Below are 1153433 nucleotides of genomic sequence, written 5' to 3'. Positions count from 1 at the left end.
TGCCACAAAGAAAGAAAACTACAGGCCAAATCACTGATGAACATAGATGCAAAAATCCTCAACAAAATACTAGCAAACAGAATCCAACAGCACATTAAAAGTATCATACACCATGATCAAGTGGGGTTTATTCCAGGAATGCAAGGATTCTTCAATATATGCAAATCAATCAATGTGATACACCATATTAACAAATTGAAGGAGAAAAACTATATGATCATCTCAATAGATGCAGAAAAAACTTTTGATGAAATTCAACACCCATTTATGATAAAAACCCTGCAGAAATTAGGCATAGAGGGAACTTTCCTCAACATAATAAAGGACATATATGACAAGCCCACAGCAAACATCATCCTCAATGGTGAAAAACAGAAAGCATTTACACTAAGATCAGGAAAAAGACAAGGTTGCCTACCCTCACCACTATTATTCAACATAGTGTTGGAAGTTTTAGCCACAGCAATTGGAGAAGAAAAGGAAATAAAAGGAATCCAAATCAGAAAAGAACAAGTAAAGCTGTCACTATTTGCAGATGACATGATACTATACATAGAGAATCCTAAAGATGCTACCAGAAAACTACTAGAACTAATCAATGAATTTGGTAAAGTAACAGGATACAAAATTAATGCACAGAAATCTCTGGCATTTCTATACACTAATGATGAAAAATCTGAAAGTGTACTCAAGAAAACCCTCCCATTTACCATTGCAACAAAAAGAATAAAATATCTAGGGGTAAACCTACCTAAAGAAACAAAAGTCCTGCAGAAAATTATAAGACACTGATGAAAGAAATTAAAGATGATACAAATAGATGGAGAGATATACCATGTTCTTGGATGGGAAGAATCAACATTGTGAAAATGAATCTACTACCCAAAGCAATCTACAGATTCAATGCAATCCCTATCAAACTACGACTGACATTTTTCCCAGAACTAGAACAAAAAATTTCACAAGTTGTATGGAAACACAGAAGACTCCAAATAGCCAAAGCAATCTTGAGAATGAAAAACAGAGCTGGAGGAATCAGGCTCCCAGACTTCAGACTATACTACAAAGCTACAGTAATCAAGACAATATGGTAGTGGCACAAAAACAGAAAGATAGATCAATGGAACAGGATAGAAAGACCAGAGATATACCCATGCACATATGGTCACCTTATCTTTGATAAAGGAAGCAGGAATGTACAGTGGAGAAAGGACAGCCTCTTCAATAAGAGGTGCTGGGAAAACTGGACAGGTACATGTAAAAGTATGAAACTAGATCACTCCCTAACACCATACACAAAAATAAGCTCAAAATGGATTAAAGACCTAAATGTAAGGCCAGAAACTATCAAACGCTTAGAGGAAAACATAGGCAGAACACTCTATGACATAAATCACAGCAAGATCCTTTTTGACCCACCTCCTAGAGAAATGGAAATTAAAAAAAAAAATGGGACGTAATAAACTTCAAAGCTTTTGCACAGCAAAGGAAACCATAAACAAGACCAAAAGACAACCATCAGAATGGGAGAATATATTTGCAAATGGAGCAACTGACAAAGGATTAATTTCAAAAATTTACAAGCAGCTCATGCAGCTCAATAAAAAAAAAATCAAACAACCCAATCCAAAAATGGGCAGAAGACCTAAATAGATATTTCTCCAAAGAAGATATACAGACAGCCAACAAGCACATGAAAGAATGCTCAAGATCATTAATCATTAGAGAAATGCAAATCAAAAGTACAATGAGATATCATCTCACACCAGTCAGAATGGCCATCATCAAAAAATCTAGAAACAATAAATGCTGGAGAGGGTGTGGAGAAAAGGGAACACTCTTGCACTGCTGGTGGGAATGTGAATTGGTTCAGCCACTATGGAGAACAGTATGGAGGTTCCTTAAAAAACTACAAATAGAACTACCATATGACCCAGCAATCCCACTACTGGGCATATACCCTGAGAAAACCAAAATTCAAAAAGAGTCATGTACAAAAATCTTCATTGCAGCTATATTTACAATAGCCAGTACATGGAAGCAACCTAAGTGTCTGTCAACGGATGAATGGATAAAGAATATGTAGCACATATATACAATGGAATATTACTCAGCCATAAAAAGAAATGAAATTGAGCTATTTGTAATGAGGTGGATAGACCTAGAGTCTGTGATACAGAGTGAAGTAAGTCAGAAAGAAAGACAAATACTGTATGCTGACACATATATATGGAATTTAAGGAAAAAAAATGTCATGAAGAACCTAGGGGTAAGGCAGGAATAAAGACACAGACCTACTTGAGAATGGACTTGAGGATATGGGGAGGAGGAAGGGTGAGATGTGACAAAGCTAGAGAGAGGCGTGGACATATATACACTAACAAACATGAGGTAGATAGCTAATGGGAAGCCACCGCATAGCACAGGGAAATCAGCTTGGTGTTTTGTGACCGCCTGGAGGGGTGGGATAGGGAAGGTGGGGGGGAGGGAGATGCAAGCGGGAAGAGATATGGGAACATATGTATATATATAACTGATTCATTTTGTTGTGAAGCAGAAACTAACACACCATTGTAAAGCAATTATACTCCAATAAAGATGTTAAAAAAAGATTAATATAAAATGTAATTTCTAAAAAGTGTGATAAATGCTTTCTATGATATAGGAATGTACCCAGTGTTTTGGGAGGGGTTTCTTTTATCATTCAAATTCTTTTCAATCTTATTAATTCCTTTTTTCTCATTGAAAGTCACATTTATATTTCCTTGTCTTAATGCTCTCCCATAACCTTTCTGTGTCTCTTGCCTTTCTTGACAAGAGTTGATTTTTTTTAATTTTTCTGTCCTCCTCAAGGTTCTAATACCATGAACTTCATCCACTGTTTCAGGATATCCTGGCTTTAACTTCAAATAAAATAAGAGTCAACAGAAAATCTCTCAATGTCCAAACCACACACATAAAAATATTTTATCTGTACCAATTCTTCCTCCTATTTTAGAGGCTACTTCTTTATGATCGTCTTTCATTCTAAAGCTCAGCTTCTTGGAACATCAAAACACACTCATTCTTTGGATTTTCTAATCTCTCATTGACTCATCCATTCACAATATTGTTTTAACCCTGAAAAGTTCACAAATAAAGGTTAACAATGAGGCTTCTTAATCATCAAATCCACTGGAAATTTTTCAATTCCTCTCATAACTTCTTTCCTTCATTTTCACTAAGATATGTGATCTCAAATTTAATCGCCTGTTCCTAATTCCTCAATCATATTCTCTTCTTCCATCTCCTACCTCTTAAATGTTAATATCCCTAAATAGGTATTATTTGATCATTTTTCTTCTCATTTTGTATACATGTTCTGACTGATCCCATCTGCCTGTAATTCTACCTCTTTAATCAAATGACTTACAAATGTATTACTTAAAAAGAGATTTCTGAGTTCAGGACTTTATGTTCAGTTTTCTACTGGACATCTCCACTTGGAGGGACTCAGTGGACTATCAAACACAATATGATCAAACAGAAATTATTGTCATCCTCCACCTCAAATTGTCTATTTCCCCCTTTCAATAAGTAGTCATCATCATATTTCAGTTAGTAGGAAGAAGTCCCCCCCTTCATCTGCCCCCAGCATTGAATTGTTCACTGAGTATAATTGTATATTCTTTGAATATTCACTGAGATTATGAATCTATCAATTTCTTTATGTAATTATTTCTACTTCTCTAAAACAGGACTTTATCCTCTTTCTTTTCTTGGACTATTTAACAGTCTCCAAAATGGTCTCCTTATCCTCAATCACATTCCACTCTGATGCTTCCTCTATATACCTGTCAGAGTGATATTTCTAAACTCTGAAGCATACAATATGATACTCTTTCAAATCTCGAGGACTCCTGATAACTTCAGGAGGAATTCCAAAATTCTTAGCACATATTGCAAACTGCATCTTAGTTTGATCCTCTGCCAGCTTTCCAGTCATAAGCTTCTGCCATAATCCTACATGCAAGCATCCCTTAGACCCATCCTCATGGAATTATCTGTGATTCTTGGAGCATAGCATAATTATTCATGCTCCTGTGACTTATCAGTTATTTCCTGCCTGCTTGGAAAACCATCTCCACTTGATCTTCCTGAGTACCTTATTCTCTTTGGAAAAAAAATAAGTTAAAAATTAAAGCTTGAATAGAATTTAGGGACTTCCCTAGCAGTCCAGTGGTTAAGACACCCCATTCCCAATGCAGGAGCAGGAGTTCCATCCCAGGTCATGAAACTAAGATCCCGCATGCTGTACAGTGTGGCAAAAAAAAAATAGAATTTAGTATTAATTGCACAGTGGTACTTATTCTAATCATCTAAATATTATTTGCATGTTACAGATTATATAAACCACAAATTTCTCTGTGTTCTATAAATTTGTGATGCTAAATGATTTATTATTTGCAGGCATTCATAGTTAAAGCTTTGGGGGCTGAAAAACTTGGTATAAGTCTGTTTTCTGCCTTTTACTTGTTTTGTGAAACTAAGAAAGTCATTTAACATTTTAAGCTTGTTTTCTCAGTTATTAATTGTGTAAATAGTATGGTGTTTTTTGGGAATGTAGCTGTCTATTTCTCTCTTCTCATAATTCCACTGAAGGAAGGAAACATGACCTTTACTTTCAATGGGGGGAGGGAGGAAGGAAATCACAGGAGAAACACATGCAGCTACTCTCTGCCTCTTCGATTATTCTTCCTCACAGAGGAGAGTCTATCTCATTAGAAAATTTGAAGAAGTAAATGTCTGCCCAGTTCAGTTCCTTCTTTTCTCTTCAGAGTCATCTTTTCTCCAGGAAACACACGATCTAGTTTGCTGTCTGTTATGTTGTAAACATAATGGGGAAAGCATTGCTACTTTGGGGAGAGTGTTTGTGTTGTCCAGCTCATCCAGTACCTGGCAGAGAAGGTTGTTTACAATGAAGTGAAGCATTCACTATTTCTTCTGGCTACAAATCTAAAGTACCATTATTCAATAATTTTATCAATATTAAAAATGAGAGTTTGTTTTCCATCTGCCCTAGTCCTGCATACTATATCTCATTTGATTCTGAGCTTGAGAAGAACATTGTGATATTGTTGATTAATTACCCCAGTAGTGCTGACTACAGTTCTTATTACCTGGGAAGATGTGGTTAAATGCCTAGCATGAGGTGTAAAACATCCTAAATGCTCAATTAATATTAGTTATTATTATTGAATATAATTGGGCCACATTCACAAATGGGTTACATTTTTTTTAACAGTGGAACACATTTTTGATATGATCATGGAAGGATTACATTTATTTTAGCAATAATAACACCTCTCAAGAAGACATTAATTTCATTTTGTGATGACAATCTGTATTTTGAACTAGCCAAATCCCAGATGATTGATGTCTTATGGACAAAATATTAAGACAGTGGACTCAAGGACATATTGTTATGTGGATAATTTGACATCATGGAAGAGGCACAATCCTGAATCTCCACCTTTGGGATAGGATATAATTAATTTCATTTATTCCTGAAATCAATATTTCTGTATTTCTTAATTGGGATCTGCCTTTTAGAGGCACATTTGCATTTTAGTATCTCTTCATCTTATTCTTTGATTTTTTTTTTCTGTTAACCCAAACTTGGAGATATTTTTTCATTCAGTACCATGAATATCAAGTGTCTCTGGCAGTTATTGCTTTTAAGCAGCTTTTCCTATAATCACCATCACAAGCAGTAAACTCATAAAAGTTGTCAAAATGATGGATGCCTCTCCCCAATGACCCTTGATGCCTCCAACATACTGAGCTCTGTGGAGATGGAAAATGAGGAATCACACGTAAAACAATCTGGAGCAAGAGTGAAGCACAATCATTCTGACCAAAAACTTAAAAGCTCTTTCATTTAAGAAAACAAACTTGAAAGAAAGAAAGAAAGGGAAGATAATACATGTTATTTCTAAGTAAACACCATTTGGATGGTCCTTTATATAAAGAGGCACTATGCTCTGAGGCCAAGGTAACACAAGAGAAGGAAAAGAAGGATGGAAATGAGCATTGTCATTGCTCTACTATTTGAAGGACACATACTCATCACAATCACCCTACAACATATGTATTATTCCTCCCTTTTCTTTTTAATATATGATGATACAGAGCACAAAAAAAATTAAGCAACTTTCCAAAAGTCATTAGCAAATAGATATCAGGAACAGAATTTAAAACCAAAGTATCTAATTTCCAAGCTAGTTATCAGGATTGAATTAATTAACATTTGTAAACACCCAAAACACAAATTTTCTGGCACATACTCTGTGTTCACAGAATTGTAGTATTATCATTGTTATTATACCATTCATTGCCTGCAACATTTGAGAACGCCTCAAATTTGGGACCTGTTACCATGATGCTTAGCAAACATTTGAGGAACTTGTACTCTGTGCCAGAAAATTAGTGTCTAAAATAAGTTTCTTGCCCCTCATGTAGTTTACAATGTAGTGGGCAACATGAACACTTTACAAGAAAACAAACAAATGTATAGTAAAAAATCAGGACCAATCTTTGGCTCAGGTCTTCATTACCATGTAAACAAACTCATTTTAACATTGAATATATATTCTCCCTGCTCACACAGGATTTTAATCTCTGACAAATCCCCTATCTCTCCCTGACATGTCTGAGAATACCAAAGGGTTATTCACTAATGTTTTTGAACAATATGAATTTGCTTGTTGTTGCCACTTTCCTACCAGGTTTGTATTATTTCTCCACCATATCCCCCAGACATTGTCTAAACCACTGAAGTTCCTGTTCTCATAGATCACCAGCCTCATGGGGGTATAGCCTCCAATGGGCCTTCAAAGCTGCAGACCACTTTTTGACTGTAAAGACAATATGTTACTTTGGTCTTAACTGAGCCAGAGACAAATCTCTGTTCTCATCAGATTTGGTAAACATACACCTTTTTTCATGGAACTGGTCAGGACCCAGAGCCATATCCTCCCTCTTTTGTCCTTATTTATCCAACATTCTTGGCACTTGGATCTCTAGTATCCACATATTGCATAAGACTGACCTAGAGTAGACTTCACAGTAAATATTTAGTGAATAAATTTTCTGTGTTTAGGGAAAAAATAGAAAATGAGAAATATAGACATGTTTGGAACAGTTACAGTGGTGGATATGAATAGTCTTTTCAAATTCTTTTAGAAGTCCAATTGCTGACTCACTGTAGAGAAAAATGTTGATTACCTGTGAGTCTTTTGGAGATTTCCACTGTGTAAAGATTAGTTTGTACCATAAAAGTGGAAATGTATATCTTCTTTAAGTATCTTAAAGCTATACGATTATGTGAGAGGTTATGACCTGCAATTGTAATTATGGTTGTCATCAATCATCCTGGAAAAAGGAGGCCAGCAACTATAAATACTTCATGGGATGTAATGGTTTTAAAATGACTTTTAGAAGACTTATTCAAAGGAAAGGAAGTAGAATGCTAATTTTAAAAAGTGATTTTAAAAAAAGGATATAGAAATGTCCATTATTAACCTGGTTGTTTAATCTCAAAAATTATACCATAATTATCTGGCTATTCCTAATGTTTTCAACTCTAAAAATACCACACTATTCCAATGAACTCAGCTTGTGTTTGAACTAGTGGGGGCTAAAACTAATGATAAATGCTAAGCTATAAGTCAAGTCCCTTTCCTGTCCTCCAAAGATTATAGGGTGAAATGTAAAACTGTAAAACTTTCACATTTATTTATCAGTATTCCTCTTCTGGCAGTTAACATTTTGTATTTTATACATTATGTTTACTTTTTATCTCTCCTTTAACTGTAAGCAACACAATATAGCACACAAGGGAAAAAGAAAGAGTTTTAGGAGTTAGTTCTGGCTCCATGTCTACCAAACGTACAAACTCATATGAGTTATTCAGTTTGTTCACCTGTCAAATAAGAACACGTTTCCTCATTACAGTGCTGTGAGAATACAATGAATAAACAATATATGTGAAAAAACAAAACATCATATCTGGTTAAAATAGGTATTTTTAAAATCTGTCCCCTTTCTCTATATTGGCGCCTAGAGGAAAATATGTGTATCTGATTTATATTACAGCTATCATTAACAGCAGCCCTGTGACTTGGAAGTGTCTGGCACCAGTAATATTTATAGAATGAAAAAAAATGAGGAAATAAACAAACTACTTCCTGAAATTCAAGAAAGGTTAAAGGCATTGTTATCTTCAGATAACAATGATTTAGAGGTGCAATTTAAATTCATGGAATTTGAGTCATTTTACCACATGTAAAAACTTTACATAAGAGCATTATTTTATGAACTTCAGATAAAGTGGTGCACAAAAAATTTTATGAACTTCAGATAAAATGGTGCACAAAAAATTAAATTAATTGTTTTTCCATGTTCTATGGGTGTCTTGGGTGATCTATTTCCATTGATTTAATATAAAGAAAAAAATCATCAGAAGGTGACAACATTTTTTTCAAAACTCTTTGAACTAAGTATGGTAAGTTATCCCATAGCAAAATAACTTTAACATTTGAATAATGTAATTGGCCCAAACTATTCACCTATATACATCAAAACAGCAGTTTTCTGGAAATACCATATTTATATACACAAGGGATGTTGGTCAATTATATAGGTGAAAGAGTCGTTCAAGTCAATTTCTAATATACACAGTTGAAATGTTACTTTATCTGGAGACATTATGCAATATGAATTATTCAGTAGATGCTATATGCATATTTTTACATTTTCTATAAGCATTTTTACTGTCATTTTAAATGATTTTTTTAGTCACAATTTTACTAGTACAAGAAATCTCATAAAACAAACTATTAAAAAGGTGACTACACATGCTTATAACTTGTTTATATACTAAAAAGACCATTACATTCTAGTGTTACTTATTTCAAGTAGTAATAACAGCATATAGTAACAATGAAGATCCTTATTCTTCCTTTTGTAGATGGCTCCTTTTTTTTATGTATTTGTGTAATGTATACTGTAGAAGATAAGACTACCTCTCTGATATTCAAGTTAACCCTAAAAAGTTACCTTTTAATTAGCTTATCAGAAATACCAACTTCCATATAGGTACATTTGATGATATAACCACAATCAAGACAATTTTAATATTCCAAATTAATCTTATTCAGGACAACAAAAATGACCTATTCTGAATTCCATGCTAAATGCTAGGAAAGTGAAGATGAATATAATATAAACTCTGCTCTCAAGTATCTCACAGAACTTATAGTATATCGGATATATATTACAACCAGCAAACCTAATTATTGATTCTATATGAAAGAATAAAATCATTGAAAAATTGTAATGTAATTTAGCACAATATGTTTTTTAAATCCTAAAAATTTGTAAAGGGTAGTTATTCCTCTACAAAACAGAATCTTCCATGAGTAGTAAGTTAAAATAATATAGACATCTATGTTGGTTGAGGGGAAAAAGATGGGGGATTTGGGGTTTTCTCCTTCACAGCATACCATTTTAGGGAAATATAGAATCTAGTTTACTGTTTTGTGCTCTAAAGGTAGTTACAATTACCTGAAGTAAAGGACCTGTACTGGAAATAATTTCCAGGTGCAAATGCTGATTAACAAAAAGGACAGAAAGTTTAAAATGAGGTTCCTCTCCTGATGCTATGACCATTCTCTTCTGAGAGCTTTTGAAATGCTTGGTTCCTACAACCACATGCCTTATAGAAGTCTTCCTTGAGTTTTGGAAGTGGAGGACAGAGAAGTATAATGAAAGGTATATTATTCTCTCTTTTAAGGTTAAAAAAAAATGGCTCACAGTACACAGGTCATTGAAAATACCAGGAAAATGAACAACTGACTTTGGCTGAAAAAGGAACATGATAAAATAGAAAAGACCTTTGAAAGTCAGACCCTCATTTTGCTAGACCTTCATTTTTGCATACATTTCAAGAATATAAAGGAAACTCTCCAAACAGAGAAATGGAGGCAAAAAGAAGGCAAAAGCAAACTCAATCAGTACCTACTTTTTATAGTGAACCCAGGTTTAAGGATGTCAGAATGGTAATGGAAGCTGCTTCATTACATGCTGGAAGAGAAGCTGGTGTGAACACGTGGAAGTTCCTTCTACAGGACGTTTTTAGAAATAATTTTCAGCAAAGACCGCATCAAAAAGAGTAGCTCGTTCAAGCTAAATACTGTGTTTGGAGTTGTTATGGTTATATTTGTGAAAAATAATCATAGACAGTCTACTGTATATGAAAATGAGGCAGTTTTGTCAGTAATCTGCTTGAAGCATGGAAAACAGGCAGCTTTTAGAAATAAGTACTGTATTCTGGGAAGTGCTCTGTGTAAATCAAGAGGCATATGTTCCTGAAATCTTCCTGAACAGACACATACACATATACAGCTAAACTGTAAATCACTGACATTTGTGGGGTACTTACTATGTACCAGTGACTATTCTGATTTTTCATGAATTAAACCATTTCAATCTCAATACAGCCATATGAAATAAGTTGTTACTATCTTCACCTAGTAAATGATGGAAGCAGAAGTTTTATCTAGATGAACTTGCTTTAGAATATATATATATGTACACATAGGTACAGAATGTAACTAAAAATACACACACACTAGAGTATAACATTCTAGATATTTGTTAGGAATCAATAACTTTGAAGAGAAAGGAGGGTCAGTGGGAACAATCAGAGATAAAAGAATTGCCATTCAGACCCTGCCAATTCAGCAAGGAGCTTTGGAGTATAATAATGTCCTGTATCTGGTCAAAATGACTGAGACTTTATACCCCCACCTTGCTCGATTACTGGTTCTGGCCTGCTCCTGGTAGGGCATGATTTTGGGTGGAGCGAATCTCTGCAACTGAAGTAAACCCAGGACAACTGGAGACTGCTGATGCATTGCTCATGACTGGGCTACAAATTCTTCCTTGAAGAGGAATCCGGGAGACACATCTATATGTCTACATGTCTACACCCCACCACATGCATGCACACACACACACATACTCACATATACACACTGTGAATGTCTATGTAGATGTATGGATATACATATATATGTATATATGGATATACACACACACACACACACACACACACATATATATATATATATATATATGATTTATAAACATACAAAACATTTGGTAGAATTATATATACTTTTTGAAAGTCTGCCTATCATTTTGTCCTTGGAAAACCACCTCTCCCCAAATTCATGAAGTTTTTAAGAAGCTGACAATCAATTACATGAGACAGAAAGTTATATTACAATAAACATTGATAACTGCTACAGTGTACAAACTTCTGAATCAAACTTATGTAAAATCCAATACAGATATTCATGGTTGGTGAGTGGCCTACTGGGCCACTTAATTCAGGAATTAAGGCTTCTTTCTAGTTTCTCAAAATTGTCTCTAGTCAGCTGGTGGATAAAAAAGAGAGTAGAGTAGTGTTTGGTAAGTTTATGTGAATGAGGATTGGAAGAGAGGGACTTTGCTTCCATTGACCAAAACTCAATCACTGTCCACACATAAATGGAAGGGAAGCTTGAATATATAATTTAGCTCTGCATCCCTCACCAAAGGAAAAAGCGTTTGTTGAAAATAGTAATTTCTGCCAAAGCAGGGTGATTCCAACCTGATCAATATTAGTGTCCTATCTCCTGAATTACAGTGATTGGTCCAAGAGGTGAGACTATAACTCAATCAGTCAATCAGCTGATTGCTAACAATCTATCAAATGTAGGAACAAAGACTATTAATCTCCCTTCAATTGCTAAGTTTCATATATATGAAATTACACAACCAAGTGTCTATCTTCCCCAGACACATGGAGGAATTCTATCTACAGTCAGAGAGCAAAAGCCCAACATACAGGAGAAATTTAAATAGAGAGGTACAAAGAGAAATTGGAAAATTGATAAATGCCCCCAATGACGTTTATTGAGCCCCTTGAATCCAGCCATTTTTAAGACACAATGGTATCTCAGTTACATAAGTCAATAAGTTGCCTCATCTCCTGAAGCAAGTTGATTTGGGTTTCTGTCATTTGTCAACATAAAGGAACTTCATACATATTTCTACCAAGGTTGTAATTTCAAGATAGTAGAAAAATATTGGTAGTACATTGGTAACTTTCTACAATCTTGAAAAGTTCTAAAACAGAGAAAATCTTCTGCCAAATTTTCCCCTTCTACTCAGGTTCAGAGAAGCCAGTTCTTTGTGAAATAGAGTCTACTGCTGTTCTTCCCTTTCTTTAATTTGGTACAAGCAAAACAGGACAAAACATAGTGAGATATAAAATTGAGACCCAGGAAAAGTCATGAAAAATTTAGAAGACTGAATGAACCACGACTTTCTCAAATATGCTATACACTGAAAAAGAAAAGTATCAATCACCCCTATTTTAATGCCATTCATTAGGAAGCAGACTCTATTGGAAATCAGAGTCCATTTGCTATTCTATTCCAGTCTATTGTTAAATTTTCCTGAAGGCAGAGACTAACATAAAAGGGTTTCAACAGGAGGCTGGGCAGAAGACCAGGTTGAACACTAAGACCTATTGTTAAGATAGATATCCTTAATGTGGGCTCCAGATAAAAAAAGACTAACAATGTTTTTACTCTTTGTTACTAGCTCATAGTATTCTCATTAAGCAATCTAACTGGTGTTTACTGGAGTTGTGAGTGGCTCCTTTTGTGAGAGAAATCCCAGGACTGTTCAGCAGTCTATGACAATTTCCAAACTATATAACCATGACATCAGAAAGTAGTGAAGCTACACAAAAAGTAATCCTCATATACTTCCTGTCAACCATGATGATGACCAACAAGAAATATGGGAGTTCCTTCTAGCATGTGGGATCTTTGACTGCCAGATTGGCTGACCAAGGAACTTACTCTAATGGTAAGGCAGACTAAATAGACTAACAATTGCTGTGTGATTGTTTTATGTCTTCCATTTTCTGTAAGGGAGTCTGCATTGTATTTGTCTTGACTTAATGCACTTCGAATATGTTAGAGAAAGTTAGATTTATGATTTGGCCATAGGTTGAATAATATGATGATCTACAGTTGAATCTGACCAAGAGAAATTTACCCTAGATTCAGAGATTCTAAACATGGGACTAGAGAAAAAATATGACTTTGAATTGTCCACTTTAGGGAAGAGCTGAGTACATTTGGATTAACTTCACAGTAAGCATATGTATTTTTAAATTATGTGAAAAGGAAGAGGATGTCTATATTTTTATGGCCAAATGGTGGTATATAGTGCAGATGCAGTATTTATTTCCTTTCCAGCATTCCTTTGGGGAACTCTGTACATTCTCGACAGTTTTCTTAGTATAGTCAGTATAGTCAGTTATGGTGATCAGGCCCTGGACCCTTATGGTACATGATATAATGTACCATGCTCAATATTAATATACCATTCCCCTGGTAACAATTAATATGCCATTTCCCTGGTAACAATGACTGATCTAAGATATAGGAAAATTAATCAAGTGGAACTATTAAAGAGGGAATGAGGCCAAGACACAGGGGTAAGCATAACCAAGAGATAAAGAATACAATGGTGCAAAATCCACTGCTTTTAAATACTGTGCTTCTAAACACTGTGATTCTTGAGGTCAATATATTACTGGATTTTCCTGTTTCATTTAGCAGTCAATTATCTTTTTTCCTCAGCTAACTGGAGTTGGGTTTCTTTCAACTGCAATTGAAAGAACTCTAATTAATATAGAGATATACATATATCCATACATATAAACATACATTTAGCACATGCATATGCTAATATAGCATAGGGGTTTAGAGTATGTACTTTGGAGTCAGACTATCCTGAATTCTAATGCCAGTTCTGTTCTTAACCATAGTGCTTACAATGTAGAAGGTAATTAATACATCATTATCATTTTATTCACATAAATTCTAATATGCATACTCATATATATTCTCACCTCTTGCTTGAGTAATGCTTAATTCATTTTCAAAGAATATTAAAATTACTCCTCTTTTCAAAATGTGTCTCTGAAAGTTGGTATTGTGAGATTCTAAGTTTTAAGCCTCTCCATCTCCTCACCACTCAAAAAGTCTAGGATATTGTGATAAATGAGCTAAGTGGATGGTGGATGCCATTTTCCTGGGACACAAAAAGGAGATGCTTGCAAAGTAACTCACAAAAACAAATATCCTTATTTCCACTGACAGTTTTGGGATGCTTTACAACTGAGCAGAACAAAGTTTGGTTTGTTTTTAAATTAATAAATTTAATTTTGTTTTAAACAAAATTGATAATAGAGAGTCTCCCAGGCTCAGATTCAAAAGGTCTAGACTCATCTCTATCAAGCCTAAGGTATGTTATAGAACCTCTCTTAAATGTTGCTCAATCATTTATAAAGTGGGAATAATATCTGACTTGCAGATTGTCAAAATCACCGAAAATAAAACGGAATGGGGAGAGTGGAGATCAAGATGATGGAATACACGAACATGAAACTCACCTCTTCCCACAAATAATCAAAATACATATATATATATATATATATATATATATATATAGAACAATTCTCACAGAATCAGGACAGGACATGAACCCCTGGGAGGGAACTGTGAAAGAAGAAAGATTCCCTCACCTTGGGAACAACTGGGACAGATAAGGGGTTTCAGGGGATCAGAGGAGAGTGAAGAAACTGGCTTGTGTCAGGCAGGACAGAGAGAGGCCAACTCAGATGGTCCTGGCCTTCTTGCTGCACGTCCCAACCAAAGACATACACCTGATGGTGTTCATGGTTTGTAGGTGCTGCAGCTCAGGCTTCAGTGGACAGATCTTGAGAGAGGACTCAACTTGGCTGCATGGAGACAACCTGAAGGGCCTGGAATGTCATTGGGCTGCAACAGGGGTTGTGTGCCTGATGGAGTCTGGGTCCACCATAGTACCCCATTGTCCACATTTGCATGAAAGGGGACATGACTCTGCTATAGCAGCCTCATTCTCAGCATGCTCAGAGCAGGCACAGCTCTGCTTCCAGGAGCTCTGGAGTGCACAAGTGCTGATAGGTTTCCTACATGTAGAGGCAGGGCTGAAATCTGAGCCAATTCCAGGTGACTGCAGGAATTCTGCAGATTTACAGGCAGCTTTGTGAGTGCAGGGCCTGAAGGACATCTGAACAGATTACTGGTGCTCCTGTAGCTGGGACAAGTCTGGCATCAGCAGCAGTGGGCTTTGCAGGTGTGTGCATGCAGAGGTGGGGCTGGGGTCTGGGCTATTTCCAGTGCTCTCACAGAGGGCCCAGGTGCATACTACAGTGGGTGCTGGTGGATTTGCACCAGCAGATTTACACTGGTGGCTTTTTAAGCACAATGCCTGGCTGATTGCCTGTATTCCTACAACAGAGGCAGGACTGAGGGCAGTGCCAACAACAGTGTTCTTTGTGAGTACACACAATGGGTGACACATGACATCACAGAGTTTACTTCCCCCCAGTGGACAGCTCCTTCAGAGGAATATTCAGTGTCACCTTTCCCAGCAGGAATGTTCCAGTCCTGCCTACCTCATGCTGTATCTTAAAACTGGATCTAAGGGCTTTACTCAAACAATTGGGAAGGAGAACCTGCCTCTGACAGGGTTGTTACAACCACAGAGCAAAGAGGAGACCCTGTCCAAAATCAGGCTCTGGTCACCAAGGCACAAATCACACCCCCTATCAAGGGGATAACAACAAGCACAAACTGAGAAAAGACGTGACAAGCATCCATACCAAAAACAGGCCTTGCATTAGACTCACACAGATTACACAGGGAAGCTTCCACATAAAAACAACTCTTTGAGACCACAGTAGATAACTCATTCTCCTAAACTCATAGTCACAAAATTTTAAGTAAAATGAATAAGCAGAAAAATTGTTCTCAATTAAAAGAGCAAGAGAATTCCCCTGAAAAAACAAACAACAGAAAAGACCTCTCCAGTCTACTAGACCTGGAATTCAAAAAGGAGGTAATAAAAATACTCAAAGAAATAAGAAAGGCTATCAATAGAAATGCAGATCACTGTAACAAGGAATTAGAAACTAAAAAGAGGGACCAAACAAAATTAGAAAACTCAATTGCTGAGGTGGATACCAAGATGAAGGCAATAAATAGCAAACTAAATAATGCAGAAGAATGAATAAGTGATCTGAAAGACAGAATGATAGAAATCACCCAATCAGAACAGCATACAGAAAGACAAATAAAAAATAATAATACAAGCACTATATTAGAACTATGGGATAATATAAAGTGTGCCAATGTATGCATAATTCCAAAAGAAGAGGAGGGGGTCAAAAATGTGTTTGAGGAAATTATAGCCAAAAACTTCCCAAAGCTAAAGATGGAAACATATGTCCAGATACAAGAACACAAAGGGTCCAAACAAGATGAACCCAAACAGACCCAAACAAAGACACATTATAATTAAAATGGCAAAAGTTAAAGAGAGGATTTTAAAGGCAGCAAGAGAAAAACAGAGCTAGTAACAAGGGGTCCCCCATAAGGCTATCAACTGATTTCTCTACAGAAATGCTGCAGGCCAGAAGGGAGTGACAAGATATATTCAAAGTCCTGAAAGGGGAAAATCCTGAAACCTAGGACATTCTACCCAGCAAGACTAACATTTAGAATAGAAAGAGAGATAAAAAATTTCTGAGACAAGCAAAAACTAAAAGAATACAACAATGCTAAACCTATCTTAAAAGAAATACTGAAAGGTCTTCTTTAAATAAAAAAAAAAAAACAAGAATCTATAGGAAAGAGAGAAACACAATAGGAAAAGCAAATATGTAAATGGGTTATAGATGACTTAAAGAAGTCAGTACATAGATTTAAAAAAAAAATCAACCAAAAAATATTCTGTGAAAGTGATTATAACTACAATGAGGAGCAAACTGATAAACATTAAGATGTAAAAAGGACATCAAACTTATAAAATGCGGGAGAGAAGAGTAAGAAAATGTATGTTTTTTTAGAATGTATTTGATCTTATATGACTACAAGTCTAAAGGAAGTAGATATAGTAATGGGTTAACCTACTTGACAAAATGGTAACCACAAATCAAAAACATACAATAGATTTACAAAAAAACAAAAAGAAGATAGTTTAAAAGGAATATAATTCATTTGTTATATAAAAGAAAACCACAAAGGAAAAAAAAGAAAGAAACAAAGAAGAAATATAAAATCAACTGGAAAACAAGGTTTAAAATGGCAATAAATACACACCTATCAATAATTACCTTAAATGTCAATGGACTAAATGCTCCAATCAAAAGACACAGAGTAGAAGATTGGATAATAAACAAAAGCCTACAATATGCTGCCTATAAGAGACCCACTTTAGGGTGAAGAACACACATAGATTGAAAGTGAGGGGAGGGAAAAAGATATTCCATGCAAATAGAAATGACAAGAAAGCAGGGTAAAAATACTCATATCAGACAATATAGACTTTAAAATGAAGGCGATAAAGAAAGATAAAGAAGGACACTATATAATTATAAAAGGATAAGTAGAAGAATATTACACTCATTAACATATATGCACCCAATATAGGAGCACCTAAATACATAAAGCAAATACTAACAGACATAAAGGGAGAAATTAATAGGAATACAATAATAGTAAGAGACATTATCACCCCACTGACATCAATGAACAGACCTTCCAGACAGAAAATCAATAAGGCAAGAGAGACCTTAAATGACACAATAGAAAACTTAGACTTAATTGATATTTTCTGGACATTACAACCTCCAAAAAACAGAATACACATTCTTCTCAAGTGCACATAGAACATTCTCTAGGATAGACCACATATGAGAACACAAAAAAAAGCCTCAACAAATTAAAGAGCATAGGAATTATTTCAAGCAGCTTTTCTGCCACAATGACATGAAAATAGAAATCAACCACAGAAATAGAAATGAAAAAAAATGATTACATGGAGACTAAACTACATACTACTAAAAAAAACAATGGATCAACAATGAAATCAAAGAGGAAATTTAAAAATACCTTTAGTCAAATTACAGTGAAAACGCAACCATACAAAATCTGGGATGAAGTTGGATTCATCCCAGAAACACAAGGATGGTTCAACATACGCAAATCAATCAGTGTGATATACCATATCAACAAAAGAAAAGACAAAAAACACATGATCATGTCAATAGATGCTGAAGAATCATTTGATAAAATTCAACATCCATTCATGATAAAAAGCTATCACTGGGCTTCCCTGGTGGCGTGGTGGTTGAGAGTCCACCTGCCGATGCAGGGGACATGGGTTCATACCCCGGTCCGGGAAGATCCCACATGCCACAGAGTGGCTGGGCCCATGAGCCATGGCCCCTGACCCTGCACATCTGGAGCCTGTGCTCCGCAACAGGAGAAGCCACAACAATGAGAGGCCCGCATACCACAAAAAAAAAAAAACACAAAAAACTATCACCAGAGTATAGTCAGAATATATCTCAACATGATAGAAGCTATTTATAACAAACCCATAGCCAACAAAATACTCAAGGGTGAAAAGCAGAAAGCTTTCCCACTAAAATCTGGAACAAGGATGCCCACTCTCACTGCTTCTATTCAACATAATATTGGAAGTCCTAGCCACAGCAATCAGGCCAGGAAAAGAAAGAAAAAATATCCAAATTGAAAGGGAAGAGGTAAAATTGCCATTATATGCAGATGGAATGCTACTATATATAGAAAACTCTAAAGACTCCACACAAAAACTACTAGAACTGATAAATTCAGCAAAGTAGCAGGATACAAGATTAACATACAGAAATCTGTTGCATTTCTTTATACCAACAATGAATGTTAGAAAGAAAAAGTAAAAAAAAAAAAAAAAAAAAAAAAAAAAAAAAAAGACGACCTACAGAGTAAGAAAAAATATTTGCAAACAATGCAACAAGGGTTTTAATTTCCAAAATATACACACAGATCCTACAGCTCAATATCAAAAAAACATAGATAACCCAATAAAAACATGGGCAGAAGACCTAAACAGACAGCACTCCAAAGAAGACATACAGGTAAGCAACAGGCACATGAAAAGAAGTTTAACATCACTAATTATTAGAGAACTGTAAATCAATACTACAATGAGGTATCACCTCACTCTGGTCAGAATGACATTATTGAAAAATCTACAAATAATAAATGCTGGAGTGGGTGTGGAGAAAAAGGAACATTTCTTCACTGTTGTTGGGAATTGGTGCAGCCACTGTGGAGAACAGTATGGAGGATCCTTAAATAACTAAAAATAGAGTTACCATGTGATCCAGCAACCCCACTGCTGGGCATATATCCGGAGAAAGCTCTAATTTGAAAAGATACATGTACCCCAATGTTCATAGCAGCACTATCTACAATATCCAAAACATGGAAGCAACCTAAGTGTCCATTGACAGATGAATGGATAAAGAAGTTATGGTATATATACACTATATATATATATATATATATATATATATAGAGAGAGAGAGAGAGAGAGAGAGAGAGAGAGAGAGAGAGAAATATTAACCATAAAAAAGTGAAATAATGCCATTTGCAGCAACATGGATGGATCTAAAGATTATCATAAGTGAAGTAAGTCAGAGAAAGACAAATATATGATATCACTTATATATGGAATCTAAAAAAATGACACAAATGAACTTATTTTCAAAACAAAAATAGACTCAGACATAGAAAACAAACTTATGATTACCAAAGGGGAAAGGGGTTGGGGGATAAATTAGGAACTTGGGATTAACAGATATGCATGACTATATATGAAGTAAGATAAAAAAACAAGATCCTGCAGGATAGCAGAGGGAACTATATTCAATATCTTGTAATAAGCTAGAATGGAAAATAATCTGAAAATATATGTATATATATGTATAACTGATTTACTTTGCTGTACATCGGAAACTAACACAATATTGTAAATCAACTATGCTTCAATAATTTTTTTAATGGAATGGGAGTGATTTACAAACTGTAAAAGATTAAATAAATGTAAAGCATTGGGGATTATTGAAAATACCTGTTGAAGTTTTAAACCCAAAAATGCAGTTTCACGTCTTCCTTACGTCCTGATCACTTTGAATATGTTAGATTAACTTGCTTCCTTGACATGTATCCCCTTCCATTTTTCCTTCTTCTTTTCCACTGAAATGTCATTCTCTCCCCAACCCCTGTTAAAGACTTCCACAGGCTTTCTGGGTTGCTGAAGGTCTAAATAAGGCAGGATATAAACATCATTTAAACCCCTTTTACCACATGAACCTTCCATTATACAAGAAAAAGTGAAGACAAAGACAACAACACTATCACTTATTTTCCAGGTTCCCTTGAGCCAGGGTTGATTATGTAACTCTGTTCTGACTAAGGTGACATAAGATGATGTTTCCTTAGAAACTTCTGGTATTTATTTTCTTTGTCATAAAAGGTCTTGACAGATGCATGTGAGGAAGCCCCCTTTTCTGTCCACCTTATTTCTTAATACTTGGAATATTGCCCATTAATGTTGTTTGGGTTGACACAGTCATTTAGTTATTGTGAGGGAAGACAAGAGATTAAATACAGTGTCCTGTCACTGTTGAGCTGTTCAACAAATCTCCTGAAACTGTCTAGATTCTGACTTCCTGCCTTTGGGATAATACTTACGTTATAAAAATAGATGTATTGACCTCTCAGCTACCACACTGTTGGCCACGCAGCTTCCAGTTGTTCGCTCCTCTGATGAGATGGGGCCAGGGGATGCTATCCTCAGCTCCTTGTCTGGGTGGGCAAGTCATGCTATAGGGCTAGCAGAAATCCCCTTTTGAAGGTCCCACCAAGTTCCCCGATAGAGAGCTGCAGCTGAGCAGAGTGGCTGCTTGGGACTACTGCTCAGGTGCCATGGAAAGCCTTCATGGAATCTGACATTTTATCACTTTGGGACCATTGGCCGGCTGCTCCTGACTTGGCCACATGAAGGTTCAGATTGTCCCAGTCTCTGACCTGACGACAACCAGCACTATTAGCGTATCTCTCACCACCATGAATGCAAGGCATTTCAGTGAAAAGTATGAGGAGGACATCTACAAATCCCAGACTGGAATGTGCAAGGTCTGAAGAATGGTGGAATAACCCAATGTATCTGGGTAACCTTTGGAGACAGCTGAGACAGAGCCTCAAAAGGGCAGTGGCTGACAACCAACTTATAGCCCATCTTCTCCAGCCGTGTGGCTGACAGGGTTTTGGTACTCCAGCCAGCTGCCAGGACTGAGCCTCTGAGGTGAGAGAGCCAAATTCAGGACATTGGTCCACCAGAAACCTCCCAGCCCCATATAACATCAATCAGTGAGAGCTCTCCCAGAGACCTCTGTCTCAGCACTAAGACACAGCTCCATTCAACGACCAGTAAGCTGCAATGCTGGACACCCCATGCCAAACAACTAGCGAGAAAGGAACACATCCTACCCATTAGCAGAGAGGTGGCCTAAAATGATACTAAGATTACAAACACCCCAAAACACACCAGCAGATGCGATCCTGCCCACCAGAAAGACAAGATCCAGACTCATCGACCAGAACACAGGCACCAGTCCCCTCCACTAGGAAGCTTACACAATCCACTGAGCCAACCTTACTCACTGAGGGCAGACACAAAAAACAATGGGAACTATGAACCTGCAGCCTGTTAAAAGGAGACTCCAAAAACATTAAGTTAAGCAAAATTGGAAGACAGAGAAAAACTCAGTAGATAGAGGAGCAAGGTAAAAACCGACCAGACCAAACATATGCAGAACAAATAGGCAGCCTACCTGAAAAGGAATTCAGAGTAATAGTAAAGATGATCCAAAATCTTGGAAATAGAATGGAGAAAATACAAGAAATGTTTAGCAAGGATCTAGAAGAACTAAAGAGCAAACAAACAGTGATGAACAACACAATAAATGAAATTAAAAATTCTCTAGAAGGAATCAATAGCAGAACAACTAGGCAGAAGAACGGATAAGTGACCTGGAAGATAAAATAGGGGAAATAACTATTGCAGAGCAAAATAAAGAAAAAAAGAATGAAAAGAATTGAGGACAGTCTCAGAGACCACTGGAACAATATTAAATGCCCAACATTCAAATTATAGGGGTTCCAGAAGAAGAATAATAAAAGAAATGGACTACAAACATATTTGAAGAGATTATAGTTGAAAACTTCCCTAATATAGGAAAGGAAATAGTCAATAAAGCCTAGGAAGCACAGAGAGTCCCAGAGAGGATAAATCCAAAGGGAAACATGACAAGACACATGTTACTCAAATTATCAAAAATTAAAGGGCTTCCCTGGTGGAACAGTGGTTGAGAGTCCACGTGCCAATGCAGGGGACACGGGTTTGTGCCCCAGTCTGGGAAGATCCCACATGCCATGGAGCAGCTGGGCCTGTGAGTCATGGTCACTGAGCCTGCACGTCTGGAGCCTGTGCTCCGGCTCCAGACGTGCAGGCTCAGCACATGGGCAAGGTCACAACAGTGAGAGGCCTGTGTACTGCAAAAAAAATAATAAAATAAAAAAAAAATTAAATACAAAGAAAAAATATTAAAAGCAGAAAGGGAAAAGGAAGGAATAACATACAAGGGAATCCCCATAAGGTTAACAACTAAACTTTCAGCAGAAACTCTGCAAGATAGAAGGGACTGGCAGGACATATTTAAAGTGATGAAGGAGAAAAATCTACAACCAAGATTACTCTACCCAGCAAGGATCTCATTCAAATTTGCTGGAGAAATTAAAACCTTTACAAACAAGCAAAAGCTAAGAGAATTCAGCACCACAAACCAGCTTTACAACAAATGCTAAAGGAACTTCTCTTGGCAGGAAACACAAGGAAAAGACCCACAATAACAAACCCAAAACAATTAAGAAAATTGTCATACGAACATACATATAGATAATTACCTTAAATGTAAATGGATTAAGTGTTCCAACCAAAAGACATAGACTGGCTGAATGGATACAAAAACAAGACCCATATATATGCTGTCTACAAGAAACCCACTTCAGACCTAGGAACACATACAGACTGAAAGTGAGGGGAAGGAAAAAGATATTCCATGTAAATGGAAATCAAAAAAAGCTGGAGTAGCAATTCTCGTATCAGACAAAATACACTTTAAAATAAAAACTATTACAAGACACAAAGAAGGACACTACATAATGATCAAGGAATCGATCCAAGAAGAAGATATAATGATTTTAAATATTTATGCACCCAACATAGGAGCACCTAAATACATAAGGCAAATGCTAACAGCCATAAAAGGGGAAATCAACAGTAAAACAATCATAGTAGGGGACTTTAACACCTGACTTTCACCAATGGGCAGATCATCCAAAATGAAAATAAATAAGGAAACACAAGCTTTAAATGACCCATTAAACAAGATGGACTTAATTGTTATTTATAGGGCACTCCATCCAAAAACAACAGAATACACTTTCTTCTCAAGGGCTCATGCATCATTCCCCAGGATAGATCATATCTTGGGTCACATTCAAGCCTTGGTAAATTTAAGAAAATTGAAATCATATCAAGTATCTTTTCTGACCCCAAGGCTATAAGACTGGAAATCAAATACAGGGAAAAACCTCTAAAAAATACAAACACATGGAGGGTAAACAATACACTATTAAATAACCAAGAAATTACAGAAGAAATCAAAGAGGAAATAAAAAAATACCTAGAAACAAATGACAATGAAAACACGAAGACACAAAACCTATGGGATACAGCAAGAGCAGTTCTAACAGGAAAGTTTATAACAATACAATCCTACCTCAAAAAACAAGAAAAATCTCAAATAAACAACCTAACCTTATACCTAAAGCAATTAGAAAAAGAAGGAAAAAAAAACCCAAAGTTAGCAGAAGGAAAGATCATAAAGATCAGATCAGAAATAAATGAAAAAGAAATGAAGGAAACAATAGCAAAAATCAATAAAACTAAAAGCTGGTTCTTTGAGAAGATAAACAAAACTGAAAAACCATTAGCCAGACTCATAAAGAAAAAAAGGGAGAAGACTAAAATAAATAGAATAAGAAATGAAAAAGGAGAAGTAACAACTGACACTGCAGAAATACAAAGGATCATGAGAGATTACTACAAGCAACTATATGTCAATAAAATGGACAACCTGGAAGAAATGGACAAATTATTAGAAATGCACAACCTTCTGAGACTGAACCAGGGAGAAATAGAAAATATAAACAGCTCACTCACAAGCACTGAAATTGAAACAGTGATTAAAAATCTTCCAACAAATAAAATGCCAGGAACAGATGACTTCACAGGTGAATTCTATCAAAAATTTAGAGAACAGCTAATACCTATCCTTCTCAAATCTTCCAAAAAACAGCAGAGGGAGGAGCACTCCCAAACTCATGCTACAAGGCCACCATCACCCTGATACCAAAACCATACAAAGATGTCACAAAGAAAGAAAACTACAGGCCAATATAACTGATGAACCTAAATGCAAAAATCCTCAACAAAGTACTAGCAAACAGAATCCAACAGCACATTAAAAGGATCATACAGCATGATCAAGTGAGGTATATCCCAGTAATGCAAGGATTCTTCAATATACACAAATCAATCAATGTGATACACCATATTAAGAAAATGAAACACAAAAACCATATGATCATCTCAATAGATGCAGAAAAAGCTTTTGACAAAATTCAACAGCCATTTTTGATAAAAACCCACCAGAAAGTAGGCATAGAGGGAACTTACCTCTACATAATATAGACCATATATGACAAATACACAGCCAACATCATTCTCAATGGTGAAAAACTGAAACCATTTCCAGTAAGATCAGGAGCAAGACAAGGTTGCCCACTCTCACCACTATTATTTAACATAGTTTTGGAAGTTTTAGCCACAGCAATCAGAGAAGAAAACAAAATAAATGTAATACAAATCAGAAAAGAAGTAAAACTGTCACTGTTTGCAGATGGCATGATACTATACATTCAGTATCCTAAAGATGCTACCAGAAAAGTATTAGAGCTAATCAATGAATTTGGTAAACTAGCATGAAACAAAACTAATGCACAGAAATCTCTTGCATTCCTAACACTCATGATGAAAAATCTGAAAGAGAAATTAAGGAAATACTCCCATTTACCACTGCAACATAAATAATAAAGTACCTAGGCATAAAGCTACCTAAGGAGACAAAAACCCTGTATGCAGAAAACTATCAGACACTGATGAAAGTTATTAAATATGATACAAACAGATGGAGATATATACCATGTTCTTGGATGGGAAGAATCAACATTGTGAAAATGAATATACTACCCAAAGCAATCTACAGATTCAATGCAATGCCTATCAAACTACCAATGTCATTTTTCACAGAACTAGAACAAAAAATTTCACAGTTTGTTTGGAAACACAAAAAACCCTGAATAGCCAAAGCAATCTTGAGAAAGAAAAACAGAGCTAGAGGAATCAGGCTCCCTGACATCCAACCCTACTACAAAGCTACAGTTATCAAGACAGTATGGTACTGGAACAAGAACAGAAATATAGATCAATGGAACAGGATAGAAAGCCCAAAGATAAACCCATGCACATATGGTCACCTTATCTTTGATAAAGGAGGCAAGAATATACAATGGAGAAAAGAGAGCCTCTTCAATAAATGGTGCTGGGAAAACTGGACAGCTACATGTAAAAGAATGAAATTAGAACACTCCCAAACACCATACACAGAAATAAACTCAAAATGGATTAAGGAACTAAATGTAAGTCCAGACACTATAAAACACTTAGTGGAAAACATAGGCAGAACACTGCATTACATAAATCATAGCAAGATCCTTTTTCACCCACCTCCTAGAGAAATGGAAATAAAAACAAAAATAAACAAATGAGACCTAATGAAACTTAAAAGCTTTTGCACAGCAAAGGAAACCATAAACAAGACGAAAAGATAACTCTCAGAATGGGAGAAAATATTTGCAAACAAAGCAACTGACAAAGGATTAATCTCCAAAATATACAAGCAGCTCATACAGCTCAATATCAAAAAAACAATCAACCCAATCCAAAAATGGGCAGAAGACCTAAATAGACATTTCTCCAAAGAAGATATACAGATTACCAACAAACACATGAAAGGATTCTCAGCATCACTAATAATTAGAGATATGCAAATCAAAAGTACAATGAGGTGCCACCTCACACCTGTCAGAATGGCCATCATCAAATATCTATAAACAATAAATGCTGGAGAGGGTGTGGAGAAAAGGGAACACTCTTGCACTGTTGGTGAGAATATAAATTGATACAGCCTCTATGGAGAACAGTATGGAGTTTCCTTAAAAAACTAAAAATGGAACTACCATATGAACCAGCAATCCCACTACTGGGTATATTCCTTGAGAAAACCATCATTCAAAAAGAGTCATGTTCCACAATGTTCATTGCAACACTATTTACAATAGCCAGGACATGGAAGCAACCTAAGTGTCCATCAACAGTTGAATGGATATAGAAGATGTGGCACATACATACAATGGAATATTACTTAACCATAAAAAGAAATGAAATTGAGTTATTTGTAGTGGGGTGTATGGACCTAGCATCTGTCATACAGAGTGAAGTAAGTCAGAAAGGGAAAAACAAATACTGTATGCTAACACATATATATGAAATCTAAAAAAAAAAAAAAAGTTCTGAGAACCTAGGGGCAGGACAGGAATAAAGATGCAGATGTGGAGAGTGGACTTGTGGACATGGGGAAGGGGAGGGGTGGGTTTGGACGAGGTGAGAGAGTGGCTTTTGCAAATATACACTACCAAATGTAGAATGGATGGCTGGTGGGAAGCAGCTACATAGCACAGGGAGATCATCTCAGTGCTTTGACACCACCTAGAGGGGTGGAATAGGGAGTGTGGGAGGGAGACGCAAGAGGGAGGGGATACGGGGATACGTTTATACTTATGGCTCATTCACTTTGTTATCCAGCAGAAGCTAAGGCACCACTGTAGAGTAATTATACTCTAATAAAGTTGTTGAAAAAAAATAGATGTACTTATTGTTGATAACATTGTGTGGGGTATTATGTTTCTTACAGCCACACACTTCCCAACTGGTATTCAGGTTTTCCCACCAGAAGTCCCTCAAAATGAGGAAAACAGACACAACTAGAATCTAATATGTGAAGGAGATCAAGTGTCAGAGAGACCAGTTTCAAATGCCAAGACTAGTCAAGAGTGATTAGTAAAGAGAGTGGGCTAGAGCTAATAAACAGGACAAAATGAGAACTTGACAGAACATGGGTGAGAACAAAGGAGAAAGGTTTAGGATTATTATTGACTATTCATTTCTTGCATTTATGGGTCAGTGGTTATGTAGTTGGCTCATAATTACAAATTGTAAGTAGATGGCTCCCACCAAATTTGTCTGTTCCTTGGGTAAAAATAATTTAAATTGACATATGTCAAGATTTTTAATTAAAAGTTTCTGGTGTAGCACTTAAAACAAAATATGGCTTATTCCCTTTCATTCACACATGAGAAATATTGAATTTGAATTTGCTTGCTTTTACTGGACTTCCAGAGAATAGATTCCAGATGAATACCTAATAAAGCTTGCAAGAAGAGTTGGAGGAAAATATAAACATAGACAAAAAGTTAAGGATAAATAACAAACAGCATTCTAAGACAGAGGTTTTCAAACTTTATAGTCTACTAGAAGGCTTGTTAAAACACAGATTATTGGACTTCACACCCAGAGTTTCTGTTTTTGGCCAAATGGGACTAAATAATTTACATTTCTAAAAAAAATCCTTAGGTGTTGCTGATGATGATGGTGGCCTTAGTATCACATTTGGAGAACCACTACTCTAAGAGGCAGTACAAGGCAATGAACATGGAGTAACAAATGATTGGTAAAGTTGCCATGTGGAGAATACTGAGCTCCACATGGTCTGGCGACTTCACTGATTCTCTGCAAACAATGAAACAGCAATATCGATAGCCAAATTCTTGCCCAGAATATGAGATAGCTCAGGAATTTGTTGGCAGCTAATATCTAACTAGAAGCATGCAATGCAGCTAAGTGAGATGATATATGCCCAAGAAAAGCTATCCCTTAAGATAATGCATATGTTCTTGAAGTAAAGAACTGTTTCCAGTTGAAGTTTCTTAAAAACAATTGTTTTTGTTACAATTAATCAGTAGGCCTACATACTGCAATACACTTGAGCTACAATTTTCATGGCTTTTACAAGCAACTCTCTAGTTCCTTCCCAGATTAAAACTCAGCTTAAAGGGCTGTATTGAGTGGTTTCAACATCTGTATTCTCACCAACTGGAAGAACTCTTCTCTCTTTCTGATTTAGTGTCATACTCTCTCTACCTTCTGTGATAATATTTCTACTGCCCTTCACTGCCACAAGTCTTGGTTAGAAACATTCTATCTAATAGTTTCCCATGAACTCTAAATATTAGGAAGAACAGGTTGGTGACATCAACAACTTCTCTCCCCATAGTATTCATGTAATTGGTCCAGCCCTTCCCACTGACCTCTTTTGATTCACAATGAGTTACTTTTTTGGCCTGGAATAGAGTTTATCTAAAGTAAAAAACCAAAAAACAAATGGGGCTTCCCTGACGGTGCAGTCATTGGGAATATGCTTCCCAATACAGGGGACGTGGGTTTGAATCCTGGTCCAGGAAGATTCCACATGCCGTGGAACAACTAAGCCCATGCACCTCAACTACTAAGCCTAAGTTCTAGAGCCCGCAATTCACAACTACTGAAGCCCATGCACCTAGAGCCTGTGCTCTGCAACAAGAAAAGCCACTGCAATGAGAAGCCCACGCACCGCAACAAAGAGTAACCCCTGCTTGCCACTAGAGAGAGCCCGCGTGCAGCAATGAAGACCCAACACAGCCAAAAATAAAATAAATAATATAAATAAATTTATTTTAAAAAATGAAGGGGAAGTAAATCTCTGGTTATATTCCCTTCTGTCAATGCACATCACTAACCTATCTCTTACTGGTATCTCTTTCCCTTTGTCCACACTGTCACCTAGAAATTGGTTGATGAAACTGTAAGATATTTTCCCTTCTTTGGTATGATGAATGTGTTTTCTCTGCAATATTTATTAATGTGACAGAAATCTATCAGGCAAAGAATCCATCTGAACATAATTAAAGGTGACCATTTATTGTGGGTTATCCGTATCATTTCAGACTCATTTATCAAAGATAATTTTCAATGGATAATCATGCATGCTATGAACTTAGGAAAAGATGAACTATCTGCTGGCATCCTTACTCATTAACACAAACTTAAAATGCCTCAATTTTTTGCAATTATTTAAAGTGATAGAGAAATGCCCTTCCCCTTAATTTTGTTATAGTAACCTATAGGGTTTCTCCATTATTATTTTATTCCTTTCCTGAACACCAACAAAATACTTGTAGTATTCTCACAAAGCTATTTGTGGTGTATTTTAGGAAGTTGATTAACATCTCACACTTTTTCTTTTTTTTTTTTTTCTTTTTTTTTTTTTCTGTATGCGGGCCTCTCACTGTTGTGGCCTCTCCCGTTGCGGAGCACAGGCTCCGGACGCGCAGGCTCAGCGGCCACGGCTCACGGGCCCAGCTGCTCCGCAGCATGTGGGACCCTCCCGGACTGGGGCACGAACATATGTCCCCTGCATCGGCAGGCGGACTCTCAACCACTGCACCACCAGGGAAGCCCTTCATCTCACACTTTTTCTATTTAAGAATATATTGTTCAGAGTTCTGTTTTAGATGGCCCAATTTAGAGTTGATTGAATCTTTAATGTGGAATCCTCACTACTCCTATCATTTTACCTGTAAGAAGCCAGGCAGAAAATAATGCTGATTACCCCCTACATGACATCTTTTTGTTTAAGAAAAGGAGCTAATAAAAGAGGATATTTACTCATCAGATCACACTTATTATGCTGCCAGGACAGACTTAGAGTTATTTCTGTTAGTTAGGGTACTTTCAGCTATAGGTAGTAGAAACCTAAGTGGATTAGCTTAAATAATAAAATTTAATTATCTTATATGCATACAAGAGCAGAGTGGAATGGACTTCAGGCATGATTTGAGCAAAACTCTTCCAGATTTATCTGGAAATCTTTTTTTTTTTTTTTTTTTTTTGGCCACACCGTGCAGCATGTTGGGTCTTAGTTCCCCAACCAGGGATTGAACCTGCACCCCCTGCATTGGAAGCACAGAGTTTTAACAACTGGACCACCAGGGAAGTCCTCTTTGCAAATCTTATGGCTCTGCCCTTAGTTTCTCTCATAGTCTCAGTATTCCTTAGTCCAATAACTTTCACCAGGAATTGAATTTATGCTGATTAATTTAAACCTGAATTCCTAAAACAAACACTAACAAAAGTAAAGGAAATAAAGAAATTGAATTAACTGGCTTAGAATAATCAGAGGACTTGCCTTGGTATTGGGTCAAGTCTTAAGACCACATTCTTCTTAAGACCTCTCCTAATGAGAGAGGAGTAGAATACATATTGGGATCCAAATGACAGTGTTCATTTGAAAGAATAATCTTTTCTATGCCTCAGTATCTGAAAGCCCTACCTGAATATTCATTCTCATGAAGCTCATCTCCGCACAAGTGGAAGTTCACTGATCTTACGTTTAGTTTACTTAGATGTCCTTATTTCTTCAATTTTTATAAAAGGATACTAATTCTAACCACAAATCAGCTAATCACTAAAGTTTGTATTAACAAAATAACTTTAACTAAATGTTAAATTTCTTTCTTTTATCATTTCATGACAGTTTTGCTACTGTTTGGCACAGTGGATATTTCCCCCTCTCTTCTCTTTGCCATCTCTAATCTTCCTATTCATATCCTCTAATTTTCTTCTCTGATATTACCCAGTTGGAAATTGCTTGGTGGTTTGCTCATTGCTGGCAGCATAATATTTACATACCATCCTTCATTCCTTCATAAGAACCAAGGGACCCCTCATTATTCTGCTGAAAAATCAGGTTACAATATAAGGTGTTTCCACAAATAAATTTATCTATAAAAATGTCACCTGCCAAGCAGTTGTCAATAGATTATCACAGAAGCAGGCTGAAGCAAACACAATCATTCTTCTTTTCTTTGGGGTAGACATTGCAGGTCCCCCTATTCCAACCATGTTGAGTTATGCAAAGTGACTTTAATATCTCATACTCATTTATCTTTGCATATATTCAGCTATACTCTTTAAACCTAACTGACAGAATCCCTTAAGATTAGCTCAAGAATCTGCTCTCTGTGAATTCTTCTTTGATCCTCCCAAGCATGGTATATAACTACTTTCTTTGTTTTAATTATTTTTCTAAATGTAATTATTACTGGCTCCAAACACTCACATTATTAGGAGTCCTAAGAGGGTACTAATCATAACTTTTTTATGTATCATAGAACCTAATACAAAGAATGACATATATTAAATGTTAAATTGTGTGGGATTGAATGGAGTTTAAAGGTAAAAAAGGGTAAGAACTTTTAAATGACCATTATACAAAATTTCAATTAAAAAATCTTGTGTTTTTATGAAAAAGGAAGAAGTAATAATAATAGCAAGTTAGTATCTGCCTTTCTTTTGTCAGAAATTATTCAATTGTTTAACTATAACTTTCCAGTTTGGGAATATTGTTACAGAACCAAACTTGGGTCCAGTCACCTGTGCACAGTAGAGCCAATCTACTGGCACTGGGTTGTGCTGAAGGAAATTGCAGAATTTACTGCAGGTGCCAAACAAGGAATGCAGGCAGCTAATGCTCAAAAAACCTTAACTTCCCAATGGCTTTCAGGGAAAGGTTTTTTAAAGACTGTGTGAGGGAGAGGGTTGTGAGTTTTGTGATCAGTTCATGAGCATTCTTGTGATTGATTGGTGCTGAGGTAACCAGAAATCAACATCATCCACCTTCTGGTTCCAACTTGTTTGGGGTCTATGTGCTTGTGGTCAATATAGAATTAACATCTTCCACCTGGTGGGGGTTTCAGTATCTGCAAAACAGCCCCAAATATATGGCTCAGAATATTACCTATAGCTCTTGAGAAGGAACAAAATGTCTATAAATTTGTTTAATGGTTAAACTATTATTATTTTGTCTTGGTTGACTCCTGTTTCTGGATTTTCTCAGTTCTGATTAAATTTATTATTTGGAACTCAGGGAAGTCCTAGAAATATAGTTTTTGTACAAACAAGAGGGATGCAGAGGACATGGGGGCATCTGTTCTGGGAGGGCCTCATAGGTTCCTACTCATTTACTATATCATTCTTATAGGTATATGAATATTCATGTTCCTAGTTGGATGTATTGCTTAGATACCCGGATAAAAATTTAAATTAAGCTTTGCACAACCAGAATCAATCAACTAAATCAAACAATTGTATCAATAGAATCACTACCAAAGATGATTAATTGTAGAACACTTTTTATCTTAGAAAATTATACATTTGGGTATAATATACAGCTCATCCTTGTTATTCGTGAGTGTTATGTATTATAAAGTTGCTGCAAATACTGAATTAGAAAATACTGAACCATTACTCCTAGGGGAAATACTGATTTTGGTTTTTCTGTGGCCTCTGGTCACAATATTTTTTTATTAAATTACCAATATATACATTTTTCTTCAGTGTGTGCTTCTGTTTAAAGACATGTTATTTAATATATATTGTTGATTCATACATTGAACTCATGATCAATAGTACTATAACTCATGTCTGAATGAAGCCTGTCTAACACATGTATTTTCTCCATCAGACACATCATATCCTTCTTATGCTTAGAAGCATTACACAGCACTTCAGCACCATGCTTGAAAGCCATTTTAAACAGAAAAAAAATACTAAAAGAAAAATATTGCACTAAATAGACCACAGAGAGGAAACTTGTTTATAATATGAGAGTTGAAACAAGGAGGCAGAGCATTACCTTATTTGACATCAGGGGGAAACATGCCTGTTGGGTGACTCAAATTTTCAACACTCTTCCTATATCCTCAAATGACTGTGAAAATGGTACAAGTATTGCTTTAAGGGTAACAAATAAATTTTAGCAAGTAGGTCAATTCACATATATGGAATCTAGGAAGAATGAGGATTGACTCTAATACTTGTAGGATAATGTTCATAGAATCAATCTATAAGCACGGTTCTTCTCCTTTAGAAGACAATAGATTTATCATTCATAACAAATGACTTAATAACTGTATAGTACAAAGATGGACTAAATTTGTGGGAACAGCAACAGTGGAAAGTGAAAAAATATACTAAGTGTCTATTCTTAAGTCTTGGCTTCTCAAGCTATGTAGTCCTCTCTAACATAGTTGTTGCTGGGAATATTTTCTTTCCACATCTCTCTCTGTATAGGTCTGTGCTCTTGTACTTATGCAGAAAAAGCTAAGTAAAGGAACATACTTTGGATTGTGGGCCAACTCAGAAATATACAAAGATCAAATTTACACCTGTACAATCTAAGATAGTTTAAAACAAATGATATTGTAATTTTTTTGTGTTACAGCAACAGTTAACTTCTTAAAAAGAAAAAAAAGTTTTATAACATATATTTACTAGCATAACTACTTCTAGAAAGCTAAAACTTGGCTATCAGTGTGTTACTCCAATTACAAATAATAATTTGTATAAGATTTCCACAAGGAAAACCTCTGTTACCATACCTGAAGTCTTGCATTTACCTAGGTGAGCATATTTATACCAGAGTTCTTAGTACCCTTGTATGCAAATACACGAGAGAAAAATGTGTCTCAGATTTGTTTTGCACCCCACTGAAAAATATTATACTTTTCTTAGGCATTGTGTTATATAACTAATAGTTTTCCTACTTGATTTGGGTACTAGAAAGCTCTAAATGATTCTAAGAGCATTTCACAAATGTAAAAGATATTCTATTAAATACCTGTTTGTCTTTATTTTCCCCACAATTATTTTCCAATTCCATCACTATTTTCTACTGCCTTGAATGCTTTCCAATTTGTATTCTATTCTGTGATAAGTATTTGTGTCCACAGGCACAAATCCTTTCTGGAATGAAAATCAGGTTGTTTAATTACTTTGATAATATGAAAAGTGATAAAGTAGTGTTTATATTAAAATAATAAATATAGTTTAGTAATGTGTGCCTATCATCCTTATTAAAATAGTAATATTTTACTCTATATACAATTTGAAGTCATAGAGTTACAGAATACATTAGAATTGGACTGTAAGTATGTAAAAAATTGAATACAGTGACCCTTGAACAACATTTGTTTGAACTGCACAAGTCCACTTATACTTGGATTTCTTTCCACTATATATGTATTACAGTACTACATGATCCATGGTTGGTGGATATGGAACCACAGATACAGATACAGAAAAAGTTATACTCTAATATTTTACTGCATGGGGAATCATCACCCTTAACCCTCACATTTTTCAAGGGTCAACTGTATAATGAAAGTATATCAGTGAAAAATCCTAAGAAAGTTGACCAACCAAAGTCCTTACCTGGCATTAAAGAACCATTACACAGGGAAAATATGGCTTTTAATCTTGGACTTATGTTATTTCAGGAGATGCTTGCATCAGCAGAATCATGTGGAAACTGAGATTTATAGAAGAAATAACTGATTCACAGCTCTCATCTCAAGAGGACTTAAGGGTATAGACTCATCAAGTGGAACAATAAATTGTTATTTCACTTTCCTTTGAATAAGTAATTAAATACATATATATATATATATTTATAAGGTATATGATTTGAATCATATATCACATTATGACCTATATGATATATGATGTAGATCATATATTATATATTATTTTTCACTAAAAGGTTTTCCATGCAGGGAAGGATTTTTTTCTTTTTACTTTAATCACTAATGTCCTCCACAATACCTGTCACATAATGGGTACTCAAATATTTATAAATTCATGAGTACAACTCTACACTATATGTATATAATATTTTGTCCATGTAAAAAATAAATTAATTTCCAGTCTCATTGCATGAATAGAATTGAATATCCTTATTTATTTATTTTTTTTAATGACTTAAACACATTCAGAAAAAAAGTAAACCAGGATATATTAACCTAATTATATTCAGAGGTGCCATCTTTCATCTCCTTTTATCTACAAGATATACAGTCAGAGAAATCACCTAAGTGATTTCATCCTCACAGGGCTAGTTTTGCACTTTTAGGCACATTTATAGGAAAAAAAAAAATCTTTAGGACCTTAAGCTAGACAAAAATATGACATTCTTAAATTTTTAAATATGACACCAAATATGACACCAAAAGCATGACTAGAAAAGAAAAAAAAAACTATATATGATAAATTGTACCAGAGGAAAATATTTGCAAATCACATATCTGGGAAAAGACTTGTATCAAAAATATTTTAAAACTCTCAAAACTGAACAGAAAGAAAACAAGTAAACTAAATTGAAATATATGAGCCAACACAATATTGACAGAGAAGAACAAAGTTGGAGAACTGATGCTACTTGATATCAAGACTTACTATAAAGCTAAAGTAATAAAGACAGTGTACTATTGGTAAAAAAAAAAAAAAAAAAAACAGACAAATCAGTTGATAAAACAAGAGTAGAGAGCCCAGAAATATACCCATGTAAATATAGTGAAATAATCTTTGACAAAGGAGCAAAGACAATACAATGGAGAAAAGATAGTCTCTTCAACAGATGGTGCTGGAAAAACTGAACATCCACATAAAAAAATTAAAAAAAAGAAAGAAACTAGATGCAGAACTTACACACTCATAAAAATTAACTCGAAATGAATCATGGTTGGGCTTCCCTGGTGGCACAGTGGTTGGAGGTCTGCCTGCCGATGCAGGGGGTATGGGTTCGTGACCCGGTCTGGGAGGATCCCATGTGCCATGGAGCAGCTGGGCCCATGAGCCATGGCCGCTGGGCCTGTGTGTCCAGAGCCTGTGCTCTGCAGCAGGACACAGCAGTGAGGGGCCCGTGTACCACAAAAAAAAAAAAAAAAGAATCATGGTCCTAAATGTAAATTGCAAAATTGTAAAACACTTAGAAGATAATACAGGAGAAAATCTAGATGGCCTTAAGTGTGTAAAAAACTTTTTAGATGCAACATCAAGGGCACAATCAATAAAATAAATAATTGATAAACTTGACTTTATCAAAATTAAAACTTCTGCTTTGCAAAAAAAAGTATCAGGAGCAGAGATGTGGCCAAGAAGACAGAGTAGGAAGACCCTGAGTTTGCCTCCTCCCAGGGGCACAGCAAAATTTAAACTATTTATAGAGCAACTATCTTTGTAAACAACATGATGATAAACAGAAAATATTTTCCACAATTAAAGATATAAAGAAGAAATAACATGAGGGCTGGAGGCAAGGTATAGTAAAGACCCACACCCAAAAAAAGGCAAACCAAAATGGGAGAATAATCACAATTGCAGAGGTTCTCCACAGAGAGTTAGGAGCATGAGCCCTACATTGAGCTCCCCAGCCCAGGTGTCCCACATTGGGATGAGAAGTCCCCAGGGCATCTGACTTTGAAGGCTAACAAAGCTTGTGTATGGGAGAGCTATAGAGTTGTGAAAAACAAAATTCTGATCTTCAAGAGCACACACACACAAAACTCACATGTTTCAAGACCCAGGGAAAAAGAAGTAATTTGAAAGGAGCCTGGGTCAGAATCACTTGTTGATCTTGAAGAACCTCCCAGAAAGGCAGGAGGCAACTGGACTCCCCCTAGAAACAGAGATACTCACGGTCACCACTCTGAGAGGTCATGCTACTGAGAGGACACTGGTGAATATAAATCCCATTTTGGAGTTCTACCTCTAGCCTATTAAAACCAGAGGCTCATCTGCTCAACAACAGGCCAGAACCAGAACTGAGGACACATGGGCCATGCAGCAAGCCTGTCCTACTAGTGTACTCATAATAGTTAGACCCACTACAACAAAAGGGATGACACAGCACACATAAGGGGGACCCCTAGAACGTATACCTCTGGCAACCAGAATGGAACATGTGGCTGGGCCCCATTGGACATCTCCTACATAAGGTTATTTCTATAAGATCAGGAAACATAACTGACCTACCTAATACATAGAAACAACAAAGAATTGGGCAAAATTAGGAGACAGAGGAATACATTATAAACAGAGAAACAGGGCAAAGCCTCAGGGGGAAAAAACAAACAAACAAACAAAAACCTAAGCAAAGTAGAGACAAACAATCCACTTGATAAAAAGCTCAAGGTAATGATCATAAAGATGCTCAACAAACTTGGCATAAGAATGGACAAACACAGTGAAAAGCTTAACAAAGAGTTAGAAAACATAAAAAGTAGCAGAGAGAGCTGAGGATGCAATAACAAAAATTAAAAATACTCTAGAAGCAATCAACAGGGATTAGATAACTCAGACGAATGTATCAGCAAACTGGAAGACAGAGTAGTGGAAATAACGCAAGCTGAATAGGAAAAAAAAAAGAAATTAAAAAAATGAAGACAGGGACTTCCCTGGTGATCCAGTGGTAAAGAATCTGCCTTACAATGCATGGGACACTGGTTTGATCCCTGGTCAGAGAACTAAGATCCCACATGTCACAGGGCAACTAAGCCCATGTGCCACAACTACTGAGCTTGTGCACCTCAACTAGAGCTGTGTATCACAAACTACAGAGCCCCCCCACACACACACAACAAAGAGCCCACATACCACAACTAAGACCTGACACAACCAAAAATAAATAAAAATAAAATAAAAATGAAGATAGTTTAAGAGACATCCAGGACAACATCAGGTGCACTACCATTGCATTATAGGGCCCCAGAAGAAGAAAAGAGAGAAAAGGACAGAGAACTTGTTTGAAGAAATAATAGCTGAAAACTTCCTTAACCTGGGAAAGGAAACCAACATTCAGGTCCAGGAAGCACAGAGTCCCAAACAAGATCAACCAAAAGAGGTCCACACCAAGACATGTTGTAATTAATATGGCAGAATTAAAGATAAACAGAGAATTTTAAAACACGTACACACCAAAATAAACAAACTAGTTACATACAAGAGAACTCCCATATGACTGTCAGCTGACTTTTCAGGGGGAACATTGCAGACCACAATTTACTCAAAATGATGAAAAGACAAAACATACAACCAAGAATCCTGTACCTGATAAAGTTATCATTCAGATTAGAAAGAGAGAAAGAGATTTATAGACAAACAAGAGCTAAAAGAAATCATTCTACTGGCTTTACATGAAATGTTAAAGGGACTTCTCTAAGCAGAAAAGAAAAGAAAATAACTAGAAATATAAAAAAATTACAAAAGGAAAAATCTCATAGGAAAAAGCAAAAAATATAGTAAAGGCGGTTGAACAACCACTTATAAAGCTAGTAGGAGGTTAAAATACAAAAGTAGAAAAATCATCTATATCCACATTAAGTAGTTAAGAGACACACAAAACAAGATGTAAGATATTACCTACCTCAAAAAAAATGATGAAACATTGTAGGATTGTAGGGGATGCAGGATTGTTAAAATGTATTATTAGAATGTATTCTACTTAAGCAATCATCAACCTAAATAATTATATATATATATATATATATATATATATATATATATATATATAAAAAATACCAAAAACCTATAATAAATGCACACACAACAAACAGAAAGGAATTCAAACATAATACTAAGGTAACCATCCAATCACAAGGGAAGAGAGCAAAGGAAGAAGGAACAAAAAGAACTTAAAAAAAACAACCGGAAAATATGAACAAAATGGCAATAAGTACATACGAATAGATAATAACTTTAAATGTAAATGGATTAAATAATCCAATCAAAAGACATGAGTGGTTGAATGGATAAAAAAACAGGGCCTGTATACAGTTGACCCTTGAACAACATGGCTGCATGGATTAATGTATATGCAGAGTTTTTTCAAAAAAAAACAACACTACAATACTGTATGATTTGCAATTCTTAAAATCCACAGATATGAAACTGTGGGATGGAGGGGCCAATAATAAATTTGTACATTGATTTTTGACTATACAGGGTGTCAGTGTCCTTAACCCCTAGTCAAGGGTTAAAAGTATATGCTACCTACAAGAGACTCACATCAGATCTAAAGACACACAGAGACTGAAAGTGATGCAGTGGAAAAACTTATTCCATGCAAATGAAAAGGAAAATAAAGCTGGGTAACAATATTTATATCAGGCAAAATAGACTTTAAAACAAAAACTGTAACAAGAGACAAAAATGGACAGTACATAATGTTAGAGGAATCAATCTAACAAGAATATATAACCGTTGTAATATATATGTACCCAACATAGGAACCCCTAAATACAGAAAGCAAATATGGAAAAACATAAAGAATAACATGGACCATAGCACAGTAATAGTAAGGGATATTAACACCCCAATTACATCAATATGCCTTAAAGATGTCACCAAAAAACTATTAGAAATTATCAATACATTCAGTAAAGTTGTAGGATACAAAATATATAAAGAAAGTTGCATTTCTATACACTAACAACTAAAGAGAAATTAATAAAACAATCCCATTTATAACTGCATCCCTTGTAAGATGCAAAGACTAACATAACAGGAATAAATTTAACTAAGGAGATAAAAGACCTGTACTCAGGAATCTATAAGGCACCGTTGAAAGAAATTGAAGATGACACAAACAAATGGAAAAATATACCATAATCAGGAATTAGAAGAATTAACATTGTTAAAAGGACCATACTACCCAAGGCAATCTACAGATTCAATGCAATCTCTATCAAAATACCAATGGCATTTTTCATAGAACTAGAGCAAAGAATCTTAATATTTGTATGGAAACACACACACACACAAACCCAATTAACCAAAATAATCTTGAGAAAGAACAAAGCTGGAGGTGTCACTCTTCCTGATATCAAACTATACTACAAAGCTACAATAATCAAACAATGCAGTACCAGCACAAAAACAGACACATAGATCAATGGAACAGAACTGAGAACCCAGAAATCATCCCACATTTATATGGTTATATAATCTAACACAAAGGAAGCAAGGATATACAATGGGGGGAAAGACAGCCTCTTCAATAAATGGTGTTGAGAAAGCTGGACAGTCACATGTAAAAGAATCAAAATAGACTAATTTCTCACACCACATACAAAAATAAATTAAAAATGGATTCGATATTTAAATGTAAGACCTGAAACCAAAAAACTCCTAGAAGAAAGCATAGGCAGTACACTCTATGACATCATCAGTCTTAGCAATAAATTTTTGGATATGTCTCCCCAGGCAAGGGAAACAAAAGCGAAAAATTAACAAATGGGACTGCATCAAACTAAAAGGCTTTTGCCAGAGAAGGAAACTGTCAACAAAACAAAAAGGCTGCCTACTGAATGGGAGATGATATTTGCAAACAATATATCTAATAAGGGGTTAATATCCAAAATATACAAAGAACTCATACAACTCAACATCAAAAACACAATAAACTCAATTAAAAAATGAGCAGAGGACCTGAATAGATTTTTTTTTGAAGAAAACATACACGTGGGCAACAAGTATACGAAACGAGGCTCAACATCACTAATTATCAGGGAAATCAAATCAAAACCACAATGAGATATCACCTCATACATTTCAGAATGGCTGTCTTCACAAAAAGCAAGAAATAATAAATGTTGAGGATGTGGAGAAAAGGGAACTTTCGTGTACGCTTAATGGGGACGTAAAACCATGCAGCTACTATTGGAAAACTGTATGGAGATTACTCAAAAAAAATAAAAATAAATTAAAAATATGATCCAGCAATTCTACTTCTGGGTATTTATTTGCATATACTGTATTATGCTGAGTGAAATAAATCAGAGAAAGACAAATACTATATGATTTCACTTATTTGTGGAATCTATAAAACCAAAGGAATGAATAAACATAACAAAACAGAAAGAGTCATATATCCAGAGGACAAACAAGTGGTTGTCAGATGTGATGGGGCTGGGGAAGGAGAGAAATATGTAAGGAAAATTAAGACGTACAAATTTACAGTTACAAAATGAATGAGTCATCTGGATGAAATGTATAGAGTAGAAAACATTGTCAATTCTAATGTAATATCTTTGTATAGTGACAGATCATAACTAGACTTATCATAGTGATCATATTGCAAAGTATAGAGCTATGCAATCACTGTGTTATGCAACAGGAACTAACATGGTGTTGTCAGTCAATTATACTTCAAAAACAAACTAAAACAAACTCATAAAAAAAGAGATCAAGTTTATGGTAACCAGAAGTGGGGAGTTGGGGTGTGGGAATTTGATGAAGATGGTATATTTAGTACAAACTTTTGATACAAACTACTAGTTATCAGATAAATAAGCACTAGGGATGTAATGTACAGCATGATAAATATAATTAACACTGGTGTGTTATACATGGAATTTGTTAAGAGAGTAAATCTAGTAGTTCTCATCACAGGGAATTTTTCCTTTTATTTTTAATCTATGTGAGATTATGGATGTTCACTAAAATTATATAGTAATCTTTAAATGATATATACATCAAAGCATTATGCTGTACCCCTGAAACTTATACAGCGTTGTTTGTCAGTTATATCTCAATAAAACTAGAAGAAAAAACAAATAAATCAATTTACATTAAAAAATATATATATATAACTCAGGAATAGCCAGATGGAAGAGATACATTGGGCAAGGAATGGGGAAATACTGCAGAGCTTCCGTGCTCTCTCCAGGAGCACCACTCTCCCAACACCTCCATAATTTCACCAACCTGGAAATTCTCTGAATTCCCTCCTTTTGGGTTTTTGGAGGCTTCATTACAAAGGCATGATTGACCGATAATTGGCCAGTAGTGGTTAAACTCAATCTGTATCTCCTCCCGCTCCCTGGAAATCAGGGTGTGAAACTGGAAGTTCCAACCCTCTAATAACAAGATTGGCTGTCCTGGCAGCCAGGTCCCCCACCTCCTTAGAGGCTTTCCAAAGTTTACGTCATTATCATAACAAAAAATATATTTTTTGCCCTTATCAGTTAGGAAATTCCAAGGGCTTTAGGAGCTCTGTGCCATAAAAGAGTCAAAGACTAAATATATACTTTTTATTATAAATCACAATATCACTACCAGTTTTGTCAGTTTACTATGAAGTTAAACATTCAATTACCACATGATTTTTAGGTATTTGTCCTAGAAAAATGAAAACTTTATTGTAAGTAAACCTAGAGAAAGTTTCCCCCCTGAATTTGCTTTAAGAGAACACTGTGTGCTAAATTGAACAAAGTGAAAATACATTTTTATGTGACTGGGATGTCTCATTGTTCACCAACTCAGGCATACAATGCAATCAAATTTATGTTAATTTATCTTGGTAGCTCCAGGTCTTCTGATCCCATTGGAATTTCTGTCTCTGCAAAGATTTTTTTCCTCAAGCATTTCTAAGCCTCCATATTTTCATTTAGAAAGCTGTTCTAGTAGTTGCTCAGAGTCAGTGGGAGGTATGGCAGGGTTCTATTATGGGCTACACAAAGGTGAAGTGCATTCACTAGCCTAATTGCAATTGTCAATGGTGTTTTATTCAATGTTTTTCTATCAGGTAGCTGGATTATGGCAGATTCCATCAGCAGGTGAAGCCCCTGAAACACTGAAGTGTTGACTGACTCCTTCCTTCCTACATTTATTCAGGGGACCTGTATTTCTCCTGCATTATGGTTTCTATTGTCTTCTGCACCCCTATCATAATTCCACTAAATATGATTGCTTATGGGCAGACACCAATCCTGATCAAAGACCTCTTTCCTTTTTCTTCAAAGGCTCCTCAGGTACTGTGTACATCAATGGCTATAAATCATTGCTTTAAATGAGGAATGTCAGCAATTTCACCACAAATACAATAGTAAGTTTTGTATAGTTGCCTTTAATAACATCCCTCACTGCAAAGAGAAAATGTACCTAACACTAAAACAATGGCATTGGCAGTGGGTAATTTGAAATCATATGTTCTGGCAAGGATATGGAGTGTAGATTGACTATAGTGCCAATTACGGAAGCAGCTGTGTGCTTTGGGAAATAAACCAAAACAAAACTGTAGCAATTCCATCTCAATAAGATGGATTAAAAAAAGGTATGAAGGAGAGATTCATGATTCTTTTTAGAAAATTAACTGCTAAGCTCCCAAAACTTTGTTAGAATTAATAAAAATTTCTATAGAATATTAGAGATTAGTACAGCATAAGGATTAAGAAATAAAGCTGTTAATCCAGTCAGACCTGAGTTGGAACTCAGCCAGCATAATGCTTTGGATGAAATAAATGATAAATAAATATGAACAAATATCAGTAACATTATTAAAAGTCTACAAATAATAAATGCTGGAGAGGGTGTGAGAAAAGGGAGCCCTCCTACACTGTTGGTGGGAATGTAAATTGGCACAGCCACTGTGGAAAATAGTAGGGATGTTCCTCAGAAAACTAAAAATAGAATTACCATACGATCCAGCAATCCCACTCCTGGGCATATATCTGGACAAAACTATAATTCAAAAAGGTATGAGCACCCCTATGTTCATAGCAGCACTATTCACAATAACAAAGACATGGAAAGAACTTAAATGTCCATTGACAGATGGACAAAAGGACAGATAAAGATGTGGTACATATATACAATGGAATACTTCTCAGCCATAAGAGAGAACAGCAACATGGACACAACTAGAGATTATCATACTAAGTGAAGTAAGTCAGAAAGAGAAAGACAAATACCATATGATATCACTTATATGTGGAATCTAAAATATAACACAAATGAAACTGTCTATGGAACAGAAACAGAATCATGAACATAGAGAACAGACTGGCAGTTGCCAAGGGAGAGGGTGTTAGGGGAGGGATGGAGTGGGAGGAGGTTGGGGTTAACAAACGTAAGCTTTTATATAAAAAATGGATAAGTAACAAGGTCCTACTGTATAGCCCAGAGAACTATATTCAATATATTATGATAAGCCATAATGGAAAAAGAATGTATATATATGTATAAGTGAATCATTTTGCTTGCAGCAGTAATTAACACAACATTGTAAATCAACTATACTTCAGTAAAAATAAGTAAAACAAAAAAAATAATAATAATAAATTAAAAAAATATCGGTAACATTTTACCAATACCCATATTCAGAGTCCTGTGCTCAAAGTAGTTTTGGAAACACAAGTGTAAATTAATTTAAGTAGACTTCAAAAAATGTTTTTCATAACCTTAATTAGTGCACACTGAAGACTTGCAAGACAGTGGTAGTATGTAGTATTTTTCAAAATAATTTGAACTTAGACCCCTTATTTCTCAGAATATCCCAATAGGAAAAGTGTGACTTAAGAACCTTCTTTAATACTTACTATTACATATTATAGGAGTTTGTCGTAGATCTTTATGGGGATAGATATTTTGATTTAGCAGTTTTAATATAGTCATTTTTAAGAAAAAATTATATTTTAATATAATATATTGGCATAATTACATCAAAATGGCTCCATTTTTTCTTAATTACCTGATAATATACACAAAATATACCTCTGACCCTCACCCATTACAATGTCTCCTTTTTTTTTTTTTTTGCGGTACTCAGGCCTCTCACTGCTGTGGCCTCTCCCGTTGCAGAGCACAGGCTCCAGACGCGCAGGCCCAGTGGCCATGGCTCACGGGCCCAGCCGCTATGCGGCATGTGGGATCTTCCCGGACCGGGGCACGAGCCCAGGTCCCCTGCATCGGCCGGCGGACTCCCAACCACTGCGCCACCAGGGAAGCCCTCTTCATTTCAAAGTCATTTTAGAAATTTTTATGAGTCTGTGTTAAATTTATAAACCAGAAAAATATGCTGCCTATATTTGATTGGGTTATGTGACCTTAGATATTTATCCTAAAACCATTATTTTTAAGTTTATTTATAGCACTCTATTTTACTGAAACAACAGAAAAATATTTGAGAATTGACTATAGAGTTGACAGTTGGGTTTAATGGATCTTTTTATGAACCCACATTTTTTTCTCCTTTCTACTTCAGTGCCTAATATAGATTGAATCAAACAAAATTACCACAATTAGGAAGCTTACAAAAAGGAGAGTAATATGCCATCTAGATTTTCAAACAGAAAGTGAAATAAAATCCATTCGTATTCTGAAATTATTACTGGAAAGTAAATAAGTATGACCATCATAATGTTTATAAAGTAATTAGTGAATGTGATAGGCAAATCACTCAGGATATCAGGAATTGCTAGAAAATGAGCAAACATTATACTTAAAATGATTGAAGAGCTTTTCTGAATTAAGTTGCTGTAGTACACATATCTTCTGCTTATACATAATTTGACTTGGGCAGTGTCAAACTACTACGTCCTCCCTTAACCCAACTTTGACCAATCCTCCTCCTTGATCCCTACCCACTTCCATGACATTCATCCTCACACTTATTCCTAACCCACACTATTCTTTGTCCCTAACCATCTGTAACCCAACATCATCTTCAAGACTATGCCAGGGTCAGGAGAGAGTTTCAACAATGGGATGAGGCTAAGGGATTGGTTAAAATATTGGTTTTATGTTCTGGTTCCTGTGGCATCACATTTTGCTGTTGTTTTCTTATATTTCTTTGATAACTACTGTTCAGATTCCTTGGTCAGCTCATACTCCTTGACCTAATTTTCAACTTTTGGTGTTTTAAAAAAAGATAGTCCTAGGTGCTAGGTTCAAGTATACAAGTATTCACAAGGAGTAAAACAAGCAAGGATAAATTTAGACTGCCATGGCAAGCTCTCACATCCTTTCTCATCACATTAGGACATATGAGCCATATATACACACATATAAAATCTCTGAGAAATCTAAGTGATGTGCATGTGTGTTTTAGTTACTCAAATAAGAATGACAAAAAATCCTTATTTTATAGTCTAGTAGTGACATAGCTTATGGGACATTTTCCATGGAGCCATGCTCACAGAACCATAGATATCAGGTTTGTTTAGCTTAATCCATCCCAGGAAGACCATTTACCTAGGAAGACCAGGTAAATCCCCTAAAAGCATTACATACATAAGGACTCTCCAGTTAGTAAACACTACTAGTGTGCTTGCCAGGAAGTCTATCATTAGCATATTTACAATGAAATTTGATCAGGTTACCTTTCTTTTTTTCTTGTGTTCCCTAGTAAAAGGAGGGAATAGATTGCAGACCTGCTGTTAACCCCGTTCTCCATATCTACTTACTGCTGCTATAATGGTGAGCAAGTTGATCCAGCTCTCCATGCCTCAGTTTCCTCTTCTGCAAAGTACAGGTAATAATAATAATTTCCTCATAGTGTTGTTGTAATGATTAAATAATTAATACATGTAACGTTTTAGAAAAATATTTGGTATTTGGTGAATGCCTTATAATAATAGATATCAGTATAGCTCCAGTTTAAATCTTTCTTCTTGATTTCAGCCCCACACATTCAACTGCCTGCTTAACAATTTCACTTGGATATTTCACAGGGATTTCAAATTCAGGTATAAACTGAGTTCATAATTTCTTCCCTCAACTCCCAAGCCCACCACAGATTCTACCTTAAAAAAAATACTAGTTCTAGGGGCTTCCCTGGTGGCACAGTGGTTAAGAATCCGCCTGCCAGTGCAGGGTACATGGGTTCAAGCCCTCGTCCGGGAAGATCCCCCATGCCGTGGAGCAACTAAGCCCGTGCGCCACAACTACTGAGTCTGTGCTCTAGAGCCCATGAGCCACAACTACTGAAGCCCGTGCACCCAGAGCTCATGCTCTGCAACAAGAAAAGCCACTGCTGTGAGAAGCCCATACACCACAATGAAGAGTAGCCCCCGCTCGCCATAACTAGAGGAAGCCCACACACAGCAACAAAGACCCAACACAGCCAAAAATAAATAAAAATTTAAAAAATAAATTTATTTATAAAAAGTACTAGTTCTATAGGAGAGTATATTACTTTCTTATTCATATAATAACTCTTGAAAGAAACCTAGCAATCCTCCAAGAATTCTGCCTTTCTTATATACCCTGATACCCAATTTCTGTAGATGGTTACCGCCCAAATATGTCACTTCTTTGATTCCTTTGCCAACACCATTACAGTCTCCTTTAGTCTCTGATCTGAATGATTGTTAAGGTGTTCCAATTAGCTTTTCCAAATTCATTAATATACTCTATTCTTCCTCCACTGAAAGCACAAGTCAAATCATCTAACTACCCTACTAAAGTGGTCAGTGGGTGCCCGTCATTTCTAGGACAGAGACCAAAATTCTCAATGTAGATTCACACCCCTATATCATCCAGGCCTGCCCTCTTCATGAGACCCATTTGTCCCTGCTCTTTCCTCAATGTTTTATTTCAATCCATTAAATAATTTATTATTCTTCCTGCCTTAAGATCCTCACACATTCTGTTCCATATTTGGAAAGCTCTTGCCTACGCTTGACTCAGTTAAAAGTCCTCCTAATTCTTGTGAGCTCATAATGAGCATTAGTTCCTCAATAAACATTTCCTTGATTCCCAAGAGAGACCAGGTATTCCTATAATTTCCACACATAGCCTGCTTCACAATGAAAATTAAATAAAAATCAATAAATTGATCAAATTAATAAAATAAGGAAGAAAATTAAATAATAACTGTATTCCTAGGGTCTTCCTCAGTCTTTGACTCTTGCTTAAACAGTATTCTTTTTTTTCCCCTTGTACAATGCCCAAAATGGAATGGCTTGCTCTTGGTCATAGTAAAAATGTTTGTATGTGGAAAATCACATCGAAGTGTCTGCATCAAAATGCCATGGCTTTAATTGTTTCACACTATAAAAAATCTCAATATTACATACAGAAAATATATAGTTGTTTTGCAATGCAAACTCCTGGTCAAATTTTTTTAACCTCTTAATTTCCATCACTTATTTCTATTCTCCCCCAACTCCCTCCTTTCTGGCAACCACTTGTTTGTCCTCTGGATCTCTGAATCTGTTTCTGTTTTGTTATGTTTATTCATTTCTTTTGTTTTTTAAATTCCACTTATCAGTGAAATCTTAGAGTATTTATTTTCTCCACCTGACTTATTTCACTTAGCGTAATACACTCTAGGCCCATCCATGTTCTCACAAATGGCAAGGTTTAATTATTTTCTATGGTTTATATGTATATCATTTTATATATATACCACACCCATCTGTTCATGGGCACTTAGGTTGCTTCCATAGTCTGATTATGGTAGATAATACTGCAGTGAACATAGGAGTGCATATATCTTTTCCAATTAGTGTTTTCATTTTCTTCAGATAAATACCCAGAAGTAGAATTGCTAGATCATATGATAGTTCTTTATTTAATTTCTTGAGTAATCTCCATACTGTTTTCCATGGTGGCTACACCATGGAACAGTGTACAAGAGTTCCAACCAAGAGTGCACAAGAGTTCCCTTTTATCCACATCCTAAACAACATTTATTATTTCTTGCTTTTTGTGAAGATAGTCATTCTGAAACGTGTGAGGTGATATCTCATTGTGGTGTTGATTTGATTTCCCTGATGATTAATGATGTTGAGCACTGTTTCATATACTTGTTGGCCATTTGTATATCTTATTGGAAAAAATGTCTATTCAAGTCCTCTGCTCATTTTTTAATTGAGTTTATTGTGTTTTTGATGTTGAGTTGTATGAGTTCTTTGTATATTTTGGATATTAACCCCTTATCAGGTATATTGTTTGCAAATATCTTCTCCCATTCAGTAGGCAGCCTTTTTGTTTTGTTGATAGTTTCCTTCTCTGGCAAAAGCCTTTTCATTTGATATAGTCTCATTTGTTTATTTTCTGCTTTTGTTTCCCTTGCCTGGGGAGATGTATCCAAAAATTTATTGCTAAGACTGATGATGTCATAGAGTGTACTGCCTATGTTTTCTTCTAGGAGTTTTTTGGTTTCAGGTTTTACATTTAAACCTCTAATCAATTTTGAATTTATTTTTGTATGTGGTGTGAGAAAGTAGTCTATTTTGATTCTTTAGCAAGTGACTGTCCCACTTTCCAAACACAACTTATTGAAGAGACTGTCTTTTCTCCATTGTATATTCTTGCTTCCTTTGTGGTAGATTAATTGATCATATAAGTGTGGGTTCATTTCTAAACTCTCAATTCTGATTCATTGATCTATGTATCTGTTTTTGTGCCAGTATCATACTGCTTTAATTATTGTAGCTTTGTAATATAGTTTGAAGCCAAGGAGTGCAATACCTCCAGCTTTGTTCTTCTTTCTCAAGATTGTTTTGTCTATTTGGTGTCTTTTGAATTTTCATAAAAATTTTAGTATTATTTGTTCTAGCACAGTGAAGGAATGCCATTGGTATTTTGACAGATGTTGTACTCCTGGCAAATTTTACAGGAAACATTGATCTTAGTAACTAACTTAGTTGATAGGAGATATATATATATATATATATATATATATATATATATATATATATATATATATATTAGAATTCAGCTTCCCCAAAAGTTGGTTTGTTTTAGAAGAGTTGGTCTGAGCCACTGTTTCTTAATTTTAATAGATAGGATGATAAGTTATCTATAGTGGCTATTTATAGTTTAAAGTAGTAAAATAATCATCACTTTGGAGGATAACACTTATTTTTCTGTCAATATATCAGTAGGTCTTCAATTTTGATCCACCAAGTATGATTTCATGTCACTAGAATAAATGATTTTTTAAAAAGTGAAGATGGGATAAAACCTTTAAAAACCAGTGCCTTATAACAACCTCAGTTTTCAAATTGTCTATCAGCAACAATTCTGGCCCTCATAGTTTTAGTAAAGTTTATATTCTGCATAAGAATCATTGCCCAATAGCTTATTTTGAGGTTATACTGCTTGTTTAATCATTGTTTGCTGTCCAGAGTCAAAAAAATTCTAGCAGAAACACAAATTCAAACTGGAAACAATCTCATTTTGTTCCTAACAGATTTCTCCATGTGGTATAGTCAATATTGATCTATGTGCTTAAATTCTCCTTCTTTTTTAGTAGTGTACTGTCCTGAGAAACATAGATTAGTAATTTTTTTTGAAAAGGAAACCATAATACAATTTAGAAGATATGTCCAAATAACTGCTAAATCCATAATATAGGAGAAATAAGAAAGATGTTCCTTTTTAAAATTGTAGCCTCTTACCTGCTTTATCAATTAAGATAATTGGCAGTGTTTAAACCTTTTTTTGTGCCAGTACTGATCCATCTGCGTGACAAAAAAATCTTCACTGAACAATTTTTTAAAGTTGAGATTTATAATCAATTGTGGTATTATTACTCATATCAAATCAAAAAGAAGCTTGGGTACCAATAAAGTTCTGGGCACATTTTCTTGATTATAAATCTGAAATACATGTACTTACCACTTTCCACAATTCATTTAAAGCTAAGAATCATATTTATTATTTTCTTCAGTCCACAAATTCCAGAGATTGGGTTATTCTACACATTAGTTCTCTTATTTCCTTCCAGAATTGTTTCTGAATTTTTCCAGATGACTTTCTGATAAGAAATAAATAACAAAGCAAACACTTGCTTATTTGTTAGGAAAGAGAAAATAACTGTAATTACCATGTGTATAAAGTAGTTAATCTCCTCTTGGGCAGTCTGTCTGTAAAATGAGGACACTCTAGTGTTTACTCTTAAACAGATAAAGCTATTTTGTGGTAGGTGGAAACAATGTGTTGGCAGTCAGTAATCTCCATGTACAAACCCAAATTTTTCAGAGTCCATGAATAACATTTTCAATGTTCTTGAACCAAAAATTTATCCATTTTTCAAAGTCTTCAATACCATCCCCAGATTCATTTTTCTTTGCTTCTCTAAGGAGTTTTCTGTTCTCTCTCCTTCTAAAGTGAATTCCCTAGGTGACCATTTTACAAAGGAGAATTTTACCTGCCACCATGAATTAAGTTCAAGGAGAACTGTGAAATAAATTACCAATCATTTATCAGACTGATAAAGCCACAGAATCAGCTAACTCAGTTCTCAGAAGACCCCACATTTTTCATTAATACCAATGCTGTGGGATAAAACACCAAAATGATTGATTAAATTTTTCATCCACTTTGCGTATGTAAACATTCTCAAGATTCTCATTCTCTTCTCAGGATAGAATTTATTTTCCTTTCTTATGTAACTACATTGTGTACCCCTTTATGAGTACCTGCTTTTGAAAACTGTATAGAATTTTTGGAAGTTTGGATTGCTATTTCAGGGTGTTCAATGTTGCCATTTTATGATAGTGAATACCCTCAGAAGTATACAATAAGTTTTTTGTTTGTTTGTTTGTTTTCCACTAATCTCCTTGAAGTGTCATATGATTTGAAAATATGTTGGTTTTTATTCAATGTATGAATTTACTAATTTTATTATTTAAAATTGTAGCTAAGTATCTTTTATAAATAAGAAACGCTTACCATAGTTGGGTAGTATTTTTTATATTTATCTAAAACAAACTAAACAAGCGGACCCCAGAAATCCACGATATACTAATCCCACATCATTGCAGGATTGAATAAATAAATAAATGAACAAATACAACACTATTTAGGGATAAAACAAAAGGACTAAGTTACATGTAGACCAGGTACTATAAATGAGCACATTTCTCTGTGGGGTTTTTAGTTATGATAAAGTCTGTTAACTCATATCTTTAACAGATAAAGTCTGTTAAAGATAAAACAGAATAACTATCATCAAGATGATTTGCTTAAACCTATGTCTTCAGGGAGATATAGAAATTCACTCCAAAACCATGAGGATAAGAACAGTACTGTGGAACTGTGGAACACTACTGTGGACAATGTTGTTTTTGCATTAAGACAATCAATTAATAATGACTCATGGTTACTAAGACAGATTTTATTTCTTTAATAGGCATTTTAAAAATGTGATCCCAAAGCCAACAGCATCATCAACACCTTGGAATTTCTTAGACATGCCAATTCTTGGACCTTGTATTAGTTTCTAGGGATGCCATAACAAAACTCCCATAAACTTGTTGGTTTAAACTACAGTAATTTATTTCCTCACAGTTCTGGGGGCTAGAAAGTCCAAGATAAAGGTGCCAGCAAATTCAGTCTCTGGAAGTTTCTCTTCCTGACTTCCAGACTGCCATCTTCTTGCTGTGTTCTCACACAGTCCAGAGAGTAATCTCTGGTGTCTCTTCCCCTTATTTTAATGTCAGCAGGCTTGCTGGATTAGGGTTTTATCACCTCCTCACAGAGCTTACCACCAAATGCAGTCACATTGGGAGTGAGGGCTTCAACAGATGAATTTCAAGGGGACACAAACATTCAGTTCATAACAGGCACCAACCCAAATGTAACAAGCCAGAAACACCGGGTTTAATAAGCCCTCCCGTAATTCTGATGCACACAAAAATGTGAGAGCCAATGCTAAGGGAGTGGTGTTCAACCCTAGTTACCCATTAGAACTACCTAAGGATTTTTTAAAACATACCAATACCTGGGGTTCACCCAACAACAGTAAATTCAAACTATCTATGAGTGGATCTTCAGCACTGATATTTTTACAAGCTTCAAGAAAATTCTTATTTTCTGCCAAAGCAGCAAAACACCCATTCTAATCCCAAATTCTCTCTGTGTGTGTGTGTGTGTGTGTGTGAACTTATCTATATTCACCACTGTATTGTCAATTGCTCTCCTGATTCTGCTTTCCTCAATCATCTTTCCCAAACCTCATTCTTCCTGATACTTGTTTTATCCTTCTCTTGCAATCTTCCTCCAATAACTCACAAATTATAACCCAATTTCTCCAGCCAAATTAAAAAAAAAAAAACTGTAAAGGCATAGTCATAAAAGGTCTGGAAAAAATTTATTTTCTACTCTCTACTATAAAATCCAACCTCATCAGTAGGCTTATTTTTCAAATATGAAACTGACTCTAACTAATAAAATCTTGCTTCTAAATTCCTCCTGCATAAAACATATCCCAGCAAATTTAGTATATCTTTGTAAATTATCTCATTAGGAGATAATACATGTTAAAGTATTTTCATTAGCTGTAAAGGACTGTATTAATGTAAGGTATCATTACTGTTAACTGGAATATAAGTTCCTAGAAGAAAGAGAATATGTTTATTTACCAGTGTAGTCTCAACACCTCAAAAAGCCAGGGGTGTTCAGAGCTCAGTTAGTTTCTTTTTAATTACGTATTTCATTGATTTATTTAATTGTGAAATTAAAGTCAACACAAATAAGAATTTTGAAAACTTGACTTTAATAACTGAGTTACTGTGAAATAAGCATAAGATCATGTATAAATCATAACACCTAAGAGAGAAAATTAATAATAGAACATTTATAAAAGTTGATGATGTGATGTCAATAGTGATAATGATAATTGGAAGAATAAAAGATTTCTTAGGAAAACATTAAAAAAATTGTTTTGAAAATATAACACTTGTTGCATGCCACTCAAATAAATAAAGATAACGAGGAATAAAAGGAGAAAAAGGAAGAAATGGAAAAAGGGGAAGGAGGAAAGGATTATAATTGGTGCAATCTCCCTATTCTCTATGCTAAAAAAGTTGTGTCTGAGAGTTCCTTTAACAACTACTTAAAAAAAACAAGGCATATATATATATTTACAGGCAAACAACAAGGTGTATATATATGTAATATTGTAATATATATGATAGTGTAATAATATATATGTTTCATACATATATATGTGTGTGTATATATTCCTCATCAATTGAAACATTGAAGTCAGGCTAATTGGGTATCAGATTCTATTTCTCTCTTTGTTTTTGCTTTTCCATGTGACTTTGGGTAGGTTAAGTGACTCCTCTGAGACTTTTTTCTTGCTTTGGAGCTTAAATAAAGTCACACACATAAATTGCCTTGTAGAATACCTAGCATATAGTTCTCTTCCCTATTTTCCCCTGGAGATATTTATACCTGCATTTAAGTAAAGTTGTAGGTGTTGTTTTATTTAGAGGTATTCCAGCTCATTTGTGAAAGCAAAACTTAGAAAATAGAAACAACATTTTTAATCACATTTCTAATCAATTATTTTCATCAACTTTTGTCCTAAGGACTGATACTATTTTCTGTTACTTTACTGATGTTATTTCACACTGGTCTGAAGAAGAGACAGGTGTTTAAAAATTGAAATAATGATGAATTCTATATTGTTCATTTAATATTTTAGTAGTCAGAGCATCACCATTATCACCTGTTATTAGTAAAGAATTATGAAAAGCCTTGGTTCTCTCTCCATTTCCAGAATATTTGAATAAGCACTGCAATTCAGAGTAAAACAGTGCCCCTGTTACATTTTACCAACAACCCCTCAACTTCCTCAAAAGCATCAGTACACTGAAAGACATGTTTTACTTACCTTGATGTGTAGTACAAGTTGTCTTGAATAAATCTTCATGAAGATCTTTTTGGAGGGAAAAAAACAACTTTAGGAAAGGTTATTTCTCATTATCAATGTAGAATGACTGGGACTGTAGATGAGAAAGTGATTATATAAATGAAAGGACATACCTAGACATACATAGGAAAATTCTGTAGTGATCTTCAGGAGCTTGTTTATGTCTGATTGCTATTTCAGCAGAAATCAAAAATACAACTGACCTTTCCTAACTTTCAGCAACATTTTGAGTGAAAACTATAAAGAGCTACATAATGTACTTTGAAAAAATAAAAATATTTTCAACACATTCTAAATATCTCATTTTCATGACTATTAGTTGGATTTAGGAATATGATACTGTGGAAAGAAACTTACTTAGACTGGGAATATGGAGACTTAGTTTTATTATTGGCTCCACTCTCTAGTTTGTTGCATATTTCTGGGTCCAATTGACTCATCTATAAAGTGAGAAAATTGTACTATATGACCTCAAACAGCACTTTTAAAATTTAAGATACTGATATGCAGTAAGACTCATCAAAGTTTTCTCATATCCATGATCCTTAGTGTGCTTTTAAATCATTGATCATCATTTTGATATCTGAAGAGATGTCAAAACTTACCTTCAAGGGTATTCAAAGCCTGCATAGAGAATTATGAAAACACTCCGATGATAGCAATGCTATTTAATTTGAAATAACCATGTGTATAGCTGATTCACTTTGCTTACAGTAGAAACTAACACAACATTGCAAAGCATCTATACTACAATAAAAATTAATTTAAAAAAAATTTAAAAAATAAAATACACCTGTGTTTTTATATTACCCACAAAACTGAAAAAGAAATGAAAGTAGTGATCCAAAGACTAAAATTCATTTAGTTCTTCCTAAGGAAGGATTTCCATATGCATCTTATATGAAATGATAGGAAGAGAAATCAACCTTCTCCTTCCCCACCCCTCCTAAATGCCTCACAAAATGTCATTGTTTAATGTTTAATAAATTCTTTCAAGTTGATGGCAGAAGCCAAAATAATTAAGAAGGTCAACACAGAAGAAAACCCAGGAGATCCACTAGAAGAAATAATTTTGAGGAACGAAAAGATTTAAATCTATCAAACATTAGGGATGCCACAGAAAAATTCCTTTAAAATATTAGATACTTCAGGGTCCTTCTTGATCAGTTTCCATTTTACTTTAAGTTTTAAGGGAAGGAGGGAAAAGTACATTTGTCTGTTGCAACAATTAAAAGGAGGGGATAATGTCTGTATATTACAACTAGCCCATAACTTACAAGGGATTTCTTACCAGGACAAAATTTAACTAATTTTTCCATAGTCTTGCAGCCAATTGAGCTGAGGAGAAGAGAATTGGAGGAGTAAGGAAGATTTCTCATAGAATTCCTGTGTTATCCTTAAATCCGTAGTCATACTTCTGAGTTAGGAACACAGATTCCATGACTAGTACTCTAGCCCTGAAAAAAATAGTTTACATTTCAGGCCATAACCAGGGACTGGTATAAAGCATGTGCAGGAAAGAGAAATAGAGTGAGACTCTGGGAGGTGGGGTTGGGGGAGGGGAAGAAGTGACTAATGTACACTAATGCAAAAACTAATTATGTATACTTGAGCTAATGGGGTAAAACAGAGACAACTCCGAAAAGATGTATAATATTACTGAAAATTTAGCTAAACTACTTGAAATGCAATTAACAGTCATTTCACTTCCCATGACCAGGTTTCTTTCATTATCTGAAACTTACTTCTTTTTGGAATAAGGTTAATATTTGTAGAAGTATTAGTATATTAAAGCATAACATTTGGGACTTCCTATGCATTAATATCTTTTAACCATCTCCCAATTTGTTACTTGCCTTCATACCAGGCTAGTATAGAGAATAACTCAGAAAGTTTAAAACACACTAATAATCATCTTTGCACCCACAAAAATGAAACTAATAGAGTATTCACAATGATTGAATGCTTAATGACTTATAATTAGTGATTGCCCTTCTCTCACCATCTTGTGAATATACATAGAAATTTATTTTTTCTTGAAAGAAGTATATGGGTATTAGAAATAGTTTTTGAATTTTGATTATGATGATACTTATACATCTCTATTTGTCAAAAATCATTGAAAATCCAGAAAATGTAGATTTTATACTGTATGTATATTTTACCTCAATAAACTAGACTTTTTAAAAAATGCTCAGAACTTTAAATAAGTATATAGTAAACAAAAATTTTAATTTTTAAGTAACATTTTAAAAATCAATTTTGAATAGGTTATAGATGTTCATGAATCAAAATTCAAATAGTGTGAAAAAGTATATGATAAAATCTCTGTCCCAACTTTTTTCTCCACCCACCATATTTCTATCCTGAAGACAATTGCCCTTCTAGTTTCATGAATGTTCTTTTAGAGAAAGTATTCCTCATATATAGAACTGTATATATGTTCCATGCATGTACACTTGTATGTGTGTTGCATATGCACCTTAATTGGAGCACAGTTTGCACCTTGATTTTTGTACTTAATATATTTTGGAGATGACTCCATATCATTACACATAGGTCTGACTCATTCTTTTTAATGGCTATTCCATTTTAACAATGTGCTATAAAAACATCTTTATCCAGAATTTTGAGATTATTTAATATTTTGTTTCAATTTTTTGTTATTGAGACAGTACCAAAATGAATATAATAATAGATATTTGTATATATGTAGTATAAATTCCTAGAAGTGAAATTCTGTGTCAATGAATATGTGCATATTTAGTTTTAATAGATATTGCAACATTTCCCTTATGACTTGTACTATTTTACACTCCTGCCTGTAATTTTGATCACCTGTTTAGCCATATTTTTGCCAATAATAGAAGGTTATTAAGACTTTTTTGGCAATGTTATGCAAAAATGCCATAGCGTTATAGTCATAACTTGTATTTCTCTCAATGTAAGAACAAGCATATTTTCATATATTCGAAAAATAAAGTTTCTGGGTGATAAATAAAGTTTACTTTATATGGTAATTCATTTAGCTGAACATTATGCTTTAATTATTTATTTATAATTAGTGTTTTCAAAATTACATTTTCTAGCTTCAGTTTCACCTTGGGTCTTGGGTGAAATTTAGATTCAGCCAGCCAAATGCACTTGGATATCATTGCTTGAAGACAGAAATTAGATAGAGGTCATATTTCTTCTATTTCTGCTTCTGCTTTTACTGCTGTCAAATATGGTTATGGAGACATTGAAATTTTCTATGGCAGTCTTAGAAAAGTTCCCAGAAATCAGTCATATGCTTTAAAGGCAAGAAACAGAGTCCTCTTTTGGCCAATACTTCTTCCAGGTCCAATATATCTCTGCAGAAAATAAGTACAGTCTCAGTGATCCCTCAGTGGAATGTTTTTCATTTTTAACTTATATAGTATCCTTATAGATCCTGGGATGATATCCTTCCCAACGTTTTCTAATCTATGACTGAGGTGAGATACTTGCCATCAAGATATTTTCAGGAATATTGTGTTGGGGGAAGGAACAAGATACCAAGTTCTGAATAATTTTCCCTAGTTCTGAGTGAAGCTCCTTGAGGCACAGGGTTGTATATTATGTGTGTGATCTATTTTAGCCTCTACTTCTTCCCAGCCAATGGAAGGCAATTTTTCTCCTTCACCTTGCCTCAACTACAGACCACTTCCCACACAGATATGGCATGTCTGCATGTTTCCTCATTCAGCACTTCCTCCCCTGCTATTCTGTTAGCCAATGGTATTCAGAAAAATGTTCCAGGGCCAGCTTACACTGCTTGTATCTTTTGTTCCAAAGAAGGGGCTGTTAATTTTAGCTCACAGGATAAGTCATTTATAACAGAGAACTGTGCAAGGCTTGTTGAAAGCCACAACTGTAGGCATATCTTCTGGTGTCTCCTAGTTTTTTTATTTTTTGGTTTTTCGTTTTTTTTTTTTTTTTTTTTTTTTGCGGTATGTGGGCCTCTCACTGTTGTGGTCTCTCCCGTTACGGAGCACAGGCTCCGGACGCGCAGGCTTAGCTGCCATGGCTCACGGGCCCAGCTGCTCCACGGCATATGGGATCCTCCCGGACCGGGGCACGAACCCGCGTCCTCTGCATCGGCAGGTGGACTCTCAACCACTGTGCCATCAGGGAAGCCCTGTGTCTCCTAGTTTTATTGAGAATATTATCCAATATTTCTGAGAGGACAAGGGACCATCACCACTTTACTCTTCAATCTTATTAACCCAAGTTTTCTTAACTTTCAAGAGTGTAAAGTATTTGCCTCATAAGCACATCAAGGAATAAAAGTAAATTTATTGTATGAGTAGTTAGGGTTAGAAAAGTGTTCTAGATCTATTTATTTTTGCTTTAGAGTTGGTAGAACATGACTCTCATAAAATAGGAAGAGATTTGGATTGCTGTGAATATATCTCTAGCCTTGTCAGGTTTATTTTGTCATCTTAAACCTACTATTTTTTCCTGTCCAATAAATGTACCCGAGGGTCCAGTGCACACAAAAATTTGTGGTAATAAAATTCATTGGTTTTCCCTTCAGCCATGTGAAAATAAAACCAGAAGATGGAAATGTGGAAGAGTGTCCTCACATGGAAGAAGGCCTCATGTTGGTACCCTAGTCTTGGACTTCCTGCCTCCAGAACTATGAGAAATAAATTTCTGTTATTTATAAGTGAAAAAAAAATGGCTTGTTATCCTGATTTTTATTCCCTTGGCCCTCCCTTTGATTTTTAAATCCATTATTGATTGCTAATCCCAGTCTAACTGTATAAAAATCACTTATTAAAAATATATATGCCTGAGTTTCCCCCTAAGCCCAATGGATAAAAATCACCAGGAACATATCTTTAGCAAAATAGTTTAAGAAACTACTAAGGTGATTCTGATAGCTAGCCAGTTTTGAGAACCGCTGCGCCCTAAATTATAGAATCAGAAACCATCAGAAAATTCAAAGACCAACCTAAGAGCCTTTCAAATTAATTCAATTTTTGCCCAATCAATAAGGCATAGCAGTTTAACTTGAAGGTCAAAAGCAGTAGTTTGTCTCCAGATTCTCTTAACATGAATATAATTAATAAATTTAAACTGATGTTAACCTCTTTGGAAACACATATCATAAGAGCATTTCAGGCCCAGTGAATTTTATTTTATCTTTTTTAAAAGGCATTAGAATTTGGGATACTCTTTAACATCTGCTTTTAGCAGAGTGACAAAACCAGATGATAAGTTCCATCAAAAGAGAGAGACAACTTGTTATTCATAAAGGAGTAGGACATTTACTTACACAAAAAAAGAAAACAAAATAAAAAGAAACCTGAAAAGAAAAGAAATTGGGAATGTCTACAATGTATTCAAGCATTTAGTCAATTATTTTGACAACATGTAGAAGAGAAAACTTAAGTGTTTTCATTTACCAGGGACCAAAAAAAAAACCCAAAAGTCAAAAGCACTGGTTATGTTTTGTGATTAAGTTTGCACTTGGAAATCATATAAAATCTAACACTAGGAAGAAATAATCCAGTGAGGGTGTCTGAGACCATATCATTCAACTAGAATTTGTTGTTACTATGCACTAAGAACTCTGTTTGATATTTCCTACATGTTATTTCATCCAACCCTTATAAAAACCCTGTGAGTTAAGTGTCATCTCCATTCTACTGATGATAGAATGGAGAATCAGTGGTAAGTTACTTACGCAAAGACACACGACTAAAAAGAAACAGAGGACCACACTTGGACCCCATGCAACAAATTTAGTGCCTTTTTTTTGCTACAACACAATTGCCTATTTTGTTATATGTGTTGTCCTCTATTAACCTGTTCCCTCTTCTGCAATTTCCCCTTTGCTTATTTCCCTGGCATCTCCAATCTCCTTATTCCTTCTTTGTCACATGTTTCTCTAACTGGTAATACCACTTCATCTTATTGTCAATCACCAAATATGTGCAACCTCCTTGGAGTCTTAGTGTAATCGGAGTAACATGTGAGGATGGAGACAAGGCTGGTTTGCAGAATCTTAAGAAAATAAATCAGCTTCATGATGCCTGCTGGTATAAAGAAAACAGTGAATGTGATGTTTAAAGTCAATTCAAAGATGCAAGCATACACAAAATTTACATAAATGTTAAGACTCTCTTCCTCCTTTCACAATATAATCTAGAGTTACATCTACCTGCCTTCTACATTGTGAAAAGTACACACTATAATTAAAAAGTAAGATCATTTCAGGAGAGATAGGAAAAACAAGATTATGTATGGGAACACTGACCTCAAGTGGAAAAGTCTTGCCATCAAGGGCCACATTCACTGATCTCATTTAATTAATTTTTCTTACAAGCACTTCATACTTTTTGTGAAAAAAAGTAGACACTCACTAACATTGAGGGGGAAAAAAAGGTTTACCTGGATGCAGACATTCTTGAAATATAAGTCACCATGCGTTGGCCTCTCCATTGTCTAACAGCCATGAATAGAACATAAATTCATGGCTCACATTCACCCTGTAAATAATGACAGACCCTTAATGACTGTGTGAAGCTGGCTTCCATTCTGAAAGATTTGTTTGTACACCTATATGATTGTTAAATATGTTGACTATGACCTCAGAATAAATCATAAGAATCCAAAATTAACCTAACTATATAAAAAGGTAAGCAGGATCATAGTAAATGCTTAATTAACTCATTAACAAACAAAAATGAGATAGAGATATAGTTCAAATGAGTTTGAGGTATACACTATAAAATTTTCCCAGTTTTACATCTGTGCATCATTATTTTTAAACTAATTAAGAGTGCAAAGGAGGAATATGGATCTTACTTTTAGATAGAACAGAAAGCAAATCCTGAGTCTATGATCTTGATAAGCTATTTTAAATCTGCCTCCTCAGAAGTAATGTTAGCATTATTTTAATATCTATATTACAAACTCTTTCTAAAAGTTAAGTGAAAAAAAAGAGCCCAGTTACAACTCATATACGCAAGAGTAAATGTTAACTATTGTCCTTTAAAAAAACACATTGGGAAGATAAAGGGCTTTAGAGGTTTATGTCCATATGTATTTACAACAGAGTGACTTTGGATTTTTGTTTATGTTGAACATAGTACAAAGAAATAGAGCATCAATGGCAGTCAAATATATTTCCATTTCCCCTACAAGGAGGCTAAGTACTTGTTTAAAATATTTTTCCTTTGGTAATTTGAATCCAAGTGTCAAAAATTAAGTCAAACATGTCAGAAATAATTCATTGTTTACTTTTATTTTTATGTGCCATTTGAAGAATGGAAACAGGCACTTCATACATTATCAAAGTGGCACTGATGCTTTTTCACATTACTTATTTGAGAAACAAGAATTTCTGGAAGGAACTCAATTTCAGACGTGGAGCAATGCTAAGTCTTTCCATAAAACAACAAATCTTCAACTAGACATTGTACAGATCATCTTCTATATCATTAATTTATATCATACTGTATACAGCAATTTGACACCTTCATTTGCACCAACCCCTATAACAAGATTCTATCTAAGATATAGTCCAAAGGCAATAGCAATTAGTTTACAGAAGTGATTGAATATAATATTTATAAGGCTTTAATTTTGAAACATGATGGGTTCTAAGCTCATATGTACCAATAGAGATTCTAGGGTTGAGTCACCTCCTACTAAACTCTTTTTACTACCATCCCATAAATGACTCTGTTAGTACTTTATTCTACAATTGCTATATTAATTCCCAACAAAACACTACACTATCCTTACCAACTACCACTCTCAATATTACCTATATTATCACAACCCTCTCCACTGCCTGTCTTTATCACTTCTTTTTTATTCTTCCTTCAGAATTCCTTTGTTTCTGACATGTTTTACAGAATTAAATAGTAAAAGTGATATTTATTTCTTTCTATTGGTACTTCATGAATATTCCCACTATTTTTCTTAATTTCTGAAGCCTGCCATAGATTTTATATTTCATCCTCTCAAGCAAATTAGAGTATCTGTACCTAAGAATAGATTCACAGAGGTGTTATTTGTATGATACTTTATTTCAGATTTAAACATGATCTAGGTTTTCATCCATTTTATGTTTCAGTTGATTGCATGCTTTGGCATGAGGTTGGCAGTGAGAAGGAAAATGTTTTTCCAACAATTTGGCTTTCCTGGCTAGATATCCAGGTGTTTCTTTTTATTCTTTTATAGCTAACTGATGCAATAGCGAAGACATTTAATCTGTCATCATGTTCACAAAGAGATTGCCCATGGCTGAAGTTCCAATCAAATATATGAAATCTTCTTCCCATCTGTGAGATGATCAGGTAACACTGCATAGGCTTTTAGGTTTCTTCATTCCCTAGTATTATATGGACCTCTTTTATATAACAACAGGAACTCAGTATATATTCAATGGTTATGAATCTGAATATAGTTTTCACTCACTGAAAGACTTTCCTCTTTTAAAATCCAAAAAATTTACCTTATCAAGAATCTGGTAACTTCAGGAATTTTATATTAGGATTTGAGCAAAAGGAAATAGCTACTTACAAAAATCTAATGATTCTCTTGGAGTTTGGAGTGTTTTTAATACTTCTTGCTTACAGGTTCTATATCATGAAGAAAACATGCACAATTAATAAAAGGGTGATTAAAGTAAGCATCCCAAAACTCTATGGTAAAATTGGATAGGACAATGTAGCTTGGACTTAAAGTCTTACTGTTGCCTTCCACATAGCTGAATTGAAGACAAAGATACTCAGAGCAAATGACTAGTCTCAATCACAGGTAAAAAAAAAAAGCAAGAGCTATTCCCATCACATCCCACTTCTACCATTTCTAAGAGACTTTATTAAGAAACGTCTGAACTTGGAAGTCCAGAGTTCTTCATACAGATCCTTGAGGGGAAAATACTACTACTCATTATTAAGGAGATGGCTTAATTAGATAATTTCACTTGGTGGAGAAAATAAACAGGCTCTGAATTAGTGCTCACTGTTAAAAATATACTTTGAGACAAGAAGAAACTAATACAAATTCCTTTAAGGAGACATCTCTTTTTTGTGTGGTTCCTCCACCATAAGTATATGGAAATAAAGGAATGCCTGATGGAAATCAACAGCATCATACTTTGTTATCTCTTCAGGCTTTCCTGTGAGAAAACAGTAAAAACTAACATGATGTTTAATATCTCTGAGAATTCTTTCAGTGAAAGATTTTTTAACTCATCATTTTTTACTTTATCTGAATCAGGATCTTGGAACAAAAATGATATGGAAGATAAAAAATTTCTGGATCTTAATGCTGATTCAATAAATTCCAGCAATGCAAATACTCTATATCAAGCAGAAAAATAATATTATTTCAATCAGAATCGTGGAAACTAGAGCTTATTTATTATTCTCTAGAATTATATAGTCCTCTTCTTTAAGCAACAGGAAAGAATTGCCAAGATGTCAGAGGAGAACAAGGATGTGGAGTCCATCTCTCCCCACAAACAAATCAAGAATACATCTACAAGTGGAAGAATTCTCACAGAGCACCTGTTGAACATTATTAGAGGAACTCTGACACCTAAAGGACAAGAAAGATCCCCACAGAACTGGGTAGGATGAAAGAAAGAAAAAGGGAAAAGGAAGAGGAGAGGAAGCAGGATGGGACCTATGCCCCTGGCAGGGACCTGAAGGTGAGGAGAGGTTTCAACATCTGGGGAAATCCCCACACCAATGGGGAGATCAGCTGCAACAGAAGGGGAGCTTCAGGGGCTCAGAGGAGAGCCCAGAAACTGGTCTGTGGCAGTCAGGACAGAATGAGATCTACACAGACGGTCCATGCCACAGCAATGTGCAGCCAGCCTGAAGCAGGTGTCCGCTGATGCACATGGGTCTGGGTGCTGGAATGTGGAGTTTGGAGAGCAGACCCAGGGAGGGGACAGCTGTTGGCTGTGAGGAGACAGCCTGAGGGGATAGGAGTGAGGAGCTCCACAACCAGGAATACTCAGAGGGCAAGCCCAGACCACACCACAGAAGCAAAGCACCATTGTTGAGTAACATGCAAAGGGTTGGGCCACCATTTCAGCCTCTCTCCTCATGCACCAGCCCCTGCCTCCACAGGAACTAGGGAGGACTCCCACCAGAGCCAGCTAGGGTGCCCCCGACATTACCTCTTCTGCCCCACCCAAACCTGGGCAATATGCTTGCCCTGATAGCCACCTGATGAGCTTGCATACTGCAAACTCTACCCCAGCACTCTCACACTTGGGTGGCCCACTGACACCAATCACCTCCTGAAGGAGTTACACGTTTCAATCTCTAGGCCAGCACCCTCCCGCCTGGATGGACTGCTCACCCTGGATGCTGCCTCAGCTCCTTCCTGCATGATGGGCCCATGTGCTCCTGCAACATCTGGAGCAGACTCTGGCAGGAAGGACAAAGGCAGAGGGTGGATGTGGAAACCACAGCTGAGCACCAGGGGTCATGTGACTAAGGAAGAAGAGCTGAAATCTCTCCTCGCAGCTGCACAAACCATGGAGTTACATCTCTGCTGGCACCTTCCTAAATTCAGTGCCTGTGAAATATCTGAAAGGACAACATGTGCTCCTGCAGCTGAGATGGGACTGGCTTTAGCAGCTCTGGGCTCTGTGGGCATACACATGTGGGGGTTGGGCCAGGCCAGAGTCTGAGTTGCCTCCATAGCTCACACAGTGGGTTCATGTGCATGACTACTGCAGTCCTGGGACCTGAACTCAGAGGACCTGCACTGGTGACATGGTAAAAAAAAAATAAAATAAAATAAAAATGTCTGAGAGTTACCAGGGCCAATTGCTGGCATATTCATACTTGAGGTGGGACCAAGAGCAGTGCCAACAACAGTGTACTTTGTGAGCCCACACAACAGGTGAAAGATGACACAACAGAGCACATTCACAGGTGAACAGCTGCAGTGGAGGAATACTCAGTGGCATTTCTCCCAGTGGGAGTGCTCCAATCCTACTACCTCACACCACAGATCAGGAACACAGCTAAGGAACAGATCTGGGGATTTCTACTCCAACAACTAGGAAGAAGACCCCACCCCTGACAGAGCAAAGGGGAGGCCCTGCTCAATTTCCAGGGCAGGCTCTTATCACCACAACACCAGTCAAACCCCTTATCAAGAGGATAATGGCACAAGTCTCTGGACCAATCTCAGCTACCAGAAAGCAGACAGCAGAAGCAAGAGGAACAATTATTGTGCAGCCTGTGGCAAGGAGACCACAAACATGGTAAGTTCAACAAAATGAGAAAATAAAGAAATATGTTGTAGATGAAGGAACAAGATAAAAACCTACAAGAACAACTAAATGAAGAGGAGGCAGGCAATATACCCGAAAAATAATTCAGAGTAATGATAGTAAAGATGATCAAAAATCTTGGAATAAGAATGGAGGCACAGATCTAGAAGACAAAAGAAGTGTTTAACAAAGACCTAGAAGAACTAAAGAACAAACAAACAGAGGTGAACAATACAATAAATGAAATGAAAAATACACTGAAGGAATCAACAGCAGAATAACTGAAGCAGAAGAATGGATAAGTGACCTAGAAGACAGGATGGTGGAAATCTCTGCTGAAGCACAGAATAAAGAAAAAAGAGTGAAAAGAAATGAGGACAGTCTCAGAGACCTCTGGGACAACATTAAATGCACAGACATTCAAATTATAGGGGTCCCAGAAGAAGAAGAAACAAAGAAAGGACCTGAGAAAATATTTGAGAGATTATAGTCAAAAACTTCCCTAATATGGGAAGGAAATAGTCACCCAAGTCCAGGAAGTACAGAGAGTCCCATACTGGATAAACTCAAGGAGGAACATGCCAAGACACATATTAATCAAAGTAATAAAAATCTTAAATACAAAGAAAAATATTTAAAGCAACTGGGGAAAAATAACAAACAAGGGAATCCCCATAAGGTTATCAGCTGATTTTTCAGCAGAAACTCTGCAGGTCAGAAGAGAGTGGCATGATATATTTAAAGTGATGAAAGGGATAAAACTACAACCAAGAGAACCCTACCCAGTAAGGCTCTCATTCAGATTCTGTGGAGAAATCAAAAGCTTTACAGGCAAGCAAAATGTAAGAGAATTCAGCACCACCAAACCAGCTTTACAAAAAATGCTAAAGGAACTTTTCCAGGTGGGAAACACAAGAGAAGAGAACAAAAGAGGAAGGGAAGAAAAAAGACCTACAAAAACAAACCCAGAACAATTAAGAAAATGGCAATAGGAACACACATATTGATAATGACCTTAAATGTAAATGGGTTAAATGCTCCAACGAAAAGACATAGACTGGCTGAATGGATACAAAAACAAGACCCATATATATGCTGTCTACAAGAGACCCACTTCAGATCTAGGGCCACATGCAGACTGAAAGTGAGGGAATGGAAAAAGATAATCCATGCAAATGGAAATCAAAAGAAAGCTGGAGAAGCAATACTCATATCATACAAAATAGACATTAAAATAAAGACTGTTATCAGAGAAAAGGAAGGACACTACATAATGATCAAGGGATCAATGCTAGAAGAATCTATAACAATTATAAATATATATGCACCCAACATAGGAGCACCTCAATACATAACAAATGCTAACAGCCATAAAAGGGGAAATAGAGAGTAACACAATAATAGTGGGTGATTTTAACACACACACACACCCCTTACACCAATGGACGGATCATCCAGACAGAAAATTAATAAGGAAATGCAAGCCTTAAAAGACACATTAGACCAGATAGACTTAATTGATATTTATAGGACATTCCATCCAAAAGCAACAGAATACACTTACTTCTCAAGTGCAGTGAAACGTTCTCCAGGATACATCACAACTTGGGTCACAAATCAAGCCTCGGTAAATTTAAGAAAATTGAAATCATATCAAGCATCTTTTCTGACCACAAGGCCATGAGATTAGAAATAAACTACAGGGGGAAAAAAAAAACTGTGAGAAAACACAAACACATGGAGGCTAACCAATACGTTACTAAGTAACAAATGGATCACTGAAGAAATCAAAGAGGAAATCAGAAAATACCTAGAGACAAATGACAGCAAAACCACGATGATCCAAAACCTATGGGACACAGCAAAACAGTTCTAAGAGGGAACTTTATAGCAATACAATCTTACCTCAGGAAACAAGAAAAAAAAATCTCAAATAAACAACCTAACATTACACCTAAAGCAACTAGAGGAAGAAGAACAAACAAAATCCAAAGTTAGTAGAAGGAAAGAAATCACAAACATCAGAGCAGAAATAAATGAAATACAAAGAAAACAATAGCAAAGATCAATGAAACTAAAAACCGGTTCTTTGGGAAGATAAGCATAATGGATAATCCTTTAGCCAGACTCATCAAGAAAAAAGAGGAGAGGATTCAAGTCAACAAAACTAGAAATGAAAAATGAGAAGTTAAAATGGACACCCCACATATACAAAGGTTGTTGCTGCAAATGGCATTATTTCATTTATTTTATGGCTGAGTAATCCATTCCTCTGTTGATAGGCATTTAGTTTGATTCCATGTTCTGGTTATTCTAAATAGTGGTGCAATGAACATTGGCATGCATGTATCTATCGATTTATTTTTTTCTCTTGATATATGCCCAGGAGTGAGATTCCTTGATCATATGCTAGCTCTTGTTTAGCATTTTCAGAAACCTCTGTACTGTTCTCCATAGTGGCTGTACCAATTTACATTCCCACCAAGAGTGTACCAGGGTTACCTTTGCTCCACACCATCTCCATAATTTAATGTTTGTAGGTTTTTTTAATGATGGACTTTCTGACTGGTGTGAGGTGATACCTCATTATAGTTTTGGTTCCCATTTCTCTAATGATTACTGATGTTGAGCATCTTTTCATGTGCTTTTTGGCCATCTATATATCTTCTTTGGAGAAACGTCTATTTAAATCTTCTGCCCATATTTTTATTTTTTTATTTTTTTTTGATATTGAGCTGCACGAGCTGTTTGTATATTTTGGAGATTAATTCCTTAACAGTTTCTTCATTTGCAAATATTTTCTCGCATTCTGAATGTTGTCTTTTTATTTTGTTTATTGTTTCCTTTGTTGTGCAAAATATTTTAAGTTTGATTAGGTCCCATTTGTACTTTTGTTTTTATTTTCATTACTCTAGGAGGTGGATTGAAAAATATCTTGCTATGATTTCTGTCCAAGAGTGTTCTTCCTATGTTTTTCTCTAAGAGTTTCAAAGTATCTGGCCTTACATTTAGGTCTTTCACCCATTTTAAGTTTATTTTAGTGTATGGTGTTATGGAGTGTTCTAATTTCATTCTTTTATATGTAGCTGTTCAGTTTTCTCAGCACCATTTATTGAAGAAACTATCTTTTCTCCACTGTATATTGTTGCCTCCTTTGTCATAGATTAGGTGACAATATGTGCGTAGGTTTATCTCTGGACTTTCTACCCTGTTCCATTGATCTATATTTCTGTTTTTGTGGCAGTACCATACTGTTTTGATGACTGTAGCTTTGTAGTATAGTCTAAAGTCAGGGACCCTGATTCCTCTAGCTCTGTTTTTCTTTCTTGGGATTGCTTTGACTATTAGAGGTCTTTTGTGTTTCTATACAAAATGATTTTTTTTGTTCTAATTCTGTGAAAAATGCCATTGATAATGTGATAAGGATTGCATAGAAGATTGCTTTGGGCAGTATAGTCATTTTTACAATATTGATTTTTCCAATGCAAGAACATGGAATATCTCTCCATCTTTTTTTTTATTTCTTTAATCAGTATTTTATATTTTCTGAATATAGGTCTTTGCCTCCTTAGGTAGTTTTATTCCTAGATATTTTATTCTTTTGATGCAATGGTAAATGGGAATATTTCCTTAATTTCTCTTTCTAATCTTTGGTTGTTAGTGTATAAGAATAAAAGACATTTCTGTATATTAAGTTTTTATCCTGTAACTTTACCAAATTCGTTGATGAGCTATAATGGTTTTTTGGTAGCATCTTTAGAGTTTTCTTGTATAGTATCATGTCACCTGCAAACAGTGGAATTTTATGTCTTTCCCAAATTGGACTCCTTTTATTTCTTTTTCTTCTCTGATTTCCATGGCCAGGACATCCAAAACTATGTTGAATATGACTGGTGAGAGTGGACATCCTTTTCTTGATCCTGATCTTACAGGAAATGCTTTCAGTTTTTCACCTTTGAGAATGGTGTTACAAGAAACCTTTATGGCCTTTATTATGTTGTGGTAGATTTTCTCTATACCCACTTTCTGGAAAGTTTTTACTAATAATGCATGTTGAATTTTGTCAAAGGCTTTTTCTGCATCTGTTGAAATGATCATATGATTTTTATTTCTCAATTTGTTGATGTGGTGTATCACACTGGTTGATTTGTGGATATTGAAAAATCCTTGCATACCTGGATAAATCCCACTTGATCATGGTGTATGATCCATTTAATGTGCTGTTGCATTCGGTTTGCTAGTATTTTGTTAAGGATTTTTGTGTCATGTTTGTCAGAGACATTGACCTGTAATTTTCTTTTTATATGATATCTTTGGTTTAGGTATCAGGTTAATGGTGACCTCATAGAATGAGCTTGGGAGAGGTCCTTCCTCTGCAAATTTTTGAAAGACTCTCAGTAGGGTAGTTGTTAACTCTTCTCTAAATGTTTGATAGAATTCATATGTGAAGCCATTTGGTCCTGAACTTTTGTTTGTGGGAAGATTTTTAATCACAGTTTCAATTTCAGTAATTGTATTTAGTCTGTTCATATTTTCTGTTTCTTCCTGTTTCAGACCTGATAGGTTGTACCTTTTTCACAATTTGTCCATTTCTTCTTGGTTGTCCATTGTATTGGTGTATAGTTACTTGTAGTTGTCTCTCATGATCCTTTGTATATGTGGGGTGTCCATTTTAACTTCTCATTTTTCATTTCTAGTTTTGTCAACTTGAATCCTCTCCCCTTTTTTCTTGATGAGTCTGGCTAAAGGATTATCCATTATGCTTATCTTCCCAAAGAACCGGTTTTTAGTTTCATTGATCTTTGCTATTGTTTTCTTTGTATTTCATTTATTTCTGCTCTGATGTTTGTGATTTCTTTCCTTCTACTAACTTTGGGTTTTGTTTGTTCTTCTTCCTCTAGTTGCTTTAGGTGTAGGGTTAGGTTATTGATTTGAGATTTTTCTTGTTTCCTAAGGTAAGAGTGTGTTGTTATAAACTTCCTTCTTAGAACTGCTTTTGCTGTGTCCTATAGGTTTTAGTTTGTCTGCTTTCATTTTCATTTGTCTCTAGGTATTTTGTGATTTCCTCTTTGATTTCCTCAGTGATATATTGGTTGTTTAGTAACATATTGTTTGGTCTTCACATGTTTATGTTCTTTGCAGTTTTTTTTGTTGTTGTTGTTGTTGTAGTTGATATCTAATTTCATACTGATGTAGTTGGGAAAAATACTTGATATGATTTCAATTTTCTCAAATTTACTGAGGCTTGATTTGTGACCCAAGATGTGATCAATCCTAGAGAATGTTCCATGTACACTTGCAAAGGATGTGTATTCTGATGCTTTTGGATGGACTGCTCTATAAATATCTATTAAATCCATCTGGTCTAATGTGTCATTTAAGGCCTGTTTCCTTATTGATGTTCTTCTGTCCATATGATCTGTCCATTAATAAAAGTGTTACTGTCGATTTCTCCTTTTATGGCTGTTAGTATTTTCTTTATATATTGAGGGGCTCCTATGTTGGGTGTATAAATATTTACAATTATTATAACTTCTCTTGCATTGATTACTTGATGATTTTGTAGTGTCTCACTTTGTCTCTTGTAACAGTCTTTATTTTAAAGCCTATTTTTTCTGGCATTAGTATTACTACTCCAGTTTCCTTTCAATTTCCATTTGCATGGAATACCCTTTTCCCTCCCATTACTCCCTAGATCACAAGTGGGTCTCTTGTAGGCACCATATACATGGGGGATTTTTTGTATCCATTAAGCTAGTCTATGTCTTTTGGTTGGTGTATTTAATCTATTTCCATTTAAAATAATTATTGATATGTATGTTCTAATTGCCATTTTGTTAATTGTTTTGGACTTGTTTTGTAGGTCTTTTTTCTTCCCTTCCTATTTTGTTCTCTTCTCTTGTAATTTAATTGTTATCTCTACTGCTCTATTTGGATTCCTTTTTCTTTGTGTGTGTGTGTATCTACTGTAGAGTTTCAGTTTGCCATTACGACGAGGTTTTGATAAAACCATCTATATAGAGATAAGATTTTTTTTTTTTTTTGGTGGTATGCGGGCCTCTCACTGTTGTAGCCTCTCCTATTGCAGAGCACAGGCTCCGGATGCGCAGGCTCGGCAGCCATGGCTCATGGGCCCAGCTGCTCCATGGCATGTGGGATCTTCCTGGACCGGGGCATGAACCCGCGTCCCCTGCATCAGCAGGCAGACTCTCAACCACTGAGCCACCAGGGAAGTCCAATATGATTGTTTTAAGTTGCTGGTCTTTTCATTTCAAATGCATTTCCAATATCCTGCATTTGTACTCTCCTTCTCTCACCATTGCTGTTTTGAATATCATATTTGTGTATAGATGATTTCCTACCTTCACTGTATGTTTGCCTTTACCAGTTAGCTTTTCCATTTGTAACTTTCTTGTTTCTAATCATGGCCTTTTCTTTTCCACCTAGAAAATTTCCTATAGAATTTGTTGTAAAGTTGGTCTGGTCTGGTGATGCTGAATTATCTTTGCTTCTGCTTGTCTGTAAAGCTTTTGATTTCTCCAACAAATCAGAATGAGAGGCTTGCTGGGTAAAATATTATTTGTTGTAGGTCTTTCCCTTTCATCACTTTAAGTATATCATGCCACAACCTTCTGGCCTGAAGAGTTTCAGCTGAGAAATCAGCTGACATCCTTATGGGAATTCCTTTGTATGTTATTTTTTGTTTTTTCCTTGTTGTTTTAATATTTTTTCTGTATCTTTGATTTTTGTCAATTTGATTACTGTGTGTCTCATCATGTTCCTCCTTGGGTTTGTTTTGCCTGGGACTGTCTGCACTTCTTGGACTTGGTGACTGTTTCCTTTCTCTTTTTAGGGATATTTTCAGCTATTATCCCTTCAAATATTTTGTCAGATTCTTCCTCTCTCTTCTCCTTCTGGGACCCCTATAATGTGAATGTCTGTGTGCTTAATGTTGTCACAGAGGTCTCTTAGACTGTCCTCATTTCTTCTCATTTTTTTTTATTTTTTTTATTTTGTTCTGCAGAAGAGATTTCCACCATTCTGTCTTCCAGGTCATATATCCATTCTTCTGCCTCAGTTATTCTGCTATTTATTCCTATTAGTGTATTTTTCATTTCAGTTATTGTATTGTTCATCTCTGTTTGTCCCTTAGTTCTTCTAGGTTTTTGTTAAACATTTCTTGTATCTTCTTGATCTGTGCCTACATTCTTTTTCTGAGATGTTGAATCATCTTTACTATCATTATTCTGAATTCTTTTTCATATAGATTGCCTATCTCCACTTCACTTAGTTGTTCTTCTTTGGCTTTATCTTGTTATTTCATCTGGGACATATTTCTCGGCCATCTAATTTTGTCTGGCTTGTTATAGTTGTGGTTTCCATTCCACAGGCTGCAGGTTTGTAGTTCTTGTTTTTGGTGTCTGCCCCCTGGTGGATGAGGCAGATCTAAGGGGCTTGTGCAGGCTTCCTGGTGGGAGGAACTTCTTCCTGCCCACTGGTGTGTGGAGCTGGGTCTTGTCCTTCTGGTCAGCAGGGCCATGTCAGGGGTTGTGTTTACTGGGCAGCTGTGTGCTCAGGAAGACTTTAAGCAGCCTGTCTGATAATGGTTGGGTCTGTGTTCCCAGCCTGTTGGTTGTTGGCCTGAGATGTCCCAGCACTGGAGGCTAGAGCTGTTGGCTAAGCCTTGGTGAGAAAATGGCAGCCTCCAGGAGGGCTCACACCAATGAGTAGCCCCCCAGAACTACTGCTACAAGTGTCTTTGTTCTTACAGTGAGCCACAGCCACCCACCACCTTCACAGGAAAACCTCCAATACTAAAAGGTAGGTCTGGCCCAGGGTTATGAGGTCACTGTTTTTCTTCCCCTGGGTCCTTGTGTGTGCCCTCCAATAGTGGAGTTTCTGTTTCCCCCAGTCCTGTGGAATTCCTGTGGTCAAACCCCACTGGCCTTCAAAGCCAGTTTCTCTGGGGGCTCCTCCTCCTTTTGCCAGATCCTCAAGCTGGGAACCTAATGTGAGGCTCAGAACTTTTACTCCTGTGGGAGAAATTCTGTGGTATAATTATTTTCCAGATTGTGGGTCACCCACCTGGTGGGTATGAGATTTGATTTTATCATGATTGCACTCTTCCTACCATCTCATTGTGGCTTCTTCTTTGTCTTTGGATGTAGGACATTTTTTTTCGGTAGGTTCCAGCCTATTTTTTCAATGGTTGTTCAGCAGTTAGTTGTGATTTTTGGTGTTTTCATAAGAAGAAGTAAGCTCACCTCCTTCTACTCTGCTAGTTTGTCTTTGTCTTCTCTAAAATTTTAAATTCATTAGTTCCTAACTAATTAAATGAGAAGAGGAAAATTCCTTTTTAATTTTCAGTCAAGCTGTTTTTAAACATTTTCTTTAACTTTGAATATATTTTTTGCAACATAGGAATGTTAATTATAGAGAGTTATATAATTGAGAATATTCTGTTAAAATCTTTTCTTTTTTTTAAACCAAATGGAAAACTGTTTTCTTAAAATTATTTATCTCAGTTTGAATTAAAATGTACTTATTGTTATCACTTACACGAAAATTTTTGAGTTAATATTTACCTTGCTCTATATTCTACAGAAATAAACAGCATAGATTTCACATCAAGTAGTTAAGACATACACCTTTTGCACAATTTAACCCACAGCATTGATATAGCTATAAAGAGACTGACTGCAGCTCATTTTTATTTCCTATAGTAATACTTGGAAAGGATAAAAAATATAAGCAGTAAGAAGATATGCTTATTGTTAAAGTATTTTCTGATCCCATACTACTGCATAAAGGTGTTTAAAATGTGAATGTGCTAGAATCTTGAAGTCAAAGGACACAGAGTATAGTATGAAACATTATATTAATCATTAAAATCTTCCTATAATTTCTTTTAAAACTTTTATACTGCAATTGTCATGATAGTTTCCTTAGATAGACTTCTTTTAATAACTCTATGGTAAACTATGCAGCACATCACAGTATGTTTGTTAAGTTGTATTATTGGAGAAAAAGACCCATGCCTTTTGCAATCATACACCCAAACCATTTCAGGCTCAATGATTTTATTATCATTACCACTATTTTCTCCAGTGGCCTATCTTCAATTACAAATGGAATCCAAAGAGTGGAATATTTTCCTATTATGTTGCTTTCTACTGTTTAAGAAATCATCTCTTTTAAAATCATGAAAAATGTGACAATATAGCTACTTTGGTATATATACTTAGAGACTTATCTATTTTTTCTAATGACCACAGATGCATATTCACTTTATATGCTTTAGGCCAGCAATTTTAGAATAGTAACTATAATTGGTTTTCTATAAAAATGTATATTTTATAGCTAAGAATCAATTTAATTCAATATACATTTTAGTGACTCTTTTTGCCCAACATTTCTTAAATTCAGGAGACACAGAGGTAAATAAGACAGAGTCCATGCCTTAAAGAACCTTACAGTTTAAAAACAGAGATGAGTATATTGTATGTGATGAGAGAATTGTGCACATGGTCCTGAGAGGTCACAAAGAAGAATATCAATCTTGGCAAAAGGGAGGCAAAAAGATATATTTCAAGTTTTATATTAGTTAAGTCTTAAAGAGTGAACAGTAATTGACCATGTGAATCCATGGAGGATTTTCTAAGCAAAGAATAGTAAGTGCAAAGACAATAATTTGTGAATGTTTATGTCATGTGTGACTGTTTTAGAGGAACACAGGCAGTTCAGAATGGCTGGATATCAGAGTGCAGATTTAAGAAAGAGTAAGAGATGAGTATGGAGAGATAGCATGATCATTTTTTTCCAAATTGAGTACCTCAGTGTCACCTCATGAGTAGGTTTTGAGAATTAAAATAGCATGTAGGCAACATTTTCCTTAAAATTCCATAAATTGCTCATAAAGTATGGTATATCTGCCTTTCATCCATCCAACCTTATTCAGTGGTGTGTTGGTATAAATGTCTGAGACAAATGATGAAACAGTGAAGATGGGTATTGGACATACTCTGAGAATTTGTCTTCCTTTCCCCCTTGCAACATTAATTACTTTTGATTTTTCTCTGTCAAAGTCAAAATTATTTAAATTAAATGCATATATGATGTAACTCCAATTTAATTCAAAATGTATGAAGTAAGATAATGTGAACCAACATTTATTTGAGAGATTATTTTAGCAGAATTTGAATAGGATAGGACTGAAGGCAGGACCCTGATTAGAAAAGTAATACAACTTTCCAGTTAATATGAAACATCAATAAAATAAAATACATAGTGATAAATTTAACATATGCAATGCAAGATTTGTAAAAAGAAAACTGCAAAACACTATTAAAAGAACACGGGGGGCAAGGGGAAACTGGGATGAAGTGAGAGAGTAGCATTGACATGTATACACTACCAAATGTAAAATGGATGGCTAGTGGGAAGATGCTGCATAGCACAGGGAGATCAGCTCGATGCTTTGTGATGACTTAGAGAGGTGGGATAAGGAGGATGGGAGTGAGGCTCAAGAGGCAGGGGATATGAGGATATATGTGTACTTATAGCTGATTCACTTTGTTGTACAATAGAAACTAACACAACATTGTAAAGCAGTTATACTCCAATAAAGATATAAAAAAAGGAGAAAAAAAAACACAATGAGATATCACTTCATAGACACTAAGATGGCTATAATAAAAGAGATAGATAATAATATGATGAGGATATAGAGAAACTGTAACTCGTGTATTACTGGTGGGAATGTAAACTGGTGTAACCACTGTGGAAAACAGTTTAATAGTTCCTTAAAATGTTAAACATAGAATTACCATATGACCCAGAAATTCCACTCATAGTCGTACACCCAAGAGAAATAAAAATCTACATCTGCACAATAACTTGTACATGAATGTTCAAAGCAACATGGTTCACAGTAGCCAAAAGTGGAACAATTCAAATGTCCATTAACTGTTGAAAGGATAAACAAAATGTGATGTATCCACGCGATGGAATATTACTCAGCATTCAAAAGTAATAATATATTTTATAACATGGATAAACCTTGAAAACATTATGCAAAGTGAAAGAAGCCATCACAAAGGACCACATGGTGTATGAATTCATTTATGTGAAATGTCCAGAATAAGCAACTCTATGTAGACAAAAAAGTACATCAGTTGTTACCTAGGGCTGGGGGAGGGGGGGGGCATGTTGGGGGAGGGTGAGATGAATGTAGTGTGACTATTCATAGGTACCAAGTTCATTTTGGAGTGATAAAAATGTTCTAAAATTGATTGTGGTAATTGTTACCCAACTCTGTGAATATACTAAAAGACATTGAACTGTACAAGTTAAATGGATGGATTGTATGGTATGTGAGTTATAACTCAATAAAGGTGTTATGGAAAAAAAATAGCTAAATAAAGGAATTACATCCCATGTCATTTATTGGAAAACTTGATATTGTTAAGATTGCAATACTTCCCAAATTCATCTACAAACTCAACTCAACAGCAAAACTTATTTGCTTCTGGACTTTGTACTGATACTAATATTAAGGATAAAGTTTAAGTGAAGGTTAGGGTTTAACTTTAGCATGAGAGTAAATATTAATCCTAGGGAGAGAGTCTTTAATTAGTCTCAGCATTAATATTAGGGTTTTGGCTTAGATTAGTGCTAAAATTAGGGTTAGCTTTAGATGGCATAGTTAGTTTTAGGCTACCGTTATGTCTTAGAACTTTTTGCTTAATATTAAAAAGGATGAAGTTAAAATTGGGTGTATTTTACTGTGACAGCCAAAGTCAGAATAGTGTCTTGAAAATATTGTGCAACCTTCCAAAGCTGACATATTTCTTCTCTTATTATTCATCTTGAGCATATATTTTAAAAGAATAGTAATGAAAGGTCTAAAAGAACTCTTAGATGATGCTAACAACTGAGCTCTTAAACTAGTAGAGTTCTATTTTGTAGGTTATTCTAATGACTCACAGATTTTATGAGTTAATTTTATATTTGCTTAATAACACTTGTTTGGCTATTTAAGAAACAAATTGCAAAATGTTTCAAATATCTTTTAATTGCCATTTAAGCAATTAAGAAAACAAACCAAATCAAAAGTAACACATAATAACAAACATAGAGAACTAATAAGCATATATAGTGAAATAATAATAAGTCAAACTGAACAGTCACATCTGCATTAGACCAGATGAGTTAGTTTTAGTCATAATGTAAAATTTATATTCTATGAACATGACAGCAACACATGCATTGCTGCTCAGTTCCACCAGCTTTATCCAATTTATCATTCTTGTTTCAAAATGGAAAGCAGGATATGATTTATAGGTATTAGGAGTCATGCCAAACAGGATGAAATTTTTAATCCCTTAAAGAAATTTCTCATTAACTCTAAAGAAGAAACTGTCTCTGATTGACACAATGCCATCGAATAAGAGTAGCTTGTTTTCTTTCTTGCTAACTAGCTCTCTACTTATATTCCTCCATTTTGCAAAAGGATTGGAAACAAGGTAAATAAATGCAATTAATTAAGAATAATAACAAAGTAAATATTTTTTTAAAAAGCAGAGAATGAGAAAATAAAGGTAAAATATGTAAGTTAAGACCAGATAAACAAATAATACTAAAGAATGCAAGTCATTAATTTTCTACGTTTATCTAAGAAGTGCTACAAATTGATCTCAGACTTCCCTAATTATAAACGTAAAAAGAAAACAAAATTTGAATGTTCCATAAGGCAAAATATTACCAGTTACTAAATGAAACAAATAATCAATGCATAATCACTTAAAATATTTCTCCTCTTGAAGCACTCTGCTCATATATGCTTCCATATGTTAAAATATGGAAAGATAAAATGACATTATTTTTTGTTATCTATGTACCCTTTAAAAAAATAAACCTCCAGTCTCAAGAGCAAAGTTACAGTGTGTTCATGCATGCAGATTTCTTTAAGTAAAGCAAGGAACTATGGCATAATTAATCTATTTCTAGTCTTGCAAGATTTCAAAAGAATCTAAAATAGCATAATTTGTAATAAGAAAGAACCTTTGTATTCTAAGTTAATCACTAAAGGGATGTTGCCTATAAACTTAAATTATGTACAATGGCCCATCTCTGGGAACCCTGCCTCCCAGGTAATGAGCATTAAGCTAAAAATACTTTGGTTTAGCTCACAGGAAATATCCTGACCAGAACCACCTGTGAATGACTACAGGAAGGAAGAAATTAACACATCCTCTCTGGAGGCTGACAAGAACCAGGAAATGTTTGAATTTATTCCCTCCCCTATTAGTATAAAAGAAGCCTGAATTTTAACTTAGGCAAGCTGGTTCTTTGGGACACTAGTCCGCCATTTTCTCAGTCTGCTGGCTTTCCAAATAAAGTTGCTCTTCCTTGCAGCAACAACTCATCTCTTGATTTATTGATCCATTGTACACTGAGCAGTATGAGCTTGGATTTGGGAAAAATTTCATGAGTGTCAAAGTTTTATGTCACATAGTGTGTAAAACCTAATAATACTCAGCAGGTGATAAAGGCAATGCATTGGGAAAATAAAGACTATATGAAAACATTACCAGGGACATTATAGTTGTGACTGAAGATTCCTGAATCTTTTGTTTAGATTATGCAACCATGTATAGGAAGAAAGAAAAGGATTCACAATCCTAGATACCATTTGTGGCAAGTGCAATTTTCTCAACCTTTTTTCCTTCTTATTTCCCTTCCATACTTTTATACATAGTGTTTAGGCATGTGACAGTCTCAGTGGAGACAGTGGATTGGAAAGAACACTTACTATGAAAGTCATAGAATCTGAACTCCAGTTTTAGCTTTGCCTTTTTCTTTCATCTCTTTCAGCTAATTTTCCCCATCTTTAAATGAGAAGGCAGTGCTAATTCACACTGCAGATCTACCTTCCAACAATAATATGACTTAAGTTGAATTACTTAACCTCTCCTATTATTTAATTATTTGCCTGTAAATAGGATACAACTCCAAATCTTACACAACTTTTGTAAGAATTGAGTGAGCTAACATGTCTGGAAAGCTTACCAAGTGACTAACACATAGTATATGCTTGATAAATATTATTTTCTTTCTCTTCATCCTTTCATTCCTCCCCTTTGAAGTCTCCTCAAGCTCTAAAATGTATTTATATTAAGACTCAATAGACAAAAATCAATGTCTTGTCAACATGGAATATAAAATGGGATCACACTCTTTTTAGTTTTCAAGTTAAATTACACCATGGCTCCAACAGACTATTTATGGCAAAGCTGTTTTTCCCTCCATTGGAAGCCCTGGTTCCAAAATAAGTTCATGAACCCCAGGGAGCTAACTTGGTCCTAGTTCCTCAAAGAAGGAAGGAAACATAAGGAAAGAAAGGAAAACTTTATGCATCAAAGTCACAAAATCTTGTGTTCTTTGTTTCATATGTGTAACTGCCTCATGGCAAACATGGAAACTTGTTAGATGGGATTGCCCAAAGCAAAATTTCCCTTGATAGAAAGCCTCTTGCCCTGTTGGTGGGAATGTAAATTGATACAGCCACTATGGAGAACAGTATGGAGGTTACTTAAAAAACTAAAAACAGAACTACCATATGACCCAGTAATCCCACTACTGGTCATATACCTTGAGAAAACCATAATTCAAAAAGAGTCATCTACCACAAAGTTCATTGCAACTCTATTTACAATAGCCAGGACATGGAAGCAACCTAAGTGTCCATTGACAGATGAATGGATAAAGAAGATGTGGCACATATATACAATGGAATATTACTCATCCATAAAAAGAAATGAAATTGAGTTATTTGTAGTGAGGTGGATGGACCTAGAGTCTGTCATACAGAGTGAAGTAAGTCAGAAAGAGAAAAACAAATACTATATGCTAACGCATATAAATGGAATCTAAATAAAACAGTTCTGAAGAACCTAGGGGCAGGACAGGAATAAAGACACGTATGTAGAGAATGGACTTGATGACACAGGGAGGGGGAAGGATAAGCATGAAGTGAGAGAGTGGCACTGACATATATACACTACCAAATGTAAAATAGATAGCTAGTGGGAAGCAGCCACATAGCACAGGGAGATCATCTTAGTGCTTTGTGTCCACCTAGAGGGGTGGGATAGGGAGGGTGGAAGAGAAACACAAGAGGGAGGAGACATGGGGATATATGTTCATGTATACCTGATTCACTTTGTTATACAGCAGAAACTAACACACCATTGTGAAGCAATTATACTCCAATAAAGGTGTTAAAAAAATTTTTTTTAATTTAAAAAATTTCCCTTGACATAAGTTTCAGTATGTGTGTATAATAGTGAAGGGGCAGAGGGGAGGAACTTCCTCTTCCCCAGTGTTGTGTTAAATAGTGTCTACTCTATACTAGTCTATGTGTAGGCGTAGATGTTCATTCATATATATATATATATATATATATGTGTGTGTGTGTGTGTGTGTGTGTGTGTGTCTAGTTTTTAGAATGTGCAATCAAAAACACACATGCACATCTATTTTCCCAAGAAATGGCAGGAGTGGCTGAGTTACAGAAAAACCTAGAAATATTAATAAATTGTGCCTGGAATTTGCATTCCTTTTTATAAGACAAAGGGTCACTGCTTTTTTCTCCTCACTGTTTTTTTTGTTTTGTTTTGTTTTTACATCTTTCTTAGAGTATAATTGCTTTACAATGTTGTGTTAGTTTCTGCTGTATAACAAAGTAAATCAGCTATATATATACATATATCCCCATATACCCTCCCTCTTGTGCCTCCCTCCCACCCTCCCTATCCCACCCCTCTAGGTGGCCACAAATCACTGAGCTGATCTCCCTGTGCTGTGTGGCTGCTTCCCACTAGCTAACTGTTTTACATTTGGTAGTGTATATATGTGCATGCCACTATCTCACTTCGTTGCAGCTTACTCTTCCCCCTCCCCATGTCCTCAGGTCCATTCTCTACATCTGTGTCTTTATTCCTTTCCTGCCTCTAGGTTCATCAGAACCAATTTTTTTTTTTTTAGATTCCATATATATGTGCTAGCATACAGTATTTGTTTTTCTCTTTCTGACTTACTTCACTCTGTATGACAGACTCTAGGTCCATCCACCTCACTACAAATAACTCAATTTCATTTCTTTTTATGGATGAGTAATATTCCATTGTACACATGTGCCACATCTTCTTTATCCATTCATCTGTTGATGGACACTTAGGTTGCTTCCATGTCCTGGCTATTGTAAATAGAGTTGCAATGAACATTGTGGTACATATCTCTTTTTCAATTATGGTTTTCTCAGGGTATATGCCCAGTAGTGGGATTGCTGGGTCATATGGTAGTTTATTTTTTTGTTTTTTAAGGAACCTCCATACTGTTTGCTTGATTGGTCTACGTCTCAGGGACTTGCCCTTGAGGTTGGAGCCCCATGCCCACTATCCATATTATCAGCAATGCAGGGTGGAGAGGACATGAGGGGAAGATTGAAAACTCCTTCTTGATCTTCTCCATAATCTGTTAACCATCAGGAATCTTCCCAGACTCATCTGGTCTTTAAGGCCATGCTTTATCAGGCCTGATATAGTTTGCCCTAGAATGGGTAGGAATATAAAATCTCCTCTTGTCTTGTCATCATGGCTCTCAAGAGGTAATCACAAAATAAGTTCACCTTGATTTTGGTGACTATTCAAAGAGGTGGTCTATAAATTTTATTATTTTGTTCAACATATAGAAAACTCTCAATATTTTCAAGTGGCTGTGTCTGTTATGACAGCCATAAAAACCTGGATCAAAAGGGAGCTCATTTCACACTCACAGACACAACTGAAAAAATACTTTTTTCTTACATTCTCATCCCTCTGAACTCCTGTTTTCCAGCCTCCATCAGATTCTAATTCAATGTTCCTATTCCATAAATCCCTTTGGAGAAAAGGAACTCTCTTGGCTCTAATGAGTGTACTGAAATTGGTTTTCCAAGAATGATTAAGACAGTCAGACTATATGGGTAGTGATTATTGCTCCCCACACTGTCCTGAAAGGAACAGAGCTGTTGGAAACAGTAAATGCTGCAGTGTTATGTAAGAACTCATTACTCTCCTTTGATCCTCTGTTTGCTGGCTCCCAACACAGTGATGGGCTACAATATGCAGCTATGAGACAACCTTGATGCAATTTAAGGATATACCACATGTTGCAGAAAAGAAAGAAAAGACAATTTAGAAGTAGAGAGGCAGAAACAGAGGTAAAGCAGGAAATATCATGGGATAAAGGTGTGGATCCACAGCAGTTGCCTCAGGTGCCAAAAAGTATCCCTTCATGAGAAGCCAAACTGTCACCTGATTTATATTCCTAAATCATTTAATTTTATTACAAAATTTTCTCCTCCGCCACCCCATCTCCCTGTCACTCTCAGATCCTGTTAAGCAGTTTTTGTCTTCCTTTGAAAATAGATAGATTTGAGAGGAGAGAGAAGCCTACTTTCTAAGACTTTGAAACGATGGAGTAGTAACATCTACTCCAGCCATGTGTAAATCAAATAATGAATATGAAGTAGAAGACTATATGATATGGTATTGTAGACTCATTAACAATGGTGGAAGGTGTCTTAAATGCTGGAGTAGTACAAAATCAAAACATAAAACATTTTTCCTGGTGAAATAAGGAACTTAAATCCTGAGTTTGGATCAAACTGCCATGGAGATTTAAGGGGATTTAAGAGGTATAGAAGCTTGCCAAAGCAATACATTATTCTAACATTTATTATTTAAAACACTAGTAAAATTTGGAGTCAGATGAAGCATGATTGGAGGAAGAAAGCATTTACTGAGCATTTAGTATGTGTTAGGTGCTTTTGAACAAACTATTCAATTGAAGCCTACTTTCTAAAACTTTGAAACAATGGAGTAGCAACATCTACTCCAGCCATGTGTAAATCAAATAATGAATATGAAGTACAAGACTATATGATATGGTATTGTAGACTCATTAACAATGGTGGAAGGCAGCTTAAAAGCTGGAGTAGTACATGTTTATCTTCTATCCCCATTATTATCAGATGGCATATATTACCTCAAAGCTGCAAATAATAATAATAATACTTATAATATTTTTTAAAAATAACATTTTTTTAAAAATCACTTGTCTTTTTCTTAATAATTTTTTAAAATTATTTATTTATCTTTGGCTGCACTGGGTCCTCACTGCTATGTGCGAGCTTTCTCTAGTTGCTGCAAGCGGGGACCACTCTTCATTGTGGTGCACAGGCCTCTCACTGCGGTGGCTTCTCTCGTTGCAGAGCACGGGCTCTAGGCACGCTGGCTTCAGTAGTTGTGTCATGTGGGCTCAGTAGTTGTGGCTTGCAGGCTCTAGAGCACAGGCTCAGCAGCTGTGGCACATGGGCTTAGTTGCTCTGTAGTATATGGGGTCCTCCCGGACCAGGGATTGAACCCATGTTCCCTGCGTTGGCAGGCAAACTCTCAACCACTGCACCACCAGGGAAGCCCCACTTATAATACTATTTAAGATAAGACTTCCCTTGTTATTTGACACTTGACCTTGAAAATCCACCTAATTTTTCTGAAATTTAGTTTTCAAATCTAAATAAATAGGGATAATCATATTCCCCACCTTGCATAGTTAATTATAAGGATTATCACTATGAGTTAATACATGTGAAGAAATCAATGATTAGCAGGAAACTTGTACATGGTTGTAGCTCAAAATAATTTTGCTTGTTCTTCCTTTGACATTTTAAAGATTTTTTTACTTTATAAAGCATTGTTTGCTTTTCTATGTTCTCATAGCACCTTGCAATGTATCAATTTTAACACCAATCACACAAGGTAACTGTTTTTTGTCTACCTCATGAAACTCATACTTCCTTGAGGGTAGAGGCTATGACGTATTTATCTTTGACTTACTGGTGTTTAGTACAGTGATGGCATAGAGTAGGCATGAGGAATTAAATAAGTTAAAAATATCTGAATGTTTTTCAAGTTTAAGAAACAAAGAATAAGAGAATGAGAGAGATGAAAACGGTTGAGAGGGAAGGAAGGAAAGAAGGAAGGAAAAAGGAAAAAACACAGAGTGAGGAAGAGAGAAAAACAAAAATAACAGCATCAACAAAAAATCCTATTGACTCAGAATCAAGTGACAATTCTTTGAGCTGAAAAACTGTTATGTTATTTAAAAGTTCCATGAAGAGTAACAAATAATTAAAATTTCAAATTTTTCTTTTTACAGCATGGGCAGCAAAACTTGAAGTTTTTGTTTATACTAAGTCTTATTTGGAATTTCTCCTACTCTTTAAAAATCTTTCCACTAAATATATAGAAATTATTTACCTTCCTCTTATAACTGAGGAGTCTCTCCTTAAAAACAAAGAACATGGTTGCCTTTGTCATGTCTCTGTCCCTGACACAATTCACCTTTGAAGTGAATAAAGAGATTGTGAATAGATTGAAAGCAAATGAAAGACCTTGACTTTTCCAGTGAGCTCAATTTTTGGCACATAAAGAGTGGAGAATTCAGGTAGCAGGAGGCACCAATCCATTGAATAATGCTTTTTCTTTCCTTTACAAATGAAATTTAAGAAATTACATTTCACAAATATTTATGGAGTACCTATGGTGTATGGGCATACCCATACATGGATACAAACAAAAGGGACTTTTTCTTTCTGCCTTCAAGGGATTCATAACCTAAGATAATTGTACAAGTAAATAAATTACATCAAAGTGATAGGGATAGAGTAGGATAATTAAATGGTCAGTTTAGAAATCCCACTAGGGGATTAAAGACAGAAAGAGAATTTTAAGGGAGTTTGGAAGACTGTTGTAAGCTAATGACCACTCAAGAAAAAAAAATCCAGTAACCTAGCAACAATCTACACTACCTTGAAGGAAGACCAGGTTCATCCAAGTGCCAGACACACTCAATCCACAAACCGTGATAGTTAAAATACAAGACAATAGATATGGTGCCTGAATCTTGTTACATGAAGTCAGAGAGTTAATAGTCCTTGAAGAGTAACATTTCTGAATGTAGCCAAGACAGAAACTAGGTGAAAGGGGACATTTTACTGAAGCCTGAGATGAACTACCATATTTAATGTATATGTATATGTTAATGTATATGTATACATATACATTTAATGTATATGTTAATGTAGCAGGGAAGAGCCAAATCTGACTACATGTTGTATCTGTTTTTTTACATTAACCTTTGCTTTCTGCTGCTTTTGTTCATTAAAAGGATATTGTCTATACATAATGGCCTGCCTTGGGGAACCCTGCTCCTCTGCCTGAATGTTAAACCAAAGTGCCTTTGTTCAGGCAAATATCCGGACTCTGTCCACCCGTGGATGGTTACAAGAAAGAAGAAATTAACACATCCCCTCCCTGAAGCAGGCCATTCCTGTGATATTTGCAAAACTTATGGCTTTTTTACTTTACTTCCTCATCTCCTCCCCCTCTCTGTGCTGTAAAAAAAAAAAAGAAAGAAAGAAAAAAAAAGAAAGAAAGAAACGGGCATCCAAACCCCAAGAAGATGGTTATTTTGAGACTTTAGTCTGCCATCTTCTGGGTCTGCTGGCTTTCCAAATAAAGTCCTATTTCTTGCCTCAACACCTCATCTCCGATTTATTGGCCTGTCATGTGGCGAGCAGAGTGAGCTTGGACTCGGTAACTTTCACACCCTTTTGCTAATATACAGATGATTTAAATAACACCATGACAGTTCCAATTAAACCATATAGGACCAAAGGACAAACTGATGATGTAAGCCTTGACGTCTGCCCAAGAATGAGGAAGAAGGTTGTCTTCTCCCCTCTGCACTCTTTGATTATAAAAGTGTGGCCTTCTCTGTTCTTGGGGCTGCTGTGCTCCCTTGCCAGCTTGCTTGTATCTCTCACAAGTGTCCTATGCTAATAAACTCACTCTTTACCTACAGGTTTGCCTCACGCTGAATTCTTTCTGTGACAAGACAAAAGAACCTGAGCTTCAGTAAGTCCTGACAACAGGTGAGTGGTTTTAATTAAAAAAACAAAAAAAAAACAGTGGGATGGGGTCCCCTCCTAGTCAGGGATCATGGGTTCAAGTCCTATCAGTTTGGTATTACTGGCATGTAAATCAAAAGGAACAAACTATCAAGCAGTGAGTCTGGAGAGAAACAATAACTTGAGTTTGAAGTCCTCTAAGTCATGAATAAACCAGGATGTGGAAATATACAATTAGGTTTTTGGTTTTGTTACCGAATTAGTCAACCAGACCTGCTGCAGGGCCCTAGCCTGGGCCAAGACCCCCTGTCTCTACCAGGGAGTTTCTTTTTCCAATTGGATTTGGGCAGCCAATAAGGAAACCAATGCTGAGACTGGAACAGCACAAGCTTTAGTCAATGGCCAAAGAATGGGGAAATGGGAACCTAGTTCACAAATCAACTTAACCCAATTCCGGTGACTATACCAACGGTTGCCCTAGAGCAGGCTGCTGCTGAATCACTCCTGGTAGAACTATTTCCCACAAGTGTGATTTTCCCCACAACGTCTATGTCTGTCTTCTTTCACAAAAATATTAACTCAATATAATTCATTATACTTCTTGACAAACTTCTCCACCATGGAACACAGCAATTCAAAAATAATTTCAAATTCATAGTAAATTAAGGGCTGCATTAAAAATCTCCCAGACATACTGTTCTCTGAAATTGTCTGTGTCATTCCAACAAGGATCCTAGTTTTTGAATGTTTAAATAATATTCTAAAATGTAAAACACATTTTTAGGAAACTATGAATTTTTAACATAGTCATCCTCTACTGATTTTTTTTTTTTTCTTTTTTTTTTTGTGGTACGCAGGCCTCTCACTGTTGTGGCCTCTCCCATTGCGGAGCACAGGCTCCGGACGCGCAGACTCAGTGGCCATGGCTCACGGGCCCAGCCACTCCGTGGCATGTGGGATCTTCCCAGACCGGGGCACGAACCCGTGTCCCCTGCATCGGCAGGCAGACTCTCAACAACTGCGCCACCAGGGAAGCCCTCTACTAGTTTTAAAATATTATATTATGCAGCCATTTTGTTTGTCCAACACTGCTTAAAAGAATGTCTAAGTGTTTAAAAAATGGTCTATAATGACATTAATAAGAAGCATCTTAATATTAAAACTAGCTAAATGAGAGCTCAAGAGAGGGACAAAAAACTATAGGTTATAAAAAGATTGCATAGAAGCAAGTCTTAAGATGGAAACCCAAAATGTTTTCTAAGGATGTTAATACAGTTTAAAGTCAAAGAATATAACCTTTGACAAATGTCTTAATTTTGCACAGCATCAGACACATTATAGGGCTCCATTCAATCTCACATGGGTTTCTCCACAGATACTTAAGCATCCTTATGTTATGGCAGATGGCTTTGCACAGAGAGATAACTCCAAAGACAAAACAGGCCATGCAAAGTCTTTATGACCTAGCCTCAAAAGTCACATGCCATCATTTTTGCACTATCCTATTTATGACACAAACCAGCCATGACTGAGTATGGGAAGTAACTGCATAGGGACATGAATACCAGAAGGCAAGGATCATGGGGGACCATTCTGGAGACTGGCTCTCTCTCTTCCTTTCTCTCTCTTTCTTGCTCTCTCACTCTCATTTATCTATCTGTCTATCTATCTATCTATCTATCTATCTATCTATCTATATTTCTACCTATCATCTATCTACATCAATACCTGTACACATACATACACATGCACACTACTGAAAGTACACTTTCTCAAAGTAACATGTAGACTTACACCTTCATATTCTGTATTCTACTTTGCTTTTAAATGCCTCTTTTGAACCACTAAATAGATTTCACAACCCACTAATTGGTTGCCACCCTAATCTGAAACATAATTATGAACATGGTGTTGAAAACAAAGTTATTATTGATATTCTGGTACCATACACATATGGATTTACGCAATACTGTGAAATCATGAAAAAAAATCTGCATTTTAAGTTTAGTTCTAAAGAAAAAGTGACTGCTCCACAATACAAGCTGTTGGGGAAAAAATCCTTTGACAGTCTTATTGTTCTGTATTACACATGAGAACTGATTAAGGCAGAGTCTATTTGCCAAAGCAAAGAACATGCTGGCAAGATACAGTAGGCCAAGGAAAAGCCAACCTCAAGAAAGTAAGACCCAGCATTGTCCATGACATACTGGAGATAAATACAGGTCCCATAACCAGGGAACCATAAAATTTATTGTTCAGACTGAATGAAAGTAAAAGGGAGACCCATGACTAATTACACTGGGACAACAAGTCTAAACTTAAAACCATCCCAGGTGAACCTGAAAGTAGAGTTACCCTCCCTATAACCATTATATTGGAGGAAAATTTTTCAGAAATAGAAGATGGAGACACGAAGTATTATCTACAAATAGTTATTAGTCCCTTTTTCAAGAAGGAAATATCTCACACTTGTTCATCTGTGAGAAATAAATGAAATAGAATGAATGAACGTAATGAAATAGAAACTGCCTGTATGTAATGCATACTACATAAGTTCAATTTAACTGTGCTTGAATAGTGTTTTCTTACAAAAAAAAAAAAAAAAAGGGAGGGGCCTGATTACTACTTTCAAATTTGTGCCTAGAACCAATCGTAACAGACTCATTTGAGTCCTATCAGGAGCAATGATTATCAATTCCTCATAAGGAAGATTTAGGAATCACTATCATATATATATATATATATATATATATATATATATATATATATATATACACATTACAAGGTCACTGTTTTGAGTTCTCATTACAAACTACTGTTTAGTTATTCCCAACAAGTCATCTGTTTGTCTCCTCAACCAAATGTACATATACATACATCCCTTGGCCACATAGAACCCAGCTGACAGTTATTTCAAGATGAGGGTTTCTAAACTGAGTAAAATTTATTAAATAATATGCCACACTTTTCTTGCTTTAACATATTTTATGTGTCTTCTACATGGTAAACAATCTCAGCATATGTTGATCCTTAAAATTTCAGGAAGTTCAAATGAAGAGTTACTGGCCATTCTGACCAATCATCACAATAAGAGGAAGAAAATTAATAAATTAATATGGAGCACTCTTCTATGGAGCATAACAACTCCGCAGAGGTAGATAAATTAAAAAACAAATATAGTATTATTTATTGAGAATCATCTTTGTGATAAGCATTATATTAAGCTATTCTCCTATCTTAAATCATTTATTTTTAGATCTAATCATCTCAGTTTCAGTCCTTATAGAAAGATAGGGGAGGTTAAAAATGTAAAATAATTTACTTAACTTCAATAGTAAGTGATAATGGTGTGGTCACCTGACTATGAAACCTGGGCTTATTTCACTACTCTAGTGCTTCAGTGGAATGCTTTCTAGTTTGTTTATTTCCATGAAACACAGTTCCTGGGCTGTTCGGTGGGTTTGACCAAATTTTGGTTTAACACTTCAATCCAAGTACTTATGCTAGAGCACTGGCAGAGTGGAGACAAACAACACCTACCAGCAATGTAATGAGTTAGGGACATTATCCTCCCTATGATGGAAGACTGAAACTCCCCTGGAATAAATAAATCTATAGGAAATATTCTTGCAATCAATAGTCACCATGCCTAAGGACAGGAATTCAGTGCTAATTGATACAAAAAGAGTGGTTTTGTGGTACCTGCATATAAAAATGTCCAAAGGAAATATGTTCCTCTTTTCCCCCATTCTCTATGTGTCTATGATAAAGAAGAAGTGAGCAAATATAGGACTCAAAGACAGAAAAGGAGTTAGCATTCTTTGTGTTTACCAGTCACCTCAGTTAGTTCTATAACATGCAAGTGACAATATGAAATTTTCATTTTACTCCCTTTTTCCCCCCTGGAGCATCCTAAATACTGTACTTGTAGATATTTCCAAGTTAAGATGGTGCTCAGTGCTCAGACTCTCAATAATACATATAATCTGTTGACATTTCATTTTAGAGATGCATAAAAACCTCTGCAAATGCAAGGAGCTCTACAGCAAAGTGGAAGGTATTAATATAATGGGTACAATAATTCTGAAGGAGAAAAAAAAACTGTATATTACAATTTGGAGTCATTTGGCACCTCTGGGTCTATTCTGGAAAAGACTTTAAATGAGACAATAAGAGGAAACTAATTTACAATTTTAAATAAGCAGAGCTCATGTTTCCATATTGCTAAAAGGCAAGGTTAGATGAGCACTGTACAGTTATCATAAAATTTTTATCAAGAAGCTGCAGTATTTTTAATAATTCATTATTTTACCTTCTTGCAAGAACCCCTCTAAAGGTTGGGTTATGTTTTAATCTTGGAAGAATTGATTTTGGAGAGAAATATTTCTCTAATTACATGGTGACAAATCTATTATCAAGGAGTCATTATTAGTATAAACTAATTCTATCCCTCCTCTTTATACATCTTTCAATCATTTGTATTGATAAAGTATTCTCCTTCCTACCTACATCAACTTAATGGCATATTGAGGGAAATACAAAATTGCATATTTAAATCACCCTGAGAGGTTTAAAAATTTTTTAATATATATGCTGATGTTTCTTATGAAGATCTAACATTAACAGGCATGTACCTTGCTTCACTAAATAGAGGATTCCCTTCTCACATCTTAATGAATGCAATTCTGTACATAAATACATAACCTAAATACATAATTTGTCAAGAACCTGACAATCCATCTTAGAAAGCATTTTATTTAAAGAATAGTAAGAATAAAGTAGAAAAATAGTAAAAAAATATAGTAAAAAATTACGTAGCCAGTCATCCCAACTTCAGCGCACAGATGAATGATCAAATGTGGGCATGATTGGCTGACCATTCTTAGGTGTAAAGATGCCACGGGTCTTTTGTTAGACACAAGTTAATTGCACAACACATCTTCCTAACTATAATCCTGACTTCAGGGTATCTTGTCAGATTATTCTCGAAGTCATTATCTAGTGACTGAATGAGTTGATGTCAAAAATGAAAATATGGCTCACAGTGGGGAGGAACAAAAACCCAACACTTTATTAACTAAAAATATATATATAAGTCAGGGAGCTTGATTCCATAATAAAATTTCCTGGCCTGAGCTTAACATCCCGAAATTAACCAAATGTGTAATTTTAAAAAGTGTTAGAACATTCCAGCATCCATGCCATGATATGTAATTTCCACATTATGGATTTTAAAAACTTAACCTAGGGAATAAGGAAAGACAAAACAACACAACAAAAAGTTTTGGCAGTTTCCTCATTTGGTGATCCAAATAATTGGCAAATAAATATTTATGAAAAATAAACATTTTTCTTTCAAATGCTATATTTATGAAACAAATTATGAATGTTATGTATGGTAGGAAGAAAATGTGTTTTCATTGAAAAATTATAAGAAACAATTGTGTTCAATTTTCATATAAAATCGTGAATTCATCAGTAGAGAGATATTTTGCAAAGCATCAGCCCAGTTTCTGACCTCTCCACTTTGGCTGCATAATTCGATCTTTTAATAAGCTAAACACACACAAAATGTCCAGTACACCAAAGAACATTTATTCATTTACTCAAAGGGCCTAAAGAAGTGGGAAGTCACTTGACAAGAGCCCAAAGGTAATTCCCAAAGGGAATTTTTCTCTTTAAAACAAATAAGATTTTGGCCTCAAGAGAAAAACAAAAGCCCATTTTTGTTTCCTCCCTCCATGTCCTCCACCCCCACACCCTCAGAGCTGATCTGTGAGGGGAATGAGAGGAACATATGAATGAGAGGGACCTTTCTATAGCAGCACTAAGAGTGAAGTCCTCTTTGAACATAATTTCTTTCAGACCCTTGCAAGTTGGGAACACAGTATGTGTGTAAATGTATTTGTATATTTGATAGAGAGAGAGCTGGGAATGCAGAGGCCTGTAACTATAAGGGAAAAAACTGTTTGTAGGGCCTACATTACTGGTACTATAGTTGGTAGGTGGGTATCTCTCTCCCCATCTCATATGTATATGTCTGTGATTGTGCATGTATATATATATATATATATATATATATATATAGAGAGAGAGAGAGAGAGAGAGAGAGAGAGAGAGAGGGGGGGGGGGAGATTATATATTATATATACATAGAAATTTGGAGAACAGAGGTTCCTTAAAAAACTAAAAATAGAATTACAATATGACCCAGCAATCCCATTACTGGGCATATACTCCGACAAAACCATAATTTAAAAAGACACATGAACCCCAATATTCATTGCAGCACTATTTACAATAGCCAGGACATGGAAGCAACCTAAATGCCCATCGACAGATGAATGGATAAAGATGCGCTACATATATACAATGGAATATTACTCAGCCATTAAAAGGAATGAAATTGGGTCATTTGTAGAGACGTGGATGGATCTAGAGACTGTCATATAGAGTGAAGTAAGTCAGAAAGAGAAAAACAAATATTGTATATTAACGCATATATGTGGAACCTAGATAAATGGTACAGATAACCCAGTTTGCAGGACAGAAATAGAGACACAGATGTAGAGAACAAACATATGGACACCAAGAAGGAAAGTGGCAGGGGAGGTGGTGGTGGGATGAATTGGGAGATTGGGATTGACATGTATACACTAATATGTATAAAATAGATAACTAATAAGAACCTGTTGTATAAAAATAAATTAATTTAATTTAATTTAATAAAAGAAATTTGGTTGGTCAGTTAAAAGTCTTATTTTACTCATCTGTAAATGGGTTAATATTAGAAGCTAATTTGTATGGTTGCTGTGAATATAAAATGAGATAAAATACTTAAGCTCATCACAGGGTTTAGCATATAGTAGTTGGCCAATAAGTGCTATCATTTAGGAATTCTCCTGATCTGCCAAAACCTGGAGATTCTATGTAGGAGCCCATTCATTCATTCATTATCTTGTATTTGCTGTTGGAGCATAATGCTCTATATATACCTGGGAACATAGCTGTGAAAAAGATAAATGTGGTCTTAATGTTCTTGGGTCTTATAACGTGGTAACAAATTACAACTGATAAGTGTCTGGCACACAATGCACACTCAATGTGTAATTACGCACACAGAGAGAGATAATATGAGTGTTTATAAAAGGATACTTGATCGGATCTGCAAGAACAGGAAGAATTTTCTAGGGAAAAAAAGGTTAAGCAAAGACCTGAAGGATAAGCCAGTGATTTACATGGAGACAAGAGGAAAGTGGGTCCATGGCAGAGGAAATTTGTGTGAAAATCCCATAAAAGAGAAAGCATAGTTTTGTGAAAGAGTGTATTGATGAACACCAGGTAAATGTGGAGTCTTGTCACGCAAGGCCTCACAAACTGCATCAGAGATTTAGGGCCTGTTCCTAAGAGTAATGGGTGGCTAGGAATATTTTAATAATTAAAATGATCAGATTTTCATATTGAATTGTTTTCCTTGGTGACAGCATGGAAAATGGACCAAAGAGACCAATATTTTAATCTGGGAGACCCACTGGGAATCTAATGCTTTCATCAGGTGAGAGAATGTAGTGGCTTAGGTGAGCATATGGAGGTAGTAAAGTGGATGTAAAGGTAGTAAAGTGGATGATTCAAGAAAGGTGGTAGAATCCACTTAACTAAATAATGTTAATTTAAATACAGATAGGCAAGGTGCTAGATGATAAATTTGTTTAGAATGAGATCCAAGTCAGCCACTGAGGGACAATTGGAAGTCTCTGGCATCCCTTTACCTAAAGGAATGAGAGAATCAGGAAGAGATTCCAAATTACTATCAAGTGGCTGGGATTCAGGATGCAAGGCAAGACCTCCAGTTCCCATGGAGAGCTGAGGGATCAATCTGTAAGGTAAGTCAGTGGTATAAAGACTAGGGAAATGGGGAGATAGACTGATGAAGGGAAGTTGTGGGATGGTTGCTATGATAGACTGATGAAGGGGAGTTGTGGGATGGTTACTACATTCTTCATGAAAACAAAAAAAAAAACTTTTAATCTGCTATCGAAATTGGTTTTATTCGTTCATGTTCCAAGTTCCAAAGCACTTCCAATTACCTTGTATTTTTGAAGACCATGAAGCTCAACATCTCAAGTTCATTTTTTAAAATACAATTTTAATCCATTGTAAGAATTTTTTTCAAAAGTACTGCATGTCAGTGGACAAATTAATAAGGAAGAATAATTTTAGAAAGTCACATTGTTTTTATTTAAAAGGAGAAAAAAACATGCTTTGATATGATATTTCCAGACTAGAATCAGAAAACCAAGTTTATTCTTCATTTCCCAAAAGAGCATTTTCCTGCTTTAAAATACTCAGAAATTTTGCATTTGGTATGTGGCTGGCTTTGCAGCCCTAAATTAATGATTATTATTTGGAAATGTTAATTAAAATGACAACATTTTTCTATAGATCTCAGCAAGAGACTTTTATATTTACCTTGTATCTGCAGTTTGTCTTCTAAGATTCAGAAATAATATCTGGGTGTCATTAAGCTGGATCCATCAACACTTTTGACATGATAGATAGCTTTGGGAGCTGGTAATGGGCATTTGAGCCATCCACCTCTGGGTCACTAGTTCAGATATGGCTCAGTCTAAGAATGAATTAGACCAATTTCTAGGACAAAGTTGATCTAATTACATGCCATATCACATTAATTAACCCTATTTTGAAACAATGTAAGCAGCTCTTTGAAAATGATGCAAAGAAACTGATGCATATCTTTTTTTTTTAATATAATAGAACCAAATCTATTGATGTTTACTTTTAGGTAAACATCAGCAGAAAATCTGAGAAAAAAGAGAAATTGGCCTTATTTCTTAGTGAGTTACTTTATCTCTTCCACTGCTACTGACGATACACCAGGTTTGGAGAGGACACAGAATGAAACAAGCCCAAGTAGTATTGGTTATTCCTCACATGACCTGGAAAACTGTTAACTTGGGATCATGGTGGAAAGGAAGGAAGTTGTACCCTATATAATTACTACAAGTCTTTGACATTTGCCTCATTCTGCTCATCTATAAAATGAGAATGATAATAATGACAACAGCTCCTAGGCTTGTTATGAATATTGAATAAAATAATGCCTGCAAAATCTTAGCATATTGCCTGGCTCAATAAATAGATCATAATGACAACAATGATGATGATGCTGCTGTTGCTTCAGCTGCAGCTGATGAGGAGGAGGAGGAGGAGAAAAACAGAGTGTATTTGACCTATGGGGTCATTTTGTGCTTGTATGGGAAAAAAAAAGATCAGCCAAACTACATGGTTGAAGCAGACATAAAGCATTAGGGCACTAAACAATCAGTTACAGATACTTTAAAGGAAAGTACGTGAAGGGTGAATGTCTACCTCACAACTTGACCTTTAGTCATCTTGCAACCATGTAATTCTTAATTTTAGAAAGAACAATCTCCCTTCTCAGAACACACCCTCTGATGTCCATTTTGTATTCATACAGAGGATGCTCAGTGTGGCAGATCCTCTGGAGTTCTGAAGTCAGTGCATTGTAAAGAAAGGGTACCAAATTCTTGGTCAAAAGAGCCAGCAATGAATTCTAACTCTGCCACTTCTTTGAAATATGGTCTTAGACTATTGCAACCATTTTAAGATTCAATTCTCCAATCCTTAAAATAAGGATATTAATAGCTACCTATTACTGATTGCCTACTATAAACCAGTGCAGGTATGCTACATTTTAAAATATCTTTTCTTTAAAATATGTCTGAGAAAGAATTTTGTAAACTGTAAATGCAGCAATCCGTATTTCCACATTAACAATCAAGGGAGGTACCATGAAGGAATAAGGATTAGAAAATCAGTAATTATGAAAGTATATTTTGTCAATTAGCATTCAGGGATAGAAATAAATGACATTTCTTCCAGTTAATTTCTCTGGAGTCCTAGATAAAGCTGTCCCATAAGCTGACCTTGAGTCAAGGGTTTGGATGCAAAAATTTCATAAAGGAAACATGCCTAGGAAAAAGCAGTAACCTCTGACAAGAAATAGGACAGATAAAAGGAAAAGCCAAATCAGGTTCAATTTCAGGGGAAGTCTCAGATTCAGCCTCAGCCTTCAGGAACCTCCAGAAGAGTCTTGTTCAATAGAGTTTTATAAGATTATGAAAATGTTTATACTGCACTGTATGAGCACTTGAAATGTGGCTGGTACATCTGAGAAAGTAATTTTTTTTTTTATTTCCTAGGGACTCACAGTGTTGTAATCAAGGGGTTGGCTAGACAATATTCCCATCCTTGTACTCAATTAGGAAATATTCTACTTAATTCACTTAGGTTGCTGACAGAATGAATTTCCTTGTGACTGTATGACCAAGGGCCCTAGTTTCTGGCTGTCAGCTGGAGACCACAGTCAGGTCCTAGATGCTGCTCACAGTTCTCTTCCATGTGGCCTTTCCCATAGGCAGTTCACAATAGGGCCACTTACTTCTTCAAGGCCAATGGGAGAATCTCTCTCTCTCTCACCCTCTCATTCAGCTAAGACATATAACCAGATCTAATTAAGGAAGTTTGATCCCATCACCTTTGTTTTTCATATTCTATTGAACAAAAGCAAGTTATAGGTTCTGGCCACATTCAGGTGAGGGAACTATTAAGGGAATGACTCAGTAGGGGTCTTCTTAAGGTTTATCCACAATACTTCTTCATTTTAACACTGGATATTTTAAAAAGAATATAGAATACACTATCCCATTGAATCTTCACAAAAAGTACTATAAATTAGCTAAATTGAGGATTATTATCAATATTTTTAAACAAAGAGAAGAAAACTGAGGTTAAGCAAGTTTAAACCACTTGTCCACAATGCATAGGTTGTTATTAGCAAAGCTGAGCATCCATAAATTTTTTATTTTCAATCCTGTTTTTTTCTGCCACATCATGTTATACTACAGTGACTCCCAAATTTCAGCCACTTGAGAGCCATCTTCACAAATTTTACCTATCTGCAGGCTGACCTAATGATATAAAGGTAGTTATTTCAAAAATAGTTAATTTTCTTGTTTAAATACATTAATTTTAATAATAATATTGATTCTGCAAATGAAAGACATCAGTTGTCATAAAAAGAAAAAGAAAGAGATAAATATACAGATATTAAAGTCAATATTATTTGTTTGTGTCCTACTTAAATTTATATTGCATGTGGCTAGTATATGCCACGCAGGGGAAAAATAAATAACAAGTACATTGTAGAATATTTCAAAAGGCATCCTCCCTTCTGTTCCTAATTTTAACTTGCAAGGAGGATTTGGGGTGTATAGGAATGTATTTCTACTTTCCAAAGAAGATATGTTTTCTATAAGGTAGCAAGGAGCCCAGCACATGCTCTGGACACTCCTCTGGCTGCCTCAAAAAACAAGAGTGGTGTCTCTCCATAGGCACTGGTGTGACTTGGAATGAGGGAGCATCAATAGAAGAAAATGCAATTAGCTAATATAATTAACTCCAGCACGTTTAGCACATCTCCTTTCCTTTCCATCTCCAAGCTATACAAAGCTCTATGTATTTTGCCTATCAAGAAATGCAAACACGTTGTAACTTCCTCCTCCTACCTCTTTCCGTCAACATCTTTCCCCACAAATTTGGAGAGTGGCAGGGAGAAGCCTTATCCTTATACTTTTTCTTTCCATCTTTTTTCCACAAATGAGTTGTCCCAAGGCTCCGCCTCTCTAGAGATGGCTCTATTTCTGTTCAAATTCACTCTAAATAGCTTCCATAACACTCTTTCATGTCATCTACTTTTAGTGTTGCTTTTTAATGGAGATTCCCACAGTTGTATTTGCTACTGAAACTTTATTCTATCAGGCTTACCACATACTGCTAGGAATATGCTTTCCTAAATTAGCATACAAATCTTAAGCTCATATTTTGTCACAACAAGTGGGACAGATATGCTAATTCTATTCTCTTATCTTCACTTAGTTTACTGATGGGAAGTAAGGTTTATAAAAAATAAATATAAACGTACTGAGACAGAACAAATATGCTGCTTATGTATAAAAAGCATGTTTGAATAGTTGACCAACCCCAGCTAGTTTCTCCATAATTCTCTTAACCACTAAAGAAACAAGGAAGGAAACATTTACCTGGGTGTAGGAGAAAGTAGGAACCCCATAATATCAGTACTGCCTATAACATCAAGATGGGCCATTTAAATCAAGAATAGTATCAACAGCTGATATTTGCATTGGAAAGCTCTTCTGCATTAATGCCATACTTGTATTTGATCCTTGGCATAACCCTGATATGTATTTGCTTGACCCAAGACTCCTGAAATAAATCAAATCCTTCATGCAAACCTGAAATATAGATTTGGGGTAATGACCTCTGAATGATTATTTACCACTACTAAGAATCTTCCTGTTTGCCTACAAGATCTATTGCTCATTGCTTATATCACCTTGGATAGCTGACTTCTTAATACCAAAACCCTATGTCTACTTCTGAAGCATCTATTTATTTAAATGACCCCTGTAGATTCTCTTCCAGTTTTCTGCCCCACCCCAATTGCAACTTTGCACACTCCTTTAATTTTCATGCATCCAAACTTTGACAAGAAACACATCCTGCATTAGCCTTAACTTGATGGAATTGACAGACTAGACTATCATAATTACCCTCTGGAAGGATCAGAGTTTGTAGCTATACATGAGCATGTTTATACTCATGATTTGAACATAGTTATTGTGAATGACCAGATTAAGAATAAGTTTATAGGAGTTGGTGGTTGAAGTGGAGTAGAGGAGAGATTACCAAAAGTAAAGAAGCCCTAGCTAGCTATTAAGAGGTTGGTAAATAATCCATTTGGATCTTGAAGTCACTAAATGTGAAAAGGAATTAGCGATAGGAAAACAATGAATCAAGTGGTAAACTTATAAGTTAATAAGTTTACTATATAAAAGCAAAAAAGGATGCTACCAAATGTAAAGTTGTAATGGCATGGATTTTCCCAGAGACTATAACCCTAACCCTTACCACTTTCTAAAAAGCTTCTGATTCTCTATCTAGATTTCTTTCTTCTGAATCAGATGGAGATGGGTTTAAATCTCAACTCTGTTATTTAATTCTGTGTTCATTTGGCAGGTTGTCCTACCTTTTCTGCCATGTAAGATAGCAATGCTAATTCCCACCTATTAGCAATGTTAGACAAATCAAACAAGGTTATGTATGGAAAATGTCATTTCTTCTTGTTGGAACCTATTCTTAGGAAGATCTTAGGAACTTTCACTAAGATGCCTATCCCAGAAGCATTTTCCTGTGACCTTAGGTAAGCTAGGTAACCTTTGGTAAGCAGTTTATTTAACATTGATACTACTTTTCAGGGATGATTCTGGACTAAATATCATACATATATGCAAAGTGCCTTGGATTTAGTATATACTCAAAATTAAATAGAAAGATATGTCAATGTCTTAAAATAATGACATCCTCAAGGACAAATTCAGTTGGTAGAGGGTTGGCATTGATTCCAAACCACCAAGGTATTCCTACACTTTCCAGTAAAACAGACAGGCTTTACTTCTGAAAAATGACTAAAATGAGGAAGGTAGGTATTTACGTATGTCTATCGTAGTACTTGGTTCCTCCCTCTTTTCCAGCTCCTTAACCCTCTCTCCAAATAGACAAGAAAACCCATTCTTTAACCTTTCATTCCCTCAAACTCTGTTCTGGTTTGCAGTTTAGATCAATAGTCTTTTATATGTAGTGCTTTTCGTTGAGTCAAAGTATCCTTGACCCCTCCTTTGGAAAAGACTGTGTGTGTTTGTATGTGAAAGTAAGTAGAGAAGTCTGGGAGTAGAGAGGCCTGGGAGTAGAGGGGTTGCTGATGGAAAATTAGGGCAAAAACTAGACAACACTGGTAAGAAGACAAAAGAACAGCAAGCTGGATTTTTCCCTATGAAAGGGAAGTCTCAGTTTAGCATTTGTAAATGATGCTTTATGAGATGATAGAAACACTCAAAATCCTCACAGGTATAGAATAGGTACAGAGTAAACTGTTTTTATAATGTGAGAGAGTAGACTAAACACATTATAAATCAGTGCCATCTATATGTCATTCCACAAACATTTAGGGGTACCTAATATCTGTGCCAATTGCAATACTAGGCAGATGGATTTGAACAAAGTCTTTGTCCTCCAAAGGCTCACAACCAAGTGAAAGAGATACACACATAAATAACTACTTATTAACATGTTATCTGGATCCAATTGCCCTGCCCAAAGAAAAAGAGAAAAAAATTCATGATTCTGAGGAAATAGTGCCTGGATTCAGTGCTTAGGCTCATAGTAAAATCATTAGGGACTACATAAAAATGTATTAAAAAGTAAATAAAAGCCACTCATAAATTCACCTCCAGTGGGTGCTATAATTAGTTTGCTAGGGCTGTCATAAGAAAGTACCATAGTCTTAAACAACAGAAATTTATTGTCTTATAATTCTGGAGGCTGGAAGTCCAAGATCAAGATATTGACAGGGTTGGTTTCTTCTGAGGCCTCTCTTCTTGGCTTGAAGACAGCCATTTTCTCCCTGTGTCTTCACATTGTCTTTCCTCAGTTTATGTGTCCATGTGCCAATCTCTTCTTACATGGACACCGGTCATGTTGGATTAGGGCCTGCTCTAATGACCTCATTTAACTTTAATTACTTCTTTAAAGAGCTTATCTCCAAATATAGTCACATTGTGAGGTACTAGGGAAAATGAATTTAGGAAGGACATATGTAGCCCATAATAGATACATGCTTTAATATTTTGATATACTTTTTTTAATATTTGTACAAATACATATTTTAAGTGTATATGCATGTAAACAAACCTTGGATGAAAATACTTAAAATATCCATCTATTTTCTTGTATGTTGTAAAGGCAATTATTTCCACGTATCTTCAAATATTCTGTGAAAACTTCATTTTGATATCTGAGTATTTTTTGTGTACCTATACAATTTCCTTATTGAAAATTTAAATTGTATCTGCTTTTTGACATTATAAATGAAACTATCATTTAAAAAAATGGTATATAATTCCTTGATTACAATTGTTGTTTGGTCAAATTTCTCAAAGTAGTATTATTGCATCAAAAGTATACATACTTTAAAGTGTTTTTATAAATGTATTGGCAAATTATTTTCTGGAAAGGACATACCATTCACATTCTTACAAGTTGCACACATCAGTGCTGGTTTAACATGTTTCATTTAGAAGTGCAATATGAAAACTCAGTCATAATAAAAATAACATCTGTGCAGTTTTCAGAGAAGGGAAACAATAAGTGGGTATGTCACCAGGAAAAAGTACAGTCAGTTGACTACCAGAGAGCCTCTACCTTAATGAATTCACTAAAATCCAAACATGGGTTCTTAATGTGGCTAAATCATTTGTTAAACATACTATGAATTATACATGGCTGAGGCAGAATTGGAACCTGGGTCTCTTCTTAGTGGTCAGTGAATGTGTCTCAGGGACAGGGATGTTTTTACAGCACCCTTGCATAATTTTTTGAATGCACTGTAAACTCAAGAGAAAAAAAAAGAACTATAATGTATATGGATGAGACCAATATTTTACTATTTAATTTAAAAGTAAGAATGAGAGTTCAGTGTAGGTTTGCCTTACCTCATGTATTATAACATTTGCAACCCAAAATTTGTGAAGTCATTTGTCTCTCTGAAAGACAGAAAGACATTCAAAGTTCCTGCATCTGCATAAAATCAGGAAACATAAAAAGTAAAATTGAATCTTTTTAGACTAAGAAAATATAATTTAACTCTATTTAAGTTTGCAAACATTATGTATGCAAAGTTTAACCCAATCTCAGAACTCAACAGTAAAAGGTTAAAAAAAAAAAAAGAAGAAGAGCTTTCCTGGTGGCACAGTGGTTGAGAGTCCACCTGCTAATGCAGGGGACATGGGTTCTTGCCCCGGTCCGGGAAGATCCCACATGCCGCGGAGCAGTTAGGCCCGTGAGCCATGGCCACCGAGCCTGCGCGTCTGGAGCCTGTGCTCCGCAACGGGAGAGGCCACAACAGTCAGAGGCCCGCATACCACAAAAAAAGAAAAAGTCTTGTATTTATATAGTTCCTGCAAAAAAATTGGGGATAAGAATACACAGGGTTATTCTGAGGCTATTTCAGTTTCTTTTATTAATTCATTCAGTAAGTTTTAATTAAATAAGGATTTATGTTTAGCACGTGTTATCAAGATGATTAGACATTGTCACTGCCCTCAAGTGAGGGGTAGTTATTGCTATCATGGGGTTCAAAAAAATTAGGGCAGAGCAAGGTGATAAGAGTCTTGCAGTGACGGAAGTGGAGGAGTTAAAGAGTGATTTATTCTTTCTGGAGGTTTTGGCTGTAAACTCTATGAAGGCCAAGATTAGTGTCTGTCCTTTTACAGCTTCATCCCCAGCACCTAGCATAATGTCATTCTCTAGGTTAAAAATAAATAAGTAAATAGGTACAAAAATTTATTTAGAATATTCTAATTTTGTAATTAAAATAATAAAAAGGCCAACTGAATGTGAAACATCACAAATGAAGAAAAGTTGCAGATGAGTCCTTCATTAGTATGAGAAAGTTTTATTATTAATTTTGAAATTTTATGTAATAGCTGATCATTTAAAAACTTAATATATTTTAAAATAATTATTGTAGTATAATTGGCATACAACAAGCTGCAAATACTTAAACTGTAAAATAAATAGTGTAATGGGTGAAGTACTTGTTCAAAAATGAAATGTATCTTTTTGCACCCCAATGTTCATAGCAGCATTATTTATAATTGCCAAGGTATGGAAGTAACCTAAGTGTCCATCAACAGATGAATGAATAAAGATGTGGTGTATATATATATATATATATATATATATATATATATATATATATATATATAATGAAATACTATTCAGCCATTAAAAAAAGAATGAAATTTGCAGCAACATGGATGGACTTGGAGGGCATTATGCTAAGTGAAATAAGTCAGGCAGAGAAAAACAAATACTGTATGATATCACTTATATGTGGAATCTAAAAAAGTACAACAGACTAGTGAATTTAACAACAACAACAACAAAAGAAGCAGACTTACAGAGATAACAAATTAGTGGTAACCAGTGAAAGGGAGGGGAAATATGAGGTGAGAGAGTGGGAAGTACAAACTATTGCATGTAAGATAAACTCAAGGATGTATTGTAAAACACAGGGAATGTAGCCAATATTTTGTAATAACTGTAAGTGGAAAGTAACCTTTTAAAATTATATAAAATTTTTTAAAATTAATAAATTACTGCAAAAAATGAAATGTATCTTTAATTATTAAATAATTTTTATTTATATCACTATAGTAGCTGTACCTGTAGCTGTACCCAGTGACTACTGAAAGGTTTCTTGAAACCTCAGGAAGATTAGCTTTCAAATTTAAGTTTCCATGTCATTAATTTGATTATCTCTCCTTATAGAAATGAAAACTGAAAGTGTATCCACTTGTTTAGTGTGTACTGAGAGATCAGAGAACTCTAGCATAGATTGTTTCCGAATCTTCCTAACTAACACTAACAGATTCATATTCTTAACCTACCAGGTTCAGCCTTACAATTCTCCTGACTTTCAAAGCCCCTTTAAATTTAACCCATCCCAGAAACTTGCATGAAGATGGTGGAGTAAGAAGACCCTGACCTCACCTCCCCCACCATGAACTAGCAATAGAGCAACGCTCCCTGATAATTATCTGAAGACTAACAGAATGGCTCTTCTACAGCCAAGGTTATAAAGAAAGAAGTAGCCTCTTGTGGGAAAAGAGAAGTGAACTAATTAGGACCCACACCATGGTTGGGTGATCCAGAAGAGAAGAGGGATATCAGAGGCTGAGGGATGCTCTCTAAGGAGCAAGATGTTAAGCCCCCTAATGGGAACCCCAAACCTCAGGTCTGGGACTGGGAAGGCCAGCCAGCCTGGCTGGTTTGAAAACTAGCAAGGCTTACCAGAGAGCTGTAATGAACCTAGACTCAGCCCTTGAAGAGTGCACATGCAGAATTTCTTTCTCCTAGTCCCAGCATAGAAGCAACAGGTTGAGAATTTGTTGTGCTCTGGCCAGCCTGACAGAACCTCCCCAGCATGCCCCTAGCCTGCACAGGGCTCCTGCTCCAGGCCCTCTTGCTCTGACACTGCTCTCAAAAGGTGGAAACCATCATTTTGCCCAGGGAGAAGTGGAGCTAGCTCAGATTTATGGCTGCTGCTCCTGGGGCCTTGGCTATGACCCCAACCAAGGCAGAGACTGCCATCACATCAGGGAGAAGCAGAACTAACTTAAATTTGCAGCTGCAGTCCTTTGGGCCCTGACCCTGCCACTGACTAAGGTGAACACTGCCATCTTTCTGGGAAGAAGTGGAGCTAGATCAGATTTGTGGCTGCAGTTCCTGGGGCCTTGGCTATGATCCTAATCAAGGTAGAGACTGCCAGCACACCAAGGTGTGGAGAAACTAGCTTAGTACTATGGCTCTAGCCTCTCAGTCCCGGCCCTGACCTAGTCAAGGCAGAGATAGCCATCACACAGGTGAGAAAAAGAGCTAGCTTAGAAACATGGCTCCAGCTTCTTAGGCCCTGGCGCCACCCCAGACCATGCCCCTGACTAAGGTGGATGCCAGCATTATGCCAGGGATAAGTAAAGTTAGCTCATATTTTAGTTAGGAGCCCCTTGGACCCCAGCCCTACGTGCTGACAGGGCTGTGACTGTCATCAAGCCTGGAGAAGCCCTGGCTCACACCTTGCTCCAGCTCCAGCCCTTCTCACTACCGCCCTAGGCCTCACCATGGTGGCAGCTGCTAGCACATCCCACCAAAACCACTAGGCATATGTGGAAAAGTATAGGGCCACATACAAGGGAACCCCCATAAGACTATCAACTGATTTTCAGCAGAAACTTTCCAAGCCAGAAGGGAGTGACTTGACATATTTAAAGTACTAAAAGGAAAAAAAAATGAAACTACAACAAAGAATGCACTACCCAGCAAGGTTATCATTCAGAATTGAAGGATATTTTCTGAGACAATGAAAAACCAAAAGAGTTTATCACCACTAAACTGGCCTTCAAGAAATGTTAAAAGATCTTCTTGTAGTGAAAAAGAAACGGTTATAACAAGTTTTCTTTAATTTGAGGAAAAAACCCACTGGTAAAGGTAAATATATAGTAAAGGCAGTTGATCAACCACTTAAATAAGCTAATACAAAGATTAAAAAACAAAAATTGTTTAGCCAACTATAACAATAATAAACAATTAAGTAATATACCTAAGATGAAAAATATGATACCTAAACATAAAACATAGGGAGGAGGAGTAAAAAGGAGAGACCTTTAGAAATATGTTTGAACTTAAATGACTATTAGCCTAAGACAAGTAGATATATTTATAGGTTGAAATAATTAACTTCATGGTAACCACAAATCAAAATACTACAAAAGACAAACAGAAAGGAATGCAAACATAGTAATAAATTTTAAAAAAATTATCAAAACACAAGGGAAGAGACTAAAAGAAGAATAAAAGAACAGAGAACTACAAAAACAGCCAGAAAGCTGGTAACACAATGGCAATAAGCACATATTTATTAATAATCATTTTAAATGTAAGTAGACTAAACCTGCCAATCAAAAGACATAGGGTGGCTGATTGGATTAAAAAGAAAAAGACCTCTCTCCATCCTGCCTACAAGAAACTCACTTCAGAGCTAAAAACACACATACACTGAAATTGAAGGGATGGAGAAAGGTATTCCATGCAAATGGAAACAAAAAGAAGCCACAGCATCAATACCTATATCAGACAAAATAGACTTTAAAACAAAATCTATAACAAAGGACAAAGAAAGGAATTAATAATGATAAGTGGGATAATCCAAGAAGGAAATATATATTTATATATATGTGCACCTAATAAAGGAAAACCTAAATGTATAAAGCAAATATTAACAGACATAAAGGAGAAATTGACAGTAATACAATAATAGTGGGGTATTTTATTATTTTTTTTAATAAATTTACTTATTATTTTTGCCTGTGTTGGGTTTTTGTTGCTGCACGTGGGGTTTCTCTAGTTGTGGTGAACTGGGACTACTCTTCGTTGCACTGTGCGGGCTTCTCATTGCAGTGGCTTCTCTTGTTGCAGAGCACGGGCTCTAGGCATGCAGGCTTCAGTAGTTGTGGCATGTGGGCTCACTAGCTGTGGTTCATGGGCTCTAGAGCTCAGGCTCAGTAGTCGTGGCACACGGGCTTAGTTGCTCTGAGACATTTGGGATCTTCCCGAACCAGGGATAGAACCTGTGTTCCTTGCATTGGCTGGCAGATTCTTAACCACTGCACCACCAGGGAAGCCCCAATAGTGGGGTATTTTGTTACTCTACTTTCATAAATAAATAGATCATCCAGAAAATTAATAAGGTCCTAAATGACACATTGGGCCAGATAAACTTAATAGATATCTGAAAAACATTCCATCCAAAAACAGCAGAATACACATTATTTTCAAGCACACATGGAACTTTCTCCAGAATAGATCACATGCTAAGCCACAAACAACTCTCAATAAATTTAATAAGATTTAAATTATATGAGATATCTTTTTTTTTTTAACCCAACTGTATGAAAATAAACATCAGTTAGGAAGAAAACGGTAAAAAAAAAAAAACGCAAAAATGCAGAGACTTAACAACATGCTACTAAACAACCAATGGGCCAATGAAGAAATCAAAATGGAAATTTAAAAAATACATTGAGATGAATAAAAATAGAAATACAACTTTCTAAAATCCAAAGGGTGACGTGAAAGCAGTTCCAAAAGGGAAGATTATAGCAGTAAAGGCTTACCTCAGGAAACAAGAGAAATCTCAAATAAACAACCTAACTTTCCTTCTGATGTACTTAGAAAAAGAAGAGCAAACAAAGTCTAAAGTCATCAAAAGGAAGAAAATAATAAAGAACAGAAATAAATAAAATAGAGACAAAAAAATAGAAAAGCCCAATGAAACCCAAAGCTGAATATTTGAAAAGATAAAAAATAGATAAACCATGAACTAGACTCATTAAGAAAGAAACAGGAAGTCAAAATAAACAAAATTATAAATGAAAGAAGATACAACCAATATTACAAAATTACACAAAGTCATAAAGGAATATTATGAGAAGTTAAATGCAACAAATGGGACAACCTGGAAGAAATAAATAAATTCCTAGAAACATACAACCTTCCAAGACTGAATCAGGAAAAAATAGAAAATCAATGACTAGTAGTGAAATTGAATCAGCAATAAAAACTCTCAACAAACAAAAATTTAAGACAAGACAGCTTCACAGTGGAATTCTATTAAACATTTAAAGATGAGTTAATACCTATCCTTTTCAAACTATTCCCAAATATTTAAGAGGCAAAAACACTTCCAAACTCATTATATGAGGCCAACATCACCCTGGTACCAAATCCAGACAAAGATGTTGAAAAGGAAAAAAAAAGATACATGCCAATACCTCTGATGAACATAGATGCAATAATTCTCAACAAAACATTAGCAAACCAAATTTAACAATACAGTAAATTGATCATATCATGATTTAATGTGATTTACCCTAGGAATTCAAGGATGGTTCAATATCCACAAATTAATCAATGTAATAAACTACACTAACAAAACAAAGAATAAAATCACATGAGAATCCCAAATGATGTAGCAAAAGCATTTGACAAAATTCAACATTCATTCATAATAAAAACTCTCAACTGTGGTATAGAGGGAACAAACGTGAACATAATAATGCCATGTATGACAAACCCAAAGCTGATATCATATTCAAAGGTGAAAAGCTAAAGTCTTTTCCTCTAAGATCAGGAAAAAGACAGATGCCCACTCTCACTACTTTTATTTAGCATAGCACTGGAAGTCCTATTCACAGCAATCAGACAAGGAAAAGAAATAAAAGACATCTAAATAGAAAGGAAGAATAAAATTGTCACTGTTTGAAGAGGAAATGGTACTGTTTATAGAAAACCCTAAAGTGTCCACAAAACAAACAAACAAACAAACAAAAACTATTAGACATAAGAAACAAATCCAGTAAAGTTTCAGGAAACAAGACTAATATAAAGTAATTTGTTGCATATCTATACACTAATAATAAACTATCAGAAAGAGAAATCAAGAAAACTGCCCAATTTACAATTGAATCAAAAATAACAAACTACCTAGGAATAAATTTCACCAAGGAGATGAAAGGCCTGTATTCTGAACACTAAAGACAGTGATATAAGAAACTGAAAATGATACACATAAATAGAAATCTATCTCAAGCTCATGAGTTGGATGAATTAATATTGTTAAAATGTCCATACCACACAAAGCAGTTTTCAGATTTAATGTGGTCCCTACAAAATACTCATGACATTTTTCACAGCCAAGAAGATATAATCCTAAAATTTGTAAGGAATCACAGAAGACCCTGGTCTTGAGAAAGAAGAACGAAAATGGAGGTATGAGGCTTCCTGATTTCAAACTATACTACAAAGCTACAGTAATCAAAACACTATGGGGCTTCCCTGGTGGTGCAGTGGTTGACAGTCCGCCTGCCAATGCAGGGGACGTGGGTTCGTGCTCCAGTCCGGGAAGATCCCACATGCCGTGGAGCAGCTGGGCCTGTGAGCCATGGCTGCTGGGCCTGCGCGTCCGGAGCCTGTGCTCCACAACAGGAGAGGTCACAACAGTGAGAGGCCCACATACCACACACACACAAAAAAAAACACTATGGTACTGGCACAAAAATAGACACATATATGAATAAAACAGAATAGAGAGCCCAGATATAAACCCACACTCATGCAGTCTATCTATGACAAAGGAGGCAAGAATATGCAATGGGGAAGTGACAGTCTCTTAAATAAATGGTGTTGGCTAAACTGGGAAACTGCATGTAAAAGAATTAAATAGAATATTTCTCATACCATATATAAAAATAAGATAAAATGCATTAAAGACCTAAATGTAAGACCTGAAACTATAAAACCCCTAGAAGAGAGCATAGGAATACACTCTTTGACATTGGTCTTAGCAATTTTTTGGATCTATTTCATCAGGCAAGGGAAACAAAAGCAAAAATAAACAAGTGGGACCCAATCACACCTAAACACTTTTTGCACAGTGAAGGAAACCATCAAAATATGGAAAGACAAACTAATGAATGGGAGAAGATATTTTCAAATGTTTTGTCTGATAAGGAGTTAATATCCAAAATATATAAAGAACTTATACACTCAATATAAAAAAATAATAATAATGGGTAGAGGACCTGAATGGGCATTTTTCCAAAGAAAACATACAGATGGTCAAAAGGCACATGAAAAGATGCCCAACTTCACTAATCATCAGGGAAATGCAAATCAAAATTACAATGAGAGGGCTTCCCTGGTGGCACAGTAGTTGAGAGTCCACCTGCCAATGCAGGCGACACGGGTTCGTGCCCCGGTCTGGGAGGATCCCACATGCCGTGGAGCAGCTAGGCCCGTGAGTCATGGCCGCTGAGCCTGCGCGTCCAGAGCCTGTGCTCCACTATGGGAGAGGCCGCAGCAGTGAGAGGCCCGCATACCGCAAAAAAAAAAAAAAAAAAATGTACAACGAGATACCACCACACACCAGTCAAATTGGCTATTAACAAAAAATCACAAATAACAAATGTTGGTGACCATGTGGAGAAAAGAGAGCTCTTGTACACTGCTGGTGGGAATTAAATTGGTATTGCCACTGTGGAAAACAGTATGGACATTCCTCCAAAAATTAAAAATAGAACTATTAATGATCCAGTAACATCCACCCCCGCTGACCTGGAAAGGAACAGACAGATCCAGTCACTAGCAATTCCACCAGTAAGTCCCAGGACACACCGCTGCTGACCTGGAAGGGCACAGACAGATCCATCTGCTGGGAATTCTGCCAGCAGATCCCAGGACCTGCCCATACTGTCCTGGGAAGGTACAGACATCTCTCCCTATAAGGAAATCCACGAGTGGGTGCCGGGACATGCCCCACTGTCCCAGGAGATTGCAGAAAGCTTCCACAACTGGGAAAAACATCAGTGGGTGCCAGAACCTGCCCTGCTGTCCTGGGAGGGCACAGATAGCTCTTGCTACTGGGAAATCTGTCAGTGGGTGCTGGGACCTGCACCGCTACCCTGGGAGGGTCATGATAAATCACCCCACTAGGAACTCCATCAGCAGGGACAAAGAACTGCCCCAAAGCTCTGGGAGTGTGCAGAAAACTCTTGCTACTAGGAAATCTGCCAGTGGGTGCCAGGACCCACCCTGCTGTTCCGGAGGTCACATATAGCTCTCCCCACAAGGAAATTTGCCTAGAGGAAGGTCTGAAACCACAGCTGAGCCCCAGGAGCTATGTGACTAAGGAAGAAGAGCTGAAATCTATCCTCGCAGCTGCATGAACTCTGGAGTTACACCTCCTCTGATGACTTCCTAAATTCAACGCCTGTGAAACATCTGAAAGGACAAAAAGCAATCTTGCTGCTGGGACAGGTCTGGCTTTAGCAGCTCTGGGCCCTGTGGGTATGTACATGGTGGTGGTGGGGGGGCGGTTTGGGCCAGCCCAGAGTCTGAGCTGCCTCCATAGCTCACACAGCAGTTCCAGGTACACAGCTACTGCGGTCCTGGGACCTGACCTCAGAGGATCTGTTTCAATGACCTGGTGAAAACAACACCTGACAGTCACCAGGGCCAATTGCCAGCATACCCACAGTTAAAGAGAGACCATGAGCAGTGCCAACAACAGTGTACCTTGTGACCCCACCCAACAGGTGAAAGGGGACACAATAGAGCACATTCACAGGTGAACAGCTCCAGAGGAGAAATACTTGGTGGTTTCTCTCCTAGTGGGAGTGCTCCAATCCCACCTACCTCGCACCACAGATCAGAAACACAGCTAAGAAACAGATCTGGGGGCCTCTACTCCAACAACTAGGCAACACACCCTACCCCTGACAGGGCAGTGACAACCACAGAGTAAAGGGAAGGGCCTGCTCAATATCCAGGGCAGGCTCTGATCACTATAACACCAGTCAAACCCCCTATCAAGGGGATAATGGCACAAGTCTCTGGACCAACCTCACACACCAGGGGTCAGCCAGCAGAAGCAAGAGGAACTATGATCCTGCAGCCTGTGGAAAGGAGACCATAAACATGGTAAGTTCAACAAAATGAGAAGACAAAGAAATACATTGCAGATGAAGGAGCAAGATAAAAACCTATAAGAACAACTAAACAAAGAGGAGATAGGCAATCTACCAGAAAAATAACTCAGAGTAACTATAGTAAAGATGATCCAAGATCTCAGAATAAGAATGGAGTCATGGATCAAGAAGATACAAGAAGTGTTTAACAAAGACCTAGAAGAACTAAAGAACAAACAAACAGAGATGAACAATACAATAACTGAAATTAAAAATACACTAGAAAGAATCAGTAGCAGAATAACTGATGCAGAAGAATGGATAAGTGACCAGTAAGACAGAACGGAGGAAATCTCTGCCATGGAACAGAATGAACAGAAAAGAATGAAAAGAAGTCAGGACAGTTTCAGAGGACTCTGGGACAAAATCACCAACATTTGAATTAAAGAGGTCCCAGAAAAAGAAAAAAAAAGGGGGGGGGGGCTGAAAAAATATTTAAAGAAATTATAGTTGAAAACTTCCCTAACGTGAGAACAGAAATAGTCACCCAAGTCCAGGAAGTGCAGAGAGTCTCATACAGGATAAACCCTAGGAGGAACACACTGAGACATATAGTAATCAAACTAATCACACAGGATGAGACACACACTAATCACTTCCCCTTGTTGCTAACATTAAAAGCAGCAAGGGAAAAGCAGTAAATAATGTACAAGGGAATCTCCATAAGATTGTCAGCTGATTTTTCAGCAGAAACTCTGTAGGCCAGAAGGGAGTGGCATAATATACTTAAAGTGATGAAAGGGAAAAACCTATAATCAAGAATACCTGGCAAGACTCTCATTCAGATTCTATGGAAATTTCAAAAGCTTTACAGACAAGCAAAAGCTAAGAGAATTCAGCACCACCAAACCAGCTTTACAACAAATGTGAAAGAAACTTCTCTAGGCAGGAAACACAATAGAAAAGAACAAAAGAGGAAAGGAAGGAAAAAGACCTACAAAAACAAACACAAAACAATTAAGAAAATGGCAATAGGAACCTACATATTGATAACTATATTAAATGTAAATGGATTTACTGCTCAAACCAAAAGACATAGACTGGCTGAATGGAAACAAAAAAGCCCCCAAAATATATATATATATGCTGTCTACAAGAGACCACTTCAGACCTAGGGCCACATACAGCCTGAAAGTGAGGGGATGGAAAAAGATATTCCATGCAAATGGAAATCAAAAGAAAGTAGGAGTAGTGATACTCTTACCAGACAAAATAGACTTTAAAATAAAGACTGTTACCAGAGAAAAGGAAGGACACTACATAATAATCAAGGGATCAATGCAAGAAAAGTTATAACAGTTGTAAATATATATGCACCCAACACGGGAGGACCTCAATAAATAAGGCAAATGCTAACAGCCGTAAAAGGGGAAATTGACAGTAACACAATAATAGTGGGGGACTTTAAGACCCCACTTACACCAACAGACAGATCATCCAGACAGAAAATTAATAAGGGAACACTAGCTTTAAATGACACAATAGGTCAGATAGACTTAATTGACAATTATAGGACATTCCATCCAAAAGCAGCAGAATACACTTTCTTCTCAAGTGCACAGGAACATTATTCAGAAGAGACCACATCTTGGGTCACAAATCAAACCTCGGTTAATTTAAGAAAATTGAAATCATATCAAGCTTGTTTACTGACAACAATGATATTACATTAGAAATAAATTACAGGGAAAATACTGTAAAAAACACAAACACATGGAGGCTAAACAATATGCTACTAAATAACCAAGAGATCACTGAAGAAATCAAAGAGGAAATCTAAAAAGAAGTAGAAACAAATGACAATGAAAACACAATGACCAAAAACCTATGGGGTGCAGTAAAAGCAGTTCTGACAGGGAATTTTATAGCAATGCAATTTTACCTCAAGAAACAAGAAAAATCTCAAATAAATAACTTCACCTTACACCTAAAGCAACTAGAGAATGAAGAAAAAACAAAACCCATAGTTAGTAGAAGGGAAGAAATCATAAAGATCAGAGCAGAAATAAATGAAATAGAAATGAAGAAAGCAATAGCAAAGATCAAAGAAACTAAAAGCTTGTTCTTTGAGAATAAACAAAACTGATAAATCTTTAGCCAGACTCATCAAGAAAAAAAGGGAAAGGATTCAAATCAACAAAATTAGAAATGAAAAAGGAGAAGTTACAACTGACATTACAGAAATACAAAGGATCATAAGAGAATACTACAAGTAACTATACGCCAATAAAGTGGACAACCCAGAAGAAATGGACAAATTCTGAGAAAGGTACAACCTTCCAAGACTGAACCAGGAAGAAATAGAAAATACAAACAGACCAATCATAAGTAATGACATTGAAACTGTGATTAAAAATCTTCCAGCAAGCAAAAGTCCAGGACCAGATGTTTTCACAGGCAAATTCTATCAAATATTTAGAGAAGAGCTAAAACTGTCCTTCTCAAATATTCCAAAAAATCTCAGAGGAGGGAACACTCCCAGCTCATTCTATGTGGCCACCATCACCCTGATACCAAAACAAGATAGAAGAACCACAAAAAAAAAAAAAAAAAATTACAGGCCAATATAAATAATAAACATAGATGCAAAATCCTCAACAAAAATACTAGCAAAGAGAATCCAACAACACATTAAAAGGATCATACAGCATGATCGACTGGAGTTTATCCGCAGGGATGCAATGATTTTTCAATATATGTAAATCAATCAATGTGATACATCATATTAACAAATTAAAGAATAAAAACCATATGATCATCTCAGGGCTTCCCTGGTGGTGCAGTGGTTGAGAGTCCACCTGCCGATGCAGGGGACATGGGTTCGTGCCCCAGTCTGGGAGGATCCCACATGCTGCGGAGCAGCTGGGCCCGTGAGCCATGGCCGCTGAGCCTGCATGTCCGGAGCCTGTGCTCCGCAACGGGAGAAGCCACAACAGTGAGAGGCCCACGTACCGCAAAAAAAAAAAAAAAAAGCAGAAAGAGGAAAATCAAGACTCACATGCGAAGGAACCCCTGCAAGGGTATCAGCTAATTTTCTGACAGAAACTTTGCAGGCCAAAAGAGAGTGGCATGATATATTTAAAGTGCTGAAAGGGGAAAACATGCAATGTACCCAGCAAGGCTTTCATTCAGAATTGAAGAAGAGATTAAAAAAAAAAATTCTTCTCAGACAAACAAAAACTAAAGGAATTAATCAGTTCTAAACTAACCTTACAAAACATGTTAAAAAAAAGTCTTGTTAAAGTGGAAATGAAAAGACTACCACACGAAATAAGAATTTATAGGAAAGGAAAAATCCCACTAGTAAAGGCAAATACATAGTAAAGGCTGTAGATCAACCACTTAAGCTAGTACAAAGATGAAAATACAAAAAAGTGTAAAATCAAATTATAATGACAATTAACAGTTAGGGGATAAACATCAAGATGAAAAATATGACATCAAAAACACAAAATATGAGGAAAGGGAGTAAAAAATGTAGATTTTTTAGAATGTCTGTGAACTTAAATGACTACCAGTTTAAAACAAGTAGAAATAGTTGTAGGTGAACATATATAAACTGCAGTGTAACCACAAATCAAAACCCTACAATAGATACACAAAAACTAGAGAAAGAGGTTCACAAACATAACACTAAACAAACAAAAAATCATCAAACCACAAGGGAAGAGAGTAAAAGAAAAAGGAAAGAACAGAGAAGAATGACAAAAGCTATCAGAAGACAAATACCAAAATGGCAATAAGAACATACCTATCAATAATCACTTTAAATGTTAATGGACTAAATGCTCCTCCAAAAAAATGTAGGATGGCTAATTGGGAAAAAAAAAAGACCCATTTATATGCTGCCTACAAAAGACTCACTTCAGAGTTAAAGAAAGATACAGACTGAAAGTGGGAGGATGGAAAAAGATATTTCACACAAATGGAAATGAAAAGAAAGTTAGGGCAACAATACTTATATCAGACATAATAGACTTTTAAACAAAGTCTTTAACAAAAGACAAAACAGGGCACTATATAATGATAAAGGGATCAATACAAAAAGAGGATATAACATTTGTTAACATATATGTACCTAATATAGGAACACATAAAAATATAAAGCAAATGTTAATACACATAAAGGGAGAAATTGACAATAATGCAATAATAGTAGGGGACTTTAACACCTCACATCAATGGACAGATGATCAAGACAAAAAATAAATAAGGGAACAGTGGTCTTATATGGCACATTAAACCAATTGGACTTAATAGATATCCATAAGACATTCTATCCAGAAACAGCAGAGTATATGGAGTATAATCCATAAAAATATTGAATCACTATGTTGTACATTGAAACATATAATATTGTAAATTAACTATACTTCAAAAAAGTGATAATAATAAATCTCCAGAGAACTTCAATGTACAAATGTTTTATAAAAATTATAACTTAAAAAAAAAGTTAAAAATTTGATATGGATAGGGACCTTGAAGATGGCGGAAGAGTAAGACGCGGAGATCACCTTCCTCCCCACAGATACACCAGAAATACATCTACACGTGGAACAACTCCTACAGAACACCTACTGAAGGCTGGCAGAAGACCTCAGACCTCCCAAAAGGCAAGAAACTCCCCACGTACCTGGGTAGGGCAAAAGAAAAAAAAGAAAAAACAGAGACAAAAGAATAGGGACAGCACCTGCACCAGTGGGAGGGAGCTGTGAAGGAGGAAAAGTTTCCACACACTAGGAAGCCCCTTCGCGGGCGGAGACTGTGGGGGGCGGAGGGGGGAGCTTCGGAGCCGCGGAGGAGTGCACAGCAACGTGTGCGGAGGGCAAAGCGGGGAGATTCCCGCACAGAGGATCGGTGCCGACCGGCACTCACCAGCCCGAGAGGCTTGTCTGCTCACACGCCGGGGCGGGCGGGGCTGCGAGCTGAGGCTCTGAGGCCCGGGTTTCGGTTTCGGACGGAACGCAGGGAGAGGACTGGGGTTGGCGGCTTGAACATAGCCTGAAGGGATTAGTGCACCACGGCTAGCTGGGAGGGAGTCCGGGGAAAAGTCTGCACCTGCCGAAGAGGCAAGAGACTTTTTCTTCCCTCTTGTTTCCTGGTGCATGAGGAGAGGGGTTTAAGAACGCTGCTTAAAGGAGCTCCAGAGACGGGCGCGAGCCGAGGCTAAAAGCGCGAACCCCAGAGACGGGCGCGAGCCGCGGCTAAAAGCGCGGACCCCAGAGACGTGCGCGAGCCGCAGCTGAAAGCGCAGACCCCAGAGACGGGCGCAAGCCGCGGCTGAAAGCGCGGACCCCAGAGACGGGCAGGAGACGATAAGGCTGCTGCTGCTGCCACCGAGGGGCCTGTGTGCGAGCACAGGTCACTCTCCACACCCCTCTTCCGCGGAGCCTGTGCAGCCCGCCACTGCCAGGTTCCCAGGATCCAGGGACAACTTCCCCGGGAGAACGCACAGCGGGCCTCAGGCTGGTGCAAAGTCACGCCGGACTTTGCCGCCGCAGGCCCGCCCCGCACTCCGTGCCCCTCCCTCCCCGCCGGCCTGAGTGCGCCAGAGCCCCCGAATCAGCGGCTCTTTTAACCCCACCCTGTCTGAGCAAAAAAACAGACGCCCTCCAGCGAACTACACGCAGTGGCAGGGCCAAATCCAAAGCTGAGCCCCAGGGAGCTGTGAGAACAAAGAAGAGAAAGGGAAATCTCTCCCAGCAGCCTCAGAAGCAGCGGATTAAAGCTCCACAATCAACTTGATATACCCTGCATCTGTGGAATACCTGAATAGACAACCAATCATCCCAAATTAAGGAAGTGGACTTTAGGAGCAAGATCTATGATTTTTTTCCCTTTTCCTCTTTTTGTGAATGTATATGTGTATGCTTCTGTGTGAGATCTTGTCTGTATAGTCTTGCTTCCACCATTTGTCCTAGGATTCTATCCGTCCATGGTTTTTAAAAAAAATTTTTTTTCTTAATAATCAATTTTAATTTTAATAACGTTATTATACTTTACCTTCTTTCTTTCTTTCTTTCTTTCTTTCTTTCTTTCTTTCTTTCTTTCTTTCTTTCTTTCCTTCCTTCCTTCCCTCCTTTAGACAACGAATCATCCCAAATTGAGGAGGTGGTCTCTGACAGCAAGATTTATGATTTTTCCCCCTTTACCTCTTTTAGTGAGGGTGTATGTGTATGCTTCTGTGTAAGATTTTGTCTGTATAGCTTTGCTTCCAACATTTGTCCTAAGGTTCTATCCGTCCCTTTTTTTTTTTTTCTAAATAAGAATTTTTTAATTCAATAATTTTATTATACTTTATTTTATTTTTACTGTCTCTTCTTTCTTTCTGTCTTTTTTCCTTCTTTCACTCCTTCCTTCCTTCCTCCCTCCCTCCTTTCTTTCCTTCTTGCCTTCTTTCCTTCTTTGCTTCTTTCTTTCTTTCTTCCTCCCTTCCTTCCCTCCTTTCCTTCTTTCTTTCCTCATACTTCTACTAATTCCCTCTACTTTTTCTCCCTTTTATTCTGAGCCGTGTGGATGAAAAGCTCTTGGTGCTCCAGCCAGGAGTCAGGGCTCTGCCTCTGAGGTAGGAGAGCCAACTTCAGGACACTGGTCAACAAGAGACCTCCCAGCTCCACATAATATCAAACGGCAAAAATCTCCCAGAGACCTCCATCTTAACACCAGCACCCAGCTTCACTCAACGACCAGCAAGCCACAGTGCTGGACAACCTATGCCAAACAACTAGCAAGACAGGAACACAACCCCACCCATTAGCAGAGAGGCTGCCTAAAATAATAATAAGGCCACAGACACCCCAAACACACCACCAGACATGAACCTGCCCACTAGAGAGACAAGATCCAGCCTCATCCACCACAACACAGGCACTAGTCCCCTCCACCAGGAAACCTACACAACCCACTGAACCAACCTTAGCCACTGGGGACAGACATCAAAAACAGCAGGAACTACGAACCTGCAGGCTGCAAAAAGGAGACCCCAATCACAGTAAGATAAGCAAAATGAGAAGACAGAAAAACACACAGCAGATAAAGGAGCAAGATAAAAATGCACCAGACCTAACAAATGAAGAGGAAATAGGCAGCTTACCTGAAAAAGAATTCAGAATAATGATAGTAAGGATGATCAGAAATCTTGGAAATAGAATGGACAAAATGCAAGAATCAGTTAACAAGGACCTAGAAGAACTAAAGATGAAACAAGCAACAATGAACAACACAATAAATGAAATTAAAAGTACTCTAGATGGGATCAATAGCAGAATAACTGAGGCAGAAGAACGGATGAGTGACCTGGAAGATAAAATAGTGGAAATAACTACTGCAGAGCAGAATAAAGAAAAAAGAATGAAAAGAACTGAGGACAGTCTCAGAGACCTCTGGGACAACATTAAATGCACCAACATTCGAATTATAGGGGTTCCAGAAGAAGAAGAGAAAAAGAAAGGGACTGAGAAGATATTTGAAGAGATTAGAGTTGAAAACTTCCCTAATATGGGAAAGGAAATAGTTAATCAAGTCCAGGAAGCACAGAGAGTCCCATACAGGATAAATACAAGGAGAAATACGCCAAGACACATATTAATCAAACTGTCAAAAATTAAATACAAAGAAAGCATATTAAAAGCAGCAAGGGAAAAACAACAAATAACACATAAGGGAATCCCCATAAGGTTAACAGCTGATCTCTCAGCAGAAACCCTACAAGCCAGAAGGGAGTGGCAGGACATACTGAAAGTGATGAAGGAGAAAAACCTGCAGCCAAGACTACTCTACCCAGCAAGGATCTCATTCAGATTTGATGGAGAAATTAAAACCTTTACAGACAAGCAAAAGCTGAGAGAGTTCAGCACCACCAAACCAGCTTTACAACAAATGCTAAAGGATCTTCTCTAGGCAAGAAACACAAGAGAAGGAAAAGACCTATAATAATGAACCCAAAACAATTTAGAAAATGGGAATAGGAACATACATATCGATAATTACCTTAAATGTAAATGGACTAAATGCTCCCACCAAAAGACACAGATTAGCTGAATGGATACAAAAACAAGACCCATATATATGCTGTCTACAAGAGACCCACTTCAGACCTAGAGACAAATACAGACTTAAAGTAAGGGGATGGAAAAAGATATTCCATGCAAATGGAAACCAAAAGAAAGCTGGAGTAGCAATTCTCATATCAGACAAAATAGACTTTAAAATAAGGACTATTAAAAGAGACAAAGAAGGACACTACATAATGATCAAGGGATCGATCCAAGAAGAAGATATAACAATTGTAAATATTTATGCACCAAACATAGGAGCACCTCAATACATAAGGCAAATACTGACAGCCATAAAAGGGGAAATCGACAGTAAGACATTCATAGTAGGGGACTTTAACACCCCACTTTCACCCATGGACAGATCATCCAAAATGAAAATTAATAAGGAAACACAAGCTTTAAATGATACATTAAACAAGATGGACTTAATTGATATTTATAGGACACTCCATCCAAAAACAACAGAATACACATTTTTCTCAAGTGCTCATGGAACATTCTCCAGGATAGATCATATCTTGGGTCACAAATCAAGCCTTGGTAAATTTAAGAAAATTGAAATTGTATCAAGTATCTTTTCTGACCACAATGCCATGAGACTAGATATCAATTACAGGAAAAGATCTGTAAAAAATACAAACACATGGAGGCTAAACAATACACTACTTAATAATGAAGTGATCACTGAAGAAATCAAAGAGGAAATCAAAAAATACCTAGAAACAAATGACAATGGAGACACAACGACCCAAAACTTGTGGGATGCAGCAAAAGCAGTTCTAAGGGTGAAGTTTATAGCAATACAAGCCCACCTTAAGAAGCAGGAAACATCTAGAATAAACAACCTAACCTGCACCTCAAGCAATTTTAGAAAGAAGAACAAAAAAACCCCAAAGCTAGCAGAAGGAAAGAAATCATAGATATCAGATTAGAAATTAATGAAAAAGAAATGAAGGAAACAATAGCAAAGATCAATAAAACTAAAAGCTGGTTCTTTGAGAAGATAAACAAAATAGATAAACCACTAGCCAGACTCATCAAGAAAAAAAGGGAGAAGACTCAAATCAATAGAATTAGAAATGAAAAAGGAGAGGTAACAACTGACACTGCAGAAATAAAAGAGATCATGAGAGATTACTACAAGCAACTCTATGCCAATAAAATGGACAATCTGGAAGAAATGGACAAATTCTTAGAAATGCACAACCTGCCAAGACTGAATCAGGAAGAAAGAGAAAATATGAACAGACCAATCACAAGCACTGAAATTGAAACTGTGATTAAAAATCTTCCAACAAAGAAAAGCCCAGGACCAGATGGCTTCACAGGCGAATTCTATCAAATATTTAGAGAAGATCTAACACCTATCCTTCTCAAACTCTTCCAAAATATAGCAGAGGGAGGAACACTCCCAAACTCCTTCTACGAGGCCACCATCACCTTGATAACAAAACCAGACAAGAATGTCACAAAGAAAGAAAACTACAGGCCAATATCACTGATGAACATAGATGCAAAAATCCTCAACAAAATACTAGGAAACAGAATTCACAGCACATTAAAAGGATCATACACGATGATCAAGTGGGGTTTATTCCAGGAATGCAAGGATTCTTCAATATACGCAAATCTATCAATGTGATAAACCATATTAACAAATTGAAGAAGAAAAACCATATGATCATCTCAATAGATGCAGAGAAAGCTTTTGACAAAATTCAACACCCATTTATGATAAAAACCCTGCAGAAAGTAGGCATAGAGGTAACTTTCCTCAACATAATAAAGGCCATATATGACAAGCCCACAGCAAACATCATCCTCAGTGGTGAAAAACTGAAAGCATTTACACTAAGATCAGGAACAAGACAAGGTTGCCCACTCTCACCACTCTTATTCAACATAGTTTTGGAAGTTTTAGCCACAGCAATCAGAGAAGAAAAGGAAATAAAAGAAATCCAAATCTGAAAAGAAGAAGTAAAGCTTTCACTGTTTGCAGATGACATGATCCTATACAAAGAGAATCCTAAAGATGCTACCAGAAAACTACTAGAGCTAATCAATGAATTTGGTAAAGTGGCAGGATACAAAATTAATGCACAGAAATCTCTGGCATTCCTATATACTAATGATGAAAATTCTGAAAGTGAAATCAAGAAAACACTCCCATTTACCACTGCAACAAAAAGAATAAAATATCTAGGAATAAACCTACCTAAGGAGACAGAAGACCTGTATGAAGAAAATTATAAGACACTGATGAAAGAAATTAAAGATGATACAAATAGATGGAGAGATATACCATGTTCTTGGATTGGAAGAATCAACATTGTGAAAATGACTCTACTACCCAAAGCAATCTATAGATTCAATGCAATCCCTATCAAACTACCACTGGCATTTTTCACAGAACTAGAACAAAAAATTTCCCAATTTGTATGGAAACACAAAAGATCCCGAATAGCCAAAGCAATCTTGAGAACGAAAAAAGGAACTGGAGGAATCAGGCTCCCTGACTTCAGACTATACTACAAAGCTACAGTTATCAAGACGGTATGGTACTGGCACAAAAACAGAAAGATAGATCAATGGAACAGGATAGAAAGACCAGAGATATACCCATGCACATATGGTCACCTTATGTTTGATAAAGGAAGCAGGAATGTACAGTGGAGAAAGGACAGCCTCTTCAATAAGAGGTGCTGGGAAAACTGGACAGGTACATGTAAAAGTATGAAACTAGATCACTCCCTAACACCATACACAAAAATAAGCTCAAAATGGATTAAAGACCTAAATGTAAGGCCAGAAACTATCAAACGCTTAGAGGAAAACATAGGCCAAACACTCTATGACATAAATCACAGCAAGATCCTTTCTGACCCACCTCCTAGAGTAATGGAAATAAAAACAAAAATAAACAAATGGGACCTAATGAAACTTCAAAGCTTTTGCACAGCAAAGGAAACCATAAACAAGACCAAAAGACAACCCTCAGAATGGGAGAAAATATTTGCAAATGAAGCAACTGACAAAGGATTAATCTCCAAAATTTACAAGCAGCTCATGCAGCTCAATAACAAAAAAACAAACAACCCAATCCAAAAATGGGCAGAAGACCTAAATAGACATTTCTCCAAAGAAGATATACAGACTGGCAACAAACACATGAAAGAATGCTCAATATCATTAATCATTAGAGAAATGCAAATCAAAACTACAATGAGATATCATCTCACACCAGTCAGAATGGCCATCATCAAAAAATCTAGAAACAATAAATGCTGGAGAGGGTGTGGAGAAAAGGGTACACTCTTGCACTGCTGGTGGGAATGTGAATTGGTTCAGCTACTATAGAGAACAGTATGGAGGTTCCTTCAAAAACTACAAATAGAACTACCATATGACCCAGCAATCCCACTACTGGGCATATACCCTGAGAAAACCGAAATTCAAAAAGAGTCATGTACCAAAATGTTCATTGCAGCTCTATTTACAATAGCCCGGAGATGGAAACAACCTAAGTGCCCATCATCGGATGAATGGATAAAGAAGATGTGGCACATATATACAATGGAATATTACTCAGCCATAAAAAGAAACGAAATTAAGCTATTTGTAATGAGGTGGATAGACCTAGAGTCTGTCATACAGAGTGAAGTAAGTCAGAAAGAAAAAGACAAATACCGTATGCTAACACATATATATGGAATTTAAGAAAAAAAAATGTCATGAAGAACCTAGGGGTAAGGCAGGAATGAAGACGCAGACCTCCTAGAGAACGGACTTGAGGTTATGGGGAGGGGGAAGGGTGAGCTGTGACAGGGCGAGAGAGAGTCATGGACATATACATACTAACAAACGTAGTAAGGTAGATAGCTAGTTGGAAGCAGCCGCATGGCACAGGTATATTGGCTTGGTACTTTGTGACAGCCTGGAGGGGTGGGATAGGGAGGGTGGGAGGGAGGGAGACGCAAGAGGGAAGAGATATGGGAACATATGTATATGTATAACTGATTCACTTTGTTATAAAGCAGAAACTAACACACCATTGTAAAGCAATTATACCCCAATAAAGATGTTAAAAAAAAAACAAACTACTCTTTGTTTTGAGTCAGAGAACAATTGTGTCTTATTAAAAGCCTTTTTGTAAAATTAATTTTGTCTGAATATATTAATTGAACTTATTTTCGATACTAATATTGAACTTCAAGAAATTAGTTACATTTCTCTGTATCAATATATTATAAATGTATAATAATAGCTCCTAAATATTTTCAGAATTGAATCACACATGTTGACCAACATTTATATTGTCTGTATTGTTCTCCCTCAATTGCAAAGATATTTGTATTTTCTTAGTTTCCATACTCATTCTTAAACCTAGATCCAATCCCTATGTTTAACTGTACTAAGCTATGTGTTAAATCACTTTGTGGATAATTAACAGAAATATTTTTATAAATAATAAAAATAGAAACAAACAAAAAAAATTTGATATGTATATGGAACAACTAGAATCTTAAACATTGTTGGTGGGCATGTGAAATGAATCAACTGCTTCAGAAAACTTCTAATTGTTCAACAGTTTCTTAGATATTTATTTATTCTATGACTCAGAAACTAATTCCATTCCAAGGGACATGAAATCATACACCCACTAAAGACTTGCACACAAGTGATCATAGCAGCTTTATTTATAATAGTCAAAGACTAGAAGCAATCCAAATGTCCATCAATAGGAGATTGAATAAGCAAATAGGTACCTTTATGTAATTCAGTGTTACTCAGCAATAGAAAGGATTATATGTCATGCAAACTAACATTTACACAAGCAGACACTGTTAAAAACTGTTTACCTCGTCTTACCCTTGTCATGACTATTTCCCATTTAGTCACTATGTTCCAGCCACAGTGTCCTTTTGGTTACTTATAAGACTCATAAGATTTGACAGATGAATGAGAATTTAATAACATGGAACATGTTTCTATACCAAGAATGCCTTCACTCATTTTCTACCATCTCTAGTCCTCCTGAAAGCCCACTCTTATCTTCTTCAATATTTTATCATGAAAATGTTAAAAAGTTGAACCACTTTACAATAAATATATGTGTACCTATCACCTAGATTCTCTCATTAGCAATTTATTATGCTTGTTTTATTACATATCTATCCATTCTTCTATTCAATGGCCCACTTCTATTCTATCAATTGCTCAGGGGAGCTTTCTTTGAATTCCCAAAGATCTTACATGTTATTCCGATACCCTCTCTAACAATTTCTCATTCTTCTCCAATGACACTTGATTTAATTCCCACAGATAACTTTGTTTAATATTTGTCTTCTCTGCAAGACCAGTGATTCTCAAAATTGAGCTTACATCAGAATCACCTGAGAGGCTTGTTAAAACACAGGTTACTGAGCCCGATCCTCCAAATTTCTGATATAAAATATCTTAATGGGGTTGCATTTCTCATTAGTTCCCATGTGATGCTCATCCTGGTGGTCCACAGACCACACTTTGATTACAGCTGAGGTTGATTGTAAGGACCATGTCTGCAGAGATCAGGTCATTTTATTTATTGCTGATTTCCATTAACTATCACAGACACAGAGAGGGTACTCAGGACACATTATGGATTTGATGAGTGAAAAAAATTATGTATATATATTTATATATATGTTTATATATGTACTTTTACATATGCTTTTATTATATATATCATTTACTGTATTATAGGAGTTCCTCATATTCATTATTGTCAATGAAGTAGCTCCATCAATAGGTATATCCTGTTTATTTAACTTTCCCTGTTGTTAATATCATTCCTAATTATATCCTGTTACATTGATTATTATACTTTTCCCAAATAGGTTTTGCTTTTCACAGAGATTCCTTAACATCAGAAAAAAAAAAAAATGTAACTAACAAGAATGAAGTACTCTTTCTGATTTTATTTCTTTTCTTATGAACCCAGGCTGTAAAATTAGCACGTTGTTCTTACTTAAATAAGGTAGGAATTATTCAAAAGCATTTTATTTAAAGGAAGGAGCAAACAAACAAACAAACAAACAAAACCTATGCATACTTTGACTAATTGCAAACAATATAATGTTTGTGTTGGATTTGTTGTACAGGTGTGAAGGGGGAGGTGAGACCACAGAATGTACCCTGAGCTATCACTGTGCATTATCCTAACTATGAAGACACCTGGTTCTAAATGACTGAAGGGATCCACTGTAACTGAAGGAACTGTCTGGCCCCAGGTCTGAGTTCTTCAGATAAAGCATGCAAAAAATATGCCCTTGAGGGCTCCCCTGGTGACGCAGTGGTTAAGAGTCTGCCTGCTGATTCAGGGGAGAAGGGTTCGTGCCCCAGTCCAGGAAGATCCTACATGCCGCGGAGTGGCTGGGCCTGTGAGCCGTGGCCGCTGAGCCTGCACGTCTGGAGCCCGTGCTCTGCAATGGGAGAGGCCACAACAGTGAGAGGCCCGCATACCGCAAAAAAAAAAAAAAAAAATGCCCTTGAATTTAGTGTGATTTATTAAAAAATAGACTTTAATTTTTAGAGCAATTTGAGATTTACAGCAAAATTGAGAAGGCACAGAGATTTTCTCATGCCCCCACATATGCAGAGCCTCCATCATGATCAACAGTCCACTCAGTAATTGAGTAATACCTTTGTTATAGTTGATGAACCTACATTGACATCACCCAAAGTTCATGGTTCACATTAGGATCCATTCTTGCTCTTATACATTCTATAGGTTTGGCTAAATGTATAATGACATGTATCCATCATTATAGTATCATGCAGAGTATTTTCACCATCCTAAAAATCCTCTGTGCTCTACCTATTCATCCCTTCCTCCCCACCAACCCCTATTAATCACTAATCTTTTTTTTTGTATTGATATTTTTCCCTTTCCAGAATGTTAATCACTGATCTTTTTATTGTATTGATATTTTTCCCATTCCAGAATATTGTATCGAGATTTTTCCCTTTCCAGAACATTGTAATTTTTCCCTTTCCATGCCATTTGTAACATTTTCAGATTAGCTTCTTTCAATTATTAATATACACCTAAGGTTCCTTCATGTGTTTGCATGTGTTAGTAGCTCATTCATTTATAGCATTGAATAATATTCAATTTTCTGGATGTACCACAGTTTATTTATCCATTCACCTGCTGAAGGACATCTTGATTGCTTCCAAATTTTGACAAGTTTGAATAAAGCTTCTATAAGCATATGTGTGCAAGTTTTTGTGTACACATAACTCTTTCACTACTTGGGATAAATACCAAGGGGTACAATTGATGGATTGTATGGCAAGAATATGTTTAGTTTTGTAAGAAACCATCAAACTGTCTTCCAAAGTGGCTGTACCATATTGCATTCCCACCATCAATGAATGAGAGTTTCTATTGCTCTGTATCCTCACCAGCATTTGGAGTTGCGAGTGTTCAGGATTTTAGCCATTCTAATAGGTATGTAGTTTTTCACTGTTGTTTTAATTTATAATTCCTTGATGACATATGATGTAGGGAATCTTTTCATATGCTTATTTATGACCTGTATATCATCTTTGGTGAAGTGTCTGCTAGGGTCTTTGGCCCACATTTTAATTGGATTATTTGTCTTCTTGTTGTTGTATTTTAAATGTTGTTTGTGTACTTTGGAAAAAAATTCTTCATCAGGTATATCTTTTACAAATATTTTCTCCCAGCCTCTGGCTTGTCTTTTCATTCTCTTGACAATATCTTTCTCAGAGTACACATTTTTTTTCAATTTTAATGAAGTCTAGCTGCCTTGACATTTTTTGTTGATAGCTGGATATTATATACCGTGTAAAAGGAACTGCTGTAAATAGGCTATTAGTAATGTGGTGGTAAGGTTTAGGGGGAGGTAAATCATTCTATAGTTCTCTGATGCCTCTGGACTGTGAACTTCATGAGTATTTTTCAGTTCCCTCTCCTTTTTGGTGGAACAGTATGTCTACAGTGGGCTGAAGTTATATTATTTCCCTTCCTTCCTGTGAAAGGCTGGAGCCAGTTGATGTTCATATTTCTCTTCCCCCAGGTCAGTTAGGCTGTGATAAAACTCCAGTAGGTTAAGCTATAGGTAACTAGTTTCTTCTTGAGGGCAGAGCTTGTTAGGAAGAACTGAATGCTCTGGGATATTTCAAGATGGTTTATTTTACCCTCCTCCTACCGAAAGCTGGAGGGAATTTTTCCTTTGGTGTTCACTATAAGAACCTAGTGGGGTCTCTGTAAGTAAAACTCACAAAAGTGTGGGGTCCCCCTATGAGTGTGTGCCCACTGGAGTTTTTTACTCTCAGACTTGTTCACACTGAGCTTTACTGTAACTGTAATTGTAATTCATCACTTAGAGTTCAGATTTTCTACCCTGGCACTGGTTCCTGTGAAGATTTTTGCTCATGGGTTTCTGCTTCAGTAAGTTGTACTTCTCTCTACTCACCTGTTTGTCTATACAATTTTGGGGAATGTGGTTTGCCTTGTGACCTCACTTCTTTTACATATCTAAGAGGAGTTGTTGATTTTCCAGTTTGTTTAGCTGGGGTCACTTCCAAGCTTTTTACACACTGGACTGGAAACCAGAAGCCTGAATAAGACTTTTCAAATCTGCTTACACTATAGTTCTTTTGTTGTGATATGGAGGTGTGAGGGAGGCATTCATTGCATAATTTCTTTGAAGTCTGGTACTTAATTCTGCCTTATTGAAATGATAAAAAAAATTTCCAAAATGATTTTTATTTCTTTTACATTGCAATTAGGGAACAAAAATCACTATAGGCACCATTCTTACCTGATATTGGAAATTGCTCTCCTCAACTGAAAGCTTTCATGAGCCTATTTATAATGTTCTTTATATGATACAAGATAAAATCATTCAAGTAGAAGGCACAACATTCATCCATCCATAAATTTATCCAATATCCCTTTACTGAGTACCTCCTTTTTCCCAGGTGTTGTGGGAAAACAAGTTACATGAAACACTATCTTTTCTCAAAGAACTTATAGTCTAGCAAGGAATAGAGTTAATAATCTCAGTGCAATGTGATGTAATCTTCAACTAAAATATGCATGAATCTTGTGGGGAAAGATTAGTGTTTAAATGAGACTAGGGCATCAGGGGAAGCAATTACCTGAGTTTCAAAGGCAAAGTAGTTGCTATAAGAAGAGTGGCCATAGTACACCTTAAACTTACATAAGTTATATGTCAATAATATCTCAATCAAGCTGGGGGGGAAAAGGGGGTGACCAAAGCAATTTTAAGTGGAGGATTTTATCTAAGAAGACAGCAGATATAAAAAGAATGTCCCTCCTGCACTAGCCATTTCTTAAATAACTTTAATTCAAAATAATCAACATGTTATTGTGGTATATTTTAGGATGGCCATCCCTGAGTCTCAATACATGTCTACCTTTAAAATGAAATTAAATGGCTAAATTATAGGCTCTGGGGATATAGCAGTGCGTAATGCCAGCCAAGTTCAAGAGCCTGTTTTCATGGATGTTGTGCTCTAGTTGGAAGTTCAATTAGGCCCTAAAAAAAAACAATCTCAGCTATAAAGTGGTAAAACCACCCTTTAAATTTATTTCTGCTTGTCTCTGAAGACTTTCAAAGGTTCTATGCAGTCTCCTTAATACAGGCTTCAAAATAAATATATTTTTTCTTTTGATCACATACAGTCTAATGTAAGCCTTGGCCATTACTCCTTCCCTGAGAGCCCTCTTTTCAGTTTATAAGGTGACCCAAATTTTCTTGCCTGTCTTGAAATGAAAAACATAGATTTCATTTTCACCCCCTCCATTATTCCCTTGCTTTTTAGCATTTATTCTTATTTCAAAAGCAATGAACATATCCTCCTTAAATTTCAATTAAGCATCCCAGCTTTAGAGGGACTAATTGTGTTTTTTGCTATAAAAGTGAGTATGTTTAACTTCCCTTATTAAAATATACAGCAGAAATGCAGTCAATTTGTCTGGTGTATTCCTTTTGTTTTGAACCTGTTTTCTAGAGATTTGGTTACTTATCCTCCAAAGTACATATTTCCTTTCCCAGAGGCTTGCCCCTCTTAACACTGTTCTTCAAATCAGATTCAGAGAAGGTGCTTCATCTTTAAATACTGTTTTACTTTTATGTACATTTATAATTCTGTTTTGATTACCTAATTCACATTTTCCTACTCAGAATTCACATCTCTTAAACATACTATTTTGTTTTAAATAATACACTTGCCTATATTGCTCTTTCTTGTATTGTATTTCTCATTAACCATTGAAAGTATCATCCAGTTAGTTCCATTGTGGAAAAAATAACAAAATAAAATAAGAAATACTCCCCCTGATTTTTATGTATTTAGAATTTTTCCTAAGAGCTCTTCAGGTTAAACTCTAAAATTATCTGGTCTTTTGTTGCCTGTGCTATAGTTAGCTAGGAAATGAGTCCGCAGAAGTATTTCTGTGACTTTAGGTCACCTACATAATTTCCTTGGTATCCCTCTTTTCTTCTCTTTTGGTATATTTCTTTGTTCCTTTTTCTAGTTATCAGTTCCTGCAAGTTTTGTTAATCTAAGATTCAAGTTTCTCAAGCATAGCCCTCCTCATCAAATTATCTTTGGTCTTTCCTGTTAAGTTCACTGCCCCCCACTTTCTTCTTTATTTTCTTTGTGAACTATAGTCAAGGCTGAATTTTGTACAGAAAACCGTTCCTCGTCTTTCTGCTTCAGAAAGAGCCTGCCTTCTTCTAATTTCCTAGTGTACTCTTTTCTCAAGACCAGCTATTATATTTCTCTCTCTCTTCAATACCTCCTGAAATTACCTTTACTTTTCTTCTATTATTAACATGAAGACCCTTACATTCTCTTCTCCTTTAGGTCCAATAATATTCTCTGTATAATTTGGGGAAGATGTTAAGCTTCAGTTTGTGAGTCTTTTCCTCAGAGCTTTCTTTGTTGCTTTTAATAAATGTTCCTGAATCTTTTGGGTATCTATCTCTCTTTTCCACAAGGGTGACACAGCTACTCCCTTTTTTAAAGGGCACAGCTGTGTTCTTTTTCACATCACCTATTTTTAGGATTATGTAGTAAGTCATATTATATCATATTCATAGCATGTGTTTTCTTAGTTCCAGGAATAGCTGTTGTCTTTTAGAAAACTTAAAAATAACATTTGATAATTATTTATATATGTTATTTTATTTCATCTCAAAATATCTCTATGGTATATTAGTCATCTTATTCCACTTTATAGTTTAAAAATAGTTGCCTTTTTAACTAGAAATATTATAAAGCCAATATAAAATGATTGATCTCAAGAATTTAAATTTTTGAAAATATCTTATTTTGGTTATTCTTTGATTTATTTGACTACCTAAATATGCCAGATAGTGTTCTATGTTGGGAAAACAAAACATTTTTTTCTGCTTCTCAAAATTTTATGGAGACACTGAAATATAAATAATTTTGATTCATGTGCTAAATAAAACTGTGATAAAGAATTTGGGGGCTTCCCTGGTGGCAGAGTGGTTGAGAGTCTGCCTCCCAATGCAGGGGACATGGGTTCGTGCCCCGGTCCGGGAAGATCCCACATGCCACAGAGCGGCTAGACCCGTGAGCCATGGCCACTGAGCCTGTGTGTCCGGAGCCTGTGCTCCTCAATGGGAGAGGCCACAACAGTGAGAGGCCTGTGTACCTCATTAAAAAAAAAAAAAGAATTTGGGAAAACAGAGGAGACAAATTCATCTAGAAAATTAGAGAACCCTTCATAGAGGAACATATTTTTTATCTGTGTATGAAAAAAGATGAATATATATATACAATATGAAAAGAAGATTAAAGAGATATCCATGTTGCTGTAATATATACTATATGCCAAGGTAAAAGGTATAAAAGAGCATGGTAGAATTAGAGAAAGGAAACAAGTATAGATTATATGAGGTGGTGAGATAGAGATGAAAATAAATTAAGAATACATTATACCTATCTTACGAGAGTTTGGGCTATAGACAAATGTGATTGTAAATAAATCCTGGAAACTTGCTAAGTAAACATGTGGAAGGGGCAAAGTCAAGATGGCAGAGTAGGAGGACATGGAGTTTGTGTCTCCTCACAAGTAAGGCACATACTAGGCACTGGTGGGGGACTTCAGACACCTAAGGGGACAGGAGGAATCCCCGAGTTACCACGTAAGATGTGGGAGAAAAGAAGGGTGAGAAAAAAGTGGAGGCAGGACAGGACTGGCACCCCTGAGGGGTTACTGGGGAAAAGGAGAGGTTCCCATGCTTGGAGGGGTCCACACATGGAGCGGGGGTCAGCGGGAATGGAGAAGGACATTTGGGGTATCAGGGGATCGGAGGGTAACGAGGCCAGTGTCTCGCCTGCCTGCTTGGGTCTGGTGAGCCTGCTGTGGCTCCAGGCCTGAAACACCCCTGGGCCCCCTCCAGCCACGTGGGCCTTGGGCTTGAATCCCCCTACCTGCCAAAGCCTCTTCTGACCCGGGGTGTCCCATGCCTTAACCCTGACACAGTGGTGTCTCCTCTGGCTGTGCAGGTCCTCGCAGACCTGCGTACCACTCCCCACCATGCCTCCACAGGCAATGTAGGTCCTGACAGCACATGCGCTGCCCTGACAAAGCCTCTTCTGGCCAAGTGGGTCATGGACCTGAGCCCCACACCAACCAGGGTGCTCTCCATCTGTGTGGCAACTGGGCAAGAGCCCCACCACCATCAAAATCTCTGAGAGTCGCACAGGTCCCAGCCCTGAGCCCTGCCTCTGCCAAAGCCTCCTCTGGCTGTGTGGGTCCTGGCAGCTTAAGTGCGGTCACTGATAGGACCTCCTCTGGTCACGTGGGCCCAGGCAGGCTGAACGCTGCATGCATACAAAGCCTGCTCTTGCTGTGCCAGCCTCTGCAGACACTCCTGTGTAGACCTGTGCAGGAACGTGTGCTCTGGGCTAGCTTTAGGAACAGACACTGGTGAGAGGAACTCACACAGAAGCAGGGCTGACACAGCAGGTCCAGAGACCTACCTAGAGGTCTTGGAGGCCTACTGGGGAGGTGGGGGTTGGCTTTAGCTCACCATGGGGGCAAGGACACTGATAGAACAGGCACCAGGGAATTTTTATACTTTTTAAATTTTTTTTTTATTTTTTTATCTTTTATTTTTATATTTTTAATTATTTTATTTTATTATTTTTTTTTGCTATTGTGGTTCTATTTTGTTTTCTTGTTTCATTTTTAATGTTATTTTTTCTAATTTATTTTTTTATTTTTCTAATTTTTTTTTATTATTTGTTATTGTTCTGCTCTTTTCTGATTGTTGCCTGTTTTTAAAATTTTCTTCACAATGCCACGTGGCTTTTGGGGTTTTGGTTCCAAGGCCAAGAGTCAGGCCTGATCTTCGGTGGTGGGAGCCCTGAGTCAAAGCTGCTGGACTAACAGAGAATTTCAAGTTCCAGGGAATATTAATCAGTATGAGGTCTCCCAGAGGTCCTTATCTCAGAACCAAGACCCAGCTCCACCCAACTGCTTACAAACTCCAGTGCTGGACACCATAGGCCAACAAACAGCATGACAGGAACACAGCCCCACCTATCAAAAAACTGAGATGACAAAAAAAAATGTTACAAATGAAGGAGCAAGGTAAAAACTGACAAGACCAAATAAATGAAGAGGAAATAGGCAACCAACTAAAAAAAGAATTCAGAGTAATGATAGTAAAGATGATCCAAAATCTCAGAAACAGTATGAAGGCACGGATTGAAAAAATAGAAGAAATGTTTAACAAAGACCTAGAAGAACTAAAGAACAAACAGTGATGAACAATACAATATCTGAAATAAAAATACACTAGAAGAAATGAATAGTAGAATTACCGAGACAGAAGAACTAATCGAATAAGTGAGCTGGAAGACAGAATGGTGGAAATAACTGCCAAGGAGCAGAATAAAGAAAAAAGAATGAAAAGATATGAGGACAGGCTCAGAGACTTCTGGAAAACATTAAGTGCACTGACATTTGACTTATAGGGGTGCCAGAAGAAGAAGAGAAAGAGAAAGGATCTGAGAAAATATTTGAAGAGATTATAGTGAAAAACATCCCTAACATGGGAAAGGAAATATCCACTAAAGTCCAGGAAGTGCAAAGAGTCCCATACAGGATAAATGCAAGGAGAAACATGATGAGACACATACTAATCAAACTAACAAAAAATAAATTCAAAGAAAACATATTAAAAGCAGCAAGGGAAAAGCAAAAAATAACATACAAGGGAGTCTCCATAAGGTTATCAGCTGATTTTTCAGCAGAAACTCTTCAGGCCAGAAGGGCACGGCAGGACATATTTAAAGTGATGAAAAGGAAAAACCTACAAACAAGATTACTCTACCCAGCAAGGATCTCATTCAGATTTGTTGGAGAAATCAAAACCTTTACAGACGAGCAAAAGTTAAGAGAATTCAACACCACCAAACCAGCTTTACAACAACTACTAAAGGAATTTCTCTAGGCAGGGAACAAAAGAGAAGAAAAATACCCACAAAAACAAACCCAAAACAATTAAGAAAATGGTAATAGAAACATGCATATCAATAATTACCTTAAATGGGAATGGATTAAATGCTCCAAACAAAATACACAGACTGGCTGCATGGATACAGAAACAAGACCCGTATATATGCTGTCTACAAGAGACCCACTTCAGACCTAGGGACACATACACACTAAAAGTGTGGGGATGGAAAAAGATACTCCATGCAAATGGAAATCAAAAGATATCAGGAGTAGCAATACTTGTAACAGATGAAATAGACCTTAAAATAAAGACTATTACAGTAGACAAGAAAGGACACTACATAATGATCAAAGGATCAATCCAAAAAGAAGATATAACAATTGTAAATATTTATGCACCCAACATAGGAGAACCTCAATACATATTGTAAAAGCTAACAGCCATAGAAGGGGAAATTGACAGTAACACAATAATAACGGGGGACTGGAACACTCCACTTACACCAATGGATAGATCATTCAGACAGAAAATTAATAAGGAAACACAAGCTTTAAATGACACAATAGACCAGAGAGCCCTAATTGATGTTTATAAGACATTCCATCCAAAAGCAGCAGAATACACTTTCTTCTCAAGTGCACACAGAACATGCTCCAGGATAAATCATATCTTGGGTCACAAATCAAGCCTTGGTAAATTTAAGAAAATTGAAATCATGTCAAACATCTTTTCCAACCACAATACTATGAGATTAGAAATCAATTACAGGGAAAAAATACTATAAAAAAACACAAACCCATGGAAGATAAACAATACACTACTAAATACGAAGAGATCACTGAATAAATCAAAGAGGAAAGGAACAAAATACAAAGAAACAAATGAGAATGAAAACACTATAACCCAAAACTTATGGGATGCAGCAAAAGCAGTTCTAAGAGGGAAGTTTATAGCAATACAGTCTTACCTCAAGAAACAAGAAAAAATCTCAAATAAACAACCTAACCTTACACCTAAAGCAACTAGAGAAAGAAGAACAACAAAATCTAAAGTTAGAAGAAGGAAAGAGATCATAAAAATCAAAGCAAAAGTAAATGAAATAAAAATGAAGAAAACAATAGCAAAAATCAATGGAACTAAAAGTTTGTTCTTTGAAAAGATAAACAAAACTGGTAAACCTTTAGCCAGACTTATCAAGAAAAAAAAAGAGAGAATTCAAATCAATAAAATTAGAAATGAAGTAGGAGAAATTACAACTGACACCGAAGAAATACAAAGGTTCATAAGAGACTACTAGAAAAGACAACCTTCCAACTGAACCAGGAAGAAATAGAAAATATGAACAGACCAATCACAAGTAATGAAATTGAAACTGTATTTTTAAAATTTCCAACAAACTAAAGTCCAGGACCATATGGCTTCACAGGTGAATTCTATCAAATATTTAGAGAAGAGCTAACACAAATCTTTCTCAAACTCTTCCAAAAGCTTGCAGGGAAAGCTGCCAAGCTCATTCTATGAGGCCACCATCACCCTGATACCAAAACCAAAGATATCAAAAAATAAAATAAAATTACAGACCAATATAACTAATGAACATAGACACAAAAACCCTCAACAGAATATTAGCACACTGAATCCAAAAACATATTAAAAAGATTGTGAAACATGATCAAGTGAGATTTACCCCAGGGAGGGAAGGATTCTTCAATATCTATCCATCAATGTGATATACTATATTAACAGATTAAAGAATAAAAACCATATGAACAACACAATAGATGCAGAAAAACTTTTGACAAAATTCTACATATATTTATGATAAAAACTCTCTGGAAAGTGGGCATAGAGGGAACCTACCTCAACATAATAAAAGCCATATATGACAAACCCACAGGCAACATCATTCTCAATGGTGAAAATTGAAAGCATTTCCTCTAAGATCAGGAACAAGACAAGGATGTCCACTCTTGCCACTATTATTCAACATAGTTTTGGAAGTCCTAGCCACGGCAATCAGAGAAGAAAAAGAAATAAAAGAAATCCAAATTGGAAAAGAGGAAGTAAAACTGTCACTGTTTGCAGATGACATGATACTATACATAGAGAATCCTAAAGATGCCACCAGAAAGCTACTAGAGCTAATCAATGAATTTGGTAAAGTTGTAGTATAAAAATTAATGAACAGAAATCTTTTGCATTCCTATACACTAACAATGAAAGATCAGAAAGAGAAATTAATGAAACAATCCCATTTACCATTGCAACAAAAGGAATAAAATACCTAGGAATAAACCTACCTAAGGAGAGAAAAGGCCTGTACTCAGAAATCTGTAAGACACTGGTGAAAAAAATCAAAGATGACAAAAACAAATTGAGAGATATACCATGTTCTTGGACTGGAAGATTCAATATTGTGAAAATGACTATACTACACAAAGCAATCTACAGATTCAATGTAATCTCTATCAAATTACCAATGGCATTTTTCACAGAATTAGAACAAAATTTTTACAATTTGTATGGAAACACAAAACCCCGAATAGCCAAAGCAACCTTGAGAAAGAAGAACAAAGCAGGAAGAATCAGGTTCCCTGACTTGACTATACTATAAAGCTACAGTAATCAAGACAGTATGGTACTGGCACAAAAACAGAAATATAGATCAATGGAACAGCATAGAAAGTCCAGAGATAAGCCCACCCACCTATGGTCACCTAATCTATGACAAAGGAGGCAAGAATATACAATGGAGAAAAGACAACCTCTTCAATAAGTTGTGCTGGGAAAACTAGACAGCTACATGTAAAAGAATGACATTAGAACACTCTCTAACACTATACACAAAAATAAACTAAAAAAAACTCTAAATGAAAGACCAGACACTATAAAACTCTTAGAGAAAAACATAAGAAGAACACTCTTTGACATAATTCATAGCAAGATCTTTTTTGACCCTCCTCCTAGAGTAATGAAAACAAAAACAAAAATAAACAAATGGGACCTAATGAAACTTAAAAGCTTTTGCACAGCAAAGGAAACCATCAACAAACCAAAAGGTTAACCCTCAGGAAGGGGGAAAATATCTGCAAATGAAACAACCAAGGGATTAATCTCCAAAATATACAAACAGTTTATGTAGCTCAATATAAAAAAAAAAAACCCAAATAACCCAATCAGAAAATGTGGGGGAAGATTTAAATAGACATTTCTCCATAGAAGACATACAGATGGTCAAAAAGCACATGAAGAGATGCACAACATAACTAATTATTAGGCAAATGCAGATCACAACTACGAGTTATCACCTCACACTGGTCAGAATGGCCATCATTAAATATCTACAAAAAATAAATGCTGGAGAGGGTGTAGAGAAAAGGAAACCCTCTTGCACTGTTGGTGGGAATGTAAATCGATACAGCCACTGTGGAGCACAGTATGGAAGTTTCTTTAAAAACTAACAGTAGAACTATTATATGACCAAGCAATCCCACTCCTGGGCCTATACCCAGAGAAAGCGGTTATTCAAAGATACACATGCACCCCAATGCTCATTGCAGCACTATTTACAAAGCCAGGACATGGAAGCAACGTAAATGTCCATCAACATAACAATGGATAAAGAAGATGTGGTACATATGTACTATGGAATATTACTCAGCTATAAAAAGGAATGAAATTGGGTCATTTGTAGAGACGTGGATGGACCTAAAAAGTGTCATACAGAGTGAAGTAAGTCAGAAAGAGAAAAACAAATATCATATATTAATGCATGTATATGGAATCTAGAAAAATGGTACAGATGAACCTATTTTCAGGGCAGGAATAGAAATGTAGAGAATGGACATGTCAACATGGGTGGGAAGGGGGTGGAATGAATTGGGAAATTAGGATTGACATATATACACTACCATGTGTAAAATAGATAGCTAGGGGGAACCTGCTGTAAAGTACAGGGAGCTCAGCTTAGTGCTCTGTGGTGACCTAGATGGGTAGGATGGGTAAGTGGGAGGGAGGTCCAAGAGGGAGGGGACATATGTATACATACAACCGATCCACTTCTTTGTGCAGCAGAAACTAACACAACACTATAAAGCAACTATACCCCAATTTTTTAAAAAAATGTAGAAGTCTATTCATTGGGTTTGTTACATTTGACTAAGTGTTCTAGATTAGTGGTGGGGGAAGATCTTTTGCTCTGCACAATTATGTTGGGGCTCAGACTAAAATAAGTTCTGCCAATCTTCAGCTTCCTGGACATTGACACTTACCCAGCAGAGGGAGAAAAAAAGAGACAGTAAAAGATTAGTACATAATGTTTTTATGAGCCAGTCTTAGGTGTAGGGCACTTTACTTCTATCCATATTCTATTGGTTAAACTACAAGACTATATATCTACCTGAAAGGGGCACAGGGGAACATAGTAAAGCTTTGTGCCCAGGATAAAAGACTCTGCCCCACAGAACATTCTTTGACATGAATAGCAGCAAAATCTTTTTTGACTTACCTCCTAGAGTAATGAAAATAAAAGCAAAATTAAACAAATGGGATTTAATTAAAGTTAAAAGCTTTTTCATAGCAAAGGAAGCCATATACAAAAAAACAAAGACAACCCTCAGAATGGGAGACAATATTTGCAAATGAAGAAATGGACAAGGGATTAATCTCCAAAATATACCAACAGCTCATGCAGCTCAATATCAAAAAAACAAATAACCCAGTCAAAAAATAGACATTTCTCCAAAGAAGATATACAGGTGGCCAAGAGGCATATGAAAATATGCTCAACATTCTAATTATTACAGAAATTCAAATCAAACGGCAATGAGGTAACACCTCACTGTAGTCAGAATTGCCATCATCAAAAAATCTACAAACAATAAATGCTGAAGAGGGTGTGGAGTAAAGGGAACCCTCCTACACCACCAGTGTGAATGTAAATTGGTAAAATCATTATGGAGAACATTATGGAATTTCCTTAAAAAAACAAAAATAGAGTTTCCATATGATCCAGCAATCCCAATCCTTGGTATATATCCAGAGAAAACTATTATTTGAAAAGTTAAATGCACCCCAGTGTTCATTACAACACTATTTACAATAGTCTAGACATGGAAGCAACCTAAATGTCCATTGACAGGGGAATGGATAAAGATGTGGTACCTATATACAATGGAATATTACTCAACATGAAAAGGAACAAAATAATTCCATTTGCAGAGATGTGGATGGACTTAGAGACTGTCATACAGAGTGAAGTAAGTCAGAAAGAGAAAAATAAATATCATATTATATTGCTTATATGTGGCACCTAGAAAAATGGTACAGATGAACTTATTGGCAAAACAGAAATAGAGTTACAGATGTAGACAAAAAACATGGTTACCAAAGGGGGAAGTGGAAGGGATGGACTGGGAGAATGGGATTGACATATATACAGTACTATGTATAAAATAGGTAACTAATGAGAACCTACTGTTTAGCACAGGGAACTCTGCTCAATGATCCGTGGTGACCTAAATGGGAAGGAAATCTAAAAAAGAGTGGATATATGTATATGTATAAGTGATTTGTTTTGCTGTACAGCAGACACTAACACAACTTTGTAAAGCAACTATACTCCAATATTTTTTTTTTAAAAAAGTCTCTGCCCCAGCAATGCAAAAAGTTTAAGGTGGTAAGGTTTTCAAGTAGAGATATGACCTATCTAGTTCTGATTTGGATGCAGAAAACCTACACATCAAGCTTGAAGGGAACATAGCAAGTTTAAGATTTGTATACACTGAGTTTGAGATGACTTTGGCATAAGAATACAAAAAGAGACTAAGCTTAGAGCTTAGAGCAGTTAAAATTATTGTTAAACCTTTGTGAACTATCTAAACAAAAGTGAGATAATTAACATTACAAAAATTGATTATTTGGCCAGGGCAAAGAGAAAAAAGAGAAAGTGTATCTTAAATATTTTTATTTAAATAATTGAACAAAGAAAAACGAGTCAAAAGAAGGCAATAACTGTCACAAAAATGGGAAGAAAACTAAGAGTAAAGCTACCAAAGCCAAGGGAAAACATGTTTTCAAGGGGGATTTATTCGATAGCATAATATGCAATAGAAAATCCAGAAAAGGATACGCTAATGAGCTCAATAATTAGAGGTTGTTAATAGCCTATTAAAAAACAGTTTCAACTAAGTCATTGGAGTAAAGGCTAAAATGCAGTGGTTTAAAAAAAGAATAGGAGAAAATATATAGAAACTGTTGATTGAAAAAAAATTCACAGCCTAAAATGAGAATTATGTTTTATTCGGTGGATTTTCTGAGGACTTCCCCCCAGATCGCCAAGGTGAAGGAGGTGCCAGAATATATAGGAGTTTTTAACAAAAATCAAGTAGTGGAAATATCAAAAGGTTACTGTTAAAGAAAACCAGACATCTCAAGTTAATGAATTTAACACTTTTTTATGTATGGGAAGATGCAAGAGTTTGTGCTCATTGAAATAATTCCTTTGATATACACCTTAACTAACTAAGGCCAGTATCCTGCTTTTCTACATCCTGAAACCCCACAGGATGCACAGCTGTGGGTGGATACAGTGGCTGTTGGCTGCAACATCCTTTGTTTACTGACATGCAGGCAACGTTTTTCATCCACAAAAAAAAAGTATTGACTTTCAAGGAACCTGGAAAGAAAAGGAGAGAGAGAGAGAGAGAGAGAGAGAGAGAGAGAGAATAACTTTAGGGAGAACCGGGTTGAGACAAGGTTTTATTCTGATTTTTTAAAGGATAACAGATATTTGAACATGTCTGTAGCACCCCAGGAAGAAGCCAATGCAGGAGGTCTGAAATATCTAACAGACAGAATGATTGATGGAGTAATATTTAAGAAAGGAAAAGTTGCAAACATAGATAGGGCATCAGCTTTAGAAAGAAAATGTCAATATCTTCTTTTGGACTGGCAAGAAGAAAGAAAAGTTTAAAGGATATATGCATTTCAGACCAGAGGGACCATGATTCAGAAACTCAAGTTCTATAGGTATTTTCCCAAAGAAGTAGGAGGCAAGGTCTTCTGATGAGAGTGAGGAAGGTGTGAGAGGAGAGTTGATGGCTGGGTAAAACAGAAAATGTTTAAAAGATTCAGAGTGAAGAGCAGAAGGAGGAAACCAAGGTCTAGTGAAAGAGTTTCCAGACATCATTGGAGACCCACCCAGAACAGAAGTTATATTATGTCATGTATCTTGAGACCAAATCCTCCATTTAAGGCTACCCTTTTCAGTGTTCCCTCTCCCAGAGACTGTATGGGTCTTCTGTAACTTCATTTCATGCACAGTTCTTTATGAGATCCTTTTGGAAGACAAAAAAATTTGAATACCATAATCAGCCAAACAATCAAGTTTGTTTTAATTGAAGTATAGTTCATTTACAATATTATATTAGCTTCAGGTGTACAACATAGTCATTCAATATTTTTATAGATTATACTCCATTTTGTTATTATAATGGCTATATTTCCCCGTGTTGTATAATATTATATATCCTTGTATTTATTTATTTTGTACCTAGTAATTTGTATCTCTTAACCTGCTTCCCTTATCTTTCCCCTCCTCCTACAACTTTCCACCCCTGGTAACCACTAATTTCTTCTCTGTATCTATGAGTCTGTTTCTGTTTTGTTATATTCATTAATTTACTTTATTTTTTAGATTCTACATATAAGTGAAAACATATAGTATTTGTCTTTCTCTGACTAATTTCACTTAGCTAGCATAATACCCTTCAGGTCCATCCATGTTGTTGCAAATGGCAGAATTAAATTCTTTTTTATGGCTGAGTAATATTCCATTGTGGGGTGTGTGTGTGTGTGTGTGTGTGTGTGTGTGTGTGTGTGTGTGGGTGGGTGTGGGTGTGTGTGTGTGTGTGCACGCGCGCACGCTCACATATGCATGCACATGTGTGTATCGCATCTTCTTTATACATTTATCTGTTGATGGGCACATAGGTTGCTTCCATATCTTAGCTAATGTAAATAATGCTGCAATGAACGTTGGGTGCATGTAGCTTTTAAAATTAGTGGTTTCATTTTCTTCAGATATATACACAGTAATGGAATTGCTAAATCATATGGTAGTTCTATTTTTAGTTTTTGAGGAACGTCCATACTGTTTTTCATAAAGGCAGCACTAATTTACAACCCTCCCCCACCCATCAGTGTACTAGGGTTAGCTTTTCTCCACATTCTCACTAATACTTGTTATTTGTAATCTTTTTGATGATAGCCTTTTTGACATGTGTGAGGTGATACCTCATTGCAGTTTTGTTTTTCATTTCTCTGTTGATTAGCAATGTTGAGCATTTTTTCATGTATCTGTTGACCATATGTATATCTTCTTTGAAAAAAAATGTCTACTCAGGTCTTTTGCCCATTTTTTAAAGTGGGTTCTTTGTTTTTTTGATATTGAGTTGTATGAGCTGTTTATATATTTTGGATATTAACCCCTTATCAGTCATATCATTTGCAAATATTTTCTCCCATTCAGTAGGTTGTATCTTTGTTTTGTTGATAGTTTCCTTTGTCATGAAAAAGCTTACTTAATTAGATTACATTTATTTTTGCTTTTATTTCTTTTACCTTAGGAAACAAATCCCCCCAAAATATTGCTATGATCTATGTCAATGAGTGTTCTATGTTTTCTTCTAGATGATTTCAGCTCTTACATTTAGGTCTTTAATCCACTTTGAGTTTATTTTTCTATATGGTGTGTGGAAATGTTCTAATCTCATTCTTTTATAAGTAGCTTTCCAGTTTCCCCAGCACCACTTATTGAAGAGACTGTCCTTTCTTCATTGTATATTCATGCCTATTTTGTTTTAGATTAATTGACCTTCAGAGTGTGGGTTTATTTCTGTGCTCTGTATTCTCTTCCATTGATCTATGTGGCTATTTTTGGGCCAGTACCATGGTGTTTTGATTACTGTAACTTTGTAGATCCAGATTGGTGCCTCATCTTCTCTCTGGGGCATTGCTAGTCTCATGTCAGAGGAAACAAAAAGTGTAGCAAAGCATCCTCTGCCTCATAACTTCCACGTAGAATTGACACATAATACTTAAATTTACATTATCTGTCTAAAGTAAAAGTACCATGACTATTTGTGATGTTAGTACATCCCAGAAAGGGATGTATAATCCTGCAACAAAAAGGAGTGGCAAATAATTTGAACATATCTATAATCCATGTCAAAGACATATTGGTCTTGTGTGACCTGTTGATACTATCTCCAAGTATCTTTCCAAAAAATTACTTCTCTACATTCCCATTGCCTACACTGTTGTCCAAACCACTCTTATGGCTCATTTGGTTTGCTGCAAGAAAGTTCTTAATAGATCTATCTACATCCACTTGGGCTCCCTGGCAGCAGGTAGAATTTTTAACAAAAATCTGAGCATGCCACATACATTCTCTTCCTACCAAATCAATTACTATCCACCAGCCTCTGTATTTAACCCCACTTAATGGCTTCTCATTGTATTTAAGTTAAAATGCAACCTTTACATATGGTCCAAAAGACCTTGCATAGCTTAGCTTCTGTCTATCATTTCAGGCTCACTCTAATTACTCTGGTTCTCTTTCACCAGCCTTGTGGCTCTCTCAGTCCCTTGAATGCATCAGTCTATTCAGAGGACCATGGACTTTGTACAGGCTGTTTCTGTGGTCTGAAATGTCCTTTCCTCCACTTTCACCTGGCTCAATTTAACATCTATGTTAGAGCTCCCCTACTCCCCTTCTTCTTAATAATAACATATTTTTCTTATATTCACATCAGTTATTATGATTTGTAGTTATATATTTATTTGCATGATTATTTTTTTCCCCTTCATGGACCACAGAATTGAGTTAATTATGCTACTCAGTTCAGGAGTATAATTATCTATGGTCCATGTCAGATGATTCTTTTGTTTTTGTTTTCATTATTTTTATCACTCCTTTCCCCTCCTTGGCCATAGACCTTCACTCTAGTCCATTTGAAGGGTGTTGCTCCAATTTTCACCATACACACATGGAGAGAGCACATTAGGTGTATTCTGATTCTTGCTTTCCATATTCAGTGTTAAATGTCTGAGCTCTATATATGTTGCCACGTGACTATCAAACTTATTATTTCTGGCTAACCTGTAGTATTATTACCACTTTATAGATGAAGAAATCAAATCAAGGCTGAGTAGCATTTTTAGTTTTCACAGGTGGAGCTTTGTAGGTTTATGAATGGAATCTAGGCTTATTTCATTCCAATAATAGTACTTCCCTTTCTATCAAGTCATCTTTTCTGTCACCATATCCTTATCATAGATACAGAAATTATTCATAAATTTGATATCACAAAGGTCAGATGACTTGCCCAAATGGTAGAGTCAGCCTTAATGTAATAGAAAAGAAGAAAGCTGACTCCATATTTGATCTATTCCTTTAGCTCTAACCTGTGTGCCTGTTGCCTGTGCTTGGTCATGCTGACTCTGTACCTTTGTAAAAGAATGTTCCCTATAGCCTAAAATATACATAATAGACACTTCTCAAGGCTCTCTCCCAGGTTTGACCTTTAAAGGTATAACACTTTTCATTCATGTAGAGATAAAAAGTTGCAGAACAGAGAATAACATTCATCTTGTTGGAGGTCTACAGGAACAGCATGACTAGACCTTCCTGGACAGCTGCAAGAACAAAGGTTTATCACTTCCCCTCCAGGATCTGACTGCCACCAAATAGTTTGCAACAACAAGTCACACTCCCTCCTCTTTTACTCTAAAAGAAATATGATTCTAACTTGGTAAGATAGTTTTTTGAGACACTTGTCCACCATCTTCTTGGACTGCTGGCTTTCCAACTAAAACCGCTATTCCTTACTGCAACACATCGTCTCTCAAGTTATTGGCCTGTTACGTGACAAGGGTAAGAGCTCGGATTCGGTAACATTAACATCCACTTCCCTCTCATTTTTATATCGTGCCATCTGATTACTTGCATATGGTGAGTGCTCCCTAAACACACTGATTGAATTCAAGTTCTAATTTCCTGCTCTGATTTTAGAATACAGATTTCTTTTTCCCCTCCTGAAGCCAACTGCAGAAACTTACTCAAAACTCCAAGCCCTGTGCCAGCTCTTAGCTTTGTGCAAAGCTTTCCTGGTTTCCCAACCTCTAAACCAGTTATGTGGAGTTGGCAAAGCTGTTTATTTTCAAGCCTCCATGGTCAATAGATCAAGTAGAAACATAATCTACTTGATAGATCAAGTAGAACTCAATGAAGTTCTGGGCAGCCTGCCCATCAAGAGCGTCAACATGATACATTTCTATGTACAGGAAGATTTACTCTTGGAACCTAAGCAAACAGGAATTCCTGGTTTTGATTCAGAATGAGTATTAGAGTTGTTAAACTCCACACTTGCCCAGGGAGTGAGGAAGCTGTGCAAACATCCATCTTGGTTAAAATAGCCTTTTGTAACATGTAGAGTACTAATGGGCTTGAGACATAACTGGCATAGTGAAACAACTTACAGGGAGTGAAGCTGAGATTCTCAAATGATAGATGAGACACGCCATGACTGTTACTCCCTCGACAATTATTTATTGACTGTCTACTATGAGGCAGGCACTGTGTTAGAGATGAGTGATGCTCAGGATGGAATACAGAGTTCCCTGTGCTCAACATAGTCACAGTCCAGTAGGATAAATAAGTAAATCAAGTGAAGGAAGAAAAACAACCTGGCAATGCTGTGAAATTCCCTCCAACGTCTAAGGTCTAAGTCTTACCTGAGAAGGTAAACCTCATTGTGAGATAAAGAACAAAGTTGCTATTCCTGGGAGCTATTTAAATATGTTTTTGAACACCTCAACAAGTCAAGTGGAAGCAGATCATATGGCTGAAGCAGGTGTGGGACTGGGATTTAAGGGTGATGCTGCCGAGATTAGATATTCTGGAAATTAATCACAAAGGTGTCAGAAAACACAATACTTCCTTTCCTCAATTCTTTTATCACCTATAAAACTAAACTACTGTGCTACTCTTTCTGAAACTTAGCAAGCTACATAAGATGACTCACTAAGGAGTATTACATAAATCTAAGATTTTACTTATGTGTATATATATATAATTATTATTCTGACACCTGCTTTCCATTAGATGTTCTCTGAGTAGTTTTTCCTTTGCCTCTATCCTCTTTCTAAATACTTCAGTGTCACTCACTGCTTCTCCTCTGTCCCCACCCTCTTTTTCTACTAGTTTTTAATTATTTACTAATAGAGAAGATGAAGTTTTGAAATTAGGGATATAATATAGGTTTTTACTAGATAACTGTAACATAGTCATCCTAGCAATTTATTTTATAATGAAACGTGTTTTAGAGACATAATATACCTTTCAGGCTTTAAGATTTATACTCTTTTGATTATTACATTTTAGTCACTATTCTCAGCCTCCTTAGAACATGTAACTACCACTTCTAGGGGAAAATAAATTAAATATTGTTATGTCTAATAAGGGCTACTATCTATGGCTGCATAGATTACTTTGGGGGTGCTATTCACAATCAATTCACATCATAGTCTAGTGAAAGACACCTTGCACTCATGTAGTGCACAACTTGGGAAGCTATGCATGATAGAAATGTCTAGGCCTACTCAAATATTTTAGTAAAACTCTGCTATAAAATTAAGATTGAACATGATGATATCTAAGCCAATTCCTGATGTCTCAAGCCAGACAAGAAGTACGTAGCAGTGAGATAAAGTCAGTGGTTCGATTTTGGCTTTGAGAAAGCGAAATGGCATAAGTGAAGTGACTAAGTGGTAAGCAGAATATTCTACTCAGCAGAAGTATTTGCAAACTATTGCTCTGATCGGATTACTCTTCTCTGTCTTTCTCACTAGACTGATCACATTGAGAACAGAACACTTTATTCCTTGTCCTGCAATCGTGCCCTCTGCCTAGCTCTTCCCTCTAGGAGATTAACGATAAACATTGGCATAGTAGGCATCTGAGAAGTCCTACAGTGATTAAACTGATCTCATTCTGCTTAACTCACTGTTTCCAGACTAATAGGACCACAGAAACACTTCTTCACAGACCATGTATTAATATCTCACAAAACCTCAAAGGAATAGCCTGGACAACACTACTTCAAGTGCTACTCTATTTGCTGCAAGTGAACTATAAATTCCTACAACTAGATTGTGGGAAGCAGTCAGCCTTGAGAGCAGGCTGCGGACATGCCAGGCATGCCACAGCTGCTCCAAGGGACTGTCCCTACTTGTTCCCCTCCTTGTTCCATTCCATGGGAGGTAAATCACCAGGGCCCAGAAATCAGAAAGAATGAAAAATGAGACAAGCAAACCTGTCTCCCCGCTGCACGTGCATGTTATTTTTGATGATTCTGGGTTTATGGGTTTTCTCCCAGGGAAGTAAACCTTGAGCCGAGACAGTCTGTAGATAATGTAAACCACCATCTGGCAACCTTCCTTTTTCTAGTCTATATAATCTGCAACTGTAGCATAATAAAATTTGCCTTGCAACCATCAGTTGTCTTGGTCTTTCTGACCCCATCCGTCGGTGCTACTTCGTTCCTTACCCCTTCCCTTCTGACCCTGGGCAGTGAGATCCTCTTTCTCTGGCTGGTCCGCAGCAAGTGGCACCTGAACAGGGACCTGAAGCGTGAAGGCAATTAAAAGAAAAAGAAAGTGCAGGTAAGAGAATGCTTGTGCAAAATATGTGTGGCCACCAGTAAAAGTGAAACTAATAGAGGCATAAGGCAATAGTCAGAAGTAAAATAAGATGGGGCAAAATGGCTCAAATGAGTGTGAATTATTTGCTCAGGTTTTACTTTTGATGCTTAAAGCTTGGGGTAATAAAGTTTCTACCTCACAGTTGACTGAATTTTTGCAGTATATCCATGATGTATCTCCCTGGTTTCCTGATGGCGGTTCTGTTGACATAGAAATCTGGCAGAAAGTTGGAGAAGATTTTAAAAAATTATTGAGTCTTGAGGGCCTACTCATACTCCTGTTGTTACATTTAGTTTGTGGAATCTGATAAAAATATGTTTAGATTCTTCTCATGATAGTGTTGATTTGAATGTAAAGTCAGAAAAAACATAAGCCTCTGACAGAAGAAAAGACTGTATTATCAGTTACTGCATCACCACTTCCTAAACCGAAAGAGCTAATTAATTTAAATATTTCAGATGAAGAGGAACATTTTGACTTAACAGATGAGGCTTTTAAATATAAAATAGAGAAATATCCTGAGGATGATTTTCTAATGGCTATGATAGATAAGTCAGTGAAAAAGCTGCAAATTAGTAAAGACTGTCTTCCTCAAAAATCTACATGTGTAAAAATGCTCAGTCCCTTGCAGCGTGCTATACAAGGAGCAATAAAGCGAGGAGAAGATCCTATTTTCTGTTGTCCTGTCATAGAAAGACCTGATCCTAATAATCCTCAACAGGCTATTAGGGAGCATCAGGCTCTTCCTTTTAAAGTTTTGAAAGATTTAAAATCTGCTTGTGCTCAATATGGACCCACTGCTCCTTTTACTACTGCTATGGTTGACACTATTGCAGGATAATCTCTTTCCCCCGCTGAGTCTATTGCATGAGCTTGTTTAAATGGTGGAGATTATTTGATATGGAAATCTGATTTTTATGAACGGGCTGCTGAACAAGCAGAAAAGAATGCTGCCCATAATATTCCAGTTGATTATCATATGCTGATTGGGGAAGGACAATATATTTCTTTACAAGATCAATTAACTTATCCCTTTGTTGATTATCCTCAAATAAATCATTTGGCATTACAAGGCGGGAGGAAATTACCTTCTACACACAAAACTGAGGATCTTTCAAAAATTAGACAGGGACCTGATGAACCATATGCTGATTTTGTAGATAGATTGTTACAGGCAGTGGGGAGACTCATTGTGGATGGACTCACTGGTACAATTGTAGTTAAGCAACTTGCTTTTGAAAACACTAATAATGCATGAGAGGCTGTGATTCGATCTTGGAGAAAACGGGGAACATTGGAGGATTATATTTGCCTTTGTGCAGACATTGGGCCTGCTTATATACAGGGTGCTGCTATGGCTGCAGCATTAACTAAAGTGGGTTTTAAAAACAATCAAAAGAAAACAAAGACTTGCTTTAAATGCGGAAAGGCAGGTCATTTTGCTAGAGAATGTAGATCTTTTAATTCTAACCCTAGTCCTTCCTTCCCTACTCAAAAACCTCCAGATGGTGGGAAAATCCCTGGTTTTTGTCCTAAATGCAATAGGGGAAAACATTGAGCACGAGATTGTCACTCAGTGGCCCACAAGGATGGGACACCACTGTCGGGAAACTCCTCCTGGGGCCTTCCCCGGCCCCAACAAACAATAGGGGCAATGTCTGTGTAACCTCCTCAAATTATCAATCAGACATTAGCCAAGAATAAAAACATACAATATCCTCGCTCTCCAGAGCAACACAAGGAAGCGCAGGACTGGAGCTCAGTACCTCCGCCCGATATGTATTAACTCCTGAAATGGGTCCTCAGGCCCTCTCTACGAACATCTATGGACCTTTATCCAAGGATTTGATTGGACTATTATTGGGAAAAAGTAGTGTCACCATGAAAGGTTTAACTATTATGCCAGGAGTCATAGATTCTGACTACAAAGGAGAAATAAAAATCATGGCACAAACTATTAAAAATATAATAACTATTTCTCCTGGTGATAAAATTGCACAATTGCTACTTTTGCCCTTTGTACCTCATGGACAAATTTTACAACATCAAAAGAGAGAAACAAAGGCTTTTGGATCATCTAATGATGCCTACTGGATTCAGAAGATAGGGAAAGAACGTCCAGAAATGAAATTAACCATTAATGGAAAGTTTTTCTTCAGGTTTGTTAGACACTGGAGCTGATGTCTCTGTTATAACGCAGATGCACTGGCCTAAACATTGGCCCATTAGTCCTACTATTACAGAACTTCAAGAAACAGGACAAAGTTCTCCTATACAAAGTAGTCAATTATTATTATGGCAAGATAGTGAGGGCCATTCAGGATACTTCCAGCCTTATGTTTTGCCTGGGTTGCCTTTAAACCTCTGGGGTCAAGATTAAAAGAAATGGGAGTATTGCTTTACAGTCCAAACTCTCAAGTCTCTAATATGATGTTGGATCAAGGATTTCTCCCCACAAAAGGGCTGGAAACAAATCAACAAGGAACTGTCTACTCTATTGATGTGAAAATAAAAAAATGATAGACAAGGTTTGGGTTTTTCTTAGGGGTCTTAGGGCCTAGGATTTTTCTTAGGGGTCTTAGGGCCTAGGATTCTCCTCCACTCACTGCTGATCCAATTACTTGGCTAACTGATGACCCAGTATGGGTGGACCAATGGCCCCTCACTAAGGAGAAATTAGAGGCTACAGAGCAGTTAGTTATAAAACAATTACAATTAGGGCATTTAGAAATTTCCAATAGCCCTTGGAATACTCCTATTTTTTATTATCAAGAAAAAATCTGGGAAATATAGGTATTACAGGATCTAAGAGCTGTCAATAAAACTATACTAATAATGGGAGCTCTTCAACGAGGCCTACCCTCTCCAACAGCCATACCACACAATTACCATATTTTAGTTATAGGTTTAAAAGATTGTTTTTTCACTATTCCTTTGTTTCCTAAAGATAAAAAACATTTTGCTTTTAGCTTGCCTTCCTTAAATTTTAAGGAACCCATGAGGAGATTTCAATAGAAAGTATTGCCTCAGGGCATGGCAAATAGTCCTACATTATGCCAAAAATATGTGGCTCAGACCTTGACTCCTGTGAGAAAAGTTTCCAACGTTATATCTCATACATTATATGGATGATATATACTTTTAGCCACTGATAATATTTCTTTATTAGAGACTGCTTTTCAATTTTTACAACAATCCTAACAATCATTTGGCTTGGTCATTGCCTCAAAAAAAATTCAAAGACAATCTCCATTTTTATATTTGGGAAAATATATTGATAACACTACTATTAGGCCTCAAAAACTGCAAATTTGAGTTGATAATTTAAAAACATTAAATTATTTTCAAAAATTACTTGGAGATATTAATTGGCTAAGGCCTTCCTTAAAACTTACTACTGCTCAATTACAGCCTTTGTTTGATATTCTTAAAGGTGACTCAGATCCTTCTTCTTCACGCTCTATGACTCCAGAAGGATTTCAAGCTTTACAAATAGTCAATAGATCTATCAGTTCTACACAATTAACTAGAATTCATACTCACCTTCCAATTTTCTTAATAATTTGTCCAACTCCTCATGTGCCTACTGCCATCTTATGGCAAACTGTTGGAATTATTGAATAGATTCATATGAAAACTACACCCTCTAAAGTTATTAACCTTTATTATGAACTTATTAGTAATTTAATAATGCAAGGTAGAACTAGATGCTTACAACTTATAGGTATAGGACCTTCTCAAATTATTATCCCTTATTCAGTTAGTCAACAAAATTGGCTTTTTCAACATAGTAATGAATGGGGTCTTGCTCTTGTAGGATTTTCAGGTACCTTGGAATGCCATTACCCTGCTGATAAATGGATCCAATTCAGCAAACTTAATTCTTATGTCTTTCCTTCTATAATTAGGCAACAGCCTATTCCTCGCATACCTTTGGTTTTTACAGACGGTTCTTCTTCAGGAGTGGCTACTGTAATCATTGGAGAGAGAACAAAACTAATTGCACAAACTTCCTTGACTTCAGCTCAATGTGTTGAACTGTATGCTGTCATAATGGCTTTTAAACATTTGCTTTCTATATCTTTTAATTTGTTTTCTGATAGTAAATATCTTATTAACTTATTATTTCTTCTGGAGACTGAGACCATAGGACATACTAATGACCCTGAATTATCATCCTGTTTTTGTTTGCTTTAACAGCTTATTCATTCCCACGATGGTCCTGTTGCAGCTCTGCATATCCGTGCTCATTCTAACTTGCCTGGTCCACTGACTAAACTTAATGCGACTGCAGATGTTTTAACTCGATCTAAACGTGATCTTTATCCTGTGCATTTTCCTCCCAAGAATAAAGTTAAAGTTACTCCTCCTCCTCAATCTCTTTTCCCTAAAGCAGGACATGTCCCAATTTACCATACTCCTCCTTTCCGTTCGTCATGCTGTCAAGAATGGCTAATGTATTGCATTCATTATCTTCATACTGTTGATACTCATGGTCCATGTCCTGGACACCCTCATATTATGGTAAGTTATGATCAAACTGCTTCACAAGCAGCACAACAATCGCATGCTTTACACCATCAGTCGGTGGCTACGTTACGCAAACAATTTTCCCTTACTTGTGAAGCCACCCGACAAATTGTTAAGCAATGCCCACAATGCTTACCTCACCTTCCTGTTCCACATTATGGTGTTAATCCTCATGGATTATTACCTAGTCATTTATGGCAAATGGATGTTACTCATATCCCAACTTTTGGGAAATTACAGTTTGTTCATGTCACTATTGATACTTATTCTGGTTTCCTCTGTGCTACAGCACAGACCAGAGAAGCTACTAAACATGTTATCACTCATTTATTACACTGTTCTGCTTTCATGAACCTTCCCAAAATTATTAAAACAGATAATGGGCCCGCTTACACTAGTGCTGCTTTTGCAACATTTTGTAATTCATTACAAATTACCCATATTACAGGCATTCCATATAACTCTCAAGAACAAGGTATTACAGAATGTGCAAATAGATCTTTAAAGCTAACTATTGAAAAAATAAAAAAGGGGGAATTATATAGAACAACACCACATAGCCTTATAAATCATGCTTTGTTTATTTTAAATTTTCTCACTGTTGATATATTTAGCCGCTCTGCAGGGGAGAGGTTGGTGGCTGAGCCAAGATTGGCCTCTCAATCTCTGGAGGTCCTCTGGAAAGATCCGTTAACCAGCACTTGGTATGGCCCTGATCCTGTGTTGATTTGGGGATGTGGTCACATGTGTATCTTTCCCAGATCAGCACCTGGACCTCGCTGGCTTCCTGAGCACTTAGTCAAGCAAATAGATTGCTCACCACAGCTCACAACTAGTTCAGAAGATGAAGAAGCTCTGCATCTCTCCCGAAAATTTGACAGTGTTGATTCAGAAAAAGAAGAAGAGGAGACCACTTACCAGGACAACTCAAAGGAGTGATGTTCCAACTTGGGGACAAATTAAACAATTGGTTTCATGAGCTCAAGAGTTAGTGAAACAACAGAATAATCTTGTTACACCTGTAACTTTATATTTGGCTATGTTGGCAACCATTTCATGGGTTCCCTCTGTTAATGCAGCAACTTACTGTGCCTATGTACCTGATCCTCCACTATTACAACCCATATCTTGGTCTGAAGCAGAGTTTCCTGTATTTTACAATGATACCGTTTATGGGCCTCTTATTGGGAATATAAAACAAATCAATATGTCTGTAAATTACACTAACTGGTTTAGTACCCATCCTGTCTGTCTTAGCCCATTGAATCTGGAAACTGGATGTGTAAAGGCTATTAGTTATGAGCATACAGATGTTTATGAGGGAACGGATCAACCAATTAGTTTGTCAGCCTCTCCAGGCATCCTTCATTTTACAGGAACCAACATTACTCTTACATGCCTGGCTACCAGCCGACGAAAGGATCTTAAGGATACCATCATTTGGTATAAAAATGGCCAACCTATTAATATTAGAGGTCGAATCTCATGTGCCTCACCACTTAGGGATTCAGCTATTACTATAGCCAAGGTTACAGGTGAAGATTCAGGAAATTATTTCTGTACGAAGCATTTACTTGGAGGACAAGGGATACTTATAGCTGGACATAAGGTTACTATTCTTAACAGAATATACAAAAATCAATTTCCTCCTTTTATGACCGTTAACTTTCCTGAATCCAATTTTGAACGTTGCAATGCATCTTGGAATAATAACAAAATATGGTGTACTATAGATCATACCAAGGGGTCAATTCTTATCTCTTCTATTCCCGTCATAGATAGGTTTATCACATTTCAAAAGAACTGGGATATATGGAAACAGGCTCTAACTTATTCCAATACACCTGTTATAACTTGTGTTGCTCCTCCATATACACTTTTGATTGGTTCTATTAACATTGGTAATTCTTCCAAAGGAGGATATAATATTAGCTGTGTTAATTGTATTTTTAGCAGTTGTATGTTCCCTTCTGCAGGAACACAATCTGTGCTTATACTAAAGCAACCCATATATGTTATGGTGCCTGTACATCTGAGAGAACCTTGGTATGAAGATACTGGAGTACAGGCATGGATGGAACTCTCTAAAGCCTTGGAGAGAAGGAGACGCTTTATTGGGTGGCTAATAGTAAGTTTACTTGCCTTGGCTGCTCTGTCTGCTACCGCGGCTACTGCCGGTCTTGCTCTTTCACAGAGTATTAATCATGGTCACTTTGCTAATCAATTATCTCAAAATAACAGTCTTGCTTTATCTTTACAAAGTCACATATATTTACAGATTAATAACAAGTTAGGTGAATTTAAAAACACAATTTTGGGGATTGGAGATCAGATGGCAGCATTAAAATTGAGGATGCTTTTAGCTTGTCATGCAAAGTATACATGGATTTGTTTTACTCCTTAAAAGTACAATGACTGTATTTGGGAATGGGAAAAAGTAAAAATGCATCTGCTGAGTGTTTGGTCAGATAATAATATTAGTCTTGATCTTAAGAAATTAAATGCTGTAATTCAGGATATACAAAATGCACATCTTGATGACATTTCTCCAGAAGATGTAATTCAAACTTTACTGGATCATTTAAAGTGGTGAAACCCTCAGTCTTGGATTACTGGAAGGTTGTCAGGATTTATTACCCTGGCAATAATTTGCCTATTATTGATAGTAATCTTCTCATGTCTGTTTCGTATACTCATGCAACAATATACTACTCTCAGCACTAAGCTTCATGGAATCATTTTGCAGCAAAAATTAAAAAAATAAAAAAGGGGGACCTGTGGGAAGCAGTCAGCCTTGAGAGCAGGCTGTGGACATGCCAGGCATGCCACAGCTGCTCCAAGGGACTGTCCCTACTTGTTCCCCTCCTTGTTCCATTCCATGGGAGATAAATCACCAGGGCCCAGAAATCAGAAAGAATGTAAAATGAGACAAACAAAGCTGTCTCCCCGCTGCACGTGCATGTTATTTTTGATGATTCTGGGTTTATGGACTTTCTCCCAGGGAAGTTAACCTTGAGCCAAGACAGTCTGTAGATAATGTAAACCACCATCTGGCAACCTTCCTTTTTCTAGTCTATATAATCTGCAACTGTAACATAATAAAATTTGCCTTGCAACCATCAGTTGTCTTGGTCCTTCTGACCCCATTTGTCGGTGCTATTTCAGTTCCTTACCCCTTCCCTTCTGACCCTGGGCAGTGAGATCCTCTTTCTCTGGCTGGTCCGCGGCACTAGATCTCATTGGTGTGCAAAGGGATTCATAGATGTAGACATGTGGTTGCTAAGAATAATGATCTTTGTTTATCTCATGCACCAAAACACCAACTAACCGGCAAAATAATCAAGTCAACATTGCAGAAAGGGGCTGGAAATCTCCCTACCTGCTCTCCCATTCTTCCCCATCTCATTCTGAATCAGGCTTCAGTCCAAAATCATTCCACCCAGGGCTGCACTTATCCTAAATGACAGTATATGAGAGTTTAGACTGCTCTTAAAAGAGTTAGAAGTGGACAGAGAGAGTGAGAAAGTTACACATTTCAATTCATTTTCCTCCTCTGGTAACTGTTATTTGTCATTTAGCCATTTTTTTTCATTTTCTTTAGTTCCCTTTGCCTGTTCTCCTATACCCAGTTAAACCTGCTATTTAATACTAGCCTTTCTAACTCTCATTCTTAAGGGTCCTACTTCAGTCCCATTACCAAGCTACTTGTGTTCCTCCTCCAAGTCTAAAACAGTCTCTTCAAGCAATGATATATATCATTATCTAGTCCCAGACCTTGACTGATACTTTGTTATGCCTGTCACCTCTTTGAAATCACCAATGTTTTTCATCAAGTTGTGAGGTTTTTTTCCTCCCTCCCAATCAAAAGAGGTCAGAAAAAAATCAGGAAAAATGACTTTCTCTCGAGCCTGGCATGCCAATAACCCTGTAGCATCTTAAAGAAACAAACCCTGCTCATGTCACTCTCTCCCTTAACATTCTTCAAAAACTTTCCAGGGTATAAAGACCTAATAGTAATGTTATGTTAACCTTTATTGTAAACTCACATGTGTGAAGCTCTGTACTAAATGCTTTAATTCTAAACCTCACAGCAACTCTACAAATTATTAACCCCATTTTATAGGTGGACAAGCTAAGGTTTAGGCTTTCCTACAGCTACAAGCTGGTATATAATGTATCTAATATGCAAACCCAGCAGTCTGACTATCAACTGGTCTTAACCACTTAGAAATACTGCCTTAAGTCTGGATGAAGTACTAATTCCTTCCTTAACATATTAAGACCCTTTCAATTTAGGTACCAAATTACCTTGCACATACTTTCCAACTGCTCTTACTCATGCAGCCTACATTTATTCATCACCAAACATAGACTGAGCACATACTATATGCCAGAAACTAGGCTAAATATTATTACAATAGCCATTGCAATCTGCTTATACACAATGAACTACATTTTTGTGTTTGACTGTGATTTTACATGTACAGTAAAATTGTCTGTAATGAGCTTATTTTTCTTCCTTTCACCCACTCCTTCTGGAAGAGTTTCTATATACCTTTCAAGACTCAATTAAAATGTTATTTTCTCCATGCAGCCTTCTGCAGCTGTTCTAGATGAAATGTCTCCTACGGTATCATTGCAGTTAGTATCCACCTCCTATACTCCTTAAGGATCTATCTATCTATCTATCTATCTATCTATCTATCTATCATCTATCTACCTCTCTACCTGTTTTCTGCTCTAGAATGTAATAAGCATAAGCCATGTCATGCTAATATTTCTACTTCCTTGAAGAATGTCTGACAATAAATATTCCGGAACAGAATCAGTCTGCTATTCTAAGGTCTGAGACAACTTACAACTTTGCTTGTATTTGCAAACATCCTTTACTCTAGTACATTTTTAAGAGATTTAGTCAGTAGGAACCCATATTCAAGGGTCTTCCAGTCTAGTGAGAACAGTCAAACAAACTATTAATTGCCACAATAGAGAGATAAATATCATGATAAAGGAGAATGGAGGAGGAAGTCATGGATATCTTCTGGAGGAATCTAAAAATGCTTCTTAAAAAAAGTGATAAACTGTGCTAAGACACAGATGATAAGTAGGTATAACTAGGTCAACAATAGGGTAAGCACCTTTTAGGCACACAAATATCTAGAGACATATGTGAACAAGGTCTATTAGGGATCCAGGAAGTTCAAAATTATGGGAATGAAGGTATATAGAAGAGAGTAAAATGAAATAGGGTTAAAGTTCAAAAAGAAATTATAAAGGGTCTGACATTCCATGCAAAGGAGTTTTGTTTTCTCCACTAAAATAATTAAAGCATTTTACATTTCAGATGGAGTAATCAGATGTTCAGTCATAAAGATAACTCTCTCAATAATGTGAAGGATAGAATTTTCATAGTAGATTGAGTTTAGCACCTAGAAGACTGTCATCACCCCTCTCCTATATGCACATACAGTTGATTTAAAGGGGTAGAGAAGACTCTTATGTCAAGAAACACAAAGCCCATGGCCCTTCCCTTGAGTGATACTTCTCTGTGAGTTTTTTGTTCCAAGCCAGTCTCCTATTTGCTCTGCAGTCTCCTCACTTGTTTTGCTTCCCAAGAAAACTTTGGGTTTTCTCATGCACACCTTCTATATAAGGAAAGCCTAACAATGCTTATCTGGGTCCCTGAAGATTTCAAATATTTCCAATCTCAGAACAAAAATGTCAATTTCCTATTCTAAGACATTCTTTACTCTTTAAGATGAAGGTTAATTTTGCTTGCAAGTGACAGAAAACTGACTTAAATTAGCTTGTGTGAAAAGTGAATTCATTTGCTTATATAATTAGAAAGTCCCAGAGGGATGAATATGGCCAGGTAAAAATAGAACAATGGCCTCAAATTACCAACAGGACTCTCTCTCTCCGCCTCTTGGCTCTACAATTGTCCCACCTTATTTTTACATACTTTCTTCATATGGTAGCAAAAGTGGTGACTAGCAGCTCTATGTTTACATATTCCTCACAGTCTTCATCACAGAGGGACATGTATGACCTTCTCCCCACAAGCTTCAGTACCAAACATCCACAGTGGTGTTTATCAACATTGTTTGGATTTATGTACTTGATTCTGAACCAGTGTTTGTATCCAGAGGGTTATAATGTATCAGGATTGGCCTGTGGGCAGTGACTTGATGAAGTGGGCTTATATCAACTTGACAGAGCCAATATTATAATTTTCTCCACAACTCCACATTTAGTGATGTTATGTTGGGAGCTTAAAGTCAGCCAATCATCTTGTTTGTTCCCGTATCTGATCTGACTCAGGGCCCTTCCTGATGTGTGCATGCATCCTTCAGCCAAGATGAATTCCAGTGTGAGGTTTCTGGGAGGTTGACAGAACATATCACAGAAGATATTATGGGCTAGCATCCCCTCTCTTTTTTACCCCTCAGGAGGATTTCTGTGCATGTGAAGTCGGGGAGGTCTCCTGACCTCAATGAAAGATATGGCCATCTTATCTTCTTACTCTAGCAGAGCTTAGTTCCTCTCTGCTCCTGCCTTTATTGTTTTTCTTGAAATATCAGGGGGAGACAAGCTCCAATTGCATATCCTCACAAACTCCATCTGCTCAGCCTGAAGGTCATCTAACTTCTACCTCAAGACTGCCAGGATCAGGCAGATTCACTTCCCTGGCCTGCATTACTACACAAGCTTATGCTTATTCTCTGACTAGCCCTACTATACTAAGTGTTTGTGCCCTCTTGAAACCACACCTCACATGGGACTTGAATGCAGTCATACCTCAGATGGGACTCAAACCCACAATGTTCCAACTGAAACCACACAACTTTTCTCAGGACTTAATGAAGTTCAGGTTCTTTATGTCTTGGCACAGAAGGAATTCAGCAAGAGGTAAAGTGATAGGTAAGAAGTAGATTTATTAATATAGGATGTTTGTGAGGTATACAAGTTGGCAGGCAAGAGGGCTCTGCCCTGAGAACTAATTTTTATAATTAAAGGAAAAGTGGGGAGGGAAACAAGATCAATTTCTCCCTCATTTGTTGAATAGATGGCAGGCTTACATTATTAGCTCCTCCTTCACATCAAGTGGGAGAGTTTTTGACCCTATATGGTCAAACCAAGACTGTCATGGTACTATTTAAATCAGCAGGAGGGTGCTTACATATACTAAAATATGTTAAATCATCTCAAGTTTCACTATAATGAGGGTCTTCTACTTTGAAATGTCACCTTTCCCTTATATTCCTGTCCTTGTTATGTGAAGAAGTGCATGTCCTTAGGATCATTATCTTGCTGACCTCAACCAGCAGGATGCAGGTCCCATTTTTTCACTTAATGACCTGGGGCATATCTTGTGCTTTTATTTATGACTTTATTGTTGAGCAAGCCTGCTTCCTTTCATGACATTCTGATAGCTTTCCCAAATGATCATTAACTTGGGGACAGGTTAATCGTTTAACAGTTGTTTCCCCAGATTCCCTAAATTTCCTTATTTGTAATCCCTTAGTGTGATTTCTAAAACTACCTGTGTAACTATTCTAATCTACCCCTATCACTCTGGAAAGAGAATAACTATCACATGCAAACATAACTGTCCCTAAGATCCCAAGCAGATTTGCTGTTGCACCCCTCAATGAAAGGTAGACAGAAATGGGATAGAATTTGGTGATACAGAGTGAGCACATCTGAGGACTGCTTGGGTATCAGCAGTCTAGCAAAGACAGCAGCGATGGGGAAGATGGTCTAAAACCAGCAAAGTAGCACTGGGCATATGAGCAGAGGAGCCATAAAACACCAGTTAGCAAGACATCCCTATGGTGTTAACCAAACACCAGAGACTGCAATAGAAGGAAGTAGCCTTAGCTAGTTACCAAAATCGGGGAAAATATCTAAAAATCCCTCTGGATTATCAAGATTAACAAGGAATTTTCTAGAAATAAGGGCCTACTTAATAGTCAGGGTGTACAGATGTGGAACACTTAGATTCAGTTTCTTACTATAAAATGTGACCACAGTTTAAATCACCTGCTATAAAATTTGTAATGTTTGAGTTAAAATTAACTTAAATTTAATAAGGCTTAAAGGTTGTAAAAACAGTAGGTAATTTATTATAAGATTCTCTTTCCTAATTATGAAACTTTATGCTACAAATTTTTCTAACTGATTGTGCAACTCTTTTTTTAAAAAACCTTCACAACTTGTGTGTTTCTTATTAGGCAAAGACTTAACTCTGATTTGGTATATCTTTGTGGTCTGACCCTGCATCTCTTTCTAGTCTAATCTTCTTTCTCCTGTATATCCTGAAACATGGTTTTATAGGAATTAATGTATATCAAGGAACATAAGCTGTGTATGCCTCCTATGCTGTTCCCTATGCCTGGGATGCTACACATGGCCGTACGCTCTCCATGTGGTAACATTTATTTTTTATTTTTATTTTTATTTTTTGCGGTACGCGGGCCTCTCGCTGTTGTGGCCTCTCCCATTGCGGAGCACAGGCTCCGGACGTGCAGGCTCAGCGGTCATGTCTCACGGGCCCAGCTGCTCCGCGGGATGTGGGATCCTCCCGGACGGGGGCACGAACCCATATCCCCTGCATCGGCAGGCGGACTCTCAACCACTGCGCCACCAGGGAAGCCACATGTGATAACATTTTTAAGAAATAACTCAGTTTTTAGATTTTTCTGAACTTATTTCCTTCTTGTTCACTCCCTTCTGCCCCAACCTGTCTATAAGTGGTATTAGGTCTAACCTCCCCTCTCTCCTCCTAAGTAACATAATAAGAGTATTCACCATGATGTTGACATTTTGACTTTATGCATATCTTACTGACTAGATCATGAGTTCCTTGAGAGTAGGGGTTTCTGTATAATCTTTTTTTTTTTTGCATTTCTGGAGCCTAGCACAGTGTTAGGTGACTAATAATAATTTATTAAACATGAGTTAATGATGTTTAAACTTTGAAAATATTAGAAACTCTACCAAGAAACATTTTAAAGTTCTATTTTTAAAAATGATTATCAATATCCAGACTTCTAAGATTCATGTTAAATATTATAATTTTGTAAGGCCCTACATAAGTAGAAATTATGTAAAAAAGCATAAATTGTTTTGTTTTTTACACCACTATTCATCAAGCAGGAAGAATATCCCAAAGTAGAGTAAAACAAACACATTACCAAATACTATAATTAATTGATTCTAGATAAAGAAGACATATTGAATTGCTAATTATGATATTCACATCAACAGAGCAATGGACATTCAGTAGATAAGTTGGAAAATATCTCGTTACATGAGGAAAATATGACCAAAGTAATTCCAGCTGCACAACAATTAATCACAATAATTTGTAAATCATTTCAAATACCAAAAGTGCAGTCATTTTTTCCCAAGAAGAATAATATTTTCATTGTGGTAACTTTCCTGTAACAAAGGGTAACATTAAAGCATAATTAATTTATTTTGAAGAAATACATATACATATGCATATATATATTTGGTATTTACCGAAGAGTTACATTCATCTTATGAAAGATAGTTATAAGACTGTACTAATCTCACTGACATTTAAAAATCATAGTGTTAATTTTCGGAAGCAAACCATGCTGAAATTAGAAGCCTTAAATATTTATTTGTTAGTATTATTGTCCATTAAATGTTATGACTAAATATTGAATGTGGGAGGAGCATGAAATACAGTAACTTAATAGCTCACTGAGACGTTGTTGCTGAATATTTAATCAACACTAATCAGAGTGAAAAAGAGGTGGAAGCTCACTAGTCATATCTGATGGCCCAAGAACTACACCTCCCCAATTTGATCACTGTCAGACTTACTTGCTAAATTCGAATTAAATGTTTGCCAAGGTTCAAATATGAGCAAAGCATTGTAGAGAGCTCAAAAATGAAACAAGACATAGCCTTTACCCTCAAGAGGCATATAATCCAAAAGAAAATATGAATACATTTACAAGTTCATTCCAATAAACATGTTTTAAGCACGTATTATTTCTAAGTCGTTGTACTAGGATCCATACCAGAGAGGTAAAAATGACCCGATTACTAGAAATGTTACTCTCATCAGGATACCTAATTTCTAGAATGTGCCCTTGGGTAAAATTGACTCCTTTATTCTATACTGTTTCTTTTTTCTTTTAATGGCAGTGAGAGAATTTCTCTTAAAATTTGAAAGTAGAGTCACAGAAGCCAGCACTCAGTAAAGACATGGAGGAGCCCAGATAAACAAAAAGAAGGAAGTTTTGTAACCAATGCTACAATCTACATGGTCTTGGACAAGACCTAATATGATCCTAAATGACTACAAGTCTTAGTCACTAGAAATACCTTGTAGACAGGTTATGTCTCATACTAATGAGTTCAAAGTCAAAGGGTCAATAAAGAGAGAAAAAACTCATCTGTATCACAGACTCACTAGAACCACAAAGCTCAATGTGGCAAACCAGCTAAATTCATATGTACACCAACTATGTTAAGGAGTATATGTTAGACTGAGTTGTAATAACCTTAGTCCTGTAATCTCTGTTCCTTAACACAATTAAGATTTATTGACTTGCTTATACAAATTCTGATGTGAGTCGGAAGATGAGATCTCTAGTGATGTTGCCCTTTTGAAGTGATTTCTTGATTCAGGCTGCTTTGAATTTGTTAGGCTGCCATATCAACATGTTGCTTCTATAGGAAAAGGAGAAAAGAAGAGTTGAGCACCAACGGTTAAATGTTTCATCCTGAAAGTGACATTTATTATTTCCCTCATATTCTATTAGCCAAAGAAGTCACATGACCATACCTAACTGCAAGGGAGCTGAAGAATATAGAGGAGTATATATAGCTATTCAATAATCAGTAAATGTCTGTGCAGCACTGACAACAAATGACATCTCCAGTAAAGAGATGGAGATATCAGCAACACTTACTAGATGAAATAGCAGAGACCTGTTAAAGGAGAGCATACATTGTGTGAAACAAATTGTAACCAAGGAGGACCATATGGTGCCTTCTTGAGACACACCCTTCTCTTATATCCTCTGCTTTAGCTCCTCTATGAAGTACCCAGATAATAGTATTTGATGCACATTTCCTGAGTTGTTTTACAAATGTTAAAACCCCCACCAAATGGAAGAAATTACTTGATGACCATGAGCACATAGCCCACAGACCTGCTGGTACCTACGGGTTGAAAACATTAACCCCCTTTTTTTTTTTTTTTGCAGTACGCGGGCCTCTCACTGTTGTGGCCTCTCCCGTTGCGGAGCACAGGCTCCAGATGCGCAGGCTCAGCGGCCATGGCTCACGGGCCTAGCCGCTCCGTGGCATGTGGGATCTTCCCGGACCGGGACACGAACCCATGTACCCTACATCGGCAGGCAGACTCTCAACCACTGCGCCACCAGGGAAACCCCATTAACCTCTTTGACACCACCCTATTACCTCACCATCAGCCAATCAGAATTGTGCATGAGCTGATCACATACCCAGGGACTCCTCCTCCCTCAGCTTGCCTTTAAAAATACTTTGCTGAAACCCATTGGGGAGTTCAGGCTTTTGAGCATTAGCTGTCCTGGACTCCTCTTATGGTGCCTTACAGTAGATGCTGCACTTTCCTTCACCAGAACCCAGGGTCAGTGGATTGGCTTTACTGCACATGGATGAGCAGACCCAAGGTTTGGCTCAGTAATAATTTTTGTGCCCAACATGGAGCCCAGTTACAAGTGGGCATCTCACCCATAGCACACCAGACCTTGTCCAGCAGCTGCCTGAGCACATTTGTGTCAAGGACAGCTCCAAGTACTCACTGCTGACCAGGCATTGTTGGCCATGATGCTTTTGATTTTTGTGGTAAAGGGAGCAAGGCACTGGAATTGACCGTTTGAGACTTCTTTGGTAAGTAACACAGCTCATGTGTGACAACATTAGGGTATCCTTCCCTATTGCATTGGCTTTGTCTATGATGGAACATTGGTTGCTATTTTCTTTTTTGGACTAAGTCTTAGTCATCAACTTCATCTCTGATGGGGAATTGATTGGGTTTCTCCACTTTGGACTCAAGCTTTGTTTTTGGTTTTTCTTCTGACTGATGAGGCACTGATTGGGAATCTCTGTAACTGGGACTAAGGAACTGTGACCCTGAGAGACAACTTTGCATTGCATTGGTTTGTTTGCTTGCTTGATATTTGACAACACCTGCCCTGAATAATTAATTATGGGTAATCAGAGCTCTTTTCCATCTGCTAGTCCCCTTAGGGTATATTTTGCAAAACTGGAAGATCTTAGCTATGCTCCCATAAATGAAAGAAAATGATATTTTTATTGTAACACTGTTTGGCCTCAGGACTCTCTGAAATCTAGAGAAAAATGTCCCCTAATGGCTCTGCTATTATATCAGAATGAGCATTTTGGTGTGTGTGTGTGTGTCTTGTGACCTGAGTCCAAATCCTGTTCTCTCTTCCTGGTTTTGACTTCATTAAATGGTCTTAGTAACTTGAATGCTGATTCATGTTTCTCTGAAAGTAAGGCATGTGAATGTGAGTGAATAATATGTATTATTATCTATTACTATTATTTGTTTTTTAAAAATCCCTGAAAATGACCATGATGGCTGGTTTTAACATATGTACTTAGAGGAAGCATGTTTTCTAGGAGGAACTTGCATTTCCTTCCCCATGCCTTTAAAATGTAAATGTTCTACCTGGGCTCTCAGGAACTCATCTGATCTTGTGTAGTCCCTAAGACTGAGAAAAACAGAGAGGGTGTTTTAAACTTACAAATTAAATACTTCTAAATATAAAAGAAACTGGTCAGAACAAATTTCAGGTTCACTTGATCTAGGAAATTCTCAATATTAAATTAATATCTGATATTAAACCTTGCTTAAACTTGTTGGTTTATTTAACAAAGACATGTCTTACTTTTATTGTACCTAGGTTTACCAAAGACCAATAAGTTCATGTTATTCCTGTTACAGTTTGTCAACAACAACAAAAAAAACCACAAAAATTAAATTGGTATGATTTTCATAAGTTATAAAATAAAGGTAGATGAGATATGATTTTTCAGGTGAACTCTTTTAGGAATAATTATGTTTGGGGTATGTCTATTTAAAGTACTTTCTGTGATTTTTGGTAACTTGAGTTTTGCTAAGTTAAGTTAAATGATGAGAATTCATTGAACATCTAGGTCATTTCAAATACAGCTTATAGAATATGTTCATAAATTCCAATCAGGAAGTGGTGGCATGACAGAGAGTTCACAGTTGCTTGCTTTTTGGTGTTTGCTAGAGATTAAGGTTTTTAGGGTTAAAATTATATGTAATTAAAGTTAGTAAAATAATAAGGGAAACATTTTAGTATGCCAAGAAAGTGGAATGTGTGTTTTTGGTAAATGAAGGTGTGAGGAATGAAAGTGCATTTTTGTCAAAGGAAAAAAAATGGTAGATTTATCCTAAATCTGGTTGTTTCTGAATGGAAAAATAAGGGACAAACTAATATGGATACAGAAAGTTGTGGAAGGTTTGGGGAAAGGGAGCACTGATAAAGGAGCTTTGTGCATGGTTGGGCTGTGATTAGATTAAATTTAATTAAGTAAATTGATTTTGTTATTGCAAGTACAGTGATGCAGAACTAGATTTGATTCCTCTCTCTGTTAAGAGAACAAAGTTTTCTTAGAATAATGTTTTTGATAACAGATTGTGTGAATTTCCTTGCTTTTAAGTGATCTATATTTGCTTTTGAAATCTTCTGTCACTTCAGTTAAGTGAATAAATATTCACAGTGACCTATCATCCTATTTGATGAAGTTTTGAATCTTTTTGGTATTTTTGGCAAACTTCCTATCAAATTCTAATTAAAGTTCTTTTGACCTCCAGCTAACTTTGGGATGCTTCAGAGGACCCCTAAGTCATCTCAGGGAGAAATAATAAACTAGGTTTGTTTGCTACATTAAATTACACAGGAAGCATTGTCAAATGAATGATAACCTCCTCGGATTATACTGTATGGGTAAATGTTATTAATATAGACAGTCTAGAAATTATATTAAGTTTCCAAAATTTGGAAATGCCCTGGTATAATTTTATCAGTCATAATTCTAGTTATCTTAAAAAGTATGTCACAGAAACTTGGTTAAACTTCTTAGTCAAAAACATTGTAATCATATATTTAACCTTGCCTTTTTAAGTCTTTTGTCATTCATAGACAGTTAAGCTGATGCTCTGCAAAACTGCTTCATCTTCAAGAAGATTTATAGAAAAGATTTTGGACAACTACAGGTTTCTGATAATTTTCAGATCATACTTCTGAACTGGGTAAGAACTTTAAAAAGTCTAATAGAAACCCTGATTTCATAAAACTGTTAGCAGAAAGGATCAGTTACATGCAATTGGGTAAACTGATAAATATGTTTATAATTATTGGGTATTGTCTGAAATATTACTGGCTTTTAATCTGTGTCTTCCAAATGCAGGGGGACCTTTTCCCTTAAGTTAATTATGATTTGCAGCAACTTTGTAAATTTTACCTTCATAAGTAGAATTGAAACATTTTTCTTTTCTCTCTACCTAATCCCTCCAGGTATTGGAAAGTCTTAGGTTCCCAGAAGTACCAGGTAAATAAGGAATGCCACCTCCTAACAGGCTCAAGAATCTCAAGGTATTTTGGGAACCTCAGAAAGAGAGAAATTCACCCAAATCTGTAAGGCAAAATCTGTGAAAAGCTCTTGGTGTGACTTTAAAAGTTCAATCTGAGATTCCTATGAAAATTTCCAGCACAGCAAATTTAAAAGAACCTATGTGCAGACAAATTAGCCTGAATTTGGTCATATGGGTAAAAACGAGGGTAATTTTAGAGGGAAAATAATTATGTTTCAATGGATGTTAAATTCTAGGTTTGTTAATTGAGGTCAGTATTTACTGCCTAAGACTCACTTCCCACATGGCCCTTTGTTATATTATTACAAAGTTTAGTTGAGCTACTAAAAGAATTCTCTAAGTTTGTTTCTGAAGCTAATCACAGCAGTCTATCTTTGGATGAGGATCAGATGTCCCATGACCAGCAGCCAGGGGATTATGCACACTGAAATGGGCATTTAAAGGACTGTCTCCAACCTAGATAAAAGAACCCACGTCAGGTACTCTCAACTATCTTATGTGCAGTAAAACAGAATGGAATTGACTTATATTTCCCACTTGAGGAGGACTTCTGCATTGGAGTCATATGTATAGGGAACTGCTGATCCCAAAAAACACCCACACCAGGATGAGAAGAAAACAGCAGCAATGGGCAGCTGAACCAGGAGCCTGGTCCAAGGCTGTAAGACCTATTATACTAATCTAATTGAACTGTTTGCCAAATATTTTTTCCCTATCAACATTGAAAGTTATTGTTTTACTTTTAACCACACTGTTGTATTGAATGTTTAGGATGTGAAGAGAATTCTCTAGTGGAGTTGTCACAGAGTGACTACTCATGATCTGCAGTGTTGCTTGTTTTAAGTCTATTGCTGAAAGCATATGTACAATGCTTGTGTAAAAATAAGGTATAATTGATAAAATGTATGACCTATATAATGTTTCCTGGCTAACATACCTCTGAGCTAATTACTATGTATGATTAGTTTTCCACCAACATGGGTAACTAGGCAAATATATATATAAACAAAAAGTAGGCTTAACACTGAAGGACACGATGGATCCAGGGAAGACAGCAGCCACCCAGGCATCAGGGGACAGATACAGTAATTCCCCTATATACGAACCTTCAAGTTACAAACTTTTAAAAATGTGGATGTGTGTTTGCATGCCCAATCACATAAGTTAGTTCATGTGTCTGGTGTACGTTGACATGTGTGTGCATCCTCTACAAGTGGTTGTGCTTTTGTGTACTTTACTGCACAGTACTGTATAGAGTACAGTAGTACAATATATTTATTTCAAGCCCAGGATGTCCAGAAGCAAGCATAAAAGCAGTGGTGATGTAGCTGGTACTGTTAAGAAGTGCCAAGTGACAACAATGAAAACAAAAGTGAAAATAATTGAGAGTGGAGTGAGGTGAAAAGATGGTAGACATTGCTCATTCTTATAACATCAATCACTCAACCATGCCACGATTCTAAAGAACATGGACGAGATCATGGAACATGTGAAGTCTGCTGTACCAATGATGTTGACAATAATACTGAAGTGTGGAAGAGTGATGGAGGAGATACAGAAGCTCCTCAGTGTGTGGATGCAGGATCACCATCAGCATTGAGTCCCACTCACCTCAATGCTGATTCAAGAGAAAGATAAAAGCCTTTATGAAGACTTGAAGAAGAAACACAGCAAAGAATCAGAGGGTGCAATTTTAATGCCAGCCATGACTGGTTTCATTGGTTCAAGGCTAGAGCCAACCTTCACAATGTAAAACTAAGTAGTGAGGCAGCAAGTGCAGATATGGTAGCTGCCCAGGAATTTCCTGAAACACTTCGAGAAATTATTGATGAAGGTGCACATTTATCTGAGCAGGTTTTTAATGTGGATGAGACAAGACTGGACTGTACCAGAGAGGATGCCAGACTGAGGTTACATCAATAAGGAGGAAATGTTGATGCCAGGCTATAAAGCTTCAAAGGATAAGCTAACTCTGTTGTTTGGTGGCAATACTTCCAGTGAGATGAAGCTGAAACCTCTCTGTTTATCATTCAGAGAATCCAAGAGCCCTTAAAAACATAGCCAAGGGCTCTCTTCCTATTGTGGAAGAGAACCCCAAATCCTGGGTTACACAAGCCATTTTCCAGGACTGACTTTTCCATTACTTTATCCAGGAGGTAGAGGGATATTTCTTGGAGAAGGATGTCCTATTCTTTTGTTGCACAAAAATGCTCTGGGCCACCTCCCCATTCACGGACGTCTTTCATTCCAGTGTGAAAGTAATGCAACTGCCAACTGAATACTATGTCACTCATCTAACCTATGGACCAGGGAGTTATAAAAAATTTCAAGAAATATTATTTATGTCACACTTTTCATCAAGCAGTAATGGTGAGTGATGAATCAGAAACAACTTTGTGATAATTTTGGAAGGGTTATAACATCTACAAGTACATAAAAAACATTGACTTTGCTTGGTGTGAGGTTACAGACATCACCATGAATGGGGTTTGGAAGAGTCTTTGCCCTCAGTTTGTTCATGATTTTCATGGATTTGAGAAGGTGAGTGAGGAGTCCAAAGAGGTCTTCAGCAACTTAGTGACCCTCAGTGAGAAGTTGGAGGTAGAGCTGCAAGAGGACGACTTCATTGAATTTCTTGCTGTGCAACATGAGGAGATTACTGATAAAGACCTGATGGAATTGAAGGCCTAGAGAAAGAATGAAGAGAGACAAGAGGAAGAAGAAGTAACCAAAGAACTGAAGACATTCACAATGCAGGAAATAGCAAGGGGATTTTCTTTATTTGAGGAGGCACCGTTAATTTTTGAGCACAGGGCCTGAATGTAGAACAGTACCTGAAGGTTGCAGCAGTCATTCAGAATGCAATCCAGTGCTACCTTGTCATCTATGATGAGAAAAAACGATCTCAGACATCAATGGATTATTTTTTCAAGAGGGTAGAAAGAATTGAATCCAACAAGGAGCCAGAACCTGTGCTATCAGTGTCAAGTGTGAGTGAAATTGCAGTTTGCCCTCTGTCTCCTATTGCTGATGGTCCTTTAGCTCTACCATCTCCCACCTCCTCTCCCTCCTCCAGTCAGTAACTTCTTGCTGGTTTGCTCAATGCCAGCCCCTATGCCAGCTGTTGTACTGTTCTACTATAATTTTCAAGACACTGTACTGTAAGATTAAAAATGTTTTATTTTGTGTTTTTCTTTTAGTATTATTTGTGTGAAAAGTATTATAAACGTATTACAGTACAGTACCCTATAGCCAATTGTGTCAGTTGGGTACCTAGGCTAACTTTGTTGGACTTATGAACAAATTGGACTTATGAACGTGCTCTTGGAATGGGACTCATTCATATTTAGGGGACTTACTGTACTTCGGTCCATCAAAGATTTGCAATGAGAAGTGGAAATAATGGAAAAATCTTCACATATTGAGGAATGGGGACATCACTCTGCCTTATACATGGTTTAACGTAAACTTTACTGATCAGATTGGACTGTTTTGTGGCTTATTAAGCATACACTGTATATCTACTTTTGCCATTGAGAAGAAGAATGAATTTAAAATTCAAAATGGAGTAGCTATGGTTCAGACATACAAGGTAAAAGTAGGTGGCCTTTTGTGGATGTGATTTCAGATGTCTGTGTATTGCTGAGAACTTGAATTTTCCAAACACCAACAGGCATTCTAAAACAATATCTGCTAGCAGCTGCCAACTGCAACCTTATTGTCTGAAGGTCTCCTCTTGTAAGCATGAGTTCTTTCTCTTACTTTAGATATAGTAGTGACAAACAAGACAGTTCAGGCTATAGTCTCCCAGCAGAATGCACTAGGTTCTTTAGATATATATTAATATCCCTGGAGAAACTGAAACACAAATAAATAGAATAACTCAAAAGTCTACTTAGTTAAAAGATATTTGTAGAGAGGACCCACTCCATAACTTTTTGTCCTGGTTGCCATCTAGAATAGGAAGACTCCTTTGGGAAATACTACAAGGATGCATTTTGATCATTATTCTGATTGTAATATGTGTTCTAATTTTCAAATATCTGTCAGGTACTATAATAAAGCAATCAAAAGTAAAGTAATATTTTAATAATACAAAATATTGGTGCTAAGCTTGGGACTCAATACTTCTTTGAAATGAAAGTCAACAACTTTCTCTCCTTTAATCCTGAAAATTTGACTTTGCCCTCATTTAGCAAGAAATAACCAGAGAAGTCATCTCCCCTATTCCCCTCAGGATTGAGAAGTATCAAAGTAAAGGGGGGGAATTATAACCAAGCAGAACCTTATGAGACCTTCCCAGAACAGAACCCTCTCCCATATCCTCTGCTTTAGCTCCTCTCTGAAGTACTTAGATAAATAGTATCTAATGCACATTTCTTGAGTTGATTTACAGATGCTAAAACCCCCCACCAAATGGAAGAAATTAACTATTTGATGACCGTGTGCGCATGGCCCCCAGACCTGCTGGTGCCTAAGGATTGATAAAGTTAACTCCTGTGACACTGCCCTGTTACTTCACCATTAGCCAATCAAAGAATTGTGCACAAGCTGATCACATACCCTGAGACTCCTCCTCCTTCACCTTGCTTTTGAACATTCTTTGCTGAACCCCAATGGGGAGTTTGGGCTTTTTGAGCGTTAGCTGTCCTGGACTCCTGTCTGGTGTCTTACAGTAATAAATACTACACTTTCCTTCACCACAACCTGGTGTCAGAAGGTTGGCTTTACTGTGTTCAGGCAAGTAGACCCAAGTTTTGATTTGGTAACAAGGTAGACAAGCAGAAATTTGTCTTAGATCTAGTGAACCAGGATTCACTGTATTGCAGGAAAAGAAGATGAAGTGCCAAGGATCAGTCCACAAGATCAATGCATGCAATATTGGTTAGAGTTCAGATGAAACTCAGGTCAAGTTAGGGAACGAGATTTTTTTTTGTTTTTTTTGACTGAGGAGAATGGTACTTCTAAAACAAAATGTAAGGGGGTTCCTTGATGATGCAGTGGTTAAGAATCTGCCTGCCAATGCAGGGGACACAGGTACGATCCTGGTAGAGGAAGGTCCCACATGCCGTGGAGCAACTAAGCCCATGCACCACAACTGAGCCTGTGCTCTAGAGCCCAAGAGCCACAACTACTGAGCCTGCATGCTGCAAATACTGAAACCCGCATGCCTAGAGCCCATGCTCTGCAACAAGAGAAGCCACTGCAATGAGAAGCTCATGCACCACAATGAAGAGTAGCTCTCACTCGCCACAATGAGAGAAAGCCTGTGCACAACAACAAAGACTCAATGCAGCCAAAAATAAATAAATACATTAATTAATTAATATTTTTTAAAAAATGTAAGACACTGGTTTTCAAAATTCCATTGATATTTTGTTCTTCCAAATCAAGAAGAATGTAGTGGAGCCCATCCAGTACCTGAATTTTATGAGTAACAAGATGATTCATATGCAGTTGGTCCATGGATCCCTTATTGAGAAACACTGGCTCAAGAGGTAAGCCAAGTTGGAATTAGTACAGAAATGAAAGCAAAATAATAAAATTAAATAATACCAGTGTTGTTAAATTTTGTACAACTGGTTAATGTCTGTATTGAATGAGAGCTCAAGTTGAGTGTAAACTAAAATTGCCACAGGTCTAAAATGGTGGCATGATATAAGTTTATGGAATAATTGTATTATACTTTTATAATTAATCTTATATAATGTAGGGTGAATCAAAGGATTCTTTTTCTTTTTTGTTTTCAAAACTGTTTTGCTTTTCTAAATATTTCTAACTCTATTAATATTAAGCCTCTACCTCCTTTAGAATACTTACGTTCAACCTTATTTTAAGGACTACATGCTGCCATGTTTGGGGAGTTGAAGACCTAAGAAAGTCAAAAGGAGAATTCTAGTTAAGAATTGTCCATAGTAACAGTAAGGACGTAGGGGGAAGACATAAAGTTCCAGGACACTGGCCAAAGACGTCACCTACAATTATAAATCCATATGAATGGGGAGAGGCAAAATGTGAAATTTTGGTAGGAATACAAAAACATTCAGGCTCAAACCAGGAGAATAACAAGGTCAGAAGTATGCAATTCTATATTCAGGTTAACTCCAGCTGGGTTGGAATCCATAAATGAGGGAAATACGTAGAGTTCAATACATGGCTCTTCAAGTTGTTGTAGCAACTATTTCAGATCTACCTGACACTAGAATATAAAAATTTACTAATACACATGTACAAGATGAAGTAAATTCTAACCTTGATATCTGAGCCATGCAGTTTGAGTTCTGCTGCTAACTGAAAAATTATGTGCCTTGTAGTTTGGAAAGCTAGATATCCACCTGCAAAATAATGAAGTTGAACCCTTATCTTACACCATATACAAAAACTCAAAATGGATTAAAGACCTAAATGTAAGAAAAAAAAAAACCTACAAAACTCCCTCCAGAAAACTTAGAAGAAAAGTTTTATGACATTGGGTTTGGCAGTGACTTATTGGATATGACACCAAAAGTATAGGCAACTAAAGCAAACATAGGTTAATGGGACTGTAACAGGGAAGAGCCAAATCTGACTATGTGTTCGCTCTTTCTTTTACTTTAACATTTGCTTCCCATTGCTTTTGTTTACTAAAAGGTTACTGTCTATACATAACGGCCTGCCTCAGGGAACCCTGCCCCTCCGCCTGAATGTTAAACCAAAGTGCCTTTGTCCATGGAAGTATCCTGAGCCTGTCCACCTGTGAATGGCTGCAAGAAAGAAGAAATTAACACATTCTCTCCCCAAGGCTGACCATTCCAGGGGATATTTGCAAAATTTATGGCCTTTTTACTTTACTTCCTCATCTCCTCTCCCTCTATGTTCTATAAAAAAGAAAAATGGCATCCAGACCATGATAAGATGGTTTTTTGGAGACATTAGTCTGCCATCTTCTTGGTCTGCCAGCTTTCTGAATAAAGTTATATTCCTTGCCTAAACATCTCATCTCCTGATTTGTTGGCCTGTTTTGCGGTGAGCAGAGCGAGCTTGAACTCAGTAACAGGACTACATCAAACTTATAATCTTTTGTACATCAAAAGACACAATCAACAGAGTGAAAAAGCAGCCTATAAAATGAAAATTTACATCTATAAAGCACATTTCTGATAAAGGTTGATATCCAGAATGCATAAAGAACTAGCTGCAGAGCAAAGTAATTAGAGAGCTTGTTGTAGAGCAAACAGGAAAAATGAGGGAAACAGATGTCTTTGAATAGACTCTTTCTTTTTCTCTCTCCCCTATCATTATCTACTTACCAAATCGTCTCTCTCTCAATCTCACTCTCTCTCTCTCAGTATATATATAGATACATAAACATATGATATATGTATATATAATATATATTATATACATATACATATGATACATATGATATATGTATATATAATATATATGTATATATACATGTGTATGTGTGTATATAAGTATGTGTGTGTGTATCCTTGTAACAACAGCCCAGTGGAAATTTAAAAAGATATCTACATTTCACAGAGGAACAATAATGCATAAAGATGTACAATACGCTTCTTAAGATCATACAGCAGGTAAGCAATGAAACTGGAATTTGAACTGAAATCAGCTGGATCTTCAAGACTCCCTGTCTTTCCAACGTAACAGTTTGATTCAAAGCAGCAGTGATTTTTATCCCAATGTTATGAAATGGATTAAAGATCTATGACTTTTAAAACCATTAAGCCTTTCATGAATCTCTGGAAGATAATTTTTGAAGTTTTTGAGCTTCTTGAAACAGAGTAGATAGTCACTGGTCATGAGGCTAGGTTACATGAATTTACAATCCAAGTGGTTCTGAGATACAGTTCAGAATATCTATAGGAGTACAACATGACACCTTAGAGTATTTTTCCTGAAACAATATATCTTTTAGCTCATATATACACATGAGATACAAAGCAGACAATTCAAAGAAAATGAAGAAATTAATATCTATAGCATTTTCTCTGTGCCAAGCACTGTATAGATTCCTTCATACCTACTTCATTAACTTTGGGTTATGCTTTTTGGTAAGCACTTGCAACGCTGATCTTTGGTGCAATTTACATCATCTTTAGATATTTATCATGCTTGACTTTCTGTTGTAATTGGTGAGAGGGCTGGTCAGTAGTATCTCTGAGATAGAAGGCTACTCAACCATCAGATAAGGGGCAACTGGAAGGATGCTTGAAGATATGAAAAGCTGCGTTGGATATGACTTTCAGCCACAGTATGCACCTGGGCATACTAGTGTGCTGAATTAATGAAGACTTCATCATTTTCCCCTGAGCCAGTCAGGCAACAAGATATACCTTAATAAATATTCTAGAATAAATATAAATATACTCTAACAAACATTCTAGAAATTCTTTCAGGCTAAAAATAAAAAGGAAGACAGAATAAGAGGAAAACCCATAGATTAGAATTGAGGTGGAAATCATTTTTCCAAATAAACACATGAAATATGTGGTAGCAAATGAGCAATCCCTCCTTCAAAGTGGTTACGCATTATGTGAGTGTAAAAGTTTATTCCAATAAAGCCAGCTATATTTTAGAAAACCACTTTTGGAATTCCCAATAGAACATTCTCTGGTAATATTTGGTCAGTCAAAGATGGATTGAAACTTGGAGAAACAATCACTTTGCCCTAATGGAAATTTTATTAACTTCGGAATTAAAAAATTCTGAGTGCAAATTTACACTGAGAAGCTTATTGAAATGACAACTAAAATCTGGGGATTATCTCCAGGATTACTCTTCTCACCTTGAAAATTGTTGGAAAACACATAGCTCAGTGATTTAACATACTTAGTAAGTTCTATATATTGTTGTTTTCATGAAAAAAAATAAGTCACATTATTGATAAAGTTGGGCAATACAATCCGGCAATCGAATGTAAGATGAGCCATTTTTTGTTTGTAATTTATAACCTCCTCTGGGACCATATCAAAGGAAAAATCTCCACTATTTTACATGGTGAGAATTAATACAGTGAGTATAACAACAAAGGAATAAGTACTAGCCTCTGGTAGTATCTTTTTTGAAGGGCACAATTATTTTTGATGCTGGAGTGCTGGACTTGTCTAAAGAGCAGTCTCTCTGTCTTATGCTCATCTCAACCTCCCAGATGCTTACTTTGGGACATGAATCCTATGCAGACTCACCTCTAAGGGATCTGATCTGAGGATCTGATCTGAGGATCTTTGCAAATCGGCATGACTTGGCTGACAAGATGTTGCCTGAGCACAAAATTCAACCTGCAAGCTTGATTCCTCCCCCAGGCTAACAGGATTTCTCTGCTTTTATTTTCCTTCCCAGGGACTCAGAAACAGATCTGTCTGTTAGAGGAGACTGTATAAACCGGCCAAGGAGAACTGAGGCCACACTGCTACAAACACAGCACAGGATGGCTTTCTTTCTTTCTTTTTTTTTTTTTAAACTACTTTATTGAGGTGTGATTGACATGTAAAAAGCTGGACGTATTTAATGTATACAACTCAATGACTTGAAGCTAGGTATACATCCATGAAATCATCACCATCATCATGTTGCCAAACCAAAACTTGTGTCTGCTTGCCTGCACACAGTAAAGCCAATCTACTAACACAAAGTTGTGGTGACGGAAAGTGCAGTGTTTATTATAAAGCACCATACAAGGAGTCCAGGACAGCTAATGCTCAAAAAACCCAAACTCCCCAATAGGTTTCAGCAAAACATTTTTAAAGGCACGGTGAGGGAGGGGAGTTCCAGGGTATGTGATCAGCTTGTGCACAATTCTCTGATTGGCTGATGGTGATGTAACAGGGTGGCATCACAGGAGTTAAGATTATCAATCCTTAGGTGCCAGGAGGCCTGGGAGATAGGTGCTCATGGTCTTCAAGCAGTCAAATCCTTCCATTTGGTGGGGGTTTTAGCATCTGTAATGTACATCAGATACCATTATTTAGGTACTTCAGAGAGGAGATACAGCAGAGATATGGGGGAGGCGGTCTATCCTGGGAAGGCCCCAGAGGGTCCTGCTCAGTTGCAATCAAACCCATAGACATATACATCACCTTCAAAAGTTTCTTCCTGCCCGATTGATTGACTGATTGATTTTCCCAATGGTAAGAACATTCAACATAAGATCTACCCTCTTAGTAAACTTTAAGCATATTATACTGTATTGTTAGCCTATGCAAGATAAATAAGTGCTGGTGATCTATAGAGCATAGTGTTTATAACTATCAAATTTCCTGGCATTCTTGAAAGGCATCCCTTGTTCCTGCCCTGAGTGACTGAGGCTCCTCCCATGTGACATGAGTCTGGTTCATAGGCAGTGGGATAGTGTCCCTTTGCTATTTGGATGCAGCAGGTGGAAAGAGTTAGAAAGGTGGAGAAGTAAGGATAAGTGACCCACATCTCCTCTGGGAGAATGTATGATGTGACAATAAATTTGAACAAAACCACAGTGTGGGTCACCACAGCAAGCAAACAGGAAGGCATAGTCAATTTTCACCTTGATGATTATTGTCACCCTGGGTAGCAACTCTAAGATTGGCTTCAAAGGTTATAATGGCAGGGAGCTGAGTATGCAAGGGAAAAGGCTGACCAGATTTGCTACAAATAACAAAAAATATTTGCTTGTATAACAGTTGTTGACAAAAAAATAAATAAAATCACAACTTAAAAGTTGAGAGTTATGCTTTATCTGGTGGGAGTTTTTAGGACTTCAAGCCCGGAAGGCAGCATCTCAAGTAACCCTGAGAGAAATGCTTCAAGGAGGCAAGGGGAGATCTAGAGTATACAGGAGTTTTGCAACAAAGGGCAGGTAATTGAAAACATCAAAAGATTACTGTTAATTAAGGAAAACCGGACCTATCAATTTAAGGAATTTAGCATTTTTCTATGTATGGGAAAATGCAAGAGTCTGGGCTCACTGAAATCATTCCTTTGATATTGACCTCAGCTATCTGGGGCCAGTATCCTCTGTTTTCATATCCTGAGTTTCCTCAGGGCTCACCCTAGGGAGTGGCTGCAGTCTGATGGCTGTTAGATGGCAGGTATCCTTTCCTTCCTGAGTTCCCTCAGGGCTTACCAGCTCACCATAGGCTGTGGCTGCAACTGCTGATGACTGTGTCATCCTTTAGTTTACTGATATGGCAGGAAATATTCCATTTCTCACAGTTCAGTATATAAAAGTTTCTATCCAGACCATAATCTCCCTGGGGCATTTATTAAAAATTTTTCACGCTTCAGAGATGAAGAAATTAAGACCTGGAGAGGGTTGGTGGCTTTTCCAAGATAAATGCACCTGGAAGGTGTTAGGGCTAAGACAGAAACCCAAAACTCTGGAGGTCAGAATCTTGGTTTATTCTCTTTTTCCATCTATATCTGCTGCCAGGGCTGCAGCCACACTGTCAATACTGCCAACCCCATAGCTGCTCCAAGAAACTCCCTAGTTATGATAATAATCCCTAGTAATCATAATAATTTTCATCATTTGCTTTGTGTTGCTTGTGCACCAGATTATATTCAACACTTTATATAAATTATCCCACTTAATCCTTAAACATTGTATAAAATAAGCATGATCATTATCTCCATTTTTTAAATGAAAACTGAATGAGGAAGTTATGCACTTGCTCAAGATCACAGAGCCAAGAGTAAACCTTGGTCTTTTTGATTTCAGGACCCAGGAATGTAAATCTTATTTTCCCAGAGCCAAAAGATCCCCTCAGCCTTCTTCCTGACCCACAAGTTCTAGGATTTCCAACACACCAAGAAGTGTTGCCACTCCCTCTTCAAAGCCTCCCTTTGGGCTTCCTATTGCCTGTAGTTTTAACTTCTGGAAACTAGGAAGAAAATTAAGGAGCAGGCATAGATATAGAGACCTGAGGTTTCCAGGTACTCCCCACAAAAATATGTTCCTTTCCTTTATTTTCTCCTTGTGTAGCAAAAATTTTTCTCCTTTTTTTTTTTTTGCAGTACACGGACCTCTCACTGTTGTGGCCTCTCCCATTGCGGAGCACAGGCTCAGGACGCGCAGGCTCAGCTGCCATGGCTCACCGGCCCAGCCGCTCCGCGGCATGTGGGATCCCCCTGGACCGGGGCACAAACCCGTGTCCCCTGCATCGGCAGGCGGACTCTCAATCAGTGCGCCACCAGGGAAGCCCTTTTCTTCTCTTATTTCACCCTTTTGCTACATACCTGTCTGAGGGACCCATGGGCTTAATAAATAGCCCCACCCAAAACAACATGAAGAACACAACCAGGTAAAAGTGGAGTTGTAGGAAACAAAGTACCACTGGCTTTGAGGAATTCCTAGAAATGGTTTTATTCTTGGTATCTTTAGCACTTATTCCTCTCTATGAACATTTGGTACCCTGTGGCCAGCCCAATCAATTATTCTATTTCAATCTTTCACAAGTGGTTCCAGATTTTTTCAGAGCTCTTAATGTATCTAATTTCATGGTGTTACCATATACTTGTCTTCCACACTATCCACGCCTTTTACTAAAAAGGCAGAACTCGCTGTAAATCGTAGGATGAACTCTAGTCTCCTTGTGTGGTCTCAGTATTTAGAGACTGGATTTTTACTCAGATATAATAGTTTTGTGAAGAGCCAGCTGAGGGGTAAGCAGAAGAGCATAGTGGTCCAGAAGTCAGAGTTTCTGGGTCTAATCTTGTCCCTGTAAATATCTAATTTGGTTCATTCAGAAAATATCTACTGAGGAGTTGTCCCTTGCCAGTTGCTATGTTGATGACTATATGAACCCTCACTTTCCCTTTCTTTCTCTGCAACATTAAATCGTCAGCCTGCAAAATATCTCAGGTTCCTTTCAACTCTTACATTCCTAGTGCATAGTGGGAAGCTTGTAAACATGGTAAAACTTTGGTATGTAATCTCTGGTTTAGATGGGGTCTTTATTTATTTGGTGCTGTGAGAAACTGTGGCGGATAGGTTTAGTAAGAGTACTACAGAGATAAAGAAACAGATGGATTTCAGACTTCCCACCCCACCCCTTTCTTCTTATATCTCATTTTCTGTGCCCTCCATCACTGACACATTGGGTCTACCCTAGGGATAGAAGTAGAGTAATAATGATGCCAAAATATTGGCTCCCTGTGCACCAATGTCAAACAGAAATACAGAGACAGAGTTTTGGAGGAAAGAGAAAGAGTAGCTGTACTTCTTTGCCAGGCAAAGAGGGAATACAGCAGGCTAGCACCTCCAGAAACTGTGCCCCCTTGGAGAAGATAGTGAGAAGTTTTTATAATAATGGTTCAAAGAATGCGTGATCAGCTCGTGGACATTTTTCTGATTGGTTGGTGGTCAGGTAAGTGGGAGTCAGCATCATCGACCTTCTGGTTCCAGTTTGTCTGGAGAATACGTGTTTGTGGGCAGCATACTATCATTAATCATTAACTTTTCCTACCTGGAGGGAGTTTCAGTATCTGCAAAACTTCTCAAAGATATTGTGTGTGTTCATTGATGAGGAACAAGGACCTTGCCCCAAGTTTGAACTATTGTTTCTCTTGACGCTGTTTCTTTCTTGTTTTATATCCCCTCCCTTCCCTAATTAAAAACTGCTTGAATCTGCCCGCTAGAACTCAGGGAACGTAATGGAGGCTGAATGAAGGCTATTTCCTGTAATCAAAGAAAAGGGGGACACAGAAAGCCTTTCTGCCCAGAAGCCCCACAGGGCACTGCTCAATATGACCCTCCCCCTTTTTTGATACTCCCTCAATCTTGAGGAGAACAGGTGTTGGACAAAGAAGGGAATAATTTTTTTGGATAGAGACATTAATCATAAACTCAGTTTTAGGGGAAATTGGTTTTAATCCTCATTTTGGTTTTATCTTTCCCCAAATCCTTCAGAGAATGGGGTGGTGACTTCTCTAACTACTTCCTCCTGAGGTAGGGTGTAGTCTTGCCTAACTTTTGGGGAATAGATACTGAATTAGAAATATTTGAGTTTCAAGTCCTGGATCCGTGTCTTACATTATTAAGGTCTCAATCCCTTGTTCCACCATTTTGGTGCAATAGATCCAGTTAGAGGTAAGAGGAGTGATAGCTAGAACTTTAGTAGACTAAATAGATTTCATTTCCTTAGGAATTCAGGAGAGTAAGTCTGAAGCCAGTCTGGAATCAACACTTCAGAGAGACTTATTGTAGCCAGTTGTTTCCAAACCATTCCCTGTATGGGTAAACCCATCAAGGCAATCCTGAAGATCCAGAAATAGGAAGCTGACTACTTATCTAGCAGTTAGAATTACCAAAATAATCAGTATGTGAATCTATATATAGGTAAAATTTATGAGAAAAGATAAGACAACAGAACTTTCATTCCTCTTGTAGGAACAAATAATTGAAGTTTCCCAAAGGGTGAGATGTCTGCTTCTCAGGAGTCCGCTTGCTGGCTGTAGGCAATATTCTTGCCCTGGTGTGATGTACCTACATTTTTACTCCATCCAGTTTTAGAGAGGTGTAAGTAGTAAGAAGAACGTCATAGGATCCCTTCCATTTTTCTTTAAATGGTTGCTCAGGTCATTGCTATTTTTCACTTTCAGCACCGCCCAGTATCCTGCTTTGAGGGGATGCAAGAGAGCTTCTAGGTGAGGGTGAGACCTGTGGAACACAATCTCATACATAGTAGTTAACAACTGACCAATCTGTTGAACATACTGTTTGATTTTCCTTTTTCCTTCTGTGTTAGAAATGTTTCTTTTTCCTTGCTCTTAGGAGCTAAGAATGGTCTCCTGTACATAATTTCATAAGGACTCAATCCTAGCCTGCTTTTAGAAGCCATCAGTATATGGAGGAGAGCAATTGGCAAGACCTTGTCCCATTTTGGGTGAGTTTTCTGGCATAGCTTGGTGAGAGTTTTCTTAATAATGTCCTTAAAAGAGTTTTTGTCCCTTCCGATGCTTTTTCTGTTCTGACTGGAAAGGCCTCTATTCAATCTTGATCTAGGCGTAACCGTCTTAAATCTTTAGCAAAATTTCATTGAAGAGGGTTGGGGAATATTTAAATCCTTGTGGCATAGCTCAGAGAATTCAAATTTGCAAAAATACAGAATGACTGCATCTGAAATCATTTCCACAATTGTCACCTAGTTTTACCATAGTTACTCCATTTTGACTTTCAAATGTATTCCCCTCCTCAGTGTTAAAGCAGATGTTATTGTTATTAATTTCAGTGCTTTTCTAGATATGAGGAGATGCAAGAATTTGGACTCATAAGATCTTCTGTAAATATGTAAAGGCCTGTTCTGCCAGTTTTCTCAGAGCATGGAGTGACTCATTTCTGTTCTCCACCCTGAATTCATTTCAGTAGGTGTTGAAGGTCAGTGGCCACAGTAGCCATTGACTTAATCCTTGCAGAGGCAGAAGGCAAGTGCCAATTTTCAGTTGGCAGGGCCCCTTCAGGGTCATAATTTTGACCCTGGTTTGGGGAGCATTTCATGACCATTTTGTCCCACAGTGCTAGGAATGTTCATTCTCAGGTCTGGTGAAGATTTCATTGATAGGTCACTCAATGTGCTATTATTGGACTTGTCCTTATTAACAGTGCAAAAAGTCTCTGGACCACCTGTCTTACTAGTCTCTTATGGTCCAGGAAAATATTCCCTCTTGTTGCTTCTTCCCATATCTAAAGTTACACTATTACAATCACTGATCTCACATGGAACTATATGTCATTTTACCAGAGGCTCAGTCACACATTTGATAATGTAAGAAACAACAATTTTCTGAAAAAAAGGCAATATAGGAAACAATATAGCTAGTTAGGTCAATATAGTTAGTAAGGTCATAAGTAAGAATATAATTCAAGAACTTCTATTAGGTGCTGCCCAGTATATCCCAGGTCATCTGACTTAGTCTGTTCTGTACCATCCTTATCTTTCAGGGAAATTATATACTGGCACTGTCCATAAGGCACCCAGCCCAGTTTCCTAGTGTTACTAGACTGATCATCCTTAGTATGATTTAAATGTTCTCAGCATAGAGGAGTCTTTAAACTTAAATTACCATAGCCTGGTGTTAACTACATAAATCTATCACACAATCATGGGAAGTTTTATTTCTTGGCTGAAATTTTGCTTGTTGCTCTGATTGAACTTGAGTAATAGAGGAAAATTCATATTTATGGTCAGGGTCAGAGCAGGTATTATTAATTGGCCAGGTGAAGGGATTCCAATCCCACTTAGTAATATCAATAGCGGCCTAAGAAGGACTATAACTTCTTTTTTCTAAAATAAATTTCCTAAGAGTCAACCAATTATAGCCTTGGAGTGGAGAAATCCACCAAGGTAACCTAGAAGTGCTAGATATGGGTAACTGGCCACAAATCCAACAATTGGATTGATTTTTAAAACTAGCATAGAATCATGCCTATAATAGAAAAGCATTTGATTCATATGCAAAGGTCTAAGAAGTCAAGAAAACATTATAAAAGATCATTTGAGTCAGGTCCAGGATCTTGGGCTAGCTGTCTATTTCTGATGTCATCTTCTTCTCATCCTGGTGTGAGTGCAGTTTCTTCTCAGTTTGAGCATTGTTTTAAGGTGATTTTAAGGTCAGCAGTCCTCTCTATAGGCCAGTCCAGTGCAGGCACCATTTGTGAGTAGAAATTAATCCAAGAGTCAATTCCCTTCAGTTTCATGGTGTATGAGCTAGTTAAGAGTACCTGATAAGAGTCCTTGTGTCTAGGTTGGAGATAGTCCTTTAAATTATTTTTCCAGTATGCATAATCCCTTGGTTGCAGGTCATGAGTCATCTGATCTTCATCTAAAGTTAGATTACTAAAATAAGCTTCAGAAACAGAGTGTCTTTAATAATTCAATTAAACTTTACATTAATATAACACAACAATGGGGAACTATCTGGGAGGTGAGTCTTAGTGAATACAGACCTCCATTAACAAAACTGGCATGTAATATTTACTGAAACATAATCTTTTTCTCTCTAAAATTACCCTCATTTTTACCAAATATAACAAAATTAAGACTAGTTTGTTTGCAAAATAATTCTGGTCTCAATAAACTTGGCTTGTTGATTTATATAACTGTAATTGACCATATAGGCTTTTTTTTTTTTTTTTTTTTTTTTACTTTGATGAAACTTTTATAAGGAGTTTCAGACTGAACTTTTAAAAGACCTCTCAAGGCTAGGAAAATCACGCCAAGGGCTTGTCACAGATTTTGCCTAACAGAACTAGGTGAATTCCTCTCTTTTCAAGGTCCCCAAAATACCTTGAGATTTCTGTACCTGTTAGTGAGGTAGCCTTCTTAATTTATCTGACAAAGCTGCTGTGAACCTAAGAGTTTCCAATCTCTGAAGGGAACAGATAGAGAAAAAAGATAAATGTTTCAGATAGAAGCAGATAAATTCTGCTTTTAAAGGTATAATTTACCGAATTACTATAAACCATAATTAGTTTGAGGATAAGGATTTCCTTATACCTGGAAAACACAAATTCAAACAAGTAATTTTTCAGATAGAAACCATAAAAATTATAACCATATTCACCAGTTCACTCAGGCCTATGTAACTAATCCTTTTTGTTAACAGTTTTATGAAGCCATCAAGTTTCCCATTAGAATTCTTCAATTTCTTACCCAGTTTAGCATTATGGTCTGAAAATCAGAAACCTGTATTTATCCAAAAGTCCTTTCTATAAATCTTCTTCAAGAGGCAGAATTTTTGCAAAAGATTCGAGTGAAACCATAAATGTCTATAATGACGAAAGACTTAAGAAGGCACGTTTAAAATCTGATTATAATGCAATTGACAAAGTAACTTGGTTACTGCTGTGACATACAACACTTTCAGAAAATAGAACTATGACTGATAATGTTTTACCAGGACATATCAGAATTTTAGAAACTCCATCTAATTTCTAGAATATCTATATTAGTAACATTTGCCATACAATATAAACTAAGAAGATTTATTATGTATTTGACAATTCTTCTCATGTAATTTAACATACCAAATGAACATAATTAGTATAATATCTGTCTTTGGGATGCTTCAGGGGCCCCTTGAAGCATCCCAAAGTTAGCTAGAGGTCAAAGAAACTTCATTACAGTTTGATTTGGAAGTTTTGTCAAAAAAAAAATCAAAAAGGATTTAGAACATTTAGTCAGATAGGATCATAGGTCACTGTGAAATAATAGTTATTTTTGTAGCCAAAGTGGCAATAAAAGTTTTCAAAGGCAAATACAGATCTCTTAAAAGGTAAAGAAACTTAAAATCTGTTATCAAAGGCAGCTCAACATTTTTTAAAAAACTTGTCCTTTGAACAGAGAGAAAAAACACTTTCAAGCTTTGCAGCAGTTTACATTTAAAATTTATTTACTCACTTCAATTTTTTCTAAACTTAGTCACCCCTGATCATACACAAAACTCTTTCCTTGGCATCCACTTTCCACAAACTTTCATCACTTTCTGTATCCATCACTTTATTTTTCCATCCAGAAACAGCCAGTTGTAAGTCAGACCTACTTTCTTTTCCCTTAATACAATGCAATTCCATTCCTCATCTCCTCTTTACTGAAAACTCACATCCTACTTTCCTTAAACAACCATGAACTGTCCTTTATATCAGCACTCTGTAGATTGGTAAACATAAAACCAAATAATAATTTCTTGAAAAATGTGCTTTCTTATAGAAAATATCTCGTTGTGACATGAAACACATTTATTAATCAATCTAAACCTTTTGTTTATCTGTGAAAGTAAACCAGTGTTCAGTAATTAATGTTTCAGTAGCTTATTTTATTTGGAAATGGTCTAGTTATTCAATAAATTTCCATCATTTAACTTAATTTAGCACAACTCTAAAATTTCAAGTTGTCAAATATCTGGAGAGATTATTCTTAAGTAGACATTCCTAAAATATAATTGTTCCTAAAAATTTCATCCAAAGCTCTTATCTTATTTGCATTTTCTTTCCTTAAAAGTTTCTTCACATTGAGTTACTTTCCTTGCTGAAAATTTGCAACAGACATAATAAGATCTTATTTAGCTTATATTAAGCCTAGGTACAATAAAAGTATTATACTTATGTTGATAACTCTAAAGACATGTCTATATTAATTAGATCAACAAACTTAAACATTGATACCAGGTATTAATTTAATACTGAATATTTCCCAGTTCACATGAACCTGAAATTCATTTAGCTTAATTTCTCTTGTATTTAGAATTGTTTGATTTGTAAGAGCTTACTTTTCTTTAAGCCAATTAAATGGGTCTCATTTACAACTTAACCTCAGAAATATTATCCAAAGACAGACACATACTGAGGTATACATATATCCAGACAGACACAGTGAGAGACCTAGCTTTCTGCTTGAGGCTTAAAATGTCTCTCTGTCTCTGTCTCTCTCTCTCTCTTTTTTTTTTTTTTTTGGCTTGAAGTTTTACTAATTTACTCAAGGCTGAAATCTCAGCGAAAGTGGGCTGTGTATCTCAAGGACATGATAAGAGTTAACTCCAAGTTTTTCTCCTAAGAATATTTTTGTCCTCTCAGGGTCAGAATTCTGAAAAAGTATTTCAGTAAGCTAGCTTTCTCTAATTGTACATGCAAAAATAACTCATTTTGTAGTTTTTAAAAAGTTTTATTTTAACCAATTTTCTCCAGAGTCTAAAGAATACTGTGGCCATCCTGTGTCAAAAAAAAAAAATCTTTCTTTTCTTCATTGGATCATAACTATAGATCGACCAGTCATTCAAAAATTTTCCCAAGGGGCTCCCAGGTGGGGGTGGAACCTCAGAGGAAATGTTTCCCATTTTGGTTTGAGCAGTTGGCAATAAAAGTTAGATGTTAACGTGCTCAAATGAAAACCTAAACCTTCACCTTGACAGCTGGAAGTCACACATAAAACATAAACCATAAGAGGAAACAGCAAAGAGATGCTCAAAAAGAAAAAGAAAAACATATGGTGGAAACCCACCCAAACTTGACTTCCGAGTCCCACTAGACCTGGACCTTTGCCCTAAGTGGTGCCTACATCAGAATTTCCCTTTGCTGAGAGAATTCCACACTGGGATTTCCCTTTTCAGGAAAATGTGCAAATTGAAACTGAAGTTTCTGAACGGTGTACAGTCAGAATCTCACAATTAATAATAATACCCCACTACCCCACAGCAGTATGGATAAAGGGTAACCTTGGGGCAGAGTTATCTTTTAGAATGATTTGTGATCCTCATTTTTGCTGTCATTAACTTAACTCAGGCTCTTATAACTTTATTCCTGTATTAATACAACGGAGGAGAAATTTATCTGAGTTTCCTGCCTCAGTTCCATTTACTGTCCCCAGTCCTTTTAAACCACCGTGTGCTTCTGCTTTTATCTTTCAATTCTAAACATGCAACTATAGAAGTTCTCAGCTCCCTGTTGCCTCCCACACCTGGACCATCCTCTCCCCTGGCTCCACACTACAGGCTAGACCACACTGTACACTTTCTATGTATAACTTGAGTCATTTCCACCTTCCTCTCTTCCTTTATACCAAGTGCCATTCTATGTATTCCTCAAAAACCAATCCATGTCTTTGCTTCATCATGAGGATTATTCAGACTATCCAAAACTTACTCATCTTACTGTCTCTACATCCCAGTTGAAATAAACAAGTATTAATTTACCTATCAGTTGCAAAAACATGTTTCAGTAGCTGACAATATGTGTATGAATAAGCAAGACTTTAGCCTTCTTTCAGTATAATACAGTAAATCATCAAATACCCTTTAATTTGACCACAGTATTTATATTGTGCATCACAATGTTTTTTCATGAAACAATAGTGTTAATGGTTAACTCCCTGTGATGTTTTTTATTGTATTCTATGTGTGTAAAAATGATGACTGCCAATTGACAAAATTGATTTCATATCTCACTAATAGGTCAAAAAAGAAGTTTGACAGCATTGATTTATAAGAGGAGAAAGAAATGTAAACCCTTGCTACTCAAAGTATGTTCTATGGAACAGTAGCCCCAACATCACTTAAAATCTTTATCTTTTTTAATATATTTATTGGAGTATAATTTCTTTACAATGTTATGTTAGTTTCTGCTCTATAACAAAGTGAATCAGCTATATGTATACATATATCCCCATATCCCCTCCCTCTTGTGTCTCCCTCCCACCCTCCCTATCCCACCCATCTAGGTGATCACAAAGCACTGAGCTGATCTCCTTGTGCTATGCGGCTGTTTCCCACTAGCTATCTATTTTACGTTTGGTAGTGTATATATGTCAATGCTACTCTCTCATTTCATCCCAGCTTACCCTTCCCCCTCCCCGTGTCCTCAAGTCCATTCTCTACATCTGCGTCTTTATTCCTGTCCTGCCCCTAGGTTCATCAGAACTACTTTTTTTTTTAATAGATTCTATATATGTGTGTGTGTGTGTGTGTGTGTGTGTGTGTGTGTGTGTGTGTTAGCATACCACATTTGTTTCTCTTTCTGACTTACTTCATTCTGTATGACAGTCTCTAGGTCCATCCACCTCACTACAAATAATTCAATTCCATTTCTTTTTATGGCTGAGTAATATTCCATGTATATATATGTGCCATATCATCTTTATCCATTCATCTGTCAATGGGCACTTAGGTTTCTTCCATGTCCTGGCTATTGTAAATAGAGCTGCAATGAACATTGTGGTGCATGACTCTTTTTGAATTATGGTTTTCTCAGGGTATATGCCCAGTAGTCAGATTGCTGGGTTGTATGGTAGTTCTATTTTTAGTTTTTTAAGGAACTCTCATACTGTTCTCCATAGTGGCTGTATCAATTTACATTCCCACCAACAGTGCATGAGGGTTCCCTTTTCTCCACACCCTCTCCAGCATTTATTGTTTCTAGATTTTTTGATGATGGCCATTCTGGCCAGTGTGAGGTGATACCTCATTGTAGTTTTGATTTGCATTTCTCTAATGATTAGTGATGTTGAGCATCCTTTCTTGCATTTGTTTGCAATCTGTATATGTTCTTTGGAGAAATGTCTATTTAGGTCTGCTAGAAATGCAGAATCTCAGGCTCTGCCTCAGACTTACTGAATTAGAGTCTACAATTTATATGCTCATTAAAGGGTGAAAAGTACTGATAAAAACAACCACATATAAAACATGAGAAGTATTAAATGGATGTATGTTTGGAGGATGGGAGAAGAAAAGGCACAGACACAAGGCTAACTTTTATTGAGCCAGGCAGTGGACTGGGTTCTTTCATATAACTTGTCAACTCCGTTTATTAAAAAAAAAAAAAAATGTAAGTTGGATATTGCCATTCTCATTTTCTGAAGGGAGGATATTATGGCTGAGAAAGGTTAAGAGTTTTAGCCTAGGTCACACAATTAATAAAAGACAGAGACACAGACAGCAAACATATTTGCAAGGCATATATCCTATAAAAGACTTTTATCCAAAACTTACAAAGAATCTTAAAACTCAACTATAAGAAAAAAAAGTTTTAAAACTTAGTCAAAGGATCTCAATGGACACTTCAACAAAGAAGACATACAAATTACAAATAAGCATATAAAGATATGCTAAATGTCATATATCATTATGGAATTGTAAACTAAAACACCAGCTAGATACCACTGCACACCTATTAGAATGGTTAAATCCCAAAATAATGACAACACCAAATGCTGACAAGGATGTGGAACAATGGAAACTCTCATTCTTTGCTGGTGGGAATGAGAAATGGTATAGTCACATTGTTACCAGAGTTGCCAACAGACCCTTGCTCAAAACCCACCAACCTCTTCTTTAAATAGGACTTAACATATGTCTTTAAGTTACAGAATCTGAAAACAAAGAAAGGAAGCTATAGGAAGAGAAAAAGAAAAACTGCATAAAACCAGGTGAAATCAAGATGGTGATGAATTGTATGCTATGTTCTTGGATTGGAAGAATTAATATTGTTAAAATGGCCATACTATCCAAAGCAAACTACAGATTTAATGTGATCTCTATCAAATTACCCATGACATTTTTTACAGAACTAGAACAAAAAATCTTAAAATTTATATGGAAACATAAAAGACACAGAATTTCCAAAGCAATTCTGAGGAAAAAGAACAAAGCAGGAGGCATAACCCTCCCAGACTTCAGACAGTACTACAAAGCTACAGTAATCAAAACAGCATGGTATTGGCACAAAAACACACATGCAATGGAACATAAAATGGAACAGAATAGAGCTAGAAATAAACCCACACACTTATGGACAATTAATCTTCCACCAAAGAGGCAAGAATATACAATGGGGAAAAGACAGTCTCTTCAGCAATGGTACTGGGAAAGTTGGACAGCTGCATGTAAATCAATGAAGTTAGAAAACACCCACATACCGTATACAAAAATAAACTCAAAATGGCTTAAAGACTTAAATATAAGACAAGAAACCATAAAACTCCTAGAAGAAAGCATAGGCAAAACATTCTCTGACATAAATTGTAACAATGTTTTCTTAGGTCAGTCTCCCAAGGCAATAGAAATAAAAGCAAAAATAAACAAAGGGACCTAATCAAGCTTATAAGTTTTTCACAACAAAGGAAACCATAAACAAAACAAAAGACAGTCTATGGACTAGGAGAAAATATTTGCAAATAATGCTACTAACAAGGGCTTAATTTCCAAAATATACAAACAGCTTATATAATTCAATGACAAAAAAACAAACAACCCAATCAAAAAATGGGCAGAAGACCTAAATAGACATTTCTCCAAAGAAGACATACAGATGGCCAATAGGCACATGACAAGATGCTCATCATCACTAATTATTAGAGAAATGCACATAAAAACTACAATGAGGTACCACCTCACACAAGTCAGAATGGACATCATTAAGAAGTCTAAAAATAATAAATGCTGGAGAGGGTGTGGAAAAAAGAGAACCCTTTTACACTGTTGGTGGGAATGTAAATTGGTTCAACCACTGTGGGAAACATTATGGATATTTCCAAATAAACTAAAAATAGATATGATCCAGCAATCCCACTCCTGGAAATTTGGGCAGATCCAAACAAAACTGTAATTTGAAAAGATACATGCACCTCTATGTTCATAGAAGCACTATTTACAATAGCCAAGACATGGAAACAACCTAAATGTTCATCGACAGATGAATGGATAACAAAGATATGGTGTGTGTGTGTGTGTATATATATATATATATATATATATATATATATATATATATATAAAATGGAATATTACTCAGCCATTAAAAATAATGCCACTTGCAGCAACAAGGATGGACCCAGAGATGGTCATACTAAGTGATGTAAGTCATAAAGAGAAAAGCAAATACCATATCATATCACTTATATATGGAATCTAAAATATGACATAAAAGAACATATCTACAAAACAGAAAGAGACTCACAGACATAGAGAGCAAACTTTCGGTTGCCAAGCGTGAGGGGGGTGGGGGAGGCAAGTACTGGGAGTTTGAGATTAGCAGATGCAAACTCTTATATATAGGATGGATAAACAACAAAGTCCTACTATGTAGCACAGGGAACTATGTTCAATATCCTGTGACAAACCATAATGGAAAAGAATATATATATATATGTATATACAGTCACTTTGCTGTACAACAGAAAGTGTTAACACATGTCAACACAACACTGTGAATCAACTATACTTCAATAAAATTTTTGAAAAACATGATGCTGAATCTGACCTGCAACAGACCCCGAGTCTCATTTTGCACTGATTTTACTACATTAGCATACTAAATGACACATCAACTGGTGACCACAAGAAGTCACTGACACAGAAAGAAGAGAAGGGGGGCACCCCATTTCCAGGAAAACCCTGCCTCTTACCCAGAAAACTATGTATATGCCTCCCAATCATTAATCTCTCTGCTTCCCCCCATTGTTCTTACTCCTTAAAAGGAAATTCCTCTCTCCATTAAGGTGAGAAATTTATTTGTGAACCATGACCTCACTTTTCCATCCTCTGGCCATTGAATGAAGCTTGTCCTGCTTCAATCTCAGCTTCCATTTTGTTTTCAGCTATATGAACTGGAATGGAAAAATAACCTCCCCACCAAGGCAGAGGGCCTCAGTGGGTCTAAGGCCCAAGCAGAAATACATACATCTTAATTCAGTAACAACATTGGAAAGCACAGTTTCTTACAAAGCTAACCATAGTCTGATTATATAATCCAACAGTCACACTCCTAGGTATTTACCCAAATGAGTTGAAAATTTATGTCCACACAAAAAACTTATGTCCATATAGCAACTTTATTCATAATTGCCCAAACTTAGAAGCTACCCAGACATCCTTCAGTGCGTTAATGGATAAATGAACTGTGGCACACCCAAACAATAGAATTTGAAAAGATACAAATTCTCTTCTACAGAAGAGAGCAGTGTAGTTTCGAACAGCAGCACCACAAGGTCCCTGACGGCCTTGTCATTCTTGTCTGCTTCTGCCTTCTGCCGCAGAGTTTCCACAATGGGGTAGCCAGGATTGATCTCCAGATGCTTTTTGGCCATCATGTAGCCCATGGTCGAGTTGTCCCGAAGTGCCAGGGCTTTCATGATGCACTCCATGTTGGCAGTCCAGACTTTCAATGCTAAAAGGAAATGAGTTTATCAAGCCATTAAAAGATATGGAAGAAATTTAAAAGTATACCACTAAGTGAAAGCAGGCAGTCTGAAAAGATTATATTGTATTATTTCAACTATATGACATTCTGGAAAAGGAAAAACTATGGAGATAGTAAACAGATCAGTGGTTATCAAGGGTTCAGGGGCAGAGAGGACAGGATGAATAAATGTATCACAGAATATAACATGGTGGTAAAACTTCTATATGATTCTGTAATGATCAATACATGACATTATACATTTTTCCAAACCCAAAGAATTGTTCAACACAAAGAGTAAACTCTACTGCAAACTATGGACTGTAGTTTATAATTATGTATCAATATTGGTTTATAAGTTCTACCAAATGAACCACACTAATGCAAGATTGTGAAAATAGGAGAAATTTTGTAGGAGGGAGAAAACATGGGTTTTCTCTATGCTTTCCATGCAATTTTTCTGTAAACCTAAAAATTGCTCTAAAAAATAAGTCTTTTAAAAAATCAGAAGCAAAGCTAGAATTTGGACCCAAGTCTGCCTGATATGAAAGACTGTGCTCCAGAAAGATACCAAAAGGGCACTTGGAGGGCTTCCCTGGTGGCGCAGTGGTTGAGAGTCCGCCTGCCGATGCAGGGGATACGGGTTCGTGCCCCAGTCCGGGAAGATCCCACATGCCGCGGAACGGCTAGGCCCGTGAGCCATGGTCGCTGAGCCTGCGCGTCCAGAGCCTGTGCTCCGCAACGGGAGAGGCCACAACAGTGAGAGGCTCGCGTATCACAAAAAAAAAAAAAAAAAAAAAGGCACTTGGAGCTGTAAGGAAACGGGAGTAAGGTTTTCTCCGGTGGGAAATGGTGAAGAATGTTGAGTGGTTCTATCTGACTATTAGAGATTCTGCCTTATGGAAAACAAATTTCCTCTGCAATAACAGTGATGTAAACAGTGAGTCAACACCCATGAAATAAATTCCAAAGAGAAATAAAGAAACCCATTCCACATACATCCTTCTAGAATGAATATAGAAAAGGGAACACTTCCCAACCCATTTTATGAGAACGGCATTACTCTGATTCCAAAGTCAGGCAGTCATTTCAAGACCAAAAAAAAGTCCAAAAGAGAATTCTTGTGTTTCAAGTGAGCAGAAATTTTCCCATTTTTTCCTACAAATGTTTAGCCACAACTCAGAAAGACCCTCAAACTTGGACTCATTCATGAATTCACTACACAATAAATTCATTTACCAACAAAGAAGCCAGGAGAAGAAACAGCAACTGTGAACTAGGAATGCTGCCTGCCATATAGTAAACAAATGATGTCACAGCCATCAGCGATTGCAGCCACCCCTGACAGTAAGCCCTGAGGGAACTCAGGATGAAAACAAGGAATGCCTGCCATTTAGCAGTCATAAGATTGCAGCCACCCACAATGATGCAGCTTGAGGAAACTCAGGATGAGAAAACAAAGGATGTTGGCCCCAGATAGCTGAGGTGCATATCAAAGGAATGATTTCAGTGATCCCAGACTCTTGCATCTTCCCATACATAGAAAAGCACAAACTTATTTAAATAGAGATATCTGGTTTTCTTTAATTAACAATCATCTTTGACGTTCCAACTACCTGGCCTTTTTTGCAAAAACACCGGTATATCCTGGCTCCCCCCTTGCCTCCTTGGAGTAGTTTTCTCAGGGTTATTTGAAATGCTCTCTGCTGGGCTTGAAGTCCTAAGAATGTCCAATGAATAAAACATAACTCTTAAGTTTTAAGTTGTACATTATTTTTCAGTCAACACTTTTGAATACCATGAATAAAGGACCCAGAGCAGATGTATCTCCTTCACCTGAACTCTATGATGAACTGGATCCTTGGTACCAGCAGAGGCCTCTTGTGCCCATCTGCCTCATTGGAGAGTCCAGAAGAATTGGGTCTCTCCTGTTTCCCCCGATTTTTGGTTGATGATCCTGAGTTTTATTTGGTAATGTCTAACATGTACCTGGCTCCCCAGTTGAAAGATAGAGGGGAGTGACCCTCTAATTTAAAGGTATTAGGGGAGCCCAGTTGAAAAAGGAGAAAATGCCCCCTAATTGAAAAATATTAGGGGAGGCTGGTGGAAACACATTCAGGCTCAGTTTAGACACTGAGTGGTTTTATCCTCACTTGAAAGACTTGGGAAGACTTTGATCAGTCAAATACTAAATAGGGTTGGACTGAGTAATTAGGGGGAAGACTGGCCTATCATTTTTCCTTGAATTGTCTACATTAATATGGTTTGTTGAAATAAAACTTAAATCTTATGAAAGCTTCTTATCTCTGAAGAAGGGACTCTCTCATCCCGGCTGGCAATGGCTTTCTCAGGGGACTGAGAAACTTGCAGGAGTGGTGAAGTCAAAGACCTCATGCCTTTGTGTAGCTGTCCCTGTAGGGAAACCCACTCGTTTTAATTAACAACCTGCTCAACCAGGGACATGAATAAGAACTGGCCGGCCATTCCGTGATCTGATCACCTGTGCTTGTCTTATGCTGCCACCGGGAAAACCCGAGACGCGTAAAAGGGAGCTAAAACAATTCTGGAAGAATGAAAAAGAAAAAAAGAGGAGTTAAGCTCTTAAGCAGCACATTGACCCACCACGCGATCATCACTAGCAAGTTTATCAATCAACAAACCGACCTCAGAATGAGAAATAAAGCTATCAAAACAAACAACAAAAAAGGAACGACAGATTGTCAGCCTCCAACTAATACCCCAGCCAGGTTTATGTATATACATACTTACACTTACAAATACTTACTTAATTGGGAATTAAAGGAAATCTCATCCTAAAAGAAGGGGCTCTTTTATTGTGAAAGCAGTTAAGTTTTAAAAGCCAGCTTGATAAAAATATATTTTCAGAATTCTGACTTTAAACAAAGGCCTTCTAGGGGGAACTTGCATTTCTCTTATTGTGTCTTTGAGATGTAAATATTATACTGATCTTCTTAGGATATTGTGTGTGTGTGTGTGTGTGTGTGTGTGTGTGTGTGAAAAAAAAACAACTTGATCTCTGTCACGCTATTTTGGGGAGTGAACTTTCTGGATCTTTTATTTAGGTGCCATCCTTCCCGATGCGATAGCTACTTGCGAAAATATACTCTTATGTGAAAGCAACTTGCATCTTATTGGTTAATAGCCCAATGATGGATCTTTTAAATTGGAGACTCTTCTAAATTGGTAATTTTTTAGAGAGGTCTAATTATAAACAACTGTTTTACTGGTACCTATATAAACAAAAATCAAACTAAAGGTGGAAAAAAAAAAGAAGTATATCTAATGGTTAACCTAAGAACTCCATTAGTTTAAATCAAACAAACAAACAAACAAAAAAACAGTTGGAGAAGCTTTATTTGTGGTATTTGCTTCCCTCAATGGATCTTACATGTTGACTGGAAAAAAAGAAGCACAGTGTGAGAGCTAAGTTTTATTTGGGGCAAAATGAAGACTATAGCCCAGGAGAGAGCATTTCAGACAGCTCTGAGAAACTGCTCCAAAGAGGTAGGGGGGAAGGTCAATATATGTGTGATTTTGGTGAAGGGGGAGTGCATGCAATCAAGCATGTATTTTTTACAGAAAGTTTCTGCTAGTCTCGTGAAGGTTACTGCTAGTTACAAGGAGCAGACATCACCATGAAGGATTTTAGTGCTTTTCTAGATATGAGGAGATGCAAGAATTGGACTTATAAAATCATCCCCTGAAAATATCTATCTGAAGACCTGGTCTGCCAGTTTTTCACAGAGCAAAGAGGGCCTCATTCCTGATCTCCCTGATGGTCAGCAGCTACAGTGGCTCATAATTTGATCCTTGTAGAAGTAGATAGCAAGTGCCAATTTGTAGGTGACATACAGATGCTTAAAAAAAATATAAAATAAAAGTAACTAATGTTAACAGGAAAAAAACCTGTAAGAAAAGCCTAGATACTTTTTCCAACAAGGTAGAAATTTTTAAAAAGACATCCCAAATGGATAAAGAAATCTTTAGATTATTATGTAAAGTGGGATAAATAAAATGGACATATATATGATTAAAACACAAGGTTTTGATATTACATTACCTAAGGTTAAATGGGACAAAAGGGAACCCTTACTGGTCCCCAAGATTAAAAGCCAAACAAGCCTGCTTTATTTAACCCAATTTAATATATATGTATATATATATATATATATATATATGTGTGTGTGTGTGTGTGTGTGTGTGTGTGTGTATGTGTGTGTGTATATATATATATATATATTTAAGGGGCTGGAAAAAGAAGTTACACTGAGATACCTGACCAACAATTACTTGGGGCAAAAATTAGGCCAATTAATCAAGATTGACAAAAAGGCCTGTGCTCCTTAGCTCACCTCCTCTCTACGGGGATCCCAGAACATTTTATATAAAAATAAAATGGACAGGGAATAAAAAGAAAGAAAAACTTCTAGGACTCCTCTGGTAAGATCAAAACTTGTTGATTGGATCCTAGTGAAAAATAAAGTTAAAGGTATAAAAGTTGACAGAATTGAGATGAAAGAGTATAAAAGAGTATAAAATTGGTCAATTTAAGTGGGCTTTATTTAAGATGGTTACATCTCTTTTGCTTAATTATATTGTGAGATAGACATGTTTCATCGGGGAATGCTTCCCCTGCATGATATTATAATACAAGGCATATAGATCTGCCCCTCAGGAAATAGTAAACATACTAAAGGAAACAAATAGGGTACCTGAGCCATACAATAAAGTGAAATAGAAACTCATATTAAGGGACTAATAAAAATAACAATAGTGATTTTGCTCTGGGTTTAACTCAGAAAGAGGCTTTTTGTTGAACGCCTTATACAAGTTGTGAAGGAATGATAAATTAAACTCTAAAACTCTAGAACACAGAACACTTAAATTTCAGTTTCGTTAGAAACATTCTCACTAATATCAAAAAGCAACTGTCTTTATCATACAAATCTCTACAAATCAGACATGTAAATATAGGCCACAGGGACCTGAGACTGAGTCTAATTAGCTCAATTCGGAAGGACTTGAAACCACAGGAAAAAAAAAAAATGACAAAGGTGGCAGTTTTAAAATTCAAACCACTGGAAAGCCTCCCTCCACTGAAAATCTAATTCATAGCCTCCCTAGAATTTTTCTCAAGAACAAATACAAATCTTAGAAGTCTTTTCCACAAAATTTAAAGCCTTAGTCATCTGAGCAAGCAACTTTAATGTATTCCAACACTTCTTTGTAAACTAGTAAGTTTATATTGTAATGCCTGATTTATAACTGTTTTTTTTTCAAGTAAAGCCATGAGATCTCTAGTTCTGCCAGTTTATATATCTGTGAACACATTATACATATGAGATATATCTACCTCTAGAAATCATTATCAAAATTGAATTTATAGAGTGCTCCATTTAATTGACTTAAAAGTAAGTGCTTCCAGGGCTTCCCTGGTGGTGCAGTGGTTGAGAGTCCACCTGCCGATGCAGGGAACACGGGTTCGTGCCCCAGTCGGGGAAGATCTCACATGCCATGGAGCAGCTGGGTCCGTGAGCCATGGCTGCTGAGCCTGCACGTCTGGAGCCTGTGCTCCGCAACGGAAGAGGCCACAACAGTGAGAGGCCCGTGTACCACCAAAAAAAAAAAAAAAAAAAAAAATAGTAAGTGCTTACAAATTAACTATAAAAGAAGCTAGACAAAATGACTTTCAGGTTCAAATGAACTGGGAAATATCCAATATTAAGTTGATACCTGGTATTAAAGTTAGTTTGTTTGTTGATCTAATTAACATAGACATGTCTTTAGAGTCATCAGCATTAAGTATAATACTATTATTGTACTAGATTTAATAGAAGTCAAACAAGACCTTATTATATCTGTTGCAAATTTGTCAGCAAGGAAAACAGCTTGATATGATGAAACTTTAAATGTAAATGAGATAAGAGCTTTTGAGTAAATTCTTTAAAGAGTAAGCTCTTTAAAAATAATTATGTTTTACGTAGTAAGGTAGATAGCTAGTGGGAAGCAGCCGCATGGCACAGGGATATTGGCTCGGTGCTTTGTGACAGCCTGGAGGGGTGGGATAGGGAGGGTGGGAGGGAGGGAGACGCAAGAGGGAAGACATATGGGAACATATGTTTATGTATGACTGATTCACTTTGTTATAAAGCAGAAACTAACACACCACTGTAAAGCAATTATACCCCAATAAAGATGTTAAAAAAATAATTATGTTTTAGAAATATCTACTTAAAATGATCTCTCCAAATATTTTATAACTTAAAATTCTAGACTTGTGCTAATTTAAGTTAAATGATGGAAGTCTGTTGAATAGCTAGGTCATTTCCAAAGAAATAAGATACTGAGACATCAATTACTGAACAGAGAAACTAAAGGTATTTAGGACTATTAATGAATATGTTTGGTACCAAACTGAGATATTCTCTATCAGAAAGCAAATGGTTTTAGAAATTATCACTGGTATTCATGTTCACCAATCTACAGAATGCTAGTGTAAAAGACAGTTCATAATTGCTTACTTCTTAATTTTCACTAGAAATTAAGGTTTCTTAACAGTTGAGGATTCTATTTTAAATATGTCATAAAAGCCAATAGAATTAATAAAACATTTCAATAGGAAAGTAAAATGCATGTTTTCAGTAAAGGAACTATAAGGAATGGAATTACATTTTATTAAGGGAAAAGATAGTAATTTTGTCTTAGAGATGGTTGGTTTTGGATGGAAAAATAAGAGACAAACTAACATGGATACAAAAAGTGATGAAAGGCTGTGGAAAGGAACCCCAAGAAAAAAGTTTAATGCATGAATTAGCTAAATTTAGATTGAATTTAATTAAGTAAATGGATTTTGTTTTTAAGTAAGCTAGTAGAAGACTGGATTTTTATTTCTCTCTCTGTTAAGAGAACAACATTTCTTAGAGTGCTCCTTTTTGATAACAGATTTTGTGAGTTTCTGTGCCCTTAAGTGATTTTTTTAAATCTTTTTGTGACTTTGATTAAATGAGTAAGTATTGTTTCACAGTGACCTATGATCCTATTGTGTTTTAAAACCTTTTTGATACATTTAATAAACTTTCCAAAATATCAAATTCTAACTAAAGTTCTTTTAGCCTCCAGCTAACTCTGGGATGTTTCCAAGGAACCCTGAGACATCTCAGAAAAGAATGTTAAACTAATTATGCTTCTTTGGTATGTTAAATTACTTGAGAAACATTGAGGTTGCAGATGAACCTTAGATTATAGTGTATGGATAAATGTCATTGATATAGATATTCCAAAATTTATATATAATTCCTAACATCTGATATGCCCTGATAAAATGTTATAATTCTAGTTATTATCTTAATGTATTACATGTCACAGAAATGTCCAAGTTTCTTACCAATTGCATTGTACTCAAACCTTTAACCATGCCATTTTAAGTTTTGCCCTTTATAGACAGTCATTATTTTACTCTGATGCTTTTACAAAATAATGATCCTCAAGAAGGCTCATAAAAGAAATTTTTTGACAAATATAAGTTTCTGAGAGCCTCTAGATAATCCACTGAACAGGGTAACAAATGACAAAACTCTAATTGAAAACCTGATGACTTCATCCAGGTCAACAGGAATTAATTACAAGGGATTGAATGAGCTGATAAATATGATTTATAACTTTATGACTTCTGGGGAGAAATATACCAGCTTTAATCTTTGTTTTCCAGAAAAATACTTCTATGCTGTGACCTATAAGAATTTGATAAAGTATAACTTTGTAAACAAAGATGAAACATTTATCTTTTCCTCTCTATCTGATCTGTCCAGAATTTGGCTTCTCCAGCTAGCTCTCCTGTGGACTTGATGGTTAACTGCAACCAGATTACAACTAGTTATACTAATCATTGTTTTAATTTATTCTTTGTTTCCAAATTGCTTATGCTTTGTGTCTCTCTGCTGCACTATGACTTTGTCAAGGTTACTAGCTTATATCCTGTCTATTTTATAAGATCATTGTCTCTTACAGTACCCAATGTGCAACCAGACCTCCAAAAAAATTGATGATGGCTAAACATCTTGAGGAAATAGATCACACTTATGACTCTTATAGAATAATTGTAATAGTGTGATTCTAGGCATGGAAAGAAGCAACAGGGAAAAACATGTCCTGGATCACAATAGACTAGTAAGAGAGAGGATCCAGAGAATTTTAAATTATCAACAGGGCCTAATCCAGAAATCAGCACCTGGAGTTGGCATATCAACAAGAATCTTTGCCTAATCTGGGAAGAGCCTCCCAGTGCCATGGGACAAAATTGGTCATGAAATGCCTCCCAAACATTGGTTGAATTTATGACCAAGAGGGGCACTGTGGACTAAATGCTGCCTGCCATATCAGTAAACAAAAGGTGTCACAGCCATCAGTGATTGCAGCCACCCCCAATGGTGAGCTCCAAGAGAACTCAGGCTGGAAATAAGATATGCCTGCCATCTAGCTGTCATCAGATTGCAGCCACCCACAATGGTGCAGCTTGAGGAAACTCAGGATTAGAATACACAAGATGCTGGCCCCAGGTAGCTGAGGTGCATATCAAAGGAATGATTTTAGTGACCCCAGACTCTTGCATCTTCCCATACATAGAATAGCACTAAATTATTTAACTTGAGATATCTGGTTTTCTTTAATTAACAATAATCTTTTGACATTCTGACTATCTGCCCTTTGTTGTAAAAACTGCCGCCATCATTATTCCCCTTAGTCCCAAGCCCTACAGCTACAGAACCTGAAATTCTTCACTCAGGGAATTAGATTAGAGTCAACTTTTTTCCGTGTCTGCTGATGCTGTGGACCACTCTCACATGGCCCCTATTTCTGAGGCCCACTGAAACCCAGTCTAGGTCATCCGTGAATGTTCACAAGTTATCTCTTGAAACCTGGAATTTTCTACTGCTCCTATTTATTTTGATTCTAGAGCTCATAATAACAATTCAGCTCTGGGTGAATATGCTGAGTTTGGTTTTCTAGAATCTCTCCTAGCCATGTGAGGTAGGAGATAAATTTGGCTAAGGCTTTCAGAGACCCTCCTAGCTTCCAGCACCCACCTGCCCAATCTAGAGGAACAATAACCAGTACAACAGAGCCCAAGTGTAAGGTTGGTCACCTACAGGGAATATTATGTGAGCATGCCCCCTGAAGCCCTGAGTCTGCAGCATCCCCGCACACAGCAGTAGATAATAAATCCAAAGATTTAGTCCAATATTTCCCCTTACAATAATGATATAATAGTGCCCTGTAAGTGACAACTAAACTAACTGTGTCCCAGAGGCTGTGATGTGAACTCAGAGCCTGATGAGCCTTTCTCTTTTTTTTCCAGTGAAAATGAGATGGTGATCTGATGCCTGAGGCCTACATACCTGGTTAAGTAGGACAAGTGCTATCTTTTTTTTTCCGGTACACGGGCCTCTCACTGCTGTGGCCTCTCCCGTCGTGGAGCACAGGCTCCGGACGCGCAGGCTCAGCGGCCATGGCTCACGGGCCCAGACGCTCCGCGGCATGTGGGATCTTCCCGGACTGGGGCACAAACCCGTGTCCCCTGCATCGGCAAGCGGACTCTCAACCACTGCGACACCAGGGAAGCCCGACAAGTGTTATTTTAATGAGCCAATTGTTCGTGTCTTTCAGAGTTCATTATGTTTATTTTTCCTCCACAAAGACCTTCTCTGTTCTTTTTTCTTCTAATAGTGATAAAATTTACATACCATAAAAATTCATCCATTTCAAATTAATAAGCTAGTGTTTTTCAGTATAGTTACAGAGTTCTACAGTAATCACCACAATCTCATTTCAGAACACTTTCACCACACCAAAAGGAAAACTTGTGCTCATTTGCAGTCCTTCCCTCTTCCCATCCTCATCCATATCTTAGACAACCATTAATCTACCTTCTATCTTTATAGATTTGCTTATTCTAAACATTTCATATACATAGAATTGCAAAGTCTGATCTTTTTTGTCTGACTTCTTTCACTTAGCATGTTTTTAGGATTCATACATGTTTTAGCATACATCAGTATTTTGTTCCTTTTCATGGCCAAATAGTGTTCTGGTGTATGGATATACAATATTTTATTTATCCTTTTATCCCCTCATGCTCTTTTGGCACAAAACTATTTATGAACTGAGACTTCAATTCAGTCAATACCTATAGCCCTTTGATCCGTTCCAAAATTTGACTTTCAGGACATTGAAAATATTAGTGTTGTCCTTATATGGAAAGGTAATAAGGGTATTCCAGACTCATTTTTGCCAGAGAGCTGTGATTCCTTTTAACCTCTGCAATATTCCTGTTAGTTTATAGTACTTGATAGCACCTTCCATGGCCTATGAGGGTAAGTAGTTGTGAGTTACTTTGAAAAAAAAATCTGACACTGTTTCTATACCTGGTATTTCATGTGTCCTTAATCCAGTCTTTTCTTGATTGTCTTCTGAGAATCACTCCCAGGCCAATACTTAACAAATGGATATCTGAGATCTCTGATGTGCTGTTTCTGGGCCATATCCTGTATTTCTAAGTAGCGCCCTATCTGGCCAAGATGGTATCACTTCTAAAAATGACCTAAAAAATATCAATCTAAAAAAGTCAATCTAGAATTTCCCACATTTTCTAACATATACCAGAATCTTATTCATTTTTATATTCTATTCTCCTAACAGTCTGAAAACCTGACATAACTGGTCCTCAAGAAAACAGTTTTATATCATCCATGGAAGCTCCTATAGTATTAAAATGGTTAAGGATGTAATTCTATCTCAGCCTTATACTAGTATATTCTGATAAAGCCCTACCTTGCATATTTAAGACAGGCCTCTCATTCAGCTTTATTAGATTTTGTCTCAAAGCAAGACCCCAATATTCTTGAGAAAGAACATCCACCCTTGTTCTTATCACTGTAGTTCCCTAACAAGATCGACTATTTGGCCAGTAATCCTGAAATTATCTGTGCATGGTGGAAAAAATACATGATTCCACCAGTAATATATATCCTAAAGTTTTTTCAGCTTACTTAAGCTAACAAATGACTATAATTTGTAAGAAAATATTTATCAAAATGTTAAGAACTACATAATCGTTCTTTCCTACTATTGATACAGCTTCAGTTTGGATCTGAAGCCAAATTATTAAACAACTGTATCTGTTTTATGGCACACTGAGATTTTTTAGTGACAAATGAGTAAAGTGGACTCTAAGAAAAAAATATTTGAGTGGTTTATGCTTCAGTTCACTATTTTCTAAGGACTGTGTTAAAACAGGAAACTGTCTTTCCAAAACAAAGTCATTGGCAGCACCAGTATTCATCATGGAACCAGCTAAGGCTCAGCTCTACCTGTGTAGTATGATATAGTTGATACATATAAAAGCAAGCTTAATTGCCTTAACTTAAAAGTGAGGAGGAAAATGTCTCGCTCTGGCATTTATGCTAGAACTGATGAGAAGAAAGTTTGATGGATAGAGTTTTAGGGTGACAAGAGACAAAGGTTTCAGACACTGGGTTTTACTCTCATGTCAAAAATGACTGAGATAGATGACATTGCTTAGATCCTCATTGTATCTCAATGAACAGCTTGGGCACTGTAATGGAAAACTGCAAGGCCACCAAAGTGCAGACTTTTCTTATGAGGGCAATGATTTTAATGATTTTTAGCTATGACTAAAATCTGACAACAATCAAAAGAAAGTCCCAGGGGTGAATTCTCTTCCTTCAATGTTGCTGAACAATAGTGGTAACACTTTGGATGCTTGAGAGATGATAAATGACCAAAGTTCTTTCAGCATTGTATAACTTTTCAAAGCCATTTCTGACATCAGAAAAATCAAAACATGGAAAGGAAGCCTAAAAATAGCAAATGTTCTAAAAGACACTCTAAAAAAATACTAGGAGACTGAGCAGCTGCAATCATAATATAATACATAAAGAACAGTGGCCCTGCTCTTATCATCCAATTTCTCAAGGCTCCACAAAAATCCTAACCCAACCCCTCTACCACTGATATACACACCCCTCGCCCTGCTTCCTATCACCTCTGGCTCCAAAAATAAAAAAATAGTGTTATAAAGGAGAAGGTCAGCCTTCATTCATAAATGGCTTTGGTCATCTTATTTGAGACTCAGTTTCCTAATCTTCTTTAATTAAATAATGAATAATGATAAGTTTTATAATAAAAACCATTACACACTAACAGGCTTTGAAGGTGAAAATTGATGGCATTACCTTATTTGTTTCTTTTTTCTTAAGTATGATTTTAGATATTGTTACGAATACTATTTTACAAATGAGGAAATGGAGTTTCTGAATGGTTAAGTAACTTACCTAGGGTTATTCTGTTAGTAAAGGACAGAACTGTAATTTGAGCCCAAGTGTCTTGACTCCCTGATTGTTCTGCTAACTGACATCTCGTAGTTTCACATGAATTTTGCTGACAGCATATTTGATACACTAGCCTCATAGTAGGTGTTCAATAAATGTTTATGTTTCCCTTTTTGCCTCTTTGGTGAATCAAATCTTCCCCTTCTCACCTAGATCCTTGTTAGGGTCCTGTATGTTCTGAAGATCCTACTGAAAAGAAACTTAAACAATTGTTTGCAAAACAAACTATGTTTCACAACTATTGGGAGCAAATTGCTAAAGGATTAGCATTGTTTTTTCTTAAAGAAGTCTTTACACCAAAGAATGACACCCTGCCTCTTTAACCCATTGATTTCAGCCACACGCAGCAGTGAGTGGTAGCTTGCAGTGAAGCAGCAGCTGGAAGGGAGACCTTAGTTCCCTGACTGGGAATCAAACCCTGGTTGCCTGAATGGGAACTGAGAATCTTATGCGTTAGACCATAGGGCCAACTGCTAAAATCTAAGTCCCCAGTACTTGTCTGCCTTGAAAGGAGGAATCTCACAAGGAGACAGAAGGTATAGAAGGAAGTAAAGTGTTTATTAGAAAAGCAGAGTACATGCAGAAAGATACACAGGTGAACTCAGTGAGTTACTCGCAAGAGTCACACCTTTGGGAAGTTTAAATCCTTTACAAGGGGGCAGTCTTCTAGGTCTTTGTCTTCTACTTGGCCAATCGTATTGTTCTGACCCCACGGTTAATTTGTCTCAGGACCTTCCTCTGGGTGTGCACGCACCCCCCAGTAAAGATAGTCTTCATCACAAAGGCATCTGGGAGGAAGATAGCAAAACTTACTATGGTCTGGCTTCCCCTGCCTTTTTGATTCTGTGAAGCCATTTGCACATGTGTAGTGTCTCTCTCGCCCTAAGGATGGGAAATGTATGAACTCTTGACCTTTTAAAAGGGCTTAGCCCCTCTCTGTCCCTGCCATAAAAGGGACAAATATCTGGTTATCTACCCCATTCCTATTGTTGTTTCTTATATCAAAGTGAAGGTCTCAAACTGTAGACAGGAGTCAAGTCATAAATATGTTGTCTGGAGCCCATTTATCTCTTGCCTCAGGAAATGTAAACAGGGGGCTAGTAGTAAATGTCCGGCCTGCAGCACATCTTTTTCTCACCCCAGGAAGTGTGAAAAGGAGGCCAGTTGTAAATTTCTAGCCTGGAGCACATCCACCTCCTGCCTCACCATGACACACAGTGTTAAGTAAGATGTTGGAAATTTTTTTCCAGAGAACTGTCATTGTTAGTGATAGAATATCTGAACCCTAGAATCAAGAGTTAGGAGAAAGTGGGGTAAAGTCTCTGGAGCTTGGAAGACTTTCATGACCACTGGCACTTACAGTCTATAGTTTCTCCAACCTTCAATAATATACTTGTTCTTAAATTAGTAAAAAAAATAAAATCAGACTTTTAAAAAATTTAATCTATTCTCTCCATTGTCTTATATTTTAATTTCAGACATAAGAGTCCAAGGCAAGAGTGGTCCCAAGATATAATCAACACTATATTTGAGGATTCAGGAAATGCCACATTTAAAGGAAAATGATATGTATGACCTGATGAAATATTGATTTGCTCAGTGTGTGCCTCCATCAGGACAAGACTGGACTTGAAGGAGTGGAGTGCAATAAAAAAACTGATAGCTACAACTGGATGGGTCTCCTGCAAACATGCCTCCACACACTGATCTCTCAGGTGCAAAGCCTGAATGGCTTACTTGGTAATATAAGCAGATTTTGGCAGGAAAGAGCTCTCTTTCAGGAGACACCATTTTGTTTTAACCTTAAACCAGGCATCTCCTTGCTCTACTCATTTCTGGCCCAAGCACACCTTTCAAATCTTTTAATCACACGATGCTTTGCCTAACTTGTCAGTTCTTTCCATAACTTGTCAGTTCTTTCCATAGATCAAAGAAGTAGAAATGAAAAATAAGTACAGTAAGTCCCCTACATATGAATGAGTTCCATTCCGAGAATGAGTTCGTAAGTCCAATTTGTTAGTAAGTCCAACAAAATTAGCCTAGGTACCCAACTAACACAATTGGCTATATAGTACTGTACTGTAATAGACTTATAATACTTTTCACACAAATAATACATAAAAAACAAATAAACACAAAAAATAAAGAAAACATTTTTAATCCTACAGTACACTACCTTGAAAAGTAGAGTAGTACAGTACAACAGCTTGCATACAGGGGTGGCATCGAGTGAACAGGCAAGAAGAGTTACTGACTGGAAAAGGAGGTGGGAGATGGTGGAGCTGAAGGAACGTCAGCAATAGGAGACAGAAGCCAAGCTGAAATTTCACTCAAGCCTGACATTGATGGAACGCACCTTCGAATATTTGAAAGTTCACAACTTGAAGTTTTGTATGTAGGGGGCTTACTGTAATTAGCAGACAACCAGATCGCTTTCCTAGCTTCCCCTTCAGTAATCTCACGAACAAACTGTGTGACCAAACTGTGCGAACAAGATAACATCTTGTAGATGTTATCAGGAGGAAGATCATAAAATGTCAATGAGCTTACATGCGGTGGGGTAAGGCAACTCTGAACACCTACCTCAATGATTAACTGAGATTACTTCCCTCCTTCCCTTTAAAAGTTTCATGGCTGAGTAGAAAGAACACCTGGCTCATACCAATCAAGCCCACATGGGAAAGCCACATTGATAACTTACAGGGGGTAATCTTGACTGTCAAGATTCCAGCAGTCCACAGCAGCCTATCAGTGCATTCCCTTCACAGTGAGGAAATCTGCTTGAGAGACCATTTGCACCACTGGCATTTGCTAGAGAACTCAATCATAAATTGATGAGAAGACAGTATCTGCTGAAAAATTATTTAAAACAGATGATAGAGGCTTCTGGGAAGATGGCAGAAGAGTAAGACATGGAGATCACCTTCCTCCCCACAGATACACCAGAAATACATCTACACGTGAAACTGCTCCGATAGAACACCCACTGGATGCTGGCAGAAGACCTCACACCTCCCAAAAGGCAAGAAACCCCGCACGTACCTGGGTAGGGAAAAAGAAAAAAAGAATAAACAGAGACAAAAGGATAGGGACGGAACCTGCACCAGTGGGAGGGAGCTGTGAAGGAGGAAAGGTTTCCACACACTAGGAGCCCCTTCACGGGTCGGAGACTGTGGGTGGCGGAGGGGGAAATCTTCGGAGCCACAGAGGAGAGAACAGCAACAGATGTGCGGAGGGCAAAGCGGAGAGATTCCCGCACAGAGGATCGGGGCCGACCAACGCTCACCAGCCCGAGAGGCTTGTCTGCTCACCAGACAGGGCAGGCAGGGCTGGGAGTTGAGGCTCGGGATTCGGTTGGAGCACCAGGAAAGGACTGGGTTTGGCGGCATGAACACAGCAGGGGGTTAGTATGCCACGGCTAGCCGGGAGGGCGTCAAGGGAAAAGTCTGGACCTGCCGAAGAGGCAAGAGACTTTTTCTTCCCTCTTTGTTTCCTGGTGCGCGAGGAGAGGGGATTAAGAGCGCTGCTTAAAGGAGCTCAGAGACGGGCGCGAGCCGTGGCTAACAGCGCGGACCCCAGAGACGGGCATGAGACTCTAAGGCTGCTGCTGCCGCCACCAAGAAGCCAGTGTTCGAGCACAGGTCACTATCCACAACCCCCTTCCGGGAAGCCTGTGCAGCCCGCCACTGCCAGGGTCCCGGGATCCACGGACAACTCCCCCGGGAGAACGCACAGCACGCCTCAGGCTGGTGCAACGTCACGCCGGCCTCTGCCACCGCAGGCTAGCCCTGCACTCTGTACCCCTCCCTCCCCCGAGCCTGAGTAAGCCAGAGCCCCCGAATCAGCAGCTCCTTTAACCCCGTCCTTTCTGAGCGAAGAACAGACGCCTTCCGGTGACCTACACGCAGAGGCAGGGCCAAATCCAAAGATGAGCCCCTGGGAGCTGTGAGAACAAAGAGAAAGGGAAATCTCTCCCAGCAGCCTCAGAAGCAGTGGTTTAAAGCTTCACAATCAACTTGATGTACCCTAAATCTGTGGAATACCTGAATAGACAATGAATCATCCCACACTGAGGTGGTGGAGAGCAAGATTTATGATTTTTTCCCCTTTCCCTCTTTTTGTGAGTGTGTATGTGTATGCTTCTGTGTGAGATTTTGTCTGTATAGCTTTGCTTCCACCATTTGTCCTAGGGTACTATCCGTCCGTTTTGGTTTTTTGTTTGTTTGTTTGTTTGTTTTTAATTATTTTTCTTAATAATTATTTTTTTATTTTAATAATTTTATTACATTTTATATTACTTTACTTTATTTTACTTTATCTTCTTTCTGTCTTTTCTTCTTCCTTCCCTCTTTCCTTCCTTCTGTCCTCCCTCCCTCCCTCTGTCCCTCCTTTCTTTCTTTCTTTCTTTCTTTCTACTTTTACTAATTCTTTCCTTCTACATTTTCTCCCTTTTATTCTGAGCTGTGTGGATGAAAGGCTCTTGGTGCTACAGCCAGGAGTCAGTGCTATGCCTGTGATGTGGGAGAGCCAACTTCAGGACACTGGTCCACAAGAGACCTCCCAGCTCCAAATAATATCAAATGGTGAAAACCTCCCAAAGATCTCCATCTCAACACCAGCACCCAGATTCACTCAACAACCAGCAAGCTACAGTGCTGGACATCCTATGCCAAACAACTAGCAAGACAGGAACACAACCCCATCCATTAGCAGAGAGGCTGCCTAAAATCATAAGTCCACAGACACCCCAAAACACACCACCAGACGTGGACCTGCCCACTAGAGAGACAAGATCCAGCCTCATTCACCAGAACACAGGCGCTAGTCCCCTCCACCAGGAAGCCTACACAACCCACTGAACTAACCTAACACACTGGGGCAGACACCAAACACAACAGGAACTATGAACATGCAGCCTGCAAAAAGGAGACCCCAAACACAGTAAGATAAGCAAAATAGGAAGACAGAAAACACACAGCAGATGAAGGAGCAAGATAAAAACCCACCAGACCTAACAAATGAAGAGGAAATAGGCAGTCTACCTGAAAAAGAATTCAGAATAATGATAGTAAAGATGATCCAAAATCTTGGAAATAGAAGACAAAATGCAAGAAACATTTAAAAAGGATCTAGAAGAACTAAAGATGAAACAAACAATGATCAACAACACAATAAATGAAATGAAAAATACTCTAGATGGGATCAATAGCAGAATAACTGAGGCAGAAGAATGGAGAAGTGACCTGGAAGAAAAAAATTGTGGAAATAACTACAGCAGAGCAGAATAAAGAAAAAAGAATGAAAAGAACTGAGGACAGTCTCAGAGACCTCTGGGACAACATTAAATGCACCAACATTCGAATTATAGGGGTTCCAGAAGAAGAAGAGAAAAATAAAGGGACTGAGAAAATATTTGAAGAGATTATAGTTGAAAACTTCCCTAATATGGGAAAGGAAATAGTTAATCAAGTCCAGGAAACACAGAGAGTCCCATACAGGATAAATACAAGGAGAAACCGCCAAGACACATATTAATCAAACTATCAAAAATTAAATACAAAGAAAACATATTAAAAGCAGCAAGGGAAACCCAACAAATAACACACAAGGGAATCCCCATAAGGTTAACGGCTGATCTTTCAGCAGAAACTCTTCAAGCCAGAAGGGAGTGGCAGGACATATTTAAAGTGATGAAGGAGAAAAACCTGCAACCAAGATTACTCTACCTAGCAAGGATTTCATTCAGATTTGATGGATAAATTAAAAACTTTACAGACAAGCAAAAGCTGAGAGAGTTCAGCATCACCAAACCAGCTTTAAAACAAACGCTAAATGAACTTCTCTAGGCAAGAAACACAAGAGAAGGAAAAGACCTACAATAACGAACTAAAAACAATTAAGAAAATGGGAATAGGAACATACATATTGATAATTACCTTAAATGTAAATGGACTAAAGGCTCCCACCAAAAGACACAGATTGGCTGAAAGGATACAAAAACAAGACCCATATATATGCTGCCTACAAGAGATCCACTTCAGACCTAGAGACACATACAGACTGAAAGTAAGGGGATAGAGAAAGATATTCCATGCAAATGGAAACCAAAAGAAAGCTGGAGTAGCAATTCTCATATCAGACAAAATAGACCTTATAATAAAGACTATTAGAAGAGACAAAGAAGGACACTACATAATGATCAAGGGATCAATCCAAAAAGAAGATATAACAATTGTAAATATTTATGCACCCAACATAGGAGCACCTCAATACATAAGGCAAATACTAACAGTCATAAAAGGGGAAATTGACAATAACGCATTCATAGTAGGGGACTTTAACACCCCACTTTCACCAATGGACAGATCATCCAAAATGAAAATAAATAAGGAAGGAGAAGTTTTAAATGATACATTAAACAAGACGGACCTAATTGATATTTATAGGACATTCCATCCAAAAACAACAGAATACACATTTTTCTCAAGTGTTCATGGAACATTCTACAGGATAGAACATATCATGGGTCACAAATCAAGCCTTGGTAAATTTAAGAAATTTTAAATTGTATCAAATATCTTTTCCGACCACAACTCATAGAGTTGTGGTCGGAAAAGATATTTGATACAATTTACAGAAAAAGATCTGTAAAAAATATACAGGAAAAGATCTGTAAAAAATATACAGGAAATGATCTGTAAAAAATGCAAACACATGGAGGCTAAACAATCCACTACTTAATAACGAAGTGATCACTGAAGAAATCAAAGAGGAAATAAAATAATACCTAGAAAAAAAAGACAATGGAGACACGATGACGCAAAATCTATGTGATACAGCAAAAGCAGTTCTAAGAGGGAAGTTTATAGCAATACAATACTACCTTAAGAAACAGGAAACATCTTGAATAAACAAACTAACCTAGAACCTAAAGCAATTAGAGAAAGAAGAACAAAAAACCCAAAGTTAGCAGAAGAAAAGAAATCATAAAAATCAGATCAGAAATAAATGAAAAAGAAATGAAGGAGATGATAGCAAAGATCAATAAAACTAAAAGCTAGTTCTTTGAGAACATAAACAAAATTGATAAAACATTAGCCAGATTCATCAAGAAAAATAAGGGAGAAGATTCAAATCACTAGAATTAGAAATGAAAAAGGAGAAGTAACAACTGACGCTGCAAAAATACAAAAGATCATGAGAGATTACTACAAGCAACTCTATGTCAATAAAATGGACAACCTGGAAGAAATGGACAAATTCTTCAAAATGCACCACCTGCCAAGACTGAATCAGGAAGAAATAGAAAGTATGAACAGAACAATCACAAGCACTGAAATTGAAACTGTGATTAAAAATCTTCCAACAAACAAAAGCCCAGGACCAGATGGCTTCACAGGCGAATTCTATCAAACATTTACAGAAGAGCTAACACCAATTTTTCTCAAACTCCTCCAAAATATAGCAGAGGGAGGAACACTCCCAAATCCATTCTACGAGGCCACCATCACCTTGATACCAAAACCAGATATGGATGTCACAAGGAAAGAAAACTACAGGCCAATATCACTGATGAACATAGATGCAAACAGAATCCAACAGCACAATAAAAGGATCATACACCATGATCAAGTGGGGTTTATTCCAGGAATTCAAGGATTCTTCAATATATGCAAAACAATCAATGTGATAAACCATATTAACAAATTGAAGGAGAAAAAACATATGATCATCTCAATAGATGCAGAGAAGGCTTTCAACAAAATTCAACACCCATTTTTGATAAAAATCCCTGCAGAAAGTAGACATAGAGGGAACTTTCCTCAACCTAATAAAGGCCATATATGACAAACCCACAGCCAACATTGTCCTCAATGGTGAAAAACTAAAAGCATTTCCACTAAGATCAGGAACAAGACAAGGTTGCCCACTCTCACCACTTTTATTCAACATACTTTTGGATGTTTTAGCCACAGCAATCAGGGAAGAAAAGGAAGTAAAAGTAATCCAAACCGGAAATGAAGAAGTAAAGCTGTCACTGTTTGCAGATGACATGATACTATACATAGAGAATCCTAAAGATGCTACCAGAAAAGTATTAAAGCTAATCAATGAATTTGGTAAAGTAGCAGGATACAAAATTAATGCACAGAAATCTCTAGCATTCCTATACACTAATGATGAAAAATCTGAAAGTGAAATCAAGAAAACACTCCCATTTACCGTTGCAACAAGAAGAATAAAATATCTAGGAATAAACCTACATAAGGAGACAAAAGACCTGTATGAAGAAAATTATAAGACACTGATGAAAGAAATTAAAGATGATACAAACAGATGGAGAGATATACCATGTTCTTGGATTGGAAGAATTAACATTGTGAAAATGACTCTACTACCCAAAGCAATCTACAGATTCAATGCAATCCCTACCAAACTACCACTGGTATTTTTCACAGAACTAGAACAAAAAAATTCACAATTTGTATGGAAACACAAAAGACTCCGCATAACCAAAGAAATCTTGAAAAATGGAGCTGGAGGAATCAGGCTCCCTGACTTCAGACTATACTACAAAGCTACAGTAATCAAGACAATATTGTACTGGCACAAAAACAGAAAGATAGATCAATGGAACAGGATAGAAAGCCCAGAGATAAACCCACGCACATATGGTCACCTTATTTTTGAAAAAGGAGGCAGGGATGTACAGTGGAGAAAGGATAGCCTCTTCAATAAGTGGTGCTGGGAAAACTGAACAGGTACATGTAAAAGTATGAGATTAGATCACTCCCTAACACCATACACAAAAATAAGCTCAAAATGGTTTAAAGACCTAAATGTAAGGCCAGAAACTATCAAACTCTTAGAGGAAAACATAGGCCGAACACTCTATGACATAAATCACAGCAAGATCCTTTTTGACCCACCTCCTAGAGAAATGGAAATAAAAACAAAAATAAACAAATGGGACCTAATGAAACTTCAAAGCTTTTGCACAGCAAAGGAAACCATAAACAAGACCAAAATACAACCCTCAGAATGGGAGAAAATATTTGCAAATGAAGCAACTGACAAAGGATTAATCTCTAAAATTTATATGCAGCTCAATAACAAAAAAACAAACAACCCAATCCAAAATGGGCAGAAGACCTAAATAGACATTTCTCCAAAGAAGATATACAGACTTCCAACAAACACATGAAAGAATGCTCAACATCATTAATCATTAGAGAAATGCAAATCAAAAGTACAATGTGTTATTATCTCACACCAGTCAGAATGGCCATCATCAAAAAATCTAGAAACAATAAAAGCTGGAAAGGGTGTGAAGAAAAGGGAACCCTCTTGCACTCTTGGTAGGAATGTAAATTGATACAGCCACTGTGGAGAACAGTATGGAGGTTCCTTAAAAAACTACAAATAGAACTACCATATGACCCAGCAATCCCACTACTGGACATATACCCTGAGAAAACCATAATTCAAAAAGAGTAATGTACCAAAACGTTCATTGCAGCTCTATTTACAATAGCCCAGAGATGGAAACAACCTAAGTGTCCATCATTGGATGAATGGATAAAGAAGGTGTGGCACATATATACGATGGAATATTACTCAGCCATAAAAAGGAACGAAATTGAGCTATTTGTAATGAGGTGGGTAGACTTAGAGTTTGTCATACAGAGTGAAGTAAGTCAGAAAGAGAAAGACAAATACCATATGCTAACACTTGTGTATGGAATTTAAGAAAATAAAAATGTCATGAAGAACCTAGTGGTAAGACAGGGATAAAGACACAGACCTACTAGAGAATGGACTTGAGGATATGGAGAGGAGGAAGAGTAAGCTGTGACAAAGCGAGAGAGAGGCATGGACATATATACACTACCAAACGTGAGGTAGATAGCTAGTGGGAAGCAGCCGCATAGCACAGGGAGATCAGCTCGGTGCTTTGTGACCGCCTGGAGGGGTGGGGTAGGGAGGGTGGGAGGGAGGGAGATGCAAGAGGGAAGAGATATGAGAACATATGTATATGTATAACTGATTCACTTTGTTATAAAGCAGAAACTAACACACCATTGTAAAGCAATTATACTCCAATAAAGATGTAAAAAAAAATAAAATAAAATAAAATTTACAAAGTTAGAACCTAAAATAAATAAATAAATAAAACAGGTGATATTAGAGGAAATATAAACAATCTATTCTTATAAATTTTCCAAGTTGTTAAATCATCAGAAAGCAAAGTACTTGAATTATATTAGCTCAAAATTTGCCATCATGGAAGATGTGTTCTACTGTCTCCCCGGTTCCCATATTCCCTTTCAATGAGTGATCAAATAGTCTTTGAATCTAGTTATAAGAGGATGTGGGAAGGAGGAAATAAACTTTTGTCTCTGCATTTGAAAATTGCAAATGACAGTATAATCATTTAGTTTTAGTCAGATTGCACAACAAATATCATTAAGTTCCTACTGCATTATATACTCTGCAGCATGCTGAAACTATAAAGCTTAATAAGAAACAGTCCATATCCTAGGGGAGTTCATAGTCTATAAGGAAGACACACACTTAAAACAGCAAGCATAGACAACATTGGAGGAATGACTAAAGGGTACAATAATTAATTCAGCCAAGATGGAAATGAGATAATAGAGGAATTCACATATAAAGTGGGATTCTACAAATGCAAAGAAAGGTATATTTTCACTGATCAGAACTCTTCTGATTGAAAGTAAATACCCAGTACATACTAGCTTGGACGGGGGAAAAAAGCTTACTAGCTTTTAAAACTAGAATACTCATGGAGGTATCCAATATTCAGTATTCACAGGTGTGACTGAAACTAGGTGCTCACACTGTATCACTGGTTTATGTCTCTTTTTCTACACTCATCCATATTGCCTTCATTTTCAGGGAGGTGGTCTCCACATTATGAGCGAGAGAACAATCAGCAATTTCAGATTTGCATGTCCCTTGCATCCTTGATCCTAGAGTATATCAAAGGTTGTCTTTCTCAACAAATCTCTGTAAAAGTACAGGAAAGGACTCTAGGTCTGGTTCGTACAACATGCCTATCCCTAAAATAATTGTGATATCCATTGTTAAGATATGTTCTTAATTTATCAGTGGGGTAATGGGGACTGATGAAGATTATTATGATATCAGAGTTAGGTGGTCCCCATAGGAAGGAAATCATAAACATTTCTTTTGGAAAGATAAATAATATGTGGCCACTACTTTATAAACGTCTGAATATATATTGTGCTCTAGAACTCAAAGTTGTGGCTACAAGTGGATACTATTCAGAATATAATGAAAAGCTGGATGGGAAACTAAGGTAATTTCTAAAGAAACTTTTAGGACAATGCATCCAGCAATATGATGTGTAAATATTTCACTGAAGGGTGTTTATTTTAAACATTAGCAGGAAGCAGTTACAACTCATAACTAAAATATGCCTAGTACTTTATAAGCCACTTTAATGTACACATTACACTGAATCCCCATAAATTCCTATAGAGTAGATGTCACTATCTTCATCTGACAGGTAAAGTAAAGAAGCTCAGAGATTGAGTTGTCCAGGATGGATAAGCAGTAGAGTCAGATTAAGGTGTTGATCCAATTCCAAGACTCATATTCTTAATCCCTATACTTTTATACAGTAGTTTAGGTAAATCTGTCACCATGAAGAAGGGTGGTTTGAAAATGGCAAGTACAAAAATGGAGGGTGGTCTTTACTGAGAAAAACAAAGGAGATTTGAAGATTCCAGCATTGATCCAGGGGTCTGCTCCATGACTATCTTTTGTCTTTGCCAGATTATGTTTAGTGGGGGAGTGTGAATTATTAAATTACCACAACTTGATTATAAAAAACCATATTCTTTAAGGGCCATTCCTTAAGGGTCACAACTTGATTTAAAAAATACCTATTCCTTAAGGGCCACCAAGCACCTTTACTCTGACTTACATCTAATTGGCCAGCATTCCTGGAACTGGCTGTGCATCTTGGTGTTTGCAGTTTAACAAGCTCTGCAGGTGATGCTGGTGCTCAGCCACATTTGGAGTCCATCATACTAAAAATCTTTCTATACTAAAAGTCTTTTTCCTACTATGTGCATTGATTTTTACCCCCAAGAGCAAAGAGTTGAAAGGCTTAATAAAAAATTCCTGGTATTTTACACAACCTATGATTAGGACAGAGGGTAACTGCCCTCTCATTCACTAGAAGATATAGTCCCTTAGATTCAAAATGAGCAAAACTAATTCCCTTCATTGGATATTTGCCTTAGTTTTCTAATTTTAAAGTTTATTTGAAAATACTCTAAATATTCTGAACATTTTCTGGTTCTACTGAGATAAAATTGACATACAGCACTATAAGTTTAAGGTGTACAACATAATGATTTGACTTACAAGCATCACGAAACGATTATAACAATAAGTTAAGTGACTAGCCATCATCTCATATAGAGAGAAAAGAAAAAGAAAGTTTTCTTGTGAAGATAACTCATAGGATTTACTCTCTTAGATGCATTCATATATAACATAAAGCAGTGTTCATTATATTAATCATATTGTGCACAACATCCCTAGTACTTATTTATCTTAAAACTGGAAGTTTGTACTTTTGACCAGCTTTCTCCCATTCTCCCTTCCCCCCAATCCCCATTATCCTTTTATCTCTCTATGGGTACCTAGGTTGCTTCCATATCTTGGCTATTATAAATAATGTTGCAATGACAATAGGGGTGAATATATCTTTTCAAATTAGTGTTTTCAATCTCTTCAGATAAATACACAGGAGTGTAATTGTCGGATTGCATGGTAGTTCTATTTTTAATTTTTTGAGAAACCTTCATAAAGTTTTCCGTAGTGGCTGTGCCAATTTACTTTTTAACCAAGAGTGCACAAGTGTTCCCTTTTTTCCACATCCTCACCAACATTTGTTATTTGTGATCTTTTTGATAATAGCCAATCTGAAACTTTTGAGGCGATACCTCATTGTGATTTTGATTTGCATTTCCCTGATGATTAGTGATGTTCAACAGCTTTTCATATGCTTCGTTGACCTGTATGTCTTCTTTGGAAAAATATCTATTCAGGTCCTTTGCCCACTTTTAAATTTGATTTTGTTTTGTTTTTCTTTTTGTTTTTTTGAATTGAGTGTAAGAGTTCTTTATATAGTTTGGATATTAACCCCTTATCAAACATATCATTTGCAAATAACTTTCCATTCAGTAGATTGTCTTTTCAATTTTTGATGGTTTCCTTTACTGTGCAAAAGCTTTTAGGTTTCATTGGGTCTCTTTTGTTTATTTTTGCTTTTATTTCCTTTGCCTGAGGAGACAGATACAAATATATATATATATATATATATATATATATATATATATATATATATATATAGCTAAGACCAGTGTCAAAGAGTGTACTGCCTATGTTTTCTTCTAGGTGTTTTATAACTTTGGGTCTTACATTTGGGTCTCTAATCCATTTGGAGTTTATTTTTGCAGATGGTATCAGAAAGTAGTTCAGTTTGATTATTTTGTATGGAGCTGTCCAGTTTTCCCAATATCATTTCTTGAAAATGGTGTCTTTTCTCCATTGTATATTCTTGCCTCCTTTGTCTTAGGCTAATTGACCACATAAATGTGAGTTTATTTCTAAGCTCTCTATTCATTTCCATTTATCTATGTCCATATTTTTCTTAAAGTACCATGTTGTTTTGATTACTCTGGCTTTGTACTATAGCTTGAAATCAGGGAGTGTGATACTTCCAGCTTTGCTCTTTCTCAAGACTGTTATGACAATTGGGGTCTTTTGTGTTTCCATACAAATTTTAGAGTTATTTGTTCTGGTTCTGTGAAGAATGCCATTGATATTTTGATAAATATTGCATTAAATCTGTAGATTGCCTTGGGTAGTATGATCATTTTAACAATACTAATTCTTCCAGTTCATAGGCATGATATATCTTTCCATTTGTTTGTGTAGTCTTCAATTATTTCATCAGTGTCTTATAGTTTTCCAAGTACAGGCCTTTAACCTCCATAGTTATATTTATTCCTAGGTACTTTATTATTTTAGATTCAATTGGAAATGGCATTTTTCTCTTAATTTGTCTTTCTGAGGCTTGATATTAGTGTATAAAAACACAACAGGTTTCTGTATATTAACTTTGTATTCAGCAATTTTACTGAATTTATTTATTACTTCTAATAGTTGTTTGGTGACATCTTTAGGATTTTCTTTAAATATCATTATATCATGTGCAAACAGTTACAGTTTTACTCTTCCTTTCCAATTTGGATGTCTTTTATTGCTTTTTCTTGTCCAATTGCTGTGACTAGGACATCCAGTAATATGTTGGATAAAATGGGTAAGAGTGGACATCCTTGTCTTTTTCCTGATCTTAGAAGGAAAGATTTTATTTTCACTATTGGTATGATAATGGCCCTAGGTTTGTCATATGTGGCCTTTATTATTTTGAGGAATATTCCCTCTGTACCAACTTTGTTGAGAGTTTTTTTTAATCATAAATGGATGTTGAATTTTGTCAAAATATTTTTTAACATCTTTATTGGAGTATAATTGCTTTACAATGGTGTGTTAGTTTCTGCTTTACAACAATGTGAATCAGTTATACATATATATATATATATATATATATATATATATATATATATATATATGGTTCCATATCTCTTCCCTCTTCCATCTCCCTCCCTCCCACTCTCCCTTCAAAAGAATTTTTTTACATCTATTGAGATGATCTTATAACTTTTATTCTTCAGTGGGTTGATGTGGTATGTCACATGATGTGCATATATTGAACCAATATTTCATTCCTGGGATAAATCCTGCTTGATTATGGTGTACAATACTTTTAATGTATTGTTGAATTCAGTTTGCTATTATTTTGTTGAGGATTTTTACATTTACGTTCATCAGTGATATTGGTTTGTAATTTTCCTTTTTTATGGTGTCTTTGTATTATTTTAGTATCAGGGAGAATGAGTTCGAAAGCATTCCTTCTTGTTCAATTTGTTGGACTAGTTTGAGAATAAGTGTTGGCTTTTCTTTAAATGTTTCATAGAATTCACCTATAATGCCATTTTGTGGGGAAATTTATTTGTTGGGAGTTTTTTGATTACTGATTCTGATTACTTGTAATTGGTCTGTTCATATTGTATTTCTTCATGATTCAGTCTTAAGAAATTATATGTTTCTAGGAATTTATCCATTTCTTCTAAGTTGTCCAATTTATTGGCATATAATTATTGGTAGTAATCTTTTACAATCCTTTGTATTTCTGTAATGTCAGTTGTAACTCCTCTTTTACTTCTGATTTTATATATTTGGGCCCTCTCCCTTTTCTCCCAAATGAGTCTGGTTACAGATTTATCAATTTTGTTTATCTATTCAAAGACCATCTCTCAGATTCATTGATCTTTAAAATTGTTAAGTCTCTATTTCATTTATTTCTGTACTGATCTTTATTATTTTTATCATTCTATTAAATTTGGGTTTTGTTTTTTCTGCTTTCTGTAGTTCCTTTGGGTGTAAATTTAGATCATTTATTTGAGATTTTTATTTCTTGAGGTAGACTTCTATTGATATAAATTTCCATTTTACAACATTTTTTGCTGTGTCCCATAGATTTTGTATTGTGGTATTTGATTTTATTTGATTCCAGGAATTTTTACATTTTCTCTTTTACTTCTTCAGGGACCAATTTCTGGTTTAGTAGCATATTGTTATTTGTAGTTTTATTTAATTGAAATATAGTTGACTTACAATTTTATATTAGTTTCAGTTGTACAACATAGTAATTCAAAATTTTTACAGATTATACTCCATACAAAGTTAAAAAATATTGGCTATATTCCCTATGCTATACATTAGATCCTTGTAACATTTATTTTATACCTAGTCAATTGTTCCTCTTAATCTCCTTCAACTATTTTGCTTCTATCCCTACTATTGTCCCCTCAGGTAACCATTAGCTGTTCTGTGTATCTGTTTCTGTTTGGTTATATTTGTTCATTTGATTTATTTTGTAGATTCCACTTATAAGTGAAAACATACAGTATTTGTCTTTCTCTGTCTAATTTATTTTGCTCAGCATAATACACTCCAGGTCCATCAACACTCTGACAAGTGGCAAGATTTCATTCTTCTTATGACTCAGTTATATATATATATATATATATATATATATATATATATATATATATATATATATATATATATATCACATATTCTTTATCCAATCATCTATCAATAGGCACTTAGGTTACATCCATACCTTGGCTACTGTAAATAGTGCTTCATGAACTTTGGGGTGCTTATGTCTTTTTGAATTAGAGTTTTCATTTTCGTTGGATAAATACCAAGAATGGAATTGCTGGATTATATGTTAGCTCTATTTTTAATTTTTTGAGGAACTTCCATACTATTTTTCATGGTGGCTGTACAAATTTACATTCCTGCCAACAGTGCAGGAGCATTCTTTTGTCTCCATATTCTTGCCAAGACTTATTATTTGATGTCTTTTGGAAGATAGCTATTCTGATAGGTGTGAGGTGATATCTCTTTGTGGTTTTGATTTGCATTGTCCTGATGATTAGTGATGTTCAGTATCTATTTGCCTACCAAACATTTTATTTCTTCTTTGGAAAAATGCCTATTAGGGTCCTATGCCCATTTTGTAATCAGATTATTATTGTTTTTGATATTGATTTGTATGAGTTCATTGAATATTTTTTTATATTAACCCCCTATTGGACATACTGTTTGCAAATATCTTCTCCCTTTCAGGAGGTTACCTTTTCATTTGGTTGAAGGTTTCCTTTGCTGTCAAAAGTTTTAAAGTTTGATTAGGTACCATTAAAACATTTTTTGCATTCATCTCCCTTACCTGAGGAGACAGATCCAAAGAAATATTGCAAAAACCAATGTCAATGAGCATAATTCCTATGTTTTCTTCTAGGGGTTTTATGATTTGGGGTCCTACATTTAAGTCTTTAAAACATTTTGAGTTTATTTTTTATAAGGTGTGGGAAAATGCCCTAGTTTTATTCTTTTTCACGTAGCTGTCCAGTTCTTTAAACACCATTTATTGAAAAGAATGCCTTTTCTCCATTGCATATTCTTGCCTCCTTTGGCATAGACTGATTGACCATATGTGTGTAGGTTTATTCTTGGGTTCTATATTATCTTCCATTGATATATGTGTCTTTTTTTGTTCAAATACCGTACTGTTAGGAATGCTGTAGCTTTGTAGAATAGTCTGAAGTCAAAGGAACATGATACCGCCAGCTCTGTTCTTTTTTTCTCAAGAATTCAATGGTTATTTGGGGTCTTTCGTGGTTCTCTAAAAAGTTTAGGATTACGTATTCTAGTCTGTGAATAATTTTATGGGTATTTTGAGAGGGATTGCAGTAAACCTATAGCCTGCTTTGGGTAGCATGGACATTATAACAATATTAATTCTTCCAATCCATGAAAGTGGATTACTTTCCATTTATTTGTGTCATCTTCAATTTCCTTCATTAATATCTTACACTTTTCATAATACAGGTCTTTCACCTCCTTGATCAAATTTATTGCTATGTATATTATTTTTATTAATGCCATTATAAATGGGATTGTTTTGTTGATTTCTCTGATAGTTCATTATTAGTATGTGTCTTGTATCTTGCCACTTTACCAGATTTGTTTTCAGTTCTAACAGTTTTTTGGTGGATTCTTATTTTTTATTTCAATTCTTTCTTTTTTTCTTTTTTAATTTTTTTAAACATATTTATTGGAATATAATTGCTTTACAATGTTGTGTTAGACTCTGCTGTACAACAAAGTGAAATACCTATATGTATACATATATCCCCATATCCCCTCCCTCTTGCATCTCCCTCCCACCCTCCCTATCACACCCCTCTAAGAGGTCAAAAAGCACAGAGCTGATCTCCCTGTGCAATGCAGCTGCTTCCCCCAAGCTATCTATTTAAAATTTGGTAGTGTATATATGTCAATGCTACTCTGTCACTAAGTCCCAACTTACCCTTCTCCCTCCCTGAGTCCTCAAGTCCATTTTCTATGTCTGTGTCTTTATTCCTTTCCAGCCCCTAGGTTTGTCAGAACCATTGTTTTTTGTTGCTGTTGTTGTTAGATTCCATATATATGTGTTAGCATAAGGTATTTGTTTTTGTCTTTCTGACTTACTTTACTCTATATGACAGACTCTAGGTCCATCTTTCTCACTACAAATAACTCAATTTCATTTCCTTTTATGGCTGAGTAATATTCCATTGCATATATATGCCACATCTTCTTTATCTATTCATCTGTTGATGGACACTTAGGTTGTTTCCATGTCCTGGCTATTATAAATAGTGCTGCAGTGAACATTGTGGTACAGGTCTCCTATTGAATTATGGTTTTCTCAGGATGTGTGCCCAAAAGTGGGATTGCTGGGTCATATGGTAGTTATATTTTTAGTTTTTTAAGGAACTTCCATACTCTTCACCATAGTGACTGTATCAATTTATCAATTTTTCCCACCAAGAGAGCAGGAGGGTTCCCTTTTCTCCACACCCTCTCCAGCATTGATTGTTTGTAATTTTTTTTTTGTAATTTTTTAAATGATGGCCATTCTGACCAGTGTGAGGCAATACCTCATTGTAGTTTTGATTTGCATTTCTCTAATGATTAGTGATGTGCGCATCCTTTCATGCTCAACATCAATAATTGTTTGTTGGCAATCTGTATATCTTCTTTGAAGAAATGTCTATTTGGGTCTTCTGCCCATTTTTGGATTAGATTGTTTATTTTCTTTTATATTTAGCTGCATGAGCTGCAGGTAAATTGTTGAGATTAATCCTTGGTCAGTTGCTTCACTTGCAAATATTTTCTCCCATTCTGAGGTTTGTCTTTTCGTCTTCTTTATGGTTTCCTTTGTTGTGCAAAAGTTTTTAAGCTTCATTAGGTCCCACTTGTTTATTTTTGAATTTATTTCCATTTCTCTAGGAGGTGGGTCAAAAAGGATCTTGCTGTGATGTATGTCATAGAGTGTTCTGTTCTAAGTTTTCCTCTAAGAGTTTTATAGTGTCTGAATTTACATTTAGGTCTTTAATTCATTTTGAGTTTATTTTTGTGTATAGTGTTAGAGAGTGTTCTAATTTCATTCTTTTACATATAGCTGTCCAGTTTTCCCCACACCACTAATTGGACAGGCTATCATTTATCCACTGTATATTCTTGCCTCCTTTATCAAAGATAAGGTGACCATATGTGCATGGGTTTATCTCTGGGCTTTCTATCCTGTTCCATTGATCTATATATCTGTTTTTGTGCCAGTACCATACTGTCTTGATTACTGTAGCTTTGTAGTATAGTCTGAAGTCAGGGAGCCTGATTCCTCCAGCTCCACTTTTTTTCTCAATATTGCTTGGTTATTTGGGGTCTTTTGTGTTTCCATACGAATTGTGAAATTTTTTGTTCTAGTTCTGTGAAAAATGCCAGTGGTAGTTTGATAGGGATTGCATTGAATCTGTAGATTGCTTTGGGTAGTAGAGTCATTTTCACAATGTTGATTCTGCCAATCCAAGAACATGGTATATCACTCCATCTGTTTGTATCATCTTTAATTTCTTTCATCAGTGTCTTATAGTTTTTTGCATACAGGTCTTTTGTCTCCTTAGGTAGGTTTATCCCTAGGTATTTTATTCTTTTTGTTGCAGTGGTAAATGGGAATGTTTCCTTAATTTCTCTTTCAGATTTTTCATCATTAGTGTATAGGAATGCAAGAGATTTCTGTACATTAATTTTTTATCCTGCTACTTTACCAAATTCATTGATTAGCTCTAGTAGTTTTCTAGTAGCAACTTTAGGATTCTCTATGTATAGTACCATGTCATATGCAAACAATGACACCTTTACTTCTTCTTTTCCAATTTGGATTCCTTTTATTCCTTTTTCTTCTCTGATTGCTGTGGCTAAAACTTCCAAAACTATGTTGAATAATAGTGGTGAGAGTGGGCAACCTTGTATTGTTTCTGATCTTAGTGGAAATGGTTTCAATATTTCACCACTGAGAACAATGTTGTGGGTTTGTCATATACAGCCTTTATTATGTTGAGGTAAGTTCCCTCTATGCCTACTTTCTGGAGGATTTTTATCATAAATGGTGTGGAATTTTGTCAAAAGACTTCTCTGCATCTATTGAGATGATCATATGTTTTTTCTCCTTCAATTTGTTAATATGGCTTATCACATTGACTGATTTGTGTATATTGAAGAATCCTTGCATTCCTGGGATAAATCCCACTTGATGATGGTGTATGATCCTTTTAATGTGCTGTTGAATTCTGTTTGCTAGTATTTTGTTGAGGATTTTTGAATCTATGTTTATTAATGACATTGACCTGTACTCTTCTTTTTTTGTGGCATCTTTGTCTTGTTTTGGTGTCAGGGTGATGGTGGCCTTGTAGAATGAATTTGGGAGTGTTCCTCCCTCTGCTATATTTTGGAAGAGTTTGAGAAGGATCGGTGTTATCTCTTCTCCTAATGTTTCATAGAATTCACCTGTGAAGCCATCTGGTCCTGGGCTTTTGTTTGTTGGAAGATTTTTAATCTCAGTTTCAATTTCTGTGCTATGTGTGGTCTGTTTATATTTTCTATTTCTTCCTCGTTCAGCCTTGGAAGGTTGTACTTTTATAAGAATTTTTCCATTTCTTCCAGGTTGCCCATTTTATCGGCATATAGTTTCTTGCAGTACTCTCTCATGATCCTTTGTATTTCTGCCATGTCAGTTGTTACTTCTCCTTTTCATTTCTAAATCTATTGATTTGAGTCTTCTCCCCTTTTTTTCTGGATGAGTCTGGCTAATTGTTTATCAATTTTGTTTATCTTCTCAAAGAACCAGCTTTTAGTTTTATTGATCTTTGCTATTGTCTCCTTCATTTCTTTTTTTCATTTATTTCTGATCTGATCTTTATGATTTCTTTCCTTCTTCTAACTCTGACTGTTTTGTTCTTCTTTCTCTAATTGCTCTAGGTGTAAGGTTAGGTTGCTTATTTGAGATTATTCTTGTTTCTTGAGGTAGGATTGTATTGTTATAAACTTCCCTCTTAGAACTTCTTTTGCTGCATCCCATACGTTTTGGATAGTTGTGTTTTCATTGTCCTTTGTTTCTAGGTATTTTTAAAATTTCTTCTTTGATTTCTTCAGTGATCTCTTGGTGATTTAGTAGTGTATTGTTTAGCCTCCATGTGTTTGTACTTCTTACAGTATTTTTCCTATAATTGATATCTAGTCTCATAGTATTGTGGTCAGAAAAGATACTTGATATGATTTCAATCTTTTAAAAAATTTACCAAGGCTTGGTTTGTGAACCAAGGTATGATTTATCCTGGAGAATGTTCCATGAGCAGTTGAGAAGAAAGTGTAATCTGCTCTTTTTGGATGGAATGCCCTATAAATATCAATTAAGTCCATATTGTTTAATGTATCTTTTAAAGCTTGTGTTTCCTTATTTATTTTCATTTTGGATGATCTGTCTGTTGGTGAAAGTGGGGTGTTAATGTCCCCTATTATTATTGTGTTACTGTTGATTTCCCTTTTATGGCTGTTAGCATTTGCCTTATGTATTGAGGTGAGGTGCTCCTATGTTAGATGCATAAATATTTACAATTGTTATATCTTTTTCTTTGATTGATCCCTTGATCATTATGTATTGTCCTTCTTTATCTCTTGTAATAGTCTTTATTTTAAAGTCTATTTTTTCTGATATGAGAACTGCTACTCAGCTTCTTTTTGATTTCCATTTGCATGGAATATCTTTTTCCATCCCCTCACTTTCATTCTGTATGTGTCCCTAGGTCTGAAGTGCATGTCTTGTAGACAACATATATATGGGTCTTGTTTTTGTTTCCATTCAGGCAGTCTATGTGTTTTGGTTGGAGCATTTAATTCATTTACATTTAAGGTAATTATCTATATGTATGTTCCTATTGCCATTTTCTTAATTGTTATGGGTTTGTTTTTGTAGGTCTTTCCTTTCTTGTATTTCCTGCCTTAGCAGTTCCTTTAGCATTTATTGTAAAGCTGGTTTGGTGGTGCTGAATTCTCTTAACTTTTGCTTGTCTGTAAAGATTTTAATTTCTCCATGCAATCTTAATAATATCCTTGCTGGCTAGAGTTATTTGGTTGTAGGTTTTTTCCTTTCATCACTTTAAATATGTCCTGCCACTCCCTTCTGTCTCACAGAATTTCTGCTGAAAGATCAGCTGTTAACCTCATGAGGATTCCCTCATATGTTATTTGTTGATTTTTCCCTTGCTGCTTTTAATATATTTTCTTTGTATTTAATTTTTAATAGTTTGTTTAATATGTGTCTTGGCATGCTTCTCCTTGGATTTATTCTCTACAGGAGTCTCTGTGCTTTCTGGACTTTATATTTTCCTTTCCATATTAGGGAAGTTTTCAATTATAATCTTTTCAAATATTTTCTCAGACTCTTTCTTTTTCTCTTCTTCTGTGATCCCTATAATTCGAATGTTGGTGCATTTAATGTTGTCCCAGAAGACCCTGAGACTATCTTCAATTCTTTTTATTTATTTTTTCTTTATTCTGCTCTGAGACAGTTATTTCCACTATTCTATCTTCCAGGTCACTTATCCATTCTCCTGCCTCAGTTATTCTGCTATTGATTCCTTCTAGAGAAGTTTTAATTTCATTTATTGTGTTTTCATCATTCTTTGTGTGCTCTTTAGTTCTTCTAGGTCCTTGTTAAACATTTCTTGTATTTTCTCCATTGTATTTCCAAGATTTTGGATCATCTTTACTATCATTATTCTGAATTCTTTTGCAGGTAGACTGCCTGTTTCCTCTTCAGTTGTTTGGTCTGGTGAGTTTTTACCTTACTCCTTCATCTGCTGTATCTTTCTCTGTCTTCTCATTTTGTTTAACTTACTGTGTTTGGGGTCTCCTTTTAGCAGGCTCCCAGATCTTAGTTCCTGTTGTTTTTGGTGTCTGCCCCCAGTTGGTGAGCTTGGTTCAGTGGCTTGTGTCAGCTTCTTGTTGGTGGGGACTGGTGGCTGTGTTCTGGTGGGTGGGGCTGGATCTTGTGTTTCTGGTGGCCTGGGCCACATCCGGTGGTGTGTTTTGGGGTGTCTCTGAACTTTGGTTTTAGACAGACTCTCTGCCAATGCTTGGGCTTGTGTTCCTGCCTTGCTAGTTGTTTGACATGGGGCATCTAGCATTGGAACTGGCTGGCAGTTGGGTGGAGCTGTGTCTTACATTAGAGATGGAGATTTCTGGGAGAGCTCTCACCAATTGATATTATGTGGGGCTGGGAGTTCTCTGGTTGTCCAATATCCTCAACTCAGCTCTCCCACCTTGGAGGCTCAAGCCTGACACCAGGGCAGAGCACCAAGACCCTCTCAGCCACATGCCCATGTATGTGCAGAATTTTTTGCCTTTGGGGAAGTCTGAGGTCTTTTGCCTGCATTCAGTAGGTTTTCTGTAGGAGTTGTTCCACATGTAGATGTATTTTGATGTATTTGTGGGGAGAAAGGTGATCTCCACGTCTTACTCCTCCACCATCTTGAAGGTCCCGCTGATGGATTCTTTAAAGTCTTCTACATACAGTAACAAGCCATCTGCAAATGGTGAGTTTTACTTCTTCAGTTGAATTTAAATATATTTTTTCTTGTCTGATTTCTGTAGCTAGTATTTCCAATATTATGTTTAATAGAAGTGTTGACAGTGGGCATCTTGTCTTGTTTCTGATCATAGAGGAAAAGCTTTCAGGTTTTTACCATTGAGTATAATGTTAGCTATTGGTTTGTCATAATGGCCTATATTATGTTGAAGTATATTCCCTACATATTAATTTTGTCCAGAGGTTTTATCATGACTTAACATTTAATTTTGTCAAATTATTTTTCTGCATGTATTGAGATGATCGTGTGAATTTTATCCTTCATTTTGTTAATGTGGTGTGTCACATTGATTGATTTGTAGTTATGAACCATCTTCACATCCCTGGAATAAATGCCACTTGATCAGGGTACATGATCCTTTTTAATGTATAGTTGAATTCAATTTGCTAGTATTTTCTTGAGAATTTTTGCATCTATATTCATAATGGATATTGTCCTATCATTTTATCTCTATTTTTTAGTGTCTTTCTCTGGACTTGGTAACAGGGTGAAGCTTATTCATAGAATGAATTTGGAAGTGTTTCTTCCTCTTCAATTTTTTCAAATAGTTTGAGAAGAATAAGTATTAACTCTTCTTTAAATTGTAGAATTTCACTGTGAATTTGTGACTTTGGATTGTTGAGGTTTTTTGTCTTCATATTCAGTTTCAATACTAGTAATCAGTCTCTTTGGATTTTCTGTTTTTTTCTGATTCAGTCTTGGAAGATGGTACTTTTCTAGGCAGTTATCCATTTCTTCTAAGTTGTCCAATTTATGCTGTATAACTGTTCATAGTATTGTCTTATAATTGTATTTCTGTAATGTCATTTATTAACTCTCCTCTTTCATTTCATTTTTTTTTTAATTTCAGCCCTCTCTTTTTTTCTTAATGAGTCTGGCTAAAGATTTATCAATCTTTTTTATCTTTCAAAAAAATCTCTTAGCTTCATTAATCTTTTGTATTGAATTTTTGGTCTCTATTTTATTTAGTTCTGCACTTATCTTTATTATTTCCTTCCTTCTGCTGACCTTAGAATTTAATTGTTCTTTTTCTAATTCCTTTAGATAGATAGTTAGGATGTTTATGTGATATTTTTCTTATTTTGTGTGTAGGCCTGAATCACTATAAACTTCCTTCTTAAAACTGCATTTGCTATGTCTACAGATTTTGGAATGTTATGTTTTTATATTAATTTGTCTCAAGGTATTTTCTTTTTTAATTTCTATGATTTCTTCACTGGCTGATTTGTTTTTTAATACCATGTAGTTTAGTATCCATGCTTTTTGAGGTGTTTTGTATTTCCATTTTTATTCCTGTAATTGATTTACACTTTCATACCATTGTGGTTGGAAAAGATGTTTGATATAATCTTAATATTCTTCAAATTATTGAGCCATTTTATGGCCTAACATGTGACCTATTCTCAAGGAAGTTCTACGTGTATTTAAAAAGAATAAATATACTGCTGTTTTTGGATGGAATGTTCTGTATACATCTCCTAAGGACATCTGGTACAATGTGTCATTTCAGGACACTGTTTCCTTATTGATTTTCTGTCTAGATCATTTATCTATTGATGTAATTTGGATATTAAATCCCCTACTATTATTGTGTTATTTTCAGTTTCTCCCTATATGTCTGTTAATATTTGCTTTATATATTTAGGTGCTCCTATATTAGGTGCATATATATTTACACATGTTATATCCTCTTCTTGGATTGAAACTTTATCATTATACCATGTCTTCTTTGTCTTTTATTATATTTTGTTTTAAACTCTATTAGTCTGATATGAGTATTTCTAACCCAGCTTTTTGTGTGTTTGTTTCCAATTGCATGGAAATCTTTTTCCATTGCCTTATTTTCAACCTGTGTCTGTCTTAATTCTTAAGTGAGTCTCTTATACGCAGCATAGAGATGGATCTTTTTTTTTAATCCATTTAGCCCCATTATGTCTTTTTATTGGAACATTTAGTTCATCGATATTTAAAGTGATTATTGATAGGTATGTACTTATTGCCAGTTTTTACTTGTTTTCTGGCTGTTCTTGTAGTTCTGCTCTATTGTTTTATTCCCCTTTCCTTTCCCCTGTGGTTTGATGATTTTCTTTAGTGCTATGTTTGGCTTTCTTTCTCTTATTTTTTTCTGTATCTATTGTAGGTTTTTGATTTGTGTTTACCATGAGGTTTATGTATATCAAACTATAACTATACCTATCTGTTTTAAACTGATAGTCATTTCGTTCAAAATCATTGTAAAAACTACATTTTTTACTCCCCCCACAACGTTTTACACTTTGGTTTTATATTTTATGTTTTCATGTCTAGTCCTTAATTGTTTAATACAGCTATACTTAATTTTTAAATTTCTTGCCTTATAACCTTTGGACTAGTTTATTTAAGTGGTTGGCCCACTGCTTGTACTATATATAACTTCATCAGTAAGATTTTTCCTTCATCTATTTTCTTATTTCTAGTTATAGACTTTTCTCTTTTGCTTAAAGTAGATTCTTAAACATTCCTTGTAGGGTAGGTTAGTGATGATGAACTCTCACTTTTTGCTTGTCTGGAAACCTTTCTCTCTCTTTGTGTTGTGAATGATAACCTTGCTGGGTAGAGTGTCTTTGGTTGTAGGTTGCTTCCTGCCAGCACTTTAAACATATGAGACTGCTCCCTTATGACCTGCAAAATTCCTGTGAAAAAGCAGCTGATGAAGTACAGAGCTTCCCTTTTATGTGACTGTTTCTCTTGCCATTTCAAAATTCTAGTTATATCTTTAACATTTGCCATTTTAATCATATGTTTTGGTTTGAGTCTCTTTGTTTTACCTTGTTTGAGATTCTCTGCACTTTGGACATATGTATCTGTTTTCTTCTTCAGGGTAGGTATTTTTCAGACATAATTTAATCAAATATGATTTCTGTTCCTTTTCCTTTCTTCTATAATTTAATCAAATATGATTTCTGCTCCTTTTCCTTTCTTCTCTTTCTGGGACCACTATAATGCAAACGTTAGTATGATTTGATGTTGTCCAAGAGGTTCCTTAAATTATCTTAATTTTTAATTTTTTTTTTTGCTCTTGATTTGTTTATTTCCACTATTCTGTCCTCCAAGTCACTTTTGTGTTCTTCTGTATTACTGAATCTGCTGGTAATTCCTTCTAGTGTATTTTTCATTGCAATTGTTATGTTCTTCAGCTTAGTTCTTTTTATATTTTCTATTTCTTTATTGAAGTTCTCACTGTGTTCCTTTATTATTTTCCCAGATTCAGTTAATATTTTTATTACTATTGCTTTGAACTCATTGTTGAGTAAATTACTTATCTCTGCTTCTTTGGGATTAATCCTGGGGTTTTATCCTGTTCTCTGGTTGTAAGATATTTCTGTCTTCTAATTCTTTTTTACCTATCTCAGTCTTGAAGGCAGGTCCTTATGTGGGAGCATCCCTATGCATTCTGCTTGTTCCCATTGATTTTTGGGGTAGAGCTGAGTCTGAAGTGAGCATGGGCTGTTTTCTCCCAGGGTGCACTGGCAGTAGGCGGGTATGGCTGGAGTCAGAGGGGCTAGAGTTAATGACTGGTGTGAGCCAGGGTTTATCCCAGGTTCTTTGTTGGTCATCGTACTGTCTGGGGGCAGAGCCAGGGCCCCAGCAGTTGGAGCAGGAACCCTGAGAGATCCAGACTTAACCCCAGAGCAATGATGATTGCCACCTTGGCCAATGGTGGGGCAGGGCCCCAAGGAGCTGGAGTCACAGCACTGAGGGTGCTGGGCTTCTTCCTGCTGTAATGGTGGTCTCCACCTTGGCTAGGTGTAGGCAAGAACTCAAGGGGCTGGAAGTTGCAGTTCTGAGCTAGCTCTGTTTCTCCTGGCATGATGGCAGGTTATTCCTTGGTCTATCAAGCCCCCAGGGTTAGTTTTTTTTTTTTTTCTTATAGTTGATTTTTTACTCTTACCATTGTGATCAGAAAAGATGCTTGATATGATTTCATATTCTTAAATTTATTAAGATTTGTTTTGGCCTAGTATGTAATCTATCCTGGTGCATGTTCCATGTGCACTTTAAAATAATGTGTATTCTGCTGCTTTTGCATGGAATGTTTTGTAGATATCTGTTAAGTCCATCTGTTCTAATGTGTCATTTAAAGCCACTGTTTCCTTATTGATTTTTTGTCAGATCATGCATCCATTGATGTATTAAAGTCCCTATTTATACTTTAATAAAGTGGAGTTTTAAAGTCCCCTACTATTATTGTGTTTCTGTCAATTTCATCCTTTAATATTTCCTTTGTTTGTTAATATTTGCTTTATGTATTTAGGTTTTCCTATTTTAGGTACATATATATTTACAATTGTTATATCTTCTTGTTGGACTTATCCCTTTATTTTATGTAATATCCTTCTTTGTCTCTTGTTACAGCCTTTGTTTTAAACTATATTTTTTCTGGTATAAGCATTTTTACTCCAGCTTTCCTTTTGTTTCCGTTTTCATGGAATACCATTTTCCAGCCCCTCACCTGCAGTCTGTATGTCTTTTTATCTGAAATAAATCTTTTTGAGGCAGCATATATATGGGCCTGGTATTTTTTTTTTATCAATTCACCCACTCTATATATTTTATTGGAACATTTAGTCCATTTACATTTAAAGTAATTATTGATGTGTATGTACTTATTGTCATTTTGTTAATTTCCTGATTGTTTTAATAGTCCCTTTTTGTTCCTTTCTTCTTCAATAGCACTTTTCCCTTGTGATTCAAGGATTTATTCTTTTGTATGTATCTATTATACGTTTTGTTACAATTACCACATGGTTTATACATAGCAATATAATTATTTTAATTTGATGATTTCTTAAGATTGAATGTATTCTACTAATCCTACATTTTTACTCGCTCCCCTATTTTTAATGTTTTTGACACCATATTTTCCATCTTTCTATTTTGTGTATTCTTCATTGTGAATATAGATGATTTTACTGCTTTTGTCTTTAACCTTTGCACTAGCTTTATAAGTGGTTGATCTAATACTTTTTCTATATATTTGCCTTACCAATGAGATTTTTTTATTTTATAATTTCACATTTCTAGTTGTGGCCTTTCTTTTTCCACTTAGAGAGGTCCATTAAATCTTTCTTTTAAAGCTGGTTTAATGGTGCTGAACTCTTTTAGCCTCTGTTTGTCTGTAAAACTCTTTATCTCTCTTTCAAATATAATTGATAGATTTGCCAGGTAGAGTATTCCTGGTTGTAGGTTTTTTGTTTCATCACTTTAAATATATCATGCCACTCCCTTCTGGCCTGCAAAATTTCTGCAGAAAAGTCAGGTGACAATGTTATGGGATTTACCTTGTACATAACAAGTTTCTTTTCCCTTGTTCCTTTTAAGATTCTCTCTTTATCCTTAAATTTTGCCATCTTAATTATAATGTGTACTGGTGTGAATCCTTTTGTGTTCATTTTATTTGGGACTCTCTGTATTTCCTGGACATGGACATCTTTTTCCTTTCCCAGATTAGGGAAATTTTCAGCCATTATCACTTCAGATAAGTTCTCTGCCCCTTTCTCACTTCTTCTGGGACTCCTATAATGCAAATGTTAGTACACTTGATTCTGTCCCAGAGGTCTCTTAAACTATTCTTGTGTTATAAAATTCTTTTTTCTTTTTTTTTTTTTCTGTTCAGTGTGGGTGATTTTCACTGTTATGGCTTACAATTAGCTGATTCATTCCTCTGTATCATCTAATCTACTGTTGATTCCTTCCAGTGTATTTTTCCTTTCAGTTATTGTATTCTTCAGCTCCATTTAGTTCTTTATATTTTCTAACTCTGTTAAACTTTCACTGTGTTCATAAATTCTTCTCCCAAGTTTATTGTGCATTTTTATTATCATTACATTGACTCATTATTAGGTAGATTGTTTATCTCTACATCACTTATTGCTTCTTGAGTTTTATCTTGCCTCTACATTTGGGACATATTCTTTTGTCACCTAGGTTTGCTTAATTCTCTGTGATTACTCTATGCATTAAGTAGATTAGGTAGGTAATGTTTCCTGATCTTGGAGAAGTGGCCTTATGTAGGAGACTTCCTATGGAGCCCAATAGTGAAATCTCCTCTTGTCACCAGAGTTCCATGATCTAGGGGTGTTCACTGTGTGAGCTAAGTGGGCCCTTCTCTTGTGTTGAGGTGAAATACTGTGGGTGTTCTTTAGGCTTGGCTGGCCCTTGTCCTGGTTGGCTGCCAGCCTAGGCTTTATGTGGATGCTTCTGGACTTTGGTGGGTGGGGCCAACCCCTGGTGCAGATGGCTGGATGACTTGGAGCATCTCAGTTCTGGTCCTGGTCTTTTGGTGGGTGGAGTTGTGTCCCAGGGAGACTGGTTGCAGGGCATGGGAGGTCCTGGGACTGGTAAAAACTTGTTGGTATACTGGTACGACCTCAGAGCTAGTAGAATAGAAGGAGGACACCTAAATGGAGCCATCCATCAACAGTGTCCTCATTGTAGCAAGAACTCCCCAAAATGGCTGCAGCTAGAATCTTTGTCCCCAGAGGTAGTCCCAGTTACCTCCTGCCCTCTCTGGGAGGTTCTTCAAGATGAATAAATGTGTCTAACCCAGGCTCCTTCCAAATTTCTGCCTCTGCACTGGGCCTTGCAGAATGTGAGATTTTGTGTGTTCTCTTTAAGAACCAAGTCTCTTTTTTGCTACAGCCTTTCAGCTCTTTGGTACACAAGCCCTGCTGTCCTTCAAAGTCAGATAGTATGGGGGCTCATCTTCACAGTGCAGCACCCCAGAACTGGGGACCCCCATGTGGGGCTTGAATCCCTCACTCCTTGGGGAGAATCTCTGAAATTTTGATTATCTTCCCCCTTGTGGTTTGCTTAACAGGGGTGAGGGTCTTGACTATATTGCATCTCTACCCGTCCTACCCATTCCTTCTTTATATTTTTAGTTGTGGAAAATCTTTTCTGTTAGTGTCCAGGTCATTCTCATTGATAGTTGCTTTGTAAATAGTTTTGCTTTAGGTGCACCCATAGGAGGAGATGATCTCAGTATCTTACTACTCTGACACCTTGGTCACTCCTCCTCACATTCTGAATATTTACTTTTTTAATTTTTAAAATTTATTTTATTTATTTATTTATGGTTGTGTTGGGTCTTCATTGTTGTGTGTGGGCTTTCTCTAGTTGCGGTGGGCAGGGGTTACTCTTCATTGCAGTGCCTGGGCTTCTCATTGCAGCAGCTTCTCTTGTAGAGCATGGACTCTAGGTGCACAGCTTCAGTAGTTGTGGCACTGGGCTCAGTAGTTGTGGCTCACAGGCTCTAGGGCACAGGCTCAGCAGTTGTGGTGCTCAGGCTTAGCTGCTCCATGGCATGTGGGATCTTCCCAGACCACAGCTAGAACCCATGTCCCCTGCATTGGCAGGCAGATTCTTAACCACTGCACCACCAGGGAAGTGCTCTGAACATTTTAGATTGGGAGCTGATTTACTGCTGCAGCTTTAAATTTCCTTTGACTTTAAAAAGCTGTGATTGTCTTGATAGCTTTCTCAAGTTTTTGTTCTTCCTACCTTCTGTTTAAGATGTCTCTTCCTTGTTTATCATTCCTTTAATAAATTACAACAATTTCATGTTAAATGCTTTATGGTTACATTTGGAACCAACATTTATTTACTTTTTCTGAGCACGTTCTCAAAAAATCATTCTTTTTTTGTGCTATCATGTGTGTGTTGTTTTGTGAATCCTAGCAGATATGCCAGTGAAAAAGAGAACCTCAGGCATGAGTCTATCAGGAATTGATGCCTTGATGTGCAAGACAACATATGAATGCTGTTGACCCTAATGGAGCCAACCTAGAAGGAAAGGAGGAAAATGGTACAGAAAGGGAAGATTTGAGAAAGAACAGAAAACATTATCTGTTCCATAGTTCCTTAGAAGTGTTCCCCTGCTTGAGTTTCCAGTAATACTCAGAAATAAAAATATATTATCTGGTGAAGAACATGAGCAGATGTTTTGATTTTTCAGCATGTTGAACTATTTTCCAACAGTGGGCAAGATCAAGATCATGTATTTGATATTTCCAAAGTCTTGTATATAAAAATAATGTGAATTTATAGTTTGGATATCAAAACATATAAAGTCTTATTTATCATCCTTCTCTGAATAAATGGAGAACTATCATGTGCAAGAATATTTAGTAGTGTGTATTTCACTAATATCAAATATTAGTGGGAGTTATGTGAGTTTGGAAAAATGATAACTAAGATTTTTATCTGAAGGAAAACTGAGAAAATTTTTAGAATGGGAAGGAAAATTAAATCTTAATTATCAGAAATTTTCTTAACTTTTCTTGCCTTGTCTCAGTGAGCAAGCTCTCTATTGAACATCTTATTTCAATTAGCAGTATGGAGGCAAATATTCTGTGAAAAGTTGAGCGTACATCCTCACTTCACATGGTTGCAAAGGGGACACATTGTAAAATATCATACAAACTTACAAATGGAATACATTATATTTTTTTAGTTTTCTTTTAAACACTTATTATGTAGCTCCTATCATAGTGGGGTATACATGAAGCTAATAAACATCAAGTTTCAAAGTCCCTAAACTGCACAAATTCTTGCCACAGCTGTGGAATGGGTTAAACCTAGCAATGGGTTGTGATTATATGTTTTGGTAAAATTTGTTAAGTTAGGTATATTTCTTATGATCATTAAGATCACTGCTTCCCACCACCTCAGTTTGCTTTCCTTCACACTTCCATTTGGGTCAATTGATAGTTATATGGATTCAAGTTAAAAGTTGAGCTGGGGAATACATATATTTGTCATTTAGTGAGATATAGTTATATGGTTTAGAGTCACTTCTGTTTACATTTAATTTATTGCCAAAATTGCCAGTGTAAGAATGGCTTCCAGAAATACTCCTCCTGCCCACTGTGAAGATTCACCATGATGTAATGTAAAAGCACAGGGCCACAGGTGTTACAACAATCTGAAATTATTCTTCAGATATTAATAATGGTATTGTATGAGGAGTAGAAGAGAAACAAAATCTGAATTTGGTAGAACAGTAAGCTAGTCTCTGGAAATGTCTTCCAAATGACACAAATATAAATTTGTAAGCAAAGAATTTGTTTCTTAATAATGCCTATTCAAAGCAGAAGTTTTCTTTTATCATTAATATACTAAAAATGTAGCTTAAACACTTAAAAATATGTCAGATATTTTTATGGAAACCATGAAAAATAATAGGTATCAGAATTCTGCTGTTAATAGGGGACAGAATATAACAGAAAAAGAGTGGGTGTACACATGGGGATTTGCACACAATATCATTAATTTATTTTTTTTTTAGGGATATCTAACTTCTCAGAATTCCTTTCATTTTTTTTTTTTACACCTTAATGGAGTATACTTGCTTTACAATGTTGTGTTAGTTTCTGCTGTATAACAAAGTGAATCAGCTATATGTATACATATATCTCTGTATCCCCTCCTTCTTGCATCTCTCTCCCACCCTCCCTATCCCACGACTCTAGGTGGTCACAAAGCACCGAGCTGATCTACTTGGGTGATGCAGCTGCTTCCCACTAGCTATCTGTTTTACATTTGGTAACGTATATATGTCAGTACTGCTCTCTCACTTCATCCCAGCTTATGCTTCCCCCTCCCCATGTCCTCAAGTCCATTCTCTACAATTGCATCTTTATTCCTATCCTGTTCCTAGTTTCTTCAGAACCTTTTTTTTTTTTTAGATTCCATATATATATATATATATATATATATATATATGTTAGCATACGGTATTTGTTTTTGTCTTTCTGACTTCACTGTGTATGACAGACTCTAGGTCCATCCACTTCACTACAAATAATTCAAGTTCATTTCTTTTTATGGCTGAGTAATATTCCATTGTATATATGTGTCACATCTTCTTTATCCATTCATCTGTCGATAGATACTTAGTTTGCTTCCGTGTCCTGACTATTGTAAATAGAGCTGCAATGAACATTGTGGTACATGACTCTTTTTGAATTATGGTTTTCCAGGGTATGTGCCCAGTGATGGGATTTCTGGGTTGTATGGTAGTTCTATTTTTAGATATTTAAGGAACCTCCATACTGGTCTCCATAGTGGCTGTGTCAATTTACATTCCCACCAACAGTGCAAGAGGGTTCCCTTTTCTCCACACCCTCACCAGCATTTAGTGTTTGTAGATATTTTGATGATGCTCATTCGGACAAGTGTGAGGTGATACCACATTATAGTTTTGATTTGCATTTCTCTAATGATTAGTGATGTTGAGTATTCTTTCACGTGTTTGTTGGCAGTCTGTATAGCTTCTTTGGAGAAATGTCTATTTAGGTATTCTGCCCATTTTTGAATTGGGTTGTTTGTTTTTTGGATATTGAACCACATGAGCTGCTTATAAATTTTGGAGATTAATCCTCTGTTAGTTGCTTCATTTGCAAATATTTTCTCCCATTCTGAGGGCTGTTATTTTGTGTTGTTTATGGTTTCATTTGCTGTGCAAAGGCTTTTAAGTTTCATTAGGTCCCATTTATTTATTTTTGCTTTTATTTCCATGTCTATAGGAGGTGGGTCAAAAATGATCTTGCTGTGATTTATGTCATAGAATGTTCTGTGTATGTTTTCCTCTAAGAGTTTTATAGTGTCTGGCCTTATATTTAAGTCGTTAATCCATTTTGAGATTATTGTTGTATACTGCATTAGGGAGTATTCCTATTTCATTCTTTCACATGTAGCTGTCCAGTTTTCCCAGTGCCACTTATTGAAGAGGCTGTCTTTTCTTCATTGTATATTCTTGCCTCATTTATCAAAACTAAGGTGACCATATGTGCATGGGTTCTCTGGGCTTTCTATCCTGTTGCATTGAGGTATAGCTCTGTTTTTGTGCCAGTACAATACTGTCTTGATTACTGTGGATGTGTGGTTTAGTCTGAAGTCAGAGAGACTGATTCCTCCAGCTCAATTTTTCTTTCTTAAGATTGCTTTGGCTATTCGGAGTCTTTTGTGTTTCTATACAAATTGTGAAATTTTTTGTTCTAGCTCTGTGAAAAATGCCAGTGCTAGTTTGATAAGGATTGCATTGAATCTGTAGATTGCTTTGAGTAGTGTAGTCATTTTCACAATGTTGATTCTTCCAATCCAAGAACAAAGTATATCTCTCCAACTGTTTGCATCATCTTTAGTTTCTCTCATCAGTATATTTTAGTTTTCTGCATACAGGTCTTTTCTCTCCTTAGGTAGGTTTATTCATAAGTATTTTATATGCAATGTTAAGTGGGAGTGTTTCTTTAATTTCTCTTTCAGATTTTCATTAATTTGTGTACAGGAATGCAAGAAATTTCTGTGCATTAATTTTGTATCCTGCTACTTTACTAAATTCATTGATTAGGTCTAGAAGTTTTCTTGTGGCTTCTTTAGGATTCTCTCTATATCTAGTATCATATCATCTGCAAACAGTGACAGTTTTGCTTCTTCTTTTCTGATTTGGATTCTTTTTATTTATGTTTTGTTTCTGATTGCTGTGCCTAAAACTTCCAAAACTATGTTGAATAATAGCGGTGACAGTGGGCAATCTTGTTTTCTTCCTGATCTTAGAGGAAATGGCTTCACTTTTTCACCATTGAGAACAATATATGGTCTTTATTATGTTGTGGTAGGTTCCCTCTATGCCCACTTTCTGGAGAGTTTTTATCATAAATATGTGTTGAATTTTGTCAAAAGCTTTTTCTGCATCTATTGAGATTATCATAAGGTTTTTATCCTTCAATTTGTTATTGTGGTGTATTACATTGATTGATTTGTGTATATCACAGAATCCTTGTATTCCTGGGATACACCCCACTTGATCATGGTGTACGAGCCTTTTAATGTGCTGTTGGATTCTGTTTGCTCATATTTTGTTGAGGATTTTTGCATCTATGCTCATCAGTGATATTGGCCTGTAGTTTTCTTTTTCTGTGATATCTTTCTCTGGTTTTGGTATCAGGGTGATGGTGGTCACATAGAATGAGTCTGGAAGTGTTCCTCCCTCTGCTATATTTTGGAAGAATTTGAGAAGGATAGGTGTTACCTCTTTTCTAAATGTTTGATAGAATTTGTCTGTGAAGACATCTGGTCCTGGGCTTTGGTTTGTTGGAAGATTTTTAATCTCAGTTTCAATTTCAGTACTTGTGATTGGTCTGTTCATGTTTTCTATTTTTTCCTGGTTCATGCTCGGAAGGCTGTTCTTTTCTAAGAATTTGTCCATTTCTTCCAGGTTATCCATTTTATTGGTATATAGTTGCTTGTAGAAATCTCTCATGATCCTTTGTATTTCTGAAGTGCCAGTGTTGTTACTTCTCCTTTTTCATTTCTAATTCTATTGATTTGAGTCTTCTCCCTTTCTTTCTTGAACAGTCTGGCTAATAGTTTATAAATTTTGTTTATCTTCTCAAAGAACCAGCTTTTAGTTTTATTCATCTCTGCTATTGTTTCCTTCATTTCTTTTTCATTTATTTCTGATCGGATCTTTATGATCTTTCCTTCTGCTAACTCTGAGATTGTTTTGTTCTTCTTTCTCTAATTGCTCTAGATTTAAGGTTAAGTTGTTTATTTGAGATTTTTCTTGTTTCTTGATGTAGGATTGTATTGTTATAAACTTCCCTCATAGAACTGCTTTTGCTGCATCCCATAAGTTTTGGGTCATCATTATCATTTGATTCTAGGTACTTTTGATTTCCTCATTGATTTCTTCAGTGATATCTTGTTTAATTAGTAACATATTGTTTAGCTTCCCTGTGTTTGCATTTTTTCCAGTTTTCTTCCTGTAATTGATATCTAGTCTCATAGCACTCTGGCTGGAAAAGATTCTTGATGTGATTTCAATTTTCTTAAATTTACCAAGACTTGATTTGTGACCCAAGGTATGATCTATCCTGGAGAATGTTCCATGACTGCCTGAGAAGAAAGTGTATTCTGTTGTTTTGACGGAATGTCCTATAGAGATCAATTAAGACCACCTTATTTAATGTGTCATTAAAAGCTTGTGTTACCTTATTTATTTTAATTTTGGATGATCTGTCTATTGGTGAACGTGGGGTTTTAAAGTCCCCTACTATTATTGTGTTACTGTTGATTTCTCCTTTTATGACTGTTAGCATTTGTCTCATATATTGAGGTGCTCCTTTATTGGGTGCATAATATTTACAATTGTTATATCTTCTTCTTGAATTGATCCCTTGATCATTATGTAATGTTCTTCTTTGTCTCCTGAAATAGTCTTTAACTTAAAGTCTATTTTGTCTGATATGAGAATTGCTACTCCAGTTTTCTTTTGATTTCCATTTGCATGGAATATCATTTTCCATCTCCTTACTTTTAGTCTCTATGTGTCCCTAGGTCTGAAGTGGGTCTCTTGTAGACAGCATATATACAGATCATCTTTCTATATCCATTCAGCCAGTCTATGTCTATTGGTTAGAGCACTTAATCCCTTTACCTATAAAGTAATTATCTATATGTATGTTCCTATTACCATTTTGTTGTTTTGGGTTTATTTTTTAGTAGGTCTTTTCCTTCTCTTGTGTTTCCTTCCTAGAGAAGTTCCTTTAGCATTTCTTGTAAAGCTGGTTTGGTGGTTCTGAATTCTCTTAACTTTTGCTTGTCGGTAAAGGTTTTAATTTCTCCATAAAATCTGAATGAGATCCTTGCTGGGTAGAGTAATCTTGGTTGTAGATTTTCCCCTTTCTTCACTTTAAATATGTCCTGCCACTCCCTTCTGTCCTGCAGAATTTCTGCTGAAAGATCATCGGCTAACCTTATGGGGATTCCCTTGTTTGTTGCTTTTCCCTTGCAGCTTTTAATATTTTTTCTTTGTGTTTAGTTTTTTATGGTTTGATTAATATGAATCTTGACATGTTTCCCCTTTGATTTATCATATATGGGACTCTCTGTTCTTCCTGGACTTGATTGACTATTTCCTTTCCTATGTTAGGGAAGTTTTCAACTATAATCTCTTCAAATATTTTCTCAGTCCCTTTCTTTTTCTCTTCTTCTCTAGGACCCTTATAATTCTAATGTTCGTGCATTTAATATTGTCCCAGAAGTCATGAGACTGTCCTCAATTCTTTTCATTCTTTTTTCTTTATTCTGCTCTGCAGTAGTTATTTCCACTCTTTTATCTTCCAGGTCATTTATCCATTCTTCTGCCTCAGTTATTCTGCTATTGATTCTTTCTAGAGAATTTTTAATTTCATTTATTGTGTTGTTCATCATTGTTTGTTTGCTCTTTAGTTCTTCTATGTCCTTGTTAAACATGTCTTGTATTTTCTCCATTCTAATTCTAAGATGGTGGATCATCTTTACTATCATTACTCTGTACTCTCTTTCAGGTAGACTGCCTATTTCCTCTTCATTTGTTTGGTATTGTGTGTTTTTACCTTGCTTCTTCATCTGCTGCATATTTGTGTGTCTTCTTATTTTGTTTAAGTTACTGTGTTTAGGGTCTGCTTTTTGCAGGCTGCAGGTTCATAGTTTCCATTGTTTTTTGGTGTCTGCCCCCAGTCAGTGAGCTTGGTTCCATGGCTTCTTTTGGCTTCTTGGTCTAGGGGACTGGTGGCTGTGTTCTGGTGGGTCGGGCTGGATCTTTTCTATCTGGTGGGCAGGACTGCATGTGGTCATGTGTTTTAGGGTGTCTGTGGAGTTAGTATAATTTTAGGCAGCCTCTCTCTTAATGGGTGGGGTTGTGTTCCTCTCTTGCTTGTTGTTTGGCATGGGGAGTCCATCACTGGAACTTGCTGGCTATTGGGTGGAGCTGGGTCTTAGTGTTGAGTTGGAGACCTCTGGGAGAGCTTTTGCAAATTGATAATATGTGGTCCAGGATGTCTCTGTTGGTCTAATGTCCTGAACTCAGCTCTCCCACCTCAGAGGCTCAGGCCTGACTCCAGGCCAGAGAATGAAGACCCTATCAGTCACACAGCTCAGAAGAAAAGGAGAAAAAAAAGAAAGAAAAAAAATTAATAATAATAAAAATAAAAGAGAACAACCAAACCAATAAACAAATCCACCAATGTTAACAAGCGTGTTGCTCCCTAAGTCTACCACCTCAATTTTGGGATGATTCATTGCCTATTCAGGTACTCCACAGATGCAGGGTACATCAAGTTGATTGTGGAAATTTAATCTGCTGTTTCTGAAGCTGCATGGAGAAATTTCCCTTTCTCATCTTGTTTCACACAGGTCCTGGGGTTCAGCTTTGGTTTTGGCCCCAGCTCTTTGTGTAGGTCACCCTCAGGCATCTGTTCCTGCCCAGAGAGGACAGGGTTAAAGTAGTGGCTGATTAGGAGGCTCTTGCTCATTCAGGCTGGGAGGAGGGATGGGTACAGTAGTCATAATTGGAATGCAGGCAAGCCTGCGGTGGCAGAGGCTAGTGTGGCATGCAACAGCCTGAGGCACACCGTGTGTTCTTGCAGGGAATTTGTCCCTGGATCACAGGACCCTGGCAGTGGCATGCTGCGGAGGCTCCCAGGGAATGTGTCATAGTGACCTGGGCTTTCACACAGGATTTTTGGTGGCTGCAGCAGCAGCATTAGCATTTCATGCCCACCTCTGTGGTCTGAGGTGATAGCCGCAGCTTGCGCCCATCTCTGGACTTGTTTAGATGGTACTCTGCCTTCTGTGGGCAGTCAGGGAAGGAATCCCCTCTTCTCATGCACCCCAAAACAATGGTCTCTTGCATCTTAGGCAGGTCTAGACTTTTTCCTGGACTCCCCCGTGGCTAGCTGTGGCACACTAGCCCCTTCAGGTTGTGTTCACACAGCCAACCCCAGTCCTCTCCCGGGGATCTGACCTCCAAAACCCAAGCCTCAGCCCCCACCCATCCCAGCAGGTGAGCAGGCAAGCCTCTCAGGCTGGTGAGTGCTGGTTGGCACCAATCCTCTGTGTGGGAATCTCTCCACTTTGCCCTCTGCACCCCTGCTGCTGCGCTCTCCTCCATGGCTCTCAAGCTTCCCCTCCTGCCCACCCTCTATCCATGCAAGTGAAGGGGCTCCCTAGTCTGTGGAAATGTTTCCTCCTTCACATCTCCCTCCCAGAGGTGCAGTTCCCATCCCTATTCTTTTGTCTCTGTTTTTTCTTTTTTCTTTTGTCCTACCCAGGTATGTTGGGATCTTCTTTCCTTTTGGGAAGTCTGAGGTATTGTGCAAGCATTCTGTAGGTATTCTGTAGGAGTTGTGCCACATGTAGATGTATTTTTTATGTATTTGTGGGGAAGAAGGTGATCTCCACATCTTACTCCTCCGCCACATTGAAGGTCCCTCCAATATCAGTAATTGCTTAAAAACTAACATTTGTTCCTCATGCAAAAGAATGACTTAATTATTTGTCCAGTATTTACAGAGAAAATATTTAAAAATCATTGTCTTGGGCTTCCCTGGTTGCGCAGTGGTTGAGAGTCCACCTGCCGATGCAGGGTACATGGGTTCATGCCCCGGTCCGGGAAGATCCCACATGCCACGGAGCGGCTGGGCCAGTGAGCCATGGCCGCTGAGCCTGCGTGTCCGGAGCCTGTGCTCCGCAACGGGAGAGGCCACAACAGTGAGAGGCCCGCGTACCGGAAAAAAAAAAAAAATTCATTGTCTTATAAAGAAGTGTTTTAAGAGTATACAGCCAAAAGTTGAAAAAAAAGGTATTACAGTGTTGTATCAACATCAGTTGATAAATAAAACAGTTAAGTTACTTTTCTAGACTTTGTGATACTTATGATATTCATCAGCTTAATAAAATTGTAATTTACTATGGTTTATTTTCAATTTTAAATATGTACTTGCATTTATTGCTCATTTGTATTCATAATCTGCATGATTATTATTGTTATAGAGAGACCCCAAGTTAAATAATCTTCAGGTCTCTATAAACCTGGATCTGCCTCTTTAGGCAACTTTCCGTAGAGATGAAACAGATACTCCTTTGTTTGCAGCATGGAGCTGTTCTCCTTTCTAGAGCAAATGAGTAGGTTTGGTTCCAGGATGTAAGAATTGTTAACTTTAGAAAAATCTGTTATTGTAATCACTCCATTCATTTATTAAAGGAGAAAAAGAAAACATATTATCTAAATACATCCAAAAAATATATTGGATAAAATTTAATTCCCCTGAGAGATAAAACTCATTGCATACTGAAAATGGAAGGAATCATCTTTGACCTCATGAAGTTTACCCACTGAAAGACTATAGCAATGCTTGCACTTAAGGTGAAATATTAGAATCAATCATTTTAAGATCAGGAACAGAATTAAAAACTTTCACTATAATGCTAACTGAAGCAAAATACAACAAAAAAGCAATATGAGTTAAAGGGATTGGAAAGGAATTTTTTTTATAATCCATATATTATACGATGGTCCTTCTGGACTATTAAATATAATTTGTAGGAAATTGCTGGAAACCATATATAAGATTGTTGCATTGAAAATGCAAAAATTCATTACAATCCTATGCACCAGAAACAGTAATTAAGAAAATGTAATAATTGTTTTTAAAAACACTCTTCACGTTAGCAACAGAACCTATCATGTAGGTTCTGAAATCTATCAAAATAGAAATGAATCTATCAAAAAAGGCCTGAGACCTACATAGGGAAAATGAATAATATCTTTGTTAAAGGACATAAAAACCCTAAATAAATGGATAGAGATACTTTTGGTTATGGATGGCAAGAATCAATTTCATAAAGGTGTCAAATTCCTCTAAATTAATCAATAAGTTTACTGAATTTCTATCATAATCCTATCACAGTTTTTATAAATTGTGACAACCTGGTCTGAAAATACATATGGAAGAGAGTAACTAGCCAAAAATGGTAAGTTAATTTCAAAGAAAAATAAGGAAAAAATACTTGAGAGCAAAGTTTATAAAGTTATAATAATTAAGAGAGTATTTATTCAGAAATAGATAATAGATCTTTGAAACATCATAGAGTAGGACTCTAACTCTCACATATATGAGAACTTTCTGTTTGACAAATGTACCATTTTACAATTCAAAAATAAGATGGCCTTTCTAATAAGTAACTGAGAAAATTGGGATCCATATAGAAAAGGACAAAATTATTTATGCAGTTTACAAGCAGTGGTTCTTAATTAGGGTGATTTTGGCCCCCATGGAACATTTGGCAATGTTTGGTTCACTTTTGGCTGCAACAACTGGAGGGGCAAATACAACTGATAAGGTAGAGGTCAGGGATGCTGCTGAACATTCTGCAAAGCATAGGACAGCCCCCACGACAAAGAATTATTCAACCCAAAATGTCAATAGTGTCATAATTGAGAAACCCAGCTCTAGCTCAAACAGACTTCCCCCAGATAACTACACAGTTAATTCCCTGATCCCTTTTCAAACCTATTCAAATGTCACCTTCTCAATAAAACTGATCTGAGCTCCTGTATTTAAAATTACCACCTCAATCCCCCTTTTCATGACACTCCTGATCCCTCTTACTCTGCTCTTCCTTTTCTTTATTCTATTGCATTTATCATCTTGTAACATCCAGTAAAATTTATTTACTTATTATATGTATTGTTTGTCAGTCTACTAAAATGGCTTAATTTTTTTCATTAATTTATCCCAAACACCTAGAATGGTGTTTAGCACATGGTGGGTAATCAATAAATATTTACTTAATAAATAAATTAACAATCTTAAGTGCTAATGTGGAGTAGCAGAATCACTCATAAACTGCTGGTAGAGAGTGTCTCTTTGGAGAGAACTTGGCTTTGTCATATATATTTGGAGATGCACATACCAGGGAAGTCAATGTGAAGATGGTATCTTGAGCCATCTCAGAACTTTCTTTCCCCAACACCTAACCAATAAAATCAACACCTAGGAAAACTGTCACCAAGTTATTTTTGAGGAATAACCAAACCTATAAACTTTAATGACATGTAACTCAGGAGGAAAGCAGAAGATAAAGAACAGAAGAAAACTGCAGTGTAGCAGGGCTCCTCCCTGCTCACCTCCCAATCTGTATGCCCTGGACTTTTTCATTTTTTCATTTTTGTATAATAGTGATTCAGATCTATACAGTTTTTTCTTCTAATAAGAAAATCCAGTTTAAAAAAAGCTATTATGTAGAGCACTAATCTAGAAGGATCACATGGATCATATATGTGTGTGTATTTATATATTCATATACTGATGCCCAATCATAGACCTGATGAACCAAAGTTTCTAGGTATGAAACCCAAGAATCTGTGTGTGTGGTTTTGCTTTTTTTTTTAAGTTTTTCAGCTGATGATCAGACAAGTCTTACAACTATTCATCTAGTAGGTTTTTAAATGTGTCCCAAGAAACCCTGGGTGTATAAGTAACTGTGGAAGTATCTTGGGCATTCTGGTAAAGCAACCACTTTTGTATCTTTTATATAGAAATATTTTGTGTACAAAAAAAGGCTTGGGACAAAAAATACTGTTTCTTAAAAACAAAAGTTTGTAATCCATTGATCTAGAGAAAGCTTCTACATTGAATGAACATTAAATTATGAGGTAGATACTGTGATATGCAACCCACATCTTTAGGAATGAGAAAATTTTTCTCCTAGCTGTTGTGAGTGTTGCCAGGAGATGACCCTTAGCTGCCATCCATTTTTGAGGATTGCCCCAGTTGAAGAAAACTGCCTGGTTCAGTCAACCTCCTTCCAGGAAAAGCCCATATTCAACAACAGATCTATATAAATCTATATAAATGAATGACTTGGCCTCTTGCCTCAACTTGGGACAACTTTGAGGAATCATCCCATGCTCCAGAGCTCCACCATAGTATCAGCTGGGCCCTTCATTAGAAGAGCATCACAGCTTCTTCTGCCCAATCCTCCTCTTTTCCTCCCAAATGTCATACCCTCAGAATGCTCCCTAATAAGCATCGTCTTCATGAATCTGAATCTCAGAGTCTTCTTCTGAGACACCCAACCTGCAACACCAATTGAAGTTAGATCATATGATTATGTGATGCATGAAACTATATCACTGCCCAAGTGAGTGAACTAAATAAAAAGGAGCCAAAATGAGTAAATGACTAAAACGGAGGCAAAAATGTAACACATGACAAATCAGATTGTTCTGCATTCATAACAGATGAAAACTAATTGTCTGCCAGTCATGAGTTAGCAATATAGAAAACTTCCAAGGTGTGCCAAAATGATATTAAGATGTTTACACATGTTTATGTGATCCAGTTTATGCTTCTGCTGTCATCTGCCTAGCCAGTAGAATCTCCAATGGTATCAAGAGTTGGAGAAGAACAATGGCAAGTGACAAAGTCTGAGAAATTAAACTTAAAAGTCAAAGAATGTGTTGTAAAGATAGTAGCCCCAACCTCTTAGATAAGTGGAGAAAATTAAATAAACTTACACCTACTTTCCATTTTTGGACAGTTAACATACATATTAACTTTAATTTATCTTGAAAATACAATTACAAATAAATAACTTAAAATTTGTATACATTAATAAAATAAGAAATGTGTTCCAAAGTTTTGGAGGTTTTGTGCTCGTAGCAAGGCTCTACTTGTGGTGAAAGGGGCCCAACTCGCACCACTGTGAGAAAGGACATAAGGCCATTCATTAGTGAGAGCATTCCCTTCCCAGTTCCTCTTATTCACATCTGAGGCTGTGCACTTTCTGAATTTTTACGTTTCTGGAGATTTATAGTTGTTGCTGCTGTTTTACTAAATAAACTCTTGTCTAGAGAAACATCAGTTAATGGCACAAGGATCCTTCAGATGTGAAGAACCATTGAAAAAAGTGAAAGGACCACTGTCAACATAGAGAAAAATCCTAGTCACAGACATATTTGACAGTGCTACCAAAATTAAAGGATGTGCAAAGTCCGGAACAACTGAATATGAAAACAACTTCCTATGCAAGAATTTCTATGACAATGAAATGTAGAATAAAGAACTAATAGTTTTGTTATTCTGTAGCTCAGTTGATCATTGTCTCTAACTTCTGTTAGACTGTTTTGAGAATACAGATTTGTATGCATTCATTTCCCCAGAAATATGTGTATTTATTGTTCCAATATGTAAATGTGACCAAAAGCAAAAATGAAAACAACTTCTGCTTAACATTTTTTCAATGTTAATTGCTAGAACACTGATTCTGTTTGTTTTTATTTCTCATGAGAATATATATTTTGAGTTGAGTACTTTCTTAACTTCTTTCCACTTTTCGTAAATCCAACTAATGAGCAAAAAAAAAAAAAAAAAAAACAAGCATAATAATGTACAGAACTTAGCCAGTTTTCTGGAATTTAACATATGCTAGTTACCCAAACCTTCCCCAGTGTATAAAACTTGGTTCAATACCACCAGATGACCAATATTACTGTGAGGTGTTAAGTATAATCGAAATACTTAGATTTACTCCAAACATGAATAACTGCTAGAGATAATATGAAAATGTTCTTCTCTTTTCAATGACTTTATCATAGTAGACTATTTATTAAAAGAGTATGAATTATTTAACTGCTTACCATTTCTTACAAAATGTAAAACTTTTGGGAATTTGTAATAAGATTGCAAAATACAATTAAACTGTAAAATAAAATCTCCACCTCACAGATGAGTAATGGACACGTTGTCTAAAAATTTAATTACACCAGAGTAATTTTTAAAGCTTAGATTCACAAAAGGAGCCCAAACGCTAACCTTGTAAAGGAATAGAAAGTGTTAATTTGTTCTGTATAAAAACAAAGGAAGGGGCTTACCTGGTGGTGCAGTGGTTGAGAGGCTGCCTGCCGATGCAGAGACGTGGGTTCGTGCCCCAGTCCGGGAGGATCCCACGTGCCACGGAGTGGCTGGGCCCGTGAGCCATGGCCGCTGAGCCTGAGTGTCTGGAGCCTGTGCTCCGCAATGGGAGAGGCCACTGCTAAAATACTCAGGAAGTATTTATTTTTATGTCTGAGAAAAAAGGAATTGGATAAAGGAAAAGAAAAGAGATGAAGAGATGGGCTGCATATGGCAAGAAACAGGATCAGGATAGGTAAAAATGTTACCAAATCCAAGCTTGCACTGCTCACCACAGGACAGGCCAATAAATCGAGAGACAAAGTATTGGGACAAGGAAACGCAACTTTATTTGGAAAGCCAGCAGACCGAGAAGATGGAGGACGAGTGTTCCAAAGACCCATCTTACCTGAGTTAGTGTTCATGCTTCTTTTATATTGAAAGGGGAGGGTGTCTGGCTGGTTCATGCAAGCTTCATGGTGCCTGCCAGACCCCAGAGGAGATGTGATAATCCTTTGTTCTTGCCTCTGTGCACGTAGGTCTTGTCATGATGTTCCTGTAAACCTTCAATAAGGCAAATATTCTCTGTTCTGCAACTTTTTGTCTCTATATGAATGAAAAGTGTTTTTTCTTTAAAGGTCAAGCCTTTGAGGCAGAGCCTTGATAAAGAGCTGTTTTGTATATTTCAGGCAACAGTCAGCATTCTTTTGCCAATGTGAAGAGCCAGCATGACTAAATATTGACAACAAAGTACAAAGGTTAGAGCTTAAGGAATGGATCCAGTATGGATTTGGGTTTGTTCTTCTCTTACTAAAATGCCTAAGGCATTTGAAAATGCAGAAGGTCTCATAATTAGTAAGAATGTTTGTTTGTTTTTTGTTTGTTTTTTGACTGTGCCATGCAGCTTGTGGGATCTTAGTCCCCTGACCAGTGATTGAATCTGGGCCCTAAGCCGTGAGAGCATGGAGTCCTAAAAACTGGACTGCCAGGAAGTTCCCTGTTTATATGGTTTTAAACCTCTCCTCATTCCCTAAATTTCAGTAGAGTCAACTACACCCACAAATCCCTATAGTGAGTGGTATGTGAATTGTGTGTGTGTGTGTAACAAGGAAAAGGACTGAATTCTATATATGGACTTCTGTGAGGAAAAGCATAGGATGGTAAATGAAGGCAGGAACTCAGATCAAATATGGGCTTGATAAAGGAATCCTCCTGGGAATTTGCAAGCTTCATAGGGAGGACCTTGTACTTTTCACAAATCATAGAAGGGGTTGGGGGGGGTTAACTAGTCTTAGATGTTATAGATTCACCCCAGTTGACATTTGAGGTTCGAATCTGAGCACAGTACATTCTATAATTTAAAATTCAACAATACCAGTTTTTGCTAATATAACTCTGGTATTCTCTGCTTTAACTTTATTATGATGCTTTTCTTAAAGTCAGAAATCTGAGTTACGATAATTCAAACTTCAGTTTAAACCAGTAAGAACAATCCTTCTCTCCACCTCATCCCCCTCCTCTGTATTAAGAGGCTAATGCTAACTCCTCTAGCTAGATCTTCATTAATTTAATCTCTTCATCCCCTTTAGAACTCCAAATTCTGCCACCATTTCCATCATCCTATTAAGCAATGTTTGCTCCAGTTGTCTACAAATTGTCTCTTCGTAAGAAACCCAGGTAGTTAAAGAAAATCACACATTGTCACCAACATACTTAGACTCTCCAAGATGTATTTTAACCAAGAAAGAATCATGTTGGAATCTTCCTCCAGTCTCTTCTTCTTTTTGGAGCATTTTTGCTTATTGACTATGTAACTGCTCTTTGCAAGCCCCTTCAACTTTTAGAGATTTTAATCATCTTACTTTCTATTGATAGAAATTGATTCTTTTCCTTATCTCACTGAAAAGCATTTTCAGAAAACTTTGTAGAAATGGGTTTACAGTTGTTTCAACAGAGGATCAGTTTCTTAAAGCTGAGCAAGTGATGTTAATTCAACTTTCACTTCCCTGCAACACTTCTCAACAAAGAAATGACTAAAAAGTAGTGAACAGAAAACACCAAAACTGAGGGATTTTTTTATAAGCTTTTAAGTTTATGATGTATTTCATATATGTGTGTATGCTGTACAGCACATATTTTCTGGAACATACTTTTTGGTTTGTCCAATTAAAACACTTCATTATTGTCTCTCCCATGCCTGCTTTAGAAAATATATGCTCATTTTAAGACTTTATTGAATATAGATATAAATAATTAAGAAAGTTTAAAAAATCACACATCACTAATATTATTTATTATCTAAAGTGAGTCCTTTTAGAGTGAAAATAAAATAAATAAATACTTTGGGACAATGAACTCTACCAGGTGAATCAAGACACGTGGTCACCCTAATAACCTTCCAGAACTTATTCTATGAATATACACACTATAGAGTGCCTACCTATTTAGAAAAATTGGATCATACTATGCATATTTCTATAAGCTTATCTTTTTCTTAACATGAAATTGATGTATTTATTTCTGTCAGCAATTACAGAGCTACATAACCATTTCAATGACCACAGTGACTTGCACTTAGTAAACACTATAATCATGTTAGTTACTCAAATTAATTTGTTATTCTAGTCTCCTTGTGATAAATCAGAATTTATTTTAAAAATACTTATTTAATATACTACTACTTTTTTGCTACTGTAAGCAATGACACAATAAATATTTTTACACCTTTAAGTTTATTCCAGGCCTTAATTAAGATACATTTTAAAGAGGAATTTTGGAATTGAAAGTGTGTAATGTAATGCTTGGTGATACTTTCACATGCCGTTTTCTTAAAGGCTCAGTATATTGATACATGCCCTTTAAGGATGTATGAGAGTGCCAATTTTTCTATAACCTTGATGACAAAGAATTTTAACAATCTTTCTTTTAATATTTGCCAAATTAATAAATAGAAATTGTATTAGTTAAGGTTTTCCAGAGAAGCAATATCAATAGGAGATATATATATATATATATATATATATATATATATATATTTATTTATTTATTTATTTATTTATTTATTTATTATAAAGTTTTTGGTTTACAGAATTATGGAGACTGAGAAGTCCCATGATCCACCATCTTTAAGCTGGAGACCCAGGAAAGCTGTTGGTGTAGTCCCAGTCCAAGTCTGAAGGCCTGAGAACCAGAAGTGCCAACGTCCTAACGGAGAGAATATTTACCCTTCCTCTTCCTTCCAGGAGTTCCAGGAAATCTGAACTTGGCGCCTCCACACACATGGAGGGCAAGCAGAGACAGAGGCAGAGGCAGAGGCAGGCTACTCCACATTGGTAAGTGGCAGTTTAATTAAGCTAGCTTATTATTTTTTTTTTTATTATTTAATAATGTGACATTTGTCTTGAACAGCTGCAAGAGGAGAAGATCTCTGCCCCTCCCCATCAGAATCTTAAAATTTATATAGAGACCTTATCTGGGTTCAGTCACATAATCAGTCCAGTTGGTCTCAATAATACCTGTCTCTCTCAAGGCTGTGTCCTTGCAATGGCTCCTAGTTTGGGTGGGTGGGTAAGGAACCTCAGATCACCAGATTCAACCAGCAGTCACATCCTCTCAATAAACTTTTCTGACATACCCTCACCACTACTCCTGGAAACAATGCTTTACCAGCTATATGGGCAGATTTAAACCCAGTAAAGTTGATACATAAAACCAACCACCACAGAAATAGTCTGGTATTTTAATTTGCTGTCTTTGGTTTATGCTGATTAGTATCCACCCCTGGAGCTGGGGACTGAGTAGATACCTCAATAGAATAAGGATTAATGTAGAAAAGAGGAGTAGGATAGGGAATAGAATCTGCAACATGCCCTAGGATGGCTACCAATGTGTAAAATTTTTACACACTTAAGTATAAAAATCTGTCACATTATATATATATATATATATATATATATATATAACATCTTTATTGGAGTATAATTGCTTTACATTGTTGTGTTAGTTTCTGTTTTATAACAAAGTGAATCAGCTATACATATACATATATCCCCATATCTCCTCCCTCTTGCGTCTCCCTCCCATCCTCCCTATCCCACCTTTCTAGGTGGTCACAAAGCACCGACCTGATCTCCCTGTGCTATGTGACTCCTTCCCACTAGATATCTATTTTACACTTTGTAGTGTATATATGTCCATGCCACTCTCTCACTTTGTCCCAGCTTCCCCTTCCCCTTCCTGTGTCCTCAAGTCCATTCTCTATGTCTGCGTCTTTATTCCTGTCCTGCCCCTAGGTTCTTCAGAACCAATTTTTTTTTTTTTTTAGATTCCATATATATGTGTTAGCATACAGTATTTTTTTTTTCTCTTTCGGACTTACTTCACTCTGTATGACAGACTCTAAGTCCATCCACCTCACTACAAATAACTCAATTTTGTTTCTTTTTATGGCTAATATTCCATTGTATATATGTGCCACATCTTCTTTATCCATTCATCTGTCGATGGACACTTAGGTTGCTTCCATGTCCTGGCTATTGTAAATAGAACTGCATTGAACATTGTGGCACATGACTCTTTCTGAGTTATGGTTTTCTCAGAGTATATGCCCAGTAGTGGGATTGCTGGGTCGTATGGTAGTTCTATTTTTAGTTTTTTAAGGAACCTCCATACTGTTCTCCATAGTAGCTGTATCAATTTACATTCCCACCAACAGTGTCACATTATATTTTATTTTCTGCTTTTGTTGTCAGTGTTAGAAGAGACCTCTTTGCCTCTAGATTTAAAAATGTTCAATGGTATTTTCTTCTAGTAAGCACTAATATGTTTTTTATTTGTCAGAAATTTATTTTGGCATGAGTGTTAAAGTACAAATCTGATTTTATCTAATTAGCCCTTTGTTCCAATGTTGGTTACCCTACTTCTCTGATAGTTTATTATATCCAAATCTCTAAAATGTACTTCATAATGTTTCTGAACTTTTTATTTTGTTCCAGTGCTCTGCTAATATATTCTAGCACTACATCCAAGTGCTGTAGTTTTATAATGTATTTTAACACTTTGAGCAGTTAAGTCCCACTGGCTTCTGACATTTTGTTTTGTTGTACTGTGATTTTTACTCTTTTGTTCACTAAATATTCTGCGATGTTTTGCATATGGAGTGATAGGAAAAAAATCTCATTGAGATTATAATTAAAGTTGCAATTAAAGATAATATGGAAAAGAATTAACATCTTTAGAATACTGAATATTTTATTTCAGTTACATAATATGTCTACTCACATATTTAAATCTTCTTTTGGTTCTCTCAGTATCTTCACAGTTTTCCCCCCACCCATTTCTTAAGTTTATTCTTTTGTAATTTTCAATCGTGTTGCTTTGAGTGGGATCAATAATAATTTTATATTCATTTTTGGAATATAAGAATAATGATATCAGTATAGGTACATTATGACTTACTACATTACTGATATCTACTTTTAAAATTACATAACAAATTTATTGAGGTATAATTTATGTTATAGATTGAATGTATTCCCACCCAAATTCATATGTTCATATATTGGACTCTAATATTTAATGTGATTTGAAGGTGGTACCTTTGGGAAATAATTAGATCATGAGGGTGGAGCCCTTATGAGTGGATTTGCACCCTTTTGAGAAGCCAGATAACTAGCTTGATCTCTTTCTTCCATGTGAGAATACAAGAAGTCAGCCATCTACAACTTGAAAGAGAGCTCTCACCAGAATCCAATTAAGTTGGCACTCTGATGTTAGACTCCCAGCCTCCAGAACATTGAAAAGTAAATTTCTGTTGTTGATGAGCTACCCAGCCTATGGTATTCCGTTATAGCATCCTGAACTAGACAATTTACAATTTTAAGTACACAATTATATGAGTTTTGAGAAATGTACATAATCATATAACAATCATGATATAGAGCATTTCTCTGTCTCTCTTTGTAGTCAAAGTCCTCTATCCAGTCCCTGACCCCTGGCAACCAGTAATCTGTTTTCTATAATTACACTTTTGCCTTTTCTAGAATTTCATATAAATGGAATCATATAGTGTATGATCTTTTGTGTCCGGATTTTTTTCATTCGTTGTATTATTTTTTAAACTTTTTCTATTTTGAGATAATGTAGCTTTAAGTGCAGTTTTAAGAAATAATACAAAGAGATTCCATACAACCATCACCCAGTTCACTCAGTCTTGCATAACTATAGTACAATACCATAACTAGGAAACTGACATTGATAAACCACTGTTTTTTTTTTTTCTTCAGATTTTACCAGTGTTCACCATGTGTCCTTATTTGTGTATATGTGGGGGTGTGTGTGCATTTAGTACTATGCATTTTACCACATATGAAGATTCATGTGACCTTCACCAAAGTCAAGATAAAGAATAGTTCCATCACACAGATTTCTCAGGCTACCCTTAATAGCCACAGCTACCTCCTTCCCACCACTCCCCTCTAACCTCTGGCAACCACTATTCTGTTCTCTATTTCTATATATATATTTTTTTTCTATTTCAGGAATGTCACATACTACATCCTACAGTACCTTTGAGGTTTTTTTTCATTTAGCACAACTCCCTTGAGATTTATCTAAATAGATGGGCTATCAATAACTCATTTACTTTTATTGTAAATAAAATTCCATGTGTTGATTCATGCAGTTTGTTTAACCATTCATCCACTGAAGGGCATTTGCGTTGTTTCCAGTTTGGGGTTATTACAAATAAAATGGCTGTGAACATTTGCATATAGATTTTTATGTGAACATAATTTTTTTATTTCTAAGTGTATTTTTTTTAATTATTCCATGTTTTACATGTAACATTAGTTCATTCCATTTTACAACTGAATACCATTCCATTGCAGATATAGCACAATTTTTTATCCATTCATAAATTGATAGGTATTTGCATTTATTCTGGTGTTTGGCTATAATAAATAAAGCTTCTATAAACATTCATGTACAGTCATCTGTGTAATCATATTTTTCAAAAATTCTCTATGGTAAAGAGCTAAGGGTTGGATTGTTAGGTCATACTATGGTGAATATATGATTAACTTTAGAGGGAACTACAAAATTGTTTTCCAAAAATCTTATTATTTTGCATCAACAGCAATAAATGAGAATTACAGTTGCTCCAGAGCTTCACCAACACTTGGGATTGTCGGTGTTTGCAATTTTAGTCATTCTAGTGGATTTGTAGTAGTTTTAAATCACATTGTGGTTTTAATTTCTATTTTCCTAATGACTAATGTTCTTATTTGCCATCTACATACCTTTTCTGTTGAAGCACTTGTTCAAATACTGTGTCTATTTTTAATTTTTTGGGTCTCATTATTGAGTTGTGAGAGTTCTTAATATGTTCTGGATACAAGTCCTTCATCAAATACATATTTTGAAAATATTTTCTCCCAGGTGGTGGCTTGTCTTTTCATTTCCTTAACAATACTTTGAAAAGCAAAAGTTTTAATTTTGATGAAATGCAATTTATCATTTTTAATATTTTATACATTTTGTTTCCTACTTAAGAAATCTCTGCCTAATCCAGAAGTTTTGTAATTTTAGCTCCTACAGGTAAGGATATGTTACATAATTTGTAGATGGTGTGCAACAAAAGTTTAAGGCTTTTTTGTTTTTCATATGAACTCCCAATTGTTCCAGCACAATTTACTGAAAAGATTGTCTTTTCCCCATTAAAATTCCTTTGTGCCTTTCTTGAAAAATCATCTGTCCATGTCTGTTTGGGTCTATTAATGGATATTTCTAACCATTTTCATTGTTCTATATATCTGTTTTTTCAATCAATACCACACAATCTTATTCCTGCTTGATAGTACTTCTTTATTCCCTCCAGTCTTATTGAGCAATACTTGAAAGATATCACTGTATAAGTTTAAGGGATATAGCATGATAGTTTAATTTATGTATATTGTGAAATGGTTATCACAATAGGATCAGCTAAAATCCATCATCTCATATAGCTCATATATAAAAAAAAAAGAAAGAAAAAAAAAAACTTTTCCTTGTGATGAGAACTCTTAGGATTTACTCTCCCAAAATCTTTCCCATACAACTGACCCTTTTTTTCTTTAATTTTTATTGGAGTATAGTTGATTTACAATGTTGTGTTAGTTTCAGGTGTACAGCAAAGTGAATCTGTTATACATATACATATATCCATCTTTTTTTAAGATTCTTTTCCCCTATAGGTCATTACAGAGTGTTGAATAAAGTTTCGTGTGCTATACCATAGGTCCTTATTAGTTATCTATTTTATATATAGTAGTGTGTATATGTCAATCCCAATCTTCCAATTTACCCCTCACCCCTTACCCCCTGGTAACCATAAGTTTATTTTCTACACCTGGTACTGTATTTCTGTTTGGTAGATAAGTTCATTAGCCTTTTTTTAGATTCCACATATCAGTGATATCATATGATAAATGTCTTTCTCTGTCTGACTTCACTCAGTATGACAATCGCTAGGTCCATCCATGTTGCTGCAAATGGCATTATTTCATTCTTTTTTATGGCTGAGTACATGTTTCTTTTAATGTAGATGAAAATGTTTTATTTTAGAAAAAAATTCACAAGGGAAATTTATTAGAAATAAAGAGAAGTGAGCACCAGGATTTAAGGCAGAAAGGGATAAGCTAACTCTACTGTTTTGTACAAATGAAATTGAGTTTATAATCAGGATTGTCCTGTCTATAAAGCTGCAAACCCCTGAGACTTGATGGAAAAAATAAATACCAACTGCCAGTCTTTTAATTGTACAAGAAGTAAGCCTAGACAATGAGAACCCTTTTTCTGTATTGGTTCCATCAATGCTTTGTCCCTGAAGTCAGCAATTACACTGCCAGTAATATAATGCCTTTTGAAGTTCTGTCGGTGTTGGAAAACGCCACCCAGAAGCTCGCGAATTCATCATCAAAGGCTTCAAAGTGGTCTACTTTCCCCCAAACACAAGGTCTCTAATTCAGCTTCTACATCAAAGGGTCATAAGGATGTTTAATGTTCATTTCACATAGTTCTCTATGGAAAGAATTGTCAAGGCTCTGGAAGAGAACCCTTATAGAGAAACTATCATGAAAGTCTGGAAGGATTACACCATTGAAATCTATCAAGCACCAAAGAATAAATTTCTGCTGGAGAGAAATGTAACCATATGTTGTGCATAACTTCATAGGATTTACAACAGAGCCAATCAAGGAAATCGTGAAAGAGATTGTGGGTATGGCAGAAAAGGTGAGGGGTGAAAGGTTTCAAGATATAGATCTTGGCAAAATTCAAAAGCTAATAGACACCACACCAGAAGAATTAACAGAAGACAACTTGATGGAGTTGAGTGCTTCTGAAAAAGTGCCAGACAATGAGGAAGAAGACATAATGCCAGAAATCAGATTGACATCTTGAAGAAGGATTCTGATTATCCAAAACTGTTTTTGACTTCTTTTATGACATGGACCCTTCTATGATATGAGCACTGAAACTAAAGTAAAGCAAATGATCAAAGAAGGATTTGTACCATATAGAAACATTTTTAGAGAAATGTCTATTTAGATCGTCTGCCCATATTTTGATTGGGTTGTTTTGGGGTTTTTTTGTTTTGTTTTGATATTGAGCTGCATGAGCTTTCGTATATTTTGGAGATTAATCTCTTGTTTGTTGCTTTGTTTGCAAATATTTTCTCCCATTCTGAGGGTTGTCTTTTCATTTATGGTTTCCTTTGCTGTGCAAAAGCTTTTAAGTTTAATTAGGCCCCATTTGTTTATTTTTGTTTTTATTTTCATTACTCTAGGAGGTAGATCAAAAAACATCTTGCTGTGATTTATGTCAAAGAGTGTTATGTGGGACAGAAACGTTTATCCTGGGCAAATAGCTTGACTATATTCCCCTGTGTCCCTCTCAGGTAGATATATAATCTTGTATTTTAGTTCTAACCAATAGAATATGTGTAGAAGTAAAGTGCCCTACACCTAGGACCGGCTCATAAAAACCTTCTATACTAATCTTTTACTGTTTCTTTTTCTCTTCCTCTGCTGGGTTGATGTCAATGTCCAGGAAGCTGAAGATTGGCAGAATCTGTTTTAATCTGAGCCCCAACATAATTTGTCTCATCAGTGTTCAGTTGTTTTCAGTGCACAGATCTTATAGACATTTTGTTAAAATTATTCCCTAATTTTCCAAATCTGTGAAGATATTGTAAATAGTATTGCTTTTATTCAAATTTTCAATTCTTTTATATGAGTATAGAGAAATACAATTGATTTTGTACATTGACCTTGGATCCTGAAACCTTGTTAAATTCACTTATTATTTCTAGCAGCTCTTTTGTATCTCTCTTTAGAATTTCTACAGAAAGAATAGTATTATCTGTGAATAAAGAAATTTATACTTGTTCCTTTCCAATCTACATGGCTTTTATTTCTTTAACTCACATTATTGCCCTTACTGGGAGTCCAATATAACACTGAAGAGAAGTGGTGATATTTTTGGGGAAAAAAAAGTGTTTTTTCTATTCCTACTTTGTTGAGGATGTCTATCATGAATGTATATTAATTTGTATCAATAATTTTTCCATAATTATTGAGAAGACCCTGTATTTTTCTTCTTTAGTCTTTTTTTTTTTTTGCGGTACACGGGCCTCTCACTGTTGTGGCCTCTCCCGTTGCGGAGCACAGGCTCTGGACGTGCAGGCTCAGCGGCCATGGCTCACGGGCCCAGCCGCTCTGCGGCATGTGGGATCTTCCCAGACAGGGGCACGAACCCATGTCCCCTGCATTGGCAGGCAGACTCTCAACCACTGCACCACCAGGGAAGCCCCCTCTTCTTTAGTCTTGTAACCACAAACTAGTCTTGTGGTTACAACCAGACTTGTGGTTGCTGAGGGTGGAGGGTAAGAGAAGGATTGGGAGTTTGGGAATAGTAGATGCAAACTATTATATATAGGATGGATAAACAACAAGGTTCTATTGTATAGCACAGGGAACTATATTCAACATCCTGTGATAAACCACAATGGAAAAGAATATTAAAAAAAAAAGAAGGTCTATTTGTGTGTAACTGAGTCACTTTGCTGTACAGCAGAGATTGGCACAGCATTGTAAATCAACTATACTTCAATTAAAAAAAAAATACAATGTCAAAATATTTGAGGAAAACTATATTTTAACTAATTTCTCAAGATTTATGTTACATTGGTATAAATAGTTCATTAAGAAACATTTTTTCAGCTACTTTCTAGCTTTACTCTAAGTACAACTGAGATTAAATTCTGCCTAAGTGTCTATGAAAGAAAATAATGAGAAGATATAGATCACTTTTTAAAGATACAGGTAGAAATTCAGAATCAGCTATTTTAAAATTACAGCAGTAGTAATTTAACTTGTGATGGAGACAATTTTATTCCCATTACCGTGAATGCTAATGTTCGCTTTCAAATGATTAAAATTAATCTGACTCAATTACATTCTGTGGACTGTGTTCTACTGTACTGATTGATAATAGCAACACACATTAAGTATGTTTTGTGATCTGTGACACTATAGAGCTATTAACACCAAATAGGAAAACATTAATGAAGTGTCATTTTCACCCAAAATTCAGGACCCATTAGGAATTAATGGTGGTAATATTCCAAAGATAATGTCATTCTTTTATTTGACAAATATGTATTAAGTCCATATAACCATGTTTAGAGAAGGAAAACTAACATTTATTGTACCTCAATGTATTCCGAGAACTCTGTTAAGCATCGGTTAAACTTTTCTTATTTAATCTTCAGAGCAACCACAAGACAGTAGGTATTATTATTACAGTTTACAGATGAAAAAGTATAAATTTATCAAGGCTAAGTAACTTTCTCAAATGAAGGATAAGCAGTAGCACTGTAATTCACATCTATATCTTCTCAAAATCTCAATTCTTTTCATTATACCATGTTCCTAGTTACTGGGTGGATTCCAAGAATCATAAGACATAGTTTGTTTGTTCTTATTGTCAAAAGCTTACAGCCTATTTGAAAAAACAAGATATGCAGATGGAACTGGAGCATAAAGTTTTCCAAGCAGTGACTGCTTTCTGATGCTTGAGAGAGAAGCATCAGAAAGACTGAATCAAGGTCAAGGGTTTTCCACAGATGTGAGTGGAAACCTAATTCATGCGTTTTCTGGTTTTATCTTATGCATGTTTGTGCATATGTATGAATATAGGATACATTGTCTCTTAGGTTAAAATAGTTCTTTTCCATATGTCACTTGGGAATCAAGAGTGTATACAATGTATTCAAAATGAAAGTTTCTATTTATATTCCCAAACTTGTTCCAATTCCAACTTTTCATCTTAGTGAAGGGCACAGACATCCACATAGGTTCTCAACCCCAAATCCTAAAAGTCATCTCTCATTCCTTCCTTTTTCAACCCATGACTGCAACTTTTTAAACCACCAGTACATCTTTCAGTTCTTTATGTCCACAGTATGTACCACAAATACATATTTTTCTTCATTTTTACTTTCCCCATCATAATCTACCTCACTACCACCTGACATCTGGTCTAAGGCAATAACCATCTAGCTGATCTCTCTGCTTCTACTCCTACCCCACCCAAATATTCTCTACTTTGTAGCCAAATCAAGTCTTTCTTTTTTCTTTTAAATATAACTGAGATCTTGGCTCTTCTCTACTTTAACTTACTACCATTCAACTGAGTGATTGATTGCTTTGACAATAACATCATTTCAAACTTCTAAAAATGTGTTTATTTTTACATTTCCATTTTTAAGATCCTTTCCTTTTATTATGTTAGAGACAACAGCATTATATTCCTAGCTAAGGTACAAGCACCCCATGAAATCAAGCATAGTTTCTCACATCTTACATTTTAACTCCACTGGTACTATAACAATAACAGGGAGCTTCTCCTTGGATTGTTTTGAGATAAATTCAGACTGCAACTCTATGTTCTTTGGCAATTTTTGTTTTTGTTTTAGTTTTAGTTTCAATGCAATCATTTTTCAGTTCACCTTGATTTAAAAGACTAAAAAAATCCATCTTGGAAGGGAAGAAAAGGATACATATATTTTAAGGCAGGTTACAATCCTTAAGATTTTTTTTTAAGCCATTGATCCCTTTTGAAATGAGAGTTGTTAGACATCAGAGATAAAAAGTTAGACCATTATTAGGCCCAAATGGATCATCTATGGAGCTTTGTTCAGAGGTCCGGTGCTATGTAACCAGGGTCATATCTTGATGATTATTGTGAGGCACAGAAATCCATTAGAATGTTGAAGGATAAATTCATTTGAGGATGAATGATCAAAAATGATGGGGTAAGAATATAATGTGGGTATTCTTATACTAGGAAGCATCAATGCACAGAGAAAATGTAAACCCCAAGATCTTTTCTTTATACCTTTAAATACCGGCACTGACTTGATAAACAGGTTTTCAACCCAGAATCCACCACTTTTGCAAACCTCTCATTAGTGAAAAACAAATGATGTATCCATTTTAACATAGCCAGAGTAAAAATTTTCATGTTGCCTTATCAGCAATACATGAATTTTTGTTAGTGAGTGACCTTATAGTTATTTTGAATCCTCAGGGAGCATTCTTCCTGAAGTCATAACAATGCCAGTGTCAACAGCAACAACATAAATCAGTAGCCAATCTATGAAAGAAATGGAAAATTTTATTCAGGCCAATCCAAGGATTATAACCTGGAAGATAGTCTTCCAGAAAGGTCTGAGGACTGTTCCATTTGTTAGAGGTTAAAGCAGAGTTAGTTATATAAGTTTTTGAGACAAAGGGTGATACTTTAAAGGGGTATATACATCAATGTAACATATTGACAGTATACGTAATCTGACAAGGTGAGTCATTGTGACCCCTGACAGGATTGAGAAAGGAATGTTATCTCTCAAGGAGTTATCTTCCTGGTGCCAGGAGGAAACTGCATTTTTTGGCAAGCATTCCTGTGTCTTCTAAGGGTATTTAATTAATGTGTAATGCAGATGCACAATGCACACTAAAAGGGAGGGAGCAGAGAAAACTTTATATTAAATATTTCTTGGACTTCCCTGGTGGAGTAGTGGTTAAGAGTCCACCTGCCAATGAAGGGGACACGGGTACAATCCCTGGCCCAGGAAGATCCCACATGCTGAGGAGCAACGAAGCCTGTGCACCACAACTACTGAGCCTGCGCTCTAGAGCCTATGAGCCACAACTACTGAGCTCACGTGCCACAACTACTGAGGCTCGTGCACCTACAGCCCATGATCTGCAACAAGAGAAGCCACTGAAATAAGAAGCTCATGCACCACAATGAAGAGTAGCCCCCCACTCACCACAACTAGAGAAAGTCCACGTGCAGCAATGATGACCCAACACAGCCAAAAATAAGTAAATAAATAAATAAAATTTTTAAAATAAATAAATATTTCTTATTCTGTCTTAAAAATAATTTTATTTAATTGATTCCACCTTTTGATCAGTAATATTTTCAGAGAAAGCATTAGGTGATTAAATATTTGTTCCCTGAATGCCCGAGTGTTTGCTTTCCTGCCCTGGATTCATCATGTCCCTTGATGTTGGGTCTTAATTAATAGCCCAGTCCTTTCTCTTCTCTTGGAGAGGTAAGTGGATTGTATTGGTAGGATGTCTGGCAAGGACTGACAGTCAATTCCAAGCTGTCCAATAGAACTTATGCCAATTTTACCTTGCATGTGCATTGAGCATGTTCATTAATTTATAGAAAACTATAGGTGTGATCAAAAGTTTCAAGTTGTTTAGATATTATCTTATGCAAACTGTAATCAAAATTGTGAACAGGGATATTAATGTCATTAGTAAAGGTTTAAGATCCTCCTGAACCAAATTTCCTCATATTTCCCCTAAACTGGGAAGGGGATCTTTCAGAGTGGAAATTTGACTCTTTCTATGGGCCATAAAATGGGTTATACTAGAGATTCATTAGATATACAAATGCAATATTCAGATTGTATTATAATATGAGTTCCTCCTTGGGAAGCTTTTAGAATATTAAGGGCCATGCTCTTCTGTAGGACTGCTTTTGTCATCAAGGAAACTTCTGAATTTAACAAGTTAATGGCTTGCTTACTATCATTCAAATCTTGCTGAATAAATCTTGTTAAAACTTCTATGTGATTAATGACATTTTCTATTCCAAGTGAATGAAAAAATATTATGTCCAGATGTTCATTTCATTGGAAAACTGATTGAACCTATTCTGTCCATGTTAAAGGTAGATTGGCAGGGACTTTCATCAAAGCTACCCATAGGTGGCCTTGAGCACAAGGGAAACACATGATGCATCTTTCTAACCAACCTGGGGAGAGCCAAAGCCATAAATTTGTTCCATAAATTCCACTTGATCCTGTTCAGAGCTACCCACTATTTTCCGGGTGATCCCAACCAATCAGTTCCAAACCAATCACTGGTTCTCAAAGGGAATGATATACTGGCATTGTTCATAAAGCATTCAGTCCAATTTCCTGGTGTTATTTGTCTGATTATCCTTAGTATGATTTAATTGTTCCCAACATAAGGGCCTTTAAACTTAAATGACCATAGCCTGGTGTAGCCATATAATTCTATCCCATAATTGAGGAAAAGTCTGTCCTAATATTTGGGAAATTATATTCTTTGACTGAAATTTAGCTCATTGCTCTGATTTAACTTGAGTAACTTTAAAGAAAATTTATATTTATGGTCATGGTCAGAGCGAGTATGATTGTAGGTCATATGAGAGGGAAACCCATCTAGTAATAACAATAGTGGCCTGACCAGAACTGTAATTTCTTTCTTTTAGAATAAATTTCCTAAGGGCCATCCACCTAGAGTCTTGGAGAGGAGAAATCCAGGTAACTCAAGGTAACTCAGGAGTACTGGACATAGGTAATTTGCTACAAACCCAGCAATTAGAATGACTTTTTTTTGAAACTTACAGATAATTGAGCCCAAGAAAGAAATACACTCAGTTCATATGCAAAAGTATGAACAGTCATCAAGGTAATCAGTACACATGCCTCATCCAGCATCATGGGTCAGCTGTCTACTTCAGATATCATCTTCTCAGCCTGGTAGTACTTGTCTCAGTTAGTCAAAGCCAGGTATCAAAAACAGGAGTTGCAGTCCATTCAGGAGAGGAGGTCTGATAAACCCCTTCCACCATGGCTGTGAAAGTTCTTTATCTGATGTCTTTTCCAATATACATAATCTTCTGGTTTCAGGTCATGCAGTATCGATTTTAATCCAAAGACAGATTACTGTGATAAGCTTCAGTAACAAATTTAGAATGTCATTTTAATAATTCAATTAAACTTTACAATAATGTAACATAGAAATGAGGAGCCATTCAGGAAGTGAATCAGGTGATAAATATAAAATCTCAAAGAAAATTAAACAACAATAGAATTTAATATTCACAAAGGTATATTGCTGACATACAATTTTCTCTATCTAAATTTGTCCTCATTTGGACCAAATAGAGCTAAATTAGTACTAATTTGTTTGCAAAATAAGTCTGGTTTCAATAAACTTGGCCTGATTATTTACATAAGTGTAATTGATCCTATAGGCTCTTTGGCTTTGCTGGAAATTTTCATAAGGAATCTAATATTAAACCTTTAAAAGGGCTCTCAAAACCAGGAAAAGCAAACCAAGAGCTTCCTATCAGATTCTGCTTGCAATATCTATAGATTTGGGTAAATAATTCTCTTCCCAAGATCTTCAAAATATCTTGAGATTCTTGCTACTGCCAGGAGGTTGCCTTCCTTATATACCTAGTAAGGCTGCTGGGAACTCAGCAGGATACAATGTAATTTTTCCAACAAGTTTTATGGATCTTTAATGTTCTCCTTAGTTCTTTAAAGCTGTCTGGTCATATTTGAATCTATGCGTTTTCTTAGGTATGATATTTCAGTCAAAGCCATGGTAATATAACCAATGTTTCCAATTATGTCCTGTTATAAGGAAAACAGATTCTTATTGAACTTATTCAAATAATTAAGTTGACATAAAAATGAGTATTCAGTAAGAGTTTTCAAATTTTAGAGGGATCATGTAGAGAGAGAAAAAATAAATGTTTCACTACAATGAGGTATCACCTCACTCCGGTCAGAATGGCCATCATAAAAAATCTACAAACAATAAATGCTGGAGAGGGTGTGAAGAAAAGGGAACCCTCTTGCACTGCTGGTGGGAATATAAATTGATACAGCCACTATGGAGAACAATATGGAGGTTCCTTAAAAAACTAAATGTAGAACTATCATATGACCCAGCAATCCCAGTACTGGGCATATATCCTACCCTGAGAAAACCATAATTCAAAAGGAGTCATGTACCCCAATGTTCATTACAGTACTATTTACAATAGCCAGGATGTGGAAGCAACCTAAGTGTTCATCGAAAGATGAAAGGATAAAGAAGATGTGACACATATATACAATGGAATATTAGCCATAAAAAGAAATGAAATTGAGTTATTTGTAGTGAGGTGGATGGACCTAGAATCTGTCATGCAGAGTAAAGTAAGTCAGAAAGAGAAAATAAATACCGTATATTAACACATATATATGGAATCTAAAAAACAAAACAAAAAAAGGTTCTGAAGAACCTAGGAGCAGGACAGGAATAAAGACACAGACATAGAGAATGGACTTGAGGACACGGTGAGGGGGAAGCGTAAGCTGAGACAAAGTGAGAGGGTGGCATTGACATATATACACTACCAAATGTAAAATAGATAGCTAGTGGGAAGCAGCTGCATAGCACAGGGAGAGCAGCTCAGTGCTTTGTGACCACCTAGATGGGTGGGATAGGGAGGGGAGGAGGGAGACACAAGAGGGAGGAGATACGGGGATATATGTATACATATAGCTGATTCACTTTGTTATACAGCAGCAACTAACACAACAATGTAAAGCAATTATACTCCAATAAAGATGTTTTAAAAAAGATATATTTACAAACAATTATATTCACAAACGTATAACTTACCAAATTGCTGTAAGTTATAATTAACTTAAAGGGAAAGATTCTCTTATATATGGAAAACAAAGATTAAAAGCCAGTAATACTTCAGACAAAAACCATAAAAGGTATAACAATATTCATCAGATCACTCAGTCTTATGTAACTATTCTTTGATCTTAATCTTTCATTAATAGTTTTATGAAATCATCAATGAATTCTTTAATTTCCTACCCAGTTCAATGGCAACATCTGGAAGTTACCCAAAACCTGTGCTTGTCAAAAAGTTCTTTCTATGAATTTTGTTGAAGATGAAACATTTTTGCCAAAGCATCAGATTACAGCTGTCTATAAATGACAAAACTTTAAAAAGCCTGGTTAAAGACCTGGTTGTAATGAAGTTGACAAATAAATTAGGCTACTTTGTGACATAATATTTTAAGATAATAACTAGAATTATGACTGATAACATTATACCAGGACATATCCAAGTTTTAGAAATTACATATGATTTCTAGAATATTTATTTTAATAGTATTTACCTATACAATATGACCTAAGAAGATTTATCACCACTCATTTGCCAATGCCTCCCATGTAATTGAACATAACAAGTAAACATAATTAGTTTAATATTTCTCTCTGAAATGCTTCAGAGGCCCTCCAAAGCACTCTAAACTTAGGTAGAGGTCAAAAGAACTTCAATTAGAATTTAATCTTTGTGAAGTTTGTAAAAAATATTTTTAGAAAAAGCTCTAAAACCCTTGGTCAAATAGGATTACAGGTCACTGTGAAACAATATTTCTTCACTTAACCAAAGTGACAAAAAAAGTTTTCAAAGGCAAATCACTTAATTGAAAGGTAAAGAAGCAATCTGTTATTCAAAGCACCTCAATATTCCTAGAAAACTTTGTTCTCTTAACAGAGAGAAAAACCAAACTCCAGTCTTGTACCAGCTTACTTTTAATAATAAAATTCATTTACCTAATTAAATTCAGTCTAATCTTAGCCAGTCTTGACCATACACAAAACCTCTTTTTCAGGATTCCTTTTCCACCAACATTCCATGGCTTTTCATATTTAGATTAGTTTGTTCCTCTTTTTCCCCATTTAGAAATAATCAGCTTTAGGACAAAATTATTTTCTTTTCCCTTAAGAAAATGCATTTCCTTTCCTATACCTTCTTTTACTGAAAACACACATCTTTTCTTTGCATACTGAAATGTTTTCCTTATTATTTCTAGTAGCTTCAATAACATATCTATTACAACATTTAACCTTAAAGAAAATCTCTAGCAGAAACAAAGAAGCAGGTAAATGTGAACTTTGGAGGATAATTGCTTCACAATACTGTGTTAGTTTCTGTTGAACAAAAAAGCAAATCAGCCATATGCATACACATGTCCCCCTATCCCCTCCCTCTTGAGCCTCCCTCCCACCTTCCCGATCCCTCTCTTCTAGGTAATTGCAAAGCACCGAGTCGATCACCCTGTGCTATGTTGCTGCTTCCCACCAGCCAACTATTTTACATTTGGTAGTGTATATACGTCAGTATTGCTCTCAATTCACCCCAGCTTCGCCCTCTCACTACATGTCATCAAGTCCATTCTCTATGTCTACCTCTTTATTCCTGCCCTGCGACTAGGTTCATCAGTACCATTTTTTTTTTTTTATTCCATATATATGTGTCAGCATACAGTATTTTTTTTTCTCTTTTGGACTTACTTCACTCTGTATGACAGACTTTAGGTCCATCCACCTCACTACAAATAACTCAATTTCATTTCTTTTTATGGCTGAGTAATATTCCATTGCATGTATGTGCCACATCTTCTTTACTCATTCATCTGTCAATGGACATTTAGGTTGGTTCCATGTCCTGGCTATTGTAAATAGTACTGCAATGAACACTGTGGTGCATGACTCTTTTTGAATTATGGTTTTCTCAGGGTATATGCCCAGTAGTGAGATTGCTTGGTCATATGGTAGTTCTATTTTTGTTTTTTGAGGAACCTTCATACTGTTTTCCATAGTGGTTGTATCAATTTACATTCCCAACAACAGTGTAGGAGGGTTCCCTTTTACCACACCCTTTCCAGCATTTATTGTTTCTAGTTTTTTGATAATGGCCATTCTGACCAGCGTGAGGTGATACCTCATTGTAGTTTTGATTTGTATTTCTCTAATAATTAGTAATGTTGAGCATCTTTTCATGTGCCTCTTGGCCATCTGTATGTCTTCCTTGGTGAAATGTCTATTTGGGTCTTCAGCCCATTTTTTAACAGGACTGCTTGTTTTTTAAAACTGAGCTCCATGAACTGTTTGTATATTTTGAAGATTAATCCTTTGTCTGTTGTTTCATTGTAAATATTTTCTCCCATTCTGAGGGTTGTCCTTTTGTCTTGTTTATGGTTTCCTTTGCTGTGCAAAAGCTTTTACATTTAATTAAGTCCCATTAGTTTATTTTTGTTTTTATTTCTGTTACTCTAGGAGGTGGGTCAAAAAAGATCTTGCTGTGGTTATGTCAAAGAATGTTTTTCCTCTAAAAGTTTTATAGTGTCTGGACTTACATTTAAGTCTTTAATCCATGTAGAGTTTATTTTTGTGTATGGTGTTAGGTAGTGGTCTAATTTCATTCTTTTCCATGTAGCTGTCCAGTTTTCCCAGCACCACTTTTTTTTTTTTTTTTTTTGCTGTACACGGGCCTCTCACTGTTGTGGCCTCTCCCGTTGTGGAGCACAGGCTCTGGACGCGCAGGCTCAGCGTCCATGGCTCACGGGCCCAGCTGCTCCGTGGCATGTGGGATCTTCCCGGACCAGGGCACGAACCCATGTCCCCTGCATCAGCAGGCGGACTCTCAACCACTGCGCCACCAGGGAAGCCTCCCAGCACCACTTATTGAAGAGGCTGTCTTTTCTCCATTGTATGCTCTTCCTTCCTTTGTTCTAAATTAGGTGCCCATATATGCGTGAGTTTATCTCTGGGCATTCTATCCTGTACCATTTATCTATATTTCTGTTTTTGTTCCAGTACCATACTGTCTTGATTACTGTAGCTTTGTGGTATAGTTTGAAGTTAGGGAGCCTGATTCCTCCAACTCTGTTTTTCTTTCTCAAGATTACTTTGGCTATTCGGGTTCTTTTGTGTTTCCATATGAATTGTAAGATTTTTTGTTCTAATTCTGTGAAGAATGCCATTGGTAGTTTGATAGGGATTGCATTGAATCTATAGATTGCTTTGGGCAGTAGAGTCATTTTCAAAATATTGATTATTCCAATCCAAGAACATGGTATATTTCTCCATTTGTTTATGTCATCTTTGATTTCTTTCATCAGTGTTTTATAGTTTTCTGAGTACAAGTCTACTTCCTCCTTAGGAAGGTTTATTCCTAGGTATTTTATTCTTTTTGTTGCAATGGCAAATGAGAGTGTTTCCTTAATTTCTTTTTCTGATTTTTCAGTGCTGGTGTATAGGAATGTCAGAGGTTTCTGTGCATTAATTTTGTATCCTGAAACCTTACCAAATTCATTGATTAGTTCTAATAGTTTTCTGGTGGCACCTTTAGGATTTTCTATGTATAGAATCATGTCATCGGCAAATAGTGACTCTTTTACTTCTTCTCCAAATTGTATTCCTTTTATTTCTTTTTCTTCTTTGATTGTCATGGCTAGGACTTCCAAAACTATGGTGAATAAGAGTGGTGAGAGTGGACATCCTTGTCTTGTTCATGATCCTAGTGGAAATGCTTTCAGTTTTTCACCATTGAGTATTATGCTTGCTCTTGATTTGTCATATATGGCCTTTATTATGTTGAGGTAGGTTCCCTCTATGCCCATTTTCTGGAGAGTTTTTTTAGTCATAACTTGGTGTTGAATTTTGTCAAAAGCTTTTTCTGTACTTATTTAGACGATCATATGGTTTTTATTCCTTAATTTGTTAATGTGGTGTATCACATTGATTGATTTGCATATATTAAAGAATCCTTGCATCCCTGGGATAAATCCCACTTGATCATGGTGTATGATCCTTTTAATGTGCTGTTGGATTCTGTTTGCTAGTATTTTGTTCAGGGTTCTTGCATCTATGCTCATTAGTGATATTGGTCTGTAATTTTCTTTTTTGTGTAATATCTTTTTCTGGTTTTGGTATTAGCATCATAGTGGCATCATAGAATGAATTTGGGAGTGTTTCTCCCTCTGTAGATTTTTGGAAGAGTTTGAGAAGGATCGGTGTTAGCTTTTCTCCAAATGTTTGATAGAATTAGCCTGTGAAGCCAACTGGTCCTGGACTTCTGTTTGTTGGAAGATTTTGAATTATGGTTTCAATTTAATTACTTGTGATTGGTCTGTTTATATTTTCTAATTCTGCCTGGTTCAGTCTTGGAAAATTGTACCTTTCCAAGAATTTGTCCATTTCTTCATGGTTGTCCACTTTATTGGCATATAGTTGTTTGTAGTAGTCTCTTATAATCCTTTGTATTTCTGCAGTGTCAGTTGTGATTTCTCCTTTTTCATTTCTATTTTATTGATTTGCATCCTCTCCCTTTTTTTTTTGATTTGTCTGGCTAAGGTTTTATCAATTTTGTTTATCTTCTCCAAGAACCAGCTTTTAGTTTTATTTATCTTTGCTATTATTTTCTTCATTTCTGTTTCATTTATTTCTGCTCTGATCTTTATGATTTATTTCCTTCTACTGCCTTTGGGTTTTCTTTGTTCTTCTTTCTCTATATTCTTTTAAGTGTAGGGTTAGATTGTTTATTTGAGATTTTTCTTGGTTCTTGAGGTGAGATTGAATTGCTATAAACTTCCCTCTTAGAACTGCTTTTGCTGCATCCCATAGGTTTTGGGTTGTCATGTTTTCATTGTCATTTGTTTCTATGTGGTGTTTTTTAATTTCTTCTTTGATTTCTTCAGTGATCTCTTGGTTATTTAGTAGTGCACTGTTTAGCCTCTACATATTTGTGTTTTTTGCAGTGTTTTTTTCCTGTAATTGATCTACAATCTCATAGCATTGTGGTCAGAAAAGATGCTTGATGCAATTTCAATTTTCTTAAATTTTCCAAGGTTTGATTTTTGAACCCAGATGTGATCTATCCTGGAGAATGTTCCATGTGCACTTGAGAAGAAACTGTATTCTGCCACTTTCGGGTGGAAAGTTCTATAAATATCAGTTAGATTTATCTCATCTATTGTGTCATTTAAAACTTGTGTTTCCTTATTTATTTTCTGTTTGGAAGATCTGTCCATTGGTGTAAGTGGGGTGTTAAACTCCCCTACTATTATTGTGTTACTGTCGATTTCTCCTTTCACAGTTGTTAGCATTTGCCTTATGTATTGAGGTGCACCTATGTTGGGTGCATAAACATTTATAATGGTTATGTTTTATTCTTGGATTGATCCTTTGATCATTATATAGTATCCTTCCTTATCTCTTGTATCAGTCTTTATTTTATAGTCTATTTTGTCTGATACAAGTATTGCTACTCCAGCTTTCTTCTGATTCCCATTTGCATGGAATATCTTTTTCCATCCCTTCACTTTCAGTCTGTACATGTCCCTAGGTCTGAAGTGGGTCTCTTGTAGACAGCATATATATGGGTCTTGTTTTTGTATCCATTTAGCCAGTCTGTGTCTTTTGGTTGGGGCATTTAATCCATTTACATTTAAGGTTATTATCAATATGTATGTTCCTATTACCATTTTCTTAATTGTTTTGGGTTTATTTTTGTGGGTCTTTTTCTCCTCTTGTGTTTTCTGCTTAGAGAAGTTTATTTAGCATTTGTTATAAAGCTGGTTTTGTGGTGCTGAATTCTCTTAGCTTTTGTTTGCCTGACAAGCTTTTGACTTCTCCATCGAATCTGAATGAGATCTTTGCTAGGTAGAGTAATCTTGGTTGTAGGTTTTTCTCTTTCATCACTTTAAGTGTATCCTGCCACTCCCTTCTGACCTGCAGAGTTTCCACTGAGAAATCAACTGATAACCTTATGGGGATTTTTTGTATGTTATTTTTTGTTTTTCTCTTGCCCCTTTTAATATTTTTTCTTTGAATTTAATTTTTGTTAGTTTGATTAATATGTGTCTTGGTGTGTTTTTCCTAGTATTTATCCTGTATGGAACTCTCTGTGCTTCCTGGACTTGGGTGACTATTTCCTTTCCCATGTTAGGGAAGTTTTCGACTATAATCTCTTCAAATATTTTCTCAGAATATTTTTCTCTTCTTCTGGGACCCCTATAATTCAAATGTTGGTGTGTTTATTGTTTTACCAGAGGTCTCTGTGATAGTCTTCTTTTCATTCTTTTTTCTTTATTCTGCTCCTCAGCAGTTATTTCCACCATTTTGCCTTCCAGCTCAGTTATTTGTTCTTCTGCCTCCATTAGTCTGTTATTGATTCCTTCTAGTTTATTTTTCATTTTAGTCCTTGTATAGTCCACTTCTGTTTGTTCTTTAGTTCTTCTAGATCTTTGTTAATCATTTCCTGTACTTTCTCCATCCATGCTTCCATTCTATTTCCGAGATTCTGGATCATCTTTACTATCATTACTGTGAATTCTTTTTCAGGTAGATTGCTTATTTCCTCTTCATTTATATGGTTTTGTAGGTTTTTACCTTGCTCCTTCACCTGTGACATATTTTTTTTTTCCTGTCACAATTTTTATTTTTTTAATGAGTGTGGCTGTGTTCCTATTTTACTGGTTGTTTGGCCTGAGGCTTCCAACACTGGAGTTTGTAAGCCATTGTGTAGAGCTGGGTCTTGGTGTTGAGATGAGTAACTCTGTGAGACCTCACTCTGATGAATATTCCCTTGGGTCTGAGGTTCTCTGTTAGTCCAGTGGTTTGGATTTGGAGCTCCCACTGCAGGGACCCAAACCTGAGGTTGTGAATCAAGATCCCACAAGCTGCATGGGGCAGCAAAAAAAAAAAAAAAAAAAAAAAAAAAAAAAAAAAAAAAGAGAGAGAGAGAGAGAACAATAACAAAGTAAAAAATAAAATTAGACTAGGAAACTAACAGATATGTTAGAAAGAATGTAAAAATAAAAATATAGATGAATCAGCAACCTGAAGGTACATCAGTACCACAATAGTGAAAAAAGAGAAGGTGAGAAAAGAAAAAAAAAGGGGGATTGGGGGGTGGAAAGACCTTGGCTGTGGAGAGTGGAAACTAAACAAGGGCAAGGTTTGGGTGGTGGGCAGGGCTAATGCTCAGGACCTACAGGGCTGGAAAAGGCCCCAGGGACTGTGGGGTTTTGGGGCTTAGGCTCAAGGAACAGAAGAGGCCCAGCCCTGCCCCCCACCCCTGGTCTCAGAGGGCAAGGGATCTCACCTGGGAGCCCAGCAGGCTTCCTGGGCTCAAGTGAGTGTGTGGGGGGCAAACTCCTTCCTCTCCTCTCTTGTTCCTCTGGTCTGGGGTCTGGGAGGTCCCCTCCTGCCTGCCTCTCCTCATTTCCTCAGCCTCAGGGGCACCGAGCTTATCTGGCCTCCACTTCTCCTCTCCCCTCTGGTATGTCCTACCAGTTCCCTCTGGGGTTCTTCCTGTCTCTGTGGGGGTCAGAGTTCCCCACCAGCAGCAGCAGGCACCCTAGTTGTGGGGAGACACTAACTCCGAGTCTTCCCACACCACCATCTTGACTCCTCCTATACCAGCATTTCTCAACTGGCAAACTTATGAACATTTTATAACCTCTAGAAACATACGTTTTCTCACTGCATAATTTCTTTTCTCAATGTGGTACAAGGTATGTCCAATAAACCCAAACATCTTTAGTTTTAGTAAACTTAGACTTGTTTAACAATTAATGTTGCAGTAGTATATCTTATTTGGAAATGATCTGGAGAGCAAATGAATTTCCATGATTTAACTTAATGTAGCAAAACTCTAAAGTTTCAAGTTACCAACAATTTAGAGAAACTATTTTTAGGCAGATGTACCTGAAACATAACTATTCCTTAAAGGATTCACCTAAAAACTCTTATTTCTTTTACATTTAATTTACTTAAGAGTTTCATCATACTAAATTATTTTTCTTGCTGACAATGTTTTATAACAGAAACAATAAGTTCTTACTGACTTTCAATAAACCTTGGCATGATAAAAATATTATACTTAATATTTATTACTCTAAATATATATCTATATTAATTAAACCAACAAACTGAAACTAACTTTAATATGGCTTATTATGTAAGTGGTTAATTTCCTTTAAGCCAAATAAACAGAGCTCTTTTAAAAATAAATTTTGGTAATACCATTCAGAGTTAGAAACATATCATATCTATAACAAATACACAGACATACATACATTCATATAGACATAGACATATATCTCACAGTATGTTTGAAAAGGCCTCTTTCCCCCATTTTTTCCTTAGTCTCAGAAATTGGAGATGTTCTAGTTAAGAGTAAGATAAGAGTTCCTGAGAGCCTGGGTAAAACATTTACATCTCAAGGTACAAGAAGAGAAAAGCAAGTTTCTTCTAGAATGATTTGTTCCCTTTGGGTCAGAATTCTAAAAAGATGTTTATCAAGCTGTCTTTCTATGATTGAATATACAAAAATCTAGTTTTGGAACGTCAAATGAGCCACATCTTGGCCATTTTCAGGGAGAGACTTCCCTAAGTTCCTAAGTAAGTACTTGCAAGTTTCCATTCCATAAGTTATACATAAACCCAGCTGAGGTTCCTATAGATGGATGTCCATCAGGGAGCTGTTTGGTCTTTTAAGTACAATTTTTCATTATTAATCTGGCAGCCTAACTCAGATATGAGATGTGACCTGAACAAATTTCTGAGGACAGTGTGGTGAATCAGATGTGCGCTGCTTCTGAGTCTAGCTCCCCGGGATTTACCCTTGGGTCTGTTAGACTCTTTAATATGTCTTGGTTTCTCCATCTGACAGTCTAAAACTGCCTAAGGTGCTCAAAGCACTGGGTGACCAACCCTTATTGTGTGTCCCTGGAAGAGCAGTATTTACTTAATGGCTGTAGTACTATTCCCTGTGGGACCATTGCATATCAGGAGGATTGATCTTCAGCCATCTCCACTAGGTTCTCAGTTGCCTGAGGACACCTTGTGGCTGTAAGGAGCAAATGTCCCTTCCTCTTTGGAGCTGAATATTTCAAACTCTCATTTCACTAGTTTGTTCAGACCATCTATCTACTTGCTTTTTTTAAAAAAAATTAAGCCAATTTTAACAAAATGCAGCCACTTATGTTTCCTTGGGCCTCCTGCCCAGATCCCCATAGGTCCCTACTTAGAAAATTCATCAGTGGCCCTTAAGACTCCAAGTCTTAAGTAAAACAGCTCAAATAAAATTTTTAGGACCAACCCTTAAACACTGAGCTCTAGATATTAGGAAAACTCACCAAAACATGTAATGAGTGCCAAGAAGCCAGTGAGGTTCAAAGGGTCCATGCTAGTACTGAGCACCTGTTTGGGGTAGACTCCAGGTATACTCTGGTGTTGTCTATAATATCCTACTGACTATGCCATGCAAATGTCAACAAAAAATTAATCAATAGCCAAGCTAAGGAAGAAATGGAAATTTTTATTCATGCCAACCTGAGAATTATAACACAGGAGACAGTCTTTCAGAGAGCTCTGAGGACTATTCTGCCCATTAGAAGTCAAAGCAGTTATACAAGTTTTTGAGGCAAGTGGTTATACATGAAAGGATTATACATCAATGCAACACATTGACAGTTCATATAATCCAACAAGGAAAGTAATGGGTCACTGTGACCCCTAACAAGATTGAGAAAGGAATGTTATCTCCTAAGGAGTTACCTTGCTAGCACTAAGAGAAAATTGCTTTTTTTTTTTTTTTTTTTTTTTGGTATGCAGGCATTCCTGTGTCTTCTGAGGGGATCTAGTCAATGTGTGATGCAGAAACACAATGCATGCTAACAAGGAGGGGCTAGTGGCTCAAATGGCAGAGAAAATTTTATGTTAAATATTTCTTGTCCTGCCTTAAAAATAATTTTATTTCATCAACAGAAATCATGAAAGATGTAGAAGTTTAAATAAAATTTTCAGAGTAGAAGCAAACAAGTGAGCAAAAGTATAATTTATTGTCACATTTGTTTATTTACTTATTTACTTACTTTGAATATTGTTTCCTATATGCACAGAGGGTGAATATAACAGTGAGACTAGAAACCAAGAGTGGGATAATTGCAATATTTGAGCAATATATGGATATCTAGCCTTTCAAAGACTAGAGAAGTGGGCTTTACATAGAGCTTACATGAATTTCATTATTTGTAAAAGAATGCTTACAAGATTTTTTTAAAACAGAGGAAGTTTTCCTGCCACTGAAGGCAGAAAACAACACCTCATGGATAACTTTTTAAACAAACTATATCAAGATGCAACAGTAAACAACATGGATTTTAGAACACAACTCTTGAGTTCAAAGACTGAAGTCTTACTTTGAGACTAGTGTCCACATCTGTAAAATGGCAATAACAATAATATCAACCTCATAGAACTCTTATGAAGATTAAATGAAAATTAAGTAAAATGTAACATTTAAGAAAAATGTAATAATATATAAATGTAAAGAGTTTAAGATAGTTCTTGGCACATAACAAGTACTATATGTGTTATTATCATGCATTATTATTAATATTATCATTACAGGAGGGCTTATGGTGAACATCACCAGTTTCTTTCCACAACCCTCTTCTGTCCACTCTAGCTCCAAAGAATTTCCTATTTTTAACTAATTAGTGCTTCCTATTATTTTTACAGTACTAAATAACAGTATAGCATTGATTTATCAACTTACAAACTCTATCCCCACCTCTCTTCCCCTATTCCTATATCACTATTCTCATTTCTCCACTGTGCAACTCTGAAAATTCAAGGAATATATCTCTAAACATTCATTACTTATTCATGTAAACCAGGCAGTACCCCTTGACTAGTAGGTTAAGGAAAATAAGGCATATTAAAGAAATTGTCTTTAAGAATAGCTCTACAGAAGCTGGAAAAAAAATATACAGCAAACCTTTATATAGGCAAAGTACTAAAACACTAATAGGATTTCTGCAATTTTTAAGCTATCAGAATTAAAAATTATTTGCTTTCTGGTGATGTGGCCTAATGAGAGAATTTTGTAAGAAATCATAAAAATATGTGAGCTTACACAAATATTACTCAGTTTAACCATGCTTTTAATAGGAAACAAACCACATACTGTTTAAAACTATAGTGTTTTAAACAGTAAATAGTAAAACTAAATATATGTTATTGATTGATGAGAAATGTATATGCTTGAATTGCCAAGCTTTCACATGAAAGTCTTAACATTCTGCATTAACAAATGTGAGGACCTGAATTATACTAATGTTTGCAACTTGCTTTGAGATGCATGCAAATTAAGATGGATGAATGGATGGGCAGATGGAAAGACAGAAGGATAGGTATGTGATAAAAAAAAAAAAAATAACAAAATGCTAACAATTGTAGTATCCAGATGGTAGGTATACACAATTATTTCAAATTTTCTTCATGTTTCACAATTTTTATCTTGAGACGTTGGAAAAACTGGAAAGTCCAGATTTTATTCTATCAATACTGAAAATTCATGGAGGTAGTTTATATGGGCACAGAGCTACACTTTCTTCCAGAAAAAAATAGAACATTTGCCTGTTTAAAGTCTGAAAGCATACTCTGAGATCATAGAAGTGTTCATCGTAAAGTAGAAATAAAAGATTCTAGGCCCTACACACATTTAATGTAGATGTTAACCATTAACATATTTGATAGTTTAAAAAATCAATGTGGCTTCTATAGGTCATAATGTTGCCTTCTAGTGATCCCCTAGAATTATGAGCTTGCATCAGATTGCATCAAAAATTGACCTGAGGGGCTTCCCTGGTGGTGCAGCGGTTGAGAATCTGCCTGCTAATGCAGGGGACACGGGTTCAAGCCCTGGTTTGGGAGGATCCCACATGCTGTGGAATAACTAGGCCCGTGAGCCACAACTACTGAGCCTGCATGTCTGGAGCCTGTGCTCTGCAACAAGAGAGGCTGCGACAGTGAAAGGCCCGTGCACCATGATGAAGAGTGGCCCCCGCTCACTGCAGCTAGAGAAAGCCCTCGCACAGAAACGAAGACCCAACACAGCAAAAATAAATTAATTAATTTTTAAAAAATTGACCTGTGTATTGACCTGTGATATAGATTTTCTTAATCTTATCTCTTAAAATATTAGTGTCAGAAAAGGTCAGTAACTTGAGATTTAGCTTTGTATTGAAGTATGAATATCTTGTAATCCAAGTTGAGAGACGAGCAATCCAGGAAGAAAGCAAGACACAGAAATCTAAAAATATTAGGCTTGTTTAGCAAGTGCTAAGTGGTCAAGCATGGCTAGAGTAAATATGAGGGGGAAAATGGAAAAAAAAATGAGTCTGAAAATATGGGGAGGGTCCCAATTAAAAGTCACGATCAGTAATTTAGACTGTTCCACAGGTAATAAGAAACACTCAAAAGTTTTGTTTGTTTGTTTTAGCAAAAGGCTATGACTGGATTTGTGGTTTAAAAAGTATGTCTCTTGGCATAATAGAGAATGGACTAGAAATAAAATGAAATTAAAGCCAGAAGAACAGATTAGTTAGAAGCTTTGATTGTTTGCTTGTTTTTCATTTCCGTCTCTCTTTAACCTTCTATCTCACTCCTCATTTTCTTGGCTTCTACACTTCTGTGTTTTTTAGAAAGACACTAGTACTTATTTTTTTGTGCAAATTGTGTGTGTTCATATGTACCAGATAAATTCTCAAACATCACGGTGTAACAGAATTTCCTAAGGAGCTTCTTAAAAATGCAGATGTCAGGGTCCCACTCCAGACCTAGAAAATCCTGAAACAGCTCATTAGCTAAACATTCTGAGTATTACTACTAAGCATTTTACACAATACGATATATCTATCAATGAACTTTTAGTAAGTGATCAACTGATCATTTCATAAGGGCAATATCTGTCCTAACTTTGGCTTGATGTTCATTAAATTTTTATAAAAAGTACAATTTAATGTCTGATTTGTGTTATCTCAGAAATTAGTGCTTTAAAGAAATTTTGCCTGAGGGGCTCACATATAAGAATTAACAATGAGAACTTGGCTGGAAGCTGGCGGAAGAGTAAGACGCGGAGATCACCTTCTTCCCCACGGATACACCAGAAACACATCTACACGTGGAACAACTCCTACAGAACACCTACTGAAGGCTGGCAGAAGACCTCAGACCTCCCAAAAGGCAAGAAACTCCCCACGTACCTGGGTAGGGCAAAAGAAAAAAAAAAGAAAAAAAAAAGAGACAAAAGAATAGGGATGGCACCTGCACCAGTGGGAGGGAGCTGTGACGGAGGAAAAGTTTCCACACACTAGGAAGCCCCTTCACGGGCGGAGACTGCGGGAGGCGGAGCGGGGAGCTTCGAAGCCCCGGAGGAGTGCACAGCAACGGGTGTGGAGGGCAAAGCGGGGAGATTCCCGCACAGAGGATCGGTGCCGACCGGCACTCACCAGCCCGAGAGGCTTGTCTGCTCACCCGCCGGGGCGGGTGGGGCTGCGAGCTGAGGCTCTGAGGCTCGGGTTTCGGTTTCGGACGGAGCGCAGGGAGAGGACTGGGGTTGGCGGCTTGAACATAGCCTGAAGGGGTTAGTGCACCACGGCTACCCGGGAGGGAGTCCGGGGAAAAGTCTGCACCTGCCGAAGAGGCAAGAGACTTTTTCTTCCCTCTGTGTTTCCTGGTGCGTGTGGAGAGGGGTTTAAGAACGCTGCTTAAAGGAACTCCAGAGACGGGCGTGAGCCGCGGCTAAAAGCGCGGACCCCAGAGACGGGCGCGAGCCGCGGCTAAAAGTGCGGACCCCAGAGACGGGCGGGAGACGCTAAGGCTGCTGCTGCCACCACCAAGGGGCCTGTGTGCGAGCGCAGAGCCTGTGCAGCCCGCCACTGCCAGGTTCCCGGGATCCAGGAACAACTTCCCTGGGAAAACGCACGGCGTGCCTCAGGCTGGTGCAAAGTCACGCTGGCCTTTGCCGCAGCAGGCCCGCCCCGCACTCCGGGCCCCTCCCTCCCCGCCCCTCCCTTCCCGCCGGCCTGAGTGCGCCAGAGCCCCTGAATCAGCGGCTCCTTTAACCCCGTCCTGTCTGAGCACAAAACAGACGCCCTCCAGCGACCTACACGCAGAGGCAGGGCCAAATCCAAAGCTGAGCCCCGGTGAGCTGTGAGAACAAAGAAGAGAAAGGGAAATCTCTCCCAGCAGCCTCAGAAGCAGCAGATTAAAGCTCCACAATCAACTTGATGTACCCTGCATCTGTGGAATACCTGAATAGACAACCAATCAACCCAAATTAAGGAAGTGGACTTTGGGAGCAAGATCTATGATTTTTTTCCCTTTTCCTTTTTTTGTGAATGTGTATGTGTATGCTTCTGTGTGAGATCTTGTCTGTATAGTCTTGCTTCCACCATTTGTCCTAGGGTTCTATCCGTCCATGGTTTTTTTTTAAATTTTTTTCTTAATAATTAATTTTAATAACGTTATTATACTTTACCTTCTTTCTTTCTTTCTTTCTTTCCTTCCTTCTTTCCCTCCTTTAGACAACGAATCATCCCAAATTGAGGAGGTGGTCTCTGAGAGCAAGATTTATGATTTTTCCGCCTCTACCTCTTTCAGTGAGGGTGTATGTGTATGCTTCTGTGTAAGATTTTGTCTGTATAGCTTTGCTTCCAACATTTGTCCTAAGGTTCTATCTGTCCCTTTTTTTTTTCTAAATAAGAATTTTTTAATTCAATAACATTATTATACTTTATTTTATTTTTACTGTATCTTCTTTCTTTCTGTCTTTTTTCCTCTTTCCCTCCTTCCTTCCTCCCTCCCTCCCTCCCTCCTTTCTTTCCTTCTTTCCTTCATTGCTTCTTTCTTTCCTTCTTTCTTTCTTTCTTTCTTTCTTTCTTTCTTTCTTTCTTTCTTTCTTTCTTTCTTTTTCTTCCTTCCTTCCTTCCTTCCTTCCTTCCTTCACTCCTTTCCTTCTTTCTTTCCTCATACTTCTACTAATTCTCTCTACTTTTTCTCCCTTTTATTCTGAGCCGTGTGGATGAAAGGCTCTTGGTGCTCCAGCCAGGAGTCAGGGCTCTGCCTCTGAGGTAGGAGAGCCAACTTCAGGACACTGGTCAACAAGAGACCTCCCAGCTCCACATAATATCAAATGGCAAAAATCTCCCAGAGACCTCCATCTTAACACCAGCACCCAGCTTCACTCAACAACCAGCAAGCCACAGTGCTGGACAACCTATGCCAAACAACTAGCAAAACAGGAACACAACCCCACCTATTAGCAGAGAGGCTGCCTAAAATCATAATAAGGCCACAGACACCCCAAACACACCACCAGACATGAACCTGCCCACTAGAGAGACAAGATCCAGCCTCATCCACCACAACACAGGCACTAGTCCGCTCCACCAGGAAGCCTACACAAACCACTGAACCAACCTTAGCCACTGGGGACAGACACAAAAAACAGCGGGAACTACAAACCTGCAGCCTGCAAAAAGGAGACCCCAAACACAGTAAGATAAGCAAAATGAGAAGACAGAAAAACACACAGAAGATAAAGGAGCAAGATAAAAATGCACCAGACCTAACAAATGAAGAGGAAATAGGCAGTCTACCTGAAAAAGAATTCAGAATAATGATAGTAAGGATGATCAGAAATCTTGGAAATAGAATGAACAAAATGCAAGAAACAGTTAACAAGGACCTAGAAGAAATAAAGATGAAACAAGCAATGATGAACAACACAATAAATGAAATTAAAACTACTCTAGAAGGAATCAATAGCAGAATAATTGAGGCAGAAGAACGGATAAGTGACCTGGAAGATAAAAGAGTGGAAATAACTACTGCAGAGCAGAATAAAGAAAAAAGAATGAAAAGAACTGAGGACAGTCTCAGAGACCTCTGGGACAACATTAAATGCACCAACATTCGAATTATAGGGGTTCCAGAAGAAGAAGAGAAAAAGAAAGGGACTGAGAAAATATTGGAAGAGATTAGAGTTGAAAACTTCCCTAATATGGGAAAGGAAATAGTTAATCAAGTCCAGGAAGCACAGAGAGTCCCATACAGGATAAATCCAAGGAGAAATATGCCAAGACACATATTAATCAAACTGTCAAAAATTAAATACAAAGAAAGCATATTAAAAGCAGCAAGGGAAAAACAACAAATAACACATAAGGGAATCCCCATAAGGTTAACAGCTGATCTCTCAGCAGAAACCCTACAAGCCAGAAGGGAGTGGCAGGACATACTGAAAGTGATGAAGGAGAAAAACCTGCAGCCAAGACTACTCTACCCAGCAAGGATCTCATTCAGATTTGATGACGAAATTAAAAGCTTTACAGACAAGCAAAAGCTGAGAGAGTTCAGCACCACCAAATCAGCTTTACAACAAATGCTAAAGGAACTTCTCTAGACAAGAAACACAAAAGAAGGAAAAGACCTATAATAACGAACCCAAAACAATTTAGAAAATGGGAATAGGAACATACATATCGATAATTACCTTAAATGTAAATGGACTAAATGCTCCCACCAAAAGACACAGATTAGCTGAATGGATACAAAAGCAAGACCCTTATATATGCTGTCTACAAGAGACCCACTTCAGACCTAGAGACAAATACAGACTGAAAGTAAGGGGATGGAAAAAGATATTCCATGCAAATGGAAACCAGAAGAAAGCTGGAGTAGCAATTCTCATATCAGACAAAATAGACTTTAAAATAAGGACTATTAAAAGAGACAAAGAAGGACACTACATAATGATCAAGGGATCGATCCAAGAAGAAGATATAACAATTGTAAATATTTATGCACCCAACATAGGAGCACCTCAATACCTAAGGCAAATACTAACAGCCATAAAAGGGGAAATTGACAGTAACATATTCATAGTAGGGGACTTAAACACCCCACTTTCACCCATGGACAGATCATCCAAAATGAAAATAAATAAGGAAATACAAGCTTTAAATGATACATTAAACAAGATGGACTTAATTGATATTTATAGGACACTCCATCCAAAAACAACAGAATACACATTTTTCTCAAGTGCTCATGGAACATTCTCCAGGATAGATCATATCTTGGGTCACAAATCAAGCCTTGGTAAATTTAAGAAAATTGAAATTGTATCAAGTATCTTTTCTGACCACCACGCCATGAGACTAGATATCAATTACAGGAAAAGATCTGTAAAAAATACAAACACATGGAGGCTAAACAATACACTACATAATAATGAAGTGATCACTGAAGAAATCAAAGAGGAAATCAAAAAATACCTAGAAACAAATGACAATGGAGACACAACGACCCAAAACCTATGGGATGCAGCAAAAGCAATTCTAAGGGGGAAGTTTATAGCAATACAAGCCGACCTTAAGAAGCAGGAAACATCTCGAATAAGCAACCTAACCTTGCACCTCAAGCAATTAGAGAAAGAAGAAGAAAAAAACCCCAGGGCTAGCAGAAGGAAAGAAATCATAAAAATCAGAGCAGAAATAAATGAAAAAGAAATGAAGGAAACAATAGCAAAGATCAATAAAACTAAAAGCTGGTTCTTTGAGAAGATAAACAAAATAAATAAACCACTAGCCAGACTCATCAAGAAAAAAAGGGAGAAGACTCAAATCAATAGAATTAGAAATGAAAAAGGAGAGGTAACAACTGACACTGCAGAAATAAAAGAGATCATGAGAGATTACTACAAGGAACTCTATGCCAATAAAATGGACAATCTGGAAGAAATGGACAAATTCTTGGAAATGCACAACCTGCCAAGACTGAATCAGCAAGAAATAGAAAATATGAACAGACCAATCACAAGCACTGAAATTGAAACTGTGATTAAAAATCTTCCAACAAACAAAAGCCCAGGACCAGATGGCTTCACAGGTGAATTCTATCAAACATTTAGAGAAGAGCTAACACCTATCCTTCTCAAACTCTTTCAAAATATAGCAGAGGGAGGAACACTCCCAAATCCATTCTACGAGGCCAGCATCACCTTGGTACAAAACCAGACAAGGATATCACAAAGAAAGAAAACTACAGGCCAATATCACTGATGAACATAGATGCAAAAATCCTCAACAAAATACTAGCAAACAGAATCCAACAGCACATTAAAAGGATCATACACCATGATCAAGGGAAGTTTATTCCAGGAATGCAAGGATTCTTCAATATATGCAAATCTATCAATGTGATAAACCATATTAACAAATTGAAGGAGAAAAACCATATGATCATCTCAATAGATGCAGAGAAAGCTTTTGACAAAATTCAACACCCATTTATGATAAAAACCCTGCAGAAAGTAGGCATAGAGGGAACTTTCCTCAACATAATAAAGGCCATATATTACAAGCCCACAGCAAACATCATCCTCAATGGTGAAAAACTGAAAGCATTTCCACTAAGATCAGGAACAAGACAAGGTTGCCCACTCTCACCACTCTTATTCAACATAGTTTTGGAAGTTTTAGCCACAGCAATCAGAGAGGAAAAGGAAATAAAAGGAATCCAAATCGGAAAAGAAGAAGTAAAGCTGTCACTGTTTGCAGATGACATGATCCTATACATAGAGAATCCTAAAGATGCTACCAGAAAACTACTAGAGCTAATCAATGAATTTGGTAAAGTGGCAGGATACAAAATTAATGCACAGAAATCTCTGGCATTCCTATATACTAATGATGAAAAATCTGAAAGTGAAATCAAGAAAACACTCCCATATACCATTGCAACAAAAAGAATAAAATATCTAGGAATAAACCTACCTAAGGAGACAAAAGACCTGTATGCAGAAAATTATAAGACACTGATGAAAGAAATTAAAGATGATAGAAATAGATGGAGAGATATACCATGTTCTTGGATTGGAAGAATCAACATTGTGAAAATGACTCTACTACCCAAAGCAATCTATAGATTCAATGCAATCCCTATCAAACTACCACTGGCATTTTTCACAGAACTAGAACAAAATATTTCACAATTTGTCTGGAAACACAAAAGACCCTGAATAGCAAAAGCAATCATGAGAACAAAAAAAGGAGCTGGAGGAATCAGGCTCCCTGACTTCAGACTATACTACAAAGCTACAGTAATCAAGACAGTATGGTACTGGCACAAAAACAGAAAGATAGATCAATGGAACAGGATAGAAAGCCCAGAGATAAACCCACGCACATATGGACACCTTATCTTTGATAGAGGTGGCAGGAATGTACAGTGGAGAAAGGACAGCCTCTTCAATAAGTGGTGCTGGGAAAACTGGACAGGTACATGTAAAAGTATGAGATTAGATCACTCCCTAACACCATACACAAAAATAAGCTCAAAATGGATTAAAGACCTAAATGTAAGCCCAGAAACTATCAAACTCTTAGTGGAAAACATAGGCAGGACACTCTATGACATAAATCACAGCAAGATCCTTTCTGACCCACCTCCTAGAGTAATGGAAATAAAAACAAAAATAAACAAATGGGACCTAATGAAACTTCAAAGCTTTTGCACAGCAAAGGAAACCATAAACAAGACCAAAAGACAACCCTCAGAATGGGAGAAAATATTTGCAAATGAAGAAACCGACAAAGGTTTAATCTCCCAAATTTACAAGCAGCTCATGCAGCTCAATAACAAAAATTAAACAACCCAATCCAAAAATGGGCAGAAGACCTAAATAGACATTTTTCCAAAGAAGATATACAGACTGGCAACAAACACATGTAAGAATGCTCAACATCATTAATCATTAGAGAAATGCAAATCAAAAGTACAATGAGATATCATCTCACACCAGTCAGAATGGCCATTATCAAAAAATCTAGAAACAATAAATGCTGGAGAGGGTGTGGAGAAAAGGGAACCCCCTTACACTGTTGATGGGAATGTGAATTGGTTCAGTCACTATGGAGAACAGTATGGAGGTTCCTTAAAAAACTACAAATAGAACTACCATATGACCCAGCAATCCCACTACTGGGCATATACCCTGAGAAAACCAAAATTCAAAAAGAGTCATGTACCAAAATGTTCATTGCAGCTCTATTTACAATAGCCCGGAGATGGAAACAACCTAAGTGCCCATCATTGGATGAATGGCTAAAGAAGATGTGGCACATATATACAATGGAATATTACTCAGCCATAAAAAGAAACGAAATTGAGCTATTTGTAATGAGGTGGATAGACCTAGAGTCTGTCATACAGAGTGAAGTAAGTCAGAAAGAAAAAGACAAATACCGTATGCTAACACATACATATGGAATTTAAGAAAAAAAAATGTCATGAAGATCCTAAGGGTAAGGCAGGAATAAAGACGCAGACCTACTAGAGAACGGACTTGAGGTTATGGGGAGGGGGAAGGGTGAACTGTGACAGGGCGAGAGAGAGTCATGGACATATACACACTAACAAACGTAGTAAGGTAGATAGCTAGTGGGAAACAGCGGCATGGCACAGTGATATTGGCTCCGTGCTTTGTGTCAGCCTGGAGGGGTGGGATAGGGAGGGTGGAAGGGAGGGAGACGCAAGAGGGAAGACATATGGGAACATATGTATATGTGTAACTGATTCACTTTGTTATAAAGCAGAAACTAACACACCATTGTAAAGCAATTATACCCCAATAAAGATGTTAAAAAAAAAGAAAGAAAGAATTGGGAAAGGGAAAATACTAGCAGTTATTAATATACAAGCATTTTCCTCAGAATGACCTGTCATTTATACAAAGTGCTTTTGAAACAAGAAAAACTGGACTCTAGTGCTGTCTTAACCACCTGTCAGCTCTGGGATTTGGTATGACAGGTCATTTTTTCCCCCTACACCTCATTTACTAATCCTTACAGTGGTTCATTAAACTGAATGATCACTAGTGTTTTCCCCCAACTCATAACCTTATAAGATCCTAAAAAGAAGAAACCTCTGTTGTAACTATATGCACAAGAATTATTTTCTTGAAGAAGCAGAATACGTCTCCAAGATACCACAGTTCTTATTCATTCATTGAGATTCCTGTACAGTCACTACAAGTTTAGTGCCAATTGTGAGAATTAATAGCATAAACCAGTAACCTCTGGGGCAAGACTCAGCTTCACTAAGGGGAAAATGAGCTAGGAGAAGTAGAGGAGGGCAGAAGAAAAAGGAGCACGAGGAGAACAGTGGCAACTACTACTGACTAGGAGTACTCCTACGAGAAGTGCTCCTTCTTTGAACAGTCAGCTCAAAATGTCTCTGTTTTCAGTAATTTTAGATATAAGTGAGTGGCCCTAGTTGATCCTCTAAATTGGTTTTGTTACCAAGTCCAAGTTAATACTCCTCACCACAGGACAGGCCAATAAATTGAGAGACTAGATATTGGGTCAGGGAATAACAACTATTTGGAAATCCAGCAGATGTCAAAGATGGAGGGGAAACTAGTGTCTTAAAGAACCATCCTACCCACGTTAGAATTCAGGCTTCTTTTATACTAAAAGAGGAGGGGGTGTGTCTGGCTGTTGCAAACTTTTGGGTGCTGGCCAGTCCCCAGAATGGGTGTGATAATCCTTTGTTCTTGCAGCTGTCCATGTAGGTTTGGTCACAATGTTTCTGTAAACATCTAGCAAGACAAATATTATTCTCTGTTCAACAACTTTTTATCTCTATATAAATAAAAAGTGTTATTCTTTAAAGGTCAAGCCTGGCAGGCAGAACCTTGAGAAAGGGCTATTTTGTATATTTCAGGCTATAGGCAACATTCTTTTACAAAGGTGTGGAGCCAGCATGACTAAACACAAGCAACTGAGCACAAAGGTTAGAGCTAAAGGAATAGATCCAATATGGAGTCAGGTTAGTTCTCTTTTACAACTTTTACAGTTTTGTCTACATGGGGTTTTGTGTGTGTGTGTGTTTACTATAGCTGCATATTTTTACTACTTTATCATTGCCATTTTATGGGATGATATTTTAGCTTATTTTACTTTATTCATTCTACTTTTTTTTTTACTTTCACTCTTAAAAGTAGAAAAAGAAGTGGCAGAGTGATGGAGGTGGTTAGGAGAATAGTCCATGCCCAAAAGAGAATGAATGTTTCCATACCAGTTAGCTCTGCATAGACTTGAGATCACAGCATGATGCTAAATTCAGTCAGTTAGGACATGCTGGCAGCTCTGTACTACTATATTTTATACTTGAAATTTGATGGGGATGAACTTACCTGTTCTCACCACACACACACACACACACACACACACACAAAAGGAAAGAAAGAAAATGGAACTATGTGATATGTTGATTATCTTGATTGTGATGATCATTTTACAATATATACACCTTAAATATATATGATTTCTTTTTATCAATTATACCTCAATAGAGGTGAAATAAGAGGGAGGGAGGGATAGAGGGTGTAACAAAAGAGAGACAAACAGACAGACAAAGAGACAGAGAGAGATGGAGATTTTTTTAAAAAGAAGAAGGAAAGGAGGAGGAGAAGAAAGAGGAGAGGAGAAAGAAAGAAAACATTTATACAGGGAACTCAGAGGAACCCACAGCCAAAATATCCTCAAAACAACTTAGGAGTAAGTAATATTCCTAGAACAACATTCTTATTTCAGAGTTCTCTTTTCTGGGTTGTTGTAAAGATTAGATAAGATGATACATGTAAACTGTACATTGTCTGAAACAAATTGAGTGATCAGTAAATATTAGTTCTGATTACTCATCATGAGCTGAACATCTACCATATTCTCTGAGCTAGTTCTTAGAACATGTCTAAAATTTATTCTCCTTTTAGAATGAATACCATCTTTTTGCCAGATCATTCAATAAATAAACATGAACTCTGTCAGTTTCTAAAGACTGAATGCCTTCTACATCACTGTCCCTAAAAAAAGATCCTACTCAAAAAAGCAATTGGGAAAAAAATAACAAAAGCATGATGAAGTAACAAAATTTATATGCCCATATAGGTAACAACACCTATATGCCCAAGACAAAATGAATTAGGACAAGTTTAGAGTATTCAGAATTTCATGGGGTGCTTATGTTTTCTTCTACAACTAAATTTCAAAAGTGAAGGAATTGTTTGCTTTCCATTCAATTTACTGCATGTACTAAGTGGTTATAACATTTTTTTTTAAGTTTTCATGAGCCACGGAAAATAAGAAAAATAAGGAGAACATGCATAAATCAAATAGAGATATCTGGGGAGAAAAGTCTAGATAAAAAAATAGAAACTTTTTCTTTAAGGTAAAACAAAATTTCGAAGCCATGGAACCCAAAAGGAAAAAATAGGGCATAATTATCAAACATTTCAAAAACATGATTTTTTTTTAATCTGCAGAAAAGTAAAATATTCACTTTGGTTAATATGATGCTCATAATTGGATAATATAGCCACAATTCCCAGTGGGTGTACAGCAGTGAATTTCAAATGGCAATACATTTTGCTTTAGAGCTCTGGACTACATTTGATGTTTGCTGAAAGAGTTTGTTATAATTAATATCACTTCAGTGAATGTCAAGGGAATTAATAATGATTAGTCTCTGATTATAAAGAACTATCACAATTATTATATTAACATTCAAAAACATCTTGCTTTATTAAAGCATTTGTTTTTGAATTGTCAATAGCAATCTGTAAATCAATTAGTTGCATTTTTCAGCATCAAGGATCATATATAGCTCACTAGTTTTCTCGTTGGATCTGTGTTCTGTAAGTATGTTATTCAGGCAGATGATCAATTTCAAAAGAGTGAAATTCCTTAAATAAGATCTTGACATTACCAATTACTCTGTGTGGACTTATGCCTATAATTACCTAAATAAATTGGAAACTATTTTTGATATTTGAAATGTAGAGTGTATCACTGGTTATGGTTTAATCTAGGACATAAAATTTTACTTAAAAAAATAAAAGACACTTTGGCCTTTGTTAAATGTCATAGCATTTTTCCAAATTTACAAAACAATTATTTATGAAAATTAACTAAATCACTGAAGCCCTGAATGTTACCCTTATCTTTGTCAATTTGAAAAATTTTAAAGGGTTAAAATTTGTGAGCAAAACGTCTTACAGAATAGTTGAATTTTTGAAGATTTAAAATTATCATTGATATTATAAACCTGGACACCTGAACAAAGTTAAAACTGATTGCAAGACAATGGTACATTTAAGAAAAAAAATAAAACATTTGAGAATATTGAATGATTATTAAACCCCAGAGAACAAAACATTTGGGGTTTAAAGAAGATAATTAAGCTTAGATGGTGTATGAAAAGGAGGGAAGCATTCTTTTCACACATGCAAGAATTCAGCTGGCCATCAGAGGATAATTTACTTATTTCTTTCAATACAAGATGAAGCATGTGAAATGTGCATCAGATTTTGTTGTACTGTAAACCCATCCATCTTTATCAAGTTCTTAAGAAAGAAATAACAGAAACAGAGCTTTGAAGCTTCAGTACAATATGATTTGAGATATGGAAAGAAGAAAAACTACCAGACTATGGCTCACTTGAGCTGGCCATGAAAAGAACTTTTAATACAATAAGCAAAATAAAGATACTATACACTTGACATGAAAACAAACACAGGACTTTTATTATTTCTTCCTTTCTTTTCCTGCTTAAAAAGTCCTTTAAAAAAAAAAGATACCTTTAAAAAAAAAAGATACTTGTTGTTTAGAATTCTACTCACACATCATTCATGATATCTTCATTTTGACATCAGTTGGAATCTTTTAAAAAATGATAGTAAAACCAGGCAAACAAAATAACTTTTGGTCGGAAAATCAGTTGCAACAAATTTCTAGCCACTCTTAAGGTAACCTTGGTCTTCTATGCTGCTATTCCTTTGCTAGTTATTATTTCTGATTTCTGGAATATTTGGAATCCTGGAACGAAAATCCATTTTTTTCCTTTTTCTCTTCCTTAAAGTTTAATTTCAAATGTTTCCTGTCCTAATAATTCTCCCTAATCTCTCCTTAGGGAAGCCTCTGCATTTGAGTGTATTCAGCACTTCATATTCATTTTAGAATTATTTGTTCATGCCTCTGTATCACTTCACTTGACTCAGGGTTAGAAGTTCTGATCACATTTGCATTTTAGTATCTCAGACATGCTAGGCCCTAGCCTCTGTTTACTGAATGAAACAATTTCTCAAATTCATGTTACCAAACTCAGGTTTGGCTGCTCAATGTTGAAAGCCAATACTTGAGAGACATGTGCTAGTAAGAAAAAAAAAAGTTTGCTTTATTCAGGAGGCCAGCAACCTGAGGAGAATGTAGACGCATGTCCCAGAACCAACTCCCAAGATTCTGCTCAGCCATAAAAGTTTTCAAAGGGAAAAATGGGAAGTAATCTCAGTTAATCATTGTGGTAAGGGGTCATATTCTTTCCTATCTCCCACTGCATGCAGGTTTGTTGATTCCTTGTGATCTCTCTTTAGATTATATCGTGTTCACACAGTTTGCTCATGAGATTACTGAAGGGGAATCTGGGGAAATGATCTAGTCATCTGTTAATTACTTATTCTTCATTTCTACTTCTTTAATCTAAGGAAAGAATCAACAGGTTAAGCAAGACTTTGTGTGATCATAAGATTTGAAAGGAGTGCTTGGGCCAGAGCTGAATAGAGCATGGAGAAGCACCTGGTGTAAAAGTTAAGTTAAAGATAGCTTTGCTAAAGTGATAAGAAAAAAAGATGTCCTGCAGATAACTGCTTCCTGCAAAGAGCTGCCTGCAAAGATTTGCTTACAAATCCCCACTGTCAGACATCATTCCATTTCTATGGGATTATGGGTGAAGGTTTGTCTTCTGTAACTTCTTCATGCTGACATAAGGTGCCATATTCTTAGAGTGAAAGATGTTGACATGGGTCTGTAGCAACTCTTTGCTGACAATTTAGTTGCCCTATTACATGTATGGGCAGAACAAGCCACAATTATTTTGATGCCCACAAAGATACAAATTATTATAAGCAATAGTGTTAATCCCATTCCCTTGAGGCAAGTTCTTGGAACTGTGTTAGCCATAGATTCAGTACTGCTCAAGATGGAGCAGCTTATGGCATGGCTACTGTCTGGTCATCATGCAGTTAGCTTTTTCCCTCTGGTGGCGGTTATAGTAACTGTAAAACAACTCAGGAATGTGCATCAGACACTGAAAGATTCTGTGACTCTATTGTCCTAATTATTAACTCTTTGAACCTGCTCTTTTTTTTTTTTTTTTTTTTGCGGTACGCGGGCCTCTCACCGTTGTGGCCTCTCCCGTTGCGGAGCACAGGATCCGGACGCGCAGGCTCAGAAACCATGGTTCAGGGGCCCAGCCACTCCGCGGCATGTGGGATCTTCCCAAACCAGGGCACGAACCCGTGTCCCCTGCATCGGCAAGCAGACTCTCAACCACTGCACCACCAGGGAAGCCCTGCTCTTTCTTTGAATCAGAGGAGGACTGGGAGAATTCAGCTACAAACAAGAGGCATGGGTCATGGAGGGACTTTCATACTTGGGAGGGCCCCACAGGATTCTGCTCAGTTTCATTCAGAATAGTTTAGCAGTAATTCAAATAATCTAAAATAAATTATGCCCTAGAAAGACTGAATTTTTAGTTTTAATTTTTAAAATGTGCCTTAGTTATTTTACAATAGATAATAAAAAGGTAAAATAGTAGTTCTCAAATCTCTTGGTCTCAAAAAAGCTTTACATTCTTAAAATTAATTGACAATTCCAAAGCCTTTTGTTTATATGTGTTATGTCTGTTTGTATTTGCCATATGAGAAATTAAGACTGAGAGGTCAATAAAACACAAGAAAAACAAAACACACTCTTTAGAATGATAATGTCATCACATAACATGTGGTCTCTGAGGAGCTCCACTCTATGCTCATGAAAGAATGAGGATGAAAAAAACAATAATTTAGGATTATTATGAAAGTGATTTAGCTTTCTGGAACTTCACAATATGGCTTTAGAAATCCCTTAGGGTCCCCAGATCATGTTTTGAAAATTACTGCAATAGGCTATTAAAGCTAATATCTAATATTTTTATATTGCTTTATAGTTTCACAGTGCTCTTGTATGCATTATCTCATGTGGTACTCATAACAACTCAGAAAACATGTATATATATATATATATATATATATATATATATATATATATATATATATATATATTTTTTTTTTTTTTTTTAAACTGGGAAATCAAGGCTTTGGCTAAACAACTTCCCAAAGACACACTATAAGGATCAAAACCAAATTTTAAATGAAGGTTACTGACTCCAATTCTTTATCCTTCATATAACATTAAAGAGAACCTTTCACTATGATCTTGGGGAGGGTTTTAGGATATTAATGAGCAGGGTTTTTTTTTGTTGTTATTTGTTTGTTAAATTTTTTCTCAGTCTCCCTCATTTTATTCTTGGGGTTATAACTCAATGCTGCCTTTCTTTCTTTCTTTCTTTCTTTCTTTCTTCCTTTCTTTCTTTTAACATTTTCTTTTTGACACTACAACATGCTCCAGGTTCATCCTTAATTTTCTGTGTCATAAGCACTAGTATCAGCCATTTCTCCAATGTGCTCTGGGTTTTTGCTTGGATAATAATGTTTAGAAACCAAGATCCAGGTACCAGGTGCATTTGTTTCTACTGAATGATCACTGGTTCTAGGCTGCTGGAGCAGACAGAGCTGTCTGTATCCATATGTATATATGATCATGGTGCCTGATTGTATATGGTGGTAGGTTTCCAGGCTAACCTACACAAACATAATAAGCCCTGGTGCAGGATTTAGGACCCACCTCCCTGTTCAAAAGCCTAATTCATAATACTATCATTTTCATTGAGTTTTATTACCTTTAGCAGTATAATTGCTACTATTAAATAAAACTTTTCATTTTAGAAAGTGCTTACACATATATCATATTTTTCCCTTTCCAGGAAAGTTTTGATGGCAAGATGGTTGAAAATATTCCTGGTGAGCTGATAAATGTGTGATTCATGCTCACAAAGCTAGTTTATATTACCTTGGCTTTTTGAAAAAAATAAGTTTTGTTTCTTGTTATCCATGATCACTCTGAAGGATGAACCTTAGATCTGAGAATATTCTTGGATCTTCAACTCAGGAGAAGGAAGATCCTGGTGAGCATTGGAGCTCATCTTATGAAATATCTAAATCCCCTCATTAGTAGTCATTGAACACAATAAGCAGCACTTCTGAGCACAGACATTAAAGCAAAAGACTTTGCTCAAAATTCTCATCTCTTTGCAAATCACAATGAATATCAATGATGAAAAAAATATAGCATAGTAAATTGCAAATGGGCCTCAAAAATCATCTGGTTTGACTCTGTCACTTTACAAATGAGGAACCTGAAGTTCCTCATTTGTTTGTCTATGGGCTGGGAGTAGATCCTGTGTTTCCTGCCTTCTTGGGTAGTTGTAGATATTTAAATCAGACTCTATAAACAGGATTTTCCTCAAGTGTCTCTTCCAGTTTATCACTCACAAAATAGTAATATTCTTATAGGATAGGGATTCCATTAGATGTCTCCACGTCATTGTCAGGCTGCTTGGAAAATATGCAAGATAATGTATATGATAGGGAAGCCAGAGGACCTGATAGATTAACATATGTGGAACAAATTTCAATTTATTTCAATAGCACAGAAAGTGGTGTTTGTAAATATTCTGATATAATTTTGGTGTGATTCAATTAATTTTAGGTGTGTATATATAGGCATAGATGATCTAAGTTTTTATACTCAAGTATTTATTTAAGAGTAAAATGAGAGTTACAGAAGTTTTTATAAGAATGTGCCAAAGAGGAAGGAGAGAACCAAGGGGCAGAGTAATTCATGGAGAAACATATGGGCACAAAAAAATAACTCTCCAGAGACAAAAAGGATTTAAAGGAAGAAAGAAATATGTCCACAAAATAAATTTGATTTTTGTCACTTCTGCTGAACAATCAAGAATTTAGTGATAGGGAATCACAAGCTGAAAAATCATTTAAGCAGCCAGAAATAATGGCAAAAGTCATCAAATCTTGAAAGTCCATACCTGACTTTGACCAAAGCACAAATACCCAGGAGAACAGCTGTATATGTTCAGGGGAGACCTGAACCTTCTGGAAAAATTTAATGGACAAATACCAAATTCTGCAAGTAGGTGAGGTGAATTGGAAACAGAGATGGAAGTTGCCCAGAAATTGCCAATGCCCACACAATGAGTAAATGTGCTATGTAATATTTTGAGTGAATTAAATATCTTAATGTAGGTTTATGGTAAGAATACTTATACCATATTGAAGCTCTTTAGGAGTCTTGTAAAATATTTATATACTGCTAACAATATCCCAGGAAAATAATAACCTGATAGAATTCATGAAAATGTTAATTGAAGCATGTATTACAAGAATAAACAACTCTTCTTGGTGTCTTATCATTTAATTTTCTGAATCTTACAACATTTTTATTTAGAATTGACTATATGCTTATCACTCTCCTAGGTGTTGTAAGAGAAAAATAGAACACAAATGAGTACATAAGAGTAAAATTATGCAATTATGAAAAAAAACCTGTGAGTCCTGAATTAGTGCTTACCTACTAACTTAGGAGAAAAATCTAACACAAAACAAGAAAAAACAGTGAAGTGCTAAACTGAGTACAGGGAATTAAGGGATTAGCATGGCCTAGAATAGAGGAAAATGTTTCATAGCAGTTGAAGTGGGTCTTATAAATTTATTTATTTTTTATTTATTTATTTTTGGCTGCATTGGGTCTTCATTGCTGTGTGTAGGCTTTCACTAGTTGCAGCGAGCAGGGGCTACTCTTCGTTGCAGTGCATGGGCTTCTCATTGCGGAGGCTTCTCTTATTGTGGAACATGGGTTCTAGGTGTACGGGCTCAGTAGTTGTGGTGCACGGGCTTAGCTGTTCCACGACATGTGGGATATTCCTGGACCAGGGATCGAACCTGTGTGCCCTGCATTGGCAGGCAGATTCTCAACCACTGTGCCACCAGGGAAATCCTAGAAGTGGGTCTTGAAGCGTAAATCAGTTTTGAATAGATGATGAAAATAGTTGATGTACTTTAGGTTAGGAAAAGATCACGGAGACAAATAATAGCATGACCTATATGTATGGAAAGTGAAGGAGGAGGATGGGGGTTATAAGGGAAAAGCCTTATCTAGATTATCATGAACATATTGGAGAGCAATTGTAGTGATTAATCTTATTTGTCGACTTGACTGGGCCACAGGATTCCAACATTACTTGTTAAACATTATTCCTGAGTGTGTCTCTGAGAATGTTTCTGGAAGAGATTAGCATTTGAATTGGTGGACCGAGTAAAGTAGATTGTCTTCCCCAATGTGGACTGGCATCATCCAATCCATCAAAGACCAGAATATAACAAAATACAAATGAAAGTTGAAGGTACTCTCTCCCTGACTGCTTAAGCTGTGACATCAATCTTTTGCCTTCAGTGCTCTTGGCTTCCAGGCCTTCAGACCCAGACTGGAATCTACACAAAGGCTATATGGTTCTCAGGACTTTGAAGAACACCACCAACTTTCCTGAGAGCAGAAGGTGAGATTTCTCAGTCTCCATAGTTGTGTGAGCCAGTATAATATAATAAATCTCTTTCTAGTTAGAGAAAGAGGTTATAGAGCTGGAAATAAGATGTAGATTCATATGTATATATAGATATTCTATTGCTTCTGTTTCTCTGGAGAGCCCTGACTAATACAGCAATGGAAGATCATGCTACCTGGGTGATATGAGACCAGATTATTCAAAGTTCTGAGATTGGGCTGGATACTAAGAAAAATAGGAAGTCACTTATGCCAGGGATAGACATGAAGGAAACATCGTGTAAAGAAGATATTTACAGAAGGATAATACAGAATAAAGTGAAAAAAGAAGATGATATAATAAGCTGTCTAAAGTAATACAGGCAGAATTTTATGAGTATCTACACTAAGGCATCAATACCAAGAATGTATGACTGATATTTTGAAAGAAGAAATCATGTTTTGGTGTCAAAGTCTATATAAGGAATAAAATAGAAAGATTCATTATAGGTAATGTTTTTAAGCTTGAGATACTCAAGAAAAGTAGTGGATGACTATTAGAAATAGTTTGAAATAGGTGGTTAACTGCAGTTTGTGAAGGAAGATGAGTTAGATCTGAGTTGAACTGAGCTTGAGTGAGAATGTTGTGATGGAGAAAATATTCTTTGTTCACCAAATCCCATTTGATTTTTATTTCGTGCTCACATGAAGACAACATTTATGAGTCTTAAAGTAGGTTGAGATCATGTGACTAGGTTCTGGCCAATGGAATGTTGTAGGAAGGGATGTATGTCACTTCCACATCTGTGTCTACTCTGAATGTCATATGTTTATAAAGGAAAAGATCAGGACCCTTGAGTCATTGTTTAGAAGAGAGCAATCTGCCCTACATTTGGTGTGACATGAGTAGCAATAAAACTTTTTTTTCTATTGTCACTAATCTTCAAGGCTTATTTATTGTGCAACAGAGTCTGTCCTGTCCTGGTTAGTACAGATGTGTCATCTAAGCAGACATACTTTATAGAGAGTTTTGGAATGTAAATAACTAGATTCATATTTTAGAATTTAGATTTGGAATTCACCTTACTGTTAGTAATAGCTGAAGAAACAATAGTGGATATCTTTCTGAGGGAGTGAATAGGCAGAAATAAAGGCATGAAGGGTGGGACATGGGTGGAAATTAACAGATATTACTATTAAGTGATAATAAAATAAATATTCAGAGAAGATGACAAAACAAAAATTGTCAGATAGAAGGTTTAAAGAAACAATGCAAAAGCATCTAGTGTTTTAAAAGATATTGAGGATAATGAAGATTAGGAAAGAACATTGGATTTTTCCAAAGAATAGTTTTTGAGATATTTAAGGTAATAATTTCAGTAGAGTGTTGGGTTCTTAAGTGACACTAATGAAAATCAGTAAGGAAAAGGAGAAAGAGAGTTTGTGTATAGTAGGGTAGGGAAATCTGAAAGTTTTGTCTATCCAAATCCTCTAAAAAATACCTGAATGTCCTAACTTATTATTATTTTTATACTCAATTTATTAAAATATCTGAACAGAAAGGAACCTATGTATAAAATAATTCTAAGAGACAAACTTAAGCCAAGATCTTCTTTTAATCACTTTGAGACTTCCTGGTTTATATTGACCTTCTAACTATAGCTCTCTTCCTGTCAAATTTCTTTAGAGCACACACTACCTGAAAATAACTTACTTGCCTTCTAGTCATTGTATTCTCATTTATCCAAGAGCACATTGGTGATTTTTTTTTTCATCTTTCAATTCCATCAATGTATAAAGACATCCTATCCTATGCTGGATGCAGCTAAAATTTCAATCATTTTAGTCCCAGACTTTGCCACATCTGAGATGTCATTGAGGGATTTGCTATAATCATGTCTTTGTTCTTATCATTCTTGGGAAAATCACATTTCCAGAACTTTGGCCAGCTCTTCAACCCTGTCATAGTCCCTACACTGAATTATCTTCCTCTTCCTTGTTTTGTTTTACATAAGACTTCCATCTCACACATCTTAGAAAAGGTTGAAAGCCTATTGCATAGATAGTAGTTTCCAACAAAACCAAAAGCTGATTTCACCTGGATACTTACTTGATATTTTTATTGGAATTTTATTGTTCAAGTTCAATTGAATTTTAATGACTGCCTTTCAAGTATATTAAGGACTGCCTCTCACAGAGAACTGCCATTAAATTATGTTTATATAATTTTTAATGCCTTACAAAACTACATATGTCTTGGACTTAAATTCATGAAACTCTCACTCCTTCATTTCTAAATGGTCCTTATATGAATTAATAGACCTTGAGAAATGCCAACAGATTAAAATAAAATCATGGCCATTCAGTATTTAAGCAACTTAAATTTCATTTAATCTTACTACTTATTTAAAAATAAATCCACTTCATAAAAAATGTATACAATGCTTCTAATAGGACAGTAGAAGCACTTAGGTAACTTGTTAAAATCTAAACTGCTGTATAAAAACAAGATGATTATTAATATTATGGATAATAATATGGTTATAATGTGGATACTCAACAGAAAAAAAAATCTAATTTCAGTTTGGATTCAAATTGGTAAGTAATTTTTTCCACCACAATTTCTCCTCACCACAGCAGTAGGGAAAACACCATGAAACAACATAGTTTAGGACACCATGCACTCCATTTTGACAACAAAGATGGCAAGGCTGCACAGAGAGAGAAGCCTTTTCCAGGTTAACATAAGTGGGAGAAGGTATTTTGCAGAGAGCCTTAGGAGCTACAAAATTCTCATGGAAATTATTTCATAACCACTGTCCTTAAAATGAACCTTGTGCAAATTCATAAGTATAAGGTGAGGATAATAATAATAATAAACATTTATTGAACATTTACTAAACACCAGGAATTGTATGCAGGGCTTTGCATTTATTATCTCAATATCTGCAACAACACTAAGAGGTAGTAATATGAATAAGTACGTCAAAAGAAGAAATGAAGGTATTTGGGACATTTGGCAATGTCTGGAGATATTTTTGGTTGTCATATCTGGAAGGAGAGAGGGAAAGGCTGCCTCTGAGATCTAGTGGGTAGAGATCAAAGATTCTGGTAAACATCCTACAAAGAAGAGAACATATCCAAGCAAAAAATTTTTCAGCCCAAAATGTCAATAATGGAGAACCTGTGAAATCCTGACTTAGACTACAAATGATAAGATAATAAACATGTGGAGAGAGAGAGGCCATGTGGAGGACCCTGAGACACCAGACTTAATGGACCTTCTGGTTCAGCCTAGGTTTAGGCTAAATGCAGTTGAAAGTGAATTGACAAGAGCTGACATAATTTGGAGCAGAACAACCACCCAGCAGAATCCTGACTAAATTCCCATACTAGAGAATTGTGGAAATAATACCCTTAAGCCACTAAGTTTGGGGCTGGTTCTTTGTACAGCAATAGACAACAGAAACACTATCCTTTTAGCCATATTTGGATGTATTAATTTATTTGTTGAAATGGGCTTACATTGAAATGTAACTTACAAACTATGACATATTAATACACTCAAATTAGTAATATCATTAGAGTTTATAGTACTTTCCTATATTTGGGCTCATTCATTCCCAACAAAAAGGTTTGTTTTCTCTATGAAGCGCCAAGCAACCCCATTACTCTGATGAACTTCTTGTTGATTGAAATTTCTAATTCTTTTTCAAATGTGATGTTCCTGACATCTATCTCCCCCATCTTCTATTTGAGAGGTTGATTTTTCAACTCAGGCCCAAGGCCTTACATTTAGTTCTTTTAAATTCCATGTTGCTTTATTCATCATATCATTCCAAACTCTTTTTTTAATTTGAAAATATTTCCTATATCTCTGAACCTCTTATCATTTGAAAATTTGGTAAGCCTGCCTTCAATTTGGCATAAAAATACTGAAGGGATCAGGGCTGTAGACAACACTCTCTATCATGCTCTTAAAATATGTGTTTCCTGGGTTGACATTTTGGAATATAGTATGTGGCAGGCACACACACTTTAGAAAATTATGATAAACTGTGAAGTTTTTAGGTGTAGGTGCAGCAGTTTATAGAAATTAAATGTAGTGGTGAAATTTTTAGAAGATGTTGTCTTCTTTTGAATTGATCCAAAATAAACAAATTGATCCAAAATAAACATGCTCATTAATATGAGCATGTTAGGATGATGTTGAATTGGTGAAATTACAGGTTTCTACATGCTTTAGTAAATTATGATTATTTTGGTAATAATGAAACAATTCCATTTAAAGTTGGGTCACATCATATTCTCTATTAACTCATGTAAATTCACTTCTATTGGTTGGCCAAAAAGTTCGTTCTTGTTTTCTGTAACATCTTATGGAAAATTCCGACCAAACTTATTGGCCAAACCAATGCTTGCTTGGTCTATAAAGACAAATGAAAGATAAACCATGATTTTATAGCACATGATTCTATCCACTATTCTGTTCACTGAGTACACACTTCAACAGTAACTTTGACGTGAGAGACAAAGATCTGCTCAGGAGAACCTTAAGCTCAGGTTTTCATGCTTCTGATAGCATAAACTTCTCCCTGAGTGTGATTATAACATTTAAAGGTACATAGTTTTACTATAATTTCATTCGTAAATGCAAGACAACTACTCTTCATATTTTTTATATAGCTGTTTAACTGAAAAAAAAACGTTTCAAGACAGTAGGTGAGATGCTGTATTTAACCTCAATGAAACCCAACATGGATATTTTCTACAGTATTTTCAAGGGTAATTTTGAATATCTTTTTTAAAAATTTTAAGTTACTTTATATTCTGGCACTTAAGCTTGTCACCCCACTGTATGGTGCATTTACTGGTACTATTTTGGTTATTTAATCACCTTGATAGTTATTTATTGATTCAGTCAGTGAACCAGCATTTTTTAATCTTTACTATATGCCCATTCAGGGAAATACAGCCTCAAGGACTTCAGTTTTCTTATATGGAATCCCATGTTGTCCACAAGTTTAATTGGTATGGAGTATAAACAGAAGTATTTACACTCAATTCTGGGGGACATTAATAAGTAAGGGATGACAAACCTTTGTGGTTCTACATGTTTAGGCTGTATTGAACTAAAACATCTTGAAGAGATGGCCACTATTGTTATTGCCAGCCTGTCATCTCCTCCTTTTCTTTGTCTTCTTTTACTTATACATCTATAAAGTTCTTAATTATAAATTTAAATATGAAATATTTTAACTACACATAAAAAATGGGAATGATATGATGGGTACACATACACCTTCTACTTGATTTAACACTTTATCATTTGGCACATTTGCTTCAGAACATATTTTTTAAGGAAATAACAGTGAAAATCATTGGAGTCCCCCTGCCTACCCCTTTCTCTGCAGAGATAAACACATCACAATTGGTGAATAACTTTTATGTGCATTATTTTTATAAATATTTTTTGCTAAATATGTAGGCATCCCTAATTTATACAGAATGTTTTTGAAAAAAATGCAAACAGCATGACACCATTCAGTATTCCATTTCATTTTTGGGCCACTCAACATTGTTTTGTAATTTATCCCTGTTTCATATTTGTTTTGCTGATCCATTTTAAGTGCTACATGGAATTTCATTGACTAAAATGGCATAGTTTATATATTTATTCTCCTGTTTACTTTATGAGTTGTTGTCAAACCTTCAATATTATGAAGAACTCCAGTGAACATCATTGTACATGACTCCTTGAGCACATGGGAGAGGTTTCTCCAGAGTACATACTAGATATGTAACAGGTATGCATAGCTTCCACTTGATAGAATGTGTGATCTTCCACATGATTGTATAAATTTGCATCAGCAACTGGTACATCATAATTTTATTAACAACACAATTCCATCAACAACAGTGATAGATTATCTCTTACAACATCTCTCCTGCAGTTGGTATTGGTAGATTTTTAATGTGGCCTTATGTGGTTAATGTGAAAGATTATCTACCTCATTGTTTAATTTGCATTTTCACGAGTACTAGTGCTCTTTAGCATATTTTTTAACACCTTTATTGGAGTACAATTTCTCTACAATCGTGTGTTAGTTTCTGCTGTATAACAAAGTAAATCAGCTATATGTATACATATATCCCATATACCCTCCCTCTTGCAACTCCCTCCCACCCTCACTATGCCACCCCTCCAGGTGGTCACAAAGCACCGAGCTGATCTACCTGTGCTATGCAGCTGCTTCCCACTAGCTATCTATTTTACATTTGGTAGTGTATATATGTCCATGCCACTCTCTCACCTTGTTCCAGCTTACCCTTCCCCCTCCCCATGTCCTCAAGCCCATTCTCTAGTAGGTCTGAGTCTTTATTCCCATCTTGCCCCTAGGTTCTTCAAGACCTCTGTTTTTTTGGTTTGCTTTTTAGATTCCATATATATGAGTTAGCATACGGTATTTGTTTTTCTTTTTCTAACTTACTTCACTCTGTATGACAGAGTCTACCTCCATCAAACTCACTACAAATAACTCAATTTCGTTTCTTTGTATGGTTGAGAAATACCCCATTGTACATATGTGCCACATCTTTTTTATCTATTCATCTGTTGATAGACACCTAGGTTGCTTCCATGTCCTGGCTATTGTAAATAAAGTTGCAATGAATATTGTGGTACATGACTCTTTTTGAATTATGGTTTTCTCAGGGTATATGCCCAGGTCTGGGATTGCTGGGTTGTATGGTAGTTCTATTTTTAGATTTTTAAGGAACCTCCATATGATTCTCCATAGTGGCTGTATCAACTTACATTTCCACCAACAGTGCGAGAGGGTTCCCTTTTCTCCACACCCTGTCCAGCATTTACTGTTTGTAGATTTTTTGATGATAACCATTCTGACCAGTGTGAGGTGATACCTCAAGGGAGTTTTGATTTGCATTTCTCTAATGATTAGTGATGTTGAGCATTCTTTCATGTGCTTGTTGGAAATCTATATATCTTCTTTGGAGAAATGTCTATTTATATCTTCTTCCCATTTTTCGATTGGGTTGTTTGTTTCTTTTTGATATTGAGCTGCATGAGCTGCTTGTAAATTTTGGAGATTAATCCTTTGTCAGTTGCTTCATTTACAAATATTTTCTCCCATTCTGACAGTTGTCTTTTTGTCTTGTTTATGGTTTCCTTTGCTGTGCAAAAGCTTTTAAGTTTCATTAAGTCTCATTTGTTTATTTTTGTTTTTATTTCTATTTTTCTAGGAGGTGGATCAAAAAGGATCTTGCTGTGATTTATGCCATAGAGTGTTCTGCCTATGTTTTCCTCTAAGAGTTTTATAGTATCTGGCCATACATTTAGGTCTTTAATCCATTTTGAGTCTATTTTTGTATATGGTGTTAAGGAGTGTTCTAATTTCATTCTTCTCAAGTAGCTGGCCAGTTTTCTCAGCACCACTTATTGAAGAGACAGTCTTTTCTCTATTTTATATTCTTGCCTCCTTTATCAAAGATAAGGTGACCACATGTGCATGGGTTTATCTCTGGGCTTTCTATCCTGTTCCATTGATCTATATTTCTGTTTTTGTGCCAATACCATACTATCTTGATTCCTGTAGCTTTGTAGTATAGTCTGAAGTCTGGAAGCCTGATTCTTGCAGTTATGTTTTTCTTTCTCAAGGTTGCTTTGAATATTTGGGGTCTTTTGTGTTTCCATACAAATTGTGAATTTTTTTTTTGTTCTTGTTCTGTGAAAAATGCTATTGGTAGTTTGATAGGGGTGCATTAAATCTGTAGATTGCTTTGAGTAGTATAGTCATTCTGACAATGTTGATTCTTCCAACCCAAGAACATGGTATATCTCTCCATATGTTTGTATCATTTTTAATTTCTTTCATCAGTGTCTTATAATTTTCTGTACAAAAGTCTTTTTTCTCCTTAGTTAGATTTACTCCTGGATATTGTATTCTTTGTGTTGCAATGGTAAATGGGAGTGTTTCCTTAATTTCTCTTTCAAATTTTTCATCATTAATGTATAGGAAATGCAAGAGATTTCTGTGCATTAATTTTGTGTCCTGCTACTTTGCCAAATTCATTGATTAGCTCTAGTAGTTTTCTGGTGCATCTTTAGGATTCTCTATTTATAGTATGTCATCTTCAAATAGTGACAGCTTTCCTTCTTCTTTTCTGATATGGATTCATTTTATTTCTTTTTCTTCTCTGATTTCTGTGGCTAAAACTTCCAAAACTATGTTGAATAATAGTGGTGAGAGTGGGCAACCTTGTCTTCTTCCTGATCTTAGTGGAAATGTTTTCAGTTTTTCACCATTGAGGATGATGTTGGCTGTGGGTTTGTCATATATGGCCTTTATAATGTTGAGGTAATTTCCCACTATGCCTACTTTCTGGAGGGGTTTTATCATAAATCAGTGTTGAATTTTGTTGAAAGCTTTCTTTGTATCTATTGAGATGATCATATGCTTTTTCTCCTTCAATTTTTAATAAGGTGGATCACACTGATTTATATGCATATATTGAAGAATCCTTGCATTCCTAGGATAAATCCCACTTGATCATGGTGTATGATCCTTTTAATGTGCTGCTGGATCTGTTTGCTAGTATTTTGTTGAGGATTTTTGCATCTATGTTCATCAGTGATATTGGCCTGTAGTTTTATTTCTTTGTGACATTTTTGCCTGTTTTTGGTATCAGGGTGACAGTGGCCTCGTAGAATGACTTTGGGAGTGTTCTTCCATCTGCTATATTTTGGAAGAGTTTGAGGATACATGTTAGCTCTTCTCTAAATGTTTGATAGAATTCGCTTGTGATGCCATCCTGGGCTTTTGTTTGTTGGAATATTTTTTGTTTTGTTTTGTTTTGTTTTTTGTGATACGCAGGCCTCTCACTGTTGTGGCCTCTCCCATTGTGGAGCACAGGCTCTGGACTCACAGGCTCAGCGGCCATGGTTCACAGGCTTAGCCACTCCATGGCATGTGTGATGTTTCTGGACCATGGCACATACCCATGTCCCCTGCATCGGCAGGCAGATCTCAACCACTCTGCCACCAGGGAAGCTCCTGTTGGAATATTTTTAATCACAATTTCAATTTCATTGCTTGTGATGTGTCTGTTCATATTTTCAATTTCTTCCTGGTTCAGTCTCAGGACATTGTGCATTTCTAAGAATTTGTCCATTTCTTCCAGGTGGTCAATTTTATTGGCATATAGTTGCTTGTAGTAATCTCTCATGATCCATGTATTTCTGTAGTGTCAGTTGTTACTTCTCCTTTTTCATTTCTAATTCTACTGATTTGAGTCTTCCCATTATTTTATTGATGAATCTGCATAATGGTTTATCAATTTTGTTTATCTTCTCAAAGAACCAGCTTTTAGTTTTATTGATTTTTGCTATTGTTTCCTTCATTTCTTTTTAATTTATTTCTGATATGATCTTTATGGTTTCTTTCCTTCTGCTAACTTTAGGGTTTTTTTGTTCTTCATTTTCTAATTGCTGTAGGTGTAAGATTAGGTTGTTTATTTGAGATGTTTCTTGTTTCTTAAGGTAAGATTGTATTGCTATAAACTTCCCTCTTAGAACTGCTTTTGTTGCATCCCATAAGTTTTGGGTCATCGTGTTTTCATTGCCATTTGTTTCTCAGTATTTTTTTATTTCCTCTTTGATTTCTTCAGTGATCTCTTCATTATTAAGTAGTGTATTGTTTAGCCTCCATGTGTTTGTATTTTTTACAGGTTTATTCCTGTAATTGATATCTAGTCTCATAACGTTGTGGTCGGAAAAGATACTTGATAAGATTTCAATTTTCTTAAATTTACCAAGGCTTGATTTGTGACACAAAATATGATCTATCCTGCAGAATGTTCCAAGAACACTTGAGAAGAAAGTGTTTTCTCTTGTTTTTGGATGGAGTGTCCTATAAATATCAATTAAGTCCATCTTGTTTAATGTATCATTTAAAGCTTGTGTTACCTTATTTATTTTCATTTTGGATGATCTGTCCATTGGTAAAAGTGTGGTGTTAAGGTCCCATACTATGATTGTGTTACTGTCGATTTCCCCTTTTATAGCTGTTAGCATTTGCCTTATGTATTGAGGTGCTCCTATGTTGGGTGCATAAATATTTAGAATTGTTATATCTTCTTTGTGGGTTGACTCCTTGATCATGTGTATTGTCCTTCTTTGTCTCTTATAATAGTCTTTAATTTAAAGTGCGTTTTGTCTGATATGAGAATTGCTACTCCAGCTTTCTTTTGATTTCCATTTGCATGCAATATCTTTTTCCATCCCCTCACTTTCATTCTATATGTGTCCCTAAGTCTGAAGTCAGCCTCTTGTAGACAGTATATATATGGGTCTTGTTTTTGAATCCATTCAACCAGTCTATGTCTTTTGGATGGAGCATTTAATACAATTATTATTAAGGTAATTATCAATATGTATGTTCCTATTACCATTTTCTTAATTGTTTTGGGTTAGTAATTGTACATCTTTTCCTTGTCTTGTGTTTCCTGCCTAGAAAGGTTCCTTTGGCATTTGTTGTAAAGCTTGTTTTGTGGTGCTGAATTCTCTTATATTTGGTTGTCTCTAAAGGTTTTAATTTCTCCATCAAATCTGAATGTGATCCTTGCTCAGTAGAGTAATATTGTTTGTAGCTTTTTTGCTTTCATCATCACTTTAATTATGTCCTGCCACTCCCTTCTGGCTTGCAGTTTCTGCTGAAAGATCAGCTGTTAACCTTTTGGGGATTCCCTTGTATGTTATTTGTTGTTTTTCCCTTGCTGCTTTTAATATTTTTTTGTTTGTATTTAATTTTTGGTAGTTTGATTACTATGTGTCTTGGAGTGTTTCTCCTTGGATTTATCCTGTATGGGACTCTCTGTGCTTCATGGACTTGAGTGACTATTTCCTTTCCCATGTTAGGGAAGTTTTCAACTATAATCTCTTCAAATATTTTGTCAGACTCTTTCTTTTTCTCTTCTTCTTCTGGGAGCCCCATAATTTGAATGTTCATGCATTTAATGTTGTCCCAGAGGTCTCTGAGACTGTCCTCAATTCTTTTCATTATTTTTTCTTTATTCTGGCCTGTGGTAGTTATTTCCACTATTTTATCTTCCAGGGCACTTACTTGTTCTTCTGCCTCAGTTATTCTGCTCTTGATTCCTTCTAGAGAAGTTTAATTTCATTTATTGCATTGTTCATCATTGTTTGTTTGCTCTTTAGTTCTTCCAAGTCCTTGTTAAACTTTTCTTGTATTTTCTCTGTAGTGTTTCCAAGATTTTGGATCATCTTTACTATCATTGCTCTGAATTCTTTTTCAGGTAGACTGCCTCTTTCCTCTTCATTTGTTTTGTCTGGTGGGTTTTTACCTTGTTCCTTCATCTGCTGTGTGTTTCTCTGACTTCTCATTTTGCCTAACCTAGTGTGTTTGGGGTCTCCTTTTTACAGGCTGCAGGTTTGCAGTTGCTGTTATTTTTGGTATCTGCTCCCCAGTGGCTAAGGTTTGTTCAATGGGTTGTGTAGGCTTCTGCTGGAGGGGACTGTTGCCTGTGTTCTGGTGGATGAGGCTGGAACTTGCCTTTCTGGAGGGCAGGACTGCATCTGGTGGTGTGTTTTGGCTTGCTTCAGACTTTATTATGATTTTAGGCTGCCTCTCTGCTAATGGGTGGGGTTGTGTTCCTGTCTTGCTAGTTCTTTGGAATACGGTGTCCAGCACTGTAGCTTGCTAGTCAATAAGTGGAACTGGTCCTTAGCATTGAGATGGAGATTTCAGGGAGAGCTTTCACCATTTGATATTATGTGGTGCTGGGATGTCTCTGGTGGACCAATGTCCTGAACTTGGCTCTCACACCTCAGAGGCACAGGCCTGACACCAGTCTGGAGCACCAAGACCCTGTCAGCCACATGCAACAGTGTGGTCTCAGCAAGGTGTTGCTCCTCCCAGAGATTTCCTCATCTTTCCAATAGCCAAGTGCACATCCACACAGTGCTGGAGTCCTAGCAACTCCAAGTGTCCAACCCCAAACTCATGCTCTTCTCTCCTGAAGTAGTTTACTAAGTTCTTGTGTGATCGTACCTCCTCATGCCTATTTGATTTCACTTCATCCCTATTTCTGAATCAGTGTTATTTCCATGCTCACATAGTACACAGGGATATAAGAAATGACATGTCAAAATATTCTCTTTTTTAAAGGAGTAATGAAGGGACATTTATTGAGAGCCAACTGCATGCCAGATTTGGAACTTACATATTTGGGTTCTTTTTGTTGTCAACAATGCTGCAATGTAGAACTTAATATGTACTGTTTATAGACAAAAGAAATGGAGACAGCTAAGATGGTACTGCTAAGAGCAGGTGAAGCTGAGAATTCAAACCTAGACCTCTGGTTCTAAGCCTAATCCTTTTTTCATTGTCTTAACACTTCCTCCCTAGTGTTTCCCTGACTGAATTAAATCACAATTCAGCTGCTCTTTCATCTTAGCTCTTTTAAGGGTTTTATGTTTACCCAGATTTCAAAATAGTTGTAAGAGTTTCCTGAGTTTTCAAAGAAACATTTATTTCTGAAATATTTAGTCCTTTATTACTTTTAAATGCTGTTAAATTAACTACCAGTTTACTTTGATATTATCATATCACAAGATAATGATCACCAGTGAAAGTTCAAACCAAGTGACAAAGTAGAAAGATAATTGCATGGTTGTTAATTATGTAGGCTAGAGGGTTCCAAGTGCTCTGTCATGTCACCAAAAAAAGATTGCTTCATTTAAAATGATAAACCTCTTTCAACTGAACACAATATTACATCAGGAAAGTTATTGCTTGGTGATACACAGATGACATAAATCTTGGCAGCTGTGATGTTTGCTAAAATGGAGACTCCCAGTTCCTGACCACAGGGACTAATTGTGACTGAGATTGAGTCTATAGCTGAGAAAGTCTCCTTAAAGAAGTATCCATAAGTGTGATGCTTTTTTCTCTCTCACGTGTATTCCCCATTCACTCATGACTTATCAACAATTTCATTCTTTAGACAAATATTTAATTGCCTGCTATTTTCAAAGTACCGTATTAGGCACTAGTTATGCAATGATGCATAAGGTCTCTGCTTTCAGAAAGTGAAACCTCTATATGAGAGGACAAACATCTGACCATAAGGCCATTAATATGAACAACTTTAATAAATTTTAAAAGGATTGGGGGTGTCCTGGTGATGCAACAGTTTATGCAGCTTGAAGAATGAAAGAGGTGGAGATGGACCCAGTGGGAACACTAAGCTGGACTGTGAAAGAAGAGAATTACTCAGTCTTGCAAAAAAAAAAAAATGGAAAGAGCTTAAAAGGCAGAGGAAACAGCATATGAAGGAGATTGGAAGAAAACAGAATGATCTAGAAATAATAATGATAATTATCTAAAGTGATTGAGATTGAAAGTTATAGAAGATAAGTAAAAGAAATAGCTTGATACTAGATCACAATAGTCCTTGAATGCACTAATAAAGGCTGCAGACATTATTATATAGTTTTTAAGAAGCTAGCTTCCTTTCTGATGAGGTGTCCCTGTGATCACAAGCATTTGGACAGATGCTTTAAGCTTACACCAATCACACTGTTCCTGATCCAACATCATTTATTAGGAAAAAAAAAAAGACATAATGTACTCTCCACTTCAATTTTCTTTGGCACTAAAATGGATGGCCTTTTTACAACTATCATAATGCCTGTGCTGAAGGAGCCATTATTATGGCAAACATTCATTATTTTAAGGTTACTCTTTCCCCAAAAACATGAGAGCAATTTGCTTGCAAAATGGAAAATTCTTGCCCATTGGGCTGCCCTACTCCCTTTTTGTCCAGGAAATGCTAACTGGTAAGAGAGAATGACTGGGGACATAAGTAATGTGATTTATCATTTTTCTTATCATCCTTCTGTCTGAGGAATCTGTGCCACACAACAGAAAGGGCCAGGATAAGAGCAGTTGACCAGGGTTCTAACTTCAGCTTTGTTACCAAATAATTGTCAATTTAAGTAATCTACTCCCACTCCACAAGCTTAAATCCCCTCATCTTTTAAATAGATCTTGACTCAATTTTCTCCCAAAACCAAAAATTTCATGTGCAATCTTGATATTAAATCAGATAATAGTTAAAAAAATAAAAGCATGGGTTTGTTCAAATTTCCTGGTATGTTATTTACAATGCCACTGGTTCTCATTACTTATTTAAATATAACAGCTGCATTCTGCTTGTATTATCATTCAAATTGAAGACACTCTTTCAATTTGAACATATCTAATACTTGGACCATAATAAACTGTGATCTGCTCATTTAAATTTAATAGAAGTATTGTAGATGAGCTGTCAGTCAAAACCAAAAGAACAAAATATATATCATGCTCAGACATTCCTTCTTAATAAGATTTTAATTCCAATTTCCAGTTAGTCCACTGAGTGTTAATTATGGTGAAGACAGATTGCTCTGTGAAAGAAGCCACCAAACACAGTAAATTAAAGTAAATAAGAAGTCAGAGAAATATGTAGCAGTTGAAGGGGCAAGGTAAAAACCCATCAGACCAAGCAAATGAAGAATAAAAAGGCAGTCTGCCTGAAAAAGAATTAAGAGTAATGGTAATAAAGATAATCCACAATCTTGGAAATAGAATGGAGATTAAACAAGACATGTTTAACAAGAAAATAGAAGAACTAAAGAGCAAACAAACAATGATGAACAACACAATAAATGAAATTAAAACTTCTCTAGAAGGAATCAAGAGCAGAATAACTGAGGCAGAAAAAACGGATAAGTGACCTGGAAGATAAAATAGTGGAAATAACTACCACAGACCAGAATAAAGAAAAAAATAATGAAAAGAATTGAGGACAGTTTAAGAGACTTCTGGGACAATATTAAATGCACCAGCTGTCAAATTATAGGGGTCCCAGAATAGGAAGAGAAAGCTGTCAAATTATAGGGGTCCCAGAATAGGAAGAGAAAGAGAAAGGGACTGAGAAAATATTTGAAGACATTATATTGAAAACCTCCCTGATATGGGAAAGGAAAGAGTCAATCAAGTCCAAGAAGCACAGAGAGTCCCATACAGTATAAATCCAAGGAGAAACACACCAAGACACATATTAATCTAAAATTAAATACAAAGAAAAGGTATCAAAAGCAGCAAGAGAAAAGCAACAAATAACATACAGGAAATCCCCAAAAGGTTAACAGCAGATCTTTCAGCAGAAACTCTGCAAGCCAGAAGGGAGTGACAGGACATAATTAGAGTGATGGAAGGGAAAAAGCTACAAACAAGATTACTCTACCCAGCAAGGATCTCATTCAGACTTGGTGGAGAAATTAAAGCCTTTAGAGACAAGCAAAATCTAAGAGAATTCAACACCACCAAACCAGCTTTACAACAAATGCTAAAGGAACTTCTCTAGACAGGAAACACAGCAGAAGGAAAAGATGTACAATAACAAACCCAAAACAATTAAGAAAATGGTAATAGAAACATACGTATAGATAACTACCTTAAATGTTAATGGATTAAATACTGCAACCAAAATACATAGATTGGCTGAGTGGATACAAAAACAAGACCTGTATATATACTGTCTACAACAGACCCACTTCAGACCTAGGGACACATACAGACTGAAAGTGAGGGCATGGAAAATGATATTCCATGCAAATGGAAATCAAAAGAAAGCTGGAGTAGCAATTCTCATATCAGACAAAATAGACTTTAAAATAAAGACTATTACAAGAGACAATGAAGGACACTAAATAATGATTAAGGGATCAATCCATGAAGAAGATATAACAATTCTAAATATTTATACAACAAAATTGTTGCACCTTGACACATGATCCAAATGCTAACAACCATAACAGGGAAAATTGACAGTCACACAATAATAGTAGGGAAAAATTACACCCCACTGTCACCAATGGACAGATCTTCCAAAATGAAAATAAATAAGGAAACACAAGCTTAAATGATACATTAAACAAGATGGACTTAATTGATATTTATAGGACATTTCATCCAAAAACAACAGAATACACATTCTCTAAGATAGATCATATATTGGGTCACAAATCAAGCCTTGGTAAATTTAAGAAAATTGAAATCATATCAAGTATCTTTTCCAACCACAATGCTATGAGATTAGATATCAATTACAGGAAAAAAAGCTGTAAAATATACTAACACATGGAGGCTAATCATTACGCTATTAAATAACTAAGAGAGCACTAAAGAAATCAAAGAGGAAAACAAAAAATACCTAGAAACAAATGAAAATGAAAACACGACAGCCCAAAACCTATGGGATGCAACAAAAGCAGTTCTAAGAGGGAAGTTGACAGCAATACAATCCTACCTCAAGGAACAAGATACATCTCAAATGAACAACCTAACATTACACGTAAAGCAAGTAGAGAAAGAGGAACAAAGAAACCACAAATTTAGCAGAAGAAATAAATCATAAAGACCAGATCAGAAAGGAATGAAAAAGATATGAATGAAAGGGCTTCCCTGGTGGCGCAGTGGTTGAGAGTCCACTTGCCAATGCAGGGGACACAGGCTCATGCCCCGGTCTGGGAAGATCCCATGTGCCGTGGAGTGGCTGGGCCCGTGAGCCATGGCCACTGAGCCTGCGTGTCCAGAGCCTGTGTTCCACAACGGGAGAGGCCACAACAGTGACAGGTCCAAGTACCACACACACAAAAAATAAATAAATAAATAAAAATAAAAAATAAAATATATATGAAGGAAAGAATAACAAAGATCAGTAAAACTAAAAGCTGGTTCTTTAAGAATATAAACAAAATTGATAAACCATTAGCCAGACTCATCAAGAAAACAGAATTAGGGGCTTACCTGGTGGCACAGTGGTTGAGAGTCTGCCTGCTGATGCAGGGGACACGGGTTCGTGCCCCAGTCTGGGAAGATCCCACAGGCCATGGGGCAGCTGGGCCCATGAGCCATGGCTGCTGAGCCTGTGCATCTGGAGCCTGTGCTCCACGACGGGAGAGGCCACAACAGTGAGAGGCCTGCATACAGCAAAAAAAAAAAGAAAACAGAATTAGAAATGAAAAAGGAGAAGTAATAACTGACACAGCAGAAATACAAAGGATCATGAGAGATTACTACAAGCAACTATATACCAATAAAGTTGGCAACCTGGAATAAATGGACAAATTCTTAGAAAAGCACAACCTTCTGAGCCTGAAATGGGAAGAAATAGAAAATATAAACAGAACAGTCACAAGCACTTAAATTGAAACTGTGATTTAAAATATTCCAACAACCAAAAGCCCAGGACCAGATGGATTCTCAGGCAAATTTTATCAAACATTTGGAAAAGAGCTAACACCTATCCTTATCAAACTCTTCCAAAATATAGCAGAGGAAAGAATACTACAACTAATTCTAAGAGGCCACCATCACCCTGATACCAGACAAAGATGTCACAAAGAAAGAAAACTAGAGGCCAATATCACTGATGAACATAGATGCAAAAATCCTCAACAAAATACTAGCAAACAGAATCCAACAGCATATTAAAAGGATCATACACTATGATCAAGTGGGGTTTATCCCAGGAATGCAAACATTCCACAATATAGGCAAATAAATCGATCTGATAAACCATATTAACAACTTGAAGGAGAAAAAACATATGATCATCTCAATAGATGCAGGGAAAGCTTTTGACAAAATTCAACACCTATTGATGACAAAAACCCTCCAGAAAGTAGGCATAGAGGGAACTTACCTCAACAAAATAAAGGCCATATATGACAAACCCACAGCCAACATCTTTCTAAATGGTGAAAAACTGAAACCATTTCCACTAAGATCAGTAACAAGAAATGTTGTCCACTCTCACTGTTATTATTGAACATAGCTTTGGAAGTTTTAGCCACAACAGTCAGAGAAGAAAAAGAAATAGAAGGAATCCAAATCAGAAAAGAAGAATTAAAACTCTTACTATTTGCAGATGACATGGTATTGTACATAGAGAATCCTAAATATTTTACCAGAAAGCTACTAGAGCTACTCAATGACCTTGGTAAGGTACCAAGATACAAAATTAATGCACAGAAATCTCTTGCATTCCTATACACTAATGATGAAAAATCTGAAGAGAAATTAAGGAAATACTCCCATTTACCATTGTAACACAAAGAATAAAATACCTCGGAATAAACCTACCTAAGGAGACAATATACCTGAATGCAGAAAACTGTAAGACACTGATGAAAGAAATTAAAGATGATACAAACATATGGAGAGATATACCATGTTCTTGGATTGGAATAATCAACATTGTCAGAATGACTATACTACCCAAAGCAATCTACAGATTTAATGCACCCCTATCAAACTACCAGTGGCATTTTTCACAGAACAAGAACAAAAAAATTCACAATTTGCATGGAAACACAAAAGACCCTGAATATTCAAAGCAATCTTGAGAAAGAAAAACATAACTGCAAGAATCAGGCTTCCAGACTTCAGACTATACTACAAAGCTACAGGAATCAAGACAGTATGGTATTGGCACTGAAACAGAAATATAGATCAATGGAACAGGATAGAAAGCCCAGAGATAAACCCATGCACATATGATCACCTTATCTTTGGTAAAGGAGGCAAGAATATAAAATAGAGAAAAGACTGTCTCTTCAATAAGTGGTGCTGGGAAAATTGGCCAGCTACTTGTAAAGAATGAAATTTGAACACTCCTTAACACCATATACAAAAATAGACTCAAAATGGATTAAAGACCTAAATGTAAGGCCAGACACTATAAAACTCTTAGGGGAAAACATAGGCAGAACACTCTATGGCATAAATCACAGCAAGATCCTTTTCGATCCACCTCCTAGAAAATGGAAATAAAACCAAAAATAAACAAATTAGACTTATTGAACCGTAAAAGCTTTTGCACAGCAAAGGAAACCATAAACAAGACAAAAAGACAACTGTCAGAATGGGAGAAAATATTTGTAAATGAAGCAACTGACAAAGGATTAATCTCCAAAATTTACAAGCAGCTCATGCAGCTCAATATCAAAAAGAAACAAACAACCCAATCGAAAAATGGGAAGAAGATATAAATAGACATTTCTCCAAAGAAGATATACAGATTTCCAACAAGCACATGAAAGGATGCTCAACATCACTAATCATTAGAGAAATGCAAATCAAAACTCCCTTGAGGTATCACCTCACACTGGTCAGAATGGTCATCATCAAAATATCTACAAACAGTAAATGCTGGACAGGGTGTGGAGAAAAGGGAACACTCTTGCATTGTTGGTGGGAATGTAAATTGATACAGCCACTATTGAGAACCGTATGGAGGTTCCTTAAAAAACTAAAAATAAAACTACCATATGACCCAGCAATCCCAGAACTGTGCATATACCCTGAGAAAACCATAATTCAAAAAATGTCATGTACCACAATATTCATTGCAGCTCTATTTACAATAGCCAGGACATGGAAGCAACCTAACTGTTCATCAACAGATGAATGGATAAAGAATATGTGGCACATATATACAATGGAATATTACTCATCCATAAAAAGAAATGAAATTGAGTTATTTGTAGTGAGGTGGATGGATCTAGAGTCTGTCATATAGAGTGAAGTAATTCAGAAAGAGAAAAACAAGCACCATATAGTAACACATATATGTGGTACCTGAAAAAGAAAAAAAGGTATCTGAAGCACCTAAGGGCAGGATAGAAGTAAAGATGGAGATGTAGAGAATGGGCTTGAGGACACGTGGAGAGGGAAGGGTAATCTGGGACGAAGTGAGAGAGTGACATTGATATATACACATTACAAATTGTAAAATAGATAGCTAATGGGAAGCATCTGCATAGCACAGGGAGGTCAGGTCGTAGCTTTGTGACCACCTAGAGGGGGAGGATATGGAGGGTGAGAGGGAAACGGTGGAAGGAAGGTATATGGGGATATATCTATACGTATAGCTGATTCACTTTGTTATACAGCAGCAATTAACACAAGGATGTAAAGCAATTATACTTCAATAAAGTTGTTAAAAGAAAAAAGAATCATAAAATAGTGTAATCATGCAATAGATGCACTGAATTCAATTTCAATTCATTTTCACTCCATCAGCACTTTTAGACTTCCTGGTATATGCTAGACTCTGTGGGAAGTCTTGACAGCCACTTTACAGTAGCAGAAGACAACATTTCTGACCTCAGAGAGGCTACTGTCTAGTTTGGGGTTACAAAACAAACATACACGAGAAAAATAATGAGCCCAAGGCATTCTATAATGGTGCACAAGCTTTCAAGGTAATAAAGGGTATCAAGGAATAGAGTTTTCTTGGAATGTTTCAGCTGAAAGTGGTCACACCTTTTTAAAAAAACTTTCCAATAGCGGTCAGCGTTATTTTTATTTTTGTCAACATTCACACTAAAGCTAAAATTAGTTTTGCAATGCAGTGTAAAGGACAAGCACTGGATTTTGAATCCTGCATCTTTGTTTTAGATATAGCTCTGCATGTTCATGTTGAGTGGCTTTAGGATTTTCCTTTCATTGTATTCTGCCTTAACTACTGAATCATCTTCATAACTATCGTCCCTGCATTCTCCTTGCCTCCTACAAGCTATTTTTCCAAATAGGAGCCAAGGTTGTGCTTTAAAATTCAGTTATCTCTTTGATTAAAACCAGCCAATGGACTCCTATTGCCTTGGGAATTCCTTGGTGGTCCAGTAGTTAGGACTCTAAGATGCTGCAAGCCTCATGGTGATAATTATTTCTAAATAATCACGTACCCTGAGACTCCCCTCTCTCATCTTGCCTTTAAACATGCTTTGCTGGAACCCTTTGGGGAGTTCAAAGATTTGGAGGGGCATGAGTCACTCATTCTCCTTGCATGGCCCTGCAATAAACTTTTCTCTGTTCCAGACTCCAATGTTTTGCTTTGTTTGACCTCACTGTGTGTCAGGCCCACGAATTTGCATTCAGTAACAGTTACTCTCCAGGCTTGTAGGAATAGGTGCAAAAGACAGCTGAATTCCTTTTTCCTATCTCCTAGGTTTCAACCTCTGTTTTCTAGATTTTGATTTTGATTATATTTTTTCCTTTAGGATTTATTTTCCTTTTTTTCATAAAGTATTTTTTCCAGTTTATTTCTTAGGTTAAAAAGACAGTACCATGGCAGAGGGATTGTTCATGACAACCCTCAACTTTTTTTTTTAAGTTTATTTTTTGTTTGTTTTGTTTTGTTTTCTTCCAGTTCTATTGAGATACAATTGATAAACAGCACTGTTTAAGTATAAGATGTGCAGCATAATAATTTGACTTATATGCCTCATGAGATGATTATCACAGTAAGTTTAGTGAACATCCATCATCTCTTATAAATACAAATTTTTTTTAAGTTAAAAATCTATTTTGCTGTAATTTGTGTCACAGAGTGTTCTGCATCTGTTCTCTTCTAGGAATTTTATGATTCCAGGTCTTTTACATTTAGGTCTTTAAACAATTTGGGGTTTATTTTTTGTATATAGTGTGAGGAAATGTTGAAATCTCATTTTATATGTGATTGTCTAGTTCCCCCAGCATTACTTGTTGAAGCGACTATCTTTTCTCCATTGTATATTCCTGCCTCCCTTGTCATAGATTAATTGACAATAGGTAGGTGAATTTATTTCTGGGTTCTTTATTCTGTTTCACTGATATACATTTCTGTTTTGTGCCAATATTATGCTGTTGAATTACTGTAGCTTTGTAGTATAGTCTGAAGTCTGGGATGGTTATACCTCCAGCTTTTTTCTTTTTTTCTTAGAATTGTTTTGACAATTCAGGGTCTTTTGTGGTTTCATATAAATTTTAGAATTATTAGTTCTAGGTCTGTGAAAAATGTCCTAGTTGTTTTGATAGGGATTGCATTAAATATATGGATTGATTTGGGTAGTATGGCTATTTTAATAATGTTAATTCTTCCAATCCAGGAGCACAGAGTATATTTCCATTCAATCTCCTAAGGCAAAAGAAATAAAAGCTAAAATAAACAAATGGGACCTAATTAAACTTAAAAGCTTTTGGATAGCAAAGGAAACCATGACACAATGAAAAAAACAACCTACAGAATGGGAAAAAAAATATGTGCAAATGATGTGACTGACAAGAAGTTAATTTCTAAAATATACAAACAGCTCATAGATCTCAACAACAATTTAATCAAATATGGGCAGAAGATTGAATAGACATTTTTCCAAAGAAGACATACAGGTGGCTAACAGTGTGCTTAACATCACTGCTTATAAGGAAAATGCAAATCAAAATCATAATGAGGTATCTCTTCACACCTGTCAGAATGGTTATCATCAAAAAGTCTACAAAGAATAAATGTTGGAGAGGATATGGAGAATAGGGAACACTTGTACACTGTGTATGGGAATGTAAATTTATGCAACCATTATGGAAAACAGTATGGAGTTTCCCTTTAAAAACTAAAAATAGAACTACCATATGATCCAGCATTCCACTACTTGGTATATATCTAGAAAAAATGAAAACATTAAATTGAAAAGTTACATGCACCCCAACGTTTATAGCAGCACTATTTACAGTAGCCAAGACATGGAAGCAATCCAAGTGTCCATCAACAGATGATTGGATTAAGAATATATGAGATATATATATATATATATATATATCAGCCATAAAAATATTACTCAGCCATAATAAACAACAAAATACTACCATTTGAAGCAATGTGCATGGACCTAGAGAATATTATCCTCAGTGAAATAAGTCAAAGGCAAATACTATATGATGTCACTTATATGTTGAATCTAAAAAGTAATATAAATGAATGTGTATCAGAAACAGACTTATAGATATGGAAAAATAAAAAACCTTGTAGTTACCAAAGGAGAAAGGGAAGCAGGGAGGGACAAATTAGAGGTATGATATTAACAGATACAATCCACTATGTACAAAATAGTTAAGCAACAAGGACATACTGTATAGCACAGGGATTATACCCATTATCAGTAATAACCTATAATGGAATATAATCTGCAAAAGTACTGAATCACTATGCTTGCTGTACACCCAAAACTAACACAATATTGTAAATCAACCATATTTTAATAAAATAATAGAACAAAATATATTTTTTTAATTTTAAAAATTAAAAACTGAAGGGGTAATATAAAAAAAATTTAATTAAAAATAAAAATATATTTTTTGTGTGTGATGGGAACTCAGGATTTATTCTCTTAACAATGTTCATATATAACATACAGAAGTGTTAATTATATTTATTGTGTTGCACATTACATCCCTAGTACTTACTTACCTTATAACTGGAAGTTTGTATATTTTAACTACTTCCATTTGATTTACCATCACCACTCACCCTACCTCTGGCAACCACAAATCTGATATCTTTTTTCTATGAGTTTGTTTGTTTGCTTTTTAAGTATAATTGACCTACAACACTATATAGTTCCTGGCACACAACATAGTGACTTGATATTTCTATACATTTCAGAATGATCACCGCAATAAATCTACTTCCCATCTGTCACCATATAAAAATATTACAAAATTACTGACTACATTCCCCACACAGTACATTTCATGACCATGAGTTAATTATTTGTGGCTGAAAGTTTGTATCTCTTGATCTCCTTCATGTAATTCTCTCCTCTCCCTTCTGGCACCACCAATTTGGTCTCTGTTTTGATAACCCTGTTTCTGTTTATTTGTTCATTTATTTTGTTTTTTACATTCCACATATAAGTGATCATACAGTAGTTGTCTTTCTCTGACCTATTTCACTTAGCATAATACCCTCTAGGTCCATCTATATTGTTGCAAATGGCAATATGTTAGTCTGTTTTAATGTTCCATTGTATTTACATATCTCATCTTCTTTATCCATTCATCTATCAGTAGGCACTTAGATTACTTCCAAATCTTTCCTATGGAAAATAAAGCTACAATGAACATAGGAGTGCATATGACTTTTGAAATTAGTGTTTTTGTTTTCTTTGTATAAATACCCAGCAATGAAATTTTTAGATCATATGGTAGTTCTCTTTTTAAGTTTTTGAGAAATCTCCGTACTGTTAGCCACAGTGATTGTACCAATTTAAATTCTCACCAACAGTGCATGAGTATTCCCTTTTCTCTGCATCCTCAACAAGGCTTGTTATTTGCTGTTTTTAATAATAGCCATTCTGACAGGTGTGAGGTGATATCTTCAATGTGGTTTTGGTTTGCATATGCCTGATGATTAGTGCTGTTGAGCATATTTTCATGTGCCTGTTGGCTATCTGTATGTCTTTTTTTTTTATTGTGTATTCAGATCCTCTGCCTATTATTTAAATTAGGTTGTTTAGTTCTTTTAATGTGTTACTGTCAATTTCTCCCTTTATGTATTTTTTTTTAATATTTGTTTTATGTATTTAGGTGCTCATATGTTGGGTGCATATATACTTACAGTCATTATATTTTCTTTAACTGATTCCTCTATCATTATGTAATGTCTTTCTTTGTCTCTTGTTACAGTCTCTGTTTTAAAGTCTATTTTGCCTGACACAAGTATTGTTACTCTGACTTTCTTTTCATTTCCATTTACATGTAATACCTTTTTTTCGTCCCCTTGCTTTCAATCTGTGTATTTCTTTAAACCTGAAGTAAGTCTCTTGTAGGCAGCATATATATAGTTCATTATTGTAACCATTCAGCCACTCTATGCCTTTTGATTGGAGCATTTAGACTATTTACATTAATTATTTATAGGCAAGTACTGATTTCCATTTTGTTAGTTGTTTTCTGGTTGTTTTAGTAGTTTTTTTTTCTTTCTTCTTTTATAGCTCTCTTCCCTTGTGATTATTAATATATATATATATATATATTTTTTTTTTTTGGCCAAACCATGAGGCTTGTGGGATCTTAGTTCCCTAAGCAGGGCTTGAACCCAGGACCCCGGCAGTGAGAGCATGGAATCTTAATCACTGGACTGGACCACCAGGGGATTCCCTTCCCTTGTGATTTGATGATTATCTTTAGTGTTATGTTTGAAATTTATCAGGTAGCTTGTCTCCCTTTCTCTTTTTTTGTGTGTGTATCTATTATAGATTTTGGTTTGTGGTAACCATGAGGTTTATATATAGATATAGATTAGATAGATAGAAGATAGATAGATAGATGATAGTGATTATTTTAAGTTGCTGATCCCTTAAGTTCAAACACATTTTAACAGTCCTACATTTTTACCTCTTCCCCCATGTTTACTGTTTTTTATGTCATGTTTTACATCTTTTTGTTTTCTGTATCCCTTACCTACTTATTGTAGATATAGGTTATTTCAACACTTTTGTCTTTTAACCTTCTTACCAGCCTTATAAGTAGTTGATATTACTGTATATTTGCCTTTATCAATGAGATTTTTCTTTCAAAATTTTTGTATTTCTAGATGTGGCCTTTTCTGTTCCAGTTAGAAATGTCCCTTTAACATTTTTGTAAGGCTGGTTTCATGGCACTGAAATTTCGTAGCTTTAGTTTTCATTAAAACTCTTGATCTCTCCATATCTGAATGATAACCATGCTGAGTAGCATATCCTTGGTTGTAGGTTTTTTTGGGTTTCTTTTTTGTTTGTTTGTTTTGTTTTTGCTTTCATCACCTTAAATATATCATACTATTCCCTTCAGGCCTATAGATTTTTTGCTATAAGCTTTATGTGTGTTCCCTTGCATGTATCTTATTTCTTTTCCCTTGTTGCTTTTAAGATTCTATCTTTAATTGTTGGTATTTTAATTACAATGTGTCTTGGTGGATCAACAAATCCTCATACCCTCAGTTCAGGCAATGTACAGAAAGTGTCCCTGGGGGCAGGAGGAAAGGGTTGTACCATTTTTCATAAGCCTGTCTCAAGTTTCATGGGAAAGCTTCTTTGTTTTCATCTACAAATAAGTGGGAAATCCATTAGACGACCTGCATTCCTTCTATCTTCCTCTTCAGAGTATGTATGCATTTCCCACAGGCAAGGTGCAAGTACAGGGTGCTGTGTACCATGCATGGAATGTCAGCCAGCCAACCTACTGCAGCAATGAGCGTCTTCTTCCTCAGGCCATTCACACAACGAGCTTTACAAAGGATTCTGATGTGTTTCTGGAAATGGACTTGAATGGACAATAAAGAAACAGATCCTCTTCATCCCTCTTAGAATGGGAAGTTTCCCTCCATATCCTGAAATACTTGGAACCAAGCTACCCACACCATGTTTGTCTCACAGGGTTTAGGATGATTTAGTTTGTTTTTTTCTCTCAGACATCACAGGACAATGGTGATTCAGGGACTTCAGCCACTCTGCAAAGCAGATAATGCCAAAATAACAACGGAAATCAACCTGGGTCCCCTTAATGAGACAGGGCAAGAGCTCTGTGACCCCAACTAAGTAAGGTATAAGCCCTTTGCCAGCTTGAAGAAGTTACAGAAGACAGAACTTCATCCTTCATCTTCCCAGTAAAGATTTATTGGAGTCTATGTCTCTCAGGGGAGATTTGAGGCAGGAGATAGATGTCTCCCCCAACCCAGGGTGAGAAGTTGGACTTTGTTACTTGTGGACAGAAATTCCAAAATAGCAGGACAATTAAGAAAGGAGGCTGGGCTCTGCCCAATTAAAAGATAAGAGACCACATATTTCTCATTCTCAAAGTCAAGGAGACCTTCCTGACTACAAAGCTCCTTGGAGGTCAAAAGGGGAGTGATGTCCATCCAAAGACAAAGGAGAAGCCACAATGAGATGGTAGGAGGGGCACAATCACAGTAAAATAAAATCCCATAAATGCTGGGTGGGTGACTCACAGACTGGAGAACACTTTTACCACAGAAGTCCACCCACTGGAGTGAAGGTTCTGAGCCCCTCGTCAGGCTTCCCAACCTAGGGGTCCGGCAACAGGAGGAGGGATTCCTAAAGAATCAGACTTTGAAGGCTAGTGGGATTTGATTGCAGGACTTTGACAGGAGTGGGGAAAACAGAGACTCCACAATTGGCAGGCAGACACAAAGTAGTGTGTGCATCAGGACCCAAGGGAAAGAGCAGTGACCCCAGGGGAGACTGAAACAGACATACTTGCTAGTGTTGGAGGGTCTCCTGCAGAGGCGGGGGTCACTGTGGCTCACTATGGGGAAAGCACACTGGCAGCAGAAGTTCTGGGAAGTACTTCTTAGCATGAGCCCTCCAGAGTCTGCCTTTAGCCCCACCAAAGAGCTCAGGTAGGCTCCAGTGTTGGATTGCCTCATGCCAAACAACCAACAGGGAGGGAACCCAGCCCTACCCATAAGCAGTAAAGCGGATTAAAGCTTTACTGAGCTCTGCCCACCAGAGCAACAGTCTGCTCTACCCACCAACAGTCCCTCCCACCAGGAAACTTGCACAAGCTACTTAGATAGCTTCATCCACCAGAGGGCAGACAGCAGAAGCAAGAAAAACTACAATCCTGCAGCCTATGGAACAAAACCCACATTAACAGAAAGATAGACAAGATGAAAAGGCAGAGGGCTATGTACCAGATGAAGGAACAAGATAAAACTCCAGAAAAGCAACTAAATGAAGTGAAGATAGGCAATCTTCCAGAAAAAAGAATTCAGAATAATGATAGTGAAGATGAGCCAGGACCTTGGAAAAAGAATGGAGGCAAAAGATCGAGAAGATGCAAGAAATGTTTAACGAAAACTTAGAATAATTAAAGAACAAATAAACAGAGATGAACAATACAATAACTGAAATGAAAACTACACCAGAAGGGATCAATAGCAGAATAACTGAGGCAGAAGGACGGATAAGTGACCTGGAAGACAGAATGGTGGAATTCACTGCTGCGGAAGAGAATAAAGAAAAAGGAATGAAAAGAAATGAAAACAGCCTAAGAGAACTCTGGGACAACATTAAACACAACAACATTCCCATTATAGGGGTTCCAGAAGGAGAAGAGAGAGAGAAATGTTCCAAGAAAATATGTGAAGTGATTATACTCAAAAACTTCCCTAACATGGGAAAGGAAACAGCCAGCCAAATTCAGGAAGTGCAGAGAGTCCCACACAAGATAAATCCAAGGAGAAACAAACCAAGACACATAGTAAACAAATTGGAAAAAATCAAAGAAAAAGACACATGATTTACACCAATGGATAGATCATCCAAAATGAAAATAAATAAGGAAACAGAAGCTTTAAATGACAAAATAAACCAGAGAGATTTAATTGATATTTATAGGATATTCCATGCATAAAAGAAGATTACACTTTCTTCTCAAGTGCACATGGAATATTCTCCAGTATAGATCACATCTTGGGTCACAAATCAAGCCTCAGTAAATCATTGAAATCATTGAATTGAAATCATATCAAGCATCTTTCTTTTTTTCTTTTTTTTTTTTACATCATTATTGGAGTATAATTGCTTTACAATGGTGTGTTAGTTTCTGCTTTATAACAAAGTGAAACAGTTATACATATACATATGTTCCCATATCCCTTCACTTTTGGGTCTCCCGCCCTACAACCCTCCCTATCCCAGCCCTCTAGGTGGTCACAAAGCACCGAGCTGATCTCCCTGTGCTATGCGGCTGCTTCCCACTAGCTATCTACCTTATGTTTCATAGTGTATATATGTCCATGCCACTCTCTTGCTTTGTCACAGCTTACCCTTCCCCCTCCCCACATCCTCAAGTCCATTCTCTAGTAGGTCTGTGTCTTTATTCCTGTCTGAACCTTAGGTTCTTCATGACATTTTTTTTCTTAAATTCTATATATATCTGTTAGCATACAGTATTTGTCTTTCTCTTTCTGACTTGCTTCACTCTGTATGACAGACTCTCTAGGTCCATCCACCTCATTACAAATAGCTCAATTTCATTTCTTTTTATGGTTCAGTAATATTCCATTGTATATATGTGCCACATCTTCTTTATCCATTCATCTGATGATGGACAATTAGGTTGTTTCCATCTCTGGGCTATTGTAAATAGAGCTGCAATGAACATTTTGGTACATGACTCTTTTTGAATTTCGGTTTTCTCAGGGTATATGCGCAGTAGTGGGATTGCTGGGTCATATGGTAGTTCTATTTGTAGTTTTTTAAGGAACCTCCATACTGTTCTCCATAGTGGCAATACCAATTCACCTTCAAACCAGCAGTGCAAGAGTGTTCCCTTTTCTCTACACGCTATCTAGCATTTATTGTTTCTAGATCTTTTGATGATGGCCATTCTGACTGGTGTGAGATGATATCTCATTGTGGTTTTGATTTGCATTTCTCTAATGATTAATGATGTTGAGCATTCTTTCATGTGTTTGCTGTCAATCTGTGTATCTTCTTTGGAGAAATGTCTATTTAGGTCTTCTGCCCATTTTTGGATTGGGTTGTTTGTTTTTTGTTATTGAGCTGATGAGCTGCTTGTAAATTTTAGAGATTAATCCTTTGTCAGTTGCTTCATTTGCAAATATATTCTCCCATTCTGAGGATTATCTTTTGGTATTGTTTATGGTTTCCTTTGCTGTGCAAAAGCTTTGAAGTTTCATTAGGTCCCATTTGTTTATTTTTGTTTTTATTTCCATTTCTCTAGGAGGTGGGTCAAAAAGGATCTTGTTGTGATTTATGTCATAGAGTGTTCTGCCTAAGTTTTCCTCTAAGACTTTGATCATTTATGGCCTTACATTTAGGTCTTTAATCCATTTTGAGCTTATTTTTGTGTATGGTGTTAGGGAGTGATCTAATCTCATACTTTTACATGTACCTGTCCAGTTTTCCCAGCACCACTTATTGAACAGGCTGTCCTTTCTCCACTGTACATTGCTGCATCCTTTATCAAAGATAAGGTGACCATATGTGCATGGATTTATCTCTGAGCTTTCTATCCTGTTCCATTGATTTATCTTTCTGTTTTTGTGCCAGTACCATACTGTCTTGATTACTGTAGCTTTGTAGTATAGCCTGAAGTCAGGGAGCCTGATTGTTCCAGCTCCATTTTTCATTCTCAAGATTGCTTTGACTATTCGGGGTCTTTTGTGTTTCCATAAAAATTGTGAATTTTTTTGTTCTAGTTCTGTGAAAAATGCCAGTGGTAGTTTCATAGGGATTGCATTAAATCTGTAGATTGCTTTGGGTAGTAGAGTCATTTTCACAATATTGATTCCGCCAATACAAGAACATGGTATATCTCTCCATCTGTTTGTATCTTCTTTCATCAGTGTCTTATAATTTTCTGCACACAGGTCTTTTGTCTCCTTAGGTAGGTTTATTCCTAGGTATTTTATTCTTTTCGTTGCAATGGTAAATGGGAGTGTTTTCTTGATTTCAGTTTCAGATTTTTCATCCTTAGTGAATAGAAATGCCACAGATTTCTGTGCATTACTTTTGTATACTGCTACTTTACCAAATTCATTGATTAGCTCTAGTAGTTTTCTGGTAGCATCTTTAATTCTCTATGTATAGTATCATGTTATCTGCAAACAGTGACATCTTTACTTCTTCTTTGCTGATTTGGATTCCTTTTATTTCCTTTTCTTCTCTGATTGCTGTGGCTAAAACTTCCAAAACTATGCTGAATAAGAGTGGGTAGAGTGGGCAGCCTTGTCTTGTTCCTGATCTTAGTGGAAATGCTTTCAGTTTTTCACCATTGACAATGATGTTGGCTGTGGGTTTGTCATATATGACCTTTATTATGTTGAGGAAAGTTTCCTCTATGCCTACTTTCTGCAGGGTTTTTGTGATAAATGGGTATTGAATTTTGTCAAAAGCTTTCTCTGCATCTATTGAGATGATCATATGGTTTTTCTCCTTCAATTTGTTAATATGGTGTATCACATTGATTGATTTACGTATATTGAAGAATCCTTGCATTCCTGGAATAAACCTCACTTGACCATCGTGTATGATCCTTTTAATGTGCTGTTGGATTCTGTTGGCTAGTATTTTGTTGAGGATTTTTGCATCTATGTTCATCAGTGATATTGGCCTGTAGTTTTCTTTCTTTGTGACATCCTTGTCTGGTTTTGGTATCAAGGTGATGGTTCCCTCGTAGAATGAATTTGGGTGTGTTCCTCCCTCTGCTATATTTTGAAAGAGTTTGAGAAGGATAGGTGTTAGCTCTTCTCTAAATGTTTGATAGAATTCGCCTCTGAAGGCATCTGGTCCTGGGCTTTTGTTTGTTGGAAGATTTTTAATCAGTTTCAATTTAAGTGCTTGTGATTTGTCTGTTCATATTTTCTCTTTCTTCCTGATTCAGTCTTGGCAGGTTGTGTGTTTCTAAGAATTTTTCAATATCTTCCACGTTTTCCATTTTATTGGCATAGAGTCTCTTGTAGTAGTCTCTCATGATCTTTTGTATTTCTGCAGTTTCAGTTGTTACTTCTCCTTTTTCATTTCTAATTCTAATGATTTGAGTCTTCTTCCTTTTTTTCTTGATGAGTCTGGCTAGTGGTTTATCAATTTTGTTTATCTTCTTAAAGAACCAGCTTTTAGTTTTATTGATCTTTGCTATTGTTTCCTTCATTTCTTTTTCATTTATTGCTGATCTGATTTTTATGATTTCTTTCCTTCTGCTAACTTTGGGGTTTTTTCCTTCTTCTTTCTCTAATTGCTTTAGGTGCAAGGTTAGGTTGTTTATTCGAGATGCTTCCTGTTTCTTAAGGTAGTATTGTATTGCTATAAACTTCCCTCTTAGAACTGCTTTTGCTGCATCCCATAGGTTTTGGGTCGTCATGTCTCCATTATCATTTGTTTGTAGGTATTTTTTTTTATTTCCTCTTTGATTTCTTCATTGATCACTTCATTATTAAGTAGTGTATGTTTTAGTCTTTATGTGTTTGTATTTTTTACAGATCTTTTCCTGTATTTGATATCTAGTCTCATAGCATTGTTGTCGGAAAAGATACTTGATACAATTTCAATTTTCTTAAATTTACCAAGGCTTGTTTTTTCACCCAATGTATGATCTATCCTTTAGAATGTTCCATGAGCACTTGAGAAAAAATGTGTATTCTGTTGTTTTTGAATAGAGTGTCTTATAAATATCAATTAAGTCCATCTTGTTTAATGTATCATTTAAACCTTGTGTTTCCTTATTTATTTTCATTTTGGATGATGTGTCCTTTGGTGAAAGTGGGGTGTTAACATCTCCTACTATGAATGTGTTACTGTCAATTTCCCCTTTTATGGCTGTTAGTATTTGCCTTATATATTGTGGTTCTCCTATGTTGGGTGCATAAATATTTACAATGGTTATATCTTCTTCTTGGATTGATCCCTTGATCATTATATAGTTTCCTTCTTTGTCTCTTCTTATAGATTTTATTTTAAAGTCTATTTTGTCTGATATGAGAATTGCTACTCCAGCTTTCTTTTGGTTTTCATTTGCATGGAATATCTTTCTCTTCCCCCTTACTTTCAGTCTGTATGTGTCTCTAGGTCTGAAGTGGGTCTCTTGTAGGCAGCATATATATGGGTCTTGTTTTTGCATCCTTTCAGCCAATCTGTGTCCTTTCAGCCAATCTGTGGAGATCTCTGGGAGATTTTTGCCCTTTGATATTATGTGGAGTTGGGAGGTCTCTTGTTGACCAGTGTCCTGAAGTTGTCTCTCCCACCTCAGAGGCACAGCACTGACTCGTGGCTGCAGCATCAAAAGTGTTTCATCCACACAGCTCAAAATAAAAGGGAGAAAAAGTAGAAAGAAAGAAGGAAAGAAGGAAAGAAAGAAAGAAAGGAAGGAAGGAAGAAAGGAGGGAGGGAGGGAGGAAAGAAGGAAGGAGGGAAGGAAGGCAAAAAAGAAAGAAAGAAGATAAAATAAAGATAAAATAAAATTAAGTTATTAAAATAAAAACAATTATTAAGAAGAAAAAACTTTTTTTAAGGAAAATTAAAAATACAAAAAAAAAAATGGACGGATAGAACCCTAGGACAAATCGTGGAAGCAAAGCTATACAGACAAAATCTCACACAGAAGCATACACATACACACTCACAAAAAGAGAAAAGGGGAAAAAATAATAAATATTGCTCTCAAAGTCTACCTCCTCAATTTGGTATGATTCATTGTGTATTCATGTATTCCACAGATACAGGGCACATCAAGTTGATTGTGGAGCTTTAATCCACTGCTCCTGAGGCTGCTGGGAGAGATTTCCCTTTCTCTTCTTTGTTGTCACAGCTCCCAGGGCCTCAGCTTTGGATTTGGCCCTGCCTCTGCATGTAGATCGCCGGAGGGCATCTGTTCTTCGCTCAGACAGGACGGGGTTAAAGGAGCCACTGATTCGGGGGCTCTAGCTCGCTCAGGCTGCAGGGAGAGAGGGGCACAGAGTGTGCGGCGAGCCTGTGGCAACAGAGGCCGGCATGACATTGCACCAGCCTGAGGCATGCCATGCGTTCTCCCGGGAAAGTTGTCCCTGGATCCTGGGACCCTGGCAGTGGCAGGCTGCACAGGCTCCCCGGAAGATGAATGTGGATAGTGACCTGTGTTCATTCACAGGCTTCCTGGTGGTGGCAGCAGCAGCCTTAGCGTCTCATGCCCGTCTCTGGGGTCCACGCTGATAGCCGCGGCTCACGCCTATCTCTGGAGCTCCTTTAAGCAGCGCTCTGAATCCCCTCTCCTCATGCAACAGGAAACAAATAGGGAAGAAAAAGTATCTTGCCTCTTCGGCAGGTCCAGACATTTTCCCGGACTCCATCCTGGCTAGCCATGGTGCACTAACCCCCTTCAGGCTGTGCTCACGCTGCCAGTCCTCTCCCTTTGCTCCCACTGAAGCCTGAGCCTCTGGTCCCTCCCCTGCCTGCCATGGCGGGTGCGCAGAGAAGCCTCTCTGGCTGGTGAGTACCAGTCAGCACTGCTCCTCTTTGTGGGCATCTCTCTGCTTTGCCCTCCACACCCCTGTTGCTGTGCTCTCTTCCATGGCTCCAAAGCTTTCCCCCTCCGCCACCCACAGTCTCCACCCATGAAGGGGTTTCCTAGTGTGTGGAAATGTTTCCTCCTTCAAAGCTCCCTCCCACTTGTGCATGTCCCTTCCCTGTTCTTTTGTCTATGCTTTTCCTTTTTTCTTTTGCCCCACCCAGGTACATAGGGACTTTCTTGCCTTTTGGGAGGTCTGAGGTCTTCTGCCAGCATTCAGTAAGTGTTCTGTAGGAGTTATTCCACGTGTAGATGTATTTCTGGTGTATCTGTGGGGAGGAAGATGATCTCTGCGTCTTACTCTTCTGCCATCTTCCCCTCACTCAAGTATCTTTTCTGACCACAATGCTATGAGATTAGAAATGAATTACAGGGAAAAAAAACATTAAAAACACATGAAAGCTAAACAATACTTTACTAAATAACCAAGAGATCACTGAAGAAATCAAAGAGGAAATCAAAAAATACCTAGAGACAAATTACAATGAAAACATGATGATCCAAAATCTATGGGATGCAGCAAAAGCAGTTCTAAGAGGGAAGTTTACAGCTATACAAGCCTACCTCAAGAAACAAGAAAAATCTCAAATAAACAATCTAACGTTACACCTAAAGGAACTAAAGAAAGAAGAACGAACAAAACCCATAGTTAGCAGAAGGAAATAAAAATCATAAAGATTTGAGCAGAAATAAATGCAATAGAAACAAAGAAAACAATAGCAAAGATCAATAAAACTAAAAGCTGGTTCTTTGAGAAGATAAACAAAATTGGTAAATCAGTAGCCAGACTCATCAAGAAAAAGAGGGAGAAGACTCAAATCAATAAATGTAGAAAGGAAAAAGGAGAATTTACAACAGACACTGCAGAAATACTAAGCATCCTAAGAGACTACTACAAGCAGCTCTATGCCAATAAGATGGACAACCTGGAAGAAATGGACAAATTCTTAGAAGATATAACCTTCCAAGACTGAACTAGGAAGAAAGAGAAAATATGAACAGACCAGTCACAAGTGATGAAATTGAAACTGTGATTAAAATTTTTCCAAAAAACAGAAGTCCAGGACCAGATGGCTTCACAGGTGAATTCTATCAAACATATAGAGAAGAGCTAACACCCATCCTTCTCAAACTCTTCCAAAAAATTGCAGAGGAAGGAACATTCCCAAACTCATTCTGTGAGACCACCATCATGCTGATACCAAACCAGAGAAAGATACTATAGAAAAATAAATTTACAGACCAATATAACTGATGAATATAGATGCAAAAATCCTCAACAAAATACTAGCAAACAGAAGCCAACAACACATTGAAAGGATCATACACCATGAACAAGTGGGATTTATACCAGTGATGCAAGGATTCTTCAATATACACAAATCAATCAATGTGATCCACCATATTAATAAATTGAAGAATAAAAGCCATATGATCATCTCAACAGATGCAAAAAAAGCTTTTGACAAAATTCAACACCCATTATGATAAAAACTCTCCAGAAAGTGGGCATAGAGCCAACCTACCTCAACATAATAAAGGCCATATATGAAAAACCTATAGCAAACATCTTTCTCAATGGTGAAAAACTGAAAACATTTCCTCTAAGATCAGGAACAAGGCAAGGATGTTTACTTTCACCACTACTATTCAACATAGTTTTGGAAGTCCTAGACATGGCAATCAGAGAAGAAAAAGAAATAAAACGATTCCAAATCGGCAAAGAAGAAGTAAAGCTGTCACTGTTTGCAGATGACATGATACTATTCATAGAGAATCCTAAAGATGCTACCAGAAAACTACTAGAGTTAATCAATGAATTTGGTTAAGTACCAAGACACAAAATTAATGCCCAGAAATCTCTTGCATTCCTATTCACTAATGATGAAAAATCTGAAAGAGAAATTAAGGAAACACTCCCATTTACCATTGCAACAAAAAGAATAAAATACCTAGGACTAAACCTCCATGAGGAGGCAAAAGACCTGTATGCAGAAAACTATAAGACACTGATGAAATAGATTAAAGAGGATAGCAACAGATGGAGATATATACCATGTTCTTGGATTGGAAGAATCAATATGGTGAAAATGACTATACTACTCAAAACAATCTACAGATTCAATGCAATCCCTATCAGATTACCAATGGCATTTTTTATGGAACTAGAACAAAAAATCTTAAAATTTGTATGCCAAAACAAAAGACTCCGAATACCCAAAATCGTCTTTAGGGAAAAAATGGAGCTAGAGGAATCAGACTCCCTGACATCAGACTATACTACAAAGCTACAGTAATCAAGACAATATGGTACTGGCACAAAAGCAGAAAAATAGATCAATGGAACAAGATAGAATGCCCAGAGATAAACCAATGCACCTATGGTCAACTAATCTATGACAAAGGAGGCAAGGATATACAATGGAGAAAAGACAGTCTCTCAATAAATGGTGCTGGGAAAACTGGACAGCTACATGTAAAAGAATGAAATTAGAACACTCCCTATCACAATACACAAAAATAAACTCAAAATGGATTAGAGATGTAAATTTAAGACCTGACACTGTAAAACTCTTTGAGGAAAATATAGGAAGAACACTATTTGACATAAATCACATCAAGATCTTTTTTGATCCACCTCCTAGGGTAATGGAAATAAAAACAAAAATAAACAAATGGGACCTAATGAAACTTCAAAGCTTTTGCACAGCAAAGGACACCATAAACAAGATGAAAAGACAACCCTCAGAATGGGAGAAAATATTTGGAAATGAATCAATGGACAAAGGATTAATCTCCAAAATATATAAACAGCTCATGCAGCTCAATATTTAAAAAAACAAACAACCTAATCGAAAAATGGGTAGAAGACCTAAATAGACATTTCTCCAAAGAAGACCTACAGATGCTCAAGAAGCACATGAAAAGCTGCTCAACATCACTAATTATGAGAAAAATGCAAATCAAAACTACAATGAGGTATCACCTCATACCAGTTAGAATGAGCATCATCAGAAAATCTACAAACAACAAATGCTGGAGAGGGTGTGGAGAAAAGGGAACCCTCTTGCACTGTTGGTGGGAATGTAAATTGATACAGCCACTATGGAGAACAGTATGGAGGCTCGTTAAAAAACTGAAAATAGAATTAGCATATGATCCAGCAATCCCAGTACTGTGCATATACCCAAAGAAAACCATATTTCAAAAAGACACATGCACCCCAATGTTCATTGAAACACTATTTACAATAGCCAGGTCATGGAAGCAACCTAAATGCCCATCAACAGACAAATGGATAAAAAAGATGTGATATATATATACACACATACATATATACAGCCATAAAAAAAAAGGAAAGTGGGTCGTTTGTGGAGACGTGAATGGATCTAGAGGCTGTCATAGTGCAGTAAGTCAGAAAGAGAAAAACAAATATTGTACATTAACGCATATATGTTGAACCTAGAAAAATGGTACAGATGAACCAGTTTGCAGGGCAGAAATTGAGACACAGTTGTAGAGAACAAGTTTATGGACATGAAGGGGGAAAAGCACCCAGGGGGTGTGGGTGGTGGTGTGATGAATTGGGCGATTGGGATTGACATGTATACACTGATGTGTATAAAATTGATGACTAATAAGAACCTGCTGTATATAAAAAATAAATAAAATTTAAAAATTAAAAAAAAAAAAAGAAAATAAGAGTGATGTCAAGCTACCAATATGCCTCTTTGCTGGAATCCATCTTGTCTGAGTGATGAATGCACACACGTGGGAAGGTCCTGAGATATACAAAATACAGACTCAAAACCAGACAAATCAAAATGGTTGGCCAGAGAAAACCCGGAAGAAATGCCCTATATACCTGATTCAAAATACCAGAAAGGCACGACTCTCTGAGTCCACCCTTGTGTCTATCCAAATGTACTGTACTCTTTTTCTTCCTAATAAACACTTGTTTCACCAATCTCTGTCTTTGTGGGAATTCTTTTCTGCAAAGCCAAAGGGCCAGGGCTTTGTCACTGTCCACTGGTCTAGTGGCTAAGATTTGACGCTATCACTGCTGCAACCCAACCTCAATTTCTGGACGGGAACTGAAACCCTACTTCAAGCCACTGCAGGCTAAGGTCCTCCGAGATCAATATGATCAGTGAAACTCTGTTCTCGGGGTTACCAAGGAAGATATTGGTAGTCAGTGAATCAGGGGAATCCTCTCAGACAAGTTTCCATGTGAAGAGAACTTCATATTCACATTAGAGCTTATCCAAGATGATTAGCCAAACGCACATTTTACTAAAAGATAGAAATCCAAAAGTTAAGTGTAACAACAGAGCTATAATGTCTATAACTTCTCAGTACATGAAACGCTCACCTTGCCTACCCTGAGCAAGAGTCAGTATTTGAGGGGATGTTTCACCTAAACTCTGGGAAAGCCCAAATGATTGGTCTGTTTTAGATATTCCAGGTTCCTTCTTTTGGAAAGTCAGTATTCATATTGATAAAATTAAATTCTGTTGCTCCCATTTTATTTTTTTTTAAATGATGACCTCTTTATCAACCATCTTTTGTTGCATAACAACTATGTTAAGATTTAGTAGATTAAAACGACAACCATTTATTACTGCTCACAAGTTACAGGTCAACTGGGTGGGTGGGGGAGGCTTCTGCTGATCTAGGTAAGGCTTAGCAATCTTGACTGGATTTACTCACATCCCTGGCAGTTGGCTGGCTGGAAACTTGTGTGATGCATGGAACTGAGCCAAATCACAAGTTCATTTTCTTTTTTCAAGGTCTCCTATGTTGAAGCGTGGTTATAAAGTTAGTCTACAAATGGCAGGGATGTGGAGATACTTCAACATAATGGGTATTTTTGCAAACTACTGCAACCTCTACCTCCTTGTTTGACACATTCTTTCTTTAGATGTGTTAATATCATTGATTAAGCTGCAGTCAAGTTTCTGACAGCCTGTTGTCTTGAGGGTCATTCTGGCTCTTACTATTCCTATGAATTCTAGATGTATCTTGGCTATAATTATTCATTGGCAGGTGCATATTTTTATGGCTGACTCATTGCCATCAATTATTTGCTTTACAGAAACATTACTAAGAATTTTTGTGGACACAGTTAATGAATGGTGGAGAGTGCCACTAGAAACAGACTTTTTCCAAAAAGTAATAAAGGGTGTTGAATAAAAAGTAAATTAGTTACTTTTTAAATAATTCTTTAGAATTGAAAACATATATGTCTGCTGGAACCACAGTTCATGTGGATGAATGATATTTCCTGCTGAATTTCCTGCTAAACACTATTCCAGACTTGGTCTGTAATATGTTTATTTGGGATATATTGTAGGGGATTTTGAGTGGCATAACATGCTATGACTTCAGCCACAGTTTTACAACAGATGCAAAATGCAATTTTTGATACTGTGGTCTCAGCCAAGTTCTGGGACATATCTAAAACTGATTCATGAAGAAAACTCTGGTTTGATTGCAGGAACCTCTGTTCACAGGCCTAGTGGCCTGGCATTCAGGCAAGAATACAACATATGTATTTTAATTTTCATGCTATTGTCAGTTCATCTACTTCCAAGGGGATATGTTTCATCTCATCTAAATAGACCATATAAAATTTAAATATATATAATCTGATACCTGTCAAAACTAGGACATTTAAGGTCAACTTACAAGAATCTACTCTATAACACTACCAATGAGTGGTTTAAGAATATAAACTTTAAAAAAATTGCATCATTCTGTATTGAATGTCACTGCAAAGTACTGTGGTGAGAAAAGTTCATAGTATACACTTCAGAATCAAAATTCAATGATGTGGAATATTCTGCAGCTTGACCATTGTAATTATCAAGCCAAATCTCCAAAGTTGTTTCTTCCATAGGTAATTAGGAGTCAATGTATACAGGCAAATTTTTTTAGTTCAAATTGGATCTCAGTTAAGCTGACCTTGTAGGAAGATTATAAGATTAATACACAAGTGGAAAAAAGGAGCTCATCAAATGTTTTATCTATAGCTCTTTCTAATAATAAGGCAGCAGAAAGCAACTAGTCAGAGAGAGTGAGAGAAGGAAATCTCAGGGCCTTTCATCTGAAAAATGTCCTTTTTTTTCCAACAAAAAAACATTGTATATTCTATGTCTTTGTGGATCTGCTCTATCCTGGATGTTTGATAAAGAAGATACTTTAGACCAGGCTCTAGATTCAAGGAAGCTGCTTATGAATTTACCCCAGTCAGAAGCAGCAAGCTAAAAGGAATGCCATGCTGGCTGCAATGATCCTGATCAAGCTCAAAGGCCCAATGCATGGATAGGTCATAAGGTCTCAGAAAGATGGAGGAAATACATTCAGATAATTTGGCCATAAATGAATCAACCCATAAGAAATGAAAGTTGTATTCATAATCACGTATCACATTTGCATAGCACTTTAAAATAAAGAATATTTTCTGCAGATTTCACAACTTTCAGTTTATTTATCCACACATCTTCCTTTGGGGAGGGCTAAGAGTACGTTATATAAAATTTGCAGCACTTGTAAGACAGAAAATGAAGGTGGAGAGCAGTAAAATGATTTGTCCAATGTTAATCAAATAATCAGGAACAAATCCAGAATTAGGTCTTCTCCAGGACTCTGTTTCTTAAAGTCATAATTTTTGCAGGATGCCGTAAATTTGACAAACACATCAGACTACAGCCCTCTCCTCAAAGGACAGTTCCTAAGTACAACTAATTAAAATTTTAAATGCAGTAAAATCTAAATTCTTACTCTTCTTCCTTTCTTTCTCTCCATTCAATCTCTGGTCAACTTCATTCTAGTTCCCTCCTCATCATCCCTCCCTGAGACAAGTTAATTGACTGTGTGGGGTGTGTTTGGGAAGTGAACTTGCCTTTAGTGCCTGTTTATTCTGTTTTATTAGATTAGATTGATATTGAGAAGCAAAGACCACTTAGTCATTTGCTATAATTCCCGGGGCATGGTAAGCCTGATGTTCATCAATGGGCTGAAATGAGAGTAAACTCAAGCTTTGGAATCAGCCAGACTCCAAGTAAATCTTGAACATACCCATTTGCTTATTCTGTGATCTTGGCCAAGTTATTTAACCTCTCTGAGACTCAACTTCTTGAGCTACCAAATTGGGTATATCACCCACATCTCACAGGATTCCTGGGAATATTGAATGATATAATATATAACTCCCCCCAGTGTCCAAAAACTATTTCCTTTATGCAAAGTCAGTTGCAAACAATCTACAGGATAATCCCCTTAGCTAATTCAAATCTAATAAGGGAAAAATTTTCTCTGAAATATCTAACATAGTTATATTATTTTTCAGTTATTTAAATATATTCAGAAACACGACTAAATACTTCCTATTTAGTTAAGCAAAATATTATGTAATTTGAACACTGCATGTAAACATTAATTCAGTATGATAGAATTAAGTGAGAGACATTTCTTCAATGTTATTTATACATTTTGTTAACTAAACTTCTGTGATAGTCTTTTTGAAGTGTCAATTTGGCTAGATGGCAGTCATCACTTATTCACTCAAATACAAATCAAATACAAACCAGTGTTGTTGTGAAGGCACAAAAGTAGATGTGAAAAGTCCATAATCAGTTCGCTTGAAGTAAGAGAGATCACACTAATATCCTGGATAGGCTTGATTCAGTCACTTGAAAAACCGTAAAAGCAGAGCTGAGTTTTCCTGGAGGACAAATTCTGCCTATGGACTGCAGCTTTAACTCATGCCCAAGAGTTCCAGCCTGCCCTTCCTCATGACCTCTTACAATTTTCAGACTTATCTAGGCAACTCCTTACATATATTCCTCTACGTACATATTACATATATGTGTAAAAATGTTGTATATATTTTCTATATATTGTATATGTCTTATACATATACAATATTAAAAATATTGTGTATATACATGCATATAGGTACATCTGTGTGTGTGTGTGTGTGTGTGTGTGTGGTGTATGGTTGGGCTTCACTACTGCTATTTTGCTGGTCAAAAGAGAACCTCTAGAAAATATATCAGACTTTACTGTACCTCTGTGTGCTAGAGGTCTTGACCTGCTTTATCTGACAAGTGCTAGTGAAATGTAAGCACTACATGAGCCTCACAGTCAACATAAACTGGGAGCCTGTAAGAATTTTATGAACAAAAATGGGCAATCTCTCTGTCTCGTTAGTCCCAAGGGCACTGGAAACTCCCACCGGTTTTGTGCAAATGTTCAACTCATCTTCCTTCAATTCTTCTCACCTTTGTATTATCAGACCAGTGTCATCTTTGTTCATCTCAAGCCTTCAGCACAGTTTAGGAGCAGGGTTTAAGAGGAGTTTAAAATTGAAAGTGTTCAAATAACCATCACTTTGTGAAGCAGAACAAACATAATACCATCATGTTTGAGGATATAATCTTTCTGGCACCTCCCGCCATCTTCCAGGCACCAACATTGTTCCCAGAGTTATATTCAACATGACACTGCAATGAGGCAAAGAGTTTGCTTTGAATTGAACCGAAATATTTTTCTTGCACAGACAAAGCCAGGAAACTTTGCTCTGTGAACTTTCAGCTGATGTGCAGCTTCCTATTATGTGAGCAAGTAGACCACAATCTATCTTCCTTTGGAAGGTTGTGATGCTGCTCCAAAGTTCCCAATGAACTGGCAAGGCCAATTAAGCACTGCATAGAATATCCATAGACAACTAACCCAATGAATAACAGATAAATGTATTGATACTCTGTCTTTTGTAGATGAGAATTACTGAGAAAGAGGATTTTTATGTTATTTTCAAGCTCCGAGGAAATGGTTTGCCCAAATTCACCAAACCGACATGTTTTTCCCTTTAAGGGCCTCTTGGCTAACTAGATTCAACTAACATTTACTGAATAGCTAATATATGCTGGGAGCAAACTAGTCAGTTTTATATTTATAATGTCATTCAGTCTCACAATAATGACAGAATGTAAAGTTTAATATGTGATTAAAATATAGGCACATATAAACAGCCAAATCACACAGCTAAAGAAATGGTAGGCCTGGGATTCACATGCAGAATTATTAAACCAAGTCTGATGTTCTTGCCACCTTGTTTATAGTGTATACATGTGCTTGCATTTAAGAGATGACTCATTTCATTAGATAGACATTTTTTACAGTGGCTTCCCTGAAATGTCTTCTTTTATGGATACTGTCCCTCTGGTTTCTTCTGAGTACTTCTTTTCCCTCACCTTCATTGGAATTTTTCCCATGAATTTTGGAAATATAGACTGAGGGGAGAAAAGTGAGTCTCACCATGGGTAATTAAAATTGAAAAGAAGTAACTTTGGGAGCTGTTAGTGGCTATGTCCTACCACCACCTGTTCAGTCTCTGAGAAGGATGATGAGACCATGGCAGGAAGAAGCATTTGCAGCAGCAAGAAGGAAGATAGTGTTTCTGTTCCTTAGAATTAAAAGAGCTCTGACACACCAGAACATGTTCATTGGAAGCTAATAGGGACATGTGCTTAGATGTATATTAGAATCCTTTAAAGGATTATTGTGAAAGAATAAGGCAAATTGTATATAACACAAAGCAAGTTTGAGTATGGAACTGAGGTCAGCCTAGGTGTTAGCCAAAGCCACCAGGGAAACTGCTGAAAGATAGACAAAGAAGAATACAAAAATTTATACCCCCAGATAATGTTACATTTATAATATGAGAAGATGAAGATGGGAAAAAAAAAGTTATGATTACAGAAGTAAAAGAAGAAGAAAGATAGTACTGAGTCATAAAAAGTAATAAGCATGTTTCCAGAACAGCTACCAATGCAGGCGAGAGGGTAAAGTGACTGAGAGCTGAAAGAGGGGAATTAGAGGCTATTTTTGACCTTTGAGAAAGCTTTTTCATAAAATTACAATGAGTTAAAGAGGAAGTAAGTAGTAGGAAGCTTGGTACACTGAGTGCAGATTACATTTTTTTAAATAGAATTCTGGTAATAAATAAAATGAAAAGGGGGCAATAGTTTGAGGGGATAGCAAACTAAGATTTATGTGTTTTTAGCACATGGAAAGTTTGAGTGACTTATTAGCTAAGGAGAAAGCATATTCATTTCCTTATAGTAATAATCTAGCAACACATGACAGAGGCAGAAAATTTCCCACAATATCCATTCTGCCCTTTTTTTTTTTTTTTTTTGCGGTACGCGGGCCTCTCACTGTTGTGGGCTCTCCCGTTGCGGAGCACAGGCTCCGGACGTGCAGGCCCAGTGGCCATGGCTCACGGGCCCAGCTGCTCCGTGGCATGTGGGATCCTCCCGGACCGGGGCACGAACCCGTGTCCCCTGCATCGGCAGGTGGACTCTCAACCACTGCACCACCAGGGAAGCCCCCTTCTTATTTTTAATATTAAGATCTTTCTACCATCCCATGTGTTAGAAAGGCACATGACTGTCCAGATAGACTACATATCCCAGTCTCCCTTGCTGCAGCCTCCCATATATTGTCTCATCAATGACATAGAAATAATGTGTAAAACTTTCACATCCCTTCCTTCAGTAAAAATTTCTCACCCTCTGTGTGAGCTGTTTCCCTTCCTCCATTAGCTGGAACGTTTACTTGCCAATAAACTTGTTCAGCCAGTGCTCTAAAGAATGGTGGAACAGTAAGACAGAAGGAACTTGGACCCCTAAAGGGGTGAAGCTTCCCATCTGTTCCCCATCTGACAACCCTCAGACTTCTGGACTATTATGAAAGAGAGAGAGAGAGGAATAGAGGGAAGAGAGGCTATCATGCTTGAGTAAAAATATTTATTTTATATTGAAATATTTATTTTAGAAGCCCCTTGCCCCTGTATATAACTCTATCAAAGATGAAAGCTGCAATTATCTTATGTAGTCTTAACAAGAGTCTTAGTGACCACTGAATGTTATTGTCTACATAAAAAACATTTGGGAAGAGTCTGTCTTGCCAATCTTGATGAGGCTCCATAAAATTATGGCTATTTCTTAGATATATAATAAGTATAATTTGGGACACCCTCCTTCCATGAAAATAGACTATTGACTTCAGAGAAAGAAAAATTGAAAATTCTAATATATTCACTAAATAGGTTTATAAATATTCAGCACAGGTGGCAGAAGTTTCCATTTTGATGTTGGTTATGGAAGCTGGGTCTTTTCAAGTGACAGAAATAGACCTTGGAGGGCTTAGGCAAAAATGGGGGATTTATTGTGATTATATCTAATATGCAGCTCCATGACCAGATCAGGAACTGGACCCATCTTTCTCTTTCTTAAGTGGTTCAGTGGAAGAATTCATGAGTTAGTTTTCCACCCCATAAATGACCTTGGTTTGAAGCTAATTTATGCCATAAGATCTCAGATTTCCCATCTTCTCTACTTCAAGGGAGTGGACGACTTGCTGAACACTCACCTGCAGAATTAAACAAAATAAAACAATGGAATCTTTGAGTCCAGACCACAAAACACAATTGAACAAATCTTTGCAGGCAGTATAAAATATCATACTCTGTCTTGCACATATGGGACAATTGAGCCTTCATACCAACTTAGAATAGCACATTGTGCTCCTTTTAATCCTTCAAAGAGGCTAAACCCCCTTTAGCCTCTAGAGGTTTTCAGTATCATGAAAGCTGTGAGCAGGCTAAGGCGAGGTACGTTTTATTATGAAAAACAAGTCAGTTTTGGCCATAATTGTACAAATCTTAGTGATTATAGCTTCTTATTTTTAGGTGTGATAAAATACCATTGTTATTTTGTAAATGTACCTCAACCAGGAAAAGGGATTCTAGGGTCTCTCCACCAGTCACAGGAGCAAAAGGATCACTGGCATAATGAGGCTGTGCCAGTGGTAGTAAGGATCTCAGCTGAGAATGACTGCCCTTTGTTTACAAATAGTACCTTAACAAAAGGTCAGAAAGCAGAGCAGCCTCCACCTGCATATCCCAGGGAGAGAGAGGCGAGGAGTTTCGTGAATGTCACAACAATCAGTTTTCTTCTGCCCCTCATGCTCTGATTTCCCTGTATAGCCTGATGTCATACAAATGGGTAATAGACATTGCTCACAATAACCAAGCTTCTGCACATGTACTTGCAGAAGCTGAACTGTAGACTCTCAGTGAGATTAAATGGCAGGTGCAGAAAAACCTAATTTAAAATCATGGACCTGATTAATCAGTCAACAAAGTAGTCATGCCTCTGTGGGCAAGGATCTTAGCTGTGGTAAGAGGTAAGGTATTCATTTGCAAACAGTTTCAAACACCAATTCCAGGCAAGAACATGGGCTAGGTGCTAGGGAGACAGTTTTCATGTGCTTGTGAAGGAGACAAAGCAGTAGGGGAACTAGGAAGGAGCCCTGAAACAGGAGAATAGGTGTGGTAAGTCATTGTGCCCAATGGATGATGGGCTTGAGGGACCGTTAAAGAAATGCTTAAAATGAAACCTGAGAAGTAAGTGGAAATTTTCCATGGCAGGAAAGTGGAAGAATAGTTTAATTAGAAGGAACAGCAAGTGCAAGCACACTTGACATGCGTCTTCAGGAAAGATGGATGGTAGATGAGGTTGGCTTAGCCCAGTCACAGTTTATGCCTGTAATCCCAGAATTATTATTAACAGTGCTTCTTTTGCATCTTGAAAGTGTCCCAGGTTTTCTGGACAATAAATTATTTGCCACATTTATTATTAGCCACATATAGAGAGGAGTAGGTTTGACTCACCTTCCTAAGGTGGCAGAGTTTAGGACTGGACCACAGAGAGCCCAGTGAGCTTTCTAGAGGTTTGTGGGTGAGATGGATTTTATTCAGCAGGCAATGAGAAAAGAATGAAAATAATTTAACCAGGAGTTAATAAAACTAGGTTTGTGTTTAAGGAAGTTAACTCTGAAAGCAAAGGGGAAGACTAATTATTGGAAGGGGCAAGATACCAATTAATTCAGGGAAAATCAAAGTTTCCAACCCAAAGAAATGTATTATCTATATCAGTACTTTCCAATAGAAACATAATGCAAAGCACACATGTAACTTTATTATAGTAACCAACTCTAACAAAAGTAAAAAGAAGCAAATAAAATTCATTTTAACATGACTTATATAACTCAACACATCCAATATATTATCTTTACACTGTGTAATAACTAAAAATTTAGTGAGTTTTGTTTTACTTTCTCTTTTGTACTCTGTCGTTGAAATCTGGTGTGCATTTTACACTTATAACATATTACTGGCCATGTTTCAAGAGCTCAGTGCCCACATGTATCTATGAACTATGTTATTGGACAGCATTGATGTCAATGGAGACAAGATACATAGACAAGAAAAGTTAGGACTTCCGGGAAGATGGCGGAAGAGTAAGACGCGGAGATCACCTTCCTCCCCACAGATACACCAGAAATACATCTATGCGTGGAACAACTCCTACGGAGCACCTACTGAATGCTGGCAGAAGACCTCAGACCTCCCAAAAGGCAAGGAACTCCCCATGTACCTGGTTAGGGCAAAAGAAAAAAATAAACAGAGACAAAAGGTTAGGGACGGGTCCTGCACCAGCAGGAGAGAGCTGCGAAGGAGGAAAAGTGTCCACACACTAGGAAGCCCCTTTGCGGGCGGAGACTTCGGGTGGCAGAGTGGGGGAGCTTCGGAGGCGGAGACTGCGGGTGGCGGAGACTGTGGGTGGCAGAGTGGGGGAGCTTGGGAGCTGCGGAGGAGACCACAGCAACAGGGGTGCAGAGGGCAAAGCGGAGAGATTCCAGCGCAGAGGATTGGGCCGACCGACACTCACCAGCCAAGAGGCTTGTCTGCTCGCCCGCCGGGGTGGGCGGGGCTGGGAGCTGAGGCTCCGGCTTCTGTCGGAGCGCCAGGAGAGGACTGAGGTTGGCGGCGTGAACACAGCCTGCAGGGCGTTAGTGCACCACAGCTAGCCGGGAGGGAGTCCGGGGAAAAGTCTGGACCTGCCAAAAGGCAAGAGATTTTTCTTCCCTCTTTGTTTCCTGGTGCACGAGGAGAGGGGATTAAGAACGCTGTTTAAGAGAGCTCCAGAGACGGGCGCAAGCCGCGGCTAAAAGTGCGGAGCCCAGAGACAGACATGAGACGCTAAGGCCGCTGCTGCCGCCACCAAGAAACCTGTGTGCGAACACAGGTCATTATCCACACCCGCTTCCGGGAAGCCTGTGCAGCCCGCCACTGCCAGGGTCCCGGGATCCAGGGACAACTCCCCCGGGAGAACGCACGGGGCGCCTCAGGCTAGCAACGTCATGCCGGCCTCTGCCGCCGCAGGCCCGCCCCACACTCCGTAACCCTCCCTACACCCCGGCCTGAGTGACCCAGAGCCTCCGAATCAGCGGCTCCTTTAACCCTGTCCTGTCTGAGCAAAGAACAGATGCCCTCCGGTGACCTACACGCACAGGCGGGGCCAAATCCAAAGCTGAGCCCCTGTGAGCTGTGGGAACAAAGAAGAGAAAGGGTAATCTCTCCCAGCAGCCACAGAAGCAGTGGATTAAAGCTCCAAAATCAACTTGATGTACCCTGCATCTGTGGAATACATGAATAGACAATGAATCATCCCAAATTCAGGAGCCCTGTGGATGAAAGGCTCTTGGTGCTGCAACCAGGAGTCAGTGCTGTGCCTCTGAGGTGGGAGAGCCAACTTCAGGGCACTGGTCCACAAGAGGCCTCCCAGCTGCACATAATATCAAACAGCGAAAATCTCCCAGACATCTCCATCTCAACGCCAGCACCCAGCTTCACTCAACGACCAGCAAGCTACAGTACTGGACATCCTATGCAAAACAACTAGCAAGACAGGAACACAACCCCACCTATTAGCAGAGAGGCTGCCCAAAATCATAATAAGGCCACAGACACCCCAAAACACACCACCAGACGTGGACCTGCCCACCAGAGAGACAAGATCCAGCCTCATCCACCAGAACACAGGCACTAGTACCCTCCGCCAGGAAGCCTACACAACCCACTGAACCAACCTTAGCCACTGGGGACAGACACAAAAAACAACAGGAACTGCGAACCTTCAGCCTGCAAAAAGGAGACCCCAAACACAGTAAGATAAGCAAAATGAGAAGACAGAAAAACACACAGCAGATGAAGGAGTAAGATAAAAACCCACCAGACCTAACAAATGAAGAGGAAATAGGCAGTCTACCTGAAAAAGAATTCAGAATAATGATAGTAAAGATGATCGAAAATCTTGGAAATAGAATAGACAAAATGCAAGAATCAGTTAACAAGGACCTAGAAGAACTAAAGATGAAAAAAACAATGATGAACAACACAATAAATGAAATGAAAAATACTCTAGAAGGAATCAATAGCAGAATAACTGAGGCAGAAGAACGGATAAGTGACCTGGAAGATAAAATAGTGGAAATAACTACTGCAGAGCAGAATAAAGAAAAAAGAATGAAAAGAACTGAGGACAGTTTCAGAGACCTTTGGGACAACATTAAACGCACCAACATTCGAATTATAGGGGTTCCAGAAGAAGAAGAGAAAAAGAAAGGGACTGAGAAAATATTTGAAGAGATTATACTTGAAAACTTCCCTAATATGGGAACGGAAATAGTTAATCAAGTCCAGGAAGCACAGAGAGTCCCATACAGGATAAATCCAAGGAGAAATACGCCAAGACACATATTAATCAAACTGTCAAAAATTAAATACAAAGAAAACATATTAAAAGCAGCAAGGGAAAAACAACAAATAACACACAAGTGAATCCCCATAAGTTTAACAGCTGATCTTTCAGCAGAAACTCTGCAAGCCAGAAGGGAGTGACAGGACATATTGAAAGTGTTGAAGGAGAAAAAGCTGCAACCAAGATTACTCTACCCAGCAAGGATCTCATTCAGATTTGATGGAGAAATTAAAACCTTTACAGACAAGCAAAAGCTGAGAGAGTTCAGCATCACCAAACCAGCTCTACAACAACTGCTAAAGGAACTTCTCTAGGCAAGAAACACAAAAGAAGGAAAAGACCTACAATAACGATCCCAAAACAATTAAGAAAATGGGAATGGGAACACACATATCGATAATTACCTTAAAGGTAAATGGACTAAATGCTCCCACCAAAAGACACAGATTGGCTGAATGGATACAAAAACAAGACGCATATATTTGCTGTCTACAAGAGACCCACTTCACACCTAGAGACACATACAGACTGAAAGTAAGGGGATGGAAAAAGGTATTTCATGCAAACAGAAACCAAAAGAGAGCTGGAGTAGCAATTCTCATATCAGACAAAATAGACTTTAAAACAAAGACTATTAGAAGAGACAAAGAAGGACACTACATAATGATCAAGGGATCGATCCAAGAAGAAGATATAACAATTGTAAATATTTATGCACCAAACATAGGAGCACCTCAATACATAAGGCAAATACTGACAGCCATAAAAGGGGAAATCGACAGTAAGACATTCATAGTAGGGGACTTTAACACCCCACTTTCACCCATGGACAGATCATCCAAAATGAAAATTAATAAGGAAACACAAGCTTTAAATGATACATTAAATGAGATGGAGTTAATTGATATTTATAGGACATTCCATCCAAAAACAACAGAATACACATTTTTCTCAAGTGCTCGTGGAACATTCTCCAGGATAGATCATATCTTGGGTCACAAATCAAGCCTTGGTAAATTTAAGAAAATTGAAATTGTATCAAGTATCTTTTCCGACCACAACGCTATGAGACTAGATATCAATTACAGGAAAAGATCTGTAAAAAATACAAACACATGGAGGCTAAACAATACACTACTTAATAACGAAGTGATCACTGAAGAAATCAAAGAGGAAATCAAAAAATACCTAGAAACAAATGACGATGGAGACACGACGACTCAAAATCTATGGGATACAGCAAAAGCAGTTCTAAGAGGGAAGTTTATAGCAATACAGTCCTACCTTAAGAAACAGGAAACATCTCAAATAAACAACCTAACATTGCCCCTAAAGCAATTAGAGAAAGAAGAACAGAAAAACCCCAAAGTTAGCAGAAGGAAAGAAATCATAAAAATCAGATCAGCAATAAATGAAAAAGAAATGAAGGAAACAATAGCAAAGATCAATAAAACTAAAAGCTGGTTCTTTGAAAGGATAAACAAAATTGATAAACCATTAGCCAGACTCATCAAGAAAAAAAGGGAGAAGACTCAAATCAATAGAATTAGAAATGAAAAAGGAGAAGTAACAACTGACACTGCAGAAATACAAAAGATCATGAGAGATTACTACAAGCAACTCTATGCCAGTAAAATGGACAACCTGGAAGAAATGGACAAATTCTTAGAAAGGCACAACCTGCCAAGACTGAATCAGGAAGAAATAGAAAATATGAACAGACCAATCGCAAGCACTGAAATTGAAAATGTGATTAAAAATCTTCCAACAAGCAAAAGCCCAGGACCAGATGGCTTCACAGGCGAATTCTATCAAACATTTAGAGAAGAGCTATCACCGGTCCTTCTCACACTCTTCCAAAATATAGCAGAGGGAGGAACACTCCCCAACTCATTCTACGAGGCCACCATCACCCTGATACCAAAACCAGACAAGGATGTCACAAAGAAAGAAAACTACAGGCCAATATCACTGATGAACATAGATGCAAAAATGCTCAACAAAATACTAGCAAACAGAATCCAACAGCATATTAAATGGATCATACACCATGATCAAGTGGGGTTTATTCCAGGAATGCAAGGATTCTTCAATATACTCAAATCAATCAACGTGATACACCATATTAACAAATTGAAGGAGAAAAACCACATGATCATCTCAATAGATGCAGAGAAAGCTTTTGACAAAATTCAACACCCATTTATGATAAAAACCCTGCAGAAAGTAGGCATAGAGGGAACTTCCCTCAACATAATAAAGGCCATATATGACAAACCCACAGCCAACATCGTCCTCAATGGTGAAAAACTGAAAGCATTTCCACTAAGATCAGTAACAAGACAAGGTTGCCCACTCTCACCACTCTTATTCAGCATAGTTTTGGAAGTTTTAGCCACAGCAATCAGAGAAGAAAAGGAAATAAAAGGAATCCAAATCAGAAAAGAAGAAGTAAAGCTGTCACTGTTTGCAGATGACATGATCCTATACATAGAGAATCCTAAAGATGCTACCAGAAAACTACTAGAGCTAATCAATGAATTTGGTAAAGTAGCAGTATACAAAATTAATGCACAGAAATCTCTGGCATTCCTATACACTAAGGATGAAAAATCTGAACATGAAATCAAGAAAACACTCCCATTTACATTGTAACAAAAAGAATAAAATATCTAGGAATAAACCTACCTAAGGAGACAAATGACCTGTATGCAGAAAATTATAAGACACTGATGAAAGAAATTAAAGATGATACAAATAGATGGAGAGATATATGATGTTCTTGGATTGGAAGAATCAACATTGTGAAAATGACTCTACTACCCAAAGAAATCTACAGATTCAATGCAATCCCTATGAAACTACCACTGGCATTTTTCACAGAACTAGAACAAAAAATTTCACAATTTGTATGGAAACACAAAAGACCCTAAATAGCCAAAGCAATCTTGAGAAAGAAAAACGGAGCTGGAGGAATCAGGCTCCCTGACTTCAGACCATACTACAAAGCTACAGTAATCAAGACAGTATGGTACTGGCACAAAAACAGAAATATAGATCAATGGAACAGGATAGAAAGCCCAGAGATAAACCCACGCACATATGGTCACCTTAACTTTGACAAAGGAGGCAGGAATGTACAGTGGAGAAAGGACAGCCTATTCAATAAGTGGTGCTAGGAAAACTGGACAGCTACATGTAAAAGTATGAGATTAAATCACTCCCTAACACCATACCCAAAAATAAGCTCAAAATGGATTAAAGACCTAAATGTAAGGCCAGAAACTATCAAACTCTTAGAGGAAAACATAGGCAGGACACTCTATGACATAAATGACAGCAAGGTCCTTTTTGACCCACCTCCTAGAGAAATGGAAATAAAAACAAAAGTAAACAAATGGGACCTATTGAAACTTAAAAGCTTTTGCGCAGCAAAGGAAACCATAAAGAAGACCAAAAGACAACCCTCAGAATGGGAGAAAATATTTGCAAATGAAGCAACTGACAAAGGATTAATCTCCAAAATTTATAAGCAGCCCATGCAGCTTAATAACATAAAAACAAACAACCCAATCCAAAAATGGGCAGAAGACCTAAATAGACATTTCTCCAAAGAAGATATACAGACTGCCAACAAACACATGAACGAATGCTCAACATCACCCATCATTAGAGAAATGCAAATCAAAACTACAATAAGATATCATCTCACACCAGTCAGAATGGTCATCATCAAAAAATCTAGAAACAATAAATGCTGGAGAGGGTGTGGAGAAAAAGGAACCCCCTTACACTGTTGGTGGGAATGTAAATTGATACAGCCACTGTGGAGAACAGTATGGAGGTTCCTTAAAAAACTACAAATAGAACTACCATATGACCCAGCAATCCCACTACTGGGCATATACCCTGAGAAAACCATAATTCAAAAAGAGTCATGTACCAAAATGTTCATTGCAGCTCTATTTACAATAGCCCAGAGATGGAAACAACCTAAGTGTCCATCATTGGATGAATGGATAAAGAAGATGTGGCACATATATACAATGGAATATTACTCAGCCATAAAAAGAAACGTAATTGAGCTATTTGTAATGAGGCGGATAGACCTAGAGTCTGTCATACAGAGTGAAGTAAGTCAGAAAGAGAGAGACAAATACCGTATGCTAACACATATATATGGAATTTAAGGAAAAAAATGTCATGAAAAACCTAGGGGTGAAACAGGAATAAAGACACAGACTTACTAGAGAATGGACTTGAGGCTATGGGGAGGGGGAAGGGTAAACGGTGACAAAGCGAGAGAGCGGCATGGACATATATACACTACCAAATATAAGGTAGATAGCTAGTGGGAAGCAGCCGCATAGCACAGGGAGATCAGCTCGGTGCTTTGTGACCGCCTGGAGGGGTGGGAGATAGGGAGGGTGGGAGGGAGGGAGATGCAAACGGGAAGAGATATGGGAACATATGTATATATATAACTGATTCATTTTGTTGTGAAGCTGAAACTAACATACCATTGTAAAGCAATTATACTCCAATAAAGATGTTAAAATGAAAAAAAAAATAATAATACTAACTCAATACCAGCAAAAAAAATAAAAAAGAAACGTTAAATACTCTACTTAAAAACTTTACCATTTAAAAAGCATTTTTCACAGGCATTTTAAAAATTATCTTTATTGGAGTATAATATCTTTAAATGTTGTGTTACTTTCTGTTGTACAACAAAGTGAATCGGCTCTAAGTATACATATATCCCCATATCCCCACCCTCTTCAGCCTCTCTACCATCTTCCCTATCCCACCCCTCTAGGTCATCACAACGCATCAAGCTGATCTCCCTGTGCTATGCAATAGCTTTCCACTAGCCATCCATTTTACATTTGGTAGTGTATATATGTCAATGCTACTCTCTTACTTCCTCCCAGCTTTCCCTTCCCCGCCATGTCCTCAAGTCCATTCTCTATGTCTGCATCCTTATTGCTGCTCTGCCACTAGGTTCATCAGTACCATTTTTTTTAGATTCCATACGTGTGTGTTATCATATGGTATTTGTTTTTTCTCTTTCTGACTTACTTCACTCTGTATGAGACTCTATGTCCATCCATCTCATTACAAATAACTCTGTCTCATTATTTTTTATGGCTGAGTAATATTCCATTGTATATATGTGACATCTTCCTTATGCATTCTTATGTTGATGGATATTTAGGTTACTTCCATGTCCTGGCAATTGTAAATAGTGCTGCAATGAACATTGTGGTACATGTATCATTTTGAATTATGGTTTTCTCAGGGTATATGCCCAGAAGTGGGTTTGCTGGGTCATATGGTAGTTCTATTTTTAGTTTTTTAAGGAAGCTCCATACTGTTGTCCATTGTGGATTTATCAATTTATCACCACCAACAGTTCAGGAGGATTCCCTTTTCTCCAAACCCTCTCCAGCATTTATTGTTTGAAGATTTTTTGATGATGCCCATTCTGAACAGTGTGAGGTGACACCTCATTGTAGTTTTGATTTGAACTTCTGTAATGATTAGTGATGTTGAGCATCCTTTCATGTGTTTGTTGGTAATCTGTATATCTTCTTTGGAGAAATGTCTATTTAGGTCTTCTGCCCATTTTTGGATTTTGTATTTTGTTTTATTTGATATTGAGCTGCATGAGCTGCTTGTATATTTAGGAGGATAATCCTTTGTCAGTTGCTTCATTCGCAAATATTTCTCCCATTCAGAGGATTGTCTTTTCATCTAGTCCTTTGCTGTGCAAAAGCTTTGAAGTTTCATGAGGTCCCATTTGTTTATTTTTGTTTTTATTTCCATTTCTCTAGGAGGTGGGTCAAAAAGGATCTTGCTGTGATTTATGTCATAGAGTGTTCTGCCTATGTTTTCCTCTGAGAGGTTTATAGTGTCTGGCCTTACATTTAGGTCTTTAACCCATTTTGAGTTTACTTTTGTGTATGGTGTTAGGGAGTGTCCTAATTTCATTCTTTTACATGTAGCTGTCCAGTTTTCCCAGCTCCACTTATTGAAGAGGGTGTCATTTCTCCATTGTATACTCTTGCCTCTTTATCAAAGATAAGGTGACCATATGTGCGTGGATTTATCTCTGGGCTTTCTATCCTGTTCCATTGATCTACATTTCTGTTTTTGTGCCAGTATCATACTGTCTTGATTACTGCAGCTTTGTAGTATAGTGTGATGTCAGGGAGCCTGATTCCTCTAGCTCCGTTTTTCTTTCTCAAGATTGCTTTGGCTATTTGGGGTCTTTTGTGTTTCCATAAAAATTGTAAATTTTTTTGTTCTAGTTCTGTGAAAAATGCCATTGGTAATTTTATAGGGATTTCATTTATTCTGTAGATTGCTTTGGGTAGTATAGTCATTTTCACAATGTTGATTCTTTCAATCCAAGAATATGATATATCTTTCCACCTGTTTTTTTTTTATCATATTTAATTTCTTTCATCAGTGTATTATAGTTTTCTGCATACAGGTCTTTTGACTCCTTAGGTAGGTTTATTCCTAGGTATTTTATTCTTTTTGTTGCAATGGTAAATGGGAGTGTTTCCTTAATTTCTCTTTCAGATTTTTCATCATTAGTGTATAGGAATGCAAGAGATTTCTTGGCATGAATTGTGTATCCTGCTATTTTACCAAATTCATTGATTAGCTCTAGTAGTTTTCTGGTGGTGTCTTTTGGAGTTTTTATGTATAATATCCTCTCATCTGCAAGCAGTGACAGTTTTACTTCTTCTTTTCCAATTTGGATTCCTTTTATTTCATTTTCTTCACTGATTGCTGTGGCTAAAATTTCCAAAATTGTGTTGAATAATAGTGGTGAGAGTGGGCACCTTTGTCTTTTTCCTGATCTTAGAAGAAATACTTGCGTTTTTTCACCATTGAGAAAGATGTTGGCTGTGAGTTTGTTATATATGACATTTATTATGTTGAGGTAGGTTCCCGCTATGCCCACTTTCTGGAGAGTTTTTTTTGTTTTGTTTTTGTTTGTTTTTTGTTTTTTTTGTTTTACCGTATCAGTTTGAAGTTTGTCAAAAGCTTTTTCTGCATCTATTGAGATTATCATATGGGTTTTATCCTTCAGTTTAGTAATATGGTGTATCACATTGATTGATTTGCAGATGTTGAAGAATACTTGCATTCCTGGGATAACCCCACTTGATCATGGTGTATGATCCTTTTTATGTGCTGTTGGATTATATTTGCTAGTATTTTGTTGAGGATTTTTGCATCTGTGTTCATCAGTGATATTGGCCTGTAATTTTCTTTTTGGGACATGTTTATCTGGTTTTGGTGTCAGGGTGATAGTGGCCTCGTAGAATGAGTTTGGGAATGTTCTTCACTCTGCTATATTTTGGAAGATTTTTGAGAAGGATAGGTGTTAACTCAGCTCTAAATGTTTGATAGAATTTGCCTGTGAAGCCACCTGACCCTGGACTTTTGTTTGTTGGAAGAATTAGTCACAGTTTCAGTTTCAGTGCTTGTGATTGGTCTGTTCATGTTTTCTATTTCTTCCTCGTTCAGGCTTGGAATGTTGTACTTTTCTAAGAATGTGTCCATTTCTTCCAGGTTGTCCATTTTTTTTTTTTTTGGCATATAGTTGTTTCTAGTAATCTCTCATGATCCTCTGTATTTCTGTGGTGTCAGTTGTTACTTCTCCCTTTTCGTTTCTAACTCTGCTGACTTGAGTCTTCTCCCTTTTTTTCCTCATGAGTCTGGCTAAAGGTTTATCAATTTTGTATATCTTCTCAAAGAACCAGCTATTAGTTTTATTGATCTTTGCTATTGTTTTCTTCATATCTTTTTCGTTTATTTTTCATCTGATCTTTATGATTTCTTTCCTTCTGCTAACTTTGTTTTTTTTTTTTTATTTTTGTTCTTCTTTCTCTAATTGTTTTAGGTGTAAGGTTAGGTTGTTTATTTGAGACTTTTCTTGTTTCTTGAAGTGAGATTTTATTGCTATAAACTTCGCTCTTATAACTTCTTTTGCTGCATCCCATAGGTTTTAGGTCATCATGTTTTCATTGTCATTTGTTACTAGGTATTTTTTTATTTCCTCTTTAATTTCTTCAGTGATCTCTTGGTTGTTATCAGAGTACTGTTTAGCTCCATATTGTTTACCCTCTCTGTGTTTGTATTTTTACAGTTTTTTATTTCCTGTAATTGATATCTAGTCTCATAATGTTGTGGTCAGAAAAGATGCTTGATACTATTTCAATTCTCTTAAATTTACCAAAACTTGATTTTTGACCCAAGATGTGATCTATCCTGGAGAATGTCCCATGTGCACTTGAGAAGAAAGTGTATTCTTTTGTTTTTGGGTGGAATGTCCTATAGATATCAATTAAGTCCATCTGGTCTAATGTGTCATTTAAAGCTTGTGTTTCCTTATCTACTTTCTGTTTGGATGATCTGTACATTGGTGTAAGTGGGGTGTTAAAGTCACTTAGTATTATTGTGTTACTGTTGATTTCCCCTTTTTTGGCTGTTAGCATTTGCCTATGTATTGAGGTTCTCCTATGTTGCTTGCATAGATATTTACAATTGTTCTATCTTCTTCTTGGATTGATCCCTTCATCATTATGTAGTGTCCTTCTTTGTCTCTTGTAACAGTCTTTATTTTAAAGTCTATTATGTCTGATATGAGTATTGCTATTACAGCTTTGTTTTGATTTCCATTTGCATGAAGTATCTTTTTCCATGTGTTCACTTTCAGTCTGTATATTTCTCTGTGTCAGAAGTGGGTCTTTTGTAGATAGCATATATATGGGTCTTGTTTTTATCCCTTCAGCCTGTCTGTGTCTTTTGGTTGGGGCCTTTTATCCATTTTTATTTAAGGTAATTTTTGATATGTATGTCCATATTACCACTTTCTTAATTGTTTTGGGTTTGTTTTTGTAAGTCTTTTCCTTCTCTTGAGTTTCTTGCCTAAAGAAGTTTCTTTAGCATTTGTTATAAAGCTGGTTTGGTGATGCTGAATTCTGTTAACTTTTGCTTGTCTGTAAATGTTTTGATTTCTCTGTAGAATCTGAATGAGCTCCTTGCTGGATAAAGTAATCTTAGTAGTAGGTTTTTCCCTTTCATCACTTTAAATATAAGTTGTCACTCCCTTCTGGCCTGTAGAGTTTCTGCTGAAAAATCAGCTGGTAACCTTATGTGGATTCCCTTGTATGTTATTTGTTGCTTTTCCCTTGCTGATTTTAATATTTTGTCATTGTGTTTAATTTTTGTTAGTTTGATTAATGTGTTTCTAAGTGTGTTTTTCCTTGAGTTTATCCTGTATGGGACTGTCTGTGCTTCCTGGACTTGATTGACTATTTCCTTCCTCGTGTTGGAGAAGTTTTCAACTATAATCTCTTCAAATATTTTCTCAGACCCTTTCCTTTTTAATTCTTCTTCTGGGACACATATAATTCGAATGTTGGTGTGCTTAATGTTCTTCCAGAAGTCTCTGAGACTGTCCATTATTTTCATTCTTTTTTCTTTATTCTGCTCTGCAGCAGTTATTTCCGCCATTCTATCTTGAAGCTCACTTATCTGTTCTTCTGCCTCAGTTATTCTGCTATTGATTCCTTCTAGAGTATTTTTAATTTCACTTATTGTGTTTTTCATTACTCTTTGTTCTTTAGTTCTTCTAGGTCCTTGTTAAACGTTTCTTATATTTTCTCTATTCTATTTTCAAGATTTTGTAACATCTTTACTATCATTACTCTGAATTCTTTTTCAGGTAGACTCCCTATTTCCTCTTCATTTATTTGCTTTTGTGCATTTTTATCTTGCTACTTTGTCTGTAAGGTATTTCTCTGTCTTCTCATTTTGTCTACTTTACAGAATTTGAAGTCTCCTTTCCTTAGGCTGCAGGGTCATTGTTCCTGTTGCTTCTGTTGTCTGCCCCTGGTGGTGACGTTTGTCCAGTGTCTTGTGTAAGCTTCGTGATGGAAGAGAATGGTGCCTGCATTCTGGTAGGTGGAGGTGAGTCTTTTCCCTCTGATGAGCAGGGTCATGTTAAGTGGTGTGTTTTAGGGTGTCTGTGAGCTTTGTATTAGTTTAGATAGTCTGTGTGCTGATGGGTGGGCTTATATTCTGGTCTTGTTTGTTGTTTGGTGTGAGGTGTCCAGCACTGGGAGCTGCTGACAGTTGGGTGGAACCAGGTCTTGGATTCAAATAAAGGCCTCTGTGTGAGCTTTTGGTGATTAATCTTCCCTGAGGCTGTGAATTCTCTCGTGGTCCAGCATCCTCTACTTGGTGCTCCCACTCCAGAGCCTCAGGCCCAACTTCTGGTTAAGGCACCAAGACCCTACCAGTCGCTCATCCCAGAAATAAAGGGGATTAAAAAAAAAAGACTAATAAAACCCCAGACAAATGATAAAAATTAAAAGCAAACAAACAGAAACAGAAATAAGAAAACATGCACAGACACATAAGAACCAAAAACAGAAAGAAATAAATCAAATACCAAGAGAACAACCAGACAAACAAAAGAACCCAAGAACGAAATCAAACAATTAAAAAGAAAGCTGTAACCAAAAACCAAAACCAAAGCAGAGTGCCAATTGAGAATGAAACAAAGAAACAAAACAAACTGACAAAAATGATATAAAAGAAAAAAGCAAAAAAGGGAAAGAAGACAAAACAACAGAAAAGCAACATAGAAACAGAAATATATTTTAAAAAATAGAAAATATATTAAGAAAAAGTAAAACACCCCAGAGAAATGGTAAAAACGAAGTCAAACAAACAAAAACAAAAACGAGGAAATACACACACACGTAAAAGAAACAAAATCAGAGCCAAATAAAACAAAAAGCAGGAGAACAACCAGACAAGTAGAAGAACTCAAAAATGAACTCGAACAATTAGGATTAAAACTAACAAAAACACATAACCTAAAAACAAAACCAAAGTAGTGTGCCAACTGAGGAACAAAGCAAGGAAACAGATCAAACTGATAGAAATGATTTTTAAAAAATAATAAAATAAAATAAAAAGAAAAAAACACAGGACAACAGAAAAGCAAAGAAAAATGGAAATTTTAGAAAAGAAAAATATATTAAAGAAAAAGAGGAAGAAAAAATAAGGGAAAAGAACACAAAACAACAGAAAACAAAGTAAAAATAGAAATGTATAAAAAAATAAAAAATGTTATAAAACACAAAGAACCCAAAAGACTAAAAAACAAAACAAAACAAAACCCTAAAACAACAACAACAAGCAAACACAAAAAGAAAAAGAAACCAAAAGAAAAAAAAAAGCTAGAACAACAGGATGAATCAAAACATAATAAAATTAATAGTAATAATTATGTTTCCCTGGGATCTCTGCTGTAAGTGTCCTTGCACATGCTATGAGCCATAGCCTACCTCCACCTCCCCAAGAGACTCTTCTCTGCCTCTGGGCTGGTCTCTAGACCTGCTGTGGGCCCTGTGGGGACCACTCAGGCTCTGATCTGGACCAATTCCTACGTGTGTTTCTCCCAAAGTCCATAGCTGCCAGAGATAGACCATTTTCTTTTGTGGGAGCACTTATTGTCTACTCAGATATTCCATAGATGCAGGGTCTACCTAGCTGATCATGGGAATTTAATCTGCTGCTTGTACAGCTGATGGAAAGATTTTCAATCTTCTTCCCTAGTCACCCCATCCCTGAAATTCAGCTTTGGTTTTATTCCCACCTCTGCATGTGGTCCACCCACAGGAGTCTGGTCCTCAGGCTGCCTTGGAGCTCTTGGGTCTATCCCTGTGAGGACCAGGAACAGAGGTGGTATGATTGCTTGGATGGGTGGTGCCAAATGCACTGGAAACCTAGTGGCCATGAGTGCAAGAGATATGGCCCTAGAGAGAGCCTTTTCTGATGCCTGGTGTAAGGTATGTGAGGGCCAGCTCTGGCTGGAGTTTTTCTGACACCTGGCAGCAAGCATGCAAGGGTGAGCCCTGAGAGATCTTTTTTTTTTTTTAATTGCCCTGCAGCCTTTGCATGAGGGCCAGCTCTGAGGGGGCTTTTTTTTATTGCTCAGCAGCCGGTGCACAAGAGTCAGCCCAGAGAGGGCTTCTTTTATTGTCGTTGGCAGGAGCCAGTGTGCGAGGAGAGAGAGGTTACAATAGTGGCTCTTCCCTGTGCATGTGACTCAGCAGTAGTGCCCTTCTTCCATGGCAGTCCAGTCTTCCTCCATGGGCATTCCTTGCTGCAGATTTCCTCCCTCCCATCCCCTAAGTCCATCTCCTCACAGCCAACAGCAGTTCTCACTCTGGGCCTATTATCCAATCCCCAAGCACCAGCTCCAAGCCCCCTTGCACACATATGAACACATGTCCTGGTCCAGGACATGTAGGGCCATGGTATGGACTGTCTGTATATTTCTCACTCTGTCCCAACTGCCACATATCGGCCGCTTCACCCTCTTCCAACAGCCTCAAATGCTTCCCCTTTGTCCCAATTGATTTCCCCATCAGAGAGGGGGTTTCCCCAAATTCAGGAATCTCTCCTCTGCTTCAGCTCCCCCACCCCATGGCGCAGGTCTCATCCCACTTCCTCTCCTCCTCCTTCTCTATTCTTTCTTCCATCCCACCCAGTTATGCTGGGATCTTTATAGTCCTTTCCAGTGTCCAAGGTCTTCTGCTAGCTTTCAGTTAGTGTTCTGTGAGAACTGTTCCATCTATAGATGTATTCCTGATGCATCCATGGAAAGAGATGAACTCCACGTCCACCTACTCCTCTGGCATATTATATTTCACATAATTTATCAAATGAGTTCTAAAACAACCTTAAAAATTAAGCATGACTTTTAACTTTACTTTGTAGATTAAGAATATATGTAGTAAAAACTTAAATGTCAAAAGTTTCACTTAAACTGGCTTCACAGAGTTAATAATGTGGCAATGTGATTCTTGAACCTGGATCCTCACATACACTTACTCTGCTCATTTGCTCTGTTGACTTTTTATCCCCCCCAAACTTTGCCCAATATTTAACAATACTATGTTAAATTGAAGTGGTGAGAGTGGGCATACTCATCTTGTTCCCGAAGGGAAAAGCTTTCAGTTTTCCACACTTATGATCTTAGCTGTGGGTTTGTCATAAATGACATTTCTTATGTTGAGGTATATTCTTCTCTCTGTATCAACTTTTTTGATAGTTTTTATCACAAATGGATATAAAATGTTGTCAAATACTTTTTTTTTTGCATCTAGAGAGATGACTATGTGATTTTTATTCTTTTGTTGTTGTTGTTGTTAATGTGGTGTATAACATTGGTTGACTTGTGGAAACTGAACCATCCTTTCATTCCTGGAATAAATCCCACATGATTGTGGTGTATGATCCTTTTTATGTATTGTTGAATTTGCTTTGTTAATATTTTGTTGAATATTTTTGCATCTTTGTTCTCAGGGATATTGGCCTGTAATTTTCTTCTTTTGTATGTCTTTGTCTGGTTTGGGTATCAAGATAATGCCAACTTCATAGAATAAATTTGGAAGGATTCACTGCTCTTCAATTTTTTGGAATAGTTTGAGAAGGATAGGTATTAACTATTCTTTAAATGTTTGATAGAATTCCACTGAAAATCCATCAGTTCTTGGACTTCTGTTTATAAGGAGTTTTTTGATTACTGATTGAATTTCAATATGAGTAATTTGTCTGTTCAAATTTTCTATTTCTTCCTGATTGACTCTTGGAAGATTGTATGTTTCTAGGAATTTATCCATTTTTTTTTTCAGGTTGTTCAGTTAGTAGGCATGTAAATATTTGTAGTATTCTCTTGTGATTATACTTATTTCTGTGATATCAGTTGTAACTTCTTTTCTTTAATTCTAATTGTATTTATTTATACAGGCCCTCTAGTTTTCTTCTCAATGAGTCTAGCTAAATATTTATCTATTTTGTTTATGTTTTCCAAAAAAACCCCAAAACACCAGCTTTTAGTTTCATTGATATTCTCTATTTTTGTCTCCATTTTTTGTGTGTGTGTGTGGTACGTAGGCCTCTCACTGTTGTGGCCTCTCCCACTGCAGAGCACAGGCTCAGGACGCACAGGCTCAGTGGCCATGGCTCATGGGCCCAGCCACTCTGCTGCATGTGGGATCCTCCTGGACCGGGGCACGAACCCACATCTCCTGCACTGGCAGGTGGTTTGTCTCCATTTTATTTCTACTCTGATCATTATAATTTCCTTCCTTCTGCAGACTTTTGGTTTTGTTCCTCTTTTTCTAATTTATTAGGTGGAAAGTTAGGTTTTTTGAGATTTTTCTTGCTTCTTGAAGTAGGCCTGTATCACTATAAGTGTCCCTCTTGGAACTGCTTTTGCTATATCTCATAGATTTTGAAAAGTTGTGTTTCCATTTTCAGTCATCTCAAAATATCTTTGATTTCCTCTTTTATAACTTAATTGACCCTTTGGCTAAAGCACCATGCTGTTTGGTTTCCACATGTTTGCTTGTTTGTTTTCAGTTTTCTTCCTGTAATTGTTTCCTAGTTTCATACTTCTGTGGTCATAAAAGAGGCTTGATATGATTTTAATCTTAAATTTATTGAGACATTTTGTGGACTGGAGAAAGTTCCATGTGCATTTGAAAAGAATGTATATTCTGCTGTTTTCAGATGGAATGTCCTGTAGGTATCTATTAAATCTACCTGATGTAATGTGTCATTTAGGGTTACTGTTTCCTTATTGATTTTCTGTCTGGATAATCTATCTATTGATGTAAATGGGGTGTTAAATTTCTCTATTATTATTGTATTACTGTCAGTTTATACTTTATGTCTCTTAATATTTGTTTTATATATTTAGGTGCTCCTATATTATGTGCATACACATTTATGAATGTTATATCCTCTTTTGTATTGATCCCTTTATCATTATATATGCCCTTTTCATTGTTTTGTTATTGCTGTTGCTTTACAATCTATTTTATCTGATATAATTGTTGCTACCCCAGGTTTCTTTTCATTTCAATTTGCAAGGAATATATATTTTTAATCCCTTCACTTTTAGTCTTAAGTAAGTCTCTTGTAAGCAGTATATATATGGGTCTTGTTTTTTTATCCACTCAGCCACCCTATGTCTTTTGATTGGAGTATTTACTCCATTTACATTAAAGTGTTTACGGATGTACTTATTGCCAATTTGTAACTTGTTTTCTGCTTGTTTTTGTAGGTCTTCTCTGATCTTTTCTTCTACTTATATCTTCTCTTGTTGTTTGATGATTCTCTTTAATGTAATGTTTGGGCTTCTCTTTTTTTTCCTCTATGTATTGTAAGTTTCTAATATGTGGATACCATGAGGTTCAGATATATTGAAAACTGATAGTTAAGTTCAAACACATTCTTAAAACTCTACATTTTTTACTACACACTACCACCACGTTTTATGTTTTGGTGTCATACTTTACATCTTTATGTGTATCCCTACATTGTTTATTGTAGTTAGTTGATTTTATGCTTTTTGTACTAGCTTATTTAAGAGATTGATCCACTGCCTTTACTTATCTTTACCCATTGAGTTTTTTTCCTTCATATATTTTCTTATTTTTGTACAGCCTTTTCTTTTTTGATTAAAAAAGACTTTTTAACATTTCTTGTGAGTCCAGTATAGTGGTGGTGAGCTCTTTTAATTTTAGCATGTGTGGGAAACTTATCTCTCCTTCAGTTGTGAATGACAACCTTGTTAGGTAGAGTATCCTAGGTTGTATTTTTTCCTCCCAGCACTTTAAATATATCATGCTACTCCCTTGAGGTATCCAAAGTTTTTGCTGAAAAATAAGCTGATAGCCTTATGGGGGTTCCTTGTATGTCACTTTTGTTGTTGCTATTGTTCTCTTGCTGCCTTTAAAATCTGTATCTTTAAGTTTTCCCATTTTAATTATGTCTTTGTGTGGGTCTCTTTAAGTTCATTTTGTTCGGGACTTTCTGTGCTTCCTTGGCCTATTTATCTATTTCCTCCATCAGGATAGGGACGTTTTCAGCCATAAAATCATCAAATACATTTTCTATCTCCCCTTCTCCTTATTAGACCCCTAAAATGCAAACGTTAGTGCTCTTGATGTTGTCACATAGGTCCCTTAAACTTTTTTTTCTTTTGTTGTTCTGATTTCCACTATTTCCTTAAGCTTTACTTTATTCATTTTAAAATTTTATTTATTTATTTGTTTTTGGCCATACCACCCAGCATGTGGGATCTTAGTTCCCTGACCAGGGATCAAACCTGTGCCCCCTACAGTGGAAGTGCAGAGTCAACCACTGGACCACCAGGGAAGTGCACTATTCTATCTTCCATGTCACTTTTGCAATCTTCTGTATCACTTAATTTGCTATTAATTCCTACAAACTTTCTTTTTGTTTCTGTTTGTATTTTTCAGTTCTGATTATTTTTTATTTTTATTTTTTAGTTCATTGTTTAAACCCTCACTGTGTTCCTCTACTTTTTTTCCATGATCAGTAATCATTTTTATGACCATTAATTTGTACTTTTAACCAGGTAAATTACTTATTTCAATTTCATTAATGATTTTTTTTCTGAGGTTCTTTAATTGTGGAATATGTTCTCATATTGTTTCTCATGTTTTTACATTACTCTGTTTGTCTCTATAAAATAGACAAAACAGTTACCTATCTCAGTCTTGAAGCCATGTTCCTGTGTGGAAGTGTTCCATGTTCCATGTGCAGTCTGCATGTACCCAGTAGCTTTTGTAGGAAAGGTAGATCTAAATGAGTATGGACCATGTCTTCTCCCAGGATGCACTCGTAGCTACTGCCTCAGCAAGTCATAAGGCTGGAGCCAGAGAGGCTAGATGTGGAACCCAGTGCAAGCTGTGACTTCTTCATGTCATGCAATGATGTTCACTGCCTTGTCAGGGTGAGTCTTGAAGGGCTGGGACCACAACCTGAAGTGGCACACTGGCTTCACTCTTTAATTCTGTATGCTTGGTATTGGCTTAAACTCTGAATTTAAGTCTCTATATCCAGAAAATAGGCTTAATGACAACCATTATTCAGACTCACTCAAAGATTATAAATAGCTTCCATGAAGGTTCTAGAACATAGTAAGCACTCAATAAATGTGAACTGTACTTATTATGGTAAAAGTTTAATAAGTAAGTCACTGATTTCAATCCTCCCCTAATTGGAAATAATCAATGGTTCCCCATTAATGCCTTGGAAACATTACCAGAATTCAATAAAAATATAGGAGATGCAAGGCAGCATGCAAGTGATAAGTATTACGTACCAGTAAGAGTGTGTTTTCAGAGAAAGAAAACAAGCCAAAAATAAGACATGGTGGAAGAAACAGATATGAGATGTAAAGATTTAAAGCTGAATAACCAAGCTTAAATCTCTTAGAAGTGAATATAGGAAAATATTTTATGACTTTGAGTAATTAAGAATTTCAAATGCAAGATATAAAAGCACTAACAATAAATAAAACTATTTGCAATGTATTAAACAGAAAAAAATTAATATTGCAATAGTGCAACAGAAAAAATGCAAATCTTATGACTGAAAATTTATAGAAGAGAAAATACAAATGATATTTAAACATTTGAAAAGATGTTCAACCTCATAGACACAGAAAAGAAAATCAAAGAATAGAAATTGTTTGCTATCCAATTGATAAATTTAAAGAACATCAAGGGATAGCAAGGATGCTGGTAAATGAGCACTTTCATACATTTTTAGTGAGAAAATAAAGATCTAAAACCCATTCAAAAAGTAATCTGAAATTTTTTTAAAAAATAAAAACGTGCATATTTATTTTGGCTCAACAATATGATGTATGATAATAAAACAAAATACTAGTGAGTAAATTAAAAGGATAAAGACAAATTGCTGAATTGTGTATAGGGGCAAAAACACTGGTACCAATCTACATGTCCAAAATTTGGCATATGTTTTCATAATAATATATCAATCTAAAGATACTAGGAACTATGAAGGTAGACAGAGCTTTAATTATATTGACTTGGAAGAGTGTTCATGGTATGCCTTACCACACTGCTCTTCTGTTTTAAGGCCAATTTCTCGTCCCCCTACTGCTTTTATCTACTTCTTGAGCACATGAAAAGTGTCTCTCAACACCGTGTTTTTACCTAGAATTTATGTTTGAAATTGTTTCCAAATAAATATTAATTTCCTCTTATCACAACTAAGATACTTGGCCACAGAGGCACAAAAACAAACTACAAAATAACATTATCTGGTTCATTTTTATAAACAAAAGTAATCAAATAAAATATTTTTTAGTATGAGATATACAAAGGTAGCAGATTTCTCTATTTTCTGTACTTTTTTTAAGTTGTAAAATTGATTATATTTTTCAGCAATTTGAATCAAGTCAAATAAGCTAATTGAATCAGTCAAGAACTACAGAAGTTTCTAAGGTAAAATACACTAGCATGATGAGAACAAGAATGGAAATCAAAGAATCAAGTAGAAGAAAGTACTATGTGGGAAAAGAAACACAATTCTTAAATATGGGTTGTGATTAGAAAAGAATAAAATTGGATATTATCATATCATTTTAATTAGTATTTCCTTGGTCACTGATGAGGTAGGGCATGTTTCCATATGGATAGGAGCCAATCATATTTCTTCTTTGATAAATATGTCTATATCTTTATTTTTTACTTAAATGTATCAATTTGTAAGAGTGCTAGGTATTTTAAGGCTATAAACACTTGAAAACAAATTCTTAATATCTCAAAGTTCCAGTCTCTCATCTATTAAATGAACACAATAAAAGATAACTAAAGGGATAAATGCTTTATCTTTTCAGATAGAAAATGTCTTACTAAGTAAAGTAAAATTTGAGGTCTGTCCACTTGCATAAGTGCTTTTATTTTTTTTTGGAATAAATATTCTGTGTTCCAACAATGGGTTAGTCACTTTGTCAGGCTCTGTTAAGAGAAAAATGACTAAGATGGGTTTCTAACCTCAAGGAACTTATATAGCTGACAAAGTGAAATAAGTTGACACTGGTACTAGAGTTCAATAGGTGTTATAATAGAAAAAGCTTTCTCCAACACCCCAAATAATATGCCTGGTTTCCTTTCTTTATGCTCTCAAAAAATCCTCTGCTTCTCTTTGGTGGCACATACCATATTTGCAATTAATTATTTATGTTTTTTCTCTTCCATGTTGTTCTGACAACACTATTCACCACACCTAGAAAGTAGTTACCAGATGGTTGGTTTTCATAAGTACTTATTGGCTGAATGAAAGAATGCACTTGGTTTAGTAGTAGGACAAGAGGAATAGGTCACTTTGATAGGGTGGTTGAAGAATGTCTGCATAAAACAGATGTTTAATTTGGTTCTCCAACATGAGATAAGATTTACCAGATGTATGAGATGTATGAGGTCAGAAATGTCAGGATTTTCAATAAGAATAGCCAATACAATGTTATGAGAACATAGAAAATATGAAATAGAATTGGTAGAAGACCTTAACAGATGTCAAATTCTAGAAAACTAATGTTATCAACTATGGAGTTTTCCCTATGAAAAGACATTCAGGAGGGTTAAGCAAGAGAGTGAAAAAATCATATTTGTGCTTTCAGAAGATCATTCAGTGACAACATAGGAAAAGGAAACTAAGGATGTGCAACTCAGGAGAGTAATTATGGCACACAGTAGGCTCTGTAAATGATAAGTAAGTTAATGGGATTGGCAGATACAGGTAAACCATACATTTAAAAAAAGGTCCTTCTGGGAAAAAGTGGTGCCAGCTCACAAGTGAAGCTCCAACCTCTCAGGCCTCAACCACATCTCTATCTAAGCTAGAGCACCATGTCATCACACGTGTGTGCAATAGGGAAAGAATGGAGCAATCTTAGAAGTGTGGATCCAACACCCTGGCCCGGACATGGTCCCTAACCAAGGCAGAGACCATCATAGCCATCATGCACACACGAATTGGGGAAAAACAGAGCCAGCTCAGAAGTGCTGCTCTAGCCCCTTGGGTCCCAGTCTTACCATTAACCAAGACAGAGACTGGATCACACTGGGGAGAAGTCAATTTTCTCAGGACTCCTGCTCCAGGACCTCAGGCCCTGGACCTATTCTCTAATAAGACAACAACTGTCCATTCCTTGGGAGGAGCCCTAGCTCACACAAAACTCAGGATCTAACCCCTTGGACTTCAGCACTACCTCCCGCCAAATGGGCATTTTCCAGAAACCATGGGAGAACACTTGGCCTATGCTCATTTCATTACACCACTCCCACAAAAGTCAGTGGACAATGGCGAGTGTATAGGTATACTTTCACAGGAGGACACAGCTTCAAACTGGAATAGGTAACTGTTTTGCCTAATGTCATAGAGATGAACAGAGAAAATCAAACAAAATGAGAAGAAAGAGAAATGTTTCAAATGAAAGAAGATGAAACCCCATAAAAACCCTAATGAAATGGAAATAATTTACCTGATAAACAGTTCAAAGCAATAGTAATAAAAAAGATGACTGAACTCAGAAAAAGAATAGAGGAACACAGTGAGAATTTCAACAAAGAACTAGAAAACATAAAAAAGAATCAGAGCTGAAGAATACAATAACTGAAATGAAAAATCCACTAGAAGGAATTAACAGCAGATTAGGTGATACAGAAGAATAAGCAACCTGGAAGATAGAATAGTAGAAATCACCCAATCAGAATAGCAAAAAGAAAAGAATTAATGCGATGAGTGTTAAAGGACCTCTTCTACACATCAAGTGTACTAACATTCATATTATAGGGATCCCATAAAGAGAAGAAACAGAGGAAGGGATAGAAAATGTATTTGATGAAATTATGGCTGAAAACTTTCCTAACCTGAAGAAGGAAACAGGTATCCAGTACAGGAAACAGAGAGTCCCAACAGGATGACCTAAGAGACCCGCATCAAAACATATCATAATTAAAATGGTAAAAGTTATAAGAGAGAATTTTAAAGGCAGCAAGAGAAAAAATGTTTCACATACAATACAACCTCCCATAAAAGCATCATCTGACTTTTCAGCAGAAAATTTTCAGGCCCAAAGGAAGTGGCATGATATTTTAAAGTGCTGAAATGAAAAACCTACACTTACGATACTCTGTCTAGCAAGGATATCATTCACAATTGAAGGAGAAATAGAGTTTTCCTAGCAAGCAAAAACTAAGAGTTCACCACCACTAAACTGACCTTATACGAAATGTTAAGGGGTCTTCTCTAAGTACAAAAGAAAAGGCTATAACAAGAAATAAGAAAATGTAGGAAGAGGAAAATCCCACAAACAGGCAAATATATAGTAAAAGCAGTTGATCAACCACTTACAAAAGTTAGTACAAGGTTAAAAGACAAAAATTGTAAAATTAACTATAAGTACATTAAACAGTTAAAGGATAGACATAAAGATGTCAAATACAACATAAAAACACATACTGTGGGAGGGGAGTAAAAATGTAGAGTTTTAGAATGTGCTTAACTTAAATGACTTTCAGTTTAAGACAAGTAGATATATGGCTGAGAATATGAAACTAAAAACCTACAATAGATACACGAAAATTAAAGAGAAAGGAAAATTTTCTCTAAATGATCACACACACACAAAATCAAACCACAAATGCAGAGACTATAGCAGAAAAGAATAGAGAAGAGCTACAAAATAACAAGAACACAAGTAAAAAAAATGGAAACAAACACATACCTATCAATTATGACTTTAAATGTCAATGGACTGGGCTTCCCTGGTGGCACAGTGATTAAGAATCCACCTGCCAATGCAGGGGACATGGGCTTGAGCCCTGATCTGGGAAGGTCCCACATGCCATGGAACAAGTAAGCCCATGTGCCGCAACTACTGAACCTGTGCTCTAGAGCCCGCGAGCCACAACTACTGGGCCTTCATGCCACAACTACTGAAGCCTGTGCACCTAGAGCCCATGCTCTGCAACAAGAGAAGCTACTGTGATGAGAAGCCTCTGCACCACAATGAAGAGTAGCCCCTGCTCGCTGCAACTAGAGAAAACCCGTGTGCAGCAACAAAGACCCAATGCAGCCAAAAACTAAAATAATTAATAAAAAATGTCAATGGACTAAATGCTCCAATCAAAAGACCTATGTGACTGATTGGATTAAGAAATAAAACCCATCTATATGCTGCCTACAATAGACTCACTTAAGAGCTAAAGATACATACACTGAAAGTAGAGGGGTTGAAAAAGATATTGCATGCAAATGGAAATGAAAAGGAAGCTGGGGTAGCAATACTCATATCAGACAAATTAGACTTTGAAACAAAGTTTATAATAAAAGAAAAAGAATGGCATTATATAATTACAAAAAAAGTCTATCAAAGGAGAGGATATAACATTGTAAATATATATGCACCTATTATAGGAGCACCTAAATTTATAAAGCAAATATTAACAGACTTAAAGGGAGAAATTATCAGTAATTCAACAGCAATAGGGACTTCACACCACACTTACATCAATAGATATATCATCTAGACAGAAAATCAATAAAGAAACTGTGACCTTAAATGACACATAGGACCTGATGGATTTAATGGATATCTACAGGACAATGCATCCAAAAACAGCTAAATACACATGCTTTTCAAGTGGACATGGAATGTTCTCCAGGATAGATCATGTACTATGTGGCAAAACAAATCTCAATTAATTTAAGAAGAAATTATATCAAGCATTCCTTCCATTTACAATGCTATGATATTAAAAACCAATTACAGGAAGAAAAATGGAAAAAAAAAACCAAATATGTGAATAATTGCTACTAAAAACACAATGGACCAATGACAAAATCAAAGAGGAAATCAGAAAGTATCCCAAGACAAATGAAAATTAAAACACAATTTTCCAAAATCTTTGGGACATAGCAAAAGCAGATATAAGAGAGAAGTTTTTAACAATATGGGGCTATCTCAAGGAAGAAGAAAAATCTCAGATAAGCAACATAACTTCTCATCTAAAGGAATAAGAAAAGAAGAACAAACAAAACCCAAATTCAGCAGTAGAAAAGAAATATTAAAGATCAGAGCAGAAATAAATTAAATAAAGATGAAAAAAATTAAAACCAATGAAACTACCTTCAAAGAAAACAATATTTATAAAACTTAGCCAGACTCATTATGAAAAAAGAGAGGGCCCACATAAACAAAAGCAGAACTAAAAAAAGTACAACTGATATCACATAATGCAAATAATCTTAAGAGAATACTATGAACTCTTATACACCAAGAAATTGAACAACCTAGAAAAAATGGATAAATTTTTAGAAACATACAATCTTCAACAACTAAATCAGGAAGAAATAGAATATCTGAGCAGACAACTATTAAAATGTAATTAATAACAAAAAACTCACAACAAACAAAAGCTCAGGACAGGACAGCTTCACAGGAGAATTCCACCACAAATATAGAGAATAGTTACTACCTAATTTTCTCAAACTATTCTCAAAAATTGAAGAAAAGGAAGCACTTACAAACTTGTTCTATGTAGCCAACATTACCATGTCTATTACAAAAATAGAGAAAAATACTACAAAAAAGAAAATTACAGTCCAATATCCCTGCTGAACCTAGATGCAAAAATGCTCATTAAAACATTAGCAAACCAGGGCTTCCCTAGTGGCACAGTGGTTGAGAGTCTGCCTGCCAATGCAGGAGACACAGGTTCATGCCCCAGTCTGGGAAGATCCCACATGCTGTGGAGTGGCTGGGCCCATGAGCCATGGCCACTGAGCCTGCGTGTCCGGAGGCTGTGCTCCACAACGGGAGAGGCCACAACAGTGAGAGGCCCACATAATGCAAAAAAAAAAAAAAATGTAGCAAACCAAATTCAGCAATAGATAAATAAAATCATACACCTTGAAGAAGAGGAATTTATTCCAGGGATACAAGGATGGTTCAATATCTACAATCAGTGTGATACACCACATAAAAAAATAGAGGATAGAATTCACATGATTATCTTAACAGGTGTAGAAAATATTTTTAAAAATTCAACATCCATTTGTGATAAAAACTTCAACAAAGTTGATACAGAGGGAAGATACCCCAACATACAAAAGACCATTTATAAGAAACCCACAGTTAACATCACACTCAATGGTGAAAAGCTCAAAGCTTTTCCTTCAGGATCAGAAACAAAGATGCACACTCTCACTATTTCTATTTAACAGTATTGGAAGTCCTAGACACAGCAATCAGAAAAGAAAAAGAAATAAAAGACATACAAATTGGAAGGGAAAAGTAAAACTGTTGCTATTTGCAAATGACATAATACTATATATAGTAAACCCTAAAGTCTCCACCAACAAACTAGGAGAACTAATACATGAATTCAGTAAAGTTGCAGGATAAAAGATTAACATACGGAACTCTGTTGCTTTTCTATACACTAATAATTTCTCTTTTTTAAAAAACATATTTTTTGAAGTATAATTGCTTTACAACAGTGTGTTAGTTTCTGCTGTATAGCAAAGTGAATCAGCTATACATATACATATATCCCCATATCTCCTCCCAATACGTCTCCCTCCCACCCTCCCTATCCCACCCCTCTAGGTGGACACAAAGCACCAAGCTGATCTCCCTGTGCCATGTGGCTGCTTCTCACTAGCTATCTATTTTACATTTGGTTACACTAATAATTTCTATCAGAAACAGAAGTCAAGAAAGCAATCGAATTTACAATCACATCAAAAAGAATAAAATTCTTAGGAATAAAATTAACCAAGGAGGTGAAAGACCTGTACTCTGAAAACTATAAGACTTTGATAATGAAAATTGTAGATGGTACATTTAAATGGAAAGATATATAGTTTTTATGGATTAGAAGAATTAATATTTTTAAATGTTTCAAATTACCCAAAGCAATCTACAGATTTAATGCAATCCCCATCAAAATACCCATGACATTTTTCATAGAACTAGAAAAAAATAATCCTAAAGTATGTGTGGAATCACAAAAGACCTCGAATAGCTAAAGCAATCTTGAGAAATAAGAATAAACTTGGAGGTATCATGGTCCCTGACTTCAGACTATACTACAAAGGTAAATAATCAAAACAGTATGGTACTAGCACAAGAAAGACACACGGATCCATGGAACAAAATAGAGAGCCCAGAAATAAACCCACACACATACCTTCAATCAATCTATGTCAAAGGATGCAAGAATATACAATGGGAAAAAGATAGTCTCCTCAATAAGTGCTGTTGGGGAACTGGACAGATACATGCAAAAAAAATGAAAGTAGAACATTTTCTTATATGATATACAAAAATAAACTCAAATAGATTAAAGACCTAAATGTAAGACCAGAAACCATAGAAATCCTAGAAGAAAACATAGGCAGTACACTCTTTGACATAAATCTTAGCAATATTTATATGGATCTGTCTCCTCAGACAGTAGAAACAAAAGCAAAAATAAACGAATGCAACCTAATCAAACTTAAAAGTTTTTGCACAGTATAGGAAACAATCAACAAAGAAAAGGCAACCTGCTGAATGAGAGAAGATATTTGCAAATGATATGTCTGTTAAGAAGTTAATATACAAAATATATAAAGACCTCATACAACTTAACATAAAACAGCAGCAACAACAAAGTACCCAATTTAAAAATGGGCAGAAGACCTGGATAGGAATTTCTGAAGTCATACACTTGACCCACAGGCACATGAAAAGTTGCTCAACATCAGTAATCTTCAGGGAAATGCAAATCAAAACCACAATAAGATATCACCTCACATCTGCCGAAAGGCTATCATCAAAATAAAAACAAATAACAAGTGTTGCCAAGAAAAGGGAGAAAGGGAACCTTCATACACTGTTGGTGGGACTATGAATTGGTACAGCTACTATGGAAAAAGTATGTCGGTTCCTCAAAAAAACTAAAAATAGAACTATCATATGATCCAGCAATTCCACTCCTGAATGTATTTCCAAAAAAACCCCCAAATTAGTCATTAGAAAAGATATATACACTCCAATTTTCATAGCAGCATTATTTTAGGTAGCCAAGATATGAAAGCAACCTAAGTGTCCATCAATGGATGAATGGATAAAGAAGATGTGGTGTATATATAAAATGGAATATTAGTCATAAAAATGAACAAAACTTTGCCATTTGCAACAACATGAATGGACCTGGAGGATATTATCCTCAGTGAATTAAGTCAGACAAAAGAAGACAAATACTGCATGTTTTCACTTATATGTGGAATCTAAAATACAAAACAAAATAACTGGTATAACAAAGCTGAAACTGACTTGTAGATACAGAGAATAAACTAATGGTTACCAATACAGAGAGTGGTGTGAGGAGGGGCAATATAGGTGAAGGGGATTAAGAGATACACACTACCAGGTATAAATAAATCAGATACAGAGATGTAATGTGCACTACAGGGCTATAATCAATAATTTATAATATTTTTATATGAAGTATAATCTACAAAATTATTGAATCACTATGTTGTACTCCTAAAACTAATTTAATATTTTAAGTGAACTATACTTTAAAAAGTGCCTTTACTTTATCTTACCTTGTCCATGTAGAATCAACTGACTGCCAATACCAGTCTCTGCATAAATGAGCCAAGATTCTCAACTTTTCAGGTAAGAGCTAAATTACTACATGGCAAGTAGACCAAGGGCAATATTGATCAGGGTGGTAATGGATTTCATCAATGACCAGAGATGGAATTTCATTAAGTTTCATGACAGTAAACATGAACATATTAACTTAGAATGTCAATGGTTTTAGCATTTAAAAAATCACTTGTTGATATAACTAGAAAAAAATTTCAGAAATAGCAAACACTAGGAGTTAGAAGGGAGATAATCAGAAAGCAAAAAGTAATGCATAATTTACCTTTGTTCATATTTTATTACAAAAAACTAAAGTAAAAGAAGAAGATCTTGAAAAGAGATTTAATTTTCCTCCCTGCCTTTCAACTTCTTGTTTAGAATTTTGTTTGCATTGCTTAATTTCTATAATCATAAGGGACAGAGTTTTATCATCTAAGCACCATTCTGGCCTCTTTGCATTATTTTCAGCTGCCTATATATTTTTCATGGATGCCAGAAAGGGAGCAAGAAAACATTCTCTTTAAACTTGGAAAATAACTGTTCCAGGGATTCAAACTGCAACCTCGTGCAGTGTTTTGCTATATGGCTCCATCTCTTATTCTAATAATCAGGGAAATTTATAAAACCCAACATTTTCCTCTAACTTCCTGCTTTAGAGGAATTCATGAGCTATCACTTCACTAAATTAAGAAGAGGCACCAGGAAAAATATATATATATTAGCTTCTTGCCTCCAAATTTCCAGCTCTGAGATAATTTCGACTGTAGATTTAGTAAATATTCTCTTACCAGGACAGTCTTTAAACTCTGAAAATAAGCTTTGTCTCTCTGGGTCTTCAGTTCATTTATAGAGATTTCCCAGAATGTCCCTAAGGGCCTTTCCAGTTCTAACATTCCAGGATTTACAAGAAAAGATACAACTAGCATTGCACTAGAGATAATTAAGTGACAATATCCCTAATGATTTGTAGGAATAAAGAAGAATCAAACCAAGTGTTGTTGACTTTTAAATACCAAGTGTTTTCTCATTCATTTCTTCATTGGTAAGGTACAAAACTTTAACACAGAACTCTTTAAAATGCCCTAGATCTTAGCTTATTTTTCCAATACCTACTTGAAATATACTGCCTTTTAACAACTGAATGAGTTGTCAAATCCACTTCTTCATTTTTGTTTAGTTTTAATACAGTTAATTGAACTTGGCTGCATTTTATAAGATCTGTGGGGGCTTTCTGCTCTCAAGTGCTTTCTTTGTACAGTAAGTATATCTTTTGGTCTAGATGTTACCCAGCGTGCATGTCATAAAACCATTTTTTATAAAGTATGTAAATTTGCAGAGGAAATGGCAAATCTCCTGTTTTTCACTCACCTGGAAGAGCAGTTTGCTCAGGAAAGAAATGGGAAATCCTAGTCTCACACTGTGTTAGCCACTGGGAAATCTGGCCTTACATGTTTTAAACAAAAACTTTTCATCTTTGCAGATGTCTCTCTGGCTCTCTACTCAAAATGGGTCTGTTCCAAAATATTTACTCATCATCCGATCTCCTCATGCTCTCCAGGCTGACAATGCCTTAAACACAGCTCCAAAGACTTATTGTTTCAAATATAGTTGCTTTCTTTCTTTTTCTTGTCCTTTTTTCCCCTTATTTTCACAGACACCCGGCATAATCAAAGTAAATGCCCTCTCTGCAATCTTTTTTCTTTTTCCAAAGAAAGAAAGAAGTGGGACACAGGGTCAATTTGTTTTACTTAAGTGTTCCTGCTTTTCTCAGTGGAACAACTGGATTTAAAATATTTTTCATGTGTCTCTCGCTGTACTCTTTTAGATTTCCAGAAATAAAAGTGTGGATTCTAAACCCCATTCCTCTCTCCGCTTTTATCTCACCCTCACTCACATGCCAAGGTTTATAAGGGTCATGTGTCTTTATTCCTCAACATTTTCTTATATTCCTTTTGTCTATTGTTCTCTGTTTCTCATTTGCTTCACCAACAGAACATTAGCTCTAGTCTCAGCTGTTTCTCTGAACTCCCACTAATGAAAAACCTCATTGCAATACTTTCTCAGATCTTTGGTTCTGAGAGTCAGAAGAGCTGAAAGTGGGCCTCTGTGTACCTGTTCAGTTCTGGTGGCTTAGACAAAACATATCTCCTGTTTTTCACTCACCTGCAAGAGCAGTTTACTCAGGAAAAAGAAGAGATAGGGAATGGGGAGCATCTCACGGAATGTATAAGAAGAGGGAAACCTGGAAGAATTTTTAGAAAAAAATTTATATAAGACAGCTTTAGCAGAGACCCTGGATTCCTCCAAAAATGTCCTAAAAGATCCCCCTGCCACTAGGTTTACACCTTCCAAATCTTCAGCACAGTCCCAACCAGAGTCATCTCTCTAAGTGTCAATACGAATTGGCATATAGCTATTTACATTTTTCCACACCTCTCCCCGCCAAACCTCCAGGATAATGTCTTGGCCTTTAACATGGCATGATCTAGATCTTCCTAGTTCTCCAGTCCCATCTCTTCCCTCCCATCTCCTTCCCCCACCTCCAACTTGAATCCTATGCTCCAGTCACACCCAGCAGGTCACTGAATGCATCTTGCTCAAATATGTCCCTCTGACCAGAATACATTTTCTTGAATTATCCCACCCCTGGATATCTTTATTTTTAAAAACTCAACTCATGTTATAAAGCCAGTTCTTGACCACTGTCTTGAAGGAAAATTGAAAAGTCTTTTTAGATAATAGATTTATCTTACATAGACATCTATCGGGATATGAACAACACTTCTTGGACTTACAACAAAGAGTCTCTCCTCTTCCCAAGGAAACTGCATGTTTTCTAAGGGCAAGAACATATCTGCCCTGTTTATTTCTGACTCTCCAAGGTCTAACACAGAACCTGCAATATAATAAGTGCTCAGTAAATGTTAAACAAATGAACAACTTAAAGCATTATTTTCCTTCCTAAAAAACTATCAATGAACAGCTTAACTTTTGGACATTTTATCCAAAGGACCATAGGATCCCTGGGGAAACACTAGGTTAACTGTGACATGTACTATGGTATTTTTAAAAAAATTATGCAAATAACCATCTGTTCAGATATGGTTTGGGATTCATTTAATGTGTATGGTTTAGGATAAGGGGGAAACTAGGAAAACAGTGTCCCACTTTAAGATCTTTACAGTGGTTTAATGTTACAACTCTGCTCTTCGATATTTCTGATTCCTTTTCTCTTACCTCACTTGTTTCCCCTAGACTCAAATATTCCCCTACTCCTTGCTAACCTGTCTTTGACAACTAGTCACACCCATAAGTGAGCATTCTCCACCCTGAGTTATCTATTCATTTTACTAAGATATAGCAATTGTGCAGCAATCATCTAAATCTTTCTCCTTGCAGACTGAAGCTGCATGGTTTTATTGGAAAGAATCTGCAGCAGAGTGTTTGTATAACCTTAGCATATTTAGGTTCTTTGGCTTTCAGTTTCTACATCTGTGAAATGGAAAGAGTAAAAAGTCCAAAAGTCAGTAAGATTAATTAAAATAATATATGTGAGAAGGCTTGTGACACAAATCTAGTGATCTGTGAATTGTATTCATTCAAGAAGTATTGAGAGTGCTCTCATTTCCAGGTGTTTGATTATATTGGTGAATTAGTAAAGTTCTGGAGCTTTATTCTAGAATGTTGAATCAGATAATAAACAACAGACAAATTAATATAGTATACACTGTATTATAGAATGATAAGTGTTATGGATTAAAACAAAGAGAAAGTGAAGTATAAATAGGATTGGGAGTGCAGGAGAGGACGAGAAAGGTGTAGGTTGGAGTATTAAAGAGGATAATGATAGTTACAAAATTTAGTCAAGCAGATCTCTTGAAGAGTGTTCTGGCCAGAAGAGACACCCACTGCCAATGGGATATTCAAGGAACAATTAAGAGGACTGTGTTGTTGGAACTGAGGTGAGAGGAATCAACTCTGTAGGTCAGGGGGCCATTGTAAGGACATGTACCTTTACTCTGAGTGAGATGTTAGTTGCCATATCTTTCTTTTGGAACTTGGTACGATGATTATTAGAAACTTTCTCATTCTTGTACATCCTCAGTGTGATGTCTGCAGTGAATTATGTGAGTTTCTATGGGAGGAGAGTCTTACAAGATTAATAGAATTCCAACAGATAGAGGTGAAAGTGACAGCTATTCTAGGCAAGAACACCATCATATAGTTCTGAAAGTACATGAAACAAATGGGGTTGAGAATAGTCTGTCTGACTATCTCATAATGAACATATTTGGAGGGAAAGGAAAGAGAAAGACTGGGAAAATGGAAAGAGGTAAAGCTGGATGTGTTGATTGAAGTCAGATTATACAAATAACTGTTCTGCAGATTTTAAACTTTCTAAGAAATAGAGAGCTACAAATATTTTTAAAGAAAATATATAACATCCAAATTGGAGAAATTTTTTAAAAATTAGTTTTGTTAAATAGCTGGAAAGGAGAGGTTAGAACCACATCCCCTGAAGTGCAGTTATCTACATTTTGTATCAAACTGATAATATTTTGCCTTGACCATGCAATAATCACTGATTCGTCATACTTAATCATGCTTTCATTCAACAAATATTTATTAAAATTTCTTTGTGCTAGATTTGTGGGGCACAATGTTGACCAAGACAAATATAGTCCTGGTTCTCATGAGTTTACAGTCTATTGGGGAGATAAATATTAAACACATAAAAGAGATTATTATGGATTGTGATAAATGTTACTACAATAACACTAAATAGCCACAGCACTCACTGATACTCTTACAAAGATTTCAGATTAAGCTCACATTCATTATCCACACAAAATGTCTGTGGAAGTTGCCTTTTCAAAAAAATAGCAGAATTACATTCCTTTTGTGAGCCATGGCATTTGCCAGTGAATTTGGAGTTAGGTAACCTCATCATAAACCATTGCAATATCTGCAAGATTTTTTTGCTATTTGAAACATTGATAAATAACTGGAAATTTTCATATTTTGCTAGAGCAGAGAAATAGTCAAGCTTTTCAAGGCAGGAGTATTTGAAATGTATAGGTTTACTAGTAAAAAATGACAGATGGCTGATCTAATGTTAGTAACTATAAAGAAAAAAACTCCACCGTTTTTCTGAAAATGCAACAGAATTATTTCTTTATAACATTCTCATGACTATTTAGCTTAAAGTCCTAATTATTACAAAATTGAGAAAAATAATAGCTAACTTCAAAGTTTCCATAAGAACAAGAATACTAGGTCACTTCTCTATATACATCTTAATCACCTTCCCTTTCTTGACCCTCTTCCACCTCTCTCCCCAGTGATAATCACTAGTTTATTCTCTGTAACTGTTTGTGAGGCTGTTTCTATTTTGTTCTACTCACTTGTTGTTTTTATTTTTCAGATTCCACATATATGTGAAATCACACAATATTTGTTTTCTCTGTCTGAATTGTTTGACTAAGCATAGTATCCTCCAGGTCCATTCATATTGTTGCAAATGGCAAAGTTTTATTCATTTTTATGGCTGAGTAATATCCCATTGTATATATATACCACATCTTCTTTATGGTAAATAATGTAATGAAAATTGAGATTTATATATCTTTTTGAATTAGTGTTATCATTTTCTTTTGATGTATACCCAGGAGTGGAATTGCTGTATCATATGGTAGTTTTATTTTTAATTTTTTGAGAAATCTCCAAACTTTTTCCATAGTAGCTTTACCAATTTATTGATATATTCTCACTAACAGTGTAGTGATTTTTGTACATTAATCTTGTATCTTGCAACTTTACTGAATTCATTTATTAGTTCTCAGAGTTTTTTGGTGGAAGATAGTGTTTTCTATATAGAGTATATGTCATCTGCAAATAGTGACAGTTTTCTTTCTTAACTTCCAATTTGGATGTCTTTATTTCCTTTTCTTGTCTGCTATGTCTAGGAATTCCAATACTGTGTTAAATAGAAACAGTGAGAGTGGGCATACTTGTCTTGTTCCTGATGTTGGATGAAAGGCTTTCAGCTCTTCACCATTGACTATGATGTTACATATGTGTTTGTCATAAATAGGCTTTATTTTGTTGAGACATGTTCCCTATATACCAATTTTTTTTTTTTTTTTCGGTACGCGGGCCTCTCACTGCTGTGGCCTCTCATTTTGTGGAGCACAGGCTCTGGACGCTCAGGCTCAGTGACCATGGCTTATGGGCCCAGCCGCTCCACGGCATGTGGAATCTACCCGGACTGGGGCATAAACCCGTGTTCCCTGCATTGGTAGGCGGACTCTCAACCACTGCGCCACCAGGGAAGCCCCACTCTATGTCTTTTGATTGGAGCATTTAGTCCATTGACATTTAAAGTCATTATTGATAGGCCTGCAATTATTTCCATTTTGTTACTTGTTTTCTGGTTGCTTTTGTAGTTCTTCTTTTTTCTTTTCTTATTTTAGTTTTTTTCCTTGTGGTTAATAATTTTGTTTAGTGTTATTTTTGTGTACCTTTCTCTCTAGTTTTGGGTATCTATTGTAGGTCTTTGATTTGTGGTTACCATGAAGTTTATATATGTTGACCTATAACTTTATCTACTTATTTTAAACTAATAGTCATTTCAGTTCAAGCACAGTCTAAAAGATCTATGATTTTTACTCCCATACTCCATATTTTGGATTTTATATCATATTTTACATTTTTATGTCTATCATTTAACTGCTTAATGTACTTATAGTTGATTTTACAATTTTTGTCTTTTAACCCCCTACTAGCTTATTTAAGTGGTTCATCCACTGCTTTTATTACATATTTGCCTTTTTTTGTGGGATTTTTTTCCTTCCTATATTTTCTTATTTCTTGTTATACCCTTTTCTTTTTCACTTACAGAAAACCCTTTAACATTTCTTATAAGGTCAGTTTAGTAGTGGTGAACTCTTAGTTTTTGCTTGCTAGAAAACTCTTTATTTCTCCTTCCATTGTGGGTGATATCCTTGCTGGATAGAGTATCCTAGGTTGTAGAATTTTCCTTTCAGCACTTTAAAAATGTCATGCCACTTTTTTGGGCATGAAAAATTTCTGCTGAAAAATCAGCTGATAGGTTTATGGGCGTTGGCTTGTACGTGATACTTTTTTTCTCTTGCTGTCTTTAAAATTTTCTCTTTAATTTAAACTTTTACCATTTTAATTATGATATGTTTTGATGTGGGTCTCTGGGTTCATCTTGTTTGGGACTCTCTGCTTCCTGTACCTGGATATCTGTTTCCTTCTTCATATTAGGAAAGTTTTCAGACATAATTGCATCAAATACATTTTCTATCCCTTTCTCTGTCTCTTCTCCTTCTGGGAGCCCTATAGTGTGAATTTTAGTATACTTGATGTTGTTTCAGAGTTCCATTAAACTATCCTCATTTTTTAATATTTGTTTTTCTTTTTAATCTTCTGTTTGGGTGATCCACTATTCTATCTTCCAAGTCATTTATGTGTTCTTTCATATAACCTAATCTGCTGTTAATTCCTTCTAGTGTATTTTTCATTTCAGTTATTGTATTCTTCAGCTCTGACTGGTTCTTTTCTATATTTCTAGTTCTTTGTTTTAGTTCTGTGTTCATCTAATCTTTTTCCAAGTTCAATTCACATTTTTATTGCTATTGCTTTGAACTTTTTTATCAGATAAATTCTTTTTCTTTGTTTCAATCGGGTATTAGGGTATTTTCTATGGTTTTTCTTTTTTTCTTTTTTCTTTTTGGAAATATATTCCTTTGTTTTCTCATTTTGTTAATTTTCTCTGCTTGTCTTTATGAAATTAGATTAAATAATTACCTCTCCCAGTCTTGAAGTCATGTCCTTGTGTGTTAGCATCCGTGTGCAGTCTGCATGAGGCCAGTGGCTTTGGTGGAAGAGCTAAATTTTAACTGAGCATGATCTGCATCTTCTCCTGCAGGGCACTGGTAGCCACTGCTATGGTGAGAAGTAGGGCTGAAGTCAGAGAAGCTGAAGCCAGAGCCACGTGCAAGCTAGGGTTTCTCCTAAGCTCACTGATGGTTATCAATCTGTCAGAGTGGGGTTAGGGCCAGAACACCTGGAGCAGGAACCTTTAGGGAGTTGGACTTCTCCCATACCCCCAACAAGTCTCCATCTTGGCTGGGGGCATAGCCAGGGCCTGCGTGCTTGGAACTGCAGTTCTTAGCTAGTTCTTTTTTCTCAGTGTGCATGGCTTGGTTTGAGGTGGGGTTGGGGCTGGAGGGGTTGGAACCACACTACTGAGCTGTCTCTGCTCCTTTCCCAGGTGAGATCACATACATTGGCAATGGTAGCCTCCACCTTAGTCAGTAGCAGTGCCAGGGTAGTATGTGCTGGAGCAAGAGTTGGTGCAGGTTGTGGGACATGCTGGGGTAGTCCTAGAAGGCCAGCCAGAGCAGCTGCCAGTTTCTAATCTGCTTCCCACTAGGATGGGAAGCAAGCAAGTCTATGTACATGCTCATTAGGAGTGTAGTCTCAGTTTCTTACAGCCCTCTGTTATTTCTCACTGGTTTTCAAACCATTTAAGGGGCTCCTCTTCCAATATCAGACTCAAGGTCTTGGGTGGCTATTAAATAGCCCTCGCTCCCCAGAGAAGGTCCCCAACTCTGTGATATCCTTTTCTGGGTCACCCCCTAGGGATGTGACTCCCAACTAGATTACTTCTTCTTCCTTCCTATCAGACTCTGTGTGGTTCTTTCTTTACATCCTTATTTGTATAATAGAACTGTTCTGCTACTCTGCAGGTCATCCTTAGCAAGATTTGTTCTATATGTAATTGTAGTTTTGATGTGTTCATGAGGGGAGATGAGTTCAGGGTCTTCCTACTCCACCATCTTGACTTGCCTCCAACTTAAGTTGAAACAGAGTCTATTTAAAGTATATAACCATCATCTTTTCACATTCTGTTAAAATTGTATTAGTTTGCTAGAGTCACTGTAACACAGTACCACAAACTAGATTACTTAAATATAAAAAATGTATTGCCTGTCTCACAGCTGAAGGCTAGAAATCCAAGGTCAAGTTGTCAGTAGGATTGATTCTTTCTAAGAACTGTGCTTTTTGCCTAACTGTTCCATGCTTTTTGCCTAACTTCTGGTGGTTTGCCCTTCATGTTGACATGGCATTCTCCCTGTGTGCTGTGTTTGTCATTTGTCTCCCATTTCCCCTTTCTATAGATTTTACCATTACTTCTGGAATAACAATGAAAACATGCATTTCATCTATGTTGGGTCTACAATATGACCATTGTACATCTAATGTAAAATTAAAGTAGTAGCAAAGAGTTGCCAAGATGGAAGAGTATGAAAACACTGAGCTCACCTCCTCTTGTGGGCACACCATAATTACATATTGATATTTAAAGAGCAACTACTGATGAGAATAACCTAAAGAGTAGCAGAAAAACATTTTCCACAACTAAAGATATAAAGAAGGAAGTATACCAACATCAGTTAGAAGGGAGGAGATGCAGGATAGTCAAGACCCACACCCTCTGGTATGTGACCCATAAAGGGGAAGATGATCACAAATGTAGAGGTTCTCCTCAAGTAGTGAAAGATCTGCATCTCACATTGAAGTCCCCAGCCTGGAGACCCAATACTGAGGTGAGCCCACAGAATATTTGGGTTTGAAGGCCAGTGGGTCTTGCTTTCAGGAGAGCTAGAGGGCTCTAGAAAACAAAGACACCACTCTTAAAGCACACACACAAAATCACACACATTCCAATACCGAATATAGAGTCAGTAATTTGAAAGAGCCTGAGTCAGACACATTTTATGATAATAGGGAGCCTCCTGGAAAGGCAGGGGGTAACTAATACTCCTCCTGGAGACACATACACTGGAGGCAGACATTTTGGGGAGCTCATTCTACCATAAGGACACTAGTACTGACAAGCATCAATTGGAATCTTCTCTGTATGCTATTAACCAGCCCCAGGAAACCACAAGCCAAATAGCCAGCCACATGGGGACACATCCTTGTCCACCAAAGGGCTGGTACTTTCTAAAGGCCTGCTTATGTTCTACAGCCAACCACCCCATACCTGTCTCCACCTACCAGTGGGCCAGCACCAGATCTGGAATCTCCCAGACCCACAGTCAGTTGCCCCTAGACCTGGCCCCACCACCAGAAGACAAAGGCAAGCACTGGGACCCTTAGGACCCACAAAAAGCCCTGGAATTCATGAACCCAGCAGCAGCTGCCATGAGCCCTGGCCCACTCACAAGTGTGTCAGTACAAGCTTTGGAATACACACAACTAGCCATGCCAAGACATGGCCCTGGCCACCAACAGCCATCAGCCTCCACATGAGACAAGACCTGGCAGCCAACCTGGTCAGGAGCCAGCCCCCAACTTCCAGGGCACCCACAGTAGTCACCATGCCACAACAGAAGGGCCCATGAATACCACATAGGGGACACCCCTAGAGCATATAGCTCTTGTGAGTAAAAGAGAGTGTCTAGTCACAAGAGCTATATGCTGGGACCCATAGAATGTCTCTTATATAAGGCCATTTATCCAAGATGGATATTGTAAGCAACCTCCCTAATATATAGAAGTAAAAAAAGAAAATTAGAACAAATGAGGAAGCAGAGGAATATGTTCCAAATGAAGGAACAATATAAACCCCAGAAGAAGAACTGAGTGAAGTGGAGGTAAGCATTCTACCTGATAAAGAGTTCAAGATAATAACTATAAGAGTGCTCAGTGACCTCAGGAGAATGAATGAACACAGTGAGAAGTTTAACAAAGCATTAGAAAATGTAAAGAAGAACAAACAGAGATGAAAAAATACAATAACTGGAATTTAAAAAAATACATTAAAAGTAATCAACAGTAGTTACATGATATGGGGGGTTCGGGTCGGGGGGGAAATCAGTGAAGTGGAAGACAGGGTAGTGGAAATCACCAAAGCTGAACAGAAAAGAGAAAAAAGAATTTTAAAAATGAGGACAGTTTAGGAGATCTATGGGACAACATCACGTGTACTAACATTTGCATCATAAGGATCTCAGAATAAGAAGAAAAAGGGAAGAGGGAAGAGAAATGATTTGAAGACAAAATATTTGAAAATTCCATAATCTGGGTGACAAAAAAGACATCCACAATAGGAAGCACTGACAGTCCCAAATAAGATGAACTCAAAGAGGTCCACACCAAAATGCCTTGTTTTTCATTTTTTTTATTTTTTATTATATATATTTTTAACATCTTTCTTTGAGTATAATTGCTTTACAATGTTGTGTTAGTTTCTGCTGTATAACAAACTAAATTGCTATGTATATACAATTATCCCCATATCCTCTACTTCTTGCGCCTCCCTCACACCCTCCCTACCCCACCCCTCTAGGTGGTCACAAAGCACCGAGCTGATCTCCTTGTGCTATGCAGCTGTTTCCCACTAGCTATCTATTATACATATGGTACTGTATATATGTAAATGCTACTCTCTCACTTCATCCAAGCTTACCCTTCCCCATCCCCATATAGTTAACTCCATCCTCTACATCTGCATCTTTATTCCTGTCTTGCCGTTAGGTTCATCAGCATCAGAATTTTTTTTTTTTAGATTCCATATATATGTATTAGCATACAGTTTTTTTTTTCTCTTTCTGACTTACTTCACTCTGTATGACAGTCTCTCCATCCATCCACCTTGCTACAAATAACTCAATTTCATTTCATTTTATGGCTAATATCACATTGCATATATGTGCCACATCTTCTTTATCCATTCTTCTGTCGATGGACACTTAGGTTGCTTCCATATCTTGGTTATTGTAAATAGTACTGCAATAAACATTGTGGAACATGACTCTTTTTGAATTGTTGTTTTCTCAGGGTATATGCCCAGTAGTGGGATTGCTGGGTCATATGGTAGTTTTTTTTAAATTTTCTAAGGAACCTCCATACTGTTCTCCATAGTGGCTGTATCAATTTATATTCCCACCAACAGTGCAAGAGGGTTCCCTTTTCACCACACCCTCTCCAGCATTTATTGTTTGTAGATTAGTTTGATGATGGCAATTCTGACCAATGTGAGGTGATATCTCATTATAGTTTTGATTTACATTTCTCTAATGATTAGTGATGTTGAGAATCCTTTAATATGTTTGTTGGCAATCTGTATGTCTTCTTTGGAGAAATGTTTATTTAGGTCTTCTATGCATTTCTGGATTGGGCTTTTTGTTTTTTGGATATTGAGCTGCATGAGATGATTGTATATTTTGGAGAATAATCCTTTGTCAGTTGCTTCATTCTCAAATATTTTATCCCATTCTGAAGGTTGTCTTTTCATCTGGTTTATGATTTCCTTTGCTGCACAAAAGCTTTTAAGTTTCATTAGGTCACATTTGTTTATTTTTGTTTTTATTTTTGTAGGAGATGGGTTTAAGAGAATCTTGCTGTGATTTATGTCATAGAGTGTTCTGCCTATGTTTTCCTTTAAAAGTTTTATAGTGTCTGGCCTTACATTTAGGTCTTTAATCCATTTTGAGTTTATTTTTGTGTATGGCATTAGGAACTGTTCTAATTTCATTGTTTTACATGTAGCTGTCCAGTTTCCCCAGAACCACTTGTTGAAGAGGCTGTCTTTTCTCCATTGTATATTCTGTCTTGCCTAGTTTATCAAAGGTAAGGTGACCATATATGCATGGGTTTATCTCTGGGCTTTCTACCCTGTTCCATAGATCTATATTTCATTTTTTTGTGCCAGTACCATACTGTCTTGATTACTGTAGCTTTGTAGTATAGTCTGAAATAAGTGAGCCTGATTCCTTCATCTCCAGTTTTTTTTCTCAATGTTGTTTTGGCTATTCGGGATCTTTTTTGTTTCCATAAAAATTGTAAAATTTTTTGTTCTACTTCTGTGAAAAAATGCCATTGGTAGTTTCATAGGGATTGCATTGAATCTGTACATTGATTTGGGTAGTATATTCATTTTCACAATATTGATTTTTCCAATCCAAGAACATGGTATATCTCTCCATCTGTTTGTATCAACTTGAATTTGTTTCATCAGTGTCTTATAGTTTTCTGCATACAGGTCTTTTGTCTCTTTAGATAGGTTTATTCTTAGGTATTTTTTTTTTCTTTTCATTGCAATGGTAAATGGGAGTGTTTCCTTAAATTCTCTTTCAGATTTTTCATCATTAGTGTATAGGAATCCAAAAGATTTCTGTGCATTAATTTTGTAACCTGCTACTTTACCAGATTCATTGATTAGCTCTGGTAGTTTTCTGGTAGCATCTGTAGAATTCTCCATGTAGAGTATCATGTCACCTAGAAATAGTGACAGCTTTACTTCTTCTTTTCAGGTTTGGATTCTTTTTTTTATTTTTCTTCTCAATTGCCATTGTTTTTTATTTTTCTTCTCAATTGCCATTGTTAGGACTTCCAAAACTATGTTGAATAATAGTGATGAGACTGTTCAACCTTTACTTTTTCCTGATCTTAGAGGAAATGGTTTCAGTCTTTTACCACTGAGAACGATGTTGGCCGTGGGTTTGCCATATATGGCCTTTATTATGGTGAGGTAGGTTCCCTCTATGCCTACTTTCTGTAGAGATTTTATGATAAATCAGGGTTGAATTTTGTCAAAAGCTTTTTCTGCATCTATTGAGGTTATCATATTGTTTTAATCCATCAATTTGTTAACATATTGTTTTAATCCATCAATTTGTTAATTTGTTTTAATCCATCAATTTGTTAATATCACATTAATTGATTTGCACATATTGAAGAAACCTTGCATTCGTGGGATAAACTACATTTGTTCTTGGTGTATGATCCTTTTAATGTGCTGGTGGATTCTGTTTGCTAGTATTTTGTTGAGGATATTTGCATTTATGTTCATCAGTGATATTGGCCTGTAATTTTCTTTTTTTGTGGCATCAGTATCTGATTTTGGTATCAGGGTGATGGTGGCCTCGTAGAATGAGTTTGGGAGTGTTCCTCCCTTTGATATATTTTGTAAGAGTTTGAGAAGGATGGGTGTTAGCTCTTCTCTAAATGTTTGATAGAATTCCCCTGTGAAGCCATCTGTTTCTGGGCTTTTGTTTGTTGGAAGATTTTTAATCACAGTTTTAATTTCAGTGCTTGTGATGGGTCTGTTTATATTTTCTATTTCTTCATGGTTCAGTCTCAGAAGGTTGTGCTTTTCTAAGAATTTGTCCATTTCTTCCAGGTTGTCCAATTTATTGGTATAGATTTGCTTGTAGTAATCTCTCACAATCCTTTGTATTTCTGCAGTGTCATTTGCTACTTCTTTTTCATTTCTAATTCTATTGATTTGAGTCATCTCCCTTTTTTGCTTAATGAGTCTGGCTAGTGGTTTATAAATTTTGTTTATCTTCTCAAAGAACCAGCTTTTAGCTTTACTGATCTTTGCTATCGTTTCCTTCATTTATTTTACATTGACTTCTGATCTGAACTTTATGATTTCCTTCCTTCTGCTAACTTTGTTTTTTGTTGTTCTTCTTTCTCTAATTGCTTTAGGTGTAAGGTTAGGTTGTTTGAGACTTTTCTTGTTTCTTGAGCTAGGATTGTATTGCTATAAACTTCCCTCTTAGAACCACTTTTGCTTCATCCCACCTAGGTTTTGGGTCATCGTGTTTTCATTGTCATTTGTTTCTAGGTTTTTTTTTTATTTCCTCTTTGATTTCTTCAGTGATCTCTTGGTTATTTAGTAGTGTATTGCTTAACCTCCATGTGTTTGTATTTTTTTTACAGATTTTCCCCCCTATAATTGATATCTGGTCTCATAGCATTGTGGTTGCAAAAGATATTTGATATGATTTCAATTTTCTTAAATTTACAAAGGCTTGCTTTGTGACCCAAGATAGATCTATCCTGGAAAATGTTCCACGATCACTTGAGAAAAAGTGTATTCTGTTGTTTTTGGATGGTATGTCCTATAAATATCTATTAAGTCCATCTTGTTTAATGTATCATTTAAACCTTGTGTTTCTTTATTTATTTTCATTTTGGATGATCTGTCCTTTGGTGAAAGTGGGGTGTAAAAGCCCCCTACTATTATTGTGTTACTGTTGATATCCTATTTTATGGCTGTTAGCATATGCCTTATGTATTGAGATGTTCCTATGTTGGGTGCATAAATATTAACATTTGTTATATCTTCTTCTTGGATAGATCCCTTGATCATTATGTAGTGTCCTTCTTTGTCTCTTGTAACAGTCTTTATTTTAATGTCTATTTTGTCTGATATGAGAATGGCTACTCCAGCTTTCATTTTATTTCTATTTCCATGGAATATCTTTTTCTATTCCCTCATTTTCAGTCTCTTTGTGTCTCTATGTCTGAAGTGGGTCTCTTGTGGACAGCATATATATGGGTCATGGTTTTGTATTCATTCAGCCACTTTATGTCTTTTGGTTGGAGCACTTAATCCACTTACATTTAAGGTAATTTTTGATATGCATGTTTTTATTACCATTTTCTTAGTTGTTTTGTGTTTGTTTTTGTAGATCTTTTCCTTCTCTTGTGTTTCCTGACTAGAGAAGTTCCTTTTGTTGTAAAGCTGGTTCCTTTTGTTGTAAAGCTGGTTTGGTGGTGCTGCATTCTCTTAACTTTTGCATGTCTGTGAAGTTTTTAATTTCTCCATAGGATCTGAATAAGATCTTTGCTGGGTAAAGTAATCTTGGTTGTAGGTTTTTCCCCTTCATCACTTTCAATATGTCCTGCCACTCCCTTCTTTCAGGGTTCCTGCTGAAAGATCAGCTGTTAATCTTATGAGGATTCCCTTGTATGTTATTTGTTGCTTTTCACCTGCTGCTCAATATTTTTTCTTTATGTTTAATTTTTGAAAGTTTGATTAATATGTGTCTTAGAATGTTTCTCCTCGGATTTTTCCAGCATGGGACTCTTTGCTTTCTGGACTTGATTGACTATTTCCTTTCCCATGTTAGGGAAGTTTTCAACTATAGTCTCTTCAAATATTTTCTCAGAACTTTTCTCTTTCTCTTCTCCTTCTGGGACCCATGTAATTTGGATGTTGTTGCATTTAATGTTGTCCCTGAGATCTCTGAGACTGTCCTCAATTCTTTTCATTATTTTTCTTTATTCTGCTCTGCAGCAGTTATTTCCACTATTTTATCTTCCAGGTCACTTATTCTTTCTTCTGCCTCAGTTACTCTGGTATGGATACCTTCTAGAGAATTTTTAATTTCATTTATTGTGTTGTTTATCATTGTTTGTTTGCTCTTTAGTTCTTCTAGGTCCTTTGTAAACGTTTCTTGTATTTTCTGCATTCTATTTCCTAGATTTTGGATCATCTTTACTTTCATTACTGTGAATTCTTTTTCAGGTAGACTGCCTATTTTCTCTTCATTTGGTCTGATGGGTTTTTACCTTGCTCCTTCATCTGCTGCAATTTTCTCTGTCTTTTCATTTTGTTTAACTTACTGTGTTTGGGGTCTCCTTTTCACAGGCTGCAAATTCATAGTTCCAGTTGTCATTGGTGTCTACTCCCAGTGGGTGAGGTTGGTCAGTGTCTTTTGTAGGCTTCCTGGTGGAGGGGACTGGTGCCTCTGTTATGGTGGGTGGGGCTGGATCCTGTCTTTCTGGTAGGCAGGGCCACGTCTGGTGGTGTGATTTGGGGTGTCTGTGAACTTAGGATGATTTGGGGCAGCCTCTCTGCTAATTGGGGGTTTGTGTTCTTTTCTTGGTAGTTGCTTAACCTGGAGCATCCAATACTGGAGTTTGCTGGCCTTTGGGTGGAGTTGGTTCTTAGCATTGAGATGGAGATCTCTGGGAGACCTTTTGCCAATTGTTATTATGTGGGGCCAGGCAGTCTCTGGTGGTCCAATGTCCTGAATTCAGCTCTTCCACCTTAGATGCTCAGGCCTGACACCCAGCCAGAGCACCAAACCCTGTCAGCCACATGGCTAGAAGAAAAGGGAGAAAAAAGAAAGAAAGAAGAAAAAAAAACACAAATAAAAATAAATAAAGAAGAAAAAAATATTAAAATAAAAAGTAATTAAAAATAAAAGAATGGAGCAATCAAACCAATAAACAAATCAACCAATGATAACAAGTGGTAAATATTAAACTAAGGTAAACATAAAAATCAGAAACAAATCAGTCACAGACAGCAAATCCCAAGTCTACAGTTGATCCTAAAGTCCCCTGCCACAATTTTCAAACAATTCATTGTCTATTCAGGTATTCCACAGAGACAGGGTACATCAAGTTGACTGTGGGGATTTAATCGGCTGCTCCTGAGGCTGCACAGAGAAATTTCCCTTTCTCTTCTTTATTCACAATGGTCCTAGGGTTCAGCTTTGGTTCTGGCCCCACCTCTGCATGTAAGTCGCCCTTAAGCATCTGTTCCTCACCCAGACAGGAGGTGGTTAAAGCAGCTGTTGTTTAGGGTGCTCTTGCTCATTCAGGCCAGAGGGAAGGAGGGGTACAGTAGTTATAATTGGAATGTAGGGCGAGAATGCAGTGGCAGAGACAAGCATGATGTTGCAACAGCCTGGGGCATGCTGTGTGTTCTCCCGGGAAGTTTTCCTGGATCATGGGGCCCTGGAAGTGGCAGGCTGCACAGGCTCCCAGGGATGGGGGTGGTAGCTTGCACACAGGATTCTTGGTGGTTGCAGCAGCAGCATTAATATTTTATGCCCATCTCTGAGGTCCAAGGTGATAGCCACAGCTCATGCACATCTCTGAAGTTCATTTAGGTGGTACTCTGAATCCCCTCTTGTGCACCCTGAACAATGTTCTCTTACATCTTAGCCAGGTCCAGACATTTCCCCGGACTCCCTTCCAGCTAGCTGTTGTGCACTAGCCCCCTTCATGCTGTATTAATACAGCCGACCTCAGTTCTCTCCCTGGATTGACCTTTAAAGCCTGAGCCTCAGCTCGCAACACCTACCTGGTTTGGCAAGTGAGAAGACAAGCCTCTCAGGCTGGTGAGTGCTTGTTGGACTGATCCTTCCTGCAGGAATCTTTCCTCTTTGCCCTCTGTACCCTTGTTGCAGTGCTCTCCTCTGTGGCTCCGAAGCTGTCACCCCGCCCAGCCCTGGTGTCTGCCAGTGAAGAGGCTTCCTAGTGTGTGGAAACTTTTCCTCCTTCACAGCTCCCTCCCAGAGGGGCAGGTCCCATCCCTATTATTTTGTCTCTGTTTTTCCTTTTTTCTTTTACACTACACAGGCATGTGGGGACTTTCTTGCTTTTTGGGAAGTCTGAGGTCTTCTGCCAGCATTCAGTAGATATTCTGTAGGAGTTGTTCCACATTTAGATGTATTTTTGAAACATTTATAGGGAGAAAAACGATCTCCACATCTTACTTCTCCACCATCATGAAGGTGCCCCCTCCCACCATGTTTTTTTCTTTTTTTAACATCTTTCTTGGAGTATAACTGCTTTACAATGGTGAGTTAGTTTCTGTTTTATAAGAAAGTGAATCAATTATACATATACATATATTGCCATATCTCCTCCCTCTTACATCTCCCTCCCAACCTCACTATTCCACCCCTCTAGGTGGTCACAAAGCACCGAGCTCATCTCCCTGTGCTATGCAGCTGCTTCCCCCAACTATCTATTTTACATTTGGTAGTGTATATATGTCCATGCAGGCCACTCTCTCACTTTGTCCCAGCTTACCCTTCCCCCTCCCCATGTCCTCAAGTCCATTCTCTACATCTACGTCTTCATTCCTGTCCTGCCCCTAGGTTCTTCAGAACCTTTTTTTTTTTTTAGATTCCATATATATGTGTTAGCATATGGTATTTGTTTTTCTCTTTCTCACTTACTTCATTCTGTATGCCAGACTGTAGGTCCATCCACTTCACACAAATAACTCAATTTCGTTTACTTTTATGATGAATATTCCATTGTATATATGTGCTACATCTTCTTTATTCATTCATCTGTCAGTGGACACCTAGGTTGCATCCATGTCCTGGCTACTATAAATAGGGCTGCAATGAGCATTGTGGTACATGACTCTTTTTTTTTTTTTAATGTCTGAAACATTTATATTAACATATTTCCATACAAATAGCCCAAAGAAAGTTTAGTATTAGTTGTTCTGTTTGTTTGTTTGTTTATATACTACAGGTTCTTATTAGTCATCAATTTTATACACATCAGTGTATACATGTCAATCCCAATCGCCCAATTCAGCACACCACCATGCCCACCCCACAGTGATTTTCCCCCCTTGGTGTCCACATGTCTGTTCTTTACATCTGTGTCTGAACTTCTGCCCTGCAAAACAGCTCATCTGTACCAGTTTTCTAGGTTCCACATACATGCATTAATATACAATATTTGTTTTTCTCTTTCTGACATACTTCACTCTGTATGACAGTCTCTAGATCCGTTCACATCTCAACAAATGACTCAATTGCGTTCCTTTTTATGGCTGAGTAATATTCCATTGTATATATGTACCACAACTTCTTTATCCATTCGTCTGTTGATAGACATTTAGGTTGATTCCATGTCCTGGCTATTGTAAATAGTGCTGCAATGAATATTGGGGTGCATGTGTCTTTTTGAATTATTGTTTTCTCTGGGTATATGCCCAGTAATGGGATTGCTGGATCATATGGTAATTCTATTTTTAGTATTTTAAGGAACCTCCATACCGTTCTCCATAATGGCTGTGTCAACTTACATTCCCACCAACAGTGCAAGAGGGTTTCCTTTTCTGCACACTCTGTCCAGCATTTATTGTTTGTACATTTTTTGATGATGGCCATTATGGCTGGTGTGAGGTGATACCTCATTTTAGTTTTGATTTGCATTTCTGTAATGATTAGTGATGTTGAGCATCCTTTCATGTGTTTGTTGGCAATCTGTATATCTTCTTTAAGAAATGTCTGTCTTCTGCTCATTTTTGGATTGTTTGTTTTTTGGATATTGAGCTGCATGTGCTGTTTTTATATTTTGTAGATTAATCCTTTGTCAGTTGCTTCATTTGCAAATATCTTCTCCTATTCTGAGGCCTGACTTTTCATCTTGTTTATGTTTTCCTTTGCTGTGCAAAAGCTTTTAATAAGGTCCCATTCCTTTACTTTTGTTTTTATTTCCATTTTTCTAGGATGTGGGTCAAAAAGGATCTTACTGTGATTTATGTCATAGAGTGTTCTGCCAAAGTTTTCCTCTAAGAGTTTTATAGTGTCTGACCTTACATTAAGGTCTTTAATCTACTTTGAGTTTATTTTTGAGTATAATGCTAGGAAGTGTTCTAAATTCATTCTTTTACATGTAGCTGTCCAGTTTCCCCAGCACCACTATTGAAGAGTCTGTCCTTTCTCCACTGTGCATTCCTGCCTCCTTTATCAAAGATAAGGTGACCATATGTGCGTGGGTTTATCTCTGGGCTTTCTATCCTGTTCCATTGATCTATATTTCTGTTTTTGTGCCAGTACCATACTGTCTTGATTACTGTAGCTTTGTAGTATAGTCTGAAGTCCGGGAGCCTGATTCCCCCAGCTCCATTTTTCTTTCTCAAGATTGCTTTGGCTATTCGGGGTCTTTTGTGTTTCCATACAAATTGTGAAATTTTTTGTTCTAGTTCTGTGAAAAATGCCAGTGGTAGTTTGATAGGGATTGTATTGAATCTACAGATTGCTTTGGGTAGTAGAGTCATTTTCACAATGTTGATTCTTCCAACCCAAGAATGTGGTATATATCTCCATCTGTTTGTATCATCTTTATTTTCTTTCATCAGTGTCTGATAGTTTTCTGCATAGAGGTCTTTTGACTCCTTAGGTAGGTTTATTCCAAGGTATTTTATTCGTTTGGTTACAATGGTAAATGCGAGTGTTCCTTAATATCTCTTTCAGATTTTTCATCATTAGTGTATAGGAATCCAAGAGATCTGTGCATTAATTTTGTATCCTTGTACTTTACCAAACATTGATTAGCTCTAGTAGTTTTCTGGTAGCATCTTTAGGATTCTCTATGTATAGTATAATGTTATCTGCAAACAGTGACAGCTTTACTTTGTCTTTTCAATTTTGCTTCCTTTTATTTCTTTTTCTTCTCTGATTGCTGTGGGTAAAACTTCCAAAACTATGGTGAATAGTAGTGGTGGCAGTGGACAGCCTTGTCTTCTTCCTGCTCTTAGAGGAAATGGTTAATTTTTTCACCATTGAGAACGATGCTGGCTGTAGGCTTGTCATATATGGTCTCTATTATGTTAAGGTAAGACCCTCTATGCCTACTTTCTGGAGGTTTTTTATCGTAAGTGGGTTTCGAATTTCACTGAAAGCTTTCTCTGCATCTATTGAGATGATTATATGTTTTTTCTCCTTCAGCTTGTTAATATGGTGTACCACATTGATTGATATGTGTATATTGAAGAATCTTTGCATTCCAGGGATAAACTCCACTTGATCATGGTGTATGATCATTTTAATGTGCTGTTGGATTATGTTTGCTGGTATTTTGTTGAGGATTTTTGCATCTATGTTCATCAGTGATATTGGCCTGTAGTTTTCCTTCTTTGTGACATCTTTGTCTGGTTTTGGTATCAGGGTGATGGTGGCCTCATAGAATGAGTTTGAGAGTATTCCTCCCTCTGCTATATTGTGGAAGAATTTGAGAAGGATAAGTGTTGGCTCTTTAAATATTTGATAGAATTAGCCTGTGAAGCCGTCTGGTCCTGAGCTTTTGTTTGTTGGAAGATTTTTAATCACAGTCTCCATGACAGTGCTTGTGAAGGGTCTGTTTATATTTTCTATTTCTTCCTGGTTCAGTCTTGGAAGGTTGTGATTTTCTAAGAATTTGTTCATTTCCTCCAGGTGGTCCATTTTATTGGCATATAGTTGCTTGTAGCAATCTCTCATGACCTTTTTTTATTTCTGCAGTGTCAGTTTTTACTTCTCCTTTTTCATTTCTAATTCAATTGATTTGAGTTTTCTCCCTTTTTGTCTTGATGAGTGTGGCTATTGGTTTATCAATTTTGTTTATCTTCTCAAAGAAACAGCTTTTAGTTTTATTGATCTTTGCTATTATTTCCTTCATTTATTTTTCATTTATTTCTGATCTGATTTTTATGATTTCTTTCCTTTTGCTTACTTTGGTTTTGTTGTTGTTGTTGTTCTTCTTCTTCTTTCTCTAACTGCTTTAAGTGTAAGATTAGGTTGTTTATTTGAGATGCATCTTGTTTTTTGAGTTAGGATTGTATTGCTATAAACTTTCTTCTTAGAACTGGTTTTACTGTGTCCCATAGGTTTGGGTCGTCATGCTTTCATTGCCATTTGTTTCTATGTATTTTTTGATTTCCTCTTTGATTTCTTCAATCATCTCTTGGTTATTTAGTAGTGTAATGTTTAGCCTGCATGTGTTTGTACTGTTTACAGATTTTGTCCAGTAAATGATATCTAATCTCACAGCATTATGGTCAGAAAAGATACTTGATACAATTTCAATTTTCTTAAATTTACTAAGGACTTATTTGTGACCCAAGATATTATCTATCCTGGAGAATGTTCCATGAGCACTTGAGAAGAAAATATATTCTCTTATTTTGGGGTGGAATGTCCTATAAATATCAATTAAGTCCACCTTGTTTAATGTATTAGGTAAAACTTGTGTTTCTTTATTTATTTTCATTTTGGATGATCTGTCCATTGGTGAAAGTGGGGTGTTAAAGTCCCCTACTATGATTGTGTTACTGTTGATTTCCCCTTTTGTGGCTCTTAGCATATGCCTTATGTATTGAGGTGCTCCTATGTTGGTTGCATAAAGAATAACAATTGTTTTATCTTCTTATGGTTTGATCCCTTGATCGTTATGTAATGTCTTTATTTGTCTCTTGTAATAGTCTCTATTTTAAAGTCTGTTTTGTCTGATATGAGAATTTCTGCTCCAGCTTTCTTTTGATTTCAATTTGCATGGGATATTTTTTTTCCATCCCCTCACTTTCAATCTCTATGTGTCCCTAGGTCTGAAGTGGGTCTCTTGTAGACAGCATATATAAGGGTCTTGTTTCTGTATCCAAACAGCCAGTCTATATCTCTTGGTTGGAGCATTTAATCCATTTACGTTTAAGGTAGTAATCAATATGTACATACCTATTACCATTTTTTAAATTGTTTTGTGCTTGTTATTGTAGGTCTTTTCCTTCTCTTGTGTTTCCTGAGTAGAGAAGTTCCTTTAGCATTTGTTGTAATGCTGGTTTTGTGGTGCTGAATTCTCTTAGCTTTTGCTTCTTTGTGAAGGTTTTAATTTCTCCATCGAATCTGAATGACATCTTTGCTGGGTAGAGTAATCATGGTTGTGTTTTTTTTTCCCTTTCATCACCTTAAATATATCCTGCCACTCCCTTCTGGCTTGCAGAGTTTCTGCTGAAAGTTTAGCTGTTAACCTTATGGGGATTCCCTTGGTTTTCTTTGTTACTTTCTTTTGTTGCTTTTAATAGTTTCTCTCTGTATTTAATTTTTGATTGTTTGGTTAATATGTGTCTTTGCTTGTTTCTCCTTGGATTTTTTCTGTATGGGACTCTCTGCTTTTCCTGGACTTGATTGACTATTTCCTTTCACATGTTAGGGAAGTTTTCAATGATAATCTCTTCAAATATTTTCTCAAACACTTTCTTTTTCTCTTCTTCTTCTGGGACCCCTGTAATTCGAATATTGGTGTGTTTAATGTTGTCCCAGAAGTGTCTGAGACTGTCCTCAATTCTTTACATTCTTTTTCTTTATTCTGCTCTGTGGTAGTTATTTTGACTGTTTTATTTTCCAGGTCACTTATCCATTCTTCTGCCTCATTTATTCTGCTACTGATTCCTTATAGAGAATTTTAAATTTCATTTATTGTGTTGTTCATAATTTTTTTTTGTTCTTTCATTCTTCCAGGTCCTTGTTAAACATTTCTTGTATTTTCTCCATTCTATTTCCAAGATTTTGGATCATCTTTACTATCATTACTCTGAAGTCTTTGTCAGGTAGACTGCCTCTTTCTTCATCATTTGTTTTGTCTGGTGGGTTTTTACCTTTGTCCTTCATCTGCCTTTTATTTCTCTGTCTTCTAATTTTGCTTAACTTACTGCGTTTGGGGTCTCCATTTCACAGGCTGCAGTGTTCTTAGTTCCTATTGGTTTTGGTGTCTGCCCCTAGTGACTTATGTTGATTTCATGGGTTGTGTAGGCTTCCTGGTGGAGGGGACTGGTGCCTGTGTTTTGGTGGATGATCTTGGAGCTTGTCTTTCTGGTGTACAGTACCATGTCTGGTGGTGTGTTTTGGGGTGTCTGACCTTGTTATGAATTTAGGCAGCCTCTCTGCTAATGGGTGGTGTTGTGTTCCTCTCTTGCTAGTTGTTTGGCATGGAGTGTCCAGCACTGTAGCTTGCTGGTTGTTGAGTGGACCTGGATCTTAGCATTAAGGTGGAGATCTCTGGGAGAGCTTTGGCCGTTTGATATTATGTGGAGCTGGGAGGTCTCTGTTGAACCAATGTCCTGAACTCGGCTCTGGCACTTCAGAGGCACAGGCCTGGCACCCGGCTGGAATCCCAGGACTCTCAGCCACATGGTTCAGAAGAAAAGGGGGCAAAAAATAAAAAAAAGAAAGAAAATAATAATAAAATAAATAATAAAAATATAATTAAAATTAAAAAGTCATTAAAAAAGAAAGAAATAAAGAAGAGAGCAACCAAACTAATAAACAGATCTACCAATGATAACAAGCATTAAAAACCATGCTAAAAAACAACAACAACAACAGCAAAAATGGACAGAAAGAACCCTAGTACAAATGGTAAAAGCAAAGCTATACAGACAAAATCACACAAAGAAGCATACACATACACATTCACAAAAAGAGAAAAAGGAAAAAAATATGTCTATATATTTAAAAAAAGGAAGAGAGCAACCAAATCAATAAACAAATCTACTAATGATAATAAACTCTAAATAATAAACTAAGATAAACATAAAACCAGAAGCAAATTAGATGCAGAAAGCAAACCCCAAGTCTACAGTTGCTCCCAAAGTCCACCACCTGAATTTTAGGATGATTCATTGTCTATTCCAGGGATGCCGGGTCCATCAGTTTGACTGGAGATTTAATCCACTGCTTGTGAGGCTGCTGGGAGAAATTTCCCTTTCTCTTCTTTGTTTGCACAACTCCTGGGGTTCAAGTTTGGATTTTGCCCTACCTCTGCTTGTAGGTCATCTGAGGGCATCTGTTCTTCGCTCAGACTGGACAGGGTCAAAGGAGCAGCTGATTAGGGGGCTCTGGCTCACTCAGGCCAGGGGAACGGGAGGGGTATGGAATGCAGGGTGAGTCTGCAGGTGCAGAGACAGGCATGATGTTGCAACAGCCTGAGGCAGGCCGTATGTTCTCCCAGGGAAGTTGTTCCTGGTTCATGGGACTCTGGCAGTGGTGGGCTGCACAGGCTCCTGAGAGGAGAGGTGTGGATAGTGACCTGTGCTTGCACACAGACTTCTTGGTGGCTGCAGCAGAAGTCTTAGCATTTCATGCTTGTCTCTGTTGTCTGCTCTGATAATTGTGGCTAGTGTCCATCTCTGGAGCTTGTTTAGGCAGTGCTCTGAACCCCCTCTCCTTGCACACCCCAAAACAATGGTCTCTTGCCCCTTAGGCAGTTCCAGACATTTTTCTGGACTCCCTCCTGGCTAGCTGTGGTTCACTAACCCCCTTCAGGCTGTGTACATGCAGCCAACCCCAGTCCTCTCCCTGGGATCTGAACTCCGAGTCTCAGCTCCCAGCCCCCACAAGCCCCAACAGGTGAGCAGACAAACCTCTCAGGCTGGTGAGTGCTGGTTGGCACTGATCCTCTCTGTGGGAATCTCTCCATTTTGTCCTCTGCACCCCAATTGCTGCGCTCTCCTCTGTGGCTCCAAAGCTTAACCCCTGCCACCCCCTCTGTCTGCCAGTGAAGGGGCTTCCTAGTGTGTGGAAACTTTTCCTTCTTCACAGCTCCCTTCCAGATGTGCAGGTCCCATCCCTATTCTTTTGTCTCTGTTTTTTCTTTTGCCCTACCCAGGTACGTGGAGAGTTTCTTGCCCTTTGGGAAGTCTGTCTTCTGTCAGCATTCAGTAGGTGTTCTGTCAGTGTTGTTTCACATGTAGATGTATTTCTGATGTATTTCTGGGGAAGAAGGTGATCTCCATGTCTTACTCCTCCACCAAGCTGAAGTTCTCCCCCACGGCTTGTTTTTTAAATGGCAAAGAATAAAGACAAAGAGAGGGTCTCAAAAGCAGCAAGGGAGGAGAAACTATGTACAAATGAACTTCCATAGGGTTATCAGCTGACTTTTCACCAGAAACTCTGCAGGTCAGAAAGGAGTAACACCATATATTTAATGTGATGAAAGGCTAAAACCTAAAACCAAGCTACTCTAACCAGAAAGGTTAACATTCAGATTTAAAGGAGAGATAAAGACTTTTACAGAGAAGCAAAAACTAAGAGTTCAGCCCTACTAAACTGACTTAACAAGAAATGTTAAAGGGACTCTGTAAATGGAAAAGATAAGGCCACAGCTAGAAAAAAAAGAATTATGAAAGCAAAGATTTCCTTGGTAAAGGCAAACATAGAAGCTTATAAAGCTACTAGAAAGATTAAAAGAGATAAGTAGTAACATCATTTATATCTACAATTAGTAAAGAGATACACAAAAAATTGTAAAGTATGATATTAGAAAACAATAAATGTGGGGTGGGGAGGAGTGTAAAAGTGCAGGGAGTAAAAATGTATATATAAAGAATAAAAAATATAAATAAAGTAGTTGCAAATATCCAAAATAAAAATCTGAGGGTTAAGGTAATCACCCTTTAATAAGAAAATTTGCACATATATATATATATGCCTATAAGTTACATTTACAGTCCACGATTGCCATTCAGGGATCTCCAATACAGTATCTACTTCTAACCATCCACAGAGTCAAGATCATTTGCTGTTGTTTGTGAGAAAGAATATTAAATGTGAGCAGTAGCACAGAGCAACCTAATTCCTGTGTTCCATTCATTCTCATTCAAGTGGCCCTCAATGCCCAAAGATTGCACCTAGACCTCTTTAGGGTACTGGTATCATCTGTTCAATTAAAGGCCAAAATCAGAACTGGTTTTATTTTTAATTATATCAAGTCTCTAAAGAAGTTCCTAATCAGTTTATTTACTGCTGTGTCAGATATTTTCAAGCACATTTGTAAGGCTCTTTGGATGATAGAAAAAATAACAAAGGAGAAAACTTGAGGTGCATAAACCTTGCTCAAGAAACATGGCTCAACATCAAAAGGAAGGGCTGATTCCCAGCCATAACTCCATTTTACCCAAATAACTCCCTGCTCAATGTAATCTGGGAGAGAAAGAGTTGTATCTCTGAAATGCTGCAATACTCTGTGCCCTGCACAGATCACCTTCATCCATGGTATCTACATTAAACTTTTCTTTATCTGCAGATCTCCTAATGACATTTTAGCTCAGGAGACTTTGGTGTAAGAAAATATGGAAACTCATTATCAGGAGAAAAGAAAGGAGCTGGGTTGGTATAGAACCTAGGTGAATGAATTAACTAAAATGGAGGGTAAGCACATGATGGTGATGACTCACAGTCCAAGCACAATATTAAAAATTACGTGGTGAGCTCGAGTTTATTCTGAGTCTCTGCCCTCCGTCTGTAACAAATAACAATGTATACTTAGTGGAAGTATTCTGGTTACAAATTAAACATCCAGATGAAGCAAGACTGCAGTCATCATGAAGGCTCCAAGTGACAGTGCCTATCTCTGAAAGAGGTGGGTGTCCAGGATTAGGCAGGATGTCAGGGTCTCTACTAGAGAAACCAGCATTCATATAAGGACACATATCTTGCACTACATTCTGCTGAGATATGTTTGAAAAGGATGATTCATTTTGATATACTTTCAATTTGAGAAGTTTAAATACAACCAATTAAACATTAGCTCTTTTAGTCAATTTGAGTTGGGTTTGAATGAACATTCAATATTTTAAAAAAACTACTTTTCATATTGAAAAGTAGAATGAACACAGATCAGAAATGAGATTTGAGATTTCATGCCAATAATTCATGACACATTGGGAAGTCTTTCATTTTCTTAGTAAAATTTCCTCACTTGTAAAAGAGGAGTAAAATCTAAGCGGAGGTGGGGAGGGTTGAAACTAAAATGTTAGTCTCTTCTAACTCTTCCCAGCTCTAAGAGTTTATCCAATCCTTTAGAACACACTTTCTTTATATATTTTCAACACTACTTTTTGCCAATTGTTCATAAAAAGGAATATAATGTCAAAATTATTTATTTTAATTTTTATTGGAATATAGTTGATTTACAATGTTGTGTTAGTTTCAGGTGTACAGCAAAGTGAATCAGTTATACATACACATACAGTCACCCTTTATTATATTTTTTATATTCTTTTCCCATATAGCCCATTACAGAGTAGTGAGAGTTCCCTATACTATACAGCAGGTTCTTATTAGTTATTTATTTTGTATATAGTAGTGTGTATATGTCAATCCCAATCTCCCAATTTATCCCTCCCTTATCCACCTGTAGCCATAAGTTTGTTTTCTACATCTGTGACTCTACTTCTGTTTTGTAAATAAGTTCATTTGTACACTTTCTTTTAGGTTCTGCGTATAAACAATATCATATGATATTTGTCTTTCTCTGTCTGACATACTTCACTAAGTATGACAATCTCTAGGTCCATCCATGTTGCTGCAAATGGCATTATTTCATTCTTTTTTATGGCTGAGTAGTATTCAATTGCATATATATGTACCACTTCTTCATTATCCATTCCTCTGTTGATGGTCGTTTAAGTTGCTTCCATATCCTGGCTATTGCAAATAGTGCTGCAGTGAACACTGGGATGTATGTATCTTTTTAAGTTATGGTTTTCTCTGGGTATATGCCCAGGAGTGAGACTGTTGGGTCATATAGTAGTTCTATTCTTAGTTTTTTAAGGAAACTCCATACTGTTCTCTATAGTGGCTGTGCCAATTTATATTCCCAACAACAGCATTTATTGTTTGTAGATTTTTTGGATGATGCCCATTCTGACCTCATTGTAGTTTTGAATTGCATGTCTATAATAACTAGTGATGTTGAGCATGTTTTCACATGCTTTTTAGCCATCTGTATGTCTTCTTTAAAGAAATGTCTAGATTGTTCACCAATTTTTTGACTGGGTTATTTGGGGGTTTTTTGATACTGAGCTGCATGAGCTGTTTGTATATTTTGGAGGTTAATCCCTTGTTAGTTGCTTCTTCTGCAAATATTTTCTCCCATTCTGAGGGCTGTCTTCTTGTTTTGTTTATGATTTCATTTGGTGTATAAAAGATTTTCAGTTTAATCAGATCCCATTTGTTCATTTATGTTTTTATTTTCATTACTCTAGGGAGTGAATCAAAAAAGATCTTGCTGTAATTCATGTCAGTGTGTTCTGCCTATATTTCCCCCTAAGAGTTTTATAGTCTCTGACCTTACGTTTAGGACTTTAATCAATTTTGAGTTTATTTTTGTGTATGGTGTTAGGGAGTGTTCTAATTTCACTTTTTACATGTAGTTTTCCCAGTACTTACTGAAGAGACTGTCTTTTCTCCATTGTATATTCTTGCCTCCTTTGTCATAAGTTAGGTGACCATAGGTGCATGGGCTTATCTCTGAGCTTTCTATCCATACCATTGATCTATATTTCTGTTTTTGTACCAGTACCATACTGTCTTGATTACTGTAGCTTTGTAGTATAATCTGAAGGCAGGGAGCCTGATTCTTCCAGCTCCATTTTTCTTTCTCAAGATTGCTTTGGCTATTTGGGGTCTTTTGTGTTACCATACAAATGTTTTGTTCTAATTCTGCAAAAAATGCACTGTTAATTTGATAGGGATTGCATTGAATCTGTAGATTGCTTTGGGTAGTATAGTAATTGTCACAATATTTATTCTTCCAATCCAAGAACATGGTATATCTCTCCATCTGTTTGTGTTATCGTTGATCTCTTTCATTAGTATCCTATAGTTTTCTGAGTACAGGTTTTTACCTCCTTAGGTAGGTTTATTCCTAGGTATATTTTTTGTTGTTGCAATAGTAAATGGGATTGTTTCCCTAATTTCTCTTTCTGATCTTTCATTGTTAGTGTGTAGGTATGAAAGTGATTTCTGGGCCTTAATTTTGTATCCTGCAACTTTACCAAATTCATTGATGAGTTCTAGTAGTTTTCTGGTGGCATCTTTTGGATTTTCTATGTATAGTATCATGTCATCTGCAAACAGTGACAGTTTTGCTTCTTCTTTGCCAATTTGGATTCTTTTCATTTCTTTTTCTTCCCTGATTGCTGTGGCTAGGACTTCCAAAACTATGTTGAATAATAGTGGTGAGAGTGGACATCCTTGTCTTGTTCCTGATATTTCAGTTTTTCACCATTGAGAATGATGTTGGCTGTGGGTTTGTCATATATGGCCTTTATTATGTTGAGGTAGGTTCCCTCTATGCCCACTTTCTAGAGAGCTTTTTTCATAAATAGGTGTTAAATTTTGTGAAAAGCTTGTTCTGCATCTATTGTAATGATCATATGGTTTTTATTCTTAAATTTGTTAAAACAGTATATCACATTGACTGATTTGTGTTTATTGACCAATCTTTGCATCCTTGAAATAAATTCCACTTGATCATGGTGTATGATCCTTTTATTGAGTTGTTAGATGCTGTTTTCTAGTATTTTTTTGAGGATATCTGCATTTATGGTCATCCGAATTTTGTTCTGTAATTTTCTTTTTAAGTGATATCATTGTCTGGCTTTGGTATCAGTGTGATGCTGGCCTTGTAGAATGAGCTTGGGAGTGTTCCTTCCTCCGCAATTTTTATTTATTTATTTATTATTATTATTTTTTTTGCAGTATACAGGCCTCTCACTGTTGTGGCCTCTCCCGTTGTGGAGCACAGGCTCTGGATGCGCAGGCTCAGCGGCCATGGCTCACGGGCCCAGCCGCTCCGCGGCATGTGGGATCTTCCTGGACTGGGGCACTGCATCGGCAGGTGGACTCTCAACCACTGTGCCATTATGGAAGCCCCCTCTGCAATTTTTGGAAGAGTTTCAGAAGGATAGGTATTTAGCTCTTCTCTAAATGTTTGATAGTATTCACCTGTGAAGCCACCTCATCCTGGACTTTTGTTTGTTGAAAAATTTTTAATCACAGTTTCAATTTCATTACTTGTGATTGGTCTGTTTATATTTTCTATTTCTTCCTGGTTCAATCTTGGGATGTTGTACCTTTTTAAGAATTTGTCCGTTTCTTCCAGGTTGCCCATTTTATTGTCATATAGTTGCTTGTAGTAGTCTCTTATAACCTTTGTATTTCCATGGTGTCAGTTATAACTTCTCCTTTTTCATTTCTAATTTTATCGATATGAGTCCTCTCCCTTTTTTTCTTGATGTGTCTGGCTAAAGTTTTATCAATTTATCTTCTTAAACAACAAGCTTTTAGTGTCATTGCTCTTTGCTATTGTTCTCTTCATCTGTATGTCATTTATTTTTGCTCTTCTCTTTATGATTTCTTACCTTTTACTAATTTTGGGTTTTGTTTGTTCTTCTTTCTCTAGTTGCTTTAGGTGTAAGGTTAGGTTGTTTATTTGAGACTTTTCTTTCTTTTTTTTTTTTGAGGTAAGATTGTACTGCTATAAACTTCCCTCATAGAACTGGTTTTACTGCATCCTATAGTTTTGGGGGTGTCATGTTTTCATAGTCATTGGTTTTGAGGTATTTTTTTTATTTTCTCTTTGATTTCTTCAGTGATCCATTGGTTGTTAAATAATATATTGTTTCACCTTCACATGTTTGTGTTTTTTACTGTTCTTTTTCCTGTAATTGATTTCTAATCTCATAACATTGTGGTCAGAAAAGATGCTTGATATGATTGCAATTTTCTTAAGTTACCAAGGCTTGATTTGTGACCCAGGATGTGATTGATACTGGAGAATATTCCATGTGTGCTTGAGAAGAAAATGTATTCTGCTGCATTTGGATTTAATGTCCTATAAGTATTAATTAAGTCTATCAGCTCTAGTGTGTCATTTAAGGCTTATGTTTCCTTATGAAATTTCTGTCTGAATGATTGCCCCATTGGTGTAAATTAGGTGTTAAAGTCCCCCAGTATTATTTTGTTACTGTCAAGTTCCCTGTTTATGGCTGTTAGCATTTGCCTTATGTATTGAGGTGCTCCTATGTTGGGTGCATAAATATTTACAGTTGTTATATCTTCTTTTTGGATTGCTCCCTTGATCATTATGTCGCATGTAATAGTCTTTATGTTAAAGCCTATTTTGTCTAGTATGAGTATTGCTACTTCAGCTATATTTTGATTTCCATTTGTATGGAATATCTTTTTCCATTCCCTCACTTTCAGTCTGTATGTGTCCTTAGGTCTAAGGTGGGTCTCTTGTAGACAGCATATATACAGATCTTGTTTTTGTATTCATTCAGTCAGTCTATATCTTTTGGTTGGAGTAATTAAATGATTTACATTTAAGGTAATTCTTGATATGTATGTTCCTATTGCCATTTTCTTAATTGTTTTGGATTTGTTTTCATAGGTCATTTTTCTTCCCTTTCTCTTTTGTTCTCTTCTCTTGTGTTTCTTGTCTAGAGAAGTTCCTTTAGTATTTTTTGTAAATCTGGTTTGTTGGTGCTAAATTCTCTTAGCTTTCATTTCTCTGTAAAGTTTTTGATTTCTCCTTCGAATCTGAATGAGAGCTTTGTTGGGTAGAGTATTCTTGGTTGTAGGTTTTTCCGTTTAATTTTTTTTAATAAATCCTGCCTCTCCCTTCTGACCTGCATAGTTTTTGCTGAAAAATCTGCAGATAACCTTTTGGGAATTCCCTTTTATATTATTTTTTTTTTGCTTTTTCCTTGTTGCTTTTAATATTTTTTCTTTGTATTTAGTTTTTGTTAGTTTGATTAATATGTGTCTTGGCATATTCCTCCTTGGGTTTATCCTATATGGGACTCTCTGTGTTTCCTGGCCTTGGGTGATTATTTCCTTTCCCTTGTTAGGGAATTTTTTGACAATAATCTCTTCAAATATTTTCTCAGGCCCTTTCTCTTTCTCTTCTTCTTCTGGGACCCTTATAATTAGAATGTTGGTGCATTTAATGTTGTCCCAGAGGGCTCTGAGACTCTCCTCATTTCTTTTCATTCTTTTTTCTTTATTCTGTTCTGTGGCAGAGATTTCCACCATTCTGTCTTTCAGGTCACTTATCCATTCTTCTGCCTCAGTTATTCTGCTATTGATTCCTTCTAGTGTATTTTTCATTTCAGTTTTGTCTTGTTCATCTCTGTTTGTTTGTTCTTTAGTTCTTCTACGTCTTTGTTAAACATTTGTATCTTCTTTGTCTGTGCGTCTATTCTTTTTCTGAATTCTAGGATCATCTTTACTATCATTACTCTGAATTCTTTTTCAGATAGATTGCTTATCTCCTCTTCATTTAGTTGTTCTTGTAGGTTTTTATCTTGCTTCTTCATCTGCAGCATATTTCTTTGTCTTCTCATTTGGTCAGACTTACTGTGTTTGTGGTATCCTTTCTGCAGGCTGCAGGCTCATAGTTCCTTTTGTTTCTGGTGTCTTCCCCCTGGTGGGTGAGGTTGGTCTAGAGGCTTGTGTTATTATTTCCTTGTTAGGGGAATTGATTGGTGTTGTGATGATCAATGCATGGTCTAGATATTGAGCAGGTCCTCCTCTTTGCTCTGTGGTTTTCACTGCCCAGTCAGGCGTGGGGTCTGCTCCCTAGTTGTTGGAATAGAGGCCCCCAGATCTGTTTTTAAAATGTGATTCTGATCTTTGGTGTGAGGTAGGCAGGATTGGAGCACTCCACTGGGAGAGAAGCCACAGAGTATTCTTCCTCTGGAGCTGTTCACTGGTGAATGTGCTCTGTTGTATTCCCCTTTGCCCATCGTGCAGGTTCACAAAGTGTACTATTGTTGGCACTGCTCTTGGTCCTGCCTGAAGTGTGGGTATGACAGCAATTTGCCCTGGTGTCTCTCAGGTGTTGTTTTCACCTGGTCACTGGCACAGATTCATGGAGATCAGGTCCCAGGACTGTAGTAGTTGTGCACCTGGACCTGATATCTGAGCTATGGAGGTAGCTTGGACTCTGGTCTGGCACAATATCTACATTTACATAATCACAGAGCCCACAACTGCTAAAGCCAGACCCATCCAAACTGCTACAGAATGTGTTGTCCTTTTAGATGTTTCACAGGTGCTGAATTTAGGAAGCTGTCAACGGAGGTGTAACTCTACAGTTTGAGCAGACATGAGGAGAGATTTCAGCTCTTTTTCCTTAGTCACATAGCCCCTGAGGCTCAACTGTGGTTTCAGCCCCTCCTCTGGTTGGATTTCCTAGTGGCAGGAGCTATCTGTGCCCTCCTGGGACAGTGGGGTGGGTCCTGGCACCCACTGGTGGATTTCCTATTAGCAAGAAGTTTCCACATGTTTCTGGGACAGCAGGTAAGTTCTGGCACCTGCTGATGGATTTCCTAGTGGGAGGAGTTATCCATACCCTCCCAAGACAGCAGGACACTTTCCAGCAGCTACTGACAGATTTTCTAATGTAGGAGCTATGCATGCCTTCCTGTGACAGAAGGGTTGGTCCTGGCACCCACTGATGGATTTCTTAGTAGCAAGAGCTATCCATGTGGTCCTGGGACAGTGAGATGGTCTCAGCATCCACTGGCAGATTTCCAAGTGCAAAAGCTATATGCATAATTCTGGGTCAGTGGGGGCAGGTCCTGTGATCTGCTGGAGGAATGCCTAGTGTGGGGGCTGTTGTGTCCTTCTGGGTCAGCAGGGGCAGGGCATGGCGTCTGCCCATGGGTCTGAAAGAGGTGGTCAGTGCCCGCCTCTGGAGCCCAAGATGATGGCAGTGACTTGCACCCACCCCCAGAGCTCCTGTAGGTGGTATCTTGCTGCTTGGGAGCACTCACAGGGAAATAAGTTCTTATGGTGGCCCTGCGCCTCTCTTCATGTGCTTCCCAGGAATGGTGACTTGCCTCTCTGGTGGGCCCAGGTTTCTTCCTAGTACACTCTCAGTTGCCACAGCCTGACCTCTTCAGGCTTTTCTACACCTAAGCATGATCCTCTCCCTGGGGCTGATCTTCGGTGTCTGAGCTTCAGCACCTGATCCCCACCCTCACCATCAGAGGGATATCTCAGGTTGGGGAGCACAGGGTGGCAGTGCCAACCCTCTGTGCAGGTTACTTTCCATTTTGCCTTCCACAAACCTGTTGCTGTTCTCCTCTCTTAGGCTCTGAAATTCCCCCTCTGTCCAGCCTAATCTGTCCATTGGTGAGGAACATTCCCAACGTGGGTGAGCCTCTCCTCCCACAGCTCCCTCCCTGGGGTGCAAGCCATGCCCTGATTCCTCCTTTTTCTTTTTCCTTTTGTCCTACTCAGTTGCATGGAGGTTTTCTTGTCTTTTCAGGCAGCTGAGGTCTTCTGTCATTGTTCAGTAGCTGTTCTGTGTGAATCATTCCACTTGTAGATATATTTTCAATGTTTCTGTGGAAGAAGGTGAACTCTGCTTTCTACTCCTCTGGCATCTTGATCCTGCCTCCCAAATTTATTTTTTAAAGAAAAAAATTTTGACTTTCTGCATATACCAACAAATTAGTCAACTTCCTTCACTTCTATGTAATTTGAGAGATTAACAATTACAACATTTGAAGTTGACAACTGAATTTTTTGAAGTCTTGTTGATCAATGAAAATATAAACAAATACACATAGCAAACTATAAATGGATTTTCAACATAATTCATTTTAAGGAACTGGTATCTTAGTTTTACCCTTGAAAATGTCATTAGATGATTTGAATGAGAAAATAGAGACTGAATGTAGTCATATCTATCACAAAAGCCTTGGCAGCTGCAACATTAATAGAAGGCAATGCAAATACAAGCAACTGTAGACCTTAAAATAAGCAGGCCATGGATAGTTTCTGGCAGACAGCTGTTACAAAATCACCTATTTCACTACTTTTGTGGCTTAAGTTAAGGAATACGTAGAATATAAGAAAAAAGAGAAGGTGGAGATGGGAAAAGCTGGAAATAAATACATAATAGTTTTTACTAAGTAAATTTTTCACATGATAGTGGGAGCAGATGGTTAGAGTAGTTCACTGTGATTTTGTTGTATGGTCTCAGATTTATCACTGGAATTAATGCCTTCATTTCTGTGAAAGACATTATACATTCCATTTCTCTATTTTAAATAATAAATTAATTTTAATGCATTTTTGCTCTAGTTTAAATGAGAAACATAAAGAGGAATTGATAGGTTCTGAATTTTTAGAACATCTTTTAATATGATTAAAAGCATAAAGCATCCCAAGTCCACTCTTCTAAAAACAGAAACTAGCCATCTGCTGCAGAGTTATTCTACTCTAAAATGCTCTGTAAACAACAAGGATTTACTGTAGAGCAAGGGAACTATATTCAATATCTTATAATAAACTAAAATGGAAAAGAATTAGAAAAAGAATATAAATATATACATATATATTTTTTTAATATATATGTATAAGTGAATGATTTTGCTGTACACCTGAAACTAATACACTACTGTAAATCTACTATATTTTAATTAAAAAATAAAATAAAATGTTTTGTGGTCCGATAGAGTAGACACAGCCCAAGGTATACTCCATGACTAAATTGATATTTGGACAAAGTCATGGCCCTTTATGCTTTCAAGCAATATACTTACAATGCTTATTTAAGATGTACTTCATCTCTATTTGGCAAAACTAATAAAAATAAGAGGCTATTCTTAATTTTTCCTTACCTGAAAGAAGTAAATACCTCCAGCAAATTCACTAGTAAATTTAAAAACTAGCTGGATATAATCCAGGTAGGAAGGAGATTGCCTTGCTCTTTATAAAGTAAATGCTATGTTGGGACTTAAGCAGAAAGAGAATTTAAACTATTTTAACTTTGCTCATTTTGTTTTGTCTTTGAGGGTTTTGCTTTCTTCCAACACCTCTTCCTTGTCTCTAAATCTTCTTCTGTCTACATTCTTTTTGTATTTTTCTTTCTACTCTGTACTTGTAGTGGAATCTTCATTGGAAAGTTACTTCTCAGGGAACTCCTTCTTCCCTAACATTCCTGGTCACCTTTTAATGAATGCATATTCTGAAGGCAAAGTGTGGAGTTAGGAAAACTTTTTATCCCAGCAATGGCAGAACTCTATGATCCTAACTTAAAGTTTATTGACATGTGAATGAAAGACCAGACAGCTGAAAAGACATGCTGACCCTTAATAATCCTTAATAAGGAATTCTTTCCTAGTGGAATACAGCTTTGAGAACACAGTGCTATGCTTGATTGCACAACTAATTGAAAACAGAGATGTTCAAGAAAATATATGACAAATACTGTTGGCTGACAAGCTCAACATCCCCTCTCAAGCTCCTTCCTTGCCCACCTCTATTATAAAGGCTGAGAAAATGAAATATTCTAGTCTTTCATGCAACTTGAAGTGACCACGTGATTTCTAAGCAGAGATGGGAGCAGAAGCTCCTGGAGAAAAAAAGGAAGCAGAAGCTTCTAGCAGAAGCATCTATTGGGGCTTCTGGAAAAACTTGTGTTTTCCTAATGAAAAGAACAAATGAAGCTAGTGCTTCCTCCCTTATCTGCTTTCTTTCTGTCTTTTTTTTTTTAACGTATTTATTGGCATATAATTGCTATACAATGTTGTGTTAGTTTCTGCTGTATAACAAAGTGAATCAGCTATATGTATACATATATCTCCATATCCCCTCCCTCTTGCATCTCCCTCTCACCCTCCCTATCCCACCCCTCTAGGTGGTCACAAAACACCAAGCTGATCTCCCCGAGCGATGCAGCTTCTTCCCACTAGCTATGTATTTTACATTTGGTGGTGTATATATGTAAATGCTACTCTCTCACTTCGTCCCAGCTTACCCTTCCACTTGCCTGTGTACTCAAGTCCATTCTCTATGTCTGCATCTTTATTCCTGTCCAGCCCCTGGGTTCATCAGGACAATTTTTTTTTTTTTTTAGATTCCATATGTATATGTTAGCATATAGTATTGTTTCTCTTTTTCTGACTTATTTCACCCGTATGACAGACTCTAGGTCCATCCACCTCACTACAAATAACTCAATTTCATTTTTTTTTATGGTTGAGTAACATTCCATTATATATATATATATATATATATATATATATATATATATATATATATATGCCATATCTTCTTTATCCATCCATCTGTTGATGTACACTTAGCTTGCTTCCACCTTCTGACTATTGTAAATAGTGCTGCAATGAATATTGTGGTACATGACTCATTTTGAATTATGGTCTTCTTGGGCTATAGGCCCAGAAGTGGGATTGCTAGGCCCAAAAGTGGGATTGCTGGGTAATATGGTAGTTTTATTTTCAGTTTTTTAAGGAACCTCCATACTGTTCTCCATAGTGGCTCTATCAATTTACATTCCAACCAACAGTGCAAGAGGGTTCCATTTACTCCATACATTCTCCAGCATTTATTGTTTGTAGATTTGTTTGATGATAACCATTCTGACTGGTGTGAGATCATACCTCATGGTAGTTTTGATTTGCATTTATCTAATGATTAGTGATGTTGAGCATCCTTTCATGTGTTTGTTCACAATCAGTATGTCTTCTTTGGAGAAATGTCCATTTAGATCTTCTGCCCATTTGTGGATTTTTTTTTTTTTATTTTTTTTTTTTATTGAGCTGCTTGTATATTTTGGAGATTAATCCTTTGTTACTTGCTTAATTTTCAAAAATTTTATCCCATTCCGAGGGTTGTCTCTTCATCTTGTTTATGGTTTCCATTGTTGTGCAAAAGTTTTAAGTTTCATTAGGTCGCATTTGTTTATTTTTGTTCTTATTTCCACTTCTCTAGGAGGTGGGTCAAAAGGATCTTGCTGTGATTTATGTCATAGAGTGTTCTGCCTATGTTTTTCCCTAAGAATTTTATAGTGTCTGGCCTTACATTTAGGTCTTTAATCCATTTTGAGTTGACTTTTGTGTATGGTGTCAGGAAGTATTCTAATTTCATTGTTTTACATGTAGCTGTCCAGTTTCTCCAGGACCATTTATTGAAGAGGTTGTCTTTTCTCCATTGTATATTCTTGCCTCCTTTATCAAAGACAAGGTGACCGTATGTGCATGGGTTTACCTCTGAGCTTCCCATCCTGTTCCATGGATCTATATTTCTGTTTTTGTGCCAGTACCATACTGTCTTGATTACTACAAAGGTAGCTTTGTAGTATAATCTGAAGGCAGGGAGCCTGATTCCTTCAGCTCCGTTTTTTCTTTCTCAAGATTGCTTTGGCTATTTGGGATATTTTATGTTTCCCTACAAATTGTGAAATTTTTTGTTCTAGTTCTGTGAAAAATGCCAGTGGTAGTTTGATAGGGATTGCATTGAATCTGTAGATTGCTTTGGGTAGTAAAGTCATTTTCACAATGTTGATTCTTCCAATCCAAGAACATGGTATATCTCTCCATCTGTTGTATCAACTTTAATTGCTTTAATTACTATCTTATAGTTTTCTGAGTGCAGTTCTTTTACCTCCTTACGTAGGTTTATTCCTAGGTATTGTATTGTTTTTTTTTGCAGTGGTAAATGGGAGTGTTTCCTTAATTTCTCTTTCAGATTTCACATCATTAGTATATAGGAATCCAAGGGATTTCTGTGCATTAATTTTGTATCCTGCTACTTTTCCAAATTCATTCAATACTTCTAGTAGTTTTCTGGTAGCATCTTTAGAATTCTGTATGTATAGTACCATATCAACTGTAAACAGTGACAGATTTACTTCTTCTTTTCAGATTTGGATTCCTTTTATTTCTTTTTCTTCTCTGATTGCCATCACTAAAACTTCCAAAACTATGTTGAATAATAGTGGTGAGAGTGGGCAACCTTGTCTTTTTCCTGATCTTAGAGGAAATGTTTTCAGTTTTTCAGCATTGCGCACAATGTTGGCTGTGGGCTTTTCATATATGTCCTTTATTCTGTTGAGGTAAGTTCCCTCTATGCCTACTTTCTGTAGGGTTTTTATCATAAATCGGTATTGAATTTTGTCAAAAGCTTTATCTGCATCTATTGAGATTATCGTACGGTTTTTCTCCTTCAATTTATAAATATTTTATATCACATTTATTGATTTGCATATATTGAAGAATCCTTGCATTCCGAGGATAAACCCCACTTGATTATAGTGTATGATCTTTTAATGAACTGCTGGATTCTGTTTGCTAGTATTTTGTTGAAGATTTTTCATCTATGTTCATCAGTGATATTGGTGTGTAGTTTTCTATTTTTGTGACATCTTTGTCTGGTTATGGTATCAGGGTGATGGTGGACTCATAGAATAAGTTTGGGAGTGTTCCTCCCTCTGCTATATTTTGGAAGAATTTGAAAAGGATAGGTGTTAGCTATTCTCTAAATTTTTGACAGCATTTGCCTGTGAATCCACCTGACCCTGGGCTTTTGTTTGTTGCAAGATTTTTTTTTTTTTTTTTTTTTTTTTGCGGTATGCGGGCCTCTCACTGTTGTGGCCTCTCCCGTTGCGGAGCACAGGCTCCAGACGCGCAGGCTCAGCGGCCATGGCTCATGGGCCCAGCCGCTCCGCGGCATGTGGGATCTTCCCAGACCGGGGCATGAACCCGTGTCCCCTGCATCGGCAGGCGGACTTTTAACCACTGCACCACCAGGGAAGCCCTGTTGCAAGATTTTTAATCACAGTTTCAATTTCAGTGCTTGTGATTGGTCTGTTTATATTTTCTATTTCTTCATGGTTCAGTCTCAGATAGTTTTCTAAGAATTTGTCCATTTCTTCCAGGTGGTCCATTTTATTGGCATATAGTTGCTTGTAGTAATCCTGCATGATTCTTTCTATTTCTGCAGTGTCAGTTGTTACTTCTCCTTTTCCATTTGTAATTCTGTTGATTTGAGTCTTCTCTCTTTTTTTCTTGATGAGTCTGGCTAGTGGTTTATCAATTTTGTTCATCTCCTCAGAAAACCAGCTTCTAGTTTTATTGATCTTTGCTATTGTTTCCTTCTTTTCTTTTTCATTTATTTCTGATCTGATCTTTATGATTTCTTTCCTTCTGCTAACTTTGGGGGGTTTTGTTTGTTTGTTTTTGTTCTTCTTTCTCTAATTGTTCTATGTGTAATTTAGGTTGTTTATTTGAGATATTTCTTGTTTCTTCAGCTAGGATTGTATTGCTATAAACTTCCCTCTTAGAACTAGTTTTGCTGCATCCCATAGGTGTTGGGTGGTCGTTTATTCATTGTCATTTGTTTGTTGGTATTTTTTTATTTCTTCAGTGACCTCTTGGTTATTTAGTAGTGTGTGTTTTAGCCTTCATGTGTTTGTGTTTTTTACAGTTTTTTTTCTGTAATTGATATCTAGTCTCATAGTGTTGTGGTTGGAAAAGATACTTGATATGATTTCAATTTTCTTAAATTTACCAAGGCTTTATTTGTGACCCAAGATATGATCTATCCTGGAAAATGTTCCATGAGCACTTGAGAAGAAAGTGTATTCTGTTGTTCTTGATGGAATGTCCTATATAGATCAATTAAGCCCATCTTGTTTAATGTGTCGTGTAAAGCTTGTGTTTCCTTATTTATTTTCATTTTGGTTGATGTGTGCATTGGTGAAAGTGGGGTGTTAAAGTCCCCTACTATGATTGTGTTGCTGTTGATTTCCCCTTTTATGGGTGTTAGCCTTTGTCTTATGCATTGAGGTGCTCCTATGTTTGGTGTCTAAACATTTACAATTGTTATATCTTCTTCTTGGATTGATCCCTTGATCACTATGTTGTGTCCTTCTTTGTCTCTTGTAACAGTCTTTATTTTAAAGTCTATTTTGTTTGATATGAGAATTGCTACTCCAGCTTTCTTTTGATTTCCATTTGCATGGAATATCTTTTTCCGTTCTGTCACCTACAGCCTGTATGTGTCCCTAGGTCTGAAGTGTGTCTTTTGTAGACAGCATATATATGGGTCTTGTTTTTGTATCCATTCAGCCAGTCAATGTCTTTTGGTTGAAGCATTTGGTCTATTTCCATTTAAGGTAATTATTGATATGTATGTTCTTATTACCATTTTCTTAACTGTTTTGGCTTTGTTTTTGTAGGTCTTTACCTCCTCTTGTATTTCCTCACTAGAAAAGTTCCGTTAGCTTTTGCTGTAATGCTGGTTTGGTGGTGCTGAATTCTCTTAACTTTTGTTTGTCTGTGAAAGTTTTAATTTCTCTGTCGAATCTGAATGAGATCCTTGCTGGGTAGAGTAATCTCGGTTGTAGGTTTTTCCTTTTCATCCCTTTAAATATGTCCTGCCACTCCTTTCTGGCCTGCAGAATTTCTGCTGAAAGGTCAGCTGTTAGCCTTATGGGAATTCCCTTGTATGTAATTTGTTACCTTTCTCTTTCTGCTTTTAATATTTTTTTCTTTGTGTTTAATTTTTGACAGTTTGAATAATATGTGTCTTGACATGTTTATCCTTGGATTTATTCTGTATGGGACTCTGTGCTTCCTGAAATTGTTTGACTATGTCCTTTCCCTTATTAGGGAAGTTTTCAACTATAATCTCTTCAAATATTTTCTCAGTTCCTTTCTTTTTCTCTTCTTCTTCTGGGACCCCTATAATTTGAATATTGGTGCCTTTAATGTTCTCCCAGAAGTTGCTGAGTCTGTCCTCACTTCTTTTCATTCTTTTTTCTTTATTCTGCTTTGTGGTAGTTATTTCCCCTATTTTATCTTCCAGGTCACTTATCCCTTCTTCTACCTCAGTTATTGTGCTATTGATTGCTTCTAGAGAATTTTTAATTTCATTTATTGAGTTGTTTATCATTGTTCTTTTGCTCTTTATTTCTTCTATGTCCTTGTTAAACATTTCTTTTCTTTTCTCCATTCTATTTCCAAGGTTTTGGATCATCTTTACTATCATTACTCTGAATTCTTTTTCAGGTAGACTGCCTATTTCCTCATCATTTGTTTGGTCTGGTGGGTTTTTACCTTGCTCATTCATCCACTGCATATTTCTCTGTCTTCTCATTTTGTTTAAGTTTCGTTGTTTGGGGTTTCCTTTTTACAGGCTGAAAATTCATATTTCCTGTTGTTTATGGTGTCTGCCCCCAGTGAGTAAGGTTTGTTCTGTGGCTTCTGTAGGCTTCCTGGTGGAGGGGACTGGTGACTGTGTTCTGTGGGTGAGGCAGGATCTTGTCTTTTTCATGTGCAGGGCTGCCTTTGTTGGTGTATTTTGGGGTTTCTCTGAACTTAGTACAATTTTAGGCAGCCTCTCTGTTAATGGGTGGGGTTGTGTTCCTGTCTTGCTAGTTGTTTCACATGGGGCATCCAGCACTGGATTTTGCTGGCTGTTGGGTGGAGCTGGGTCTTAGTGTTGAGACGGAGGTCTCTGGGAGAGCTCTTGCTGAATGATATTATGTGGGGCCAGGAGGCCTCTGGTAGTCCAATGTCCTGAACTTGGCTCTCCCACCTCAGAGGCTCAGGCCTGACAACAGGCCAGAGCACCAAGACCCTGTCAGCCACATGGCTCAGGAGAAAAGGGAGAAAAAAAGAAGGAAAAAATAAAATAAAATAAAATAATTAAAAGAAAAAAGTAATCAAAAAACAAAAAGAAGAGAGCAACCAAGACAATACACAAATCCAGCAATTGTAACAATCTTTAAAACTATACTAAGATAAACATAACTATCCAGAAACAAGCGAGTCACAGACAGCAAACCCCAAGTCTACAGTTTCTCCCAAAGTCCACCACCTCCATTTTGGTTTGATTCATTGTATATTCAAGTATTCCACTGTTGCAGGGTACCTCAAGTTGATTTTGAGCATTTAATCCACTGCTCCTGAGGCTGCAAGGAGAAATTTCCCATTCTCTTCTTTGTTCGCACAGCTCCTGTGGTTGAGCTTTGGTTTTGACCCCATCTCTGCATGTAGGTTGCCCTCAGGCTTCTGTTCTTGCCCAGACAGGACAGGGTTAAAATAGTAGCTGATTAGGGGGCTCTGGATCATTCATGCTGTGTGGGAAGGAGGGGTATGGTAGTTATAATTGTAATTCCAGGTGAGCCTGTGACAGCAGAGACCAGCTTGATGTTTCAACAGCCTGAGGCATTCTGTGTGTTTTCCTGGGAAGTTGTCCCTGGATCACGGGACCCTGGAAGTGACAGGCTGAACAGGCTCCCAGGGTTTGCGTGTGTGTGTGTGTGTGTGTGTGTGTGTGTATGTGTGTGTGTGTGTGTAGTGACCTGTACTTGCGGCACACAGGATTTTTGGTGGCTGCAGCAGTAGCGTTAGCATTTCATGACCTTCTCTCATGTCTGAGCTGATAGGTGCAGCTCATGCCCTTCTCTGGAGCTCGTTTAGGCGGTGCTCTGAATCCCCTCTCCTCATGCACCCCAAAACAATGGTTTCTTGCCTCTTAGGCTGTTCAAGACTTTGTCCCAGACTCCCTTCCGGCTAGCTGTGGTGCACTAGCCCCCTTCAGGCTGTGTTCATGCAGGCAACCCCCGTCCTCTCACTGGGATCTAACCTCTGAAGCCTGAGCCTCAGCTCCCAGCCCCCACCCGCCCTGGCAGGTGAGCAGACAAGCCCCTCAGGCTGGTGAGTGCTGGTAGGTACTGATCCTCTGTGCAGGAATCTATTCACTTTGCCCTCTGCACCCCTGTTGCTGCATTCTCCTCCATGGCTTCAAAACTTCCCCCCACCCGCCCCCCCATCTTCACCAGTGAAGGGGCTTCCTAGTGTGTGGAAACCTTTCCTCATTCACAGCTCCCTCACAGAAGTTCAGGTCCCATCCCTATTATTTTGTCTTTGTTTTTTCTTTTTTCTTTTGCCCTACCCATGTTCATGGGGATTTTCTTGTGTTTGAGAAGTCTGAGGTCTTCTGCCAGCATTCAGTTGGTGTTCTGTAGGAGCTGTGCTGCATGTAGTTGTATTTTTGATGTATTTGTGGGGAAGAAGGTGATCTCCACGTCTTACTCCTCTGCTATCTTGAAGGTTCCCCCCCTTCTTTCTGTCTTGAATGCAGATGTGATGTCTGTGACTGCTGTAGTCATCTTTGAGGCAAGAAGCATAAAGACCAAAACCAGTGTGCTCAATCTGTATACCTGAAACTAACAGAACATTGGTAATCAACTATATCAATTATACTCTAACATAAAATCAAAATTAAAAACACAAACAATGTGCTCAAGTTGATGTAATTGAAAATGGAGACAGATCCTGAATCTCTGATGGAATTATTGCATCAGCTGAACCAACTATTTGCCTTTATATTTTTGTTGACAAGAAAAATAACCTTCAGTTTCTTAAGCAAATTTTTTTTCTGGTTTCGTTTCTTGCAATTGAAATTATTTCAGATGATAGAGAAATTGTATTTTCAACATCGGATAAACCATTTTTTTCTATGGTGATCATAATATCTTGCATTTTAAAGCATTTTCCAATTTACAAACTTGTTTTGTCACATATGATCACATTTAATCTGCACAGTAAAATTAGGAATGGTTATCCTAACTTTAATGGTGAACCAATTTAAACTCAGAGTTTAAATAAATTGCCTAAGCTCACAGAAAGAAAATATGGTATAATCCAGGACTTGAACCCTCATCATCTGACCCTAATTACCAATTGAATCATGTTTGCTTATGTTGGAAGCCAAATTTATTGTCTTCACGTATTTTTTACATTCTTAACAAGCCTTGAAGAGCTTCTGTGTATCAGTCATTATAAGATAACAAAGAATTGGATAAAAATTACTGAACTCATAGTCTCCAGTGAATTAAGACACTTTATTATTAGCCCTGTGCTTTTAAAGATTAATACTATAAAACATCCTCTTCTGAGGACTTCACAGGTCACTAGGAAATACAAACCTGAAAATAAGTTTTTCTAAATATGACACAGAGTGGGCCATAAATGTATGTATGTTCATTGTAGAAGGGCAATACTAATTCTTACTTTGGGGGAAGTAGGGATGAGGGGTGGGTGGATGATAGTGCCAAGGTAACATACATAAGAGTGTGTCAGCTGCTTTTTATGACTATACATTTTGGGGAGTTAAGATTTATGAGACTTCAAAGCTGACCATATCTAGATGATAAGAGTAGGAGCTTGGTGCAAGCTGAGGGGTGCACTGGGGTGGTCCTGGAAAATTGGCCAGATCACCAGACAGTTTTCAGTCTGTTGCCTCTGCACTGAGACTGGGAGCAAGCAAGTCTGTGCATGTATTTTCAAAAGTGGAGTCTTGGTTTCTTACAGCTCTCCAATAAGCCCAACTGGTTTTCAAACCAGCTAAGGGGGCTTATCTTCTCAGTTTTGGACCACAGGGCAGGGGTGCTTAATATGCAGCTTGAACCCTTTTCTTCCCAGAGAGGATCCCTGAGGTTGTGATATTCCCTTTCTCTTCTGGGCCATAACCTGGGGCTGTGGGTCCTGATTGATTGCTTCTATTCTCCTCCTACTGGAGTATGAGTGGCTCTTTCTTTATAACCTTTGTTATAGAATAGCCATTCTGCTAGCCTTAAAGTTGATTTCAGCAAAATTTGCTCTACATGTAGTTGCAGTTTTGATGTGTTCATAAGGGAGGAGAGCTCAGCATTCTCCTACTCCACCATCTTGATCCCACCTTTCTGTACCTTTATTTTATCTCTTTGTACATTTATACATAGTTAATGCCCATGTCAGAATGTTCTATTTTCTGAAATCAATTGCTCATGATTTGTCTATTTTGCTTTATCAGTTGACTGTTTTGCATAGCATTGTATGAAAAATTGTGTGCTTCGTAATTTTTGTCTGTGGCTCACCTTCAGTGTTCCCTCAGAATTGTTTTCTCAGGCAGTGCAGATATTCTCATGTTTGGAGAAGTCCCTAAGGGGCAGTTTTGTGATCATCCATAGGGCCTAATAGTGACCAGTTTTGAGTCAGTTTTTATAATAGTTTCCAACTATGTTTTTTTATATATATATAAGAATAGTGTATGAATTCAAGCCTTATCATCATATGTGGTTCAATATTTTTATTCAATTTCCCACAGTGGATTCTGTTTATACCCAATGATTTCTGGGAGGTTACTTACTGTGAAGCATCCTTGATATGGTAGGTTGAATTTTCAAAATTCTTGTCTTCCAGAGTTAAAAGGGGACCATAGTTCCTGTTTCAATTATATGAGGGGTTGGGAGCTTTGACACCAGTCTTTATGAAGGTTTTTAGCCATCAGTCCTTAACTTGTCTTAACTTGCCTTAACTTGTGAATGAGCCATGCAATTTCACACTTCTGGGATTACCTTTCCATTCTGGAGGATTTTTTTTTTTAACTTTTAAAATTTTAATTAAAAAAAATTATTTAGCTTGCTTTCACTGTATATTTATATTATGATGGTAATTATTATAATCTCATCATATCCATTAAGCATTCCTATGTGTTTAAAAATGAGGGAAATATGACTCTCCTTTATTGCTTTGGATGTAGTATTATTATTTTCTTAATTATAATCTTAGATTATAAAGTTTTAATACACACTCTAGTTAAAAGATAAAAATGGAACTGATGAAACTGTCAGGAGTAACAATCTCAATGACTTCTCTTTGTGATGTTACAAACCAGAATTGCCACCAGTTTTCAGTGGCACAGTGGTTAATAATCCTCCTGCCAATCCAGGGGACATGGGTTCAAGCCCTGGTCTGGGAAGGTCCCACAAGCCGTGGAGCAACTAAGGCCGTGTGCCACAACTACTGAGCCTGCACTCTAGAGCCCGCAAGCCACAACTACTGAGCCCACATGCCACAACTACTGAAGCCTGCACACCTAGAGCCCATGCTCTGCAACAAGAGAAGTCACCGCAATGAGAAGCCTGCACACTGCAACGGAGAGTAGTCCCCGCTCCCCGCAACTAGAGAAAGCCCACCCACAGCAAAGAAGACCCAACGCAGCCAAAAAAAAAAAAAAAAAATTGATTCCCAGTTGCTGGTAATGGTCACAGAGAACAAGAATGCCAGAGTTGACCCTAATAGGATACTAATAGGAAACACACTTTCCTTAAGAAACAAAACAAACTAGTCTGTCATTATTTGCGAGTAATATATCACATACTTTAAAGATACATATCAAGGAAAGAACCAAAATCAATGTTTGAGTAAGACCCTAACATCCTCTAGCTTACAACGTATAACAGGCATTTTAGCTTGAGTGGTTTCCCCATAAGGATTGGAAACCAATAAATTTTCTTTTCATATGAGAACAACTAGAATATATTTGTAGACAACTAGACTGCTTCCCAAATATTCCTACTGCTCAAATTCAGTCTTCAGTACATGTCTCAGACTTCCAGTTCTGTCTATATAGTAGACTAGAAAACCAGTAAATGTCTTCAATAAAAACACCTAGGAATTTTATAAAAATATATTGAATATCCTTTAAACTAATAGCTAAAATTCTGAAAAAGTAAGGGGAATTTTCAGGAATCAGATATAAACAGAATACTATAAACTACAAATGTAAGTAGGTGAGAAATTGCAACTGCCCTAGGAGGTACTAACAAGTCTCAATGATCTGTGTTTTATACTCATATTTTATTACCACAATAGATGAAACCTTGGACCAATGGGCAACAGGGAAACAGAACTGACTACTACATAAAGCTGAGGCTCTTGAAGTTGGATTAGTAAAATTATCAAAAGCACTTTGTGTCTGCTTGGTATTTGAATGAAAAAACAGGTTTCCTTTAAAATTCAGGATTATGAAACTGTCACACATGAATTTAAGGTCAAATGTATACTACCTGAATGGTGTGTGAACTTTTAAAACAGAAATGAATGTTAAAATTGATCCCAATTGTAATACCTCAAAGCTCTAGACAGAGGCAAATTTAAAACCACCTTAGAAAAAACAAACAACAAAAAAAAAACACCTTAGAAAAGTATGGATAACATGGATTCCCTTTCCATGGGAAATCCAGTCTAAGGAAGCTCTCACATTAAAAAATATAAAGAATATTAGGAAACCACTTATCATAAGCAGGGGCCAGTACACACACACAAACACGCACGTGCGTGCGCGCGCGCACATACACACACACACACACACACACACATAAATCCCAAATACAGGTTCTGGACTCAAAGACTAGTTCACCAAGGTCCCTGGTTTGAATAAAGCAAAAAGACAAAAATAACCTTCTCAGCACTTAACAGAATTGTGTTGGAAAACAAAACAAAACAAAAACACAAATTTGTCTAATTGATTTCTGTAATTGCATAACCACAAAGAAAATTTCCATGTCCCTGAACTCACACTGTGTCATATAGGCTGCTAAATAGGTACAACTTACACAAAGAAAAGGAATTCTGGCTAATGGCCATTTTGAAATATGTCCACAGAGGGCAATGAAAAAGGAAGAATCTAATGAGAGAACAGAACCTGGTGCTACCAAATTGGCTGACCAAGAAATCTACTCCTTTATTAGAGATCAACATTCCTACCTTCTGACCTGCAGGATATAACAATTGCCATGGTTACATGATCACTGTATATTATTTACCAATAATTCTCCAAAGAGGAGTTTTACACCATCTATACCTGTTGGATGAGTTAGGTGTGGCTGAATTTACAATTTACACATATATCAAAAGACAAGGAGACTATATCCCAACGTGACCAAGAGAGTTACATTATCAGCTAAGGAAGAATTCTGAACGTGAGTTTTCTCCATTCAGTGAGTTCTGTGTATGGAAATTTAGTGTGTGGTATATAGTAAGGGTTGTCCTTTCTAGGATGCCTGTTTTTTCCAGCCCAGCATCCACTTCCCCTCCTTCTGGTAAAAAGATTATGAATTTCCTTGGGGAAACTACCCCCACCTCTTCTCTCAATCCTGTGGATTGGGTTAAATTGACCACATATATGCTTAATTGGCTCTGACTAGTTTAAGCCAAACCAATGAATCCTAACTTACTAGATTTGAACTCATAACTTGACGTAAATAATGGTGAATGTATCTGTGTCTATGAAATTACTTGGTAGTTATCATTTTGTTTGTTTAAAGATTTGTTCTATAATTTAAAGAAAGTATTTTGATTAATTTCCATACAAAGATAAGCACTAATGTTAACGTCAAGTGTAGCTCTATCTGTGACATAAAAACCAGAGCAGTTTAATCGAAGGGTACCTATCTGTAAAATATATGTTGGGGAGAGAAGCAATTAGCACTGTGGGAAACAAGGAAAATGTCTTGGTTAGGAAGGCAAATTTGGTCTGAATAAGTTCTCTTCTAGTTCTGAAAATCAATGAGTAAATGAAAATTAAGATTTTCAAATGAGGATTTGTATTAGTTTTCTCTTCTGCCAAAACAAATAACCACAAATTTAATGGCTTAAGACAATGCAGATTTACTATTTTACTGTTCTGTAAGTCAGAAGTCTGACATTGATCTCATCAGGCTAAAATCATGATGTAGGCAGCTGTGCTCCTTCTGGAAACTCTAAGAGAGATTCCATTTCCTTAGTCATTCACATTGTTGGCAAAATTCAATTCCTAGTGTTTTTAGAACTGAGGTCCCCAGTGTTTGCTGAGTGTCAGCTGAAAGTTATTCCAGCTTCTAGAAATTGCCTGCATCCCTTGATTAGTGACCTCTGTCTTCAACTGTTAAAGCCTGTAACATTGGATTGAGTCCCTTCCCTTTCATGCTTGCAAGTCCCCTCTTTTTTTTTCCATCATAACCCTCTGACTCACTTTATGCCTTCCTCTTCCAATTTTAAGGATTTATTTGCTCAGATTGAGCCCACCTAGATAAGCCAGAATAACCTCCCTATCTCAAAGTCCATACCCTTATTCATACCTGAAAAGTCCCTTTTACTACATATTCACAGGTTCCAGATATTTGTATATGGCCATATTTGGGAAAGGGCATTATTCTGCTTGCCACAGCATTGCTACTATATTTTTTTTAACAGGATTTCAATGAAATTTGTTTCAGAAATAGAAATCACAGTGGTAAGAAGCGACTAAGTTCACTATCTTAAAATTAAGCAATGTTAATACTTGCATGATGTCAAAACAGTGCTCATTACCCAGAGATCCACTGATGTATAACATGCACCACTTTACCTTTGAGTGACATCTACAGTCCGTAGTGTTACTTGTACAGGAGAGAGATTTTAGGTTCTTCCTCCCTGTAACATAGGGCAGTAGTTTAGCAATAAAGAAAAGCTTCCATTTTGGGTCATTGACATAGATAAACTATGCATTATTCCTCTTTGCCTAAAAGATCATCAGAGCCCCATTTCATAATTCTATTTAGCTGGATATGGCAGACCCTATGTGACTTTCAAAGAAATATAAAAACTATCATCTTCATATTAAGGTTTGTCATAATTTTGTTCACTTGATCTGTATCAGAGACGTGCATTATTGTTTCATTTATTAAAATCCAAACCCATATACAAAATGAATGAGAAAAAAGAGTAGCACTGGGGACTGAGAGAACAGAGTGCTAATTTCCACTTTGCCTTGTGTGCTTGGGTGTGTCGCTTTACTCCATGGGTTTTCTCATTCACGGGATGGAAGAGGTGAAATGAAATAATTTCAGTTTTAATAAGATCATATCCAGTTATATGTCTATATATAATAATTATATCAGATATTGAATCCAGACAGAGAACTCTGAAATTCCCCACTTCTATTGAATTTGTCAAGTTAATCAGTACCCTATGGAAAAATTATCTTTTAATATTTAAAAACATAAAGCAATAAATAAAAATTTAAAAATTAAATTAAAAATATAAACAGAAAAAAAATAAACATAGTTAGCTATTAGTTATTGAAAATTTGCATTTTGGTTTTCACAAGTTATCTGATGAAAGTTATTTCTCTGAGCTCTTGAAGAGAAGAGAGTGTGTGTATCTTTTCTACAAAAGAGGAATTACATTATAGTTGTCAGGTATACATGTTCTATCTACATCAGACTACCTAGGTTCAATGTCCTGACTCTTAGTAGCTGTATAATTATGGAAAGATTACCTCCTAGTTCTTAAATTTCTTCATCTGTCAAATAAAGACAATGATCATAGCTATTTCACAAGTATATGGAGTGAAGTAAATTAATTAATATGAAGTTTTTACTACAGAGCCTACATATATAGCAAATTTTTGATATATGTGAGCTATTATTTAAAAACTCAGAGATTCATTTTTTATAACTGAAGGCTCTGCCTTGAAATAGTCACAAGTCTCATTCTATTTTTTTTTTAATTTGGAGTATAATTGCTTTACAATGTTGTATTGGTTTCTGCTGTACAGCAAACTAAATCAGCTATATGTATACATATATCCATTCTTTTTTGGATTTTCTTCCCATTTAGGTCACCACACAGCACTGAGTAGAGTTCTCTGTGCTATACAGCAGGTTCTCATTAGTTATCTATTTTATACATAGTAGTGTATATATGTCAATCCCAATCTCCCAATTCATCCCACACTCCCTTTACCCCCTTGGTGCCCATATGTTTGTTCTCTACATCTGTGTCTCTATTTCTGCTTCTCAAATAGGTTCATCTGTACCATTTTTCTACATTTCACATATATGTGTTAATATACTATATTTATTTTTTCTTTCTGACTTACTTCACTCTGTGTGACAGTCTCTAGGTCCATCGATGTCTCTAAAAATGACTCAATTTTGTTCCTCTTTATGGCTCAGTAATATTCCATTATACATATGTACCACATCTTCTTTATCCATTCCTCTGCTGATGGACATTTAGGTTGGTTCCATGTCCTGGCAATTGTAAATAGTGCTGTAATGAATATTGGGGTGCAACTCTGGTTTTGAGATAAGGTTTTCTCAGGGTATATGCCCACTAGTGAGATTGCTGGCTCATAAGGTAGCTCTATTTTTAGTTTTATAAGGAACCTGAATACTGTTCTCCATAGTGGCTGTATCAATTTACATCCCCACCAACAGTACGAGAGGGTTTGCTATTCTCCACACCCTCTCTAGCATTTATTGTTTGTGGATTTTCTGATGATGGCCTTTCTGACTGGTGTGCAGTGATACCTCATTGTAGTTTTGATCTGCATTTCACTAATAATTAGAGATGTTGGGTATCTTTTCATGTGCCTCTTGGATATCTGTATATCTTCTTTGGAGAAATGTCTTTTTAGGTCTTCCACCCATTTTTTGATTAAGTTGTTTGTTTTTTTTTGATACTGAGCTGCATGAGCTGTTTGTATATTTTGAGATTAATCCTGTGTCAGTTGCATCATTTGCAAATATTTTCTCCCATTTTGAGGTTTGTCTTTTTGTCTTGTTTATGATTTCCTTTGCTATGCAATAACTTTTAAGTTTAATTAGGTCCCATTTTTTTTACTTTTGTTTTTAAGTTTATTACGGTCAAAAAAGATCTTGCGGTGATTTATGTCAGAGTGTTCTGCCTATGTTTTCCTCTAAGAGTTTCTAGTGTCTGGTTTTACATTTTGGACTTTAATCCATTTTGAGTTTATTTTTGGGTATGGCTGTTAGGGAGTGTTCGAATTTCATTCTTTTACACGTAGTTGTCCAATTTTTCCAGCACCATTTATTTGAAGAGACTGTCTTTTCGCCATTGTATATTATTGCCTCCTTTGTCATAGATTAGGTGACCATAGGTACATGGGTTTATTTCTGGGCTTTCTATTGTGTTCCATTGATCTATATTTCTGTTTTTGTGCCAGTACCATACTGTACTGATTACTGTATCTTTTTAGTATTGTCTGAAGTCAGGGAGACTGATTCCCCCAGCTCTGTTTTTCTTTCTCAAGATTGCTTTGGCTATTCAAGGTGTTTTGGGATTCCATACAAATTGTAAAATTTTTGTTTTGATTCTGTGAAAAATCCCATGGGTAATTTGACAGGGATTGTATTGAATCTGTAGATTGCTTTGGGTAGTATATTCATTTTGATTGTTCTTCCAATCTAAGAACATGATATATCTCTCCATCTGTTTGTGTCATCTTTGATTTCTTTCATCAGTATCTTATAGTTTTCTGAATACAGGTCTTTTACCTCCTTAGGTTTATTCCTAGGTATTTTATTTGTTGTTGTTACAATGGTAAATGGGACTGTTTCCTTAATTTCTCTTTCTGCTCTTTCAATGTTAGTGTATGGGAATGCAAGTGATTTCTGTGTATTAATTTTGTATCCTGCAACTTTACCAAATTCATTGATTAGCTCTAGTAGTTTTCTGGTAGTATCTTTAGGATTTTTATGATAGTATCATGTCATCTGTAAACAGTGACTGTTTTACTTCTTCTTTTCCAATTTGGAATCCTTTTATTTCTTTTTCTTCTCTGATTGCCATGGCTAGGACTTCCAAAACTATGTTGAATAATAGTGGAGAGAGTGGGCAACCCTGTCTTCTTCCTGATCTTAGAGGAAATGCTTTCAGTTTTTCACCATTGAGAATGATGTTTGCTGTGGGTTTGTTGTATAAGGCTTTTATTATGCTGAGATAGTTTCCCTCTATGACTACTTTCCGGAGAGTTTTTATCATAAATCGGGGTTGAATTTTGTCAAAAGCTTTTTCTGCATCTATTGAGGTGATCATATGGTTTTTATTCTTCAATTTGTTTATATGGTGTATCACATAGTTTGATTTGCATATATTGAAGAATCCTTCCTTCCCTGGGATTAATCCCACTTGATATTGGTGTGTGATCCTTTTAATCTGTTGTTGGATTCTTTTTGCTAGTATTTTGTTGAAGATTTTTGGTCTATGTTCATCAGTGATATTGGCCCATGATTTTCTTTTTTTTGTGTGATATCTTTTTCTGGTTTTGGTATCAGGGTGATGGTGGATTTGTAGAATGAACTTGGTTGTGTTCCTACCTATGCAATTTTTTGGAAGATTTTCAGGAAGATGGATGTTAGCTCCTCTCTAAAAGTTTGATAGAATTCCCCTGTGAAGCCATTTGGTCCTGGACTTTTGTTTTCTGGAAGATTTTTAATCATAGTTTCAATTGCATTACTTGTAATTAGTCTGTTTACATTTTCTATTTCTTCCTGGTTCAGTCTTCGAGGGTTGTACTTTTCTACTAATTTGTCCATTTCTTCCAGGCTGTCCATTTTATTGGCATAGAGTTGCTTGTAGTACTCTCTTATGATCCTTTGTATTTCTGCAGTGTCAGTTGTAATTTCTCCTTTTTCATTTCTAATTTTATTGATTTGAGTCCTCTCCCTTTTTTTCTTGATGAGTCTAGCTAAAGATTTATCAATTTTGTTTATCTTCTCAAAGAGCCAGCCTTTAGTTTCATTGATCTTTGCTATTGTTTTCTTCATTTCTATTTCATATATTTCTGCTCTGAATTTTATGATTTCTTTCCTTCTATTAACTTTGGGTTTTGCTTGTTCTTCTTTCTCTTGTTGCTTTAGGTGCCAGGTTAGGTTGTTTATCTGAAACTTTTCTTGTTTCTTGAGATAAGTTTGTATTGCTATAAACTTCCCTCTTAGAATTGCTTTTGCTGCATAGGTTTTAAGTTTTGCTGTATAGGTTTTGAGTTGTCATGTTTTCGTTGTCATTTATTTCTGTGTATTTTTTTACTTCCTCTTCAATTTCTTCAGTGATCTCCTGGTTATTTAGTAGCATATTGCTTAGCCTCCATGTGTTTGTGTTTTTTACAGTTTTTTTCCTTTAATTTATTTTTAATCTTATAGCATTTTGACCAGAAAAGATGCTTGATATGGTTTCAATTTTCTTAAATTTACCGAGGCTTTATTTGTAACCTAAGCTGTGATCTATCCTGGAGAATGTTCCATGTGCATTTTTGAAGAAAGTGTATTCTTCTGCTTTTTGAAGGAATGTCCTTTAAATATCAATTAAGTCTATCTGGTTTATTGTGTCATTTAAAACTTGTGTTTCTTTATTAATTTTTTTGTCTGGATGATCGTGCCATTGGTGTAAGTGGTGTGTTAAAGTCCCCCACTATTATTGTGTTACTGTCAATCTCCTCTTTTATGGCTGTTAGCATTTGCCTTATATATTGAGGTGCTCCTGTGTTGGGTTAATATATATTTATAATTGTTAAAGCTTCTTCTTAGATTGATCCCTTGATCATTATGTAGTGTCCTTCCTTGTCTCTTGTAACACTCTTCATTTTAAAGTCTATTTTATCTGATATGAGTATTGCTTCTTCAGCTTTCATTTGATTTCCATTTGCATGGAATATATTTTTCCATCCCCTCACCTTCAGTCTGTATGTTTCTCTGGGTCTGAAGTGGGTTTCTTGTAGACAACATATATACATGTCTTTTTTTTTATCCATTCAGCCAGTTGTGTCTTTTGGTTGGAGCATTTAATCCATTTACATTTAAGGTAATTATAAATATATATGTTACTATTAACATTTTCTTAATTATTTTGGGTTTGTTTTTGTAGGTCTTTTTCTTCTCTTGTGTTTCCCGCCTGGAGAAGTTCCTTTAGCATTTGTTGTAAAGCTGGTTTGGTGGTGCTAAATTCTCTTAGCTTTTGCTTGTCTGTAAAGGTTTTAATTTCTCCATTAAATCTGAATGAATTCCTTGCTGGGTAGAGTAATTTTGTTTGTAGGTTTTTCCCTTTCATCACTTTAAATATGTCCTGCCACTCGCTTCTGGTCTGCAGAGTTTCTGCTGAACAATCAACTGATAGCCTTATGGGGTTTCCCTTGTATGTTATTTGTTGCTTTTCCCTTGCTGCTTTTAATATTTTTTTCTTTGAATTTAATTTTTTTTTTTTAGTTTGATTAATATGTGCCTCGGTGTGTTTGTCCTTGGGTTTATCCTGTATGGGACTCTCTGAACTTCCTGGACTTGGGTGGCTATTTCCTTTCCCATGTTAGGGAAGTTTTTGACTATAATCTCTTCAAATATTTTCTCAGACCTTTTCTCTTTCTCTTCTTCTTCTGGGACCCCTATAATTTGAATGTTGGTGCATTTAATGTTGTCCCAGAGGTTTCTGATACTGTCCTCATTTCTTTTAATTCTTTTTCCTTTATTCTGCTCCTTGGCAGTTATTTCCACCATTCTATCCTTCAGCTCACTTATTCGTTTTCTGTTTTATTTATTCTGCTATCGATTCCTTCTAGTGTATTTTTCATTTCAGTTATTGTGTTCTTCATCACTGTTTGCTTGTTCTTTAGTTCTTCTAGGTCCTTGTTAAACATTTCTTGTATTTTCTCTACCTGTGCCTCCATTTGATTTCCAAGATTTTGGATCATCTTTCCTATCATTAGTCTGAATTCTTTCTCAAGTCTTTGTCTATTTCCTCTTCATTTATTTGGTCTTGTAGGTTTTTACCTTGCTCCTTCATCTGTAATATATTTTTTGTTTTCTCATTTTTTTCGATGGGTGGGGCTGTGTTCCTGTCTTGCTGGTTGTTTGGTGTGAGCTGTCTAGCACTGGGGTTTGCAGGCAGTTGTGTGGAGCTGGGTGTTGATGTCAAGATGAGGACCTCTGGGAGAGCTCACACTGATTAATATTCTCTGGGGCCTGAAGTTCTCTGTTAGTCCAGTGACTTGGATTCAGCGCTCTCACCACAGGAGCTCAGGCCCAGCCCCTGGCCTGGGAACCAAGATCCTGCAAGCCCCATGGTGTGGCCAAAAAAAAAAAAAAAGAGAAACAAAAAAAGAACAGAATAATAACAAAGAATAAATAATACAATAAAATTAGAAAAATAAAAAATATATTAGAAAAATAAAAATGAAACAGCAACAAGGCAAAAACAAGACCACAACAGCAAAAATATAAAGTGAAATAAAATAAAATAAATACTAAAAATAAAAAATAATGAAAATAAAATACAGAAAAAAGTTAAAAGATAAAAATAAGAAAAAAAATTCCCTGGCGCCTCCACTACCAGTGTCCTTGCCTCCATGTTGAGCCACAGCCAACCCCTACCCGCCGAGTAGGCCCTCCAAGATCTATAAGCAGACCTCCCAACCTGCTCTGTCAGCCCCACCTCTGCTTGCATTCCTCTCACCAGCATCTTTTTCCTGATGCTATCCTGGAGCACACATGCCCATGCAGGCTAGCTGGGGTGCCAGCTTCCACAGGCATACCCGCAGGGGTTGGCACAGACAAAGGAGGCCTTGGAGGGGGCAGCGCATGGCCTGCTTGGACCCTCATGGCCAGTGTAAGCCTTGGCGGCAGTGGAGCTAAGGCCTTGGGCCTGTGCAGCCATAGGGGACTTTAGGAGTGGGGCTCAGGCCCAGGACCTGCGTGGCCAAGGGTTTTGGGGCGGGGCCCAAGGTGGGCCCAGGCTCAGGACCCATGTGGCCAGAAGAGACCCCAGCATGGGCAGAGCTCAGGGACAGATCCATGCAGCTGGAGTGGGAGAAGGTCCATTCCTGAATTTGAATCTCTTCCTAAATGCCTGTTTTCCTGCAGCCTATGACAAATTTTCATCAGAAATAAGAGGAGGGAAGCCCAGGAAAACACACACAAAGGGACACTTCCTGTACCAAGAGACATAAAACTTAATTGAGCTAAAGTTGCTTTTTTTTTTCTGTTTGCATTTTAAACATGTATATGATTTTAAGCAAGACTTAGATCTGATAGAACAAATTAGTATCTAGTTCAAAAATTAAGACCTATGAATCTGTACTAAAAAATAAGGGGATGGGAAAGAGAATTATTGTTAAGCAGGCTCCAAAATATGCTGGGAGTCCTTATACATTAGCTATGACTAATATTTAGGCCAGGACTAATGCTTTCCATGAAAGCTCTGGAGTTTAATTGCAGCTTCTAAAAAGTCCCCATTTCTGCTTCTCCCCAAAATTAGACCTTTGCTCCCATTTGTAAATGGGTGGCAATAGCAAGCTGAAAGTGCATCTTCAGTTACCCCATTCTTCAAGGGTGATTCTTAGTGCCTAGTCCTCTGCAGAAACAGCATGATCAGTAAAATTCATGGTTTCTTCTGGGTCTCCTCAAAATAAATTCTCTAGGAAGAAAACTTGGTAGTTATAGATGAAGATGAAGATGATATTAATAACAAGAAATAATTTTATGTTTATTAAGGACCAGTACTTTAGACACATTATATGACTTGATCCATGTAACAAAATGTGTAAGGTGGGAATATCATGTGTATCTTCTGTGAAAGAAAACTAAGGCACTGGTTCAAGGTCGATGTAATATTTAAACCTGTGTCTACTTGAGATCAGAGACTCTGATATTGACCATTGTACTTTACTGACTCCATAAAGACCCCAGGGAGGCCCTCCTTCCACTGCTTTTCACCTCACCCCTAAGGTTGTCTTTCCCTTGTCTTACTTTTCTTTAGCATTCAGGTTCACTATTTGTGTTTACTTATGAAGGGTTTTGCTCTGGTGATTTAGGAACTAAAGCTGATAATTATCCTGATTTGCAAGTAGTGCAGTGGCTATTTCTCAAAGTAGCATAGTTGTACAAATAATACCTGTGTGCTGTGTCAACTTGTTGCCCAAATTTAGAACAATCTCCCCGTTACTTTTATAGCACATTGTCTCCTTTTGGTATGAATTGGGTTTGTAGGAGTGGAATTGGTTACATCAGAATAAAAGAGGAAACAGTGAGGATGACTGGAAAGCTATATAACAGAAGCATTAGGGAAAAGGAAAGAAGAGGGTAGGATGGGGTGGGGAGGTTTTTAAAGGAGAGCTTTAAAATAATAAACTAGTAGAAACTGGGTGACAGTCTGAGAATATTATTCTTAATGCAGAGAGAATGACTATTGCAACAATGGTGAGTCAGAGGATGAAATAACAGGTCTAAAGGAAGGACATTATTTGGGGAAGGGAGAGGGAAGAAGAGAAACATTAATGTTTATTAAATGTCTATGTGTTTCTCCCTATAACTTTAAGCAAACTTTAGAGTCAAACTGAACTCTTCTTGAAGTCTTTCAACTTGCCTCCCATGTGCTTCACAATTATCCAATGCCATCAAGGGGAACAACAAAGGGAAAAATGATGAAGAGAGGCTTAACCATCGTGTGCCAAGCACTTAACATTCCTATATCAGTGCTAATGGGTGTGTTTTCTCTGCTAACTTTTTAACCACTTGAGACCAGAATGATCTCAGGTGGCCATGGCCTGCAGAAGCTTGAAGCAGGGTTTTGGTTCCCAGCCAGAGATTGAGGTCAGACCACGGCAGGGAGAAGGCTGAATCCTAGCCACTAGACCAGTGGTCAGCGACAAGGCACTGGCCATTCAGCTTTGTGGAAAAGAATTCCCACAAAAAGGAAACTAGTGAAACAAGTAAAGTGTTTATTAGAAAGAAAAAGTGTACAGTACATGTGTATAGACACACAGGTGGACTCAGAGAGAGAGTTGAGGCCTCATGGTAATTTAAATCACTTATATGGGGCATTTCTTCCAGATTTCCTTTGGCCAATCATTTTGATTTGCCTAGTTCAGAATCTGTATTTGGTATATCTCAGGATTCTCTCTCGTGTGTGTGCACATCTCTAAGCCAAGATGGATTCAAGTGAAGAGGTTTATGGGTAGCTTGCCATCACTTGCTTTTTGACCTCCAAGGAGATTTTTTGTTGGGAAGGTCTCCTTGACTTTGAGAATGAGAAATATGTGGTCTCTTTTCTTTTATCTGGGCAGGGCTCAACCTCTCCTATTATTCTCCAGTTATTTTCTTCTTGGAGTATCAGTCCACAAGGAACAAACTCCAGCTGCTCACCCTGGGGCCCATCTATCTCCTGCCTCAAATCCCTTCTGAAAAACATAGACCCCAAGAAATCTTTATTGGGAATATTAAGGGGGCCCAGCGTGATTTCCATTGTTATTTTGGCATGATCTGCTGTGCAGAGCGGCTGGAGTCTCTGCATTGTCATTGTCCTGTGATGCTCTAGAGAAAACAAACTAAATAATTGATTAGAGAAGCAGGGGCGAAAGGCTAGTAAAAGGCCATTATAATCAGAGACTCAAGCAAGGGTAATAATCTGGTTATACAAGTTCAACATATTTTGTTAATCTCAGGCTTAAAATTTAGTATATTTCTTTGTTTCTAAAATGGAAGTTCTGAACCTGTTGGTCCCAGGCCTCCTTCTTGGGCTGAAAGGTCTTAGTTGCAGATTTGCCACAGTATGGAAGACAACAGAGCACTAGGCAAAATATAACATAAATAAGTATGGCTAAAAAGAGGACGGTTATAAGAAAATGGAAATCTCCCATCAGAAAGTTTTCAATAACTTGTGGGATCCAGGAGAACAAGTTAGAGACCAGTTTTCACTTTTCCCACCCATATTGAATAGCGAGGATTGGTGGTTAATTGTCTACTGAAGCCAGGTGGTTTCTTGTCAAATTTTCTCAATGTCGGTCTCTACCTGGGAAGAGGTATTAATGTACGTGCAACAAGAAGTATTGGCAACTGCACATAATACCCCTCCTTGTTCTTCCGACAGATAATCCAGGGCCAGTCGGTTGTCAAGTACACCTTGGCCAGTGAATCTAGAAGACTTATGTAGATTAGTAAGAGAGCAGTACTGTTAGTTATGGCAGTAAGAGTATGAGGCAAGTTTCGAAGGACATGTTGGTGGGTGGCTAATCCCCATCATGGTAACAAGGTATATCCAAAGAAAGAGCATCTCTGTCTTAGATGCCACCAGGTAAATCTCGAGTAAATAGGTTCGAGGAACTAACCCAGTGCTTGGATTAGTTTAAAGCGTGGATTGAGAAAGGAGTAATCAAGTTTCCCACCATACACTGTGTGGGCGTGGAGTTATTGCATAAGCATAGTGGCGCATGTTTTTTTTTTTTTTTTAATCTACCTGGCATACAAAAAGGTATCTTAGTGGAGCACAATAGACTAATGTGCCCAAGATATTAAAGCCTAGCCATCCAATTCTATTGTTATGGAAATGTTCTCCAGCTACAAACCCAAGGGGTTCTATCCACGTCTGTCCTGATATCTGCTTCTCCTATGTGGATCCTTCTTCCACTGTGTAGCAAGTTAGAGTTTGAACACAAATAGTAACTAGAGTTCTGGCTTGGGGAGTAGGCATTATAAAGCACTGAGATGCTTTAACGCCAGTTCTTCATCCTCCCAGTTTGACTTCATATTGTCCTTCTGTTTCTAAGGGGAGAGTTAGGTAAGAGACATTAGAATTTTCTTCAGTAGGAAAATGAACAATTCGGCTCTGTACATTACTGTTCTGAGCCTTGCGTCTCTGGTAGAAGACAATTTTCCCTCAGGAACTTGGCTAAAATTCCTTACAGAATGGACAAGGGGGTCACTGTGGTCCAAGATGGACTTAGTTTTGGGTAAGCAGATCAAGCAAGAGTTTGTGCAATGTGAACCAGAGAGTTCTCTGTCCATCCTGTGGATAAGGGATAGAGGCATAGAAAAGCTAAAGCAATTAGTAGCTTCATAGTTGCACTAGTCAGAGTCATATTTAAATCACCCAGCATGGGCAGAGAAGTTTAGGAAATTCTGAAAGCAAAGATGAGAGTAAAGAAGACAATAGTTATCTAAATCTACTAGAGCATATCAGTTATTCTGTAAGTGGATTGGAGTACCAGAAGACAAAAAGGGAGATAGTGGCTGTGGGTACTTAGCCTTGGGTCTAAGAATTCTCTTTGTCCTTTTTGAATAAGAGCTTTAGGTCTTGGAGAGTCTCACTTATCTACCTGGAATTTTCAGGCTGTCCTGGGTCCTCCAGGTCCTGTGGAGACTCAGAGGAAGAGGTGGATTCACAGGAATGGCTGGAATGTGGGTCTTTAGGTTCCTGCAACGTATCAGTGGAGACAGGTTTAATCCTGCACAGATGAACACAGCTGGTGACTCCCCGGGATTTAACTGTCATCTGGGTGCTCAGCAGGACTTGGTAAGGACCCATCCATTTCAGGAGTATCTGGTTGTCAGGGGACTCATTTTTCCAGGTCTTTAAAAGTACCCAGTCTCCAGGGTTTACAACAGAGTGACTGGGACATCTTGAGAGGGCTGTACTCTGTTGCTATATTCTTGTATAGACTTCTGGACCTGACCTAGGTTTATAATGTATTTTAGATGAGCCTGGGTTTCTGGGTCAGTTAGCATGTCCAGAGTAAGGAATGGCCGCCTGTATGTCATTTCAAAAGGGCTTAACTTAGTGGTTGTTTTAGGGGCTGCCCTGACCCTTAAGAGGGTGATTGGCAACAGGCAATACCACAAATCTGATGTTTCCTGATAGAGTTTGCCCAAGGTTTTATTTAGATTAGCCTGTTCTACTCTTCCTGAGGACTGTGGTCTCTAGGATGAAAGGAGGTGGTTTTTAATTCCTAAAGCCTACGAAAACTGTTGAGTAAGCTTTGCTACAAAAGAAGGTCCATTGTCACTCTGGAGGTGATGGGGCAACCCGAATCTAGGAATTATTCCTTTGGGTGTGCCTTAGCCACTTCAGTTGCCTTCTCTGTTCCAGTGGGGAAGGCCTCTACCACCCAGTAAAAGTATCTATAAACACTAGTAAGTATTTGAAGCCTTGGAAAGAGGGCATCTAAGTGAAATCTATTTGCCAGTCCTCTCCTGGTTAAGTTGCATGTCACTGGACTGGGTTAACAAGAGGGGGAGGCTTGAGGTTGCCTCCTGGATGATGGGTGGCACAAAGGGCACAGGTTCAAGTAAGCTTTTGATTGTCTCTGGGAGCCCTTTCCCGGTAAAAGGTTGGAAAACAATTGTAGACATTGCATCTCTCCCCAGATGGAGAGAATCTTGTAGTCCTTAATAATTTTCTATTGGTCAGAAAGAGTTATGAGCAATTTCAGATCTATGGGCCACCAGGCGTCTGTTCCCGTAGTTCTCCCTATGTCTCATGCCCAGGTCTTTTCAGAACATGAGTACCTGGGTATAATGTTAGAAGGGGTAAGGGATGGGATTAATGCTGTTTTGGTTATGAGCATCAGGGCTGCTTCCATTCGTTCCTGATCTGCCCTGTTGTTTCCTTGGGAAATTTGATCAGATCCCTTTTGGTGCCTGTGGCAGTGGATGACTGCTATCTGTTTTGGGTTTTGAACCACATATATGAGATTTAAAATATCAGCCCCATATTTTATAGGGGAATTTCTTGCATTTAGAAGTCATCTCTCTTTCCAGATAGCTGAGTGGGCATGTAAAACAAAGAAGGCATATTTTGAGTCTGTGTATATATTTACAATCTTTCCTTCTCCTAGGGTTAAGGCTCGGGTTAGAGCTATCAGTTCAGCCTTTTGGGCCGAGGTGTTAGTTGGTAAATGTTTTGCTTCTATGAGTCTACGAGCACTCATGATAGCATACCCTGCCCTCCTGACTCCATTTTTAATGAAACTCCAAATTCTACAAAATCCCAAAAAGATAAGGTGTTTCTTCATCTTTGGAGTGCTTAGGCTTAATATAGCTTGTTTTCTATCTGGAGATAACTATCTACTTCTGGGGTTTATAATATGTCCCAGATATTTAACTTGTTGCTTTGAGATTTGTGAATTTGTCTGAGAGACTCTGTAACCCTGGGCCCCAAGAAAATTAAGGACTTCAATGATACTTTTATCTAAGGCCTCCATGGAGGGACTACAGATTAATATATCATCTACATACTGTAGAATAGCACCTTCTTTTAAGTGTACTTCCCTTAGTTCCTTTCCTAGGGCCTCAGCAAACAAGTGTGGGCTGTCTCGAATCCCCTGAGGCAATACTGTCCAGGTATATCATTGCATTTGGCCTGAGTCGGACTTAGTCCACTCAAAGGCAAACCTATATTGCGATGAGGGATGAACTGGGATGCAAAAAAAAGGCATCCTTGCAGTAAACCATTTAGTGTCCTCAGGGATTTGGACTAATATATAAGGATTGGCCACAAGGGGTTGTATAGGGACCACTGTGTTATTTACTGCTCTAAGGTCTTGTACCACCCTATACTCCTCGTTTGTCTTAACAACTGGCAAAATAGGAGTACTCCATGGAGACTGGCAGGGTACCAAGATGCTATGCTTTAAGAATTTATCTAGAGGGGTTGTAAACCCTTCTTCGCTTCCAACTTTATAGGGTATTGTCTCTTGTTAGGGTAGGCAGCTTCTGAGATAAGGCTAATTCTTACAGGTTGGGTGTTTATGGCCCTTCTGGGGATTCCTTTGTCCCATACTGAAGGGTCCACTGCTTGTAGAATATGGCTGGGAATAGGACCTTGCTCTTCCGGCTGGTCTGTCTTAGTCAGAATCAAGATAAGGGGCTGTTTGGGGCTTCCTAACCAGAGTATGGCTCCAAGGGATCTCAGAAGGTCCTTCCCCATAAGTGGGGTAGGATACTCAGGCACAACTAAAAAGACATGCAAAATCAACTGCTGCTCAAATTGGCAAGTGAGAGGCCCAGTAAAGTAATGTGTGTGAGGCTTTCTGTAGACACAAGTCACAGTACAGCTTTTGGAGGAAAGAGGTCCAGGGTAAGAAATTAAGACAGAGTAAGTGGCTCCCATATCAACTAAAAGATTAGTCTTCTTATCTGCCACGTCAAAGACCACCCTGGGCTCCTTGATGGAGATAGACATCTAATGGGGGAGAGCCACCAGAATCCCTGGGCTGCCTCAGGTGTCCAACATGGTCATCTCAGGAGCGGGAGTCCCCCTTCCCCTTCAGAACGAGGGCAGTACCTCTTCCAATGACCTGTTTGCTTGCAGGCTGGGCATGGCCCAGGGGGCTCTTTCTGGCAATCTCGGGCACAGGGACAAGTTGACTTCTATTTATAGATTTCCCACTTGTTGGTCTTACTTCCAGATGGATAGTTGAACTTTCTTGGCTCCCTTGGGTTGTCCTGAGGTTACAAAGCATGGCTGACAGCAATGGCTATCAGTTTTGCATGAAACCTGGCCTGCCTTTTCTCATGTTGGTTTCTCTCTTCCTCCTGAGCTTGATCTCCATTATTAAATACCCCAAAAGCCACATCTAGGAGTTGGGGCATGGGGTTTTGTGGGCCTAATTGTAACTTTTGGAGTTTCCACCTAATATCAGGGGCAGACTGGCTGATAAAGTGCTGTCCCAACAGGGACTCACATTCGGAATTGAAGGGATCTATGTTGGTATACTTTCTAAAAGTCTCCACAAACTAACCGTGAAAAGAGAGCTGCATTTTCTTTTTATTCTTGGGTTGTTCCTTTAAACTTTTCATAGTTAACTGACTTTTTGATACACTTTCTCATCCCTGCTAATACACATTGAATCATGTGCTTCCTGGATTCTATTCCCACCCAGGAATTATAATTCCTAGGGAGTTCCTGATTTGGGACTGTGTCTCCACCCAGAGCATAATGTTGGGTTGGTCTCTGGCAAACTGCTCAGCATACCCCTGGGCTGCTGTCCAGATTCTCTGTTTTTCTTCAGGAGTACAGCAAGTAGATAGGACTGCTTGTATAATCTGCTGAGTTAAATCATGGACCAGAGTTAGGGCATGAAACCCTTCATCAAACTTACTAGGGTCTTCAGAAAATTGGCCCAGCTCTGTTTGCATTGGGCTAAGTTGGTTAAAGAGAAGGGTACATGTACTCTGACTGCCCCTTCGCCATTTGCCATTTCCCTAAGAGGGCATAATTTCCCTGATCCTGGGTAATAGGAAGCTCCACTGTGAATTAACACAGAGGGCCTAGTCTCTCTTCCTTGGGGTAACGGAGGGTATGGAGGGACATAGGGAGGTGGAGTTTGGAATCAGTCAGAGGGACTGGGAAAACTAGGTGACTCTGGAGAATTAGGTGGCTCTGGAGAAGTAGGGTTACTGTCAGGAGTAGGGAGAGCTTGGTTTCCCCCCTGAGAGACAGAAGAGCTTAGAAGGGGATAATCTAAAATGTCGGGAGAGTTTTCTGGTTCCCCAGAGTTTGAAATACAAGAGCCATATAAGGCGGGATTTTGGTAAAAGACTATGAAAGTCTGAATATAGGGAACCTCAGTCCACCTTCCCATCCCGTGGCAATAAAGATCCAATTGTAGAATGCTATTATAATTGAGAGACCCATTTTAAGGCCATTTTTCCCCATTCCCCAACTTATGCAAAGGCCAGGCATTGTTACAGTAGAAATTAATTTTTTTTTTCCTTTTTTAGCCCTTCTATTAAAAAAAAAAATTCTAGTTCTTAAGGATACACTCCAGAGGTGTTTCTTCTGGCTTGGAGGGGGACCCTCCTATGTTGGGTAACCTGCAACTGAGAATGAGAGAGCACTCCTGGAAATGGAATCCAGAATCCCAGAAACATTTACCAGGAGGCTTTAACCTAAGGGATTCAGGGTATCCCCCAAATTCCCTTTGAACCTGATGTGGTTTCAATCATCTTCTACTCTCCCATCAACTCCTGACCAGACATCTCTGGTCTTCCTTGGTACCTTGTGCAAGGTGTCACCCCATGTGGCTGGGGAGGACATTTGAACCAGTGCAAACTGATTGCCAGGACTTTCCTTAGGAGGGATCCCTTGTCCATAGAGTTTATGTCCTATGATAAGTCTTCCTACGCTGGGGTGTATTGCTCACGACTGAGCATCTACAAAGTTTATAATTCAGGCTGCTGGGTAGTGGTCAGCCTGATAGGCTGTCTGTGGTAGTGTGTAGGCTGCCAAGGCCTGGAGTGAAGGGGGTCTGATAGATGCAAAGAGGAATCCTTGGAGAAATTGGAGCTGGGCGCTATGGAAAATGGCACAGGGTTCAAGGCTCAAGGGCTGGGAGGTGGAAAAATTCTCATAGTAAATTTTGGGCATTGAGTGAGGTGAGAAACTAGACAACAAAAGGACTCAAAATCCTTTGCCCTATCTGTCTGGCAGCTAAGACAGAATTGGGAATCACCTGACGATTTTGTCTGACACAGGCAACACTAAGTTTGGCAGTGGCTGGGATGCAGTTTAGGAATAATGTCCAAGAAATCCCTCCCTAAAAGGGCACAGAAATATGAAGTGCTGTGAGAGTTAGGTGGGAAGGAAAGGCATAGTGGAGGGTTCCATACACGACAGAGAGAGAGAGAGACCCCTTGGGCTCCTTCACTGTTGGAAATCACGTTTCCATCATTTCCCAAAGGACAGTGTCAGCTGTCATCCAAGCATTGTTTGAACCTGCATGGCCTGGAGAATACCCCTGCCACTCCCAATTTTGGGGGGAGCCATAATGCAGTGGGTGAACAGAGATTATGCCATGTGAGTCTTGAAAAGAAAAAGAAGTAGAGAACAAGAGAAAAAAAGCAAGAGCAAAAGTCAGGGGCCTCAAGCCTCAACTGGGTGAAGCCTGTAGTATACCTTGAATTCCTGGGTTTTGGAACCAAATATGATCTCGGGTGGCCTCAGCCTGCAGTGGCTCGAAGCAGGGTTTCAGTTCCTGGCCAGAGATTGAGGTCAGGCCACAGCAGTGAGAGTACTGAATCCTAGCCACTAGACCAGTGGTCAGTGACAAGACCCTGGCCATTCAGTTTTGTGGAAAAGAATTCCCACAAAGATGGAAAGTAGTGAAACAAGTTAAGTGTTTATTAGAAGAAAAAGAGTACAGTATGTGTGGACAGACATACAGGTGGACTAATAGAGAGTCGTACCCTCATGGTAGTTTAAATCACTTATATGGGGCATTTCTTCTGGGTTTCGTTTGGCCAATCATTTTGATTTGCCTGGTTCAGAGTCTGTATTTGGTACCTCTCAGGATCCTCCCATGTGCGCACACACAACTCCTAGCCAAGATGGATTCCAGTGAAGAGGCCTATGGGTAGCTTGACATCACTCGCCTTTTGACCTCGAAGGAGGTTTTTTGTCAGGAAGGTCTCCTTGACTTTGAGAATGAGAAATATGTGGTCTCTTATCTTTTATCTGGGTAGGGCTCAGCCTCTGCTATCATTCTCCAGTTATCATCATCTTGGAGTATTTGTCCACAGGGAATGAACTCCAGCTGCTCACCTTGGGCCCATTTATCTCCTGCCTCAAACAGACATCTTGTGTATTTTAGATACCAAACACTGGCATGAAGCTCTTTAAACATTTGTTTATTCAAAAGAAAATGTGCTTATATCGAACAGAAAAGAGCTGACAGAACTGGATTGCTTGGCGAAAATTTCAGTAGCCATTCAAATGTAGTTTCACTTGCTAAGTACAGAATACTGAGGGCACAGAATTTGGTCAGAGTCCCTATCTTAATCTATTGATTTTTAGGTTGATTTGTGTTACAGGTGTAAAGTTACTTTATAATACTTAGTACAAGAAATACAGTATATCATCTGTTTACTGTTATAAAGGAGTCTTTATGATAATAAGTGAAAATGCAAGGTGGAGGGGGAAAGTGTTTAAAAAGAGAGTATACAAATAAGTATGCTGGGTTTGCTTATTTAAAAAAAAATTGATATATTTAAAAATTAAAATGGTAACCTAAGGGAAAGGAAAAGGTTGTAGGGGATAGAGATTAAAGCTAGAAATCGTTAAATATATCTTGTTTTATATACTTGATCTTGGGATCAAATATTTAACATGACTAGAAAATAAAAATAAAATTTAAAAAGCAGTTCCTAAAAATGGAAATCATAATGAAACAGAGGAACCTGGCTGTATATTGAGTTGGTAGCATAGCCATACATAGAATAATTATTTTGAGCAAATTAAAACATTTATTATGCCGAATATCTCTAATAAGATGCATCCAAGGACAGTAAGATTAATAATTAAAAAAAAATCTTAGTACATGCCTTTGAGGTAGCATTGGAGTTGTTATTCTGAGACTATTACGAATTTTGGAATTTAAAAAATTAGAAATTATGTTAGTGATACTGTGAACAAAGACTTCTGACATGAGAGAATGATACATGTATAGATGTAATATTGATGAGATTAAGTTAAAACTTAATAGCCTACATTTCAATTGGAAGTATAAACTTATAATGTGCTTTATCTTTAAATATAAATATATAAAAATTAATATGCATGTAAATGTGTGCAAAGACACATATGTACATATATACACATGTATCAATGTACGTATGAAATATATACTCATATATTTCCCTCATAATTCAATCCACTGAAAAGGTCTAGAAACAATGGCCAATCCATGAGCATTGAACAACACTTCCACACAGATTATAGTTTTATTACCAAGGTTATTTGAGAAATTGTTGATTCTAGCTCTTGGACAGGAGTTTTATAAGATGAGCATGTAATATTGAAACCAAGCAGGACCATGTGGGCCTCCTGGGCACAAAAGTCTTTCTGTGTCCCTCATTTCTTGGTTACAGGAAATAGGCTTCATCCAGCCTCCATGATCTTCCCTGAGTTCCAATGGGCAGGTTCAAGCATTTGCTAATTAGGGAAGGGAAGGGATGCGCAGACAACTGAGGAACAGTCAAGAAACAGTAGTGCAGACTTGGGGCAGGGTCCTGGTTCCCCCACAAGGGATACACGTAACAATATCTTTGAGCTGTTTTGCAGATACTGAAACCCCTACCAGGTGGGAGAAGTTAACTGTGTGCTGCCCAAAAGCACATAGACCCCAGACCAGTTGGAACCAGAAGGTTGATGATGCTGACTCCCACCTACCTCACCACCAACCAATCAGAAGAATGTCCATGAGCTGATCACACCCTCTTTGAACCATTTACTGTAAAACTCCTCACTATCCCCCTCCACGTCAGGACACACATCTTTGAGGGCATTAGTCTGCTGTGGCTCCCTTTGCCTGGCAAAGCAATAAGATATTCCTTTCTACTTCATCCAAAACTGTCTCTGAGACTTAATTCCATGTCAGGGTACAGAGTCCAGATTTGGCATCAACATCTCATCATACCAGAAAGCAAGGAAGTTACCAAAGACTACAGTGCGTTTTTACTTACTTACTCTGGAAGCAAAGATAAATAATTTTTCATTAATCACTGTTTTGTGGTTATACTAGTCTTTCCACCCATTAGTGTATCACACACAAACACTTCATGCATTTATGATAGATAAACATATACATGATTACATTTGATGGAAAAGAGTAAACCTAGTAAAAGCTCATTTAGATAAATAAAAACTACCCTATACATCTAAATAGGGTCACTGAAATCTACTCTCACTTAAAATCACTGTTATATGCTTAACTTAAAGTCTCAGCCATTCACTGGCTTTTCATTTTAGCTTTGGTTTCAAGTAGTATTTTCAGCTTGTTTTTGTTTTGTTGACATTCTATGCTCTGCTTTTCATTACTGAATTAACTTCTAATTAAGCAATCAAGTAATTTTTATGCTTTTACTAAAATCAATAAAGGTTTATGTTGCCTTTAAATATAAAGGAAACTGAATAAAATTAGCTACTAGACTATTTCAATTACACAATTTATACTTGCATTAAAACTCTATAGAGTTTTTTGTTTTTAAAAGTTACATTTAAAAAATATATTTGCTGTTTTATTAATTGGTGCATAAATGTTCATAATTATTATCCCTTTATTGGAGATTGTATCGTTAGTAGTATAAAATAATCAGCTTTTGCCATTTAATTTTTCTCACCTTGAATCCTACTGAGCTGGAATAAAAATTTTTACCTATGCCTTCATTTTCCTGGTGTGCTTCTCTTAAGAAGCATAGGATTGAATTTTGCATTTTATCCAGTCAACAACTTTGATGATAGAAATAGTTCCCATCTGCCTGTAGAATTTCAGTGAGGATAAATGCCCCAAACAAGAAAAATTAATATTATCAGCACAACTATGATACAACAAAGGGGAAGAACCTGACTACATATGCTGTTGCCTCTTTAAGAGATGGATATTCAAATGCGATCTGTGACCATCTGCATCAGAATCACCTGGGATGCTTGGTAAAAAGGTAAGCTGGGCACTCCACCTTAGATATCAAGTTTGAATCTTTGAGGGTTGGAGTCTTGAAGTCTGCATTTTCAGCAAGTTCCACAGGTGATTCCTATGGTCATTACAGCTTGAGAACCATTAACCAAAATGATAAGAAAAATGTATCACAAAAGAAATTAACTTCTTATTTATTTGGTTGATTTTAGAAGGAAACTTTTTTTTTTTCTGTGCAGGAAGAGTAAAAGAGTTAATAAGAGGAATTTGACAAGATTCATGGAAGAATTTTTTTCCCCTCAATATTGGAAGAGGAAGGTATAATGTTCAAATTTGCCCTCTCTCGTGCTCTAGATTTTTCTCCCACCTTGTCCAAATGTTTCCCATTTCTACCTCCCCTCCATCTTTAGCTATTGCTGCTCTTATGTTTATATGCCATGATCTTGGACTGGAGGATCTTTTGTATAAACAAACCAGATTCTGTCAGATTTTTTTTTTTTTTTGCAAAAAGGAGAAAACATGTTGGAAATGATAACAGTGTGTTAGAATGCTCTGATTACACCATCAAGGTTTCCACTTCTTTTATTCCAATGCAAAAGAATTTCAATTTACCAGGCCAAATATCTCAGTACTTTTGTTGTCAATCAGTGAAGCTATAATATGTAATTCAATCATCGTGTATTTCTTCCCCCACTGAACATTTATTGACTTTTTAGATTAATCTTTTGACTGAAGAAACTCGAAACACTGTCAAACATATAGTGGTGTATAATAACTAGATTGATCCTCTTTCCTCTGAACCAGGCATTAGTAAGGCAAATTTCTATTTATTCACTTTGTTTTATTAGGTCAGCTCATTAAAATGGAACACTGTGAAAGCTTTAAATGATATCTCAATTCACTGGGTACATTCCTAATGGGGAATTCTATATGCTTTTCAGTTAGGATATACTTCCCATATGAAGCAAAGTTTCCCAATGTCACTAATGGGTTCAAAATATCTATTAGCAAACAAAGGTTATGTTTAATCCTTCAAGACTTTGCACAAGTGAAGTAAATGGACTTTTAGAGAGCATCTAGCATATACTTTAAGTTTTACATATAAGGAAACTGAGAAATTTCATGCTCAAGGTCAAATTATAAGTGACAAATTTCAGAAAAGTGTGAGTTCTTAGTCCAGTGTTGCATTAGTTATGCCATGTTGTCAATGGGATGTGTCAGGATATTATTGTTCATATGTGAATAAAACTTTCTGGACCTACTGATTCTTTCAGCTGCTTACAAAAATTGATATGCATATGCTCCATAATGAATTTCTTAGCTCCTCTATTTCTTCCATCTCTATAACCATCACGAAGTCCTGTAGATACTACCTTTGAAATAGACCCTAAATCTAAACACTTGTGCTGGTTCAAGGCCCCAACATCTCTTGCTCTGATATTGTGATTTATAATAGGAAATATATCTTTGGTATCCCTGTCATTTATGTCACAGAGATCCTAAAACCCTTTGAATTATCCTTAGTGATAAGAGCAATTAAAGTGGCTTTTGTTATGTTAATGAAGTGACTTTTGGAAAACACTTAGGTAACCCCATTTGGGGGCTGATTGTCTAGGGATTAGTGGGTGGATTGGAACTTTCTGTTTACCCCTCCATCATTCAAGGTGTGCAAGCACAGCCTGGACAACGATTGATAGGCACAACTATATTGAGAGATTTAGCATTAAATAGATAGCTGCAGGAGGTGCTCTGAGTGGTCCCTTCCAGTCCTACTGTGCTCTAATACAGGAATTCCACTCATATTATTACTATTCAGAACATTTCTGAGATCTGTCTTAGAAATTGCTTCCAAAGCCTGTGATTCATTCATTAATGGCAAGTCTAAGTTCACTGAAGAAAGTGAGTGATAAAATCTGTTGATACATTTCCTATTTTAAAAAAATGGTTGCAAGGCAAACTCTTCAACTTGACATATAAGGCTTCCATGGTCTAACCCCTGCCACTTCTTTGGTGTCATCTCCCTCCATATCCCTCCCACAGTCAATGTTTCAGCCACACCAAACTACAATACACTAACTACTTAGAGTTTCTTAAATATGACATCTGTGTCTTATCTCTGAACCTCTGCACACTCCTCCTGAAAAACTATTCTTTATCTTTCCACCTGGTGAACTCTTACTCATTCTTAAAGACCCAACTTAAATGACCCCACCCCGCTCTGTTTGTACCTCAGTGACAACATTTGTACTTCATTGCAATTGTCTGTGTCTATATGTGTGTGCATATATTGTGTCATCCTTCATTGTGCTTGATTGGCATACAAAAAGTTTTAATGCTTGCTGAATGAATTGAAATTAATCAAATTAGTGTTTTACAACATCTGTGTTTTTTGACCTAACAAGAGCATCATTCAGGCTATGTTTTAATGATGTGATTTTGATGGGCCAATGTAGGTACAATATTTTATAAATAGGCTAATACAGTTTGATGGAATATTTTGTCAAAAGTTGAGATGCTTACAATGACAATTTTCCAACAGCGAGAATTCATTTTTAATTTGGGCTAAATTCCTGAATAGGGAATAAAATAAAAAATAAGTAAAAAAAAAATGGTTGCAACTGTAATATAGTTGTTTTAGTTTTGGCATGACTGTTTTTAAAATCATTTTCAAATAAGGATTGTCATACTATTTTGCAAAATGATGGAATTGTTGAAAAAGTCCTTTTCAGAAGTTCTTCCTCTGAAGAACAAAATTATTTGAACATGCAAATTTTGCTTTATGTGAATTAAAAAAAACACACAATGAAAAATACTAAAAATCAACAAATTAACATTATATTTCACCTCTTATGTAACACTCATTAACCTCCATCATACATACAAAGCACTTTAACAAAAGATCTTATTTTAATGCCTTCTTAATAATATTAGTGCCCAATTTTCATATGTATACATTGAAGATCAGAGATGTTAAGAATCATTATTCATAGTTACATATCAAATAAAAGGTAGTGTGCAGACCAGGTCCCAAACTTTCTGATGTCAAGTTCATGGTCATATTTTTCACTCATGTGCATCTAAAGTCAAGGATTTCACCAACACTGAAGAATTTCAGGCTCCACCAAAGGCATATGGAAGACATAATTCTGGGACGTTTACCTTTTCATTTCCCCTCAAGCCTCGCTGTATGAGAAGCCTCCTATTCAGGCTACTTATTGGACTGCTGTGGCTATAAAGCACAATAAAAATGTCAAAAATTATTTTCTTCTCCTGTAATGTGTACCTTTTTTGTCAGTGTGTGGAAGCAATGCTGGATTTTCCATACACTTTAAAAATTGTCACACCCTTGTTATTTTGTTTTCCAAATCTATTTACATTACATGGCTGTATGTTAAGCTTGGGTTGCTAACTCACACATTTATTCTAAACTTAATTGAATTTTTGTTACTTATAAAATTGATGTTTTGCATTTTGCACAATATTTCTCTGCTGTGAGCTTTCATAAGGTACAATTATATTTGAGTCAGAGCCTGGGGCAATTAATTATTAATGAATGGAATAAAGATATTAGTGTTTATCTGTAGCAAATGAGAGGCTACATTTGCTTCCCTCAACTGTTACAGCAGAGCCTGAAATTTGCTGCCCTTTCCTTTCATTAATCAGTAAATTCCAATCCCAGGACTACCATAGATTACATAATATTAAGAGACCTTCAAAATCAAGGTCTATGTGTGTATGTGTGGGTGTATGTATATATGTATATGCCTACATATATATAGCCATGCATACAAAAATATGCATACATATACACACATACATGAATATGTATACACACACATATATAAAGTGTTTTGCACTGATTTTTTCATCAGCTCCACTACCCAGTAACCCTGTGAAGTAAGGAGATTCAGTATTAATCTTTTAATTTTTAAAGCTAAAGAAACAAAGGTCTAGAGATTTTAAGTGACCTACCCAAGATCCCAAGATTATAGAGATGGGAAGCAGCAAAGCCAGGACTCAAATTCATATCTCACTGATCTGTCCACAAAAACTGAGTGCTCAGGAGCTGACAATGATGGCCCCATGTATTTAAGGCTTACTGTTATACCAGGCACTTTGTGTGTATTATCTCATTTATTCTTCAAAACAGCCCAATGTGGTAGATACTAATCCACCCATTATAGTAAAAAACAAAACTATTACAGAGTCAAAAAAAAAAGAAAAGAAAAGAAAAAAAGAAGTGAAAACAACAACTAAACAACTCAGACTGGGAAGTAACTTGCCCACACAACTTGTAAATGGCAGAGTGACATTAAAATGATATTTTAACCTATGTCTTCTGATTCCTATTTCAGTTCTCCTTCAAATCTTATCTTCCTAATGTTTGTACTCCTTGATAAGAATAAGAAAAAAGATTTAGTTAGTTAATGTCAAGTAAATATTTGCTTAAAATAGAGATATCTTGTTGTATAATTGTCTACTCCCCTTTACTTCACCTTCCTTAAACTCCAAACACCACCAGCTAAACAAAGACCATTGTATTGCCTGGGGGTAGGTGGGAAGGGATATAAGAATGGGATACATGAGAACCATAACTCAATATATCCTAAATGTCTGGTATTTGATATTTTAAAATTCCTGGTTTGTATGTTTCACAAACCATGTATTGCATTTTCCAATTATAATTCTATATAGATTTAGATTAATAATTTTTAAGTACCAATCATGTACAATATTAAATGTTTTTATTTATACTATTCCATGTACTTGTCTCAATAATTCTATACGAAAGATGTTTTTATCCTGTTTTTGCAAAAGAAATTGTGGCTTTAAGCGTTTAAACACCTTTTGAAATTCCATAGCTGGTGAAAAGTATATTTCAGATTCAAATGCCAGCCTTCTGATTCATGGCTCAGCGACTCTTTATCCACTGTGTTCTCCACAGAGCCTAAGGTTAGCACAGTTTTGAATTTAGGATGACAACTTCTGCTATCAAGCTTTGCTCATCTATTATGGTTTATACTGGACATTCCCTCTCTGAGTTCCTACAAATGTCTTTAAGTCTGTAGGTCAGCTGTACTACTTCTTTAACTCAGATGACCTCTGGGTCAAGTCTCCAGATTAGAAGACATATCTTTTATTTTTTCATCTACATTGTTATTTGGCAGGTTCTAGGGACATGGAAGAGGCACCAAGGATACTGCTGGCTATTTCGGAAACTGATTAATCAATCGTGATTATGAGGAGGGCTTGGCTTTTCACTATGGTGGGACAAACGAAGGCTAAGAGATGCCAAATTCAATGGTAGGAGAAGAGACTGTAGGGTAGCCTGCTTAGTTTCATAGGGCAGTGAGAGATTAACACAAAATCAGATTTTGGAAAGTCAAATATTTATGAAATTGTGGGTTAAACAAGAGAACTGCTGGTGAATCAGAGAGAAAAGTACTGCTTCAACATCATCAAGCACTGTGAAAAGCAGCTGTAAAGTAACACTTCATTTCAAAATCCTGGTCTATAACAACTGATGTAGTTCTACCACATTGGATGATCATTTTTCCTCCATCAAAGTCCTGTCATTATTGGAATAGTGGATGTGTCAATTATTAAACTATCATATTTTTAGTTCCAAATTCTGTGATACTGTGGCTAGGTCTTTATCAAACACATTTCTTTTTGGTTTCTGTTAGGTTTTGCCAACAGAGGGTGCTAGAGGGAGATTAGAAGACCTGAGGTAGGAGAAAGGACTTGATTCTTTCAGTTTTTCCAAGTGTCTCCCCAGCAACAACTCTTCCTTCAGCAAGCAGCTGTTGGTCCACTTTCCAGTTTCTTCCAACAGTCTAAAACCAGCCTTCATTGTGCTGCATCAGAGATATAAGTACCAGCTGAGCAACATGCCCTCCTCAGAGGTCTGAGTTACAGCCCCTCCTCTGAGCTTCTAAGGTACCAGCATCAATGCAAAGCACTTTCTCTTGAGAGGTACAGATGCCAGATCATCAAGAACCCCTCCTCCAGGCTTCTAGTTTCTGATAACCCTGACATCTTTTCTTTGTCTCCCCAGTCATAATGGTGGTAGCTACTTCCTACAGTTACTCTCTCTGGGTTATAGGCTTTCCTGTTCGCTTTTTAGTCCTCCAATGCCTGTTCAACCAATTCTCTACATTAAGTTATCTCATAAAAATAACTATTGGTTTTTGTGTTCTTGACAGGACCCTACTTGGTTCATTAGGTCTGCATTTTCTAGTTTGGGTTTCCACTAGAGTAGCCAGAAAGTCTTCCCCAAAGTGGGAAACAGGCTGAGGTTCTTGAGCTCCCTTACCTCCAGTTACCTTCATTTAAAGTTTGGTCATTGCTTCTCCATAGGGATAAAGTATATCCAGGCTGACTCAAGGTTGCACCCTGCTGGTTTAAAGTAGATAGCGGGTAGCAAGTGAAAGTAATAGAAGATGCTCTTCTTGATAGCATTCAGTGGCAAAACAGTTTAGATAAAAGTCACTCTCTGAACCATTATAGACCCAACTTCTTTATGCCAATGGACCTTATCCAAGCTTTCCATCATTTGATTTTGTGACACTGTCACCCTGCACCTCTTTAAGAGTTCAAATATATTAAGGTCAATTTTCTTAAAAAATTTAGGAAATTCCTGAAGGGAACTCTTTGGGCGTGGCACTCACATTCTGCCTTATAAGGAGCATACTCCTTTGGTTAATGAAAAACTACCTCAAGTAGTTACTGATTGAACTGAATCCAAAAAATATTATGGCAACACCTCCAAAATTACCACCTCCTTCTGAAATTCACTTTTACAAGAGGAAAAAATAGATCTTATTCCATTCATTGTTTTTGTAACAAAAAACCTGAAGTGAAGAGGGTAGGATGCCAATCTAGTTAACATTTTATGGGAAGAATAGTGAGAAACAGCCACCAGACATTCCTATTTTATTATGAGAGAAGTTAGTGACTTGAAGAGAATTTTAAAATAGTTGACCATTTAAAGATTTGATTCATATCCATTTAATTCCTCTTCCTATAGAAATAATAACTCAGAGATTTAAGTGAAATATATTTTCACAATTAATGTTTACATCCTTCTCCTTCCCAAGGGGAAATTCAGCATAAGGTAATATTAGCGCATAAAGAAATGTCTTCAAAGATTCATTAAGATTCAAAGGTTCATTAAGAGAGTGTTTGAACTAGTGAATTGAAAACCATCACTTGATTATAAGTTTATGTGACATTTACCACATCCTCAATATTTTACAGTACCTGACAATAGCATGTTTATCTTTTTGTAACAAAACTTTAGTCTTACAACCCCCTTTGATCTCAACTTTTGTTAACTCTGTCATAGAGTATGGCTACTTATATTATACCTCTCCTGTTCTGCTTGGCAGGAAATTCTTTTTGTTTTAATGAGTTTTCTCTGTTGCTCTGTTTAGCAGAAATCAGAGAGTAGATCCAGAACTTTGTAGGTTTCCTACTACAGCAACTCATCTCCTGCTTTATTAAAGCCACACAGCAGTATCAGGGATAAAAATTCTTATTAAAGTTGGATAAAAACCTGAAAATCCCAATTGCAGAAGAAAATAAACTAGATGTGGAGACCCCTGTGTTGATTTGGAAGTGGGATTCCTTTTAGAGACTTCCAGTAACACCTTCCTCACTCTTGAACATCTTCAATGTTTTTAATTTATGCAATGTTATTTCACACAAACATCTGATGTTTAATACTATTGGGTGGAGGGAGGGGACAGCTCTATTTCCTTGAGGGTAGACGTTAGAGCTGGTAAGTGCATACCTAGGATCAAGAGTGTGACCAAGGATTTACGTGTATGTGTAAAAAGCATAGGTTTGAGGCACTTGAGCTTGAGGCATCTCATGTAAGCCTGAAAGACCCACCATGAGACCCCTGGCAAATTGAGACAATGCCAAGAGTGGGAAGAGAGGGTCATGGGCTTGGAGAGGAAAGATCCATCAAACTTACTCTTATCCTGGGCCTCCAAATATTTGGGGTAGGTCTGTCTGCCACATTAATTATTTGTACGTTTCCTTAATAAATAAATGGCATATATGACCCTATAATCCAGCATGTAGAAAATGTTGAGTAGTAAACCAGAATATGTTGTTCAAAAGCAAAATAAAAAGGTAAATACTGGGGCTTCCCTGGTGGCGCAGCAGTTGAGAGTCTGCCTGCCGATGCAGGGGACATGGGTTAGTGCCCTGGTCCAGGTAGATGCCACATGTGGCAGAGCGGCTGGGCCCATGAGCCATGGCCGCTGAGCCTGCGCATCCTGAGCCTGTGCTCTGCAACGGGAGAGGCCACAACAGTGAGAGGCCCGTGTACCGCAAAAAAAAAAAAAAAAAAAAGATAAATACTTATAATTTTAATGGTAATCATTAGGGAGGCAATGTGAAAAAAAACTTGGCCAGTTATTTTAACATGTAATGTTACCTCCAAAATTATATAAGCTGAGATGGTAACAGACTGTTGTACTAATTAAAGGCTTTCTTTAACCTGAGAATTATTATGGAACTAAAATCCTCTATATTGATCTATAATTGCTACTTGAAGCAGCAACAGCAGCTGGCTTAAGGAGAAAAGGAGAGGATTCTTGTTGGTATAAAACTTCACTGGAAACTGTTTTATGTAAAACCACAAAACCAAACACACACACACGCACACGTGCACATGCACACACACACACACATACACACACACACACACACACACACACACACTCAGTGAGGTAGAATTGAAAGTGTTTTGGACCAAAAGCAGAAAATCTGGGAAAAACATCTTTCACAAAGTTGCATAAATTTGGATGATATATTTACTTTCTGTATTTCAGCTGCTGCAATGTGTTACTTGGTAACAGCAGAAAGAATGATGGCAATGGAAGGTCCTTGGAGGAGGTAATTGAGAGGATGTGACCAACATTTGACCTGAGAGCTGGACCCTGGCAATCAAGCCTCCTCTTTGTCCTTGAAATATATATTTCACTCACCATTCCCATCACCATTCCCAAAATGGGAGCCCTTTAAAGGATGCAGCTTTGAGAGAGTAAGGTTTTGTGAGATCACCTGGGCTGAATATGTGACTGAACCCAGTTAAAGCCCCTATATAAACATCTAAGATTCTGGTGGGCAGGTATGGAGATCTACTCATTTTGCAGCCAACCGCCCAAGACAAGCCTCATTTGTAAATTTTCTTGCTGATTAAAATTGCCACCTCCTAATCTGGAGTGCTCAGCCTCTTTCTTTGGTCTCTGGAGCCAGTTTGTGAACCAACACAGGTTTAAAAGTAAATAATTAGGAACACAAGAGTCAAACTCTGACTCTGCTTCTGCTTCTGTCTATATTTGAACTTGGACACATCATTTAAGCCTTAAGCCTCCATCTTCTCACCTGAAAGTTAAGGGAGTTGCATTAGATCCAGTCTGAAATGTATTAATGTGCACTTGAAATGTACCATCAAATCCATGACACAAATGTAAGAAAGACTGAAGTTATTTAAATAAACAAATAAACCTATTCAATTTTTCAGAAATAGTTTTCAGAATGCCTGCTATTTATTCATTGTAAATAAGTGTTCCACTTGTAAAATCTTGAGTTCAGAAGGCTGGATACTTGAGAGAGTGATTAGTTGTAATGAAAAGAAGAAAAGTGTAGTATGGGTATCACTAATTTCCAAACTGATGCCCAAATTATTGACCAAAACACCATAAAGTTAGTGTGTATCATTTCCTTGTCATTATTGATCTGTCAAAACTTAAATAACAAATAAGGAATGGCATTTTATAGGAATAAAATATCTACTACCTCCTCTAAAAAATAAAATTCCTTATGTTGGTTACAAATTTCAGTATGGATGAGAAGAAATCCTATTTCAAAACGATGTCCTATTTCAAAAAGATGTCCACACCATTATCCCTAGAATTTGTGAATATCTTACCTTACATGGCAAAGGGAATTCTGCAGGTGTGATTAATTTAAGGATTTTGAGATAGAGAGATTATCCTGGATTATACAGGGAACCCAATGTAATCACAAGGATCCTTATAAGGAAAAAAGGGAATCAGGGAGTAAAAGGAGATATGATGATGGAAGCAGAGGTTGGAGTAAAGCTACTGCCGAAAGTGAGCCATGAGCAAAAGAATGAGGACAACTTCTAGAAGCTGGAAAAGACAAGGAACAAATTCTCCCCTTGAGGCTCCAGAAACAACGCAGCACTTCAGACTTATTTCAGAATTCTGACCTCCAGAACTGAAAGGTTAAAAGTCTGTGTTGTTTTAAACAACCCAATCAAAAAACAGGCAGAAGATCTAAATAGACATTTCTCCAAAGAAGACATACAGATGGCCAAGAGGCATATGAAGAGATGCCCAACATCACTAATTATTAGAGGAATGCAAATCAAAACTATAATGAGGTATTACCACACACTGGTCAGAATGTCCATCATCAAAAAATCTACAAACAATAAATGCTGGAGAGGGTGAGGAGAAAAGGGAACCCTCCTACACTGTTGATGGGACTGTAAATTGATACAGCCACTATGGAGAACATTATGGAGGTTCCTTAAAAAACTAGAATTACCCTCTGATCCAGCAGTCCCACTACTGGGCATATACCCTGAGAAAACCATAATTCAAAAAGACACAATGCACCCCTATGTTCATTGCAGCACTATTTAAATAGCCAGGACATGGAAGCAACCTAAATGCCCATTGACAGATGAATGGATAAAGAAGATGTGGTACATATATATAATGGAATATTACTCAGCCATAAAAAGGAACAAAATTGTGTCATTTGTAGAGACGTGGATGGACCTAGAGACTGTATTACAGAGTGAAGTAAGTCAGAAAGAGAAAAACAAATATCGTATATGAATGCATATATGTGAAATCTAGAAAAACAGTACACATGAACCTATTTTCAGGGCAGGAATAGAGACTCAGACATAGAGAATGGATGTACGGACACGGGGAGTGGAAGGGGAGTGGGATGAATTGGGAGATTGGGATTGACATAAATACAGTACCATGTGTAAAACAGATAGCTAGTGGAAACCTGCTGTATAGTGCAGGTAGCTCAGCTCTGTGCTCTGTGGCGACCTAGATCAGACGGATGTGGGGAGTGGGAGGGAGGTCCAAGAGGGAGGGGATATATGTATACGTATAGCTGATTCACTTCATTGTACAGCAGCTAACAAGCATTGTAAAACAACTATACCCCAGTAAAAAAAGGTTTATGTTGTTTTAAGCCAATAAATTTATAATAATTTATCACAGCAGCAACAGGAAACTAAGACACTGCTTGGTGGTCTCAGCCTTCATGCTGAATCCCCTTTTGAGGTTCCTCCCTCCCACCTACTAACTCCTGTTAGGTGAAGAGTCCCTGCGGGGATAACCTATCTGTGCTCACAATTCATGTCATCACCAGAGTCTTCACCTGCCTCTTTCTTCCACATAGCTCTCTGCTCTGCCAATGGTATGCCCTTTGTGTCACTTCCATCACACTCTGCAGTTTGGTGTATCACCATGTGTTTGCTTCTGCTACCACCTCCACATTAGTTTTGGATCTGCTGCAATTCCCCTTATCGTTGTAGCCGAAATGTTGGCACACAAATTTTCCCACAATATGTTACAGTGTTTATCAATAGTCATCTGAAGAGACAGCAGAAAGGAAGAACATTCAGAGATTAATTTTCAACTGGTTACTACATAGAATTTCTCTCAGATTACAGAATCACATGCCATGCCAGTCTTACTGGTTTCCCTCAGGGTATGTTCCTGAGGTTTCTTCCCTATCTCATAGCCCACATCCCAGCGGCAGAATCCAGCCATCACCATTAAACATGCTCCTGAATGCACAGACTCCTTTGCCTCTCATCCTAACTCAGTGGAAAGTAAGTATTCTTGCTCAGCTCCACTCTAAAGCTCATCTTCCAAGTTTTCATTTTTGTCCCAAGATTTGCTTCTCTCCAGGAACGACTGACTGGATCATTTTCACTAACTTCAAGGAAAATCTCCCCACCTAATACTAGGGGAGCTTATCATATGTTCCCAACAGGATAGTTATATTTTAACATAATAGTCCAATACCTATAAAATATATAAAGATACAGGTACATTAGAGCTACTTCTTTGAATAACTTCCAAATTAAAGAACTCCCCTAATTTTTAATATTTCTCAAAGTCTGAGTAATTTTACAGTAACATTTCACATAGAACAGCAACAGTGCATTAAAGTGAGCTTCTCTAAGGCTAGTCCAGCCACAGTTTATTAAATATTTCTGATTATTTCTGATTATAGTCTCTGACTCTATTTGCAAAAGCTAATGATCCATTTTGATAGATAATTTTGAGATATAACTGACATAAAATAAACTTCCCATGTTTAAAGTGCACAATTTGACTTTTGACATATGTACATATCCATAAGCCAGCAACACAATTAAGATAATATCTATTACTCTTAAAAACTTTCCTTTGCTCCTTTGTAACCTCTTTCTCCTAATGGATAGGAAATTCTCAAAAATTTTACCAATCAGATGAATCACTCCTTTTTCTATGGGGTTGAGAAAAAGAGAAGGTGGAGAAAGAATCAAAAGGATTTCAATATTGCTCTTTTCTAGGGAGTGGAACTGCAATTCCTTGTTTTCTATGGGAAAACTGGAATTGGCTCTCACATTTGGGCTCAGCCAAGACTTTCTATTGTATGTATAAGATACTTACACTGAATTTGTAGTAGAGAAATGTAGAGTAGGAAAGAGACAAAAGATGAAGACAGATATAGTGGAGAGAGATTCTTTGTAGTTATCAAGATATGGGCACAAGCTTATTAAAATATGAAAAAAATTAATAAGAATAAATATTTTCTACCTTCATTGTCTTAAATTTCTTTTGCTAGTTTCATGAGCTAAAAAAATAAACATTTCAGTAAAGAGTGAGGACAGAATGTTCCAACTTAATATATGCTTTTCCTGAGTTATTTTATGGACTAAGATGAAAAATTTCTTAGAAAACATGGGTTAAGCCTAGAAATAACTCAAGAAAATATTAGTTTTTTTCTTCTAGAAAATGTTAACATGTAAACTAAATTTTGAGGGACTGTTGAGTTCAGGGTTGTCTCCCAAGTGCCAAGAACAGAAATGGCACTTAGCAGGCACTCACATTCTTTCATTAGAAATGCCTTTGAGGGAATTCCCTGGCAGTCCAGTGGTTGGGACTCTGCACTTTCATTGCCCAGAGACCAGGTTCAATCCCTGGTCGGGGAACTAGGAACTAGGATCCCACAAACCACGTGATGTGCCCACCCCCCCAAAAAAGAAAAGAAATGCCTTTGATTACTCTTAATTCCAGTGATCTTTTCTTTCTCCTAATTCCACAGTAATTAAGTTCTAAACTGCATAATCTACCATTGCATTTCATCCTGCCTTTGATTAATTTCTAGTCATAGACTCTGCTCTACCTCCCTGAGATGATATATTTCATTTTATAGAGTGTGAAGGAAAATAGTGTGTCATGGCCTCTGAGTTTGGAATGCTTGGTTCTGATCTCTACACTACCAGTTAGTAGCTGTGAGACCGTGAACAGATAACTTCTCTGGGCCTCTGTATTATCATCTGTAAAATGTAAGTAATAATGATATTTCTCTCATATGGATGATTCAATCAGATTATTCATGGAAGGGCTTTGGCAATACCTGGCACATAGCAAACAATTGATACATGCATGTTATATTTTTACTTAAATACTGTCCTATGAATTGATGTTTCCATTTCTTTTTGTCTGTTTTTTTTTTTTTTAATAAATTTATTTTATTTTTGGCTGTGTTGGGTCTTTGTTGCTGCCCAACAAGCTTTTCTCCAGTTGCAGCGAGTGGAGACTACTCTTCATTGGGGTGTACAGGCTTCTCATTGTGGTGGCTTCTCTTGTCGTGGAGCACGGGCTCCAGGCATGCAGGCTTCAGTAGTTGTGGCACATGGGCTCAGTAGTTGTGGCTTGCGGGCTCTAGAGCTCAGGCTGAGTAGTTGTGGCACACAGGCTTAGTTGCTCCACGGCATGTGGTATCTTCCCGCACCAGGGCTCTGAACCTGTGTCCCCTGCATTGGCAGGTGAATTCTTAACCACTGCACCACCAGGAAAGCCCTGTTTGTTTTGTAATTGAAAAAACTTAGTGGCAGAGAACAGATTAAATATTCTTTGAGAGGGCTGAAGCTGAGTGTACAGGCTGAAAAGAAGAAAATTAATTATTATTTTATTGGCTTTGGTTTTTAAGGCAAAATGTAGAGGAAATATGGTCTATAAGCTTCTTGAAAACAAGGATTATGGATTTTTAGTGATAAAACTCCAGCGTCTTGCCACAGTGCTTGACACATATCTGGCACTCAGTTAATATTTGCATAATTCATTAGTAAATAAATGAGTTCTGGTATAAAAATCCAGGCACTGTGCTTCTGCTTCCGAAGACAGCTCTCCTGCTGGCAAGCAAATTCCACTCCCAAGTGCAGAAGGTAGGTCACTGTCCATGGTTTCAAAAGCTCCCTAGGTCGGAATCTGTTCATCTTTAGCAAACTTTTTTCTTTTCTCTCCCTTCAAAAACCCCTTTTGGACGGTGGACTTTCAAGACGCGGAGACACCCTCTCCCCCAGTATGTTTCCCCAAATGGCTAATTCTCACTATCTCAGATTCTTGTAATATTTTGAGGTCTCAGAGTCTTTCTTGCTAAGCCTCGAAGCTCTCTGCATAAGAAACCTGGACTTCCTTCATCTAGGCCTCGATTTTTAATGTGCTGACCACCTGGATTCCTTGGCCTTCATCTCAGAGAACAGATCGCTCAGTCACACCTCCGTCTTAAAAAGTAAGCAAGTCTGCCTGTGGTTCTTTTTTCCAATCCCTGAAGGCACCAGAACTACGCAGCTGTGGCTCCCAAAGTCTGCCCAGCCCAGGAAGCTCATGCCCTCCACTCCCAACCCCCCACCCAACAGCCACTCTGCAAAGACCCGCCAGACTCCTTCCTGAGCAGTCGGACAGAAACTAACACAGTACTGTGAACCAATTATACTCCAATAAAGATTATTAAAAAAAAAAATCCTGGGAACGCTGCAATTCTTTGGCTCCAACCCCGCACTCTCAGATGCCACACCGCCTGGAAGACTCACTAACTTTGCTGTACAGATGAACGGTACCCATTTCCCTTCTCCTTCTCCATTTATCCACCCTTTATGCGGTTATTAGACCGAGCCTCACACCGAAATGTTTTCTAAACACCAAAAGGTAAAGTGCAAAAAAAATCACTGCGGGTTATGTGTGTTTGCGTCTGTTGTGTGTTCATCCGCGCTTGTGCGAAATCTCCAAACGTCATAGTTTGCAATCCTAACAACCGCGCCGAGAAATCCGAGATCTTTTCAGGGATTTCCCCCACCCTGCCCGCCTCTTCTTTAGCACTCCCAACGAGGTAAGTCTGGGCTTTCTAAGGCCAATACTGCAGCCATAGAGACAATACAAATCTGCGATTTTTTCTTTTCTTCTCTCGCTGCCAGCCTTCTCAGGCGAACAGTCCTCAGCGCAGGGTCTCCTTCCGATTCCCTTGCACCTACTTTACAAGGTGTTGACCGGAAGCAAGTCCTTTCCAGCTTGCGGTGACCCCTCATGCGGAACAGCGAGAGGCTCCGGCGTCGGCCTCGGCCTCCTGCCGCCCCCACTTTCCCCTGGGGCCTTGAGGAGGCGAGCTCCGGGCGTGTGTGTGCGCGCGCGCTAGCGCGCGCGCGCTTTCACTAAGGGAAAATCTGTGGAAGCTGCTGAATGTTGTTGGCAGAGTGTTCTGGAGCCCAGCAAAAGCCTCCAAAGCACTTGAGCTTCCCGAAAGAAAAACAGAATAAATGAAAGAAAAGAAGGGAAGCCCGTTTCCCTAAAGCCCGGGTTTCCAATAGTCCTGGATCTTCCCGGAGCTAAGCAGAGGCGTAGTTGGCAGTGGCCACTGCCCGCAGCTGGACTTGGAAAGACGGTTTTTCCCCAGTTTCAGGAGGTGAGGGCATTGCAGGACCTGGTCTAGGAACCTGCAAAAAGAACTCTGGGGTAAGTAGTGTTCTGAAACCGGAGCGGAAAGGGGGAAGGAGGAGGGGGCAGGAGAGGGACGAGAGAAAGAGAAGGTAATTAATTATGCAAAGAAAAAAATCCCCCAATATTCCACAGCAGAGGGAGAGCGCAGCACAGCACTCCCAAGATGAGTCAGCCCGGGTCTCCCGCGCCTAACCGGCTGGCGCAAAGTTCTTTTTAAGGAGAAGAAAAACTCCGCAAATCCTAGGTGGTGACAAAAGAAGCCCGGGCGGGGCGGAGTGAGGAGCTGGAGCCCGGCGCTGGGGCCGAGGCGGCTACCGCGGGGGCCCGAAGCTCCGACGCCCAGCTCTTTCCTTCTCCTTTTGGCCGCGTTAAGCCTCACCTCCCCACCCTGCCTCCCCCCCGGGCACCTGGCGGCCGGGTTGACATTTGGACTCCCGGCGGCAGCAAGGACGCTCACCTGGCCGAGCCCCGCTCCCTCCTCCTCCACCCCTCCCCCACCTGCCCTCCACCTCCCCTCAGAATCGGGAGGCGTCCGGATCCGTAGGCGAGGAAATAACGACCCCTGCAGTTGTATTGCGGAAAATCGCGGCGGCGGCGGCGGCGGCAGCGCTAGTCGCGGACGATGGAAGCGAGGCAACTGGAGGTTTCGGGGAGCCCAGGAAAATAGCAGAGGAACAGAAAGCGCGCACGCGACGCGGGGAGCCCGTAGGCTCCCGATGCTTCCGAGTACCTGGCTCCCCACGGTTCCCGTTCCGAGCCCTGGACGTGTCTCCCGAGCCGGGCTCCGAGGCGGCAGGCTGCGTGCGGACTTGGGCAGCCGGGAGGGTCGGCGGAGGCAGCTGGCGGCCAGCAGTTGCGGGCAATAATCCCTGCCTCTCTTTCTGTCTCTCTGTATGCTGTGTCTGCTCCTCCCCCCGGCCCCCGGAAGCAGGAGGAGAACGGCCCCGGAGCGGAGCAGCCACCTTCTGACCATGCCCTGGTGAGGCGGGCGGACTTCGAGGGCAACTCGTCGCGAACTGCCTGGGCTTAGCCAGCAAGCTGCGAGCTGCCAGGGGCCCGGAACTGCGCGGCAAGGCCCGGCGGGGGGCTATCGTCTATGACTTCTTGGGGCTCCAGGAGGATCGGGGTCTCGTTTTTGCAGGAAGAGCCCCGCGCTGGTGGCTTCAGGTGGCTGCCGCCGCCGCTGCTAGTGCTGTTTCCGCCGCTTGTGCAAGGAGTAGAGACCGGCGAGCAGGGAGACTTCCCGGGCAGCGAGGCATCGGACATGTGTCAGCACATCTGGGGCACACATCCGTCAAGCCCGAGGGGAGATTTGCTGGAACAATTCAAACTGCGATATTGATCTTGGGGGTCCCTGGCTGGCAGTCGGGTGGGAGTGCGAGTGTGCGCTCGCTAGGAAGTGTGTGCGTGTGTGCATGTGTGTGTGTGTGTGTGCGCGCGCGCGCGCCCTGTGGGGATTCCCCCCTTCCCCCCTGTTTTCCCGTCGAGTGATGCACTTGGAATGAGAATCAGAGGATGGAAATAGTCTGGGAGGTGCTTTTTCTTCTTCAAGCCAATTTCATCGTCTGCATATCAGGTATGGGACGCGCTGGAGTCACAGGCGGGTTCGGATTATGTTGTGGTCTTTGGAATGTATGAGATTTTATTGTATGTAGGCAATCAAGTAGCCTTGCGGGGTGGGACGGGAGATGGGTGGTGGCAGAGACCCTTTCAGTTCTGCGGATTTGCTGCCTTCAAAATTGAACACCTTCTAAACCCAAGGGTGTGTGTGTGTGTGCGTGCGTGCGTGTGTGTGTGTGTTGGAGGTAGCATCTGCATGGAGTCCTGGAACATAGTAGGGGTGGAGGGATGAGAAAGAAGAGGCAGATGGGTGTTGATTTTCAACTGCTTTCCTGATTGAGAACTCTGGTGAGGAAATCTGAGCCTTGGCAAACCCCACCACCATCCCTGGCTTTCAAAGTTCCCAAACTCTGGTGGTTCCTGGTTGAAAAAATGGACGCAGAGCCCTGCCCTGATATCTAGGCACTTTCAGGAGACTGCAGGATGATGCGGGGACTGGAGAGTACCAGCAGAGATCAGAGGGATGGAGAGGTACTCCATGCCTTCCCCAAACACATTAGGACCACCCCAAATAAAAGCAAAGCCTATCCAAGACAACATAATATAATAGATAGCACTTTAGATGATGAGCTTTCCTAATTCCCGGTGGCAACTGGCTCAGACTTACTGACCTCAGGCTACTTGTGCCAGTCTGTGGTTTTAGGAGCTAGTGGGAAGCAAGGGCATTGAGATGAATGAAGTAGAGCTTGTGCCTGCCTCTGAGTGTGTGTGTGTTGGGAAGGATTTTGATTTCCAAGCAATGTTCTTGTTGGTGCAGGGAGTTGGGAGTGTGGAGTGGAGATGTAAGAAAATGTCCCAGGATAAGCAGTATTCCCCAGTTCAGTTCAGTGCCTCCTCCCATTGACAGTGTCTACACTATTTCCCTCCACACTTGTCATTTAAGCAACCAGGTTAAGGCCCATTTGCAGTACTCCCCTCTGCCTGCATTCCCTCTGCAGAATTGGGGACTCAGCCAACTTCCCATGAAGTCAGCAGAAGAGGAGATCAGGAATCTTGCCCCTGTGAGCAGGCATATTTGAGCAGCATTGGGGTGGAGGGACACATTTCCTGCATCTCCCTTCAGCTCCACTAATCCCCACCCTTTAAGCCAGACCAGATTCTGGATATTAAAAACACTTGTCTGCCCTTATCTGTTTGGGGCTGTTTGGGACTTGGCCCAAACTGTTTGGGGCTTGGCCACCCTAGTAATAAATTTGCCTCTATAATACTTTAGAGATATGTTGTGTACCTAGAAGACAATAAAAAGTGCCCTGGGGTCACTCCAAATCCTCTACTCTTTACCCATCCTACATCTAGGAGGAAGAATTCCCAGATGACTTGTAAAGGTTTATATCAGTTATATGTCCAGGGATAGACTGTGGTATCTCACAAGGCCACATTTTACATCTTTCTCTTCTACGTGCCTCTTTCAAACTCTCTTTCTTTTCTCCATGTTATTTCACTGGTTATAAAATAGTCTTTTCCTACCTCTTTCCAGCATCATAAATACTTTCAAATCAAACAAACCAGCTGAGTCCCTTTAAAATTTACAAAAGGTGAGCATTAACTAAAGCTCTGGACCTCCCCATCCTTTGTCCCCAACCCCACTCTTCATTTGGTCAGGCCAGCACAGCCTGAGAATGGGCCTGTTCTTAGCCTCCAAAAAAGGCATTAGTGGGATACTCTTCACAGCTATACTTGATTTGGTGTATCAGCAACTAAATTGTATAAATAGAAGCATTAGGAGAGGATTATTTCCAACCCAGGAGAGTTGCTATGTGGCCTTTCACATGTATTTACTAAATAATCATCATTGCTATGTAATGAGAAGATAAAAGTATAAGGAAAATTGCTAGCTATTAGCTAAATATGGAAAACTAGGTTAGCATTCCAAATGCCTAGTTAGGATCAGCATTAATTTACACTTTATGAAGACATTTAGGCAGAGATGCAACATTATGGACTGTATATTTACACATTCATAAACTTAACTTTAAAAGGCCATTCTTTCTCCAAAGCCAGGGTGGCTTCCTCCCTCTATAAGAAGAACTGCTCATTCAGTGATGTCCATGTATGTCACAATTCTGATTAGTAATATAGTTATGACTCACATTTGTCACAGTTTGGGGGACTTTGTTTTCCCATCTGGCAGCCTTAAGAGGTATAGGTATGCAATACACTAAGGTTAAATAATTGTGGCTCAGGGAGTGGTTAGTGGGCCTATCATTTCTGTTTGCATGATTTGCAGTTTTAATTTAATCATGAATGAGCTTTACCAAAAGGAATGTAAGCCTGTATTCATAGAAGCTGCTAAATCTTAAAAAGAAAAGCACCTCTCTACCATCTTGGGATCAATTGCCCTGCCTAGTAAATGGGTACTAATTGTTAGTGAGTTACCAGGCATCTATAATTGATGCATTTGTAGGGTTGATTTCATTACTGAGGAATACCAGACTAGAAAAGGGCAGCAAAAGTCTGCAGTGTAAACATTCTGCAGAAGGAAAATTTTGGAATTAAACTTGGCCTGTAGAAGGTATATTGACTGAATATCAGTTGGCTTTCAGGAACACTCTGGAACTTTGTAACAGTGTTTTGTTAACCAAAGGTTCCTACCTTCATCCTACCCCACCCCCCAAATTAAAAGTACACCCAAAGGAGTTTTCTCCCTGGGTCTATGTGGCTATATTGCTTAAAATACAGACACCTGGGCTTGTATGTTTGATGGCTCTGCATTAATCATTTGATTGTGATGAAGCTGAGGAAATGGGACTGCGGTCTGCTAGCTAGCTTAGCCAGGCTTGGCTAGCTGCTGGGGAAGTAGCATGTGTGCCTTCCATTTGAGAGAATTTGACTACTTAAGGACAGCACAGCTAGTCTGAAGAGGGAATGCCATGATCTGGGAGCTCTTGGGGCTCTACGTTCGACTCATATTTAATTTTACTGAAAATGTAAGGCAGCCAAGATCTGTGGAGATGACAGGCAGGGAGGGAGGGAAAGAGAGGGAGGGAGGGAGGGAGGGAGAGAGAGAGAGAGAGAGAGAGAGAAAACCAGGATGATATTTCCCTGTGCTAGCAAGAGCACATTCCCTTCTTACAAAAGCAGCACATGTCAGCGAGAATGAATACTTAGCAGCACCAGGAGAGAATTTCTTGGTCCAAAGAGAGCTGTCTGATTTAATTTACATTGCACATCCTACTTCCCTATACTTTATTTCCCTTTACTTCCTTGTTTATTCATAATAATAACAGCAATAGTAATTAGAATTATGTGGTACTTTCACATGTATTGCACAATATTGCACACATTTTAACTCATCTAGTCTCAGAATTTGTAGGGTGATTTTATAAATAAGCCAACCAAAGGCCACAGAGGTTCAGCTTGGAGGATTCACACCCAGTTCTGAGTCAAAATTCAGTGTATCATTTATGCTTTGTTACAAGATTTCTTTTAAATGTTTTTATTAAGTATTCTTTTATTTTGATGTTTCCAATTGAAAAAGTAAATTGTGTTAAATGGATGTAAATCTTAGAGAGCTTAGAAGTGGAAGTCTAGGGTGATTGTAGCCTAGAGCTAGAATTAAGATGGTATTTGAGTTGTACATGACTGTGATTCAAACAGTTAACACTGTTACTCATTTGCCCCCAGTGCCTTATGATCAGCAATACCTGTAAGAAATGAATGTTTCATATATTCTCTCCCAATCTGAAAATTAAAATGGTTTCACATTAATGGTTTACATTTAGAAATGGGGTAATAGTACATACCTCACATTTGTTATATAGATTAAATTAGATAATATGGTCAATGATTTTCACTTAGCACAGTGTCTCAGGCAGAGTAAGCTTGCAATAGTATATTTTTTCCTACAAACCTGATATTGCAGGGTTTGTGAGGAATAGGATAGAACCTTTACCTTCCTCCCTTACAACTTGTTTAAAAGCAAAAAAAATATCATTAACTAGTGCATTTTATAACATTGAGTACAAATCCTACTTTCAGTGAAGTCTTGGCTTAACAACTTTGAAATGTTTCTTAATTTTCTTTCTCTTATAAATGAGACTGGTAACGTTAGGCTTTGGGGCATAGTCATGAGTGTAACCCACTTTATCCCTGTGAGCCCATTATGGAGGTGAGGCTTGGAAAGTTAAATAAATCACTGGGAACAAAGTAGTGCTTATTCCCAGGGGAGCAACAATTTTCTTCTTTCTTCTTGTAAATTATTACTCAGTATAGACTCAACTTTCAGGTGCTTCCAAAATGGCAAACTGCATATGCTGTCAATATGATTTGAAATAGAAAGGTCCATTAAATATAAAAAAGAGCTCCACCCCAGTAAAGAATCTGATGATCTTATTGGCAATACGGTTTGTTTAAACCCAGTTTCCCATGTGATGTCACATAGACTCTTCATTGACAGATACCATAGATAACAGATATCATAGATGGGACTCTCCTGGCAGTGAGACGAGAGGCTTCCTGAGTAAATACACTATGGGGGGAGGGGGGGAAGAATTGTCAATGTTGAGAAACATTTTCTTGGGTGGGGAGGGGGGGTTTGATTGCCACCCTAGGCCGTCATACTTAACATCCCACCTTTTCACCTTAATTAAGCATTACATATTTGGGCCTGAGGTTTAGGCCAGGAACACATGCAGGTACCATAAATGTGTACAGTAGTAGGCCATTGTGTAAAGAATGTGGGAGTTTGAAGACCCACCCTGCAATCAAACTCTGCCTTAATTACCTATGTGATTTTGGGTAATTCTCTTAGCCTCTTAGACTCTCAGTTTCCTCATCTGTGAAATGAAAAGTTATATCTTCTTTGCCTATTTCAAAGAATTGTTGAGGGAAACATCGGAGAGTGATCCTGAATGTTCTTTGTGTTATACAAATGTAAAGTTATCTGTGTCTTTACTATATTATGGAATGATCCATGCATAAGATATAGCTTTAAAATAAAAGTTGAGATACATACACATAATGTAGAGTGATATTAAATACTACAAATAATACTTAATGGTGTAGATATAGTTGTGAAAGCAAAGTTGTAATGCACAAAATGTATCATGATATAAAACAGTACGAATAATGCCAAATTGTTTGATAAAGTACATAAATGCTATGTAAGAGAGAAGTCCAGACATGAAGGAAAAGGAGGATATTAGATAGATGTTAGAGGTTTGGATAGAAGAGTTGGAGGGGACTACATCATCAGAAGGAGAGGGAAAGGAATGAGTAAGATGTACAGTGAAGACTGTCGCAATTGGAAAAAAAGATTCACTTTAGGAGATACTGGAAAGTTGGGAGGAGCCCACTTAGAGAGCTGTTGAATTGAGAGAATATGGAGTGTCCTAATATATTTAATTTCTTGGTGATTTTTATTTTTTCTTATTATGGATCTTTACATGGATTCAATGGATTGAGCTTGGTTAAAATTTGTTTGAAATTCTAACATTTCTTTAGATTTTAAATTTGTGTTGCGTGTCTCCAACTACTGCTCTCAAATCTCTCAAATCTGTTTGAGATTGTAGTTGAGTTTTGGGGAAACTTCAGCTTTCTCAACTGTAAAATGGAGATGGTACTTATTTCCCAAGATTGTTGATCCTACAGGATAATTGTAAGGAGCAAAACACTATTTGTAAATGCCTAGCATCGTATCTGGAATACAGTAATCACTGACCAAATTACACGTATGATATAAGAGTAAGCGTGGGCTTTGGAACCAAACTAGGTCTAAATGTGAATACTACCTTTAGCATTCACCCTCTGTGTGATCTTAGGTAAGTTCTTTACATTCTCTGAGTCTCTGTAAAATCTGTAAAATGAGGATTGGAGAAAATGTACATAAGATCCTGTCAAAGTGCTTGACGTGTGGTAGTCTCTCAGTGAATTGGAGCTGTTCCCATAAAATTATTATCATCAATAACAATACTTATTTTGACACTTTGGACCGGTTTTTGTAAATTACAATTAATTTTTCAGTCATTTCTTTGGGTTCAACAAAACAGTATTGCCAGTTAACTGCGTGCCAAGCATAGGAATTACAAAAATTAACAAACAACACTTGGTCTTTAGTATTTATAACATGGTATGCATGTTATGTGATAGAGTTGTGTTCAGAGTGCTTTATATATATATATATTATATATATATAATATATATATATTATATATATATATTTTTTTTTTTCGGTACGCGGGCCTCTCGCTGTTGTGGCCTCTCCTGTTGCGGAGCACAGGCTCCGGATGCGCAGGCTCAGCTGTCATGGCTAACGGACCCAGCCGCTCCGCGGCATGTGGGATCTTCCCAGACCAGGGCACGAACCCATGTCCCCTGCATCGGCAGGCGGACTCTCAACCACTGCGCCACCAGGGAAGCCCTGCTTTTCATATTTTTAATTATTATTTTAAATTATTTATATATTTAATTATTTTATATTTTAAATTTGTTTAATTATAAAGAAAGAGAGTTAATTCTGTTGTTAGAAGTTGGAAGATGCAATTGGGGAAGGGGTAGGGTTTATGGAGGAGAAAACAGTTGAACTAGGGTTGGAAGGATACATGAGATTTCTAAAGAAGAGGAAAAAAGAAAGACATACCATGAGGCAAGAATAGTATGTTCTTATACAAGAAGTGATAAAAAAAACCCACAAAAGTATCAGAAGTATGGTGAAATGAGCATATAAAATAGATGGGTTAGATTAAGTGACTGGATATAGGCTAGAAGAATAACGGGGCCAATTTAAAGGGGTTTGCAAGCTAAGGCAAGTGAGTATACTCTTGGTCCACTAAATTGTATACCCATTTCACCCTTTCAATTGTCCAGTTAATATAAAGTATGTATAGAGACCTAAAATGAAATGGCTTCCTTTGTTTACTTAATCATTCAAAATTTATTGAGGGTGCTCTATATTTAAGGTACTGGGGATCCAACAGGAATGAGTAAGACAACTGACCTTTCCCTCCAAGAATTCATAACCTTCTAGCAGGACACTGATTTTAAAAATATTAGTAGTTATAGCAGACTGTGATAAGTACTGTAGTGAAAAGAGATACAGCAGTATGTGACTAGGACAGAGAAGGGGCACCTGACTCATTCTGGAGGTGGAAGTGCTAGAAGAAGGAGAGTAAATAGTGTCAGAGGCTGTTTGGGGTGAGTCTTAAAGAAAGCTAAAGAGTTGGCTTGGAAGATTTCTGCTGATTGACCAGGAGTGTGATAGGGGAGGGATGATCATAGGAAACAACATTTGTAAAGACAGGGCAATCAGATAGGACATAATGAATTCAGGGGAAGGTGAAGAGGTAAGTATGGCAACAACTAGAGGGTGGAGTGTAAAGGATGAGGCCGAGATAGAATAGCATATAAGAAATATGATGCTAATAACAGTAATAGCTTACATATAATAGTAGTAAAAATTACCCTTGTGCCTCTCTGTGCAAGGAGGGCATATTTTAAGGCTCAGGCGGATAGGTCTAGTTTATACCTTTATCTTCTTTAGGAGCAGACCAGTCAGGGTTAAAGCTTTTGGCTTTAGTCCAGCTATGCTCCATTTGGCCCAGAACACTAGTTATTTTCCAGTATCGTCTCTAGTTCCATGTAGCTTCCCAGAAGCTTTTGTGATAACTCAGATTTAGACTACAGAATTTACCTCCTTACTTAGTTTGTATTTCTACCCTAGGAAAAAGAGCGAAGATGCTATTGGTTGACCCTAGATTTTGAAATATGGCAACTATCATTTTATTGCCTTTGGTAATTGAATCTTTCCTGCAACTTTCTGCCGTTTTCATCTTGTGTAATCTTAAACAAAACTTTAAAGGATTTATAACATGTAAGGGTGGGGTGGGTGCTGTGAATGCTAATGAATGGTCTGGGATTGCCTTTATAACACAGCCATAATTGCTTTTATTAGCAAGATTGGCCTGGTAATGGGGTAGCCAGTGTTTGGGTTTGAGTTCATTTGCATTAAGGTGCCATCAGGATGGAAGTGGAAAGATCTTCAGTGGTTGTGAAGGAGACAGTCTACAAATGCCTTTTCCTCCTGATCCAGGAGAGGTGGGACCTTTGTCACAGTAAATGGAGAATTAATCTTTAACTTTGTCCCATACTTAACGCCCATAGGCCGAAGGGGCTGGCAGTAGGAAATGAAGCCTGTGACTTTCAGGTGAATTTACCAGAGCCAAGTCCTGCTGTTTTCACAACACATTTGGCAGCAAAGCCACAGTTGGAATAAACATATTTACTGAAGGATATGAGTCAACATATTCCTCTTCTGCTCCCTCTTCCTGCCATACACACAAGTTACCTTTCACCTTTAAGGAAAACAATTTTGATGGCAGCACTTATTGAGTAGGGACCATTCCTCTTCCATGATTTTGGAATAATATAAATACCTCATAGGATTCTTGAAAAGGACAGATATTGGTACATGTCTATGGAAGGGTTCTCTCCCACTCTGAAGGTATTTAATGGGTTGGTTCATTAATTTCACAAATGCTAATAAATGCCTCCTATCAGTGAGGCGCTGGGCCAGACAGAAGTTAAAATATAGTAAGCTAAACAGCCTTGCCTTTGTAGAATGTATATTTAGTGATACACAATTTTTTTCCCATTGCTCAAACTAGAACCTGGCATTTTAGTAGATACTCAATAATAAGTGAGTGAGTTGATATATAAATGAATAATAAGGATTGATTTAGAATGGCTTTTCTTCCTTCACAGGAGACTGGGAAACAAGATTCAGATCTTGTATGGAGGTTAAGAGGGAGGGAAAATAAAGAAGACTTCTCTGTTAGCTGCCCTTTTGCTTCTACTGCATGCAGTCAGAACTGAAACTTTCCCAGGGAACAACTTATTGGATAGCTTTGTATTTCCTTCTCAGACTCAACTCTTATCTGCATTTGACAAACCAACCTTAGTCAGGGCACTTCACCATTGTTTAAAATGTATTTCTGCTCCTTTGTGTTCTGAGATACCATCCTGTGAGACTTGAATTAGGGCGATTAAGGATCCATGGATGCATTGTTGTTCTTTTTTCATTCCATCTCTGTTCCTATTAAAGGAAATTGCTAAGGATATGGTTGTTTTCTCACTGGGTTCCAGCTTGGGAGAAGCCAGCACTTGAGAAAGCTCACTGTTCTTTAGTTAGCAATGAACTAGAGTGCTTTAGGGGAAAAGCCTACCCACCCTTTAGTCTTGAGGCAGAGCAATACAGGAAACTGTTTTCTAAGGTGTTTTTAGTCTTGTGTCAGAAAACTTTACCTCCCCCCCCCCCCCCCGCCCCCGCCCAACCTTGCCCAGCCTTTAGAAACAGAACTGTGGCACCCAACAGTTTTTACCATGGGGGAGCGGAGGCGGGTATTTCCAAGAGCCTAGAAATTGAAAGAACATAGTTTATTTGCTGTTCTTGGCTGTACATTCTGCCTATAATCTCCTAGTTGATCTTTATAACTGTGAGGAAATGGTCAGTTAGGTGGTTTGTTGTTTGTTTGCTTGTTAATTTTAGAAAAAAATAAGAGGAGGTTATAGAAAAAAGTCTCCTACTGTTAATCTTGCAGTACATGTATGGAAATTATACTGATAGTTAGAAAGTGAGGCATCTACGTATAATAAATGTTTGTTGTATGGCCTGGGTGTAAATAGAAATATATCACTGGCTGGCTGTCTTGCAGTACACAGTAATGATACCAGCTCTAAGTCACTCACATCTTATAGAATGAAATATAATGTAGTGAAGTCATCACTTTTTGTTATCTCTAACAAACAGGTTCCACCCCTGTTTTTCCACTGTTATGAAGACGTTCTTCGTGGCCTTTTAGTTTGTGTCTTTGAAGTTCTGTGTTGTAGTGACTAAATGAGAGTCCTATGCAATTAAAATAGTGTGTGAGTTGGTGCAGCCTTTTTTTTTTTTGGTTCCTCTTGCTTTTAGAATTGCTGAAATTAGAGCCTGACTGAGCCAGGTAAAGTTTTATAATGTTCTATATCTAAAGGTAAAATGTGTCATTAAAAATGAGAGTTTTATTTGTGCATTTGCTGTTTAGTTTAATTGTGTGTTCAATTGAAATGCTCCTCTTTGATCAGTACTCCTTACAAGCAAGGGACTGTATATGCAAGTGTTTTAGTGTTACAAACATGCATGATACTAGAAGTCATTGACTTAATTTTAATGCTAAATATAATAGAAGAATAGTATCAAAGAAAATTTAGGAAAACAAACTGATTCTTCATAGACTAAATTTTCATTTCCCAAAGTTTGCAATTATAACTTTTTTCCCTTAAAGCTTTGTACTTAAAAAAAATTTTTACATTATATCTTAAGTATTCCCCCATGTTGCTTCCTAGTTGTATTAGTTTAGGAAATCCAGGACTTTGTGACTAGTAAACCCCACAGTCTCAGTAACATAACACAGTAGAAGCTTACTTCCTGCTCACATTAATTGTCTAATTGGTGTCAGTTTGTGTGTGTGTGTGTGTGTGTGTGTGTGAGAGAGAGAGAGAGAGAGAGAGAGAATAGGGGCTTGGTGAGGGGGAAGGGATAAAAGAGAAGGAATCCTGTCTGTGTAGTGACTTGGGAGTCTCAAGGCTGATAGTCTCTGCTATCTTCAAGACATGGCTTCCAATATTGTTCTGGACATCAACATTAACAGCTGGAAAAAGAGTGAGGAGGACGATCATGGGAGAGGTGTTTATGGGCCTAACAGGAAAACTGTACCTCACTTCTGGTCAATCACATGGCAACATCTTATTGCAAAAGAGTTTGAGAATTGCAGGCTAGTCACAAGACTAGCCTTAGCCCAGGAACAAAGGGAACATGGTCTAGTGAACAATTGGCTAGTATTTGCCACTTTAACATTTATGATTTTCTTTGTAATAGTTTCATAATATTTTATTCATCTAAAATAGCATTATTTATATTTCTCTTTTTACCTATTTTGGAGCATCTATGTTATTTCTAGATTTGTCATTTTGGGCATATGTTTTTATGTCTATAGATATTTATTTCTATTGAACTATTTCTTTAAAATAATCCCAGTATTATGATTACTGGGTAAAACAGTGTGAAGTTCTTTATGTTTTTACCATATTATATCCATAAGTAATATATAACCTGTGTATAAGTCGCCAGGAATATACTTGAATTCCTGGAGGAAGTAAACAAGTATGTAGAACAGTTATTAAGCTTTCAAAGATCTGTTTAAAAATACCCAAATTCAACTGAGTAAATTTTAAAGATACTATTGGTGTTTATTCAACAATTCATACATTGAGCAGCATCCCATCTAGCAGATAGAAAGGAGCTCCAAAGAGCTGTACAAATTGGAAGATTTTTTAGGCAGAAGAGGGTGGGACAGGAAAGTTACTAGCAAAGACTTGATTGTTTCAGACAAGGCCACATTCCTTTGGGGGACAGTAGGAATCTACCTGGCATATTACCTCATTAGTGCTGACCAGGAAATTCCAGAGTGACTGGTTAAGATTATATTCCTGAAAAAGGCTGAAACTGCAGTTAGGTTAGGTATTAAGTCTTGATTTGGTGACATGGGCCTTAGCATAGATGACTCTATTTTGGGCCTGTTGTCTCTTTTTTGACAGATCCTTTCAATAGTGGTCCACTCCCAGAAAGTATTAAGCAAAAACCAAATAGCCATGGCATTCAAGATGTTATTTTTGCTTAATAAGTCAGATCAGTGACAGGAAACCATGGTTAAGGACAAGCAAATAGCTTTCCTAAGTTCAGAAATTTGAGCCTACTTAAGTATTCTTCCTAGAGCATATTTTCATAAATTATAGGGAAGAATGGCTCAGGTGGTTTGCAGAAAAGATTACTGGGATGGAAGTTAGAACATGTTGTGGTTAGTACTTGTTTTGCCACTGTATTGTGTTGTGAAGTATGTAGTTTTACTGGTCTGAATCCCAGTTTTCTCCTTTTAAACAGGGATATTGGACTGGTTAATTTCTAGGTCCCTTTCCAACTTGGAAATTTTATAGTGTTATGAAACTTTTAAGAAAATTATCAAAGTTTACTGTTGATGCTAAACTTTTCCAGTTTTTGAAATGTCAAAGCAGCAAGATTAAATTAGAGGAAGAACTTTGGAGGTTGTGAGTGAGCAGAAAAGTGGGAAGTGACTCTTGAGATGGGCAAGTGTAAGGATAAGGCATAATGAAAGACCAACCCAAACCATATTTGTGGAATTCTGACCTTGTAGCTCTCTAGTAAGACCCTGAGAAAGAGTCCAGGGGCCATCATTGACTACTCCATAAAAGCATTTACTGAAAACCTTGCCGGCGGCATCTTTATATTAAAGTCTTAGAATTTTATCTTAACTCTGCTGTTACTTTTTGTGTGAGGTTAAGAAGTTACTTAAAATGTCTAATCCTTAGTGTTCTCTTTTGAAAACTGGAGGAATAACATCTATTTTTGGAGTTAAGGGAGACAAATTTAAAAATGCAGCGTAGTGCTTGGCATATGTACTTAATAAATGGTGGGTTTTGTATTGTTATAGCTGAAGCTAAAAGAGCAAAAGACATGTTGGGAAATATTAGGAAGGAATTTGGCAATATCATTTAAAACATGAGAATTAAATGAGCCAGTTCATGTGAATGTGTTTAGCACAATGCCTGCACATAACACATAATCAGTTAAGGTTGGTTGAATCTGATTCACTAGGGGAAGCTGGGGTGTTTGGAGAATACTTTAGAGATTATAAGAAAGAAGACCATCATGTCTTTGTCATAAAAATGATCTTCAGAGATAACTTACTGAGTCTGGCCCACAGTCTTCTTTAATATTAAAAAAGTTAATGACATATTTTAATTTTATAACTAGGGTTTAGACTTACCAAGGCCTCTAATACAGTGTATGGTCTCATGTGACCCAGTAAATACTCAACCCTCACAATGATGGCATAAACAAAATCTTGATTCAGGAATGTGCCCGTAGTTTTTCTTGCTTGATACGTTAGTAAATATTGGCTTATTGGCCAGAGCAATAAAGATATGAGGTATTATGATCCAGTCCATTTATGAGAAAATATATAATATTTACATGTTTTAAAACTGTCACTTGTTCATTTTTACTACAATCTGGTTGCTCTCTTTTCTTTTCATTATTTAGTTTTGCCAGCTTTCTCAAGCACTAATTTACACACATGGTAACCTTAAGCATGTTTTTTCAATAAATTTTCAACATGAGAAGATAGTTTTGATTTATGTTTCACATTCACTTAAGAGAATGATTTTTAAAATGATAATTAAATGCTAGGCCATTTGTGGGATTGCAACGTGGTTCCTTTTCAAATACAGCTGTTCTGAGAATTTAAGCAAAAGGCAAAAAGAAAAACAAGAAATAGGACAGATGACAAGTGCTGTATTGATGTTAAGTAAAAACAAGCAAACTGTGACCTACATCAGCCGGTCTCTAGGGAGCTGGCTTTGGAGCTTTTTTGAGTGTTTGGGTATTTTGTGGGATTTTTTTCTCCAATCACTTTGGTAGAGGCTGGATTACAATTGAGAGTGCAGAGATTAATGGCCTGTTGTGACTAATCCACTAAGCCCCTACTCTTATTTCTCTTAAATTGATTGAATTTAGAGAAACCAAAGATAGGCCCATACCAGCTACCCTGATATTAGATCCCAGTGAATTAATGAGTCTTAATAGCTCTAAGTACATGTAACCAAGAATCATGGCACCTTCATGGAATGTAGTCACTTTTTTGCATTAGGAAATTATTTTATTAGTTGCTTAGTAGAGTAGATCCCAAGGTGTTGTTTCATAATCTTTTTTTTTTAAGAAAACATTTTCACATGATTACATTTGGAATTATAACACTAATATATTCAATTTTAATTAATTTAGAGAATAAGAGAAAAAGAAACAGATCACCTGTAATCACATAACTTTAATGCAGCTGTTGTTAACAGGTTGTTCCCCTCTAGGTTTTATTTATAAGCATTTTTACTTATTTGAAATTGTATTCCACTATTATGCTTGAGCAAAAAGTCATGTGAGATAAATATATGGTTTGTGTGCCATAAAGCAAGGCCCACCTAAAATGTAGACAAAAAATAGTGTGAAAATAATTATATATAGAGATGGATAGATACGGCATTGATTTAAAAAATCACAATTTTATGTTAAATTAGTGAACTCAGATTGGATGAAATTTGAACAGAATTTAAATTTCTAAATCTTTTTTTTTACATCTTCATTGGAGTATAATTGCTTTACAATGGTGTGCTAGTTTCTGCTTTATAACAAAGTGAATCAGTTATACATATACATATGTTCCCATATCTCTTCCCTCTTGCGTCTCCCTCCTTCCCACCCTCCCAATCCCACCCCTAAAGGCGGTCACAAAGCATCGAGCTGATCTCCCTGTGCTATGCAGCTGCTTCCCACTAGCTATCTACCTTATGTTTGGTAGTGTATATATGTCCATGCCTCTCTCTCACTTTGTCACAGCTTACCCTTCCCCCTCCCCATATCCTCAAGTCCGTTCTCTAGTAGGACTGTGTCTTTATTCCTGTCTTGCCCCTAGGTTCTTCATGCCATTTTTTTTCCCTTAAATTCCATATAAATGTGTTAGCATACGGTATTTGGCTTTGTCTTTCTGACTTACTTCACTCTGTGTGACAGACTCTAGGTCTATGCACCTCATTACAAATAGCTCAATTTCGTTTCTTTTTATGGCTGAGTAATATTCCATGGTATATATGGCCACACCTTCTTTATCCATTCATTCGATGATGGACATTTAGGTTGTTTCCATCTCTGGGCTATTGTAAATAGAGCTGCAATGACCATTTTGGTACATGACTCTTTTTGAATTATGGTTTTCTCAGGGTATATGCCCAGTAGTGGGATTGCTGGGTCATATGGTAGTTCTATTCGTAGTTTTTTAAGGAACCTCCATACTGTTCTCCATACTGGCTGTATTAATTTACATTCCCACCAACAGTGCAAGAGTGTTCCCTTTTCTCCACACCCTCTCCAGCATTATTGTTTCTAGTTTTTTGATGATGGCCATTCTGACTGGTGTGAGATGATATCTCATTGTAGTTTTGATTTGCATTTCTCTAATGATTAATGATGTTGAGCATTCTTTCATGTGTTTGTTGGCAGTCTGTATATCTTCTTTGGAGAAATGTCTATTTAGGTCTTCTGCCCATTTTTGGATTGGGCTATTTGTTTTTTTTTTATTGAGCTGCATGAGCTGCTTATATATTTTGGAGATTAATCCTTTGTCAGTTGCTTCATTTGCAAATATTTTCTCCCATTCTGAGGGTTCTCTTTTGGTCTTGTTTATGGTTTCCTTTGCTGTGCAAAAGCTTTGAAGTTTCATTAGGTCCCATTTGTTTATTTTTGTTTTTATTTCCATTTGTCTAGGAGGTGGGTCAAAAAGGATCTTGTTGTGATTTATGTCATAGAGTGTTCTGCCTATGTTTTCCTCTAAGAGTTTGATAGCATCTGGCCTTACATTTAGGTCTTTAATCCATTTTGAGCTTATTTTTGTGTTTGGTGTTAGGGAGTGATCTAATCTCATACTTTTACAAGAACCTGCCCAGTTTTCCCAGCACCACTTATTGAAGAGGCTGTCCTTTCTCCACTGTACATTCCTGCCTCCTTTATCAAAGATAAGGTGACCATATGTGTGTGGATTTATCTCTGGGTTTTCTATTCTGTTCCATTGATCTATCTTTCTGTTTTTGTGCCAGTACCATACTGTCTTGATTACTGTAGCTTTGTAGTGTAATCTAAAGTTGGGGAGCCTGATTCCTCCAACTCCATTTTTTGTTCTCAAGATTGCTTTGGCTATTTGGGGTCTTTTGTGTTTCCATACAAATTGTGAATTTTTTTGTTCTAGTTCTGTGAAAAATGCCAGTGGTACTTTGATAGGGATTGCATTGAATCTGTAGATTGCTTTGGGTAGTAGAGTCATTTTCACAATGTTGATTCTTCCAATCCAAGAACATGGTATATCTCTCCATCTATTTGTATCATCTTTAATTTCTTTCATCCGTGTCTTATAATTTTCTGCATACAGGTCTTTTGTCTCCTTAGGTAGATTTATTCCTAGATATTTTATTCTTTTTGTTGCAATGGTAAATGGGAGTGTTTCCTTAATTTCTCTTTCAGATTTTTCATCATTAGTGTATAGGAATGCCAGAGATTTCTGTGCATTAATTTTGTATCCTGCTACTTTACCAAATTCATTGATCAGCACTAGTACTTTTCTGGTAGCATCTTTAGGATTCTCTATGTATAGTATCATGTCATCTGCAAATAGTGACAGTTTTACTTCTTTTCCGATTTGGATTCCTTTTATTGCCTTTTCTTCCCTGATTGCTGTGGCTAAAACTTCCAGAACTAGGTAGAATAAGAGTGGTAAGAGTGGGCAACCTTGTCTTTTTCCTGATCTTAGTGGAAATGCTTTCAGTTTTTCACCATTGAGGACGATGTTGGCTGTGGGTTCGTCATGTATGGCCTTTATGATGTTGAGCAAAGTTCCCTCTATGCGTACTTTCTGCAGGGTTTTTATCATAAATGGGTGTTGAATTTTGTTGAAAGCTTTCTCTGCATCCATTAAGATTATCTTATGGTTTTTCTCCTTCAATTTGTTAATATGGTTTATCACATTGATAGATTTGCATATATTGAAGAATCCTTGCATTCCTGGAATAAACCCCACTTGATCATGGTGTATGATCCTATTAATGTGCTGTTGGATTCTGTTTGCTAGTATTTTGTTGAGCATTTTTGCATCTATGTTCATCAGTTATATTGGCCTATAGTTTTCTCTCTTTGTGACATCCTTGTCTGGTTTTGGTATCAAGGTGATGGTGGCCTCATAGAATGAGTTTGGGAGTGTTCCTCCCTCTGCTATATTTTGGAAGAGTGTGAGAAGGATAGGTGTTAGCTCTTCTCTAAATGTTTGATAGAATTCGCCTGTGAAGGCATATGGTCCTGGGCTTTTGTTTTTTGGAAGATTTTTAATCACAGTTTCAATTTCAGTGCTTATGATTGGTCTGTTCATATTTTCTATTTCTTCCTGATTCAGTCTCGGCAGGTTGTGCATTTCTAAGAATTTGTCCATTTCTTCCAGGTTGTCCATTTTATTGGCATAGAGTTGCTTTTAGTAATTTCTCATGATCCTTTGTGTTTCTGCAGTGTCAGTTGTTACTTCTCCTTTTTCATTTTTAATTCTATTGATTTTTATCTTCTCCTTTTTTTTCTTGAGAGTCTGGCTAGTGGTTTATCAATTTTGTTTATATTCTTAAAGAACCAGCTTTTAGTTTTATTGATCTTTGCTATTGTTTCCTTCATTTCTTTTTCATTTATTTCTGATCTGATTTTTATGATTTCTTTCCTTCTGCTAACTTTGGGGTTTTTTCCTTCTTCTTTCTCTAATTGCTTTAGGTGCAAGGTTAGGTTGTTTATTCAAGATGCTTCCTGTTTCTTAAGGTAGTATTGTATTGCTATAAACTTCCCTCTTAGAACTGCTTTTGCTGCATCCCATAGGATTTGGGTCATCGCGTCTCCATTGTCATTTGTTTCTAGGTATTATTTTATTTCCTATTTGATTTCATCAGTGATCACTTCGTTATTAAGTAGTGTATTGTTTAGCCTCCATGTGTTCGTATTTTTTACAGATCTTTTCCTGTAGTTGATATCTAGTCTCAAAGCATTGTGGTCGGAAAAGATACTTGATATAATTTCAATTTTCTTAAATTTATCAAGGCTTGATTTGTGACTCAAGATATTATCTACCCTGGAGAATGTTCCATGAGCACTTGAGAAAAATGTGTATTATGTTGTTTTTGGATGGAATGTCCTATAAATATCAATTAAGTCCACCTTGTTTAATGTATCATTTCAAGCTTGGGCTTCCTTATTGATTTTCATTTTGGATGATCTGTCCATTGGTGAAAGTGGGGTGTTAAAGTCCCCTACTTTGAATGTGTTACTGTCGATTTCCCCTTTTATGGCTGTTAGTATTTGCCTTATGTATTGAGGTGCTCCTATGTTGGGTGAATAATTTACAATTGTTATATCTTTTTGGATCAATCCCTTGATCATTCTGTCCTTCTTTGTCTCTTCTAGTAGTCTTTATTTTAAAGTCTATTTTGTCTGATATGAGAATTGCTACTCCAGCTTTCTTTTGGTTTCCATTTGCATGGAATATCTTTTTCCATCCCCTTACTTTCAGTCTGTATGTGTCTCTAGGTCTGAAGTGGGTCTCTTGTAGACAGCATATATATGGGTCTTGTTTTTGTATCCATTCGTCCAATCTGTGTCTTTTGGTGGGAGTATTTAGTCCATTTACATTTAAGTTAATTATCGATATGTATGTTCCTATTCCCATTTTCTTAATTGTTTTCAGTTCGTTATTGTAGGTCTTTTCCTTCCCTTGTGTGTCTTGCCTAGAGAAGTTCCTTTAGCAGTTGTTGTAAAGCTGGTTTGGTGATGCTGAACTCTCTCAGCTTTTGCTTGTCTGTAAAGGTTTTAATTTCTCCATCAAATCGGAATGAGATCCTTGCTGGGTAGAGTAATCTTGGTTGCAGGTTTTTCTCCTTCATCACTTTAAATATGTCCTGCCAGTCCCTTCTGGCTTGCACAGTTTCTGCTGAAAGGTCAGCTGTTAACCTTATGGGGATTCCCTTGTGTGTTATTTGTTGGGTTTCCCTTGCTGCTTCTAATATGTTTTCTGTGTATTTAATTTTTGACAGTTTGATTAATATGTGTCTTGGCATATTTCTCCTTGGATTGATTCTGTATGGGACTTTCTGTGCTTCCTGGACTTGATTAACTATTTTGTTTCCCATATTAGGGAAGATTTCAACTCTAATCTCTTCAAATATTTTCTCAGTCCCTTTCTTTTTCTCTTCTTCTTCTGGAACCCCTATAATTCGAATGTTGGTGCATTTAATGTTGTCCCAGAGGTCTCTGACACTGTCCTCAGTTCTTTTCATTCTTTTTCCTATATTCTGCTCTGCAGTAGTTATTTCCACTATTTTATCTTCCAGGTCACTTATCCGTTCTTCTGCCTCAGTTATTCTGCTATTGATCCCATCTAGAGTATTTTTAATTTCATTTATTGTGTTGTTCATCATTGTTTGTTTCATCTTTCGTTCTTCTAGGTCCTTGTTAAATGTTTCTTGCATTTTGTCTATTCTATTTCCAAGATTTTGGATCATCTTTACTATCATTATTCTGAATTCTTTTTCAGGTAGACTGCCTATTTCCTCCTCATTTGTTAGGTCTGGTGGGTTTTTATCTTGCTCCTTCATCTGCTGTGTGTTTTTCTGTCTTCTCATTTTGCTTATCTTACTGTGTTTGGCGTCTCCTCTTTGCAGGCTGCAGGTTCGTCGTTCCTGCTGTTCTTGGTGTCTGTCCCCAGTGGCTAAGGTTGGTTCAGTGGGTTGTGTAGGCTTCCTGGTGGAGGGGACTAGTGCCTGTGTTCTGGTGGATGAGGCTGGATCTTGTCTTTCTGGTGGGCAGGTCCACGTCTGGTGGTGTGTTTTGGGGTGTCTGTGGACTTATTATGATTTTAGGCAGCCTCTCTGCTAATGGGTAGTGTTGTGTTCCTCTCTTGCTAGTTTTTTGGCATATGGTGTCCAGCACTGTAGCTTGCTGGTCATTGAGTGAAGCTGGGTGCTGTTGTTCAGAAGCAGATCTTTGGGAGATTTTCACCGTTTGGTATTATGTGGAGCTGGGAGGTCTCTTGTGGACCAGTGTCCTGAAGTTGGCTCTCTCACCTCAGAGGCATACCACTGACTCCTGGGTGCAGCACAAAGTGTCTTCCATCCACACGGCTCAGAATAAAAGGAAGAAAAAGTAGAAAGAAAGAATTAGTAGAAGTAGAAAGAAAAGAAAGAAAGAAAGAAAGAAAGAGAAAGAGAGAAAGAAAAGTAGGAAGGAAGGAAAGGACGGAGTGAGGGAGGAGGGAGTAAGGAAGGAAGGAGGGAAGGAAGGAAAGACAGAAAGAAGATAAAGTAAAATAAAAGAAATTAAGGTAAAATAATAAAGTTATTAAAATAAAAAAATAATTATTAAGAAAAAAAATTTAAAAAAAGAACAAAAAACGGACGGCTAGAACCCTAGGACCAATGGTGGAAGCAAAGCTATACAGACGAAATCTCACACAGAAGCATAGACATACACACTCACTAAAAGAGGAAAAGGGGGAAAAATCATAAATCTTGCTGTCAAAGTCCACCTCCTCAGTTTGGGATGATTTGTTGTCTAAAGGAGGGAAGGAAAGAAAGGAAGAAAGAGGAAGAAAGCAAGAAAGAAAGAAAGAGAGAAAGAGAGAAAGAGAAAGAGAGAAAGAAGATAAAGTAAAGTTATTAAAATAAAAAATAATTATTAAGAAAAAAATATTAAAAAAAACAACAACAGACGGATAAAACCCTAGGACAAATGGTGGAAGCAAAGCTATATAGACAAAATCTCACACAGAAGCATAGACATACACACTCACAAAATGAAGAAAAGGGGAAAAAATCATAAATCTTGCTCTCAAAGTCCACCTCCTCAATTTGGGATGATTCGTTGTCTATTCACATATTCCACAGATGCAGGGTACATCAAGTTGATTGTGGAGCTTTAATCCGCTGCTTCTGAGGCTGCTGGGAGAGATTTCCCTTTCTTTTCTTCATTGTCACAGCTCCCAGGGGCTCAGCTTTGGATTTGGCCCCGCCTCTGCGTGTGGGTCGCCAGAGGGCGTCTGTTCTTCGCTCAGACAGGACGGGGATAAAGGAGCAGCTGCTTTGGGGACTCCGGCTCACTCAGGCCAGGGGGAGGGAGGGGCACGGAGTGCGTGGCGAGCCTGCTGCGGCAGAGGCTGGCTTGATGTTGCACCAGCCTGAGGCGCGCCGTGCATTCTCCTGGGTAAGTTGTCCCTGGATCCCGGGACCCTGGCAGTGGCGGGCTGCACAGGCTCCCTGTAAAGGGGGTGTGGATAGTGACCTGTACTCGCACACAGTCTTCTTGGTGGTGCCAGCAGCAGCCTTAGCATCTCATGCCCGTCTCTGGGGTCTGCGCTTTTAGTCGCGGCTCATGCCCGTCTCTGGAGCTCCCTTAAGCAGCGCTCTTAATCCTCTCTCCTCGCGCACCAGGAAACAAAGAGGGAAGAAAAAGTCTCCTGCTTCTTCGGCAGGTCCAGACATTTTCCTGGACTCCCTCCCGGCTAGCCGTGGTGCACTAACCCCCTGCAGGCTGTATTCACGCTGCTATCCCCAGTCCTCTCCCAGCGCTCCGACCGAAGCCCGAGCCTCAGCTCCCAGCCCTGCCCACCCCGGCGGGTGAGCAGAGAAGCTTCTATGGCTGGTGAGTGCCGGTTGGTCGGCACCTATCCTCTATGCGGGAATCTATCTGCTTTGCCCTCCGCACCCCTGTTGCTGCGCTCTCCTCTGCTGCTCCGAAACTTTCCCCCTCCGACACCCACAATCTCCGCCCATGAAGGGGCTCCTAGTGTGTGGAAACCTTTCCTTCACAGCTCCCTCCCACTGGTGCAGGCCCCGTCCCTATCCTTTTGTCTTTGTTTATTCTTTTTTTTTTTTTGCCCTACCCAGGTACGTGGGGACTTTTTTGCCTTTTTGGAGGTCTGAGGTCTTCTGCCAGTGTTCAGTAGGAGTCGTTCCCCGTGTAGATGTATTTCTTGTGTATCTGTGGGGAGGAAGGTGATCTCCGCGTCTTACTCTTACGCCATCTTCCCCTCCTCCTAAATTTCTAAATCTTTGATTATGAATCTGTTAGTCTTGGAAAAAATATTTAGTAGGAAGACTTAAGATGAGAAAGGTTATCATAGTACTGGGGATTTTTGAGTAGGAGAAACAAAGAGACAATTTAGAAATGAGGTTTTAAAAAAATGTTTTATTTAAAACACAAAAATATGTTTAAATGCACTGAGAAGCCATTTAGGAGAATGATTAAAAGCTTACAGACAGACCTAGGTTTAAACCCACACTCTGCCTCTTCCAAGCTGGATGGATTTGGGTAAGTTAACTTCTGCATCTCAGTTTTCTAACCTGTAAAATAGGGATAAAAATAACCACCTCAGTGATTTTCTTATAAATATTAAATGACATATGATAGTAAAGCACTTAGTATGTTATTATCAGGCAGATAATAATGGCTTAATAAATGTGACCTGTTAGTAACATCACATTTTTAATATGTAAGATGCAGCCAGCCTCACTGTCTTTCTAAAGGAGGAGGGTTGAGTTGCCTGCTTTGTAGAGAACATTGTACTAGAAGCTCAGAAATCCTAAGTACCTCCCACTAACTCTACAAAAAGTGTTCACACTGTTAAAACTGATGTGTAAAAGTCTTCTGTGATACTCCATAAACACCTTTCCAACTTTGCTCCAATCTGCCAACTCACTATTCTGTGAACACACCTTACTCATACTTGCCTGTGCCTTTGTTCATGTTGTGTTTCTTCACCTGGTTTTCACCCACTTGAATCATACCCGTCTCACAAGTTCAGCAAGAGGTCTCCTTCTCTATGAATGCTGTTGTGATCAGTCCAGTGAGCAGTATTCTCTTTGTTCTCTACACCTCACTGGCTTTTATTGACTCTAGTTCTGCTTGTCACTGACCTTTCTTCTTCATCAGATGGAAAACTCGTGATCTAGTTTCATCTAGTCTTCTTGTATATCCTGTTCCCACTCCTAGCACAATATGCTGATTGGTTGGGTTTTACTCCCTAATCTATAATGATGGTTACCAGATTATCTGCAGATATTCTAAGTAATATCTGTTGATCTAAGTTTTATTTTTCTTCCCCAACCTACCTAGTCCCACTTAGAGATACTACAGTTCAGGACAGGGCTCAGCAAATAATAGACTGTATGCCAAATCTGGCCCACCACCTAGTTTTGTAAACAAAGTTTTCTTGGAGTACAGCCATGCTCATTCATTTATTGTCTACGGCTACCTTTATACCACATCCAACAGAGTTGAGTAGTTGCAACAGATACTGTATTGCCTGAAATGCCTAAAATATTTACTATGTGGCCCTTTACAGAAAAAGTTTGCAACCCCTAATATAAACGATTGACTTTTCTTCAATGAAACCATTTCCCTCAATGAAAGACTGGCTAAATTTTATTTATTTATTTTTGCGGTACGTGCAGGCCCAGCGGCCATGGCTCACGGGCCTAGCCGCTCTGCAGCATGTGGGATCCTCCCGGACCGGGGCACAAACCTGTGTCCCCTGCATCGGCAGGCGGACTCTCAACCACTGCGCCACCAGGGAAGCCCAATTTTATTTTTTTTTAATTTTAATTTTATATTGGAACATAGTTGATTAACAGTGTTGTGTTAGTTTGAGGTGTACAACAAGGTGATTTAGTTATACATATATATGTATCTATTCTTTTTCAAATTATTTTTCCATTTAGGTTATTACAGAATATTGAGCAGAGTTCCCTGTGCTATACAGTAGGTCCTTGTTGGTTATCTATTTTAAATACAGTAGTGTGTACATGTCAATCCCAAACTCCCAATCTATCCCTCCCCCACACTTCCCCCCCCACCCCAGTAACCATAAGTTCATTCTCTAAGTCTGTGAGTCTGTTTCTTTTTGTAAGTAAGTTCATTTGTATCACATTTCTTTTTCAGATTCCACATATAAGCGATATCATATATTTGTCTTTCTCTGTTTGACTTACTTCACTTTCAGTCTGTATATGTCCCTAGATCTGAAGTGGGTTTGTTGTAGACAGCATATATGTGGGTCTTGTTTTTGTATCCATTCAGCGAGTATATGGCTTTTGGTTGGAGCATTTAATCCATTTACATTTAAGGTAATTATTGCCATATCCTTTTGCCATTTTCTTAATTGTTTTGGATTTGTTTTTGTAGGTCTTTTTTCTTCCCTTCTTTTGTTCTCTTCTCTTGTGATTTGATGACTAACTTTAGTATTGTGTTTAGATTCCGTTTTCTTTTTTGTGTGTGTATTAATTATAGATTTTCAGTTTGTGGTTACCATGAGGTTTTGATATAGCAGTCTATATATAAACAAAATTGTTTCAAGTTGCTAGTCTTTTAATTTCCAATGCATTTCCAATATCCTGCATTTGTGCTCTCCTCTTCTCACAATCACTGGTTTTGATATCATATTTGTGTGCAGATGATTTCTTACCTTTACTGCCTTTACTGTATGTTTCCCTTTGCCAGTGAGCTTTTCCATTCCTAATTTTCTTGATTCTAGTAGTGGCCTTTTATTTTCTGCTTAGAGAAGTTCCTTTAGCATTTGTTGCAAAGCTGGTCTGGTGGTGCTGAATTCTCTTAGCTTTTGCTTATCTGTAAAGCTTTTGATTTCTCTGTAGAATCCAAGTGAGAGCCTTGCTGGGTAGAGTATTTTTGGTTGTAGGTTCTTCCCTTTCATCACTTTAAATATATTGTGCCCCTCCCTTCTGGCCTGCAGAATTTCTGTTGAGAAATCAGCTGGTTAACCTTATGGGAGTTCCCCTTTATGTTATTTGTTGCTTTTCCTTGTTGCTTTTAATATTTTTTCTTTCTCTTTAATTTTTGTCCGTTTGACTACTATGTGTCTTGGTGTGTTCCTCCTTGGGTTTATCCTGCCTGGGACTCTGTTCTTCCTGGAATTTGGTAACTGTTTCCTTTCCCATGGGAAGTTTTCAGCTATCTCTTCAAGTATTTTCTCAGGTTCTTTCTGTCTTCTCCTTCTGAGACCCCTACAATCCGAATGTTGGTACATTTAAAATGTCCCAGAGGTCTCTTAGACTGTCTTTGTTTCTTTTCATTTTTTTTTTCTTTATTCTCTTCCGCAGCAGTGATTTTCACCATTCTGTCTTCCAGCTTACTTATTTGTTCTTCTGCCTCAGTTACTCTGCTATTGATTCCTTCTAGTGTATGTTTCATTTCAGTTATTATACTGTTCATCTCAGTGTTTGTTCTTTAGTTCTTCTAGGTCTTTGTTAAACATTTCTTGTGTCTTCTCAATCTGTGCCTCCACTCTTTTTCCAAGATCTTGGATCATCTTCACTGTCATTACTCTGAATTCTTTTTCAGGTAGATTGCCTATGACCACTTCACTTGGTTGTTCTTCTGGGGTTTTATCTTGTTCCTTCATGTGGGACATATTCCTCTGGCATCTCATTTTGTCTGACTTTCTGTGATTGCAGTTTCCATCCTGCAGGCTGCAGGATTGTAGTTCTTCTTGCTTCTGCTTTCTTCCCTCTGGTGGATGAGGCTGTCTCAGAGGTTAGTGCAGGCTTCAGGAGGGACTGGTTCCTGCCCACTGGTGGGTGGAGCTGGGTCTTGTCCCTCTGGTGGGCAGAGCTGTGTTCAGGAAGACTTTAAGCAGCCTCTCTGCTGATGGGTGGGGCTGTGTTCCCACCCTGTTTGTAGTTTGGCTTGAGGTATCCCAGCACTGGAGCCTACAGGCTGTTTGGTGGGGCCAGGTCTTGGGGAGGAAATGGTGGCCTCCAGGAGGGCTCACACCATTGAGTAATCATCAGAAGTACTGTTGCCAGTGTCTTTGTTCCTTCAGTGAGCCAGAGACTCCCCCTGCCTCTGCAGGAAGCCCTCCACTCCTAGCAGGTAAGTCTGGCCCCAGTCTTTAATGAGGTCAGTGCTTTTTTTCCTGGATCCTGGTGCACACTAGACCTTGTGTGCAACCTCCAAGAGTGGAATTTCTCTTTCCCGCAGTCCTGTGGAATTCCTGTGATCAAACCCTGCTGGCCTTCAAAGCCAGATTCTCTGGGGTCTCCTCCTACCATTGCCAGATACCCCAGTCTGGGAAGCCTGATGTGGGAGAATTTCTGTGGTATAATCCAGTTTGTGGGTCACCCACTCAGTGGGTATGAGATTTGATTTTATTGTGATTGTGCCCCTCTTACTGTCTTGTTGTGGCTGCTTCTTTGGATGTAGGGTCCCTTTTTTGGTTGGGTCCAGTGTTGCTTTTTTTTTTTTTTTTTGTCAATGGTTGTTCAGCAGTTAGTTGTGATTTTGGTGTTTTTGTAACTGGGGTGAGCTCATGTGCTTCTACTCTGCCATCTTGCCCTATTATTTCTAAATTTTAGATTAAATATTCAAAAAAATTTTTTTAACCCTTGAGGCTTTAGAAACTCCAGAATTATCTTGGCTTTTGTGGATGTCTTGGCAGTTTTTACAACCCCAAAGAGGTTCCTTAATCTCCTACCAGTATCAGAAACCAAAAAAGAAATTTCAGTTTGTGTGGTTTGGATTTTAAAGCTCTCTTTGCTGTCACAGGAGCTTGGAGCAGTTCTGGCCCTGCCCAGGCAAATATTCTCAGGGAAAGCCTCCCCTAAGGGATGATTTATGCTGGGGATGGCATCTTGGCAGAGAAGGAGCAAGCTTTGAGAGTACTGTTGTGCTGCCAGTTCTTTGAAAAAATAATCCTCCTCTTTTGGGAATGTGACTATCAGACCACATTCAGAAATAAGATCATCACCTGGAAAGATAAGCAATTTTATGAATGACAATCTGAAAAAATCAAACCTTTCCCCTTGATGATCAAGACAGGCCAGACACATAACCTGAGTCATGATCAGTTGCTGCACTCGGATAGAGCATTTTCTCCCAAGTAACAAGCTGAATGAGCTTTGTGGGCCTCTGGGAGACAATTGTTGTCCTCCCTGTACAGATGGGGAAATTGAAGTCAGGAATCAGCAGCTTAGTCTAGCCACAGAGGGAGTAGGTTCTGGCAAGGACCCCATAGGACTCACAGGAGCTAGATTCCCAGCCCTCTTAGACATGGCATTTGCACTGGGAAGCCCCTAAAGCAGATTTCAGAATGCTGCTTGACAGAGACTCTTGAACTGTAGAGCAGGGCTTGACAAATAATGGCCCAGGGACCAAATCCAGCCTGCTGCCTTTTTTTATAAGGCCAAGAGCTAAGAATCATTTTTACATTTTTAAATGGTTGGGAAAAAAATTAAAAGAAGAGTAATATTTTGTAACACATGAAAAATATAAGAAACCACATTTCAGTCCATAAATAAAATTCTATTGAAATACAGCCACACATTCATTTATTTATTGTCTTTTGTCTATGGCTACTTTTGAATTATGACAACAGAGTGGAGTAGTTTTAACAGAGCCTATGGCTGGCAAAGCCTAAAATATTTACTACCTGTCCCTTCACAGAAAAAAAAAAACTTTCCCAACCTCTACTCTAGAGGTCCTGTTAGTATAATAATTAAAATCAACTTTATTGGAGTGTAATATAGAAAATGCACTCATTTTAAATCTACAGTTTGATGAATTTGGAAAAAGAATGCAGTCATATAACAACTGCCACAATCAAGATAGAACATTTCCATTATCCCCCAAATTTCCCTGTGCTCCACTCCTAAGTAGTCAGCCTCTCTCCTATTCTTGAACTCAGGCAACCATGTGTCCAACCTCTGTCAGTAGTAGCAGCTTTTAAATGTTTGTTTCCTGAGCATTCCAGATCACTAAGACTGTGTTAAAGGAGGGTGGTGGGGGAGGGTGTGTGAAAACAAGAAGTTGATTTTCTTCTCTCATTTGGTAACTCCTTAATTCACTCCAAGCACCCACTCCAAACAGCCACTTAACTGTTAATAGTATTAGTAGCTAACAGGCACTGTGCAGAGAGCTCTCCATCTGTTATCTCATTTAATAATTTAACCTTATAAGGGAGGTCTTATCTATCTCCCATTTTATTGAGAGGAGACAGAGACACCCAGGTTGACTTGTTGAAGGGCACACAGCTGATAAGATGTAACCTACGATTTGAACTCTGATATGTCTGAATCCAGAGCTTGAGCTCAGCCACCATCCCACACACTTATTCATTCTTCTCTACAAGCCTGCTTGGGAGTGTAATATCAACATTTATAGAAGAAGGAAGCTCAGAGAGATTAAGTCACTGGTTCAAGTCACCCAGCTACTAACTGCCAGAGTCAGATGTGAACTCCTAACTGTAAGCAGAAGGCACAGAAACAGAGCAAGTGAAAAAACATCATTTTGAAAAATAAAAATCACCTTGTCCTACAAAGAGGGGAACTAAGGGCCTGGGTGAGTGAGCTGTAGATAATGCAGGGGTGAGAATGGCACTAGGTGAAAAGCAGTCTTAAGTCAGATATACTTTTGCTTTCTGAACTAATGGATATTCCAAGACTATTTAATTTAATATAAACAACTAATGAGGTGAAGTGCTTTGAAAAACACTGAGGGATGCATCCATGCTGACCAGCATCAGTAATCAAAATCTCTTTTGCCATCCCTTCACAAACAGCATTCATCTGTTCAGATTGAGAAAGTCTCAGAGTAGGGCCACATGGAGTGTTGTCTTTCCATCCTCCTCCTCACACCTACTATTACAAAGGATGGTGCAGTTTACTGGCCCTTATTTTGAATGATTGCTCTGCATTTCTTCAGAGCCTTTTTACCAAGTGCTTGGCATCTAATAGGCACCCCAAAATATTGTTTGTTGTTACAGTTTTCTAGGAGCACTCCATCAGCCTCTCTGCAGGCTCTTCTTACAACCCTAGGATAGGAGGTTGTGTCCGCTGGGATCCTTAGTTGTAAATAAAAGAACCCCTTCAAAATTAGTATAAGCAGAAAAGAAATTCATTAAAGCAGGTACTCACTGAATCTTTGGGTGGGCCCAATAATCGGAATTGCAGGCTATACTTATAAGACTGCTATGGAATTGTTCTAGGAAAGACCCGTGCTCCTGCAACTGCTTGGCAGAGACAGCCAGATCCCATCACTGATGTGGACTAGTCACTAGACACCACTGGTGTCCAGAAAGCTGAACAATTCTGCCACCAGTATCACCAGAAAATATATTCCACATAAGACCTACTTTCTCGTTGTTCACTTCAGAACTGAAATCTCAGACATCTGAGATTGCCAGATTGTGTCACATGCCTGTGTCCTATCAAAAGTAAAGTTCAGGATTCTACCTGGGTGGGATTGAACCCAAAAGGTGAGAAATACTCCAAACATAGTGGGTTGGCTGAATAATGGCCCGCCTCAAAGGTGTCTACATCCTAATCTTGGGAACCTGTGAATATGTTACCTTACATAGTAAAAGGGACTTTACAGATGTGATAAGTTACAGATCTTGAGATGAGAAGGTTATCCTGAATTATCCAGGTGGGCCTAATGTAATCATAAGGGTCCTTAAAAGAAGGAGACAGGAAGATCAGAATGAGAAAAAAGAGATGTGATGACAGAAGCAGAGGTTGGAATGATGCACTTTGAAGATGGAGGAAGGGGACTATGAGCTAATCAATGTGAAAGGTCTCTAAGTAGCTGGAAAAAGCAAGGAAACGGATTTACCCCTGGAGCCCGAAGAAGGGATATCAGTCTGCTGACACCTTGATTTTAGCCCCCTGAAACTCATTTCAGACTTCTGAGCTCCAGAACTACCAAGATAATGTTTGTGTTTAAAGCCACCAAGGTTGTAGTCATTCGTTATAGCAGCAATGGGAAACCAATACCCATAGGAAAAGCACCCAAAATGTGATGGGAAACCAGAAAGCATGAAAAATGTCCAGCAGAGCAGCACTGAAGGAAATCTTGAGAAATTGTTTCCACATCCAATTTATAGGGTTACATCTCTTCATCCTTTGAGAGCATTCTTATAGAGTCCTGAAGCTAGGTTGGGTGAACAAGCTGAGTAAATTGTGTGTTCACCTACTTTATTCACATTCCATGATTTATTCAACAAATATTCTGCTCATTAATTAAATATTTGCTGGAGTTAAGGGCCAAGCACTATGAAAGATACGATTACAAAGAAAAATAAGAGAATAAGACTTAAAGTTAACAGCCAAGAAGTTCATAGACACTGTGTTTAGATTTCACTGATTTTCAGTTGTCTCTATATATCAAATCCCACCAAAAATCCACATTTAGGTGATTTGGAAGAATGGGAGTTAGGATATCCAGATGATTGCAGGAGGAGCCCCAATAATTCCCCAATAAAAGCATTATAAATTGAACCCCTATTATAGCAGCAGCCAATACTTACTGAGTGTTCTTTGTGTTAAAGGTAATGCTAAGTATTTTGTATGCTTTATTTTTATATAATTATATCAACTACATGAGGTAGGGACAATTATTATCCCCATTTTACAGATGAAGAAACTGTAGGAAATACGACCAAATTCACTTTGCTAGGTAACAGAGCTGGAATTTGAACTGTAGATCAAATTTGAACATCTGACTCCTGAGTACATAAGTTTTGCCACCCTGTCTACTTGTGTACTAAGCACTGGGTTAGAGACTAAAGATTCACATGTGTAAGAGAAAAAAAATCTCCAGATAAGTGAACCTCAAAATTTTGTAGGTAAAATAAGCTATGAAATGCAGACAAAGAATTACATAGCTTTCCAAGGTAACTGATTTACATATTTTCATTTGAATATATAATTTCTGATCCATTTGGTTAAAGATGATATTGCATCTGAGGTAAGAGCAACCCCTATGTTGCTTTCACTAATTTAGGTACAAAATATATTCTAGATATTTTCAATTTTAAAATCATATTCTATAAGGAATATACATGAATCATTCTTTCCCCTTTCTCCTCCTTCTTTCTACCCTTAGCTGTAAGCTAAGGTCAATGCCTTGGTCAATGGTATTGTTTAGGTTAATGTCCCTTGAATCCTTTTGCCAGAAAGTGTAAAGGTTGGGGATGCAGCCCTCCAGCATGCTGTTCTAAGCCAGGTGCCTCCCTTCTGCAATGGCTTATCAAACACCCATACAGGAAATGTTGAGGCTGAGTTGGACTGGGAGCAAGGATACACATCTGTAAACTGAAGAAAAATACACAACCTAAAATTTGTGAGTTATGTTTTATTTGGGGACCTTACTGAGGACAATAGCCTGGGAGACGGCCTCTCAGATGTGTCTGAGGAACTGTTCTGAAGAGGTAAGGGAGGAACCAGGATATATAGGAGTTTTGGCTGAAAAAACAAAAACAAAAAAAAACATGAACATGTAGTTGAACATCAAAAGATTACTGCTAATCACAAAAAGCAAACATCTCAAGTTAGTGAGTTTAGTGCTTCTCTATGTATAGGAAGATGCAAGAGTCTGGGCTCAATGAAATTATTCCTTTGATATGCATCTTCACTATCAAGGGCCAGTATCCTGCTTTTCTCCATCCTGAATTCCTCTCAGGGTACACTGCCCAGGGCTGCTGCAGTGGTTGATGGCTTGATGGCGGGCAACATTTGTTGTTTACTGGAATGGCAGGCAATATTTTTTTTGCCCACAGATATCACTTATTTCTCCCAGGTTGAGTAGAGTGTGTAAAATCTCTTGACCACTGAGCCAAGGGTACGTCTTACCCAAATGGCACCAGAGTATTCCGCTCCTTGGGTTCTGGGAGCTGAAGTTTGCTAGGTTACCACTTAGCAATCCTGTTGACAGATGGTGTGCCTTGCTCATCAAATTGGAATCCTCCCTACTTTGAGGCATGTTGGCAGACAGACTTGGTGGTGTTTTCTAATGCTGAATGGTCTGCAGTTCAATAGCATGAAGATAAATATTCTACTTCATTGTGTATCCACTAACTTAAGCCTTTATGAGACTATTCCCTTCACTTTGACAGGGCACATTTAGAAAAGTGAAATGAAGTGCTTTCAGGCACTCAGCTCCTCCATCACTTCCTCTTGTACTATATCAGCTTGGCCCTTTTCTGAGACTTGTCTTCACATAGTGTTTTATATCAGTTACATACAGTATCTTGAACCAAAAAGAAAACTTTGTAGTTCAGAGTTCAGAGCTTAACTTTGTTTTTGAGACAGTATTGTGCAAGACCTATTTCTTCAGAGAGATTGTTAGAGGAAAAGACAACAGCTTGGCAAAGAAGGGGCCCTGATATAAACCAGTGTGGCTTCAACACAGAATAAGTGAGGTTAGAGAACAACAATGTTAATAAGCTGTGTATTTATCCTAAGATCAATGGGAAACCATGAGAGGGCCTTAAGCTGGGTGAGGGATGTGGTTCACATGATCACATTTGAGTTTTAAGAAGATTCCTCCAGCTACAGAGAGGAGAATTGACTGGGAATGAAGTGAGGTGAGGGAGACAGGTAACCTGAGAGGGGCAGTGAGGAGACTCTGGTGGCAGTCTGAGTTAGAGACAGAGGTAATCTGATGAAGGTGGCGGTGGATATGGAGAGCAATGGAGAGAATCAGGAGTTGTTTAGGACACGGATCAATGGAGCTTAATGAATTGCATGTGATGGGGGAGAGGGAGAACGGTGGGTTAGAATGAGACCCAGGTTTCTGGCTCATGAACTGGGTGGATGGTAGATTCATGGATCAAGGTCACAGTGGAAGAGGGGCACCATCATGCATAGCATGCCTCTGCATTGAGTCACAGAGAACTGAAAGACAACTTGAAGGGGAGAGAGAGCTGCAGAGTTTGGGGAGAGGGAGAAAAGGAAATAATAATGAAAAAAAGAAAAGACAGTGTCCTCTACCAGAGAGTATACCAGGGCATAAGAACACACAAACTTACTATGACTACAGTTTTTAACTTGTATTGGCAACACCACTATTACTAGCTGCTACTGATTTCTTAGTATATGTCTAAACCTTAAATAGCTTTCAATTTTTACAAAAACATGTTGAATAGATATCATTCATCACCCCTATATGGCCGAACAGACTGAGGCTCGGAAATGTTAAATAATTTAGCTGGAGTTAGAAAGCTAGCAAATAACCAAGCTATGATTTGAATTCAAGTCTGTATGGTTCTGAAGAATACAATCTTTTGTATTCTTCAGAACCAAAGGTTTTCATAACCTTTTAGGGAAAACTGATACCCCAAGGGACAAATAAACAAGTTCAGGCTTAGAATGATGTTAAGAATAAAGTACTGAGATAACAAAGAGTCTGATAGGAGATCATTTTAGGAATATTTCTTGGAGATGTTGAGGTCTGCTGGTTTGTAATATATAGGCCAAATCTCTGAGTGCAAGTACATTAGTTTGAAGCAGGGAGCAAATAAATGAGATTAATAACATGTAGGGTGAAGGGGGCATTGGAGAAGGATGTTTTTGAAACATCATTCTGCTTTATACCCTTTGATTATGCTACTTTGCCAGTGTGATTAAGCTCAAATACTTAGCTTGATCCACATGACTCTCATGACACGCTACGATGCTTTATAGACCCGCTTTCTGCCTCCCCTCTGTGCACCCTGTGTTTCAACCTTAAATGATTTACCCTTCCTCCTTTTCTCCCTTCCTCCCTCCTTTCCTTTCTTTCCTCTTTCCTTCTTTCTATGTTTCCTTCCTTCACTCTTTCCCTTATTCATTCTTTTTTTTTTCACTTATTCAGTAATCATACATTGAGCACCTGTTGTGTACAGTGCCAGGAACTATACTGGGTCTTGGGGATATCCTCAAGAAGATCATGGGCATCTATAAAACACGGAGTTCATAATCATGATATTGTACGTTGAAATACACTATTACAAACATTGGGTCATATGAAAATAGGTCAGATGAGGGTGTGGCCTTCTCTAAAGGAGGTGAACTTTGACGTAGGAACACGTAGAAATTTGTCAAATATGTAGAAGAGTTGAGCTTTTCTGGCAGAGAAAATAACATGTGCCTTTTTTTAAAAAGCAGAAAGGACTTGGAGAATGGAAAACAGTATTCTACAAATGTAGATTTGAGCAGTTTTTGAGATGTGACAATTATTTTTTTTTCCCCACTTGTTACCACCCTTTGCATTTCTGTTTCAAAATCCTGAGGCGGCTTCTTCTCTTTTCTGCTTCCTTTCACCTCTTTGCTGGCTCTCTGGATTAAACTCTTCATTGCAGCTCTCTGACAGTTTCTCATCTGCTTTGCTAACCAGTTTAAAAAATAAACATTTTAAAAGCCTCTGTGGGTCTCCTGCTATGTTATGCCTCTCGTGCTGTGTGAATTGGTTCTCCCTGCCCAGAGGACGTGTGCCCCACCACTGAGGCTCTGGGGGCTGTGAACTTGCCATCAAGGTTTGCGCCATGGGCTGTACCGACTGATAGCTTGGCTTTGACTCCCCAGAGTCAGTCACCTGCCATGTGCCTGCCTTCACCAAAGGGCACAGCACCAGACTGCTTGCTCACCAACAGAGTGAGGTCTGGATAGGGCAGTGAGGCAGCCCAATTCAACACTGATCATGTCCAGTCTAACTCCCAGCTTTTCCTTACCTTCAGTACCACATGATCCTTACCTACATGCTCAGCCTGCCTGGGGTTCTCTGGGCTGCTCCTGAGTGGACGTAGGGCTGATTTAATCTGCCTTACTGCATATATTGGGCTGTGTTCTAAGGCAGCCTTGTTTCACTCTGGCCTTTGCCTCAGCTGAGCCATGAGATTTCACCTGCGTCTGGACTGAATCCTCAGTCTGTGGCTTGGTTCTGATGAGGGGCTTCTCTTTTAGCCAAGCAAAGGCTTGTGTGCCTGCCTGAGGCACAGAAAGCCAAACCCTGACAGGAGGTTTTTGCAGCAAAGTAAGGGTTTATTGCAGAGGGCTAAGCAAGGGAGTGGGAGACAAATCTCAGATCTACTCCCTCTTGGTTATTGAGTTGGGGGTGTTTTTAAAGGGGAAGAACAAAGAAGCTGGGATTAATCATCTTGTGACATTTCTGTAACATTTCTTAATCTTAGTTTCAGGTAGTCAGGATGTCTCTGGTTTTTGACTCTCTGACCATGGTCAGGGGCCTGTTAGCTTATTTTGCCCTGGTGAAATAACCTCAGTTTGTGCATGAATGATAATATTTACAACAGCAATTTTAGTACGTTAACAGTGTTATTGATGACAGCAATCTCAGTCATCTGACTCTGGTTGATTAGTGTTCAGTTAGCACAGAATTGAGGTCAGAGGAGACAAGCAAGCATATAAAGTTTTGGGTAGAGAGATTAATCATAAACTAGGTAAGGGAACTTGGTTTTAATGGGGCTAGATTTCACTCTCCCTGTACCTAGTGCCTTCATTTCTGTAGGCATTACACAGGGACCTTAATCTCTAGGTTTAAGGCCCAGTGTCCTCCCTAAATTTGGTTCCGCTACCCATGGGCTAACCTCACTAAAACCCACTGGACTCAGGTTGCCAGAGACCCAAGAAAAGATGCTAAATTCTGAATATCCACCATGCCTTCATTTCCCATTGCTGTACCCCATATACAAGTCAGGACCCCATTTATCAGGACTTTTTCTTCATTCTAATTATTATGTATAATATAGCAGCTAACACATGACGTGCACCTACCCTGCCCATTACTGGGCTAGACACTTGAGAAGAATTAGCTTACATGTCTTCACAATAGCTGCATGAGAAAGGCACTTCATGGCACTAGAATTCCAGCTCAGGCAGCCTTGCTCCAAAGCCCATTTTCTTTCTTTTTTTTTTTTTTTTGCGGTACGCGGGCCTCTTACTGTTTTGGCCTCTCCCGTTGCGGAGCACAGGCTCTGGACGAGCAGGCTCAGAGGCCATGGCTCACAGTCCCAGCCGCTACGCGGCATGTGGGATCCTCCCGGACCGGGGCACAAACCCGTGTCCGCTGCATCGGCAGGCAGACTCTCAACCACTGCGTCACCTGGGAAGTCCCACAGCCCATTTTATTAAATGGAATGTGCTTTATTGTCTGCCTCAACCATAGTATATCTTTTTGTTGTCAGGCTCAGTGCTTTTCCAGCCATACCAATTTTCTGATAGCATCTTCCTCTGAGTCTGTCTTTCCAATGCATCCATAGGTCTTGTGGGCAAATCTTGTTCCAGCCTGATTCCTTCCTCCATAATTGGACAATGACCACTTAAGTAATTGGATGATGTGCCATTAAGGACACGGAAAGGACCACTAGTGTCAAATTGTATACCAAGCATCCAATGAATTCTTATTGTGTATTGTTAGTGTGCTCAACTGTTTTCAGTACTATAAAGGGATCCCATGGAATAAAGGGTTCCAGTGGTTAAGCTCATGGACTCTAGAACCAGACTGCCCAGACATGAATACTTATTTCACCACATAGTATCCATGTGACCTTGAGCAAGTGACTTGTCTCTATGCCTCAGTATTCTCACCTGCAAAATGGGGAAATAATAATACCTACCTCATAAGGTTCTTGTGAAGATTAAATGAGTTGATTTGTGTAAAGCATTTTATACACACTAAGTGTTAAATAAGTATTTGCTATAATGATGTTGATGACAATGATTAAGGAGAATATGGCAGTATGGTTCCTGTTTCAAGAAGCTTTTAGTTTAATAAGGCAGACTAAAAGTCACATAAAATAAAATGAGACCATATTTAATTAAATATTAGTTTGGGTGATGAATATGAGAAGTTTAATAATGTTCCTAATAGTTGGGGGGTGGGGGGAATTGGGAAAGGCAACATGGAAGAGAGACTTGACCATGGCATTGGGGATTAGTTGGTTGGAGAAAGGCAGAGAGGAAAATGGTGGTTTAGTCTTCTTGACACGAGGGCTGCTTCCTTCAATGGAGCACTGATGATCCTTGTTACAGTGTTTGTTATTACCTGTTAGCCAAATTTCCATCCAAATAAACAAGAGCCCAAGATTCTGAGTCTAATCTGAAATCTTGGGGACTTGCTTTAATCATGGGTATAGAGTGTGATTCTTCCTTGGGTAGAAGAGCATAGATTGAAAGGTGATTCAAGAGGTGGTGTCCAGGGTTAAAGATGGCCTGGAAGCTGGATAATCAAATTAAGCTTCCACTCAGCAGTTGAGTTGGAAGGCAAGCTAAAGGCATGACCCAAAGTACTGTAAACTGACAACTTGGTATGAAGGATAGAAAACAGAGCATAGAGATGGGAAGCAGCAAGCTGCAATGGGCTTCAATTGGTAAATTAAGGGAAATAGATTCTAATTAAGGCATAGATGAATTAACTCAAATTAGAGCATCAGATCCTGTATCAGTGGAGTCCTAGGGGAATGGGCCATAAAGCAAATTGTTCCTAATGATAGAGATGAGATAAATGATAGAGAACAATGTCTAGAGATTCTGATGTGGGAACCAGCCCCAGGACAGATGTCACAGTAGGTGACTCAGGAAGGCCATTGTCAGATTCAGATTGGGGGACACTCAGTGATCTTGGATTGTAGGGGAAGAAATTTTATGAGATTGAATACTGTGTTTAAGGTACTGTATTTTTTGAAACAGTGGTAGAGACAGAGCTAACTTAGCCATGCAGCTTTTCACTGAGAAGCTTATAGTCTAAAAGATAAGATAAATCTTATTCAAAAGTAACTAATACGAGGTAGAAAGCAGTGCCTGATATAAAGAAGGCAGAAATTGAGACCCTTAGGAAGGCAGAGGATGGAGTGATTGCTTGCAGTGGAGGCTGGTGTATCATAGCCCCAGAGTCAGCACTGAAATCATGAAGCCTGGGTCTAGATTTCTGCTACACCACTATAGATGTGACCCTGAGTAGGTACATGCAACCTCTTTGACTATATCTTTATCTGTAAAATATGGATCAAAGTGGTTCCTATCTAACAGAGCTATTTTGAGGATTAAGATAGTGCAGATAATGAGATGGTGCATGCAAAGTGTGTCATTTAATAAATGATAGTTGCTATTAATTCAAATGTACTATTTCATTAGGGTCATATCCAAGGGAAATATAGGTCCAGAGGATTCTGATATCAGATATCTCAGCAGCTGAAGATGGAATAACAGAGCAAAGTATTTAGCAACTGCAATATAGAAAAACGTGTCTTAGTTTATTTTCACGTACAAACTCCTTTAGAGCTAGTAAAAAACAAAGCATGTTGCCATTAAAAAAATGCTTTTTGCAAACAGTTGAAAAATTAAATTTGGTTCCTAAGTTTCATGGGGAATGTTTAATGTTCTCCCATACACTTCTGGCATGCACATATGTCCTAAATAAAAATGAGCTACATAGAAATATAAACATTTGTGTGAGATGGACAGTCCTGTTTAGCTTGTTCTCCCAGACTGCTGTGAAAATGTTCATTTTAAATTTACATTTAGAGAGGAAAATTACCATTATTTCAATAGTATAAGGAAAAGTAATAATCCTAGAGTTTGATGTTTTCAAGTGCTTCCAAGTGCACAGCAGTAAACTCATGACTTTTCCAACCATACAGACACAATAAACAAACATTTAGATGAGGACTAAAGCTGTCATCCAGCCATTTGTTCATTTTCAAATATCTAAATGACTAATGGCTTTATAAAAAATTCACGTATTGAATTGGAGTGGGTAAGTAGAGATGACATCAAAACTAAAATAAAACAATAATAATAATAATAGCTTGTACTTGGTATGTTTTCAAAAGTGTGTTCATTTTCCTGCATTACTAGTTATTTAGAACTTACTAGTTATTTAGAGCAGATATTATTAGCATCATTTTACAAACTTACTAGTTATTTAGAGCAGATATTATTAGCATCATTTTACAAACTATAACATTTAGTTTCAGAGAGATGTAATAGGTTTGTCCAGGATAGCATAGGCAATATCATAGGCACGTTTTTCCTCACAGCACTTAACACTAACATACATTGCATGTTTATATTTTTTATTCTGCTCTCACTAGAATGAAAATTTTATGAGGGCAGGGCCTTTGCCTGTTCCCTTCATTGCCTAGAATAATACTTAGCACATGGATAGGAAGTACTCCATAAATAGCTGTTGAATGAATGAATGAGTGAATGAATGAGTGAATAAGATCTGAGCCTGAGCTAGCACCTAGTTCAGCATTCTTTCCACCACATCAGTCACCCCCAAACCTTATAGAATGGTGATTGCAAAGATGGGAAGGGATCTCCAACAAGAAAAGTCAAGGAGAATCTGATCATGGATTCTCTTCTGAGACAGACAAGGAATGTATCAAAGAAGAAAAAAATCAGGGGTGACGCTGGGAGAGTCAGTCATGAGGTACTGGTACCATGATCTGGCACCAAGATCCAAGGAAAAGTACCACCAACACTGACTCAGTGGGGCTTCCTAGAGAAAGTGATATCTCAGCTGACACTTCCTGGAAGACTTGAGTTGGATGAGGAGGCAGAGGGCATTACATGTGAAAAGGCTTAGAAAAAGAGAGACTCAGTGATGTGTATGTGAAAACTGAAGGTTGTTCAGAGTGGATAGAGAATAGTGTGAGAGAGCTTCATAAATGCAGGAAGAGGCAAGGCTGAAAGATGTAAGTAAGAGCCAGATCAGGAAGGACCTTGACAAGTCATGTAGAATCATCTTTATCCTGAGAGGTATGAGAAGCTACCTAAGTAATGGCATTGTGGGCACAGAGGAGAACAAGTCTCACTCAGAAAGTTTCATAAGTCTTACTTAAGAAGGCTTTAAAAAAAATCCAACCCAATTCAAAAATGGGCAGAAGACCTAAATAGACATTTCTCTCAAGAAGATATACAGATTGCCAACAAACACATGAAAGGATGCTCAACATCACTAGTCACTGGAGAAATGCAAATCAAAAGTACAATGAGGTATCACCTCACACTGGTCAGAATGGCCATCATCAAAAAATCTACAAACAGGGCTTCCCTGGTGGCACAGTGGTTGAGAGTCCACCTGCCGATGCAGGGGACATGGGTTCGTGCCCTGGTCCGGGAAGATTCCACATGCTGCAGAGCAGCTGGGCCCGTGATGGCCACTGAGCCTGCATGTCCAGAGCCTGTGCTTCAAACGGGAGAGGCCACAATAGTGAGAGGCCCATGTACCGCAAAAAAAAACGAAACAAACCGCCCCCCCCAAAAAACCCAAGGATATCTAAAAAAGCTACAAACAATAAATGCTGGAGAGGATGGGGAGAAAAGGGAACCCTCTTTTGCTGTTGGTGGGAATGTAAATTGATATAGTCACTATGGAGAACAGTATGGAGGTTCCTTAAAAAACTACAAATAGAACTACCATATGACCCAGCAATCCCACTACTGGGCATATACCCTGAGAAAACCATAATTCAAAAAGAGTCATGTACCACAATGTTCATTGCAGCACTATTTGCAATAGCCAGGACATGGAAGCAACCTAAGTGTCCATTGACAGACGAATGGATAAAGAAGATGTAGCTCATATGTACAATGGAATATTATTCAGCCATAAAAAGAAATGAAACTGAGTTATTTGTAGTGAGGTGGATGGACCTAGAGTCTGTCATACACAATGAAGTAAGTCAGAAAGAAAAAACAAATACCGTATGCTAACACACATATATGGAATCAAAAAAAAGATGGTTCTGAAGAATGTAGAGGTAAGATGGAAATAAAGATGCAGACGTAGAGAATGGACTTGAGGACACGGAGAGGGAGAAGGGTAAGCTGGGATGAAGTGAGAGAGTGGCATAGACATATATACACTACTGAATATATCTTTTTGAATCCATGTTTTTTGTTTTCTTCAGAAAAATACCCAGAAATGGAATTGCTGGATTGTATGGTAGTTCTATTTTTGATTATTTGAGGAATCTCCATACCGTTTTCCATAGTGGCTGCACCAATTTACATTCCCACCAACAGGTATGAGGGTTCCCTTTTATCCACATGCTCACCAACACTTATTATTTGTTGTCTTTTTGATAAGAGTCATTCTGATAGGTCTGACGTGATATTTCATTGTGCTTTTGATTTGTGTTTCCCTTATGAGCAGTGATGTTGAGCAACTTTTCATGTGTCTGATGGCCTTCTGTATGTCTTCTTTGGAAAAATCTTTATTCAAGTCCTATACTCTTTTTTTCTCAGATTGTTTTTGATGTTCAGTTGCATGGGATATTTGTATATTTTGGATAGTAACCCCTTATCAGATATATGCTTACAAATATATTTTCCCATTCAGTAGGCTGACTTTTCTTTTTCTTAATAGTTTCCTACACTGAGCAAAAGTTTTATAGTTTGATATAGTTCCATCTGTTTATTTTTGCTGTTGTTTCTCTTGCCTGAGGTGACATATACAAAAGAATATTGCTAAGACTGATGTCACATTAAAGTACTGCCTATGTTTTCTTCTAGGTATTTTTTTAGTTTCAGGTCTTACATTTAAGTCTTTAATCCATTTTGAGCTTATTTTTGTACATGATGTGAGAAAGTAGTCCAGTTTGAATCTTTTCCATTGAGCTATCCAGTTTTCCCAACATCATTTATTGGAGAGGCTGTCTTTTCCCCATTGTGTATTCTTGCCTCCTTTGCCATAGATTAATCGACCATATAAACATGGGTTTACTTCTGGCCTTTCTATTCTGTTGCATTGATCTTTGTGTCTGTTTTTGTGCAGATACCATACTGTTTTGATTACTGTGGCTTCATAGTACAGTTTGAAATCAGGGAACATGATACCTCCAGATTTGTTCTTCATTCTCAAGAGTGTTTTGGCTATTTGAGGTCTTTTGTGTTTCCGTAAACTTTTAGAATTATTTGTCCTGGTTCTGTGAAAAATGTGATTCGTATTTTGATAGAGATTGCATTGAATTTGAAAATTGCCTTAGGTAGTATGGTTATTATAACAATATTAATCCTTCCAATTCATGAGCATGGTATATCTTTCCATTTGTGCCATCTTCAATCAGTTTAGTCAATGTTTTATGGTATTCTGAGTGTAAATCTTTTACCTCCTTGGTTAGATTTATTCCTAGGTATTTTACTTTTTGATGAAATTGAAAATTGGATTGTTTTCTTAATTTTTCTTTCTGATAATTTGTTGTTGGTATATAGAAATGCAGCTGATTTCTGTATATTAATTTTGTATCTAGGAACTTTACTGACTTTATTTATTAATTCTCACAGTTTTTTGGTGGTGTCTTTAGTTTCTCTCTTTATATTATCATATCATTTGCAAAGAGTGACAATTTTACTTCTTCCTTATCAATTTGAATGCCTTAATTTTTTTGGTTCGGATGTAGCTAAGATTTTGAGTACTGTGTTGAATAAAAGTAATGAGAGGCTGCGGCCACCACTGCCACCACCCCCTAACTGCCTCAGCCTGGTGGGGAGGAGGAGGAGGAGCAGCAGGGCCTCTGGGCCCTGGCACCGCTGCCTGGAGGAAATATGAACCTGCAGCCTGTGTAGAGGAGACCCCAAGCACGGTAAGTTAAGCAAAATGAAAAGACAGAGAAACACATAACAGATGAAGGAGCAAGGTAAAAACCCATCAGACCAAACAAATGAAGTTAAAAAGGCAGTCTACTTGAAAAATAATTCAGAGTAATGATAGTAAAGATGATCCAAAATCTTGGAAATAGAATGGAGAAAATACAAGAAACGTTTACAAAGGACCTGGAAGAACTAAAGAGCAAACAAACAATGATGAACAACACAATAAATGAAATTGAAAGTTCTCTAGAAGAAATCAGTAGCAGAATAAATGAGGGAGAAGAATGGATAAGTGACATGGAAATAACTACTGCAGAGCAGAATAAAGGAAAAAGAATTGAGGACAGTCTCAGAAATTTCTGGGACACATTAAACGCACCAACATTCAAATTATAGGGGTCCCAGAAGAAGAAGAGAAAAAGAAAGGGACTGAGAAAATATTTGAAGAGATTATAGTTGAAAACCTCCCTAATATGGGAAAGGAAATAGTTAATCAAGTCCAGGAAGTGCAGAGAGTCCCATACAGGATAAATGCAAGGAGAAACACGTCAAGACACATATTAATCAAACTATCAAATATTAAATACAAACAAAAAGTATTAAAAGCAATGAAGGAAAAACAACAAATAACATACAAGGGAATCCCCATAAGGTTAACAGCCGATCTTTCAGCAGAAACTCTGCAAGCCATAAGGGAGTGGCAGGACATATTTAAAGTGATGAAAGGGAAAAACCTACAACCAAGATTACGCTATCCAGCAAGGATCTCATTCAGATTCGTGGGAGACATTAAAACCTTTACAGACAAGTAAAATTTAAGAGAATTCAGCACCCCCAAACCAGCTTTAGAACAAATGCTAAAGGAACTTCTCTAGGCAGGAAACACAAGAGAAGGAAAAGACCTACAATAACAAACACAAAACAATTAAGAAAATGGGAATAGGAACATACATATTGATAATTACCTTAAATGTAAATGGATTAAATGCTCCAACCAAAAGACATAGACTAGCTGAATGGATACAAAGACAAGACCCTTATATATGCTGTCTACAAGAGACCCACTTCAGACCTGGGGACACATACAGTGTGAAAGTGAGGGGATGGAAAAAGATATTCCATGAAAATGGAAAACAAAATAAAGCTGGAATAGCAATTCTCATATCGGACAAAATAGACTTTAAAATAAAGATTATTACAAGACGCAAAGAAGGACACTACATAATGATCAAGGGATCAATCCAAGAGGAAGATATCAGAACTGTAAATATTTATGCACCCAACTTAGGAGCACCTCAATACATAAGGCGAATGCTAACAGCCATTAAAGGGGAAATTGACAGTAATAAGATCATAGTGGTGGACTTTTAACACCTCACTCTCACCAATGGACAGATCATCCAAAATGAAGATAAATAAGGAAGCACAAGCTTTAAATGATACATTAAACAAAGTGGATGTTATTGATATTTATAGGACATTCCATCCAAAAACAACAGAATACACATTCTTCTCAAGTGCTCATGGAACATTCTCCAGGATCAATCATATCTTGGTTCACAAATAAAACCTTGGTAAATTTAAGAAAATTGAAATTGTATCAAGTATCTTTTCCGACCACAATGCTATGACACTAAATATCAATTACAGGAAAAAATCTGTAAGAAATACAAACACATGGAAGCTAAACAATACACTACTTAATAACTAAGAGATCACTGAAGAACTCAAAGAGGAAATAAAAAAAATACCTAGAAACAAATGACAATGAAAACCCAAAACTGGTGGGATACAGCAAAAGCAATTCTAAGAGAGAAGTTTAAAGCAATACAATCCTACCTCAAGAACCAAGAAACATCTCAAATAAACAACCTAACCTTGCACCTAAAGCAATTAGAGAAATAAGAACAAAAAAACCCTAAGTTTAGCAGAAGGAAATAAATCATAAAGATCACATCAGAAATAAATGAAAAATAAATGAAGGAAACAATAGCAAAGATCATTAAAACTAAAAGCTGGTTCTTTGAGAAGATAAACAAAATTGAGAAACCATTAGCCAGACTCATCAAGAAAAAAAGAGAGGAATATCAAATCAATAGAATTAGAAATGAAAAAGGAGAAGTAACAACTTACACTGCAGAAATACAAAGGATCATGAGAGATTACTACAAGCAACTATGTGCCAGTAAAATGGATAACTTGGAAGAAATGGAAAGAAATCTTAGAAAAGCAAAACCTTCTGAGACTGAACCAGGAACAAATATGAACAGACCAATCACAAGCAGTGAAATTGAAATTGTGGTTTAAAATCTTCCTACAAACAAAAGCTCAGGACCAGATGGCTTCACAAGACAATTCTACCAAACATTTAGAGAAGAGCTAACCCTATCCTTCTCCAGCTCTTCCAAAATATAGCAGAGGGTAGAACACTCCCAAACTCATTCTACGAGGCCACCATCACCCTGATACCAAAACTAGACAAGGATGTCACAATAAAAGAAAACTACAGGCCAATATCACTGATGGACATAGATGCAAAAATCCTCAACAAAATACAAGCAAACAGAATCCAACAGCACATTAAAAGGATCATGATCAAGTGGGGTTTATCCCCAGAATGCAAGGATTCCTCAGTATACGCAAATCAATCAATGTGATAAACCATATGAAAAAATTGAAGGAGAAAAGCCATATGATCATCTCAATAGATGCAGAAAAAGCTTTTGACAAAATTCAACATCCATTTATGATAAAAAAAAAAAACCTCCAGAAAGTAGGCATAGAGGGAACTTTCCTCAACATAATAAAGGCCATATATGACAAACCCACAGCCAACATCATTCTTAATGGTGAAAAACTGAAACCATTTCCTCTAAGATCAGGGTCAATACAAAGTTTCCCACTCTCACCACTATTATTCAACATATTTTTGGAAGTTTTAGCCACAGCAATTAGAGGAGAAAAAGAAATAAAAAGAATCCAAATCAGAAAAGAAGAAGTAAAGCTGTCACTATTTGCAGATGACATGATACTATCTATAGAGAATCCTAAAGATGCTACCAGAAAGCTACTAGAGCTAATCAATGAATTTGGTAAGAGACAAAGATACAAAATTAATGCACAGAAATCTCTTGCATTCCTATACACTAATGATGAAAGATCTGAAAGACAAGTTAAAGAAACACTGCCACTTACCAATACAAGATAAAGAATAAAATGCCTAGGAATAAACCTACCTAAGGAGACAAAAGACCTGTATGCAGAAAATTATAAGACACAGATGAAAGAAATTAAAGATGATATAAACAGATGGAGAGATATACCATGTTCTTGGATTGGAAGAATCAACATTGTGAAAATGAATATACTACTCAAAGCAATCTACAGATTCAATGCAATCCCTATCAAGGTACCAATGGCATTTTTCACAGAACTAGAACAAAAAGTTTCACAATTTGTATGGAAACACAGAAGACCCCAAATAGTCAAAACAATCTTGAGAAAGAAAAACAGAGTTGGAGGAATCAGGCTCCCCAAGTTCAGACTATACTACAGAGCTACAATAATCAAGACAGTATGGTACTCGCACAAAAACAGAAATATAAATCAATGGAACAGGATAGAAAACACAGAGGTAAACCCACACACAGATGGTCACCTTATTTTTGATAAAGAAGGCAAGAAGATACAATGGAGAAAAGACAGCTTCTTCAATAAGTGATGCTGGGAAAACTGGACAGCTACATGTAAAAGAATGAAATTAGAACACTCCCTCACACCATACACCAAAATAAACCCCAAATGGATTAAAGACCTAAACATAAGGCCAGAAATTATAAAACTCTTAGAGTAAAACATAGAACACTCTATGACATAAATCACAGCAAGATCCTTTTTGACTCATCTCCTAGAGAAATGGAAATAAAAACAAAAATAGGGGCTTCTCTGGTGGCGCAGTGGTTGTGAGTCCGCCTGCCGATGCAGGGGACGTGGGTTGGTGCCCCTCTCCGGGAGGATCCCGCATGCTGCAGAGCGGCTGGGCCTGTGAGCCGTGACCGCTGGACCTGCGCGTCTGGGGCCTGTGCTCCGCAGTGGGAGGGGCCACCATGGTGAGAGACCTGCATACTGCAAAAAATAAATAAATAAAAATAAAAAAAATAAAGAAATGGTACCTAATGAAATTTAAAAGCATTTGGACAGCAAAGGAAACTATAAACAAGATGAAAAGGCAACCCTCAGAATGGGAGAAAATATTTGCAAACGAAGCAACTGACAAAGGATTAATCTCCAAAATGTACAAGCAGCTCGTGCAGCTCAATATCAAAAAAACAAACAAACAATTGATAAATGGGCAGAAGACCTAAATAAACATTTCTCCAAAGAAGATATACAGATTGCCAACAATCACATGAAAGAATGCTCAACCTTACTAATCATTAGAGAAATGCAAATCAAAACTACAATGAGGTATCACCTCACAGCAGTCAGAACAGCCATCATCAAAAAATCTACAAACAATAAATGCTGGAGTGGATGTGGAGAGAAGGGAACCCTCTTGCACTGTTGCTGGGAATGTAAATTGATACAGCCCCATGGAGAACAGTATGAAGGTTCCTTAAAAAACTAAGAATAGAACTATCATACGATCCAGCAATCCCACTATTTGGCATATACCCCGAGAAAACCATAATTCAAAAAGAGGCATGTACCACAATGTTCATTGCAGCTCTATTTACAGTAGCCAGGACATGGAAGCAACCTAAGTGTCCATCAACAGATGAATGGATAAAGAAGACGTGGCACATATATATGATGGAATGTTACTCAGCCATAAAAAGAAACGAAATTGAGTTTTTTACATTGAGGTTGATGGACATAGAGTCTGTCATACAGAGTGATGTTAAGTCAGAAAGAGAAAAACAAATACCATATGCTAAGACATGCATGTGGAATCTAAAAAAGAAAAAAGTTTATGAAGAACCTAGGGCCAGGACAGGAATAAAGGTGCAGACATAGAGGATGGACTTGTGGACATAGGGAGAGGGAAGGGTAAGCTGGGACGAATTGAGAGAACGACATGGACTTATATATACTACCAAATGTAAAATAGATAGCTAGTGGGAAGCAGCTGCATAGCACAGGGAGATCAGCTTGGTGCTTTGTGACCACTTAGAGGGGTGGGATGTGGAGGGTGGGAGGGAGACGTATTGGGAGGAGATATGGGGATATATGTATATGTATAGCTGAATCACTTTGTTATAAAGCAGAGACTAACACACCATTGTAAAGCAATTATACTCCAATAAAGATGTTAAAAAAATAAAAAGTGGTGAGATAGGACATCCTTGTCTTATTCCTGATCTTAAAGGAAATGCTTTCAGCTTTTCAGCATCGAGTATGATGTTATCTGTGGGCTTGTCATATATGGATTTTATTATGTTGAGGTATGTTCCGTCTATATGCACTTTGTTGAAATTATTTTTATCATAAATTGATGTTGAATTTTGTCAGAATCTTTTCTGGCATCTATTGAGATGATCGTATGATTTTTATTCTTAATTTGTTAATCTGTATCACATTGACTGATTTGTGGATATTGAAATATCCTTGAATCCTTGGGGTAAATCTCATTTGATCATGGTGTAGGATCCTTTTAATTTATTGAATTTGTTTTGCTAATATTTTGCTGAATATTTTTAGATGTATGTTTATCAGTGATATTGGCCTGTAAAGTTTTTTTGTGTGTGTGGTATCTTTGGTTTTGGTATCAGAGTGATGCTGGTCTTGTAGAATGAGTTTGGAAGTGTTCCTTTCTCTTCAGTTTTGGAATAGTTTGAGAAGGATAGGTGTTAACTCGTCTTTAAGTATTTGATAGTATTTACCTGTGAGGCCATTTGGTCCTGGACTTTAGTTTGTGGGGAGTGTTTTGATTACTGATTCAATTTCATTACTGGTAATTGGTATGTTCATATTTTCTATATTCTCCTGATTCAGTCTTAGGAAATTGTACATTTCTAGGAATTTATCCATTTCTTCTAGGTAGTCTGTTTAACTGGCATTCACAGTAATCTCTTATGATCCTTTGCATTTTTGTGTGTCAGTTGTAACTTCTTTTTCATTTCTGGTTTTATTGATTTGGGTCTGCTCTCTTTTTTTCTTGATAAGTCTGACTAAAGTTTATCAATTTTATTTTATTTTTTTGAAGGAGCTCTTAGTTTCATTGATTTTGCTTCTATTCTTTTTAAAAGTCTGTAATTCATTTATTTCTACTCTGATCATTTCTTTCCTTCTACTATGTTTGGATTTTGCTTTTTAATTCTTTTTCTAGTTTCTATAGATGTAATTTCGGTTGTTTATATGAGACTTTTCTTGTTTCCTGAGGGAGGCTTGTATTGCCATAAACTTCCCTCTTACAACTCAGAACACAGCTTTTGCTCTGTCCCATAATTTTCGGATCATTGTTTTTATTTGTCTTCAGGTACTTTTTTGTTTCCTCTTTGATTTCTTCAGTGACTCATTGGTTGTTTAGTAGTGTATTGTTTAGCTTCCATGTGATTGTGTTTTTTGAAGTTTTTTTTCCTTGTAGTTGATTTCTTAGTCTCATAGAGTTGTTGTTGGAAAAGATGATTAATATGATATCAGTCTTCTTAAATTTATTGAGACTTGTTTTGTGGCCTGGCATGTTATACGTCCTGGAGAACGTTCCATGTGCACATGAAAGAAATGTGTATTCTGCTGCTTTTGGATGCAATGTTATCTCTCTATATATTAAGTTAATCTAGCTTAATGTGTTGTTTAATGCCAGTGTTTCCTTACTGAGATTTTGTCTGGATGATCTGTTCATTGATGTAAGTGGGGTGCTAAATTTCCCTACTATTATTGTGTTACCATTAATTTCTCCCTTAATGTTTGTAAATATTTGCTTCATGTATTTGGGTACTCCTATGTTGGGAGCATATATATTTATAATCACTATATCTTCTAGTTGGTTTGATCTTTTCATCATTATATAATGTCCTTCTCTGTCTCTTGTTACAGTCTTTGTTTTAAAGTCTATTTTGTCTTATATAAGTATTGCTACCCTGGCCTTCTTTTCATTTTCATTTGCATGAAATACTTTTTTCATCCCCTCACCTTCCGTCTGTGTGTCTTTGGGTCTGAAGTGATTTTATTTTAGGCAGCATATACTTGGGTCTAGTTTTTGTACCCATTCAACTACCCTAGGTCTTTTGGTTGGAGCATTTAGTCCATTACTATTTAAAGTAATTATTGATAGGTATGTACTTATTGTCATGTTGTTAATTGTTTTGAATTTCTTTCCTATTTAAAATTGGGATATTTTTTCACAGTGTTTTTTTTTTTTTGCATTAACTTTGCTTTTTCAAAATATTGCATTAAAATATTGTTTTCCTTGGCTGCTGTTTTGATACAAATTAAATTTTGCCTAATCTGCTTTATTTTCATCACCTTAGTCACCAGCATCTGTGGTTCTTTATACAAATTTGACTCTGCAGCTCTTTTTTTTTTTCTTTTTTTAAACTTTTTCTTTGTATTTTCCCTCTCCAAAAGTGTTAACTGCTTTTGGGTTGTTAACTGTTTTGGTTGCACCTGATTAAGGGGTGCATAAACAGATAGTTGCTACAGAATAAAAGCCAGTAAGAAGTGTATCTGTGGAAGGGATTTTGGTTTGCTGATCCCAATGCTATGATAATTAAGGTTATGTTCTGGAAGATGCACCAGAGGAGGGGAAGGAGTGAGTAGATCAAGGCTCTTAATGACTAGCTCCTTGCCTATAGGTTCCTAAAGGCTGTTGGATGGGAGGGGAGCGCAAGTGTGTAGCAAGGCCAGGAGTGTTGTTTGGGATACAGGTTTTCTTTTTGCAAGACAACTCATGCTTTGTGTTCTGAGTTGCAAGTGTGATAGACCTGGTGCCTTCTAAACAGTGATTGGAAGTTAATATCCAGCATTTTATTTTTCCTGTTGTATATGTGGGATGTGTGTGTGTGTGTGTGTGTGTGTGTGTGTGTGTGTGTGTGTAAGAGAGCCAAGAATGCCCTCAATATTTTCCTCTTTTATGTGATTGCTGGAGGATGTCCAGCAAGAGGCAGCGATTCTTTTTTTCAATGAAGATCTCCTTCTAGTGAAAATCGTGGAATGAGTTTATAGCTCCAGATACCTAAGCTTTGTAGAGTGATTTATGGAAGAGCTGTTTAGCAACTTTGTTCTGTATATACACTATTAGTTTAGTTTGTGTGCTAAGCAGCAGACCTATTTTTTGAAGCAATTTTCCATATCACTTTTGTCTTCTCCCTATTTTAATGCTTTTGCACAGTTTTGCCAATAAATAGCAGAAACTTTGTTTTCTCATTTTCTCAAACCAACTGACCAAAGGTGATGCAGAGAAAGTAAATTCTTTGAGAATGCTTGGAAGAAACTCTCAGGCATTTACCATAATATTTGCAGAACAGTTGGTGGTCCAGTCTTTTGAATCTACCTGCCACAAGGAAAACTCTGACAGCACTTGGATGGATTAGATGTCAAACCACAAATGTGAAGATGTAGAAACCAGTCAGATTCTTGGAGTCCTAGAAGGTAATGGTGGGAAGTTTCAACAGGACAGTGGGAGATATACAGGTAGCCATGTAGTCATTACCTGGGCAGTCCTGTTACATACAAGATCCCAGAAGGAGGCAGAGCATAGCATTAGAGGAACCAAGCAGCAGGAGGGGACTGGGATGTAAGGACTGTGTCTAGTCTTTAGAATGACTGACATGAGTCAGCATACTCAACAGAGAAAAATCAGGGTGCTTTGAAATTAAGACCTGTTAAGTAGAAGGATAACGTTAGGATCAAGGTACTAAAATTAGGTCCTCTTGGTGGAACCAGGGTTGGAATAAGATATGCAGATAAACTTTATCTTGTTACAGTCCCCTTTATAGGGCTAGTATTGGTCCCAGAGAAGGATGTATGGGCTGTTCTCATAACTGGAAGATTAAGTAATAGAGGATTTAAATAACAGGGTATGGCAGCTTATTCTTACTAGGTGCTAACTATGTACTACAGATGGTTTTAAAAGCTTCAGATATATTAACTCATTTGGCCCTAATGACAACACTATGAATTAAGTAGTATTATCCTTTCCATTGGTATAAGTAACTTGCTCAAAATCATAGTGGCAGAACTGGGATTTGGACTCAGGCAGTTTGGTTTTAGAGCCACATTCTTCACCATTATGTTATGTTATTTAGACAAGCAGATCATTGCCTCACCAAATTTAGAGCTTCAGTAGTTCAAAGGAACAGAAATCTGGGTGTATGGTTAAACTTGAATTTGGTGGCATATCTGGGAATAAACCCTTTCCCTAAGTACCTAGGAAATAGGATGTCTCCAGTGAATTGGTGAATATGATAGAGAAGCTTCATTCAGGAGACTCACTTGCAGGTGTTTCAGATTGGTCTTTCTAGAACTTTCTAGAATTCAGTCACTTCTTCTCATTCGTGCTGACTCTGGGGGGCTGTTCTCTGAGTTCTGATATATTCATATGCATTAGCTCTTGAGTTATTTGACTCTGTTCAGGACCCCATTCCATTCTCATATTCTCACTGTGGGAGCTGTCCTCTTCTCAAAGATTCACTATACCACATGTCCTAATTTCCATCTGACTCTCTTGGTTCAACCTACACATTTCCTCCAAAAACATTTCAACTGAAGTTAGAAAACAATGTTCAGTGGCTGGTTAACAAATATTGTTACCCTAGGAAGATAGTTAATTAATGTTTGTTTTAAATTAAAACACCTTAAATTACTCACTTGAAATATAAATACGTATTTAACTTTGGCATTTTATATTCAATACGAGGAAGTAGAAAGGCCATTTTCTCCTGTTTTGGTTAACAAATTTACATGTCATGTGGATCTTATTCTCCTATAAAATTTCTATAATGCTAACTATCTGAAGAAAGAATTTAGCAATTACTTACTACATAGTTGTATATTTACCATTGTTGTCTTGTACTGTCATTGAGTTCATTAATTATTATTTAACTTTTCATAGGCTTGTCTTCCCAAGTGGATTATTAACTCCCCAGGACAGGAATCATACCTCATGGGTTTCTTTCCATGGCCCCCAGGGCAATGCCTTACACATAATGGTATGAATATATATTTTTTTACTCACAACACTGACCTTTTATTATTGAACACTGACAGAAAGAGAGGGGGAAAGAAAGTGAGACGGAGAGAGAGAGAATCAGGGAGAGAGAAAGAGAGAAAACATTCATCCATCTGTGTTTTTCAAGGAAGTGGGTTATTCATAACTTGTACTAATTTTACCTCCTACCATTCATTCCTATCTTACAGAGGCTGGGCTCTCTGTGCATCTTGAGCAGCTAATCTGTATGCTCTAATAAGCCCTTTTAGGAATTCAGGGTTGGTGTTTTAAACCACAGTCCCCGAATCATACAGTGTCTTCAGAGCCCTTAATTGATTTCAGAGGTGAGAAAACACTATTAGTTGGGAAGACAAACCTGTTATTTTATCGGAGTTGTTAGGCTGGCCATTGAATATTTTAGTAGGATACAGAGAAAGGAGGTTTAAACTCTCTACATGAGCATGTGACTGAAGTCTTCTTCTAGGAATAAAGTGAAAAAAAGGAAAAAGAAAAACGGTTTCCCCTCTGCATGGCTGCTGGGAATACCTAGAAAGTGATCTGTCTGCATTCACAGTAAGTTATGTCTGAAAGGTATTCCTATTTACGTGTGGGAAAGGGCAGAAACATGTCTAGGTGGTCCTGTTGGCAGAAGAGCCAATGACATATGAGGAGAGGGAGGAGGTTTGATCTTGGTGTTTGTAATAATAATAACTAAGAGTTATTGATTCATTGATATATTCTAGAGATTGTTCTATGTGCTTTCAATATTTTAACTCATTCAATCTTCACATCAACGCTATGAGGTAAGTAGTGATAATTTCCTTATGATAATGATATTGAAGAACTTTCTCAAGTAACAACTAATAAGTGATAGAGCCAGTATTTAATCCTAAGCAGTTTGACTGTAGAAACTTGTGGGCCAAGATAGTCTTTGTCTCGTCTATCAACTATGCCACTGTAGTTTAAAAGCTGTCCTAGAGGGTTTCCCTGGTGGCACAGTTGTTGGGAGTCCGCCTGCCGATGCAGGGGACGCAGGTTCCTGCCCCGGTCCGGGAGGATCCCGCATGCTGCGAAGCGGCTGGGCCCGTGAGCCATGGCCGCTGAGCCTGCGCATCCGGAGCCTGTACTCCGCAAAGGGAGAGGCCACAACAGTGAGAGGCCCGCGTACCGCAAAAAAAAAAAAAAAAAAAAAAAAGCTGTCCTAGAGAATACGTAAATGTGTAGGCATGTCTGTGTTCCAATAAAACTTTATCTATAAAAACAAAGGGCCAAATTTGGTCCATGGTTTGCCAGCCTCTACTCTAGAGCTCAACTATTTGCCCTTCTACAATTAAAGTGTCATTTTTTTCTTTACTGTGAATTTACATGTGAGGGATTAATTATTTTTTGGATTACCCATACCAAATAGTGAGTATTGTTTTTTTTCTTTTTCCTCCTTTTTCAAATACTTCATCTTTCTGGTAGAACTAAAATAAAATCTGGTGAATTACGGCAACAGATCCTCTTGTTTCACAACATGAATCTTTCCAACCTCAGCAACTGGTTGTCAGGCATTCACTTTCTTGACGGCATTATGGTGATTATGGTGTCCATAATCTCTGTTTCCTTTCCATATGATGAGGCTACTATTAAGGCTCTCCTAACACCTGCTTGGACTTGTTTTCTGAATTCAAGTTGTCCCTACCAATAGATTGAGTATTAGATGAAACTTCAAGAAAAGAGCTGGTCACTCAGTCTGCTTGGGCTCCTTTTTGTATGACCCCAGTTACTAGAACAGAAACAAAATCTCTGGAAGGGGCTGATTAATTCAGAAGGGGATGTGGGGTCAGGGGATCTGGACAGCATTGAACATAGGTTGAAGGTAGAAGAATTAATATTAATACTAATAATTAACTTTTATGAAGCATCTTACAGTTTACAAAATACTTTCCTCCTACTCCTACTGATGACCAGCCCAGCTCTCTCCTCCCCTCCCCTCCTTGGGTGCTTGGGGATTTGTTTTAATGGTGTTTCAGAGTGTAAGGCTGCTGATACAATCTAATCTGAGCAGATACTGGGACCTGAGCACATTACTTATTCATCTGTTTGCTGATAGAGATGGAGGTCCAAGCTTGACATCAGTAGATCCAGAAGGAGGTGCCTTTATATCTTCTATCTCTTTAAATCTGGGTCCTGCATGTCAAAGAGAAGAAAAGTACATCATTTAGAAGTGCATCTGTCATTTACGTGCTTGGAAACATGTCACAGTGAGTGGTGAAACATTATTAATTTCTTTTGCCCTCAGAATAATTCATGCACTTACAAGTATAATCTGCATCACAATGAAATATTTGGATGTAAGTGTAGGTGTAATTAACGTCAGAAAAATCTCTGAAACAAGGGAAGCAAGGAAAATCACAGTTAAGTCAGCTTCAGACATCAGTGTGGCAAAGAATTTTGGGACATGCTATAACCTTGTGTAGCCTTGGTAATTAATTAAGAGGGTTAATGAAGGGAAGAAATGGGAGAGCTGCCTCCAAAGCTCTTAGACCTGTGGATGAGACTTGAACTACTCATGCTGGTTTTGCATACTATCTATAATTTGGATCCTTTAATTCAACGTGATAACTATTTATTGAATCACTGTCATATCAAAAGCTCAGATCTAGACATGAAATGATATAAATACAATAATAATAATGTAGTAGTGCTGTTGGTGCCCTGCCCAAATTGCCCTTACATGGTTGCTGTGAATATTGGCTGCTAATTAGCTCATGGCTGCCCTTTTCTCCAGAGAATTGTCCTCAGCCAAATGGGAGCTGCCTGGACATGGAGGGAATGCCTTCCTCCCCACTCCCCAGGGGGCAGCCTATAGCCAATGATTGACTGACATGGAGGGCTTCGATGAGGGGAGTGTACAAAGGGCTGGATCCATTCCAATGTGGATCCAACTCTGGTGCAGTTTATGCTCCAGAGCACCCCATGGGACCTTGCTGAAGCTAGATTTCAACTTAACTCTTCCTGCTGCCCTATCTTACTTCCCTCATTCTTTTATTCCTGAGACTTCTCCTTCAATTAAATCATAGGCACCTAAATCCTCATCTCAGATTTTACCTCTAGAGAGCCCAACCTAAGACACAGAGCTATCACTTATTGCATAAATTATTAGGGGCAAGGTGCTGGCTGAGCAATTTACATGTATTATCTCATTTGATCTTTACAATAACTGTAATGCTGTTGGAATTGAGGCTTAGAGTGGTTAATTAAGGTCTCAAAGTCCCACAGTTAATAGAGCCAGCTTTCTGGGACAGGTCTGTCAGACTCCATAGGCCTTATTCTTTCCAGGTGCCTGAGTTGAGTAAGACACATGATCATGCATGCTCCATACACCCACAGGAGCTCACAGTTCATTAGGCAGGGAAAGAAAATGCAAAAATATTATCAGAGAGATACAGGAAAGGTTATGGGGATTCAGAGGAGAGAGCTCACATCCAGTTGAAAAGCATGACTCTTTGTAGAGATTTTATCACATGCTTACACAGAGACCATGCTGATCTCTCAATTTTTCCATCTGGGCTCATGCTGGTATCTAATCTGGTATATTTTAAGCTTTGTACTTGAAGAATAGTCATGTGGACAAGATTGAATTATAGTTATATTGTATGAACTCCTTCATAAGCCTGTTGTAGATAAAACTTTTGTGATACCAAGGGAGGCATGGGACCACAGAACAGCGTTCCAAATTTTTCAATAGTCAGGAAGGGGACACCGCTTTGATATTCCCTTCTCTGAAATTGGCCACGTGAAAGTCATGAAACATCAGTGGTCCTATTCCCATCTTTTAGACCACTAGTCTAGAATGGTAGTAGTAGAGATGGAGAGAATGACAGGATTAGGGGCATATGTTGGACTAGAGTTGATAGATTTTTTAAGGACATGCTCATGAGATTGGATGTGACCTACATAAAATTTCTACTCTATTACTTTCCGCCCCCTAGGAACTAAAAGCTGGCATTTTTTCCCCAGGCCTCATAGAGAACAGAATTTAATCTGCATTAATCCTCATAGTTTGTTCCCCAACTAGGCAATAAACTGGGGAGGGATTATGGCTTCCTGTGATGTTCTCCACACAGGGTCTGTGCCTTTTAGGTGGGGAACACTCAGTCAACATTCTAGGTGATCTTCACATTGAATAGAGTTCTTGTTTTTGAGAAGTCAGTGAAGAATCAATCTCAAAGATTTCTTCTCCTAAACCTATTGCTCTGGTTTTCCCCTAGTAATCCATGATTTATTTCTCTTCTTCTCTCCTTGGAAATAGTAGAGAATAGTATATAGTAGTAGTATAGTACTATAATACTAGTACTAATAGTAGTATGTATGTCTTCACACATACATACACACACACATACATACAGCCCTAACAACTTTAGAATGATTTGCATGTTTTTCTTGGAAAATCCATTACATAATGATTTTAAATAGTATTTATTATCTGTGTGATTTGGTCTTTGTAAGCAAGGTACATAATCTCTTCCATTTCATCTACAAAGTGGGCTAATGATGCTCCTATCAACCCCTTTCCAGTGTTTTAACAAGTATGCAATGAAAATGCCTGGTAGAATAAATGGCTAATTAAGTGTAAGGAAATTACGATTTTTGTTTTTAATTCTTGTAACTTGGTGAATTTTCACTAGGCCAGATCATTGCTAAGTCAACGAATGATTTATGTTGATTTATGTGGCATTTCCTGTTTCCCTTGTGGTAGAAAAAGACATTCTTCAGCATTGCCTTGCTCTGACTTTCTTAAATACTCTTAGCATTTGTTTCAAGGCTGGGGATTACGCTGTGCTCACCTTGTCTAAGCTAATGTGTCCTTTGCACCGTGACCAGGGACTGCGGAGTCCAGCACAAACTGATGGAAGCAAAAGGTTGCTGATTATATTGTAGGTCTACTTTGTAGAGGGAAGCAGTTTGGCTTTTTTCTAAATGTTTCTATGTATTACTCAGAGGAAGCAGTTCTTCCTCAAACTTGGAAGGCTTCTTTACTTCATTTTTTCAAAATATAAGAACACGCATCTAGAGTCTGGTGTTGCATTTTTTTCCTCCCCTATATTCTGGATAATACAAATGTTAGGGTTTATTCAAACTGTTCATGTGGAGACAATAGTTTTAGTTATAAGTATAAGTGGCTGTATAAGGGATAAACCCTGTGTTTTTTGGAAAATTTTCATAGGAAAAAAATAATTTCAAGGATTTTAACTGGAATTATCCTTCTGACAATTTCTCCTGTCATTTATATGTGCTGAGGCTTAAGTATGACTTAGGTCATAAATAACATCAGAATTCAAAGGAGCTCTAGAGGTTCCATCACATCTTTTGTTTACTTTACAGCAAGAGTAAAAGTTAGAATCAGGACTAGACCTCAGGGCACTGGGCTCCTAACCTGGGGTGTAGTCTCTATACCACAGAAGTTGGAAAGAATGAAAAGGAGTCTTGGGCCTGTCTTACCCCAACCTTCCTTGCACAGATGAGAAGACAGGCCCATATGCATTCAGGTCTTCTGGTTCGTGGCCATGTTTCTTCATAAATCACCAACTATATTAAATCAGATGATCTCCTTTAAGTAGCTAGAATATTCAAAAATAAGACAGATGGTTTGGAGTTTAGTTTAGATTGGTCTCTCTACTATACTTATAATAGAAAGTAGCTTGGAGTTTAAAACCCCAGTACTTTCTAAAAATAGTTGTAGTATTTCTAGGACCTGGTCAAAAACAGGCAGTACTTCACTTTATGGCCAGTAGAGGGCGATCAAATTAATACAATCCTTTTGAGCTGTTGGGCTTTCAATTAATGTATAGATATGAATAAATAAGACAAAGAACCAAATCAGTCTAAATACTTTAAAACAAACCGTTTGATCAATATCCACTAAATGGAGGAAACACATTTTGCTTTATATACTACAGTCATTCACCAAGGAGTATTACAGTTATAGCACAGCCCATAAGAGTTTATTAATTAAGCCCCTGAAATCCAGGCTGCTTATTCCTCCATCACTGTCAAGATCTGGTGGCAGTCAGGTAGAAGACACAGGCATGGGACTTGCCATGTGTTTTTGTAACAATTTTAGAATTTTCATATTAGCAGCAACAGACAGCCATACTCTGCCAGAGTGAAAGGACCTCATAACAAATGTGATGGGGAGTAGTTCTTAAGTCATTCTTCATACCTCCCTCTCCCTTCCTATTCGATTTTCAGGGACTCAGCGATAAACAAATCACTGGTGGAGGATTCCACCTCCCTGGCTCATTCCACAGGCCTCATAAATCAAGTCTGCTCTTGATTAGAGCCATGGGCAGGTTCGCCACATTTGGAGACAGAATGAATGGCCCCATGGTCAGTGAGGTTTTTACAATCTTGAGACATGGACATGATTACTTTGAGAGTGAAGGCAAATACAGATTACCTGGTAATTTATTCATTTACACATTTGGGAAACATACATTGAACCCCTGATGTATGCCAGCCACTGTGCTAAAAGCTGGAGAAACAAACACAAGTAAGACATTTTGCTTCATTTAAGGAGCCAAGTTGGACTATTTTTTAAAAATAATAAGTATATTAAAAATTCTAAAGGAAAAGAATACAGGAAATTCAACCTTTATTAAAGTTCTACTACTATGTATAGTTATAACAGCTGACATTTATTAAACATTTACTATATACCAGAACTCTGCTAAACACTTTACATGCAATATTCCATTGAATCCTCATAATATACCTATTAGATGCTGTTTATAGTCTCCTGATACACAGGGATGTTAAGTAAGTAGCCCAAGGTCATGCAACTGGAAATCAGAGACTATATCATATATATAAACTATATATGTAAATTATTACAAATGTAAGCATTACACATGTAAGTAAGGATTTGAACCTGAGTCTTATTCCAGAGCTGGAGAGTATAACAAGAAGACAGTAGATTTTTAAGTAGTGTGTGTAAGAATCACCTGGGAGCAGATTCGTTGACCATATTTTAGTGACTTGACCCTAATCATCTATAAAAATCACCTAGAAAGCTTTTTAAACTTACCTATTTGGCCCCACCCCAGATCAACTGAACCAAAATCCCTGGAGGTGGAGTTTAGGCTTCCTGTGAGTCTAATGTGCAGACAGGGTAGTGATCAGTTGACTCTTGGACAACATGGGGGTTAGGGAAACTGACCCCCACAGAGTTGAAAATCTGTGTATAACTTACAGTTGACCCTCAATAGCCATGATTCTGCATCGGCAGATTCAACCAACCATGGATCATGTAATACCTGTAATACCTATTTATTGAAAAAAAATCTGCTTAAAAGCAGATCTGCGTAGTTCCAGCTATGTGGTTCAAGTGTCAATTGTACCTTTAAAGGTCTGGGATGGGGCTCAGGGACCTGTATTTTTATATTCACCCCAGTGAGAAAACTTGCCTGAGCTCTACTGTTGATTAATCTAAACTATATCTAAACTACTGGGAGAAAGGAAATGGTTGTCCTCAGTGCAGCACACGATGAATTGAGGGAAGTGAAATCCCCAGCAGGTCAATACTAGAGGGAGCTTGTGCTTCCAGGATTGGGTGAGAGATTGAGCACCTCCTTAAACTGTGTACCCTAGACACCTTACTTGCCTCACTTGAGTCCACCATCTTAGAGACACTCAGGGAAGTCACTGGGGGAGGAAGAGAGGGGAGAAAAAGTTGGAGATTTAAAAAAGGGTTGATCTAGGGGTGGAGAAATGGATATTTTCATGAAGTTCTCCTAGTAATTACTGTTATTTGTGTTCTCCTTTGAGGAAGAAAGATAAAAAGAAGGTAGGGGGCGTGATGTGGACTCTGCCGTCCTTTGTAAGGGGAGCCAAAAGAGTAATAAGCCTGTATCGTGTCTAACATATGTGCCTAACATCATGTTATTTAATTCCATTAGATTCCTTTGGCAGTTATCATTTTATTATTGTCTCCATTTTGTAGATACCAAGTGAAATCTCAGTCAAGGGTGGTCATTGGCCCAAGGCCACAGCACTTTAAGTGGCAAAATTGGGATTTGAACCCAGATCAAGCTGGCTCCAAAGTCTGAGATAGTGCCACTGCCTCAGGCTGGCTCCCTGCACATGTGGAGACATTTAACGTGTGACACAGCACCCACACCAGTGTGAAGTCATATCAAACTAGCTAATCAAGTGAGGGGACCATCTTGTGTGGTAAGGAGAAACTTAGACCATGGTACTGAAACAAATGAGACAGCCATGGAAGAAGAAATGTACTGAGCTGCATTCCTCATTTTGTGTGTGTGAATCACTCACCAAGCAGTAGTCCCCAGGTCTGTGGCTGAAGGAAAACTTCAAAGATGAAATCACCACAGTCTAGGCAAGCAGCACCTAGTTGCCCAAACAGTCATGGTGCATCATTCCACTTGTTTATGCAGTCGGATAGTTAGCAAAGTTCGATTTTCCCTATTAAGGGTCAGAATCCCAGACACAGGCAGGTTAACTGAGACCCTCTGAATAGAAAGGGGCTAACCTATTCTTGAGCACAGCTGACCAGCTCCTGAGGGGGGACAATAACGAGATCAGGGTGACACCTAATAAAGTGACAAATGTGCAGATGAGCACAAACCTGGCTGTCACTGTGGATTGTGCTGTGGACACCTGGGAGAGTGATTAGAAGGAAGCTGCTAAAGGAGCAAGTAACAGATTTACTCTTATAGTCACCGCAAAACCTTAAGTCTCTTTCGTTTGGTACTAGAGCTTTCCTCTGGTGCTAAATAGCTTAATCAGGGCCAGGTGCTAAAACTACCTCGGGAAATTGTTTATAAAACACAGATTTTTGGTGTCACCTCTCAGATGCTGATTAGAAGGTCAGGGGAGGATTTTTGGGTAGTTTCAAAATCTCTCCATGTTATTCTTATCACCTTAGACTGAGCCCTACAATTCTAAAAGCGTAAAGTCAAAGATAAAAAAAAAAGAAGTGAAAAGTTTGAAGTCCATCAGTCCAGCTTCTGGGTATATAGCCAAAGGAGATGAAAACAGTATATCAAAGAGATATTTGCATCCCCATGTTCACTGAGGCATTATTCACAATAGCCAAGGTGTGGAAACAACCTAAGCATCCATTAACAGATGAGTGAATAAAGCTGACATGGTATATATATAAAATGGAATATCCTTCAGGTATGAGAAAGAAGGAAATCCTGCCATTTTTGACAACATGGATGGATCTTGAGGGTTTATGCTAAGTGAAAAAAGCCAGAGAAAGACAAATATTGCATGATATCACTTATATGTGGAATTTTTAAAAAGTTAGGCTCAGAAACAGAGTAGAAAAGTAGTTGCCAAGGGCTGGGGTTTGGGGGAAATAGGGAAAGCTTAAGATGAATAAGGTCTGAGGATATAATGTAAACCATGACTATAGTTGATAACACTGTATTTTGCTAAGAGAGTAGAACTTAAATGTTCTCACCAAAAACAGGAAAAAAAAAAAAGATAAATATGTGGGGTGATGCATATGTTAATTAACTAGATGAGGAGGATCCTTTAACAATGTGTATGCATATCAAATCGTCATGATGTACACTTTAAATATCTTACAGTTTTGACAATTATATCTCAATAAAGCTGAAATAATTTTTAAAAAAGAAGTGATCAGGGCATGTGGATAGCAGGTAAAAAATCTAATAAATGCAATCCCTGAATCCATGAATTTATATTCATGTCAAGATTAACTGTCTTCCATATAGGGTGGGGTAAGTGAGTGTATATCTGGGATAAGATGCATTTTGGATTTTGCTTAATTTTAATTCTTAAAATTAAGAATCATTTCTCATTCTTAAATCTGTAATGCAGTTGAGAAAATTTTATTTACCAACATTCTTCTTGAGGAGAACACTGTATTATTTTGGAAAAATGCTCAGAAAAATTGCTTAGTAAGGGGTGGAGACATGTTTTAAGTGCCCTTGTTTTCCTGAAAATCTTGGTGTTTGGGTTTGCCTCTTAAGAACTGAGGGAGTGCGGAATATGAGCGAAAGTAATTTAAAATTCCACAAGGGAAGGAACAGGATCCAGGAAAAGAGAGCCACATGTGGCAGGGTGGCTAAGGAGGGATTTTGGAGAAAATAATTGTTTGTGGATTTTAATTTTTAGTGAAATGCCGTGAACTCCAAAATATGATCATTCTTCATGACTCCATCACTCTTCAGTACATACTACCAAGAAAAAAAGAGCAGAAAAGAGAGAGAGAGGGAGGGAAGGAGGAAGGAAGGAATTCATTAACTAGTGTATCTACAAATTACTTTAGAACATTCCTATTTAAATCTTGTGCTATATGTGTTTAGCTTAATTTTATCCATACCCTGGGAAGAGCTAACATTTGAAGTGCCTTGGAAAAGAATACATACTCCAGAGGGTAGCATTTGAGAGACAATGATGAGGAGCCAACAGTTCAAAGGCAGCCGTGATAAGCAGTCAACATTCCATATCTGAATCTACACCTAGAGACTTTGTGGATTAGCACAAGAAATGTTAGAAATAATTTTTTATTGGTGAAATGAATGTTATTCAAAACATGTGGATTGGCTAGAAGTACCATATGGTCACCACTGCCCTGGAGTGAATGAGGTATGAGGATCTAGCAAGCCCCAAACCCTTGCACTGCTTTCTAGGTGCCCATAGCTTGGTCCTATGTCCAGCTTCTTAGTAGAAGATTTGGTTGCCTGATTCCAACTAGAAGATTGGCTGGATTTTGCTGCTGACATAGTGTCATATTTGGCTCAAATAACCCTTTCACAGAAGAATCCTTGGGAAAGTGCCTCAAAGAACAGAGAGATGGTGCTTTACCACCTCACAAAGAAAGTAAAAACTTTTGTGTATATGCTCATGAATACAGGTCTGTATGTGTTGTAGAAATCAGTTGGAGACATGTATATATTGAAGCATCCCATATAGTGACCAATTATGGGGGAAGGGACCTAGCCCTCACCAGTATCTCATTACTGGAGGACATTGACATGCACCCTAAAATCCTCCCAACTGAATGGCAGCACTGGCTTAAACCATACTCAGGCTTGCTGAGACTAGACTTCTTATGGGAATCTATTAAAGATCTGAGTTGACAACTGTGTGGAAAAGGGAGCAGTTGACATTGAGACCATGAGTCAGAGTAGCAAAAAAAAAATATTTAGAAGGCATAGTTGGCAATCAGGACAATTATTTCCTTCAAAGGGTACAAAACTATAATATAGGAAAGACTTTGCTAAGTCATATAGTAAGACTGAGAAATCAAAGGAGGGCAAGACAGGTACCAGTGATGGGGGCTGGGGCATTGGGTGGATATCAGAAATGGCTTGATGGGGGAGATACGTTTGAGGATGAAAGAGATTGTCAACATACCAAATGAGAGTGAGGGTATAGGGAGAAGGCTGTCAGCAAGGGGGTATTTTAAGAGTCAGGAATGGTAATGGGGGAAATGGGATATGACAAGACATATTTCAAGAATTTTGAAAGGTTTAAATGCTGTAGGGGATATTACATTTCATTTCATCTCCCTGATTACTCTGTTTAGAAGCTACTTGCCTCTCTCTTGCCCACTTTCACAAAGAATTGTTTTTTTCCTTTGTAGTTATGGTAGGGTCATGCCAGATGTTGGCTTGTCTGTTCTTGAGATTGCTGTTACACTTGAGAATACGTTGTACCTTTTTGATCTCAAACATAGAGAAAATGGAGGAAGATAGGAACCCTTCATCTTTTCAATGTCAAAACCACCTGTGTTGATATACTGTCTCTTTTCTTTCCCTCCTATTTCTATGAAGACAGTGTCTATGTAACTATCAAAAACCAATCCGAATGCTTTCGATCTAGATCCCAATCTCTTTTTCCGTCTCAATGTTTTTGCTCCTGCAATATCTTCCTTCACTCCTGAATCATCATATTATCCCTCTTCATTCCCATTATCATACAAATATGCCCTGGGATCTCCTGTGAAAAACAGTTGATCTCTTGTTTCCCTCCAGCTCTTACTCTTTGCTCGCTTCACATAAAATCTTGAGATATTTGTCTAAAAGCAGTATTCCACTTCCTCATTAGCATTCTCTTCCCAACTCACCTGATAGATTTCCTTCCCCATCACTCCTCTACAGCCACTGTTGTCAGGGTCACCAGTAATCTCTGTGTTGCCAAATTTGGCAGGTGATGGATGCTCTGTTCTTATCTACCATGACCTTACAGTGGCATCAGATATGGTTCACTACTGCCTCCTTGAACCACTTCTTAGAGCTCGCAAGACTCCACATCTTTATTCTTCCTCTTCTTTATTTGGCAACTCTTCAAATTCCTTGGCTGGCCTTCTCTAATCAATCTGTAAGTGTGACATCTGGTGTGGGTCTGCCCTAGTAACCACCTAGGTTCTTTCACTCCAGCTCCAATAGCTAGCCAGTTCTCCAGGACTCTGTTTCCCACAGCTGTCTTGGCATTTACATGTGGATGTCTAGCCAGAATCTCAAATTTACCATGGTTAAAGGAAACTCTTGCCTTTTACCCTCAAACGTCCTCCACACTACAACTTTCCCCAACCAAGTAAATAGCCTGAACACCCAACTGATTACTAAAGCCCAAAAAATCAAAGTAATTCTAGATACCTAGTAATTCAGTATGAAGGCAAGCTTTCTGGACTCTACCTCTAAAACAAATCCAAAGATGTCAAGGATCTCTAATGGCTGCATATCACACTTAGAATAAAATTTAAACTTCTTACCCTGACATCTGTAGCCAACAGGATCTAGCCCCTTCCTACTTCCTCATTGTCAGTGTGTACCACCCGCTACCCCCACTCATTATGCTCTAGGGTAGCTTAAGAGCCATTTTGATCTGTGAACATGCTAAGCACTTTCCTGCTTTAGGGTCCAGTACCATCTATTTTCTCTACCTGCATTTTTTCCCTTGTCATCTATATATGATTTCTTCCTTCTAATCCAGATCTCAGACTAAATGATATCATCTCTAAGACGCCTTTTCTCACCACCCAATCCATGGTAGCCACCTTGCCACTCTTTCACCTCTTGCTATTATTCTTGGCATATGAAGTTCTTCTTGTTTATTTATTTACAATATATAAATTTTCTGGTCCCAGAAAGATGTAAGCTCCATGAGAGAAGGCACTTGTCTTTGTACCTAAAACAGTGACTGCCAGATATGAGTGCTCAAAAAATCTTTGTTAAAATAATGAACGAAACATTGTAATAGTTTGTCTTAGAACTTTAGCTCACTGGAGGATTGCTTTAATTTAGCAATGGACCTTTAGACAGAGTAGCAGAAGCTCAGGTGCATTGTTGGAAGCAACTTTGGATATATCGTCTCTATAAACTGACCTGGTTGAGTAAGAATCAGAATGCAAAATCACTAGCCTCCAAATTAGTGTGGATGCAGTTATATGTTTGTACAAAAAGATACTAACACACATGAAAAACGAGAAAGAGTTGAGTTTAACCTCAACTCTTCCTAAAAAGACTTAGAAGACTTAGGTCAATATGTGTCCTTAGTATGACACTTGCCAAAATGTTGATGTGACATTGGGCTGGGTTGTTAGCGCTGTTGTATAAGACTTAGGATAGTGTTAGTACCATTATAGTCCAAGTTGGTGAGACCCTTGCTACTCAAAATGTTGTCCTCAGACCAGCAGCACTGGAATGATCTGGCAAGTTGTTTGAAATACGGAATCTCAGGCCCCATCCCAGACCTTCTGAATCATAATCTACATTTTAACAAGATCCTTAGATGTTTCATACACACAGTAATATATGACAAGCATTGTGCTTAGAACATTTCCTCATAAACCTAAGTATTGTTTTGGGTGCTATAATTTATGAGGGATAAAGACAAACCTGCTGCCTATCAACAGATGATTAGCATAAGAACATGTGAGTGTATATATATACATATATATGTATGTATGTGTGTATATATATGTGTGTGTGTGTGTGTATATATATATATATATATATATATATATATATAATGGAATATTACTCAGCTATAAAAAAGAATGAAATATTTCCATTTTCAGCAATGTGGATGGACCTAGAGAATATTGTGTTCAGTGAAATGTCAGATAGAGAAAGACAAATACTATATGATACCACTTATATGTGAAATCTAAAAAGTAATACATATGAATCTATATACAAAACAGAAACAGACTCACAGACATAGAAAACAAACTTATGGTTACCAAAGGGGAGGGGGGGGGGAAGGACAAATGGGACTGACAAATACAAACTACTATACATAAAATAGATAAGCAACAAGGATTTACTGTATAACACAGGGAATTATATACAATATCTTGTAATAACCTATAATGGAAAATAATCTGCAAATAAATAGAATCACCATGCTGTACACCTGAAACTAATACAGTGTTTTAAATAAACTATACTTCAATTAAAAAAAAAGAAAAGACAAGCCTGAAAGAGAGTAACTGGGGTGGTGAAAATACCTGAAACCAGGTCGCAAGTGAAGGTAGCCCCCTTCCAGAGGAGACAGTCAAAATATGTTAGAGTAGGCCTGGGCACCAACCATTCAAAACAGGTCGACTCTAGCACAGGAGCAGGGTCCTAGAGCATACTTCACTAATGTCACTCCTTCAATTAGTATAGATATATTGGGGAACTATCCCTGGAAGGGGTCAGGGTAGCCAGGTGATTGGGGGAGAGGAGATAAAGAAGGGGCTTGTGGCAATGGCTTTTTATCACAAATAATTTTTATATAAACGTCAATATTTTAATAAATGGTGTGGTGAAATAGTAAATATTTTTTGAAATCATCCTCTTTCTGTCATTTGTTTCCTGTACATACCACTATTATTGGCTTGTCATGTTATTGTGTTATTAGTTGATTCAATGTCTGTCTCCCCTACTAAACCATATCTCCTTGATGGCATAACCTATGTCTTATTCCTGACCTCAGTGAATACTCAATTAACGTTTGCTAAAGTGAATGAATGAACAAACAAATAAACAAGCGAATATGTAAAGCAGTCATAAGGTCAGACTTATTCTTTGTCATCTTAGAATGAAAAAACAGTGTACTGGGTGGAAATAACAGTGAAGATTTGGGTTTAACCTTAAAGAAGAAACTTCTGTTAAGAAAGTATAAGAAAATAGATTGAGCTTCTCTGGCAGGAGTCAAATTCGCTGGTACCAAAAATATTCAAATAATCTAATAAACCATTTCCTGTATAAACTGTATAAACAAGCCTGTTTATAGATGGTGAAACTCAAATAGCCATAAATATCTGAAAAATTTGCTCAGCCTCACTGGGATTCAGGGGAAATTAAAATTGCAGAAGCTTACCATTTCAAAAACATCATATGCACATATTTTAAAATCTGATTGCACCAGCTGTGGGTATAGGGTATGGTGGTTTAAACTGTTATAACCACTTTAGAAAGATCTAATTTATTTCAAGATAGACATATTCTATAATTCAGCAATTCTACTTTTAGGCATCCATTCTAGATTTTTTAAAAAAAACTTAGATATCTTAGTGCATAAACAATGAGATCTACACAAGAATCTTCATTGCAGCACAATTTGAAATGGCTAAAAAAAAGTGGTGGACTCCAACTATTTATTAGTAGAGGAATGGATGAATCAATGATAATTTATAAGGGTATACTACACAGCAGTTAAAATGAATTGAGTCTGCAATATGATAAAGGAGAAAAGCAAGCTGAAAAGTATGGATATGGCTAAATACATTTTACATAACTTTAACCATGCCCTAAACAATAATTTATGGGGATTATGGGTACAAAACCAAAATGATGCATGCCAATGATTTATTCCACCTCTAGAAGTGAGGTACCTCAAGGGAGGGCGTGATAAGGAGAAGGATGGGGAGTAGAACTTCAGCTCTACCTGTAATATTTATTTTTTTTATTTTATTTTATTATTATTATTATTTTTGCAGTACGCGGGCCTCTCACTGTTGTGGCCTCTCGCATTGCGGAGCACAGGCTCCAGACGTGCAGGCTCAGCAGCCACGGCTCATGGGCCCAGCCGCTCCGTGGCATGTGGGATCTTGCTGGACAGGGGCACGAACCATGTCCCCTGCATTGGCAGGCGGACTCTCAACCACTGCACCACCAGGGAAGCCCCTATTTTTATTTTTTAAAGAAGGAGATCCTGGCACATTTAGCATGTCAACTTCTCTTCCAAAAGTGTGAGGGAGACATTGGTGTATATTATTGCCTGATCTTTCTGGTATTTTACAACATATAATAAATTTTGAAAATTAAGGGGAACAAATTATCATGGAAGTTAAGGAGGTGGAGAATAGGAGCATCAGTTAGATTCTATTGGAAGCTTGTTCACTGGGGTGGCCTGGAACTTTTTCCCTAAGGGTGGACAGAAAAAGGTAGACCTGGGGTTCTGAGACTTCTAGTCATTACACAGCTAAGCCTCATAAGACACTTTCACAGGCTTCTTGCTGAGTCCTTGATTCCTGACAGCAGGAGCTCTGTTTTCTTTAGGGGGAATACCCACCAAGTTCAAAAAGGAAATGCAGGTCAGAGAAAATGTGATGGATAGAGATCAATGAAGTCCTCAAGTCTGTTGTGGGGGGGGGGGACCCTCAGACCTGCTTCTTCATTAACCTCAGCTCCTGTGCCCCTATATTGGCAGCCAGGTGAACCTTATCACCATGCTTCCTTGTACATTTCCTTATCGCCATGCTTCCTTGTACATTTCACAAGCATTATCCTGTCAGATATTAACAATGCTTGTGAGATAAGTCATGGCATCTTGGTTTTACAGGTGAGGAGGCAAAGGTTCAATAAATTAAATGGTTTGCTCAAGATCAGGCAGTTAACAAAAGGAAGTGTAGATTGTACCAAAGTTTTCTGACTGATTATTCTCTTTCTAACACTTTCCAGATTTTTTGTGTTGTTCCCTTACCTGCATCCAACATGGTCTTGATGTAGCAAGAGGCATATATAAAAAATATTTGTCAAATGGAAACAGGGTCAGAGTTTGGGGACTGGAGAGAAAAAGAGGGAATGGAAGTAAATATACTAAAACCCAGTCCAGGAGAGTAATTAATTTAGTACTGAATTAGTGTGTGCTTCCTGGCAAAAGTGAGATATATGGTTTTATGGGTGTTTTTAAAACATCTTTATTGGAGTATAATTGCTTTAAAATGGTATGTTAGTTTCTGCTTTATAACAAAGTGAATCAGTTATACATATACATATATACCCATATCTCTTCCCTCTTGCATGTCCCTCCCTCCCACCCTCCCTATCCCAACCCTCTGGGTGGTCACAAAGCAGCAAACTGATCTCCCCGTGCTATTTGGCTGCTTCCCACTAACTATCAGTTTTACATTTGGTAGTGTATATATATACATGCCACTCTCTCACTTTGTCCCAGCTTACCCTTCCCCCTCCCCATGCCCTCAAGTCCATTCTCTAGTAGGTCTGCATCTTTACTCCCATCTTACCCGTAGGTTCTTCATAACCTTTTTTTTTTTAGATTCCATATATATGTGTTAGCATATGGTACTTGTTTTTCTCTTTCTGACTTACTTCACTCAGTATGACACACTCTAAGTCCAACCACCTCACTACAAATACCTCAATTTCGTTTCTTTTTATGCCTGAGTAATATTCCATTGTGTATATGTACCACATCTTCTTTATCCACTGATCTGTCGATGGACACTTAGGTTGCTTCCATGTCCTGGCTATTGTAAATAGAGCTGCAATGAACATTGTGCTACATTACTCTTTTTGAATTATGGTTTTCTCAGTGTATATGCCCAGCAGTGGGATTGCTAGGTCATATGGTAGTTCTATTTTTACATTTTTAAGGAACTTCCATACTGTTCTCCATAGTGGCTGTATCAATTTACATTCCCACCAGCAGTGCAGGAGGGTTTCCTTTTCTCCACACCCTCTCAGGCATTTATTGTTTGTAGATTTTATGATGGCCATTCTGACCAGTGTGAGGTGATACCTCAATGTAGTTTTGATTTGCATTTCTCTAATGATTAGTGATGTTGAGCATTCTTTCATGTATTTCTTAGCAATTTGTATATCTTCTTTGGAGAAATGCCTATTTAGGTCTTCTGCCCATTTATGGATCGGGTTGTTTGCTTTATTGATATGGAGCTGCATGAGCTGCTTGTAAGTCTTGGAGATTAATCATTTGTCAGTTGCTTCATTTGCAAATATTTTCTCCCATTCTGAGGGTTGTCTTTTCATCTTGTTTATGGTTTCCATTGCTGTGCAAAAGCTTTTAAGTTTCATTAGTTCCCATTTCTTAATTTTTGTTTTTATGTCCATCTCTCTAGGAGGTGGGTCAAAAAGGATCTTGCTGTGCTTTATGTCATAGAATGTACTGCCTATGTTTTCCTCTAAGAGTTTTATAGTGTCTGGCCTTATATTTAGGTCTTTAATGTATTCTGAGTTTATTTTTGTGTATAGTGTTAATGAGTGTTCTTATTTCATTCTTTTACATGTATCTTTCCAGTTTTCGCAGCGCCACTTATTGAAGAGGCAGTGTTTTCTCCATTGTATATTCTTGCCTCCTTTATCAAAAATAAAGTGACCATAGGTGTGTAGGGTTATCTCAAGGTTTTCTATCCTGTTCCACTGATCTATATTTTTGTTTTTGTGCCAGTACCATACTCTCTTGATTACTGTAGCTTTGTAGTATAATCTGAAGTCTGGGAGCCTGATTCCTCCAGCTCTGTTTCTCTTTCTCAAGAGTGCTTTGGCTATCGGGATCTTTTGTGTTTCCATACAAATTGTTAAATTTTTTGTTCTATTTCTGTGAAAAATGACAGTGGAAGTTTGATAGAGATTGCACTGAATCTTTAGATTGCTTTGGATAGTATAGTCATTTTCATAATGTTGATTCTTCCAATCCAAGAACATGGTATATCTTTCCATCTGTCTGTGTCATCTTTAATTTCTTTCGTCAGTGTCTTATAGTTTTCTGCATACAGGTCTTTTGTCTCCTTAGGTAGGTTTATTCCTAGATATTTTATTCTTTTTGTTGCTATGGTAAATGGGTGTGTTTCCTTAATTTCCCTTTCAAATTTTTCTTCATTAGAGTGTAGGAATGCAAGAGATTTCTATGCATTAATTTTGTGTCCTGCTACTTTACCAAATTCATTGATTAGCTCTAGTAGTTTTCTGGTAGCATCTTTAGGATTCTCTATGTAGAGTATCATGTCATCTGCAAACAGTGACAGCTTTACTTCTTTTCTGATTTTTATGCCTTTTATTTCCTTTTCTCCTCTGATTGCTGGGGCTAAAACTTCCAGAACTATGTTGAATATTACTAGTGAGAGTGGGCAATCTTGTCTTGACACTGATCTTAGAGGAAATGGTTTCAGGTTTTCACCATTAAGAATGATGTTGGCTGTGGGTTTGTCATACATGGCCTTTATTATCTTGAGATAGGTTCCCTCTATGCCTACTTTCTGGAGGGTTTTTATCATAAATGGATGCTGAATTTTGTCAGAAGCTTTCTCTGCATCGATTGAGATGATCATATGATTTTTGTCCTTCATTTTGTTAATATGGTGTATCACATTTATTGATTTGCATATATTGAAGAATCTCTGCATTTGTGGGATAAACCCCACTTGATCATGGTGTATGATCCTTTTAATGTGCAGTTGGATTCTGTTTGCTTGTATTTTGTTGAGAATTTTTACATCTATGTTCATCAGTGGTATTGGCCTGTAGTTTTCTTTTATTGTGACATCTTTGTTTGGTTTTGGAATCAGGGTGATTGTGGCCTTGTAGAATGAGTTTGGGAGTGTTCCACCCTCTGCTGTATTTTGGAAGAGTTTGATAAGGATAGGTGTTAGCTCTTCTCTAAATGTTTGATAGAATTCTCCTGTGAAGCCATCTGGTCCTGGGCTTTTGTTTTTTGCAAGATTTTAAACCATAATTTCAATTTCAATGCTTGTGTTTGGTCTGTTCATATTTCTTCCTGGTTCAGTCTCAGAAGGTTGTGCATATCTAAGAATTTGTCCATTTCTTCCAGCTTGTCCATTATATTGGCATATAGTTGCTTGTAGTAAGCTCTCATGATCTTTTGTATTTCTGCAGTGTCAGTTGTTACTTCTGCTTTTCTATTTCTAATTATACTGATTTAAGTCTTCTTCATTTTTTTCTTGATGAGTCTGGCTAATGGTTTATCAATTTTGTATCTTTTCTCAAAGAACCAGCTTTTACTTTTATTGAGCTTCACTTTTGTTTCTTTCATTTCTTTTTCATTTGTTTCTGATCTGATCTTTATGATTTCTTTCCTTCTGATAACGTTTGTTTGTTGTTTGTTTTTCTTCTGTCTCTGATTGCTTTAGGTGTAAGGTTAGATTGTTTTTTTGAGATGTTTCTTGTTTCTTAAGGTAGGATTGCTATAAACTTCCCTCTTAGACCTGCTTTTGCTGCATCCCATTGATTTTGTGTCATTGTGTTTTCATTGTCATTTGTTTCTGGGTATTTTTTGAATTTCTCTTTGATTTCTTCAGTGATTTCTTGGTTATCTAGTAGTGTATTGTTTAGCCTCCATGTGTTTATATTGATTTTTGATTTTTTTCCTGTAATTGATATCTAGTCTCATAGCATTTTGGTTGGAAACTAGATACAATTTCAACTTTCTTAAATTTACCAAGGCTTCATTTGTGACCCAAGATATGATCTATCCTGGAGAAAGTTCCATGAGCACCTGAGAAGAAACTGTATTATGTTGTTTTTGGGTGGAATGTCCTATAAATATCAATTAAGTCCATCTTTTTTAATGTATCCTTTAAAGCTTGTGTTTCCTTATTTATTTTCATTTTGGAAGATCTGTCCATTGGTGAAAGTAGGGTGTTAAAGTCCTGTAGTATGATTGTGTTACTGTTGATTTCCCCTTTTATGGCTATTAGTATTTGCTTTATGTATTGAGGTGCTCCTATATTGGGTGCATGAATATTTACAATTTTATATATTCTTTTTGGATTGATCCCTTGATCATTATGTAGTGTACTTCTTTGTCTCTTGCAATAGTCTTTATTTTAAAGTCTATTTTGTCTGATATGAGAATTGCTACTCCAGCTTTCTTTTGATTTCCATTTGTATCAAATGTGTTTTTCCATCCCCTATCTTTCAGTCTGTATGTGTCCATAGGTCTGAAGTGGGTCTCTTTTATACAGCATATGTACAGGTCTTGTTTTTGTATCTATTCAGCCAGTCTATGTCTTCTGGTTGGAGCATTTAATCCATTTACATTTAAGGTAATTATCAATATGTATGTTCCTATTACCGTTTTCTTAATTGTTTTGGGGTTTTTATTGTATATCTTTCCCTTCTCTTGTGTTTCCATCCTAGAGAAGTTCCTTTATCATTTGTTGTACAGCTGGTTTGGTGGTGCTGAATTCTCTTAGCTTTTCTGTAAAGATTTTAATTTCTCCATCAAATTTGAATGAGATTCTCACTGGGAAGAGTAATTTTGCTTGTAGGCTTTTCCCCTTCATCACTTTAAATATGTCCTGCCATTCCCTTCTGGCTTGCAGAGTTTCTGCTGCAAGATCAGATGTTAACCCTAGGGGGATTCTCTTGTATGTTATTTGTTGCTGTTCCCTTGCTTCTTTGAATATTTTTTTCTTTGTATTTAGATTTTGATAGTTTGAGTAATTTGTGTCTTGGCATTTTTCTCCTTGGATTTATCCTGTATGGGACTCTCTGTACTTTCTGGTCTTGATTGAATATTTCCTTTCCCATATTAGGGAAATTTTCAATTATAGTCTCTTCAAATATTTTCTCAGTCCCTTTCTTTTTCCCTTCTTCTTCTGGGACCCCTATAATTCGAATGTTGGTGTATTTAATGTTGTCCAGAGGTCCCTGAGACTGCCCTCAATTCTTTTAATTCATTTTTCTTTATTCTGCTCTTCAGTAGTTATTTCTCTATTTTATCTTCCAGGTCACTTATCTGTTTTTCTGCCTCAGTTATTCTGCTATGATTCCTTCTAGAATCTTTTTAATTTCATTTATTGTGTTTTTCATCATTGCTTGTTTGCTCTTTTGTTCTTCTAGGTCCTTGTCCAACGTTTCTTGTATTTACTCTATTCTATTTCCAAGATTTTGAATCTTTACTATTATTATTTTGAATTCTTTTTCAGGTATACTGCCGATTTCCTCTTCATTTGTTTGGTCTGGTGAGTTTTTTCCTTGCTGCTTCATCTGCTGTGGCTTTCTCTGTCTTCTCATTTTGCTTAATTTACTGTCTTTGGGTTCTCCTTTTCGCAGGCTGCAAGTTTGTAGTTCCCACTGTTTTTGGTTTCCGCCCCTAGTGGCTAAGGTTGGTTCAGTGGGCTGTGTAGGCTCCCTGGTGCAGGGGACTAGTACTTGTGTTCTGGTGGATGAGGCTGGATCTTGTCTTTCTGGTGGGCAGGTCCATGTCTGGTGGTGTGTAGTGGGGTGTCTGTGGCCTTATTATGATTTTAGGCTGCCTCTCTGCTAATGGGGGTGGGCTTGTGTTCCTGTATTGCTAGTTGTTTGGCAATGGGTGTCCATGACTGTAGCTTACTGGTCGTTGAGTGTAGCTAGGTCTTGGTGTTGATATGGAGATCTCTGGGAGGTTTTCTCCATTTGATATTATATGTAGATTTGGGGCCTTTTGTGGACCAATGTGCTGAACTGGGCTCTCCCACCTCAGAGTCACAGGCCTGATACCTGGCCAGAGCACCAAGACCTGTCAGCCACATGGCTCAGAAGAAAAGGTGAGGGGGAGAGGGGGAGAGGGGGAGAGAGAGAGAGAGAGAGAGAGAGAGAGAGAGAGGGAGAGGGAGAGGGAGAGGGAGAGGGAGAGGGAGAGGGAGAGGGGGAGAGAGAGAGAGAGAGAGAGAGAGAGAGAGAGAGAGAGAGAGAGAGAGAGAGAGGAGAGAGAGAGAGAGAGGAGAGAGAGAGAGAGAGAAAGAAAAAGAAAGGAAAGAAAGAAAGGAAGGAAGGAAGAAAGAAAGAAAATAATAAAGTTGTTAAAAGAAAAAAATTAAAAAAATAATTATTAAAAATTAAAATAATTAAAAGAATAATAAAAATTAAAAAGAAAGAAGGGAGCAACCAAACCAAATAAACAAATCCACCAATGATCATAAGTGCTAAAAACTATACTAAAAAGTAAGAAAAAGAAAAAAGGTCAGACAGAACCCTCGGACAGAGGGTAAAAGGAAAGCTATACAGACAATATCACACACACAAGCATACACTAACACACTCACAAAAAGAGAAAAAGGAAAAAAAATATGTATATATTGTTGCTCCCAATGTCTACTGCATCTATTTGGGATGATTCATTGTCTATTCAGGTATTGCACAGATGCAGGGTACATCAAGTTGACTGTGGAGATTTAATCAGCTGCTCCTGAGGCTGCTAGGAGAAATTTCCCTTTCTCTTGTTTGTTAGCACAGCTCCTGGAATTCAGCTTTGGATTTGGTTTTACCTTTGCATGTAGGTTGCCTTAGGGCATCTATTCTTTGCTCAGACAGGAACGTGTTAAAGTAACAGCTGATTAGGCAGCTCTGGCTCACCCAGGGTTCCGAATGTGGGGCGAGCCTGCGGCGGCACTGGCTGGTGTGATGTTGCAGCAGCCTGAGGTGTGCCATGTGTTCACCCAGAGAAGTTGTCCCTGGATCCCGGGAACCTGGTAGTGGCAGGCTTCACTGGCTTCTGGGAGGGGAGGTGTGGATAGTAACCTGTGCTTGCACACAGACTGCTTGGTGGCTGAAGCAGCAGCCTTAGTGTCTCATGCCCGTCTCTGGGGTCCGTACTGATAGCCGCAGCTCACACCCATCTGTGGAGCTCATTTTGGCAGCACTGTTAATCCCCTCTCCTCATGCACCTCAAAACAAAGAGACCTTGAAAAGTTTTTTGTCTCTGTGGCAGTTCCGCAACTTTTCCCGGACACACTCCTGGCTAGCTGTGGCACACTAACCCCCTTCAGGCTGTGTTCACGCAACCAACCCCAGTCCTCTCCCTGGGATCTGACCTCTGAAACCCAAGCCTCAGCTCCCAGCCTCCACCCGTCCCAGAGGGTGAACAGACAAGCTTCTTGGGCTGGTGAATGCTGGCTGGCACCGATCCTCCATGCGGTAAACTCTCTGCTTTGCCCTCTGCACTCCAGTTGCTGTGCTGTCCTCTGTGACTCCAAAGCTTCTCCCCCCACCACCACCCACAGTCTCCACCTGTGAAGGTGCTTCCTAGTGTGTGGAAACCTTACCTCCTTCACAGCTCCCTCCCACTGGTGCAGGTCCCATCCCTATTCTTTTGTCTTTGTTTTTTCTTTTTTCCTTTACTCTATCCAGATACGTGGGGAGTTTCTTGACTTTTGGGAGGTCTGAGTTTTTCTGCTGGCATTCAGTAGGTGTTCTGTAGGAGTTCTTCCACATGTAGATGTATTTCTGATGTATTTGTGGGGAGGAAGGTGGTCTCCACTTCTTACTCTTCTGCCATCTTGAAGGTCTCTGGTTGTTCTTTTTTTTTTTTTTTTTTTTTAAGGAAACTCCATACTTTTCTCCATAGTGGCTGTTTAATTTACATTCTCACCCACAGTGCAAGAGGGTTCCCTATTCTCCACACCCTCTCCAGTATTTACTCTTTGTAGATTTTTTGATGATGGCCATTCTGACTGATGTGAGGTGATACCTCCTTTGTAGTTTTGATTTGCATTTCTCTAATTACTAGTGATGTTGAGCATCCTTTCATGTGTTTGTTGGCAATTTGTATATCTTCTCTGGAGAAATGTCTATTTAGGTCTTCTGCCCATTTTTGGATTGGTTTATTTGCTTTTTTGATACTGGGCTGCATGAGCTGCTTGTGTATTTTGGAGATTAATCCTGTCTGTTGCTTTGTTTGCAAATGTTTTCTCCCGTTCTGAGAGTTGTCTTTTCGTCTTGTTTATGGTTTCCTTTGCTGTGCAAAAGGTTTTAAGTTTCATTAGGTCCCGTTTGTTTATTTTTGTTTCCATTTCTCTAGGAGGTGGTTCAAAAATGATCTTCCTGTGATTTATGTCATGGACTGTTCTACCTTTGTTTTCCTCTAAGAGTTTTATAGTGTGTGGCCTTACATTTAGGTCTTTAATCCACTTTGCTTTTATTTTTGTGTATGGTGTTATTTTTGTGTATAACACAAAGAGTTTGATAGTGTCTGGACTTACATTTAGGTCTTTAATCCACTTTGAGTTTATTTTTGTGTATGGTGTTAGGGAGTGTTCTAATTTCATTCTTTTACATATAGCTGTACAGTTTTCCCAGCACCACTTATGAAGAGGCTGTCTTTTCTCCCCTGTATATTCTTGCCTCCTTTATCAAAGATAAGGTGACCATAAGTGTGTGGGTTTATCTCTGGGCTTTCTTTCCTCTTCCATTGATCTATATTTTTTTTATTTGTGCCAGTACCATACTGTCTTGATTACTGTAGCTTTGTAGTATAGTCTGAAGTCGGGGAGCCTGATTCCTCCACCAGGGAATTTAAAATTTTTATTTAAAAAAATTATTATTTTATAAATTAGTTTTGTTTTCTATTTCGCTTTTCGTTTTATTTAATTTATTTTTTTGCTGTTGTGGTTCTCTTTTGTTGTTGTTGATTGATTTTTATTGTTATTTTTTCTAATATTTTTTAATTTTTAAAAATTTAATTTTATTTTTTAGTCTTTTATATTGTTTTGCTCCTTTTGTTGATTTTTGTTTCCTTTTTTTTTTTTTTTTTTTTTGCCATGCTGTGCAACTTGCAGGGTCTTGGTTCCACGACTGTGGATCAGCCCTGAGCTCTGTGGTTTGTTTGCTAATTCCAAACCACTCAACTAATACAGAATTTCAGATCCCAGGGAATATTAATTACTATATGGTCTCTGGGGGTCCTCAGCTCGGCAGCAAGACCTGGCTCAACCCAACTGCCAGCAAACTCCATTGCTGGACAGCTCAGGCCAAACAACCTGCAAGACAGGAACACAGCCACACCCATCAAAAAAAAAATGAGATGACAAAATAATATGTTACAGATGAGAGAGCAATGTCAAAACCTACAAGACCAAATAAATGCAGAGGAAATAGGCAACCTACCTGAAAAAGAATTCAGAGTAATGATAGTAAAGACGATCCAAAATCTCTGAAATAGAATAGAGGCACAGATTGTGACAATACAAGGAATGTTTAACAAGGACTTAGAAGAACTAAAAACAAACAAACAGTGAGGCACAAGACAATAACTGAAATGAAAAATACACAGGAAGGAATCAATAGCAGAATAAATGAGACAGAAGAACAAATAAACGAGGTGGAAGATAGAAGGGTGGAAATAACTGCTGAGAAGCAGAATAAAGAAAGAAGAATGAACAGAATTGAGGACAGTCTCAGAGACCTCTGGGATAACATTTAACACACCAATATTAAAATCATAGGGGTCCCAGAAGAAGAAGGGAAAGAGAAAGGATCTGAGAAAATATTTGAAGAGATTATAGTCAAAAATGTCCCTAGCATGGGAAAAGAAATAGCCTCCCACGTCCAGGAAGCTCAGAGACTCCTATACAGGATAAACCCAAGGAGAATCACACCAAGGCACATAATAATCAAGCTAACAAAAATTAAATTCAATGAAAACATATTAAAGCAGCAAGGGGAAAGCAACAAATAACTACAAGGGAATCCCCATAAAGATATCAGCTGATTTTTTAGCAGGAACTCTGCAGACCAGAAGGCTGTGCCAGGAGATATTTAAAGTAATGAAATGGAAAAAACCTACAACCAAGATTACTTAACCCAGGAAAGCTCTCATTCAGATTTGATGGAGAAATCAAAAGCTTTACAGACATGAAAAAGCTAAGAGAATTCAACACCACAAAACCAGCTTTACGACAAATGATATAGGAAATTCTCTAGGTGGGAAACACAACAGAAAAAGAAGAAAAGACCTACAAAAACAAACCCAAAACAATTAAGAAAATGGTAATAGGAATATACATATTTATAATTACCTTAAATGTAAATGGATTAAATGCTCCAACCAAAAGATACAGACTGGATGAATGGATACAAAGACAAGACCTGTATACATGCTGTCTACAAGAGACCCAATTCAGATCCAGGGACACATATAGACTGATAGTGAAGGGATGGAAAAAGATACTCCATGCAAATGGAAATCAAAAGAAAGCTGGAGTAGAATACTCATATCAGATAAACTAGACTTTAAAATAAAGACTGTTACAAGAGATAAGGAAGGACACTATATAATGATCAAGGGATCTATCCAAGAAGACATAAAAATGATAAATATTTTTGCATGTAACATAGGAGCACCTCAATACATAAGGCAAATGCCAACTGTCATAAGCAGGGAAATTGACAGTAACACAATAATAGAGGGGTATTTAATACCCTAACTACACCAATGGACAGATCATTCAGACAGAAAATAAATAAGGAAACAAAAGCTTTAAATGACATAATGGCCCAAAAAACTTAATTGACCTTTATAGGGCATTCCATCCAAAAGCAGCAGAATACACTTTCTTCTCAAGTGCACATGAAACATTCTCCAGGATAGATTATATGTTTTGTCACAAATCAAGCCTTGGTAAAGTTAAGAAAATTGAAATTGTATCAAGCATCTTTTCTGACCCAAATATTATAAGATTAGAAATCAATTACAGGAAATAAAACTGTAAAAAACACAAACACATGGAGGCTAAACAATATGCTACTGAATAACCAAGAGATCACTGAAAAAATCAAAGAGGAAATAGAAAAATACATAGAAACTATTGATAATGAAAACATGACAGCCAAAAACCTATAGAATGCAGCAGAAGCAGTCATAAGAGGGATTTTTAGAGCAATTCAATCCTACATCAGAAAACAAGAAGTCTCAAATCAACAAACTAAGCATACACCTAAAGGAACTAGACAAGAACAAACACAACCCAAAGTTAGTAGAAGGAAAGAAATCATAAAAAACAAACCAGAAATTAATGAAATATAAATGAAGAAAAACAATAGCAAAAATCAATGAAACTAAAATCTGGTTCTTTGAGAAGATAAATAAAATTGATAAACCATTAGCCCAACTCCAAGAAAAAAAGGGAGAGGATTCCAATCAAAATTAGAAATGAAAAAAGAAAAATTACAACTGACACCACAGGGATACAAAGGATTATAAGAGACAAACAATTTTATGCCACGAAAAAGGACAACCTGGAAGAAATGGACAAATTCCTAGAAAGGTACAAACTTCCAAGGGTGAACTAGGAAGAAATAGAATATAATAGACCAATCACAAGTAATGAAATTGAAACTACAATTAAAAACCTTCCAACAAACGAAAGTCCAAGAGCAGATGGCTTCACAGATGAATTCTATCAAATATTAGAGAAGAGCTAACACCCATGTGTCTCAAACTCTTACAAAAAGTTGCAGAGGAAGGAACACTCCCAAGCTCATTCTATGAGGCTGCCATCATCCTGATACCAAAATAAGACAATGATATAAAAAAAAAAAGAAAATTACAGACCAATATCACTGATGAACATAGATGCCAAAATCCTCAACAAAATGCTAGCAAACTGAATCAAACAACACTTTAAAAGGATGATACAACATGATCAAGTGAGATTTATCCCAGGTAAGCAAGGATTCTTCAATATATGCAAATCAATCAATGTGATACATGATATTAACAAATTGAAGAATAAAAACCATATGATCATCTCAGTTAATGCACAAAAAGCTTTTGACAAAATTCAACACCCATTTATCATAAAAACTCTCCAGAAAGTGGGCATAGAGGGAACCTACCTCAACATAAGAAAGTCCATATATGACAAACTCACAGCAAACATCATTCTCAATGGTCAAAAACTGAAAGTGTTTCCTGTAAGATCAGGAGCAAGACAAGGATGTCCATGGTAGGCACTGTTATTCAACATAGTTTTGGAAATCCTAGCCATGGGAATCAGAGAAGAAAAAGAAATAAAAGGAATCCAAATTGGAAAAGAAATAAAACTTTCACTGTTTGCAGATGCCATGTTGCTATAGGTAGAAAATCCAAAAGATGCCACCAGAAAACTACTAGAGCTAATCAATGAATTTGGTAAAGTTGCAGGAAACAAGATTAATGAACAGAAATCTCTTGCATTCCTATACATTAACAACAAAAGATCAGAAAGAGAAATTAAGGAAACAATCACATTTACCATTGCAACAAAAGGAATAAAATACTGAGGAATAAACCTACCTAAGGAGGTAAAAAAAAAACAAAAACAAAAAACCACTCTGCTCAGAAAACTATAAGACACTGATGAAAGAAATCAAAGATGACACAAACAGACGGAGAGATATACCATCTTCTTGGATTGTAAGAATCAATATTATGAAAATGACTATACTACCCAAAGCAGTCTACAGCTTCAATGCAATCCTTATCAAATTACCAATGGCATTTTTCACAGAATTTGGACAAACAATTTTACGATGTGTATGGAGACACAACAGACTCTGAATAGCCAAAGAAGTCTTGAGAAAGAGAAACGGAGCTGGAGGAATCAGGTTCCCTGACTTCAGACTGTACTACAAAGCTACAATAATCAAGACAATATGGTACTGGCACATTACAGACAGTTAGATCAATGGAACAGGATAGAAAGCTCAGATATAAACCCACACACCTATGGTCACCTAATCTATGACAAAGTAGGCAAGAATATACAATGGAGAAAAGAGAGTGTCTTCAGTAAGTGGTGCTGGGAAAACTGGACAGCTATATGTAAAAGCATGAAATTAGAATACTACCTAACAACATACACAAAAATAAACTCAAAATAGATTAAGACCAAAATGTAAGACTGGACACTGTAAAACTCTTAAAGGAAAACATAGGCAGAACACTCTTTGACATAAATCACAGCAAAATCTTTTTTGACCCACTTCCTAGAGTAATGAAAAGGAAAACAAAAATAAAGAAATGGGACCTAATGAAACTTAAAACTTTGGCACAGCAAAGAAAACCATAAATGACATGAAAATAATGGGTGTAAATATTTGCAAATAAAGCAACTGACAAGGTATTAATCTCCAAAATACACAAACAGCTCATGCAGCTCCATATCAAAAAAAACAAACAACTAAATCAAAAATTGGGCAGAAAACTTAGATAGACATTTCTCCAAAGAAGACATGCAGATGGCCAAGAGGCACATGAAAAGATACTCAACATCACTAATTATTAGAGAAATGCAGATCAAATCTACAATGAGTTACCCACCACAGACTGGTCAGAATGGCCATTATTAAAATATCCACAAAAAATAAATGCTGAAAAGGATGTGGAGAAAAGGGAACCCTCTTGCCCTGTTGGTGGGAATGTAAACTGATACAGCCACTGTGGAGAACAGTATGGAGGTTCCTTAAAAAACTAAAAATTGAACTATCACATGACCCAGCAATCTCACTACTGGACACATACCCTGAGAAAATCATAATTTGAAAAGACATGTGCATCACAATGTTCATTGCAGCACTATTTACAATAGCCAGGACATGGAAGCAACCTAAATGTCCATCAAAAGATAAATGGATAACAGAGTTGTGGTACATATATATAATAAATTATCACTCAGCCATAAAAAGGAATGAAACTGTGTCATTTGTAGAGAAGTGGTTGGACTTAGAGTCTGTCATACAAAGTAAAGTAAGTCAGAGAGAGAAAAACAAATATCATATGTGAATGAATATATGTGGAATCTAGAAAAATAATACAGATGATCCTATTTGCAGGGCACAAATCTAGATGCAGACCTAGGGAATGGACGTGTGAACATGGAGGGGGAATTGCGAGTGGGCTGAATTGGAGGATTGGGATTGACGTATGTGTACTGACATGCATAAAACAGGTAGCTAGTGGGAACCTGCTGTATAGTGCCGGGAGCTCAGCTCAGTTCTCTGTGGTGACCTAACTGGATGGGATGGGGGGAGTGGTACGGAGGTCCAAGAGGGAGGGTATATATATAAATCTGTATATATTTAAAGAATGCATGACCCAAAGGAATAGATTTGTAGAATTGCAGAATATTAACCTAATGATGGTAATCAGGGTGATTGTGGCCTCATCGAATGAGCTTGGGAGTTTTCCTTCCTCCGTAGTTTTTTGCAAGTGTTTCAGAAGGATAGGTGTTAACTCTTCTCTAAATGTTTAAGAATTCACCCGTGAAGCCATCTGGTCTGGGACTTTTGTGTGTTGGAAGTTTTTAAGTCACTGTTTCAATATCAGTACTTGGTCTGTTCCTATTTTCTATTTATTCCTGGTTCAGTCTTGGAAAGTTGTACCTTTCTAAGAATTTGTTCATTTCTTTTAGGTTATCCATTTTATTGGCATATAGTTGTTTGTAGTAATCTTTTAGGATCCTTTGTATTTCTGTGATGTCAATTGTGTCTTCTCCTTTTTCATTTCTAATTTGATTGATTTGAGTCCTCTCCCTTTTTTTCTTGGTGAGTCTGGCTAAAGGTTTATCAATTTTGTTTATCTTTTCAAAGAACCAGCTTTTAGTCTCATTTATCTTTTCTATTGTATTTTAGTCCCTATTTCATTTATTTCTGCTCTGATGTTTATGATTTCTTTCCTTCTAGTAACTTTGTGTTTTGTTTTTTCTTCTTTCTCTAGTTGCTTTAGGTGTAAGTTGCTTTAGGTGAAAGTTGCTTTAGGTGTAAGATTAGGTGGTTTATTTGAGATTTTTCTTGTTTCCTGAGATAAGATTGTATTGTTATAAACTTCCCTCTTAGAACTGCTTTTACTATGTCCCATAGGTTTTGGATCATTGTATTCATTGTCATTTGTCTGTAGATATTTTTTTTATTTCCTCTTTGATTTCTTCAGTGATCCATTTGTTGTTTAATAACATGCTTTTTACCCTCCAGGTATTCAGTAAAGTTGCAGGATACAAAATTAACACACAGAAATCTCTTGCATTCCTATACACTAATAATGCAACATCAGAAAGAGAAATTAAGGAAACAGTTTCATTTACCATTGCATCCAGAAAGAATAATGCTATCTAAGGGGGGAAAAGACCCATACTATGAAAACTGTATGATGCTGATGAAAAAATCAAAGGTGACAGAAACAGATGGAAAGATATACCATGTTCTTGGTTTGGAAGAAACAATATTGTCAAAATGACTATACTACCCAAGGGAATCTACATATTCAATGCAATCCTTATCAAATTACCAATGGTATTTTTTCACAGAAGTAGAACAAAATTTTAAAAATTTGTATGGAAACATAAATGACCTTGAATAGCCAAAGGAAACTTGAGAAAGAAAAGTGGAGCTGGAAGAATCAGCCTCCCTGACTTCAAAATATACTGCAAAACTACAGTAATGAAAACAGTATGGTACTGGCACATAACAGACATGTAGATCAGTGGAACAGGATAGAAAGCCCAGAAATAAACCCACACACTTATGGTCAATTAATCTACGGCAAAGGAGGCACAAGAGTATACAATGGAGGAAAGACAGTCTCTTCAATAAGTGTTGATGGAAAACTGGTCAGCTACATGTAAAAGAATGAAATTAGAACACTCCCTAATACCATACAAAAAAATAAACTCAAAGTGGATTAAAGACCAAAATGTAAGACCGGACACTATAAAACTCTTAGAGGAAATAATAGGCAGAACACTCTTTGACATAAATCATAACAATATCTTTTTGGACCTGTCTGCTAGAGTAATGGAAATAAAAACAAAAATAAACAAATAGGACCTAATTAACCTAATGATGAGAGAGCATTTGCTTACTTTATAAACAAAATATTAACTGGGGAAATCTGACCAAGATGATGAAAACATTTTATTGACTGAGCTCTAAATAATTCTCAGTATATTTTCCACTTTTGTGCATGGTGATTTTTTTCTGAAAGCCAAGGGTGGTGTGGCTCTCAGGAATGGTATCTGCCTTGGCTGTGTGATAAAAGGCTATTTGTTTGTTGAGGCATTATTATTTTTTTTGTTTCTTGGTTTTGTTATGACTGCATGCAGCATTTATAACAGAGAAAGTTTGTTCTTGGCATTCTCAGAAATTTGGGAAAACATATTGTTTGAGGAAAAAAATAGTCATTTTGAAAAAAAATATATATATATTTGTGTGTGTGTGTTTGTGTGTGTGTGTGTGGTATGCGGGCCTCTCACTGTTGTGGCCTCTCCCGTTGTGGAGCACAGGCTTTGGACGCACAGGCTCAGCAGCCATGGCTTACGGGCCCAACCGCTCCACGGCACGTGGGATCTTCCCGGACCGGGGCACGAACCTGTGTGCCCTGCATCGGCAGGCAGACTTCCCACCAGGGAAGCCCTTGAAGCACATTTTCCTGTTTTCCTTTAGAGATTCACTTTTGGAGAGGGTCTCAGAGAAAGCAGCCTCCCATAAGTTCTCTCTTTTCATTCCTAATAATCTGTCTTTGATTTACAAATGAGTAAACCTTGAGGGAACATTACACAGAGTTCTGAAAGTGTATGAGTAAAGGACAGAAGGAGCTTTCTGTAACTTATAACTCGAACTTTTCAAACTCTACTTCCATTTGGTTTTCCTAGGCAGAGAGTGCACATTTTGTTCCAGGACCCCATGGCATGGCAACAAGACTAAATCTCATCATTGCAGATTTATTGTGGAATTAGTCCGTATACTATCATAATATCTTGGAATTTTCTGACTACTGAATTCATAATCCTGAATAACTGAAGTTGGGTGTTCTGTTTAACTGATGACTACTCTTTTCTTTTACAACTCATTTAAAATCCTTATATAGGTAGTTGGAAAAGTAACAATATGATCACCAGAGACCTTAAATCACAATATTGGCTCCTTGTTGTAATTCTTCTGAAGGCTTTTACTCTTCTGGTTCTCAGTTTCTCCCTCTGACAAATGAGTGGGGGCAGAACACAGGATTTTAAAGCTCCCTTCTACATCTATAATTTGATGTCATATTTCATTTTTCTGAACAGGTTAACCCACATTTAGAAGAAAATGAAATTCAATTAAATAATTTCTTTATAAGATAATTATAATTCATTATATTCAATCTCTTATACTACAACTCATTCCAGCAGTGATTCTCACTGTATAGGAGTTCAAGAAATCATTGGGAGTTATGTTGAATATTTACTAACAGAAAAAGGTTACTCAGAGAAGGGGAAACCCTCCCTCCACTCAACTCCATCACCACTGAGTCTTTAATACCTTCAAGACTTTCAGTAAGCTTATTTCCTTGAAATTTGCCTCTTTTCATCTAACATTTAAATAAAAGGAAAAGTACCTGGGTCATCAGGTTTTTAGTAATTTGGTCTGGGCTCAAATGAGTTGGATTTACTGATTTATCAGCTGGCAAATCGTTAGGAGGATAGTAGTAGTGACTGAAAAAAATGCACAACCTAAAAGTTGAGAATTATGTTTTATTTGGACTATTGCCCAGGAAGGCAGCCTCTCAGATAGCTCTGAGGAAATCTTCCTAAGAAGTAAGGGAGGAGCCAGGATATATAGAAGTTTTGTTGGGAAAAAAAAAAAATGTAGTCAAATATCAAAATAATCACAAAAATAGGGAAGATCCCACATGCCGCAGAGTGGCTGGGCCCGTGAGCCATGGCCGCTGAGCCTGCGCGTCCGGAGCCTGTGCTCCGCAACGGGAGAGGCCACAACAGTGAGAGGCCCTCATACTGCAAAAAAAAAAAAAAAAAAAAAATCACAAAAACAGACATCTCAAGTTAATAATTTTAGTGCTTTATTATGTAAGGGAAGATGCAAGAGTCTAAGTTTATTGCAATCATTTATTTAATATGCATGTTACCTATCTAGGGCCACTATCCCATTTTTCCTCCATTCTGAATCCCCCTCAGGGTACACCATAGGGTCAGCTGTGGTGGCTGCTGGTTTTATGACAGAAATATCCTTTGTTTACTGAAATGGCATGTGATGTTCTTTGTCAATAGCAGGAGAAAGAGAGAAAGAGAGAATAGAAGTGGAGGGAAGGGGTGTGATTTTTTTTTCCCCTTAGTGGTTTTCTTTTTTTTTTTCTTTCTTTAAACATCTTTATTGGAGTATAATTGCTTTACAATGGTGTGTTAGTTTCTGCTTTATAACAAAGTGAATCAGTTATACATAAACATATGTTCCCATATCTCTTCCCTCTTGAGTCTCCCTCCCTCCCAATCTCCCTATCCCACCCCTCTAGGTGGTCACAAACCACCTAGCTGATCTCCCTGTGCTATGCGGTTGCTTCCCACTAGCTATCTATTTTATATTTGGTAGTGTATATATGTCCATGCCACTCACTCACTTTGTCACAGCTTACCCTTCCCCCTCCCGATATCCTCAAGTCCGTGCTCTAGTAGGTATGAGTCTGTATTCCCGTCTAACCCTTTGGTACTTCATGACCGTTTTTTTTTTTCTTAGATTCCATATATATGTGTAGCATATGGTATTTGTTTTTCTTTCTGAATTACTTCACTCTGTATGACAGACTCTAGGTCCACGCACCTCCTACAAATAACTCAATTTCATTTCTTTTTATGGCTCAGTAATATGCCATTGTATATATGTGCCACATCTTCTTTATCCATTCATCTGTTGATGGACACATAGGTTGCTTCCATGTCTTGGCTATTGTAAATAGAGCTGCAATGAACATTTTGGTACATGACTCTTTTTGAATTATGGTTTTCTCAGGGTATATGCCCAGTAGTGGGATTGCTGGGTCGTATGGTAGTTCTATTTGTAGTTTTCTAAGGAACCTCCATACTGTTCTCCATAGTGGCTGTATCAATTTACATTCCCACCAACAGTGCAAGAGTGTTCCTTTTCTCCACAGCCTCACCAGCAATTATTGTTTCTAGATTTTTTGATGATGGCCATTCTGACCTGTGTGAGATGATATCTCATTGTAGTTTTGATTTGCATTTCTCTAATGATTAATGGTGTTGAGCATGCTTTCATGTGTTTGTTGGCAGTCTGTATACCTTCTTTGGAGAAATGTCTATTTAGGTCTTCTGCCCATTTTTGGATTGGGTTGTTTGATTTTTGTTATTCAGCTGAATGAGCTGCTTGTAAATTTTGGAAATTAATCCTTTGTCAGTTGCTTCATTTGCAAATATTTTCTCCCATTCTGAGGGTTGTCTTTTGGTCTTGTTTATGGTTTCCTTTGCTGTGCAAAAGCTTTGAAGTTTCATTAGGTCCCATTTGTTTATTTTTGTTTTTATTTCCATTTCTCTAGGAGGTGGGTCAAAAAGGATCTTGCTGTGATTTATGTCATAGAGTGTTCTGTCTATGTTTTCCTCTAAGAGTTTGATAGTTTCAGCCTTACATTTAGGTCTTTAATCCATTTTGAGCTTATTTTTGCGTATGGTGTTAGGGAGTGATCTAATCTCATACTTTTACATGTACCTGTCCAGTTATCCCAGCACCACTTATTGAAGAGGCTGTCCTTTCTCCACTGTACATTCCTGCCTCCTTTATCAAAAACAAGGTGACCATATGTGCATGGGTTTATCTCTGGGCTTTCTATGCTGTTCCATTGATCTATCTTTCAGTTTTTGTGCCAGTACCGTACTGTCTTGATTACTGTAGCTTTGTAGTATAGTCTGAAGTCAGGGAGCCTTATTCCTCCAGCTCTGTTTTTCGTTCTCAAGATTGCTTTGGTTATTCGCGGTCTTTTGTGTTTCCATACAAATTGTGAAATTTTTTGTTCTAGTTCTGTGAAAAATGCCAGTGGTAGTTTCATAGGGATTGCATTGAATCTGTAGATTGCTTTGGGTAGTAGAGTCATTTTCACAATGTTGATTCTTCCAATCCAAGAACATGGTATATCTCTCCATCTATTTGTATCATTTTTAATTTCTTTCATCCGTGTCTTATAATTTTCTGCATACAGGTCTTTTGTCCCCTTAGGTAGGTTTATTCCTAGATATTTTATTCTTTTTCTTGCAATAGTAAATGGGAGTGTTTTCTTAATTTCATTTTCAGATTTTTCATCATTAATGTATAAGAATGTCAGAGATTTCTTTGCATTAATTTTGTATCTTGCTACTTTACCAAATTCATTGATTAGGTCTAGGTCTAGTAGTTTTCAGGTAGCATTTTTAGGATTCTCTATGTATAGTATCATGTCTTTTGCAAACAGTAACAGGTTTATTTCTTCTTTTCTGATTTGGATTCCTTTTATTTCTTTTTATTCTCTGATTGCTGTGGCTAAAACTTCCAAAACTGCTGAATAATAGTGGTGAGAGTGGGCAACCTTGTCTTGTTCCTGATCTTAGTGGAAATAGTTTCATTTTTTCACCATTGAGGATGATGTTGGCTGTGGGTTTGTCATATATGGCCTTTATTATGTTGAGGAAAGTTCCCTCTATGCCTACTTTCTGCAGGGTTTTTACCATAAATGGGTGTTGAATTTTGTTGAAAGCTTTCTCTGCCTCTATTGAGATGATCATATGGTTTTTCACCTTCAATTTGTTAATATGGTTTATCACGTTGATTGATTTGCATATATTGAAGAATCCTTGCATTCCTAGAATAAACTCCAGTTGATCATGGTGTATGATCCTTTTAATGTGCTGTGGGTTTCTGTTTGCTAGTATTTTGTTGAGGAATTTTGAATCTATGTTCATCAGTGATATTGGCCTGTAGTTTTCTTTCTTTGTGACATCTTTGTCTGGTTTTGGTATCAGGGTGATTATGGCTTCATAGAATGTGTTTGGGAGTGTTCCTCCCTTGGCTATATTTTGGAAGATTGTGAGAAGGATAGGTGTTAGCTCTTCTCTAAATGTTTGATAGAATTTACCTCTGAAGCCATCTGGTCCTGGGCTTTTGTTTGTTGGAATATTTTAAAGCACAGTTTCAATTTCAGTGCTTGTGATTGGTCTGTTCATAATTTCTATTTCTTCCTGGTTCAGTCTTGGCAGGTTGTGCATTTCTAAGAATTTGTCCATTTCTTCCATGTTGTCCATTTTATTGGCATAGGGTTGCTTGTAGCAATCTCTCATGATCCTTTGTATTTCTGTAGTGTCAGTTGTTACTTCTCCTTTTTCATTTCTAATTCTATTGATTTGAGTCTTCTCCCTTTTTTTCTTAATGAGTCTGGCTAATGGTTTATCAATTTTTTTTTATCTTCTCAAAGAACCAGCTTTTAGTCTTATTGATCTTTGCTATCATTTCCTTCATTTCTTTTTCATTTATTTCTGATCTGATCTTTATGATTTCTTTTCTTCTGCTAACTTTGGGGTTTTTTTCTTCTTCTTTCTCTAATTGCTTTAGGTGCAAGTTTAGGTTGTTTATTTGAGATGTTTCCTGTCACGTAAGGTAGGATTGTATTGCTTTAAACTTCCCTCTTAGATCTGCTTTTGCTGCATCCCATAGGCTTTGGGATGTTGTGTCTCCTTTGTCATTTGTTTCTAGGTATTTGTTGATTTCCTCTTTGATTTCTTCAGTGATCACTTCGTTATTAAGTAGTGTATTGTTTAGCCTCCATGTGTTTGTATATTTTACAGATCTTTTCCTGTAATTGATATCTAGTCTCATAGCGTTGTGGTAGGAAAAGATACTTGATACGTTTTCAATTTTCTCAAATTTACCAAGGCTTGGTTTGTGACCCAAGATATGATCTGTCCTGGAGAATGTTCCATGAGCACTTGAGAAAAGTGTGTATTCTGTTGTTTTTGGATTGAATGTCCTATAAATATCAATTAAGTCCATCTTGTTTAATGTATCATTTAAAACTTGTGTTTCCTTATTTATTTTCATTTTGGTTGATCTGTCCATTGGTGAAAGTGGGGTGTTAAAGTCCTGTAGTGTGATTGTGTTACGGTTGAGTTCCCTTTTATGGCTGTTAGTATTTGCCTTATGTATTGAGGTGCTCCTATGTTGGCTGCATATTTACAATTGTTATCTCTTCTTCTTGGATCGATTCCTTGATCATTATGTAGTGTCCTTCTTTGTCTCTTGTAATAGTCTTTATTTTACAGTCTATTTTGTCTGATATGAGAATTGCTGCTCCAGCTTTCTTTTGATTTCCATTTGCATGGAATATCTTTTTCCATCCCCTCACTTTCAGTCTGTATGTGTCCCTAGGTCTGAAGTTGGTCTCTTCTAGACAGCATATATATGGGTCTTGTTTTTGTATCCTTTCAGCCAGCCTGTGTCTTTTGGTGGGAGCATTTAATCCATTTACATTTAAGGTAAGTATCAATGTGTATGTTCCTATTCCCATTTTCTTAATTCTTTTGTTTATTATTGTAGGTCTTTTCCTTCTCTTGTGTTTCTTGCCTAGAGTCGTTCCTTTAGCATTTGTTGTGAAGCTGGTTTGGTGGTGCTGCACTCTCTCAGCTTTTGCTTGTCTGTAAAGGTTTTAATTTCTCTGTCAAATCTTAATGAGATCCTTGCTAGGTAGAGTAATCTTGGTTGTAGGTTTTTCTCGTTCATCACTTTAAATATGTCCTGCCACACCCTTCTGGATTGCAGAGTTTCTGCTGAAAGATCAGCTGTTAACCTTATGGGGATTCCCTTGTGTGTTATTTGTTGTTTTTCTCTTGCTGCTTTTAATATATTTTCTTTGTATTTAATTTTTGGTAGTTTGATTAATACGTGTCTTTGTGTGTTTCTCCTTGGATTTATCCTGTATGGGACTCTGTGCTTCCTGGACTTGATTAACTATTTACCATATTAGCGAAGTTTTCAACTATAGTCTCTTCAAATATTTTTTCAGTCCCTTTCTTTTCCTCTTCTTCCTCTGGGACCCTATAATTCGAATGTTGGTGTGTTTAACGGTGTCCCAGAGATCTCTGTGACTGTCCTCAGTTCTTTTCATTATTTTTTCTTTATTCTGCTCTGCAGTAGTTATTTCCACTATTTTATCTTCCAGGTCACTTATGTGTTCTTCTGCCTCAGTTATTCTGCTATTCATCCCTTCTAGAGTATTTTTAATTCCATTTATTGTGTTGTTTATCATTGCTTGTTTCATCTTTAGTTCTTCTAGGTCCTTGTTAAATGTTTCTTGCATTTTTTCTATTCTATTTCCAAGATTTTGGATCATCTTTACTATCATTATTCTGAATTCTTTTTCAGGTAGACTGCCTATTTCCTCTTTATTTTTTAGGTCTCATGGGTTTTTACCTTGCTCCTTCATCTGCTGTGTGGTTTTCTGTCTTTTTATTTTTCTTATCTTACTGTGTTTGAGGTCTCCTTTTTGCAGGCTGTAGTTTCGTAGTTTCCCTTGTTTTTGGTGTCTGTCCCCAGTGGTGAAAGTTGGTTCAGTGTGTTATATAGGCTTCCTGGTGGAGGGGACTAGTGCCTGTGTTCTGGTGGATGAGGCTGGATCTTGTCTTTCTGGTAGGCAGGTCCACGTGTGGTGGTGTGTTTTGGGGTGTCTGTGGCCTTATTATGATTTTAGGGAGCCTCTCTGCTAATGGGTGGGGTTGTGTTACTGTTTTGATAGTTGTTTGTCATAGGGTGTCCAGCACTGTAGCTTGCTGATCGTTGAGTGAAGCTTGGTCTTGATGTTGAGATGGAGATCTCTGGGAGATTTTCACCATTTGATATTACATGGAGCTGGGAGTTCTCTTGTGGACCAGTGTCCTGATGTTGACTCTCCCACCTCAGAATCACAGCACTGACTTCTGGCTGGAGCACCAAGAGACTTTTCATCTGCACAGCTCCGAATATTAAAATGAAAAATAGTTATTAAGAAAAAAATGTTTTTAAAGTAAAACAAACAAACAAAAAACTGATCGACAGAACCCTAGGACCAATGGTGAAAGCAAAAAGCTTTAGAGACAACATCTCACACAGAAGCATACACATACACACTCACAAAAAGAGGAAAAGGGGAAAAAATAATATATCTTGCTCTCAAAGACCACCTCAATTTGGGATGATTCCTTGTCTATTCAGGTATTCCATAGATGCAGGGTACATCAATTTGATTGTGGAGATTTAATCCACTGCTCCTGAGGATGCTGGGAGAAATTTCCCTTTCTCTTCTTTGTTCGCACAGCTCCCGGGTATCAGCTTTGGATTGGCCCCGCCTCTGTGTGTAGGTTGCCTGAGGACATCTGTTCTTCGCTCAGACAGTACGGGGTTAAAGGAGCCCCTGATTTGGGGGCTCTGGCTCAGGCGGGCCGGGAGGGAGGGAGGGGTATGGATGTAAGGCAAGCCTGTGGCAGCAGAGGTCAGCGTGACATTGCACCAGTCCAAGGCGTGCTGTGCATTCTCACAGGGAAATTGTCTCAGGATCATGGGACCCTGGAAGTGGTGGGCTGCACAGGCTCCCAGGAGGGGAGGTGTGGATAGTGACATGTGTTCACACACATCCTTCTTGTTGGTGGCAGCAGCAGCCTTAGTGTCTCATGCCCGTCTCTGCGGTCTGCACTGTTACCCCTGGCTCGCGCCCATCTTTGGAGCTCCTTTAAGCAGTGTTCTTAATCCCCTCTCCTTGCACCCCAGGTAACAAAGAGGCCATAAAAAGTCTTTTGCCAGGGTGGAAATCTTGATTTAGGTTAGACAACACACATACATCATGAAATTTTCATCAGTATGTGGCTGATCTGATATGAATATAAGTGGCTTTACAGTCAGTCTTCAAAATGATTAAAGCAATATGTGGCAAAGACTGCTATGTGTAAAAATGACCATATAATTTGTCATCTAAACTAGGACATTTTTGAGAGCTGAAGAGAGCACTGTTTATATTTATATTGAGAAAGGTTAACTAGGAATATCCTTGGCAAGTCAGAAGTTATAGTCACCCTAGCTACATATTATCCAAGACATATTTGGTCCATCTTAGAGGAATGGGAAATTTTCAGACTTTCTTCAGTATCACTGTTACTGAACTCAAGTTTGGGTGTTCACCACTGTAAAGCCAATTCTCAAGAGACACGTGTTGGTTAGAAAGGAAAGCTTGCTTTATTCAGGAGACTGGCAACCTGGGAAGGCAGACTCATGTCCAAAAACCAATTCCTAAAATTCTGCTCGATGATGAAAGTTTTTAAAGGAAGAATCATTTGGGGAGGGGGTCAGAGTCTTTGTTATCCTCCACTGTGTGCAGACTTTCTTCTGATTGACTTATGGTGAGGTAGGAGGGCAGTGCTCCAGCAATCTTGTGCTCAGCCTGAAGTTATCCTCCTCCACCTCGCTGGGGGCCTTATTTCCTACAGAAGAACTAAAAGGTATTGTTATGTATATTCCCTAAGGAGGAACCAGGACCCTGTCCCAGAGCTGCACTATTGTTTCTTGACTGCACCTTTGTTTCTGCATTCCCTCCCTTCCCTGTTAAGCAATTGTTGAATCTGCCCTTTGGAAATCAGGGAAGGTCAAGGAGGCTGAATGAAGTCTATTTCCAACAAATAAGAAGTGGGGAACACAGAAAGAATTTGTACCTGTGAGGATCCCACAGGGTCCTGCTCTGTTTCATCACTGTGGGATATGGAGGTTTCTGTAAGACTTACCTTCATTCTACCCAGTCAAACACTACTGTGTAGTTCACAGCTGGACAGCATTTCCCTAGTTTCCTTTACATTTAAGTATATTCAGGAAACTAAATTCTAGTCAATGAAATGTGGGAAGAAGTAATGAGTATCCTTTCTAGGTTTATGCCATGAAAACAACTTTTCCCTTCTGGCCTGATGTACACATCATGGTGGTTTGAATTCATATGTTGCAGAAAGCAGAGCCACAAGGCAGAAGGCCTGGGCCCTGAATTGGAGAGCTGTGCAACAATCAGGAAAACCACTTTGGGATTTTACATATGTGAGAAATAAACTTGTACTACACCACTGAGATATTAGAGTTTACTTTTTGCAGCAGGTAAACTAGCATTATCATCACTTGCATTATCTTAACTAATATATTGCATAAACATTAGCCTCAAATTTGTGAAATGTATCCTCTTTCTTTCTCATTGAACTGTGAGCCTTTCCAAAATAGTAACCTAGAATAGGTAGTAAAATATCGTGAGTATACTCTAAATATTATTTTTGGATTGGATTGGATTGAATTGAATCATGTTGAATTGGATTGAAAGGAAACGTTATACATAAATTGGTAAGAAACTTCAGAGATGAAAAAGCTTTCTTCCAGCTAGAAGGAACATGGACGTTTTCAAGGAGAAAGTGGCCTTTGAGCTGATACTTGAAGAATTGAATTACTTTGGATATTCAGTGATGAAAATGATGTTACAGGAAAAATAAGTAGCATGAGCAAATGACACATAAACAAGAGAAGACAGTTTAGTCCAAATAGGATGTAGGGTCAATCAATGAAAAAAAGTATTTAAATTTACTTCAGTTTAGAAATATTTACTGGACACCTGTTCTATCAGAATTATAAAGCCATGAAGAGATAATTTAAGAAAATAGTGTATATTGAACTGGCCAAAAAGTTTGTTCGGAGTTTTCTGTAAAATGCGTAAGATTACAGAAAAACCCGAATGAAATTTTTGGCCAACCCAATACAACAAAGCAGAAGTATATAATACCTTCTTTGAGAGCACAGAGAAATGAATCTCAAAGGAGACTAGAGTGAGATTTTTTTTTTTCTTTTTTTTGCGGTACGTGGGCCCCTCACTGCTGTGGCCTCTCCCGCTGCAGAGCACAGGCTCCGGACGCGCAGGCTCTGCAGCATATGGGACCTTCCCGAACTGGGGCACGAACCCGTGTATGGGACCTTCCCGAACTGGGGCACGAACCCGTGTCCTCTGCATTGGCAGGCGGACTCTCAACCACTGCGCCACTAGGGAAGCCCCTAGAGTGAGTTTTGAAAACATAAGTTAACCACACCTGACAGAGCATGGAAAACATCACTTGCCCATCACTGTGTAACCAAAAGGGAGTCATTGCAGGGTTATCATTGTGATCCTTGAATTATGATCAATGAGTGTGGATATTGTTTTGTAAATAGTTGCAAATCATCAAAGAATTTTAAAGGGGCAATGAAAGACATGAGAAAAGCATTGTTTTAGGGAAAGGGGTCTTAATAGTGGGGTAGCATCAGGGAACATGGAGATAAGATGTACTGTTATTAGGCAGCTGTAATTACTCATTTAAGTAATTATTGAGGACCTCTGTCTAGGTAGTATATAAATGTATAGTAAAAAATAGATTAGAGCTACAGCAGAAGTAGGATCAATGTCTTAATTCCTTGGGTATTGGAGGTGAGTGTGTATCAGTATATGGATTACTGTCAGTAGTGAGTAACAGAAAATACCAAAGAAGGTTTATTTCTCTCTTCTAAATGTAGGCATTCCAGCTCCATCTATCTTGTTATTAGAAATGAGGCTTTTGCTTCATAGTTCAGGATGACTACTTGAGCTCTTGCTATCATGTCCACATTCTAGCATCCTGGAAGAGATGAGAAGAGGCATAACATTTCCCTGTAACATTTCTTGGATGTGCTACATGCTAGCATCTCATTGGCCAGAACTTAAATCACATGTCCACACCTAGCTACAAGAGAGGTAGGAAAATGTAGTCTTTATTCTGAGAAGTCAATGTGCCTTACTAAAAACCAAGGCTTCTCTTGTTAAGGAAGAAGAGGAAAATGAATTATTAGCACTGTCTTTGTCACAGGGGCAAAAGAGAATTGTTATGATCATGGAGCGATACCTTATCTAGGGGGCTGCTAGAAAGGTTGGATAGAACTAGAATGAAATATCCAGGTGAGGAATATAAATTTTTGAATTATCTTTACTGAAATAGTAGCTGAGATAGGTAGAATGAGCAAATCTTTCCAGCTACAACTGTCCAGATAATTCAAGTTTCAAACTTTTCTTTTGTCTTTGTTACTTAAATAATGGAACTCTAGTTTGGGTCATCTACACAACTCAGATATCCTCATAATTCACTGGCTCTACCACTTATAAAGTATGTGACAGCACCTGTCATATAGTGCATGATAAGCAAATACTGAGTAGATCAGAATTTGAAAGGAGAAAAAGATGTTGAGCTGATGGTATATGAAGAAAAAAATAAATTAATAAAACCACCTGGTCTTTTCCTAAGAGTTGCATATGGTCTTATTTCCCACCATGCTGATTCCAATGGGTCATTTTATCTGCTTTCCCTGCAGCCCCATTGGGCATTGGGCTTTGTCCCAGCAAATAGCACAGGTTACCTGCATGAGTTCCCTGAATCAGTTCTGTTTTCACAGGTTCCTTGGTGACTATACTTTGACTTGAAAATGTCATGAATGTCATCAGGGGCTTTTGAACTCTCCCTTGGTCAGGCAGGGCTATCTTTTTTCCTTCCATGAGTTGGCTCAGGATCTGGAGGATAGAGTGTGCAGATCATGTTTCTTCACGCCATCATTTTTTTTTTTTTAATTTCAACCAGATTCAAGTAAAATTATACCATAATTCCTGGTTTCTTTTTCTGAGCAATTTTCTACTTTTTGCCTTCTGCCACATTCCCCTTCTGGCATTTGGTTGCACTGCCCCTCCTCCCCTGCCCCATACCACCACGACTAACATCAAATAATTAAAGTAATAGATGTTATATATCAAGCACAAAGTATTGTCTCATATTGACTGTCCTTCTGACAGCCCTTCAACGTAATTATTACCAATTTTCAGGTAAGGACACTGAGGTGTTTTTTTTTGGGAGGGGGGTGGGTTGAGCATTTAAAAGATGAAATTGTTTGCTCAAAGTGACACAAAATTCAGTCATAAATTTAGGATTTAGTTACAGGTTGCTGTGTACTTTCCATTATTTCACACTGCCTCTCAAAAGACACAAATAGAACAAAAAAATTCACAATTTGTATGAAAACACAAAATACCCCGAATAGCCAAAGCAATCTTGAGAACGAAAAACAGAGCTGGAGGAATCAGGCTCCCTGACTTCATACTATAGTACAAAGCTACAGTAATCAAGACAGTATGGTACTGGCACTAAAACAGAAAGATAGATCAATGGAACAGCATAGAAAGCCCAGAGGTAAACCCACACACATATGGTCACCTTATCTTTGATAAAGGAGGGAGGAATGTACAGTGGAGAAAGGACAGCCTCTTCAATAAGTGGTGCTGGGAAAACTGGACAGGTACATGTAAAAGTATGAGATTAGATCACTCTCTAAGACCATACACAAAAATAAGCTCAAAATGGATTAAAGACCTAAATGTAAGGCCAGAAACTATCAAACTCTTAGAGGAAAACATAGGCAGAACACTCTATGACATAAATCACAGCAAGATCCTTTTTGACCCACCTCCTAGAGAAATGGAAATAAAAACAAAAATAAACAAATGGGACCTAATGAAACTTCAAAGCTTTTGCACAGCAAAGGAAACCATAAACAAGACCAAAAGACAACCCTCAGAATGGGAGAAAATATTTGCAAATGAAGCAACTGACAAAAGATTAATTTCCAAAATTTATAAGCAGCTCATGCAGCTCAATAACAAAAAAACAAACAACCCAATCCAAAAATGGGCAGAAGTCCTAAATAGACATTTCTCCAAAGAAGATATACAGACTGCCAACAAACACATGAAAGAATGCTCAACATCCTTAATCATTAGAGAAATGCAAATCAAAACTACAATGAGATATCATCTCACACAGGTCAGAATGGCCATCATCAAAAAATCTAGAAAAAATAAATGCTGGAGAGGGTGTGGAGAAAAGGGAACACTCTTGTACTGCTGGTGGGAATGTGAATTTGTTCAGCCACTGTGGAGAACAGTATGGAGGTTCCTTAAAAAACTACAAATAGAACTACCATATGACCCAGCAATCCCACTACTGGGCATATACCCTGAGAAAACCATAATTCAAAAAGAGTCATGTACCAAACTGTTCATTGCAGCTCTATTTACAATAGCCCAGAGATGGAAACAACCTAAGTGTCCATCATTGGATGAATGGATAAAGAAGATGTGGCATATATACAATGGAATATTACTCAGCCATAAAAAGAAACAAAATTGAGCTATTTGTAATGAGGTGGATAGACCTAGAGTCTGTCATATAGAGTGAAGTAGGTCAGAAAGACAAAGACAAATACCATATGCTAACACATATATATGGAAGTTAAGAAAAAAAAATGTCATGATGAACCTAGGGGTAAGACAGGAATAAAGACACAGACCTACTAGAGAATGGACTTGAGGATATGGGGAGGGGGAAGGGTAAGCTGTGACAAAGTGAGAGAGAGGCATGGACATATATACACTACCAAATGTAAGGTAGATAGCTAGTGGGAAGCAGCTGCATAGCACAGGGAGATCAGCTCGATGCTTTGTGACCGCCTGGAGGGGTGGGATAGGGAGGGTGGGAGGGAGGAAGATGAAAGAGGGAAGAGATATGGGAACATATGTATATGTGTAACTGATTCACTTTGTTATGAAGCAGAAACTAACACACCATTGTAAAGCAATTATACTCCAATAAAGATGTAAAAAAAAAAAAGACACCAATAATTCTGCTTGTTTCCTTTCATTTCATTTGACTTAGCCTTGCTGAGTTCAAGCTTAAGAGAGATATGAGATTTTAGTCTCATTCAAAGCTATTACTTGTGAATGCAAGTTATGTGTGAAGTGAGATTAATCCCACAATTGACTAACTCATTGATTTTAGAAATTATCAATTGTTTATCAACTGTGGTTTAAAAGTTGATTTATTATGTTAATACCATTTTAGTATTCTGAATATAACACATACATTTTCCTTATTGCTATGACTTATGGGAGGCCAAGCGAATCTGGACATGGACTTAAACTTTTGGGGTCTGAAATTTCATGCATCTTTTAAAACATGAATAGACTTTACTACCAAATTGATCTATAATATTTATGGAAAATGCATCTATACCTGATTCTAAGATGATAAATAATAGTAAAAAAGTGAAATACAAAATGTGTCCTCACTTTGAAACATTCATCTCATGAATTTGTGTCAGAAGAGAATCATTCATTAGACAGAACTACAATGCTTCTTGATTAATTGCCTATTTGTCAGAAGTGAAAATTATTTTTAAATGGATTAGCATTATTTTATCATTATTTGTCTGTTACCCAAATATTTTCCTTTAAAAAATAAACACTTACATTACTATGGCAATGCAAACTGCTATACATTTTGTATGAAGTAAGTTAAATACATTTATGCCTTGTTCTTTGACCCTGATTTTGGTATACGTGCTAAAGAAAGATTCTGAAAGAGGGAGAGCAGGGTATGCTCTGGAATTGAAAAAGTTAATTGCAGTATTCAAACAACCAAATGGCCAATAGGCAGGGAATAATGGGGAAATTATGGCAAATTTACTAAAAGGACCATTATATGCACGTTAAATATAAGAATGGAGAAAACAGGGCCTCCCTGGTGGCGCAGTGGTTGAGAGTCCGCCTGCCGATGCAGGGGACACGGGTTCGTGCCCCGGTCTGGGAAGATCCCACATGCCACGGAGTGGCTGGGGCCTGTGAGCCGTGGCCGCTGAGCCTGCGCGTCCAGAGCCTGTGCTCCGCAATGGGAGAGGTCACAACAGTGAGAGGTCTGTGTACGAAAAAAAAGAATGGAGAAAACAACCCATGACATAATAGTTGGTGAAAGAAGCAGAAAACAAAATTATAGCTACACTATTACAGTTACAGAGATTAGAGCTGATCTTTATATCCCCTTTCTTTTGTGTTCTACTATTGTTATTATTTTAGTTACATGGTTCTTAAAGTCTAGGAACTACTTATCATGAAACTTATTTTAGGGAAAAAGTGGAGAGGAGTCTTAAGTTGGGTATTCCTGTGAAACCTGTGAATAGCATTGCTAAATGGTGCTTTACATGTCTTTCTCCATTCCTAGATTTATTAAGCAAATATTCATTAAATACTGTGCCCAATACACCTATTATATGAGCTGCATTGTAGTAGACAAGGCACACCATTTACCCTTGAGATAGTTTTAGTTTAGTTAGAGAGATAGGGCTATGGGGAAATTACAAATTTAAAATACATGAAGAAATTGTTGTAGCCATGAGAAGACTGAGACATGATAACTAAATGTAATGTGGGATCCTGGATGGCATCCTGGAACAGCAAAAGGACAGTAGGTTAAAAACATAGGAAATCTGGCTTCCCTGGTGGCGCAGTGGTTGAGAGTCCGCCTGCCGATGCAGGGCACATGGGTTCGTGCCCCGATCCGGGAAGATCCCACATGCCGCGGAGCGGCTGGGCCTGTGAGCCATGGCCGCTGAGCCTGCGCTCCGCAACGGGAGAGGCCACAACACTGAGAGGACCGCGTACCGCAAAAAAAAAAAAAAAAAAAAAAAAAAAAAAAAAAAAAAAGACATAGGAAATCTGAATAAAGCGTGGACTTTAGCTAATAATAATGTGTCAACACTGGATCATTAATTTTGGCAAATGTAGTAATGAAGCAAGTTAGTAATAAAGGAGATAGGTATGGGATATATATGGGAACTCTGTACTATCTTTGTAACATTTCTATAAATCTAAAACTTCTAAAATAAAGAGAGAGAGAGAGAGAGAGAGAGAGAGTGTAAAATAAAGGAATGGCACAAGACCACTATTTTCTCTCCTGTTTCTTTGTTTTGTCCTACTTTAGTGGCCTCTCCCTCTTAATCTCATTTTGGATTTCCCTCCTTTGTTTAACCTCTAAATATTGAACATTCCAGAGCTCAATTCTGTGTCCCTTTTGTCCCTCTACATATTTTCACTTTCTTCTTGGTGACCTCTTCTAAACTCATGGTTTTAAATATCATTTATATGTCAAAGAGTCATAAATGTATATCTCCTCTCAACCTCTCCTCAGAACTCCTTTTATATCCAACTGCCTACTTAACAACTCCCCATAATTGCTCACTAGCCTTATCAAATGGAGATCTTTACTCCACATTTCAAAGCTACTCTTCCCCTAGGATCTCTTGTTATCTCAATATCTGTCAACATCTAGTCACTCAGGACAAAAAAGGTGGAAGTTATCCTTGATTTATGTTCTTTAACTTCCTTCATTCAACTCATCAGCTAGTACTATTCACTCATCTCCTGAAATATACAGAGAAATAAAATATGTGTATATTTTATGCAATATGTATAAATATATATATATATAGGGTCCATCTACTTCTATTTTCACCAACACTATGCTAGTTGAAGCCAACATCATCATTCTTCTGGACTACTACCTAAATCATCAGGCCTCATCTTGACCCTTTCTCCTCATACATCCACTATGGTTCACCCATAATGGCCACATTTATGTTTCTGGGAAAAGCCACTCCTGCCTGGCTTCTTAGGATATTTTAATCCACCTGAAATACTACAGCTGCTGATTTTCTTGAGGTCAGATCTTCTTTGTCATTTAAATTTCAGATTGAGTGTCAAAAATCTGAAAAGTCATCACTGTTACACAATCTAATGTGTCTTTCAAGTCATTCTCTATTACCTCAACTTATTTAATTATACTGCAAAGTATGTTTCTCTATCTAATATTTTTTTATTATTGTTATTATTATGATTTAGTCATTGCTATGATCTAAATGATTAGATCAATTCCAGGAATACAAAGCCTAAACAACCTACTACTTTGTGTTTTTTTTTAATTTAATTAATTTGCAGGTTCTTATTAGTTATTTATTTTATACATGTTGGTGTATATATGTCAATCCCAATCTCCCAATTCATCCCACCACCACCACCACCACCACCACCACTTTCCCCCCTTGGTGTCCATACATTTGTTCTCTACATCTGTGTTTCTAATTCTGCCTTGCAAATCATTCATATACAATATTTGTTTTTCTCTTTCTGACTTACTTCACTCTGTGTGACAGTCTCTAGGTCCATCCATATCTCTACAAATGACCCAGTTTCATTCCTTTTTATGTCTGAGTAGTATTCCAATGTATATATGTACCACATCTTCTTTATCCATTGATCTGTCGATGGGCATTTAGGTCGCTTCCATGACCTTCCTATTGTAAATAGTGCTGCAATAAACATTGGGGTGCATGTGTCTTTTTGAATTATGGTTTTCTTGGGTATATGCCCAGTAGTGAGATTTCTGGGTCATATGGTAATTCTATTTTTAGTTTTGTAAGGAACATTCATACTGTTCTCCATAGTGGCATAGTATCAACTTACATTCCCACCAACAGTGTAAGAGGGTTCCCTTTTCTCCACACCCTCTCCAGGATTTGTTGTTTGTAGATTTTCTGATGATGCCCATTCTAACCGGTGTGAGGTGATACCTCATTGTAGTTTTGAATTGCATTTCTCTAATAATTAGTGACGTTGAGCAGCTTTTCATGTGTCTTTTGGCCATCTGTATGTCTTCTTTGGAGAAATGTCTATTTAGGCCTTCTCCCCATTTTTGGATTGGGTTGTTTGTTTTATTAATATTGAACTGCATGAGCTGTTTATACATTTTGGAGATTAATCCTTTGTCCATTGATTCATTTGCAAATATTTTTTCTCATCTGAGGGTTGTATTTTCATTTTGTTTATAGTTTCCTTTGCTGTGCAAAAGCTTTTGTTTCATTAGGTCCCATTTGTTTATTTTTGTTTTTATTTCCATTACTCTAGGAGGTGGGTCATAAAAGATCTTGCTGTGATTTATTTCAAAGGGTGTTCTTCCTATGTTTTCCTCGAAGAGTTTTATAATGTCCAGTCTTACATTTAGGTCTTTAATAGGTCTTTAATCCATTTTTTAAAAAACATCTTTATTGGAATATAATTGCTTTACATTGTTGTGTTAGTTTCTGCTGTATAACAAAGTGGATCAGCTATAGTGTACGTATTTCCCCATATCATCTCCCTCTTGTGTCTCCCTCTCACCCTCCATATCTCACCACTCTAGGTGGTCACAAAGCACCGAGCTGGTCTCCGTGTACTATGCAGCTGCTTCCCATTAGCTATCTATTTTACATTTGGTGATGTATATATATCAATGTCACTTCGTCCCAGCTTGCTATTCCCCATCCTTGTGTCCTCAAGTCCATTCTCTATGTCTGTGTCTTTATTCCTGTCCTGCCCCTAGGTTCTTTTGAAAGTTTTTTTTTTAAAGATTCCATACATATGTGTTAGCATACAGTATTTGTTTTTCTCTTTCTGACTTACTTCACTCTGTATGACAGATTCTAGGTCCCTCCACCTCACTACAAGTAACTCAATTTCATTTCTTTTTATGGTGAGTAATATTGCATTGTATATATGTGCCTCTTATTCTTTATCCATTCTTTTCTCAATGGACACTTAGGTTGCTTCCATTTCCTGGCTATTGTAAATAGTGCTGCAATGAACATTGTGATATATGACTCTTTTGCCTTATTGTTTTCTCAGATTTTATTCTTCTTATAGTTTAATTCAGGTTTTTTTTTTTTTTTTTGCTTTTTTGTGTCTTCTTCCAGTAGAATGTAAGTTTTTGGAAAATAGCAACTTTGTATTCTTGATTCTTAGAACACTACCTGACAATCACAGGACCTCAATAAATGTTTCAAGTGACAAATAATCAGTGGACAGTAAAGTCCTGAAATTTAGGGAGAGGAGGGGCTACAGTGGAGGTAGAATGATAGGAGAAATTTACTGAAAGGAGTGAGAACTTGTAAGGCTTTGAGGATTGAGTAAGACTAGTCAATAAGTAGATAAAGATGGAATTCCAGAAAAAAAAAAGAGTAGAACAAAGGTGGAGAGAGCAATAAACATGGTCTCCTTGGGAAAAGCAGGTGAACAGAAATTTTGTGAAGATTATGACATCAGAATTTGTGGCAAATCCAAATTGCAGAGATTCTTGGAATCAGCAATGTTAGTAACTTTCCTTCTGTTGATTTTCAGCTCCAACTACCTTTGAGCCTTTTAACCATGATCTCATTCTAAGTCTTTTGAGTGAAAGTAATATACGCTGCTCCATCACCATTTTTTTTCTTTCTTTATTTCCCAATGCAAATTTTGATGTCAGCTTGCTTGGGTCTGGCCCAGTGTGTAAGGTGATTCTAGGTTATACCCATCTTCTGTGGTTGAAACTGCCACAACAACAAAAAGGAGTATAAAATTGAAATAGTTTTTCCTTACTATCAAAAGAAGGGCCTTTGCTATGTGTATTTCGTCATCTGACAGTGATGACAGCATTTATTGTCAACACAATTTTTTTTATTAGACAGCTGGATTTTTCCCAGGGGCTGGTTGCACATCAAGTAAGGAAATCCAAATCCACAGACAAAGAGAAGCAGAGAACACAGTGGAAAATAAGGCTGCTTTCTGTTCACCCGTTTGTTCTGAGAAATTCTTAGCTCTCCACCCGCGGGAAATCAGATGTAAACAACAACAAGATGATTATTGACAATCTGGCTGGGAGATGTTAAAATGGAAATGCAGTACTTATCTTGGTGCTCTAGCTCAGATAAACTACTGTAGTAGTATAGCAGAACTTTAAATGAGGTACCTTTTAAATGTGCTGCCCTGTCTTTCCAAATTGCCAAGCAGTAGGTAGCCAGACTGGGAATTTGAAAACATATTATGTAAAATGTCTTTATTTTCTTCAATTCTAGCCTGTATTCAGTTCTAGCCTATATTTTGTAATTGATGGGCATCAAGTGGGCCCTGCTTAGGCTGACTGATTTTTGCAGGGTGAATCTGGATCATTCACAATGCATGTTAAAGAAAGCTAATGAAAACTCTACAGTTCCATCATTATAATAGACTTGATTCAGACGGTCTAATTATCTTGCTGCCTGCTAAAATCTTAAATAATTCCACATCTGAGTGGATGGGGTAGTTGAAGAAACAATGATTGGAGATGAAGAGAGAACAAAAAGTTTTGCAACTCTCTTCATGGAACAGAGGCTTTCAGTGATACTTTTGTCAGTTGCAGTACTCAACTATCCAGGGGCTTCTTTTTCCTTCTTCCTTTTAAATGATGTTTCTTGAATTGATGCTTCAGTCAGACTGATAGGTATTCCTTATATGGATGTGTGTGTGTATATGTGTGTAGGGAGAGGTAAAGAAAAGAGGTGAGATAGAGGTAGAGATAAGTGACAGGGCAATTCAAATAGGCTTAAATACATACTTACTATTTCTCATCAGTAGAAATATCCTGAGTGTTTTTTATAAAACTTTATGACAGTATATTTACAGGTTAATAATCAGTTTGAAAATAACGATGTGGTAGGCTGCTGTTACAGTTTGTAGTATGACTTATGGGTAGAAAAGAATTATTTTATGTATAGTCAGTCTTCTTTCTTGGACAACATGGACACAGTACTTCTCTGCTTTCATCTTAGTCTGTTTTCTCTTTTGTTTTTGCTTTAGCTCAACAGAACTCACCAAAAATCCATGAAGGCTGGTGGGCATACAAGGAGGTGGTCCAGGGAAGCTTTGTCCCAGGTAAATGCACATTTATTACTTTATTTTTAAGAAAATAATTTGAGTGAAATGTAGTATTATTTCCAGAATTTTGCATTTGCTACATGGCATGGAATGTATTGCAAAAGGCATCATAGTCTGACTTATGTGTTAGATGAATCCTCCATCAAGAGAAAGTTTTTTAAGTGAGTGGTAATTTAACCAAGACTACGTTTTTCCATCTGTGCTTACATCTTAATGTCCTTCCATCTACAGGTGGCTGTGTCAGGGAGAGGGCAATGCAAGAGTTGGGGTTGAGGTTCTGTATGCTAAAATTTGGTTGAGAAAGAGTGATTTTTTAATGTTAATGAAACAGGAAGTCTGAAAACTAGCAATGAGGCTTGCTGGGATGCACGCCGTCTCTGATGTCACTTCAGTAGCATTCACGGTCAGGACTTAGCAGATTGGGCCAAATACCAGGTAAAAAAATCATAGGTAAAGTGGATGTTTTCAGCATGGGAGGAGAGAACTGAAGACAGGTTAAAGCCAGAAACATACCATAACATTAGTTTTGAGACAAGGTAGAGTGTCGTTGTCTTCCCCCACTACTCTTATCCTAATTATAGTCCTCAGTCTTCTGCTTCTTCAAGATTGTAGGGAAAGAGGAAAGAGAAAGAGCATGAATGTTAAAGAGAAGGATGGAAGGGAAGGCAGGTGCGATATTTCAAAGTATTTTTAACTGCTTATATGTGAGAGGGTAAGAGATAAAGCTCTCAAGAGGAGGCAATGTGGGGTTCCAAATCAGGCAATGAAAACAGAGGTCAAGTGTCAGTTGAGGTCTTTGTAGTTAGTGGCAGGTGGGAAGAGCGGTACCCCCAGGTCACCTGGTTCATTCTTGGATGCTATGTCGTCTTTTCCTGTCCTTCTGTATAGTTCATTATATCAGCTGTGCAGAGCTAAGCAAGTTGCTAAACTCCTCTGAGCATCACTTTTTTCATTTGTATTGTGGGACATAAATACGTACCTTTGAAGCTTTTCATTAAGAGGAAAGCAGGCATGGTGAGAGAGAGTGAATGACCCAGGGAAAAGCCAGTTGACTGCTGAATAGTTTCATAAATTGGTATTATTAACTTGATAAATTTACTATGATACATTTATGTCTTGGCCCAGTGGGCATAGAAACTGGGCTTGATTAATTCACCCAGATATGATCAAGTTTCTAATAATATTCTTACAATAATTTAATTGACACAGATGTGTTCATATGGCATGATATAGATATATGACATTTTACACTTACAATTGGGGGCATCCCTTTCCAATCGATAGAAGGTTGTGTGTTTTTTTCTGAGGAATCTTCTTCTCATATTCAAGACATCCCAGAAATTACATTTATAATAATATTTTTATGCTTCGTGATTATTAAATTAGAGCAACAAAGGGCATTCTGCCAGATTATAAATCTTGCTAAACTAGTAATATTCTCCATAGTGACTGAAATGCTCATGGATAATACTGGATACATTCTGGAAAATTTTGCTTTTCTGCTTCACAGTTTTTTGACTTTTTCCCCTTTGTTGACACATTTTTCCTTTACATGTACTTAAGTCCCTATTTTGAGTTTGTTGTTGCTTCTAAGACAACCACAGGAAAGAAGTTTTATCTTTCCTTTATGTGTTGATTTAAAAGAATTTAAGTTTCCCTTATTTCAAGTTTTAAATGAGATAATATGTATAAAACCGTCTATATGGGAACCAGTAAGGTGTGGAGTTATGAGCATGAACTCTGGAGTTGGACAGACCTGGAGCTGAATCTAGACTCTATGGCTTCCTTCTGGTAGAACTGTCAGCAAGTCACCTACCAACTCTCATTCCCCCAGGTTCTTCATCTGTTAGAATGAAGATAAGGACCAAATCATCCTCACAAAGTTTTGTGAGGATTAAATTGCATAATGTAGGTAAAGTGTCTGGTGCATCGTGTGAGTCAGTACCTGTAATGCTGTTGGCATTTCTATCATTATTTTATCATAACAACATAACTGGATATTTGATACTTCTCTGTTTGAGAAAGGAAGAGAACTGTAAATTAAAAAATGTAATCATGCAAGTGAGGGTCTCTCATGATGCTAGAACATGGAAAGTGCTTAGTAAATGTTCCTTGAATTTGTAAGCTCAAAGTGTCTCCATACAGTGACCGCTGGAGAGGAAACTTCATCATTCTCTAGATTTAACAGTCCCAAAATTCTTTGGCTTCTTGGTAAAGAAGACTGGTATCTGATAATCTCAATTCCTAAACTTTTGGGAATTTCAGATGTCTTTAAAAAGATAAGAGTCATGAGAATTTGTGAATTAAGTAATTGGACCTTAGGCTCTAACATCTCACAGACTCCAGATGACCCACTTTATCTGAATTGGTGCTTAGGCCAATGGTCCCTTTTTCTCTCATTATCATTACTGAATATAAGGTTAAGAATGTTCTTTACTTTGCCCTGGGATTTTTTTCAGATTATCGATGTGTAAAAGAGAAGAGAATCTCTTATGACTAGATGATTTGGACAAGTTTTATTGTCCATGAGCTTTTACTAGAGTGTCCATAAATAATTATCAGTTGACATAATAGTTGTGAATCTGTTACCTTAACAAAGATTGTAGTAGATAAAAATACATGATTTCTACAGTGATGGCAAACACAAGGTTGATTTAGTGTCAGAATAGCCCACTTTGTTCAGTTCAATAGTACTTAAGGAGTAGCCACCTGATACTGAGCACATGTGTGGGACTGTTGATAAAGAGCTAACTGATACATAGTTCTTATACAAGGATAAACCCACAGTCTAAAGAGGAAATAAAGCAATAAACCCATGACTTAGTATAAGGGCTGTAATAGGGTTTATAAGACATATAAAGGAGGCCATAAAGCGTTGGGATTCAGCCTGCCTGGTGTTTAACAGATTTTGTTGTTTACTTGCTTAAATCTGTATCTTCATCCAGCATCACCCATAACCACCATCTGCCTTACAGACAGAGCACCAATTTTATTTGGGTGTTTACCTCCACATAGTCATGTGCTCAGGGAAGGAGACCTTCCTAGCCCCAGAAGGTTACTCTTGGCTATATCTACACCATGGTGATTTCAGCCTCTTTTTTTGACAGTGATTGATTTAGACGTCATGATGGCTACTTTTATGTGTCAACTTGGCTGACCCACAGTACCCAGATATCTGATCACACATTATTCTAGACTTTTCTGTGAAGATATTTTTAAAATGAGATTAGCATTTATACTGGTAGACTCTGAGTAAAGCAGATTACTCTCCATGATGTTGGTGGGCCTCATGCAATCAGTTGTGGGCCTTAAGAGAAAAAGGCTGAGGGAACTTGTGTTTCCAGAAGTTTTTGGCCTTCAGCTGCAACATCAACTGGGCCTCCAGGCTGCTGGCCTACCTTGAAAATTTCAGATTTGTCAGTCTCCATAATCATGTGAGCCCATTCCTTAAAATAAATTTCTCTCTCTGTAGACCCCCCCCCCCACACACAAACACACACATTCTATTGGTTCTGTTTCTCTGGAACACCCTGACTAATACACTAACACAGATATGAACATATGATAAATAGTTCTCTCCATCACTTGTGAGGGGAGTCCACTGAAAAAACTTGGGAACAAAAGCCACACTAAAGATGGCAGAACAGAAAGTTGGAAAGAACCAAGATCTTTTATGGGCCACTTGAGTATTGAATTAACCATGGAACTGCCTCAGCATTTTTTTTCTTGAGATAAAAAAAACATCTTGTTGTTGGAGCCACTTTGAGTCAGGCTTTCTGTTACTTGCAGCCCAAAAAATTCTTCAAGAGTCACATTTCTCAATACAGAGCAGAAGGAAGGAAGGAAGTCTTGGGTCTTGACAATCTTCAGGATTATCCAAAGTGGATAAGGAGAAGAATGTGAGGATTATCAGGATAAACAGCACTGGCAAAGAGGAGTGAAAATTCACTGTGGGTTTGGGGAATGCTGGGTACCTCTGAGTCTCTAAGAGGCAGGGTACACGATAAGATGTGATGAATGAGGAGACCAGCAAGGTCATCAGGGGCCATGCTGTTAAATTCTTTGTGTTCCATGTTCAAGAGCTTAGGCACAGCTTTTTGGTTGTTTTGTTTTGTTCTGTTTTTTAAATAGAGGGATTATAAGACATTTGTAAGCTCTGGAGTGACACAATCAAATGTAAATTTTAAAAAGCCAGCTATGAGCCAAATGGCCATGGACATGACAAAATTACACATATTTACAGTGTAGCTATTGATGAAAAAGACCAGAAGACTAGCATAAAAGATATACAACTAAAGGTGTAAAGAAGGAACCACAATAGGACAGGTAAAAGGGTCAGAGAAGCAGTATAGTCGAGACCCATAGACCCAGGTGGGCCATCCACAAATGGGAGGATAATTATAGTTGCAAGGAGCATGGGATCCAAGCCCCACACTGGGCTCCCCAGCCTGGGGGTTCTGCACCATGAAGATGAGCCCCCAGAATGTTTGGCTTTGAAAGCCATCAGGGCTTACTTTTGGGAGAGTCAGAGGGCTGTGGGAAATAGAGACTCCAATCTTAAAAGGCCCACACAAAATCTCACACACTGCAGGACCCAGGAAAGAAGCAGTAATTTGAAAGGATTCTGGGTCATACCAACTTGCTGATCTTAGAGAGTCTCCTGGAGAGACAGAGGGTAACTGGAGCTCATCCTGGGAATACAGACACTGGTGGCAGTCATTTTGGGGATCTTGTTCTACCACAGTTACACTGATTCTGGCAAGCACTATTTTGGAGTCCTCTCTGTACCTTATTAGTGCTGGAACTGTCCTCACCCACCAACAGGGTGGCTGCCTTAAAGCCCCCTGAGCCCACAGCCATTCCAGAACCCAGCTTTTACACCAGAGGGCCCAGGACCCAGCATAAATAGCTCCAGACCACGCTCACCAACCAGTGGACAGGCACCAACTCTGAGACCCCCTGGGCCCTGCAGCCAGAGACCCTGGGACCTGGATCCAGCCACTAGCCCCAGGAACTGCTGGAGCTTTGAAATCAGCCACTTTGTGACCCAGCCCTGCCCACCAGTGACTGGTAGCCTCGTCACAAGGCAGGGCTGGCAACCAACACACTCAGTCCATATAGGAGCACACTAGAGTATATAGCTCTGTCGACCAGAGGTGAGTGTGCTGCTGGGATACCTAGGACATCTTCCACAAAAAAGCCACTTCTCCACAATTGAGAAATGTAAGCAACCTTCCAAATGCATAGAAATAAAAAGAGCAAATTAAGAAAAATTAGGCAACAGAGGAATATGTTCCAAATGAAAGAACAAAATAAAACCACAGAAAAACTAAGTGAAGTGGAGATAAGCAGTCTACCTAATAAAGAGTTCAAAGTAATGATCATAAAGATGTTCAAAGAACTTGAGAGAAGTTTGGATAAACAGAGTGAGAAGTTAAACATTTTAACAGAGTTTAAAAATGTAAAGAAGAACCAGACAGAGCTGAAACATACAATATCTGAAGTAAAAAGTACACTAGAAGGAACCAACAGTAGAGTAGATGATACAGAGGAACAATTCAGTGCATTGGAAGACAGAGAAGTGGAAATCATTGAAGCTGAACAAAAAGAGAAAAAAGAACAAAAAGAAATGAGGACAATTTAAAAGACCTCGGAAACAACATCAAGTGTACTGACATTCACATTATAGGAATCTCAGAAGGAAAAGAGAGAGAGAAAGGGACAGAGAACATATTTGAAGACATAAGAGCTGAAAATTTCCCTAACCTGGGAAAGGAAACAGACATCAAGGTCCAGGAAGCACAGAGAGTCCCAAACAAGATCAACTCAAAGGGGACTACATCAAGACACATTGTAATTAAAATGGCAAAAATTAAAGATAAAGAGAGAATAATAAAAGTGGCCAGGGAAAAGCAACAAGTTACATACAAGGGAACACCCATAAGGCTATCAGCAGACTTTTCTGCGGGTCAGAAGGGAGTGGCACTATATATATATATATATATATATATATATATATATATATATATTTTTTTTTTTTTTTTTTTTTTTGCGGTACACGGGTCTCTCACTGTTGTGGCCTCTCCCATTGTGGAGCACAGGCTCCGGATGCACAGGCTTAGCGGCCATGGCTCATGGGCCTAGCCGCTCCGCAGCATGTAGGATCTTCCTGGACCAGGGAACAAACTCGTGTCCCCTGCATCGGCAGGCGGACTCTCAACCACTGAGCCACCAGGGAAGCCTGCGGCACAATATATTTAAAGTGATGAAAGGAAAGCTGCAACCAGGATGGTGGAGCATAGGCAGGGCAGACGGATGAGCACATATATGTCTGAAGGAAAAGCAGTGGATGGAAGCTTCTCTGGTATGTAAAGCATACTGTGAGTTAAATTTTGGAGGCATTGGAATGAGTTGTTTCAAACATATACTTAGTGTGAGGTTACTGTTAGCTGTGCTGTTTACAGGGTAAACCAAGAATAAAGTAGCCAACCCCAGACTTCTGCCTGGTGCAAAGTCTTGCATATGAAATGTCTACTAATACTCTAATTGATAAAGGCAAATATATGGCAAATGAAGTAAATAATGATTTTCTACATTATATAGGCACAATGATCAAGGGATCAATCCACGAAGAAGATTAAATAATTAGAAATATATATGGTTCCAACATAGAAGCATCTAAATACATAAAGCAAATATTAACAGACATAAAGTGAGAAATTGGCAGTAACACAATAATATTGGGGACTTTTTTTTCTTTTTTTTGCTGCACACGGGCCTCTCACTGTTGTGGTCTCTCCCGTTGTGGAGCACAGGCTCCGGACGCGCAGGCTCAGCGGCCATGGCTCACAGGCCCAGCTGCTCCGCAGTATGCGGGATCCTCCCAGACCGGGGCACAAACCCGTTTCCCCTGCATCAGCAGTTGGACTCTCAACCACTGCGCCACCAGGGAAGCCCAATATTGGGGACTTTAGCACTTCACTTACATCAATGGACAGACCATCGAGATAGAAAATCATTAGGGAAACACTGACGTTAAATGACACATTAGACCAAATGAACTTAGTAGATGTGTATAGAACTTTCCATCCAAAGCAGCAGAATACACATTCTTTTCAAGTGCACATGGAACAGTCTCCAGGATAGATCACATGCTGGGTGACAAAATAAGTTTAAGTAAATTCAAGAAAATTGAAATCATGTCAAACATTTTTTTGGGTCACAATAATGTGAGACTAGAAATCAACTGCAAGGGAAAAGCAACAAATAGCATACAAGGGAATCCCCATAAGGTTAACAGCTGACCATTCAGCAGAAACTCTGAAAGCCAGAAGGGAGTGGCAGGACATATTTAAAGTGATGAAAGGGAAAAGCCTACAAACAAGTTTACTCTACCCAGAAGGATCTCATTCAGATTTAACAGAGAAATTAAAACCTTTACAGAGAAGCAAAAGCGAAGAGAATTCAGCACCACAAAACCAGCTCTACAACAAATTCTAAAGGAAATTTACTAGGTCTGGTGGGTTTTTGCCTTGCTCCTTCATCTGCTGTGTGTTTCTCTGTCTTATTTTACTTAACTTTCTGTGTTTGGGGTCTCCTTTTTGCAGGCTGCAGGTTCATAGTTTTCATTGTTTTTGGTGTCTATCCCCAGTGGCTAAGGTTGATTCAGTGGGTTGTGTAGGCTCCCTGGTGCAGGGGACTAGTACTTGTGTTCTGGTGGATGAGGCTGGATCTTGTCTTTCTGGTGGGCAGGTCCATGTCTGGTGGTGTGTAGTGGGGTGTCTGTGGCCTTATTATAATTTTAGGCAGCCTCTCTGCTAATGGATGGGGTTGTGTTCCTGTCTTGCTAGTTGTTTGGCATAGGGTGTCTTACACTATAGCTTGCTGGGTGTTGAGTGGAGCTGGGTCTTGGCGTTGAGATAGAGATCTCTGGGAGATTTTCATCATTTGATATTACATGGAGCTGGGAGTTCTCTTGTGGACCAGTGTCTTGAAGTTGGCTCTCCCACCTCAGAGGCATAGCACTGACTCCTGGGTGCAGCACCAAGAGCCTTTCATCCACACAGCTAAGAATAAAAGGGAGAAAAAGTAGAAAGAAAGAATTAGTAGAAGGAAGAAAGAAAGAGAGAGAGAGAGAGAGAGAGAGAGGGAGGGAGGGAGGGAGAGAGAGAGAGAGAAAGAAAAAAGATAAAGTAAAATAAAATAGTTTTTAAAATAAAAAATAATTGTTAAGAAAAAATATTCTTTTTAAGTGATAAAAAGAAACAACAAAAAAACCCCAAAACAATGGAGAGACAGAACCCTGGGACAAATGGTAAAAGTAAAGCTATACAGACAAAATCACACACAGAAGCATACACATACACACTCACAGAAAGAGAAAAAGGGAAATATATATATATATATATATATCATTGCTCCCAAAGTCCACCTCCTCAATTTGGGATGATTTGTTGTCTCTTCAGGTATTCCACAGATGTAGGGTACATCAAGTTGATTGTGGAGATTTAATCCTCTGCTCCTGAGGCTACTGCGAGAAATTTCCCTTTCTCTTGTTCGCACAGCTCCCAGGGTTCAGCTTTGGATTTGGACCCGCCTCTGCATGTAGTCATCTGAGGGCGTCTGTTCTTTGCTCATACAGGACAGGGTTAAAGGATGAGCTGATTCGGGGGCTTTAGCTTACTCAGGCTGGGGGGGATGGAGGGGTACGGATGCAGGGCAAGCCTGTGGCGGCAGAGGCCGGTGTAACGTTGCACCAGTCTGAGGCGCACGGTGCGTTCTCCCAGGGAAGTTGTCCCTGGATCACGGGACCCTGGCAGTGGCAGGCACACAGGCTCCCAGGAGGGGAGGTGTGGATAGTGACCTGTGCTTCCTCACAGGCTACTTGGTGACTACAGCAAGAAAAACCTCATTGGTTTTTCCTGTTCATTTTTCATTTTTCAGATGGCCCTTTTGACCGGGGGGCAGTGAGACTTCATTGTAGTGCAGATTTCCTTTGCAAGCTTGGTTGGTTGGTTTCCTGAATATATTCAGGAAAAAACGCATACGCCCTTTTTGGCCAAGTGCATGATTGTGGACGTTCTGCCTCTTTTCCTATGCTTTACATGCAATTCCAGTCTACCTCCTGAAATCGGTTTCCTGCAATTCTGTCCCGCTTTCAAGTCCTCTTGGCAGCCTTATTTCAATATATTTTTGGACGATAGCTGTCATTTATAACTCATCTCATGCCCGTCTCTGGGGTCAGCACTGATAGCCATGGCTCATGCCCATCTCTGGAGCTCCTTTAAGCGGCACTCTTAATCCCCTCTCCTCGGTCACCAGGAAACAAAGAGGCAAGAAAAAGTCTCTTTTATCTTCGGCAGCTCCAGACTTTTTCCCAGACTCCCTCCCGGCTAGCTGTGGTGCACCAGCCCCCATCAGGTTGTGTTCATGCAGCCAACCCCAGTCTTCTCCCTGAGATCTGACCTCCGAAGCCCAAGGCTCAGTTCCCAGACCCCACCTGCCCTGGCTGGTGAGCAGACAAGCCTTTCAGGCTGGTGAGTGCTGGTTGGCACCGATCCTCTGTGTGGGAATCTCTCCGCTTTTCCCTCTGCACCCCTGTTGCTGCACTCTCCTCCATGGCTCCGAAGCTCCCCCCTCTGCCACCCACAGTCTCCACCCGCGAAGGGGCTTCCTAGTGTTTGGAATCCTTTCCTCCTTCACAGTTCCCTCCCACTGTTGCAGCACCGTCCCTATTCTTTTGTCTCTGTTTTTTCTTTTTTTTTTTTTGCCCTACCCAGGTACTTGGGGAGTTTCTTGCCTTTTGCGGGGTCTGAGGTCTTCTACCAGTGTTCAATAGGTGTTCTGCAGGAGTTGTTACACATGTAGATGTGTTTCTGATGTATTTGTGGGGAGGAAGGTGATCTCCATGTCTTACTCTTCCACCATCTTGAAGCTCCTTCCTACCATACTGTTTTGATTACTGTAGCTTTGAAGTATAGTCTGAAGTAAGGGAGCCCCATTTTTATTTCTCAAGATTGCTTTGGGTCTTTTGTGTTTCTATACAACAAATTGTGATGTTTTTTTGTTTTACTTCTGTGAAAAATGCAATTGGTTCTTAAGGGTCTTTTGTGTTTCTTAAGGGTCTTTTGTGTTTCCATACAATAAATTGTGATTTTTTTTGTTTTACTTCTGTGAAAAATGCGATTGGTAGTTTGATAGGGATTGCATTGACTCTGTAGATTGCTTTGGGTAGTATAGTCATTTTCATAATATTGATTCTTCCAATCCAAGAACATGGTATAACTCTCCATCTGTTTGTGTCATCTTTAATTTATTTGATCAGTGTCATAGTTTTCTGCATACAGGTCTTTGGCCTCCTTAGGTAGGTTTATTCCTAGGTATTTTATTCTTTCTGTTGCAGTTTTAAATGGAAGTGTTTCTTTAATTTCTTTTTCAGATTTTTCTTCATTAGAGTATAGGAATGCAAGAGATTTCTGTGCATTAATTTTGTTTCCTTCTAGTTTACCAAATTCATTGATTAGCTCTAGTAGTTTTGTGGTAGCATCTTTAGGATTCTCTATGTATACTATCATGTCATCTGCAAACAGTGACAGTTTCACTTCTCATTTTCTGATTTGGATTCCTTTTATTTCTTTTTCTTCTCTGATTGCTGTGGCTAAAACTTCCAAAACCAAGTGGAATAATGGTGGTTAGAGTGGGCAGTCTTGTCTTGTTCCTGATCTTAGTGGAAATGGTTTCAGTTTTTCACCATTGAGGAAGATGTTGCTGTGGGTTTGTCATATATGGCCTTTATTATGTTGAGGTATGTTCCCCCATACCTACTTTCTGGAGGGTTTTTTTTTATCATAAGTGAGTGTTGGATTTTGTCAAAAGCTTTTTCTGCATTTATTGAGATTATCATATGGTTTTCTCCTCCTATTTGTTAATATGGCTTATCACATTGATTGATTTGCATATATTCAAGAATCCTTGTATTCCTGGAATAAACCCCAATTGATCATGGTGTGTGATCCTTTTAATGTGCTGGTGGATTCTATTTCCTAGTATTTTGTTGATGATTTTGGCATTTATCAGTGACATTTGCAATATCAGTGATATTGGCCTGTAGTTTCCTTTATTTGTGGCATTTTTATGTGGTTTTGGTATAAGGGTGATGGTGCGCTTGTAGAATGAGTTTGTGAGTGTTCCTCCTCTGCTATATTTTGGAAGAGTTTGAGAAGGTTAGGTGTTAGCTCTTCTCTAAATGTTTGATAGAATTCTCCTGTGAAGCCATCCGGTCCTGGGCTTTGGTTTGCTGGAAGATTTTTAATCACAATTTCAATTTCAGTGCTTGTGATTGGTCTGCTTTTATTATCTATTTCTTCCTGGTTCAGTCTCAGAAGCGTTGTGCATTTCTAAGAATTTGTCCATTTCTTCCAGGTTGTCCATTTTATTGGCATAGAGTTGCTTGTAGTAATCTCTCATGATCTTTTGTATTTCTGCAGTGTCAGTTGTTACTTCTTTTTCATTTGTAATTCTATTGATTTGAGTCTTCTCCCTTTTTTTCTTGATGAGTCTGGCTAATGGTTTATCAATTTTGTTTATCTTCTCAAAGAACCATCCTTCAGTTTTATTGTTCTTTGTTATTGTTTCCTTCGTTTCTTTTTCATTTTTTTTCTGATCTAATATTTATGATTTCTTTTCTTCTGCTAACTTTCGGGTGTTTTTGTTCTGCTTTCTCTAATTCCATTACGTGTAAGGTTAGGTTGTTTATTTTAGATGTTTCTTGTTTCCTGAGGTAGGATTGTATTGCTGTAAACTTCCCTCTTAGAACTGCTTTTGCTGCATCCCATAGGTTTTGTGTCATCATGTTTTCATTGTCACTTGTTTCTAGGTATTTTTTGATTTCCTCTTTGATTTCACCAGTGATCTCTTGGTTATTTAGTAGTGCATCGTTTAACTTCCCTGTGTTTGTATATTTTACAGATTTTTTCCTGTAATTGATATCTAGTCTCATAGTGTTGTGGTCAGAAAAGTTACTTAATATGATTCCAGTTTTCTTAAATTTTCAAAGGCTTGATTTGTGACCCCAGATATGACCTTTCCTGGAGAATGTTACATGGGCACTTGAGATAAAAGTGTATTCTGTTGTTTTTGGATGGAGTGTCCTATAAATAGCAGTTAAGTCTGTCTTGTTTAATGTATCATTTAAAGGCTTGTGTTCCTTATTTATTTTCATTTTGGATGATCTGTCCATTGGTGAAAGTGGGGTGTTAAAGTCCCCTACTATTATTTTATTACTGTTGTTTTCCGCTTTTATGTCTGTTAGCATTTGCCTTATGTATTGAGGTGCTCCTAAGTTGGGTTCATAAATATTAAAAATTGTTATATCTTCATCTTGGATTTATCCTTTGATCATTATGTAGTGTACTTCTTTGTCTCTTCTAATAGTCTTTATTTTAAAGTCTATTTTGTCTGATATGAGAATTGCTACTCCAGGTTTCTTTTGATTTCCCTTTGCATGGAATATCTTTTTCCATCCCCTTACTTTCAGGCTGTATGTGTCCCTTGGTCTGAAGTGGGTCTCTTGTAGGCAGAATATATACAGTTCTTGTTTTCGTATCCATTCAACCAGTCTATGTCTTTTGGTTGGAGCATTTAATCCTTTTACATTTAAGGTAATTATCAATATGTATGTTCCTATTACCATTTTCTTAATTGTTTTGTGTTTGTTATTGTAGGTCCTTTCCTTTTCTTGTGTTTCCTGCCTAGAGATGTTCTTTTAGCATTTATTGTAAAGCTGTTTAGTGGTGTTGAATTCTCTTAGCTTTTGCTTGTTTGTAAAGGTTTTAATTTCTCACTCGAATCTTAATGAGTTCCTTGCTGGGTAGAGTAATTTTGCTTGTAGGTTTTTCCCTTTCATCACTTTAAATATGTCTTGCCACTCCCTTCTGGCTTCCAGATTTTGTGCTGACAGATCAACTGTTAACCTTATGGGGATTCCCTTGTATGTTAATTACTGCTTTTCCCTTGTTGCTTTTAATATTTGTTCTTTGTATTTAATTTTTGATAGTTTGATTAATATGTGTCTTGGTGTGTTTCTCCTTGGATTTATCCTGTATGGGACTCTCTGTGCTTCCTGGACTTGATTATTTCCTTACCCATATTAGGGAAGTTTTCAACTATAATGTGTTCAAATACTTTCTCAGTCCCTTTTTTTTTTTTTCTCTTCTTCTTCTGGGACCCCTATAATTTGAATGTTGGTGTGTTTGATGTTGTTCCAGATGTCTCTGAGGTTGTCCTTAATTCTTTTCATTCTTTTTTCTTTATTCTGCTCTGTGGTAGCTTTTTCCACTGTTTTATCTTCCAGGTCACTTATCTGTTCTTCTGCCTTCAGTTATGCTGCTATTGATTCCTTCTAGAGAATTTTTAGTTTCATTTCTTGTGTCATTCATCATTGTTTGTTTGCTCTTTAGTTCTTCTAGGTCCTTGTTAAACATTTGTTTTATGTTCTCCACTCCATTTCCAAGATTTTGATTATCTTTATTATCATTACTCTGAATTCTTTTTCAGATAGACTGCCTTTTTCCTCTTCATTTGTTTGGTCTGGTGTGTTTTTACTTTGCTCCTTCATCTGCTGTGGTTTTCTCTGTCTTCTCATTTTGCATAACTTACTGTGTTTGGTGTCTCCATTTTGCAGGCTGCAGGTTCGTAGTTCCCATTGTTTTTGGTGTGTGCTACCAGTGGCTAAGGTTCATTCAGTGAGTTGTGTAGGCTTCCTGGTGGAGGGGACTGGTGCCGGTATTCTGGTGCCTGAAGCTGGATCTTGTCTTTCTGGTGGGAAGGACTATATCCTGTTGTGTGTTTTGGGGTGTCTGTGGCCTTATTATGATTTTAGGCAGCCTCTCTACTAATGGATGGGGTTGTGTTCCTGTCTTGCTAGTTGTTTGGCATAGTGTGTCCAACACTGTAGCTTGCTGGCTGTTGAGTGGAGCTGGGTCTTAGCGTTGAGATGGAGATCTCTGGGAGAGCTTTCGCTGTTTGATATTACACCTGGCTGGGAGGTCTCTGGTGGACAAATATCCTGAGCTCAGCTCTCCCACATCAGAGGCTTGGGCCTGACACCTGGCCAGAGCACCAAGATGCTGTTAGCCACACAGCTCAGAAGAAAAGGGAGAAAAAAAAAAAGGAAAGAAAGAAAAAATAAATAAAATAAAGTTATTAAAATAGAAAAAAAAATATTCAAAATAAAAACATTAAAAGTAATAAAAAAAGAAAGAGAGAAAGAAAGAAGAGAGCAATGATACTAAAAAACAAATATTCCAATGATAACAAGTGGTAAAAACTATTGTAAAAAAGAAAAAAAATCAGAATGGACAGTCAGAACCCTAGGATAAATCACAAAAGTGAAGCTATACAGACAAAATCACACTAAGAAGTATACACATACACACTCACAAAAAGAGAAAAAGGAAAAAAATATATATATATAAATAAAAAAAGGAAGAGAGCAACCAAATCAATAAGCAAATCTACCAGTTATAATAAGCTCTAAATACTAAACTAAGATAAACATACAACCAGAGACAAATTAGATGCAGAAAGCAGACCCCAAGTCTACAGCTGCTTCCAAAGTCCACTGCCTCAATGTTGGGATGATTCATTAGGTATTCCAGTGATACTGGGTATATCAAGTTGATTGTGGAGATTTAATCTGCTGCTCCTGAGGCTGCTGGGAAAATTTCCCTTTCTCTTCTTTGTTCACACAGCTCTTGGGGTTCAGCTTTGAATGTAGCTCTGCCACTGCATGTAGGTCGTCTGAGGGTGTCTGTTCCCCATCCAGACTGGACAGGGTTAAAGGAGCGGCTGATTATAGGGCTCTGGCTCACTCAGGCTTGGGGGAGGGAGGGGTACGGGATGTGGAGTGAGCCTGCAGCGGCTGAGGCTGATATGACGTTGCAACAGCCTGAGGTGGGCCATGTATTCTCTCAGAGAAATTGTCCCTGGATCATGGGACCCTGGTAGTGGTGGGCTGCACATTCTCCCAGAAGGGTGGTGTGGATTTTGACCTGTGCTTGCACACAGGTTTCTTGTTAGCTGTAGCAGCAGCCTTAGTATTTCATGCCCATCTCTGGGGTCCGCACTGATAGCCGTGGCTCGCTTCCATCTCTGGAGCTCATTTAGGCAGTGCTCTGTATCCCCTCTCTTCATGCATCCTGAAACAATTGTCTCTTGCCTCTTAGGCAGTTCCAGAGTTTTTCCCTGTCTACCTCCCGGCTAGCTCTGGCGCACTAGCTCCCTTCAGGCTGTGTTCACACAGCCAACCCCAGTCCTCTCCCTGGGATCTGAACTCTGAAGCCCGAGCCTCAGTTCCAGCCCCCACCTGCCTCGGCGGGTGAGCAGACAAGCCTCTCAGGCTGCTGATTGCTCGTCGGCACTGATCCTCTGTGCGGGAATCTCTCTGCTTTGCCCTTTGCATCCCTGTTCCTGTGCTCTCCTCCGTGGCTCTGAAGATTCCCGCACCCCCCCTTCCCACATCTCCGCCAGTGAGGGGGCTTCCTAGTGTGTGGAAACTTTTCCTCCTTCATAGCTCCCTCCCCGAGGTGCAGGTCCCATCCCTATTCTTTTGTCTCTGTTCTTCCTTTTGCCCCACCTAGGCACGTGTGGAGTTTCTTCCTTTTGGGAAGTCTGAGGTCTTCTGCCATAATTCAGTAAGTGTTCCTGTAGGAGTTGTTCCACATGTAGATGTAGTTTTGATGTATTTGTGGGGAGGAAGGTGATCTCCATGTCTTACTCCTCCACCATCTTGAAGGTGCCCCCCAGTGCTTCTTATGCTTCCTCGCATTCATAGACACTATATCAGCTATTATCTCATTTCCAGCTCATGTCATTTTCATGTTTTTAATACCCAGAACCTAACACAGCACCTAAGATATGGTTAGAACTTCATACACACTTTCAGAACAAATAAGATTTTGATTGAAGCACCAATTCCCTCCCTTACTGGCTTTATAACCTCATGTAGGTCATTGAATCAATATATCTGGCATTATTCTCCTTTTGTATAAAATAAAGAAGTTGAATCATAGGGGTGGTTCCCCAAGTGTAGTCTCTGGACCAGCAGCATCAGCACCACCTAGCAACTTGTTGGAAATGCAAATTCTCAGGCTCCCAGACACGCTGAATTACAATCTCTGGGATTGGGGCCCTGAAACCTGTGTTTATAATAAACCCTCTAGGTGATTCTGATGCATGGTATCATTTAAAAACTGCTAGACTGGGGTTGTAAAACTGTGGCCTGTGGACCCACAGGGCGAGTCCCATCCAAGGCTTGTTTTTGTACAGGAAAGTTCTGCTAATCTCTACATTAAATGATATGATCACTGAGGTGCCTTCCAGTTCTATGATTCCTTGGTTATGAGTACAGTGTCTTATCCCTGATTGACAGGGGACTGCCAGTCAGGAGACCTGGGTTCTAGACCATCTGTTTCTACCTTGTTGTAATGTACAATAAGTTATTTCTCCTCTCCGAAGCTCAGTTTTCTCATCCTGAAAAATGACATTAGGGTAAGTTTGCTGAGTCAGTCAGAATCCAGTTAGGAAAAGAGAAACCATGCCAGCTATCTCAAACAATAGGAATTTAACATGGGGAATTGGGGTACACAGATGTTTGAAAGCTGAAAGTAGAAAAAGGGAGAGCCAAGGCAACTTGGCAGGAATAAAACCAGAGCAGCTCCCACCCTTAGAACTTGGGGAACAGAAAGGAAGAGGCCACTAAGAATTTGGGAATTGGAAGCTGGGCCCTGAAGGACTATAACTTAAACCTCTAAGGTGACAGCATTACAAGCTGCTGCTCATACTCCTAAGAAGGTGATTTCCTGTGGCTGGTACTTGAGAATACACAGCTTTATGGTTTCTTGAATTAATAAAAGTGTGTGGCCCAGTAAATGCTTGAAATATCAAGGAAGCTGTAGCCCACCTGATACTAAGATAGCATGGCAGGGTGGGGGTGTGTGTGCAGCTCCGTAGCTGGAGACTGCAATGGGGTGGTATTCTAGTGAGGGAGGTGAGGCCTTGTAGACCAGACCTGGGATTGGTGGGAAAAGCTGAAAACTAGTCATAATTACTTTTTGCTGCTGGTACAGTAAAGTTGACAAGTACTGAAGCTGGAAAGGGGCACTTTCTCCCTTCCTCCCAACTTCCAGATTCCCACCAATGCCTTTCACTGGCAGAACCTGACATGAAGATAGCCAGAAAGGAGATAGGAAATGCAGCATATAGAGTTCCAGCCCCAGCATCACAGAACAGAGAATAGAAGGGGGAAAGGAGGGATTTGGAGCTGAGAGACAGGCAAATAACAAGCACGGTCAGTCTGATGATCTTCCAGGTCCCTCTGTACTTGAGGAATTGCATTATATAAGCATATTGGTTACATAGATATGCCATGGATCCATGCATGACTTTTTCACCCACTTCAGGTGTTATGGGACATGACCATCCTTTGAGAATGATATTTATCATGACCTCTAATATCATGGCTCTGAAAGGGCCTGTTTTACTCCCGGAATGTTTTAGGTTGAAAGAAGAATAAAAATAATGCACTTTTTTTTTTTGAGCAACAGTTATGTCCCAGACATTGTTTCCCAATACAAAGATAACTAATAGATTGAATTTTACTCCTTTCAAGAATGTCCTTTAATAAAAGCATTTTCCCTTAGGAAATATTATTAATAAAAGTTGCTTTTCCTCTAGGCTACCTCCCTAATCCCATCTTCCATCAACACCCATCCAGGCTATCCTTTTCTCTACCTACTTGAGCTGTACACTAGACTAATTGTTTGTTTTTATTTAATAAAGCATAGCTCTTACTTTGTGTTCTAAGAGCTTTTCAAACACTAATTCATTCAGTCATCATAACAATCCCATGATGTGGGTGTTGTTATTAGATGTATTTTACAGGTGAGGAGTTGAGACTTAAAAAAGCCAAGTTATTTTCCTAAGGTCACACACTGATGAAATGGGAGAGCCAGGATTTTGACTCAGACAGTCTGGCTTCAGACTCTTCTGATCACCATACTCAAATATGGTGTACTGGTGTACTATCGTGTAACCATCACCCAGCTCTGCCACATCTGAAAATGCTGCCATATTTTTTCATGTCTCTCTCTTCTAAGAAGTAAAGCTGCAATTATAGTTAGAGCCATCTGTGTACCTCTCCTTAATCATTTTTTATTTCTTTCCTACCTTGAGCAAACCACTATCCAACATTTTGTATTCTCATGCAAACTTTTTATCATATACTTTTACTATAATTTTATATATGTATCCAGTAAACAATTTAAAGCATTATTTCCAAGGTGTTAATCCTTATTGGTATGATGTCCTATAATACATATCCTTCTACAGATTTTTTGTTTTTTGTTTTTTTCCATTCAACATGTTTCTGAGATTTATTTATGTTGGTAGATTCACTGGGTTTTAGTTCATTTAACTGCTGAATAGTAGTCCATTATATGGATTTATTACAATTTATTTTCCATTCTGCTGTCGATAAACATTTAAGTTATTTCTAATTTTTCACTGTTACAAACAATCTACAGTAAACCTTCTCTATTTCTTCTTGGGCACACATGTCGATTTGTTTTATTTCTGGTTTATAGGGTATACACATTTTCAGTTTTACTAGGTACTTCCATAGTGTTCTCCAAATTGGTTGCACTCATATGAGGAGTTAGTACATATCTTTATCAGGCTTTTGCATTTTCTCAGCGTGATGGGGGCTGAAATGGCATCTCCTTGTTGCTGTCTTTGAGTTCAAACAAGTATGAGCCACATGATGCAATTTTACTGTTTCACATCTCTGTGCTTGCTATTTCATTTTTCCTGGAATGTTTTCATGTTTCTTCACTTCAAAATATCTATTTTTCTTTCATTACCCTAACTCAAACATTCCTCTTAGCTTCTAGTGATCCATGGTCTTCCAAACACATTTTGCTGCTTTCTATTTTTTGTTCCACAGCGCTTTGATCTTAACAGAAGGATAATGTTTATGTCAGTTGTCCTTGCATAATTATTAATAGTGCCCTTTTGTTCTCAAAAGTGACCCAGTTTGGACAATGAATCAATAGTGACCTCCTTGATATTAACTCCATTATGGCTTATATCGTAGTTTTTATTTATTTTTCGGTATGCAGGCCTCTCACTGTTGTGGCCTCTCCCATTGCGGAGCACAGGCTCCGGACGCGCAGGCTCAGTGGCCATGGCTCACGGGCCCAGCCGCTCCGCAGCATGTGGGATCTTCCCGGACCAGGGCACTAACCCGTGTCCCCTGCATCGGCAGACGGACTCTCAACCACTGCACAACCAGGGAAGCCCTATCGTAATTTTTTGACATCACATATTTGCCCATTTTTCCCCCTTGAAAATCTAAGGTCTCCTAGACCACTCCTTTGTCATCTAGAAAAGTTTTTAGCCACTCATGATTTATTATCTTTTAATGGAACCTGACTTGGCTCAAACCCACCTTCTTCTTGCAAGGAAAAAATGTGAAGAACTCTCTGTAGCAGGTTTATTCCATTTTCTTATTAGCACTTTGCCAAGAGCAAGACATCATGAAGTCAATAACTAAAGTAAAAGAAGGAGACTGCTTTATGTTTTTGCTTCAAGTTTTACTTGAGAGTTTAGTTTCACAAGATAATTAGAATAAGCCATTGTGTTTCTAGCATGTTAAAAAAGATACAATGCCTTACGGTTTAGAATTATTTAGGAAGCTATCAAGTAGACCTATGCAAACAGGGAATTTCTCTTCAAAGAAAGTGCAAAGTGAAAATGATAATAATAAAATGGTATTGATAGCCTTTGGTTGCCATGGAAATGCTAGTTCACCCACTCCTGCTAGGTACTGTGGTTCATTTCACAATATTAGGTGTAGTAGAAGATCACATATCCACTTTTATTGTTTCATGGGCTGTAGTGGTAAGCATAGAAATATGCATTTAATTTTGTGCATTGACATGACCTCCCTGTTGGGTTTAGAAGGCAGAATGTCAGTGCTCTAAACTTAATCCATTTTATTTGCATGTATGAGATTCGAGATGTTTGCTGTGCCCATGATGGCTCCTGTATTTTTCAGAGTGCTTACTATTTTAAATTCCTGCCCTTCTGTTAAAACTTTGTATTGCACTGAAAATGTGTTCACAGCAGTTATATCACAAAGATTGTAAGGGAGTCACAAATTCTCAATTTCTAATATTTTTCAACTTTATCAGTTTGTTCTACCATTCAATTAGTGGATTGAGCAAGTTAGTGCAAAGGGGGATTTGGGGGGTTGGGAGGAAAGACAATAGTATTTATTGAACCCATGATATGACCAAGGAACTGTGTGAAGAACTTTACAATTATTTTTATGTTCAATCCTTAAGACATTAGAAACCGTTGATTTTTTAAAAAAATATTTTTTAAAACCCAGTATTAGAGAAGGGAGGTGATTTTCATATACTCCTTCATATGATTAGTGACAAAAACCAGTGTCATTCCCAACATATGGTGGTAACTGGTAAAAAATATGTATTTTTTAAAAAGATAAGAATTTATATTTTTGGGTACAGTTAAGCAAATTTATTTATGCTTTGCATTTTCCGGAGCCGGGTCATTGTCAGACACAATTATAAGCCAAATATTTTAGTTTACTTTGCTCATGCCTTGATGTGTATCTGAGGACTGCATATGTGGAGTAGACACAGAAGTGGAATCCAGTTTGTATCCCTTTGCTTCCATATGACTTCTCAGTTCCCATAGGACTAAGGCAAGTTTCCTTTGTCATTCTGAATATTCTCACCTCTTCCCTTCCACAGGGACTGCCTCATAGTACACACTCTTTTTCAATTCATTCCATTAATGTTATTCAACAGTTTTGAAACTCATCATTAAGGCAGAAAGGTTAACAGGCCCTACTGCATGATCTTTAAAGGCTGATAATGTCAAGATAAATGCTTTCTCTTAAATCTGTTTTTAAAGGCCAGAATCATGCATGCATCTCTGGGAGAGGATAATGACAACAAAATTATTACCAGGAGCCAATCCCTGTAATCATGGGTGCCAGCTAGGATTTATTGCTCAGTTGGACAAAAGCCTCTGCCACCAAAAGCCTATTGTTCATCCTTGGTGGACTTAATTTTAGGGTGTGAAGGGTAAGTCATGGCTCTATACCCTGCAACAAAACGGTATGTTCTCTACGGAAGTGAACAGATGCGTTTGCTTGACATGATAATTTTTGACTTTACAAAAAGTCTTTCTCTCTTAGAGTATACATATAAAATGTGTAAGATAAATACACATGTAATATTGTGATACAATAAATTATAAAATAAATCCACTTTTTAGTTCAGCCACATGGCTTTTCATACTTGGACATAAAATCAAACCTACGGGTAAGGAGTTGTAAGTTTCTTAGAAACATTTGTGATCAGGTTTCAATGGCTCATTCTTCTCGATATTTTTGCTTCCCTTCAGAGATTCAGATTCAAGGTGACTGAAGTGCCCACTGTTGGCCAGACACCATGCCAGGTACTTTGTATCTCATTCTCCCACAATAATGACATGAATATTATTTATAGGATAGGGTAGGAATATATGGTATTTCTTAGATGAGAAACAGATGAGGCCTTGAGAGGTTGAGAACTTTTTATGGTGATTTAGGCCTTTCATCTCCCAAGTTCTGTTCTCTGTTATTGCACCACTGCTTCAATCTTAACAGGATTATTGTCAAGGTAAGGCAACATGATATTCTAAATCAGTGTTGCTCATCCTAGAATCAGAAAGAGCACTCAAAAGTTGTTTGAATATGGTCGGATTTGTTGACCAAAGGATATTTTGAGGATCATCTTTTGAATAGTTAAACTTAAATGATAATTATCCATTTCCTATTATGGTCATACCTAAATTAGGCAAGACAGAGGTCCAGGAAGCCTAACTGGGTCCCTTCTATTTCTTGGGATAGAGGAGACGAGAGAAGGAAAGACTTGAGAGAGCAATCCTCAGCAATGAATAAACAGAAAAGAACACAATTAAGTTACTGAAGATGTTTGTTTACCAGTAAAAAACCTTATACCCTGACTTGTGTGGGCTATTACAGCACCCTCAAAAGGAATTATCCAGTAGTTCTAAAACATATAAATGAACAGGGTTGGGTGTGTGTGTGTAAAACTGAAGAAAATATGTTCTCCAGGCCACCAGCTGGGAAGAGTTTTAGTGAGCAGCTATGTGGAAAAAATGATAACAAAATGTAAAAGTTAGCCTTAGACTCTTCATGGCCCTAAAGGTCATGTCATCAAAGCAGAAGTTTCATGGGCACCCAAAGAGCTGGAATTTTGTGGACTTACATTAGAGAAGTGGACAGCCTATCTCATTCAAGGTTATGTCTACAGTCTTCTCTTGACTAGCACTGCCCCTTTGCAATGCAGTGGTTCCCTTCTAATACCCAAGTATTAACCTTAGTTGCTTTTATGGGTTCTAAAGCCAGCCCAAGGCAATGGCTGCCAGCATTTACTAGTGATATAATTGCTTGATAGAATCTTATTCCAGGAGAGACACACCGCTGAAATCTCAAATGGTAACTTCTGTTGTACCTTATAAAATACCAAAGATGTGCCCTTAAAAGGCTTTGTGTAAATCATTGTTTTTTCAATTCCAGTTTTACTGAAATGTTACAAAGCATGAAACATATTGAAGAAGTGTCTTTTTAATGCAATCCGGAATAGTTCTGTGAAAGATAAAATCACCTATTGCTATACTTTTTTTTCTGGTAGCGTTTGCATATACTAGGTTTGCTTAAAAGCAAGAGCACACTGGTTGTCAGTTTCACTGTTAGTAAATACTGACTCCACATCTATGTTTCCTTCCTAAAAAATTGGGATTGTAAGATTTTGGCCAAATATAACTCTGCAGCCTCTGCATTTTGTTAATAACACCATAATACCCCATGGGATTTTTAGCACCATCGTTAAGAGGAGCTCTTCTGATTCTCACCTTTATTACTTCATTTATATTCCCATCCCTGGGAGGCATGGAGTCAGATATTATTACTCGCATTTATAGAGGGGAAATCTGAAAGGTTAGCCAACATCAAGTGATGGTCAGCAAGAGAGCTCCAGGGAGAATGCAGGTGGGCCAAAATCAGTCCAGCCCACCAGTGTTTGTTGGAAGTCCAATCCCAGAGGTCCTTGGCATAGGGATCCAAGGAAAATGAGGTTCTATCAAGAGATTGCCCTTGTATTATGCTTGTTCTGCTCTGCCACTTACTAGAGACACTGTGATCTGAGACAAATTACTCAACTTCTGTGACTCACAGCTATGTCATAGGAAAAGTACATAGAATATCTGCCTCAGTTCCAGGAAGAGATTATTTTCTAAGGAAGATTAGCATTGACTCTGAGTAGGAGTCAGGGAAAAATAAGGGTGGGTGCCTGTGCCTTGCTCTTTCTGCACACCATGGCAAGGTCACTCCTTTGCTACCTTAGGGGTTCCTTCTTGCCTACATAGGTTTTTTTTTAAAAGTCAGTGTCGGGGCTTCCCTGGTGGCGCAGTGGTTGGGAGTCCGCCTGCCGATGCAGGGGACATGGGTTCGTGCCCCGGTCTAGGAGGATCCCACATGCCACAGAGCGGCTGGGCCCGTGAGCCATGGCCGCTGAGCCTGCGCGTCCGGAGCCTGTGCTCCGCAGCGGGAGAGGCCACAACAGTGAGAGGCCCGCGTACTGCAGAAAAAAAAAAAAAAAAAAAAGTCAGTGTCTTCTCTCCCCAATTTATTTTGTGAGTTTCGTCTTTCTTGGTATCCCATTCTAGAACCTATAGCAACAGAGCTCTGAAAACGTATGATGGTTTGAGAAGGTTGGAATGATTTTCAGTCTTTATATTTAACAAGAAGAGTCAGAGGAAACATGGGATCCTAGACTCTCAGAGTTCCCAGCTAGGATAGACTTCAGAGAATTTAGTCCAAACTCCTCCCTTTACAGATGGGAAAAACTGAGATCCAGTGAGGAGATTCCAAGGAGAAACCAGTTAGTTGCATTTCCTTTCCTCAATGAGTTTTTCTCCTGTCACCTGCCTTTATTTATGAAAAATTGAGGTCATTGGAATGATTGAACTAGAAAAAGAGGGACAGCAGTGGGTGCGCATTGAGTAGAGGACCATGGGAGTCGTGGGAAAGAGGAAGGTAAGATTCCCCAAGTCTGGAAAGACAGCAGTGGTTTGGAGGAGACTCAGAGAAGATTTAATTTTACTTAAGTGCACATTTATTATACACTCCACCTGCATCACTCTGATCTACTTCAGTGGGAAATCCTTTAGATTTCCTACACTATTTCCTCAGTCTTCAGTGAGATAAGTTCACCCATGAATGGGAGCCCATATCTGTCAGAATATTAACCTTGGCCAAATTGGAAAAAGGCTGTCATTTTCCCCTCAATTTAAAAGATATTTTCCTTCGCTTTTAATATATTTATATAATATCTTTATAGTAAATATATTTACATTTGGCTCTTATTTCACATATGTGTGTATGTCTAAGTCAGAATAAGCAGGTTGTGTTCAATCTATGATTGGGATTAGTACAATATAAGAAGTATCACCGTAAAAGATATTTACTATATATATATATATATATATATATATATATATACACACACACACACACATAAATACACCTTATATATACACTTAGTATATATTTCAAATATTTATTTATATATTATATTATATTAATGGTTCTTACCTTCTACATGATTGTTGAAAAAGAGCATAATAGATACTTGTATGTGTATAACTGAATCACTTTGCTTTACACCTGAAACTATCACAACATTGTTAATCAACTACACTCCAATATAAAATAAAAAGGAAAAAAAAAAAGTACACTCTGTTGAAGTTTTGGTTTCTCCTTTTATTTGTTTTCCCAGCCACCTGGTGTGTCTCACCCCTTCCCTGTTATTATCATCCCTCTCTTTACCCACAGTTTGAAAAACAATCCATTTGTCTCAACAAAGTTGCCTAACACATTCTGAAAAGATTGTTATATTATGCATGTTTCACTTCTCTACAATCAAAAATAGACAGGAAAGGTGTTCATGAGTAGGAAATGTCAGTGTTCTGATTTTATCTGTTCCCATCTTTGTGCCTTATCCATTTGGTTTAAGTGGAAGTTAGATTTTTTTTTACACTATCCCCTTTTAAAAATGCAGTGTATTCAAAGCAAAAGACCATCTAGTCCTATGTGAATAAGCCTTAGGGAAATTGTTTGCTATTATTGATATTTTTCAGCAAGAGCTACAATGAGGAATGTGTCCATTCTGAAGTATGTGCTGTTCCTCCTGTGAGACCTTACTTATTAATCATTGTGAAATTCTGAGCCATATAACTAACACTGAGTCCTTCTCTGAACTCTATGACAATGAATGAGTTAGCTTTATTCCCTCCCTGTTATTATTAGTTATGAGGGCCAATGGGGCGGGACCATGTTTGTAACATTTCATATGTCCGGTAGAGACTATTTGAGGTACTGGGAGCATGACTATTTTAAGGTATAACAAGTATTTTGAAAGCAGTAAGTACTAGACTTCCCCTTTTAGCTTAAATAAAACCCCAAAAAACAGAAATTCAGCTATAAAATGTCAAGACCATGTACGCTGGTATCTTCTGACTTCTTTCTGATAATAATGATAATGATTTTCATTTCACAATCATCAATATCTTCAGCACAATCATCATCACTATCACCATGATCATTATCATAGCCCTGTGTTATTAAGCAATACTATGAAGGAGACGCTATTCTAAGTACTCTGCATATTTATTATTTCCAATCACTACAAGCCTATAATGTAATTATTCATGATTATTGTCATTTTAAGAAACCTGAAGCTTAGAGACAGGAAGCTATCTGCTTTTAGAGGGACACCTGAGCATCACCTGTGGCTGAGCATCACCTTAGCTAGTACAGGTCCCAGAGTGCTTTGGGATATCTTCTGACACATCCCTCTGCATTTTCTTTGACCTGGTCACTTCCTCTGCTTCTCTTTGGTCTGGGATTTCTGGAAACGGCTTTGTCACACATGAACCCAACTTGTGATTTGTCAGCCCCTGCAGTGCCCATGGGTTTATAGTGAGTGTCATAATGCCCTAGTCCCGTATGAATGAGCCTTAGGGAAACAGGTGACTAGGACAGCAGAAGATGTAAATTTTATTTAATAGTCTTTACAATATTACTTCCTTAATACCTTGCCTTTGGCTGCTATTTCTCATATGTGTGTATGTTCAGGTAAGAATAAGCAGATTGTATGTTTAGTCTATGATTGGGATTAATGCAATATAAGAAGTATCACCTCAAAATGGACTGTTCTCCTTCTGGCTATTGAAGATTAACTTATATCAGATTGATTCTCTTGCTGAGAACTAGATAACATGCAAAAAATATTTTAAAAATATCTCAGAAGGGATTATAGAGTGACCTTAGTTTGTTAGGACCTTAGACTGCCAAGACCTAAGAGGCCAAGAGCCTTAACAGCCAGGAGGAGAACATTTCCTTTTGAGGGGTTTTAGGTAGTAAATACACAGAGCTGTTCACTTCGTGAAAATTCATCAGGCTCTATACACTTATGATCTGTGCACTTTTCTGCATGCATGTATGACAGGTAACAGTTTAAAAAAGAAAGTTAAACTTATATAAAACTGTAAGGTATATGTTTAGATTGTTCCTTGTAAAAATAAAATCCTCAAATCGATTTCACCTGCTGAAAGCTGTTAGTGTGATTAGTTTAATTAAACAAAAGAAAACTAACCCTTCTCTTCTAGTATTCAGAATGACTGAAGCAGTAACAGGTAATCTTTTGGCATGAGAGTCAAGGAAAAAAAATTTGTTTTAATTTTAGAGCTAATACAAAATTAAAACAAAAAGCCATACTGAATTTCATGAAAAAAATTTATAATTTTACAACTAAGATTGCCTTCTTTATTAAAGAGAATAAAGGCAATAAGAAAATGACCTCATTTTTAAACAACTAAAATGCACAAATGTTGGAATCTATTAAAAAGAGAAAACTAGAATTAGCTCTTTCCAATCAGTGTGACATGAAATGGGTGGCGATTGAAATACGAGGCACTCACCTGTGCACTGGAAATATAGAGTAATAAAATGGTGGGAATGGTCCTTCTTCAAAATGGTTATCACTCTTTTGCAGTTATAACCCATTGATATATAAAGTTACCAGCTTCATGACCCAACCTCAGCATGATGCCACCTACCAAAGAAAACAATGTCAACAGCAAAAAGTAAACAAGCATTTTTCTTATTTGTCTTTAGAGACATTTTTTAAAACAGAAAATGCCATTATACAGCTAAAAATTTCTCAATTCCATTTTCTCTCTCTCTGTAACCAGAGGAAAGCACTCCACAAAAGTTGATGAATCATTTTTATTCTTGTTACATGTATCTGTTCATAAACGTTGCATCATGTCCTTTTGCAACTTGCCTTTTTAATTCATATTATGTTTTTGAAATATATACATGTTTATACATGTAGGTGTAGTTCATTAATTTTATCTGATCTTTAATATTCCATTGTATGAATGTACTGCAATTACTCACCCACTTTCTTCTTTGAAATTTTTGCCCAATTGATGGAAACATTTTGCTGATGGATGTGAATTGATATGTCTTTGTTGTTTAAATATGCATTTCTATGGTTTACTAGTGAAAATGAGCACCTTGTCACATGATTGGTTATACTATGAATTTTAGTTCAAATCATTTGTGTGTTCTTTATGAATTTGTAAAGGTTCTGGTTACTAATATTACATCATGTCAGTTATGTGCCCAGCAAATATCTTTTTTCAGTGTAAGACTTCACTTCGTTTATAGAGGTTTTAAAGTGTCAATATGTCACATTTATTCATTCATAAAATGTCTTTATAGCTTGTGTATTTTGTATTAGTTCATTAATCTCCCCTATTCTGTACAAATATTCTTCTATATTTCTCTCTAAGTTTTATATTTCGCTTTTCACATTTTGGTATTTTATATATATGGTATGAGATAGGAATCCAAATTTTCCCCACAACCAGTTGATTGATTCCCTACAATTTACTAAGTAGTCTGTCCTTTACTGTATACTGATCTTTAATACAATTATCATCATATTCCAACTTGAAATATATACAAACATGTGATTGTGGGCTTTTCTTCCTGTCACCTCGGTCTAGTTGTCTACAGGTTATATTTATGTAAGTCCCAATATCTGGCATAATGAGTCATCATTCCTTATACTTCTTGACTTGTCTTAGTCCTTTACTCTTTCATATGAATTTAGGAGTTGTTATTTCATTAATTTAAAGTATATAACTTTGGTTTTATAAAAAATGGGATCTTATATTCTGTTTTTTAACATGGAAGTTTAATTATATTTTCTTTTATTATGTTTACTGATATATATGGTCACACTTCTACAGCCTTCTATTGTATTTTTGTTTGTCATGATTTATCTTTGCTTCCTCTAGTTTTTTAGAATTCTAAATTTCATTTAAGAGTTATCCTCAAACTTATACCATGCATACATGAATTAACAAAATCTAATCAGTATAGTACCTTTGACATTGCAAAAGTAAAAGTGAATGTTAGTAAAATACTATCATTAAAGGCATGAGAAAACTAACAAACTATAAGTATATATCCAAATAAATTATTGTTTCTTGGAATTATTTTTTCTTTCTATCCTCTATGTCTCTGAATCTCTCTTTTTAATTTCTTTTATAGTTTACTCTGTGTGCTGAATTCTATGTGGCTTCTTCAATCTATTTTCTAATTCTCTACTTCTCTCTTCAACTGAGTTATACTTGCTGTTTAGTGCATCCTCTGAGTTTTAATTTTATTCTTATATATTCAGTCTATTGTCAATTATTTTTAAATCTAGTTTTCTTTTCCCCACATTGTTTCCCCACATGATTTCTATCTCTTCTTTCACTTCACTTTTTTTTGGTAAATATGTTATCTCTATGAGGATTATATATTATTTCTAGTTCTTGCAGCACAAAATCTAACTTTTATTTTAGCTTTTGACTCTCCCTCATGTTGATTCATTTCCTCATACTATTTCATTTGTTTAATAATTTTTTGTTCAGTGAGTGCTCTCTTTTCTGTGGGAGTTTTTTGTATGGATAATTATAAAATTGTTTCTACAGAATTGTTATATATTTGCTTTTCCCAGTTTGTTATTTCTCAGCTTATCAACTTCTTACCATGCTTAGTGAAAGATTTAATTTAAAATTTCTCACATGACACTGATGTCTATATACATTCCTAGCCAGTAAGCAGTTACACTGAGATTTTTCCAGTTTTCCTAATTCCCTGTCTACAGCAGAGGAATTCCTTTTAGCATCAATCCAGTGCAGAAAAAGCACTAACAGCTACTTAATTTTAAAACCGGTTATTTTGGTAACTAACATATTCCCATTTCCTCTTTTATATTCAATCTTACCCTTGTTCAGTCTTCCAGTTTTGCAAAGAAAATTCATTTGATATTAAAAATCATTAGACTATTAATCAGAAAACATTAAACTTGCTATCATTAAACTACACATGTCGGTAGGACAGAATAGACTTCTTTGTGTGTGACTCCCATCTGTCCCTTTAACAAATAATTATTAAACATATTGAACACATTTTAATTTTGAACAATTCACTTCTTTTGGAGTATTTTCTTATTAAATAAATAAAAATAAGTGTAAAGTACGTACCTTGGAATAAAAGGTACCTGAAATCTTTTTCATGTCTAAAATTCTATAAAACTTGGGGCTTTACACGAAGTAGAACTCAATAAGCATTTCAGCTGCCATAGCCACTACTATTTAGGAGCTTCTGGTATCATAGAAAGCAATATGGTACCCAAAGTTGTCATGCACACATGTATATGATTCTGTGCTCTCTCTTTGGGTTCATGGACTTATATTTAAATTTTGGCTCTTATTTATTATCTAAGTGGTCACTGTTAAGTTCCTCAGTCTCTCCAAACATCAGTATTCTCATCTGTAAATAAGATTAATAATGCTGAACTTGTAGGGTTATTGTGAGAATTTAGGATTTTGAGAGAATCAGGGCAAGTTCCTCTCTGTCCTCAGTTTTCTCACCTGTAAAATTGAAATAATAATCATCACAGAATTGTAAGAATTTATAAGAATTATAAGAGAAATTATAATAAATTGCTTAGCATTGTGTTTAATAAATGACAAGTTACTGTTACTTAGTTCATGGCATATTGGAGCAGAAAGGTGGAAGGTCTTCCTGGCCAGGCTTCTTCCTTACCCCAGGTAAAGGCTCCCTGATGCAGCCCCTGGCTCACCCTGGACATGAGCTTGCCTTCAATCCTGTCTGTCCTCCTAGGCAGTTCTGCCTTCTTGGCCATGGATGATACTGAAACAAACTGTGTTCACAGCTATACCCTTGGAGCTACTTACCTGGGAAAACAATGCTCACTACTTTTTGAATTTCCACTTTGCTCTTCCGTGATTATAAAGTCATTTCTCCATCAGCATGTACTTCTGGTCTCTGTTCCCTTGAAGACTGTCTTCCCCACAAATCCATGGTTCCTTTTCTATATCCTGATCCCCTGTAGCTTTTCCTGGGTCATGTCACAATATATGTAGTCCTTGTAGTGTTTCATGTGTATTTCCCTACATTTCCATTATAAAGTGTGAAACCAGCTATCCCATGTTACAGACCCTTGATATATAGAGAAGGGAAAGGGGAACGGGAAGGGGAAGAGGAAATGGGTAGGAGGAGGGTGAGGGGTGAGGGAAGGAGAGGAGGAGGTTGAGAAGAAGAAAAGAAGAGGAAGGAGGGGGAGGAGGGGGAAGAGAAGGGAAGATGAGGAAGGGGAAGGGGAAGAAGAGAGGGGAAAAATCTAAATGTACTTCTGCAAAGTAGACATTTTTTCTGTTTGCTTTAATAAACTATCTCATATTTTATATATTGATTACATAACTGATTAAAAAAAATTTAGGGCTTCCCTGGTGGTGCAGTGGTTGAGAGTCTGCCTGCCGATGCAGGGCACACGGGTTCATGCCCCAGTCTGGGAAGATCCCACATGCCGCGGAGTGGCTGGGCCCATGAGCCATGGCCGCTGAACCTGCATGTCCGGAGCCTGTGCTCCGCAACGGGAGAGGCCACAAGAGTGAGAGGCCCACATACCGCAAAAACAAAAACAAACAAAAAATTTTAGCTTTTTGTTATGACGCACTAATCTATCATGAGATGTTTAATTTTAGAGGAACAAGAAAGGTTTATGATTCAAAGCTTATATTTTAAACCAAAATGTTAAACATCTTAAAATTATAAATTCAGAAGAGAAATGTTCTTATAGATTACATTTGACCATTGTTTTAGAGTTTCTCTAAAAGCTAGGAAGTTGCTTCTATCCCTGCTACAAAGCCACTGTTGAGAAGTTGATTAGAGAAGGAAAATAACATTTAACACCCACAGGATATCTTATCTCCAAATAATATGACAAAACCGTAGTTCAGGAAACTTAATGAAGGCCTGGTAAAAATAATAAGGCCTGATTAAATAATGAAGTGGGAAATTGAATGTTCAAAATTTATATATATATATATATATTTTTTTTAAAATAAATTTATTTATTTATTTTTGGCTGTGTTGGGTCTTCCTTGATGTGTGCATGCTTTCTCTACTTGTGGCGAATGGGGGCTGCTCTTCGATGTGGTACGTAGGCTTCCCATTGCGGTGGCTTCTGTTGTTGTGGAGCACGGGCTCTAAAAGTGGGCTTCAGTAGTTGTGGTGCACAGGCTCCAGAGCGCAGGCTCAGTAGTTGTGATGCAAGGGCTTGGTTGCTCCGCAGCATGTGTGATCTTCCTGGACCAGGGGTTGAACCTGTGTCCCCTGCATTGGTTGGCAGATTCTTAATGACTGCACCATGAGGGAAGTACTAAAATGTATATTTTAAACTATTTATTCAGTAAATATTTATAATTTGCTTTGCTATGTATAAAACACAAATTAGATCCTGGTATAAGAGAGTTTTACAGTCCTGTAAAAAGGAGTCTATTTCCATAAATCACTGTCCTATAACATAGAAAATAATGTGCCATAAAAGAGAGATATTAAACTACATTACAAATAAAAAGAGGAAAAAATTATTTCCAATTAGTAGTATAGAGGAAGGCTTTGTAATAGAGGGTGGCTGATTCTTGAAAGAGTAGGATTTAGACTTGGAGTGTCTTTATGGTCTAGTATTCATACTTTTAGAGATGAGGTAGACTAATATTAGTGGCAAAAGGAAGCACTTTTATCTGTCCAAGAAACATTCATTGAGTACTCTGTGCTGGGAACTGTACTAGGTGCTAGGGTAAAAAATATAAGAAGAACTTCCTGTCTTCCAGGAGCCCACAGTTTAATGTTTAATGTTCACATGGGAAATGGGGGCACGAGTGAAAGCATGTGGACAAAGACAGAAAGGGGCATCAACTATTCTGTTTAGAGAAGGGAAGGCTATACAAAAGAAGGAGTAAGAAAAAAACTCAGGAAGGCCACTACATTTGTGTTTAAGTTTAATTTGTTTTTAATTTAGTAAGTTACAAATTAAAAATTCTAATGACTCTTGGGACTGAGAGTGTCTTTCAAAATTTCTTTAAGTGCGAAGGAGATGCAGAAGATGTGAAACTTCAAATAATGTCTGCTACTTGATTTCTAGTCAAGATGACATTGTAAGTTAATATTTTTGAGCCCCTCTTCTGCTTCAAACACATGGCAGTAACAGAAAAAATATAAAAAGAGAAATTAGAAAGGCTTAGACAAAGTTACGTCATAAATTTTTAACATACGTAAAATGTAAAAACCAAAATGTAAATTATTAAGTTTCTCTATCCTGTTACCTCCAGAAAACAATCATGCATTACACAGATTTTGCACTCCCAACTTCCTAGTAATTTTTATTTAAGGCTTAATCTTTTAAATAAAAATAGTCCTTCTATTTTTCATTAGTCAAGAATTCGGAACATTCTCATTTAAAATTCAGTTTTAGTTTCCTCTATTATTTTCATTCCACATGGAGTGAGTGTATTCACATCTTTATTGATTTTATTGACTTCCTTTGCCTTACCTTTCCTCAAGTGTTTTAGAATTTTGCAAAGGAATCCTCTGGAAAGAAGCAACAATGAAATAGGAAAAAAAAACATGAGATAATCAACAAAACTAGAACTGGTTCTTTGAAAAATAAACAAGCCAGATTGTGTTACAACATAAGTAAGCAAGATTGATTAAGAAATAAGAGAGACTGCACAAATAAATAGTATGAATAATGAAAAAGTAATGTAACCATAGATACAGTGGAGAGATAAGAGAAAGTTTGATACTATTTCAATCAGTTACTTAAAATTTTAGGAGCTGGATAATTTTCTATAAAAATAGAAATAATTAAACATGCTTGAAAAAAATGCACCAGTAACCATTATAGAACTCTTTTTCATAGAAAATACAGAAATAAATGGATTTATGAGTACAAATAGTTCACATATAATACAAACTGTGCCAGAGTATAGAAAAATAAGGAAAGCTGCCCAATTCATTATGTGAGGTTAATAAATATTGACACCAAAATCAGATAAAAACAGAAGAGAAAACACAGTATAAGCTATTCCCAAGTATGATCACTATGCAAAAGCTTAAACATTAGCAAATTAAATATAATATAATATTAAAAATAAACTGTATTGTTTTTTTAAAGTCATTTTTGTCCAGAAAAGTGATAATGGGGCAACATTATAAAAATCCCTCAGTGTAATTCCCTACATTGATTATCACCTTGATACCAAAACCAAAGATGTCACAAAGAAAGAAAACTACAGGCCAATATCACTGATGAACATAGATGCAAAAATCCTCAACAAAATACAAGCAAACAGAATCCAACAGCACATTAAAAGGATCATACAACATGAGCAAGTGGCATTTATCCCAGGGATGCAAGGATTCTTCAATATGTGCAAATCAATCAACGTGATACACAATATTAACAAATTGAAGGAGAAAAACCATATGATCATCTCAATAGATGCAGAGAAAGCTTTTGGCAAAATTCAACACCGATTTATGATAAAAACCCTCCACAAAGTAGGCATAGAGGGAACTTTCCTCAACATAATAAAGGCCATATATGACAAAGCCACAGCCAACATAGTCCTCAATGGTGAAAAACTGAAACCATTTCCACTAAGATCAGGAACAACACAAGGTTTCCCACTCTCACCACTATTATTCAGCATGGTTTTGGAAGTTTTAGCCACAGCAATCAGAGAAGAAAAAGAAATAAAAGGAATCCAAATAGGAAAAGAAGAAATAAAGCTGTCACTGTTTGCAGATGACATGATACTATACATAGAGAATACTAAAGATGCTACCAGAAAACTACTAGAGCTAATCAATGAATTCGGTGAAGTAGCAGGATACAAAATTAATGCACAGTAATCTCTTGCATTCCTATACACCACTGATGAAAAATCTGAAAGTGAAATTAAGAAAACACTTTCATTTACCATTGCAACAAAAAGAATAAAATATCTAGAAATAAACCTACCTAAGGAGACAAAAGACCTGTATGCAGAAAATTATAAGACACTGATGAAAGAAATTAAAGATGATACAAATAGATGGAGAGATATACCATGTTCTTGGATTGGAAGAATCAACATTGTGAAAATGACTATACTACCCAAAGCAATCTACAGATTCAATGCAATTCCTATCAAACCACCAGTGGCATTTTCAACAGAACTGGAACAAGAAATTTAACAATTTGTATGGAAACACAAAAAACTCTGAATAGCCAAAGCAATCTTGAGAAAGAAAAATGGAGGTGGGGGAATCAGGCTCCCGGACTTCAGACTATACTACAAAGCTACAGTAATGAAGACAGTATGGTACTGGCACAAAAACAGAAATATAGATCAATGGAACAGGATAGAAAGCCCAGAGATCAACCCACGCACATATGGTCACCTTATCTTTGACAAAGGAGGCAGGAATATACAGTGGAGAAAAGACAGCCTCTTCAATAAGTGGTGCTGGGAAAACTGGACAGCTACATGTAAAAGAATGAAATTAGAACACTCCCTAACACCATACACAAAAATAAACTCAAAATGGATTAAAGACCTAAATGTAAGGCCCGACACTGTCAAACTCTTAGAGGAAAACATAGGCAGAACAGTCTATGACATAAATCACAGCAAGATCCTTTTCGACACACCTTCTAGAGAAATGGAAATAAAAAGAAAAATAAACAAATGGGACCTAATGAAACTAAAAACTTTTGCACAGCAAAGGAAATCATAAGCAAGATGAGAAGACAACTCTCAGAATGGGATAAAATATTTGCAAATGAAGCAACTGACAAAGGATTAATCTCCAAAATTTACAAGCAGCTCAATATCAAAAAAACAAACAACCCAATCCAAAAATGGGCAGAAGACCTAAATAGACATTTCTTCAAAGAAGATATACAGATTGCCAACAAATACATGGAAAAATGCTCAACATCATTAATCATTAGAGAAATGCAAATCAAAACTATTGTGAGATATCACCTCACACGAGTCAGAATGGCCATCATAAAATCTACAAACAGTAAATGCTGGAGCGGGTGTGGAGAAAAGGGAACCCTCTTGCACTGTTGGTGGGAATGTAAATTGATACAGCCACTATGGAGAACAGTATGGAGGTTCCTTAAAAAACTAAAAATAGAACTACCATATGACCCAGCAATCCCACTACTGGGCATATACCCTGAGAAAACCATAATTCCAAAACAGTCATGTGCCAAAATGTTCATTGCAGCTCTATTTACAATAGCCAGGACGTGGAAGAAACCTAAGTGTCCATCAACAGATGAATAAATAAAGAAGATGTGGCACGTATATACAAGGGAATATTACATAGCCATAAAATAGAAATGAAATGGAGTTATTTGTAGTGAGGTGGATGGACCTAGAGTCTGTTATACAGAGTGAAATGAGTCAGAAAGAGAAAAACAAATACCGTATGCTAACACATATATATGGAATCTAAAAAAAAAAAAAGAAAAATGGTCATGAAGAATGTAGGAGCAAGACTGGAATAAAGACACAGACCTACTAGAGAATGGACTTGAGGATACAGGGAGGGGGAAAGGTAAGCTGGGAGAAAGTGAGAGAGTGGCATGGACATATATACGCTACCAAACGTAAAATAGATAGCTAGTGGGAAGCAGCTGCATAGCACCGTGAGTTCAGCTTGGCGCTTTGTGACCATCTAGAGTGGTGGGATAGGGAGGGTGGGAGGGCGGGAGATGCAAGAGGGAAGAGATATGGGGACATAGGTATATGTATAACTGATTCACTTTGTTATAAAGCAGAAACTAACCATTGTGAAGCAATTATACTCCAATAAAGATGTTTAAAAAAAATTAAAAATAAAAATTGCATTGTCATCTCAATAGAAGCAGAAACATTCTTTTAAATTTTAGCATATATTATGGATAATAATAAAGTTATTTTTGAAAATGATTTTCAAATAAAAGTCCCTTAATCTATTGAAAAGTATCTACCAAAGCCTTATATCAAATACCTTACCTATGGCTAATATATAAAAATATTTGCATTAAAACAGTGGCGCTGCTAGCATTTAAATTGTCAGTGGAGGTTTTAGCCATGACAAGACAAGAAAAATAAATAAAAATAGAAGGATTTGAAAAGGAGAAAAAAAATTATTTGAATATGATATAGCCAAACTGCTAAGAAGAGTATTTAACAGATTTATTGGGCTATAAGATCAATATGCAAAAATTGAAAGTATGTTTATACATCAGCCATAGCAGAATAGAGAATATAATAGGGGAAAAAAGGTACAATTCACAATAATGACTATAAGGAACATATAACTACATATATAACATATGTGGAAGGCCTTAACTAACAACCAAATATATATATATATATATATATATATATATATATATATATATATATATATATATATATATATATATATATATATATATGATTGACAGATCCAAAAATTGGATGAGGGGCTTCCCTGGTGGCGCAGTGGTTGAGAGTCCGCCTGCCGAAGCAGGGGACACGGGTTCGTGCCCCGCTCCTGGAAGATCCCACATGTCGCAGAGTGGCTGGGTGCGTGAACCATGGCCGCTGAGCCTGCACAGGCGCTCCGCAACGGGAGAGGCCACAACAGTGAGAGGCCCGCGTACCGCAAAAACAAAACAAAACAAAAAACAAAAAAAAATTGGATGAAAGTGAAAGAATGACAATGTACATGAATGGCAAGAGTTAATATAATAAAGAGGCTAATTCTCCCGGATGAATTAATTCAATAATATTTCAATCAAAATTCTGATAGGGTCCAAGAATTGCCATGACATTTTTAGAAAAGATATATTTCTGCAGGTGTACTTTACTACACTTAAAACAAATGAACTAGATATACCCATATCAACACATAAATCTCAACAAATCTTGTGTGAAAAAGCAAATTGCAGAATACACTATATGATTACACTTATGTAAAACTTCAAAGAACTCTATAAACAAGTTCTGTTGTATGGATAAGTATATATGTAGTAAAAATATAAAAACAATCATCATAAAGGACATAAAGCAGCTCTCCAGTGAGAGGGGAAAAGTGGGCTTAAAAATTATGAAAATGGGTCTTCCACTGAATTTGCTTTTTTTGTTTTCACAAAGAGAGATCTGTTGAAAGAATGACAAATGTTAACATTTATTAAATCTGGGTGTGGGGTGATGTGGCATTGTTATATTATTCTCTGTATTTCTGTAATATTTTTATCGCAGTATTTCATAATTTTAGGCACAAGTTTGCCACATACCCTTTTTGAGTTTACCTGGTTGGGAACTAGGGGGCAGAAAATAAAGTTGTACATCATGACTTCATCCCTTCTCCCATAGGGACCTACTGGTTTATTGCTGTAGCATTTAAGCACTCTATCAATATGGGATTCCAGGTTTAGGGGGAGGCACAAGTCACATCAGGTGCTACTTCCTTCTAGAGATAAAGAAAAGGACCTCTGATCATTTTGCTTTCATCAGGGATTTGGGAGTATGTGCCTTCTGCATCTTTTTTCTCTCTGGATCTCATTACTTCAGTCTACATCAGATAATGAAAGTTGCAATCTGACTTTACTTCTAAGACCCATGGAATCTCTTAGTGAGATAAAAGAAATTTATACTTAAGGGTTGTTTTTCATCCTCTTCTCTTCTTGAACACTTAAGTCAGTTTCCCCTCATCTTTCCTATCTTTTCATTTGTCACTCTTCTCCTTCCATGTCCATGTTTCATGGACCACCATTTTCCAGCCCCTGTTTGTTTCTTATGTGACTTGTTGGTTAATACAACCAAGAGACCAATATATTTTAGAGAAAGTTTTCTGAAACCATTAATTTGTGAGGATATAAAGGGATATTCTTGAAGAACTTATCATTACATTAACATTGCAGATCAAATCCACACTAGCCCCCAGTATAGCTTCTCTGGACCATGACAGTCTGATAAAGAATAGACCATCCATGAAATGGCTTCAATGGTTGCTCCAAACCAGTGAAATAGAGCTCTCCCAGGCCAGATAGAACACTCATCGTGTTTACTATTAGCAAAGTACCCTAAAGAGCCATAATATTTGATGAATATAATGCCAAAGTGGCATGGGGTAGAAAACACACAGTGTGTATCTGGTGGTGGAGCCAATCACTTGGCTAGGGAGTGGCCCTGGTAGACTGCCCACTCTTTTCATTTCAATGATCCTTGGAAGTTTTCTATTACTCACTGCTTAGAGAATAACTCTCAACAGGTAAATACCTAATGGAGATAAAAATTTCTTTTAAGATTCCGATAAATTCATTGTTAATGTTAGGACTGTAGTGTAGAAGCATAATGAAGTATAATTTTTGAAGCAGAATTTATTTTTATGGCTTTGTAAATGATTTTATTGATATGTTATAGAATCATTAATGTTCTAAAGGGTTAACTAAATTATTATTTTATACTTTACTACATTTTATGGGGGAAAATATATACTATAGAGATATTCATAATTCGTATTTATGAACACCCAATTTCTTAGTTATATACATTAGAGTAACTTGCTAATATACCAGTGAAGTTGAAAGCATTTAAGTATTTGAGAATCTTAAGGATTTTTTTGTTTTGTTTTGTTTTTCAGACCAGTTTAAGATTTGAATAAGAAAAGCAAGAGCCTTGTTTTTGGCCTGGCTTTGAGATGTCTGGGAACAATTAACAAATTTCTTCAATATTAAAAATAAGTTGGTATTTTAATAATTTTATACTAAAAATTGAATTTTTTCATTATTAAAGTATGTTATTTATCTGTTATCTTGTAAAACAAGAACTAGACTTGTTGACAATAAATGCTGTTTATCATTACCTCATTCTTGTTTCTTAAGATATTCTCTTAATCTCTCCATGCCTCATTTTCTCTAAGAAAAAATATTTATTAATTATTGAAACACAATATCTTTGTAGAATAGTGTTAAAATAATGTAAGGTAGGATCATATTGATTAATGCAAAATTCATAACTTTATTCTAGATCTTGAATCACTTCATTTCAGTAGGTTTAACTCTCTTGTTAGTGTCTAAGGCACAGAATGGCTGTACTAAAAATCTCTACTGTCAACTTCTAACAAAACACATATATGTGTCTCTTCCATAGTATTGAATATAAATCACAATTTTGGTAGAATCAGCAAGATATTGCACTTATTCCAGAAATGTACAGCTGGTGTTCTTATTAACTGGGCAGTTTTGTTGTTCTGATTCTGATTCTGAAATAGGTTAGATATGTCTCTTTGTACCTTTTGGTTTAAGAAATTATGAGGTGAGAAAGTTTGTTTCATTGACTCTTGAAACACATGTGAATATATAAAATTCATTGTTTACAATTGACTGCTAAGGGATAACACATGGAAATTATATATTAATCATGGTGATTTATTCTAGTGCTGAAAAACAAGATGTTAAATTATGCCATAAGAAGAAGCATAATTCAGTGAATTTTTATGATCTGTAGAGATGGGCAAATTGCATTGCAAATGATAAATGAGATTTCAGCATCAAGATCTACAAATAAATCATCATAAGTAGATATTTTGATTTATTAATATAACTAGGAAGTGGCCCCTTGGGATGTGCATGTAATTTTCAGTGGTTGTCCTGGTAAGAGACAGCTAACTTATTAATGTGTTTTTTTTTTTCCTATAAGTAACTACTCTGAATATTTTGAGGGAAGAGTTTATTCCTTTAGCAATAAGATTCTTTGGGTTTCCCTGGTGGCACAGTGGTTGAGAGTCCGCCTGCCGATGCAGGGGATACGGGTTTGTGCCCCGGTCTGGGAAGATCCCACATGCCGCGGAGCGGCTGGGCCCGTGAGCCATGGCCGCTGAGCCTGCGCTTCCGGAGCCTGTGCTCCGCAACGGGAGAGGCCACAGCAGTGAGAGGCCCGCGTACCGCAAAAAAAAAAAAAAAAAAGAAAGAAAGAAATAAGATTCCTTGCACATGGAAGTGGGGATGGATGCTAATTTGATTAGCTCAGTACCAACACACAGAGTTCAAAGTTGATAAAATTCAACAGGGCAGTTGGGAGGTCTCTTTCTCTACCTTTTACTTAAAGGAAGTCATTGCATCTAAATGCACCCATTTTCCTTATGAGTAAACTCTGGGTGTTTTATTTTCTACCTGAGTTGCAAAGTTCCATATCCATGTCTTAAGCTTCTACTTCAATATCATTGGAAGATTAATGAGCATTCATGTGTGTGTTTCCATCAACTGGTATCCAAAACTGTAACCTAAAAATTACTAAACAGGAAAACAAAAGCTTTCATCTACTCATTCCTTTTCTCTTTTTGCATTTTATTTTATTTATTTTTATACAGCAGGTTCTTATTAGTTATCCATTTTATACATATTAGTTTATATATATATATGTCAATCCCAATCTCCCAATTCATCACACCACAGAACATTAACTTTTGTTCTAAGGTCAACCCTAATTTTTTTTTTTTTTACATCTTTATTGGAGTATAATTGCTTTACAATGGTGTGCTAGTTTCTGCTTTATAACAAAGTGAATCAGTTATGCATATACATATGTTCCCATATCTCTTCCCTCTTGCATCTCCCTCCCTCCCACCCTCCCTATCCCACCTCTGTAGGTGGTCACACCTATTAAAGGAATGAGTAGCTGATCTATTAAAGGAATGAGTAGATCAGCTACTCATTCCTTTAATAGGTACCAACTGATTGCTTGTAGGTCAGGGACTATGCTAAAGCTTGGAGAAACAGAATGAACAAAATATAGCCCCTGCTTTCAAGGAAGTGACAGTAGAGTGAGAGAAAGAAATATCTAAACTGGCTATTTCAATGTAGTGTGTGTGGTATGTGCTTGATAGAGAGAGGACAAGGTACCATGGGACAGACATGTAAACTGGAGAGCATCCTTGAAGGATTAGAATTGTTGCCACAGTAAAAACAAACAAACAAAAAAAGGTTTTGATAAAATATTTCCAGGAGGAGATGATGCTCAAGTTGAATCTTGAAAGATGTAAAGAGCAGTTAAGGATATCCCTGCAAGGGGAGTGGCCTATGCCACGATCCATAGATTAAAGGGAGTATATTCAGGAATTAAGGGAAGGTCAGTCTGTTGAATGTTCCAGAATGTAACCTAAAGAGAAAAGTGGAAGCATCTGGTATCCTAAGCTTCCTTTTCTAACCTCTCTTTCCTTATTTTTGAAAGCAGGGTTATCCTACATCTCCTGCTTGGGAAGAGGCTAAGGTTGTAGCCAGACTTGGAGTTCAAATCCCGCCTTTAGAGCCTGCTACTTGTGAGGTGTTACCTAAACTTCTCAGCCTCAACTTTCTCATATGTTAGAAAACAACAATAACAATAACTAAATATATGACAGTAGGACATGTGAAGTTGTGATGCTCACATGAGAGAATGTGGAAGTGTCTAGAGAGTGCATGACACATCAAAGTTTCTTAATGCATATTAGTTTTCTTTTATTTTTGTTTCCTATTTCTAAAATGGAGGACTTGATTCTTTCCCCCATAACTGGATCTTGAGGATCAAATAAAATTATGCATGGAAAATAACCAATAAATGAACTTAGATGTATTGCATGTTCATTATTTATTTATGTGTGGGGGAATAAATTTAGAGCATGGCAGGTAGAATTTCCCTATAAAAACCCACTCCTCTACAGTTGTTTATTCTCTCATTGCTTACAGCAAGATGGGACAGCAGTAAGGTTGCTGTGGCAGAGAGAACTTCTGGTTTGTCATTCATTTTTATTCACTTCACTGAAAAACACCAAACAGAGCTTTCTTCTGCCTCTTTCAAACTTTCCTATCTTCCAAGATCTATTCAGTCTTTAGGCCAAAGTTCTGCCTTGTTTAGAGTAAATCAATGTAGCCTTTCTGGCTCTTTTATTTCTTTATATCAAGGTCAATGAAGCAGCATGATATAAGACCATGGGTTGGGAAACTTTTCTGTACAGCACTGGATAGTAAGTATTTTAGGGTTTGTGAGCCACATAGGTCTTTGTTGCATATTCTTTGGGTTTTTGGGGGTTTTTTTTTGGCAACCCTTTAAAACTGTAAAAACCATTCTTATCTTATGAGCCATACAGAAACAGACCTCAGACTGGGTTTGGGTGAAAGGACATAGCTTCCTAATCCCTGGTATAAGCAATAAAAGAACCAGCAGCACTTAGACTGAGTATGGACTATTGGATGAGATCGCTAATGAAAAAGGAGTTCTCAGTACACTTCAGGTATGGTATAAGCATCTTACTTATCTTGTTCAGTCCTCAGAGCAACATTATGTGACAGGTACTATATAGATACACTATTAAGAAGCTGAAGCTGGGAAAACCATCCCCACCCCACTGTTCAGATTTAGTCCCCATTTACTGTTTACCTGCTATATAACATAAAGTAGGTAATTTATCATCTCTTAATCTTTAAGTTTCAGTTTCCTAATCTGTAAACAAGGAATAAAAATTAGTGCCTTTATAGGTTTTTTTGTTTGTTTCTTGATAAGGATTAAATAAGCTAATATGTGTAGGCATTGTCTGACACAACGTATATGCTCCATACATACCAGCTTTATCATCATTACTTCAGCGGATCAGGTTATTGGTCCTTGTTCTATCACTTGCTATTGCTCCTTGTGAGCACTTGGGAGCCATATGACCTCGATCAAGTCATTTATATACTTTGTGCTTATTTCCTCTTAAATAAAGTGGGTGATAGTAGCATTTCAGGACTACCCTGAGGATCCATGAAGAGAGCTAGCAAAAGTCAAATAAACATACAAATTTAAGAAATAATAATTACCTTTTATTCACTCTTATGTGCCTAGCTTCATCCAAGGTCTCCATTTCTATTGTCAATATGTTTCTTATAGCAACTCTAGAATAGGCATTTTGACAAATGTGAATACTAGCTGTAAAAATACTTAAAAGAAATGAAGTGTTAGACACGTGTGGATTTATTTCATTGAACCTATGCAAAACAAGGACACTCAACAACCACAAATCTTGCTCTTAAACTTCATTGTCATCACATACTTCTTCACACAGGTGGCTCAGAGCTTGAGGACTCCCTTGAAATATCATCCACATCATGAAGTTCAAGACCTAATTCCTAATGATGACTCATCTTCACATCATTTTTTAATTTAGTTTGTGATTATCCATATATAAATTACCTATTTTGTGATATCTGTGAACAAAAAGAAAACCCCTTAGCGCAATTCTGAGTCACCCTTCACTTTCACTATAGAGCCAGAAAGGACTATTTACTGATTAAATAATACTGATCTGAAGAGAGGAAGTGATTGCCTAGGATTGTTCAGTGTATGGGTCAGAATTTAATCCAAGAAGCAGACCTAGTAGGAGCTATAGAGAATAAGGGATTATTATAGGGATTGGACCTTATGAAATTGTGGGGGCTGGTTAAACAGTCTATGTGAGGCTACTGCTTCTGTATCTGATACTGGAGCCTGAAGTCCACATTTAAAGCAGTGAGGAAGGAAAAATGACTCTGAACAGGGGGAAGCAAGGACAAAATGGGTGGGCTAGAACTCATGAGGATAGCCTGAACTCATATTAGTCTCTCACCACCACAAAGCTTTCAACTTTGATGATGGAATTATCTGCAGGAAAAGTTGGTATTCAACTCATGGAGCTAAGCACACATACAATGTCCAGCAGGAAATAAAATTGCTGCAGGTCTGGCTACTGCCCCACACAAACAACTCAAGCTAGCAGATAAGCAAGTGTTTGAGCTACAGCTGCTGCCTCAGACCTGCAATAACCTTGCCCACATGAAAAGAATACGCATGCTATTTCACTTTCACTTTCCACATCCCACCCAAAATGTCTCTTGTGATCCATGCTAACTTTGAACTCTGCAGCAAAAGGAATTTTGTGAAACAGTTTAGCATAGCTAAATTGGCACAATATACATACTCCAATTTGAGTAAGTATGTGATGATACAGAACCTGAACTCTGTTTTTTCTAACTCTTAGCCCAGAGATTTTCTCACAAAACTCTGCTGACTCGTAATTTCCTTCTATATAAACTGGAAGTCATAATGCCATCCTCATAGAGTGATTGCACAAGATAATGTTTATAATGTACCCCAAACAATGCTTGGCAGGCTAAAAAAGGCTATCTCTGGGGCTTCCCTGGTGGCGCAGTGGTTGAGAGTCCGCCTGCCGATGCAGGGGACACGGGTTCGTGCCCCGGTCCGGGAAGATCCCACATGCCGCAGAGCGGCTGGGCCCGTGAGCCATGGCCGCTGAGCCTGTGTGTCCGGAGCCTGTGCTCCGCAATGGGAGAGGCCACAACAGTGAGAGGCCCGTGTACTGCAAAAAAAAAAAAAAAAAAAGGCTATCTCTTTTTTTCTTGATTCCTACTTGGGAACCAAGAAAACATAATTAGTAAGAAAGATAATTCTTTTTAGGGGAAAAAGTTATATATTGTATTCCTCAAGAAAAATATGTTTGATTTGGAACCAGCCATTATTTTAGATTACTCACTCCACTGATTCCCATTACTAGTAGGGATAATGGAGAGTCAAGTGGCAATTTCACCACACCAGTTTAAAAGCTGGCTTTCACTCCTGTTTATGTGGAGTGGAAGAAATGTTCTATTCCATATGGAAGAGAGAGGAAAGGGGAAGAGAGAGTCACTTGGTTCCTGGATGATTACTGAGAATTAATCTGTGACCAAAATAAGCTGATTAAAACCAGAGTCCTGCCACTGAAGTGAAATTAAGCCACACAGTGTGACTTTAATACCAGGCTCTTTCCTTATGGTGTGTTGCATAATAGAAGCCAATTGAAAAATACATTTTAGGACATATAAATATAAATAAATTGATGCACTGTGCAGAAAGCAGGCCCCAGGGGAGCCCACAGTGAAAGGTGGTATTTTCAGAGTTGAGAGCAGTTATTTTCATTGATAAAAGGGAAATGGGAGTAAGAGAAAGAAGGGGTAGTTTCTGTAATTCTATGAGGTTGGTTCTTTGTCTGACTAGCTCCATGAAGAAATGCAGGAGAACAAATATTTATATCCCATCCTTTTCTGGATACTCTTTCTCCCATCTCTGTAGCACCTGCAGTCTGTCCACGTAATTGAGCACAAAATTATTTTACTACTTTTCTTGTTCCTTCATTTTCTCTAATGGTATGCTTTTTTAAAATTCTTGTTCTCCAGGATACAGCCATTTGGGTGGATGAACAAAAAAACATGGGCAGCCATAGCCTCTGTAAAGAGGCTTTGACCTGGGTCCCCATCAAGAGGACCAACTGAGTTCCCAAATACCTCCTTTGTCTTTCTTCAGCAGGCTGGGTGACCAGTGTAACCTATCTTTTACCTTGGCACATATTACAGTTAACATGCTGCTCTCCAGTTTCCCATCTGGTGACCATAATCCCCAGATTCTTCTGTCCCTGTGGTTCCCACGGGTAAGGTGACCTTGGGTTTGCCATTGGAGGCTGACATTGTTACAAGATTATTTTGACTCCCTTCTGTTACTCTGAGTGCTTCTCTCATAAAGAATGAGGTGAGATATTTCCTCAGTGGTGTCAGTCTTGTTCGGAGATCCCGAAAGTATTGCTCTGTGCTTTGAGTTTCTTGGAGAATGCTATTTTAAATATGATAGAGTTTCTCCCAGTTTGAGTCAAATACTGTTTAATTGTTCCTGCATTGATACATCTAAAAATATTTTTTCTTCACCTAAAATAAACTTTTTTTTTTGGAAAAAGCCTAAGCAGTTTGACTCTCTTCTAGCAAAGGATGAATTTCTGTCTCTGAGAGAGTTTAGGAACAATTTTGCTAAGCTTGATTGCAAATTTCAAAGTTCTTTTGTCCCTCTTTCTCGGAGGACTTTCATGGGACCTTCATACAGACAAAACTCTTGATAACAACTTACCTATCCTGATGTGTGTAGATCTTCAATTATTGATTTCTCCAGCAAACAGACTATAACTATGATGGACATATAATCTACATTTTTATGCTGTTATGTCATCTGGCATGATGCAACATGGAATTGTAGTCATTCAACACATACTTGTTGAGACTCACTCTTTTCCAGGCTAGTGCTGGGTGGGTATAGATGAATAAAACAAAGGTGTTCTCTATCATTGTGGACTTTACAAACTTGTACAGAAACAGACAATAAATAAACAATAAATATATAATGATAAATTGGGGTAAGTCCTATAAAGGAAAGAAATCAGATTCTATGAGAAAGATGAGAGCAGGGACCAACCTGAGAAGGACATCTAGAGAGATTTCTTGAAGAGTTTGAATATGAGCCAGAATTTGAAGGGTAAGCAGGAACTAACCATGTGGAGGGATTGGAAGTCAGGGAGTTTAGAGTAAAATTCAGTCTCTGAAACCCCAGGATGCACCTGTTGGCTGTGAGTAAGTTTGATATTTTGAGAAATGTATTAAATCCACAGAAAATAGTTGAGCACGTTATAGCATCTGTCTTGATGACATTTTTACCACATGTGAATGTTTTTCACTTTGCTGTAGTGTGGTCCTCCACTGTTATTTAAAAATCAAGTTTTTGCCCTCACAGCCTGCATTTGTTGGGTGAATGGCCTATCTGGTATCCCTTTGCAAGTTGGGTGATGAAAAGCCAAGTGGGAATGATTTTTTGGTCTATGGATAAGAGTTTTCCCAGGAAGATGGAGTTAGAAAGAAAGATATGCCAAGCAGAGAAGAGGGAATTCTCAAAGCTACAGACAATAGAAAGAACATGGCAAGTTGAGTGAATCAAGAGAAGTTTGGTATAGCCTGGAGAATGATGTGGGATATGAGGCTGGAGAAGTGTGTGAGGGACAGCTTGTGAAAGGTTACATGGACCATGTTGAAGTGATTGAACTTGATCTTGTGGAAAAGTCAGAGCCAATGGCAATTTTTGAATCAGTGCTGCTCAAAATTAATAGTAATAATTTTTGGAGGGAAGACAGTAATGGCAAAGATGTTACTGTAGTTGTCCAGGCAAGAGATGCTGAGGTCCCAGTTCATTAGCACTGAGAAAAGATTGCAGAGATATTTCCAAAGTAGAAATCACCATTTAATATGAAAGGATGGAAGAGAAGAGGGGTATGACTTCAGCGTGTTGGGGACAGGGTGGATGATGACACCATGAATAAGAGTTGTGGGAGAGTTAGCTCACTCCCATTGGAGAAAGCTTCTTCCTCATGTGTGCTCTTATAACACATATCTTCCTTTGCAGTGAACAACTGCTTACATGTTTGCTTCTCTTGGTTGACTGGGAACTCCTCAAGAGCAAAAATGCTTTATTTATCACTGAATCCCTAGCACAGCTGGCAAGACATATTTGAGGAATTCAATAAATAATAACTGCTATTATTATTAGGCTTTCAATTGTGTTTTAGTGAATGGGTGACACACTTCTGACAGTATAATTGTGTATACTGAAGGCTCCATAGAGAATGATGGGAAGTTGATTGAGAGAAATGGCTTTGATTCTTTAGGCGAATTTATTTCAAGAAGAAAAGTGATGACTCCTAAGGGAAGAAGAAATGTAATATGTAAGGGAACATATTAGCTGACCTAGTTCGGTTCCATTGCTAAAAGGAAGCCTTGGGAAAGGTTTTAAAGCAAAAAGAATACAGGAAATTAGTTCTGAAAATCCAACCATCTCGGTCGAGTCATCCTTAGCCCTGGATAGACAGAGAACCTTTGCACAAAGAACACACAGCTTTCTCAGATACTATAGAAAATTTGGAATTAACCTCAGCTATGCTTTTTTCCATTTACATTCTCTTTTCATTAGACCCAATTCCTTCAGTTAGAGTATGTCACTGAATGTAATGATTGAATATAATTTTAATGAAAATGTTTATTTGGTCTGCTGAGGGTTTAATTATTTTTTTTTGAATGGTTGAACAGTGTCTTCTCCTAATGATCAAACTTCAATTATTTCATTAAACCATTATTTGCCTGTTTGTTTTTGAAGCAATCCTAAAACATAAACAGAATTCTTAGCTGAAAATTCAGCAATTGTGTTTTGGGCATTTTATTTCCTAAATACTTTTACTTATTTGCAATAAAAAAAGCACAGCATAAAAGCAATTAATGTTAATTAAAGAATGACAGTTTTTGGGCTTCCCTGGTGGCGCATTGGTTGAGAGTCCACCTGCCGATGCAGGGGACACGGGTTTGTGCCCTGGTCCGGGAAGATCCCACATGCCGCGGAGCGGCTAGGCCCGTGAGCCATGGCCGCTGAGGCTGCGCGTCCGGAGCCTGTGCTCCGCAACGGGAGAGGCCACAACAGTGAGAGGCCCGTGTACCGCAAAAAAAAAGAAAAAAAAAAAGTGACATTTTTCTAATAATCCAAATGCTGTTAGATTTTATTCTCTTCTCTTGGTTGCTTTGTTGGTATTAAATATTTTATGAACTTGAGATATGAAAGATAAAATGCATTACATGGTTTTATTCCTGAAATACAGCTTTGTATATCAATCATGATCTTGACATCTTATCAGCTTTTTTCTTTTCTTTTTATATAACTATGCCTATTTGTTGATTGCTAGGTTGTTGTCACATTCAGTATCATTCAAGCATCTTCTCTAGGTCTAATATTTTGCAAACCATGAGAAGATAATGTATTATATGTCTTAGAATCCTAGAGTTAGAAGATGTAGGTTGGTAAGTAGGAAAAAGGAGCTTCTAAGAACTTAGCTGTATGAAAAGTAAGATTGTCCTCTCCAACTTGAATTATCAAATCAAGCCAAGGACCATTAGAATGAGACAGTCATCTTACGAAGAAGGAATGCCCCATAAACTTGTGGCAAATTTATCGAGGGATCAATATATGTAGACAATACATATTTACTGAGATCTATAAGAAAGAAAAATTGGTGAGTAAAGAAAGTTTAGAGGAAAAGAGAGTCTGGGAGTTGGAACTTCACAGTGACTCTTTAACACTGTCTTTAGAAAGGAGTTCCTGGTCCAGCTACACTAAAAATCAGTTCCCCATGATGCACTGAGGTAGGTGCTTTCAGGACATGGTGTCATAAACATTTAAATCATTCAATTCCCTTTGCTTTGAGTCCATGCTTAAGTAACCTTTGATTAAAATATGGCTTTCCCTGTAGAAGAATATTTCAATTTCAAGGTAGGCTGACAAGAACGTGTATTATAAATTAAGAACTTGATTTATAAACTTTAATCTCATAAATTTAGTCTATGTAAATCAGGTACTCAAGTCCAGATCTCTGTAGCCCTGATAAAAAGAAGTTTGTGGACTTTCAAAGTGAGAAGCCAGACCCAAATCTCTAGTAAATTCACCAAGCTAGCCTTTTAGCCACCTCTTCTGGAGACAGACCAACCTCATTCCCCACTATCAGTCAGAATGTCTGCACACTTTCAGTAGGATATGTCATGACCAAACTCCTTACATTAGAGTTGAAGAATTAAAGCCCAGACTAGGTAATTAACTTGACTAAGGTCACATACAAATTTGGCCTCTTGCCTTCTTCCTTCCATTACACCATGTTGCTTAGTAATACACCATCATCCTGGGAGAACTGATCATATTCAACAAATCTTATCTAAATCATAGGGAGAAACAAAACTCCTGGATTATTAGTCTAATCCCTACTCCAGTACCTCAATGGATGATGGATCTACATGCCATTTAATTCACCCTGTACTCTTTTTCTTCTTTCTAATGGAGTCAGGACCTGGAAAATTCCAACTCACCTTTCAAGACTCACCTCATTTGTCACTTCCAATTTCAAAGCCTTTTCATCTTCTCCAAGTAGAATTGGTCACTCCCTTTTCTGCACTGTTCATATCTCTACTATGTACTGATCACATGATATTAAATATCTATATATCTATTTTATTGCCTTTTAAGATGTGAGCTCCTCTAAAAGAGTAACCACAGCTTTTTTTTTTTAATCTTTATTGGAGTATAATTGCTCTACAATGGTGTGTTAGCTTCTGCTTTATAACAAAGTGAATCAGTTATACATATACATATGTTCCCATATCTCTTCCCTCTTGCGTCTCCCTCCCTCCCACCCTCCCTATCCCACCCCTCCAGGCGGTCACAAAGCACCGAGCTGATCTTCTATCTCTGCATACCAGCACCCGTTACAGCGTCTTGCATCTAGTAAATTTCACAATAAAAAGAGATGAATCGAAAGAAGAAAGAGAGTGAAGGAAGGAGAGAGGAGAGAAACTTGAGTACCTTGTTGACAGGGAGAGACTTTGTTTTCTCAACAGACATTGGGATTCTGTGAGAAGAGGAAGGTGTAGAAAATGTAGGCAGAACCACAAATGCAGCTCATAAAGTAATTTTCCAGGCTGATTTGGAAGACCCTGAGTTATTTTCTTCCTATTACCTTAGGCAGAATACAATGATAAATTATTAAAATTTTTCTTCACGTTCCACAGTGGATTTAAATAATAATGTCCTCAGAATACTGGGAACACTGGGGAGAATTTTTGCTCATAGTTACACAGATGTTAATAAACAACTCTCAGTTCTCCAAAATGACCTCATATCAGAGCTGAAGAGTAGTTGGTTCCAGTGGTAACTGAGGTGCTGCATAAGTTGAACAGATGGAAAAGAATCAAAGTGTATGCTTGAGAAGAGGTTCTTATGACATTGTGTCAGAGATAACAGTGGATGTTAATCCAGCAGAGCTAATTTTATAGTGAGGAGTGAAATATTATTTAATCAGCAGTGCTTCATACATAATTCAATTAACTCTCTTCACTCATCAGTATTAATGAGAACGGAAGCCTGGATTAATGTGCAAGAGCCTCATAAAGGAGCTCCCAGCCTACCTAAGTGTTGTGAAAACTTAATAAAGTCCTGCCAATCAAATTCTGGAATCTGGACCCAATCCATCAATGCACTGATATTACAAATTATCCTGAGCACTTCTCATTGTTTTCTAATTATTTAATTATGCTGATCTTTGCACTAAACCATTTAATTAGTGTATGGGGGAAATGAGTAAGAGTTGCTGCTTCCTTGACTGTTGGGATTCAGTGTCAAGTAAACAAAGGAGAATTTTATTGCAAATAATATTAAATGGCAATTTCTGCTTTTTGATGTCTGTAAATCTCAATAAATGAATAGAAAACAGAAAGTTGGGTTATAACAAACTAAAAAGCTGCTTTTATCTTGAGAGGATATTGAGAATACTGAGCACACATCTATCCAATACCTGCTCATTTTTTAATTCAGCTTCTGAACTTCAAGAACCTTAAATTTGTCTCATTATCTGGAGCCAGTTATTGGAGATGAATAAGTGATACAAACAATCAGGGACACTTGAAAGAATTAAGAGATTATCATTATTATGGAGTTTTCAAGATGAGTGAATAGCAGCCTGCATATTACAGTTAAGTTCCTATTTTAGCGAATTGGTAAAGACAATGCCTAATGTGTTTTAAGACTATGCCTGAAATCAGAGAATGGATGGCCATCATTCCAGTTTTTGTAGCATTCATTTAATTTTATTTAATTTACAAATATTGTATACTAACTATGTATCAGGAACTTGCCTAAGCTGTGGGTATATAGAAGGTTTTGAAAGACAGTTCCAGATCTCAAAAAAGCATAACTCTACTGGAGGAGACAGATAAGTGTGCAGAGAAAAGTAATAATGACAATAATGATGACAACGATGATGGCGATTATGAGGATGATAGATCAAACTACTGCACATTTTACTCACTGTCAACCACATTATATATTTTATTTTATTTTATTCTCATAACCCTGTGACACAAATATTATAAGTCCATTTTTACAGAAAGTTAAAAATGAAACTTATAACAGGACAGTGGTTGCCTTAGAGGAGGAAGAGAAATAGGATTGAAAAGATCACAAATGTATCTGAAACATTTCTAGATCTTAAAAAAACAGAACTTGAATAATATATGACAAAGGTAAATATTTATGAAATATGAGTGGTAGAAACATAGATCTTTTACTTCTCTGTATGTTTGAAGTGTTTTATAATAATACTTGATTTACAGGAAGTGAGGGGAGGTCTGTGATTGAGGACCCTGAGGATGAGAGGGTAGAGCTGGAATAGTGACCAAACTGAGGAGTTCATGGAAAGTTTTCCAAAGATATTGGTGATACTTGTCATCAACAACAGGGTTTTATTAAGTGCCTGTTTATTCCTGGCATTGTAATAGATGCCTAAGAAGGAAGACAAAACTGACCCAGACTCCATCCTAGAGATTTTATAATACAGTTTTAGTAAGTAAATAAAGTAGAGCATTGCATACAAATATTATGTAACATGAATTGCATCTGAAGGACAAATGCATCTTGGAGGAGGATGACATGGAAATGTTTGTGTTGGCAATTGGAAGGTTTAAAAATTTGGGGCCTCAGAACTCCTGTCATTAAATAGGAAAAGGATTGCAGGAGAATGATTATGTGATATTATTTATCAGTGTATTATTTACACTATATTTTTTCATATATTTTATTCTCAGTTAATGATATCAGACACCATAGGAGGTAAGTAAAAATGCCACTTTATTGTAGATGAAACCTGAGGTTCATAGTGGTTAAGTATCTCATCCAAGTTTACACAGTTAAGAAAAGTAACTGTTGAAACACAGCTTTTAAGTGGTGGAAAGTGTATTCACACCATAGTCATCTCTATATCTTATCATAAAAGCAGACTCTTCTCCATCTTTGTGGAGTCTGCTTTTGTAGGGGCAGAAACTCAGGCCATCTATGAGGCAGGTGGTTTTTCTGACTTGACAACACCTCCTTGGAAAAGCAGCCAGATGTTAGCCGACAGCTTGAGAATCTAGTAAAAGGCACAAGGTGCTTCCCTACCCACGACTCCAAGTCCTTGAGAACCTTTCAGCTACTTCAGTGTGATCAGGTGAGAAACAAAGTTGAAAGCGCCAAAGGAAGAAGGAATAAGAATTGGACACTCCAAAGGTTAGGGATGTTAACTGAGGAGAAAATAAACAAAATTAGATTGATTAGGTTAGAACAAAAGGCAAGAGAATCTGAAAAGATCACTAACGGATGTGCAAGAAAAGTTATTACATAGATATTTAAAAAGGTGATTGTTTGGATTTGGAATTATCCAAGCTTCTCACTTTCTTCCTTAAATCTCCTTACTTTATGGTCATTTCATTTGTTTTCAAATCTTCCTCTTACAGAAATCCGACCTGTTAGATTATCATTTAGACAAAATTTATCTTTTAAATATTTAGGAAGAAAGCTTTTTGGGGGGCTGCGCCATGCAGCTTGAGGGATCTTAGTTCCCCAATCAAGGATTGAACCTGGGCCCTCAGCAGTGAAAGCGTAGAGTCCTAACCACTGGGCCACGAAGGAATTCCCAGGGAGAAACGTTTTTTAGAAGAAAAAATGGGTTTGGATATTATCCATAACTTTCATAAATATCTGCATAATATTAGTGCAAAACGATAGAGACAAAACTGGTACCTAGGAGGTGCTTTGACCAGAGCCTGACACACAGTAATAATAAGTCTACTAGCATCCATAAAATGGGGGTCAGGCATTATACTCCAAGGCATTTGGTCCTGAAGGACAGTCCTAGTAGGAGAACAGATGAGTCCTCCATTTGTTCCTTCCCAAAACATTTAGTGTATTATATAGGTGCTTTGGAGCAAAGGTGGGTAGGATATGGTGTATGTCCTTGAAGTATCTCAAATGGGAAAGACAGATATGCAAATAGAAATCTGTCGATTAAGACACAAGACTCTGCCGCCTGCCGATGCAGGGGACGCGGGTTCGTGCACCGGTCCGGGAGGATCCCGCATGCCTTGGAGCGGCTGGGCCCGTGAGCTGTGGCCGCTGGGCCTGCACATCCGGAGCCTGTGCTCCGCAGCAGGAGAGGCCGCAGCAGTGAGAGGCCCGCGTACCGCAAAAAAGCAAAAAACAAAAAACAAAAACAAAAAAGACACAGGACTCTGGAGGCAGATTGCTTGGTCTCAAATCCTAGCTCCAGTAATTACTAGGTAGTCTTGGGCACCTAGACAAATGTGGGTCTTGGGCTGGGTGATCTTGGGTACATTACATAAATTTTCAGTGTCTCTGTTTTTTCCTCTGTAAAATGGGCATGATAGGACTTGTATAGCACACAGTAACCAGCACATAGTCAGTGCTATTTAGAGAAATGATAGAGATAAAGACAAAGAGAATAGTGTTAAGAAACAGGTTTGGGAACCACTGCAGAAACTCTAGAGGAAGTTTGAGTTGGACATATATAGTCTTGCTACTCAGTGTGTGGTCTGTGGACCAGCATTATTTGACAACTTGTTAGAAATGTAGATTCTAATTCAGTAGGTCCAGGGTGGGGAACTGAGGTTGCGCATTTCCTGCAAGTTCCTCAGTAATGTTAATGCTTCTGCTCTGTAGACCTTACTTTGAGTAGCAAGGATCTAGAATAACACGGTCCAGTATGGTAGCCATTGTTGACATATGGCTATTGAACATTTGAAATGAGTTGAGATGTGGTATAATTGTGAAATACACACCAGATTCAAAGATTAAGGGAAAAAAGATAAACTAGCTCATTTATATTTTATATTGGTGATGTATTTAAATAATACTTTGATATATGGGTTAAATAAAATACAATATTAAAACTAATTTCATCTGTCCCTTTTAATGTTTTTCAATATGCCTACCTGGAAACTTAAAATTATATATGTAGGGGCTTCCCTAGTGGTGCAGTGGTTGAGAGTCCGCCTGCCGATGCAGGGGACATGGGTTCGTGCCCTGGTCCAGGAAGATCCCACATGCTGCGGAGCGGCTAGGCCCGTGAGCCATGGCCGCTGAGCCTGCGCGTCCAAAGCCTGTGCTCTGCAACGGGAGAGGCCACAACAGTGAGAGGCCCGCGTACCACACACACACACACACACACACACACACACACACACACACACACTATATATATATATATGTAGCTTCCATTGTATTTCTATTGGGTTGTGCTACTCCAGAACATTTTTACCAACAGTTTTCCCTATAATATGTGTAGATGACACTACTACAAAGCTAGACATAAATATGTATATTCTTGAGTAAGAGAAAGGGGTCTGATATTTCAAAAATAATTTTCATCATTTCATTTCTTATTACAATGGTGTTGCATATTTATTGCAGAAGAGTTTTGGAAGATAGAAAAAAAAAACCCAAAATTAAATCACCCACAAAACCACTGCATTGAAACAACTACTGTTAACATTCTGTTTTATACGTATTTAATATTTTGTATGCATTTTAAAATATCTTTTACCCTTTTATGAGAATATGTTTTCACTGGCATTTTGTAAACCATCTTCTCTTTGTTTTTCTACCACACTGATTCCTACTTTTCATTTTCTTTCCTGATTTCTCTTCATCTTCCCCATTTACTGGCTTGCATGTTTAAAACTTTCTCAAAGTTAATGCATCTAAGACACAACTCTTAATTCTTGATTTCTGTCTTTTACAGGCTTTTTAATTTTTGCAAACTTTTTTAGTGGTTGCCGTAGACTTTGCAAAATACATTTATAACTAATCCAAGTCCACTTTCAAATAACAAACACTTATGCCACTTCATGGGTACTGCAAATACCTTAGAGTATTCCCCATTCCTCCCTCCTGTCCATTAACAACACTGCTGTCAGTCATTTCACTATCCATAAGTTGTAATCATCGATAATTATGATTATTATTTTGACCAAACTCTTACCTGTTAGAGTAATTAATAAAAAGAAAAATAAAAGATTTTATTTTGCCTTCATTTATTTCTCTCTAATTCTCTTCCTTTCTCTATATAGGTAGATCTGAGTTTCTACCTATATCATTTTCCTTCTTCTAAGAACTTCCTTTAACATTTCTTGTAAGGCAGATCTGTTGATTACAAATCCCCTCAATTTTTGTTTTCCTTTTCAATTTCAATTTTTATGTATTTGTGCTTTACTTCTTTCTTAAATAGCTTGGTGAATAGTTCATCCATTTTTGTGTTTTTACTGTTGCTGTTACTTTTTATTTTCCCTTTGAACAATAGTCTCAGGTTTAGTATTCAAATATGCAGTTTTTCTGTCTTGTATTTTCCTATTTTATGATTTTGTCTAATACATAGATTTTAATAAACATTTATTTAATGGATTCTTAAGTTAATCTTAAGTTAATTAACTTAATTCTTAAGTTAATTATAACCTATCTTCTTATATTATGATTTGTTAATTTAATTTTCTAAGCTTTAAGTGAATCTCAAGGTATATTTCATAGGTCAAACATGTAATATTTCAGCCATTTTACAGGTAAACTTTAATAAGTTTAATTTTCTTTTTGACACAAGAACTAGTAGAGAGATTTAATTCTAAATAGCTTGTTGTTTATATTTTAACCATGTCTTTTACATTAAAAAAATTATTTAAAGTGTTTTTGTCCTAAAAATATATGGTAAACTTTTGCAAATTTTCCGTGGGTACTCAGAACGTATTTGTAGGGTACAGAATTACACACACACACAAATAGAAACACAGATCAACTTTTAAAATTATGTTATTTTGATATTGCATTTTCTTCCTTTGTTTTGCCTTTTTAATCAGTCAGAAACAGAGAAAGAAATATAAAACTCTCCTTCACCAAATTATTTCCTCAACTTTCTCCCTAAAATTTCCCTATATTCTGTCATTTTATCTTAGGTGTTTCAATACAATATTATTTGGTACATAAAAATTCAGAACAGTCATAGTTCCAATTTATATTTTACCAAGGAAATTATCTTCTCTTTTTAGCTGAATGCTTTTTTTCCTTGAATTCAACTTGGTTTGCTTTTCATATTGTGACATTGACTTTCCTTTTGTTTGCTTTTTTCCTGTGTATTTTTGTACATCATGTTATTCTCTGAAATTGTATACAGAATTATAGATGGGTAGATGTTCATTTTTTGGTGAAAAGGTGCAGTGCTTTAATTGAATTAGCCATCTAATGAATCTAGAATCTATTAAAGGTTGAGAAGTGATAGAATAGGAATAATTTGGGGAAAACTAATTGAAAGGCAAGAACTATGATAGTCATACTATTCACAGTCAACTCTCAAATAGAAACTTTAGGTTGGGAATATTTGCCAAGGAGAACAGAAGTTAAAGCACTCCTACCAAAGCAGCTGAGGAAATTCTTTCACCCTGACATATGGCAAACCTCCCTTCCTTTTCTGAGCCCGAGGCATAAAGAATGGGCTGTTTCTACTTTTGGTATCATTGATTTCATCTTTGCCTATCCCATCAGTCCTGTTTCTTTTGGACATAGGTGATATTTTGCTTCACCTACAGGTACTCTCTTTTCCTTAATCATCCTTCACCATATTCCAACCACAAAGCTCATATAATCACAGTGATTAGAGGACCATGTGACAAACATGCTTAATAATCCAGGGGAACATGACAGCACTGGCTCCCCTGAAAATTGTCCCCCAAACATTGTTTTGACCTTACAGAAGGACAAGGCACCCTACTGTTACATGTTCTCTATTTGTTGACATAGCTTTAAAAAAATTGATATTTATAATAGATATAGATATCTTCAATTATGAAGGTGCGAGTGAATAACAAATAGTCATTGACTTCTGTTTCCATTGTTGAGTAACCAGACTGTCTTGCTGCTGGAGTTTTGTTTGCTGAAATTTGATCTAACTATAGTATTTTTTCATGTTTGGTGTACAGCCACAGGCAGTATCTTGTTTTGTTTTGCTTTTGCAGAAGATTTTAAATCAATATAAAGTAAACAAATAAAAGGTGAAATACACATGCAGTCATCTGGCAATAAACTAGAAGAGCTGGGATCCATGAAGACAAATAATGCCTGCCATCCATTTTTAAAGTTAGAGTATATTATTGCATTTGAGAGGCAAAGAGGCACTCTAAGTGCAGATAATTTATTGAGATTTCCATGGTATTTTTGATATTGCACAGTATAGTGGAAGAAATCAATCAAATTAAAAAGCTTGATGTGAGAAAGATTGTGTACACTAATCCCCAATTTGTTTCTAGGAGAGAAATAAAAGTTACTCATGATGGTAGAAAGCACTCTCTCTTATGAATGTCCTGTATACGAATACATCTTGAAAAGTATCAGGTTTCCTGATGCCCAGAAAGCTGCCAGGGAACATTAAACAATGAGTAATCTGGACAGAGTTAGTTTTGCGGTGGATAAATGACATACTCTATTAAGGGTGACCAGATATAAAACACAGAAGAGTTTGGTATCAAGAAAATAGAGTAAAATAAATATCATTTCCTATAGTGAAAGTGAAAATCGACTCAAAGATGTGAAACTAGATTAGACTGGAACTAAAAACACTATTATTGGAGGAAGACTCAAGGTTAAAAAAAAAAATCCAAAACAGCTGGATATCTGGACCTGAAAATATTTTCATGAAGTTGACACCTAATCAAACTATAGGGTTGATGGTGTTCCAAAATCTCTGCTTTGTATAAATTCATTTTGTCCTTTATTGAACAGTTACTTAGCACCTACTGTGAGCTAGACCACAAGGACACAAAGATTAATATTTCAAAGTACATTCCCTCAATGAGCTCCTCCATCCTCTAGAAAAGAATGAGAAGTGAGCAGATAGATTTAAAATACCTAGGGTTGGTGAGACAGTTTGCTGGGGAGAGGCTGTGGTATTTGCACCGTCCGGAGTGAAGAGTAAGACTTTCACCAAGACAGAAACGGGGAACATTCCAAGTAGGGAAAAAGATAAAAGAGCACAGTGATTCTTGAGTAGTATGCATAGCTTAGAATAGCCTTTGCAGTTACAAATTAGTCCAAGCAAAGGTTGAACATATGAAACTGGAATCTCCTTTAGTATTTTCTCTTAATGATTTTTCCTTGAAAGTTGTAATGAATTAGTGCATTAAATTTCTTTCCCTGAACACCTATAATTCATAGATGCAAAATGTTTCATAACATTTGATAGCCTATAGCTGAATATATGGAAAGCTTCTATATGTTGTTAATAACAGTGATTAGAATCTCCTACTTACCTGCCTTCAATGCCACCCAGGGGAGGTTAGTACACAATGGATGCGCTGGTTAAATATCAGGATAAACAATCACTGAAAGACACAATGCTTGTAATATTTATGCATGATTTTTTTCCTTGATGATCACCTAAGTCACCAGAGTTCAGTGTTGGAAGTAAGAGAGAGGAAAAGCTCAAAGGAATTTTTATAGCCTGTCAGTGAATTATAAGTTAAAATTCATGATTGGGAAACTAGCTCTACATCTGGTATTTGTTTAATCGCTTGTAAAGCTGAATGACAATTTTCCAAGCATGCACTAAGTTCTTAATATCTTTACATGTTATACTCTGCTTACCTGTGGAATATGTTAGGGAAAAGATATGATAGATAAATTCAGTTGATTTCCTGAATTCAGCCCATTCCTTCTTAACATTCAAATGAGTTATTTTGTCTTAGATATATCCCTAATTGGTCAGACCAATTTCAGTATTGTCACATCTGCTATTTTTATTATCACTTGATGTATATCTCAGCAACAGGAAAAAAGACAAAGAAACTAAATTCTGTCCTAGAGAAGGCAGAAGCAAATACTAGCGTCTATTACTAATCACAGGTGTAGCCTTTTAAAAAATTGAGATATAATCAACTTAATGTAAAATGCATATACCTCAACTATAAAGTTCATTGAGTTGTGATGAGTGTAAACACCAATGTAACACATCCCCATCAAGGTATAGAACATTTTCATAACTCCAGAAAGTTTCTTTGTGTACCTTCCCAATCAGTTACCCCCTCAAGAAAGAACTGATGTTCTGATACCTTTTTTTTCTTTTTTTAAATTAAAATATAGTTGATTTAAGATATTATATTAGTTTCAGGTGTACAACATACTTTTTAATATTTTTATACATTATACACCATTTGAAGTTATTATAAAATATTGGCTATATGTCCTGTGCTGTGCAGTATACTCTTGTATCATTTATTTTATACATAGTAGTTTGTACCTGTTAATCCCCTACCTCTATCTTGCTCCTCCCCCTGCCCCTCTCCCCACTGGTAACCACTAGTTTGTTGTCTATACCTGTGAGCCTATTTCTATTTTGTTATATTCATTCATTTGATTCATCATAGACTAGTTTTCTAGAACTTCATACAATGGAGTCATTTAGTAGGTAGTCTTTTCTGTTTGACTATAATGTTTTTGAGATCCATCCATGTTGGGGCATGTAGCAATAGTTCTTTGCTTTTTACACCTGAGCAATATCCCATTGTATGGCTATGTCACAGTTTAATTTTCCCAACATTTGTTTACAAATCTTTATGTGAACATATATTATCATTTTCCTTGGGTAAATACCTAAGAATGAAAAGTCTAGATCATATAGTGGGTATGTATTTAACCTTTTAGGAAACTGCCAGAACTTCTTCCAATGTGGTTGTAACATTTATTCTTACACCAGCAAGGTACTGTTATTAGAGTTGTTGTACCTCCTCACTGGCATTTGCTGTTGTCAGGGTTTTTAATTTTATCTATTCTATCAGATGTATAGATATATACATATCTAACCCACTATGTTTTTTATTTGTCTTTCCCTGATGATTAATGATGTTTGTCATTATGATAGCATCATAGTGATGTTGAATACTTTCATATGTTTATTGTTTATTTGTATATCACCTTTTGTGAAGTGACTGGAGGTCTTTTGCACAAGTTTTAAAATTGGTTTATTTGTTTTGTACTAATGAGTTACGTACTTATCCTGGACACATTAATTTAATTACATCAATAGAATTTTGTATATTTAACTGACATGGAATTTCTGGTTGAATTCCTAAATATTTCATTGACTTTAACCCTAAATAATTTACATATTCTGTGATATTCTAAACAGAAAAATTGCTTTTATTTTTTCAAATGCTTATTGACATTAAATAGGAACCCAATTGATCTTTCTATATTGGTTTTATCTGTGATATTGATAAACTCATTTTTTAGTTTGTCAGAACAAAAATTCTTTATCAAAATATACATTTTGCAAGTATATTTTTCCAGTCTGTTAATTGCCTATTCATTTTCTGCCTTTTTTTTTTTTTTTTTTTTTTTTTTTTCCGTACGCGGGCCTCCCACTGTTGTGGCCTCTCTCGTTGCGGAGAACAGGCTCCAGACACGCAGGCTCAGCAGCCATGACTCATGGGCCCAGCCGCTCTGCGGCATGTGGGATCTTCCCGGACCGGGGCACGAACCCATGTCCCCTGCATCGGCAGGCGGAGTCTCAACCACTGCGCCACCAGGGAAGCCCGATTTTCTGCCTTTTGATCAGCAGAAATTTTTTATTTAGATGAAATATAATTTATTTTTTCTTTAATGATTAATGCTTATTGTGTACTATTTTAAGTTCAGAAAGATATTTTCCCACATTTTCTTCTTTAATTTTTATAGCTTTAGCTAGTTTATGATTCAACTAAAATTAATTTTTGTTTATGGTATGAAGTAGAAGTTGAGGTTTACTTGCTTTTTCCCACATTGATATCTAGTTGTATCAGTACTACTTGTTGAAAATAGTTTATCTTCCCCATTATACTGCTTTAGTACCTTTGCAAAAAACATCAACTGAACATAACAGTATGGTCTATTTTTGGAATCTCAGTTCTGTTTTATTGATCTATTTGTTGATGTTTTTGTCAAAACCTCATTATTACCGTGGCTTCATACTAAGTTTTGAATTTCTCTAAATTTGTTCTTTCTTAAGATTGTTCTTTTCTAGATTCTTTACATTTCTATATAAATTTTAGAATCAACTTGTTTGTTTCTATTACAAATACATATATATGGTTAGAAATGCATTGTTGAATCTTTAGATCTATTTGAGAAGAAAATACTTTCTAATAATATTGAGCCTTCTCTCCCTAGAGCATGGTACATCTTTCCATTTATGTAGGCCTTCTTCAATTTCTCTTAGCAATGTTGTAAGGGCCAGCATAGAGCTCTTGTATAGCTTTCATTAAATTTAACCCTAAATATTTTATGTTTTTAATGATATTGTAAATGGCATTTAAACTTTTTTTCTAAATGTTTATTGCTGGCATAGGGGAACCCAATTATTTTTTCTATATTGGTTTGTATCCATGGTATTGATAAATTCACTTTTTATTTTGTCAGGGATTTTTCTTTGTAGATTACTTAGGATTTTATATATACACAATTATGACATCTGCAAATAAGGCTGGCTTTACTTCTTCCTTTACAATCCTTATTGTAATTTATTTGTTTTTATTGTACTGCCTAGGATCTCTAATAACACATTAAATAGAAGTACTGCCAATGGACATCTGTGTCTCTTTCTAGATCTTATGGGGAAAGGTTTTAATATTTCATAATTAAGTATGATATTAGTTGTAAGTGTTGAGCAGATGCATTTTATTTGGTTGAAGGCATACCTTCTATTCCTAGTTTGCTGATAATTTTTTCACAATTGCGTTGAATTTTGTAAAATTAGTTTTTTGTGGCAATTGAAATGATCATATGTTTCTTCTCTTCTACTTTTAATGTGATGATTACATTAATTGAATTCTGTGTATTTAACCAACCTTGAATTACTGGACTAAATATTTCTTGGTTATTACATATAACCTTTTCAAAAAATGTGTTACTGTGTTTTGTTTACTAATATTTTGTTAAGTAATTTTGTTTATAGATTCATGAGAGGTATTGGTCTTCATTTTTTTCTTATAAAGTCCTTGTCTGGATTTGGTATAAAAGATATGCTAGCTTAATAAAATAAATTGGAAAATTGTCACATATCTTGTATTTTTCTGAAAAAGTGAATGTAAAATTGATATCATACATTTCTTAAATATTTGATAGTATTCATTTGTGCCTGAGTGGGAAATTTTTTCTTTTTTCTTTTTCATTGACGTATAGTTAATTTACAAAGTTGTGTTAGTTTCAAGTGTACAGAAAAGTGAATATATATATATATATATATATATATATATATATACCTTTTCAGATCCTTTTCCATTATTAAAAGATATTGAGTATAATTCTCTGTGCTAAACAGTAGATCCTTGCTGTTTACCTATTTTACATATAGTAGTGTGTATATGTTAATCCCAAATTCCTAATATATCTCTTCCGCCTCCCCCCCTCCTCTTTGGTAACCATATGTTTGTTTTCTATTTTTGTGAGTCTATTTATGTTTTGTAAATAAGTTCATTTATATTGTAATTTAGATTCCATGTATAAGTGATATCATATGATATTTGTCTTTCTCTGTCTGACTTACTTCAGGTAATATGATAATCTCTAGGTCCACCCATGTTACTGCAAATGACATTATTTCATTCTTTTTTAAGTTTGACTAATATTCCATTATATATATATATATATATATATATATACACACACACACACACACACACACACACACACACACACACACACATCAATCACATCTCCTTTATCCATTCATCTGTTGGTGGACATTTAGGTTGCTTCCATGTCTTGGCTATTGTAAATAGTGCTGCTATGAACACTGAGGTGCATTATCTTTTTGAATTAGAGTTTTCTCTAGATATATGCCCAGAAGTGGGATTACTGGATCATATGGTAGCTCTATTTTTAGTTATTTTAAGGAACCTCCATACTGTTCTCCATAGTGGCTGCAATTTACATTCCCACTAACAGTGTAGGGGGGTTCCTTTTTCTCCACACCCTCTCCGGCATTTATTATTTGTAGACTTTTTAATGATGTCCATTCTGACTAGTGTGAGGTGGTATCTCATTGTAGTTTTGATTTGCATTTCTCTAATAATTAGCAATACTGAGCATCTTTTCATGTGCCTGTGGCCATCTGTACGTTTTCTTTCGAGAAACATCTATTTAGATCTTCTGCCCATTTTTTGATTGGGTTGTTTGTTTTTTGATATTGAGCTGCATGAGCTGCTTGTGTATTTTGGAGATTAATCTCTTGTTGGTCACTTCTTTTGCAAATATTTTCAGCTTCTCTGTGGGTTGTCTTTTCATTTTGTTTATGGTTTCCTTTACTGTGCAGAAGTTTTTGAGTTTAATTAGGTCTCATTTCTTTATTTTGGTTTTCATTTTCATTACTCTAGGAGGTGGGTCAAAAGATATCTTGCTGTGATTTATGTCAAAGAGTGTTCTGCCTATGTTTTCCTCTAGGATTTTTATAGTATCCATTCTTACATTTAGGACTTTAATCCATTTTGAGTTTATTTTGTATATGGTGTTAGAGAATGTTTTAATTTCATTCTTTTACATGTAGCTGTCCAGTTTTTCCAGCACCACTTGTTGAAGAGACTGTCTTTTCTCCACTGTATATTCTTGTCTCCTTTGTCATAGATCAATTGACCATAAGTGCATGGGTTTACTTCTTGGCTTTCTGTCCTGTTCCATTTATCTATATGTCTGCTTTTGTGCCAGTACCATACCGTTCAGATGAGCAGCTTTGGAATATATTCTGAAGTCAGGGAGCATGATGCCTCCAGCTCCGTTCTTCTTTCTTAAGATAGTTTTGGCTATTCGGGGTCTTTTGTGTTTCCATACAAATTTTAAAATGTTTTGTTCTAGTTCTGTGAAAAATGCCATTGGTAATTTGATAGGGACTGTATTGAATCAGTAGATTGCCTTGGGTAGTAATTTTAACAATATGGATCTTCAAATCCAAGAGCACAGTATATCTTTTCATCTGTGTCAACTTCAATTTCTTTCATCAGCATCTTATAGTTTTCAGAGTACAGGTCTTTTGCATCCTTAGGTAGGTTTATTTCTAGGTATTTTATACTTTTTAATGCAATGGTAAATGGGAATGTTTCCTTAATTTCTCTTTCTGATATTTCATTGTTAGTGTACAGAAATGGAACAGATTTCTGTATATTAATTTTGTATCCAGTAACTTTACCAAATTCAGTGGTAAGCTCTAGTACTTTTCTGGTAGTGTCTTTAGGATTTTTTGTTTATAACATCTTTTCACCTGAAAAGAGTGACAGTTTTACTTCTTTTCCAATTGGATTCCTTTTATTTCTTTTTCTTCTCTGATTGCTGTGGCTAGGACTTCTACAACTATGTTGACTAAAAGTGGTGAGAGTAGGCATCCTTGTATTGTTCCTGATTTTAGATGAAATGTTTTCAGCTTTTCAGTGTTGAGTATGATGTTTTATATGGGTTTGTCATATATGGCCTTTATTATGCTGAGGTAGCTTACCTGTATGCCCACTTTCTTAGGAGGTTTTTTTTTTTTAATCATAAATCGATGTTGATTTTTAACAAAAGCTTTTACTGCATCTTTTGATTCTTCAATTTGTTAATGTGGTGTATCATATTGATTGATTTGCTGATACTGAATATCCTTGCATCCCTGGAATAAAGCCCCCTTCATCATGATGTATAATCTCTTTAATGTATTGTTGGAATCAATTTGCTAGTTTTTTACTGAGGATTTTTGCATCTATGTTCATCAGTGATATTGGCCTGTAATTTTCTTTTTCTGTAGTGTTTTTTTCTGGTTTTGGTATCAGATTGATGGTGGCCTCATAGAGTGAGTTTGGGAATGTTCCTTCCTCTGCAATTGTTTGGAATAGTTTCAGAAGGATAGGTGTTAAATCTTCTCCAAATGTTTATAGAATTCACATGTGAAGTCATCTGGTCCTGGACTTTTGCTTTTTGGCAGTTTTAAAATTACTGATTCAATTTCATTACTTGTAATTGGTCTGTTCACATTTTCTGTTTCTTCCTGGTTCAGTCTTAGGAAATTGTACAACTTGTCTGTTTCTTCTAGATTGTCCATTTTATTGACATATAGTTGCTCATAGTAGTCTCATGATCCTTTGTAGCTCTGTGGTGTTGGTTGTAAGTTTTTCATTTATGATTTTATTGATTTTGACCCTCTCCCTCATTTTTTTTCTTGATGTTTATCAATTTTGTTTATCTTTTCAAAGAACCAGCTTTTCATTTCTTTGATCTTTTCTAGTTTTTTCTTTTTAAGTCTCTTTATTTCAAATGCATTTTAGATACCATGTGTTTGTATTCTCCTCCCCTCACAGTTACTGTTTAGGATTTTATATTTTACATCTAATTGTTTTGCGTATCCCTTGACTGCCTATTGTGGACACAAACGATTTTTACTGCTTTTGTCTTTGAACCTCCCTATTAGCTTTGTGGATGATTTCCTACCTTTACTGCATGTTTGCTTTTACCAATGAAGTTTTGTAAATTGTTTCTAAATTATGACCTTTTCTTTTTCTGCCTAGAGAAGTTCCTTTATCATTTGTTGTAAAGCTGGTTTTGTTGTGCTGAGTTCTTTTAGCTTTTACTTGTCTGTAAAGCTTTTTATTTCTTCACCAAATATGAAAGAGAGCCTTGCTGTGTAGAATATTCTTGGTTGTAGATTTTTCTCTTTCATCACTTTAAGTATATCATGCCACTCCCATTTGGCTTGCAGTGTTTCTGCTGAAAAATCAGCTGATAGCCTTATGGGAGTTTCCGTGTGTGTAATTTGTTGTGTTTCCCTTGTTGCTTTTAATAGTCTCTCTTTATCTTTAATTTTTGTCATTTTGATTACAATGTGTCATGGTGTATTCCTCTGTGGGTTAATCCTATATGGAACTCTCTGCGCATCCTGAATTTGGGTGACTGTTTTCTTCCCCAGGTTAGGGAAGTTTTCAGATATTATCTCTTCAAATATTTTCTCAGGCCCTTTCTCTTCCTCTTCTCCTTCTGGGACCCCTAAAATGTGAATATAGTGAACTCAATTTGTCCCAGAGGTCTATTAAACTGTCCTCCTTTCTTTTTGTTCCTTTTTTCTTTTTTCTGTTCAGCAGCAGTCATTTCCACTACTCTATATTCCAGCTCATTGATCAGTTCTTCTGCCTAATTTTGTCTACTCTTGATTCCTTCTAGTGTATTTTTCATTTCAGTTATTGTATTCTTTAATTCTGTTTGGTTGTTCTCTATATTTTCTAATTATTTGTTAAAAACGTCTAACTTTTCACTCTGTTCATCCATTCTCCTCCCGAGTTCTTTGATCATATTTACATCCCTTACTCTGAACACTTTATTGGGTAGATTGCCTATCTCCATGTCACTTAGCTCTTCTTCTGGGGTTTTGTCTTCTTTCTTCATCTGAAACATATTCCTCAGTCAACGTATTTTATCTAAACTGCTATTTGTATTTTTATGTATGTGGTAGGTTGGTTATGTTTCTCAACCTTGGAGAAGTGACCCTCTGTAGGAGAAGTCCTATGCCTCCCAGCAGTGCACTCTCCTTTCATCACCCAAGGACCAGGGGCCACCTAGATGTTGGGTAGTGTATGGCCTGAGTTTGTTGACTTGGTCTGCAGGCTGTGGGACTGTAGTTTTCTTGCTTCTGGTGTCTGTCCCCTGGTAGGTGAGGCTGGTCTAGAAGTTTGTGTAGACATCCTAGCATAAGGGGCCAGTGCCTGCCCCCTGGTGGGTGTAGCTGTGTCTTGGCCCTCTGGTGAGCAGGGCCACATTTAGCGGCATATCTAGAGGTGACTATGGGCTCAAGAAGTCTTTAGGCAGCCTGTCTGCTGAGGGTAAGGCTGTGTCCCCACCCAGTTGTTTTTGAAATGTATTGACACTTGTCTTATAAATTAGTATATAGTCCATCTTGAAAATAATATGTATCTTGTTATTTTAGAACATAAAGTTTTATAAAAGTTAAGTCAAATTTAATATTTATAGTGTTTTAAAAATCTTCTATATCTTACTGAATTTTGTTCTAACAATTATTGAGAGACTGGTTAATGTTTCCAACTATGACTGTGGACTAGTCTAATTCTCCCTTTAGATAATTAAATTTTGCTTCATACATTTGAGAGGTTTCTCATTAAATGATTAATATTTAAGATTTATGTCTTCTTGATGAATTGTAACTTTTACCACTATAGTATTTCTCATTTTCCCTGATACTACATTACTTGTTGAAGTCTAACTTTTCAGATATCGATATAAGTACATTTACTTCTTTATGATTAATGTTTGCACAATATGTTTTTCTCCATCTTTTAACTCTCAACCAGTCTATGTCTTTATGTTTAAAGTGATTTCTTATAAATACCAAATGGTTTCCTCTTACTTTTTCATCCAGTCAGACAATCTTTGCCTTCTAACTGTAAGATTTAGTCCATTTACACTCAGTGTAATTATAAGTTTAGATTAAATACACCATGTTTATTTTTTTGTATTTGTTATTTCGTATCTGTTTTCTTTTTTATTTGTTTTATTGTGTTTTGTTTTCTATTTGTCCTATCTGCTCTTTTATTTCAGTTGCAACTTTCCTACCTTCTTTTTGGTGAACTGAATAATTTTCAGTATTCTATTTCATCTCCTATATTGACTTTTTGCCATGCCTCTTTGTGTTATTGTTTAGTTGATCTAGACATCATAAAACACATGTTTAACTTATTGCAGTCTATCTTCAAAAATATCAGTTATCAAAAAAAAAAACACCCCAAAATAGTTCTGTTTACTTACATATTTTGCCATTTCTTGTGCTCTTCATTCTTTCAACTAGATCTGTGTTCCATTATGTTTTAATATAAAAATCTTTAACATCTCTTTTGTTTCAATTTCTCTTGAGTTTAGGTTTTTGGAAATGTCTTTATTTTACCCTCATATTTTAAAGATACTTGGCTGGATATAGAAATCTAGGTTAACAGGTTTTTTTCCCAACACTTTCAATGTGTCCCATTGCCTTCCTGCTTGCATTATTTCTGATAAGAAGTCAGCTATAGTTTTTATCATTTTCTCTTGTATGCACTGTGTCTTTTCTGATTGCTTTTAAGATTTTCTTTTTATCTTCAATACAATGGTAAAGTAGATTTTCATTATCTTGACTATAAGGTGCCTATGTCTGATTTTATTTGTGGTTTTTGGACTGGTTTTTCAGCTCATTACATTTGTGATATGAAATTTTTCATCAATTTGAAAAATTTTAACCATTAATTCTCCAAACATAGTTTTTGCCCAGTCTCTTCCTCTTCTTGTGGCACTTCAGTTATATATTTAGACATCTCATACTGTTCAACAGGTCAATGAGGCTCTGTTCCTTTTTTCAAGTTTATTTTTCTTTCTGAGATTTAGTTTATATAGTTTATTTCATCCTATAGTCTTCTTTTTTGTTCCATCAACTGCCAAGGCTACTCTTTTTTTTTTTTCAGCTATTGTAATTTTTAGTTAGAATTTCTATTCAGTTCTTCTTTGTAGTTTCTAATTCTTTGCTGAGACTTTTTGTCTGTTTACTCAATCTTTTAAAAAAAATTAACATATTTATAATAGGTATATTTAAAGCCCTTATCAGCTAATTGCAACCTTATTTTCATATCTGAGTCCATTCCTATTGACATTTTTGTTCTTAGTTATGTGTCATATTTCCCAGCTTCATATTCTAGTAAATTATTATTGTATGTTGTACATTGTTGGTTGCCTCATCTTTAAAATCTAAATTTTATTGTCTTTCTTTAAAGTGCATTGACTTTTTTCTGGAAAGTAGTTAATTTACTGGAGAATCAGCTTTATGCTGTCAAGACTCTTTGGGCTTTGTTAGGATGGATTGAAAGGATAATTTAGGGCTAGTGTATCCCTACTTTTATTTGTGATTTGTATAAGATTTTAACTGTATGCTTGGGGAAGTTAGTGAAACCGTCCCACTCTGAATGACCAGAACTCCAATGTTTCCTCACATTATGCAGCCTTCAGAAACTTTATTGAGCTCCAATTTCTCAGAAGTTATTCTCTGCCAGACTTCATGAAATCTAGCCCTTTGCATGTCTAGGCAACTCCAAGGCAGGTTCTGGAACTCTTTACCTACACAGTTCTTTATCTCCACTTTATCTACACTCTCTTTCTTCTCCTCCACCTTAATCTAAAGATTCCATCCTTATCACTCCTGTAGCCTAATTTCTCTTTCTTTCACCCAGCTGAGAGTGCTGTTCTTTGCTTGGGCTCCACTTCCGTATGTCAAGGCTTGGAATGTGCCTTCTGACAGAAATTCAGGGCAAATATGGAGCTTACTTTGTGTGTATTTCTTCTTTCAAGTATCCCAGACTTGTGTTCTGTGTTGTTAATGCCTGAAAGTAGTTGCTTCCAGTTCATGGCAGGAAAGTTAGTCTGATATTTATTACTCTGTTATGTCAGGAATTGAAACTCCTGATTTTTTTATTAGACTTAGACACTGTAGAATACTATCTCATCAATTGGTCAATTTTGCAGCATTTTCTAACCTTTTGATCAGGCAGTGCTGAGCCACATCAGCCTGAAGTTAGGTGAATGAAAGTCTCTCCCTGTGATTCTTTATATAACTTTGCTTGCAGTTTTCCTACTTTTTGGTTAGGTGACATTTTGGATGGTCCCTTGATTTAAACAATCACATGCCACAGATGATGTACACAAAAGAAATTAAACTTGTCATCATGTTTTGATGCTTTCAATATTGCTTAATATAGTTTTGTTTTTATGAGGGTTTTCTTTTTTTTTTTCAATTCATTTCTTACCTTTAGCTCCTCATTTAATTTTTTTCCATTGCCTTCAGAGGTGAAAAGAGTAAACCTCATGCTAAATAACACTTTACATTTTGATCACCTGCTTTAAGATACAGTTTTCAGTAATGCATGGTAGTTTCAAACAACATTCTCCTTTTGCTCTCCTGATACCTTGTTCTCTTATTGCAGCATGTTAAATTTATATCTGTTCATGAAATTGTTTCCTTTAATATATGCTAACCACCTCTCAGGCAAGAGCCTTGTCTTATTAATCTCTAAATCAATAGCACTACTGTTGTCCTTCAAATATTTTAGATATTCAGCAAAGTCTATAATAAAAATTAATTCAGAATACCATTTATAATCTTGAGTATTCAAAAGTATAGGTATAGAGTCTAATGTTAAAGATTAGAGGATTCTCTTAAAGAGAACAAGACAATTTATGATCACAGCATTGTTTTTCAGTTAGTCTCCAAAAAATTTTATAGTCTTCAATATGAACTTTTCAAGGACCAGAAAAAAAGGGAGAGGGCCCAGAGTAAATCTCACATCTTTTCTGAAACCTTTCTCTTTTTCTAGTTCCCCAAGTAGCATCCTTCCCTTATATAACTCTCATACCACATTTTCTATAATTCCCAATTCCACTTGGTTTTAAAATTGCATATGCTAATCTATTTTTCTTCCTCCAAGACCATAAGGTATTTGATATAGATTATGTGCTTAGACTTTTTTTAATACCTCTCTACTTTGATTAAAGGTATAGTCTGGAATTCAATAGAAAGTTACTCTTACTTGGTAGAATAGGGAACAATTCATATGAACTGAAAGTTTTAATTAATGAAAATTTTCAATTTAAAATATTTTTTTACAATTTTTAAGAAAAACATTTAAAATTATTTTTAATATGTGGTATACTAGTTTAGGATAATGAAATAGATCTATAGTAGATTTATTCTGTAATAAACATGAAATGATAAGTTTTAATTAACATGAGACACTATGTAAAATGTGAATTCTTTTTAAAGCGGTAGAAATGGAAAGTTCAAAAATACACCAATAAATATTTTAAATAGTTCTAATGTCTTGTGAAAATCCTCTGTTTTTGCTACTCCTGAAAGTTAGCTAGATAAGGGTAAATTTCACTCCTACACCAATGTTAACTGAAATATCTTAAGTTCTGATAAGCAAATGTTAATTTTCTGTTGTGGTTGCTGTCAAGATTGATCATCCCCAAATAATGTTGACTAAGCTTTTTCCTACAACAAAGACAAAAAAAAAAATGATAGATTTTTCTAAAGGGTCCTTCTATAATAAGGGGTCCATATCACACACAGTTACATTTTTCATTTGTCATGCCCAAGGACAGATTTAAACATAACCTCACTAAGTATTTGTGCTTCTTAGAGAAGAAATTGTTCAGTAGGTAGAATTATGGTATGTTTTATTCTATTCCTAAGCTTGTGTAGATAATAAGCATGATTTTGCCATTTGTGGATAGGAAACTGTGAGCTCATGGTTGCCTGTAAATATGTGTGTTATAGTCTAGGTTCACTTTTAGAATATCCTCATTATTTGTCTGAGACTCTCCAAAATCAAGCAGATAAACAGCTCTAGGTTCTTAGGTTCTTAGTAAATCATTTATGACAATTTTCCAAACAAATCAAAAATCTTATCTAGAACTTATTTTATAGAGTGTTTTGAAATCCATATTCAGATAACACCCATTAGCAAATTAACTCCAATTACCATATAACATCTATTCAAATATAGAATGTTTAGAGCAATATTTCCCATGCAGGTTCATGATGTAGACAAGTAAATTTTCATCACTTCTTGTCTGCTTTCTCTACAGCTTCTCCTCCCAGCCTCAAATCCACTATTATTGCTGGTTGCTTCTTGACTCCTCTCTACTTTTATTTTGTTCCTGGAATGTAGATATTGTACCTTCCAATACAAGTATTACTTTATTTTTAAAAGTTTCTAATAGCAGAGAAAATGAAACTTATTTATGACTTTTGATAAACAGAAATAAACAAAATTATGGAGGCTTTTAGAATAAAATTTAGAATAGAATTTGCCTTAGTAACTTTGGAAAGATTGATGAATTAGATCACAAAAAGACTAATGCTTATCATGCTTATCCTATGTGACCTAATAATTCAAATAATTCTGAATAAACCAAAGAAGATTCAGCATTTGAGCTGTGCAATACATCTGTGCTTTCTCTACAAAAAATATTCAGGGTGATAATAGAATCACTTTTCCTCTGTTAAAGCCATGTAGCATAAGTTTTTTTAAAAAAATGCTGCTGCAGTAACCTTTAATTTAGATTTTAGACTCCCATTCTTGATTCATCATATGAGGGACAAATAACATAAATAATAAAACCAAAAGATTTCTTGTACTTTGTGGAGGGCTTTTTCTTTCTCCTTCGAGGAAATGACTTGCTTTGGGAAATCCCCTCAGTTTTTCATATTCATTGTCAATCCACACTCTCATAGAATTAAATTGAAGCATTAGACTATCTAGATATCATAAAAGGATATTTGAGAAGATCGTGCTTTAGTGGGATTCAAATGAAGTAAAGACAGTCAGTGTAGCTTGGGATTGGACAACTTTTGCTCAGCCTTGCATAGTATTTTTTAAATTAAAGATGCTGGAGAAATTTCATTTGGAGTACAAAATCTGCATTGGCCTGAAATGTGTGTTCTATCTCTCCCCTTCCCACTCCTTGGGCTAGCTAACTATTCCGTGTACTTCTATTATTTTACCAACAGCCCACTCTGTAACTCCATGTTTTGGCTGTCGCACTGCAGTTAGTACATCCAATCCCCGCTGCTGGAGACCTGGGAAAGGAAGCAAAGAGAATTTAGGGGCAGAAAGTATAGTTTCTCAGAGCAATTTTTTCTTGTTCTACTTCCATTTCTTTGTTTACATTGTTTCCCTCTGCCTGGAATGGGCTTTTCTTCTTACTTCCTACTCATTATCTAATATCCACACAAAAATTCCTTAAGGATTCGTTCATTCATTCATTCATTTTAACTTTTGGTCTAATATTCATTGCTTAACACAGTACCTGGCTCTGAGGTAATAGAATATATATATATATATATATATATATATATATATATATGAATTCTTAACTGATAAAGGCAGTAGGAGCATCTCTTGTTATATTTGTCTTTGAACCTATCGAGAAGGACAGAAGCTCCTGTGCTTGGGACCTTCCCAGACCTTTCCCTATGTATCTCTTCATCTGACTGTTCATCTGTATCCTTTATCCCCTAATAAGCTGGTAGTATTTCCCTGAGTTCTGGCACTGCTCTAAAATTGATCAACTTGAAGAAGAAATCTTGAGGACCTCCAATTTATAACCAAATTGGACAGAAGTTGTAGGTAACCTGGGGGACCTACTATCTGTAACTGGCATCTGAAGTAGGGTGGGAGCAGTCTTATGGGACTGAGCCCTTAACTGAAATCTGACTGAATGTCAGGACAGATAATGTCATACTGGAGTCAAATTGTAGGATGCTCAGCTGGTGTCACAAAGTGTTCTATGTGAGTACTAAAAGGAGACACAGGAAATAAAGACATGGTATGGAAGAACTGGGTTTTTCGCTGGCAGATAGGGGGTATTCGATAAATATCCTCTTGGTTGGAAGAATAAATATATAGTTGAGTTCGAACAAGAACTGGGCTGTTTCTTATGGTTCAAATCTATTCTTTCATTCAATATGCTCACAGCATTTCAGGAAAGCTGCTTAAGAAGGACACTGTTCTAATTTATCTTTATTTTAAACTTTCAGCTAATTATCTTTCTTGCTTAAAATAAAATGGCTATAGACTTTATCATTTCTACCTCACAGCAACATCTAGATTCATGTTTGATTAAATAATAAGGACAATAGCCGAGCTAAGTTGACTACATAAAACTGACCATCACATGTAGTATTTCCATTTTCATTTAGTTCAGAATATTTCTAAATGTTTCATGATACCCTCTTTGACCAATGTATCATTTAGAAGTGTTGTTTAATATTCAAATATTTGTGCTTTTTTTCCAGCACTTTTCTGTTGTTTGTTTCTAGTTTAATTTCATTATGGTCAGAGAACATACTGTGAGTTATTTCAATCACTTAATATTTGTTAGGGTCTGTTTTATGACCCAAGATATGTGTCTATCTTGGAGAATGTTCCATGTGCACTTGAAAATAATGTATATTCTGCTGTTGTGTTGAATGTTTTATATGTGTCAAATCAGCTGAGTTTTTTTCAGAACTTCTATATCCTTGATGATTTTGTGTTTACTTGTTGTTCTGTTAATTACCGAGAGAAGTTTTTGCAATCTAACTATAATTTTTAATTTGTTTCTTCCAGCTTCAGTTTTTGCTTTGTGTATTTTAAAGGTCTGTTTGGTGCATACACGTATAAGTTTGTTGTGTCTTCTTGGTGAATTGACCCTTTCATCATTATGTTATGTTCTTTATCCCCAGTAATTCTTCTTGTTCTGATATCTACTTTATCTGATACTAATATAGCCACTCCAGTTTTCTTTTAACTAGTGTTTGCATGGTATATCTTTTTTCCTTCTTTTTACTTCTAATCTACCTATATAATTATATTTAAGGTGGCTTTTTTGTAGATGGCATGTAGTTGAATCTTACCTTTTTTTTCAAATCTGATCCTCTGTCTGTTCATTTTGCTTAGAACATTTACTTTAACGTAATTATTGATATGGATAGATTTAGGCCTATAATTTTATTATATTTTTATTTGTTTGCTCTGATTTTTTTCTTTTGTTTTCACTTTTCTATCTTCTTTTTATTATTTGATTTTTTTAGTATTCAATTTTAATTTATCAATTTATTTTTTGACTGTGTCTCCCTTTATAGCTTTTTTTTAGTGGTTGCCCAAATTATTAAAATATACATAACCTATCTTTTCAAAGTTTACATACACAAGAAAAATGCAAACATTATAACCATATATGTTCATTTATGCTCCCTCTTTTTTGCTGTAGTTTCATCTATAAAAATTTGAAAACCTCATCAGACAATGTTATGACTTTTAACTTCAACCGTCATACATATTTCAAAGAACTTAAGAGGAGAAAAAAAGGTTATTTTTATTTACCCAGATAGTTACCATTTCTATTGTCTTCTTTCACTTCTGGGATTCCAGGATTCCCTTAGCATCATTTCTCTTCTGCCTAAAGAACTTCTTTTACCATTTGTTTTAGGTTTTGTTTTTTTGGGTTTTTTTTTTTTTTTTTTTTTTTTTTTTTTTTTTTTTTTTGCACCCAAGGATGTCTTAATTTCACCTTATTTCCTGAACGATATTTTCAGTGGTTATAGAATTCTGAATTAAGAATTCTTTTCTTTCAGCGCTTTAAATAGATTATTACACTGTCTTCTAACTTCCATGATTTCCACTGAGATAGGCTGTCATTTGAATTGTTCTCCTATATATAAGGTGTTGGGGTTTTGCTTGCTGCTTTTAAGATTTTTTCTTTATCTTAAGATTCCAGCAGTTTGATTATGATAACTCTGTATGTTATTTTCTTCATTTTGGGGGTTCTCTCAACCTCTTAAACCTGCACATTTATAGCTTTCACCAAATTTGAGAAGATTTCAGATATAAATTTTCTTCACCAGTCTCTTTTTTCTCTCCTTCTGGGAGTCTAGTGACACAAATGCAAAACCTGTCTCACGTGGCCCTAAGGCTCTGCTTATATATTTTTCCTCTAAGTTTTGTCTCTTCTTGTTTAGAAAGGATTATTGCTATTGATCTATTTTCAAGTTTGGTGATTTTCTTCTGCCACTTCCACTCTGCTATCCAGTAAAATTTTTTTCAGTTTCCACATTTTTTGTCTCTAAAATTTCCATTTGATTCTTCTTTGTATCTTCCATTTCCTTTCCATTTATTTCAAAAGATTTGTTTTCTCCAACTTAGTGGAGCATAGTTAAAATACTACTTTCAAAGCTTTGTCCAATAATTTCAACATATGGGTCAACTTAGGTATTGGTATCAATTGATTATATTTTCTCTGGAGAGTTATTGAGATTTTCCTGGTTTTTCTTACAACTAGTAATTTTGGATTGTATTAGAAAATTTTGAGAATTTTGTTTATGAATCTACTCCTGTTAAAATCATCTAGAGAGTGTTTTCCTTTTGTTTGTTTTTGATTTTTGTTTGTTTTATCAAGGAATCAACCTGGTATGGTTCTTGCCACAAGTCCCAACCTGCTGTCTGTAGACTGTGCTTCTTATCGCAGTTTAGGTTTTTTTTTTCTTCAAGTTTGATTGAGACAAAATAGACAAACAGCAATGTAAAGTTTAAGGTGTACAGTATAATGATTTTTTAATTATTTATTTTTATTGAAATGTTGATTTACAATATTATATTTGTTTCAGGTGTACAGCATAGTTATTCAGTATTTTTAAAGGTTATATTTCATTAAAATTTTCTACAAGATAATGGCTATAATTCCTTGTGCTATACAATATAACCTTGCTGCTTATCTATTTTATACATAATTGTTTGTATCTCTTTTTTTTTTTTTTTTTTTTTTCGGTACGTGGGCCTCTCACTGTTGTGGCCTCTCCCGTTGTGGAGCACAGGCTCCGGACGCGCAGGCTCAGCAGCCATGGCTCACGGGCCGAGCTGCTCCACGGCATGTGGGATCCTCCTGGACCGGGGCACGAACCCGCGTCCCCTGCATCGGCAGGCAGACTCTCAACCATTGTGCCACCAGGGAAGCCCCTGTTTGTATCTCTTAATACGATACTCCTTATTTGAATCTCCCCCATCCCTCTACCCTTTGTTTTCTATATCTGTGAGTCTGCTTCTGTTTTTCACATATGATCATTTGTATTATTTTTTAGGTTCCATGTATAAATGACATCATGCAGCATTTGTCTTTGTCTCACTTGTTTCACTGAGCATAATATTTTCTAGGGCCATCCACATTGCTGAAAATGGCATAACTTCATTCTTTTAATGTAATATTCCATTGTATATATATATACACACATCACATCTTATTTTTCCATTCATCTGCTGATGGGCCCCTGGCTTGCTTTAATATCTTGGCTGTTGTAAACAGTGCTCCTATGAACATTGAAATGTATATATATATCTTTTCGATTTAGTGTTTTGGGTATTTTTTTTCCAGATATATACCGAGGAGTGGAATTGCTGGATCATATGGTGGTTGTGTTTTTAGCTTTTTGAGGAATATGCATACTGTTTTCCACAGTGGCTGCACCAACTTACATTCCCACCAACAGTGTACAAGAGTTACATTTTCTCCATTTTCTCTCCAACATTTGTTACTTGTAGACTTTTTGATGATAGCCATTCTGACAGGTGTGAGGTGATATCTTGTGGTTTTAATTTGCATCTCTCTAAATATTAGTGATATTGAGCATATTTTCATGTGCCTGTTAGCCATCTGTATGTCTTCTTTGGAAAAATATCTATTCAGGACTTCTGCCCATTTTTTGATTGGGTTGTTTGGGTTTTTTGATACTGAGTTGTATTAGCTGTTTATATATTTTGGATATTAATCCCATTGTCAGTCATATCATTTGCAAATATTTTCTCCCACTTTGTAGGTGTCTTCTCATTTTGTCAGTGGTTTCCTTTGCTGTGTCAAAGCTTTTAAGTTTAATTAGGTCCCATTTGTTTATTTTTTGCCGTTGGAGACAGATTCAAAGAAATATTGCCAATATTTGTGACGAAGAGTATTCTACCTATGTTCTCTTCTAGGAGCTTTATGGTTTCAGGTGTTACATTTAGGTCTTTAATCAATTTTGAGTTTATTTTCATATATGGTTTGAGGAAATGTTCTAATCTCATTGGTTTACATGTGATTGTTCATTTTCCCCAGTGCCACTTGCTGAAGAGACTGTCTTTTCTCCATTGTATATTCTTGCCTCCTTTGTCATAGATTAATTGACCATATGTATGTGGGTTTATTTCTGGGCTTTTTATTCTGTTCCATTGACCTATGGGTCTGTTTTTCTGCCAGTAACATGCTATTTTGATTACTGTGGCTTTGTAGTATAGTCTGAAGCCAGGGAGCATGATACTTCCAGCTTTGTTCTTCTTTCTAAGATTGTTTTGATAAATCAGGACCTTCTGTCATTCCATATGAATTTTAGGATTTTTTTTTTTTTCAGTTCTGTGAAAGATGTAATGGGTGCTTTGGTAAGGATTGCACTGAATATGAAGATCACTTTGGGTAGTATGGTCATTTTAACAATATTAATTCTTCCAGTCCAAGAGCAGAAGATATTTTTCCATGTTTTGGTATCATCTTCAACTTCCTTCATCAGTCTTTTATAGTTTTCAGAGTATAGGTCTTTCACCTCCTTGGTTAAGTTTATTCCTAGGTATTTTATTCTTTTTGATGAGATTTTGAATGAGCTTTTTTTTTTTTCTTACTTTCTCTTTCTGATATTATTAGTGTATAGAACAGCAACAGATTTCTGTATATTAATGTATTCTGCAACTTTATTGAATTAATTTAGTAGTTCTAATAGTTTTAGGGCAGAGAATTTAGGGTTCTATATATATCTGCCATCTGCAAATAGTAACAGTTTTACTTCTTCTCTTTCAATTTAGATGCCTTTTATTTCTTTTTCTTGTCTGTTTGCTGTGATTAGGTCTTCCAATAACATGTTAAATAGAACTGGTGAGAGTGGGCATCCTTGTCTTTTTCCTCAGTTTAGAGGAAAGGATTTCAGCTTGTCACCATTGAGTGTGATGTTAGCTATGGGTTTACCACAAATGGCCTTTATTATGTTGAGATATGTTCCCTTTATACCCACCTTGATGAGATTTTTTGTCATGAATGGATGTTGAATTTTGTCAAATGCTTTTTCTGTGTCTATTGAAATGAATATATCATTTTTATTATTTGTTTTGTTAATGTGCTGTATCATAATGATTGACTTGTCAATGTTGAACCATTCTTGTGTCCCTGAAATAAATCCAACTTGATCATGGTGTATAATCCTTTTTATATATTGCTGGATTCAGTTTGCTAATATTTTGTTGAGGATTTTTGTATCTATACTCATCAAAGATACTGACCTATAATTTTGTCTTTTTGTAGTGTCTTTGTCTTATTTTTGTATCAGGGTAATGGTTGACTTGTGAATAAATTTGGGAGTGTTCTATCGTCTCTAATTTGGGGTATAATATGAGAAGGATAGGTATCAGTTCTTCTTTATATGTTTGGTAGAATTCTCCCTAGAAGGCATTTGGTCCTGGACTTTTGTTTGCAGGCAGGGAGTTTATTTTATTACAAATTCAATTTCACTACTAGTGATTAGTCTGTTAAAATTGTCTTTTTCTTCTTGATTCAGTCTTTGTAGGTTGTATCTTTCTAGAAATTTGTCCATTTCTTTTAGGTTTTCCAACTTGTTGGCATATAACTGTTTGTAGTATTCTCCTATGATATTTTCTATCTCTGTGGCATTGGTTGTTATTTCTCCTCTTTCATTTCTTATTTTGTTTATTTGCATCTTCACTTTTTTTCTTCTTCATGAGCTTGGCTAAAAGTTTGTCAGTTTTGTTTATCTTTTCAAAAACAGCTCTTGGGTTTATTGATCCTTTCTATTGTTTTATTGGTCTCTATTTTATTTATTTCCTCTATGATCTTAATTACATTCTTCCCTCTGCTAACTTTGGGCTTTGTTTGTTCTTCTTTTTCTAATTCCTTTAGGTGGTAGATTAGGTTTATTTGAGTTTTTTTGTTTGTTTGTTTGTATCTTGAGGAAGGCCTGTATCACTACAAAATTCCATCTTAGAATTGTTTTTGCTGCATCCCATAGATTATGGAGAGTTGTGTTTCCATTTTAATTTGTCTCTAGGTGTTTTCTGATTTCCTCTTTGATTTCCTCATTGACTTTTTTTTTTTTTTTAGTAGCATGGTGTTCAGTGTCCACATGTTTGTTCTTTTACAATTTTTTTCTGTAGTTGATTTTTTGTTTCATGATGTTATGGTTGATATAAAGGTTTGATATAATTTCTATCTTCTTAATTTTCTTGTCTTTCATTTTTTGGCCTACCATGTGATCTATACTGTAGAATGTTGCATGTGCACCTGAAAAGAATATTTATTCTGCTGTTTGGGGGTGTAGTATTTTGTAGAGATCTATTAAGTCTAACTGGTCAATTGTATCATTTAAGACCACTATTGCTTTATTGATGTTCTGTACAGATGTTCTGTCCGTTGATGTAAGTGGGGTATTAAATTCCTCTACTATTATTGTATATTTGTCAGTTTCTCCCTTTATGTCTATTAGTACTTGTTTTATATATTTAGGTGTTTATGCATTGGGTGCATATATTGGGTGTAATGAGTGTAATGTCCACTTATGTATTGGTCCCTTTATCATTATATAATGCCCCTCTTTGTCTTTTGCTTTAGTCTTTGTTTTAAAGTCTATTTTGTCTGATATGAGTATTGCCACCCCTGCTTTCTTACCATTTCCATTTCCATGGAATTTCTTTTTCCATTCTTCATTTTCAGTCTGTGTTTGTCTTTTGCCCTGAAGTGGTCTCTTGTAGGCAGTATATTGAAACATTCTTTTTTTTTTTTTTTTTAATGCAATCTGCCACCCTGTGTTTTTTTTTTTTTCTTTTCTCTCTCTTGTATTACTTTTTTTTTTTAACATCTTTATTGGGGTATAATTGCTTTACAATGGTGTGTTAGTTTCTGCTTTATAACAAAGTAAATCAGTTATACATATACATATGTTCCCATATCTCTTCCTTCTTGCGTCTCCCTCCCTCCCCCCCTCCCTAACCCACCCCTCCAGGCTGTCACAAAGCACCAAGCCAATATCCCTGTGCCATGCGGCTGCTTCCCACTAGCTATCTACCTTACTATGTTTGTTAGTGTGTATATGTCCATGACTCTCTCTCGCCCTGTCACAGCGCACCCTTCCCCCTCGCCATAACCTCAAGTCCGTTCTCTAGGAGGTCTGCATCTTTATTCCTGCCTTACCCCTAGGTTCTTCATGACATTTTTTTTTTCTTAAATTCCATATATATGTGTTAGCATACGGTATTTGTCTTTTTCTTTCTGACTTACTTCACTCTGTATGACAGACTCTAGGTCTATCCACCTCATTACAAATAGCTCAATTTCGTTTCTTTTTATGGCTGAGTAATATTCCATTGTATATATGTGCCACATCTTCTTTATCCATTCATCCGATGATGGGCACTTAGGTTGTTTCCATCTCCGGACTATTGTAAATAGAGCTGCAATGAACATTTTGGTACATGACTCTTTTTGAATTTTGGTTTTCTCAGGGTATATGCCCAGTAGTGGGATTGCTGGGTCATATGGTAGTTCTATTTGTAGTTTTTTAAGGAACCTCCATACTGTTCTCCATAGTGGCTGAACCAATTCACATTCCCACCAGCAGTGCAAGAGTGTTCCCTTTTCCCCACACCCTCTCCAGCATTTATTGTTTCTAGATTTTTTGATGATGGCCATTCTGACTGGTGTGAGATGATATCTCATTGTAGTTTTGATTTACATTTCTCTAATGATTAATGATGTTGAGCATTCTTTCATGGGTTTGTTGGCAGTCTGTATATCTTCTTTGGAGAAATGTCTATTTAGGTCTTCTGCCCATTTTTGGATTGGATTGTTTGTTTTTTTGTTATTGAGCTGCATGAGCTGCTTGTAAATTTTGGAGATTAATCCTTTGTCAGTTGCTTCATTTGCAAATATTTTCTCCCATTCTGAGGGTTGTCTTTTGGTCTTGTTTATGGTTTCCTTTGCTGTGCAAAAGCTTTGAAGTTTCATTAGGTCCCATTTGTTTATTTTTGTTTTTATTTCCATTACTCTAGGAGGTGGGTTAGAAAGGATCTTGCTGTGATTTATGTCATAGAGTGTCCTGCCTATGTTTTCCACTAAGAGTTTGATAGTTTCTGGCCTTACATTTAGGTCTTTAATCCATTTTGAGCTTATTTTTGTGTATGGTGTTAGGGAGTGATCTAATCTCATACTTTTACATGTACCTGTCCAGTTTTCCCAGCACCACTTATTGAAGAGGCTGTCTTTTCTCCACTGTACATTCCTGCCACCTTTATCAAAGATAAGGTGTCCATATGTGCATGGGTTTATCTCTGGGCTTTCTGTCCTGTTCCATTGATCTACCTTTCTGTTTTTGTGCTAGTACCATACCGTCTTGATAACTGTAGCTTTGTAGTATAGTCTGAAGTCAGGGAGCCTAATTCCTCCAATTCCTTTTTTCGTTCTCAACATTGCTTTGGCTATTCGGAGTCTTTTCTGTTTCCATACAAATTGCAAAATTTTTTGTTCTAGTTCTGTGAAAAATGCCAGTGGTAGTTTGATAGGGATTGCATTGAATCTATAGATTGCTTTGGGTAGTAGAGTCATTTTCACAATCTTGATTCTTCCAATCCAAGAACATGGTATATCTCCCCATCTATTTGTATAAACTTTAATTTCTTTCATCAGTGTCTTATAATTTTCTGCATACAGGTCTTTTGTCTCCTTAGGTAGGTTTATTCCTAGATATTTTATTCTTTTTGTTGCAATGGTAAATGGGAGTGTTTTCTTGATTTCACTTTCAGATTTTTCATCATTAGTATATAGGAATGCCAGAGATTTCTGTGCATTAATTCTGTATCCTGCCACTTTACCAAATTCATTGATTAGCTCTAGTAGTTTTCTGGTAGCATCTTTAGGATTCTCTATGTATAGTATCATGTCATCTGCAAACAGTGACAGCTTTACTTCTTCTTTTCCTATTTGGATTCCTTTTATTTCTTTTTCTTCTCTGATTGCTGTGGCTAAAACTTCCAAAACTATGTTGAATAAGAGTGGTGAGAGTGGGCAACATTGTCTTGTTCCTGATCTTAGTGGAAATGCTTTCAGTTTTTCACCATTGAGGATGATGTTTGCTGTGGACTTGTCATATATGGCCTTTATTATGTTGAGAAAAGTTCCCTCTATGCCTACTTTCTGCAGGGTTTTTATCATAAATGGGTGTTGAATTTTGTCAAAAGCTTTCTCTGCATCTATTGAGATGATCATATGGTTTTTCTCCTTCAATTTGTTAATATGGTTTATCACATTGATAGATTTGCGTATATTGAAGAATCCTTGCATTCCTGGAATAAACCCCACTTGATCATGGTGTATGATCCTTTTAATGTGTTGTTGGATTCTGTTTGCTAGTATTTTGTTGAGGATTTTTGCATCTATGTTCATCAGTGATATTGGCCTGTAGTTTTCTTTCTTTGTGACATCCTTGCCTGGTTTTGGTATCAAGGTGATGGTGGTCTCGTAGAAGGAGTTTGGGAGTGTTCCTCCCTCTGCTATATTTTGGAAGAGTTTGAGAAGGATAGGTGTTAGGTCTTCTCTAAATGTTTGATAGAATTCGCCTGTGAAGCCATCTGGTCCTGGGCTTTTGTTTGTTGGAAGATTTTTAATCACAGTTTCAATTTCAGTGCTTGTGATTGGTCTGTTCATATTTTCTATTTCTTGCTGATTCAGTCTTGGCAGGTTGTGCATTTCCAAGAATTTGTCCATTTCTTCCAGGTTGTCCATTTTATTGGCATAGAGTTGCTTGTAGTAATCTCTCATGATCTCTTTTATTTCTGCAGTGTCAGTTGTTACCTCTCCTTTTTCATTTCTAATTCTATTGATTTGAGTCTTCTCCCTTTTTTTCTTGATGAGTCTGGCTAGTGGTTTATCTATTTTGTTTATCTTCTCAAGGAACCAGCTTTTAGTTTTATTGATCTTTGCTATTGTTTCCTTCATTTCTTTTTCATTTATTTCTGATCTGATTTTTATGATTTCTTTCCTTCTGCTAGCTTTGGGGGTTTTTTGTTCTTCTTTCTCTAATTGCTTGAGGTGCAAGGTTAGGTTGTTTATTCAAGATGCTTCCTGCTTCTTAAGGTGGGCTAGTATTGCTATAAACTTCCCCCTTAGAACTGCTCTTGCTGCATCCCACAAGTTTTGGGTCGTTGTGTCTCCATTGTCATTTGTTTCTAGGTATTTTTTGATTTCCTCTTTGATTTCTTCAGTGATCACTTCATTATTAAGCAGTGTATTGTTTAGCCTCCATGTGTTTGTATTTTTTACAGATCTTTTCCTGTAATTGATATCTAGTCTCATGGCGTGGTGGTCAGAAAAGATACTTGATACAATTTCAATTTTCTTAAATTTACCAAGGCTTGATTTGTGACCCAAGATATGATCTATCCTGGAGAATGTTCCATGAGCACTTGAGAAAAATGTGTATTCTGTTGTTTTTGGGTGGAGTGTCCTATAAATATCAATTAAGTCCATCTTGTTTAATGTATCATTTAAAGCTTGTGTTTCCTTATTTATTTTCATTTTGGATGATCTGTCCATGGGTGAAAGTGGAGTGTTTAAGTCCCCTACTATGAATGTGTTACTGTCGATTTCCCCTTTTATGGCTGTTAGTATTTGCCTTATGTATTGAGGTGCTCCTATGTTGCGTGCATAAATATTTACAATTGTTATATCTTCTTCTTGGATCGATCCCTTGATCATTATGTAGTGTCCTTCTTTGTCTCTTTTAATAGTCCTTATTTTAAAGTCTATTTTGTCTGATATGAGAATTGCTACTCCAGCTTTCTTTTGGTTTCCATTTGCATGGAATATCTTTTTCCATCCCCTCACTTTCAGTCTCTATGTGTCTCTGGGTCTGAAGTGGGTCTCTTGTAGACAGCATATATAAGGGTCTTGTTTTTGTATCCAGTCACCTAATCTGTGTCTTTTAGTGGGAGCATTTAGTCCAGTTACATTTAAGGTAATTATCGATATGTATGTTCCTATTCCCATTTTCTAAATTGTTTTGGGTTCGTTATTATAGGTCTTTTCCTTCTCTTGTGTTTCTTGCCTAGAGAAGATCCTTTAGCATTTGTTGTAAAGCTGGTTTGGTGGTGCTGAACTCTCTCAGCTTTTACTTGTCTGTAAAGGTTTTAATTTCTCCATCAAATCTGAATGAGATCCTTGCTGGGTAGAGTAGTCTTGGCTGCAGGTTTTTCTCCTTCATCACTTTCAGTATGTCCTGCCACTCCCTTCTGGCTTGTAGGGTTTCTGCTGAGAGATCAGCTGTTAACCTTATGGGGATTCCCTTATGTGTTATTTGTTGTTTTTCCCTTGCTGTTTTTAATATGCTTTCTTTGTATTTAATTTTTGACAGTTTGATTAATATGTGTCTTGGTGTATTTCTCCTTGTGTTTATCCTATATGGGACTCTCTGTGCTTCCTGGACTTGATTAACTATTTCCTTTCTCATATTAGGGAAGTTTTCAACTCTAATCTCTTCAAATATTTTCTCAGTCCCTTTCTTTTTCTCTTCTTCTTCTGAAACCCCTATATTTCGAATTTTGGTGTGTTTAATGTTGTCCCAGAGGTCTCTGAGACTGTCCTCAGTTCTTTTCATTCTTTTTTCTTTATTCTGCTCTGCAGTAGTTATTTCCACTATTTTATCTTCCAGGTCACTTATCTGTTCTTCTGCCTCAGTTATTCTGCTATTGATCCCATCTAGAGTACTTTTAATTTCATTTATTGTGTTGTTCATCATTGCTTGTTTCATCTTTAGTTCTTCTAGGTCCTTGTTAACTGATTCTTGCATTTTGTCCATTCTGTCTCCAAGATTTCGGATCATCCTTACTATCATTTCTGAATTCTTTTTCAGTTAAGCTGCCTATTTCCTCTTCATTTGTTAGGTCTGGTGCATTTTTATCTTGCTCCTTTATCTGCTGTGTGTTTTTCTGTCTTCTCATTTTGCTTATCTTACTGTGTTTGGGGTCTCCTTTTTGCAGGCTGCAGGTTCGTCGTTCCTGCTGTTTTTGATGTCTGTCTCCAGTGGCTAAGGTTGGTTCAGTGGGTTGTGTAGGCTTCCTGGTGGTGGGGACTAGTGCCTGTGTTGTGGTGGATGAGGCTGGATCTTGTCTCTCTAGTGGGTAGGTTCACGTCTGGTGGTGTGTTTTGGGGTGTCTGTGGCCTTATTATTATTTTAGGCAGCCTCTCTGCTAGTGGGTGGGGTTGTGTTCCTGTTTTGCTAGTTGTTTGGCATAGGTTGTCTAGCACTGTGGCTTGCTGGTCATTGAGTGAAGCTGGGTGCTGGTGTTAAGATGGAGGTCTCTGGGAGATTTTCGCCATTTGATATTATGTGGAGCTGGGAGGTCTCTTGTTGACCAGTGTCCTGAAGTTGGCTCTCCTACCTCAGAGGCAGAGCCCTGACTCCTGGCTGGAGCACCAAGAGCCTTTCATCCACACGGCTCAGAATAAAAGGGAGAAAAAGTAGAGGGAATTAGTAGAAGTATGAGGAAAGAAAGAAGGAAAGGAGGGAAGGAAGGAAGGAAGGAAGAAAGAAAGAAAGAAGCAAAGAAGGAAAGAAGGCAAGAAGGAAAGAAAGGAGGGAGGGAGGGAGGAAGGAAGAAAGGAGGGAAAGAAGGAAAAAAGAAAGAAAGAAGATACAGTAAAAATAAAATAAAGTATAATAAAGTTATTGAATTAAAAAATTCTTATTTAGGAAAAAAAAAAAGGGATGGATAGAACCTTAGGACAAATGTTGGAAGCAAAGCTATACAGACAAAATCTTACACAGAAGCATACACATACACCCTCACTAAAAGAGGTAAATGGGGAAAAATCATAAATGTTGCTGTCAAAGACCACCTCCTCAATTTGGGATGATTCGTTGTCTTTTGGGAGGTCTGAGGTCTTCTGTCAGCCTTCAGTAGGTGTTCTGTAGGAGTTGTTCCACGTGTAGATGTATTTCTGGTGTATCTGTGGGGAGGAAGGTGATCTCTGCGTCTTACTCTTCCACCATCTTCAAGGTCCCCCTCCCACCCTGTGTTTTGATCAGAGCATTTAACTTATTGACATTTAGATATGTATTTATTGCCATTTTATTTCTTGTTTTCTGGTTGTTTTGGTAGTTCTCTGTTCAAGTATCCTTTTGGTTTCTTCCCCTGTGGTTTGATGACTTTCTTTAGTAGTTTCTTTTTGGTTTTTGTGTATCTATTGTAGGTTTTTGTTTTGTGGTTAACAAGGAGTTCATATATATTGACCTATGACTTTATCTACTTGTTTTAAACTGATGGTCATTTAAGTTCAAACATATTCTAAGAGATCAACATTTGTATTCCCCTCCCCCACATTTTGTGTTTTTGACGTCATATTTTGCATCTTTATACTTATCCCTTAATTGTTTATTGTAGTTATTGTTGCTTTATAATGTATTGTCTTTTCATCTACATACTGGCTTATTTAAGTGTTTCATCTTCACTTCTTACAGTAGGTTGATCCTCAGTCCTACATATCTGCCTTTCTTAGAGAGATTTTTCCTTTCTTATAGATTCTTACTTCAATTTAATTTGGAAAAGACACTTCAATGTTCCTTTCAGGGTAGATTTAGTGTTGATGAATTCTTTTAGTCTTTGCTGTCTGAAAAGGTCTTTATCTCTCCTTCTATTCAAAATGATAATCTTGCTGGGTAGAGTATCCTAGGTTGCAGGTTTTTCCCTTTCAGCACTTTGAATATATCATGACCATCCTTTCTGGCCTGCAAAGTTTCTGCAGAGAAATCAGTTGATAGCCTATGGAAATTCCTTTGTATATGACTCTTTGTTTTTCTTTTGCAGCCTTTAGAATTATCTTTTAACTTTTTGCCATTTTAATTATATGTCTTGGTGTTTTTCTGTTTTGGTTCATCTTGTTTGGGACCCTCTGTGCTTCCTGTACTTGGGTATCTGTTTCCTTCTTCAGATTTGGGAAGTTTTCAACCATAATTTCCTTAAATACATTTTCAATCCTCTTCTCTCTTTTCCTTCTGGAACCCCTATGATGCAAATGTTGGAATACTTAATATTATCCCAGAGGTCTCTTAAACTGCTTTCACTTTTTAAAATGTTGTTCTTTTTGTTTTTTTTTTTTTTGTCTTTGTTTTCTGTTGCTCTGATTTGGTAATTTCCATTATTCTATCTTCCAGATCACTATGTGTTCTTATGTATCACTTAGTCTCCTATTCATTCCTTCTAGAGTTTTTTTTTTTTTTTTTTAAGATATTGGATTATTCATGTCTGATTATGTCTGATTGGGTCATTTTTTATATTTTCTATCTCCTTGTTATAATGTTCAGTGATTAGATCAATTATTTTTCCCTAGTTCAGTTAACATTTTTATTACTGAGTTTTTGAATTCCTTATCTGGTAAGTTGTTAATTTTGTTTCAATTTTTCCCAAGTGTGTTCTCTTCCTCTTTCAATTGAAGGTAGTTCCTATCAGGTTTCATTTTGCTTAACTTTCTCTGCCTCTACGAATTTAGGCGAAACTTTTACCTATTGTGATCTCGAAGGTGTGTTCTTATGTGGAAGTGCCCCTATGCAGATTGCACGTGTCTGATGTCTTTGGTGGGAGAGCTGGTTTCAATATGGATGCCAGTCGCGTCTTTTCTCAGGGTTTGCTGGCAGGTATCACCTTGACAGGAGATGGGGCTGGGGGTGGAGAGACAAGAGCTGGTGCACAATGTGAGGCAGAACTTTCTCTCCGTTCATTGGCTATTACCACACTGCCATGGACACAATCTTATTTCAAGTTACTGGAGCAGAAGCACTGACAGTCAAGGTCAAGCTTGCACTGTTCCCTTTAAATGTGTGTTGTTCTGTGTCTTCCTGCATGAGAACCTTTACCTCAGAGGAAGGGAATGCTTGTGTAATCTCCATTTTTCTCTGAGTCTCCTCCCAAGGGTACAGATGCTGACCCAATCACTTTTCTTCCCCTCATACCCATTTACGTGTGTATCTTTCTTACATGTTTAGCTGTTCAGGAGTCCTTCTGCCAGTTTCCAGTTAGTTTTCAGTGAGGATTTTTCCCCATATAGATGTATTTTTGATGTGTTCATGAGGGGAGATAAGCTCCACATCTTTTATTCCACCTTCTTGATCTCTTCTCTCTACAGTATAATGATTTGACTTACATACATTGTGAAATGATTATCACAATATGTTTAGTGAACTTCCATCATCTCATATAGTTACAAAATTAAAGAAGTAGAAAAAAAAATTTTCCTTGTGGTGAAAACTCTTAGGATTTACTCTATTAACAACTTTCATGGTAATATACAGCAGTGTTAATTATATTTATCATGCTGTACATTACATGCCTAGTACTTACTTGTTTTATAACTAGAAGTTTGTATCTTTTGACTACCTTTATCCAGTTCCACCTCCACCCACCTCTGTTAACCACAAATCTGATCTCTTTTTCTATGAGTTTTTTGTTTGTTTTTGAAGTATAATTGGCCTACAACACTCTGTTAGTGCCTGTTATACAGCATAGTGATTTGATATTTCTATACATTTCAAAATGATCACCTTGATAAGTCTAGTTATGATATGTCACCAAAGATATTTATTGACTACATTCCCCACACTGTATATTTCATGCCCATGACTCAGTTATTTTGCAACTGGAAGTTTGTAACTTTTAATCTCCCTTACCTATTTCTTTCCCCCTCCCAACCTATCCCCTCTAGCAACCACCAGTTTGTTCTTTGTATCTATAACTGTGTTTCTGTTTTGTTATATTTGTTCATTTGTTTTGATTTTTAAGATGCCACATATAAATGAAATCATAAAGTATTTGTCTTTGTCTCACTTATTTCCCTTAGCATGATACCCTCTAGGTCCATCCATGTTGTCACAAATGGCAAGATTCATTATTTTTTTTATGAATTCCACTGTATATGTACACCAGATCTTCTTTATCCATTCATTAACTGATGGGCACTTAAGTTGTTTCCATATCTTGACTATTGTAAATAATGCTGCAATGACACAAGCAGATGGAAAAGATATGCCATAGTCATGGTTTGGAAAAAATGATATTGTTAAAATGATCATACTAGGGCACACTACAGATTCAATGCAATCCCTATCAAAATTCCAATGGCATTTTTCAGAGCTAGAACAAATAATTTTAAAATTTGTATGGAAACACAAAAGATTCCAAATAGCCAAAACAATCTTGAGGAAAAAACCCAAAGCTGAAGATATTACACCCCCTGATTTTAAACTATACTACAAAACTACAGAAATCAAAATTGTATGGTATAGGTATTAAAACAGACATAGATCACTGGAGCAGAGCAGAATGAACCCATACTTATACAAGCAGTTAATCTATGGCAAAGGAGGTAAGAATAGGCAATGGGGAAAGACAGTCTGTTCAATAAATGGTGTTGGAAAAACTGGACAGCTACATACAAAAGAATCAAACTGGACTAATTTCTCACACCATACACAAAAATAAATTCAAAATGGATTAAAGACTTGAATGTAAGACGTGAACTCATAAAACCTTTAGAAGAAAATAGAGATAGTGTTGTCTTTGACATTGTTCTTATTAATATTTTTTGGATATGTCTTCTCCGGCAAGGGAAACAAAAGCAAAAATAAACTAATGGGACTACATCAAACTAAAAAGCTTTTGCACAGTGAGAGAAAGTATTAAAAAAAAAAATGAAAAGCCTGCCTATTGAATGAGAGAAGATATTTGTAAATGATATATCTGATAAGGGGCCAATATACAAGATACTCAAAAATTCATACAATTCAACTTCAAAAAACGAAAAACTGAATTAAAAAATGGGCAGAGGATTTGAATAGACTTTTTCCCAGGAAGACATACAAATGGCCAACAGGCACATGAAAAGATGCTTAACATCACTAATCATCAGGGAAATGCAAATCAAAACCACAATGAGATAACACCTCACATTTGTCAGAATGGCTAAAAAAGATGGCAATTAACAAGTGTTGGAGAGGATGTGGAGGAAAAGGAACACTTGTGCACTGTTGGTGGCAATGTAAATTGCAGCCATTATGGAGAACAGTATGGAGGTTCAACAAAATATTAAAAATACAACTATTGTATGATCCAGCAGTTGCACTCTTGGGTATTTATCCAAAGGAAGTATAAACACTAATTAAGAAAGATATATGTCAGTTTAGTTTTAAAAGCATTTGTAGAACTTTTTGGTCTACTCCACAAATACACCACCCAGTGGTCAACCAGGGTTTTGTTTTACATCATATTTCAACTCTTGAAACATTTGCTCTACTATCTTGGTTAGGTTCAATGCATGTGCAATTCAGTGGTGAGCCTGAGACTTTATACACAGATTTAGGGGTTCATTTTCTCTATCAGCTTCTTCTCCATAACTCCTCTTCTCTCTCAAGTCTCCAGGGATTTCTCTCGCAGATCTTCTGACTTAAAAGTCAGAGTTTAAGTTTCCTTTGTCATTTCACACTTTCTTTGACTTGGTTCACCTTGGGGAAAAATCAATGAAAGAGAAGGGAGGAAGAAAATTAATTATGATTTCACACACAACACACACACACACTTTGGACCTCAGGAACCAAGTTTTCTAGTTCTCCTCAAAGAGAAAGAATTTCTCTCAGTTTTAGGTATATATATATAACTTCTGTATTTACTAATGTATAGTTCTGTGACCCGGGCTTGTCTTCATCTGAGTAAGCCAGATGAGAAAAAAAAAAAAAAAAAAAAGGAAACATAGGAAGGAATTTCCCTCCACAGTCTCCATCCCACCTACTCTTCCTTCTCAGTCCTCTGGACAGAAAAATAGAGAATAAATTTCTTTTGGAGTTTTTCCTCCCCCTACCTAGTGTGCAGTTCTGTGGTTTGTGTGCCCTAGAATCCAAGCTGAGAGATAAGAAAAGAAAAAGAAAATGTCAATAAATTCATTGTCATGTTGGCCATACTTTCAATTTTGATTTCTTTCTCCAATTCATCTGCTATTATTTACTTTTCTGAGTCCTCAGATAGATGTTTTTATACTATTACTATTAATCAGTGGGAGATGTAGAGTAGTGTATGCTTACTCTATGGTCACTGGAACTGGTACCAAACAAAATTACATGTTAGTTTTCCTTCTTTTTAAAATTTCTTCTTTTATTGAAGTATAGTCGATTTACAATGTTGTTATTTTTTCCTATACAGTAAAGTGACTCAGTTATACACATATATACATTGTTTTTTTATATTCTTGTCCATTATGGTTTATCTCAGGATGTTGAACATAGTCCCCTGTGCACAAGGATTGTTCAACATACCCAAATCAGTCAGTGTGATACACCACATCAACAAAAGAAAAGACCAAAACCACATGATCATCTCAATAGATGCAGAAAAATTATTTGACAGAATTCACTCATTCATGATAAAAAAAAAAAAAATCCTCTTACCAAAGTGAGTATAGAGGGAACATAGCTCAACATAATAAAAGCTATTTACAACAAACTCACAGCCAATATAATACTCAATGGTGAACAGCTGAAAGCCTTGAAAATCTGGAACAAGACAAGGATGACCACTCTTACCACTTCTATTTAACATAGTATTGGAAGTCCCAGTCACAGCAATCAGAGAATAAAAAGAAATAAAAGATATCCAAATTGGAAGGGAAGAGGTAAAATTGTCAGTATATGCAAATGACATGACACTACATATAGAGAACCCTAAAGACTCCACACAAAACTATTAGAACTGATAAATGAATTCATCAAGGTAGCTGGATACAAAATTAATACACAGAACTTGGTTGCATTTCTTCACACTAACAATGAATTAGCAGAAAGGGAATGTAAAAAAAAAAAAAAAAAAAAACCTTTAAAAATTGCACCAAAAAATATAAAATACTTAGGAATAAACCTAATCAAAGAGATGAAAGACTTGTATTCGGAGAAGTATAAAACATTAATAAAGGAAATTAAAGATAATTAAAGATAAAGAAATGGAAAGATATCCATGCTCTTGGATTGGAAGAATTAATATTGTTAAAATGGCCATACTAACCCAAAGAAATCTACAGATTTAATGTGACACATATCAAATTACCCAAGACATTTTTCACAGAATTAGAACAAATAATCCAAAATTTTATATTGAATCATAAAAGACCCAGAATTGCCTAAGCAAACCAGAGGAAAAAGAATAAAGCAGGAGGCATAATCTTCCCAGACTTCAGACAATACTACAAAGCTATAGTAATGTTACTTCTCCTTCTATTGGTACTCTCATTTATTTCTTGTTTTATTTTTGCTCATGTGTTTATTTGTTTTGCTTTGTTTTTATATTATGAATATATTAGCCTGATATGTTTGAGTTTTAAAATAATTTTCAGCCTTCCTTGCTAAAGTATGTTTCTCTTTTCCTATAAAATTTCTAGAGAAAATAGAAAAAAAAAAAACAAAACAAACCTAAACATTACTTAAGAAAAAGCCATTCACAGTTGTTTCAAAAAATATAGTAAATCATAAAATTGATGGGCAAATAATAGCCTTTTAAACTCTATGTCTAGTGTTTTTCTTCTTGCCTTTTAAATTTTCTTTCTTTGACATACTTTTGTACTATTTACTTGCTTTAATAAAAATAAACATTTCACCATATGCTACTTAGGAAAGGTGAGGAATCTAGCAGGAAATGGCCCACTTTGAACACAATTTGTAAAAGAGATCCATGGGGAATACCCTCAACACCCACTCAAATATACACAGCTTGGTTTCTGGCCCAGGGAATTGAACCTAGGACTTCTAGATAGAGCTGAGGGACTTAGTGGCAATTATCAACAATAACAACAATAAAAATCCCACAGTTATTTTCAAAGGAATTATATCCACATGAAGTTTAAGGCAGTGGCACTACTGGGATCTGTTGATTACTCTAATTCCCAGTGCCAGTTTCCTTTTTGGCTATGCAAATCATTTAATGAACTGCATGTTTAACACTTACTACATGTTGGCACCATGGCATGTACTGAGGGGATTACAAAGATGAATTAGACGAATTCCTGTCTTTTAAGAGTAGAGGACACAGAGGCACACACAATTTATGAGGCTGTTTGTCAGACTGTGCTGAGTGCTGTACTTACAGAGGCAGAAGCAGCCTTCTCTGGGAGAACACACAGGGATGATTCATGCCTCAGGAGGGGAGTAAGGGAGGTTTCCTAGAGAGGTTATGCTTAAAATGAGCTTTAAGGATGCATGAGGCCATAGAGAAGTGGAGCACTCAGAGAATGTCATCCAAAGTAGGGGTATAAGGAAAGACTTAGAGACTTGAAAATTCATGGTATTCTTAGGGAATATAAACTAGTTCACCATAGCTGGTATGTGGCACATTCCATATTGTCTTTTTTCTTGTGAACCAAGTTGTGTTATTTCTTCTATAACACAGTTTGGATAGTAGTGGAATTGACAAAACTATGGAAACCAGGATTTAGATTCCAAGTAGATGTGCTATTGCAGGAGTTCCTTAGAGGCAGTGATTGTTAGTATTCCTTCGTTTGCATGCTCCCTCTATATGGAATGCACTTCATATCCTATTTTTTAGCACTCTCCTTCAATCTCTTGCCTCCCCTAGAGAACCATGCCACCTCTCTCTCTCTCTCTCTCTCTCTCTCTCTCTCTCTCTCTCTCTCTCTCTCTCACTTTCTTTCTAAATTATGTTTTCATATATTCAGGGAGTGGCTAGTATATTCTCAAGAGTAGACACTGTCTTATTCACCCAATGTCTCCAATCCTACCACCATGCATATGAGATTAGATACTTTCGTAATAAGCAGAAAGAAAAAGGTGATAAAGGCAAATGTCCCCGTGGAACAAAGGAGAAATCTGAGTTGATACAAGGCATCTATTTCCCTGCCTGAGCACTGTGTAATAACATTTCTCACCTTCTTTCCAAATTGTATAAAATTATTAAGAAATATAATCTGAGTTCTGCTTTAATTAGCGAACAAAACATTTGAGCTGGTCTACTCCCGTCTTTTCTGTAGAATTATGTATAGGCATATTTAAAACTGTTTGGGGAAAAACAATCATGTGTTTTGGGTTTTGGGTTTTTTTTTAATAGTTTATTATTTCAATGGAAGATTAAATCTGGACCAATGGTGTATACTGGAAATTCAAATTGAATGAGATAAGACTCCAGGTACCCTTTGGACTTAACTCAACCATTTTGTATAATAATATGAACAACATCTCCTGCTTCCATTTTTAAGATTCTGAAGAGCTTGGGAGAGCTTAAAGGGACCTCATTATACATGTATTTCCCTAAAAAATACTGGTGGGTTCCTTCCTGACTTTTTATAGAAAAGGATTTTTGCTGAACCAAAAAGAACAAGAAACCTCTCACAACTGCCAAAAGTATTATTTTGATGTCTCTAATTTTTTCTTCTGTCAGGACTTGAATGGCACTCTAGAGGGGGAAAGTTTAACAGTTATGGGTTAATCAAGGTCCACTTCCTGGTTTTGTTAATAAAATCAGTGCCTTGATGTACATTGTTGTGTGCTTTTTTCCTTGTCCATACTAAAGAAAAATAACGGGGAAACTGAAATGTCTAGCAATGAGTAGAACAAATGGTTGCATATTTATATAATAAAATACTATACAGAAGATTAAATGAATGAACTAGATTTATAAAATCACAAATACATGTTAAGTGAAAAGCAAAACATATACAATTGATTGACGTATACAGAATGATGCTGTATATATGAAGTTTAACAACATACAAAGAAATCATATAACTTCTGGGATACATAAATATGTAGTGAACATATAAAGGCATGCCAAACAGTCATAAATGCCAAATAAGGAGAGCGCTTAATTTTGAGGCAGACAAGAGACTGTGATCAGGGAGAAGTACTCAGAGGACTTTAAAAATAACAATAATGTTTTATGTCTTTTAAGAAAAATCTGAAGCAATATGGCAAAGTGCTGAGATTTGGTAAAGACAGGAGGTGAGATAAGTGTTTTTAATATCATGCTTTATATGTTATATAAAATATTTTATAATTTGGCAAAATATTAAGTGGGAGCTCTCCATACTATCACTGAAACTTTTCTGTAAATCTAAAATTAGTCCAAAATTAAAAGCTTTTAAAAACTTACTAGATCTGGCATTGGTTTACAATGGCTTGTCCTTAAGTATAATCAAAAGAACCAGAGCTTAAAATAGGAGTTTCTGAGCTGAGCCCTAGAGAAAGAGCTCAGGTGAGGAAGTGGCTCATTCTGACCTGAAGATTTTTCACCGAAGGGAGCTTCTGAGCTGAACCTTGAGCCATGGGGAGAATTTTGTTTGATGAAAGAAAGAAGAAAGGATATGCCCAAGGCAGTGGATACAAGTGACATGTTTGATGAGTGACTAGTGACCAAGTGTGGTTGAGTTATGAGTTACCTGGAGCTGTGATGCAGCAAATGAGGTAGAACAGAAGCTGGGTTTCCAAGGACCTGGTATGCCATGCTGAGGAATGTAGACTTTACAGTGTGGATATAACAAAGATTTCCATGGGTGATGACAAAGCTCAACCTGTTTGGCAGTGTGGACAATGTCTGAAAAGAGTTGAGGACATTAAAAAAACTATTCAGAGGTGGTGAGGCCCTGAGGTCAAAGAGATGACTGCTTTAAGGTCCAGAAAGATCCAGGAGCAGAGAGACTAGCTCCTTTGCCTTTTCCTGTCCTCTCTCTCTTTCCACTCTTTATTCCTTTCAAGAGTTCTACCAAAGCATTCAATTTCTTTTTGAAGGCCATCAAATACCCCACCCAGGAGTGAGACTATTTTTAAAAATGAGAGGTAGCATATTCTATGGGAGGTCATCAGTAATAGAGCTCAAACTTCTTATTGCTTTTGTGAATCTTGACAATGTGAGAAAAAGCATACATTATCTTGTACACAAATTCCCTGGAATGAATTGATGTTCTTTCCTCTGGAGCTGTGACGTGGTCTCTATAGAAAGAAGTATCTCCCATGACATGTGACCTCTTTTCATTCCCTTACAGAGGAGCTGCTTTGTGCCTGTGAAGGGCACTGGTGCTACCAATTTAATAATTTTGAGTATCACTGTTGCATAATACTGTACTCTTTTGCAGTTTCTCCCGTGCATCTTTAATGACCATTCTTGCTTTCAGAGGAAGTGGGGAACAAGCCATCTGATAGGACTTTCTTCCAGCTGGTCATTCTCTTATTGAAATGGTGACAGATGTACAATCATCAGAACACTGGACTGAGAGGGTATCGAGTTTTCAACTTGCTCTAGGACCTAGGGTCTTAGCTTCCTTATCTGTAAAACAGAGAGCATTGTTTAGAAAGCCTCTAAGCTCATTCAGATCCTAAGCTTATGTGACTGTGACTCCCTCAGTTCTGAAAAGGGACTGTCATCATTTACTCATATTTTATGACCATCTTCTGAGTGCAAAGCAGTGATGCCTCAAGTGCTTGAAGGAACTATTAGAGAGAGATGGTTGGCCTGTGATAAATTTCCGAAATTTACATTTCAAGGGAGAAGTAGAACAGGGAGATCAGCTCGGTGCTTTGTGACCACATAGAGGGGTGGGATAGGAAGGATGGAAGGAAGATGCAAGGGGGAGGAGATATGGGGATATATGTATATGTATAGCTGATTCACTTTGTTATAAAGCAGAAACTAACACACCATTGTAAAGCAATTATACTCCAATAAAGATGATTTTTAAAAAAATGAAGTAGGAAAAAAAATGAAGGGAAATGCTAAGAAGTTTATCAACTTAAATTTTTTTTTAATTTAGTTCTGCTCAGAACAATACAGATTTAGTAAAAACAACACAAATTTGAATTCAAACTTGAAATAACGTACAAATTTTATAAAGTCAGGCTGTAATACTTTAGTTTAAAAAAATCACTCACCGGAGTCAAGATGGTGGAGGAGTAGGAGGATGTGGAATTCATCTCTCCCTACAAATGTATCAATAATACATCTACAAATGGAACAATTCTCACAGAACACCTTCTGAACACTAGCAGAGGACCTCAGGCACCTAAAAGGACAAGAAAGTTACCTGCATAATCATGTAGGATGAAAGAACGAAGAATGGAAAAGGAAGAGAAGAGGAAGTATGATGGGACCTGTGCCCCTGGGCGGAGCTGAAGGAGATGAGAGGTTCTTGTACCCGGGAAAGGCCCCTCACCAGTGGGGAGATCAGTTGGAACAGAAGGGGAGTTTCAGGGGCTATCAGAGGAGAGTGCAGCAACTGGTCTGTGGCAGGTAGGACAGAGTGAGACCTACACAGATGGTCCTTACCACAGCCCTGCATGCCCCAGCCTGAGACAGCTGTCTGCCAGTGTGCATGGGGGCTGGGGGCTGGAATGTGGTGTTTGGAAGGCAGACCCAGGGAGAGGACTGCTGTGGGCTGTGAGGAGATATCCTGAAGGGACAGGAGTGAGGAAATCTGCAACTGGGAATGCTCGTGGAGGAAACCTGGACTGCCATAAAAGTGAATCAACATTGTTGAGTGATGTGCAAAGGACAGGGCCACCACTGCAGCCTCTTTTCCCACTTGCTGGCCCCTGCCTCCCTGGGCACTAGGAAGGAGTCCCACCAGGGTGGACAATCTTACAACCCTAGAAGCTGCCGCTTCCTCCTCCACACCCCATCCCAGCTGTGGCAGGCACTCTTGTGAGCTCAGTGGCAGCTTCCTTGTCCTCCACACCCCGTCTCTGCTGAGGTGGGCATTCCCATGACCCCAGCAGCTGCAGCCTCCCCCTCTGCACCCTGTGCCCACTGGGACAGCTCTCTCGTGCCTCTGGCTGCCACCTTCACCATGCCCCCTCCTTGCCAGGGCAGACTTGTGTGCTACAGGACAGCCTCAGGAGCAGACCTCTGTGGGTAGCCCACATACAGAGGTGGGGCTGAAACCACAGCTGAGCCCCAGGGGCTGTTTAACTAAGGAAGAAAAGCTGAAATCTCTCCTCACAGCTGTGCACACTGAGGACTGATACCCCCATAACTGGCTTTGTAAACTCAGAGCCTGCAGAGCATCTGAACAGACAATGAGTGCTCTTACAGCCAAGATGGGCCTAGCTTTAACAGCTGTAGATTTTGTGGGAATGTACACATGGGTGTAGGACCAGGCCAGAGTCTGAGCTGCCCCCATGGTGCCAACAGCAGGTTCAGACCCATGATTACTGCAATCCCATGACCTGACTTCAGTGCATCTATGCTGGTGAGCTGGTAAAAACAACACCTGAGAGACACCAGGTCCAATTGCCAGCATATCCATGGTTAAGGTGAGGCCAAGAGCAGTGCCAACAACAGTGTAATCTGAGAGCTCACACAATGGGTGAAGGTGACACAACAAGCACACCCACAGGTGAACAACTCCAGAGGAGGAATACTCAGTGGTTTCTCTCCCAGCAGGAGTATTCTAATCCCATATACCTTGCACCACAGATCAGAAACACAGCTAAGAAACAGATGTGGGGACCTATACTCCAACAACTAGGGGGCAGACCCCACCCCTGACAGGGCAGTGACACCCACAGAGCAAAGGGGAGGCCCTGCTAAATATACAGTGCAGGCTCTGGTCACACAACGTCAGTCATACCTCATATAAAGGAGATAACAGCTGCATACACTAAGGAAAGACATGGCAGACATCTATACTAAAAACAGCCCTCACATCAAAAATACTAAACCCACTCAGGCTACACAGGGGTGTTCCCACATAAAACCCTCCAAGACAGTCTGACAGTCTGGCAATGGGAGGAAGAACGCCCAGAGCATTTAGCCTTGAAGGCCTGTGGGGCTTGAGTGCAGAAGCCCAACAGGGCTTGGGGAAATGGAATTTCCACTCTTGGAGGGTGCACAAAAGGTCTCACATGCACTGGGACCCAGCACAAAGCAGTAGCTCCATAGGAACCTGGGCTAGACATATCTATGGGCCTTCGAGGGTCTCCTGAGGAGGTGAAGGTTAACTGTAGCTCATTGTTGGGACAAGGAAACTGGTAGCAGAGGCTGTAGGGAATATTGATTGAAGTGAGCTCTCCCAGAGGTCCCCATGTTGGCAGCAAGACCTGGCCCCACCCAACAACCTGCAGGCTCCAGTGCTGGAAAGCCTCAGGCCAAGCAACAACAAGACAATAACACAGCCTTACCCATCAGTGAGGGTACATAAAGTCTTCCTGAGTTCACAGCCATCTTAAAACACACCCCTTGACATGGGCCTTCCCACCAGAAGGAAAAGAGTAAGTTCCACCCACCAGAGGCCAGGCACCAGTCCCTTCCACTAGTAAGACTACGTAAGCCCCAGGACCAACCTCAGCCATCAGAGGACATACACCCTAAGCAAGATGAATTATGATCCTTCAGCCTGCAGAAAGGAGACCACAAACACAGAAAGTTAGACAAAATGAGACAACCGAGAAATATGTCTCAGATGAAGGAGTAAGATAAAAACCTATAAGAACAACTAAATGAAGAGGAGATAGGCAATCAACCTGAAAAATAATTCAGAGAAATGCTAGTAAAGATGATTCAAAATCTCGGAAAAAGAATGAAGGCTCAGGGCTTCCCTGGTGTTGCAGTGGTTGAGAGTCTGCCTGCCAATTCAGGGGACACGGGTTTGTGCCCCTGTCCAGGAAGATCCCACATGCCACGGAGTGGCTAGGCCTGTGAGCCATGGCCACTGAGCCTGCGCGTCCGGAGCCTGTGCTCCACAATGGGAGAGGCCACAACAGTGAGAGGCCCATGTACCGCAAAAAAAAAAAAAAAAAAAAAAAAAAAAAAGAATGAAGACTCAGATTGAGGAAATACAAGAAATATTTAACAAGGACCTAGAAGAACTTAAAGAACAAACAAACACAGATGAAAAATAAAATAACTGAAATGAAAAATACACAAGAAGGAATCAATAGCCTAATACAGTAAGTCCCCTACATACGAGCCTTCAAGCTTTGAACTTTCAAAGATGCGAACATACATTCCAACAATGTCAGGCGTGAATGAAATTGCAGCTTGCCCTCCATCTCCTATTGCTGATGATCCTTCAACACTGTCATCTCCCACCTCCACTCCCTCCTCCAGTCAATGACTCTTCTTGCCTGTTCACTTGATGCCAGCCCCTGTAAGCCAGCTGTTGTAATGTATTACAGTACTTTTCTTGGTACTGTATGATAAGATTAAAAATCATTATTTTTTGTGCATTTTTTATGTATTATTTTTTGAAAAGTATTATAAACCTATTACAGTACAGTACTATATAGCCGATTGTATTAGCTACGTACCTAGGATAATGTTGCTGGACTTGTCCAATTCACTTTTTCAATGCACTTTGTCCCATGAACAAATTGGACATACGGACACTCTCTTGGAATGGAAGTCGTTCGTATGTAGGGAACTTACTGTAACTGAGGCAGAGGAACGGATAAGTGACCTGGAAGATAGAATGTTAGAAATCACTTCCAAGGAAAATACTTTTTAAAAAAGTATGAAAAGAAATGAAGATAGTTTCAGAGACCTTTTGGACAACATTAAATGTATCAACATTCGCATTATAGGGGTCCCAGAAAAAGAAAGAGAAAGAGCCTGAGGAAATACTTGCAGAGATTATAGTCAAAAACTTTCCTAACACGGAAAAGGAAATAGTCACCCAATTCCAGGAAGCACAGAGAGTCCCATACAGGATAAACCCAAGGTGGGACACACTGAGACACATAGTAATCAAACTAACAAAAATTAAATACAAAGAAAAAATATTAAAAGCCAAAAGGGAAAAGTAATGAATAACACAATCCCCATAAGGTTATCAGCTGATTTTTTAGCAGAAACTCTGCAGGCCAGAAGAAAGTGGCACAATATATTTCAAGTGATGAAAGCGTAAAACCTACAACCAAGAATACCCTACCCAGCAAGGTTCTCATTCAGATTCTACAGAGAAATCAAAAGCTTTACAGACAAGCAGAAGCTAATAGAATTCAGCACCACCAAACCAGCCTTACAACAAATGCTAAAGGAACTTCTCTAGGTTGGGGTGGGGGTAGGGAGGCCCCAACTAGAAACAAAAAGCCACAAATGGGAAGCTCTCCGATAAAGATAAGCATAAAGTAATAGTAGGAAATCATCCACACACAAGTATGATATCAAAACAAGCAACCATAAGAAGATGAGAGTACAAATGCAGGAAATGGGAATTGCATTTGAAATTAAGAGACCAGAAAGTTAAAGTAACCTTATATATATACTGCTATATCAAAATATCATGAGAAATGCAAAGCAAAAAACTGCAGTAGATATACACACACAAAAAAGAAAAAGCAACCCAAACACAATACTAAAGATGGTCATCAAGCCACAATAGGAACATACATATCAATAATCATCTTAAATGTAAATGGATTAAATTCTCCAACCAAAAGACATAGACTTGCTGAATGGATACAAAAACAAGACCCATATATATGCTGCCTACAACAGACCCACTTCAGACCCAGGGACAAATACAGACTGAAAGTGAGGGGATGGAAGAAGATATTCCATGAAAATGGAAACCAAAAGAAAGCTAGAGAAGCAAAACTCATATCAGAAAACATATACTTCAAAATAAAAACTGTTAAAAGAGACAAGGAAGGACACAACATAATGATCAAGGGATCAATCCAAGAAGATATAACAATTGTAAATATATATGCACCCAACATAGGAACACCTCAGTATACAAGCAAACACTAACAGCCATAAAAGGGGAAATCAACAGTAACACAATAATAGTGGGGGACTTTAACACCCCACCCATGGACAGATCATCCAGACAGAAAATTAATAAGGAATCACAAGCCTTAAATGACACATTAGACCATATAGACTAATTAATATTTATAGGACATTCCATTTCAAAGCAGCAGAATTCACTCTCTTCTAAAGTGCACATGGAATATTCTCCAGGATAGATCACATCTTGGGCCACAAATCAAGCCTTGGTAAATTTAAGAAACTTGAAATCATATCAAGCATTTTTCCAACCACAATGCCATGAGATTAGAAATCAATTACAGGAAAAAACTGTAAAAAATACAAACACATGGATGCTAAACAATATGTTACTAAACAACCAATGAATCACTGAAGAAATCAATAGGAAATAAAAAAATAGAGACAAATGAAAATAAAAAGATGATGATTTGAAACCTATGGGATGCAGTAAAAGCAGTTCTAAGAGGGAAGTTTACAGCAATACAATCTTACCTCAGGAAACAAAATCTCAAATAAATGACCTAACCTTACACCTAAAGCAACTAGTGAAAGAAGAACAAACAAAACCCAAAGTTAGTAGAAGGAAATAAATCATAAAGATCAGAGCAGAACTAAATGAAAAAGAGATGAAGGAAACAATAGCTAAGATCAAGGAAACTAAAAGCTGGTTCTTTGAGAAGATAAACAAAATTGATAAACCTTTAGCCAGACTCATCAAGAAAAAAAGGGAGAGGACTCAAGTCAATAAAATTAGAAATGAAAAGGGAGAAGTTACAATGGACACAACGGAAATACTAAGGATCATAAGAGACTACTACAAGCCACTGTATACCAATAAAATGGACAGCCTAATAGAAATGGACAAATTCTTAGAAAAGTACAACCTTCCAAGTCTGAATCAGGAAGAAATAGAAAATATGAACAGACCAATCACAAGTACTGAAATTGAAACTGTGATTTAAAAACTTCCAACAAACAAAAGTCCAGGACCATATGGGTTCACAGGTGAATTCCATTAACCATACAGAGAAGAGTTAATGCCTATCCTTCTGAAACTCTTCCAAAAAATTGCAGAGTAAGGAACATACCAAAGTTCATTCTTTAAGGCCACCATCACTCAGATACCAAAACTGGACAAGGATACCATGAAAAAAAGAAAATTACAGGTCAATATCACTGATGAACATAGGCATAAAAATCCTCAACAAAATATTAGCAAACCAAATCTAGCAGCACATTAAAAGGATCATGCACCATGATCAAGTGGGATTTAGCTCAGGAATGCAAGGATCCTTCAATATATGTAAATCAATCTATGTGATTGATTTAAAAGTTGAAGAATAAAAACCATATGATCATCAATAGATACTGAAAAAGCTTTTGACAAAATTCAACACCCTTATATGATAAAAACTCTTGAGAAATTGAGCATAGAGGGAACCTACCTCAACATAATAAAGGCCCTATATGACAAACACAAGGGAAACATCATTCTCAATGGTGAAAAACTGAAAGCATTTCCTCTAAGATCAGGAACAACAATGTTCACTCTTGCCACTTTTATTCAACATAGTTTGGAAGCATGAGTCATGGCAATCAGAGAGGAAAAAGAAATAGAAGGAATCCAAATTGGAAAAGAAGAAGTAAAACTATCGCTCTTTGCAGGTGACATGATACTATACAGAGAAAATTCTAGAGATGCTATCAGAAAACTACTAGAGCTCATCAATGAATTTGCTAAATTTGCAGGATACAAAATTAATACACACAGATCTCTTGTATTCCTGTACACTAAAAACAAAAGAGCAGAAGGAGAAATTAAAGGGACAGTCCCATTTACCATTGTATTAAAAAGAATAGAATACCTAGGAATAAACCTACTTAAAGAGAAAAAATACCTGTACTCAGAAAACTATAAGATACTGATGAAAGAAATCAAAGATGACACAAACAAATGGAGAGATATATTATGTTTTTGGATTGGAAGAATCAATATTGTCAACAAGACTCTACTACCCAAAGCAATCTACAGATTCTATGCAATTCCTATCAAATTATCAATGGCATTTTTCACAGAATTAGAAAAAAAAATTACAATTTGCATGGAAACACAAAAGACCCCAAATAGCCAAAGCAGTCTACAGAATGAAAAAATGAAGCTGAAGAAATCAGGCTCCCTGACTTCAGACTACACTACAAAGCTACAGCCATCAAAACAGTTTGGTACTGGCACAAAAACAGATATATAGATCAATGGAACAGGATAGAAAGTCCAGAGATAAACCCATGCACCTGTGGTCACCTAATCTATGAAAAAGGAGGCAAGAATATACAATGGAGAAAAGACAGTCTCTTCAACAAGTGGTGCTGGGAAAACTGGACAGCTACATGTAAGAGAATAAAATTGGAACACTCCCTAAGACCATTCACAAAAATAAACTCAAAATGGATTAAAGACCTAAATATAAGGCCAGACAGTATAAAACTCTTAGAGGAAAGCATAGAATACTCTCTGACATGAATTGCAGCAAGATCTTTTTTGACACACCTCCTAGAGTAATGAAAACAAAGACCCATAAATTAGGTCCCATAAACAAATGGGACCTAATTAAACTTAAAATCTTTTACACAGCAAAGGAAACCATAAACAAACAAAAAGACAACGCACAGAATGGGAGAAATATATGCAAACAAATCGACCAACAATGGATTAATCTCCAAAATACAAAAACAGCTCATGCAGCTCAATTTCAAAAAAACAAACAACCCAATCAAAAAATGGGCGGAAGATCTAAATAGACATTTCTCCAAAGAAGACATACAGGTGGCCAAGAGGCACGTTAAAAGATGCTTAACATCACTAATTATTAGGGAAATTCAAATCAAAACTGCAATGAGGTATCACCTCACACTGGTCAGAATTGCCATCATCTAAAAATCTATAAACAATAAATGCTGGAGAGGGTGTGGAGAAAAGGGAACCCTCCTACACTGCTGGTGGGAATGTAAATTGGTACAACTATTATGGAGAATAGTATGGAGGTTCCTTTAAAAACTAAAACTAGTTTCCATATGATCCAGCAATCCCACTCTTGGGCATATATCCAGAGATAACTATTATTCAAAAAGATAAATACACCCCAATGTTCATTGCAGCAATATTTACAAAAGTCAGGACATGGAAGCAACATATCCATCAACATGTCCATAGTCAGAGGAATGGATAAAGAAGATGTGGTACATATGTACAACAGAATATTGCTCAGCCATAAAAAAGAATGAAATAATGCTATTTGCAGCAACATGGATAGACCTAGAGCTTGTCATACTGAGAGAAGTAAGTCAGGGAAAGACAAATATATGATACAGCTTATATGCAGAATCTTAAAAATTTGGTGTAAATTAACTTATTTACAAATCAGAAATAGAGTCACATATGTAGAAAAATGAATTTATGGTTACCAGGTGGGAAAGTGGGGGGATAGATTGGGAGATTGGGATTGACATATACACACTACTGTACATGAAATGGGTAACTAATAAGGACCTACTGTATAGCACAGAGAACTCTACTCACTACTTATATAAGTAATGACTTATATAAGAAAAGAATCTAAAAAGGAGTGGATATATGTATATGTATAACTGATTCATTTTGCTGTTCACCTGAAACTAACATAACATTGTAAATCAACTATACTCCAATAAATTAAAAAAAAAAAAAGAGTTACCATTGAACCACATTTTCTCTTTCTGTCAAATAGAAATAATGCTTGTCTCTCAGAGTTTGCAGGGAACAAATTAGGTAATGGATTTGAAAATACTTGACATGATAGATGCTCTAAATGAATGTGAACAATTCTTTTTACTAAAGAATTAGTTTAGCTTATTAATTCAAACTTCCTTAGAGTGTAGAGGAAGTGCCAGGTACTGTGTCTGGCACTCAGGTTTATTTTTCAGTACTCACACCTTGTTTTCCATTTCTTAATTTGCCCATTGTGGCTGACCCTCACAAAGCAACCTGATGTAGAGGGGCTACATCAGTTTTGAGGCAGGTTTTCCAAATTGGATAGGCCACTGCTGCTGCTTCTCCCTCTGTAAATGCAGATGAGTCTCACTTTCAGGAAGAATAAAACTAAATGCAGTGTCATGTGCTTAGGAAAGCACCAGAACCAGAGCCAGAGTCCTGTATTCTTGGTATATGTTTCCAACTCTGCAAGGAAGCCCTGGACAAATCACTTTATCTTTCTATTTTTCACTAAAAAATAAAGGGATTGAATACAGTGGTCTCTTAGCATCTTCTTGAAATGTATTATTTTTTTAACATTTTTGCCATTTCTTATGGGTTGAGTTGTGTCCCACCACCCCCAGAAAAAACCCTCATGTTCAAATCTTAACACCAGGACCTCAGATTGTGACCTTATTTGGAAATAAGGTCATTGTAGATATAATTAGTTAAGTTAGGATGAGGACATACTGGAGTAGGTATGCCTCTCCTCTAATCCAGTATGATTAGCATCCTTCTAAAAAGGAGAAATGTGGACACAGATATGCACACCAGGAGAATGCTGCATGAAGATGAAGGCAGAGATAGGGATGCTGCATGGAATCCAAGGAACATCAAAGATTTCCAGCAAACCAGTAGAATCTAAGAGAGAGACACATGGAACAGTTTCTCGTTCATAGTCCTTCACACCTCAGAAGGAACCAACCCTGCTGACACCTTGACTTCCAGCCTCCAGAGGTGTGAGACAATAAATTTCTGTTGTTTAAGCTACCCAGTTTGTGCTTTGTGGTACTTGTTACAGCCAACCTAGAAAACTAAAATAACACGGTTAGAGTCGACCACTGCTGACAGTGAGAAATGTTGTTGAAATTCAAGTGAAAGACAATTGTATCTTACTTTGTGAGCAATTATTTGTTCAAGCTAATATATTTTGGTTGGAATAGAAAGCAGAGTTCCATTTTAATAATACTGGCAGTTAATTTCCTCTTCTTCAAACAGTTTAAGACTGTTTGAACATCACAATGTTTTGACCTGCAGCTCGAGAAATTTACAACCACATGAGAAAACTCTTACTCAGGCCACTATATATAGCCAGAGATGAGCACAGCATTTAAAGCTGGAGCCACATGAACGTGGAAGTTACTGTGTTTACAAAATGTTCCCTCCTAGTTGCAGGATTCAGCAGTTTCTTGCCATTTATGCTTTCCCTCCCAAAGCAACCTCAGCGGGTTCTGTTCAGTACAGTAGTAACTCTTGGAACCCAGATACATTTATCGATTAATGCAGAGAAGGAAATTCGAGCATGTAGAAAATAATCAGGTTTATCCAAATGTACTGGGCATGTTTGATAGGCATAAGGCCATTCAGTGAGAAGTAATCACCCAAATGTTCACGTTAAAGGACAAAAAGGAATTTATATGAGTTTCTGATTAAAAAAAAATTCATTCTGTTTAATTAGCTATTCTGCTCTAAGGGATGTTGTTACTAAAGACAGTTGTTAGGTCTGATCCAGGCAACTAAGCCCTAGACATTGTAAGTTAATTAAATAATTGACAATTGTATGCAAATTAAATAGTTTAGTGGGGGACAAGATTATGAGTGACTTTCTCCTGTTGTGAATAGGGATAAAGTGGGTCAGCCAAGTCTTTACTTCCTTAGGCAGTTTTTATCTTCCTTATTGCAAGAAAGAAAGATAAGATCTTAAAGCAGAAATCAGGAGGGAGAAAGACAAATCTGTTAACTCAGAGACACCACAGAAAGGTGAACTAATAAAGTCTTTCCCATGACTGGCTCAGTATCTGTTGGGGCCATTATTACAGGAATCTTGTGGGAGACAATTATGATCTTCCAGGGGGATTTGATACTAAATTACATTTTTTTATGATTTAAAAATAGAGCTTTGTATTAGATGGGAATTAGGCTAAATTAATCCAATAGTCAAATCAGGCAAAGAAGAATATATATTTGAATCTTAAGCTGGTGATTTCCAAAATGGAATGTGCAAGACAAACCATAGGAATCCAGGAGGAAAATATTATTCATCTATTTATTTGGCAACTACTTAAATGCCTATTATGATCTGGGGACGGAGGATGTAGCAGTGAACAGCAACAATAAAAATAGATGAAAAAATCTCTTCCCTCAGGAATTTTGCCTTCTAATGAGAGAAAACAGATTATCAATATAAATATTGGTTGTCAGGGTCCTGGAAAGAAACAGCTGGCACACTCAGAAGTAAGTAATTGAGGAGCATTTAATGAAGAGCTATTTATAGAAGGCTAGGCAGGATTTAAGAGAAACTAAGAAGAAACTCCCCAGGGACTACAAAGAGTAGGAAGCTACCTCCCCCAGGGGAGGGGGCAGTGTCCCAGATCATTCCAAGAGCTGTGGATGTAGAAGGACGCCCAACAGGAGGTGTGGCCTTGCTAGTGGAAAGCAGCCATTTTCCAATCCGTGGCCCTGCAGGGATAGATGCTGAGGGGATAAATGCCCCTTCTCTCCCCTCACCCTCCAGTCCCTGCTGGTGCCTCCCACTGGCAAAATTCAAAAGGAATCCAGAGTGCAAAGGAGCCCAGTGGATGTAATCCATGCAGGACAGCTTCCCAAGGCAAGAAAAGGGTACAAAAGGGGGAAGAGGTACCCTCAGGGTAAATGGAGAGCACCCACAGCAAAGTGTTCCGGAAAGTAATAAGGCAAGAAGAAGGGGGAGAAGAAGGGCAAGAAGAGCATAGGGAAGGATTTTAAATTTAAATAGGGTGGTCAGGAAAGGCCTTCTCAGAAAGTGACATTTGAGCAAAGATCTGAAGTAGATGAAGGTGTGAAAGGAGTGGCTAGTTGAAGGAGAGGGATCAAGTGTAGAGACCGTGAGGTAAGAACATGTTTGGCAGTGTCAGGCATCACTTAGGAGGTTGATGTGGCTGCAGATGAATGAGAGAGGATATTGGCTAGTATCCACTGTTTTAGGAGGTACCCGATACATGTAATAATTAATATAATAGCATATCGATCTAATCTATGAATAAATATTTATAATGGGATTGCATACTGAAGTTGATTTTTTCACTGATAGGGCCACACTACCCAAAATTTTGGCAACCACTGCCTTAGACTGAGTTGCTTTAAGGTGTTGCAGGTAAATAAACTTATTATTATAATGGCTCGTGTAAAAGCTTCAAGGGGCAACAATGCTCTAGTAGTCCGATGCCCATTTTCACAGATTAACATTAGCCCAATGTTACACTAAAGGACATGGCCTTGAACTCAGGTCTCCTAAAGTTCCTGTTCAGCACTTGGCTTCCCTACCTCATGCGCTCCTCCTGCTTTATCATGTGTTGAAGGTCAACTATCTTAATAAGAAGATCTATTTTGGCTTACACACTAAATGAACATTCTCTGGATGTGGAATCTTGACCACATTCAGAGACAACCTTATTGCCTCTGCCTTAGAGCCTCACCCACACAGCTCTAAGTTGAAATTTTGACAAAGAAATCAAGATGTAGAAATTTTAAACATAAGTGCAAATATTCAAATACTGTCATTTTCTGACAGGTACTCACAGCTTGATTGAAGGCAGAGGCACAGAGTTAAAATTAATTCATGAATGGGTTTGAAAATAGAAGTGTAAATGAGACTATAATTAAGATTTTTGCTAATTCTTCTCAGCTATGGACTTTAATGTGGGTTAGTTTTAGCTGTATTATCTAAAAAGTTAAATTTTAGAAGCATGTATGCCTTTAAATCACACATATTGTATAAACGTTTAGGGTTTCAAATTGTGGCAAAAATATCCAAAAATTGCACCTTAATTGTTTTATAGTCATTGCAATTTCATCTAAATATGGGCAAAAAAATATATGTCATACTGTCCTGTTTACATATGTTAAAGTTATTTTGAGAGTCATTTTAACAGGAATAATAAAGTATTCTCTTAGAGATGACAGTATCCTTTTAAATTATTTCCTTTGTTTTTCTCTCATTATATAGCAAATGCCTGCCAATTATAAAAGCATTTGCTTTTATCACTTCAGTGTATCATGGACATCTTTCAGGATGGTTATATTGATTACCCGTATGGTTTTAGCACATGAATACACCATCCAGAATGTAAATATAATATCAACAATATAGTAAAAGTCTGTGTAACTCCATTATAAGTAATAAATATCAATTAGGGTCCAGTTAAGAAAATACAAACCACATAATCATTTCAACAAAGATAATTTAACATAAAATAATTGTTTAATCAGAGAGTTGGAAAGGGAAAAAGGAACCCTTGTGTTTCACAGGAGTCATAATAACAGAAATAAGCTAGTGGCCAGGACTGGGAGAACAGAGAGAAAGATGGGATGAGAATTTAGAAGCCTAGCAGAGGAGGCCACCAAACTGGGGCCTCAGAGTAGGGCTTGCTGTTGAGGGCTTTGGAGCTCATAAGAGATTCCTGCCAACTGGGACCCCAGACCTCTGGGGAGTGCTGCCAGCTGGTTGGTATTGGTATCTCAAAGGGGGTGTGATGAAGCTGGCTCTAGAAGTGTGGGAGGGAGACCTGCAAAGTGGAATCAACTGCTGCTGCCAGAGTGACGCCCCACTCCTGAAGTAATGCTGAAAGGAACAGGATGCAAACCAGAAGGAGTGGGTCCTTCACATTTCCCTTTAAATCCCCCTATAAGCAGTATCTACAGAAGTGAGCTGGTAAATCACAAATGAGTCTATTGACGCCCAGCAGGAGCACCACAGGCAGAGTATAGAAAGGTAGGCTGGAAACTGCAAGAACCTCACACGGGTGGGCGTCTCATGTTAAGTTCCAGCATTATCGGGATTGTTGCTCCATCTCTACATTAAAAGAAGTTCCATTGTGCCTAAATTCAGGCCTAGCTCAGTTTCCTGGGCCCCTTCTGTTTGAAGTTCTGAAGGAGAGTTATCCCTGATCACCACTAGCAGACTGATGGATATGTTTCTTGTGTGCCAAAGCCCCCAAGAATAGTTCTAGATGTGTGTGTTTGCTCTAAAGCCCACCTACCACTTTCCTTGAATTTCTTAAGCCTTCCTAGTATCTTTGGAAAAGACATGTTTCATATTCTTCTGGGGACAGACTCTTATACAATTAAAAGTAAGTCATGCTATGTTATTTTGCAGGAATTTGCAACCAAAATGTTTAAAAGTTCTTAGAGAGGCTGAAAAATGTCATCACAGACACTTTCTGCATCATCTCATGATTACCAATTTCTGCTAGGTGCACCATGGCCTCTGCAAGTGACATTGCCAAGGGGGGCTTGAAAGAAAGCGCAGAAAGTTTTTAGTTAGAAAGAGGTAATGACTTTATGCTACAGAGTATTGTTAAAATATGCACATACAATTTTACCCTAGCTTGAAAAAGGACCCCTGTCTAATGTTAAGGATTCAGACTATGGTGTCATATTAAGTGAGGTTAAACATCTGTCTCTTTGCTGGGAGAATAATTTCCCTGCTTATAATGTGCCTTTACAACTGAGTGGGAATATTTGCACAGCACTAATATAGTTTGCAAAGAGACCCACAAGGTCATGTCTACACCAATGATAACATGTGCTCTGTTTACAAACCTTAGGCAGGTGAACCTCCATTAGGTTTAATGAGGTCCTCCCATTTACCACTCTGCAGAAATCTGGGCTGCTTCTTCCAGTCATTCACGGCCTCACAGAAAAAGGTGGCTCAAAAAGTCTACACAAAGTCTTTGACTTATTTTTTGACATGTGAAGATGCACCCTAAAGTCAAGATTTTGCATTGTAAAAAGTGCCCAAAGCCCTCTGTGGAACAAGGTGGATTCAATATAAAGAAATTCATAAATAATTATATTCTAAAGGCTAAGTAGATAAAGATCTGTTCTATTTGAGAGAACGGAAGCACTAATCATTATGGGTTTCTTTTATTGTTTTACCTTCTTATCAATCTTTTACTTATCGATTAAGATATCTAAACTATTCTCACTAGCAGAAATGCATGAGTATATATATGTGTGCATAGAGAGCAAAAGGGAGTAAGCAAGAATAAAAGATCCATCAGTGTGGTGTAGCATTTACTCAGCATTTGTGGTCAGGATTCCTCATTCATTCATCGATCAGTTGATATTCCATTATCACAGTATAAGTTACGAGGAACATTAGGACATAAAAACATGCTTTCTGCCACTATTATGAGATATTATAAGAAGTGGTATAGGAGAGACATTGGATACAACAGAATTTCAGAGAAAGAAGAGAGTACCACTTCCTGAGGCAGAAAGAGGCATTGGGAAATTCCCAAAGGAAGATATACTTGAGTCCAGCCTTGGAGAATGAGTATGATTTTAATGAGTAGGAAAAGAGCACGGTATGATGAAAGAGGAAAGCCCCAGGACACACAGGTAATGACAGAGTTCTTGTTCAGCTGGAGGCCAAGATGCATGAAGAAGAGCAGTGAGAGATAAGCCCCAAAAAGAGGCTGCTTCCTGAGAGTGGAGTGTCTTGAAAGCTACATTAACAAGGCCCCAGTGTACCAGAGGCAATAAAACAGTTAGATGAATGCAGGGAAAGGGAATCAGGGAGAAATATTGTGAGACTTCTCAGTGGATGGTTATTTTAGATTTTTAGGAGGTTAAAAAGATGTACAGAAGCAATGGAAAGGGAAAAACATAGAAGATACTTCATTCTTCATTTTTTATAAGTTCTGGATTCTTCAGCCTGCTGTCCTTGGAGTCCTTTCATTTGTTGTAATGATGGATGGCCTGAGCCTTGAAACCTTTGTCAGATGGTTTTGAGGTCGGTGTTGATGGTATGTTACCTCTTCTTACCATATGCCTTTCTTTCCTTATTCTTTTCTACTTTGTCTGTTTTTATTATTTTTACTTTTCCTGCCATAATTTTAGGATAGTTTGGATACAGTTCTTATCTGACCTGAATTTCTGATATAGCACCATTTTCAAGCATTCTGCCACCCCTCCTAAGAGTGTGTTTGCATGTTTCTGATCATAAATGCTGAGTTATAGTTCAGGCTATAAATAACACTTGTTACTGGGAGCAGGAGAGGTAGTCTGAAAGGAAGTGAGGAAGGGAAATAGACTACCTGGTAAGGGAACAGGGCAGAATGAGGCTTAAAAGACAGGTGAAAAGATATGGAAAACCAGTTTAGCCTACCTCAAAATTTTGCAGAAGGCTAGCACCACAAAGCGATTTAATTCTGAGACTTGGATGACAGTCCAGGAAATGAGATGCTAATCCTTACGTTAAATGGTAGACCTAATTGGTGTGGGGGAAGAAAGCAAATTCAGTTGCGATGAGCTTAACTTGCATCTTTCAGAAGGCCCTGGTGCTCACATGGTACCAGGCCTCAGCTTTGCTGAATCTTCTATTCCCAGTCAAGAATTGAGTCTGCATTTGCTTAAGCTGAAATCAGTACTAGAACAAAATCGAATGTGTGCCATAAGTTTCAGTTTTTCTTCAAGGAGGCAGGAAGGCCTGGGGTGTCCATCAGGGTCACTTACCCCTTCCTTGATGGAGTCCCCACTTTCTGGGAAGCTAATGCTCTGAGTCTAAGGACCTCAGACCTCCTGAAACATAAAATGCAGTCTCTTTTAAACATCCATTAGCAGCTGAAGCCTCCTGTTGTTACTTTCTCCTCTTCGGTTTTTCTTGAAATTGGAATAGATTTGTTAGCCAATTAGGATAAAAATCAGCCAATTAACTAAATCCCTATTAACTTCTCATGTCTAAGGGCAGGGATGAAAGGAAAGGATTCTTGCTCCATATATTGAGGCTTCTCATGTCTCCTGTTTGGCAATTGCTAAGGATGACTGTTTCTCTCCTTTCTTACAAGGGGAAGGCTTATCACCTGCATTTTATTCCTGGGTATGTCCAGATCATCAGCCAAGAAATTTGGAAAGTGGATGCAAGGAGGCAGACAGTCTTTCTTTATCGTTCCCATGCTGAAAACAGATGTTGTAAGACAATTAATCTCAGTTCATAAGAATAAAATTCTTGGGGGGATTAAAATTTGGCCCAAATAAGCAGTCTTTAATTTTTTTTTTTTTTTGTAAGTACTACCTGCTCATTGTGGAAAGCTTGGAGCATATGAATATAGTTGCATATACATTAATATTTGCCTATAATTGCATTATCCAGGGATAACTTCTATCCACATTTTGGTTATTTTTCCCCTCCATTGCACATTGCTTTATATATTTGAAACAATATTCTATATAAAAATTTATCTTAATGACTGCATAAATATTCTTTATGTGAATGCACCTTATTTACTAAAACTTTTCCCTACTATTGTTGCATATTTAGATTGTTTTCAGTGCTTCATTGTTATAAATTATGTTCAGGTGAACATCTTTAGTCACAAATTATTCTTGGTTTTTAAATACAGTTTATGGTTTCTAAAGTAATGATAAGTGTGGACTCTTTTCTGGTAAGGTGGGAGGTGTGGCCTGGTTGCTGGCAGTGCCTGTCAGAGGCCACATGTTGGTCAAACCCTCATGGCCTAGGGTCTGATACACAGATTCTCAAATCAAGAAACAGAATATTCTTGGTATGTCCACAGATCATCTGGCCCTTGGGGCTTTCTGATTCTTATGAAAATAGCACAGGATGATGAATAATTTGTCATGGTAATCTACTTTATAATGAGGAAATTGGGAAACCCACTCCCAATCCCTGCCCCAATAGCTGAACTATTTCTGTCTACGATCAAAAACAATATTTTTCTGTTTTGAGATTAGAACATTTAGGAATGTTTATCTGAGGTTTGCTTGGTGGTCAAGGAATTAGAACAAAAGAAGGTGGATAACATTGAGGGCTATAGTGAGTTCTGGTGAAATATTGCTACTCCCACCAAGAAACACCTTTCTGTGCCTCTCTCATGTGACAGGGCAGGAAGCAAAATGTGGATGTTTGTTTCTTTGTTTTATTCTTTCTTATCAACGCTTTGGTTGATATGCTTTTCTCCTTTGATCTATCATTATTCAGGTCACCTTGCTGTAAATTTGTGAGACCTACTTTCTCCCAATATATGTTAATTTTATCAGCTGTTTTTCTCTTTTTCCAATTTTTATGGTCTATGAGCAACCTGCATTGGAAGCACCTGGGCTGCTTGTTAATAATGCAGATCCCTGAATCCCACACAGATTTATTTGGTATGAGGTCCCTAATCAGCTCTTTTGACAGCATTTGATTGGTGTGTTTACTTAAAGATCAAGAATCAAGGTGAGTGAGATCACATGGAATTTAAGGGGTGCAGGTTGCCTGGCTTTGAATCCAGGCCTGACTTATTACTGGCTGTGAAACTTAACTTCCCTGAGCCTCAGTTTCCTCACCTGTTAAATTGGGATAATTCACATGATGAGTCTGTTGTGAGGATTAAACTGGAACAGGGCCTAGAATTGAGGTAGTGCTTAATAATAAACCATTAGGCCAACTCTTCATTTATAGCATCCTATAAAGACCTTTGATCCTTTAACCAACTTTCCCTGATTCCTTTCTTTTCAAACATTAAGCTATTCCCTTATTTCCTCACTGAACCAATATTAACTGAGTGCCTCCTATGCTCATAGATTCTTGCTAGTCCCTGAAATTAACACTTCATCATTACACTAAGGCTCCATTGGTATATGTTCATAGCTATCAGTAATCCATCACCTCTGATTAATTCTAGACTTGGGTTTTACTTCTTGCTTTCCAGGAGATCAAAGAAATGTAAAGAGTTGCATCCTTCTGAGAGAAGGGGGTGTACATTCTTCTGTTTGATGACCCAGACTTTGCACAGTGTTTTTTTGTTAAACTGCCAGATTGTTAATGAACTTCTGTACTACTATATCGAAAGTAGTGGAACCGTGTGTTTTGAGACAATGCTTTATAAGCCTTAAAGTGTTGCAAAAGTGAGGGCTTTGCTGATTTTTCTTGATTTCCCAATGCATAGACAAAAGCAGGAAGTGATGGCCAGAACTGGAGTTGAGACTCAGGCTGCTTACAGAGAAAACTTTTAAGGATCTATTCACTGCTAATTATATTTATGACTGTATATTTCTGATTATATTTCTGAAAGTCCTTGCTAACTTTCCTAGGCATCTGAGCCTTTAAAACTCAAATGCTATTTTAATCTCCTGTCACTATGAACTGGTGTTTCCTCTGGGCACTTTGAGTTCTTCTCCACTAAGACCAGGGAGCTGCCAACAATAATGAGGAAAATTCATATTCTCATTATTCCCAAAAGATTTCGGACTTTAATGTCTCAAGCCATTGATTTGAGAGAGCCTTCTAAGCTGGATCAGTCTCAAAGAATGCTTCACTCAGATCATCATGAATTTCTTTTGCTGTGTTGCCATGGATCTCCTGGAGAAGCCATAAGTTGGAGCATGGTTTATTAAGCACCGCACTTTGCCTTAAATGATGATAAAGGAAAAGGCCAGCCTTCATGCTATCTGTTTGAGCAAGCATTACAACAAAGATCTATTCCTTGTATTTAGTACGTGAACCTGAGTTGTACTGCCAGGAGAGAAAAATTATACTGAAATGCAGAGACCCTACTGAACAAGAAAATACTGGTCATTGTAAGCATGTTGCAATTTAAACATGAATAGTTAAGAAATTAGGAATGTGTAACAGTTTTCAAAGCACTTTTACATTCATTATAATTGAATCTTTGTACAATGCTCTGTGAAAATGAGAAATGTCTTTAAAGATGGAAACATAAGTACCAGCATGGGTAGGCATTATTTTATGTTCTAAAGCCATATTGACCAATGTCATGGTCTCCTGTGGTGGTACCACTTTACTTCTTTTTCCAATATGATCATTTGATGCAGCCTTCAATCTACCTTCCATGATTGGTATAAGAAATGGATCGAATTTCTGCCCCAGGCTATACTTTTGAAAGTTCAGAGCATACCATGCCCATGGACATAGAAATGAATAAAATGCTTCTCTGTCTCCTCACTGCCTGACTCATGAAATTCATTTATTCCTCTTCTTACTGCCTACTGCAAGTCTCCTCACTTATCTACTTTCTTCCTTTGATTTTTCATCTTGAACCATTCTTTTTCCTTTATTCCTTTTGGTAACCCAAATTTGGATTTTTGCATTGATAAGAATACCATCAAACCCTAATTGTGTCTGGTATTCATACTCCACAACCTAGATAGTTAAGACCGTATCCATAGGTTTGGACTTATCTTCCCACTTCATTTGGGGAGAGTGATCAGACATTAAATACACATCCTGAGTAAATGCCTGATACTGGGACTGTCACAAAGTAGATGCTCAGTAAAATGTAGTCCTCCCTACTCCTCACCTTTTGTCTGTTCTTCCACCAGTGTATATCAAGTCTTCACTACTTTTTATCCTTTTTTAAAATTCAAACAACATTGCCTGTGAACTTATTATATACTGGGCACTGTGCATAACAATGGTGATTTAGAGACAGAAGTCTGTTTTCAAAAAATGTCCATTTATTAGGAAGACATACATGTATAAAATTGCAACAAGATGTATTAGAATAAAAGAGTTCCCTAGTTGCACAAATATCGGCATGAGATCCATCAAAAGACTGGAGAGTGGAGGGAGTAACAGATAGGAAAATCTTCCTAGAGAGGGCTCTTTGACCTTCATCTTGAAAGATGAGAAAGTGCTCTCTGCATGGGCTATTGGGAAGGGCATTCTAGGCAGTGGAACCACTGTAGGCAAGACATGTTAGTGGGACTGCAAAGGGCTTCATAAGGCTGGGCATATGTTAGGGAACCAGCTGGTGAGAAGAATCAAAATATTAGTAAATCCACTTCATTGCTGGTGTCTTTTCAAACACAAATACTTTTCTTTAAAATTCCCTTAGTAGAAAAATCTCAAGTAAACAACCTAATCTTACATCTAAAGCAACTAGGGAAAGAAGAATAAACAAAACCCAAAGATAGTAAGAGGAAAGAAATCATAAAGATCAGAGCAGAAATAAATGAAATAGGGATGAAGAAAACAATAGCAAAGGTCAAGGAAACTAAAAGGTGGTTCTTGGAGAAGATAAACAAAATGGATAAACATTTAGCTAGACTCATCAGGAAAAAATGGGAAAAGGCTCAAATATTTATTGATTTCTAATTTTATTATTAGAAATGAAAAAGGAGAAGTTACAACTGACACTACAGAAATACAGAGGATCATAAAAGACTACTACAAGCAACTCTATGCCAATAAAATGAACAACAAAGAAGAAATGGACAAATTCTTAGAAAGGTACAACCTTCCAAGACTGAACCAGGAAGAAATAGAAAATATAAACAGACCAATCACAAGTACTGAACTTGAAAGTGTGATTTAAAAACTTCCAACAAACAGAAGTCCAGGACCAGATGGCTTCACAGGTGAATTGGGTTAAACATTTAGAGAAGAGTTAAGCACCTTTCCTTCTGAAACTCTTCCAAAAAACTGCAGAGGAAGGAACACTCCCAAACTCATTCTATGAGGCCACCATCACCCTGATACCAAAACCAGACAAAGGTACCACAAAACAAGAAAATTATAGGCCAATATCACTGATGAACATAGACACAAAAATCCTCAACAAAATACTAGCAAACCAAACCCAACAACACTTTAAAAGGTTAATACACCATGATCCAGTGGGATTTAACCCAGGGATGCAAGGATTCTTCAGTATATGTAAATCAATCTATGGGATACACCACATTAAAAAAACTGAAGAATAAAAACCATATGATCGGGCTTCCCTGGTGGCGCAGTGCTTGAGAGTCCGCCTGCCAAGGCAAGGGACATGGGTTCGTGCCCCGGTCCGGGAAGATCCCACATGCCGCGGAGCGGCTGGGTCCGTGAGCCATGGCCGCTGAGCCTGTGCATCCGGAGCCTGTGCTCTGCAACGGGAGAGGCCACAACAGTGAGAGGCCCGTGTACCATAAAAAAAAAAAAAAAAACAAAAAAAAACAAAACATATGATCATCAATAGTTGCAGAAAAAGGTTTTGACAAAATATAACACCCATTATGATAAAAACTCTCAAGGAATTGGGCATGGAGGGAACCTACCTCAACATAATAAAGACCATATACCACAAACTCACAGCAAAAATCATTTTCAATGGTGAAAAGCTGAAAGCATTTCCTTTAAGATCAGGAACAAGACAAGGATGTCCACTCTTGCCACTTTTATTCAACAATGTTTTGGAAGTTCTAGCCACAGCCATCAGAGAAGAAAAAGAAATAAAAGGAATTCAAATTGGAAAAGAAGAAGTAAAACTTTACTGTTTGCAGATGACATGATACTATACATAGAAAATCCTAAAGATGCTCTCAGAAAACTACTAGAGCTCATCAATGAATCTGGTAAAGTTGCAGGATACAAAATTAATACACACAGATCTCTTGTATTTCTATACACTAAAAACAAAAGAGCAGAAAGATAAATTAAAAACAATCCATTTTAACATTGCATCAAAAAGAATAAAATACTTAAGTATAAACCTATCTAAGGAGGCAAAAGATCTGTATGCAGAAAACTATAAGATACTGATGGAAGACCTCAAAGATAATACAAACAGATGGATAAATATACCGTGTTCTTAGATTGGAAGAATCAACATTGTCAAAATGAATATACTACCCAAAACAATTTACAGATGCAATGCTATCCCTATCAAATTACCAGTGGCATTTATCACTGAAATAGACAAAAAAATCTTAAAATTTGTATGGAAACACAAAAGACCCTGAATAGCCAAAGCATCCTGAGAAAGAAAAACAAACTTGGAGGAATCAGGCTCCCTGACTTCAGACTATACTACAAAGCTAGAGTCATCAAAACAGTTTGGCACTGGCACAAAACCAGAAATACAGATCAATGGAACAGGATAGGAAGTCCAGAGGTAAACCCATGAGGTAAACCCATGCACTATGGTCAATTAAACTACGACAAAGGAGGCAAGACTATACAATGGAGAAAAAATAGTCTCTTCAACAAATGGTACTGGGAAAACTGGACAGCTACATGTAAAAGATAGAATTAGAACATTCCATAACACCATACACAAAAACAAACTCAAAATGGATTAAAGACCTAAATATAAGGCCAGATACTATAAAACTCTTAGAGGAAAACATATGTAGAGCACTCTCTGACATAAATTGCAGCCATATCTGTTTTGATCCACCTCCTTGAGTAATGGAAATAAAAACAAAAATTAAAAAGGGACTTAATTAAACTTAAAAACTATGCACAACAAAGGAACATTTAGACAAAATGAAAAGACAACCCACAGAATGGGAGAAAATATTTGCTAATGAAACGACCAACAAGGGATTAATCTTCTAAATGTACAAACAACTCATGCAGCTCTAGATCAAAACACAAACCCAATCAAAAAATGGACAGAAGACCTAAATAGACATTTCTCCAAAGAAGATATTGAAATGGCCAAGAGGCACATGAAAAGATGCTCAATATCACTAATTATTAGAGAAATGCAAATCAAAACTACAATGAGCTATCACCTCACACTTGTCAGAATGGCCATTATCAAAAAATCTACAAACAATGCTGGAGAGGGTGCAGAGAAAAGGGAACCTTCCTATACCATTGGTGGGAATGTAAGTTGGTACAACCATTATGGAGAGCAGTATGGAGGCTCCTTAAAAAACTAAATATAGAACTAGCATATCCAGCAATCCCACTCCTGGGTATATATCCAGAGAAAACCATAGTTGGAAAGATAAATGCACCTCAATGTTCATTGCAGCACTATTTAAAATAACCAAAACATGGAAGCAACCTTAATGTCCATTGCCAGAGGAATGGATAAAGAAGGTGTGGTACATATATACAGTGGAATATTATTCAGCCATAAAAAAGAATGAAATAATGTCATTTGCAGCAACATGGATAGATGTAGAGATTGTCATACTGAGTGAAGTAAGTCAGACATAGAAAGACAAACATCATATGATACCACTTATATGTAGAATCTAAAAAAAAATGGTGCAAGTTAACTTATTTATGAAAGAGAAATAGAGTCACAGATGTAGAAAACAAACTTATGGTTAAAAGGAGGGAAAGTGAGGGAGAGATAAACTGGGAGATTGGGATTTCCATACCCTAACACGTACGCTAACCCTAAACCGTTGTTGTACCCTAACCTGTACCCGAAACTCTACCCGTTCCCTAACCCTAACCCTAACGCTAACCCTTACCCGATGCCTTACCCTAACCCATACCCTAATCCTAACCCGTACACTAACACTAACCCATACCCTAACACGTACGCTAACCTTAAACCATTGTCGTACCCTAACCTGTACCCAAAACCGTACCCGTTCCCTAACCCTAACCCTAACCCTTACCCGATGTCTTACCCTAACCTGTACCCTAATCCAGCCCATACACTAACACTAACCCTTACCCTAACACGTACGCTAACCCTAAAACGTTGTTGTACCCTAACCTGTACCCTAAACCATACCTGTATAAAATAGATAACTAATAAGGACCTCTAGTCAATACTCTGTAATGACCTATATGAGAAAAGAATCTAAAAAAGAGTGGATATGCATATATGTATAACTGATTCACTTTCCTGTACACCTGAATTAAAACAACATTGTAAATCAACTATACTCTAATAAAAATTATTTTTAAAAGTTCCTTAGAGAGATTTCACCTTGAACAATCACTTCATGAATTATCTTTTATAGGTCTAGGCCCTGTAATCAGGTGTTGTGCTATGTTCAAGTTTCTGATCTTGAGGTGCTTACTTCTACTTAGAAAATGATATTAATGAATTCACAAAACATTGAACAATGTAACCATGTGTAATTAAATATGAAATTATGTGGCATCTAACCAGCTTCTCTAGAAATCCAGAGTGATGACTTAACCAGTAAAGGATGATTTATGGAGGGATTGGGATTTAAATTAGGAATTGTAGGATGTATAGGATTTGATAGGGGAAGGTCAAGAGAGAAAAGAAGATAAATGTGGAATCTAAAAATTCAAACTCATAGAACTAGGGAGTAGAACAGTGGTTGCCAGGATCTGAAGAGAGGGAACATGTAAGTCAAAGAGCACACACATACACTTATAAGGTGAATAGATTCTGGGATCTAATGTACAGCATGGTGATTATAGTTAACAATTCTGTATTGTACACTTTAAATTTGCTAAGAAAGTGGGTCTTAAGGGTCCTCACCTCAAAAAGAAAAGGTAACTATGGTTGTGGTAATCATTTTACAATGTATATGTATATCAAACCATCACATTGTACACCTTAAAAAAATCATGTTGTACAACCTAAATGTATACAATTTTTATTTGTCAATTATACCTCAGTGAAGCACAGGGGAAAAGAGCCCAGAAGTAGGAATGAGCACACTGTATTTTTGAGGGTTTGGAAATGAAACAGAATGATGTGCATCCATTCATTCCACAAACTGTATTGAAGAACTGTAATATGACAAGCACCGGGGAGAAAATAAGACGCAAAGCAGACAGCATAGTTCAGTTTCTTCCATCCATCCATCCATTTAATTATCTACACATTTGATTAGTAGTTGTTGAGTTGTTGAGTGTGCCAAGGATTGGAATGGGAACTGAGAGTGTAATGATGGCATTGAATCAGAGCTCTAGGGATACAAGACAACACAGATCTTGAGTAATCTAATCCTGACCCTTGCTGTGCACTAAATTCTGTTGTGAACCAGAGATGTAGCCTATTTTCCAGTCATGGTTCTTCTGTGTCTGCTCAGCTCTCATATCATTTGTAATGTGGAACTTACCCTGGAGTTGGGGAATTTAAGGAATTGTTACAAAAACTAAAGTACATGGCATTGGGAACTGGATTAGGCTAGTGGTACCTTGGTTGGACAAAAATCATTTGAAAGCAAAGAATTCACCCAGATTTGATCTTTAACAAGATTTTGGGGATGATAGAGAGCTACAGTTAGTGAGATGCCTGCATGTTTTATTGCCTGCTAATAGGAAGCATGTTGATGCCAAAGTCAAATAGGAAAATTAAGAAGAGAAGTTAAATGTGTTGGTAGAAGTCACTATGTCAAAGAAAGCTAAATCTAGCATCTCAACAGAAAATACATGCAGGCTTATTGGACAATCCATCCCAGTACAGAATTGGGAAAAGACCAACAGATCATATGTGTGTTTTTGTTCCCTGTTTAGTGACCAATTTTATCGTGTTTGGACCCCAAGACTCAGGGATAGCACAAAGATTATTTTTCCTGATGTAATATGAAGATAACTGAGCCCTTATTTTTGCAAATGGTAAAGAAAATGCCTTAAATACCTGCCAAAACCAAGACAGACTGGAACGGCTGGAGATTTCTGTAGGATTACCCAAATGTGAACACTGAGAAGTTGTAAAAGGCGACTGATCTCCACATACATCTGGGCAAGAGGGCTTTCATCATTTACCTACTTTTGAAATTTGTATAATAGTAATTTTGTGCACACATATAGAGAGAGTGAGAATTAGAGGGAGAAAAAGAGAGGGAGATGTTTACATACTCAAACAGATATGGATAAGGGACACTGTATTTCAAGATATCCACATGTTTTGCAGGATTTTAAAAGTGTTTCACCAGATGTTTGAATTTGTAGGGAATTGTTGTCTAATAACGTGTTGGTGAATTTTTCAGAATTTAACACAGTTAAATTCCTAGGGTCACTAATCCTAGCAAGTTTCCCTGGAGCATGTATAGTCCTTTAGAGGTAGCAGGGAAAGAGAGCAGGCTTTTTGATCAGGAAGCCTGATCTTATAAATGACCTTAAATTGTAACTATACTCAAAACAATATGGCACTGACACAGGAATATAAATATAGGTTGAATAATCCAGGAAGACTGGAAGCAAATCTAATGTATATGGAAACTTAATATGTGATAAAAGTAACACTCAGTTGGTCACAAAAGATGGTTTGTTTAATAAATAATAATGGCATTATTCAGTTTATATCTGGGAAAACCTTAGACCCCAGATTGTGGTCTAAGTATATACAAATTAATCTCTGATAGATTTTAAAAATAAAATTGTAAAAACTATAACAGTAAAAATATTTTTTTTAATATTTAGGAAAATACTTACAAACACTCTAGTTGGATATGCAATATTAAATAATAGAGAAAACAGAGAAAGCTTGTGCACAAAAAGATCGATAAATCCAACCATATAAAATTTTAAAATCCCTAGATAACCAAATACCAAAAAATGAGCTTAAAAGCTAGATAATAGGCTAGGAGAAAATGTTTATAGCATGTGACAGAGGGCTAATATTTCTAGAATTCAAAAGATAGGTAAAACTCATTTGAAAAACACAAATAACCCAGAGAAAAATACATGAAGAATAGAATCAGAAGAGAAATGCAAATAGCTAATGAGCATATGAGAAGATACTCAACCATGGCAGTAGTTAAGAAATGCAAATTAAATCAGTGAAATCCCATCTTTCCTATTAGATTGCCATAAGTAAATAAACAAACAAATAAATAAATAACATTCAGTGCTATGGAGATTATGGGGAAGTGGACATACCACACATAGCTGTTAGGAACATAAATATTTATAGACACTGCCAGTATCTTTTAAAGTAACCTGGCAGCATCTATTAAAATAAAGCATGTACATACCTTGACTAAACAATACTACTAGTATGAAAAGTATATGTTTGAGGCTATTTACTGCAACATTGATTTTCATGGTAAAATAAGATGGAAACAATCTTAATGTCTTTCATTTAGGAAATGGTTTAGAAAAGTTAGGTGCATTCAAACTACAGCAGCTCTGTAGCCTTTCACATGAATGAGTAGCTCTACGAAGGACTGACATAGAGGGCATTCATGGTATATTGTTACTTGAAACAAAAATTATTTTTATAAATAGAACTTCTCTCTGTGTATAGGTACTTGAATATGTTTGTATGAGCATAGTGAAAGATGTTGAATGATGCCTAATAAAGTGTTCACACCAACTACCTCAGGGCTGTCATTGGAAGGAAGGAGGGTGAGATGATTACCTCTTGCTTTATATGCCTGTGTATTGTTTCATATGTTACTACACATGCATTACTTTGCTTCCTTTGTCTTGTTATTTCTTTGTTTTAGAGAAAAGAACTGATTTCAAATTCTAGTCCCTCTACTTACTGGCCAAGTGACCTTGGAAAGTCATATAACCTCTTTAAGTCTTATTTTTCTCATCTACAAAGTAACAGTTAATATTATCTCACAGAATTGTGGGGAGGATTAAGCAAGATAAGATATGTCAAGTTCCTAGCACAGAGATTATGGTGACTGATCAGCAAATGAAAACTCCCCCTTCCTTCCTTTCACTTCACCCTCTGTTGATGTGCTTGCAGGGATGCAAGCCAGTTAGCATATTAGAACCAATCCCAAACAGGAGGATGGAGCTGCTATACAAACAAATAATCCACCAACTTCCAAAAGCTAAATTAAAATTATTTTCTTTGTAGATAAAACCATGCTGGGTGACCCATATCACTGCTAACTCTCTCCATTCATCCAGACGTTGAGAGCTATAGATCCAAGAAATAATTTCACATGGTTCATTAAAAGTATGAAATTGAGAGACAAATCCTATGACCTAGACTGCTCCCTGCTCTGAATTCAGGTTGGGATGTGTGGGCCTCTGAAACCTTCCCCTCTTCCGCACTCCTGCCTGGAAACTTTACCCTTTTCATCTCTGGAATGTTATGGTGGTGGGATCACAGAGCTGGTGGCCACACCATTCCCCAACATCCCCTCATGGTAATCCTTCTCCAACATTCATTGAATATTTGTTATAGAAATGACACTATGCTAGACCTTTTATAAGCATATTCTCACTTATCTTCCCAACAACTCTGTGAAGTATCATCTTCATTTTACAGATGGAGAAACTAAGGCTATAGAAGTTTAACCCCCTGCTCAAGGTTGCATGGTAAGGATATGGTAGCTCATGGTCTTTCTCCTATGTAATACAAACTCTCCAAGTTGAGGAAGTCAGAAGATCCAGTGGCTTAAAATCTCCCTGCATAAAAGTTATTCAAATTCCAGCAATAATTTGTCTCAGTTTCTAGAAAAATTTTAGTCTTTTAACTAGTTATAAGATTTGTATGGCTTGTAGTTTCTATTCATACTTTCAGGATGAATTCAAACGTCTCCTCTGCTAGGAAGGCTGATGCCATCACTTGAGGAAAGGGTCAGGGTCAATTTACTCCCCTGTCTCCATTTAGACTTTAATATTCACACACCTTAATTATAACTCATGTTTTATTATAGCATGATTTGTTAGCTTGCCTGTCTTCCCACAATTAGAGGTCTTCATTAGAGTGGGAGCATTTTTAAAAATCTGGCTCATAGGAGATATTCCATTATTTTTTTAGGTGAATGCACAAATTAATGATTATGTATTAAGTAGGATATTTCCAACCTTTTAGAGATTCCCAAGTGAGAGAATGGGCAGCTCTAGTTAGAAGCCCTCCATGTAATATGAATCAGAGTCCCAACAATGGAAGAGGAATTGCAGCAAAGGAGTTATTCAAAGCCAGCTCCCCTTATGATATAAATTTGAAATCAGAAAGGGGCCAAAAATCCTGCAGCAGTGAGTATTTCAAACATGCTCATTAATAATGGCTCAAAGTGGAGATTTATTAGAGTTGAGAATAGGGAAAATGACAGTAAATCAGCTCTGGTGAGGAAAAGAACAAGGAAAAGATATGAGTTCTTATTTTAAATGTATTCATATGCTTTATAACCCTACAGTAGAGATGGCTATATTGAAGCAGAAGCCTTTATTTGTAAGGATTGAATTCACTGAAAATATGTTTTATGCCAGTATTCATTTTCCCAACTTGCAATTGCTTTCCTTTGGCCAAAAAGTTGGGAACTTAGTTTATTGCTTGAAAGCTAGAAAAGATTGCCTTAGCTGAATCTCTTCATGAAAATATTCCTTGCTTCAAATGATTACTTGTAATGCACTAGTTGCATCATAGGAAAATGCTATTTTATTGGAACGTGTGTTGAAGAGAATAGTTTTTAAAACATTCAATTAGTTGTCCCTTTGAGATAGAATTTAAACAAACCCAAAGCAATAGGATTAAATTCTCATAAAAACCCAACTGTTGCTTAGAAACCAATTCTTTTCCTACTCAAACTACTCCAAGGGTAAGCAAGCTCACTTTTGGCTGTATTCCAACCAAGGCTTTTAATTCATAAATCAGACCATGGTACTCCCTTGCCCCAAATTCTCAGTTGCTTTCTAATACATTAGAGTAAAATGCAAGTTCCTGTCCCTGGTCTACCTGGCCAACCTCATTTCATCTCACTTTTCTTCTCATCTGGCTCATCTAGTTCAGGTTAACTTTCTTCCTCTCCACTCCTTAAACACATCAGGCTCTTCTCTGCCAAGACCTGCTCCTCTCCTCTTCTTTGGACACCCTCTCCCCTGCCACTCTTCAGAAGCAACTCCTCTCAGTCCTTCCAGGGTTTGTTAGATGTCACCTCCAGAGGAATTATTCCTGGCCATTCTACCTAGGTTATCTCACCAATCCATACTATATTCTATATTTCATTACTGTTTTAATTGTTTCTACAGCGTACTTGCAAATAGTTCTAATTACATAGATACGCGTATATAAACTTGGAGATAAACATTATCCCCCATATCCCCTACTAGACTGCAAGATCTATGAGAGCAGGAACCATATCTGTTTTATTCATTACTGACTACCCAGAACTGATGGCAGTGCCTGGCACATAGAGTAGGTCCTCAGTAAATATTTGCTGCATGAATTCACAGTGTCAAGCCTAATGTCTGGCACATAATAGGCTGTCAATAAACACTTTTTGAGTTTGTATTGTTTCCATAGGATTTAGCAAGTCAATAAATTGCATGAATTAATTCCAAGTGTCAAACTCCTTGCCATAACAGCATGGTCTCTGCAAATTCTGCTGAGACGACAAATGACAACTCAGGACAAATGAACAAGGAGGATGTCTAAAAGCTCAGACTGACTTTGGAGCATTTTCTATAGGATACAAATGTCATCGAGACAAATTTTAACTCAGTATCAAACTTGATCCCTCTAGTTCATTGCTCTCTCAAACTATTTCTTATTTTAGTAGGAGCTTTTTTGGTTTTGTCTGAGGGTTACCATGTGTTAATAAGCTAAACTTGAGCTTTTTGTCTCACTGATTTTGAATAAGCAACCGATAGGTTTTGAATTTTCCAAGGCTTATGTTTTACGTAGCTGAAATCAGTCACTGAGCATTTTCATAGCTCACTGGACCCAGAGCCAAGAAACCATTGGGTTTTGTAGTTTATAGTCACAATGACAGCATTGCCACAGGGAAATGTTTTGGCAAGATGACACATAGCTGTGATGCAGCAGTTAAGTTCCATTGTTTAGTCTCTGTGAAAATTAATTTGCAAAAATATCCAAGTCAGGTGTCTATTTTAGGTTACATGTAAATTAAAAGATTGTGTGAAAAGGATTCTAGAGATGGTGCCATTCAAACATTTCAGACCAGTTGTTTACTAATTAGAGTAATTCTCACTCAAGTTTACTTTTTCACATTTTTTCTCAACAATAAGTTGTATCAGTCAAGCTAGAAAAAGACACCGCATTAGCTAGTAAACCATAATAACTGATGCTTTAAAAAAAATGACAGAAAATTTAAAAATTTGATTTATTGGGACAACCATGGGAATGAAGAAAAAAATAATTCAGCAATGATTCTCTAAATTTGGAAATAGAAGCAGTGCCATAGCGTTCTACAAAGTCACTTCTGTTCCCAGGGGTGACATGGGGAGTTTATAAACCTGAAGGATCAAAAATATGGAGCATAGTTACATATTAGAATTGTGGGGATAACAGAGTTCTGCACAAATCCAGAGGGAGAGTTTCTTACTCTAAATCTTGAAACCTTAGTTCATTTGTCCAGCCTTGCTCTGAAGGTAAAGTCTACTGGCTCACTCCCATGCTCTAATAAGTATGGGAACTCCATGCTTCTGTTTCCACAGCCTTCCTCCTATAGCATTTCCCTAGAACCTAGATTACATGACATTTGTAGACCTATTCTTGGTCCCTTTCGGCACCTAAGGTCCGTGGACTAGACACCTTAATTATTGTCCCAACACATAACAATGATTCTAAGAGCATTGACTTCTTTCATCTGGACTAGAACCTTGCCTAGTTCAGCTCTTCATGAGCAGTCATCCCCATTAGCTCTCCTTGAGGCTCTGCAGATGAGACACAAACACATCTTATCTTGCCTGAATTGAAGCCTTGTTTCTACCCAGCTATAGTTGAATGGCTTTTTAAAAATCCTAACTTTATTTGGGATGATTGATATTTAAAGCAGTTTGATTTAAACCTTTGCACTTGAAATTTATTTTAACTGGAGACTAAGCATTAATGTTACTCTTGATTTACCAAAAGAGAAATGGTAGCAAAAGTCTTCCATGGCCATAACAACAATTTAACTCTGAAACTCTGACTCTAATTACCTGCTCATGTATGAAGCCTGCTGGGGTTGAAGGGATTTAGAGCACTGTGAGTCTTGAGACCTGGGTACCAGTCCTTACTCTGTCCTTCCCTGCCTCTCCCTGGGTGTGTGGTCTTGGATTGAGGACTTTATCTGCCTTTATGGCCTTAATTTTGTTTATTCATTTAGATTAGATGACCACTAAGGTGGCTTCTATTTCTGAAAGACTATTAATTTATGGCTGATTTAAAATGAGCAATCCAGTGATGAATAAACTTTGATACCTCTTCAGGAGTGGAGCTAATGAGGGTCACAGATTAGCAAGGAAGAGTGTTTCTCAGTTATTCCTCAATTGTCTAAGCAAGTGGTTAGAACCAGACACACAGGCCTCGATAGTGAAGTGGGTATGTAAAACCCTGAAACTATTTGTCATAAAGAATGCCATGCCCAATAAAAGCAAATCAGACGTTCACATAACATTTTTGCTGTTTGTGTTTTTATGGGGGTACTTTTGGGGTGTGAAGTTTATTTGTAAAGCACAGAAGCATCTGCCCACCCATGTTGCCAATATAATAGCAGTCTGGCAATCCATTTATAGGATTTGATTATTTTTGTTAATAATTTTCATGGGAGTATATGAAATACAATATGTATCATCTCTTACTATGTTTATTATGAATCTGCCTTCCAGGGAAGGTCCCCCAGGACATCATAGATGGCCTGATTGTCAAAGAGGTTCTTGTCTCACAGGATTTTAAAGATAAAAGGGGCTGTATTAGTTTCCTATTGTGGCTGTGACAAATAATAACAACTTAGTGACTTAAAACAACACAAATTTATTATCTTAGAGTTCTGGAGGTGAGAAGTCTGAAATGAGTCTCATGGGGTTAAGATCAGTGTCAGCAGGCTGGTGTTCCTTTTGGAGGCTCTAGGGGAAGAATCTGTTGCTTTGCCTATTCCAGGTTGTAGAGGCCACCTGCATTCTTTAGCTCATGTTCCCTTCCTCCATCTTCAAAGCCAGCATCTTCTGTCCTCTCTGACCTCTCTTTCCATCCTTAATTTTTTTCTGTGATCCTTCTACACCTCTCTCATAAAAAAGACCCTTATAATTATGTTGGGCCCAGATAATCCAGGATAATCTACTCATCTCAAGTAATTTAGTAATTTCTGTCCAGTACCTTTTACAATGTAAGGTAACACATTCACAGGTTCTGGGGTTAGGATGTGGACATCTTTGGAGGGGGCCATTATTCAGCCTACAACAGAGGCCATAGAGACCAACCAAGGCCCAAGAAATAAATGGCTATCTAAGGGCACACAGCTAATTTGTGGCAGTGCCATGACTGTATCCCTGGCATCCTCACATCTGCCATGTTTATGTGCATCACTGAAAATCACAGGTAAGAACATGCACTGATGGAGGATTTATTTTTATAATAAACTTGAAATGATTGAAGAATAAGTCTAAAATTAAGTCAGTGATTTTAAAAGAGCATTTTATAGATGATAGAAGTTTATGTTTTTTAAATACATTTTTAATGCAAGAGCTTCCTTAAATATTGTAATTTTGCTAGGTCATGGTACCTTCTAAAGATAAAGTGACTTGCAGAGATAAAATAGCTTAAATAATGATGGGAAATGAAAGTGCCAAGGAAACACATGTACATATTCTTCTATCTACTTCCCCTTCCCCTCCTCCTCCTTCTCTTTCTCTCTCTGTAACCCTGGCCATTGCTGCCATTTTGAAAATCTGTTATAGCTGGAAAGTCAATTCAAACTTTTTAATTAAAGGGGGTGGATCTACCAGAGGCTTATTGCCAAGGGGTTAAACCAAATTAAGTTATTTGCCATATTTCACAATGAAGCCCACCTTATTTTGGTGTTGAAATATTCTTCTAAGACTCTAAGGAACTTGTTTTTATCACTTCTGCCCAATAATTTCCTATAACAATTAAAAGGGTTATAGAATTTTGAATTTAGATGGGACTAGACATACCATCCAGCCCCAAACTTCTCTCTTTCATAGTATCTTTGGCAGGTATTTGCCATACACCTCTCTTGCTTCAGTTTTCTCCATCCATGATGTGGGAAGGAATAATGGCTGCTGTAAATTAAAGGTTGTATTAAATTTGAGTTCCTGAGAGGACATGTACATTTGAGAGGGTTGTGACTTTATTGTTAGGTTCATCTTCTGTAGGAATCGCTCCCTGTTTCCACTTCCACTGCTGCAGGCTTTGGTGCCCCTCATCTAGAGTTTCATATACACTTGACTTAACCTCATACTGTACCCCACCCCCAGTGTGGTAATTGTTCTTACATGCATCTGCCTTCTTCAAAATTCAGCATAACCCAGTGCTGGACATGCAATAGGAGCTCACTGGACTGCTGATAGATGCTGTGCATGGATGATTGAATGATGATCATACAATCTCAGAGGCATATAAAGGACACATGGATCTAAAGCCTCAATAAAGATACTGAGGGGGCAGGAAAATGTTGAAGATATAGTCGCTGATCTTCACTGATGTAAAATTAGTAGGTTGGCTACCCCACTTCTCTGCTAACTTTTTCAAACAGAAGAAAATAGGACTGGAAATTGTCCAGAAATTTATTTTAATAGATTCTTTAATGTGACACTGAAAATGAGTGGATGATTTCCCTTTGGATATTTGCACTCTGCACTCAATGCCATCTTTTTCTGCTTATTAATGAACACATTCTTCAGCTGATGGTACATTAAGTCAACTTGCCAAGCTCCTGTCTGGCATTGATAGGGGGTCATAAAATAATTCACTCCCTCAGCAGAATAAATACTTTATATATGTTGAATGCTACTTCTTTGAAAAGCTTATAAAACTTTCTATCTAGAACAAGGTTGATTCCCATATCATTCCTGCCAAACAGAAAAGCAGAGCATCAACTCAGGAGTTGCTATATATTTAGTGTACCTCAATATGAAAAGATGATGTGGCTGGACTATGCCACCTTCTTATTAAGTCATTAATGCTAGCTATCTATACCCATCAAAGAGGCCACAGAATCAATGGGTCAAAAATAACAAAATCTGATCTTAAGACATCATGAAGCTAAGAGTTAGAGAAATTGACCAAGATTCAGACCAGGAAACTGCCATAATGACACCCAAGGATCTCTATGTGTGGGAAACATTGGATGACTCTCTTTGATTTTATGACTTTTGTGCCATAGCTCTTTTTACATTGTTTCCCCAGCCTGATTCTAAAATTTCTTTCTGTTTCTAGTTCCTTCTTTCTGGGGATTGGTGAACTCAGCTTGGAATCTTTGCTCTGTGGGGAAACGGCAGTCACCAGTCAATATAGAGACTAGTCACATGATCTTCGACCCCTTTCTGACGCCCCTTCGCATCAACACTGGGGGCAGGAAGGTAAGCAGCCATGTTGCTTCCATCGTGAAGTTGAGGACAGGGAGAGATGCTGATTCTGAAAGCCAGCCTTCCAGTCCTTGATCTCTGTGATGAGTTTGTCTTTCTACCCAGGAGTAACATCACAGACCTCAGGCCTATTGCCAGCAAATATAATTATGTGTAAATCATGCTTTTTCTCTCTACCTAGTCAAACCCTCATGCTTCTGATTACTTCTTTGTATTCCCTGGATGTTGCCTGAAGTCCTATCCCTTGGTAGCTCATGAAAGAAAGTCAGAAAACAGCATTGCCTCCCCTGCATATCATGCTGGGAAAATTCTTCCTCTCAGAAACCTCTTTACTGGGGCTTCTTTTAACCTCAACAAAGTGAAAAAAAAATTAACAAAAGTAAACTCAGACATTTATCATCCTGGAAGGAAAAACAAACAAAAATCACATTAGATGATTTATAAGAAAGTAAATAATTAATTTTACTATGGCTTGCTGGCTAAGAATCATAGCTCCTGCACAGAAATGCTGAACTATGCTTCTCGATTCTCACATCAACATCCCTTCTTCCCTCTCCTTCCCCCATGATGAGCTCCTCCTTAATTTGTGGAAGAGCATAATGTCCATGGGGTTTCCTCATCACTGGAATCTAACATTTTTGTTTTTTTTTTGTTTTTTCTGGTTTATCTATATTTAGCTACCCTTACTGTTGAGTAGATTGTTGAAGGTGGAAAAAACACACACAGAAAATTGTGTTTGAAAGTGATTTAGCTGTTGTGAACTCAAGAGGAATGGAAAATCATTTGTGTGCAAGAACCTGGGGTTAAAATTTGGATAAATTTCACTACTGCTGGTGGCTGATTCTCCAGGGGTTGGGCTCCTTGGGCTCTGCTTTCTACTCCCCTTATGCAGTCTGTTCACCTTAATTACCACAAGTTTGTAAGTAATCTTTTCACCTTCATATATGTTGTACTTTTTTCTTATCACATAATTTTCACACATGCACTGAAAAATCGAATGACCTATCAGGATTTTGTTAGTGACTTTGACTTAGGTCACAAGGCAAGTTTTAAAGGATCTTGCATGTGATTGAGACTATTTAGCTAAGTAGTGTTTGTGTTTTAAATATGACTTAGGAAGCACCTTTGTAAAAAGGTCCTATATAAGTTCATGACATTTATTGTTCTGATCGTATAGAAAACTAACCTACCTTAATTATTGTTCCAATTACAGTTTTATTTTACAAACCCTAAAAGGAACTTGACTTGGCTTCTACATATACCTCTCTTTAAAAAGTTGAATCATTCAAATCAAGTCATGAGCATGTATAGGTTCACTGACCAGTATATAAAAAGGGCAAATTGCAATTTTGAGTATGCAATCACTCTTTCTTTCTTGGAGAGTGTGATGGAGGGCATAACTGTATTCTAGGCAAACTGAGAAATGAAAAAAAGTAAACACACACAAAGCAGAAGGAAGGGTGGTACCTGAATTCCAGAAATTACCTGAAAGATGGCCAGCAAGGCTGAAGCACAGAGACCTATGAGGGGTTGATGAGGAGATAAGGATGGAAGAAGAAGGCAGAGGCGAGATCCTGAGGCCATGTTAAGGAACTGGATTTTTTCGTAAGAGTATGACAAGGATTTAAAGCATTATTAGGTAAAAAGCACATAGGGAGTGGGATGGAAAAGGTAGCAAGCTAACACAAACAGTGAATATACAAGTTTCATTTTCCATCATACCATCTTAGAGGAAGATCTTGATGTGAAAGAAATAAAAAAAACTAATTCAGGAAAGCTTCTCTCTAAAATTTATTGGGAAAGAAGAGAATGAGAGATAGCTGGAGTTAAAAATCATTCATAAGTTATGTTATCTTTTGGTGTTTTTTTGTTGTTATGTGATTTAAAAGTATATTTTCAATTTAGTAAAGTATACCTGATCCAAATCAATTTTCAAATGCTTTGGAGTTTGGAATTTTGGAAACATTTACTTTTGATGGTGTAAATATTTATATCTGGCATGCTTTGTGTTGTCAGCTGTTTGAAGAGCTGAGAACCATTTGATTATTTCCTTTGCATTTGTGAAAGGTGGAAAATATAAAATATAGATGGTAGTTGGATAAACTAACTGGTAATGTAATGCCTAAACTTGATAGACAATAGCTAAATCATGTTTGCAAACTATTAAAAGATGGTGTTTAATGAATTGGAGATTTATTTTAGAAGTAAGGATTCAAATCACTGGCTCTGAATTTAGTTTTTCCTTGAAGAAATGTGTAGCCAACTTAAAAGGTTTAAAAACCTCTCTAAAAGATTGAGAGGTTTTGTAGAATTTGGGCAAGCTGCCACATTTTGAAGTCTGAGATCAGCTGGGTATCAACATGTTAAATGCATCCCAGTCATTATGTGTTTATGTCACATTTGTATCTATGAGCATTCTTCCTGCTCATTGTTAAATGTACCTTATTTACAAACCCACAAAGCAGCTCTGCTGCAGTACCTCACTGTGTTACTGTGTTTGTTTGAACATATTTGACTTGGCATAGATCTCAGATGATGAATTACAGGTTTTGTTTGTTTGTTTGTTTTAGCATGACGTAGAGCTGAAATTCAATGTGAACACAAGAATACAAAGGGTAATAATAGATGAGAATCAAAACATATGATGTCTTGGATATTTATTTTACAACAAATGTGGTTTCTTTTACCTTTTAAGATGCTTATTTACAATGATAATTTTTAAACAATGTTTGTTTTTTCTTGAAGAAGAGTACTTTTTATCCAGTTGTTCATATCTGACACATAGGACAAAATCCAAAATAAGTGTACTTTCAAACAACACTCACATATTGTTGCATTGCATATGGATATAAGAATCCTACTTTGGGAGAAATGTGTCCAAGACAGAGGAGTAGGAAGACCCTGAGCTTACTTCTTGCCATGGGCACACCAAAATTGCAATCATTTACAGAGCAACTATCTACAAGAACAACCTCAAGACTAGCTGAAAGATTTTCCACAACTAAATCTATGAAGAAGGAACTGCATTGAGTTGGGTAGGAGGGGTGGAGACATAATATAGTCAAAACCCACACCCCTGTTTAGGTAACCTATAAACAGGAGGACAATAATAAATGCAGAGGTTCTCCCCAAGGAGGAAGGGGGACCAAGCCCCACATTAGGCTCCCTAGCTAAGGGGTCCTGCAGCAAGAATATGAGCCCCCAAAATGTCTGGCTTTGATGGTCAGCAAGGCTGACATATTGGGAGAGTTGGAAGGCTTTAGGAAATAGAGACTCTGCTCTTAAAGGGTGCACACAAAATCTCACATGCTAAAGGACCCAGGGCAGAATCAGTAATTTGAAAGTATCCCAGATCAGACCCATCTGCAGATTTTGGAGAGCTTCTCAGAGAGGCAGAAGGAAATTGGGACCCACCTTGGAGACACAGACACTGGTGGCAGTGCCTGGGAACTTGTTATACCTCAAGGACACTTGTGCTGGCAAGCACCATTTTAGAGTCTTCTTTCTATCCTATTAGTGCCTGGGACTTACACACCAACCAGTGAACCAGCACCAACCCCGGACCATCCCAGACCCCACAGCCAGCTGCCCCAGGACCTGGCTTAGACCACCAGAAGGACAGCACCAGCCCAGGGACCCCCCCAACCCATGCAACCAGCTGTACTGGGAACTGGTCTAACCCACCAGTGAGCCAGCAACCACCACGTGAAGCAGAGTCTGGTGGCCAACCAGGCAGAATGCAGCCCCACCTACCAGCATTCCCACAGTAGTTGGTCCTGCCACAACAGAAAGGCCCATGCAGCCCACATAGGGGGCACTCCTAGAGCATATAGCTCTGGTGACCAGAAGGGAGTGTGCTGGTAGGCTCCATAGGACCTCTCCTACAAGAGGCCACTTCTCCAAAATCAGGAAATATAACCAAATTGCCTAACACTGGATATAAATACAGAGAATAGGCAAAATGAGGAGATGGAGAAATATGTACCAAAGAAGGAACAAAACAAAACCTAAGGAAAAAAATTTTAACAAAATGGAGATAAGCAATCTGCCCAATAAAGAGTTCAAGGTAATAATCATCAAGATGCTCAGTGAACTCAGGAGAAGAATGGATGAACACAGTGAGAAGTGTAACAGAATTAGAAAATATAAAGTACCAGACAGAGCTGAACAATCAGTAATTTAAATTTAAAAATACACTAGAAGGAATCATGGTTGATTAAATGATACAGAGGAGTGGATCAGCAAACTGGAAAAGTGCAGTAGGAATCACCCTAACAGAACAGAAAAGAGAAAAAAAATAATTTTATAAAATGAAGATAGTTTGAGACCTCTGAGACAACATCAAGCACACTAATATTTACATTGTAGGGGTCCCATAGAAGAATAGAGAAAGAAAGGGTCAGATAAATTATTTGAAGACATAATAATTGAAAACTTCCCTAACCTGGGAAAGGAAACTGACATCCAGGTCCAAGAAGCACAGAGAGTCCCAAAGAAATAAAGCCAAAGAGGGCCACACTAAGACATTGTAATTAAAATAGCAAGAATTAAAGATAAAGAGAGAATATTAAAAGCAACAAGATAAAAGCAACCAATTACATACAAGGGACCTCCCATAAGTCTATCAGCTGACTTTTCAGCAGAAACTTTGCAGGCCAGAAGGGAGTGGCACAATATATTCAAAGTGATGAAAGGAAAAAAAATCTATAACCAAGAATACTCCACCCAGCAAGGCTATCATTCAGATTTGAAGGAGGCATAAAGAGTTTTAGAAACAAGAAAAACTGAAAGAGTTCAGCATGACTAACTGGATTTATAAGAAATGTTAAAGGGACTTATCTAAGCAGAAAAGAAAAGGTCACAATTAAAAATCTGAAAATTACAAAAGGAAAAATCTCATTGGTAAAAGCAAATATACTGTAAAGGTAATAGATCAACCACTTATAAAGCTAGAAGGAAGGTTAAAAGGCAAAAGTAAAATTATCTATATCCACAATAAATAGTTAAGGGATACACAAACCAGAAAGATATAAAATAGGAGGTAAAAAAATTAAACTTGGAGGGGGAGGAGTAAAAATGCAAGGTTGTTAAAATACACTTGAACATAAAATAATCATGTATTGCTATATATTTTGTTGGCCAAAAAATTCATTCAGGTTTTTCCATAAATTGATAGCAGATACACACAAAAAGGAAAGGAATCCAAATATAGCACTAAAGATAGTCATCGAATCACAAGGGAAGAGATCAAAAGAAGAAAGGAACAAAAAAGAACTACAAAAAAACCCCCCAGAACAATTAACAAAATGGTGATAAGTGCATACTTAACAATAATTACTTTAAAGGTAAATGCACTAAGTGTTCCAATTAGAAGACATATAGTGGGTAAATGGGTAAAAAAGAAGGCCCATATATATGCTGCCTACAAGAGACCTACCTCAGATTTAAAGACACACACAGACCGAAAGTGAGGGATGGAAATAGATATTCCATGCAAATGGAAATGAAAACAAAGCAGGGATGGAGACACTTAGACAGAATAGAGTTTATAACAGAGACTGTAACAAGAAACAAATAAGGACATTATATAATGATCAAGAGATAAATCAATGAAGGAAATATAACAGTTTTAAATATATATGCTCCTAACATAGATAAGAGCACCTCAATACATAAAACAAATATAAACAGACATAAATGGAGAAATTGACAGTAACTCAATAATAGTAGGGGACTATAACACCCTGCTTACATCAATGGACAGATCATCCAGATGGAAAATCAGTAACACTGGCCTTAAACAACACATTACACAAAATAGTATTAAAAGATAGATACAGAACATTTCATCTAAAAGTAACATAATACACATTCTCTTCAAATGCATATGGAACATTATCCAGGATAGATCACATGCTAGGCCACAAAACAAATCTCAAAAAATTAAAGTTTGAAATCACGTCAAGCATCATTTCTGACCAAAAGAGTTTGAGACTACAGATTAACTAAAAGGGAAAAAACTGCAAAAAACACAAACGAGGATTTAAACAATGTGGTACTAAACAACTGATGGGTTACTGAAGAAATCAGAGGAAATTTAAAAAATACCTGAAGACACATGAAAATGCAAGCACATAGTCCAAAATCTATGAGATGAAACAAAAGCAGGTCTAAGAGGGAAGTTTGTAGTGATACAGGCCTACCTCAAGAAAAAATTTAAATAAACAATCCACCTGTACACTAAAGGAGCTACAATAAAAACAAAAACCCCAAAGTTAGTAGAAGGAAAGAAATAATAAAGATCAGAGCAGAAATAAATTTATAACAAACAAACAAACAAACAAACAATAAAAAAGATCAATGAAATTAAGAACTGGTTCTTTGAAAAGATAAGCAAAACTGATAAATGTTAGCAAGACTCATCAAGAAAGCAAGAGAGAGGAGCCAAATCAATAAAATCAGAAGGGAAAGGGGAGAAGTTACAACTGACACCACAGAGATACAAAGACTCATAAGAAAATATTATGAACAATTATATGCCAATAAAATAGACAACCTAGGAAAAAATGGATAAATTCCTAGAAATGTACAATCTCCCAGACAAATTAGGAAGAAATAGAAAATATGAACAGACCAAATACCAGTAATAAAATTGAATCAGTAATCAAACAACTTTCAACAAAAAAGTCTAGGACCAGATAGCTTCACAGGTGAATTCTTTCAAATATTTAAAGAAGAGTTAACAACTATCTTTTTCAAACTATTAGAAAATAACTGAAGAGAAAGGAAGGCCTTTGAAATCACTCTATGAGGCCAATATCACCCTGATACAAAAAGCAGACAAAGACACCACAAAAAAGAAAATTAGAATCAAATATCACTGCTAAAAATTGATGGAAAATTTGTCAAAAAAATATTAGCAAACCAATTCAACAGTATATTGAAAGGATCATACACCATGATCAAGTGGGCTCTATCCCAGGGATGCAAGAATGCTTTCAATATCTGTAAATCAATCAACATGATACACTACACTAACAAAATGAAGAATAAAAAGACATATCATCATCTTAATCAATGAAAGAAAAGCTTTTGACAAAATTCAACAACAATTTATGACAAAAACTCTCAACAAAGTGAATATAGACGGAATATACTTCAACATAATAAGGGCCATATATGACAAGACCACAGCTAACATCACAGTGAATGGTGTAAACCTGAAAGCATTTCCTGTAAGATTAGGAAATAGACAAGGATGCCCTCTCTCACCGCAGTATTGGAAGTTCTAGCCACAACAATAAGACAAGAAAAATAAATAAGGAATCCAAATTGGAAAGGAAGAAGTAAAACCGTCACTCTTTGCAGATGACATGATAGTATACAGAGGCAATCCTAAAGACACCAACAAAGAATATGAAAACTACTAAATGAATTCAGTAAAGATCTAAGATATAAGATCAATATACTAAAATTTGTCACATTTCTATACACTAACAACAAAGTATCAGAAAGGGAAATTAAGAAAACAACCCCATTTACAATTGCATGAAAAAAAAATGCCTAAGAATAAATCTAACCAAGAAGATAAAAGACCTGTACTCGGAACACTGTAAGACATTAATTGAAGATGACACAAACAAATGGAAAAATATATTCAAGGACTGGAAGAATTAATATTGTTATAAGAACTATTTTACCTAAGGTATCTACAGATTCAATGCAATCTTTATCAAAATACTAATGACATTTTTTTCACAGAACCAGAACAAATAATTTATTCTAAAATTTGTATGGAAACACAAACGACCTCAAATAGCCAAAACCATCTTGAGAAAGAAGAACAAAGCAGGAGGTTTCACACTCCCTGATTTCCACCCATTCCACAAAGCTATGGTATTTAGAACATTATGGTACTGGCACAAAAACAGACACATTAATCAATGGGACAGAATAGATAGCCCAGAAATAAACCCATGCACCTAGGGTCAATTAATCTATGGCAAAGGAGATAAGAATACACGATGGAGTAAAGACAGCCTCTTCAATAAATGACATTGGGAAAACTGGACAGCTCCATACAGAAGAATCAAAGTAAACTACTATCTCTCACCAAATACAAAATAAACTCAAAATGGATAAAGACCTAAGTGTAAGATCAGAAAGCATAAAACTCCTAGAAGAGTTTGTAGGCAATATACTCTTTGACATTAGCCTTAGCAATATATATATACTTTGGATATATCTCCTTAGGCAAGAGAAACAAAAACAAAAATAAATGGGACTATGTGAAACTAAAAATATTTTGCATAGAGAAGAAAACTATTAACAAAATGAAAAGGCCACCTACTGAATGGGAGAAGATATTTGCTTATGATATATCTGATAAGGGTTAATATTCACAGTATACAAAGCACTTATAGAACTCAACATCAAAAAAACCAACAATCTAATTTAAAAAAAAAATGGTCAGAGGACCTGAATAGATATTTTTCCCAAGAAGACATACAGGTGGCCAATGGACACATGAAAAGATACTCAACATCACTAATCATCAGGGAAAAACAAATTAAAACCACAATTCCACTTCTGGGTATTTTTCCAAAGAAAACAAAAAATACTAATTTGAAAAGATATATGCACCTTTTTGTTTATTGCAGCATTATTTACAATAATCATGATATTGAAGCAACCTAAGCCTTCATCTATAGATATACAGATAAAGAAGATAAAGTATATATGTACAATGGAAAACCATAAAAAAGAATGAAACCTTGCCATTTGCAAAAACATTGGTGCACCTAGAGGGTTTTATGCTAAGTAAGTCAAACAGAGAAAGACATATACCATATGATTTCACTTATATGTGGAATCTAAAAACAAAAGAAATGAACAAACAAACCAAAATAAATAAATAAATAAAAACTAGAAAAAATAGAGCAGACATATAGATACAGAGAACAAATTGCTGGTTACCAGAGAACAAACTGGTGGAGGGATGAGTGAAATAGGTGAGGGAGATTCAAGGTACAAAATTCCATTACAAAATAAATGAATCATAGAATGAAATGTATAGCATGGGAAATATATTCAATTATATTTTAATACCTTTGTATGGTGACTGATGGTAACTAGACATATCAAGGTGATATTTTTTTAATGTATTGAAACATCAAATCAATATGTTGTACATCTGAAACTAACATAATGTAAGTCTATTATACCTCAATTCAAAAAAAAAAAGTATGTAGACACTGGGAGGATATGCATCAAAATGCTAATGACGTTTGTCTCTGGGGGGCATGGGGATTATAGGTGATAATTTGTTTTTGCCTTTTGCTTCTATGTATACTTGTTGTCTTCAATGAAAATGTATTGTTTGTAAAATTAGAAAGAAAACAATAAATGTTATTAAAAATTTTAAAAGCAAACATAAAGAAGTTAAATGGGAATTACTGAATTAAATAAATATTTAACCATAATTGTGGAATATGGAAGTAGTGAAATCATTAACTGTCAAATCAGTCATATTGGCACTGTTTTTTCCCAAACTAATTTTTATTTTGTATTGGGGCATAGTTGATTTAAAATGTTGGGTTAATTTCAGATGTACAGCAAAGTGATTAAGTTATACATATACATATACCCATTCTTTCTCAGATTCTTTTCCTATATAGGTTATTAGAGATTACTGAGTAGAGTTCACTGTGCTTCACAGTAGGTCCTTGTTGGTTATCTATTTTATAATATAGTAGTGTGTATATGTTAATCCCAAACTCCTAATTTATTTCTCCCCACACATTTCCACATTGGTAACCAAAAGTTTGTATTTGAAGTCTGTTAGTTGGGTTCTGTTTTGTAAATAAGTTCATTTGTACCATTTATTTTTTAGATTCCACATATAAGTGATATGATATTTGTCTTTCTCTGTTTGACTTCACTTAATATACTAATCTCTAGTTCCATCCATGTTGCTGCGTATGGCATTATTTTGTTCCTTTTTATGGCTGAGCAATATTCCATTGTATATATTTATACAACATCTTCTTTATCCAGTTATCTGTCAATGGACATTTAAGTTGCTTCCATATCTTGGCTATTGTAAATAGTGCTGCAATGAACATTAGGGTGCATGTATATTTTCAAATTATGGTTTTCTCTGGATTGATGGCCAGGAGTGGAAATGCTGAAGAATATGGTAGCTCTGTTCTTAGTTTCCTACGGAACTTCCATGCTGTTCTCCATTGTGAGTGTACCAATTTACATTCCCATCAAAAGTATAGGAGGGGGCTTCCCTGGTGGCGCAGTGGTTGAGAGTCCGCCTGCCGATGCAGGGGACGCGGGTTCATGCCCCGGTCCGGAAAGATCCCGCGTGCCACGGAGTGGCTGGGCCCGTGAGCCGTGGCCGCTGAGCCTGCACGTCCGGAGCCTGTGCTCCGCAACGGGAGAGGCCACAACAGTGAGAGGCCCGCGTACCGCAAAAAAAAAAAAAAAAAAAAAGTATAGGAGGGTTCCCTTTTCTTCACACCCTCTCCAGCATTTATTATTTATAGATTTTTTCATAATGACCATTCTGCCCAGTGTGAGGTGATACCTCATTTTAGTTTTAATTTGCATTTCTCTAAGAATTAGTGACGTTGAGCATCCTTTCATGTGCTTCTTGGCTATCTGAATGTCTTCTTTGGAGAAACGTTTATTTAGATCTTCTGCCCATTTTTGGATTGGGTTGTTTGTTTTTTTTATATTGAGATGCATGAGCTGCTTGTATATTTTGAAGATTAATCTCTTGTTGGTCTCTATGTTTGTAAATATCTTCTCCCATTCTGTGGGTTGTCTTTTTGTTTTGTTTATGGTTTCCTTTCCTGTGCAAAAGCTTTTAAGTTTAATTAGATCCACTTTGTTTATTTTAAAAATTTTCATTACTCTTAAAGTTGGATCCCAAAAGAAATTGCTGCCATTTATGTCAAAGAAGGTTCTGCCTGTTTTTTTCCCTAAGAGCTTTATAGAACGCCATCTTACATTTAGGTCTTTAATCCATTTTGAGTTTATTTTCGTGTATGGTGTTAGAGGATGTTCAAATTTCATTCTTTTACGTGTAGCCATCTAGTTTTACCAGCACCACTTATTCAAGAGACTGTCTTTTCTCCACTGTATATTCTTGCCTCCTTTGTCATAGATTAGGTGACCATGAGTGCATGACTTTATCTCTGGACTTTCTGTCCTGTTCCACTGAGGTATGTGTCATTTTTTGTGCCAGTACCAAAATGTATTTTTTGTCTGCACCACAGGACATGTACCAAACTGTTTTGATTACTGTAGTTTTATAGTATAGTCTGAAGTTAGGGAGCCTGATTCCTCCAGCTCCATTTTTCTTTCTCAGTATGTTTTGGCTATTCAAAGTCTTCTGTGTTTCCATACAAATTTAAAGATTTTTGTCTAGTTCTGTGAAAAATGTCATTGTTAATTTGATAGAGATTGCATTGAATCCATAGATTTCTTCACGTAGTATAATCATTTTGGCTATATTGATTCTTCCAATCCAAACACATAGTATATTTCTCCATCTGTTTGTGTCTTCTTTGATGTTTTTTATCAGCATCTTAAAGTTTTCTGAGTACAGGTCTTTTGATTCCTTATGTAGGTTTATTCCTAGGTATTTTATTCTTTTTGATGTGATAGTAAATGGGATTGTTTCCCTAATTTCTCTTTCTGATCTTTCATTGTTAGTGTATAGGAATGCAAGAGATTTCTGTGTATTAAGTTTGTATCCTGCAAATTTACTAAATTCATTGATGAGCTCCAGTAGTTTTCTGGTAGCATCTTTAGGATTTTCTATGTATAGTATCATTTCATCTGCAAACAATGACAGTTTTACTTCTTCTTTTCCAGTTTGGATTCCTTTTATTTCTTTCTCTTCTCTGATTTTCATGCCTAGGACTTTCAATACTTTCTTGAATAAAAGTGGCAAAAATGGACATCCTTGTTTCCTCCTGATCTTAGAGGAAATGCTTTCAGCTTTTCAGCATTAAGTATGATGTTAGCTGTAGGTTTGTCATATATAACATTTATTATGTTGAGGTAGCTTCCCTCTATGACCACTTTCTGGAGAGTGTTTTTTTTTTTTTTTATCATAAGTGGGTGTTGAATTTTGTCAAAAGCTTTTCCCCATCTATTGAGCTGATCATGTTTTTTATTCTTCAATTTTTTGATGGGGTGTATCACACTAATTGATTAGAGGATATTGAAAAAATCTTGCATCCCTGGGATAAATCCCACTTGATCTTGGTGTATGATCCTGTTAATGTATTGTTGAATTTGTATTGCTAGTATTTTGTTGAGAATTGTGGTGTCTATGTTCATCAGTTATATTGGCCTGTAATTTTCTTTCCTGTGGGTATCTTTGTCAGGTTTTGGTATCAGGGTGATGGTGGCTTCATAGAATGGGTTTGAGGGTATTTAATCCTCTGCAATATTTTGGAAGAGTTTTGGAAGGATAGGAATTAACTCTTCTCTAAATGGTTGATAAAATTTGCCTGTGAAGCCATCTGGTCCTGGACTTTTGTTTGTTAGAAATTTTTTAATCACAGTTTCAATTTCAGTACTTGTGATTGGTCTGTTCATATTTTCTATTTCTTCCTGGTTCAGCCTTGGAAGGTTGTGCCTTTCTAAGAATTTGTTCATTTCTTCTTTGTTGTCCATTTTATTGGCATATAGTTGCTGGTAGTAGTCTCTTATGATCCTTTGTATTTCTGTGGTATCAGTTGTAACTTCTCCTTTTTCATTTCTAATTTTATTGATTTGAGTCCTTTCCCCCCCCCCTTTTTTTTTTGATGAGTCTGGCTAAAGGTTTATCAACTTTGTTTATCTTCTCAAAGAACCAGCTTTTAGTTTCCTTGATCTTTGCTATTGTTTTCCTCATCTCTATTTCATTTGTTTCTGCTCTGATCTTTATGATTTCTTTCCTTCTACTAACTTTGGGTTTGTTTGTTCTTCTTTCTCTAGTTGCTTTAGGTGTGCGCTTAGGTTGTCTATTTGAGATTTTTCTTGTTTCCTGAGATAAGTTTGTATTGCTATAAACTTCCCTCTTAGAATTGATTTTGCTGAGTCCCATAGGTTTTGAATCTTCATGTATTCATTTTTATTTTTTTCCAGGTGTTTTAAAATTTCCTCTTAGATTTCTTCAGTGATCCATTGGTCATTTAGTAACATATTGTTTCTTCTCCACATGTTTGTGTTTTTTTTACAGTTTTTTTTTTCTTATAGTTGATTTCTAGTCTCCTGGTGATGTGGTTGAAATAGATGCTTGATATTATTTCAATTTTCCTAAATTTATCAAAGTTTGCTTAGTGGCCCAGCATGTGATCTGTTCTAGAGAATGTTCCATGTGCACTTGAAAAGAATGTGTATTCTGGGACTTCTCTGGTGGTCCAGTGGCTAAGACACTGTGCTCCCAATGCAAGCAGCCCAGGTTCAATCCCTGGTCAGGGAAGTGGATCCCACAGGCCACAACTAAGAGTTCACTTGCTACAGTTAAGTGCTCACATGCTGCAACTAAAAATCCAGCATATCACAATTAAGATGCTGTGTGCTGCAATTAAGACCTGGTGCAGCCAAATAAATGTATAAATAAATAAAGATTTAAAAAGAATGTGTATTCTGTTGCTTTTGGATGGAATGCTCTATACATATCAATTAAGTCCATTTGGTTTACTGTGCCATTTAAGGCCTGTGTTTCCTTATTGATTTTTTGTCTGGATGATCTTTCCATTGATGTAAGTGGAGGTTAAAGTTCCCCACTATTATTGTGTTATTGCCAATTTCTCCTTCTATGGCTATTAGCATATGTCTTATATATTGAGATGCTTCTATGTTGTGTACATATATATTTATGATTGTTATATCTTCTTCTTGGATTGATCGCTTGATCATTATGTAGTTTCCATCTTTGTCTCTTGTAACAGTCTGTATTTTAAAGTCAATTTTGTCTGATATGAGTATTGCTACTTCAGCTTTCCTTTGATTTCCATTTGCCTGAAATACTTATTTCCATCACCTCACTTTCAGTGTGTATGTATCCCTAGATCTAAAGTGGGTCTCTTGTAGACAGCATATATATGGGTCTTGTTTTTGTATCCATTCAGCCAGTTCTATGTCTTTTGGTTGGAGCAATTAATTCATTTACATTTAACATAATTATTGATATGTATGTTCTTATTGCCATTTTGTTAATTGTTTGGGGTTTGTTTTGTAGGTCTTTTTTTTTTTTTTACCTTTCCCCTTTGTTCTCTTCTCTTGTGATTTGGTGACTATCTTTAGTGTTGTGTTTGGATTTCTTCTGTGTGTGTGTGTGTGTATCTATTGTAGATTTTTGATTTGTAGTTCCCATGACACTTTGATATAGCAGTCTGTATATATATATATAGTTTTAAGTTGCTGGTCTCTTAATTTCAAATGCATTTTCAATATCCTGCATTTGTACTCTCCTCTTCTCATGATTGCTGGTTTTGATACCATATTTGTATGTGGATGATTTCCTACCCTTACTGTATATTTGCCTTTACTGGTGAGCTTTCCCATTCATAATTTTTGTTTGTTTCTAGTTGTGACCTTTCCTTTTTCACCTAGAGAAGCTCCTTTAGCCTTTGTTGTAAAGCTGGTTTGGTGGTGCTGAATTCTCTTAGCTTTTGCTTTTCTGTAAAGCTTTTGATTTCTCCATCAAATCTGAATGAAAGCCTTGCTGAGTAGAGTATTCTTTGTGGTAGGTTTTTTCCCTTTCATCACTTTAAACATATTGTTCCCCTCCCTTCTGGCCTGCAGAGTTTCTGCTGAAAAATCAGCTGTTAACCATATGGGGATTCCCTTGTATGTTACTTGCTGATTTTCCCTTTTAATATTTTCTCTTTGTCTTTAATTTTTGTCAGCTTCATTAATATGTGGCTTGGCATATTCTTCCTTGGGTTTATCCTGTAAAGGACTTTCTGCACTTCCTGAACTTGAGTGAATGTTTCCTTTCTCATGTTAGGGAAGTTTATGGCTATTATGTCTTCAAATATTTTCTCTGGCTCTTTCTCTCTGTATTCTCCTTCTGGACCCCCTATAATGCACATGTTGATGCATTTAATATTGTCCCAGAGGTCTCTTAAATTGTCCTCATTTCTTTTCATTCTTTTTCTTTATTCTGTTCCTCAGCAGTGATTTCCACCAATATGTCTTTCAGCTCACTTATTCATTCTTCTGCATGTTTTAGTCTGCTATGGATTCCTTCTAGTGTATTTTTCATTTCAGTTATTGTGTTTTTCATCTGTTTGTTTGTTCTTTAAATTTTCTAGCTCTTTGTTAAATACTTCTTGTATCTTCTCAGTCTGGCCTCCATTCTTTTTCCAAGATCTTAGATCATCTTTACTATCATTACTCTGAATTCTTTTCCAGGCAGATTGCCTATCTTTACTCCACTTAGCTGTTCTTCTGGGGTTTTATCTTGTTCCTTTATGTGGAACATATTTCTCTACCATCTTATTTTGTCTGACTTTCTGTGTTTGTGGTCTCTGTTTCTCAGGCTGCACGTTTGTAGTCCTTCCTGCTCTGGTGTCTGACCCCAGGTGGGTGAGGTTGGAGTGTAGCTGGGTCTAACGCCAAGTTATCCACCAAGGATAACTCTGGTGGGCAGGGCTGTGTCAAGGGGTGTGTTTAGAGACACCCCTTGTGGTGTCTCTAATGTAGTCATTCAGGAGGACTTCAGGAAGTCTTTCTCCTGATGTATGTGGCTGGCTTTTCTCCCTGTTGGTCATTTGGCCTGAGATGTCTCACCACTGGAACTTGCAGGCTGTTTTCTGGGGCTAGATCTTGGTGCCAAAATGGCAAACTCTGATAGAGCTCACACTGATGAATATTTCCTAGGGTGTCTACCACCAGTGTCTTCACCCACAGTGAGCCACATCCACCTCCCGCACCCCCCCCCCCGAGGAGAACCTCCAAGACCCACACATATTTCTGGCCCAGGCTCCTATGGAGCGCTGCTTTGCCCTAGGTCCCAGTGTGTGTGAAAACTTGTGTGTGCCCTCCAAGAGTGGAATCTCTTTTCCCCCAGTTCTGTGCAGCTCCTGCACTCAAGCCCTGCTTGCCTTCAAAGCCAAATGATCTAGGGCCTCCTCCTCCTGGTGTCAGACCCTCAGGATGGGTAGCCTGACATGGGACTCAGAACGCTCACTCCTGTGGGAGAACCTCTGTGATATAATTATTTTCCAGTTCATGATTATGTTGCAAAAACTCCCCTCTTACCGTCTCATTGTGGCTTACCTTCTCACTGTGGCTTCTTTGTCTTTGGATGTAGCATATCTTTTTTGGTGTGTTCCAGTCTGTTTTGTTGATTGTTGTTCAGCAGTTAGTTTTAATTTTGGTGTTTTCATGAGAGGATATGAGATCACCTCTTCTACTCCACCATATTGTCTCTACTTCTCCTTGAAGTCTTCTTCATAAAGGGACAATTCCTGGCAAAAGAGACTGTTCATCTTGTTTGAAAAAGCAGCCTAATTAACAATGATACCAGCAAGAATCCAGAAGGAAGAGGGTGGAAGAGGCAATGGGATAGCATTAATTTTTAATAGGCTTAAGAACTTGAATTTTTTGAACCAGGCTTTATGGGGATGCTAGAATATAAACTAGGATGGAAAATTAGGTAGAATGAAATATTATCTGTAGGAGGGTCTTTTAAATATTCTGGCTCCATATGAGGAAGTTTGAAAAAAATATAAAGATAGATCCATTTTGTCATCTAGATATGTTGGTGTGGTGCTTATTTTTATTGGATAACTGATAGTAAACTTTCATAGATAAGTATATGTACTCATTTGGAACTCAGCTGTCTTTAAATACCATAGGTCTTTTTACACTGAAGCTCTGGTATGGAAATTTTATGTATAACTTTATGTGTATTTGTGGGATAGAGCAGATCTTTAAAAGCTAATGAAGAAGTGAATGCAATTCTTATGCATCTGTATTTTGTAGTTTGATAAATTTCTCAACTTTCCATTTGATAATAACCTTTCTCAGAAGGAAGCAATACAAGGTTTCTCTATTTGGATCTAATCTAACCAACAAGGTAAAACTCTGAGAGAAAGTGGATGTGTTATCTTAGAAAATATGGTAGCCAATGTTAAAAAAAAAAAAAAAAAAGCTAAGTACTGTCAAACTTGGATCCTAAGCTCTAACAAAGCATAATTTTGAAATATCATAGCTGAAATAGATATGATCTCATTGCCTCATGGAAGATAACTGTTAAGGATTGGGAAGTTCTTAAAAGTTAAATTATTATAATACAATTACAAAAGATGACATGAAAAAAGGAACTGGCAGGAGTTAAAGATACAGTGGATATGGCTACACAGGGGTCTTTGCAAGAAATATTTTTAAATCACATATAAGAGATGTGAGAGAAAGGGCTTATAGACAAGGAAAAAGACAAAAGGGGAAATAATCTTGAAAAACAGTTTCAGAGAGAATAAGGTCCAACAAGAATTGAGACTTCCAGAATGAGAAAATGTTTTAAAGTTATAGTTAGAGGAAGTTACAGTATTAACATAGAGTAAATTTCCATTTAGGGAACATAGATGTGCATAGATGTTCTGCTTTGGTTTGAATTTTAGGTTTGCCACTGACCACCTAGATACAAAAGGTCTAACCTCTCTAAACTTCAGTTTCCTCATTTTTAAAAGGGAGATCATAATAGTACTCATTTCATAGGGTTGTGATAGAAGTAATTAGATGAAATAATGCACTTATTAGTCAGGTTATAATGCAGTTAAGCTAGTGGCTGGCAAAGAAGAAAATGCTCAACAATTGTTAGCTACTGTCGTAGTCCATTCGGGCTACTATACCAACCTACCACAGACTGGATAGCTTATAAAGAATGGAAAATTATTTCTCACAGTTTGGGAGGCTGGAAGTCCAAGATGTAGGCAGTAGCATGGTCACATTCTGATGAGGGCTCTTTTCCTGATTCATAGCTGGTGTCTTTGTTGTATACTCATATGATAGAAGGGGCTAAGAAGCTCTGTGGGACCTTTTTTATGAGGGTACTAGTCCCAATCAAGAGGTTCTCTACCCTTCTACCTTTATCATCTTCTCAAAGCCCCATCTTCTAATAACAACAATTTGGGGATTAGGATTTCAACATACGAATTTGGGGGAACACAAACATTCAGACCAGATTAGCTACCATCAGGAATGTTGCTGCTCTTAGTGAAAAAACACTTAACTCCCACTTGAGTTTCTCTGTAAAAAAGATTAATATTCACATTTGAATCAGTAACATATGCTGAGAGGTGAAGTGATTGCAATTCTTTGAATGACAGAATTAGAATTCAGAGCCACCTTGCCAGTATCCCCAACCCAAAAGCTTGAAATTTAATAAGCATAAAGGTAAAGCTTTCCTACCAGGTATATATTTATAAAAAGCTGTACAGATTCAGGCTGAGCTAGATATTTTGTTGTAAAATTTCTGCATGTGAAAAAAGTAGAGGAAGTTAATTGATAATGTTTTCAGTATGAATAAATAGCACAGGGAAGATGCCAAGAGAGCAATTCAATCTAATTATATAGTATATAAGGTACTATGCCCATGATAAGTGAGGTCATTGTCCTGCAATAACCATCACTAAGAAGACAATATCTGAGATCAGTCAGATCTTTCAGAACTGATGGTTAGATTAATTAATGGAAAAGACATCGACAAAGTGAAGTAGAAAAGAAGAGGACTAAAGTGATGAGAAGAATCAAATGTTCTATGTTCAATTTTTATCTATCTGAAATAAAAATGTTTTAAAGTGTAATACAGGTGCCTTTTAATTATAACTGTCCTGTGCAGCCTCAGACACAGAGAACTAGCCCAGGTGTTTGGAAGTGACTTAGACTAGACTTCAATTCAAAATAAGAATTCAAGCTGTGTGAAAAACGAAAGACCTTCATATGTTTCATTGAGAATCACATCACAAAAAGCATTCTGGCAGGCACTGAAGCCACTTGAGACTGTAGAACAAGCTCAAGCATAAAATAAGATTTTTGACTTGACCAGGGAATTCCCTTCCAATCTAGAAACTCTGATTCTATATGAGTAGTGGTTAGATGGGACACAAGGAATATATTTGTTTGAGGCTGATTCCGAAATGAGGAGTTAACTAGGATGTAAACCCTCTAGTTTAAATGAAAACGCCCTTTAAAGCCCTAGTGTTTGTTTGGAAGAAACTTGCATTCTCCTCTTCTCATCCTCTTTCAAAATTATTCCTCAAAGTTTTGAATACACGACTCTTTCTCCTTTAGGATATTTTTCTCTGAGTAGCTAGAATGGAGGATTCAGGGTAAAATGAATGTTATAAGAAAGGACTTTGATTAATGATTTAAAAATGAGGCCAGGGCTTCCCTGGTGGCGCAGTGGTTGAGAGTCCGCCTGCCGATGCAGGGGACATGGGTTTGTGCCCCGGTCCGGGAGAATCCCACATGCCGCGGAGCGGCTGGGCCCGTGAGCCATGGCCGCTGAGCCTGCGCGTCCGGAGCCTGTGCTCTGCAACGGGAGAGGCCACAGCAGTGAGAGGCCCGCGTACCGCTAAAAAAAAAAAAATAAAAAAAAAAATAAAAATAAATAAAAATAAAAATAAAAATGTAGGCCAAGGTAATTGTGTTTATGCTCAGAGCAGAGCTTTGGGCAGACAGTGGAAGGTTTCAGAGCATAACATTGAAAAGTGATGAAAGTTAAGCCAAGTGAGAAATACTACGTTGCTATATTCTCAGTTGGGAAATAGATTCAGAGTAAAGGTGTTCTGCTGCTGGTATCAGGTTCTTATCAGATTCTCATGCATTGTTGCCTCGCTTAGATCTGGGCTGAAGATTACTGCTCACTGTCTTGGCAGTTTCATGTAATGTGTACTTCTTGACATCACCCAGTAAATCAATGCAGAGTCATTAGGCAAGTCTCCCAAGGAAACATCTGGATGCTGGCTTTAGTTTTTTATAAATGTATCTAGATCACATTCTTTACTCCTCTGGTGAGTATTTTCTTTTAAAAGACTGCTTTCCTTTCCTGCTTCTTGTTCTTTTGCTCTCTCTCTCTCTCTTTCTAATTTCCCTCCTCTTTTCCATCTGTCTGACTTACTCCTTTATCTTTTCCTCCCCTCTCCAATCCTCTCCAATTTCCCTTCTCCCCTTTACCTTTTCCTATACTTCTGTTCTCCCCTTCCTTTCTTCACTCTTTTCTCCTGGTCCTGAGTACATATGACTGAGGAACCTGTGCCCTCTGTCTTCTGCCTCAAAGTGGAATAGGCTTTCCCCTTTCATACATTTTAGAGGGATTGAAAATTGTATGAGCTTGGTGACAATACTTAAATGACAGAAAAATCAAGTTATCTGAGAACCAAACACAATTTTTATAAAAGGATACAGAGAGAATTAACTGAAGGTGTTTAATGAATTTATAGGCAGATGATTTTCTAGAAGGAAGGTTTTCCTCCAGTAATCTCACGAGTTAAGTATCTGTCACATGGTATCACTTAGTTTTCTGGTTATTTGATTCCACAGATAAAACTAACAGGCATTTTACAATTTTTTTACAATTTTACAATTTTTACTGTTCTTTTAAAAATAGACAATAGGGCTTCCCTGGTGGTGCAGTGGTTGAGAGTCCACCTGCTGATGCAGGGGACACGGGTTCGTGCCCCGGTCTGGGAAGATCCCACATGCCGCGGGGTGGCTGGACCCGTGAGCCATGGCCACTGAGCCTGCGAGTCCGGAGCCTGTGCTCCGCAACGGGAGAGGCCACAACAGTGAAAGGCCCGCGTAATGCAAAATATATATATATATAAAAAATAAAAATAGACAATAACACGTCTTATTCACATACACTACTTGCAGCTCAACTTTCTTGCCATCCATCTAAATATGGGGGAGGAGGAGAAAGGGAAAAAAATGACTTAATTTTTACAGACTTCTTCCCAGCTAACCTTATCTCTCAAGCATTCCAGAACAAGTGTCTCCATCACAATCAAGAAAATAAAACTGCCAGAGCATCTGGGTGACATAGAAACAGTGACATACCCAAAGAAGTTCTGAATTTTGATATTAAAAATCTGGTATCAGTTGTGTGCTTTCTCCAACAAGGTTCTAAAATTGGGCAACCTACTCCTTGTAAGCCTGATCATTTGCCTGGATAAACCAACAAAGCTCTCCTTCCATGAACTTTAGATACTTTGAATCCTGTTTAAGGGTTATCATTGCCTAGAAACTTTCAGTATGAAAATAAAAGAAAAATAAATTTCCTTATCGTTTCAGGAAAAAAATGAAGTAGATTCTGTTTGAAGGACTTAAGGAAATTTAGACAAGTAGATATTTTCACTAAATTTTCAATATGAGAAAAAGACATTCCATGTGCTGTGATGAAGAGAGGGGATACACATTATGCACAACATGTTGCTGCTTAGTGCTCATTTGTTAGGTAGCCTTGAATATAGAAATTAACTCAGTGTTTGATGACTTCTAAATTATTTATTCTGAGCTGGAGAAACTTTGATAGAATAAGATTTTGGCAAAATTATCAGTCCAAAATAAGTGTTGCGTCACCTTTTTTGGAGTCTGATGCTCTCCAAGCTCAGGTTTAGAGCCTGAGGTAGACTCTTGTGCAAATGATTTGATGAGGAAGTATTCTCAAGTGAAAGCTACAAAGGAATGGGAGAAGCAAGGCAGGGGGAGAAATTCAGCAAAGATATGGGTCCAATTGGAATCCAACTGGAGCCTGATCCCAGAGGGAACTCTTGAGCATGAATGGCACCAGACTTCTATCAGTCCCCCACCTATCCCTGGGTCTAGGAAGGCAGCTTAAACTGAGTCTAACCTCCCTGGAATCCCCAGGCAAAACAGCTTTTCACAGTGGTGGACTAGAGGAACTGGCTCACACTGGCTTTCAAGAGCCTGTCTTGTGCATCTCTTCCAACATTTGCACTCAGTGATATCAAGTTGGTAATTGAAATCCACTGTGGTAAGGATGTCTACACCACAGAAATCTGGAAATGCTTCACACCAGGATCTTTTTTCCTGGAGAGCTGGTTGATAAACACTTATTAGCACATCACTATTCTTACAGGCCAGGGACAGTTCCTAGGAGGAGGGTGAGTTGATTGCAACCAACATTCAAAGAAGCTGGAAGACCTGTCCACTGATCTAGAAAAGGAGGTTGGAGTGGATCAACAACAGCATCTATTATAACTAGTGGTGAAAATAAAGTTTCAGATTTGTTACAAATATTCGTATTGATAATGATTCCAGTGACCATATTTTGACCTCCTGAAGCATCATTCAAACTGAGCTTCCTGTGCCCTGTACTCTACCCTCTGCAAACACAGTTGCCACTAACTGGGGAGGAAGCATAGAAGTGATTATGTGGGACTCTGACTTTCCTTACCTTCATCCTAATTCCTCTCTTAATACATCTGCTTTACTTGCTTGCCTTCTACAAGGCTATATTCCTCCTAATCACATCTTTGCAGAGGTAAGGTTGGCATATGTGTGTAGCTTATGCCTTGGTAGTCACAAAGCAATGTCCTCAACTTACTTTCCAGCTTTAGCCACCACTATTCCAGAACCAGGGATGTCCTAGGCTATTTCACAAACCCAGTCCCCCACCAGCTTCTTGTCAGTGATACCATGTTTCTAGCAGCATTGCATGCAACACTTTAAACCCATGTTAGAAGCATGCTGGAAAGTTCAACAGGAAGAAATAGGGAGACGCTTGTAGGCTTTTCCAAGTAAGTGATTCTTATTCAATACATTGCCTTTTAATGATTATTTCACAGTTTCTGAATCCAAAAGGTAAGATTAAAAAAAAAAAATTTAAATAGGAGTGAGAAAATAGCCCTGACAGGCAGTTTTGAGTCCACATTTTTCAATCATTTCAAAGTATTACTAGCATTTTTCTCAAGAGTGTAATATACGACAACTGCCAAGTTTTCCTTTTGCGATTACCAAAAGGACAGATACTAGAGTGAGCCATATTTCAGAACTGCAAGGATATTAAAATTGAGCTGCTAAAAATGGCCCAGGAGGAATGAATAGCAATAAGACATCAATGTCATCTGTATACTGATTTGTGATGAATTTCCAAAAAGTTTAATGGTATGATGCTATGATATATAGGGGCTTCCTGAAAGTTAATAACTGTACGCTACCCACTTAGAAGACTGTAATGGGTGAAAGTAAGTGATCACAGATTATATATAAATAGGTGACTTCACTAATATAGTCAGAACATTCTGTGTGTTCCATATTGCTACTGTCTGTGATTAAAAGTATAAAATTAAAAGGATTATGAAGAAACAAAGGTCAAATGTTACACAAATTCACGTAATTACACTTTTGGTAAGGCCTTTAGTTTGCCTTTTCATAGACAGGGACCTATATAGCTGAAAGGGAAAGTGTATGTGTTAATCACATTTCAGGGGCGAATTAACAACAGTCAGAGTCCCTAGATCCAGATTCAAGTGGGAGCAACAAAGTCTATTTGGAAGAACATATTGTCCTTGCCAATTACTATGTGGTCTGGCATTTATTTCCCCCATGGATTTTGTGCTTAAAGCGTCAACAGATATGAGGCACAGGATCTTGAATAAGAGTGACCCCTATCGACCTACAGTCTGGGTTCCTTTGGCCCAGTAATTTTTATGGCTGTGGCTGACAGCTTCTGGTTAGCAGCAAAGTACACATAGCACAAAGAAAGCACTTTATAAATGTTTATTGAATGAAATGATAAAAAGATGAGTGAAAAAAACATGCCCCAGATCCTGGAATTACAAATAGATGGAGAAAGAGAAAGGAAATAAATATATTAATTACTTACCACATCCATTTATACATACATATTTTATGTTATTTAATTCCCCAAACAACTTGAGATGGTCAGTTTTACAGACAAGGAAACTGAAATGTACAGTTGTTAAATAATTTACCTAGAGTCACAGGAATGACAAGAAAAAGCTGAGTTTCAACCTTAGGCTGTCTGACTCCACCACTGTGTTCCTTTTCAGAATGTTGCACTAAAGCTAAAGTCAGAGGAGAAATATTTTCCATCTGTATCAAGGGTTTAGGAAGAAGAGGGCATGGAATCAGAAGAACACTGACCTTCAGCCAGTTTCCTTCTCTTTTTCTTAATTTGAAAGAATGAGGGAAAGTGGTAGCCTGCACCAGGTTTTTGCCATTTTCAGCCTGTTAATTCATCTCTGCAGCCTATATGTTTTGGCTCTAACATCATACATATTTTATCCTTAGAGGTGGTGCTATAGGTCTGCTTTGTTATCTGGCTGCCACTCTCTTCCCTGGCAAGGTGGCAAACCATGTACTGAATGTTGTTTCTGAATGGGTAATTTTCCTACATCCTTTATCCAAAAAGGGACACATAAAATGCCCAAGATAGTTATTGTCATCACTGCACCAGATTTGGCAGCTATAGAGTAAGGGGAAAGATCTGTGGTTTTCATTTCTAGGACACGAACATGGATATTTCTCTCTGTAGAGGGTGGCAGTGTTTTCTGTGCCTGTTGAGGATACACTTTGGTATTTCTGCATCTGGACTATTCCCCTAAAGAACGTGAATTGTACTGTGGAAATCCTGCTAGACTTATTTCCAAGTTCTGCAGGGCTCAGAGCACATCAAGAAAAACTTTTAAAGTCATGAGCCTCAAAGGACTGGCCGGAGTAAATGCTGTCTCTGTTTCTCCTAGGTAGTTGTCCTTTCAGTCATTTCATATGATATGCATAATTTAACAAGCAAGCTGACATATCCCTGCCATTCATTCCTCAGACTGCCCTAAGTTCTCTGTGGTGAGAGAGATAATGATAATAATGGATGGAAATTTTAGGTTATTCTTCTTCACATCCAGTGTTAAGACTGAAAGGAATTCAAAGGTGACCCTCAGTTCTCAAATCACACCAGGAATAGGACAATCAAATCAAAGGCTTGCAATTCCAATGTTATTTAGCCCAGCTTCCCCACTCAAGAGCATTGCTGGGTGCTTACCCCAGCCTCCTAGGCCCCCTTTCCGAATGTTCTGGGGTGACATGAGATGCCTGGGAGTGTAATGTGTGTGCAGGTGGGGTCACTTCTTGTCACCCACCAGTCCTCTACACTGCTCTCACAAATGCTGCTGAACCGTGGCACTATTACTCTTATCCTGGCAGTGGTATTTCTCCAAAGCAAATAGAAGAATTTTTCCCAAGCTTGAATGGTCTGACCTTGAAGGGACTTCAGCCTTTTTTGAGTTTCTCAGAAGATAGCATCATTTTTACAATTTCATAGGAGCCTCTGACAAAAAATTTAAAACAAGAGCCTGGGGACTTGCCTGCAAGCTACTTGAATGACGATGACTGGTGGGAATCAGAAGCACCGTTCTCAGTCAACAACAAAAGGATGCCTCACCCAAGACATTTATTTTTTATGTTTTTTTGTTTTTTGCTTCTCATTGCACTTTTGTTTTTTTTTTTAAACACCTTTATTGGAGTATAATTGCTTTACAGTGGTGTGTTAGCTTCTGCTTTATAACAAAGTGAATCAGCTATACATATACATATATCCCCATATCTACTCCCTCTTGGGTCTCCCTCCCACCCTCCCTATCCCACACCTTTGTGACCCCTCTGGTGGTCACAAAGCTGATCTCCCTGTGCTATGCAGCTGCTTCCCACTAGCTATCTATTTTACATTTCATAGTGTATATATGTCCATGCCACTCTCTCACTTCATCCCAGCTTACCCTTTCCCCTCCCTATGTCCTCAAGTCCATTCTCTACATCTGCATCTTTATTCTTGTCCTGCCCTTAGGTTCTTCAGAACCTTTTTTTTTTAGATTCATATATGTATATATATATATATGTGTGTGTGTGTGTATATATATATATATATATATATATATATATATGTTAGCATACAATATTTAATGCAGCTCAATATCAAAAAAAAAAACCCAATCCAAAAATGGGCAGAAGACCTAAATAGATATTTCTCCAAAGAAGATATACAGATTGCCAACAAACACATGAAAGGATGCTCAACATCACTAATCATTAGAGAAACTCAAATCAAAACTACAATGACGTATCGCCTCACACCAGTCAGAATGGCCAACATCAAAAAAATCTACAAACAATAAATGCTGGAGAGGGTGTGGAGAACCCTCTTGCACTGTTGGTGGGAATGTAAATTGATACAGTCACTATGGAGAACAGTATAGAGGTTCCTTAAAAAACTAGAAATAGAACTACCATATGACTCAGCAGTCCCACTACTGGGCATATACCCTGAGAAAACCATAATTCAAAAAGAGTCATGTACCACAAGACATTTGTTTTTAGAGTCTATTCTACCTCAGAGTGATTCATCCAGCCTCCAATCTCCCAACTACCAAAACTGGTATATTTTCTCTCCCTGCTTTTCTTGAGATTCTTACTGTTAGTTCCAAAGTTCCCTTTGCTGATTTACTGAGAATGCCCTGAAAACTTTATGTAAATGTATTCTTAGAAGTTAGGATCAATAGCCCTGTGATTCTAGAGGAATATGCAAATTAAGCTAATCTTGTAATGTTGGCCCTTGGTATTCTTGGGCTTCACATCTGTGGATGGTTATATTCATTGCACTGTGCCATTTTATATAAGGGACTTGAGCAGATTTTGTTATCCACAGGGACTCTTGGAAAAAATACCAAGGGACAACTGTGTTTAACTCCATGTGCACAAGAAATCCCCCACCACCATCTTACTGATTGGGAGGAAGCCTTTATAAATGGATGGATGCCCTCCACTCTGCCCCTAAGCTTCAGACATATCCCTTGCTATAAAGAGTGTGCAGAGTCACAGGACTGAGCTTTTCCTCCAGTAACTGAGGGATATTCATCCCTAGAACAGATGAGATAGTGAATTTTTAAAAAATGTTGTTAATGTGAATGCAGCATTATTAGAGTGCACTTTGAGTTTTAGATGGTTATTTTTCCTTTTGTTACCAAGGCTTTTCAAAAGATAAAATATACATATACTCTGTGGAGTATATGAAAGTTCAGTAAAATATGATAATGTTGCTTCACATGCTGTTCTCTTGGGTGTGATATCAGTAAGATGTTTTCCTCTGACAGTCTCTTATAATGGATGAAAATATTCCTTTTCATTGCATGCACTGTGCTGGTTTTGAGTCATATTATTGGAGTCATGTAATCTGCCTTTGAAATAGTGGTATTTGAAAAGCAAATTTAAAGCTTAGGACGTTTTTGCTTTATGTTCCTTGATGCCAATGTTAATAAACCTTTTTCTAGCTGCAAAGAAGAGAAATGACAGGCAAGTTTTTTTTGTTTTGTTTTTTAGTGGTTATACCATATGGGACACAGTAAATAAACTATGAAGGTAGCAGGATACATAGATAAAAAAGAACGTACTTGGACTCTGACAGTTCTTAAGCGTGTTACTTTAACTCCTTGAGCCTGTTTCCTGATCTATAAAGTGGAGTTAATATTAAAGAATTGTGGTGAAGATTCAAGATCAAGGTGGTTAAGTAGGAAGACGCTGGACTCACTTCCCCTCATGAACACATGAAAACTACAACTACATATAGAATGACTCTCAGTGAAATTGATATGAGAACTAACTGAACAAGTCTTCTACAACAAAGACTGTAGAGAAAGATCAACTTGGAGTCTGGTAGGAAGGGATTAGAAGCAATCTGGCTGGGAACCACACCCCTAGTAGGTGGCACAGAAGAGGAGGGGAATATCAGAGGTTTAGGGACCCTCTCTGGGGAGAGAGGAGTTTAAGCTACATATTAAGCACCCCAACCCTGGGATCCAACACTGGGAAGATAAGCCCCTTTAGCTGGTTTGAAAACCAATGGGGCTTACCAGAGGGCTGTAAAGAACTGAGACTCCACTCTTAAAGAGTGAGGTCATACTTGTTTACTGTCAGTCACAAAGCAGAGACAGCAGATTGTAAACAGCCTGGGGCTCTGGTTAGCTTGGCAGGAATGTCCCAGCAGGGCTCTCAGTCTGCTCCAGGTTCCTGCTCTAGCCCCTCTTGCTCAAGTGTTGCTCCCTACTAAGGTGGAGGCTGTCGTTGTCAACGAGAGTGTCCACACTTGATGGAACAGAGACTGCTTGGACCCTGGCCCTGCCTCTGGCCAGAGTGGAGGCAGCCATTGTCAATGCATGCTTTGGCACACACACTCAGAAGAGACTGAGACTAGCTCCATGGCAGAGACCACCACCACCAGGGAGCCATGTCCCTGTGCACTCTAGGAGGGAGCAAGGCTAACTCCAGGGTGGAGACCACATCTCTGGACATCCAGGAGGGGGCAGAGCCATCTCAGTGTTGTGGCACCAATCCCTCTGGCTCCCACGCAGCCTCTAACCAAGGCTCACACAACTGAGGGGGGCTGGAGTGAAACCAACACAAAAGTACACCCCCAAGCCCTCAGGCCCTGACCACATCCCAAATCAAGGCAGAGACTGCCATCATACCCAGGAGACACCCAACTCCCTCCCTTCTCCAACCCCTCAGGTTCTGCCCCCTCACCACCTATGAGGTGGTGACAGCCATTGAGCATAGGAGAAACCCTGTCTTGCAGCTGATTCTGATTCTAACCCCTCCAACTCCAGCCCTTCTTCCCACCCAAGAGGTTCTGCCAGAACACTCTGGGGGGAAGATGCTCTTCAAATCCAGCTCTTCCACCAAAGCCACTGAGCACACACAGACTGCATAGGGACATTCCCACACAAGGACATGTCCTCAAGACCAGAATAAGTATCTATTTCAACTAATTTCATAGAGAGGAAAAGTGAAATATAATGAGAAAACAGAGGACTATGTTTCAAACAAAAGAACAAGAAAAAAACACTTATTAAACAAAGGTAAGTAATTTGCCTGATAGAGTTCAAAGCAATAGTAATAAGAATGCTAATTGAACTGAGGGAAGAATAGTTGAAAACAGTCAGAATTTTAACAAACAAATAAAAAATAGTAAAAAAAGAACGAGTCATAACTGAATAAAACAATAACTGAAATGAAAAATACACTAGATGGACTTAACAGCAGATTAGGTGATACAGAACTTATAAGTGACCTGGAAGATAGAATGATGGAAATCAGCCAATCAGAACAGCAAACAGAAAATAAAAAATAAAAATTTAGAATAATTTAAGGGACCACTGGGATAACATCAAGCATAATAACATTTGCATTATAGGGGTTCCAGAAGGAGAAAAGAGAAAATGCATTTGATGAAATTATGGCTGAAAACTTCACAAACCCAAAGAAGGAAAAAAATATCCAGGTACAGGAAGCACAAAGAGTACAAAACAAGGTGAACCCAAAGAGACCCACACCAAGACATTTTATAATTAAAATGGCAAAATTTAAGAAGAGAATTCTAAAGGCAACAATACATACAAGTGTGACAAGAGTCACATACAAGTGAACCCCCATAAGGCTATCAGCTAATACTCCAGCAGAAACTTTACAGACCAGAAGGGGGTGGTATGATGTATATAAAGTGCTGAAAGGGAAAGCTGTACTACTTAGGATACTCTAACCAGTGAGGTTATCATTCAGAATTGAAGGAGAGATAAACAGTTTCTTAGAAAAGCAAGAACTCAGAGCATTTATCAGTATTTAACCACAATGTTAAAGGGTCTTCTTTAAGTTAAAAAAAAAAGGCTACAAAAAGAAATAAGAAATTATAGGAGGGGAAAAATCCCACTGGTAAAGACAAATATATAGTAAAGGCTGTGGATCAACCACTTAAATAAGCTAGTATAAAAGTTAAAAGACAAAAATTGTAAAAGCAACTGTAACAACAATAAACAGTTAAGGGATAGATATGAAGATGTAAAATATGACATCAAAAACACAAGATGTGAAGGGGCAGTAAAAAAAAATGTAAAGCTTTTAGAATGTGTTTGAACTTAAATGACTATTAGTTTAAAATAAGTAGATATAATTTTATGTCAACATATATGAACTTCATAGTAACTGCAAATCAAAGACCTATAACAGATATACAAAAACTAGTGAGAAAGGAGCACAAACATAACACTAAATAAAATCCTCAAACCACAATGGAAGACACTAAAAGAAGAAAAGAAAAGAACTACAAAAACAATCAGAAAACAAATAACAAAATTGCAATAAGTACATACCTTTCAATTATGACTTTAAATGTCAATGGACTAAATGCCACAATTAAAAGATATAGGGTCTCTGATTGGATAAAAAAGACTCAACTATATGCTGCCTACAAGAGACTTACTTCAGAGCTAAAGACACACAAAGACTGAAGGTAAGGGAATAGAAAAAGATAATCCATGCAAAGGGAAATGAAAAAAAAAGCTGGGGTAGCAACTTATATCAGACAAAGTAGACTTTAAAACAAAGTTTATAATAAAAGACAAAGAAGGGCATTATAGAATAATAATGAGATCAATAGAAAAGTGGACATAAGGTTCTTAAACATATATGTAACTAATATAGGAGTACCTAAATATAAAAGCAAATATTAACAGACATAGAAGGAGAAATTGACAATAATACAATAATACTAGGGGGCTTTAACACCACACTTACATCAATGGACAGATAATCTAGACAGGACATCAATAAGGAAAGAGTAGCCTTAAATGACACATTAGACCAGTTGGATTGAACAGGACATTCCATCCGAAAACCACAGAATACACGTTCTTTTCAAGTGTACATAGAACGTTCTCCAGAATAGATCACATGTTAGGCCACAAAATGAGTCTCAACAAATTTAAGAGGATAGAAATTTTTCTCAACCACAACGGTAAACTAGAAATCAATTACAGACAGAAAAAATGGGAAAAAACACACACATGTGGAGACTAAACAACATGCTACTATAAACCAATGGATCAATGAAGAAATCAAAGAGGAAATCAGAAAATACTGTGAGACCAATGAAAATAAAAACATAACTTTTCAAAATCTATGGGACATAGCAAAAGTCATTCTCAGAGGGAAGATTATAATGATACAGGCCTACCTCAAGATGAGAAAAATCTCCAATAAACAACTTAACCTACTATCTAAAACAATTAGGACAATAAGAATAAGCAAAGCCCAAAGTCAGCAGAAGGAAGGAAATAATGAAGATCGAAGAGGAAATATATAAAATAGAGACCAAAAAAATTTAAAATAGTAAAGGTCAATGAAACCAAGAGCTGGTTTTTTTGAAAGGTAAACAAAATTGGTAAACCTTTAGCCAGGCTCATCAAGAAGAGGACTCAAATAAACAAAATAATAAATGAAAGAAGAGAAATAACAACTGATTCCACAGAGATACAAAAATATGTTAGAGAAATATTATATCACTTTTATGTGAAATCTAAAAAATACAAAAAAACTAGTGAATATAACAGAAAAGAAGCAGATTCACAGCCACAGAAAACAAACTACTGGTTACCAATGGGGAGAGAGAAGGGAGGAGGGGGACTATTGTGGTAGGGGTTTAAGAGGTACAAGCTATTATAAAATAAGCTATTAGGATATATTGTATAACATGGGGAATATAGCCAATATTTTATAATAACTATAAATGGAGAATAACCTTTAAAATTTTTGTAAGAGAATAATGTGAACAGTTATATGCCAGAAAATTGGACAACCTAGAAGAAATGGACAGATTTCTAGAATGATATGACCTGCCAAGACTGAATCAAGAAGAAACCAACATTAAAAACAAGTTAAAAAAAAATACAGAAGAAATGAACAATTTGAACAGACCAATTACTAGTAATGAAACTGAATTTGTAATTTAAAAAATTTCCAGAAAACAAAAGTCCAAGACCAGAGAGCTTTGCAGGGGAATTCTACCAAAAATATAAAGAAGAGTTAATACTGACCGTTCTCAAACTATACCAAAAAGCTGAAGAGGAGGTAACACTGCCAAATTCATTCTATGAGACCACCATTATTCTAATACCAAACCGGACAAAGACACTACCACAAAAAGGAAATTACCGGCCAGTCCCCATGATGAATATGATGCAAAAATCCTCAACAAAATATTAACAAACTGAATTCAACAATACATAAGAAGGATAATACACCATGATCAAGAGGGCTCTATCCCAGGGATACATGGATGTTTTAATATCTGCAAATCAATCTTTGCGATACAACACATTAACAAAACAAATAATAAAAATCACATGATCATCTCAATAGATACCAAAAAAGCATTTGACAAAATTCAACATCCATTCATGATAAAAACTGTCAACAAAGTAGTTATAGAGGGAAAATATCTGAACATAATAAAGGGCATTTATGAAAAACACACAGCTAACATCACACTCAATGGTAAAAAAACTGAAAGCTTTTCCTCTAAAATCAGAAAGAAGACCAGGATGCTCACTCTTGCCATTTCTATTTAATATAGTATTGTAAGTTCTAGCCACAGCAATCAGGTAAGAAAAAGCATCCAAATTAGAAGGAAAGAAGTAAAACTGTCACTATTTGCTGATGATGTGATACTATGTATAGAAAACCCTAATGTCTCAACCAAAAAACTATTAGAACTAAAAATGAATTCAGTAAAATTACAGGATGCAAGATTAGAACACAGAAATCTGTTTCTTTTCTATACACTAATAATAAACTAACAGAAAGAGAAAACAAGCAAAATATAATATTTACAATTACATCAAAAATAATAAAATATCTAGGAATAAACTTAACCAAGGAAGTGAAAGACCTACACTCTGAAAACTATAAAACATTAACGAAGGAAATAGAAGATGATACAAAGAAATGGAAGGATATCTTATGTTCATAGATTAGAAGAATTAATACTGTTAAAATGCCCATACTACCCAAAGCAATCAGCAGATTTCATGCAATCCCTATCAAAATACCCATGGAATTTTCCACTGAATTAAAACAAACAATCCGAAAATTTGTACAGAACCACAAAAGACCCTACACTGCCAAAATAATCTTGAGAAAAAAAGAACATAGTGCTCAAAGCAATCTACAGATTCAATGCAATCCCTATCAAACTACCACTGGTGTTTTTCACAGAACTAGAACAAAAAATTTCACAATTTGTATGGAAACACAAAAGACCCTCAATAGCCAAAGCAATCTTGAGAAAGAAAAACAGAGCTGGAGAAATCAGGCTCTTGGACTTCAGACAATAATACAAAGCTAGAGTAATCAAGACTGTATGGTACTGGCATGAAAACAGGAATATAGATCAATGGAACAGGATAGAAATCCTAGAGATAAACCCACACACATATGATCACCTTATTTTTGATAAAGGAGGCAAAAATATATGATGGAGAAAAGAGAGCCTCTTCAATAAGTGGTGCTGGGAAAACTGGACAGCTACATGTAAAAGAATGTAATTAGAACACTCCCTAAAACCATACACAAAAATAAACTCAAAATGGATTAAAGACCTAAATGTAAGGCCAGACTCTATCAAACTCTTAGAGGAAAACATAGGCAGAACACTCTATGACATAAATCACAGCAAGATCCTTTTTGACCCACCTCCTAGAGAAATGGAAATAAATACAAAAATAAAGAAATGGGACCTAATGAAACTTAAAAGCTTTTGCACAGCAAAGGAAACCATAAACAAGATGAAAAGACAACCCTCAGAATGGGAGAAAATATTTGCAAATGAAGCAACTGACAAAGGATTAATCTCCAAAATTTACAAGCAGCTCATGCAGCTCAATATCAAAAAAACAAACAACCCAATCCAAAAATGGGCAGAAGACCTAAATAGACATTTCTCCAAAGAAGATATACAGATTGCCAACAAACACATGAAAGAATGCTCACCATTATTAATCATTAGAGACATGCAAATCAAAACTACAATGAGATATCATCTCACACTGGTCAGAATGGCCATCATCAAAAAATCTACAAACAGTAAATGCTGGAGAGGGTGTGGAGAAAAGGGAACCTTCTTGCACTGTTGGTGGGAATGTAAATTGATACAGCCACTATGGAGAACAATATGGAGGTTCCTTAAAAAACTAAAAATAGAACTAGCATACGACCCAGCAATCCCACTACTGGGCATCTACCCTGAGAAAACCATAATTCAAAAAGAGTCATGTACCACAATATTCATTGCAGCTCTATGTACAATAGCGAGGACATGGAAGCAACCTAAGTGTCCATCAACAGATGAATGGATAAAGAAGATGTGGCACATATATACAATGGAATATTGCTCAGCCATGAAAAGAAACGAAACTGAGTTGTTTGTAGTGAGGTGGATGGACCTAGAGTCTGTCATACAGAGTGAAATAAGTCAGAAAGAGAAAAAGCAATACCATATGCTAACACATATATTTGAAATCTAAAAACAAAAAGAAAAAGATCATGAAGAACCTAGGGGCAAGACATGAGTAAAGATGCAGACCTACTAGAGAATAGACTTGAGGACATGGGGAAGGGGAAGGGAAAGCTGGGACAAAGTGAGAGAGTGGCATGGACATATATACACTGCCAAATGTAAAATAGTGGGAAGCAGCCACATAGCACAGGGAGACCAGATTGGTGCTTTGTGACCACCTAGAGGGGTGGAATATGGAGGGGGGTAGGTGGTGGCGGGAAGACGCAAGAGGGAAGAGATATGGGGACATATGTATATGTATAACTGATTCACTTTTATAAAGCAGAAACTAATACACCACTGTAAAGCAATTATACTCCAATGAAGATGTTAAAAAAAAAAAAAGACCATAGTGGAGATATCATGCTACCTGTCTTCAGACCATACTAGAAAACTATAATAATTAAAACAGTATGTTATTGGTACAAAAACAGACACATAGATCAGTGGAACAGACACATAGAGAGCACAGAAATAAACCCACACACATATGGTCAATTGATCTACAACAAAGGAGGCAAAAATATACAATAGGGAAGACAGTCTTTTCAATAAGTGGTGTTGGGAAAACAGGACAGCTACATGTAAAAGGGTGAAATTAGAACATTTTCTCACATCATATAAAAAAATTATCTCAAAATGGATTAAAGACCTAAATGTATGACCAGAAAACATAAAACTCCTAGAAGAAAACATAGGCAGTACACTCTTTAACATAGGTCTTAGCAATATTTTTTTTAGATCTGTCTCCTCAGGCAAGGGAAGCAAAAGCAAAGATAAACAATTGGGATGTAATTAAAGCTTTGCAGAGTAAAGGAAACCATCAACAAAATGAAAGACAACCTACTGAATAGGAGATGATATTTGCAAGTGATATGTCTGATAAGGGATATATCTTTATCCAAATAAAGAGTTCATGTAACTCAATATCAAAAAAAACCAAACAACCCAATTAAAAAGTGGGCAGAAGACCTGAATAGAATTTTTTTTCAAAGAAGACATACAGATGGCTAACAGGCACATGAAAATATGCTCAACATCACTAATCATCATGGAAATGCAAATCAGAACCACAATGAGATATCACCTCACACCTGTCAGAATGGCTACTGACAAAAAGAATACAAATAATAAATGTTGATTAGGATGTGGAGAAAAAGGAACTCTAATCCATTGTTGTAGGAATATGTGTTGGTACAGTCACTGTGGAAAACAGTATGGGATTCCTCAAAAAATTAAAACTAGAACTACTATGTGATTTTTTTTTTTTTTTTTTTTTTTTACCATGTGATTTAACAATTCCACTCCTGGGTATAATGTCTGAAGAAAATGAAAACACTAATTCAAAAAGATATATATGCAGTCCAATGTTCACAGCAGCATTATTTACAATAGCCAAAATAGAAGCCTAAGTGTCCATTAACAGATGAATAGATAAAGAAGATGTGGTGTGTATATATATACATCAGCCTTAAAAAGAATGAAATTTTGCCATTTGCAACAACATGGATGAACTTGGAGTGTATTATGCTTAGTGAAGTAAGTCAGACAGAGAAAGACAAATACTATATGCTTTCACTTATATATGGAATCTGAAAAATAAAACAAATGAATGACTATAACAAAACAGAAACAGACTCATAGATACAGAGAACAAAGTTGCAGTTACCAGAAGGGATAGAGATAGGGGAGGGGAAAGGTAGGGTAAGGAGATTAAGAGGTCCAAACAACTACTTATTTTATTAAATAAGATAAAAAGATATAATGTACAGCATGGGGAATATGTTGTACTCATGAATCTAATGTAACTTTATAAATCAACTTTCAATTTTTTTTAAAAAAAGAATTTTGGTGAGGCTCATAGTTTATTGGAATCATCCCATTATTGCGTCTAGTATTTACATAGTGTTTCCATAATTTAATTTTAATTTAACAGAGAAATAACTGACCCTGGAAATTATTTCAGTAGAGGCTACCAGTGTAATAATATGCTCATGATTTAAAGTGAATGTTATTTATGCCATCAGTGTTACTGTACATTTTAGTCCACCAAAGAGATAAAAGATACTACCTATAACATGGTGAAATACATGGTAAATTACAAACTTTGTGATGTAAGGGAGGAAAAAAATGTATATCTTTTTCCTTATGTCTTCCTAGGTTCTCCAGCAGGGGCCTTATAAGTTAGATTGACAGAAGATAGATTAACAAGACAAAAACAGACAGAAGCTTATTAACATGTGTGGAGCCTTTTAACACTTAGGAGTAGCCAGAATTGAGTAACTCAAAGGGGTGGTTAGAATTTGGAGTCTATATAACTTACCTAGTAGGGAAAAGAGAGGGGGAGAAAGGGAACTTATGGAAAAGCAAATGACTTGGGAAGGATAAATGGGCCCTTAGGATAATAGATGGGAGATATGGTAGTTTGTGACAGTGGTCTGTCTGGGTATGGTGCTGCTGCAAAGAGAAGATTAGGATTCTATGGGGTTACAACAATTGATTTCTTTGGGGAGACTCTGCTTTTTGGCAGTTAAGAGATTTCAGGAACTCAAATGCATTCAGCTTAAAATAATTCTTATGTCAAAGTGGCATATTTTGAGTTGGCATGACCTGGTCCCCATCAATGATATCTATACTTTTTAATCTTAATGAAGTTCAGTCCTCATTTATTGTACAATCTGGCATATAATTTAACCATGTCTGGTGGTCTGCCTGCTTATCCCTGAGGCCACATATTATTTGGTTCATAGAAGGTGCCCAGTAAGTACACATTGAAAATTTTGGTTGGTGCTTGATTAATGTTTATTGTATTTAATTTGGTCTAGGATGACCAAAGTAGGTTAAATAAGAATATCCAGAAATGTGGTTGTTATCATAACTCCTATGGTTACCTCCAGAAAAAGACAAGTAGATAATTCAGAATTTTACTGATTGAACAAAATAATATCAATCATATCAAATGATTAGTGCTTAGCAGTAGACCAGCCAGACTTCCACTTGAGTTTCCAAACTCCTTTTGGTAGCTCATTACTATTTCATCCCAATCTTTTGAGTTCCTTCTGGATTGTTGGTTTGCATCATTCTAACCAGCAGTCTCAATTCAGTCCCCATTCATGCATGATATACATAGTGTTTGTTGCAATACACAGGGTTCACATAAGATGTCAACTAATGTATCTGGTAATGCTAGGCATAATGAATCACATCCTCTATTATTCACTTGCTTCAATTTTTTCACAATACTTTCCTGGGTCCCTAACTGTCTCAGGATCTGTTCATTGTCCACCAAACAGCAGGTAAATCTACTGAAAACTCTATATGCCATATATTGGAATAAACATCAGAGCTCCTATAAGTTACCCATTAAATTTGAATATGCAAATAATATCCCTGATCATTTCTCTCACTTAATCTTCAGAACAACTTTGTGAAGTAGTCAAGGCAGGGTATTGGCAGGTTATTGCCACAATAATGCTATTTAACAAGTAACTACAAAATCTTGGTGATATAAAACATAAGCATGTGCTTCTTGCTCATTGGTCTTCAGGTCTGCTGGAGCAGGCCTCATTCAAGCTTCAAGTTAAGGTCAGATATGTTCTATGGCCCAGGCTGAGAGGGGAGCAACTACCTAGAAACGGTCCTTTTGGTTGAGATCAAAAGTTTTCAGGAGGGCAAGTAAAGCATATAATGCCACATAAGCCTTAGGGGCAAAACTAGCCCACTGTCACTTCCACCCATATTCCATTGGCCATGTTTGCATGTCCATCTGTAGCTTCCAACAAATTTTCTCCACTACCTAGGTTGCCTTTGAGAAAATTTCACATAAAACAATCCAAAGTTAACAAAGTGATAAATTGAAAGACCACAACTTACAGACCAAAAATTTTCCCCTTGCTCTAATCACAAATGTCTTTAAGATTCATTTAGCTTTTCAAAACTCAAATTTATGAGCAATTCAGCAGAAATATCTACCCTTAAATTGCTGCTGGTGTTTTGTAAAGGACACTGTGTCACTGGGTCTTCCTAAAGGAAGCCCTAGGTAAGAAATCCCTTTAATATTAAGTGCTAGGAAAAACCTTGCTTCCTCTGTACAATTGATGTGCTTTTTTCCTGCATGAGAATTGTGTGACTGTGTGGTTCATTTCCCTTTGAGTGTCAAGATTTTCAGAGCCAAGTTTTCACCTGTAATAAAATTAGTGGGACTTTATAACCCACTAAATTCCTCTCTGGATCCTGCTGTTCTATTCCAATTTTTTTTACTTGCTTTGACTCTTTGGTTATATGTAAGGTTATATACATTTATTTCTGTAAGCCATGTTAAGTCTTTTGTGGAATGAGGCAAGATAGAAGGAAGAATAAAACAGATAATAAAATAAAGCTTTGCACTGTCAAGTGTACCTAATTAAGAAGAGGGAAATCAGCTGGTCTGTTTTTCTGCTTTCTAGTTTTATTAATTACCATTGGTAGAAAGATATTTTGTTTATAATCAAAATTAAACTAAAACTTTGGAGATTAAGTTTTCTAAAAGAGCTTAAGGGTAGCATCAAAGGGGATTCAGTGCATTGTCTCTAAGGCTCCCCTCTGACACTATCCCCTCCCTAAGGCTCTCTTCTCCCCACCCTCCAGCCTGAACCCACAAAAGGATGTGAGCTTTTCTTTCTCCTGTTAATTTTTGTCACCCTGCTTCTGACTGCTGGGTCTGGTTTAAATAGCTTCAGTCACCAGGAATTGAAAAGAAGACATAACAGATATAAGCAGGAGGAGATGGATTAAGCAAAACAGTGCAACATTTTACTACATATCTACATTTTTAAAAATTAAAGTGGAAAATATTCCCAGTTGCATACAGAGTGGAAGAAGGTGCAGTAGCTTCAAAGACTCAGTGCAGTTAAAATAGAGGAGGGGACTATGAGTTGGCCTGCAGGCTGTTGAGGAGAGGGATCTTTCTTACCACTCTTTTTACCTACTGCAGTTAACATCAATGAGATGAGCACATTGCACAAGACTGAATTCTGTAAATCTCAGAGGTTCTGAATAGTCTCCTCAGAGAAGAGGATGCTTTTTCTGGGAAATCAAATTATAAAAATCTGAGCCTCCAGTTGACTATTAAATAAAAAACTATCAAAAGAACATCTGTAGAAGGTTCCCTGAAATGGGCTCTTTGTCCTTTGAATGGATGACTGGAAATTGACAGGTTCAGTCTCATCTCAACACTGTCATTTGTTCTTTATAAAAGGTGTGGCTTTTCATTTCTAGTATTTTGCATGCTTCTTAAGTGTCTTCCCATGTCTCAAAATAACTCAATAGAAAGAACAGAGGACACAATGTTTACCTCTTTTCAAACTGGTAGTGTTTACCTCTGAATTTCACCTGCTTTGTGTGGTTTTCAATCCCAGAAATCATGATAGGAAGCTCTATACTCAGTCTGGAGATAAATAGTAACTAATTCTGAAGGCCTGACCTCTAGTTCCAGAGAAGCTCGAACTACCTTCACTATAATTTTGCAAAACAGATTTTGTCTTGTTTTGTTTTTAACAGAGGCCAGGAAAGAGCTATCTCAGTACACCGTTTACCTTCTGTCTCACCTGTTACTAGGAAATGGCTACACATATATACTGATAGTAGAAAAGACAGCATGGCTGCTCTGAAAAGTTGTGTGTGCTTGTGCATGCTTTCACTTGAGTTATGGTCTTCCCTGAAATATAATGGAAGCTGTATCTCTGGCTTTTTCAGAGAACCAGATGAAGTCAAGTCAAAAAATTGGTTATGAAAGCCAAGGGCATTTTATTCAGTGAGAGTAGTCTATTTCACTAATGTCCTTGCATCAATATCAGATTAGCATAATCAGAGTTTGATTCTCTCTGCATTTGGACAGATGTCACAGGACATAGCTTTCCTAGTGATTTGGTAAAGTAGACTACTAAACACATCACTGGAATATGAGCTGTGATTCTGTGAGTTTTAATCCAGTGGATGCGACAGTAGTCATTTGGAAGATACAGCATCATTCTTTAACCAAATTGGCTTTTTATTTAGTAACTGAATTCGTATTTCTCAAATAGTCTGGAATGAAGATTTCCAATATACTCAACTACTTCTATTGGCTACCTCCCATTTTATTTTGTTGTAGAGCTAGGTAATACCAAAAGTGTCTAAAGTGGAAGTCAAGAAAAGTTGAATACTCTCAGAGGAAAATTCAGTTTCCTGACAAAATCTAATCTAGCAGGCAGGAGCTGTCAACATGATAAATATTCTAGTCTTTAATATTGGTTTACTTAGCAGGCCAGAAGAAAAGGAGAAATTAATTACATACTCAAAATTTGTTAATATGGTGTTGTTTGACTTTAAGCGACAGAGGCCAGGGAAATTCAAAGTTAAGATAGAAACCTCTCAAGCTGAGCTTGGGTCTGGACTCTCCAGGGGCCTTCTGATGTGTCGATGCCATCTAAGTAATTACACTGCCACACATGAGCTCTTCCAGGTTCTACATTTGTGAGGATGAGTTCTTTCGATTAATCCCTGTGCTTAGCTGCCTGTAAGTCTCATCTGGTGTCAGGTGCATGCAGAAGCAAGGGCAGTGTTTCAAATTGAACTTGATCTCAAGGTTATTAGTTAGAAATGCCTTCATGGTAGTGTCTGTGAGGCAGACAGCACTGGCTTTAAAATCTTGTAGAACTGGATCTGATACCAGTTCTACCACTTTATAATTAATTTGGCAACTATCTATTGAACACCTACTCTGTTCCAGGTACTGTTCTAGGCTCTGTACATATAGCTGAAAACCAGACAGATAAGGTTCCAGCACTGGTGGAGTTTACTTTTTAATGGAGGTATTGCAGGTCAGGTTCCCCAAGAAAGGACTCTGAGATGGACATTGGTGTGCAAAAGTTTATGTGAGAGGGATTGCAAGCTTAACTCTTATGTGGGGAAGGAAGGAAGAAAGAATGAGTAGAGGGAGAAGGTGGCCTGTGATGCAGTCTCAACAAAGGATGAAGGTGACCACATGGTGAGCTCTGAAGCTGGGATGGCCCTTCAGAATGGCCCCCCACTAAAGTGAGGGAGCTCTCACCTTTAGTCCAGTACATAACCAGTGGATGTGAGGGCTGCCTGTGAAGGGAGCATGACCTTGGACAGGAGGCTTTTACCAGATAAAAGCAGTTCTGGCAGTTGAGGATTCCCAGTAGCTGTACTCACAGCAGTTGTGGGTGTACAAAAAGTGTATATATGAAGGCAGGGCAGCTAGAAAGGAATGGGGATCAAAATAAGCTTTGTTTTTCAGACAGGAGAAATTAGGAGATATTTGTATGTTGATGGGAATAATCCAATTCACTTGTGATGTTAAGGAAAGATAAGTTACCTGTAGGTTTCAAGTCCTCCTTTAAGCAAGAGAAGGGGAGATCCAGTGTGAAAAATGAGATGCTGTCCATCAGTAGATAAAGGGCTAACTCAGTCCCATAGCTGGAGGGATGAGAAGGCTCTGGGTGTGGATGGAGCTGGGGGAGAATTCAGGGTTAGGGGAAGACGAAGTAGCTCTATATCTAATTGCTTTGCGTTATCAGTCAAATAATCAAGGGTATAAACTGAAAGTGAAAATGGGAATGGGAAATTTGAGGAGGGTGAGGAGAAGATATAAAATAGATATCCCTGAATATGTGATTGTGAATTGACCAAAGCAATATAATAGGGTTTCCACAGAGTGCTGAAGGCACACTGAGAGTTATGGTTACAAATGAAAATATAGCTGTATGTTTTTATCCAAATTCATTCGAGTTGGGGCAGGAACAAGGTAGACAGAGATCTAGTTCCAATTAACTATAGGGTGGGCCACGTGAGTGTGATAAAAGGAAAGAGGAGCAAAGGAATTAAGTTATGGGAAATGCACTGATTGTGATGATGGACCATAGATTCTAGGTAAGTAAGAAGAGAAGCCAAGGAGTGCTAGAAATGCTACTTTCTAGCTGTGTAAGCCTTTGATTCCCTTGGCCAAAAAGGAAAACGAAGTCCGCCCAACTAAACCAAGGGTCATTGAGACCTTACTCTGTGCCCCATGAGTTTAAATTCATTCTTAATTAATTCTTACAAAAAGCCTGAGAGGTTGAGAGGAATTATCCCCCCTTGAGACCTGGTGTGAACTATTTACCCAAATATTTCTAACTCCATATCTAAGCTCCATTTTCTAATTCTGTAGTTGTCTCAATGCCACAGGGGAGAATCAATTGCATTCGCTGGGGGACTGATGAATATCTTCTTATTTCCAACCTTAGAGCAAATCTTTAACCCTTACTTACCTTAATGGGGAGAATATAGAGAACTTACTTGCATCTTTGATTGCTGAGATTCTTCTGTTTCTCATAATTATCTATCACGCTGAACATAGGAGCAAACGAAACAGTCTTCTTAGAAGATTGGGAATATGTAAATATTACTTTTTAATGTTTTTAAATCTCTATGAGTAATGTGAAGTTTAGGGGAATTAAGTAATTCATCCAAGCATATTCAACTAGAAGGTGGAAGAACCAGGATCTGAAACCAGCTCTGAACAGGCAGAGAACTCCAAATCCATGTGGTTTATATTATATTCACTGCCTCCTATAGCCATGAGAAGTGGAAGGAGCTTAGGATAGAGGCCTGGTCATTAAGCCTGCCAATAGTAGAAGCAAAGAGGGGTTGGGGGTTAGAGAAGGCATTAACTGTCAGGCAAGCACTTAGTAAATAAGGAAACTGAGATAGAACTTGCTTCATGTGTATATTAGAGATGCCAAAAGTACATTTTTTTTACATTCATTGCTATTTTATTTTAATTTTTATTGGAGTATAGTTGATTTACAATGTTATGTTAGTTTCAGATGAACAGCAAAGGGAATCAGTTATATATATATGTGTATATATATCTCCAGACTTTCTTAGATTCTTTCCCCATATAGGTTATTATAGAGTTTTGAATAGAGTTCCCTGTGCTATACAGTAGGTCCTTATTAGTTATCTATTTTATATATAGTAGTGTGCATGTGTCAATCCTAATCTCCCAACTTATCCCCCCCTTTCCTTCTGATAACCATGGTTGTTTTCTACATCTGTGACTCTATTTCTGTTTGTAAATAAGTTCATTTGTACCATTTCATACATTCCACATATAAGCGATATCATACGATATTTGTCTATCTCAGCCTGACTTACTTCACTCAGTATGACAATCTCTAGGCCCATCCATGTTGCTGCAAGCGGCATTATTTCATTCCTTTTTAGCACTGAGCAATATTCCATTGTATATACGTACCACATCTTCTTTATCCATTCTTCTGTTGATGAACATTTTGGTTGCTTTCATGTCTTGGCTATTGTAAATAGTGTTGCAATGAACATTGGGGTGCATGTATCTTTTCAAATTACAGTTTTCTCTGGATATATGCCCAAGAGTGGGATTGCTGGATCATATGGTAGCTCTATTCTTAGGTATTTGTTTTGTTTTGTTTTTTTGCGGTACGCGGGCCTCTCACTGTTGTGGCCTCTCCCGTTGCAGAGCACAGGCTCCGGACGCACAGACTCAGCGGCCATGGCTCACGGGCCTAGCCGCTCCATGGCATGTGGGATCTTCCCAGGCCGGGGCACGAACCCATGTCCCCTGCATCCGCAGGCAGACTGTCGACCACTGCACCACCAGGGAAGCCCCCTATTCTTAGTTTTTTAAGGAACCTCCATAATGTTCTCCATAGTGACCGTACCAATTTACATTCCCACAAACAGTGTAGTAGGGTTATCTTTTCTCCACACCCTCTCCAGCATTTATTATCTGCAGACTTTTTTTATGAGGGCCATTCTGACTGGTGTGAGATGCTACCTCATTATTTGCATTTCTCTAATAATTAGTGATGGTGAGCATCTTTTCACGTGCCTGTTGGCTATCCGTATGTCTTCTTTGGAGAAATATCTATTTAGGTATCCTGCCCATTTCTGGATTTGGTTGTTGGTTTGTTTGATTTTTTTTTTTTTTTTCATATTGAGCTACATGAATTGTTTGTGCATTTTTGGAGATTAATCCCTTGTTGGTTTCTTTATTTACAAATATTTTCTCCCATTCTGAGGGTTGTGTTTTTGTTTTGTTGATGGTTTCCTTTGTTGTGCAAAAGCTTTTAAGCTTAATCAGGTCCCATTTGTTTATTTTTGTTTTTATTTTCATTACTCTAGGAGGTGGCTCAAAAAAGATCTTGCTGCAATTTATGTCAGAGAGTGTTCTGCCTATGTTTTCCTCTAAGAGTTTTATAGTGTCTGGGTGTCTGGCCTTACATTTAGATCTTAAATCCATGTTAAGTTTAGTTTTGTGTATGGTGTTAAGGAGTGTGCTAATTTAATTCTTTTGCATGTAGATGTCCAGTTTTCCCAGAACCACTTACAGAAGAGACTACTGTTTCTCCATACTTTGTCATAGATTAGGTGACCATAGTTTCATGGGTTTACCTCTGGACTCTCTATCCTGTTCCATTGATCTATATTTCTGTTTTTGTGCCAGTATCAAACTGTTTTGATTATTGTAGCTTTATAGTATAGTCTGAAGTCAGGGAGCATGATTCCTCCAGCTCCATTTTCTTTCTCAAGATTGCTTTGGCTATTCAGGGTATTTTGTGTTTCCATACAAATTGTACAAATTTTTGTCCTAATTCTGTGAAAAATGTCATTGGTCATTTGATAGGGATTGCATTGAATCTGTAGATTGCTTTGAGTAGTATAGTTGTTTTGACAATATTCATTCTTCCAATCCAAGAACATGGTATATCTCTCCATCTGCTTGTGTTATCTTTGATTTCTTTCATCAGCATCTTGTAGTTTTCTGAGTACAAGTCTTTTGTCTCCTTAGGTAGGTTTATTCCTAGGTATTTTATTCTTTTTCATGCAATAGTAAATGGGACTGTTTCTTTAATTTCTCTTTCGGATCTTTCATTGTTAGTGTATAGGAATGCAAGAGATTTTCTGTGTAAATGGGCTCTAGTTGTTTTCTGGTGGTATCTTTAAGATTTCCTATGTATAGTATCATGTCATCTGCAAACAATGACAGTTTTACTTCTTCTTTCCAATTTGGATTGTTTTATTTCTTTTTCTTTTCTGATTGCTATGGATAGGACTTCCAAAACTATGTTGAATAAAAGTGGTGATCGTGGACATCCTTGTTTTGTTCCTGATCTTGGAGGAAATGCTTTCAGTTTTTCACCATTGAGAATGATGTTTGCCATTGGTTTGTAGTATATGGCCTTTATTATGTTGAGGTAGATTCCCTCTATGCCCACTTTCTGGAGTTTTTTTTTTTTTTTTTTAATCATAAATGGGTGTTGAATTTTGTCAAAAGCTCTGTCTGCATCTATTGATATGATCATGTGATTTTTATGCTTCAATTTGTTACTATGGTGTATAACATTGATTGATTTGCACATAATTGAAGAATCCTTGAATCCCTGGGATAAATCCCACTTGATCACAGTGTATGATCCTTTTAAAGTGTTGTTGGATTTGGTTTGCTAGCATTTTGTTGAGGATTTTTGCATATATGTTCATCAGTGATATAGGCCTGTTTTGTGATATCCTTGTCTGGTTTTGGTATCAGGGTGATTGTGGCCTCGTAGAATGAGCTTGGGGGTGTTCCTTCCTCTGCAATGTTTTGGAAGAGTTTCAGAAGTCTAGGTGTTAACTCTTCTCTAAATGCTTAAGAGAATTTGCCTGTGAAACCATCTGGTCTGGGACTTTTGTTTCTTGGAAGTTTTTTAATCACAGTTTCAATTTCAGTACTTGTGATTGGTCTGTTCATATTTTCTGTTTTTTCCTGGTTCAGTGTTGTAGGGTTGTACCTTTCTAAGAATTTGTCCATTTCTTCTAGGTTGTCCATTTTTTTGCTGTATAGTTGCTTGTCATAGTCTCTTATTATTCTTTGTATTTCTTTCTTATTTTTGGAATTTTATTTTATTTTTTTACAGCACATTCTTATTAGTTATCTATTTTATACATATTAGTGCATATATGTTAACCCCAATCTCAAATTCATCCCATCACACCACTCCTCCCGCCACTTTCCTTCTTGGTGTCCATATGTTTGTTCTCTACATCTGTGTCTCCATTTCTGTCCTGCAAACTAGTTCATCTGTACCATTATTCTAGGTTCCACATATATGCGTGAATATATGATATTTGTTTTTCTCTTTCTGACTTCACTCTGTATGACAGTCTCTAGATCCATCCATATCTCTACAAATGACCCAATTTCGTTCCTTTTATGGCTGAGTAATATTCCATTGTATATATGTACCACATCTTCTTTATCCATTCATCTGTCAATGGGCATTTAGGTTTCTTCTATGACCCGGCTATTGTAAATAGTGCTGCAATGAACATTGGGGTGCATGTGTCTTTTTGAATTATTGTTTTCTTTGGGTATATGCTCAGTAGTGGGATTGCTGGGTCACATGGTAATTCTATTTTTAGTTTTTTAAAGATCCTCCATACTGTTCTCCATAGTGGCTGTATCAATTTACATTCCCATCAACAGTGCAAGAGGGTTCCCTTTTCTCCACACTCTCTCCAGCATTTGTTGTTTGTAGATTTTCTGATGGATCCTTTGTATTTCTGTAGCGTCAGTTGTAACTTCTCCTTTTTTGTTTCTAATTTTATTGATTTCAGTCCTCTCCCTTTTTTTGTGTGATGAATCTGGCTAAAGGTTTATTAATTTTGTTTATCTTCTCAAAGAACCAGCTTTTAATTTCTTTTAATTGATCTTTGCTATTGTTTTTGTCATCTCTATTTCATTTATTTCTGCTCTATCTTTATGATTTTATTCTTTCTACTAACTTTGGATTTTGTTGTTCTTCTTTCTCTAGTTGCTTTAGGTTTTAGGTTAGTTTGGTTATCTGAGATTTTTCTTGTTTCCTGAGGTAAGACTGTATTGCTATAAACTTCCCTCTTAGAATTGCTTTTTCTGTATCACATAGGGTTTGGGTCATTGTGTTTTCTTTTCATTTGTCTCTAGGTAGTTTTTGATTTCCTCTTTCATTTCTTCAGTGATCCATTGGTTGTATAGTAACATATTGTTTAGACTCCATGGGTTTGTATTTTTTACAGTTTTTCTTCCTTTAATTTATTTTTAATCTCTTAACATTGTGGTCAGAAAAGATGCTGGATAGGATTTCAATTTTCCTGAATTTACTGAGGCTTGATTTGTGACGCAAGATGTGATCTATCCTGGAGAATGTCACATTTTCAGTTGAGAAGGAGGTTTATTCTGCTGCTTTTGGATGGAATGTCCTATAAATATCAATTAGGTTACCTGATCTAATGTGTCATTTGAGGCTTGTGTTTCCCTATTAATTTTCTGTCTGGATGATCTATCCATTGGTGTAAATAGGGTGTTAAAGTCCCCCACTAGTATTGTTTGAGTGTTGATTTGCATTTTATGGCTTTTACCATTTGCCTTATATATTGAGGTGCTCCTATGTTGGGTGTATATATGTTTAAAATTGTTATATCTTCTTCTTGGATTGATCACTTGATCATTATGTAGTGTCCTTCCTTGTCTCTTATAGCAGTCTTTCTTTTAAAGTCTGTTTTGTCTGATATGAGTGTTGTTACTCCAGCTTTCTCTTGATTTCCGTTTTCATGGAATATCTTTCTCCATCTGCTCACTTTCAGTCTGTATGTGTCCTTCAGTCTGAAGATGATCTCTTGTAGACAGCATATATGTGGGTCTTGTTTTTGTATCTATTCAGACAGTCCATGTCTTTTGGTTGGAGCATTTAATCCATTTACATTTAAGGTCGTTATTGGTATGTATGTTCTTATTGTCATTTTCTTAATTGTTTTGGGTTTGTTTTTGTAGGTCTTTTTTCCTCCCTTCCTTTTTTGTTCTCTTCTCTTGTGATTTGATGACCATCTTTAGTGTTGTGTTTGGGTTGATTTTACTTTTTTGTGTGTATATCTATTGTATCTATTGTAATTTTGTATCTATTGTAGTTTGTAGTATCTATTGTAGTTTTTTGTTTGCATTTCCCATGATGTTTTGATATAGCCGTGTATATATATAATATATATATACATATATATATATGTATATATAATATATACAAGGTTGTTTTAAGTTGCTGGTCTCAATTTCAAATGCAATTCCCATTTCCTGCATTTCTACTCTACTCTCCTCATGGTTGCTGGGTTTGATATCATATCCGTGTATGGATGACTTCCTGCTTAAACTGTATATTTGCTTTTACCAGTGTTTTTCCAGTTTCTGATTTTATTGTTTCTAGTTGTGACCTCTTTTTTCCCCACCTAGAGAAGTTCCTTTAGAATTTGATTCAAAGCTCATTTGGGGCTTCCCTGGTGGCACAGTGGTTGAGAGTCCACCTGCCGATGCAGAGGACGTGGGTTCGTGCCCCAGTCCGGGAGGATCCCACATGCCGCGAAGCGGCTGGGCCCGTGAACCATGGCTGCTGAGCCTGCACGTCTGGAGCCTGTGCTCCACAGCGGGAGAGGCCACAACAGTGAGAGGCCCGTGTACCACAAAACAGAAACAAAAACAAAGCTCATTTGGTGGTACTGAATTCTCTTAGCTTTTGCTTGTCTGTAAAGCTTTTGATTTCTCCATGAAATCTGAATGAGAGCCTTGCTGGGTAGAGTATTCTTGGTTGTAGGTTTTTCCCTTTCATTACTTGAAATATATTATGCAACTCCATTCTGGCCTTCAAAGTTTCAGCTAAAAAAATCATCCAATAACCTTATGGCTATTCCCTTATATGTTGCTTTCCCAATTTGTTTTTAATATTTTTTCTTTGTATTTAATTTTTGTTAGTTTGATTAATATATGTCTCGGCATATTCCTCCTTCAGTTTATCCTGTATGGAACTCTGCACTTCCTGGACTTGGGTGAATATTTCCTATCTCATGTTAGGGAAGTTTTCAACTCTAATCTCTTCAAATAATTTCTGCGGGCCTTTCTCTTTCTCTTCCTCTAATGAGACCCCTTTAATGCAAATGTTGCTGCACTTAATGTTGTCCCAGAGGTCTCTGAGACTGTCCTCATTTCTTTTCATTCTTTTTTCTTTATTCTGTTCCCTGGAAGTGATTTCCACCATTGTATCTTCCAGCTCACTTATCCATTCTTCTGCCTCAGTTATTCTGCAATTAATTCCTTCTAGTGTATTTTTCATTTCAGTTATTTTATTGTTCATCTTTGTTTGTTTGTTCCTTAGTTCATCTAGGTCTTTGTTAAGCATTTCTTGTATCTTCTCAATCTGAGCCTTCATTCTTTTTCTGAGATTTTGAATTATCTTTACTATCATTACTCTGAATTCTTTTTCAGGCAGATTGCCTATCTCCTCTTCATTTAGTTGTTCTTGTGGGCTTTTATCTTGCTCCTTCATATCAACATATTTCTCTGTCATCTCATTTTGTCTAACTTACTGTGTTTGTGGTCTCCTTTCTGCAGGCTGCAGGATCATAGTTCCTCCTGCTTCAGGTGTCTACTCCCTGGTGGGTGAGGTTGGTCCAGGGACTTGTGCAGTCTTCCTGGTGGGAGGGACTGGTGCCTACCCTCTGGTGGGTGGAGCTGGTCTTGTTCCTCTGGTGGGCAGGGCCATGTCAAGTGGTGTTTTTTGGGCTGTCTGTGAGATTATTCTGACTTTAGGCAGCTTGTCTGTTGATGGGTGGGGCTGTGTTCCTGTCTTGCTGGTTGTTTGGCCTGAGGCTTTCCAGCAATGGAGCCTGCAGGCTGTTGGGTGGGGTCAGGTCTTGGGTGCTGAAATGGGGACCTCCAGGAGAGCCCAAACTGATTAATATTCCCTGGGACCTCTGCCACCTGTCCCTTTGAACCCACAGTGAGCTACAGCCAACCCCTGCCTCCCCAGGAGAACCTCTAATACCTCTAGGTATGTCTAGCCCAGGTTCCTATAGAGCTACTGCTTTGTGCTGGATCCCAGTGCATGTGAGACCTTGTGTGAGCCCTGCAAGGTGGTGTCTCTGTTTCCCCCAGCTCTGTGGAGCTCCTGCACTCAAGCTCACTGGCCTTGAAGGCTAAATGCTCTGGAGGTTCTCCCTCCTGATGCCAGACCCTCAGACTGTCTTGGAGGTCTATTTTTATGTGGGAACATCTGTGTGTAGCCTGGATGGGTTTAATTATATTTTTTTCTTTTTTTTTTTTTTTTTTTGTTTGGTGTGAAGGCTGTTTTTATTTTGGATGATTGCCACCTCTTTCCTCAGTGTATGCTGGCCATTATCCCTTTGATTGGGGGTTTGACTGGTGTTGTGGTGACCACAGCCTAAACTGGATATTGAGCAGGACCTCCCCTTTGCTTTGTGAGTGTCACTACCCTTTCAAGGGCATGGTCTGCAACCTTGTGTTACAGTAGAGGCCCCCAGATCTGTTTCTTAGCTGTGCTTCTGATCTGCCATGTGAGGTAGGTGGGACTGGAGCACTCCCACAGGGAGAGAAGCAACTGAGTATTCCTCCTCTGGAGTTGTTCACCTGTGGGTGTGCTTGTTGTGTCCCCTTTTGTCCATTGTGCAGGCTCATAAATTACACTGTTGTTGATACTCCTCTCGGTCCCACCTTAACCGTGGGTTATGCTGGCAATTTGTCCTGGTGACTCTCAGGCATTGTTTTCACCAGGTCACCAGCTCAGATCCACTGAAGTCAGGTCCCAGAACTGCAATAGTCATGCATCTGGACCCGTTGTAGGAGATACGGAGGCAGCTCAGACTCTGGCCTGGCCCAATTTCCATGTGTACATGCCCACAAAGCCCACAGTTGCTGAAGCCAGATCTGTCTCAGCTGCAGGAGCACTTGCTGTCCTTTCAGATGTTCCACAGGTGCTGAATTTAGGAAGCCATCAGTGGAGGTGTAACTCTGTGGTTCATGCAGCTGCGAGGAGAGATTTCAAGTCTTCTTCCTTAGCCACGTGGCCCCTGGGCCTCAGCTGTTTTTTCAGCCCCATCTCTGCATGTGAGCCACCCACCACCATCTGCTCCCAAGGCTGCCAGAGCACATGAGCCCGTCAAGTGGGAGGAGGTAAAGGCGGCAATCAGGGCATGCAGGCTGCACAGGCGGGACATGCCTGGGTGGCTATAGGTATGTGAGAGCCCATCACGCAAGAGGAAACCAAGGTGGTGATCAGGGCAAGTAGGCTGCCGTGGCAGGAAGGGGCCACGGCACTGATCAGGGTGAGTGGGTCGCCCAGGTGGGGAGGGAGCAGAGGAGGCTATGACCAGGGACGCCCAAGCTACTCCAGTGTGAGCCTTCCCTGGGCCCTGCATGTGAGGAGAGAGGCTGCAGTGGTGGCCCTGCTCTTTGTGCATCACTCACCAATGGCACTTTGCTTCTATAGTGGCCCGCACTTCCTCCACGAGCATTCCTGGTTGCAGATTTCCTCATTCCTGTCCCTTCAGGCTGTCTCCTCACAGCCAACATCAGTTCTCCCCACCCCCAGATCTGCTATCCAAACTCTACATTACAGCACCCAGTCCCCATGCACACCTGTGGACACCTGTCTCAGACTGGAGTGTGCAGGGCCGTGTCACAGACCAGCTGTGTAAGTCTCACTCTGTCCTGCCTGCCACAGACCAGTTGCTGAGCTCTCCTCCGAGCCCCTGAAGCTCCGCTTCTGTCCCAGCTGATCTCACCGCTGGTGAGGGGGCTTCCCCGAATGTGAGACCCTCTCCTTTCTTTCAGCTCCCCCTAAGGGGTACAGGTCCCATCCACTTCCTCTCTTCCTTCTTCTTTCTTTCATCCTACCCATTTATACGGTGATCCTTCTTGTCCTTTTAGGTGTCTGAGGTTCTCTGCTAGAGTTTAGCAGGTCCTCTGTGAGAATTGTTCCATTTGTAGATGCATTCTTGATGCGTTTGTGGGGAGAGATGAATTCCACATCCTCCTACTCCTCCTCCATCTTGACTGCTGCCATCATTACTCCAAAAGTACATTATTATATTGAGATTTTTGAGGTCTTTTTTATTACTTTGAAACTTTGTAATCTATAAAAAATATTGAATCACTGTGTTGTAACCTGAAACTAATATAATATTGTAAATCAACTATACTTTGGTAACAAAAGAAAGTGTATCTCATTTTTTTTTCTGTCCCCTGGTTAAAAATCCCTAGAAAATATAAAAAGAGCTCTGGGCCTGCTTCATGAACAGAGGATAGATGAGCCTGAGAGACTCTTCTCTGCTGCAGTGAACAATTGACTGTACTCAGCCCAGAAGCAGGGAAGATGGTAGCTAAGATGCAAGGAGCAGGGCCAGAGGAGAAGAAAGATGGTGAGAGATGAGTAGGGGATTTGGACTAATGAGCCACTTTTGGAATAAGAACGATCTTTGATGTTTCTATGAATAGTTAGCCTCTTTTTCCACAATGGTCAAAGAAGAGATCAGAGGAAACAGTAGTGACTTGGCCAACTTGAACTTGTAAGTTTGAAACACTAAAAGTTTTTCTATAACCATAGTTTACATGTACTTAAGGTGAAGAAAACATCTCAGTTTGTCTGGACTGAAATTCCTGCATCTCAGAAACCCTCTCTGTCCCAGGCAAACCAGGATGGTTGGTCACCCTATGATGCATGCCAGATACACTGGAACCATACTTCTTTCAAATGTGGTAACTCCTGATTCCCCTATAAGTACACATATATATGTCAGGCCATTGAGTTCCCACTTTTGTGTAAAAGATATGCCAACCCTACTGCATCCAGGGAACCAAAAAATTTTCTCCTGCTTATATTTATCCAAGAAAGAATTAAGGCCTTGATAATATAAAATAGCTTATTACATTATTCTCTCTCCTTGGTGTTCTAAGAAATCCCTTCCTGCCAGAATATTTTGAGTTCTTTTCTCTTGCTCTTGAAAATGTATTTTCCAACATAATGTAGATGGAGTACAACTGCTGGCTAATTAAGTTTTGACACACCACCATACTCTATGAGGTGGCTATAGCATGCTTCATGTAGGAGGGGAAAAAATTAGAAAGAGAATAATCAGGTTTTCATTCCTTCTACCATAAGTATACTAATGCCATCTGTCACCTTCAGTGGAGGATGCTTCATGTTAGGAGGTAATGCTTTACTATGAATAATATGGATATAATTGCAATTTTCTCTTTAGGAATGTGTTTGGGGCTTGTTGGGAAGAGAGGAACAGTCCAACTTTACACTTCATGCATACACTGAGGACAAGAGGATAAGCATCTACTATATGCAGTGGTGGGGAGGGAGAGAATAAACCTGCAGTATGATAAGTAATAGTGAATCTATCAAATTATTATAATAAAGGTATAATCATTATCAAGTAGGCTACTTCCAATCAGCTCTGAAAACTATCCTCTGAATGTCCAAGGCTTTGAGGAAATAGAACATTTCTCAGTTTCTAGTAGAGGGTTGCAAAGAAACTCTCCTTTGAACCAAAAGTATAGATCATATGCTTTTACAACACTAATTACCCTTTGCCACATTTATCACAGTTCTGTTTTAATATGTCTGTTTTAATATAAGTCTGTTTTATTCATTCTCTCTTCTCCATTAGATGATAATCCTTGAAGATAAAGATCAAGTGTTCTTTACTATATATCCCCAGAACCCAACACAAAGAATGGCAACAAGAAGGCACTTGATGAATATTTGTTGAATGAACAAGTAGATGAGTGAGGAGCAACATGTCCCTCTTCAGAGAGGCTATGACACCTCATTATGTCTCTTTCACATCACTCTTCCCACTGTACTATACTTTTAGATTTAATTGTCTGCTTCCCCACTATAGGCTGCCTGAAAGCCACCATCACTGAATCCCCAGGACTTTCATAGTACGTGGCATGCAATAAATGAGTCTTGCATGAATGGCTGAATAAAAGAGTATGATACATCTGATATTCCTTTGATTTTTCTGAGAGTTGTAATATGCCGAATTTAGAGTGGGCATTACACAGAACCTTCATCCATCAATATTTTAGATAGCCATAGCCTGATAAGCTTTTCTTCCCTGCCAGGAGTAATCAGAACTCTGCGTAGATAGCTGTTGTCATTAAAGAGAGCACTGAATTAAGAGTTGAGGTCAGATTCCATTGTCACATATTTACAAGCTCATTTTGTGGTCTTGGCAGGTAACTATTCTCATTGTCCCTGATTTTCTGTAACATGGGCATTAATATTGCCTGGTGTCCTAATCTCTTAAGGCTCTTGTGAGGAACAAGTGAAAAGAAATGAAAGAATAAATCACCATGGACACCTGAGGTGACTTATTTCCTCACTTTATGATTCACCAGAGGCATCTTTCCATTTCTGTGCAGTCTATAAATATGTTCTTCTTTTGGTGAACTATAAAATAGGGCCTCCAAGGAAGAACAGTAGGAAATGCCTTTCTACCTGATGAAGACCAAAATCTAACCTAGGTTTCCTGGAGACCCCAAAAGACCTTTTGAGAACAAATATTGCCTAGTTAGTCATCTCCAGGAAAGAAAGTCCACATTGCTTGTTTATTTTAAATACAGTTTTGTGTTTTTCCATAGTAAAAGTAACAAGGGCTTATAAGAGACAATCAAGAAATAAAGAAAAGAAATAAGAAAAAAGCACACACAGTCCCATCTTTGAGAATCAACCACCTTTAATATTATACTGTATTTCTCTCCAATATTTTTCAGTAAGTAGTTTTTCTCTTGCAAAAGATAAAATTTTATATCTTACTTTTTTCATTTCTTCACTTTATTATAAACTCTCAATAATGTCACCTTATGCTGACTGGATAACTCAGCTTCAGATTAACTCAGAATATTGTGACTATGAAACGAGAGAGTGAATCTATTCCTAAGGATTAGTGTGGGCTCCTTCTATCATCAAAGATGACATCATCATCATAATTATTAAGATATCCGTAGTTTACTTAATGTTCTCTTATCTTGAACATGTAACATATTTCTGAATTTTGGATGTTAGGAATAAGTTCCTTGATGCTAACTCCTTCCCTAATAGAGTAGTCCAAAATACTAAGTTGTCATTTAGCTGTTGTTTTGTCATGATTATTTGAAACCTCCCCAAATGCAAGGAACATAAGATTTTAAAAAATAATGTGCTAATAATTCTTTTTCTCCTTTAGTCTTTCTGAACTGGACTAGCAAGCAGTGTACATGTGTATTATAGCTGAGATATCAGAAAGCCAGTGAGAATTTACCAAATTCTTGTCGCTCATGTTCATAAGTGTGTCTGTTGACATTTGTAACTTAGGGCATTTATCCTTTTAGTAGACCTTTACCTTCTCGTCATCATAATTCCCAAGCAACACTAAATAGAAGCTGGCTCTATGCTGGGCCCTCATTGTACATGCAGAGCAGCTAGATAGTTCCTGTCTGCCTGGGTCCTATAAGGTGTTTTGGGGACCAGACTAAAGCAGAAAGGGTATTCATAGAGGTAGTATACAAGTAGTTAAGCACATGGACTCTGGATTCACATGGGACCCTAGTTCTGCTACTTTTTAGCTGTATGGCCTTGAGTAAGTTACTTAACCTTTCTAAGCTTCTTTTGCTGATGTCTATGATAGGGGTAATAGCAGTACTTCCCTCATAAGATTACGAGGATTTGTAACCATATTATATGTGAAGTGTTCATTGCAATGTCTGGTACATGAACATGCTCAACAAATATTAGCCCCTCTTGTTATCATCATCAGTATCATTCCCTCTCCTTCTCCTTTTCTGTCTCCTGCTCTAGGTGGCCTGAAGCAACATTTATGGGACAGAACATCACTTATGATCAAGGAGAGGAACTGAGATGGTAGCCTAGAAAGTGGTAGCAAGCATGAAATCTTAAACTTGAGATAAGGCTGATCATAAGAACGTGAGTGAAGGCATCTGTCTTAGGATAGATGGATAGAGTAGCCCAGGTTGTAGAAAGATGTTTAAGACCCAGTTTATGAAAAGTGTGAGAACTTTACATCAAAGGTCTATTTTTATCTGGCTTTTATTTGGCCCCAGACAAAGGGTGAATCTATTAGCCAAAAAGTCCACTCTTCACTTGATACTATCCATTTGTGGCTTTAAAAAAAAAGAGAGAGAGAGAGAGAGAGAGGAATAGAGTTAAGAGAGATAGGGATAGATACATAGATAGATGATAGATAAGACTCAGAATTGACAAAACACAAACTGTTTCACGTAAGCATAACTAGGAAGTGATACCTTTATATGATACATATAGGTTAGAGCTCACTTTGTCTTAGATTTGTAGTATGGTATAAATAATAATTCTATTGTTCTTTAATGCACGATCTAGCCAGATATGGCATATACAACATATACATGGGTGGTATAAGATATATGTGAGCTGTCTAGGGAAGACATCTGATATGAGGAGCTTTACTCCAGATTGACTGAGAAAGAGAAGAGTAGATACACCACCCCATGAGACAGAAACACTGAAGGAAAAACAATCAGTGGTGTCTCTCTCTGTGTTTTTTGTTTGTTTGTTTGTTTTGTTTTGTTTTGTTTTATTCTGGATGAGGAGCAGAAACTATGGGTTGAGTTTCTTTCTGTATATCAGAGACCAATAAAGCCCATACGTCTCTTAACCATAAAGGAAACCAATTTGTAAAGAATAGTTTTTGCTGCTTGATTTTAACTAGATTCATTTGTAGAGGTTCTTTTCATTCTCACTTGCCGTTGGTTGTAGGCAAGGGCAGTCGAAGTAAATATCTGTAATCAGGGACCTGAGTTTCCAATATTTTAGCTCCTGATTTTTCACTTATTACAAAATTACATGTCATGAGCTTGGTGTTCTCTGTGACTTTTTTTGCTGGTGTGGAAGAGTGGAAGAGAATGGACTATACACTCAGACAGACCTTGGTTTAAATATCAACTTTGGTGCTTAATAGCTTTGTGACCTTGGGGAAATTTTGAACTTCTATAAACCTCAGTTTTGTCCTCTGTACCTCATGGGATAGCTTAAAGTGAGTATTAAATAAATAATAATCATAAAGAACTTAGCAAAATATATGGAAAGTACTAAGCACTCATTAGAGGGTAGTTATGATTTTTACTATTAGTATTCCCATAATTATATCAAATTACTATCACTATTACATATATTATTTTCATTACTGTTATTATTATTCTTTATAATTCTGTGATCTGGTTCTCCTATCTCTCCAAAGATCTTATGACAGCTAAAAGTATAAGCTCTTACTAGACAGTAGCTACAAAGCTCTCTTTAACATTCGTTTAGAATGTCTACTGCCTGTAGATGACTTAGTAAGTGTGTGTTCTACATAATAAAGATGACAACACTGTAACCATTCAATGATTCAAGGATGCAGGAAATGTCTAGGGGAGATTAGGATTTCACTGAGATTCCAACCAAGAGATTTGGAATGCTACCAGGATTTGGAAATAATCATCACATCAATGTCATCCCCTTCTGCGGTGTGGGCAGAGAGGACTATTTTTAGTGACTAGAAGTGATGGAGGTGGGAAGACAGTATTTCCTGATTAGGTTGGTAATTGCTCGCAGTTTATTCAACATTACTGTTGAATTAGTATTGAAAAGGTAATTTCATGCTTCATGAAGTGGCAAATTTGATTTGTATGCTGGGAAAGCAAGGGAACAAATGTGACATTAACAGTAATAACTACATCCACCCTAAAACAAGGCAAGGTATACATTTCACATCACTTTGGCATGAAGCATGCTTTCCCTTACCACTTTTAATAGACTAAGGACAGGACATCCTAAGATAACAGTAGTCCTTTTGGAATTTATTGGCCTGATTTTTTTCTAAGTAATAAATTATTGCCTTCTGTTTGTTCTGCTAAATAAGAAATTTGTCACATGCTAACATAAACAAATGAATTGCTCATATTTACTTATATGTAGGTATGAATAAGCTAGAAACATTCTCTGCATCTCCATGTTGTCACCATACTCTGTCGAGCTTTGATCATGGCTTTGAATTAAGAGCTTCAGTCCTTGAGGAAGGAGTTGGTAGGAGAACAGATTTGCCCCCTGACCATTAATTCCTTTATTCTTCACTTTGTACATGTGGGTAGTGATTTTTTTTTCAATGATGTTACTTCTATGGATGTTTCTGTCTGAAGAACTTTACTTGGACTCACTAATGTTTTCTCAAAGAAGGAGGACTTTGCTCCTCCTTGGGACTAAACTAATGAATGACTGTGGTCAGTTTCAGAAGCAGCCTTACACATTAATCATGGTGTTTATCGTGGGTAGAATTTTGACATCATTTACACCAATGCTTCATATAAAGCCCCAGGAGAAATTTCTGTTAGATCAAAGTGCCTGGGGAAATGGTACCTCTTGAGAGTATAGCAGCTGTTTTGCATGGTTTTTATGGTTTCTGTGACCATTATATTGGTTATGTTTTCCTTCTTGCTTTGAGCACTAGGAGGCTCAGTGTTGGATTTATAGCCCACTTAGCCCAGGATTGATGTGAACTCATCTAGCCATTGTGTCCTCTTACTACTATAACCTTGTCTTGCTTCCACCTTAATTAAATTATTTTTGTTAGTTTTTTGAATTTCAAAAGTAATGTTACATATTTAGATAAAACAACAAAAACAACAAAGAGTTGTAATAAGTCCCAGGTGTCACTCTCTAGGGAAAGTCATTTTTGCTAGTTCAGCAGTGTATTTCCTTTCAGACGTAATATAATAAATATATTATTTATGTATAACACATAGATATACATAATATATGTACATATATACATACACACATATGTGTGTATGGGCACACACACACATGCACTCTTTTCTTAACTCAGAAGTATGTTCTTCCATGGCATTTCACAAAGATCTGCATGATTTTTTAATTTTTTTTTTTTTTTTTTTTTTTTTTTTTGCGGTACACTGGCCTCTCATTGTTTTGGCCTCTCCCCTTGCGGAGCACAGGCTCCGGACGCACAGGCTCAGCGGCCATGGCTCACGGGCCTAGCCGCTCCGCGGCATGTGGGATCTTCCCGGACCGGGGCACGAACCTGTGTCCCCTGCATCGGCAGGCAGACTCTCAACCACTGTGCCACCAGGGAAGCCCTGCATTATTTTTAAAAGTTGCTTAGTATTGTGTGGTATAGCTGGACTGTACTTTATCTGGCCATTCTATTGTCAGAATTGAAGTTATCTTCAGTTATTCTCTCTTCAAATAATCATACAATGAGTATCCTTGCAGGATAGATTCCTAGAGGTAATCTTGCTATTTCAAAAGATCTATGTTTTAAAATTTTTGGTAAGTCCTTCTAAATTTCTCTCCAAAAAAAATATATATATCTGCCAAAAAGTATATGAATGTTTGTTTCCCCACATCCTAACCAAACTGATTATTGGCAGACATATATATTTTTTCAATCTAATGGATAAAAATTGTCTCTTGTTGGATTTGGAACAAATGAAAATATCTCTGAGTACAAGGACCAAGTCCTCCTTGGAGCCGACACTCTTTCTCCCCAGCATCCAGATCCTGGGCCACTATGTGTTCAAAACTGGCTATAGTAGGCATTCCCGTCAGGGAACTGAAGCCCAGGAGGTCTCAAGGCCAAGGTCACAGTAGCTCCTAAGTGCAGGAGTGGATAAAGAAGACAGCAAAAGGGACAGAAGTCTACTTGCCACAGACTTTCCCTCACTTCCAGAAAATAAAAATGTTCCAGAAAACAAAACAAAACAAAACGAAAAAACATCTCTTGTTTCAACATGCATTTCTCCCATTACCAGCATGAACATCTGTTGCAATGTTTAATGGCCAATTCTATTCCTTCCTGGGTAAGTTGCCATTTCTTTATTGGCTTTTTTCCTTCTTAACTTATAGGTTCTCTTTGTATGTTATGAGTGCTAAACCTTTATTAACTAGACTGCAAATGTTTTTCTCCTCCTTCTTTTAAGCAATCAATGGGTTTTTCTACATAAAACGTTTAATTTTTTGTTACCAAAGTTGAGAGTCTTTATCATTTTAATGTTTCACGTTTTATAAAGAGTTCTCATTTTTCCTCATTTCCAAGAAGTCTGCAAGATCAATTTTTATTGCCTCTTTACATAAAATTTTATGTATATGAGTCCTTAAAAAATGTCTGAAGATTTTTATTTTCCTTTACTTTTTTTTTGTTGTTGTCATTGTTACACTTGCACCATCCTCAGAGAATGTAATTTGTAAGACTTGAGATTTTGTGTATTTATTGAGAGTTTCTTTATGGCCTAGTATGTGATCAATTTTTTAAACTATTTCATAGTCAGCTAAAAAGAGTGCATAGTTCAGGGTGTCTGAAACAAAGTCCAGGTTTTTTTCCCCTTCCTTTCTTTCTTTCACCCCTTTTCCCTCTTCCCTCTGTTCCTTCTTTTCATCTCTGCCTCTCCTCTCCTCATTCTTTCTAGACTGTTAACTATGTTATTCAAATCCTCTAGATCCTTACTTTTGTGACTATAGTATTCAATTAAAAAAATCTTCCAGTTTTTTAAATAAAATTCTCCTTTTGTTGTCCTTAATTTTTAAATGTATTGTTATGGGTATTAACGTTCACAGGTGTTATATTATTAGAACACATGTTTTTATCAGTATACTCTTTTTTGTATATAATGCTTTTTGTCTTGAATTCTACTTTGTCTGTAACTCCCAAGTGTTTGTTGTACTGGCATTGGCCTCATAAATCTTAGTCCATTCCTTTATTTTTAACTTTTTGTGGTTTTATTTTCTCTTTAAACAAATATGATTATATTGTTTTGTTTATTTGTTTCCCCCACTCCAACTGAGTCCTTTAAGTAAAAAAATTCAACTGATATTCAGTCATTATAATGTCTGATATGCTTATTTCATGTTTTTTCATACTTTATCATATTTTATTGGTTATTTTTTCATTTTACATTTTAGTAGTTTGAAAGTTCCACGTTATATTTTTGTTCTTCTAATGGTTATCCTTAAACTCTTCACAAACAGAAATTATTTTCCTTTCTCCATAAAAATGGAGCAGTACCTACAGCCACCTTACTTAAAATAAGAGCTGTGTAACCAGGTATTTTACATCATTCCTTTATTTCTTCCTTACTACTTCCTATGTACTGTTAAAATTATCTTGAATTTTGGTTCCAGGTCATTAAGTTTTCACTTTGTGCCTCTTCTGTTTTATGAATACCTACTTAACAGTTCCATTAAATTTCACTGCCATATTTTCAACAATTACTTAGTATTAACTCAGTTTTACTGATATCGTTGCTTTTTTTTATTGGTATGCTATGTATTTCTGTTTCTCAGCTTTATTTTGCTGAAGTACAACCAAAAATTTTATCTTTTTTGAAGTTTTGTTTTCAGAAAGGCTATGTGGTTGGTAAAATCTCCGAGTTCTTATATATCTAAAAATGTAATTTCACCCCTGCTTCATACTTTAATGATAGGACTCAAATTTCAAAATGTATTTCCTTAGGTCTTTTTAGGCATTGGTCATTGTTCTCCTGCTTTCTGGATTATAGATGAGAAGTTCGAGGCTAGGAACTAAAGTCATGGGTTTCAGAAATAGGCAACCTAAGTTTTTTTTTTTTTTTTTTTTTGTGGTACGTGGGCCTCTCACCATTGTGGCCTCTCCCGTTGCAGAACACAGGCTCCGGATGCGCAGGCTCAGCGGCCATGGCTCACGGGTCCAGCTGCTCTGCGGCATGTAGGGATCTTCCCGGACCGGAGCACGAACCCGTGTCGCCTGAATCGGCAGGCGGACTCTCAACCGCTGCGCCACCAGGGAAGCCCCAACCTAAGTTTTAATTCCACATCTACTACTTACCGTCTGTATGACTGCTTAACTTCAGTGTGGCTCTGCTTCCTCATGCATATATACATACATATATGTGTGTGTGTATATATATATATATATATACACACACACATATATATATAATTATATACATAATTATATATAATTATATTTTATATATATATAAGCTTATGGTACAGGGTCCTTGCATGGTGAAAGTTAAAGTAAAATCCTTAGCACAAATAAATAATGGACTTTGTGATGAGAATGATAACAGTTCCTTTATACTAACCTTATATATTTTTTCCCTCTTGAAGCTTATAGGATTTTTCTTTGTACTTGAGGATCCCAATTTTCTACAATTCTGCCATAGAGGACTCAGTTGGCTTTTTTCTCTGAAACTCTTTTCAGCTCCGAGACATTTCTTCTATTTATTTGGTCACATCCTACCCACTAAACATATGTGTTTCTTTTATTCTTCCTATACAGCTATTGTGTCTGCTGAATCTGTTCTCCATGTATATTAATTCCCTATTGCTGCTATAACAAACTACAACAAAACAAATGTCTTATTTTATTCTGGAGGTCTGAAGTCTGAAATTGGCTTCCCTGGGCGAAGATCAAGGTGTCAGCAGAATGACATTTATTCTGTAGGCTCTAGGGGAGAAGTTACTCATTTGCCTTCTCCATCTTCTAGAGGCTACCCCCATTCCTTGGTTCGTGGCCCCTCCCTTTATCCTCAAAATTAGCAGCACAGCATCTTTAAATCTCTCTCTGGCTTTTCTATTCTTTCCTTGCTCTTTCACTTATAAGGGCCCATGTTGAACCCACATTGAACCCACCTGAATAACCCAAGATAGTGTCCCCATCTTAAGATCCTTAACTTAATCACATCTGCAAAGTTTATTTGCCATGGAAGGTAACTTATTCACCATTTTTAGGGGGTAGATATGGGCATCTTTTTAAGGGTCATTATTCTGCTTAACAAACCACTCTCTGCTTTTTTTATAAAGACCACCTGTTTGGATTTTTACTTTGTTTTCTAAGCGAGTTCTTTGCCTTACTTTTCCAGATCTCAGAGATAGGCATATATTTTATTTCTGCAATATTTTTAATTTTCAAGAATTCTGATTCATCTTTTTTTAACTGGGAGGACACACAATTATCTATGAAAGATTCTAATTTTACTTGTTTTACAGTTTGTTTGTTTTTTTCTGTTTTATACATTAGCTCTTTTTCCTCGAAGATTTGTCTTTATTTATCCTATGAATCACTTTCAGACTGTTAATTTTCATTCAACATTAGTGATTAGGCTACTTGTTCATGCTTACAAATCTGGATCTAAATGAACAGGCTGATGCCTTGAGTTTGCCATTCTCATCACATGCAAAAATCATTGTCTCTCCAACAGGGAATGTATTCTGGTGACAGAAGCCCTGGCTCCTTTCAGAAGGGTGGGGACTAGTGACTGGGAAGTTTTTTTTAGGAGGTGTGGGGATTTACCCTTTAGTGACCCACCATGGTAACCAAAGTTACTTGGGAGCCCAGCACTATATCTTTTTGGACCCTAGTGCCCTCTCTGGGAGCCCCTCATTCACCCTACTCTATTCAGGGAGCCATTCTTTCAGCTTTACTCAGGGGAACAAATGCTGCATTAGCATTTTGAATGGTCCAGTTCTTTCAGGGATCTTTATTCAGTTATCTCTCAACTTTCTCCTGCTCCCTGATCTTGGGGTCCCTCCAGAATTTTGCTGGGAAAACTCATATTTTCTTGGTACCTTCTTTTCCCCATTGAGTACTGTGAGTTATTTAGCTTGTTAAGATTCTTAGTAAGTGATCTGTTGCCATCTGCCTTATACCCCTCAGAAATTTCTGAGTAGTCTGATCTGCCAATGGCAAGCTCCTTATACTTTTCCAGTGATGTTATTATTTTTTTCTTATTTTCATATATTATTTGAGTCATTTAACAGGATGTGAGTCAGGAGACATACATGGTCACCTATCTTGAACTGCAAAATTCTTTTATAAATTGTTTATTGTATTGCTGTGTGTTTTTATAAATTATAACAAACCTTTATGAAAATGTACAAATACATAAAAATGATATTGAAATATAGTAAATAGATTGATAGAAATTTTGATCTATTGACCTCACAAATATAGAATATCTGATTTTGTCTGAATGACCCTGTGTTATTTGATCATTAACTTATTTACCAAACATATATATGCCTAGGGCTATGTTATGCACCAGAGCTTTTGTTGTTGTTGTCTTTTTAAATAGCCTTTCTATTCTTCTTGGTATCTATTGTTCATAGGATTCAATTTTGCACTTTAGGTTCATGCAAATCTGAGCATTTAACATTCATTATATATTAGTAATTTATCTCATTCAGTAGTTGGTTAGAGAATTCTGAAGGTCAGAGAATTAATTTCCATGGACCTTGACTTCTCTGATTTCTAAGTTCCTTATTGGAAACCACAGTTTCTCTTGGCCAGTTTCATTTTTCTGTATGCTCATGAAGACTAAATTTAAATCGGAGCCACAGAATCCATCTTCTAGAGTCAGAGCACTAATTTTTTAGCCATTGCTCAGAATTCTCCAGTAGAAATTCTTCCCTCCCTCAAACCCTCCATGTGTGCTCTGTTTCTGCATCTGACAGAGAGAGCACTTTACTATAATCCTGAATTGGGGTTTATAGCCTAGGGTTTATAACATAGATTTTCCCGACATCTGCATAGGCATTTTACACCCCTACAGAATCACATGGTTTTATGTTATTCTCGATCCTTTGTGGTGACTTTGTTTCCATTTTTTCACATATTTGCTCCTGTATTTTGATTATTATAGTCTTTTCGTCTTCAAGTTAGTATGTAGCTTGATGTTATCTACCTCTTACAATAGCAATAATATCAATAGTGACAATAATAATAATAATTTATTAAGTGTCAACTAGGCACAAAGTGCTTTTACATAGTATATCAAAATTAAGGGCTTTTAACTGAAAGTAATAGAAAATGAAACCATGGTATCATAAAAAAGTAGTTTATTTTTGTTTTTTTTTGAGAAAGATCATTTAAATTTTATCTATCATTTAAAAACTTGACCAACTAAAAGTTGGGTTTTTGGGGGCTTTTTTTGTTTTTAATTTACTTACCTATTTATTTATCATCATGATTTCTGGGATAATGCAATAGCATTATTCATTTTTTTAAAAACATTTTTATTGGAGTATAATTGCTTTACAATGGTGTGTTACTTTCTGCTTTATAACAAAGTGAATCAGTTATACATATACATATATGCCCATATCTCTTCCATCTTGTGTCTCTCTCCCTCCCACCCTCCCTATCCTACCCTTCTAGCTGGTCACAAAGCACCGAGCTGATCTCCCTGTGCTATTCAACTGCTTCTCACTACCTATCATTTTACATTTGGTAGTGTATATATGTCCATATATACACTACCACTCTCTCATTTTGTCCCAGCTTACCCTTCCACCTCCCTGTGTCCTCAAGTCTATTCTCTAGTAGGTCTGCATCTTTACTCCCATCTTGCCCGTAGGTTCTTCATGACCATTTTCTTTTCTTTTTTTTTTTTTTAGATTCCATATATATGTGTTAGCATACAGTATTTGTTTATCTCTTTCTGACTTACTACACTCTGTATGACAGACTCTACGTCCATCCACCTCACTACAAGTAACTCAATTTTGTTTCTTTTTATGGCTGAGTAATATTCCATTGTATATATGTGCCACGTCTTTATCCATTCATCTGTCAATGGACATTTAGGTTGTTTCCATGTCCTGGCTATTGTAAATAGAGCTGCAATGACATTGTGGTACATGACTCTTTTTGAATTATGGTTTTCTCAGGGTATATGCCCAGTAGTGGGATTGCTGGGTCATATGGTAGTTATAAGACACTGATAAAATTAAAGGTGATACAAATAGATGGAGAGATATACCATGATCTTGGATTGGAAGAATCAACATTGTGAAAATGACTATACTACCCAAAGCAATCTACAGATTCAATGCAATCCCTATCAAACTACCACTGGCATTTTTCACAGAACTAGAACAAAAAAATTTCACAGTTTGTATGGAAACACAAAAGACCCCAAATAGCCAAAGCAATCTTGAGAAAGAAAAACAGAGCTGGAGGAATCAGGCTCCCAGACTTCAGACTATACTACAAAGCTACAGTAATCAAGACAGTATGGTACTGGCACAAAAACAGAAATATAGATCAATGGAACACGATAGAAAGCCCAGAAATAAACCCACACACATATGGTCAACTTATCTTTGATAAAGGAGGCAAGAATATACAATGGAGAAAAGACAGCCTCTTCAAAAAGTGGTGCTGGGAAAACTGGACAGCTACATGTAAAACAATGAAATTAGAACAGTCCCTAAAACCATACACAAAAATAAACTCAAAATGGATTAAAGACCTAAATGTAAGGCCAGAAACTATTAAACTCTTAGAGAAAAACATAGGCAGAACACTCCATGACATAAATCACAGCAAGACCCTTTTTGGCACACTTCCTAAGGAAATGGAAATAAAAACAAAAATAAACAAATGGAACCTAATGAAACTTAAAAGCTTTTGCACAGCAAAGGAGACCATAAGCAAGACGAAAAGACAACCCTCAGAATGGGAGAAAATATTTGCAAAGGAAGCAACTGACAAAGGATTAATCTCCAAAATTTACAAGCAACACATGCAGCTCAATATCAAAAAAACAAACAACCCAATCCAAAAATGGGCAGAAGACCTAAATAGACATTTCTCCAAAGAAGATATACAGATTTCCAACAGACACATGAAAGAATGCTCAACATCATTAATCATTAGAGAAATGCAAATCAAAACTACAATGCGATATAATCTCACATCGGTCAGAATGGCCATCATCAAAAAATCTAGAAACAATAAATGCTGGAGAGGGTGTGGAGAAAAGGGAACCCTCTTGAATTGTTGGTGGGAATGTAAATTGATACAGCCACTATGGAGAACAGTATGGAGGTTCCTTAAAAAACTAAAAAAAAAAATAATAATAAGTAGTTTATTTTTGTCAAGTGGTGAGAGGTTTGGAGTTGACAGCTGCTAGTGCTGGTCCATTTGTTCATTGTTACCCATGATGAAGCCTCTACTATTCTCATGGCTTTTTCCTCATTGTGGTAGGATGACTATATCAGCTCCAGCTGTCATGCCCACTATCAGGAAGTAGGAAGGAGGAAAGGACAGAACCTGTATCAGAAAAATAAAAGCATTCCTAAAGATACAGCCAACTCCACTTGTGTCTGATTGGCCAAAATGACAACATACAACCTCCCTGGCTGGAATTGTCTGGGAGAAGAAATTTGAGAGTGCAGGTTCAGCCAACTAACCCATGTTGTCTATATGTTTTCCATACCCACATTATCTTATTTTACAAATCTCTGTCACTGTTATTCCCCTTCCCATTTTATATTTAAGGATATGGAAGATCAAAGAATTAATGTGAGTAACCTAAAATCATACCACTGGGAAGAGGAATAACTGGGATTTGAGCCCATCTTTCTCTGAACTCCCATTCTTTACACCTTATTACACTCTATCTCAAGATTGTTTTTAAAACACCAATAGTCATAATTCAAGCAGTGTTGAAGGAATAAATGAGTGATTGACTTCCTAGCTTGCGTGCTTATGTACCTGACTCTATATGAGAGATAGTTCTGTTAAGGACCTTATAGGCTCCCAATCATGAGGCTCAAATCCTTTGAGTCAGCTTTGAGAAATGGGTGGAAAGAGCTTAGAAGTCACCAGCCTGGGTTCAAGTCCCAACTTCACCACTTACTAATATATTATTATGAATCCATCACTTAATCTCTCTACACCCTAGGGTTCTCATCTTTCTCTTTGCCACCATTCTCTCCAAGTGCAGTTATGTAGTTATTGCAGCCCAATTAATTGTCAAGAAGTACAGTTTCAACTCTATTATTCCTCTGCTCAAAAATCATAAGTATGTTAGTCACTGTGAACTGGCTACTCAAAAGGGACTCATAAGTATCTTTTCCCTTAGCTTTCTTTACCACTGTGGCAGGAAGTGTAAAATACTCAAAAAATTTCAGCCTCCCCTACAGCTATGGATGGCATGACATATTTCTAGTGAGATGTGAGTGAAAGTTTTAGGAGGGAATTTGTCCCTTTATCCATAACCCTTCTTCCTGCCTGTAGTACAGACATGAGGCTAGAGGTGGAGTAGCCATATTATGACCATGAGGTGACAAATATGAGGACAGAAGCCATGTGTGGAGAATGACAGGGTGGGGCAAATGGAAAGAGCCTGGGTCTCCCATGGCATCACTGAGCCACCATACAGACTCTGGACTGCCTGACCCCTGACTTCTCATTTCATGGATAAACAAACTCCCTTCTCGTTCAAACCACTGTCTGTTATGTTTCTCTGTCATTTGCAGATAAAACAATTCTTATCTGATATAATTTCCTACTGGGTAAAATATGACCTCTTTAAGTCAGTATTAAAAATTCTCTAGAGTCTGGCTTCAACCTTCTTTACAGACTTTTCTTCTACTTCTTCCATTTCCAAATTCTATTATTCATCTAAGCCAAATTGCTTACTGTTCCCACCTCCACTTCAAGACTAGGCTGAAGTATGACCTCTTCCTTCAACAAGTTTTTCTCATAGTACCTGACTGGTGTCATTTCTCATTCCTCAGAACTTTGAGATTTTATAACCCTTATCACTTTCTCTCTGAATTACAGTTATTTAGGTATCTGTCTCATCTCCCCTTTTGTGAACTCCTAAAAGCCTAGTGCACATACATACACAAACACCACCTCAATCTCCACACAGCATCTTGCCCAGTTGGGTCCTCTGTCATAATGGATGGCTGGTAGTACATGTGATTGTTTTGGGTTCTTTCTCTTCATGCTAGATACCAAAGATAATTATTGCTATCTCTTATTTGTCCCTACTGTTGTTTGAATCTTTGTCAGTTGAAACAGTTTTCTTATTCAGATATACATACTTTCCTAACTCTTTTGACCTACTTATGAAAACCTGGGAAAGAGGAGAAATGGCCTTGTTTGTGGTTCTTGGTTTACAGGACTCTTTCCAAGCTGTTTGCTATGCACTGAGCAGAAGCAAGCTTTCACTTCTCTCCTTGGCAGGCAGATTGATCTGTGTTGCTATCATTACTGTCACCGAGCTCCAAATTCAACAATCTTGGGATAAGTAGACTGAAGGAAGCTTTGAATACAAGGACCAAATATGATTTTTGTCTTCTGTGGAGCTGAGCACAGTGCCTTACAAATGCTAGTGACCCAATAAATATTTTTGATTGATTTGAAATTGTAGTTTGAGTCCAAATTTTCCAATAGGGTTTTATTGCTTTGAATTACTGTTCACTCACTTATTATTTATGTGTAGTATTCATACTTTGACTACTTCTCAAACAGATTTGTGGTAACTGAAAGCTACAGGTACACTATAACCATTAAGCCATTCAAGTGAAGTTAAAAAGACAAAATCGAAACAATAATGGCCAAGTGGGGTAGAATCTTAAAGTTCAACTCATTTATTCCTCCCAACAAAATTATGGACTTAGTGTTTTTTTTACAGATGAGAAAGCCAAGGATCAGAGAGGTTGAGCAAATAGGAACAGACCTTACTCTCATGAATTTCAGAGCCCAGAGTCAGACCCAGCATCTGCTGGCTCCATGGTCTGTACTTTACTCTACCTCACATTGCAACAGAACTAGAATTCCACTCACCCTGCCTGCTCTGTTCTCGAGAATGAACTAAAAGACAGAAAAGAGATGGATGATTTAGAAAAATACATTACAACAACCATAAATTAACTAAAATGTTTAGTTCTGTGATGTTTCCTGCAAATTCCTATGCCACTGGCACAATAATGGAATGTCAGGAGTGAAGAGACACTAAAAATCATGTAGTTTTGCTCTCTCCCTTTTTCCAAATGAAGAAACTAGGGAAAGTAAGTTGCCCACGATACTCAATATAAATACTTTATCTATGCCAGCTTATTCCTCCAAGAATTGTTTAATAGCTGGGAGACTCCAACTCCCTTTCTGTCTAGGGATTGGGATTATAATCAAATCCATCTCAAAGGATGGATGTATCCAGTAGGCCCCCATCTATTAAAAGAGCTTTCACAGAAGCCTTAGCAAGCAATGTTTGGTCATCTGTTTTGTTATCTTTGATGGTAACTTTATTTTCATACATGTAGGTGAACCTTCCATTTGGAATTTGTGGTTAAATGGTAAATGAACCCATTACTAATTTTGTAAAGGTAAAAATGCTCTTATGAGCAGGGACGTTTAATTAGAAGGTAAGTAAATGTGGCGGCTAGTCTCCAAAGTTGGCCCCCCAACGCACCATGCTTCCCAGGAATCATTCTCTTTTGTACCCAGGTGATGGTGCATTTGATTCTTGACTGGCCCTGTGTGACCAACAGAATGCAGTAGAAGTGGTACTGCATGACTTTCAAGGCTAAGTCCTAAGAATCCTTGCAGTCTCCCCCTGGGTCTCTTTTTTTTCCCCACCTGGGTCTCTTGATGCTCACTCCTGGGGATTTCCATCTCAGAACCCAACTACTTTGTCTAAGAAGCTGAAGCCACCTGGAGAGGCCATGTGTAGGTGTTCTGGCTGACAGGCCCAGCAGAGCTCTGAACCAATTTCTAATATTAGCTGCCAGTCTTGGGAGTGACTCATCTTAACATCCAACCCAGAGAGTCTTCGGATGACTCTAGTCCCAGGTTACAACCACATGAAAGAGACCAAGGAAGGGCCTCCCAGCTGAGACCAGGCAATCTACAGAACCATGAGTGATAATAATAAATCATTATTTTGTGCTGCTGAGTTTTGAGGTGGTTTGTTATACAGCAATAGATAACAAGCTTCTTTCTGGATGCCCATCCTCTAAGCAGGGGAGTATTTAGAGAAACCCTAACTTTATCTAAAGACTTGCTATTTTTTTTTTACTCCTATCAAGAATAAGGTCAAGAATAGGGCTGACCATGAAAGATTATATGAATGGATTTAGAGATAGGTTCATTTAAGATAGGAATCCTTAAACCTTAATATGTGTCAAACTTTCCTGGGGGCTTATTTACAATGTGGGTTCTAGGGCCCTACCCCAAAGATCTGATTCAAAGGGATCTCAGATGGGATCTAGGAATTAGATTTTTTAAAAGCACTCAAGTGATTCTATCAGAGTAGTCCTGACTTTGTGGAACACTGCGTAAAGATGAGACAGACCAATCACATTTTTGAGTTGATTTGCAGGAGGAAATTGTTACTCCAGGAAATTTTTATAGTTGGCAGCTGTAGCTTTTATAGTCACTCAGTCCATCTTTGTCTAAGACCACACTGCTCAATTCACCCACAATGCTTAAAACACTTCTGGAAATGGCTTTAAGGAATGGGTCTTTAGAGATGTTGCATGTGGCTGAGAGAAGATTCATTCCTCTACCCACCCTCACTACTGGGCTGGCCATAGCTGTGAGATAGCTTGGAGAGACATAATCTCATTTTTGGCCTCCTGCACTATTTTGAGTGTTCCTGTGCTAATCTCTGCACTCTCTGCCCATGACTAAGAACATTCCTGGAGGACCCATAATGACTTTTAACAAAGTCTTAGAAACTTCATCTTTCCCACCCTACTCATTGCCTGACTCTAGTGCATATTTTCTGGGGCCCAGTGGCCAACATTATATCTGTTCAAAGACTAAGATGGCAAATCTGCTTTGCTCTCTTTATTCTGTCAACAGATATTTAGCACATGACTATTACTCCAAAGCACTGGGTGGATTTTGAAGGTTGAAGTGAAGGAAAGATAGAAAGAAAAGGAAGACATTGGTTCCTTTCTGAAGGGTCTCCCTGTTTAATAACATGGCTGGGATTGTCATGACAACAAACCAATACATCCATGTGGTAAGATGGGGAAACTAGAACAGCTGAGAGGGACCAAGAGAAAGGAGGCTATTAGCTGTATATGGGCTCAGGGAAGGTATCAAGGAGGTCATCTTAAGAAGATATATAAGATTTTAACAGAGTAATACATGTTGTAAAGGAGAGAAGAAGTGTATTTTAAGAGAGGGGAAAGAAAGAGCAAATATGGGGAGCTGTAAAAAGTATATGTTTGAGGCAAAGCCAAGAGTTCACTTTGGTAAAAATGAAGGACACTGAGAGAGGTGACAAGAGCTAAGAGTGAAAACTTGAGTGGTGGATTGTACAAGACTGTGAATGTCATATCCAGTGGTTGGACCTTTATCCTCTTCATCATGGGGAGCTAGCAGGGAGATTTCAATCATTCAACAAGTCAGGCCTCATTTTAGTCCCTGAGAGGATAACACTTGGAAAAAAATAAAATTAGATGAAAAAGTTCTGCTGTCTTAGAGCTTGCATTCTTGTATGAAGACAAATACAACAAACAAAATAAGCAAAATATGTTGCACGTCAGGTGGTGCCATGGCTAAGTTGTTTCCCAGAAAAAGATATGTTGAAGTCTTAACCCCTGGTACCTGTGTATGCGAACTTATTTGGAAATAATCTTTGCAGATGTAATCAACTTAAGATGATGTCATACTGGATTATGGTGAGCCCTAAATTCAATGGCTGTTGTTCTTGTAAGAAGGTCATGTGATGATGAAGGAAGAGATTAGAGTGATGCATCAGTAAGCCAAGGAACACCAAGTATTCATGTCAACCACCACAAGCCAGGAAAAGGCATGGAACAGGTTCTCCCTTAGAGCCACCAGAAGGAATCAGCCTTTCCAGCACTTTGATTTCAGATTTCTGGCCTCAAGAACTGTGAGACAATAGATTTTTATTGTTTTAAGTCACCCACCCAGTTTGTGGTGATTTGTTACAGCAGCCTTAGGAATATAATATAGATGTTAATAATTGCTAAAAGAAGAAAATGCTGGGAAGGGGAATAGGAAATGCTGGGAGGGTGGGAGGAGTGCTATTTTAAATAGTATTAGAAAGCTTTACCGAGAATAAGACATCAAATCAAAGACCTGGGTGGGTTAAATTTGTAAGCCGTTGGATATTACAAGGAGAATGTTCCTAGCAGGGGAAAGAGAACAGCAAATGCAAAGGTCCTAAGAGAACAGCAAATGCCCAGCCTGTTCTAGAGGAAGCTAAGAGGCAGAAGTAGGGACTAGGAGAAGTAAAGGGCAATGATGTCAGGGGGATTCCAGAGGCCATATCATGTAAGGTCTAATACGCTATTATAAGGATTTTACTTTTACTCTGAGAAAGATGAGGGACTTCTGTAGTGTTGTAAGTAAACTGACAATCTACTTTATGGCTTAAAAGAATCACTCTTTATTGAGAATTGCTGAATGGGTTCAAAGGCCAAGTCAGGGCAGCCAGTGAAAAGGTTATTGCAACAATCCAGGGGAGGGTTATTGTGTCTTGACCCAAGGTGGCAGCAGAAGAGTTGGTGAAAAGTATTCAAATTCTGAATATAATTTGAAAGTTGATCAACAAGATGGGTTAAATATTAAATGTAAGAGAAAGAGAGGGGTCAAGGATGACTTCAAGATATCTGTTTGAATAGTCGAAAAGATGGAGTTATTTATCATTTTGCAGAAAAATGCAAGATGAGGTTTGTGAGAGAATATGAGTTCAGTTTGGGGTATACTGGGTTTGACATACTGATCAAACATCTAAGTAGATGTATTGAATAAGCAGTAGGGTATATGAATCTAGAATTCAGGAGAGTGCTAGGCTGAAAGTAAAATATGAAGTATGTTTAACATAGATGACATTAAAAGCCATGACTGATTAAAGCAAACTAGAGATAAAGCTCACAGACTAAGCCCTGGGGCAACCATCATTAAGATGAGGAGGAGTAATTTAAAAAAAAAAGAATGTATGTATCAATATATGTAGACCTGAATCACATTGCTGTAGAGCAGAAATTAACAAAACAGTGTAAATCAACTATACCTCAATTAAAAATAATATTAAAAAAAAGAAAAGATGATGAGGAGTTGAGGTAAAATCAGCAAAGGAGACTAAACTGAAGCTGCTGTGAAGGAGATGAAAAGTGGAAGAGCATGATATCGTGGGAGCCAGGAGAAGAAAGTGTTCCCAGGTGGAAGGAGCTGCATGTGTGTCAAGTATGATGAATACTAAAACTGACCATCGGATCAACAATACTGAGGTTGGTCAAGGGTCATTAGTGATGTTGACAAGAGCAATAGTAAAGAGTAGAAGAAGAAAAACATGATTAGCATGTGTCTGTGAGAAAATGGGATGTGAGTTGCACATGATACTGACTTGAGGAATTTTGCTGTAAAGAACAGCAGAGAAATAGGCTTATATCTCAAGGGGGAAGAGTGATCAAGAGAGGATTTTGTTTTAAGTTGGGAAGAATAACAGCATGTGTATAAGATGATAGAAATGATCCAGGTGAGGGAAAGAAACTTGTTTATTATTTTTAGTTAGTTTGCATATATGCAATATATATGTGTATGTGTGTATACACATATATATACACACAAGTTCATTGATCTTCCCCAAATAAAAGCAAACCAAAGTTTAGTTCATTAAGATAACTATGGAATAAATATGAGAAGGTTATGACTATTAATAGTTTGATGTTATTCCTTCTGGACCTGTACTACACACATAAAATCTATCCCATTGATGAAGTGTTCCACCAGTACCTTAACTAAGATGGGCCCCAGCATAATTACATTTGTTGGAAGCACAACCTCTCTTTTCTAAGAGAAGTGCCAAACTAATACTTTATTCCAGGAAAGGAGAATAAATAATGACTTCTGAGGTTTTTTAAAGGAAAACTTGCCTGGACCCCTTGGTGGATTCCCTAGAGATGGAAGAAAGGTGGCAACACTGGGTCTCTGAGCTGGTAGATTCCAGTCTTGACTCTCTCCCTGACAGGGACCTGGAAGTTGCTTAGAGAGTTGAGCATGGAAAGCCACACTCTTAGCTGATGTTAGCTCAAAAGGCATGCAGAGCATCCTCCACTGAGTACCAAGTATAGATGTCTAGGTCAGGGACTTATACTTATAGTATAAGCCAAGTACCACCATCGTAAACCCCACTGTGGGAAGCAAGTCTTCAACAGTCACATCTTGTGAAAGTCAGCCACATTCAGCTGCATCATTTGAGGCTGGAAGTTAGATTGACATCCTCTCCCAACACACACATACAGACACAAAACAACCCACACAACACAAACATGTACTATTCACAATTGGCATTCACGAGGCTCTAAGGTTTTAGGACAATTTTGGGGATGGGCAACCAAAAGTGAGAGAACTTCGATTTTCTTGTACTAAGGCTCAAATGGTCAGCTGGGAAAAATAAAGAGGGGTATGATGATATAATACTATGAATTTATTATTTGTTTATTTTTTCCAAGAAATGCAGGCTTTAATTGAATTCTGTAATATAACATTTGAGTTTTGAATGATAAGAGCAATAATTCTAGATAATACTTGCTATAAAATAGTTCCAAAGTTTTCTAATACAGCAGTTAAATATACTCATTTGGACTACAAACAAATGTGAGAAAATGCTAACATACTCTGCTCCTTTCCCCCTTTCCCATCTTCAAGCTGCAGAAGGTGGCAAAGGAGTTTTTACAGATGCTTTTCTATCTTGGGTTGGGAATAATGACGCCATGTCCATAGCCACAGTGTTCTGTCAAATTGCTTGTAATGCCATGGAGAAAAATCACATAACCAATTACTTGTAATCATAGGGACCCTGCCAACAAACTTAAATTCTTCCTTCTCTAAAATATTTCTTGGTAGATAGTCCTAGTTAATATATTCTTTTTTTTTTTTTTTTTTTTTTTTTTTGCGATACGCGGGCCTCCCACTGCTGTGGCCTCTCCCGCTGCAAAGCACAGGCTCCGGACGCGCAGGCTCAGCGGCCATGGCTCACGGGCCTAGCCGCTCCGCGGAATGCGGGATCTTCCCGGACCGGGGCACGAACCCGTGTCCCCTGCATCGGCAGGCGGACTCTCAACCACTGCGCCACCAGGGAAGCCCCTAATACATTCTTTCTCTATTTAAATTTCCATTTTTTTTCCCTCAATGCTCCTTGACCATACTTTACTTCAAGTAATCTCTCCTATCTCCCAGTCTACTCAAGAGGCACCAAGGCTCAGTAGGTGTAGGGAATGTGGTGTAATGAAGACCCACAGGCTGTGGACTAAAACTAGTCTTACTTCAGATTAATAGTTCACTATTAATGTCCTTGCCATTCATAGAGAGTGCTTTGGGCAAAGTACTTAACCTCTCTGATTTGCTTCTTACATTAAAATGGAGATGAGACCTAATGACTTCAGAACATCCAGCAACAATGTCCCGCACAAATGCTAATGCTATTTTTATTGGTATTATTATCAATATTAACCCAATAATCTCATTTCTAAAAGATCTCAAAGTCCTTTAAAAATCACTAAGTTTAAAATACCTCAGTATTATCTATATCCTTCTCTCTCTATATATATAATGGATATATAGGTATCTATATACCTATATCTCTATACAGATGGATACAGATGGATATAGAGATTTTCTCTCTCTCTGTCACTCTGTCTCTGTAATTTTATTTTATTTATTTTTATTTATTTGTTTTAATTTTTGAATTTTATTTATTTTTTTGTACAACAGGTCCTTCTTAGTCATCAGTTTTATACACATCAGTGTATACATGTCAATCCTAATTGCCCAATTCATCAAACCCCCACCCCCAACCCCCAACCGCTTTCCCCCCTTGGTGTCCATATGTTTGTTCACTACATCTGCGTCTCAATTTCTGCCCTGAAAGCCGGTTCATCTGTACCATTTTTCTAGGTTCCACATATATGCACTAACATACGATATTTGTTTTTCTCTTTCTGACTTACTTCACCCTGTAGACAGTCTCTAGATCCATCCACGTCTCTACAAATGACCCAATTTCGTTCCTTTTTATGGCTGAGTAATATTCCATTGTATATATGTACCACATCATCTTTATCCATTCATCTGTCAATGGGCATTTAGGTTGCTTCCATGACCTGGCTATTGTAAATAGTGCTGCAATGAACATTGGGGTGCATGTGTCTTTTTGAATTATTATTTTCTTTAGGTATATGCCCAGTAGTGGGATTGCTGGATCATATGGTAATTCAATTTTTAGGTTTTTAAGGAACCTCCATACTGTTCTCCATAGTGGCTGTATCAATTTACATTTCCACCAACAGTGCAAGAGGGTTCCCTTTTCTCCACACCCTCTTCAGCATTTATTGTTCATAGATTTTCTGATGATGCCCATTCTAACTGGTTTGAGGTGATACCTCATTGTAGTTTTGATTTGCATTTCTCTAATAATTAGTGATGTTGAGCAGCTTTCCATGTGCTTCTTGGCTATCTGTATGTCTTCTTTGGAGAAATGTCTATTTAGCTCTTTTTTGGATTGCATTGTTTGTTTTTTTTAATATTGAGCTGCATGAGCTGTTTATATATTTTGGAGATTAATCTTTTTTTTTTTTTTTTTTTTTTTTTTTTTTTTTTTTTGCGGTACGCGGGCCTCTCACTGTTGCGGCCTCTCCCGTTGTGGAGCACAGGCTCCGGACGCACAGGCTCAGCGGCCATGGCTCACGGGCCTAGCCGCTCCGCGGCATGTGGGATCTTCCCAGACCGGGGCACGAACCCGCGTCCCCTGCATCGGCAGGCAGACTCTCAACCACTGCGCCACCAGCGAAGCCCCTTGGAGATTAATCTTTTGTCTGTTGATTCATTTGCAAATATTTTCTCCCATACTGAGGGTGGTCTTTTCATCTTCTTTATGGTTTCCTTTGCTGTGCAAAAGCTTTTGAGTTTCATTATGTCCCACTTGTTTATTTCTGTTTTTATTTCCATTGCTTTAGGAGGTGGATCAAAAAAGATCTTACTGTGATTTATGTCAAAGAGTTTTCTTCCTATGTTTTCCTCTAAGAGTTTTATAGTATCTGGTCTTTCATTTAGTTCTTTAGTCCATTTTGGGTTTATTTTTGTGTATTGTGTTAGGGAGTGTTCTACTTTCATTCTTTTACATGTAACTGTCCAGTTTTCCCAGCACCACTTACTGAAGAGACTGTCTTTTCTCCATTGCATATCCTTGCCTCCTTTGTCATAGATTAGTTGACCATAGGTGCATGGGTTTATCTCTGGCCTTTCTATCTTGTTCCACTGATATATGTTTCTGTTTTTTTTGTGCCAGTACCATATTGTCTTGATTACTGTAGCTTTGTAGGATAATCTGAAGTCAGGGAGTCTGATTCCTCCAGCTCCGATTTCTTCCCTCAAGATTGCTTTGGCTATTCGGGGTCTTTTGTGTGTCCAAGCAAATTTTAAGATATTTTTGTTCTAGTTCCATAAAAAATGCCACTGGTAATTTGAATGGGATTGCATTGAATCTGTACCTTGCTTTGGGTAGTATAGTCATTTTCACAATATTGATTCTTCCAATCCAAGAACATGGTATATCTCTCCATCTGTTGGTATCATCTTTAATTTCTTTCATCAGTGTCTTTTAGTTTTCTGCATACAGGTCTTTTGTCTCCATAGGTAGGTTTATTCCTAGGTATGGTAATGGTAATGGCAATGGTAAATGGGAGTGTTTCCTTAATTTCTCTTTCAGACTTTTCATCATTAGTGTATGGGAATGCAAGAGATTTCTGTGCATTAATTAATCCTGCAACTTTACCAAATTCATTGATTACCTCTAGTAGTTTTCTGGTGGCATCTTTAGGAGTCTCTATGTATAGTATCATGTCATCTGCAAATAATGACAGTTTTACTTCTTCTGTTCCAATTTATATTACTTTTATTTCTTTTTCTTCTCTGATTGCTGTGGCTAGGACTTCCAAAACTATGTTGAATAATAGTGGTGAGAGTGCACAGCCTTGTCTTGTTCCTGATCTTAGAGGAAATGCTTTCAGTTTTTTACCATTGAGAATGATGTTTGCTGTGGGTTTGTCATATATGGCCTTTATTATGTTGAGGTAAGTTCCCTCTATGCCCACTTTCTGGAGAGTTTTTATCATAATCGGTGTTGAATTTTGTCAAAAGCTTTTTCTGCATCTATTGAGATGATCATATGGATTTTCTTCTTTAATTTGTTAATATGGTGTATCACATTGATTTATTTGCATATATTGAAGAATCCTTGCATCCCTGGGATAAATCCCACTTGATCATGGTGTATGATCCTTTTAATGTGTTGTTGGATTCTGTTTGCTAGTATTTTGTTGAGGATTTTTGCATCTTTATTCATCAGTGATATTGGTCTGTAATTTTCTTTTTTTGTAGTATCTTTGTCTGGTTTTGGTATCAGGGTGATGGTGGCCTCATAGAATGAGTTTGGGACTGTTCCTTCCTCTGCAATTTTTTGGAAGAGTTTGAGAAGAATGGGTATTAGCTGTTCTCTAAATGTTTGATAGAATTCACCTGCGAAACCATCTGGTCCTGGACTTTTGTTTGTTGGAAGATTTTTAATTGCAGTTTCAGTTTCATTACTTCTGACTGGTGTGCTCATACATTCTATTTCTTCTTGGTTCAGTCTTAGAAGGTTATACCTTTCTAAGAATTTGTACATTTCTTCCAGATTGTCCATTTTATTGGCATCGATAGAGTTGCTTGTAGTAGTCTCTTAGGATGCTTTGTATTTCGGTGGTGTCTGTTGTAACTTTTTCTTTTTCATTTCTAATTTTACTGATTTGAGTCCTCTCCCTCTTTTTCTTGATGAGTCTGGCTAATGGTTTATCAATTTTGTTGATCTCCTCAAAGAATTAGCTTTCAGTTTTATTGATCTTTGTTATTGTTTTCTTTGTTTCTATTTCATTTTTTTTTTTCTGCTCTGATCTTTATGATTTCTTTCCTTCTACTAACTTTGGTTTTTGTTTGTTCTTCTTTTTCTAGTTCCTTTAGGTGTAAGGTTAGATTGTTTATTTGAATTTTTTCTTGTTTCTTGAGGTAGGCTTGTATACCTATAAACTTCCCTCTTAGAACTGCTTTTGCTGCATCCCATAGTTTTTGGGTCATCGTGTTTTCATTGTCATTTGCCTCTAGGTATTTTTTGATTTCCTCTTTGATTTCTTCAGTGATCTCTTGGTTATTCAGTAACATATTGTTTAGCCTCCATGTGTTTGTGTGTTTTACGTTTTTTTTCCCCTGTAATTCTTTTCTAATCTCATAGCATTGTGGTTGGAAAATGTGCTTGATATGATTTCAATTTTCTTAAATTTACTGAGGCTTGATTTGTGACCCAAGATGTGATCTATCTTGGAGAATGTTCCATGTGCACTTGAGAAGATAGTGTAACCTGCTGTTTTTGGATGGAATATCCTATAAATATCAATTAAATCTATCTGGTCTATTGTGTCATTCACAACTTTTGTTTCCTTATTTATTTTCATTTTGGATGACCTGTCCATTGGTGTAAGTGAGGTCTAAAGTCCCCCACTATTATTGTGTTACTGTTGATTTCCTGTTGTATAGTTGTTAGCAGTTGCCTTATGTATTGAGGTGTTACTATGTTGGGAGCCTATATATTTATAATTGTTATATCTTCTTCTTGGATTGATCCCTTGATCATTATGTAAAGTCCTTCCTTGTCTCTTGTAACATTCTTTATTTTAAAGTCTATTTTACCTGATATGAGTATTCCTACTCCAGCTTTTTTTTGATTTCCATTGGCATGGAATATCTTTTTCCATCCCCTCACTTTCAGTCTCTATGTGTCCCTAGGTCTGAAGTGGGTTTCTTGTAGACAGCATATAGATGGGTCTTGTTTTTGTATCCATTCAGCAAGACTGTGTCTTTTGGCTGGAGCATTTAATCCATTCACGTTTAAGGTAATTATCGATATGTATGTTCCTATGACCATTTTTTAAATTGTTTTGTTTTTGTTTTTGTAGGTTCTTTTCTTCTCTTGTGCTTCCCATGTAGAGAACTTCCTTTAGCATTTGTTGTAGAGCTGGTTTGGTGGTGCTGAATTCTCTTAGCTTTTGCTTGTCTGTAAAGGTTTTGATTTCTCTATCTAATCTGAATGAGATACTTGCCAGGTAGAGTAATCTTGGTTTTAGTTTCTTCCCTTTCATCACTTTAAGTATATCATGCCACTCCCTTGGCTTGTAGAGTTTCTCCTGGGAAATTAGCTGTTAACCTTATGGGAGTTCCCTTGTATGTTATTTGTCATTTTTCCCTTTCTGCTTTCAATAATTTTTCTTTGTCTTTATATTTTGCCATTTTGATTACTATGTGTCTCAGTGTGTTTCTCCTTGGGTTTATCCTGTATGGGACTCTCTGTGCTTCCTGGACTTGGGTGGCTATTTCCTTTCCCATGTTAGGGAAGTTTTTGAGCATAATCTCTTCAAATATTTTCTCAGGTCCTTTCTCTCTCTCTTTTCCTTCTGGGACCCCTATAATGTGAATGTTGCTGTGTTTAATGTTGTCCCAGAGGTCTCTTATGCTGTCTTCATGTCTTTTTATTCTTTTTTCTTTATTCTGTTCTGCAGCTTTGAATTCCACCATTCTGTCTTCCAGGTCACTTATCTGTTCTTCTGCCTCAGTTATTCTGCTATTGATTCCTTCTAGTGTAGTTTTCATTTCAGTTATTGTATTCGTCTCTGTTTGTTTGTTGTTTAATTCTTCTAGGTTTTTGTTAAACATTTCTTGCATCTTCTCCATCTTTGCCTTCATTCTTTTTCTGAAGTTCTGGATCATCTTCACTATCATTATTCTGAATTCCTTTTTTTGGAAGGTTGCCTATCTCCACTTCATTTAGTTTTTTTTTTCTGGGGGTTTATCTTCTTCCTTTATCTGGTACATAGCCCTCTGCCTTTTCATCTTGTCTATCTTTTTGTGAGTGTGTTTTTTGTTCCACAGGCTGCAGGATTGTAGTTCTTCTTGCTTCTACTGTCTGTCCTCTGGTGGATGAGGCTATCTAAGAGGCTTATACAAGTTACCTGATGGGAGGGACTGGTGGTGGGTAGAGCTGACTGTTGCTCTGGTGGGCAGAGCTCAGTAAAACTTTAATCTGATTGACTGATGTTGGGTGGGGCTGGGTTCCCCCTCTGTTGGTTTTTTGGCCTGAGGTGACCCAACACTGAGCCTACCTGGGCTCTTTGGTGGGGCTAATGGCGGACTCTGGGAGGGCTCAAGCCAAGGAGTACTTCCCAGAACTTCTGCTGCCAGTGTCCTTGTCCCCATGGTGAGCCACAGCCACCACCTGACTCTGCAGGAGACCCTCCAACACTAACAGGTAGGTCTGGTTCAGTCTCCCCTGGGGTCACTGCTCCTTCCCCTGGGTCCTGATGCACACACCACTTTGTGTGTGCCCTCAAAGAGTGGAGTCTCTGTTTCCCCCAGTCCTATCGAAGTCCTGCAATCAAATCCCACTAGCCTTAAAAGTCTGATTCTCTAGGAATTCCTCCTCCCATTGCCGGACCCCCAGCTTGGGAACCTGACGTGGGGCTCAGAACCTTCACTCTAGTGGTTGGACCTCTGTGGTATAAGTGTTATCCAGTCTGTGAGTCACCCACCCAGCAGTTATGGGATTTGATTTTACTGTGATTGTGGCCCTCCTACCATTTCATTGTGACTTTTCCTTTTTCTTTGGATGTGGGGTATATTTTTTGGTGAGTTCCAGTGTCTTCCTCTTGATGATTGTCCAGCAGCTAGTTGTGATTCTTGTGTTCTCACAAGAGGGAGTGAGAGCACTTCCTTCTACTCTGCCATCTTGGTTCCTAATCAATACTACGATTTATGAAACAGTTTTTTATTAATTTATTTATATTTATATGTGTTGTACATGTCTAAATACAGATATCTTTGTATATATTATATATAAATATATATGCACATATATAACATAGATAATACTGCATGTGTTATATTATTTTGCAAGTTTCTTTCATTCTGTTTTTTTGTTGTTGTTGTTTTCTTTTTAGCCAAAAATACAAGATAGGTACCTATTTTAAAGTCAGGGCTTATATGTCTATTCTTTCTCTTCAGCCACTGTGAAAGTATTCCACAGTATCCAACCATGGCCCTATTAATGAGCCTTTAGAATACTTCTGTTTCTTTACTACTGCTTCTAACATTTTGCACTTGAGGAAGCATCCCAATAGGATATGTTTCTAGAAGTGGAACTACAGAGTCAAAAAGTCACAGACTTGTAATTTTGATGGATTCTGCCAAATTGTTCTTCCCTGAGCTGTCTCCCTATCACAATAGTACAAGATGTTCCTTTTCCCCCTTAGCTTTGCCAACCCAGATATTATCAGTATTTAAAAATTTTGCCAATCTGGTATGTAAAAAATGCTATCTCACTGTGACTGAGTTTGCATTTTCCTGATTGCTAGTGAGGTTCATCAGTTTTTCATATGTTTATTTGCCTTTTGTATTTTCATGTGACTTGCCTATTCTTACCCTTTGCTCTTTTTTTCTATTATATAAGACTCATATTGATTTTGATGAGTTTGTTATACATTATGAATGTTAACTATTTTTCTGTTTCATGTGTTGCAAATATTTTTTTCTATTTTATCATTTGTTTTTTAAGTGTGTTATTAGAGACTTTTGCTGGCATACAGAAACTTCCATTTTTAAGATATAGAATCTGTAAATCTTTCCCTTTGTCGTTTCTGGGTTTTGTCCTTGCTTGGGAAATCCTTCTTTAGCATAATATTATAAAAACATTATTCTATTAATTTAATCATTGTGGGTTTTTTTTTAAACATTTATGCCTATAATCCATCTCAGAATTATTCTTAGTCTGTTTTGTGATGAAGTGATCTAACATTTTCCAGTTACTCAATTTATTGAATAAATCATGCATCACCACTTATTTGAAATGCAACTAAGTTCTTCCGTGTGTATGGGTCTGTACTGTGCTTTCTCTTTCAGTTTCTCTCTTCATCTATTCATGCACCAATACCACAGGGTTAATTGTTGCTATTTTATCATTTGATATATTTTTACATCTAACTTTTTATTTTTTATTTTTTTAAAAATATTTATTTATTTATTGTGGCTGAGCTGGCTCGTAGCTGTGGCACACATGATCTTTGTTGCGTCATGAGGGATCTTTAGTTGTGGCAGGCGGGCTCTTAGTTGTGGCATGCAGGCTCATTAGTTGCAACATGTGGACTCTTAGTTACAGCATGCATGTGGGATCTAGTTCCCCGACCAGGGATCAAACCCTGGCCCCCTGCACTGGGAGCACAGAGTCTTACCCACTGGACCACCAGGGAAGTGCACATCTATCTTTTTTAAAATCATGCTTCTACCTAGGTCTTTTATCTACTTATTTATTTTTTATTTCTTAAACCTACTGGATATGCCAATAAGCAGGGTTTTCTATCAGAGATTGAGTAGGGAGTTGGCAGTCAATTTCAGAACACCAGGAGTACCACAGTAAGAAAGCCTTCTGTCTAAAATATAGTGTATTAATAGAAAACTACAGTAAGGAGATAAATGTCATTGAAAAGATAGTTTGTTATTCACAGCTCCCAAGGGGAGGGGGCATGCCACATGATGGGGAGCTATATGGGGGAGCACCAAGGTCTGCCAGGAAGGAGATAGGAAGGAGGGAACTGAGGGCAAGAGCCCTTATTATGGTTTCCATGGGAAGGAACCAGGGAGTCAGGATAAGATTGAACATTGGCTAGTTTGAATAAATTCAGCAGGTTCTTGAGCATAAGGGTTATTCCTAGTTGGCTGGTACCTGGCCATGGTGTGATTAGAGCACATGGATAATGACCCTGAGTGTGAGAGTCCAATAAAGGAGGTAGTAGAGGTATAGACTATGGATTAGTTTGTTTGCATATGGAAAGCATACTCACAGGCAAGATGTTTACTATCTAAGAATTGGCTATCCTTGGGAGAGAGAGTCCCCAGATCAACAAGGGCCCAGATGTCAAAGCATCAGAATACAGAATATAAATGACATAGTTAATACACCATCACTCAAGGAGTACCAGCTGCAGTGAATTTCACTCCTCTACATGTGTTACTGCCTTTAAAAAAAAAATGAATTCCTCTCTCTAACATGGATTTCGGGAGATTCTTTGCATTCCATTCCTGCTCCTCATACTTGTTGATGTCCATGTGGAATGCCTCCAGGATTCTGCTGGGAGCAATTGGCTCTCCTCTCTGCAGAGAGATTTTCTTTGGTCTCCTTTAGGTCTCTCTGTTCTCTAGTCTTCACTTCCTGCCAAACCTGTCTTATTTGTTCTCTATTATTCAGAAACTCCTCAAAATTTCTGTTCATTCCTATATTCCAGAGCTTTAACTGATTTCATTCTTTGCTTTATACCTCTTTGCTCATTTTAATAATATTAGGAGGTTGAGGAGAGGTAAAGGTGTTCTCAGTACCACCATCTTGAACAGGGATCCCCTCATAGGTTTAGTCAAATGGGAGAGGGAGAGGATAAAATCTATGTGTTAGAAAGATAGTCTTGGCAGCAGTAAGGAAGATGAGTAGAGGAGGGAGAGAATGGAAATAGGGAGACCACTTAGAAGACTTATGCAACTATTTGTAATATTGGAATCCCTAATGATTCCAATTCTAGTGGTTTATCCTGATAAGATAAGCAGAGCTACACATAAGAAGATTTGTAAAAAGAATACTCCTCATAGCATGAAGTTCAAACCTGAATTAATGAGACTCTCACTCAGGCAGAGCACCCTGTTTGTCAGTGCATGAATAGTTATAAATTTGAAAAGCATTTATTCGGCCCATATTATGCATTAAAATCCTGATAAAAGCAGAGGGTCCTCAAATCTTGCAACAATCTTGTTGGGTAATCAAAGAAATGTTTGGGTTATAGAAGATATCAGATCAAAGGCTCTTAGAAGCACAACCTACACTAAGTTCTAGGCCTTACCCTGAATCTATGTCTTTGAAATCCCAGTGGGATTAAGTCTTGGATTCAGAATTTTCAAATTTCTGCAAGCAATTCCCATGTACCACCAACTTTGGGAACCACTGTGTTTTTATACCTTGTTACCTCTCTACATTCTTGGAAATGGACAAGTAGACAGAAAATGTGAAAAGTTTAGCTGACTAATTAAAGACCTTCACAACAGACAATGATATGTAGGAGACAGGTTTTAAAATGACTCAATACTAAAACAATGTATTTGCAGTGTCACAGTAATGCTGTGTCCTGAACCCTGGATGGTGTACCAGCACACCTGAGGGACAGGTGGCCAATGAGATGTATGCTTGCTTCAGTCTGACTCTTTGACACCAACCTATTCTCAGGGTACCTTGAAGGAGCTGAAGTAGTTCTGTTAATGCACTACAGAGAATAAAAACTGTGAGTTTATAAATAGAAGGATCACCATGTAGTAGTATGGTCAGGGAAGAGGAAATGGTTATAATAATAGCAATCATTTACTGAGCACTTATTTTGAGCCAAGAGCTGTACTTAAATGCATTAACCACATTTATTTCATAAATGCTTATAATAAGCACATAGGAACTGGTTTTAGTCAAGCTAGGCTGCATATGATGAGGTAGCAAACAATCTCAAAATAGCAGTGGCTTAACATGACAAAGGTTTGGGGTCTTCCCTGGTGGTGCAGTGGTTGAGAGTCCGCCTGCCTCTCGTGCCCCGGTTCGTGCCCCGGTCCGGGAAGATCCCACATGCCGTGGAGCGGCTGGGCCCCTGAGCCATGGCCGCTGAGCCTGCGTGTCTGGAGCCTGTGCTCCGCAACGGGAGAGGCCACAACAGTGAGAGGCCCGCGTACCGCAAAAAAAAAAAAAAAAAAAAAAAAAAAAAAGACAAAGGTTTGTTTCTTGCTAATACCTCATGTTCACTTGAGGTTTAGCAGAGGACTCTTCCATGTCATTCTCACTCAAAGACATTGGCTGATGAAGTCCTCACCATTTGGAATGTAACTGGTTGCCACAGCTGAGAGAACGGAAGAAAGAGAAGAATGCATCAACTCTTCTGTGTGGCTACCCTGAAGTGACCCTCCTCACTTCCAGTTTTTGGCCAAGGCAATTCACATAGTCAAATGCACCTTAATGGGAACAGGAAGTGAAATTTCTCAAGTGACAAGAGTCACAGAACTGGTGAGCTGTACTAATATCTGCCACAGTATTGTATTGTTAGCTCTTATTTTAAAATGAAGGAAGAACCCAACTATTAGAATGGCTAAAATTTCAGAAACCTGATAATACCAAGTGCTGACAAAGATGTTGAGCAATTAGAACTTTTATGCATTCCTGGTAGGAATGCAAAATGGTACAGACACCTTGAAAAGCAGTTTCTTTTAAAGTTAAGCATATACTTATACTATATTGAACATCAATCCCTCTTATGAGTTTTTACCCTAGAGCATTTTTTCTCAAATGGAGGTGATTTTGCCCCCCAAGGGGCATTTGGCAATGTAAGGAGATGTTTTTTGTTTTGGTTGTCACACTGGGTCAATGGACACTACTGGTACCTAATGGGTAAATCCAGCAATGTTGCTAAACATCTGCAATGGACAGGACAGCCTCCTACATAAAATAATTACCCCACTTAAAAGCCCATTTAATAATTAATAGTATGGTGGTTGAAAAATTCTGCACTAGAGAAATGAAAAATTATGTTCACACAAAAAGCTATACATGAGTGTTTATAAGAGCATTATCCATAATAACTGAAAACAACCTAATGTCCTTCAACAGATAAATGGATGAACAAACTGTGCTACACCCACACAATGGAATACTACTCAGCAATAAAAAGAAATGAACTGCTGATGCATGCAACAACATGGATGAATCTAAAATATATTACACTAAGCAAAGGAAACCAGTGTCAGAAAATTACTTATTGTACTTCATTTATATGATGTTATGGAAAGGACAGGACTATAGAGATGGAGAACAATGGTTTCCAGGGGTAAAATGTGGCAGAGAGTAGAGCAGGAGCATTTGAGTACAAAGTGGCTACATGAGGGAGGTATTGGAGATGATGGAATTGTTATGTATCCTGATTTTAATTGTGGTTACACAAATCCACACATGTGCTAAAACTCATTGTACTATACACCCCCCCCAAAAAAGTGGAGTTTTATTGTATGTAAATCATTTTTTTAAGTTGAAAAAATTTTAAAAAGTGAAAAAGACAAAGGAAGAGGGCCTGAGAGACTTGTCTGTGACACAAAGCTTGAAGTGGTGGAGTATGGAATAGAAAACAGATCCGTACAGCATTCTTCCCTATTACATAAAGCTGTCTACACAAGGAGGGACAGTGAGCTATGAGCAGAGCATAAATGACTTTTAGGATCAAAGATATTTGTTGATCAATTGTGTTGACTGTTGTGAGTGTTAAGTTCATTCATGGTAACTTGTATACCCTTGTAATGATACCATGATTCTGTCTAAAATCCAGACACAGATTAAAACCACGCTCCTCATTCTGAGTACCCCTCACCCCACTCATACAGGATGCTCAAGGGTAACTGTGGAGACATGCCAACAAGGGCATGATGCAACATCCTTAGGTATAGTAGACAGGCTATAGGAATGATAGAAGCAGACACTGAGTTTCATGTTATAGTGCTATTTCAACTCACATCTACATTTTATTTTTTCAGGCCTTTGTTTTGTAATACTCTCAACAACTTTTAGCTCTAATAGTAAGCAGTTGCCAGAAGTGCCATAAACAAAACAAGGAAGAGCTGAATATCAGTGTTTTCAGCATATTTTACATTTGGAACTAGGTTAATATAATACACCATGTTAATAATGAGATCATATTTAAGAATCCAGCTCTCTCTCTCATTTGATATTTTTGGTGCTTGTGGTCAGAGGCTATTCTAATCAGCTCTGCTCACCTCCCAATATTTTAATTGCTGAAACAATTATTATTGCTTAAGAAATAATTTGAAAAGGACTAGAATAAAAGAATGGAGAAAGGAAACGTGAGTTTTGGATTTTTTTAAAATAATTACTCCCAGAGTAGGTGCTACGATGGCAATTTTAAAAATAGAATTAATAAATAAGTGTTGGGGTTGGACACTACCTCCACTAGGACTAGGGTCATAAATGAACACAAAACTGACTCTTGGAGTCCATGGGAAACTTTTCCAAGCAATGCCATCTTCTGTCAATTTCCAGAAGGAATGGGCTTATCTCTCAAGTTCAGCAGCAACTGTATAGTTCTGTCCATGAAAGCCACAGTCTTTTAACATTGCTTAGCGTCCTTTGAGGATTTACATATATAAAAACAGACTTAGAGCACTGGTCTGGCTTTCCAGGGAATGAACACACATTCATCCCACAGAAGGCACAGAAAGGTCATCAAACAAATTATGCTGATTACAAGCCATGGTGAGCTGGGTCTTTTTCTTCCCCAGAGAAAGGAGGGTTGATGAATATGAAAAGAAAAGGGGACACACATTAATTAGGAACATGTTTCATGTCAGACATTTTTAGACTCATTGTCCTACATGCCTATAAATTCCTCCCCAAACTCTGTTTATCAGTCAAGGTTCAGTTGCAGAACATAAACACCTGTTTGGTCACTTAAAGTTATTTAACACAGCTTGAAACATCACTGGAGGACTGTAGGCTGGGTTTTCAGGAATGATTCCGAGAACAGCATTGTGGAAACCAGGGGAACTGCTCCTGCTACCACATTCAGAAGGAATGGAACCAGAGGACCACTCCAGCCAGCACAATTGCCTCTCAAAACCCCCACAGCCAGTCATGAACAATGGAACTCTGTTGAAGAAAAGCCCAGTGTCTCCACAACCATACTTAACAACAACACAAGCCAGAAATGAACAATTGTTCTCTGCCTTGCATCTGCATTCCAAATCCTACACAGGTGAATCTTATTGGTAGAATGTAATTCCCTTCTGAATACTAGCTGCAAGGGAGTCTGGGAAGTGTAGCTTTTACTTTTCCAGCCACTGCAATGCTGAGAAGCCCAGAGGATGCTGAATGCCAACTACCCAATTCACTACACCCTGTGAAGTATTTAATGCTACTCTTTATATGAAGAAACAGAAGACCAGAGAAGTTAGATAACGTTAACAAGATTATACAAGCCAGCATTACTAGCAGTTAAGTGCTAGCAGTACTAGCATTTAAACTTACATTAATCTGTTACCAAAGTTATTTATTGGGTGCTTACTCTGTTCTATACATTATTCTAAGTGCCTTCAAATATTTATTTAATCTTTAACTCTGTTACATAAGTATTAAATCCCTTATTTTTCAGATAAGAGAAACAAAATACAGAGACATAAATAAACTTCTATAAATCAAATAGTCAATAAGGAATAGAACTAGCATTCTTAGATGATGTTCTTCAATGCTTCTCCTCTTTCCTCTGCAGCATGTGCAGTCTTGACCGTGGGTTTATGACCAGCACGATTGTTGATAACCACCTCCCAACAAACTTCCCTGGACACTAACATTCCATTGGTTTATGGAATAAGGTGATAATCCTCTGAAAGCCATTTTTGTGGTCTTAGCTAACTGGTGTGGAATATCTGGGGACTCTTAAGAGCCAAATATTCAGTATGGTACTGGTAAAAATCTAACAACTGGTTCTCTGAAAATAAGATCTGTGATCTTGGGGCCTTTGCCAATTTCCATGGTATAAATACTCCCACTCTGATCAATTTCAAGGTACCAATATGATATCAACCAGCTCATAAAATTCCTGAATATTTAACAATTGACTCTTGCAAATCCAGAATGAGCCAGATCCAGATAACACCACAAATAATCTTTGTTGTTCAGGGCTCAAGATACCCTTGCAAGAAAACTTAAATCCTTTTCTACATTTGGATTTCTGGCATGTACTGAGATACCTAAATGCTTGGAGATGTCCTGATAGAAGGCAGATAGAAAGGAGAGGCAAAGACGTCTCTGAGGAAAAAGCACAGTAAATTTAGCATGAGCCTAGCAGGATGGGCTTGATAGTGTCTGAGGGAACAATGATTTGGGGTGCTGTTCTTGAATTCCCCTGGGCTAACAACAAGGACTAGAAAGGAGAGAAAATTGAATTGTTAGGAATTCAAGACAGTTTGTGGGGGAGCCACCTCCCCACACGTAGGTAAGTAATGAAGCTGACAGAACTCTATGACTAAGGTTCCAAGTCATTCTTTGGACTAGCTCCTATTCTTTTTGCTAGAAGGAGGAGGAAGCATTTCCATTCCAGAGACTCATGTGAACACCAGCCATGCCATGGTGCTCCATAGAGAAGACTGAGTGTAACCACTGCCTTTCTCTTCTCCAGGTCTTTCACATGCTATTTCCTAGCTGGAGATGTTTTTCCTACTCCCCTACTGATGAAAATTCTATTCCTCAGTCAAAATTCAAACGTCATCTTGTTCAATATACTTTCCCAAAGTCTTAAGAGTTGGAATTAGTCATTCTTTCCTTTGCTTATATTCTCTTTTAAATTACCTGTTTCATTCTTACTGGCATTATCATTAACTGCCTACACATGATTTTTTGACAGTAGATGGTGAACTCTCTGAGGGTAGGACTGGTAGCACATTTGTATCTGCAACTTTTCTTACATAAGCAAATGCTCACTAAGAATGCTGGCATTGCTAATACAGTGTGCAGAGGAGCATCTGATATGAAAATGCACTTCCAAAAAAAATTTGGGAGGGAGCTAGAGGGGAAGAAATTAAGGTGGGGAGGAAGGGAAGGAGGAAGTATAGAAGAAAGGGAGAGAGGGCAAAAAGATGGGAAGAAAGGAGGGAAAGATGTTTACCTCCTAACTCGTTCGTTATTTGGCCCAAAGATTGGGGGTACATTTTTTTCCCCATAATCTGAGATTAAAAACATGGTTTTAGAGGAAAGCAAATAATCCCTTTAGAACATCTTAGAGCTACCTACTTGAGAACCTTTTCATGACGTAAGTGTAAGTCTTTCTGTATTTCCTATTGCGAATCATCATTTTAGGGATATGCATGTTCTCCATGAGAAGTATTCACCAGAGGGATTGTCCTTGGCAAAGCCATTGATCAGAGCCTAAAGCATTGTTTCAGTCAATGTGTCAATGCCTCCTTGATAGAAAATTCTTCTATTATGCAAACGCCTTCATCACCTTGTGCTTCTCTGAGTACATCAATAAGTGCTCATATATGATATATGTGTGCTTACAGCGTATATAATACATTGGATGTATGTAGTGTTTTGTTTTCCATGCCTGAAAGAATAACTGATTTATTTCATAGCTTTTATGGATGGTTTTATTATTCTTAACTATCCATTATTTTTGCATGCATATTTTATAGCACCTTGATGGACTTATTTGATTTGACCCAGAGTTTTAATGACAGCACAGTCATAGGAAGTGCACATTAACTTACACAAATCATTTATTCAAGTCACTTCAGAGTGTGATCCTCCCCTAAGGTGATTTGTGGACTGCCAGCCCTTTCATGATGGGCAAAATAGCATAGCATGCACTATAAAGCCATGGCCCAGGAAAAGCTAGTGGTGATTCCTGGATCAGCAGGGCAATCTCCTTGAAGGGGCTGTTAATTGTATAAATAGAGTTAGCCATAACTGTATCACTGGATTCAGTTTGATGTGATTCTTTTCTTCTGAATCTCAACTTCCTTATAGGGAGAGTGTAAGACAGAGCATAGTGATGGTAGGTCAGATTCTTAAGAAAATCTTAAAAGATCATGCAGCAGTGGAATGGTCTAAATAAATACTAATTAAAGAATGATATGGGCAGGAAGGGCTGAGGCTTCATTTTCAATAACACCTGACCTCTTCTTCCATCTTAGTTTTGGAGAAACCACTCCTAAACTCCAAGGTTTACATCCTTCTCTTTTTGGTGTCCTAGTTTTCATCTGGTTAAGGGGAATGATCTTGCACCCTAGGACAAAGAATATTTATTTGTAGTAGTGTAACCTTCTATCTTTCTCACCATGGTGTCACCTCAGATGATCTTACATGGCTTCATTTAAAAACATCTTTGGTGTAGTGACAGTCTATGGAAATTTTCCTGATTCCCAGTGTAACTTACCCTATTAAGGCCAGTTTTTGTGCTGGATTGCAGTATCTGAAACACATTAATTTATTTAGCACATGTATTCTTTTTTTTTTTTTTTTTTTTGGGGGGGTATGCGGGCCTCTCACTGCTCTGGCCTCTCCCGCCGCAGAGCACAGGCTCCGCATGCGCAGGCACAGTGACCATGACTCACAGGCCCAGCCATGGGCTCACGGGCCCAGCCATGGCTCAAGGGCCCGTGGCACGTGGGATCCTCCTGGACCGGGACAGGAACCCGTGTCCCCTGCATCGGCAGGCAGACTCTCAACCACCACGCCACCAGGGAAGCCCAGCACATGTATTCTTTTAGTATGCTTTCTTGGCAGTCTAGTAGGTGCCAGGCACTTGATAAGACATGTACTCTGTTTTTAAAATCTCCTTAACACCAGTGTATGTCAGAATCACCAGTGGGTGATTACACTTTACTAGATATGAGAATCTCTAGAGAGAAGGCTCAGGTGAGAACTAAATCTCAAGGAGCTCTGCTTTAAGAAGCTTATGATCTTTCCAGGGATGTTAACATGGGTTTTCATAGACATCCCTCTAAAGTGCTATGGGAGCCCAAAGAGTGAAGTGACAAACTCCATCTGGGGTAGTTGAGGCCAGTTTCCCAAAGATTTGACATCCAGACTCTTTCTCATCCCCTGATTTTTTCTACTCTATCAGATAAGCTCCTTTCTCTCCTTCCCACATCTTGAGTCAAAATAGCTCTGTCCAGGATCCTGAAACCTGCCTTCTACATGATCATCACATGAAATCATACCAAGGATCCGGAAGAGAGACTCCTGTTTAAGTTCCAGGTGAGTTTTGCATTGTTTCCTGATGATCTCTTATATTAATCAGACCTGAATGCCACACAAGTAAACTTACACAGCAGGAAACTGAGGCCCAAAAAGTTCACAAAGTGAGTTCACGGCAGGACCAAGACCAGATTCCAGGCTTCCTGATCTTGAAGCAATTAGTCTTCGCATGACAGTGAGTTCCCTCTGATCTCCTCTCTTTGCTCTCAAAGATTCTCCCTGTGCATTTGAAATGGTTTGTGGTCATCAAAGGGGTACACATAGAATTCAATGTTCAAGATGGAAATTTTCACAATTTAACTTCAATAGAGATGAACTTCTTAAGGTTAAGATTGCATTATTCTTTTTTCTCTAGCCTTAATTAGCAGACAATAGGTTTCCTTTTGTGTTAGAATTTCTTTTTGACATTTTCACCTTTGTATTTTAGGTTTAAAAACTGCTATAAGCATCAACATCATTCTGTGTCACTATATTTTGAATATCTTTAGAGGTGTATGTCTTTTTTTTAAGTAATGTGTTCCTATTAAAAGTGATTAGCACAACTTAGATTAGGCATTATCTTGACTTTCAATTTTGTATTTGTGTATTTATTTGTATATAACTTTTTATAAAATGTCTTAGGCTTCATAGCTAAATTGGCATTCCTTCCTATAAGACTTCTTTGAGAATGTTCATAAATGTCCATCATTAACCCTCTTGGGCAAGAACTGAGGAGGTTGAGTGACTACATAAACACTGAGCAGTGTCCAACAGAGCTGCTCATGGGAGTTGTTTGTGAGGGAGGGTCTTAAGGTCAAACAGGAGATGTCAAAATACCAGGTGGTTAGGCTGAGCAGTGCTGGGCCAGGAAAAAAAAAAGAAAAGAAATCTCTTAGTTGGAAATTAGAGAAGTGGCTAAATCAAGGCCACATCCCTGTTGGATTTATTAAAAGGGAGGCCAGAAGATCAGGAGGAATATCAACAAAAGCCAAACAAAGATTGTGTAGGGTTCATAGTGTGAAATAAGGTCAGTTCAGGGCTAAAACTTGTAATCTTAGCCACTGAGTGCCTTTTCCTGGGGACTTGGCACACTCATACTGGGTGGGGCAGGAGAGGGCTGCTTTAGACCATAAGAACCTTCTGAATAGTTGTAGGTCAGTTTCTTCCAGGAGCAGTGCCACAGTCATGCATCTATAACCCACAGCAGTAAAAATAATTTGAGCATTATGAGAAAAAGTAGAAGCGAGCCTAGTGCTTTATGTAAAAACCTTTAAATTCCCACTTCACTAAAAATTCCTCTCTGCAGCTGGTAGGAGAGATTACCATGATTCACCATCTGGGTGGATTAATGTTTACTAAAAAAGAGAGAGAGGGAGAGAGCAGTGGATAAGATGAATGCTTCCCCAGATACAACAGAAATCCAAAGTAGAATATCTTTCCATAAGCTTTTTTTCACATCTTACACCTGTTTTATTTGAATCTTGATAGAATTGTTTAAGGAAAACTCAGATTTACCTGTTTTCAAAAGACTGAATAATGTAGAAACTGTGGATCATCATCAAACTGTTTAAATTTACATTCATGCAACATTCGCACTGAAGACTTTACGAATTTGTTGGAAATAATTAGGCACCTTTGGCACTTCACTTTTACATTTCCCATTCTGGGAACATTTTTCCTGCTACATGCAGCTTGAATTCACAAGGTAGAATCTCAGATTCTGACCTGGGGGACCACAGTTTGCCAGTTGCCTCTAAATCTGAACCTGATCAGTCAAAAATGTGCATCTCATCCATAGGCTGACTTAGCTTCAGTGGACCACTGGATGGTTGTCTTCCAGTAACTGGAGTTTCTGGTGAACTAGTAGAACTATACAGGTAGTTTGTTTGTTTGGTTGGGTTTTGAGCATCTGCAGTATGAGAGACACAGACTTTGCTTTACTTGCACTGTCTCTTAATCCTCACAATCACCTATAGAAGTAAACACTATTAGCATTCCCATTTTATTGTAGAAGAGACAGAGACAGAGAGTTTAAGGAACTTGCTGTGTGTCAACAAATGAATACATGTTAAAACTGATCTTTGAAGTCAGATCTGTCTCCTTCTAAAGCCCATGCTCTTAACCATTACACTCTATAGTCTTATTCAATAGTTAGGTTATTTTCAATTCAATTTGGGTGCTTGTAGATCCAGTCTTAATATTGGGAATCTCATTTCCTTGAAAATCATACTTACCCCTCTCAATATGCCACAAGTCATCATTCCCAGCAGCAGAGAGCATTTTACTGCAATTACACTTGCTAATCAATTCTGCATCAGTGACCAGCCTTATAAATGTCTAGTTACCTATATTCTACTGACATGTCATCTCGTTTCTTACCAAAATTGTCAGTAGTCTCAATTTTAGAGACCGTTTTTCTAAAGCACAGGGAAGCCAGGAAATATGTCACCCTTATTGCCAACCAAACAAAAATAAACCATTGTGTCATTTTTCATGCTGGGGATTCATCAGCTGAGTGCATTCCAAGTATTTCTGAGTTTTAACTTTTTAATCAAGGGGACTATTTGAGGAACTATGCTTTTTACCATTATTTTCAAATTTTCCCTTTAATTTTTCTACTGATATTTGTCTAACTTGCATTAACAATATTTTCAGTGTTTCTTCATGGGATTTAAAAACGATTAAATGAGGCTACATTTCTACTAAGCTTTAAAAAATAGACATCATAAGTCATATGACTATGTTAGAAGACATCCTGGGATCAGTTCCATGGCTCTCTGGCTGGCCATTCGGAAGGCAGTTTGATAGGGGTTGAGAAATAAATGAGCCAAAAAGGGTGTCCTCCCATTTCCTCTAAAGGAGAAGCTAATAATCATAAATTCCAGGGGGTATTCTGAGTGTCAGTCAAATGATGTTCAGGGTGCAGAAAGAGCAAGGACTCTGCTTCTGCTCTAGGTTCAGAGAAACCTAGTAGATGGGGATATGCTGGAAACATGGTCCAATCTTGGGGAAAAGCCAGATAAAGAGGACACAGGAAAGAACTGGAGTAAAAACTAGCTGCCAGGAGGGAGAAGGAGGATGGGTACATGGAGAGGCTGTTACATGAACTGCAGTTCACCTTTATAAGCAAGGCATGGAGAGAGCATACTAATTTCAGAGCCCTGTCCCTGCTAGCGGAGTGCCTCACTGGGGCCTAACTTAGTGTCTCACTGGGACTTTCTTGGCTCAGATCTGGAGAAGGGGTGTCTTTAACCAAGAGGAGTCAAGTTTGGATTAAGGACAGTTGAGATGGGCTTACTGGAGCAGTCAGTAACTAGCAGGACATGACAGAGATTTTTAAAACATTGCTTTTTGTTTATTTGGTTATAGCCTTTTTTTTTCCCTCCCTACTTTTGTTCCTTTGATCTCTCATGGCAGTAACTGGCCAGGGGCACAGTCCACATGGGGTTGAGGTAAGCCAATAGCTCATTCACTGCAGTGTTTTTATATCTGCCCTGTCCAGCCTTCTGTGAATGGTGTAAAGGGGTGCATAGTCCTAACCTTACAGACCAACATGGTTTTTTAAGCACAGATTTGTCCATCTTAGTCTGTCAGTGCCTTGCATCTTGCTCATTTTTTGTGTTCACCAAGACTTGGTGTAGATAGCCTAATGTCATAGATGGGAAGAACATGGAATATGAAGTCTACAGGCTTGTGTTTTGTTTGCTTGTTTTTAAGATGGTATTTTTAAGTTGAAGTATAGTTGATTTACAATGTTGTATTAGTTTCAGGTATACAGCAAAGTGATTCATTTACACACATAATCTTTTTCAGATTCTTTTCCTTATAGGTTATGATACAGGCTTGTGTTTAAAGCTCAGTTCTGGCACTGATAAGGTGTGGAACCACAGGCAAGGTTGTGACCACCCTCCATTTCCTCATCTATGAAATAAGGGGAATGAATCTTATCTCACAGGGTTAAATGATACAACACATACAAAGTACATGCTAAAGTGTCTAACTCTGAGTGCTTATGGTCTCCCTTTTCCTCCTCTCTGTGACCCGGACACACCTCTCCATACCCAGCAGCTTAAGGAACATACCCAGCCCACTTTAAAGGGATGATCTCGTCATAAACACACCTTTAAATTTTTTTCATTAGCAAAGAAGAGGTTTCTCTAGTTGGAAAAACAGCCATTGTTTAGTAGATTCATTCATTCAAGAAATTGTTCTTGAACACCTAATACATCCTAGCATAGATTTAGGAACTGGAGATACAGCCTTGAGTAAAAAAAAGACAAAAATCCTCACCTTCATGGCGTTTACATTCTAGTGGGAGGAGGCAAGCAAACAAACAGGCAAATTGTATAGTGTATTAGGTAATGATGAACGCAACAGAGAAAAATAAAGCAGGGAGATGAGATGAGACGTGCAGGAGTACAATGGAATAATTTAGATCTTAAATATGCCAGTCACATCTCAGGAGATGACATAGAGGACGGGACCCTGAAGAATTTCTATTGGGAAGAAAGACTCTAAGAGGGAAAATACATTCTGCCCTTTCCTCATCTCCATGGTCCCCTAGACACTATGTTCCTCAAGGCAAGAAACTGTGTCTTCTTATTACTGGTATCCCCAGCCCACAGCACAATATTTGACACATACTAGGCATTCAATAATTGTTTGTGGAACCAAACTACTCCTCAGGCCTCTCTCAGGAACCACTGTGCCCCTTGGCACCTGAATTATCAGTTTGTGTTAATAACTCCACCTGCATGCTTCAATCTGACAGGCAGTAAGCACCAAGCCTGAAGGTTGTTTATTGATGTGGCTAATAATAATAATGGAGTGGCAACAGAACTGACATTAATATAACGTGGAGGGGAATGAACACCAGGATTGAAATGCTCTTATGCATCAAGGAGCTTCTGCTGCTGAGAGAGGAATTTGATTTTCTTGCAGTGTTTTCTGTCTCACTTCCTCAGCAATCAGCACTGTAAAATCCCATTGATAAGGTGTGAAAGGCAAAGGCAGAGTTTTAAAGAGGAACTTAGAGTCTCCTTCACAGTAGCAAGAAATTACATGCTAGTGGGAAGAACTCAGTGAAAATAGGAGAAAGTAGAGAGAGAATAGAATAAGGGATGTGAGGGCTTCATATGCCAGAAATAAATCTACCCCAAAATAAAGATAATTGGCCAAATCTGTCTTTCTATGTTGTTAAGACGATGGCCTTGTTTTGACTTCTCTTATTCATTCAGTAAATCATTTATTATCACTTATTCAGCAAACATTTACTGATCACCTACCATATACTCTACTAAGCACTCAGAGTGAATAATCTCTGTCCCAGTGAAATAAAGTATTTGGTTGCCCTTTGTCCCTGGTTTTGGGGAGACAACCACTAATCCCTTGGAATTTCCTGAGTGATAGGAGTGTCATTGTTATTCATAGTGGGCCTTTTAGACCACACACCTGATAGTTTATGCTAACAAGGTGACTCAGGACTGGAGCTGGCCCAGGCCAGAACCAACCATGTGATTAGAAGGTTGGGGCTTTGAGACACCTCATATTGCCTTTCCACCTGTGGAGGGAAGAAGGGCTGGAAATTGAGTTCAACCATGCAGCCAATGATTCAATAATGGAAGCATAATGAAGTTTCAATAAAAACTCTGGACACCAAAGCTGGGGCAAGTTGTGTCCCTTCTTTGGTTGGTTCTGATTTGTATTCTAGTAATAAGTATAGCACTTTTCTGAACTCTGTGACTTGTTCTAGTGAATTATCAAGCCTGAGGGAGTCCATAGGGACCCCTGAGTTTCTAGCCAGCTAGTCAGAAGTGAGGGTGGCCCAGGGGACCCTGAACTTGAGACTGGTATCTGAAGTAGTGAGGACGATCTGGTGAAGGACTGTGCCCTTAACTGTGAAGTTTGGCTTAACTCCAGGTAGTCTCTCAAGTAGCTCAGAGTCTAGCTAGAGTAATGAAAAATCATATTCACAATGCAGTGAGAAAGTTCTTTGCTCACAAATGTAGGCTTAGTCATGGAGAGCAAGGTAGGTGCCATCCAACTTATTGAGGATAATCAGAGATGGCCTTCTGGACAAAGTGAAATTTGAACTGAATTCAAGCACAAATGGTAATTAGCAAAGCAAAGCAAAAACAGAGAAACACATGGGACAACTTTCAATCATCCTGTACCATCTGATAATAATACTAATAATAACAGCAACACTAGTAGCAACTAAAATCCCTTGGACTATTTTTATGTGAAAGTGCTTTATGTATATTTACTGATTTAATCCCCACAGCAACCTTGTCAGGAAGATTTTGTTGGGGTTTCTGTTTTCCAGTGAAATATCTGAGACTTAGGTATATAATTTGGCCAAACTCATACAACTAGTAAGTTGGCATACCTTTGCATCACACTTTGGTTTCTGTTAAAAACTTTGTGTTCCTCCCAAATTCCCTATGTTGAAGCCCTAACCTCCAATATGATAGTATTTGGAGATGGGACATTTGGGAAGTAATTAGGGTTAGATGAGTACATGAGGGTGGAGCCTTCAAGCTGGGATTAGTGCCCTTATTAGAAGAAACACGAGAGAACTTGTTCTCTCTCTCCTCTCTCCCTCTCTCCCTCTCTCCCTTTCTCTCCCTCTCTCTCCCTCTCTCTCCTTCCCCATGAACATGTGCTGAGGAAGGCCCATGTAAGCATAGGAAAAGTGCCCTCATCAGAACCCAACCATGATGGCCACCCTGATCTTGGACTTCCAGCCTCCAAAACTGTGAGAAAACAAATTTCTATTGCTTAAGCCACCCACTCTATGGTATTTTGTTATGACAACCCAAACAGACAAAGGCAGTTTCTGAATCCAGAACTCTTGTATATGATTACTGCACTATATTTCCTTTGGAAAGGGCAACTTAACCTCTGAAAAAAATATAATAATGTAAGGTATCCTGTCTCCTCTAGAGTGTAATGGCACACTTGGAGGTGGGGGAAGGTGCTAGGGTTGAGGCAAAAAAAAAAAAAAAAAAAAAAAGTCCTGTTGAATGCTGGTTCTGTGTAAAATCCCTTTTATTTGAATGAATAAAGTCATAAATATCTATTGTATCATTTTCTTGATCACTGAACTTGTTGCCAAAGAATCCTATGAATCTCAGCAAGAAGGGATCTCCCCATTTGATTCTGGATTCAGGTAGTCCTCCAACTTAATTTTGACTGCCTTTCTTGGTAGGTGATGCTTTCTTTATACAGATCAGACCATCTGAAAATTTCTTCAAGGGGTTTAAATTTACCTCTGTATGTTTTCCACTCATTGATCCTGGCTCTGTGTGTGAGAGTAAATTAAAGAAGAAATAGTGTCAATAGCAAAAGGGTAGCTGCTGTATATGGTGGACCATGCAAGAAGTCTTGCAATTCTGTTTTGAAACCTTTCTGACCTTGCAGAATCCATTACTTCTTGTTTTAAGAAGGTCATGGTTCTGGAGTTCTTTTCAGATGTAGCTTTTAGTAATTCCTCTTTCAATATGAGCCTTTGAAGTGTCTGGTAATATATAGAAATAATCATTTATTCAACTTTTATTTTCTGTGTATGTGTTCATTGTTCACATTAGACTTCTTTTATGTAAATCAAGTCCCTCGATATGAAGAAACAAAGCAAATCCAGATTAATTGGCTAATTTTCAGAGGCTTACTCTACATTGATTACAGCTTTTTTTCCAATGAATTTTTAATTATGTTCTCTCTTTGCTATGCAGAGTCGCTTTTGAAACAACAACATGTAAATTTGGTATATAGAAAGTTGACCCAAATCATCTCAAAAAAAAAAAGAAAACCACACATTGTGACCTATTTCCCATTTTTCCAATTCAGCAAGTTTAAAATATAACAAGGAGAAAAAGGGGAGTTTTTTTCCACAGGTGTAACTTTTTATAATGCCTTTCTAACCTTAGGCTTTGCATCTGTCCAACTTTTTTTTCTTTCTCTCTCTCACATCCTCATTATTTTTCCACCTTTGCAATTTTAACCTGTGAATTTAGTAAACTTCTAAAGTCAGAGGATTAAACAGCATTGGATTTGAAGGGAACTTAATGATCAGTTCCATTGCATCTCAAAGCCTCTCTACTTTAGCACAACAGTTGCCTGCCTCTGACTGATCACCTCCTGCCTCCCACCTTCCAACCTAATAGGGAACTCATGTTTTCCCCAAGCATTAAGCCTTTGTATAATTCTCACTTTTATAAAACTCCTGTTTATCTTAAGCAAAATGACTCTTTTTCTCCTCACTAAAAACATGCCTTATTCCTCATCTACTTCAGAGCTCTGAAGATAAAGAGACTTAAGACTTAAGTCCCCTTTGCTCTTTTCAAGCCCTTTATTCTCCAGGCTAAAAGGAATGTCAGTAGTCTCCTTTTTATTCCTGCTGATTTTATATGGCAAAACAGGAAAGAGATATAGCTGCCAATTTTGTTTTCCTAAATCTCCAAATTTAATGGTTTTGGTTTCTATAACAACTTCGTAGGAAACAGCACAATCACTTGTCCTGCTTTAAAAGGTATTTACACACACACATACGTGGCATAGGAGGTGTTTTATGTTAAAATTTCAAAAAGTACAGTGTCTATCCTTGATTTAATAAGAGATCAGAACAATATAGCTCACAAGTAGTGGGGAGGAGGAATAAATCAAGTACTTGGTGCAATATCTCTTGATACCATTATTAGTCTCTTTTTTTCCCCCTTAATTTCAAGCTATTAGGTTGGCTGTTGCTGAGGTTTATATTCTGAATACCCTCCAATGATATTTTAATGGAGGAGAGAAATCAATAGCTGCTATGCTGACATTGACTTATATATCATTAGTAGTCCATAGTGTGTTTCTGCTACATGGGTAAAAGTCTAGGAGGTAGAGAAAATCCACTTCATGCTGGCCCTCCAAGTTCAGAGTTACTGAGAACTATTTGAGATTGCTAACATTGAGGACAGCATCCATCCTCCAGACTACTTCTCAGAGCAGTAAGTGTGGACAGTAGCCAACCTTCCTGCACCAGTCCGTTCTTTTCCTCAGATAGTTACCCTTGCAGACCTGCTGCAGGAAATGGCAGGCCCACGTCCTCCATGGCATCAAAATATATACTGCACATTTGGCCCGCTCTCCTAAGTGTGGCTTGTAGTCACACTTCCAGCCACTCAACTTAACTGGTGTTTCAAGGAAAGAAAAACAGATAATGCTGCAAATGAGGCCTCTAGGACTGGTGAGGCCTCTAGGACTGTTGAGTCCTCTAGGACTAGAATGGCAAATCTGGCTGTGCCTGAACCTCTCCAAATTGGATGGTTCCAAATAGGAAGGACTAATTTCATGGGGTCAGTGCTGGATCCTGTAAAAACATATACTATATAAAAACTAATGTTTGATGAGTGCCAAGTCCAAAGTGTCTCAATAGACCAGAAGAGAAAGGGTTTCCAGGAATGGGATTTGGAAAGAGCATAAGGATGAAGTGAGATAAGTCTGTATAAAGAGGAAAAAAATGTAAAGAAGTTCAATTCTAATAAATCAGAAGTAAGTGAACCTTGTTCTCTCCCTGGCACAATTCTCTTTCTGCAACAGTGTAGCCTGGCTTGACCCAGTACAACAATCTCCTGCCTCTCACCATTGTACCCTTTCCTCCTCCAACCCTACTGCTCTGACTTCTGATAAGAAATACAACATTTATTTTTATGTAGTCAATCTTCAGCCACAGAAACCCTGAGAATTCTCATTATAAGTAACTGATCAGACAATGATTGTCCAGCTTACAAAAGTAATAAGTAACATTTAGGTAGTTCTTTACAGTTTATAATGTTCTTTTGTGTTATGTCCTTTAGTCTTCAAAAAAAAAAACTCTGTAATAAATAATAACATTATTTCCATTTTTTGGATGAGAAAATCGAGGCTCAGAGAGTTTGTATAATTTGTCTAAGATTACGGCAATAGGGAGCAGAGCCAAGAGTTGAACCCAGCTCTCCTGACTAGTATTTTTAGCTTCTCAGTGGCCTTTGTGAAATGTGGCACAAGGAATCATATGCCTCACTGGTTGGGTGGGTCCTCCAAGGTTATTTCCAGACCCAGCCAAGAATATAATACCAGACACCCTTCTAGGCCAAATAATTCCAGTATGAGGGAAAAGGATAACAAAGGATAACAAATATGGAGACTGGGGAGGTCCTAGCATACTAGCACAGGTTGCTGACAGTGTGCCAGGTCCTCCTTTCACTCACTCACAACCAGGGCCAGGAAGGAATGTAATTTTGCCATAGGCTGGAATCCTTCGATGAAGGAAGAGAAAGCTAGAATTCACCGCTATTAACTCTGAGTTCTCTTAAGAAAGTGGATGTCCCTCAAAATACTAAAAATAAAACTACCATTTGATCCAGCAATCCCACTTCTGGGTATATATCCCAAGGAAGTAAAAACAGGATCTCGAAGAGATATCTGCACTACCATGTTCATTGCAGCACTATTTGCAATGGTCAAGACATGGAAACAACGTTAAGTGTTGATGGATGAATGTATAAAGAAAATGTCACACACACACACGTACACACACACACACACACACACACACACACAGAGGAATATTATTCAACCTTAAAGAAGAAGGAAATTCTCTTATTTGTGATAACAAGGATGAACCTGGAGGGCATTATGCTAAGTGAAATAGGCCAGACACAGAAAGACAAGTACTGCATCATCTCACTTACATGTGGAATCTAAGATAGTCAAACCGATGGAAGCAGAGAGTAGAATGGTTGTTGCCAGGGGCCAGGGAGGGAAGAGAGGAGGGGGAAATGAGGAGATGTTGGTCAAAGGGTACAAAGTTTCAGTTATGCAGATGAATTAATTTGGGGGAACTAATGTATAGCATGGTGACCATAGTTAATTAACAGTATCATATTGTATACTTTGCTAAGAGGATAATAAACCTTAAATTGAATCTTCTCAACATACGCACATATACACACAAAATGATAACTATGTAGAGATGATGGATAAATTATTTAGCTTGATTATGGTGATCTTTTTACCATATACATGTATCAAAACATCACGTTGTTCACCTTAAATATATATAATTTTTATGTCTCAATAAAGTTGTTTTAAGAAGTAATTGATTATAACAGGGGGATATGGTCATAAAATTTCAATCTGCTACAGATTCCAAAATCCAGCTCTGATGCCAAAGAGATAATGATATTAGTTCAACAACAATATTAATACCTAACTTTTACTGGGCCCTTACTATGTGCCTTACATGTCTCATTTAATTCCCACCACATCCTATCTGTCAGGTACCATTGCTGTTCCCATTTTGCACAAGGGAACTCTGAGACTTTGAGAGGCTAAAGGACCCATTCACACAGGAATTAAAAGGCAGCTCTAGGATTCAAGCTTGCTCCGACTCCAGCACTCATCCTCCCCGTCACTACATCACATGGCCTAGATTGGAAGTCTGTTCTCACCTTCCCCTTACTAGCCACAGAAATTATTTCAATATGATGTTTCTGTCTTTGGGCTTGCACAAATGTGCTGGCCATAACATTTACAGCATTCCAGCTGAGGTGGGGACCAAGACACATTGGAGCCAAGTGTTTTAATAGCTTCCTGTGTTAGTAGTTATAAAAACATAACTGTTGCTGCAGGTTCAAAGAATTAAAATATGGCAAGGTAGAAGGAGGTCTCAAGGTCAGCTTTCAGAACTACAGCTTCGCCCTTGTAAACAACTTTTATATACCACTTTTGGACTGTGTATGATGAAATGACTAACATTTTCAGCTGTAACCGGAGCTATTACACAGCAGTTGAGTGTTTTATAGCTGGAAAGCTGAAAATTGGTGGAAAGGGTGAGCTGTGGGGATTCCTTGCCTCTGCATGGGCACATTTTCTGTCTCCTCCCAGTGGGAATGCCCTGCATAAAGCAAAACAAAGTAAGAGTAACAGGTAAATTGCACCTTGCATTCTCAGTATAAAATGAAGCTCTTATCTGCACATTTCACTTCTGCTTTTAATGCCTTTGTCCCTTCTCTCTTGCTCACTGAAGTGGAGTATATAGTTTTCTTTATTTTAAATCTTCCCCCAAAGAAAACTACAAGCTGAGATTCCAGGTGTCCACCTATAATCCAGAAACTTATATGACTTCATTTGTGGAGGAGATTCCCAGAGAGATCTTTGATAAGTAGCTTCTTTCCTCCTCTGTTTTGTGATTTACATATTATATAGCTATAATTGCAGGTCACAGATATGAATATTCAGAAAAGGATAATATGAGGTTACTGAATGCTTTTCCCCTGAATTCCAGAAGGTGGGCCTCACAGTTGACTGAGTGATGTCAGCTAAAGTCCTGAGTTTCCCATCCAATCTTAACCTAACTGTGATAAAAATGAGTGTTTTCTAAGGAGAAACACTATTACAGAATCAGAAGGATTGTTATTATACTTATTCTTGCAGACTAGACCAGAAATCATATTATGGAAATGGAATAGTGTGCCAGTCTTGTCCACTGTCTTTAATAACATTCAGATCACAAAAACAGGCGACTCTATTTTTAGCCCTTTCATATGAGAATGGCTGTGGGAACAGAATGTGAGATTGTCATACTTCCCTCAAACCCAACAATAGTTTGTTGCTGGAATAGAAAAAAAAAAAAAATGAAGTCATGTGTAACCCAGCCACATCATGGCAGGTAAATTACGCGAGTATCCTTACCTGGACAGACTTACCATCCAGAGCCTTGTGGTATTGTGCTCGGGATTCCTAGGAGTGAACCTTGAAGAGCTATGCTAATGATGGTGCTTCTCATCCAAGGCTCTTTGTTAAAATATGAGGTCATATTTTGTGATAAAATCAGTAGCACATGGTGAAAGGTATATATTGCAGGTGGAAAAAAGCAGTCTTTAGACTCTGGTAGCCTTTTCTTTAGTCCTTGCTCTGCCATGATAGACAGATTATGTCCTTTCTAAGAACCTCAGTGGTCTCATCTGTAAAATGGGCATAATAATACATATGTAAGACGGTTGTGGTGGTGAATAAATGAGATCACAATTGTAAAATACTAGCAATGGTAGATGCTCAGTAAATAGTGCTTATTATTATTATCATGGAGCATATGGTTTTGTGGAGAAAAACAGTGGTTTTGATTCATTTGGAAGACAATAGTTTTTAATTTTGTCATGTTACTTCCCTCCTCAAAACAAATGCACTGCTTTGCACTGCATATATGATACAATCATTTTCTCTGTGTGTCTGTGTGTCCATCTGTCTCTCTCTCTCTCTGTCTGTCTCTCTCTTTCTCTCTTGTGTCTGTCTCTCTGTCTCTCACAACACACATACAAACATGAAATCCATGACTGAGTCACCATCCTCTGGATTATTGTCCTGAATCAGGGATTTTGCTCCTGCTGCCCCAGTCACCTAGAATGTCAATTCCCCCTTTCTCCACCTGTTGAACTATGTTATCTACCTGTTCCACTCTGTCTACCCTCCTCCACAGATCTTTTCACAAGGCTTCCAGCTCAAGTTAGTGTTCTCCATTTCTCCAAGTAACATTTTGTTGTACCTCTACCCCAGCACTCTGCACAGATAGCCTTGTAGTAAAGCGATCTTGGTGCTTTCTCTCTGTCCCACAAGAATGTGAGAAACCCACCAGCACAGGAATTGTGTCATATTCACCTTTGCATTCCTCCCAATTGTGGACCAAGTAAATGGATATTGATTTGAGTTGTAGTTTAGTGTTTATGTAGCTCCTATCGCTGTTCTGAATTTTCCAGTAGTTTATTTGTGATTTGTGTCTTGTCATAATTTCATGCTCCTTGGCAGCCACTTACTTTACAAATATCAGTCCTTTTATGTTAGTCATTTCTAGACAACTTGTGGTCTCATGGTCAGCACTCGGGGATTTGGAAGTTGTCATTGTTGTTGTTTTGCTGAAATGTCTCTCTCATCAGTTTTCTTGTGAGTGACCCTTTAAATAACCAGAATTAACGATGGGAAACAAACTAAAACAAGAGTTTGGAATGCAGTGTCTCTTCCATTGCTACTTCACGGATGAAAGACGGATCTCAAATGCATTAGGATTGACTCTGCTTTAGGAAGACATTTTAACTCTGGCTTGTTCATTTATTTTCAGGTAGAAAGCTCAGACAGCAGACAGCAAAGGGACAGGATTGTCCAGGGGACAGGTCAGAAATGCTTGAAGCATCAGAAAGTCCAGTTTCCTAGTATCATCTTCACTCAAACTCTTTCACATTTGCATTGGGTGAGGACACATACTTGTTCAGAGCCTGAAAAACCTCATTGTTTCATTCTTCAGCCCCTCATTTGTAGCCAGGTAATTGAAGTCTAAAGGTAAACTCACCAGCCCGAGTCCCATAGGAAATTAGGGAGGAAAACAGAGGCCAGGACAAGAGTCTTCAGGCTCTAAGTCCACTGCTCTTTCCTCTCCTACACCCTGTGGCCTCTTCCCATTCATGGATTACGCACATAATCCAAATTGTGTTATTTTCAGGATCCACTTAAGGAATTAATCACTCTCTTTGTCATTACCTTTTTTTACTTTGAGGTAGAACCAGACTTTGCCATTACTGAACGCTGTGGCTCCACCAATGAAGAAACTAGCCTGGGCTAATTGCCTTCATGCACCTCCTACCAGCAGAGGGCTGGCCGATGAGCACCTGTGTGCAGCTTTTCGGTCCCCTTGTGGTCTGGGCCCTGCACTCATAAAACTGGTGCTCTGTCTTTGTTTGTTTGCAATGCTTTCCTCCCTTGCTGTGGGTGATGGGCAGGGGCAAGGGATCCTAGATTCTTTTTAAATTGTTTGTACATAGGTATACTACACTATATTTAGCATTTTAGCATCACTAAAATTGAAATGTTTCTTATAGTCAATGGTGTGTAATAGTTTAATTGTCAATATCTTTTCTTAAACGATGGTGCATATTACAATCTTGCCATTGTGGAGTTAAAGGTATATGAGAGTTCAAATTTTATAAAATGCTTTCCCATATAATAATAAGATCTAACATACATAGAATGCTCAGGTCAGGCACTGTGTGTGTCAGGCACTGTGGGCTTTGTGTGTCACACTAATTAATTTATCCTCTCCTCATAATGACTTCAAGCTGGCTTTATCCCCCATTTCCTAGAAGAGGAAACTAATATTAAGTAATTTTTTCAAAGTCACAAAGCAGTAGGATGCAGAGCCATATCCACCCCAGGGCAGTTTTAATACAAAGCTAAAATTCTTTCCTCTTCTCCTCCTATTGAGTTTTGCTCTCAGTCTCCCCCAGAGTCAAATGGGTGGCAAGATGGGCAGCATAGGAACACAAACCCTCAAGTGACCTTGTGTAAATTACTCAACCTTTCTGTGCCTCATCTGTAAAATGGGGATGAAAATAGCACCTTCCCATCAGCAGTTGTGAGGGTTAAGTGAAATGAGCTGTATGAAGCACTCGGAACACTGACCCCAGCACACACCAATGGTAAGTAAATGTGAGTGATATTAACTAAAATTTCAGAAATGGAGACCTGATTGAAACAAAGGGGCATTTATTTGAGGTTTGTTAGGACTGTAGCCTGGAAGACACAGATTCAAGAAACACTTGAATTGTGTTCCACCGGACTACAAAATTGCAGAGGGTTATAAAGGCAAAGAACTGCAAGGTTACATAAATTGTCAAGAATTAGGATTGGAGCTGGCAAGACATAAGGGTGCTTTTGAAGCAAGGATTCGTTGAGGTTCAAAATGATTACATAGTTGTGAAGTGGGAGGGATCTTTGAAACTACAAGTCTACAGCTGGCAGCTGCTAGCAGATATTGTTTTGAAAATGGCTGGTGGTGTCCTTGAGTTTGATATAGCTCAGAAAATTCAAGTTCTCCGTGATTCAGGAATGTGTCTGAAACCACATCCACAATGGTCACCTGGCTCCATTTTGGATGTCCGAATCATAGTTTCTCCATTTTGATTTTTAAATGATCTGAAATATGTCTTCAGTGGTAACATCACTCCCTGGTTTGCTATATCCCCTGTGGGCATCATCTTAAGCTTAGAAATGGCCTTCAGCTCAGGCATATGCCCAGAAGCCTCTGAGATGCCCTATACTGTGTACCCCCTTCTAAGAGAGCAGGAGGGGAACCTCTCTCAACAGTTCTGGGATGATGGCCTGAGCAGAGCTTGCCTTCCTCAGATGCCACTGTCACTAGGAAGTGAGTGCTCAGCCTGCCCCTCTGTTAATTCAAGTTCCCTAGCAAAGCAGGAGCTTCCCACAAGACTAGCCCCTAGAAACCACACATACCAGTGCTATGACACTGGTTGCCCAGAGGTTACCTGCTGCCATTTAAAAACTGCATGGAAATGCATTTAATTCTCCCTCACAGGAATGTTTTCCAGCCACAACTCATATTACTGCCCACTGTTCAGTCCTAATCCTGTCTCCTGAGTGGCCAGAGACAGTCTGACCTCACTGAAAATCAATGCACAGCAGAGGTGAAGCTGCTGCCGCCCTGCACTGTGAATCATTTAACCTGGGCCTCAGTTTCTCATTCTGGATGGTAGGTTTGCCAGAGTGACCTCCTTAGAGGGACGATGAAAGAAAGGTCCCACTGAGCAAGCAGACTGCAGGATGAGTGTCTCTCATCCACAGTCAAGTTCACAGTACTGGAGGGTAAATATCTGAAGTGTGCTGAGGGCAGGTGCAGAGACTGAGTCAGAAAACATGTTTGTGTAATAGATCACCAAAGCTGGGGAGGCCTGAAGTGGACACAAGGAGCTGATGGGAGGGAGGAGCCTGGGAGCAGAGAGTGGAGAGGAGCACAGGCTGGAGGAAATGCACCGGGAGGTGACTCGGGCTGGGTAGAGTCCTGGGAAAGGGTCTCTTTTTAAAGGATTTGGTGCAACAGACACTCCAAGAAGCAGCAGTCGGGCACACGGAGTGGGGCTCCCGTACAGCATCTGGGCTCCTGGCCACTCCCCTGCCTGCCCAGCGCTCGTCCCGGTTCCTGCAGAAAGGCCTGCCAAGCCTGGGTCTGGACAGCAACACCGTGGCCTCCAGCATTACACTATTAGGTTGCAGCTGTATTTCATAGCCCCACGTTCTATCCAGCTGTTTCTATGAGTTTTATTATACAGTTAAATATCAACAGGACCTTTTTAATATTCTCTTTTTTATTAAACAAAAGTAAGTATTCAGGCTAACGTCTTGCAGTAAAGTAGACTCAAGCTCTATTGAGTATCCACTTACCTCTTTTCAGTTTTTCGAAAGACAAGTGATAAAGCCCCCATATTTCTAAATAGGATACTTTCTTATTTAAATAAAACAGGTGAGGCAAGTTAGGCTTTCTAAATTAAAAATTCATAAAGGCATTGCTCTCTTAAGAATGAGGGGAATGGGGAACATCTGAATTACATAAAGAGCATGATGCAGTAGTAGTAAATTTTAAAAAGTAGTACTAAATAAATAAACTTGATGGAACACTTTGTGGCAGACATGAATCAGATGAATCTAAATAAATCAGATGCCTTATCTCATTTAACCTTCAGTACAGCTCTGTAAAATGAATACAGCTGTTATTCTCATTTTACATGTGGTGGAACTGAGTCTTAGAAAGTTTTAATGGGTTCCATAATACAAAATAGCTCTTGAGAAGTGGGCCTAGAATTTAAATCTAGATCCTTCTGACTGCAGAGCCCAAATGCTTACCCCTGCACATGTTAATTAGATTCAAACCAGTATTTGAATTTCAGCTGTGTGACCTTGGGCAAGTTTCTTAACCTCTCTGGGTCTGTAATCTGGAGGTTCATTATCACTATCACTATCACTATCAGTTTCTGTGGTGACTAAGTTAAATAATATATAAGCAAGTGCCAGTACTATAATAATACTATAATTAGCACATATTTACTACTTAAAAAAAATGTTACCCACATTCCTAAATACAGTTGACCCTTGAACAATGTAGGTTTGAACTACACAGGTCCACTTATATGTGGGGATTTTTCAATAGTAAATACTATCCATGGATGTGGAATTACGGATACAGTGGAACCTCGGATAGAGAGCACTCTCAAATAGGGAGGGCAGACTATATATTATCCATGGATTTTCAACTACACAGAGGGTTGGCACTAACCCCCAAATTGTTCAAGGGTCAACTATAATTCAGAAAATCAGTAGTTTTTTTTTTTTTTGTCTGAAGTTTCTTTGGCAGCCAGTCACCTCCACTCATCAAAATAGTGTGCAGACCATGGACAAACCTGATATCCTCCCCTCCAATTCAGCACAGCTGGAACCTGCTCAAATGGAACTGGGCTCTGGTCATGGCTGAGGGTCCGTCCATCTGCATGCTGTCTACAAACATGGACAAGCTCACTGCTGCATGATCCTGACTCTAACTCTGACCCAAGAAAATTTAAAGACTGTGTTATGCTGGGTCCTGGGGAGCCTAGGTTGCCTATATATTTCTTCTACTTAATTGTATGACCCAAAGAAGAAGAACACATAAAAAATTCCTTTGTTGAGTGTGGATTTCTGACTGGCAGCCAGCTAGAAAGCTCTTTTAATTTCTCTCAAAATAAAAGGATTTGAGTTAGAACTAAGGGTGGGGGAAAAAAAAGTTTAGGGAAATCTAAACCTTTTAACTAAGATAAGAGGTATTTGGCTCCCTTTTCCCAGTCTGTGAAGCAGAAGAGGAAAATCCATAATGAGACATGGTGAAAAAGACTTACTTTTACTATTTGTCAACAGCTGGTTCAGGTTAGTGCAACAAATATTTATCAAGGGCCCAGTTCTTGTCCAGCACTGGGAGAATGATGATAGATGGATAAGTGGACACAGGCCTTACCTTCTATAAGATTTCAGTCTCATCAGGAAAACAGACCCTAAAATAGGCCTAATACAGAATAAAAAAATGGTAAAATAACATAATAAAAAATAATAATTAACTACCTCTCAAGCAGTAGCTACATGCCTTCTAAGTGCTTTACATGTATTATTTCTTCCTCAGAACATCCCTATGAGGTACATACTTATACTCATACATATTTACAGGTGAGGAAAATTAGGCAAGCCTGTACAGCTTGAGAGTGGCAGTGCTGATCTGAATTCGGGTTTGTGTGGCTCCATTTGTGGCTTCTTTCTGCTGTTCACAACTTCCTCCTCCATCCAGGAGCAGGGCTGCTCTGTAGTACAGCTCCAGAAGATACCATTCACATGGCAGTTTACAGAGTGTGGAGTTGTGCAATATATAGCCTATGAAGCTGTATAAAGATAATAAGATGGGTATTATTATACTCTTTTAAGAGACAAGAAGATTGAGGTTTGGAGGGCCTAAGTGACATCTCCATGGTCATAACTCTAGTAAGTGGCAATGCTTGGAACTGGGTCTGCTGCCTCTGAGCACCGTGCTCTTTCTAGATTCCATGCTGCCTCCACTTTGCTCCTCATGAACTACTTTCAGAGCACAAGGAAGGGGCATTCAGTACAGGCTAGTCTGGAGAAATGGTCTGGGCAGGCACTGGGGAGAAGAAGCAGCTTGTAACCTGTCCTCTCAGAGTGGGCAGCTCTCATTGTCCCCCATGAATCCTCTTTTCTGTGCAGATGAGCTGCTTCATTCCTCAGCACCACCATGACCCTCTGGGAAGAACACCAGACATAGAATCAACTGAACCTGGGTTTCCTATCTTTACTCACTTGCTCAACAAATATTTATTCAGCACTTACTATGAGTCAGGAACCATTTTAAGAGCTGAGAGTACGTTGATGTCCAAGACCCTTGCTTTATTGAGGCTTCTATTCCAGTGCAATATCTGCTGCCTATGTGTTCTTGCTTATGTAACTCAACCTCTCTCAGTGTCAGCTCTCTCATCTGTGAAATGAGGACAGTAGCATCTGACTCATAGAGCTGTGGAGAATCTGAAGTGAGATAATGGATGTAATGACCTTTGCAGTGACCTGGCTCATTGCAGGCAGTCAAGAAATCTTAGTCTGTTCCCCACCCACCTGCCACACTATAAAATGAGTATGACCAGACCTGCCTTTGCCTTTGCCACTCCCCTGGATCCTTCTGAGGTGGTGATTGTACTTGTTTGGTTGATAGATTATTCCAAGTCCATTTGACCAGCATCAGTTAAAGCAATGAACCGGTTCACCATGTTCCTCTACTTTATATACATTATGACTTTGTATATGGAACCATAAAACTCAGGACAGATTTATGCATATGACATACTGTATATTTTCATAGAAATGTTTTGCCAATACACCAATATTTGTGAGCAGTTTTCAAAAGTTTATTTCTCATAGATGTCTCTTAAATTGCATGTGGAGTGACATTTTATGGTTTAAGTTTTGTTTTCATGGCACAGCCCCAATTTGCATCTTTGTTCTAGCACTCAGGACTTCCCTGCTTATAGCCCATGTGTTTCTCCTGTCCTTGAAGCATTTCTTTAGGCCCACTTTCCATCAGGAAGCTATTGCTAAAGACTGCAGTTTGGCATCTTTCCTGGAGAAGTCAATCCATTTGTGATTGTCTTGTAGAAATGGACTTGAATTATTCATTTCCTGTATCCAACTTGTTTATGGGGTATTGATGCAAAGAGACAGACTGGTTCCATTCCTTGTGTGGTCAGAGCCCTTGGCATTATAGCTGCCATGAAATCTCACTACCCCTTTCCCAAATGGTTTTCTTTGCCTGAGGTTGACTCAGACTTTCTTACCTGCACTTTCATCAAATTCTGAAACAAAGTGGAAAGGAAAGAAATGCACATCTAATGAGTTATCTCCTATGAGCCAGACTCAAAATACTCTGCAGATCCATAATCTCCCTAAAGACTTACAAGTTTGGTGGTATTAACTTTGTTAGAGGAAATAGTTTCAGAAAGATTAAGTAAATTGACCTAGGTCACACAGCTATTAAGTGGTGGAGCCAAGTTTCAAATTCAGATTTGTTAATTGCAAAGTCTGATTCTCTCCATTGCTCCAAGCCCACCAGCATCCAAGGTAAACAAAGGGATTCCAGGTGGGCAGAGTGTAACTCTTCATCTCCATCTACTTATGAGAATTCATTAGTTTGAACAGTCATTTTACAAATATTTGTTTATTGTGTGTGTCTTACGTGGTAGGCACTATACTAGTTGCTATATTTGAAGTAGCCACAGCAAATTTTGAATTGCAAAAGGGTTTCTCTCTACATCCTCCTGATAGGTCACTGTTAATGAGTGTTTTTACAAGGAAATTCATACCCACATAGAACTGATTATTAATTTCCTGAGTTCCCTGTTGTACCTGGTACATATTGTGTGTCTCACACATAAGAGAAGGTGCTCACTGAACTTTGTGGGATGAATTAATGAATGGATGCATTTACAACACCCCTGAAGAATACATGGTACATATCTGTGTGTATCAGTGTCCACAGGCTGGTGCTGTGTCTCATCACTGTGTATCCCTAGTGCCTGGCACAGCACCTGGCAGAGACTGGGGGCTTGCTGAATGAGGGCGTGAGTGAAAAGAGAATTGACATCAAACCAGTTTAGGCACAATTAGAAACAATCAGTCTAACATCAGAAATGTAACCAAAGTTGGGACTAGAGTAAAGAAAGTGAGGCATTAGCCTCAGGTGTAAAATTTAAGGGGACACCAAACAACATGTAAATCAAGATATATAATACTTTCATGCAATATTTTAAATAATAGGATCCAACAGAGCAGAGATTAGGGTAAGGCAATGAGGTGTGTCATCCAGGTGAAGACCCAGATCCTACTTTTGCTTAAAATTTTGTTTTTATTTTGCATCCTGGATTTTTTTCATTAGTTTTGATTTTTTTTTTAATATTGAAAGTATCATTTATCTTGATCACTGAGATTTTGGCTTCCCTTAAGTTTTGCATCCAAGGCAAATGCCTCACTTGCCTCCCCCTAGCCCTGGCCCTATAAAACCGACAAGAAGTAATGAAGATTCTTTGATAACAGATTATAGGAATAGTATTTTATGCACATAAACTCACAGAAGGCCCACAAAAGCCTCTTATCAGGAAGGTACTGTTATGATCTCTTTTACAGGAAGGATGACTGAGATTTGAGGAGTCAATACTCTCTTCACAGAGTCTCACAAATGAATCAGATATGACTGAGATACTGCGTTTCTTAGCCTCCAAGGGGTGCTAACCAGAACCTGGGGCTACAGGAGCCCTTAGACTGGCTGCCTCCAGCCAGAAGCAGTTTCTTGTGTTTACCTTAGCATGATTTACAAATACCATATTCCATTGAATCCCAAGATTTCAACCATTATATGAAGCAGCATGATTTTATGTACCATGTCACTTCTGCCCCCAAGATGACAGGAATTGGAAGGTGCTAACAATTGGAAGATACAAACCTCAGAGATTTTATAGTGCTAAAAAAAACAGTGCCTCTTGGAATGGGATAAAAATACATTATTATCATATTTCAAGTGGCCATGACATTGAAAAAGTTTGGGTAGACTATGCAAGGGTGCACTGCAATACCAGATGTGAAAAGATTTTGGCATTTTGTATATCTCTAAAAGTCCAGAAGTCCATTCACTAGCCTCAGCTTTTTGAAAGCTGATGCCATTCCTGCAATGAGATAAACTTTAATAGAACAGAAAGGTAGAAGATGCTTAGGAAGGAGACTGCTTCATCTGTGCTCTGAAGGAATTTCCCCAGGAGGGAAGAGGTTTCCCCAGGAGAGAAGAGACTGTAGTATTAGTCTTCTGATTATATTATTCTTGGATGGGTTAAGAATTTTATCTACTTACAAAATTATTTGGAGCCATGGATTAAGGAGGGAAGGAATGATGCAGTACAGCTGATTTGAGACTCAGAATCTCTTTTCCTTAGCAGCTTCCATATAAAGTAAATCTGTGATGAGCTGCAGAGTTTCCCTAGCTGGCACCGAAGTCTCATAGAATGGTCCTGGGTTTATTATATAACACTAAACAGTCCATACTATCTCGCATCCAACTGATCTGGCTACCCCACCAGGAAATTATGAGCACACCTAATTAATTATATTCCAAAGTATTACATTAACATTTATTTAGACTTAAGATATACACAATGATGCATTGATCCGAGTCAGTATTGGCTTCCTAATTATTTTAGGGAATGGTCACAAAAACACAAAACAGCTAAGTCTGCTTCCCCGTTACTCTTTTTTATACATATCTATGTAGCACAGACACAAGCCAGCCTTTCTTGTAATAGCAAGCTCACCAGTGTTAGACCTGTATGACTTGCTTGAAAGTCCTAAAATTCTGCCTTGTGTCATATTTTATCAAGATGACAAATCATCTGTAGTAAAGAGAGATTAATATGGAGGGGCATTGTCTGGAGACAGATTGCCCAGGTTTGAATCCAGCTATGCCCCTTACTGTATCTCAGTTTCTTTATTTGTAAAGTGGGAATAGTAATAGTACCTACCTCTTCAAGTTATTAGGAGGATTTAATGAGCTAACACTTCCAAAGCACTTAGAACACTGTGCAGTACTTGATATACAAGATTCACTAGCATTTCTGACCACAGGCAGCCCCAGGACAGGATTTCCACACATAGATGGTCGTCAGAGTGCGTTCATTCATCCCAGGGGCACAAGCCTATGGTACTCAGCCTGCAATGTAAGTAGATTTGTTTCTTCTCTCCTGTTCTTCCTCTTCCTCCTCCTTCAAGATCAGATGGGTGCAGCTATCACTTTGAAGGTGGTTCCCATTCAACTTCCAATGGTGAACAAACCTGCAGGCAAATATATTCTGGGACAAAAAACATTTGGTAAACTCACTTCATTTCTTATTTCCTACTGACCTGTGTATATATTTCCATTATTGTCCTCACCATACTGCATGAGGTGATATTTTTAAGGGATCATCTTCCTGATGGAAAATGATGGGTCATTATCTTCTTTTTCCTTGTCTGCCTGAGACCTGAGATCCTGTCCCTGGTACACAGCAGGGACTGAATGAATCTGGTATATTAGGCAATGACCAATGCCTGACTCTGTGGACTTATGTCGCATCCTTGTGGGAGTTGTTTGCTCCATTCTCAGGGATCTTTTCCCTCCTTTGTATATTCACTGGTAAAGCTGTTGGAGCAGCAGAGTTGCCTTTCTTGAGCTTTCTGAGGAATCCAGGAGACCAGAGATCACATACATACATCCCTTGAACATCCTCTAAAACTTACTGAAGAGACTGCCACTGTTGGAATCTACATTTAAGGGCATTTTATGAGAGAACTATGAGATGCTTCAGATGATCTTTGAAGTATCTGAGGTAATAAAACTAATAAATCTCACTTATGAAAGTGGCAGCCACTCTTTATTTACAATCTTTTTTTTAAACATCTTTATTGGAGTATGATTGCTTTACAATGTTGTGTTAGTTTCTGCTGTATCACAAAGTGAATCAGCTATATGTATACATATATCCCCATATCCCCTCCCTCTTGCATCTCCCTCCCACCCTCCTTATCCCACCCCTCTAAGTGGTAACAAAGCACCTAGCTGATCTCCCTGTGGTATGCAGCTGCTTCCCACTAGCTATCTATTTTACATTTGGTAGTGTATATATGTCCATGCCACTCTCTCACTTCGTCCCAGCTTACACTTCCCCCTGCCCATGTCCTCAAGTCCATTCTCTATGTCTGCACCTTTATTCCTGTCCTGCCCCTGGGTTCAACAGAACAATTTTTTTTTTTTGGATTCCATATATATGTGTTAGCATATGGTATTGTTTTTCTCTTTCTGACTTACTTCACTCTGTATGACAGACTCTAGGTCCATCCACCTCACTACAAATAACTCAGTTTCATTCCTTTATATGGCTGAGTAATATTCCACTGTATATATGAGCCACATCTTCTTTATCCATTCATCTGTCGATGGACACTTAGGTTGCTTCCATGTTCTGTCTATTGTAAATAGTGCTGACATGAACATTGTGATACATGACTATTTTTGAATTATGGTTTTCTCAGGGTATATGCCCAAGTAGTGAGATTGCTGAGTTGTATGGTAGTTCTATTTTTAGTTTTTGAAAGAACCTCCATACTGTTCTCCATAGTGGCTGTATCAATTTACATGCCCACCCACAGTGCCAGAGGGTTCCCTTTTCTCCACACCCTCTCCAGCATTAATTGTTTGTAGATTTTTTGATGATGGCCATTCTGACTGGTGTGAGGTGATATCTCATTGTAGTTTTGATTTGCATTTCTCTAATGGTTAGTGATGTTGAGCATCCTTTCATGAGTTTGTGGGCAATCTGTATATATTCTTTTCAGAAATGTCGGTTTTAGGTCTTCTGCCTATTTTTGGATTGGGTTGATTGGTTTTTGATATTGAGCTGCATGCTGCTTGTATATTTTGAAGATTAATCCTTTGTCAGTTGCTTCGTTTGCAAATATTTTCTCCCATTCTGAGGGTTGTCTTTTCTACTTGTTTATGGTTTCCTTTGCTGTGCAAAAGCTTTTAAGTTTAATTAGGTCCCATTTGTTTATTTTTGTTTTTATTTCCATTTCTCTAGGAGGTGGGTCAAAAAGGATCTTTCTGTGATTTATGCCATGGAGTGCTCTGCCTATGTTTTCCTCTAAGAGTTTTACAGTGTCTGGACTTATATTTAGTTTTTTAATCCATTTTGAGTTTATTTTTTTATATGGTGTTAGGAAGTGTTCTAATTTCATTCTTTTACATGTAGCTGTCCAGTTTTCCCAGCTCCATTTATTGAAGAGGCTGTCTTTTCTCCATTGTATATTCTTGCCTCCTCTATCAAAGATAAGGTGACCATATGTGCATGAGTTTATCTCTGAGCTTTCTATCCTGTTCCACTGAGCTATATTTCTGTTTTTGTGCCAGTGCCATACTGTCTTCATTACTGTAGCTTTTTAGCATAGTCTGAAGTCAGGGAGCCTGATTCTTCCAGCTCCATTTTTCTTTCTAAAGATTGCTTTGGCTCTTTGCGGTCTTTTGTATTTCCATACAAATGGTGAAATGTTTTGTTCTAGTTCTGTGAAAAATGCCATTGGTAGTTTGATAGGGTTTGCATTGAATCTGTAAATATTTTGGGTAGTATAGTCATTTTCACAATGTTGATTCTTCCATTCCAAGAACATGATATATCACTCCATCTGTTTGTGTCATCTTTAATTTCTTTCAACAGTGTCTTATAGTGTTCTGCATACAGGTCTTTTGTCTCCTTAGGTAGGTTTATTCCTAGTTATTTTATTCTTTTTGTGGCAGTGGTAAATGAGAGTGTTTCCTTAATTTCTCTTTCAGATTTTTCATCATTAGCGTATAGGAATGCAAGAGATTTCTGTGCATTAATTTTGTATCCTGCTACTTTACCAAATTCATTGATTAGCTCTAGTAGTTTTCTGGTAACATCTTTAGGATTGTCTGTGTATAGTATCATGTCATCTGTAAACAGTAATGGTTTTACTCATTTTCTGATTTGAATTCTTTTTATTTCTTTTTCTTCTCTGATTGCCCTGGATGAAACTTCCAAAACTATGTTGAATAATAGTGGAGAGAGTGGGCAACCTCGTCTTTTTCCTGATCTTAGAGGAAATGGTTTTAGTTTTTCACCATTGAGAATGATGTTGGCTGTGGGTTTGCCATATATGCCTTTATTATTTTGAAGTAAGTTCCCTCTATGCCTACTTTCTGGAGAGTTTTTCTCATAAATGGGTGTTGAATTTTGTCAAAAACTTTTTCTGCATCTATTGAGATGATCATATGATTTTTCTCCTTCAATTTGTTGATGTGGTGTATCACATTGGTTGATTTACCTATATAACATTGGTTGATTTGCATATATTGAAGAATCCTTGCATTCCTCAGATAAAACCCACTTGATCATGGTGTATGATCCTTTTTATGTGCTGTTGGATTCTGTTTGCTAGTATTTTGTTGAGGATTTTTGCATCTATGTTACTCCATGATATTGGCCTGTAGTTTTCCTTTTTTATGACATCTTTGTCTGGTTTTGGTATCAGGGTGATGGTGGCCTCGCAGAATGAGTTTGGGAGTGTTCCTCCGTCTGCTATATCTTGGAAGAGTTTGAGAAGCATAGGTGTTATCTCTTCTCTAAATGTTTGATAGAATTTGCTTGTGAAGCCATCTGGTCCTGGGCTTTTGTTTTCTGGAAGATATTTAATCACAGTTTCAGTTTCAGTGCTTGTGATTGGTCTGTTTTTATTTTCTATATCTTCCTGGTTCAGTGTCAGAAGGTTGTCCTTTTCTAAGAATATGTCCATTTCTTCCAGGTTGTCCATTTTATTGGCATATAGTTTCTTGTAGTAATCTCTCATGATCCTTTGTATTTCTGCAGTTTCAATTGTTACTTCTCCTTTTTCATTTCTAATCCTGTTGATTTGAGTCTTCTCCTTTTTCTTCTTGATGAGTCTGGCTAATGGTTTATCAATTTTGTTTATCGTCTCAAAGAACCAGCTTTTAGTTTTATTGTTCTTTGCTATCATTTCTGTCATTTCTTTTTCATTTATTTCCGATCTGATCCTTATGATTCATTTCCTTCTGATAACTTTAGGGTGTTTTTTTTTTGTTGTTGTTGTTCTTCTTCTTTCTCTAATTGCTTTAGGTGTACGGTTAGGTTGTTTATTTGAGAGTTTTCTTGTTTCTTCAGGTGGAATTGTATTGCTATAAACTTCCCTCTTAGAACTACTTTTGCTATATCCCATCAGTTTTGGGTCATCGTGTTTTCATTGTCATTTATTTCTCAGTATTTTTTGATATCCTCTTTGATTTCTTCAGTGATCTCTTGGTTATTTAGTAGTGTATTGTTTAGCCTCCACGTGTCTGTATTTTTTACTGTTTTTCTCCTGTAACTGATATCTAATCTCATAGCATTGTGGTTGGAAAAGATAGTTGATATGATTTCATTTTTCTTAAATTTACCAAGGCTTGATTTGTGACCCAAAATATGATCTATTCTGGAGAATGTTCCATGAACACTTGAGAAGAAACTGTATTCTGTTGTTTTTGGATGGAATGTCCTATAATATCAACTAAGTCCATCTTGTCTACTGTGTCAATTAAAGCTTTTGTTTCCTTATTTATTTTCATTTTGGATGATCTGTCCATTGGTGAAAGTGGGGAGTTAAATTTCCCTACTATTGTTGTGTTACTGTCAATTTCCCCTTCTATGGCTGTTGGCATTTGCCTTATGTATTGAGGTGCTTCTATGTTGGGTGCATAAATATTTAGAATTGTTATATCTTCTTCTTGGATTGATCCATTGATCATTATGTAACGTCCTTCTGTCTCTTGTAATAGTCTTTATTTTAAAGTCTATTTTGTCTGATATGAGAATTTTTTCTCCAGCTTTCTTCTGATTTCCATTTGTATGGAATATCTTTTCCATCCCCTCACTTTCAGTCTGTATGTGTTGCTAGGTCTGAAATCGGTCTCTTGTAGATAGCATATGTATGGGTCTTCTGTTTAGGTTGATTAGGGGGCTCTTGCCCAGTCATGCAAGGTGGAGGGAAGGGTACTGTAGTTATAATTGGAATGAGGGGCAGGCCTGCAGCAGCAGAGGCCAGTGTGATGTTGCAACAACCTGAGGCATTCCATGTGTTCTCCTGGGGAAGCTGTCCTTGTATCACGAGACCCTGGAAGTGGCGGGCTGCACAGGCTCACAGGACGGGTGGGTGTGGATAGTGAACTGTGCTTGCACACAGGATCCTTAGCATTTCATGCCCATCTCTGGAGTCTGAGCTGATAGCCATGGCTCACGCTCATCTCTGGAGCTCGTTTAGGCGGTATCTGCCTTCTGTGGGCAGACGGGGAAGGAATCCCCTCTCCTCACTCACCCCTTCTTGCTTCTCAGGCAGGTCCAGAATTTTTCCGGGACTCTCTCCTGGCTAGCTGTGGTGCACTAGCTCCCTTCAGGCTGTGTTCACACAACCAACCCCAGTGCTCTCCCTGGTATCACACCTCCAAAGCTTGAGCCTCAGCTCTCAGCCCCCATCCACCCTGGAGGGTGAGCAGACCAGCCTCTCAGGCTGGTTAGGGTTGGTTGGCACTGATCCTCTCTGTGGGAATCTCTCTGCTTTGCTCTCTGCACCCCTGTTGCTGTGCTCTCTTCTGTGGCTCAGTAGCTTCCCCCTGCCCACCCCTTGTCTCTGCCAGTGAAGGGACTTCCTAGTGTTTGGAAACTTTCCTTCTTCACTGCTCCCTCCCAGAGGTGCAGGTCCTGTCCCTATTCTTTTGTCTCTGTTTGTTCTTTTTTTTCTTTTGCCCTACCCAGGTACGTAGGGATTTTCTTGTCTTTTGGGAAGTCTGAGGTCTTCTGCCAGCGTTCAGTAGATGCTCTGTAGGAGTTGTTCCACATGTAGATGTATTTTTGTTGTATTTGTGGGGAGGAAGGTGATCTCTATGTCTTACTCCTCTGCCATCTTGAAGGTCCCCATATTTATAATCTTTACATCTCAGAGATGATAGAGCTTTATGAGAGAGTTCTACGGTAGAAAGAAGCCCACTTTCTAATCTATCAGAAATAGGCGGTGAATAAGTAGTGGAAATGAAGTTATGGAAAATTATAATAACCTTGGGAGAAGAAATCTCTGTTCAATTCTAAATGCATTGTGATTGTAGTTGCACTTTCAGGAATTTTGGATGTGGGAAAATTAGATCTGAGGGAAAAAAGGTATTAGTTGTTTGTTGCTATATAAAATATTACGCCAAGGCTCAGTGGCTTGAAACAATGAGTACTTATTATCACACAGTTCCTGTGGGTCAGATATTTGGAATTTGCTTAGCTGGGGTTCTGGCTGAGGCTTTCTTAGGGAGGGGCATTCAGGATTTTGGCAGAGGCTGCAATCATGTGAAGGATTGCCTGGGGCAGGAAGGCCCACTTTTAAGATGACTCACTTATATGACCATTTGCAGGGGACCTCAGCTCCATACCACAGGGGGTCCTCTGTAGGTTGCTTGAGTATCTTCATGACATGGCAGCTAACTTTCCCTGGAGTGAGATATCCAAGAGAGAGAGAAGACAAAGAGAAACTTTGGTGCCTCGTATGATGCACTCACCAAAGCCATCCTATGCTAGACCTGCCATAGAAAAGTGCCACAAACTGGGTGGCTGCTGGGACAACGTGAAAGAGTAGCATTGACATATATACACTACCAATGTAAAATAGATATCTAGTGGGAAGCAGCTGTATAGCGCAGGGAGATCAGCTCCGTGCTTTGTGACCATCTAGAGGCGTGGGATAGGGAGGGTGGGAGGGAGACCCAAGAGGGAGGGGATGTGCGGATATATGTATACATATATCTGATTCACTTTGTTATACAGCAGAAACTAACACAGCATTGTAAAGCAATTATACTGCAATAAAGATGTTTAAAAATAAATAAATAAATAAGATCAAACTTTTAAAAAAAAGAAGCTATAGAAACTTATTTTCTCACATTTCTGAAGGTGAGAATTCCAAAATCAAGGTGTCAACAGGGTCATGCTATCTCTGAAGGATCTAGGAAGGAATCCTCCCTTGCCTCTTCTTTCTTATCGTCTGTTAGCTGCCTGCAACTCTTGGCATTTCTTGGCTTAGAGATGCACCATTCCAGTGTCTGCCTCCATCTTAACATGGCTATCTTCCCTCTGTATATCTGTTTTCTTATAAAGACACTAGACATTCGATGAGGGCCTATTCTAATCCTCTATGACCTCATCTTAACTGATTATATCTGCAAAGACTTTACGTCCAAATAAGGTCACATTCTGAGGTTCTGGGTGGACATGAAATTTGTTTTGTGAAGAGGGGTACATATTAAACCCAGTACACCCACCATCACTTCTGTTTTATTCCATTTGTTAGAAGCAAGTCATTAACCAGCTCACACTCAAAAACAGAGAAATTAGACTCTGCCTTTTAAAAAGAAAGAAGTATCCCAAAAATAGTGGACATATTTTAAAACTAGCACAAAGACAAAGTAATGCTTCTATACTAGATGTCCTTTATGCTGGGCTTTTCTTGTCTCATATGCAGTAATGTGGCCCAGTAAAAACAGAATATTTACCATCTTATTTAACAGTAATGCATACCTGAAAAAGGTCATTCAAAGTTAATTCTCTTAAAAGGGTCATTCAAAGTGAATTCTCAAAGTGAATGAAAAAGGTCAATCAAGGGGATCAAATTTTCTTTTAAAAAATGAATTAAAAGATCTTTTGGATTTTATATTGAAAAATTATTAAAATAAATGTATTTTACTTAAACTTGAAAAAAGAGTTTATAAATATAGTTGTACTAATTCTTAAAGCAAATAATGGTCTTGTTTTGTTTCCCCCTTGGTTTAATGTTTCCAACAAAATCATGATTTCACAACATATCCTTCACTTTAAGATTGACTTTCCCAGCATAATCATAAAAAGGGTTATTTTTGCAAAATTCAAGGATTTTATCATTATTTTCTAATTCTTTTGTTATTCATGGCATTCTCTTCTATATGCCTAGGCTGTCATTGCGCTTGAGGATTTCTTCTTCAAATAATGCTTACTTATGTTTCTGCCACATCATCATTCATCAATAATTCTGCATGTGTTTCCAGCCATTCTTCAACAGCACTTTTATGTATATATACATATATATATATGTATACATATATATGTATATATATATATCCTTATTGGAGTATAATTGCTTTAAAATGTTGTGTTAGTTTCTGCTGTACAACAAAGTGAATCAGCTATATGTGTGTATATATATATATATATATATATATATCTCCATATCCCCTCCCTCTTGAGCCTCCCTCCCACCCTCCCTATCCCACCCTTCTAGGTCATCACAAAGCATCGAGCTGATCTCCATGTGCTATGCAGCAGCTTCCCACTACCCATCCATTTTACATTTGGTAGTGTATATATGTCAGTGCTACCCTCTCACTTTTCCTCCCTCTTCCCCCCCGTGTCCTCAAGCCCATTCTCTACATCTGCGTCTTTATTCCTGCCCTAACACTAGGTCCATCAGTACCGTTTTTTTAGATTTCATATATGTGTGTTAGCATACGGTATTTGTTTTTCTCTTTCTGACTCACCTTGTTCTGTATGACAGACTCTAGGGCCATCCACCTCATTACAAATAACTCAGTTTTGTTCCTTTTTATGGCTAATAGCCCATTGTATATATGTGCCACATTTTCTTTATCCATTCATCTGATGATGGACATTTAGGTTGCTTCCATGTCCTGGCTATTGTAAATAGCAGGTTTTTTTAACTTCATTAAATCTTCCACTTGGGGGAAAAAGTTTTAATTTACTTTATAATCAATTTACAAAGCATATTTATAAGACTGTATATGAGTCATGAGAGACTTATATTGACATTGACTAAGGGTCTACTTTTAAGTGGGGACTGATTTTGAATGGGGACTGATTTTTGTAAGTGGTCAATTCAGTAATGGATATGTTCATGCAATTGTGACTATACTTCTCTCTAAAACCCTGTAAGTGGAGGCTCCAATCATGAAAACCCAGATAACAAGGACTCTCTGACATTTTTTCCTTCTTTCTACAGGTCTACCCCTTATCCCACTAATATATCATTAAGATCTTTCAGTCTTATTTAAAGCAATACTCTAAAAAAATAAATAGCATTAGATGGAATTACTTTGGTATATTGTTGTAGGAAAAGGAGAGTGTATATAACCAGAGACTGTTAGTAGGACTGAATTGCATCAGGAATTTCTTTACTTAAGATGGACCTATATTATTTCAGATAACCAGAAGATGGTATGATGCCTTGGCTCTAAGAGAGTCTTCACATGGAAGGAAAAATCCACCAGCATCAGATGATTCTAGTTTAACCTTCCCTGTAGCAGAGGTCTGGAATTTTTTTTTGAAAGTTCCTTCCAGACAGTCGTGAACCAATGTTCAAAGGCAATTAAAGTGACAAAATAAATAAAATTCTGTCTTGTCTTACAGATACAATGGTTTATTTTTTTTTGAAAATTTTAATCTTTTAAAAATTTATTTTCCAGATATAATACATATACATTGTACAAATTCAAGAGGTATAAAAGGGTATTTAGTGAACAAACAAGTCTCTCATCTACCTAGTTTCCCCTCCTAAAGGCAACTATGCCAGTTTCTTGAATATTCTTCCAGAAATAGCCTATGCATATATATAAACACACACACATATACACACACACAAAATTGTATTCTTTTTTCCCCACACACAAAGTGTACCATACTGTACACACTGCTATGCAGCTTTCTTTTTCCACATAATTTTTTTTAACATCTTTATTGGAGTATAATTGCTTTACAATGGTGTGTTACTTTCTGCTTTATAACAAAGTGAATCATTTATACATATACATATGTCCCCATATCTCTTCCCTCTTGCATCTCCCTCCCTTCCACCCTCCCTATCCCACCCCTCTAGGTGGTCACAAAGCACCAAGCTGATCTCCCTGTGCTATGCGGCTGCTTCCCACTAGTTATATATTTTACGTTTAGTAGTGTATATATGTTCATGCTACTCTCTCACTTTGTCACAGCTTACCCTTCCCCATCTCATATCCTCAAATCCATTCTCTAGTAGGTCTGCATCTTTAATCCCTTCTTGCCCCTAGATTCTTCATGACCTTTTTTTTTTTTTTTTAGATTCCATATATATGTGTTAGCATACAGTATTTGTTTTTCTCTTTCTGACATACTTCACTCTGTATGACAGTCTCTAGTTCCATCCACCTCACTACAAATACCTCAGTTTCTTTTTTTTTTTTAAATCTTTATTGGGGTATAATTGCTTTACAATGGTGTGTTACTTTCTGCTTTATAACAAAGTGAATCAGTCATACATAAACATATGTTCCCATATGTCTTCCCTCTTGCGTCTCCCTCCCTCCCACCCTCCCTATCTCACCCCTCCAGGCTGTCACAAAGCACCGAGCCAATATCCCCGTGCCATGCGGCTGCTTCCCACTAGCTATCTACCTTACTACGTTTGTTAGTGTGTATATGCCCATGACTCTCTCTCGCCCTGTCATAGCTCACCCTTCCCCCTCCCCATAACCTCAAGTCCATTCTCTAGGAGGTCTGCGTCTTTATTCCTGCTCTACCCCTAGGTTCTTCATGACATTTTTTTTCTTAAATTCCATATATATGTGTTAGCATACGGTATTTGTCTTTTTCTTTCTGACTTACTTCGCTCTGTATGACAGACTCTAGGTCTATCCACCTCATTACAAATAGCTCAATTTCGTTTCTTTTTATGGCTGAGTAATATTCCATTGTATATATGTGCCACATCTTCTTTATCCATTCATCTGTTGATGGACACTTAGGTTGCTTTTATGTCCTGGATACTGTAAATAGAGCTGCAATGAACATTTTGGTACATGACTTTTTGGATTATGGTTTTCTCAGGGTATATGCCCAGTAGTGGGATTGCTGAGTCATATGGTAGTTCTATTTTTAATATTTTAGGGAACGTCCATACTGTTCTCCATATTGGCTGTATCAGTTTACATTCCCACCAACAGTGCAAGAGGGTTCCCTTTTCTCCACACCCTCTCCAGCATTTATTGTTTGTAGATTTTTTGATGATGGCCATTCTGACTGGTTTGAGATGATATCTCATTGTAGTTTTGATTTGCATGTCTCTAATGATTAATGATGTTGAGCATTTTTTCATGTGTCTGTTGGCAATCTGTATATCTTCTTTGGAGAAATGTCTATTTAGGTCTTCTGCCCATTTTTGGATTAAGTTGTTTGTTTTTTAAATATTGAGCTGCATGAGCTGCTTGTAAATTTTGGAGATTCATCCTTTGTCAGTTGCTTCATTTGCAAATATTTTCTCCCATTCTGAGGGTTGTTTTTTCGTCTTGTTTATGGTTTCATTTGCTGTGCAAAAGCTTTTAAGTTTCATTAGGTTCCGTTTGTTTATTTTTGTTTTTATTTCCATTTCTCTAGGAGATGGGTCAAAAATGATCTTGCTGTGATTTATGTCATAGAGTGTTCTGTCTATGTTTTCCTCTAAGAGTTTGATGGTGTCTGGCCTTACATTTAGGTACAATGGTTTATTCAAAGGCTATGTGTTTAGGGGACTGTCAATTTGAGAAGATTTCTGAGCCAAATGTTAGGGGCCCAGCCATCATAAGTTGCCACATCTCCTTAAGAGAGTGGTTTCTTCCCACAGCAACCCACTCCAGTCTCCACCTACCCACTTGGAATGTGCAAGGTGCTTGGAGTTCCCTTGCTGGCTTCGAGAAACAGACTGCCTCGGCTGTTGCAGATGTCTCATGGTTAATTTATCTTGTAGCTGTTTTTATACCTTCACTCTAGCGTAACTCTGGATGCATTTGGCTGAACAGTTTAGTATCTCCATCAATCCCAGCTTTAGTTCATACACAATGGATTTTCAGCAATTAATGTAGTCATAGTACTAATCATTCACAGGTAACTTAATAAGGCTGTGTATAAGCCTTGTTCAACCTCTGGAAATAACCCATGTGCAGCCTCCACTCTGCTCATTTTTCTGCAAAAGAAACAAATTTTTTCTTCTCTTTCATAGGCTTGTTTGGAAAAACTGAAAGCCAGCTCAAGATGGGGGGTCAGGTTAGTTCCATGTACTGCTATTCTTCTCAGACTGAATGCTTAAACTTTAATTGCTTATTGATTTATTGATGTGACTTTTACTAAAAGCAAAAATTATTTAATATGCATGAAAAATAAGTTATTAGTTATATATATATATATATATATATATATATATATATTTCTTTGTGTAAGTTCATATGTGAGAGAGAGTTTCGTGCCAATGGTGCCTCATTTTTACAGGGATATGTTTCCAACAGGTAAATCTAATAACTACCAACCTTTTAAAGTTACACATAGTATAGCTCATAGTAAATTTCAACTCTAACACTGCACACATTCTGAGAGTAAGTGCAGAGTTATCTGACATTGCAGTGCTCAATCACAGCTGTGTCTAATGGATACATGGGATATTTTGATATTTCTGTAGCTGCTGATCACAACATCCAGCTCTTTAAATCTCCAGATTTTCTTTCTAATTGTGTCAAGATGTCCAAAACCAGAATCCCTTGCCCAGAATCAGTCAACCTTCTTTACCCTTGTCCTATTATAATAGCTGCCCACTTCAAATCTGTCCTCTTCTTTCTCTTCATTGATGGAATACTGATTTTGTTTAGGTGGCCTCTCTCAGAAAACATGTCTGCTCATGGGACAAAACCCAGATAGTCTAAGACCATCATGGTAATCTCATATCCCTTACAAGTGACTGGCTTAGAGGCAGTTGCATGACCTTGTTCAGGCTAGTTATATGAGAAACTCATGGAAGGCACTCATGGGAAACGTTCTCTTGCTCTTAAAAAGAAACACAAGGGGGAGAGAGTACTGTCTCTTCCTGTAGTCATTGGCATGCCTGGATATGATGCCTGGAAGTGCTGATGAAGCAAAACCCACAAAGGAAGACAGGGCCACAGAGAGGTAGGCTCAGAGCCCTGATGTACCCTGCCTGGAGCCTTCCCCACCTATAGATGTCTTACACTGTGAGATAATAAATCTCCTTAAATTTAAGTTGGTCAGGTGCGGGTTTTCTGTCAATGTAGCCAAAATAATAAATCAACCCATGTTGTGTACTTCTCTTGAAGGGAACTTCTGTCCATGTTTGCGTGGAGATTTTGAAAACTATCCAAGGTACCCAGTCTTTAGAGTGCAATGAACAATTACCTCATCCACTTTCTCATGAAAGCTTGTGCATATATCCTGCTATTTATCCTATTTACTGAGTCTTTTTTGTGAGTTTGTCTGCTTACATTCACATTGGAAATTCCTTACAGAAGAGTCAGATCTGCATCAGAAATAGTACCAGTGACACCACTCAATAAAATATTTACCAGCAAAGAAGATGCATTCTTGTGAACATTGGTATATTGGAGAATATGCTGTTAGAGGTAATACAATAGCATGGATATGTGTGGAGGCCATGAGACCAACAAAGGGGACTATAAAATCCAACTATCAGTGTATACACACAGTTAAAGTCACATATGATGGCAAATATAAGTGACACATGAACTGAAGACTCAACATTTGGGTAGGAGGGTGAAGCCGTGACTTTTCGCTGCTACAAGAAAAGAAGGGGAAGGAACGAAGAGAGCACATTCTTCTTGATGGGGTTCCATATCATACAAGAATCTGGTCCTCTCCAGGAAATCAGGAGCCTGATTATATGGCTGACGGAAATGAAAATCATTACCTTCTGTCTCTACTGCTATCACTTAGCCCTTCAGAATATTAATTCACCTCTACTTCTGAGCAACCACATGGGTCTCGTGAAGTGGACTCAGCTCTGTTTTGCTTTCTGTTTCTCAACTGATAAACTGTGAGCTTATTCTCACAAGATCTGCCTCTGCTGTTTTGATTTCAATGTTGCTCTCTTTCATTTAAGATATCTGTAGTAATAGGACACATTTTTAGACTGTGGTTCTGGTGTTTTGCCACCATACTCAAAACCTCCTAGCCTTCTCCCTCATGTAGTCAGTTCCTCTTGAAAATGCCTTTATGATGTGTTTCCCATTTGTACTTTCCTATGTACTTGTATAATCCATGGGAATCTCAGACCCAATATATTCAAAACTAAAATCATCCTTCTCATCCTCAGGCTTAGACTTACTCTCCAAAGTCAAAAACATAAGAAAGAGCTGTACTCCCTTCCAAGCTCTGTATCATTATAGCCACAAAGGATTTTTTAAGGGCATTTTTGTCCCAACTTGAACTCTAAACCCAATGAGAGATTGGGATTGGGCTCAAAGCTCAAGTTGGACAGAATGTCCTAATAAAATGATCAGAAGAGCTGCATTCTGCCTTTTGGTCCATGTCAGGCATCTAATGAATGTGTGTCAAGTCACCGAGACAGACAGCAAACATGAAAGAGCATCAGCTTTGGAGTAAAGAAGGCTGGATGTAACCCTGCCTTGCTAGCTTACCATCTTGAACTAAAGAATAGTCAATAGGTGATGTATTCTGTATTGAGCACTGTGCTAATAAGTACTTTACCTGCCTTATCAGTGAGATGGGTACTATCATTGACCCCTATATTGCAGGTAAAAATCCTGAGGCTTAACATGACTTTTCCAAGGCCACACAGTTAAGTTTTAGATCCAATATTCAAACCCAGTTCTGCCAGACACCAAAGATGTCTTCTTAACCACTATACCTTATTTACTTTATCTTCGTGATCCCAAGTTTTTATCTGTAAAAGAAGTCCAAGTGCTTATTTTCCAGGGTTAGTGTAAGGAATAAGTTATAGTGTACAAGGAAGGTACCACAATGCCTGACACTGAGGAACACTTCATCTAAATGGTAGAAACCCATTGTTCATTGCCTGGCCCCATGTTGCTAATTCCCAAAATTCATTTTCATGTGAATTCCTCTGCTAGAGCTCTATTTTGTGTCTCTTTTGAAGTTTTCCAAATTTCTTTCTGTTTCAATCTTCCTTTACGTTTAGGCTCTTGGTTTACTTTATTTTAATTATGTGATTATAGTTGAGCCTGTAAGTCCCTCCAGAACCCCTATTATTACTTTTTATACCTAGTCATTAGCTCATGCCTGGACCAAAGTAATAATTTACCTAATATCTAATGAAAAAATGAATGATTTTTGTCATTTGCATATTAACTTACCTCTTCTAAAAGATAGAACCTTTTTAATTGCATCAGTCTATACATGATAGGAAAGCACAGGATATATTCAAAGCCTGTTGCTTCTTTTACTCAACAAGGAATATGTAATTAACCAAGGACTATGAATCCCTGATTTCATGCACTTGTGTCTCCCTGTAACATTTTTAAGAGCCTGCTTTGTATCAGATACTGTGTTAGGCATCAAGGCTACAAATGTTAATAAAACAAGATCTCTGCCTTTAGGAGGTATGTACACAATTTCATAGGGGAAAAAATGGGAAATTAAATTAAAATAACTTTACTATTCATAGAATTCTATAAGGACACAATGGTGGTAGATGGGAAGTAGTGATTCCATCTTTGATGGGGGAATTGGAGAAGGGACAGGCAGGAACAGGATCACAGAAGGTGCTAGAAAGCTAATAGAGAGACTCGAGGACAACTGTGTATTTTCCAATCATCTACTGTTGGGTAGTACAGCGTATGTATATAGAGATATTTGCTAAGTAACTGGTGAGGGCATTTGCTCTGTTGTGGAATGTTTCATTGAATTCCTATGGAAGTTTTGATAATGCATCAAGTCATTCCAGAAAATAATTGTCAGCCTTCAAATAAAATAAGAAACAAGGCTCTTTCACTCTGAGTAATAACTGTATTCAGCTCCTCACAGCAATTAAGCAGTCCCATCCCCTATAACTGAGTTAGTACACAAGCCACTGCATGTATTTCTCAGGACTTCTGAAGCCTACAGCAGTTCCAAGAGCTGTACTTCCCTAGGGGTTTGGAAGGAAATGGGAGTTGATTTAGAAGGTACTAGTTCCATCAGGATCTTTCCTACAATAACTTAGCTAAGCCAGCATGAATATATATCTAAAAGACCTAGACTAGAACCAATACTCAGACAAGACAGTTTAGTGAGAGATGCCCCAGATTCAGAACCCAGATAGAGGATCCCTGATTCCAGACTGTCATTAGCTTCTTCTGTTGACTTGTAGGTATATCAATTATCTCTCTGGGGCTTAGATTTTTTAAATATGTTAATAAATATTTATAAAGTGAATGAATTAATGGATGAATGTAAGATGAGGATCATAATACTTGCACCACATACTTCATAAGAGTTCTAAACAAGGTAATTAATTATACATTGAGAAGATAAAATGCTTCAAGACATTTGCACTCCAATTTTTAAATCAGTGATGATAAATATCACTTTAAGGATTTCAGAGTCTGAAAGTATGCTGATTCTTTTGTGCTTGGCCAGGAGAGAAGAAATGTTAGCCTGAAGCACAGGTGTTATATTGCATATCTATAATGCATTAGATAATTAGCTGGTTGAAAACTGCAACAATCTAGCCTCCCAATGAACCAGACTTAAAAAAAAAAATTTAGAAGATGTAAACAATGGAAAGTTTTCAATGACAATGAAGTAATGACAAATAATGATAATAATTCTCATATAGATATATTTGACATATAAAAAAAACTTACATTCTCACATTTGATCATGTGCACATAAAAAACACTATTCCTTTGAAGAATGGTGTTCACTGTTTTCAGAGCAGCATTGTATATGTATATGCTTTGGGATAAAAGAGGTCTGACTTATATCAGCTGCATGACCTTAGAAAAAGAATTTGTAAACTTCAAGCCACAATTTCCTGCCATTGATGAAATGGATCTAACTTTTCATACCCAACATTATATGGTGTCATAAGAATTAAATAAAATTTTATATAGCATCTGTCAAAGGGTGGGGTGGACCATCAGAAATGTAAGATCTCACATCCTCAACCCTACTGTAACTGGTAGAGGGGAATCTTACTTCCATTATCAATTGCCATGATAATGCCAAAAGAGGAGACATAATTTCTAGAAATTCAGTTTGCAAAGGAAAGTTTGTACAAAGGCCTGCTAATCCTATTCTTTCAGTGCTGCTTCTTTGAAGAATTTTCCTGAAGTGTTGGACCTTACACACCACTAATCTGAATCCTTTCACTGACTTTCTGCCAAATTTGTTTGTGTGTGTGTATGTGTGTGTGTGTGTGTGTATGTGTGTGTGTGTGTGATCTGACCTCAAACCAGTGTATATGTACCATTTCTTATGACAGTATAAATGTTCACACAACACTTTACTTCCTAGTTCCCAGACTCATATTCCCCTTCTCTCCTTCATTATCACTTTACTCTATGCTAACTGTTTTGCTTCCTGGGTAAAACCTCCCAGTGAAAGGAACTAAGTATATCCAATAAGAATTAAAACAAAAGACAAGCTCCTCTCTTTCATACTCACATATGTTCACTCTGGGGGAGGAGTTTTCTCACCCTTATCCCTCTCTGACAAACGCCACCCCACCAATTATCTCAGTCCTCTGTACCACCACAATTTATTAACATTTGGCACAGATAAAATACAATTATTTTTCACATGTCCATTTCCTCATACACTGAGAGATCCTTGACCATGGGGTCCACAGAACTTGGCACAGGCACTCCACAAATGTTATGCTGCAAGTGAATGTGTGAACCTATGTATGTTTCTCCACTCTGTTTTACTACCTAGTGGAAATGGATGTGGGCAAGATACTAAGGGGGCTCCCTGAAGGCTAGTGTGAAGACCTGGGTTACCCAGGTGCCACATGCCCTGTCCTTTTGCTACTTCACCTCTGCTCTTAGACTACTTGGCCATGGCTGCCTCCACCGTGAGAGCACTGACTGCAAAGGAGGACCCTGACTTCTTTACAGCACTGACTTTGCCTGTATGCTGGCTGCTGGTGCCTTTTTTCAAAGTGATTTTACATAGAGCATCTCACTGGATTTACAAAAGAGTTATAGGATCTTGGTAAAAAAGATCCCAGGAGAAGTAATGACATTTTCCCTTTAAAGTGTGTTTACCTTGGACAGCAAGAATAACAGATGAGAGGTAGAGAGCCAACCTTCAGTCTATGGAAAGGATGCTTTTCTTTTTGGTGAAGTCAATAAAGGTTGTAGTAGTCCTATTTATGTTTGCTTCTCACGGTCCCTTCCAAGTCAATGAGTGGAAAATGTGGGTTGAAAACCTGCACTGAGAGACGTGTTTATGGTGGCTGGGAGTTTATGTCTCTTAAATCTTAATTGTTTTTTGCCATTCTACTCATCCTCTTCTTTTCCCTCCTCTTCCTTGGCTTTGTATCACCACCATCATCAATACCACCATCGTGACTTTGTTCATGCTCTTCCTTCCATCCCTATCTGGCTAATTCTTTCTCACCCTTCTGCTTCAAATGTCCCTTCTCTTATCTTCCTCACTCCCTTCTTTGTGCTCCAATAGCATTTGTCTGTTACACTCTTATAGCACTTAGTGCTAGCATTGCCCATTCTGTTGGTTAAGTGGCTGACTCTCCACCTAACTCAAAGGCAGGTGTTATATGTTAGATATCTTTTTATAAAACACATAAAGTACTTAGAGTATTGTCTGTAGGCAGTAAAACTCAATAACTGTTTGGAGTTATTATTGGTGGTGTTAACCCCCTCCCATTTCTACATTCCCTGGTGCCTAGAAGGTAGAATGAGAAATGTTTATTTTGTTGAATTGAAAAATAACAAAAAATGCCTTTCTTATAAACCTAATTACATCTTACCTTATGTTAGTTTGCTCTTAGTGTCTCTGCTGGCTCATAGTGAGGCCCAGGAGGAAAGCCGGAGAGCATATTGTGAATAACAGGTTATAGAAAGATAGAATATTTAAGAAATACAGAGTATTGTCAGCAGACCACGGTTCCACTTTTGAGAAGCCCCAAAGTAAATCTTGACTTGCAAAATACATGGATCTAGGCAAAGTGGCCTTCTTCTCAAATATATAGTCCAAGGCACAGCTTCAACTCCAGTCCAAAACTTGCCACCTTCTCCTCAAAGATTCCCCTCACCCCTGTTTCCAGCACATGTCACCCTTGGTGACTGACTCTCATGTCTTCAAGTGGGAGGGATTTAGACTTCCCACAAGTTGAAAGTGATATCATGCCAGGAATAAACAACTCTCCTGAGGAGCTGGTGTCCAGTGGTAAAATGTTTATCTACAACCCTCTTGGACAACTGGGATGCAAGATCAGATTGTTTTTGCCACTCTTTTGAGAACCCTCTCACACTCTACCTATAGAAGGATAGAGTAGTAGGGTGGTAGGTTCCACTCCAATAGCACAACCTCACACTCTGTCCAGCCATCTGGGCCCCTGGACAACTCTCTACATAGAGGAAACAAAGGGGAACTAATCTTGCTGGCCCTCTGCTTGTAAATTTCCCCAATAAAGTCTACTTTTGCATCACACTAGGATGGTTTCCATTACCTCCGGTCCTCATCAATGACTACCTTTAATTCCTTTGTAACCATATGAGAGATGAGTTTCATCAGCCCCTTTTAGCAGTTGAGGAGCTGACTGTAGCTCAACTAATTTAAGTAACTTTCTCAAGGACTCATAATAGCTGCAGAAGCAAGGATTCAAGTCCAAGCTTGTCAGACACCAAAGCCTTGGTGCCTTTGCCACCTGCCTCATATAGAAGGTGTCCGTCTCCACGAGGATGGAAAATCATGTACTATGGGAGAAAAGGATCCTCTTGCCAGTCCAGATCCATATATTCTGCTGGTCTCTCTGAACCTGCAGTTGTAAAGGAAGTGGAACACTGGTGGCCCAACTTTATTATGATCATTTGGACAACAAGCAATTTCTCTTTCTTCTAAGTAATTGCCACTGTATGTATAATGCTTTTGGGGAGCATGGACAGAGAATCCAAGGAAGGAGGCAGCTTCATGAAGAGTGTCTATTCTTTTCCCATTTTTCCATGAAAACCTGGAAGGTGCTATGTGCCATTTCAATTTATGAAACTGAAGTCTGAGATAATCTCTAAATCATTCTCATGTATCACATGCTGCTTTTCAAAGGGAAAGAATATGCATTAAAAAGATTTGCTCAATCTTAAACCTGCCTCTGAGCATCCAAGATCAATGCAGAGGCTGATTAAGTTCTGCTTTATAGATTTCTGCAGTCAAGTTCATCAAGGCACCCATTTCTCTTCGTCTAATGATGCTGAACCCCAAGCTCTTCCCTGAAGTGTTTTAATTTTCACTTGGTCATTGTGAGAAGACAGTGATTTAATGAACTGCAAATAGGAAAAGAAAATTACATAAATCATCTTTGTATCATTTTCCATGGTCTTACCATGGCTGTTCTTTCATCATTAGGGTGCCTCCAGTGGCTTCTCTGCACCCAGCAGTGGAAGTTAAATTATAAACCACAGTTTTGGCAGTGTAGCACACCAATAAAACCATAAAATCATTAGTATAAATAACAAAGATTAATTAGTGTCAACATGGCAAAAATATTATTTTACTCTGTATTATAATAATTCTCCTAGCTGATTCTTGTTAGATAGTTTTAGAAAACAGTTGTCTTCTAATATATATATATATATATTTCACGACTACTATCTATCAATGCTGATTTTACAAGGCTAACTTCCAAGAAGAGACTACCACTCAGCATTTTTTTTTTTTATTCTCTGGAAGATAGTCCTGCCTTTCAAAATGGTAAGATAGGGGCGAGCCTGCGCGTCCGGAGCCTGTGCTCCGCAATGGTAGAGGCCACAACAGTGAGAGGCCCGCGTACCGCAAAAAAAAAAAAAAAAAAAAAAAAAAAAGAAACAAAATGGTAAGATAATGGATTTGAGGTTAGAACACAGCTCTGTGTTTCAAAGGTAGCATTGAAAATTAGTGAAGTATTAATTCAAGATTAATCAAAAGTGCTAGACCTTTAGTAAATTCAGTGCCTTTTGCTTAATTTTGAATGGCCCAATTTGAAAGTCTTTAAATTTAGCTAGAATTTTGATCAGCTGTCTGAAAGTTGAGAGAACAAAAAAGAGAAAGAAAGGCACAATCCTGAGGGTAAATGTTTAAAAACTCATCAAAGGCTATTGAAAAGTAAATTCTTAATCTGTGTCATGTTGGAGGAAAGAGTGCTGACAGGAGAAGGATAGGGTGCATTGGCTTGTCTTGGCATCTCAGGTGGTAGCATTACTGAGATCCGCCAGTGAGAACAGTCAGCCTGCTTTCCTTTCAGAACAAGCCTCTCTTACTAATGCCCAAGTGAAAAGCCTGGATACCCAAAGGACTTTACTGTCACCTCACAGCAGAGGCTCAGAGAAATGAAGGAAAGGGCAGAGAAATCAAATATGTTTGACTCCAGGATTCCCGTGTAAGTTAATCAACTCTGAACTTTGATCCTACTGAAAGGTTAAATTCTACCCATTCCAGAACCTCTCATGAGGCTGGGGTTGCCCTGCACTCTTCTCTCACAAAATCTTGGATCTCAGAACTAAAAACGTCCTCAGAATCATTCATTCATACTTCCTTGCTTCCATCCAAAGCACAGATTATCTCTACAGGAGACCAGTGCTGTTTGATTATCTCTAGTGACAGGAAACTCACTTCTCACCAACACCACTCATTCTACTGTTGCTTAGCTCATACTGCATATTTTTCCTTATGTTGTTCATAATTTCTCTCTAGTAATCTGATCCTTGACTTCAATCTCTGGAGCTTAAAAACATAAGTGATATCACTATTCTACAAGCCACTATTCTACAGCCAGCATAATGCTCCTGAGTTCTTCAGATTGATCCTCAGTGGTTATCAAGCAATCTGCTATTGACCGTACTGCTCAGCTTCCAGGTACCAAGGTAAAATGAAAAGAGGCCTGGTAGACCTGGTGACTAATTCTGTCCCTGCTGCTTACCAAATGTACCCTCAGGTCCATCATGAGCATCTTTAAGCCTCAGATTCCTCAACTGTTAAAAGGGGTTGTATGAAGATTAAAGGAGATAACTGTGCAACATTTTCTTACAACACACTTATAAACACACATTTGGCAAACATCTCACATTGTAGTTGGTATGAAACTATCTGTTCTAAAATCACCAAGTTATGCATTGTCAAGCTACCCTCCCTAGGAGGGTTATGTGTCAGAACATTCCACGTTTGTATTCCTCCTCCTTCTAAATTATTGTTAATCATGTGCAAGGAATTTTATGTTTACTATAGCTTCACAAGAACCGATGAGGCAGCACTATTTCTGCCTCCATTTTATAGATGAATAAAGAGAAGTGAGAAAGTCCCTGCCCAGGTCGTACTGGGCAAATGACAGAGCCATGACTCAAACCCAAATCTCTCTGACAATGGGTCCATCAGGAGGTTCTGAAGCATCTAGGAGTTGTCCTGGTGAAAATGGAAACCAGAATCTGATAGTAAAGCTTCCTCTTAAAGGAGCAGATTCACTTTGCCAGTTCTCATCAAGGAGAGAGCAAGCTTGGAATGTAATTGTGTCAGACATCAGTGGCCTACCCAGCAGCCACTCCCTTCCTTCTTTCTTGATAATAGAATCTGGATTTTCCAGCCCCTTGTACTAAATCATGGCTGGTCTCAGCTTATAATGGCTATCACATTTCTTTTGGTCAGATGCTCCCTTTGCAATTAGTGGTGCTCTTATGACCCAGTTCTGGTCAATGAACAAAAGGAAGGAAACATGGAAGAGCTTCTAGAAATTATTTCCTCTTTAATTAAAAAAATTTTTTTTTTGGAAAAACAAAAGAAAGTTTATTTTCTGCCCATTAATTTATTATTGACTTGTAACAACAAAGTGTGAGGATGTGATGTTGGGAGCCATTGAACCAATATTGAGATAAACAGTAAACACACAAAACTTGGGAGGATAGTGGCTGAATCCTTAAAGATACTTTAAGCTGCTGCTCTGACCCTGGAATCACCTATTCCTTGTCACTTGCCAGCACTGGTCAGGGTTCTAAGTTGCAAAATCACAGCATCCACTGTGGCTACTTCGAGTAAAAAACAATAATATTTAAAAGATGTTAGCTGACTCACAGACTCTGCAGGAGGACCAGAGAGCTGGGCTTTGAAACTACAGAGATAAAAATAATATCTAACCATGTCAGGGGAACAGTTTTAGTAAAAACATCACTGTCATAGTCATTGCCCCTCATCCCCAGTGCTGCTTATGCCTGAATGCCTGAAGCTCTGAAGAAGTAGAAGCTTACACCACAGCGATCACCAGCATAGTGAGAGCCCACACCTGACTACTTCCTCACATTGCCCACTTTTGAATCCAAGTATTGCATGGGTACAGCCAATTGTCAGAAGCCAAATCTCAGACCTGTACTTTAGCTGCAAGGGAGTCTGTGAATACAAGTTTATGGTCCCTATTCTTGAAAAGGGAGTACTTGTAATATAAAACACAACCAAAATATAGAGAGGATATAGGGCAGCCACAAGAGACAAATATGCCCTAGAATGAGACAGTCATATGCCCTGATCTCTTTTTTTTTTTTAACATCTTTATTGGAGTATAATTGCTTTACAATGTTGTGTTAGTTTCTGCTATATAAGAAAGTGAATCAGTTATACATATACATATGATCCCACATGTCTTCCCTCTTGTGTCTCCCTCCCTCTCACCCTCCATATCACACCACTGTAGGTGGTCACAAACCATCTAGCTGATCTCCCTGTGCTGTGCGGCTGCTTTCCACGAGTTATCTATTGTACGTTTGGTAGTGTATATATGTCCATGCCACTCTCTCACTTTCTCACAGCATACACTTCCCCCTCCCCATATCCTCAAGTCCATTCTCTAGTAGGTCTGGGTCTTTGTTCCCATCTTACCACTAGGTTCTTCATGACATGTTTTTTTTTTTTCTTAGATTCCATATATATGTGTTAGCATACAGTATTTGTTTTTCTCTTTCTGACTTACTTCACTCTGTATAACAGACTCTAGGTCCATCCACCTCACTACAAATAACTCAATTCCGTTTCTTTTCATGGCTGAATAATATTCCATTGTATATATATGTCACATCTTCTTTATCCATTCATCTGTTGATGGACGCTTACGTTGCTTCCATGTCCTGGTTATTGTAAATAGAGCTGCAATGAACATTTTGGTACATGACTCTTTTTGAATTATGGTTTTCTCAGGGTATATGCCCAGTAGTGGGATTGCTGGGTCTTATGGTAGTTCTATTTTTAGTTTTTTAAGGAACCTCCATACTGTTCTCTATAGTGGCTGTATCAATTTACATTCCCACCAACAGTGCAAGAGTGCTCCTTTTCCTCCACACACTCTTCAGCATTTATTGTTTCTAGATTTTTTGATGATAGTCATTCTGACCGGTGTGAGATGATATCTCATTGTAGTTTTGATTTGCATTTCTCTAATGATTAATGATGTTGAGCGTTCTTTCACGTGTTTGTTGGCAATCTGTATATCTTCTTTGGAGAAATGTCTATTTAGGTCTTATGCCCATTTTTGGATTGGGTTGTTTTTTTTGTTGTTGTTGTTATTGAGCTACATGAGCTGCTTGTAAGTTTTGGAGATTAATCCTTTGTCAGTTGCTTCATTTGCAAATATTTTCACACATTCTGAGGATTGTCTTTTTGTCTTATTTATGGTTTCCTTTGCTGTGCCAAAGATTTTAAGTTCCATTAGGTCCCATTTGTTTATTTTCATTTCCATTTCTCTAGGAGGTGTGTCAAAAAGCATTTTGCTGTGATTTATGTCATAGAATGTTCTTCCTATGTTTTCCTCAAGAGTTTTATAGTGTCTGGCCTTACATTTATGTCTGTAATCCATTTTGAGTTTATTTTGTGTATGGTGTTAGGGAGCGTTCTAATTTCATACTTTTACATGTACCTGTCCAGTTTTCCCAGCACCACTTATTGAAGAGGCTGTCCTTTCTCCACTGTACATTCCTCCTCCTTTATCAAAGATAATGTGACCATATGTGTGTGGGTTTATCACTGGGCTTCCTATCCTCTTCCACTGATCTATATTTCTGTTTTTGTGACAGTACCATACTGTCTTGATTACTGTAGCTTTGTAGTATAGTATGAAGTCAGGGAGCCTGATTCCTCCAGCTCCACTTTTCTTTCTCAAGATTGCTTTGGCTATTCAGGGTCTTTTGTGTTTCCATACAAATTGTGAAATTTTTTGCTTTAGTTCTGTGAAAAATGCCAGTGATAGTTTGATAGGGATTGCATTGAAACTGTAGATTGCTTTGGGGAGTAGATTCATTTTTACAATATTGATTCTTCCAATCCAAGAACATCGTATATCTCTCCATCTATTTGTATCATCTTTACTTTCTTTCATCAGTGTCTTATAATTTTCTGCCTACAGGTCTTTTGTCTCCTTAGGTAGCTTTATTCCTAGATATTTTATTCTTTCTGTTGCAATGGTAGGTAAATGGGAGTGTTTTTTTAAATTTCATTTTCATATTTTTCATCATTAGAGTATAGGAATGCCAGAGATTTCTGTGCATTAATGTTCTATCCTGCTACTTTACAAAATTCATTGATTACCTCTAGTAGTTTTCTGGTAGCATCTTTAGGATTCTCTATGTATAGTATCATGTCATCTGCAAACAGTGACAGCTTTACTTCTTTTCCAATTTGGATTCCTTTTATTTCCTTTTCTTCTCTGAGTGCTGTGGCTAAAACTTCCAAAACTGTGTTGAATAAGAGTGGTGAGAGTGGGCAACCTTGTCTTCTTCTTGATCTTAGTGGAAATGGTTTCAGTTTTTCACCATTGAGGATGATGTTGGCTGTGAGTTTGTCATATATGGCCTTTATTATGTTGAGGAAAGTTCCCTCTATGCCTACTTTCTTCAGGGTTTTATCATAAATCGGTGTTGAGTTTTGTCAAAAGCTTTCTCTGCATCTATTGAGATGAAGCACGCCAAGACACATATTAATCAAGCTTTCAAAAATTAAATACAAAGAAAACATATTAAAAGCAGCAAGGGAAAAACAACAAATAACACACAAGGGAATCCCCATAAGGTTAACAGCTGATCTTTCAGCAGAAACTCTGCAGGCCAGAAGGGAGTGGCAGGACATACTTTAAGTGATGAAGGAGAAAAACGTACAACCAATATTACTCTACCCAGCAAGGATCTCATTCAGATTTGATGGAGAAATTAACACCTTTACAGACAAGCAAAAGCTGAGAGAGTTCAGTACCACCAAACCAGCTTTACAACAAATGCTAAAGGAACTTCTCTAGGCAAGAAACACAAGAGCAGGAAGTAGCAAATACAATACAATAACAAACCCAAAATAAGTAAGAAAATGGGAATAGGAGCATACATATCTATAATTACTTTAAATGTAAATGGATTATATGTTCCCACCAAAAGACACAGACTGGCTGCATGGATACAAAAGCAAGACCCGTATATATGCTGTCTACAAGAGACCCACTTCAGACCTAGGGACACAAACAGCCTGAAAGTGAGGGGATGGAAAAAGATATTCCATGCAAATGGAAATGAAAAGAAAGCTGGAGTATCAATTCTCATGTCAGAAAAAATAGACTTTAAAATAAAGACTATTTTATGAGACAAAGAAGGACACTACATAATGATCAAGGGATCAATCCAAGAAGAAGATATGACAATTGTAAATATTTATGCACCCAACCTAGGAGCTCCTCAATACATAAGGCAAATACTAACAGCCATAAAAGGAGAAATTGACAGTAACACAATCATAGTAGGGGAATTTAACACCCCACTTTCACCAATGGACAGATTATCCAAAATGAAAATACATAAAGAAACACAAACTTTAAATGATACATTAAACAAGATGGACTTAATTGATATTTATAGGACATTCCATCCAAAAACAACAGAATACACATTTTTCTCAAGTGCTCATGGAACATTCTCCAAGATTGATCATATCTTGGTTCACAAATCTAGCCTTGGTAAATTTAAGAAAATTGAAATCCTATCAAGTATCTTTTCTGACCACAAAACTATGAGACTAGATGTCAATTACAGGAAAAGATCTGTAAATAATGCAAACACATGTTGGCTAAACAATACATTACTTAATAATGAAGTGATCACTGAAGAAATCAAAGAGGAAATCAAAAAATACCTGGAAACAAATGACAGTGGAGACACTATGACCCAAAACCTATGGGATGCAGCAAAAGCCGTTCTAAAAGGGAAGTTTAGAGCCATACAATCCTACCTTAAGAAACAGGAAACATCTCAAATAAACAACCTAACCTTGCACGTAAAGCAATTAGAGAAATAAGAACAAAAATACCCCAAAGTTAGCAGAAGGAAAGGAATCATAAAGATCAGATCAGAAATAAATGAAAAAGGAATGAAGGAAACAATAGCAAAGATCAATAAAACTAAAAGCTGGTTCTTTGAGAAGATAAACAAAATTGATAAACCATTAGCCAGACTCATCAAGGAAAAAAAGGGAGAAGACAAAAATCAGTAGAATTAGTAATGAAAAAGAAGAAGTAACAACTGACACTGCGGAAATACAAAAGATCATGAGAGATTACTACAAGCAACTCTATGCCAATAAAATGGACAACCTGGAAGAAATGGACAAATTCTTAGAAATGCACAACCTTCCGAGACTGAACCAGGAAGAAATAGAAAATATGAACAGACCAATCACAAGCATTGAAATTGAAACTGTGATTAAAAATCTTCCAACAAACAGTCGCCCAGGACCAGATGGCTTCGCAGGCAAATTCTGTCAAACATTTAGAGAAGAGCTAACACCTGTCCTTCTCAAACTCTTCCAAAATATAGCAGAGGGAGGAATACTCCCAAACTCATTCTACGAGGCCATCATCACCCTGATACTGAAACCAGACAAAGATGTGTCACAAAGAAAGAAAACTACAGGCCATTATCACTGATGAACATAGACGCAAAAATCCTCAACAAAATACTAGCAAACAGAATCCAACAACACATTAAAAGGATCATACACCATGATCAAGTGGGGTTTATTCCAGGAATGCAAGGATTCTTCAATATATGTAAATCAATCAACGTGCCATGATCTCTTAAACCAGTATCAGTCAAATGTTCTGTTGCTTGCCTTCCTTCTTCCCATCAGGTGCAAAGTAAGTAGACAGGTTCCATCCTGGCCTCCTCACTGAAGCAGAGGGTCTGCTTTCTATCGCTGGAATAACTGGGGCCCAACCCTGATTGCTCAGGCCTGTCAAAAGCTGTTTATGAGGTGAAGTCCTAAAGTTTTCAACAGTTGCAACTGATTTGCATCAGCAGATCATAAACCTTTCATGAATAAGGATAACAGAAGCTACAAGGCATAGAAGCATAGAATTGTAAGGTTGAAATGGACCTCAGAAATGGTTTCTTAAAAAGCATAATATTCTGTAAATCAGGTGCACTATATTTTTTTAAATTTTTATTGGAGTATAGTTGATTCACAATGTTGTATTAGTTTCAGGTGTACAGCAAAGTGAATCAGTTATACATATACATATATCCACTCTTCTTAAGATTATTTTCCCATATAGGCCATTACAGAGTATTGACTAGAGTTCCCTGTGCTACACAGTAGGTCTTATTAGTTATCTATTTCATAAATAATACTGTGTATATGTCAATCCCAATCTCCCAATATATCCCTCCCCTCCCTTTCCCCCCTGGTAACTATAAGTTTGTTTTCTACATCTATGACTCAATTTCTGTTTTGTAAATAAGTTCATTTGTACCCTTTGTTAGATTTCACATATAAATGATATCATGATATTTGTCTTTCTCTGTCTGACATACTCCACTCAGTATGACAATCTCTATGTCCATCCAGGTTGCATTATTTCACACTTTTTTTTACGGCTGACGAATATTCCATTGCACCACGTCTTCTTTATCCACTCCTCTGTTGATGGAAACTTAGGTTGCTTCCATGTCCTGGCTATTGTAAATAGCACTGCAATGAACACTGGGGTGCATGTATCTTTTCAAACTATGGCTTTATCCAGATACATGCCCAGGAGTGGGATTGCTGGATCATATGGTAGCTTTATTTTTAGTTTTTTAAGGAACCTCCATACAGTTCTCCATAGTGGCTGTACCAGTTTACATTCCCACTAACAGTGTAGGAGGGTTCCATTTTCTCCACACCCTCTCCAGAATTTATTGTTTGTAGATTTTTGGTGATGGCCATTCTGACCGGTGTGAGGTGATACCTCACTGAAGTTTTGATTTGCATTTCTCTAATAATTAGTGATGTTGAGCATCCTTTCATCTGTTTGTTGGCAATCTGTATGTCTTCTTTGCAGAAATGTCTATCTAGATCTTCTGCTCATTTTTTGATTGGGTTGTTTGTTTGTTTTTCATATGGAGCTGCATGAGCTGCCTTTATATTTTGGAGATTAATCCTTTGTTGGTTGCTTCATTAGCAAATATTTTCTCCCATTCTGAGGGTTTCCTTTTCATTTTGTTGATGGTTTCACTTGCTGTGCAATAGCTTTTAAGTTTAATTAGTCCCCATTTGTTTTTATTTTCATAACTCTAGGAAGTGGATCAAAAAAGATCTTGCTACGATTTATGTCAAAGAGTGTTCTGCCTAAGTTTTCCTCTTTTATGGTGTCCGGCCTTACATTTAGGTCTTTAATCCATTTGGAGTTTATTTTTGTGTATTGTGTCAGGAAGTGTTCTAATTTCATTCTTTTACATACAGCTGTCCAGTTATCCTAGCACCACTTATTGGAGAGGTTGTCTTCTCCATTGTATATATATATATAAACATCTTTATTGGAGTATAATTGCTTTACAATGATGCATTAATTTCCGCTTTATAACAAAGTGAATCAGTTATACACATACATATATTCCCATATCTCTCCTCCCTTGCGTCTCCCTCTCTCCCAACCTCCATATCCCACCCCTCTAGGTGGTCACAAAGCACCGAGCTGATCTCCCTGTGCTATGTGGCTGATTCCCACTAGCTATCTTATTTTTTATTTTTTTTTTCTTTTTGAAGTACACGGGACTTTCACTGTTGAGACCTCTCCCGTTGCGGAGCACAGGCTCCGGACGCGCAGGCTCAGTGGCCATGGCTCACGGGCCTAGCCGCTCCGCGGCATGTGGGATCTTCCCGGACCGGGGCACGAACCCGTATCCCCTGCATTGGCAGGTAGACTCTCAACCACTGCGCCACCAGGGAAGCCCCTAGCTATCTATTTTACGCTTGGTAGTCTATATATGTCCGTGCCACCCTGTCACTTTGTCCCAGCTTACCCTTCCCACTCCCCATATCCTCAAGTCCATTCTCTAGTAGGTCTGCATCTTTGTTCTGGTCTTGCCCCTAGGTTCTTCATGAGCATTTTTTTTTCTTAGATTCCATATATATGTGTTAGCATAGGGTATTTCTTTTCCTATTTCTGACTTGCTTAACTCTATATGGCAGACGCTAGTTCCATCCACCTCACTACAAATAACTCAATTCCGTTTCTTTTCATGGCTGAGTAATATTCCATTGTATATATGTGCCACATCTTTTTTATCCATTCATCTGTTGATGGACACGTAGGTTGCTTCCATGTCCTGGCTATTGTAAATAGAGCTGCAAATAACATTGTGGACATGACTCTTTTTGAATTATGGTATTCTCAGGGTATATACCCAGTAGTGGTATTGCTGCATCATATGGTACTTCTATTTTTAGTTTTCTAAGGAACCTCCATACTGTTCTACATAGTGGCTGTATCAATTTACATTCCCTCCAACAGTGCAAGAGAGTACCCTTTTCCCCACACCCTCTCCAGCATTTATTGATTGTAGATTTTTTGATGATGGCCATTCTGAGTGATGTGAGATGATATCACATTGTAGTTTTGATTTGCATTTCTCTAATGATTAATGATGTTGAGCATTCTTTCAAGTGTTTGTTGGCAATCTGCATATCTTCTTTGGAGAAATGTCTATTTAGATCTTCTGCCCATTTTTGATTTGGGTTGTTTGTGTTTTTTATATTGAACTGCATGAGCTACTTGTAAATTTTGGAGATTCATCCTTTGTCAGTTGCTTCCTTGAAAATATTTTCTCTTATTCTGAAGTTTGTCTTTTCATCTTGTTTATGCTTTCCCTTGCTGTGCAAAAGCTTTTAGGTTTCATTAGGTCCCATTTGTATATTTTTGTTTTTATTTCCATTTCCCTAGGAGGTGGGTCAAAAAGGATCTTGCTGTGATTTATGTCATGGAGTGTTCTATGTTTCCCTCTAAGAGTTTGATAGTGTCTGCTCTTACATTTCAGTCTTTAATCCATTTTCAGTTTATTTTTTGTGTATGGTGTTAGGAAGTATTCTCATTTCATTCTTTTACATGTAGCTGTCCAGTTTTCCCAGCATCACATATTGAACAGTCTCTCATTTCTCCACTGTATATTCTTGCCTCCTTTATCAAAGATAAGGTGGCCATATGTGTGTGTGTTTATCTCTGGGCTTTGTATCCTGTTCCATTGATTTATATTTCTATTTTTGTGTCAGTACCATATTGTCTTTATTACTGTAGATTTGTAGTATAGTCTGAAGTCAGGGAGCATGATTCCTCCATCTCCGTTTTTCTTTCTCAAGACTGCTTTGGTTATTCGGGGTCTTTGGTTTTTCCATACAAATTGGGAGATTTTTTGTTCTAGTTTTGTGAAAAATGTCAGTGGTAGGTTGATAGGGATTGTATTGAATTTGTAGATTGCTTTGGGTAGTATAATCATTTTCACAATATTGATTCTTCCAATCCAAGAACATGGTATATCTCTCCATCTATTTGTATCATCTTTAATTTCTTTCATCAGCATCTTATTATTTTCTGCATACAGGTCGATTGTCTCCTTAGGTAGGTTTATTCCTAGATATTTTATTCTTTTTGTTGCAATGGTAAATGGGAGTGTTTTCTTAATTTCACTTTCAGATTTTTCATCACTAGTTTATAAGAATGCTAGAGATTTATGTGCATTAATTTTGTATCCTGCTGCTTTACCAAATTCATTGATTAGCTCTGGTAGTTTTCTGGTAGCATCTTTAGGATTCTCTATGGATAGTATCATGTCATCTGCAAACAGTGACATCTTTAGTTCTTCCTTTCAGATTTGGGTTCTTTTTATTTCTTTTTCTTCTGTGATTGTTGTGGCTAAAAGTTCCAAAACTACGTTGAATAATAATGGTGAGAGTGAGGAACCTTGCCTTTCTCCTGATCTTAGTGGAAATGATTTCATTTTTTCACCATTGAAGATGGCGTTGGCTGTGGGATTGTCATATATGGCCTTAATTATGTTGAGGTAACTTACCTCTATGCCTACTTTCTGGAGGGTTTTTATCATAAATGGGTGTTGATTTTATCAAAAACTTTTTCTGCATCTATTGAGATGATCATATGGTTTTCATTCTTCAATTTGTTAGTATGGTATATCACATTGATTTATTTGCATATATTGAAGAATCATTGTATTCCTGGAATAAACCCCACTTGATCATGGTGTATGATCCTTTTAATATGCTGTTTGATTCTGTTTGCCAGTATTTTGTTGAGGATTTTTGTATCTATGTTCATCAGTGATACTGACCTATAGTTTTCTTTCTTTGTGACATCATTGTCTGGTTTTGGTATCAGGGTGGTTGTGGCCTTGTAGAATGAGTTTGGGAGTGTTTCTCCCTCTGCTATATTTTGGAAGAGGTTGAGAAGGATAAGTGTTAGCTCTTCTCTAAATGTTTGATAGAATTCATCTATGAAGGCATCTGGTCCTGAGCTTTTGGTTTTTGGAATATTTTTAATCACAGTTTCAATTTTAGTGCTTGTGATTGTTCTGTTCATATTTTCTATTTCTTCCTGGTTCAGTCTCAGAAAGTTGTGTATTTCTAAGAATTTGTCCATTTCTTCCAAGTTGTCCATTTTATTGGCATATAGTTGCTTATAGTAATCTCTCATAATCCTCTGTATTTCTGCAGTATCAGTTGTTACTTTTACTTTTTCCTTTCTAATTCTATTGATTTGAGTCTTCTCCCTTGTTTTTCTTGATGAGTCTGGTTAATGGTTTCTCAATTTTGTTTATCTTCTCAAAGAACCAGCTTTTAGTTTTTTGTTCTTTGCTATAGTTTCCTTCATTTTTTTCATTTATTTCTGATCTGATCTTTATGATTTCTTTCCTTCTGCTAACTTTGGGGATATTTTTTTCTTCTTTCTCTAATTGCTTTAGGTGTAAGGATAGGTTGTTTATTTGAGATGTGTCTTGTTTCTCAAGGTAGGACTGTATTGCTATAAAATTCCATTTTATAACTGCTTTTGCTGCATCCCATAGGTTTTGAGTCGTTGTGTTTTCATTGGCATTTGTTTCTAGGTATTTTATGATATCCTCTTTGATTTCTTCAGTGATCTCTTGGTTATTATGTAGTGTATTGTTTAGCCTCCATGTGTTTGTATTTTTTACAGGTTTTTTCCTGTAATTGATATCTAGTCTTAAAGTTTTGTGGTCGGAATAGATACTTGATAAGATTTCAGTTTTTTTACATTTACCAAGGCTTGATTTGTGATGCAAAATATGATGTATCCTGCAGAATGTTCCATTAACAATTGAGAAGAAAGTGTAATCTATTCTTTTTGGATGGACTGTCCTATGAATATCAATTAATTTCATCTTGTTTAATGTATAATTTAAATCTTGTGTTTCCTTATTTATTTTCATTTTGGATGATCTGTCCATTGGTGAAAGTGGGGTATTAACGTCCCCTACTATGATTTTGTTACTGTCGATTTCCCCTTTTATGGCTGTTAGTAGTTGCCTTATGTATTGTTGTGCTCCTATGTTGGTTGCATAAATATGTACAATTGTTATATCTTCATCTTGGATTGATCCCTTGATCACTATGTAGTGTTCTTCCTTGTCTCTTGTAATAGTCTTTGATTTGAAGTCTTTTTTTTCTGGTATGAGAATTGATACTCCAGCTTTCTTTTGGGTTCCATTTGCATGGAATATCTTTTTCCATCCCCTCACTTTCAGGCTGTCTGTGTCCCTAGGTCTGAAGTGGGTCTCTTGTAGACAGCATATATATGGGTCTTGTTTTTGTATCTATTCAGCCGGTCTATATCTTCTGGTTGGAGCATTTAATCCATTTACATTTAAGGTAATTATTCACATGTATGTTCCTATTACCATTTTCTTAATTGTCTTGGGTTTGTTATTGTAGGTGTTTTCCTCCTCTTGTGTTTCCTGCCTGGAGAAGTTCCTTTAGCATTTGTTATGAAGGTCTTTTGGTGGTGCTGAATTCTCTCAGCTTTTGCTTGTCTGTAAAGGTTTTAATTTCTCCATCAAATCTCCATGAGATCCTTGCTTGGTAAAATAATCTTGGTTGTACGTTTTTCTCCTTCATCACTTTAAATATGTTCTGCCCCTCCCTTCTCGTTTGGAGAGTTTCTGCTGAAAGACCAGCTGTTAACCTTATGGGGATTCCCTTGTATGTTATTTGTTTTTTTTCTGTTGCTGCTTTTAACATTTTTTCCTTATATTTAATTTTTGATATTTTGATTAGTTTTGTCTTGGCATGTTTCTCCTTGGATTTATCCTGTATGGGACTCTCTGTGCTTTCTGGAATTGATTAACTGTTTCCTTTCCCATATCAGGGAAATTTTCAACTCTAATCTCTTCAAATATTTTCTCAGTCCCTTTCTTTTTCTCTTGTTCTTCTGGGACCCCTATAATTCAAATGTTGGTGTGTTTAATGTTGTCCCAGAGGTCTCTGAGACTGTCCTCAATTCTTTTCATTTTTTTTCTTTATTCTGCTCTGCAGTAGTTAGTTCCACTATTTTATCTTCCTGGTCACTTATCCGTTCTTCTGCCTCAGTTATTCTGCTCTTGACTCCCTCTAGAGAATATTTAATTTCATTTATTGTATTGTTCATCACTGTTTGTTTGCTCTTTAGTTCTTCTAGGTCCTTGTTAAACGTTTCTTGTATTTTCTCCATTCTATTTCCAAGATTTTGGATCATCGTTACTATCATTATTCTGAATTATTTTTCACGTAGACTGCCTATTTCCTCTTTATTTGTCTGTCTCGTGGGTTTTTACCTTGCTCCTTCATCTGCTGTGTGTTTCTCTGTCTTCTCTTTTTCCTTAACTTACTGTCTTTGGGGTCTCCTTTTCTCAGGCTGCAGGTTCATAGTTCCTATTGTTTTTGGTGTCTGCCCCCTGTGGCTAAGGTTGGTTCAGTGGATTGTGTAGGCTTCCTGCTGCAGGGGACTAGTGCTTGTGTTCTGGTGAATGAGGATGGATGTTGTATTTCTGGTGAGCAGGTCCACATCTGCTGCTGTGTAGTGGGGTGTCTGTGACCCTATTATGATTTTAGGCAGCCTCTCTGCTAATGGGTGGGGTTGTGTTCCTGTCCTGCTTGTTGTTTGGCATAGGGTGTCCAGCACTGGAGTTTGCTGGTTGTTCAGTGGAGCTGGGTTTTGGCGTTGAGATGGAGATCTCTGGGAGATTTTTGCCATTTGGTATTATGTGGAGCTGGGAGGTCTCTTGTGGACCAATGTCCTGAACTTGGCTCTTCCACCTCAGAAGCACAGCCCTAATGCCTGGCTGGAGCACCAAGAGCCTGTCATTCACATGGCTCAGAATAAAAGGGAGAAAAAAAAAAAAGAATGAATGAAAGAAGAAGATAAATGAAATAAATAAAATAAGATAAAGTTATTAAAATAAAAAACAATTATTAAAAAAATTAAGTAATAAAATAAATTTTAAAAAGAAAGAAAGAAAGAAGAGAGCAGCCATACCAAAAAACCAATCCACCAGTAATAACAAGCACTAAAAGCTATACTTTAAAAAAAAAGAAAGAAAGAAACGGACAGACAGAACCCTAGGACAAATGGCAAAAGCAAGCTATACAGACATAATCACACACAGAAGCATACACCTACACACTCATAAAAAAGGAAAAGGGAAAAAAATATATATATATATTGTTGCTCCCAAAGTCCACCTCCTCATTTTGGGATGATTCGTTTTCTACTCAGGTATTCCACAGATGCAGGGTACATCATGTTGATTGTGGGGATTTAATCCGCTGCTCCTGAGGCTGCTTGGAGAGATTTCCCTTTCTCTTCTTTTTTCGCACAGCTCCTGGGGTTCAGCTTTGGATTTGGCCGCACCTCTGCATGTAGGTCGCCTGAGGGCGTTTGTTCTGCACTTAGACAAGACGGGGTTAAAGGAGCAGCTGATCCGGGGGCTCTGGCTCACTCAGGCTGGGGGTAGGGAGGGGTACGGAGTTCGGAGTGAGCCTGTGGCAGCAGAGGCCAGCATGACGTTGCACCAGCCTGAGGTGCACCGTGTGTTCTCCCAGGGAAGTTGTCCCTGGATCCCGGGACCCTGGCAGTGGTGGGCTGCACAGGCTCTTGGGAGTGGAGATGTGGGTAATGACCTGTGCTTGCACACAGGCTTCTTGGTGGCTGCAAGCAAGCAGCCTTAGCGTCTCATGCCCGTCTCTGGGGTCCGTGCTGATAGCCGTGGCTCATGCTCACCTCGCAAGCTTCTTTAAGCGACACTTTTAATCCCCTCCCCTCGGGCACCAGGAAACGAAGAGGCAAGAAAAAGTCTCTTGCCTCCTTGGCAGCTCCAGAATTTTTCCCGGAATCCCTCCCGGCTAGCCGTGGTGCACTAGCTCCCTTCAGGCTGTGTTCACGCAGCCAACCCCAGTCTTCGCCTTGGGATCTGACCTCCTTAGCCCGAGCCTCAGCTCCCAGCCCTGCCCGCCCCGGCGGGTGAGCAGACAAGCCTGTCGGGCTGGTGAGTGCTGGTCGGCACCCATCCTCTGTGCAGGAATCTCTCCGCTTTGCCCTCCGCACCCCTGTTGCTGCGCTCTCCTCCATGGCTCCGAATCTTCCCCCCTCTGCCACCCACAGTCTCCGCCTGTGAAGGGGTTTCCTAGTGTGTGGAAACTTTTCCTCCTTCACAGCTCCCTCCCACTGGTGCAGGTCCCGTCCTTATTCTTTTGTCTCTGTTTTTTCTTTTTTTTCTTTTGCCCTACCCAGGTACGTGGGGGAGTTTCTTGCCTTTTGGGAGGTCTGAGTTCTTCTGCCAGCATTCAGTAGGTGTTCTGTAGGAGTTATTCCACATGTAGATGTATTTCTGATGTATTTGTGGGGAGAAAGGTCATCTCCACGTCTTATTCCTCCACCATCTTGAAGGTCCTCCAGTTTTATTTATATTTATTCAAATGGTGGGTTTTACTTGGAGTCACTCTAAATATATGGCAAAGGTCCCAAGATGCCTTATTTGACTATACAAAGACCTAGTAATTCATTAATTCAATAAAATACTTTTTAAATATGCACCCAATGCCAGCCCCTATGTGGGGCATTAGGAAGTGGGACATGAATCCATTGAGGTCCCTGATCTCGTGGAACTTGTGGCAAATGAGAAAGGTAAACATGGACACAGAGAGATGAAATCCAACTTTGTAAGTGTTTTAGTAAGATGATGCCCAAAGGAGCAGGAAAAGTAGGCAAGGGAGCAGTCAGCACTTGCTGGAACGTGGGGAAGACCATCAGAGAAGAGATGGCTGGGTGTGGACAGATGGCCTGAGTTTACAGAGGCCAAGGTTGTGTGCAATGTCTAGCCACAGGCCACACTCCTAACCCAGCCACCCCCTAGTCACAGGGAGGTTGTTTTAGTTTATGCAACACTAGCCACAGTATGAAAGAGATGAAGCCCACAATCTCAGTGACTTTGTTCAATGGAAATGTATTTCTTGCTCGCTCAAAATCCAAACAGCATTAATGGTAGGTTGGGCATAGAGGGAATTCATGTGTTGAGAAATGTAGGCTAATGATATGCCTGCATCTTCAACACATGACCACCAAGTTTGTCTTGGGTGTCAACATCCCACCAGCAGTTGGGAGAAGAGAACATGAAAGGAAGAGTTTTATGGGCTAAGCTTGAAAGCAGCACATATTATTTCTGATCACATTCTATTAGGCAGAACTCACAAGGCCACACCTGACTGTGAGGAAGGCTGAGAAATACAGTTAGTTTCCTGCACAGGAGGAAATAGAACTGGACTTGGTCAAGAGTGAGCCAGCCTCTGCCACAGAACCCACCCAACTACTCATAGGATGTTAGCTCTATGTCTAGAGATGGGATTAATAGTGACTACCTACCAAGAAGGAGACTAACAACACATGGCTAAACAACAATTCAATAATAAATGAAATGCACAGGTGTTATTATATGTTGTTGGTTGGTAAAAGGCGTGAGCCAGGGTTTGCCAAAATATGTCCCTTAGCACTCTATTCTGATGAGATTTTTCTACTCAGAAAGGGATTATCAAATAAGAAAAATTGAAGGTGTGCATACTTTTATATTCCATCTGTTCTAAGAACACTTTTTCACATTTTAATATCCCCGAAATAGTAATACATTTCACAGTAGATGGCTTCTTACAATTACATAGCTGGTGTGTGTGTGTGTGCCTTTGTGTGTTCTGTCTTAGTGGCCTGTAATATGCATGATAGCAAAGTAAATGCTGTTGAAAGTCTTGAAGATAAAAAAAGGGGGTTGATAGTAATGTAGTTTGTTCAGCTGGTGAGTCGCAAAGGTACCAGAACATGAAAAGAAATTTTAATGTCACTTACTAATATCCACTAGATTGAATATTCATTCCACGGTGTTCACTCTGGCAAAAATATAAACAGAGGGAGTTTTTAAGTTCAGAGCAAGGTGGATTAGCTGGCTGCTGGATTTGGTTTTGCTAGGAGAGCCTCAGGAAGAAGGTAAGACCTTGAGCAGGTGAATTAATTAGGGCCCCAGTAGGAAACTATAACACAAATCAGGAAACCTTGAGCAGGATTTGGTGTGTGCAGGGTGTAGAGACATTAGAGGGAGAATGCAGTGCCCAGCACTGGCTGTCACTGCCCTTTGACTGGATGTGACAAATGAAGGAGCGGGCCGGGTAGAGAGGGCTGCCTTAAGAGAGACAGTGATCCCAGTTGAGGGGGCATAGCCAGCCCTACTGAGACCCTGGGGGTGAGGGATAGACAATGGAATAAATACCTGGCCTCTTGCTCCTTCTTTGCCCCAGTCTCCTGCCAAGGGCCCTCATCGGCCAAATCTAAGCAGAAGCCAGAGAGCAAAGGAAGCCAGTAATGACCATAAGGGTCAGCCTCCCAGGACAGAGACAGGTGGAAAAGGGTGAAGGCAGGATCTAGGGTTAATGCAGAGTATCCAGCACAAGCAGCGTTTTGGAGTATGTGAGAATATGGATTGGGCATGATTAAATCTACCCAGGGAAAATATAATCACCTCCTAGACATTGCTTCACAGCTTATAAAGCCCTTTTACATTTTTCATTTGCTGTCACAACAACCCCATGAGGTACAAAGAGCAGGAGTAATTATCCATATTTTACATGTGATGGAGCCGCCTTCCCCACATCTGAGCTTCAAAGATCTGGTTGGGACTTGAAAGTGGTATTTCCTGGAACTAACCCGATGCAAATTTCACCATGTACATGACACACCTTGCTGACTGTCTCCCAGAAGGGTCATCTCCATGAAAGGATGTTATTAATCACTTAATGCTATACTTTTCAGTAGTTAGTACCCTTCACTTCCTCCATATTTATATGGCACTTTATAACCACTGTATAGAAATGTCATGGAAAATCTGCAGAATCCTCTGACCTTCCAGGAGCTAGAGGCCATTTCTACTGGGCATATCCATTCCTCTGTTCCCTCTGCTATGAGGACTTATTACTATACTGTTTTGCACAATGCAAAGATGAAATTCACTTAATCCAATAAATTAAGAGAGATCACATGTGTGTCGAGTAAAAGAGCAATAAAGTTTGAGAGAAATAAAGTGCTGTAGATTGTTCTAGGAAGGATAGACTACTTCTAGTTTGTCAGGGAAGGCAACACCGAAAGGTAGCTTTTTTTCTGAGCCTTGGAAAAGGCTAGGATTAGGACCAGCAAAAGTGGGAGAAGCCACGGGCAGGGCACTGCTTCTATATGTAATGCTTACAGAATTAAGAACAAAATAAATATGTGCAAAATACATAAAGTCCAATAGATCTACGTGTTACTTAAGAGGTTTGGTGTCCTTTAGGCTGGGATTCTGGAGTCAGACCACCTGGGTTCAAATCCTGACTCTGACACTCATTAGCTGTGTGGCTTTGGGCAAATTACTTAGCTTCTCTGAGCTTCAGCTTCCTCATCTGTAATAATAATAAAAAAAGAAAAAGATAAAATAGATAATATTAACACTTACTCCCTAGGATTGCTAGGAGGATTTCATGAGTTAATACATGTAAAATAAAGTGTCTGGCATAGAGTACAAATTTAACAATTATAGTGATATTTAAGGATGTTCCCAGAAAAACTAAAAAAAAAGCATCAAATCTGATTAAACCTCATCTTTTGAGACAATTTTGATAATATATCTTTAACATATTATGCATCCTTTAATCCTGTTCTTTCCTTCTACATGTGGACACATGGTCAACAGGCAAGTTCAGCAAGCCTCTGACTGAAGCTCAGGAAGCACTGTTTTTTTTTTTTTCCCCAGTACGCAGGCCTCTCACTGTTGTGGCCTCTCCCGTTGCGGAGCAGAGGCTCCGGACGTGCAGGCTCAGCAGCCATGGCTCACGGGCCCAGCCGCTCCGCGGTATGTGGGATCTTCCCTGACCGGGGCACGAACCCGTGTCCCCTGCATTGGCAGGCGGACTCTCAACCACTGCGCCACCAGGGAAGCCCAGGAAGCAGTGCTTTTGACATGCCTACCGACTTCCATTTTTTTTTCAATTAGGTTAGATTATAAGATTTACAGTTCCTCTCACTAGATTCAGCTCTTTCATTTTTCTGTTTTCCACTCATTTTCACAAACTAATAAGGGAAATGCAGCGAAATAACACAGTAATTAAACAACATGACAGTACAGGCAGTAGTTCTGACAAGCTGAACTAGTAGCTGGTAAGTGAAGCCAACGCCGCCCTTCCCAGTGGCCATCGGTTAGCAAGGTGAGGGAGCCAGAATCTGTGGAGTCAAAATAAAAAAAGCAACAGTTCAAGAGAAATGTCACACATTGCTATGTGACCATTCCACTGTGGTTTAGAGAGATCTGTCAAACATACGAAAGTGCCAGTGGTTCAAGAGACATATATCCCAAGGTCCAAGAGCATTTGAGCAAAGACCTGGAAGGAAGAAGTACCTGAAGGATAAGAGATTTAACATACAACTGTGACTAGAGGGCAGGGCAGGAGTTGAAGTAATATCAACATTTTAAATAAAGATGGATCAGTGCTGGACTGAACCACACTGGAGCCTGAGGCAAAAGGAAGAATCAGTAATACTGTTCCTTTGTTTATAATTTTGAAGTTTTGTTCATCATGAATTTTTTGGCCTTAAGAGTTTTGATTTTTTTAAATAGTACATTAAAACATTTATTTTGATTACTGGATTTTTTGGTGCCCCCTTAAATTTTGTACAGCGATGAGTGCCTCACTTGCCTCAGCCGAACACCAGCCACGCTAGAATGTAGGGTGCATGATAAGATGTATTAAGATGTCTTTGAAGTCATCTGGCCCGGGATCAAATCCTAGCTCAGCTCTACTCTCAGTCTTATCCTGAGTATGTTATCTTGGGTAGTTTACTTCCCCTTTGGTTGGTTTTGTCCTCAACAAAAGAGTAATAAAACCTAACTAATGGATTTGTTAATTTATCTATTAGTAAATATTTATTGAGCACCTATTATGTGCTTGAGGGGTAGGGGATACAGCAGTTATCAAAAATAAAACCAAGTGTTTGCTCTTATGGCATTTTTATTTTAGGTTGGGAGAGTAATGGTCAAAAAAAATAAATACATAATATTATGTAGCATAGTTATGGTAAGTACCTAGAAGGAAAACAAAGCAAGGTAGGGTGACCAACAGTGATGGCAACAGAGAGGGAGAGGAAGGAGGTGGGACTAGTTTAGAGAAAGGTTACTGAGAAGAGCAAAGGAGACAATTATTTCTATGTGCATTGTAATGTCTAATACATCTTAATGCCTTAACAAATGATTATTATTTATCTTGCTCAAGTAGGGAAAGATAAGTTTGGAAAGACAGGTAGACCAATGGACATGCCTATACTGCCATCTTTGAAGCTGAAACTCCAGGATTCTAGACAGTTCTACCACAATATGTACAGATACAGCATTAAAGTATTAACAGCTATCTTCATCACTTGGTTCAGCCCCAGAAGCATGGGGATCTCTGGCACTGAGGCCCAGAAAAAACAATTGTCTGAAAAAAGTTTCACACTCCTCTCCCTCCATAATGAGCACACTTGGGCTTCATCCTTATTCCTTACAGAGAGAACAGAGGAGAAAGACCAGATATGCTGAAGAAATAAAAAGATGAGCAGAACTGGAAATCAGCTCCTCAGTAACTTGGTGTACAAGAGGGAACATGATTCCTCTCCAGAGCAGCATCCAACAATGGCAGAAAACATCAACAAAGCCATTGCCCTTAGTTGGAGCCAGAGGCCCCTGCCCCACCGCCTGACTTCCTGCAGGTTGGCTGATCTGATCTGGCCTGGCCCAGTGGCCCTTTGCCAATACTCTGGATGTGGATATCTGGCATTTCACCAACTTATTTTTTGGTGTTTGGGTTCTGGCAAAGCAGCATGTAAAAAAAGAAATGAAAGGTTTTTTATGCCTGTTAAAAACCAAGGAAAGCAAAGCAAAAGAGGAAAACAAAAGTAAGGAAAATAAAGTGCTACCTAGGTTACAAAGAGCAGGGCTCAGAAAGAATATTTTAAGAATCTCTCAGTTGATAAAACCTCTAGTGAATTATTAGGTATCAAAAGAAGATGAGGATGATGGGAGTAAGGCTACATCTCCTCCTTAGACTGTGGTAGAAAGATTTTGAACTTCTTTCCATCTAGAACCACTTGAAGTTCCCCAAATGCATCATGGTTTTTCATTCTTTGGGGTCTTTGCACATAATATTTGCATCCTCAATTGAATACACTCTTCCTCCCTTTTCTGTCTATCTAATACCTTTCAATTCTTCAAAACTCAGAGCAGGTGGTACCTTTTCCAAAAGGGACTCATGACCCCTCCCTCTGCCCCACCAAGTCCTGTGAGATGCCCCTTCTCTGTGCACCACCCTTTACATTCTATCTCTTTATATTTATTGAATACCTACTATGTGCCAGGCACACTTTTATATATTAAGAAAACATCAGTAACCAAACCAACTATCATGGAGCTTCCATTTTATGGAATGGAGGACAGTGAACACCTAAACAATTAGATACATATCCAGTGGTGTTAAGTCCTTAAAAGAAAAATTAAGTAAGAGGGTATCAATAATGGGAGAGTGTGGGTGCTCTTTAACATTTGGTGGTCAAGAATGGAGTTTTTAATACAAGATGTGAGCAGAGGGCTGAAGAAAGTGGAGGAGCAAGCCACATGAATATCTGCAAAAAAGATATTCTAAGCCAAGATTTGTTTCAAAGTATCTGTAAAAACTCTAAGATGGGCATGTGTTTGGAGGAGCCAGGGCAAAGCAAGGAGGCTGATGTGTGGGCTGAGCTAGGAAGAGAGGGGTAGCAGTGAGGAGAGAGTAGCCAGAGCCAGATTGTACAAGGCCTTGAACCTGTTGTTGGAACTTCAGGTTTTACTCAAGTGAGGTAAGAAGGCACCAAAGGATTCTGAGCAGAAGAGTGACATGTTCTGACTTTCACTTTCACAAGTTCTAGCTGGAAGGGGAGAGGGTGATGAGAAGTGGAGAAGTTAAGGATGATTCCAAGATATAGTAGATAGTCATGATACATGAGCTCTCCTTCTCTCCATCTATTTCATAGCACTTGACCTACTGCATGGTGGTTGGGGATTCACCTGTCTCTATTTCCTTCTAGACTGTGGGATCCATGAGGGGTAGGAGCTCTGTTTTATATGGTTTTTCATGTCCAGTATCTAGCAGCTGAATATCCAGCATTTAGCATCTACTGTCTGCATGCATTAAGCACACAATAAATATTTGAAGAAGTGAAGAATTTTAGAAGGAATTAGCCACAGCCCCTCTACTTAGTAGTTTGATCTGGGAAAGGTATCCTCAAGATTTCTGCTGATTTTGCTATCCAGAATGCACCACAATTCAGTTACTCTACCAAAAGAAACACTTCTGCCGCCAGCTGGTGATCAGTAAGAATAATATAGCTGACGTATAAGTTGATACAATGTATATCATCTAACCCAATGCTCATACCACTTCTGTGAGGTGGTCTGGGTGGGCAGATGCTACTATCCACATTTTACAGATGAAAAAAATTGAGGCTCAAGAATCTTGAGCCAATTGCCAATGGTCACACTTAATAGGTGACAGAATGGGACTCCAACTTTTGTCTTCTGACTCTCAACTCCAGGATTTTCTCCTCTGTTGAGATGGATTGGTATTAATTTGGGTATAGGTAGAAATTTTCAAATATGACTCCGACTAAAGGAAGTGAGTTTAGATTGCTGTGTCAGAAATTTCATCTAGATATGAGAAAGAATTTGTCTGGTATTCAGGAAGAATGGAATAGCTTCAAACTTTGAGCTCAACATTGTGCAGGTAACTCCAGCTGAGGGGGTGGGATCCCTAGATGTATAAAACAAGATGATTCTCTTCAAGGAATTTATGACCCATGGAGTCATGAAGCAAATATTTATTGAATGCCTACTGTGTGCCAGTTGGGGACATCCATTACACACACATAAGACAAGGACACACTGAAGTGGGGATGTGGTGGACGCAGACTGAGGACATTCTTAAGTGTTCACAGTTGAAGACTGTTACATGGGGTGTCTCAGGTTCTGGCGTCAGACTTTTGGGGTTCAAATTCTGGCTGTACCACTTACTAGCTGTGAGACTTGGGAAAAGTCATTTAACATCTCTGAGCCTCATCTATAAAATGGGAATAATGACAGTGACCACTTTATAAGGTCCTTATAGCGATTAAATGAGAAGATGCATATGAAAACTCAGCATAGGGTAAATTGTCAAACAAGGACAGAAAGAGAAAGAGTGCACACTTCTGGCAAGGAGTAGGATTTGAGCAGAGCTCTGGAGGTTGGATCTAAATGTAAAAAAGAAGAGAGAGGAGAGAACTCCATTGGACAGAGCTCTCAATCTAAAGAAAGTACAAAGGGGCACCAGGAGTCCCTACAGTCTCCAGGCTCAGGCTCAGCTGAGGAGGAAAACCATACTGTACCACTTCTTCTTGGAGGAAACATGAACATGGGACTTTGAGGCCTTGGGAAACTGCTGGAAAGTTACTTTATTTTCAGGTTGCAAATCTGCTAAATGATTTCAGAAGGTGTCTACATTTCAGTTTCATTTGCTCATCAAGAGTTTCTTAATGAGGCTAATTAGTCCCAAACAGCTCCCCCGCTCTCACTCCCCCAGTGCTCCACTGAGAGCTTGGTTGTGTGTAAACTAGTGAGCCTTTGACCTCAGCCCATGGCTAAGAGGTCTGGTTTCAGGGCATCAAACTTATCAGAGCTTAAAGCTTAAAGACATTTCATAGTTAGTAAGGATTTGTGGTGGCCCTGGATCTAAGGAAGCCAAGTGCTGAAGACCAGTTCTGTGGCCAGAAGGAGGCTGCCTCTGTGGGGACCTGTGTGCAGATTAAATCAAATGTCAAGGGCCAACTCTTGACTGGAGAGAAAACAACTGCTGAAGATTTATCTCAGGAAGTTTAAGTTGTTTATGGGTGATTACTTCAGTACTCATACTTGCTGACATCAAAACATGAAATAAATACATATTTAAACTCCCATTTTGTTATACCAAGTAAGAGACCTAAATTTGCAGTGATTTTCTTGAATGCAGCTTTTCTCAATCATAAAAGTGGGCAGATAGCCATGGCTACTAATATTTACCTTGTTTCTTAGCATCCAGATGACACATCACAGCCTGTTTTCTGCCCCATGAGTGGATTGCACTTGGAGATCCTTACCTTAGGTTGCTAAGCAATAGCTGTAATATAGCTAGCATTTATCAAGCCTTACTATATGCCAGAAGCTTTATTATACATGCTTTATCTATATCATCTTATTTAATCTCTCAATAGCTTATGAGGTAGATACTACAGATCTTCTTCAACTTATAAGGGGGATACATCCCGATAAACACATCGTAGGTTGAAAGTATCATAAGTTGAAAACGCATTTAATACGTCTAACCTACCAAACATCATAGCTTAGCCCAGCCTACCTTAAACATGCTCAGAACACTTAAATTAGCCTATACAGTTTGGCAAAATCACCTAAGAAACAGCCTATTTTATAATAAAGTGTTGAATATCTAATGTACTTTATTGAATACTGTACTGAAAGTGAGAAATAAGATGGTTGCTGGGTACACAATGGTTGTCAGTATATCAGGTGTTTGCCCTGGTGACAGCGTGGCTGAACAGGAGTTGCAGCTGCTGCCTCGCCCAGCATCACAAGAGAGTGTCGTCCCCCATATCACTAGCCTGGAAAAGAGCAAAATTCAAAATTCCAAGTATGCTTTCTCCTGAATGCATACCACTTTTGTGCCATCATAAAGTCGAAAAATCGTAAGTCGAGTACTGTCTGTATTATTATCCCTATTTTACAGGCAAAGAAAGAAAGACTCTGCAGAAGAGGGAAGCAGTGAGCCCAAGGTCTCATTTGTCAATGGCAGAGGCACATTCAAAGCCAGACCTTCTTCAAGCCAAAGCTGGAAGATTTAGCATTGTGTACTTACCCCCAAAGAAAAGGGACACATTGATGATTATGACTTTTAAGCTTGAACAATCATCCCCCAAATTGGGTACTCTTATCAGGTCCCTCCTTCAGGAGGCAATGCAATAATGCAGAAAACACAAAGGGAATCAAAGACTAGATTTCCAGTCTCAGCCCATAGTTCCTGGGACACCCTAAGCAAATCACTTTGCCTCCTGTGACCCATGATTCCTCAACTGCTAAAAGAAGGGTTGGCTTAGAAAGATCTCTTAAACTCCCTTCTAGCTCTGGCATTATACCATTCTGTGATGTACAAAGTAATGGAATCTAATAAGATACATTTTTATAAAAAGGAAAAGAGTCAGATGCTAATTTTGGCAGCTGTCAGTTTTGTGAGTCTCTCAAAGAAAAATACTTTTTTCCAGTGCTGAGACTAAAAAAAGAAAAATCTACTCAACTAATTTACTTCCTTTCTTCTTTCAATGAGTTCTAAATTACCCAGTCAGGTAGGATAAAAATTTTACTTCTGTTTTTATAGTTGAATGAACTGAGGCTCAGAGATGTTAAGTAACTTACTTAGGATCACATAGCAATTCAACAGCAGAGGACAAACAAGAATTCACCATGTATCATTTGAAAGACCACTCTGGACTGGCATATGGCAGAGACTTTGTCACTCAGTAACCACATACATCACACAAAAGTCTTTGATAATGATGCTGCTGGCAGTGAAAATGATGGCAGAGAGCAGTATTGGGCAGTATACACTGTATGGGCATGAAACCACTTGGGGTTAAAAGCCCAGCTCTGTCACTTGCTAATCACACTAACTTGGGCAAATCTAGAGATTTCCCCCATCCCCCCACCATCCAATTCCTGAGTTCCTCATAGTAGCGTTTTAAGGAGTGTACGTGATGATTGAAGGCACTTGTCCATTATATGGTAGTTCCCTTCTCACATTCCCATAACCTATTATGACTTGGTTTCCTTAACTGTAAACCTCACCTCTGCCATGAAAGCAGCCGCAGACAATATATAAACAAGCGATGGGCCTGTATTCCAATAAAATGTAATTTACAAAAACAGGTGGGTCATTGTTTGCTTTTTCCTGGCTTAGGGAAAAGCAGCCCCACTTGGTAATTCATAATAATCCCTTCATCTTTGGCACATGGCATACATGTTCTCCCCTTTACTCCTCCCAGCCACCCTGTGAATAGATACGATTATTTCCAGGAAGTGTGGAAGCCAGGCTTAGAGCATTTGAGAGGCTCAGCAGGGTTAATCATTGTGACTGTCACAAACACCCCTCAAATCTCTTTGGTTCGACACCGGGGAGTTTTCTCCCTTGCACATAGTATGGCCCAATGTGGGTTGGCGGACACCCCGCCAAGGATGGGGTGGGGCCATGGTGGGAAGAAGGACTCTGATCCATGCAGTCATTCAGAGAGCAGGGGCTCTGAAACTTTTTGTGATACGAACCCCTTTGGCAGTCTGGTACAGCCTATGGACCATTCCCTGAGTAATGTTTATAAATGAATAACAAAATACATAGGATTACATAGAACATCAAATTTGAAATAGTTACCAAAATATTAAAATTAAAAGAAAAAATTGTAATGTAGCAATATGTGTGCTTCTTTATTAGTGCATTATTAAACAGATCCAGCAGCCACGCTGATAACTACTATAATTTAAAAGTAGTGATGAGCAAAATTGTTATTTTGAGATATGGATGTAATAACTGCAATGTGATATGAAAACATCTCTGATTTCTATTAGAGAAGAAGTCACAAGTGTTGTTAACACTGCAATGGTTTGGTGCTTGCACTCATACTTGAAAAAATGCTAACTTTCAATTACAGGTTAGCAAAGAAAAAGAGGTAGTGTTTCCCTTCCCAAGTTCCAGCATCCTCGGACATCTTGGGCACCCAAGGATCTAAGTTTTAGAATCCCTGATCCAATATCTAGATCAGGCCTCAGAATCCTCCACTGGATTCTCTGCTGGCAGGTGGTGGAAGGGCAGGTGTCATGGGTAGCTTAGGGGCCAGGCTCAGAAGGGGTCACATAACTTTACCTCTGTCCACCACCAGGTACTAAGGCATAGGCTTTACCAATCTGTGGGAAGGGGCAGGGAGGGGCTTGCTGTATGAAATTTCTCCGCATACCAGGAAGGAGAGGAGAACTACATGGCAGTGAGCCCTAGAAGGCTCTTTCACACTAGCAGAACCAGGATTTGAACTCTGGCTTTCAGGCAAACGGTCAGATCTCTTTCCACTACTCCATGCTGCCTCAATAATGTGGCACACGCCCAAACCATCTCACTTCCTGTAGTCCACGGTTTCGCCACCTCAGCACTATTGACATTTTGAATTACTTGTGGGGGCTGTCCTGTGCATCGTAGGATATTTAGCAGCAATTCTGGCCTTTACCCACTAGATGCCAGTAGCACCCCCTAGTGGGAACAGATAAAAATGTCTCCAAACACCTCCAAATGTCCCCTGGCAGGAGGCGCTGGGGGTGGATTGCTCCTGGTTGAGAACCACTGTTTTAGTCCCCTTACCTAATCCTTGGTCTTTGGTATCTGGAGTATGTCTCTGGAATGTTCAGAACTGCTTAGAAAGAAAAGCCAGTGAGACACCAGAAGTCATGTTTACAATGTGTGATCCTTTTAGACTTGAAAGACTAGGGCAGAGAAGCCTCAACATACCTTTTCCCAAACTCCCACTCCTGTACTTTTGCTGGATGGTTAAGTCTGGACCAGCCATGCAGTGATGTAAAGTTAGCTTGGTACCAGCAATTCAGCATTTCACTGGCAACAAGTGAAAGTCAATAGTGACTGGAGTGGCTGTCCAACCCTATTGGGCCAAAGCAGACAGGAAACTGACCAATACAGGTAGTTAAATTTATTATGAACAGAGGGCTGAAATATGTTTCTGCTAATGACCACACCACTGCATATTGACTCAGAGATAGAAGATCAGCTCTCCCAGTCACACTACCTTGATTAAATAGTTTAGTCCAGATAATCCTAAGGGTCAATTCCACAGATCATGAGCTGCAAAGAAACCTAGTTTCACGAAATAGTAATAGGTTTTCAGAGATGGAGCTATCTTTTGTGCATATATATATATATATATATATATATATATATATATATTTTAGAAACTAAGTAAAATCAACCCAGTTTCCTTACTGCAGGACTTACCAGGGCCTTTAATGTGCCTTCTTGCACTTTTAACTTTCTAAGCAGGGACACGGCATGCAGTATTACCCACTCATCCCTTTTTCCATAGAGTATCTCCAGAGATTAATATGCTCCCAAAATATACTTTATAAAATGCTGCTGGTGTCTCTCTAGGCCTCAGTTTCTTCACCCTCACAATGGGGCAGGACTGTCTGCCTCACCGACTATACAGAGCTATTGGCAGAAAAAATGAGAAAACACTTGAGAAAGTGCTTTGTAAACTCTGAAGAGTTATAAAAGTTTAAAGGGTCATTATTAATGCATATTTATTAATAATTTACTACTAATAAAATCTTCCCTGCCTCACTTAGACATTGAGTTGATGAATATGATAATTGAAGTAACAGAGGCCCTAAGAGGTTAAAGTCTTGCCCAAGGTTGTGTAGCTAGAAATGGAGTCACAGCACAAATTAAGATGACAATACAGACACACTCTGAGCTGAGGAAAGCACTCTGCAATGTCAGTTGCTTTTGTTGTCTGGATGGTTATTATTTTGACCGTAGTGGAAAACAAGGAAGTCAAATAGCAGCAAAAACCACCCAACAGTTTGGAAATAATGAGGAAAGGGCATTAAACTGAGTTGGAACTTGGCTTGAGCTCTTCTGCAAGCTACTTGCTTGGCATTTTTTGAGCCTTTAAGTGGGAGTTTTTAATAACACCTGCCTTCCAGAGTGCTTGAAGGAATTGGAATATCCATGGGGTATCAGGATTGGTACAGCAGGATATAGTGTAGGAGTGGAGACACACTATTTGGAGGAGAAACTTTCACTCTTATCATGCAATTGCACACAGCCTTTTGGAGAATACTCTAAAGGCTACAACTTTGTGATGGATAGACCCTATGCAGAGGATGCAACAGAGGCAAAGGGCATGATTCCAGAACTCAAGGTGAAACATGCAAATGACAATGCAAAACAACATTGACCCAAGGGTGACTCAAGGGGTAGAGAGAGAGTTGCTGGGGTTCTGAGGAGAGCCTAGTGATCTATCTAGAAGGGCTCCCTGCAGGAGGTGGTACTAACACTGACACCTCCCTCTTCACATGTAAGTGTAGGCCTAGTCTTCCTCATACCTCTGGCTCTCACCATGGCTGCCCAGGTGAGTGATCTGGGTGTGGAACAAGCCAGTGCCTGATGAAGCCAGTGGATTGATGCCAAGACTGCTGAGCTGAAACCTCCCTCCCATTTGAGAATCCCACTGTGAGCAAGGGTAATGAAGCTCCATGTCCTGATGCAATGGCACAATTACGTCTTAGCACTGATGCAGTGCTTTAGGCTTTTAAAGTATTTTATAACCATTAATTTCTTGACTGTTGCTATGCCAGAGACTATCATTAGAGGAAGCCCCTTCCTTCAGAGCACAACACTCTTGTTCCTCCCCCAGTGGCATAATTTTTCATCTGTTATATATGACTCTCTTTTTAATCTTTTCTATCTGCTCTGTGCTTTTCTATTATCTGACTTAGTCTAAGTGAAATTTTAATGCTGATTGAAAATTTTAAAAAGTAAATAAATTTTATGCATCCTTATTTCTAAACCATCCCTGAAGTAAATAATTTAAGACACAAAGTTGTACTTGTTCTCTCAGGTTATGATGAGCTACTTGGAAGATGGCTAAGCAGGATCCCCTCAACCTGATGGCTCCTACCAGTGCTCTGAGGCCAGCAGAACTCCCTGAGCTTTTTCCTGCCTTTCAAACCAAAGGCCAGAAATCAGCTTGTGAGTGGGAAGGGTCCAGGACAGTATAAAGAGGATCAGGAAAGGATATCTGGATACTAAAGATAGGACTCCTTAAGCAAAGGAAACTCAAAGTGTCATACTTTTCATACCAGAGGGTGGGAGAAAAATTCAGATAATTAATTCCCTTCTCTGTCAGCTCTCTTTTCACCTGTATAGTTTTTGAATCTACCCAATGATCCCCTGCCCTGCTCTTAGTGCTTCAGTGCAAGGCGTCAACATTTGTGGATTAACCTAACAGTGGGGTGCTGGTTTACCAAATGGAGAGAAGCCTTGATTCCTAGTGTTTGTCAATTTTCCATGATGTAACTACTTCCACTATGGAAAATCTTGAGCTAACAATATGATATCATTAAACATGGAGTAAGGAAGAGATGCCATTTTATACCATTTTCACGATACAGATAAAATAGATGCACAGGTAATCATAAAATGTAATAAAAGCACAGATAATCTCCAGAGCACAGATAATCATAAAATGTAATAAAAGAATAAGGAAGTAATAAATTTTGAAGCTGCATTGCTGTTGTTTCAATATAATTAAATTAAATTGAAAGTTTACATAATTTAATTATTAATAATGATGTGTTTGACAACTAGCTTGCAAAATTCCTAAAAATTTAACAATAGGCTCTCACAAGCTGGTACAGGTGGACTCTAGCACCTAAATTGTAACAGACTTTTAGCTATGTCATTGCCTTCCAGCCAAAGGTCACCAGGAACACATCTGCAGTTGAATAAATCTAGTTTATTGCTCCTTCCAATGAGGCAGGATGGATAACATTGGATATCATGAGGCATCTCAGTATGAGGGGCTAGGAAGGACTTATTATAGGATTGAAGCTTGTGTTAGGTGTTTGGAGGAAGGTTCAAGAAAATAGGACATGGCTCTGGACTGTGTGTTGTCAGGAAATGGAGGTAATTCTGAAACTGAATAGCTTAGTAAATCTTATCTATAATACTGGAAGAATGAAATAAGGTTAAAACTGTAAATGATAAAGCAGAATCAGCCACTGACACTAACCAAGGAAGGGGGATGTCTGGTCATTTTTGTAGTTTGGACAGTGTTTGTGTTTTATGTCTGTGTTCAGATAGGATTATGAAGTGACCTTGGTTTTGACTTGACCCATTACAGGCAGAGTGGCCTTGTCTGCTGTGGTCTGTGAAGGGGTTTATGTTTATCTTCAACACCAAGTCCTGGCTGACAGTTTCAGGCCAGCCCCCGGGGATCAGGGGCCACTTTTCCCTTTCCCAGCTGAAATCTTCACCCCAGTCTTGTGTCACCCAAATATGTCTTTCCATACTGCCAAGCATTCTAAAACACAGATCCAATCATGTCCCATCCCCACTTAAAACACACAAACTGATTTCCTTTAAATGGAATCCTAATAAAATGGAGGCTTCCAAGTCCTGCTGGAATCTGGTCTCTGTCTCATTTTGAGCATCATCTTTAGGCACACCCTGCTTCACACTTTCCAGCTCCTCTCCCATCATTTTTCTCCACCATGCCTTTTGCCTGTGCTGTTCCCATGCTCCCATGTCTTCCTCTGCTTCCCTCAGCCCTCCTACTCCTACTCAGACTCTGAAGACAACCTACCCATCCTTTAAGGCCCATCTCAACTGCCACCTCTCACAGAAAACCTTCCTGACATCCACCCCCATTTCTATCCAGGCTGGGAACCCTACTTGGTGCTCCCATAACATCAATTAATTCATTCAACAAATATTTCATGAATGTTTTCCTTTCCAGGATTTGTTCTAGGCTCTAAGAATTCAGCTAGGAATAAGACAGACATGATCCCTGTTCTCTTGGATTTCACATTCTGATGGGCATTTATTTGCTTCCTATTAGTTTCCATTATAAATAATGCTGCAGTGGGTGTTTGTGTGGATATTCTTCCTCAAAAACAAAACAAAACAAGAACATAAGTTCAAGAAGCTGTGATGCACATGTAAATCTGAAATTGCCTCCAGAACTCTTTGCTGTAAAGCAAACTGTATGAAATACTTTTTAAAAATAATCCCTTAGATCCAAAGTATATTGGCTTCATTGCTATAGGTTGAAAAGTCAGAAAAAGAAGATTTCAGGAGTTAATTGGGAAATAACAAGTAAGTTGAGTAAATTGCCTAATCTAAACCCATTAGATAAGCATTTATTACAGTACAAAATCTTGATGATTGTAATTAACACATTTATAGTCTATAGGAAGCTTAAAGACTTCTCTCTATTGACTGAAGTCTTAAAGCCAACAGCCTTTTAAGCAGAGCTGTGGCTGGGCAGCATGTTCCATGGACTGTGGAGCTGGTCACCAAATTCCCTGAGCCTAATACTCCCAAGCCTGGTCTTACATCTCAGAGCTGTTGTGAGAGGAACAGGGGATGACAACTGGAACCTTTCTTTTTTTTGTTGTTCATCAAATCTATTGAGATATAACTTGCATTCAAAAACATGCACAGATCTTAGGAGGACAACTGGAGGACGTTTTATACATGTTTACACCTGTGTTACCTCCATTCAGATGAAAACAAAGAACATGTCCAGCACCCTGGAAGACTCCTTCATGCCCCATCTCAACCAGCTGTTCCGTATTGTAACTTTACCTCTATCACTATTTTGCTTGGACTTCACATAAGCAAAATCATCCAGTATGGACACTTTTTATGGTCTGACTTCTTTTACTGGTTATTATATCTGTTAAGATATTCTGATGTTGTTTTGTGAAACAGTAGCTCACTCTTTTTCACTGCTTTATAGTATTCCATTATGTGACTATATCCATTCTACCATGATGGACATTTTTGTTATACCTACTTTTTGGTCATTATGATTAAAGGCACTATGGACATTTTCATATGTCTTTTGGTGAACAACATATATAAGCTTTTAGGTGTTTTACAAGTTAGTGGTGAGAACAGTAGACCAAGAGTTAAGGGACCTGGGTTCCTTTAAGAGCTCTGCCGTCTCCTCATTATAATTTTATGCAAATCACTTCACATGTCTGGATCCAAATTTCCTCAACAGTGAAATGAATTAGGACTTTTCACTTTGAGAGTTCATGGGTTTTCTAACTAAATATCTGTGTAACATGTAGGAAAGTCATTTCATTTCTCTGGGTCTTAGTTTCTTAACTGTAAAATAAAGTAGTTGAACCAAATGCTCCCCAAGGTCCCTTCCGGCTGTAAATTTCATGTTTCAAGAGAGTCCAATATTGTCTACATCACAGATATAATCATTGCTTTCCACAGGGAAACGCCCAAGTGTCATGAATATAGCAGTTATTTCCAAGAGCCACTATTCGGCAAAGGAATTTGGAGGCAGAAGTCACAGATTTGAGTCTCAGCGCATATCTTAGATATGCACCTCAATCTGCCTTGGTTTTTCTCATCTGTAAAATGGGGATAATGAGGTTTGACTTACCCCCCTTTCAAACCTGTTGTATGATATTGTGATCCTCAGTTTTCTCCAACAAGACCACAGCCCCATGCAGGGAGACACTTACTATCTTGTCAAACCCTGTACCACCCACTAATACCCAACACAGTTCCTGGTATGTGGTCTGGTTGGTACTGAGCAACTATTTCCTGAATGAATGAAAGTGCTTTGAAAACTATACATTGTTACACAAATGTTAACTTTCATTATTACCTCATGTTATATTCCATGTGCTGATGGAGTCAAATATCAAGGTAGATTCATTTGTGCAATTGAAATTATACATTACCTCTCTTGTGCACTAAATCATGCTACTTGCTGAGGGGTTCAGAACATAAGGCATGGTCTCAGCCCTTGAAGAGATGAACTATTCAATTCAACAAATATTTATTTCCTGAACACCTGTTACTGCACTAGGCATAGTGCCAGGTGCTAGTAATAAAAGTATAAATAACACATAATTCTTTTTGCTTTTCTCATCGTTGTTTGTTATAGTTTCCATTTACTTATTTGGTGAGTATTTCCCCCAAACGATCCACCAAAGGCATGCATAATCTATAGGGAAGACAGACAAGTAAATAGATTATTAACAATCCCTTACAATTGGTTTTTAATGGAAGAGTGAATGGAGCTCTATGGGAACAAAAGTGGGGACACCCAAAGAGAAAGCCACCCAAAGTAGGTCACATTTAATCAAGCCTTAAAGGATGAGTAGAAGCCAGCCATGTCGATGTAGCTCCTGTCTCTCTGCTTCGCTCTTTTGTCCCTCTCTGATCTCAGCTCTGCAAAGCTGCTAGGAATCTTTTAAAGGAGAATCACATGTCGCACTCCTACATAAAACCCTCAGTGATGTCCCATCGATCTCAGAGGAAAACCCAAGCTTCTCAACAAGCCACAAAGCCTGGAATGTTCTGGATCCTGCCTCCTGGTCTGCTCTCAACCTTGCTCATTATGCACAGGTGGCCTCCTTTCTGCTCCTGGGCCACAACAAGCTCTTTCACTCCTATAAGCCTTGCCTCTGCTGTTCCCTCTGCCAAGAGAGCTATTCTCCACACTCCTTGCATAAACAGTTTATTTTCATCCTTCCAATCTAGCTTAGCTGCTCCTTCCTCTCATTTACTCAGCCTTAGTGTTTCTCAGTCCTACGTGCACATTAAAACTATCTGGCAAATGAAACATCTAGAAAAGGCAAATCTGTAGAATGCAGATCAGGGGTTGCCTAAGGCTGCAGGTGAGACTAGGGAGTTACTACAAATGGGCAGGAGGGATTTTTTAGGTGATGGAAATGTTCTAAAACTGACCTGTAGGAATAGTTGCACAACATTGTAGTTTACTAAAAAATCATCAAACCATATGCTCACAATGGGTGATATAAATTATACCTCAATAGAACTGTTTTTTAAAATTACCTGAGGAGCTTTTAAAAACATACCGGTACCCCACTCTTAGAAATTCTGGGGATGAGGCCTAAGCACCTATAAGTTTTTAAAGCTCTCCAGGTGATTCTGATGTACAGCCATAACTGAGAACTGTTACTCTGTCTTATCAACCTGTTTATTGCTTTCATAACACTAATTATCTTATTTATTCAATTGCTTACTTGGTTATTGTCCTGACAACACATAGTAAAAGGTCCCTAATAGAAAGTCTTTTACTGGATCACCTTTAAATCTCCAGCATCTAAGCACATAGTAGCTTCTTAATATATGTTTATTAAGTAAATGAATGGAAAAGTGGAGGATAGAGGGAAAGCCCTTGCTAAGACACAGAAACACAAAGAACATGGTGTGCCATGGCACGTTATGCCCAGAACTGCAAATATAGAACTGGAAATATATGTCTGTAAGAATCATTCGGTCATTGCTGAGAGGGACTGCTGAAACCACAGGTCCAGTGAGATGCTCACATAATCCTGTAAAGTAATGTGGAAAGACCCCAGACACAGGAAATAGAGGTGTTCAGTAAAGGAGCCCAGAAATATGGAATGGAAAGTCTGGGAATGTACTGTCTCTCCCCTTCCTGACACCCTCAGTGTAGGAAAATTTACATTTGAGGATTTAAAGACCTTATGTCTCTATCTCAAGAGTTATCTGCACTCCTATGTTCAGTGCAGCATTATTTACAACAGTTGAGACATGGAAACAACCTAAGTGTCCATCAACAGATGGATGGGTAAAGAAAATGTGAAATAAAGTTACAATGGAATATTATTCGGCCATTAAAGATGGAAACACTGCTGTTTATGACAAAATGTATGAACTTTGACGGCATTATGCTATGTGAAATTAATCAGATGGAGAAAGACAGATATTGTACGAGCTCACTTAAATGTGGAATCTAAAAAAAAACAAACTCAGAAACAGAGAACAAATTGGTGGTTGGCAGGGGCAAGGGGTGAGGGGTGAGGAAAATGGGTGAAGGTGGTCAGAGGGTACAAACTTCCAGTTAAAAGACAAAAAAGTTCTGGGGATGTAATATACAGCACGATGACTATAGTTAACAATAACATATTGTACATTTGTAAATTGTTAAGTAGTAGATTTTAAAAGTTCCCACCATACACACAAAACTGTAACGATGTGAGGTGATGGATGTGTTAACTAACCTTATTGTGATCATTTTGCAATATACATATATATAAAATCATTCTGTTGTACACCTTAAATGTGCACAATGTTATATGTCAATTATATCTCAATAAAGCAGGGAAAAAAAGACATTATGGTAAAAAGAAGGTTAAAGAAAGTGCTCTTATCTGTAAACCTATGGAAACCCTATGGGTGTTTTGCATTCACTGAGATAGAGCATCAGACAGATGACTAAATAATAAAATATAAAACATGAATGATGGTGCATACATATTTTTAAAATAGATCTTTATTGGAACATAATTGCTTCACAATACTGTGTTAGCTTCTGTTGCACAACAAAGTGAATCAGCCATATGCATACACATGTCCCCATATGCCCTCCCTCTTAAGCCTCCCTCGCATCTTCTCTATCCCGTCCCTCTAAGTCATCGCAAAGCACCGAGCTGATTTCCCTGTGCTATGCTGCTGCTTCCCACCAGCCAACTATTTTACATTCTGTAGTGTATATATGTCATTGCTACTCTCACTTCACCCCAGCTTCGCCCTCCCACCCCATGTCCTCAAGTCCATTTTCTATGTCTACCTTTTTATTCTTGCCCTGCAGCTAGTTCATCAGTACCATTTGTTGTTTTTAGATTCCATATATATGTGTTAGCATATGTCACAGATGAAGGAGAAAGGTAAAAACATACATTTTTAATAAGTAAAAATGGTCTAAAAAATGATCTAGAAAGTTTTCAGGCTCTTCTCTCTCCATTTTCAATTAGATGTGTGTAACTTCATTTTGCATTGTTGCAGATAATTCTCTCCTAGGAAAGCAAATTTATTTTTTCTCTTTGGTGCTCCATCCAAGTTAGAAGGATGCAGATGAAACTTCAGCCAAGTCTTGGTGAGGACTGAGAGTACAGATAGAAACAAAGCCTTATTTCAAAAAGAAAAAACTAAAATGTCCAAACTGAGGTCAAAAGTTGACTCTGAACAGGCTGCAGAGACAGGTTTCAAAGGAGAGGGCCCATAGACAGAAATGGGAGTCTAAGACTGGGGAGATAAAGAGCATAGGGTAAGCAAGATGGAATAGAACTCACCCAGAGCTAAGCAAGAGAGTAGCTGCCTTTCTTTCCTGCATATGTGATTCCCATTTGGTACTCTTTATCCCAATTCCCTGCCTTAAAAAGAGACTTTTGTGCTAGTTCATGTTACTACAGACCGCTTGGGCTGAAAATTAAGAAGCAGGAACGCAAGAAGGATAACTAACAACAAATTTATCTATTGAACCAAGTTAATTAAAATAATCCAGTTATATTTTGGAGGATGTTTGTGACCAATAGTGCTTTTAACTTTTAGTAACAGTTGATAGTCAAACAGACAACTGTGTGAAGAGTTATTTAGCAAAACCATAGGTCAGTTTTAGCAACTCCTAGTGTGTGACATCATAGAAGACAATCCTTCTAATTTCTATGCCTGAGGAGTTTGAATGCACGTGATTGTAAAGCTATTTAAGGTCATAAATATGTAAGCTAAGAAGAAGAGGTTTCCCAGTATAGCCCTTTGTTACTAAATATAATTATCTGATTTCTTAAAAGAGGATGCACACTGACCTTAGGTCTCCTAATGGAATTGCGATGCAGATTTTGTCTATGTCAGTAACTAAGAATCTGCAACTTAAATTCATACCAGGTCAAGTTAAAGGCCAAGAAGAGGTCAATGAAAGCAGCAAAGACTTTGTATTATTCTTGAAAAGTTTTTCACAAATGATAACAAGTATAACAGCTGTCGAAAGCAGATTAATTTTGCCTAAAAAAAGCCCATTTGCTCCTTAAGAAAAATATTAGTATAAGAAACCCTGACCCATTATTAAGAAAGAAACTGTTTTTATGTTTTGTATATCCAAGCTTTATGGATACATGATATCCAACAAATTTTTTATAGGGAGTTAAATCATACCCTCTATGAAGATGGGTAAATTATACACCAAATCCATTCAGGTGTGATGCCATGATATTTGTGAGGGTAAACAGGTTGGCAAGGGTCAAGTCTGCCACTCAGAAGGGACTTGACCTCTTCCTGGGGCCAGGGAGTCTTTACCTTTTAATTAGATTATGCTAACAGTTTATTAATCAGATTGTGGTATGTGGATTACCAAGCAAGCAGCATATTTACACCTAATGCTGAAAAGATACCTCCCAGTGCATGACTAAGAATGCAGGCAGGAATGCAATCTGTGACTCTGCCTAAGGTTCCTCCTAGAGCAAGGTGGCCAAGGTCTTTTCTTTCTTTTTTCTTCCACCACCTGCCAACTTCATATTCCTCCATATTTTGAAGGCTTATGAAAAAAACTGGTCTATTGTGTAAGTAACTCAAGCATTTTAGATTTTAATGCTTCTGTCTTCTCAAGACTTCTATAACTGTTCACAAGAAGATCTTTACCTTATCCAAATTAAGAAATGAACCAACAACTCTAGTCACTTGCAAAATTTCAGTTGTCAGAATCTATGAAGGTGACAAGAGAAGAACATTGGAAGCAGAAATATGGACAGCAATAGGTCACAAATTAAGAATGATTGGCTAATCCTGTGTGGCAGATGCTATCATCAATGAGTTTGGGTTCTTATTATCATTTTTTCTGCAGATCCATTTCTAGAAATTTTTATTTTTGAATAGGCTTGCTATTGGAAGAGATAAGTTCAGAAAGAGTAAGAATTGTTTAAAAATCATCATAGATAACACTGACTTAGCACTTAGTATATGCCAGGCAACATTTAAAATTTTCTATAAGAATTAATTTATTTGTTCCTCATGATAACTCTATGAGATAGGTACTGATTAGTATAAAGATACTGAGACACAGAGAGGTTTAGTAACTTGTTCAAGATCACACAGCCAGTCAGTGTCTAAGTCAAGCTTTGAACCAGACAGCCTAGCTCCTAGGTCTATACACTTAACTACTGCATGTTTCATATAAAATACAATGTGGAAGAAAATCTCTTTTATTATTGCTGTTTTGCCTGCTTTTTATTCACTGACAAAAGGAAAGATGCTAGAATCGTTGTAGCTTAGTAACTTACAACTGAATTTCTGCTGAAAGTTAAAAACATTGAAAAGTAAATTTAATTAGTTCACTGGTAATTATTGTCTGACTAAATTATACTTTAAAATTTAATATACCAATCACCACTTAATTAGCAAACCGAGTTGTAGGGTAGCCTTATGCTCCTAAATTGACTAAAACTGGTGCTTAAAGATTTTTGCTTTTCTTAAAATGTTGTATTTCTTTGCTTATTCCTCCACACCATTTCCCCCACAACACCAATAAATAAATAGTGATAAGGTGGAAAAACTAGAAATAAACCAAACATTTTCCATGACTTGAAATCTCCATAAATTTTTCATTGTTAGATTAGATCGTATAGCTGGGAGAGATACAGAAATCAGGATTTAGAGGAAACAGGCAGTAAAAAGGAAATGAGGTCTCTAGCCAAGCCCTGGAATGCAGGAAGGCAGGGAAGGATGAAGTAGTGGGGGAAGCTGCCAAGTTCCACCTGCCATTTAGGGATAGTGAAGGCTCAGGGAGGGGAGACTCAGTCTCAGGAGGGTGGAGGGCAGGGCTACTTCTGCTTCAGGAAACCTTGGACAGAGTTCTCCAACCTCATCAGCTTCTCAGAGCCAAACCTCAAACTCACCTTCCTGAACAGCCCTTTCTGATAGACTGTCTTAGTTTCCTACCAGTTCAGAGGTTTGAGCACTATTCATTCTCTGGTACAATTACAAGAGATGTCAGGGAAAGTAAGGGGAAAACTGGCTTGTACTGTGACAGGCTTATTCCCCATTTAAACCAGGAGTAGCACGTTAATCCTTTAGCCAGAAGGGTGTCTATGCATGACTGGCAGGGTCCTGAGATGTTAGGCTATGAGTCTTACTGTCTGCTACTCTGCATTTAATGTCAGTAAGATGGCTGTTTCATTGTTATTGGTGAAGGGATAGGGCACTTAAATATGGGGAGATTCAGCAGAACCTGGAAGCAGATATAACTTCATTACTTGAAAGCAGGCAAAGGCTGCAGAATTGTGTGTAGGCTGCTAGGTATCCTGTCCTAATGGGCATAGAATGGAGGTGGCTGGGTGTTTCCTCACCGCAGCTTCCAGTATCATCTGCACATTAACTGGTGGTGGGGACACTCTATGGATGCCCCTAGCCATCTGCCCCTCAGACTGAATCCAGACTCAACAACCCCCTCTCAACTTAGAATTAATCTTCAGATGCCCTTTGGCGCATGTAGGGAGCACTTCTGGGTTTACAAGATTTCAGGTACAAGTCCTCCCTCTAAGCAGAGCCTGCAGAGTACATTAGGCTGAATTCAAAGGCACTGGACTGAGGAGGAAGAGTTTTCCCAAGTGGAAAGCATCTTTCTTCTGCAATGCCAGGGATGGATTGTGCTAGGCACTTGTGAGGACTACATAAGTTGAAATATGCAAAGCACTTTTGAACAGTGTGTGGCACTAAGTGAGCAATGTATAAGAGATCACAATTGTTATTACTTCATTTGTAAATGAGAAAATGAAGCCTCAGGGAAATTAAATAATTTACCTCACGGACATGTGACAAAAAGCAAAACCAGGATTGAGACCATGTGTGACTGTTTCCAAATGTTTCCCTTCTAGGATGCTGTCTCCCTCAGGGAAACTAATGAGAAGCATAAATAGCAGACTTACTGGCCCTACCATAAGACCAGCCCTGCTAAAAGCATAGGTAGGCGTGATCAATAATACTGCACGTTTTCCAGTTGAAGTTCTGAAGCAGCTTCTGAATCCTTCTCAACGGGGCATGCCAAGCAGCCACTTCCCATCATTTAGAATCCTGATGAAAAATGAAGCTATTTGCCACCTCTGAGTTGTGATAACCAACTATTAGGTATCCACCCTCTGTAGGTATCCACCCTCTGTGGACCACACCTTTTAATCCTTCCCTGAAGCTTAATCAGTTGTGGTCCTTTGGGCTTGTTCTCTGAGCAGTGTCTCCAGTAGGGCTGAAATTAAGACTTTAGAATGACAGTCTCACACATTTCAAGTACAAGTACTGTTATGAGAATTATACATCTCAAACACCATGATCAAATCTTCCTGGTGTCACTGGGCTAGATACATTTCATAAAACATGGATTGTCTTGCACTAGAATGCCTTCTTCATATCTCAATGTAATTTTTGTGAAGTTATACCCTAAATCTGGAATCATTCCGAACAAAATGCCAGCCCCAGGAGAACTATCATAAAGTAGACATGGCATCCACAATGCTACTCACTGCTCTCTCAAGGTTTTGTTTCTGAGAAAGATTGCTTCTCTTCACTATTTTTTATTAATTGCTTTTCCTCACAAGAACATTCTATAGTTCACACAAGGTTTGTATATACAGAAGATAGAACTGAAGAACTTGGGAATTTTTTCCTCTTGTGTGAAAATTAGAAAGTACATTCATGCTGTTAAGAAAGTGCAGGAGAGCCTGCCTATGATGAAGTTATTCTCCTATCTGTCCTAAGTGAGGCTGGTAAATTTCAAGAGGGAGAAAAGAATTCTTCCCACTTCCCAAGAGGTACGGCAGATTTACTGACAACAAAAAGATGGATGGGTAGTACTTTTATTCATTCCATTGTCTGTCAGTCAACAGCTCTGACTGCTCATTACCCCACCAAAAGTGAAAAAGTATGTGGTTTTTCACTCTCTCCTCAGTGGAAGCTGCCACCGGGAGCCAGGTGTCTCTCACCACAACAAAGTCCTCTCCTTGTTTACCCCAGTCACATCTCATCATGGGGGAGAGAAAAGATGCCTGAAGGGCTTTGGAGGCAGAAATGACCTCCAGTCCCTGAGGGAAAGGCAGGCTTGAATAAGGCCTCCCTCCCTACAAAGAGACAAGAGATACTCAGGCAGTCCAGCGACACCTAGGACAGGGCTACAGTGGGAATGGCATGGCAGGTTAGACCAGCGAGGGTAGGTATTTCACCTGGTTGCACTTGAAGTTGATGGAGACTGGGAGTCAAGATTGGATATCCAAAAACCATTAATCTAGGAAAGGTGTGTGAGCATAAAATTTGAATCTAGAAGAAAGAAATATCTGTCTTTTTGTTGAATAGATTTAATTTCAGATGCTACAAACATTTCTTCAATGTGCACCGTATTTCATTGGTTCGAAGACACATATTTTCTACAATTGAACATCTCTGAAATCAGAATACACCTTATAACTGATTATCTGTCATACTTAACTTGGCAGTATTTTTTCTTTCTTGGAGATTCATAAAATAATGGTGCATATTACAATCTGCAGCATCACAGATTTCATGAATTACGGTACATGGCCAAGTACTATGCCAGTACCTTCACAGGAACTATCTATTTAATTTATTTTTTCTGGTAGAAGCTTTATTGAGATACCATACAATTCACCCAATTAAAGTTCACAATTCAATGCTCTTTGTATATTCACAGAGCTGTGTTACATCACCACAATTTTAGAACATTTTTATTATCCCATAAAGAAGCCCTTTACCCATTAGAAGTCACTTCCATTTCACCCAGCTCTAGGCAACAACAAATCTTTCTAGACCTATAGATTTGCCTCTTCTGGACATTTCATATAAATGGAATCATATCATATGTGGCCCTTTGTGTTTAGCTTCTTTCATTTAACATGATATTTTCAAGGCTCACCCATGTTGTAGCATGTGTACTGATTAATTCCTTTTTATGGACAAGTTATTCTATTGTATGGATATACTACATTTTATTTATCTATTCATCAATTGATGGACATTTGAATTATTTCCACCCTTTGGCCCTTATGAATAATGTTGCTATGAACATTCATGTATGAGTTTTTTTGTGGACATATGTTTTTATTTCTCTTGGGTATATACCTAAAAGTGGAATTGATAGATCAAATGGCAACTCAGTGTTTAACTTTTCGAGGAAATACCAGACTGTTTTCCAAAGTGACTGTGCCAGTTTACATTCGTACAAACAACATATGAGGGTTCCACTTTCTCCATATCCTTGCCAACACTTGTAATTATCTGACTTTTTGGTACTAGTCGCCACAGTAGGTGTGAAGTAACATCTCAGTGTGGTTTTGATTTGCATTTCCCTGATGACTAATGATGTTAAGCATCTTTTCACCATGCGTATTGGCCATTTGTATACCTTATTTGGAGAACATTCAATTCATTTGTTGTGACAAACATTTATTGAGCCTTTACCGTATTCTAGGAATGTGGGAGACTGATTGCATTAATGGCACCAATTCTTCACTGCTCTCTGTATTCATACCCTTTGCCAACTAATTTGGTACTTGGTAGTACCAGTTTGGTAGTACTCCCTCATTTGGACTCAAAACTTAGCTATATGTCTTGCTTTGTCCAATGAGATGTTAGGAGATCATACCCAAGCTAACCTGCTAAAGGATGAGATATGTGGTGAAGGGCTGAGTTGCCCTATCGTCCCAACCAAGACTATCCTAGATCAGCCGATAGCCAGGTAACCTCCAGACATGTGAGTGAACACAGAAAATTTGGCAGAACTGTAGCTAACCACAGACACATGAACAAATTCAGCTCAGATCATCTGAACCCCTAAGACTCGTGAGCTAAATAAATGTTTAATATTACCTGCCACTGAGGGTTTGTGATTGTTTGGTGACATTATTATGGGACCAGACGATTAATACAAGACAGTATCTTAAGTACTGAGGATAGAAAAATGAAAGACACAGTTCCTGCCCTCAGGGGACCATACTGAATTAGAGAAGGCAGAAAAAAATGCCATAGAGTAATAATATCGTTCAACCTATGCTGTGAAGGACACTTGGACATCCTTTGGCCAAATAACCATCACTGCCCATTTTGCAGAAGAGGCTTTAGGAGCTTGAGTGACAAAGCTTCCTGCTATTCCCACCAATTTCTCCACTTTGTGCATTTGACTCTCTCCCTTGATATTCAAAGAAATATATCCTGTAACTACATCATGTTCTTCCTGGAACCATTAAGAATGTTTGGCAATGGGCAGAGTTGGCATAAAATTTGAAATATGAATCTTGGTTACTCAAATTAGTGTACTAGCATAACTTTTTTTAAAAACGTCTTTATTGGAGTATAATTGTTTTAAAATGGTTAGTTTCTGCTTTATAACAAAGTGAATCAGGTATACACATACACATCCCCATATCTCTTCCTCTTTGCATCTCCCTCCCTCCCATCTTCCCTATCCCACCCCTCTAGGTGGTCACAGAGCACTGAGCTGATCTCCCTGTGCTATGTGGCTGTTTCCCACTAGTTATTTGTTTTACATTTGGAAGTGTATATATGTACATGTCACTCTCTCACTTTGTCCCAGCTTACCCTTCCCCCTCCCAGCATCCTCAAATCCATTCTCTAGAAGGTCTGCATCTTTATTCCCGTCTGCCACTAGGTTCTTCATCCCTTTTTTTTTTTAGATTCCATATATATGTGTTAGTATACGGTATTTGTTTTTCTCTTTCTGACTTACTTCACTCTGTATGACAGACTCTAGGTCCATCCACCTAACTACAAATAACTCAATTTCATTTCTTTTTATGGCTGAGTAATATTCCATTGTGTATATGTGAAACATCTTCTTTATCCATTCATCTGTCGATGGACACTTAGGTTGTTTCCATGTCCTGACTATTGTAAATAGAACTGCAATGAACATTGTGGTACATTACTTTTTTTGAATTATGGTTTTCTCAAGGTATATGCCCAGTAGCGGAATTGCTGGGTCATATGGCAGTTCTATTTTTAGTTTTGTAAGGAACCTCCATATTGTTCTCCATATTGGCTGTATCAATTTACATTTCCACCAACAGTGCAAGAAGGTTCCCTTTTCTCCATGCACTCTCCAGCATTTATTGTTTCTAGATTTTTTGATGATGGCCATTCTGACTGCTGTGAGGTGATATCTCATTGTAGTTTTGATTTGCATTTCTCTAATGATTAATGATGTTGAGCATCATTTTTTGTTTTTTTGGTTTTGTTTTTTTGGTTTTGTTTTTTTGTTTTTTTGGTTTTGAGCTGCATGAGTTGTTTCTAAATTTTGGAAATTAATCCCTTGTCAGTTGCTTCATTTGCAAATATTTTCTCCCATTCTGAGTGTTGTCTTTTTGTGTTGTTTATGGTTTCCTTTCCTGTGCAAAAGCTTCTAAGTTTCATTAGGTCCCATTTGTTTATTTTTATTTTTATTTCCATTTCTCTAGGAGGTGGGTCAAAAAGGATCTTGCTGTGATTTATGTCATAGAGGGTTCTGCCTATGATTTCCTCTAAGAGTTTGACAGTGTCTGGCCGTACATTTAGGTCTTTAATCCATTTTGAGTTTATTTTCATGCATGCTGTTAGGGAGTGTTCTCATTTCATTATTTAATATATAGCTGTCCAATTTTCCCATCAGCACTACTGAAGAGGCAGTCTTTTGTTCATTGTATATTCTTGCCTCCTTTATCAAAGATAAGGTGATGATATGTGCGTGAGTTTATCTCTGGGCTTTCTATCGTGTACCACTGATCAATATATCTGTTTTTGTGCCTGTACCATACTGTCTTCATTATTGTAGCTTTGTAGTATAGTCTGAAGTCAGGGAGACTGATTCCTCCAGCTCTGTGTTCCTTTCTCAAAATTGCTTTGGCCTATTTGGGCTCTATTGTGTTTCCATACAAGCTGAAATTTCTTTTTCTAGTTCTGTGAAAAATGCCAGGGGTAGTTTGATAGAGATTGCATTGAATTTGTAGATTGCTTTGGGTAGTAGAGTCATTTTCACAATGTTGATTCTTCCAATCCAAGAACATGGTATATCTCTCCATCTGTTTGTATCATCTTTAATTTCTTTCATCAGTGTCTTATAATGTTCTGCATACAGGTCTTTTGTCTCCTTAGGTAGGTTTATTCCTAGGTATTTTATTCTTTTTGTTGCAATGGTAAATGGGAGTGTTTTATTGATTTCACTTTCAGATTTTTCATCATTAGTGTATAGGAATGCCAGAGATTTCTGTGCATTAATTTTGTATCCTGCTACTTTACCAAATTCATTGATTAGCTCTAGTAGTTTTCTGGTAACATCTTTAGGATTCTCTATATATAGTATCATGTCATCTGCAAACAGTGACAGCTTTACTTCTTCTTTTCCGATTTGGATTCCTTTTATTTCCTTTTCTTCTCTGATTGCTGTGGCTAAAATTTCCAAAAGTATTTTGAATAAGAGCAGTGAGAGTGAGCAATCTTGTCTTTTTCCTGATCTTAGTGGAAATGGTTTCAGTTTTTTACCATTGAGGATGATGCTGGCTGTGGGTTTGTCATATATAGCCTTTATTATGTTGTGGTAAGTACTCACTATGCCTACTTTGCAGAGGATTTTTATCACAAACGGGTGTTGAACTTTGTTGAAAGATTTTTCTGCATCTATTGAGATGATCGTATGTTTTTTTTGGTTTTAGTTTTTTGATATTTCCCCCAGTTTTATTGACAAATGATTGACATAATGCACAAGTTTAAAGTGTATAGCAAGAAAGTTGATTTATATATAATGTGAAATGATGAGCAAAATAGGTTTACTTACCATCTATCATCTCATACTGATACAATAAAAAAGAAAAAAAGAAAACCGTTCTCCTTTTGATGAGAACTCTTAGGATCTAATATCTTTTTTTTTTTTTAACATCTTTATTGGGGTATAATTGCTGTACAATGGTGTGTTAGTTTCTGCTTTATAACAAAGTGAATCAGGTTTATATATACATATGTTCCCATATCTCTTCCCTCTTGCATCTCCTTCCCTCCAACCCTCCCTGTTCCACCCCTCCGGGCGGTCACAAAGCACCGAGCTGATCTCCCTGTGCTATGTGGCTGCTTCCCACTAGCTATCTACCTTACGTTTGGTAGTGTATATATGTCCATGCCTCTCTCTCGCTTTGTCACAGCTCACCCTTCCCCCTCCCCATATCCTCAAGTCCGTTATCCAGTAGGTCTGTGGCTTTATTCCTGTCTTACACTAGGTTCTTAATGACATTTTTTTCCCTAAATTCCATATATATGTGTTAGCATACAGTATTTGTCTCTCTGTTTATGACTTACTACACTCTGTATGATAGACTCTAGGTCAATCCACCTCATTACAAATAGCTCAATTTCGTTTCTTTTTATGGCTGAGTAATATTCCATGTATATATGTGCCACATCTTCTTTATCCATTCATCCGATGATGGACACTTAGCTTGTTTCCAACTCTGGGCTATTGTAAATAGAGCTGCAATGAACAGTTTGGTACATGACTCTTTTTGAATTATGGTTTTCTCAGGGTATATGCCCAGTAGTGGGATGGCTGGGTCATATGTTAGTTCTATTTGTACTTTTTTAAGGAACCTCCATGCTATTCTCCATAGTGGATGTAGCAATTCACATTCCCACCAGCAGTGCAAGAGTGTTTTTCCCACACCCTCTCCAGCATTTATTGTTTCTAGATTTTTTAATGATGGCCATTCTGACTGGTGTGAGATGATATTTCATTGTAGTTTTGATTTGCATTTCTCTAATGATTAATGATGTTGAGCATTCTTTCATGTGTTTGTGGGCAGTCTGTATATCTTCTTTGGAGAAATATCTATTTACGTCTTCTGCCCATTTTTTGATTGGGTTGTTTGTTTCTTTGTTATTGAGCTGCATGAGCTGCTTGTAAATTTTGGAGATTAATCCTTTGTCAGTTGCTTCATTTGCAAATATTTTCTCCCATTTGAGGGTTGTCTTTTGGTCTTGTTTATGGTTTCCTTTGCTGTGCAAAAGCTTTGAAGTTTCATTAGGTCCCATTTGTTTATTTTTGGTTTTATTTCCATTTCTCTAGGAGGTGGGTCAAAAAGGATCTTGCTGTGATTTATGTCTTAGAGTGTTCTGCCTATGATTTCCTCTAAGAGTTTGATAGTTTCTGGCCTTACATTTAGGTCTTTAATCCATTTTGAGCTTATTTTTGTGTATGGTGTTAGGGACTGATCTAATCTCATACTTTTACATGTACCTGTCCAGTTTTCCCAGCACCACTTATTGAAGAGGGTGTCCTTTCTCCACTGACATTCCTGCCTCCTTTATCAAAGATAAGGTGACCATATGTGCGTGGGTTTATCTCTGGGTTTTCTATCCTGTTCCATTGATCTATCTTTCTGTTTTTGTGCCAGTACTATACTGTCTTGATTACTGTAGCTTTGTAGTATAGTCTGACATCAGGGACCCTGATTCCTCCAGCTCCGTTTTTCTTTCTCAAGATTGCTTTGGCTATTCGGGGTCCTTAGTGTTTCCGTAGAAATTGTGAATTTTTTTGTTCTAATTCTGTGAAAAATGCCAGTGGTAGTTTGATAGAGATTGCATTGAATTTGTAGATTGCTTTGGGTAGTAGAGTCATTTTCACAATGTTGATTCTTCCAATCCAAGAACATGGTATATCTCTCCATCTATTTGTATCATCTTTAATTTCTTCTTGTTCCTGATCTTAGTGGAAATGCTTTCAGTTTTTCACCATTGAGGATGATGTTGGCTGTGGGTTTGTCATATATGGCCTTTATTATGTTGAGGAAAGTTCCCTCTATGCCTACTTGCTGGAGGGTTTTTATCATAAATGGGTGTTGAATTTTGTCAAAAGCTTTCTCTGCATCTATTGAGATGATCATATGGATTTTCTCCTTCAATTTGTTAATATGGTTTATCACATTGATTGATTTGCATATATTGAAGAATCCTTGCATTCCTGGAATAAACCCCACTTGATCATGGTGTATGATCCTTTTAATGTGCTGTTAGATTCTGTTTGCTAGTATTTTGTTGAGGATTTTTGCATCTATGTTCATCAGTGATATTGGCCTGTAGTTTTCTTTCTTTGTGACATCCTTGTTTGGTTTTGGTATCAAGGTGATGATGGCCTTGTAGAATGAATTTGTGAGTGTTCTTCCTTCTGTTATATTTTGGAAGAGTTTGAGAAGGATAGGTGTTATCTCTTCTCTAAATATTTGATAGAATTGGCCTGTGAAGCCATCTAGTCCTGGGCTTTTCTTTGTTAGAAGATTTTTAATGTCAGTTTCAATTTCAGTGCTTGTGATTGGTCTGTTCATATTTTCTATTTCTTCCTGATTCAGTCTTGGCAGCTGTGCATTTCTAAGAATTTGTCTATTTCTTCCAGGTTGTCCATTTTATTGGCATAGAGTTGCTTGTAGTAATCTCTTATGATCTTTTGTATTTCTGCAGTGTCAATTGTTACTTCTCCTTTTTCATTTCTAATTCTATTGATTTGAGTCTTCTCCCCTTTTTTTTTTTGATGAATCTGGATAATGGTTTATCAATTTTGTTTATCTTCTCAAAGAACCAGCTTTTAGTTTTATTGTTCTTTGCTATCGTTTCCTTCATTTCTTTTTCATTTATTTCTGATCTATTTTTATGATTTCTTTCCTTTTGCTAACTTTGGGGGTTTTTTGTTCTTCCTTCTCTAATTGCTTTAGGTGCAAAGTTAGGTTGTTTATTCGAGATGTTTCCTGTTTCTTCAGGTGGGCTTGTATTGCTATAAACTTCCCTCTTAGGACTGCTTTTGCTGCATCCCATAGGTTTTGGGTCATCGTGTCTCGATTGTCATTTGTTTCTAGGTATTTTTTGATTTCCTCTTTGATTTCTTCAGTGATCACTTCAGTATTATGTAGTATATTGTTTAGCCTCCACGTGTTTGTATTTTTTACAGATCTTTTCCTGTAATTGATATCTAGTCTCATAGCATTGTGGTCGGAAAAGATACTTCATACAATTTCAATTTTCTTAAATTTTCCAAGACTTGATTTGTGACCCAGGATATTATCTATCCTGGAGAATGTTCCATGAGCACTTGAGAAAAATGTGTATTCTGTTGTTTTTGGATGGAGTGTCCTATAAATATCAATTAAGTCCATCCTGTTTAATGTATCATTTAAAGCTTGTGTTTCCTTATTTATTTTCATTTTGGATGATCTGTCCATTGGTGAAAGTGGGGTGTTAAAGTCCCCTACTATGAATGTGTTACTGTCGATTTCCCCTTTTATGGCTGTTAGTATTTGCCTTATGTATTGAGGTGCTCCTATGTTGGGTGAATAAATATTTACAATTGTTATATCTTCTTCTTGGATCGATCCCTTGATCATTATGTAGTGTCCTTCTTTGTCTCTTGTAATAGTCTTTATTTTAAAGTCTATTTTGTCTGATATGAGAATTGCTACTCCAGCTTTCTTTTGGTTTCCATTTGCATGGAATATCTTTTTCCATCCCCTAACTTTCAGTCTGTATGTGTCTCTAGGTGTGAAGTGGGTCTCTTGTAGACAGCATATATATGGGTCTTGTTTTTGTATCCATTCAACCAATCTGTGTCTTTTCGTGGGAGCATTTAGTCCATTTACATTTAAGTAATTATAGATATGTATTGTTCCTATTCCCATTTTCTAAATTGTTTTGGGTTCATTATTTTAGGTCTGTTCCTTCTCTTGTGTTTCTTGCCTAGAGAAGTTCCTTTAGCATTTGTTGTAAAGCTGGTTTGGTGGTGCTGAACTCTCAGCTTTTGCTTGTCTGTAAAGGTTTTAATTTCTCCATCAAATCTGAATGAGATCCTTGCTGGGTAGAGTAATCTTGGTTGTAGGTTTTTCTACTTCATCACTTTAAATATGTCCTGCCACACCCGTCTGGCTTGCAGAGTTTCTGCTGAAAGATCAGCTGTTAAACTTATGGGGATTCCCTTGTGTCTTTTTTGTTGTTTTCCCTTGCTGCTTTTAATATGTTTTCTTTGTGCTTAATTTTTGATAGTTTGATTAATATGTGTCTTGGCGGTTTCTCCTTGGATTTTTCCTGTATGTGACTCTCTGTGCTTCCTGGACTTAATTAACTATTTCGTTTCCCATATTAGGGAAGTTTTCGACTATAATCGCTTCAAATATTTTCTCAGTCCCTTTCTTTTTCTCTTCTTCTGGAACCCCTATAATTCGAATGTTGGTGCATTTAATGTTGTCCCAGAGGTCTCTGAGACTGTCCTCAGTTCTTTTCATTCATTTTTCTGTATTGTGCTCTGCAGTAGTTATTTCCACTATTTTATCTTCCTGGTCACTTATCTGTTCTTCTACCTCAATTATTCTGCTATTGATCCCATCTAGAGTATTTTTAATTTCATTTATTGTGTTTTCATTGTTGCTTGTTTCTTTAGTTCTTCTAGGTCCTTGTTAAATGTTTCTTGCATTTTGTCTATTCTATTTCCAAGATTTTGTATCATCTTTACTATCATTATTCTGAATTCTTTTTCATGTAGACTGCCTATTTCCTCTTCATTTGTTAGGTCTGGTGGGTTTTTATCTTGTTCTTTCATCTGCGGTGTTTTTTTCTGTCTTCTCATTTTGCTTATCTTACTGTGTTTGGGGTCTCCTTTTTGCAGGCTGCATGTTCGTAGTTCCCGTTGTGTTTGGTGTCTGTCCCCAGTGGCTAAGGTTGGTTCAGTGGGTTGTGTAGGCTTCCTGGTGGAGGGGACTAGTGCTTGTGTTCTGGTGGATGAGGCTGGATCTTGTCTCTCTGGTGGGCAGGTCCACGTCTGGTGGTGTGTTTTGGGGTGTCTGTGGATTTATTATGCTTTTAGGCAGCCTCACTGCTAATGGGTGGGGTTGTGTTCCTGTTTTGCTAATTGTTTTGCATAGGATGTCCAGCACTGTGGCTCGCTGTTTGTTAAGTGAAGTTGGGTGCTGGCATTGAGATGGAGATGTCTGGGAGATTTTTGCCATTTGATATTATGTAGAGCTGGGAGGTCTCTTGTGGACCAGTGTCCTGAAGTTGGCTCTCCCACCTCAGAGGCACAGCACTGACTCCTGGCTGCAGCACCAAGAGCCTTTCCTCCATACGGCTCAGAATAAAAGGGAGAAAAAGTAGATAGAAATAATTAATAGAAGTAGGAAGAAAGAAAGAAAGAAAGAAAGAAAGAAAGAAAGAAAGAAAGGAGGGAGGGATGGAGGAAGGAAGGAAGGAAGGGAGGAAGGAAGGAAGGGAGGAAGGAGAAAAGAAAGAGAGAAGGAAAGAAGGAACGAAAGAAAGAAAGGAAGGAGGGACGAAGGGAGGGATGGTGGGAGGAAGGAAGGAAGGAAGGAGGGAAGGAAGGAATAAAGAAAGAGGAAGATAAAGTAAAATAAAATAGAGTAAAACATAATAAAGTTATTAAATTAAAAAATAATTATTAAGAAAAACATTAAAAAAAAAACCAAAATGGATGGATAGAACCTTAGGACAAATGGTGGAAGCTAAGCTATACAGACAAAATCTCATACAGAATCATACACATACACACTCCCAAAAAGAGGAAAAGGGGAAAAAATCATAAATCTTGCTCTCAAAGTCCACCTCCTCAATTTGGGATGATTCGTTGTCTATTCATGTATTCCACAAATGCAGGGTACATCAAGTTGATTGTGGAGCTTTAATCCACTGCTTCTGAGGCTGCTGGGAGAGATTTCCCTTTCTCTTCCTTGTTCTCACAGCTCCTAGGTCTCAGCTTTGAATTTGGCCCCGCCTCTGCCTGTAGGTCGCCGGAGGGCGTCTGTTTTTCGCTCAGACAGGACGGGGTTAAAGGAACCACTGATTTGGGGGCTCTGGCTCACTCAGGCCCGGGGGCGGGAGGGCCACAGGGTGTGGGGCAAGCCTGCGACGGCAGAGGCCAGCATGACGTTGCACCAGCTTGAGGCTCGCCGTGCGTTCTCCCAGGGAAGTTGTCCCTGGATCCCGGGAACCCGGCAGTGGTGGGCTGTACAGGCTCTCCGGAAGGGAGGTGTGGATAGTGACCTGTGCTCGCACACAGGCTTCTTGGTGGCGGCAGCAGCAGGCTTAGCATCTCCTGCCAGTCTCTGGGGTCCATGCCTTTAGCTGTGGCTTGCGCCCGTCTCTGGAGCTCCTTTAAGCAGCACTCTTAAGCCCCTCTCCTTGCGTACCAGGGAACAAAGAGGGCAGAAAACGTCTCTTGCCTCTTCGGCAGCTCCAGACCTTTTCCCGGACTTCCTCCCGGCTAGCCGTGGTGCACTAACCGATCATATGGTTTTTATTCTTCAGTTTCTTAATATGGTGTATCACATTGATTCATTTGCATATATTGAAGAATCCTTGCATCCTGGGATAAACCCCACTTGATCATAGTGTATGATCCTTTTAATGTGCTGTTGGATTATGTTTGCTGGTATTTTGTTGAGGATTTTTGCATCTATGTTCATCAGTGATATTGGCCTGTAATTTTCTTTCTTTGTGACATCTTTATCTGGTTTTGGTATCAGTGTGGTAGTGGCCTCGTAGAATGAGTTTGGGAGTGTTCCTCCCACTGCTATATTTTGGAAGAGTTTGAGAGGCTAGGTGTTAGCTCCTCTCTAAATATTTGATAGAAGTCGCCTGTGAAGTCATCTGGTCCTGGGCAACTGTTTGTTGAAATATTTTTAATCACAATTTCAACTTCAGTGCTTGTGATTGGTCTCTTTATGCTTTCTATTTCTTCCTGTTTCAGTCTCAGAAGTCTGTGCTTTCCTAAGAATATGTCCATTTCTTCCAGGTTGTCCATTTTACTGGTGTATAGTTTCTTGTAGTAATCTCTCATCATCCTTTGTATTTCTGCAGTGTCAGTTGTTACTTGTCCTTTTTCATTTCTAATTCTATTGATTTTTGTCTTCTCCCTTCTTTCCTTGATGAGTCTGGCTAATGGTTTATGAATTTTGTTTATCTTCTCAAAGAACCAGCTTTTAGTTTTATTGATCTTTGCTATTTTTTCCTTCAGTTATTTTTCATTTATTTCTGTTCTGATCTTTGTGATGTCTTTCCTTCTGCTCTTTGGGTTTTTTGTTCTTTCTCTAATTGCTTACATTTAAGTTTAGGTTGTTTATTTGAGATGCTTCTTGTTTCTTAAGGTAGGATTGTATTGCTATAAACTTCCCTGTTAGAAACGCTTTTGCTGCATCCCGTAGGTTTTGGGTCATCCTGTTTTCATTGTCATTTGTTTCTAGGTGTTTTTTGATTTCTTCTTTGATTTCTTCAGTGATCTCTTGGTTACTAAGTATTGTATTGTTTAGCCTCCATGCTTTTGTATTTTTTACAGTTTTTTTCTGGTAACTTATATGGAGTCTCATAGTGTTGTGGTCGGAAAAGATATTTGATATGATTTCAATTTTCTTAAATTTACCAAGGCTTGATTTGTGACCCCAGATATGATCTCTCCTGGAGAATGTTCCATGAGCACTTGAGAAGAAAGTGTATTCTGTTGTTTTTGGATGGAATGTCCTGTAAATATCAATTAAGTCCATCTTGTTGAATGTATCATTTAAAGCTTGTGTTTCCTTATTGATTTTCATTTTGGATGATCTGTTGATTGGTGAAAGTGGGGTGTTAAAGTCCCCTACTATGATTTTGTTACTGTCGATTTCCCCTTTTATATATACTAGCATTTGCCTTATGTATTGAGTTGCTCCTGTGTTGGGAGCATAAATATTTACAATTGTTATATCTTCTTCTTGGTTTGATCCCTTGATCATCATTTAGTGTCCTTCTTTGTCTCTTGTAATAGTCTGTTTTAAAGTCTATTTTGTCTGGTATTAGAATTGCTGCTCCAGCTTTCTTTTGATTTACATTTGCCTGGAATATCTTTTTCCACCCCCTCACTTTCAGTCTGTATGTGTCCCTAGGTCTGAAGTGGGTTTCTTGTAGACAGTATATATATGGGTCTTGTTTTTGTATCCACTCAGCCAGTCTATGTCTTTTGGTTGGAGCATTTTATCCATTTACATTAAAGTGAATTATCAATATGTATGTTCCTATTATCATTTCTTAATTGTTTTGGGTTTGTTATTGTAGGTCTTTTCCTTCTCTTGTATTTCCTTCCTAGAGAAGTTCCTTTACCATTTGTTGTAAAGCTGGTTTTGTGCTGCTGAATTCTCTCAGCTTTTGCTTGTCTGTAAAGTTTTAATTTGTCCCTCGAATCTGAATGAGATCCTTGCTTGGTAGAGTAGTCTTGGTTGTAGGTTTTTCCCTTTCATCACTTTAAATATGTCCTGCCACTCCCTTTTGGCTTGCAGAATTTCTGCTAAAAGATCAGCTGTTAACCTTATGGGGATTCCCTCGTATGCTATTTCTTGTTTTTCCCTTGCTGCTTTTAATATTTTTTCATTGTATTTAATTTTTGATAGTTTGATTAATATGTGATTTGGCATGTTTTTCCTTGGATTTATCCTGTGTGAGACTCTGTGCTTCCTGGACTTGATTAACTATTTCCTTTCCCATATTAGGGACGTTTTCAAGTATAATCTCCTCAAATATTTTCTCAGCCCCTTTCTTTTTCTCTTCTTCTTCTGGGACCCCTATAATTCGAATGTTGTCATGTTTAATGTTGCCGCAGAGGTCTCTGAGACTGTCCTTAATTATTTTCATTCTTTTCTCTTTATTCTGCTCTGTGATACTTATATCCACTATTTTATCTTCTTGGTCACTTATCTGTTCTTCTGCCTCAGTTATTCTGCTCTTGATTCCTTCTAGAGAAATTTTAGTTTCATTTATTGTGTAGTTCATCACTGTTTGTTTGCTCTTCAGTTCTTCTAGGTCCTTGCTAAACGTTTCTTGTATTTTCTCCATTTTATTTCCATGATTTTGGAAATCTCTTCATTTGTTTGGTCTGGTGGGTTTTTATCTTGTTCTTTCATCTGCTGTGTGTTTTTCTGTCTTCTCATTTTGCTTTTGTGTTTGTGGTCTCCTTTTTGCAGGCTGCATGTTCGTAGTTCCCATTGTTTTTGGTGTCTGCCACCATGGCTAAGGGTCATTCAGTGGGTTGTGTAGGCTTCTTGGTGGAGGGGACTAGTGCCTGTGTTCTGGTGGATGTCACTGGATCTTTTCTTTCTCATGGGCAGGTCCTCATCTGGTGGTGTGTTTTGGCATGTCTGTGACCTTCTTGTGATTTTGGCAGCCTCTCTGCTACTGGGTGGGGTTGTGTTCCTCTCTTGCTAATTGTTTAGCATGGGGTGTCCAGCACTGTAACTTGTTGGTCATTGATTGGTGCTGGGTTTTGGCATTGAGATGGAGATCTCTGGGAGATTTTCACCGTTTGATATCACATGGAGCTGGGAGGTCTCTTGTGGACAAGTGTCCTGAAGTTGGCTCTCCCACCTCAGAGACACAGGCCTGATGCCTTTCCAGAACACCAAGACCCTGTCATCCACACAGCTCAGAATAAAAGGGAGAAAAAAAGAAAGAAGGAAAGAAAAAAATAAAAAAAATTAAAGTTATTCAAATAAAAAATAATTATTAAAAATAAAATAAGTAATTTTAAAAAAGAAAGAAAGAAGAGAGCAACCAAACCAAAAACAAATCCAGCAATGATAACAAGCACTAAAAACTATACTAAGAAAAAAACAAAAAATGGACAGACAAAACCCTAAGACAAATGGTAAAAGCAAAACTATAGAGACAAAATCACACAGAGAAGCATACACATACACACTCACAGAAAGAGAAAAAGGGAACTATATATATATCTATCTATATATATCTATCTATATATCTATATCTATATCTATCTATCTACCTATCTATCTATCTATCTATCTATCTATCTATCTATCTATCTATCTATATATCGTTGCTCCCAAAGTCCACCTCCTCAATTTGGGATGATTCGTTCTCTATTCAGGTATTCCACAGACGCAGGGTACATCAGGTTGATTGTTGAAATTTAATCCGCTGCTCCTGAGGCTGCTGGGAGAGATTTCCCTTTCTCTTCTTTTTTTGCACAGCTCCTGGGTTTCAGCTTTGGATTTGGCCCCACGCCTGCATGTAGGGTGTCTGTTCCTGCTCAGGCAGGATTGGGTTAAAGGAGCAGTTGATTTGGGGGCTCTGGCTCCCTCAGTCTGGGTGGAGGACGGGGTACAGAATGAGGGCAAGCCTGTGACGGCAGAGGCTGGTGTGACGTTGCAACAGCCTGAGGTGTGCTGTGTGTTCCTCCTGGGAAGTTGTCCGTGGATCACAGGATCCTGGCAGCAGCGGTATGCACAGGCTCCCGGGAGGGGAGGTGTGGATAGTGACCCATGCTTGCACACAGGATTCTTGGTGGCTGCAGCAGCAGCAGCATTAGTGTTTCATGCCATCTCTGGGGTCTGCGCTGATAGCCGCGGCTCACGTCTGTCTCTGAAGCTCGTTTAGGCATTGCTCTGAATCTCCTCTTCTCACACACCCTGAAACAATGTTCTCTTGACTTTTAGGCAGGTCCAGACTTTTCCCCAGACTCAATCCCTGTTAGCTGTGGCGCACTAACCCCTTTAGACTATGTTCACGCAGCCGACCCCAGTTCTCTCCCTGGGGTCCGACCTCCGACGAGCCTCAGCTCCCAGCCCCCGCCCGACCCTGGTGGGTGAGCAGACAAGCCTCTCAGGCTGGTGAGTGCTGGTCGGCACTGATCCTCTGTGCAGGAATCTCTCCACTTTGCCCTCCACACCCCTGTTACTGAGCTCTCCTCCGCGGCTCCGAAGCTTCCCCCCTCCGCCACCTGCAGTTTCTGCCAGGGAAAGGGCTTCCTATTGTGTGGAAACCTTTCCTCCTTCACAGCTCCCTCCCACTGGTGCAGGTCCCATCCCTATTCTCTTGTCTCTGTTTTTTCTTCTTTCTTTTGCCCTACCCAGGTATGTGGGGAGTTTCTTGCCTTTTGGAATGTCTGAGGTCTTCTGCCAGCGTTCAGTAGGTGTTCTATAGGAGTTGTTCCACGTGTAGATGTATTTCTGGTGTATCTGTGGGGAGGAGGGTGATCTCCACTTCTTACTCTTCCACCATCTTGAAGCTCCTTAGCATAACTTTAATTAAAAGTAACTGTTTCCTATTCCTCCCAAGTTCTGCCATGATGAAATGTTTATTATCCTTTCAAGTCCATGTCTTAAGTCTTCTCTGGCTTCATCTGCCTTTTCCTTGAGGTATTTTGGTTTGGCCATACTTTTGCTTCACATTAGTGACAGTGCAGCTTTAAGCCAACTTAATTATTTTTTCTTAAGTTGCATTAGCTTTTATGATCATGTCTTCTATGTTGACACTTTATCAAACACTTTCACTATGCTTAGCACAGCTATATGTGCCAAAATCCAGTAGGTTAAGCTAGCTCTCTAAAGTTGACTTTTTTTTTCTCTTTTCTTTCCTTTTTCTTTTTTATTAAGTTCTAAGCCATCTCCCTCAAAACAATAGGCAAACAAATTCTTATCATGGGTATTATAAACTAGAGGTTTTAGCCACATTAAGTATAAGGTAGTTGCCTTTGAACATCTGATGAAAGCTATGAACCCTCTTCTAAAAAACAAGCACAGATGTGTGTATACAACAGTATTTATATATTTTTCAGAGGCTAATCTCTAAAGCCTTAGGGTCTCTCTAAAGCCTCTCAGTCCCTGGCCTACAGGACTCATGTTGTAGAGGGATGAGCTTCCAAAAGGAGGTCAGGTTAGATTAAACATTTTTTTTATCAATTAATGTGGTTGCCTAGCTAAGTGCACATATGTTGTGTTGTGAATGTGAGAAAAATAGGAAGAAAAGTTTGGCTATTAATAAGGGACAGGGTAGTATACATTGTAGAAAGGAGCAGAACATAAGAAGTCACTGACCCATCTCCATCAGGGCTTTGCCATGGGTCCAATGCAAGTCACTTCCCAAGGCCATTGCATCCTTTTCAATAAAAATTATAGTGGTGGAGGGAGGGTATTTGAACTACAATCAATGGCTCCAAAATGCTAACCCATGGTTGCATGCTGAGCTGGCTATGGCCAAATCATTTGGAAAGCTTGTTCAAATATAGATTTTTTTTTTCCTTTACCTCTAGATATTCTGATTCACTAGGTCAGACAGTGGGGTCCAGAAATCTGTAATTTCTAAAAGCTCCCCAGGTGGTTAGTATGGTCAGGAGCCATGGTCAAGTGTAGGTACCATTGGATTAAATGATCCTTGGGTCACTTCTAGCACCACCACTCCACAAGTCAGTAATTGTGTGTGTGTATGTGCATGTGCATGCACCTGGAAAATGCACAAAAAATCATCACTTCACATAGCATAGACAAATGCACATCCATGTTCATGCTGTCTGCCCTCAGTACCTATTCCATGCCCAAATTGGCTGTGTCAGCCACCAACACCTGGGACTGTCTGTGACAGGCCTTCCTGCCTCCCTGATGTCAGAGCTTTGCAAAAGCTCTCTGGGTTCTTCTTCCAGCTGATGGGCAGCTGTTCTGGCAGACACGGCTGGCAGATGGTCTGTGGGTAGGAAACAGCATACCTGGGATGCTTCTGGGGAAAAGAATAAAAAAGATATCTTTAAAGGTGAAGGTAATGACTGAATAATTGTTAGCAAGGTCACCATCCTCATCTTTAAAGACACTTATTCTATGTTTTATAGAAAAAAGTGCCAACATCTCTGAGAGCTATGGGAATTAGCTTTGCAGTGACCTTCCCAGGCTTTGGTGGCATTAGGGAAAGCAGCAGTGCTCTTGGCACATATGCTAGAGGACTTGGCAACAAACAGAACTCTGGGGAGTTGGAAAGGAAGGGGACAGAAGAACAGATGCTACACTGTAATTAGGAGACGGCTTCCCTGATTTGAAGTGCTCTAGGCAACCCAATTCCAGGTAGAGAAAAAGCCCAGAACACCCCAGTTTTATGACTATTGTGAATTTAGCTTTAATCCCAAGCTAAAGTGGTCTGGACCTCATGAATTTTACTTGAATTACCCAAAAAGATTTAAACCAGGGGATGTAGCTCTCCTTGTCTTGTCTGTTGACTTAATCTCCTTCTCACCTCCTTTACCACAAAGGATATAGGTTTCTCTGCATGGTACCCCAGCATGTCCTCAGACATGGCCCTTGAACTTGCAGTTCCTGGGAGTCATAGGAACATGTTGGTCCTCTTTAAAGACTGGCTATCCACAGACTCTGCATACTGAAGTAAAAATGGCACTGGGCCCATGATAGGAGAGATAAGCTCTGGTCAGGCTCTCTCACTAATTTCCATGAGATACTGGGAAAGTCCCATTTTCTTCCTGGAACACAGTACCCTCCTCTGAAAAAGAACAGAACTGGAACAAGAAGTCTGTGAGATACCTTCCCTCTGTAACATTCAACTTCATGTTAGTTGTCTAGGAATTACTCTAGGAAAGAGGGTCAAGAACCAGATTTTCAGAGATGGCAGTAAAAACCTGGATGAAAAATATCACCCTCAGGTTCTGATCCCACTGCTGCCATTACCTCTGTCCCTTTCCAGACTACAGTTTCTCATCCTATAAAATAAAGTATCTAGATAAATTGCTCTGACTTCTAGGACTTTACCAAAAACAAAAGAGTTTATTTTTTAGAGCAGTTTTAGGTTCACAGCAAAATTGAGAGGATGGTACAGGATTTCCCATGTACTCTCTGCCCCTACATATATATAGCTTTATCAACATCCCCTACTAAAGTGGTATATTTGTTACAATTAGTGAACATATATTGATACATCATTATTACCCAAAGTCCATAGTTTACATTAATTAGAGTTTACTCTTTATGTATATTCTATGAGTTTGGACATATGTATAATGACATGTATGTATCATTGTAATATCATAAAGTTTTTTCACTACACAAAAATCCTCTGTGCTCTGCCTATGCATCTGTCTCTACTCCACCCCTGGCAACCATGATCTTATTATTGTTTCCAAATTTTGCCTTTTTCAGAATATCATACATTTGTAATCATACAGAGTGTAGCCTTTTCAGATTGGTTTCTTTCTATAATTTTTTTATCCCATGATTTTCTTGTGCTTTAGATCCCCCACCTCCTACCCTCCAAATCCAACTTTTGAAAAGTATGGGTTATTTGACACATTCACAAGTATTAGCATATATACTCACCAGTTCTTCCTTACAACTGCCCAGCACAACGCTGCCCTCTGACCACCATGAGTGTGGGTAAAGACCTTGAAGAGGACATTTGGTGCCTTCCCAGGATCAGCCCTGAGCTCTGTCAGCACTGGTCCAATCCAGGAGCAACTATTTTTAGTAAGGGCACTCGAGTCCTTTACCTCCTGGAGGAAGCTGATACCAAGAAACAGTCCTTCCTCCAAAGGCACCTTTATTAGGTTAGTATAAAACAAAACCTCAACCACCCACAATTCTTGTAAAACCGTGTTAGTTGAATCTTCTGATTGACTTTTCAATGGCTAAAAGTTCTTCTAAAATGTGTAATTCCATATTCTCTTTTGTTAAGTGGAAAACATCAGTGAGAATGGAATCTTTATTAGATGGTTGTAGCTCCCCTGGGGCCTTGTGGAAAACATCAGTGAGAATGGAATCTTTATTAGATGGTTGTAGCTCCCCTGGGGACTTGTCACATAATTCCGAATGTTGGTTCTCACTATTTCATCTCATGAGGATGTTGATGCCAGATACAACTCTGAATATGAATCAAACCCAGGAAAGTCCTCTGGAAGTTCAGTTTTAGAAGTGAGGAAGAGCATGAACACTTATTGAGCAGATGCTTTGTGCCAGCCTCTAGGCTGAGTAACCTACATATATTGTATCATCCCACTCACACAGTTAAGCCTTGCATTGGCCTTTTACAAGCGATGAAACTGAGCAGCAGAAAAGTTAAGGCTTCTGGAAAATCTGGATCTGAATCCAGGTCCTTTCCAGATGCCATTCTGCCTGATATGTCCTATATTCTTTGTGGTTTGTCTCTCTCTTCCAAAGCAGAACTAGCAACACAGTTCTGATTAATTGAGAGTCCTGGATAATTCTCTTCTAGCTAACTGAGATTCACCATAAACCCTATTTAAAATGAACATTTTTTAGATATTTTTTTAAAAGTCTCAAGTATCTTGCCTTATATTTGTGGAAATATACTTGATTTTGCTGTAATCAATACATTTCCTAGGTTGCACTCTCTACTTTTTTCTTTCCCTACTTTCTTCTCTACTTTTTCTCTCTATTCTTATAATAGTTATATTATAAATTTCTTATATTGAAAGTCTGACTATCTCTATTCCAGAGTTTGCAGAAAGGTCCTAAATTAATATTGGTTGAAATAGTGAAGAAATTTATGACAATGTATATTTAACATATATATTATACATAATGCTTATTTGGTATTATTTGTTGACATCAATGTTTAAATATCATACAGTTGAATTTAAATTGTATATATAAAAGAACCTTGCCTTAGTATTAAAATTAATACAACATAATGGGATGACACCTGCTGACCCAGGGGTAAAAAGACCTAGTCTCTACTTCTACCTCTGCCACCAATTAGCTATATGAACTTGAGCCAAGCATGTAAACTTTCTGACCTCAGTTTTCTACTGGTAAAATGGAGAAGGTCCATCCAGCAGCTTGTCTTCCAGCTCTATATCATGTCTATACTTGTAGGTGCCCAGGCAGCATAATGCCCTATTTACACACTCATTTTGGCTAACAATGGAACCAGAAACAAACTAAAAATACACCTTTCCCTCTTGTGATACTCAAGAAATTCAAAGTGACTGCTATAATTAACTTCTCTCCTTGGTCCTTGTGAGACCCAGCAAAAACCCTGGAAGAAAAGCAGTTGTTTTAATTTGCAAATATCTGTACTGCTTAGTTCAATTCAGCTTTCTTCCAACCACCAGCATCTATTGATTTTGCAGGGGTGGGTCCCATAGTCACCGTTTGCTGTTTGATTTATTGTGTACAAAGAGAAAAGGACTCTAAAAACAAATCCCCATCAGATTACATTGGATGTCCAGAATCTGGGCATGCTGAGGCATTCTAGGGCAGATGGAGGCACAGCAGGTAGATAAATGATAGCCCTACCCTGAATGAACAGTTGACAAAGAAAGGTCATAAATGAGGTGGTAAGGAAAGAAAGCACAAGGAACACCAAACATCTGTCTAAAAGATGCAAGGAGAAAAGATATTGTCTTTCCTCCACATATACCATGTGTGTCTGTGTACTAATATACCAATCAGTAGCTGTTTGGCGTTTCCACTGTCCATTGTACAAGAGACAGGTTTATTACTAAGTTACAGTAAATTTCTCTAAACTCAACCTCTAGTCAAAAACTATTGTTTTACCTTTCTGTCTTAGTCTATAGTTTCAACATGGCAAAACTTGGTTTCTGTGGGGTACCTGGCCTCCCAGGCAATATTGTAATAAATCTGCACCAAATTAAAGATTATCAAGAATATGGTTCCAATCATGGCCCATTATTCAGTTTTCATGCAATCTATATTCTTTCCTCATTTTTCAACCAGCAATGACTTTTGGATTTTAATATACATTTGTTATGTGGCTAACCAATGGGAGTGGGCAAGTAATCTTAGACCCACCTCATCATATAAAACCACAACCACATAGTTTTCATAAGAGACATCTTGGTTTATGTTTCTCTGAATTTTTTTCCCAAAAGGTCACTGATCCAAAGGAATTTGTCATGAATTCTAGACTCTATAAGAAGTTCATGGCCCAGAATTCTCTCTGCCCTCCCCTCTACCCCATTTATTTTAAACCATGAAGCATCATTTCCTGTTCCTTCAATTCAGTTGGACTCAGATGTAAGGCACGCTGGGTCCTCAGTAGCATGAGCCATGCAAAAAGGATGGAAGATGGAATAGCATAAGATAGGAATAAAGTGACTGGATAATCAATTCTCTCCATGAACATCACTAGGAACAACAAAACTTTTGGAAGAAAAGCAGTTCCTTGAAAGTCTGCATTCCCTTTGTTGCTTTTCCATTAACTATGGACAACCTTGGGCAAGATGCCTGAACCTCTGAACCTCTGCTTCCTCACCTGTGAAATGGGGGTGATAACACATACCTTATAGTGTTCTTTAAGGATTAAAATTGATGAGGGGTTTGAGATTATGTTTAAGCTACAAATACCTGCATAAACATAAGATATTGTTATAATTGTAAAAGTAGCATTGGGCAAGATATTGATCATCCCTAAAGTTCACTCACACATGATTTATGGCTCTTATCTGCATAATATAGGCCAGCCTCTCCATTGGATCTGTTCATCCTGGTACGCATTTTCCTTTTTTTTTTTCTTTTCCAGATGCATAAAAACATAATGAATAGCTACCAGTCAATTTACTTTTGATTTAAACATAATTAACAATCCTATGCTTTGCATATACCCAGCAACTGAGGCTGAGCTTCTACACTAAGCTTCATTCATTAATTCAATCTTTAATTCAACCTTCCTATTTAAATGAATTGGATTCTTATAATGTAGTTACTCTGACAAACATATGCTGCCACCCATCCTCCCTTGCTCAAGTACTTTGAAGCCGTTACATGGGATTTGATTATGTTTAGCTATGATCACATACCCTCAATCTGTTATTGGGTTTATCAGGTCACGGTTCAACAATTACTAAGCCTCTATTATGTGCAAAACAATAGAAGGGAGCTGGTAAAGTGGAAGAACAGGCTTTGAAATTTTAAAAATTGGGCTCTATTTCTAGCTCCACCCTTTGCCATCCTCAATACTTAGAGCAAGTTGCTTAACCTCCCTGTGCCTCTTTTGTCTTTGGTAAAATCAGAGAAGTAATATCTGTCTTGCAGGTGAGAACTACTAATAATATCTATTAAGTACCTGGCATAATACCTAAAATAGGAGTAGTACAATGTAGTATCGTTCCACTTATTTATCTTTAATTTCTCTCTCCTACACATCATGCATGATGTTTCTCTGTTTAGAGAGGAATAGTGTTTATTTTCAAGAATTTACCATCTAGTAGAAAAGAGAGAAATATACTCAAGTAACATTCATGCAAAGCAGAATTAAATAGGTTATAAAATAGATGTTCAAACATTTCCATAACATCACAGATGAAGTACATTAATACCTGAAATGGAAAGCCTAAATTGCCTCCAAAGGCTAGCAGGATCCTAATAAGTGGAAAAGAGAGAAAATTTACTTAGGTAGTTAAGCCAGAAGAGCTGATTCCACCATAGAACCATGAAGAATTCATTTGTGTCTGGTCATCTGAGTTGGTGACACCACAATGCTGATAATTCCCAGACACAGACCTCCATCTCCTTATGGGCCATGGAAGAATTTCTTTAGGTTCTTGATCATAGACAGTTCCCCTAATATGAGCCAGAGAGAGTGAAATTGGATCAGGCAGCCCAAAAAGTCATGTCAATATACTCCTGGTGTAGTCAGTGAGAAAGCCTAGCACATACAAGACAAGGAGCTAAGAATCCACAGGTTGTTGTATTTAACAAACATTAGTTGAATATCTACTGTGTACCAGGCACTGTACATTTCAATCAAATAAATATATAGATGAGATATTAGTTGCACCTTTGTATATGAAGATAGATATATGAGAATTCATTGTAATATTGTCATTTGATCACATGAACTGGTTTTGAATAGAAATTCAAAATGGCAGACTCTTCAATTAGCAACATTAGACTAGTACAGTAGACAAATCGTGAATGGAGTACATAGGTCTTAGTCTACCTCTACTATTTACTAGGTATGTGATGACTATATTCCTACTATTACAGTGTACAGAGAGAAACTATATTCTGAGTACTTACATAATCTCACTTATTCTTCCTAAAGCTCTTTGAGGTATGTATCTGGGTTTCCATTTTCCAGGTTTAGAAACTAAAGCTGTAAGAAGTCAAGTAACTTGCCCGAAGGCACATGTTACATAGCTGAGAGAGCCTGGACTTAAACCTCAAGCCATAGCTTGTCCTCCTGACCAATATGTTACGCTGCTTCCATGTGAGTTGGATAATGTCCTTTGCCCCAAAAGTGGAGATAATATGTATGAAAGTGGTGATGTGTTGGAAAACAGTATACAGATGGTTATTATTACAAGTGACATTTAGCCCATTGTTAACAAACGTTAATATGACCAAGATGCAAAAGTAGTAGAACCTTTAAAATTGATCCACCTATTCATCTAAACTTTTCACAGTAACAGATGAATTTGAGATCAAGTTTATCTGGACAAACAATTAAGGTAACACATATTTGTTAAGTCCACTATGTTCCCAGAGTACAGATAGACAGAGTCCCTACCCTCAAGGTTTTCTCAGCCTAGTAGGGAAGACGCACTGGCAAGCAAATAAGTTACAATCATTTTTGGTAAATTCAGGAAAAGAATTGTGTTCAAGGCAGAGAAGTAGCCAGAGGGGAGAGAATACTCACTTGAGCTAGGAAAATGGCAGGGGAAGAGGGCAAATCATTATGGGTTTGCCAAATGCAAGTGGTACAATCTCAGTTACCTGTAACTTAAGGCAGAGATTTATTACTTGCAACTCAGAGGACAGTTGTTACAACAGGAGCACCATCCTATTGGAGACAGGAGTTAGGCCCAGCTGCAGACACACTAGACTGTCATGTTCTTCCTGAGCTCCCCTTTATTACTGTCACTGTGGCACAGTCATCAGGGGCCCAGCCACACAAGGGAATTCAGATGCCAGGGCTCCAATGGAGCAGCACATTGAGCCGGGGTCCCAGGCACCCACCTAGAATGAGCTCTTGTTCCCCACTCATTGATCTGTACAAGCATGTGATGCACAATGACTCCTCCCATGGCCAGCAGGAAAGGAGGAAGCTAAGAAGTCAGCCACTGACCAGGCTTTACCTAACAGGGCAAGGATGGGGCTGGCTGCTGCTGGTACAAACTGTGGACCCACCAAAGGGCTTGGAAGATAATGCAGAGGTGAGATTCATGTCTCGTACTGAGAAGAGTTATGTCTAGAGGAATCACCAATCTTCATCCTTTGGAGAGCTATCTCTCCAGCATCACTTAAGGATAAGAACCAGAGACATTTGCTGGGATTCACATGTAGAAGGTGAGGTGCACCTATTATTCTGGGCATTTACAATGGAAAATGACAAATGAGACTGTGGAGGGGGGTGTAAATATTACCTGTGTATGAGTGCCCGGCATATGAAACAGGCTTAGGGCACCATTACAAGCTGGGCTCAGGGAAGGCTTCCCCAAGGAAATGTTAGCCTGTTGGAAGCGGGTGGGGAGGCAAGAGAGGGCAGAGCGGCTGGTTTCCCAGCAGGGAGCAATACCATGTGCACACACTCAGAGGCAGAGGGTTACAAGCTCAGGGAGCCATAAACCATGCAATGTGTACTGGAGTGTTTCATGCAAGGGCAGAATTGGAGAGGAAGTTATCAATACATGCAAGGTTTGTCTGTGGCGCATTGAAGAAGCTAATGGTGAAACTGTTCCTTTAAGCCGTGGGCTGTAATCTGACAGAAAAAAAGTGAATCACAAATAAATACATCATTATAATGGCACCATAAGGTAAATGTCTTTTATTAGAAAACTGTCTAATTGAGAACTAAATTATCTGACAAATACTATAAGTGCCATTCAATGTCAGAGGAAAGGGGAAAAATGGTGGGGAAAACTAGATTTATTTAGTTATTCTTCAGTTGTATATTCTATCCAGGTAGGTTTTTTCATCCCAGTTTTTCAGAGGAGGATACTGAGGCTCAGGCAGGTAAAGTAACTTGCCCAGAATCACACAGATAATCGGTGATAGAGCCAGAACTTTAACCTGGGTCTATTCATTTTTTATCAAGCCCCACGAGAGTGGTCAGGGAAAAACTTCCAGGAGGAGGAGAAATGGGGTTCCCTGGAAATTCTCCATAGTAGATATTGGTAAGAGCCTTTTTAAACAAACATTTTAAATGAAAACCTCCCTAATTCCCAGAACCAGACATAACTGCCTCCCGTATTCCTCTTACACCTTCCAAGGCTCTGGCACCATGGAGTCCTTTCTCTTGGGGTCTCAGGCTCTGGGATGGTGGATGGATTGGGGTACTCCTTCCTGGCTGAGAAGGTAACATTGCCACCCACCCCAGCATTCACACAGTCTGGGTTTGCCAGCTCCCCGGGGTCTGGCCAACTCCTCAGAAAAGTTATTCCAGAGTTTGCACTTGGCATCTGTCCCTGAGCAATGAGAGCTATCCAGTTGGCTTCCCAGACTGAAAAATGGGAATTATGATACTTAACCCACTGGGCAATGCCAGGGGCAAGGGAACAGAAGGGACTCCAGGTATTCTTGACACAGTGCTGCCAGCCTGGCAGAGCTAGTCTCTCCTTGCTCCATCACACCCTGCAACCAGCCTCCCAGGTAGGCCTGTCCTGTAGATCCTTCCCCTGCTCTCTAGTCAGCAGCCTCTCAAGGAACTGAGGGACAGGCTCTGAAGACAGGGATCCAGGCGAGCTCCTCAGTCTTGTTCGGACACAGCTAAGAGAAACACTGTGCTATCAGCTGAGGGCCTCCACACACGCTGACTCCCTCCAAGCAGGGAGAGGCAAACCCCATTGAGAACATCAGCACCCAGCACAAGCTGCCCTCACCCTCTGTTTGAACGCAGGAAAGAATACCTCAGGAGATTCTCAGTTGTCCCGGTAAGGGGACTCATTCTGAAACCTACCAGGTCTTTTCTTCACTTTATCACCTTCTCTTTTCTTCTCTCTTCTTTTTAGTCCTTCACTTCATTTTCCTCTCATTCTCCTTACTTGCCTCAGGATAGGGAGGGGAACAGCATGAATTGGATAGACTTCAGTAACACTTACTGTGAATTTCAGATTCTCTGTTAATCACCTATGAGACCTTGAGAAAATGACTTACGCTTACTGAGTTTCAGTTTCTCTATCTATATAATGTAGATAATAATAGCTTGTTTGTGTATTGTTTATGGAGACTAAATGTCATGTGCCTGGTAGCTACTATTTGAGACAACGCAGGTATAGAACATTTCCATCATCCTGGAAAGTTCCCTTGTGCTCCTTGCAGTCGGTATTCCCCAATAGGTAACCACTTTTCTGACTTCTATTATCGTAGACCAGGGGTTCTTCACCTTGGCACGATTGCCTTTGGGACCAGATAATTCTTTGTTGCAGGGGCTGTCTGGTGCACTATAGGGTGTTCAGCAGTGTCCCTGGGCTCCACCCACTAGATGCCAGTAGCAAACCATCCCCCCACCAGTTGTGACAACCAAAGATGTCTTCAGACAGTGCCAAATGTTCCTCAGGGGGGGTGGGGTTTCACCCCTGGTTGAGAACCACCATCTAAATTAGTGTTGCCTGTCCTGAAACTTCATGTAAATAGAATCATACAGTAACAAAAAAAAGACTAAATGTGAAAATACCTGAGTTTTTATCTAGCTGTTAATAGGGACCAATTAATTAATTCATTAAGCAATCAAATATGTATTGATTGAGTACCCATTGTGTTCAAGATACTGTTCTACATTTCGGGGATATAGCAGTGAGCAAAGAAAACACTAGCTTTCATACTTCTCTAATGGGCCAGTTGAATAACTATGAATTTCCAAATAAGTTCCTGCTCTGGGAGCATCTTCCTGTTCAGCACCCCTGAAACATGGGAAGAAAGGAAATAATAGTTTCCCACCAGCCAATGAAGCAGCTCTGGGAAAAAGAGGTTAATATAGACAACTGTTGACTGGGAGATTGTCAATAAAATTGTGTGTTCTGAACTATGTCACCCAGGATTCTTGGTTGCAAGCAATAGAAATAACTCTGGTTGTCTTAAGCAAAAAGGAGATTTGTTGGAAAGATATTAGGGGGAAGCTAGAGGATCAGACTTGGAACAAGGGATGCCAAGCATTGGAACAACCACCTCTGGTCATGAGGCAGTCAAAGACTCTGAGATATCACTGTTGCCATCACCATTCTACCATCGCTAGGACAAGCTGACCTCCACCAAATCACCATTTACTATTGTGAAATGCAGTGTCCTACCTCCTGGCTGTACCAGGGAGTATCTCAAGGATTGGAGGCCTAGACTTCCAGAGTGTGAGACAGGCACTGAGAATTGCTCTCCTGCCAAAACCGTGTACACTGGAGAAGAGAAAGATTCCCTCTTAGGGGTCTTGGATTTTAGATAGTCAGAAAAACATTCCATGTCCATCATGCATCCTGTTTCCATGGAGAATGGAGAGATGAAGAAAATAACCATGGTCTTTTCTTATCAGAAAAGAATGGGCCAATGCTTGACACCAACCAACACTATTAGAAAGAGAATTCCAGTGCAATGGGCCTTGATTTCAATTTAACTGAGAAAGTATTTTCTCCAAGAAGATGCTTAGTATCAGGCCTGCTCCGCAGAGCGAATGCACTTCTGAGCTGGCTTGTCATCTGTGATTATGACATCCGGGTGCTTGAGTGATGGATGGCAGGCCTATATTTTCAGGCAGCTGTTATAATGCTGCTTAGCATATAAACAGAAAAATATTTCCACTCTTGCCATATGTCAAAAAAGTGGTAATTCCCAAAGGCCAAGAATGAGTTAGTAATGTATCCTTTGGAACAATCCAAGGGACCATGGGACAAAGGGCTTTTCAAGTTAAGTCTCCAGGCATTTAATAAATGTCAACTTTTCCACCTTAGAGAGAGAAGCACAATCTGGTTGGGGAAAAAGACTGACTTACAAGGAAAGAGACTGACTTACAAGGGATAACTTGGAATATCAGAAGATAGTGTACAAACAAACACCACGTGTCTTTCCAGTGCACAATTTCAGGCTTTGAAATCAGACAAGCCTAGGAGTAATAATAATACCTACCTCACTGTTATATAACCATATTGTTATATAATATCTACCTCGTATTACACAAGATACAGAATTGATGTACATAAATTGTTGAGGATACTACCTGGCATATAGTAAGAAGTCAAAAAATGTTACATACCATTATTGTTATAAGATCAAAAGTCTACACGGCATAGGAAGAAAAGTGGGACTTAATGGGGAGAAGAGAAAGAAGGCACCCAGATGGAATGACAGACACAAGGGCATCTGCATCAAACATTCATTGATTTCTACTGGGTGCCGGGTGATGTGGATACAAAGATGAATGGTCCACTTTCAAGGCACTCATCTCCAGTAGAAGAAATGAACAAAGCAAAAAGTAGATTTATTGAAGAGATATTAGTGGCTTTTCATTAGGCTTAACGTAAGTAAGGTCAGATAATAAGAGGCCATTTGACCTGGAACCTCCAGGGAGATATCCCATTGAAGACTTCCCCTCTCAACTTACAGCCAAACAGCATCTCTCCTTATTAACCTGCTGGTGGAAACAATGCACTTTGATCGTAGAGTCAATTCTGAAACTGTGACAACTCCTCATTCCCATCTCTAAATGTAGCCTATTTGTGGAGCTATAGCAGCTAACATTTCATAGCACCTACCAAATACCAGGAATTATGCTAGATTTATCTCAGTTAATATCCACAACAGTCTTTCTTGGGGAGTTACTTTTATTCCCATTTCACAGATGAGGAAGCTGAGGCTCAGAGAAGATAAGTGACTCACGCAAGCATGTAAGTCTCTGTTTGATCTGATCTTTACCAAGCTGACCAGATTAATCTTTTGTCATATTTTCCTCCTAGTTCTTCCTCCTCCAGATCTATGTTCCAACAATTCTGAACTACTTATATACTTTAGAGCAGGGGTTCAGCAAACTATATCACACTGGCCAAATCTGGCTCACTGCCTAATTTTATTAGAGCACAGTCATGCGCGTTTTCTTACACATTGTCTGTGGCTGCTCTCATGCTATGACAGAGTAGAACAGTCGCAACAGAAAAGCTATGACCCACAAAGCCTAACATCTTTACTTCCTTGCTCTTCACAGAAAATATTTGCTGACACCTGCTCTAGAGTTTTCACTCCTCCAGACTCTTGCACATGTTCTCTCTGCCAGGCGTGCTGCTTCTTTCATCAGGATGATGAGGTTTGACTTCTGACTCAAAACCCTCTGAGACTTTCTGATTTCTCAAGAAGTTAGTTGCTTCCTCTCTGGAGTTACCACTGTTCTACATATACTTCTACTTTGTAACTGTCCCATTATGTTTCAGTTGTTCATTTACATACCAATGTGACCTAAAGGACAGCAGTCTTATTTTATGCATCGTTATATCTATCATACCACCCATTTCCTGGAATATATTAGGTTCTTATTTAATACTTATTGAAACGAATTTAAGTTCTTCCTTCCTTCCCTGCTCCCTAGCATACTGTAGTCGTATAATGAGAGTATCTCAGAAGCAGTAGTTGTGCCAGAAGGGGTCACTGGCAGCCAGAAACCAAGGTTCAGGAAACATGGTATCTCTCCTCCTGTCTTTGGATCACTTGTTTCATCACCTGAGTGGCCTTGGGCAGGTGCCTTATCTCTCTGAGCCAGCATGCCTTCACCTGCACTTTAAAGAGGTTGGACTCCATTCTCTCCAATGTCCTTCTTGTCCTAAAAATTCTATGAGCCAGGGAGACATCTAAGTCACAAACTCTCCTCTGTTGTTGTCAAGGGAGGTTTTATTTGCAAGAATGCCAAGAATGTGCCAGATATCCAGGTTGGGTTTCCATGATTCCATACCCAAAGCTATTTATTTTCTCTTATTTATATAAAAAAAAAGAGAATTAATTGGCAAGTCATGATACCTTCCTCTTGTTTTCATGCTTATTGGATTAAACCACTACTCACTCAGAATCCACAGAGAGATTACAGCCTTCAATAAACCTATGTCAAAACCAAACTAGAAAGGATGTCATTCCCATGTCCCATCATCATCCATCCCCACAGATGACATTTCACAGCTGTGATCAGCTCCAGCCTTTACTTGGAGCACATTCCCCAAACTTGTCTAGTGACAAGTCATATCAGTTATTTTTAACCTACAGATTTCTAAGCCCCACAACTGAATTCCTTGAACTTGAATCACCAGGAGTAGGGAATCTATAAATTCACTTGCCAACAGGCAAGTCTGGGAATCCTGACTTAGGAATCTGAATCCAAACCTGAACTTCTACTGGCCTCATCATCAGCTCCATTTGTCACTCAAGAAAAGTGTAATGCAATGAAAGTGCTTGAGGGCAGGGAGGCATTTTTCAAGCCATTCTGCAGCACCTTCAGATAGGTCTCATTTGCACACCTGCATATTTTTCTCAATTTTCCAGTGTAACCTTCTGTGAATAATTGCAGTTTTGCTAATTGAATCTGAGAGCACCTGTTTCTTAATCAATATTAATGCAGCTCATGGACACAGAATTTGTAATGAATCATTCTGGGGCCAGGGGAAGGATTAAATAATAAAAGCTTTCAGTGTTCATCTGCAGGGCAGAACACCGTCAGGGAGGGTAGAGGGCAGAAGCGGGCTGCTAGACAGACAGGAGCCCTGAGATGCCAAACTCTCAGCAGGGCTCTCACTCTAGCCACTACTGCCCACTAGTCTTTCCACCATTTTTGGAAAAGGGAAAACAGTGTCTGTGACCTACCTGCTCCTGGACCTCTTGCTGTTCGTTGCCCCTCCCTGGCTCTGACGACTTACTGGTTTTCGGTTTCCTTGCAACTCCAGGTCCTGCAGATCCTGCCACAAACTCTCTCTCTCTCTGGATGTTGCTGTGAATCAAAAGGTGCCCAGTTCAACCAACTGATGTATGACTGCAGCTTGCAGGAGGTGGGAAATTGGGATTTCATGACTCCCAGGGACCCCCCCTCAACTCTTTGACCCAAGAACATGAGGCTTCAGAGCTCTTTTTCCCTCAACAATTTCATCAGAGGTCACTTTCTTCAGGAAAACTTCCCTGTATTTTCCTCCCTGTACAGCTGGAGCTAGAAGCCTCATTTCTGTGATCCTCTCCATCATACCTTCTAGCACATTCTACCCTGATTGTCTGCTTATCGATTCTCCCTCCTGAGCAGAAGCAGAAAGAGCTCACCCTTGGGCTCCCATTCCTTAGCACAAGACCTTGGGAAAATGCCAACACTTTACAACTTCAAGTTGAACAGATGATTAAGTACTAGATTACTTCCTCTGTGTAAAGGTGTTAGATGTGATTTTACAGCTATCAGGGACATTATTATGTGGTTAAGGTGTGTTTTCTGCAATCTCATCTAAACTGATGGAACAAAATCTTCTAACGAAGTGTGAAATCATGTAAGACCTCACTGTCTGTATCACCTAGAGTGGTCTTGTCCTAAAAAGCTGTCTGCAAGGTACCCAAGCAATGATTCATACCCCTGAACCTGCCTACAAGCCCACAAGCCAGCCAGCCATACCTTAACTTCCAGAAAACACTGGGTCTGAAGGACTTGTAGGCTATGCCACTTGTCCTCCTCTGATGTCTGTGGAGTCTGGGGAGAGATGCCTGTGAGCCTCGTACTGAGCTTATGCCATCATCCAGGACACACAGAGTTGATGTATCCCAGGGAGACCCAGGTAAAATCTGACACTCAATTCAGTTATTGGGAAACTTCTAAGTATGTTTACAATTTAGGAGAATGAATCTACTTTTTCAGCTATAACTTTTATGAAATAGAAACACATATGAATTATTTCCAAAGACAATTTAGTATTTATTCAAATGTGTTGTAAGATGTGTTGTAAGTGGAAAATACACACTGGATTGAAGAGACTTAGTATTAAAGATGCACGTAAGATATCTAATTAATAATTTTTATTTTGACATGTTAAGAGATAATCCTTGAGATAAATTTGGCTAGACAATATATATGCATTTTAAAATTAATTCTTTATTAGAGTAGAGTTGATCTGTACTGTTGTGTTAGTTTCTGCTGTACAGCAAAGTGAGTTATACATATACATATATCCACTATTTTTTAGATTCTATCCCCATATAGGTCATTACAAAGTATTGAATAGAGTTCCCTGTGCTATTCAGTAGGTTCTTATTAGTTATCTATTCTATGTATAGTAGTGTGTATATGTCAATGCCAATCTCCCAATTTACCCTCCCCCCACCTTTCCACCCTTGTAACCATAAGTTTGTTTTCTACAACTGTGACTCAACTTCCATTTTATAACTAGGTTCATTTGTAACATTTCTTTATATTCTACATATAAGTGATGTCATATAATATTTGTCTTTTTCTGACTTACTTCACTCAGTATTACAATATCTAGGTCCACCCATGTTGCTGCAAATGACATTATTTTGTTATTTTTTATGGCTGAGTAATATTCCATTGTATATATGTACCACATCTTCTTTATCCGTTCCTCCGTCGATGGACACTTAGGTTGCTTCCATGTCCTAGCTATTGTAAATAGTGCTGCAATGGACATCGGGGTACATGTATCCTTTCAAATTGTGGTTTTCTCAGGATATATGCCCAGGAATGGGATTGATGGATCATATGGTAGCTCTATTTTTGTTTTTTAAGTAACCTCCATACTGTTCTCCATAGTGGCTGTACAAATTTACATTCTCTCCAACAGTGTAGGAGGGTTCCCTTTTCTCCACATCCTCACCAGTATTTATTGTTTGTAGATTTTTTGATGATAGCCATTCTGACTGGTGTGAGGTGATATACCTCATTGTAGTTTAGATTTGCATTTCTCTAATAATTAATGATGTTGAGCATCTTTTCACATGACTCTTGGCCATCTGTATGTCTTCTTTGGAGAAATGTCTATTGAGATCTTCTGCTCATTTTTTGATTGGGTTGTTTTTTGTTTGTTTGTTTGTTTGTTTTTTTGATATAGAGCTGCATGAGCTGTTTGTGTATTTTGGAGATTAATCCCTTTTTGGTTTCTTCATTTGTAAATATTTTCTCCCATTTTGAGGGTTTTCATTTTATTGATGGTTTCCTTTGCTGTGCATAAGCTTTTAAGTTTAATTAGGTCCCATTTGTTTATTTTTGTTTTTATTTTCATAACCCTAGGAGGTGGATCAAAAGAGATCTTTTTGCGATTTATGTCAGAGTGTTCTGCCTGTTTTCCTCTAAGAGTTTTATAATATCTGGTCTTACATTTAGACCTTTAAATCATTTGGAGTTTAGTTTTTAGAATGGTGTTAGAGAATGTTCTAATTTCATTCTTTTACATGTAGCTGTCCAGTTTTCCTAGCACCGCTTATTGAAGAGACTTTCTTTTCTCCGTTGTATATTCTTGCCTCTTTGTCATAGGTTAGGTGACCATAGGTGCGTGGGTTTGTCTCTGGACTTTCTATCCTATTCCATTGATCTATATTTCTGTTTTTGTACCAGTAACATACGGTTTTGATTGCTGTAGCTTTGTAGTATAGTCTGAAGTCAGGGAGCCTGATTCCTCCAGCTCTGCTTTTGTTTCTCAAGATTGACTTTGCTATTCAGAGTCTTTTGTGTTTCCATACAAATTGTAAAAATTTTTGTTCTAATTCTGTGAAAAATGCCATTGGTAATTTGATAGGGATTACATTGACTCTGTAGATTGCTTTGGATACTATAGTCATTTTGACAATGCTGATCCTTCCAATCCAGGAACATGGTATATCTCTCCATCTGTTTGCATCATCTTTGATTTCTTTTATCAGTATCTTATAGTTTTCTGAGTACAGGTCTTTTACCCCGTTAGGTGGGTTTATTCCTAGGTATTTTATTCTTTTTGATGTGATGGTAAATGGGATTGTTTCCTTGATTTCTCTTTCTGATCTTTCATTGTAGTGCATAGGAGTGCAAGAGATTTTTGTGTATTAATTTTGTATTCTGCAACTTTACCAAATTCATTGATGAGCTCTAGTAGTTTTCTGGTGGCATCTTTAGGATTTTCTATGTAGAGTATCATGCCATCTGCAAACAGTGACAGTTTTCCTTCTTCTTTTCCAATTTGGATTCCTTTTATTTCTTTTTCTTCTCTCATTGCCATGGGTAGGACTTCCAAATCTATGTTGAATAAAAGTGAGGAGAGTGGACATCCTTGTCTTGTTCCTGATCTTGGAGGAAATGTTTTCAGTTTTTTACCATTGATATTGATGTTTGCTGTGGGTTTGTCATATATAGCCTTAAACATGTTGAGGTAGGTTCCCTCTATGCCCACTTTCTGGAGAGTTTTTATCATAAATGGGTGTTGAATTTTGTCAAAATCTTTTTCTGTATCTATTGAGATGATCATATCGTTTTTATTCTTCAGTTTGTTAATGTAGTATATCACACTGATTGATTTATGTATGTTGAAGAATACTGTATCCCTGGGATAAATCCTACTTGATCATGATGTATAATAATTTTAATATATTGTTGGATTCGGTTTGCTAGTATTTTGTTGAGGATTTTTGTGTCTTTGTTCATCAGTGATACTGACTTGTAATTTTCTTTTTTTGTGATATTTTTGTCTGCTTTTGGTATCAGGGTGATGGTGGCCTTGTAGAATGAACTTGGGTGTGTTTCCTTCCTCTGCAATATTTTGGATAGTTTGAGAAAGATAAGTGTTAACTCTCCTCTAAATGTTTGATAGAATTCACTTGTGAAGCCATCTGGTCCTGGACTTTTGTTTGTTGGAAGTTTTTAAATCACAGTTTCAATTTCAGTACTTGTGATTGGTCTGTTTACATTTTCTATTTCTTCCTGGTTCAGTCTTGTAAGATTTTACTGTTCTAATAATTTGTCCATTTCTTATAGTTTGTGAATTTTATAGGTGTTATAGTTGCTTTTAGTAGTCTCTTATGATCCCTTGTATTTCTGTGGTGTCCATTGTAATTTCTCCTTTTTCATTTCTAGTTTTATTGATTTGAGTCCTCTCCCTTTTTTTCTTGATGAGTCTGTCTAAAGGTTTATCAACTTTATCTGCTCAAAGAACCAGCTTTTAGTTTCGTTGATGTTTGCTATCATTTTCTTCATCTCCATTTCATTTATTTCTCCTCTGAACTTTACGATTTATTTCCTTCTACTAACTTTAGGTTTTGTTTGTTCTTCTTTCTCTAGTTCCTTTAGGTGTAAGGTTAGGTTGTTTATTTGAGATTTGTCTTGTTTCCTGAGATAAGATCATATTGCTGTAAACTTCCATCTTAGAACTGCTTTTGCTATGTCCCATAGGCTTTGGATCATCGTGTTTTCATTGTCATTTGTCTCTAAGTATTTTCTGATTTCCTCTTTGATTCCTTCAGTGATGCAATGGTTGTCCAGTAACAAATTGTTTAGACTCAATACGTTTGTGTTTTTTACAGTTATTTTTCTGTAACTGATTTCTAATCTCATAGCACTGTGGTCAGAAAAAGATGCTTGATATGATTTCAATTTTCTTAAATTTACTGAGACTTGATTTGTGGCCCAAGATGTTATCTATCCTGGAGAATTTTCCATGTACACTTGAGAAAAAAGTATATTCTGCTGCTTTCAGATGGAATGTCCTATAAATATCAATTAAGTCTATCTAGTATAATGTGTCATTTAAGGCTTCTGTTTCTTTATTAATTTTCTGTCTGGATGATCTCTCCATTGGTATAATTGGGGTGTTAAGGTCACCCACTATTATTGTGTTGCTATTGATTTCCCCTTTTATGGCCATTACCATTTACCATATATTTTCGGGTGCTCTTATGTTGTGTATAAATATATTTACAATTGTTATACCTACTTCTTTGATTGATCCCTTGATCATTATGTGGTATACTTCACTGTCTCTTGTAACTGTCTTTTTTTTTTTTTAACATCTTTACTGGAGTATAATTGCTTTACAATGGTTTGTTAGTTTCTGCTTTATAACAAAGTGAATCAGTTATATATATACATATGTTCCCATATATCTTCCCACTTGCATCTCCCTCCCTCCCACCCTCCCTATCCCACCCCTCTAGGTGGTCACAAACCACCTAGCTGATCCCCCTGTGCTATGTGGCTACTTCCAACTAGCTATTTATTTTAAGTTTGGTAGTGTATATATGTCCATGCCACTCTCTTACTTTGTCAAAACTTACCCTTCCCCCTCTCCATATCCTCAAGTCCATGCTCTAGCAGGTCTCTGTCTTTATTCCCGTCTTACCCATAGGTTCTTCATGACCTTTTATTTTTTTAGATTCCATATATATGTGTTAGCATACAGTATTTCTTTCTCTTTCTGACTTACTTCACTCTGTATGACAGACTCTAGGTCCATCCACCTCATTACAAATAACTCAATTTCATTTCTTTTTATGGCTGAGTAATATTCCATTGTATATACATGCCACATCTTCTTTATCCATTCATCTGTTGATGGACACTTAGGTTTCTTCCATGTCCTGGCTATTGTAAATACAGCTGCAATGAACATATTGGTACATGACTCTTTTTGAATTATGGCTTTCTCAGGGTATATGCCCAGTAATGGGATTGCTGGGTCGTATGCTACTTCTATTTGTAGTTTTTTAAGGAATCTCCATACTGTTCTCCATAGTGGCTGTATCAATTTACATTCCCACCAACAATTCAAGAGTGTTCCCTTTTCTCCACACCCTCTCCAGCATTTATTGTTTCTAGATTTTTTGATGATGGCCATTCTGACCGGTGTGAGATGATATCTCATTGTAGTTTTGATTTGCATTTCTCTAATGATTAACGATGTTGAGCATTCTTTCATGTGTTTGTTGGCAATCTGTATATCTTCTTTGGAGAAATGTCTATTTAGGTCTTCTGCCAATTTTTTGATTGGGTTGTTTGTTTATTTGTTATTGAGCTGCATGAGCTGCTTGTAAATTTTGGAGATTAATCCTTTGTCACTTGCTACATTTGCAAATATTTTCTCCCATTCTGAGGGTTGTCTTTTGGTCTTATTTATGGTTTCCTTTGCTGTGCAAAAGCTTTGAAGTTTCATTAGGTCCCATTTGTTTATTTTTGGTTTTATTTCCATTTCTCGATGAGGTGGGTGAAAAAGGATCTTGCTGTGATTTGTGTCATAGAGTGTTCTGCCTATGTTTTCCTCTAAGAGTTTGATAGTGTCTGGCCTTACATTTAGGTCTTTAATACATTTTGAGTTTATTTTTGTGTACGGTGTTAGGGAGTGTTCTAATTTCATACTTTTACATGTACCTTTCCAGTTTTACCGGCACCACTTATTGAAGAGGCTGTCTTTTCTCCACTGTATATTCTTGCCTCCTTTATCGAAAATAGCATGACCAAATGTGTGTGGGTTTATCTCTGGGCTTTCTATCGTGTTCCATTGATCTATATTTCTGTTTTTGTGCCAGTACCATACTCTCTTCATTACTGTAGCTTTGTAGTATAGTATGAAGTCAGGGAGCCTGATACCTCCAGCTTCATTTTTCGTTCTCAAGATTGCTTTTGCTATTCAGGGTCTTTTGTCTTTCCACAAAAATTGTGAAATTTTTTGTTCTAGTTCTGTGAAAAATGCCAGTGGTAGTTTGATAGGGATTGCATTGAATCTGTAGATTGCTTTGGGTAGTAGAGTCATTTTCACAATGTTGATTCTTCCAATCCAAGAACACGGTATATCTCTCCATCTGTTTGTATCATCTTTAATTTCTTTCATCAGTGTCTTATAATTTTCTGCATACAGGTCTTTTGTCTCCTTAGGTAGGTTTATTCCTAGATATTTTATTCTTTTTGTTGCAGTGATAAGTGAGATTGTTTTCTTAATTTCACTTTCAGATTTTTCATCACTAATGTATAAGAATGCCAGAGATTTCTGTGCATTAATTTTGTATCCTGCTACTTTGCCAAATTCATTGATTAGGTCTAGTAGTTTTCTGGTAGCATCTTTAGGATACTCTATGAATAATATCATGTCATCTGCAAACAGTGACAGCTTTACTTCTTTTCTGATTTGGATTCCTTTTATTTCTTTTTCTTCACTGATTGCTGTGGCTAAAACTTCCGACACTATATTGAATAATAGTGGTGAGAGTGGGCAACCTTGTCTTGTTCCAGATCTTAGTGGAAATGCTTTCAGTTTTCACCATTGAGGATGATGCTGGCTGTGGGTTTGTCATATATGGCCTTAATTATGTTGAGGAAATTTCCCTCTATGCCTACTTTCTGCAGGGTTTTTATCATAAATGGGTGTTGAATTTTGTCGAAAGCTTTCTCAGCATCTATTTTTTTTTGTTTGTTTGCTTGTTTGTTTTTGCTTGGTGCCTTTTATTGCCCATGCCAAAGATAAATACTATGGAAAGCAGAGCGTTTCATATATATATGAGTTAAACAAGTCTCATGGCCTCTTTGTTCCTTCGTTTCCTCATTTGAAAAAAAAAAATGGCTCTCAAGACATACTTTCCAAGGGTCATACTGTGTTATACCCAGCTAACCAATAACTGCATGATTTTTTTTTAACATCTTTATTGGGCTATAATTGCTTTACAATGGTGTGTTAGTTTCTGCTTTATAACAAGTGAATCAATTATACATATACATATGTTCCCATATCTGTTCTCTCTTGCATCTCCCTCCTTCCCACCCTCCTTATCCCACCCCTCGAGGCGGTCACAAAGCACTGAGCTGATATCCCTGTGCTATGCGGCTGCTTCCCACTAGCTATCTACCTTACTTTGTTAGTGTATATATGTCCATGCCTCTATCTCGCTTTGTCACAGCTCACCCTTCCCCCTCCCCATATCCTAAAGTCTGTTCTCCAGTAGGTCTGTGTCTTTATTCCTGTCTTACTCCTAGGTTCTTCATGACATTTTTTTTTCGTAAATTCCATATATATGTGTTAACATACGGTATTTGTCTTTCTCTTTCTGACTTACTTCACTCTGTATGACAGACTCTAGGTCTATCCACCTCATTACAAATAGTTCAATTTCGTTTCTTTTTATGGCTGAGTAATAGTCCATTGTATATATGTGCCACATCTTCTTTATCCATTCATCCGATGATGGGCTTTTAGGTTGTTTCCATCTCCGGGCTATTGTAAATAGAGCTGCAATGAATATTTTGGCACATGACTCTTTTTGAATATTGGTTTTCTCAGGGTATATGCCCAGTAGTGGGATTGCTGGGTCATATGATAGTTCTATTTGTAGTATTTTAAGGAAACTCCATACTGTTCCCCATAGTGGCTGAAACAATTCACATTCCCACCAGCAGTGCAAGAGTGTTCCATTTTCTCCACACCCTCTCCAGCACTTATTGTTTCTAGATTTTTTCATTATGGCCATTCTGACTGGTGTGAGGTGATATCTCATTGTAGTTTTGATTTGCATTTCCTAATGATTAATGATGTTGAGCATTCTTTCATGTGTTTGTTGGCAGTCTGTATATCTTCTTTGGAGAAATGTCTATTTAGGTCTTCTGCCCATTTTTGGATTGGGTTGTTTGTTTATTTGTTATTGAGCTGCATGAGCTGCTTGTAAATTTTGGAAATTAATCCTTTGTTAATTGCTTCATTTGCAAATATTTTCTCCCATTCTGAGGGTTTTTTTTGGTCTTGTTTATGGTTTCTTTTGCTGTGCGAAAGCCTTGAAGTTTCATTAGGTCCCATTTGTTTATTTTTGGTTTTATTTCCATTTCTCGAGGAGGTGGGTCAAAAAGTATCTTGCTGTGATTTGTGTCATAGAGTGTTCTGCCTATGTCTTCCTCTAAGAGTTTGACAGTGTCTGGCCGTACATTTAGGTCTTTAATCCATTTTGAGCTTATTTTTGTGTATGGTGTTAGGGAGTGATCTAATCTCATACTTCTACATGTACCTGTCCAGTTTTCCCAGCACCAGTTATTGAAGAGGCTGTACTTTCTCCACTGTACATTTCTGCCTCCTTTATCAAAGATAAGGTGACCATATGTGTGTGAGTTTATCTCTGGGCTTTCTATCCTGTTCCATTGACCAATATTTCTGTTTTTGTGCCAGTACCATACTGTCTTGATTACTGTAGCTTTGTAATATAGTCAGAAGTCAGGGAGCCTGACTCCTCCAGCTCCGTTTTTCATTCTCAAGATTGCTTTGGCTATTCGGGGTCTTTGTGTTTCCATACAAACTGTGAAATTTTTTGTTCTGGTTCTGTGAAAAATGCCAGTGGTAGTTTGAAAGGGATTGCATTGAATCTGTAAATTGCTTTGGGTGGTAGAGTCATTTTCACAATGTTGATTCTTCCAATCCAAGAACATGGTATATCTCTCTATCTATTTCTATCATCTTTAATTTCTTTCATCAGTATCTTATAATTTTCTGCATACAGGTCTTTTGTCTCCTTAGGTAGGTTTATTCCTAGATATTTTATTCTTTTTGTTGCAGTGGTAAGTGAGATTGTTTTCTTGATTTCAATTTCAGATTTTTCATCATTAATGTATAAGAATGCCAGAGATTTCTGTGCATTAATTTTGTATCCTGCTACTTTACCAAGTTCATTGATTAGCTCTGGTAGTTTTCTGGTAGCATCTTTCGGATTCTCTATGTATAGTATCATGTCATCTGCAAATAATGACAGCTTTCCTTCTTCTTTTCCAACCTGGATTCCTTTTATTTCCTTTTCTTCTCTGATTGCTGTGGCTAAAACTTCCAAAACTATATTGAATAATAGTGGTGAGAGTGGGCAACCTTGTCTTTTTCCTGATCTTAGTGGAAATGCTTTTAGTTTTTCACCATTGAGGATGATGCTGTCTGTGGGCTTGTCATATATGACCTTTATTATGTTGAGGAAAGTTCTCTCTATGCCTACTTTCTGCAGGGTTTTTTTTTATCATAAATGGGTGTTGAATTTTGTCAAAAGCTTTCTCTGCCTCTATTGAGATGACCATATGTTTTTTTATTCCTCCATTTGTTAATATGATGTATCACGTTGATTGATTTGCATATATTGAAAAATCCTTGCATTCCTGGAATAAACCTCACTTGATAATGGTGTATGATCCTTTTAATGTGCTGTTGGATTCTGTTTGCTAGTATTTTGTTGAGGATTTTTGCATCTATGTTCATCAGTGATATTGGCTAGTTTTTTTCTTTCTTTGTGACATCTTTGTCTGGTTTTGGTATCAGGGTGATGGTGGCCTCGTAGAATGGGTTTGGAAGTGTTCCTCCCTCTGCTATATTTTGGAAGAGTTTGAGAAGGATAGGTGTTATCTCTTCTCTAAGTGTTTGATAGAATTCGCCTGTGAAGCCATCTGGTCCTGGGCGACTGTTTGTCGTAAGATTTTTAATGACAGTTTCAGTTTCAGTGCTTGTGATTGGTCTCTTCATATTTTCTATTTCTTCCTGATTCAGTCTCAGCAGGTTGTACATTTCTAAGAATTTGTCCATTTCTTCCAGGTTGTCCATTTTATTGGCATAGACTTGCTTTTAGTAATCTCTCATGACCCTTTGTGTTTCTGCAGTGTCAGTTGTTACTTTTCCTTTTTCATTTCTAATTCTATTGATTTTTATCTTCTCCCTTTTTTTCTTGATGAGTCTGGCTAATGGTTTACCTATTTTGTTTATCTTCTCAAAGATCCAGCTTTTAGTTTTATTGATCTTTGCTATTGTTTCTTTCATTTCTTTGTCATTTATTTCTGATTTGACCTTTATGATTTCTTTCCTTCTGCTAACTTTGGGGTTTTTTTGTTCTTCTTTCTCTAATTGCTTTAGGTGCAAGGTTAGGTTGTTTATTCGAGATGTTTCCTGTTTCTTATGGTAGGACTGTAGTGCTGTAAAATTCCTTCTGAGAACTGCTTTTGCTGCATCCCATAGGTTTTGGGTCATCATTTCTCCATTGTCATTTGTTTCTAGGTATTTTTTGATTTCCTCTTTGATTTCTTCAGTGATCACTTCATTATTAAGTAGTGTATTGTTTAGCCTCCATGGGTTTGTATATTTTACAGATCTTTTCCTGTAATTGATATGTAATCTCATAGCATTGTGGTCAGAAAAGATACTTGATACAATTACAATTTTCTTAAATTTACCAAGGCTAGATTTTTGACCCCAGATATGATCTATCCTGGAGAATGTTCCATAAGCACATGAGAAAAATGTGTATTCTGCTGTTTTTGGATGGATAATCCTATAAATATCAATGAAGTCCATCTTGTTAAATGTGTCATTTAAAGCTTGTGTTTCCTTAAGTATTTTCATTTTGGATTATCAGTCCATTGGTGAAAGTGGGATGTTAAAATCCCCTACTATGATTGTGCTACTGTCGATTTCCCCTTTATGGCTGTTAGTATTTGCCTTATGTATTGAGGTGTTCCTATGTTGGGTGCATAAATATTCACAATTGTTATATCTTCTTCTTGGATTGATCCCTTGATCATCATGTAGTGTCCTTCTTTGTCTCTTGTAATAGTCTTTATTTTAAAGTCTATTTTGTCTGATATGAGAATTGCTACTCCAGCTTTCTTCTGATTTCCATTTGCATGGAATATCTTTTTCCATCCCCTCATTTTCAGTCTTTATGTGTCCCTAGGTCTGAAGTGGGTCTCTTGTAGGCAGATATATATGGGTCTTGTTTTTGTATCCATTCAGCCAGTCTGTGTCTTTTGGTGGGAGCATTTAATCCATTTACATTTAAGGTAATTATCGATATGTATGCTCCTATTCTCATTTTCTTAATTGTTTTGGGTTTGTTATTGCAGGTCTTTTCCTTCTCTTGTTTTTCTTGGCTAGAGAAGTTCCTTTAGCATTTGTTGTTAAGCTGGTTTGGTGGTACTGAACTCTCTCAGCTTTTGCTTGTCTGTAAAGGTGTTAATTTCTCCATCAAATCTGAAGGAGATCCTTGCTGGGTAGAGTAATCTTGGTTGTAGGTTTTTCTCCTTTATCACTATAAATATGTCCTGACATTCCCTTCTGGCTTTCAGAGTTTCTGCTGAAAGATCAGCTGTTAACCTTATGGGGATTCCCTTGTGTGTAATTTGTTGTTTTTCCCTTGCTGCTTTTAATATGTTTTATTTGTATTTAATTTTTGATAGTTTGATTGATATGTGTCTTGGCATGTTTCTCCTTGTATTTATCCTATGGGACTCTCTGTGCTTCCTGGACTTGATTAACTATTTCATTTCCCACATTAGGGAAGTTTTCAACTATAATCTCTTCAAATATTTTCTCAGCCCCTTTCTTTTTCTCTTCTTCTTCTGTAACCCCTATAATTTGAATGTTGGTGTGTTTTATGTTGTCCCAGATGTCTCTGAGTTGTTCCTCAGTTCTTGTCATTCCTTTTTTCTTTATTCTGCTCTGCAGTAGTTATTTCCACTATTTTATCTTCCAGGTCACTTATCCGTTCTTCTGCCTCAGTTATTCTGCTATTGATCCCTTCTAGACTATTTTTAATTTCATTTATTGTGTTGTTCATCATTGCTTGTTTCCTCTTTAGTTCTTCTAGGTCCTTGTTAAATGTTTCTTTCATTTTGTCTATTCTATTTCCAAGATTTTGGATCATCTTTACTATCATTATTCTGAATTACTTTTCAGGTAGACTGCCTATTTCCTCTTCATTTGTTAGGTCTGGTGTTTTTTTACCTTGCTCCTTCTCCTCTGTGTGTTTTTCTGTCTTTTCATTTTGCTTATCTTACTGTGTTTGGGGTCTCCTTTTCACAGGGTGCAGGTTCGTAGTTCCCGTTGTTTTTCATGTGTGTCCCCAGTGGCTAAGTTTCATTCAGTGGGTTGTGTAGGTTTTCTGGTGGAGGGGACTAGTGCCTGTGTTCTGGTGGATGAGGCTGGATCTTGTCTTTCTGGTGGGCAGGTCCATGTCTGGTGGTGTGTTTTTGGGTGTCTGTGGCCTTATTATGATTTTAGGCAGCCTCTCTGCTAATGGATGGGGCTATCTTCCTGTCTTGCTAGTTGTTCGGCATAGGGTGTCCAGCACTGTAGCTTGGTGGTCATTGAGTGAAGCTGGGTGTTGGTGTTGAGATGGAGATCTCTGGGAGATTTTTGCCCTTTGATGTTATGTGGAGCTGGAGGTCTCTTTTGGACCAGTGTCCTGAACTTGGCTCTCCCACCTCAGTGGCACAGCCCTGACGCCTGTCTGGAGCACCAAGAGAATGTCCTTCACATGGCTCAGAGTAAAAGGGAGAAAAAATAGAATGAAAGAAAGAAAGCAGATAAAATAAAATAAAGTATGATAATATAAATAAAGTTAGTAAAATAAAAAATAATTATTAGAAAAAAAATTTAAAAAGTAAAAAAAAAAAAAAAAAAGGACAGACAGAACCCTAGGACAAATGGTGAAAGCAAAGCTATACAGTCAAAATCTCACACAGAAGCATACACATACACACTCACAAAGAGAGGAAAAGGGGAAAAAAATAATCTGTCTTGCTCCCAATAACCACCTCCTCAATTTGGGATGATTCGTTGTCTATTCAGGTATTCCACAGATGCAGGGTACATCAAGTTGATAATGGAGCTTTAATCCGCTGTTTCTGAGGGTGCTGGGAGAAATTTCCTCTCCTCTTTGTTCACACAGCTCCTAGGGTTCAGCTTTGGATTTGGCCCTGCCTCTGCCCTTAGGTCGGCTGAGGGTGTCTGTTCTTTGCTCAGACAGGACGGAGTTAAAGAAGCCGCTGATTCGGGGGCTCCGGCTCACTCAGGCCGGGGGGAGGAAGGGATACAGATGCGGGACAAGCCTGTAGCGGCAGAGGCCCGTATGACGTTGCAGCCGCCTGAGGCTCACCGTGTTTTCTCCCGGAGAAGTTGTCCCTGGATCCCGGGACCCTGGCAGTGACGGGCTGCACAGGCTCCCGGGAGGGGAGGTGGGGATAGTGACCTGTGCTTGCACACAGGCTTCTTGGTGGCGGCAGCAGCAGCCTTAGCATCTCATGTCTGTCTCTGGGGTTCGAACTGATAGCTGCGGCTCGCGCCCGTCTCTGGAACTCCTTTAAGCAGCACTCTTAATCCCCTCTCCTCGCGCACCGGGAAACAAAGAGGCAAGGAAACGTGTCTTGTCTCTTCGGCAGCTCCAGACCCTTTCCCGGACTCCCTCCCGGCTAGCCGTGGTGCACTAACCCCTTCAGGCTGTGTTCACGCCGCCAACCCCAGTTCTCTCCCTGGGATCTAAGCTCTGAAGCCCGAGCCTCAGCTCCCCGCCCCCGCCTGTCCCGTCTGGTGAGCAGACAAGCCTCTCGGGCTGGTGAGTGCTGGTTGGCACCGATTCTCTGTGCGGGAATCTCTCCGCTTTGCCCTCCGCAACCCTGTTGCTGTTCTCTCCTCCATGGCTCTGAAGCTTCCCCTCTCTGCCACTTGCAGTCTCTGCCCGAGAAGGGGCTTCTAGCATGTGGAAACCTTTCCTCCTTCACAGCTCCCTCCCACTGGTGCAGGTCCCGTCCCTATTATTTTCTCTCTATGTTTTTCTTTTTTCTTTTGCCCTACCCAGGTACGTGGGGAGGTTCTTGCCTTGTGAGAGGTCTGAGGTCTTCTGCCAGTGTTCACTGGGTGTTCTATAGTAGCAGTTCCACGTGTAGATGTATTTCTGATGTATCTGTGGGGAGGAAGGTGATCTCCGCGTCCTATTCTTCCGCCATCTTCTCCTATCTCTGTCTTTATTTTAAAGTCTATTTTGTCTGATGTGAGTATTGCTATTCCAGCTTTCATTTGATTTTCATTTGCATGGAATATCTTTTTCCATCCCATCTCTTTCAGTCTGTATGTGACCCTAGGTCTGAAGTTGGTCTTTTCTAGACAGCATATATATCAATCTTGTTTGTGTCCATTCAGTCAGTCTATGTCTTTTGGTTGGAGCACTTAATCCATTTACATTTAAGATAATTATCAATATGTATTTTCCTATTGTCATTTTCCTAATTGTTTTTGGTTTGTTTTTGTAGGTCTTTTTTCTTTCCTTCCTCTTTTGTTTTCTTCTCTTGTGGTTTGATGACCATCTTTAGTGTTGTGTTTGGCTTGCTTCTTTTGTGTGTGTGTATCTGTTGTAATTTTTGGGTTTGCTGTTCCCATGTGGTTTTCACTTAGCTGTCTATATATATACAAGGTTGTTTTAAGTTGCTGGTCTCTTTTCTGCCTAGAGAAGTTCCTTTATCATTTGTTGTAAAGCTGGTTTGGTGTTACTGAATTCTCTTAGCTTTTGCTTGATGGTAAAGATTTTGATTTCTCTTTCAAACTGAATGAGAGCCTTGCTGGTTAGACTATTCTTGGTTGTAAGTTCTTCACTTTAAATGTATCGCGCCACTCCCTTCTGGCCTGCAGTGTTTATTTATGAGGATTCACTTGTATGTTATTTGTTGCTTTTCCCTTGCTGGTTTCGGTATTTTTTATTTGCCATTAATTTTTGTCAGTTTGATCAATATGTGTCTCAATGTGTTCCTCCTTGTGTTCATCCTGGATGGGATTCTCTGCACTTCCTGGACTTGAGTGAATGTTTCCTTTCTCATGTTAGGGAATTTTTCAGCTATAATCTCTTTAAATATTTTCTCAGGCACTTTCTCCTTCTCTTCTCCTTCTGGGACCCATATAATGTGAATGTTAATGTGTTTTATATTGTTCCATATGTCTCTGTGTCTGTCCTCATTTCTTTTCATTGTTTTTTTCTTTATTCTGTTCTCTGGCAGTGATTTCCACCACTCTGTCATCCAACTCACTTATTCGTTCTTCTGCCTCAGTTATTCTGCTATTGATTCCCTCTAGTGTATTTTTCATTTCAGTTATTGTATTGTTCATCTCCATTTATTTTTTCTTTAAGCTTTCTAGCTCCTTCTTAAACATTTCTTGTATCTTCACGATCTGTGCCTCCACTCTTTTTCTGAGATTTTGTATCATCTTTACTATCATTACTCTGAATTCTTTTTCAGGTAGATTGCCTATCTCCTCTTCATTTAGTTATTCACATGGGTTTTTTTTTTTTTATCTTTTTCCTTCATTTGCAACATATTTCTCTGTCGACTCATTTTGTCTAACTTTCTGTGTTTGTGGTCTCATTTCCACAGGCTGCAGGGTCATAGTTCCTCTTGCTTCTCATGTGTATTCCCTGGGGGGTGAGGTTGGTCCAGGGGCTTATGTAGGCTTCCTGGTGGGAGGGCCTGGTACCTGCCCCCTCTTGGGTGGAGCTGGTTCTTGTCCCTTTGATGGGCAGGGCCATGTCAATGGGTGTGTTTTGAGGTGGCTGTGAGCTCAGTACAACTTTAGGCAGCCTGTCTTTTGATGGGTGAAGCTGTGTTCCTATCTTGGTGGTTGCTTGGCCTGAGGCTTTCCAGCTCTGGAGCCTGTAGGTTATTAGGTGGGGCTGGGTCTTGGTGCCTAAATCTGGACCTCTGGGAAAGCTCACTCTAATCAATATTCCCTGGGGCTTCTGCTATCAGTGTCCTTGCCCCCACAATGAGTGACAGTCAACCTTTACCTCCCCAGGAGAACCCCTAAGATCCCTAGGTAAGTGTAGCCCTGGTTCCTATGGTGGTACTGCTTTGTGTTGGGTCCCAGTGCATGTGAGAACTTGTGTGCACCCTCCAAGAGTGGAGTCTCTGTTTCCTCCAGCCCTGTGGAGCTCCTGTACTCAAGCCTTGCTGACCTTCAAGGCTAAATGCTCTGGGGGTTATTCCCCCCAATGCCAGACCCTCAGACTGTCTTGGAGGGCTATATTTATGTGGGGACATTCCTGTGTATACAGCATGGGTTTAATATTTTTTGGGGGGGAGGACTGTTTTAGTATAGATGTCTGCCATCTCTTTCTTCAGTGCATGCTGTCCGTTATCCCCTTAATAAGAGGTGTGACTGTGTGAGGACAAGAGCCTTCACTGGATATTGAGCAGGACCTCCCCATCAGTCAGTGGTTGTCACTGTCTTGTCAGGGGTGGGGTCTGCTTCCTAGTTGTTGGAGTAGAGACCCCCAGATCTGTTTCATAGCTGTGTTTCTGATCTGTGGTGTGAGGTAGGTGGGATTGGAGCACTCCCACTGGGAGGGAAGCCACTGAATATTCCTCCTCTGGAGATGTTCACCTGTGGGTGTGTTGTGTTGTGTCACCTTTAACCCCTTGTGCAGGCTCTCAGATTATACTGTTGTTGGCACTGCTCTTAACCCCACCTTAACTATGGGTATGCCAGCAATTGGCCCTGGTGACTCTCAGACATTGTTTTTACCAGGCTACCAGTGTATATCCACTGAAGTCAGGTCCCAGGATTGCAGTAATCAGGAATCTGGGCCTGCTGTGGGTGTTACGGAGGCACTTCAACTCTATCCTGGTCTAACTCCCATGTGTATGTGCCCACAAAGTCTACAACTGCTAAAGCTAGACCCATCTTGGCTACAGGAGCATTCATTTTCTGTTCATATCTTCTGTAGGCACGGAGTTAACAAGGCTGGTCACAGGGATGTAAATTCATGACTTGCACAGCTGCAAGGAGTGATTTCAGCTTTTCTTCCTTAGTTGCATGTTCCCTGGGGATCAGCTGTGGTTTCAGTCCCACCTCTGTGTGTGGGCCACCCACAGGGGTTTGCCCCTGTGGTTGCTCTGGAGCACATGAGTCCACCCCAGCAAGGAAGGGGTGTGGAGGCAGCACAGTGGCTGAGGTTGCAAGAGCCCAAACAGCGACAGGTGCACGGGAGAGCCAGTGGTCATGTGCATGAGCCAGCCCGCCCCAGCAGTGATAAGGTGTGTGGGGAAGGTGGCAGCTGCGGTGCAAGAGAGCCGGCCCTGATGGGGGCCCTTCCTAGTGCCTGGGGAGGCAGGGGCTGGCACATGGGGAGAGAGGGTGCAATAGAAGCTCCACACCCCACGCAGCACTTTGCTTCTATGGCAGGCCGGGTTTCCTCCACAGGCATTCCCAGTTGCAGATTTCCTCACTCCCATCCCCTCAGCTGTCTCCTCACAGCCAACAGCAGTCCTCTCCCCACATTCCAGTCCCCAGCCCCCATCCGCACCAGTGGACACACGTCTCATGCTGGGGCATGCAGGGCTGTGACATGGACCATATATCTGTGTAGGTCTCACTCTGTCCTGCCTGCCACAGATGGGTTGCTGCATTCTCTTTTGATAGCCACCGAAGCTTCCTTTTTGTTCCAACTGATCTCTCTGCTGGTGAGGGGGCCTCTCCAGATGCAGGAACCTCTCCACTCTTTCAGCTCCCCACCACCAAATGGTGCCGTTCCCATCCTGCTTCCTCTCCTCTTCTTCTTCCCGTCTTTTTTCTTTCATCCTACCCAGTTAAGCAGGGATCTTTCTTGTCCTTTTAGGTATCCAAGGTCCTCTGCTAGTGTTCAGCCAGTTCTCTGTGAGAATTTTTCCATTTGTAGATGTATTCTTGATGCATTTGTGGGGAGAGATGAGCTCCACATCCTCATACTCCTCCACCATCTTCGACAATATATATTCTTAAAACTAATTTTACTTGTTTTATTTTGCTTTTCTTAATGCAACTACTATAAAATCTTATATTACATATTTGGCCCTCATTTAATTTCTAACAGACAGTGCTGCTCTAAGGCATGTGTCCTGGCAAGATCAAGTTCCAGATACCAATAGTAGCTCGATTACTCACATTTGGTAACCTCCTTCCCTTCCCTGTCTCATATCTCTTTCCTATACTGGTGTTTCCAAACAAATACTTGCCAGTCAAATTACTGTACTGGAATCTCAGAGTTTGCTTTGGGAGCAGCCCAAACTAATATAACTAGACCATCTCCATTGCAGCAAGATGCATCCCTATTTCTAGTCTCATATTTAGACTATTGCAGTGTCCTCCTAACTGGGCTTCTGGCTTTTGTTCTTGCTCTGCTCTAATTCACTTTTTACATAACAGCTATTGTGATCTTAGTGAAACTGACATTTCAACATAGTCACTCTTGCTTAAAAACCTTCCAGTGCCTTCCTGTTGATCTTAGGAAAAAAAAACTATAATATCCTAAATTTGACACAAGATCCTACATGATTGGCCTACCTTATTAGCTCCATCTTGTCATGTGCCCCAGTTCCCTTCCATTTTTCTGTTTCAGCCACACCTGCCTCCTTTCAGGTTCCCAGGTACCTTGTGCTAGTATCATTTTTCATCCTTCCTCACAGAAATACTTTGGTCAGTCTCCTGCTTGTCCCTCAGAGTGCAGTTTATGTGCCAGGGCTCAGAGAAGACAACCTTCAATTTCCAGACAAAACCATGTCAGGACCCCCATTATACATTCTCCAAGTCTCATGTGCTTCTTTCCTGAGTCCTTATTACAGTGTAATTGTGGATTTAACTGTTGAATGCCTTTCTCTAACATTAAAATATATGCTTGATGAAGACTCTTCATTTTAAAACCTATGCCCTGACACATAGCAGACACCCACTAAATATGTGTGGAATATATAAGAAAACATCCTCACTATTTAATCTTAGATTTGATTTTTCTTATCTGTGTTGGAGTGGACTAAAAAAATAACATTTCCAATACACTCTCTCCTTGCATACATCTTGGTTTAAATTAAGAGATAAACTCAGGATTCAGATAGCTGGAGTCTAAAATATCAGCTTTATTAATGATGTAAAACATGTTGGAGGATGCGGCTAAGGTGTGCTACAAAGTGAATTTGAGAACACTGCCCACCCCATTGCCCATAGGCCTGACCTCAGTAGGGACAAGTCTAGATGACAGAAGTCTCAGCATGACCAAGAGAACCAGCTAGTGTACCCTCTCTGTGGGTGGGTTGCTCTGAGCAGAGTATAAGGCACTGAGCTTCACAGGCTCACTTTTCTCTCTCAAACTCACCAATCAGAGAAGTCAGCCCTATCTTTCTTGGGGAAGAGTGAGACGATGACAGAGGCAACGGAAGTGTTATTCTGGGAAGAGTCCCTCCTCGTGAATTGAGAGGAATGGGGAACTAGTTTCCCCCCACCCCGAGACCTGGGAATCTGCTTACACATATTAAGAGAATGAGAATAAACACCACTGTTAGGAGGGTCAAGTGAATAGAGGTACGTGTAAGTGCTTTGAGAGTGCTATGAAAATATAAGCTGTTATTAAGAAACTTTACACACACCTAGGCTATCTGGCATCCTGCTTCCTTTCCTCACCTTTCTTTAAAAAATTAAATAAATAAAATTGTTTATTGTCTGAGAAACCAGGACTCTGGCCCATGGCCTTGAGCCTAGAAGGTGGCCTTGAATGAAACAAGCTTTCCACCCACCCCTCCCACCAACCCAGCATTATATGGCCACCCCACAAAACGAAGTAATAGCCAACAGATTGATTTGAAGGCTGGGGGAAAAAACTCCAATTAAAAATGTGCTAAAGTCCTTTGAAAATTCAGAAGTAACAGCTAAGGATCTAGTCTATTGCTTATATTCTGACAGTCTGACAGCTTCACTGGGAAGCAGCCGCATAGCACAGGGAGACCAGCTCGGTGCCTTGTGACCACCTACAGGCGTGGGATAGGGAGGGTGGGAGGGAGGGAGACGCAAGAGGGAGGGGATATGGGGATATATGTATATGTATAGCTGATTCACTTTGTTATAAAAACAGAAATTAACACACCATTGTAAGGCAATTATACTCCAATAAAGATGTTAAAAAAAAAAGTAACTTTGAAACTTGCACAAATTGCACCTTTTATATTTTAAGTCACACAGGCATGACAACATGATTATTCATGACTCTGGAGAATGTTCTTGACAACAAGAAGACATTAATATCCCCAGCCCTGTACCAAATTAATAAGAAGCCCCAAGAATCAGAGAGAACAAACAAGCAGAGCCCCTTCTCCATAGAAGAAGAGAAGGTCTGTGCTTTGAAATGTGCTGGAGCCTGGGGTTTCACCTGTTAAAAGACAGGTTTTTTTTCTCTGGCTTGTAGCTGATCAATATGCTCAGGCAAAAGCTGCTGAGGGACCCATCTCTCCATGGGCAACTGAAAGGACTTTGATTTTCTTTATGGTGCAAGTAGCAATTGGGCCTCTGAGAGTTCTTAAATGAGGAAGAAAAGGTATCCAAGATGCTAGAAATATACAGATGGGAAACCCAGCAGAAGAAAATGGAGGTACAACCTTAAAATGATAGCTGCAATTCAAAGAGAGTGTATTATGTGTTCAACACTGTGCCGAAGCAGGTGACATGGTATCCTAAGGGAGGTATGACCATCATCATTTTGTAGAGGCAGAAACAGAGGCCTGGGAAGGTTGTACAATATTCCCACAGTCACTGACTGTAAGAGACAGAAACTGTTTTGTACCCTAGCAATCTGGCTCCAAAGACTCAGCGAGCTCCTTCCTTATGCATCACTCTGCAGACATCTAGTGACTTCTCCAGCAGGCCATGAGGATGTCATCTCTCTAAATGTCTGCTTCATCCTTCTCTCTGCTTCTCACGCAGAAAATGACTAGCCTACAGTTCCTGAGTTTACATCCCCTTTATCTAAGAGACCAGCCCTGACTAAATCTCCTAGTCCTTGTCCCAAATTATTGAGAAAAGAATCCAAAAGTCCAGCTTCAGTAAGAGATCCAGATTTAATCAAATCACCTATGCTCAAGGGTGGCAACTTGAAGCTTAAACGTGGCTTCCAGAGGCTCTACATGCTGAGAACCTTCTCAGGTGTTCTGGCTTTACTGCCGCCTCCCCTGTCTTGCACATCGTGGACTCTCTCCCCTCCCCCAGGTTTTTCAGCGGGTACTTACTATGTACAAGGTCATATGTTAAGCACTGTGCAACTACAGCACTGACCCTGCCTTCAAGGAACTTACAGCCTGATTGCAGAGATCACTCGGGTGTACCGATAACACAATGATGCTGTGTGTGAGTGTGGTGTGTACAAGTGTGTGTGTGCTACATGCTCTAAGAGTTCAGAGAGGGGAGAAATCACAAGCTGCTCTCCCATGATGCTACCCAGATTATGATGCTATTGTTGGGGAGATAGAAAAAGCATGGGCTTTGGAGTAAAACCTCTGTGTTAAAATTCCGTTCCATTCTGTGCCAAGTTGTTTAACTTCTTTGAATCCCAATGTCCTCATTCGTAAAATAGGGATAATAACATTTATCTCACATGACAATTATTAGAACTAAATTGCATGATTGTGTTAGCAGGTTCAGTAAGAAGAAATTACTTCTCTTGTCTCTTTTCCCCTCACCTCCTCCTCCCTGGTCCCATGACAATTATAGCCCTTGCTTCATTCTAACCTGCTTACCTATGTATGTATCTGCCTCTCCATCTTTCCCATTTGTGAATTTCTCAAAGGCTTAGTCCATATTTTAGTTCCCCTTGTGGCTTTAATTACTGAAACATAAACTGTTAGAGCTGTGTATCAAAAACAATAAAGTTTGGGAAACCTTACTTTATATCACTTTTTTACCCCATATCACTTAACATTTTCATTTAATAAGCAAGTGCTTATGCTCATTTGCAGATTTATTTATAATTGTTTTCTATTTGTCATGTGGGAATCATAGTAGTAGAAGTAAGAGTAATACTGGTAACTAACCATTAGCAGTAACTAATACTTGTACCTAATGATTATTAAGTAATTACTATATCAGGCACTCTTCTAAGTATTTTTACATGTATTACCTTACTTAATCTTCATGACAAACCAACAGCTACTGCTCTTCTCCCCATTTTACAGGAGAACAAAGTGAGGCACAGTAGTTAAGTAGTGTACGAGAATGAAAAAGAGGAAAAAAAGTAAGAGTGATAGAACTGTAGCAGCAATGCAGAGCACTCTGTGTTGCATCACATGAAATGGTACCAAACCCTGATTCTGCAAGCAGTGTGACCATAGATGAGCTGCTTAAACTCTGTGAGAGGCTTGGTCCTCATTTGTGAGATGGGCTGCCTGCTCCCACTTCAGAGCTTTCTGTCTGGGAACCCTAGGGTGCTCTGTAAATGATAAGGAGCCATAGTGATGTTAGCCAGCCGTTATTGGTCAAGTCTCACTTTACTGGTTTCCTCCCCTGTTTCTCCCTCCACCACCCCAGGACATAGGAAAACATTGGACACAGTGCATGCTCAGTCAGGGCTAACTGAATGAACCAGCAAAGGGCCAGAGCCAGCTGATTCTCACTATCTTGAATGTAGGAAGAGTAAGTGACAGGGCTGAGACATGGTGAGACAGCTGCCCATGACAAAAGCGGAAAAGTTGGAACTTCAAAGAATTCCAAGGGTATGACTATTGAGTTTCATGAAAAGTCAGAGGGTCCCCAAATTCACTGTAGCCATTATAGAGAATAGGCACTGCCAGTAAGGCCTGGGGAAGCGCCCTTCTCTTACTTCTGGGAAGTGATATGATAGGGGAAAGGCTTTGCATCTGGACAAGGCTGGGTTGGTGACTTAGTTTTGTTACCTTCTAGCTGTGTGATCTTGGAGAGGTCAATGATCCTCTCCAAGCCTCAGTTTTCATATCTATAAAGTAATGATAACATTAGTACAAGCTCATAGGATTGCTGTGATGAGTCAGCAGGATATTGTATTCAGTGCAAAGCCTGGCACACAGGAAGCATTCAATACAGTTTAGCAAGTATTAGTATTAACACTTTTATTAGTATTTGCATTAGATTAGCATAAGTATTAGTATTAATGTTCATAGATTTTATGACCCTCGAAGCTCTTGGGGGGCTTTGTATCTTATCTGTTTTGTTGTTTTAGCATTCTTTGTCCCTCCATAGTATAGGAAAGAACTTAGGATGTTATAGCCACACTTGATAACTGGCTGCTCACCACAGGTAACTATGATTGAAAAAACATGGAAGTAATGCCTTCAGAGCTTTTTATTTATGAGGAGAAAAATGCAGTTTTACAATGTGCAGCTACTGCACTTTACTATGCATTAAAAATAGACAGGTCCTCCCAAACCTCAATCCTTTAAGAGAACAGTAGCAATAGAGCTTTAGATTTGGGAGGAAGTCTCCAAGATCCCCTGTCTAGCCCTCCTGTACAAGATCCTTCAGTAATTGACCTTGAAAATATAGCAATGTATCAACTCATGACATCAAACTAACATAGAATAGATCTGCTACTTAAGCACAAATGGACCCTCATGTTTAACTTATTGCTTCACATTACTACTTGATTGTTGCCTGAGGGGAAATTGTGGCTGCCACAACTGGACCATGTTGTCTTCTCTTGTATCTCCACTTTGCCTGGTCTGGGGAGGAGCAATCAATTCTTTTTGGTCAACTATCTTAGGATGCACTAGTGAGTGCCCAGGAAATGGAGTTTAACTTATTAGCTGTAAGTCAAATACTCTTGCTCTCCGGTCTAATTAAAACAGATGAAAGATTAAATGTGCATCCTTGATGACTCAGGATTCATTTGAGCCTGCACCCATCCCTCTTTCACATGTAGCTGTTATCCACCAATTCTGCTATATCCAGATCAGACTTTATCTCCTTCAGGGAAACGTTTGGACACATACACACAGACTGGGTTACAGGCACTCTTTCATATACAGAAGGTCCCCGACTTACGATGGTTCAACTTATGATTTTTCAACTTTATGATGGTGCAAGAGAGATGTGCATTCAGAAGAAACCATACTTTGAGTTTTGCTTTTTTCCAGGCTAGTGATATGAGGGACGACACCCTCTCGTGATGATGGGCAGGGCAGCAGCCACAGCTCCCGGCCAGCCACGAGGTCACCAGGACAAACACCCTATCCGCTGACAACCATTGTGTACCCAGACAACCATTCTGTTTCTCACTTTCAGTACAGTATTCAATAAATTACTTGAGATATTCAACACTTTATTATAAAACAAGCTTTTTCTTAGCTGATTTTGCCCAAATGTAGGCTAATTTAAGTGTTCAGAGCATGTTTAAGGTAGGCTGGACTAAGCTATGATATTTAGTAGGTTAGGTATATTAGATGGATTTCATCCTTTGCAAACCTCTATCATGGAACTTAACAACTTGTACGTTAGTTATAGTAGGTATATTAGATGGATTTCAACTTTAGTAGGTTAGGTATATTAGATGGATTTCATCCTTTGCAAACCTCTGTCATGGAACTTAACAACTTGTACGTACAGTAATTATAGATTTGCTGCTCAGTCCTCACCAGCCTACAGAGACTCACTTTCAACTTCACATTTCCAGTGCTAGCACACTGCTTCACATATTATAGTTCCTTAAGAAATGTTGGATGCAGGATGCAATTTGACTAATGGTGGCAAAGCTCTGCCTTCAGCTCTCTCATCCCACTAGCCTGCCATGGAGCCTGGGATATTATCTCAAAGAAAGCCATCCACACATTTAAAAAGACTATGAACAAGCTAAATATTAGTCATCCAAATATTATTTTCTCATTGAGTTGCCTTAACAAGTGGCAAGAACAGATGGCATTCAAGACATGTTATCACAAAAATATGAACATCTTATTTGTTTTTTAAATATATTTTAAAAGAACCTGCACATAACTGCAGACTATTTAGAGAACAGCCATGGGAAAACTGGTATGAGGAGAAACACTGGGCTTTGGCTTTTTCCTGTTCAGTCTTGCCCTGTCATCAGTTTTCCTCAATGGCCCTTTCCTTTCTGTAAATGTGATGAACTCTCAAGTTTGAGTTCTGAGACAAGTTTGATTTTATTTTGCTCTAAGACAAAGAGAAGCACAGGTTACACACCCACTGTGTGCCATGTAATAGCTACAATGTAGATCCACAGGGATCCTTTCCACATTCTTTTAAGTATTAATGAAATTTTACTCTAAAGTTAAGGCAGCAGCAATGAAGAGAAGGTCACTATGATCAGTTTGGATTTGATATAGTGCCAGAAAGTGAAATTTAGAATCAGGGACCCTGACCTCATAAATGTCCCTACCCGTGTAAGTACACAACATCCTCCTTACAGAAAAGTCCCGGCCAGCAATTTTCAATAGAAAGCTAAGCACTAAGATCAATAGAGCAATATTTTATGAAATTCAATTCATCAGAAGATTTGACGCTTTAAAGATGATAGAATGTCTTATTTATTGGCAATCATGGAAACTTCAGGAATGTTTGGTGCAGTGAATACTAAAGCCCAAAGTTGATTTGAAATTTCCTGTCCTTGAAAGAAGACAATGATGGAGAGTTGCTTTTGAAAGCTGAATCTCAATCCCAAAACCTCATAGCCATGGTACAAGTGAGCCAAGATTCCAAATCAAAATGAAAGTGTCATTTGCAACAAGTTTTAAGAACTGCTTTTACCAAAAGCAAAATCAAAAACAAACAAACAAAAAACTAGCATATCTTTACAACTGGGTACAGCATACAAAATATTAGCCTTTAAACTTTATCCCTATGCCAACCTTCATCCAAATGAAATTGAAACAAATAGGTGAAAACTGCCAATAACTAAATGCAGTGTGGTATCCTGGATTGGATCCTGGAACAGAAAAATGACACAAGTGGAAAATCTGATGGAATCCAAATAATGTCTATAGTTTAGTTAGTAGTGATGTACCAGTGTTAATTTCTTAGTTGTGACAAATCACTGAGGAAGAGACATGAAATACGAAAAAGAATGTGAGACATGGAATTCATCCAAAGGCATGAATATGGAGCTCCCCTCTCCTGTTATTAGCTGTCCCTGTGGTTTAGTTCTTAACCAGCCTGAGCCTCAGTTTTCTCATCTCTAAAAACAGTCATAATTAAACCCTCTTCATGTAATTATTATAACGATTAAATGACAAAACATACAAAATGAACTTGTAGATAGTAAATATTCAGTGCACATCAGTTGAATTTAGTCAAAGACCAAGACAAGGTAAGTGTCAAAAGCCAAAGAAGAGATTTTTTTTTAATAGTGGGAAATCTTTGTCAAAGGCACCTCCCGCAACTTCTGGACAACCAGGAAAGCCTCATTTCAAGGACAGGAAAAGTTGACAGGCATTGCCAGTGTTGCCCATCAGGGACCTCTGGCAAGAATCTGCATAAGGTTGAATTTGGCACAATCCATTTCTCACCTTAAGTAAACACCCCAATTAATGTATTCATATTTCAGTCCTCTGACTCATGGAAAAATCCTTTTTTCACCAATTTATTTCCAAGTTATTTGAATTAACAGCAACCTTACTTTTCTAGGAAGTTCCTCTATAGATAAGAATTGCTTCAAGGGAAAGAATCCTGATTCCATTTGTAACTTATTTTTTTCTTATCTCTGTTTTTGGAGAAATAAGTAGAAAATAAGCAAACTGACATTTATTTATCATCCCATCTCCTCTGAAATAGATTTCCAAGCAAATTAAATGTCAATTAAGGAAAGTACGGCTGAGAGAAGCTGAGCAACCTGCCCAACGCCACCCAGCTAAGAGCAGAGGAGTCAGAACTTGAACTTGACTCTAAGAGCTGTTCCCTCTCCTGTATGTCACCCAACCACTCCACTGCAGTCAAGCTGAAGAATACTAGTGGAACTGATCTTTCCTGCCTGGTTTTTCCATCCAAAGCAGGGCTTCCCAGCATGGTTGGGTAGCATGTCAGAGGGTCATCCAGTCCTGCATAGAGACTTGTGAAATTAATTCCATCTATTTCTATATTTAAAACAAATAGGTACCTTTTTGCTCTTGGATGCAGATTATAGAATCAAGCAAGCCTGACTATGGAGTCCTTGCTCTTAAAGGATCTATTCAAGGTAGAGCCTCTTAAAGATACACCCATTGGGCTGGGTTGCCCTTAGCCCCATCATCACAAAGTGCCTAGTTCTTCCTACACTACATGGACAACCCCAAATCAGCATGAGTTCCCAGCACCATTTTTTGCTTCCAAGCCTTGGTCCTGTACCCTTTTGCTGCCCAGCACTCCTGTTTTTTGACAGAATCCTGTTTACCTTACCTAAAGGATCCCCTGCCTTTTCAGTCTGGATTTCACACTTGGTACTACCTACCTAGTATTAACCTCAGCTTCTTCTTTCAGGTGTGATCTCAGGGCTCTCAGACTATATACTCCTGACTTTCCCAGGTAACCATTTGTCTGCCTGGCCTGAGTCACCTCAGCCCCCCAAAGCCTTTCCCAGAGCCCTCCCAGGTTCCTGACTTTCCTGCTGGATTGCCTGAGCCCAAAACATACACAAACACACACACATACACATCACACACACATGCGCGTGCACGCACACACACACACACACACACACACACACACACACACAGCTGCCTGAATTGCAAGCACTCATTAGTATTAAATGCCAAGTTTTTGGAATAACCAGCCTTCTTGTTAAAAGTAAATCAGAGATTGCTGCATTAATGCAGTAATGGAAATGTAATGAAGGAATTTATTGTCTGTGAAAGACACTGTCTGCCACACAAACCCCATGGGGTATCTCCAGACAGTAAGTACAGCTCCAGGCCTCTAATTCCTCTGGCCCATAATTATCTCAGGAGTACCATGACCCTGCAGTTCTCCCTATTAAAAGTATATTTCCTTACAAAATGAACTGTGCTTTATTGAATTGCATCATTTTGATCACTGGAAATTGACATATGGGCTAATTAGCCAGGAAGTTGTGTACTTAATTTATGAGGTTTTATCAGATCCTGTCCCAGACCACTCATTGAGGAAGCTAAACAGCCCACGATGAACTGGAAGAAAGTTACTCTGGCAGAGTTGCATTATATATCTCTCATTACAGAGATAATGAACAGAAAACTTTACTGGTGCAGATATTGCTTCCCACCCCTTGCTCCCCCCTCCCATCTCAAAATGATTTTGCTTTATTGCAACCCAAAACCATTTGATGGGCACAGTCTTATTCTGCTCATTAGCACCATTTTTCGTTTAAAATCCATCAACTGCTGAGATGAAAAGGCAATTTGAGTCTTTGCCTTTATCTTTAATATTTAAAACTGTTCACACAGCCTTTTAAAAATCAAATATTGATGCTGCTACCTGTTGTTCTTCAAAGTGGAGCAATTATACTGCAGGCCCTTCACGGCAAGCCTGTCTTTATTAGAAATGAGAATGGAGATGTTAAGGAGGCATTCATTTCTTTCCCTCTTCATGGCCTCCCCCATCTGCCCTGGATGGAAAGCTGGGAAGAGTGTTTGGCTCTTATTAAAGCAAAGTGCTGAGGCAGCCTCCCGAAAACACCTAGTGGGCAGGCTGACAAGGGATATGGAGATGGAAGAAGCATCCTCAAAGTAGATTCTGCAGAATGGTGCGGCACCCTTGGAACTGTACAGCCTGCTAGGCTCTCAGCCAGTTTGCCCACAAGAGGCCTGCTTACTTCAACCTCTGCAACGTAGATTTCTGAAGAACAGAGGTTCGTAATGGTTCCACACTGCCCTCTAGTGACTGTTCCCAGAAGCTATGAGCATCATGCAGTCCTTATCTGCATTCAGCAGTATCTAACCCAGGACCTGCCCTGTGCCAAGGATGAGGGATATTGAGGTGAATAAGATATGCAGCCTGTCCTAAAATTCCTCATAGTCATTGGAGGGGAAAATGCATAGGTGACAGCATCATCACCATGCACGTAAAGTCTCAAAAGATTTTGAGGAAGTCATCTGGAAGGATGAGAAGTGTCTTTCTAAACAGAAGAAAAGGAGACATAGCTCAGGGCCTGACTGTGTAGGGGTTGCTGTGCCACTACAAAGTTGTATGAGCAAGTAGGAGACAATTGTAAGAGTTTAGTTGAGAGTGTATCAACAATTTTAAAGATGCACATTTTCTTTTCATGTTTTAACATCTCTTTGGAATGCCTTCTATAATGATGGTGTTTATCATTTTATAAACATGATGGGACATAGAATCATGGTGCATTTTACAAATCTATGACATCTGAGATTTGACGAAACACAGTAAAATAAGAGCTTAAATTAGGCAGTGGCTGGGAGTGGAAAGGACAGCATAAAGTAAAGGGACAGAACAAGAGGTAGTGTGCAGACAGAGAGAAGGGGACAGATTATAGAGGCTTTGGGGAGGTGGGATTTTTTTTTTTTTTAATTGTTGAATGATTGTATGTCAGATACAAAAACGAGGAGAGTTCCTCTGTGGAGTGTGGGCGAGGGGGGAGGGGTGTGTGTGGTAACAATTGGAAGAAACTAGTAAAAACAGGTTTTACTATGAGTATTTCAGGTTCTTTGACTATAAAAGAGATAGGGAGTTGCATAACAGAAAGGTACTCTGAGATCACTTCATTACATAGAAATATGCACGGGTTTTCAACGGAGTAGGATGATGGAAGCAGCACAGGGAGGGCATGTGGGAAAGAACTGGATGATATTTCTTTTTGGCCGTCTGGGTTTGAGATGGTCTTCTGCCTATAGGAAACAGGAGCACAGCATTGCACAGCATTTAATTTGCTCTAATTCATCTGGCGAATATGCTTTCCTGAATACGCTTTCCTGATATCAACTGTACAAATCACTTTTGAGCCATTCACTATTTTTGTCATGGATGAAATTGAAAAATACCATTTGCTTCCCCCATCCTGAATACCCAGAGAGCTGATTTTAGGATCTGCAACAAAGAATCTCCACCCCCACGGCACACACACCACACTGCCTTCCTTCGTAGGCATTTGACTATAGTAAGGACCCAAATTGGCTCATGTAACTGTCACTTCGGAGCCATGAAATAGAATAACAGTTGCATAAAACTGAGCCATGTATTTCTGAGATATTGGTTATTGCAGTATTTATCTTCTCATCCCTAAAGTGAGATTTGAGCTGGTGCTGTCAGCTACTTAACCATTTCTTTTGGGCTTTTATTGGTTGTTGGATTTTAGATTTTATTCCTACTAGTCAAAGACTGGGGAAGAGGGAGAAGAGGGTTGACAGGGGTGGTGATGGTGGTGGTAGAGGTGATAGGCATTACAGAGGAGAGTGAGAGCCAAGCTCTCTGTGATACAGAAATGTTGCAAATCAACAGAATCAACATAGTAGGACAGAGCATGCCAGCAGGAAATTATTTTTTTAAGAAAAGTGTGCTTTTCTAACATAATTTCGCATTATAGTGAAAAAAGTGGGACAGACATGCATTCAAGTCCTCCCTCCTTTGCTTGCTGGCTGTGCAACCTTGACAAATCCCTGAACCTCTCAGAGCCCGGTTTTCCTTATCTGTAGCACAGAGAACCTCACAGATTTTGCTAACAAGTAAAGGAGATGATCTGTGTAAAGCACTAGCAGGGAGTCTGTCACACCTTGGTCACAGATACTCTGTGTCACCCCCACCCTCGCTCCTGTCTCAATCACTCCAGGAACACTGACTAGTCACTTTTTCCATTCCCCTTTTCACCTCTTATATTTCCCATCCTCAGCTCTTCGCTATCCTAAGTATCTCTGGACATCCACATCCTACTCATCTCCAAGGCCCATTTCAGATGCCAGCTCCTCTAGGAAACGTCTCTGGCACTCCTGAACAAAAGTCATCTGTCCCTCCTCAAAGCCAATGTAACAGCTCAGTATGCAGTCCACATGGGCTCTTTCACATTTACCACCTCTGACACTCACAGCTCTGTAACCTATTTGCCCTCGCTGAGTTTCAGTTTCTTCATCAAAATTGTGATAATAAAAATATCTGCCTCCTGGGGCAGCAGCCAGGATCAAGTTGCTAATGCAAGCACAGCGGCAGACACACAGACTCGACAGACGGTAGTGATGCTGATGTCGTCGTCATAGTAGATCTAGATGTGACCTCTAGTCAGAAAGTGTAATTTCCTTGGCTGCATGCTTCTAGAAAGGACACATGTTGTTTCTAGAAACTGGTGTCTTTTCACAGTCACCCTTCACTTGTTAGGGGCTACAGTAGTCAATGGCAGCAGTGATGAAACCAATAAAATAAGTGCATCCGGGGTGGAGTCCTCTTTGAATTTCGTTGTGAATTATATTTACTCATCAGCCAAAGACCCTAAGTTTTCCTTCCATGGCACAGGAAATGCTCATTATACTTGCAGAGCCACTGAAAAATGCAAAGCACATGAAAACTGGGCATTGATATGAAATCTCAAATGCACAGTTGTTAAATGACAAGACGAAAAGCTTTGATAAATATAGAATAAATGACCTTCATGTTGGGAACAGAGGCTGTCTAATCCTGGGAGGAGAAGAAGCAGTGGGATGGCAGCACTTGGGAACTCTTCCATGATTTCTCAACAAATACACCTGTGAGCAAAAGCATTCCCACTTTTATGTAATTTATCTTCTCAGCTTATTTCATGGTTTTCAGATTCAACCAACTTCTTAGGAAGAATATTAAAAGATTTATAATTTAGATAATAGGACATTATACCTTCTTAGTAAATAGCACTAGGCCATGCATTACTGGGTTTCAAGGTCAGTAGATTCTAAACACCAACCTAGGCAACTGTCATTTGTAGGCTCTCATGCATGGTTGCCCCATAAAGTTTACTATATGAATCACAAAAAAAAAAAAAAAAAAAAAAAAAGAAGAGGAGAGGAGAGGAAAAGAGAAAAGAAAATCCTGAACAGGTAGGGAACTGTGTGCATGGATGGGAAAGAGATACAAGTTACTGATACTATACTCCTAATTTATTCCTGGGGTGTTTAGTGCTCCTCAGAGTCTAGCATCTCCAGCAGCTGCCCAGTTGTCTCAGTCCCTAATACAGGAGTATGAGAGAGAACAGATTGGGAAAGAAGACTGATTAGGCTACACTGTCCAATGTGGTAGCTGCTAACCATATGTGGCTATTGAGTAGTTGAAATGTGATGAGTCTGAATTGGTATGTGCTTTGAGTGCAAAATACATACTGAATTTCAAAGACTTATTACGAAAAAGTAATGTAAAACATCTCATTAATACTTTTTGTATAGGTTGCATGTTGAAGTAACCTTTTGGATACATTGGGTTAAATGAAATATGTTGTTAAAGTTAATTTTACTGTCTTACATTTTTACATGTAACCATTATAAAGTTTAAAATTGCAAATGTAGCTTTGCTTTCTATTTCTATGGGCAGCTGCTCTAGACTAGGTCTTGAGCCCGCATCATAACCATTGTACCACAGCCAAGATTTAGCATCAGATGTGACTGTCCACAGAGTATCTTATTTCACTTTAAAAAATTATTTTGTTTACTTTTAAAATTCAAACAATACCAAAGGGCACAAGATGAAAAATGAGTCTTGTACCCCCTGCCCCTCCTTTTCCTGATTCCTCTTGGTTTCTCCCCAAGAAGTAAGCATCACCCCAGTTTCTTGTACACTCTGCCAGAGATACCAGGACACACTGCTCCCCAGCGCCCCCACTGCTTCCATCACTCCCTGTTGTCTCACACCTCACCTATCTCATTTATGTTGCCTGCTGACCACTGTGAGCATTTGAGTATAGCCTAGAGGGCAGCAGCTTGTGATAAACAAGAGTCCATAGGGACAAGAACACGGTGAGAGATAAATGTTAATTAACTTGCGTACAGTGATGTGAGGAATGAGCAGTGGGACTTATTCTCTAATTATCCTCCAAACATTTGCTATTTCTAATTTCTTTGAAAAACTGGCATCAAGGATTCTAACCTGACCAGTGGGACCCGGGACACCCACATGGGGGAATGTTAAGAAGGTTCTCTGCGTGCTCTGCTAGTGCCTATGTGCCATTGTGTCCCACCAAGCTCCCCTTAGGAGGCATTTTCCTCTTTGGAGACCAGATAACTGGAGATGGAGAATTATTTGCTTAAAGCCTTGTGAATCAGGGATTGAATTAAATGACATTAAGCTAGAAATAACTTTTCTAAGACAAGTTTTAATATGTTAATTAAAGTGGACTAACCTTGAATTTTCACAGTTTAACGATAAAAGGTGGCCTGAATATGAGTCAATATATGTTTAGAAAGAGCTTTTATGCTATCGTCTTTATAATTATTGAAGCAAGTCCTTACAGCATGGAGGATGGGGAAAGGATAAAGAATATGTCAGACTTGGTTAAAGAAGATGGCAATTTCCTGAGTCCCACCTCAGACCTATCTGGTCAGTCTGTGGGTGGAGCTGGGGCTGCATCCAGATATGGTGCTCAGAATTTCATCTTGTACACTTCTTTGCAATAAATAGAAACCAAGCATTGTTCAGGTACTGGGGATACAGCAGGAAACAAGAAAGGTAAATTCAAACATGCCTATATTATTTCCCACCCCCCCCCCCCAAAAATATATTTAAATTTATAGGAGTGTACTCAGCCTATGCTTGATTTGAGCTGGTACAGGTAATTAAGGTGTTTTCCCAGCCCATAAAAGGAGCAGAGAAGCAGATATTTCCGTGGGGGCAGTAATGCTGGTCAATCAGCTAATACCACCTTGATTTTGATTACTCTGTCCAATTGGTCACTCATTAGAGAGTCCAAAAAGTTGGATACAGACAACCAACAATGAGAGGCTTGGCAAGAACTCTAGAGCACTCAAAGGCCTAGCAGGCTAAGATTTAAAGCAGAGTTCTAGTCCAGCTAAGGGAATTGGAGAACTAATCCTGAAACCAAAACTGAACCACAGTGATACAGACGAGGCCTGCTTGCTGAGGGTTAGGAGAAGCACAGTGAAGCAGAAAGAGACAAAATTTGAAATCAGACAGTCTGCATCCAAACTCTAACTCTTTAACTCACTAGCTATGTGACACTGAGCAAGTTGCATAACCCTCTGTGTGTTAGTTACCTCATCCGGAAAATGGGAAGATCACACCTACCTTGCAGATTTCGTGTAAGAATTTTAAATGTTCATAAAGCACGTAAGAAGACACAGAGGCAAATTATTAAATTTAAATTTTATTCATAAGATTAAATTATTAAAATAATATTAAATTAATGAAATCATTGGTTGGCAGCAGTGGATCAATAAACAATTAATATATAGGACTCACACCTGGAAACCTACACACCAGAGCTATAGTGGAAAAACTCATTCCAAACACCTCTCTCTGCTGTCCCCTCCCTGGTCAGATATTGGGCAATGCTGGGGTATCGGTGAAGGGCTTCAGTGCCAACAACTATGTGAGGCAAGAACATGCCCAGCCTAATGCCAGCCACCTGCCCATGGTACCCTTGAGAGAGATGGAGGATAAAGAACATTCTCTTTATGTAGCCTACACCTTTGCAGATCAGGCAACATTTTTCACACAGGTCTCAATTCCTCCTGTCATTACCACCAGCACCAATCATGTTCAATGCATGCTTTGCTGCAGTGGTGCTGCCTAGCATCCCTGAAGAGTTCGAATTGAAAGATACCATCTGTTATTTGAAAAGTCAATATTGCCATACATAGGTTCATTTTTTTATCTTAATAACAATAATAGGATTAGTATAATAACAAGCAGCACATTTGATCATTTCATCTGGTTTTTCAATACTGACTCCAAAATCCTAGTCTCTTCACATAGGAAGAGTAGTGACTCAGATAGATGGGCTAGAGAGATGAGTAAACTTAGCATTCCTAAGGAAGAATCTATCCTCCCTGCAGGGTTAAGAGTGGTGAGTGAGATCTTGAAAGTATTTCAACCCTCCTGTGCAACTTCATCTATGGCAACTCAAAGCCAATCATTCTGGTCCAGTTCCATTTTCTTTTTTAACTACATCTCAGTCACTTCCTGCCTAACTGCTCCAACTCACGAGCTCCAAATATTTATCTTCTCTTTCTTTCAAAGCTACGTTGCAAAAATACCTGCTCCTAACGCTCCACATCCTTTGTTTCCATCTCCTCTCTTAGCATCTAATCCTCTCCATTTCTACTCAGTGCTCTAAAATCTACATGGCACAAACATCTGGGCAAGCACTGAGAGGAGCTCCATATCCAGATGAATGATATCATGTAAATGGTATGTCCAGATGTCAGGCTGATTTTTTTCTATTTTTCTATGAGCTCTGGTATTTGTGTATCCACAGCCTTAGTGCTCCAGCATTTCTAACTGAGTCAGTATGCTAGTGTACCCTCCGTGTTAAATAATGTAAAGGATAAACAAAAGAATAAGAGGAAGGGGAGAGGTGCTGTACTGAGCAAGAGACAGAGTTAATTGGTTGATTTCTAGTCTCGAGTCTGCCACTTGTACAATCTTAGATAAGTCTCTCAACCTCCCTGTGTTCCAGTTTCCAGGTTTATTGAGTAAAATGTTGTGCTTGATTATCTCTGAAGTCCTTTTAACTCTAAAATCCACACTACCCTAATTTTGCCAATTTATGTATATGCCACACTGTAGTGAGGCCAATAATTTGACTCCAGTTGTTTCTGCCACATTGTTTATTCTTGCAGTGATGCCTCCAGAGTGCCTACATGAGCAAGCAGCCTACTGGCTTCTTGAATTCAGCATTTACAAATCAGCCCTTTGGCATCTTGAGCTACTCTGCAGGAAACCAGACTAAGTGGTGTTCTTAAATCTCTTAGGCTCACTAATTACATTCAAAGAAGACCTATTACACACCTCAGCAGAGCGGTCAGAGACACATGATAGGAAACCTCTATTGCCAAGAAAGGACACCTAATTTATATGACATGATTGTCGGACCTTCTTCACTAATTCTGTTAGGCACTAAGCCAACATTATGAGCTTGGTCACCCAGTTGCTAAGCCAACACTAGGATAGTCAGGTATGATCCATTTCTCAACAACCAGCAAGTTGTGGACTGGGATTTCACCTGCCACCTGGCGGCCTAGAAATCCCCAAGGATATTCAGGCCAGGCCTGGCAAAACAAATTAAACCCAGTCTGGCATATCTGTGGGGAATCATAGTTGGGCTTTAAGAGTTTGTCCCCAATCCCCAAAGCTACTTATAATCTAAATGATTTCCCAAACACTCTTTCTGCCAACTTCTGACCTATTCTCTTTTAAGAGCTGTAGAATTTGGAATCAAACAGGCCACGGCTGGACTCTGGCTCTGCCAATTTCTAACTCTGCAGCTTTAGTTAAAGTCATGTAACCCCTTTGAGCCTCCATCTCCTCCTCTGTAGAACACGGATAATAATGCCTTCCTCACATGGGCAGTGTAGGGATTAAGTGGAGATACTAGTGCAAGGCCTAGCACACACCGCAATCACTGCTGCTGTCATTGATGTTAGGGTTACAGCCATCAGCCCAATGTATTCACTCAAATTACAGTAAAAGACAATCTGCTAGAGAAGACTGTACCCGAAAGGCAAGAGTGCCAGCACTCCTCTGTTAGGAGAGAGCAGAGCCTCTGCCAGCTTTATATAGAAAAATAAATTGGGACCATTATCAAATTTCTAAAGTTTACAGAGTCAGTGAGAAATGGAGTGCAGCATCTCTATGGTAGCTTTGAAGGTGTTGTCTGAGACAGTGGGAAGACCATGAGTTTTGGGTCATAAAGTTTTCTTTTGAGTGCTAGTGCCCTCGCTTGCTTCTCCTATAACCTTGAGTAGAGTCTTTAGCCTATCTGTACCTAGTTTTCTGATCCATAAATTGACGCAGCATCTAACACATAGTAAGTCCTCAAAAGTTGTGGGTGCCCTCCACCCCATCTCTCCCAACCAACTGAATGCAAGTAGCCTTGTGCACGTCAGATAGCCATCTCTCTCTTTTACACAGTTGAAATTCTGTTTCCTGTCTCATACTCCATTTGTAGTGTTACATTTCTGTATAAGCTGTGGGGAATTATTTCTGAGTATTTAGAGATTTCAGTCAGACTGCCTTGAGAGAGAATGAAATGGAAATGTCACATAAGCTTTGTAATACACCAAACAAATAACTACTTATTGACTCTTTTGTAATTTCTGAAGGTAAGGTTTACTCAAGCTTAGCTGTCCACAATAAACATCAACCCTACAAGTGCTATCTCCATTAAAAAAAAAAAAAGTCAATGTGTTTATTTTGTGAATTGAGTCTTTCTAAAAAGTTGAGTTTTTTAAAAAAGATACTCCTCCTCTTTTTTTTTTTTTTTTCCCAATCTGGTAACAGGAAGTTTGACAACCTGAGGGACTTGTTCCAGAATCACATCTGATACCCCATGCAAACTCAAGGATAAATCTACCTTGTTGTGCATATATCTTTTGATGGAAAAAATAAGTTAAATTGTTTCTTTACAATTGCTCTATAACTCAGACATACATTATTTTTTTAACATCTTTATTGGAGTATAATTGCTTTACAATGGTGTGTTAGTTTCTGCTTTATACAAAGTGAATCAGTTATACATATACATATGTCCCCATATCTCTTCCCTCTGGCATCTTCTTCCCTGCCACCATCCCTATCTCACCCCTCTAGGTGGTCACAAAGCACCGAGCTGATCTCCCTGTGCTATGTGGCTGCTTCCCACTAGCTATCTATTTTACGTTTGGTAGTGTATATATATCCATGCCACTCTCTCACTTTGTCCCAGCTTACACTTCTCCCTCCCTGTATCCTCAAGTCCATTCTCTAGTAGGTCTGCATCTTTATTCCCGTCTTGCCCCTAGGTTCTACATGACCATTTTTTAAATTCCATATATATGTGTTAGCATACAGTATCTATTTTCTCTTTCTGACTTATTTCACTTTGTATGACAGACTCTAGGTCCATCCACCTCACTACAAATAATTCAATTTTGTTTCTTTTTATGGCTGAGTAATTTTCCATTGTATATATGTACCACATCTTCTTTATCCTTTCATCTGTTGTTGGACACTTAGGTTGCTTCCATGTCCTGGCTATTGTAAATAGAGCTGCAATGAACATTTTGGTACATGACTCTTTTTGAATTATGGTTTTCTCAGAGTATATGCCCAGTAGTGGGATTACTGGGTCGTATGGTAGTTCTACTTTTAGTTCTTTAAGGAACATCCATAGGGTTCTCCATAGTGGCTGTATCAATTTACATTCCCAACAGCAGTACAAGAGTGTTCCCTTTTCTCCACACCCTCTCCAGCATTTATTGTTTGTAGATTTTTTGATGATGGCCATTCTGACCGGTGTGAGATGATATCTCATTGTAGTTTTGATTTGCATTTCTCTAATGATTAATGAGGTTGAGCATTCTTTCATGTGTTTGTTGGCAATCCATATATCTTCTTTGGAGAAATGTCTATTTAGATCTTCTGCCCATTTTTGGATTGAGTTGTTTGTTTTTTTGATATTGAGCTGCATGAGCTGCTTGTAAATTTTGGAGATTAATCCTTTGTCAATTGCTTCGTTTGCAAATATTTTCTCCCATTCGGAGGGTTGTCTTTTCATCTTGTTTATGGTTTCCTCTGCTGTGCAAAAGCGTTTAAGTTCCATTTGGTGCAATTTGTTTATTTTTGTTTTTATTTCCATTTCTCTAGGAGGTGGGTCAGAAAGGATCTTGCTGTGATTTATGTCATAGAGTGTTCTGCCTATGTTTTCCTCTAAGGGTTTGATAGTGTCTGGCGTTACATTTAGGTCTTTAATCTATTTTTAGTTTAGTTTTGTGTATGGTGTTAGGGTGTGTTGTAATTTCATTATTTTACATGTACATGTCCAGTTTTCCCAGCACCACTTATTGAAGAGGCTGTCTTCTCTGCACTGTATATTCTTCCCTTCTTTATCAAAGATAAGGTGACCATAAGTGCCTGGGTTTATGTCTGGGTTTTCTATCCTGTTCCATTGATCTACATTTCTGTTTTTGTTCCAGTATCATACTGTCTTGATTACTGTAGCTTTGTAGTATAGTCTGACATCAGGGACCCTGATTCCTTGAACTCCATTTTTCTATCTCAAGATTGCTTTGGCTACTCAGGGTCTTGTGTGTTTCCATAAAAATCGTGAGTTTTTTTTGTTCTAGTTCTGTGAAAAATGCCATTGGTAGTTTGATACAGATTACATTGAACTGTAGATTTCTTTGGGTAGTAGAGTAATTTTCACAATGTTGATTCTTCCAATCCAAGAACACAGTATATCTCTCCATCTATTTGTATCATCTTTAATTTTGTTCATCAGTGTCTTATAATTTTCTGCATACAGGTCTTTTGTCTCCTTAGGTAGGTTTATTCCTAGATAATTTATTCTTTTTGTTGCAATGGTAAATAGGAGTGTTTTCTTAATTTCATTTTCAGATTTTTCATCATTAGCATATAGGAATGCAAGAGATTTCTGTGCATTAATTTTGTATCCTGATACTTTACCAAACTCATTGATTAGCTCTAGTAGTTTTCTGGTAGCATCTTTAGGATTCTCTATGTATAGTATCATGTCATCTGCAAACAGTGACAGCTTTATTTCTTCTTTTCCGATTTGGATTCCTTTTATTTCTTTTTCTTCTCTGATGGCTGTGGCTAAAACTTCCAAAACTATGTTGAATAATAGTGGTGAGAGTGGGCAACCTTGTCTTGTTCCTGATCTTAGTGGAAATGGTTTCAGTTTTTCACCATTGAGGACGATGTTGGCTGTGGGTTTGTCATACATGGCCTTTATTACATTGAGGAACCTTCCCTCCATGCCTACTGTCTTGAGGGTTTTTATCGTAAATGGGTGTTGAATTTTGTCAAAAGGTTTTTCTGCACGTATTGAGATGATCATATGGTTTTTCTCCTTGAATTTGTTAACATGGTGTATCACATTGATTGATTTGCATATGTTGAAGAATGCTTTGATTCCTGGGATAAATTCCACTTGATCATTGTGTATAATCATTTTAAGGTTGGATTCTGTTTGCTAGTATTTTGTTGAGGATTTTTGCATCTGTGATATTGGCCCGTAGTTTTCTTTCTTTGTTACATCTTTGTTTGGTTTTGGTATCAGGGTGAGGTGGCCTCGTAGATTGAGTTTGGGAGTGTTCCTCCCTCTGCTATATTTGGAAGAGTTTGAGAAGGATAAGTGTTATCTCTTCTCTAAATGTTTGATAGAATTCGCCTGTGAAGCCATCTGGTCCTGGGCTTTTTTTGTTGGAAGATTTTCAATTACAGTTTCAATTTCAGTGCTTGTGATTGGTCTGTTTATATTTTCTATTTCTTCCTGGTTCAGTCTTGGATGGTTGTGCTTTTCTAAGACTGTGTCCATTTCTTCCAAGTTTTCCATTTTATTGGCATATAGTTGCTTGTAGTAATCTCTCATCATCCTTTATATTTCTGCAGTGTCAGTTGTTCCTTCTCCTTTTTCATTTCTAATTCTATTGATTTGAGTCTTCTCCCTTTTTTTCTTGATGAGTCTGGCTAATGGTTTTTCAATTTTGTTTATCTTCTCAAAGAACGGTTTTTAGTTTTATTGATATTTGCTATTCTTTCCTTTATTTATTTGTCATTTATTTCTGCAGTGATCTTTATGATTTCTTTCCTTCTGGTAACTTTGGGTTTTTTCTGTTCTTCATTCTCTAATTGCTTTAGGTGTAAGTTTAGGCTTTTTATTTTAGATGTGTCTTGTTTCTTGAGGAAGGATTGTATTGATATAAACTTCCCTCTTAAAACTGCTTTTGCTGCATCCCATAGGTTTTAGGTCATTGTGTTTTCATTGTTATTTGTTTCTAGGAATTTTCTGATTTCCTCTTTGATTTCTTCACTGATCTCTTGTTTATTAAGTAGTGTATTCTTTAGCCTCCATGTGTTTGTATTTTTTACATATATTTTCCTGTAATTGATATCTAGTCTCAAAGTGTTGTGGTCAGAAAAAATACTTGATACAATTTCAATTTTCTTAATTTTAGCTTTTGTCACATGCTTGAGGCAAGCATCCCATGAATGAGGGAGCCAGGGCTTGATCCCACATGTCTCTGACTCTAAAGCCTGTACTTTTAACCACTGGGAATTATTTGATTGCACAACCGATTACCTAACAATGCTTTCTTCAAATATGAGTTGATAGCCTAGTAACTCCCCAGAGTGCTTGGGATTACTTATATTGGTCAGGGTTTTCCAGAGACACAGAATTAATACAATGAGTATATACATGTAGAAAGAGATTTATTTAAGGAATTGGCTCATTTGATTATGGAGGCTGCACATCCGTAATCTGTAGGGTGTGCTGGCAGGCTGAAGATCCAAGAAACAGTTGATACTGTAGTTCAGGTCCTAAGGTCAATTACTGCAGAATTACTTCTTGCTCTGGAGAGGCCATTCTTTTTGTTCTATTCAGATTTACAACTGACTGAATGAGGCCCACCCATATTATTAGGGGAACTCTGCTTTATTCAAAGCCCACTGAATTAAACGTTTATCTCATTCAAAACTACCCTCACAGAAATATCCAAAATAATGTTTGGTCAATTATCCAGGCACCATGGCTGAGACAAGTTAACACATAAAATTAACCATCAAATTTACCTTCAAATACCATTTGATTTCTTTACTACATCTTGTTCAAACAGCTCCTAACCAGTTGTGTTGACACCACACATAACAAGTTGATATATGTAATTATATAGTATATATATATATATTTTTTCTATATTATATAATTTAAAAAGTCAGTAATATTAAAATTGTTCTCCAAATGTCAATCTTATGGAAGGAGAGCCAGTTGGTAATAATGCATGTCTGTTATAGGATAAATCCAAGGAGAAACAGGCCAAGACACAGATTAATCAAACTATCAAAAATTAAATACAAAGAAAAAATATTAAAAGCAACAAGGGAAAAACAACAAATAGCACAAAAAGGAATCCCCATAAGGTTAACAGCTGATCTTTCAGCAGAAACTCTGCAAGCCAGAAGGGAGTGGCAGGCCATATTTAAAGTGATGAAAGGGAAAAACCTACAACAAAGATTACTCTACCCAGCAAGGATCTCATTCAGATTTGATGGAGAAATTAAAAGCTTTATAGACCAGCAAAAGCTTAGAGAATTCAGCATCACCAAACCAGCTTTACAACAAATGCTAAAGGAACTTCTCTAGGCAAGAAACACAAGAGAAGGAAAAGACCTACAATAACAAACCCCAAACAATTAAGAAAATGGTAATAGGAACATACATATTGATAATTCACTTTAATGTAAATGGATTAAATGCTCCAACCAAAAGACATAGACTGGCTGAATGGATAGAAAAACCAGACCCATATATATGCTGCCTACAAGAGACCCACTTCAGACCTAGGGACACATACAGACTGAAAGTGAGGGGATAGAAAAAGATATTCCATGGAAATGGAAATCAAGAGATAGCTGGAGTAGCAATTCTCATACCATACAAAATAGACTTTAAAACAAAGACTGTTACAAGAGACAAAGAAGGACACTACATAATGATCAAGGGATCAGTCCAAGAAGAAAATATAGCAATTATAAACATTTATGCACCCAAAATAGGAGCACCTCAATACGTAAGGCAAATGCTAACAGCCATAAAAGGGGAAATCTACAGTAACAAAATCATAGTAGGGAACTTTAAAACCCCACGTTCACCAGTTGACAGATCATCCAAAATGAAAATAAATAAGGAAACACAAGCTTTTTTGTTTGTTTTGTTTTTGTTTTTGTTTTGTTTTGTTTTGTTTTGTTTTGTTTGCACTATGTGGGCCTCTCACTCTTGTGGCCTCTCCCATTGCGGAGCACAGGATCTGGACGCGCAGGCTCAGCAGCTATGGCTCATGGGCCCAGCTACTCCGCGGCATGTGGGATATTCCCAGACCGGGGCACAAACCCGTGTCCCCTGCATCAGCAGGCAGACTCTCAACCACTGCGCCATCAGGGAAACCCCAGGAAACACAATCTTTAAATGATACATTTAACAAGGTAGACTTAATTGATATTTATAGGACATTCCATCCAAAAACAACAGAATATGCTTTCTTCTCAAGTGCTCATGGAACATCCTGAAGGACAGATCATGTCTTGGGTCACAAATCAAGTCTTGGTAAAATTTAAAAAAATGAAACTGTATCAAGTGTCTTTTCTGACCACAATACTTTGAGACTAGATATCAATTACAGGAAAACATCAGCAAAAAATAAAAATACATAGAGGCTAAAAAATACACTACTTAATAACCAAGAGATCAGTGAAGAAATCAAAGAGGAAATCAGAAAATACCTAGAAACAAATGACAATTGAATACACGATGACCTAAAACTTATGAGATGCAGCAAAAGCAGTTCTAAGCGGGAAGTTTATAGCAATACAATCCTTCCTCAAGAAACAAGAAAAATCTAAAATAAAACACCTAACCTTACACCTAAAGCAATTAGAAAACAAAGAAGAGCAAAACCCCAAATTTAGCAAAAGGAAAGAAATCATAAAGATCAGATCAAAAATAAATGAAAAAGAAAATAACAAAGCTCAATAAAACTAAAATCTGGTTCTTTGAGAAGATAAACAAAATTGATAAACCATTAGCCAGACTCATCAAGAAAAAAAAGAGAGAAGACACAAATCAATAGAATTAGAAATGAAAAAGGAGAAGTAACAACTGACACTGCAGAAATACAAAGAATCATGAGAGTTTACTACAAGCAGCTATATGCCAATAAAATGGACAACCTGGAAGAAATGGACAACTTCTTAGAAAAGCACAACATTCCAAGACTGAACCAGGAAGAAATAGAAAATATAAACAGACCAATCCAAGCACTGAAATTGGAACTGTGATTAAAAATCTTCCAACACACAAAAGTCTAGGACCAGATGGTTTCACAGGCGAATTCTATCAAACATTTAGAGAAGAACTAACACCTATCCTTTGCAAACTCTTCCAAAATATAGCAGAGGGAGGAACAGTCTCAAACTCATTCTATGAGGCCACCATCACCCTGATACCAAAGCCAGACAAAGATGTAACAAAGAAAGAAAACTACAGGCCAATATCACTGATGAACAGAGATGCAAAAATCGTCAACAAAATACTAGCAAACAGAATCCAACAGCACACCGAAAGGATCATACACCATGATCAAGTGGGGTTTATCCCAGGAATGCAAGAATACTTCAATATATGCAAATCAATCAATGTGATACACCATGTTAACAAATTGAAGGATAAAAACTATATGATCATCTCAATAGATGAAGAAAAAGCTTTTGACAAAATTCAACACCAAATTATGATAAAAACCCTCCAGATAGTAGGCATCGAGGGAACTTACCTCAACATAATAAAGGCCATATATGACAAACCCACAGCCAACATCGTCCTCCATGGTGAAAAACTGAAACCATTTCCACTAAGATAAGGAACAAGACAAGGTTACCCACTCTCACCGCTATTATTCACAATAGTTTGGAAGTTTTAGCCACAGCAAGCAGAGAAGAATAGGAAATAAAAGAATCCAAATCAGAAAAGAATAATTAAAACTGTCACTGTTTGCAAATGACATGATACTCTACATAGAGAATCCTAAAGATAGTACCAGAAAACTACTAGAGCTAATCAATGAATTTGGTAAAATAGCAGGATACAAAATTAATGCATAGAAATCTCTTCCGTTTGTATACACTAATGATGAAAAATCTGAAAGAGAAATTAAGGAAACACTCACATTTACCATTCCAACAGAAAGAATAAAATACCTAGGAATAAACCTACCTAAGGAGACAAAAGACCTGTATGCAGAAAATTATAAGACACTGATGAATGAAATTAAAGATGATACAAACCGATGGAGAGATATACTGTGTTCTTGGATTGGAAGAATCAACATTGTCAAAATGACTCTACTATCGAAAGCAATCTACAAATTCAATGCAATCCCTATCTATATACCACTGGCATTTTTCACAGAACTAGAACAAAAATCTCACAGTTTGTATGGAAACATAAAAGACCCCAAATAGCCAAAGAAATCTTGAGAAAGAAAAATGGAGCCAGAGGAAACAGGCTCCCTGACCTCAGACTATATTACAAAGCTACAGTAATCAAGACAGTATGGTACTTGCACAAAAACAGGAATATAGATCAATGGAACAGGATAGAAAGCTCAGACATAAACCCATGCACATATGGTCCCCTTATTTTTGATAAAGGAGGCAAGAATATACAGCTGAGAAAAGACAGCCTCTTCAATAAGTGGTGCTAGGAAATCTGGACAGCTACATGTAAAAGAATGAAATTAGAACATTCCCTAACACCATACACAAAAATAAACTCAAAATGGATTAAAGACCTGAATGTAATATCAGACACTATCAAACTCTTAGAGGAAAGTATAGGCAGAACTCTCTATGACATAAATCACAGCAATGTCCTTTTTGACCCACCTCCTAGAGAAATGGAAATAAAAACAAAAATAAACAAATGGGACCTAATGAAAATTAAAAGCTTTTGCACAGCAAAGGAAATCATAAACAAGATGAAAAGACAACCCTTAGAATGGGAGAAAATATTTGCAAATGAAGCAATGGACAAAGGATTAATCTCCAAAATGTACAAGCAGTTCATAAAGCTCAATATCAAAAAAACAAACAACCCAATCGAAAAATGGGCAGCAGATCTAAACAGACATTTCTCTAAAGAAGATATATAAAGATTGCCAACAAACACATGAAAGATTGCTCAACATCACTAATCATTTGAGAAATGCAAATGAAAACTACAATGTGGTATCACCTCTCACCTGTCAGAATGGCCATCATCAAAAAATCTACAAACAATAATTGCTTCAGAGGGTGTGGAGAAGAGGGAACCTTTTTGCACTGTTGGTGGGAATGTAAATTGATGCAGCCACTCTGGAGAACAGTATGATGGTTCCTTAAAAAACTAAAAATAAAACTACCTTATGGCCCAGCAATCCCACTACTGGGCATATACCCTGAGAAAACCATAATTCAAAAAGAGTCACGTAGCAAAATGTTCTTTGCAGCTCTATTTACAATAGCCAGGACATGGAAACAACCTAAGTGTCCATCGACAGATGAATGGATAAAGAAAATGTGTCACATATATACAATGGAATATTACTTAGCCATAAAAAGAAATGAAATTGAGTTATTTTTAGTGAGGTGGATAGACCCAGAATCTGTCATACAGAGTCAAGTAAGTCAGAAAGAGAAAAACAAATACTGTATCCTAACACATATATATGGAATCTTAAAAAGAAAAAAAAAATAGTTATGAAGAACCTAGAGGCAGGACAGGAATAAATAGAGAATTGACTTGAAGACACGGGGAGGGTGATGGGTAAGCTGGGACAAAGTGAGAGAGTGGCATGGACTTATATATACTACCAAATGTAAAATAGATAGCTAATGGGAAACAACTGCATAGCACAGGGAGATCAGCTCGGTAGTGCTTTGTGACCACCTAGAGGGGTGGGATAGGGAGGGTGGGAGGGAGAAGCAAGAGGGAGGAAATTTGAGGATATATGTATATGTATAGCTGATTCACTTTGTTATTAAACAGAAACTGACACACCATTGTAAAACAATTATACTCCAATAAAGATGTTAAAATAAATGAAAACCAATGAACAAAATTATTTTCCATGGGAAAAAAAAAATCATTAGACTTGGAATCAGGAGACCTTGGTTTGCCACCACTGCTAGCCGTATGATTCTAGACAAGTCACTGAGCATTCACAGACCACTCTTACTTCTCCCACTTACATGGGCATCGTATCTCTCATCTCATTTTGTAGTGAATTAAAATAAAACAAAAAGGACAAGTGTGAGGCAGCCATAGGCAACCTGGATATCCCCTGCAGCTTCATCGTCTCCATTCAGTTCTGTTTCCTGGTCTACATAATACAACTTTTTCCAACATGCTGCACACCAAAGTAGTTCATTGGAAACACTGTAATTAGCATTACAGGTAAAATGACACTGCTGCAGTGTTAATTACTTCAGTGCAGGTGTACCATCAGATATCATACATAATATTGTCAAGCCTTTTTTAAAAAAAATTAAAGTGCAACAAACCATACCCTGGTTACACAGCTTTTTTTGATTAATATAAATTAATGTTATTTCAATGTCTGGGGGAAGGGTGGGGGAATAGGTGTATTGCCTCTAATTGTGCGAACACATACGCAAATGGTAGAATTTCATATGGATTCCCCATAACTTCCTTCTCCCACTCTGTTGTCTTCATAATGGAGATTGTAAGCTCCATGAGGGCAGGGACCATGCCTGGTTTTACTCACCACACTATCCTCAGCTCCTAGCACACAGTCAGATGAATGAATGAAGATAGAGCCATGGAAGTAGAAGGAGTATGGAAGTATGGAGTGGAAGAACTAGAAAGCACTGGTTTATTCATGATTACCCTGGTTTCATGTTTGCTTCATGGCCTTCAAAATGATCTTGGATGCTTCCCACAACTGGAGCTTTAAAATCCAAAATGAGAGACAAGTGAATCATCACAATGCAGAAGTTGGTACAAGTTCTTCATTGTGACTTTTAGAAAGCAACACTATATTCCACTGGGCTATGGGAAGTGGGTAAGATCAACACAGGTCCTGCAAGGTCAGCTAGGCACCCATTTTCAAAAGTAAATGAAGGAAAAGAATGAAAATGTTTGACCATTAAATTTATTAATTCTCACAGCAAACTCATGAGGGAATTTTTTTCCAATTTTTACGTGTGTAAAGTACACATCTTAAGCATTTTTACTTAAACAGTTCAGCAGTATTAAGTACAACCACCGTCCATCTCCAGAATTTTTTTCATCTTGCAAAACTGTAACTCTATGCCCATTAAACAATAACTCCCATTCCTCTCTGCACCCCACCGCTGGCAGCTACCATTCTACTTTCTATCTTTATGATTTTGACTACTCTAGGACTTCATGTAAGTGGAATCAATAAGTAATTACTGATAAGGAGGGATTTATCTCTATCATTCTCATATTCATTCTCTATAAGCCTTATAGTTTTTTATCCCTCATTTTCATAGGGGAAATTGTCTTATCTCTATTTTACAGTTAAGAAAACTGAGGCTTCAAGTAATTAACTGAACTACTCAAGGTCACCAAGAGGCAGACTGGGAATCTTTTGACTCAAGAGTCCTTTATTCTTCTCTCTACTGTGTGCCATTGTGTTAATTACTGGGGAAATGCAGACAAGCATAGGACATGGTCCCTGCCTTGCTTCAATGGGCAACAATTTTCTTAGGAACATTAGACAGACACATTGAGAGGATTTTTAGAAGTACGGGGAAGCCTGATATACTTGCTCATTGGAACAGAGCACATATCCTATAAGAATTTGAAGCAGCTCCTGTTATGCAGCCTTGCATACTATAGGGGCCCATGGATGTTGCTTGTTGAATTAATGCAATTTGAAGAGAATTTGAGATCCAGCCCTGCTCTGTGGGATCTACACTCCACAGCAAATGGATTTTGCATTAGATAATAAGCACTGTAATAATGTGTACACAGTCTGACCCAGAGTTTGCCTAATGAAATATCTGCACTAGTAAAAATGTTTATCCATAAGGATGTTCATTGCAGTATTTTTTTAATTGAGTGAAAGATTCTTTAAATTGTGTAGTGCTTTACAATTTTCAAAAGTTTCACAAAGATGATTTCATATAATCCCATGTTAACCCTTTTTTTCTACTACGCCTAAATTGCTCCTCCCTCCTTCCCACTCCCCACTGGTAACCACTAGTTTGCTCTCTATATCTCATTGCAATATTTTTTAACAATAGTGAAAAAGTGAAAGGGCTGTAAAGATTCAATAATAAGTCATATATGTTTACAGTGGAATATTATGAAGCTATTTCAAAGTGATATTGCAAAAGAACAGTTAATAACCTAGAAATATTCATGTGACTAAAAATAATATATATTTACTATATATATATTAATGTATAAATATGTAACAAATATATTAAATATATGTGTGTTGTGTATAATATATTAAATATATAAATTTATATATATTAAATTATTATATATAATATATATATATATAAAATCATATACCCTTTTATGTGAAAAGCATTTATTATCACACATATAAAATGATCCCATTAAAATATAGATATATACGGTTATGAGTGTGAAAAGTTATACACCAAAATATTAGTGGTGATTATTGGTTTACTGTCGAATTTTGGCTAATTTTTATTTCATTGAGCTGTTCTCTGTCTTCCTACCCATGTATAATACCTGTATATTATCTTAATAATTAGAAAAAATAAATTTTGCTTAAAGATGAATGCAGTGTCAAACACAAATCTATCTCTATCATTTTACTGCAAAGAAAGTCATAAATTGGGACAAGAAAAGAAAACAAACTCTCATTATGTCATACTGACTGAATATACATTTATTTGAGACTGGAGAACAGACATAGAGTCTTTGATAGGGATCATTTGGTTGCAAGGAATAGATAATTTAAGAAAAAATAAATCCCTTTGTAAGATGTAAAGTATCAGAGAAAGTACAGCCCAGGCCTCATGAAGGAACTGGAACAAAGAGATACAAAGGGTTTCTGAAGGTGAAGTTGATATTCTCTCTAATTCTATCTCTGCATGGTTTCCTCTGTCACTCTTGGCATATCTGCTGCTTTCTTCTCTTATTCTGGTATGACTTTCCAGCTGATTAGCAGACTGACTGTCTGAGCCCCAAGTGACTTTCTAGTTCAGCTACTCAACAAAGACTGTCCAGAGCTTCTGTTGATAGTTCCAGAGTCACATGACAGAGAAGATGATTGACTTAGTGTATATCAGTTAGTTTTTGCTCTATAACAAACTATCTCAAAGCTTAGGGACTGAAAACAACCAAATTTTTAGCTCCCCAGTATATGGGAAGCTATGGTCTGTGGGAAATTCTTCTGGCCCAGGCCAGACTAAGACAGTCAACTGGTGGATCAGTCGTGGAATGGCCAGCCTAGGATGGCTTCTCCTGGGATAGTTCTCCTCACTCTGGATCATCCTCCAGCAGGCTAGCCCAGGCTTGTTTGCATGGTGGTCTCGAGTTTCCAAAAAGGAGTAAGGACACGTGCAAGTCCTCTAGAGGCCTACTCTCAGAATAAGCATGTTGTATCCACTACGTGCTATTGGCCAAAGCAAGTGACAAGGCCAGTACAGATTCAAGGGGTGGAGAAACAGATGGCCCTATCTTGATGGGAACAGCTACAAGGTCACATTGTAAGTAGTGTAGTTAGAAGGAGTGGAAGAATTCTAGCCATTTTTGCAATCTGCATATAATCTGCCAGCGACTCAGGCTGACACAGCCTCCATCTTGTAGCTATACCACATTTACAACTTTCCACATTGCCCCTTGATTGATGAAGCAGGGGAAGAAAGAGACTGGAGAATCTTACATAAGTTTTTCACTGTTTCATTGGTCATGTCCCCGCACAGACCATGGCCAACAGCAGCACATGGGCTCCACCTTATAGCAAGATGGTGCTATAGTGAGTCAGTGGAGTATTTTGGTATTTGAACATTACCTGAGCTCTGCCTCCTGTCAGATCAGCACTGCATTTGATTCTCATAGGAGTGCAAACCCTACTGTGAACTGCACATGTGCGGGATCTAGGTTGTGCACTCCTTATGAGAATCTAATGCCTGATGATCTGAGGTAGAACTGAGGCAGTGATGCTAGCTCTGGGGAGTGGTTGCAAATACAGATTGTCATTAGTAGAGGTTTGATTGAACAGGAACCATAATAAATCAATTGCTTGCAGACTCATATCAAAACCCTATCTGTGAGTGGTAAGTGAAAACAAGCTCAGGACTCCCACTGATTCTGCATTATGGTTAGTTGTATAATTATTTCATTATATATTACAATGTAATAATAATAAAAATAAACTGCATGATAAATGTAATGCACTTGAATCATCCTGAAACATTCACCCCCCAGTCCGTGGGAAAAATTGTCTTCCACGAAACCTGTCCCTGGTGCCAAAATTTTGGGGACCACTGCCTTAAAGGATCCCTAGGGCTGGGCCCAAAGGAGTCAGAGTAAGCAGGTAGAAAATCCAAGTAGCTCAGCAACCCATAGCCCAGAAGCATTCCATCCAGACCCATTCAAAGTCTCCCTTAAGTTTTCAATCTGCTCCTAGAGCTAAGTCAACACAGAAGACTAAGACAATAGACTCACAGGTAGGAATCAGTGTTCTAGAATCAAATGTTGAGAAGTGCTATGGTCATAATCAACAAAATGAAGCTGAGCATCAAGTTCAAGAGAAAAGGAGGGAAAGAAACCCCAAGCAGTAAGGTTCAGCGGGCAGGGGCTGAAGCAAGATGGAATAGGAAGTCTGTGAAATGGGAAGCTTATATGAATCTCTTTAGCTTAGCACTGAGGCCACAAACTGCAAGAAAGTATCAGAGCTCTGACTCTTTGCAGTGTCTGGTTGCAGCAGTTAGAGAAGGACCTAAACCAAGACACACCATACTGAATGCTTGAGACTACAAACCTAAGCCTCAGTCTCCCCCTAAGGTTTGTTCCTATTCACTCATTTTAGCTTACTTGTCTCTCTTTTGGCCTTTGTAGCATCTCATCCTTACTAACTGCTCTCTCCAATTTCTCACACCTGAGATTTTAACTTTTGCAGCATCTTTACATTCCAAATATTTATGGTAAGAAGACAAGTTAATTCTTTATAAGTGCAATGTCCAAAATATTAGTCACAGTTGATGAGGTTTCCTTTGAGTTCCTACCTCAGATTCCTAAATGATAATGTGGCTTATGACTCACAGAAAGTACCATAGATGCCAGGTAGGGCAAAAGTGCTCTCTGGGGAGGCTGTCACTCCCTACTCCACATGTGGAATTAGCCTAGTGTCTTCCTATCAAAAGGAAGCAAAAGGCATTGGTCTAAGCACCATGCTGGGTTGAGTGAGAAATTGTGAGAAATGGAAGGAGGAGAGTCTTGTTTGACCTGTTGCTCATTGCCTTGCAGGTCAGTGGGACCATGTACAACACTGGAAGACATGTGTCCCTGCGCCTGGACAAGGAGCACTTGGTCAACGTATCAGGAGGGCCCATGACATACAGCCACCGGCTGGAGGAGGTCCGGCTACACTTTGGTAGTGAGGATAGCCAAGGGTCAGAGCACCTCCTCAACGGACAAGCCTTCTCTGGGGAGGTATGTGAGGTTATTGAAGTACTACGGGTAAGTGCCAATTAATAAGATTTGGTGCTTATTTATATCCAAGGTGTGATGACAGATGGAAAGACTGCTCTTGTATCTATGAAATAAGAAGGTCTGTGCTTCCTTTCTCCATCTGTCTTTTGCAAGTTGACATAGAAGTTTATAATGAGCTTCCAGTGTTTTCCAGGGAAGACCACAGTGAAACTTGATATTTCCTCCTGAGACATTGAGAGACAGCTCTCTTGTGACTAATGCCCTAAGATATCGCCAGATCATTATTTCAACCCTAAACCCTCACCTTACAAGTACATCTTCATTTACACCTATCTATGCAATCTATGCAATCAGCCCCCTATATGTCACATATGTTTGCATAGATTCCATAATTCTCCTTTCTGGCAGAATGGGTCTTATTTGCACAAAACTATTACGTATAGCGAAATAAATGTCAGGGAACTAAATAGTCTGAGTTTCTGCAGAATGTGCCGCCATTAATGGTGAGTGTCACTGTGTCTATCATCAGCCCAGACAGAACTCAGGCCACATCAGTGAGCCAAACCACACCTTCAGTTATAGGACAAGAGCCACAATTTAAACAAATATCATGTGTGCTATGACATATGACACTTGATAAGCAGGGTGTAGTTAATTTGACCTCTTTTACCTCCCTTATACTTGAGGGTGGTTATCAACTAAAGGTCAGGTGTCCTTATATGCTAAATATCTTGTAACCAGGTTTCTGTTTAAGAGTCCTCAATAACTGATGTCAAGAAGGTCTTCAAATAACAGAAGTATGTATTTCACTATTGGCTTGGTCTTTTTAACATTTTTAATCAAGATCATGTTTAAACGTGGCATTGTTTTTAATATAGTAAGGCCACACACTGAGAAAGAGATCCACAGCTGAATGAGTCCAGTGGCCAGATTTTAATGATCATTCAAAATGCATCAACTGAGAACCTACCTAGGCACTGTGCTAGTTACCAGGGATACGGATATATATATATATATATATATATATATATATATATATATATATATATATATGTATATATGTATATATATGTGTATATATATATATATATATATATATGTAAAGACATAGTTCTTACCACAGAGGAGCTCAAAGAATACTATATTCAAATCATTAAAGTATAATGTCATGCTGTAATGGAGGTGTACAAAGGCCTTGGCCAACTGTAAGGAAGAAGTGACAAATTTTCCTTGAAGCATGCAGGAGAAGTTTCACAGAGGAGGTGCCCTTTGAACTGGGCTGAGAAGAGAAGCAATGCAGAACAAGTTTCAGAACATCAGCTTTGGCATCAAAGAACCTGAGTTTGTACCTCCTGCTGTGATACACAGTAATTGTGTGACCTTGAGCTGGTTACTTGATCCTTCTAAGGCTGAGTTTATATACCTCTCCAGGTTGTTTTGAAATTAAGTGGGATTAAAGATGTAAAGATCACTAGAAGTACTCAATAGGTGATAGACAACAAAGATAAAGCTGGAAATGAGGAACAGCAAAGTCGCCAAGGTGTGTCAAGGCACTGTGAATGGGGGAAGCTGCACGTGGATTTCATCTGTGGTCTATTAGTAATGGCTGCATAGAGGACCGGGTTGAGCAGGCATATGAGTCTCCTTCCTGAATCTGTAGGGAAAAAAAGCTAGGGATGATTAGGGATGTCTGGCAAAGGGACATGAGAATGTAATGGGAAATTCTGAAGAGTTACAGATCCTGAACTAACATGTACCAGGGAATATGATGAAAGCAGGGCAAAAACTCATGAACTGAGAATGACTGGGGGACTGCCAGTCTGAATTAGAGACTATTTAAAATTAGATAAACTCTTCCTTTTTAAATACGTTATTTTAAGATTTGTATTCATTTTCTTTGTTGACTGACGTTTATTTGCTGTCATTTCTTTGTTTTTCTCCCCTACTGAACTATTAAATTCCAGTGCCTATCACAATATTGTCTCAGAATAAAAATGAATTTATGAATGAATTTATTAAATGAATGAGTGAAAAAATATAGATGGTTACCAGGCTAAAACCTTTACCTTGTAGAATTTCCTAAAGTTGCTTGTTTCTTCAATATATAATAAGGGTGCTTTGTAACTTGTATATAAACTACAATTTTGGAGTAAATGAGGGCTTCCAAAACCCTTAAGGGAAACATATAACAATTTGATCTTGATGTATTAATTTTCCTAGACTTATCCCGGACCACAGGTATCAGCTGCTCCAAAGAACCTGCATTTTTAAAGCTCCCAGGAGAGTATGAATATTAGGTTTGTGAAGCACTCCCTCAGTAGTACCTTATTAAGTGTTCTCAATGAAAAAAGCATTTAAACAGAGTTGCGAATTAGAATTAACTGGGGAAAATTGCCAAAATATTTACATTTGAATCCTCCGGAAGCAGCTGAATTAGTCTGCAGAGAAGTGGTCCAGGAATGTGCATTTGTAAAAATTTTTGCGAGAGAATTTGGTTAGTGACCACTGTGTCAATTTCAGCTCAGGTTCTGCCTGAATTATCCCAGTTTTCTAAAAAAGGAGGACTTAATCAACAAAGCCATCCTGCACAAAATTTTAAAAGGAGCACCCGAAGTAATTGCCCCCTGGACATGGCAGAGCTGGGGTGCTATCTAGACTAATGGTGTTTGGAGAACAGCTTCCCAAGCAGAGCAGCCACGCACACATCCCCTGCTCCAAGGAAAAATTGACATTCAGCCTCAGCACAAATAGTTACACTTTGCTCTGAGTACACCACATCAGATATATCACATTTCTTTCTGAGCCCCTGAGTATGAGTGGTCTAAAAACTGGTGTGGGTTTAGGTGCAAAAATCCAGAATGTTGAAAGCACCAAAACATGTCATGTGGAAAGAGTTGGATGGGCATTGATTTTTGAGATACCTCAAAGATATTGCAGGTTCCAGGCCACTGCAATAAAACGAATATCACAATAAAGCAAGTCACGTGAATTCAGTGCATATCAAAGTTATGTTTATACTATACTACAGTAAGTATGCAATAGCACTATATCTAAAAAAGCATTGTGCATACCTTAATTTAAAAATACTTTATTCCTAAAAAATGCTAACCATCATCTGAGTCTTCAGTGAGTCACAGTAGTAACATCAAAGAACTGATCACAGACTACCTTTACAAATGTAATAATAATGAAAACTTTGAAATATTGCAAGAATTACCAAAATATGACACAGAGACACAAGCAAGCAAATGCTATTGGAAAAATGGCACTAAGAGACTTGCTCAATGCAGGGTGGCTGCAAAACTTTAATTTGTAAAGAACACAGTATCTGCACAGTACAATAAAGTGCAACAAAACAAGGTATGCTTGCATTTAGCCCTGGGAGATCAACTCGGTGATGCTCTGTGACCACCCAGAGGGGTGGGATAGGGAAGGTGGGAGGGAGGTGCAAGAGGGAGAGGATATGGGGCTATATATATACATATAGCTGATTCACTTTATTATACAGCAGAAACTAATGCAACATTGAAAAGCAATTATACTCCAATAAAGATGTTTTAAAATAATTAATTAATAAAAATAAATAAAGGGCTTTAGTGAGCAAGAAGAGTTTAATATCTTCTATGTGGGATGAGAGGAAAACCTAGGGTCAATTGTCCAAAATTCCAGAGAGATGGCAGTCAGCTAAATATATGTTCTAACAATGAGAGTTATCTATCTATGGAATGAGTCTGCCTCTGAAAACAATGAATTCTCATCACGGGAATTATTAAGCATGGAATGGAATTTGAGGACTTCATAAAAGTGACTCATCCTAACAAGCAAGTGAGCTATGGGCTTTATTGTACCTTCTAATGCCAAAACTCTACTAAACCCATGGTCTCCTTCGGGAAAATATTTTCCAGATAGATTCTACTAAGGGTTAGCCCCAGTTAAGTAAGTATATTTCATCCATAGATTAACTGTTTATTTTTATTTTGAGCTATTTTCAGAGCTGCCTTTGTTCTCTATTTTGAGCTATCCTCTGAGAGGACCTAGGTAAACACTTCGGCTGCAAAGCATTTGTTTATTGTGTTGACAATGAATAATCACATTGCCATCTGCCCCATCTATCATTGCTGATCACGATAAGCCAGTTAATGCCAGGCATTTTCCTTGATGCAGTGCAGCGGTCGTTATCTGAAGAGCTGTAGATTAATTGCAGTCTTGTCTAGTGAGGTTATTGTAATTGATGGTCATTATTTGCTTTGTTTTATAAAGCTGTGTGGATGTACCACACAGTCAGCAACTGTGTTTTTATAAAAATTATTCATGTCCTACACAAGAACTCCTGGATGCATTGTCAGGGATTGGTGATAAATGAGCATATTCAGAGATTCAAACATCTCGATTTTTTTAAGATGGGAAAATTAACCGTTTTTAATAAGGAAGACATTTAGCTTGCTAATCGTGTCTGAATGGTTAGATTAATGTCCAATACAAAGTAGGGTATTAATGAAAAGAAAAAAATATATTAACCAGGAAAAAGATAATATTTGAAAAGAATCATGCCCATGGATTAAGTTGCAGTAGTGAGTCTAGATAAGAAGAATCTTTCTTATTTGGGGAAATTGGAAGTATTCATTTTGAAAACCTTCCTGAAGTTCTTCACTTCAAAGGGTTAAGGGGGTACACTGAGAATTGCACCAGCTACTTCATGGAATACCTGTGGCCAGATTCTCCTGTTTATTTTACCCACTCTTCACATGGCTAGTGTGCTTCTGCTGTGTGCTGAGCTCAAAACCCAGCTCCTGCCCAGAGAAGCATACAGTCTATTGAGGTTTACATATGTTTATAACACAACATAATATGGGTTATACTTGAGGATTGTTCTGGAAAGGGAACTATGAAATAACTCTCTCTGGATTGTATAAAGGAGAGGATGGATGAATAGCTGTGTGACCTGACACAGTTGCTGCTCCCTATGAAGGTTGGGTAGAAATACATCAACTTCTCAAGTCTCAGCCTCTTGAATCTTGATTCTGTTTAAACACATTTGAGGGAGGAAAAAGTCCATAGCTGTTGCTATGTAGATAATATTTGTTTAATTAAAAGGGGAAATAAAAGTCCCATGTAGAATATATGTATTTTTAGTGGCTCTGAATCAGAAGAGAAAACAGTTATCTCAGCGCAAACAACTGAGACTAAACAACAGAAACTGCAGGCCTTGTCCTTTTCAAGGAATCAGTTATTTGCATCTCTGAGAGACTGGTTTCACCAAAGTAACACAAATTTGTAGGAATAAGCAACTAACACCAAATTGTCCTGAAGTGTGCAAGGGTATGAAAGTGCTGAGGAACACATGACTGAGAACCAGGGCCCCATGAGGCACTGAATAGTTTTGCGGGGAGGTACTCCGGAAATCTAATTAGCACCGTGCAGGAGGCTGGGACCTCCTGGTAGAGATGCTCTGTTGGCACAATTGGGGATTTGAGGGGGAATGAGAATTGGGATATTCAAAAATAACAGATACATGACTAATACACATAGAAGAGCTACTTGAGTGCCATGGGAATGCTGTTCCCTCTACCCTGATTACTAGCTCCACCTTCCTCCCCCTATATCCAGCACAGCCCACTTGGTTTTTCTTTCCAAGTCCCCTTCCCTCCTCCCAGCCAGTCAAGTGTTGCTGCCTCCTTTTGACTTCCAGAGAATCCTGTATATTCATCTACTACAGGAGTCCACAAACTGTAGACTGTAGGCCAAATTCAGCCAAGGAGCTAAGGATGGTTTACATTTTTAAAGGATTGTTTTTTAAAGAGAAGAATATGCAACAGAGACCACATGTGGCTTGCAAAAGCCAAAATATTTACTACCTGGCCTTTTAGAGAAAAATTTTGCTGACCCCAATCGATTAAATTACCCATTGCTATAGATTTATAACTGTTTACTCTCACTTCTGGAACCACATTTCTTGTTGATAGGAATTTTATCTTGATCATTACTGTATTCCCAGAACCTTGTACATTGGCACATGACAGCAGAGTCAATAAATGTTTGCTGAACTAAGGAATAAATAATCTTGGTAATCCCCTCAATGACAGAGACTTTTTGCTATTCATCTTTCTACATCATGCAACTAGCACAGTGCCTAACATACAGTAGGTGCTTCTTAATTGATGTTTGTGGAATTAATCAATCAATCACTGAATAAATAACTTACTCTACTATTGGTGTTTTAGTAATTGGAACTTTATAGGCTTTTTTCCCTGGAATTTTGGGTGTGTTGCATTCATTGACTATATGGGGATTATTATATATATAGCCTCATTTAAATTGAAGTGTTTTAATAAAGGCTGTCCAAAGCATCAAATTCCATTAGAAACTGGAAGAAAGAAAGAGTGATTTAGTTCACAGTAACCACTAAGAGAAGTTCTGGGCTTTCTCTGAGAAAGAGGTATGCTTTGAGGCGAGGTACTCACCTAGCCCTATTCTAAATGTGGTAAAGAACAGAAAGGGATTGAACAATTAAGTGTCACCTTGGAGGAAGTTTATTTCCATTGGAGGGACAAGGCACAGACTCGAATCAATTACTGTGCAGTGCAATCCAGAACTTATTCAATCACACCCATAGGTGGCTACGGAATTTCACTGCTAATACCCAGTCACTGTTTACATGCTTTGTGATTTTCTTTCATTCATTCATTTAGTTAACAAATATTAATTGAGAGCCTACCATGTGCTACAGTGAATTAAATTGGTAAAAATCCTACCTGTAAGGTAATTAAGTCTAGTGGGGGTAGACAAATAATAAATAACATAATAAATGAGTAAATTTCTATGGTAAGTTAGAGTATGATAAATGCTCTGGGAAAAGAAATAGATCAGAGTAAGGGGGATCAGAGGATGAGGAGTGGAGGTAGTGAGTTACAAGTGTAAATATGGTGGTCAGTGTAGACCTTATTGAGAGCATGACATTTGTGAGTTTGCCATAGGAATGTCTAGGGAAAGGACATTCTAGGCATGGGCAACAACCAATTCCATAGCTTTGAAGTGGGAGAAAGCTTGAGTGTTCTAGGAAGACCAGGAGCTCACCTGTAAGTGATCAAGTGTGAGAGGTCAGAGAGAGAAGAGTAGGGCCGGGAGCTGCTGCAGATCATTACCCCTTTGCATGGATTTTGTATGGACTTTGGCTTTTACTTTGAATGAATTCCAAAGCACATTGACATAAATTCTCTGATTTAATCACTAAACACCAGCTCAGTGAGGTTACCCTTAGTATTATCCCCTTTATACCTGGGGAAACTAAGGCCCAAGACCATCCTGACAATAAGTGATTGAGGCTGAATTTAATTCAGGTCTTCTGATACATAACATTGCTTACCATAGGCTAATGTTTATCCATAAACCCCACAATAATCATTGTTCACCTACTCTGGGCCCTAGTCCAGTGGGGAAATTCAAAGACCTGTAGGCTGCAGGGCCCGCCTTTAAGGAGCCTTCAATCTAGTGGAAGATCCCATCTTCCCAAACAGACTGTTAACTCCCTGCAGCTACAGAGTAGGTTGTGCTTTTTAATATAACATACATGTGATAGTCACTTAGTAGATTGAATGAGTAAATGAATATCATTTAAAAGACTGTAGCTTTCAGAGTCTAAATTATGCCCAGTATATCATAAACTAAATTCTGTTGTCATAATGACAAACCTAATAAAGTCGATGGCATTATTAACAGAAGTTCTAAGTGTTAATGTCAAATTATTTACAAACATAAGGTAAGTGAATTTTCAGTGTACCTGGGAGGAGTAATGGAACAATTGATAACTGGTGTGCTAGAAAAATTCATTTAGATTCCTCGTTTCAACCCTGGAATTACTCCCAGGATCAGATCAGGGAACTTGTCTTTGCCAATACTAGAAGCCAAAGCTCTGGAATCCAGGAACCAGTCCCACTCAGAGTGAACAAACTGACCTGTAAGAAGTAAAGCAAACAGAGGTCAGAAGCCTAGTAGTAGAGCAGATTATGATGATAGCAGCAAACAGATGATGACTCTGATCTAAGGATAGGCACTTTTCCCTTTGGACATTTTTATAATTTCTTCTGGAAAAGGACAGCTCAGTCCAGTCAGCAGCTTCCTGGATTACCATTTTAGATGAACACTTTGGGGCTGCCTAAGAGAGAAGTCATTGCATTTGAAGACAAATTGTTGAGATCAGCTCATTATCCCATTGATTCCATCCCAACCTGTATCGTAACTCTGATCTGGTCCTGCCAGGGTGGCATTATAACAGCCACCATCTTCCTTTACTTGATTTTTATCTCCCCCCTTGGTGTCCGTCTAAAAGCAGGGAAGGAGGTGTTATATTACAAAGAAAATATTAAAGACAGTCATTAACTGGGACTTGATCAGGGTTCAGTAGAACCTAACTGTCATCATAGAGATGATCACTGTTATGACTCTACAAATGTTGAATGGGATCTTCTTTTATTTAATAACCAGTGACACTGCAGTTAGAGGATGGGTACTGCTTCTAAGACTTCTGTGAACCAGCAACTGGTGAACAGTTAAGCTGGTACAGTTGAAATGATTAGCGGTACATTTTTTTATCCATTTCCAAAGCTACTGGAATAAAGTCAATTGGAAAAGAAAATGTAAAGTAAAAAATGACTTGTTCACTACTAATCTGACCATGTCAATGTTCATTAAAATTTCTAGAATTTCCGGGACTTCACTTGTGTTCCAGTGGTAAAGAATCCGCTTTACAATGCAGGGGATGCGGGTTTGATCCCTGGTCAGGGAACTAAGATCCCACATGCCGCCGGGCAAATAAGCTTGCTCACCACAACTACTGGCTTGTGGTCCTCAACTAGAGAGCATGTGTGCTGCAAACTACAGAGCCCACATGCTCTGAAACCCGCGTGACACAACTACAGAGCCCACGCACCCTGGAGCCCACAGGACACAACTAGAGAGAAGCCCACACACTGCAACAAGGAGCCCGCGCCGCATCAAAAGATCCTGCATGTCTCAGTGAAGATCTCATGTGCCGCAACTAAGACCAGACGCAGCCAAAAATAAATATAATAAAGAAATAAATAATAAAATAAGATCTTAAAAAAAAAACTTAATTAAAAAAATTTTTGTAGAGTTTCCTCCAAAGATCACATCTCCACTTCAAGATACAGACCTGCTTTTAGAAAGAAGTCTGCGCAAAGCCTCCATCTAAAGTATCAGTGTTAGAGACCCCACTGAGGTCATTTCTTCCCACTGACTTACATACAAAGGGAAAATTAGAGCCAGGAAGGACAAGAGACCTTCCTGGAGTCACCGAGATTCAGTGGCAGAATTAGGACCAGAACCCAAGTTTCCTGACTCTTACTTTGGGATTTAAAATTTTCTAAATAAAAATTGTATTATTATATCAAATCCCAACACTCAAAAGACCAGTTTACATCATCTGTTTTTTGTTGCCCAGTAGAGCAGGTGTAGTCTGATATTCAGGTTTCCTGCCTTAGTGAGCAGAACCCCATCACAAGGGCATTTAGACAATCAGCCTCAAAAAGGCAAAGACATTGACAGATTATTTCACAAACATGAGCAATCTTGAGTGTCCAACAAAAACACCACTGATGTGAAAACGTTTATAGTGCCTAATTCCAAGAAGTATGGAAATTAAAGTTTGGAAGACCAAAATAGAAAGTGAAATGACTTAAAGATCCTTCATTTGGTCTCAATAGGAAAATGCAATCATACTATTGCATTAAGAACCCAAGGATATAAGCCATACTTTTCTACAGTTTGAATCCGTCCTCTCACAAACTCTTCCCAATAACAATCCAGAACAGCTCAGCAATATTAAATATAAGTAATCTAGATAACAATATTGCAAAATTAAATCATTAGATGTCTAGCCGCTCCATGGATATGCTGCTATGCAATTCAAAATAAAGCCATTTAAAACCACCAGATTCATTTGCACTGACATATCGATAAACTTTTGCTGAAACAAAGCTAATCATTTCAATGGTGCCAACTTAATTGCTTACCAGTTAATGGATAATAAACAGAACTGAGGATTAAAATATGAACTAATTACTGTACTCAATTCCATTTACTTGATTTCATGTTCCATTTATTCTTTGCATCATTTCTAGTGGAAATCTTAGATTTATGGTCACCTCAAATGAATTATGCCACTTAGTTGCCTGTGGCATGCTCATGCTCAGAATTGGTTAGAAAGGGCAGAATTCTGGGCAGTTAATATTTAGCCAAAGCAGCCTAAGATATATTAAATGAAGGTAATTATCCATTCCCAAATACAGCCAGAGTCAGCCTCTATAAATCTATCCCTATATCAGCAGTAAAAGGGTAAGACTAGGATTGCTTTCATGATAATTCATTGGATCAGCTTGTTAGAAGCAGTCTCCAAGAGCAGTCATTGCCTTGGCCGTGAAGAGGGCTTCAGGGAAGCAGAGACAAACACATCATGGGAAAGGACATTGGCCTAGGAGACGGACACTAGGGCCACCAGACAGAGGGCAACATTTTGACTTAGCAGATCTGACTTCAAGATCCTATTCTGTCAATTACTAGCTGTGTGATCTCAGTAAGGGCAGAAATAGGCAAGTCACTTAGCCTTCCTTAACCTTTTAAGCTGTGATAAGGGGTAATAATGCCAGCTCTATACACACTATAGAGTGATGTGCAGTCCAAAAAAGAAAAAAAAGGCACTTCTGAGATACTGCTTTTATAGTACAAAACTGACTTATACAGCAGTTGTGCTGTACAAGTCAGTTATTAGCCAGCTTAACACTTAGAGCTCATTTACTCCAAAATACTTGCAGATAAAACATAAAGATACAATGTACTAATATTAGTACTACCATCAGCTTTCATTTACTGAGCATGTACTATGTTCCAAGCATTGTGCTCAGTGCCTTATTGCATCCAATCCTCACAAGTTTCTTGTGAGGTAGCACTCATTAGCACCATTTTACAAAGAGGAAAGGAAAGTTGGAAAGGTCAAAGAACCTGCCTTCAATCACTTGGCTGTTATGGAGAAGAGCTAGAATTTGAACCCAGGTCTCTTACTCCAGCTATGCACTGAACGACCTTAGACAAGTCAGGTCACTTCTCTAGTTATGCCCCTAAGTAGCTTCTTGATCATGCTGTTCTCTTTCATCGTAAGTGCCCTCTCTGTTACCTGAAATGATCTTTTAGCCCTTCGCACTTCTGCATCAGCCTTAAGAATAGCCTGAACTTTTTCTGACTGTAAAGTGAGACAGGAGTCTAGTTCTCCAAGTGGCACAATTGCTATGTAAAATATGACACAGCATCATACCGTGGCCTGCTGAGAACTGTAGGTTTATTCAACTTCCCCTCTCAGATGGACAGCAACCAGGAAGTTTCATATAGATGCACAGTTACATCTTTTGTCTCACTTCTTTGAAATATGATAAGCAAGAGATTGTATATCTGTGGATATGTTTGTATATAAACACATCTGTTTCCCTCTGCAAAACATGAGGAACCATAGTCCTTAGTCTCAGAGGTAGCTTGAGTGAATACATTTTCTTGCTTTGGATCTATTTGCTGAACTAGGAATTTCTGGATTGAGCCTTGAAAGTGAACCCGACAGGAACTATTTGACAAAATGAGCTTAATCAGGAGGTTTTAAATCACTTTGCCAGGCACTTCGCTGGTGGCACAGTGGTTAAGAATCTGCCTTCCATTCACAGGTGAATTCTATCAAACATTTAGAGAAGAGATAGCAACTATCCTTCTCAAACTCTTCCAAAACATAGCGGAGGGAGGAACACTCCGAAACTCATTCTATGAGGCCACCATCACCCTGATACCAAAACCAGACAAAGATGTCACAAGGAAAGAAAACTACAGGCCAATATCACTGATGAACATAGATGCCAAAATCCTCAACAAAATACTAGCAAACAGAATCCAACAGCACATTAAAAGGATCATAAAACAAAATCAAGTGGGGTTTATCCCAGGAATGCAAGCATTCTTCAAAATACACAAATCAATCAATGTGATACATCATATTAACAAATTGAAGGAGAAAAACCAAATGATCATCTCAATAGATGCAGAAAAAGCTTTTGACAAAATTCAACCCATTTATGATAAAAACTCTCCAGGCAGTAGGAATAGAGGGAACTTTCCTCAACATAATAAAGGTCATATATGACAAACCCAAAACCAGCATCATCCTCAATGGTGAAAAATTGAAACCATTTCCACTAAGATCAGGAACAAGACAAGGTTGCCCACTCTAACCACTATTATTCAACATAGATTTGGAAGTTTTAGCCACAGCAATCAGAGAAGAAAAAGAAATAAAAAGCATCCAAATCAGAAAAGAAGAAGTAAAGCTGTCACTGTTTGCAGATCACATGATACTCTACATAGAGAATCCTAAAGATGCTACCAGAAAACTACTAGAGCTAATCAATGAATTTGGTAAATTAGCAGGATAAAAAGTTAATGCACAGAAATCTCTTGCATTCCTATACACTAATGATGAAAAATCTGAAAATGAAATTAAGAAAACACTCCTATTTACCATTGGAACAAAAAGAATAAATTATCTAGGAATAAACCTACCTAAGGAGACAAAAGACCTGTATGCAGAAAATTATAAGACACTGATGAAAGAAACTAAAGATGATATAAATAGATAGGGAGATATACCATGTTCTTGGATGGAAAAATCAACATTGTGATAAAGACTCTACTACCAAAAGCAATCTATAGATTCAATACATTCCATACCAAACTACCAATGGCATCTTTCACAGAACTAGAGCAAAAAAATTCACAATTTGTATGGAAACACAAAAAGACCCTGAATAGCCAAAGCAATCTTGAGAAAGAAAAACGAAGCTGGAGGAATCAGGCTCCCTGACTTCAGGTTATACTACAAAGCTACAATAATCAAGACAGTATGGTACTGGCACAAAAACAGAAATATAGATAAATGGAACACGATAGAAATCCCAGAGATAATCTCACGCACATATGGTCACCTTATCTTTGATAAAAGAGGCAAGAATATACAGTGGAGAAAAGACAGCCTCTTCAATAAGTCATGCTGGGAAAACTGGACAGCTACATGTAAAAGAATGAAATTAGAACACTCCCTAACACCATACAGAAATATAAACTCAAAATGTATTAAGGACCTAAATATAAGGCCAGACACTATCAAACTCTTAGAGGAACACATAGGCAGAACACTCCATGACATAAATCACAGCAAGATAATTTTTGACCCACCTCCTAGAGAAATGCAAATAAAAACAAAAATAAATAAATGGGACCTAATGAAACTTAAAAGCTTTTGCACAGCAAAGGAAGTCATAAACAAGACGAAAAGACAACTCTCTGAATGGGAGAAAATATTTGCAAATGAAGCAACTGACAAAGGATTAATCTCCAAAATTTATAAGCAGCTCATGCAGCTCAATATCAAAACAACAAACAACCCAATCCAAAAATGGGCAGAAGACCTAAATAGACATTTCTACAAAGAAGATATACAGACTGCCAACAAATACATGAAAGAATGCTCAACATCCTTAATCATTAGAGAAATGCAAATCAAAACTACAATGAGATATCATCTCACACCATTCAGAATGGCCATCATCAAAAAATCTACAAACAATAAATGCTGGAGAGGGTGTGGAGAAAAGGGAACCTCCTTGCACTGTTGGTGGGAACGTAAATTGATACAGCCATAATGGAGAACAGTATGACGTTCCTTAAAAAACTAAAAATAAAACTACCATACGACCCAGTAACACCACTATTGGGCATATACCTTGATAAAACCATAATTCAAAAAAAGTCATATACCAAAATGTTCATTGCAGCTCTATTTACAGTAGCCAGGATATGGAAGCAACCTAAGTGTCTGTCAACAGATGAATGTATAAAGAAGATGTGGCACATATATACAGTGGAATATTAGCCATAAAAAGAAATGAAATTGAGTTATTTGTAGTGAGATGGATGGACATAGAGTCTGTCATACAGAGTGAAGTAAGCGAGAAAGGGAAAAACAAATACCATATGCTAACACATATATATGGAATCTTAAAAAAAAAATTAATGAAGAACCTAGGGTCAAGACGGGAATAAAGATGCAGACCTACTAGAGAATGGACTTGAGGATACAGGGAGGGGGCAGGGTAAGCTGGGACAAAGTGAGAAAGCGGCATGGACATATATACACTACCAAACGTAAAATGGATAGCTAGTGGGAAGCAGCCACATAGCACAGGGAGATCAGCTCAGTGCTTTGTGACCACCTAGAAGGGTGGGAGGGAGCGAGATGCAAGAGGGAAGAGATATGGGTACATATGTATATGTATAACTGATTCACTTTGTTTTAAAGCAGAAACTAACACACCATTGTAAAGCAATTATACTCCAATAAAGATGTTAAACAAAAAAAAAAGAATCTGCCTGCCAACGCAGGGGACACGGGTTCAAATCCTGTTCTGGGAAGATCGCACATGCGGCAAAGCAACTAAGCCCATGCAGCACAATTACTGATCCTGCACTCTAGAGCACGTGAGCCATAACTACTGAGCTCGAGTGCTACAACTACTGAAGCCCGCACACATAGAGCCCATGCTCCGCAGCAAGAGAAGCCACTACAATGAGAAGCCTGTGCACCGCAATGAAGAGTAGCCCCCACTCGCTGCAAATAGAGAAAGCCCTCATGCAGCAATGAAGACACAATGCAGCCAAAAATAAATAAAATAAAATAAAATAAATTTATTTGTTTAAAAAACCAACACTTTGCAAACCAGAAGAAGGGAGAGGCCCAGGGACCAGATTCCTGCATCAGGACTCAGTTTCCCTATACCAGTTTTTTCAAAGCAAATAGTTCTCTACTTCAGGAAAGACTCATTGTGGTGGACCCACATGGCCACCCCAGAACAGCTACTGTTTCCATAAGGTCCTCGTGGAGGATACATTTCCTCCCTGTTGCATCTGCCTCTCTAGGGATGATGGGTTTCCCTGCCCCAGGTGAGGAGATGTGACCTACTTATGTGAGCAGTAGTTAACTGCAGAGGTTAAGATTGCTGCCATTGTTCATTCCTGTGTTTTAATCCTGGCTCTGTCACTTATCACCTGTGACCTTTGAAAAGTTATTCAACCTCCTTTTGTCTCATTTTCCTTGTTAATGAGACTAACAGCAATGCTCATGCTAGATTATTTCCCATCCTCCATCCATATCTAACAAAAATCCAGAGTGGCATCTGTGTAGGAGGGAAAATTCCTGAAAATTCCATCAGCGATTTTGAGTTGGTTCCAAATCCCTTACTCTAAGAAGATGGGTCTTAGGCCCTTTCTGATTGCCAATTTCTTGTCAGCGTTAATATTCTCTGGAATATTGACATATACTGGAATGTTATAACTCCCTATATCTTAGCAAAGGACACCATCCCCTAGATAGTGTGTTTGTCCTTGGCAGATTTGCACCTTTTTCTAATACTCACAAAGGCCCTCTACAGACCAATCAAGCCCCTACTAACACCAGCTTAGAATTGTGGGGAAAACTCATCAGATTGAACACATACAAGGAAGTACACTCCCCCATCCTGGCCTCCTAGTAGCACCTTTCCCATTCCCAGATAATAACTCATTCTTGCAAAGGGTACGAGCAGGTGGCACGTTTTCTCATTCCCTGTGAGTTTCAGGCAAAGCTTTGAGGTGTTTAGATAGGATGATCACATGCCCTGGTTTGTCTGGGACAGTCCAGGCTGACACCAGTTTGTCTTCCAACAGCACCTCCTTTTACTCACAAAAGTGTTCCAGTTTGCACAATGAATCAGTCATATGGTCAGCCTCTGTCTAGATGGCCTTAGTTAGGCAAGCAACTAACCTCTCTGAATCTCCTTTCCCTCATCCAGAAAATGAAGGTATTAAATTTGCTCTATCAGGGCCCTTCCAGCACCAAAAGGCCAACGGAAGTAAAATCTTACTGCAGAATTTTATCATCACATAGAAACATTGATTGAGGGGGTCATTGTGCTGTCTGGAGAGTCAGAAACATTTCTCTGTAATAAAAAACTTTATGTTATATTTGAGAAGTTCTCCCAAAGATTAAGTATACACTTTAAAAATAGCCATCATCATACATCCTTTAAGGTAAGAGCTTGGGAAATTAAGTCATTTGATGTAACACCAAGAATTAAAGCTCAGATTGTTCTGCTCACTTGGGTATGTCAACTTTACTTGTTATGATGCTTGAAATATTGAACTTCCGACTCCCTCTTGTGAGAACACCAGAATCACAAATAACTGCTGAAAAATCATCTACAGGAAGACACTGGAACTCACCAAAAAATATACCCCGCATCCAAAGACAAAGAAGAAGCCACAATGAGATGGTAGGAGAGGTGCAATCACAATAAAATCAAATCCCATAACTGCTGGGTGGGTGACTCACAAACTGGAGAACACTTATACCACAGAAGTCCACACACTGGAGTGAAGGTTCTGAGCCCCACGTCAGGCTTCCCAACCTGGGGATCTGGCAATGGGAGGAGGAATTCCTAGAGAATCAGACTTTGAAGATTAGTGGGATTTGATTGCAGGACTCTGACAGCACTGGGGGAAACAGAGACTCCATTCTTGGAGGGCACACACAAAGTAGTGTGCACATTAGAACCCAGGGGAAGGAGCAGTGACCCCATAGGAGACTGAACCAGACCTACCTTCTAGTGTTGGAGGGTCTCCTGTAGAGGTGGTGGGTGGCTGTGTTTCACCGTGAGGACAAGGACACCGGCCACAGAAGTTCTGGGGAGTACTCCTTGGTGTGAGCCCTCCCAGAGTCAGCCATTAGCTCCAACAATGAGCCCAGGTAAGCTCCAGTGCTGGGTCGCTTCAGGCCAAACAACCAACAGGGAGGGAGCACAGCCCCACCCATCAGCAGTCAAGCAGACTAAAGTTTTACTGAGCTCTGCTCACCAGAGCAACAGCCAGCTCTACCAACCACCAGTCACTCCCATCAGGAAACTTGCACAAGCCTCTTAGATAGCCTTATCCACCAGCGGGCAGACAGCAGAAGCAAGAAGAACTACAATCCTGTGGCCTGTGGAACAAAAACCACATTCACAGAAATATAGACAAGATGAAAAGGCAGAAGCCTATGTACCAGATGAAGGAACAATATAAAACCCCAGAAAAACAACTAAATGAAGTGGAGATAGGCAACCTTCCTGAAAAAGAATTCAGAAAAATGAGAGTGAAGATGATCCAGGACCTCGGAAAAAGAATGGAGGCAAAGATCAAGAAGATGCAATAAATGTTTAACAAAGATCTAGAAGAATTAAAGAAGAAACAAACAGAGATGAACAATACAATAACTGGAATGAAAACTACACTAGAAGGAATCAATAGCAGAATAACTGAGGCAAAAGAACAGATAAGTGACCTGGAAGACAGAATGGTGGAATTCACTTCTGCGGAAGAGAATAAAGAAAAAAGAATAAAATGAAAAGAAATGAAGGCAGCCTAAGAGACCTCTGGGAAAACATTAAATGCCACAACATTAGCATTATAGGGGTACCAGAGGGAGGAGAGAGAAAGGACCCAAGAAAATATTTGAAGAGATTATAGTCGAAAACTTCCCTAACATGGGAAAGGAAATAGCCACCCAAGTCCAGGAAGCACAGAGAGTCTCATACAGGATAATCCCAAGGAGAAACACACCAAGACACATAATAATCAAATTGACAAATATTAAGGCCAAAGAGAAGTTATTGAAAGCAACAAGGGAAAAACAACAAATAACATACTAGGGAACTCTCATAAGGTTAAGAGCTGATTTCTCAGCAGAAAGTCTACAACCCAGAAGGGAGTGGCATGGTGTACTTAAAGTGATTAAAGGGAAAAACCTACAACCAATATTACTCTACCCAGCAAGGATCTCATTCAGAGTCAATGGAGAAATCAAAAGCTTTACAGACAAGCAGTACCTAAGAGAATTCAGCACCACCAAACCAGCTCTACAACAAATGCTAAAGGAACTTCTCTAAGTAGGAAACACAAGAGAAGAAAAATACCTACAAAAACAAACCCAAAACAATTAAGAAAATGGTAATAGGAACATACATATCAATAATTACCTTAGAGGTGAATGGCTTAAATGCTCCAACCAAAAGACACAGGCTTGCTGAATGGATACCAAAAAATGACCCATCTATATGCTGTCTACAAGAGACCCACTTCAGACCTAGGGTCACATACAGACTGAAAGTGAGAGGATAGAAAAAGTTATTCCATGCAAATGGAAATCAAAAGAAAGCTGGAGTAGTAATACACATATCAGAAAAGATAGACTTTAAAAGAATGTTACAACAGACAAGGAGAGCACTGCATACTGATCAAGGGATCAATCCAAGAAGAAGATATAACAATTATAAATATATAGGCACCCAACATAGGAGCACCTCAATACATAAGGCAACTGCTAACAGCTATAAAAGAGGAAATCGACAGTAACGCAATAATATTGGGGGACTTTAACACCTCACTTACACCAATAGACAGATCATCTGAAATGAAAATAACTAAGAAACAGAAGCTTTAAATGACACAATAGACCAGATAGATTTTATTGATATTAACAAGACATTCCATCCAAAAAGAGCAAGTTGCACTTTCTTCTCAAGTGCACACGGAATGTTCTTCAGGATAGATCACATCTTGGGTCACAAATCAAGCCTCAGTATACTTAAGAAAATTGAAATCATATCAAGCACCTTTTCTGACCACAACGCTATGAGATTACAAATGAATTACAGGGAAAAAGAAGTAAAAAATACAAACACATGGAAGCTAAACAATATGTTACTAAATAACCAAGAGATCACTGAAGAAATCAAAGAGAAGATCAAAAAATACCTAGAGAAAAATGACAATGAAAACATTATGGCCCAAAACCTATGGGATGCAGCAAAAGAAGTTCTAAGAGCGAAGTTTTTAGCTATACAAGCCTACCTCAAGTAACAAGAAAAATCTCAAATAAACAATCTAACCTTACACCTAAAGGAACTAGAGAAAGAAGAACAAACAAAACCCAAAATTAGCAGAAGGAAAGAAATCATAAAGATCAGAGCAGAAATAAGTGAAATAGAAACAAAGAAACAATACCAAAGATGAATAAAACTAAAAGCTGGTTCTTTGAGGCGATAAACAAAATTGATAAACCATTAGCCAGACTCATCAAGAAAAAGAGAGGACTCAAATCAATAAAATTAGAAATGAAAATGGAGAAGCTACAACAGACACCACAGAAATACAAAGCATCCTAAGAGACTACTACAAGCAACTTTATGCCAATAAAATGGACAACCTGGAAGAAATGGACAATTTCTTAGAAAGGTATAACCTTCCAAGGCTAACCAGGAAGAAATAGATAATATGAACAGACCAATCACAAGTAATGAAATTGAAACTGTGATTAAAAGTCTTCCAACAAACAAAAGCCCAAGACCAGATGACTTCACAGGTGAATTCTATCAAACATTTAGTTAAGAGCTAACACCCATCCATCTCAAACTCTTCCAAAAAATTGTGGAGGAAGGAACAGTCCCAAACTCATTCTATGAGGCCACCATCACCCTGATACCAAAATCAGACAAAGATACTACAAAAAAAGAAAATTATAGTGCTTCCCTGGTGGCAGAGTGGTTGAGAGTCCACCTGCCAATGCAGGGGACATGGGTTCATGCCCCAGTCCGGGAAGATCCCACATGCCACAGAGCGGCTAGGCCCGTGAGCCATGGCCGCTGAGCCTGCACGTCTGGAGCCTGTGCTCCGCAACAGGAGAGGCCACAACAGCGAGAGGCCCGCGTACCGAAAAAAAAAGAAAAAAGAAAATTATAGGCCAATATCACTGATCAATATGGATGCAGAAATCCTCAAGAAAATACTAGCAAACAGAATCCAACAATACATTAAAAGGATCATACACCATGATCAAGTGGGATTTATCCCAGGGATGCAAGGATTCTTCAATATATGCAAATCAATCTATGTGATACACCATATTAACAAACTGAAGAAGAAAAACCATATGATCATCTCAATAGATGCAGAAAAAGCTTTTGACAAAATTCAACACCCATTTATGATAAAAACTCTCCAGAAAGTTCCCAGAGAGGGAACCTACCTCAACATAATAAAGGCCATATACGACAAACCCACAGTAAACATCATTCCCAATGGTGAAAAACGAAAAGCATTTCCTGTAAGATCAGGAACAAGACAAGGATGTCCACTCTCACCACTATTATTCAACATAGTTTCGGAAGTCCTAGCCATGGCAATCAGAGAAGAAAAAGAAATAAAAGGAATACAAATTGGAAAAGAAGATGTAAAACTGTCACTGTTAGCAGATGACATGATACTATACATAGAGAATCCTAAAGAGGCCACCAGAGAACTACTAGAGCTAATCAATGAATTTGGTAAAGTTGCAGGATACAAAATTAATGCACATAAATCTCTTGCATTCATATATACTAATGATTTAAAATCTGAAAGGGAAATTAAGGAAACACTCCCATTTACCATTGCAACAAAAAGAAAAAAATACCTAGGAATAAACCTACCTAGGGAGACAAAAGACCTGTATGCAGAAAACTATAAGACACTGATGAAAGAAATTAAAGATGATACCAACAGATGGAGAGATATACCATGTTCTTGGATCGGAAGAATCAATATTGTGAAAATGACTATACTACCCAAAGCAATCTACAGATTCAATGCAATTCCTATCAAACTACCAATGGCATTTTTTACACAACTAGAACAAAAAATCTTAAAATTTGTATTGAGACACAAATGACTCCAAATAGTCAAAGCAGTCTTGAAGGAAAAAAGCAGAGCTGGAGGAATTAGACTCCCTGACTTCAGAGTATACTACAAAGCTACAGTAATCAAGACAATATGGTACTGGCACAAAAACAGAAATATAGATCTATGGAACAAGATAGAAAGCCCAGGGATAAACCCATGCACCTATCGTCAGCTAATCTATGACAAAGGATATACAATGGAGAAAAGACAGTCTCTTCAATAAGTGGTGCTGGGAAAACTGGACAGCTATAAGTAAAAGAATGAAATTAGAACACGCCCTAACACCATACACAAAAATAAACTCAAAATGTATTACAGACCTGAATGTAATACCTGACCCTATAAAACTCTTAGATGAAAACATAGGAAGAATACTCTTTGACATAAATCATGGCAAGATCTTTTTTGATCCACCTCCTAGAGTAATGGAAATAAAAACAGAAATAAGCATGTGAGACTTAATGAAACTTCAAATCTTTTGCACAGCAAAGGAAACCATAAACAAGACGAAAAGACCACCCTCAAAATGGGAGAATATATTTGCAAACGAATCAATGGACAAAGGATTATTCTCCAAAATATATAAACAGCTCATGCAGCTCAATATTAAAAAAACAAACAACCCAAACCAAAAATGGGCTGAAGACCTAAAGAGACATTTCTCCAAAGAAGACATACAGATGGCCAAGAAGCACATGAAAAGCTGCTCAACATCACTAATTATTAGAGAAATGCAAATCAAAACTACAATGAGGTATCACCTCACACCAGTTAGAATGGATATCATCAGAAAATCTACAAACAACAAATGTTGGAGAGGGTGTGGAGAAAAGGGAACCCTCTTGCACTGTTGGTGGGAATGTAAATTGATACAGCCACTATGGAGAACAGTATGGAGGTTCCTTAAAAAATTAAAAATAAAACTACCACATGACCCAGCAATCCCGCTACTGGGCATATACCTAAAGAAAACCATAATTCAAAAAGACACATGCACCCCAATATTCATTGCAGCACTATTTACAATAGCCAGGTCATGGAAGCAACCTAAATGCCCATTGACAGATGAATGGATAAAGACAATGTGGTACATATATACAATGGAATATTATTCAGCCATTAAAGAACGAAATTGGGTCATTTGTTGAGACGTGGATGGATGTAGAGACTATCATACAGAGTGAAGTAAGTCAGAAAGAGAAAAACAAATATCGTGTATTACCGCATATATGTGGAAACTAGAAACATGGTACAGATGAACCGGTTTGCAGAGCAGAAATTGAGACACAGATGTAGTAAACAAATGTATGGACACCAAGTGGGGAAAGTGGCAGAGGGGTGTGTTGGTGGTGGGATGAATTGGGCGATTGGGACTGACATGTATACACTGATATGTATAAAATTGATGACTAATAAGAACCTGCTGTATGATAAAATAAATAAAATAAAATTAAAAAATTAAAAAAGTCCTACTGTATAACACAGGGAACTATATTCAATATCCTGTGATAAATCATAATGGAAGAGAATATGAAACAGAATGTACATATCTGTATAATGGAATCACTTTGCCGTACAGAAGAAACATTGGAAACAACATTGTAAACCAACTATTCTTCAATAAAATAAATTTAAAAAAAAATTGAACTTCTTACTCATGCCCCTGCCATCACAAGGCTACCAGCGCGCACACACACACACACACACACACACACACACACACACACACACACAGTCACACATCACTCATTCAACTGCTTCCCAGTTTAAATGCTCCTGAGGTTAATAAGGTATTTTACTAGAAACTAGTGGTTCCCCTTGAACCATTTGTTTTGTATATGTTAATTACAATTTAAGTGATATCTCTACATTGAGCACTCCTGAGAAGAAACCCCAGGAATTGTCATCATCATCCACTTAGGCTTTGTTTGAATTCTGGTCTTTAGAGAGCCAGAACAGCAAGAAGATTCTGTCACTCTAAACTCCTCGGTAAATCCCTGTTAGTGTCAGCATTTAGCCTCCTTTGCCATCAAACAAAAGGGAGAGTGTTTCTGCTCCAAAAATTAGTTGCAGGATTTGCTTTTAAAACCTCGGGGGCATCCAAATACTCCATCCCACCAAGTTGTAGAGCTGCTTCTGCAGTATTCATTTAGCTTGATTTACATTTTTAAAATTTTCTTAGGGCTGTCTTTACTAGCTGGAGGGTAATTTTTTCCCTGTAATTAAAGGATAAGTTAATTCCAAAGCACATAGACCAAAACAAGCCCTTTTCATATCCTGCCTCGCTCGTCACTCTCTGCTGCTGTTCTCTCTCTTCCAAGTGCTTGTCAGTTTTCACTGCACCTGCTTCCAGCTGCAAATGAGGTGAAGCGACACCAAGCCCTTTTAGTGGAATCGACTATCCCCTGATTTCAATTCATTTAATTTCCTGGAGCATAAGACAATCTGGGGGAGGATCAGGTAGTGTTATCTCTATCTCTTAGATAAAAAAGCTGTATTCAGTAAGTACAATTCGACAAAGATTTGTGGAGTTGAGCCAAAAACTGTGCTAGCCTAAGGCTGCACAGATGAAGAAACCCGGCCACTGTCCACATAGAGTTGAAATTCCGGAGGTCATCTTAGGTATAGTGCTTTGGTGTACAAATAACAGAAACTCACTCAAGCTAGGTTAAGGTACGAGGACAATTTACTGGAAGGCTTCTAGGATATGTCATAGGACCCAAGGGTCACTGACCCATTGAAGAGACTGGAATCCAGGACTGAAACAAGGCCATGACCCAGGAACTACTCCTACTCCATTTCTTATATTTGCATGGCTGCTTTATTCTTATTCTCTCCATAAGTTGCCCTTTATCTGATTTGCTGGGCACATGGAGGTCATAAGTGCCCGCCCCCACTTAAGCTCCCAAGTTTATGTCCCATTGGATCAAGACCTTCCTGGATTGGCTGGCTGGCTGGCTCTTTATCCCAATTTCAAATTCTCTGAAGAAGAGATTTGATTTTCCCAACTTAGACCTGAAGTTCTCTCTGACCCAATCAGCTAAGTGTATGGGAGTGAGGTTATGTAGATAAATAGGTCTTGGGAGACCTGCCCCTGTGGTGGGGAGAGCAATTATATGGAGAAGACAGGCATTGTATGCTACGTAGACATCCCCCAAAATGTCTACTGTTGTGGGAAACAGACAGTTCTTTTCTGTTCAGCCCAAGAAAATCTACATGCTAAAGTGCTGTTGACACAGTTGACTCAAATCTGAGGGTTGAACAAAGCTTTCTGACATGAGCAGGATCTTGAAGGAATAGTATGAGTGTGGCAGAAATAGGATGCAAGCGTCCCAGACAAATAGGAATATTACTTATAAATAGAAAAAATAACTGTAGTCAATCCATAATGTACACTCAAAGAATTTTGCATCTTGTGATTTAGAGTCACAACAGCCTTATTCATCACAGGGACCTCAGGAACAGATCACAGCCGTGTCACTCGCCTGCCTGGCTGCTAACATGGCTCTTCCTCTCCTTCCTTTCTGCCAATGCACAAACCACAGCATGGGCTCAAATAAGTTGTCTAGGGGTTAGCGTCAAGCAAACATGTTGGAATGCCAGCCCTACCTCCTAATTGTGTGCCCTTTAACAAGTTATGTAGGCTCCTCCTAAATGAGAAAAAATGGTAATAACAATGTCAACCTCAGAGGGTTGTTGTTTGGATAGAACAAGAAAGTGCAAGGTAAAGAACCTTAGCACTGTGTCTGGCACAGAGTAGACGTCAAGAATGTTTGATTTTAGCCCCTTCCCTCTCTGTTTTCTTCTCCTGTAGTGGGCTGATAAGTATCTTTAATTTTAAAAATGCAGAGTTGGGGATAGACATGTGGGCTAAATTGGAACAGAATAGTTAAAATAAGACCCACCCCCCACCAAAAAAAGGAAGATTACTAACATAATCAATGGCCCTTGAGACATATCCTTACCTCTTGCTTCACTATTATCTAGTATCTGTCCCTTCCAAGGCACTGCAACAACCCAGGAACTTATTATGTGCCTGGCATTGACTTAACTTTTTGAGTCTCAGATGTAGGATGCTCTCCAAAAATTGTTTGAACATCGAAGTCCAGGATATCCCCATTGGGAGTTTTCTCATTATTAATGTTCTGAAAAATGCCAACAGTTTAGAAACACACAGCTTTCTTGGGCAGAAGCTGAGTTTGATCAACATTGCAGGTTATCTTATTTAACTTTGGTGCTCACTTTTGTGTTGGTAAATCAATGAATTTATTTTTAATCCCATTTTCGTTTTGTCTTAGTATAATGTGTAACATTATTGCTCTTTACATATGATCTTAAATTAGTTGTAGCTCTTAAAAAGTTATTGAAGTATTTTGATTTATAATATTGTGTTAGTTACAGGTATGCAGCATAGTGATTCAGTATTTTATGAAAAGTTCAGTTACAGTGGACCTTTAATATTGAAGATACATTTTTTTCATATGGCATGTATTCAATTTCTTTTTCGAAAGGAAAAAGAAAGCTTGCTTGTGTTAAGAGCTGGGGAATCAGGGTTAAATTTGCAAAACCAGCTACTTCCTTAGCTGTAGTATGATTTGCTTCACTGAAGATACACATTAATCCCTTTAACCTTGCTTAAGTCCCTGTTGATTTTATGCCCAGATTTACAAACATTTATACTAGGAAATAAATGGAGTTCAGAAAGAGAATCTGACTCAGGAGAATATATTCTTGCACCACAGGACTTGACAAAATCTGACTGGTGTGTCTAATAACTTCTTCATCAACCAAACAGAAGAATGACTAATCCAAAATAATGAATAATCCAAAAACTCTGTATAATAAATTATATTTATTCCTCATAGACACATATTTGAGTTTCTACTGTGTGAATTATTTTGCCAGCATCTATGGTCAAATATGAATAATGCACAATCCATGCCCTCAGGGAGATTCCATTTTAGTAAGGAGACATTTACAGTCCTTCTTGGTGAGTTAGTTCTGTGCTAAGAAAAGGCACTGCCTATAGTGGGAAAACAGAGGAAAGCTTGCTATTCTCTGCAGTAAAGTCAATGCATGGGGTTATGAGCACATCTAGATTGCTTGAACTTGACTCTTGGCTCTACTTCCGGTACTCGCCTTGGGGGAGTTATTTATCAATCTCTGCCTTAGTTTCCTCACCTGTAAAATGGGAATGATACCAACTTATATCTTACTGATTCTTCTTCTGTCCTGATTCATTGGCCATTTGAGAGAGATGTCTATTCAGGACTTATTTCCCCTTATCTGACCATGTGGGTTAACTTGACTTTTGTGTTTTCTGAAAATAAATGTTACCTCAATATCCACATCATTAGAGAAAACATATTTGTGAGACTTTTAGCAGAAATGAAATGATACAGTACAACACATGCCAGCTGAAGTCCTCAGGCTGCTTTCGTGGTCTTTCTGGTTATCGTTTCTCTACCATCATGGCATAGCTACTAAAAGGTCAGCTTTGTCTATACTGCTGGAATGCCTCCAGTGAGGGCTGCAGGGGTTGAGTATTTATTGGGTTGTCAAAAAGTGGACCAAAAAGATGACTCTAATGGAAAGTTTAGAAATCCTGGATTCTATCTCCTTTAGAAATACTTGGAAACTTCCACTCAAAGTGTCAAAGTGAATTTATTTTTAATCCCATTTTCGTTTTGTCTTAGTATAATGTGTAGCATTATTGCTCTTTGCATATGATCTTAAATTAGTTGTAACTCTTAAAAAATTTATTGAAGTATTTTGATTTACAATATTGTGTTAGTTACAGGTATGCAGCATAGTGATTCATTATTTTATGAAAAGTTCAGTTACAGTGAGAGCACCAGGAGGAAAGGTGAAGGGGCTCAGCAAATGTCTGAAGAGTGGGCAATATTAAGACAAGGGTGCAGTTGACACTCATCACGCACCATGATATCCATCCATCCATCCACCCATCCATCCATTCATACATCCACCCAGCTATTCAATAACTAGGGAAGCAGCAGACAGAACAGACAGACCACTACCTGAGAACCAGAAGACCTGGGTTGTAATCCCACCAAATGGTTTCGTAAATGTGGGCAATCCATTTCATCTTTCTGTGCCTCTCATCTGTCAAATGAGGGCAGATCTCTGGAAAATCTCATAAGTCCTTTTCTAGCTCGTTCAAAGTTCACATTAAATATTATATTTCTAAGGACTCTGTGTTATGCTTGTCATAGTAGGGCAATAGAATATGTACAGGATATTCTCTGTGCTTTCCAAAATCTACCAATATAGTCAGGAAAAAAATAGACATACATTAAGAAGTTAAGTAACAATACAAGGCATTAGATGAATAATTGTCAAAAAATAATTCTATAGAATTATTTTAAAAGGAGGCCGGGTGTTCCCTAAGGTGGTCTAGGTCAGCTTCTTACATAAAGTGGGACCTGAAAGGATGCATCACATTTATATAAACAGAGAACAAAAGAGTAGTTTTTCAGTCACTTCTCCAACAACAACATGTTCCTTTGCATCTCCAGGCTTTTGCATAGACAATTCCTCTGCCCAGGACACTCAACTCTCTTGCCTTACTCGTCTGCCTGTCCAATCTCACTTCTCCTTCAAGATTCAGTTCAGAAGTCCACCTCATCTCTGAAGACCTCTCTGTGCCCCTGCCCTGTCAGCATCACCACTTCCACTCCTGGACAGGCTTAATCTCCTCGGGGTCCCACAGGATCTGTAAACATGTCCTTATTGCACATCACAGTTTTTTTACACCCAGAGGGTCTTTCCACCTCCAAGGTCTCTGTCTTTCTTATCTCTCTATCTCCAGCAAAAGACGCGGTGCCCAGCAGAAGGTGGACACTGTATAGATAATAAATGAATGAATGAATGAATGAATGAACAAATATATGAACAAAGACTGCAGGAACGAGCTCTGAACCAGATACAGCTGACCATCTGCACCTGCCTTCTCAAACCTGAGGACAGGCATCAGGATGAATAGAGAGAAAACACAGAGAAATTGCAAGAGAAAAAAGGATCCCTCTCAATGAGCAAACATAGCATCTTTGATTCTGGGGAAGGAGAGAGAAACTAAAAATCATCCTTCACTTATAAGCCAGCAAGTGGCTATAGGTTACCTCCCATGTGTCCACTCCCACTTGCTACAGATGTGTGGGGACACGCAGGAAGACTTACTACTGGCCTTGCCATGGAGAGGGTTACTAGAAAAGCTCCCTCACCTTGTTGATGTGCTGGGCAGCAGTGCACACTTCCCCCTCCAAGAAGCATGGCTCATGCAGAGGAAAATTTGACAGTGAAACTAGAAAGAGGGAAGATATGCATTCTATTAAAGTTCAAGCTAGAGCATTGGGAAACCCAAGAAAGTAGGCTGATTTACTCTGCCCTTCTCATGTGGGTTATTCAAAAGCTGTTTTCAAAGGGGCTCGGGCATACTTATGAATGTTTGGCCTGTCCAGATGGAAATAGAGAGGAACATGCCAGCCAGCTCCTAACATGTGTCTTGCTCCACACAGAAGCTACCAAGGCATCTACACAAAGCAGGGGCTAACTCTGTGGCCTTAGACAAGGATTCACTCTTCGAGTCTAGCCTTACCATTTGTAAAATGGAATATAGCTCCCTCCTTGCTGGTTTGTCATGGGGACTAGAGATGATGACTATAGAGCTGCTTCCGTCAGTGCAGGCTCCTGGTAGACACTCCACAGTGGAAACTACTATCATTATTACTAGCTATTACCATGCCCTTCATCTCCAATGATATTTCCTGAGTGACCAGTAGGCTAACACCAGTGTGCTGGGTCCTGGGGAGGCACAGAGATGTTTAAGAGAGGAACTTCATGGAGGAGGTGGAATTTTCCCTGTGTCATCTGGGATAGGCACAGTTATCTTTCATTCTCAAATCAGGAAAGGAAATAAGTCTCTCTCGCACTGTATTTTCAATTGCAAACCTTTGTTCATTGAGAGAGCAGGTAATTGTTTTTCTCCATTACACAAATGTCATAATAATATTCTGAGAAAATAAAATAAAAGGAAAATTTTACCCATAATCCTCCACCCCAAGAAATCACATTGTGTTTTTTTTTCCCAAGTTCAGGGTAAGTGAAATTGCATTAGGCAAATACAGAAGTGGGTAAAGTCATTTTATTCAGAGGACATTGGGCCTCTTTTTCTTCATCCATAAAACTGGAGAAGTTAGCCCATCCTACACTTGTTTCTGGCAATGGTCAATGTTTACTAAGAAAAACTCATTCTGGATGTTCACATTATTTAAAAGTGCATCCCCTAACTAGGCCCTCCTAAACGTGTATAGGGAAAACAGTTTCCTTAAGTAGAAAAAAGTGGGCAGGCCCAGAGAATCTGAGCACAACTCTTAACTTGTGATGTCCTTGATTAAAACAACATGCTTTCATGTTGTATCATTACCGAATGCGTGGGAGTGGGTATGCCTGCCACCCTGCAAGGACAATGTACACTGCATTACTGGAAGCTCTTTCTCTCCTTTTGAGTGGCTGTTTATAAAATCTCTCACACTTTTGAATTCTATCCACCAAAACCTCATTCCTCTCCTGCCCCCTCAAAATTCCAAACTCCCAGGCTGCCTCATACTCCGGATTACTTTTCACCAGGCCTGTGGGTCTGCTGCTACTGTGCCCTAAACCCACATAGCCCTGCGGTGCTGTTGGGAGCCAGGATTCAGCGCAGAGGAGGTCAGGGCTGTTGGCTTTTCATGCAGGTGCCCAGGACGATGGTTGGCTTGCTGCAACGGTGCCCAGCTAATGAGTACCAACATTTTTATCTGTACTCGGAAATGTGAAGACAGATGGGGGAAGGGAGCAGAGGGGAAAAACAGCCTTACACAGAAGCCCAAATAGCATCATACTAGCACACTCATCAGACATAAAGGATTTTGATTTTAGCAAAGATAAAAGGGTCAGCAAACACCCCATATGAATGGCAAGTAGGTTAGGAAAAGATTTCAGTCTGATTCTGCTTTTCTCACATCAAAGGGAGAAGAACTGAGTGAGTTTCAAAAACTTCCCCAGAGACTTAAAAACATGCAATTCTTTGAGATTATGACTAGTTACTTCCCTAAAATGATGTTTTCCGCATAGACGACACCTGAAGGGTCTCTCAGTGGACATCATGTCCAGTCCTGCGTGGTAACTCCAGGCAGCCTGCTTGTCCCCACACCACATCCCAGACACCAAGAGCACTTAGTGGCCATGCACATCCTTGGTTCTGAACATTGTTCTTAATTCTAAATCCATCCTGCTCTTGAACTTCTTGGCATCATCTTCATGGTTCATCCTCCAATTTCATCCCTAGCTTCACTCTTTGAACTTGACATCTGGTACTAATTTTTTAGCTACAGCCCTGATCTTGCTTATCACAATTCAAATTCTCCAACCAATGACATATTCTAGGATAGCCTGAATAAATACATGCCCAAGTTTGACTCATCCTGGCATTCTTCTTCCATGAACCTAACCGATAGGCAACTTTCCCATTTGGCCCAGTCTTATAAGTAGGAACCAGGAACCATCTTTCAAGGCTTATTGATAAAGCTGAGTTACTGTTGTTGGTCTAATTTTATTTTTTCAATCAACTGTTCACTCTTTGTATCAGCAGGTGGGAAACTAACTTCATGAGAAGCCTATATTTCATAGATGGTGGTATAAATGGGTGGTGGTAAGGATAAGCCCTTTGTTATAAAGAAAGAGACATAACTGTTGTAACCAACGGAGAGATGTACCAAAGTAAGGATCAAGACAGATGGGTTTCAATCTACCAATGACCGTGTGGCATTGGGCAAGTCACTCGCTTCCTGATCCAGACTTTGTTTTCCAATCATAAGCTGAAAGGGTTGTGCCACATGGTTTCCAAGACACCTTCCAGGTTTAATATGCTTTGATTCTTTTATTACAAGTCTGTCTTTCTGAGATTCCATTTTCTCATCTGGAAAATAGTGATAATGCCTCGTCCAAACTTCCTCCCAGGGCTATTGTGAGTGTCAAATAAGAAAATGGATGAAAGATCAATATACACTGTAAATTTTGGTAAGTGGGAAGAGAGACAGAAAGCCTGATGCCATCCCCCAGCCTAAGATTTAGCAGAGTTACTTACATGAACTGTGATGGTGAGTATGCATCCCTTTTCCTCATTTCTTCAATTAAACTTTCAAATCATACAAAATAGACCGTGATTAAAAGGATACCCACATCTGCCCTGTTGGAAAAGTACTTGTAAAGGAAAAAATGTTGCATACCCACAAGGTTGGAATTGGCCTTGATGTTGGAGAAAAAAATTGGACTAGTGGAATCCAGCCGAATCACTGAAAGAGTTGGGGCAGCAGGAACACGAACAAGGATTTGTATAGATAGTGTCTGGTGTGTTCTGGTCACTCTGGGTGCATTATTATTAGCTCAGTCTTTGAAATAATGCTGTGAAGGTGTAATTGTTTATTACTATTACTATCACTACTATTACATTCATCTCAGTGGTGGAAAACCAGAGCTCAGAGATCATATACTTATTCTATTCCAAAGCTGAGAACCAAACCCCAGTCTACCTGGTCTCAACACCCACCTCATTTCCTCCTTAAAAGGCTGGAAAAATCCAGGTTCATCTCTATCTGCACATACTTAACTCCTTAAATCATGAAGTATAGATGTCTGCTGATGGGTCTTAACCTCTCTGACACAGAGACAGCTCTCCTTCCCATTTAGAAACATGCAAGAAACAATTACTGCGACCTACTGTGTTCCAATCCTTTATTAGGTTCTGGGACTACAGGGAGAAATACAACATAGATCTTGCCTTTAAACCCCCAGTCTGGTTTTCAGCAATAGGTGTTATCTTAGTTCAGTGGTGAGTGATGCAGCTATTGCACAAGTTTTGTGAGGACAAGCTGAAAAGAAACAGAGGGGAGCCATCTGGGAGTTTAAAATTTCACGGCTTTGGGGCCTCAATTTGCAGGCGATGTCATGCATCATTTATATGGGGGTTTTGGTGGTATTTACTTTATTCAAAGCCCGTTTATCCTGGACTTTCTCCAGTGCTGTGTGAGATTTTATGATTCATCAAATCACTCTTCTCCATAATGTAGTTTTGCATACATGCTGATGTGTGGTATGCTTAGATGAGCTCTCAGAAGGAAAAAAGGGACTGGAGTGAGATCAGAGGAAAAGGTGTGACCTTTCTGGGAACTGCTCATGGCTTCCAGTTAACAATGCTGTGCTAAAAACGGAGATACAGAAGCCTTCCTCACTGAGTAAATTTCCAAAGATGGCAGCTTAGATTTCATAGATTACTCACATAACACTGTAATTCGTTTTTCCATGTCCGCCTCCTACTTAAGATCCCCGTGCCTACATAGTCAAAGCTTGAAAGACCACAAACTTGATAATCAAGTGCTAGGCCCACCATGAACCTGGTGAACCTTGGGCTTTCTGTCACATGCAAATCCAATTTTTCAGCAGCAAGCCTTAAGGTTGAAGAGTGTATAGGGGAAAGGATTTTATACTAAGTTCAACATGTGTTGAGGCCTAAAATTCAGTGGGGGAGATAGCATATGCTTAAATAACTCCTCTACAAATAAGATGGAGGGAATTGCAGCTGAGTGTGGCAAAATGAAGTTCCCAACCTTATACATTTAGTAAGTGGTGAGGTATTACTTAAACCATGGTACTGACATCACCTGAGGGGCCAGCCCTGTTATGTTTGCCAGCCAGGGTTCAATCCTGGAGGGCTGAAGGGAAGGAGGAGGGGACAGGTAAAGGACCCAAGGGAATAACATCTTGGCATTTTTTTCTTTTTGTCTCTTTTTTCTCTGAATATATGTCACTTTTTTTGATGCAAAAGAGGGAACTGTGAACATTTTAGACATCCTTTCTTTGGGGGAAGTTTCTTACCCCAGGTGCATTTCTTCTTCCAAAAATACACTAATATATTTTGTTAATCCAGTCACCTCCAGGCCCAGGACTCCCCACCCCAACCAAATTCCTCTGAAAATGATTCAAGGAGCTGTCATGTGTCACTCAACCTCAATGGTTCGATCAAATCTGGAGGGAAGACCCCTGAGTGAGGTGGCCCAGGGGACTGTCCTCAGGTGAGGAGCAGGAGAAAGGAAACAGGACCATTTTTATATTGTTGTATATCGTATTTATTGATTCAGGAAAACACAAAACTCTGAATGAAATTACTTGGAAACTGACCCCCTAAATAGTTTTCCCCACCCCATTACTTTGTCCTTTTCCCTACAAATAAACTTACAGTGTAAGAATGTAAAGCTAGAAGAACTATGATTGCTGAGAAACTAGAACTCTTATAAAATAGTGAAAATTTGAGAGAAGTGCTCTTGTGCTGACAGACAATTTGCTTTTCCATTCTCTGGATAATGAGCACCTGTTTAGCCAGGATCACAAAACAGAAAGGGATCTGTGAATTCTCATCCCTCCCTGGCCACTCTCTTCTCAGGCTACTAGCTGAAACTGTCCCACACAGATATAGACGCAAATCTACTTTCTGCAGACGTCTATTGTCTATAGACCCCCTTTTCTCTCTCCATCTGAGCACACTCTTGCTTATGTCTAACTAAGCCCCTCCCATCACCATTTAAGTGCATTATCTTAGTGAGAGTACGTATCACCTTTCCGATCGTATCTCCTATGTTTGAAACCACAGAGAGTCACTGCTCATCCACCTGAGTGTGGCCTCATCTAGTATACTGACAAGATTCAACACTGCAGAATAACTATGACTATGATGGTGAAGAGCCCAACCCACCTCCCAGAGAGCTCCAGAGGGAGGAAGGGAATTATTTGCTCTAGTGAAAGTCACAATACTTGGTCCTTTATAAGCGTTGCCTTATTTAACTCTCACACCACCCATTGAGAAGATAGCTGTTATGGTTCCCATTTCACAGGTGAGGAAATTAAAAGGATACAAGTTATGTAACTTGCCGAGCGTTACACAAATTGCAGATGATGGAACTGGCAGTCAAACCCAGTTTTCTTTGATTGCAAAATATGTACTCATTCCACTATGGGACTATACCTCTTTGAGACAGAAATGGATGGCAGCACGTAAGCACCTTACCTTTCAAACTGACAAGAAGTCTGAAGTAAACTTTGTGGAGGTGTAAGAAATTTGTCAGTGCTTACACCAGCACAACTACATGGATATTCAGAGAGAGCGAAGAGAGAGGGAGAGACTGGCATTTCTCTCCTTAGGCACACCACTACCCTCTATACTGGAACACTCGTTCCTTGGTTATAATCATCAGAAAGCCACTCTAGCTAATTTAAGGATTAAATTAACTTTCTAAAATGATAATCAAGGGCCACAAGAATGTCAGGAATGTAAGCTCAGCACCACAGATCTCAGACTTGTTTTTGAGTACTGCCATCAAATTTTCTTGTTTTCAGTCATGCCCCATCCATCTTTCACTCCACTTCAAATTCAAATTCCTAGGAGATTGAATCTGGCCTAACTTGTGAGGTCATGGACCAGGATTGGTATTTTCCCAGTTGCCATATGGAATGAGATAGGGGCAGTTCTTCAAAGGAAAGGGAGGATGCTATTATCAAGAGAAGGGGGGAATAGATAGATTCTGGGCAGGATAACAACAAATATTCATTACCCATACTCTGTTCTTTGCTCCGGTCTAAGTAAGCCTAGTGGTCAGGGAATCTAGCCCTAGGCTCTAGGTTTGAGTGATAGCTAAGGAGCTATATTCAGCAACTTTATATTCTTTCAGACTCTACTCTTTTCATGACTTACCATCACCATTGTCTTCAGGTGTTCCCTCTTGTCCCCATCTTTGATGGGTTCAGTCAGTGCAGGATTCTCATTGTCCTCTTACACTTGCCTGTTAGGCTTCTGTTTCCTCACTGTGGTCATGACCAAGTCAAGAAATGGCCAGTCATAGGTTCCTTCCTCCCTCTGACCATACCTGAAGTCCAGCCATTAGTCCTGTCCCTTAGTCGATGACAAGAAGAATAATGTTCAGACCATTCAATGAATGTGAGAGAGGTTATTCTGAGTAGCAGCTCACAATTCTTCAGGAACTCTAAGCTAGGAAAACACTTTCTGTAGTCAGCCAGTTGGACAACTGACACCTTCATGTTCCCAAATAATTAAAAATCCAACCTCTGACTTACAGTGTGGCTGAGTCTCTGTAATGACCTTCTGTTCTAGACCGATGAACAGCTGTCCAGCAGGGGCAGAAAAGGAGAATATGCAGAGGTCAGAGAGACAGCTAGAGCACCAGGGCACAGAGTGCCTGCAGTACTACATCCTAACCTGACAAGCCCACTTGCTTTCCTTTTGCTTTCCTGGATGATGGAAGGGAGTGTTTGTTTTTGGCAACCCCAAAAAAGTCACACCAGATAGTCTGAGAGGGTGTAGTAAGTGTTGTGCATAGAGACCCCACAAGTATCAACACATGGGAAACACATGTTCAGCTTGCTATTCACCATTTCTCTAGTTAAGAGGAGTCCAGGGCCTTAGCTGTAAACTATGTTGGGAAATAAAACAATGAGACACTTACTCTAGGTCTCTACCTAGCGTTACATAGTAGCTTCATTCCTAAAAGTGTTCTATAGATTAATATCAATCCATGGTGCCTATCAACTTATAGCACAGTTCCAGCATTGCTTTACCTTTACACAGTAATTTTTTATTATTAAAGCATTCTAATCCTTTAGCTTTATGTGTCTGTACTCCTTCACTCTAGCCAATCTGTCAAAGGAAAGTGTTTTATGAGAAAAAGCCAAATTACTAAGCATTTCCATGTGCCATTTCTCTTAATCCTCACAAGAGGCCTGTGAAGTTGTATTTTCCCTATTTTAAAGATTGGACAACTGAGGTCCAAAGCCACATAACTAATGAGAAACTACACTAGAGCTCCAATGCATATCTTCTGATGAGACTGAACTTCAAGTAGTATATTATTGTTTTATTGTTTTATCTCCCATGGGTGTTTGTGAAATGTTTGGAAAGGGCATGGAAACTGCTCCATCTCCAGTTGACACTATAAGTGATCTGTTCATCATTCACTTAACACACACACATTTGTTAAGTGACTCATATGTTCATAGGTGAACAAGACAGTGTCTGGAGCCTGGAGTAGCTCACACTTTAGAATGAGCTTGTCATCAAAGTTAACTTTCAGCCCTGCCCTTACCTAAGATCACCCAATAACCTCTATGAGACAGAAGGTCCTTGGTCCAGCAGAGCAGACCCCCTGCCCAAATCCCATCTTGTAGCTTCTGAGCCTATCCCCCAGTGGTTGTGATGGTCTGATCACACCTGAAAGCTGGCCCTGTTCCTGGGAAATTGCCACCTACTATTGCCCAGGAGACCATGCCCAACACTTCCCCACCCATCCCCAGCAGAAGCCCACAGCCAATGACTGAGGTATGCAGGGCAGGGGCATAACAGGCTGACCTCCCTGCCTCAGGTGGGACTAATTTTGTTGTGTAATCCACACTCCAGCACTTCTCTAAGGCTCAGAGAGAAGAAATCTCCAGCTGAGTCACCACCCTTGCTTAGATATTTGCTCCTGCTCTGTCCTGCTTTCCTTCCTCCCCTTGTCTAGGGAACACATCCTCAGTAAATCACTTGAACTATATTCCTCATCTCAGGCTTCTTCTAAGGGAACCCAACCAAAGTCAACTAGTTTGACTTCATTTTGTAGCTGAAGAGTTAGAACATATGGGTCTTTGAAAAGAATCCATATATGATTTTTTCACTCATTCAGACTGGGCCTTCTCCTAAAATTAAACAAAATCAGCAAGATCTATTTGCATTTGCATGGTTTCATTTGTATTGAGGGTAAGGAAATGGTGGTCTCTTATAATGTTCAGGACTATTTAAAAACCACATGATCATTTCCAATTCCCCCCATATCTATCTCTAAACCAGTTCTTTGTGAGAATATCTCATCTACTGATAGGGGTCACAGATTTTGGCTTTTGAATGATGTTAGTGTGAGCTGCATTGAAAATTGATGCACTGGGCTTCCCTGGTGGTGCAGTGGTTAAGAACCCGCCTGCGAATGCAGGGGACATGGGTTCGAGCCCTGGGCCGGGAAGATCCCACATGCTGCAGAGCAACTAAGCCCATGCACCACAACTACTGAGCCTGCGCTCTAGAGCCCACGCACCACAACTACTGAAGCCCGCGCACCTAGAGCCCATGCTCTGCAATGAGAAGCCACCACAGTGAGAAGCCCATGCACCACAAGGAAGAGTAGTCCCTGCTGGCCACAACTAAAGAAAGCCTGCGTGCAGCAACGAAGACCCAATGCAGCCAAAAATAAATAAATAAATGAATAAATAAATTTATTAAAAAAAGAAAAGAAAAGAAAAGAAAATTGATGCACTCCCTGATCATTTCCACAGAGCCTTGGTGATGTTGATGTTGAGCTTGTTGGATAATTATCTGTTTTTTAAAAATCTAAGCATCCTTTCATACACTGCAATTTCTGTTTGCAAGTTTAGCTTCAAGTTTACAGAACCATTTAATTAACTTAAGTGTTTAAACTTCTAGAGGTGTTGATTGATTCTAATCAGTATTTTCTGCTACTCTAATTGAAGCCTTCCTCTCTTGGACTATTGTCGGTGAAGCAAAAAGTAGAAAAAAAGCAAAATGTTATTTAGTCTTTGGCATAATCTAACATGAATTTTGTTTGGCCCATGATAGCATAAACTTGGGAGGACAGAATAGAGCCAATTTCTGCATCCTTTGAAGTTGGAGAGCCAGCCCCAGGAAGAGAGACTGTGTAGAAGGCATGGGGAGGAAATTCTTACAACCTCTCCCTGGGACTTAGACTTGAAGCCAAGCCACTTTCAGGTTTGGCAGATTTCACTCTTCATGGAAGCTCAGTGGGGGATGTTTTGCAGGGACACTTGACATCCAGAGAAAGCGATTTTCTCTTTTAACACCTCTTCTTTTCATAAAAATAAAGAGTCACCCCAACCTCCCACCTCCTATAGTAACACACTAGGCAAATGTAAACCTAACCCCTAGGATAAGAGCTGCCCAACATTGATGGGGTCTTTCAGTTGGTGGTGAGGTTGGAAGCCAGACTTCTAAACTCCAGGTGTTCAGACAGCCCAGGAGTTGTGTTTATCTGCCCTTTAGAGTTCCACCAGGGGAAGCAGAGGGGAGAGGTGTGTCAGAACATCTCTGGGGAGCGCCTCCAAACTGCAGGCACCTGAGATGTGGCCCCAAGACCACTCCTCAACTTCAGCTTTTGAAAACCAGGTTTCCTGTTGCCTTCCAAAAGATTTTTTGGCAAATTGCCCTTGGTCTCTTCTGAGACAATTCTGTTTTAGTTGACTTCTGTTCAGCACAAAATAATGTATTATGGATATTGCATTTCTCTGCTAAGAAAATGTCAGCTGCTAAACTAGATCAAACTGCCCTCCAGTTCTTCAGAGCTGACTCATTTTAATTATTGAACTTCTCTCTCTGGAAAGTGCTCTCTGTGCTATTTGCAAGAAAACAGCAGTTTTAACACAATTTGGAAACTTTTCATAGATTGATCACCCCAGGAAAACAGGCAGCTGATCACCAGAGAAATTCTTCAGTTAAGATTAGTTTGCTCTGTGATGACACTGAAGAAGTGAAACGTGTGGGGTTTTCTCCATGCTATTCATCCTGCCTCCCTGACTGCCTCTATGTGTAGCCAGGAACCCTTCTTTCCTGCATACTCCAGGGGTGCAGTTCTAGAGCTATGGCAAGCTCAGCAGCTCACCTTGGCCTGCTTCCTTCTCCAACTGTCTCTTTCCTCCCTCAGTTTCAGTCACTCTCTTCCAGCCACATCCACCTTCTTTCTGCTTTGGGAACACGCTGAGCTTTTCTCTACCTCAGGACCTTTGCACGTGCTACTCTATCTAGTGTGTTTTTCTTCTAGTCTAGATACATGATTTGCAACCCTGGGTATACATTAGAATTACCTTATGCCTCATCTTTAGATCAATTAAGTAAGAACCTCTGAAGATGGGGGTCCATCATCAGTATTGTTTAAAAGCTCCCTTAGATCTGCATGTGACTGGGTCTTCCCATCGTTTAGGTCTCAGTTCTAACATCCTTTCCCAAAGAAGCATTCCCTAACCATCCCATCTAACGTAGCCTGAACACTCACCCACAGAACTCTGCATCATTCACTGACTTTATTATCTTTATAATACTCATCACTGTCTAAAGTTCTCTCTTCTATTTTTTGTTTATTAGTTTATTATCTGTCTTCTCCACTATAGTTCAAGCTCTAGGGTAGCAGGGATATTGTTCATCTTGTTGACTTCTATATCATTAAGACATATACCTAATACATAATAGGTACTCAAAATATATTTTTTGGGTGAGTGAATAAGTGAATTAATGGATATATGAATAAATAAATAAATGAGTAGATGAGTGAGTGAATGAATGGGCTTCAGTCCTTAGAATCCAAGTTACTATTTTTGATAGCATATTGATACTTCATCTGATAAGAGCCCCCATTTTCAGTACCTCTGGGGAAAATATTTCTCTACAGTCATAATTTTCTGTTTTGTGGTCTTCCTAACAACAACAAATTTATATAACCACAACATACCACAAGTTGCATATCCGTACTGGAAGTTCTGTGAAATTCCATGTTTTTAATGTCCTCTCTTTCCATATATCCCACAGATGTCCATCAGAACAGCAAGTCAATACTCTACCATTCTGCACCTGTGCCCTCACCACTCCAGTACCATGCCACAATGGAGGCATCAGAATTCTCTTTTCCTCCCTGTTCCCCCTCCCTCCCATCTAGGCGCCCCAGAGGGCCACTCAGATAATATACTGGTCATCAGTAGAATCTGTTCAAAATAATTACTGGAGACCAATTATGATCACTGAAGCAGCAAGGAGTGATCATGTCTTCAGGGATCCTTCACTACTTTTAGTGCCATCTTCTGCTCATCTCCACTCCCAGATCTTTCCTGGTTTGATGTCTTGCTGTACATATATCTATAAATGTCTTACCCCAGCAAATGCCTTTGTCATGAATCTCCCTGGTGCTCATCCTATGACAAACACGTGTCCCAACATGAATAAGCCTGATGAGTTCTTTGGAGCACCACAACCATTGACCACTTTCTTCCTCAGAGCTCCCTCAACTTTTCCATTAAAAACTAAACCACTATTTTCCAAAACAGAAAGAAGTTACAGCCCCAAATTTGCCCAGCCAGTCTTCCAAAAGGGATTCCATTTTTCTGTTTAAGGCTAGGAACATGAGAAACAAATATGTATATTCATCAATTTTCTTTCTCTGCCCAGTAAGCATAATGCCTGGTGACCAAGATGGTGAGCATAAGACTGCTTCTTCTTTCTGTCTTGGCTATTTATGTACATCAGTAAGTGTGTTTCTGCTTCAGGGAACTGAGAGATATTTCTGGTGACCTGAGAGAACTAATTCACCTTCAGGAGGAGGTAAGTAGCCAAATATTTATACCATATCAAAATATGACTCATTCTTCACTCTTGTGAAAATGTGTCACAGTGCCTGAAGTTAGACCTGGGTGTCAGGGACATCTAACATCTGGGATTGACTCTGCAGCTCAGGGAATTTGGAAATCTAATTGTAGTAGTGTCTCCCTGTAAAGAAGAGGTTCAGGGAGCCTGATTCACACCAAGCATAAAATCCAGGACAGTTTCTGAGTTTGCACAGAAATTCATCCATGAGGTGACAACTCAGTCATTCATACATTCATCCAATAAATATTTATTAAGCACCTAGCATGTTTCTTTTATAAAGATCTATGCACCAAGATTACAACAGGGGGGAGAAAAAGAATTAAAACTCCTTCATAATGGAACTCACAATGGAAAAAACAAACAATAGACAAATATGTAAAATGTATAGTATATCAAATGATATCAAGTGCTGTGGGGAAAATAAAATAGGAGATGGATAATAGGAAAAAGTGCCCATTGTAGGGTGGGGATCACAATATTAAACAAGGTGGTCTGGGAAGCCCTTATTGAGAATGTGACCTGTGAACAAAGACCTAAAGGAGATGGGGAGGCCGGATTGCAGATTTCCAGATGGAGGTGCTTCCAACATGTGACACAGAGGCCACTGTAGCAGAAGCCTATGTGTCAGAGGAGTGGATAGGATCAGAAAAGTTGGCTGAGGCTGATCAGGAAGGTTTTGAAGGGCAGGATTTGGCTTTCATTCTAAGTGTGATGGGGACCATCAGAAGTCTTTCAGCAGAGGAGTGGCATGATCCAATTTAGACTTTAGCACGCTTCTTCTGACTATTGTACCAGGAAAAGACTAGAGGATAAAGGCAGAGGCAGGGAGACCAGTCAGGAGACCAATGCAATCACCTGGGTGAGAGCTACCAGCACCTTAGATGAGAGTGTTAGCAGTAGAAGGGTAGAGAAGCAGTTGGATTCTAGATACATTTTGAAAGGAAAGCCAACGCTGGTAGCTGATGGACTTGGTGTGCTATGGAGAGAGGAGAGGAGTCAAGTTTTGCAACTGTGAAGGGGACCAATTCCCACAGGAACCCACTTCTGAAAAATGGAATCAAATGCAGACCAGATGGACCTCTAAGTGAGCAAAAATCACAGCAAAGGGAGAATTGATCTCATTGGTAACAACTTCCATGTATGGAGCACTGAATACATGCCAGGGCTTATATTAAGATCTTGGCCTTCATAACTCAATTTTCAGCTTCCCAACAACCCAGTGATAAACATACCATTGTCTCCATAGATGAAGAAGTTGAGGCTTAGAGCAAAGTGACTTGCCCAAAGCTGGAACCATGACTCTAATCACCTCTGTCTGACTTCCAGACTCATGCTCCCAACCACTGTTCCTGCTCTCATGAGACTAAGAGGCTGGTAGGGGAGCCAAAGATTAAACAAAATACCCTTTTGTTAAGGCTTAGGATATGGGTAGGGTTTGTGCTCTAAAGGGAAGAAACATGGTTCTATGCGTATATACAACAAAGGAGCCAGGTCTTGCCTAGGAGGTGAGAGAAGGTATCCCTGAAGAAATGGCGGGTAAGCTGCTCTCTGAAAGATGAGTGATTCTCCCTGGGCAAAGGATGGGGAAAAGACAAGTGGTTCAGACAGAGGCCTTGTAATAAAAGGAACAAGAGTTTAAGGGGCAAAGAAAGCAAGTCAAGGCTTGATGTAAAATGAAGTGAAGAGTTAGAAAAGGCCACAAAGGCCTCCTTAAGCATGTTGATCTTCAGCCTAAGAGGAATAAGAATCCACCCTTAGAGGACAAATGAAAAGAGAAACAAGATAGATTTTCTTTGGAAAGGCCCACTCTGCCTACATTATTGGAGGTAGATTGGAGGGGCTAAGTATACAGAGGAGACCACTTACTACATTATTGCAGTATCTGCACTTGTGCGATGAGCTTATTTTACACTGAATTTGCCTGAACATAGAATCTCACCATGTCTGACCTGGAAGAGACCTCAGAGAGTATTCCTCTAGTCCAGCTACATTAGTTTATGGATGATAAAATTGGTCTACAGAGAAATGACTTGCCCAAGACCACATGGCCACTTAAATCACAGAATAAACACTCAAACACAGGTCTTCTGACTTTGAGCCTTGAGTTTGTAAGCATTGTTTTAGTTGATTGAATATTAATTGTGCCATATTTAGTGTTGTATCTCCCATGTTTGACAGGAGTAAGTACTCAGTATATGTCAGATGGATTATGGATGGATGGATGGATGGACGGATGGATGGCGAATGGATGGATGGATGGATGAATGGAAGGATGGAAGGATACATGGATGGTTTCAGAAGGATGTTCTTTATTCTACATTCCAAAAACTTCCATAGCAACAGTTGAAAGAGAAGTCATTTTTCCCTTAGTGAGAACCATACTTCATGACCTTCCTTCTCAAAAAGCATGTCCTCTAGTCATGGCAACCACTGTTGGGCCATGACATCAGTGTGACTCCTCAGGACACCCTTCTTTACCGAAGACTGTGCCCAGGAACACTGGATTCCTGAAAGAAGCTGATAAACCCACTCCAACTGTTTGAGATAGAAAGCTGTCCAGGATCAGTTAGGTCATTACACTGACTTCTTATTCCTCCTGGAAAGGAGCCTAGCTTGCTAACTGTCCAAATTGAATGCTTAAAACTTTAATTGGGTCGCCATGAAGATTTGCCTCTTTCAGTGGCAGAAAGCCCAGTTTCATACATGTTAACTCAGGAGCTCATTCTTTGCCACCCCACTACTCCTGATCAACTCATACCACACTAAGGGAGGACCGTGAAGGGAATGCTGAAGAAATGGTATCGTGAACAATAAGCATGGGGTGCTCAGAAAATGGCTCAGGGGCTATTGCTAAAATTATGCTCTCATTTAATCCTGGCAATGGTACTGGAGAATGAAGCCTTGTGTCAGTTTCACAGATGAGGAAGGTGAGACTGTAGGGTCTAAGGGGCTTGCTCACCGATGAACTAATATTTAAACTCAGCTCTACTAGGGGCATTCCCAGTTTTCTTTCCATGATAATGAAATTCCAAATAGGCTGACTTCCTATGTTTAGTTATTTAGAACATAATCATTATAACTAATATACAAAGAAAACTTATTTGTCATCAGCCAACATTAATTGATCACCTACTATAAACACGGTATCCTACCAGAGGTTTTTCTCAGGCCAATTGGACATTCTTCTTTGTCCTCAGAGCACTAAACTGGAGACTTACTTCCAGCCCCTAGTCAGCTACTTTCTCCACATAAGCCTCTGTCTCTCTTCTATCAAATGGACACAGTAATTTGTATACAAAAAATTCTCAGTAAGATATATATGGCACACTCAAAATTGGATTATTTTAGGAAAGTGTATTATAAAAGGGCCATTCATAAAGGCAAGAATGTGAGGGAGCCTCGTGGAATAATACACTAACCTAGGGATAAAACACCCTGTTTGTTACTACCCTGAGGCACAAAGGGACAAAGGGAGGGAGAAGTTACCAGAAGCTGCAAGGAGAGAAATTCTTGTAAGGTTGGCAGCTCTGAGAGAGGCAGTGACCTTTGGGACACCGCCAGCCAAGACAACTTCACAGGGCAGGAAGCAGGGGCATGAGGACCTGATTTCCTTCCAGGGATGTCATTGGCAGAACCCCAGGATAGCCAGAGGGTATGTGAGGCACAACTTAGTGCAGGACACAAGTTGGCAGAGTGGAGAAGGATGGAGAGGGATTCTGGGGGCACAAGTGAAGCCAATGGCACATGACACCTGCTCTACCTGTATGGAAATGAAATGTGTCCATGGAGGGAAGGGTGCCCTGTAAAGAAAACCAAACTAGTAACAAAATTATTTACTAACTTGGGAATGAGAACTAAGTTTCACCAGCTCTTTATAGGCTATTTAGTGTGCCCACAAGAAGGGGGTGAGAGTGATCTAAAAGAAGAGGCAGAGTAATTTCTGCTTTTCTCCTCTTCAAGCTGAATGATAAGGAGCTGGATTTCAAGGCAGTGTCATTCAAAGGGTTTAGAACCTGAGCATCCTGGTTTGAACCTGTATCTACCAATTACCAGATGAGTCATCACAGAGATTCCCTTAATCTCTCTCTGCCTCTGTGCCCTCTATAATGCCAAGGAACATAATGCCCACCTTACAGGGTGCTGTGAGATTTTAAGGGGATAGAAAGGGAAGCTCATAATGCCTGGCACATAGTAGGTGCTCAAGAAATATATTACTAGGTAAGTGAATAAATGAATGATTTCCAGGATCCCTTTGGGCTCTTAGATGATAGGAGTCTGATTCACCAGACTGGTTGGCAAATTCTGAGAAAGGTCATCTGTGCAAGGTACTAAACTGAGGGCAAAACTATGGCAGGACAGGTGGTGAGCACAGTGGGGGTGAGCACGGTGGGGGTGAGCACAGTGACTGCAAGCTCTGCAGAAAGAAGGGGTTCTGAATGGAGACACCACATCTAAAAACTCTATCTCTTGTCATACAGCCTTCAGCAGGCTGTGGCTGCCTCTATGTAAGTGAAATTTGAATATAAGGTAGAAACTTTGATAGAATGCCCAATTTGTCAAAGTAGGATTCTTCTGGCAATACATTAGAAAAATAACTGTGAAATTACCTTTCTTGGCCAGTTCCCAAATATGGGTAGATAACTGAGAATTAGTTATTTTGAAAATTTCTTTGGGGAATATAAATAATATTTAAAAGATGAAGAACTTGAGGGAAGGAAGCTGACATTTGTTAAGTATCTTAGGATTCAACCAGTGCACATAATGAAGGTCCCAGTCTTCACAGAGCTTATGAAACAGACAATAAACAAGAAACATTAAAAAAATTTAATTATTATTATAGGTTGAATTCCAAAAAGTTATGTTCAAGATCTAACCCCCAGTACCTATGAATATGACCTTATTTAGAAACAAGATCTTTGCAGATTTAATCAATCAAGTTAAGATGATATCATTAGGGTGAGCCTTCATCCAATGACTGGCGTCCTTATAAGAAATTTGAACACACACAAACAGAAGGCAGCCACATGAAGACAGAGGCAGAGACTGGAATTATGCTGCCACAAGCCAAGGAATGCCGAAGATTGCTGGCAGCCACCAGAAGCTAGGAGAGAGGCATGAGACAGATTCTTCCTCAAAGACGCCAGAAAGAATCAAGCCTGCCAACACCTGGATTTTGGACTTCTAGCCTCCAGATCTGTGAAGAAATAAATTTTGGTGTTTTTTTTTAATTGGAATACAGTTGCTGTACAATATTATATATGTTATGGGTGTACAGTATAGTGATTCAAAATTTTAAAGGTTATACTCCATTTATAGTTATTACAAAATATTGGCTATATTCCCCATGTTGTACAATATATTCTGGTAGCTTATTTTATACCTGATAGTTTGTACCCCTTAACCTCCTAGCCCTATATTACCCCTCCCCCTTCCCTTTCCCAATGGTAACCACTAGTTTTTCTCTATATCTGTGGGTCTGCTTCTTTTTTGTTATGTTCAATAGTCTGTTGTATGTTTTAGACTCCACATATAAGTGATATCATACAGTGTTTGTCTTTATCTGACTTATTTCACTTAGTATAATGTCCTCCAAGTCCATCCATGCCACTGCAAATGGCAAAATTTCATTCTTTTTCATGGCTGCATAGTGTTCCACTGTATATATATATACCACATTTTCTTTATCCATTCATCTGATGATGGACACTTAGGTTGCCCCATATCTTGGAAATTGTAAATAATGCTGCTATGAACATTGGGATATGTGTATCCTTTCCCATTAGTGGATTTTTTCTTTTTTTGATATACATCCAGGAGTAGAATTGCTGGGCCATATGGTAGTTCTATTTTTAGTTTTTTGAGAAACCTCCATACTGCTTTCCACAGTGGCTGCACCAGTTTACATTCCCACCAACAGTGTATGAGGGTTCCCTTTTCTCCGCATCCTCAACAACATTTGCTATTTGTGCTCTTTCTGATGATAGCCATTCTGACACATGTGAGGTGGTATCTCATTGTGGTTTGATTTGCATTCCCTGGTGATTAACGATGAGCATCTTTTCATGTGCCTGTTGGCCATATGCATTTCCTCTTTGGAAAAATGTCTACTCAGTTCTTCTGCCATTTTTTAATTAGGTTGTTTTTTGATGTTGAGTTGTACAAGCTGTTTATACATGTTGGATATAATCCCTTATTGGCCATATCATTTGCAAATACATTCTACCTTTCAGTAGGTTGTCTTTTTGTTTTGTCAATGGTTTTACACAGCTTTGCTGTGCAAAAGCTTTAAGTGTAATTAGGTCCCATTTGTTAATTTTTGCTTTTATTTCCTTTACTTTAAGAGACAGATCAAAAAAATATTGCTGCAATAAATTTTTGTTGTTTTAAGCTACCAGTTTGTGGTAACTTGTATGGCAGCCTGGGAAAACTAACACATGTAGTATATTGGAAGATGGTAAGTGCTATAGAGAAAGAAATACATAGAGCAGGGCGAGGAGGATGAGGAAGGAAGGAGGCAGGTGGGCAGGCAAAGGAGGTCTAGAGAAATTGGGGCAGGCAGCATGGAGAAGGGGAGATGTGAACAAAGTTTGGAGCCACGAGGTGAGCAAAGCAGAGATGGGGGACGAGCGTGCCAGGCGGAGGAAGCAGATGCAGTGGAGGCCTTGAGGTGGAGTGTGCCACAGTTGAAGAACATCAAGGAGGCCAACGTAGCAGGAGTGTGAGCAAGCAGAGGTGACCATGAGACAAGACCATGGTGGGGCCTTGTTGGCCATTGCCAGGAGTTCTGTTCTCACTCAGAGTGGAGTAGGGAGCTGTGGGATTTTTTTTTTAATTAATTAATTTATTTTTTTACATCTTTATTGGAGTATAATTGCATTATAATGGTGTGTTAGTTTCTGCTTTATAACAAAGTGAATCAGTTATATATATACATATGTTCCCATATCTCTTCCCTCTTGCGTCTCCCTCCCTCCCACCCTCCCTATCCCACCCCTAAAAGAAATGTCATGAAGAACCTAGGGGTAAGACAGGAATAAAGACACAGACCTACTAGAGAATGAACTTGAGGATATGGGGAGGGGGAAGGGTAAGCTGTGACAAAGAGAGAGAGAGGCATGGACATATATACACTACCAAACGTAAGGTGGATAGCTAGTGGGAAGCAGCCGCATAGCACAGGGAGATCAGCTCAGTGCTTTGTGGGATGGTTTTGAGTGTTACAGTCACATATTCTGAAATAGGACTGAAAATGCTCACTTTGGCTGCTGCATTGAGAACAGATGGAAGCAGGGGAAGGACAGAAGCAGGGGACCTGTTAGGAGACCACCACAGTGACCCAGCTAAGAGTACTCCCTGAACAGAGGCCTTTACCAGTTTCCCCAATGACACCCTGCTGGTTAGGCGGGCAGAACCAGCAGGCCTACCACCCAAAGGTCAGGTTTCTAGCCACAGCCTTGATGCAAACTGGCTCTGGGACCTGGCAAAGAAGGAAGTGAGGTACATTGCGTGCCTTCCTGGGTTTCATTGACCTCAACTCCAATGGCTGCCTCATAGGGATTTTGCAAGAATCAAACGAGCAAACAGCTGTGGAAGCATTAAACAGCATAAAGCACTAGATAAATGCAAGTGATTGTAATTAATACTCATAATAGTCACCTCTCTTTACCCTGCAACCACCAGCCTATAAATACTGCCAAAATAACGTCTAAATGAAGAAATTGATTCCCATGTGCAGATGAAACTTGTATACGCATCTGCTGGGGATGATTTTTCATTTAATAGAAGTCATTTTAAAAAGATCAGTGATATCCTGTTACCATGGGCAAACTGTTGGGATGAGAAAGTATCCTTTTCATGCAGAAATGGACCTTCAGAGGGGACAGCAGTTTACCAACATATAGTAATTAAGGCATTGGGTTCTTCTATAAGGCTATTTAAAATTGTATTTTTAATGATAACTAGTTCTGTTCTTGATGCTCTGGAGAGATATCTTGGCTGAAACTAAGTGAAGGTTGGGTGTGAGGTCAGCGGACACCTACTGGCAGATAGATACTCACATGAATTGGGAGCCCTGGCAGCTGCACCCATCTCTGATTGAAGGAAGAGGAAGGTTCCAAGGAAGCTTGGAGCAAAGACCAAAGGAAAGGTGACAATGGAGAGCAGGTTCGTGTCTGTCAGGTGTTCATCCTAAGTCCTAAGTAAAAACTGAAAGGGACCATTTTGTCATGAAACTTTGAAAGGCTTGGAGCACAAGCTGTTTTACTTCAGGGTCCAGGTGAGCCATGACAACAGAGGGTAGAGGAGGGGAATGTTTTTTCCCATTCTGGGGAGAACACAGCAACAGTAGTCAGAGCCAATTATGGACCAGCAGTAGCAGCATCTGTTGTGCTGGTAGGGAAATGAGAAAGCAGCGGCAGGGCCGCCTGCTGGGTCAGGTGGGAGGCAGAGAAGCAGAATCACATGGAGGGCTCCTCACGAATTCAAGTATCTGATACCACCGCAAACCTGGAGCTGGAGAAGACTGGCACCGGGGCCCCTTTACAGTCTTAAAAATGACTGCAGAAGACATAGGAGTGGCAGGGGAGGGGGTTGAGGTCCTGCTGCTGTGCAAGGGTGTAAGTAGTAAAATTAGGGCATTAAAATTGTTCATAATCCCAGGATGAAGAAAACCGAGGGTATCCAGTTTACAACAATAATAGCTAACTTTATTGCAGTCAGTGAATGATTTCATTCCTGTATATATTCATTCATTTATTTATTCATTCATTCAGTAGATATTTATGGTGTGACTACTATGTGCCAGGCTTTCTTATAGTTGCCAGGGACACATCAGTGAGAAAAAGAAAAGCAAGTGGTCTCAGGAGTGGCTGGAGGAGGGCACAGAACTAATTAGTGTAGTCAAGACAGACCTCATGGAGGAGGAAACATGCAAGCCAACACTTGAAGTGGTGAGACACTGGGTATCTGAAGGAGACATGTTGGAGCAAAAGGAAGAGCTGGTGCAAAGTTCCAGAGGTGGGCACTTTTCTGATGAATTTGAGGAATAGCCAAGAAGTCAGTGCAGCTGGAGAGGAGTATGCAATGGAAGGGTATCATAGAATATAAGCTCAGAGAGGAATGGGAGGTCCAGGTCAGGTAGGACTTTTTACACATTTAATCCTCACAATAAAATTGAAATAGACCCTGGACAAGGGTCTGAAAACCACTGGTATAGGCCACAGAGCTAGGTGTCTATAAACATGAGACCAAGTGAGCCATGTGAAGATCAAGAAAAGTGCATTCTATGTGGATGAAACAGTTGGTGCAAGATTCCAAAGATGGGAATGAGCTTGATGTTTGAGGTCAGAGTGTCTAGGCCTGATGGATAAGGGAGGAAAGATACAAAATGAAGTTATAAAGATAGGATGGAAAAGGTCATGGAGGGCTTCAAAAGTCAGGATAATTAGCTTGGATTTTATTCTACATGGAATGGAAGCCATCAGAGGTTCCTAAGCAGAGTATGACATGGCCTGGTTTTAATGTTAAGATCACTTTGGATACCAGAGGGAAAATAGAGGTTTTAATTTTAAGATCACTTTGGATACCAGAGGGAAAATAGAGAGAAGCCAAACATAAGCAGACGTGCAATGGTCCAGGTTAGACTAGATGGTGGGAGGATGTTGTTTTCGAGTTAGTGTTGAAGAATTTGCTGGTGGCTTAGATGTAGGTACTCAAAGAAAGAGCAAAAACAAGAATAAAGTTTAGATTTCAGACTTGAGCAATCAGTGGATGGGGAGGATTGGAGAGGACAAGGCATGGAGTGGGGGTAATAATTGTGTTTGGTCATGTTAAGTTTGAGACACCAATTTTTTTTAACATCTTTATTGGAGTATAATTGCTTTATATTGTTGTGTTAGTTTCTGCTGTATAACAAAGTGAATCAGCTATATGTATACATAGATCCCTATATCCCCTCCCTCTTGCATCTCCCTCCCACTCTCCCTATACCACCCCTCCAGGTGCTCACAAAGCACCAAGCTGATCTCCCTGTGCTATGTGGCTGCTTCCCACTAGCTATTTTACATTTGGTAGTGTATATATGTACATGTCACTGTCTCACTTTGTCCCAGCTTACCCTTCTGCCTCCCCATGTCCTCAAGTCCATTCTCTAGTAGGTCTCTGTCTTTATTCCCATCCTGCCCCTAGGTTCTTCATGACTTTTTTTTTTTTTTTAGATTCCATATATATGTGTTGGCATACGGTATTTGTTTTTCTCTTTCTGACTTACTTCACTCTGTATAACAGACTCTAGGTCCATCCACCTCACTACAAATAACTCAATTTTGTTTTTTTTATGGCTGAGAAATATTCCATTGTATATGTGTGCCACATCTTCCTTATCCATTCATCTGTCGATGGACACTTAGATTGCTTCCATGTCCTGGGTATTGTAAATAGTGTTGCAATGAACATTAGGGTGCATGTGTCATTTTTTTTTTAAGTTTTGAATTTTATTTTATTTATTTATTTTTCATACAGCAGGTTCTTATTATGCATGTGTCTTTTTGAATTATGGTTTTCTCAGGGTATATGCCCAGTAGTGGGATTGCTGGGTCATATGGTAGTTCTATTTGTAGTTTTTTAAGGAAGCTCCATACTGTTCTCCATAGTGACTGTATCAATTTACATTCCCACCAACAGTGCAAGAGGGTTCCCTTTTCTCCACACTCTCTCCAGCATTTATTGTTTGTAGATGTTTTGATGATGGCCATTGTGACTGGTGTGAGATGATATCTCATTGTAGTTTTGATTGGCATTTCTCTAATGATTAGTGATGTTTAGCATCCTTTCATGTGTTTTTTGGCAATCTGTATATCTTCTTTGGAGAAATGTCTATTTAGGTCTTCTGCCAATTTTTGGATTGGGTTGTTTGTTTGTTTTTTGATATTGAGCTGCATGAGCTGCTTATATATTTTGGAGATTAATCCTTTGTCAGTTGCTTTGTTTGAAAATATTTTCTCCCATTCTGCAGGCTGTCTTTTTGTCTTGTTTATGGTTTCCTTTGCCATGCAAAAGCTTTTAAGTTTCATTAGATCCCATTTGTTTATTTTTGTTTTTATTTTCATTTCTCTAGGAGATGGGTCAAAAAGGATCTTTCTGTGATTTATATCATAGAGTGTTCTGCCTATGTTTTCCTCTAAGAGTTTTATAGTGCCTGGCCTTACATTTAGGTCTTTAATCCATTTTGAGTTTGTGTGTATGGTGTTCGGGAGTGTTTTAATTTCATTCTTTTACATGTAGCTGTCCAGTTTTCCCGGCACCACTTATTGAAGAGGCTGTGAGACACCAATTATATATCCCAGTGGAGAAGTGAAGTAGGCAATTGAGTAAAGAAGTCAAGAGCAATGGTTCTCAAACTTGCCTGTACATTGGAATCGCCTGTAGAGTTAAAAGTGCTGCTTGAATCCCACCTTTAGAGATTCTGACTAATTGGTCTAGGGTGTGGTCTGCATGTTGGGATTTTTGAAAATATCCCCCAGGTGATTCCAGTGTGTAGGAAACTTTGAGACCCACTGACCTAGAGTTTGAGAGAAAGGTTAATTGAAGATTTAACTTTGAGTGTCAACAGATTATAGATGGTACTTAAAGCCAAAGAACTGATTGAGATTCTCTGGAGAGACAGTGAGACAGGAGAAGAGAAGCCCAAGGTCCACGCCCTGGGGTACCCCAAAGCATGGGGCACCTCAATGTTTGGAGGTTGACCAGAGGAGCTGGCAAAGGAGCCTGAGAAGCTGCAGCCAGGACATAACCCATAGAACGGTCTGCAAGCCATTTTCATTTGTCTTTGTGGAGAATCAGGTGCCTGGGAGGCAGGCATTAACCTGGTCATTCTCCTCCCTTTGACTCTTCTGGGGTTCTTTTCCAGCAAAGGAGACTGGCCTCTCCAGCCTTCCCCTCTTGTCATCTCTTTGGATGCTGCTCAGGGCCATTTCTATTTCCTGGTCAATGTAATGCAAACCAATTCATTTAGCAGCCATTCCTCCTTCTGATTGTTTGTTCCAAGACATATTATTCCACATTTGTCCACATTAAACTGTATTTTATCACCCATTATCCCAAGTCCTTCAATGATCTGGGCCCCTCTGTGTTTGATTACAAGGCTTGGTGATTTGTGGTGCCTGCAAAAGCTGTCATTTAAAATCCTTCTTGCAGGGCCATTAGGTGGGTCATTAGCATCAATAACACAGAGAGGCTGTACCTGGCAGCTTTGCAGAGGCAGGAAGCAACACATTGGACATGGGTTGGTTCGTTCTCTTTGCCTGGAAAACTCAGTGACATCCCAGCCCTCCCCCACCCTGCCCCATCCAGGACTTTCCTCCTGTCCTGCACCAACACTCAGAGTGTCTCCAACGATTCACAGACTGCAACTCCGACTCTTCATGCCATCCTGTCTGGCATCCGCAGCCTCCAGAAATCTTAATAATTTAATAAACCACTCATATCAGCATGCCTCTGGCTATCTCTTATCAAGCTGGATGAATTTTCCAACCATCTCTCCCCTAATTGTAAGGAAAGTTTCTGGAAATCAAACATATATTTGCATTTCTAGCATTTGGGTTTTCATGTGCCATAGCTGGTAAACAATGTGTCACTCCTGACACCCCTTGTGATTCGCCTTTGACCTGCACGTGAGACCTAAAAGGAAGTTTAAGTGGCTGTTGCCTGTCTAACTTTTGCAATCAGGAATTCAGGGCCAAAGAAGGTGCTCAGAAACAGAACCTCAACACCCCATCCTTCCTACCTCCCACCCCAGGTGCCTGGACATCTCTTTCTCTGCTCCTTTTAATGAGATTTTATTTCATTATTTTTGGCTTACACTTTTTAGTATTTTTAAGGCACAGTAAATCCTTCTTTGAGGTCTGAGAAATAATTAATCAAATAACCCATTTATTTTCTTCACAAACACTTATAGAGCACCTACTCTCAGCCAGGTGGTGGGCCCTGATGTGCAGGGGACATGTAGGCATGAAGTAGATCTCCAGCAGAGTGGTGGACCAACAGTGTTAATGAGGATTGTTGAGCTTTAAATGTATTTTTTTTTAAATTCTGCTTTTCTGAAGCCCGCTCCCACATGCACCTTTCCTCCCCAGATGCCTCAGCTATATACATTGTTGTTTTCAACCTAGGCAATGCCAGCCTCTGCCATGGAGTATTTGGGAATGCATGGGTATGTTTTGGGTGGGAATGACTTGGGAGGGAAGCTGGCATTAACTGCCTGCAGGACTCTAGGTGCCCTGCAATGCTCAGGACCAGCCTTCACTAACTTGCCAACAGCACGCCACTGATAACCACTGAGAAAGAGCATGCATTTGTTTCCTATGGCTGCTGTAACACGTGACCACAAACTTAGTGGTTTTAAACAACGTGCAGTTATTATGTACCATTCTGGAGATCAGAAGTCCCAAACGGATTCACTGGGCTAAAATTCAGATATTGATAGGGCTGTGTTCCCTCTGGAGGCTCTAGGGGAGGATCTGTCTTCAAAGCAAGCAGTGGCCTGTTGAGTGTTTCTCACACTGGATGACTACAGTTTGTGCCCCCAACATCACATCTCCTTCTCTATTCCCCTCCCTGCCTCGCTCTTTCACTTACAAGGACCTTTGTGATTTAATTGAGTTCGCTGGAATAATTCAGGATAATCTCTCCATCTCAAGATCTTTAACTTAATCACATCTGCAGAGTCCCTTTTTCCATGTAAGGTAACAGATCAGATTCCAGAGATCAGACATGGACATCTCTGGGGGGCCACTCTTCTTCCTGCAACAAGGGGGACAAAAGTCTAAGTGTCTGAAGGTTCAATGACAGCCTCAGCACTGACAGCCTCAGCCACTAGAGGATGCGGGCAACACTCAATTATCCTTGCTAAAGCAGAGGCCTGGTTAATATTCAGCTATCCAGATTAATCCAGTGGAGCTTTTGCTGTCAAATATCAGGAGTTGCAGAACCAGACACAGATGGCTTTGGAGGGTCGCCTACCCTGGGTTTTTTTTTTTTTTTTTTAATTTTTATTGGAGTATAGTTGATTTACAATGCTGTGTTAGTTTCAGGTGTATAGCAAAGTGAATCAGCTATGCATATACATATATCCACTCTTTTTAAGATTGTTTTCCCATATAGGCTATTACACAGTATTGAGTAGAGTTCCCTGTGCTATACAGAAGGTCCTTATTAGTTATCTATTTTATATATAGTAGGGTGTATAGGTCAATCCCAACCTCCCAGTTTATCCCTTCCCCCCACCCCCTGGTAACCTTAGGTTTGTTTTCTACATCTATGACTCTATTTCTGTTTCATAGATAAATTCATTTATACCATGTTTTTAGATTCCACATGCAAGCAATATCATACGATATTTGTCTTTCTCTGTCTGACTTACTTCACTCAGTATGACAATCTCTAGACCTATCCATGTTGCTGCAGATGGCTACCCTGGGGTTTCCTATGTTGAGTAACAGCCTTTGATGGGAAGCACCAACCATGCTTTATTTAATCTGTCAATAAGTATGAGTTTCTTTTTCTCATACTGACCACACAATGGGAAGTGATCCAAAGGTAAGAAGGAAAGTTCAGAACTTTACAAAAGCTTTGCACAAAACAGGAACTGGTTATGTGGATAATTGGGCATTGATCTAATCAGGATTCTGTAATGTTAAGACATTACAGACCGCTCTGCCATTTGCAAAACTCTTTCACATCCATTATCTCATTCAATCCACACAATGAATCTGGAGGCAGTTGGAGCAAGTATTATTTTTTATTACCATTTTACAGATGAGAAAACTGTGACCAGGAGAACTTTAGTAACTCACCCAAGGTCACAGAGCTAATAAACTGCGGGGCTGGAGCTTAAGTCCTTGGACTCCAGTCACAGGTTCTGTTCTCTCTACCACACTGGCTCTCAAAGCTCTAAGGACCTGATATGCAAAACAGTGACAAATTTTAAGGCCATCTTCTTTGAATCTTGATTGGACCTGTCATTTCTAAGGAAGCAGCATGAAGCCATGAAAATGATTTAGAATTAGACGTCAGGCAAAGCCCAGTTTCCACGTCTATAACTAGGGATAATAAATTACGGCTTACTGCAGTGCTTTCCAAACCAGCCTGATCACTGGAAACCCTTGATCATTAGAAACCCCTGAGGTGATAGTTAAAAATGCAGATTTTCCTTTTTCCGCAGAAAGTCAGATTCAGAAGGTCTGAGGGTAGGACTCAAATCTGGATTTGTAATAAGCATAATTGATGTTTCTTGTAAGCAGAGAAGTTTGGAAATAATTGGTCCACAGGATTTTTGTGTGAATTAAATAAGATGATGTATGCATCAAGCACGTGGCACAGAGAAGCCCTTTCTAAACATTGGATTTCTTCTCCATGCCTTCATCAAGGTGGTGTTCTGTTTTTCCATTTCTTTACTTTTGATTATTGGTGTTAAGAAGACAAGCTCCTGCTTCCAGTGCCAAAGTTCTGGAACTTTCTCGTAGAGAACATGGTTGGGTGGGTGGGGGTGGAGGTTGGGTGGTTTAAGGGAGAATCCACTGTTTATATAATTCCCTTGAATAACTGTATTTCACCATTCCCTTTCACCCTTATACAAGGAACAGGAATATCTAGCCTAATGCATTTATTTTACTTATCTGCTGATTTATAAAACCCACCTTCTGCCTTGAGCTCTGAGTACATTACACTTGTATAAATACACCCCACATAATCTGTCTTGTCCACCAAACCATGTCCTCTGAGACAAATCCAGACTCACAGTGGCAAGGGGAACTTTCATTTTGCCAGAGGATTCAGCCTGGACCTGGGCCCAGCTTTCAGATTAAACAGGAGCATAAATCCACCCAGGCTCCCATCTTATCAGTTCAGCAGCCTATCCAAATGTTTTCCAGAGACCTAATGACAGGCCTTACCTGGAAAATGAATGGCTGCTTGGTGGTAAGAGTTTCAAGAACTTTCTTTTCCAGATGGGACTCTGCAAAACAGGTTGTCTTTGCCTAGAGTACAGTGGCCATGTCTTGTTTCTATCTGTCCCCAGGACCAAGGACAGTGGCTGGCAATGAGTGAAAATGGGATATGTTGTGGTATTTACAGGCCACAGAGTTTTGAGATTTATGGTCAGAATTTTGGCTTCGACAAAAAAACAAAGCAATCCATGTTTTTCCTTTCATCCAAAACAGCTATAACTTATTTTTCACTCACCTTAACCAGTGGTTCTCAACCATGCACAATTTTGGTCCCCCAGAGGACATTTAGCAATGTCTAGAGATAATTTTGCTTGTCATGACTGGGGGATGCTACTAGCAACTACTAGGTAGATGCCAAGGATGCTGCTAAACATCCTTCAATGCAGAGTACAGCCCCACAACAAAGAATTATTCAGCCTAAATTGTCAATAGTGCTGAGGTAAAGAAACCCCACCTTACATCAATCATTGCCATGCTAAATTTGGTTCCGCCCTAATTTTGCCAACCAGCCTATAAGAGCAACACTGTTGGCAGAAGCAATCTGTTTGTGGTCATCAAAGCAAAGAGAGAGGGACACATATTTGCTGGGCACCACTATGGGCCCTAATGTTGTGCTAAGCCTGCCCTAAAGAGTATCTCAATCAATCTTTACATCAATCCTTCACCATACCCATTTTACAGGTCAGGAAACTAAGGTTAAGAAAATTTAAATAGCTTGCCAAGGGGGCACCCAACTAGGAAAAGACAAAACTGAAATCATACCCAGCTCTTTCTGATTTTAAAGCCAACAATCTAGCCACTGTGCAGATTGAGGCTGAAAGAGTGATTGTCAGTAAATGACAGTGATAGAACTTCATCCCCACCAAAATCTTGTCCTTCATGGACACTATAAATATCCCCTAAAACATAATTTCCCTTTGGATTTGTGCATTACCTGACATTCTGGCTCTCCTTGGAATCTGAGGGAAAAAACAGAAGACTTTCAGTCTAACTGCCAAGCATAATCATCAATATCCAAGTGGGTGGCATTCCCTTCATCCAGTTTTTCATTCCTCAATCCATGGCCATTCCACACCACAGCAGAGTCCCAGCCTGAAATTGTTCATGGGAGTGCTACTGGCATTTAGAAGAAACCATTTGTTGTTGCCCAGAATTGCAGTCCTCTGTGTCTCACTGCAGTTCCTTTTAGCCCCTGGGCAGCAAATGTCAATAGATATTCCAAACTTATTGTGACAACCCAAAACATGCTGACAGATACCCAAACACTCCCTTGGGGGCAGTGTCACTACCCAACGTTGAGGAACACTTGTTCCCAAGTTCTCACTCCAGTGTTATGCCTGGACTTCATTGTTGCTCTCAGATACACACATAGTTCATTATACACTTGCCCAGCTGGCTTCATCTTCCCAGAGTTGGGAATGGGGTTTCATTGTGTCAGACCATTTCTCTTTCTCATTCAAAGGGAAGTTTTAAAGATGCTTTCACATTGACAGTGGCCTGGTTTGTTCATGCTTTTGACACTGAGATCTGCAATCACATCCCCTGCTTTTCCCATTCCCGAGACTTTGTACCTACTGGAATTATTTATTTATTTATTTATTTATTTATTTATTTATTATTATTTATTCCCTAAATACTGCTGTTCAGGTCCTTACCCACTAGTCTATCTACCCTATCCACTCAGATACACTTCTTCTCACTCAGATGCACTATCCTACCCACTCAGATGCACTTCCTTCTTGAGGTCTCCCCTGATTAATCCAGCAGGAACTGGTCTCTCCTTCTCTCTTGAAATCCCTTATTATATTATACCAGGGGTAAACAAAGTCTTCATGCAAAGGGCCAAAGAGTAAACACTTTAGGTTTTGCAGGCCATATGATTTCAGTTGCAACTACTCAATGTTGCCTTTGTAGTAAGAAAGCAGTCACGGCCAATATGTGAAGGAATGGGTGTGCCCATTTTTAGTTGTCATGTGATAGCATGCTTCTTTTTTTCCATTTAACCATTTAAATATGTATAACCATCCTTAGTTCATAAGCCATACAAAAACAGGCAGCAAGCCATGTGTGGCTCACAGGCCATCATTTGCTGAAACCTGCTTTATATCATCATTTTGTTTTTGTGTTTATGACATTCTAGCTCCATGCTAAGTGGTGTCCTCACCAGCAGCATGGATTTCACCTCAGTCCTTTGAGAAATTCAGAAACTCACACCCCGCCCCAGATACAATGAATCAGAATCTGCATTTTAATGAGATTCCCAAGTGATTCATGTATACAATACAGTCTACATGCACTGCCATGGTTTGTTTAATAATTGTTTGTGTCCACATTCCCACCCCCCACCTCCCCACGGCAGATGGTAAACTCTTTGAAGGCAGAAAATGTCTGTCATATATATCTTTGATTCCTTACAGTACATGAAAAAAGGAATATAATTGTTTTTGAGAGTAAATGAATTAATGGATTGGGAAAGCTTGATTCACATACCTCTTCGTCTTCAAGCCATCCTTTTCTCTCTTTTCCTTCACTCTTTTAAGTCTCTCCCAAAAGCTTAGTTTTCTATTTTCTGGATAATCCATTAGGGAAGGAGACTAAGACTTTGCTTTGCTAATTAAGATAAAGAGAGAGGCAGAAATTTGGAGGAGACTTCAGATCATGTCAAATTGTGTCATGGAGAAGAACTGCCAATTTTATGCTCCTGATTTGTCTCTCAGGAGGGCTTACCTACATGCTTTTCCTTCACATTTTTCTCTTGGCTGCATTAAACCATTTCTCTGACCCTGTTTTAGATGTTCACCTCTTTTAGAAGCAGCTGAGTTGTTAACAACTTTCATAGTTCCTGATTTTACCTGAAATCCTGGACAAGCAAGGTCAAATATGTGGCCATGGGCACATGCTAGAGAGCCTCTCATCCTTCACCGACTTCCCCACATGAACCAAGGGATTTTTAGTTATAGGAAGCAACAGAAGCAAGATCTTTTTAAATGGTTGTTTTTCAGGAATAACTAAATAAATCATGCAGTCTCAACCTTTCATCTTGTTTTGTTCTTTAAATATACATACATATATATTTTACATATATTTTTCAATTCTAGTAATATTAAAATAACCATATTACAATGAACAATTCCATGGCTCTTAGTACATTGACAATGCTGTGCAAACACCACATTTATTTAGTTTTGAAACACTTCCATCACCCCAAAAGGAAAGCCTGTACTCACTACATATTTACTCCCTATTCTCCCCTCCCCCCAACCCCTGGCTACCACCAATCTGCTTTCTTATGTGGACTTACCTATTCTGAATATTTCATATAAATGGAATCATACAACATATGACCTTTTGTGTCCAGACAGCCAGCTTCTTTCACTTAACATAATGTTTTCAGTGTTCATCCCTGTTGTAGCATGTATCAATATTTTATTCCTCTTTATGACTGAATTATATTCCATGATATGGATAGACCACAGTTTGTTTATGCATTCATCTGTTAACGGACATTGGGTTGTTTACACCTTTTGTCTATTATGAATAGTGTGGCTATAAATATTCAGATACAGATTTCTGTTTGAGTACCCACCTTTAATTATTTTGGATGTATACCTAAGAGTGGAATTGCTGGGTCATATGGTAATTGTATGTTTAACTTTTTGAGGAACTGCCAAGCTGTTTTCTTATTTATTTATTTTTTTTATGGAGCACTTACCCTGTGCCAGGCATTGAGTTAAAGAATTCACAAAACAGTGCACTTAGATACAAAACATCTAGAAACAGGAGGAGACCAGAGGGCTGAAGTAGTCCAAGCAGTCTTTAGGAATCCATGACAGTTGTACCTCTCTTGTTCTCTCTACCTCACCTTGATCATCTTCTTCTTTCCATGTATTTCTCTTTATTATTATTAAAAAGGGAAAAGAGGGCTTCCCTGGTGGTGCAGTGGTTGAGAGTCCACCTGCCGATGCAGGGGACACGGGTTCATGCCCAGGTCCGGGAAGATCCCACGTGCCGCGGAGTGGCTGGGCTCGTGAGCCATGGCCGTTGAACCTGCGCGTCCGGAGCCTGTGCTCCGCAACAGGAGAGGCCACAACAGTGAGAGGCCCACATACCGCAAAAAAAAAAAAAAAGAGACAAGAGGGAGGGGAGGGCAGAAGCACCATGGAGAGTTCCCACATGCACCATTAGCAAGGATTAATAACAATAACCAATATTTATTGGACAAATATTATGCCATGTAGTAGGTATTATTAACCCATTTTTCAGGCAAGGGATTGAAGACTTAGAGAATTAAGAAACATACTCAGATTTGAGTGTCAGAACCAGGATCTGAACCCTGGTCTGTCTGACAACAAAATGCATAGTTTTTCAACACACTACCAAATTGCCATTTCCCGACCAGCAGAAACCTGAAAGGCTCAACACAAACACCAAATATCACATGTCAAGACTGCCCTTGGCTGTCAGGGAGTCACAGAGTGTTAATCCAAAGCAGTGGACTCCACCATAGACCAATCATCATACTTGCAGTTTGGCCTGGGTGCTGAGGAAGAGCACAGTTTCAGTATTTATTAAGAAGATCCTAGAATATAATTACCATACAATCCAACAATTCCACTTCTGGGTATTTATCTGAAGGAAACAAAAACACTAATTCAAAGAGATATCTGCACTCCCATTTTCATTGTGGCATTATTTACAATAGACAAGATATGGAAGCAATCTAAGTGTCCATCAATGAATGAATGGATAAAGAAGGTGTGGTATTACATATATGATGGAATATCACTCTATCATAAAAACAAATGAAATCGTGCCATTTGTAATAACATGGGTGGACCTAGAAATCATTATGTTAAATTAAATGTCAGACAGAGAAAGACAAATATTGTATGTTTTTACTTACATATGGAATCTAAAAGACACAACAAATGAATAAATGAAACAAAACAGAAACAGACTCATAGCTACAGGACACAAATTCATGGTCACCAGAGTGGGGAGAGGTTAGGATAAGGGGCAGGTGAAATAGGTGAAGGGGATTAAGAGGTACAAACTTCCAGATATAAAATAAAGAAGTTTTGGGGATATAATGTATAGCCTAGGGAATATAGTCAATAATACTGTAATAACTTTGTATGGTGACAGATGGTAATTAGACTTATCATGGTGATTATTTCCTAATATATGTTAACATTAAATCACTATGATGTACACCTGAAAGTAATAGGATATTGTATGTCAATTATATTTCAATAAAAAAGAAATCTGAAAAAAAAAAAGACCCTAGATCATTTCTGCAGGGACCATTTGAGAGCTTACTGACATGACATGGGGCTGAGGTGACTCTCCATGCATAACTGCCCAGAATGGTCTGGTATTGTCATTGAAGTGAAGCAAGGTGCACACAATTTGCTCAAAGTGAGGAGTTTTGCAAATGATTTATTTTATATAAAGTAGAGCAAACTCAAATCTATTCCTAAAGCAGTGTCTCTCTCACTCACTTTGCTGTATATAGGTTTTCTGATGTGAGAGGAAAGAAGGTGGTTTTACGGCTACCCTGAAGTCTATCTCAGAGCTTCTTCAATTTGAGAAATCATCAGAATCACCTGAATTTCTTCTTGAAAACATATTCCTGGGCCTCACCCCCAGAGATGCTTATGCAGTAGGTCTGTGTGGGGCACTCAGTTCTACATTTCTAACAAGCTCCTAGGTGATGCCCATGCTGGATGCGCCACTCACAAGACAGTTCACAGTGGGTGAGTGAGAAGCACCATGTGAAAAGATCCTAGAGATCTGCCTGCACTACCTCTGGTCCCCTCTGATCTCTAGATGTTCACTGTCCAAGTGCTCTATCTTGCAAACTCTTTAACTCAGTGTCTGGGACAGGTAATGCTCAATTTTGAAACGTAAGAAAACAGTTTGGCAGTTCCTCAAAAGGTTAAACATAAAATTACCATAGGACTCAGCAATTCTACTCCTAGGTATATATCCAAAAGAATTGAGGGCTTCCCTGGTGGCGCAGTGGTTGAGAGTCCGCCTGCCGATGCAGGGGACGCGGGTTCGTGCCCCGGTCCGGGAGGATCCCACGTGCCGCGGAGCGGCTGGGCCCGTGAGCCATGGCCGCTGGGCCTGCGCGTCCGGAGTCTGTGCTCCGCAATGGGAGAGGCCACAACAGTGAGAGGCCCACGTACTGCAAAAAAAAAAAGAATTGAAAACAGGTACTTAAACAAAAACTTGTATGCACATGTTCATAGACTCCTCTTCAAGTAGCACTGACCAATCTTAATTGTGCTGAAACCCCCAACAACCAGTCATTACTGATAGTGCTTTATGTCTCTACAAGATATCTGTGTCTCTTTCTCAAAAGCAGCATATTCCCATGGGAGTATGTATCACAAGAATATCATGCGTATGTTCAGGTGAAAGAAAATTTTAGAACTACTGGTGCAGAGAACTGGGAGATTTAAAGAGTCACAGATCCCATTCACATTGCTCAGGGCACACAAGAATAATAAAATTATGCTAATTATGTCAGTTATACTCCCGCAAACCCCATGGAAGCTCAGGGGGATGTGCTTACCAGGCAGAAGCCAGGTATTCCCTCCCAGCAGCTGCCTCCATTGCAGTGTCCTCTGCAAAACTACAATTTCTTACCTCCTTACCTCTTCAAAGCTCATCTTTTATGAAGGAGCAACCTTCTTGAGATGGTTCTCCATTTATTTAAGGCAACTGGGAGGCAAAAGGCTGTGTGCTAAGCTGAAGATGAAACAGGAGCTGTGTTAAGTTCATGTTAATGACAACAGAGCAATTTTCTTGCAGAAAACAACTAGTTAACTTAATCATTCTAAGTAGTTATTAGCAGTAGCCTAAAAAAGATGGTTATGCTTATCACAATACATGCACAATGAAGGCATGAATAACAAGACCTTAAACAGATTTCTGGCATGTTCCTTCTGGGTGGTATTAAATGGTATTAATCATTTTAGCTGACTTCAATCCTGAGATCATAGCCATGTGATAAAATGTTAACTGCTGGAAATAGAGGTGGGCTCACCAGATTCATTGTGCCAATTTACCAACAGCAAAAGTGTATGCCACTGCTGTGAGGAAGGCCATAGAAAAGAAAGAATGAAGGGCAGATGTATGGATTAATTAATAAAATGCAGATAATAGCATCTTTCCCAATATTAAGACTCCTTCAGAAGCTGCTCTATATGTCTCTGGGAATAAAAAAAGCTAAATATATTGTTTGTTGTTTCATCTCACCCCACCCCCCAAGATAATGATCAGAGTTTAGAAATGAATAAAACTCAGGCAACTAATCCAGACCATAGTCACATAATAAAAAAGAAAAAGTAACTGCAAAAGAAGAATAAAATACTTGTTCAAAGGTTTCACAGTTCTAAGACATGTCAAGTAATTTTTTTCCTAAGTAAGAGGACAATTTTTCTTCCCTGCGGTGGTTGTGCTTTGTGAGAAGAATCAACTTGATCAACTCAAGAAAATCAACAAAGTGTATTTAGTGCCTGTGATGCAACAGGAGCTGTGCTAGAACCTGGGGAAAAAGTTTCTATAAGTCATGGTCCTGCTTTCCGGCAACTCTCATTCTTCTCCTATAAACAATAATTGTAACTTGGAGCGGTAAATGCCTAGTAGAGGTAAGTTGTAGGAATAAAGTTGGCACAGAGGCACACGTGAGCATTCCCACCTGGAAGGTGAAGCCTAGGCAGGGTTTTGAAGGATGAGTAAGAGTTTGTCAGATGAACACAGGAGTGAAGGACATATCCAGTGGAGGGAAGGCATCTTCAAATGTACAGATGTGCAGTTGGGTCTGCCCAGGAAGCTGCATAGGTTTAGTATGACTGGCATATGTGGTTTGGAGGGAGAGTGAAAGGTTGGAGGTTGTGAAGGGCCTTTCAGATGATGCAAAAGAGCCTAGACGAGTTCCCTAAGCAGGGGAGTAAAATGTTTAGACTTAGAGCATCACAATGCCCACTGGGCAGAGACTGGATTGGAGGGACATAAGGTTGGAAGCAACAAGGCTAGTTAGGAAGTTTTGAAATAATCTGGGTAAGATTAGGCAAGGACCTGAAGTAGTGGCACTGGGAATAAAGAGGATGGGGATAGTTGAAAGAACTATTAGAAATATTCCTGAAATCTACAGGACTTAGTGACTAATGGACTCCCAGGAATAAGGAAAACAAGTCTTCCTAAGAACTCAAGTTTATCAGTGCAGTGCTGGGTAGACAATGGCCTTGTTAGAGGGGATGCAAGAGGAGCAGATCTGAGAGAAGTCCAGGGGGTGGGATCATGAGTGTGGTTTAGTATAAGCTGAGACCTGGAGCATAAATTCCCCGTGAGTGCTCAGAAGTCTCCCTTGCCTAGATGCAACAATTTGCCACAGCTAGGCGGGGCAGCTGTGTGGGATTGCCTTAGGTTAACCCTGCATCTTTGCCATCTGGGGCTTTAGGGGTCCTGCTTTCCAAATGCCAAAAAAATGAGAATGGGCATAAGAGGCTCTAGGGCTGGGACTGGGAGGCTGTGTTTGCTCATCTCTGCTCTACCTAAATCTACATCGGCTGACCTAGAAAGCAAAGAATGGCCCTGTCTGGTACCTATCCAATTCAACAGGCCTTAAGACCCCAAGCATGTTCAATACAAAATGACCAGCAAGAGAGGTGTGTGCTTTGTGTCAGCCCAAGGTAGAGTTAAGGGTCTTGTCTCTTGGGCCGGCCTAAGGGTGTGCCTCAGAGCAACCTAAGTTGTTGGAGTTCTCCTTCCAGGCTTCCTCTCCTGCAGAGATTACTGGAACTCCCCACAGAAAGCAACCAACCCTTGGGGGAACTTATTTTAGCTATTGAAGGAGGAGACGGCAGGGCAAGGGATCCAAACAGGTGGAATTAATTTCTGTTCAATTCAGGTCTACTGGATAGAGCTGGGCAAAGAGCTCTGGCAGAGGAATTAGGACATGAGCTTTGTCTGAATTCCTGCAGCCCTTCCTGAGGCACTGGAGAGGATTCTGGAAAGAACGTAGGATCTCTGCAGGATATCTGGGGTCCAGTTTTACTTTGGCTTCTGGTTAAGAGCTGGGCTCTGGAATTAGGCTCTGGGGTTCAAATTCTAGCTCTTTAGTGTATTAGCCAAGTGAGATATTGGACAAGCTACTTAACTTCTTTAAGCCTTAGTTCCCCCCACAACTCTATAAAATGGGAATGATGAAAAGTTATTACCTAACCTCATAGGGGATTCGTTGTAAGGATCGAACAAGATAATGCTTGTGAACCACCAAGTACAATGTCCAGCATATAGTAGGAAACCAATAAATGTTAGTTATATTACTGCATTAACTTAGGGCAACTGACCCCCTTAACCCAGGTGCTGGCTACTTATATATAAAACAATGACTAATACAATGGACTGTTAATGAACCTTACAGCTTGGACATGTTATGATCCCTGTACCCTAGAACTATCTTCATGGTGGCTGTGGTGGTGGTGGTGGTGGTGTAGGTAGTGTGTGTGTATGTAGATATATGTGTATTTTGAGGAAGGGTAAATTAAGATTCTTGAATGCCTGGTATATGTCTAGCATGTGCTGGGTGTTTTACTTACATTAGTTTATATAATCCTTTGCTAATAAATTGAACAACTAGAGAAATAAGTAGTATCATCCCTACCTTAAAGATGAAGAAACTCAAGTTCAGAGAGGTTAACTTGCTGGCCCTAAGTCACAGAGTTAGTGCCAGGTCCAGGATAAGGTTTCCAATTCTTTCCATTACTTAGAGGCTATGAGGGAATTGCTACAAACATACAAAAGTTATCATTTAAAGCAGAGTAAAAGCTACATTTTAGTACTGTGAAAATTCAAAAAGAGAAAGAGTACAAATTCAGACAGGGAAATCTGGAAAGCTAGCATGGAGAAGATGGCAGGAGGGACTTTCAATTGGCAGAAAAGATGGCTTAAGAAAGTGGCCTTTCCAGGTGGAAACAAATAGCATGGGCAAAGGCCAAGCTGTGTGAAACTATGGGGCATGTGGAGGGAGCAGCCAGCAGCCCCTTATGTGGCTGGTGGGGGGTATAGAGAAGAGGGTGAGAGAAGGCTAGAGAAGTTGGGATGGGGCTGTGGAGACCTTGAGGGCCAACCAAGGGCAGGGTGGCTTGGAGGTAGGAAGAAGGAGACAGCATTAGCAGTTGGGAAAAGCCAAGAGGCTGTCCCCCAGACAGAACTTGCAGAGGAAGGGCTGGCAGTGTGTCTGGAGTAGCTCCTACCTGGGAGAAACAGAGCCTGAGACTCACAGGTGATCACACTGAGCTGCTCCCTCCAAACTTAGAGACAGGATTCCGGCAGCTGGAGCTGAGGCTGGGGGATGAGGAAGGAGCACACTGGACAATGGACCTCTGGGCCTTTTTCTCCACAGCTGACACTAGGTAACATTCCAGTACCAGAGGCCTTTGTTCCATAAGAGTCATTTCTTTAGCCAGTCCCTCAAGTCTGAGTGACCATCCCTAGTCCCAAAGCATTTACATCCATTTGGGGGCCACATAGCTTAACAGTTAACATGTTGTCTTTGGCATCTTATTCTATCCATTAATAACTGTCTGACTTGGACACATTACTTAACATCCCTATGCCTTGGTTTCCTTATCTATAAATTGGAGGTAATGATAAGTTTCTCATGCATAAAGTTTTTGTGAGGATTAAATGAGATAATGAATGTGAACTAGCTAACACAGTCCTGGATCAACTACAGGCTCAATAATATACACAAGTGTTGTTGTCATTACTCATTGTGAATATGAGATAAACATATGGAAACTTCAGAGTAGAATGAACAGTCTAGATACAGCCAGAGAAAGGCAGAGGTGGAATGGGGTTCAGAGATCATTCAATCTCTCAACTAGGGCTCAACAAGGGAAGGTGACTTCCCCAGGTTCACGCATGAGTTGGTGTCCCAGAGGCTTGGGGAAGTAAAAGGAGTGCAGACCGGAGTGATCAGGGAGGCTTTAAGCAGGCGGGGCAATCATGCTAACCCCGTGGAAGCAGAGGCTGTGCCTAAGGTCACAGAGCAGGTTTGATTCATGGCTCCACTTTTTACTAGGTGGGGGACTTCAGGCAAGTCATTCCACCTCTCTGACCTCAGTTTCCACATCTGTTAAGTGGGGACAATTCCTGCTGGTCTATCTGTTACAAGAATTGAAAGAGAGCATGGCTGTAGGGCATTCAGGACCCTGCTGGCTTGTGGAAAACTCTCAGTATATAGTAGTTCCTTTAATATTTTTTTTAATTGAAGATCAGGCAAGATAGGATGGGTGGATAAAAGTAGAAAAGTACACCAGGCAAAAGTAGCAGCTTGAACAAATGCCTAGAGATGGGAAATAGACTTGTGTTTGGAAAAATAAGAGACCTGGATTCAAGCCTAGAATCTACCATTTACCAGCTGAGTGACTTTAGGTCCTCACTTTCTCCTGTCCCAAAGTGGATTTCAAGGCTTCCTGACCTAATTCACATCAGGGCTGTTGTTTTCTTCCGTTGAGGAAATGGATGTGAAGATGTAAATTATTAAGCTATCCATATATGAGTTGGCTTTCTCCCTCCATGGACTGAGAACTGCTCAAGTCCAAGACCAGGTCTCCATCTTAGAATTGTTCCCCCTCCCCCAGCACAGCTCCAGGCAGAGTGGGTGCTACCTCTCTGTGGATGTGAAGCTCACTGTCCCCATGCACTCTTGGGAATACCTCAGACTCTGGCTGTACAAGACACTAAGAACTCCCCCTCTGGCTAACCGAATTTTATTGGAAAGAACCTTTGCTCTGGCAAATGACAAAGGTCCCAGGTGAAACCATGACATTGAGCTATACCCAGTATCATAAGAGCAACAGAGTTGGGCCTGGCTTATGTTGGATAGGTGGGAAAGAATGAAAATGTCATTTGCCCCAGAGCGATTAGGCCCAGTAGTTTCCAAGTAAAGTCCCGGTGCTCTCACATACACAAAGATATGCTCAGAATGGATGTTGAAGTCTTAATATAGACTGCCCTCATGCCTGTTCCCAAATGCTGTCAGCAAAACACTGTCTCTGTTTCCCTCCCAGAGTATATTTTGGGCGTCTGGGACAAGGGCACCATCTGGGCTCCCCTGTCATACAGTGAAAGTAATTCAGCTTTCCCTTCTTTTGTCTCCTTTTACCCACAACTGGCCCAGACCCACCCCTCAGTAGCAAAATCAAAGGACCTTTCTATAAAACAAAATCCCCTGGGAGAGAAAGGAACTAGCTGCAATCTGCAAAGATCTGAATGACAATCAGACCACACATGGATACAGCAGGAAAGACATTACAACCGAAGGTCATTTCCACTTGACTCCAGAGACTCTGCAACCTTCATGAAGACGTACAGCACAGATGTGTATCATGAGAACTTCACCATTACCTCCAGTTTGATAGGGAAACTGGTTTTCCCAGTCATAACCCTCAGTCTGTGCAGTACCAACAATCCATACCACCACCACCACCACCATCCCCGCCACACTCCAGCTGTTTGTACTGGAGAGTTTGTTTGGAAATGTATGGGAGACTTTTAGGATTTTCACCATGATTGGGGGAGGGGGATACAAGAAGCAATTAGTGGGAGGGGAAACAAACGTTCTAAAGGCACTGCAATGCATGGGACAGTCGCATACAGTAAAGACTTGTCCGGACACAACTGTCCACCTCTCCCTGATTATAAAACACTGCCTGGATAGCAGAAGGAGGGCTGGATTCTAAGACTATATTAAGTTGGCAGTAAGCCCATTCAATAACATTTATCACAGTCCCCTCCTTCTTCTACAATGAGGTCTGTCTTTGTGGCTCCCTCTCTCCTATATGGCATTTAAGTACCCAAAAAACGGTTCCCATTATCCTCTGGCATTTGACTTCATTTTAAATTGCAATAACAGGCCAGAACCAATGTGGCCTTCCCTGGATTGATCAAATTAGTTCCTGAATTATTGCTTTTGTACTTTTCCACACAAGTATTGAGGCTTTCTTGATATTTTTTGCCATTTACTTTCTAATAATTGGATAACCTGTATCTTATTTTTTGCGATAAACTAATAATTTTCTGTATTTGCCAAAAGTTGTTTTGTACTCACTACTCATCTTTCATAATCTTCCTGAATATTCTTCCTGATTTTTCAAAACCTGTTTGAGAGTATTCCATTTCCTGTAATGTGGATTGATATGTTGTTTTCTTATGAGGTATGTTATTGAATATAAGTGATCTGATTCCAGGATTTGGAATGCATGGCTCACTGAGAAGCTGGGTAGATTCTGGAAGGGCAAGAATAGGGGAAAGTTGGCAGACAGTTGGCAGTGTGATTCCTGGTAGAGTCAGACACCACAGTGAGAAAATGTGCTATAATGAAGAGTCTCTATAGTTACAGACTTCCCCCTATAGTCTTTGGTTGAGTGATTTGCACCAAAATTAAATCTGACCTTATCACAATTCCTACCCCTCTACACACATGCTCCCTTTCATCTTAGAATTTTGATGACTTTTCATTGTTTAAGATAAAGGCAAAATTCTTACCAGGGTCTCCAAGACTAGATATGGTCTGGTCCCTACTTTTTACTTCTATGTCATCTTTCCTTCATCCCCCCCTTAACTTCTGGGCTCCAGCCTCTACCTTTTACACATGCCACAGGGCCTATGTACATGTGCTTCCTTCTGCCTCTAAGATCTCCCCTCTTTTTATCATCTCATGCCCAGCATAGTGCCAAGTGTATAGGAGACACAAATAAGTGTTTATTGAAAGAATAAATGAATGAAGACTTGAGAGTCAATTCTCAGGTTTGGAATATTTTCTTTTCTTTGGGTTGACTTGATTTGGCCTAAATACTATCAAATGGAGAAACCAGAGGTCACAAACTGGCAGCTAGGAGGCCCAGTGACTGTTCCTGACCTGCACACATGTTCTTGGCTGCAGTCCTACCCAGCCCCCTTCTCTTACCTATGCAAACTTCCTGGCCCCTGTAGTCACTCCATTTGCAACCATAGGCTTAAACATGCTGTCTACTGAAACTTTTATTTAAATATTTGGTTTCTGAATCATGTCATTTAATTGACTTTGATGGAAACTCAGAAGGCAACAGCCTATACCTCCTACCAATGTGCATTCATTTTTTTAGAAAAATCACAAAACCCTATCCTTGAAAACTCCGTGTTTTCCAGATAAAGATCCGAGATCTAAAAGGAAGCAGGGACTCACCCAGCTACTGAGTGGCCAACTGTCCTTTAAAACAAAGTCCCCTTGATGCCTGGTTCAAGGCTCTTTCCGTTCCTCATCCCCAGAATCAATCCATCCTGGATGTTGTTTATGTATATTTAATGGCCTTGAATGTATTTCTAGTTATTAAGTATCACACTTTATGCAATTAATGTGTTCAAAATCAAGCCTAGTTTTATGAACTTCTTATCCAAATTGCTCTGAAGCTTGATTTACAAAAGGAAAGAAAACCCTCCTCTCTTTATCTAATAGATGTTGTATTTCTATTTCCATTAATAAAAACAGTTAGGAGAATACTCATCAAAAGTGACTCTTCTGAATTAACACCAACTGAATATAGCGGCTTTGGCAAGTGGTTTGTGAGGATTTAATCTTTTCTTCCTCCATGATAGATGTTTATGGCCTCTGTAGAAAGCAGAAGTGACTGAACAATATATCATAAAAGTCTTGATAGAGTTACTTGCTTAAAGAGTTGGAATCTAAGAAAAAATTGTCTCTGGTATGAGACCCTGGAGTGACAGGTTCTGCCCCTGTAATTTGTCTGATTTAAACTCTGTTTTTGCCCCCAGAGGAGTTTCACTATTCCTCAGATGACTTGTTTTCCTTTTCTTCTGAAGAAGCCATCCAAGTATCCTCTCAACCCCAACCCCAGTTACTCCAATCAGGATACCTGTAGGAATTATTTATTGGTGTCCTGAAAAGATTGAGTATTGAGTACGTCAATTTTCAGAAAAAAAAAAGGAAAATATATGTATTTAATTAGACATATGTTGCATTATAATGATCAAGCATGATGGATTTTCATACATGCATTTGTTCATGGAAGTAATTAAGTACTTAGAATATGCCAGGCATTGCTTGTAAAGCCTAATTTATCTCATTGATGCACTTCAGCTCATTTACATGCTTTGACTCATTTAATCATCTCAACAACTCTTTGAGTGGTTATATTGTAATCACATTTTTACATGTGAAGAAATTGAGGCTCAAAAAGACTAACCCAGAACTTGAACCTAAGATGTTTGACTCCAGAGGCAATAAATGATCTTCATTCATGCTCTTTGCTGGTATGTGTTTAAGGTAATGAGAGTATAGACGGGAAGTAGGCAACTGCAGAGAAAAAGGATGGGAGCAATGAAGTCTGGGTTGCAGGAAGCAGTTGAGGCAGAGCCTTAATTAAAATCAGCTAAGGTTCCAAAAGTATCTGCAGACCCCACCTTTAGATCCTGGCAGGTAACAACCACTCCCTGTAGGTCTCTTCTGGGATGATCTGGACCTCATTTTAGGAGGTCCATCCTGCTCTGGCTTTCAGCAGTTTCTTTTACGAGAAGTGGAAGGGATATGGCTTCTTCAGAAAAAGGATCGTAGAAGGAAAGATCGGTTTCTAGAAACAGCTATTTCAGAATACTTCAGGGGGAAAAAAAGCATCAAAAAACACCCTAATTGAATGGTTCTTGAGAAGGTTGTGAAAAGGGTGTGAAAACTCTCTAGAAGATCCTTGGTGTGCAATTTGTTTTGTGACAACAAATTTGAAGTCCAGAAACCAATAAGAAGGAAAGTATGTCCAATCTTTGCATCGTGGAAAGAAAAAGAAGGAGAATTTGATAACTGCCTTTTTATATATCTATAAATTTATTTATTTATTTATCTATGGCTGCATTGGGTCTTCGTTGTTGCACATGAGCTTTCTCTAGTTGTGGCGAGTGGGGACTACTCTTCGTTGCGGTGAACAGGTTTCTCATTGTGGTGGCTTCTCGTTGCAGAGCAGGGGCTCTAGGCACTTGTGCTTCAGTAGTTGTGGCTCACGGGCTGTAGAGCACAGGCTCAGTCGTTGTGGTGCACGGGCTTAGTTGCTCCACGGCATATGGGATCTTCCCAGACCAGGGCTTGAACCCATGTCCCCTGCATTGGCAGGCAGATTCTTAACCACCGCCACCAGGGAAGTCCCTTGATAACGGCCTTTTATATGTGTGGTCCTTTGTATGTGTCACATCATTTATTTTGCTTGTTTGATTATACTCTGCCTAATTCCTGAAAGCCTGTGTAGTAGATTACCTTGTTTCATTCTCATGACAATCCTTAGATGCATCCCCATATTACAGATGAAGTAACTAAGGCACAGAGGAGCTAAGCCACTAGCCTGAGGTTATTAGACAGAAGAGGTATCTGAGGAGGCCCAAAGCATTGCCTTTTCCAGCATCATCCTGCTCTCAAACATATCACTCTGCACTTGTGCAAACTGTGCAACTCTGTGAAAAACATCATGCTTTAAAATCCAAGTTTTGCTATCTTCTGGGGGGAAAAAACCCCCATATTTCACTCTGGCTTTATAGGCTGCTGTGATAGCTGGACCACATTTGGAGGCTTTTTAAAAATTTTTAGCCAGAATTGCATTCCATGTCTTAAAATGCAGGAAACCATCGGTCACCAGGCAGACCAGTGGTAATTGCCAAACCGAGGGTGAGAATGTGGCAGTTGGTAAATCTCAAACTGTGTTCTTCTCTGCAGACTGTGTGTACTCTTATACAGAAAGAAAAACTTGTTAATGACTTTTTATAAATAAATTCTAGCTTATAATTTTTGTTCCAACAACAGCTGCTAAAATGTGATCTCCCCTCAAATACTAAACACTTTTCCTTTCTTGTGGAAAGAAAATGTCATACACTCGAAAGCAAAGTCGACCAGGACCACTGTTTGTGTGACCTCAGAAGAGTTGCTTATCCTCTCTGTGACTTTGTTATATCCTTTGCCTATTTTAGGAAAAAGTGGGGTAACATATAGCATTTACCTCTGACTTCTGGGGTCTGACATAGGATGGGTGCTTGGGACTTGTTCACTGACTAGAATTATACTCACTTGAGTTGAATATGCCTTGAAAGGTTTAAAGGGCTATAGAAATATGAAATGGTAATCATTATCATTTAAAGGGAAGGGAGAGATTAATATTTATATTCTTTAAATATGTATTTTCTTCCTATCTCTAAGAATACTTTCTGGAAAATGTATGCTCCTAAAATTTTTTATTCATCTCTGAAACTTAAACTAGCAGGGTTAGCAAACTATAGCCTACCATCTGTAAATAAAGGTTTATTGGAACCCAGCCATGCCCATTCTTTTATATTTTGTCTATAGCTGCTTTCATATAAAAGCAGGATTGCATGGCTGTGATGGAGTTAATATGTTATAGTTAATATGTTAATATATAGTTAATATGACCATATTTATGACTCTTTACAGAGAAAGAGTCTCCCACTACCTGAAAATTATAGTATCAGCCACTGGGGATACATTTCTCTTTAAAAGCTCTCACCTCAGAGTAGCTGCTCCATATATGTTTAAATGGGACAAGATATGTTGGAAAATGATCCAGGTCATGAATAGGTAACACCTCAAAGTGAGAATCCAGAAGAGGGGACTGTACACACCCTGTTTCTTCAGGAGCTGAAGGCTCTATTATCTATAGCTTATATAATAATTATAGTGTAACAACAACAACAGTAGCTAATTATTGAGTGCTTACTAGATTTATATACTCTGTGTCATAAAATCATCACCACAGGGCTTCCCTGGTGGTGCAGTGGTTGAGAGTCTGCCTGCCGATGCAGGGGACACGGGTTCGTGCCCCGGTCCAGGAAGATTCCACATGCTGCGGAGCAACTGGGCCCGTGAGCCATGGCTGCTGAGCCTGCTGCACGTCTGTAGCCTGTGCTCCGCAACGGGAGAGGCCACAACAGTGAGAGGCCCGCGTACCACAAAAAAAAAAAAAAAAAAAAAAAAAAATGATCACCACAGTTCTATGAAGTAGTTAGTAGTATTATCCCTGTTTTTATTTTTTATTTTTTTTATTGAAGTATAGTTGCTGTACAGTATTATATATGTTACAGGTGTGCAATATAGTGTCACAATTTTTAAAGGTTATATTCCATTTATAGTTATTATAAAATATTGACTATATTCCCTGTGTTGTACAATATATTCTTGTAGCTTATTTTTTTTTTTTTTTTTTTTTGTGGTACGCGGGCCTCTCACTGTTGTGGCCTCTCCCGTTGTGGAGCCCAGGCTCCGGACGCGCAGGCTCAGCGGCCATGGCTCACGGGCCCAGCCGCTCCGCGGCATGTGGGATCTTCCCAGACCGGGGCACGAACCCGTGTCCCCTGCATCGGCAGGCGGACTCTCAACCACTGCGCCACCAGGGAAGCCCCCTTGTAGCTTATTTTATACCTAATAGTTTGTACCACTTACTCCCCTTACCCTCCTTATGTTGCCCCTCCCCCTTTCCCTCTCTCCACTGGTAGCCACTAGTTTGTTCTCTACATCTGTGACTCTGTTTCTTTTTTGTTGTATTCATTAGTTTGTTGTACTTTTTAGACTCCTCATATAAGTGATATCATACAGTATTTGTCTTTCTCCGTCTGATGAATTTCACTTAGCATAGTGTCCTCCAAGTCCATCCATGTTGATGTAAATGGCAGAATTTCATTCGTTTTTAATGGCTGAGTAGTGTTCCGTTGTGTATATATACCATATCTTCTTTATCCATTCATCTGTTGATTGACACTTAGGTTGTTTCCATATCTTGGCCATTGTAAATAATGCTGCTATGAACATCGGGGTGCATGTATCTTTTTGAATTAGTGTCTTTGTTTTTTTTTTGGATATATACCAGGGAGTGGAATTGCTGGATCATACGGTAACTCCATTTTTAGTGTTTTTGAGAAACCTCCATACTGTTTTCCACTGTGGCTGTACCATTTACATTTCCACCAACAGTGTAGGAGGGTTCCCTTTTCTTCATATCCTCGCCAACATTTGTTATTTGTGTTCTTTTTGATGATAGCCATTCTGACAGGTGTGAGGTGATATCTCATTGTGGTTTTGATTTGCATTTCCCTGATGATTCGTGTTGTTGAGCATCTCTTCATGTGTTTGTTGGACATCTGCATTATCCCAGTTTTTAGATGAGAGGCCTGCCTTGCCCAAAGATACCCAGTAGCAAAGCTAGGCTTTGAAATCCACATAACCCAATGTGATATTTAGTTTCTGGGCTCCCATTAGAGATATCCTTTAGGATTATGGGCTGTTCCTTTACCATCTCAGCCAAGCACTTTGCTTTCCCTGTCCCTTGGGACATCACATTTTGTTGCATTATTGCCAGCCTGCATGGCTTTCTTTACTCATTTAGCAATTATTTCAAACTTACTACTACTCATATGTGTCAGGTACTGTGCTGGGTAATGGGGACATCACAAGAACCAGTCAGATACAGTCCTTGCCTCGATGAAGCTTAAGTTCCAGTGAAAATGATGGACATTAATCAATCACACAATAAATATTTAAATAAAACTATCATGTGTGTTTCAAAGGGGAAAGGCACAGGATGCCATGAGAGTGGGTTATAGAGAACTCTCTCAAGAGATGACCCTTGAGTTGAGAACTAAAGTTGTTCATAAACAGGAGTCAGGCACAGAGGGGAGGGAAGTGTGTTCTAAACAGAGGGATGGTATGTGCACAGGCTCTAGGGAAGGAGGAAGCATGGTGTGTAAGGGAGACAAAAAGAAGGTCTCTGTGGCCAGAGCACATCCAACAAGGGGACATGGATGGAAAAGTCAGAGGCCACACAAGACCTGTGCTCAGATTTGGGCCTTTGTCTTAAAAGCAATGGCAAGCCACTGAGGTGTTTGAGCAGGGGTAATCAGAGTGGTGGTGTTATCACTCCAAATGCTGTGTGTGATCCTCCATTACAAGGCTGCTCTTTCCTCAGTTCAGTAAGGGACTTCTGCTAATGCAGCAACACACTGAGACAAACTAAGGTGTATACATCATGATCTGAAAACACAGTTGGTCTCTCTGCCATGGCCTGAGGGATGAGTGAGCCACAGCCCTGCATGCAATGGTGAGTCAGCTCACTTCTGAGAAGTGAAGACTCGATCTGAGACCTTTACACCAGAGGCTGTGCCCAGCCTAACCAATGACAAGGATAGCTTGCTGTCAACTTGGAATCCTGCTTGCAGCAGGTCTTCTCATTTAGTAAAAATAAGTACTTGTTGATTAGCTTGAAAGCTGGGTTACTTGTCACCAAAGGTCAATGTTTGCCTGGCTCCTCACTTCAGTTATGGGGCAGAGAAGAAGCTTTGCTTTTGGTCCTAAGAGAATTCTAGAACATAAACATAATTTTCCATCACCCTTAGAATGGAATCCAGATCCCCTAGCTTGGCCTGCCAGGTTCTCCACAGTCTCGTCCTGCTTCCCTATTCGTCCTCTCATATCACTCTCCCTCACTTATTAGTTGCTCAAAAAATCCTTGTTGAACAAATGGATGTACAAATGACTGTATAATCTTGGACAAGACATAGCTCCTCTCTGATCTTAGTTTCTTCATTTTTAAAAGTGGACTAGCCTGGGTTTTTTTTAAGGTCCCATCTCTATGAGATGCAGAAATGGGAGTCGTTAAGCAAGCACTTGCCAACATATCCTCTAAGCCATGTCCCATGACAGGCACCAGGTATACCCCTGCCCTTGAGATGTTTATTCAAAAATAGATACAAACATAAAGAAAACAGGTTCAAAATCACAGGGGGCATGAATGTTAACTCTATAGTCATAGGAACTAGGCACAATCCTAACGCTACCACTTTCTTGAGCAAATAATCTCTCAGTGGCCCAGTGCCCAGTGGCCTATGACTTCAATGGAGATAATGTCACTAACTCATGGAATTTTGTGAGATTTAAGTGAGATGATGTTATTGCTGGCATTGTCTCTGGAACAAAGCAGTGCTCAACAAATGTTGGTGATGATCATCAATAAGTGATGATGACGACTAACATCAACAGGATATTCGGCACCCATACGACTATGCCAGTTGTCAGTGGCTTACATCTGTTCTGATTACCTACTAACAATGCCATCCTAGTTGTAAGATATTTTGATCTTTCCCACTGAATGAAAGTACATGGTAGCAGAGAGGAGCTGCAGTTGATGCTCAGTGTCAGTGGTTCATGGAAGGTGTCCTGGGGAAGATGAGGCCAAAGCTGAGCTGTAATGTAAAGAAGTATAGACAAAGCCTCTTCTGTCAACTATGCCCTCCAACAGTGACCAGAGGAAGCTTTCAAAAGTGCACATCAGAAAAAACAAACAAACAAAATGATACACAAGAGATCAATTGATTTCTTCCTTAAAACCAATGGCTACGTGCTGCACTTGGAATAAAATCAAAGCTCCTCACCATGGTTTACAAAGCCCTGTATGAGCTAGTCCCATCTTGAGCCACCTTCACCCTTCCCAACCATAGTCAGCTATTTATCCCTACCTCAGGCTCTTTGCATTGGCTGCACTCTCTGCCAACAATGTACCTCCCTCCAGTCCTCCCATGCCTGGCTCCTCTTCATCAGCAGAACTCAGCTCCAATATCACCTCTGTAGAGAGATCTTCACTAGCTACACTACCTGACATTGTCCCCACCCCTGCATGCCACCCCCCAATATTTCCACTACTGTCATTCATTTTGCAAGCCAAAACCTTGTTTTGTTTCCTTCAAAGCTCTTACCACCATCTGAAATTATCTGTAGGAGGACAAGCATTTTATCAGTCTCACTCCCACTGGCCTCAACACATGGTTGACCCTCAAAGATATTTTGAATGAACAAATTCCAGCTCCTTATAAAAGACTGAGGTGAGACAGCATGTTCTGGGATGAGAACACAAGATTAAAGCTAGTGTCACACAATGAAGAATCACATCAGATCTCAGAGAACTTAGAAAATGCTCTGGATCACAGAGTGTACCATGTCTGAGCATCATGAAAAGTCCAACAATATCTTATTTCTTCCTCTAAGACAGCCATTTCTCAGTCTTGCATTTCCAGAAACCTTCTCTAAAGTTCAGACACCTGTCTAAACTAATTAAAAAGTCAAGATTATAAAATAATTTCCAGTAATCCAGGCTTAGCTCTTTCACATGGTAATTCCAACTAAGCTAGCAGAAGCCCTTGGGTTGTCTCTTTAATGAATAGCTAAAAGCAGTGTTTAATTAGAATGTCATCATTAACCCCCAAAGAGTTTGTTCTTGTAAGCAGTTTCAACATTGTCCCTGCAGTTCTAGTTGCCTCACACACTTGCTCAGAAGGTCAAGCATTCACTTATAAATCTCCTATGTCACGTCAGACACTTTGATTACCTTGAGTAAGCACCAAAGTTGGTGTTCAAACTACAGCTTAAGTGCTCATCCAAATTATTCAAAATTCTGACTTAGTAGGGTTTGGATTTAAAAATATTACCCATAAATGGCAAAAGGCAATCCACAGGCATCACTTTCAGAACCAACTTGCCAATCTTATACTCTCTTCCTAGCAGGATATGATTTGCACATAGCTTCTCCCCAACCCCAAATTAATAGCAGGAGAAGCAGCAGATCCCCTTCCCCCAGACCCACCCACACCTATGCACTGTGTATGTGGTTAGTGTGTATTTGATTGGGCCCACTGTTCCTGCCTGGAGAAAAACAAAATCAACAGCTGCAGGAATTATAATTGCTACTGACAAGGACCTTGGGAGGTAGGTGAAAGGGAAGCAGTGCTTTTTCACAGTTAAGCCCTGCTGTTGATTCATGAATGTCCCTCTTGCCTTTGATGCCAAAATTGTGTTTTGACATGTGGGAACAAGAAGCCTGGCCATTGCCAAGCTGCCTCCTGGGGTCTTCTGGTGGTCCTGACTGGTCTGAGGCCTGGGGGATCACTTGGTGCCCACTCACCACACACATGCACATCCTATAAACTATAAAGTCCTATGGAACATTCTCCACCTTAAAGACCACCACCTGAAATTATATCCTCCTTACCTCTGGTCTTTCCCTGCTCCAGTCTCCCTCTTATAGCCCATAGTGATTATAGTATCTCCTGTTCAAATCCCTTCCCTGGCTCCTAGTCTAAGCCTCCTATGATCTGAACTCAGCCTATCTTCCAACATACATAATGTATGTACCCCTAAATTCAGCTGAAGTGAACCAGAGGAAGGGTGAACAACCAGACAAAATAGGCCCCTGCTAACCAGCCAGCAGTATCTGCTAAACCAGTACTTCTCAACTACTAATAACGTACATTCATTCAAATCACTGGGAATTTGTTAAAATGCAGATTGTGATTCAGGAGGTCTAGAGTAGGGCTCAAGATTCTGCATTTTTCTAACAAGTTCCCAGATCCTGAGGCTGTTGCTGGTCCCTGCACTGCACATTGAGTAGGAAAGTACTATGTCATCTTTTTAACGTGTAATTCGTGTGTGGGCATGTGGGGGTATGCTGTATTCAAAATAGCTTTATTTTAAGATTATGTTAACTCTATAAAATCACCATTTTTGCAAATCAAAAAGTAAATTTCATATGGTTCACCATGATCTCAGGATCCTAGCCAACTTACCTTGGAACATAGAGGAGGTAAGACTTCAGATCAAAATCCCAAATGTGCTAACTTGAGCTTAGAGCAGAGCACAGCCTCATCCCTATACTTGCCACAACCCTGGCCCCTATGGGATCCTACCCTATGGGGCATCCAAGAGACATCTTCCTACCTTTTTCAGTCTTATAAGTTGGAGAGAAGAATCACTCCACTTGATTGCCTTCCACTTCTCTGCTCTCCAAGCCTAGTTCTCAGAATATACTGAAATTTCAAGGCATGCCTTGAAGAACTGGCACATCCCCAGGTGGTTTTCTAGGTCACCTGGTGGGAAGATCTTAGCAGTTGGCAGGATGTGTTTTGATTCTCATTAAGAAGCTTACTCAACACTGAAAGGAGATGTGGCAGGTCCCCCTATAGCTCCTGGTTCTCCACCTACAGAAAGTCCTGGCTGTGTGGGTGGGAGGTAGGGAGGGAGGAGATTGATGAGCACAGACCTGTAAGCCTGCCTGGCCTGAGTCCTGCACAGGCAGAGAAGATTCACTAACCCCTGACTGCAGTTGCCTTTTTGATGACAGAGTAGCTGCTGTATAACCATCTGCCACCATTGGCAAAACACACCAGAAGTGAAGTAACAATAAACAAATAGGATATTTCAAGAGCAGCAATAATATGAGAAGCTCTACTGATTCAAGATGTTCAGGATATTATCAGACTCAAGGGACCATCCATCTGAGTGGACAGTGATGGGATACTGATGCTCACTGATTATGTTGCACTGGTTCTCCACTCCAGCTGCCCTCTAGCTGAAGAGCTTTTAACAAACATCAGTGCCTTGTTCCCACCCTAAAAGAATCAAATCAGAATTTGCGGGGCAGGCATAGGTGGATTTTAAAAGCACCCAGGTGAACTGGATGCACAGTGAAGGTTGCAATTCACTCTGTTAGAGATGTTTTATTCAAAGATCAAGGAAAAGTACCCTTTTTTGATCATTAACTTTCTCAGCTTCTAAAACTACACCTCATTTTTAAATTCAACATAAGATGTTGGGAATAATGAATACTCTTTATACTTTCAGTCATAAATCACTTTTACATGCACCATCTTTTTAGATTCTCAAATCAGCTTGTGGAAAATGCTAATACCATTATAGAAAGATAACGCTAGGCTTGCTGTGACACTGTTTCCGAGAGACAAAAAAAAAATGGAAACAACCTAAAAACTAGTGAGAGGATGGTTAAATATGTTATGGGGCATTTATGTGATGGAGAATTATATGGCTATTAGAAAGATGTAGGTAGATCCATACACATTGACTTAGAAAGATAGCCACAGACTACTTTTAATTTTTAAAAAAATAATTTTTTTAAATCAAGTTCACAGTTACTTATAAGTGATTCCATTTCCATTGTTTTTTCGCTTTTCATTTTTTTTTATTGAGATATCTTTGACATATCAAAATTGTATACATTTTAGGTGTACAACTGATATTTTGATATATGTATACATTGTGAAAAGATCACCAAAATCGAACTAAATAACATATCCATCACAAATTCATAGATATGTGCGTGTGTGTGTGTGTGGTGTGTGTGATAAGATTTAATTTCATGCCACATCTTCTTTATCCATTCATCTGTCAATGGACACTTAGTTTGTTTCCATGTCCTGGCTATTTTATATAGAGCTGCAATGAACATTGTGGTACATGACTCTTCTTGAATTATGGTTTTCTCAGGGTATATGACCAGTAGTGGGATTGCTGGGTCATAAAGAAGATGTGGCACATATATACAATGGGATATTACTCAGCCATAAAAAGAAACTAAACTGAGTTATTTGTAGTGAGGTGGATAGACTTAGAGTCTGTCATACAGAGTGAAGTAAGTCAGAAAGAGAAAAACAAATACCGTATGCTAACACACACACACACACACACACACACACATATATATATAAAATCTAAAAAAAAAAAAGTGGTTATGAAGAACCTAGGGGCAGGACAGGAATAAAGACACAGATGTAGAGAATGGTCTTGAGGATATGGGGAGGGGGATGGGTAAGCTGGGACAAAGTGAGAGAGTGGCATGGACTTATATATACTACCAAATGTAAAATAATAGCTAGTGGGAAGTAGCCGCATAGCACAGGGAGATGAGATCGGTGCTTTGTGACCACCTATAGGGGTAGGATGGGGAGGGTGGGAGGAAGACGCAGGAGGGAGGAGATGTGGGGATGTATGTGTGTGTATAACTGATTCACTTTGTTGTAGAGCAGAAACTAGCACACCATTGTAGAGCAATTATACTCCAATAAAAATGTTAAAAAAAAAGATTTAATTTAGGATCTATACTTTTAGCAAATTTCAAGTGTGTGATACAATATTGTTAACTATCACCACCATGCTGTACATTAGAGCTCCAGAATTCATTCACCTTCATAAGTGAAACTTTGTACCCTTTGACGAATATCTCATTTCCCTCTCTGCTCAACCCCTGAAAACCACCATTCTATTCTCTCCTTCTATGAGTTGACTGTTTTAGATTCTACCTATAAATGAGTTCATACAGTATTTGACTTTCTGTGTCTGGCATATTTCACTTAGCATAAGGTCCTTCTGGCTCATCTGGTTCATCTATGTTGTCACAAATGACAGGATTTCAGTTATTTTTATCGCTGAATAATATTCCAGTGTGTGGGGAGAGGTATGTATCACATTTTCCTTATCCATTCATCCCTCAGTGGACACTCAGGTTGTTTCCATATCTTAGCTACTGTGAACAATGCTACAGTGAACATGGGAGTGCAGATATCTCTTTAAGAGACAGATTTCATTTCTTTTGGACATATACACAGATGGGGTTTCTGGATCTTATGATAGTTCTATTTTTCATTTTTTGAGGAAACTCCATCCAGTTTTCCATAGTGGCTGCACCAATTTACATTCCCACCAACAGTGCACAAGTGTTCCCTTTTGTCCACAACTTCACCAACACTTGTTATCGCTTGTCTTTTTTGTAATAGCCATTCTAACAAGTGTGAGGTTATATCTCATTGTGGTTTTGATTTGCATTTCCCAAATTATTGGTGATGTTGTGCACTATTTCATGTACCTATTGGTCATTTGTATGTTTTCTTTTGAGAAATGTCAATTCAAATTATTTGCCCAGGGCTTCCCTGGTGGCGCAGTGGTTGAGAGTCCGCCTGCCGATGCAGGGGACGCAGGTTCGTGCCCCGGTCCAGGAGGATCCCACATGCTGCGGAGCGGCTGGGCCCGTGAGCCATGGCCGCTGAGCCTGCGTGTCTGGAGCCTGTGCTCCGCAACGAGAGAGGCCACAACAGTGAGAGGCCCACGTACCGCAAAAAAAAAAAAAAAAAAAAAAAAAAATTATTTGCCCATTTTTTAATCAGGTTATTTGGGTTTTTTTGCTATTGAGTTGTTATGAGTTACTTGGATATTTGGAATATTAACCCTTATCAGATACATTGTTTGTGAATATTTTCTCCCATTCTGTAGGTTACCATTTTACTATTTTGATTGTTTCCTTTGCTGTGCAGAAGCTTTCTAGTTTGGTACAACCCCACTTGTCTGTTTTTGCTTTTCTTGCCTGTGCTTTTTGCTGTCATAACCAAAAAAACACTGTCAAGACCAATGTCAAGAAATTTTTTCCTATGTTTTCCTCTAGTAGTTTTATAGTTTCAGGTCTAACATATAAGTCCTTAATCCATTTTTAGTTGACTTCTGTATGTGGTATGAGATAAGGTTCCAATTTCATTATTTTTCATGGGATATCCAATTTTCCCAACATCATTTATTGAAGAGTCTGTCCTTTCCCCATTATGTGTTCTTGGAACCCTTGTCAAAAATCAGTTGGCCATACGTGTGTGGATTTATTTCAAGGCCTTCTGTTCTGTTCCACTGGTCTATGCATATGTATTTATACTGTTTTAATTACTATAGCTTTGAAATACATTTTGGAACCAAGAAATGTAATTCCTCTAGCTTCTTTCTAACTTCATTCTTCTTGCTCAAGATTGCTTTGACTACTCAGGGTCTTTTGTGGTTCCATATGAATTTTAGGGGTTTTTTCCTATTTATGTAAAGGATGCCTTTGGAATTTTGTTAGGGATTGGATTGAATCTGTAGATCACCTATAGTAGCATGAACGTTTTAACAATATTAATTCTTCCAGCCCACAAACATGGGCCTGTCTTTCCATTTATTTTATTTAATTTCCCTCACCAGTGTTTTATAGTTTTCAGTGTGCAAGTTGTTCACTTCTTTGGTTGAGCTTATTCCTAAGTATCTTATTTTTGTTGTTGCTACTATAAATGAGATTATTTTTTTAATTTCCTTTTTGGATAGTCCATTGTTAGTGTACAGAAATGCCACCAATTTTTGTATACTGAATTTGTATCCGGCAATTTTACTGAATTAATTTATCAGTGCCAAGAGTTTTTTGTGTGGTTGAGTCTTTATTGTGTTCTACATATATAATCATTTCATCTGCAAAAAGAGGCAATTTTATTTCTTCCTTTCTGATTTGGATGTCTTTTATTTCTTCTTGTCTAATTGCTTTGCCTAGACTTTGTTGAATAGAAGTGGCAAGAGTGGGCATCCTTGCCTTGTACTGGATCTTAGAGGAGAAATTTTCAGTGTTTCTCCATTAATTATGATGTTAGCTGTGGGCTTTTCATATATGGCCTTTATTGTATTGAGGTAAGTTCCTTCTGTTTTTCTCAGATTTTTTATCATGAATGGATGGTGAATTTTGTCAAATGCTTTTTCTGAATCTATTGAAATGGTCATGTGGTTTTTATCTTTTATTACGTTAACGTGGTATATCACACTGATTGATTTGTATGTGTTGAACAATCCTTGCATCCCAGGAATAAATCCTACTTGGTCATGGTGTATAATCCTTTTAATGTGTTGTTGAGTTTGGTTTGCTATGATTTTATTAAAGATTTTTGCATCTATGTACATAAGAGATATTGGCCTTTAGTTCTCTGTTCTTGCAGTGTCTTTGTCTGGCTTTAGTATCAGGATGATGCTGGCCTCATAAAATGAGTTCGGAAGTGTTCTCTCTTCTATTTTTTGGAAGAGTTTAAGAAGGACTGGTATGGGTTCTTCCTTGAATGTTTGGTGGAATTCACCCACAAAGCCATCTGGTCCAGGGATTTTCTTTGTTGAGAGATTTTTGATTACTACTTCAATCACCTTATTTGTACTCATCTGTTCAGGTGTGTATTTCTTCTTGATTCAGTCTTGGTAGGTTGTATGTTTCTAGGAATTTATCCATTTAGTGTTTTTTTTTTAACTCTACATGTATATGTGTGTGTGATTAATAAGCACAAAAAAAATCTGGAATAAATACTAAACTCTTAATAATCATATTGCTTGGACTGGGATTAGAAAGAGGTGGGGAAGGGGAACTTTTGTTTTTTAATTTCTTTTAGTTTGTTACAAAATTATACTTCCATACTGTTAAAAAATAAAAGCTATTTTATTTATTTATTTTTTTAACATCTTTATTGGAGTATAGTTGCTTTACAATGGTGTGTTAGTTTCTGCTTTATAACAAAGTGAATCAGTTATACATATACATATATTCCCATATCTCTTCCATCTTGTGTCTCCCTCCCTCCGACCCTCCCTATCCCACCCCTGTAGGTGGTCACAAACCACTGAGCTGATCTCCCTGTACTATGTGGCTGCTTCCCACTAGCTATCTAGTTTACGTTTGGTAGTGTATATATGGACTTGAGGATATGGGGAGGGGGAAGGGTAAGTTGTGACAAAGTGAGAGAGTGGCATGGACATAAAAAGGTATTTTAAAGCCACAGCCTGAAATGAATGAACAAGGGCTCAACAGGCAGATTGCTGATCTTCATTCAATGAAGAGCAAGTTAAGTCCTGCACAATCAGGTGACTGGTGCAGGCTGGTGCATCAGGAGCCTAAGCCATCAGCTCTCTCTCCATCAGGAGCACTGCATCTTGCAGGCTGGCCAGTCTCCTCTCAGTGTCACTGAGCTGACTCAGGACCTAGCAATTCCCTGCTTGTCCATGGCCATGAGGAAGATTTGCTTGCTGCCAATGGCAGCTGCTGGTGCAGCCTGGAAACATGTCCACCCCTGTAGGGCAGTTCTGCTCCTAATAAGGGAAATTCACTTTACACACACTTTAGGGGAAATGTCCTGAGATGAAGCCAGAGCCAGATGGGCACCAAGCTTATTAAATGCATGATTGTTACCAGAAAACTTTTGCAAATATGTATGGGTATTTTGTATGTGTGTGTATGTGTGTGTGCACGTATTTTATACATGCACACACACACACACACAGATCATATCCCTGAAATCTCTTCAATTATAGGATTATCTTTCCAATTGTTCTACAATGTACTTTACAGTTTACCCTTATGTAGGGTGGATATGCCGTACCTCACATCTTTTAATGCTAGATTGTTGTTCTTATTATTGTTTTTCACTCCTGCCAGGTGCAGCTCATCCACTATAACCACGAGTTATATACCAATGTCACAGAAGCTGCAAAGAGCCCAAATGGATTGGTGGTAGTTTCTATATTTATAAAAGTAAGTGTATTGTGTTCCTTCATTCTTCTCTTCTTGCCATTCCCACCCCAATCAGAATATCAGTTTGCGGTCCTGTTGGATCTTAGAAACAGCAACAGAGGTAATATCTATGCCCAAGAAAAGCTGCAGGGGGTGACTTTTATTTCCATGAGATTCATGATAAATAAAGCCCCTTTCAGTGAGATGCAAAAACAATGAGTTCCATTTCAGAGCACTGGGGCCTGAGGATTCAGGTATCTTTTGTCCTAGAGAGAAAAAGTGTGCTGGATCCAGGTGTAGGCTTTAGGTCCCACTCATACAGAAGAATCAGAAGGAAGCAATATAAGGGGAGATGGTTTCTCACTGACACCCCACCAGATTAAAGACCTGTCCATCAGATAACCCTTGGAAAAAGAGATGAAAGGAAAATGTGAGATATCTCTCCCCTCCAGGCACTGCACTAAACAGCTCCCTCCAGCTTGCCACAATTGCTCTGAGTATCATCTTTCCCTTCCATTGTCCTTCTCCTTTGTAAGCATCCTTGTGAATAATTAAGCAAAGGTCACCAATGCTGACTTTATGACATTCTAGGGAGGCTCTACATCTTCTTACAGTCATCATCAACAACAAACCTCCAAGCAAGCAAATTCTAATTTGTTAAAAAATAATTACCTTTAACATTTTGACAGTTGTTGAGTGAAACAAGTTTGCAAATTAAAAAAAAGAAAGAAAGAAAGAAAGAAAGAAAGAAAGAAAGAAAGAAAGAAAGAAAGAAAGAAAGAAAGAAAACAAAAGAAACTGTCTTTCCAAAAGGGAAAAAAAAGCAAAAGCAAAAGGTGGCAGTTCTAAAAGTTGGCAGTCAGTGTGCTAGCCCCTTGGGAAGTTTTAGCCAGACCATTAGAGGAAGTGCTCCAATCAGAACTTGGAATCTGATGACGGTCAATAGAAATTCAGCATTTGGCACTAGTGAGTTTTAACAGAGCTTTCGTGGTGGCATCATCATCACTCAGAAGGATGAGTGCAGGGGCAACCCCAGGCATCACTCAGAAGAATGGGCACAGGGGCAACCCCAGGCATCACTCAGAAGAATGGGCGCAGGGGCAACCCCAGGCATCACTCAGAAGAATGAGTGCAGGGACAACCCCAGGCATCACTCAGAAGAATGGGTACAGGGGCAACCCCAGTCACTACTCCCCCTCCCTCCTTGAGAGCATCACCCTTTTCAATAAGCACTTTGCCCTGCCTGGCTACACCACCTCCTAACTTACTCTCCCTCACCTCACCTTTTTGTGGCCCCAGTAGAGCTGAACATTGGACAGAGGCATTAGTGACATATTGCTGTCACTGGCCACCAACCCCCACCTCGTCTAGCTTGTCACTGGCAAAGATAGGAAGGGGCTTTTGATAGAGGAAGTACATTTTTAAGCTGTCGTGCCTTCTTAATACCTGATGTGACTTCCCAAAGGAAACTGGTCCTGGTACAGACTGATCCTGCCAGTCCCTGCTCTATATGTCTTGACATCATCACAGACCCTGTTATAATAAACAATGGGTTCCTAAATGCCAGGCACTGAGATATGTACTTTACATATATTTTATCATTTAACCCTAATAATAAACCTGTGGAGTGGGTATTATGTCCCTATCTTGCAGATGAGGAAAATGGTTCAGAGAATCTTTGACATTCCATCCTAATTCATGTAGTTCATAACAGCCCATAAAGGAATGGAACCCAAGTCTTGCTTGACTTTAAGGCAAGTCAATGACCTTATTAATGACCTTATTCACAGAGCTGGGAGGGGGAAAAGAGAAAACAACATTTAAAAACTTTTCCCCCATATCCCCATGCTGCCCACAAACATGGGGCAAATAACTATATCCCTCAACCAGCCCCAATTATGATATTGATAACCAACTGATGCATTCAACCTGGGTCAAGCTTATTGTTATGAAGCTTAAAGATATTTCACAAAATTGTGCCATGCGTGTCCAGGGGCTCACAATGCCAGGCCTTCCATGAGTAACTCTCACGGCCAACATGGGCTGCCCAACAGCTCCTGACCTTTGGTGAGTGCCTCAGTCCCTGCCACTGACATTGCCTCACTTTGCTTAAAGCTCCTAAGTCAGTGTATGTCATCCTGGAAGTGCAGGCACATTACAGCTGACACTGTGATTGATTCACCAGGAAGTCAGCCTCCTAACTGCAAACTCCTGGTGTGTTTCACAAGCTCCTGCAGAAACACTCTTTCCATCGAGATTACTGATGCAGGTCCTGCTGCTTCCCTGCGGGTTGTTGAATGGAACATATGCCCCAGACCCTGAGGTCAGTGAAAGGATGGTGACTAGCTCCTGCATCTTCTCAGGCCAGTTTGGCTCTTAGGGATGCTTCTGTTCTTTCCCTGAGCAAACCTGAAGCTTTCTGGCTAGATCTCAAAATAAGCCACAGCACTTCTATCTTTGTCCAACATAATCAACTCCCAGATGCTCCACAGTGAGTTATCCAAGCTGTGACTTGTCATTCACTCATCCCCAAACACTGACTGAGCATGGGACACAGTCCAGCCTTGTTCTGGACACTGGTACCTAGAAATGACGTGAACAAAACCTCTGGTAGCCCTCCCCTCCTGCTGATCTTTCTGCCTCTCCTCCCCAGTTCCTGCCTCAAGGTAGGCAGGAACAGAAAATGAGAGACCCTGTATCTAGGTCAGCTGAGCCCTCAAGATGTCACCCTGGCCCAAAAGCTGAGCCATAAAAGCACTGGAATTGTTTGTTAAAACAAGAGATTTGTTTATCTGTGGGTTTTACCTATCTCTGTCCCCTCCTAATCCCCCACCCTTCCTATGACCACAGGGAACTGAGATTTGGCTATAATTGCTGCTCAATCACATACCATTAACTTCCCACTTAAGCTCACTTATACCAAGTACATATTTTATCCTCTCACCCACACAGCCAACATGCTAGAGCCCACAAATCATCTGTGTGCACTTTGGAAATTTTTCAATTATTTTTAATCAGCACAAAAATGTCTAATCCCAATGTTAGCTCTGCCCAGACTCACCGGGTACCAGGAAACCAAGGCACCCGATTGAGGGACATGGCAGATTCCTCACCTGCCACGACAATCTATTTTTGGCTCTCCTTTCATGGACTGCATCAACACAAACAGGCAGCTTCAGGCTATCTTTTAAATAGCTGAAGAGGATGTCAAAGTAGAAATTGGATTCAGCACTAAAGCTTCCAGGGATCAGCAGTGTTTAATTTGGGACTTTTCTCCATTTGGAGTGGGATTTTACCTCCGTTGAACATTGTCACTCACCAAGCTCCCCTTGGTGTATGTCTCACCACAACAACACACCCAGGAAACTGCGTGGGAAAGGAAAGGCAGATGGAGGGAAAATAAACAGTCTGTGCTTTCTGCAAACTAAAAATTACCTGTTGCTTATCTAATAATAATAATAATCTGCTGCAATTTTCCCAACCCTCAGAATAAATCAGATTTAAAATGTTGATGTGTCACAACATCCGATTAACAGCTGAGGTGTAAATTACAGAGCACAGCTGAGCAAGGTAGGAGAAAAATATCTAGGATGAACAATGGTCCCTAGAAAAAGGCTGAGTAAAAAGGGAGTTGTTAAGAAAACAGTATATACAGTCTTGTGGGGGCCCATCACAGTCTCCAAATTGTGGTTCCCTGGCTTAAGCCCCTGGAAACTTGGCTTGTTCTCCAAACAAGGAATTTGGAGACCTAACAGCATGGGCATAAAATGGGAACTGATCCCTGAACATCTAGTAAAATGTGTCACCCATAATAGGAATTTGGTAAATAATTTTTGGATGGATGAAAGGACAGATTGATGGATGATTGATTGATTGACTGAATGACATGGCTTATGATATATTTGATTCATGTAATACTGAGCAGTGGTATAAGATTCTATATTATATCCTAGAGATCTTTTTTACCTCCTGATATCACTGATCTGAGTACTCTTTCTCTCACTCTCTACTTGGAAAACTATCCCCTTCTTAATATGTCACTCCCTACTCCTTACTTAAAACCCTCTGATATTTCCCCATCCCTACAGGATAAAGTTTAAATTCCCTAACATGACACTCAAAGCCTGACATGACCTAGCACCTGCCTACCTCTCTATCCTTACCTCGCATCCTTCCCCCATACTCTCACCTTCACCTACACTGAAATACTTCCCTGGGCATGACTAGTTCTCCCATGTCCATGTGTGCACAGTCCTCTGTATGTCATGTTTTTCTTCACTTTTCCTCCTTTTCCACACTATACCACCAAAGCACTTTGTTAACTTCCCCTGATCCTTCAAGACTTAGCTCAGGCCTTAGTGCCTAAGATTCCCCAGGTGGACGGTCTTCCTCTAATATCATCATACCTGTAACTCTATCATAGCACTCTTCACACTAAATTATAACCATTAGGTTACTTACCTGTCTTCTTTCTCTAGACTGTGGATTCTGGAAAGTAGATTCTATATATTTAATCTCTGAATTTCCAGCCATCATAGTGTTTATAGCATGGTAGGGACTCAATAAATATGAGTGAATAAGTAAATGCATGGAGGCGATGTTTATCTTGAAATAGTACTGCCCAGTTATTAATATTTTCTTTTCTCCCCTAGGTTTCTGATTCATCAAACCCATTTCTTAATCGAATGCTCAACAGAGACACTATCACAAGAATAACATATAAAAGTAAGTTTGGTTCAATTTCCTATATAGCAACTATTCTATAAAGGTTAGTCCTGTCTGAAGTCAGAAAGGCAGAACTGATGATCTCCAAGGGCCTCTTTCAGCTTCATGATCCTTTAATTCTGTAGAAAGTCACTCTGGAGAGTGAAGGTAGGCTAAGAAGCAGCTCATTTCAAACAGAAGCCCCCAGAGTGCCTTTGTCATCCATGTCTGTCTAAGGTAATAATGATTATTATGATGATGGTCATCATTACCCCATGGATTGGTAAAGAGCTGGGGGACTCTGCTAGCTGACAGACTCTACCATGTCAGCTGGCCACATTTGGGGCTTTGCCAATTATGTGATTGAAAAAGCATTCACCAGGTGGTTTGGATCCAACTTCAAAACATCCAGAAGCCCTCAGCGAAACCACATCTCCCTCTCTGTGTCATTGGGTCTCCCTTTCAGGTGGAGGCAGGGTGGCATTTTTCTTCATTTACATGTGTGATACGATGACCTAGAGAACTCTGTCCGGTTTCCTTGGGTTTCTAGAGTGTTTTATCCCCAGAATCCTTAAGCAAAAAAGAGAGAACAGTGAAAAGTTGAAGGGAGTAGAGGGGAAAGGATGCTACTGTCTTCCACAGCAATCCCAGAGTTTGCAAGATTTGGGGATAGTTATGGGACAGCACACACCAAGGGAATGAAATGAAACAGTATAGGAAAAAAAAAATTTAACTAATTAAGAGTGACCAGAAAAGTGGAATTCATGTGCCAATTTTGTCTTTAATCAAGGAACTTCCTCACTTTGACTCTGTTTCCTCATTTGTTAAGTGAAGAAGTTGAACTTCAGATTTCTAAGGTCTTTCTAAATCTAGGATTCTGAATCTGATCTTTGCAAATGTAAAAAGCAACACACAAACATTCTAACACCTCACATCCCCTTTGCGTATCCTCACTTGGTGGAGGCCACTGGTGCTTCTACCTCCAATGGTGACGTGGAAAGACAGAGTGAATGCTTACAGATCTCACCTCAGACTGCTGGAAGGAGAGTATGGAGAAACCTTCTCTTGTTCAATTATTCATCCATTCAGCAAGCATTTCCTGCACACCTGCCTCATGACAGGCACCAAGTGAGGCTCCTGGAATAAAAAGATGGGCCAGACACCAGCCCTCCCCACAGGCACTCGCTTCCATATGAAGTCACTTCCATATGAAGAGGTTGGGGTTGGGGACGCTGGCAGTGATGAATGAACCTGGAGAATCACCTAGAAGAATTAAGTTATCTCCAAAACCATACCACCCTGCCTCATCAGTACCCCTATGGAGTCCTCTCTAAGTTCAAACTTAGATTGATCAGCAAAGGGAGACATTTCTGTCTTGTGTGCAAACAGTTTTTATAACTGCCCATAAAGGATTATTAGTTTTTTTTAACTTTTTTGATTAAAAGAGCATAAAAATTAAATAAAACGTTTTCAAATAATCTTGAATTTGCAGTTTAGAGACCATGAAAAGCCATGAAATCATACATTAAGCCTCAACACACAATCTAAAAGATTGCCAGCTACAAAGTCAATCATTAGTGGGACTTCCCTCCCTGCCCCACCCCCTAGCTCTGGTCTGATTAGTATTAAGTGATGTGGCTGCTGCCAAAGATGAAAGCATCCATATGGGTTTGTGCTATGGGAAGATGGCCTTTCTTACAAATAGGGGCTAGAGAGCCAGGATGACAGATCTTGTTGGAAACAATGATGAATAGCAGTTATGTGGCTGAGGGGAACTTCAACTTCATCTGCTTCAAGGGAGATGTTCCTGATGACTCATCCTCATTGGGTCTGTAGGAACTGAAAAGGACAGACTTTGGCAATAGCTGAAGAGGATAGCAAAGTTAAGACCAAAGACCTTCATTCATTTGTTCACTAAATATTTGCTACAAGTATTTATTAAGTGGTCCTGCGTGCCAGGGAGTAGAGAGATCAATAGAACATGTTTCCTGTCCATGAGCCCCTCACTCTCTAGTCAGAGAGACAGACATATCATAGTGTTTCATAAAGATCTGTATAGCAGGGGATTTCCCAGGTGGTCCAGGGGTTAAGAATTCACTTTCCAAAGCAGGGGATGTGGGTTCAATCCCTGGTTGCGGGAACTAAGACCCCACATGCCGTGTGGTAACTAAGCCCATGCACCACAACTACTGAGCCTGCACACTCTAGGGCCCGTGTGCCACAACTAGAGAGCCCACATGCCACAACTACTGAGCCTGTGAGCTCTTGGGCCTGTGTACCACAGCTAGAGAGCCTGCACACTGCAACTACTGTACGCCACAACTAGAGAGCAGAGCCTGCATGCCACAACTAAAGAGCCTGTGCACCACAACTACTGAGCCCATGCACTCTGGAGCCCACATGCCACAACTAGAGAGAAGCCTGCACGCCACAAAGAAGAGCCCAAGCGCCACAATGAAAGATCCTGCATGCTGCAACTAAGATCGGACGCAGCCAAATAAATAAATACATGTCTAAAAAAATTTAAAAACTTTGTGTAACAATTATAATATATTAAAAATAGGAACAGAACTCTTTGGGATCATAGAAAATCTGCCTAAAATTCATGGCAAGGTTATACATAGCAATTGCTATTCAAATAAGCACTGAATAGATGAGTAAACATTTGGTAAGAAAAGACAGCAAGAAAAGAGGGAGGGAGGGAGGGAGGGAGGGAGGGAGGGAGGGAGATTCCAAGCAGCATATACAAAAGCAAGAAGAGCATTTAAAGGACTCAATAGTTCAAAGGAAGGAACTTTGCTTTCATCAGCTCTTCCTCTCTGCCCACAGCACGTCCAATAAACATTCATTATGGCCTGAATAAATGGAGAAACGAATGGCCCCCTACGGGGGCAGAGGGAATGGCAGGAAAGATGGTCTGGAGTCAGATCTTGAAGGGTCTTGAGAACAGGCTAAGGAGTTTATGCAGAAGCATATTTGAAGAAATGCCCTCACTGCCCTAGATATAGGCTCCTAGAAGTGGGACTAAGAGAGAGCAGGAGCGCCCCCTTCTCTTGTCCCATCATCTATCTGTCAGGGCCAAAGGGAACTAAAGCAAGAGAAAGAGACCCAGTATGGGGAAAGGTAACTGCTTTACATCCCTAATCACAGGTATTTTGTGCTTTTACACTGTTGGGGAATAATGGAGGTATTCCCAGGAGCACTTATCACATACCTGAAGGAAGTAACACTGCAGGGATAATTATTGGCCTGACATGTGGGAATGGCCTAGACACTGTGATGCCCAGGACACTGTGGCTGAAAGAGATTGATTTTCACAGAAGGAAAGCACTAGCACTCTTCCCTCCAGCTGAACGCCCCAGGGCAGCCAGCTCTTGGAAGTTTGGCCAGCAGACGGCAAGAAGGGGAGTTTCTGAAACAGGAGTCATTCACATGGACACAGCCAGTGGGTAGGAAACACAAGCCTGGAAGTCCCCCCCAGAGGCTCTACAGGAAGCAGCAGGTTATTCATTGGCCCATGAATTCTGGTAGAGACAAAGACAACACCACCTGCTCAGGGGCAACTATCAGAGTACCCTGCTTTCATACTTTTAAGCAAGCAAGAAAGAGATGGGTCCCCACAGCTGCCACCCAAACACACTACCCAGGGACAACTGACTTTGGCCCCCACCCACTCTCCCAACCAGCCCTTCTTCTGATGCTACCCAGAACTACACCCCAGCAGAGCTTCAGTCTGCCATACTCACGCAGCTGTGGTACCCACTCTACAAAGTGCTCATCATCAGGAACAAGGAAGAGATGCTAACCAAACACTTTCTTCACTCTAGGCTCTGTGCTAGAGCTTTATGTGCAGCACCTTACCTGGTGCTCACAAAGTCCCATCCTCAATATAGATACAATTGTTATACCAGTTTATAGATGAGGAAAGCAAGGCTCTAAGAAGTGAAGCCATTTGTCAAGGACACACACCTAGTGAGTGGCTCTATTAGTCAGTAACATCTGCATAATAAACAAGCATTCAGCAATAGGCATTGATTTCTCACTACTGCATCTGTGGGTTGGTTAGAGTGGCTCTATATGTCTGCAGGTCAGTTAGGGCAACTTGGCTCCACAAAGCTCTCATTTTTCTGAGATCAAGTACTTCTTATGCTGGGGGTCAGAAATGTGTGATGTTCCTTAAGACCTAGGCTTGAAACTCACACACTGTCACTTCTATCTACTTTCCACTGGTCAAAGCAAGTCATATGGCCAAGCCCAACATCAAAATACTCCCATGGAATTGGGGCTGAGGAGGGAGTGAACATTTCCTGAACAATAATTTACTCATCCATAGTGAGAGAGCAAGCATTCCATCATAGGTCCTCCCGGGGACTTTTCTATGCTCTTACTTTCCTACTGTCTTCCTCCCTAAGGAGCAAGGAAAGCTAAGCTCTGAGGTCTTAAAACTAGTTGTAATGTTGATACTTTCACATTACATGAAGCTTATCGGCATGTTCTTCTCTTAATTCCAAATTTAGTTCAGTTTGAAGAGCCATCTCTTTGCTTTTTGCACTTGTTTCCACTCTGGAAGGGACATAAACTATGCACAGAACTTGTGGGTACTTTAAAAGTTCAGGCTCATACCATCCTAAGCCCCCTGCAGCTCCTGTCTGTCCCTTGACATAGGACTACCAGTGGAAACCACTGTCATTCAAGGGAACACAGTGGCACTGCCATTATTAGGCACATACAGAAACCAGAGAAGGCATAGAGATTGGTACTAGATGGGTCAATCTTCTCCATCAGTCTTTCCCTTGGAGGCCATTTGTAATGAAAAGTCAATCTAAAACTCTGAGCAGAGAGTGACATGATCTCCTGACAAAAGGATCTCTCTGTTTGCTTGCATAGACTATAGGGGCATGAACAAAAGTTGAGAGATGATTGCAGCAATGTTGATCGTGATCAGGCCAACTTGGGAGAGGTGATGAGAAATGATTGGGTATATTTTGAAGGAAGAGCCAAGAGATTGACTGACAGATTGGGTGTGTGATATGAGAGAGAGGAGTCAAATATAACTAAGGTTTTTAGCCTGAGTAAATGGAAGGAAGACTTTTCCATCATCTGAGATGGGGAAGGTTATGGATGAAGCATATTCATGGGTAGGAAGGGAATCAGAATTCCAAATATGTTAAACTCAAGATGGGCATCAAAGAAGAGGTGTGGAGTCTAGGCAGTTGGATATATGAGTCTGGATTTCAGGATACAGAACTACAGATATAAATGTGGAAGTCATTGGGATCCAGATGGCATTTAAACCTGGGTGAGATCATGGGAGAGAATAAATAGAGAAGAGAGGCGGACATATCCTCACTTTTAAAAGATCCCCATGACTTAAGATTGTAAATAATTTCTAAAGATATCTTTTAAATCCTACCCTGGATGAGGCTCTGGTATGTCTGTCTCATCAACTGGCTCAGGAGGTACAAAGAGGCAGGAGTAAGCATGGACGCATGGGGTGAAATCGCTACAAAATGGCAGCCAGTAGGCACACAATCCATTTGCTTGATTTCAACATATATTAGATGACTAGGGAGAAAAAAATGAATTGTGCAAAATCATTCTATTGATCCAGTTGAGAAAATCAATGCCAGGTAATCCATAAAAGAAGGAAAGAAGGAGAATCTTGCCAAAAGGACTGGGAATTTTGGAAGCCAACATTCTGGTAAAAGCCACTATACTTATGGGATGTAATGTGTTCTAGTGAAGATATATAGAACTAAGCAGACCTGGGCTCCTGGCTCTACCACTCTTTTCTGTGTGGATTCTGGCAAGTTTCTTAACCTCTCTGAGATAATTTCCTCATCAATAAAATGAGGATACTAATACTGACATTGAGAGTGTTGGGATGAAGATTAAACAAGGCAATGAGTCAGTTGCCTGGACATTGACTGGTATAAACCAGGTGCATAATAACATGTGTTTCTAAATTATCCTAGGTATGTTGTGGTCAAATCCAGCTTCCTGGAGAGTGGGAGGCAGGTCACTATAAAACTAAATAAAAGTTATTGTCAAGGTGAATGCAATACAGGGCACACAAACAACAGAGCTTGTTTACTCTAATGAAACCCAGCTCCTGCATGGGACCCGTATATTGGATGGCAATAGCCTAGTGAGCTTCCACTCTCTTTGAAAGCTTGGATTTCATATGTCTGAGCAAATCTTATAAAACACTCTTACTTACCCAGACTGACGATGGAAAAGACCAGCCTGAATTAATTTCAGGCTGAATTTAGAAAGTCTTTTAAAGAAAATCCATTTTATTCAAGTTAAATTCGCCTTCAACAGATTAAGGGTCAAGACTGAAATCATGGCATTGAAAAATGGATTTTCTGGAGGAGATATTCGTAATTTACTTGAAGTATTTTAATTGTTTAGTGTAGTGTATTGGAACAATGCCAATATCCCTCCATTTTCCTTGTGTTAATTAATAAGTAGGCACAGAGCCCCAATTACATAAAAGGTGACATTCTTATCATTTGATTTTCCACCTGATTTCATGGGGTCAGCATTATTTTTTTTTAAAGAATATTTATATTTTCAAGTGGAGCAAAGAACCTTCTTAAATGGGTAAGAGGGAGTTGTTATTAGAACAGTACACATAAATGAATGCTTTCTTCCAGGGTCCTAGGACAGTGGAGTATTTTAGTAGCTTCATTCTCTTTCAGTTTCATATACTCCATTCATTTCATAGACAGTAAATACAATGGTGAACTTCAGTCCAATAAGAATCCAAAAGATTATAGATTCCAAATTTGAAAGGGTCTGATTATTGTCTTAATACGTATTTCCAGCAAGGAAATAAAAGCACACAACTCAAGGTGTTTTGAGGAAAGCTTTTAAACATGGTGTTTTGAGCCCTTTAAAAATCTTTTTTCAAACTTGCCTGTTTATAACTTTGCTTTAGCCCCCCCTACCCCAACCCTGACTAAAACATGAATGTGTAGGCAAGGACAGACCAACTTGTAACTGCCTTATACTTCTCAGTTCCTTGGGAAGTGTTCTGTGCACTCACTCCTCAGAGGAACACAGTGTTAAATGTGATGAAATATCACCAGGGAGCTTAAGCATGTTACTCCCGGTGACTTTCTCTATGCTTAATTGAACTTGTGCTTTCATTTCAAATGAATGGATTTGGAAATGTTTTCACAGAATGCAAAATGCAGCATTCCACTCCCCACGTTGCAATCCAAGTAGTAACTATAGTCAGCAAGGAAAAGGAACATCTTACCTCCATTGAATCCAGTTCTCGGAGGCCCTCTTTTTCATTTTTCATTTGTATAAAATGAAAAATCATATTACTTTATTCTTTAGCAATTGCCTTTTTTCATTTCAGTTGAATTTGCCTCAGATTACAAGAGGAAATGTCATTCCATATGAGAAAATTGCCAAAGAGTTCCATATTAATCAGAAGTTAGTCCAGTATTGATTTCTGGAACTGCTGTGCCTTTTTCTCACTGGCATCATTCTCTTTGAATGGGAACTTCATAATCAGGAAGTCAGGCGATGTTAAATCTCATCAATGTCACATAAGTTAACACGATGCATTTACCAGAGGCTGCCATCGAAGTTCAGACTAAGGGAAAGATTTCCCCGCTATGTGATACTAGGCATTTCATCATGGTGTATTTCAAAGAAAGAAAGAGAGAGAGAGAAGGAGGGAGGGAGGGAGGGAGGGAGGAGGGAAGGAAGGAAGAAAGAAAGGAAGGAAAGAAAGAGTCAGCTTTAGGAGTTGTGTCCAAAACTAAGAACTCAGTATAAGATAAGGCATAGATTCAGCAAGAGCATGTCATAAAACCAAAAGCACAGCTGTTAACTTCTCCAATCATTTGAAAGAATAAACTGGGGCTATCAACTGTGTATAAATATTCTCTACCTACTGGTTATCCAAGGGGTCTTCCTGTGATGTAGAGGTATATCCAACACATTGAAAAAATCACAACACTGTCATACCAAAAATTTGACCTACAGAAGAAAAATTTATCTATGTAAGCTTGTTTATATTGAAGGATATTTGGGGGTCTATAGATTATATTTTAACCTAAAGATGACTTTAGCAATTATCCAGAATATTCTTGTGCTCACAAGTAAGAGGTTACATGACTTATCCGTGAAGAAAGAGTAAGTTACTGGCAAAGCCACAGTTGGAACTTAGTCTTGAATTAAGACTCCTGCTTGAAGTCCAGGGCTTTGCCCTCTATATGATGATGATGATAGACAGAAGATAAATAGATGATAGGTAGATAGATAGATATAGATAGATAGATAGATGATAGGAAACCTCTCTATAAAACTACTCATGAAAATTTATTTCATGCCATCACTTTCTTTCAGTAAATATCCTTAAAACAAGCAAAGGCATGCATGATAAGCTTATTGGCCTCTGAGCTTCACCCTAAATTTTTATCTCTCTGTTTATAAACAACTCTGACCTCTAGATCTTTGGCATCCTTACTAATGAATAGAGCCTTGAGAATTTGGAGAGCAGAATCCATCTTTCAGGACATTAATTCTTAGGCTCCTTTTTGTCTACCATGACAAGAGGATAACACTGACACGCACAAACTGTTGGTTTTCTGCTGGCTGCTGCATGGACAAGGTAGTCTGTGGGTAATAATTACTTCCTGACCTGGTAAGCCATGGAAGACACCCCAGTGTTCCTTGACACTAGGGCTGAAAATTTTCTTGGGTCCCACTGCCTCTTTTCTGCCAAATACATCAAGCAAGTCATTGTGGGGAGAAAAGAAGATATAAAAAGGTAGTCAGTAGTTCTCAAATTAATCCCTAAAAGATAAAACAGTGATTTAATGTCAGCCTTTGAGGCAAAATGGTGAGTCATGAGGACAAGTGTTATATGTTAAATGCACACATTACAGTTTCAGCAATGTAAACGCAAAGGTGTGTTTGGTGCAGAAACAGTAACACCACATGGAGACAGGCAACAGTCTCCGTCTCATTCTGAGATCTGGGGTATGACATATTTGGGAGTAGTGGTGAGCAGCATGTATTTAAGCTAATGGTATAGACTGAAGCCTCAGAGATTTTCTCCCATAATCTGACAGATGATGTTGCCTCTTCCTCTTTTATTTTCTGTCCAGAGCCACCAGCAGGTGAAGCTGCTGGGCAGAGACCATTTCATTCATGCATGCAACCAATGTTTAATGAGCACCCACCATGTAGTGGACCCCATGGTAGGGCTTAAGGAATCAGAGATAAAAGACGGAAGCCCTTCTCCCAAATGATCTCACAGTTTACTGGGACATTCAAATAGGTTAGTTAATTATTGGCAAGCTAATTCAGTAAATATGGTGTAAAAGGAAGGCACTAACCCAGTGTGGGAGAGCCAGGAAGGCTCGGGGAGGCCAAGCAATTGTTATCCCAGGAAAGCTGGGCAAGGACATTAGTATTGGTGAGTACTTGCCATGGGCCAGGCAGGCCCTGTGCCAAGTACTTGAAAAGTGTGATCTCATTTGTTCCTCAAAAACTCTGTGAGGCAAGTACTCTGTCTTAGGCAGGTCAGCCTGCTATAATAAAGCAGCATAGACTGGGTGGCTTATAAACAACAGAATTTATTTCTTATAGTTATGTAAGGATGAAAATATGAGATGACAGTGCCAGCATGACTGGGTTCTGGTGAAATCCCTCTTCTGTGTTGCAGAATTCTTGTTGGATTTTCACATAGCAGAAAGAGAGTGAGAGAGCCCTCTGGGGTTGTTTTTAAAAGGACACTAATCCCATTCATGAGGGCTACACCCTCATGAGCTAATCACCTCTCAAAGGCTCTGCCTCATAATATCATCACATTGGGGATTAGGATTTCAATCTATGAATTTGAGGGAGACACAACCATTCAGTCCACTCTCCACTCCAACCATCTGCATACTGAGAAACTGAGGCTCAGATGGTTACCTGCATGCCCAAGGTCATGCAAATGGTGAACAGCAAAGCCAGCACTGAAACTCCAGTCTGAGACCAAAGTTCACATTCTTCACACAGGGGTTTTTCCAAGTTCTGTAGTGTGAGGAAATTAAAAGGGCAAAGATGAAGTATGCATATTAGCAGATTCATGGGAAGAACAAAGTGGTGAATGAGGACTGTGGGAGGGTAGAAGCTGCCATGTTCTGTGGCAACCATTGCACATCTCACAGGTGACATGGGTGAAGAGGAATCTCCTGGCAGGACCACAGCAGCAGAGCCTGGGATATCAGCACAAGAGTGTTTTGGAAGCAGGTTTTTGCCCTGCTATGTGGGTTAAATCCATGAATGTAACCTGTTGCTCCTGACCTTCCCCCTGACCCCAACACACACACACACACACACACACACACTCACACACACCCTGTCCTCAAATACAGATGAAACACAGAGGCTAATTATAGTTTCAGAAAAACATAAATGTTGTTTTTCTTTACTCTAGTCATGCCTGGAATGCCCCTCATTCTATGGTCTCCTTCCATCTCTCCTCCCCACCACACCTAATAAAATAAAATACAATAATAGCAGACACAGACCTACTAGAGAATGGACTTGAAGATATTGGGAGGGGGAAGGGTAAGCTGGGACAAAGTGAGAGAGTGGCATGGACATATATACACTACCAGACGTAACATAGATAGCAAATGGGAAGCAGCCACATAGCACAGGGAGATCAGCTTGGTGCTTTGTGACCACCTAGAGGGGTGGGATAGGGAAGTTGGAGGGAGGGAGATGCAAGAGGGAAGAGATATGGGGACATATGTATATGTATAACTGATTCACTTTGTCATAAAGCAGAAGTTAACACACCATTGTAAAGCAATTATACTCCAATAAAGATGTTTTTAAAAAATACAATAATAGCAGCATGCTAGAGTACCCAATATGCTCCAAGTGCAAGCTTGGTTAAACAAATCACATTGACCTTTAATAAACATGTGCCAAATGCTTCCTTTTCTCATTCAATATGTTAATCTTCAGGCCAAGCCACCATCAGAGGAAAGATCATTAAGTGCAAATTTGATCACACTACTCCTCAGCTTAAAACATTTCCGTGGCTCCACATTGCCTACAGGATGAAGCCCTAATTCCCAACAGCACAGAGAAGGACCTTCTGGGTGTGGCCTGTACTGACCACCCCCCCAGCCTTATTCCTCACAACACCCCTTCCCCTGCATCTTACCCATGCACTAGCTGTCCTGAGTATGTGCTGCTCTGTGTCTTTAGCTTTCTTTACTGTGACCATCTACAGTGCCCTTGACAGCCACCCTTACCAGCCACACACTGATTACCTCCTGTTGTTCAAGATACAGTTCAGGTCAGCTCCTCAATTAATCCTCTGCAGTCCCACCCACCCCCAGGCATAACTGACAGCCTCTCAATGTACCCAGTGCAGATATATATCACTATCTCTGTGGTTTCTTGCTGTATTCACTTACATTACATCCTGCTTGCCTATACCTAGCTTAGTGCCTGACACATACTAGGGGCTTAAGAAATAGTTAGAGCCAAACGGTGGCTACTCAACATAAGCTTGTTGTGTTGACACCTGATCTAACTTCCAAGGACCATCACATCAGTGTATACTCTGGGCACCACAGTTCTGTCATGGAACCATCTGACTGCACAAGTCAGAGTACAGATCCAGCCCAGCTATATTCCAATCACTATGTCTCTCTTGGGTTTGTCTTGATTCCCTGATGTTTTGATAGAAAGGTAGAAACATTTAAATGGAAAGAGAAAGAAAGCCCGTTCTCCTAGTGTTGGTGTTCTAATCCAGCTTGACCAATCTCTCTCATGGGCATTTTGTCGACAGAGCCCTGGAGAAGTTCAGTTACCCTATAAGGGTAGGCAGAGGCCAGGAGAGGCAGTTTAGGATGAAGCAGGCTAACTGGTTTTATTTGCATTGTTCCAAACCACTGGATCAGTTGACTTGTCCTTAACTCAGTTGGCAAGCAAAGGAGCTCTGAAATCCAAATTTCCTTGGCAAAGATGGTTCTTTCTTATCAGAGAAACTTGAGTGAGAAATTTCTGGGGGAAGAGATGGGGAAGGTAAGGGATTTTTGCCCAGGAAAATGGATTAGCAGCATTAACGCTCAGGATAAGTAGGTACAGCCTGGGCCAAGATGCATTTATCATCACCATCCTGATATTAAGGTCAACATATTATATATTTTTTTGCAATTTGTTATCTGTCTCTTCAGCTAGAATGAGGGCAGGCATCTATTCTTGTTCACTGCTCTACCCCAGAGACTAACCCAGTATCCAGCACTAAGAGGTACCTAGTGAACATTTTTTGAATGAATGAATGACTTTGGCCTGGAAGTCAGGTGAGCTGGATTCCACTTTCCACTCTGCAGTTACCATCTAGCACTCTGACCTTGGGCAGGCCACTCTGCCTCTCTGATCTTCAGTTTCTTGTCAATGAAGATGTTATTATATGCCTGACCAATCTTATTAGGACAGTATGAGGTTCCAGCTGTATGTGAAAGCCCTTTTTTACCATTATACATACACAATACTGAATTTGAGAGATTATATCAACCACCAAAGAGTCAGTTCTTTCCCACTGGGAGTTGAACACATGGATGAGAAAATGTATGTGAACCTAGGAGGACTGGAGGAGCAGGTCTTATCCCTCTGCCAGCCAGGCTTTGGGTCCCTGCCATGTGTTCTTCAGGCTCCCTGGGCCGACCACAGTTGTGGACACTCATGGCAAACCAGTGGGTGCAAGACTCCTGAAGACATAGATTAGAGATCACTGGGGTACAGAGAGCAATGGAAGCCATGAATGTAGATGGGCTATGATGAGAATATAGACTGAGGGAAGAAAGAGCCTTGGACTGATCCTCAGGAAATGCCAACACTGAGTAAAGCAGGTAGAAAATAAGAATCCAGCAACAGAATCCTGGAAGGAATGGCCAGAAAAATAGGAGTCCCAAGTATGGTGTTTTAGAAGCCAAGAGAAGAGAGAAAGAGTCTGCAGAAAGAAGGGAGGAAGGATCATGAGAAGAGGAGGAGAGAAGTTCATTGAAATTTATTGACATTTGAAAACTCCAGTACATTATAATTTTATAAAAATACAACCAATGCATTGAATTTAAAAATCAGAATGAAATATACCAACATGTTAATGGCAGTTGTTTTATGTGATCAGAGTTATTATTTTCCTCTTTCTTTTTTCCATATAGTCTTATATGTATTTATGTTACTTTTATAATTGAAAAAGTATATTTAATAATAAAAGATATATGAGTGTGAATACCTTGAATAGGTATAAGAAGGGTTATCTATATGGGCCTTATGGAGAGGAGAGCCACAAAAATGAAATCAGTTGTTGAATTTAACAGTTAAATCTCATGGTAGGATTTGGTCTGACTTACTTTTCTAAAAATATTTTCTTAATGTTCTCTTAATTAAGCAATGCTAATAAATAAGGATGGTGACCAGGCAATGTTTTAACGGGTCCTAAAAGCCTTTAACTGTGTATTTCTTTATGACTATAATGTTATGGACCCAGGTATCAGGGACCATAACCAAGGACTTGACTCTTCCTATTCTCCTTGTGGTAGACCACATTACTGTTCACCAATATTCATTGTCTCATCCTATGGGAGGAATGTGCTTCCTTAAATCTCTAACATCAGCCTTGGCCATATGATTTCTTTGGCTAACAAAATGTGAGCAGAAGTGACATGTGCCAACATGTGCCAGTGTTTTAAGAGCCAACATATGTTCCACCATGCTTACTTTTCCTCCTATCATTGTGAATCACAGGGATCTAGACAGCAGCTGCTCTGATAGTCTGGGTCCCAGAGTATGGACAACAATGGCATGCAGGAAGCTCTCAGCCAACCTAGAATGGACTTGTAGCCGAGCAAGAAATAGAATTTTTTTTGTTTAAAGTGATTGTGATTTGGGGAACTGTTTGTTACTGTAGCCCATCCTGAGAGTTATAGTCTTCTGGAATCTGAAAAGAAAAAATTATCAGCAACACCAGCACTTTCTCAAGAAATCTAATTCTTAAGTCTTTTTTATTTCTCTAGATGATGCATATTTACTACAGGGACTTAATATAGAGGAACTATATCCAGAGACCTCTAGTTTCATTACTTATGATGGGTCAATGACTATCCCACCCTGCTATGAGACGGCAAGCTGGATAATAATGAACAAACCTGTCTATATAACCAGGATGCAGGTGAGCTTCTCTGTGGTCTTTTAGCTAATGGGGAAGATGATGTGAAGACTGGCTGGGTTTGTGGAGTGCTTATTGTATTAGTTTGCTAGGACTGCTTTAACAAAGTACCACAAATTTTGTGACTTAAACAACAGAAACATATTGCCTCACATTTCTGGAGGTTCTAAGTCCAAGATCAAGGTGTCTGCAGAGGTGTTTCCTTCTGAGGAAGTGAGGAATATGTTCCATGCCTCTTCCCTGGTTTCTGGTGGTTTTCTGGCAAAACTTTGGTGTTCCTTGGCTTGTAGGAGCATCACCTCAGTCTGCCTTCATCTTTATATGGCATTCTCTTAATGTCTGTGTCTCTTTGTCCAACCCCCACCCCCACCCCACAATAAGGACATCAGTCAAATGGGGTTACGACCTACCCCAATCAGTCATATTAGATTAGGGTCCAACCCAATAAGCTCATCTTACCTAATTATATCTGCAGTTTCCCTATTTCCTAATTAGGTCACATTCTGAGGTACTGAGGGTTAGGACTTTAACTTTTTAATCTGGGGGTACACAATTCAGCTCATCAAATTTATGTTTAAAGAATCAGCATCTGGGGCTTCCCTGGTGGTGCAGTGGTTAAAAATCAGTGGTTGAAAATCTGCCTGCCAATGCAGGGGACATAGGTTCGAGCCCTGGTCTGGGAAGATCCCACATGCCGCGGAGCAACGAGGCCCGTGAGCCACAACTACTGAGCCTGCGCGTCTGGAGCCTGTGCTCCATAAAAGAGAGGGCATGATAGTGAGAGGCCTTTGCACCGCGATGAAGAGTGGTCCCCACTTGCCGCAACTAGAGAAAGCCCTCGCACAGAAACGAAGACCCAACACAGTCAAAAATAAATAAATAAACATTTAAAAATAAATAAATAAAAAGAATCAGCATCTGGAAAGGCTTAGCACGAACTAATTATAGATGCACCCTACCTGTTTGAGTGAGAAAAGACAGCAGGGTTAGTTCCCAAAGTGTGCTCTACAACTCTAGTGTTCAAAAGGCAGAGCAAAATGAGTGGTTTGGTCAAATATGTTTGAAAAAGCTTTATCAGGGAACCCTCTTGCATGGTTAGTGGGGATGTAAATTGATACAGTCACTATGGAGAACACTATGGAGCTTCCTTAAAAAACTAAAAATAGAACTACCATATGACCCAGTAATCCCACTACTGTGCATATACCCTGAGAAAGCCATAATTCAAAAAGAGTCATGTATCACAATATTCACTGCAGCACTATTTACAATAGCCAGGATATGGAAGCAACCTAAGTGTCCATCAACAGATGAATGGATAAAGAAGATGTGGCACATATATACAATGGAATATTACTCAGCCATAAAAAGAAATGAAATTGAGTTATTTGTAATGAGGTGGTTGGACCTAGAGACTGTCATACAGAGTGAAGTAAGTCAGAAAGAGAAAAAAAAATACTATATGCTAACACATATATATGGAATCTAAATGTTAAAAAAATGGTTCTGATGAACCTAGGGGCAGGACAGGAATAAAGACTCAGATATAGAGAATGGACTTGAGGACACGGGGAGGGGGAAGGTTAAGCTGGGACGAAGCATTGACATATAGACACTACCAAATGTAAAATAGATAGCTAGTGGGAAGCAGTCATATAGCACAGGGAGATCAGCTTTGTGCTTTGAGACCACCTAGAGGAGTGGGATAGGGAGGGTAGGAGGGAGACGCAAGAGGGAGGAGATATGGGGATATATGTATATGTATAGCTGATTCACTATACAGTAGAAACTAACATAACATTGTAAAGCAATTATACTCCAATAAAGATGTTAAAATTTTTTTTTAAAAAAGTAGAAATAAAAGAGAAAAAAGAAATAAAAAGAGCTAAATCGATTTCATTGCTGGAAGGTTTCTCAGGGTCTTTAGAATGATATACATGTCAGTCTCCAAGAAGAGGCAATATGATATGTAACATTTCATAAACATATTTGAATGTGGGATTTTTTAGAGCATCTCACATTATTCCTAGTTGGGCTGGCTAGTATTTCTCAGAACTGAATGGGAACTAGGAGATCTGGCCTCTGAGGCCAACTTTACTAATGGCTCCTTATTAGCTCCTAAGCCTGTTGCCCCACTTCTTTGAAGTGAATTCTCTTCTTTGTAATGAAGGGGATAAATTACATGAGTCTATTCTATGATTGCAAGAGTCTATAAAAACTCAGAGGAAAGATAAGCAAAGGAAGCAAATCCAATCTCCTTTACAGGATATGTATTTACAACCCAACAGCAATTTGAACAATTTGAAGTATCTGATGCTATCTGTATTTACTGGGACTCTTAGTGACTAGCAACCCCCTCCATCTAACTTCAGCTTAGAAAAAGGATTTATCCATGAGATACTGGGTCAACTTATGGAATTTAAGATCAGAAATTGATGTCAGGAAGTCACTGGAATCAGAAGCCCAGAAGCCCTTTCTCTCTGTTCTCTCCTGCTCCCTCCTGCACCGTAGCTTCGTTCTCCTCTACTGCTAGAGAGTATTCTTTAGCTTCACAGTCCTGGGTGGAACATGGCTGCAAACATTTTAGTCCAGCTCCAGATCCTGATATTCACAGAAAAGGAACTGAATTAATCCAGCTTAATTTAGCTCTGACTCCTGGACCAATCACTGTAGTTTGAATAATATCTATGTGGGAGAACAATTCCCTGAATTACTGGACCCCAAGGTGTGATAGAAAGAAGAGACCCTGGAGAACACCCAGCTGGGTTTCCTCCTTTGACAGACAGTGTGTCATAAGACAGAAGAGAATCACTGACTTGTTCAGAGGCACACAGGAGCCAGGGAGCTTGAAGCCAGGCTCCCTCCAAGCATGGAGGCATCAGTGGGTTGTACCCACTGAACCCATGAATCAGGGTCTGTGGAGGTCTCAGGTGTCCTTTCCCACACAGCTGGCACTGCCCGGGTTGGCCACAGTCTACATGGTCTTACTTCTTTCCTGGTATGGGTGGATCTCACAGTTGTTTCTCTCTCCTCAGATGCATTCCTTACGCCTGCTCAGCCAGAATCAACCATCTCAGATCTTTCTGAGCATGAGTGACAACTTCAGGCCCGTCCAGCCACTCAACAACCGTTGCATTCGCACCAACATCAACTTCAGTTTACAGGGGAAGGACTGTCCAAACAACCGGGCCCAGAAGCTTCAGTATAGAGGTGGGTTCAGTGGCTCAGTGGGCAGTGGAGACAGGCCAAGCCCAGTCTTCCCGCTCACACCTACTCTGAAAGGCCAGGCACTATCTCCCATTGGAGGAGTCATGATTATAAGTGACATTTACATGGTGCTTTTCTATTGAAAAATTCTGTATTTCCTAAACAGAGACAGAGATCAAATCTTTAAATCTTGTCTGGCTCAGGCAAGACAGCATTTTCATTGCCTTTTTACAGAAGAGCCCAGAGAGGCTGATGTTCCCAAAGTTACGTGTTAAAACAGGACAGCTAGAAGCATTAGCGCTTTTAGTTATATACACAATAGATCCCCTTTTCCCCTAGAAGGTGAGCAAATAATTCTGGATGCCAGGCCATTGGGACCCAATGAGGTGTGTGTATGAATGCATCTTTTTCTAGTGCTATGTCCCTAGAAGTGACTATAATTCCTACTAGAGGGGACATTCAAGATGCCTCTCGCCTCCCATAACCCTCTGGTCCACACCCAGCCCTCTCTCTTCCCTTCTACACACTAAGTACCTATTGATCATTGTCATAAACTCTCAACATGGAAAGGAAGGTGGAGGAAGGACAGTGTCGTGGAGATGCCCCCAACCAGGAGTTAGGACACCCAAGTTGCTGCCATGGTTCTGACACTAACAAGCCATACAAACCCAGCCAAATCATTTAACCCCAGGGCTCTGGGTGTGTCTGAGAGAGAAAATTAAAGACAAAAATGTGGAGGAAGTTGGAGAGATAAAGTGGAGGGTAGAGGTGGTAGCTGCTTCTAAAGTTGCCTGGTAACATCCATAGTCCCCATATTTAGGCAGCACATTATTGTTTCAAAAGGGCTTCCCTATCCAGGCTCTCATATGCTCCTCACGACAATCATGAAGTAGATGGAATAGGGACACACCCAGAGTGCCAACTTTTTCTGCAAATGGCCAGATAGTAAATACAGGCTTTGTGAGTCATAGGGTCTCTGCCACACTCTGATGTTTTAGGGTGAAAGCAGCCATAGACAATATGTAAATAAATGGTTGTAGCTGTGTTCCAATAAAACTTTATTTACAAAAGCAGTTCACAGCTGGATTTAGCCTGCAGGCTGTCATTTGCCCACCCCTGGTCTAAAGCAGCACCATCCACTATGGCTTTCTGAAAGGATGGAAATGTTCTATGTCTGCATTGTCTAATAGGGTAGCTACTAGCCACATGTGGCTATTGAATGTCTGAAGTGTGGCTAGTGTGACAACGCAACTACGTTTTCAATTTTATTTATTAATTTAGATTTATATTAGCCACATGTAGCTAGTGACAACCCTATTGGATAGCTCAGGCCTAGAGGTTCATAAGAAAGTGGAGAGGGTAGTTGGGATACATACAAGTAAGCAGACATTTAGAGAACTGTCCCTTCCCCTTTGGAGTAAGCCCCCCAAACTGTGTGTAAATTAATCCAATTATGCCTTGTTTTGTGTTGTTTGTGTGTTTTTTTTTTTTCTCTCTCTCTCTTTCCAGTAAATGAATGGCTCCTCAAATAGGAAAGTAAGCCAAGAAGAATCCCACCTCAGTGAAATGCTACAACTGTGAATTGACGTAACCTAAACTGTCCCCTTCTTTCTTCTCTTTCTTTCCTCCCTCAAGCCTCATTCACTCTTTGGATCGGCCCTTTCTTCATGAAAATTGTCTGCAAAACCTTGGCAGAGGAATATATCTCTTACACACACTCACAAATACACACACAAGCACTCACACACACATACACACACATGCAAATATATCTACTCACATACACACTCATACAGCCCCCAAGATGGGAAGTTAAATTTTAGAAACAAAAGGCTCATTCATAAGAGGTCTTAGAAGAAAATAACCAATTAACCTGATTACAATTTTGATACTGTTTTCCGAAACAAATAAATCTACCGAATGAGAATTTTCAGCCTTGTATATTACAAAATTCTTCCAAAAGAGAGAGAGGAGAAAACACAGCTCTGACAGCATCAAGTGGACTTTTGTTCTTTGCATCAAGTAATCTCAAATAGTGTCCTAGGATCCTTTATGGGTGCTGGTGACAGGTGAGCCAAGACAAAGTTGGCCAAGGACACATTTCTAGATTGCGATTCTTCTGTTTACTCAACAATTTAAAAAGAAAAAAGGACAGATATTGAATAGATGCACATTGTATATATATATATCACCACAGACTATTAAAAAATGGAATTATTACCCCTCTTTGTCATATATGTGTAGTAGGATTTGCCAAGATCATATTGATCCATTTGCTGTTTCTTATTTTCCAAAGGTCATACATTGTGTTTGGTTATTGTTAACAGCTCAATAAATGTGTTTAACAAGTTAATTTCATTTTTCTGGCTATAGTCTATTCTCCTTCCTTACAGGCTAAGCCCTGGCTCCATGCAACTGCATTCTTTGGTTTCATTTGTTCCTTCATCTACATGTTTTGCTCATTTGCAGCCAGTTTTTACTGAGTTTGTGGCAATGGGAATGCATTTGCTAAGCAAGTATAACTTTAACTCCACTCCATGGCTCGATCATTCATATGAGGTGAGGTTCAGCCTGAGATAGTAGGTGACAGATTTCTTGCACTTCAAAACTGCCACCACCCACCCCACCCCACCCCCGTAATGCTCCCTTGAAGGAATGCACTTTGTCTTGTAAATTCTTGGGAAAGGGGTGTATTTTCTCTCCAGGTGCAGCTGGATCTCACAAAGTACAAATGAATGCCTTTCTTTTCTTGTTTATAATGGTCACTCACTGTGTTTGGTTACTGTCAAGAAATCAATAAATGTGTGTAACAAGTTATCCAGTACTGTGTCTGAGTTTATTGAGGAGGAGGGCACTCCCTGCTGAAGCCTCTGAGTCCTGCTGTGTCCACAAGCAATTGCATTATGGCCAGCAGGGCAGCCAGAGCCTCCAGAACAGCCTGTCTGGTCATTCCCAGAGCCAGGTAATTAATACCCTGTTGAGAAAACATATAGGCTTAGCTGCTGGAAGGGAAGACTTGGCTGTTCATTCAGTGGCCAAATTAAAAATAACTTTCATTTTTCCTTTCTGTTACAGCTCCAGAAAGAAGGGAAAGCACAGGCATGTAGGGTCTGTGCAAACGGGAACATCCACAAATATGTCAAAAACTTAAGCAAGTGGCTAGGTTTATTGATGACGAAAAAAAAAAATCAAACAGCCAGATAGTTCATATTTGAAACAATACACTTAATTTGATTTTTTCCACTTTTTGCACCAAAATTAGTTAGATGATGGCCTTAACCATGATGACATATGACCCTGTTTCTGAGCAATCATATTTTTCCAGAAAACCAGATCTGTCTGCAAAGATTTAGGGTGGGCAGGTGGCAGTCTTTCTTTGTATGGCTTGCTGCTTCCTCTCTAGGTCAGAATCTTCTTTAGCCTGCAAGGGCAGGCAGTGATGTAGTGTGTCAACTAGGCCTGGCTTCAAATTGTCACCGTACCACTTACCTGCTTGCTGTGTGATCTTAGGCAAGTTGCTTTACTTCTCTGATCTGTAAATCGGGGATGCTAATAACTACTTCCATGAACTATGAGGCTTAAATGCTATGTAGCTACTTAAAGCAGCTAGCACAATACCTGCAATGATTGTTCTATAAAGACTGACTATAGAGCACGTGCATTGCCTAAGTATTAGAGGTTTTCCTAGACCAGACCATACTTTCCCCTCCAGGGAGGGGTTAGCATCAGTCACAAAATGGGCATCAAATTAATACCAAATGGAGGAGACAGGAGGAACCCCTGAGTGACTAGGTAGGACGTGGGGGGAGTGAGGGGGGAGGAGAAGTGGAGACCAGATAGGACCGGTGTCCCTGAGGGGTGGCTGAGAGTGGGGAAATGTTCCCACATCTGGAGGGACCCTCGGGTGCTTGGAAGATCAGGGGAGCACACCTAGTGTTTCCCCCACCCACTCAGGCTCCGGGAAGCCTGCTGGGCTCCTGGGCCTGGTCCTCCATTCTCTGGGACTCCCTCCAACCTCATGGGTCCTAGGGGCGTGGGAGGGAGGGAGGATAGGGGAGGACGAGAAGAGGCAGACAGAGGGGGAGGGGACCCTCTAGGACCGGAGAATCAGGGGAGGCACAGCGGATGTTTCCCCCACCCACTTGGCCTCAGGAAGCCTGCGGGGCTCCTGTCCTCCAAGGCCCCGCTCCACGCCATGTTGGTCCTAAGGGTGTAGGAGGGAGGCAGCGTCAGTAGAGGAGAGGTGGATGTGGGGGACGGGGGGTCCCTCCGGGATCAGAGGATCAGGGGAGGCATGGAGGGAATTTCCCCCACCCACTCAGGCCCAGTGAGCCTGCTGCAGTCCTGGACCCGGTCCTCTGACCTCCAAGCGCAGAGGCACTCCTGGGACACTCCTGCTGCACTGAGCCTAAGCCCAACACCCACTCCCCACCCAGGGCTTTTCTGGCCCTGTGGGACCTAAGCATAGTTCCCTCCCACCGCCTAAACCCAGCCCCTGCCTAAGCCCCTCCCCTCAAGCCAAGGCTTTATCCAGCTTTTTTTTCTGAATTTTATTTTATTTATTTTTTTATACAGCAGGTTCTTATTAGTCATCCATTTTATACACATCAGTGTACACATTACAATCCCAATCTCCCAATTCATCACACCACCACCCCAACCCCTACTGCTTTCCCCCCTTGGTGTCCATACGTTTGTTCTCTACATCTATGTCTCAATTTCTGCCCTGCAAACCAGTTCATCTGACCATTTTTCTAGGTTCCATATATATGCGTTAATATACGATATTTATTTTTCTCTTTCTGACTTACTTCACTCTGTATGACAGTCTCTAGATCCATCCACGTCTCTACAAATGACCCAATTTCGTTCCTTTTTATGGCTGAGTAATATTCCATTGTATATATGTACCACATCTTCTGTATCCATTCATCTGTCAATGGGCATTTAGGTTGCTTCCATGACCTGGCTATTGTAATTAGTGCTGCAATGAACATTGGTGTGCATGTGTCTTTTTGAATTATGGTTTTCTCTGGGTATATGCCCAGTAGTGGGATTGCTGGGTCATATGGTAATTCTATTTTTACTTTTCTAAGAAACCTCTGTACTGTTCTCCATAGTGGCTGTATCAATTTACATTCCCACCAACAGTGCAAGAGGGTTCCCTTTTCTCCACACCCTCTCCAACATTTGTTGTTTGTACATTTTCTGATGATGCCCATTCTAACTGGTGTGAGGTGATACTTCGTTGTAGTTTTGATTTGCATTTCTCTAATGATTAGTGATGTTGAGCAGCTTTTCACATGCTTCTTGGCCATCTGTATGTCCTTTTTGGAGAAATGTCTATTTAGGTCTTCTGCCCATTTTTAGATTGGGTTGTTTGTTTTTTTAATATTGAGCTGCATGAGCTGTTTATACATTTTGGAGATAAATCCTTTGTTCATTGATTCATTTGCAAATATTTTCTCCCATTTTGAGGGTTGTCTTTTCATCTTATTTATGGTTTCCTTTGCTGTGCAAATGCTTTTAACTTTCATTAGGTCCCACTTGTTTATTTTTGTTTTTATTTCCATTACTCTAGGAGGTGGATCAAAAAAGATCTTGCTGTGATTTATGTCATAGAATGTTCTTCCTATGTTTTCCTCTAAGAGTTTTATAATGTCTGGCCTTACACTTAAGTCTTTAAACTATTTTGAGTTTATTTTTGTATACTGTGTTAGGGAGTGTTGCAGTTTTATTCTTTAACATGTGACTGTCCAGTTTTCCCAGCACCACTTATTGAAGAGGCCATCTTTTCTCCATTTTATATTCTTTCCTCCTTTATCAAAGATAAGGGGACCATATGTGTGTGGGTTTCTCTCTAAGCTTTCTATCCTGTTCCATTGATCTGTATTTCTGTTTTTGTTCCAGTACCATACTGTCTTGATTACTGTAGCTTTTGTAGTACAGTCTGAAGTCAGAAGCCTGACTCCTCCAGCTCCATTTTTTTTCTCAATATTGCTTTGGCTCTTCAGGGTCTTTTGTGTTTCCATACAAATTGTGAAATTTTTTTGTTCTAGTTCTCTGAAAAAGGCCCTCTTCTTTACAATTGTGGTTGTTTTACCTGCCAGTTGTTGTTTCATCTATATTTTTATTATTTCTAACATATCTGTTAGTTTTCTTATTTTAGTTTTTACTCTTTGTTATTGTTCTGTCCCTTTTTTTTTTCTTTTTCTTTTCTTTTTTTCCTGCCACCCCATGCTGCTTGAGAGATCTTGGTTCATGAGCCAGTGGTCAGACCAGAGCTCCTGCAGTGGGAACTACAAGTCCAAACCACTGGGCTACCAGAGAACCTCAGGGAGTATTCATCAGAGTGAGTTCTCTCAGAGGTCCTCATCTCAGCACCAAGACCCACCTCTACCCAACAGCCTACAAACTCCAGTGCTGGAAGCCTCAGGCCAAACAACCAGTAAGACAGGAACACAATTCCACGCATCAAAAAAAAAAAAAAAAAAGAGACAACAAAATAATATGTCACAGATGAAGGAGCAAGGTAAAAATCTACAAGACCAAATAAAGGAACAGTAAATAGGTAACCTACCTGAAAAAGAATTAAGAGTAATGATAGTAAAGATGAACCATAATCTTGGAAACAGAATGGAGGCATGGATTGAGAAAATATATGAAATGTTTAACAATGATCTAGAAGAAATAAAGAACAAATAGAGATGAGCAACACAATAACTGGAATGAAAAATACACTAGAAGGAATCAATAACAAAATAAATGAGGCAGAAGAATGAATAAGTGAGCTAGAAGACAAAATGGTAGAAATAACTGCCAAGGAGAAGAATAAAGGAAAAGAATGAAAAGAATTGAAGACAATCTTAGAAACCTCTGGGACAACACTAAACACACCAAATTTGAATTATAGGGGTCCCAGAAGAAGAAGAGAAAAAAAGAGAGTCTGAGAAAATATCTGAAGAGATTATAGTGGAAAACTTCCCTAATATGGGAAAGGAAATAGTCACCCAAGTCCAGGAAGTGCAGAGAGTCCCATATAGGATAAACCCTAGGAGAAACACACCAAGACACAGACTAATCAAACTGACAAAAATTAAATTCAAAGAAAAAACATTAAAAGCATCAAGGGAAAAGCAAAAAATAACATACAAAAGAATCCCCATAAGGTTATCAGCTGATTTTTTAGCAGAAACTCTGCAGACCAGAATGGAGTGGCAGGACATATTTAAAGTGATGAAAGGGAAAAACCTACAACCCAGATAACTCTACACAGCAAGGATCTCATTCAGATTCAACAAAGAAATCAAAAGCTTTTCAGACAATCATAAGCTAAGAGAATTCAGCACCACCAAACAACCTTTACAACAAATGCTAAAGGAACTTCTTTAGGTGGAAAACAAAGGAGAAGAAAAATACCCACAAAAACAAACCCAAAACAATTAAGAAAATGGTAATAGGAACATACATATCGATAATAACCTTGAATGTAAATGGATTAAATGATCTAAACAAAAGACACAGGCTGGCTGAATGGATACACAAACAAGACCTATATATGTGCTGTCTACAAGAGACCCACTTCAGACCTAGGGACACATACAGACTGAAAGTGAAGGGATGGAAAAAGCTTTCCATACAAATGGAAACCAAAAGAAAGCTGGAGTAGCAATACTTATATCAGTTAAAATAGACTTTAAAACAAAGGCTTTTACAACAGATAAGGAAAGACACTACATAATGATCAAGGGATCAATCCAAGAAGAAGATATAACAATAATAAATATTTATGCACTGAATAGAGGAGTGCCTCAATACATAAGGCAAATGTTAACTGCCATAAAAGGGGAAATTGACAGTAACACAATAATAGTGAGGGATTTTTACACCTGCCTTACACCAATGGACAGATCATCCAGACAGAAAATAAATAAGGAAACACAAGCTTTAAATGACACAATAAGCTAGATAGATTTAATTAATATTTATAGGACATTCCTCCTGAAAGTGGCAGAATATACTTCTCAAGTGCACACAGAACATTCTCCAGGATAGATCACATCTTGGTTCACAAATCAAGCCTAGGAAAATTTAAGAAGATTGAAATCATAACAAGGATCTTTTCTGACCACAGTGCTATGAGATTGGAAATCAATTACAGGGAAACAACTGTAAAAAACACAAATACATGGAGGCTAAACAGTGCGCTACTAAATAACCAAGAGACCACTGAAGAAATCAAAGAAGGAATAAAAAAATACAAAGAAACAAATGACAATGAAAACACAACAGCCTAAAACCTATGGGACACAGCAAAGGCAGTTCTAAGAGGGAAGTTTACAGCAATTCAATCTCACCTCAAGAAACAAGAAAACTCTCAAAAACAATCTAACCTTACACCTGAAGCAACTAGAGAAAGACAAACAAAGAAAACCCAAAGTCAGTGAAGGAAAGAAATCATAAAGATCAGAGCAGAAATAAATGAAATAGAAATGAAGAAAACAATAGCAAAGATCAATAAAATTAAAAGTTGGTTCTTTGAGAAGATAGACAAAATTGATAAGCCTTTAGCCAGACTCATCAAGAAAGAAAGGGAGAGGGTGCAAATCAATAAAATTAGAAATGAAAATAGAGAAGTTACAATTGACAATACAGAAATACAAAAGATTAAAAGAGAATACTACAAACAACTATATGCCAATAAAACAGACAACCACGATGAAATGGACAAATTCTTGGAAAGGTACAATTTTCCAAGACTGAACAAGGGAGAATTAGAAAATATAAACAGACCTATCAGAAGTAATGACATTGAAACTGTAATTAAAAATCTTCAAACAAAGGTCCAGGACCAGATGGCTTCACAGACAAATTCTATCAAACATTTAGAGAAGAGGTAACACCTATCCTCGTCAAACTCTTCCAAAAAATTGCAGAGGAACACTCCCAAATTCATTCTAATAAGCCACCATCACCCTGATACAAAAACTAGGCAAAGGTATCACAAAAAAAGAAAATTACAGACCAATATCACTGATGAACATAGATGCAAAAATCCTGAGCAAAATACTAGCAAACAGAATCCAACAGTACATTAAAAGGATCATACACCATGATCAACTGGGATTTATCCCAGGAATTCAAGGATTCTTCAGTATATGAAAATCAGTCAGTGTGATACACCATATTAACAAATTAAGGAATAAAAAACATATGATCCCCTCAATAGATGCAGAAAAAGCTTTTGACAAAATTCAATGCCAATTTATGAGAAAATCTCTCCAGAATGTGGGCATAGAGGTAAACTACCTCAACATAATAAAGGCCATATATGACAAATCCACAGCAAACATCATACTCAATGGTGAAAAACTGAAAAGATTTCCACTAACATCAGGAATAAGACAAGGATGTCCACTCTCACCACTCTTATTCAAAATAGTTTTGGAAGTCCTAGGCACAGCAATCAAAGAACAAAAAGAAATAAAATGTATACAAATTGGAAAAGAAGAACTAAAACTGTCACTGTTTGCAGGTGACATGATATGGAAAATCCTAAAAATGCCACTAGAAAACTCCTAGAATTAATCAATGATTTTGGTAAGATTGCAAGATACAAAATTAATGCACAGAAATCTCTGGCATTCCTATGCACTAAAAACAAAAAATCAGAAAAAGAAATTAGGAAACAACCTTATTTACCATTGCAACAAAAAGAATAAAATACCTAGGAATAAACCTGCCTAAGGAGGCAAAAGATTGTACTCAGAAAACTATAAAACACTGATGAAAGAAATCAAAGATGACATAAACAGATGGAGAGATATACCATGTTCTTGGATTGGAAGAATCAATATTGTGACAATGATTATACTCTGCAAAGCAATCTACAGATTCATTGCAATCCCTATCAAACTACCAATTGCATTCTTCACAGAATCAGAACAAAAACATTTACAATTTGTATAGAAACACAAAAGGCCCTGAATAGCCAAAGCAATCTTGAGAAAGAAAAGCAAAACGGGAGGAATCAGGCTCCCTGGCTTCAGACTATACAACAAAGCTACTGTAATCAGAACAGTATGCTACTGGCACAAAAACAGAAATATAGATCAATGGAACAGACTAGAAAGTCCAGAGGTAAACCCATGCACATATGGTCACCTAATTTATAGCAAAGGAGGCAAGAACATACAATGGAGGAAAGACAGCCTTTTCAATAAATGGTGCTGGGAATATTGGACAGCTACATATAAAAGAATGAAATTAGACTACTACCTAACACCATACACAGAAATAAACTCCAAATGGATTAAAGTCCTAAATGTAAGACTGGACATTATAAAACTCTTAGAGGAAAACATAGGAAGAACACCCTTCGACATAAACCACAGCAAGATCTTTTTTAACCCACCTCCTAGAGTAATAAACATAAAAATAAACAAATGGGACCTAATGAAACTTAAAAGCTTTTGCACAGCAAAGGAAACCATAAACAAGATGAAAAGACAACCCTTAAAGTGGGAGAAACTATTTGCAAATGAAGCAATGGACAAAGGATTACTCTCCAAAATTTACAAATAGCTCATGCAGCTCAATATCAAAAAAAGAAACAACCCAATCAAACAATGAGCAGAAGACCTAAATAGACATTTCACCAAAGAAGACATACAGATGGCCAAGAGGCACATGAAAAGCTGCTCAACATCACTAATTATTAGAGAAATGCAAATCAAAACTACAATGAGATATCACCTCACACCAGTCAGAATGGCCATCATCAAAAAATCTACAAAAAATAAATGCTGGAGAGGGTGTGGAAATTTACATTCCCACTGTTGGTGGGAATGTAAATTGATACAGACACTATGGAGAACAGTATGGAGGTTCTTTAAAAAACTAAAAATAGAACTACCATACAACTCAGCAACCCCACTACTGGACATATACCCTGCGAAAACCATAATTCAATGGGACACGTGTAACCCAATGTTCATTGCAGCACTTTTTACAATAGCCAGGACATGGAAACAATCTAAATGTCCAATGAAAGATGAATGGATAAAGAAGATGTGGTACATATATACAATTGAATATTACTCAGCCATATAAAGGAAGAAAACTGGGTCATCTGTACAGATGTGGATGGACCTAGAGTCTGTCATACAGAGTGAAGTAACTCAGAAGGAGAAAAAAATATATTGTATATTAACGCATATATGTGGAATCTAGAAAAATGGTACAGATGAACCTATTTGTAGGGCAGGAATAGAGACGTAGACATAGAGAACAAACATGTGGACATGGTGGGGAAGGGGAGGGTGGGACAAATTGGGAGATTAGGTTTGACATAAATAAACTACCATGTGTAAAATAGATAGCTAGTGGGAAATTGCTTATAGAACAGGAGCTCAGTTCAGTGCTCTGTGATGTCCTAGATGGGTGGGATGGTGGGAGTGGGAGGGAGGTCAAAAAGGGAGGCAATATAGGTATACATATAGCTGAGTCACTTCACTGTACAGCAGAAACTAACACAATGTTGTAAAGCAATTTTATTCCAATAAAAAATAAAAATTAATGCCAAATGATAGCAATAGATACCCAACAGGCAGCACATAGGTAAATACCTAAAGTATGTCAGAGCAAAAAGGAAAGAGCATCAATGAGAAAGGAAGACAAGGGGCTGGGTTTCTAGGACTTGTTCTGTTACTAGCATCTTCTGTGACTTTGGGCAAGTCAACTGCCCTCCCTGGAACAGTGTCCTCATCCATAAGTGACTTGGATAAAATGACCTCTCACAGACTCTCTATCATTCCCTCACTCTGTCTCTCATTCAGTTCTCAGCCCAGGGAAGACAAAGGGAAACCAGGCTCTCACCTTTTGGGGTCCCTGGCCACAGGCAGAATTTCACTCTGGCCAAAGAGAACTCGAAATAGAGTGAACTAGCCTGCCTCCCACCTCCTGGGCCCATCTGAAATGTCCTTTCTCCTACTCACTGGGTTTCCTAAACTATAAAATGGAAATTGGAGCACTTTGTCTTCAAACCACATAGAAGTAATAAAGATTAGCTGGATTTATACCACTCTAAAAAATAAAGAAGTTTTAAAAAGCACCAAAAGCCCCCTGACAGTTGGCCTGGTGAAGTCATCAAGGAACAAAAATACATTCTTACAATTTGGGTCCATGGTGTTCAGGAAGGGCAGGCAGCAGTGCTGCTGTGCTCTGCTGTGTGTGAAGGCCAGCTGGTTTTGCCTATTAGAGCCACAGACTTACATGGACATCCCTTCCCCCTGAGGAGGATAACTAGACATTGCAAGAAAATATATGCTGAGACTCAGTTCCCTCCTTAGCAGAATAGGGGAGGGAGGTAAATATACACAGAAGAGAGTTCTGGGCAAATTGTATGAGAAAAAGAGAAGTCATAGTGTGGAGATCCACAACTCCCCTCTCAAGGACGTATTTCGTGGTTTCCAAGACAATTTAGGGCCTTGTTCCCACTTCCCTCAGTAGAAATTGGGTTTCCATGGTGATGTCAGAACAACCACAACTCACTGCACCACTTGTGTCTGGAATGTGAGAGTCACTTGGTGTTTGGGCAGGAGCACAGTCTTAAAGCATGGCCCATAGCCACCCACACCAGGCTGAAGGGTCTGATTGAGGACTATCAGTTAACATGCCAACACTTCTGGGGGAGCCCTTACCCTACTGGACCCCAGAGCACTTATAGTTAACAAGAGTATCCTAGTTTTCCTGTTCCAGAAAGCCTAAAAGCGGGATCTCTAGGAGCAGAAACTCACTTTAACATCATTCACCAATTAGCACAATTGACCACAAGGAAAGATCTGTCAAGACCCCAGCCAAGGAAACGTATTAATAAAATCCACCATGGGTTACACATTTCCTGTGGGCCAAGCCCTATGCTAAACAACATACAAATATCATCTTATTTCACCCACACAACAACCTATAAGGTAATCACCATTGCTATGTTATAAATGCAGAAACTACTTCTTAAAGATTGGGGAATCTGCTCAGGGTCACATAGCTCTTAAGTGGTAAAGCCAGACCCAGTTTTTCTAAGCCAATGGTTCTCAAAGTGTGGCCCTGACTATTGGCATCAGTGGGAAGCTGTAGAGAAATTCAGATTCTTAGATGGCCCTGCAGACCTACTGGCACTCTGGGAGTGCGGCCAGCCATCTGTGTTTGAACAAGCTCTCCAAGTGATTCTGATACACACTCAAATGTGAAAACCACTGTAAATCAAATGCTCATTCCCACTAGCTCCTCCCAAACTTTGCTACACATTAGACTTTCTGGGATGTTTTAAAAATTCCAGTACCCAGGCTGTACTACACATTGCTGAAGTCAGAATATCTGATGGTGTCAGGGTTTTATAAAAATCCCCAGATGATTCCAACATGCAGCAAAGTTGCGAACAACATCCTTGTCTGAAGGACCTACTCAGAGGAGGGCTCTCCTGTAAGGTGGGTCCATGGGAGCCTAGAGGAAGTGTTAGCTAGCAAGTCTTCACTTTTCAGAATCACATCCCAAACCCTGTGCATAATAACTGTTTTGGATGGTTTTAGAATGCTCCCCAGCCCCCTTATTCTTCCCCAATCTTCAATTAACAAGCCCAGAGTCTGAATAACAAATCTCCCTTTTTTAAATAAAAGAAGCAGTAGTATTTGAAATAACGGCTTGGTGCCAACCTTCCAAAATCCACCCCAGGTCACTCCTCCTGATTACTCAGATTGTAACATTTCCAAGACTTCAGACTATTATAAATAAATGAAAACAAGCTGTGAGTCAGAATACCAGAAGTTGGAAAAGATAAGCTGGGTCCATAATTAAAAGTCACAGGCAAATTATAGCCCTGTCAGTTCTACCATCATGGTATCTCTTCCATGCAGTGCTCCCTCCCCCAGCCCAGCAGCCCTGTGACAAGCCCTAGTCCCACCCTCATCATCTCAGGCCAGACTACAGTAATAGCCATCCAGCAGGTCCTCCTGCCTCCAATCTCCAGATAAGTGAAAGACCCTGAGCCAGGAGAAAAAACTACCCAGCCTTTGCTCTCAGATAAGAGGAATTTGAGTCCACCCTGAACAGAGGTTGTAGGAAGTTTAGGCTGGACTGGTGAGGGGATGGAGGATGACCTGAGATACTTTCCAGGGGAGAGACCAAAATGCAAAACTAAGCAAATCATCCAAAGGACAGCGCTCCAAGTCAATTGGTAGAGAAACAGATTCCAGATGCATCACCAGAGGACAGAACCTATATGCCATACGTGGAATGGAGACTGGGAAGCAGAACTCAGGGATATTTCCTGAGCTGCTCTTCATAAGGTATCTGAGGCCTTGGCCATGGGCCAGGGTGGGGAGGAAGAGATGGAGAATCATGTCCTGACCAAACATTTCCAACCCTCCCATCCCATCACTAGAATCTGTGAACAAAAATCTTCAAATGGAGCACATCTCCCAAGACTCAAACTTTCAATGATCGCCAGCTGTTTTCAGATTAAAGGTGTTCAAATCCCTTGGCAAAGCTGGCAAAGTCTCCCTTGATGGATTCTCAACAGGAATCTGCAAACTCTTGTCTCAGCCTCAGAGCATCAGTCATGTCATCCCTCAGCTTGGAGTGCTCTTTCTTGTTCTTCCTCACCTGTGGAAACACAACACACTTTTAAAGAAACACAGCTCAAATGCCACCCCAGGCTCCCCTGATATCCCCAAGGAAAATTACTTTTTCCTTGCTTTGAGCTTGAACAGCATATTGATTTTATCTCAAATTAACATTTACTTCATTTGGGTCTATATTAGAAATATAGATAAATATAAAAATATATTCATGTTATATATAGACTTCATTCGGTTCTTTGTTTTCATGCCTGTACGTACCAATTTGAAATCTCCTGAACACAGAGATTATCTCTTCCTTCATCTCTGTAGCTCTTCCTCATATGCACAGAAAAAAATAAGAGAAAGACATCATATTACAATGCTTTGCAAATAGTAGGTACTCAAAAAATTTGTTGAATTTTCCTATGGGAAAGAGGATAATATTTGATTCTTTTCAACTTATGAGGTCCTTCTTTGTACCAGGTATATACCAGGCACAATGCTGGGTTCTTTTACGTATATTGTATATACATTATTTTATTTGGTGCTTATAGCAGTTCTGCCAAGTAGTTCTTGGCTTTATTTTATAGTGATGACAAATTGAAATTATAATTGAGTAATCACAGTTCAGGTATACAAAGATGGAGTCAGGCAGCACCTGAGAGTCTCATCTCAGACACATCCCTGCAGAACTGAGAACTTGAACTTCCTTGGAACTGTACAAGACCCAAGGACACCACCACCCCCATATTCAGAACATCAGCCAGCTGCAACCTTATGGTCTCAAGGTCTCCCCTTATAATTATACAACTCTTTCAGGCCCTAACCAATCCTTACCTGACAAGCACCTTTACTTCTTGCCAGGTCCAATTATAATTCTTAAAAAACAACTCATGTAAATAACTGTAACCTTGTGGGTTTTGCCTTTATAAATCTCCCCTATTTTATAGTCTGGCAGAACACAATTCAAGTGCTTCTTGAAACTGTGTCTCTGGGCTGTAGTCCTAACAAACCCCAAATAAACACATTTTTATTTCAATCAGGTCTCCATTTCTTAAATTTTGGTTAATAATAGATAAAGAAGTTAATCAGAGATGAAAAGATATTTACCCAAGATCACGCAGTTGGTGAGTATTAGGGCCAGAAGTTGATACTAGGGCAAAGGTTGCTACTAGAGCAACATTAGCTCTTAACTGGTGCCAAAATGGAAGGGCTTACCCTTTGAGACTTCAGTCATTTAGTCCTATCCATTATGGTAGACCCAAGGTATAGGAGGTCTGCAAATGGTTCCTAGCCCCAGACCAATTAAATCAGTCTTTGACGATAAGTCCAAGCCATCAGTAGATTTTTGTAAAGCCATAGGTGATTCTACTCTGCCATCAGCATTGAGAACCAGTCTCAATGTTGGCTTCCCACAGAGTCACCTCAGGAAACTTATGAAGTTATCGAGCATTGGCAGTTCTAAAAGTTTCCCAGGTGAATCTAATGTGAGCCAGGGCAAATATTTGCCAAACGTTTCCAAATATGTAGAGTCTACATTCTAGGCTACCTGCCACTGGAAGAGATACTCAAATAGAATGTTAAAGTGGAGAGTCGATGAGAGAAATCCAGTGAGCTGTGCTCGTAGAATTTAGAGTTGAAAAGGATAATTTACCCTCACACCCAAGTCGGTTTCTTGACCTCAGGGCTCACATTCTGTGGGCATTCCAAGGGTAATGAGTGGTTATCTTCAAGCAAGAGTTAAGAGGATGAAACTACAGCCAAACTGTCACTGTGCCCCAGTGGTCCCTGGAGCTCAGGACACCCTAGTGAGTGGCAGCCATGCCCCTGTCACCAGACAATGAGGTAAGGTGTCTGCCTCCTGAACTAAGGTGCCTCATGAGTGAAATGAATATAATCATTTCTTTTCTCATATCCTAAAGTTGTGAAAACAAAACCACAGAAGAGGTGAGAAAAAACTTAGGAAAAGTGTCACACAAGTGTCAGGTAAGGAAAGATACAAATGCTCCTGGTATGCTGGGTGAAGATACACTGCTGGGAAATGAGCTCAGTGAGGGGTCCTGGTGGACGCTGATCCAACAGCCATTGAGCGAGGGCCTACTGTGTGCCAGGTACCCACCCTGCCCTCGAAGAACCTAGAATAGGAGATGAGGTCCCAGTGTTTGGGGGGAATACACCTCCCTGATGTAAACAGATTTTAGAGATGAAAATTTGAGCTGCCTCTTACAAAATGCTTTTTCAAGAGTCAGGAATGATGGGTTAGAAGGAAAAGACCACCTAGGGAATTGTAGGAGGAAGGAATTGATTCCAATAGAGATTTCTGGGCAAGAAAGCTTCCCTGGGGAAGTGGCATTTGAGCTGACAAAACACATAGTGTGCTTGGGCGAATAGGGAAGAAATCGGCATTCCAGAGAGGAAGCAGCCTGAAGGAACAGGTCGGCTGTGTTCCAAAGTGGTGAAGTGGTCAGTGTGGCTGGAATGGGACAGAGGCCTTGAGGTCACCTGTGGATGTCAGTCAGATCTTACCTACAAGAGTTGTACTGGGTCCCTTCAGAGTCAAGGGCTGACAACACTTGCTCTAAGTCCCTAGACTGACTGGGAACTAAGGCCTTGACACTAACTACACAGCTGGTTCTTGGGCCCAGCATGGTGGGGGAAACTGAAGGATAAGATGTGGTTCCTGCCCCCAAGAGGCTTCAAATCTAGTTGGGGAGACAATGAATGAGCATGGAGCTCTTGCTTTCTATGTGACTTAGGAATGTTTTACACTCAGAAGACAATTATTTTCAAAGGTGTCAGATAGGTAAGTTGGCTGAATGTGGTTGTACAGTCTGCACACTGCAGAAAAGTGCCCAGCTGAGAGAGTGACTGAGAGCATCTTTTTGTACTTTATCAGCTTGGGGTTAATGTAATTCACACAAAGACAATGCTAATGCTAGCTGAGGCCCTGAGAGCAGCAACTTTAAGAATGATAGGAGATTCAAAAATGAAGAACAACAGCTTGATTGAAAAGCTCAGTGGGGACTTTTAGTGAAAGAAAGGGATTTGAATTGGGCCTGCCAGGTGGCAGGAATAGGTGGAAGGCAGGATGGTGTTCCAGATAAGCAGAACAGCTGGGGCTAAGATCTGGGGCTAGAACAAGCCTGGCAGGTGCTCAAGGCATAATGAGACTTCACTGGCTTAGTACAGATCGGATGAAAATGGACGAAGGAAAAGTCAGCTGGGTTTGGGATCAGGTGGTCAGAGTGGGTGGCAGTGTGCAAACCAGAAGGAACAGGTACTCCTGGGCCTGGCTAGCATATTCAAATCTGAGCCCTACAATTTATTCGCTAGTGAAACTGGCAATTATCTTATGACTCTGAGTCTAAGATTCCTCGTTTATTTTTTTTAAAAAAAAGGAAAGAAAGAAACTTCCTTTGCAAGCAAATACACAGAAATAAAATGGAGAAGAGCTACCTACATCATAGGGTTATAGATAGGTTTAAGGAAGGAAAACAGTGGCTTTGGGCTGGGCACTTAAAACTAGCCTCCTGTTTGCATTTCCTGAGACAGGAGATAGGTGGGCTCCAGGTTAGGTACTTACAACTAGCCTCCTGTTTGCTCTCTGAAATGGCAGTAACAACAGAAACAGGGTAAATACCCAGGCTTTGTCTCCTGAGGGCACTTTAAGATAACAGTCATGGCAGGAACAGAGAGAGACTAAACTCTGTTTGAGTAAAGGATCAAGAGGTCACATATTTCCCATCCTTGGGGCAAGGGAGACACTGCACATGCATGGAAAGGCTCATTGGGGGTCGAAAAGAAGGGGGCACCACCCCACAATATGTTATGCTAAGGCCGTCCCATAGGCCTCTGGGCTGGAATCCATCTTGGAAAAAAGTTGTGCATGCCTGTTGGGGAGGGTCCAAGGGCAGGTCAGGTGTGGAAAAAGAAACCAGATAATTGGCCAAAGGTAAACAAAGACCCGGAAGACCCGCCCTATATAAATGATTTAACCTCCTCTTTACTGCACTCCTCCTTATTAGGGGTGATGCCCACACCCTTTCTCTCTGGGTGTGCATCTCTGCCTTGCTTCTATCTTAACTAAACAAACTGTTTCTCTGTGTGCTCTCACACTTGTTGTTGTGCTATGTCTCTAGTAATAAAATGTGTACCTGTTTTTACAGTTTTTGCCTTTTGCACTGTGGGCAAGAGCCAGGGGTTCTGGTGGGTAGGATTCCTGATTTTCATCCAGGCTACCCAGGTTCAATTCCTGGGCAGGTAATTAAGATCTTACTTCACACCACCAATCACTGCTGCCTCTCCAAGATCAGGTTGTCTTAGAGTAATAGGCAATAAGGATTTGCTGTAAGTCTTGAGCAGGAATATGACAAGAAGGGGAAACATGAGTCGATTGGCAGCTTTGAGCGAGGCACCTCCCCTAGAAAGTAGATAGTCATATGAGCTCTGAGCCACAGATCTGGGTGGGGGTGGGGGTCTATGGAGGGAAGGAAGAAGGCAACATCAGATTTGGATTTCTATTGGTCAGGCAGCAGTAGGCTCAGAGCCCAGTTCCTCTAAAGCTTCTTCTGGTTTCAGAGATCCTGGTCCTCCAAAGTCCCAAGGCTCCCTGTGTTAAAGGGAGAGCCCAGTAGCTCAGCCACTCTGGCCAAGAAGAAACTTCAGCCACTGGCTCTCCAGGAAGTAGATGAGAGACCCTAAAATGGGGATTAAAAAGGAAATTCCAGGAAGGAAGTACTAGAAGGTGAGGGTGACAGTGATTGTTAATGTTCATTAAAGCACAGACTGTGTTTATCAATCCATTTAATCATCACAATCCTCCTGTAAAGTAGAAACTGTTGTTATGGATTCCATTTTACAGAGGGGAAAACAGACACAGAGAGGTCAACCCCTTGCACAATATTGCTCAACTAGTAAGTAACAGAGGGGAGAGCCTGGCACCAGAGCACTCATGCCTTACCTCTCTGTCATGGTGCCTCACAGAAAACCTGCTAGTGAGAAATGAACAGCAGAGATGAATTAAAACAAGTAACGAGTATATACCCCAAAGAATTGAAAATAGAAATTCAAACATATACGTGCATGTTCATAACAGCACCATTCACAATAGACAAAAGGTGGATATAGACAAATTGTCCACCAATGGATGAATGGATAAAGAAAATGTGATATATCCATACAATGGAGTATTGGAATATTATTCATAAAAAGGAATGAAGTACTGCTGTATGCTAATGTGAATGAACCTCAAATACATTATGCTAAGTGAAAGAAGCTAGACAAAAAAGTTACATATTATATGATTTCATCTATATGAAATGTCCAGATTAAGTAAATCCACAGACAGAACCCAGATTGGAGGTAACCAGGGAATTGGGGAAATAGCGAGCAACTGCTTAACAGGTACAGGGTGTTCTTTGGGGGTGATCAAAAGTCCTTGGAAGTAGATAGAGGTGGTGGTTGTACAACATTGTGAAGATACTAAATGCCACTGAACCTTACAGTTTTAAATGGTTAACTTTATGTAATGTGAATTTCAGTTCAATTTGGAAAAAAACAAGTAACCAAATCTCAGGATGGGCAAGTCTAAGGAGGGAAGCACCTGCTTGGATGCAGGGGTTCGAATTATACAGAGGTGTAGAATACATATTCAACCTCTGACTTGTACACCACAGACTTATTTAAACCCAACTTGTGGCATCACTTGTTTGGTGGGAAAATATAATGAATAGTAATGTCTGCTAGTCATCAAATACTTCCCATGTTCCAGGTATTGTACTGAGCACTTTTCTAGCATCATCTTATCCAATCCTCCAACAGTCTTCTGTGATAAAAAATACGTATTGTCCCCAAGCACAGTGAGTCAAACAGAGGCTCAGACTTGCCCAATAGCCTACTCTTAGCAAAGTGGCAGAGCCAGGATTCAAACTCTCATCCCTGAGACTGCTGAACACTACATTCTTTCATACTCTTCCCTCTAACGCTGAAACAAGAATCCCTCCACACACAGGGTTACTCTGGGACTGGAGAGAGTACTGCAGACATCCAGCAACACTTTCTCCAGCTTGCTACCATCCTTCAGGCAAAGAGAAGCAAGCTTATTCTCCCACCATAAGTGTGTCCTAGAACTCCCCGCCTGACAGCGGTTTGAACCAAGAATGGGCAACTCAGCCATGCCATTTCCAATTTTCTTTCCCAACCAGGGATGGACAGAAGTCATTGGAGCTCAGAGAAATTGCTTTGTCTCCAGTGAATTAAAACAACTTTTAAGCCACTGAGGCCATCTTCTGTACTCTTGCTACAGAATTATTCAGAAGAGAAGTTTGCATGATAAAGATCCAAACCGAGAATATTGAAAGGCCCAGCATCAGAGAGAACCCAGACTCCTTCCGAAGTGTCCAAATGTATGGAAATAATGAAGGATCTGTCAAACACCCAAGCTAAAGCAGAGGATGAAAGATAGATAATAAATCTTTGATAACTTTTGAAAAAAGCTCCAATTTTTCTTTTTGAAAAAAATTCAATGTCATTGCTTGTTATTGATAATTCTTAAATCTATGATAAAAAAATATTAGTAGAAGCAATGTGAAAGCAAGTCTTGATTTGGGTGAAGAAATTTGTCAGAACTAGGAACTCCACGTGCCAGCTCCTCCACCTGCCAGAGGTACAGACCCAACCCCCAAACTTTGTTCCCTTATTGTTGAAGTGTGGCCTTATGGTGGGTTATTAAGAAAATTGAACAGGAATGATTCTGAAAGTTCTGATTAGAGACTGGCCACTTTCTAAGGCAACTTGGCTATCAGTAGAAGAAAAAGAGTATGGGACTTAGGGTTCCCTGGTGGCGCAATGGTTGAGAGTCTGTCTGCTGATGCAGGGGATGCGGGTTTGTGCCCCAGTCCGGGAAAATCCCACGTGCCGCAGAATGGCTGGGCCCGTGAGCCATGGCCGCTGAGCCTGAGCATCCAGAGCCTGTGCTCTGCAATGGGAGAGACCACAAAGAGGCCTGTGTACTGCAAAAAAAAAAAAAAAAAAAAAAGAGTATGGGCCTTGAGCATGGGTTCAGACCCCAGTGTCTCATCTTACTGGCCAGATGACCTGGGTATGGCACTTCCCCTTTATGGCCTTCAGTTTTCTCTTTTAAGACAGTAGACTATCATCTTCTAATTTTTTAAAATTCCTTTTCACTGAGAACACACATGTTTTACACGATGGTTGGTGAAGCTTCTGAATTCTCAAGGCTCACTGACTCTGGTCCCCTCTGAATTAGCGGATGATGCCTTTCTTCACATCACCTTGTTCTTCTTCATAAGCTATTTTGAAAGCCTTTTGTTGTTTTACCTGAGGGTCACTTCCCTCTTTCCCAATTATGGCTCCCCAGCTGCACAATGATAAGAGTTGTTTAATTTCTTTGAACCACAGTGTTTTCCTATGTAAAACAGGGGTAGTGAATATTAAGTAATATCTAACTCTCATGATTTTGAGAGGATAGAGTGAACTAACGTGTGAAAATGCCTATAAAGATGTTATTTTCATCTTTTCCTAAGAAAGGAACCCCAAAAGAGAGGTGGTATCTCTCCACACACACTAGTAAATATTTTCTCTCTGAATATCTCCATTTCAGGTCATAATAAGCACACATTTGGGACATCACCACTAGGTATAGATGGTGGGGTGTCTAGCCAATTACTACGAGGAGGAGGGCATATTAGTGAGGTTAATTAAAACCAGCTGCTATAACAATCAACCCCCAAATTTCAGGAGTTTAACCTAATAAAGATTTTGTGTCACAGTTCAATGCCAGTGTCAATGTTCCTTTGTAGCTCTCCTCCAAGCACTGAGTGAGTCAGGGATCCAGGTTCGTCTTACTCAGGCCAGTCTGGAAGTGCCATACTTCATTTATCCCCACATCCTATTGGCCAGAACCCAGTCACATGGCCCCACTCTAACTGCAAGGGAAATGGAAACAGTCTTCCTGTGTGACCAGAGGAGCATAGAAACAGTTTGATTCACATGTGGCTTCCCCCGACACAGTCTGGAAAGCACCACAAGGAGGAGTACTAACCCACTCTACTTGTTGCCTTAAGAAACATCAGCAGCTCAGTATACTGTGACATGAGCCTAGCCAGGGACCACCTTGCTCCTGAGAAATTTGTCTGTTCTTAGTCCAAGTGGGGCATGTCCTGGGAGAAAGCTAAGCCTCCTGAGAAGGATGTGAGAATCCCACTCAGTAGCACGTTGACCTAGCCTTCTACCTGTGCAAGCCCTGGGAGGGAGACTTGACTCACCTCACAAGGGGAGGGGTATCAGTGAGAGCCAATGTCTCTGCAGGAACACAAACACTTAACAAGGATACCATTACAGAGAATATATACAGCTCTTTCTCGGCTTATGATGGGGATACATCTTAATAAACCCATTGTAGGTTGAAAATACCATAAGTTGAAAATGCATCTAATACATCTAATCTACCAAACATCATAGCTTAGCCCAGCCTACCTTAACCATGCTCAGAACACTTGTTAGCATACAGTTGGGCAAAATCATCTAAGACAAAACCCATTTTATAATAAAGTGTTGACTATCTCATGTAATTTATTGAATACTGTACTGAAAGTGAGAAAAAGAATGGTTGTCTGGGTGCACAATTGTTGTCAGTGTATCGGTTGTTTGCCCTGGTGACCACGTGGCTGACCGAGAGCTGTGGCTGCTGCCCAGCCCAGCATCACAAGAGGGTGTCGTCCCCCATATCACTAGCCTAGAATAGAGCAAAATTCAAAATTCCAAGTATGCTTTCTCCTGAATGCACATTGCTTTTGCAACATCATAAAGTTGAAAAATTCTAAGACAAACTATCGTAAGTTGGGAACCATCTGTATATAAAACTATTCCAGGGGCTTCCCTGGTGGTGTAGTGGTTGAGAGTCCGCCTGCTGATGCAGGGGACATGGGTTTGTGCCCCAGTCTAGGAAGATCCCACATGCCGCGGACCGGCTGGGCCCGTGAGCCATGGCCTCTGAGCCTGCATATCCGGAGCCTGTGCTCCACAACGGGAGAGACTGCAACAGTGAGAGGCCCGTGTACTGCAAAAAAAACCGAAAAACAAAAAACAAAAAACTGTTCCAGATCTGTTTCTTATTTTGGCAACCCACCTTCTTTCTGCCATATGGCCCTTGGGAAAGGGGAGGCTAAAACCACTTCAGGAATGTGAAAGATAGTACATAGGGAAAGATATTGTCCAACAAAAACAATGACAATGATTTCCCTCCTGATGGGGGTGCAGGAGTGAAAGTGGAAGGACAGGACTTCAAACACCAGTGTCCTAGACCCTCTGCATACAAAAATCCCAAGAGAGAAGTTCCTCACTCCCCAAGATGCTATCAAGTCTCATTCTGCCCTTTCAAATCCATTCTCCACCCTTCTCCACACTGCTCTGTGCCCCAAGAGGCTGATCTTGTGGACCCCTTAGCAGGCTCACTGGCTCTCTTAGTTCCATTTGGGTCCAGCAATGTGTCCTTGTCACATGTAGGAGACTGGAGGATAGGAAAAACAGTGAGGTGGAAGTATTTATTCCCATAGCACTTTCTCCTGGGCAGCCAGTCTACAGTGTCTGGATTCTCAGTTGAAGACCACAGCTGCAGTTGTCAGCCCCTTCCTGTAGCTATGGGTCTCCAAGGGCAGGTGCCCCCTCTCTTTGCCCCATGTTCACTCATCCATGGTGCAAGTCTCCATCATGCTCCTGTAGCAAAAGCATTTGCACTGTGTATGCTGAGTCCATCTCATCTAGGTACCCTGTGGCCTCACTGTGGAGAGCAGCTATGTCCCATCAAAGCCCCAGAGGCTGAGGTAATTGCATCTAGAGCCCTAGAATGAATGACCCAATGCAACAGACCTTCACTGCAGTCATGCCCGGGAGGCTGTGGGGTGCTCTAGAAAGAGCCCTGAGTTCTAGACCCATTTGGATCAATAATGTTTTTCACAAATGTAGGCGGGTTCCTTGGCCTCTCTGAGACTCATTTTCCTTATCTGTAAAAATAGGGTGATACTATCCCTGTCGTGAGGATTCAGTGAGCAAAGTAGATGGAATACAGTGACAGCCACAGAGGAGCCTTGATATATGTCACCTTCCTTCCTCTCTCTCTCTCCCTCTCTTGCTACCTTCCTCTCAAATTCCTCACCTATAAAATAAAGGAGAATTTTTTAAAAATCAGATTTGAAACAGTAGCCTTAATTAAGCATCTACTGTGCATGCAACTCTAAAGCATGCGGTAGAGGCCACAAGGCTACATGAGACCCCCTCTCTGCTACTGGAGGGTTTAAGATTCTGACATGTGAGACAAATAGATTCCCAGCTCTTGCAACAGAAGCAGGCAGTGGTAACCAGAGGACTGAACACAACGCTGAGAGAGGACAGTGCAAGGACCAATTAATGGGACTTGGGAAATGGAAAAACACGTCCTGAAGGAGCACAGTCCTGAAGTTCTGAGTTTTCGATGAAACAGTTGGGACTGTTAATTGCCTATTCACACCAAGCATGCATTTCATACAGCAGCCTGTCAATGTGCAGCAGGTGGGGTCTGACGTCCAATTCTGCCCTGGGCAAAACACTCTTCAGAGTGTAAATGACATCTTCTTATTGTTTTGTCCAAAATATTAAAAAGGATAAAAAAAAAAAAAGGGAAGGAAAGGAAAACAACAACACTTTACACTCTGGGCTTCTGACTGCAGAGTAACAGAACTGGTTTGTTGAGGAAGTCACTAGAGGCTTCCCTGCAGCCTGGTGCAAAATCACCCACCTCACCCCTCACATTCCTTACACATATCTGACTCACCACTCCCGGCTTACACCCTTCAAGGTCACACACTGCTCCTGGAATAAAGATGAAGTGCAAGCCACTGAGCTGGTCCATGAGGCCTTTCATTATCTGACCTACCTCCCTTCCCATCCCAGGATGCCAGATCCTCTCCCCTTCACCCTCTGCTCCTGTTACACAATTACTTGTAAGGCTTTGAACAAATCACCATACAGTTGACCCATGGGTTTGAACTGCAGCGGGTCCACTTATACGCGGGGTCTTTTCATTAGTAACTACTGCATTACTACATGATCTGCAGTTGGTTGAATCCACAGATGAGAAACCCTGGATTCAGAACAGCAGTTAGGGAGGGCCAACTGTAAAGTAATAGGTGAATTTTCGACTGCACAAGAGTGCAGCATTGGGACTTCCATGGTGGCACAGTGGTTAAGAATACGCCTACCAATGCAGGGGACACGGGTTCAAGCCCTGGTCCGGGAAGATTCCATATGCTGTGGAGCAACTAAGCCCTTGTTCCACAACTACAGAGCCCACGAGCCACAACTACTGAAGCCTCCGTGCCTAGATCCCATGCTCCACAACAAGAGAAGCCACCACAATGAGAAGCCTGTGCACTGAAACAAAGAGTAGCCTCCACTCTCTGCAACTAGAGAAAGCCTATATGCAGCAACGATGACCCAATACAGCCAAAATATAAATAAATAAATGAATAAAAATTAGAAGAAAAAAAAAAGAGTGTGGCATTGGTCAAGGGTCAAGTGTATTTCAAGCTGTGGTATATGCTTTCCCCTCTGCTTGGAACATCCCTTCCCAATTTGTCCATCTCTCATCTACTTATTAAAAACTATTTTTAAGTATCACTTCCTCCCAGAAGCCCTCCTGACTTTCTCATCTGAGCCTCCTGCCCTTCTCCATGTGTATGACAGACATTTTGAACTACACTAGAATTGTTTGCTTGTCTATCACCCACTAGATGAGCAACTCCTTGGAGGCAAGTACCATGTTTTCTTTGTTGTTGTTGTTTCTTTGTTTTGTTTTTTGTTTTTTGTTTTTTTTTTTTGTGGTACGCGGGCCTCTCACTGTTGTGGCCTCTCCTGTTGTGGAGCACAGGCTCCAGACGCGCAGGCTCAGCAGCCATGGCTCACGGGCCCAGCCGCTCCACGGCATGTGGGATCTTCCCGGACCGGGGCACGAACCCGTGTCCCCTGCATCAGCAGGTGGACTCTCAACCACTGCACCACCAGGGAAGCCCAAGTACCATGTTTTATTTGTAATCTGGGCAGCAAACAGAATGCCTGGCACAGAGTAGATGTCCAATTAATGTGAAATGAATGAAATAACAGCCCAGTGGATGTATGAAGTAACAACCAAGTGAAGAGAAGCAATTCAGAAATCCAACCAGATACATTCATTCAGCAAAATGATCATGTACATTCCAGGGCTGAGATGAGAATTTGGAATCATGTGCAAGCATATGGGTATGAAAGGGATGCCACTCTGGAGAGAGAGAGGGAATGGAGCAGCAGTTGCTGGAAATCAAGCTGCACCTTCGATAAAGGAAATAGCTATAATTAGTCCTCACAGCAGTCCTGTGTCATAGGTACAATTACAATCTCCATTTAACACATTAGGCAACAAACACTTGCTTTTCCAGGCTCTCATAGCTAATAAGAGGTGAGCCAGGATTCACGCCCAAGCAGCTTGACATCAGAGTCATGTGCTCAACCCCTACACAATAGCCTCCCAACTTGGCCACCAGTTCCTCATCACTCCCCAGGTCCCAAAATACCTGGCTCAGGTTCCTATCCTTGCCTTGAATAACATGATGCTACCTGAACTCTTATAGACATGCCCTGCACCTGCCTGCAAAGTCTGTGTTTCCTGTGGCCCAAAAAGTCAGACTAGAGGTCCTCTGATAGAGTCCTCTGCAAAAAACACCTAAGACAAGATCCCCAGCCAGGGTGATGCATAGAAGGGACTAAGTGGGCCTACTGAGGGAAGGCCAGGGCCCAAGAGGGAAGGGCATACAGAAGTGCAGGCTGCCTGGGAAAATGTGCCAAAGGGTAGGGCTCAGGCTGGGCATTTTAGAAAGAAAAGTTCTCCAAACCACTTAGAACACTGTCCCTAAAGCAACTCTTTATCTGTCCACATGATATAAGTTCAGATAAGGAATCCACTCAAAGTGTTTATTGTTTCTCGGAGAAAATATATCTTAGGAGCTATCAGCTTATGTCTCTGAAAAACCTAAACTGAAAATACCAGAAGAATTCTTAGACTCATAGACTCCTTGCATATTAGAAATAGAGTAATTAAAATAAAAACAGAAGGTGCTGTTACCACATATGGGATGAGCACTTGATATACAGTCATCTAATTTTCACATGATCATCCTAATAAAGTGACATCCTAATTATGGCTGAACAACTTCAGGATAGGAAGGATTAATTAACTTGTCTAAAGCCAAACAATTTGTGTCTGAGCTGGGGATCAAATCCAAGGGGATCTAAGACTAATACTCAAGACATCCCCCCTAACTTACATACCAAGGTCAACCTGCTGCTTCTTTTTGTAAATAAAGTTTTATTGGAACGCAGTCATGCACATTCAGTCTTCACTGTGCTGCTCACTCTAAGGAACAGGAATTGGTTTCATCCCTGAGAAACTAAAATTATAGTTGCAAAAACAGTTGTACATACAAGAAAAATCTTTTAAATGCAAGTCTGCATACAACACACTTCCCCCATGGATCTCTCCAGGCTCACCTCCTACCACCCTTCCCCATGTCTCACTACACTCTGGCCTTCTTTCTGTTCCCCATCAAGCCGTTAAAGATTGACCATGAGGCAGAAAATAAGCCTTGGCATTGGAAGTCAGGTAATCAAGACAACTGGACCCAGGTAGGAAAGCAAAGTGTGAGCAGGTCGGGCAAGTGATTCTGGATGGAGTTTATGAACCCTGTGAGGGGAGACTGATAACTTCGAAGCACAGGACTAAAGCAGACCTCCCAACTCAGCGGTTTGATGGATGTGCCTCCCTCTTAATAAAAATGATGCTTCTACTCCACTTTCCATGGGAACGTAGACTGCTTTTCAGTAACACGGATGTGGAGAACTAAGTCACAACATTCTTTTACTTGTAGCATTTCCAACTGCCTTTTCTGATGTAAAAGATGTGTCTGGATTTCTCCCAGTAGAAAACTAAGAAATTTAAATAAGAATCAGTTGGTTGACTGCATTAGCTAACCCTGTTACCTAACCTTGTTAGGACAAAAACTACTTCCTGGATATCAAAACTCATTTTGACAAGGTGAGATACAAAAACATCAGAGACAGAGGAGGATCTCCCCTCAGAGGCATTGTAATCCAGTAGGGAAGACAGGACACATGCAAAGAAACAATGTGATAGACTATGCTGGGCTTTAGGAGTCACTGGTTGCAGACCTGTCTCTTCAGATCACCCCTCAAAGGCTATGAGGCCCAAGGTACAGCTGACCCTAGAACAAATGGGGGAGGGCAACCCTCCTTGCAGTGGAAAATCCACATGTAATTTATAGTCAGTCCTCCAAACACATGGCTGGATTCTGCCATTTCTGTTCTTCTGCATCCCCGAATTCAACCACAGTTGATATAGAACTGTAGCATCTCCTATTTTTAAAAAAACACATGTAAGTGGACACATGCAGATCAAACCCTTGTTGTTCAAGTGTCAACTGTAATTGAATGAACCTCTCAGACACTCAGCATCTTATTACCAACTGGTGATAATCTTACCTGTGACTGCAGACTGTGAATTACGAGATTACTTTCAGTATTAACAGTTAGTGACTAGAATTTGTTTACCACTTTACAATGAACAAACCACTTTACACTTAGTGTATTAATAAATGATAAAAGTATTGTGAGAATTAAATCTTTGTGGAAACAGCTACCTCATAATCTTTTCCTTTTAACTATAGAGCTACTATACACCATATCTTCCCATGAGCTCCCCTATTTGATCCTAGGGGTCTGATGCCCAGGCACTGAATCACTTGGCCTTTTGGGGGAGGCCTGTTCTTCTAGAAAGAAACTGAAACCATATATACTGTCTTATATAGGATCTTGGACATTTACTTCTTTTTGAATTTCAGTTTCCTCATCCATGAAATGGGGTTATTACCACTTAGGTTATTGTGTTATCAAGAAAGAATTCCTGAATCCAAGTACAGGAGATATACAGGAGAGAAATGGGCTAATAATATTTCTCAACCAAAGGCAAGCCATTTCCTAAGTTAGATCAGAATTCATAATGTTTGTTTTCACCTATGATGAAGTTCCAGGTCAAGAACCAGTGGTTTACTGGAATAACCATACAAGCTCACAGAGAGCTGATTTTTAAACATTCAAGAATTTTACAGGTCAGTTGTTAAACTGTTGGTGCTTTAAATTGACCATGGTGAAGGTATTTAGACCATGGATATTGTCAAATACTACAAGTCATGGTTCATTTGTGAAAAGAAGAAACTCACTGTTTCTCCTCTTGACCCTTTTTCTATACTTTGCTACAACACTCTACTCACAGAATATTTTACTTCTGGTAACAAAATATATGGGGGATTTTCCCTTACCAAGAAATTCTCAGAAAACAGCTGAGTGTCCTACAATTTAACTCAATTCTGACACTATCTACCTGGAGTTAGCATCAGATTCCACTGTTTAAAAGCTCAGTTACACAAGACTGTTCCCCCTTTAGAGGCTAATTCCAAATCCAGATTGTTAGCTATTCTTCTGACTGACCAGCTACATATCAGTGGTTCCCACAAACCTTTCCTCAGGTTCATTTTTTTAGAGTGGCTCACAGAACTCAGGAAAGCAGTTCACTTACTAGATTATTAGTTTATTACAAGAGGCTATGACTCAGGAACAGACAAATGGAAGAGATGCACAGGGCAAGGGTAGGAAGGAACAGGGAGCTTCCATGCCCTCTCTGGTTGTACTACCTTCCCCACACCTCCACGTGTTCATCAACCTGGGAGCTCTTCTAACCCTTCAGCTGTGGTCTTTATGGAGGCTTCATTACATAGGCATGATTAATTAAACCATTTGCCATTGGTGATTAACCCAACCTCCAGCCCCTCTCCCTTCCCTAGAGGGTGTGGGAATGAAAGTTCCAGCCCTCTAATCATGTAGTTGGTTTTCCTGGCAATCAACATCCCATTTTTAGGGGCTTTCTAAAAAATAACCTCATTAACATAATCATGGATGTGGCTGAAAGGGGCTTGTTATGAACAAAGTGTCTCCATTCACCATTACTGCTCTATCACTAAGGAAATTCCAAAAATTTTAGAGCCCTGTACCAGGAACAGGATGAAGATCAAATATTTCTTCTTATAAATTACAATATCACAATTTGTTTTGTTGTTTTTGTTGACGATGTTCTTGTCATTTTCTTCAGAATTCTAATTTACCAGGAAACCACTGACAATGTGAATAGCTTGGTAGTCACCATTAGGGTCAGTGGTTATTTCCAAGAATTTCATTCCTGGATATCAGCCAAGATGGCAGAGTAGAAATATCCTGAGCTCACCTCCTCTCACAGGCATACCAAAATTACAAGTAGTTATAGAACAACCATCGATGAAAAAGATCATAAAAGATCTTCTACAGCTAAAGATATAAAGAAGGAACCACAATAAGACAGGCAGGATGAGCAGAGTCATGATATAGTCAAGTCCCATACCCTCATGTGGGCAACTCACAAATGGGATAATAATTACAACTTAAGAGGTCCTCCTCAAGGAATGAGGAATCTGAGCCTCATATCATGCTCCCCAGCCCAGGGGTCCAACAATGTGAAGATGAATCACCAGAATTTTTGGCTTTGAAGTCCAGCAGCGTTCACTTTCAGGAGTCCCAGATGACTCAGGGAAATAGAGACTCAACTCTTTAAGAGCACACACAGAATCTCACAAGCTTCAGGCCATGTCAGACCCCACAGCCAGCTGCGTCAGGAACCTGCCCCACTCACAAGTCATCTGACATCAGCTTTGGGACCCTTGGGCCCTTCAGCCAGACACCAAGACCCAGTTCTACTCGCTAGTGGGACAGCACAAACCCTAAAACCTGGGTTCACCCACCAGTGGGAGTGGACCAGCCCCAGGGTCTCCTGGAACATGATTCTTCCCACAAGTGAGCCAGTACTAGCCTTGGGGCACCCCAGAATTCCACAACCAGTACCCTTGTGAGCTAGCCCCACCAACCAGTGGATGGAAGCCTCCACACAAGGCAGGGCCTGACAATCAACCAAACCAGGAGCCAACCAAGCCAACCAGTAGTCATCCGGCCACAACAGAAAGATCACAGAGCCCACATAGGGGCAGCCCTAAAGCATATAGCTCTGGTGATGAGAGGGGAAGCACACTGTTGGGACACATAGGATATCTTCTATAAAAATCCACTTCTCCAAGGTCAAGAAACATAACCAACCTACCAGACACTGAAATACAAACAGTAAATGAAGCAAAAGGAAGTGACAGAGGAACATGTTCCAAATGAAGGAACAAGATAAGACCCTAGAAGAAGAACTAAATGAAGTGGAGATAGACAATCTATCAAAGAATGAGTTTAAGGTAATAATTATAAAGATGATCAAAGCACTCAGGAAAAGATTGAATTCACAGAGCCAGAAGTTAGAAGTTTTTTTAAAAGTTAGAAAATATAAAGAACAACTAAATAGGGATGAAGAATACAATAACTAAAATGAAAAATACACTAGAAGGAATCAACAGTAGACTAAATGATACAGAGAAACAGATCAGCAAGCAGGAAGACAGAGTAATGGAAATCACTGATGCTGAACAGAAAAAAAGAAAAATGTATGAAAAGAAATAAAGAGAGTTTAAGAGACCTCTGGGACAATATCAAGCACAGTAACATTATAGGGGTCCCAGAGGAGAAAGAGAGAGAGAAAAGGGCAAAGAACATATTTGAAGACATAATAAATGAAAACTTCTCTAACCTGGGAAAGCAAATAAACATCCAAGTCTAGGAAGCACAGAAAGACTCAAATAGGATTAACCAAAAGAGGAACACATGAAGATACACAATAATTAAAATGGCAAAAATTAAAGGTAAAGAGAGAACATTTAAAGCATCAAGGGAAAAGCAACAAGCTACATATAGGGAACTTCTATAAGGCTATCAGCTGACTTTCCAGCAGAAGCTCTACAGGTCAAAAGGGAGTGGTACAATATATTTAATGTGATGGAAGGGAAAACCATACAACCAAGAATACTCTACCTGGCAAGGCTCTCATTCAGATTTGATTGAGAGATCAAAAGTTTTACAGAAAAGCAAAAACTAAAAGTTCAGTACCACCAAACCAGCTATATAAGAAATGTTGAAGGGACTTTTCTAAGTGAAAAAGAAAAGGTCACAACTAGAAACATGAAAATTATGAAAGGAAAATACTCACCAGTAAAGGCAAATGTACAGTAAAGGCAGTAGGAAATGTACACACAAAGCTAGTAGGAAGTTTAAATACAAAACTAGTAAATCTATATCCACAATAAGTAATGAAGGGTACACAAAGCAAAAATATGATGTTGAAACAGTAATCATGAGGGGAGGAGAGTACAAATGCAGGGTTGTTAAAATGCATTTGAAATTAAGAGATCAGCAATTTAAAACAATCACATAGATATATAAGAGACATTGCTATATATAAAAGTTATGGTAACCACAAACCAAAAATCTATAATAGATACACAAAAAAGTTATCAAATCACAAAGGAAGAGAACAAAAGAAGAAAAGAACAAAAAAAGAACTACAAAAAGAAGCCAAAATCAATTAAGAAAATTGCAATAAGAACATACCTATCCATAATTACTTTAAATATAAATGGACTAACTGCTCCAAACAAAAGACATAGAATAGCTGAATGGATACAAAAACAAGACCCATACATATGCTGCCTACAACAGACTCAATTTAGATCTGAAGACACACACAAACTGAAAGTAAGGGGATAGAAAAAATTATTCTATTCAAATGGAAATAAAAAGGAAACCAGGGTAGCAATACTTATATCAGACAAAATAGACTTTAAAACAGAGACAAAGAAGGATATTACATAATGATCAAGGTATCAATCCAAGAAGAAGTTATAACAATTGTAAATTTATATGCACCCAACATAGGAGCACCTAAATATAAAGCCAATATTAACAGACATAAAGGGAGAAATTGACAGTAACACAATAATAACAGGAGATTTTAACACCCCATTTACTTCAATAGATAGATCTTCCAGACAGAAAATCAATAAGGAAAGACAGGCCTTAAACAACACATTAGACCAGTTAAACTTAATAGATATATAGAGAGCATTCCATCCAAAAGTGACTGAAAACACACTCTTTTCAACTGAACATGGAACATTTTCCAGTTTAGATCACATGAGGCCACAAAACAAGTCTCAGTAAATTTAAGAAAATTGAAATCATATCAAGCATCTTTTCCAAACACAACATTATAAAAGTACATACGAACTACAAGAAAAAAACTGCAAAAAAACACAAACATGTGGAGGCTAAACAATATGCTATTAAACAAGCAATGCATCACTGAAAAAAATCAAGAAAGAAATAAAAAAAAATACCTGAAGACAAATGAAAACAAAATTATGATGATCCAAAATCTATGGGATGAAGTAAAAGCTGTTCTAAGAGGGAAGTTTACAGTGATACAAGCTTACCTCATAAAACAAAAATTTCCAATAAACACCTAAACTTACTCCTAAAGAAACTGGAAAAAAAAACAAACAAAACCCAAAGTTAGTAGAAAGAAAGAAGTAATAAAGATCAGAGCATAAGTAAATGAAATAGAGACTAAAAAATAGAAAATATCAATAAAAATAAGAGCTAATTCTCTGAAAAGTTAAACAAAGTTGATAAACATTTAGCCTGACTCAACAAGAAAAAAAGGATGGGGCCCAAATAAATAAAATCAGAAATGAAAGAGAAGTTACAACCAACATCAAAGATATACAAAGAATCATAAGAGATTACTAAGAACAACTATAACAACCTAGAAGAAATGGACAAATTCCTAGAAAAGTACAATTTCCCAAGGCTGAACCAGGAAGAAATAGAAAATATGAACAGACAAATCACCAGTAATGAAATTTAATCAGTAATTTTTAAAACTCCCAACAAACAAAAGTCCAGGACCAGATGGCTTCACAGGTGAATTCTACCAAACTTTTAGAGAAAGTTTAACACCTATCCTTCTCAAACCACTCCCAAAAATTGCAGAGGAAGGAAGGCTTCTGAACTCATTCTATGAAGCCAATGTCATCCTTGTACCAAAATCAGAAAAATATATCAAAAGAAAATGACAGTTCAATGTCTGATGAATATAGATGCAAAAATTCTCAGCAAAATATTAGCAAACTGAATTCAACAATACATTAAAAGGATCATACACTATGATCAAGTGGGATTTATCCCAGGGATGCAAGAATGGGTATTGGAGATATTGATCTGCAAATTAATCAATGTGATACACCACATTAACAAATTGAAGAATAAAAACTGTATGATCATCTCAATAGATGCAGAGAAAACTTTTGACAAAATTCAACATCGCTTTATGATAAAAACTCTCCAGAAAGTGCATATAGAGGGAACATACCTCAACTTAATAAAGGCCATATATAAGCCCCCAGCTAACGTCATACTCAGTGATGAAAAGCTGAAAGCGTTTTTTGTAAAATCAGGAACAAAACAAGGATGCCCACTCTTGCTGGTTATATTCAATATAGTATTGGAAGTCCTAGACACAACAATCAGACAAGAAAAATAAATAAAAAGAATCCAAATTGGAAAGGAAGAAGTAAAACTGTCACTGTTTGCAGATGACAAGATACTATACATGGACAATTCTAAAGATGCCACCAGAAAACTACTAGAGTTTGTCACTGAATTTAGTAGAATTACAAGATACAAAATTAATCTACAGAAATCTATACACTAACAACAAACTATCAGAAAGAGAAATTAAGGAAACAATCACATTTATAATCACATCAAATAAAAGTAAAATATCTAGGAATAAACCTACCTAAGGAGGTAAAAGACCTCTACTCAGGAAACTGTAAGACACTGATTAAAGAAATTGAAGATGACACAAACAGATGGAAAGATATACTGTGTTCATGGATTAGGAGAATATTATTAAAATGACTACACTACCCAAGGTAATCTATAGATTCAAGGCAATCCCTATCAAAATACCAATGGCATTCTTCACTGAACTAACACAAATAATTTTAAAATTGTATGGAAACACAAAAGACCCCAAATAGCCAAAACAATCTTGAGAAAGAACAGAGCTGGATGAATCACACTCCCTGACTTCAGGCTATACTACAAAGCTGCAGTAAACAAAACAGTACAGTAGTGGCACAAAAACAGACACACTTATCAATGAAACAGAATAGAGAGCCCAGAAATAAACCCACACACTTATGGTCAATTAATCTACAACAAAGGAGGCAAGAACAGGAAATGGAGAAAAAAATGATAATCTCTAGGCCCATCCATGTTGCTGCAAATGGAATTATTTCATTCATTTTTTATGGCCAAGTAATATTCCATTGTGTATATACACCACATATTCTTTATTCACCTGTCAATAGACATTTAGGTTGCTTCCGCTTCTTGGCTATTGTGAATAGTGCTGCTATGAACATTGGGGTGCATGTATCTTTTCGAATTATAGTTTTCTCCAGATATGTGCCCAGCAGTGGGATTGCTGGATCATATGGCAACTCTATTTTTAGTTTTCTAAGGAATTTTTATACTGTTTTCCATAGTGACAGCACCAATGTACATTTCCACCAACAGTGTAGGAGGGTTCCCATTTCTCCACACCCTCTCCAGCATTTATTATTTGTAGACACTTTGATGATAGCCATTCTGACTGGTTTTGATGTGCATTTCTCTAATAATTAGTGATGTTGAGCATCTTTTATGTGCCTATTGGCCATCTATAGGTTTTCTTTGGAGAAATGCCTATTTAGGTCTTCTATTTTTTAATTTTTTTTAATGTTTTATTTATTTTATTTTATTTATTTTTGGCTGCATTGAGTTTTCATTGTTGTGAATGAGCTGTCTTCTAGTTGCGGCAAGCAGGGGTTGCTCTTCGTTGCAGTACGCGGGCTTCTTATTGCAGTAGCTTCTCTTGTTGTGGAGCACAGGCTCTAGGCGCACAGGCTTCAGTAGTTGTGGTGCATGGACTCAGTAGCTGTGGCGTGTGGGCCCAGTTGCTCCATGGCATGTGGAATCTTCCCGGACCAGGACACGAACTCATGTCCTCTGCATTGGCAGGAGGATTCTTAACCACTGCACCACAATGGAAGCCCTTTTTTTTTTTATATTGAGTTGTATGAACTGTTGCATGTTTTGGAAATTAAGCCCTTGTTGTTCGCAGAGTCTGCAAACATTTTCTCTCATTCCATATGCTGTCTTTTATTGATGGTTTCCTTTTCTGTGCAAAAACTTGTAAGTTTGATTAGGTCACATTTGTTTATTTTTGCTTTTATTTGTTTTGCCTTGGGAGACTGACCTAATAAAATATTGCTACGATTTATGTCCAAAAATGTTTTCCCTACGTTCTCTTCTAGGAGTTTTATGATGTCACGTCTTATACCTAGGCTTTATATTTTCTATGTAACTGAGTATGTACTACCCTTCCAGTTTAGGGTACAAACAAGGTCTATTTGTATATTTTATACTCAGTTAATCATGTAAACCTTCCCATATTAGCAGGATTCCCATTTTCTCATTCTTGGGCTTGACTCCTTTCCTGAATGGTCCAGGAATCATTAGGCTTACGTAGTACTGTTTCCAGCTGTGAGTCAAAAAGAGGAAACACATACTTGACAAGCACCACTGTGTTTTCACTGCCCCTGCTGCTGTTAAAAATTTGGCTGGCTCAGCTTGAAGCTTCCTGTTGATCCTCTTGCTGGCCCAAATCCTTGCCCAAGCCAAGAACATCCTTTGAGGAAGGACAGTCTCATTCCTCCATACTACCTCCACAGATGGGCACCCAGAATTCCAGGTCTTAACTCACATCCCCAAGCAGAGCCTTTGTTCTAAGCTCAGTCACTATCTAGAACCCCGTCTCTCATGAGTGAATTTTGAAGGCCTGCTTCATCTTTCTGCATCTCCCTGGGGACCATTGCAACACATCTGGGATGTCCACTAGCTTTAAACCTCAAAATGAAGCACCTAGGGTCTTGATCTCTTTCCTCCCAATAGCTCCTTGGGTGATATGCAAATGGATCCACCTTCTCCAAAGCACCAGCCCAGCATATCAAAAGATATTCCCAGGGCTTCCCTGGTGGCGCAGTGGTTGAGAGTCCGCCTGTCAATGCAGGGGACACGGGTTTGTGCCCTGGTCTGGGATGATCCCACATGCCGTGGAGCAGCTGGGCCTGTGAGCCATGGCCGCTGAGCCTTTGCGTCCGGAGCCTGTGCTCCACAACGGAAGAGGCCACAATAGTGAGAGGCCCGCGTACCGCAAAAAAAAAGAAAAAAAAGATATTCCCAAGGAATGGATTCTTCAGGTGGCAAATTGCCCTCTTACACTCTTTCCCAAGATGGAAAGTAACCACTAAATCTCCCCTTGTATAAGCTTAAAGACAACTCTTTCCTAAAAAAATATGCTCCAAGTCTGCTTGCTAGTCCACCCAAACAAGGAAGTTGCAACTTGTAAATAGAAACTTCTTAAATATCTGACAAACAAGCCCTCCATTTCAGTGATTTTTCTTCAAAGAACATGAATTGCTCCTTTAGTAGGAAAAAAAAGTTTACTTTTTATTAAAATATAATTTTTATTATATGGGTTATTCACAATTTATTCATAGGGAGGATCAGGGCCAAAAAAGTCAATCCAAAAACTAAAAGTGATAAAAAAACATTTACCTACATTTCTCAAAAAGAGTAAATGGAATCCAAATATATAGTCCAGAATGACTTTTTTTTTTTATTATTCTTTCCCCTCCTAGCCACACCTGGCCCACCAACACCTGGCCCAGCACTGATTATCTTTCTCTCCCCAGCCAAATTCTGCTTTCCTGACTCTCTAATCAGAAAAAAAAAAAAAGTAAGAATTAAGAAGTAAAGTACAAGATTTTTATTTTGGTGGTCTGGGAAAGGCTGAATATATATATATATATATATATATATATATATATATATATATATATAAAATATTAGTTGTAGAATTATATAAGCATATAAAATAACTATACTATATATCTATATCTATATCTATATCTATATCTATATCTAATTATTTGGAGAACTGTCCTGTCCAACTCAGAAAAATCACCCGCACGATACTGTGCATAAGTAGACAGCAATATCAGAGCTGCAGCTGCTGGAGTAAGTGCAGAGTATGTTGTTTAATGGAATTGCACAGGAAGTAGAACATCATATAGTTCTCATGATACAGGTGCAGCACAATGGGCTAATCTACTTTTAGCTCATATCTCAACCAGCAAGTGTTTCTTCCTATTCAAGGTTATGAAAACCTTCAAACTTTGGAAGAGTATGGTGACTATTGCCACCAATCTGAACATTCTGGTTAAAAAAGGGTCAGAGTTATAGAAATATGAAGATTTCCCATTGATATGCACACAGACAACCAACATTATGTGCTTGTTAAATTACATTAGAGGAAAGGGTTGCCTTTCATGGAAATCAATACAAAATGACTAAGTCCTTAAGTATATCTCTGAGCAGGTGAGATTAGTTACTAGAGCATGTAATTAGAAGCCAACTTGGGAAACATAGATGATCCCTAAAACCTAAGAGAGAAGGATCCATCCTAAGCCAACGCTGACAGTTATTACCAGCCCCCTCCTTAGGAGGAGCTATAGACGAGTATGAGCATTTATGTATCCTTCTGGCTCATTTCTGACAAATGTGTATGGTAAATGATTCTTATTCCAGAATGAGACTCTAATCATTCTTCACAAATCCCTCTCATGTATCACTGTGTCTCAAGGCTTCCCATGCATTACTTTAGAACAACTGGTACATGCCTATATGTCTTACCAGCTGGCATCTGTTCTAATTGGTCAGGGCTGATGACAGACACATTGTTAGTTTTTTTGGTTTTGTTTTTTAATATTACCCCTGATGTGAATACAGGATCAGTTAAGATTCTCATGTCTATAGTGAGAAACTAAGGGAAACAAGATCACTTATAGGTTTCCTTCTTAATGAAATGAATCATAATATGATTACACTACCCATTATATAAACTCACCTGTTTCATTGTTGGAAAAACTGTCAAAATTGAGCTAGAAATGCTGTGTCACAGGTATGGTTTGGGGCAGCTATCCACTTGTCACTTTTATATAAATCTGTATGTTCCAGAAACTGCTATTTGCCTTCCTAATATCCATTCTTCCCTTTTATCCTAATATTACTGAGAACAGTAGCATGCCATGCTAAAACACTGCACTTCCTGGAAGCTAGGGGTAGCTAATGGCACATAAATAGAAGTTATTTGGTGGAGTTTCCAGGAAAGTTATTGAACAGAATTCCCTTTCCTCTGATCTGGTGCTTGGAATGTGAATGTGATGGCTGGAGGTACAGTGGCTTCACTGACACCATAAAGGGACTTTGGGGATAAAAGTCAAGTGAGACAAATGAGACAGAAAGATAGCAGAATCCTAAGTCCATGTTGACATCATGAACTATCATATCAGCCTGGACGACTGACTGGGAGAAAAATAAATACATAGCATAATCCCTATATTTGAATTTTCTGTTTCATTGTAATCCATAAACCACATTATCCTGGCGATATGAGAAGACAACAACTCTCTTAAGATACAAATCCTTGGGCCAGCTGGCAAGTGGTAATCAGAGATGTGAAATAAAATAGTATAGAACATTAAATTTAATAATAATAATAAAAGTAACAACAATGACCCCATTTTGCAGATAAGAACATTGAAATCCAAAGAAATGAAATGACTTATCTAAGTTCACCCAGCTCCTGAGCAAAATATTGAGGGTCAGAATTAAATCTTCAATGACACAGCTCAGGTTACCTCCAATCTGTAATGAAGCCAAGTTCCTCCAGCAAGCCTGAATGAGGATCCCTCTGTCAACACCAAAAATGGCACATGATATCTCCTTGCACCAAGCTCCCTTTTCCCTGCCACTTTCTCCCTTGCAAAGTGACCTCTGAGAGTGTCCCAAGATAGGATGCTAACATAAATATGAAAAATCTCTTTTCAATAAACAACAAATGCACAAATACCCAAGGAAAGGTCAGAAGCTAGAAGGTAAAATTACTCTAAAACAAAGGTCAACAAACTAGGCCCTCTGCCTGTTTTTGTAAAGTTGTATTGGAATAAAGCCCTGCCTGTTCCTTTCTGTTTTTTCTTTAGCAACTTTTGTACTATACCAGCAAGGTTGAGGTGTGACAACAGAGACTATACTTAAAATTTTACTATCTGATTCTTTACCGAAAATATTTGCTGACCTTATATAAGAAAGTACACATCTCCCCTTGATGACATTCAGCAACAATGACCATGAGCCCATTGAAGCATCCCCACCAGCTTCAGTGGTGGAATGAAGCTCCACATGCTCCCTCCCTCTAACCCCAACAGGCATGGCAGGGAACATTCTATCTCAAATGCTAACATTCAAACAATGGCCACAGGCTTCATGTTTGTAGTTTCTTTTTAATAAGAGAAAAACACAAACCGCTGAAATACAAGTGAAGGTCAATGAGACAGTTAAGAGAGAGTGACAGGGCAAGTTATGAAAGAAATGTTGTCATGGCAATCTGCAGGATCCTAGTCAATCAAACAGCCTGGATAAGGAGCAATGGGACATTTGAGGAGCTGGAAAAAATCACGGAAGATGAGGTGGATGATACTAAAAAAGAAATAAGGAAAATTGGAAAAGGCAGAGGATTCATAAGTGGGGCAGGAGAGACAGATGGACTGTCACAGAGGGTAAATTGCTCTGAGAGAGGATGAGAAATGTGCCAGGAGCCAAGAGAAAATCAAATCCTGGACCCACCACGTGAGGTGGGGAAAGGAATAATAAAGACAAGTCTGCAAGCAGAATGATGTACAAATGATATTTTTTCCAGAAACAGACTAATAAAATGTAGATGAAATCCATCACATTGAAAAATGCTTTTCATCACTTGAAATGAAACACAATGTGCTGAAGAGTGTATGGCATGGAAACCAGTAAGAAGGGCGTTGAGCTCTGGCTCCATCACTTACCAGAAACCCACATCAAAATAACTTTACTCAGGAATTCTGTAAGTGATTCTGCTTACCCAGCTTGGCTCACTACAGTACCAGAATCTTGGCTGAACCTGGCATTTATATCAGGGATAATATTCAAAATACCTGATGACAACTATGACATTGGCAATGGTCAGTCAGAACAGATGCCTGTTGGTGGACCATACGAGTGTATCCCAGCTGAGCATTAACCCCAAAATACACAGCAATGCCTAGGGTGGATTTGAGAGAATGATTGGTGTTTCATTTGGAAATAAGAGCTACTTACTATGTACATGTGTATTAAGAGAACTAGAAGAAGACATGAATTTGATACCAGTCTAAGCTTCCTTCTCAGGAAGGCTAGTGATAACCCTCTGTACTGGCTTGAGATGGATTCTTCTTCCTTCAGGTTTTGGAGCTTCTCCATTGTTTTCTAAGTTGGCTTCTTACTACTGGCCCTAATAACGAATCCTTAAGGATTTAGTTATTTTACGTCAATTTCTATGGAAGGCAACCCTTTCTTCTAATGTAATCCAACAGCACAAAATGTTGGCTGTTTGTGTTCTTATCAATGGGAAATCCTCCTATTTCTCTGACTCTTTTGCACCAGAATGCTCAGGTTGGTGGCAACAGTCCCTCCACTGTGACAAAGGAAGAGAGTTCTCATTGCCTGTAATGGAAAGAGACACTTGCTGAGTGAAAGCTGAGCTGAAAATGGATAGGAGGTACATCACTTAACCTTTCTGGGCCTCAGTGTCCTAACCTGTAGAATGATTGAAGCATAAGGAAGAAATTATTTTGGCAGCTGATACATGTTTGAACCTGAACTTCCTGGATGAAAAATATTCTTTCGCCCGAGAGAATGCCTGTGCCTCTTACCTTATCAATGAGGAAAAAAAAAAAAAATCAAACAAAAGAAGTATTTGGTTTAGAGTAAAGAGAACACAATCTGAGAGCCAGGCCCAGAGGCCCAGGTCCCAGTTTCCATTTCAGCACTAACTGACCATGTGCCCTTGAGATGACTATGCTTCCCCTCTGGGCCAGTTTTCCCATCTGCAAATGGAAAATTCAAATCTAGAACAATGGTTCCTCTGGGGCTCCCATGAGATGCTCAGGGGCCACAGAGACTAAGGCTGAACATTGGGTATCCTCCCCTCTCCCCATCAGCAATCCATTTTAACTGGACAATTTGCCATCATCTGTTTTATATAGTATCTGGTCACGTAACATTTCATTTGATAAAAGGAGCCCATTATTTAAGGAGATAAAAGGTTTTAACCCCCCCCATTAACATTCTATGCTTTCATAACTTGAGAGTTTTTTAATAATTTAAAAATATTTTGTCAGATAAAAATGTAGTACTTGTTAAAATCAAATGAAGGCAGCAAGAAAAATACAGAAGAGTAACCAAGGTATTTGTTGGAGAGTAATAAAAAGTAATAAGAGTTTTTTCTCTCCACTTCAAAATGAGAGTGGATACTTGGGGTGATCATTGGACTGATATTTGTCATAAACTGCCATGTACCAAGTCTTTTTGGAAACACTTATTCTGAAATCCATGTTATCTTGTCTTCCTGTCTTTAAGTCTGGGCCAATCCACCAGAAAGCACATAGCTTGCCTGGAAAAGCAAAGTATTTGTTTCCTACTGCTGTTGTAACAAATTACCACCAATTCAGTGGTGGTATTCAAAACAACACAAAATTATTATTTTAGAGAAGTGGTGGTCTCATGGCTAAAATCAAGGTGTTGGCAGAGCTGTGTTTTTTCTGGGGGTCCTAGGGGAGAATCTATTCTCTTGCCTTTTCCAGCTTCTAGAGGCCACCTGAATTTCCTGGCTTATAGCCCCTTCCATCTTCAAAGTAAATAGTGGCCTCTTGAGACTCTCTCACATGTTCTGACCTGACTCTCCTCTTTCCCTTACATGGACAGTTGTGATTACATTGGCCCCACTAGTGGGACACTTCAGGATGATCTCTTCATCTAAAGTCAGCTGATTAGCAACCTTAATTCCATTTGCAACCTTAATTCTCCCTTGCCATGTAACATAACTTATTCACAGTTTCCAGAAATCAGAACATGAATATTTTTGGGGGGAGGGAGGGACCATTATTCTGCCTACCATGGGCAGTTTACAAGGAACGAGATCTGAGGACCAGCCAGAGCAGGGGTTGAGTGGGAGATGATGGAAGCTGGGAGCATCTTACCAGGACATCTGCAAGCACAAATGTCAGAGTAGAAGGATGAACTGAAACTAAAGTATCAGGAGACCAAGGGAAAAGTTGAGCACTCTGGCCAAGCAAGTTGGTGTCAGATCTGGAAATATTTATCAGAGGTGAGGATGGAGATATGGACTAATGTTAGCAGTAAAGAGATGGCCGCATTCAAAAGAGATGTGAGTAGCAAATCAGGATGATGCAGGACCGGTGTTGGGAAACCTGAGTTTCAAAAACACCAAAAATGATCACCATGACTGCCTTTGAGTCCTTACTGTGTACCAAATATAAAATACTGAGCACTTTATAATCTCTGATTCAATGCTTATAACAACCCTATGAGATAAGTAGTGCTGACCCCATTTCAAAGATGGGAAACTAAAGCTTAGAGAAAGGAAGTGACTTACCCATGGACACTCAGGTTTGGGGACTAGAAGTCAGACTGGGTTTTTCTGACTCCAAAGTGCACTAGAGTTCTGATAGTCCCCTGGCCACATATGGTTTTACAACAGAATTGACATGTTTTGCCACATGGAGGAAAGAGTCTTACAACAATTTTGCTACTCAGTATCTTCAAATTTCTAATCTGAGTTTGTGGAATCAAAATAAAATTTAAACAATTTTTAAACATTTTAACTCATAAAATTAAAAATTTAAGGGTTTATACCACACTTTCTAGTATCCAACAATTGAAGAGTACTGTGCAAAGTACCTTAGGCTATGTGTTTGGACAATGATTTCTCAACTGACAAGCAGTTTATGAATGTTAACTACGCTTCCATTTTAATAGCACAGCCCTGGGAGTGTTGTTCTTGGCATTAGAAAGCTGTCTGAGCACCGCAAATCCAGACAAAACCTCCACCTCCAGGTTCTCATCTCTTCTTTCTGTTCACTTCTCTTTCACCCAAGAAGCTGTCCATTCTTCCCTCCAGGTGTCTGAACATGAGGCAAAGTATTCTACCCTTTAGCTGCTAGGGGAAAGGGAGCCAATAATTTAATTTTGTTTTCCAGAGTTTATTGGGTTAATTCAAATTGGCACCAATTTACCTCCAGCAGAAAATTCACCCATAGAATGCCTTGACTTTTGAGGCAAAAGCAGCCTTCCCTCTAATCTCAAGAGCAATAGAAAACTACCTTTCAAGGCTGAATTATGGGATGCTCCACCCACAAAGCCCCCATTCAGGCTCTGACATTTTCTGTCCTTGATGTATCACCTCCCATACCCAGGCACTGGTTAAGCAGGATGAGAATCCTTGCCAGCCAAGAAAACAAGATGTTCTTCCAAAGTGCATTCCCCATATACCTGGCCATCAATAGCTGTTCAGTTCATAGGAGTTAGAGACAATATGCAATGAACAGGCTTTCTAAATGAAGCTGGATCATATCAGTCTTCTTCAGTTCTTCAGTGATGCTCCATCACCTATGGGATTCATTCCAAACTAGTTAGCAAGCACAAAATGCTCTTTGTAACCTGGCCTCTGCTGACCTTTCCAGCCTCATTTTCAGGCCTTATCTAACCTGCAGACAGATCCTACACTCTGATCTCACCAAACTACTTACCATGTCTTAAGGAATTCACATATGCTATTTCTTCTGCTTGGAAATCAAACTCCTCACCTCAGTCTCTACTCTGTTGACTGACCTAAGCTTTATGCAGCCTTTCAGACCCTGATCCATCCACCCATCTGTCCATTCATTTGCCTATCAATCACTGCCATAGAAGCAGAGAAGGCAAAGAGAAGGCATTGATTTCCAGGGTTGAATTTCTCTCCATCTATGATTTATACCCATAGGAGAATATACATCTACAGAGGACAGACTCAGAGTATCTGACTGAGGGACCAGAAAAACCAGGGTTCAAATCCTGGTATTGCCTTTTATTACTCTCTTTGCATAAGTTACTTAACTATTTTGATCCTTAGTTCTTCTGTTTTGTGAAATAGGAGTATTAATATTTACCTCATAGAAATTTTACAGAAATTAATTGAAATTACTTATATAAAATACCTAGCAGTACCTGGAATATAGTAGTGCTCAGCAAGTGGTATCATGAGTTCCATATATATAAACTTAAATATTCACATTTTAAAGAAATAGAAAATCTATATATAGCATGTTTCAAACTTAGTCTCCTTAAGAAGTACAGCTGAAAGTGGTAAAGATATTTACCCAGGAAGAAGTGAGTGAGTATGGCGTGCCCTTAGATGAATGGTTATTAACTGCCTCTACTTTGTGAAGCATGGTTTAAAATGTCATAACTATAAAAGAGTCCAGAGGTCATCTAATCCAACCATCCAACATCATACTTTTCGAAAAGGAATCAAAGACCCAGTGGCACTGCTGAGAAAACTTACAGGGTCTGGAAGCTACAAAGGGCAAGGGTAGAAAATAATTAAGTGAAGTTAGCTGCCTCAAATTGGTTTTGGAAGCAGGTGAGGCATAAATAATACATAAAATAAATAAAGAATATTAATGCTTTTCTTCTTAACATCAGCAGAGACTGCCTGAATCTGATAAACCAGGAGCAGAGTGAAAAGACTCTGGAGATAAGAGACAGATATTAGCCTCCCATCAATCATAAAAGAGGAACAATGTTCACATAGAAGGATGGTTCATAGTAAAACAGTCTTCAAAGAAAGAGTGTAACTGACAGAATGTACCTTATTTATAAGCAGAAATAGAAATTAAAGTGTCTCAATACAGAAAGGCTTTTGTAGAAAAACATGTGTGAGCATGAAGAAAGTCAAGCTGTCATAAGTTACTGCAAACAGAAAGTTCCCCAGTTGCTTACATTATTTCTAAGAGGATAAGGCTAGCATTTTACCCCTTAGATGATATCCCTGATGAAACATTCATTTATTCAGCAAATATTTATTGAGCACTTATTAAGTGTCAGCTACTGTTTGTCTAGACACTAAGAATATAGTAGCAAATAAAATAAAACAAGGTTCTGATGAAGAAGGGAAACAGAGTAAACAAAGAATAAACAAGATAATTTTTAGGGTGTGACAAATACTACATGGTGATGAGGAGGAGATAAAAAAATACCTCTCTGGCAAGGTGACATTTGTACTGAATGACAAAGGATTAAACAAGTGATAATCTGATGACAACTTTCTAAGCAGAAGGAAAGAAGTTTAAGTTTCTAAGGAATGGGCTGGGGTATTATTCAAAGAACAGAATGAAATCAAGTGTGGCTGCAAGTGAAAGAGTGAAAAAGAGAGCACAAAGAGAAGAGATCAGAAAAGTAGAAAGCAGACAGATGGTGTCAGGTTCAGTAGGCCAAAAAAAGGAGCTTGAATTTTATTCCACATGCAATGAGAAGTCATTTGAGGTTTAAGCATGGAAGTGAAATAATCTGACTTACATTTTCAACACCAAGTTTTAAAATCTTCAATAGAATAGCAGTCAGCCTCTAAGACAGGATGGCAGTAAGTAGCAGAACTTTTCCCAAAGTGGGCTAAACAGCAGATTACAGAACAGGTGCATGTAACCCAAATAAATCATGTAACCCAAATAAGTCCCAGGGCTTACATGGCCAGTGTCAATATGCATTCATTTATTCATCTGTTTGTTTGCTCATTCAACAAATATTTATTGGAAACTCTGTTCTAAATGCTGGACATACAGCATCTTAAAAAAAAAAATGTATCTCCTGATGCAGCTGCACGTAAATCAATGAAGTGAGAACACTCCCTCACACCATACACAAAAATAAACTCAAAATGGCTTAAAGACTTAAATATAAGCCAGGACACCATGAAACTCATAGAAGATATATAGGCAAAGCATTCTCTGACATAAATCATAGTAATATTTTCTTCCATCGGTCTCCCAAGGCAAAAGGAATAAAAGTAAAAATAAACAAATGGGACCTAATCAAACTTACAAGCTTTTGCACAACAAAGGACATCATCAACAAAACAAAAAGACAACCTACAGAATGGGAGAAAATATTTGCAAACAATGCAACAGAGAGGGGCTTAATTTCCAAAATATACAAACAGCCCATACAACTCCAAAACAAAAAAACAACTCAATACAAAAAATGGGCAGAAGACAATAGACAGTTCTCCAAAGAAGACATACAGATAGCTGATAGGCACATGAAATGATGCTCAATATCACTAATTATTAGAGAAATGCACATCAAAAATGCAATGAGGTATCACCTCACACCAGTCTACAAATAATAACTGCTGGAGAGGGTGTGGAGAAATGGGAATACCCCTACACTGTTGGTGGGAATGTAAATTGAGGCATCCAATATGGAAAACAGTAGGGATATTCCTTAAAAAACTAAAAATAGAACTACCATATGACCTAGCAATCCCACTACTGGGCATATACCCTGAGAAAACCATAATTCAAAAAGAATCATGTACCACAATGTTCACTGCAACACTATTTACAATAGAAAAGATGTGAAAGCAACCTAAGTGTCCATCAACAGATGAATGGATAAAGAAGATGTGGATATAAATGAAATGTTACTCAGCCATGAAAAAAGAATGAAATATTGCCATTTGCAGCAAGATGGATGGACCTAGAGATTATCACACTAAGTGAAATAAGTCAGAGAAAGACAAATACCATATGGTATCACTTACATGTGGAATCTAAAAAATAATACAAATGAGCTTATTTACAAAACAGAAACAGACTTGCAAACATGGCCAAAGAGCTTATGGTTACCAAAGGGGAAGTGGGGGTGGGGGGGGGGGGCAAGGGAGGAATAAAATAGGAGTATGGGATTAACAGATACACACTACCATATATAAATAGATGAACAATAAAGATTTACTGCATATCATAGGGAACTATATTCAGTATCTTGTAATGACATATAATGGAAAAGAATCTGAAAACGATATCTATATCTGAATCACTTTGCTATACACCTGAAACTAACACAATATTGTAAATCAATAATATTTCCATAAGAAATAAAGAAAAAGAAAGGAAAGAAAGAAAGAAACAAAGAAAGAAAGAAAGAAAGAAAAAAGAAAGAAAGAAAGAAGAAAGGGAGGGAGGGAGGAAGGAAGAAAGAAATTACTGAAGTAAATTTAAGAAACAAAATAAAAACAGACATTTCATGTTTATGAAAAAAAAAAGTACCTCCTGTAAGATTTATATTTTAAGAGGGAGATAACCTATAAACAAAAATAAATATTTAAAGTTAGTCTTATGAAGTACTATAAAGAAATATAAACTGAGGGGAGGGACTAAAGAATACCTGGAAATTATATTTTGGATTTCGCACTTTTCAGAGGGAAAGTCTCCCTAAGGAATTGAGATTTGAGCATAGAATTAAGTGAAACTATACAGGTGTCCAGGAGAAGAACACTGCAAGCAAGGGATAGGAAGACAGAAGCTCTGAGGCTCCAGCATGCTTGCTGTCTCCAACAAGCCAGAGAGGCCAGCAATGCTGAAACACAGTACAGTGAGATATGGTAGTAGGAGATGTCATCACAGAGCAGCTCCCTTTATTGAAAATAAATTTTCCTCACCACTGTTCTGCAAGCTCAGTATTGTCATAAACCAAGTGTCTACAAATTACATGGGTCAATTTGGGGGCCCTTTATTCTGTTCTATTGGTCTATTTATGTGACCTTGTGCCAATACCACTGAACCAATTGAGTTATAGTCAGGAGATGAAAATCATACCAGTAATTAGGATAGGGAACATTTAATATTAAAAATTATTAACATTCCCACCAACAATATAGGAGGGTTCCCGTCTCTCCATATCCTCTCTAGCATTTATTGTTTGTGGATTTTTTGATGATAACCATTCTGACTAGTTTGAGATGATAGCTCATTGTAGTTTTTTTTTTTTTTAACATCTTTATTGGAGTATAATTGCTTTAAAATGGTGTGTTAGTTTCTGCTGTACAACAAAATGAATCAGTTATATATATACATATGTTCCCATATCTCATCCCTCTTGCATCTCCCTCCCTCCCACACTCCCTATCCCACCCCTCCAGGCGATCACAAAGCACCGAGCTGATCTCACTGTGCTATGCGACTGCTTCCCACTAGCTATCTACCTTACGTTTGGTAGTGTATATATGTCCATGCCTCTCTCTCGCTTTGGCACATATTACCCTTCCCACTCCCCATAACCTCAAGTCCATTCTCTAGTAGGTCTGTGTCTTTATTCCTGTCTTACCCCTAGGCTCTTCATGACATTTTTTTCCTTAAATTCCATATATATGTGTTAGCATATGGTATTTGTCTCTCTCTTTCTGACTTACTTCACTCTGTATGACAGACTCTAGGTCTATCCACCTCATTACAAATAGCTCAATTTCGTTTATTTTTATGGCTTAGTAATATTCCATTTTATATATGTGCCACATCTTCTTTATCCATTCATCCAATGATGGACACTTAGGTTGTTTCCATCTCCGGGCTATTGTAAATAGAGCTGCAATGAATATTTTGGTACACAACTCTTTTTGAATTATGGTTGTCTCAGGGTATATGCCCAGTAGTGGGATTGCTGGGTCATATGGTAGTTCTATTTGTAGTTTTTAAGGAACCTCCATACTGTTCTCCACAGTGGCTGTATCAATTTACATTCCCACTAACAGTGCAAAAGGGTTCCCTTTTCTGCACACCCTCTCCAGCATTTATTGTTTCTAGATTTTTTGATGATGGCCATTGTGACTGGTGTGAGATGATATCTCATTGTAGTTTTGATTTGCATTTCCTAATGATTAATGATGTTGAGCATTCTTTCATGTGTTTGTTGGCAGTCTGTATATCTTCTTTGGGGAAATGTCTATTTAGGTCTTTTGCCCATTTTTGGACTGGGTTGTTTTTTTTGTTTGTTTTTAAGCTGCATGAGCTGCTTATAAATTTTGGAGATTAATCCTTTGTCAGTTGCTTCATTACCAAATATTTTCTCCCATTCTGAGGGTTGTCTTTTGGTCTTGTTTATGGTTTCCTTTGCTGTGCAAAAGCTTTGAAGTTTCATTAAGTCCCATTTGATTATTTTTGTTTTTATTTCCATTTCTCTAGGAGGTGGGTCAAAAAGGATCTTGCTGTGATTTATGTCATAGAGTGTCCTGCCTATGTTTTCCTCTAAGAGTTTGACAGTTTCTGGCCTTACATTTAGGTCTTTAATCCATTTTGAGCTTACTTTTGGGTATGCTGTTAGGGAGTGATCTTATTTCATACTTTTACATGTACCTGCCCAGTTTTCCCAGCACCATCTATTGAAGAGGCTGTCCTTTCTTCACTGTACATTCCTGCCTCCTTTATCAAAGATAAGGTGACCATATGTGCATGGGTTTTTCTCTGGGCTTTCTATCCTATTCCATTGATCTATCTTTCTGTTTTTGTGCCAGTACCATACTGTCTTGAGTACTGTAGCTCTGTAGTATAGTCTGAAGTCAGGGAGCCTGATTCCTCTAGATCTGTTTTTCGTTCTCAAGATTTCTTTGGCTATTCGGGGTCTTTTGTGTTTCCATACAAATTGTGAATTTTTTTGTTCTAGTTCTGTGAAAAATGCCTGTTGTAGTTTGACAGGGATTACATTGAATCTGTAGATTGCTTTGGGTAGTATAGTCATTTTCACAATGTTGACTCTTCCAATCCAAGAATATGGTATATCTCTCCATCTATTTGTATCATATTTAATTTCTTTCATCCGTGTCTTATAATTTTCTGCATACAGGTCTTTTGTCTCCTTAGGTAGGTTTATTCCTAGATATTTTATTCTTTTGGTTGCAATGGTAAATGGGAGGGTTTTCCTGATTTCACTTTCAGATTTTTCATCATTAGTGTATAGGAATGCCAGAGATTTCTGTTCATTAATTTTGTATCCTGCAACTTTACCAAATTCATTGATTAGCTCTAGCAGTTTTCCGGTAGCATCTTTAGGATTCTCTATGTATAGTATCATGTCATCTGCAAACAATGACAGATTTACTTCTTCTTTATGATTTGGATTCCTTTTATTTCCTTTTCTTCTCTGATCGCTGTGGCTAAAACTTCCAAAACTATGTGGAATAAGAGTGGTGATAGTGGGCAACCTTGCCTTGTTCCTGATCTTAGTGGTAATGCTTTCAGTTTTTCACCATTGAGGACGACGTTGGCTGTGGGTTTGTCATATATGGCCTTTATTATGTTGAGGAAAGTTCCCTCTAAGCCTATTTCTGGAGGGTTTTTATCATAAATGGGTGTTGAATTTTGACAAAAGCTTTCTCTGCATCTATTGAGATGATCATATGTTTTTTCTCCTTCAGTGTGTTAACATGTTGTATCACGTTGATTGATTTGCATATATTGAAGAATCCTTGCATTCCTGGAATAAACCCAATTTGATCATGGTGTATGATCCGTTTAATGTGCTGTTGGATTCTGTTTGCTGGTATTTTGTTGAAGATTTTTGCATCTATGTTCATCAGTGATATTGGCCTGTAGTTTTCTTTCTTTGTGACATTTTTGTCTGGTTTTGGTATCAGGGTGATGATTGCCTCGTAGAATGAGTTTGGGAGTGTTCCTCCCTCTGTTATATTTTGGAAGAGTTTGAGAAGGATAGGTATTTTCTCTTCTCTAAATGTTTGATAGAATTCGCCTGTGAAGCCATCTGGTCCTGGGCTTTTGTTTGTTGGAAGACTTTTAATCACAGTTTCAATTTCAGTGCTTGTGATTTGTCTGTTCATATTTTCTATTTCTTCCTGATTCAGTCTTGGCAGGTTGTGCATTTCTAAGAATTTGTCCATTTCTTCCAGGTTGTCCATTTTATTGGCATATTGTTGCTTGTAGTAATCTCTCATGATCTTTTGTATTTCTGCAGTGTCAGTTGTTACTTCTCCTTTTTCATTTCTAATTCTATTGATTTGAGTCTTCTCCATTTTTCTCTTGATGAGTCTGGCTAATGGTTTATCAATTTTGTTTATCTTCTCAAAGAACCAGCTTTTAGTTTTATTGATCTTTGCTATCATTTCCTTCATTTCTTTTTCATTTATTTCTGATCTGACTTTTTTTATTTCCTTCCTTCTGCTAACTTTGGGTTTTTTTTTGTTCTTCTTTCTCTAATTGCTTTAGGTGCAAGGTTAGGTTGTTTATTCGAGATGTTTCCTGTTTCTTAAGGTAGGATTGTATTGCTATAAACTTCCCTGTTAGAACTGCTTTTGTTGCATCCCATAAGTTTTGGGTTGTCGTGTCTCCATTGTCATTTGTTTCTAGGTATTTTTGGATTTTCTCTTTGACTTTTTCAGTGATCACTTTGTTATTAAGTAGTGTAATTGTTTAGCCACCATATGTTTGTATTTTTAACAGATCTTTTCCTGTAATTGATATCTAGTCTCATAGCGTTGTGCTCGGAAAAGATACGTGATACAATTTCAATTTTCTTAAATTTACCAAGGCTTATTTTGTGACCCAAGATATGATATATCCTGGAGAATGTTCCATGAGCAGCTGAGAAAAATGTGTATTCTGTTGTTTTTGGATGGAATGTCCTATAAATATCAATTGAGTCCATTTTGCTTAATGTATCATTTAAAGCTTTGTTTCCTTATTTATTTTAATTTTGGATGATCTGTGCATTGGTGAAAGTGGGGTGTAAAATCTCCTACTATAAACGTGTTACTGTCGATTTCCCCTTTTATGGCTGTCAGTATTTGCCTTATGTATTGAGGTGCTCCTATGTTGGGTGCATAAATATTTACAATTGTTATATCTTCTTCTTGGATTGATCCCTTGATCATTATGTAGTGTCCTTCTTTGTCTCTTCTAATAGTCTTTATTTTAAAGTCTATTTTGTCTCATATGAGAATTGTTAATCCAGCTGTCTTTTGGTTTCCATTTGCATGGAATATCCTTTTCCATCCCTTCACTTTCAGTCTGTATGTGTCTCTAGGTCTGACGTGGGTCTCTTGTAGACAGCATATATATGGGTCTGTTTTTTGTATCCATTCAGCCAGTCTGTGTCTTTTGGTGGGAGCATTTAATCCATTTACATTTAAGGTAAATATCAGTATGTATGTTCCCATTTTCTTAATTGTTTTGGGTTTGTTATTCTGGGTCTTTTCCTTCTCTTGTGTTTCTTGCCTAGCAAACCCTTTTGTATTTGTTGTAAAGCTGGTTTGGTGGTGCTGAAATCTCTCAGCTTTTGCTTGTCTGTAAAGGTTTTAATTTCTCCATCAAATCTGAATGAGATCCTTGCTGGGTAGAGTAGTCTTGGCTGCAGGTTTTTCTCCTTCAACACTTTCAGTATATCCTGCCACTGCCTTCTGGCTTGTAGGGTTTCTGCTGAGAGATCAGCTGTTAACCTTATGGGGATTCCCTTATGTGTTATTTGTTGTTTTTCCCTTGCTGCTTTTAATATGCTTTCTTTGTATTTAATTTTTGACAGTTTGATTAATATGTGTCTTGGCGTATTTCTCCTTGTATTTATCCTGTATGGGACTCTCTGTGCTTCCTGGACTTGACTAACTATTTCCTTTCCCATATTAGGGAAGTTTTCAACTATAATCTCTTCAAATATTTTCTCAGTCCCTTTCTTGTTCTCTTCTTCTTCTGGAACCCCTATAATTTGAATGTTGGTGCGTTTAATGTTGTCCCAGAGGTCTCTGAGACTGTCCTCAGTTCTTTTCATTCTTTTATCTTTATTCTGCTCTGCAGTAGTTATTTCCACTATTTTATTTTCCAGGTCACTTATCCGTTCTTCTGCCTCAGTTATTCTGCTATTGATCCCTTCTAGACTATTTTTAATTTCATTTATTTTGTTGTTCATCATTGTTTGTTTCATCTTTAGTTCTTCTAGGTTCTTGTTAAATGTTTCTTGCATTTTGTCTATTCTATTTCCAAGATTTTGTATCATCTTTTCGATCATTATTCTGAATTATTTTTCAGGTAGACTGCCTATTTCCTCTTCATTTATTAGGTCTGGTTCGTTTTTATCTTGCTCCTTCATGTGTTGTGTGTTTTTCTGTCTTCTCATTTTTCTTATCTTACAGTGTTTGCAGTCTCCTTATTTCAGGCTGCAGGTTCATAGTTCCCATTGTTTTCGGTGTCTGTCCCCAGTGGCTAAAGTTGGTTCAGTGGTCTGTGTAGGCTTCCCAGTGGAGGGGATTCGTGCCTGTGTTCTGGTGGATGAGGTTGGATCTTGTCTTTCTGGTGGGCAGGTCCAGGTCTGGTGGTGTGTTTTGGGGTGTCTCTGGACTTATTATGATTTTAGGTAGCCTCTCTGTTAATCTGTGGAGTTGTGTTCCTGTCTTTCTTGTTGTTTGGCATAGGGTGTTCAGCACTGTAGCTTGCTGGTCTTTGAGTGAAGCTCGGTGTTGGTGTTGAGTTGGAGATCTCTTGGAGATTTTTGCCATTTGATATTATGTGAAGCTGGGAGGTCTCTTGTGGACCAGCATCCTGAAGTTGGCTCTCCCACCTCAGAGGCACAGCACTGACTCGTGGCTGCAGCTCCAAGAGCCTTTCATTCACATGGCTCAGAATAAAAGGGAGAAAAATTAGAAAGAAAGAAACAAACAAAGAAAGAAAGAGAGAAAGAAAGAAAGAAAGAGGATAAAAGAAAATAAAGTAATATAAAATAAAATAAAGTTATTATAATAAAAAATAATTATTAAGAAAATTTTTTTTAAAAAAGTAAAAGAAAAAAAAAACAAAAAATGGACAGATAGAACCATAGGACAAATGGGGAAAGCAAGGCTATACAGACAAAATCTCACACAGAAACATACACATACACACTCACAAAAAGAGGAAAAGGGGAAAAAATAATAAATCTTGCTCTCAAAGTCCACCTCCTCAATTTGGGATGATTTGTTGTCTATTCGGGTATTCCACAGCTGCAGGGTACATCAAGTTGATTGTGGAGCTTTAATCTGCTGCACCTGAGGCTGCTGGGAGAGATTTCCCTTTCTCTTTTTTCTTCACACAGCTCCTGGGACTCAGGCTTGGATTTGGCTCTGCCTCTGCATTTAGGTCGCCTGAGGGCGTCTGTTCTTCACTCAGACAGGACGAGGTTAAAGGAGCCGCTGATTCGGAGGCTGTGGCTCACTCAGGCCTGGGGGAGGGAGGGGCACGATCCAGGGTGAGCTTGTGGCGGCAGAGGCTGGCGTGACGTTGCACCAGCCTGAGGCGCGCCGTGTGTTCTCCCAGGGAAGTTGTCCCTGGATCTCAGGACCTTGGCAGTGGCGGGCTGCACAGGCTCCCCGAAAGGGAGGTGTGGATGGTGACCTGTGCTCGCACACAGGCTTCTTGGTGGCAGCAGCAGCAGCATTAGTGTCTCCTGCCCGTCTCTGGTGTCTGCACTGATAGTCGCGCCTCGCGTCCATGTCTGGAACTCCTTTAAGCAGTGCTTTTAATCCCCTCTCCTCACGCACCAGGGAACAAATAAGCAAGAAAAAGTCTCTTGCCTCTTCAGCAGGTCCAGACTTTTCCCCAGACTCCCTCCTGGCTAGCCGTGGTGCACTAACCCCTTCAGGCTGTGTTCACGCCGCCAGTCCTCTCTCTGCGCTGACAGAAGCCCGAGCCTCAGCTCCCAGCCCCGCCCACCTCGGCGGGTGAGCAGAAAAACCTCTTGGGCTAGTGAGTGCAGGTTGGCACTGATCCTCTGTGCGGGAATCTCTCCACTTTGCCCTCCACAACCCTGTTGCTGTGCTCTCCTCCGCGGCTCTGAAGCTTCCCTGCTCAGCCACCCGCAATCTCCGCACACAAAGGGGCTTCCTAGTGTGTAGAAACCTTTCCTCCTTCACAGCTTCCTCCCACTGGTGCAGGTCCCATCTCTATTCTTTTGTCTCTGTTTATTCTTTTTTCTTTTACCCTACCCAGGTACGTGGGGAGTTTCTTGCCTTTTGGGAGGTCTGAGGTCTTCTGCCAGCGTCCGGTAGGTGTTCTGTAGGAGTTGTTCCACGTGTAGATGTATTTCTGATGTATCTGTGGGGAGGAAGGTGACCTCCACGTCTTACTCTTCCGCCATCTTCTCCCTCTCATGTTGGAAGATTTTTAATCACAGTTTCAATTTCATTACTTGTGATTGGTCTGTTCTTATTTTATGTTTCTTCCTGGTTCAGTCTTGGAAGGTTATACCTGTCTAAGAATTTGACCATTTCTTCCAGATTGTCCATTTTTTTGGCATAGAGTTGCTTGTAGTAGTCTCTTAGGATGCTTTGTATTTCTGTGGTGTTCGTTGTAACTTCATCTTTTTAATTTCCAATTTTATTGATTTGAGTCCTCTCTCTTTTTCTTGATGAGTCTGCCTAATGGTTTATCAGTTTTGTTTATCTTTTCAAAGAACCAGTTCTTAGTTTCCTTGATCTTTCTTATTGTTTTCTTCACCTCTATTTCTTGTATTACTGCTCTGATCGTTATGATTTTGTTCTTTCTACTAACTTTGGGTTTTGTTTGTTCTTCTTTCTCTAGTTTCTTTAGGTGTAAGGTTAAGTTGTTTACTTGATATTTTTTCTTGTTTCCTGAGGTAAGATTGTATTCCTATAAACTTCCCTCTTAGAACTGCTTTTGCAGTGTTCCATAGATTTTCATTATTGTGTTTTTGTTGTCATTTGCCTTTATGTAATTTTTGCTTCACCCTTTGGTTTCTTCTGTGATCCATTGCTTGTGTAGTAACATATTGTTTAGCCTCCATGTGTTTGTGCTTTTTACAGTTATTTTTCCTGTAATTGATTTCTAATCTCATAGCATTGTGATTAGAAAAGATGATTTCAATTTTCTTAGATTTACTGAGGCTTGATTTGTGGCCCAATATGTGATCTCTCCTGGAGAATGTTCCATGTGCACTTGAGAAGAAAGTATATTCCTCTGCTTTCAGATGGAATGACCCATGAATATGAATTAAGTCTATCTGGTCTAGTATGTCATTTAAGGCTTGTATTTCCTTATTAATTTTATGTCTGGATGATCTCTGAATTGGTGTAAGTAGGGTGTTAAAATCTCCCACTATTATTGTGTTACTGTCAATGTCCCCTTTTATGGCTGTTAGCATTTCCCTTATATATTGAGGTGCTCTTATGTTGGGTGTATATTTATTTATATTTTTTAAAATATTCTTCTTGGATTGATCCCTTGATCATTATGTAGTGTCCTTCTTGTCTCTTGTAACAGTCTTTATTTTAAAGTGTGTTTTGTCTGATATGAGTATTGCTACTCCAGCTTTCTTTTGATTTGCCATTGCATGGAATATCTTTTTTTAGCCCCTCACTTTCAGTCTGCATGTGTCCCTAGGTCTGAAGTTGGTCTCTTGTACATAGTACATATATGAGTATTGTTTCTGTATCCCTTCAGCCAGTCTATGTGTTTTGGTTGGAGCATTTAATCCTTGTAGAGTTAAGGTAATTATCAATATGTATGTTCCTATCATCATTTTCTTTATTGTTTTCAGTTTGTTTTTGTAGGTCTTTTTTCTTCCCTTTCTCTTTTTGGTTTGATGACCATCTTTAGTGTTGTGTTTGGGTTGCTTTCTCTTTTGTGTGTGTGTATCTTTTGTAGTTTTTTGGTTTGAATTTCCCATGAGTTTTTGACATAGCAGTCTATATATATAAAACAAGGTTGTTTTAGTTTGCTGGTCTCTTAATCTCAAATGCAGTTCCCATTTCCTGCATTTGTACTCTCTTCCAATGGTTGCTGGGTTTGATATTATATTTGTGTGTGGATGATTTCCTACTTTTGCTTGTTGTTTGCCTTTGCCAGTGAGTTTTCCCATTTGTGACTTTCTTGTTTCTAGTTGTGGCCTCTTTTTTTTTCTTTTTTCCAGTCTAGAGAAGTTTCTTCAGCATTTGATTCAAAATTGGCTTGCTGTTACTGAATTCTCTTAGATTTTGCTTTTCTGTAAAGCCTTCCATTTCTCCATCAAATCTGAATGAGAAGCTTGCTGGGTAGAGAATTCTTTGTTGTAGTTTTTCCTTTTCATCACCTTAAATATATCTTGCCACTCCTTTCTGGACTGCAGAGCTTCTGCTGAAAAATCAGCTGATAACCTTATGGGGATTCTCTTGTATGCTATTTGTTGCTTTTTCCATCTTGCATTTAATATTTTTTTCTTTGTATTTAATTTTTGTTAGTTTGATTAACATGTGTCTCAGCATGTTCTTCCTTGTGTTTATCCTCTATGGGACTCTCTGTGCTTCCTGGACATGGGTGACTATTTCTTTTCCTATGTTAGGAATGTTTTCAACTATAATTTCTTCAAATATTTTCTCAGGCCCTTTCTCTTTTGCTTCTTTTGGGACGCCTATAATGCAAATATTGGAGCATTTAATGCTGTCCCAGAGGTCTATGAGACTGTGCTCATTTCTTTTCATTCTTTTTTCTTCATTTGGTTCTGCAGCAGTGATTTCCACCACTCTGTCATCCAATTCACTCATTCATTTTTCTGTCTCAGTTATTCTGCTACTGATTCCTTCTAGTGTATTTTTCATTTCAGTTATTGTGTTGTTCATCTCTGTTTGCTCTTGAAATCTTCTAGCTCTTTGTTAAACATTTCTTCTATATTCCTGTGCCTCCATTCTTTTTCAAGATTTTGGATCATGTTTCCTAACTTCACTCTGAATTATTTTTCAGGTACATTGCCTGTCTCCTCTTCATTTTGTTGTTCTTCTAGGTTTTTATCTTTTTCCTTCATCTGCAAGGAACAAATTTCTCTGTCCTCTCACTTTCTCAACTTACAATGTTTGTGGTTGCCTTTCCAAAGCCTGCAGGATTGTAGTTCCTTGCTTTATGGTGTCTGTCCTGTGGTGGGTGAGGTTGGTCCAGGGCCTTGTGCATGCCTCCTGGTGGGAGGGACTGTTGCCTGCCTTCTGGTGGGCAGGACCATGTAAAGGGGTGTGTTTTGGGGTGACCTCAAAGGGAAGGCTCTTGCACAGTTGCTGGAAATGTACATTGATACAGCCACTATGGAGAACACTATGGAGGTTCCTTAAAAAATAAAAACGGAACTACCATATGACCCAGTAATCCCACTATTTATCTGGGCATATACAGGGGGAAAACCATAATTCAAAAAAGACTCATGTACCACAATGGTCATTGCAGCTCTATTTACAATAGCTAGGACATGGAGGCAACCTAAGTGTCCATTGACAGATGAATGAATAAAGAAGATCATATCTTGGGTCACAAATCAAGCCTCAGGATATTTAAGAAAATTAAAATCATATCAAGTATCTTTTCAAACCACAACACTATGAGACTTGATATCAATTACAGGAAAAAAAATGCAAAAAATACAAATACATGAAAACTAAACAATACACTAGAAAATAAACAAGAGATCACTGAAGAAATCAAAGAGGATATCAGAAAAACTTAGAAACAAATGACAATGAAAACATGATGACCCATAACCAATAGGTTGCAGCAAAAACATTTCTAAGACAGAAGTTTATAATAATACAATCCTACCTCAAGAAGAGAAAAATCTAAAATAAACAACCTAACTCTGGAACTAAAATAATTAGAGAAAGAAGAACAACAACAACAACAAAAAAAACCAAAGTCAGCAGAAGGAAAAAAATCATAAAGAACAGATGAGAAATAAATGTACAAGAAATGAAGATAACCATAGGAAACATCAACAAAACTAAAAGCTGGTTCTTTGAGAGATAAACAAAATTGATAAACCATTAGCCAGACTCATGAAGAAAAAAGGGAGAAGATTCAAATCAATAGAATTAAAAATGAAAAAGGGGAAGTAACAACTGAAACTGCAGAAATGAAAAGGATAATGAGAGATGATTACAAGCAATTATATGCAAATAAAATGGAAAACCTGGAATAAATGGACAAATTCTTAGAAAAGCACAACCTTCCAAGACAGAACCAGGAAGAAACAGAAACTATAAACAGACCAAACACAAACACTGATAATGAAACTGTGATTAAAATCTTCCAACAAACAAAACACCAGGACCAGATGGCCTCACAGGGGAATTCTATCAAACATTGCAAGAGTTAACACCTATCATTCTCAAACTCTTCCAAAATACAGCAGAGGGAGGAAAAAACCCAAACTCATTCTATGAGCCCACCATCACCCCGATACCAAAACCAGACAAAGATGTCATAAAAAAAGAAAACTACAGGAAAATATTACTTATGAACATAGATGCAAAAATCCTCAACAAAATACTAGCAAACGGAATCCAACAGCACATTAAAAGGATCATACACCATGATCAAGTGAGGTTTAACCCAGGAATGCAAGGATTCTTCCATATAAGCAAACCAACCAATGTGACACACCATATTAACAAATTGAAGCATAAAAACCATATGATCATCTCATAGATGCAGAAAAAGCTTTTGACAAAATTCAACACCATTTATGATAAAAAAAATACCTCCAGAAAGTAGGCATAGAGGTATATAACCTCAGCATAATAAAGGCCATATATGTAAAACCCACAGTAAACATTGTTCTCAATGGTGAAATACTGAAACCATTTCTACTAAGATCAGAAAGAAGACAAGGTTGCCCACTATCACCACTATTATTCAACATAGTTTTGGAAGTTTTAGCCACAACAATCAGAGAATAAAAATAAGTAAAAGGAATCCAAATCGGAAAAGAAAAATTAAAGCTGTCACTGTCTGTAAATGACATGATACTATACATAGAGAATCCTAAAAATGTTACCAGAAAACTACTAGAGCTAATCAATGAATTTGGTAAAATAGCAGGATACAAAATTAATGCATAGAAATCTCTTGCATTCCCATACATTAATGATGAAAAATCTGAAAAAGAAATTAAGGAAACACTTCCATTTACCATTGCAACAAAAAGAATGAAATACCTAGGAATAAACCTACCTAGGGAGACAAAAGACCTGTATGCAGAGAACTATAAGACACTGATGAAAGAAATTAAAGATGATAAAAACAGATGGAGAGTTATACCATGTTCTCGGATTGGAAGAATCAACATTGTGAAAATGACTATACTACACAAAGCAATCTACTGATTCAATGCAATCCCTATCGAACTACCAAGGGCATTTTTTCAGACAACTAGAGCAAAATAATTCACAATTTGTATAGAAACACAAAAGACCTTGGAGAGCCAAAGCAATCTTGAGAAAGAAAAATGGAGCTGGAGGAGACAGGTTCACAACTTCAGACTATACTACAAAGCTACAGTAATCAAGACAGTATGGTACTGGCACAAAAACAGAAATATTGGTCAATGGAACAGGAGAGAAAGCCCAGAGATAAACACACACACACATATGGTCACCTTATCTTTGATAAAGGGGGCAAGAATATATAATGGAGAAAAGACAGCCTCTTTAATAAGTGGTGCTGGGAAAACTGGACAGCTACATGTAAAACAATGAAATTAGAACACTCCTTACCACAGTATACAAAAATAAACTCAAAATAGTTTAAAGACCTAAGTGTAAGGCCAGACATTATAAAACTCTCAGAGGAAAACATAGGCAGAACACTCTATGACATAAATCACAGCAAGATCCTTTTTGACCCACCTCCTAGAGAAATGGAAATAAAAACAAACAAACAAACAAAAAAACAAATGGGATCTAATGAAACTTAAAATCTTTTGAACAACAAAGGAAATCATAAACAAGATGAAAAGACAACCTTCAAAATGGTAGAAAATATTTGCAAATGGAACAACTGACAAAGGATTAATCTCCAAAATATACAAGCTGCTCAATATCAAAAAAAAAACAAACAAACAACCCAATCCAATATTGGGCAGAAGACCCAAACAGAGATTTCTCCAAAGGAGATATACAGATTGCCAACAAACACATGAAAGGATGCTCAACATCAGTAATCACTAGAGAAATGCAAATGAAAACTACAATGAGGTATCACCTCACACTGGTCAGAGTGGACATCATCAAAAAATCTACAAACAATAAATGCTGGAGAGGATGTGGAGAAAAGGGAATCCTCTTGCACTGTTGTTATAAATATAAATTGATACAGCCACTATGGAGAACAGTATGGAAGGTCCTTAAAAAGCTAAAAATAGAACTACCATATGACCCAGCAATCCCACTACTGGGCATATACCCTGAGAAAACCATAATTCAAGAAGAGTCATTTACCACAATGGTCATTGCAGAGCTGTTTATAATAGCCAGGTCATGGAATCCACCTAAGTGTCGTTGACAGATGAATGGTAAAGAAGATGTGACACATATATACAATGGAATATTACTCAGCCATAAAAAGAAACAATATTGAGTTATTTGAGGTAGGGTGGGTGGACCTAGAGACTGTCATACAGAATGAGGTAAGTCTGAAAGAGGAACATAATTACTGCATGCTAAAACATATATATGGAATCTGAAAAATAAAAATGGTTCTGCACCTACTGAATGCTGGCAGAATACCTCAGACCTCCCAAAAGGCAAGAAACTCCCCATGTACCTGGGTAGAGTAAAAGAAAAAAGAAAAAACAGAGACAAAGAATAGGGTCGGGACCTGCACCAGTGGGAGGGAGATGTGAAGGAGGAAAGGTTTTCACACACTAGGAAGCCCATTCACGGGTGGAGACTGCTGGTGGTGGAGGGGCGTGGGGAGCTTCAGAGCCATGGAGGAGAGCGCAGCAACAGGGGTGCGGAGGGCAAAGTGGAGAGATTCCCACACAGAGGAACGATGCTGACTAGCACTCATCAGCCTGAGAGGATTGTCTGCTCACCCAATGGGACCAGTGGGGGCGGGGAGCTCAGGCTCGAGCTTCGGTCGACTGGGATTGTCTGTGTGAACACAGCCTGAAGGGGGCTAGTGTGCCACGGCTAGCTGGAAGGGAGTCCGGGAAAAAGTCTGGAGCTGCCGAAGAGGCAAGAGCCTTTTTCTTGTCTCTTTGTTTCCTGATGCACGAGGAGAGGGGATTAAGAGGACCACTTAAAGGAGCTCCAGAGACGGGCACGAGCCGTGGCTATCAGTGCAGACCCCAGAGACGGACATGGAAAGCTAAGGCTGCTGCTGCCGCCACCAAGAAGCCTGTGTGCGGGCTTCCCTGGTGGCGCAGTGGTTGAGAGTCCGCCTGCCGATGCAGGGGACACGGTTTCGTGCCCCGGTCTGGGAAGATACCATATGCCTCGAAGCGGCTGGGCCTGTGTGCCATTGCCACTGGGCCTGCACGTCAGGAACCTGTGCTCCACAATGGGAGAGGTCACAAAAGTGAGAGGTCCGCATACCACAAAAAAAAAAAAAAAGCCTGAGTGCAAGCACAGGTCACTATCCACACCTCCCCTCCTGGGAGCCTGTGCAGTCCGCCACTGGCAGGATCCCGTGATCCAGGGACAACTCCCCTGGGAGAACGCACAGCGTGCCTCAGGCTGGTGCAATGTCAGGCCAGCCTCTGTCGCTGCAGGCTCATCCTGCATCCATACCGTTCCCTCACCCAGGCCTGAGTGAGCCATAGCCCCCAAATCAGCTGCTCCTTTAAACCCATCTGGTCTGCGCAAAGAACAGACGCCCTCAGGTGGCCTACATGCAGAAGCTGGTCCAAATCCAAAGCTGAATCCTGGGAGTTGTGTGAACAAAGAAGAGAAAGGGAAATATCTCTCAGCAGCCTCAGGAGCAGTGGATTAAAGCTCCACAATCAACTTGATGTACCCTGCATCTGTGGAATACCTGAATAGAAAACAAATCATCCCAAATTGAGGAGGTGGACTTTGGGAGCTACGATATATATTTTTTTCCCCTTTTTCTCTTTTTGTGAGTGTGTATGTGTATGTTTCTGTATGTGATTTTGTCAGTATAACTTTGCTTTTACCATTTGTCCTAGGGTTTTGCCTGTTTTTTTTAAAATTATTACTTTAAAAAATTGCTTTTCTTAATAATTATTTTTTTACTTTTTACTTTAATAATTTTATTTTATTTTACTTTACTTTATTTTGTCTTCTTTCTTTCTTTCTTTCTTTTCTCCTTTTTATTCTGAGCCATGTGGAGGACAGGCTCTTGGCACTCCAGTCACGCATCAGGGCTGGACCACTGAAGTGGGAGAGCCAAGTTCAGGACACTGGTCCACAAGAGACCTTCCAGCTCCATGTAATATCAAATGGCGAAAATCTCCCAGAGATCTGCATCTCAACGCTAAGATGTAGCTGCATTCAATGACCAGCAAACTACAGTGTTGAACACCCTATGCCAAACAACTAGGAACACAGGAACACAACCCCACCCACTAGCTGGGAGACTGCCTAAAATCAAAATAAGGCCACAGACACCCACAACACACCACCAGACATGGACCTGGCCACCAGAGAGACAGGATCCAGCCTCATCCACCAGAACACAGAAGTAGTCTCCCCCACCAGGAAGCCTGTACAACCCACTGAACCAAACTTAGCCACTGGGGAAAGACACCAAAAACAACGGAAACTTTGAAACTTCAGCCTGTGAAAAGGAGACCCCAAAGACAGTAAGTTAAGCAAAATGAGAAGACAGAGAAACACACAGAAGGTGAAGGAGCAAGGTAAAAACCCACAAGATCTAACAAATGAAGAGGAAATATGCAGTCTACCTGAAAAAGAATTCAGAATGATGATAGTAAAGATGCCCCAAAATCTTGGAAATAGAATGGAGAAAATACAAGAAATGTTTAGCAAAGACATAGAAGAACTAAAGAGCAAACAAACAGAGAATAACAACTCAATAAATGAAATTAAAAATTCTCTAGAAGGGATCAATAGCAAAATAACTGAGGCATAAGAACGGATAAATGATCTGGAAAATAAAACAGTGGAAATAACTACTGCAGAGCAGAATAAAGAAAAAAGAATGAAAAGAATAGAAGACAGTCTCAGAGACATCTGGGACAACATTAAATGCATCAGCATTTGAATTACACAGGTCCCAGAAGAAGAAGAGAAAAAGAAAGGGACTGAGAAAATATTTGCAGAGATTATAGTTGAAAACTTCCCTGATGTGGGAAAGGAAATAGTTAATCAATTCCAGGAAACACAGAGAGTCCCATACAGGATAAATCCAAGGAGAAACAGGCCAAGACACATATTAATCAAACCACTGAAAATTAAATACAAAGAACAAATATTAAAAGCAGCAAAGGAAAAACAACAAGTAAGACAGAAGGGAATCCCCATAACGTTAACAGCTGATCTTTCAGCTGAAACTCTGCAAGCCAGAAGGGAGTGGCAGGACATAGTTAAAGTGATGAAAGAGAAAACTTACAACCAAGATTACTCTACCCAGCAAGCATCTCATTTGGATTTGATGGAGAAATGAAAAGCTTTACAGGCAAGCAAAATCTAAGAGAATTCAGCACCACCAAACCAGCTTTTCAACAAATGCTAAAGGAACTTCTCTAGTCAGGAAACACAAGAGAAGGAAAACACCTACAATAATAAACCCAAACAATTAAGAAAATGGTAATAGTAGCATACATATTGATAATTACCTTAACTGTAAATGGATTAAATGCTCCAACCAAAAGACATAGACTGGCTAAATGGATACAAAAACAAGACCTGTATATATACCGTCTACAAGAGACCCACTTTGGACCTAGGGACACATACAGACTGAAAGTGACTGGATGGAATAAGATATTCCATGCAAATGGAAATCAAACTAAAGCTGGAGTAGCAATTCTCATATCAGACAAAACAGACTTTAAAATAAAGACTATTATGAGAGACAAAGAAGGACACTATATAATGATCAAGGGATCAATCCAAGAGGAACATATAACAATTGTAAATATCTATGCACCCAACATAGGAGCACCTCAGTACATAAGGCAAATACTAGCAGCCATAACAGGGGAAATCAACAGTAACACAATAATAGTAGGGGACTTTAACACCCCACTTTCACCATGGACAGATCAACCAAAATGAAAATAAATAAGGAAACACAAGCTTTAAATGATACATTAAACCAGATGGATTTAATTGACATTTACAGTACACTCCATTCAAAAACAACAGAATACACTTTCTTCTCAAGGTTTCATGGAACATTCTCCAGGATAGATCATACCTTGGGTCACAAATCAAGCCTTGGTAAATTTAAGAAAATTGAAATCTTATCAAGTATCTTTTCCGATCACAACTCTATGAGACTAGATATTAATTACAGGAAAAAACCTGTAATAAATACAAACACATTGAGGCTAAACAACACACTATTTAATAAGCAAGAGATCACTGAAGAAATCAAAGAGGAAATCAAAAAATAACTAGAAACAAATGACAATGAAAACGTAAATACCCCAAACCTATGAGATGCAGCAAAAACAGTTCTAAGACGGATGTTTACAGCTATACAAGCCTACCTTAAGAAACAAGAAACATCTCAAATAAACAACCTAAACTTACACCTAAAGCAATTAGACAAAGAAAAGCAAAAAAACCCCAAAGTTAGCAGAAGGAAAGAAATCATAAAGATCGCATCAGAAATAAATGAAAAAGAAATGAAGGAAATGATAGCAAAGATCAATAACACTAGAAGCTGGTTCATTGAAAAGATAAACAAAATTGATAAACCATTAGCCAGACTTATGAAGAAAAAAAAGGGAGAAGACTCAAATCAACAGAATTAGAAATGAAAAAGGAGAAGAAACAACTGACACTGGAGAGATACAAAGGATCATGAGAGATTACTACAAGCAACTATATGCCAATAATTTGGGCAACCTGGAAGATTGGACAAATTCTTAGAAATACACAGCCTTCTGAGACTGAACCAGGAAGAAATAGAAAATATGAACAGACCAATCACAAGCACTGAAATTGAAATGGTGATTAAAAATCTTCCAACAAACAAAAGCCCAGGACCAGATGGCTTCACAGGCGAATTCTATCAAACATTTAGAGAAGAGTTAACACCTATCCTTCTCAAACTCTTCCAATGTATAGCAGAGGGATTAACCCTCCCAAACTCATTCTATGAGGCCACCATCACTCTGACACCAAAGCCAGACAAAAATGTCACAAAGAAAGAAAACTACAGGCCAATATCACTGATGAACACAGAGGCAAAAATCCTTAACAAAATACTAGCAAAGAGAAGCCAACAGCACATTAAAAGGATCATACATTATGATCAAGTGGGGTTTATCCCAGGAATGCAAGGATTCTTCAATATATGCAAATCAATCAACGTGATACAACATATTAACAAATTGAAGGAGAAAAACCATATGAGCATCTCAATAGACGCAGAGAAAACTTTAACAAAAGTCAACACCCATTTATGATAAAAAACCCTCCAGAAATAGGCATAGAGGGAACTTTCCTCAACATAATTAAGGCCATATATGACAAACACAGAGCCAAAATCATCCTCAATGGTGAAAAACTGAAAGCATTTCCACTAAGATCAGGAACAAGACAAGGTTGCCCACTATCACCACTATTATTCAACATAGTTTTGGAAGTTTTAGCCACAGCAATCAGAGAAGAAAAAGAAATGAAAGGAATCCAAATAGGAAAAGAAGAAATAAAGCTGTCACTGTTTGCAGATGACATGATACTATACATAGAGATCCTATGATGCTACCAGAAAACTACTAGATCTAATCAATGAATTTGGTAAAGTAACAGGATACAAAATTAATGCACAGAAATCTCTTGCATTCTTCTACATTAGTGATGAAAAATCTGAAAGAGAAATTAATGAAACACTCCCATTTACCATTGCAACAAAAAGAAAAAAATATCTAGGAATAAACCTGCGTAAGGAGACAAAAGACCTGTATGCAGAAAATTATAAGACACTGATGAAAGAAATTAAAGATGATACAAATAGATGGAGATATATACCATGTTCTAGGATTGCAAGAATCAAAATTCTGAAAATGACTCTACAACCAATAGCAATCTACAGATTCAATGCAACCCCTATCAAACTACCACCTGCATTTTTCACAGAACAGGAGAGAAAGCCCAGATATAAATCCACACACATATGGTCATGTTATCTTTGATAAAGGAGGCAGGAATATACAGTTGAGCAAAGACAGCCTCTTCAATAAGTCTTGCTGGGAATACTGGACAGCTAAATGTAAAAGTATGAAATTAGAACACTCCCTAACACCATACAAAAAAATAAACTCAAAATGGATTGAAGATCTAAATGCAAAGCCAGACACCATCAAACTCTTAGGGGAAAATATACAGAGAACACTCTATGACATAAATCACAGCAAGATCCTTTTTGACCCACCTCCTAGAGAAATGGAAATAAAAACAAAAATAAAGAAATGGGACCCAATGAAACTTAAAAGCTCTTGCACAACAAAGGAGACCATAAACAAGATGAAAAGACAACCCTTAGAATAGGAGAAACTATTTGCAAATGAAGCAACTGACAAAGGATGAATCTCCAAAATATACAAGCAGCTCATGCAGCTCAATATCAAAAAAAAAAAAAAAATCCAAAAATGGGCAGAAGACCTAAACAGACATTTCTCCAAAGAAGATATACAGATTGCCAACAAACACATGGAAGAATACTCAACATCATTAATCATTAGAGGAATGCAAATCAAAACTACAATGAGATATGATCTCATGCTGCTCAGAATGGCTATCATCAAAAAATCTACAAACAATAAATGCTGGAGAGGGTGTGGAGAAAAGGGAATCCTCTTACACTGTTGTTGGGAATGTAAATTGATACAGCCACTATGGAGACAGTATGGAGGTTCCTTAAAAATCTAAAAATAAAACTACAATACAACCCAGCAATCCCACTACTGGAGATATACCCTGAGAAAACCATAATTCGAAAGGAGTCATGTACCAAAATGTTCATTGCAGCTCTATTTACAATAGCCAGGACATGGAAGCAACCTAAGTGTCCATCAACAGATGAATGGATAAAGAAGATGTGGCACATATATACAATAGAATATTACTCGGCCATAAAAATGAATGAAACTGAGTTATTTGTAGTGAGGTGGTTGGGCCTAGAGACTGTCATACAGAGTGAAGTAAGCAGAAAGAGAAAGAGAAAAACAAATACCATATGCTAACACATATATATGGAATCTAAAAAAAAAAAAAAAAGAAAATGGTCAGAAGAACCCAGGGGCAAGACAGGAATAAAGATGCAGACCTATTAGAGAATGGACTTTAGGGTACGGGAGAGGGAAGGTAAGCTGGGACAAAGTGAGAGAGTGGCATGGACATACATACACTACCAGACGTAAAATAGATAGCAAATGGGAAGCAGCCGCATAGCACAGGGAGATCAGCTCGGTGCTTTGTGACCACCTAGAGGGGTGGGATAGGGAGGGTAGGAGGGATGGAGATGCAAGAGGGAAGAAATATGGGCACACATGTATATTTATAACTGATTCACTTTGTTATAAAGCAGAAACTGACACACCATTGTAAAGCAATTATACTCTAAAAAAGATGTTAAAAAAATCTAAAAAAAAAAAAAAAAGAAATGGTTTTGAAGCAACTAGAGGTAGGAAAGGAATAAAGATGCAGATATAGAGACTGGACTTGAGGACACGGGGAGGGGGAAGGGTAAGCTGGGACGAAAGGAGAGAGTGACATGGACATATATACACTACCAAATGTAAAATAGATAGCTAGGAGGAAGCAGCCACATAGTACATGGAGATTAGTTCCGTGCTTTGTGTCCAACTAGAAGGGTGAGATAAGGAGTATGGGAGGGAGACGCAAGAGGAATGAGATGTGGGGATGTATGTATATGTGTAGCTGATTCACTTTGTTATACAGCAGAAACTAACACACCTTTGTAAAGCAATTATACTACAATAAATATGTTAAAAATACTAAAAATAGAATTACCATACAACCCAGTAATCCCACTATTTGGCATATTCCCTGAGAAAACCATAAATCAAATAGAGTCATGAACCACAATGTTCATTGCAGCACTATTTACACTAGCCAGGTAATGGAAGCAACCTAAGTGTGCATCGACAAATGAATGGATAAAGAAGATGTGGCACACATATACAATGGAATATTACTCAGCCATAAAAAGAAACAAAAATGAATTATTTGTAGTGAGGTGGATGGACCTAGAGTCTGTCATACAAAGTGAAGTAAGTCAGAAAGAGAAAAATAAATACTGTATGCTAACACATATATATGGAATTAAAAAAAAAAGGTTCTGAAGAACCTAGGGGCAGGACAGGAATAAAGACGCATATGTAGAGAATGGACCTGAGGACACAGGTAGGGGGAAGGGTAAGGTGTGACGAAGCGAGAGAGTGGTATTGACATATATACATTACCAAATGTAAAATAGATAGCTAGTGGGAAGCAGCCGCATAGCACAGGGAGATCAGCTTGGTGATTTATGATCACCTAGAGGGGTGGGATAGGGAGGGTGACAGGGAAATGCAATAGGGAGGGGATATGGATATATATGTATACGTATAGCTGATTCATTTTTTTATACAGCAGAAACTGTCACAACATTGTAAAGCAATTATACTCCAATAAAGATGTTAAAAAAACAGAAACAAGAATGAAGGCAGGACTAGCAATGGAAGGAAAGATGCAAAATCAGGTTCTTTAATTATCAATGAATGAGTTTAACCATAAGGACTGAAGTTGGCTGTGTCAGGGAAAGGTAGTGGGTGATATGGTCTGAAAGAACTGGCTTCTTTAGGTATGAGGAAGGAACAATGATCTGGAAGTGAAAATGAGGAGCAGAAAGGACACCCCCAACTCCACACCCAATGGTGGGAAGTGAGGAAAAGAAACAGCCACCACATAAGTGGCTGTAGGAGAGAGACCTCAAGGGAGATAAGTTTTCAGATAGATCAAGAAGAACTGTTCCAAAGAGAGTTTGAGAATATTGGAAATTCTGCTAATGGCCAACCCACAAATTCCAAAGGGCAAAGTAAAAGGGTCTGAGCCATCAGGAGG

General features: G+C 38.0%; 1 protein-coding gene across 1 annotated transcript; it reads left to right on the top strand.

The window, feature by feature from the left end:
* Positions 1-463952: 463952 nt before the first annotated feature.
* CA10 (carbonic anhydrase 10) lies at positions 463953-1083154 on the top strand (the record flags this gene model as incomplete). Its single annotated transcript, XM_079905707.1, has 10 exons — positions 463953-464223; positions 465140-465784; positions 572366-572440; positions 707008-707150; positions 972672-972857; positions 1059428-1059523; positions 1064155-1064227; positions 1078264-1078418; positions 1081451-1081625; positions 1083132-1083154. Exons 2-10 carry the CDS (start codon positions 465724-465726, stop codon positions 1083152-1083154), a joined length of 987 nt encoding a protein of 328 aa, XP_079761833.1. The 5' UTR covers positions 463953-464223; positions 465140-465723.
* Positions 1083155-1153433: the final 70279 nt, after the last annotated feature.

Source organism: Stenella coeruleoalba (assembly GCF_951394435.1).
Source record: "Stenella coeruleoalba genome assembly, chromosome: 19".
Lineage (NCBI taxonomy): Eukaryota > Metazoa > Chordata > Mammalia > Artiodactyla > Delphinidae > Stenella > Stenella coeruleoalba.
Note: the sequence above shows the minus strand (reverse complement) of the source record. Positions and strands in the feature narration are given on the sequence as shown.